This window comes from Lissotriton helveticus, chromosome 2_1 (assembly GCF_964261635.1).
Source record: "Lissotriton helveticus chromosome 2_1, aLisHel1.1, whole genome shotgun sequence".
In the NCBI taxonomy this organism is placed as follows: Eukaryota; Metazoa; Chordata; class Amphibia; order Caudata; family Salamandridae; genus Lissotriton; species Lissotriton helveticus.
In genome coordinates this window covers 983,412,235-984,565,667 of record NC_136059.1, presented here as the reverse complement: position 1 = coordinate 984,565,667, position 1,153,433 = coordinate 983,412,235, and the positions used below count along the sequence as shown (strand labels likewise).

General features: G+C 44.2%; 2 protein-coding genes across 2 annotated transcripts; one reads left to right on the top strand and one right to left on the bottom strand.

Annotated features, from left to right (window-relative positions):
• Positions 1–198,031: 198,031 nt before the first annotated feature.
• Positions 198,032–201,325, top strand: TMEM252 (transmembrane protein 252). The gene is made up of 2 exons (XM_078677405.1): positions 198,032–198,335; positions 199,760–201,325. The coding sequence occupies exons 1-2, from the start codon at positions 198,055–198,057 to the stop codon at positions 200,040–200,042; spliced, it is 564 nt and encodes a 187-aa protein (XP_078533531.1). The 5' UTR covers positions 198,032–198,054; the 3' UTR covers positions 200,043–201,325.
• Positions 201,326–293,012: 91,687 nt separating this feature from the next.
• On the bottom strand, positions 293,013–1,120,980 carry PGM5 (phosphoglucomutase 5). The gene is made up of 11 exons (XM_078675734.1): positions 1,120,123–1,120,980; positions 1,000,057–1,000,219; positions 933,480–933,626; positions 889,126–889,251; positions 885,793–885,983; positions 859,328–859,482; positions 669,540–669,655; positions 568,207–568,342; positions 532,216–532,399; positions 430,250–430,384; positions 293,013–293,466 (listed from the first exon to the last, which is right to left on the bottom strand). Exons 1-11 carry the CDS (start codon positions 1,120,378–1,120,380, stop codon positions 293,377–293,379), a joined length of 1,701 nt encoding a protein of 566 aa, XP_078531860.1. The 5' UTR covers positions 1,120,381–1,120,980; the 3' UTR covers positions 293,013–293,376.
• Positions 1,120,981–1,153,433: the final 32,453 nt, after the last annotated feature.

The window sequence follows — 1,153,433 nt, the reverse complement described above, 5'->3', positions numbered from 1 at the left end:
AGTGGGGTGGAAGAATGGGAACCTGCTGTCTGCGGTGCGGCAGCACGGCGGCAGACGTGGTACATATGTTTACGGCCTGTCCAAAATTAGATCAACTGAACAGGGCAATTGAGCATTTTATGGGACAATCCCTGAGGATTATAATAACCGTATCCAATGAATTGGTGATTCTAGGTACATGTAGGGCGGGAGTTTCAGTAGTGCACCAGGAATTTTTATTTATTGCCATGGCAGTCACTAGGATTTGTGTAGCAGCGGCTTGGAAAGAGCCTAACCCTCCCACCTTTCAACAATGGGTTTCACGGCTTCTAGCCATCTATAGCCTGGAAAAAGGTCTTTATGAGAAGAAAGGGTGGAAGGCTATGAAACTGGGAAACGCATTTGGGCTCTGCTCACAGATTGGAAGGCTAGAATGGAACAACCCCCGCCATAATTTTAGGTTATTGTTATTGTTTTGTGCTGCTTAAAAACTGTATTTGTTGTGATGCAACACTGTTTTTGCTTTTTTCTTTAACGCTTTGTTTAGATTAACTTAGTATATTATTGTAAGGATTATTTCCGCTTTTCTAATTTTTGTAATGCTTGATGAAATACTGATGGTGAAAATAAAAAAAAACATTTAAAAAAAGATACATTGATTTAAACCAGAGAAGGGATTATTATTCCACCACGGAATACGCCTGCATCATACATGATGGTTGAAAGGGGCTATCACACTTGCGTGTGGTTAGATGCGTGTGGTTAGAGAACTGGATAGAATACACAAAAGATGATGGAGTTTTGGCATTCCCAGAAAATGGTACCTTCAATGGAAGGATTCTGTATAATTTGAGGAATTGCATGAATGAATTAGATCCCAGACCTAGATTAACACAGTATGAGGCATTAGAGGAATGGGAAATTGAAGCTTTTGAGCGAGATCGACCCAGAAGTGACAGGAATTTGAGCAAGGTTTATCCAAAATGTCCACGAGAAATAAGAGATAAGCAAATGAAACAATGGAGACAATCCATGATAGTGGAAGGATTGTATCCTGCATTAGCCCTAGAAGAACCGTCAGGAAGCAAGAGTACAGAGAAAACTAAAAATCGAATGACTAGTGTTGAAACAGAAGATGATTACCTTGAGGATTTGTTAATGAAAAATCCGCCACCTTATAATGAGGAGTCAAATCCAGTTAACCCTAGTGCTCGGTTTTTAAAGCCACCTCTGGTTCCACAAGTAATACATGAGACTTCATTAGAAAAGGTGTTACAGGAAAGGGAACGAGAAGCAATAAATAGACAGAGAAATGAATTAATTCAGAAAATTACACAGATAAATACAAGTCCCGAAGCCTTAACAATTCCAGTGACTATGGGTCCTGTTCTTCCCTTATACGGAGATAAAAAGACTAGTCCTAAACCTCCCGTTCTGACTACACCTGTAGTGCAGCCAAGAAAAGAGACATTAATAGTGGATGATCAAGCAAGTGAATGTGAGTTGGAAATTTCTCTAATGGACTTACCAGTAAGAGAACTGTAAATAGCTCAGCCAAAAAAACTACTCCTGTAAGTTCTAGAGGGGTATGAATGGAAACATCCTCAGGTACAAGAAGTGCTACTGTAGTTGACCCGGAAGAAATAGAGAGATGGTCCCGAGAAATAGAAAAGACAAAATCATAGCCAAAAGCATTGGATATTTTGAAATTAAGAATTGAATTAGAAGAATTGCTTGCTGGTAATGTGAGTTTAGATAGATTAAATACATTAAATGAATAGGAATTGTTGTTTATCTGTCGAAGTATCACTCGAAATACAAAAACATTTCATGAAAAATTAACGAGTTTGGCTTCTGAAATGGGAATTGATATTGGTAAATCTAAAGTGTTACAGAAACCTTATCAAGCTGAATTTTCTGACAAAGATTTAGAGAACATGAATGTGTCAGGTCGTAAATTGCAAATTAAGGAACTATCACTTTTGCAAAAATGGAGTGATTTAGAAAGGTGGAAAGCTAGATGGATAAAGAAAAAGGAAGAAGCTCAGGCGAAAAGCACTGTATCCGAATATGTATTGAAAGAAACAGAAAAGGTAGAAAAATTGTGTCCGATGAGAGAAGTGCCAGGAGGAGGCTATGTGCATGTCCCATGGTTCCGACAGGATATTTTATCATTTACGAATGATTTCGCAAATCTCAGAGAGAAACCTGTAGAGTGGTACCTAAATGTCGAAAGATTTGTAAAAGTTTTGAAAGTGTTGTTAAAAGATTTAGATGGGTTATTTGACATTGTTGTTCCTGTAGATCTATGGACAGATTGTAAAATAGCAGTTGATTGGCCTAATGATGATTACCCTAGAGACACGAAGACAGGAGCCCCATCAGAGGAGGTTATGAAGAAGTATAATCAAGTAATACTGTACTTAAAAGGAAAGGTACCCCCAAAGGAAACAGATTGGACAAGAATTGTCAGACTTACCCAAAATAAGGATGAATCAGAACATGGATACTATGAGTGTCTTTTGCAGGTATTCAAGCAGTACAGTGGCTTGGAAAGCATTGATACGAAAGACATGACACATTTTCTTTATCGGTTTGGGTCAGGATTAAAACCAGAAATTTCGCAAATGATTACAGATCATAAGATCTGTTGGCAGGCCAAGCCAATAGAAGAAATTTTAAAATATGCAAAATACTGTGGAGATGAGAAAGACAATAAAAAGAATTTGGAAGAAAAAGTAATGTGGGCACAAGGAAAACTAGCAGAGCAGCAAGAACTCCAATTAAGTCAAATGAAAAATAATCAGACCCAAAGAGATGGAAGTGGGGGTAAACCAAAAGGAAAATTCAATAGAGATGAGGCCAAGAAAAAGTTCCCTTGTCATGGGTGCGGAAAAATGGGGCATTGGAGGAACGAGTGTAAGGCTGTACTGAATAATAATATGCAAACTAACAATTTGAATTCACAGCTGCAGAATGAGTTGTCAAGAAAACAGCAACAACAGGTAATACAGAACCAGTTACCTCTAGCACCTATGCCAAATTCTGGGAGTCAAGCCCCATACAGTGTGGATACCACAAATTCGGAGGGAAGTGCTAGGAAAGACGCAGTGACACCACAATTTCTTTTGAGTGACATATACTTTGAAGAAGATAGTTTCTGATGTTCCAAACCTACCCCTCTCAGGAGAAGCGATCCAAGTAGTGGGCGTTTCTAATAAACAAATTAGTACCCCAGTAACAGAACCAATGGAAGTCAGAAAAGGCAATTTTAAAGAAATGCATAAATATGTTGAATGCGATTTCAGTCCAGTAAACCTATTAGGTAGAGACTTGCTGTGTAAAATGAATTGCACTATCTTTTGCACACCAAGTGGTGTTGAAATTCAAACCCCAGACGAAGATGGAATTTATAAATTGATGTTAGCAAAACAGAAAACTGAAAATAAAAAGATGACTGTAGAAGATTTACCAAGAGAACGGCAGCATATGGTAAATCCTAATGTGTGGGATTTTACAGGAAAGGATGTAGGATTAATGGCAAATGTCGATCCAATAAAAGTGACAGTAAGAGAAGGTGCTGTTTATCCAAATATTCAACAGCATAAAATTAGCCCAGAAATAAAAGCAGGAGTTGCAGCAGAAATAAAGCGCCTAGTTGAAGCAGGCATTTTGCAAGAAATAATGAGCAGTCCATGTAATTCACCCATAATTGGCATAAAGAAACCGAGCGGAAAGTACAGGGTCTTACAGGACCTCCGCAAGGTTAATAAAATTGTCGTCCCATGTTTTCCGGTTGTACCAAATCCTGCTGTGATTCATTATCAAATACCATGGGCAGCAGGTTGGTTCACTGTAATTATTTGTGTCATGCATTTTTTTCAATTCCATTACATCCAGATAGCAAATATCTTTTCTCGTTTAAATTCGACGACTATGTCTACGTTTGGAACCGTGACCCTCAGGGGTACACAGAGAGTCCATCAATTTTCAATCAGATATTGAAAAAATGTCTTGAATTTTTGGTACTGCCCAGATAATCAGTCTTGGTGCAATATATAGATGACCTACTGGTGGTGTCTAAAACTCGAAATGACTGTTCTTGATACCATTGCTTTACTGAATCACTTAGGTGAAGGAGGACACAAAGTATCACCTGAGAAATTGCAATTTTGTACCACACCCTTTGCTGGGGCATCTGTGCGCTTTATAAATCCGGCTAACATAACATAACATAACATAACATAACATAACATTGTTGCAGGGTTTCTGTACTCACACAGAACTGTGCACAGAGGAGTGGAACCTCGGCAAATTAGGGTGTCCCAAAACTTACCTTAGCAACCAACTCACCCCTTACCGAGCTAGCTACAGTGTCTCATTGGACATATCAAACTCCCAATGTTTAGACAAACCAGAACATGAACTTACAGTACCTCAGGGTACGTGGGACTCATGAACACTCTTTCGTTATATTATCATTACAAACCAGAACATGGAGTAAAGAAGACACATGTGCATTTGAAATGTTTATTTACTAATGCCGTCTTCTCAGGCGCAGTATCTTAGATAATACAAGTATACTTATTATCAGTATCAAAATTATCAGCATAGTTACTAAGACATAAAAAGCGAATGGTGACAGCATGTTAACATGCTGTAATGAATAAGAGTTAACAACACTTATATCTCACCCTCCCTAACACATATATTATATTATTAGCTAAGAAGGTCTCTTTGGGTTGTTTTAGGGCGGGCCCATACCTTAGTGTCCTAGCATGAAGGAATCACATCAGCATACACCAGCTCTCTCTGCATGTGCACCGCATCAAGTGTGTTAACAATTCTCTTGCAAAGCAATATCAATCCCGCCTCAACCCCAAGTTGGCAAAGGCTGCACTTGTGTTATGACTATGAAGGCGTGGAGATCAGACCTCATAACAATTTCATATCGTGTTGCTCCTGAAACTTCAGCACTCTCCGTGCAGACATGGTTTAACAAACAAAACTGATATCAGAGCAATAACATATTATTCTCACATACACCACGGCAAACCACTAGGTTGAAAGCTAAGTCAACAATTAAGGGTCGTGTGCAGAAGTTGCAAGAAAGGAAAAATGGCGTTTAAATCTCAAATGTACCTATGCTAACTTAACACGATATAAGGATATATAGGAGCTATACAACACCCCCCCATGATCCGAGAACGGACTAAATAAGATAACAGAAGTGCCATCACATGAGAGCAGAATCCAATTATAAACGAGCATGAATAAAAATTCAATTTTAAAAACTAATGCTAAAAAATAGCCCACAAGTATAAGTGGCTCAAGCCAATAGGCAAGAAAAAAAATGTCTTGACTAAAAGTCAAAAAAATCAAGGAAATGCTATCAATCAGCATGTCAATTTGAGGCAGTGTCTATGATAAGACTGTATATGAAAAGTAAGCTGCAACAGCCTCCAGGAGGAAGTCACTGTCCTCATCCGAAAACAGTTCAGCCATCCAATTTAAAAGATGAAAGGAACATACGTGATCTTCCAGCACCGGATCCTCTATAACCATCAGAGGACAGCTCGGTGGGTTTTCAAGAAAAGTTCGTTCCAAGAAATTTTGCGCTGCCGACAACACATCCCAGGGACCCATTAGTCCATGTGCCACCGCCAAGGCCATAATCCTTTCGTCAGAACAAACCAACTCGTGAGCAATGATAGGACTCATCAGTTGATCAAAATCGACGTCAGAAGATATTGGTCCGCAGAGACACAAATCAATGGCCCAAAGGAAATCACAGGTCAGGCAGCGAAATACAGGCTGGACACAGGTGAAATAGGAGAACCGAAAAGATAATCCAAACGCCGTGCTTAGAGTCGCCAACGGCAGTGTGCCATAATAATCAAGCATGCGGTTGCGAAACCGCGTCAGTAGCAGCTGAGCGTGGTCTTGCACAGGAAGGGCATCCATATTTAAAAAGGCAGAAAACCACCAATGCGCCAGCCGCTAATGCAAGTAAAAACGGGAACCCTCCAAATAAGGATGAAAAAATAGAATGGAAGAAGGCAGGGATGACTCCAAAAATCTTCTCAAAGGAAGTCACGAGACCACCGCTAACAACTTTAAAAAAATGTGCTAGGCCCGTTGTGGAGGATGCGTTAAAGATAGAACGGACCATGGCTCCGAAATGCAAAGGCAAATCAGTATTTAAAAGAGCCTGAACCTCCGTACGGGTGTTAGCAATGTGAAGCACGAAAGTTTCACGGGCCGAGCTCAAGGCCACCTCTTTCTGGGACAATAGAGCTCTTATTCTAGCCATGCCGCTGAATTCTGCTCCCAAGGTCGGTATCTGTGGCCAAATGGAAGACTCCCTATGTTCACGTGTGGGAGGATAAAGAACATTTCTGCAGCAAATAACTCGCTCACTAACTGTTACTATGAAAGCTATACCTTTAATTAAACCACAACAGTTTTCATTATTGAGCATCAAATAACTACCATTCTCTAACAATTTAAACGTGGGGATGATAGCAGGAACTGGCGTGCCCTGTAAAACGCAAGCCATATTCGGTCGGTCCTTGTTACATGAACCGTGTAACTGTATGTGTCTGCACATTAAAGAATGATCTGGCGTCTCAGTACACTCATCCCCTGTTAGATAAACTTCTTGTTCATCCTTGAAACATCTGTATGTGTATGGGAGTGACCAGACCTCATGAAGAAAACCGCTACCTAAGGGTTCAAAACGACCTATTGGCACATATTTCATACAATTTGAAAACTTATATAAAGCAAAAGGCAGTGTTATTAAACCGTGGATAAGCCACGTAGCAGTAGTGGCTTCTGCCACAGAAAAAGGTAAAGATTCCAACCTTTCAATATGGAGCATAGAAAAGGAAGCATCACGCATTGAAAGCAAGCGTTGTTTGTCTGTCAAATTAAACGGTGAAAATAAAGAGGAAACGTTCATGTATCCCCAGGGAACTTTACCCATTTTCAGAGTCTGAAGTGTCCATGCAAACTGCATGATTGACCGTAATTGATTTTGACCATGGTATAATACTGACACTTCATCATGCACAATATCAACAACAGAAGACACAATATTATCTAATGTGTAAATTCTAGAGGAAAGCACGTTAATGCTATTGTCAACAACTGCAAGCACTTTCTCAAGATTTGCCTGATCAATAGCCCTAAGGCGTGAAGCAGCCTCAATCTGTGAGAGTTTCCAAATTTCATTGTAAACCCCATATAACCACCTTTTCGACCTGCCACTAGCTGGGCCTTTAATGAAATCATTCAAATCCACGTCTGCATTCAGTTTGGAAAGGTGATACTTAACCGCAGGTAAAGTTGAATGTTTCAGCCAAGCTTGACACAACTTGCCCACAGAGTAAGAGGTGACAGTATGACTCAAATCAAACCGGGGATCAGATCTAACAGTCTTAAAGCCGTCAGATATATTTAAAAATCTTTTTTGGCAAGAATCAGCACTACGGTGCCAAAGCAGCCAACCCTTGGGATTCATACTGGAAATGTTAAAGGAGGAATTAAGAAGCAGAGCCTGTATATCTTTAATGGACAATCGAGTAAAATTACTCCAATTCTCATATTCCTCCAACTCCGGGAAAGACGGGGTGTTTAACCTTTTAGATGTAGCCAATCCAAAGCATGTGGTCTGGGAAATGGTGTCATTTAAAAACAACATATGATTCGGGATGAGACATGCACGGTGCAAAGCCTCAGTGCCTCGTACCTGCAAGGCCCTTGAACCCCAAACCGATTTAAGGTCTATTGTTTCCTTCCATAACTCATAGCCCCCAGTAACTAATTGATCTAGGAAGGCCTTTGAGTACAACAATTTGGTATCGGTAAGTCTAACCTTGGACAGTGGCTGTTTGTGAAATTTAAAATAAAAGGACTCGGGATTGGACTGGTTAAAGTCAGTGAAATAAGTATACTTTTTAAGAAACGTTTCTGAACTCCCTTGTGTAGGAGCTGGGCAATGTTCCCACTGAGTAAAATTAACAGCATCCCTTCGGGAAGATGTTTTGTGTAAGAAGTGATTGCCATAATGTTGGTAACAGAACAATTCACCATAATTAGCAGATTCTAAATATAAATCCTCAGCATCAAAAGCAGCATAGTATTTCAAATCAGAAAACAAACTTTCCACAGCATTAACATCCCAATCATCAGAACGAATGTTTTGTTTCACCACATCCCCCATATTAACTCTTAGTACATTAGGAACATTAACGACTTCCGTTGGGCCATGAATCTGAAAACGAACTGCATCCCACGCGATTCCATCCAGAACAGGCCATGCTGTGATGTTAACCAAAGTCAAGTCTCTTTTTAATCTGTGTGTAGAATGTGAAGAGGAAAGTGGGGCCAATGTTCCATTTAAATGAGTAATGCAAGTTCTCTCCTCGACATAGTGTCCATTCATAATCCGAAAAAAATAAAACACAAAACCAATTGACATAAAAAGGTAAACCGAAAAAAGGACCAGCCAAATGTATATCCAAGGAGGAATCAAAAAATGTTTTTTAAACAGGCTAGCATATACCGCAATTTGAGAGGGTTTTTTCGAGGCAAGGGAAGCAGAGTCAAATGAAAATCTGGATTCCGTGGCTAAACGAGCTTGCAGGTCAGGCATGGACAAATCAGTGGGGTATGTATAGTCTGTCTCATCAAGATTAGTTCCGGGCATATTATTTAATAATGGACTGGAAACAGCAGGTAATTCGATGGCCACTTCAGGTTCAATATTAGAGGCAGTGGGCATAATTGAATTTCTCACAATGGAAGGACAGGAAACAGCCGGTGTCATGCTAAGAAGAATCGGCCACTCTGTGTATCTTGACATTGTCAATAGAAATAAACCTGTTTTCCTTACGACCTGGAAGTGGTGGTAAAATGACTGTTCTTGTGCCCTTCACTCCAAGCACTGGGACTGGAGCTCGATAGGAGGGACCAAACTCTTTCTTGTTGTCGATCTTCTCTCGAACCAGTTCTCCAACTTGGGGTAGCCAGCCAACTACCGGGATCTGCAACGCATCATCCGATGTGGAGGGCAAATGTTCCTTTGCAAGACTGTCTCTGGTCTTTTGTAGATTCTGTAAAACACTGCAATGTTCATCTGCGTCAAAGGAAGTGGCGCGAACCACAGAGTCTAGACCGTCAAGGTCAGGGACGTACATCTTGATGCCAAAGAGCATTTCGTATGGGGTCCGCCCACCCAGAGACCTTCTAGGGAGATTATTAAGAGCACGCTGCACGCCATAGAGGTGAGCCAGCCAGTTTCTGCCAGTGCCTATAACTCGGGCTGTCAAAGATTGCTTTAAATCACGGTTCATTCGTTCAACTACACTATTACCCTCAGGTCTGTAGGGTGACGAAAACTTGACTTGGACCCCCATCGAAGTCATGGCATCCTTATACGCCTTAGAGGCGAAAGCCGGACCCTGATCCGAATGGAAGGTACCACAGGCAAAAATCCCTATAAAGATACGCAAATCTCTAATGACAGTCCGTGAATCAGCGCTGCGATGTGGCCATACCCACACAAAGCGTGTGCATGAGTCAACTGCTACTAAGATGTACTTATACGCAGTATCAGATGAAAAAGGACCGCAGTGATCTAAATAAACACAGCCTAGTGGTTTATTAGAAATGTACAACTGAGTCTGTGGCGGACGCGTAGCAGTTGAAGGTTTAATCTGCTGGCATATGTCACAAAGAAGGACATAATCACGCGTCTGTTTGTACAGTCCCCGCCACCAGAAACGTTGTTGTAGCTGCGTTACAGTGGCTGAGACGCCCGCATGCGCAGACGCCACACCTTCATGAGCCGCTGTAATCAAGTCTGTTCTGCGATCCGAGTTGGGAATCAGCCGTTCCCCAACATCAGGAATTGTCACAAAAGGAACCTTTTCGGGACTTAAGTGGTATTTATACTTCGAAGGGAATCCCGCAGGATGTTTACTTCCCTTCTCAGAGGCAGCAATCGCTGCCAAGATGTCGCTATCAATCTTGGTTTTAGACCTAGTAACTGCTGCAACTAAGTATGTAGATACTGCTGATTTCGCTGCTTCATCAGCAAGCGAGTTGCCAACAGCGTGAACTCCTACGCGCTGATGACAGAGAGTATGAATCACATAAACGAGTGGCAACATAGCCTTAAGCTCTGCCACTCGAACCCAGATCATTTTATGTTTTATTGTGCTACCCTTGGAATCATGAAAATCATTTTGAATCCAAAAGAACAAGTTTTCATTGTAAGATTGGACACAGTAGTAAGAATCACTTACAATTAGAGTAGTAACACTTGGATCTGCGTACTCCAAAGCTAGTAAGAGAGCACGAAGCTCTGCCAATTGTGCGGTGCAATCGCCCAGGGGCAACGTGTGTACCTCCCTGGAAATGAACTCATCATTCAACATAGCACCGACCACAATGGCGCATGCGGAAACGTAGGCATGTTTAGAGCCATGCGCAACCTGCGCCGACCCATCAGTGTAAATGATGCAATGGAAGTCCTCTAAAGGTCGCATCGCCAGAGGAGCAGGATGAACGAATTCATACTGCAAGTACTCCTGCGACCGTAAGGAAGCGTCAAAAATAAACATGACATCCGTGGATGACAATGACGCAGCCCACTGAATCCACCGAGGGTGCAAAGCCTTTGAATTTGGTACACTGGCTTTCGTGACTGCCTCCAAATGAGGACAGGGTGTTACCACTAGCATGCGTTTCCCCTGAGACAGTGCTCGTTCTTTTAGAATTGCCATCTGTACAGCAGTTAAAACTTTTTCCACTGTGGGAAACCGCATCTCAGCCGAAGTGTACAAGTGTGACTTGTAAGCGATAGGTACTGTGTCACCTTCATTAAAAGTGAGGTATGTGAAACCCACCGTCCCGGGAATTATTCTTATTACCAGGTTGGTGTGGTTATCACGAGTCAGTAAATATTTAGAAGCGAGCAGATCAGCCTGCAAGGATTGCAAAATGGCTGAATGCTCAGGCAGCCAGCATGATTTTGAGAAAGTTGGTTGTATCAAAGCATACAAAGGCTTGATACGCTGGGCATAATCCGGAATGTAAGTTCTGCCGAAATTCAAAAAGCCCAGTAAAGATTGTAATTTTTTCAGTGTTGTTGGAGCGCGCAATTGTGCGCACTTCTCTAAGAAGTGAGGAGCCAAACCTCTACCTTCATTGTTGAGCTCATAGCCCAAAAACAACACTGTGTGTTCTGCAATGTGCGATTTAGCAAAATTAAATTTGTAACCCATGTCTGCAAAGGTACAAATTATGGAATTCACTCGACACAGATGCATCCAAATTTCGTCGTCTGTGAGATAAATATCATCCACATAAGAACATGCATCCGGATCGATTCCCTCCAATAGTGTGACTATTCTGGAGGTGAAGACCCCAGGACTATTTTTGTAGCCCATTGGGAGTCGCCGGAAGCATTTTTGCACACCAGCGGACGTAAAACTTGTCCATTGGGAGCTAAAGCCATCCAGTCTGTGGGCATAAAAACCATTGGAAATGTCAAGCGTTGTCTTGAAACGCTTACGCACTAGACTATCCACTAGGGCAGAGCCGTGAGTATTCTGTACTGCACAGTTACGGCAATGCGAGTTCAAATGCCGGTAATCCAATACCAAACGATATGATCCGTCAGGTTTGGTCACAGTAAAAAGGGGATTATTCATTGGTGACACACACGTTTCAATAACTCCCTGATATTCCAATTGTTCAAGGATTTCTGCGACGGCCGCTTTAGCTTCACGCCGTATGGGATATTGAGGCTGAGGCTGCGGCTCAGACCGCAAAGGAATTTCGTGGCATGGGGACAATTTGTCCCAACCACATTGGTTGCGGTAGAGAGCCGGTGCAAGAGCACGAGCCCACTCTTCTGCAAAATGCTGCGCATGCTCAGTTGAGACAGTGTGCGCGAAACTGGGAAGGATTACCTCCTCCCCTCGCGGCGCTGCGAGCACAAAAGGTGGGGGCCAGTCAGCCTCGGAAAGCAAAATGTCGTACGTAGACGAAAGGTTGTCCCAAAATACCCCTCTGACAGTACGCTGTATGTCACCTTCAATTAACAGGACAATTTCAAAAAGTCTTTCAGGGGGAGCCAATCTCGTATCGGCTGTTTCTATAACAACAAAAACTTCAGTCGCTGTCACCCTCAGTAGTGGACGGAGCGCCTCTCTGACTATGGTAATCTCCGCCGCGCTGTCCAGCAAGGTCAGAGCCCACGTCAGATTCCGAAGCCGCGTTCTCACTATCTGTGGCATATCTATGCGCTGTTAAGGCCGCGACTTTCTTCTTCGCAAACTGCGGACGCTTAGGCGTAGAATCCTCCTGCTTCACTGCGCCGTCTGTCTGGCGGGACTGACCACGTCCTTGCTGGCCACCACGTCCACGTCCACCCCCTCCTCCACCACCGGTCTTCTGTGCCGATGTTTCCTGAAAGGAACGAGGAGAGCGTTGATCAGAACCCTGAAAACGATCAGGTGATTTAATCATCGCGCGATCGCGCAAATCATAAACTCTGTCTGCCGGCGCAGGAGCTTGTATTGCAGGAACAGAATCCTGAGTTTGCCTAGTCTGCTTCCCCTGTGTCTGTTTTTTAGGCCAATTCTGTTTTTTGGACTTGGGCTGGACATCTGTCACTGCAGATTGTCCCTGAGGTTGTTTTTTATCCTTCACTGGAAAATATTTCAGACCTCTACTTGTGCGGCCAATTGTCTTATAAGCGGCCACCACAATCTTTGCTAACTGGCGGGGTTTGTCGGCATCGGGCAGAGCAGCCAAAGCATTCGACACCTGAAAGTTAACTGCATCTCCTTTAACATTGGAGAGAATGAGATCACTTACAATCTCAAAAGAACCACACAGGCGCATACCCAATTCAACCGCTGCCTCTGGACCGTGATCATTCTGAACACGTCTAATGATTTCAGGCAGAGCATTCATAGACGGGGTGCCGAAGCACCTCGTATAAACTGCCGCAAACGTTTTTCCCCAGCTTTCACAGTCAGCAAGTTCAGGAGTTATATCCTTCGGTAGAGTAATCGTTAACATTCTATGCTTATCAGCAGGAGTAGAATTCGGAAAAACCGCCTCCAGTTGATCAAACTTCTCTGCTAGCCAGAATGGGAAGTCATCGTTGTCAACAGGACGCGCACCAAAAACCGAATTAACCATCACTGGATTGAGACGCATTCCGCCTCGTTCCATGGGAGCGGCCGCACCCCCCTGGGGACCACCAGGAAGATGTCGACCGATGTATTGCACTAAAGCACGAATCACGGAAATGGAAACAACATGTAGCCTGCGAATTTCTGCCAGGGTACAAGCCCCGTGATTCGGGTGCGGGGTAAAGCCACCCAACGCAGGCCAATTTGTACCTGGAATTGAGAGTGGACCTAACCTCGCAGCGGACAAAGAGTGGGGGAGGGCGCCATCAAACCAAACTCGATGCTGCCAATGATCAATAGGTATTTCCAATGCCCTGTACGGCGTATATTCAGCCGGGACATCCGAGGCGGTGTAGGAGTGGAACAAACCAGAATTAGCGTCCACAGCCGGAAACGTAACCCAAGAGTAAAACAACTCGTAAGGAAACGCCGGATCTGCACATACCACGAAAATCACAGCCATCCCATCTACTGGGACTTGGTACGTCTGAAGATGATTGCGTACCGCTACGCGACTATGCTGCGCAATAGCCACCGCCGCCATGTCAATACTGGAAACAAGAACACACAAAGAATACTTTGTAGCACAACTGGGTAGTAATTCAAAGAAACCGTTTGAGAAAGAATCAAGCTTGAATAAAGACCTATTTCAAAAAATAGGTAGGTTTCACCGACACCCCGTTTTCCGGAAACGGATGTGAAGGGGTTAAGGCATGAACGATAAACTACTCGAGTGTCATGATTTAAGACCACCGAAACCGTTGGGCGCCATGTTGCAGGGTTTCTGTACTCACACAGAACTGTGCACAGAGGAGTGGAACCTCGGCAAATTAGGGTGTCCCAAAACTTACCTTAGCAACCAACTCACCCCTTACCGAGCTAGCTACAGTGTCTCATTGGACATATCAAACTCCCAATGTTTAGACAAACCAGAACATGAACTTACAGTACCTCAGGGTACGTGGGACTCATGAACACTCTTTCGTTATATTATCATTACAAACCAGAACATGGAGTAAAGAAGACACATGTGCATTTGAAATGTTTATTTACTAATGCCGTCTTCTCAGGCGCAGTATCTTAGATAATACAAGTATACTTATTATCAGTATCAAAATTATCAGCATAGTTACTAAGACATAAAAAGCGAATGGTGACAGCATGTTAACATGCTGTAATGAATAAGAGTTAACAACACTTATATCTCACCCTCCCTAACACATATATTATATTATTAGCTAAGAAGGTCTCTTTGGGTTGTTTTAGGGCGGGCCCATACCTTAGTGTCCTAGCATGAAGGAATCACATCAGCATACACCAGCTCTCTCTGCATGTGCACCGCATCAAGTGTGTTAACAATTCTCTTGCAAAGCAATATCAATCCCGCCTCAACCCCAAGTTGGCAAAGGCTGCACTTGTGTTATGACTATGAAGGCGTGGAGATCAGACCTCATAACAATTTCATATCGTGTTGCTCCTGAAACTTCAGCACTCTCCGTGCAGACATGGTTTAACAAACAAAACTGATATCAGAGCAATAACATATTATTCTCACATACACCACGGCAAACCACTAGGTTGAAAGCTAAGTCAACAATTAAGGGTCGTGTGCAGAAGTTGCAAGAAAGGAAAAATGGCGTTTAAATCTCAAATGTACCTATGCTAACTTAACACGATATAAGGATATATAGGAGCTATACAACAACATCAGTGAAATATCTGGGGAACCAGATAGAGAGAGGTGTCAGAAGGGTTACCTCCAAAAGAATCAGAATAATTAGAAACATGGATCTACCTCAAACACAGAAAGAAATCAGAATGTTTCTTGGAGTTGTAGGTTACTGCAGGAGGTGGATTGTGGGATTTGCAGTCCTAGCAAAACCATTGATACAAATGACAAAGAAGAGAACAAAAGACCCAGTAGAATGGGATGACGAAAGTATGTCATCTTTCTTAAAATTACGAGATTGTCTGTGCTCAGCTCCAGCTTTAGGGATGCCTGATTATTCAAAAGACTTTGCACTGTTTTGTGATACACGAGACAATTGTGCACTTTCAGTCCTGACTCAGACACATGGTCTGATGAGACGTCCTGTGGCATATTTTTCTTCCACACTGTATCCGGTGGCATCTGCATTGCCAGGATGTTTGAAAGCAGTAGCTGCAACTTGCATGAGTCTTGAGCAAAGTGAGTCCATTATTATGGGACATCCAATAACTGTGTATGTTCCACATGCAGTTGTGATTTTGTTAACAAGAACTAAAACTCAGTATTTGACTCCTAGTCGGTTGACTAAGTATGAGCGATTCCTTCTAGGTGCAGCCAATGTGACCATTGCTAGGTGTAATATTCTGAACCCAGCTACATTATTGCCTGATTCTCATTTTGCAGAAGTCGAACATAATTGTATCGACCTTACAGAATACTGTACCAAACCTCGCCCAGACATAAGAGAAGAGCCATTAATAAATTCAGAACATGAGCTATTTGTAGATGGTTCATGCATGCGACAAAAAGAAGGAGGATTGAGTGCTGCTTATGCTGTGTGTACTTTATGGGGTCCAGTCGAAGCATCCTATTTAACTGGAGTCAAGTCTGCACAAGTAGCTGATTTAATTGCATTGACAAGGGCTTGCAAAATTGGGAAAAATTTGAAAGTAATAATTTACGCTGACAACCAGTAGGGCCATGGGGTTGTGCATGACTTTGGCCAACTTTGGCTGCAAAGGGAGTTTCTGACTTCATCAGGTACTCCTATTAAAAATTGAAATTATGTGAAAGACTTGCTAAAAGCAATCCAATGACCAGAAACAGTGGCTGTGGTCAAGTGTGCTGCTCCCCAATCTGGCAACGACAGAGTGACAGCAGGTAACCGATATGCTGACCAATTAGCCCAACACTGTGCCAAACATGAAATGGCAATAAATACGAAAATTGATGCATGTGGAAACAGCTGCCAACTTATGTTGCTTGGAAGAGTGAAAACGTGGGAGGAAGTGAGAGACTTGCAAAATGACGCCGAGCAAAAGGAAAAGGAAGAATGGAAAAATATAGGTTTGTCAGTGAAGGGTTGTAGATGGTGTCAGTGTTTACCTTGATGGTAGGCCTGTGTTACCAGACTGTATGCTTGCTTGTTAGAACCGGCTGTCTCTAGTTGGCAGAGGTATACACTTCTGAAAAATAGGGACACACCTCCTCTAGTCAGGGCAAGGGGATCACACACTTAGATAACCCCTGCTCACCCCCTTGGTAGCTTGGCAAAGCAGACAGGCTTATCTCAGAGGCAGTGCGTTAAGCATTTATGACCACATACAGTAATAAAGTGAATACACTACAAATGGACACAACACAGTAGTATTATAAAAATAAGGATGTTTATATAAGGCTTAGCACAAGACCAAATAACGACAAAAATATACCACAATCTTAATAAATACTCTTGGAAGGAAAAATAATAGTTCAAGCGTAGTCTCTTCTTAGCACAAAGTCTTTAGTAACAAAAGCAACTCTTCTTCTTTAAAACACAGTTCTTGGCAACAATGTAACCCACACGGGAGTCACACAACGTCGAGGCAAAGTTAATAAAAAGGTCCGGCGTCGACCGCGAGGAGTGCTATGTCGAGCCCGGAGTCGCACAGACCCCCACAACACAGTACCTTGGAAAAGTGAAGCACATGATGATCAGCGGCGTCGAGATGTCCGGCGTCGCGTCTTCGGGGTCGATCGGGCCTCGGAGTCGGGGCGACCTGCAGCGGAGTCAACAGATGTCAGGCAGGAGCAGCGCTCACGGGGCAAAGCAGGATACGGTCGTCGATGTCGATGATGATGTTGCAAGAGTGTGCAGCGCTCATGGCGTCGAGAGGGCTCGGTGTCGAGGCGTCGGCAGCGGCTTCGCTACTAGCGTCGATCGGACCCGGCGGCCGGCGTCGAAGGTGCGGGACACGGGAGCTGCACTCACGATGTCGAGCTGAATTCGGCGGCGTCCGTCGGCGTCGAGATTGCTGGATTCTTCAGAGGTGCTGGATTTTCAGGTTCCAGCAACAAGCACTTTTAGCAAATAAATGAAGTCCTTTGACCCTGTGACTTCAACAGGAGGCTGGCACTCTTCCAGCCCTTGGAGATTTCCTTGGCAAAGCTTGAGAGTACACACTCAGTTCCTCTCTCCTGGTTCCTTGGCAAAAATAAAGAAGTAACTGCAGGTTTCCCCCAACAAACAGCACACTGGCAGAAGGGGTAGGCAAGTCCTTGGATCAGCAGGCTTCTTGTCCTTGGTTCAGGTTTCCTTGTCAGAAGTGATCTAAATTCTTGGTTCAGGGGTCCTTCTCTTATACCCCTTTTTGGCTTTGATCCCTTTGTCCATGCAGGGGAATTTCCCCCCATCCTGGGTTTGTTGTGGGTGTTGCCAGGCCGAGGCACCTGGCCTATTCACTGTGCAGAGCAGAGTCTTCAGCCGCCCAGCAGGATGTGGAGCCAGCATTGTCACTGGCAGGGGCAGGGCCATCAGTCGCCCGGTAGGAGGTGGGGCCAGGATCGTCCCTGGCAGGCACAGAGTTATCAGTCGCCTGGCAGGAGGTGGAGCCAGCATTGTGTCAGGCAGGGCAGGCTATCAGGAGCTACTCTTCCCCTACTCTCAATGCAAATGCCTCACTCACCCCACACTGACTCATTCAGACCTCTGGAGCCACCCAGCTCCTGTCACACGCGCACCAAACCAGCAGAGACCAGTAGACAGTCAGACAAGAAAATAGCCACTTTCTAAAAGTGCTATTTTCAAACACAGAGTCCAAAAACCATCCACCCAAACGGATGCGTTATTAAACCCTGAGTTCAGGGATACCAAACTCGACATTGCACCATGCTCCCGAGCCCGCTAGGATTATAGCATTAATAACCCGGTCAGCCCATTCTAACTGATGGAGAGCAGGTAACCTTACAATAGTGAAAAACAAAAATGGCTGTAATTCACTATTAGGACATGCCAACCTTGTCAGGCTTGTCCTACCTTATGCTTACAATGCACCCTCCCCTTGAGCCTACCATAGGGGTGACTAACATGAAGTTAAGGGAAGGTTTAGGGACTGGCAAGTAGGTGTACTTGCGCAGTGTGCGTGGCAGTACCAGACTGCACGTAGGTCTAGCAATGGCAGACCTTTAGACATATTTTACCAGGCCGCTTCTGTGGGTGGCACAACACGGGCTGCAAGCCCACTAGCAGCATTTGTATTTACAAGCCCTGGCACTCCTGGTGCACTCTACTAGGGACTGACAGTAAACCAAACATGGAATTCAATCAATACAGTAATTTCACATAGGGAGCACTTGCACTGTGGCACTGATCAGCAGTGGCACAGTGCCCAAAGCAATATACCAGCAAAAACATTGTAAACAGAGGAGGCAAACAGAAAAAATGGAGGAGAGACTCATGCCAATGATGCCAGGTCTAACACGTGTCCCCTCCAGCTGAAATGTGGGGAGAACTACCCTACCCTAGGGAGTCCTCATCACTAAGGCGGAAGAATCTGGACAGACCATCAGCATTGGCGAGATCTGTACAAGGGCGGTGTTCCACCGGGAAGTCCATCCCCTGTAGGGAAATGGACCACCTCAACAGCTTTGGATTCTCACCCCTCATCTGCATCAACCATCTGAGGGGCCTGTGGTCTGTCTGAACCCGGAAGTGAGTCCCAAACAGGTAGGGTCTTAGCTTCTTCAGCGCCCAGACCACAGCAAATGCTTCTCTCTCTATCGCACTCCACCTCTGTTCCCTGGGAAGTAACCTCCTACTGATGAAGGCTACAGGTAAGGCTCGGCCCTCTTCATTCACCTGAGCTAGAACAGCCCCCACGCCATGCTCTGAAGCGTCCGTCTGGACAACAAATTCTTTAGAAAAGTCGGGTGCCTGGAGTATGGGTGCTGTGCACATTGCAGTTTTCAGGGTGTCAAAGGTCGTCTGACAGGAGTCAGTCCAGATCACAAGTCGTGGCGGCTTCCTGGAAGTCAGCAAAGTCAAGGGGTGCACAATGTTACCATAATCCTTGACGAACCTCCTGTAGTAACCCGTGAGACCCAAGAAGGCTCTCACCTGAGTTTGGGTTTTGGGCGGTGCCCACGCCAGGATGGTATCAATCTTGGGTTGCAGGGGGGCCACCTTGCCGCTCCCTACTTGGTGCCCCAAGTACACCACTGAACCCTGCCCAATCTGGCACTTACTGGCTTTGATTGTGAGGCCTGCTCTGCGCAGGGCCAACAACACTTCCTGGAGGTGGCGCAAGTGTTCCTCCCAGCTGGCGCTGAACACTGCGATGTCATCCAGGTAGGCGGCACTGAAAGCCTCCAGTCCAGCCAATACCTGGTTGACCAACCTCTGGAAGGTGGCAGGGGCATTCTTCATCCCAAAGGGCATAACCCGGAACTGGTAGTGCCCATCTGGTGTGGAGAATGCTGACCTCTCTTTTGCCCCATCAGTCAAGGCGATCTGCCAGTACCCAGACGTTAAATCAAACGTACGAAGGTACCGGGCAGGCCCTAACCGATCTATGAGCTCATCAGCTCTGGGGATGGGGTGCGCGTCAGTCTTGGTGACTGGATTGAGTCCTCGTTAATCCACACAGAACCGAAGTTCTGGTGAAGCACCAGGCGCTGCAGCCTTTGGGACCAAGACCACTGGGCTGGCCCAAGGACTGCTAGAGGACTCAACCACCCCTATGGCAAACATTTTGGAGACCTCCTCCTTGATGTATGCTCTGACCTTGTCAGTCACTCTGTAAGCCTTGTGCTTCACAGGAGTGCTGTCCCCAGTGTCTACATCGTGGACGCACCACTGAGTGACACCAAGAATCAAGGAGAACAGATCAGGGAATTGTCCCAACAGTTGGCGACAATCCTGCTGCTGCTCAGGGGTCAGTGTGTCAGAGAGGACAACACCATCCACTGACCCATCTTGCTCTTTTGCGTACAGGAGGTCAGGAAGAGGCTCACTCTCCTCCTCCATTCCAGCATCTGTAGCTAGGAGCATGCCCACTTCGGACCTTTCTAAGTGGGGCTTTAAACGGTTGACATGCAGGACCCACAAGGGGTTCCTGGGAGACTTCAAGTCCACCATGTAGGTGACATCTCTCTTTTTCTCCACAACCTCAAATGGTACAGTCCACCTGTCCTTGAGCGCACAAGGTTCCACAGGGGACATGACCCAAACTTTCTGACCAGGCTGAAGCTCCACCAGAGTGGCCTTCTGGTCGTACCACCGCTTCATCTCTTCCTGGCTGGCCTCCAGATTTGCCTGAGCAAGATCTCTGAAGCGCCGAGTCTGGTTCCTAAAGGCCAGCATGTAACTGTATACATCCTGAGGAGGTTTCCTGGGAGATTGCGCCCAGCCTTCTTTGACCAGACTCAAAGGTCCTCTTACCGGGTGTCCATCCAAAAGCTCCAAGGGGCTGAACCCTAGAGACTTCTGTGGCACCTCACGGTAAGCAAACAGCAGGCATGGTAAGAGGACGTCCCATTTACGCCTCATTTGTTCTTCAAGGCCCATAATCATGCCTTTAAGGGTACGGTTGAATCTCTCAACCAACCCATTACCTTGAGGGTGGTAAGGAGTGGTGAACTTGTAGGTTACCCCACACTCCCTCCACAGAGACTTCATATAATTGGAAATGAAGTTGGTGCCCCGGTCTGACACCACCTCTCTGGGAAACCCCATGCGGGAGAAAACACCCATCAGTGCCCGTCCCACCACGGGGGCCGTCACTGTTCTGAGAGGCATGGCTTCCGGGTACCGTGTGGCATGGTCCACCAAGACCAGGATGAACCTGTTGCCCATGGCAGTCTTGGGGTCCAGGGGCCCAACAATGTCAATCCCCACCCGGTCAAAGGGGGTACTGACCACGGGAAAAGGTTGGAGGAGAGCCTTCTGCTTCCGCCCGCTTTTTCCACTTGCCTGGCAAGTTTGACAGGTTTTACAATGGATATCTGTATCCCTTCTCATCTGAGGCCAATAAAAATGGGTGAAAAGCCTGTCATAGGTCTTGTCCTGCCCCAGATGTCCAGCTAACGGAACGTCATGAGCCAAACCCAGTAGGAAGGCTCTGAAGCGCTGGGGTACCACCAGCACACGGGCTGACCCAGGCTCAGCAGCCTTAGGCTCGCTATACAGGAGATCGTTCTCCCAGTAGACCAAATGTGACCCTGACTGATCACCTGTTGTCTGGGCAGAGGCCTGCTGCCTCATACCCACAAGAGAAGGGCATACTTTTTGTTTAGCACAAAATTCTTCCCTGGAGGGACCACCATCCTGCTGCCAGTGGGTCAGCTCGGGCAGGTCTCCCAGTTCAGCAACTTGTTCCTCTGTGGGTTCCAGGGCATCCCCCTCAAGGTCTGCCTCCTCCTGGACCACGGGAACTATGGGGGACGGTTTCCCGCGCCCCCTGCCTCTTCTCTTCACACCTGGGTCCTGGGCCATACTTTCAGGCTCCGGGACCCCATCAACACCCTTACTTGCTGTCATCGATCGAGTGGTTGCACACACCCACTCTGGCAACCCCAACATTTTCAAATGTGTCTCCCTCTCCACCTTAGCCCAAGGGGAGTCTTCCAAATCATTGCCCAGGAGACAATCAACAGGCATGGCGGGCCTTACAGCAACTTGAAGAGTACCTGAAACTCCCCCCCATTCAAAGGGAACCTGAGCTACCTCACACTCTCTCTGGGAGTTGTCAGCAGCTACAACAGGGTAGAATGCGTGGGGGACCACCTGCTCTCTGGACACCAAGTGACACTTGACAGCTGTCACACTCGCTCCGGTGTCTCTGAGGGCCTCCACTCTATGGCCATTAATGGTCACCCACTGCCTATATTTTTTAGTGTTACTAGGCAGAGGGGGTGGAGGGACCATTTCCATGTCTCCTAAAGAGACCAGGTACATCTCTGCGGGACCCTCCCCACCAGGGGCAACCATCTCCTCCCCTCCCAGGGCTACACTCGCCAACTGACAGGGGGTGCACGTGGTGGTGCATTAGAGTTCTTCAAGGGACACTGGGGATCATAAAAACGGTGTCCCACCTGCTTACAAGCGTAGCAGGTCATTGGGCCCCTATGAACAGGTTTACCTGTCGGGGATTCTGACTTCTTCACTGGGGGAGGCTGGGAACCCTTCCCTTGGTTCCCTTGGGGATTACTTTTGGGCCCTTTCTGAAACTCCCTCTGTTTACCCTTGTCCTCCCCACTCTTCTGCTGGGGACCCTGCCCACCTTTGGCTGAGTCTCCCACTGGACCCTTGTGGACCCTGGTACTGACCCAGCGGTCCGCCTCCTCAGCAACTTTTCTAGGGCTAGATATCTTGCTATCAATAAGGTGCTGGCGCAGCTCTGGAAAACAGTTATTAGACAAGTGCTCCCAAGCAAACAAATCATAAAGAGCATCATAACTTTCCACTTTGCTGCCCTTTACCCAACCATCCATGGCTCTGCAAAAAAACGACACTTATTCAACCCATGTAGTACCAGGCAATTTCTTACATTCTCTAAAGGCCTGTCTGTACTTTTCTGGGGTTAGGTCATACCTTAACATTAAAGCATCTTTCATATGAGCGTAAGACGTCCTATCCTCAACAGGCATGTCTAACAGGGTATCTCTCCCCTCATTCACAAAGCGACCCCACAACCCCGCTCCCCAATCCTTCTCAGGGACCCGGTGGGCCAACAATGCTAACTCATATGCTTTAAACCATTGGCCAATATCTTCATTCCTATGAAAATCTTTTATCACATCTTTGGGAAAATAAAACCTACTTTCTGCAGGCACAGATGGGATGCTGCCACCAGAGGGATTCAATTCTAAATTCTTAGCTTTGAGCTCCATTTCCCTCACCATTTTCTCACGCTCAAAAGCTAACTTTTCTCTTTCAAACTCCAACCTTTTGATCTCCATATCAGCTTCTCTCCTGCTTCTTGCATTCTCTAACTCCAACTGCCCATCTATCTTAAGTTTTGCCATTTCTAACTGGTATGCTCGCTCCTTCGCCCTGTCTTCCAATTCTTCAGGAGAAAGACCTTTGGAGGAAACACTGCTGCCGGGAGGGGATCCAGGCCCATTCACGGGTACTTCCTCTTCCCCTTCCCCTGGAGGTACCACCACCGGATCAGAGGGATCTCTGGCCTCTAACCAGGCCTCCAAAGCTTTGAGAACTTCCCCTTTGTTTTTGCAGCCTGTGGTAGGAACATTCAACTGCTTGCAAAAATGGTCCAATTGCTTTTTCTTGTAATCTTTGATCTTACTTCTATCAAATTCCTCCACAACAACAGGGGTAGTGCCTCCGGCATCACTCATGGTCAAAACTGGCAGTGTTCAAAAACAAGTTACAGGAAACTGGAGAACAAAAATAGAATATCCAACAAAAACAGATTGTGGCTGGGCTATGGTCTGCTTTCACTACGTAGCGCACACTAATCACTGCACATGGGTCATAAATGCAAAGTTCAAATCCTCACCGCTGACCCACCAATGTTAGAACCGGCTGTCTCTAGTTGGCAGAGGTATACACTTCTGACAAATAGGGACACACCTCCTCTAGTCAGGGCAAGGGGATCACACACTTAGATAACCCCTGCTCACCCCCTTGGTAGCTTGGCAAAGCAGACAGGCTTATCTCAGAGGCAGTGCGTTAAGCATTTATGACCACATACAGTAATAAAGTGAATACACTACAAATGGACACGACACAGTAGTATTATAAAAATAAGGATGTTTATATAAGGCTTAGCACAAGACCAAATAACGACAAAAATATACCACAATCTTAATAAATACTCTTGGAAGGAAAAATAATAGTTCAAGCGTAGTCTCTTCTTAGCACAAAGTCTTTAGTAACAAAAGCAACTCTTCTTCTTTAAAACACAGTTCTTGGCAACAATGTAACCCACACGGGAGTCACACGACGTCGAGGCAAAGTTAATCCAAAGGTCCGGCGTCAACCGCGAGGAGTGCTACGTCGAGCCCGGAGTCGCACAGACCCCCACAACACAGTACCTTGGAAAAGTGAAGCACACGATGATCAGCGGCGTCGAGATGTCCGGCGTCGTGTCTTCGGCGTCGATCGGGCCTCAGAGTCGGGGTGACCTGCAGCGGAGTCGACAGATGTCAGGCAGGAGCAGCGCTCACGGGGCGAAGCAGGATACGGCGTCGGCGTCGATGTCGATGATGATGTTGCAAGAGTGAGCAGCGCTCACGGCGTCGAGAGGGCTCGGTGTCGAGGCGTCGGCAGCGGCTTCGCTACTAGCGTCGATCGTGCCCGGCGGCCGGGATCGAAGGTGCGGGACACGGGAGCTGCACTCACGATGACGAGCTGGATTCGGCGGCGTCCGTCGGCGTCGAGATTGCTGGATTCTTCAGAGGTGCTGGATTTTCAGGTTCCAGCAGCAAGCACTTTTAGCAAATAAATGAAGTCCTTTGACCCTGTGACTTCAACAGGAGGCTGGCACTCTTCCAGCACTTGGAGATTTCCTTGGCAAAGCTTGAGAGTACACACTCAGTTCCTCTCTCCTGGTTCCTTGGCAAAAATAAAGAAGTAACTGCAGGATACCCCCAACAAACAGCACACTGGCAGAAGGGGTAGGCAAGTCCTTGGATCAGCAGGCTTCTTGTCCTTGGTTCAGGTTTCCTTGTCAGAAGTGATCTAAATTCTTGGTTCAGGGGTCCTTCTCTTATACCCCTTTTTGGCTTTGATCCCTTTGTCCATGCAGGGGAATTTCCTCCCATCCTGGGTTTGTTGTGGGTGTTGCCAGGCCGAGGCACCTGGCCCATTCACTGTGCAGGGCAGAGTCTTTAGCCGCCCAGCAGGAAGTGGAGCCAGCATTGTCACTGCCAGGGGCAGGGCCATCAGTCGCCCGGTAGGAGGTGGGGCCAGGATCGTCCCTGGCAGGCACAGAGTCATCAGTCGCCTGGCAGGAGGTGGAGCCAGCATTGTGTCAGGCAGGGCAGGCTATCAGGAGCTACTCTTCCCCTACTCTCAATGCAAATGCCTCACTCACCCCACATTGACTCATTCAGACCTCTGGAGCCACCCAGCTCCTGTCACACGCACACCAAACCAGCAGAGACCAGTAGACAGTCAGACAAGAAAATAGCCACTTTCTAAAAGTGCTATTTTCAAACACAGAGTCCAAAAAGCATCCACCCAAACGGATGCGTTATTAAACCCTGAGTTCAGGGATACCAAACTCGACATTGCACCATGCTCCCCGAGTCCGCTAGGATTATAGCATTAATAACCCGGGCAGCCCATTCTAACTGATGGAGACCAGGTAACCTTACAATAGTGAAAAACGAAAATGGCTGTAATTCACTATTAGGACAAGCCAACCTTGTCAGGCTTGTCCTACTTTATGCTTACAATGCACCCTGCCCTTGGGCCTACCATAGGGGTGACTAACATGAAGTTAAGGGAAGGTTTAGGGACTGGCAAGTAGGTGTACTTGCGCAGTCTGCGTGGCAGTACCAGACTGCACATAGGTCTAGCAATGGCAGACCTTTAGACATATTTTACCAGGCCGCTTCTGTGGGTGGCACAACACGGGCTGCAAGCCCACTAGCAGCATTTGTATTTACAAGCCCTGGAACTCCTGGTGCACTCTACTAGGGACTGACAGTAAACCAAATAAGACAAACATGGAATTCAATCAATACAGTAATTTCACATAGGGAGCACTTGCACTGTGGCACTGATCAGCAGTGCCCAAAGCAATATACCAGCAAAAACATCGTAAACAGAGGAGGCACACAGAAAAAATGGAGGAGAGACTCATGCCAATGATGCCAGGTCTAACATTGCTCCTATGGCTAGGATGTACCACAGAGATTCTCACTTAGGCAGAGATGCCATGATAAGATTGTTCAGGCAAACTTGGTTCAATGCGAGGTTCAGGAACGTAGCAGAGAGTCTTTGCCATAGGTGCTTAATTTGCCAGCAAATGAATCCTGGAAAGAAAACTGTAGTGTTACCAGGAAAGATTGGAAAGGCAGAGGGTCCATTCATACGATTACAGATTTATTTTATTCAGTTACACCCTTGTAGAGGACTGAAGTATGTCCTTGTCATTGTCTGCCTATTCTCAAAATGGGTGGAAGCCTACCCTACGAGAAGAAGTGATAGCATTACTGTAGCAAAACTCCTACTCAGAGAGCTCATTCCACGTTTCAGTTTCCCAGTAACAATTAAATCAGACCGAGGAAGACATTTTAATAATGAAATAATTGGTCTAATCTGTGAAGCATTTGAAATTGAGCAAAAGCTGCACTGTGCATACCGCCCAGAGGCTTCTGGAGTGGTAGAACAATTGAATGGCACAATCAAGTCTAGATTGGGAAAGATATATGAATCTACTTGATTAGAATAGCCTGATACTTTACCTCTTGTTCTGATGGGACTCAGAAGCATCACAGACAGAAACACAGGCTTGAGTCCTCATGAGATTCTCATGGGAAGAGCAATGAGGCAGGCATGGGTACCAGGACACAAGCTGATAAATATATCTGATGACTTAGTACTAGAGTACTGCAAAGAACTGGCTGACTAAGTGCGTTCTATCGCTCACCAGGTTGTAGATGACGCTGTCGCCCGACAATCAACCCCAGCACGTGATCTGATTCCAGGTGACTGGGTAGTGATAAAGGAACATTCTCGAGAATCTTGCCTAGCTCCGTGTTGGGGAAAGCCACATCAATTGATATTGGTTACCACCACAGCTGTGATGTGCAAGGGAATTCCGAAATTGGATCCATGCAAGTCATACCACAAGAGTGACTGAACCTGATGAAACAGAAGCTGAAGGTTGTGCAGCTGAGGAGTCTCTAGAAGTTGATACCAAAGTAGTTGATGATGATCAACCGAGCACCAGTCAGGATTAATTGATTCCAGTGATTGACATTCCTGCAGATTTTGTGAGAACCAGAAGTCAAACCTATCTAGCTAGACAGAGTGATAGTGAGGATGAGTCAGGAATAGAAGAACATACTCAGATTACAAATATCAAAGCCAATAGTAATTCTGAGGAGGGCCAGATAAGGAGAGATCAATATACTCAGACATTCAAGATACCTGTCATAGCTTCAGAGTCTGAGGAGAGACAGATAAGTACTAGGGCGAAGGCTCAGGAAAAAGAAGAACAAGAGATCGAGATACCTGAGCAGGGCCAAATAGGTGTAAAAAAACATGTTCAGGAAGAAGAAGGCGAACAAAGTCAAAGTCAAACTCATCAAACTCCTGAACAAGGCCAGATTACTATCCAGGCAGAAGAAAAAGAAACAAGACCTGGACAAAGTCAGATAGAGAAGGATACAGAAGATGAAAATATACAAATTGTGCCACAACTAAATGAAAATAAAAGAGCATTTGAAGGAGAACAAAACACAGTGCCAGCTAAAAGACTCAGAAAGGGAGATAAGTGGCCGCGGTTTGTTAAAAGACTGAAATTTCGCCTTAAAACAATAAATGAAGAACCAGAGCAAGTAAATGAAATATCAAGTCAAGCTGGACCATCCACAGAGCAATCAAGAAGGAGAAGTCCACGACTGAAAAGACTGAATAACAAGTTCAGAGGCCCTGAATGGACCTACGTCATCCTTGAAGATTTTGAAAACTTAGAAATAAGTGACGAAAGTGATGACGAATTAGTTGCTGATCAAGCTGACGAAGAAGTGAGACCAACTTGAAAAGTTCACAGGTTAAAATCTGTGGAAAAGTTACAAAGAGGGGCTAATTCTCCTTAGTCAGAAATGGCTGATCACACCGTTAATGGAAGACCGAAAAGAAACTGCTTAAATACACACGAAAAGATAGATAGTCTCAGACAGCAAAAGATAGATTTAGTAGCCTCAGATGAGGAAGAATTACACTATAGTAGAGTTAGAAACAGAACACACTTGAACGTATTTGCTAACCTGTTAGTACATTATGTAGAAGCCATGGAAATAAGTGATTGCTATGTTTGGTCTGAAATCACCCACATCTGTAGCCGAGGGTGTTACATACCACCATTTGCCCCCTGACATCTGGTATTTCATGTAGTATTTTAGCTAGTTTATTTTATAAGAAAGGACCCTTATACTATTACTATTATAATTCAAATGGGATTTTTTCTGAACTCCATATACGTAGTAACCTGAATCCAGTACATACCAAAAGTGACATAACTCGTTATATGGGTGAATATTTTCTAACAATAGGTACAATAGATATAGCTGAAGCACACAAGAACAATTTAACATGCATTTTACATGAAAAAGAGAAAATATTTTAAACTTAGTTGAGAAAAGGAGAGAGGATTTCCAGAGAAAAGCCACAGAACAGAAACAAAAGATTCCTAAATGGGCTGAAGGCAAGGAGTTCACCTTAAATGGAAATACTCACAATGCTATGTTGCTGGATTCCGAAAAGAAAGGGAAACTCTGTCTCCGCAGGGAGAGAACGAGTTATTATAACAATATATTCATTGGTTCCAGTGAATGTGAACACAATTATAAGGTAATTTGGGGTTGGGGTTTCAAAGATGGAACTGAACCACTATTTCCTGGTATTTACTATATATGTGAAAACAAGGCATATTATAAACTGTCTGATCATTGGTTATGGGAGTTGCTATTGTGGAATAGTATTCCCCAAGGTATATCATGAAAATAAAATCACTGGAACCAATGAAGAAATTAATGGACTAACACGTAGTATAAGAGCTAGTTTTTCTGAAATTGTAGGTGATTTATTTAGTGCATTGATACCTTCAGTGGGAGTGGTTCTGAATACTCAAAGAATCTGCAAATTATCAACAGTGGTGGATCGCTTATCAACTGACACTGCTGGAGGATTTTTAAGGATCAATACTGAATTGGTTGTGATACGATCAATGGTTTTGCAAAATCGACTTGCTCTTGATACATTGTTGGCGAAAGAGGGCGGAGTCTGTAGAATGTTGAACGCGCAACATTGTTGCACTTACATAACTGATAAAAGTGTTGAAATTAAAGGGTATGTAAAGAATATTACACATTTGGAAAAATAACTTAAACCACTGGAGGTTGACAGTGCATGGAAGAGACTTACAGATGGTCTCTCCTCTATAGGTATTTGGTTCTCTAACGTAGGAAAACATTTTGTAGGTAGAATACTGATGCCAATGGTGGGAATAGCTCTGCTAATTTTAGGAATATCAATTTGTTGCAAATGTCGTAAGCATAAAAAGACATATACAGTAAATAAGAAAGGAAAAAAGAGAAATATTGATTAAATTGAGTTAGAAGAGTTGAATGGAAATTTGTACAAGAAAGTGAAAAACTTTCACATGAATACTGAAAAGAAACAAAATAGAAAGTTTGAAGAAATTGAGTTGGGAGAAATATGAAAGTTGGCATCTGTTTAATTAATTAGTGATGATATAAAATATCATCAAAGAGGGGATTGATGGAGCAAGGTTGCGCACGTAAAGCGACTTGCTTGTATTCAGCCCTCTCGAAAATAATATTAATGTACTAATTAATATGTTTTGCCTTACTAATGATGCATCACACAACATTTCTAGTATCTAGGGGAAGCTCGCCTATGTGCTTTTACTAACTGTAATCCAAATGCAACGCGGGATTTCTACTGCGCATGCGTATGTCACACTCAAGTGACATGACGTATTTCTCTGCTTGGTGGGAAACTTTTGCTTCTGCACCCTAGAACTAAGATGGTTTCTCTATGTTTTAACATGCTAAAGCTTGCATCGCTGCTTTTACTAAATTGTTCATTCTGCTTAAAGTCCTAACGCTGTAGTTAAAATAAAATAATGGGAATAGAGTAGAGATAGGTGGTATACAGTGTATTCATTTATTCTTTGTTCTAAAACTGTTCTTCTTTGACTTTGTTATTAGCTCGTGTCTGGACCAATCAAGTACAAGGTTGCTCCATCTTTTGTTCTGAACTGAACATGCGATGACTTCACCCGAGTCCACAAGCCATGGCATTGAATTCATGCCAAATCTTGACTTGCTAGAAGATGCCTTGGAAGCTGACCTCTCAACCCCATAAGAGGAAGCTGGACTGTACAAATTTATTATACAATGTTATTGATTTTGATACATTCACTGTCGGATGGAATAAAAGTGCATGGGAAAATAAAGCTATGGGAGGGAACATTAATTTGAATATATGAATGAAGTAACCTCATAACTGGTATGGTGTGATGACCTCTCGTCGTCTTTTGACCAATCAAATTGTGGGAATACACAACTTGCAACATTGGAGGTGGTACACTGCCCTGGAAAATAGTATATCTAAGGTAGGCTTAGCTAGTTAGATTGTCCGACTTGTCTGAATAGCTGAACTGTCACTGACCCAACGCACTCAATAGGCAATCGAGAGCAGAGGTGCTGGCGGAGCACTATTTATTTATTTATTTATTTTCGGTATTTATAATGCGCGACACTCATCCCAAGGGATATCACGGCGCTATGAACCAAGAGAGACTACTGAGGCATTGCTGGGGGGTTATGTTTTAGGGAAGGGTTATGTTTTAGGGAAAAGGTGGGTTTTCAGTTTTTGTCGAAACTGAAGATAGTTTGTGGTGTGTCTAAGGTCGGAAGGTAGGTCATTCCATCTTCTGGCTGCCAGGTAGGAAAAGGCACGGCCACCTGTTCTGACTTTGTAAATACGCTTAGGTTTGGTCAGAGCTGATTGACTTGATCGTAGATTCCTGTTGGGAACGTAGAAGTCGATCCTTCCTTGGAGAATTGTGGGGCCAGTTTTGTGAAGAGCTCTGTGCGTGTGACTTAGTAGTTTAAAGGCAGCTCTCTGGCGCATCGGTAGCCAATGAAGTTTCTTTAGGCATTCCGATGCCGAGTCTCGCTTGCCTTTATTACAGACCAGTTTGGCCGCCTGGTTTTGCAAGACCTGAAGGCGGGAGAAGAGTTGTTCGTTCATCCCTTTGAATAATGCGTTGCCATAGTCCAGGCGGCTAACCAGTAGGGCTTGGGTGACTGAGCGTCTGCAATCCAGGGGTATCCAGGGGAATATCTTTGAGAGAAGTTTGAGTATGGCAAAACCCTTGCCCCAGAGTGATCGGACGTGGTCCTTCATGGACAGGGCGTCGTCCATGATGATCCCCAAGTTTCTCGCGTGTTGTTTTGGAGTGGGGGCCAGTCCTAGTGTGGGTGGCCACCATGTGGCGTCCCATATGAGTTTGGCTCCCCCGAACAAGAGAATCTCCGATTTGCCGGCGTTTAATTTTAGGCAGTGGTTGTGCATCCATTGGGCCATCTCGGAAACACAGTCGTGAAGCTTTTTCTTTGTTGTCTCAGGCCCTTCATCCATTGCCACCATCAGCTGTGTATCATCAGCATAAGAGCATATGCCAATGCCCCACTTCCTTCCAATGTCGGCCAGTGATGAAATATAGACATTGAAAAGAGTGGGGCTCAAAGAGGACCCCTGGGGGACCCCACAGCCGATGGTGTTGGGTTTTGAGTGGAACTGACCCATATGCACTGCCTGGGTACGATTGCTCAGGAAGGATCGAATCCAGTTCAGTGCTGTTGATTGCACTCCTTTACTCAGGAGTGTGTTCAGCAGGCAGTAGTGGGAAACCGTATCAAACGCCGCTGACAGGTCAAGCAGTATCAATGCCACCGATCCCCCTTGATCAGTGGAGCATCTGATACTGTCCGACACTGCCAGCAACGCTGCCTCGGTGCTATTGTTAGCTCTAAAGCCGGTTTGAGATGGATCCAGGAGAGAGTTATCTTCCAGATACCGGGTCAGTTGTATATTGACCGACTTCTCCAAGGCTTTGGAGAGATAGGCAAGCTGGGACATAGGTCTGTAGTTCTCTGGATTAGAAATGTCGGATCCTGCTTTCTTCAAGAGGGGGGTCACGAAGGCGTGTTTGACTCTGTCAGAAGATTCGATAACCCAATCGTGGTTCCGGGAAGGAGTTCAATAACCCAATCGGGGTCCGATTGATAGCTGCAGAGAGGAGTGTGACACTGGCATTGCACTTCAGCTGTGGGTGCTAGTCCTGACCTGCGATGGTCCTGTCCTGATCCAATTTGGTCCGTACCTGTCCTGATTCTGGTCTGCACCTGTTCTATCTAGCTGGCACCTGCACTATCGGGGTTCTGTCCTTTATCCAAGCCAGTGGCCAGGGTTGGTCTTCACACCATTCAAGGTAAATATAAAATAGCGTGGGTATGTCATTGTACTGTTTCCCTTTTTCTACCCTTCCTATGTTTCAGTGCTTAAAGAAAAATTCATAATAATTTTTCACATCATCTTGCTTTAATCATATTCTTTCTAACTGAATGAGCTTTTTAATGAATTTATATGGACTCTGACATTCAAAATGTACATAGATAAAGTGTTTAAACCTTTCCTGAGTCTGTGTTTATTTATACAGGACATGTTATTTACTACCTATTTTCTTGCTAACTCCCTTGATCCCTTAGGACTCTAGGTATCGGTGGCTAGGATTGGTAACTCAAAGGTATAGGTCCTAAAAAGTTATTAAACTGGTTAAGCACAGGTTTACCTGTTCAAAGTGTGTTTTTTTTTTTATGGGCCCAGCTGAGTATGGCAAAACAAGCAGGTGAGCCCGCGCCCTGTCAGTACATTGCCCAGGTTATTACTCAGGATTGCATTTTTTGGTTTTACAGGCATTCACTGTTTTATGATACTATTGATTAGCTCTGGGATTGGCCCCACTTCCTTACTGGACTCTGATAAGGTAGATATGTTCTATTTGCATGGTTTTGTGGCACTGTGTCTTTTACTTTTTGGCTATTGGTGTTGCATTATTATTTGCAATGCCAATAGCTCAAACTTTCAGTTTGCAAGACCAATTACATTGTAAGTGCTTGTTTAGCATTGGGCTTTCGTTACTGAGGATTGCTCAGACTACAGTACAAACATTGGAATGTAATCGGTTTGGTCCTGCTTGCTGTAGACATGCACCCTGAGGCTGGGGAGGAGGGGATGCGGGGGCTGAAGTGAGGTGAGGCACCTCGAGTAGGGGTGGGCGGAATTTGCGAAATTCACTTTCGCAAATTATCGCGAAAATGTCAAAAATCTCCGCAAACCCGCGGAAATATTGCGAAGACGCCGAAGTTTTTTCCCCTGCCTGTTTGCGATATTTTCTGTGTGATCGTGTTGAAAAAAGTCTTGGCAACTTGCCCATGCGGTCGCCATCTTGTTTTCACTTGTCCCGCCCGCTCGCGATGCTTATTTCCTGTTTGGGGTCTCGAATTACATGTTCGAGATCGCAAACTCACGCGGGATAGCGCGACCGGCTACCAACTATCCAACATAGGAAAACTCGTTGGCGACTGCAGGGACGCTAGCACAGTGGATTGGTACATTTGGCATCTTTCCTTCTTTGGAGTCTTGTTGTTGCTGTATCGCCTTATATCTCAGTCACCTTTAATCATGGCTATTTTCTAATCTGTTTACCTCTATTTTATTTATTTCCCGGATGACATAAGTCTATCATCTAGTTTAATTTTTTTGTTCTAACCATATAAATGTTTACCATGTGAGATAAATGTGATATATTTGTTTGTAGATATCCCCTGGCGAAGGGCATTGGTTACGCCGAAATGCATTGGGATTGAGGAACGAGTCCTACCTCATTGTTTATGTTTGATTAATGGGCTATTGGAATTGATTTACATTTGGATCTACATCACACTGTTTTTCTTTTATGAAAATTCCTAAGCATTGATGAGTTGTTAATACACACTCATTCCATGAGTGTAGTGTGTAGTGCACATCCTGTCTAGAACACACTGCTCTAGCTTGTATTTCTCTTCTGAATTGTTGGTAGGGTGGAACCACCACAGGGATCGCACACCAAGTGAGATTACTATTGTATATTGGGTATAATTTGTGAAAAAGTTAAATTTTAGTGCACGTAAGCTGTTAGTATTTTTTGCACATTCTATAAGTGGCATTTCGAAAATAGTCAAGGTAAATCCAACCTCATCAGTAAATTGGATTTTCCAATACCATTCCACACATATGAAACATCAAAAAGCTACTCCTCTCTGGCCAGGAATTACCACTTAAAAAGGTATAAGCGAATTCCTAATGCTGCACTATGAGAGGGGTAGGCCTCACAGTTGTGAAAAATGAAATAGGCGGTTTGCCACTACCAAGATATACAAACCACAGCAGTACATGTCCTACCCTTTTCTTACATTACACCCTACCCTTGGAGCTACCTAGGGCCTACCTTATGGCTGACTTATTTGTAATGAAAGGTGAGTTTAAGGCTTGGCAAGTAGTTTTAAATGCCAAGTCGAAGTGACAATAAACTGTACACACAGGCACTTTAGTGGCAGGCCTGGGACAGGTTTGAAAGACTACTTCTGTGGGTGGTACAATCAGTGCTGCAGACCACTAGTAGCATTTAACTTACAGGCCCCGGGTATGTGGTATACCCCTTTACTAGGGACTTAATGTAAATTAATTTCATCAATCAGGTATACACCAATTACACACGTTTAGGGAAGAAGCACTTGCACTACAGCACAGATTAGCAGTGGTAAATTACAACGAAAAGAAACAGCAAAACGTGGAGATAAAGGTAAAAGTTGTGGGGAAAGACCACCTGAAGGATGCCAGGTTTAACAGAGAGACATGAATGTTTTAATAAATGACTGTCTAGTCAGTGATACAATCTGATGTACTAAGGTGAAACCCTTCTGCATTTTAAAGAAAGACACTTTATTGAATTTTGAAGTGATTGTATCATATTTTTACATTGTTTGTTGCACGATATACATGGCAAATGTTTTTGCGGTTTGGCTTGTGCACGGGCGTTTGAAGCCAAACCTTGATATGGAGCCTTGCTTACGTGCAGCGATTTGTGAACTCTACCATCAAGACTTCTTGTAGCAGAGACAAAGCGATGTGCGTGAAGTGAAAATAAATATAAAATAAGTGATCCCAGGTGAGGGACTCAAGGCCATTATATTATACATGACCATAGTCAGGAGTTCCCAGAGAAAACTAAAAGGCCCAGGTGAGATGGGCAGGGGTGCAGCTTCAGCGGGGGTATTTGGGGTGTTACACTCCTCTGATGCATTCTTGGTTTAGTAGTTGGGTCTGAGTGTCCTGAATCAATCTTCTATGTCTGTGTCGGCTTCTCTAGTTGTTTTGTTTTCACTAGTAGGTTTTAACTTGGTAATATTTTGGATTGGAATCTTAAATATATATAGTGACTGGTTTACTAAACAACCATTTGCAATGCAATAGGTATAGCATTACTGAAAGTTTGAGCTATTGGTGTTGCATTATTATTTGCAATGCCAATAGCTCAAACTTTCAGTTTGCAAGACCAATTACATTGTAAGTGCTTGTTTAGCATTGGGCTTTCGTTACTGAGGATTGCTCAGACTACAGTACAAACATTGGAATGTAATCGGTTTGGTCCTGCTTGCTGTAGACATGCACCCTGAGGCTGGGGAGGAGGGGATGCGGGGGCTGAAGTGAGGTGAGGCACCTCGAGTAGGGGTGGGCGGAATTTGCGAAATTCACTTTCGCAAATTATCGCGAAAATGTCAAAAATCTCCGCAAACCCGCGGAAATATTGCAAAGACGCCAAAGTTTTTTCCCCTGCCTGTTTGCGATATTTTCTGCGCGATCGTGTTGAAAAAAGTCTTGGCAACTTGCCCATGCAGTCTCCATCTTGTTTTCACTTGTCCCGCCCGCTCGCGATGCTTATTTCCTGTTTGGGGTCTCGAATTACATGTTCGAGATCGCAAACTCACGCGGGATAGCGCGACCGGCTACCAACTATCCAACATAGGAAAACTCGTTGGCGACTGCAGGGACGCTAGCACACGCGCGAGAATGCATTTTTAAAGCTCGAGCAAGAAAAAACTTCTGTTTTGCAGCAGATTGCGAAAGTTTTTACATTTTCGCGCTCTTCGCGGAACGCAAAAATGTCAAATTATCGCAATTTCCGCAAGCGGAATGGAATTTACCGCCCAGGCCTAACCTTGAGCAGCCATTACGAGTGTGCAAGCCACAAAATCTAAATTGACAACACGACGGGAGCGGGGAACGCAAACTGGAACGGCATGGGGAGTAAGAAGCTAAAGGCAACTCAACTTGATGAATGAAAAGCGGGATACGGGGCATGCTTGAAGGTGGGAAACATGGACAGTGGGAGGGGAAGGGGGAACTTACAACTTGAACAGCATGGGGAGAGAGGCGATAAAGGCAACACAACATGGACACGGGACATCGTGAGAATGAAAAGCGTGCCGCTTTTAGCCAACAGTAAGCTCTTCGTATTGGGATTTTACAGCGCTCAATCTATAAGTCCCAGAATGCAAAATACTGATAAGTAAAAAAATAGTGGAGTCGCTGGCAGTGTCTCACACGTCAATTGAGTGCATTCACACAACATATTAAAAAATAGTAAGTCAGAACATTGTGTTCTAATTACACTTTTTCTTATAAACGAGCATGCTGTGAATCAACACTGAATCCAACAACATTAACACATACAAAAATAAAATTAAAAAATACTAAATGTTGGCATTATACATTTGCACTTAATTTCCTTATTATGCCATAGACTGCGCCGAGGCTGCCACCATACTTCAAGCAGTAGATTTAGACATTTACCTTTCTTGAAGATACCAGCATATACTGTGTAGACCCACTACATCTAAGCATCACAGAGCATTATATGACTAGCTGTAAGACGGACACGGCAAACAGGGGATATAAAAGAAGGACTGGACGGTTTGGGCGCTTATGTCAATGGCTCGCTTCATAGATGCTCGTCATCCTGTCTACTCAATTGCCGGCCGCTCCCTCCCCTGCTGCGACTGTACAGTGGTACTATGCTACTAGCTGTCAAGCATATTTTATTGACAGCCCGATACCTCTGCTTTCCTCCATTGCATCAATGGGTTCTCCTGCAAAACCTCGCTGTCATCTTGCAAACGTAGAGCTTTCCGGTAAGGGTGGGATGCTGTGTCTAAGCAACCGCAGAGCAGCCCACCGGAAGTGGCTATGGGGCTGTTAGAACTTGAGGACAAAATGTCTAGATCTCAACATTAATTGAAGTGTAACCAACTCACTCTCAGCCTTAAAGCCAGCTTTGTGCTGACGTATGAGGCATGCTTCCTAGCCCAGCGTTTTAAAATTAGGGTAATTAAGAAATAGCATTTTATTCTGTTGAGGTAATTGGACTAGAGGGGTGGGTAGCTTGGCGTCCTGAAGTTGGTGCGGTACTGATAGGCAAGCAGAGGGAAACAATGTAATCATTTTTAACATCTTTAACGGAATGGCATCCAAACACGAAGTGCGGCGTCCTGTAGTGGGTGCGGTGCAGATAGGCAAGCAAAGGGAAACAAAATAAGCAGCAACCGAAAAAAATAATATTTGCAATGCTATATGTCTCACATTTAAATGCAAGACCTATGGCATTGCAAACAAATGGCTGTCATTGTCCCGGCTACGCTACGAAAGTGAAAGCGGGTATGGTGCGCTGAATGTAAGCGAAGCATGCCGTTGTGCCTAATGTAGGACAAGCTCAATAAAGAAAAAAAGTACAAACACCATGTAACAACCATGTAAAGGGTCCAGTAACCATGAGAGGATACAAATGATGGCATGGCCGTACTAAGGAGGGACTAACAAGCCTATTAAGGTATCAAACGCCAGCATTATGAAGGACAAAGATACAAGCCGATGAAAAATATGGGCAGGGCTTCTCCTCCGTACTCTACCTACAACAGATTGCCAGAGCAGCGCTTGCGCTGGCTCAGACTCGACCCAAAAAGTAGCAAATTTACCTATAGAAGTACTTGTTGAATGGATGCAAATATACTACTTTTTGGAACTCACAAACATTGGTAGTAGTAGGATTTGAAAGCTGTGCCAGTCTGAACGTTGCAGGCGTACTACTGGCAATCAAACACCGAAAAGATGATGAGATGAATGCCTGCAAATATTCTAACCAGTGTCAATCACTCAGGGTAGCTTTTTAATACATTTTTTTCACCCACTGTGCCATTCTAGAGAGAGGCCAACCTAATGCAAAGCAGTACTGACCCTGTTCCTATTGGAAACAGCCAGTCCCAAACCTTGGTCATCTCACCCCTACAGCCGCTGCTTTTTTCGGTTGGAAAATTTCTGGTTCACACCACAAGAGTCTTGCTAAGGTACGCCCCTGGGTTAAAAAAGGTAACAGTCTGTGCACATAGGTGTATTGGACTCTCAACTTTCGCCCTCTTGTTCTTGTTAGTCCCGCAGAGAACAGTGCAGACTGAGCGCAAAGCCAGCCAGAGGCCTGTGTCGTGGAGTTGGTCACCCTTCTCCGGGTTTTGTTTTTATAGAATGAGAAACCAAAGGGACTATGATATGTCAGAGGGTCTTATCCATCCCTACTGCACTTCCAGTAGCAATGTGTTTTTATTTGGAGCCATAAAATGGTTCCGGGTTAAACGTTACTTGTTGGCATTCAGTTTCTGTAGATCAAGGTTTTAAAGCCCAGCAATAGCAACAAGCCGCCAGCCTTCTAAGGTGAGTGAATTTCACCTCATGCCACTGATTTACTCTAATTTCAGGTCATGGCTGCGACTGGGACAGACAACAAGAGGACACTTGCCTTGGCATTCACTGACATAGTTGTGGGTGAGCCAGTGAGTTAGAGTGGTAATGAAAGATTGGCAGGCTCCCATAACTTGCTAAAGACACGTTGCTGGGTAAATAATTGATTTCCTACATCCGAAGCTATTTTCCACAATGCAGCCTCTATTAAACAAGCAATGGCAAAGCCAAATGGTCTGGCACTGGCTGCCAGCCTTGTGGCTTTTGCCAATGCTTTTTTGATTTGTCATTATTGTTGTAAAACGTTATTCTCAGGGCAACAGCTGGGCTCTGAACAATATGAAAAAAATTGGCTAAAATCAAAATATGATTTTGATCTAAAAAAACACACACTGCAATAGTAGTCCCTTGCACAGAAGAGGCTACTTTGCGTGGATGTGTTCTTGTGAAAGAGCAGAATACTATCACTCACAGGAAAGTCAGCCAATGGCAGAAGTGGGCTGACCTGTTGCCCCAAGTTGCATGCTGTAGTGGGCAGAAGGAAAATGTAAATGACACTTCAAGAGGGCAATGGAAGATGATGGCTGGTTGAAAATCCTCTAAGTATATTACATATATATCAGTTTACTAAAATCAAAAGGTCTTCACTAACACCAGACCTAATAAAAATAAAAAGACAGTAACATTCCCAACTTCCCGTCCTAACAGTAAAACATTGCCTATAATCTAACAAACAATAGATATCGCAGTATGAATCCCCTAAAAAAGTTTGGATGAACGAAGGGACAGCACTTCCTAAGAAACATGCACTGTGAGAAATGCTGACCTTGCCACAGCCCACCTCTCCTTCCTTACAGGCTGCAAACAGGCAGGAGAGCCTGCCTGGCAGACTCTGTCCAGGGTCACTGAGAGCCTGGGCCTTGGATGGGCTGGTAAACAGATAGGCAGACATCGCTGATCGACCGCAGGTGATACATATATTTATTTTAGATGAGCATTCCATTGTACACAGACATCTGTGTGAAATAATTATGTTAGGCAGGAATTACTGTGTTAGTTCAGTTTGGATGGAATCCTTTGAATCATTTCTTGCACCTATAGATTGAAATGCCTGATGCTCATTACTTCAAAGACTCATACAGGTTGGCCTCCCGTTTCGGACTTTGGCTCTTATGTATTAATACATTTTCATACAGACACAGAATTGTGGGAAGATGGCCACCGAGTAGGAGCCTCTCTGAGGAGCTCCCGGTTTGGGAATTACCAATTTTGGTAGTTATCCCAGTTTAAACCATCTCACTGGCTCTGACGGTTTCTGGGAACTGACTTATCACCTTCGCAGGAACACTCCCAAATCGGAATCTAAAAGTGGATTTTCATCTTACCTGTCGAACGACAATTCTGCACTTTCGTTAGGCTGTAGAGCCAGCTCGTTTGACCATGGGTGGCTGCGAGTCATCGTTGCAGGTAGGATGAACCCCCCCCCCGTTTGTGACCGTCACCTGCCTCTAGAGATTGGATGTCTCCCAGTATCCGTGGACGACCCCAAAAGTCGGGTGCCATTTGCAAGACTTCCCCCACTGCCTGTTAGAAAGGCGATCCCGGGGGAGGCAGAAGATGTCTGACTGACCACCCCTAGGTCCACCCCTCCGTCTAGGAGTAGCCGAGCATTGTCGAGAGGCCTCCTGGGTGAGGGTCCTCTCCTAAGATCGTACAGCAGAGTAACCACACCACTACAAATAGACACCACACAAGAGGTTAAGTTCTTAGGCTTTATCAAGGATAAACGTTGCTGGTCTTCAGCGATATGTACAGGCAGATCGAGGGATCTGAAAAGTCTCGTAAACAAGGGATCGGGTAGCGGGACAGTCTCAGTACTGGTGAAGGATGGGATACCCTGCGCACAGCTCTCAATCCTCGAGCCGGGGGGTTCCGAGAGGTCGAGTCGCGGCAGCGCCAGCAGGACTCGACAGATGGTCTCTAACGGAGAGGGGGCCGCGGCAGTGCCAGCAGGCCTCGAGGTGGTTTCGGCGAAGATGGGCCGCGGCAGCGCCAGCAGGCTCCAAGGATGGTTTCAGCTAAGATGGACCGTGGCAGCGCCAGCAGGCTCCAAAGATGGTTCAGCTAAGATGGACCGCGGCAGCGCCAGCAGGCTCAAGGATGGTTCAACTAAGATGGACCGCGGCAGCGCCAGCAGGCTCAAGGATGGTTCAACTAAGATGGACCGCGGCAGCGCCAGCAGGCTCCAAGGATGGGTTCAGGCTTCAGGATAACGAGTTCTTCTCGGGTCAGCCGCGACAGCGTCAGCAGGGCTCTTGACTCCAGGATACAACTGTCGTCCTACTCCAGGGTTGGTCCAGATATAGGACTGGAGCCCTTTGATGTCCGGACCCTCGCGCCTGGGGGGTCAGAGGGGCCGGGATGGTGGTGTCCAGACACCCAGCAGGGGGGTGGAGCCAGCGCCCAGGGAGGCCGGAGGGCGATCGATACCAGGCGTCCGGGGACGGCTGGAGGGCCATCGAAACTTCCCTCCTCTTGGATCCGTTGAGTGGCCACTCTACCACCCGGGGGGATCTTGGTGCCTCGATGTCGGGGCTTCGCTGGGGCCTTGGCCGGGACTGAGGCCACGGGCTCAGGACGTGATGGGCCCAAGATGGAGTCGGGCGAGGCCACGTGCTCGAGACGTGATGGGCCCAAGCTGGAGTCTGGCCTGTAGGAGTGGTCCGGAGGGGTAGCCGGACCGGCAGTGGTGGGGCGTGCAGGGTACGCCATGTTCCAGGGGGGAGAGCTGTGGTTTGCTAGGGTGGTTGCTCTCGTCGGTAGTTCGTGTCGGGTCGTGCTCAGGGGGTGACTGTGGCTCGATGGAGGGCCGATGTCGTCCTGAGCCCGCCATGCGGGAGGGATAGGACCACGCCAGGAGGCCAGGTCCAACACGCGTCCCCCCAGCTGAAGGCAGGGGAGAGTCACCCATCTTCTTGGGGGTTCTCCTCGCCGAGGCGGAAGAACCGGGACAGGCCATCCGCATTGGCGTGGTCGTTGCCAGGGCGATGCTCCACAGTGAAGTCCATCCCTTGGAGGGAGATGGACCATCGCAGTAGCTTCGGGTTCTCGCCCCGCATCTGCATCAGCCACCGCAGGGGCCGGTGGTCGGTCTGTACCCGGAAGTGGGTGCCGAAGAGGTAGGGCCGGAGTTTCTTTAGGGCCCACACGACGGCGAAGGCTTCCCTCTCGATGGTGCTCCATCGTTGTTCTCTAGCCAGCAGGCGCCGACTGATGAAGGCCACGGGAAAGTCGACTCCCTCGGGGTTTACTTGGGAGAGGACCGCCCCAATGCCGTGCTCCGATGCGTCGGTTTGGACCACAAACTCTCGGCTGTAGTCGGGGACCTGGAGCACAGGGGCGGTGCAAATGGCAGTCTTTAGGGTCTCGAAGGCTGCTTGGCACTCGGGGGTCCAGTGCACCTTCTGTGGGAGTCTTCTGGAGGTCAGTTCTGTGAGGGGCCCCACAATGCTCCCATAGTTTTTGATGAAGCGCCGATAATATCCAGTGAGCCCTAGGAAGGCTCGGACTGCTGTCTGGGTGACCGGGGGCTCCCAGGCCCGGATGGCGTCAATCTTTGGCTGGAGGGGAGCCACCTGGCCGCTCCCTACTTGGTGCCCCAGATAGGTCACGGACCCTTGGCCTATCTGGCACTTGCTGGCTTTTACTGTCAGTCCGGCCCGTCGGAGGGCCGTCAGGACCTCCCAGAGGTGTGTCAAGTGCTCGTCCCAGCGGAAGCTGTATACCGCAATATCGTCCAGGTATGCGGCACTGAACTCTTCTAGCCCCGCCAGCACTTTATTCACTAGTCTCTGGAAGGTGGCCGGAGCGTTTTTCATGCCAAAGGGCATCACTTTAAAGTGGAAGTGGCCGTCGGGGGTCAAGAAGGCCGATCGCTCTTGTGCACCAGGGGTGAGGCCGATCTGCCAATAAGCGGCCGTGAGGTCGAAGGTGCTGAGATACTTGGCGGCCCCCAGGCGATCGATCAGTTCATCTGCCCGGGGGATGGGATGGGAGTCGGTCCTGGTGATGGCATTCAGCCCCCGGTAGTCGACACAGAACCGGAGCTCCGGGGGTGCGCCGGGGGCAGCGGCTTTAGGGACCAGGACAACGGGACTGGCCCAGGGACTGTCTGAGGGTTCGACTACCCCCAGCGCTAGCATCTTGGCAACTTCGGACTGAATGCAGGCCCGAACTCGGTCGGGAACTCGAAAAGCCCGGTGTCGTACAGGCGGGCTGTCCCCGGTGTCAACATCGTGGACACACCACCGGGTGATCCCAGGAGTGAGGGAAAATAGGTCTGCGAATTGCCCCAGCAGCTTCCGGCAGTCCTGGTGCTGTTCTGGGGTCAGGGTAGAGGAGAGCATGACCCCTTCGACGGAGCCGTCCTTCTCAGTGGTGCTCAGGAGATCGGGTAGGGACTCGGAGTCGTCTTCAGCTCCGTCGTCTGTAGCTAGCAGCAGGCTCAGCTCAGTGCGGGCAAACTGAGGCTTGAGCCGGTTGGCGTGTGGAACCCGGAGGGGGTTCCGGGGGGACTCCATGTCCACCAAGTAAGTGACGGGGCTCTTGCGCTCCACCACTTTGAAGGGCCCCGTCCATTTGTCCTGGAGGGCACAAGGTTTGACCGGGGACACGACCCAGACCTGCTGGCCCGGCTCGAACTCGATGGATGAGGCGTTCTGGTCATACCAGCATTTCATCTCCTCCTGACTGGCCTCCAGGTTGGCCTCGGCAAGTTCCCGGAACTTCCGAGTCTGGTTGCGGAGGGTCAGGAGGTACCGGTAGACATCCGTTGGAGCATCTCGGACAGCCGTCTCCCAGCCTTCTTAGACCAGGCTGAGGGGACCTCGGACAGGATGCCCATACAACAGTTCGAAGGGGCTGAACCCCAGGGACTTCTGGGGCACCTCTCGATAGGCAAACAGGAGGCAAGGCAGCAGGACATCCCATCTGCGTCGTAGCGGCTCTTCTAAGCCCTTGATCATCCCCTTCAGTGTTCGGTTAAACCGCTCTACAAGTCCATTTCCTTGGGGGTGATACGGGGTGGTGAACTTATATGTGACCCCGCACTGTTGCCACAGGGACCGCATATATTTAGATATAAAGTTTGTGCCCCGATCACTCACGACCTCTCGGGAGAAGCCGACTCTGGAGAAGATCCCCATTAGCGCTCGGCCCACCACGGGGGGCGTGATGGTCCGGAGGGGGATAGCTTCGGGATAGCCGGTGGCATGGTCCACCAGAACGAGGATGAAGCGGTGTCCCTGAGAGGTGCGGGGGTCCAAGGGCCCCACTATGTCGATCCCCACTCGCTCGAAGGGTATTGTTACCACGGGAAAAGGTTGGAGCGGGGCCTTGACTTTCCCCCCGCTCTTCCCGCTGGCTTGACAGGTCGGACAGGTTCTGCAGTGATTGTTCACATCGTTGCGAATTTTCGGCCAGTAAAAATGGGTCACCAGGCGGCCGTAGGTTTTGTCCTGCCCCAGGTGCCCGGCGAGGGGCACGTCGTGTGCCAGGTTCAAGAGGAAGTCTCTGAATCATAGGGGGACCACCAGCACTCGGCTGGCCCCCAGTTCGGCAATTTTCTGCTCGCTGTATAAGAGATCGTGGTCCCAATAGACCCAGTGGGACCCCGATGGGTCTCCGGCGGCTTGCGTGGCGGCTTGTTGTCGGATTCCCTCGAGGGAGGGACACGTTTTCTGTTCCTGCCGGAACTGCTCGCGGGTAGGGCCACCTTCTTGGCGCCATTGGGCTAGTTCGGGAAGGTGGCCGAGCTCGGTGAGGTCCTCAGGGTTGGGCCCCTGGGGCCCGGGTTCAGGGTCGGCGTCCTCGGGGACGGCGGGCGGTGGAGGTGCGGGCCACTCCGGTTCTTCAGGCGGGGTGTCTGCGCTCGGGGCAGAGGCCCGGGCGGTCATGGATCGAGTGGTCGCACAGGCCCACTCGGGAAGGCCTAGCATCCCCAGATGCTCTCTCCGCTCGACGTGGGCCCAGGGGGAACTTTCCAGGTCGTTCCCGAGGAGGCAGTCCACGGGGGCATCATCCCGAACTGTCACCTTCAGCAAGCCCGACACTCCTCCCCATTCGAAGGGGATACGGGCCATCTGGCACAAGCTCTCGGAGTTGTCCGCCGACCGTACGTCAGGACGTTGGGCAAAATTTGTTCAGGGGTCACCAAATGGCAGCGGACCGCCGTCACGCTGGCTCCAGTGTCACGAAGGGCTTCGGCCCGGTGTCCATTGATGGTGACCCATTGGCGGTACTTTTGTGTGTTGCCTGGGATCGGGGCTCGGGGAATCATGTCTCTTTCACCCAGGCACACCAAAGACATAGCGGCGGGCTCCCACTCGGCCTACTCGGTGTCGTCGTCCTCTTCCTCGCCTCTTTCTTCACCCAGGGCGGCGGCCGCGATCTGGCGGGTTGGAGGGCCGGTGGTGCCGGGTCGCTGGTTCATCGGGCAGAGAGGATCATTAGCATAGTGACCCGGCCGCTGGCATCTGTGGCAAGTAACGTTCGGGCGGGGCCCCTGTCGTGCTGGAGGGGCCCCTCTTCGGCCCATGGCTGGCGAAGTGGAGGTAGGGGAGGACCCCGTGGGGGCATCTCGGCCCCTGCTCCGGCCTCCTCTGCCGCCTCGTGGTCGGTGGTTCCCCGGGGATCCCCGGCCGTAGTCTCCCATCGGACTCCGGGGGACTCGGGTGCTCACCCATCTATCAGCCTCGACAGCGAGTTTTCGGGGCTCTGTCAGTTTGCTGTCGAGGAGATGCTGGCGGAGTTCGATGAAGCAGTTGTTGGACAGAGGTTCCCATATAATGAGGTCAACCAACTGCTGGTAGGTGGTGACCTGACTGCCTTTGATCCACCCCTCGAAGGCTCTGCTAAAAAAGTTCACGTATTCCACCCATGTGGTACCGGGGATTTTTTTACAGTCTCGGAATCGCTGCCGGTACATTTCGGGGGTGAGTCCGTAGCGAGTGAGGAGGGCGGTTTTCATGTGTTCGTAGGAGGTCATCTCGGCATCGGGAAGCTCTAGCAGGGCGTCCCTCCCTTCATTGACGAACTTCCCCCACAGGCCGGCGCCCCAGTCCTTGAGGGGTACTCGGTGGGCTGTCATGGCTACTTCGTAGGCTTTGAACCACTGTTGGATGTCGTCGTTCTTATAGTACTCTTTGACGACATCCTTGGGTATGTGCACCTTCGTGTCTACAGAAGGGGGTGAGGACTTGCCCCCGGAGGCGCTGGCCTCGTTCGTTTTGGCCTTGATCTCTAGTTCCTTTATGCCCCGCTCATGCTCGAACGTGAGTTTTTTTTCTTCGAGGTCTCTTTGTCTTCGTTTCTCCTCCAGGTCTCCTTCTAGCCGTAGTTGCTCGAGGGCTATTTTTCTTTCCGCCAGCTGTTGTTCTCCGTCCAGCCGGAGTCGGGCTAGGTCTAGTTCGTGGAGCCGGTTCCTCTCTCGTTCTCGGGCGTCCTCGTGGGCGAGACCCGTGTCTAGGGTTGCGGGTCTTCCCCCGCTGGGGACGCGTCGGTCTCTGGGCGTCCGTTCGGGCCCGGGTTATCTTCATTCTGGGGTGGCGTGTCTTCGGCTTCCAGCCATGCTTGCAGGGCCGATTTAAAGTCTTCCTTGGTGCTTAGGCCAGTGGTAGCGATGCCCAGGTCTTTGCAGAATTGTTTCAATTCCTTATGACTGTACTCTTCCATTTTCTCTTTCCGGAATTCTGCAGTCGGTCTGGTTTCTTGAGTAGTCATGGTCGCGGTGTGTTTTTATCGGTAGCGGGTGAATCACTCTCTGTACGATTTGCGTTGGCTCGGATCGCACCGCCTGCCACCAATGTTATAAAGGTGATCCCGGGGGAGGCAGAAGATTTCTGACTGACCACCCCTAGGTCCACCCCTCCGTCTAGAAGTAGCCGAGCGTTGTCGAGAGGCCTCCTGGGTGAGGGTCCTCTCCTAAGATCGTACAGCAGAGTAACAACACCACTACAAATAGACACCACACAAGAGGTTAAGTTATTAGGCTTTATCAAGGATAAACGTTGCTGGTCTTCAGCGATATGTACAGGCAGATCGAGGGATCTGAAAAGTCTCGTAAACAAGGGATCGGGTAGCGGGACAGTCTCAGTACTGGTGAAGGATGGGATACCCTGCGCACAGCTCTCAATCCTCGAGCCGGGGGGTTCCGAGAGGTCGAGTCGCGGCAGCGCCAGCAGGACTCGACAGATGGTCTCTAACGGAGAGGGGGCCGCGGTAGCGCCAGCAGGCCTCGAAGTGGTTTCGGCGAAGATGGGCCGCGGCAGCGCCAGCCGGCTCCAAGGATGGTTTCAGCTAAGATGGACCGCGGCAGCGCCAGCAGGCTCCAAAGATGGTTCAGCTAAGATGGACCGCGGTAGCGCCAGCAGGCTCCAAAGGTGGTTCAGCTAAGATGGGCCGCGGCAGCGCCAGCAGGCTCAAGGATGGTTCAACTAAGATGGACCGCGGCAGCGCCAGCAGGCTCTAAGGATGGGTTCAGGCTTCAGGATAACGAGTTCTTCTCGGGTCAGCCGCGACAGCGTCTGCAGGGCTCTTGACTCCAGGATACAACTGTCGTCCTACTCCAGGGTTGGTCCAGATATAGGACTGGAGCCCTTTGATGTCCGGACCCTCGCGCCTGGGGGTCAGAGGGGCCGGGATGGTGGTGTCCAGACACCCAGCAGGGGGGTGGAGCCAGCGCCCAGGGAGGCCGGAGGGCGATCGATACCAGGCGTCCGGGGACGGCTGGAGGGCCATCGAAACTCCCCTCCTCTTGGATCCGTTGAGTGGCCACTCTACCACCCGGGGAGATCTTGGTGCCTCGATGTCGGGGCTTTGCTGGGGCCTTGGCCGGGGCCGAGGCCACGGGCTCGGGACGTGATGGGCCCAATATGGAGTCGGGCGAGGCCACGTGCTCGGGACGTGATGGGCCCAAGCTGGAGTCTGGCCTGTAGGAGTGGTCCGGAGGGGTAGCCGGACCGGCAGTGGTGGGGCGTGCAGGGTATGCCATGTTCCAGGGGGGAGAGCCGTGGTTTGCTAGGGTGGTTGCTCTCGTCGGTAGTTCGTGTCGGGTCGTGCTCAGGGGGTGACTGTGGCTCGATGGAGGGCCGATGTCGTCCTGGGCCCGCCATGCGGGAGGGTAGGACCACGCCAGGAGGCCGGGTCCAACACTGCCCATATGACCCGGCGGTGTTTCTCCTGTCTACGGCCGAAGATCTAAGTCGTTGAAGTCCCGGTGGCAGCCTGAGTGCTGTGCCTGCGATAGGTTGGAGCATGTCTCCGCCGACCTCGATCGACTTGACTGCCTGCCTGATGCAGACCAGTGAGCTGAGGGCACTGGCTCTTCTCTGGTTCCGGCGCCTGCTTGCAGCTGCGGACTGCGGCTGCCTCCTCGTCCTGTCAGAGGTCCTGCTTGCCCTGCTGCAGTCCCCGGCTTCCTTTGGTGTTGGGCCCTGATTATTGTGTCCTCCATTGTTTCGCCGCGATCCTGCCCAGAGCCCGGTTGCCATGACACCGAGCCTTTGATGCTGCTGCCTCCAATCCTCATCACACGGGAGGCAGAATCAGACGCGGATTTGGAGCCATTATGTCTACGCGTGTTTCAAAATGCGCGCCAGGTACGTCCATCATCTCTGGGATACTTTTAACCCTTTAGAGGGTCCTCGGCCAAAGCTCCTAAGCTCTTAAAATCGCAGCGCCCCGAAGTAATTTCAGGACATTTCTCACCGCTCCTGCTCCTCAATCCATAATGCTAATGTGGCTTTTGCCCCTGAAATGATTTGCATTACTGCCCTTGAGTGTGTGTTGGTCAGCTAAGTCCCTGTACAGCTTGTCTGTATACTTCATGCCGATCAATGCCTGACTTCAAAATGACGACGGGTCAAGACATCCTCGATCGCCCCACAGTGCCGGACTTTAAGATGGCATTGCCACAAAACTTTATTGTTTGACATCACAGTTCCATTGCTGTGCATTGAAGACTCACCTGATTTTTAATTTGCGGTGCTACAATTTCATATTGTTTTTAACTGAACTCTCTTTTCTGGTATGTGGAGAGTGACATTCCTGACATCCCTGTTTGCTCACTTTAAGACCTTCTTTAATATCAGTTTCCTTGAAGACCTCTACACTTCTTGCTCATTTGAAACGCTGAAGCGCGCCCGAGGTGCCACCCCCCCTTGGCGATTGATGAGAAACACTCCTGTGAACAAAAGGGGTTGTGAGGTCAGTGGATCACTGATCCCATCCTGTGGCGCACACACATGTTCCTCTCAAAAGCAAATGGAGGTTTCAAACAAAAGTTCAATGATAGAGTGTGCTTTTATTCAACAACACTGTTCATAGTAAAGTTGTTGTTTCAATATGAGTTTTCATGATTATTCCATTCTCAGCAATTTAACACTGTCCTTTATTTACATCCAATGCATTTCGGGGCTTATTTGCCCCTTCATCAGGGAAAGGGTACTGAAATAAAATCAAATAATAAACCTTAATGAGATTGATATACATGATCAGGTGTAGGGTGGGGGCTTCATGCAGTAGAGTCTAGGGCATGGTGTATGGCATATGCGGTACGTGTAATATTATGGGGTCACCATATGCGTTCCCGAACCCGTGAAAAAGGGGGAAAAGGTAAATGAAATGCAGCTTACGTGTATCAGATTTCTAATATTCTACGATGCTAAAAACAAAAAGTGATGCGTGTCACTAGTGGCATGGTGGCGCGATAAAAGGTAATACCAAAGTTAGTATATGACATTCAGTTGCCGCTAGTTTCGTCGTGAACTAACCTGATCCGGGTTGGTGATGGACCGTAAGTATGCCGTTCGTCAACGTCAGTTTGGACGGAGTCGTCTACTTCCGCCTTCAATCGTGTAGGTTATAGTGGTCATGTGGTCATGGAAAGTGAGGAAAGAATTAAGCTAAGGTGGAGTGGGTGGTCTGTTTTCTAGGAATTAAACTGGTGAGTAAGAGTGCGCGGGTTAGTTGAGATTAAATAAATAAATAAATCGCAGATGTACGACGATATAACACAGTTGGTGCGAAAATGATAAGCTAAATTACAATTGGGGCAGGAGTGAAAAGATATTAGGGGCGAGGATGAAGCAGTTGGAAAAGTTAATTGATAACACAGCTAAAAAAATAAACAGTTGGACAGTAAAGTGAATAAAAATTAATAACAAACTCTGTTCTATATGTGCACAGATATCACTATTACGCTCCAATGACAGCATTCATAGGTAACAAGAGAGTTCAATTCTGTCGTTCAAGCCAAAAGGCTTCTGGGTAGACAGTCTCTGAATCCAGGTCTTTTCACGTTGGAGGAGATATTTAGTGTTGTCTCTCCCTTCAACTTTCACAATAGTCTCTGATACAATGAATTTCATTTGGGAAATGTTGTGTTTTTGTTCATGGAAGTGGGTGGCTATAACAGATTTGCTGTTTTTCAGTCTGATGTTGGACTTGTGTTCTGTCAGTCTCACCTCGATTTTGCGTTCCGTCTTACCAACGTAGAGTTTCCCACAGGGACATTTTAGGGCATAGATGAGGTTACTTGTATCACATGTGGCATTGACTTGTAGTTTTATTGTGTTGCCTCTCATTGGGTGATTGATTACATTCCCTTTTATGATGTTATTACAGTTTCCGCAATTCAAACATGGTTTAGTTCCTGTATATTTGATTGTGGGTATATGTCTATGTTGGACAAGTTCTCCTATATTCCTTGCTCTGGTAAAGGCAAATAAGGGTGGTTCCATGAAAATTTGGTTGAAGTCTGGTTCCAAATTTAGCAGTGACCAGTGTTGGCGAATGATTTTTTTAAATTTTGGGCTCGTTGTTGAATATTTAGAAACTGCCACAATACGGGTTTGTTGTTTCTTAATGCTTGGTTGCAATAATTTTTGTCTGTCTATATTCAAAATTTTGTTTGTTGACTCCTCAATAATTTCACAAGGATATCCTCGATTGTGGAATTTTTTGGCAACCTGTTCAATTCTTAGTTTCATTTTGTTAGGATCCGATGTGATTCTTTTTGCTCTTGCCATTTGAGAATAAGGGAGATATTTTTTCAAATTGAATTCGTGGAAACTGGTATAATGGAGCATGTTGTTCCTGTCCGTGGCTTTGGTGAATAAGTCTGTCTCGAACCCTTGTTGATTAATGGAAACTTTCACATCCAAGAAATTGACACTAGTATCTGACATTTCCCAGGTGAGCTGAATGCGTTCGTCAACTTGGTTGAACTCAGTCAGGAGTTTGACTAGTTTTTCTTTAGTGTTTTTCCAAATGATAAATATATCATCAATATATCTAGTAAGTAATACTACATTATCTGTCCATTCAGTCTTAGAGAAAATGTGAGTCTCCTCGTATTGTTGCATAAAGATGTTGGCGTACGCCGGCGCCGCTGAATTGCCCATGGCCATCCCTGACAGTTGTAAGTACCAGGTGTCTTGATATTTAAAATAGCTTTGATAGAGGGTGAAAAGCATGAGTTCCATCAGAAATGCTTGAAATTGGGAGTCTATTGTGGATTCTAGTAGTGCTTTTTCAATCGCTTCTATGCCGAATGAGTGCGGTATAGAAGTATATAGTGAACGTACGTCCGCTGTACATAAGATTAGTTTCTCTTCCGGATTGACTTGTAGGTTGTTAAGTTTAGAAATGAAGTCGGTGGTGTCTTTGGTGTATGTTCTCATGGCTTGTACTGTTGGTTGAAGGTATTTATCTAACAGTTGTCCAATAGGTTCATAGAAACCACAGCAATGGAGCGCACACCGCTAGCCCCTCCTCCGGATCGCCCCTCGGGACTCTGGTACTTGTAGTTCAATAGTGGATCACCCAGGTGGGTGCAAGTCGGTACTTGTTGGACTGATGAATCTCTAGACCCGATACATGTCCCGGGTTTTTGGGTATCGCCCGAGACATGGCTCGGGTTTCGGGATAACTTCCCTCATCAGTAGAGAAAATGGTTAGGGGTGGAGGAGAAGGCCGCCAAACAACCATCAATGGCTTCGATGCCCGAACCGGCACGCAGGGCAGCATCCAGGAGCCCGTCGGCTCAACGCTCAAGGGAGCCAATTAGTAGAAACCACAGCAATGGAGCGCACACCGCTAGCCCCTCCTCCGGATCGCCCCTCGGGACTCTGGTACTTGTAGTTCAATAGTGGATCACCCAGGTGGGTGAAAGTCGGTACTTGTTGGACTGATGAATCTCTAGACCCGATACATGTCCCGGGTTTTTGGGTATCGCCCGAGACATGGCTCGGGTTTCGGGATAACTTCCCTCATCAGTAGAGAAAATGGTTAGGGGTGGAGGAGAAGGCCGCCAAACAACCGTCAATGGCTTCGATGCCCGAACCGGCACGCAGGGCAGCATCCAGGAGCCCGTCGGCTCAACGCTCAAGGGAGCCAATTAGTAGAAACCACACCAATGGAGCGCACACCGCTAGCCCCTCCTCCGGATCGCCCCTCGGGACTCTGGTACTTGTAGTTCAATAGTGGATCACCCAAGTGGGTGCAAGTCGGTACTTGTTGGACTGATGAATCTCTAGACCTGATACATGTCCCGGGTTTTTGGGTATCGCCCGAGACATGGCTCGGGTTTCGGGATAACTTCCCTCATCAGTAGAGAAAATGGTTGGGGGTGGAGGAGAAGGCCGCCAAACAACCGTCAATGGCTTCGATGCCCGAACCGGCACGCAGGGCAGCATCCAGGAGCCCGTCGGCTCAATGCTCAAGGGAGCCAATTAGTAGAAACCACAGCAATGGAGCGCACACCGCTAGCCCCTCCTCCGGATCGCCCCTCGGGACTCTGGTACTTGTAGTTCAATTGTGGATCACCCAGGTGGGTGCAAGTCGGTACTTGTTGGACTGATGAATCTCTAGACCCGATACATGTCCCGGGTTTTTGGGTATCGCCCGAGACATGGCTCGGGTTTCGGGATAACTTCCCTCATCAGTAGAGAAAATGGTTAGGGGTGGAGGAGAAGGCCGCCAAACAACCGTCAATGGCTTCGATGCCCGAACCGGCACGCAGGGCAGCATCCAGGAGCCCGTCGGCTCAACGCTCAAGGGAGCCAATTAGTAGAAACCACAGCAATGGAGCGCACACCGCTAGCCCCTCCTCCGGATCGCCCCTCGGGACTCTGGTACTTGTAGTTCAATTGTGGATCACCCAGGTGGGTGCAAGTCGGTACTTGTTGGACTGATGAATCTCTAGACCCGATACATGTCCCGGGTTTTTGGGTATCGCCCGAGACATGGCTCGGGTTTCGGGATAACTTCCCTCATCAGTAGAGAAAATGGTTAGGGGTGGAGGACAAGGCCGCCAAACAACCGTCAATGGCTTCGATGCCCGAACCGGCACGCAGGGCAGCATCCAGGAGCCCGTCGGCTCAACGCTCAAGGGAGCCAATTAGTAGAAACCACAGCAATGGAGCGCACACCGCTAGCCCCTCCTCCGGATAGCCCCTCGGGACTCTGGTACTTGTAGTTCAATAGTGGATCACCCAGGTGGGTGCAAGTCGGTACTTGTTGGACTGATGAATCTCTAGACCCGATACATGTCCCGGGTTTTTGGGTATCGCCCGAGACATGGCTCGGGTTTCGGGATAACTTCCCTCATCAGTAGAGAAAATGGTTAGGGGTGGAGGAGAAGGCCGCCAAACAACCGTCAATGGCTTCGATGCCCGAACCGGCACGCAGGGCAGCATCCAGGAGCCCGTCGGCTCAACCAGAGTGCTAAGGGGCGACCCGGAGGAGAGGCTAGCGGTGTGCGATCCATCTTGGTTGTACTTAAACGGCTCCCGTGAGCCTTGAGCTGACGAGCTCTTGGAGACGCACCTGCGCGCCGGAGAGGCATCAGGGCCTGTGACGGTTACTTGGCGGCCTTCTCATCCACCCCAAACACTGCTCTGCTGACGAGGGAAACTGTCCCGAAACCCGGGCCATGTCTCGGGTCCAGAGAACTTGGGGATAACGAGTAACCACTCGCACCAACTGTGGTGAACTACTTTTTACTCGTCTATCTACATGCACTACATGTACCAGAGTGCTAAGGGGCGACCCGGAGGAGAGGCTAGCGGTGTGCGATCCATCTTGGTTGTACTTAAACGGCTCCCGTGAGCCTTGAGCTGACGAGCTCTTGGAGACGCACCTGCGCGCCGGAGAGGCATCAGGGCCTGTGACGGTTACTTGGCGGCCTTCTCATCCACCCCAAACACTGCTCTGCTGACGAGGGAAACTGTCCCGAAACCCGGGCCATGTCTCGGGTCCAGAGAACTTGGGGATAACGAGTAACCACTCGCACCAACTGTGGTGAACTACTTTTTACTCGTCTATCTACATGCACTACATGTACCAGAGTGCTAAGGGGCGACCCGGAGGAGAGGCTAGCGGTGTGCGATCCATCTTGGTTGTACTTAAACGGCTCCCGTGAGCCTTGAGCTGACGAGCTCTTGGAGACGCACCTGCGCGCCGGAGAGGCATCAGGGCCTGTGACGGTTACTTGGCGGCCTTCTCATCCACCCCAAACACTGCTCTGCTGACGAGGGAAACTGTCCCGAAACCCGGGCCATGTCTCGGGTCCAGAGAACTTGGGGATAACGAGTAACCACTCGCACCAACTGTGGTGAACTACTTTTTACTCGTCTATCTACATGCACTACATGTACCAGAGTGCTAAAGGGCGACCCGGAGGAGAGGCTAGCGGTGTGCGATCCATCTTGGTTGTACTTCAACGGCTCCCGTGAGCCTTGAGCTGACGAGCTCTTGGAGACGCACCTGCGCGCCGGAGAGGCATCAGGGCCTGTGACGGTTACTTGGCGGCCTTCTCATCCACCCCAAACACTGCTCTGCTGACGAGGGAAACTGTCCCGAAACCCGGGCCATGTCTCGGGTCCAGAGAACTTGGGGATAACGAGTAACCACTCGCACCAACTGTGGTGAACTACTTTTTACTCATCTATCTACATGCACTACATGTACCAGAGTGCTAAGGGGCGACCCGGAGGAGAGGCTAGCGGTGTGCGATCCATCTTGGTTGTACTTAAACGGCTCCCGTGAGCCTTGAGCTGACGAGCTCTTGGAGACGCACCTGCGCGCCGGAGAGGCATCAGGGCCTGTGACGGTTACTTGGCGGCCTTCTCATCCACCCCAAACACTGCTCTGCTGACGAGGGAAACTGTCCCGAAACCCGGGCCATGTCTCGGGTCCAGAGAACTTGGGGATAACGAGTAACCACTCGCACCAACTGTGGTGAACTACTTTTTACTCGTCTATCTACATGCACTACATGTACCAGAGTGCTAAGGGGCGACCCGGAGGAGAGGCTAGCGGTGTGCGATCCATCTTGGTTGTACTTAAACGGCTCCCGTGAGCCTTGAGCTGACGAGCTCTTGGAGACGCACCTGCGCGCCGGAGAGGCATCAGGGCCTGTGACGGTTACTTGGCGGCCTTCTCATCCACCCCAAACACTGCTCTGCTGACGAGGGAAACTGTCCCGAAACCCGGGCCATGTCTCGGGTCCAGAGAACTTGGGGATAACGAGTAACCACTCGCACCAACTGTGGTGAACTACTTTTTACTCGTCTATCTATATGCACTACATGTACCAGAGTGCTAAGGGGCGACCCGGAGGAGAGGCTAGCGGTGTGCGATCCATCTTGGTTGTACTTAAACGGCTCCCGTGAGCCTTGAGCTGACGAGCTCTTGGAGACGCACCTGCGCGCCGGAGAGGCATCAGGGCCTGTGACGGTTACTTGGCGGCCTTCTCATCCACCCCAAACACTGCTCTGCTGACGAGGGAAACTGTCCCGAAACCCGGGCCATGTCTCGGGTCCAGAGAACTTGGGGATAACGAGTAACCACTCGCACCAACTGTGGTGAACTACTTTTTACTCGTCTATCTACATGCACTACATGTACCAGAGTGCTAAAGGGCGACCCGGAGGAGAGGCTAGCGGTGTGCGATCCATCTTGGTTGTACTTAAACGGCTCCCGTGAGCCTTGAGCTGACGAGCTCTTGGAGACGCACCTGCGCGCCGGAGAGGCATCAGGGCCTGTGACGGTTACTTGGCGGCCTTCTCATCCACCCCAAACACTGCTCTGCTGACGAGGGAAACTGTCCCGAAACCCGGGCCATGTCTCGGGTCCAGAGAACTTGGGGATAACGAGTAACCACTCGCACCAACTGTGGTGAACTACTTTTTACTCATCTATCTACATGCACTACATGTACCAGAGTGCTAAGGGGCGACCCGGAGGAGAGGCTAGCGGTGTGCGATCCATCTTGGTTGTACTTAAATGGCTCCCGTGAGCCTTGAGCTGACGAGCTCTTGGAGACGCACCTGCGCGCCGGAGAGGCATCAGGGCCTGTGACGGTTACTTGGCGGTCTTCTCATCCACCCCAAACACTGCTCTGCTGACGAGGGAAACTGTCCCGAAACCCGGGGCCATGTCTCGGGTCCAGAGAACTTGGGGATAACGAGTAACCACTCGCACCAACTGTGGTGAACTACTTTTTACTCGTCTATCTACATGCACTACATGTACCAGAGTGCTAAGGGGCGACCCGGAGGAGAGGCTAGCGGTGTGCGATCCATCTTGGTTGTACTTAAACGGCTCCCGTGAGCCTTGAGCTGACGAGCTCTTGGAGATGCACCTGCGCGCCGGAGAGGCATCAGGGCCTGTGACGGTTACTTGGCGGCCTTCTCATCCACCCCAAACACTGCTCTGCTGACGAGGGAAACTGTCCCGAAACCCGGGCCATGTCTCGGGTCCAGAGAACTTGGGGATAACGAGTAACCACTCGCACCAACTGTGGTGAACTACTTTTTACTCGTCTATCTACATGCACTACATGTACCAGAGTGCTAAGGGGCGACCCGGAGGAGAGGCTAGCGGTGTGCGATCCATCTTGGTTGTACTTAAACGGCTCCCGTGAGCCTTGAGCTGACGAGCTCTTGGAGACGCACCTGCGCGCCGGAGAGGCATCAGGGCCTGTGACGGTTACTTGGCGGCCTTCTCATCCACCCCAAACACTGCTCTGCTGACGAGGGAAACTGTCCCGAAACCCGGGCCATGTCTCGGGTCCAGAGAACTTGGGGATAACGAGTAACCACTCGCACCAACTGTGGTGAACTACTTTTTACTCGTCTATCTACATGCACTACATGTACCAGAGTGCTAAGGGGCGACCCGGAGGAGAGGCTAGCGGTGTGCGATCCATCTTGGTTGTACTTAAATGGCTCCCGTGAGCCTTGAGCTGACGAGCTCTTGGAGACGCACCTGCGCGCCGGAGAGGCATCAGGGCCTGTGACGGTTACTTGGCGGCCTTCTCATCCACCCCAAACACTGCTCTGCTGACGAGGGAAACTGTCCCGAAACCCGGGCCATGTCTCGGGTCCAGAGAACTTGGGGATAACGAGTAACCACTCGCACCAACTGTGGTGAACTACTTTTTACTCGTCTATCTACATGCACTACATGTACCAGAGTGCTAAGGGGCGACCTGGAGGAGAGGCTAGCGGTGTGCGATCCATCTTGGTTGTACTTAAACGGCTCCCGTGAGCCTTGAGCTGACGAGCTCTTGGAGACGCACCTGCGCGCCGGAGAGGCATCAGGGCCTGTGACGGTTACTTGGCGGCCTTCTCATCCACCCCAAACACTGCTCTGCTGACGAGGGAAACTGTCCCGAAACCCGGGCCATGTCTCGGGTCCAGAGAACTTGGGGATAACGAGTAACCACTCGCACCAACTGTGGTGAACTACTTTTTACTCGTCTATCTACATGCACTACATGTACCAGAGTGCTAAGGGGCGACCCGGAGGAGAGGCTAGCGGTGTGCGATCCATCTTGATTGTACTTAAACGGCTCCCGTGAGCCTTGAGCTGACGAGCTCTTGGAGACGCACCTGCGCGCCGGAGAGGCATCAGGGCCTGTGACGGTTACTTGGCGGCCTTCTCATCCACCCCAAACACTGCTCTGCTGATGAGGGAAACTGTCCCGAAACCCGGGCCATGTCTCGGGTCCAGAGAACTTGGGGATAACGAGTAACCACTCGCACCAACTGTGGTGAACTACTTTTTACTCGTCTATCTACATGCACTACATGTACCAGAGTGCTAAGGGGCGACCCGGAGGAGAGGCTAGCGGTGTGCGATCCATCTTGGTTGTACTTAAACGGCTCCCGTGAGCCTTGAGCTGACGAGCTCTTGGAGACGCACCTGCGCGCCGGAGAGGCATCAGGGCCTGTGACGGTTACTTGGCGGCCTTCTCATCCACCCCAAACACTGCTCTGCTGACGAGGGAAACTGTCCCGAAACCCGGGCCATGTCTCGGGTCCAGAGAACTTGGGGATAACGAGTAACCACTCGCACCAACTGTGGTGAACTACTTTTTACTCGTCTATCTACATGCACTACATGTACCAGAGTGCTAAGGGGCGACCCGGAGGAGAGGCTAGCGGTGTGCGATCCATCTTGGTTGTACTTAAACGGCTCCCGTGAGCCTTGAGCTGACGAGCTCTTGGAGACGCACCTGCGCGCCGGAGAGGCATCAGGGCCTGTGACGGTTACTTGGCGGCCTTCTCATCCACCCCAAACACTGCTCTGCTGACGAGGGAAACTGTCCCGAAACCCGGGCCATGTCTCGGGTCCAGAGAACTTGGGGATAACGAGTAACCACTCGCACCAACTGTGGTGAACTACTTTTTACTCGTCTATCTACATGCACTACATGTACCAGAGTGCTAAGGGGCGACCCGGAGGAGAGGCTAGCGGTGTGCGATCCATCTTGATTGTACTTAAACGGCTCCCGTGAGCCTTGAGCTGACGAGCTCTTGGAGACGCACCTGCGCGCCGGAGAGGCATCAGGGCCTCTGACGGTTACTTGGCGGCCTTCTCATCCACCCCAAACACTGCTCTGCTGATGAGGGAAACTGTCCCGAAACCCGGGCCATGTCTCGGGTCCAGAGAACTTGGGGATAACGAGTAACCACTCGCACCAACTGTGGTGAACTACTTTTTACTCGTCTATCTACATGCACTACATGTACCAGAGTGCTAAGGGGGCGACCCGGAGGAGAGGCTAGCGGTGTGCGATCCATCTTGGTTGTACTTAAACGGCTCCCGTGAGCCTTGTTAGACGGACCGGGAGGGTCGGCCGAGGATACGGGGAGAGGTCTCCGGGGAGAGCCGTCTCCAGTGAATCGTACAGACAAGTAACTTCCCCCCCACAGACGGACACCACACAATGATAAAGTTCAACGATATTTTATAGACAATTCTTCAAGTACGGTAGAATGGTACAAGGAGGTCTGGACTCAGGGGTCCCCTCTATGCTGGTCTCTGTTTGGGAAAAGGGTAGCGGGACAGTCTTGTTACCAAAACGATGGAAAATAGCTCTCAATCCTCGAGCTCGGTGGTGTAGATGAACGGGCCGCGGCGGAGCCAGCAGGTCCCGAGATGGATGAAGGCAGACGACGGTCCGCGGCAGAGCCAGCAGGTCCCGATGAAGGTGGTGGTTACAAACGGTCCGCGGCTACGCCAGCAGGTCCCGACGATGATGAAGGATAGGGTGGTTCCCAAAGCCGCGGCAGCGCCAGCAGGCAAGACGAGGGTGCACAAGACAGAGCTACGGCAGCGCCAGTAGTCCGTCAAGGATGAGTTCTTCTTTGCGTCTCTCGACTCCAAGATACAACTCCCGTCCTGCTCTGGAGCTGCCCCAGTTATAGGGCTGGTGTGCTTTGATGTCCGGACCCTCGCACTTGGAGGTCGGGAGGTCCGGGATGAGGCGGTTCAGACACCCAGCAGGGGGGTGGAGCCAGCGTCCGGGGAGGCGATGGGCGAGCGGCACTTGGCGGGGGAGAGCCATCGACACCTCCTGCTCCCATTGACTGACCAAGTAGCCCGCTCACCTCCTGGGTGGATGTTGGTGCCGGAATGTCTGAGGCCTGGCCAGGCCCAGGGTTGAGGTCGATCGGGGGCCAGGCGGCCTCGTGGTGGAGTGTCCAAGATGGCGCCCAGGATGGGCGCGCAGGCCGGTAGTGGGTCGGCCTACGGGGTCAACAGGTTCGAGTGTAGGGGTCCCTGCGGGGACGGTGGACGTGCAATGGTGGTGTGTGGTACTTGCGTGGCTGGTTCGGGCCTGGTTGGGCCGGGGGAGAGCGGCCCTTCATGTGGCCTGTCCAACATGCGTCCCCCCCAGCTGAAGGCGGGGAGAGTTACCCGTTCTCTTGGGGACTCTTCTCGTCGAGGCGGAAGAACCGGGACAGGCCATCTGCGTTGGCGTGATCGGGCCCAGGCCGATGTTCAACTGTGAAGTCCATCCCTTGTAGGGAGATGGACCAGCGTAGTAACTTCGGGTTTTCCCCCCGCATCTGCATCAGCCACTGCAGGGGTCGGTGGTCGGTCTGTACCCGAAAGGGTGTGCCAAAAAGGTAGGGCCGGAGCTTCTTGAGGGCCCATACCACCGCGAAGGCCTCCCTCTCTATGGTGCTCCAGCGTTGTTCCCGTGGTAGGAGTCGCCGGCTGATGAAGGCCACCGGCTGGTCATGGCCTTCGGTGTTCACTTGGGACAGGACTGCCCCAATGCCATGGTCGGAGGCATCCGTCTGGACGATGTACTCCCGGCTGTAGTCGGGGGCCTGGAGCACAGGGGCGGAGCACATGGCGGCTTTCAATTGTTCAAATGCAGCTTGACACTCTGGGGTCCAGTTGACTTTCTGGGGCTGATTTTTTGACGTGAGCTCTGTGAGGGGCCTCACGATAGTACCATAGTCTTTCACGAACCTTCGGTAATAGCCCGTGAGGCCCAGGAAGGCTCGTACCTCGGTCTGGGTAGTGGGGGGCTGCCAGGACTGGATGGCGGCAATTTTTAGCTGCAGAGGGGCCACCAGGCCGCTTCCCACCTGGTGCCCGAGGTAGGTTACAGACCCTTGCCCAATTTGACATTTGCTGGCCTTGATCGTGAGGCCAGCTTGCTGAAGGGCGTGCAGTACTGCTCGGAGGTGGTGGAGGTGCTCGGACCACTGGTTGCTGTATACAGCGATGTCGTCTAAGTAGGCGGCGCTGAATCCTTCGAGCCCCGCCAGGACCTGATTGACGAGCCGTTGGAATGTTGCTGGGGCATTCTTCATGCCGAAGGGCATGACTGTGAAATGGTAATGGCCATCGGGCGTGGAAAAGGCAGAACGTTCTTGTGCCCGGGGTGTGAGGCCGATTTGCCAGTAGCCCGCCGTCAGGTCGAAGACACTGAGGTAGCGGGCAGCTCCCATGCGGTCGATTAGTTCATCTGCCCGGGGGATGGGATGTGCGTCTGTCCTGGTGACCGCATTCAAGCCCCGGTAGTCGACGCAGAACCGGAGTTCTGGTGTGGTGCCGGGGGCAGCTGCTTTGGGGACCAGTACTACAGGGCTGGCCCAGGGGCTGTCTGAGGGCTCGATGACCCCGAGCGTGAGCATTTTGGCTACTTCCTCCTGGATGCAGGCCCGTACCCGATCTGGCACGCGGTAGGCCCGGTGGCGGATAGGGGGGCTGTCCCCCGTGTCCACATCGTGCGTACACCAGGAAGTGACACCTGGGGTGAGGGAGAACAGGCTGGCGAATTGTGATAGGAGAACTTGGCACTCCTGGTGTTGCTCTCGGGTGAGGGCCTCTGAGAGTCGGACCCCATCTACGGAACCGTCTTTCTCCCGCGTTCGTAGGAGGTCCGGGAGGGGCTCGGAGTCCTCTTCAGCCCCATTGTCTGTGGCCATCAGGAGGCTGAGTTCTGTCCGTACAAAGTGCGGTTTCAGTCTGTTAGCGTGGAGGACCCGGAGGGGGTTCCGGGAAGATTCCAAGTCGATGAGATAGGTAGCCGGACCCTTGCGCTCGACCACCTTGAAGGGCCCTGTCCACTTGTCTTGTAGGGCGCAGGGTTCGGTGGGGGACATCACCCATACCTGTTGCCCAGGTTCAAACTCGATGGAGGAGGCATTCCGGTCATACCACCTTTTCATGTCCTCCTGACTGGCCTCTAGGTTGGCTTTTGCTAGTTCTCGGAATCGCCGGGTCTGGTTGCGGAGTGTTAGGAGGTAGCGGAACACATCTGGTGGGTTCTTTAGAGGGGGCATCTCCCAGCCTTCCTTAACTATGCTGAGCGGCCCGCGCACGGGGTGTCCATACAGCAGTTCAAATGGGCTGAAGCCCAGGGACTTCTGGGGAACCTCTCGATATGCGAAGAGAAGGCACGGCAACAGTACATCCCACTGGCGACGGAGGGGCTCTTCCAACCCCCCGATCATCCCTTTGAGCGTGCGGTTGAACCGCTCAACGAGTCCGTTTCCTTGAGGGTGATAGGGGGTCGTGAACCGGTAGGTAACCCCGCACTGTTGCCAGAGAGATTTCATGTATTTCGAAATAAAGTTCGTGCCTCTGTCACTGACGACCTCCCGGGGGAAGCCCACCCGGGAGAAGATCCCCATCAGAGCCCGGCCGACTACCGGGGCTGTCACAGTCCGCAGGGGAACAGCCTCCGGGTAGCGGGTGGCGTGGTCCACTAGCACCAGGATGAATCGATGGCCTTGTTTGGTGCGCGGGTCCAGGGGCCCTACGATATCGATTCCGACCCTCTCGAACGGGGTGGTGACCACGGGAAAAGGTTGCAGGGGGGCTTTCAGTTTGCGGCCGCTCTTCCCACTGGCTTGGCACGTGGGGCAAGATCGGCAATGCTGGTGTACATTGTCCCTCATTTTGGGCCAGAAGAAGTGGGTCACCAGGCGGCTATAGGTTTTGTCTTGACCCAAGTGTCCTGCCAGGGGGACATCGTGGGCCAGGTTTAGCAGAAAGTCTCTAAAACGGAGGGGTACCACTAGGACTCGGCTGGCCCCCAGCTCCGCGATTCTTTGCTCACTGTACAGCAGATCATTGTCCCAGTAGACCCAGTGAGTTCCGGAGGTATCCCCTGCGCTTTGGGCTAGCGCTTGCTGGCGGAGTCCCTCGAGGGACGGACAGGTCCTTTGTTCTTGGCGAAATTGTTCTTGCGTGGGCCCCCCCTCTTGAGGCCACTGGTCGAGGTTAGCGAGGTCTGGAGGTTGAGCTGGTTCGGGGGGGACGTCACGGTCGGTGGTTTCGGCGGGGGCGACCGGAGGCGGTGGCGCCGGCCATTCGAGTTCCTCTGGGCGGGTGTTGGCATGGGCGGTCATGGACCGGGTGGTGACGCACGCCCAGTCCGGGACGCCCAGCATCCCCAGGTGCTCTTTTCGTTCGACTGCTGCCCATGGAGAGCTTTCCAGGTCATTACCCAGGAGGCAGTCTACGGGGGCATCATCTCGGACCGTCACCTTCAACATGCCGGAGACCCCTCCCCATTCGAAGGGGACGCAGGCCATCCGACACAGACTTTCTGAGTTATCGGCTGAACGTACAGGGCAGAGAATGTTTGGTAAGTATTGTTCGGGGGTCACCAGGTGACAGCGGACGGCTGTTACACTGGCCCCAGTGTCACGAAGGGCTTCCGCCCGGCGTCCATTGATGCCCACCCATTGGCTGTACTTCTGGGTATTAGCGGGTAGGGGGACCCGCGGGACCATGTCTCTCCCCCCTAGGCAGGCGAGAGCCATGGCGGCTGGCTCCCATTCTTGGTGTTCCTGTTCATATTCTTCTTGTTCCTCTGAGATCCGTTCCTCCCCCAGAGCAGCAGCGGCTACTTGGCGGGGTCTTGGGCTCTGGTACTGGGGGCAGTTTGGGTCGTTTGCATAGTGTCCGACTCGTTGACATCGATGGCAGGTAACATTGGCTCGAGGTCCCGGTCGCGCTGGGGTGCTGCCCCGGTTGGCCGGGGGGGTGGGGCTGATAGTGGGGGTGACCGGAGCGTTGCTTCTTCCGCGTCCTTGGCCTCCACCTCCTCGGGGACGGTGCTGACCATTGTTGTTCCGGTTCTGTTCGGAGGACCCATTTCGACTCACTCTGGTGATCTCCCACCGGTCAGCTTCGGCTGCGAGCTGCCGGGGATCCGTTAACTTGCTGTCGAGGAGGTGCTGGCGAAGTTCAATGAAGCAATTGTTCGACAGATGCTCCCATACCATAAGATTGAACAGTTGTTCGTAGGTTGTGACCTTGCTTCCTTTGATCCAGCCCTCGAAGGCTCGGCTAAAGTAATTGACATAGTCCACCCAAGTTGTACCTGGGATGCGGGTGCAGTCTCGGAACCTCTGACGGTACATCTCGGGTGTGAGGCCATAGCGGGTGAGGAGTGCCGCTTTCATATGGTCATAGGAGGTCATCTGCTGGTCCGGGAGTTGCAGCAGGGCGTCGCGGCCCTCATTGAGGAATCTCCCCCACAGACCGGCCCCCCAATCGCTTCTATCGATCCGGTGTGCAGTCATAGCGATTTCATAGGCCTTAAACCATTGCTGGATGTCGTCCTCTCGGAAGTATTCTCGAACGACATCCTTGGGGATGTGTACCTTCTTCTCTGTTGCCCCTGGAGTGTGGGGTTGCTCGGGCACCCCTGTTTCTTTATTCTGTTTGCGTAGGTCGATTTCAGCTAATTTCCGTTCATGTTCATATGCCAGTTTCTTTTCCTCGAGCTCCCTTTGTCTCTGTTTCTCTTCTCTTTCTTCTCGGAGACGCAGGTGCTCTAAGTTGATTTTCTGTTCGGCCAACTTTAGTTCAACGTCCATTTTGAGCCGGGCCATTTCCAGCTCGTGTAGTCGGGTTCTTTCTCGTTCCTGGATCTCGCCTGGCGAGAGACCCGTTCTTCGCTCTTCAGGGGCCATGGGGGTTTGTGCTGTGATGTCTTGATCGGGGGTTCCGGCAGCCCCGGTTTCCGCCCAAGATTCCAGGGCCTGCTTAAAGTCATCTTTGGTATTTAGTCCGGTGGTAGCGATACCTAATTCGATACAGAACTGTTTAAGTTCACGATGGCTGTACTCGCCCAATTTCTCCATCTGAAATTTCTCCGTTGATCCGCTTTCTTTAGTTGACATCGTGATTCGCCGTGGGGTGAGCTACTCTCTGTACTGTTTATGCGGTGATTCGGATCCCACCGCTGCCACCAATGTTAGACGGACCGGGAGGGTCGGCCGAGGATACGGGGAGAGGTCTCCGGGGAGAGCCGTCTCCAGTGAATCGTACAGACAAGTAACTTCCCCCCCACAGACGGACACCACACAATGATAAAGTTCAACGATACTTTATAGACAATTCTTCAAGTACGGTAGAATGGTACAAGGAGGTCTGGACTCAGGGGTCCCCTCTATGCTGGTCTCTGTTTGGGAAAAGGGTAGCGGGACAGTCTTGTTACCAAAACGATGGAAAATAGCTCTCAATCCTCGAGCTCGGTGGTGTAGATGAACGGGCCGCGGCGGAGCCAGCAGGTCCCGAGATGGATGAAGGCAGACGACGGTCCGCGGCAGAGCCAGCAGGTCCCGATGAAGGTGGTGGTTACAAACGGTCCGCGGCTACGCCAGCAGGTCCCGACGATGATGAAGGATAGGGTGGTTCCCAAAGCCGCGGCAGCGCCAGCAGGCAAGACGAGGGTGCACAAGACAGAGCTACGGCAGCGCCAGTAGTCCGTCAAGGATGAGTTCTTCTTTGCGTCTCTCGACTCCAAGATACAACTCCCGTCCTGCTCTGGAGCTGCCCCAGTTATAGGGCTGGTGTGCTTTGATGTCCGGACCCTCGCACTTGGAGGTCGGGAGGTCCGGGATGAGGGGGTTCAGACACCCAGCAGGGGGGTGGAGCCAGCGTCCGGGGAGGCGATGGGCGAGCGGCACTTGGCGGGGGAGAGCCATCGACACCTCCTGCTCCCATTGACTGACCAAGTAGCCCGCTCACCTCCTGGGTGGATGTTGGTGCCGGAATGTCTGAGGCCTGGCCAGGCCCAGGGTTGAGGTCGATCGGGGGCCAGGCGGCCTCGTGGTGGAGTGTCCAAGATGGCGCCCAGGATGGGCGCGCAGGCCGGTAGTGGGTCGGCCTACGGGGTCAACAGGTTCGAGTGTAGGGGTCCCTGCGGGGACGGTGGACGTGCAATGGTGGTGTGTGGTACTTGCGTGGCTGGTTCGGGCCTGGTTGGGCCGGGGGAGAGCGGCCCTTCATGTGGCCTGTCCAACAAGCCTTGAGCTGACGAGCTCTTGGAGACGCACCTGCGCGCCGGAGAGGCATCAGGGCCTGTGACGGTTACTTGGCGGCCTTCTCATCCACCCCAAACACTGCTCTGCTGACGAGGGAAACTGTCCCGAAACCCGGGCCATGTCTCGGGTCCAGAGAACTTGGGGATAACGAGTAACCACTCGCACCAACAGTGGTGAACTACTTTTTACTCGTCTATCTACATGCACTACATGTACCAGAGTGCTACGGGGCGACCCGGAGGAGAGGCTAGCGGTGTGCGATCCATCTTGGTTGTACTTAAACGGCTCCCGTGAGCCTTGAGCTGACGAGCTCTTGGAGACGCACCTGCGCGCCGGAGAGGCATCAGGGCCTGTGACGGTTACTTGGCGGCCTTCTCATCCACCCCAAACACTGCTCTGCTGACGAGGGAAACTGTCCCGAAACCCGGGCCATGTCTCGGGTCCAGAGAACTTGGGGATAACGAGTAACCACTCGCACCAACTGTGGTGAACTACTTTTTACTCGTCTATCTACATGCACTACATGTACCAGAGTGCTAAGGGGCGACCCGGAGGAGAGGCTAGCGGTGTGCGATCCATCTTGGTTGTACTTAAACGGCTCCCGTGAGCCTTGAGCTGGCGAGCTCTTGGAGACGCACCTGCGCGCCGGAGAGGCATCAGGGCCTGTGACGGTTACTTGGCGGCCTTCTCATCCACCCCAAACACTGCTCTGCTGACGAGGGAAACTGTCCCGAAACCCGGGCCATGTCTCGGGTCCAGAGAACTTGGGGATAACGAGTAACCACTCGCACCAACTGTGGTGAACTACTTTTTACTCGTCTATCTACATGCACTACATGTACCAGAGTGCTAAGGGGCGACCCGGAGGAGAGGCTAGCGGTGTGCGATCCATCTTGGTTGTACTTAAACGGCTCCCGTGAGCCTTGAGCTGACGAGCTCTTGGAGACGCACCTGCGCGCCGGAGAGGCATCAGGGCCTGTGACGGTTACTTGGCGGCCTTCTCATCCACCCCAAACACTGCTCTGCTGACGAGGGAAACTGTCCCGAAACCCGGGCCATGTCTCGGGTCCAGAGAACTTGGGGATAACGAGTAACCACTCGCACCAACTGTGGTGAACTACTTTTTACTCGTCTATCTACATGCACTACATGTACCAGAGTGCTAAGGGGCGACCCGGAGGAGAGGCTAGCGGTGTGCGATCCATCTTGGTTGTACTTAAACGGCTCCCGTGAGCCTTGAGCTGACGAGCTCTTGGAGACGCACCTGCGCGCCGGAGAGGCATCAGGGCCTGTGACGGTTACTTGGCGGCCTTCTCATCCACCCCAAACACTGCTCTGCTGACGAGGGAAACTGTCCCGAAACCCGGGCCATGTCTCGGGTCCAGAGAACTTGGGGATAACGAGTAACCACTCGCACCAACTGTGGTGAACTACTTTTTACTCGTCTATCTACATGCACTACATGTACCAGAGTGCTAAGGGGCGACCTGGAGGAGAGGCTAGCGGTGTGCGATCCATCTTGATTGTACTTAAACGGCTCCCGTGAGCCTTGAGCTGACGAGCTCTTGGAGACGCACCTGCGCGCCGGAGAGGCATCAGGGCCTGTGACGGTTACTTGGCGGCCTTCTCATCCACCCCAAACACTGCTCTGCTGATGAGGGAAACTGTCCCGAAACCCGGGCCATGTCTCGGGTCCAGAGAACTTGGGGATAACGAGTAACCACTCGCACCAACTGTGGTGAACTACTTTTTACTCGTCTATCTACATGCACTACATGTACCAGAGTGCTAAGGGGCGACCCGGAGGAGAGGCTAGCGGTGTGCGATCCATCTTGGTTGTACTTAAACGGCTCCCGTGAGCCTTGAGCTGACGAGCTCTTGGAGACGCACCTGCGCGCCGGAGAGGCATCAGGGCCTGTGACGGTTACTTGGCGGCCTTCTCATCCACCCCAAACACTGCTCTGCTGACGAGGGAAACTGTCCCGAAACCCGGGCCATGTCTCGGGTCCAGAGAACTTGGGGATAATGAGTAACCACTCACACCAACTGTGGTGAACTACTTTTTACTCGTCTATCTACATGCACTACATGTACCAGAGTGCTAAGGGGCGACCCGGAGGAGAGGCTAGCGGTGTGCGATCCATCTTGGTTGTACTTAAACGGCTCCCGTGAGCCTTGAGCTGACGAGCTCTTGGAGACGCACCTGCGCGCCGGAGAGGCATCAGGGCCTGTGACGGTTACTTGGCGGCCTTCTCATCCACCCCAAACACTGCTCTGCTGACGAGGGAAACTGTCCCGAAACCCGGGCCATGTCTCGGGTCCAGAGAACTTGGGGATAACGAGTAACCACTCGCACCAACTGTGGTGAACTACTTTTTACTCGTCTATCTACATGCACTACATGTACCAGAGTGCTAAGGGGCGACCCGGAGGAGAGGCTAGCGGTGTGCGATCCATCTTGGTTGTACTTAAACGGCTCCCGTGAGCCTTGAGGTGACGAGCTCTTGGAGACGCACCTGCGCGCCGGAGAGGCATCAGGGCCTGTGACGGTTACTTGGCGGCCTTCTCATCCACCCCAAACACTGCTCTGCTGACGAGGGAAACTGTCCCGAAACCCGGGCCATGTCTCGGGTCCAGAGAACTTGGGGATAACGAGTAACCACTCGCACCAACTGTGGTGAACTACTTTTTACTCGTCTATCTACATGCACTACATGTACCAGAGTGCTAAGGGGCGACCCAGAGGAGAGGCTAGCGGTGTGCGATCCATCTTGGTTGTCCAATAGGTTCATGCATACTCTCACATGTGGACACTATGGGTCTCATGGGTGGATCTGTGAGATCTTTGTGAATTTTGGGTGTCATTCTGAGAGTAGGGTTTAGTTAAAAACTTCTTGGTTCTGTCGTTGATAGTTCCTAGTTCATATGCTTTCTCCAGGATGGTTGTTAATATCTTCATGAATTCTATGGCGGGGTTATTGTCCAATTTCATGTATGTGTTACTGTCTGTGATATGTTCCATGACCTTAGCTTCATACATGATTCGGTCCATTATAACTAATGCTCCCCCCTTGTCAGCTTTCATACATCTAATCTGGTCATTCGATGAGATCTTTTTCAAAGTGTCGGCATCTTTTTGTGTCATGTTTTTACTTTGTTTTTTGCCGTGTTTAATGTTGAGTAAATCCTGTTTGACCCTGTTTTCAAATAGGTCTAGTATTTTATGACTAGTGGGTGGTTGAAATGTACTGTCTGGTCTTAGACCTAATAGTTGATCCGGTTCCTGGTTGGATTGTTTAGGTAAAACATTATCGAAGAAGTGGCGTAGCCTTAGTTTACGCATGAGTTTGAAGAAACTAACTTCAAGTTCCAAATTATCTGTATGCGTTGTTGGTACGAACGATGTTCCCTTTTGTAGGAGTACCGCATATGCCATACACCATGCCCTAGACTCTACTGCATGAAGCCCCCACCCTACACCTGATCATGTATATCAATCTCATTAAGGTTTATTATTTGATTTTATTTCAGTACCCTTTCCCTGATGAAGGGGCAAATAAGCCCCGAAATGCATTGGATGTAAATAAAGGACAGTGTTAAATTGCTGAGAATGGAATAATCATGAAAACTCATATTGAAACAAAAACTTTACTATGAACAGTGTTGTTGAATAAAAGCACACTCTATCATTGAACTTTTGTTTGAAACCTCCATTTGCTTTTGAGAGGAACATGTGTATGCGCCACAGGATGGGATCAGTGATCCACTGACCTCACACCCCTTTTGTTCATATATCAACGCCGTGGGACACGCGACGCAACTGGGGCAGCACCCAAAAAAACTTTATTCAAAAATTCATTAAATTACACAATTTAGCTGTGCATCTGACCAACCAATATAGTTAAACACTCCTGTGAGACATGTCTCAGTCACTATAGCTCCATCACGCCTGGGTACCGGGAGACCCATCCCCTCCGCTGCCTTTTTGCCCTTTTATTCACATTAGTGCCCTACCCTAACCAACATGTCACGTCCTGACCTGACTTGGACTAGGGAAAACTCCTGTACTCTGGTCTACCCCCCCAACCTCTCCAAAACTGCTGCTAAATCATTCAAGCACGCCACCCTAAAAAAACACCCTGAATGCTGATATCCAACTTGCGCTTCAACGCGGACAGTGGTGTATGCATAAATGACCTTATTTCCTATTCCAGAAGAACAGCCGCCTGGCACAGTACCTTGGCGCACCTTCTTAACGTTCGCTCAACCAGAAACATTCCATACAGCACCAAGCTCACAATTGCTCCCGCCTCAACCCTGCGAGTGGACCTCGCCATCACCCTCTAGAAAAATGGCATAGTTCTGATCAAAGCCTCAACCAATAACCTTAATAAATTCGCAGTTCTTTTCACACTCCTCAGAAACCATGTGCACGACACTGATAGGGGAACTAACATCTGCACCAGTGACCCACCGTCCTGCCAACCTAATGTGCCTAGCCACCCTCATACCCCCCCGAGGGCTTCCATGGCAGTTCATCCTATCCTCCCCAGCATATCTACTGACCCTGTTTCGGAATCTCCCCTACTCCTTTGATCTCCTCCCACCTGTCGCCCCCCACCAACTGGGAAACTGGTATGCTCCCAAAGACCCTGGATTCAGATCGAGCTAGCCCTCCAACGGTTCCCAACACTGATCACCCCAACCTTTGTAGCTCGTCCCCCGGCACCTCCAACAGAGTCGCCCCTAGACCTCTGATTACCTCCCCGTCAGCCATCCACCTAAACCGCGCGCTTGGTACACCTCAATGACCCTCGAGTCGGCTCAAGCCAACCTTTCTCCCCTTCCTCCTATACATGCCGCCTGTACTGCTCCTGAACCTTTGCCCCACTGCCCTCTAGCACCTCCAGCTTATATTGATCTCGGAACTCTGCACTCCAGAGTGACTAAACTAACCCAGAGCATCCATAGCTCCATTCTGGACCTTATGAACCTCCTTCACCTTGCCGAACTCTCCCTTGCTAACCTCAAGCCAACCTCAATCCTCCCCCCCACAGATCTCTGAGCCTCCCAGGCACCCACTACCGCTACCCTTGAGACATCTTCGCCCGCACAAGTAACCTTGCCACCTTTCAGAGGAGGAATACCTTGCCGAACTCTCCCTTAATAACCTCAAGCTACCTCAATCCTCCCCCTCACAGATCTCCAAGCCTCCCAAGCACCCACTACCGCTACCCTTGAGACCTCTTCGCCTGCGCAAGCAACTTTGCCACCTTTCAGAGGAGGAATCCCGAGCTCTAGCCCTCTCTTACAACTCTACCACTGCCACCTCTAATCCACTAGACCTCACGGGAAACAAAATCCTAGCCATCCTCCAAGTCCACAACTCTGTCCAAGTAATCCCTTGTTCACTAGATGCGAGTCCGGAACATCCCATCAGCACAGTCACCATCAACCCCAACAGGCTAGCTACCCACCATAACAGAAGTGTGGTTAAAAGCAACTTTGCGCCTGTTCTCCTGTCCATCCAGACCCCCCCGATCTGGTCTCTTCATCAATTGCCGATCGGCATTTAAGCATGCCGCTGATATTGCTGACCTCATCCTGAACAAAAACTTAGACCTAGCTATACTAACCGAATCATGGCTCAATGAATACGCTTCCCCTTGCCTGGACTTATTGGTCCCTCCTAACTACAATATTGCTAGACTGGAAAGACAATCCAGCAGGGCATCGTCTGCATCTACTGATCTTGCCTCCTTGTCACGGAACTCACAGCAGACACCATTGACTCCTGTGAATACCTCGCCCTCTCCATTTGCAGCAACTCAACTTGCACATCTTTTACCACCCCCCAGGTTTGAACGACTCTTTCACCGATCACCTCTTGGAAATCATCACAACTAAGATTTCCTCCAATGCTAAAGAGATTTTCCTTGGTGATTTCAACTTGCACTGGAACGACCCTAAGGGTCCCTACGTCAACACCATCAAAGACCTCCTAACCGATCAAGCCCTGACTCAAGCCTTCTCTCTGCCAACTCACTCAAAAGGGGCCACCCTTGACTGGATCATTTCTAAGGAATCTTCAGTCAAGCTTATCTCCATAGACCCATGCGACTGATCTGACCATCACGCCATTGCCTTCCTTTTATCTGGAACCCACAAGACGAAGACACCGCAACGGTGATTCCCAAACACTGGATCAAAGACACCAAGAACCTTGACCTTATGAAACTGGAGGCTCGCTGCAAATCTGACCTCCCCTCCCCCCTCGCATATAATTACGGTCAGTGACCTCAATGAACATTACTCGGCGTCTATATCATACATTATGGATGACCTTCCCCCTCTAAAACGTAAAAGAACACAAATCAAAGACAGAAACCCCTGGTTCACTGGATCCCTCAACTTGGAGAGGAGAGCCCTCCGGCAATATGAAAGAATTTGGAGACATCACCCCTCTGCTGCGCATCTAGAACTTCTCCACCAGGCGAGAAACTCCTACAACAAGAACATCCTCAATTCTAAAAAAAAATACTTCAGATCGGAATTGGGAAATGCCAAGAATAGACCCTGCAAGCTCTTTGAACTGGGCAAACACCAATCAAATAAACTGGGTAAAACACAGAAAGAATCTCCTAATTCTCTAATATCATCGGAGGAATTCTCCTCTTTCTTCGCTGATAAAATCACGGCTTTAGGAATTTAACTCAGTACTGCCACATACTCTCAACCCCTTCCGGACCTGCCCCCCTTTCCGCACTATCCCCACTGGCCTCACCTAAAAACCAAGCATGCTGGACTGACTGACCCGCTACTATCCAACTGCCTTGCTGCTGCCGCCTTCCAATACATTGTTCCTAGCTGGACTGCAATAATCAACGCCTCTCTCCAGCAGGGATCGATTCCACACCCCTTGAAAGCCGGCCAAGTCCTACCTATTTTACAAAAACCATCGCTAGATCCAGCCTCCCCTGACAACTTCAGACCTATCTCCAATATCCCTCTGTTAGCCAAAGTATTAGAGAAGTGTGTACAACAGCAACTAAGTAGCACATCTCAACAATTTCCACCTATTTGATGACTTCCAATCTGGGTTCAGACCGGAGCACAGCACTGAAACTACTATGCTCCACATCCTGGACGATGCCCTCCAAGCCCTTGACCAAGGTAAAACCTGCCCTCTAATCCTCTTAGATCTATCCTCGGCCTCCGACACGGTCAACCATGAAAAACTACTCGAACACCTCAAACTCAGGATGGGTTTGGATGGCGCTGTCTTAGAATGGTTCAGGTCCTTCCTCCACAACCGATCTCAGAGATTCCTCATTAACGGCAACCTATCAGCTCCCACCCCGGTCACGGTTGGAGTCCTTCAAGGTTCAACCCTGTCCCCCACCCTCTTTAATATTTACTTAGAGCCACTCGCCGAAGTTCTTCGTACTGCTAACATCTCACGGACAACACCCAAATTTACATTAATATTTCTGAAGAAAGAATATAAATCCTTAGTAAGGAAGCAGAAAAGTATCTTTAAAGAAGAATGTTGGGCAAACCTTTTAGAGACAATTGGAAATAAAAACATAAAAGGGTTCTGGAGGCTGATACAGGATGCTGCATGAAGGGCACCGGGAATTATGAGCTGTGTTGTGGAAGAGGCGGCATGGGTAAATTACTTAAGTAATTTATATAAAGCAAGAAGGACCTCGGAAATAGAGAAGAATAAATCTCCTTGGACAGGGTGTGCAGAAGGGTTAAAATCAGATTTCACGATAGAGAAAGTAAAAGAAACAATTAAGAAGTTGAATTTATCACGTGCAGCAGGTCCCGATAATCTTATCGCCGTCTTAATTAAAACTCAGATAGATTGGTGGGCAGGATTTTTATCTCATATGTTTGTAGCAATTCTGGTCTCAGGCCACTTCCCCAAATCCTGGAGAGGGGCTATAATTAGACCCTTGCATAAAAAGGGGGAAAAGAAGGACCCAAAGAACTATAGGTTGATCAACTTTCTTGACATTGGTGACAAGGTCTTCTCAAAAATAATCCTTGGCAGTTTAAAGGAGTGGGTGGAGCGGCAGTCAATAGTTCCAATAGAGCAGGGCGGCTTTAAGGAAGGACACTCTACTATTGATCACTGCTTCGCATTGTGGGCTGTAGCGAGGAAGTCCATGGAGCTGCAGGGCAAATTGTTTTGCTGCTTTGTGGACTTTCGCGCAGCTTTTGATTTGGTGGGTAGGGACTGTTTGTGGGAGACCTTGAGAAACTATGATGCCCCTGCCGATCTTTTGCTGGTAAACCAGGAACTGCATTAGCCAAAATTGGGCACAGGTAATCAAAGATACCTCTGGCGGCCTTACACCGGAGATAGCGATAAACAACGGATTGAGGCAGGGTTGCGTTCTTGCCCCACTTCTTTTTGCCATATTTTTAGCAGACTTGCCTCTTCTCTTGGGGCGCGGCCAGAGGTGCAAGCCCAAAAATAAATGGTAGGCACCTGTCCTGTTTGCTGTATGCAGACGACCTTGTAATAATGGACCAAACAGAGGTGGGTCTTCAGAGGAAGTTAAATGTATTTAATGAATATTGCACAGCAAAACAACTTACAGTAAACATGGACAAAACAAAAATTGTGTACTTCAAGAAGAAGAGTACGAAGTTTAGTTAGTACTTGGGCCAAACCAAATTGGATACTGTAAGCGAATATAAATATCTCGGAATATGGTTCACAAGGTCCCTGAAGTGGGGCACCCGTTTGGAGGCACAGAAAGTAAAAGCACATCTAGCGGTATTTGGGCTGAAAAGATTCAACCATAGTTATGGCGATATGTCTCACAAACCTCTATTGACAGCCTTTAAGGCTATGATTCCCCCGCAACTCCAATATGGTGCGGAAGTACTCTGCATTGATGGTAAAAGCTCCTGGGATAAAGAGGAGGGAAAATGTTTAAATGCCTTACTGTCTCTCCCTAGTTCGGTAATGATCCAGGAAATCAGACTGGAATTAGGCCTAACTGCATGAAATGTCCAGGTGCAGTCGAGTCTCCTCAGATTCTGGAATCGTTTGGGGCTGGGGGAAGTCACAAAGGTGTCACAATGGTGCATGAAAGAAATTCAGACCAGTGAGTTAAAATGGGCCAAGGCAACAAGAAGTAAACTCCTGGCCATTTGTGACCATCTGAATGTGAACATTGACCCAAACACACTTCAAATTAATGTAATAAAGAGTGTACTTAAAGTGCAGGGTAAAGAAATTTCTAGGATAACAGACCATGAGTATTTGAGAAAGAAAGATTCCGTAAAATTTATGAGTACAGGCTGGGAGAAAGAATTAAGCTTTCCATACATAGATTTATTACCAAACCGTTGGTTAATAATAGAAGCAATTAAGTTAAGAATAGGTATTAACCGGGTCATTATAAATAGTGCAATAAAAGCAGTTTTAACGCATCCTGATGGCAAATGTGTTTGTAAGCTAGGAATGAAATGTAATATTTTGCACATTTTATTGGATTGTCATATATTTTTAAACTTACGTAAACAGTTCCTTCGCCCGATATTTTTAAAATATGATGTTAAGGAGCGTTCACAAGCACGGGAGCTTCTAGTTGATATGGAAAATTTAGATATTGCGATAGCCATCCGGAAATTTATGCAGGGCGTTTATAAGTTCCCTGACTGGCTGGAGGCTTAAAAGTAGCCAATAGCTCTATAATCCAAATGAATTTTCTGTTTTAAATTGTTATAAATGTAGTTTTTAGGTTAATATGACTTTTTATTGTTAAGAATATGAATTTGTGATATGTAGATTTTATATGATAAAGTATGAACTGGGATTTATAGATCAAATGGTCTAAATAAACTTTATTTTTGACTTGACTTGACTTGACATTAATATTTCATCGCTCAAGGAGATCCTCTCCCTGAATGAGGCCCTGAAACTGACCGTCCAATGACTAGCCTCTAACCAACTCGAACTCAACACCAAGAAAACTGAATTTCTCCTAATCTCCCCTACAAAAGCCAACCCGGATTTTCAGATGTGGATCAAGGCCATCACAGCCTTAAACTGCCCGCCGACCATCGTGGACTCCGCCAAATCTCTAGGCATAGCCCTCGACTGTAACCTGAATATACAAGACCACATTAACTCGATGGCTAAATCAGCCAGATTCCACCTGAGCTACCTTTGGAAGCTGAAACCTTTCATCAATGCTCCTGACTTAAAAATGGCAGTCCAAGCACTAGTCATCTCTAGACTGGAATATGGCTGTTCCACCCTCTCTGGATTACCCAAGATCTCCTTGGCACCTTTAAAAGCCTGCCTTTGGGCGGCCACCAGACTACTTACTGGCACTAAGAAATTTGAACACATCTCTCCACATCTGAAAGCATTGGACTGGCTCCCTGTAGAGGCCAGAATACAGCTGAAACTGGCATGCATTACACACAAGGCTCTATACGCAAACACCCATGCTTATCTGGCACAGAAAATAGTGTTATCTGGATGAAGAAGGAACTACCAGTCCACCAGAAACCTCTTGCTCCAACCTACCCAGTTTCAGAAAAAAAGAACCTACAATCAGGCTTTCTCCGAGGCAGCACCAAGAATTTGGAACTCTTTTGTTAGGTTCTATGGAATTAAAATGTATATCTTTAAATGTGCATCTTGATTTGGTGTTTATGTTTGAATGATTGCGCGTGCTACTGATCTGTATTCTTTAGAATGGTGAGTGGTAGAATGGACAGAGAGCAGTTGTATTGTGCTGATGCCCTGGCCGGTCGCTTATCTTCATCTCTCTTCTTGAATAAAGAAATTGAACTTTACCTGTTTGGATTTATCTTCTTTTCATTGGCGGCGAGGATGGGATCATCTGGAACACCAATTAACATAATTGCAGCTGAAATGGACTGTCTCAGCACAATTAACACCTCGAGTAGCCGTTTTTCATGCCCGATTTCTTCTGTGTGTTGGCAAGTTCACGCTGATACACAAAGCTACATCAGCTGACTTTGGAATTCATTAACTCATCGGTACATCATTGTGCTTTCACGCTGAAGCACACAGCTGCAACGTGCATATTAATCGCTGATGTGCACAGCTTTTAATCATTTATTGCTACAATTCTTAGCAACTTTGTATATGTTACACTGTACAACGTATATTATGAATTTGCATTGAATCATTCAATCACTATTATTTTTCTTCCTCATACAGAGTGATTGATATAGTCGTGTGTAATATTTTACCATTGAACTGTTTCTGCATATACATTACATACCATAATGCAACAGTCAGTACTTCCACCTTCTCCTTTTCTTTCCACACCTGGAAATCCTCCTTTAGAATGGGAGTTATGGTTAGAGGGTTTCGAGGCTTATTTAGAAGCCATTGAAGCCGAAGTATTTACTCAAAAGAAAAAGTTTGCGCAACTGCGACATTCTTTAGGTACCGAAGGTAGAAGAGTGTTAAAACACTTACCTACTGTGGAAATTATGGGTGAAGGTGATGCCAGTGATTCAGTGGATCTATATGCATCTGCCATAAAAATGTTAGGAACTAGGGGGCATATTATCAAGGACCGGTGTTAAAATTATCGCCGTGTTAATTCCCATAGAAGCCCATGTTTTGGTGTTAACATGGGCTTCTATGGGAATTAACAAGGGCGTATTATCAAGCCCATTATCGCTGTTTTATCGGCAATTTCCTGCCGATAAAACAGCGATAATTTTAACACCGGTCCTTGATAATATGCCCCTAGGTTTTAAAAAAACATAATGTTATTATGGAACGACATAAATTTTATATGAGGAAACAAGTACCTAATGAGACAGTAGAAGTTTTTGAAGTGATTTAAGGGCTTTAGCTTCTACTTGTGACTGTAAAACTTTTCATGATGAAATGTTAAGAGATCAGTTGGTAGAAAAAACTAATAGTAAAAAGATTCAAGAAAAACTGCTAACCACTTCTGATTTAACCTTAGACAAGGCTTTAGAAATAGCTAAGAATATTGAAGCAACTGCATTATACATGGATCAAATGACTTTGGACACCAAAGTACATGCATTAGCTGTTGATAAAGTTGTTTCTAAAAAAGAAACAAAATATGATAAACGGAAACCATTCGAATGTTATAAGTGTGGTAGTAGAAATAATTTAGGGAATGCGCCTTTTTGCCCTGCTATTGACAAAGTTTGCACCAAGTGCAAAAAGAAAGGTCTAGACCTTATGTTTCTAATTTTAACCCTAGTACGAAAAAGATTTTTTCCCTTGATGCCAAGTCTGAAGTAGATCCTGATTCAGATAGTGAGGAGGGGAATGAAATCATGATGTTATCTTATGATGAGGAGTTATCAACCGGTGATTTTAAAAGTAACATGACACTATATAATTTGTCAAAAAACATGGTTCATGTTGTGGAACGCCAATCTTCCAACATAAAACGTCCATATTGTCAAGTAGAGATTAATGATATACACATTCCTATGATGGCTGATTCAGGTTCCTTTTTTACATTAATAGGACCTGAAGATTGGAACAAATTTAAACAAGTTCCTTTAAGAAAGTCCTTAATTAAACCGGTAGCCTATGGTGGCAAACCTATAAAAGTTTTAGGTGAATTTGATTGTGTCTTATCATTTAAAGGGCATTCTACTCCAGCTACTGTTTATGTGGCTGAGGATAAATCTTCTCTGTTGGGTTGGCTAGAACAAAATAATTTGGGAATCATTTTAGACCCTAACAGTCCTGAACAAGTCTTACTCAAAGATGATTTTACAGTCTCTACTGTGGGTGTTAGTGCCAAGGATTGGAAAAGTTCTTTTCCTACCGTCTTTAGTGAAACGCTTGGTTGCATTAAAGGTTTTTCTCGTCAGATTGTTCTAAAGCATGATGCACAGCCTGTAGTGCACAAAGCTAGACTAGTTCCATTGGCCATGAGGAAGGAACTAGCCCAAGAACTGGACTCGCTTTGCAAGCAAGGTATTATTGAGCCTATTGAGTGCTCAGATTGGCTTTCTCCAGTGGTTTTAGCAAGAAAACCCAATGGGGCTCTCAGGATGTGTTGTGATCTGAGAGATCTTAATGACAAAATATGGGTAGACAGGCATCCCCTGCCTAATATTACTGAAATGTTGAGTTCTCTCAAAGAAGCTAAAGTATCTAGGTATTCACAACCTTAGATATGTCTTCAGCATACCATCAGATTACTCTAAAGAAGAAGTGTCGTCATTTCACATCTTTCGTTACGCCTTCTGGGGCATATAGATTTGAAAGAATGCCTTTCGGGTTGGCCTCAGCTTCGGCTGTTTTTCAACGTGTGAGGGAATCAATGTTTCCAAATCTTAAATGCTTCCAAGATGATATATTGGTCTATGGTAAAGACACTGAATCTCATGACAAGACTTTAGCCATTGTATTGTCTATTTTGTCTGAGCGTGGTGCAACTTTGAAGGCAGAAAAATGCAAATTTGCTGTTGATGAGGTAAACTATTTCGGCTACACGTTATCAGCTAAAGGAGTTGAACCCAAAGAGGATTTGGTTTTAGCCATAAAATCTTTTCCTACTCATCAAAATAAGGATCAGTTGAAATCATTTTTCGGCATGCTAGAATTTTATGCAAGATTCTTCCCCAATTGTAGTAGCAAGACACACAATTTAAGATTACTGATGAAAAAGAATCAACAGTTTCTATGGTCATGGATAAGGTATTTTTATTGCCACACTAACGCTACGCTGTGCATTCTGCATCCTGCGCATTGAGACATTGTATCTGCTGACTGCAATAGTTTTTTTAATTATTCATCATTTTGTCCATTTTTATTTTGCGTGATTATTTTCTTAGCCCCTGTTTTTAAATTAGGAACAGCGCATACCTGCACTTTAATAGGCATTTCCACCGCTGTTTGAGCGGGTCATTAGCCGGTTTTTCTCGTTTGGGCAGCCATCTTGGGGGTGGATAGGGAAGCGTGGCGGCGCCATCCTGTGAGCGCTCTAGTGCTCGGGCGTGATCGACAGCTCCCTATAAAAGACGGTCTTACAGCCTGCCCGGCCCTGGATAAGGTATTCTTAATGCCACACTAACGCTACGCTGTGCATTCTGCATCCTGCGCATTGAGACATTGTATCTGCTGACTGCAATAGTTTTTTAATTATTCCTCGTTTTGTCCATTTTTATTTTGTGTGATTATTTTCTTAGCCCCTGTTTTTAAATTAGGAACAGCGCATACCTGCACTTTAATAGGCATTTCCACCGCTGTTTGAGTGGGTCTTTAGCCGGTTTTTCTCGTTTGGGCAGTCATCTTGGGGGTGGATAGGGAAGCGTGGCGGCGCCATCCTGTGAGCGCTCTAGTGCTCGGGCGTGATCGACAGCTCCCTATAAAAGACGGTCTTACAGCCTGCCCGGCCCTGGATAAGGTATTTTTAATGCCACACTAACGCTAGGCTGTGCATTCTGCATCCTGCGCATTGAGACATTTATCTGCTGACTGCAATAGTTTTTTAATTATTCCTCGTTTTGTCCATTTTTATTTTGCGTGATTATTTTCTTAGCCCCTGTTTTTAAATTAGGAACAGCGCATACCTGCACTTTAATAGGCATTTCCACCGCTGTTTGAGCGGGTCTTTAGCCGGTTTTTCTCGTTTGGGCAGCCATCTTGGGGGTGGATAGGGAAGCGTGGCGGCGCCATCCTGTGAGCGCTCTAGTGCTCGGGCGTGATCGACAGCTCCCTATAAAAACCTGCCATGTATACGCGCAGCGGTAACGCGCAGCGAGCGCGCCGTACTCGCGCCGGAGTCGAGCCTGAGTCTTGCCTGTCTGCGCCCGTCCGCGCCTGGACGGGCCCAGGGGCCATAACTCTTTCGCCGACTCCGGATACTCCCACCTATCAAGCCACTGTACTTACCTATACTGGTGAGGTTTTGTACTCTCTGAGACCCCCTTTACTTACGCACCGTGCATCTTGTGTTCTGCCAGTTCATTATTTCAACTGTTCTGGCTGTGGTTTTTCCACCGGAAAAATGACTAGATGTAAGGCCATGAAACGTACCCATAGGCGGGGTAGACCGAAGGGCACTAAAGCATCTTTTACTTGCCCCCCACTCCAGTTCTGGAGTATTAACTGTCGGTCCATTCCTAAACATAAATTTAATATCTATGATTTTATAGTCGACGAGAGGCCGGATGCCTTGTTTCTTACCGAAACCTGGCTTCACGAGAGTTCTGGGCCAGATATTGCCATGGCTGTTCCTAATGACTATGTCATGGTAAGGAAGGACAGAGACACCGGCAAAGGGGAGGGTATCACGATAATCTTGAAATCCAGCTACAGCTGTAAGCTCGAAGCCTTCCCTTTGCCTGGATGTGAAGCTGCTCTCTTTAAATTAGCGATCAGTCCTCAGTTTACTTTATCTGGTCTCTTGGTCTATCGTCCTCCTGGTTATTCCCACACCTGGGCGACCTCTTTTGCTGAAGCAATAGCTCCACTATCTTTGAGGGCCGCAAATTTCACCATCCTTGGTGATCTAAATCTTCATCTAGAAGACCCTCTTTGTACTACTAGTAAACACTTTATATCTGATCTGGAAGCCCTTAACATCTTGTTGTATAACTCAGGACCTACTCACTCTGCTGGGCACCTGTTAGACCCACTTCTTTCTACTCTACAATTTGATTGTTCCTTGAGTGCCCGTCCGCTGGAATGGTCGGACCATTATGCCGTCCATTTTTCCCTGCCTTATGCTAAGATTATGGCCAAGCGCGGTAAGGGGAAGGACGAGCTGGTACATCGGTGGGGTAAACTTGATATTATAAAGTTTAACCAACACCTCTTTAATACTCTTCCGGAATCAGATAAGTCTGTATCTGAGTTAAACACTGCGGTACCACATTGGCTAAGGAATGCCGCAGATACTCTTCTTCCCCTGACGCCTAAGCATTCTCTGTCCCATCGCCCTCCTGCGCCATGGTTCTCAGATGACTTGAAGCTTCTACGGGCTAATTGTAAGGTCCTTGAAAGGAAATGGAGATGCTCTTATTCCATCTCCCGTAAAGCAGCCTACAAAGAAGCCCTTAAAGTATACCACAAAAAATGTAAAATAGCGCGAGCAGCCCATACCGCCAATACGGTGACGAAAGCACAGAATTGTCCCCGGAAACTTTTTTCTGTGGTTAAGAAACTAACAGGAGCTGACACAACTCCTTGGATGAAGCCCAATGTAATTCCTTATCGGAATTTTTCATTGCCAAGGTGGAGCGTATTCATAATTCCCTGAGCTCCTTGACTACGGCGAACACATCCCAGCTAGGCAATACCGTGCTTGGAGGAAACATCTTTTTCGTTGGTGAAGCTTATGGACTGGCAGCTGTTTGATGATGTTTCTTTTCTTTCTTGCTTGAACAGTGTCAGATCAGGCTCACCCCGAGATCCTTTGCCGGCCAAAGTCCTGAAGCTATTGGATCTGAGCTCTCGTCGTGTAATCATGAGCCTACTCAATGCATCGTTAGTTGAGTCTTATGTCCCACAGGAATGGAAACACGCGATGGTTGTTCCCCTCCTAAAAAAGGTTGGGGCAGATGTTTCCAACCTGTCTAATTTTAGACCTATTTCTCTGTTGCCCATGTTTTCTAAAATCCTGGAAAGGCACGTTAATATCCAGTTAAGTCATTTTGTTGAGAGTTTAGGGTGTCTCCATCCATCCCAGTCCGGCTTTCGAGCGCACTATTCCACCGAGACCTCGCTCCTTGGAGTGACGGAGAGTTTGCGGAACGGTATCGATCGTGGCGAAACATCTGCACTCATCCTTTTGGATCTGAGTGCTGCGTTCGATACCGTGTCCCATTCTATTCTTTTGGCAACTCTCCGCTCCCTGGGTGTGGATGGTCCGGCGCCGGCCTGGATCGCCTCCTTTCTAAGCGGGCGTACCTTCCAGGTCTTTTCTGCGAAAGCTGCATCTGCAGTTTGTTCATCGGCGTATGGGGTCCCCCAGGGGTCCATACTTAGTCCTCTTTTATTCAACATCTATGTTAGACCCCTGGCCACTATTGTAGAGGACGCTGGGCTGACGCTATTTTCCTACGCCGATGATACTCAAATTGTTTTCTCTCTCTCTAATAGTGACTGTAATAAGACTTCTGCCTTGAAGCTTGGCCTGTCTTGTGTGGCTGAGTGGATGCAGAGCAATCTCCTTAAACTCAATGGGGACAAGACCGAGGTGGTAATACTGGGAAAGAATAAAGATCTTTGGGATCCCCAGCATTGGCCCAGTGACATGGGGCCTACTCCCCAGCCTGTCGCCGTAGTTCGTAACCTCGGCTTTCTCATTGATGACAAGCTCTCAATGAGGCAGCAGGCCACTAAGGTGGCCTCCATCTGTTTTGCCACTCTGAGATGGCTCCAAAAAATGTTGTGGATGCTGCCCCCTTCTACTCAAAGAACTGTAGTCCATGCGTTGGTGGTATCTCGCCTGGACTATGGAAATGTTCTTTATCTCGGAGCTGATTCTTCAACTATTAACAAATTGCAAGTTGTACAAAACGCGGCTGCTCGACTTCTCCGCAACGTTCCGAGGAGAACATCGGCCTCACATGCACTGCGTGACTTGCATTGGCTCAGGATCCCAAACCGTGTCAAGTTTAAAGCCATGTGTCATCTTTTTAATATTAGACAAGGCGCGGCCCCAAAATATCTACAGAGCCTAGTACAACCGTATAGGCCAAGCCGCACTTTGAGATCTTCAACGAATGGTGACTTCACTATTCCAAGATTTAAACTTGTAAATATGGGTGGTCGGTCCTTTTCCCACCTTGGCCCAAAATTTTGGAAATGCCTTACCCACGGTTTTAAAATCTGAAACAAATTTGTTTCGTTTCCGCAAAGGACTCAAAACTCTGCTTTTCAATCAATGAGATGTTGCTATCAGCTAGCTTCAGTATGCCTATCCTTTTTCCTTCTTGAGTCTGTCCCTGGCGCCGGGAAACCCACTGCGGGTAGCTGTTGCGCGTTACAAATTTACATAAATAAATAGAATAAAAATCTGATGTAGAAAAGGAGTTCCAATCCATAAAATTAGATCTTTGTAAAGCTATTCCTTTGCAACCATTTGACACACATGACTTGTAGTTACTGACGCTAGTCGGTAAGGTTTAGGTGCGGTTTTACTGCAACTCAGAGAAGGAAAGGAAGAGGTTGTGGCTTTTGCCTCTCGTACTTTGAGAGGGGCGGAGTCTACATATTCAGTTGTGGAGCGCGAAGCTCTGGATTGTTGGTGGGGTGTGGATCACTTTAGACAATATTTATGGGGTTCGGAGTTTACGATACGTATGGATCATAAACCATTGATTAATTTGTTTACAACAAAAGGTGCGGGAAATGCCACTCCTCGCATTTCCAAATGGTATTATAGATTGATGGAGTTTCAATTTCATCTTGAATATATTCCTGGTGTAAAAACATTTTTGCTGATGGCTTATCGAGACTTCGTTTAGTAAATGTGCATTTAGGTGATCAAGTGGAGGCAGATTATAGTATTGTTGCTGCATTAATGGATTCTAATTTTACTTGCATCTCTGAGGATGAGTGGAAACTTGCTGTTCAACAAGATGTAGTGTTACAAGAGATAATTTCAATTTTAAGTAAGGGTGAATTACCAATCCATGAAAGTGTGGTTTCTTTTAAGCATGTTTTCCCTGAATTGAACGTGCAAGCAGGTATACTTAAAAGAGTTGATCTATTAGTTGTGCCAGTGACGCTTCAAAATAAAATCTTAATATTAGCCCATGAGGGTCATATTGGCATGAGGGCCATGAAGAGAAGACTCAGAGAAATATTCTGGTGGCCTGGTATGGATCGTTCAGTTGAGCACTTTGTAAGGGATTGTATTTCATGTGCCACAAGTGATAATTCTCAAGTTACTTTTCCGAGTCCTGTGGAAGCTATTCTTGTTCCTGATAAACCATGAGTCAAGTTAGCTTTGGATATTATTGAACCTATGTTTGTTTGGATGAAAGGTGCAAGTATGGTTTGGTGTTGGTGAACTATGGGTCCAGATGGCCTGAAGGAAAGTTTGTGAAATCTGCAACCACTGAGGAAGTTGTTACATTTCTTCACTCTTTATTTTTAAAAGAAGGTTCTCTTAGTGAACTGGTTACGAACAATGGAGTTCAATTTATGTCTAAAGACTTTTTAGGAGTTTTTGTAACATTGGGGAGTCAAACACATCACCACGTCGTTATATCATCCCTGCAGCAATGGTTCACTGCAATAGAGTGATAAAAGACAATATACAGCTGTCGGTGGTCAATGGGTTAGACTGGAAGAAGGAGTTGTCTAATGTACTATGGGCTTTGCGAACCACACCTAATGCTGTGACAAAAGTTTCTCCTTTTACTTTATTGAAGGGTAGAACTGCATCTTCCAAGTTGGTCAGACCATGGATGTGTGATCTCAGCATTCCGAAGGAAGATCTTGATCAGGTTAAGGTTGAACGTCTTAAGGCACAAAATAAGTATACTACGAACTAACCAAATAAAGGGAGTAAACAGTTTGCTTTTAAAGTTGGTGATTGGTTTAAAGTGAAATTGCCTGGACATACAGGTAAGGGATATTCTAAGCTCTCTAATTCTTTGCAAATCACATTCATTAAAAACAGATCCGCTAAACTGAGTAATGGCAAATGGTGGAATATGGAGAGATTATCCAAACAAACTGTATCTGGTAATCTCAATGCCAATGTGTGTCCCAAAAGTAGCTTTGAGGATATGCAAAGTGATCTAAGGTTCAGAAATTCCACAAGGGAACGCAAACCTTCCATTTGGTTTAAGGATTATGTTAAATCGTGATTTGAAATTTGTTATTCTTTTACAATCATTTTGCTTAAATTAGATCTTTGTTTTGTTTAAGGGAGGAAGATGTGTTAGGTTCAATGTAATTAAAATGTATATCTTTAAATGTGCATCTTGATTTGGTGTTTATGTTTGAATGATTGCGCGTGCTACTCATCTGTATTCTTTAGAATGGTGAGGGGTAGAATGGACAGAGAGCAGTTGTATTGTGCTGATGCCGTGGCCGGTCGCTTATATTCATCTCTCTTCTTGAATAAAGAAATTTAACTTTACCTGTTTGGATTTATCTTCTTTTCATCTTTCCCACCCGCAATCAGAAGAATCCCTTCTCTAGCACGCTTCAAAAAGGAGGCCAAAACTTTCCTCATGGGTAAATTCCTCGTCTAATGCCTGCCTTCAACCACCACAGTGTGCCTGACTAATCTAAAACTATCGCTTCTTCCTCAGATCACCAATTCACTCCACCACGAAAATGTGGAGCTTTTGTTTTTACTGATTCTAACTATAATTGTAACCTTACACTTTTGTCCCTCTTTTCCCCTACGGTCCGAGCACCCCTGCCCCTCTCCAACCATTTTGTATATTTCTGTACTCTAAGCCTTTTTGTCTGTTTACCTCTGTAAACCGTGTAAAGCACTCTGATTCCCTAACGGGTCAAGTTCGTGCTCTATATAACACTAAAATAAATTTTTTAAATCCTGTGACATAGAAGTGCCTGTGTGCCAGCTGCAAATGTTAGTTAAAGGATCCATGGTCCTGTAGGCCAGGCCAGAGACTGCCTAAAGATTTTGGAGGCCTTGGGGCAAACCATATTTTGGTGGGCCCCTGTTCAGAACAGGTTTGAATTTATGATTCAATTTCAGCTCTTTCATTCCATCTTTGGCCAGGTCACTGACAGGCACACTCGTCCCAATTCTAAATGTGTTTACATCTAATATTCATGGATAGTGATGTGTGTTTCCAGAATTGTAACACAGAAGCAGTTCACTAATATTACTGCAAATAATATCTGTCACACCCTCCCATTTCTCCTATGTTTGGTCCTATTGTGATCTGAAATAAACATGGATGTTACATGAAAAATAAACACAATATTTCTCTGCAAAGTGTCTGTAATGGACTCTCACACATCACCTACTTAAAAAAAAAAAATTAAAGGAAAACATATTCAAAACAATCTGTTTAATAATTATTCAAGTTCATCAGGGCAAGAGACTCTGCAGAACCGCGCGTCCCTATCACGGGCCCCCCTGAAAGGCTGGGGCGCTGTGCCTAATGCTTAAAACGTCTCTGCCTTGTGCAGATCCGCTGATATTTCATCCTCCTACATGTCCTCTTCACCCAGGATGATTGGGTGACCCTACCGCAGGGTCACTGGAATTATATAATTCTGCACCTACTGCATTTTCAGTATAGCTATGGATTTGCCACTTAAGCCACCATCTGCGGCACAAACGGCAGATTTTAACAAAAAACATTGTTTCTGGTTCAAACTGATGAAAAGTTAAAAGAAATGTGGCAACATGTGTTCCTGCGAAGTGGAAGGCACTTTACACAGGTGGATTTGTCATCTTTAATTTTTATTGTTGAATTTGTTTTTTATATCTGGGTCTAATGAAGTACAATATTTACCCAGACAGCGTTTTCACATATAAAATGACATAATAATGTAATGCTTTCACAAAATGTCCTGCATTAAGCCACATGATTTTCCTTTTCTTGCCACATAATTTAGTCAAGCCTGCTGAATAATTTGGACCTACCCTGGCACGTAATTCAAGTGACCTTGCCGATAGGTGGACCTTACTGCCCTCAGTAAAATAAGAACCATTGAAATGTGCAGTGTTAACACCTTATCTTCAGCACCTAGAAGCAGTGCAATGCGACGTGCTATATTACAAGAGTGATACTTCTGGTTTCTTCATAGAGCAAAACACAGATAGATTGACATCTCAGCGAACAGATCTATCTATCTATCTATCTATCTATCTATCTATCTATCTATCTATCTATCTAGCTGCAGCAAGCGTGTTCATGGATAGGTTGAACACCAAAAATCTGAATTTACATTTTACATCTAGTATTAGCCAATAGGAAGTACAGTTTTTGGATGTAACCATCTACATAGAGCAGGGTGAGCTATATACTCAAACTTTCAGAAAGCCATCTGCAGACAATACAGTTCTGCATGCCCATAATTTCCATCCGAACAAATTGAAATGTAGTATTCCATATGCGTACAATTTACATATGCGTTGAAACTGTCGCAATGACCAAATGAATCAAGCCCAAGATGAGCTAGCCGGCAGATTCCTGGACCATGGATAAATCCATGAGGTGGTTGAGAGGGCCTGAGTAAGAGTGAACCATAAGACTAGGGAACAACTGCTATTCCGGTCACCAATCATAACATTTAGGAAGGCTCAATCAATGAGCAATGCCTTAGTGAAGAGCAGCCCAGAGGTGCTGGTGACAAAAAATTGGTTAAGCCCCAAAAATGGATTTACACGCTGCAAGACATGTGTTGCCCATTAGTCTATTGCCAACGATGTCCAGGCATTATCATAGTCCGACTCATGCATGGAGAGATGCCATGGTCAGATTGTTTTGACAAACCTGGTTTAATCCTAGGGTTAGGTTGATGGCTGAATCATTGTGACACTGATGTGCTGTGTGCCAACAGAACAATGTAGGGAAAAGAACTGCTGTAACAATGAGCCACACAGGACATTCAGGGGGTTCCTTCAACAGGGTGCAGTTGGATTTCATTGAAATGCTCATCTGCAATGATTTGAGATATGTTTTGGTTATTTCATGCATCTTTTCATGATGTGTTGAGGTATACTTGACCAGGACGAATGACAGTCTCACAGTAGCAAAGTTGCTTTTGAGGGATATAATAGCTAGGTTTGCGCTTTCAGACTTCTCCAGAATCAGGTGGTGGAATGCATTTCCACAATGAAATCTTGACATTTTTGTGTCCAGCTTTATAAGCTGATCGGAGAATGCATTGCAGCTATAGACCTGAGGCTTCAGGTCTAGTTATACAGATCAATTGAACGTTCAAATCCAGGGTTTCAAAAGTGTGTGCCTCTATGTGTTTGGAATGGCTTGATGCTTTGCCTTTTGTGTTGAGAAATCTTTGCAGCATACCTGATTGGAGGACAGGATTGTCCCCCCCATGAGATCGTCATGGGAAGAGCTATGAAATTGCTAACTGTACATGCAAACGTGCTAGTGAACATTAGCAATGACATGTTACTTCATTACTGCAAATACCTTGCTGATGTGGTGCATTCTGTTTGGCATCAGGTTGAAGCTGCCACAGCATCACCTCATCAGAATCAGTGCCATGACCTTAGTCCTGATGACTGGATCTTGGTGAATAAGCGTGTACGAAAAAGTTGTTTGGAGCCCTGCTGGCGTGGTCCTTTCCAGGTGATTCTGGTCACAACAACTGCTGTGAAGTGCGGAGGTCTCCCCAATTGGTTGCATGCTGTCTACACTCACCGAGTTCCATAGAACTGTCTCTGAACATATTTACAAGCTCTTGGGCAGTCAACGCCCCTGCCACTTAAGGCTACCCTTGCTGCACTGCCCCTACTGAATCAATTGATTATGTCTTTTTTGCCTGTCCTGGCCCTAGGAAAAAATGGCTAAACCCCGTTTGTGAACAGCTGGGAACCCGCAAGTATGGGACAGCGCTGCGTATACTAAAATCAGATACAAGATCGCTATTTGTGTGTGCAACTGCAAAGTTCCTGGGGCACATGTGGGCAATAAGAAGAAAGGCCAAGAGATCGACCCTGCCACCTCCTTTAATAGGCCCACAGCATGGCACATCCCTGTCACTTTCTGCTGGTGGGGGAACATAGTCTGACCAGTAGGGAGTGCTGCCAATTGAGTACTTATTTATTGTCTTTGCACCAGAAGAATCACCATTGCAATAATCTCATGTACATTATTTTAGTGTTATTATAGCTTGATCATTTTTTAGCACATCTCTATACTAGGTCTCATGAATTGACCAGCCGAGAACTATTTGTTTTCCTTTTAAGCCAAATGCTGTGCTGTTTTAGCCACTTTAAAAGGTTTGTATTGTGAAAAGTATTCCTTCTAATTTTATGTATAATGATGGTTTTATAAGATTTTTTATTTTTTTTAATCTTAATGGGCTGTATTTATGAATTCTGTCCTTTTATGGTCTGAAGACCGAATAAATTATACTGATGATGATGATGAAATAGAAATGTAAATCTGAATGTGACTATCAGTGACTTTAAACAATGCATTTATTAGAGACATTTGCATAGATTGGTGGGAGAGGAAATAGGAGTACCAAGGCTAGAGACAGCTGAAGGGGTGTATGGGTGTCTTTTAGAAGAACACAGAGTAGAGCTAAGGAAGACTCATGAAGGCCTTTGTACCTAATTCTACTGCATATCATTTGCCTTGAACTTTATTTTTGCAATTTGCGCAGGTGGAAATTAGCAGAGAAGGCTCTATTGCTGCTACGTTCTGCCCAATGGTCTGATCTTAGGGAACTATTGAAGACCAATACTAATGCCCATAGACGTAGGTACATAATAGCTGGTACACTAGTAATCATAGTTGTAGTGCTAAATGTTTTGCATATAGGATTGCATCCACCCAGATCTAGTTCAATGGAGAATAAGCCCAATGCTAACACAATATCCTTAAGCGTTGCTGATAACAGCCTGCACCCACTCTATGGGAAGGAGCTACATGTAGATTTATCCCTAGGAGATTACTCTTTAAATGCTTATACTAAATTGCTTCATGAGTATGATGGCGTTATGAATGTGAGGGACTGTTATGCTTGCATGCAGTTACTCGCATCAGTTGCAGAAGATATTACCTATCACTGCATACCTTTGACGTATGTGTTACTTGTAGTTTTCTGCTGAGTCTATTATATGGATAGTATAATTTCTAATATTATTTTTCAAATTATGACTTGGTCCTTTTCAGAAGTTCCTTCGTTTAAACATCTGAATAGACATTCTTATGCCTTTCACACTGACACAGCTAAAAGGTATTTTACAACTATCATGAGACTAGATAAAGCCTATGGTCATATACATAATTTAACTTGCTGATTGAAAGATGTTGAAAAGAAGTTTCTAATCTAGTGGAAGATAGGACGAGGGAGGTAAGGGTTAAAGTATCAAACCTCACTGGGATACCTAAGTGGACTGAAGAAGAAATTGATCAAAGAGAAGAAGGAAATCAAGGATCATTGGTTTTAGACTGGCAACATAAAAGGCAGTTGTGTGTGCAGAATAATAGGAATGAACTTGACACACTATCTGTGGGAAAGAGTGAATGTGATCAACAGTTGAGGATAGAGGAAAGCGGAAATAAATTTTTGATGGAAAAAATCCTATGATTGCTGGAATTTAGTTTATTTGTGGAGACTATGCCCAGTTCAGGTTGCTCAAGAAATAGTATGGCGCATGCTATTTAGGTGTGATTTTTCCAAAGATTTATCATGTGGAACATTTTGATGATCCTTTTTGGGTGCAAAAGTCCTGATCCAAACAAGAAGTTAGTGGTGATGAAATTGTGGGAGATATTGTGAGTGTGATGATTCCATCTCCAAGAATGATACTGATTGTATGAAGATTAGGAAGTTGTCTACTGTAGTTGATAAGTTGTCCACTAGCACTGCTGGAGTTTTGTTGCTTATAGATACTGAAATTGTAGCTATTAGGTCCATGATTTTGTAGAATAGACTTGCATTAGATGGAGTTCTTGCCATGGAGGGCGGAGTCTGTTAAATGTTAAAAGTTCAACCATGTTGCACATACATTCCTGACAACAGTAAGGACTTAAAGAAACACATTAAGAATATTACTGATCTGCTATCTGATGTACTGTTAAATGCCTCCATATCGTGATAACTATGTATGTCTTGAAACTCCCTGCACTTGAATGTAGACGATTATTGCCTTGATTGTGATGATTGCCACCTGTTAACCTGTTGTTAATAAAAAGAATAAAAAAAAAAAAGAATATTACTGATCTAAAGAGAGATTGGAAATAGTTGGAGGCAACAGGTGCTTGAGAAGTGATTGGAAGTGGATTTGATGCTGTAGACAAATAATTTTGAAACATGGGAAGTGGAATTTCGGGTGCAATCTTGAAACCCCTAGTGGTAATTGCCTTTTTGTAATATTCCTGATTGTGATTTATAAAGGATATAAGTGCATGGAAGTCAAACGGGAAGTGAAAAGTAAGAGAGTGAATGTAGAGCTAGAGGATAGTAATAGGTAATGCTATAATGACATGAAACGTCTAAAAGAATCAAGAAGGAAGTTGTTAAAAACCACAAGGTTTTAGATTGTGATGGCTTGGTTCGCCATCAGAGGGGGAACTGGAGCAATTCGTTTTAGCTCCATCTTAAGTATATACGTGCATGTAGTACCATATATTTGTGTACTTTAATATCCTTCACGTGAATTAGTACCGTAATAGAAATAGTGAATGTGCATTTACCGTATAATGCAGACATTTCCATGAGTGTGCATTCTAATGCTTTCCCTATGCTGATACAAAATTGTAGTTTTCATTTACACTCACGTATTCATTTGAATAGTACCCTGCATTTATTTTATAACTATGTATGTATCCATATCCATGCATTTAAAATGTGTATTAAATTGTTTTGCTATGTTAACTTGCCCAAAGGCTTTATGCAGTTGGACTCTAATGTTTAACCTTCAACATGAAAGTTTGTTCTGTTGCACTGTTTTCTTCTTCTTTGCAGGTGCGTTCACATGATCTCATAGTTAGAGATAGGCACATTGTTTATGAGAGATAGTCAGGCTTGGGAGAAAACTCTTGGCAAATATGAGAGGCGCTAATGAACAAAGGGAGGACCCAGATTCATGTGAATATCTGAAGACTGGAGAAATCCAAGGACGTTCTGATGTTCAGACCAAGAGATGGGAGTATCGGATGCAACAGCCAAGTTTTACTATGAGAAGGTGGAAAAGTAATGAGACACATAATGTGGGATTTTTTAATGTTCTGCGAAGTTTTAGTTAGTGTTCACACTTTAGCTTTAGGCAGATTCCCTTTAGACTTAAGGGAGTACAGGCCTCATTGTTATATTTCTGTTGTGTGGCTTTATGCTATAAAATACTACAGATTTTGTAGAAAGTTTACAGAAGTCTCTTCAATTCTGACACATTCCTGCTTCACTGGATTCAATTTGGGTTTTCCTCAACTAATACCACTTAATTTAGGTTTAGTTTAGGAAATCTAGATTTACTCATGTATAGGCAAGAGGACCAGAAATTGTATACTGATCATCAGATGTATTCCTTATTTTATGTATTGCTATTAATGAATACCTTGTATGCTTCATGCTATTGAGGTTAAACTTTGTGAAAATTTGGAATATCAGTGGAGAGTCTGCATTTTTACAATGTATTTTAAGAGATTTGTATAATTCACTTTGGATTTGAATTTGTAATAAACCTACATTTAATCCAATGTATCCTCTAATGGTCCTCACTGTGTAGCCAAATGGACTATCCTGTAAATCGAACCTTTGAATGTTGTTAACGCCTCTTTATTTATCAGGCATCTAAAATGGTTAATTGCAGAGAAATTTGGTTATTCAATTCAGTGCTCTGGCATTTTCTACTGTCGAGTTGTTAAGGATCTGTGTGAAAATGCAACTCGACTCTGGTGGCAGTTGGGAATAATTTCTGGCAGAGGCAGGCCTGTTTTGAGATCAAAAATGACTCTATGATGATGGTGGATGAGTTGGGGCCACCAACCCTCAAATCCACCTGTAGGTAGGGTCAGTGTAAGCTGCTATGTAGGAGGAGCCCAGTGAGTGGGGTGGGCAAGACTTGGCAAGTACAAGTAGCCAGCTGAGGGGAGTTATAAACCAAGGTGCTATGACCCACTGGTTAGTTCTAAGTTTATAGACAGTACTGCGGAGACAGTTTTATAAGGACCTTACTGTGGAGATGTTTCTTTAAAGATGGTGCTGTAGAAACAGTGGGGAAAAGTAGGAAAGATCATGCAATTAAGGCGTTCCAAACACCTGCAGGCAAGACCAATAACATTCTGCGTTCAGCTTCTCTTAGCAAAGAATTGTCAACTTTCCTTACCACAAAATTTTACATATTAAATACCCTGTTATGTCAGAATCTATTTTGCCTCCCAATTCTGTCATTTTATCATGACGATTGGCTTGAATAGTTCCACTTTCATTCCTACAACTAAAGACAACCTGGCCACAATAAGTAAACATAGTCGTCCATCAGGCTTTGCTTTATGTCTTGGTCTCCGAGATGGCTTCGAGACCTCAGCTTAATTTTAGAAAGGTAATTGGCAGCTCTGCTCACCTTGTCATTAACCTCAGCCATGTCCCCAAATAGATAGAAAATTGCAGCAGTAAAACCATTACTAAACACTAAACTTGGACTCTTCAGTCTTAAACAATTCAATTGCAAACCAATATCTCCCCTACCCTAGTGTCAAAACTGCTAAAGAAAGCGGTCTTAGTTACAGAAGTTTGTTAAACTACATGGCCTCTTGGATCCCATGTAAGATGGCTTCTGAGCTCGCAGGAGTATTGAACTGGTGGTCCTTTCAGAGGACAATGATTTACATGGTTGGCAGTCCACAGTGAGGTTGTAGTCTTGGTTGTTTTCGAAATAGAAACCTCGGTAAATGCCATTGACCACCTCATATTTATCACTCGACTTCAGCAAATTGGGATCTATGGTAATGTCTTGGAATGGCTGTCCCCTTACTTAACTAGGGTTTAGCCATTGGTTACTTTACCTTCTTATGCATCTAAACCCAAAGCCCCAGCAATCTATACGTCCCCCTTTTTGTTACATGCGCTCACTTTTCAAACCCTTTACTAAGCTGGGAGTCAAAGTTTACATGTATGTGGTCAACACACAGATGATCTTTAGGTTTAAACAAGATACTCCTCCCAGTCCTTCCATACCAACCTCCTTACACTTGGAACGTTGGTGAATGTCTCAGAGCTTTCTTAAGTAGAACTCTTTCAAAACCAAAATTTTGATTTCACTCGACAGAGAAGTTACATCCTATGCTCTGTAGTAGCGTACAGTAATTAATCTGTGCCCACCAGTGGCCACTCCAGTTCACAATCTGGGCATTTATCTGGAGCCTAATCAAACATTTTGCCTGCATGCAAGTACTTCTTTACTGTAAGACAATCTGCAACTTGTTGGCAAATGTCTTCATGTAGTTGTGGTAAGTGACATCATCCAATCACGTTAAGACTATGGTAACGCCATTATCTTGGCAGCCCCACTCAAAACTATATCCCAGCTCCAGCTTATTAGAGCATTGGAATATTGGGAACATCATCTAAAACAATGGAGTGCTCTGGGCTTCAAATGGCTGGTAGAAACCCAGAGCATCAACCTTCCAATGTTGTCCTTCACAGCTGTTGCTGTGAACAAAGGCCTCATGGAGTCTGAGAGGAATTCAACCCCCTCAGCTCTGTGAGCCCTTTGGTTTATTTGTTAGAACATTCTGCCCTTTAGTGGTGTAATGTTCTAATAGGCTTATAGCCCTCCGTAGCTGGACTATACCGGCATTAAAGTCCCACTTCCTTGTTAAAGGCTCCTGCTTTCGGCTCGGGCCTTTAAAGCAGGAGCAGGCCTTTCATGTTTGCTGTAGCCCGCTACAGCAGGCTATAAGTCTGTATTAAAAACTCAGCAGTATGTCTAATATGCATCATCTCTAATCACCAACATATTTCCCCCATTTTGAGACAACTTCCCTGGCTTCCTGAATGACAAAGTGTGTCTCTTTCAAAGCCAGGACGATTGCCCATTGAGTAATTCACCAACAATCTCCTGATTTCATAGCTTAAAATTTTGAATGACACGTAGCCTCTTGAAATCTAAGATCCAATAAGCTATTTTTACCGAATATTTTCAGAATGAGAATATCTTCTTCTTTAAGTGACCGTGCTTTCTCTGTTGCTGCTGTAAAAAGGTGGAATTCCCTAACTCTTCCTATTTGATCAGAAAATCTTCTTTGAGGAACAGCAACTGCAAACTCTCCTGTTTCCATCATAACTCTGCAGCATTTTTAGGTTATTCTTGCCCCAAGACACTTCGGTGAATGAGCATTTTACAAATAACTAACATATTTACACCAGTGTTTGGTCCATAAAGCATATACATTGACAGTGCATGGATATGTGAAGCTTCTGCTGATCTATAGACGATTTTCTTGCAACCCCAATATAATATTTTCCCCATTCCATCACTATGGTGAAATAGATAAAGAGGTTAACACATACCCTAGTCCTCCTTATTGTATAGTCACCTGCTGTTTTACAAAAATTGGTATTTTTCTATGTCACCATCACAGGGGGAAGTGCGTGCTTTGCAGGTAAATCGAAACCAAAAACATAGGTGCATCATGTAGTAAATATGTTTTTGAACTTAAAGATGAGTTGTTTAAAATAATTTTGCTAAAAGTATAGGCATCCTACTCCTGCTCCATTCTGGTCTGAAACAGCTCCACCAAAGCACCCAACCCTCATTGCATTACAACTAGTTGGTTATTTTGACCAATGTATAGCATATTATACAAGGGATAAGGAACCCCTGTAGTACATTAAAGGGATATTGAAAGTCACCAAGGAGTTCCATACCATAAGGCTAAAGGCAGAGCTCCTTTATAAGGTTATGTAACTCCAAGAGAACTTGCAATAGCCTTATCATGTATGTCAGGGGTGCTTTAGGCCATACAATAAATAGTGCCATCATCACCTTTCCCTCAAACCACTTAAAACCTTGGTGCATAGCTCTTTCAGACGAAAGAGAGAGCATGTTTGCAAACATAGTGAATACAAATAGAACCTCTAGTTCAAAATTAAACACATCAAATACCTGTTAGATATTTGTTGCAAAAAGATATTAAAAACAGTTCAATACGAGTCAGTTTTAAAAAGAAAGCTACAGTATCTCAGAATGTGTAGAAACATGCATAAAGATTCTAATTTTTCTATAATTATCTAAGGAATGCCAACAATTATCTTGCTCTATTTGATAGTCACTGTAAGCTAGAAAATAGAGCAGAAGAAAGAAAAGCAATGTTTAATTTTTATTGCTTTAAACAGCTGCTCCTGACCTGCATTTCACCTGGGTTGCTGGCTCTGGCAGCAGCCACTACGACATCAGAATTCCACTGCAATAATTTATTACAGTTGCGTTCTGATTTCTTTTCTTTATAATCAGCGGCTGGGTTCAATTCACCGATTATATAAGGGATTAAGTACTCCCTGTCGTACATTATCAGGATATTGCAAGTCACCGTGGAGTTCTATAACCATATAGAGGAACGAGGCCAAAGGCCAAGTTCCTTTATAAGGTCATAAAACTCAGGGGAGGCTTGTAATATCCTTATGACGTACGCTAGGGAGTACTTTATCCCACGTAAACCTTTCACACAAACCACTCAAAACATTTGTGCGTAGCTCTTTCATATGAAAAGTCAAGCATGTTTGGAAACATGAAAAATAAAAATAAAACCTCTAGCGCAAAATTAAACACATCAAAAACCTGTTAGTTATTTGTTGCAGACAGATATTAGAAATAGTTCACTAGAAGTCAGTTTAAAATAAATAAAAAAGTTGAACTAGCTCGTAATGTGTGGGAACATGCAGAAAGATGCTGGATTTTCTCAAATTACCTAAGGAGTGCAAAAGATAAACATGCTCTCTGCTTGTCATTGTAAGCTCAAAAAGAAGCATTTGCCATGCAACAGGTCTCGCATTTACGAGAGTTTACGCTATTGTCATTTACAATGGCAATAGCTCAAACTCTTGTAAATGCAAGACCTTTTTCACTTCAAATGAGCGGCCGCCATTGTCCGGGGCTGCTTTAAAGTGAAAACATGCATGGCGCACTGAATGTAATGAAAGCACGTTGTGCCTGCAGTAGGAGAAACGCATTAAAGAAAAGAGTCCCGCCAGGGGAGGTTACAAATGAAGACAAGGCAGTACTTAGGAGGGACTAACAAGCCTATTAACTAATCAGAAGCCAGCATTTACAAAGGAAAATGACACAAGCCAATAATAAATATGGGCAGACAGTGAGCGGGACTTCAAGTACATACTCCAATGAAGCATGCCTCACAGAGCAGCGCATGTGCTTGCCAGGCTCAACCTAAATAAGGAGTAGATGGGTTCTCAATACACTCCATTAGTAGGAATGCATATTGTGGTGCTTTTTATTTGAGAAAGTGTGTAAGAGACGAGTACTGTGATGAGTAGGTGGGTATTTTTTGATGGGTTTGTTTGATCTTGTGCTTTCTTCGGATATCTTTCCTCTCCCAGGCATTTTGCGGGTGTCTCACGAGAGGCTTGCGAGATCGTAAAAAACTGTTTTTCTACCTTAAACAACAATTTGTATGTCTTATTCTGTTCAAAAGTACAAAAATACATTGTGATAAACTTAATTCCAAAAGTATGAACTTGCGAGCAGATCGCGAGAACCGGACAGGAAGTACAACTCCCTTGTAGTCCAAGCAAAGGACTGTGTCCGACCCCCGCACTCATCTTGTGAGAGCCGCAAGGTTGTAAACAAAATAATTACTACAATATAAATACTGTAATGACTCAATTATTAAATATTAGCATTCAATAATTTACCACACGAAATGTTAACTTCGGTAAAGCGCTCTGATACCTGATTCGTGTTCGGGTCTAGTTCGCGCTATATAAAACTCTAAAAAAAAAATATATATATATATTAGAACTAAATTTATAACTCTACGATCTCCCAAGTCTCCCGCAAGCCACTTTCGAGCTTCCCACAGGAGCAATCACACAACTTAAAAATGAATGTAAATAGTGAAAACACACAGTTTACAGTATAGTAAAAACTGATCAGTTTCTTTTTGAAATATAAGTAGGAAGTTTATGTAAAAATAGATACAAAGACTACGAAAACTAAGCTGGAAACATTTCTCAATATGTGAGTTACAAAAACTAAGAAGATGAACATTTTCAGCGCAAACACTGTAGGAATAGTTAGTTTCTATGCATTTGTAATATATTTCTATTTTGAAAAAATTTAAATTCACGCAAAAAAAAAGGCTAAAGTAACTTTATAGTTACGTGTGATAAAGGATTATTTTTTTAAAACCTTAGAAATACACAGAAAAATAAAAGGTTAAATTAAAGTTATAGTTAGGTGAATTTGCCAGTTATTCACCAGTTATTGTTAGCAGCACCAACTATAACCTGTGCCCCCGCCATGCATTGCACCCGCCATGCACTGCTTATGACCTCACATATGACATCACTCATGACCTGTCCTATGACATCAAATATGACATCACTCATGACATCTCAAATTATATCACTGCTGACATCACTGATGACATCATCTAAGCTTTTTTGTACACATTGTTATATAAACGGGTACAGCTTTACAGCTCTAAATATAAGTACAAAAGAACGCAGACGAATATGAGCCATGATAAGTGACATCACATAAACAACTCCCGCAGCTGCAGAAAGTTTGGTTGTGTACCACACTGATCCTATACTATACACTTCAAAGGTAGTGTAGTTCACATTAACAATCAACCACAGATGTATGGGAAACCCTCAATGATTCTGGTGTTTAGTCTGTAAATACCTGTTCAGAGCAAGCCAAGTTCCTAAAAATACTGAAAATCTCTTCCAAAAACAAATCCCTAGTACGGACAGCTTTTATCTGTATAAATCCCTGACAGTCAACAAACTAACAATGTAAATGAATCAAGTAGAGATGTGAATACTCTATACAGTATTTACTCTCTGGAGAGAGTTTATTCTGCACCAGACTGTTAGCAGACAGTGAAACTTTCATGACAAATTTCTACAGAGTAATACAAAGTATTTACTAAGCATAGTGTTGACTCCTTGCAAAACATGTCCAAATAGCAACTATTCACTTAAAATAACCAAGGTCTGATGGTGCTAAAGATCATACTACATGCAGCCTTCATACTGTGATGAAACATTTACAGATAGCCCATTTTCTGAAATAAAACAAGAACATGTACATAGGTTTGTACCTGGTGCTCAGTCTTCTATGTTAGGTAGAGATTGTCATGCTAAGACGATTCTGTCTAATATCTCAATGCAGCTTACAATACATAGGGCCCGATTCACAGAACTAACTGAAGACAAAATCCTAAACTTACTACCATTTTGGTATTCAAAGAAGATACTTACTCATTTTGGTATTCACAGAAGGCACCTACTTATTTTGGTATTCACTGAAGGCACTTACTCATCAATGAGTAGGTGCCTTCTGTGAATACCAAAATGAGTAAGTTACTCAAAATGAGTAAGTTACTCATTTTGGTATTCACAGAAGGTACTTACTCATCAATAAGTAAGTGCCTTCTGTGAATACAAAAATGAGTAAGTGCCTTCTGTGAATACCAAAATGAGTAAGTGCCTTCTGTGAATACCAAAATGGTAGTAAGTTTAGGATTTTGTCTTAAGTTAGTTCTGTGAATCGGGCCCTTAGTATGTAGCTTGTAGAATCTTTGCCCTGCTGGAAACTTTTTCTGCAGTACTAAAAAGCTTGTGTGAAACATAATAAACACAAGTCAACTGTCACCTACACACAGTTACTCCTCAATACAAAGATGTGTAATGTGTTCAATACCTCTACACACCTATGATGCTTTAGAGGCACATTAATTTTGAAAACACTTACATCCATATGCTGGAGACAGACTGCAGAATTAGGTAGAAAAGTAATAGGGTAATTACCTGCCATTAGGTAAACTATGAAACAAACGTACACACTAATTGGATGATGTCATCAGTGATGTCATTTGTCATGTCATCAGCGATGTCATAAATGATGTCATAGAACATGTCATGAGTGATGCCATATGTGAGGACATGCACCATGTCACTCATCTTTGTACTCCTGCATCAATTCACTGACTCATTTTTGTGTTTCTTCTCTGATGCAACCATAATAAAAACACACCCAAACTCAACAACATATGCAATCAATCAATCAATCAGCAAAATTTGTATAGCGCGCTACTCACCCGTGAGGGTCTCAAGGCGCTGAGGGGGAGGGGGAGGGTTGCTACTGCTCGAACAGCCAGGTCTTGAGTTGTTTCCTGAAGGAGAGATGGTCCAGGGTCAGCCGTAGGTGAGTGGGGAAGGAGTTTCATGTCTTGGCTGCCAGGTAGGAGAAGGATCTTCCTCCGATGGTGGATTTCCGGACTCGTGGGACGGAGGCGAGGGCGAGGCTGGCGGATCGGAGCTGGCGGGTGGGTGTGTAGAATGCGAGGCGGCTGTTGAGGTAATTCGGTCCTTTGTTGTGGAGCGCCTTGTGTGCGTGGGTGAGGAGTCTGAACGTGATCCTCTTGCCGACGGGGAGCCAGTGCAGGTCCTTCAGGTGGGCCGAGATGTGGCTGCGGCGAGGGATGTCCAGGATGAGTCGTGCTGAGGCGTTCTGAATGCGCTGGAGTCTCTTCCAGAGTTTGGCTGTGGTACCAGCGTAGAGGGTGTTCCCGTAGTCCAAACAGCTGGTGACGAGAGCCTGGGTGACAGTCTTCCTGGTTTCGGTGGGGATCCACCGGAAGACCTTCCGGAGCATACGCAGGGTGTTGAAGCAGGATGACGAGACGGCATTCACTTGTTTGGTCATCGTGAGGGAGGAGTCCAGGATGAAGACCAGGTTGCGTGCGTGGTCCGTTGGTTTGGGGGCGGTGCCCAGGGCAGGGGGCCACCAGGAGTCGTCCCAGGTGGAGGGAGATGGTCCGAGGATGAGGACTTCCGTCTTGTCTGAGTTCAGTTTCAGACGGCTGATCTTCATCCATTCTGCAACGTCTTTCATTCCTTCCTGGAGGTTGGCTTTGGCGGTGGTGGGGTCGTTGGTGAGGGAGAGGATCAGCTGGGTGTCGTCGGCATAGGAGATGATGTTGAGGTTGTGTTGGCATGCGATGGCTGCGAGGGGGCTCATGTAGACGTTGAAGAGGGTGGGGCTGAGTGAGGATCCTTGCGGAACGCCGCAGATGACTTAGGTGGCCACGGAGCGGAACGGGGGAAGGCGGACTCTCTGGGCTCTTCCGTCGAGGAACGAGATGATCCACTCCAGTGCCGCTCCTTGGATTCCGGTGCTGCTGAGGCGCTGTATCAGGGTGTGGTGGCATACGGTGTCGAAGGCTGCTGAGAGGTCTAGGAGGATGAGGGCAGCAGTTTCCCCGTTGTCGAGCATGGACCTGATGTCGTCGGTGGCTGCGATGAGGGCGGTCTCGGTGCTGTGGTTTGCTCGCAAACCGGACAGTGAGGGGTCGAGGGATCCGTTGGTCTCGAGGAAGGCGGAGAGTTGTCTGTTGACGGTCTTCTCGATGACATTGGCAGGAAAAGGGAGGAGTGAGATCGGGCGGAAGTTCTTGAGGTCCGTGGGGTCCGCGGAGGGTTTCTTCAGGAGGGCGCTCAGCTCGGCATGTTTCCAGCTCTCCAGGAAGGTGGCGGAAGCGAAGGAGCTGTTAATGATGTACCGGAGTTGGGGTGCGATGATGGAGTCGGCTTTGTTGAAGATGTGGCGTGGACAGGGGTCGGTTGGGGAGCCGGAGATGATGGTGTTCATCGTGCGAGTGGTGTCTTCAGTGCTGACAGAGGTCCAGGTGCAGAGGGTGGTGGTGGGGGGCGCCGGTTCGGTGGTTGGGTGCGTGGTCAGTGCGCCGAAGCTGTTGTGTATGTCGGTGATCTTGCGGTGGAAGAACGCGTCAAGAGAGTCGTAGAGGTCTTGCGAGGGTGTGATGTCGTTGTTGCAGGCGCTGGGGTTGGAGAGCTCTTTAATGATGCTGAAGAGTTCCTTGCTGTTGTGGGTGTTGCTGTCCAGTCGTCCTTTGAATGCTGTCTTCTTGGTGGTGCGGATCAGCTGGTGGTGTTTACGGGTGGCGTTCTTGAGGGCTGTCATGTGTTCTGCTGTCTGGTCGTGGCGCCAGGCTTTCTCTAGGGAGCAGCAGGTTTTCTTGGAGTTTTTGAGGTCGTTGGTAAACCACGAGGCTTTCCTGTTGCCGGGTCTGCTGGGAGGATTCTTCAGTTGTGCGAGTTCGTCGGCGCAGTTGGTGAGCCACTGTGTGAGGTTGCGGGCTGCTTCGCCGGGGTCCGTCGTGTTGGTGGGCGGGTTCTCACTGAGGGTGGTGGCGAGCTGGTCGGCGGTGATCTTGCTCCAGCTTCTGTGGGGAACCTGTTGTGGGTGGTGGTGGGTCGTGGTTCTCCTGAAGTTGAAGTGGACGCAGCTGTGATCTGTCCAGTGTAGTCCGGTGGAGTGGCTGAAGGAGATGTGCTTGCTGAAGGAGAAGACGGGGTCAAGCGTGTGGCCGGCGTAGTGGGTGGGGGTGCTCACCAGTTGCTAGAGTCCGAGGTTGGGGAGGTTGTCCAGCAGGGCGGCGGTGTTGCAGTCCTTGTTGTTCTCCAGGTGGAAGTTGAGGTCCCCTAGGAGGATGTAGTCTGGGGAGGTTAGGGCGTGCGGACTGACCAAGTCTGCGATGGCTTTGCTGAATTGTGTGCGTGGTCCCGGGGGTCTGTAGATGAGGGTGCCTCTGAGGGTGGTCTTGGGGTCGGTGTGTATCTGGAAGTGAAGGTGCTCGGCGGCGGTGAGGGTGTCGTCGGAACCAATGGCAGAAGATGGCTGGCCCAAAGGCTGTCTATGTATCTATATGGATATATATTCATATGTATTATTATAAGTATTATTTCATATTTTTTTATACAAGATCCTTACAGACAGCTAAGCCTGTCAGGTCTTCCGGAGAGGTTCTAGCAATAATTATTACAGTGTAGCTCTTTTATCATTATGTTTTATCCAAGGGCATTAACCAATCTCCAAATCTGTCCCTACAGAGGTAATCTGTGAGATTACATGTAACAAAATACCGGACTACTGGCTTTAATAAGGTGGGAAATAAATCCATCCCTAAAGGCTTATTGTCTCTAACATATTGGTTACATATTGAATAAATCAGGCGACTGCCTTTGCCATAACCTTTCATAATAAGCAGGTCAGACCGTACTGCATTTGAAGTGCATTGTGTTATTCAAGCAATCAGACCTATAGCTGTTATCATTGGTTTGTCGCTATAACCAACTCCGGCCTACTGTAGTCAGCTTAAGCTTTCCCACAAGGCAACTATAAGGCACATAGTTATTACTGAAGTATGCATAATTACAGTGGGCAAAGCGAAGTCCTTTCTCTTAAGAGGGTCTAATAAGGATTCTCCTATGCCAACAGTTTTTCAGAGGGGGCAACCAGCACCAAATCCCTTTGCCTACCACAGTCCTTTCTCCCATTCCATGTACCAACTTACCCACCTGTAGGCTTTAATACAGAGTAATAACAATACACCCATAAATCCTATGGGCTTTATCAACTGCTTCTCCCAATCAATATGCCAGGTCTACTGCCTTTATCATAATTTTTCATGAAAAAATAGGCCTATAACCTTTATCACTGGCCTGTCGTCATATACTGAATAAAATTACGACTTTATACAAATTAAGATGTATTTAAATAATACAAAATCCCTTCTAACTGTGCCCAATAAGGAGTGATAAAGTGAAAATCTTTTATTCCCATGTTTTGCTCGGATGGGTCCCCAACACCAAATCCCTTGGATACTGCGGCAATATGTGAGATTCTGTGTCACACAATAGCTGCGCACAGGCTTCACCACAGGGTAATAACAATCAGCCCATAAGCGTCTGCTGCTTTCAACACATGCATTCCACAACAAGTAAGTCATGCTTACTTGCTTTGTCATAACTTTTCCTTATGAACAGATCACACTTAAGGAATGACAACACGTTTCCCAGAGAAAAAATAAGGCCTATATATACCCCTAGTCACCAGCATGACACTATAACCAACAGAGGCCTACTGAAGTGTGCATAAACTGGGAACCATTGTGCACTCCCCTCACCCTGTCATTTTCTTTTTGCCCTGAGCTGCCCTTCATCATACAAAGTGCCACACCAATGCCGTAAGTGCTTGGGGGTGGGCGGGACAGCAAAGTAATAGCAGATAAATCAGACGCACCCTCGACAGCTCCGATCCCACACCACAGTGACGTGGTAACCCTCACCCCTTCTAGGGCGCCCCTACCTGCACCCAGGTACCCTGGAGTGTGTTAATGAGTGGTATAGCAATCCCTGCTCTCAACAACCTCCCATTCAAAAAACACCTACAGTTGATGCCAACTATTTGCTCGCACGTGCACAGTGACTCATAAAGATAATGGTGTGAAGGTATAGCTGTGGGTGGGCACTGTGCCAGGTTCCTGCTGGTGGCACCTGTCTGAAACTAGAAGTTGTAAAACGCTGCATGTCACCTTTTGGCAGTTTCGGCTGCTTTATTAGGCGCCAGAGAGAAGACCTCTTGGCTGCGAGTGAACGTAAGAGAGACACAGAGCTCTCACCTTGTGGCGACGGCAAATATCTGCACAATTTTGAAGTGTTTTTTGCTGCCCACTTTCAAAGCCGCTGTGTTTGCTGCAGAGCATCATCCTGCACTTGGGTTTGTCCAGCCGCAGCAAGAGACACGAACCCAATCCTGCTTCACCTCAGTAATGATTGCTGCCCCGGGACACCAAAGGTGGCCACCTACGAGGGCGGCCACCCTTAGTGCCATAGGATGGCACAGACCCTGAGCGGTCTAGTGGTTGGGGGGACCAGTGGTCCCCTGTGATGTCACTTCCGGTCATGGGGGGAGGGGTTGTAGGGCTATATAGCCCAGGGGGCGAGGGTCAAGAGCCCTCTTTGTCCCTGGCAGCTGCTCACGTGATCCTCGCCCTCCCCTGCCCTGACCCCGAGGGGGTGCTGCCCGTTGCTGTTTTTTTTTTTTTTACTAAGGTGAGGAGGGACGTTGTGGAATGGTTGCAGGGTTAAGGATGTGGTTTTCCATAGGGGAGTGCGGGGGAGGGGGTCCGTTCTGCGGGTCCGCGTTGCTTCTAATGTCACAGGGTGGAGGAGGGCAGTATTGAGGGAAATGAGGTAGGCAGCTGGGTCTGTTGCTCTTTTGTTGTTCGTGTGGGGAGTAGGGGCCGGGGTTTCCTGGGGGCCTTGCACGTTAGCCGAGCGGGCGGGAGGTCTCTTCCCCCCCCTCTCGCCCACTTTCTGCACCGCTCCTTACCGTGCCTCTGTCTCTGCACACGCCGGTCCCTGGACTCCTCTTCTTCTCGCGGGGGTGGCCGGGCACGGGCCACTTCACTCTCTCTCGGACCCCGCCGGAGGGCTGGAGGGAGGGAGCGGCGTTTGCGGGCGGTGCCCCGGGAGTGCTTCTCCGTCATTCCGTACCCTGGTCTCCACTCCGGCACCTGTGGCCTTGCCGGTCCTTTGTCCTCGTGGTTGGGGCCCACGCTGGACTCTATGGGGGTTACTTTGGACGGAGGCCTGTCTCGCCTTCGCGCATGCGCGCATGCATGCTAGTCTCGCGCTTGCTCCCCCCCTCGCAGCATCTCGTTAGCAGCGCTGAGGGTTTGGGATATTTTGCCCTGCCGTGACCCTGGCGCGATGTTGACATGCAGGAGCCGGTGCGATGTATGGTCGTTAGGGGCTACATAAGGACCATTTTCACGTTTCTCTCCTGGATGCATGCTTCATGTGTCATGTAATTTTATTAACGGGTCGGCCACTGCTCATTTATTTATTTATTTATTTATCTGTGCTGTTCCATAGCGCGTTACCCGATGGTGTCAGAGCGCTTTATATAGGAAGTCAGCGGATGCACGCGTGCATTGCAAGTGGACTATATACATAGGCGAACGTTACATTAAATGAGGCAACATTGACAATCGTGAGATGTTGGACTTATATTCACCTAGTCACCCGTGCACTGGGGATGTGGAGGGGGGGTTGTGGGGGCCTTTGACGCTTTTTATTGTGTCTTACTGCAGGACAGCTGGAAGAGAAGGCGGCACACGCCAGGTAGCGTGATCATAACCTGCTGGCCTTCTGGGGTCGCGCATGACCGCTTGTTGGATGGCGCGCTTGCTTGTGACGAGCGCGCTCTCCTACCCCTCCCTCCTCCTCAAGGGCGACCTTGTTCTTGGCGGGGGGGGGCAGGCTTGGGGAATTTAGGTGTTGTTTTGTCTTTCAGCAGGAGAGCGGCAAGAGGAAGGTCAACAAACATGGAGGGAACGGGGCAGTGGTGGGGGGGCGGGTATGAGGTATTGATTACTTTCAATTTTTATTACTGCAGGATCTCATCAAGATGGGTTTGTAGGATCACACATCCCGAAGGGAAGCGCATGGTAACTGGGTTTGTCCCTCTGTGGTCAGTGGGCCAGATTTAATGGATACAGTGCTGCAGGATTGCTCGCCGGGAAGTTTTTTTTGTTTTTTTTTGTCATTGGAAATGTTGGCATATTTATTCTTACTTTGGCTTGTACAGTCTTTACTTGCTCCGCTGGAGATTGTGTGCCTTCTGCCTGTGTTGCTTCAACTCTAATGGCATGCTAATTTTGCTTGTTCTTCTCTGTAACATTTAACTCAGGTAACGTATCTGGTTATATAGTGCAGTGCCCTGACTCTTGGAGGTATATTCGTGATCGACGGAAGTACTCTAAATAATAATGTAAAATGCTAATTTTGTGTGTTTATTCCTGTAACAGTTCTCTCATAGACATAACTGTTATATGGTTCAGTGCCCTGACTCTTTTGGGTCTAGCCATGATGATGAAAGTACCCTTAACATTAAGCAACATATAAGTTAAATATTAGCAATAGCATTGACACCATTGTAAGTAGTAGGCATATTTAAGGGCAATTTTATGGACAGGTATTGTGCTACTACCACTGTATATATAGGTCAGGGAGCTTATGTGTGTTAAACAGGGAGGAGTTAGTTGATGGGTGAGTTCAACATACGTTGAGTTGGCGCACACATACATGCTCCTGTGGAGTGGATACTATAAATACCATATTTTAAGTATTCAAGCTATTTCTACAGTGAATCTTCCTTTTGCTTCCCCAGTCTTTCTTTGTGTTTTCACCCAATCCAAGGTCAACACATACCCAAGGAGCTCCGAACCCAGCTGCTGGTAGGTGAGCAGTTATCAACAAATTAAACAGGTGGACATGGGACCTCCCCCACCTCATCCACATTTAATTTTATCCGCATTAGATATATGGCAGTACGATACATAGAGAAACCACTTTTGGGACTGACATGTACAATTTAGAATGCAATTTTATTGGTGACATGAGAGGGCAATAGTACTCTTTTCTTCATGCGTCTGCCACTACACCGTAAGACGGCGGGAGCTTCTAACTGTAGTGTTATTACATTACATAGCGTTTATTGCTACTAGGGAGAGCTCCTTACACTGGGCAACACATTTGATGCTGCCCCAATGTTATAGTATTCCAGCGGTCATTGTTGCTTGTTGGGATTAGTGTTGCTGTTAAGGAGAACTTGGAATGCTTCACCGTTTTTTAGTTGGTGTTATTAAATGAATAGGCATCAGGCATGCCTTAGGAGCCTATGCATATGGGGAAGTGTCGTGTCAATTATATGATTACATGCCGAAGGTAACTCGACACCAAGGGGTTTCTCGAGCACGGTCAGCGGGCTTGGATATCTTTTGTCTATTTCCCTGCAGGTATCGGTCAGAGGAGGACGTCGTGGTTCTCTGCATGGCAGCCATCTAAGCGACCTGTGTTGTAGTTTGGCACGTGTCCAAAGTGGTAAACTGATGGTGGGGCAGGTCTTGTTGCAATTTACTTAACGTCATTGCCCTTCATGGCGTGTAAGGTCCACACAAACTCTGTCTAGGTGGGTTCTCTACAGCATATCCTAAGAATTACTTCGCTAATAACTGATGTCTTAGCATCATTATCATTATGAGCGTAGTCCTGGTGTTCCGAAATAGTGTCTTCATCCAGCATCCCTGGCATGATATGCTGTTGCGGAGGTAACATGCTAGCAATGAATTAAAAGTTTAACAAGAACTTTGGGGCCTACCAGGAGGAATTGGGCTTTGCATGAGGATACTAGTGCATGAACTCTTAACACCTGGAGCCGAATTCTTGGGGAGCGGGTACAGATTTATCACTTCTTTTAAAAGCAATATGGCTGACCTCGCTTCAAGCTAGAGGCCTGATACAGAGTAGAAGTGGTAAGTTTTTCGAGGTCATAGGAACTTTGTTGCAGGTCTCTGCAGTTCTATGCGCCTGGCGTGGGAACACGGACTTTGCCCGAGGGAGGTCAGAACGCGTCTCTAGGGGGACAGAACCGATACTCCCATATGTGTTCTCAATACTTAGCTACGCGAAGTTACAAGAAGCAAGTTTCAACAAGAGCTGATAGTAAAAGAAGTCTGTACTTGGCATTTCAAGAGGAGATTGGATCTTGGGTGCCAATTACATTAGCGTATATAGTACAAGTGAGGTACATTCTAGGCGGTCAGTCTAACGTAATATTCAAACGTTATCTAAGCATTGGGGCAACCTGTGCAAACCTCGGATCTAAACAGACTGTTAGAGGTAGCAAGCGGTATGTTACCAGAAGTTGGTGACGGGCGCATGCGACAACAGAGGATCTACTCAGTTAGAGGGATATACTGCAAGCATGGGCAGCCTCTCTTGGCATCAGAACACTTGGGTAGACACCTGCAGAGCCAAGGAGAGGAGTGTTTCGCTTATGTATGGACTTTCTTCAATGATTAAGAGAGGACAACTTTATTGTGGAAGGGTGCAGGTAATGCTGACTAATTAGTGCTCATATCCACAACTGGCCTGGGTAGCGTGCAGGGCATTGGGGGCCACGTCTCATTGCAGAGAATGCGAAGCGTGGATGGGGGGGGGACATTTTAATCAATGTTTTCTTTCTCTAATGCAGGAACCGCGCACGAGAGCCGCCCCACCCACAGGGGGGCCACCTGAATTATCAACAGGTATTAGGGTCATAGCACACTGGGGACAGTGTGTTAGGGTCTGGGATTACCATGCTCTCCCCAGTTGTCATTACTATACGGGGTGTGGGTCGCATGCTGGTTTCACTCATGGATGTAATACATGGATAGTAACTGGGAGCAGGGACTTATTAGGCGGCCCTGTGCAGAACTGGATGTTCTCTCCTACTTGAGTCTGGGCAAGGTGTTTTACGGCGCAATAATGGGGGTGTTCGCATGCATTTATGCGAAAGCAAATGGGAAATGTGTTTAAAGCTCAACAGGTGGATTTGGGCATATTATGCATTCATGTACATTAATGGTTTGTTGTGCCGTTTGTTCTCTAATAATTATTAGTAGTTTGAACATCTGAGGCCCGATCCACTGACGGACGGGAGGGGGCTCTGATACCTGTAGCACATCGATAAACCCTTGTTGGGACTACTCCCTGGCACAGGCGGATCAGTTCAGGATAGTGGAATTTTGTTTTCTTCCCCGATACCCACAGTTATTGTTTAACTACATTAGGCAATGACCAAACAGCAACAAAGTCTTATTTCCTGTCGGGCTACAGCTCCTAGGTGACTGGACAAGTAACCTCATAGGTAGAATGGTAGACGACTGGGCGGGTCCTCACTGTGGGGTACATGGAGGACTTCTCTTATAATCTCCGGTCTCACGGGGCCAGGCAGTTCTGACTGACTGTGTAATTTTGTGATACTCTGTTCCATTTGAGCTACACAGTCTCATTCAAGACCAGGCACTTTTACGCCCTAGGTTGCGTGCATAGGTTACTGCCTCACAGTTGCACACTCCAAGCTATGGATTGTCTGACAAAAGCAGCCTGATAACCTTGGTCTGCCTAAAATGCTTGCGGGTCTGAGGGGCGCAATTCTGACATTGGGTCTCCCTCATCTTCAATGATGGGTACTAGCAAGAAAGTGTTTTCTTAGTCCTCCATGTCACTCATCGTGCTCTGTATATGGAAATGTCACACAAAGCAGTTTTACGCGTGTAGCTCTAAAGGGGGTGGCTAGTTCGTGGTTGGCTATGCAAGAAAGCTTTAAACTATGGCTTCTTCATCTTGGGCAACTATGCATTTCAACTGTAGTAGTGAAGTGCTCCTTTTCTAAATTACAGGGAGGCAATTGGCACAGCGGCTATATACAAGGCAATATTCAGCACTTTACATGAACAAGCTGGATAGCACTGCAGATCAGTGGGCCGGCAGATGCCTCACATTAACTGCTGCATCCTGGCCCACGCTGAGACGATCACGAGTCGCACCACAGCTTTGCCAGTTTCCTTTACTCTGGCCCTTTGGCACCAGGGGGATGCATTATCAGGTTGCTCCTCCAAGCCGATCCCACTGAGACCTCTCAGCTCTGCCTCCACTTTGGATCAGGCTGTTACAGCATGCCTCTAACTGGTAATTCATGGGGCACATGTTGGCACTCAGTTGGCCATGTAGCGTTTGGTTTGGCTGGTTTTACGTGAGGGGTTTGTTAGGGGCCAGGCAATTCTAACAGCTAAAATCAACAAACAGGGGTTGTCACGCAGTGGAGGGCCCGTGGCTAGGTGTTCGGGTAAGCTTTCACCTAGATAGTATCTACTTAGTTGTTTTCAGGTACTATAGTAAGGATTCCTTTGGCAGTGTGCACATGCCAGGAAGTAAGAGCGAGGAAGGATTAGTTCTCTTAGTTGCACAACTTATATATACAGTTGTATAGGCGGCTTGTTACAAGATTCATAGGGTCCATTGAAGGCAAGGCACAGGGGGACGTCTTGTACAAGTGTCAAACATGAGGAGATCCTCTACACAGTGTTTTATGCCGACAACAGAACGCAGTTGGCAGACATAGTTGAGAGGTGATGGTCTTACAATTAGGTTCCCATGGGTTGGAAGTTACATGTCTTTCCAGGGAGGCTAACATGCGAGGAGTTGGTTAGCCTACAGTAGGGTCGGTGGCAGGGGAATGAGCCGCCTGGCGTGACCTGGAGGGTGAATAGGTCCCCAGTAGGTCTAAGTAAGGGTGTAAGGCCACATGCTAGACAAGGAACAGTCTGGGGGGTGGCACACTTGATGGACACCTGCAAAGCTCAGCTGGCAATTATTTGTGAAATTCATGGACATCACTGGCTCAGTTACCTGTCCGGAGGGCGGCAAAAGGGAGAAGGAAGTTTGATTGCGTGCCAGCTTGGCGGGGCTGAGGAAGAGAGCAGACTTGTCCTCGCATGAACTAAAGGAGGCCGGTGATTGCAATTGTAGTGCAATAGGTCCTTGGCGCCAATGAGAGGTGGATAGTGTCGCCCGACAACTTGGGAGTAGCCTGAAGCATAGGAGAACTTGTTTCATCAGGCTCGGCTGCTACTTGCCAAATGCACTGTGTGCTTTGATGTAGACGGGGTTCATTTACCCGAAGTTGATATGACGATCTTGGGTTGATATAGCAGAAAGCACTAGGAGCAGCAGGTTGTACTAATAGGAAGCTAGTAGGTGGGGGGACTCTGGGTCGGCGGCGGCCACACCCAGAGCCATGGCGGAGTTACAGGGCGATCCAATGCAGAAAGGTACAGAGGGGTACCCTCTACAGGAGCACCGGTGGGTGCGAGAGCAGAATTATCCCCCAGGGAGATCCACGCTGTGATGGATCCTGGAGGACCGACGCTGCCCCGTTAGTCCTTCGGGCGGTTGTAGACCTGAGCAACCGGGGGTTGCCAACGCTCCGCCCCCCGAGGGGGGAGGGGCGTGAGTAAAGGGCGGACGAGAGGTTCGCCGGGGGAGGGGTTAGACCTTCCCCCCAAAACTGACAACGCCCCCGCGGTTAACACCCCGGGGGGTTATGGCTCATCAGGTGGGCGGGTCGCAAGAGGCGGCCTGCTCTGGATCGACCCGTAAGATAACCCAACATGGTGGCATAATGTATATGCTAATAAAACTGCAACAACTTTCTCCATCAAACTTGTGTTGTGTCGGTTATTGGTGGAGTGGTGTGTTGTTTGAAGAAAGGTCTGGGGTTGGGCCGATATTGGCACTATGATTGGCTGCCCCAGGACACCAAAGGTGGCCACCTACGAGGGCGGCCACCCTTAGTGCCATAGGATGGCACAGACCCTGAGCGGTCTAGTGGTTGGGGGGACCAGTGGTCCCCCTGTGATGTCACTTCCGGTCATGGGGGGAGGGGTTGTAGGGCTATATAGCCCAGGGGGCGAGGGTCAAGCGCCCTCTTTGTCCCTGGCCGCTGCTCGCGTGATCCTCGCCCTCCCCTGCCCTGACCCCGAGCGGGTGCTGCCCGTTGATGTTTTTCCCTCCCATCCGCTTACCCTGCTTTCGGGCAGTAAGTGGGGGGGGGGTTTGTTATTAATATTACTGTCTTTTGTGTTGCAGGCGGAGTTACAGGGCGATCCAATGCAGAAAGGTACAGAGGGGTACCCTCTACAGGAGCACCGGTGGGTGCGAGAGCAGAATTATCCCCCAGGGAGATCCACGCTGTGATGGATCCTGGAGGACCGACGGCGCCCCGTTATTCCTTCGGGCGGTTGTAGACCTGAGCAACCGGGGGTTGCCAACGCTCCGCCCCCCCGAGGGGGGAGGGGCGTGAGTAAAGGGCGGACGAGAGGTTCACCGGGGGAGGGGTTAGACCTTCCCCCCAAAACTGACAACGCCCCCGCGGTTATCACCCCGGGGGGTTATGGCTCATCAGGTGGGCGGGTCGCGAGAGGCGGCCTGCTCTGGATCGACCCGTAAGATAACCCAACATGGTGGCATAATGTATATGCTAATAAAACTGCAACAACTTTCTCCATCAAACTTGTGTTGTGTCGGTTATTGGTGGAGTGGTGTGTTGTTTGAAGAAAGGTCTGGGGTTGGGCCGATATTGGCACTAAGCGTAGGAGTTCGACCTGCCACAGATGGTTGAGACCGCACTCTCCCAGCTCGGGTCACTGCCCCCCCGCCGGCTCTTTAGTGGGAGCCTCCCTCAGCACAGTACTCTGGCCGGACAGCTCCAGACTGAGTCCGGTGTGGGCCCCTCCACGTACCTTGCTGGGGGGCCCCCTCAAAATTCATTATGCCAGTGCCCGGAAGCCACACTCTCCCGGCTCACGTCACTGCCCCTAGCTTCCTTCGCAAAGCACCCTAGCTTCCTTTGATAAGTGCCCTAGCTTCCTTCACTAACCACCATAGATTCCTTCGATAAGCGCCCAGACTTTCTTCCTAATTTGCCCAGACTTCCTTTATTAAGCACCCAGGCTTCCTTCATAAAGCGCACTAGCTTGCTTCGCTAAGCACCCTTGCTTCCTTCATTAAGCATCCTTGCTTCCTTCGGTAAGCACCCATGCTTCCTTTGGTAACCACCCTCGCTACCTTCATTAAGCACCCTTGCTTCCTTCATTAAGCACCCTTGCTTCCTTCGGTAAGCACCCATGCTTCCTTTGGTAACCACCCTCGCTACCTTCATTAAGCACCCTTGCTTCCTTCGGAAAGCACCCTTTATCAAGCACCCTACCTAGCACCCTTTATTGAGCACCCCGCACCCTTTATTAAACACTTTATTAAGCATCCTAGCACCCTTTAATAAACACCCTAGCACCCTTTATTAAGCACCCTAGCTTGCTTCGCTAAGCACCCTAGCTTCCTTCACAAAGTGCCCTAGCTTGCTTAGCTAAGCACCCTAGCTTACCACGCGATGCACCCTAGCTTCCTTCACAAAGTACCCTAGCTTGCTTCGCTAAGCATCCTAGCTTACCTCGCGATGCACCCTAGCTTCCTTCACAAAGTACCCTAACTTGCTTCGCTAAGCATCCTAGCTTACCTCGCGATGCACCCTAGCTTCCTTCACAAAGTGCCCTAGCTTGCTTCGCTAAGCACCCTAGCTTCCTTCACAAAGTGCCCTAGCTTGCTTCGCTAAGCACCCTAGCTTCCTTCACAAAGTGCCCTAGCTTGCTTAGCTAAGCACCCTAGCTTACCTCGCGATGCACCTTAGCTTCCTTCACAAAGTGCCCTAGTTTGCTTCGCTAAGCATCCTAGCTTACCTTGCGATGCACCCTAGCTTCCTTCACAAAGTGCCCTAGCTTGCTTCGCTAAGCATCCTAGCTTACCTCGCGATGCACCCTAGCTTCCTTCACAAAGTGCCCTAGCTTGCTTCGCTAAGCACCCTAGCTTCCTCCACAAAGTGCCCTAGCTTGCTTCGCTAAGCACCCTAGCTTCCTTCACAAAGTGCCCTAGCTTGCTTAGCTAAGCACCCTAGCTTACCTCGCGATGCACCCTAGCTTCCTTCACAAAGTGCCCTAGCTTGCTTCGCTAAGCATCCTAGCTTACCTCGTGATGCACCCTAGCTTCCTTCACAAAGTGCCCTAGCTTGCTTCGCTAAGCACCCTAGCTTCCTTCACAAAGTGCCCTAGCTTGCTTCGCTAAGCACCCTAGCTTCCTTCACAAAGTGCCCTAGCTTGCTTAGCTAGGCACCCTAGCTTACCTTGCGATGCACCCTAGCTTCCTTGGTTAGGGACCACATACTCCTTTATTAAGCATCTTCGTCAAGCACAGGCAGATATCCGATGCAGGGACACGTGATCTTCCAATAGCACTTATGGCCCTAGATTATCTAGTGGGTGATCCTTACCTGCGATCATCTGAGCAAGGTAGACCAGGTAGTAAGCATGGGCGGATCTAGCGGATCTCGCGTACGCGAATTTGCGGATTAACGGATTCGCAATCCGCGACAATACGCGAACTCTCGCGGATTTGCGGATTTTCCCGTTTTTTGTGTTGGCGAGCGTTCGCGCGGATTTTGGGACAATTTCGCAATTGCGAACTTACTTTTCGGCTCGCAACGGCCGCGACTATGTTGTTTCTACGTCTGGTTTATCATCACAGGTTCACAGCACCCTGTGTTTCACCACTGCCACCCTCTGGGACACCCATGCCACCCTCTGGTACATCCTCACTGCCACCCATTAGGTTTGTTTATCACTGTAGTTTATGGGGGTTGAAAAAAGCAAGCACACCTCCCCTACTTCAACTGCCATTAATTAATTTGGGGTTGATTAATGTGTCAGTTATTTTGAAAGTTCCAGTCTGGCTGGCACCTGCTTCCTTCCTTATCTGTAATTTGCTTTCTGTTGCAGTGCAATTTTTTTTCACAGGACCTTTATGGTCTACTTGTAGCTATTCTATGAGCCTGCTGTTTGGGTCATAGCAGGGTCATAGAATAGTTGCAAACTCTGGAGGGGCCCCTCAGGAAGCACTAGAGTGAATGTTACTAATGTTAAGTTTGAACTTTTGCACCTGCTCATTGCTTTCAGTTTAGCAAAAATCATTTTTTCTGCAATTTCGCGCGTTTTTTGGGGCGCGAATCCGTGCGAGATCGATTTCGGAAGCCGCGAATGCTTGCGAATACACTAAAAAAAAATTTGCAACGTGTATGTTCGCGTGATTTTGTGCCTGTTCGCGAGGCGCTTGTAGCTATACGTTTGCCAAGTTACCCTAGCGGTCGTACACGGGCGCGGCCATCTTGTTTGCGTGACGTAATTCCGTTTCCGGCCGCTATGTGTAATCTCGCAAACTGTGCTGCTCGCTAGTACAATTTCGCGCGTGCTCGCGAGGAAAATCTCGCGCGAACTTACCCACGCGGTCGTGAACGGGCGCGGCCATCTTGTTTCTCATTCATTGCTATGGTTCTGGGCATGCTTTCTGTATCCTCTCTGAATCTCTGCCATCCTTTGCTTGTTTGAAGTTTATTTGATCTATTTTACTTATTATCTATCCCTCTATTTTTCTAGCTCTATATTTTTGTGTTTTCTGCTGCTTTTAGTTACTTTTAAACTACTTTTTTAAACTCTTTTCTTTTCTTCTTCACTATTCTATTTCTTCTTTATCATTTAACTTTATTTCTGCCCAGACCATGGCAAAGGGAGCCGGGAAGCACCCTGAGAAGGGGAAGGGTCCCGCACCCCGTGCCCGGCTCCCGTGCGGGCGTTTGAGGGGGGAGCAAGTGGTGCCACGGGAGATCTTTAGCGCGGAGGAGGTGGCCGCACTCATCTTCCACGTCCAGCGCCGCCTCCCCAAGACGATCCTGGGAGGCGGCAAGATCGCAACCGGCTATGGCATCCGGGAGAAGGTGTGCCGGGCCATGTTTAAGCTCTCTGGGGTCCGGCGCACATATAACCAGGCCACCCACCGCTGGACAGATGTCATGGACCGGGAACGGGACTTGCTGGACGCGCTCGGCATAGAGGTCCCCGGGCTTGGTGAGTAGTAGTAGCTATTCATCACTACTCTGTTTTATCCGGCTCTGTTATTTGCAAATCTTTGTTCTTTACCAAGAGCAATAATGCTGCCGATTACATTGTAGGTAAATTATATTTCAAAATCTTCTATGCATTTCAGGTGCACTGCTCTCCTTCTCAGTAGCCTTGCTTGCTACTATGCTTATTTGTTTTGTATTTTGTGTTCATTTCATTGGCCTGAGAAATTATGTATGAGTGTAGTGTAAAGATAAGAACTGCGTAATGCTAGACACTAAGGGTCATATTTTCAATTACCGGCGCATCCCTGCAAAGTAGCATGGATGCGGCAGTAATTGTGTGCCATGCCACCACCACCCATTGGCCCAAAACGTCACAGAAGCCATACGCATCTGTGCCGTAAAGGCGGCGCATTGCTGGAGTTGCGTGCCAACGATGGCGCAGCTCCAGCAATGCTCTGGGGTACCCTATCTCCCCAATGCTGCATCAAGCCGTACGTCGGCTTCAAGCGCGCAGGGTTTGAGTCATGCATCATTGTCCTAAAAGTGACTGATTGACATCTTGTAGATTTCCCTCAGCCACTTTTAGGATTCGTTCCTGCGCAGGTACGCCCTCCCTTGCGCCGGAACGCCCCCTGATGGCGCAGGGCTTTACAACGTGATGCATCGCCCATATGTGTTTTTTTTTAATATATACGCCGCACCAACACCATGGCGAGTCTTTTGTTCTGCCGCTGCGTCACAAAAGTCACGCAACAATGGAGGAAAATGAGCCGCAAGGGACTTCTAAATCAGCCCCAACAGACTGAAGTCCAGTCCTTCCTTTAGACACATGGCTATAAGAAGAAATAGTGGTGGTGGTCGGTGGATTGATAGTTTGAGTATTCACTGATCTGCAAGCAGGATGGACTTTGTCTGTCACTTCGCGTGCTGCGGACTGCTGCCTGCCAGGCCTAGGCAAACCTCTTTAGTAGTCTGTTTATTGAGTTACATAGGAACTTTCTAAGTCAACGGTCCGCAAATCAGGCAATACGAATAACGTAGTATACCACATGAGATAGATCCCGTGGAATAGTTGTCTATCTATTTGCTATTTCTCCAAAATATTTTGTTATTGTTCTTTTGAAATGTTTGATTTGGTTGACAAATCTCATCCATGTTTTCTGGTCTTTCTTTCTTTCATGTTGTACATCAGCTCCCCCCAAGGGCAAGAGGAGTCGGACACAGGAGGAGGAGGAGGAGGGTGCTGTTCAGGAGGATGCAGGCCAGGATCGGGCAGGCGAGGGCTCCTTTGCTGGCCCCAGTAAGTTTAAATTTTAATAAAGAGTACCTATTTTTTCCTAGCGTTCCTCATTCGATTTTTTCTAAATCGTCTTTGATCTTCTTGTAGACTGGATATAAATTCTTATCCTGCCTCGAATATGACTCCCTGTGGTATTACTAGATTATTCTTATTAGTCTGTCTGTGTAGCTAACTAAGATTGGACATTTGGCAATTCCATTGGACTCCCATTCTATTCAGCAATAGCTCTATGCACTGTCTCCTTACTGACTAGATAGTGTGGCAGAGTCATTTAGCTCCCGAAGTCCCCGATGATTGATCCCCAATGATCTTTAGATTATCCTACACAGGACAAGAGTACGGAGTCACAGTCAAGAAGTGTCAGAGGCACTCATGCTTGCAAAAATTCCAAAACCTTTAGCTCATCCACTCTAGTCTGGAGGACCAAAAACCACAGAGTCTATTTAAGTTTAAAAGCTTTATTAAAAGTAAACACATTTATTAAAATCAACTTTGTCATAAAACTATTTAACTGAAAACGGAAAAGTGCTTAGTGCTGACGATTAATTGGACACATTTCTTGTGGTCGAGCCGAGCTCTCACCTGGTTTGAACTTGATCCTGGTCGTGTTCTTAGAAGTCAAGCTTCTGTCTGTTAGGAGAAAAAGTGGTGCGTGTTAAAAATAAAAAGCAAGCATTCATCAGTTGTGCATAAAAGTGCAGCAAGACAACAGCCTTCCCTGGAAAAAGGGACATTTTTACTTTAGAGTAGACAGTCACAAATTATTACATTGTATTCTGTTTTTTTAACATTTCTTTATTACTCCTAGACCAAATATTATATAGTAGTGAGTGGTGTATTCTAACATTCTTAAATGTACTTTGTAGGTGGAACATCTGGTGGCGGGGCCAGCGCGGAGGTGGCGGTGTTGGGCGAGGACTCGGAGGACTCTGGGGAGGATGCGGTGCAAGAGCCGGCGGACGGTCCTGTGGGGGTTCGCACGGTGGTGGCGGGAACAGGTAAGCTATATATTCCTTACTTATTGAGATTGAAGACTGCATAGTGTGCTTTCTGCACGGGTGTATTACAAATCAACCAGGTAGTAGCCTCCTCGAAATTTACTCCGACTTAGCTGTGAAGTTTTTGGTGAGAAGAATCCCAATAAGATCTTAGATGAACGTGATGGATGGGATGAACGAAAAGCGAAAGAAGGGTGTAAGTAAGTGGGATGCGAAATTTTATGATGGCTGGCAAAGAAGAACGATATGTGTTTGCTTGGCCCCCGAGGTGGCTGGGAAGGAAAGAATATGGTATGGTGCATGGCTGGGTCAATGATGAAGCAAGGATGGGTGGAAGGACAGCAGCCTGGGTGGGTGAAACAGAAACTGTATGTGTGCGTATACTTTGAATGAATGGATGCCTGGAGCATGGTATTCTCTGACTCTTAGATAGCACATGTGTATCTAGAGAGAGTAGACTGTCGCTGGATGAACTAAGTGTTACCTTGAAGAGCATGTACCACCGCACCCGCACGTCCGTTCCAGTGTAGGGAAGGCAAGGAAAAGAAATTGTAAATGTGTCCAATACTACCATGAATAGTAGCAGTACTTTGTATTGCAACTGCAAGCACAGCATATATCCGGTTATTACGGTGGACACTCCGTACCTCTCTTAATAACTTTAGTTTAGTTGTAGTACGTCATTCATGTGTGGGTGTATCACTGTTCACTCAATATTAAGCAAAGCACCTAAAGTCATCCCATATGTCATCAAATACGTCCCATGTAAAGTGATAGATAATCAAATTATTTAGCTTCTTCATTTTCCTTTTCTAGTACTCATTTGCACTGTAGGGTGAAAGGTAAATTAATTAAGCAGTAGCCCTTGTAACAGAGTATTCTCAGTGCCACCCGTAATAGAAAAGTAATAGCTTCACCACCTGCATGTACTGGACCGGTACAGTAACGCCAGTCTGTCTCACTCATCATGGTGTGCAACTGTTTTTCTCGGGTGCAAGTTCACTGTGCTGCCATTCTGCCGGCTTGCATAAGATAACGTACCAATTTTCCTAAACAAGAGAGAAGAAGAAGAATAAGACTGGTGTACTGTCATAGTCGACTGTAATGGAAGTCCATAGTGGTCGTAGAATTTGTTCATTAAACTACCACTAATGTTAGAGCAAGGATGCAGAAGTGGGAGGTTACATAGATACTGTCCTCAATAGTTATGTACTGTGCTTTCAATTTGCTACTTGTACTGTGACCCAACTTTCGGCTCAATCACTTTGTGTTATTAATGCTAAGGAGCATTGGTTACAGACTATGTCTTTCTTTCTTCATATAGTTGCTCCTTCCAAATCGACATCACGGAGGGAGCAGGCTCGAATGGCCCGGCAACGGAGGCTGGATGCCACTGTCGCCGAATATCGGCGGCTGGTGGCCCTGGAGGAGGAGGAGGACACGCAGTCGACCGGTGCAACCACAACATCCTCGACAGGGACAGCTGCATCCTCCTCCGTGACCCCACGGGCCGCCAGCATGCGCAGTGCTCCAGCGGTACGGAGCCGGGCTAACAAAGCCAACCGCCACCGCCAAGCAGCAGAAAGACCAGCTGCCCCCCACAGGAGCTGCAAGGCACGCCAACGCCGCCTAGGAGTCCGAATGTCCTACCTGGAGCAGGAGGTCCATAACTATAAGAACTTGGTGGAGGGCCTCCGCTTCGAGCTTGCCACCCTCCGCAAGGAGTATGATTCCCATGCCGCAAAATGCACCAGCACCCTCCAGTAGTGGAGTGTCCCTTGCCCTTTTTTTAGAGACTTTTGGGGGGTGGGATTTGGGAGTTGGGTTCTTTTTGGGACTTTTCAAAGACAATCGTTGGGGTTAGGGAGGGTCTTGAGGGAGATTATTTTGTTAGGGCTACATAAATATACATTTTTAAACTTTATCTGACCATACCTGTTTTTTACTGCTTTTCAGTCTGGTGGGTGGGGGACGGGGGTGTAACAGTAAGTTTGTTTTCCTGAACAGTCGTAGGACTTTAGTAGTACTACCGTCAATCTCTCGTCTAGTCCTAATACTCCATTATACTACCTCCCACCAAACGCTTATCTTACCTGTAATTTGTGTTAGAAATTAGGGCTAGGCCCAGGGCTGGCTCCACGTGAAATGGGGATTAACGTTGGCAATCCTGGGCGGGTGAAATTTCCTCATTGCGGTGGTACTAGTGGTGTGACACAGTGGCAGTTGCATGCCTATGGAAAAAAAGAAAACGTTTCCTGGTTTGTCCTTACTGTAGCATTACAACGGTTACGGTATGATCGAGAATATAGCAGGTGACAGTACACTAGAACAGTGCCATAATGTAGCCTAACAAATGGTAAAGTATTTGCTTGCAAGTATAACTAGTACTTGCGTTGAATTTATTTGACATTGGCTCCTACTACTAGAAGAAATAGTACTGAAGCTGAGTAAGTCTAGAAGATATCCTCGTATTCCTTCACCAGCCTGTTGCTATGACCTTATCCTCCCCAGCAAGTGTGTGGAATTATTGATGTAATTTTAGTCAGACATCAAGCAAAACAACACAGCCCGGGGGAAGAGGGTTAGGGTTTGGAAAATGGATGGGAATGGTTTTTTTTTTTGGGTAGGTTTTGTTGAGAGAAGAAAAAAATGCACAGCCTGGACAAACAATAATTGAAGATAAAGAAATCTTTGGGTACAAACTAAAGCTAAGCACATGCAGTCACACTCATAGAAGAAAACAATGGATACTGTATCTGTATTCTGTATGTTGTTGGAGTTGTCCTGTTGAATTTGGTAAGTAAGTTGCATGCAGCAAACAATTCCTCTTATTAGCGGCACTCCTCCATTCCAGCTGACGCTTCGTCCATCAATGTTGGTGACCACTGACAGAAGACACCCTGTCCACTGCCTGCCTGGCGGATGTTGACTGAAACCCGGCCTGTAATTATTGAACGGAAAACAGGAAGTGCTATTACAATACCACTGATAAATAAATATAAGGTATGTACGCTGTGTGGTGCAAAAAGTCACACTTTGATTTCCCTAATAGACAGTACAATATTTTTGAAATTGCGTGCTCTGTCTGAGTCACCTTTTTAAGGATAAATAAGTATGGCCAAAATATTATAGCGGATCTTTCCCCTCAAGGTAGGTGTACTGTAAACTGTGTTTTAGAACAAAATTTGACCTTCCCAGCAATGCTCCCACCAAGACCCTTACTAAAGCCAGTCGCAAAAATGTAGAAGACCCCCAATCAGATCTCCAAAAACGATGCCTAGCAGAAAAATGGTGACAAAACGTACTTTGAAAGTAACAGTAGGCCCAAATACACCCTTACCGACCGTAGATTGTATTCAAACCACTTGCAAGCAAGCAAAAGTATCCATAGCCAGCATCGCTCCAAGAGTGCTCTAAAACCCCAGAACTGCGTTGCAATAGAACATCCCGAAACACATGCAATCCTGCTGCTAGGGCTAACCCTAACGAACCCTAACTTACAAAAAGTGCCAAAAGGTTTTTCCTTATGGATTTTGTCCAAAACACTTCTATCCGGTATTAGACCTTCCCAGGAATGCCCGAAGACCCGCCAACCCACCCGCAAAAAAGCACGCGACAACACCCCCAAACAGCAAAAAAGCTAAATCTCATACTTACAATATCTCTCGGCCTTCGGTCCAAACGCGCTGTGCAGCTAGGTCATCATCATAACTCCTGTTTTCCACCACGGATTTCCTGAAAAGCAAATGCAATCAAGATTAGACTGTCGCAGCAGTGCTTCGACAGAGACCCCGCAACCCACCCACGAACAGCAGGAAGCCCCCCAAAACGCTACATTGAGCAAGATGTCAGAAGAAATAGCAAAAAAAAAGGCTTTTCCTTAAGGATTTTGTCCAAAACACTTCTATCCGGTATTAGACCTTCCCAGGAATGCCCCAGCCAAGACCCGCCAACCCACCCGCAAAAAAGCACGCAACAACACCCCCAAACAGCGAAAAAGCTAAATCTCATACTTACAATATCTCTCGGCCTTCGGTCCAAACGCGCTGTGCAGCTAGGTCATCATCATAACTCCTGTTTTCCACCACGGATTTCCTGAAAAGCAAATGCAATCAAGATTAGACTGTCGCAGCAGTGCTCCCAGACCCCAAAACTCACCCACAAACACCCGGAACCCCGCCAAAGAGCACCTCAAAGGCAAGCAAGTCAGCAAAAACGGCAAGAAATTTCCACCTCATATTTGGTCCAAAACACTTTTATCCATTATTAGAGCTTCACAGCAATGGTCCCAAAGCCGTCAACTCACCCGCAAAGAAGTAGAACACCCCCACAAGTGCTGAGTCTTTCTTCATTGGGCGTAATCCAGCACTCTGCTTTGAGGGAAATCGCAGTCTGGAGGAGGAGGATAGAGGAGCATGTTCTTCAGAACTTGTGAACCTGAGGAATGTAGACTGCGGCACCTTCAAATCAATAAGCAAATAAGTGAAGACAGTTCTGCTGATGGTCTTGTTTTTGGGATTAGGTGATTAAAGTTTGAATTAGATTAACTGTGCAAAACAAAGAAAGACAGACACACAGGAATAAAAGTGAATAAGGACGAAAAAGAAAGTTATTGATTCATTGTCTCATTTTCAGGGCTCGGTGTCAGGGAATAAGAAGAAGATTTCGTCATCATACTCTGCGAATTCAGGCAGGATGAGGTCAGTGCCACTGAACAGAGAACAAATCCCCTCATCTACGTTGCCGTCCTCCTCGTCTTCATGCGGCGTGCTTTCTCGTACTTTGTAATCTGGTGGTATGAGGTGCTGATTCATCTTGATCATTGTCAGCCGCTCCACATTTTTGGGCGAGAGGCGGCTCCGTTTGGGAGTTACAATGCCACCAGCAGCACTGAAAACACGTTCAGAAGACACACTTGCGAGTGGGCAAGACAAATAGTTTATAGCCAGGTTGGAGAGCTGTGGCCACAATTGTTTTTTGCCATGCCAATACTGCAATGGCTCATCATTAAGAAAGACCTCTGTTGAGTCATTCAGATAGTCCTGCACCATCGACTCAAGGTCATCAACGGTTCCTCCACTTTGCTTACTTTTTGCTGTGCCTGTGACATTTTTTCGAGAACCATACCCAAGCAAACTTAGCCAATCCTCCACAGCAGCCACTGTTACTGTTGTGTGTGGTGCAGATGATCCAGTTGCCGGTGTCTTTAACGGCTGAGAGGTCACTTGTGCCCCAGCCACAGGTGCAGAAGTGGATTCTTGTGACTGGGGATGGCCTGCTGATGCTGATGCTGATGTACTGCCTTCTCCTTCAATAACCTGCCGTTCTTTTTCAAACCTCTTGGCTGACCAGGCTAGCCAATGTTTGTACTTTTGAACATCTTCATCAGCAAAAGGAAAGAATGCTTCGCCTGCCAGCGCCTTTTTGTAGCGTGGATCCAGAATAGTAGCACAAATGTAATGCTGTTCTGACTTGATCTTTTGAAGACGTTCATCACCACGTAGGCGCTCTAATAATTTCTCAGACAAAATAAAAGGGTCTTTTTTTTTACATCTTTTTCAAACTCAGAAGACACCGCCATCAGTTGGTGCTCCAGCATGCACAACAATGGGATAGCTTTTCCCAAATTACAGTCCTCCTGGCTGACTGCACGCGTGAAGAACTCAAAAGGACGAAGCATGTCTGTCAGGCTTTTAACTATGTCCCATTGCGCCGCACCCATCCGCAGGTCCTCCTTCTGAGATGTACCCTCTGTTAAGAAATAGTGATCGAGTACCGTATACTGCTCATACAGACGCTCAAGCATGTAGAAGGTTGAGTTCCAACGTGTTGCCACCTCCTGGATGAGTGCTTTCACTGGTATTCGACTTTGAAGTAGCAGCCTCCTCAGATGCTTCCGGGCCTTAAAAGAATGGCTGAAATGGTTGCACATTTTGCGGCAGGTGGCCATTACCGCGAACGCTGCACTGTCTCTATCACTCAAGAATTTTTGAACTACCAGGTTGATACAGTGCGCCAAACACGGCACTCTGAAATAGCCACCCAGCGCCATGGCCTTAACTACATTGGCGCCATTATCCGTGGAAACATAACCAATCTGGCGTTTTTTTGGGGATTGCATTTTCAAGACCTTTTTGTTAAACTCGTCCAAAATGTTTTGGGATGTGTGACTTTTCTCCAAGCCAAACATGGCTAGTGTTGCATGTTTCCGAGCAGCTTTAAAAACTTGGTCCGGGTCAACACCTGCGTTTAGCTTTGCTTTAACACCTGAAAAAGAGACCCAGTGTGCAGTGATGCACATGTAATCAGCGCCTGCGCCACTGGTCCACATGTCTGTTGTCAGATGTATTGTGTGAACAGCACTCTTCTGCAAAGTTGCCCCAATCGCCTCCAGCACATCTTCATGTAGTGCTGGAATCGCAACTCTGGCAAAATAGAACCAGCTAGGAACCTTCCATTTAGGGCAGAGCGTTGCCACTAATTCTAGAAAACCTACCGCTTCTACAAAAGAAAAAGGGAGAAGGTCCACAGCTAGCATTTTAGCCAGCTTAGTGTTATACAGACGCGTCAGTGGGTGGTTGCGTTCATATGGCACGTCTGAAGAAAGCATGGTTCTAATGTTGCCCTGGACCAAGCATTTACGGGATGATAATGACTTCGTTGACCCAATTTTGCTTGCTGGTGAACTTTTGCGCGTTGGTGTCTCACTCGCTCCAACACTCTTAGTGTGCCTCACATTGGGTGTGCTGCTGACAGGGGTACTGGGTGTAAGGGAAGTGTTTGACACGTCTTCTTCCTCCTCGTCATCATCAGATGCAACATCAACGTTTTCTTGACTTGCAATTCGGGCTTCCTTGATCGCATCTAGGTGCTTTCTCTCAAGATGACCTCTCTGGCCTCCGGTACCATAGTTGGTACCTGACTTACCACGACTAACTGCAAGCTTACAAAGGGTACAAATGGCAAACTTTGGACTTTTTTGGCAAACAGTAAAGAAGTCCCAAACTGGGGACTTGAAGTGTCTGTGGGGCCTGGAGGAGGCGGCGATACTGGTGGTGGTGGTCATGATGCTAATGCCAGATGAAGTGGAGGATCTGGATTGCCCAACTTTTGTACGTTGTGCACTTTCACCGCCACTAATTAAGGTCGAGGTGGATGGAGGTCCCTTCTTGCCCGAAAGAAATATGGAAGCGGTACGAGTTGGTGTACTACTTAACTCCAATGATTGTGGTGGTGTTTCCACTGCCTCCTCGTCGACAACATCATCATCATCACGCTCAGCAGCTTTTCGGGCTAGGGTCAAAATGTCTGTTTGCTGCATGCCCGCTGGAGCTGCAGTGACCTTTACGATGACTGGGTCGTTGTTGTCAGAGTCTTCATCAGCAGCAGTATCCACCACTTCTTGTTGAGCCTCATCATCACACTCCATAACTCTGAGACTTTGGACGAGCTTCCTTTTACGCGTAACTACCTTTGTCAGATCATGGTGTGCCTCACTCTCAGGCAGTGGTGCTGGCTCCCAAATTTGATCCGTATCATCAGAAGGAGGTGTGCTTGAAGAAGATGTAGACACCACCCTTGATCTCTTCCTTGCTAGGGGTGTGGAAGACAATGAATGATCATCAGGAGGAGTGTCTTCCTCAAATGATACCTCGCCTTGATTGTCGATTTCCTGATGTGCCCTTACTTCGGGAGGAACAACTATTGTGGGCACTTGTGACCCTCCATGCACCTCTGCTTGCGCATCTCCTTGCGCTGCCTCTCCTTCCACATGTACTTGGGCTTGTACTTGCACATGTGATTGTTGTTGCGGCTGTGGTTGTTCAACACTCGTCAGATGAGCTACAACAACCTGTGTTGATTGAGGGACATTGCTGCTGCTTTCTTGCGATGAGCCAACATCACTGGTCGATGGTGATTGAAGAACTATACTGGCTGCCTCTGCAGCACTCAAGGGCTTGGACTTAAGTTGGCGTGGTGGTGGTGGTGGCACTGAGCCCAATGGAGCGGGGGTGCTGCTGCCAGCTTGGTCCCCAGCAGATCCCGCTGCTGCTGCAGGCATACTTTTTTTTTACTCCCAAAAAAAGGGGCGGGCGGCACACCAGTCTCCTTGGTAACTTGCTTCTTCTGCTCCTTACTGGCACCTTTCTTGCTAGAGGAGCTACGGGTAACTTTTTTTGGGGCCATCTTCTTCAGAGCAGGTCAGAACAGCAGGCAGCAGTTGCACGAGTTGCAGAGTTGTCTGTGTCCAGACGTGACGTCGCGTGACGTTATGCTGCACACACACACCGCTGCAGGACTTCTTCCTGGCACTGGTGGTTCTCTTGAGTCTTGTGCACCTAAAAGCAATGGAAGACAGAGGAACATCAGTTCAGTTATACACCCCAAAAAATCGACAAAACACAGAAAAATCAGCACAATCCCATGCCATCCATGATGTTTACATTGAAGACACCCCACAGAAAGACTAGGGCCATGCAAGTATGCAACACTCACTACCCCTGGGCATAATGGATGAAAAGTAGGCAAAATAAGTGCAGGCCTCAGACACTGCCTCTCTTCAAAATGGCCCCTTACACCCCAAGCCAGTCCACATCAACAGTACACCCCAAAAAAACAGAAAAACAGCCAAAAATCACCACAATCCAATGCCATCCAGGATGTTTACATTAAAGAGAGTGAGACCACACTACAGGCACACTCAGTCCATGCACCACTACCCCTGGGCAAAAGGCCACACCAGCAGCCCCAAAAAAACGACAAAAACAACAAAAAACAGCACAATCCCAGGCCATCCATGGCCTCAATGGTGTTTAAATTCAAGAGGACACCCCACAGAAAGACTAGGCCCATGCAACACTCACCACCCCTAGGCAAAGGGCCCCACCAGCAGCCCCAAAAAAACGACAAAAAACAATAAAATCAGCACAATCCCAGCCCATCCATGGCCTCAATGGTGTTTAAATTCAAGAAGACACCCCTCAGAAACACTAGGCCCATGCAACACTCACTACCCCTGGGCATAATGGATGAAAGGTAGGCAAAATAAGTGCAGGCCTCAGACACTGCCTCTCTTCAAAATGGCCCCTTGCACCCCAAGCACATGTTGCCTGTACCAGCCAGCACTCAAGATGGCCACCACCACCACCCACATGGCCAGTCCACATCAACAGTACACCCCAAAAAAACAGAAAAACAGCCAAAAATCACCACAATCCAATGCCATCCAGGATGTTTACATTAAAGAGAGTGAGACCCCACAGGCACACTCAGTCCATGCATCACTACCCCTTGGCAAAAGGCCACACCAGCAGCCCCAAAAAAACGACAAAAAACACAAAAAACAGCACAATCCCAGCCCATCCATGGCCTCAATGGTGTTTAAATTCAAGAGGACACCCCACAGAAAGACTAGGCCCATGCAACACTCACCACCCCTGGTCAAAGGGTCCCACCAGCAGCCCCACAAAACGACAAAAACGACAAAATTTAGCACAATCCCAGCCCATCCATGGCCTCAATGGTGTTTAAATTCAAGAAGACACCCCACAGAAAGACTAGGCCCATGCAACACTCACTACCCCTGGGCATAATGGATGAAAAGTAGGCAAAATAAGTGCAGGCCTCAGACACTGCCTCTCTTCAAAATGGCCCCTTACACCCCAAACCAGTCCACATCAACAGTACACCCCAAAAAAAACAGAAAAACAGCCAAAAATCACCACAATCCAATGCCATCCAGGATGTTTACATTAAAGAGAGTGAGACCACACTACAGGCACACTCAGTCCATGCACCACTACCCCTGGGCAAAAGGCCACACCAGCAGCCCCAAAAAAACGACAAAAACAACAAAAAATAGCACAATCCCAGCCCATCCATGGCCTCAATGGTGTTTAAATTCAAGAGGACACCCCACAGAAAGACTAGGCCCATGCAACACTCACCACCCCTGGGCAAAGGGCCCCACCAGCAGCCCCCAAAAAACGACAAAAAACCATAAAATCAGCACAATCCCAGCCCATCCATGGCCTCAATGGTGTTTAAATTCAAGAAGACACCCCTCAGAAACACTAGGCCCATGCAACACTCACTACCCCTGGGCATAATGGATGAAAAGTAGGCAAAATAAGTGCAGACCTCAGACACTGCCTCTCTTCAAAATGGCCCCTTGCACCCCAAGCACATGTTGCCTGTACCAGCCAGCACTCAAGATGGCCACCACCACCACCCACATGGCCAGTCCACATCAACAGTACACCCCCAAAAAACAGAAAAACAGCCAGAAATCACCACAATCCAATGCCATCCATGATGTTTACATTAAAGAGAGTGAGACCACACCACAGGCACACTCAGTCCATGCACCACCACCCCTGGGCAAAAGGCCACACCAGCAGCCCCAAAAAAACGACAAAAAACAATAAAATAAGCACAATCCCAGCCCATCCATGGCCTCAATGATGTTTAAATTCAAGAAGACACCCCACAGAAAGACTAGGCCCATGCAACACTCACCACCCCCGGGCAAAGGGCCCCACCAGCAGCCCCAAACAAATGACAAAAACAACAAAAATCAGCACAATCCCAGCCCATCCATGGCCTCAATGGTGTTTAAATTCAACAAAACAGTTGTATCATGCACCCATAACCAACCCTGGTCCTACTGGATACTGTGGCTACCCACAATATAATTTATTTAATGTTCTGAAAAAGTTCCAAAATTGTAGTTGCAGCAACTGTAATGCCCCAAACAAACTTACTTGTGAAAGTTGATTTCTAATCCAAAAGTGATCCAAAGAAAGTCAAAAAGGCCTCAAATCCAAATATCCAGCAGCACCCACAAAAAGTAATCCTTCCAGCTCCAGATCCAAATGAAAGTGACCAGGAGATGGACAAAGCACTGGGAGGAGCCTGCTGGACAGGAACAGGAAGTTGGAGACTGTGGGGCACTTCCTTCCCTCCCCCCCCCCCCCAAAAATGGACTCCTTGCAAAAAAAAAGGCCATGCAAATGTCAACCTGAGGAGTGATTCTGATAAAAATCATCATTTTCTGAAGGTTTATCCTGTTTGCTGGTGGATTTCTTGTGCAGAATTGCAAAATCTCTATTTCGCGAGTGCGAGATTGTTCCTTTCCGCCGCAACTACGTGTTCGCAATTGCGAACTCTTGCGAGGTGTGCTGTGCAAGGTGGCAAGCCGCGATTACGTATTCGCGGGCGCCAAACTCCCGCGGGATCACGCAGCAAGATCCAAAATGGCTCGGCACTCGCAAAATATGATCGAGAAAAACAACTCGGCAAACGCTTAATGACGGAAAGTGAACGCCGTGCACCACGCCGCGCGCCGCAACCAAGCAAAAAATCCGCCGCGAGCGGATTCACGGATTTTCGACAAATTCGCGAGAGTTCGCGGATTGCGAATTTGCCGAAAATCCGAAAAATCCGCGATCGGAGCGGATTTTACGCCCATGCTTACCAGGTAGCCTTGGACAGGAGACCTGGGCTTTGTAGGTCGCGGCATCAGACTTCTGTCCTCTCGGTTGAGTTCACACACTCTTCTCCAGGAGGCTTTCTTATTACTTTTGTCTCAGTCCTTAACATTCGGATCCTCCTATTGGACTGATGGAAATCCTGGGCCAGAATAACAGCTGCCGAGAAAAAGCAAGGCCCAGCATCACACATGCCCTGCGGCTACTAGGAAGCTGTACCACTGACCAGGTAAACGTTTCCAGCCTTGTCAGATTCAGAAGGTAGACCTAAGAACGTTAACATAGTGGACCAACCATAACCCAGGGATGGCCAATTTAAGCATACAAGTGAGTTTGGTGTTTTTTTTTTATTTACACTGCCCATTTTAACATGCCTAAAGGCTCAGTTAGGACACAACAAGCAGTGAGAATACTTTCTGGCCTTGGGCTTTCTTTACGCGTTTTCCACTTCACTGCACCATAATAATAATAAAAAAATATAGAGCACGCAATTCAATACACAATTCTATACACCAATGAGGAAGATGGGTATGGAGGGTGGGTTTAAGAGGGGCTTGCAAATAATTCACTCAGAAAACTCCAGGGCTCAACCCTTCCTTCAGACATCGTCTGTGGAGGACAGCAATACCAACACCTCAATAACACCAACAGAATGCTAGTGGGACTCACAAAAACTGCTACTGCTCTTCTCAAAGCCAATTTAAAAGCAGCAGTAAAATGTGTTACTGGCGAAGAGAAGCCAGACATCTCAGCGCCATTCTAAACCACCATCAGTTTCTCTCCCTGGAGGCTAGAATCAACGTGTAGTGACGAGAATCAAGCACACACCTGAGTTCTGCTAATGCACCTGTGTCCTGACATGCAAGCCCCCCCCTTTTATACCAAGTAATTCTGGGACCCATGCACTGCTCCGCCAATGCACCTCACTTCTGACCTGAAGGCCACCCATGCTTAAAGTTCTGAGGCACACAGAAAGGCCTTCCAGCGCACCTCATTAGTGACTTCCAGCAGCCTCTGCTACTCTACCTAAACCCTCGAATAAGTGCATTCATACAGAGCTTTATGCCGCGTTGCGGCCACTGAAGACGCTACCTAAACCCTCGAATAGGTAAATTCATTTAGCGCTTAATGCTGCGTTGTGGGGCGCTGAAGCACATTATACATGGGTGCATGCTACACTGCCGGGAAGTGCATGATTGACAAAGTGTTGTATCTGCTCTGATCTACTGTTAACAATTATTTTGATGTCGCACGTGACCAGAGAGGTGCTTTTATGTTGGGGTTCATCGCCTCGCAGTTTATAGAGGACGTATGAGAGGAGGGCGCGCACATTATACCCGTAATTAGCTGGTGGTTATGAATAATTCACATTGCAGGTCTTGTATTGGGTTTCCTGGTTTCTACTGAGCCTTCAGCCCACTTCCGATGCAGACTGCAGGAGTTTGGGCAAACAGTGTGCAAAGTTTCGTTGTGTCTGGGACAAGGATAGGTGGAGAGAGGAAGAAAGGGTTAAGAGAGCAAACCTCACCTGGGTGGTCTGTTTATTGTAAGTACTTAAATTGTGGGAGGGGGCTACAAAATACCATCAGCTGTATAGCCCCAGCACTAAGACAGACCTGCTTCCCGCCTCCGTCACGGGTGAGTAGTTGAGCTTTACCAACCCTTGTTTGATTGATTGAGCCTAACCAAAGGAGCAGAGGGGGCTGGGAGCCTGTACGCCAAAGGAGAGGGGGCTCACCAGCAATCCATGTGGCAAGATGAGCTCTGCTGATGCACTACAATTCTGGTCTGCAGCACCCCAATTCCAGAACTGAGACCCCCAAAGGCTCACCCACTGCACCTTAGTACTGACCAATAGAACGGCCTGTGTGCTTCTGAATACAGCCCAGTGCAGTTCACCACTGCCGCCATTCTATTGCCCCCCCCCCCGGGACTCACTGCCAGCTCCGCCCATTCACCTCCTTCTAGGCCCGAAGGCCCACACTTGTTTCAGTACTGAGACCCACAAACAGTCAGGACTGTGTATCTCAATCGTGCAGTACCTCAAAGTACCTCTCCTTGTCTGCCAACACATCTCTGTCCCGTGACTCTGCCTCTTAAGTCCCAGTCACTGTAATATCTGGACTGTACCCACAAGGGGTGGTTGTGTGGATCCTCCACCTTAGGTGAACCCAGAGTTAAGCAGGTCGAAGAGCACTTTGCCCCACGCCCACTCCCCCTGCCCCTTGCCGCTCTGGACATGGCCCCAGGCTGAGCAGAGCTAAACATTAAAATTACCCCAAGAAAAAAAAACAAGCCCACGCAGTTCAGGGAGAAAAAAACATAAAATCTTAAAGAGAATGAAAATTTGACTTCTGGCTCAGAGTCTAAATCTGTTCCCAGCACTGTCCGAGACAAGCATTTGCAATGCAATAGAACTCGCATTTACGCAAGACCTATTGCATTGCATCAGGAACAACGGGAGGGGGGGAACACGGACAACAGGAGTGCGGATGGGGGACTAACACCTACCATACCCTGTAACACTCTAAGTAAAGGGGCCAGTAGCCATGGGAGGGTACACATGACGAGGTGGCCATAACAAGGAGGGACTAACAAGCCTCATAATCAATCAGACGGCAGCATTTATGAAAAATAATGAACCAAGCCAATTAAAAACATAAGCGGAGAGTGGGCGGAGCTTCCACTCCAGACTCCATTACTGCATGCCTCGCAAAGCGAGCAGCGCATGTGCGCTGCCGCTATAGGCTCGACATAATAAGAGCAGAAGAAAGAGAAGCAATGTTCCATTTTCGTTGCTTTAAACAGCTGTTCATTTATCATCCGTGACCTGATCTGCCTTACATTTTGTCTGCTGGGTCTGGCAGCAGGTAATTTGACATCGGAACTGGACTTTTATAACTTATAATAGTTGAGTTCTGACGTCTTTTCATTATAATCCGCGGCTGGGTGCGTCACAAGTCGCCGATTATGAAGAAATTAGATACTGAAGTATATATATAGAGATCCCATGTATTATAAAGAAATTAGAGACAGTTGTTCATGCAACTATTGCAGAATCCCATGTATTTTAAGAAGATAAAATAGATTTTTGCTTCATCTTTAAATATTTTTGTTCATCACCAGATGGACAGTAAGATTTGAAGGGAAGTGAGTAGATCATCACAATCACTAACAACTTTAGCCTGGCAATAGCTCATCTTCTGCCCACATTCTTTGGTCACTTGCACTCCTATGGCACACCATTGTCATGCCTGTCTGCGCACGTCCACAAGCCTGACAACGACATAGTGATGTTGTGTGCTGAACGTGGACGGCCAAGTTTGTGTAGGCCTATGGTATGGATAGGGCGGACACAGATGTAGAGTTCATGGCTGGCTGAACTTGCCATGCGGTTGAGGGTAGACCTTTGGCTTATGCTGTGGTAATAGCAACACACACAACAGGTGGAATGTATGATCCCTGACCCCAAGCGGGTTTGCGCTCCCTCATTTACCCCTTCGGCCGAGCCTGCACTCCGGGGGCATGCTACATAGCAACATTGTCCGTTGCGGGGCGGGTGGCACAGAAACTACAACAGAGACACAGGCATTAGTTACTTCCTTGGCAAGGCCAAAACGTAACCACAATGAAAGTGGCCTAGCCCCAACCTGGCTGCTAGGACTCCAACATGCAGCAACAAAAGAATTTTCATCATTAGCAGTTTAATACTTCTTAGTTCAGATGATTTAACACAGTCATCATATTAATACAAAAATTATTTGACCAATCAATTGAATTTTAAACACAATGTAAATAAATGAATAAGCAAGGCATTTCTATTTGCTGTAGACCCAATGCTTTTCGGGACTTAGTGTCCCTTCATCAGGGATATTCTGTGAAAAAAAGAAGAAAAAGGAAGCATATTCAAACGATGCACATGTCAACTGATGAACAATGGTTTCAAACGATGTACAAACAATTTTCAATTGTTGGACATAACGACAGTCAGTCTCTGTATCCCTCAGCCACTTTTTATATTGGCACAGTAGATCTTAAAACATAGAAACATCCCCTCCCTATGACATGTTTTAACATGCTGTTCGATGAACTCAACTTTGTTCCAGACCATAATCACTTGCACTTGTATGAGTTTCTCAAGATAAATGTACTATCACCACCGCGTTTCAACTAACCTCATATCATTGATGGTCACCTTACGAAAAATTGCAGAGTATTCTGTATCTTCAATTTTGTCGAAATCTGTGAAAGCTGAAGTTACACCCCATATTAAACTTTGCGTTTATTTACGTTTTTTTTAAGAAAACCCCGTTTCCAACTAACTCTTACTATGCTCACCTTGATTACGGTGAACACGACCTCAGCGGTCCTCCTGAATAATCAGTCTCCAAACCAAGCATAAATAAGCCACCTAAAAAGATGTTTAAAGAATGCGAATCAATTGTACTGTTTAAACCGTTAGGTCAAAACTTTTCACAAATACCGCCAATAGCTCACCTCGAATATGTTTCAAGGATAGATCATAAACCTACAGCTTTTTTATAATTATCGTTCGAACACGACCCAGTTAAAGTGCACGCTGACGCTCTCTCTTCAACTCACCTCGTCAACTCCATCCAAAACAGAAAGCTTTTTCCCAGGATTCAAGTATCGCTATCTATCTACCAATGGTATTTCAACAATCCTGAAAGACGGCGGAGCGTAATGACGTCGGGAATAGTAAACATGAGTGAAGGACTCACTTCCTCAATAAGCTGAACCCGTGCTGCGGTCAAATATAGTTAACGTCAATAGAGGACTCACTTCCTCAACAAGCTTAGCCCGCTTTGCAGCACTGCATCATGACTGACATCAAAGTAATCAACACAAAAAGAGGACTCGCGGTTCTATCGCGGTTAGGTGGCCATCATAAACAAAAAAAATAATCAATCCACTGCTCTGCGTACCTTTACTGAATATACAAAACGTTGTAGATACGACTTAAACTGCTCGGCACAATGTTTAGTGTATTAACAGTTTGTGGCGATTTGGTTAACCCCATCTAATCAGCTTCATACAAAGTGCGGTCAAGATTTAATATGATGAAATCATTTAAAATAATGACATGATCTGTGAACATTTATACATTAGACATTAAAATCATTTTTCAGTACATGTCTGTGATTAACTCATTCCTATGTGTGTGCTTGTTCAATGTGGCGTGTAACGGTCCCTAATATGTGGTTGTGACTTGCTAAAATATTTCTCATAGAAAGCAGGACATTTCCAGTTTATCATTGAGCCCGAAGGGCATCATGGTCTGCAATTTCTTGATCCAAAAGACTTCCCTCTGAAGGAGGGTTCGAGAGTTATTTACTCCTTGCACTGGTGGTACTAGTTCAATGATTTGAAATTTAATTTGGGCGATTGTATGACGTGCCTCTGCCCAGTGTACAGCCAGACTTGAAGTTGTGCTTTTATTCCGTATTCGACTTTTGTGTTCGGATAACCTGATCTTTAACTTTCTCTCAGTCTTTCCAACATATAACAAACCGCATGGGCATTTGATCATATATACAACATGCTCTGAGTTGCAATTGGTGCTATGTCTTAATTTGATGCTAACCCCGGTTCTGGGGTGCAAAAACACATTTCCAAGAATGACGTTATTACAGTTTTTGCAGTTCCAGCATTTCGTTGTGCCACTTGGAGTTTCTGCGGGCATAGCCTTCGTTGATCTTGTGTTTGCCGATAGCAATTCTTTCAGGTTCTGAGCTCGAGTAAAAGCAAAGAGGGGTTTTTCTTGAAACAATGTCCCGAAATCAGATTCTAGGATCTCCCATCTCTTGAGAATAATTCGTTTGATGTCTCTCGATGAAGTTGAGTATTTTGAGACGAATACCATTCTCTTAGTGGGTTTTTTGGGGCGTTTGACCAGCAGCTGATCTCTTGTTGTTTTTTTAACTTTCTCAAGATGCATATCCAAAAGTGGTTCCGGATAGCCTCTGTTGATGTAAATTTGTTTTTGTTGTTCAAATGTTTCTTCACACACAAAGTCATCTGACGAGATACGTTTCGTCCTCAAGAACTGGGAAACTGGTAAATTTTTGATCAAAGGAAGAGCATGACAGCTTTGAAACAGAAGAGCGTTGTTTTTGTCGGTTGGTTTTTTAAAAATTCTTGTCGAAAGTTTTCCAGGTTTAAGTTCAATCCAAACATCTAAAAAAGATGATGCTTCCTTACTGATGTAATGTGTGAACTGGATTCTAGAATCTACAAGATTCAAAGTTTGAATGTTGGCCAGTAGCGAAGCCTCTGATTTTGTCCAGATCAGGAAGATATCATCAATAAATCTCCGGAGAAAAACTAGCCCTTCCTTCCATGTAGTGTCAGACAGTATGTAATCATGTTCAAATTTTGCCATGAAGGTATTGGCATAGACAGGTGCTCCAGGAAAACCAATGGAAGTTCCATTTAACTGTGTGTATACTTGTCGTTCCATGTGAAATAGCTGTTTTGAAGACAGAACTCTAGTAGTTGTAAAATGAAACATTGGGGTGCTCGAGAGTTCTCATCTTGCAGCAAAGCCCATTCGACAGCTTCCAAACCATTGGCATGAGGGATTGATGTATATAATGCAACAACATCTTTTTTTTAAGTTCAGAAAAATTTTATTGAAAGAATATGAAATAAGCTTACAAAATAAGACAAAGAAAATAAAAAGCAAAAGTATACATCAAGATAAGTAAAGACATTAATACAAGTTACAAAAAGAAACACCAGAAATTGAGAATAAATATAAGCAAAACTGGCAACTGGTATGATATAAGGCAATGAAAGACATACTAAATATACATTGTAATTAGAAAAAGAGGCGAAAATAGGAATAATATGTTTAACAAAGTACAGGAATTCATGGAGGTTTAGGAACTTCTTGCTGTAACGAGGATAGAGACAGAGAGCTTTGGGCACTTAAATCAAAAAATAATGTAACTGGACTTCATAGTTCTTTTCGCTTAGTAGCTAAAGTCAGGGGGTAGACAAAAGTCGTATCTAACCTGTGGTTATAGCAAACAGCATACCATCAAGCCTGATAAGATATTTTGGTAAAATCCTTCCAATTTTTAGTTATTTGCTGAAAAGCTACTGCCAACAATAAGTCAACTATTCTAACCCTGAAGGTGTAATGATCCCAAATGGGAGAAACACTTCCTAAGAAAATGTGAGAGAAAGAAAAGGAGTGAGTGGAGGAAAGAATCTTGTTAATTTGAGACCAAACTTGCAGCCAAAAATTTTAAACGTGGGGACAACTAAAAAGCAAATGAAAAAGATCTGCACATGGTAAGGAGCAGGACCAACACTTGTCAGAGGTTTCTGGGTATTGTTTACTAACAACTAGTGGTGAAAATAATAAACGGTTATAAATAAAAAATAGTGTTTGAGTAGTGTTATCAGCTCTGGAAGATCTACGAATCTTCAACCATAATTTGTCCCATAACTCAATAGGCCAAGAGACTTCTAGGTCTTTTTCCGAAATTTCTTCTGCTGTGGTTTTCGAGCGAGGTGAAGCCTGAGTTTGAAGGAAAGCGTAGATTTTTTAAGCTTTAGATTGTTTAAGAAGTAAAGAATTCAGTGAAGTCATGTCAGAGGGTGTGTGATTTGATGAAGGAGGCAGAGCAAAGGAGGCATCATAAGCCAGTTGTAATGCGCATGACAATATCGAATATTTAACTCGAAAAGCGGGCGGAAGAGTAAAAGAAGTAGCAGCTAATGCAAATGGGATGACCTGATTGTGATGAAACATTTGATGCACCCAAATAAGACCACGTGATCTCCAGGATTTCCAAAAAATCGGCTTATTGTTAATTAAAATAGATGTGTTGTGCCAAATAGGTTGGTAAAAAAAGGACAAGACGGGAAAGCAGGGAAGGATTTTGGAGGTGTACTTAAGAATAGGAGTAGATAAAGACTGAGGTCTACGAGAAAACATAAGATATTCTTTGAAAGAAAAAGGAGATATGAAGAGGGGAGGATGATGCGGAATCTGTGATCCAATTCGACACTTGATGCAATAAAAAGTATTTATGATATAAGGAAAAATTCTGAAAGTTCACCCCACCTTCTCTTTTGGGACGCATTAATTTGGACAAGGACATAGAAGACTTTTTATGCCCCCACAAAAAGGTATATAAAATAGAGTTAATTTTCTTGAAGTATTTCAAGGGGATAGAAAATGGTATGTTAGATATTGTAAATAAGACAATAGAAGAGAGCATCATCTTGATTGTATCCAATCTCCCCCACCACGATAGATACAGAGGATGCCATTTGCTAGTAAGAGTAGTTAATTTTTGTAAACAATCGTCCATACACCTAGTAACTGTGCCCGAAAGAGAAGAAGTAAAATAGAGACCTAAATATTTAATAGAGTTAGGGCTCCAAGTAAAACCCGAATCAGAAAACTCATCACTGAAAGTGACTTTAGTAAGTGGCAAGATCTCACATTTATCTTTATTTAATTTGTAGCCAGATACTTGTGCAAGTGAGTCAACTTCATCTAGAAATGCAGGGAGGGATGTGTCTGGTTGGGAGAGAAACAATAATACATCGTCAGCGTATGCTGCCATCTTAATATCAGATTTGTGGAAATTGAAACCATGTATATTAGCATTCTGACGAATTCTCAAAAGGAAAGGTTCTAAAGCAAGATTAAACAAAAAAGGTGAAAGTGGGCATCCCTGCCTAACCCCTCTATTAAGGGAGAAGTAAGAAGATAAGGTACCGTTTGCCGAAATTGCTGCTCCAGGGTGAGAATAGAGGAATAAAATCAGGGTGGAAATCTTTGGACCAAAACCAAACCGTTTCAGAGTATTAAACAGATATGGCCACTCAACTCGATCAAAAGCTTTCTCCCCATCTAGGGCTATAGCTGCGAGGGGATGAGAGCATTGCGAAGTCTTAGAGAGAATGTCAAAAAATAATCTAGTATTATCCGACAGCAGTCTACCTTTAACAAAACCGGATTGTTCTTTCCCTAAAAGTTCGGGTAAAAAAGATTCTAAACGTAATGCTAAAGCCTTTGAAATTTTTTTATAATCGATATTTACTAGAGAAATGGGGCGATAGTTTTTACAATGTTGTGGATCCTTGCTTCGGGATAATGCAAATAAGGGCATCAGAGAAAGAGACAGAAGCGGAACCAGTTTGAAGGAAAGTGGAAAGAAGAGTATGTAATTTGGAATAAGTAACTTTGAGAAACAGGAAAAGAATTCGACAGTAAAACCGTCAGGACCTGGAGCTTTCCCATGTTTGAGAGAGTTGAGAGCCTGAAGAAGATCCTTTTGTGTAAGGTCTGATTCTAAAGAGGAAAGGTCCGGAGGAGTGTCAAAAGGAGAAGAAATTTTGGATAAAAATTGGGATATGTCTTGTTCAGAAGAAGATGATTCAGACGAATACAATGTTTCATAGAAACACAAGAATTCTTGCAGAATATCTTCACTTTTGTGATTTAGTGAGCCATCACGACCATAAATAGATTCAATATTAACTTTATTTTGTTTTACCTTTAGATAATTAGCCAACAATTTCCCAGCCTTATTCTGTCCACCATAAAACTTGGCACTAGATTTTAAAAGGAAATTGGAGGCGTTATACATGGAATCTTTATTAAATTGAATTTTGGTGGCAATGAGATCATTTAAACAATCTTTTGATTTGGAGGTGAAGTATAAATGCTCTAATTGTTTGATATTAGAAAGGAGGTCATTAGTGGCTTGTTGGGCCTTCTTTCGCTTGCGAGAGACATAGCTAATGATGAAGTCTCTAGCTGATGCTTTGAAAGCGTTCCAAACTACAGGAAATGGAATTTTATCCGTATGATTGAACAAAAAATATTCATGAAAAAAGGATGTGAAGGAAGAAACAAACTGTGCATCGAGAAGGAGAGCATTATTAAAACGCCATTTTTTAATAGAAGTAGGCTTTTGTAATACGTCCAAAACAATGGAGACTGGGGCGTGGTCAGAAATTAAGATGGAACCAATGTCAGAAGAGATAAGGGACTGAGTAAGTTGATAAGAAATAAAAAAATTATCTACGCGGGATTGAGTCTGATGAGGGGGTGAAAAGAAGGAGTATTCTCGCAAAGTGCGATTGCAGAGTCTCCATGCATCAGTGAGTTTGCATTGTGTAATGAGTTGTGTGAAAGATTTTTGTGACTTATGAGGAACATATGTACTAACTGAACATCTATCTAAAAATGGGTCGAAAACTTCATTGCAATCACCTACAAGGATGAAATTATCAATGTAATGTTGAGTGAAGAGCGGTGCGAAGGAGGTCCAAAAAGAGTCATTGCCACTCGTAGGAGCATACACATTTAAAATGGAAATGGGGACATTATCTAGAGTGAAATTTACTAGCACCCATCTACCTGAAGTGTCTGCACAATGCGTAACTGCTTTGATTGTAAGAGATTTTCGAAACAAAATCAAGACTCCATTACGCTAACCATCACCTGGAGAAAAATAAACTTCGCCTACCCAACCTCTCTTCAATTTAGCAGATTCATCAGCCGACAAACGTGATTCCTGTAAACAGGCTATGTCTGCGTTGAGTTTGGCCAGGTGGGATAGTACTCTCTGTCTTTTAATTGGCGAATGTAAACCTCTAACATTCCAAGATAATATTTTCAAAGGCATAAAATAATTTTAAAGAAGCATATCAAAGAACCAGTTGAGGAACAATTGTGAAAAAGAAAAACATTCAAGGCATATAAGCATAATAAGAAGAAACACCAGAAGTTAAAAAGAAGAAGTGCATAGAAAGCAGCATAATGAAAGACAGGTAAATAATGGATGAAAAAGTTGAGAAGAACAAGTAAAAAGTGTAATAAAGAAGTAAGTGAAACAGAAGGAAAATGAGAAATCTGGATCAATAAAGAGATAAAGAGAAGAGGATGAAAAGGAAAATAGCAAAAGGAGAGTTGAGAGCCTGAGGAACATGAAGAAGCGAAAGAAAGAAATATGAAAACAAAATAGCAGAATGAGAAGAACAAAGAACTTACATATTGTTGAGAACAAACAAAGGGGATGGAGGATGGAGGCCACATAGAACAATGACGGGTCTTAAACTCCGAAGGGAAGGCAGGGAGGGAAGACGACCGCATCGGACTCCGAGGACATGAGGGTGGGTGATAACGTGGAGGAGGAGATCTGCATAGAAGGGTAAAAGGACGAAGCTTAACATTAAGAATACAAATTCAGTATAAACAAGCAACTAGAAAAACTATCTGAAGAAAAAAGTCATGAAGAACAATAAAAACATACTGTATATGCAATAGCACAGGGTAGGCATGTGAAAAACAATTATCGAGAACTAGATGAAGCAGCGGTATCCATTGTATTATGACTATGGGAGTACAAAAAACTCTTTAATTTTAGCGGATCATCGTACGTAGTAGTTTTATTGTTGAAAGTCACTTTGAAGAGGCAGGGATGGAAAAGCCCATATCTCGCTCCCATAGAACACAGCTGTGGTCTAAGGGAAATAAATTCTTTACGCCGGTCAGCAGTGGACTTTGCATAGTCCTGTGAAAAGAAAAGGCGATTTCCAGACCAAGTAATCCGAGGGATAGCTTTGGCTGCTGACAAAACTGTGAGTAAATCTGTATATTCAAGGAAGTAGATGATGACACCTCTCGGCCTTTTAGCAATAGAAGTAGTAACCCAGCAGCAGGAGGGGGGCCTAAGCGATGAGCTCTCTGTATGTTGAAGATGGTGCTATCCGGCAGCTGGAGAATTTTCAGCAAAAAAGATTTGAAAAAAGTAAGGGCATCAGACCCTTCTGAATTTTCCGCAAGGCCATTGATGCGGAGGTTGTTTCTCCTATTCCTGTTTTCTAAGTTCTCAATTTGTTTGTGGAGTGCAGAGACTTGTACACACAGCGGATCAACTTTGGCAGCAGAAGACGTGAGAGTATCAACGTTTTGTTCCAGAAGGGTCACACGTTCATCAATATTCAACCATTTGTCAGACAACACCTGAAGGGTAGTTTTGGTTTCCTCAAGAGTATTTTTAGTTTCTTCAATAAAAGGGCGCAGGGCCCTGATTTCCTCTAAAAGAATGTCCATTGTTACTGATGAGGATTGTTTGGGAGGAGAGAGTGGGTCCTTTTTTAATATTTTAATTGAACCTTTGGTGGTACCACTTGTTTGTGGAGCCGAAGAAGAGGAGGAACCTTTAGATGAGGCATCGAGGGAGTCATCCATCTCGAGACACTGATATCTAGAACTTGTATGAAGGAGAAAGTTGCGTGGAGTCGGTGAAGGCTTGCGAAGATCTTTAGATAATCTACCCATAGAGTAAATAACACATGCAACTGGAATACATTAGAACAGGTATGCGCACGATTAAAACTGTTTACTGTGAATGAAAATGCAAAGGTGAATAAACATGACTACATACAATAATATTGAGGAATAAAGGCGCAGGTGCCAGAAAAACAGAGCTAGTGAATTCAAAAAGACAAGGAAAAAGTGATTGCTCATATAAGTCACAGGGAAGCAAAAATCCTCAAAATGAAGAATAAGGTCACATACATTAGCGTACGGTAAAACTGAATGCAGTAAAGTAGAATTGAGATTAAGTGAACCACATATGAAGATCAGTTAAAGAAATGCTAGCTGACCTAAACAGGGGAAACATTACATCAAAGATGCATATAGTGAATTATATTATTGCGCGAGGCTTACAAAAATACATTAGGGTAGAGAAACGTGTACATTCAACTTCAGAACCCCATATGCACTGTATTATAACACCAAGCTGACCCCTATAATAAAGAAGTTACTTACAGGCAAATAAACATTAGTAGAACTTGAAAAATAAATAAATGCGTAACAATATGAGCACTATTAAGAAGAAACAAACGCAAAGCAAGCGCTTAGTACATGAGGAGGTATAAGCTCAGAGGAACTAGGGGAGAAACTGCGTCAGCTTGAAGAGAAAATGTCTGTAGAGACTTTAAACAGTAGTATCCATAAGCCTGAGGAAAGCGTTGAAGCCAATAAATTCACAATAATGGCGCAGTTGAGTATTTGAGGCAGGTTGATACATAGGATGAAGTAATAGGAGGCATTGAATAGTAAATATAACTTCCTCGTAACGTAAAACTACTAGGAGCACAAGCTCCGTCGGTAGATTCGCAAAATGGCGGCCGCAGGTTAAAAAATGAGTTATTCATGAGGAGAAAGTAAGCACCAGTCGTAAGAATAAGTAGGCCAGGTACTAAAAAAGTGCTTATTTGTAGAAAGGAATAACTACATTAGAGCGATCTGTTGAGCTGTGTCAGCGCTGTGCAGGGAGCAGCATCAGCTTGTGAAGAAAGATATTCAAAACGGACGAAATAAGCATTAAAGTGTGCCTAGTCGCTCCATAGACGCTCCGTGATGGCAGGTGGGCAAAGCGTTGCAACTTGTAGTGGGACGGCCAAGGCAGTAGTTAAATGAAGCCTTAAAATCCAAAATGAGCGAAGAACCGCTAGGAGCAAAGCTCCGTCCGCGGTGTCGCAAAATGGCGGCCACAGCGGGAGGAATCAGCGCAAAACACACTTGCCTGGCAAAGTCTCAAAAATAGATCAGCAGAGTGCTCAAACTCGTCCTGCTAGATCTTCATTGTTTCCGATGTCGAAATCCATAGCTCCCAGGTGCAGAAACATCGAAGGGAGTCACGTCGGGCGCTCCACTCTCCGCGCTGCCCGGGAGAGCTACAAAGAAGCCGCCATCGCCATCGGGCGCTAGCCACGCCCCCGAATGCAACAACATCTGTTGTGCATGGAATCCAGTCATCTGTTGATTCAATCTCAATGTTCATTAAACTCCTTAGAAAGTCAGTCGTATCTTCAATATATGTGCTCCACTGTTTTACAAATGGCTGCAAATGGCTATCAATGAACCGTCCAGGATTTTCAAAAATAGATTCGCACCCAGACACAATTGGTCTAATGGGAGGATCTTCGAGGTTTTTGTGTAGTTTGGGCAAAAAGTAGATTTTTGGTCTCCTAGGGAAAGGTTGCCATAAAAAAAAAATTGTGGTAGTGTCAATCTAGTTGAAATTTTCAGCATGATCAAGAATTTGGCTCAACATATTAGAGATTTCACTTGTTGGATCTTTGTCAAGTATCCCGTAGACTGTTGAATCTGATACGTGTTCTGTTCCTTTTTGTTGGTAAAATTCTGTGTCCATCATCACGAGCCCTCCTCCTTTGTCCGCCTTTTGGAATGTAATTGAAGAATTACTAGCCAAAGATTTTAATGCACTGTACTCCGCTCGACTTAACTTTTTTCCTTTCTTTCTGTATTTGATTTTTGCCAGATCAGCTTTTACCAACGTTTCAAAAGTATCGAGAGTTTTGTGCGATACTGGTGCTAAAAAGGTGCTCTTAGTTTTGAACTTTGGGGTAGTTTCTTCCATTGGTTCAGTCGCACACATGAATGTAAAGAAATTCCGTAGGCGTAAAGTTCTCATGAACTTAAAGAAGGCCACTTCCGTCTCTAGCTCAGTAGTGTGATATGTGCTGACGAAAGAAGTTCCCTTATTTAGAACGTTATCCTCAAAGCTAGAGAGTTTTGTCTTAGAAATGTTAATTATTAGACTTTTCCCTGGCTTCTGAGACCCTTCTTGCTCTTTTCCTTTTCCTCTTCTTGTCTTTTTTCTGAAGGTTTGCTGGTTGTCGGATCTGGTGGCCGTCCTGCTTCTCCCACCTTCTCTAAAAAAGACACATGTGATCCAGAGGCAGTTCCTGTCGTTTCTTGACCGGTATTTTTGCTCAATGCCGACTCCTGAACAGGGGTCTCGAAGTGTCAGTGTCTCGATCTGAGACTATACTTTCTTCAGACGATGCTTGTGGGTTTCTTTTGGTGAATCTCCGTTGAGCCTAAACCTCAGCCCACGTATAAGCTTCGTTCAGCTTGTAATCTATGGTCTCTCTTTTAAATTTTCTTAACTTTGTTTCCTGAAGTTCTTTACCATATTTGTCCAAACGTTGATTAAGCTCTTCTAAAAACTTTCCCCAAGGTTCTTCTTCCATACGTTTAGATAAATAATTTCTTAAAACAGAAATTTCTTCTTCCAAATCATGTATGGTCTTTGACAATTCTTCAATCAATAGTAGGATTAGATCTAAGGAGCATTTATTTAGAATGCAATACCATTTCTCCATGAATTGTTGGTTGTTATTCAATCTAAATAACATTCGTCTGATGGCAAGACGTAAACCTTGTGGGATCCGTTTCATTCGATGGTATTGTATCAGTGTTGAGGCGTGCAGACGCTGATTCAATTCTCATCTGGTAAGGTACTCAAGTTGACGAAGCTGTTGAGTGATAGCTCCACTCTGTGCATCGAACGATTTTGTTTCCTTTATCAAATTGTAGATTTCATTTGCCTCATCAGTTGTATATGCTTTGGTGGATGCACGGTTTTCAGTAATATTTGCGATGGATTCAAAAGACATTTTTGAGCTGTGGTGCTACTTTTCGCTGCAGCAGTGAATGTATGATAATGAATGTGGATGAAAAGTGCACTCAAATGTTCAATCTAATCAAATTAAGTCGATATGTGTGCTATGTTGGACTAATGCCTGCTAAGCATTGAACATATAACAACGAAAGTGGCCTAGCCCCTACCTGGCTGCTAGGACTCCAGCATGCAGCAACAAAACAAAACAATTTTCATCTTTAGCAGTTTAATACTTCTTAGTTCAGATGATTTAACAGGATCTCTGACAGAATATCGATGCTGAAAATATCGACAGACAAAATATCGACGCTGGAATATCGAAGGCAAGTATATTGACACCCTATCTACAACATGGTAAGTACAAAAATATCGAAACTAAAATATCGATGTTAAAAATATCATAATTAAATATATCGTTAAAAAAAAAAAGTAAAATTAAGTAAATAGTACTTATATATAATTTAAACTCATGTTAAAATGTGTTATAATGTTTAAAATGAATAAATAATACATATTTACTATTAAACATTTAATTTAAAATAATAATAAAATATATAAAATATACTTAATTAATTATAATATATACATATTTTTAATAATTATAAAATATTAACAAATACTACAATTTAAAAATACATAAACACTCATAAAATAATAACATAAATAATAATTATATTTAATAAATAACAACAATTAAGTATACTTTCAAAAATATTTTAAAAGTTAATTAAATACAACATTATGTAACATCTTAAATACATAAATAAATATAAATAGCATTGAATAGCATAAGGGTAAAAATTACTATTCAAACTCCAGAGGGTGCAACAGTAGATAAAGCGCTGGATAGCGTAAGGGTAAAAATTACTATTCCAACTCCAGTGAGTGCAACAGTAGGGAAAGCGTTGGATCGCGGGTATGTAAAAATTACTATTCCTACTCCAATGAGTACAACATTAGGGAAAGCGTTGGATAGCGTTAGAGTAAAAATTACTATTCCCACTCCAGAGAGTGCAACAGTAGGAAAAGCGTTGGATAGCGGGTGGGTAAAAATTACTATTCCAACTCCAGTGAGTGTAACAGTAGGGAAAGCATTGGATAGCGGGTATGTAAAAATGACTATTCCCACTCCAATGAGTGCAACATTAGGGAAAATGTTGGATAGCGTAAGAATAAAAATTACTATTCCCACTCCAGAGAGTGCAACAGTAGGGAAAACGTTGGATAGCGGGTGGGTAAAAATTACTATTCCCACTCCAGTGAGTGGAACATTAGAGAAAGCGTTGGATAGCGTATGGGTAAAAATTACTATTCCCACTCCAGAGAGTGCAACAGTAGGGAAAACGTTGGATAGCGGGTGGGTAAAAATTACTATTCCCACTCCAGTGGGTGCAAGAGTAGGGAAAGCGTTAGATAGCGTAGGGGTAAAAATTACTATTCCAACTCCAAAGAGTGCAACAGTAGGGAAAGCGTTGGATAGCGTAGGGGTAAAAATTACTATTCCCACTCCAGTGGGTGCAACAGTAGGGAAAGCGCTGGATAGCGTAGGGGTAAAAATTACTATTCCAACTCCAAAGAGTGCAACAGTAGGGAAAGCGTTGGATAGCGTAGGGGTTAAAATTACTATTCCCACTCCAATGAGTGCAACAGTAGGGAAAGCGTTGGATAGCGTAGGGGTAAAAATTACTATTCCCAGTCCAGTGAGTGCAACAGTAGGGAAAGCGTTGGATAGCGTAGGGGTAAAAATTACTATTCCCACTCCAAAGGGTGCAACAGTAGGGAATGCCAATTAATAAATATGTACTAAATATATTACACATAAAAATATGTAATTATTTACAATTAAATTACTTCCCACCCTATTCCCCTATAAACCCACAACCCACTCTGGTACTAAAACATAACATTTAATAATAATTAACATTAATTACCAATTAAATAATTAATTTATCAATTAAATGAATTAATTACCAATTAATAATTTAATTTAAAATTAATTAATTACAATTAAATTACTTACCCACCCTATTCCCCTATAAACCCACAACCCGCTCTGGTACCAAAACATAACATTTAATGAAAATTAACATTAATTACCAATACAATAATTAATTGATCAATTAAAATAATTAATTGCCAATTAATAATTAAATAATAAATTAATTAATTACAATTAAATTACTTCCCACCCTATTCCCTTATAAACCCACAACCCGCTCTGGTACTAAAACATAACATTTAATAAAAATTAACATTAATTACCAATTAAATAATTAATTTATCAATTAAAATAATTAATTGCCAATTAATAATTACAATTAAATTACTTCCCACCCTATTCCCCTATAAACCCACAACCCGCTCCGGTACTAAAACATATAATTTACTTAAAAATAAATGTATTAATATATAAAAATAATACACATATAATATAAATTAATTTAAATACTTAACAAAAACATATAACACATACATAATAAAAATAAAAAAAATAATACAAATATCGATATTAGTAACATCGAAATTAGTTACATCGATATATATGCTATCGATATTACTAACTTCGATATTACTTACATCGATATAAATGATTTCGATATTACTTACCTCAGGGTCGATATTCTGTCCTACGATATTCTTGACATCGATATTCTGTACCTTCGAAATTTTAAACACGATATTTTTGTAGGTCGAAATTTTCAACTCGATATTTTGACTGCACCGATTTAACACAGTCATCATATTAATACAAAAATGATTTGACCAATCAATTGAATTTTAAACACAATGTAAATAAATGAGTAAGCAAGGCGTTAGTGTCTCTTCATCAGGGGTATTCTGTGAAAAAAAGAAGAAAAAGGAAGCATATTCAAACGATGCACATGTCAACTTATGAACAATGGTTTCAAATGATGTACAAACACGCCCAGATCCCCGGGTTGATTAACCGCACCCCTACGCTGGACTGTCGTACGCCAGTCCACTTCGCTTACACTTACAGGGGGGTAGGACACAGCTACATGGCCCAGGTCTACCCCACTGCCTGAGGTGACATGGTTGCATCCGCTGTACACAGCACAATGTAATGTGGTAGGCTCCGGGCCCTCATACATACATAATGACCACAAGGACACACTTGGATAGTTTGTGGGACTGGCTCACATGTCCAGTGACCTCTGTACTGGATGGGTGTGGGGTGAGTGTAAGCCACCACTCGGGCTGGTTGGTGCTGGCAACAACTACAACAGTGATCAGACAATCAGAAGTTCAAAGTTCGAATAGCAAGGGTCCATGACTTGAGCTGCACAGATTTAGTGGCCCAGGATGTACTGCGGCTGGCACAGGCCCACCGCCACGGGACCGTGACTTGCAGTGCACTGAGGTAGTGCCTCACAAGCTGAGCGGGTCCTCGCCGATGGTAAAGGTGAATGTCGTGGAGGGTTGCGGGATACAGTGAAAGGAGTCCTTCCAGGCAGAAACAGGCACATGGAGGAGTGGAATGCTACAGCCTCATTTTTACCACCAAGGCAGTATCACCTTCATGATGATGAAGACAACCACCAGGCCATAGCCTCAGATGCCACCAAAGTTCAACCAGAGAGTGTCCATGAATGTCGAGGCACAGACTTAGTGGCACCGGAGCTGAAAGTGTATGCAGTCTGCGATGAGGCCTGCACAATGATAGAAACTCTGCCATAAATAAATCAAGACTCAGTTCCAAATGTGTGACCTACTCGACTGCACTGAAGGCCGGAGGCAGCGGTCAGCAGGGGCCTACAGCCATATGTCGTTGGCTTCTGAGGCACATAGTTAGTGACACCAGAGCAGTTGTTGGTAATGTTCGATCACCTCCGTAACGATTATCCTTTTTCCTCCGGACTGAAACGCGTCTTCCTCTTCCTCCACTCCTTGCGTACAATGATATGAAATCAGCCATTGAGAAATCAAGACTCAGTTCCAAATGTGTGACCTACTGGACCGCAGTGTGAGCCGAAGGCAGTAGTCAGCGAGGGACCACAGACACTTGTGGTTGGAATGCTATGCACAGAGTTGGTGGCACCACATTGAAGGGAGTACAGTTATATCAAACGTCCCATTAACATATGAACTCAGCCATCAGTCCCAAATGTGTGACCTACTTAACCATAGTGTAGGCCAGAGGCAGCGGTGAAGTACGTCAACGAGTAAGGAGTGCTGGGAGCCTGTGTCGCGGAGGCCAGTGATAGTCTGAGGAGGCTGCCAAGGTCGTGGGCATCGGGCTTGGAGTTTTCGCTGGCACGTGGTGGGCCCTCTTTGACACATGCCGGTGTCGGCAGGTGAGCAGTGAGTCCTGGGTGCGCAGGGGTGGGCAAGATGGGTTCGGGGACCAGCGACCAGGGGTGCAGCAGGCACACAGGATCACAGACAACACCCCTCACGGTGTTGGTCTCGTGGAGGGGTGAGACGCGCCGCCCTGGCAGACACGTTGGCCATTCCGTAAGAGAACCACGATCAGAGCTACATGCTTTTTATTCACACCCCTCGCTGGCCTGGCATACGCTGGGCCAGCCCACTCCGACACGCTTACAGGGGGGGACGTAACAAGCTACATTTCTGCCATCTTCCCCACTACCTGGGGTAACATGGTTGCGTCCACTACACTCCAAACACCAGCAGTATATGTCGACATGGACATGTCTGTGGTCTGCATACTGATGTATGGCCAGCCCATCCACGCCACACTTGGCATTGTGCACATTCTCATACATGGTTCACTTGGCTCCTTCGCACATGCCTGGTTCCCACCTCTTCCCAAAATCTGCTATTGTGTGGCTGAGGTGCCTTACCATTGATGGCTCATGTACATGACTAGCCCAGGTTACCACAGTAAGTTGTGCTGTCGTGTCTGGTGTGTGGGCATGTTGTTTGGCATGTTGTATGTGAGTTTGTAATGTGTGCATGATTGTGGAGTTGGGGTGTGTGGTGTGTTCATTTACTACTTACCAACGAGCAGCGCATTTCCGTAGGTGCCAGCCTGGAAGCACCGGTTTATAATGGATTGTCGGAAGAAGTAGGAATCATGCACACTGCCTGGGTAGTTGGCGATGACATTGGTGAAGAGTCCCTTGTGGTCCACTATTTCATGCACATTGATGGAATATGTGAGCTTTCTGTTGCGGTAATTGTGTGCAGTGTTGGCAGGGGGCACAAGTAGGACATGTGTGCAGTCAATTGCCCCAACACATGCGGGAAGCCAGCTATGGCGTAGAAGCCTTGCTTGGTCTCCATCTGTTCCTGTGCAGTGTGGGGGAAGTGAAGGTGCTGGGGTACCAAACTGATGATGGCATCCAAGACAGTTGTGAGGAACTTTGATAGGGCTGGCCGTGAGACTCCTCCGACTCTGGCGGTTGTTGGTTGGAAGGTACCAGAGGCCAACAGATGCAGCACAGTCAGTAGCTTTGTCTGCGGAGGGATGTTGTCTGCTGTGTTGGTACCGTCAGCCTGGGGCAATGATGTTCAAGATGCGGAGGAAGCTTGTCCTTTTTGAGCCTGTAGTGGGCAATGACATCCTCTGGTGTTAGGTCTGTGAGACTGGTGCATTTTCTGAGGGGTCCTCTGTCTTTGTCTGCGCTGCCTCTGTGGTGGTCCGGGGGGGGGGGGGGGTGCAGGAGGGGATGCGGGGGCGTTGGGGGGCGGTGGGTTTTGTGGCCCTCTTGGGGCTCCGAGCTGCATTTTCAGTAGCTCTATGGCATCTGTTGTTCTTCAGGTGTGGCTCTGGGCTGGGCTCCCTTTTCTGGTACAGGTTGTCGTCCAAATTTACGCAAGGTAAGAGCAGGTGTTAAATCCCTGCTGCTAATGCGCCTTATCGCCTGTTTTGGGAACTTATCGCTGATTTGGCTGGTCGTTGAGAATGTTGCGAAGTGGTGTTTTCGTGGCTTTTTGCACGGGAACGCCTACTCTGTATCTCATTAGCGTTAGTTGCCGGGGTCATCTGTGGCGATGTTTTTTGCGGCTGCTATCTCAGGTAAACTGGTGATATCGTCTGTTAGCACCAGCTTGTGAATGGGGCGATTAATTTATCGCCACTTTGGCTGTGATAAAGTGCTGCTAAGTCAGCGATAAGTCCTTGAGAATATGCCCCTATGTCTACAGAGATATTGCACTAAGCTGCTCTTTCCCTAGTGCAAGTGTCCAATCAGGCTGCAGAGTGTCACACCATTGTGCAAAGTGTCTGCATCAGTCTAGCATAGATTTTGTATTGGTAGGAGGACTCTTCCAGAACAAAATACTATGCTTAGATTGAATTTAACATGTTTCCGACTTTGAATATGTGCTGTACAGTTAGCACACATGCAAATTGTGTAAAGTGGTAAAGGTTACTATAAATAAATGCATTTCCCCTTTTTAACACATGCTTTCAAGTGGGGTTAATTTTTGGTGCAAAGCCCTGTCTACTATTGTTAGTAGATAGGGCTTTCCACAAAAAACCATAGGTGGTTGCAAGGGAACTCCCCTATACCACCTATGGAACAGACCCTTGACGCAGAGTAAAGCAAAGCAGTACTCTGTTTTACTTTTTCTTACAAACCAATGCAAATAACAATTTGGAATGGTTTGTAAATCCCCCCAAAAGGATTTTGCATCGGATCTGCGTTAAAAAAGTAAAGCAAAACCTTTGTCAATCTGGTCTCATGACTTCACGATTACAGCTACCTGACAGCTTTTCAACCTACTGATCTGGGGTGACATCATACAATCTGCCTGGTTGCCTATAGTAAGCTGCCTCGTTTTGCAAGAAATGTACAACACTCATCAAGCATCAAGCATTCCGTGTGACTGAAACACTCTTCCTTCAACAGAAACTTTGCAACTACAGATAAACAGGCCATTGTATTCAGGATGGTCCCTCTTTTAAGCATCCCACTGTTCAAAAAGCCATGACATGGACAACACATTTCAGTCTAGATTAGTAAGCTGCAGAACTCGATAGCTGCATACATTAAAAACATTGACAATCATCTTGAAGTCCAGGGAACACTAAAAAACATAAGGGTTTTCACCCACATAGTCACAGGATTCATATGACTAACTAAAACGCTGGTATGTACAATTGCATTTATGCTCAAGCTCTTTGCAACACCGTATACTTATGAGCAGCATTGTATGCTTCACAATGTTCGAGGCATGTGTGTGAACCTGAAGGGCATCACCCAGCACCTCCCACATACGACATACTGCATCCAATATCCTCCAAACCATGTACTCTGAAATAGTGCCCAAGAACCTGGTACAAATTGGAGAGCTTTGTGACCTCATCAGTGGTATGGTACACTATATAAATTCTACAATATTGAATGATGCCCCCAAGAACATAGGACTACTGTCTAGTGGAGTGTGGGCTTAATATGGTTTATACTGTTGTAAATGTTTGTCTGAGGTCTCTTAATGATTTTACAATTCATCCAGCCCTTGTCGAATTGTAGGATTTCACAATTATTGAAATAATGTACCATATTTCCAGACTTAGGGTCATATTTACAAAGAAGTGATGGAGCGCATAATTAGTCTTATTGGCTTAATGCCGCGCCCTGCCACTTCTGAAATGCCGAGTTGCACCGTATTTATGACAATATGGTGCAGCCCTGCATTTCCTCCTGTGCTGACGCTAATTCCTCCTGCACCAACGCAGGCACCCTTGAATTTTGGGGAATGATTATTTATGTGCAGGACACATAGAAGTTGCAACTCGTAATTTTTTAAATTATTGTTTATGTGCAGGAAGGGACACCTTCCTGCACATAAACACTCAAGCATGGCGTGTTGCTGTTTTTATGTGTGGTGCACAATGCAGCACACATTAAAACAGCAAAAAACAAGGACCAATAAGGTATTTCTCCTCATTGCCCCCTGTTAAGACCAGGTTTTCCCTTGTCTTAATTTGGGTGCTGCCCCATATTTAAACCACTCTCATAAATATTGGACAGCATCAAAATCAATGGGTGTTGCAGTGGAACACCCACTGCTCACCCCTTTCACGCTAAGTGTAGCGTGAAAGGGTGCCTTGTAAATAAGGCGGATCCCATGTTGCCACCACAACGTCAAAAAATGTGACGTTCTGGTGGCGATAAAGGCTTGTAAATATTCCCCTTTCTATTTTGATCTCAGCTACTGTCCATTCCCTAGAAGGGATCATCACCATGTGCCGTTCTTATTGCTTCTAACTGTGAGTAAGCTTTTCTTGAGCAAGCTCTGCCCAGGCTCTTGTTCATTACCCAGCGATACCAAAGTGGATGATGGACGGAGCGTTTGAACAAATCAAACACTCACCCCCAGTCAACTGATCTGGGTTTAATCCATCATCATTCTTTAGCTCACTCCACCACCTCAGTTCAGACATGGGCATATGCAAATCAGTCTGACCTGTGCCTCATGGGAACAGTCCAGCCCAAACTGCCAAGCCATGTCTTTCCTGGACCGGAAATAGCATCCTGGGACCGGTTTTAGGTTCATAACCCTCATCAGCCAGGCTATCTTGAATCCAGTGGCAAAGTGAGCAAGGGACCCACGTCTGGGCATACCCTGCCAATTTAGGGCGAACAAAGCGATACCAAAGGGGATGCTGGACAGAGCGTTTGTGCAAATCAAACACTCACCCCCAGTCAACTGATCTGGGTTTAATCCATCATCATTCTTTAGCTCACTCCACCACCCCAGTTCAGACATGGCCATATGCAAATCAGTCTGACCCTGTGCCTCATGGGAACAGTACAGCCCAAACTGCCAATCCATGTCTTCCCTGGACCGGAAACAAGCATCCTGGGACCGGTTTCGGGGTCATAACCCTCATCAGCCAGGCTGTCTTGAATCCAGTGGCAGAATGAGCAAGGGAGGGACCCACGTCTGGGCATACCCTGCCAACTTAGGGCGAACAAAGATATTTTTATTCTCAGGATCTCCAGGATCCCTGGAAGTAAAAGTAGGGTAGAGTTACCACATCTGTGACTGGGTGGGCTGTGATGGATTGGCCATGAGGTCAAGTGTTTATGACATCAGAGCCAGCAGAGGCAAAGTGGAAACCTTGTAGTTTTCCCCCCTTTAAAAGGGGCTAGGGAACTCCAAGTATAGTGGGTCAGAAGCACTACCAATTTATGTCAGTGCTGCACTCTGTCCAAACCCTGACTTAGGCCCATACCATTAAATGTACCATTGAAACTACCTTTATTAGAAATGTTCCTGCTGAGTAGCAAATAAGCCCGCACTGAAATACTTTATATGTAGTGAGCCATTGACCCACAATCAAGTAGAAGGCTTTATCTCTCTTGGCAAAAGCAGCAAGTTATATTGCACCTCACCTTTCATCTATCCTAATGTATTTGTTTCTCAGTCTCACATTATGCTGTCTGTACATGGTGTGCCTGCGAAGAAATAAATAACGATGATTCATCTATTCCTTGTCACCTGTAGAAGAATATCTCATGTTTTGCAATAAGTATATGTAATCACATATTTACATGCCCAAAGAAACTCAGGGCCTGATTTATAGTTTGCTGTACAGCGTTTACTCCGTCGGGAATGCAGAGGACATTACTTCTGCAATCTAATTTTTTTAACCTTGAGTAAGCAAGCACTCTCTTGATCTGTCTGCTCCCCTTGCTAATATTGTGGTCCAATTTGAAGCAATGTCAGGGCAGAGGTACCGCCAGACACCGTGCTCATGAAACTGACCAAGAGGTATAATCATTGGACGTCGTAAACAACCATTAAATTGCAACAAGTTCCAGACTGGGAAGATTGTATGGCCTGAAAGTAGGATCTTAATCACGGAGTAACATGAATATTTCCTGATTTATTTTTGGATGTTTTTTTCCGGTCCTTTTGTGTGGGGGTTTTTCCTGAGGGGGTCTTTGAATTCAGGGTGATATTAGGATATTTCACTTCCTTTTGAGGTTTAATTTGTGTCGTCGAAGGAACTGGAAACGCCAAATCTTTGTTAACTTCTTCGGGGGAGGATTAATTTTGGCCCCAAATGTCCCTACTCCTGAGGGTATATCTGTTAACTCTATTTCCCCCTGAACACAAGCCCCCGGCCCCCTTCTCCTTACCGGGGTCATTGGAGTACGCCATGTGCCGAGTTCTGCCTCCCCTGAACTCTCCAGGTCACCTTCTCAGTTTTTTAATGTTTGGACCTTTGTGTCAATGCTCTGGGGATATTCATGGATTGATCCGGTCTGCCGAGCTAGCAGACACGGGAACATGAAGGCAGGCACTGGGCTCCTCTGAAAACCGACTCTCGCGGCAAAGCCTCTTCTCTCAGCAGTCCGCGCTGCAGCCTCTGACCATTGCCCTCTCAGAGGCGCCACCTCCCCTCTGGCCGCCACATCTGCACGCAAAACACTGAAGACGCTAAGCACAACAAACCCCCCGCAATGGCGAGCTCCGCGACCGGGGGAGCAAACAGGACCGGGCAGGAACGAATACTAAGGTTAGTTGTGCCCTACATGGGGTTTTTCCTGCGTTATTTTTATCCGTAAATAAGGGTTTTTAGTACATGCCGAGAAAGAGTGAGAGCCCGCGACTGCTGCTAACTAGCGGCTGCCAAATTCCCCCCTCCCCCCCCCCCCCCCCCCGAAAATGTCTTGGAATGTGAATGGATTGAGTGTCCCTTCTGGAAGAAAAAGGATATTAGAGTATTTAAGATTATCGGATTGTAATATCTTTCTTGTTCAAGAATCTCATCAATTTAGAGAGGAATGGATAATGGTTTTAAAACATCAGAAATGGGTTGAACACTGAATTTGCACAACTCAATCCTGTACAACGAAAGGAGTAGCTATTTAAAAAAAAAAAAGCTGCTCTAGCGATGTTCGGTGTATGCATGGTCGACCCATTGGGGAGGTGGGCAATGGCTAAGATAAAAATCAATGGGGCTTGGTTGACTCTTGTAAGCTACTATGGGCCGAATGATCCGGCCACTTTATATATTTTACTTCTTCATCTAACTAAAGCTAATGAATATATAATACTAGGGGGTGATTTTAATCTGATCTTAGACCCAAATCAAGATTCTACTTCATGTAGAGTAGCATCTAATACACAAAAAATGAGAGTGGCCTTAAGACAATTAATGTCAGACATAAGGCTATTAGATATATGGAGAGAGATGGCCAATAAGTCCAAAACAAATGGTGGGAATTTGCGTTTCATAATAAAAAATGCGGACAACGGTCAAGAATTGACTTCTTTTTAGTGGACGGAGTGGCAAGTGGAAATACTATGTCAGTCAGCTACGTCCCAGAGCATATGTCAGATCACTCTGCAGTCATTTTAAAAATAGCTATGAATGGTGCCCACCCACCTCGGAGGGGGATTATCAATCGAGCATTACTATAATAAAAAAACTAAGAGTTGAAACTAAAGAGTTCTTTGATGTTAATCTTAACTCTGCTCCAGCCCAAATAGTATGGGATACATATAAGGCTTTTTGAGAGGCTCCTTAATAGCTATTTCCATTGCACAGTCTAAGAAAGTACAAGAAGAGACCAAAAAGTTAGAGGCTGAGATATACAGGCTCCAAGAAAGCCTTGAAAGGGAGCATGGGAATCCAAATATCTTAAAAAGGCTAGCAACTGCAAAACATAAGCTCGCCGACTTTCTAGAAATCCTAATTTTTAAAAAAAGGGACATTAGCAAACTAGCTCATCATGAATACGGGGAGGGGTGTAGTAAGCTCCTTGCATGGAAAACAAAAATTTATCAAACAAGAAATTGGATAAAGGACCTCTGGTGTTTAGATGCTAGCAATATAATTACAGATGATGCAGAAATCGAGGAGGGCTTTGTTCAATTTTTTCTAAACGTATATACGGAGGTGACGAAACTTGATGAAAACTACATGGATGAATTCTTATCAGAGCTAGCTCTTCCCTCGCTCCAACAAAACGAAAAAGAGCAAATAAATCGCCTCATATCTATGGAAGAAATTACTCAAACTATTAGCTCTTTAAAAAAAGGAAAAGCAGCTTGTCCCGACTCCATTCCTAATGACATCTATACTATACTAAAAGGAGAATTTGAATTGGCAGCTATTCTTCTCCAATTATTTAATTTATCCCTTATAGAAGGTCATAGTCCCCCGGTTTCATGGGAAGAGGCAACCATCACAATTCTCTTGAAACCAAAGAAAAATCCAAGACTCTGCGAGTCCTCAGACCTATTTCTCTTTTAAACTGTGATCATAAAATCTACACACAGATTATCACTAAACGTTTAGATAAAGTAATAGGCCCGCTAATATACCCAGATCAAAAAGGGTTCATGAAAGGGAGGCAGCGTAGTGAATTAACACAAGATCTCATTGGGGCTATAGATATGGCTCGGACTTACAAGACCCCTTTGGCAGTAATGACGTTCGATACTGCTGAAGCATTCGATCGGGTCAATTGGTCCTTCCTGTTTAAAGTAATACAGCGTTTTAATTTAGGTGAAATATGTCTGATAGCAATTAAAGCCATATACAAAAACCCCTCAGCAAAAATTCTCATTCATGGGAAAATAACTAGATCTATACAAATTGGAAGAGGAACCAGACAAGGATGTCCCCTTTCCCCTTTACTTTTTAATATCTATATTGAACCCCTTGCTTGCAAATTAAGAGCCTGATAGAATATCATCCCCTTCAGATGTAAAGGTTGGGAGAAAAAAATCGGTTTGTATGCAGACAACCTTGTCATTTACACCGGCAATTTGGAAAGATCATACCCAGAAATTTGGTCAGAGTTAGTGAAATTTGGAAAGGTCTCCGGATACCTTCTTAACCAACAAAAAACAGAACTAATGAAATGGAATACTAATTTTAGAAGTATTTACACAAAAAAGGAAATAAGATATTTGGGAATCCACATGGTCCAAAACATCGACAAAATAGCCCAAGTTAACTTTAAAAATGTAACAAAGAAAATCAGCTCTCAATTACAATCATAGGGGGCACTCTCCCTTTCCCTTTTGGGTAAATCTAATCTATTGAAAATGTCAGTCCTGCCAAAATATACGTTTTTGTGTAATACCATCCCCCTAGATTTCCCAAAAATTTGGTTTAAGAAGGTGCAAGGGCTCTTTTCAAGTTTTATGTGGGGAAACAAAAGCCGAAGAATAGCTCTAAAAAACTTAGAAAGAGAAAAGAATATGGAGGAATAGCAACTCCTGAATTATATTGGTATCTTTGTGCCTTCCAGTTAAAAAACTTTCGTCAATTAATGATGGAAAGCTCAACCTGACTTTACTTAACAAGCAGGGTGCTTTCTTTTAAAATTTGTCCACCCAAAATTTTTTGAAAAGGTAAAAATGAAGATTTTATTATCAGCTATAAAGCTTTGGTCGCAGGTGAGACGCCTCCTAAAAATACCTTAATATAATGACATCTCCCCAGTCTGGGATTCCCCAGGGACTCCGCTGTGTTTGGAAGATGCCCTCGCGGTTCCCCTGCGGAGCTGCGGGATCACCACATGGGGGCAACTGCTCTCTGATGTGGAACTTATTTCTTGGTCCCACCTGTCGGCGATTTATGGGAATTTGATCTCAAATTTCAAATATTATAAATTGCTAAGCTGGACAAAATCTATAGAAAAAGAGCGAAAAGGGGACTCGAATTTGGCACTAAAAATATGCTACCGCCAAATAAAAACAAAAGAAGTGGCAGAGTGGTATTGGCTACTTGTCCAGAACGGGGAAGAGAAGCAGGACTTGTTCACTGAGATAAGGAAGAAGGACCTGCCAGACGAAGACCACGAAAATATTGGGCAAGTATCTATGTCTTCTCTATGGTCTTGTGTAAATGCTGCACCTTTAAAAAAGAACCACCTTTGTACGTACATAAGGCCTAATGGACACCCCAGAAAATATCGAAAATGGGGAACCGGGAGATAAAGAAGTGTCCTAAATGCGGAGAAGACAGAGCGAACGATGTCCATATGTTCTGGAGCTGCCCGGTAATACACTCTTATTGGAAAAAAATAGGTAAGACCATTTCAGATGTTATGGGGCTGGATATAAAATTAACAACTTTGTCTATAATTTTGGGGGTATTACTAAGGGAGGTAGACAGCCGTTTACTAACAAAAAGCCACAATGCACTATTTTTCACTTTGATACTACTGGCTCCTAGGGAGCTTTGCATTAAATGGATTCTGCCCTGTCCCCCTACGGAAGAAGAATGGATTCATTCCATTCAGAGAGTATCCACTTTAGATCAATCTGGTAAATACACTAAAAAAACAAAATATTGGGAAATATGGGATAAATGGGTGGAGGCAGGCCCTCCTCACATATAATGTTTTTGTCACGGGCTTTGATGGTTTTTCTTTTCTCTTCCCTCTATCTTTGATAGGCTGAGGGTAATCCTCTTTTATTGTTTCTAACTCTTGTAGTGTTGGACTTGGCCCTTCTGGCAGGTTCACCCCTGAACTTTTTGCTTGTGATATGTGACTTGGTGTTAGTTATTTTTTGCTTCTGCGCACTTCACCTCTGTGTCCCAGGGTAAAGTGCGTGCGTGTAGGGAGGTTGGCCTGCCCTCCCATAGGAATGCATGGGGAATGTATGTGTCCATGTTAGTTCCTGATGCGTGTGGAGTGCAGGGTCGAGTTTGGTATCTGCGGACTCATGTGATTAAATGCTGCGCGATGGTGCATGTGGCGTTATTGTGCCTAGTGTGGAAGTGCCTCTTCCTAAGAACTTTGCTGGACATTGGCTAGGGCTCTGCCTGTAAAAGCACCAGGGGAGCGCTATTTCCTGAGTGCTGGGAGCACTCCTACTTTTATGTGCAGCCCGGAGCTGCTTTCACCTACCTTGAGGGATTCGTCGGCATGGGGATCCCCCTTGGTGCCTCTTTTTCGAAGCAGGTGCCCACCCTCCGTGTGGCCCCGCAAATTGGCCGAATTCGCGGCACGGGTGCCACCCCGCAATCTTGCAGAGTCCTTGTTGCCCCCCCTGGCAGGTGCCCCCCCTGCCAGGGACTTTATATTTAATTATATAACGGGAGCCTACCCCGTGTTCTACCGCCGCGGCCCGCACCGCAAGAATCACCCCCGGGCCGCTGCCTAGTGCGACCCGGAAGTGCAGGCGTCACAACAGGAAGCGGATGGGAGCCCAGCCCGCGCTCCTGTGACCCGGAAGAAGATAGCTGCGTCAACTCCGGGGCCCCCGAGAGCGAGGAAGAGCCCCGGACTGCCTGCTGGTGCCCCACGCTGCCCGAAGAAGAAAGAGACCCGGGGAGTGGGTCGAGAAGCCGTGCCCCACCTCGCCGGTCCCCCATGTGAAGAGGGAGTCCGGCAGTGTTTCCCGCCCCCACAGTCGCAGAGAAGCAGTCCCGAAGCAGAGAGCCAGTGTCCATGTGCCCCGCTGGAACCAGATACAGCAGCACCGGAGCGGGACCTGTCGGGCGCGTTGCCCAGAGGAAGTCTGCGGAGTCAGAGCCCATGCCAGGAGTCCCGGTGAGGGGGGCTCCATTGTGGCAGTACTGGGGGTATTCTTGATTTAGCCCACGGGGGCTCCGAGGACGTAGTGTGATTTCAAGCCCGAGTGGCTCCGGGGGCCATTGTTCTCAAGTCCCCCACATTTAGGGGGCATTCCTGAGGGTAGAGTGGCCCTGCTTGGCAGCGGGCCGCTCCCCCAGTGGGCGCATTTTCGTCAAGCCTACGAGGCTCCCGGGCCCCGAAGTCTTTCCAGTCCACGAGGCTCCAAGGGGCCATCTTTGTTCAGAGCCAACGAGGCTCACGGGGGCCCAGTTGTCTTGGTCATAGAGCCTGCGAGGCTCCTAAGGATCCCACGTGGTTTTGGCCCAATTGTTCGATTTGAGCCCAGAGGAGAGCCAGGAGGCACGCTGGTGCCAGGCTCAGGTTCTACAGCTGCCCAGCACTTAGTGGGCAGCTGCTCCGTTTAGGCCAGTTCCTTTGCGCATCTTCTTTTGCTGCCTGCGCAGCCTGCCCTAACATTGTGGACACAGGGAGTGTCAGCCCCTGAGAGGCCAGTTGGCCTGGGGGACAGTTCTGGTGTTGTGCCCTTGCGTGGGGTACATGTTTCTGGCCCTATGTGATTTTTGCGCAATTGTGATTTACCTGCCTAATGTGATTTCTGCATCATGTGTAATGTTTTATACCTCTGAATGTATTGTGGTGCTTAGGAGGTTGTTTTCCCTAGTATAGGTTATACTAGCGAGTTTATGGTTCCCTGTGTAATATTTTCCTAAGGTGGTTAGGGTTGCGTAGGTGGTACTTACCTTTTCACCAGTGGTTATTGGTTGTGTGCTACATTTGCTATTTTGGTGCTACAGTTATTATTGTTCTATGTTCTAAGCGCTATTCCTACAAGTAGTTTAGTTCTCAAAGTGCTTACTCCTGACAGTGGTCCATGTGGCCCTGTCCTGTACATATATCCCCTGTAAATTCTGCCCGTGCCTGTTGGCACATTGTAAAGTGCGTGTTTTTATCTAACGTGTTTGCTATAATACAAAGGCTATTTTTATATATAACCTTGTGTGGAGTTCCCTTTGTGGTGGGCCTTGGGGGTGTTGTTGCTGGGTGCGTGCGCAAATACTTAACTTACATTTGCCTCCGGGATAAGCCTTACTGCTCGTGTCACGTTGCCTAGAGGGTGAGCAGGGGTTATCTTTGGCGTGTAACTCCCTTGCCCTGACTAGAGTGGTGGTTTCTGCCTGGCTTTGACGCAAGCCTTAGCCAACCGGAAATCCCATTTCTAACATGTGGCATTATGATTTCTCGGTCCAAAGATTAAGAATATGCTCTAGATAGAGCCCCTTTGATGGGGTTGTTACTATCTTTTGAAAAGAAGGAACACACTGGTCTTTTTGATAACTCAAGATTAGGGTTGGAGGCCTTACAAGAAATCGAAGGTGCGGCTCTGGAGATACGTGGTATCCTTCTCTCCGTTGGGGGTGTGAACAGGCTGGTAAAAACTACCTTCAGATACTTGAAATGGTCAGAGTACCCCCTTCTTGATTTTGGAGCATATTATGGTTAAATGAGGACTAAAAAATAAAAAAATTAAAGAAAAGAAAACGAGTTCCAGACTGACTCCTACCCCAACTGACCTTACTGCCCAACAACCCTAAGTATCTCACTGAGTTCCACCACCCCCACCCAGTTAGAGGTAGAGCTTGACACCACAGCTTACCTATCTCCCTCCTTGCCAGAAGAATCAAGCAAAATATTAGCAGGCTTTGAAGTTACGGCAGGCTCCGAAAACCGGGACATTGATGTACCACACCAAACATCACCAAACTGGGTCTTACCTCCACATCCCAAGATGTCAGAAATTGTCTTACCCACTGTGTTCCAGAATTCTGCCTGGGTGTGGCAGCTGGCAAACATGTGGACATCATCCGCTTCGCAGGCTCCACACCGCTTACAATTAGATTTCCCTTCACCTCTCATCTAAGCCAGCTTCTCCGGGGTCCAGTAGACTCTATACAAAGCAAAGAAGTTGTTTCTCCTTAGGGCAGCAGATTTAATCACGGTATAAAGCATGCTTATAGATACTTGTCATAGCTCTTCCATCTCCGCACTTGACAAGTATCCTTCCCAAACCAGCTAAGGGGGTTGCTTGCCTTCTTCCTCCGCTTCCATCATGTATCCATACCAGCATGAAACCTCCTTCTTTCTTGGTTTCGGATCCTGAAGATCCTTTTCCATAGAGTATCCCTCAACTTCAATTCTGCCTTGATGTTTAAGCCAAGCGTACATCTAGTAAAAATTAAACCTTGACAGTGTTCTATTGGTCAATTCCTGTCAATTTTCCCAAGAGAGAGCCTTGTCCCTTTCCACCATCTGTCCCCAATGCTATGTGCTGGCCACCCTCAGGGGTCTTGCTAGACCATCTAACAAGCATTCCGGAGTACCTGGTCAATCCCACACTGGTGACCATGTAAGGAATCTCCATGAGGGACCAAACCCTGTCCCACAGTTTCACCAATGCCTTCAAGCACTTCAACCTCACATTCTTGAAAAGTTTGGGTGCCCCAAACTGGTACATAAAGCCCATCTCAGGCAGGTCATTCAACATTGCTCTGTACATAAGACCCACGAATGAACTTTCTGGGCAGAGCATAAGCATCCTGCAGTTCTTCAGTTGATACGCCTAACATTACAGTTGAAAATCCGGAAGCCCGAATCCTTCACTCCCTATTCTCTTTCTCAGTTTCTTCCAGGAGAGTCTGACCCCCTTATTGGCCCCAAAAAGATGTAATTCTCCCCTGTATCTTCATAAGATCTTTCTTGTCAAACTCTAAAGGTATATTATCAAATAAAAATGAAAACGTGGGTAGTATAGACATTTTGACCAAATTTACTCGGCTGTACAGGGTGAGGGGAAGATTGTGGCACCTTTTTTTAAATATTGTATCTACCTCTTTGGAAACTCTCCACGTTTGCAGTTGGAAATTTCTCCAAATCATCTAACATTGTTCATCCCAAGTAGTTTGGGTACTGGTGCATTGCCCGTGCGATGGTGTATCACCACAATCGACCATCCACCTCACTTTGTTTTGCCGCTACTACGAACAATCTCGTAAACGATGGATCGTCCCACTTCTACGTAGAATGGGGTTAAGAACATGTCGGCCTGCTTATCTGGCACTTCAGATGTTGGACACTCCCTATGTAGCTAAATGTGTAGCTCTTTTCCTTAAATCATGCTTAAGAACGCAATGTAATATAGGGCTACCTTCACCTTGATTTGATGTAAATCGCTGTTATACTGATTAATTTGTAACCGTAGCTTTTTTTGAAATTTTAATGTTATTTTGTGTTTGCTTGTAATATAATTCTCTGTTTTTAACCATTATTTGATTTGAATGATGTACTTTTTATGATTGAATCTACTATCAATCGAATAAAAGTTTTTGAAATGAAATGAGTCACCTGGTGGTCCTGGTTCCAAACAATTATCTCAGCTTTGCTGTCATTTATTTCATAACCAGACAACGTTCCAAGGCTTTCATCTCCACCATCAGACATGGTAAAACTTCTCCTATGTTTACGGTGTACAACATCTGGTCATCTGCATATAAGGCTATCGTTCCGGCATCGAATCCGAGTATCCTGGTCACACGCAAGTCCCACCGTGACTTGCATCCCATTACCCTATTATCGGGTTAGCGAGTGTCTGGCCTTCGAGCCCCACTCCCACAAACTTGAATTTCGTTTTTTGTGATTACACAAACAAGCACGCCGTATGAGGCGGAAGTACAAAGACCAGGACCCCTCCGTTTAAAACATTTGTTTGACTCCTATGAAATTAATAAGGAGCATACTTCATAGCAACCTACGGCCCGGTTGCACGCCTTAAGCGGAATTCCCTGACGCCCCCTGCGCGCCTCAGTCAAAAATCCCGTCCTGATGGTGGTTTCCCCATTTGGTGACCACAGCCTAAGTACAGAGGCTACATTATGCTCAGGCAAATCTAACTTTTAGTCCTGATGATGATCCCAACCAATTAATGGAGCTTAAGGGATCGAAACGTCGACACCCATGAGTGGGCATGCGTATATTTTATTGTAAATGTGAATGTGTGCTTCACTCAAGGTGACACTGTTATTAATCTGCAAATCGACTTACAGTGCCCTGTTTTTGCTCTTCTCTCTTGCCTGAAAACACCCTTTCACCTTTTGCTATCTTGTTTCTCTCCCCTCTAGTACGGCACAGGCTTGTGTCATGCTACTTCTGTAGGAATATAATGTTCATCTGACATTTGTTTACAAATAAATCCCTTGTCCGGCTGGGCAAGGACTTTTTGCATATAGTATTCCATTGTGGTCTATATTGTATTTTGATGATTTTGAATGAGCTAGGAGCCCTTGTCTTTATAACATAGTTATACCCATGGTTCTTAGCTATCCGTTGGGTCCCCCTTGTCTTCCAAAACTATCGTTCTGGTAAAGGCACCCACCATAATTGACTTGATTTCACTATTTAGCCTCAAATTCGGTGCCAGTGGTTCAATATATAAGTCAAATAGGATGGGAGACAAGGGGCAACCCTGTATGGTCCCCCTACCTATCTTAACTAAAGATGTAAGACAGCCATTGACCAGAACCCAGGCCCATGACATATTGTAAATTTTACTCAGCATATTCCAGATCTCATCCCCTACTCCAGACCTCTTTAATGTGCCTGCCAGGAATTTCCAAGTAAGAAAACACCAAAGGGTCTTGACTCGGACCCAATAAGGCTGAGTCAATATATCATAGAACAACACAATTGCCAATACTGGACTACACTTTCTCCTTTTTCCTATGGCCTTTATGAATAAAACATACCGGTCCATTTTATCAATTACGTCACTAGTTGATTTATTCACTTTAACAATAGTCACACTTTTTTTCTGTTTCAAAACTCAAAGATTTTTTTGTGCATGCAGATACAAATAGATACAAATTATTACAACTTCTATACATAACATACAATTATATACAAATTTACAACACATCCATCCATAAATTTGGCCAATACAAACATACCTCACTCAACCTCATACACACAACAAAAATAGAACATGGTCCTTTGTCAAAGTGACTAACTGAACAAAAAATGGAACAATTTCTCTTAATGGACTCTATTTCTTAGGTTATATGGATTGAAAGATCCAATCTCGAGTTCATCACAAAATTCTTTAATTTATTCTATTTGACAATAGGCCAGGTCGGCGCGTTTCGAACCCGCTGATTGTGGGATTCTCCTCAGGACCAATAATTTCTACAAAACAAAACAAAATGTACCAGATTTAGACACCTAATCAATCAGTTGAACTGCTACCACACTAACCACCAATCGGTTTACTAATTCGTACCTTTTGTAGTCAGGAAATGAAGTCCCAATCAGCGGGTTCGAAACGCGTCGACCTGGCCTATTGTCAAATAGAATAAATATAAGAATTTTGTGATGAACTCGAGATTGGATCTTTCAATCCATATAACCTAAGAAATAGAGTCCATTAAGAGAAACTGTCCATTTTTTGTTCAGTTAGTCACTTTGACAACGGGCAATGTTCTATTTTTGTTGTGTGTATGAGGTAGAGCGGTCAAACGCCTTGAGGAACAAGTGACTCATTCGATAGCACTACCGCAGTCCTTCGCTGACAGGATAGCTTTGATGAAGATGGTGGTGCTTCTGCGCTTTCTATATTTATTTTTGAATGTACCTGTGCACTTGACATGAATTTTTTTTGACACGCTTCGCTCTATATTAATCTCGCTTGCATGGGGTGGGAGAAAGCCCCGAGTTAAACGGGAAATCTTAACTCTCCCCTATGAGATGGGCGGTTTCACTGCGCCAGACTTTCAGTTATATTACCCCTACGCACAGGCGCACCCTGCCTACTACTGGCAGTAGGCTCCTACTTATATACCACATGTAGCGGTCGAGGCCGGAGCAGTACACCCGATACTGCTTAAAACCATGATAGTCAACCAACATACAGTTTTTGACAAGGGAGAAACAGATACAGTGCAAATACAGCCAGGGCATGGCAGGCACTGGGGAAACGTGCACGTAAATTGCCACTCTATGCGCCAGATATGCCACTCCTGCATCATACAGCACTTTCAGTGACAGAGGAAACTGGTACACTGAAACTCTCCATGAAATGGAATTGTCTATTATGGCGGATGCATTTCCTCAGGGTCAGTTTGTGGCGGCCGCCACCGTTCTCGGGAATCGGAGAAATGCTGCAATGCAAACATTTGTGTACACAAGATTGCGCTCAGCTACACGTGCGCTATATCCTCAATTTCCGGCTGAACCCCCAACTCTGGAGGCCAAGCAGCTCCTCTACACCACGCCGACTCGAGCTAAACTAGTTACACGATTATATTGGGCCTCGCAGAAAGAAGGGGTTTATGCAGGTCGAAAAATGGAATGAATCTCTTCCTGAACCACTCTCTGATGAAGACTGGGGCACCTGCTGTAATCAGACAGGGCAGCTCACAGCAAATGGTAATGTACGACAGGTACATTTTAAATACTTACACCAAATGTACTATACCCCTGCTCAGTTGTATAAATATGGTTTAAGCGAGGTCGCTAATTGTAAAAGAGGTGGCGCCCCGGATGCTGACTTTTGCCATTTGGCGTGGGCTTGCCCGAAAGTGTATTTGTTCTGGGAACAGGTCACAAAGACTCTGAAATTAATGGTGGGGACAACTATAGCTTGCACTCCCCAACTATGTCTGCTGGGCAATTTTACAGTTGTTAAGGCCTTTATTAAGAAATTGGCGGCGATAGCGCTCTTACTTGTCAAACTTAGAGTCTCTATATGTAGAAAGGCTCTGACTATTAAGTGCTGGTTGCAGGACATGGTATATTGCCGGGATCATCTCACTTGCTATGCTGAAGAACTGCCCAGAACATCGAAACCCTGTGATACATGGAGTCCTATTACTTCTTATCTGCTAACTATACCTGATATTTGACGGCTCTGACACCAGCTGTATCATTTTCCATTACTCAATCCCGCCTTAAGTTTTTGTTTATTCTCGATGTCATATTTCTGCTCGTCTCATATGTCATTTGATTTGTAACCCTTATACTGTGCTGCAACAATATCTCTATTGTGTGTGCCCAACGACTGCTCATGCATGTGTAATGCGTATGTGTTTCTATTTGAAATAAAAAAAAAAATAATAATTATGCTTTTGAAAAACGTTTGAGATATATTTTTAAGGTGTTCACCTTTGTACCATGCTTAAAACTTTGTGTTATATGAACTTAAGGGGTTAAAGCCACCAATTAGGTTTGGCATAGCTAATTTTTAAATGTATGGTAGCTCCTGTTACAGCACTATCCACATCACAAGACCACAACATTTTTCCTAGGTAAACTTCAACAGGTTTCCCTTGTCAAAATGTACCTGGTTAAAACCTTGCTGGGGGATATATCCTTGTAAATAAAAAAGCATGCAGGTTTTGGGGCAGAGAACAGTAAAATCGGTATCTTATGTCCCATTTTTCAGACAAAACTCACAATTGATGCTATTTATCACACCAGATAAATTGAGACCCCCTATAGTATCTAACTTAACATGTGCAATAGATATCACATTCTCCTTTAAGGCATTTGGAATCAGGGTCTAAGTAGAATTACGTAGTTCACAGTACAAATTTGTGCGGTCCTAATGAGTATAATTTTCAATGTGATTTGGGGAAAAGGTATATGCATGCAATATTTTTAGATATACTTAATGTTCGAATGGAGCCAAGAGGAGTGAGAGATGCAAACACCTACCACCAGTCCAGAGGTGACTGACTCAACTTTTTGGGGCTATGCTTTGGGACTGCTTTGCAGTAGGTGTGTCACCTTTTACGGAATAGCCAGGTCCTTACTGCATTCCTGAATCTTAGGGGGGTTTGGGTGTTTCTTATCTTTGCAGTGAGTGAGTTTTTTAAATGTTGCTTCATGGAAAAAGAAGGAAGTTCCATCAGTGTGTAGCTTCCTGAAGGAAATGAATGAGGGCTGGGATGCCAGTTTTGAGGCCAGAGTTCTAGTCTGTGTGCATTAGTGAAGCTTTGTTTAGATTCCCCTGTTGGTAATGAAGTTATTTGAAAGAGGAACATCTGACCAAGTATTTTGAGAGCAGGAGATACTAGGGCAGGCCAAGAAGAGCCCATTGGAAGCAAAAGCTGCCCACCTTCTACACAGGGCCTCAAGGCAGACCTCTCATGATCCTCGCTATAATAGTTACATTTAGCTGAGGAGACAGAAGGAGGGAATGTGGAAGGGAGAGATGGCTTCTTTGAGGACAAAGGCTAGCATGGTTGTATGGTTTTCTGCAATAGTTTATTGGGACGAAAGCTATGTTAGCAGGAGGGGCAGTGCTTAAAATGGATAATACGTTGTGGAGGTATTTTCTGTCTCTGCAGTCATTGCTTCCTGCTCTGATGAGCCAATCTGTTAACTCAAATGAGGTTGGGATTAATCTTGCAGGTCCTAGTGGTTGTGCCTCATTTCCTGCCTGCCACTACAAAGCAAAGACTAGTTTGTCTGCAATCCAGTCTTTTTCTCACACTATGATTACTCCAAAATGTTATTCAACTGTTCTAATTTAGCCCCATCATTCTTATTAGACCACAGACTCATGTATCCAAAGTCATTTTTGGGATTACTTTGTCATACTCTGCTACTAAGCTTCCACCTCAAGAAGTCTTATTTCATATGTCATTTGCTTCACACAATACTTCAATAGGAATCTGCAAACATTATTATCAGTAAATACATTTTCATTCTTCGAGTACTGTTGCAAATTATTTTCACGAATGTTATTGCTATTTAATAATCTGCTCCCCTTTGTGTTCAGGGGTATGTTGCAGGTTTAAATGTCAGCCCTGAGCTGCCATGGCATATATTCACTAAATTGGCAGCAATAGCTTTGGTTGCATCATAGGGCCAAAACAACTACTTATTTGCTGTCCAGTGGCTAGGTAGAAGGACAAGAATGTAAAAAATGCATAAGACTTCTAAAGCTCTGTTTGTTTTCTGATCCTTTCACTTAGACAAGGGGTACTGAGTCCAGTGTGATGAGTGCCAAATGGAAAACTAGGACAACATCTCTTACCCTTTGTAATCCCATATTGACACCCATCGGTGATGTGGGAGTATCATCTATAATCAAGCCTGTGTCATCAGTTTCTATCCTTAATGTATGCTCGTAGAGTAAATCTTATCAAACATGGGTTGTGTTTCTTGCTAAATGACTACCCAAGCATTTCAAATTCAAAAATATTTGGTGGGAGTTGTCACAAAGTACCAAATAATTTATCTTCAACATGCTTTGTGCTATAGAGCTAGGATATGTGGCAGCTTCCCACAAACAGCTACAAAGCTGTTTACTATACTAACATCATATTCAGATTTTAACATAAAAGTATTGTGTTCAGGTAAATGAAGCATTAACAGATCAGTAAGTAATAAATTAGCTTAAACTGCATTATTTGCTTCCAATTTTCAAAACCTTCTTTTGGTGGAAGGATGGTGAAATATCTAGTAAAAGGTTTTTTTAAGACTAGTTTCGTGATGCAGTGCGCGCAACGAAATTCGTTTTATTTATTTAAATGTTTACTTACCTGTAAAACTCCATAATCCATACATTACTACCCCCCTACCCTGCCCCTCCCCCTGCCCACGTCACCGCCCTACAGAAACACCTACTGCCGACCGCTACTGGCCTATTTACAAAAGCAATTTGTGTGCATACACATATTGTGAATTACGTAAAGTACTACTCCTCTTTATACTCTTTTACATACTTTTACATGACTTTGTTAATTGGGCCAAAATCATCTAAAATTGGTCTATAATGGGAATATCAATCAATCAATCACGGCATTTATATAGCGCGCTACTCACCCGGGAGGGTCTCAAGGCGCTGGGGGAGGGGGGTGTCACTGCTCGAACAGCCAGGTCTTGAGGTGCTTCCTGAAGGAGAGGTGGTCTTGGGTACGCCGAAGGTGAATGGGGAGGGAGTTCCAAGTCTTGGCTGCCAGGTAGGAGAAGGATCTTCCTCCGGCGGTGGCTCTGCGGATGCGTGGTACGGTGGCGAGTGCGTGGCTGGTTGATCGTAGCTGGCGCGCGGGCGTGTGGAAGGTCATGCGGTCGTTGAGGTACTTGAGGCCCAGGTCGTGTAGAGCCTTGTGTGCGTGGGTGAGGAGTCTGAACGTGATTCTCTTGCTGACGGGGAGCCAGTGCAGTTCTTTCAGGTGTCCGGTGATGTGGCTGTGTCGGGGGATGTCTAGGATGAGTCGTGCGGAGGCGTTCTGGATCATTCCAACAAATTAAGTGTAAATAGAAAGTACAGAGCCCTCTTGGTAGTTTTCCTATCAAAAAGTGGACGTTTCAGAACCTGCATGCCACACAGAGTAGCCATTGTTTCAATAAATATGGTTCATCATGAAATTCATAGTCAGTATGTGTAAAATAAATTGCATAGGTTGCCCTAACTACTCCTTGAACACACCCCTGGAAGCACCCACAGGTTTAAGGTAGGTTGACATATCCATCTCGGCCACGCACATGCAAACTGTGAACTTGGGTTATGTTGCCTGCATTTGTTTGAGAATCAGCCACACACATTGAAAAATATTTTGTGTCTTGGAGCCAGACAAAATGTTGCAGGAGCAGATAGAAGGGAATACATGTTTCCATAACAGATATTCCAGTAGAGACAAGATTGTTAAAGTTAAACCATACAAGTGGAAGGGGTACAATGAGAAGTAGGGTGCTGTGAGCCAGATGGATGACAAAGTCAGATATGGGATTATAAATAAATACGTTCTTAAAAATAATGATACGTTTTAAGTCGGATGAATAGAAAATGAAGTTGGGAAACAACACAATTGAATGTGAAAGCAAACAAACAGGAAATATGAGGCATATAACCAGTGTGGGTGAGATCAAACAAAAGATGTGCTCATCATAGTATAAACCTCAAAAAAAGGAGGTTTAACATGATGAAAGTCCACTTGACAAAGAAACATTATCTGGATGTCTGGAAAAAAAATGTATTCTTGGGATACACCTTAAGAAAGATTCTTAGTCTCCATGCTGTATCACGTGTATTAATGTGTATGGCAAAATTTGCACGAAGGACAATGTTACTAAAAGGAGAAAAATTGGCATTTAGTTTTAACTTTTGGCAATGGTTCTATTTGTGCAAGTACATCTTTGTTGAGCGATTTAAAATACTAATGATATACAAATGTAAATTTCCTTTTGAGCAGCCATGTTTATTAATTGAGGGTTTGTTTACAACAAATAGTGAATTTGGTAGGTGTTCTACTAGCAGCTACTATTGTTAGCAATAATAAATGACATATTAAAATGTTTGCACAAATATCTAATGGTTCATTGAGTATTCAGACAAACATGAAGCCAAATTGCTGTTATAACCAAATTTCCAAACTTGATAATGACACATTCAAATGCCAATAAAAGGCCCCTTATGTGGTTATATTGCCAAAGTTCTGTTATTTGTCTTATTGATGAAGATGAGGTTTGCTTTCTCTTATGCCAACGTATTTATGGGCTGCTTTCAGAGAGGGTGACAAATGCAAAAAGAACAATTGATGGACAGAATGCTGAACAATGTCATACATTTAACCCAGTACACAGATCTGGGCCTAAATCCATCGTTTTTTGCTCACCATGCCATTCCAGTTTGAACCCAGCCATATGCAAATCAGTCATGAACCGAACTGCCAAGCCAGGTCCTCCCTGGACTGGAAACAAGCATCCTAGGACTGGTTTTGGGGTTTCGCCCATCATCAATCAGGCTAGCTTGACTACAGTGGCATGGAGAGCAAGGGACCGATGTCTGGGCATACCCATCCCACTCGGGGTGACAAATGTAAAATGGATGCTTGTTTCTGTTCCAGGGAGGACCTGGCTTGGCAGTTCGGGCTGGGCTGTTCCCAGGAGGAGCAGGATCATGACTGATTTGCATATGGCTGGGTCTAAACTGAGGTGGCGTAGTGAGCAAAAGATTGATGGATTAAACCCAGATCTCTTGACTGGGGGGTGAATGTTTGATTTTCATTGCATTCCGTCCATCATCTGTGTGCCTTTTGCCGTCAGAGAGTGTGAGTCTGCTCTATTCACATATCTATTTTTGTAGAGAATATTCTAAAGGAGTTACATTAATTGTGTCAAACTGCCTTCTTCTCGGGGACAGTCATCTCTTTAAATTAGTTGCTTAGATTAAGGGGTAGTCTACATATACCATTCTCAATTTTTTCCTGACAAACAGAAGATTAAAAAAAATATTGACATTATCACAATCAAGTTTAGGTTTAAAAATGGCAACATTTCTTTAATAGTAAACTATGGCACATTCTTGCTTTGGTGCGGCAACTTAATTCTGTATTTCTGGGCTTCTAACGCTATTAACTATTGCCCTTAATGTCCAGATCAGGAAAAAGCTAAACGCTTACCTCTTTGCAGAGCCCCATTTGTGGTTCTCCCATCCCATTTAAATATGAAGAACCACTGACCCACCACCAATAGCGCCCCGTCACCTCTGACATGGTCAGTCATTTCTTGTAATCCAACCACCACAAGGTCTCTGCTTTTGCTGAATGTCCTTACATACAATGTACTTCCTTCTATAAAAATTATTTAATAGAAAACGTCATGCCCTTTATCTTTGGCTGTTTTGCAGGGTGGTGTCTACAGCATGACAGGTACTCATTTCAATGTTTGTATGTTCCATGTTATTGACTATATCTTGGAATTAATTAAGATTTCTGTTTTGTCTCAATCATAATAGTGCATTTGAAAAGGCATTTAATGGATTTTTATTGATGTTGATGTTTCATGTTGTGCGGCATCTGTTTCATCCCGGTGGCTCCAGTTTTTTTTATCAATACCATAGCATTTCACACGTAACATAAGAGGTCTACCTTAGATTTGAATTTCTTAACGCTGTGATATGTTCTTGCTATAGCTAATGCCAAGTATTTTTCGAACTGTAGCTGTTAAATTTCCTTTAGGTACTTTTCAATATGGTGGTATCTGAGTAAATTATTGTGGATCTTGCTATCTGTAATTGTCCTCACTTTATGCCATTTGTGTTTCCGTTTGTTTCCAGGCACTATATTTTTCCTATTCTTATCTCCCTTTCTACAATCTCACGTTTACTCTTTATTTATTTATTGCTCCTCCTTTGCATAGCTCATTCTCTTAAGCGAGTCTTACATTTTCAACATATCACGAATTTGTCCATATCACCACTTTCAAGACTTTTAGGCTCACATTTCTTGTTTATAACATAGAGTAAGGAATAGGTATAATACATTTCAAAATATCCTTTTGAATTCAACTCAATTTTCTCTTGAGGACTTAATTATACATTTCATCCATTTCTTTGATGAGAATGGTTCTTCGTTTATAACTTCAGAGATAAATTAATTTCCAATACAGAATCTACATATGTCAGCATTTTAATTTTCCAATCTTTATTTAGCTTTATAAAAAAAGGTTGCCATGCCCCCAAGCTCATGCCTTCATGGATGTTCACAAAATGTAGCATGTTGATCTAAGCATTGAACATATTCAGAATGATTTTGTAAACTGTTGTAAGTTAGACATGTGCTGGCATTCGGTTTGGTATGGCAGTTAAAGGGAATTATGCAAGATAGGCGATTTGTTCAATACCAAAATGTGAATTACCTGCAACGTAGGCAAAATTAACTTACCCAAAAGAGAATATTGATAAAGCATTATCTTAATTTAGTTAGCTATTGGCTATGATTTCTTCATAGTTTCAACGTTTCTAAAAAGGGCAGAAATGCAAGAAAAGATATTTGTTTACTTTGTCAGAGGTCGAGACTGCTTATTAAACACCACTAAAAGTATGATCATTAAAAGAATTTCCTAGTCAAAGGGACCTGCTCTGCTGGCACATGTGACGTGAGCAGAGTGTGCTGCAAAATAAAGTGACCCCATTTTATCAGCTGCGAGGTGAATGGAGCAACTGTAGCAATATCAACTCCTTTGGATGGGGTTGTGCTGTAAGATGTGGCACTGCCAACAGTATCAAAGTCCTGACACTGGTAAACAGAGTAATGTACGGAAGTGACTTGGGACACGTAGCTAGTACACGCAAGTGCAAAAGCGCGCCAATAGATTCCCTGCATGATACATTAAGGTGTAAAATCCATTTAGGCATGATCTCTTTTAATTGAGGCTGAGCCTCACCTCTTTCTGGCGCATGTTTGTTTTGTGCCGTGGAGAAGGTGGCGTACAGCTCCAGTGTTTCCATTTGGCAGGCATGTGAACAATAGGTTCATACAACTGGCGAATAGCAGATGAACCCACAGCTCTTTGGGTTTGTACCTGGGCCCTCAGACACATATTAGGGCGTGTGATGGTTTGCGGAAGGGATAGAATGTAATAGAATACACACATCATTGTGGTAGACCTCAGGGTCACTATCAAAGACAAGGTTGGTGTTTGCATATATCCTGTTACCACAACCCCTGCATTACTGACAGTGTATGTGTCCTGCATCTACCTTTTGAAGGAGTCCAGTTGCCACTCCAGACGGGGTGTATTCCCTGGAATTATTCCCTCCACTGTGCTCACGGTAAGGCCCTCGTCATCCTACCTGCCCCACCAAAGGGGACCTCTGAAAAGCCTTGCTAAACAATCAGAATTCCTCAAACAGGAAACATTCAGTGCATCACTTGGGAGGTCTTTGCTTGTGCACATCTATTCATAATATAATCATGTACCAGGACAAAGAGGATTCCCTTTTTGGCTTTGATCTATACCCCCATGCAAATGAGGGAACATAAGTTGACTGATCTGCTGTAGTACCACATGAGACATGAACTGTGTGTGCTACAAGTGACTGAAGTATTTTGCCAACAGTAGAGATGGAGCAGCAATAGCATTTTTTACAGTTCTGGATAGGGCTGTGATGGAAAACAAGGCCCAATACCCAAGACCTATGGTTAGACAGCAGAATAAGGTGTAGATGTACCCAAAGTTATGTAGTTGGAAATAAAAAAAAGCATCAACAAAACCAAGCCTTCTTGCCCGCTGTCACCCACTTCTCTGTGCTGCATCCCACAACAGTCTTCCTTCAAACCATTGTAGGCTATACCAACATCTTTTACTCCCGCAAAGCCATTGCCTATTGATATGTTTTATGGTCATCAAATTAATCTCTGGAGAAGGTTTCTCAACTCTACTTACCATCGCTAATGCTTTGCTCCCTCAGCCATTTTTTCAGAAGCTCTCAAGACAAGTCAAATACTCCTACTTCTGAAGAAACCCAAGGCAGACTCTGCTCACCTCACCAACTATGGCCCATCACTCTCCTACTGGTTGTCGCATCTTTGAAAAAGCAGCCTACAGACAACTCCAAGATCACCTCTTTGCCAATCATCTTCTACATGACTACATAACTACGGTAGCTCCGTCAGTGCTGCACTGATGAAGCTAACTCCCAAATCATAGACAATGCCTTCCTTACCACAGATAAAACAACCCCTGCCTCCTGATATTTCTAGAATTTTCATTCGTCTTTGATATTTTTGAACCTTCAAGCTTCACTCTCGCTAAAGTCTTAAATGGGTTTCATGTGAAACGCCCTTCACTAGTTATCATCCTACATGTTAAACTGACATTGGTTTATTTACCTTGGCCCATCCAGGTCACAGCGGATCTGTATAACCTCTGGAGTCCCTCAGGGTTTCATTTTGTCCCCGTCATCTTCAACCTCTACATAAAGACTCTTCGCATGATAACAGCATTAGAAATCATCAATATCCTGGCAACATACAAGTTTACGTGCTAGATTCCACAACCCTATACAGTCAAAGCCACAAATAGTTCATGCACCTCATCCAGATATAACTGTCTATCACTTACCTGAAACTCAATTCTGCCAAAAGTTAATTATTTCTATAGGCTAGGAACAATTAGAAGCAACTAGTCCACATGGGACTCAAAGATATGGACCTGTAGTCATAAGACAACCAACTTTCATCCATTGCCAAGTCATTTGGTTTTTATCATGGGCACTGACCTCACCGACCAAGAAAAATAAGGCGGCCTGGTGTCAGCTCTCTCTACTGAAGCAAAGGGGAAACAATTGTTACAGAGGGAAGGCAACTTCAGGACTGCCACTCAGGCCTTCAAATTGTTTGCATCTACATTATGGTAAATTTAATTTAAAAAAGTATTTAATTTTGTTTCAGTTATATAAAAAAATAAAATATCTCTTATAAAATAGTGGCTTCAATTACAGCCGCGGGCCGTGGAGGGAGTTATGGTGGGGCAGGGAGGCGGGGAGGGGGAGGGGCGTGGTGGAGGGTGCTAAAAACAGGCGTATGGATCATTGCAGGTAAGTACACAATTTAATTAATAAAACGAAATTCGTAGCGCGCATTGCATGGCAAAAAGCAATGCTGTGTGCGCTACGAATTTCGTTTTATTAATTAAATTATGTACTTACCTGCAATGATCCATATGCCTGTTTTTAGCACCCTCCACCCCCCCCTCCCCCTCCCCACCTCCATGCCCCACCTTAACTCCCTCCACGGCCCGCGGCTGTTCAATTAAACAGTTATTAAAAAAGATATTTATTTGTTTTTGTTCTCTGAAGTTATTACAGGCTATCTTGTTAGCTTCCATGCCGCTAGGATGTAAGAAGCAACGGGTTAAAATACCAGAGTCGCTCCTCGGCATAAGGTCTGAAGGGCTCTCAAGATAGGACCATTTTTTTTGTAAAAGTAAGGACTTGAAAAATCTCTTGCAGGAATTTTATATTCAGACTTCTCTTCAATTCAGGTGTGAGATTTTATAGGTAAGATTCAAAGTTACTTTAGTCTTTTACATTCAGATATGTCAGCATCATGTTTTCTTTGCTGATTGTTGTAAATTGGTTTTGGTGAGTAACTTTTCTATAGCTGTTTTTGATTAGCGTCACACCCAGTTTAGACATTGAGCCTTGGTTATTCCACTAGGTTCTTGCAGTTCAGAATTTCTGTGAGAGTGTTTACATAGATTTGGGCAGCAGGGTTGGTCAAAACTCTAGCACAGAAGAGAACAGGTTTATGATCAGCTACGCCTTTGATGCTAATTGTACCAAGTTCTAACTTTAATGCATCCATCGAGTTCCCCAGGTCCATGCACATCTGTCGCAGAAAATGATTCTCAGTTTTTACCAAGTCTGGTACTCACCTATATCCCCACAATTTGGCTCTATATTGCGTAGCGGCTGCCACTATCTTGTTGAACACTTAAGATCAAGAAATGTATTGATTCACCACCAAATTTGATCTTGATCTTGCAGTGCAAAATTGCTTCAGTTTTCTAAAACATTTCTGTGACTTTCTTCTCCAACTGCTTTACCCGCGACAGTTTGTTTTCAAAGTAAACACCTACTTAGTCAATGGCATAGACATATTCTAAAGTTTTCCTCTGACATGCAATGCTCTTTTTATTGGGATTTTTAGATTGAGAGACAGAAATGTTGTTTCCTCCATATTGATAGTGAATTTTTGGGTGCTATGGGAGCACTCGAAGCCCTGCAATATACAATGCATTGCTATTTCTGTTTATACCATCAGTACTGGAGGAGAGAAACGTTTTCACCTCCAGTCGTCAGGAAATCTTGAGGTAAGCTGTTATGGAATTTTCCCACAACATTTATATGCAGGTTCAATAAAGTTGGTGCTACAATGCAGACTTGGCACGTTTGTAGCAGGAAATCTGTTGTACACATTCATCCAGTGCCCCATATTTTACTCTTTCTGTAGTATCTTGATGCAGACATTGTAGGGTGCATAGCAAATTATTGGGTATCTCTTAATCATTCAGTGTATTCCATAGCAGCTTTCTATCCATTGAGACAAATGCCATTTTTAAGTCTGCAAACAACAAGCAAATGGGGCGGGTTCTTCTCTTTTGTATACTTGATGAAAGTAAGATAAAGTTCCATTGCCTAGTCTAAAGTGCAAGTTCCTTGACTGAAACAGGCGTGGAGGTTAGAATTTCTACCCACCCAGTCTCACACATGGCTCAAAAAACATTTTCCAGCGCTATTTAGTAGTGAGATAGTCAATAACTCATAGGGCCATCTTGTGACCCATTTTTGAACATGGAAATGAGTATTACTGATTTCCAGGAGCTGGAGACTTTCCCTGATTTCAAGACAGCATTGTAGACATTTTCTTGTGGATCCCAAAGCTTGTCATTTGATCTAAATGTGTCTGTGGGGATTCTATCAGGTCCTGGTGCTTTGTGGGCTTTTTAGAATGAGAATTGCCTCTGTTACTTCACCATCTGTAAATTAAATATCCAGATTGATGGGGGATGGGGAGGGGATGTTTCAATTTGTTTTTTTTTTACATTGTCTTTTCTAGCAGGTGAGTAGATGGAGGGGTAATGTTCCAACCACTTGTTGCTGGGACCAATTCCTGAGTTCAAGTTCGATGCCAAGCCCTCACAGTCCCAATTTATGTAGTCCCATAATTTCCTGTATTTTTCATTTTTAAAGTCGATTTAACCAAGCCCCAGACTTTTTGTCACAGTTTTCTTTTTGTGAATTATCCAACGTTTGCAACCTCTTCTGAGGTTCCTACGTTTTTCTTCTCCTGATGGACTTTACTACCTTGCTCTCAACTACTCTCTTAATATTTGTTTTCCTATAGGCACTCATCATTGAACCATAGACCGATGTTTGCTCTAGGTCTATTGATGTCGTTTTGTCTCAATTGTGATTGTGAGGTCAGATGCATCAGGGATTGAAAGCTTATGTCAATTTCTGTGGTTGTCCCCGGGCTTTTGTGTAGCTTGGCGATCGATTTTATTCTTCCATTAAGAGCTTCATATATGTTAGCATTCTTATTAAATGGCAAAGTTAGTTCCTGGTAAATTCTGCCTGTTCGGGGTTTAGGTGTCAATTGTCAAATATAGATCAACAGCTGGTGGTCAGTTTTGTGCTAGTTCTATTTGAAGTCATGCACAATAAGAGTTGTGATTAGTGGATTATGATTGCTTTCCAGTCAACTACTGCTATCAGTAGCCTTCATTTGACAACAGCGGCTCCTGGGGTGTGCAAAGGTAATGCAGTAATGCTGCTCCTGTGCCCCCGACAACAACACCAAGTAGTGGAGCAAGAAGGGGAGAACACCCCAATAGTCTACTTGAGCTGCAAGCTCTGACCTAATCCAATAAACTGGTGAAAAGCCTCACACTAAATTAATTGGCCCTCAGAATCTTTGAGAGAACTGATTGCAGGAGAAAATAATGTAATAGTTCACTGATCGCTCAACAGTAACACAAGATAAATAATTGTACAAGTCTATGGAATGCTCAAAAGAGAGTCAATGATGACCAGGGCCACTAAAATAATGAGGTAAATGAGGGCCATATTATGCAGCCGGGTTGAATAAATTACGCAGCAAGTAAAGGCAAAGTATGCAGCGTAATGCAGCATATTTTGTGATAGTATTACTGCATCAATTTGTCATTTTTATACTTATTTTCACTCTCTGGACATTGGGCCCGATTCACAGAATGAATTTAAGACTAACTCCTAAACTTACTACTATTTGGTATTCACAGAATGCACTTACTACTTTCGGGATTCACAGAGTGAACGTACTACTTTCGGGATTCACAGAATAAACTTACTACTTTCGGTATTCACAGAATAGATTTAAGACTACTAACTCTAAGTCCGAAATCGGGGAGTAAATTCCGGCCCGGAGGCGGAGCTTCCGGCTTGGGGGCGGAGCTTGCGGCCCGGAGGCGGAGTTTCCGGCCCTGAGTCGGAGCTTGCGGCCCGGAGTTGGAGATTTCAGCATGGCAAAAATCCCCACCTCCGAGCCGGAAGCTCCGCCTCCAAGCCGCAAGCTCCTTACCCTTAGTTCTGTAAGCAGGTCTCTGCCGGGACCTCCACAAAGGGTTGTCATGTTCATTGACATTAGCGGTCTCTGAGTGTACCCCCGCCATGTTTCCCGTCATCTTGAGCGTCTCTCGTGAAGTGACGTCTATGGACTTGTTGATTGTTTCTGTATGATTCCGGCTTGCTGTGGACTTTGAAGCGCTATACCATACATTATATTAAATACGTGCCCCAGGGCGCCAGTTCTTCCGAGCTGATCTAGATTCACTCAACAATATAAATGCATTCGACTGATTCCAAGAAGGTTCAACCTATGCCATGCATGATCGATTCTCACTGTCTTTGGCGCTCATTGATGTGCCCACCTTTTTTTTCTTCTTCTAGTATTCTGTTCCTTTTGTATCATTTCTGCCCTTTCTTCGTTGACCCAACATCCACACTCTCCCTTGCCCTTTCCTTTTCTTCCCTTCTTTTCCTCTGTGTTCCTCTGTCATGTTCTTTTATCACTACCTCACCCCCATCTCTACCTTCCCCTTACGTTAAAGAGGGCGCTCTGGCCCAACTGCAAATCCCCATACAACTCTTGCATTGCAGTCCTGCCTGAATGCTGACATGAAGTACGAAGATAACCAGGGTTAAGTGGTCATAGAAATAATCTGGGTCGTGCCAAGACACAGCAGTGCATCGAAGCACTTTTAAAGTTTAACCCCCACCGACCCTATAATGCTTGATCTGTGTATGCACACCTGGTGGACCTCGGTCTGAGACAGAGACGGAGACAGAGTAGTGGCTCAGAAGGCACCTGAAACGGCACCCTTGAGTTGAAGATGGTATTTTGAGACAGTTAAGCTCTCCAGGGCTACTTCTTGGTGACAAGCATTGATGTGTTAACATTTCAACTAAAATAAACCAAATTAGATTGCTTTGGGTGTGCCCTTTTGTTGTACCGGTGCAAACCTTCAGCTAAGCCTTTCATAGCTGATAGTTAACTGATGGGGTTGATTATGGCAAGTTTGACCTTGGAGACAGGCAATAACGCTTGTTATTTATCTTTCCTCACTAATGCACTCTCATCAGCAGCTCGGGTCCCTATGGCAGGTGAGGGCTATTAAATGCAAGTATTCACTGGCTCCATGGTTAGTAACTCTACTGCTATGTCAGACATATGCCTACTGCAATATGACGTCATTAACATGTAGTGAAGTAATGTGTTCTACCAGTACTGGACTTTTGACCTTGTTTTTTAAAAAGGGCATCACATGCCTCCTCTTTCCTTTCATATATTTTGTTTTACAATTTGCTGTTACAGATTTATTAGTAAAGAATGTTCGTTATCATCGAGCCTCTGTTCTTTTAATAGAACTGGTATTCAAGCCATAAATGTCCTCCCTCCCTGATTAGGGTTAACTGGGCACATTGCTTTTGTATGAAATTCAAACGTATTATCGTCCTCTGTGGGAATTTGAGGTATGTTTAAGTTGTGGGCATTAACTTCGATTAAGTGCCTGCGTTCTAAACCTTTTTGAGATGAGTCTGAAGCATGGCCAGATGACATTATTCGGGTCTGTTGTAGAGGGAGGAGAGCTTGGCTAAAAGACCTAATGTTTACTTACATGTTGGAGAAGTTTTCTGTACCTGCTAAGCTTGTTGCTGTGTGGTTAACTTAAGGCTATCTATCATACAGCAAAAGTGTATATGTACACTTATGCCACTAAGGCGATGTGCAATGTAATCTGGGGTTTGTGCTGATAAGGCACTGTTGGAATATTGTCAAAACGTCTTATGTAAATTCAGACTTGGCTGACACTTGTTTGAATATCTAGGGTGCAGGAACATGTATATGTTGGAAGATGAACAGCTGTACCCAGAGTACGGCATTATGCAGTTGTTTAACATGTGATGTCCGCCAGGTGTCATTCCTATTTGTAAAGTTTTGGCATTCAGAAGTTTCCTAAAACGTAGGGGATTATCCTGGACTCTTTGATGAGAGAGTTTCAATCTGGGTCCCTCCGCTCAGGGCTATGCTCCGGTGTCTGACCTTTGAATTGCTTACAGCAGTTCTTTAAATGGGCAGATGCTCTTAAGTACTGAGTACCAGCACTTTTAATTTGAAAGTTAGTGCCTTCACTTCATCAGTGATGCAATGCACATAATAGGAGAATACCAGAACTGCTCAGTAGCAAACAGGCTCTTCTGTAGTTCCATTTCAAGCACTAGTTTACCACAGGTTATGTGCTCTCAGTGGCATGTAGTGGCTGCCAGCTTCAGGCTGCAAATTGGACCCTTTTGGCAAAACGCCCTATGCCGCTTCGGCCAATATTTTGAATTTGATTCCAGCTTTGAGTGGAGGCTACATGAATGCTGACTTTGTGGTCGGTTCTCATCCCATTGGGGGTTGATCTTCCGGCATGGTTGTGCGCTCCTGGCCTGTCACTGTTCCATCAGGTGCTTGGAGACCGCCTTTCCGTGGTCTGTTCTTGTCTTGTCACTTCCATTTGACATGTTTGTTTAGGTCAATGGGTGTAATTTACAGAGTGGGTGGAGTTGGAAATTGACTAATTTTACGCACAGTGTTTGCTTGAGCGTCTGCATCAACATTAGTCACCCTTCCTTCACCGCCCTTGTGTGTTAGATAGTGGAGAAGTGTGGCTCAGGGGTTAGAGGCAGCAGACCCGGAAGCTGAGATCGGTCCTGGACCAGGGTTCAATTCCCCGCCTCGGCGGGGTCTTGGGCTAAAAATTCCACGGACTCGATAATTCTCGCCCCGGTGCCTCCTCGACTCAGCGTTCTCACTCTGCGACTCTGGGCAATAGCTTGCTTAATCTCCACAACGGCCCCTCGCGGCGGGATGCCTGACTTTCACCTTGTGGATACCCTGCTATCTCACAGGGGAATACCAGGAAGGGTTCCCTAAGCAAGCGCCGGGAAACCCACTGCGGGTAGCTGTGCGCTATATAAGCTCAACTACATTTACATTCACATTTACATTTAGATAGGACTAGGAGCTGATCCCATGGAGTGGATGTGGGAGGGAACTTTGAAAATGGATAGGCTAATCTTTTTTGCCAAGCTACATACAGGCCTTCAGTTTTGATGCTGCTGTAGCATGGGACATTTTCTGTCATCTCGTGATGAATATGATTTATTGTCTACACAGGGACATAGTTGCTTGAGCAAATGATTCCCAGAACCTTTTATTTTTTCCAGTAAAGCTTCTGTGGGGAACACAGAATGTTACTTGCAGTGCTCTATCAAAGTTTCTCTGGTTAGCAAACTTGACCATGCCTTTCAATCCACAAACTAGTCTTTCTGCTTCCTTTTTTGTCCCGCTTGCAGTTTAACATGTTTTTATTTATGACCGCACTAGATCGAAAGATGTGCAGTAGTCTAGACGTGACATAACCTCTGCCCACACAAATTCTACTTTCTGGTTGGCATAGGCCTTGTGTTTTACTTCTGTGGGATGGTTATAATTTAACATTTCTTGCTTGAAATATCAATTGAAAGCCTTGCGACAGGTCTTGCTTGTTAACTGCAAGGAGGAGCCTGGAACCTCTTTCACGCCCTGTTTTTCAGAGCTTTAATCTAACCTGATGCGTGTAATATTGATGCTTGTAATGTGGGGCATCTGCTTCGAACTCTTGGCTTGGGGGGAGGAGGTGTGGTCAACAAACTAAAGTTGGTTGCTCGGGAACTTGAAGGTGCGAGTTATAATTGGGGCTCCCGGTTTTATGGTATTTAGTTTTTGAACATTTCTGTCCTTGTGTATCCATTTTTAGGTTTCGGCTACCGTCGCACTGCGTAAGCAGTGGGCGGAGCCGAAATCTTATGTCTGTAGTATGGGGGCCTGAAAACGCCCCTCTTCTCCATTGGCTGGCCTCGTAAATGCTGGCCAGCCATTGGAGAAGAGGAGCGTCACTGAGTTCAGGGCCCGCCTTGACGCGATTCGGGGGCGTTTCTGGGTCTTTTTTTAAGTCCCGCCCTCTCCTCTTCCCATTGGCTGGAATTTTACCTTCCAGCCAATGGGAAGGGGAGAGCACGCCCCCGAATCCCTACAGGACGCTGTGCTTTCCGAGCAGCGTCTACGGAGGCCATGCGGTAAACCTCTGCCCCCGCCCCCCTGTTTGTGCCGTTGTTTCTTCTTTTAATTTGTAAACGTTTAATTTCTATGGCATATGCTTGTAAAAAAATAAGTAACACAATGTATGCTTGCTGTAGCCAGGCCTATTGGCTTTGACAGTGCTCGCTTTGTGAATGCACGTCGGCTCGCAGCTCCCTGCTCCCTGCTTGGGGCACGGGAGGGCACTGTGGCTGAAGGCAGAGGGGCAGCAGCTCTTATCTAATGCTGGTTTGACATCTCCGTCTACCCCCGGAATTCAGCGAATTCCTCCCTGCGCGGCGGCCGCGGAGGGGGCAGAACACACTGTGCCTGCTCGCTCTTCTGGACAACAACACCCACCTTGTTTTCTTCTTTCCTGAAAATGTTAAAAGGATAGCACTTGTAGGTTAACAAAGGCTTGTACAAGAAAGTCGTGTCTCAACTTTGCGCATGCGCAATTGCAGCTCCCAAGGTGCGTCCGCGCGAGAAGACTGCAGTTTGATAGTAGACGTGTGTTTCGATTGAATGTTGGGGTTCCGTAGTATGGTCTTGCGAGCAAGTGTTAATTCTGAGCTCTGTGCTCCGAAAGGAAGGCCGTTGTGTGTGATTTCTCTGTTTTTCTTCGAATGACGGCTCGCGTGTACTCGGCTTTTTTTCTCAGTGCTATCTCTGTTCAGGAGGAGCTGCGCATGTGTGTTGTTCATATGGCGGAAGTTGCTTGTGTGCGGAGATAGTTACTCTCCTGATACCGGCTTTATCGAGTGAGCATGGGATGGTGTACCTAAGCTTTTTATCTCTAAAATTGTCTTAATGAGGTAGAGATGGACGTGTGTGTGTGTCACTCACTCGTAACCAGTGCTTTAATTGGAAATATATAGGTGCAGGTACTCTGTTTAAAGGGCCTGTTTGCTCCTGAGAAGTGTCGGTAATCTCACATTATAATGTGCTGCATGCATACAACAAGCATTTACAATGCAACGGTTTCGCCTTTGGAAAAGTTTGAGCTATTGGCATTGTAAATGACAAAATTTGTATTTATGTGTTGGTTTTGAAAACAGATAAATAAATGGCATTGTCCTTTACATTGCCAATAGCTCTAACTTTTCCAAAGGCGAAACCGTTGCATTGTAAATGCTTGTTTCCCCTGTCTCCACTGGCTCCTTCGTGTCTCCTCACCCTTTGTCTGCAGCTCCTTTCTTTTTATGTCACCTTATGGTGCTTTAGAGTGGCCTTTCGGAAGTGTGAGCGCTATAGGGTCGATCACCATTACCAGACTTCAAGATAGGAGAACAGTGACAAAGGGGAAAAATGCTGGGATAAAGTAAGAACCGGCAACAGCAGATACACAGGAAGTGTAAGGTGGTGGAAGGGAGAGACAAGTGGTGGCATCAACATGAGGCAGCTCTGATATTTGTCAGCTTTGGTGTTTGTCAGCAGCGGTGGCCAGCTCCTGAGAAAAACTTTGGGCCTATACACTAATTTTTTCAACATATTAAGTAAAATTCAGTACTATATCTACAGCACAAAATCTTGTGCTCGAGTTTGCCTCCAGTCCCGTTTTTTCTGCCTTTGTGCATAGTCTCGTTTTATTAGGTTACATTCTGTGCACTCCCCTGTTCACCTTTTTTCATTCTTACCTTTTACAAGTCCATGCTGATCAGTTCACAAGGCATAAACCAGTCAATAACAACCAATCGGACACTGGTACTCTGCGATTCAGTGGCAGTGCATTTTATGCAAAGGTAAGTTCCTGCCACTTTCCCTTACATCTCACCTGTATCAATTCAGTATTCAGCTGCATCTACCAATGCTTCAATTAGTTACTGGTAATTGCATTACTCCAGGCACATTTTCAACATAATTACTTAAACCCCTCCCTCCCGTCCTGCTAGAGACAGGCCAACTGTATACTATGCCTAAGGGCCAAAGGTGCTGACCTAGGAGCTGGGGAGCCAGGTTCGAGCCTGCCGTCCGCTATACTGTGATTCTGGGCAAATCACTTAATATCCCCGCGCCTACCAAAAATGAATGTGTTTTTGTGTAACGTAACTGGTGCTCATGTAAACCCCTCCAATACCTTTGTGTCGAGTTTGCGCTATATAAAAACAGCAGGAGAATAAAAAGCTAATAATAGGAGGTCGCAAGGGGGAGGGTCATTTTCTACTTTTGGGAAATAACTGGGTGCGTCCGTGAGGCGCGGCAACCTCACTTTGTCATTAATTAGGGGTGAAAATCATACGAGAAGGTAATGTGGGTACTTATTTCTTTATTTTAGGATGCCTCCTTTTCTAGAACTTTGACGTATTGCATCGCAAGGATAGCGGAGGGGTGAATGCACCTCAGCAAAGATCTGGGTGCGGCAGCCTTTCACCCTTCAGAGAAAGTTAAAAAGCAGAGTTCAGGAATGGCAACGGGAACACTTATAAGTTACAGTGGTAACACCCTGAGGCACATTTTGGACGCATCCAGGAAGCAGAGGTGCCCAGGCAAGGGTGCATTCATGGGTGCTAGAACACCCCAGGGAGAAAAAGGACCCCCCTCTCACAAGGTGCAGATTGGAGCTGTGCTTCCGTAGAGCTGCCTGCACTTTAAACATGCCTATTCACAGTGGAATTCAGTTTACATCGATTTAAGGCTGAAAAGGAATGATTAGTAGTAAAATAAAGAGCCACAATAATGCTGCTGAATTTCCATTTTTGTGCCGCGAAATTTCTATTTTTGTGCCGCTAAATTTGCAAATCTATGCCACAATATCCTGAGGTGTCTGTGGCCCATCAAGTGAAGGGGACCATCTGCAGAGAATGGGTTACAGAGGAGCTGCGCGTGGTCTCTGCTAGCAATGGCAGCATGGGTTTCATAATCAAACACAGAGGTCAAAAGAAGGAGAAAAGAAATTGTTGTTTATTCTCATCCCGGCCCAGTGACATGTAAAGGTTTCTTAAAACAAAATGACCCGCACCAAGGTACATATGTATTTGATATGTAGCAGTGTAGCAATCTATATACTAATAATGTATAATTATCAAGGACCCCCTGATTACAATGGATTTGAGATTCCTAGGTCAGGGAAAAACAAATAATCGATAAATAACAACCTAGGCAATCATAATTAGAGTTCACAATAAACATAAGATTTTAAAAGGAAAAAAGAGCTACCAATGAATTCAAATTTTGATATTTATTTACATATATATTAAAAAGTTAACACAAAATTGTATATACATAAAATCGCAAGAATTATTAGGCCATTTCTATTGTTTTAATGAATTTTTATAATGAGTTTTGAATTATGTATGATATTGATTTACAAATTCTTCTTCATGTATTATGTTTGATTGCCTTGTCATTTATTTTATGTATATACAATTTTGTGTTAACTTTTTAATATATATGTAAATAAATATCAAAATTTGAATTCATTGGTAGCTCTTTTTTCCTTTTAAAATCTTATTGGGGGCATCTTGCACTTACCGGGTGACAGCGCGTGTGGTCCCCAGCCGCCGCAGGCAAACGCGGCCGCTGGGTAGAACTACACTACCCAGGATCCCCTGGGACGCCGACTTCCGTGCTCCCCGGACTTCCGCGCCTGGAGGCGCTTAAATCCCAGCAGCCCCTCCGGTGGAGCGGGGCACTCACCAGACTTTGGGGGCATCTTGCACTTACCGGGTGACAGCGCGTGTGGTCCCCAGCCGCCGCAGGCAAACGCGGCCGCTGGGTAGAACTACACTACCCAGGATCCCCTGGGACGCCGACTTCCGTGCTCCCCGGACTTCCGCGCCTGGAGGCGCTTAAATCCCAGCAGCCCCTCCGGTGGAGCGGGGCACTCACCAGACTTTGGGGGCATCTTGCACTTACCGGGTGACAGCGCGTGTGGTCCCCAGCCGCCGCAGGCAAACGCGGCCGCTGGGTAGAACTACACTACCCAGGATCCCCTGGGACGCCGACTTCCGTGCTCCCCGGACTTCCGCGCCTGGAGGCGCTTAAATCCCAGCAGCCCCTCCGGTGGAGCGGGGCACTCACCAGACTTTGGGGGCATCTTGCACTTACCGGGTGACAGCGCGTGTGGTCCCCAGCCGCCGCAGGCAAACGCGGCCGCTGGGTAGAACTACACTACCCAGGATCCCCTGGGACGCCGACTTCCGTGCTCCCCGGACTTCCGCGCCTGGAGGCGCTTAAATCCCAGCAGCCCCTCCGGTGGAGCAGGGCACTCACCAGACTTTGGGGGCATCTTGCACTTACCGGGTGACAGCGCGTGTGGTCCCCAGCCGCCGCAGGCAAACGCGGCCGCTGGGTAGAACTACACTACCCAGGATCCCCTGGGACGCCGACTTCCGTGCTCCCCGGACTTCCGCGCCTGGAGGCGCTTAAATCCCAGCAGCCCCTCCGGTGGAGCGGGGCACTCACCAGACTTTGGGGGCATCTTGCACTTACCGGGTGACAGCGCGTGTGGTCCCCAGCCGCCGCAGGCAAACGCGGCCGCTGGGTAGAACTACACTACCCAGGATCCCCTGGGACGCCGACTTCCGTGCTCCCCGGACTTCCGCGCCTGGAGGCGCTTAAATCCCAGCAGCCCCTCCCGCGTCGCGGGAGCGCGCGGGGCCGCGCCGGGCTAAGCCCGGGCAAAGGGCGGGCCCTCTGTGGCCCTCAGAGGCACAAAGAGGACGGGACGGGCCACCACTCTTGGTCCTAACATTAGAGGTACAGAGACACCATACAGTTTATTTCTCTATGTTCCATTGTCTAGTGTCGTCGATGGGCCATTCTTAGTCCTCCCATGATGTCTTTTTGGGAAGAGCTCAATGTCGTGTGCGGAACTAACTATGTCCCTGATATATTAACTCCCCCCAGACTGGGCAAAGACATTGATCTCATAAACTGTACCACCCAGATTGTGCCTGCATCCCCTGATTTAATCCAATTCAACAATGAGGAAATTCCATTAAATGTTAATCTAATGTGTCGTAGTTCTCCATCCCTCCCTGCCAATCAAAATGTATTAACGCCACATAAAGCTGGGTCTACGTTAAACAATCCTGTTTCCCCCTCTCAATCGACCCTATTGGCCGATTTTGAGCGATTGTTGAATGCTGCTTTGTTACCCCTGGTCACTAAAATTAAGGAGTTGGGAGACAGGTTGACCAGTGTTGAACTAATAGTAAAAAGGTCTTATCCACCTACTGTAAATTCTGCTGTTTCCCCACGTTCCACGCTCTGCACAAACCCGGACAAGCCTTTTCCTATTGAACTCAGAAAAGCACGATCAATTGACCCTGCCCTGAGTATACCCTTCCCAAGGGGCCATAATAACGCTCCTAACCCCACTAGTGCCCCTTTTAAAGCCCCTAGATATCCTCAGCCAAGAAGGCATAGAATTAATTTACCCCCTGAAGCTGCCCCCTACGTGTCCGTTCTTTCCGGGGTGCCTGAACTTGGTCAGGGAAATCATGAAACAACCGAGGAGCTGCTAAATAAGACCATCTTTTGGCTTCACAACAATAGACCGCTGCCGCCCGCCCTAGATGGCGGAATTTTGAGCGTCAGGAGGGTGGGGTGGTTAGGCAGACTGCCTAAAGACATTTCGGGAGATCTGATATTGATCAGATTTAAACACAGGAACATTGTCCCTTTTTTAAGATTTTCTCAACCAAAACCCGGTGATGCCCTTATTTCTACTTGGGACTTGTTCGATTTTTACCCGGGTCCCAGAGTGATGAACAATAACAATTGGTGAAAGGGGACTCTGGCACCATGTGTTTTACTCAGACATGTAAAATGGAAAAAGATGTCATTTTGTCTTAATGCATCAAGGCCTAATTGATTGCTCCTTTTTTAGTTATCACTCTAAGTTTGGTTTTCCAGATCTTGCTTTTTAATTGGTTACCATTTACTTATTTTATTGAATTGACCAAATTCTCTGTTTTAAATTATTTTTGTAATTGTAATTCTATGTTTGTATGATATTTTATGAAACTCTTCGCTTATATGATATTTCATTGCTGAATATCGAATAAAGCATATTTTGAACCTTTGAACCTATGTAAATAAATATCAAAATTTGAATTCATTGGTAGCTCTTTTTGCCTTTTAAAATCTTATGTTTATTGTGAACTCTAATTATGATTGCCTAGGTTGTTATTTATCGATTAGCAATCTATATACTAATCAGAGAAACAGTCCAATGTTACAAAAAATCATCATTTCCCAAAGGTAAACAATTTTCAAGTCTTGATTGTAGATTTGTTACTTTCTTTATTGATCATCAATTCATTAAAACAATACAGAATTGCCTGTCACCAACGCGTTTCGTCACTCCTGTGACTTCTTCAGGGCTAGAAGCAATTTATATAAAAAGAAAAAAGAAAAATATACAATAAATTACAAATATATACAATGCATAGATAAAAACACTGTTGTTCAGACATTAGTATCTACATGGCCTATTGATGACCAATCATAGCTTTAAACGTATCTTATCTTTGGGAATCACATTTTAACATGTACGTTATGCGCCTGCTTGTCCTTGTAAAATAACACGGATGACACAAGATATTCGAAATATGAGCACTGACGGGAGGAGACACATTTGGAAATAACCTATTGTACATCCTATGCATACACAACTCATTTCTATCTTTTAGTATTTTTTATAGGATCCCAGACAACACCTTTTCATTCCCTATTTCTTCTTCCACTATTGATCTCAAAGCTATTAATTAAACTAAGTATTATTAAGGCTCCATTTAACACACATCATCAATTCAAAAAGCCATATTGTATTCATACCTTAATATACAATATTCTGCACAGTGATCGCATCTATTTTTCATCGAGTATCTGCACTGACGGTATCTTGTCTCTATAAACAAACATTTACATAATTTTGAATAAAACAGCTATCATAACAGTATAACTGATGTAGAATTGACACTTGTTATTATCTTGCCCAGGTGTCATATGACCATCAGTGGTTATTCACAGAACATAATTCGGCTATGATGTTATTAACGCATATTTCATTTATCACAGAATATAGTATGTTCAGTGGCCATATTTATAACATACTGTGCAGAAATTGGAACCTGCTGCAATCCAACACGTTGCCACTCAAGATTGTTTCTAGTAAGCCCAGGGTCATCCATCGGAAGGGCAGAACAATACGTAACATGTTATGTCCAAGCTATATCAGGGAACCAAAAATCAAAACACAAACCTGGCTACCCAATAAGCCATTAGGTTTTCATGTGTGTGGAAACTGCTGCGTGTGTCAATTTGGAATGAATAAATGCACCAGTTTCCAGTACAATAAATCAAAGGATTATCGTATTCTGTCTTTTATCAACTGTACCACAACATTCACAATATATGCTTTGATATGTGCATGTGAAAAAATCTATGTCGGGAGTAGTACTAGATGTCTCAAAACCCGAATACAGGAGCACATGAGAGACATCAAGAAAAAGGATGAACGCTCCTGTTGCCCAACACATAATAGCTATACACCCTGAACAATCAAGAATAACATTCCATGCATTGGATCATGTTAACTGTGGGGTCAGAGGGGGTAACAGGAATGTTCTATTAAGACAAACTGAGGCAAAATGGATCTGTCGCCTTAGAGCTGTAACGTTAGGATTAAATTGTAATAATGAGTTTCATCATTTTCTATAGGTGACTAGTGTGGTATCTGCCGTAGCACTGTATTATTCACCCATACAATCAATAAGTGGCGATTGTACTATGATGAATGAGTACACAATGACTCTGGCAAATAGAACAAGTCATTTGATGTATATGATTATGTGAGAAGTTTGTAGGACGCAAGCTTTTAAGGGGGAATGACAGTAGACACAAGGATATTGACATAGGAAGACATGATGACAATTTTAATTGATACTAAAATCTGTAATAACTCAACCTATTATCAGATGGTTCCGTGTTTGAAAAGAATAACAAGCATTGTATTCTGATCTAATCTGGAGCAAATTATTCCAAAATGACATTGAGAATATGAATTCTTTGACTTGATAGTCAGAATGTACACATGAAATCATCTAAAAAATCGGTTATTTGTATAATGTTGATAGGACTAGTGAGTTTGCGCTTGAATCCATTCTTAGATGTCGCACCAACACATCAACAATACTCTGCTGTTAGGTATAATACTGGGTTAAGATGCTCGGTTACATTCTGAAATCTTAAAATCCACTCATAGAATATCCCCTGAAACATCTGTAACAACATGTGAGGGTACACTTTAGCTTTGACCACTATCCGGTCTTTTGAACACTGCCAAAAAGATAAATATGACACATTATAATGAGATTAAAGTGATGTAATAGACTCCGTAGAACCCATTTCAAGATGGCGCCCGACTCAATTGGTAACACTTGATAGACGTATAATATTATAGTTGGACAACACAATAGATTTTCTAGATACCAATTGTTATTGCTTTTATAGGATAGCGATAGAGGGATTTACCTCGATTTTGGGATATAACTGTTCGTTAAATAATAATGTCAAAAAATAAATATGGCATCCTCTTTGTAAATGATAGCTTAGGAGTGCCAATCTAAAGCTACTGTATATGCTATAAACAAAGTTAGGACATAGAGACGGTTTGATAAAATGACCCCGTGTGATTATCATTATGTCATCCAATACAATGAGCGATGTAGTCCCACTCAAACAACCCTTCCCATAAACTCGCGATCGATGTATAATGTCAACAAATATACATGGTGTCCTCTTTGGGAGGTCATATTTTACGAGTGCCATTTGGCAAGAACAAACGCATGGACATAGACATGACTTAATATAACGCCCTCGTGCAAAAATTATTATTTTTTACAATAAACCGTGTCGAACCGACACTACATTTCCCATAACGCCGTGAGGGGGGAGTCGCATTTGAAACGTCAATCAAATGCGCAGAGTAACAGCACAGGTGTAGCGAGTTGGACTCGGGTAATAAAAAACCGAGGGAAAATGCCAAACCATACACGGACAGGACCGGATTTTGGAGCGAGACTGTTCGACCATGGACGTCTGAGTGAGTACAAAATAGGGGTGTGTAGATATGGGGCTAAGCAAAGGGAAGAGGAGGTTCCATCGGACACACTGGATTTAGGGGTGATGTCAAAGCCGCATGGTGGGTGAGCTTAGGCTATACATGTAGTTTTATGGCCAACGCGAGGCCGAACAGATGTTATTTTTACTAATGTCCCTTCTCCTTTCTTAAATAATTACACATAACGCCACTTGTAACAACTAGATGGGGCATAACTTGGCTGCTCATTGATGAACACATACAACGATTAAGTCCACATTGACTAAGGCGGCAGACTAATGTGCTTGCGTAGGCCATATATGTAGTTTCGCAGTAAACGTGTGGCCAAATAGAGGCGAGTTGTACGAATGCCGCTCCTTTTTAACACCGCCCGTTACGCTGTTTAAACAAGTCGGCATGATGTGACTGCGTATATATGAACACAAGCGGTGATAATGTCTTTATGGACTAAAGCGGACGACTAAAATAAACGCAGAGTCTAATTATTCCGCGCATGCTTAGGCACTAGTGTGGCCAAATATAGGCGACTTTACGAATGCCGCTCTTTTTAAACACCGCCCGTTACGCTGTTTATACAAGTCGGCATAATGGGACTGCGTATATATGAACACAAGACAAGCAGGGTTAATGTCTTCATTGACTAAAGCGGATGACTAAAACAAACGCGGAGTCTAATTATTCCGCGTATGCTTAGGCACTAGTGCAACACACACCACATGGACAGTGGAACCTCTGACACCGTCCAATAGGCCACAAAGGTGTTCATTCAAGAATAATATGTAGTATGATATTTTCGATTGCGTTTGGGGGCACATTACAGCTATGTGGGTACGATGACTTTAAGCTATACAGTGGACCACACGATGGATTTGATCCTTAAATAATTAATTAACTTTGGGACTGTAAAAAAACATATATCTTACATAGTATCTTGATACATCTTTGTAGATGCTCAAGATTGGATGATACCATGGTTAAAAATTAATGGTGTAAGAAGGACATATCCAGGGGGGACTATACCGAAGTCTCATCAAGAATCCAGATAACTTGACAATAGTAAGTGCGAATATTTTATATTTATGTAACAATCCCAACAATGGAATTATCTAGTGAACCACAGAAGAGCAGAGATGAAAATTACGCTATTTTTACATCGAGATCTGAAATAGGATCAGATTGCTCTTATAAAAGCACCATGCATACTTTGTGTCTTTATTGAAATGATGGGGTTAGCTGAAAATAGAGCGTCTACAAATAAATCTATAAGCTTTAAACTTAGGTCTTAGGTAATTGTTCGTAACTACGAATGAGAAAGCAGGAAAGAACACAGATATTCTGATAATATATAATATTCTTACAATATGCGTTGATAATATCATAGCCGAATTATGTTCTGTGATTAACCACTGATGGTCATATGACAGCTGGGCAAGATAATAACGTGTCAATTCTACATCAGTTATACTGTTATGATAGCTGTTGTATTCAAAATTATGTAAATGTTTGTTTATAGAGACAAGATACCGTCAGTGCAGATACTCGATGAAAAATTGATGCGATCACTGTGAAGAATATTGTATATTAAGGTATGAATACAATATGGCTTTTTGAACTGATGATGTGTGTTAAATGGAGCCTTTATAATACTTAGTTTAATAAATAGCTTTGAGGTCAATAGTGGAAAAAGAAATAGGGAATGAAAAGGTGTTGTCGGGGTTCCTATCAAAAAATACTAAAAGATGAGTTGTGTATGCATAGGATGTACAATAGGTTATTTCCAAATGTGTCTCCTCCCGTCAGTGCTCATATTTGGGATATCTTGTGTCATCCGTGCTATTTTACAAGGACAAGCAGGCGCATAACGTCAAATGAGTACATGTTAAAATGTGATTCCCAAAGATAAGATACGTTTAAAGCTATGATTGGTCATCAATAGGCCATGTAGATACTAATGTCTGAACAACAATGTTTTTATCTATGCATTGTATATATTTGTAATTTATTGTATATATATATTTTTTTTATATAAATTGCTTCTAACCTTGAAGAAGTCACAGGAGTGACGAAACGCGTTGGCGACAGGCAATTCTGTTTTGTTTTAATGAATTGATGATCAATAAAGAAAGTAACAAATCTACAATCAAGACTTGAAAATTGTTTATCTTTGGGAAATGATGATTTTTTGTAACATTGGAGTTTATCTGAGTTGTATATAGATTGCTACACTGCTACATATCAAATACATATGTACCTTGGTGCGGGTCATTTTGTTTTATATTTCTAAGTGTTTTTTTTATCACTATTTTGGGGTGTATATGGGTCACATCCCCGTCCCTTTCGCACAAGGATTAGAACAAAGAGAAGTATACAGGCTATACTAATAGTGAAAATCTGTGCTGGTCAAGTATAGCTTTGACCCGTTGTAGTGTATTGTTCTCACATGTAAAGGTTTTCCCTACTTGCTAATGTGTACATTTTAACACATGCAGAGATGTGTTCATTCACAAATATGCAAATTCATTAATTTGCACTTGTAGAGGTTGGAATGACTTTAGATTTCCTTCCATCAATACAGCAATTTGATACTGGCGACGTGTAGAATCACATTTGCACGTATGAATCAAAAACCTGCTCAGTTCACATACCGAGAACATTTGCTACATATTTGCAGATGTGGCTCATAGTGTTACATTTCACGGATTAGCCACATAACACCCCTTCTCAGGAGCCAATGGATCAGATAAATTCAAAATAACTTTGCACCGATTTCCTCTTGTGCAATCCGCTTATTTTCACCTTGTACAGTAACCACTGAAAGGGAGCATGGATCAAAAAGGGTGTCAACAGTTTTCGGCAATCTTCTGCTCAGAACAGTGCTCCAGCTCAGGCAGATGCTCCTTGAGAGCAGGACATGACGCTTCTAGCTTCAAGTTCATGCCCTTCTGTCAGCATCAGCGTCATGCTTGACAGGCCGCTTCCTGCGAATGGGCTTGACAGGAAGTTTTTGTTTTGCGCGTTCAGTACTTTTATGACTGAAAGTTAATCTCAGAGGATATTAGATGAGAGAGGTGCCATTTAACGGTTAATGAATGGCCCGTAATAGGCCGCATCACTTTCTCTTTGTCCAAAGGCCACGCTGGCTTGGACCATATAAAGCCCTGCAGGGGTGCTCGCTCACCACCAAACAGAGTCTCGAGACGCCCTAGCGATGGAGTTCCGCGGAAGCATCCTGGCCGTCTTCCGCTTCTCCCTCCTCATCCTCGGCTTCTCCCTGGTGTGCCTGGGAGCCTTCTACGTGTCCTCCGGCTACTCCTGCAACTGCGGCAGCGAGATGGCGCTGGCCTACGCGCTGCTCCCTCTGGGCTTCGTCCTGCTGCTGGGCGGCATCTTCTGGACCACGTACCACGAGGCGAACCAGAAGAGGTTCTTCCACTCCGTTTTCAGGCAGTTACCGCGCCCACGGGTGGTGCGCATAGAAACAGTGGACAGGTATGTCGCCGCTGCACGCGTGCCTTGTTGCGCGTAAAGTGACTAGCGCTGTAGCGGTATGAGATATTATTGTGTACACTCTGGCGCCTCCTGCTGGTGGCATGTAGAAGTGCATTGCCTTATAAATAAGCCCCCCAAATAGCTTTGGAATTAAATATTGTACGGAGTGCCAGCCGAACATTACAAACCAAGTGCAGTAACGCATAGGAAGGGAAGGCAGAAATGTGCCTATAAAAGTGATGACGTTGTCATTTTAGGGCAGCGATGCTTCTTTGACGATCATTTTAACACACAGTGAAAAAGTCATTAAACATAACTTCTGAAATGACATTACTTTTTGGGATTCTATTGCAGCCATTAGGATATAATTGCAATTATTTTTTTGCACATGCCTTAAAATTTACCTTTTCTGGCCAATATAATATAAAGAGAGTTACTTGGCCATTTGAGCTGGGACAAGAATGCCTATGTCATACTCATGTGGATAGTGAGCAGAGAAAGGTATATACATACATGGGCTGAATGAATAAGTAATGGTAGATGACAAGCCATGCAGCCTCAAAAGAAGGAGAAATATAAGTAAGAACACATTTATTTAGGAGTATATGCCTGGCTGGTTTCAATTGTTATAAAAATGGACGAGTAGAAGCCGGAATTGGCCTAGGCACCCTTTTACGTCACTTTGCAGTGTCATCTGACATTAGGTTAAAGTGCTTATTTTGGGGCCAGCATTACATCTAGCGGTGCGGTAAATGCAAATATAAGCCACACTAAAGTGCACATGTCCATGCAGCTAGAGAAGAGCCCAGTTGAGTGCAGGTGCCTCCTGGAACTGTTTTCTAATGAATTGGGTTCTATTGGTACCTAATAATATAAGGATTCCGTTAGTATGTGTATTTAATCATCAGAGTTTCCTTTAATTCTGTTAGTGGTCATGCATAGTTTAATGTTATAAAGTTGTGTACGGTGCAAAAGTTTTGTCCTACTTAATATCGACACCAGCTATATTATGGTACAAGGATATCGAGGATAGAATATTGAGGCACAGGGTATCGAAAGGTAAGGGCATATAGTGAAGGATAGATTTACTATTCCTAGCTCCACATCTGCATACCTTGAAGATATATGTACCACATAAGTACATACATATATGTATAGTTAGGTATTGTAAAGCTAGACTTACTTGTCAATTTTCTATTTTCGATATTCTGTCTTCGATAATGTGTCCTACCGATATTGTGGTTTCATATTCAGGGGCACGCTGCTGCAAATAAATCCTGTTCAAACATTTCTAACTGGTCAACTGGATTTGTTCTACCGCGATGTTGTGATGAGCTTGTTGGTGTTGTACCTCTGCTCTTATAACACAGAAGTTGTCGGTTTGTTTTCATGAGTGATTAACTCTGTTTACTTTATTCCTTCAGGCCGGACTTCTACCCTCCATCCTATCAAGAGAGCCAGGACCTGGAGAGTCAGCATCGTGACGCACGCAGCGACTACGTCACACAGGAGGACCGGAGTTACAATATTCCTCCGCCATTGTACACCGAGAGCAGCCTGGAGGTCATACAGGAAACAGACGGGAGTTTCGAACTACCACCGTCCTATGAAGCGTCGCTGCAGCAGCAGTCAGGGGTGAACCCAGCTGCAGGCACCGGGCGCTCCGTGGCCCTCTCTGACACTGCCACCCTTCCAGAGAACAGCTGAGAATCCAAGCACTCTCACAGACTTCAGAGCCAGACCTGTACTGACAGGTGCAAGTGATAGCCAGTGGGAAAGTCCTGGAATAAAGTGCCGCGGAAGTGGACGCAGGGTGGGGCGGCTCTCCCACACCCGGAAGCACGTGCCACTTAAGATAAAGAGTTGCAGAAGGCGACGTACGCACTGTTTTATATTTTAACAGGGGCAGTGCCCTTGTGTATCAGAGCTTTCAGTCTCAGATATGAACTTTTGTGGATTCTTGTACATAAACACGTGACTACTTTCTTATGAATACCTAAAGTATTATTGTTATGGAAGCTTGCTGCAAGATCTTTAGAGGCGGAGCAAGCCGTTTACATAAATTAATATTTTACTGTTTTTCAGTGTTTACAAAAACTGTAATTTCTAAGCTCTTAACTTCTGGATGAGACACTTAAGAGAACAAAAAAAGGTTGAAATATATATATGTATATACGATGGGCAATGAGCCAACTGATTTCAGACCACTTGTGTTGGTATGTTATTGGTCATTTTGTAATGCACTATTAGTTTACTTATCCTGCAATGTGCCTTTTTTTAAAAACTAAAGCTGAGCTGGACCCGCATGAATGGATTCTCCTACATTTGTTCACAGAAAAAATGATGCTTTACTTTGTTCCTTTATTAACATTAATTATTACACCACACAGAAGCAGAGAAACCACACATCTCCCGTGTAAAACTCCAGGGGAGGGTGCGAGGCCTCATAGTCACCGGCCATTGGTCATATAAACCAGTGCTTGAAATGGAAAAACAGAAGTGCAGGTACTCTGTACTAAAGTAACTGCTTGTTTCTGAGAGTGCTGGTACTCTCCCATTAAAAGTATTACGTTTTCCTTGAGAAGTGCCGGTACTCTCTCTCTCAAAACAAGAAAGTGCCGGTACTCAGTACCGGCCCATTTTAAGCACTGATATAAACTCATTCTACTGTATTTTTGCATTTAGGCAATGGTAAAGCATTAGGAGTACCCGAGTCAGCAAAATTAAATGTAGGTGTTTGTCACTGCTGAGTCATGGTCGCAGCAGCGGGTTTCCTGTTGGCTTTGCAGCACAGGAGACCACGCCCCCTTTGGCTGTCAGGTCTGCATGCTTTGTTCTCTGGAGTGTGATCAGTGCAGGTGCTGTTCATTCATCAGGTGCCAGATGTGTATCTCCTCAGGACTTGTTTAAGAGTTCATGTGGATTGCTTTATGTGTATGGTCAGTGTTTCTATTGTCTTTTTTCCAATAAAGAAGTTTTCTTTAAAAAAACGCTGTTTGTGTTTGACTTAGCTGTGTGGCATATCAGCATATTGCTAAACTTTCCATAAGGAGAAAAATTGTTGCGCGCTGCATATGCGGCACAGAGTGACAAGGCCAGCGTGTGAAAATGTTTGCATAGCTGAGCATGCGTGCAAGGCTGTGGCGCACTGACTGATGGGAAACGTTGGCAGATACAGCACTGCGCCGACCCAACAGGAGACATATGCAATCACCTCAGGCAAAGGGCATGAAATGAAAGAGGGCTGAAACACACCGAAAAATATTTTCTAATAGGTTTTTGTGGTGAGTGGGCGTAGGTTGAAGGGGAATACCACTTGCCGAGGGTAAAACAACTATGTGCACTGACCCTATGAAGTGGCCATTTATCCCATACTTCTGTTCAACGTCTAAACCAGCTGCAGATCAGGTCCACCACTACTCTCCTCTGGGTTCCATTTAATCGGTACCCAGGATGGCCTCCATTTGCAGAGAAACACATTTTGAGATCTATCTCTTGAATATTAAGGAGGTTAGTCAGATTGTGACCCACTGCGAATAGTAATTTTCAAAAATGACTTAATTGTACATAGGTTGGTTTGGTGAATTATTTATTGGACACATAAATATTGGTTGCAAATTGCGACAGGCATGTCACAAGCAGTAAATAGTACCTCTGGCCCTTAGGCGCTATGGATGCTGAGACTTTAGTTTACTTTCGCATTATAAGGATGGACCCAGTGCTTATTTTGTAAAACAATAACTGCCAGGGCAAAGGTTTTGCACAGTTGTCTGCGGCCAGCGCTATGAATACCACGTCCCATGTGCTGAAGTTTCTGAAAATAGTTTGACTGGTGAAAAGCCACTCTTAGGGCATATGGTCAAGTGACAGCTGTGCTGTATGCCTTAAACCTCCATGAGGCATTCTTATTTAATTTAAAATTAGATGTGCATATGTCCAGATTATTAACACTGCAGTTGTTCAATATCTGCAGTTTGTTCAGTATTACAGAATGTTCCAATGGGAGCATATTTGTGTGAAATTAAGTTTTGCTAATACCCGTGGTCCATAGTCACGTCCCAATGAAGTACGCCAAACACAACAGTTCAAAGGCTGTGGTGTAACAAAATCCCCCATAGCCCCTGAGGTGTGGGGGGTCTGAACTCCATGGGGCCCCTTCCCGCACTGTGCACAGGCAGCAGCTGAGAGCTCCCGACTAGGTCTGGAGCCTGGGGGACCCCCTCTATGTACTTTGCAGGGGGGTCCTTCAAGTTTTGTTACGCCATTGTTCAGAGGCATGGGCAAAAGTGCATGTGCACAGCATTAAAAGTGAGGATCAGCACCAGTGTTTGTATTGGCAACCACAGATGGGCCTCATGCCCAGAAGAAAGATCTGCTGCTCTAGTCAGGCTTCTCTGAATGAGGAGTTCAATCTGGAGAGACCACAGCACCCAAAGCGACGCTTAAACTGTCAGAGCATTGATGTCTGGATGTAGTTCCCTTTTGTAATTGGCAGTCCATGATGCCGCCACGCCTCTTGAGACATGTAGTCCATTGTTTATCTCTGCTACCAAAAGTGCTGCTCCTAGCACAAGCAAGAGTATCGCGATAGTCGATGGTAGTAGTGACCTCTGCCACACAGCCTGAGAGGGCTAAAGGTGTAGTTCTGGCAGGTGCAAGTAAAAAAAAAAGTTATTTGAAGAAAGGGAAACAACTGGATGAGTTGCCAACAGAGGCTCAAAGTAACAGAAATTGACTTGTCTCCTGAAGCTAGGTGCTAATCATATGACCAACATTGCACTTTGTTGGCGACTGGTGGTTAAGAAGCAGAAAGCTTTTGAAGAAAAAGTTGAGTTTCCTACTTTGAAAGGTAAATTAACTGATTTTGAATGTTTTTAAGTAGGGCACTTTATTTTTTATTCATTCGCCAAATAAGTGTTTGTAACATGAACCATTTAAGCTGGTTTGAGAATCAGACTTGCTGTGTGACACTATACGAGGTAGCGATAATACTCCAACAGTATTTTTTGTGAAAATTGACCCAAGGAATAGTCTACAGCAGTGGTTCTTAACCTGTGGTCTGGGGACCCCTGGGGGTCCACGATGCCTCTTTCAGGGAGTCGTCGGATGCTTTACAAAAAGAAATATTAAAATGAATAAATTAAAATTACTAAAGTATATACAAATTAAAAAGTAACATTGAAAATATGAAAACATTTTCTATATTTGATTGTGAATTAAACAAAATATTAGAATATTTGAACATTTGTTTGGTTTATACTTGTTATTGTATTTTTGTTTTTTTCGTTTGAGGTTCAACCATAGAAATTGCTTAGTCCAGAGGGTCTCTGGCTTCCAATAGTGTCTCCTTGGTGGTTCCTGGGTTTCATAAATAATTCACTGGAGGGCCACTTACTATCCCTTCCCCATTCCTTAAAAGTCGTTTTTAATGTTGCAGAATGTTATACATTGTAATGGTTTTAATTAACCGCGCAATAAAGAATTTTTACTCACTTACTCACTGGAGGGCCACAGTAGTCAAAATGTTAAGAACAGCTGGTCTACAGGATCGGGTGATCACCTTTGGAACTGTTACTTTGGTATTGGCCACGGGCTAGTAGAAACTGCCTTTGAAATCCTTCAATAGTCTTTGTAGTGCTCACCTATTTATTATTGACATGGCAGATGAACTAACTGAGGCAGAGGCTCAGACAACCAAAACATCATGCCTGAAAGCAATATCAGGGCTTTCGAATTATGTAATTTGACTTACTAAAGTCTCAAAGTGAAAGGCTTAAAGTTAAAGCAAATCCTGCAAAGCTCTCCAAAGTGAATTTACTCCATCTTAAAAAAATTATGGACTGGAATGAAATGTCTTTATTACTGTCTACTTTCATGGTAGTGTGTTGTTTGTGTATACAAACTGTTCCCTTATGTTCCTTCCCTTGGTAGTTATGTTCTTTCCATTGGTTCTTATGTTCCTTCCTTTGGTAGTTATATACTCATTTATGACCCTGGACATAAAATTCTATTGCTTGACCATAATTTTGAACTATTTCACGGTGGAAGCTACTTGACCAGTGGCAGAATTCACCTATGAAGATCAATGGCTTAATTTACCAATAATGATCAGTTGCAGAATTTATCAATGATGATCAATGGCAGAATTTACCAGTGATGATCAATGGCAGAATTTAAAAATGATGATCAGTGGCAGAAATTACCAATGATGATTATCGGCCGGGTTGCATTGGTAACAAGCATTGGCATAGCCAATAGGTCTCGCCTTTTGGACCTTAAAAGGAATTAGTTATGCAGCACAATATCCTTTCTGCAACAACATTAACTGTTGCATGGCTAAACACTTATAAGGTCCCAAAGGCGAGACCTATTGGCTATGCCAATGTTTAAGAATTATACAAATGACACTGAGACCAAAGACTGTATTGACAGGGATCAATTTTCTTCTGCTGACACATGAAGCTGCACAGTGGAAAATGTTCGTGAAAACTTCGCACTACCATCAAGACTTATCCCATCTGCCCAAACTACTTAGGAGCGCCAACCGTTTGAGCAAATTGCTTCTAAAATGAATGTCTTCTAAATAATCAAGCCATAATTTGTTCCAGTCCATCATCTGAAGCCCAAAAGAGAAAACATATTAGCCTGACACAATAAAAGAGATCGAGAAATGCCTGTTTTCCTCAGCGACTTGCCATTCACTTACCGTGGCGCAGATAGCCGTTTTGACCACACGTTGATAATGTGGCATGCTAAAACCCAGCAATTTGTGTAATCCTGAATGTGATAGCACTGGCTTCTTCACAAAATGCCCCTGTAGTTTGGTGCTCTTTGTGACTATAAATAGCATTTGCATAAAAGCTGCATCCCTTGAAACTAAGAGCACTAAAAGCACTCAGGCTGTGCACAAAAACCATATCTTTCAATGTGGTACCAGTCCCCTGCTAAATGGGATCACTGACAAAATATAGAATACCCAAATATAGAATACCCAAAATATCGAAGTAAAAATATAGAAAGCAAAAATATCGAAGTCCTATCTACAAACAGGTAAGTACAAAAATATAGAAAAAAATATATAGTTAGTCAAAATATCGAATTTTTTTAAATGTCTTAAAAGTAATTTAAAATTAATGAAATAATAACTATAATTAACTAAAACATACTTAAAAATACTTAAATAACTTTAAAATTATTAAATAATTTAATTTAAGATAAAAAAATAAACATCCAATATTTTTTTTTACACATATATATATATTAACATAATATTAATAAAAAATATACAATATTTTTACCGTAGGGTAGCGGGAGGGTAACATTTACTATTACCACTCCAGCAACTGCAACAGTAGGGTAAACGTTGGATAGCGTAGGGGTAAAAATTACTATTCCCACTCCAGTGAATGCAACAGTAGGGAAAGCGTTGGATAGCGTAGGGGTAAAAATTACTATTCCCAGTCCAGTGAGTGCAACAGTAGGGAAAGCGTTGGATAGCGGGAGGGTAAAAATTACTATTCCCACTCCAGAGAGTGCAACAGTAGGGAAAGCGTTGGATACCGTAGGGGTAAAAATTACTATTCCCACTCCAGTGAGTGCAACAGTAGGGAAAGCGTTGATAGGGGGAGGGTAGAAATTACTATTCCCACTCCAGAGAGTGCAACAGTAGGGAAAGCGTTGGATAGCGGGAGGGTAAAAATTACTATTCCCACTCCAGAGAGTGCAACAGTAGGGAAAGGGTTGGATACCGTAGGGGTACAAATTACTATTCCCACTCCAGAGAGTGCAACAGTAGGGAAAGTGTTGGATAGCGTAGGGGTGAAAGTGACTATTCCTACTCCAGAGAGTGCAACAGTAGGGAAAGCGCTGGATAGCATAGGGGTAAAAATTACTATTCCCACTCCAGAGAGTGCAACAGTAGGGAAAGCATTGGATAGCGTAGGGGTAAAAATTACTATTGCCACTCCAATGAGTGCAACAGTAGGGAAAGCGTTGGATAGCATAGGGGTTAAAATTACTATTCCCACTCCAGAGAGTGCAACAGTAGGGAAAGCGTTGGATAGCGGGAGGGTAAAATTTACTATTACCACTCCAGTGAGTGCAACAGTAGGGAGAGTAAATATTTAATATATTAATAAAAATAAATTAAATATCAATACCAATAAAAAATAAATTAAAAGTAATTACCAATTTAATATAATAATTAATCTTTTAAAAATACAAATACATATTAATTATTAAAATTCATTACCTATTAATAAAAACTGATTACCAATGAAAAACGTAATTAATTACCAATTAAAAATTAATTAAAAATTAATTAAAAATAAATACCAATAAATAAATTAAAATATTTAATTAATTACAATTAAATTACTTCCCACCCTATTCCCCTATAAACCCACAGCCCGCTACGGAAAATAAATTAATAAAATGAACGTAATTATCAAGTAATCAATTAATGAAAATTAATTACCAATTACAAATTAATTAATTACCAATTAAAAATTAATTAACAATTAATTCAAAATAAATACCAATAAATAAATAAAAATATTTAATCAAATTACAATTAAATTACTTCCCACCCTTTTCCCCTATAAACCCACAACCCGCTACAGAATTAAATTACGCAAAAATTAAATAACATAAAATCCATAACTTAAAATAAATTTTAATAAAAATATATACTTTTCACACATATACTAAAATACAAAACACTTAAAAAATTTGATATTATTAAAAATTCGATATTATTAATACTTATATTATATACCTCGATATTTTGACTTTCTATATTTATAAAAATCGATATTAAATGACTTACCTTAAATTCGATATTTTTGTTGACTATATTCTGTCCATTCGATATTTTGTCCATTCTATATTTTTACTTCGATATTAATGTAATTCTATATTTTGTATTCGATATTTTGTGTAGTTACCACTGAGATACAACTGTTCACTTTTGCACAGACTGGCTAAAGCATTGTTGCAGTGGACTGTGCGCGGTGGACTGTTTAGCACACAAACCAAGAGCGGCACACTCAAGTCAGTGAGAAACACTGCAAACGTGTTCAGGAAACGCACTGTCTGAACCTATTTACACCAATGCAACCACTATGTCCTTAAGAACTCTTCCCTGTAATCGCTTGGTGGAAGCAGCCCCGGAAGGAATCATGAGCTCTGCCACTGGTGCGCATTCTTTAGGCACCGTGGAAAATACCAAAGTGATGTTGGGGGGCAATGATGTACCTCGATGGAGTAAGTGCGATGAAAAACAATCTAGAATGTGTTTATAAGAACAGCAGTACATTGTCTCGTATTGCAGGCTTAACTACCTATGTAATATCAGGTAGGTTGTAACAAGACAATATGATGACACAGAAAGTTGCAAAACGTAAAAGATGTGAGCAAAGGGTAGTAATAGCGCTGTTTTCAAAGTCCAGATGTCAAACACCCGGTGGGAAACCCGAGGGTCGCCGAAGCCTTGTGGAGAACTTGGAAAGTGGTCCTTGAAAGCTGCTGGGACCGCGCGGCTTGCAAAATTTATGCAAAATGCTGGCTGCACTCTCGTGCCCAATTTGCATATGTTCTTCAGCACGCAGAACGTCGCTCTATGTCATTGAATTGTTGTTTTTGCCTCTATTAGAACTTATGCAAATGAGTCACTTCTGCAGCTGTGCGGTATTAATCATATGTGTGCTTCTCTCTGTCTGCCCTGCAGGCTCTGGGTCGTAGGAGAGTGGGGGTGGGAGGGAGCCATGCTAGTTTCCAACCTACAAGAAAACTCACTCATGTGATCTAAGAAGGCCTGGTAGCAAACAGCGGGGCAGGACGGCAGTGAAGGCTCTTACAGTCGGCACAGACAGCACCGGCCCTCACTTCAGAAGCAATGCTGAACAAGCACGTGCTAAGATCGGGGGGTGAGGGGAGTGCGCCCGACAGCACACAAAGCATTTCCCTTGCGGTAACAAGCCATGGGCACCATATGTTTGTAAGTTAATTACAAACATATGGTGTCAAGCTCACTCCCGCATGGGAATCACCGGACGTGCATGCGTTGCCAATGAAGGCAATGAAACGCTTGCACGTTTGTGGATGAAAAGCCGAAGCGATCGCTAAAGGTCTTTTGCCTATGTAGCGCATGCGCGCTGCTAGGCGAGACCTAAAAATGAACATTCTTGCCTTGTTTTTATTTCTTTTTTCGAATGTTAGGATTAAGGTTCAGCAATCGTTCTTTGATGCAATTGAATCAGAACTATGAAACTTTATCTGGAAGGGTAAGAAACCTCATATTAAGCTCCAAGCAATGCAGGTAGATCAGGAAGGAGGGCTGACGCTCCCCAGAATAAAAACCTATTTTCGGGCATTTCTAATGGATTGGCTATCTTGATCCGCTAACTTCACTATGAGGAACAGCAACATTTACCTGAGTAGAATGATAAGTGAAACAAAATCTAAGCTTTTTGTATTTCTAAAAATTCCCAGACTTCAGAATAGATCCAGATATAAGACGCCATTCGTCATTATGGATAGATTTAATACGATTTGGCAAGAGTTCTATGTGCCTAGATGTCATCCATACTTGAAGTTACTTGACTGCATCTCTTTAGAGCTTCCTTTAAGCACTCATTTAATCAAACAGTGGGTTAGCCTAGAGTTTTGTATGTTTTGTATTTCCTTCAAAATAATGTATTTATTCGATGGAAACAGGTGGTGAGTACTCACCCATATAAGACCTAACTTGCGTTTCAGTTTTATTAAAAATAGACACTTCTGTGGAGGTTATACAGTGTTGGAGAAGGCGGTAGTGTGAAGCATTTTACATTTCAAGTCACAGGGATCCAGTATTCGGTATTACATCAAACGATCTGTGAGGAGGTGGTACCTACCTTTTTGAAATAAAATCACATCCTCAACTGGGTGCAGGATTTGGGCACCCCAATGGAGATTTCAAACCCAGCTGAGTTCCAAGGTTATTCGAGCAGCTTGTAATTGTCACCCGTAACTCACCGTTTGCCTGCTACATTGTTTGCTGCTTGTGGGGGGGGGGCTTGCTGAACCACCGGACACTGCTGGGAGCCGCCATTGTCCCCGACGACATCGGGGGACTACAACCCCCAGCAGCCTTTGTGGCGGTGACGCCGGGAGCACGCTGTTGGCACCGGGAAGCACATAAGAGGGGGTGCGGGCTACTGCTGCACGGGAGCCTGTTGTAATTGTCACCCTTACCTCACCATTTGCCTGCTGCGTTGTTTGCTGCTTGTGGGGGGGCTTGCTGAACCACCGGACACTGCTGGGAGCCGCCATTGTCCCCGACGACATCGGGGGACTACAACCCCCAGCAGCCTTTGCGGCGGTGGTTCCTTCAAAGGTAAGAGCAGGAGTTCTCTCGCTGACCACCCAGTATGGACAAAGTGAACCCTCACCACTCTCTGAAGTGAAAATGAAAGTCATCTCCTTGCTAGTGATTTTCTGACCAACTTTCCAAGAGTAACATGAAAACTTGAAATCCCTCATTGCAACATGCTGCTGGCTGAAAGGTTAGGATGTCCGCAAACTTTCCACACTTATGGAGGTGGGGCCTCAGCTGTGATGTCCCATAGCTACAGACGCACCATAGTCCTTCTGTCCCAGCTGACTGAACAACTTCAGGGTGAAGTCGACACTGATGGTGGCACGGGGTAGTGCTGCAAGAAGAGCTGGTGCACATAGTGCTTGATGATGATGCTCTTGCCCACGCCCAGCTCCCCGATCACCAGGAATGGAATGGAACGGGTCTTGTATCGCGCAACTAAGCCCGAAGGCATCAAGGTGCCTAAGAAAGAAAGATCATAATAAAACCAGATAGCAGACACTACGGATACGCCTTGGAGAAAAGCCAAGTCTTTAGGGTTTTCCTAAAATTCAGCACAGATGTCTGGGTTTTAATACCAAGCGGCAGGCTGTTCCATAGTTTGGGGGCTAATGTTGAAAAGGCCCTCCCACCCCATTTGGTTCTACGAACACGAGGAACAACCTGCAAACTCTTGGATGAGGATCGAAGAGCTCTCTCCGGAGCATAAGGATGCAGCAATTTCCTCACACCCTCAGCCCCTTTACCAGTAAGCGCCCCAAAGGTCATGCAGAGGATCTTAAAGGTAATTCTAGACTCAATAGGGAGCCAGTGTAGGGTTTTCCTGGCCATCGTAGCAGACGAAAGTCTCGGGGCGTCCAATACAAATTTGGCCGCCGCATTCTGTACTATCTGGAGGCGCTGCAGAAGACCTTTATTGGCCCTAGCATAAAGAGCATTGCAGTAGTCAAGTCGCGAAGCAACTAGTGCAATGACGACCTGCTTACGAGCCTGCGGGGACAAATAATGCTTAATTTTGCGGAGGATTTTGATAATGCCCCAGCAGGTAGCTACTGTTCTATTTACCTGCTGTGTCATTGAGAGCTCAAGGTCCAAAATTACTCCCATATTCTTAGCAGAGTCTGTTGGAGTAGGAAAGGTTCCCAACGAGGGCGGCCACCATTCCGCCGTCCAGATGTTGACATTACCACCAAAGACCAGAACTTCGGTCTTCTCCTCGTTCAGTTTGAGTGAGTTGTTAATCATCCACTCAGCAACCGCCTCCATACAACTTCTAAAGTTATGAATGGGAGCGTGAGCCGAGCGAGGGAGGGACACCAAGATCTGTGTGTCATCTGCATAGGAGACTATCTCCATCCCAAATGATCTTACCAATCTGGCAAGAGGGGCCACATAGATGTTGTACAGGGTCGGACTTAATGCCGACCCTTGGGTGACCCCACATTGCACAGGCGTGGGAGGCGATAGAAAGTCTCCCAACTTAACCCTTTTCTCCCTCTGATTCAAAAAAGAAGCCAGAAGGCTCAAAGCCATGCCATCTACCCCTATCTCCCTCAGACAAGATGTTAGAACGGAGGGAGACAGGGTATCGAAGGCGGCTGTCAGATCTAAAAGAATCAGCATGGAGGTATGGCCCTGATCGACCTCAGTGCGGATGTCATCAAGCACAATCGTCATGGCTGTCTCAGTGCTGTGAGCCCTCCTGAAGCGATGTTGGGACTGATCTAGCTGACCCGAGTTGTCCAAGAAGGCCGCCAGATGCTTGTTTAGATGGGACTCCAACATCTTGGCAGGGGCTGGGAGCAAGGAAATCGGGCGGAAGTTCTTGAGCACTTCAGGGTCTAGAGTAGGCTTCTTAAGAAGGGGCTTAACTACAGCACTCTTCCACTGGTCGGGGAAAATACCATCCCTCATAGCTCTATTCATGATGTCTAAGAGCGGTGGTAAAAGGGTAGCTCTGCAGTCCTTCAGAACTTTAAGAGGACAGGGATCTAGGGGGGACCCTGACCTCAGATTGCTTAAGAGCAAATCAAGATCCTGAAAAGAGAGGGGAGGAAACGTAGATAAACTCACAGTGATGGCAGAAACGTCAATCTCAGGAGGGAAAAGGTCCGCCCAAGAAGAGGGGAGGGAATTAGCGCCTTTTGAGATTCAAGGGCAGAGTGAATGTCTGCTATTTTTGTATGAAAAAATCCTGCGATTTGATCGCAAAGGGCTTGAGAGCAAACTGTGGGGTCAGGAATCTGCAATGTACAAAGGGAGTCAACGATTTTAAAAAGATCTCTCGGGGAGGTGAGAGTAGTCGTAAGACTAGCAAAATATTCCTGTTTCACCCTGCACCTTGAAACAGGTACTCACAGTGCTCCGGGGGTGTCAGGGACCTCCCAGTGGCAGAGGCAACTTTGTCACCGCTGCCCTAGCAGGATATACCCGTGGCAAGTCGACCTCGGGAGGCGGCAGCAAAAGATGACGTGTAGACTGAGCAGAGTGCACAGGTGCCTCTCTCTCGATGAGCAGCACACCCTCTTGTAGGTAGGGATCTCCTCCTCCAACAGCTTCTGCCCTCCTGCCCAGGATTCTGTGATTGCCAGCCTTGCTTTCATCAGGGATACCACCTCCAGCAGTCTGGGAAATGTAGTCTTCCCACATCTACTTATTAGTTCCTATTGAGCGTCCCAGTAAAGTCTGCTCCCCCAGTGGTTGGCGGAGTTTTTGCCCAACTCCGTGCTCCAAGTGGTGTGTAGATTGGCAAAACTCTGTGAACTCCACGGGAAGCGCAGAGTTTACCAACCACCCTTAGTTGTGACATAAAGGCAGTCACTCCTCTTTGCATATAGGGGGCTGAGGGCGGCTACCCTTTCTTCTCTATCAACCTTTTCACAGCCTTTCTTGTTGCTATGAGAGAAACATTGGATGGAAGAGTGGGATAGGCAATGATGTGTGTGTAAGCAGAGTTTAATGCCTGTCACAGCAAGATGCAATAAGAGGTGGAGAGACCTAAGGTCAGTGTAAAAGGCTGGCTTACTCCATGTGAGCGTGGATGAGGTGCAGAGAGAGACTGTAGAAGGGAGGGTGGGCAGGTACTGCTGTCACATCATTGGAATCATTCAAGGGTTGCCAGGGGTCTCAGGGGAAACTCCTGGCTTACACATAGTGGCCCTGCCACGGTCCTTGCAACACCTAGGGGTCGATTCCGATCTGGTAAAATCCCCCACGATTCGCTGTACGGAGCGTTTTTCCCATACGATTCGTACACCTACAACGTCCCCGTACGTACAATGAAGTACGATCCTAACACAAAGCATATCTACATACGAATCGTGCCCAACACCATACGACACAAAAATACATACGATTCATATCTGGGTCATGCAGTACGCGCCGTCCGTACGTAAACAGCCAGCAGTTTCCGGCCCAGCAAGTACGATCCGTGTTGACGACACGCCGTACGACCCTTCCGCTACGGGAGTTGAAAACAGCCGTAAAAGCAGAGTCTGGCCCGAACCGCACCCTGGTACGCGACAGACACGCCATGAACCCCCTCGGCCGTGTCATCCCAGTCCTGTACGCCTACGACTTGGTGCATAGAAATCGACGATGGCGCATACGGTGAGTACAACGTACCTCAATAACGGAAGTGTACTTGTACAGTGCGTCACACGCTCGCGTACAGCATCTATGCAGTAGTGATAAGAGCCGCACAGACGTCACTAATGTTGGGGTACGGTGCATCACACGCTCGCATACAGCATCATTGCAGTAGTTATAAGAGCCGCACAGACATCACTAATGTTGGGGTACGGTGCGTCACACGCTCGCGTACAGAATCATTGCAGTAGTGATAAGAGTCGCACAGACGTCACTAATGTTGGGGTACGGTGCATCACTCGCTCGCGTACAGCATCATTGCAGTAGTGATAAGAGCCGCACAGACGTCACTAATGTTGGGGTACGGTGCATCACACTCGCGTATGGCACCAGTCCAATAGTCACACGAGCTGCAAAGACGTCAATATTGTTGGGGTACGGTGCGTAACATCTGAGTGTGTGGTGGATATGACTCCCAGTATTGCCCACACATAAGAGGGGTGGGTGGATATGACTCTCAGCAGTGCCCAGACATAAGAGGGGTGGGTGCAGTGGACTCCCACCAGTGCCCAGACATAAGAGGGGTGGGTGGATATGACTCCCAGCAGTGCCCAGACATGAGAGGGGTGGCTGGATGTGACTCCCAGCAGTGCCCAGACATAGGAGGTGTGGGTGCAGAGGACTCCCAGCGGAGGCCAGACATAGGAGGGATGGGTGGATGTGACTCCCAGCAGTGCCCAGACATAAGAGGGGTGGGTGCAGAGGACTCCCAGCAGTGCCCATACATAGGAGGGGTGGGTGGATATGACTTCCAGCAGTGCCCAGACCTAGGAGGGGTGGGTGCAGAGGACTCCCAGCAGTGCCCAGGCATAAGAGGGGTGGGTGCAGAGGACTCCCAGCAGTGCCCAGAAATAGGAGGGGTGGGTGCAGAGTGTGAGAAGTTGGCCTGATATATGATGTTCACTATTCTAGTGATCACCTTGCACCAGTCCAAGCAACCCTTATGGTGATGGTTGTAAAGTCAACCTTATAGACCAGCTATCCTAGTGGTAGTATGGACAAAGCAGTCTTAGGCTAAACTCAAGAGGGCACGTGAAGCCAGCTGTTTTACCATATGCAATCCCTTTAATACCAAATACAAGGACACCACACAGGATATATATAAAATATATGTGTATTTATTACTAAATTAATCCTCTGAACTCTTTATGAGGCCAGAGGCACAAGCACATAACAAGATACTTAATCAACATACAATAAGTTGCACAAAATACAGTAATGCCCTAGGGGCACTTTGAACCATATACTAAAAGAGTGGTATAAGAACCTCGTCACGAACAAATGATAGGCCTAGGGCCTGGAGAATCGCTGGGGCTACGCTGTACTACCAAAGGATAGGGAGCAGGAGGCCCACGGGATGCGCGTGCAGTGTCTTTACACACATGCGAGTTACCATAGAGTTAGAATGGGAACGAAAGAAATGAAAACTAGTTCTTTTAGGTCACTTCCGGATGGACAAGGAGAAAGCTAATTGAAAGTTAGACACTAGGATAGTAAATACCCATAGGAGCACCGAAGCACTCGCGTTACCTCACCCACAGGAAGCGGGAGCATAGGTGTCAAAGTGTGTCGGGTTTCGTCGCTGAATCCTATCGAGCCTTGAAGAAAGATGCTGCAGGCGACCAGGAGAGAAGTGTCCGGTTGGATCCAAGGGCGGATCGAGGATGAAGAGTACCTGAGAGCAGAGGGGACAGAGTCTGGGTCACTAGCCAGTGACCAGGATGGAACCAGGAAGGAACCAGGCGATGTCGCGAAGCAATCAGGTGATGTCATGAAGCTTGCCTCTGCAGCCACGTAGACCAGGAGGTGTCAACGACAACCGAGAGCTGGATACGGACTGTCTGACAAAGGCTCTCGCTATCGGCAGTGTCGGCTTCCGGATTGGAGTGGGCTTCTCCTTTTCAGGGAAGCAGGGGCCATTCTGGAGCAACCTGACCAGCAGTGTAAATCAAAGGGTTCGTCATCACAGAGGCCACTAGCCAACGGGCAAGTGACTAGACAGATGCGTCGAGCAGGAAATTGCAGAAGGGTCCCACGCAGAACTCGTAGAGTGTGGAGGGCTGATCTTCGGTGCAGTTGGTGCTCGGGACTGGGACTTCTCAGTCCCCAATGCACAACTTCGAGGGTGCCTCAGAAGTTGCACGGAAAGCAATATGCTGGGTTTCCAAGATTGCCGGTCCCACATCTCTCGTCGCCTCCACGGGTCTCAGCTCTGCTGTGACTGTGGATCGGGCTGTTGGAAGTCTGGAAGTCCGAGTCTTGTCAGGCTCTGTGCTCGGGCTCGAGCGGAAGTGTCAACAAAGCAAACTATTGATCGCTTGGTGGTGCCTGCTTGCACAGGGTGGTCACTCCTTGACCACAAGGGAGATTCTTCAGTCGTCTATCTTCAAGTAGAATGTCGAAGATCCAGAGTTTCGTTTCAAGTTTAAATCAGGAGAAATCTAAAGTTTTGGGACTCAGCTCCTACCTATATACCAAATTTAGGGCTGGATTACCTGCTAGGTCTCTCCTATGGGTGGGACCAGGGAAGGGGGTGGTTACACCCCTTTCCATTTGTCCAGTTTCGCGCCAGAGCTGGGGCTGGAGTGCCCCAGCACCGGTTTGAACTGGACTATGCATGGGACACCTTGTGTGCCCAGGCAGTGTCTCATTTCATTCAACCCTCCCTGCCCCAATACACTATGGCCTGTCTGGGGTGGTGTTAGCACCTCCCAAGACAAGAAACCTATTGTCCAAGCCTCCCTCGCTGGAAGGACAGCCGGCAGCGGGAGGTCAGACTTGTGTCTGTGGCAGCAGCATCCATTTTGTGATGCTGAGGCTCTGGTTAACTTTAACCGGGATTAGTAGGAACAACATGTCTTCTCCCTCTAGAAGGGTGGAATGCTACCCCCGTCGCCAGAACTGTCGAGGGGGTAGTATTCCAAAGCGTATGACACCTTACACGACATGTTTTGGTAAAGCCAAACCAAAGTTAGCATTTAACCGCGAGGTTCATAATGCACTTAAGAGTATATGGTATGGCTATATCCTAGAACAGCTATAAGGACATGGTTCCGAAAGCTGCACACAGGCTCAGCTCATGCTAGAGCCTCATCTCACATAAAACCAAGCACTTTGCCTCCTTAAGGCCTGCCATAGGAGTGACTTATAGGTGTATATGTGTCTAGATATAAGGTTAGATATAGGAATACTATATCTAAGCAAGGGGTGATTACACGACCTTGCCCCAGGTGAGTGATCAGCCAGTTGTGTCAGTTTGGATGGCCAGCCAGGGGTGGCACAAGATATGCTGTAGCCCCTGGTAGGCCTTGGGTGCACCTATGTCCTGGGTACCTAAGGTACACTGTACAGGGACTCACAAGAGTGACCCAATATCCAATTAGGTATGTACCTAAAGTACATGGAGAGAGAGAGAGCAGATAGCCTGGGGCCCTGATTAGTAGGATCCCAGGCCAACTAAGTCAAAAACCAGCTAAACACAAGGAAAACAAATTGGGGTAACCATAGTCAGGTATCCACCTTCCTACACAGAGGACTCCCAGCAGTGCCCAGACATAAGAGGGGTGGGTGGATATGACTCCCAGCAGTGGCCAGACATGAGAGGGGTGGCTGGATATGACTCCCAGCAGTGCCCGGACATAGGAGGTGTGAGCGCAGAGGACTCCCAGCAGAGGACAGACATAGGAGGGGTGGATGGATATGACTCCCAGCAGTGCCCAAACATAGGAGGGGTGGGTGGATATGACTCCCAGCAATGCCCAGACATAGGAGGGGTTGGTGCAGAGGACTCCCAGCAGTGCCCAGACATAGGAGGGGTGGGTGGATATGACTCCCAGCAGTGCCCAGACATAGGAGGGGTTGGTACAGAGGACTCCCAGCAGTGCCTAGACATAGGAGGGGTGGGTAGATATGACTCCCAGCAGTGCCCAGACATATGAGGGGTGGGTTCAGAGGACTCCCAGAAGTGCCCAGACATGAGAGGGGTGGCTGGATATGACTCCCAGCAGTGCCCATACATAGGAGGGGTGGGTGCAGAGGACTCCCAGCAGTGCCCAGACATAAGAGGGGTGGGTGGATATGACTCTCAGCAGTGCCCAGACATAGGAGGGGTGTGTGCAGAGGACTCCCAGCAGGGCACAGTTATACGGGGGGCATTGTCATCGTCATACCACAACTACATGGGGCTGTGTTTACAACCCTAACCTGTGAGAGTCCTGATAGTGCCATAGCAACACATCACTTACAGCAGTGTCACACTACACGGATGATGGATATCTGTCACACACAGCGTGACACACCACATGTGGGTGTGATGTCAGATTGCACATGCATATCCACCCCTGGAGGTTGCAGGCAACCTACACACCCTACCATCATGACACAATAGTGTATAGTCATGTAACAGCCCAACAAACAAAGACAGCAAAAGGGAACACACACTGTCATGTACATCCCAGGGCTGATATGGATGTCCAGGTTCTGGTCAGACCACCAACATGTACTTGCTCAGGGAAGTAATTTAAAAATGAGTCCCGCCTCCAACAAGGCCAATGGCCAGTCCATTTTCAAGTCTGTTTGGGGGACGTTGTGGAGGTGGTCGACCCCCAACTTGCCTGCACATTCTGGAGCTAAAGGTGGGTTGACCCATGGGGGGCATCATCAGGGTCAGGGTCTGGCACCGCAGGGACAGTTGAGGGAAGGGTAGGTGTTGTGGGTGCAGGGGGGGAGGAATCCTCTTCAGTGGCTTGTGCAGCGCCAAAGGTGGAAATATATTCAGCGCTGCACACTGCTGCCAGTTCCGCCAGATCACCACCTGCACCCGGGGACACAATGGGAGTGGAGGTAGAGGGCTGTGAGTCAGGCGTACTGTCTCTGTGGCTGCGTGTCTGCCGTCTGACCCCTGGCCCTGTGGGTGTGCCTGCATCCCTCTGAGATTATGTGCCAGGAGATCTGCGCTTACACTTAGGTGGTGGTAGTGTGCTGGTTGTGGGTTTTGGCGTGCATGATCTTGTGCGTCGGCGTGTGCTTGGGACAGGTATGGGAGAGTGGGGTGTAGATGGGTCAGAAGGAGGGGGGGAATGACCGCTGCAGGAGTGAAACTGCTGCAGTCAGTGAGGAGTCCATAGAAGCTAGTATCCGACGTTGGTCAGACATCGCAGCTGACATACCCTCCATGAATGACAACAACTGTGTCAGAATAGCAGTGTGGCCATGGAGGACAGTCAGCATTGATGTCTGACCAACATGAATCTGCCGGAGTAGGTCCACAGACTCGGCACTGAGGGTACCAGGGGAGACAGGGGCAGGGGCTGCGGTGCCAGGGACGAAGGAGACATGGGGGGCAGCACGGACAGAAGGGACCGGTGCAACTGGGAGGGTGAAGATGTGTCTGGAGGAGGTGGGGATGGACACAGTGATGGTAGCTGCTGTTGCCGCATACTCCCCCTCCTCCTGGGAGTCAGAAGCCAAGCCGTCCGCATGATAAGAGGTGTTGCATTCCAAAGGTCCGGCCGTCTGACTCCCTTCACCCTCCGTGCCACTAGCTCCCTCCAACTTCTCTGCGCTGGTGGCACTGCAGCTGGGTCCCTCCTCCTGGTCCGTGCTGATGTCTCCTCCTGTGTCGGTTGATGATGCTGTGGGCAAGGAGAAGAAACAAAAATGCATCAGTCACCTGTACACATCTGACACATGAGCACAAAATCATTTGGTCACACTGCAAATCATGGCAGGCATCATGAGTAATAGCCAGATAGCTCAGCACAGAATTGATACTAGTACTGCCCAGTTGGTATAGACGCAATTCTACTTGGACACAAGGATTCAAAGAACAGACCAGGCCACAGCTTGAATGAGAGTCACACTGAGTAGCTTCTGTTTGTTTACAGGAGAGCAGATCTATACAATGAAGTGATGCCACCTCAAGTTCACAAAGAAATAAACAGTTGTGTTGCCCCTCAGGGCAAATTCACACACCTCACTCACCAAGGTGACACCACACATTGAGCCCTGTAAGTATATTTTGGTGAAAACTAATGTCACAAATTGTTGGCATCTTGGGACTCACCATACTTCACACATTCAACATGCATTGCATGTGTACATTTGCCATCTTGTGAACAAAACACGTAGGTACCTGCATGAAAGATCTCTCACAAGGAAATGCACACCAAAAACATAGACACATTCATTGAAACAGCGGACACACTTTTCAATGAATCACTGTCACAAACAAATGGCGTGGACCATGTACCATATACATGCTCCAACGGAGGTCTTGATGGCTTGACACTCATTAGTCTGTTAGCATAGTACAAGTTAGGAGGAAACGCACTTTAACGACAACATGCTCTGCATGGGAGACAGCACAATGTACACACCCGGCACTCACTGCCAAACCACATTGCATGTCAGTTCCATAAATACGCAATGCCCGTAGTGCCACTCAAACAACAGGTGCACAGTCAAAGCAAGTGCGGTCATCACTCACCTGCTCCTCTGGTCTCCCATACAGCTTGCTGTAGTTTGGTAGGAGGGCATTCAGCAGGACCTGGTTCTCCTCCTCACTGAATGCAGGTGCAGTCTCCATGGCCAGCAAATTCAGAGTCCAGGGAATGCAGAGACAGCAGCAGTGTGGTCCACTCCAATGTTGTGCAGGCAAGTGCTCACTCACAGACACATGCAGCCTTAAATCTGTGCTGCTGAGGGGCTTTCTGTTTCTGGAGTACAGTGTGATAGGCCAGAATACTTTGCATCCTATGTTTCATCCAATCCCTTCAAACATAAGGCCCAGACTCACATTTGCATGCTTTAAAATTTGTGCTTCAGCTCCAAATACTAAATGCAACATTGTATATTTCTGCCCAACTGACTTTTGCAGGACATCTGTAGAACACACTCAAATCTCAGTATCCATGACAACCAGGCTGCATTCAGGGTCCATTATTTGCCCCATAGGTGTACCCTAGCTAGTTTCTGAGATCAACACACGTCGACGGTGCTTTCCACGTCGCGTTTGGCACCATTGTAGTAGTGAAACGAGGGGCACACATGCACGTCAGGTCGGGGTACGGTACGCTCGCGTATGGTACCATTGTCGTAGTGAAACGAGGCGCACACACGCACGTCAGGTCGGGGTACGATTTGCTTGCGTATAGCACCATTGTAGTAGTGAAACGAGACGCACACCCGCACGTCAGGTCGGGGTACGGTTCGCTCACGTATGGCATGATGACAATAGTGAAATGAGGTGCATTTACGCACGTCAGGTCGTGCTACGGTTCGTTCGCATATAGCACCATTGTAGTAGTGAAACGAGGCGCACACGCGCACGTCAGGTCGGGGTACGGTTCGCTCGCGTATAGCACCATTGTAGTAGTGAAACGAGGCGCACACACGCACGTCAGGTCGGGGTACGGTTCGCTCCTGTATGGCACGATGACAATAGTGAAACGAGGCGCACACACGCACGTCATGTCGGAGTACGGTTTGCTCGCGTATGGCACCATTGTAGTACTGAAACGAGGCGCACACACGCACGTCAGGTTGGGATACGGTGTGTTACACCCGCTGTGGTGAAGGCAGGGGTATGGTGTGTTGCACACGCTCACTTACTGCAACATTACAATAGTGTTACTAGGCGCACACATGGCACCAATGTTTGTGTACGGTTCAAACCAGGATGTATATCAGGTTTTTGTCATTGCATACTTACATGAGCAGTGCCTAGGTGTAGCAGGCTGTGACATAGCACAGGGCATCTGACCCTTTTCTCAATCAGTGTGACGACCTGTTGACACCTGTCATGTGTGATGGGGCAGTAAGTGTAACACATCACCTTAACATTTGTTCCCTATGTATCAATATGCGCATTCACTCATGCACATCAACACTGGGATGGCACAGTCATCACTATGGGCAGCTGTCTCATTATGCCAGTGACCGGGGCCCCTTCTCACTTGACATTTTGACGCTCAGCATGACACTATCTGACAATGTCATGTGTGTGTCATGGTAAGAGTTGCGATAGCTGTTTGTGTTGCATTACCTGCATATGCTGTTGGTGCATCTCTCATGTGTTTGTGTTGTGATTGACATGGTTGTCCATGTACGCACACCCTGCCACATGTGCTTTTCAAAGGATTTTGTGTATGATGGCATCATACATCATTTATCCCCAGGCATACATGTCTGCATCGTGACAATGGCTGTGGTGTTGCTTTCACACATGCACACCTCATGTGCAATTTGTCCGATATGAAATGTTGTAGTGCCAGCAAGATGCCATATGTGTCCTGGATGTCTTGCACATGCCAGATCCCATAGTGACTTGATGTGTAGTTGCAGTGTAGCATGTGCTATGTACATTGGTATCATTGTTGGCTGACAGTTGTTCTCAATTCTTCCCAAATATGCCCGGCAGGGCACTGCCTCTACCAAGGCCTCTTCCTGACTTGGAGACCATGAGGGAACGTGATTGCATCCAACGTTACTGATTCACTCGAGAGTTGATTCAGAATTTGACGGTCAGGCTGGAACCACATCTCCAACCGCGACACAGGTATTCGACTGCGCTGACACCCAAGCTAAAGGTGATGCAGCACTACATTTCTTTGCTACAGGTACGTTTCAATTTACCATAGCTGATGTTGGGGGGATGTCCCAAACCATGCTCAGCCATGTTCTACGTGATGTGTTAGCTGCTATGTTGCAGCACATTGATGAGTTCATAAAACGTCCAACTGCACAAGAGTTGACAGATGTCAAGGGTGACTTCTGTGCCCTGGGAGGGATGCCACATGTCATTGGTTCCATTGATGGTACACATGTGGCTTTGGTGCCACCACAGGCTCAGGAGCTGGCCTTCCGCACCAGGAAACATTACCACTCAATAATTGCCCTGGTTGTGTGTCTTGCTAACATGCTGATTTCCCATGTTTGTGCACGTTTTCCAGGATCGTGCCATGATACATTCATCATGAGGCGTAGCAGGGTACCACTGATGATGCTGCAGCTGCACAACGAGCGGGCATGTCTTGGTGGGTAAACTCTGTTTGTCCTGTATGTCTCATTTATGTTTTATGAATGACGGCATCTCATTACACACTTTTTTGCATGATGTTTACTTGTAGGAGATGCGGGATATCCCAACATGCCGTGGCTCATGACACCGCTCCGCAATTCCAGAACATCTGCAGACCAGCGGTACAACAATGCACACGGGCAGACCAGGCGAGTGATAGAGCGGACTTTTGGACTCCTGAAGAGTCGATTCCGGTGCCTTGATAAGACCGGTGGATCCCTCCCATACGCCCCACAAAAGGTGTGTAACATCTTCATCGTGTGCTGCATGCTGCACAACATAGCAGTTGAGGAGGCTGTGCCACTCATCCTGGATCCTGACGATCTGGAACACCCACCCGTTGAGGATGCGGGCCTTTGCCACGATGAAAGGGATGAGGAGGAGGAGGATGATATCCGGAGTCAGCTCGTACGCAACTTCTTCTCTTAATGGTGAGTCACTGTGAATTATTGTGCAAGCTTGTAGCATAGAGTGGCATGTGTTGCAAACGGTATATCCAGTTGACTGTATGTAAAGTCACTTTGATGTATGTTGCGATGTGTCACACAAGTGCTGATGTTCGGCCACACACATATGCACAATGAGTGATCCTGAAATGTACATGTGTACTACATTGTTGGTGTATTTTACATGCCCATGAATGTAGGATATTGATTCTCAATGTAAAGCCTTGTGTGCCTGTTATTTGCAGGTTGCTCTGCCTGTTGTCTGTTCGTGTCATCTTATTCCTCCTGCTATTCCCCATGATGATTGCAATGTGTGCCGAATCAGCGTGCCATGCACAGACATGTGGAAATGTCAGTTCTGGTAAGAAATCCAAACAGGCTGTATTGGGTTGGTATGGTTTTCGAATGTGTGTGAACAGTTTCTGTGCATGTTGTTGAACCATACCTACATGTCACATTCCCATTGATCAAATTGCATGTTGCGCCACTCCAATGACAGAACAGTCACCCTTCTTGACAGTCATCTGTTGCGGACTTTTGACTCTGGTGAATGCATCAATGTGTGTATACCTTGCCCCAGACACATTGCGGCTGACACCGGTTGACATAGCGTGGGACATCTCAACAACAGGCTCTGTGTGGAATTGCAGCCTCACTGTGTGCAGCAGGATGTGTCTGGCTCATCCCCTTTATCCTGTGTGCCAGTACAGTTTGATCTGCAAACAACCATGTTGTGAAGTTGTGGGACAGTGTATGTCCCACATGATCTGTCAACTGTCCTGTGAGTCTGTTCGTAGGGATGCATTGCCCCTTGTGCCCGTATGTCATGTCACAGTCATGTCGCTACCCCTGTGCCGGTGGAGAACACTGCTTTGCAAGCCTTCTCTGTAAGTTGATGTTAACTTTCTATTCCCATGATGGCAGGTATGTAGCACTGATGACGTCACAACGTTGTGCTGTGGATAATGTTTACACTTCTGTGGCACCAGTCGGGTGACGTCAATCCCAGGATACTTTTGTGCTGTGCTGCATATCCTGGTCACGGTAAGGGTGGTTTATTGGATTTGTAAATGATTTCTCTCTTTGTAGTTTGTTGCGACCTGCTTGTCATGTTAGGCATCTTAAGGCACAATTGGACAAGCTAATGACAGGCTCTTGCGGGGCTACCTTATGTTTAGATAATTCCCTTCCTCGTTGGTTGAGCTTCTTAGGGCTCTTGCGGGTGATGTGTCATTTGCCTTCATGACTGTCACTGATTCCCCAAGATGAATACAGATTGTGGGCTTTGTGTGAGTTGCACTGCCACACATTATATTCACTGTAAGTTTGAGCCTCATTCATACACTGTGAATCTATAGATGAGCCCATGGATCTAATTGCATTGATGCTGTCCTGGTGAGCGGTACATCCCCTTCATTTAGGTGACAAACTCTGCTACCTTTTATGTGTCCGTGTTCAATGTTCTGATCTTGTATCATTTCCAAATATGTGTTCCCAATTAGGATACAGTGGCTCTGATCATACTTCACATGTGTAAATGTTACAGTATAGGTCCAGAGGTATTCTGTTAATCTGTGACAAGAAGTGTAGCATGCTTATGCTTCTTTTCCTTTGTTTCAGATCTCGATCCCTGCTGTTCCCATCCTCCCCTTCCATCGCCTGATCACCCTTTTGTGTCTGTCATTTATACTCAGACCAAGGGGCTATTGGGAGATGGACCCCTTTCAGCATCGCACAACTCTGAGGCCCAAAGGTACCGACTGTCCCTGGCAGTCGTGTGGCTATTGGTTGAACAGCATTACAGGTAACATCATTGCATGTCTGTTATCTTCATCAGAGCAATGCCACTGACCATGTACATTGTGCAAAGCAGCATAGCCACATAGCAAACGTGATATTTTTGTGTAATGAATGTGTTACCCACAGTATGTTGTGCATCATTACTGTCACCGCATATCTTCAGCCAGTTTCCATGCGTCATCTATGTTTTTATTTAAAATGTTTGTACATATGTGCTTATGTGTAATGTGGTAACATGCATGCTGTTTTTTAAATGGCTAATGGTCCATATAGTGCATGACGCACATGGTTGGGTATGTCTTGTTTAGCTGGCTACCCACAACGGGAAGGCAACACTAGATGACGCTGTGTGTCCTGTGCCCCCCTTGTCCTTTTGGTGCCTGATCCTGTGTCCATCATAATTTGTGAGTGTTCACCAAGTTTTGTGCAGTGACCCATGAGTAACCACACACTCCTTCCTTTGCATACACATGTTACAGGGTGCCTTGCAATAATCCTTCTCTTTGTGTACTAGTTTTTCATGGTGTGTCAACCCTTCGGCCATCATGTGTGCATTCATTCATGCTGCTGCCTCACCATCAACACCACAACACTGAGTGCCCTGATTCTGCAACACACACGCCTCCAAGATGTCCCTCCAGCCATCCATTCTTAAGGCATTCCACAACTTGTCTATGCCACTGTTGCACCAACTACGTGCAAAAGGCAGGACCATGAGCACATGCAACGTGCACAATGCAGGACCCTCTGGTCCATCCATGACGCAGGTAACACAACAGACTCATGCTCCAGCCACCCTCCACACAGTGTAGGCCAGACATTCATCCACCTGTGATCAGGCAACCCCTAGGTGCACACATGACACCTTTGCAGGCTGTGTGTGCGACTCATAATGCCAATACCATGCTGCACCACATACCAGTGCATATCCGTACAACAAGGTCATGTGCCTCATACTGCACACACGCTAATTCCACCACCAGCCCATTGTTATCTGTCAACTCATCAACACACATAGCCTTCATTCATCTGCCCTGTTTGTCCACAACCTCAGCACACTACTTCAACATTGCCATCACAGCCAGATAGTTGTACACCCGCAGGGACCAGAAGAACAAGATTCCAGGAGTATGATTTGCCAAACTCTACGAGGTACACCCTCTGAGTCACATACAACACCAAGGACACACTCCGCATTGTCAAACTTCTGCACTTCACCTTTCACACAAACACCCGGCCCACCCTCAGTGTAACTATCATCAACAGCTCTCCAATCCTACACCGACATATCTGCTAAGCCATCTAGTATCATTTTAATAGTCAGTAATTGTGCGCACATTTAACCCGACCGGCTGTTCTAGCCTTCACTCAAGATGGGCAGGAGTAACGGGTGTCTACAGCCATCCGGATTAGTGGCCAATCTGAGGTACAGGTTACAAATGGTGTACAAATGGTGTTTGGGAATCTTAGCAAGGCTGTTGTATTGCTTTGCGGGCATGGGGTCTATAGGGGAACAGGATTGACACATCTGCTAATCGAGCAGAGAGGCTTCACCATTAATTGTGGCAAAATATGAGACTACTGAGCTTAGAATCGACACAACTGATTGCTCCTCAGACATTGGAGTAGTACATCAGCACACAGGTCCGCATCTACACTGACTACATGGGTCAGAGGTAGAGCAAGTCCTGGCTGGATGAGATGCACACCAACATCCAGCATTAGTACGTCACCGTTTGCATCCAATTCCCCAAGACAAGACCATCACTACCTCATGCTGCAATTCCCTCCACATGCAGGAAATGATCTTCAGATAGATCCATTCCTAGTCAAGACAGACAGCCACCCAGGTCCACGACACCAGGCAGCTGTACTACGGCAACAGCATCTATGCAGGAACAAGAGTCATACTCCAGCAGTACTTGTGAACATACAGGGTGCATGCACACACATCATCCTCAACTTCCCCTGCCACAGCCACATGACCGTCCACCTTAGATACGGACAATAGTCCCACAGTCAACTGCAGGAACACCTTCATACTCCTCTGCCACACTCAGTAGGCACTCCACAACCAAAACCAATAGTAGCTGAAGTATGTACGTCTGCCAAACTACACCCCGTTGGCCAAAGTCAGTCCAACCACCGTAGCCCTGGGGACCATTCATCACATCCACAATATAACTGCATGTGGATGATGGTTCTTCCACCTAAACAAACAGACCTGGTACTCCCTCCCTGGACACCTACACATTACACATGACCTCTACACATTCATGGGACTGTTCCGTAACTGTCTGTCATAGCAGTATGGCAAGCCACCCCCCACTCAGCAGATAGTAACCATCACAGGTGAGTTTTGCCCTCCATGTATGTAGTTGATGATACATTGTGACCTATGTGTGTTCTCAACCGGACTCAGACTCCACTGTATGGATGGCTTTAGTTTGTTCTACACTTTGGCATACTTTGACTTATCCCCACACGTAGGTTGTTGAGTCAGGGAAAATTATTTAGTACATCAATACGTATAGTGGTTGGAAAATTTATTTGACCATCTTGTGCGTGAAATGTGAGTAGGTGGTAGGTGCTGTACAAAAATGTTGGGAATCCAAAGTTCACAAAGGGAGATGTGATGCCTTGCAGTTTGAGTCAACAGAGTCCATCACACATTGCTTGGCATCATTGGTCACACTGCGACCAGCAAAGCCATGTGGGAGAGTTGGAAAGCCAATAAGGTGATGCTGTTGCACAGAAAGGCAAGATGCCAGACCAGGTGACCTAGGAGATGCGCATTGCCCACTGCTTCTCAACGTCTTCTCCGTGGACGACCCACCTTCCTTGGGGGACCTCATATGCAGGCCTTGACGATGCCTGGGATGCTCGGTTGGACGATTCCGCCTCCTCCTCCCTCCCTGTGCCTGTTGTCAGTCTTTGCCTTGATGTTTCTGGCCTGGTGACACAGGGAGGCTGCTGCATGTTGTCAGCGATCTAACGGAGAGAGTTACTTATGTCCCTCTGCACCGCCAGGAGCTCAGCCAGTCTTGCCTCCATCCATCCTTGGTGTTGCCGTTGACTGGCGTGTTGCTCGGCCTGCTGCTTTGTAAAGTCAATGAGGGCCCCCACTCCCTGGCTGAACTCCCTGGTGTCCCGTTGTATACCTCAATGATGTTTCTCAGTTCAGATATATCGGGCCCTGCAGCTTGCTGGTCAGGTTCTCGCCTCCGCCTTGTGCCACTCCCACCACCCCTGCCCACACGAGCCTGGCCTGCTGTAGTGGGCACATCGGGTCGCCGGGACCCCTGAGGGTTGACAGTGGTGGTGTTGTCTGCCACCTCCTGGGTGTCCGGCGAACCTTGTCCCTCATTGTCAGACTGGCTCAGTTGTGGATCGTGGGCAGGGCTCCGAGCTGTCTGCTGGGATGTGGCAGGAATGGGTGTGGTGGTTGGCACAGATGGCCCTGATCCAGCTGCTGCACGGGTTTGGGAACCAGAGGTGCCAGGTTGGTCTGTGTCATTCATGGAGTGGTGAGAGGCGTCGCTGTTGGTGGGATCAGGATCCTGCGGGGACTGGGATCCATCTCCCCCTGGTTGGGGGTAGATATCGCACGTTGCCCTGTGGGTGTGAGAGACAGCAGATGTTAATGCCATGTAATGCAACATCAAATTTCCATATACATTGTCTTTGTCACTGTGCCACCTGCTTTGTTTTTTTTCATATTGATTACTTGTGGATGTTTATTTTGTGGGGTCAGATTGATCTGTGCTCAGGAATCATTGATATGTGAGGGTCTATTTACAATGACTGGCAGAGCCAGGCATATCAGCAGTGATTTGGCATTCATCATGCACCACAGCTATGCCAAGATGGATGCAACACATTAACACTGTGGATCACCATGGTGGAAGAACAGAACAGCTGCGTCACGCATCTGTGCCATGGAAGTGGCACATTGTTGTAGTTGTGTAGCTGGCACAAGGCAGATCCTGTTATGCTCTGTGTGGCCCCATCTGCGCAATGCTGTGTCAATCCTTACCTCTGCTTCAAGCAGGTACAGGGTTTTGAGGCAACATGTGCAAAGAAGTGACTGAGTGAAATCTTTAAGATTACAGTCAGCAACTTTTAGGAGGTGTTGCTGCGCCATGACAGGCAAACACCGCACACCACAACACAACCAGTACACCGACTTCTGATGCTGGGCTTTAGTACGTGGCACATCTCCAAGGTGCATCACCTTGACATTACCCAGCACCGTGGCATGGTTTTTTGCATGCACTGCCTCACTGAGGTGAATGTATGGTGTTGTGGTATCAGCGCAAGGGACTTGTGCATCAGCACCGTGCATGTTTTGCTTGGATGCTTCATCAGATCTGTATTTGTTGTGCTACATGACAATTGTGACAGCGGGGCACTCCATTGCCTGTCCTAGGTGGCTAAGTATATGTAAGGGGTGTGAGTGACAGGCTGTGCTGGTAGTTTGAGTCAGGTTTGCAACTGGGCGTCCCTCGTGGTGTGGCTGTTCCCCCATAGGGCATGCTGCCATCACAGTGGTTGAGAGTTCCTGTTCAAGCTATCTGTCCTTGTTGTCCTGGTGTTGGTATTTGCAGTGGTCACAGGAGGGCCTTGTGCTGCCTACACCAGGGCCCCTTGTCAGCTATGTTGTCAGTACTTTCACACTCCCTGTATATTGGGCATGAGGCATTGGTGTGTACCTGGGCCATATGGGATGAGTGCAATTGTACATGGATGTACACAGTATTGTTGATGGGGGTTAGCAACTTTTTAGATTATTCACAATCCCCCTTGCACCCTCCTACATTCCCACTTGCACCCTTACCAGTCTCCCCCTTGCAGCCTTCAGGCCCTGCCCCTTGCACCCACCTCCATACTGTTGGCCACTGCTGTAAGTCATATCCACCCACCCCCATACTGTTGGCCACTGCTGTAAGTCATATCCACCCACCCCCATACTGTTGGCCACTGCTGTAAGTCATATCCACCCACCCCCATACTATTGGCCACTTCTGGGTGTCATATCCACCCACCCCTCCTATGTCTGGGCACTGCTGGGAGTCCTCTGCACCCACCCCTCCTATGTCTGGGCACTGCTGGGAGTCATATCCACCCACCCCTCCTATGTCTGGCCTCTGCTGGGAGTCCTCTGCACCCACCCCTCCTATGTCTGGGCACTGTTGGGATTTCTCTGCACCCACCCCTCCTATGTTTGGCCTCTGCTGGGAGTCATATCCACCCACCCCTCCTATGTCTGGGCAATGCTGGGAGTCATATCCACCCACACCCATACTGTTGGCCACTGCTGTAAGTCATATCCACCCACCCCATACTGTTGGGCACTGCTGGGAGTCATATCCACCCACCCCCATACTGTTGGGTAGTGCTGGGAGTCATATCCACCCACCCCTCCTATGTCTGGCCTCTGCTGGGAGTCCTCTGCACCCACCCCTCTTATGTCTGGGCAATGCTGGGAGTCATATCCAACCACCTCTCTTATGTCTGGGCACTGCTGGGAGTTATCTGCACCCACCCCTCCTATGTCTGGCCTCTGTTGGGGGTCATATCCACCCACCCCTCCTATGTCTGGGCACTGCTGGGAGTCATATCCACCCACACCCATACTGTTGGCCACTGCTGTAAGTTATATCCACCCACCCCTATACTGTTGGGCAGTGCTGTGGGTCATATCCACCGACCCCTCCTATGTATGGGCAGTGCTGGGAGTCATATCCACCCAACCCTCTTATGTGTGGCAATCCGTGGGAGTCCCCCTATGTTACATGAGTTGTTTGTATACTCACCAGTCTCCACAACTCCTTCAATTCCATGTACTCCCACCGGTGGTAGCAGGGCCATGACCTTCTCTTCCCAGGGATGGTACTGTACTGGTTTGCGGGGACCACCACCTCCAGTGTACTGGCTCTGGGCGTAGTCCCCGTCCATCTTGCAATTCACCATCCTCTGCTGATCAAACCACCTGGCCTGGCAAACTGACCTGGTGCGCCTGATGGGTACAACAGCATTGACCCTATTGACGATCCTCTCCCACAGGTGTGTTTTGTCAGCTATGCTGGTCTATCTGACCAATGCGCCAAACAGCTGAGGCTCGACTCTGATGACCTCATCTACAAGGATCTCCATCTCCTGGTTTGTGAACTTTGGATTCTTTGGTGCAGACATGTTGTGGGGTGATTGTGATTGGGGGTGTGTGGGTCTCAATATGATTGGTGGTATGTGTGAAGGTGGATAAGTGCAGTTGTTGGCGTGTTCTCAGTCTCTGTTGTAAAATGTGTATGTTGCAAAGGATGCTGGTTTGTGTGTGTGGGCTCTTTTAATTGGTCCATTTGTGGGTGTGGCTTATTTTGAATTTTTGGTGGGTGTGTTATATGGGGTGGGTCTGAGTTGGGCCCTCTGTTTGGCAGTTTTGATCTGGACAGGACATTGTTTTGCAATGGTTAGTACTTATGAGACATGTTTTGGAGTGTTGTGCGACTACTTTGCACCTTCCTTGTGCTGTTTTAGGGGTACACGTTCTCTTTTTTGTGGGGGTTCGTTTCGTGATTTACTGTGTAGCTCTCTCTAACGCGATGTTTTTGCGGGGTACGCGTGCGCTTGGTTGGGGGGTTTGTTTCGTGATTTACTGTGTAGCTCTCTCTAACGCGACATTTGGCGAGATATGCGTGCGCTTGGTTGGGGGGTTTGTTTCGTGATTTACTGTGTAGCTCCCTCTAACGCGACGTTTTTGCGGGGTACGCGTGCGCTTGATTGGGGGGTTCATTTCGTGATTTACTGTGTAGCTCTCTCTAACGCGATGTTTTTGCGGGGTACGCGTGCGCTTCGTTGTGGGGATTCGTTTTGTATTTGATAGTACGGCTCACTCATACGCGATGTTTTCTGCACAAGTCTCAGTTCATACGTGTCGTTGTTTTCCCGTACGTATGGCGTTCTGGGTACCCAGTCCGGATCGTACTTTGCGGGTCATATGGCATGTTTACAAATCGTACGGTTCAATTCCCGAGTCAATATCGTACGGAGCTTCGCTCGTTTTTCGTACGGTTTGGAGACATTCAGACGTATATTTCGGAAACGGATCGTACTATGCGATTCGGACGGTTTTGTACGATTCGTACGGAAACGGCTACGGATACGATTCGTCGGACGTTTTTTTTCCCTTATCGGAATCGCGCCCCTAGTGTCACAAACCACAAAGACAGTGCAAGGGGAAGCGAAACGGGCTCCGATAAGACCTGTTTACAAGAACTGTGACATTTTAATTCATTCCAATATTCAGGGGATTTCTGAATGTTTTTATATAGCAAATAGATACACTCTGAAATCCGTGCGATACATGGACTTTAATGAATGATACTGTCACTTTCCTATCTGGCTTTCCACTCTCAATCCCCGCCTTTCTCGTTTTAGGGCTGTACTTTGTTTCACTTTCAGTGACTGCTGAGATTGCAAGGCCTCTCTCGCTGCCAGGGCAGAAAAGGAGTGTGTGGATTTGCCTAGACAAGGGTGGGGCTATCACAGAGACCCACTGAATCAAGGCCCTGCTGTCATGCCCCTCATGCAGTGAGCGCTTTAGCTGACTGTAGGAAGCTGGCTCTATATGTACTATACCAAAGTGAGGTATAGTGTGCACAGAGTACAGTGGAACCCCAAAGGTATGCAGAGGTAAAGTTAGATAGCACCTCATTCTCTATTTGTGGTAGTGTGGCCGAGCAGTAAGGCAGTATCAGAGTACAGTGTTAAGCATTTGTTGTACACACTCAGTCAGCAAATGAATTCACATGCAAATACTGAACTTCAAACCAATTGTTTTTGCATGAAAATATTCTTTTCGTTATTTTATTTTATAGAACCAAGCAAGCCTGGCACAGGTAAGTGATAAGTACTTTGCCGTAAATATGCAGTTGTAATACAGTTTGGATTTGTAATAGTAAATATCATTTGTTTTGACTTACAGTATGGTTTCAGAGAAATGCAGTACTTTATAAATATAGTACATAGGCTTGAATAGGCTTTTCAGTAAAATTACAGGTAAGTAAGATTACTTTTCTTACTTAGAGTAGTATACCTGGATACTACTCTGGGACATTTCCTGTAAACAGGTAAGAAAATCGATTTTGTTAGTTAGTTCAATTTAAAATAAATTCTTTAGGTTTTCAAACTCCACACTTAGAAACTGTTCATTGCAAAACAGTCAATGTTAACTTATGAAGGAAAATAGTGTTATTGGTTTTGAGATAAGTATTTGGTAGTGGGACTTGAGGGTTCTGGGGGTAGACTCAGGGGTCCCCCAGGGTCAAGGATGCACTCTTGTTACACCCTCAGCGGCGCTAGGGCGGCTGGGTGCAGAGTGCTGAGGCCCAATGTTATCCAATGGAGAATGGGGGCCTCCGGTTGGTGGCTGCTGACTACCAGGCCACTTGGTTGTGGGAGCAAAGCTCCAGGACTTTATCTCAGGGCAAATGTGGAAACAAAGTAGCACCAAAGGTGCACCCTCAGCGGCACTAGGGCGGCTAGGTGCAGGGTGTGTTTCCATGTCGGGTGCTCTGTTGTTTTCAATAGGGAACCGCCGGTTTGCCAAGGCACTGCAGACTTAGGGACGAAGGTCTTCTGGGTGCGACCACCACTTCGAGAGATAAGTTGGGAAGTTAGGGGTTGATTAGGCACCATCGGTTTGGGCACACAAGGCTGTGGGGTGTCAGGTGCAGGGGTGCCTTTTGGGGTCGAATCTTCTTACCAGCGTCTGGTCGCGGTTAGGGGGACTTTCTGGATTTAGGCTGCAGGCGTCGGCTGGAGGCTTGAGGCAGGTCAGGGGTCGCCGTATCTCGGGTCGGGATCACCGAGGTGACCTCCTTGTGGTGTTTGCCCACTCAAGCTAAGGCAGTGGATGGCGGGTGCAGAGTGGTGCAGATTTGCCGTTTCCGGCAGGGGCCAGAGGTTGCAGATGAAGAAATCCGGTGTTCACGGGAGAGAAAGTCTTTGTGGATGAAGGCAGGCTGGTCCTTCAGGTTTTTCGAGGTTGCTGGCTGCAGGACACACCAAGATTTCGCAGGAGCAGGTTCGAGGTGGAGACATAGGGCTGGGGCCAAGTCCGTGGGCATCTTCCTCATATTAGCTGCTGCACAGCTGTATGGTCCTTCTTCTTCTTCTTCTTGTAGTTTCTTCTTGTCTGAGGAGGCAAGGTTCAGGGGTGCCCCTAAATACTAGATTTAGGGGCGTTACAGGTAGGTAAAAGACAGGGACCAATGGATCCCTCCCACCCCCTATTATGCCACCCTCCAGTTGGAGGGGGGCATGAGCCTGTTCCTGGTTGGCTGAGTCCCCCCATCTGCAAGATGGCATGAAACTGAGAGTTGTGCTTCACCTCGCCTCCCCATCTGAGGGGTGGAGTTGGCAGAGGTGGGCACACCTCTCTTCTCTCACCCAAAGTGGGGGTCAGAACCAGTGGGGACCAGATGCTGAGAGCAGCAAGTGCCCCTGGGGAAGCTCACAAAGGTGGCAAGCCTTTGAACCTTCCTCTTTGTGAAACCTGCCCATCTTGGGGGAGGAGGCTTGTCACCTCGTCCCAGGATGTACATTGTTTCAGGCCCCTTAAGAGCACTAGGCTCTCAACCCAGTGGTCCAGAAAATTGTCTAGTGGTGGCAGCAGAAAGCAGCCTCTCAGCTTGGACACTAGTGGTATGTTAGTTTTCAGGGGGCATCGCTAAGATGCCCTCTGTGTGCATTTTTCATTAAATCCCACACTGGCGTCAGTGTGGGTTTAATATGCTGAGAAATTTTATACCAAACTTCTCTTATTGGCAGCACTGCACTTACCATGTCTAAGAATGGACTTAGACACTGTAGGGATACAGGGCTCATGCACATGTACCCTCACCACTGGTATAATGCACCCAGCTAGAGTGGTGACTGACCTATGCCAGGGCAGTGGATTGTAGGCATGGCACACAGAGATGTGTGCCATGTCGACTCTTCACTTTGTTCTGTATCTCAACACACAGCCTGCTAAGGCAGTGTGTGTAAAGGTACAGGGCCTCTAAAGGTGGCACAATAAGTGCTGCAGCCTTAGAGGTCTTCTCTGGTCACAGTGCCCTGGGTACCTGTGGTACCATTTACCAGGAGCTGACCTGGGGCTAGCGATGCCAATTGGCTTAGTTTTGGGGAAAGAACACACGCCCTTGGAATCTGATTGGCAGGGACCCAGGGCACATCAAGTCAAAGTGCATCAGTATTCTGGCAAAAAGTGTGTGGGGGGGGTTACTGCAACAGAAACCCACTTTCCTACACTGACCCTTCGCACTAAACCACACTGGCTTCTAACTGCAAGTTTTTAATTTCCTACTTAGAACCCAACATTGTTCATATCTCTGGCTCTAATTGCTTGTATTTTATTTTTTGTTCAAACGGTTTTTGTTTTCAAAAGTAAAGATAAGAAAAGCAAAAAGAACTGCTACAAAGTAGGAAGTATATGCACACTACACATGTAATTTTCTTTTGCAAACAAGCTGTAGGATAAAAAGGATGGGCTGGCTGAATGTGTCACATATGACATGAGTCGGCTTCCTAGCTGTGCACGCCAAGCTCTACAATGTTGCCTACAATGTCTGTGCTGTGAGGTAGACTTCGCAGCTGAAGCCCAAACTCTATATAATTCTTCAGGGAAGATTGCACTGCTGCTTGCTTCCTGTGGCTGTCATATTGTTAAGGTGACTTGTTCCACTGCTGTATGCGAGCAGCGCTTAAAAGTTAAATCTCGTGTACGCACAGGAGGTACTTATATAGAACACTGAATAGCAATGGAGAGGAAGCTAACAGATGTCTCTTCTTTGTAATGTGCAAATAAAACTTCTTAGCACCTTTCGGAATTTCCGGGTATAGCTAAAAAGTACACGACTCTTAAACTGTACATGAATAATCTTATCAAAGCGCACCTAAAATCATTAAAATTCTCCCCACTGTTCATTCAGATGACAAGGCTCGCCTTAAAGTAAAACAAGGAGTGACGACCACTACAATCCCCATATAAACCAAGGAGTGGGAAGGTGGTTACAACCGGCATAAAACTGTAATAAACAAAGCCCTGAGGAGTGTATCTATTTACTCGCACGACTCTACGAACATCTACAAAGTAAGCAAGATACTATGGTTATCATGATGTAGAGATAACGTACTACAGGAATGGATGTATTATAATTCTAAATTGAATATTGTTGTATATACAGATCCTTTGACGAAAAAGCAGAGGTGTAGGAGATTATATAAGGCTACCTCAACTCCAGGATCAAGACTGGTTCCGCCAATTTAAAAATGCTATTAATGTAAGATATAATGATTAACTGTACCCTTGACACCGTATAAGCCTAGAAAATAAACTTTCTGTAAAAAAAATTAAAAATCCTCATATACTGTATACTAATGAATGTTATATATACCTTTTTAGATTGAAGATGTTTTTAACATAGTCCTGAGGAAGGTGTTCCAACCATCAAAGCACCGAAACGCGTCGACAATACTGGCTTTTTAACTGATTTTCTACATGTTGATATACTGTATAATTTTTGTGATTTATGATGAAATATGTATGAAATTTTATGTGTAAGAAATTGTTTATATCAAGTTATTTGATAAAAAAACTTTCTTTTTAATAAATATGGTTTTGATATAATCTATGTTATGTTTTGATTGGTATATGAGTACACTTCTTGGGATTTGTGACTGCCCTTACTTGGTCCTTGGCTCCTGTGCTGTTTCCTGCGTGTCTCTGCAGTAAAGGATCACCCAGCGCCTCGCCATCAGAAGCTGTGGGCTGTCGGGAACTCTTCCGTGAGGAGCGCGGGGCAGGTGAGTGTGTCGGCGGGGCTGCGAGCACACCGGCAGGGACTCCAGTGTCCAGGAGTCCCTGCGCGCCCAATCTGTCACACCTGGGCTGCTCTCCCCGCTGACCACGCCCCCCGCCTACGGAGTGAAAAGCGGACACTGCCTACGGCCCCCTGGGACACTTCTTGGGATTTGTGACTGCCCTTACTTGGTCCTTGGCTCCTGTGCTGTTTCCTGCGTGTCTCTGCAGTAAAGGATCACCCAGCGCCTCGCCATCAGAAGCTGTGGGCTGTCGGGAACTCTTCCGTGAGGAGCGCGGGGCAGGTGAGTGCGTCGGCGGGGCTGCGAGCACACAGGCAGGGACTCCAGTGTCCAGGAGTCCCTGCGCGCCCAATCTGTCACACCTGGGCTGCTCTCCCCGCTGGCCACGCCCCCCGCCTACGGAGTGAAAAGCGGACACTGCCTACGGCCCCCTGGGACACTTCTTCGGATTTGTGACTGCCCTTACTTGGTCCTTGGCTCCTGTGCTGTTTCCTGCGTGTCTCTGCAGTAAAGGATCACCCAGCGCCTCGCCATCAGAAGCTGTGGGCTGTCGGGAACTCTTCCGTGAGGAGCGCGGGGCAGGTGAGTGCGTCGGCAGGGCTGCGAGCACACAGGCAGGGACTCCAGTGTCCAGGAGTCCCTGCGCACCCAATCTGTCACACCTGGGCTGCTCTCCCCGCTGGCCACGCCCCCCGCCTATCAGCATATGAACCTGCTGTTTTTTTTTCTTTCTTAAAGGTGGCCAGTGCTTCCGTCTCGCGGGAGCGCGCCGGGAGAAGCCCGGGACAAGGGCGGGACCGTCTAAGGCCGTCATAGGCCGGAGTAGGCTGGGCTGGGCCTACCCCCTTTAGTTTGCCCCTTGAACATTGGATAACTTCATTGTTAAATTTCTTCTTAGTTCTGTACCAGTTACCGTTAGTTATGCCTTCCCCGGTTAGGGAGGGCACTCCTACGAGGTTGGGAGGGGTAAAAAATAGGACCTTAGATAACTATTTCCCCCGGGCCGCGGGAGAAGGGGATAAGGAAAGTAACTTGCTTAAGCTCAGGGCGGAGCGCAGACGCTCTATAGAAAACCTGAAAAATAGGCCCCTTGGAGATAATTCTATATCACTGAGTGAGGAGTCTCCCGCACTGGACGATGTCCCACTCCTTTTGAGGGACTGCACCAACAACCCGACTGAATCAATTACTAACTCAACCCCCGCTCTTAGCCCAAGTAGTGTGACTATTGATCTAATTTCCCAGCCCCTACCGGCTATTAAAGCCAGGAAAGCTAAAGCTAAAACTAAGCCAACTTCTGTGCAAGGGGTATATGGGCCCCCACCGAATAAACGTAGGAGGAAGTCGAGGGGTGGTCAGGGAAAAACTAAAACAAAAATCCCCCACTCCGAGTTCGGTAGGACAACAAAACTCCCTCCACCCATTGAGAGGTTAGTGGAAGATGCACATCCAATACCTCCTGAAAAGGTTACCACTGTTTCCGACTCGGCTGATGCCATGGTCATTAATGCTATCAATGTCCCTCTTCCTGTTGTCCCATTAGGAAATCTGGAATTTTTGCTCAGGTCCCTATTATTGCCAATCAGTGAGAGTATTAAAAAGGTTGAGATCAGACTCACTATATTGGAGGCTACATTAAATAGCATGAAATCCTCGGCTGGCCTCCAGGGTAGACCTCCTGAGACTATTTCTTCTCTCACGGTCCCTCCGAAGTCCTCTAATAGGCCAGTTGGTTTAGCACCCCCCCCGGTAACCACTGTTGCTCACCCTTTACAACCCCTTATGGCTAATTTAGTCCCAGCCCACCCACTAAACCTTAATAGGCCATCTTCATCTGCAGGCCTAGCTCCCCCTATGCCAATCACTGGTAGTTCTGCTTCCCCACCTCCAGTTTAGCCTCTTCCTAGGCCCCGGAGACCCAATCTCCCCCCAGAGGCAAACGATCTTATGGTAGTTATGGCCGGTGTTCCTCCACTTGAAGCAGGCGAAGTGGAGAACTTTTGCACATTGAAAAGTAAGGTTATTAAGTGGCTGAATGTGAATAGACCCCTTCCGGTACACCTTAACAACGAAATCATTATGGTGAGAAGGGTACCTTGGGTGGGCAAAACAAACAAATCTATAATAGGGGATTGTATACTGGTGAGCTTTCGTGATGCTGGGACTGTTACTCATATATGTCGAGGGAAGAATAGATCACTCGAATCAACAATTCAGGCCCTACATGTGTCGTTTTTCTTCCCCCCTACCCCTATGCACTCCAATCAAGCCTACGATAACTGGCCGAGGGATGCCCGGAGGGGTAGATACCATGATTTTAATGCTCGACCAGTCTGTCACCGCCCGGTGTTACCCTTTCATGATTTCAACCGATTTAGTTGTCTGAACGGACTTGAGGGGGTTGATTGACACACGGGCAGTCATACCAATACAATGGGAAATGTATCTCCAGTAGCTGTAAATATAGGGGACTCAATACTGGAACCTGAGCAGCAAAGCCCCCTGGTACAACAAACTTCACCTAGTAGGGTTCGGGGGATTGAGGCAGATGAGCCCATGGTCACAGCTATTGAACCTTTAGGGGGAGGAAACGGGGCGGAACTGGGACGGGTGGAGACTGTGGAACAAACTGAGCTTAATGGGGGAATAGAGCAGGTCTACGAGGCACTGAGAATTATCTCCTGGAACATAGCAGGCTTGGCAGCCAAATTTAATAATAAAGAGTGGCGCAATTACATTAGTAATTTCCACATAATTAGCCTCCAGGAGACATGGGCCCTTGATAATAGCAACTTCCACATGCAGGGGTATAAATGTTTTTTTGTTCCGGCACAAAAAACGAGATCGGGGAGAGCCATGGGAGGACTATCCATATATGTAGATTTAAACCTTCCGGGCAGCTGGTCCACAACGGACTGGAAATCCCATGCCATACAAGCAGTACGGTTTAAAGGGAAGGGGTTAAGACTGACTGTTTTTAATATTTACAACAACGGGCAGGGGGAGACCATACCTCATTTGTAGGAGAATTGGATGACAGACTGGGTCAGGAAATTATAGCTCATAAAATGAGGCAGGCACCTGCTCTGCTGGTCATGGGAGACTTTAATTGTCACCTATGTTCGGCACTGGTCCCAAAAAATGCAGAATGGTCCCATTGCCCTGTAGAGAACGGGCCGCATTTCTCCCACACGTCGGATGGCTTAGCTTTTAGTAAGCTCCGGCTTAAACACGATTTAGAGCACACTATCAATATGATGGGTGTGCAGAGGGATGGCAGCCTCCCACCTACATTTAAGGGAAGAGGATGCTCATCTATTATCGATTATATCTTAGTTTCCAGATTTTTAATAAATAGAGTCATCAGTGTAGGGATAGAATGGAGTAGTTTTAGGGATCACAACCCCCTTGTACTGGGGTTGTTGTATTTGGTGGGCCCGAAAAGTAGATATCAAGGCACAATTACTGAGAAGATAACAGATCAGGGTAGGAAACTAAGGTGGTCCAAAATAGACGGGGAAACCTTTTATAAATCCCTGATGGACTCTGGTAAACCCGCCATTGATGACTGTTTAGATATGGATGTGCAAGGTCCGAGGTTGCTTGAAGCATTTGCCCAGATTGCTGCCCTTATAGACGGTCTATTAAAAACTAGTGCGCCCACAAGGAATCATTGCAACCCACGATGGTTCGATAGAGACTGCTCAAAGGCTTTGAGGGAGCTCAAAAGCAGCCTTAAAAACAAACCAAGGGACAACCAACAAATTACGGTGTGTAGGAATAAATATAAGAGGGAGACCAAGAGGAGGAAATTAGCTCTACAGGGAGAAGCGTGGGCAGATCTAAGAGAAGCGGGGGGAAAAAAGGGATATGGCCGGGTTCTGGAGAATTATTAACCAACCTACTTTCCAGGAAAATAATATCCCGGAGATAGGATCAAATATCCTACCAGATCAGTGGGTCTCTCACTATAAGGGGCTGTATAATTACGAGCCAGGAACCACTGAAGAGCACTCAGAGATCTCGCACCAGGGCTCTACAGTAGTGTTCACCATTAAGGAGATCACGGCTGGAATACAGGGATTGACAAAAAAACAAAGCCCCTGGCCCTGACGGCATTCCCCCTGATTTGTTTTTGAGCTGTGTAGAACTCTGGGCTCCCATAATGTCTAGAGTCATAAATACCGCCATTATTTGTGGCCTGCCGTCATCCTGGTCTAAGGCCATAATTGTCCCTATATTCAAGAAGGGCAATAGGGACGACCCCAAGTGTTATCGCCCGATCTCCCTGATTGATGTATCTGCCAAACTCCTGGGAAGGGCCATCCTTAACAGACTGTCCGAGTGGACCGAAGAAAATAACATCTTCTCGGACACTCAATATGGATTCAGGACGGGGAGGTCCACCAGTGATCAATGTTTGAACCTCTGTATGCTGACAGCCAAATACACCGTGGCCAGCAATGAATCCATCTATATGGGGTTCATGGATCTGGCAGCAGCATTCGATCATGTCAATAGGAAGAAACTTTGGGTCATGATGACCCTTATGGGGATAGAGGTTGGCCTAATTAACATCTTAAGGGAACTTCATAGTGACACCTCTGCCAAAGTCCGCTTTAATAGGGAGGGGGGGCTGACTGATTCATTTCCTTGCAAGAGTGGGGTACGGCAAGGCTGTATTCTTGCCCCATTTTTATTCTCCCTCTATATAAATAATCTGGAGCAGTTTTTGTTAAATCTCAAGACAGATTGCCCAAGGGTGGGGACGCATCATATCCCCGTTCTGCTTTATGCAGACGACGCGGTCTTGCTTGCACGCACGCCTAGGAGTTTACAGATTCTGATTGACGGATTCGTTAAATTTATGGGCTCCTTAGACCTTTTTGTTAATTTGGGCAAATCATACGTGCTGTTGGCTGGTAACAAACCTTGCACCAAATTTAAGTACACGATAGGCAACCACAAAATAGAAGAGGTTAAAACATTTCCTTATCTAGGTGTAATTTTTGACGGGGCTTTACAATTCAACCCCCTGGTCGAGGAGCGCTGTAGCAAAATGATCGCTACCAATGGGGCAATTGCAAGTTATGGTAGGAGGGTAGGCAGATGGAGCCCCGAACAGGTGATGAACCTGTATAGCTCCACATGCTGCTCCAAAGTGATTTATGGGGCAGAGGTATGGGGCTTTGTTAATACTGCAAAAATACAGCGGGGAGAAAATAAATACCTAAGAACCATTCTGAGGGTACCCCCAAGCACCGCTGGTTTTATAGCACACAGGGAATTAGGGAGGCCTTATTTAGAAGATCTGGTAAAACTTAGGCCAATAGTGGCCTGGTTAAAAATTTGGGTCAACCCTGACGCGTTTCTAAGCAGAGAAATTCTAAATGATTGCTTAGAAAGGGATAAATGTATGAGAATACCATGGCTCAATTATGTAAAGAGTACCTTAGAGGCCCTTGGCTACAGGAACCTTTTCACCAACCCTGTAGCAATTGTATCCCAGCATAAGATGGTAGTAAAAAAAGCCTTTTTAGAGGCAAAAGCACACCAGAGAGCAGAGGCTGAAGGCCTCAAAAAGTCAGTGAGGGCTCACAACCTGGTCAAGAGTGTCGAGGGAATGGAGCCATATTTGTACCTCATGCACAATGCTCAGGACAGATTTTTGATGTGTCGCTTTAGATTAAACTTACTCCCATACTTATTGGCATCACCAGCAGGGTTCTCAACTACAACTGAGCAGAAGGGAACCTGCGGCTGCGACAATAGGTCTCCGCAGGATTCCCTTCACTTTGTACTCCTGTGCCCTTTTTATTCCATGCCTAGGCGTAGATTTCTAGTGAAAATTTTAAAACAAGCCAACCTGGAACATGCTAAAGAGGCCCTAATCTATTTACAGAAAGCATCTGATCCCTTAACACTGTGCTGCATAATGAATTTTATTAAAGTGGCGGTTCGTTTAAGGGTAACCAGAGGAGAGGAATGATGCCTGAAAATTGTTATTAATCTTTTAAAGTGCCAAATCCCCTTTCCCTTTTGTAATGTGTAAAAATAATTATTATAATCGGGATTCTGAAAATGATTTAATGAATTTTTAACTATGTATATGTGTATGTGCTTTTATGGTGATTTTTAATCATCGAATAAAGAATCCTTGAATTGAGTAATTGAGGACAGAATAGTTTTCTAGGAAGGCGTCTAGTCCTACAAGGTATATTCAATATTTAAACGAAAATACACAGAAAGGAATCTTGTTTTTGTCACAATTGTTCCACTGCTGCCCATACTCCAAGGGCCTTATTCTATGTGGCCCACAATCCCGATTTGCAAGTTTGCACCCATGCCACCAGATGCAGTATTTAGTGGGTGCAACGTTACAGCACCTTTCCATGATTTGGGCCAAGAAATCAGGCACAATACTCAATGCACATGCTATCTACCCCATTCCTATGAGCACTAGCTGTGTCTGCACCTGATTAGCACATGCACACAATTTGCACTAGATTTACCTTGTTCAAATCGGGAGTGCAAAAATCAGTTAGGAGCTACTTGGCAAAGAGCATACATGAAGCAAAAATGGCTTAATTTTAGCAGTCTCCTGCCTGAAATTGCCTTACTTTTAATAGAATTCAATAGGAAAATACAATCTACCAATTCGTTTTATTTTATTTTTTTTAAATCTTCCACTTTCTTCTTTTAAGATCTTGGCATGTACGTAAGAGATATAATCATTATTTGGCCAAAAACTGAAGTTTGTCCCTGAAACATGATTTGCAGGCCAACTATAATGAGGCCCAGTTTTGTGTGACTGAAACTGCTTCCCATCCAGTACCTTATTTCTGATGTAAGTTTTCATTCCCGCTTAATTTCTGTGCTGCCTCTGTTTTATGAGGTAGATAGTTTTTGTTATTTTCCATGCTGAAATTTCTTTGGGAAGGAAAGCGACTGAATAACCTGCTACCCATGCTGAATCTATTTTGCTTGCACTGAGGCTTTACTTCCTGAAAATCTTGTAAATCTGCTGCACAGTCTTTTCATATTTGGATTTGACCCAGCATTTTCTTGGCCGACTTTCTTACCATTGGTCCTCCGATGGACCTTTTTGTCCGACTGAGAGGTGATGGGAGTTAACAAAGACATAAATCAAATTCAATTAACAATGCAACCCATTTGGCTACAAAACGAGAACCAGGAATCAGTAGCTTGGGTTAAGAAGGTTTATTCAAATTCAAAATCAAATCAAGTTAATGTAAACAACTCTTTATCCCATGCTATTAAGATACAGAATAACAACTAGGAAACCCAACCCCCTAAGAAGTTTAGCCATCCCAGTATTAAGTTAGCAAGGAATGCAGTCACAGCAGTACCAAAGATTAGTTTAAGTATATGATGTTCAGAGGAAAGATTCCGGTTGTGTTGTCTATACATAGGTACATTTAGAGTCACTTAAATTAATGTCCAACCTAAGAGGATGGTTCTGTTAGCCTAAAGAATCTCAAAAACCAGGAAATTCCATAAAGGAAATAAGAACCAGGCAAGGGAAAAATAAATAGGGATGGTGTTAGCATTTCAGAAGCCTAGTCAAGTGTCTTCTATGGGCCAGAGAATAAGTGTTTGATTAAGCCACACTCAATAAAGAATCAAGGCAAGCATAGAGGCCTTAACCTCTCGGTGTCCAAAGGAAAGCTGTAGTAAGGGAACTTGAAGGGATCAGGAAAGCATCTGCAAAGCTCTAAAGGGCATCTGTCAAGAGTGAAAGGGGCATCTGAAAGGAATCTGGAAAACATCTGAATCTCCAACGGTGTGAACACTAAATTATAACATACAAAGGGGCATATTTACAAGCCCATATCACTACTGGAGCATCACTTTTTTGACAGTCCGGTGGCATAGTGCCATTTTCTGAATTTACAAGGTGGCACTAAGCCACTTAGGGTGGCTATACGCCACCTTGTAAATAAGCCCCTTTATTAAGTCGTCCTCTGCGGCAAAGGGATGTGCAATGGGTGTTCCTTTTTGATGATGCCCCAGATTTACAAGGTGATGTCAATCTATGGCAGCGCCAAAACCTAACTCCACTCCAAGCAAAAGCAGGTGTTAGAATGGTGCATGAGGAGAAATAGTTTTATTTCTCCTTGTTTTTTGCTTTTTCTATGTCTGCTGCACACATAGAAAGAGCAAAAAGCCATTACTGATTGTTTATGTGCAGGAAGGTGTCCCTTCCAGCACATAAACAATCATTTAATAATAGTGATTTGCTACTTCTATGTGTGCTGGAGAATGCAGCACACATAGCAGTGACAAATAGCTAGTATGGATTGCTTATGTGCAGGATTGGAGACCTTCCTGCATGTAAACAATCGTTCCCTGCAAAGCAGGCACCCTTGCTCTATGGTGCAAGGATGCCTGTGTTTGCACTAGGCAGCTTATTTTAGCACAATGCTAGAGAAAACCCAGGGGTGTGCCATATTGTAGTAAATATGGCACATCCCAGTGTTTTGAAAATGTCAGAGTGCGGCACTGCCAAATTTGACTTCGCTTCACTCTGACATTTTCTTGTAAATCTGCCCCAAAGTCCTTTACATAAGACCCCCTGCTACGCATCATCAGGGGGACAATTATTCTTGTCCATTTCTCATGTTGCAGACTGCAACATCAGGGAAAGTCTCACACTGGTCATGGGAAAGACATTTCCTTCTCACGCATAGGTTAGATTGCAAAATTGATGAATAGGTCTTCCAGTTAACTCTCTGGTTCCTCATGTTCTTCCGTCAAGGTCTTTTTCTCAGGCTCTCTCCTCTATCGCTAGTACGGTAATGTATCTTTTCTCAAATTAACAATGCATGTGAATAACTGCAAGAAATGTCACATTAGCAAAAATGGAAAACAACATTTACGCAGCATGGTGAAATACAGGCCTAGTCAGGACAAGTTTAAAGCAGTAACTCAATTGTGCACATTTAATGTCCATATGCACATTTAAACATAAATGAACACATCTCTAGTGCATTAGATTCACTTTACATGTAACATTCTGTAAATCTTGAAAATAATCGTGTAAGTATGGCTAAGAACTATATCTAAATAAAATATGTGAAATATTAATGCACACATTACATTATTCTTTCATCGTTTTAAGTGAAATCACATTCTAGAAATTTCGAGAACGGTTTTTATGTCGTATGCTAATCAATAAATGTCATTCAGGGTATTGAAGCACACATTATGAAAGTCGAATTTCAACTATATAGTAAGTACATTCTCTACTAAGTAAGGATGGTTTGTTAATTTCTCATTTGATTCAATTGAAACACTTAGTTTAAGTACGTTTACTATTCCTACAATAAATGCACTCTAAAAATAATATCAAGTGCAACACTTAAATGAAACCTAAAACCACACAAGAAAGATGTGCTAAGTGCATGTTTATGTCATATATCTGTTAAGTATTAGTGATCTCATACAGCTCCTGTTTTGTGGTAGAGTTCAACTTCTCATGATGTGCCTGTTACCATTTTGCAAGTGATGTACTGCTACACTCTGTTCTATACTTTGTTTATAAAGCAGACCTTCTCTGCTGCTTCCTAGGCAGTACCTGTTTTGTTTCAAAGTAGTTTTTCATAGCTGCTGCCCATACGATTCCTTCTTTATGGTAGGAGAGCTTGGACTACAGCTGCCCATGTTTTATGTGTGAGGAAAGTTATGCATGGAAGCCCGGACTGCTGATCCATGTGCTGTGCCATTTCTGTGTGAAAAATGTCACCGTTGCTTCCCTTGCAGAACCCCTACTGTTTGTGGGTTAAGCTTGCATTGCTGGTGTTTATGGTTAATCCTTTCCATGTGTAAGGGAATAATACAGTCCTGCTTGTGCTATAAACATTTTTGCTAGTTTTGAACCTTGCATTATTGCACATGTATAGTACCTGTTGTTTTGTGAATTAAATTGTATTGTTGCTGTCTGTACGATATCTGATCTCTATTACAGCCCTTGGCTCCTGTTGTAAGTTTTAAAGTTATGCTGGTGTCCTACCCACCAATATCATTTTCAACTGGACCACAAGGTTTAGGTTTGAAGGAGCACAGGACTTGACATGGTTACAAAGAAAAACAAATAGAAGAAGAAGGGAAGGTGGCATAAAGAGTGAATTACACCAAGGAATGGTAGGAAGAGGAAGAATAAAAGAGAGAGGGAGAGAACATTGAGATAAAAGAGAAAGGGAAGGGAATTTCTTAAAAGGTAATAGGGAGATACAGTGAAATGGACGTCAAAGAGCTAGCAGCAGAAGTTACAGAAAGTTGTGTCGAAAAATTAGATACAATTACAAAGCCTTCCTTTTTCTGCACTCATGTTTGATGGCCCTAGGACTCTGTGAACTTTACCCCTGCCAAAGTGCATGTAGTACCCCTTCTAAACATAGGTACATTGGCATACACCTCATTGGCATTATTAATCTACTTATAAGGCCATAGGTAATGGTACTAAATGTACCTAGGGCCTGTACATTCAATGCACAAATGGGCTGTAGCATTAATTGTGCCCCCCCCCACTACAGTAGCACTGTAAAATATGTATCAGACCTACCATTGCAGCGTGTAGCGCAGTTTAAAACTTGCCATTTCAACTTGGCAAAATAAACTTTTTGCCAGGCATAAACCTCCTTTTTTTTGGGATGCCTAAGGGTAGCCATGCGCTATTGCAAGAATCGATTAATAATAATCATAAGTCACCTCTAAGGCATGCTTTAAATGCGCCTAGGCAAGGCGGGTGGTATTTAGAAAGTAGGATATCTGTATTTTATATTTTACAGGTCCTCGCAGTGAAAAAAAACACAAATTAGTTTTTCACCATGACAAGGTTGACCTCCTATAGGCTAACATTGGTTTACCATGTTACATTTAGTAAGGGCTAGATTGAGTTAGGGAGAGGCTAGCAACATTTTTCAAAGTCTACGTTTAATAGTAATTTAAAAAACAAGTTAATGGTAAAGTAGAATTTTAATTTACTATTTTGGAAATGACACTTTTATAATGTTATCATTTTCCTGCCTAAACCCACATCTGCCTTACTGCCAGTGTACAGGTGTTACCGGACCATTTTTGGCTTCCTAGTGGAGAGAGATGTCTATTCCTCCCAGACAGTCGACAACGGGCCTAGATGTGGGCCTTCCTGACAGCATGTTGAGGTAGGAGCTGTACCCCTGCCCTGATTACACTACATGAGGGCCTGCCCCTGCCCACACAGAAGAACATGACACAGGTCAGACCCTGCCTCTGTTTGACTAGCCAAGCTGGAGCCAAACCCAGAGAGAAGGGAACAATTTACCACAACTGCTTTAGGTAGTGGATTTGGGGATTTCCTTCTACCACAGGCTGGTACTGGTATAAAAGTGTCAACCCCAGAACCTGAAATTGGAATACTCTCTGGATGTGAGAAGAACAGAAGAATATCTGCCATGCTGTCTATGACCTGAGATGATCCCTTAAGAATGGGCCTGCTCTCCCTCTTTCCCCCAGGACAAAGAAGTGGACTCCAATGGTCATAATGAGTCTGACCTTCTGTTAAAGAGGCCGTGACACATCAAGCTGCAATACGACTTTCCCTGTTCCTGCCTAGATTGGACCCTGCTGTGGCCACTACCTGCCAACCTGTTAGCCTCTAAGGGGCATATTTATGAGAGGCATACGTCACGTTTGCACCACGCAACATAGTACATGCATGACGCAAAACTCTGTCAGATTTTTTAAGCCACGCAAAGCCACTTTGCGTGGCTCTGAGTGACTCCAAAAATCTGGAGAAATGCAATGCAGTGCAAATCGATGTGTTGTGTTACTTTACCCTAGGAAGGCATTCCATGGGTATTGAGTGGGTGTTCTCTTGGAACTAATATGGATTTTGATGCATCCCCAGATTTACAACAACTTGTAAATCTGGGGACGCGCCAAATTCTTCACCTTTCGAGGGGAAGTGCAACAAGGAGAAATTTCTCAATTTCCTTTTGTTTTAGGACTCGCCTAGGCAGCACGCATGCGCTACTCCATGAAAAAACACTTCTTGGAATCACTCAAGACATTTTGCACTCTCGTGCATGTGTGTTTTTTTTAGTGTTTTTCTTATTGGTCTATGCGTGCGTCTTTCGAAAAAAGACAGCATGCGATTGGGCAAAGGCGGCTGTATGTCCCACCTATGCCTGGAATTGTAGCCGCGTACGGCCTACGTCTTGCGGTTACTCGCAGCCTGCCATATGTTTTTTTCCTGCTGCGGCGGGCACAAGCGCGCGCGTACATCACTTCCCGGCTTGTCTTCCAAAGGGCAGGCCGGCTCTGCCATATCTGGGTTGACAATCCTTTTGCTCGGTCGGCTCCACACGGGCTTCTAGGGCAGGTCTAGCTCCTCGTCAGTAAATCCATTTTTCCAGACATGGAGTTTTTTCTCGAGTGGTGGCAGGCTTGTGGCCAGCTGTTCTCGTGCGGGTTCAGAGCCCTGAGCCATAGCCCTTCCAGGGGATGTGCTGGACCTCCACATTGAAATTCTGGAACTCTGGTCAAGTGCGGACTTCAGCAGATGTGCAACTTCATCAGAGGTGCCCGTTCGGAGGCCCTGGGAGCATTGCAAAGGCATCCATCCGGCCATAGCCGTGAGCCCCTGCCAGTTGTCTCTGTTTACCTTAGAAAGGATGCATTAGGTACACATGAACTCCGTGCTCTCCCTGTCTTTGATCCACAACGCAGAGGGTCTGGCAGGCAAGGACTGGGAGCAATGTTGATACAGCACATGGCTGCAGACGGGGGAAAGCTTGCAGGCCCCAAAGTAATGAATGCTTTGTAGAGTGGAGAATGTTCACAGTGGTGCTCTCTGCATCTCGCCCCCCCACCCCACCCCGGGCATTTTTGCACTCTCATCACCTGTGGAAGCAATGATATCTATTTATGTATTTATTTTTATTATAAAATTTAGTGTGGTACAGTTGCACACGGATCACCTGTGGTAGCAATGATATCTATTTATGTATTTATTTAAATTTTAACATTTGGTGTAGCGCAGTCCAAATCCAGGCAGACAGCAAAGTACTCTGTAAACATTAAAATGCATATAGAGTCACATGGAATCATGACGCTGTGATTATGAAAAAAGTAACCATCAGCAATTACCGCTCCAGTCTCGTCGAATTAAATATAGAAATAACCATTATCACATTTCTTTATGAGCACTAGATACAACCTTCCGTTCCACTTTTTTTATACTGATACCCAGCACTGCAGTGAGTGGTGTGATTGAACTGGAAAATATACCTCACAAGTGGATAAAAAGCCAACTTGCCATTATGCGGCGTAATGCCATACATTCTGTAGCTGCATTGTTTCACTATTTTGCCAAAATAACGTACCTAAATATGGTCTGGGTGATGTGTTCACCTAATTACTAGCCGTTGTATACCTCCATGTATCTACAAACACCTGAAAGGTGATGAGGTAACCTTTACAAAGGGTCTACTATTCACAAAACCACATGTGAGGCTTTTCCTGTAATTTTTGACTCCTTTAAGCCTGAAACAATTTTTTTGTACAGATTTGCATTATGCACCAGCATGGGATTATTTACTATTTGTAATTGCCTTAATTATCTTGAAAATAGCATTTTACAAATGCCCCCTTGTCGTTGCCGAAATCCTCCCAGTAGCGTGTTGAAGGACTCAGGTCAGAGATGGGACAGCCTCGCGCAGGTGGGCACGGTAACAAGGGACACTGCTGCTCACTTTGGGTGTACCGCTTTCCAACTCCTCAACCCATTGTTAAAAGGAGGAGCATTTCGATGGCTGCTGGCACATTGCCAAGCCGATCTGAGGGTCAGGCCATGTGTGCCTGGCAGTGTGGCACAGCTCACAAAGCCACGAGCTGTGTGCCAACCTCATCCTTGTCATTGTTTTGCTCTTAGGTTTGCACTTGACCACAGTTTTAATGGGTTGTCATACTTTTTTATTTTATGCTTTTACCTTGGTTTGCTTCTTTCTATGTTTGGTCTTGACGAGCGTTTTTAATGCCCATGGGCTCATGTCAGCACTACATAAAGTCACCTGAAAAAATAAATAATAAACCAATAAAGATGCACCGTAACCCCAGTGCAGCAGTATTACGAAGCAGTGCTGGGCTCCAGACTCCGCATCCGAAGGCTGCCAGAATGACCCTGAGGAGGAGCTTTCTTTCCCTTTCCATAATTCCCTGACATGTCTCTCCTCACCCTGAAGCTTCACCTTTGACCTGTCAATGCCTCCCCTCACCCAGAATACAGCTGAGCAGATGTTAATGCCCCCTCTTCCCGCGGTAGTCACTGTTCAGATATCGGTCCTATCTTCAACTACTAGCTTGTAGGATTAAAACAAGCATTGGCATAGCCAATAGGTCTCGCCTTTGGGACCTGCTGCATAACTACATACTTATAAGGTCCAAAAGGTGAAACCTATTGGCTATGCCAATGCTTGTTTCCTCTTTCTATGTGTGCTGCAGAATACATATAAAAATCGGAATTTGCTTCCCAGGATTATTTTTTTGCAGGTTCCTGCACAAAAACAACCCTGCATGCAACGCATGGACCATTGCACCATGGTGCAAGGGTGCCTGTGTTGGCGCTAGGCTACCAAAAGGGTGCTGGTGCAAGGGAAATGACAGGAATGTGCATTATTTCCATAAATATGGCACATTCTTGCCATTTCCCTGTCAAGCAGTGCAGTGCAGCAAGGCGACTTGCTGACCCGCACTGCATCACAAGCTCATAAATGAGCCCCTAGGGGTCTCCCCTGAGGTCCTGAGAGGCTTTAGAAGTGTACTTCTGTGGTGGTTTGGAGCATAAGGGACTAAAGACAGCAGGTAAAGATTTTGACCACGAAACATTTGGTTGGTGTATCTGACCTGTTCTTCCCCCGAGCCAGCGTCAAATTGCATCTAGGTGCTGTTCTACCTCATCCATTGACTATTACTAGCACTTTGTGCTTCTTGATGCTATTTTTACTTAAACGTTTAAAAAATCATAACTTTGGTTCTTGTTTTTGGAGTTTAGTAATTTTTGTGTCATTTTGTTTATTCCATTGTACTATAATTTTCTAATTCATTTTGGAATTTATATTGAATTGCATTTTGACTTAAGTACTGTTTTAGTACTGCATAAATACTTCACACATTACCACTAAGCTAAGCCTGATTGCACGGTGTCAAGCTACCAGAACTTAAGCACAGGTTTATAGGTGACTTTTGTGGTTCACAGTGACAAAGATTGTGATTATTATTTGAATTGGGTTAGCACCCTCCTCAACTAATACCCCCATCTCTTACACAAATCAGAAAGAAAATAAATGAAAAGAAGCAAGGAAGAAAGCAAAAAGAGTGAAATAGAAAGTAGTTAATGATAAAGATCAATATGAAACAAATGATAGGGAATATATAGTCTGAAAGTAAGTAACAAGGAGAAAGCAGAAGGCTGAGTAAGAGAAAGGTAGATAGATAGGAGTTAAAGGGAGACCATGAGTGTGAGGCCTAGAAAAGAATTCCAAGTGAGTACTTATTATCGGTTAGAGATGTAGCAGGATGAGTGGAAAGATGTAATGGGAAAGGGAGTGACTGAGCAAATGGGTTAGGTGTACTGTAAGAAATTAGATTATTTACTCAAGGGGTGGGAACCAACTTCAAAGAATAATCGCAATCCTTGTCAGAGTGAAGCAAAAATGTCACTAAATTAACCTGTGCTTAACCCTCCATTAACGTTACAGAAAGCAGTCCGGCTTATTTTAGAGTCAGTGAGTATAGTAATTATGCAGCACTCAAACAGTAATATAGTGAAAACACAACACAAGAACAATCCCAAACAAATGTATAAAAATAGAGAGTGTTTTAATAAATAAAAAGTCACCAAAATGTCAAAAATCCAATCAGTAGAACCGAGGTTATGAGTTTTTAGGTAAACATAGTGCCAAGACTGGCGAAGCACCAATAAAGGGAATTTGGTTGCACAGGACCGAGGACAAAGTCACAAGTTCAGTCTGACCACAATGGAGCGTGGACTGGGTTTGGCACTAGGTTCCGTACACTGGGAGTTCTACCTTCTGTCTTTGGTGCAGGGGCTGTGTGTTGCTACGTTGCAAGGCTCTGTGTTGTTCTGCTTCGGGTCTGCTCCAGCCAGTGATCAGGAGCGGCATGGTGCTGCAATGCGAGGCTCTGCGTCACTCCGAGGCAGGTCCAATGTGAAGTAAAGGCCCTTAGGACCGACTCCATTTTATGTAGGCACCAACTCCAACTTTGTTATTGGAGTTTGCCACCTTTCCTTTCTAAAATTGTGGCAGTCGCCATTTTTCCTGATTTATGCAGAATATTGTCATGTCCGCCCTTAGACATAGATGTTGCCAGACCTAATCTTTCTTAGTACTGTGAAAGCATCAAATCCTTTGATTGATGATGTAGATACAACATATGATGCATCATGTGTCTGGGTCAAATTTCTACTACTTACCATGTCAAGGTTGAATAAGAACACATGCAGACTTATAACTAAAACAGTGTAGTCTGAATTGATGCCATCTGGGACAAGCACCTTGATGCAGTAATCTTTGTCAGACATTCCTAAACTTATGTTAGAAATTCCAATTTCTGATAAGATTTACTATGTAAGGACTACCACTTGACCACTTACCTGGAGAGGTCCTTTGCCCAGATTATCACCCGAGATTCTGCCAGAGAAGGTCTCACTTACTGCCAGTCCCGGAGGAAGACCCACCGACTGCTACCACAGCTTGTGTTTACCCTTCATGGAGAAGACTTTCTTCATGCCTCCACTGCTGAAGACAGCCTTTGCTGTCAACAAAGTATGCAGTGCATCTCTTCTCCCTAAAAAGCTCTAGACTGCATATTGCTCTGCCTTCCATACTCTCTTAGGGTAGCACATAGAAGTATACTTTAGGTTTTTAGGGTCTAGATATCATTTTAACAATGTTAGGAATGTTCATATTATTCTTGGTATTTATAACATAAATTTGTTGTTTTTATAATGTTCTGTGTAGTTGTTTTAGATGCACTGAGAAATACATTTTCCTGTAGTAATAAATCCTTTAAATGTGTTCATTCTTCTTAGTGCAGTGTGTGTGTAATATTGTAAATAATTAAATAGGTTAGTTACTGTTACCATGGTGCACCTGGTCCCTTTATGGGATTATTATTGACCCAAAAGCAATATTTCTCTGTCAATAACATGTTGAATAGTGTTCTGCGGGACTTACAAAATAAACTCTTTAACATTAATTGTTGGGGCATTGAACCAAGTTTAACGGTGTCACTCGTGGGCGGGAAAGCACACCTTGTAGGGTTACACCAGAGTTGTATCTTACAGAAAAAGTGCACAAGTGGCCACTAAGTCAGGTCCAGTTGGGTTTGGTCAGTTGTAAAGCAGAAAGGCCTCTGGTAACTTATTAGGTACCTTAAACAGGAGGTTGACCAACAGGCCCTGCAGTTTCTTCTGGAGTCCTGGATTCAAGACAACCTGGCACAATCTTTCTTCTTCAGACAGCAGGGCAGTCCTTCTTCCGAACCTTCTGAAGCCCAGGAAGGGTCTGGGTACAGTACAGTGTTCTTTACCTTAAAACTAGAGACATAGGGGCCTATTTCAAGATCTAATTTTAATTACTGCTTGGACTGAGACCCAAAAGGACCAGGCCAACTTAAAGTCCTGTGCTTTGTGTGATAATGGACCTCTTTGGTGATTTGTAATTGCCTGCAACTGGTTGGGAACAGCAAAGATATTTCTGGACATCTATTGTGTATGTGCGGTAGAACTATGACACCTCCCAGTAACTACTGTAAATATTTGTAATGTTTGTTTGTAATGCTCATGAGAGCAACATCTTTTGATTAGTAATTAGGGAACACCTCACCCTATCTAAAGCATTACCAGGATTTTCTAAATGATCCTCATAGATCACATTTTGAAATTCAGCTAATCTTTGAGCAGGTGTGGGCCGAGCTATGTGTTTTCATACTTTTGTGCTTCATTGACATATATTGAGTCTTTTTTTATTTTTAACGAGACAAACCATTAGTTAGGAACAACACCATTGCCATATTTCAGATCATTTCATCTTAACAAAGCTTCTCCTATTGTGTTTATCAAGTGACCACTGAATACACCATCATCATGGGGAAGTGTAGGACTTTTGGCACACAGCGGTCTCGGACTCATCACACTTTCATGGACGTAATTTCCATTAGTGAAGCAGGTGCCGTGGCACTGAGGCCCAGTGGCCTGAGGGGCACACTGAACCCTGACCATTTCTGTATATTAAAAAAAGCAGCCAACTGCTCCATTTTCTTCCTTGCACTATGGTCCATGACACACTGGTTGAGCTACCCCACACTTTGGACAGATTACGACTTCGTTTGCAAATACTCTGCTGAGATAGTCGGCTTCTAGTACATATGAGTGAGTGGATAGAAGTGTAAGGACGAATGGCACTAGAAACACTGAGATTAGGAGTGCAAATATTTATATAAATGCACCCAACAGGTTTACAGATGAAGAAGAAACATGAGATTTGGCCAGTACGGTTCAAAGCTTGAAAATATAGGAACTGGGGCTCACCTCCTTTGTTTTGCTTATGATATCTAGTGAAACATTCAATTTTTCATTACTGTCAAACAATCTTAACAGTTTGTCTGTAATGACAGCAATCTTTTTTGTGGTTGCAGCAGGGACCTTAAGCCTAGACCAGATCAGAGTATAATTACATATGTTTGGATATGTATAGTGTTAAACACAAGGGCTGCTGGCAACTACCAAGAGTGGTGGGGCGGGCAAATGGGTGGTGAGTCACGTATGTGTGCTGTTTGTCCTGCAGGTGCCATGTTAAGGAACACCAAAAATGCAGCGCTTAAATCTGCCACACATAGTTGAATCTGTGCACAGCTTACCCTGAGCAGACCTGATATATTATACTTAATCTGTCTATAAAACTTTGCTCCATAGGTATTCTATGACATTATCATAATTTTTCTCTGTTTTGATCTATTCGCACACACAAATGCGCACCCTCTCGGGAGCATGACCATAAGAGCTCCTGCGAAATAATACCCTGAGAGGTACAGATGCAGTGAAGTTAACTTTGATGATGTTTCTCGCTACACAGGGTTCAATTGAATGTGTTTCTTTCAAGGTCATCATGGGGCATATTACCAACCAATAGAGATAATTTTTGTCTCTAACTTGTTTAGAGACAAAAATTATCGCCGCAAATCGGCGATTTTTATCGCAGATAAACCTTGCTATTAGCAAGGTTTATCGCAAATGCGATAAAAAACGGCCGCAATGCATGAATATCGCTGAAAAGTCAGCGATATTCATGCATTATCGAGCAAATGCTCTTAGCCATGTTATCCACCTCCCATTGGATAACATGGCTAAGAACTGCTCAGGGCAGGTGTTAGCTTTTGGAGATATTCGCGCTTAGCGCGAATATCTCCAAAAGTTGGTAATAGGAGATAGCGATGTTAGCGACTGTTTCCAGTCGCTAACATCTTGGCACGCCCACTTTGCATGTCATTAGTGATAAATATCACTGACATGCAAAGCGGGGCCCAAGATGGTCGCTATCTCCTATTAGCTGTCGCTAACTGGTGTTAGCGACAGCTTGGTAATAGGGAGATAATTTTATCTCCGCTTTCTTGGCTTTTAAAGCCAAAAAAGCGGAGATAAACCCCCTTGATAATATGCCCCCATGTTGTATATTGTGCTTCTCTCAACATGGCCACCTGTTGTCATTAGGCCTTTCTTTGTGTTTCAACTTCCCTAGTCTTTGAGAATACCTGTGAGGATTCTAGCTTGTATGTCAGTGTTCCACTCTTGTCAGTTGAAGGGTCTGGTCAGCTGGCAAGGTGTGTGCTCAGCTGTGTCTACAATAAACCTACATGTAACTAACTATAAGCGTCCTTTTTACTTCTTACAATAATTTGGTGATTATTTGGCGGACCAGACCAGAGAAGAAATCATCACAGCTTCGAACAGCACCTCGCACCTAGAACCCACGGCGGTCCACCCATCTGCTGCCAGTAATGTGACCAAAAGAAACAGGAAACTTAGAAAGAAAACCGAGAAACCAAAAAAAACTTGAAAATACGAAACTAAGAAAAGAAAACAAGAAGCAAGCACTTCATACGTCACTCCAACCGGGAGTCAATTATTGGTCTGTGTGATTACCACAAGACTGTGTATTTGTACTTTGAAAATTCAGAGCGAGAGCAAAGATCGGATCCCGTTGCTACTTAACGCTGTTTGGCAGTGATAATTGACACCATCCAATGAGGTGATCGGGGCAAAGATCGGGCCCCAGTGTTATCTGAGGGTGTTTTGCAGGGTTGATTTACACCTTAAATGTGTTTATCGGGTGCAAAGATTGTATCCCAGTTTCAAGTTTAGACCACTTTGAGGATTCACGCTTATAAGATATGGGGCCAGATGTAGGTGGCCATTTACCGATCGGTAACGGCCGATTTCGGCCGTTACCGACCGGTAAATGGGTTTTTGGTATGTAGGGGGCAACATTTACCGAATTGGTAAATTTACCGAATCGGTAAAATACCGAATCGGTAATTTTACCGATTCAGTAATTTCGGGATGGAGGTGGGACTCTTCAGAGTCCCTAAGGGCTTACAGATTTGGTATTTTACCACCCAATTCAATTGGGTGGTAAAATACCGAATCCAGGTGTGCATGCACATGTGTGCATGCACACCTATGCCATGTGACAGACAAACATGCCCTTAGGGCATGTCTGTCTGCCACATGGCACACATGCCAGTATTTGGGGTGCTAGAGGGTGTCAAAGTGACACCCCCTGCACCCTTGCTGGAATCGGTATTTACCGAATCGGTAAATACCGATTCGGTAAATACCGATTGTTACAGAATCGGTACTTCAATTACCGATTCTTCCTACATCTCCCCCCTTCTATTTTACCGATTCATAAATACCGAATCGGTAAAATTCGGTATTTATGAATCGGTAAAATAGAATTATCTACATCTGGCCCATGGTGTTTTGGCGCATAGATCGGGTCCCGCTATTAAGTGTTGATTGGGGGTGAAAATCAGGCCCGCTACTTTGAAAAGTGAGGACAACAGTCATTTTGAAGCTAACAGCGACGGGATATGGCATGAAGGTCAAGCACTCAGAAAATCTGAAATGTACTGATCTGAGGCATGGTTCGAGCCGTGGTGGTGTTTGAACATCTTCGGCAATTTTAGCACATAACGAGAACAGAAGGAAAACCCTGAGGTGGCACTCCTGACATCACGATCAAAACGTGAGTCAGTTACTGAGTGCGCGCGCTTCCTTCAGCATGCGCGATCTCTGCACGTTGCCAGGTAACAGCGTCACGCGCTTTCTTCTCCACAAACTGCGTCATCAAAATGTTGCCCAGCAACAGCAAACGATAAGACATGGGGCCAGACCGCGAAGTGCAGCCTCTGACTAAATTCCATTCCGTCTTCTGTCCTCCCTGTCCCCTGCAGTTTTAGAGGTGTATGAAGCGAAGCAGGTCAGTTCCGCTAAGAAAGCAAACCTGTTCCTATGAAGTTATCTGCTTTTATACTGAAAATGCTTTGATGACTTGGGCCATCTAATTTAGGTTTTCATATGGCTATCTTAACTGAAAGGTGAACAATGTTTGTGACAGAGAAAATGAATGTTCCGGGGCTTCAGAGCTACAGCAGAATGGGTCCCGGGGGGACTTGGCATGAGCTGATGTCCCCCTGGGATTGTTTGCACAATGCGACCTCCCACGGGAGGTGATTGGTCGGTTGGGTTGTGGGAGGGGCTTAGCCGCGCTCGGGGTGGGAGCTTGAATACGACGTCACTCGCTGCGAGTGAGGAGGGCGGCGTTGTCGTTTTTGCCGTCAGCTGGCGAACTCCTGTCAGAATCTGACTGGAATCAGCTGTGGCGTCTTAAACGTGTGGCGGAAGTTTGTAGGTCGGCTGGATTGAACTTTCAGTCAGCGTGTATTTACATTCTGACGCTTTTGACAAACGAAGCTTTTTGTGTGGAGCAGTTTGAGGATGTCGGCGGACGACATTGCCAAGGAGGCAATACGAGCTTTGGTGGCGGTTGGGCGCACCGATTTATTACTCCCAGGAGCTCTTACTGAAGGCGTTTTTCCTGAGAAGCGGCCGCGACGGTTGGTGGCTGAAGGGGTGAGTCGTGCGGTGGCGGCATGCATGACAGGGGTGCGTCACCCCTCAGACACTGATTTTGAGGCTTCTGTGGCCCCCTTTAAACCCCGCCGAGCGCGCTCTGCAGGCAGGAATACTAGGGGGCAGAGGGCGACTCTTCGCTCTTCCTCAGCCCCGGTTTTTGTGAGGCAAGATCAATTGGTTTCTGAGCCACAGGGCAGGAGGAGAGCAGGAAAGCGAGGTGGAAGGGCCAGCATTCCATTGGCCAATAGGCAGCAACATGTGGAATTGTTGGAGGAACCCATGAGTGGCGAATTTTGCTCAGAGGACAGTGTTGCTGCACAGGAGTCAGGCGTTACTTTAATTCATGAAGCTGTTTTCCCTGAAAGAATGACCACAGCGACATACGCTGTGGGTGCTATTGACAGTAATGTGGATATTGCGCCTGAGGTCTGGGTGGGGGAGCCGGCCACTGCGCTGGTGGACTACTCCAGCGACAGTGATGAGGGAAGTTGTCATGAGGTTTCGTTGGGGGCTGCAGGTGCTGGGGGGGGTGAGACAGCGCCACCTGCACGCAGCTTTCAGACACAGGAGAGTTCAGGATTTCAAAGGGCGTTGCTGCCTCAAGCTAGAGGGCCTCCAAAGGCAAACGGGGGCATGGAGCCCTGGCAGGAGGAGGATATTGTGGACTCACAGCAATATGATGATCAGCATGCTGGATGGGGCCTGAAGGGCAGTAGGGTTGGGGGCAGTTCTCATTGGGGGGAGTGGCTGAGTGAGAAGGTTGCTGTGCTCAAGGACAGTGATGTGGTGGTGGTGTATCCGGAGTCTAGGCCACCTCCGCGTCACCCTCAGGTGCAGTTTGATTCGGATAAGGGTCCTCATCAAGGGCAATGGGTGTGGGTCAAACACGTAGACTTGCCCAGGAAGGTCTTATCCAGAGCCCATGGTTCCCAGGTACATGGTAAGTTAAGGGCGGTTCCTCGCTGGAGCGGCGGGAACTTGTCAGCGGACTCTGATCATAGGTCTGCTGGTCAGGGTTCAGTTACTTTGTTGGCGAAGCACAGTGCGGCTTTGGATACTGCGCCGCAGATCCGTGGCGAATCTGGTGCGGATTTTGGGGCATCGACCGGGTGCTCACGACAGAGGCCTGTGTCCAATTGGGTAAGTTATGACGGCGGCATTGGCGATGGCGCAATGCCCAGCACAAGTGGTGATTTCAATATTGTTCAGGATGATTACATTGGTGAATATGACGAAATTGACAAGGACAATGTGAATAATTCCAGGGAATGGGTGCCGGGGGCGGCTCCTGACTGGGGCGGTCATGAATTGGGAGTCAGGGGGGGGGGGGGGGTCATCTCACATCTTCTAGTGTGTTTCAGAGAACTGGTGCGGTTTTCTCTGCTGATCGGGGTCGACGTGGCAGTCATCATCAGCGTGATGGTCTGAAGGAGTTAAGGGCTTCACAGCTGCCGTCAGGTAAGGAAGACTGGTGGTCTGCGTGGATGCGGCCTTTGGTGGGCGGCTCAAGTGTGGAGCCAAGGGAAGGTGGGCCTGAAGGGAGGGCTACGGTACAAGGCGCTGTGGGCACAGCTTCACAGGAAACATCACAGTGCAATAAAGGGGGGGCCTGGGGGTCAGTTGGAACGGGTTGGTGGTGCAAGTCCTGCTTCGTCCATAAATACCTCTGAGTCAAGTGAGGTTAAGGGGTGTGGTCGCACCAAGCTATCTTATATGGGGGTGGCCATGCCTCTGGGTATGCACTTGTCGCAGAGGACAAGACAGAGAATTTGGAGTCACGATTACATAGACGTTTTCCGTCTATTACATAGGGACTTGCAGGCTAAGGAGGGATCGAAGGAGGAGGAAATAGAGTTGTCTCGCCGCCCCAAAGTGCCGAAGACCATTGAAAATTGGACGGCCGTTTTTATCATTTATGCAAGTGTTTATTGTGAGCGGTATCCAGAGCGGGCGGTGGCACTATTTAAGTACATTGATATCATCAGGAGGGCACATTTGCAGGCGGGAGGCTATGCTTGGTTGAACTACGATGAAGAGTTCAGGGCCAGAGTGAGTTTGTTTAACGATAAACCATGGGGAGAGGTGGACCAGGAGCTGTGGCTCCAATGGATGTCGGGGCATCAGGTATCGGCTACAATACATACAGCTAGTGGTCTGCCCATTCAATATTGGCCCTTTCTCCAGCGTCCCGCTCCATTGGGGGCGGGTGGGTCAGGACGGGGACAGTTGCCTGCCACGGGAGCCTGTTGGGGATTTAACAGGGGTACCTGTGTCCGTCAGTATTGCAAATTCAAACACGAGTGCGGGGGTCGTCATGCCGTATTCCTGTGTTTTCCAAACCATCACCAAGGGGATCAAGGGAGAGGGCAGAGAGGCAGGGGGGCCCTTCCACCTCTTATACCAAAAGGCGCTTACTCCAGTTAAGCTTCAGGCTATGCGGAATAGGTTAGAGGAATACCCGGATGGGCCAGCAGCAGTTAAATTACTTTGGGGCTTTCGGGTGGGTTTCCGGATTGGGTACCAAGGTCCTCGGGTGCAGCGTTGGGCCGATAATCTAAAATCTGCAAAAGAATTACCTTGTGTAGTTAGAACTAAGCTGGCTAAGGAGTTGGAGCTGGGTAGAATAGCGGGTCCCTTTAGTAGCTGTCCATTGTCCAATCTGATGGTCTCCCCTTTGGGAGTCATACCAAAGAAAGCCCAGGGTGAGTTTCGTCTCATTCACCATCTCTCCTGGCCTGAGGGACATTCAGTAAATGATTTCATCTCCACGGACGACACGGCGGTGTCATATGCTTCAGTAGATGAAGCCTTGCGTCTGGTACGTTTGGCTGGTGTGGGTGCCCAACTTGCCAGACAACTTTGACAACTGTGATCTTTGAGGCTTATAACAATTGTGACAACTGTGAATTTCATGATTTTGTATTGTTTTACATGTGTATAGGTATTACCCTTTTTTTTTTAAAAACCCAGTTAGAATTTTAATGTATGGCACTTTATTGATGTGAATTATTCATGATTTTATGGACTTGTAATAAACTGTTTATTTTTTAATATACCAAATTATGCTTTTTTCATTTATATATCTCTGTTTTCACCATTTGATGAATATTGTTTAACTATGCATATGCTTCTACATAGTCGGCATTGTGAGTTATGAGGGCAGTACAGTAAAGGATCTCAAGAGTTGCACTTACGGGACTCTGCACTTACGGGACTCGATACGTTTTTTACTTCCTTTCTCCTTGTCCCTGATTGTATTAATAAGGAGTCCTCCCTTTCTTTTTATTACCAACTTGCCAAGTGTGACATTCAGGCGGCTTTTAGGTTGTTGCCCATCCACCTGTTGGACTTCGAGCTGCTTGGCATGTATTTTGAGGAGAAGTTGTATGTGGATCGCTTATTGCCCATGGGATGTTCCATCTCTTGTTCTCTTTTTGAGACGTTTAGCACCTTTCTGGAATGGTGTGTGAGACGCAAGTCTGGGCATGAAGCTATTTGCCACTAACTGGATGATTTTTTGTTTATTGGTCAAGCTGGGAGTGGGCAATGCGCTAGAGTGTTGGCATGTTTTCAGGAAATGACAGGTGATTTTGGAGTGCCGTTGGCCCCAGACAAAATGGAGGGCCCGTGTCACAGTTAGTCTTTTTAGGCATTGAGATTGATACGGAGGCGATGGTGGCTCGGCTGCCTTTGGCTAAGGTGCAGGAGATCAGGTTGTTTTTGAGAGAAGTTCTGGGTGAAAAGAAGTTGCAGCTCAGACAGGTTCAGCGGCTTTTGGGGTACCTTAATTTTGCCTGTAGGGTGGTGAGAGCGGGAAGAACCTTTTGCAGACGTCTTGGTCTTGCTATGTCGGGGGCTTCCTTGCCGCATCACCACGTAAGATTGTGCAACCAGGCGTTGGTCCTCCTTGATTTATCCGCCGCCTTCGACACGGTGGACCATTCCATTCTTCTTTCCCGTGTCGAGGCGGCCGGCATCAGGGGGTCCGCCCTGGCTTGGCTAGCATCCTTTTTAAAGGACCGCACTCAGGCCGTCCATCTGGCCAATTTCTCTGCTCCCCCTCAACTGGTTCACTGTGGAGTACCACAAGGTTCTTCTCTGTCTCCTTTGTTGTTTAATTTGTATATTTCCCCCCTTATTTTTGCCCTTCAGCAGATGGACGTCACCATCTACAACTATGCTGACGATCTCCAATTGGTTTTTAATTTATCTTCTGCCCCAGAGTCCATTCACAACTTTCACTCTATTATGTTGTTCATCAGGGACTGGATGAGCTTTAACCATCTGAAGCTTAACCCCGACAAAACCGAGCTGGTCTTGACGGGAGGCTCCTCCAGTCCCTGGTCCCCTCTTTTTTGGCCTTCTTCCCTGGGTCCCCCCCCTACCCCTTCTTTTTCGGTTAAAACCTTAGGGATTACACTCAACGCGCACCTTACATTGCACTCCCAGATTAGTTCTGTTGTTTCCTCCTGTTTTCTCAGTCTTCGCACTATCCGTAAGGTGTCCCGTTTCTTTTCTTTTTGTGCCCTCAAACTCATTCTGTCTGCGATGGTGATCTCCCACTTGGACTATGGCAACGCCTTGTATAATGGTCTCCCTGCTTACCATCTTCGGAGACTTCAACTGGTGCAGAATCAGGCAGCTCGACTTGTGTACAATCTGTCCCAAGTCCCATCATGTCACTCCTCTGCTCAAAGCTCTGCACTGGTTGCCTATCCGGGAGCGTGCCTTGTTTAAGATGGGTTGCATCACCTTCCAGGCTAGGGCAGGGACAGCCCCCCACTTCATTTCCTCTGAGATCAAGGCATATTGTCCTAGCAGAGAGCTGCGTTCCTCTTCACAATCTTTTTTGGTTGTCCCCCGTTTCAAGAAGAAGAGGTCAGGTGGCGCAAAATTTTCCACGCTTGCGCCTACCTTCTGGAATGCCCTTCCTCTTTCCCTCACATTCTCTACCGACTATTCAGAATTTCGCAATTCCTTAAAAACATTTTTGTTTACACAAGCTTTCTCACGCTAGCCGCCTGGTTCCTCACTTCCCCTTGGTCTGATGTCCTAGCGCCAAGAAACCGCGTGGTGTATGTGCGCTTTATAAATATTTTAATTTCAATTTCAACAAGGTGAAAGAGGATTTGATCATTTGGCTGAGGTTCTTGGACAAATTCAATGGTGTGTCAATTAATTTTGTGGAAGACGACACTGTGTGGCAGGTCCAGATTTTCTCGGACGCGGCAGGGGCTCAAGGCTTTGGGCTATTTTGGGAAGGGCGCTGGTGCGCTGAGAGTTGGCCGCAACATTGGTTGGAACAAGGATGCAGTATCGCCTTCCTGGAATTCTTTCCGTTACTAGTGGCGTTGCAGGTGTGGGGAGAGAAATTCAAGGACCGTTGCGTGTTGTTTTCACATCGACAACATGGCAGTGGTAAGTTTGGTCAATGGGCAAAAAGCAAGAGATGTGAGAGTGCTTCAATTACTGAGAGCTTTTATGTTGCAAATCCTCAAGCTGAATATTGTTTTTAGAGCCAGGCATATCCCTGGGGTGAACAACTCAATCGCCGATGCTCTGTCTCGTTGCAATTGGCAGAAGTTCCGGTCTTTGGCGCCAAAAGCGGACAGAAGCAAGACGGTGATTCCACCGACCATCTGGGACCCGGGGGAGTGAGGATTTTTGCACTGGTGGAGCAGTCTATTGCTAAGTCCACGCGCAGGAGTTACCAGCAAGCGTGGTCGGAATTTTTCAATTATGCTTTGGCACACGAACAGGATGGCTTAGCAGTGGAAAATGAACAGTTTCTGTTAAAATTTGCATTGCATTTGTTCGATAAAGGTTTGTCGCATACCACGATTTCCGGCAAGCTGGCGGGAATTTCCTTTTATAGTCAATTATTGCTGGGTAAGGAAGTTCAGGTTGGGTTTTTGTTGAGGAGGATGGAGAAGGGGTTTGGGCGTACCAGGGTTGCTGTTAATTCTTTGAGAGAACCTATTACTTTTGAATTGTTACGAAGGATCTTAAGTGTTTTGCCTAGCTGCTGCTATAATGAATGGGAACTAGCTAGGTTCAAGTTGTGCATGATTTGGATGTTCTTTGCGGCTTTCCGGGTTTCGGAAATGTTGGGTTTACGGAATCAACTTGGGATTCAGACATCGGACATTCGGGTTGGGAATGGGGAAGTTTTACAGATCAGGTTGAGACAGTCAAAGACAGACCAAAGAGGGGTGGGAACCTGGATTAATTTGAAAGCAAGTGGGGTTGCGGGTTGTTGCCCTTTGGGGGAGTGGGATTCCTTTTTTAAGTCTGGAGTTTTCCGTGCTGGGGTAATCTTCTGCCACGAACAAGGGGACAGTTGTCTGGTTTTCAGTTTTTATCAGTACTAAGAAAAGGGCTTTCATTGGTGGGGGTAAATCCTCAATGTTTTGGGACACATTCTTTTAGGATAGGTGCGGCTATGGAGGCGGCCAGATTGGGCTGGGGGAGAGAGGAGATACAGCGCATTGGGAGGTGAAAGTCCAATTGTTGTTACAGATATGTTCGTTTATGACATGCAGTTATGTCTCATATTTTAGTTAATTGTGGGTTTTTTCATCATAGGTCGAGTTTTGGAATTACCGCGGAAAAAACGGACATGGATTGTGGGCCATTCCTTGATTAAATGGTCATCAGTTTTTGCAGAACAGCAAATCTGTGGAAGGGGTTTGGGTTTGTATGGAAAAGATCACGAGGTTTTGTGGAAGGGTGTGGGTGGTATGAGGTGGAAAGACCTTTTCCCTTTACTATCAAAACTGGCTGCTGAGTGGGGAATTCCGGATCTTCTCATTATACACCTGGGAGAGAACGATTTGGTGGAATTGTCAGGCCTCACCTTGATAAAACAAATGAAGTTGGATCTGGCAGTGCTGAAACAAAATTGGGTTGGAACAAGGGTTGCGTGGACTGGTTTTGTTTACAGACACCAATGGAGAGGGGCGAGGCTACACTCAGCGGTGGAAAAAGCCCGTCGAAAATTGAACAGAGCAATGTCAGTTTTTTGCAAGGCAATGGGTATCACGGTATTGGTGCACGAGCATTTTTCGAGTGAGATGCTCCATTTATTCAGGTGCGATGGGGTACACCTGTCGCAGATGGGACAAAGTTATTACCTAATGGAACTGCAGGATGTGCTGGCAAAATTGTGGGGGGTTGATCTGTGGTGTTCTCACAAAGAAGTTTAAAAAAAAAAAAAACATTTTGTTGTTGTTTATATTTGCAGGTTTTGGGTGGGGCAGGAAAACACTGGAGGTTTTCCTGGGTGGCGTGTTTTGGGGGATAGGATAGTCTAGAGCGGACATATCCTTTCTCTCTGGGGGGTGGGGGGAGGGTAGGTGGATAAGGGAAAAGAAAAGTTGGAAGAAAAACTTTGGTTGGGATATAAACAGTTTTGGAGTTTTGGAAAAATGATGAAATCATTGGGGAATGGTGATGAAAAAACAGTTGGGGAAAAGGTTTTGGGAAAAAGGTACAAAGGTTGGTGTTTTAATAAACGTAAGGTGCGGAGTCTGTCTTTGGCTGTCCTAGTAATAAAGTGACCTTTTATGCTATGAACAGAAATGTGTGGAGTGTCTTTATTGTGCGAATGTGCAGAGACAGCAGGCAGCGGAAACAGTAGTATTCTCCAACCATTTCAACGTGCAGTGCAATCCGCATTGTTTCGAGAGCACATCAAAGGATGGAGTCATGGGTCACAGGAGACAAATTTCAAAATTCCATCTCTGCGTGCAGTTAAAAAAGCTGTTGAAAAGAACTCCATTCGATTGCAATGAAATGAAATTAAATGTGCTTAGAGATTCCTTACAGAGACAGGAAAGCTGTCTGTTGTTTCAAAATCTGCATTTACTGTTTCATTTGGAAAACCATAGTTTAGAGGAAAATCTCGTGGTCAATAGGGAAATAAAAAACAAATCCATGTTGACCTGTTTTGAATGCAGGGAAGATTATAGTGTTAGATGTCTTACCATGAGCTCAGAACCGAGACAGCGATGATATGGCCGCAGAAGAAACAAAAGAAGACTATTTAAATGTAATAGACATAAAAGAAAGTGTTATTATCACAACAGTAAAAAAATACTAAAACATGGAAAATAAAAAGAAGCTAGCAGCTCACAACGGGGACAAATGTCCCAGAACCAGGAGGGGATAAAGGTCCCAGAACCAGTACCAGAGGAGACAAAGGTCCTAGAACCAGCAATGGACAAAGTTCCCAGAACCAGGAAGGGACAAAGTCCCAGAACCAGAGGGGACAAAGGTCCCAGGACCAGTACCAAATGGGGCAAAGGTTCCAGAACTAGCACTGAGAGCCCTGAATGGCGACAAAGAACCCAGAACTTGGGCATAAACCCAGTACCAAAGAAGAAAAAAAAGCAAGACTGGGCAGAGTGCCCACTACCAAGAACCTAAAAAAAACTGAGACAGAGACTCCAGAAGCGGTGTATGAGGCCTATCACCAGTGAAAGAGGCTCAGAACCAGAGAAAGAGGCCCAGAACCAGAGAAAGAGTCTCAGAACCGGAGATAGAGAATCAGAACCGGGACAGCTCGTCCAAAACAAGGATAGAGAAAGAACTGACTTCAATAATTTCTTCAGGAACATTAAATCCAGATATTGGTAATCTAAAGCATGGAGGCATCTGTTGAGCTGTTCATCTTCAACTTGGAGCGGAAAGCAGTGGTGGACAGAAACAGATTGAAGATAGTGAACTGTCTCTTCCTGTTTTTTGCTGGACGAGGACAGATTGGAGAAAGTGGACTGTCTTTTCCTGTTTTTGTCAGTCTAAGGGAAGTAGGTGTTGGTGATGCCTGTTTGTTGTTTTGGGGGATCTCTCTCACCTCACCTTGACACTCTTTACCCCTAAACTCTCCTTTGCCTTCACAAACTTAAAAGTTCAAGACGCCGAAGACCTCCTACCGGTCTTAATTATTATTGGTGTTGTCTCCCTATACTTTAAGCTTCATTTGTGTGATTTATTTATTTATTTCCTTTTTCTCTGTAAAGGAGGAAGATGTGTTGTATATTGTGCTTCTCTCAACATGGCCACCTGTTGTCATTAGGCCTTTCTTTGTGTTTCCACTTCCTTAGTCTTTGAGAATACCTGTGAGTATTCTAGCTTGTATGTCAATGTTCCACTCTTGTCAGTTGAAGGGTCTGGTCAGCTGGCGAGGTGTGCGCTCACCTGTGTCTACAATACACCAAAAATGTAACTGACTAGAAGTGTCCTTTATACTTCTTACAACACATCACTAAATGTGTTGTAGTTGCTGCCCAAATCCAATGGGTTTATTTCATTTGATGGGCCGCATTTTGTTTGAGCCCTTTACTTGGGATAGTAGCGAGTGACTAATGCTGGAAGAGCTGCGAGGACTTATTGAGGAGAGAGGTCAAGTGTAACCCAAGACATTTTTATGTTGTCTTGGCTTTACATTTCAGAGAGAAAAACAAATCAGGTAACAAAATTCAAAGCTAAGTGTACGTGCCGTTCTAAGTGGGGACCTTACTGTGTGCTCTTAATCTGGTTATAGCTTCTACTAGTATTCTAAGCTGTTCTTTCTGTCATCTCATAAAATAATGGTGCAGTGACGCAGCTCGAATGTTCGAGTTGTATAGATCGTACTGACTCACACCTCGAGACAGCATATTGAGCCCTATACCTTACGCTATACAGAGCTTGCTAACAAGCACCTCATACAGCAGAGCTATCCATAAAACTATACATCTTGGATTTAACCGATTTACATCTGAGACAAAGCTATCCCTAAGTGTCAAAGTTGTGAGATGTTTTGAATCTTGCGCTGCTTTTAACTTAGTGAGCCGCATCTGAACCAAGATGGACAACGCCTAAGGTTTTACTTCTATCTGGTAAGTAAGAATAGTATTAGAAAAGGGACTGGACGTAAAGAATAATAGATGGGACAAGGAGTGATATTACCTGAAAAAAACTGGACATGCCAAGAAATAAGGAGGCGAGTCAGTATGAAAAGGACATCCATCGGCAAAAACGTATTCTTCAAAAAGTTTCGGAAGCTCAAGTGGCCTCTTCCTATTTTAATGTAGCAGCAGCTTCTGCCAGAGTCGACAGTCATGGCATATTTGGAAGAGTCCTGGGTTATACATAGAGAGGTTGAGTGCAGGGCAGGGTGCCACACTCTTCGAACTCCGGGTCGCCTGTGGACTCACCTGAAGATTAGCTTGCTGTGCATCTGGCTGCAGTGGTGCTTCCGTTCAGGGGTTCTGGGTATGCAACAATGGCTGGCGGTTCTACTTAGGCTCTGAGGATGCTGCCTGCTGTCAGGTTGAGGACTCGACGTCAGATGGAAATTCCAGTTCACGCCGACGCACACCTTACCAATCCTGCAGCTGCTCTCTGATGAGAGCCGCGGCAGAATTGGATGAAGCAGGCTAACCCAGCGCTCTTTCTGATATTGGGGGTCTGAGCTATCCCCTGGCTGTTGTTTACACAGCTGCTGGATAGGTGCAGCAGAAGTGTGCATGTTGAGCTGGCCATCGCAAGACACCCGGACATGCCGTCTCAGCACTGTTCATGTAATCTCTGCTGGCAATCAATCAGCGGGAGTCTCTGCCCTCACTCTCGCCAATGGCACCCATCAAATGGTAATGACAATTTAATTAATTTGAGTTGGTTTCCTGCTGCGCTCACAGCCGGCAAGGCAACGCTCCTCTTCCCTAAAGGATGTACCACCACTGGCTAAACAGTGCTTTAAATGGACATACAAAAGTGCTGGTACTCACTATCCAGAGTACCTGCTTGCTCCTGAGAAGTGCAGGTACTCTCCCATTATATGTATGACAGGCAGATAAGATAAATGTGCATTCAATGGGCCTCATTTATGAGGCCTTGCGTCAGTTTTGCGCTTCCGATGAGTCACTTTTTGTGACGCATCGGTGGCGTAAAACATGCCTCCTGTTGCGCACTATTTACAAAGTGACGTATCTAAGCAGATGCGTCACTTTGTAAACCCCTGCGCTACATTATACCTGCGTCTGGCATAATGTATGCAGAGGGGGCGTTCCCCCGCAAAAAGCCTCGTAATAGTGACGCAGTGAAATCTATGAGATTTCACTGCGTCACTTTTAGGACGCTGTTGCGTCAAAATCTTGCGCCTGCCTCACAGCAGACGTAAGACTGACGCAAGCCCTTTCACATGGGGCTTTCCCCATGTGAAAGGACGCATTGCTGGTGTTGCGTCACTTTTGTGACACACTCCAGCAATGCGTCACTTTTGCGCTTACAGATACGTCAGAAATACTGACGTATCTGTAACTCCTTGCGACATGATGCGTCATACATTAAATATGACGCATCAGGTATGTCGCAAGGAGTGCGCACTGAGAAGTGACGCATCGCTGCTTTCACGCAGCGATGCGTCATTTCTCATAAATGAGGCCCAATAAATCTAAAGGTCAGTGATTATTCTAAAAATGTGGCGTGGATCAGGCCCACCCGCTTGTATTTTAGACACCTCTAAAAATTTTGCAAATACACTTTTTCAGCATTTTTCTGTTTGCATTATTCATTATTATTATTATTATTATTGGGACATTTATTGAGCGCTGCGCTTACGCACACCGGCGTGTCCACGCGCTAAAAGTGGGAGTAGGCAGATGACAGGGAACACAAAACAGCACGAGCCATTATTTGCTATAAAGATAAGTTTTTAATTTTTTCCGGAATCTGGCCTCCTCTAGTTCCAGACGCAGGTCCGTTGGCAGTTTGTTCCAGATTGTTGCCGCCAAATATCTGAAAGACCTGCCTCCCATGCGGGCCTTCTTAATTCTTGGGGTCCTCAATAGGCCACCCCCTGTTGATCTAAGCGCCCGTGTAGGTATGTACGCTTTGATCAAATTCGTCAGGGGGGCGGGTGCCCTGCCATTCAAAATACGATGACAGGTACAGAGGGCTTTATACTCCACTCTTCTCCTTACGGGAAGCCAGTGTAGCTGCTGAAGGGCCGCCTTGGAAGGCGCCCTTTTAGGCAGTCTGAGTATCAGACGTGCTGCCGCATTCTGGAGCACTTGCAGCCGGGCCATGCTTTTTTCTGGCGCCCCCAGGTACAACAGGTTCCCGTAGTCCGCCCTAGCTGTTACCAGGGCATGCACCAGGGTTTGACGTGCTTCCAGCGGGAGTAAGTCCAGGACCTTTCTCAGCCGCTTCAGAATCCCGAAGCAGACTCCCACCACCCGATTAATCTGGGGGCCAAAAGTGAGTCCTACGTCAAACCACACCCCCAAATTGCGCGCCTCTAGGCACGGGGTAGGGGTGGGGCCAAGGCAGGAGGGCCACCATGCCGGCGACCAGGCAGACTGGGCTCTCCCTACCACCAGCACCTCTGTCTTGCTGCCGTTCAGCTTCAAGCAATTGTTGGCCATCCATTCGGCAAGATCTTTCATACACGAACGGAATCCATCGGCAGCAAGACAGGGCGCCTGCGACAGGGAGATCACCAGCTGCGTGTCGTCGGCATTGTTTTCAGTTTGAGACCATTGATGAGACTTACTTTAGCACTTACTAATTCTAATTGTTATTTGCATAAACAACACAAAAACCAACACGATTAAGGCCCATGAAGGCAATGTATATAGACATTGTGGCGACATGCAACTCAATTGTAATTAAAATGCTTGAAAAAACTTTAGTGACTCTTGAATTAGACAAAACACTCAAAAAAAGACCACCAAGTATAGCATTCCACTTTATTAGATACAATATCATAGCTATTTTCAACAGAAAGTGAAGAAAGAAAGCCAATTGGTTTCTTTCGGGCAACATTTACTATCTAATTAGCACTTAAAACTTGACAATGTCAATACATAGTAACACACTCACAAACAGCCCAATTGCACAAAGCCATCTTGACACTTGATGAAAGCGGGTGGCACTCTTTCCTCAAATAAAGCAAACATAAATTAAAACATGTAGACGTGTGAGGGGTTCTAGTTCAACACAGCAGGAGGGAAGCAGAGCTGCAGTATCTTTCCAGAGACTGACGTCACACAGACTCATGGACTGGTTCAGGGCTCAAGTCGGGGTACCACGCGGGTGGACGGCATCCCCCCACTTATTTTACTGGGGGGACGCCGTCCCCCCTGCCAAACAGCTGGACTTCACTCTTTGGCTTTTCTGGGACGACGAGCGCTGCACCTTTCGTGACGTCACTTCCTGTCGTGACGTCACTTCCAGTGACAGCGTCCACCCACTTCTTTTTTTAGGACTTGTGCCCTGGACTGGTTAGACAACTAACTACAGAAAAACGTCCCCATTTCCAAATTTTACTGTTCGACTGTCAAAAATTCTGGAAACATGTTTGGAAAATGAAAATGCATTTTCAACTTCAAAATATTGGTACAATATAGTGCAGGTTTGTAACAAAAACTATCACTTGTTTTTTACATTTTTAAACAGTGGAAGATGATAGCTAGACTGCATTGACCACCTGCCTACTTCTGACTTGATATTTCATTAATTTATGGCCATAAGGTTAGGGTTTGGCTTAGAAGCTTGACTGGTCAACAAGCAACATATGGGAAGTCCTTGCAATTTGTGATGCTAGTAATCACATCCCTTCCAGAAAAGGGAGGTATATAGGGGTTGTAGGGGCTTGAAGCTTCCTAACATCTAACGCATGCAAGCCCTAGAAGGTCCAATAGCGGAATATGAGGTTCGTTTGTTAGAGGTTGAACAGAGACAGTCTAAGTCAGATGCCTTCTTATAGAGGGTGCATATAAAGCTACTTTCAGATCTGCTTGATAAAGCCAGTCTTTGCAGCAGAAAATTTACCTTTGTCGGAAGAATCTAAGAATATTGGGATTTCCTGGAAAAAAAGTGAACATCCTTCCCTACACTGTTGACCTTCCTTCATGTTTTGCTTTGGAAGAGGCCACCACATGAGGGTGTCTGTCCCACAAGTGGCAAGTTTCACAGATTTTGTGTGACTCACACTTAAGTATGCAAGCGAAAAATCCAAAGACAAGTAGAGATGGTATCTCCAGTTGCGGCACATGCAGGTAAGAGCGGTGGTCTGGTTTGGGGGGGGGGGGGGGAGATTTGACAGAAGACCACAAAGGAAAATTAAGTAAATATTTTATGTTCCTCGTGGTTGTCTGTCGAAACCCCCCTTCAACCCGGGCCCCACTGCCCCAACGCTCTTACCTGCAGGGTCCGTGGCTAGTTATCTTTGCACTGTGGTTGGAAATTAGCTCAGTAGAGACATTGTTGAAGAAGGAGAGGATCTGCTGTAACTTTTGTGTAACAGTGCCACCTTTATATCCAAAGTTGGTGAGCGCTGATAATGCTTTGTGGAGCATTACTGATCAATTTCTTACACACTAACTCAATGGAGTAGTTACCTTCTAAACGCCATGATTGCCAAATGTGCTTGGACTTTAATAGATGCCTCATTCTCATTACCTTGAAATAGTCTTTGACCGTTGGATTAAGAATTCACTTTATTCACTACAAATTTTGTATTGCATGTTTTGTGGTTGGTTGACTTCTTCTTTATTGCTCTATTTAATATATTGTGTTGTGTTGTGGTTTGCAGTATTTTCTGGTTTCACTTGCTTTGATGCATCTGCCCAAACCATAGTATTAGTTGCTATCGTACAAGCCATACTAGGCCATGTGTGGGTATTCTTTTTCCAAAACACAGAGTGAGGATTTCCATTTTATAACTAAGCATTGCTTAATTTCTGAGCTTCTTTCATGCTGGGGATGTGTGTGGGTTGTGCAGGTCGCTTAGAAGTTGCGGTATGCTCTCAAGCATGACACCTGTGCACAGGGTGTGTGTGTGTGCAAAGCTTGCTCCTGCAGGCCACTATTTGCCCGTGTACGTGCCTGTCATGTGGGCATGCGACTCACAGCCTACCGCAGGCACACTTGTTGCTGCCCAGTGAGAGGCGGGATGGAGATCTTGAAGCCAAATCAATACAAGAAGCATCTGCCCAAGGTGGACAGTCAAGACTCCTTGGGTTACACAGCTGTCCGTTCCACCTGCCTCAGGCATCCATGGCAACCAGTGGCACAAAAGGCTGCCTTCAACCTGTGTCATGCAACATACACGTTACTTTGTGAGCAGACGGACGTTCAACTTCCATGTTGATCTTATACAGTGTAGGGCTGTTTTCTTGGAAGGCAAAAGGCCTAAGCTTCCCATCTGACACGCCAAAGTATTTGTTAGGGTTGATGTTTTTTCTGAAGGAGACTCCTTTGGAGAATAAGGCTCGACGTTATTTTTTACTCTGTGTTTTCAAGAGAAAGCATGATAAGTGGTACTCTTGCATGTATGGTTCAATAAGACAGTAATGTCTATTTTATTTAGTAAGTGCATCAAACAAATAGTGATGGAGGAGGTAAAAGATGACGAGGGCCTGTTCATAATTTTAAAGGCATAGAAAGAAAGCTGCATGTATCTAGATTTCAATATGTATGTGACCAAGTGTAACTAGGGAATGTCCTTTCAAGCCTGGTGAGATCTTAAATAACCAAGTGTGTCTTTGTTGACAGTGCTTTGCCCGTGACTTTACTGTCTCTCTTGAGTCTCCATAAGGCAGATCGAATCCCCTAAAGGAGATGCTAAGTAGAACAAGTGTGTATACAAGCTTAACAACAGGGATGTGCAAAGTGGTTAAGAAGACTTTCACAAACGTCATGAACATTCATTTATTAAAAATCCTAATTTTTGTGAATTTCCTGAATTTGGATTTTTTTTTTACAAACGTTAGTTGCAAGGTTATTCTGAAAACGATCATTATTTCTATGTCCCTCTTTCTAGCAAAGTCCTTAATTTTGAAGTGGCTCTACTTCCTAGACAGAAACTTCAGTCAAACTGCTGACAATGATGGCCCCTGGAACCTAGGACCAGGTGCCATATGTAGAACCTGATGTTCCAGCATCCACCTGTATTTCCTGTCTCCTGGTGGTTCATGGCCCTTTGGTTGAAGCCACTGCTGGGCTCTGGCTTCTGTCTCTGTTCCATTGCAGTTCCACTCCCTACCTATCCAGGCTGGTTTTGGAGAGTGTCATGGCGTGTCTTTCAGGGCGATATTGAATTGGGTATTGGGTATTGGATGGGAACCCCATAGGAGGCAACCTGATAGACTTCTTGGTTACTTTTTGGGACATTGTTGTTGGATTGTCTCTATTCACTGCTTGATAGTTATGGTGTTTGCTCTGATCTATTGCATCTTCATTTTAAAACATTTGTTATCCTTTTTCAGTAAGATAAGACACTGAAAACAGTAATTGCGTAGTATACCAAGTCAATGGAACTCCTTTATCCCGTCTGTGCACATACTATCGCGTATTCCTGTTTCCGTTCTTTGGGAAGTATGGAGTTTTGATATTGACTGATAGATAATTTATTTCAGTTAATTAAAACCATTTAATAAAAAAACAAACAGGAAATATACTTCCCAGATATTATTGCCATTGAAGTGCAAACTAAGTGCAAAAGAACAATATTGTGCATTGTCTACAGAAAAAAGTGCTTTGAGTGCCAAGTTCATCATAAAACAGGTGGAGCCTTACAAATTGAAAGCCTCATTTACAATATTTTGATGCACAGCAGCATAGTAAGCCTCCCTGCTGCGCTGCTGTACGTCAAATGAAAAGGGCAGGAATGCGAAGTATCAACAAGATATGCTGCATTCCAGTTCTTTTCCCCTGTGCTGGTGAACAATGGACGGCCATGCGTCAATGCAGGCACCCTTGCGCCATTGTGCAAGGGTGTCTGTGTAGTATGGGTGATTGTTTTTATGCAGTAAGGCAGGCCTTCCTGCACAAAAACAATCATGAGAGGTGTTTTCCTCTTTCTATGTTGCTGCTGAATGCTGCACACATAGAAAAAGAAAAACGAGGAGAAATACATGTATTTCTCCTCGTTGCGCTTTGCTTAATGACGACATGACGACAGGCCCAGACAGGCTGTAGCGGGCACCGGGCGTTTTTCCCGGTGGGCCGCTAGGGTGGGGGCCTGTTTTGGACCCCTGGAGTCCGGTTTTGTTACCCGGGGCAGGATTTGCAGTACATCTGCAATATTTGCCCCCTGTAACAAAAACAGCTGTAGTGGCGCCTCCACACTTCCCTCCTGCGGCCGGCCCGACTCAATTGCCATGCAGGGCCGGTTTGCGTTCCCAGTCCGGCCCTGCATGACGACAAGTGCCAATGCCAAACTGGTAGAAAACAGGTCTTAACCATAGTCAATGCTCGTTCAGTAGAACATGGCAGAAGTGAGTTTCCTGTTGTATGTTGCATTCATGTGAGAGTGGGTGCTTCGATTATTTCAGGAAAAAAGTGAAAACACGGCAGAAGTCAGAAGCGTAATTGTATTAGCCTTATTTTTAAAAAAAAATGTTTTAAAAATACTATATTGATTTTTAACACGTTTGGAAGGTTTCAGCTAAGTTTGGCTTTGGGCGAGAAGTTTTCCAGGAGATGATTAGGGACCATGCACGGCTTAATTTTATAAAGTTCGACTTATCTGCCGCAAAAACTATTTGCATTACCGGGTTATGTAAAGGAATCTTAAAAGAAGTGAATGGGAGATCAGATTCCCACAGACCTTTGTCCCACATCGAAATTAAAGCTGTGTTCAGATAGGTCAACCATGGGTTCTTTGCGCTGGTACGTCCTGATCTAAGGGCATATTATAAGACAGGCGATACAATTATCGCAGTTTTAGCAGCAGAAAACCGCCGCTAAAACGGCGATAATGGGCTTGATAATATGCTCTATGGAATTCCAATTGAAGCTCATATTAGATGTCCTTCACATCTAACGTGCTCCAATTGGAATTCCATAGAGCATATTATCAAGCCCATTATCACCGTTTTAGCGGCAGTTTTCTGCCGCTAAAACGGCGATAATGTTATCGCCTTTCTTGATAATATGCCCCTTAATTTCTTCCCAGATATAATGTTTCAAGGTAAAATTCCGGGCTTATATCGGTTTTTATGTGTATTTTAAAAATGATGTTTTAGAGCCACATGTTGGTCCATCAGGCCTAGTTCTAGCCGGTGCTTTTGACGAATTTTGCAATCATTTTAACAGCAGTCTGCAAATTTCGCATTAAGACATGTTTTAAAGAGAACCTAATTCACCAGGAAATGCCTCTGTACCACATGACAAGGTAGAAATAAGCTTTGATTTTGGCATAGGAATAGGAGTTATTGACGGGGTCTGGTTTTGTACAACAGAGCATGTAAGGCAAAAGGAGTGCGAGGATACCTTCAATTTGAGAGAGTTCAGGTGTTGTTGGTGCCCCCCAAATTTTTCGAACCATATCCTACATATCAGTATTTGGAGATTTTTTCCAAGTCAACTTTCACCAAGATGCTATGAACCTGTCTTAGTGACTTTTCTTCCAAAGAGGACTATTTCTGTTTTCCCAAGATTTACTTTCATTTGGATTTATTGACAGTATTTGTTGATCATCTTTGTTGAAGATTCTGGAGGCGGAGCCCTGTAAGATTGAGAAGAGTGACTATGTCTGCATATTGTACTGAATTAATGTGACAAAAGCCAATTTTGGGAGGATGGGAGCGAACTGCGTTAAGCTGGGTCTTTAGATCAGCAACATATCAATTACAAGTAATGGAACAAGAATATAACCTTGGTTGAGGCCGTTATGGGCGTGAAGTTTGCTGAGGTGAACTGATTGGCTACTAGCTTTACCTACACCCACATGTCCGTATATATTAACTGAATTGCTCAAAGTAGATTGACGGTATGTGCCACCTCACCAGCTTTTTCCACAACAGATTTCTGTTTTCATGATCGAAGGCTTTGCTGAAGTCTCAAAAGCAAGAGTTCAGAAGCCTTCTCCTTTGAATTGTCTGGTGAATCATCATAGATAGTGCAGCCAGATTGTTGGTGGTACTTGCCATGGCTTGTTAGCCATTTCCATTAAATGGTAACACGTTTAGCCTTTGGGCCCAGTCTCCAGGTCCTTCAATAAAAGAGTGTCAGAGTAATCAAAGGACCCATAACTAAATTATTGAGCCATTCACTGTTGCACTGTACCAGCTATGTGCACTTACATGTGTATGGCGTAATGTTTGAGACAAGCATACGCTACTGGCAGGATCAACAAGGAAGGTTTAATGTCCCTCCCATGGATATCATTCCAGACATGTTTTTTTCCAAAGCTGATGGGGTCTTTGAAGTGGTACTGGTTCTCCTTTACTCATGAGGAGCTTCAGCAGCATGCCATGAAGTCAGCGAGGTCTCCTCCTGAGCGTACTTTCAGATTTGTAAGGTGTTATTGTCTCATAATTCTTTAATATATTTTTAAGCATCAAAATAACAGTGTTGTAGATAATTATACAGTATATTACATAATACACAAATCAAAGTTGATCCAAGGCATGGATATACCTAGGGCATGGTGTGCCCATGATTAGCAATAATCAGTGTCACATACGGTTGCCGGCCTCAGTCAGAGTATAGAGATCGTATAGAATGATGCTTCGTAAGACCCCCATCTTCATGGGCTGGAGGTAACCCCAGAAATGTGAACGAAACAAGCAAGCAATAGCCTGATTACTAAAGAAGACACCAAAAAGAAACAAAAGAAAAAAAAGATGACCAAAACATGGTATTCAGAGTGTGTCTCGGCCTCGTAAGGGGGAAGACGGGACAAGGACAAGCTGTCGCCCTTGGCCAGGACCTACGGGTATGTATCCGTCACCTCAGAGGGCAGTGATAGGGCAGAGAACAAAATGAGAGAGAGAGAGAACTGACCACTCAGAGTCCCCAATGTGGCATTCACCCTCAGTAGTCATTCTGCCCCAGGATGATCAGTCATTCGACTGTTTTACAGCATTGGTTGATCAAGTTTCCGGCTTGTGTGTCCTTCCCCTTAAGAATCATCCCCACACTTCTTCAAATTGAGGGAGACTTTCATTAATCATATATATTAGCTTTTCAAAGGCCGCCATGGTATGCATATCATGTAACCAAATGTGGAGTGTAGGGAGTCTAGATGTTTTCCAGTGCCTAAGGATATATACCTTTGCTACCCCTAAAGCGATGTCCAGCCTGCTTTTGCAGGAGTTTTTATTGAAAATGCTGTTTGCTGCTGGGAACAGTGCAGGTAAGGCATAGCATGCCTTGGCTAAGTTCGTTTTCTTTTCTGCAGTACTTAATTTGTGAAAACATAAGTGACAGGGCCCTTGTCAAAAGGCTGCTGCAACATGCACCACCCATTGCCCTCACTAGCGCTGCAAATGACAGTACCATCACAACTAACCATCACGCCCATACATATGTCACAATTCAGGCTTTAAATATACATTATAAATGACTAACACATTCCGCCCAAGCTATTCTTATAGCTTTGTGTGGCAGCTATTAGGGATTTTAAGGTATATTTTATTATTAAACAACTGTTGTTGTTCTCCTCACAAAATCAGATAAACTGTACCACCATGTGGCAGGCCGTTGTAAGAGCCAGTGTTGACAATAAAGTGTCGGTGCCGAGCACCGGAAACCACAGCCTCAAATTAAACATTGCTTTTTGCCTCTTTTGTATAAAGTGGTAATCAGTGAGTCATGAGGGTACATTCTTGCTTTCTGGTTTAGTCTGTGGGATTGGGAATGCACTGGCATGTTAAATATGTATGGTGTTTGATGTGTCTATAGCGATTGTCTGATTGTAAAGTATGTCGGGTGTCTGACGTGTAGTCTTGATGGACTTTTAGCCTTCTCCTGTCCTTTGCTGAGGCTTGTAGGTTGCTTCAATACCAGTTTCTTGCTAATCCTGATGCTTCACTTGTGTCTGGCACTTTTTGTGGTTCTGATATTTTACCACAACCCAGATGAATATGTGCAATTCTTCATTTATTGAATATTGATAGTTGCTGCTTAGTGAGGTCACCAGGTTGAGCATTAGTGGTCGACTTAGTTTGCCACCTTTCTCTGGTTGGTGTATTTCATACAATTCACGTGGTTTTCCATCACATTTCTGGTGTGGTGGAGTGTCTTAATGGCTTGCAGTTCCAAATGTTAGAAATGGGGTCTCTAGTTGCAGTGGTTTGCACCCTCTCCAAGAATGGTCACTCACTCTAGTAAGGATAAAAATGTCACTCAACTAAGATAACCCCTGCTCACCCCCTTGGTGGTAGCTTGGCAGGAGCAGTCAGGCTTATCTCAGAGGCCATGTGTAAACCATCTGTACCTACACACACAGTAACACAGTGGAAACACTACATAAGGAGTCCACACCGGTTTAGAAAAATAGCCAATATATTTCTGAATAAAACAATACAATCCAACATACAAAAGTCAAAATATCACTTTTAAAAGATTAAGCAAGTTTAGTCCATAGAAATCAATGGATGTGTTTGTTTAATCACAAAGAACCTTAGATCTGTCAAAAATCAAAGACGTTGCAAGGCACAGGGCAGGTGAGGCATCAGAAAAGCAGCGCAGTGCGTTGGTTTCTTACTACACAGTGGAGGTGATGCGTCGGTTCCTTACTGGCAGGGGAGGTGATGTGCCAGTTTCCGGACTCGAGGCCTCGGTTCCTTGCTGTGCTGAGGTGTCGATGAAGAGTCGGCGTTTAGGGATGATGCGTCAAAAATCCAGGTGCGCTGCATTGGTACGGGCAACAGCGATGCAAGCGATGTGTCGATTTTGTAGCCGTGAGGCAGGTGCTGCATTGATTCTTCAGCCGCGAGCAGGTGTTGCGTCGGAGTGGACGCCATAGACGTTGATGACACAGTACTCAGGACTCACACTGTGGTGATTTTTCTCACACGGTGCAATGGTGAACTGGTGCCTGCAGTGAAATCTGTGATCGATGTTTCCAACGGGAACCACGCTTCGGTGTAGACAGAGGCGATGGGTCAATCTTTTGCAGTGAACCATTGAGAAAACAGGTGCTGTGAGTCGATGCGTGGATTTTCTCTTATGATCACCAGATTACACTCCCAAGGGTCCAGGAACTGGATGTGGCACCACTTGGCAAGTCAGGACTCTCAGCAGAAGAGCTCAGGCACTGATACGTGAAGTCTTTGATAGCCTTGGGTCTTCACAAGCACACACAAGACCAAGGAGAACTTTGGAAGCAGGTTGTAGAAAGCAAAGTCCAGTCCTTTCACCTCCAGGACAGAAGCAGCAAGCAGAAGGCCAGCACAACAAAGTAAAAGGCAGAGTGGCAGTTCCTTCTACAGCAACCAGCTCTTCTTCCTGGCAGAATGTCCTCAGTCCAGAAATGGTTCATAGGTCCAATACTTATACCCCTTTCTCCCTTTGAAGTAGGCACACTTCAAACGAAAGTCTTTGTAATGCACAAGACCCTGCCTTTCCCTGACCTGGCTCCAGACACACTACGTGGGGGAGGAGACAGCTTTGTGGGAGGACAGGTACAGCCCTATTCAGGTGTCAGTGACAACTCCTCCCACCACTTTAGCTCAGGAAGGCCCATCAACCTGGTGATGGGCCATCATGATATGCAAGGCACACCTCAGCTCTCTTTTTGTGACTGTCTAGAGTAGAGTGAATGCACAAGAGCCCAACTGTCAGCCAACCCAAATGTGTATTCTACAGACAGGAAGAGGCACAGAATGGCTAAGCAAAAAAATGCACACTTTCTGAAAGTGATATTTTCTAACACGCTATTTAAAAACCAACTTAGCCAAAATATGTATTTTTAAATTGTGAGTTCAGAGACCCCAAACTCCAAATCTCTATCTTCTCCCAATGGGAAATTACACTCAAAAGATGTTTCAAGACAACCCCCATATTACCCTATGGGATAGAGGGTCCTTGCAGTAGTGAAAAATGAAATTAGCATTATTTCAGTATTAGGACATGTAAAATACACCAGTACATGTCCTACCTTTTAAATTCACCACACCCTGCCCATGAAGCTGCCTTGCGTCTCTCTTAGGGAGGACTTACATGTCGTAAAAGGGAAGGTTTGGGCCTGGCAAGACGGTACACTTGCCAAGTCGAAATGGCAGTTTAAAACTGCGCTCACAGACACTTCAATGGCAGGTCTGAGACATGTTTGCAGGGCTACTCATGCAGGTGGCACAATCGGTGCTGCAGGCCCACTAGTAGCATTTGATTTTCAGACCCTAGACACACCTGGTGCACTTTGCTGGGGACTCACTAGTAAATCAGATATGCTAATCATGGATAAGCTAATCATCAATACAATGTAGACAGAGAACACTTGCACTTTAGCACTGGTAAAGTGCCCAGAGTACTAAAACCAGCAAAAACAGGTCAGAAAAACTAGGAGGAGGAAGGCAAAACCTTTGGGGTCAACCCAGCAAAAATAGAGGTCCAACACGAAGTTATACGCCTAGAACTTGTTTGTTTATAGTCATAAAGGAGCTGTTGGCAAACTGATGTTCAGTTGGGTGCTCCTGCATGCCAGATGTTGTTGTCCTGGGGATGAGGTCAGGCCGTAATTCCTGGGGCAGTGTTTGTCTTTCCACCTGCCCTCTTCTTTGCATCACTGTAGATTAGCATGTCCTGTTTGGGAGTGCAGGTCACTGGGCCTGAATACAGTTTCAGTGGGCAGATGTGTCTGCCACTGTTTGTGCACTAGTTGTAGTCCCTAGTCCAGGTCTGTAGAGGCATTATTCAATAAAGGTGTCATGGTCCTGTGGGCTCTGGCTCTCTTGGCGTGCCCTTTATTGGCCTGTGTATAACCCAAGCTTTTCCAGTCTTCTCCATTTCTTGTCCACTGCTTGATTGCTCCCTTGGACATCTTCCCTGATGGCACTCTGTATTTCTGGCGTGGTTCTTCCTGGTGACCTGCTCCATGCTCCTCTGTGTTCGGCTGCTGTGTTCTACTGTGATGGTCTGGAGCATGTCCTGGATCTCTGTAGCAGCTTCCAATGTCTCTGCTGACCTTTTATAATTCTGGATGGCGGCTTGTATGGTAGTTGCCTGTGATGACTGATCCAGGAACTAGGGTAACCCCCCTGGGCTAATGGTTGCACTGCACGGTAAGGAGAAATTTGTTCTTTTTGGTCTGGCTTTATCAACTAGGAGGTTTCTTCAACAGTCTCCTGGCTGTATCTGTGGGTATCCCTATAGTTGCTACCTTTTTTATCCCTTACTGCATTGTGCATCTTCTCTTTTATGGTTGCTCAGGCATGTTGCATTCAAATTTGACAGTTGCCTTTTGCCAAGTGTCAATCCCTCAGACTGGGTGTCAGCTCTGATCCCTTTTGGTTCAGTACCTGTTCTGGGGCGTAACACAGGCCAACGCAGCCCCCGCGGTGCGGGGGGGGCCTCTAGCTCCAAGGGGCCCCCTCGGCACTGCACTGTGTCCGGAGAGCTCCTGATTGAGCCCAGAGGGGGCCCCTTTAAGCACCATGCACGGAGGCCCCCTCACTTAAATTGAGCCCGGAGGGGGCCCCTCTAAGCACCGTGCAGGGAGGCCTACTCACTTTTCGTTACGCCAGTGTACCTGCTGATCTGGTCAGTCCCTCTAGGCGTTCTGGTAAGATCTTGATGTTTCTAATCTCTGCTGAAGGCACATCGTTTTTACAGCAACGTAGATGCAAGTTCAGTTTCTAACTTACCATGTCTTGAGGAAGCCTGTTCTAGTAGGTTTTGGGCTGGGGCTCCGTCAGGGTGTCAGAGTGGTTAGCCCTTGGGATCATCTTCTCTGGGTTCCTCCTAGGCTGAAGGTGTCTCTTGGCACCCATAAGTTTCTTGTAAAGGCTTTGTCCTTCTTCCCTTATTTCTGATTGGCCTGCAATGTCTTAACTTACTGCTAGTCAGGTGGGAACTGCTTTGCCATTAGGTGGTTCTGACAGAAGTTTTTGCGGTTCTGTTGCATTCCAGGGATATTTCCTGGATACCTCTGCCATGATGCACTCTGCCTCTTAAGCCGGTTGCTGTTTTCAGTCTCTGTGCACTCTGATAGCCTGTGTGTTTCTGTATGGATGGCTCCATGCAGTGTCTGGTAGTAGCCCTGGTGTGGGAGCCTCCGGGTAATTACTTGACTGGGCTTCCTTGGGGGGTTGGGGGGGGGCTCTACTGTGCAGGGTGATGTCCAGTCTTCATAGCCTGGCTAGTCTCCTTCCTGGGCTTCCTCCCCTCTTGGGTGACTTCCTTCTCATGGTACCATTTTGTGCTGTGACGGTGTGCCTTCTTAGGAGTTTTGATTGACATTTCCTGTTTTGTAGGTGCAACCACTCCATAAGGAAGGATTGTGACAAGAAACAACTGGACTAGGAGGACTGATAACTAACTGTAAATAAAATGAGTCTTACTCTCCCAGTCAAGCATTTAAGCAAGTACTCCATTTTTTTAATTTGATCTCTCCTAAACATAGGCTTGAAGTTTGTAGGTATAATATATGCAGCTGGATATTAAATAGTTCTCTCCAACAGTATATGTTACACACAGGCATGACTGTTAAGGCCTCACTAACATGAAGCTTTTCTTGGCTAAGAGAACTCGATAAATCTAATCTAGTACCATTGGTGTGCCTTTAGATCAGGGTTCTCCAAAGTCAGTCCTGGAAGGCGGAATTCATGCCAGAATTTTAAGATAACTACATTTATCTAAATGGTGATATGCTAAAAATCTGATATGGAGCCAGCCCTCCAGACCCACTTTGGGGAACCCTGCTTTAGTAGGACTTGTAAAGTCTCTTACCAAGGTCAACTGGGTTTTCTTTGGAAAATAAGTTTGAAACAAAGTGTGAAGTTCCCTGCATCTTTCTCTAAACTTCATTCATATGTTGAAAGCTTTTAATGAAGGGAATGATTACTGTAGAGTAACATCTGCATCAGGAAATTCTCCATGGTTTCTCACTCTCACCCATACAACTTAATTTTGCTGTAAAACCTGTTTCTCCCTCTGAAATGATAACACTTCTAGTGTAACAAATAATCAGGACTGAAAGATAATTTCCTTTATTGTTGACGTCATTATACTCATTTCCAATTCAGGAAGGTAAATGTGCTATGTAGTACAGTTGATAGAAAATGATGGCAAACTCAGGATATATGTTACAATTATAAAAAATCCATAGTCCTATTTAAAGAACTATGTGACAATTTGGGAATTAATTCAGGTGAAATGCCCAGCTAGGTATTAAAAGTGCTAAGGATATGGGGAAATCACCTGAATCAGTTTTATTGAAGTTATCTTTCAAATTAATTTAGGATTACCATGTAAGGATGTATAGTGCATACTAATTCCTTGGTGAGAAAGACAGTGGCATAGCGAAACTTGAGCCCCCCCCTGCAAAGTGCATATAGGGACCCCCTCTGGACTCACTCAGGAGCTCTCAGGTCAGGGTACTGTGCTGACTGGGGTCCTTTGTTGTGCCACTGGAGAAAGTCAATGGACGTAAAAGGTTTGCTGTGCCTAGGTCACTATTTATATATAATCATTTGTTCCTACTACTGGCACTAAATGAAGATCCAATGGCAGTGTCTATAGTTTCAGTGATATCTTGAAGGGCTAGTAAAGGTCCCAGGATCTCTTGGGCTTCTTTGAAGCTGAACACAAAGTGGTGTTTCAACTTCCTTAACTTTGACTTGGATAAAATGTTGATCACTGCACCTTTTTCACAGTGTCTCTCCACTTCTGAACCAAACACCACATGCTGGATGCTGCTAATTGAAAATGCCTATTTTTTCTATGAAAAGGAGAATGGTCATGAAAGTTCACGAAAGGTGAATCTTAAAAAAAGATACCCATAAAAACAATTAATCGTTTTTCTAAATCTGAAAGACAGCAGCAATTGGTTTATGATGCAGAAAGACATTTTTTTCATAATTATTTTTGTGCAAAATCTTAGTATTTAGGTTTGTGGTATGAAGAAATTTTGGAAATACTGGCATTTTAGGCATTGAGACAATACAACGCATTTAGTTTACTTTTGGGTTTTTTCTGATCAATCAAGACCAGTTATCAACTATGAAAAAGTGAATTAACTTTGACACGAGTTGTTAACATTTCGTTGGTTTCGAATGGCCAGGGCGTCAGGCAAAAAGGTTTATGCATAATGCATCAATCATTTTGGAAAAAAGTGCATGCTCAGCTTCCAGTATTTACAGATACCCTGATTGTGTAGGGCTCACAGTTACTTTCTTGGCCTTCAGCGCTTGCCAACGCACAGATTCGTAATTGTAATTTTGTCAAGCTTTCCTAAAGGCTAGCTGATGAGAAAGCGATTTTTTAGAAGCACTGCACATGGGTTAGTGTAATGCAATGGCATCTATCTGGTCCTGGTAATAGTTCGGGTTGCAGCATTTACAAGGGAATACTGACAAACAGGTTCTGGTATTGAGGGTGGGTGTTATTATATCAGAAGGAGTCTTAGTTTCAGTTAAATAGAGACTTGCATTTTGAGGCAACCTCCAATATAGTATTTCTACACCTTGATGGGTCTTTTCTTGGAATGGTTTAGACTAGTCTAATGGATGTTGTTTTTAGGGCATTTGTGATAGTAGCCAAGGAAGTAATACTTAAAAGCAGTTGCAGCCAGCATTAATCGTGGGTGGGGAGGGGTGGGGGTGGGGGCGGCGAGGGGATTCATTTAATAATAAATAAAAAACGTACCTGTCCGCTGGCCGGGTCACGAGTTTCATCGGCTCCTGCTCTCTTGCCTTCGGCAGGAACAGGAAGCAGGCAGCCTCTCTCCCCTCCCCAAAGCCAATCATAATGCTGCAATGGCAGCTTTGTGATTGGTGGGTACACCGCCCAACCAGGGGCTTTTCGGGGAGGCCATCTTCTGCAGCCTGCATGGAGAAAGGGCAGAGTGCACATGACTGGTTTGGGTGGCCCCAGAGGGCCGACCAAACAGTCATTGCACCCACAGGAGTGGGCACACCACTCCTCCCCTGCTTGCAGAGCAGCCCTGCCCACCTGCCCTCCCACAACTAAACATAAAATGGTAATAATGGAAAGATATCACCATTTGATGTTTCTGTTTCTCGCACTCCGAGAAAGCAGTGGGGCGACGCTCTTTTGTCCTAGTGGAGGAGCCTCGTGCAACTCAGTCCATAAACCCAAGGTTAAATATTGACCCAAGTACTAGAGTGTTCTAGTAATGATAGACAAGGCAATACCTGAGCAAAGACTTATTTTGCAGAATTTAGAAATAAGATACCCCACTGCAAAGACCTCCCTTCCACATTTATTCTTGCTCCTTGCGAAATCATGTATTTTTTGTTTGATTTAGCATTTAGCAAGTGCATCGTAAAAGAACAGGAGCATAAGGGTGGCACTGAGGCCTCTGCTTCATTAACTCTAATGTACAGACATATGTCAAAAAATAATTGTAGAAGCATAGTATATGAGTTTCTTTTGTTGTTTTTGATGTAAGCTGACATGTCCAAGTCGTTTGACCTATTTGGCAAGGCGCATAAAAAACACAATAAGTACCAGTGAAACACTGTTCTGTAACATAATGAAGAGTTTATCTTCCAGGAAATATTACTTAATTCTGGAATTACAAGCCTTATCTAAACTTCTGACACTTCCTTTTTCACAATGCCTTTCCAAACTGGATTATTCTTATAGTATCGTGTGGATGAAAAAAAATATAAACATCTCTGTACTCGCGTGAAGGCTGTGATAGCTATTGGCAGTGTGCATGCATTAACACCATAGGAAAGGCTGGAAACTCTCCTCAAATCAAATCTTATGAAAAGCCACAGTCTCACACCCTTCCATGCCATTGTGGTGTCAAAGCGCCATTGACTCAAGGTGTGGATCATTGCTGGCTTATAAAACCACTCTTTCTTATAAAACCGTCCTATTTGCTAAGTGTGGTAGTGCCACAGACTTTATGGGGCTTTTTAAAAAAAACTTTAAATTGCACATGGTTATAAAAAAAAAACAAGCTTGCGGAGTTTTATAATTTTAGAATCAGCCAAAGAAATCTTAGTGGGTTCTCCCTGCAACCAGCACAGCAAAACATCTAAGCACTGCAAGCAACTGACAAAGTGTTCACTCGTGCTTCTGGTCTTCAACCTGAGATGTAAACACCAAATGAAGCTTACAATCATGAGGTTGTCTTTATAAAATGTCTTGAGTTAGTGTCTTCAGTGCACCAAAGAGCTGCTGTCAGCAGCTCGGACTTTAACTTGACAAGCAGGTCTAAGTGGCTGATTCAGATATAACTCAATCATCCATTTTCAACTTTTTGGGATTCAAAAATATTCCTCAAAGCATGCCTGGAAAACTATGTAAATTGCAGGTTTCTATTAACCCTCCTCTCATTTGATGCAAGTTCCGCTGAATCGGAGGAAAACCCGCATAAGTGCAACTCTGTATTATCTCATTTTTTAAATTGTTTTCCTTATTTCTCAAGAAGGAAATTATTTTTCCTCATCAAAATCCCTACATCTAATCCACCATGAGACACAAATATGCTGCCTTTTAGCGGAGTAGGTTTACGTGTCTTTTTTAGTGGAAAGGGTAACTCAAAATGTATACAAATACCTACTGAGAGTTTGGGGTGAGCCATTCATTATGTAGCTACTTATTTGTAAAAGCCCAATTTTCAGCTCCTGACAGTCTGTGATTGCTAATGTCCGCTGATCCCGAATCGGACGGTCAGGATTAAGGCATTTAAACTCACACATTATTTTGTGTGGATCTGCCTTCTAATTATGTGTGCACATGAGCAACCAGCACACAGGGGCGGCTCTAGGCTCATGGCGACCCTGGGCAGGGAGCGTAGGTAGGGGGCCCCCGGAGGAACACAGGCGCGGAGGCCAGTGAAGAGGGGGGGGGCAGTGTGTTTGGAAGTGGAACAGAGGCCGCCAAATCCCTGCCAGGGGCCGCCACGCAAATATGTATCCATCCTCAGAGGATTATTATATTAACCCCTTTGATGCTGATGACGAGCTCAGCTCGTCATGAGGTACACCTCTCGTACTCTCATGACGAGCTGAGCTCCTCATGAACGCATAGGTTTCCGTTTGCGCTTAGCGCACAGCGGAAATAGGCGCCACACCGATGCGGTTAAGGATATATATTGGCGTGGCAGTCCCTGGTGTTTGGCGGCCCTGTGCAGGTGCACAGCTTGCACATGCCTAAGGCCGCCTCTGCAGTGCAGTGTGAGTTTCACTTGAAAACACTTATTTCAATAGCAGAAAAGGTCTTGAAGATTGCGTGAGATAGTCTTCGTATTTAAAAAGTCCAATATTGAGGTATTGAAAAACGTATTCCATACCAGCCAAGTAGATCCCTACTATTGGGCAAGAAATCCTTGCTTGTGATTCCCCGCATTAGGAAAGCTCGTTCTGGAGGTAAAGCCTATTTCTACCTCGCTCCCTAATTTTGGAATCAACTCCCTCTCCACCTTCTCAAAAGCCCAGATTATTTTTCTTTTAGGGAACTCCTCAAAACTGAGCTTTTTCCAAATTAATCTTTTCTGACTGTGCCATTCTGCCGTACCTCCTTTAGCGTGGAGATACCCCTTTGGGGGTGGTGCAGGCACTTGATAAATCCAAGAAATAAATACTGAGGTAAAAAAATTGGTAATCCCTTAATGTCCTGCACACTTGGACAAGCATCATGTCTGTCTGTCGCAACAAGTAAAAGAAAGAAGTAAGGCTTCCTGACCATAATTTTCAATGCAGGACTATTAGTCAAACCTAAAACAATCTGTCACTACAAACTCAAAATGGTTTGGCTCAGGGTCACCGCATAAAAAGATGGTATATGCCAGAGGCGGCTCCTTCTAAGACGGAGGAGCATCGCCCCACTGCTCTGTGAGCAGGTGAAAAAGGAAATTATAATAATGCATTGCTGTTATAATTTTATTGTTCCGTCATTGCTCAGCTGGTTAGGGACCGGGCTGGGCTGTGTCAGAGGATCAGGGGGAGGAGCGGTGGGCACTTTGTAAGTGTGCATGACACTTTGGCTGGCCGTCTTGTGCTGGCCAAACAGTCATGTGCACTTTGCCTGTTCTCTACCAGCTCTATTGTACAGCCTGGGTGGAGAACATGCCCAGGATCCCAGTCCTCATCTGAGCGCCAAACCACAGCCCTCAGACCAAACACAACGCTGTTGTAATGCAGCATCATGATTGGCTAGGGGAGTCTGGAAGCATGGGTGCTTTCTGTTCCTGCTTACTGCCCCTAGGGTCCAGGAAGCGAGCGAAGAGGACCGAGAGGTGGTGGCTGGCAGGCAGGTAAGGCACCCATGGGCAGTGCTGAAATAAGAAAAGATGTACTCTGGGAACCCATACATTGGGGGTCTAGGTGTGGCAGAGAAAATGGGAAGGGGAGTCACAAAGGGTGAAGCTTGAAAAGCAGAGAATAACAGTCAACGCATACATTTATTTATAAAAGAGCTGCTGCAAAGATATTGGCAACAAATGTGACAGCAAATCTGTTCTAGCTTAATTGGTCAAAGAGAGGCTGCCTTTTAAAATAAATATCTTACAGGGTTAAGCCTCCTGCTACAGAGCTCTTTGTGTGCTCAGCAATTGTGAGGAGATTATGATAATAGTGGTAAAATAACTATGGTGGTTAATGTAGTTCTGGGAAAGTTCTGCATTTTGTCCAATCACAGGTTTGACTCAAAGTAGCTTAGAGTGCTATTCTGACTGCTGCAAAGCACATTTTCTAACATTCAGAGCCCATATTTCTGTTTTCTGTAGGTTGGTAAGTGGGCTACTGCTCTTGACACTGAGATCATTTTGTTACTTCCAGCTCATAAATTGCAATACTTCTAAATATCTCCGGGAACTATTTACTGGCCTCTAGGAGCTGCATGCAAACTGTATGTCACGAGTTTAGATCCTTATTTTTGTCCTCAATCTGTTGTTATTCTAAGAGTGCAAATAAGGCCTCCTCTAGGTATTAATAAAGTCATGGTAGTGCATCCAATCCCAATCACTGGTTTAAGTGTTATATCCTGACTTTGTGTTCCTCCCGACCGTCCATTTCTTAACATACAATGTCTACAAGTATGGATCATTTGTAATTCCTACACCTTATAACCCTTATTGTCTTAAGTCACATTTCCAGTACAATGATTTACACCTTCTATGATTTATTGTGCCTCTGTGTGTCATGTGAAGCACTCTGTCGCCCTACACAGGGATGAGTAATGCTATAAAAGTAAATAACAATAAATGTGTAGGTGTCTTTTAAGTAGTCACTATTAGTGTAATTAGTCATGCACACATATATTTTGCATTCCTTTAGTCCAAGTACATCTCTTACATAGGAGGGTTGAATAAAGTGAAAAACCTGCGGCCAAGTCATAGTTTCTCTAAAGTACTTGTGAAGTGTTAAGTTATGTTTCTTTGTTTCCTTCTATTTTGTTGGCATCTAGATGATAGGCTCCAGATGGCTCCCAGCTAGGATGATAGGAGAACGAAAGAAGGGCTGATTTCCCTGTAAATCTTTGTGCCCAGCTGGAAGTGAAAACAGAAAAGCCCCCGCGCTGCCTGCAGGTTTCTGCACCAAAAGAAATGCAGACAATGTGCGGCTGCTGCTGAGTTGTGTCCTGGTGTCCGAAAATAACACCAGGACCAATTCAGAATAATTCCCTGGGTTGGCTGCATCCCAGATCCGGCCCAGAAATAGCAGCTGAAAACAGGATCTGGTGCGATCCCCCAACTTTCCAGCACTGTCTAAGGAATCCTTAATGAAACTACTGGCTGAGCACTGTTTCCTGTCAATCATTTTTAGCGACATACAAAAAATGAGTTGGATAGATACACACTTTCTTTTTCAGTGTTCAAGTCTTGATGATGCAATACAACGAATATGCTAAAGTAAGGTATTACTAAGGTAGAAATTGGCTATGGTTCTTCAGTCTAAGCAAGTATCATACTGGTGTGAAATTAGATGTTTTTGTTCATGTTGAAAACGTTAATTTGGAGCTGCTTGCCAAATGGCAAAACGTTGTTAGCTAAATGGAAAACAATATTGGTTAAATGTTATTTTTTGAGTGGGCATGAATTTTACGTCACTCTGTAATGATACATCCTTACATTCATGTTGTAATTTGGTGTATTTGTGCATATATATATACATATAGAAACTAACATAATTTTGTGAAGATGAAGTGACTCATTTTAAGTACAAGGGGTCAATGGCTGGTTACAAGGCCACCGACATGGCAGATGCCTTCTCTTCCATCCACCCGACAAAGGACCATCGGCCCAAATTTGAGATCCACGCAGCATCGTCAGAGATCGTTCTGCTGAAAGTGCTTCCTCCGGTGCATCATAAGCACTTTCAGCAAAACTGAACCGTGGGTCGTCTGCCATGTTTTTGAGACTTACTCTGCAGTTACCTTGATGTTCAGAAACAAGTCCCTAAAGTAAGGGCTGTTTCTAAAAATCTAATTATTAGCTGTAGATTCAGCATTGTATACACTAGAATAGAAAGTGCCCAGAGTATGACCAAATACTGTGACCAAAATATCAAAGATCAAAATATTGGCAGGTAAGTATGTACAGACACCTAACTCCACATATATGTACCATGACAATGTATATGTCTTCAGTGAAGGCAGATTGTATTTACAAATAGTGGATCTATATGTAGAAACCATACCTATTTTTGTTTTTTGTTATTTCGGTTGATCGATATTCTATAATCAATATTCCTAACCACAATCAAATATTAATGGCATTTACATGCTTGGAGTTCTCTCCCAATATTGCACGTCATTTTTTGTTTTGGTTTGTTTCTATTGGGTATGAGTGGGATTTTAATAGCGGCTGTGAACAGAAAACATGTATGGCGGAAGACCTGCTGTAACTAGGGCAGGTTTTCTGATGTACAGTGGTTGATTGGAGGACCTAAATATCGGCAGGCAAAGATGTATAGATTTGAAGAGCTGGTCAAAGTTTCCAGATGGCGGAGCAAGCTAAAGCTCACCTGTGTGAAACCTAGCTGTCCCTCAACTCTAATTCAACCCGGGGCACCATGATTTTGGTGCAATGGATCCTCCACAAACTCTTAAGGATGACCTAAATTCAACTCTATCTTGGATGACCAGATGTGCTTGATGACTATTTTCCTTCTTGAAGTCAAATTCTACCTCTAATTGTCAGGGCCAAGTATGCAATAATGCTTGCCATGGGCACAAAATATATTTTCTTTACTATAGTTGTAGTGCAGCTTATAACCTTCTGAAGCCTGCTCCTTAAACTGGAAACCCTTCTCACACGTCCAGGTAGTGCTAAGCAAACAAAGCATGGCTCAAGTCTTCATATCCCACCACACTATTGCGGTTAGCAGTATGAAAGGTGTTACATCTTTATTGTATTTGTGTTTGTGTCCTATTGTTTGTGACTCCTATTTTCAATCAAAAACAGACAAAATAAAACAGAAAATACATACTGTTGCCGTCAGATGGCAATTCAGTCAATATCATAGGATCAGCCATAACATGCTGTATCGGCCATGACAGTGTCTCAGCGGGCACCTGCCGCTTAGTATGGTCGATAACACATGTGGCCGGCTAGTTTAAAATGGACACAGTTGTAAACTTAACATAAGGCACCAGTCATAAACAGATAACATGGAAGCAATGGCAAGGTCAAAGAAAATGTGTCTCTCTCGCTTTTGGCCCTCGGTGCGTGCTCCAGCATGGCTTCAGGTGATGACAGTGGGGCCCTTGCGCCCGGTTCTCTCGTGGATCTGAGATAGTTTCAGTGCAATGGCGATCAGGGGACCCAGCACCGCCTGTGGGGGAAAAGAGGAAATCAAGCGGTAAACCTTGAGAAACTTCATACAAAATTAAAGCCTTCAGTAAACACCTGTGCCTATAGGCAGGTTTTATACACAATATATATTTATCACTAGATTGTATTTAACATGATCAACGCCATCTTGGCATCAAAGTAATTTACAATGTTCTACATACAGAACTAGAGGCATCAATTATATTTCATTTGATAACATATGCAGAAAGTTACTAGGTGAAAAATACACATTTCTTGATCTGTTTTTTAAGGGAGATTAGTTCACTGACGCAATGCTCTGATCCTGCTCTAGAGTTAGGTGGGTAGAAAAAATGCTATATCTGTGGATGAATTACTAAATCTAGTTAATTCCTTGGCAGCCTTTCCCCCATCATATTGTCCCTTTGGTGAAGGAAATTGCTCCCATGGAATCTCCTCTGGCTCCAGCTCTTCCTCCACAAAGGGAGGAGTTTGCATTATCAGCCATCCCTCAATCAGGCTCCTAAATAGCCATTGCTGCCTTCCTGGTAGGGCATGATTTTCCAGGTCCACTGTCAGATGAGGCCAGTTGAGGTCTTGGTGTCATTTGTACAGTAAAATGTACATGGAAAATTTACAGTTCCCGACTTATCCTTACTCTGCTCCTGATCATGGACAATTCTACTTCATTCACCTTGTGATCACCACATAACAGGCCCAGTCAACCAATATCTGCCTGTTGCTCTAGCAGTGTGAGGCTAACCACGTGACCCTCACTGCCCTTTGAATAGTCAGTGCTGCTCTGGTCAAATGTTTCTTATTGAGATTCTATTAAATACATCATATATAAATAAATAAAAAATACAAATACGCCTCATTATGAAATTCAATATAAGGACCAGGTAGCCAGAGACTATAAAACTCCCATTTGCATGGGTTTTGTTTTGGGGATTATTTCCCCAACAATTTGACGGAGAATTAATGCGTTAGTTCCGTGTCGCAGTCCTTCCATGCACTCTTAATTATTACTCATGGTTTCACACAACTGCTCCCATTCCCAGATTTACCTCTAGAACAGTCTCAATGTCTCAAGTGGGCGACTGACAATTCGCTGTTGGATGTCAAAACTCCCCCTTCAATGAATAGATTGCTTGTTGCGTCTGTCATAGAGCGAATAAACAATGTAGTGACTTTCTGCACCCGTTTTCCTACTTAAGAATGGTCCTTCGGATATCGCTTTCAGAGCATGTTTCTGTTTTTTTTCCTCACCAGGACACCTGCTGTGCTCCTACGGCCAACAACTTCACCTTGCTTATAGTGATCTGAGGTCACACTTTCACTGTCCCAAAGCAAAGGTATGGAATGATGCTACTTAATTTGGAAGAATGGAAAGAGGTTGGGTCTATTAAGAATCTGTACAGCATTCCTGGCCTATTTACATTGCACAGCTTGAGGTCCAAGGGAAAAAAGAAAGAGAGGTTGATTTTGCTGACCTTTCCCATTATCAAGATCTTGATTTCAGCACCTCTGGCAAAGAGGGAGCTTTCTCTCATTCACTAATGTATATGGCCCAATAATTTTTAAATGTTCTCCTAACGCGCACATATTTTGCAAACTGGATAAGGGTCTGTTTTGGGATGGAAATAACCCCTGCATGATAAATGGGGATGTGCCCCTGCAGTGAGTGCACAACTGCACAAGAAACCGGTATGCTGACTTTTATTTTGGCCCTGGCTTCATACGCACTTAAGGACTAGATCTATCCCTGATCATGTGAGATGCATCACCTGTTACCTACAGGAGTAAACTAAAGATGCTTTCATATTATGGCATGGACTCCTGTCCTTGTCTTGGGAATATAACACAACGTGGTTTTGGCAGGACACTTTGTCTTGTGAATTTGTAGTGTGATGAGACCAATTTCTCTTGTGTCAGCTAAAGCACAGTGCACTGACCCATCTCTTGCAGTCTTCTGCTGTGATGTGAAACCTAGAATAATGTGCTAACATACCATGGTATGTGGAATGTTTGTGTATTTGCAGCATGTTTGTAGGACATGCATGGTAGCAGGACTCAGTGTGTTGTGGGAGTCTGACTACTGGTGCCAGTGGCATAACATTTGGATTCCTGGTTTAGCATGAAATGTGAAAATAGCCTCCCCTACAGTGCAAGTGTAGTGTCTGCATTCCTATGGCTGTAGTGTGGAGACCCAGTTGCTGAAGTGAGGACTATATAGACAGGCCAACCTTTCCATTACAGACTTTTTAGTAAAACCACTGACACTTCTATTAGGTAGAGAGTAGCTCACAGGGGAGGGACCACAGTTTCTGGTGTTGTAGGTGAGTAGGTTTCTAGGCAGGGCCTGCCCTTTGTCTCTGATTACTGCATCAGGAAGGTGATGGAAGCCAGGTGCAGAGAACTCACATTTCATTGTGGCTGTACGTGGATGTGGAGCCAGCCCTGTTGCTACCTGCTGTGAGAACAATTACTTTACAATGCAGAACTACCTAGAAATAACACTTGAAAGAGAACCAACTCAAACCAGTTCTGGATCCTGGCATAGTGGATCCATATCCTCTGTCTGTGAAATGTGATGGGGTCCTTCAAGACCAAGAAATAAAATGCTCCTGGGAGTAATCGGAGGACCACTATGTGATGACGGATGCTGTCTGCATGGCAGCCAGTCTTCCAGAGGTGAGGGGACATCACCTGAAATCTGCAACTTTCTGGAGAACTGAGGGTCTGCCTAAGTGCATAGAAGAGTGCCTGCCTGCTCAGAGTAAGAAAGCGAGTCTCTGACTCTGAAGGTGAAGAGGCAAACCAGGAGGAGAATCCCAGCATGTTCCTAGGGTGTTAGGTACTCAGAAGTAGCTGACCACAGACACGGGTTGAAGACAATCTTGACAGGAATTCTGCAGGGTCCCCCCATCTACCTTTGTAGCTCCCACCTTAAGCTGTGTGAAGAAGTTTTCACCAACAGGGCTGGATTGGCATTTTATACCACAGGCATTTTCTTTGTGAGCAAGGGCCTTTGGAGACTGCTGCTGCCAGTGTCACTTTCTTCAGCTTCCCAAGGTTAAATGCAGCCGACATAAGGGGGATTCAAAGAGGGTGAAAGAGAGAGAGTAAAGAAAGGTGCTGAGAAGAAAGAGCTTAGAGAGCGAGAAGAGGGAGAATGGATTGATCAAAACAGAGACACAACTAGGAAAGAAAGGGAGCACTTTTGCCAGGGTTGCTTTTAAACTCACTGTCTAATCCTGTTCACCAATTTGTCACTGTGGCCTGGAGTTCCCTCAACAAAGTCAGAGGGCGTGGTGCTGCTGCTGCCACTAAAAGTACCCATCCAAGAGGGGCTGCTTCATTGGGCTCTAGGACTGCAACAGTTGAAGACAATCGACCACCTGCATGGGCATTCAGGGTCACAATTGCTGAACATGAGCTGCACCTGTACATGCATCTAGGGCTGTGACTTCCAAAGAAGAGCATTTGTCGGCATTGACCTCTAGGCTGCAATTGCCGTAGATGAGCACTTGCCTGTATCCGTCATCCAAGCTGCAACAGCCAAAGATGACCATCCAGCTGCTCCGGTCAAAAAAGCAGAAGATGCCGAAGCCCACCTATGTTTCCCTGAAGACCACAACGGCCTGTAAACCCACCGAAGGTGTGGGTCAGTGCTCATAATCCTGAAGTGGGCTAGACCACCGTCCGTGGTCACCTGCCTTGGCACCGTAGTTCAAAAGTGTGAAGACTCTCATGGGGTCCGCCCACACCTTGAATTTACTAGCATTACTTAGTAGGTACTGAAGAACTGTATCCACAGCAGTCTGCAGGAGGCTGGGCTTTCTTAACCTATTTGATAGCACTTAGATGGATTGTGCAGCATGTTCAGTTAGATGTAGAGCTAGTCTTCTGACATTTGTTCTAGATTGTGAGCTATTATCAGAACAGCCAGTGCATTGTTTATTGATTTGCCAGCTGCTTTTATTTAATTCATGTTTCTTTTTGTGGACTGCATGGCAGTATGCTTCAAACACAATGTGAGGATTGACATCAATCTCAATAGTAGACTGGCTCACAAAGTATGGACTCTGAAAAAACACCACCTTCATTTCTTAAAAGATGAATGTTGTAGGTGTGCTCTAAGAGTGGATAGGTTTTGGCTAAGGTCAACGATTTTGGTGATTATTAGGCAGTGATATATTCAAGAAAGGCTTTTGATTTCCATGTTACTTGGATGGTGGTTGTAGTAAAAAATCTACTGTATGGGTTGCATTATGTGAGCGGACTTTTACATGTTGGTTAAAGCCCTCCCCAAAACCTAAATGCTCTCCATTAGGTACAAGACATTCTTTTGATTTTCGTTGTTCACCTGTAGGTAAAATCCCATATGATCACAATTCTTGTGATTGAAGGGATCAGGTTTAACATCTGAAATGCTGCAGTACAAATCACAGGTTTGGGAATAGGAGATGGTGAAAGGAAACTCATTTGTTTTTATTAAATGTAGATTAAAAAAATAAGAAAAATGTTCATATTTCCAAATCCTGTCAATGGCTGCTCTACATAATTTGGAGTTCACATATGCAAGTGGTTCCAGTGATGTTAGGAGCTAAAAATTATAAAGAGATTCTTAGACATTTTGTAAATATATATCAAAAAGGGATATGCTATTGAATGAATGCATCCAACATAGTTGTAACACTTATGAAAGATAAAAAAATGAGGGCGATTTTTTATGAATTTCTTCCTAAATAAATTGCCTTTAAAAAATCATAGGGCCACACTTACAAAGGTAAATATAGACATGTATGTTTATTTATGTATGCAACATTCTTTAGCTATTCACCATTTCTGAGTAGAGATTTACATCTTCCATATCCCCACCCTACTAAATTAAAGGGTGTGCCTCCTACAACAGAATTTACAATTGAAGAGTTACTACTAGCAACTTTTTTCCATTTGGGCGAGAGCTCCACCACTGAGGTCAAGATCTCCCTTGGGGAAAGTATAGGGAAAGTATTAGGACTATTATTCATTAAAAATACATAGGTAATTTAATGTATACTATAACTGTGATTTCATTTAAAATATTTATTATTAACATGAAAATGATAAAATACACATTAACACATCATGTGTCTAAAATACTAAAATATGTTAAATATATTAATTTGATGTACAAACATTAATCTTTAAACAGTAATATAAACATTACTCACCATCACAAATATTTTTTCTTTTTTTACTGTTGAGCTAATTTTACGCGTTAAAATGTTTTCGAAGTTGAATTCATTTTGTCTATGTCTATAAACATAATTTTTAATGTTGCACTAATTAAATGTATTTTACATTAGTTTCTATTGGGTGTTGTAGAACCAGTGATTGACCAAGAGTAGTACTTGACTTACTCACAGATTGGGCTGGAGTACATTTGAACCTGAGCTGACACTTTAAGGGCGGTAGTAACATTAGAGGTATATTTTTTCAATTGCAATGTTCTTACTTGTTTTTGGTGCATGTCTCTCCCAAACCCCGGCTTAAACGAAACCACCACATTTGGTATAATTATTCCCCATTTTCCCACTACCGTCCCTGTCACCCTCCACATTTACTACTACAGCATATACCTACATGTACAAGGTGGAGATCTCTTCGCAGAAAGATAGGAGAGGCAGAAGAGGAGGTCTCTGGCTGCAGGTTTGTGAATTGCATTTGGTAGTGCATGAGTTGTACTACTTTCCAAACTACAAAATGCAGTTTGGGAAACAAAATATTTTACTTATTTGGCGCATCATCTTTTTAGATACTCTCAGATGCTTTTAGGATACTTCATTCAGGGACAAAAGCTTGCGCACTGCCATTTTTGATGCTCCCACGAGGCTCAGAAGAACTGTGAATGCCCAATTTATAATTACACCAAGGGCCCCTAGAATCATAATTCGGGTTTACACTATGTGTTTTCAACTCAGCGGGTATTTTAAGAGGTAAGCTGAGAATTTTAAACACAGCTCTATTTAATGTACTATGTCTTACATTTTAAACACAACATACACATACTAGATATGGTATATACAAAACTGATCTGCACATGTGTTGTTGAAAAAGTTCAAATACCCTACACTGTGAACATAGGACAAACCAGGCACTTTAGAAGACAGTTTGTAGATATATATATAGTGGCATCATGAGCAGCCTTTGCAAAATCAAGCCTTACACCAACCGACAACTCCTGCACTCCAGCGTGTCCAAAATGATCAGTGGCGTAGCTAGGCCTTAGGCCGCCCATGGCGGCCCCCAGGGGTTGGGGGAGGGTGTTACTGTGCGATTTATGTGGCCGTGAAGGCGTAGGTAAGAGTGTAAGGGTTGGGTTAGAGGAGCAGGATGCTCCCAATTCTTGCAGCAGCGACGGCCGCAGGTAGGGGGAGGGGGGACGGCCACCGCCCCCAAAACTCGTGCTGCCTGGGGTGGTCCGCCCCTACCACCCCCCATAGCTACGCCACTCACAATGTTGCTCCAAGTTGATGACAGGAATGCTATGCTTAATGGCATTCCTGATTCCTTCTTACCTTTCTAAAAGATTTGCTCCCAACTCGATAAATTTGTCAAAGCCTCTGATCAAATTGAACAATCTAACCCGCAAGCTGAGACTCTAGTGGCCGCAGATATACCAACAACCTAATCTCTGCCTGACTCAAACTTTAGAAAGCCCTCCGTCTAAAGCCCTTCTGCTGTTACAAGCACAAACCCTTGGAGTCCCCACGCACACGCCCCCATACAGACCCACCTACATTGCTCACCCATTTTTAGAAGATCTGGAACATGAATGTTTGTGTTCCTCTAAAAATGGGTGAGCAGGTCCTTTGGCGAATTCAAAACCTCAACAATCTTTACTAGGAAGTCTGTCTCTGGGGAAAACAGACAAAACCAAGATGATTAAATCCCTTTAAAGAGGAATCTGTTTTAGGTGAGGGCCTCAGGGTGAGGACACTGCATGATCAAAGTACTAAGGACAAGAAGGTGACACTTCTTCAAGGGTCTCCTAAATAATGCTCAGCAAACCATGCAGATTTATCACCAAGCCCCAATGTACTTCTCGTGGTTTGCCTTCTGCACACATTTCTGAACATTTGTATTAGGTAGAAGAGCCACAGTGTACAGTGATAGGGTTATTGCTGACACTGGACCAGAATTACAAAAACATTTTATGGTCACAAGCACTGCAGTTCGCAAAATCACACGATTTGCAGCAACAAAGTGTTTTTTTACAATATATGACACATCTTTTGTGGTTCGGGTATTCAATTCTGAATTGCGAAATATGTTTTGCGACTCATTCTGAATCCCAATTAGGACGTTATACAAAAGGGGCTTTTGGTTTCTTCAACGATTTACAATGAAATGTAACAATGGTCTGTGACTACAGTTGTGGTTGCAAACAATTGAAACCTTACAAACACCTTACAGGAGGTGGTAGCTTCCACTTAATAATGTAGGGAATTACGTCAGATGGCCCCAGGATGTACGCCATTGGCCCGGGGACCACTGCTTGCTCTCCCTCATGTCACCTCCTGAAATATTTTTTAATTTTTTTATTAAAGCAGCACCTTCTCCTTTAAAGAACACATGCTGCTTAAAAACAATGGGCCTTATTTATGAGGCCATGCGTCACTTTTACGCCACCGGTGCGTCACTTTTTGTGACGCACCAGCGACGTAAAAAATGTGCCTTGTTGCACCATATTTACAAAGTGACACATCTAGGTATAATGTATGCATGGGGGGGTTCTGACACAAGAAAGGGTCATAGAAGTGACGCAGCTATAAGATTTCACTGCGTCACTTCTAAGACGAAAATGCGTCAGTCTTACGCCTGGAAGGCTGACGCAGGCCCTGTGAAAGGACACATTGCTGGAGTTCCGTCAACTTTTGTGACACACTCCAGCAATGCGTCACTTTTACGCCATACAGATACGTTAGAAATACTGACGTATCTGTAACTCCTTGCGACATGATGCATCATACAGTAAACATGACGCATCCATCATGTCGCAAGGAGTGCGCACTGAGAAGTGACATATTGCTATTTTCACGCAGCGATGCGTCACTTCTCATAAATGAGGCCCAATGATGTTTCCTTGTTGGGAATGTGAAGGCAAGGATGGTGGTCTGCTTTCCCGTGCATGTCACCTTACGTGTGTTCTTGGTCAATCACAGGAGGTCACTAACTGCGACTTGCCTAATTATTATGAATTAGGCAGATCGTTCTGTGACCCCACCAACTGAACATTTTGTCACGTAAACTACGAGTGCATAGCTTCCATCACAAAACAACAGTCAGGTTGTAAAGAGATAGTGCACAATTTAAGGTCATTTGAATGTGAAAGATTATGTCATCCTGCTGCTAAATTGGCTTTGCTTCTGAAGGCTAGAAAGTACACACTTCAGAAGCCACTGTTAAGTGTTAACATACATTGAATTATTTTAACCCTTCCCGGGACGCTTTGAAACAAAACTATACAGGTGCGGCCGGTACAGGTAAGAGAGGTGGGGCAGGGAAGTCGACATACGACGGCGTAGGGAAAAAAATAAAATAAAACCACTTACCTTACGCTCGCTGCATCGCCGACTCGGCGGTGCTGCGAACGAAAGGTAATTTGGGTATTTATTTTATTTTCCCTATCCCGTCATATGTCGCCTACCTCCTGCCCTGCCCCGCCCCGCCGTGGCCCACCACCCCACTGCTCCTACCTGTACCGGTCACGCCTGAAAAAAAATCCTATTTCACAAACAGTTGATGCTGATCCTTACAAAATTAAATAGGAATTTAACTTGAGGCTTTCTAAAAAACAAATCTCTGAAGATGCCAGCCAAACACATAGTGGAAGGAGGCAAGTACCCACAAGGAAACAAACACCCACGAATTAGATGTGTCAGTGCAGGTTTGGATGCCCGTGCCCCTCCACCAGCTAAATTCCCCAGAACAATTGCCAGTGGCTATGCTGCTATCTTGAGATATAACAGTGCACGGTTTCAAAGCAAATCACATGCACTTTGAAACCTTGGCATTAGGGTATTTGAAAAAAATGCCTACACTGGCAAAGTTTAACTTACTTAGAACAACAACAAAATCAATAAGGTCACATTTATGACTTTAAAAATCGATCAAGGAAACAGAAATTGTGTAATTGTCTGTCAATATCAGATATTTCTTCCTTGTTCCTAATAGCTCAGCTACAGGAAATAATCTGAATTAATTTAGTTCCCACTGGGTTAGATTCCCTTATCATGTTTTAGAATTTAAATAATAGACTCCCATAAATTAGTAGACCATTTACCCCTAATGAAGAAACATAATGGAGTCAGTGCTTGAGAGCAAAGGTTCCCTTATCACTCTTGGCAAATGTTGCTCCTTAGGAGCAGAGTAAACTTTTAATGAGTTTGTGAACCCTCATGGAGGCTTAAAGTTTCTGTACCCGGACCCGGACGGTCCAGTTTGACTCTGGTCATGAGCCTTATGTTCTATGCTCCATTAGGCAGAATAATGGAACCGTAGTGTGCCGAAAATAAATGTGTGCGTGAGTGTTCGTCTGTCTGTCTGACTGCATGGGTTTGCATGGGAGCATATGAGTACACTTACTGTGTCTGTGGTGTCCTCTAACCTGGCATTGCTCCTCCCTTGCAGCTACCTAATCCATCATTTCTCAGGTCTCCCAATGCATCTGCTGTTCACTTTAAACCTATGAGGGCCATCTCTGGAAAATAGGACCGACTCCTAACATACAATTGTCCGTAACTATCTTTAGCATGATGCATTATGGTGTTCATTTTTGACATGTTGTGGCATCTTTAGCATGATGGAGCCCCAACCATAATGCTTGATGTGACATGTAAATAGTAATCCTTGGTGTACTGTTGGCGTCTTTGGCATGGTAACGCCCATCCCTGGCATGATGCTAACCATCACTGGTGTATTAAGGGAATGCTTGGCATTAGGAAGCTGATTCCTTGTGTAAGCTGCCCTTGCACTATGGTGGACATTCTTGGAATGTACTGGGAGTCTATGTCATGAGTGTACCCATTTTAGGCAACATTTAGCCCTCTTTGGAATATTAGGAAGAAACTTGGAAGAATAGATCCTATTACAGGCACACTGCTGTCCATAGTATATTGGTGGCCATTCCTTGTATATTGTGGGAATACTTGGCATTACGATACCCATGCCTGACATAATATTGGGCATGCATGGCATATATCATTCAAGTTACCAAGCCCATGTCTGCCATAATGCTGGCAGAAGCATTATATTGGTCATTATTGGCCTATTGTCTACATCTTTGGCATGATGATGCCCCCACCCCTTGCTTTATGAGGGATATCATAAGTATCACCTGCATTTTGAAGCAAATCACACATGGGAGTGGCTGGCAATTCTTGGCATTCTTTTTTCAGTGAGTCCCGCTGAGGAGGTCAGAAGCGGGCACACCTGCCTGTGTAACGCTGTCGGCACCGGTGGTGGTGTCCCAGGTGGTACAGTGATGGAGGAGCGGCAGAGGAGGGTTCGGCCACACCCCAGTAAATGCTGCGGCTCCGGAGAACGGCCGACCCCATTGGGGGGAAGATCAGCGGGGGCCAAGAGCATCAGAGGCGGGACGGCGTATCTCAAGCCAAAGAGCGACCAGTGATCGGCAGAGAACTCAGCCGCTCCAGAGCAGGTGCCGCCGAGGAGATGGGTCCCTGATCGGGAAGTTTAAGGAGACCGGCGGAGAGGGGAAGGACTGGCGATCACCGTAAAAACATCAGGACGGGCACTGTGAGCTGTTGAGAGGAGCGCAACAGCCGTACAACAGGGACCTTAGTTCGAGGGATTAGCGTTGCCCCCCCTACCCCTCACCCTGCCGAGAGACTTAGCCAATGGGCTATGAACCAGCGTCACCTACCCAGTCGGTCTTTAGACAGACTTCCTTTCTTCTCTCCTTGTTGTCTCTTCCCTTATCCTCCCTTTATCACCTCCCCTGCCCCCTCCACTACTTTTCCCTCTCCTTTGTCTCCTCTCCTAATTGTATTGCCTATTTTTGATGTACGCCCTGCCGACAGACCTAGCCAATGGGTTGTGAATCAGTGACAGAGAGGGTGCATGGCATGACATGGAACCTGGCAGTGTGGCACAAAGCATGTAAAGGGGCCAACACAAATACAGTGGTCAAGCCCAAAAAACAGTGGTATGTAGTGAGTTGTCAGAGCCTACAGGGACAAGAGAGACAACAAAGCTGCGATGTAGTCACCCCACACAGTGATTGCTCCTGAAATACTGCCTGTACCTGCCTAAAATGATGGCCGCGACAAACCCTCCTACGTCTCTCCTGACCTTATCTCCCTCCTCCCCCTACTCCCTACCCCTCTCCGCTCTACTCTTCTCCACTTTCCTGCTACTGACCTTTGCCCTCGCCTGTCCTGGCCCTTAGTCCCCACCCTGTTTATCTGTGAATTTTCACTCGTCAATTGAGATCTAACTATTTTGTCTGATGCCCTATGGAGCTACCTGGTTTAGCTATAGGGGAGACAGGCCGGGGATTCCCTCCTTGGACGTCACCTACCCAGTCGGTCTTTAGACAGACTTCCTTTCGTCTCTCCTGTTGTCTCTTCCTGCATCCTCCCTCTATTTATGTCTCTCCTTCTCTCCTCTCTCAATGTATTGAGACTGAACTATTTTGTCTGATGCCTGATGGAGCCACCTGGTTTAGCTATAGGGGAGATGGGCTGTGGATTCCCTCCTTGGTCGTCACCTACCCAGTCGGTCTTTAGACAGACTTCCTTTCTTCTCTCCTTGTTGTCTCTTCCCTTATCCTCCCTTTATCACCTCCTCTGCACCCTCCACTACTTTTCTCTCTCCTTTCTCTCCTCTCCTAATTGTATTGCCTATTTTTGATGTACACCCTGCCAAGAGACTTAGCCAATGGGTTGTGAACCAGCGACAGAGAGGGTGCATGGCATGAAATGGAACCTGGCAGTGTGGCACAAAGCATGTAAAGGGGCCAACACGAATACAGTGGCCAAGTCAAAAAACAGTGATATGCAGTGAGTTTTCAGAGCCCTCAGGGACACGAGAGACAACAAAGCTGCGATGTAGTCACCCCACACAGTGATTGCTCCTGAAATACTGCCTGTACCTGCCTAAAATGACGGCTGCAACAAACCCTCCTGTGTCTCTCCTGACCTTATCTCCCTCCTCCTCCTACCCCCTACCCGTCTCCGCTCTACTCTTCTCCACTTTCCGGCTACTGACCGTTGCCCTCATCTGTCCTGGCCCTTAGTCCCCACCCTGTTTATCTGTGAATTTCCCCTCGTCAATTGAGATCTAGGTATTTGGTCTGATGCCCGATGGAGCTACCTGGTTTAGCTATAGGGGAGACAGGCAAGAGATTCCCTCCTTGGACGTCACCTACCTAGTCGGTCTTTAGGCAGACTTCCTTTCATCTCTCCTGTCGCCTCTTCCCGCATCCTCCCTCTATTTATGTCTCTCCTTCTCTCCTCTCTCAATGTATTGAGACTGAACTATTTTGTCTGATGCCCGATGGAGCTGCTTGGTTTAGCTATAGGGGAGATGGGCCGTGGATTCCCTCCTTGGTCGTCACCTACCCAGTCGGTCTTTAGACAGACTTCCTTTCTTCTCTCCTTGTTGTCTCTTCCCTTATCCTCCCGTTATCACCTCCCCTGCCCCCTCCACTACTTTTCCCTCTCCTTTGTCTCCTCTCCTAATTGTATTGCCTATTTTTGATGTACGCCCTGCCGACAGACCTAGCCAATGGGTTGTGAATCAGTGACAGAGAGGGTGCATGGCATGAAATGGAACCTGGCAGTATGGCACTAAGCATGTAATGGGGCCAACACGAATACAGTGGCCAAGCCCAAAAAACAGTGGTATGCAGTGAGTTTTCAGAGCCAGAGCCTACAGGGACACGAGAGACAACAAAGCTCGATGTAGTCACCCCACACAGTGATTGCTCCTGAAATACTGCCTGTACCTGCCTAAAATGATGGCCGCAACAAACCCTCCTGCGTCTCTCATGACCTTATCTCCCTCCTCCCCCTACCCCCTACCCCTCTTCACTCTACTCTTCTCCACTTTTCTGCTACTGACCTTTGGCCTCACCTGTCCAGGCCCTTAGTCCCCACCCTGTTTATCTGTGAATTTTCCCTCGTCAATTGAGATCTAGCTATTTTGTCTGATGCCCGATGGAGCTACCTGGTTTAGCTATAGGGGAGATGGTCCGTGGATTCCCTCCTTGGTCGTCACCTACCCAGTCAGTCTTTAGACAGACTTCCTTTCGTCTCTCCTTCTTGTCTCTTCCCTTATCCTCCCTTTATTTCTTTGCTGCTTTTATGGCAGTTATTGAGATCGGTCCTCTTGTGGTACATGTGAATACAATGTAAGAAAACAATGAGCTGCTTTTGGATATCACACCAGTAGTTTAAAAAAGCTGATACGTTCAGACCACAATGAGTATGTTTGCATGTGAATGACAAGCTGGCTTGATAATATGTTATATACCCATGAGCTGTCTGCATGCTAGCAACCTCTCTCTATGCACAGTTCCCAGGATTAAACGATCCCAAATGGAAGTCACTCCTTTGCGTACCTTGGCCCAAAACTCTGGAATGCTTTACCGGAACTTCTGAGTTTCTGACCTTCACTGACCATCTCTCACAGACAATTAAAGATGTGACGGTTCTGAGTTAGCAGAGCTGGGATTACTTTTGCCTGTTGTTAAAGCACGGAGAAACCTGGAATGGGTAGCTGTTGTGCTATAAAAACTTCTTAATCTAATCTAATCTAGGACAAACCAAATGTTTGGTTAGAAGCACAGTTTATTTTTGGGAAATGAAAACATTAAAACTTATATCTGTCAACAAAAGGTGTGTATTTAAAAAATAATAATAATAAGGCAAAGTTTAGGTGATATTTGAGTTGAGGTTTTGTAGAACTATGTCTGAAGTTGTTTCCTTAGTTACAATGGCACTTGCTGATGTGTTTGTATTTTCTTGACTTATGTAGCTTTGTATAATTCCAATTGATTATTGTTTTTCTGACATTAATAATACTGATATCTGAACGCAGTGCCTCTCAGATTACTTTAAATTCTTTTGTTTGAACCTGCAAAGCGTTTGTAGCCTGAGTTTTACCACTAGTGTAAGAAGACCATGTTAGTCTGTAAGATAGGTTCATCTCTGCTTTCTCTTGTTTCAGAGTGTTAGATCTATGCAACTTCACATTTTCCACCCTGCCTGTTGGACCTGTCCGCCTTAGGGCGGTCTTCCCCTACATGTTTGCCCTTTTTGCCTTCCACTGGACCATACCTTTTTGTTGGACTTAGGACTCTGGGCGCCTCACCACTGCTAAAAAGTGCTACGGTGCAGGTGCTCTCCCCTAAAAACATGGTGACATTGACATACCTGCCGCAGGCCCCTGCTACTGGAGTGAGGCCTACCCCTCCATAGGCTAACATTGGGAACCCCCCTTATGGGATAACTTCTGAATGGGACATAGGAAGTATGTTGTGTTTGGTATGGTTGGAATCATAGCAGGGAACCCTCTCTAGTGGTGGTTGGGGTTGGGCATTACTACTTTAGCAATCATCTTTTAGAAAGTGGACATTTTCCTGCCTGCACTTAGTTTGTGCACTGCAGATTCCCCCCTCCCATCTGCATGCTGATAGCCTTCCTGGGCTGTGAGGAGGGAGTGGTGATTCACACCTTTACACTTGAAAAGGCTGGGCCCGGTTGCCCCACAATAGACTTAACAACCCTGCCTTGTCACTGTAGCCAGCCAGGAGCCAGGTCAGGGACGGCAGGGAACACCCCAGAAACCCCAAGACCCTTCTGGAAGCTTCTACCCCCTTCTAGTGACTGGGCACCAGGGTATAAAAGGGAGGGTCCTGGCCACACAGCAACTGGATTAAGAAGAAACTCTGCTGGAGTAAAGACTGCTGCGCCAGGAGGATTGCCACCATTGGCCCTTTTGAAAAAGATTCTCAGTTTTAACCTATGAATAACAATCAATTTGAAAGGGGAAGAGCAGTTAAAAAGAAATTAAGTAGAATGCAGAAGTGAAGAAGATGTTGCCTACATTTTGGAAAAAAGTGATAGGTTATATGAAATGACATACTCTATTTTTAACTATTTGTATTACGCTTGGCTTTTTAATCAATTGTTGGGTAAAATGTGCAGTAAAATTCTGCACTATCCTAATGTTTTCTCAAGATTTTTTAAGAGAGGATGAACCCTCTAAAGTTTCTGGCGAGAGTCAAGCTTGCATGGCACACTATGAGAGTGTTGGTGTAGATCCTTACAAAACTAGGGCTTTTTAGATAATTTACCACAGTCTGACTCTTTAGTCTTATTCTAAAACAACAAGAGCAACCCATATGCCAGTAGCAACCCGGGTATACAATCATATATATTTTTAAAGGTTCATTTGGGGCTCATTGAACACCAGTTACGCAATTTGCACAGTGAAATCACTGCGTGCATTCAATGTTTACATGTAGAATACAGTCATACAGGGTATTCAAGGTAAAATCATTTAATACTCATGCAGTTGGTAATAACAACATAGGTGTTTTAAGATCGTCTGACACAAAAGTGCTCTGGGGAACCCAATTAAGAGAAAGAAACCACAGTGTAGAGGGAGTGCGCAAGTGGTGAAACAAATATGTACACCGTGTGCTTGCTAGAAGCCCACCACTTTTATCTTACACAGTTCAACAAGCTTACGTTAGCTTGCAAGGGTATTCAGACTTCATTATTACTAAGGTTGTGTGCTTTTTATTTGTTGATGCCTTTTAACCTCTTTCTGAATATCAAGGTCTCATCAGGACCCAGTGTTGTAGTAGACACCTTTATATATTTGAGGCCACTTCAAGTATCTGTGGTCCAAGTGATCATCTGAATAAGAAAAAATTGTCACCAAGGTGAGTGAATTAAAATTATACTTACTCCTGGGTCAGGATGAACCCAGGAGAGCTTGTGATGACATCTTGATATTCAGGAAAAGGTTGAAGAGAATACTTTGGGGGCTTTCACTGAGCCATACATGGAATATGTAATGTGGTTCAACATGATCTGCCCTAAATTAAAGGGGGTTCCTCTGTAGCCTGCCTGGAATAGCTCGGGGAACCCACTGTGGCCTGCCTCAAGTGGGTTGTTACATTTGACCTATGTCAAACAACCTGGGCTTCCCGTCTGGAGTGATGTAGCTTCCACTATTAGGTAATTGCTATGTCCTGGGAAAAATCCAATGTGGAGGCTGGCCAGCTCTAGATTTTTATATTCTAATGGTGTTGTTTTGTAGTAAGCGTGGTCTGCTTATCATCAGGTAAGCAAAAAAACAGAAAAAGAAGTCCCCCAAATCAAAGCTTTTCAACCTTTAAAGCACCAGATATTCTGATATCTCTCCTGGCAATGCACATCCACTTTCAAATAGAGAAAAAAAAGCCTATAATACATGAATAGAGAGCACCACTACTTTTGTTTCTTTCCTGGTGTGAATGCTTTCACCTCTTACCCACAATGTACAATTGGTAAAACTCTGTAATGCATGTTAAACCAATTAATGTGTTTAAAGTGGTTTATTATGAAAGCCCACAAAAAAACACATGGTGCTCTAAAACTCATAGATCAATAGAATGTACATCAGGATTGTTTGACTTTGTCCTTTTTGCAAGGTCATCCCTTAACTTTGTGCCTCCCTCCTGTACTGTTTCTGACCTGTTTTTGTTGGTTTTAGGACTCTGGGCACTTTACTACTGCTGATCAGTGCTAAAGTGCATATGCTTTCTGTATAAAGTGTTATGGTAATCGGTTGTCCATAGTTGGTATGTTTGTCTTATTAGTAAAGTCCCTAGGAAAGTGCACTATGTGTGCCAGGGCTGGTAATGCAAATGCTACTAGTGGACCTGCAGCACTAATTTTGCCACCCACACAAGTAGCCCTAAAAAGTTTGTTAACTGCCTTGTTGTCCTGACAAGTGCACCCACTTGCCACGCCTTACCTTTCCTTTTTATGCAAATCAGACACCCCCTATAGTAGGCCCAAGGTACCCCCCTGAGCAGGGTGCAGTGTATGTAAAAGGTAGGACATGTACTGAGGTGTGTACCATGTCCTGACAGTGAAATACTGCCAAACTCGTTTTTCACTGTTGCAAGGCCATCTTGCCCATAGGACAGAATGAGGAATGCTATGTCACATGTTACCAGCATATCTTCCAATAGGCATACGATGGAGAGATGGAGTTTAGTGTGCCTGAGCTCAGAATTTAATAACACATGTTTTGTGAAGATGGTTTTTAAATTGTGTGCTTGGAAACCATGTTTGTGGCTGATTTCTTGTCTTAAACCATCCTGTGTGCCTCTGCCTGTTTGTGTATTGACCATCTGGGTTTGGATGTGACAGGGTCTGGGGAGTGTCCTGACACCAGAGAAGGGTAGGTGAGACAGCAACAGACTGGCCTGCATTTGATGTGGGGAAGGAGTAGCCCCCCAGGATGTGAAGACGGCTATGTTGCTGCCACAAATGGATGCCTCCACTTCCTGCTGAGCGTCTGGGGCCCAGCCCCTCACTATCAAAGGAAGAGGGTGTGCACTGGCAGGAAGACACCCAGGGCTGGTTTGGACTGGGGTCAGAGCCCCCTGAACATAAAGACTTCAAAGGCACTTAGGGGTATAAATGTGAGAGCTGAAACCCCTGAACTCAAGACTGAAATCCAGACTGAAAAAGGATTGAACCTACTTTGTGATCAAGAGGAACCTCTGCCAAAGAAGAACAGCTGAAGAGACTGGAGAGAAGGACTGCCCTTGCTGTGTGTTCTGGGGCTGGCCTGCAGTTAGCTGATTTGACTAAGGAGAGGACAAGGGACTTTGCTGTGTCTCCCTGTTTGTGAGGACTTTGCTGTGTGCTGTGTCCTGAAGTAGCGTGTCTCCAAGGGCCCGAGGAGAGCTGGTCCCCTGTTGTGGAAACTCAGGAACATAAAAGTTTCTAATCATGTCTCAGCGACGCTTGGTGTGTGGTGCTTTTGCACGCCTGAGACTGCTGTGTGGTCCGTGGTAATGTTTACGAGGTGCCTCATGATTGCATTGCCCCCGCAGTGTGAAACATCGTCCACGCTGCTGCATTGCTCTTTGTGGACCAAGCCGTCATCGTAACTGAAGCTGTGGGTAAGGATCACCGCCGCCAGCCCGAGCCGCATTGTGCTACAGGATTTCTGGAAGACTGCCGTGCCGTCCATGGTACTGTTTGCGAGGTGCCCCATGATCGCATGGACCCCGCAGCGTGAAACATCGTCCACCCTGCTGCATTCTTGTTTGTGGCCCGAGCCGTCATCTTAACTGAGGCTGTGAGTAAGGATCACAGCCGCCGGCCAAGCCGCAACGTGCTAAATAATTTATTGAAGCTAAGAAAGCTGCAAGGCGAAAGGGATCGTGATCGTTGTTCACCGAGAGGAATCTGCCCAAGATCGTCAACGAAGGAGAAGGAAGCACCGTAACCCATCCGGCTACAGCATCGCCTAACAACGGAGCTGCAACATCATCGGGCCCGCCCAGCAGAACGTCCAACGAGCGGGGAGAGAGAGAGAGAGAGCGAGGCAGCGCACCCCCCCAGTTAAGGCTTGGACTCCTGTCGGGAGCCGTAAGCTTGTGAGGCCTGGGGAGGCATGCAGGAGGAGTTCAGGAGTGATCTGAGTTCTCTCCCGCTGCACCGTGTTAGAGGCTCTGAGTACCCGAGTGGCCCGTACCTGCCCAGCAGTACTGAGGCTGCCCATTTAAGCTTATGACCGTTGTCTCTGGTGTTGGGGCCTAGTGGGGGCCTGAGTTGACCGCGCAGATTGGCTGATTCTTGCATTACGAACTGCCTTATTCTTGCATTATGAACTGCATTATTCTTGCATTAAGAATCGCATTATTCTTGCATTACGACCTGCATTATTCCTGCATTACAAACAGTATTAGTACGTGCTTTAAGCACTGTGTTATTACTACATAATGAACTGCATTACGAACTGCAAAGGATTGCATTAGGACTGCATTAGATCATTGTGAACTGCTCCTTAATACCACAAGAACCTATACGTGATTGCTGGCCTAATAACCGGCAAAGTGAAAGACTACAAATACTTATATGTTGGATTTCTATTGTTTGTTCTCATCGTATTCCTTCTGATAAAGATACCGCTATTTTTTATAAAAAACCTGTGTGGTGTCCATTTGTGGTGTTATCACTGTGTTACTGGGAGTGTGGTTGCAAATACTTTACACATTGCCTTGGAGATACGCCTGCTGTTCCTGCCAAGCTAACGGGGTGTGAGCAGGGGTTATCTAAGAGGGTGTCCCTCCTTTCCCTGACTAGATGCAAGAGTCCCTATTAGGACCAAGCCGACTAGAGACTCCCATTTCTAACAAGGATCATATTGGTCCAAAAATATTTCCAATAGCTCACAATAAACATACTGCACTATTGGTATATAGGTGGGAAACCCTATGCCATGACTGTGGAATGTCATCAATGCAGCCATTAGGGTTATAACTAATTTATAGACAGAGTTAAAAAAATGTTTACTTATTTAAGTTACATATTTTAGGCAAAGAGTTCATGATAGTCCAATGTTGTAAGTATTGTGCTACTTTTGGAGCAATATTTGCCCGTGAGATTTGTACTAATCACTTTAGAAAATAATTCATTTTCTTTCCAACTTAATTAAGGTGGGGCATGGCTCTTTGACAATGTCTAGTTTTAAGTAGCATCATTTAGGGAAAACTGGTGAGGCAATGTTAGTAATTAGGATATTTCATAAATCCTAATCCCAAAACAACACAATAATTTTAAAGACATGGATTAGTTTTACATTGCTTAATAAACATGTTCTATTTATTATGGTTTTAATATGGCTATACACGTAACTGCTTTTGTTATTGGTCCAAGACTTCCCATCAGTGCTTCTCAAACTTTTTAGAACCATGACCCAATTTTTAAAACAACAAACTTTCACTACCCACCTACCTTTAATTGATATGAGGTAGGGTCACATGTTTAATGCATTAGTAGACATGCTAACAAAATGCAGTGCTTTACCAAAATAGCATTGCCTTTGCATTTTTTTGCATTCCTCTCTAACAGCAATTGTTTGCAGACGTCATGACCTTGACAATGTCCTTGGATAAGTCTTTATTGGACTGTGGACAAGATAATGATTTGCTCATAAATGTGACAGATGGTATACTGCACTCGAAGTGGAACACTTTTCAGAGTGAGGTACTGGCCAGTGGCATCTGTTCACTAAAATCACAAGGCTTTTTGGTGTTGATCCCCGTGATATTAGTAAATTGCAGCAGAGTATGTGGTAAGGCCTCATCCATTTTTGTGTTAAAAGGAGGGCCAGAGGTGCATTTTGTAGTGTAGCTCCTATTTTCCCAATAGGCTCTGCGCATTGGAATAATACCTACAGCAGTAAAGGCCTAGACCAGACGTTAACTAGGTCTACTACTGTCGATACTAGACTTAATTTTTGGGTTTGCCAGCTAAGCTCAGAGTTCGCTAGAAACTTTCTCGAATGTTCAAGGAAGGATTAACTTCCCTGATTAGACAAGAAGGGATTTAGTTTCTGACAACCATAGAACATGACAACTTTGCTCTCCCCTAATCAAGAGTCAATCTCGAGAGTCGTGTGAGCACAAGGCAATTATTTTACTCAGTCAGTACGTGCATTCTTAGTCTCATCAGAATGTAGAGAAAAGGAAGAGACGGGCGTGTTCAATAAAAAGGTGTTATTTATTGATCAGTCTCTTTTCTCGTACAAGAGAAATGGATCGATATTATTGCAATACTTATAGTTAAGTAAAGTGCATACATTAAAAGCAATAGTATAAAATAATACTGTAAAAACATTGATATGGTTTCTGAGCCATATGATGTTTAAAATGATTAAAATATATTTACATACACATATACATTTGACTAAACGTACTCAACTGGTGTTTCTAAATACGCCTACCCCGTGTACCTGACCTAAGTCTAATGCGTGGGCGGGAATAGAAAGTTACAGTTTAAGTTAAGTTTGTTTTTGCCAAGTGAATAACTAAAGAATTCTCTGTGAGGGGTTATTCAGTTCTGTACCTGGAAGTTAGGATGAATGAGGAATGGTATCTCTTTCTAAGCTCTCGATATTCCAGGCTGCCTGCGAGGGCTGCCCAGAAGCGCCGGTGCTGGGTCTCTCGGCTTGAGATAGCAGCGCGTCTCTCAGCGCGTCAGGAAGGCGGGGCTGCTGCCAGCGGGGTCTGCTTCTGCTCTCGGCTTCGGCAAGTATGGCTGCTCCGTCTTGTCACCACGCGTGTGTTTGCATAGGGCAAGGTCGGCAATATTTATACCTTAAAGGTGCCGAGATTGACGTAAGGATGGACATAGATACGTCAATAAAGATGTCATACGACTTGCTCGTTAGCACATTCTTTACTAAAGTTCTCTGTGAAATCAAAACAATGGCCGCACGGATTTTCCAGGTTGTCATAGGTTTGATTTGTTATGAGAACGTTGTATGCCTTATCAGGGGCTGGAGGAATGTCGCTTGTCTAATTAGATCTCAAGCGTTATGACCTAATCAGATAACACGTTCCTGTGCCGGAGTGTGACTGCGTCAGATAACGGTATCTGCATCATGGGGGTTTTCTTGCCTCATGGGCTGACTGTTAGTTAACTTGATAGTTAGTTTAACCAGAATAGGGTCAGGAATAGGGGGACTGATTCAGAACCTATAGAAATACACGACACCCACTCCACGCTAACTATGGTCATATCTACTAATCTATGCATAGTATAACATAGTACAACATACTATAGAGTATAGTGTATACCTTACCACCCCAAAATACATAAATGCATTTCGAAATTTTCAAATATACTGAAAAATTGCAGTCATATATATTGTATGCACTTAAGCTATGAATCAAATGCAAAAGTAAACACGCATTTTTATGCATTATTGCTTATCGGTATATGAGAAATACACATGAAATGGCTCTTAATATGGCTATACAGAAAGGAAGTCCGAGACCATTTCATCACATAATAAAATATCTGTGAACCTACCAGCGGGCAGCTAAAGTCTATAAAGTATCTAAAAATAGAAATTTTAGTTCTCTAGGAATAGTTTCTTACTTTAAGCAGAAGATCAGTGTCCCGGGAAAAAATATGTAGAAAAATATTTTAAGGGGCATGCTGAAAAAATTGCTGTCCGTGAACTGGAGTGAAATTATTCATGTGACTTTATTTTTAAAGTTGAAGGCCGAATTCAGGGAACGCCGTGTGCGAGTTTACTCAAAAGTCTCTATTTCTGTTCTGGAGAGAACATCATATCATTCAGGCTTTCGAAAAAACTGTCAACAGCTTCATGGGAAAGTTCCACTAAGTCGGAAATAGGTGTAACCATGCATTCGTGCGCATGATTGTCTCCATTGACATTCTGATTCGCATTGCTGACAGAAGGTCGTACCTGTTCGATGCTGCTTTCATCTTGAACTTCACTACTCTTCAATCGCAGTGGTGAAGATTCCAGGAATGCCGTCATCAGGATTGGCAGCCTTTGAGGGCAGCACAAAGCGTGAACCTTGGTAGGAACCAACAGTGTATCTGCATCCACCGGCGCATCCGATTGTAGCGTCAGACAGGTGTCTAACACGCATTCTTCTCCGCATAGCAGACACCTTAGTACAGGTAAAACACACCTTTGCCACATTGGTCGAAATGATAGAAACCAAGTCATGTTCAGGTCTCTAAGCCGGGAGAGTCCCAGGATTTTTGATATCCGGTCCCGGTATCCAATGGCTAGGATCGTATCTTCCATTGTCGCGAGAGTTTGATCTGTGACATGGGTTGCCATAATGAAAAATAAGGACTAGGAATAGGATTCCTGCAATTAGTCCCAGGATCAGGGGAAGTCCGCCAAAAATCGAATGGACGAAATCTGGAAAAATACCCAGTATGGCTTTGAATGGTGTTAATGCCATCGAAAATACTGTCTTAAATACCTTTGAGACCCCAGTGGTATCAGAAATATTTAAGATTTCGCTTAGGATTTCCGCGAAATGTACGGGGGAATTAGTTGATAATAATGTATGTATCTCTGCAGTCGTCCTTGCGACTTGTAGATCATACGTTTCTTTTGATGACGTGAGCCTTGTAGGCGTCTGAAGAAGCACTGTTTTCATTCTGCTTAAAGTGTCTATTCGAATAGAAGTAATTTTCAAACTGGGCCATGCCCTTGCCTCCCTGTCTGGAAAGGAGCTGGGGAATAAAGAGCGTCCACAGCACTTGACCTTCGCCGTTGTAGTTACTAGATAAGGAGTCCCGGGCATAAGACTGCAGCATCTGCGGTCTACAATAAGAATGTAACTCCCATTATAGAGTCTTTGAAAGAATGGTTCTATTTCAGTTGCAGGTGCGCCTTGCTGGTGACATGAAAGGTTGTATGAATTCCCTTCACAGGCTCCATGCAAACTAATTCCGTTACACAGAAGCGTGCCGCTTAGTGACATAGCACAATTGTTGCCACTAAGAAACACTTTCTGTCCTTTATTACTGACACATGCATGTGAATAGGGCAGGTTCCAAGTTGTTTTAAGGTACCCCTTTCCCAATTTCTCGTACATGCCAGCCTGTATATATTTTTGGCAGTATTGAAACCTGAAGGTTGAGATTGGAATATTTATGATTCCGTGTATTATCCATTCACTGACAGGTCGTTCTGACATTGTCATTGGTAATCTTTCTAGTTTTTCAATGCTCAAGATTGTATAATCAGCACCCTTTTGCGCCATACCGATTTGTCTATCAGTAAGGTTAAAGATTTGGAATAGTGACGTTGTGTTGATTAAACGCCAAGGCACATAGCCTGAACGCAGATTTTGTAACGTCCAGCCAAGCTGTACAATGGAACGCAATTGTGACTGACCATGTTGTAATAACAGTAAGTCTTGCGATAATATATCGATTGCTGAAGACACAATGCTGTCCAATGAAAAAATTCTGGAGGACAGAGTCATTAACCCATTGTCCACTACAGAAAGTGATTTTTCCAAATTAATACGGTCAATTTCCCGTATTCTTTCTGCTGTCTCAATTTGAGTAACCTTCCAGGCCTCATTGTATGCTGCATATACAGAGGCTGCTATGAAACGCTTTTGACGCTGTTTGCGTGGTCCCATTATGAAATCACGCAAGTCAGCACCATCAGTAAGTAAAGTTAGGTGTTGCTTAATTTCAGGCAGCGTGGAAGTCTGTAGCCATTGAAGGCATAATTTGCCCACACTGTAGGTTGTTATTATCCCTGGGTGATGTCTTTGGGGATATCTAGGGTCTGGCCTGGTCATTTTAAAACCCTGTGTTTTATTCAGGAATCTATCTTGACAGTTATTTGTATCTGTGGGCCAGATCAACCATTGTTTCCAATCAGGATGTGTTCTGTTTTTGTTTAATATATGGTTTACGTCTATCTCTTCATCTGTATCAGAGTTATTGCTAAACATTGTTGGCTTTGGAATAGACGGATTATTTAAATCTTTGATTTTGGCTAAGCCAAGACAGGTGGTTTGTTGAACAGTGTCATTTAAAAATATCATTTGTTCTGGGATCATGCAGGCTCTAAACAAAGCTTCTAAACCCTGTACTTGCCATTCTTTTGTACCCCAAACACTTTTCAAATCAACATTTTTGTCCCAATAATCAAATCCAAATGTATTCATTTTTTCAAAGAATGAATCTGAATATATCAATTTTGTGTTGGTTATCATGGTTTTCATCCCTGTCTTGTTTGACAATTTAAAATAAAATGTTTCAGCATTACTTATGTTAAAACCTGAAAAATATGAATATTTGTCATACACGGTTCTAGAGCTCCCTTTTGGAGGTGTAGCGCAATGTTCCCATTGATTATAATTTAAAACATTTCTAGGTTGTGCAGATTTATGCAAAAAATGGTTACCATAATGGTTATAGCAATACATACTATCATAATTTGTAGAACCTTGCAAATAATCATGTTTTGTAAATTTAGCAGACATTACTAAGTCAGACATCATATTGTTAATACTTTCGAAGTCCCAATCATCAGCAAATGAGTTTGGTTTTGCAAAGTCACTCAAGGAGATCTTGATTTGGTGTGGATATTTCAGGATCTCGACCGGACCATAAATTTCATAGTCAGTGTTGTCCCAGGCTACCCCACCAGGTATAGGATTGGCTGTGAAGTTGGCTGAAGAAAGTTCTGAAGAAAGTTCTCTTTTCTCGACGTGTGAAGATGTGTGTGGTTTGAGGACCAAGTTGATGTTCTGACTTGCTGTGTCCATTTTAGCATATTTTCCCTCAATGAAGCGTCCCAAAGTAAATACCATGATGAGCCAAAGTATGAGGATAAATGCACCAAAACCCACCCAAAATTCAATCCATGGAGAAACCAGATATGTTTCTTTCAGATGTTTCAAAAGTTCCTTAGCTTTGTCTTTAAAGGATTTTGATGATGGCTGTGTCTTTGATTCACTGAAGCCGTCAGAGGACTCATCGAAGTTGATGAAGTACCCGGATGCAGTTCTGTCAATTGTTCCAATTGCTTCAGGATTTTTGTTCCTTGCATTTTCACTTGGTACTTCAGTATAGATTGGTGTGTCTCTGCTAAATGTCTTTATTTGGGTTTTCAGAGGTCTTAGTTCTATTGCATTGTTGCATAGTCCTTCTTGTTCTTCTGCAGGCGTTTCGAATGTGATGAGCCTTTTTGATAGGACCTCTGTGCTGGTAGCAAACCTTGGTGTTCTGCTACTTATTGGGAGTCCACTTGGCCTACTGTTTGTTATCGGCCACATGTTGTGGTTTTACCAGGTCGATGGATACAACTCGGTTCTCCTTTTTTCCAGCAAGTGGCGGTAGTACAACTGATCTTGTCCCGTTGACAGACAAGACAGGAACTGCTTTTCTGTAAGAAGGCCCAAATTCCTTCTTTACCGCGATCTTCTCCCTGACTAGATCCCCGACTTTTGGAATCCAGACAGGTCTTGCTGGGACAGGTGGTGATTCTTCAGTGGTTGTTGGCTGTTGTTTCAACTGTATGTTGCTCAGGTCTTTTCTTGTTTTGTTTAAGTCCTGCAAAATAGCCAAACGGTCTTTGACATCAAAGCTTTTTTCTATTACCACTGAAGTCTGACTATCAAGGTCAGAGATCAACATCCTAGTTCCGAATAATAATTCGTACGGACTGAATCCCTTCAGAGAATTTCTTGGCAAGTTATTTAGACTACGTTGGACACTTATTAGATGTTTGACCCACCCAGCTCCCGAACCTAATATCCTTTCCATTATAGATTGCTTTCTGCCTTGGTTTTTTCTTTACACCATCCCGTACCCTCAGGAAGGAAGTGAGAAGATTCCCGCTGGGCTGTGCTCATTTGGCCATGTTTCCCCCCCAGGCTGGATTGCCTGAGTGAAAACAATGGTCGAACGTAGCATGCTCTTAGCGTATATGCCATTTAGACTCGCAAATCTTGTATAATAGTCCGGACGTCAGCCGAGTGCTGGTGATCTACATTATAAGTGGAAACTAGCCTGTATATGTTAATCGCAAGCCATTCTTTTCGCTGGTAATATTATCTGCCTTTGTACGACGAGGTATTAAACTGCTTCTCTCCCCACTGCGATCTCTGTTGCAGTTTGGGCAGTTTTTTACAAACATGGTGTAGTGCAGGCTCATGCCTGGCCACCAGTACCGTGATTGTAATTCTTCCAGAGAATCTTTTAATTTAAGGTGTCTGTGACCCTCGCCCATGTGTGCGTCTGCGATTAACAAGTTTCTCCTGTCCATGTTTGGAATCACTCTATCCCCCACTCCAGGGATTCGAGCAAAAGGGACGGAGTTTGCATCGATTATGTATGTATAATTGAGTGGATAGTTGATCGGTAACGCTGAGCAGTCGCCTTTTGATGACGTTTTCACCGCCAGCATTGTTTCACCGTCAATGTATTTTAATGTACGCTTTTTTCGATCTACGGGAGCCGATTTAGTGGCTGCCGCTGCGGCTGTTTCAGCCAATGAATTCCCTACAACGTGAACGCCATCACGTTGATGACTCAGTGAGTGAGTCACGTGAGTCTTTGGTAGTTCTTTTTTCAAAAGAGCTACTTGTTCCCAGAGCAGTCTCTGCTTTATTGGTGCATCTGTGTCATCTTTGTAACCGTTCTGAATCCATGTCTGCAAATCCTTGTTATATGCTTTGACGCAGTAATATGAATCTGGCACTATAAGCGTCGGGAATTCGCGATCCGCATTATCTAGCGCCATTTTCAAAGCTATTATTTCAGTTTGTAGTTCTGAATTAGTTTCTACTGAGTGTGATTTTGTTAATAGAGGTCTTAGTTTACCTCCGCGCCACACTTCTTTTGTAATCTCACATGTGGGGTTGTATGCATGTTCTCCCCAAACGGAGGGTTGAGCATGTCCGTCTGTATAGATTACACAGGCGTAATGTCGTAGAGGAAGAATGTCGATTGGCAGAGGATACGTCTTTTCATATTTTAGATTTTTTAATTCTTCTAGTTCTGGATCAAAGTAGTAGTATACTTTGTCCGTTGTGATCGAATTCACCCATTGTATCCATTCCGGATTCAATGTTGTTGTTGGTAAATTACACGGTGCTGTTAGTGCCTCAAAGGCTGATTCTGCTGTTCTGACTGTGATATGTCTACCGTCAGCTATGTCTTTTTCTCTAGCTATTGCGGTTTGAACTGCACGAATGATTTTTTCTGTATTACTGAATTTCTGTTCAGCTTCTGTGTACAAGTGTGATTTGAATGCAATTGGTACCTTTTCTCCTTCATTAGAAGTCAGGTATGTGAATCCGCATCTCCCTGGGATGACTCGGATCACAAGGTTGCGTGTGTTATCACGTGTTTCTAATTTTGTTTTAATTAGCATGTCTGTTTGTAAGGATCTCAAAATTTCTGTGTGTGTTTGAGTCCAACTGGATCTTTTAAAGTCTGGTTTAATTAGATCATAAAGGGGTTTGACCCTTTCTGCGTAATTTGCAATGTATGTTCTTCCGAAATTTAGGAAGCCTAGAATTGACTGTAGGTTTTTTAGTGTTTTAGGAGCTTGGATTACGGCACATTTCTCTAGGAAATTGTCTGCCAGGCTTTTACCTTCACTTGATAACTCATATCCTAAGAATAGGACCGTCAGATGGGCAATTCTGGATTTTTTGAAGTTGAATTTGTAACCCTCTGCAGCGAACCCAAGTATTATGGTGTTCACTCTTTTCAAGTGAGTCTCCAAGTCATCATCTGTTAGGTAAATGTCATCAACATAAGATAATGCTTCATCATCATATAGTTGTAGTAATTCTGTTACTCTCGCTGAGAATACCCCCGGGCTGTTCTTGTACCCCTGGGCTAACCGACAGAATTGTTTTTGAGTGCCATTTACTGAGAATGCAGTTAAATATCTGCTCTCCGGTGCTATGTTTTGACAAAAGAATCCATTGGAAATGTCCAAGGTAGTTTTGTATTTTTTGCGCACTATGTTATTCATTAGTGCAGCACTGTGTGAGTTTTGCACTGCAAAGGTTTTGCAACATGTGTTAAGGTGTCGGTAATCCAAAACTAGACGATATGAATTGTCTGGTTTGGAGACCGGAAACAAAGGATTGTTCATTTGTGAGGTGCAAGTTTCAATCACCCCCTGGTATTCTAGCTGATCTAGTATTTCATTTACTTGTTTTTTAGCTTCTTGCTTAATTGGGTACTGCCTTTGTGCAGTTGGTTGTGATTTTAACTGGATTTTGTGAGGAGGAGAATCCTCATCCCATCCTACATGATTTTTATATAAAGCAGGTGCTAAGGCCACTGCCCACTTTCTAGCAAGTGTGTATTTTTTATGAATCGGTATTTGATTCGAGAAGGCAGGCATAATTACTTCTTCGCCATGAGGGCACTCCCTGACAAACTCTGGTGGCCAGTCTTTTTCAGCTAGAAGGATGTCATAGCCTTTGGAGAGGTTATCCCAAAATAGTCCCCTTATTTTCCTAGTCTTATCTCCCTCTATACGTAATGTTATCTCGTATATCTTGTGGGGCTTGCTAACTCTGGTGTCTGCATTTTCCACTTGAAGGTATTCATTCGTGTCCACTGTCTCTAGATGATTCATAAGGACTTTGCGAGCTATGCTCACCTCTGCTGCGCTGTCTAGCATTGTCTGAGCCCACTCTCCGTTTTTCAGTTGTGTCCTCAGTATTCTCGGCATTGTTAACTACCTTGATACTGGCTACCTTCTTTTTTGGAAATTGTAATTTCTTTTTTAGCTGAGCAGGTTCCTTGTCTTTGGACTTGGCGTGCTCTTCTGATCGTCCTCTTCTTTCCGATTTCTGCGAGGAATTCTGAAAAGATTGAGAGGGACGTGTATCAATGTCTTGATATCTATCAGGTTTTTTAATATTATCCCTATTTCTAAGGTTATATCTATTCCCAGAGGGGTCACTCTGTGGTGACCTCTGTCTTTGGTTTGGAGATTTCTCTCTTCGCCTCGGAGACCTTCCTCTGGACTGGAATTTCTTTTCTTTAGGATTGGATTGTTTATTTCCATCCCAGTTCTTTTTTGGTGAATTATTATTATTAAAAAATATTTTTTCTGGACTTGTAGTCAGTTGCGGTTTTACTGGTATTCCACCTAGACTATCTCTGCCTAGTTCTTCATAGGATTTTTCTATGATTCTGGCAATTTCAGCTGGTTGGTCTGCTATATCTGTCTCTTTTAACCTCTGGCGGATCGCCACGTTTGCTGCTTCACCTTTTATGTTGGCTAATAATATAGCCGAGACCTGCTTGAAGTCTTTTAGTAATTTCATACCAAGAGTTAAAGCAGGTTCTGGACCGTATTCATCTTGAATTTGTTTTAGCACATCTGGTATTACCGAAATGGATGGAACACCGTGCGTTTTTGTGTAGATGGAAGCAAAGACTGTACCCCAAGTGTCACAGTCCTCAATGTGTGGTGCGATTCCCATTGGGAGACATATAGTCAGAATCCTGTGTTTTTCCAGCGGGGTGGTGTCAGGAAACACCGCCTCTATTTGGGTGATTTTCTGTGCCAACCAGAATGGTATTTGTTCCCGTTTAGCTGGAACTTTACCTAGGCAGGATTGGATGTTCTGTGGTGTAATTTTATTTGTGTTCCCCTGGTGAGGGGTCAGCTGTGGAAGTTTAATCGCTGGCTGAATTGTTGAAGTCCGCATTACATACTGAACTAATTGTCTATGAATTTTTAGTAGTTGTTTTAGCTGTATTAACAGCTCTGCTGCAGGCATTCTTTCGATGTCTGGATGTAATGTGTATCCGGCTAAGACCGGCCACGTTGCTCCTGGTCTTCCTAAAGGACCGAGCCTTGTAATGTGATTATTATGTTTTAGGGCGCCATCAAATAAGAGCAAATGCTCTTGGAATTTGAGTGGTACTTCCACCTCCTCGAAAGGAGTGTACGTTTCAGGAGGTTCCTCTACTTTGTAATAGTGGAAGTACTTTGTTACAGCATTTGCTGCTGGAAAATGTATCCATGTATAGTATACCTCTGTCTGCCGATATTCGTGTGCCTCAATTACGAATATGACTGTGCCACCTCTAGGTGTCAGTCCATTTTCTATAAGTTTTAAGGTTATAGATCTCCTTTTGATGACCGGAATGAGTATTATATCCGCGTCTGCTGCTTGCATGGTAGCATCAGCATCTGCGAGTTCAGTTGCTAATCTAACTGCCTCTCTTTCATCATCACTCTCTGCCATTTTACCGACAGGAAGCTTATGTCTTTTGTTTGCAGATCAGGTTTCTTATGGAACAAAGATTAGATGCACAATATTTTGGAACGGTGTATCCTTCAACGTTGACTATACCAAGAACCATACATAGGAGTTCCCTCCTGCGAGGTTTTGGAGGATATTACCTTTCACCCACTCCAGACGTCTTTGGAGTATTTGGGAAAAGGGGTCTGAGTGAGAAAGCACGACTGAGTTACTCTAAATGTCTTACGTTAGTTTTATCGCCCTTTCCAAACGCGTTGGGCGCCATGTAGTGTAGCTCCTATTTTCCCAATAGGCTCTGCGCATTGGAATAGTACCTACAGCAGTAAAGGCCTAGGCCAGACGTTAACTAGGTCTACTACTGTCGATACTAGACTTAATTTTTGGGTTTGCCAGCTAAGCTCAGAGTTCGCTAGAAACTTTCTCGAATGTTCAAGGAAGGATTAACTTCCCTGATTAGACAAGAAGGGATTTAGTTTCTGACAACCATAGAACATGACAACTTTGCTCTCCCCTAATCAAGAGTCAATCTCGAGAGTCGTGTGAGCACAAGGCAATTATTTTACTCAGTCAGTACGTGCATTCTTAGTCTCATCAGAATGTAGAGAAAAGGAAGAGACGGGCGTGTTCAATAAAAAGGTGTTATTTATTGATCAGTCTCTTTTCTCGTACAAGAGAAATGGATCGATATTATTGCAATACTTATAGTTAAGTAAAGTGCATACATTAAAAGCAATAGTATAAAATAATACTGTAAAAACATTGATATGGTTTCTGAGCCATATGATGTTTAAAATGATTAAAATATATTTACATACACATATACATTTGACTAAACGTACTCAACTGGTGTTTCTAAATACGCCTACCCCGTGTACCTGACCTAAGTCTAATGCGTGGGCGGGAATAGAAAGTTACAGTTTAAGTTAAGTTTGTTTTTGCCAAGTGAATAACTAAAGAATTCTCTGTGAGGGGTTATTCAGTTCTGTACCTGGAAGTTAGGATGAATGAGGAATGGTATCTCTTTCTCTGCTCTCGATATTCCAGGCTGCCTGCGAGGGCTGCCCAGAAGCGCCGGTGCTGGGTCTCTCGGCTTGAGATAGCAGCGCGTCTCTCAGCGCGTCAGGAAGGCGGGGCTGCTGCCAGCGGGGTCTGCTTCTGCTCTCGGCTTCGGCAAGTATGGCTGCTCCGTCTTGTCACCACGCGTGTGTTTGCATAGGGCAAGGTCGGCAATATTTATACCTTAAAGGTGCCGAGATTGACGTAAGGATGGACATAGATACGTCAATAAAGATGTCATACGACTTGCTCGTTAGCACATTCTTTACTAAAGTTCTCTGTGAAATCAAAACAATGGCCGCACGGATTTTCCAGGTTGTCATAGGTTTGATTTGTTATGAGAACGTCGTATGCCTTATCAGGGGCTGGAGGAATGTCGCTTGTCTAATTAGATCTCAAGCGTTATGACCTAATCAGATAACACGTTCCTGTGCCGGAGTGTGACTGCGTCAGATAACGGTATCTGCATCATGGGGGTTTTCTTGCCTCATGGGCTGACTGTTAGTTAACTTGATAGTTAGTTTAACCAGAATAGGGTCAGGAATAGGGGGACTGATTCAGAACCTATAGAAATACACGACAATTTGGACTCTATCAATATGTATAAGGCAATTTTACAGAGCACAAACACTGGCCAAGGGCATTGGAGTGCTTTACATGAACACCAGAATACATTACATATGGCCAGATTAATTTTAGTTTAGGCACTTGGGTTTAATGGCCTGATTTAGAATTTGGTGGATTCTATTACAAATATGATGGATATCCCTTCAACCATATTACAAATCCATTACATCTTAAGGCACTTATAATACAGCAGACGGGTGATCCGTCCCATTTGAGACGGAGTCACCTTTCCATCAAACTCTAAATCAGGCCCTAAGTGATTTGCCCGGAGCCAACGCTAGGACTCGAACCTGGTTTCCTAGATCCAAAGTTGGCAGCTATAGCCATTAGGCCACGCCCACATTTTTCATTTTTATGTATGATCACATATAAAGATCAGATTCCCTGTTGAAACGGCTAAGTGAAGTAAAACAATAGCATCAAAAAATACTGGAAGGTTCACCCAAAGTCTTACTTGAGAATACTTGCAAGGGTTTGTTTTAAAACTGGACTTAAAGACATAGTTCAGCACCTTTGCAACAGTGGTGCTGAAACAATTTTCAGAGTCGGGGTGCTGAGTGACATCAATGTTGCATCACTGTGGACTTAGGAATTGTGACAAGTCTTAGGTTCATTCAAAGGGTAGCAATGTATTCAGCAGGAGAGTAGCAAGGGTGCATTATGTAGCCGGTGGTGCATGTTGGAGCACACTGTCACAAATACATTACTAAAGCATTGTGCAGTAGCACATTTACAGACAGCACAATTTCGATTGAAATGGTCACTATATTTGTACAGACATATAGTTTTACTGATAAATCTTTTATAGCACACAAATATTGATATATGGAAATCATGTTTCAGTGACTATTTTTAACTCGTGCATCCCTTAGTAAACGTGTCTTGATTTGTTTTGATCCCATTCATATTTTTGCTTCCATCACACAATTACAAAAAGAGTGCTTCATTTTTGCTTTCCTAACTGCTGATATATTCTGAAATATGTGTACAGTTCAGTTTAAGGAATCTAATTGTGTTGTGTGTTACAAAGAAATGACATTCTACAGCCTTTCCTTTCACACTGCCTGTACACCGTTAAGACTCTCACACAGTTCACTTTAAGCGCCACTCTCACTTATGCAGTCAGAGAAAGAAAAGTAAACATCAAACACCATGATAAAGGAATAAACAGCACTTTGTCATAATACATAACCTGACTTTGACTTCTGTCTTTGTAGTACACAGCAAGTATGACAAGACAAATACAAAATGTAAAGGCATTGTTATTTATTGCTCATTCACGACCCACCAGAAATCAGCTGGTGACGCACCTGTGGGTAACAACCTATAATGTGGAAAATGCTGCTTTACAGTGATTATGAAATGGATTGTATGCTTTTGAGCGTTTTGTATGTGGATCTTTATGGGTTGTAGCAGTGCTTCATTTGAGCCGGTGTTTTCCGGTGTTCGGCCCCGGCACTTATTTGTCAACACTGGTGCATGGGAGAGTCTGCCACAAGGTGGTGCTGTCTTGCTAATTTAGAGAGGACCACAACAACAGTTAATTATCCATTCAATATACATAAAAATGACTCTTACCTGCCACCCAAGCCATTCATATTACTGTAGGGGCCTAAAATAGTTCAAATTGTCACACTTGTAAGAGTGTGATGGTTAGTAGTTAAGTTGTTACTATCATTGGCAGCATGCCAGGGGCAATGTGTGGTGCAAGCTGCAGTGGCCTCTTGACGAGAGCCCTGGCACTTATTTGTTTACAAATTAGGCATGGATAGTACACTACAACCATTGTAGCGTACTAGCCGTGTGTGTGCATAATACCCAAAGTAAACTATGTTGATGTACTGATGGGTGAGTTAAAATCAGGTTCATATAAAAAGATAACATAAACTGCACTTTTATTTTCATAAATTGCAGTGGTCCCAAACGTGGGCTCCTGTGATATCTATGAACATCCATGAAGTTAGTTCCCTTTTGGCAAATGAATAAAAGCTATATTCAGCTCTCTAGCAGCCCAAGATAGGATGCCTGCCCGAAATAGACCTCCCGGCAAAGTCTTTGATTCAACATCTTGATGCCCCTGTAAAAGATGCATATTGGAAGGTCATATCTGCACTTTCCAAACCACAGACAAAGAGCTACAAAATCCACATGTGGCTTCAGCGATAGCGTCGATTAATTCGATGCTGATGGGATTTGCCATGTGAAGAAGCTGTGATTTGGCATTGATGTCATTTGTGAGGTCATGAACAGTGCAAGGGTAGGTGGGTGTTAAAGTTGCATTGCTACCTGATCTGGGGAGTTTCAATGACATTTTAGGTTTTGTAGAGCAGACAATACTTTGATAACTGTGTCTAAGTGCTTCTAAAACAATTTTAACTGATCCTTAACTAAGGGTTTTCAGTAAAATGCAAGGTTTCTTAAATGATATACCTTGTCCCGGTGCTCCAAAAACCAATTGCACATAACATTCAACAGGTCGCAGCGAGGATTGAGTGCAATGTGTGGTTTTATGCTCACCCTGCCTCAGGTGTTGTACCACAGAAGTCTTTGCATAAGGTCCACGGCTGTGCACAGTGGGCAGTGGATGCAGGGATGCACTCTGTTTCTGCTCCGCAGTCCATAAGGAACGCAGTGTGCAAGTCGCCGTCTTTTACTATGGTTTGCACCCTGCCCCCTGAGCAGAGGCATCTGTGCATAGTGTTAGGCCATTCACAGTGAGACCTAGACTCTGGGGATATCTTTCAGGCACACTATGATCCCCTGGTTTAGGCAGTGCCTAGTGGGCATCGGGCACAAGTGATGCTTCTCCACACATTTCATACATTTCCATTGACCTTATTGTCAGGGTTAAGAATGGTTAACAATAATCCTCAATGGGAGTGTGGGGGAGCAGAGCCATGGACGGAGGAGCCATGAGGTCAGGGATCATGATATTAATGGCAGACAGTATGTAATCTGCTAGTACATATGCATTATTTATCATAATCTGGCACTCTGCCTCCAACGACGTTCAAAAGAAGCAAAGAATGTAATAGCAGAGGTATTCAGACTTGCTTAAATGGTTTCAATGTTTAAAGTATTTTAAGAGAGCATAGAGGATAAAGGCACCCGCTGCAGATATCCCTGTTTGCTCCACAAGTGTCAAGGTATGAAAGCTCATAAACTTGCTATACGATCAGACGCGTGCAAGGTGTTGGGGACACCTCAGTAGCCCTAATAATCTTCATCCTTCAAAAAAGATGTGGGAGAAGGAGCATCAGGGCAGGTTACAGCTGTTTCAGGGTCCGGATTGCAAATGTGAGCTGCACACACACCAGCTGTTAGTTGTTTCTAGCCATGGCCAACTGAAGTCTTCCGCTATTGGGTAAAGTCTGATGGGACACCCACCACAGACCAACAAATAGCTTTAAATGATACAATGGCACTATAGACTTCTAGGGGCAAGGCTAATAGTTGTGTTGACAGCTTCACAATTGCGACCAGGACGCTGAGACTGCTGCCACATCCTTGCCCCCCCCCCTTCATCCCATCACAGTTCACTGTCATGTACGCTTGTCCCCAAGCACCGTGAAATGTTGTCACTCCCTCACTGATAGTTGACAACGGTGGATGAGCATGAAATGAACTATTTTCTCCTGGGAAAGCTTAAAGGGTTTGTAAATGGGGGAAGGTGAGAGCTGTCATTACTCCGCCTAGCAATGGGCCAGGATCCTAGGGAGTTGAGTTTTGGGAGCAGCACAACCATGTCTTACCATTGGGCAAGGTCAAGGGATTGGACAGGAATCATTGACACTCTTGACCATTGCGTATGGCTGATGGGTTGATTTTTTGGATGGGGGATAGGTGAGAACAGTGCAATCCTCCCATGTACTTGGGCACAGTTGGGGCAGGCACCATACTCCTGTGTGGCCCCTGGGCAAGGAGAGGCTTCACTGGATTTTGAGGGGGTAGGATGTTCTGCCCTTGGTTGGGGTCAGACAGAGGCAGCATGACAACGCTTCCTCGCATTAAAGCAACTCCCAAGTCGGGCTGGGGCGATACTGTCGATCCCTTGGTAATGACTGCTAGAATTTTCTCAAGGTGCAAACCAGTGTTTGGGTAAGGCAGGTGCACATTAGTATCACTCCCCCCATCTCCCGGCGTAGGCAGAACTATGAGCTTCAGTTAAAGCCTTGGGATTTGCGATAAAGCTGTGCCCATGGGTGATGGGCTGTTGACTCTTTTATTACTCTCCCTGTCTTGCATAATAACTGTGTGGGTTATTTAAGCCCCTCTGATTTTGCACATTGTATAGCAAGGAGTTTGCTGTAGTCAATTCTTGGCAAAGAGTATAGGTTTATTAGGTGCCCCATGAGCACACACCCCCACCTATCACAAGAGTTTGGGGATTGACATGGATGTCATTTAGGGGTCACCAGGGGTCGCTGCTGCGACCCCTGGCATGCCCCTTGTGACACCTGACACTACCTTGGCGACCCCTACAGTTAGTAGGGCAAATCAGTGGGAGGAACAGAAGCAGCTTGTCCTTATGGACGTCGGTAGGGGCTTCACTCACCTCGTTTTTGTCAATTTTTGATTACACTAATTGTGAATAATATTACATTATTCGCTATCAGATCAAAGTCACTTCCGCTACCCCTGGCATTTTGGTGAATTGACGTAAATGGGAATTGACCCTTTATTGGTCTACTATAGGCCATGCCTAAGGGCTTGGATGAGTGTTTTTGTCCTTCTGGACTTACCAAAGACTGAGGAGGATGGTGCCCCACCATAAACACAAACTTACCACCTCGTCCAAGGGTGGATGTATTTCAAGCACCCTAATCACTTTTGTTGTTTCCATGATTATTTTACTAATGAGATGATGCCTATGCCCAAACCCCTTGCCCATAGCGTCTACTACACGTAAACATTGGACAAGCACAGCCGATTCTGTGCAGAACCTTTGGGTTATGCAGCATGTTCTAGACACAGGACTTGTCCTCACGTCTAATCCTGTGCCCAGACTGCATACCACAAGACTCACTGTCTGCAGTGTTCATCTGTGCATAGTGGAATCTAGGCACAGGGTGTGACCTCTAGAAATTGTCTGCTTCTTGTCAGTGTCTCCAAATATAACGCAGGGTGCATACATTAAATGTCTATTGTATTCAGAATAGCAATGATAAATGTATGTAGATGAAAAAGACGAGAGATAAATTATTCCTTTGAGTGATAATGCATCGTTCAGCCACTCCCACCTCACAAGTTCCAAGCAGCCACCTAATACTCCTGACTTCACACTATGAGCAGATCTGCCTGCTGAGGCGCATCTCGGCACAGACATATGGCATGCATTGGGGGTGCTGTCAGAGACCGCAATCTATTGATTCGACTTCAGTTCTAGAAGTCATAGCGCAGATCCTAGAATAACATGGAGCTTGTCTGTCTGCAAGCATTTACTACTTGCAGACCGGCAAAGGACACATTGAACTTCAGATCTTCCTGTTTCATATCCAGAGACCAAAGCCTAGTTGAAGAAGGACAGAAGCGTTGTGTTGTGTGCATGCACTGTAGGCTATTCACCTCGATCTGATGAGACTTTTTTTGTGGCCATTTCACCTTTGGGAAACTATTGTGATCTTGGAAATGTGATTCTTTAGTGAAAGATACTTTTGTTTTACTTGTGTGGGTCACTCATAGTCTTGTTAGGTGCTCTTATTATTTTGTGCCACATATACACTTCGGGACTCCCCAAGTACGAGTCTTTATTGATTTTCTTATTGTGAGACATTGTTGCGCATATTATTGTGTGTGTGTGTGTATGTCACAACATAAGTATAAAATCTGTGCAACAGTTTGGATCACAGGGAGATCTTCACCGCTGCACATGAAGCACTGCAGGGTGGTGGAAACCAATGCACATCTAGGATACTGCAGAATGTTGTTAACTACTACAAGACGTTCAGAGCAGAGGCCACATCACCTGTTTTTAGGTCTAGCCTGGGCAGTGCATGAGCTGCTCTGCGAGGCCTGCTGTATTCAGGCATGGACTTGAAGCTCCGCCCCCTCTCTGCCCATCTGTTCAATAGCCTCCTGTTACTGTCCTTTCTAAATAGCTGCTTCTGATTCGTTAATAGACTTCTTAGTCCCTCCTTAGTAACAACTTGACTGCATTTGTAACCTCCCATGAGGACTGGATTTTTTACTTGTGTGAATACACTGTATGTTTATTTAGTCTGTGAGCACTATTTTCTTTAATTATTTTGGCCTACTGCATACACTTAATGCTTTCCTGCAACAGCTTTTAAGATGTGCACAAGGCACCCACGGTTCGCAGCCCCTCATCTCTGTCACGCCCCCGGGCAGCACGCTTTATGTTTCAGCATGGCGTCCGCTTTGAGATTGATACAGGCGCCCACTTTCACATTAACACAGATGCCCGGTTTCTTTGTGACTGCACATTTGTTATGTGCGAGTGCAACTGCTTTTTTTTTTACCAGCGCGTTGCACGCTGCGCTTTCTTATGTTTTTGGGGGTTTAGCTGCATGAGCATTGCTGGTCCTGTGCCTTTATTTCTTTATTAACGCCGCACATATGTCTTCTTTTCTTTTTTTCTTGCTTCTTTCTTGCGATGTTATCTTCCATAGACTCATTCAGATTCTTTGAGTTTAGCTCTGGAAGGTCTGAAGATTCTGCGCTTGCTTGATCTAGTCTCTGCGCTTCGCTTGAGGTAGATACGCCTGTTTCATATATTTCAGAATCTGACTCGGACTCGTCAGAGGTAGCTTGGGTTGAGATTGAAATCTCTTACTTTGAGAAAGGGGGTTTGATAATACAGTTTGATTTGTTGAGTTCATAATCTCCCCCGAGCCATCCTGTGACATATTATTGTCTGACATTATCTCCGATATTAGCTCTACAGTGCCTGGGACTTTATCTCGGACTAGTTCAGTTTCCAAGCTTGCGGATGTGTCGGTTCTTGTAGCTGTGACAATGTTCTGAAGGGGAGATGAAACCGCTGGCCCTGCCGCCATTTCTGCTTCTGCTGTTGCGGGGTCGGCCGTTTCACTTGTTTTGGTTGTTTGGGTTGTTTCGGTTGCTGATATGTCTTTCTGAACCCTCTGTCTGCTGGGTTTGGCAGAGATGTTCATTCCTTGCGCCCCAGGTATTTTGGTCTTACTGTTTAATTTTTTGCCTGGCCCCCCAACCCCTTCCAGGTCACATCCTTCTCTGATCAATGGACTAAAAATATTAGAAATCCGTGGTTGTGCATCAATTAATTGCCCGCTAATTTTTGCGGCCGATTTCAAGTTTTTTATTGTTTGAAGTCTCTTTGCCTTTTTTGCTAACAGTTCCATTTTATCGCTAGACTGCATGCTATCTATATCTTTATCTTCCTTATCTTCCTTGTTTTTAGACCCCCTTGTCTCTGGTCGTCTCTGTGTGCTCTGTATACTTTGCATGCTTTGTGGGTTTTTGGTTGATACCTCGGTCTGAATGCCGGCTAGCTCGCATCCGCCCCCCCTCTGCCCTGCCATGCTTACTTGTGCTCGTAGTTGTCCTGGTCTTGGTTCTTTATTTTCAGGGTCATGATCAGCCCTTACAGCCCTTACTTGCAGCTCAACTCGACACCTCTTGAAGGTTTGTGCCCTCATCCACGTTCCCCTGCAGGTAACTCGAATGACGATACTGAAGGGGGCTTATCGAGTGGAGCAGGCAGAGTCGGGAGCCGACCGGCGGCTCCTTTGCGTTGTTACTGGCAATGGAGTAGCGTGGGCCGGCGGAGGAGGGTTGGCTAGGTCACAGAGCGTCAAGCCGTCGGACTCGAGGATGTCAATCTCCCTATAGGCAGCGGCAGCGGCAGAAACAACAGCAGCGGTGGTCGAGAGATCACTCGTGCATTGCAGAGCCACCCAGTTTCCAGAGGCGATGCGGGCCACGGAGAGCATTCAGCCCGCAAGAAGCAGCAGAGAAATATTGCTGAATCGCTGAATGACAGTCTTTTCAGCCCGAGCCAGACACCGGAGCCCTGCGGAAGATGGTTCGTGAAAAGCCGTGGAGCAGCAGCGGGATCAGCGGGTTCAGCGGGCTCAACCACACTGCCAGTAGCACAAGATACAAGGTACACGATATTTATGCTCAGTCCTCAGTGCACGATGTTCATTAACAAATTGATGAATTGTTTCTAGATGTCCATATCCATATCCATATCCGCATATTCGTATATCTGTGTACATCCATGTAGACGGGCACAGGGTTCAGGGTCCGTGGAGCAGAGCTTTTAGCAGCCGATCACACTGACGCCATCTTGCCTCCCACGGCATCTTGCCTTTTTTTTCTCTTCTCTCTCCTCCACTCTCCCTTTTCTTTTCTTTTCCTTTTAGTGGACACAGGGGTCGGGTCGCGGAGCCGCTAGAGGCGTGCTGATTACCTGGATGCCCACACCCTGGTTTTTCCGGAACCAGGAAGCCTCAATGGGTGGTAGAGGGTGGTGGGCGGGTTCTTGGGGAGGGGGTGCAGGGTTTCTTAGGGGGTGGACAGGGGAGGGGGAGGGCATACATGCACGGAATCAGGACAGGAGCCTTAGTCAGGGCTATAACCAAGAACAATATCCCGGAATTTAACCTTGTAACAGATGGGTCTTTCAAAAAAGGGAGGTCTATTAGATTGGGCAAAGTTCTAAATTTAGGCAAGGCAGGATCTATTTTCAAGAATGGCTAAATTAAAAATATTAACCATTAATATCTGTGGGCTCAACGACCCAAAGAAAAGACAGAGAACAGCAATAGGTCTCAAATCAATTGGGGCAGAAATTGTATGTCTTCAAGAGACCCATGTGGAGGGATCCCAAATACATCTCCTGAAAACTCTTGGTTATAGATTGGTCACAGCTACAACACAGGCAAATAAAACACGAGGGGTGGCTATTTTGGCAGGTGGAGGGGGGCTCCAATTTACTAGATCAGCTGCCGATAAATTGGGACGGTGGGCAATAACGGAGTGCCAATACGGTTGGAAAAAAAATAACTATTTGCTCTGTGTATGGGTGTGTTACCGACGATCCAGACCTCTTGGAATTTATGTCTAATGAACTAGTACACTGGTCATTCCCAATGATCGTATGTGGCAATTTTAATCTAAATTTACCATCTGACTGGTCGTCGGGGCACAATTTTGTATACCAGGGTAGGAAACCAAAAGTATTTAGAGCCCTCGAGGAATTATGCAATACACATGGGATTTCCGACTGTTGGCAGATGAAACACCCAAATAATCCCGGCTTTACTTCTTTTTCTCACCCACATTCTAAGTTTGCTAGGCTGTATTACATATTTGCCTCCCACACTATCATATCCAAGTGCTCTATAGATAGATTACCCAGGGTTCTATCAGATCATAACCCCCTAATTTTAAGTATTGACACCGGGAAGATACAACAGGACCACAATAAATGGACATTCGAAAGGGCTTTATTGGTCAATGAAAAATATTGGCAGCTCATGGAAAACTGGATTCCAGAATTTCTAGGGTATAATTTGGGTAGTGCTTCGTTGGAAGTGGTTTGGGACGCACTCAAGGCGGGAATCAGGGGAGAAACTCTTAGATTCTAAATTAAGAGCAATCAAGATCCAAAACAAAACTTAAAAAATCTGCAGGAGAATCTAGCAATAACAGAAGAATATCTTATAAGAACAGTTCAGGGGGGTTCAGATATTGAAGGGGCAGTACGAGATGTAGCCATCGCAAGGAACACAATAGTAGAGATCTTCACTGGAAAAGCAATATGCAAAGCAACTTTGAATAATGAGAAAATCTACGAATTAAGTGAGCAGGTAGGACACCAACTAGCACTCCGGACAAGACAGCAGAGCAAGGAAAATATGATCAAAGAGATCAGAGACCCTATTAATGGCCTTACACAAGACGCCAAAGAGATTAGGGATGCGTTCCAGAACTATTATGAGGATTTATATACGGAAATTAACAAAAGCCAGTCCAAAATTGAGGAATATCTATATTCAGTCATGGGGATTCAGCTCCCACAAGCCGACCAAGACACTCTGGCAGCAGAGATACCGCAATGGGTAGAAATCCTTCTATCAATAAACAGCCTTTCACCCGGAAAGGCAACCGCTCTAGAGGGAATTCCCATGGAATTTTATGCTAGATTTCACCTGGGCTCGTGCAAAAATCATCGTATTCCCTAAGAAGAATAAAGACCCCACGGAGCTAGGGGCCTACCGCCCAATTACGTTAATAAATAGCGACTCTAAAATCTATTCTAAATTACTAGCTAGTAGACTTGCCCCAGTAATACATAAGATTATCCCAACTAGGCAACATGGATTCATTCCAGGCAGATCTACCACTGATCATATTCAGAGGGTGATTACACTCTTTGACATAGCAGAAGACCCTATGGCGCTCATATTGTTAGATGCAGAAAAGGCCTTCAATAGGGTCTCATGGCAATATCTATGGACTGCTATGTCAAAGAGTGGGATTGGGAAACAATTCATCAATGCAGTTCGCATGTTATATGCCAATCCGCAAGCCGTGGTCATGATCAACAGGGAAATTTCAGATAACATCAAAGTGACTAGAGGGACAAGGCAGGGTTGCCCATGCTCACCTCTATTATTCTCTATATTTATAGATCCGTTTATCCGCAGGATAGAAACCAACTTAGCCATAACACCTATGAGGACCCCTAACGGGAAACCAAGACCCTGGCATACGCGGACGACATTGCAATAGTCACAACCAACCCAAATGAAGCAGTTAACTTAATGGAAGAGGAAGAAAGTCATTTTGGAGAAATCTCCGGCTACAAATTGAATCAAAATAAAACCCAGATCATATTCAACAATAAAGGCAATTATAATGACGTTCGGATAGTTAATAATGCACTGTATTTAGGACTAAATATTACCTCAAAATTAAATAATCTGGTTAAACTTAATTTGAATCCACTTATGAAAGAAACAGAAAAGAGCCTTAGTAGATTGCATAATTTACATCAAACTATTATTGGGAGATGTAATCTAATTAAAATGTTATTTTTTCCTAAATTCTTATATTTTTTTAGGACTATTTGCTTAAACTTTGACCCACAGATTTTTAAAGAAATTGATAATATCTTCTCTTTTTTTATTTGGGGGTATAGCAGGTCACGAAGAGCTTATAGATACAACACTCTACCGAAGGAAAGAGGAGGTCTTGCCTTACCTAATTTATAAAGCTTATTGGTGGGCTGCAATACTTAAATATAGCAGGGCACTTCTGATTCCAAATAGGGAGCCCGATCAAGAGAGGGGAGTCCCAACTCCACAGGAACTTATCCTCGGTAAAGAAACGGGAGAACATCTGTGGCGATTGACATACGATTGCCATTTTAAAAAAGTTTGTTTCAAAACCCTAACAGGAATCTACACTGCATGGAATCACGTCCGTAAACTTCTCGGGATCGGAAGGTTTTCTTATTATACGACTTTCCACAGAAATAATAACCTCCTAAAGATCTTTACGGACACATGTATGATGCAATGGGTCAGGTCGGGGATTACGCAATTTGGATCATTTTATAACTCAACAGGTTTTAGTTCATTTGAAGAGATAAAAAGTGAATATGGTCTAGAATATCGAGACTTCTTCAAATATTTACAAATAAGAGATTTTATAATGAAAAAGGGGGGCAGTAGAGCTGCATTCCAGAGAATCCAGACAATCGAATTAGTCATCCAAAATACTAGAGTCAAAATTGGGGAAATATATAATAATCTAATTGCTGAATTACCTGATGACTTGGATAAACATATCCGTAAATGTCAGAACAAATTAGACATACCGGAGAGCTCAATTCAGAGGGCATTTGAACTTTCCCAAATGCTATTAATGTCAACCAAATTGCAAGCTCAGTTTTATAAAACGTATTTCCAATTGTATTATACCCCCAATAGAATAGCCAAATGGAGTACGGGCAAAGGGTGCAGTGCCCACGATGCGCGATACCTGAAGCAGATTTAATACACATGTTCGCTACATGCGAGGCACTTAGCCCCATCAGACGGGAAATCTCTATCTTTCTTTCAGGAATCTTTGAAACAAGAATAGAGATCTCGACTGCGCAAATAATGCTAGGGGCAGACGGAGATACTCGACCAGATATAATGAAAGGACTTTTGTTTGTTTCAATGGCAGTGCTCAGAATTTGCCTGGCATCGGTCTGGCTAGACCCACATCCACCAACATTTCAGCAATGGCGGGCACGACTGCTAGCAACATATAGCCTAGAGATAGCTATTTACAGTAGGAAGGGAAAGAATAAGAAAAGGAAGGGATTGGAAATATGGGACCCCCTTACACGATGGATAGATTATCCTGATTAATAAATGTACCTAGGATACTGGTATAAATATGATTAAAATATTTTGGAATTTGTTTAACACTATGTGTGCACCTGTCAATGTATGTATATATAAATTGAAAATGCCTGTATGGGGGAGGGATGGGGGTGTGGGGGTGTTGGTTGGTTAAAAAGTGAAAACACCTCAATAAAGAATTGTTTAAAAAAAATATATTAACGCCGCACATATGCTTCAAAATTGCTTAAGCTCACTCGTCTCCTCAGCTACCTCCCCTTCCCCCCTGCTTCTTATTTGATGTAATGTGCCTTTCACTAGTCCGTTGCATGCCATCATTTATTGTAATATGGCCGGGTTCGAGTGCGTTAACGTAAGCATGTTGTTCCTGCTTACATTTCAAGTGCCTCACTTAATTTTGTTTTTAACAGCAGTCTGTGCGGCCCAGAGGGCTCTGGACATGCAGTAATGCTGGGCTCATTATCTGGTTCCATGGTCGAGGGCACAGATCCAGTTACAAGTTGCTTCTCTTCGAGAAAAAAAGTGGGGGCAGGGTGAGGAGTGGTGACTGCTGCCGCTTATGGGCAAAGCTCTCCTTATATACCCACTTTATTATCCTACCTTGTATTGTTTTATTGACATCCATGTTCAGTAATTTGTGTACAATACAAATTCCTTTTTTTGACTAAAAAAGAATGGTCTTTGGAGTGTGTTAAAACAGTACAGTTTGGTTCTCCAGTGGGGACGTTGAACCTTTCAAAAAATCATAGTTACTTCACAAAAAGTCGAATGTTGTGGATACAGTGATTTCACTTGTACAAAGCAATTGACACCTGCCCGACAGAACCATTTCTTTATATATCATGACTGACTCACTGGGCAGATCGATTGCGATGCCGGTGACACTCAGATGCATTGAGAACCACTGGCTATTTAGGGGATATCCAATCTTCCTTCATGGACAATCCCTTTGATGGCTCTTGTCTTTTTGGCAAAAAGGCAGACTCAGCGCTCGAGTGCTTTAATGACAGCATGGCTAAGGCCAGATTTATGGGCCTATCCATGGCTCCTTGCCAACTCCAGTCTGCCTTTTGCCCCTTCCGTGGCTACAGTAGGGTCTGCCAACTGTGTCCTTTCTCACCCAGTCACCATGGCCAGCAGACTTCCTCGCCTTTTGTGGCCACATACACGTTTCCACCAACAACATGGGACAACCAGAAAAAGGTCAACTCATTCCACTGTTTCCCTGGCAGCCGCCACCCCTAATCCCATTTAGTTTGTCCTCTTAACAACACAGGCACCTCGTGGGGGCAGGATTCACCATCAGCAGCCCCACTGGCAATCCATAACATCGGGCAAGTGGGTCCTACAGATCCTCCAGAGGGGCTACTCTGTCCCCTTTCTAGAAACCCCCGTACCCATGGCACCTGCTCACAATTAGCAGATGGAGGACCATCTCTCCTTGCTCCATCAGGAAGTACTGGCTCTTTTGGCCAAAGGAGCCATTGAAAGGATGTTGGATTCAGAAGTAGGTCATGGTTGCTATTCCCATTACTTTCTGGTGCCCAAAAAGGATAGAGGCCTCCGTCTTATCCTAGACCTGCGCCTCCTCAACTTCTTTCTGTTTAAAGAAACGTTCAAGATGCTCATGCTAGCTCAGGTCCAGTCTGCCCTCCATCAGGGAGACTGGATCATAGCACTGGACCTGAAGGACACCAATTTCCACTGTACTGCCTACACACAGACTTTACCTGAAGTTCACGCTGGGCCACAAACATTAGCAGTTTGCTGTGCTTCCATTTGGCCTTACAGGCTCCGTCTTGGGTTTTCAACAAGGTGATGGTGGCGTTTGCAGCACATATTCAGAGGTCAGGGGTCTCAGTCTTTGCCTATCTTGATGATTGGCTGTTGAAGATGGGCTTGCCCCAGGCAGCCGTCTCCCACCTTTAGCATATGAATGACCTCCTGCACTTTCTGGCATTTACTATCAACAAAGCCACATCTGATAACCTCTCAGAAGCTCCATTTGATCTGAGCTGTTCTGGACACAGTGCAGTTTCAGGCCTATCCTCCTGAACAGCGAGTCCAGGATATTGAAGCTATGATTCCGATGTTTCAGCGTCTATCCTGGATTTGGTCAGACTGACTCCGAGGCTGTTGGACCTCATGGCCTTCTGCATGCTTCTGGTAACACATGCCCTTTGGCACATGCAGGCTCTGCAGTGGGATTTAAAGTTCAGTGGGCACAGCATCAGGGGAATCTCTCTCAGATGGGCAAGTTCTCGGAGGGAATGCAACATTGACTGACGAATCGCGCTTTGGCCAGCTGCAGACCCCTTTCGCTTCCCCACCCAGAGTTGACAATAGTCAGCCACTTTTAATGCTGATTTCTCAGGGAGAAAACCTGTGTCTGGAAAACTGACCTGTCGTTTGTAATTTATTAGAAAGATGGAAACAAGCAGCTGGAGACTTGGTGAAAGGGAACTGTCTTCAGCAACTTGTTTCATCAACTATTCTACTTACAGAACGTTATTGTGGCAAGTATGGTGCAACGTTCATGTCTTTGTAGTCACTGTAGAGATGAAGAATGAGCTTCATGCCCTGGCCTCAATGCCTTGATTTACCTGGAAAGAAACATCTGAAGCAAACCAGGCTTATCAGAAGGACATGCGGCAGTGTTGATGTTTCTTCTATTTTAGCCAGGTGCACAGTAGCGGTCAGCAGTAGGTGTTTCTGTAGGGCGGTGACGTGGGCAAGGGGAGTGGCAGGGTGGGGGGTAGTAATGTATAGATTACGGAGTTTTACAGGTAAGTAAACATTTAAATAAATTGCAACTAATTTTGTTGCGCGCACTGCATCACATTTGGTGATGCAGTGCTCGCAACGAAATTCGTTTTATTTATTTAAATGTTTAATTACCTGTAAAACTCCATAATCCAAACATTACTACCCCCCACCGTGCCCCTCCCCCTGCCCACGTCACCGTCCTACAGAAACACCTACTGCCGACCGCTACTGCAGGTGCAGTGTACACACCTGTTACTACGTAACAACAAAATTGTACTCTAGGGAAAGAGAATGGCATTTATAGCCAATTAGTTTTGCGGCCACATAAGCTGACAGAATATTTAAAAAGACGGCAGGATTGATTGCAGTCAGAAATGAATACACACATGTTTTTGAAGAAGAGGGAGCCCATGGAAGGTTCGGGCCTAGGGTATAATGTTTCCTCTTCCCATGTTTGGGACAGCCTAAGACAAACTCAGATGTTTATTAATCAAATCAATAAACGTTCACAATCAGTGTTTTTTCCCAAACACACCAGCAGCAATTGGAAACCTTTTAATAAAGAATGTACTGTGCATGTGCATTATACGCCTTGGAACAAAGAGCAAAAGCAGCTTTCGAATGGACTATTTTGAGAGATTTCCCAATCCACGTCAATGTTATCAGAGTAGACAACGTCAGAGGCAATAAACTAGAAGGAATGAATCACCCGAAAAAGTCTCTGGGAATTCCAAAACGGCCTCCTGGATTTGATAATGTTACTGTCAAAATTTAAAGACAAACATCTTTATCTCGTTCGTTCAATTCCTCCATGATTAATATTCCAATTCTGGGAGGGATGGGAAGACTTGATGCACACGGGTGTGCACATGCGCACACGTGCACACACACATACACACCCGCCCACACGCACACACGCGCACACACACACACAACCATATCATACCTACATACCTATCATAAAGACGACCGTCACTGACCACAATGAAGTGTGCATTTTCTATTCTAACTCCACACACACTTTGATACTGGGGTAGGTTATAAAGCGGACCGAGGAAAATATAACTGCACTTTTAGTTTTTTGATACACTCGCTTGAAAGTACCTAAACACACTATGGGGACTGGTCCTCATAAGACATCGGTCCTCACAAATATAGTCTTTGTCCCGTTCTGTCAGATTTTACCCATGGTATGAGGACCAATCCGGCCTCTCACACACGCTCACGCACATCCACCCCCATCCCCACCAGTTGTCGTATGGTATATTTGGTTTTGGTGTGTTGACGTGGAGCGCAAGCTGAATACAAATTTTGATTTGAAGGATTAGGAAGAGGTACGCCATATGCCATGCATGCCTCAAATTAAATTACCCCAATTCTGCATATAGTCACTTCCAAGGTCTGCGGAGCACTTTTTTCAGCAAGAGTGTAGCTTGAAAAACACACAATCTTCATGAAAAGGGAAAGGGGGACTAAAAGGACATCTCATATCATATATTACTTTACATCGTACAATCGCAACCAGGTTAGGACCACAAGTGTTTTGCTGGTATAGCACCGGGTGGGGAAGGGGGAGGGGGGGGGGGGGGGTAGACTAGGAACAGTATTTGGAAGTAGGGCCCTGGCAAACAGTATATAGCTGACGAGCCACTCAAGTGTGAACAGTTATTAGTCGATTCCACTCAAAAATGTATTCAGGAAGTGCGTCATTTTCCACTCATTCAGCATAATAGATTACTCAGAGCAAAAATTAATGTTTTGAAAAAGAAGTCCATAGTGCAAGCTAAAAATAACTTGGTTGCATAATTACAGAGTCACCCTCCCTTGCAAGACAAGTTTGAACTCATGTGAAATAGTGATTTCGCTTCCAGTAACTTTAGCTCGGCAAACATCAGTGACCCGTGCTACTTAAGTACACAATATTGCTGTTAATGTGCAGTCAGGCAGGAAGCACAAAGATTGTTTCCAAAAATAACAACATTTACACACGCAGCATTAAATAAATTGTACTTTGTGGTGAAAATAAACCAAATGGTTGGTAGCGAATAAGGCACATCCTTAGGTGTGCAACGTCAGACCAAACTGAAGGATAACGAAAACCTTGCAAGAGCCAGGCTCTATCTTTTCTACCTAACAACGACAGAGCAGAGAGAAAATGGTTATAAGGCTAGCAGAGACAGATCTCGAGAACTAGACCGGGAGAGAGGAAATCAAATTTAAAAGTAGCATTTGAACGTTTTTAGACTTCACTTTTACGTTAATACATCTAAAAAACATACATATTTTTATAACTTCTGCCTATAACTGCACACATACATGCGCACACACACACACACGCATATATTATTAAGCTCACTAAAATTCACATTGCCAAACACTCATGTTATTTTGGTATTGCCTGTCTGTCTGTAAGTAATAGGGCGACCAAGGCAACCGAATCTATCATAAAGGCAACTTGGAATCCTCTTATTCTATCAATAGTCGAGTTGGACTCTGTAACCCAGTGTGCGAAGGTGTATAATACTTTGCAGGTTGAAATGTTTACCGTTAAAAACTGTGACGAATGCATGGCAGAATGTAGTTTGGGAGGAAAGAATTTGCCCTTTCTAATATAATGGTGTTCAGACTATCAAACATGTTATATGTATTTGTCCCGTTTTAAGGGTCTACCAACAGAGATTTATAATATAAATATTGGAATTACAACTGCTAAAACTGCCATGGAGATGTTAAACTGTCCAGTCAATGAATTAACGTGCTGTAATATTTTTTAAAGTTGTAGCTCTTTCTCATAGCTGTATTAATTAATTAATGTATTTGGTGTATTTTATATATTCTAGATCTCACTGTCAGTTCTAAATCTCTAATAAAAACCTTGGGGCATATTACCAATGATTAGCGATATTTATCGCTAACTAGGTTTAGCAACACATTTTTTATCGCTAAGCATCGCCGGAAAATATCGCTGAGATAACGTGCTATTAGCCAGACCCCCCAGGATATAGCGGCATGGATTAGCAAATTTAGCGGCACAAAAATGGAAATTTAGCGGCACAAATATGGAAATTTAGCGGCAATTGTGCGGCATTTCATTTGGCCCTGGACCTTGATAAAGCGGCCTCCAGTGACCCTATCCATCACCCGCCCTTCCTTACACTCTTTCTGCCTCCCAATTCTCCCTCTCTTAGTTGTGTTTTGCCGCTTTTAGCTCCTCTATCTTCCTTCCTGTTTCACTCTTTCCACTGTCCCATTCAGCTTTCTGTTTCTCATGCCCCCTCCTTTCTGTGTCTCATTCACTCATCCTCTCTCTCTCTCTCTCACACACATCTTTCTCTTCTTATCGATATCTCTCTCAGCCCAGTCTCTTCTCCCCCGTCCCTCTCTCTTTCCATCTTTGGATCTCTCTAGTTCTCTCTTGTCGCCCTCTCTCCCTACCTCACCCTCTCTTCTCTCTCTAGCTCTCATACTTTTGTTCTTCCAGACACTGTCTTTCTTCCCCTTCCTCTCTCGCCCTTTCTCGCGCATTCACCCTCCCTCTTTTTCTCCCGCTCACTCCTCTCTACTTTTCTCCACCTTTCACTTTCATTCGCCCAGTTTCTCTCACCCCCTACTACCCTTTACTTCTTTCCCACTTCTGACTTCTTTGCTCACTCCCCCTTCTCTTTCACCCCTTCTTTCTCGTCTCACCTGCCCCATACCCTCAGGTTTCATTCTTGCTCCCCCTCTTTACCTTTGCGCTCCACCTTTCACCTTTATCCTCCCATTTTCTTTCACCCCTACGCTTTCCTTCTAAACCCAGCCACTCTCCCTTTCTTTTACCCCTTTCTTCTCCCCCCCACATGTGCCTCCTCCGGTTGTGGAAAAAAAATAACTACACATTAAAAAAAGAAAGTTAAACAACCCATGCCTTTATGAAGAAAACTATTTTTATAACGTTGCCAGGAATCAGTTATATCATGAGATAAACAGAGGCTTCGTATTAGTAGGAAGAAGTACAGTGCGTGAACAATGTGGCAGTTGTGGATATTTTCAAATTCCAAGACACAGCCCTCTGCATGATTCTCTGCTGCACGAGAACAAGAAGTAAAGCCTGTTGCTCCCGGCTCATCCCGCAGACACCTCGGCTACATTTGAGATGCATTATGTTATCTTTGCACTTTTGAATTATAGCGGCGGTGATGATTCAGTCAAACTTTTCTGCCTAATAATTTTAAACGATTCTCTAAATTCAAGGCCTTAGATTTTCTCCACGACAAATGAGACGGGCTTAAGGGACGCGTGGCATACATTTTTCATGAATCAGCCTTGGCGCGTTTGCATTCCTGGGTAGAAAGAGTGAATATCGAGTGAATATCGCATTTCACACTCGGTGAACTGCCCCACCTACAGATCCGAGCGAAAACAGAAGAAATTTATCAGCAGCTTATTGACAGGCATGTGGCAGTCCTCCCTCTGCTCTCGCTGTAACTGACTGGTGGAGATATGTATCTTCACGGTGTGATTGTGCAGAACCGGACCTGGTGCCTGGGACCTATATTACGTTTGGCTTTTAATCTCGGCCTGCCCGCCCACTGCCCATGATGATGCATCATGCATGCATCCCTCCCATTCCACCCGACTGGATTTGGCACAGCCGAAGACTCACCTGCGCGGGCAGCAGACAGGGCAGCAAGTCTAGCATTTAGAAATAATTAAAGTATGGCTGGCGTGGCGGTCGCCATCGCACGCACGGTGCCTCTCAGTCTTTTCTGGCCTCTGGGTTGCACCATTACGTTTTTTTGATTTCACCAGGTCAGCAAACAATCACCCTTTCTATTCTTTCCCATATCGACCCTCGGCTCCAGGGGAGAGGGCGGGGGCTCGCCCCAGTCACCGGGAGGGTCTCCAGCGGGGAGCCAGACGCGGGAGGGGCACTTCAAAGCCTGTCGCAGTGAGCTGCTAATGCCCCATTAAGCCCGGAATGTTATTATTTCGTGCTTCTGTGTCCTTCCCGCCCGCCCCAATAAACAACGTAAGTCAGACTCCCCCAGGATATAGGCGGCTTTTGTAAAAATGCCGCGATTTCTACAAAAAGTGCCGATTTCGCGGGCACTTTTGTAAAAATCGCGGCATTTTTACTAAAGTGCCGATTTCGCGGCAAATCGCGAAATCGCGAAATCGCGATATCCTGGAGGGTCTGATTAGCAACGTTTATCTCCAAAGCGATACATTTTCCGGCGATAGCGTGAATATCACTGAGAATACAGCGATATTCACGCATTAGCGACAAAATGCTTTTAGCCATGTTATCCACCTCCCATTGGATAACATGGCTAAGAACTGGTCTGAGCAGGCGTATGTTTTTGGAGATATTTGCGCTTAGCGCGAATATTTCCAACGCTACGCCTGCCTTGTTAATAGGCGATAGCGACATCATTGACTGCTTTCAGTCGCTAACGGGTTGGGTACGCCCACTTTGCATGTCATTAGCGATAAACATCGCTAACATGCAAATCGGGCCCAAAACCGCTCGCTATCACCTAAAAGCTGTCGCTAACATCAGTTAGCGACAGCTTGCTAATAGGGCGATAGAATTATCGCCGCTTAGCGGCCGAAAACGGCCGCTAAATCGGCGATAATTGTCTATCGCCCCCCTTGGTAATATGCCCCCTTGAACCTTGAGTAGTGTGCGGTAATGGGGCAACTTTATTAGAGACTGACCTATTCAAAGTAGTTGTCTCCGAGTGTGATTGCAGATATCTGCCATTAGTGTCAATCTGTGACTGTAAGACCCTACACCCTGATCACCTGCTACAAAAATAGCAAAGCCCCTTCTCACTGCTCCATCAGCCAATTTTTGTCAGAAATTCCGTGTTGGCACATTCACAAATACATGTCACACACACACACACAGACACACACACCTACGCACACACACGCACACGCACGCACGCACACACACACACACACACTCACACAAAGGATTAACCCCATTTAAATATTGCAGAACCTTATACTTATTTTTCTAAAAGCTCAAAGCCCATTAACATTATGTTCGAATAAATACCCTGAAACAAAAGAAGAGTGAGAGCAGTGAAAACTTAACCTGAATGGTCATGGCATAACATCCGGGAAAATCTCCTTTGCATTTTTTAAAAAGCCACTGCACCCGCAGAAGATGTGCAAGCTTCCCTTACATTCACACACGTAAGGGTTAATGTAGAGCAGCAGCAGTGCAAACTTCCCCAACACTTGCACACATACGGTTGTCAGGAGAGGAGCAACAGTGCAAGCTTCCCTCACATTTGTATACAGAACAGTTACATGAGAACAGCAGTGCAAGCTTCCCTTGCACTTGCATACATAAGGGTTACAGGGGAGCAGCAGCAGGGCATGCTTCCCTTACACTGGCACATAGAAGCAGCAGTGCAAGCTTCCCTTACACTCAGACACATTAGGGTCCCAAGGAGAGCAGCAGCAGGACAAGCTTCCCTTACACTTGCGCACATAAGGGTTCCAGGAAAACAGTAGCAGGACAAGCTTCCCTTACACTTGCGCACATAAGGGTTCCAGGAGAACAGCAGCAGGACAAGCTTCCCTTACACTTGCGCATATAAGGGTTCCAGGAGAAAAGCAGCAGGACAAGCTTCCCTTACACTTGAACACATAAGGGTTCCAGGAGAACAGCAGCAGGACAAGCTTCCCTTACACTTGCGCACATAAGGGTTCCAGGAGAACAGCAGCAGGACAAGCTTCCCTTACACTTGCGCACATAAGGGTTCAGGAGAACAGCAGCAGGACAAGCTTCCCTTACACTTGCACATATAAGGGTTCCAGGAGAACAGCAGCAGGACAAGCTTCCCTTACACTTGCGCAAGTAAGGGTTCCAGGAGAACAGCAGCAGGACAAGCTTCCCTTACACTTGCGCAAGTAAGGGTTCCAGGACAACAGCAGCAGGACAAGCTTCCCTTACACTTGCACACATAAGGGTTCCAGGAGAACAGCAGCAGGACAAGCTTCCCTTACACTCAGACACATTAGGGTCCCAGGAGAACAGCAGCAGGACAAGATTCCCTTACACTTGCACACATAAGAGTTCCAGGGGAGCAGCAGCAGGGCATGCTTCCCTTACACTCACACACATAAGGGTTCCAGTAGAACAGCAGCAGGACAAGCTTTCCTTACAATGGCACAAAGAATAGTACCAGGAGAGAAGCAGCAGTGCAAGCTTCCCTTACACTTGCACACATAAATCTTCCATGAGACAGCAGCAGTGCAAGCTTCTCTTACAATCGCACACTTAAGGGTTCCAGGGTGCAAGCTTCCCGTACACGTACACTCACACACACACACACACACACACACAGCGCAAGCTTCTCTTACACCCGCATACATAAGGTTTCTAGGAGAGCAGTAGCAGTGCAAGTTTCCCTTACACTTCCGCACATAAAGGTTACACGAGAGCAGTAACAGTGCAAGCTTCCATTGTCCTTTAGCACCTTTCACATATCTGGTGGATACGATCAAAGTGGATACACAATATGACAAGGTCAGAGAAGGAGGAAAAGGAATGTTAAGGTGAACAAGGAGTCAAAATAAAATCAGCAGAAAAGGAAAGCTTTGTTATGTCTGTACAGTACAAACTTTGCCAGCGAGGCCTCCTTTGGTCCGACATATACAGCTCTGTAGTCTCATCTGGAACTCTGCATCAAGATCTCGAGTTCTCAACTGGAGCATTGCTGTCAACTTTAGAGGTTGCGTCTGGCATATTTTGCCTCAAATTGGAGGCCTAATCAAGAGTGTCCTCCAGTTCTGGAGGTCTCATCTTGGACACTGTGTCAAGAGCTTACAGCCTGGATTATGATTTCGTGTTCTTGATGCCTCTTCTGATGAATGGATCCTACCATAAGAAGTCAATTCTGCTATACTGTGTCCCAATGTCAAGGCCACCATTTTGTACTGCATCTGGTACTTGTGGCTGGTCTACATCCTGTTCTCGAGGGCAGAGGCAGTTTTTGGATGGTGACTTCAACGGATGGTTAAAAATCAATGGCGAACGCTAAACAAATGGTGTATGGACAACTGTACTTTCTATCTTGGAATTTTGGTTGATGTTCTGGCTTTCTGGTTCCAGCTGGAAACCTTCTGGTCCCATGGGAGGCCCAGTTACATACAGTGTATGCCACCACCACTTGAAAAGTTTAACTATGACAAAGCTTTCATAGGATTCAGGCTCTTAAAGTAAGAGAGTGCCAGGTCACCTATTGTGAATGCTAGCCTATTTACAGCACCAATGAGCACCAGCTGAATTGAGTTGTGTCCAGTGTCCCCATTGCCACTGACCATCAGTATCTCTATTAACACTGGTAGTACGATTTTTGACGCAATTATTGCCAACATAAAACCATAGGGTTTTTAGTATATGGATACCTTATTTCACTTTAGGCAGAGTGTGTTGTGGTTTCAAAACACTGTAGTCCTTCACGCAATTTGTGACAGATGAACAACTTTCTGAGGTCAAGCCCAATTCACTGCTCTTCTCTTGCACCTAGGACCGATGAGAGACTTGAACAGTATAATTTATATATTGTAGCATTTTGTTTGGGACCATGTTCGACTGAACAGGGGAATGTAACCAAAGTATAGTAAATGTATTGATAGCTTGAGGTTTCTGGTGACTGTCAACAATTCACAACCTATCTACATAAGATAACACCATCCGGAGACGCATAATTTAAATGAATTACATGAACTCATAAAACATGGACTCTAAGCCCCTGAAGGTGGTATAATCTTCTAATTTGCTTTATCATTCCATTTTGCATTGGAGTACAATTCATTTCTGTAAATAAAGGTATCTTATATTCAAAAGATATAGCTGAGACTCGACATTTAGAATACATTTTTTTGTGGATGCTGTGTCATGCTGTGTGCTATGTTCAAAATTGCTTCTACTTAAAATGAGGAAATCCTCTAGAGTGGCAAACACAACAAAAATATTTTTTTTCATAAACAATAGACTTTTTATGACACCGGAATTCTTACATAATATTAAACCAGATATTTTGGATACCTGCTGGAATTGTTTAGTGCAACAAGTTTATTTGAAGCACTTACTATGCACATGTCCTTCCGTTTTTGCTTTTTGGAAACAAGTTTGGGACCGGATTAACTCTATATTTCATTACAATATATCTTACTCTGCTCCTAATGTATTTTTAGGAAGTTTATCTGATGTATGGGTAAGTGGTTGATTCAATGTGAAAATATTGGACCTATTATTAGCATTTGCCTTTCAGCAAATTGCTCGAAAGATGTTACACAATTATCATCTAAAGTGTGTTGGTATGCAGTCTGTCATAATCATCGATTAGATACTGCTTTAATACACCCATTATACCTTGTTGTAATACGATAAGAACCTTTGGACACCAGTCACACAGTTCCTTGATAACTCTGCAAACTCATCATTTGCACATCCACCCAGCACGCAAGAAGTTCTTCAACCTCCCTGACTTCCCACTCCAGACCATATTATTTTTCTAATATGTACCTTTTGTTATATATTTCAGTATTTATATTATGCTTATAATAAGACAATAGTTCATATGAATTGTGTACGCCCTTCCCTCTTTTTTTTCCTTTCTTTCCTCTTTCCCATTACTCAGTTGCTTTTTTATTCTAATGTATTATTTCTTAAGTATCTTTTGGTTATAGCACATTTCTTATAATAAACGTACTCTTTACAACTTAAAAAACTTACTAATACTATCTCTTGAAGTGATTCTTGACTGCTCAACTTAGAAACCCTTAGAGAACAAACAACGCAAAGTGGGTAACTTGGTTATCCAGTTGTAGAGGTACAATACAATCTGAGGCCCCTGCGCACTGATGAAAATAATAGCAGCTGCTTTACATAATGCCAACTAAGCCCCAATCGCACCCCTACCAAGAGGAAGGGCCTCACAAATCATGAGTATATGGTGCATGGTTTTTTCATATTGAATGTTTGGTGAATAAATGGGAAATTAACACTTTAACCACAGTGCGCACCTGAAACCTCTTGTTCTACATCAAGAGGAAACGCGTGTAGTCAAGCTAGCCAAAAACTACAGAGTGACGTGAGCAATCCATATTTAACATCTCATTGCCCACAGATGCATGTCCAGATTACTAATCCTTCCATGACACTCTGCACCCCAACACCTCTAATACCTGCAAGCATGAATCTATAAGTTCTAGAAAATAAGGCAATGCAACCCTAACATGCCAGCACCATCAGTCATGCAGTAATTTGATCGATCACACAGGGAACACCAATCCCTCATCACATTTTTATGTCGAGCTCAGTTATAGTAGTTGCTGCATATATGAATGTAAATACGTGTGCACAATGTATGCATTCCTATGTAAACCAAACCAACATGTACGTCAACTTGGTGTCTGGGAATGCAAAGCAGTGAATTCTAATGACAATAAATAAGTCTGCATTGAAAGCATACATTTAATCATTTGTATTGCAAGAAACAATGGTCAAATATGGAAGGTTCTTTGGCTCGAAACAGCGTAATTCGTAGAGACTTGACGTACCTATTGCCAAGGCAACTCTACCAGACTGTGACAGGTTATTTAAAGAAACAAGATTGCCCACGTACCTGTTGCTCGTAACTACACAGCTGGGCCTTCACAAAGGTGCTTGACAAAAATTATTATGGTAGATGGACAATTAACAGTTGTACAAGAGTAGGTTATGTGTTTGAAAAGCCAGCGGGAATTAACCTCTGAAAGCATCAAAATGGAGTCTGACCTATAAAAAACAGAAAGATTTCACCATCATCAGGTCTAGTACTGATCTCTTGAGCAGTCCATCCGGCCAAATGCGCTGCTCGCTTTGCGAGGCATGTGGTATTCAGTATAGCGTGGAAGCTTTGTGGAAGCTCCGCCCACTCTCCGCTCATCTATTTGGGTTGTGTCTTAAATGCTGCCTTCCAATTGGTTGTAGGCTTGTTAGCCCCTCCTTATGACGGGCATGTCGTCATGTGTGTCCTTCCATGGCTACTGGCCCCTTTACTGCACAGACTACTTTCCTCCTGTGCCCCCCGCCTGCAGTCCGGTGCCTTCTCGTCCGCCCCCGTTCGTGCCATGTTTCCCGCCCGCACTCCTGTTTGCAATCCAATAGGTCTCGTGTAAATGCGAGTCCAATTGCATTGCAAATGCTTGTTGAGAAAGCAGCAACGGGCTAGCAGACGACCCTTTCCTGAAATGATGTCTCTTGCATGGCTTTATGTGGTTGCTTTCATTATTTCTTATTTAGACATGCCGCAAAAATGCAGCGTTATTTGCACATTCCTTATCTGCACCGTTCTTCTTTAAGTATGATTAGGCTTAGGGTCGGTTGAGTTGCTCATTACTCAGACACCATGGCATTCAGCACTGACGTCATGAGTCAGTCTGATTTTGCCCAATAGTTACTGCTGAAACAAGGACGATATAGACTTGCATCTTACAGACGCTACAATAGGTGGGCCGGCGGTGGCGCGGAATTGTGGCACTGCAGTGCACAGTTTGAAGCAACACAGGTAACAGCAGCATAGTGAAGTGCTTGGTTTGCTGCCTCAGTTCAGCCTGCACTGCTGTGAGCGGTTGTAAAGTATATAGTGAGCCGTGCGCAGTCTGACAACAACCGCGGCAGCATGAGCACTCTAATCATATTTTACTTCAAGGGGGTAGGTTTTACAAGTGGTGGCGTCGGTGGCTGAATGCAATTACAAGCGATGGGACTGCGGTGCCTCCCTGCTGGTATATGCTGGCGGGGAGTGAGTCATGGGCCGGCAGAATTGCGTGTTCACTCAAGAGAAGGCTCCCTACTCTACTTCTCCATCCGCAGCTCCTCTCTGCAGGCCTCGCTGTGTGCTAACACCTGCCTGGAGTGACCACTGTCTGCTCCGTGCGGGAGAAACGGTAGGAGGATAAGGCAGTCCATTAACCCTATGCGGAGTAGGTAACCCGGAGCACACACCAATGTTTTCTTTGTGAAACAGAGAGGCGGCGACTGTAAAGAGTACAATTTTCTTCCACTGACATGTTATTCTCTAATTATGGTGAAGATGTGTATTTACGTTGGACACAAGCATTTCAAGGACTGGCCGGGACACCAATGTAATTATTACCACATTTATGCAAACGTGTCCATTCACCCTGCGTCAGTGTAAGAACCTTTGCTTTCATGTATACTTGTGACTTGTTTCTCATACCGTCAAGTAAAGCCCCTGCACAGTTCCCGTGTACTATACATCAAGTCTCTGGGTTCGGGGACTTGAGTCGTGCCCAAGGTGCAGTAGTTGCCCGCCCAGCTGCCTTAGTGCCATATGTATCATTCCAAATTGCGATCACAAATGCTGAAATTTGCAGAATTTCGACGCTTGCAAGCGCAATTAGGCTTAATGGTATGTATAAAAGCAAAATTGCCTCGCAAAAAAAGGAATCGCAAAATTTGCGATTCCTTATTTTGCAATTGCATTTAAGGAATCACAAATTGCTATTCCTTAAATGCAATGTAAGAAGCACAGAAAAAGTGCAATTTGGCCTTAAGGAATCGCAAATTTCTACCAACTTCAAGTTGGTAGTAATTTGAGATTTGTTTAAAAAATTCACTTTTTTGCATTTTTCAAAGTGCCATGTGGCGCACATACATGCCCTTAGGGCATGTATGTGTGCCACATGTGTACACATGCACATTTCAGGGGTGCAAAAGGGTGTCCTTTTGACACCCTGGCACACTTGAAACTGCATTCTCAATTTGCGATTCTCTAATTGAGAATCGCAAATTGAGAATGTCTTCCCGTTCATTCCTATGGGCCTCTAGGCCCATAGGAATGAATGGGGAGGTGTTTCTTAATTGCGAATCTCAGTTTTGCGATTCGCAATTAAGGAATATGTAGGATTCGCAAAATTATTTGCAAATCCTACATCCATAGCATTTTGCGATTCTCAAATAGCAATTCTCTAAAAATCCCTATTTGAGAATTGCAAAACCTACGTTTCAAACATATGGCCCAGAGTGCTAATGAGGTTAGTTTACCCCTTTTGGAATGTGGAGGATATGGTTGATAGTTTGACGGATGTAGAATGAAGACAGAGAGAAGGGGGGGGGTATCGGTGTTAAACATTTTATCAGTCACATCAACTACCTTTATCCAGTGTCAATGTGCTACATTGTCGCATCCTCTGGGATAACCCTCCCACCTCTGTGAACCCTACCTGTGCACTTTGACAGGTGTGTTTGTGACCAGTACGTTGTGGTTTCCATCATGGCTTCTTTTCCTGCAGCTCACTTCGCTGACACATCAAATATATCTCCTCCCCTATCGATTAAGTGTCTTCCACACTCTGTTTCCCATCATTCCTATCCAGGTGAACTCTCCTGAGCGAGTCCATCTGCAAAAAACGTATACATCTCTGGTATAAGCCTTTAATCACCTTCTTTTACCAAAGGCAGTTTTTCAGACTTTGTCAGCAATCAGCTAGCTTGCATGTGGCCTGATGGACTGCTCTGGAGCCCAGTACCAGACCTGATGATGGTGAAATCTTTCTGTTTCTTATAGGTAAGACTCCATTTTGATGCTTTCAGAGGTTAATTCCTGCTGCCTTTTCAAACACATAACCTACTCTTATACCACTGTTAATTGTCCATGTACCATAAAAAATGTTGTCAAGCACCTTTATGAAGGCCCAGCTGTGTAGTTACGAGCGACAGGTATGTGGACAAACTTGTTTCTTTGAATAACCTGTCACAGTCTGGTAGAGTTGCCCTGGCGATAGGTACATCGAGTCTCTACAAATTACGCTGTTTCGAACCAAAGAACCTTCCATATTTGCCCATTGTTTCTTGCAATACCAATGATTAAATGCATGCTTTCAATGCAGACCTATTTATTGTCATTAGAATTCACTGCTTTGCATTCCCAGACACCAAGTTGACGTACATGTAGGTTTGGTTTACATAGGAATACATACATTGTGTACACGTATTTACATTAATATATACAGCAACTACTATAACTGAGCTCTGGATATAACAAGCATTTGAAATGCAATAGGTCTCGCATTTACGCGAGTTTAAGCTATGGGCATTGTAAATTACAAACCAAAACATAAATAAAAGGCATTGTCATTTACAATGCCAATAGCTCAAACTCGCGTCAATGCGAGACCTATTGCATTGCAAATGCTTGTTCTGTTTACCATTACCGGGACATGGAAAAACAAAAAAATAGCATGGGTTGTTTAAAATAGCATTGTTGTAAGCCTCACTGCACAGCACCAAGCACACACAAAAATGTACACAAACACAAGCCTGGGAATTAGTGGAAGATGGAGAGGGAGTGATAAGCTTGAGACAAAACAGTGAATGCTGAGCCGGACGGAAAGGAACAGGTTCCCTACTCTTGTCAAGTGCCTCCAATGACACCAACTGACAGATTATTGTCTGCTGATGGAGGGCGATGCTGTGGCATCCCATTGCAAAACAATCCTTGAGCATGTGCTGTGGTCGCTGACTGTGCTTAAACTACAAAAATATAATTGCAGGGCCCCAAAGTTTTTCTTAGGAGTCCCTTCCAGTGGTACAGGATGCTGGGTTGGCAAATAGCACAGCTGCCTAGTTTTGATTTTACCTCATCTTCTTTCATCACCCACCCTACACTTTCTTTCTCTTTATATAATTGTTGCACAGTCTTTACCGTCTCTGCTTTATCCTTTTGCAATGGTTTCCTCATTGTTTGCTTCCTTCTTATTGCTCCCTTTTCTGGTTTTCTCTCTCGTGCTCTGGGTCAAAGTCTGATGATGAAACATAAATCACAGTCCCCCAAAAAATGAGTGCCAGTTCAGTACACAGGTGCGAAGTAATCACTGATTAATCCCTCCCATGCTCATGACGAGCTCAGCCATGCTCATGACGGTGGTCGTCATAACGACCGCAATGCTCGCACGCTGGGCTAATTTCCCCGCTGTGCTGAGCGTTCTAAAGAAAAGGGTGTGGCCGTAACGAGCTGAGCTCGTCATGAGCACACGGCCACCGTGGCTCATGATGAGCTGAGCACGTCATGAGCACCGGGGCGCTGTGCGCACCGCTCCCCCCGAACAGGCAAGGGGTTAAGGGTTCTCAAGGGAGTCGGGCTTGTGGCTAATACCAATCCACCTTACAGGGCCCAATGGCGGTAACGCATGATTGAACAAACCCGCTACGTGTCCAGTGTTCCTAATCTTCATATGAGTGTTCTGTGTCTGCTGGACCTTCTCAGACGCACTAGCGTTGATGCATGTCACTGATTTACTGACAGGTTACTATGTAACTGGAATAAGGAAGGAAGTATTCATATAGAAGGGGGAGTGGTGGCTCCTAAGCTCTGGAATTGGACACCAGCAACATCCTCCGTGACGTATCTGCTGGCAGCAATTTCTCTTACCTATTAACCGCAGCCAAGGTGTTCCTACTAAAGTTCATTGGCTTTCTATGGAGGGTGTTCTGACATATGTTACTCATAATATATATTTACTAACAAGAAAGAACATTGAAAAAACAAGGTGCTGTGCCGTCATTCCCAACATGTGGGGATGACGATGTGTTGTGAGGGAACAAGATGTTCGCCTACTCTGATTGTGCTCTCATTTTGCTGTGTAGGTTAGAAGGAACTAGCAAAAGGGACATGTCTTTCCAAGTAAATCTCGCGGGAGAGGACATTCAGTTGCAGCATTCAAACCCTGTGATGCAATTTCTGAAGAGCCCAACAGCATGTTTTGTCTTTCCCTTTGCAAGCAGTAGATAGTGGGGGGAATCTGAGGGCCACAACATGCCCATGCATTTCGATTTAGAAAAACAGTTCCCCTACTTTTTGTGAAAAGACCAGAGTCCCCAAAAGCTTAGAGAGCTGAAATGCTTCAGCTGCAGAGTAAGGCACTGAGCTTCCTGCAGTGTGAAACCCAGGGAGGGGCGGACCGCTAAACAAGACATATTGCCAGGGTGCCTGCTTTCCTGAAAGAAATGTGCACATGTAAAGGGTGATTGGACGCCGGTATTGGCTTTAATTGATGGAATCACTTTAAGCTTCGCGATGACTTACATTTATTCTGCTTGAGAAGTATTGTAAGGGAGTCACCAGGTAAGCTGTGAAGTGTGTGCTTTTAAAAGGAAATTATAAAACAAATTTGCACTACGAACAGTCTGGGTATTACTAAAATCTATTTTTTGGAAGCACTTTTTTAATTCTTCAATCTTTTTCCACATTTTGTAGCAGCCTCTCATATACTGTATGTAGTGCAAGTTTAAAATAATGACGTACATGTTCACAGTGCTTTCTGCCACAGACTGGGACCTTGCAGCACTAACCATACACAAGTCACTATTCTCCACGACACCAACCAGGATTCAATTCTGTGGCTCTCTGGTGAAGTGCATTAACTAATAGAGGGTTCATAATGTACACGAGTGCATTTCCCACTGCTTAACTTAATGTTCATTTAATTTTAATTTAAGATGTGCGTTATTTTATATGCAGTTACCTAAAGGTGAAAACTCCCCAAAATGTACAGAATATTTTGTTTTTTTAGTCACACCTTTGACCATGCCACCACGCTCACTTACCCCACCCCCATTGTGCACAGCATCACAGTTCCCACACTTTTTTTGAATGCACTTCGACCACTGTTTACCATAAATTATTTCTTAAATCTGGAAAATTGTGCAGTCTGTGCTACCAAAATAGAGGGCAAATTATTGGTTTGCAACGTTTCTTGTCTGTTCTCTGCACCTTGCTCTGGATGAGGTTATTGTTATGTAGTTCCAAATAAGGGGGGCAACACTGCCTCCTTGTTAGGAGGGAAAGTGAATATGAAATATACACATAGCGTACACAAAGCGCTGATACACAAAAGATTTAAACGGCAAACTGTCCATTCGAGAAAAGTGCATTTCGAGTGCTTCATATTGATATATCTTATACTATAAATCACGGAAGAGAAAAGGCCAATCACGTTTAGAGTACAATTTCACAGTTCTAAACTCTCTCTAGCATCAGATATTTGTGTGCAAAGATGGCAAATACAAGTATGCCTTTAGAACAACACGGAGCACGGTTTCTTCGTGATGGTATTGCATTTGTGTACAGAAAAAAAGGCCAACACACTTAAGTACATTAAAGATGTTCCTCAGAGCTATCAAATGGCTTCTAGTGGTATTCCACAATACTCCAAATATCTTTTCCGTATGAGCCATGCAGCATGAAGATATTTGGTGACCCAATAACTACTACTTCCCTGGTATCGGACTTCAACATTCTTAGAGCCACCTCGTGCTGCCTGATACCTAGTAATCTACACAGTGGTAGTATCCACCTTTTTTCGGGGGAGCTTGTACATCTTGCAAAAGAAGAGAAACTGGTGCATGTTCTCCTGGGCAAGCCTATAGGACGGGCAGAGACTAGACAAGCCCTGGTTACATCCGCAGGTGGCAGTGTAGCTGTGGATGGGTAAAGATCCACATCTGGACGTTAGGTACAGCTGCTTCGGTAGATGACCCAATGTCGTATCAAAGGAGTTCTCATAGGCGGTCAGACTACTTGACGTACACCACTTGAGCATTTTGCTCCAGAAGTTGTCTCTAACTCTATCCTTGATCAGTTGCTTTGGAGTGTCAGCAGCTTCATCTGGGTTATCCCAGAGTGACTGACGGATTAGGGTATGAACTAGGTTTTTGATATAGCCCAGCCAAGCAATCCTTAAGTGGCCCCTAGTGCTTAAAAGTTCCCATGAGTGGATGTCTATAGGGTTCCAGTTCCGTGATGGATCAGAGGCGATGCCAGAACAGTAAGGGTCCTAGTTGGACAGTAAAAGAAATTGGAGCAAGGTCCAGATCCAACAGAAGTGGAAGCCACAGTATTCTTTGAGGTGATTAGCTAGTGCTCTAAGGAACTTATTTTCCACTATGGTGAGCTCCTTGGCTCCTATGTGACACCAAATGTCAGGGCCATATAGGGCTGCATTTTTCAATTTAACTTTATAGATTTTTACTGCAGGGGAGAGAATCCTAGATAAGGTTCTCTTTGTCATCTTAATGACAGCCTCAACTTCCTGCTGCAGTTTTATAATGATCTTAGATATCTGGGCCCTCCAGCTGAAGACGCATTTAAAATTTTGCACCTGTTCAAGTTGCATACCCTGTACTTCACCTCTCTATATGGGTTAATGCCATAAATGTAGTTTTGTCAATAGTTAGCTCCAGCCATCCTTCATTAAAAAACTCCAAAAAGTGATTTAATATGGGCTTTAGGCCTGCAGGGGTTTTTGAGATGAGGAGAGTGTCATCAGCAAATAATAGGATAGAAAATCTTTGCTGCACCAACTTTCAGGGCATCGTTTCCGGGGATATCTAGATGGTGAGCCAGGTCCTTAATATACAGAGAAAAGAGTGTTGGGCTAGGACACATCCCTGGCGGACCCTATTTCCATTTTTGAAAAAGTAGATGAGTTCCCCTCTATTCCCATATCTGGCTCATGCTCGATTATCTGTTCCCAGCCTTATAGTTACATCTAGGATACAGGTCGTAACTCCCATGCTGTCTACTACCTCTGATAGTTTCTGGTCTGGGACCAGGTCGAATGCAGATTTTAAATCTACAAATGCCATATACAAATGGCCCTTTCCTAGTGTTACCGCTTTCCGGTATATCGTGCTGAAGCGCAATAGTTGGTCAAGTGTACTGGTTTTCGGCCTCAACCCTGCCTGATAATCGGAGAGGATTTGATTCTCAGAGGCCCAGTCTAGTACCTTCTCCCAAACTTGGCGGTAGACTAGCTTCTGTAGTCCATCAGTGAGACTGATGGGTATGCAGAACCGGGATCGTCCCAGTGACACTTCTTAAATAGTGGGATGATCTCAGCATCCTGCCAGGAACTTGGGGTAGGGCCACCCTCTGGGATAGCTCTTGTTATTACATCAAGATAAAGGGCCCAAACATCAGACTCCGCAGCATATAGATCTGCCAGTATGAGATCAGGACCAGGTGCCTTCCTGGGCAATATAGAATTTAGGGACTTGTATAAGTCGGTGATAGAGGCCACAAGGGATCCCTACTGTTTTATGTAGTCCGAAGGCCCAGTCTTGTAATATCACTATGCCCTGCTCCGCTGCCTGAATGGAGCTTCTCAAAGTGGTCCACCCAAGTATGAGGCTGGACATGAAAGTTCACAAGCGAGATTTCATGGCGACTGCTGTGCGCTATTATGCTTGAGTCTCTTTCAGTGGCTGCTCTGACCAAGTCAGTCCACACCTTTTCCTCCCAGCTAACTTTGGCTCAAGCCAGGGCTTCTTTATAGGTCCTTCGAGCTTGTCTTTTGTTTTTAGAGAGTTAAGTAGGGAGATTTTTGCTGTTCTAAACTGGTCATTGTACCAGGGGTGCGAGGGGGATTTGCGGATTTGCTTTGAAGGCTCTCTCAAAAACAGCTCTTTCAGTGACGTAAACAATTTGTCATAGGAAGCCATGATCGAATTGGGGCTAAGTGCTTGGTGCAACAGGGCACTCATTGCTTCCAGGGTTCGAACCATCTTGGAGTACACCTGTCATAATAGATCGGAATGGCCCACCACATCCATTCCAGAGCCTTTTTGTTTTTGGATACAATTATGTCTCACAGAGGGCTAGATATGTTGATGATACATTAGGGAGGCAAGATGGCGGCCGCACTGAAGGCCGAGTGAGTTGCTTCCTCCGCTCATCACCGCTGACCCAAGTACTCGGCAATGAAGGACTTAGCAGCCTGAGAGCTTGTCTTTCTCTGTGAACAGCAGGATTTACTGATTTCCCGTTTTTTCCATATGCGAAAATAGGGAGCCTTTCACTCAAATGAGCTGGCTGTGTTGAGCCCCGCTCCCATGCTATTTGGCGTCCTGGAATAAACCTAAGCCAGTATTCGCTGCTGCAGTATCTCCTCAATCTGCAGGGCACCTCCTTGAAGCAATGCCACCAAAGGGCTCTACTAGAAGGGCCCGTGGTACGACAGTGCCTACTGCTGGGGCCGCGGGGGCTGCCTCTAAGTCCTCCGCCGCAGCCCTGATTTTCGAAAAGCGGGATGCGCAGGAAGCCAAAAACTCGCAGCCTGCTAATGCGACTTCGGTCGGCAAAAACAACACCGCCGGTCGTAGTAACAGCAAACAAATGGTACCTGCATTGTTTAAAGACCAGTCCTCCAAGAAACAATCTTCAGCCAGTAATTCTGTTAGGACAAGGGGCTCTACCACTGCCAAATCTTCACCCTCCCTCATGACTACACCAGCTGTCGTTACGAGCAAAGGGGGCCCTTCCATCATTCTGCCTTCATTGTCAGGCGAGTCTGTAGCAGTACCAGCAATTGCCATAGGAGTGCAGCTTTCTCAGTTGCTCCTTGTAGGTAGTGAATCCGACTGTGATGCTGCTCAGCAACCCAGCTGTATGCTGAGTCCCGTTGGAAGAGAAATCAGATATAAGATCAACGCCAAGTGAAACTGCATTAATATCTGCTGCAATTGACAATTTGGAAGCCTTAGAGCTCAACAAGGAGGATGATCCATCAGATACATTTTTTTCATGATCAGATGTGTCCAATTCTTCTGAAGAGGACATCCAAGATAAGGACTGGGCTGCTGATGGTAGTGATACCAGTAGTTTTCACTGGTATGGAGATGGAGATCAATTTCAATTAAGGACTGAGACGGTTAAAAAAAAATCAACTCATTCTCTGCCTGTCCTGCTGCTAACAAAACAACTACTGGTGCTATGTCTTGGGATTATTCGTTCTCATCTGGTCTGGTAGATAAAGATGACACAGCGACCAGTGTAGCGTCTGGTGTGAATGGAACCGCTTGTGCCTCTCCTGAGGAAATTACGCTTTCCACTATTTATCATGTGATGATGGCGCACAGAGAGGAGTCTAAATTCTGTCCACAGGATTGCTCAGACTTGCTCAGACTTCTCTAAAATAACAGAGGCAAAAACTCGGATTTCCCAACTCGAAGATAATGTAGCCGCTCAGCAGTCTAAGGTGGAAAATAGGCGATCAATTAGGGACGACACTGTGCTCAAATTGATCGATTTGGAGAATCAGGCAAGGCGTAACACTCTCAGAAGTCTGGGCATTCCAGAGGGCCAAGAGGGGGCTAATGTCTGCCAATATGTAATTGAGTTATTCGAGGAGGCCTTTCCGGATCTCCCACAATGGGACTTCAAGATGCAAATTCAGAGGTGTGTCAGCAAATTTGCATCTTGGCATGAGGAACAATAGGGGGTGAAGTCCCTTGATTCAAGGGAGAGCCGTGGTGGCCAGTCACCCGTTCAACCGGCTCCAGTGAGTCCTGCACTGTGGGATTGCAGAATGGTTTTTAGTTGGAGATAGGCCCCACCCCCTCCTGGGCCCAGGTCAGCCAACGCGCCTCCAGATGTGAGGAACAATGGGGTGGGAAGTCCCCTTGTTCAAGGGAGGTCCATGAGGGCCAGTCACCCCTTCCACTGGCTCCAGTGAGTCCCACGCTGAGGGACTTCAGAGTGACTTTTAGTCTGAGATTGTGTCAGCAAACGTGTCACCTTACGCGAGGAACAATGGAAAGTGAAGTCCTCTGGTTCAAGGGAGGTCAGTGGGGGCCAGTAACCCCTTCAACTTGCTCCAGTGAGTCCCACCAACCTTACTCATACCTTGGAAACTTGTAATTTAAGAGTAACTATAGGGTGCGTGCAAGTAATCTTTTCATTTTACTGCTTTTGATTCAATGGCATGTGAAAATAACATATTTTCCACCAAGTGAAATTACAGAATCACTTGAATTCCTGTTAAATAATAAGGGGACTGTGTCACGAGTTACCCACACTGGCAGGAAGAATTAAGGAGACACAATGTTGTTCTTTCAATGAAACCACTCCAATTCTTGAAGATGGACTTCAAGGCTGGCTGTATTAACTAACATGCTAATTCTTCAACTGCTGTCACTAATTTGAAATGGTAATTTTGAATAAAACACAAAAAGAAAAAAAGAAATGAATGCCGTTCCTATAATCTGTCACACCCTTCCCCAATTATCTTCCTGTTGAGGGGTGATGCAGAAGCCTGTCAAGTACCGTTCCCTGAGAAGGTGTGTTGAGTCTTCTCCTTGATCAATGAAAGATTGGACAATGCCCCACTATCCATGGTGCCAACCTGCATAGAGCAGTATACATGAAAAGTGCCAGGTATGTCCTTAAATGGGTCCTAAAAGGGAGGAAAATTTCATAAAATGAGAAAAACGTCCCTGACATTCTCATAGCTCTTGATTGAAGATTAAAATTAGAATTGAAGAAATCAACAAGGCACCACACTCTCCTGACATCAGGAAGGATAAAAGAACCAAACAAGAATCCAGGTAAAGAATTCAGAAGACGATCAATCTACTGAAAGGAAAAACTGAGGGGAAAAAGTAGCAAAGGGGTGAGGAACCCAATGGAACAAATGGTTTGCAATGTATCCTCCTCCAGTTACTGTCTCTTTTATATATGGTTAAACTGGATCTAACATCACTGGAAAATACACAAATTCTACCTTGGATTGGAGATTGCAAATAACTCTTCATAGTCAAACCACCATCTTGAGAATGGTTGGTTATCAGGCTTGCCCATGTTCCTTTTAAGAATGTCTTGATGATTTTTAGGAGAATGAAGAAGAAGCATGTAGTATCTTCAAGTTGTGTTTATAATGTTCCGTGTTACCTGGTTCCTAGCTGCTCAGCCAGTGTGAGTGTTCTATGTGAAATGTTGGTGTGATGGACATGAGTGGAATGCTTTGGTGCCTGGTGTGAGTGTTGACAGTTGGAACATGGGGTGAGCAGCAGGGAGGCTGCTCCTGGTGGGCTGCTGTCATTGATGTCATGTGCTTAATAAATAACGTACAAAGACACTGCTTGGCTATGTCTACTTCATCACCTCTACGCATGGAACATCTTTGTTACATTCAGGCGACGATTTGGAGAATAATTCATGCTCTACAAGTGGTCTCAAGGAAGTGAAAGATGACATGCCAAGGATGGATTCAGGTTGGAAGGAACCTACAGAAACTACAAGCTCAGAGAGCACATGAAACAGGTAGTGGTTCACAAATGACCACACAGACAGCGCAAGTACATTTCCTGGAGCAAAAGAGACAACGGAGGAAGTGTGGACACAGTAGGCAAAAGATCCACAAGAAACAAATGAAATGGAGCATCACAAGAAACAAGGGCAACTGGAGAAACACGCCTCGCAGCCCCACATGTGTCCCTCACACCAGACATCCCCAGTCCAGGCGTGCTCTGCTCACAAACATCACATCTATTGGACTTTAAAGAAAAAAAGAATTGTGTGCTTCTTCAGACTCAACAAATTACAGTTTGGCATACAATTTGCCTGATGGGAAAACGTGTTGTTATGCTGTGCTCACTGACTTTTCCCTACATCAAGCTCAACAAAATACTGAATGCTTGTGTCATCCTATGCACAATTAGCTGTGCTGGTGAGTGATCTCTCACTTTTTGCTGGAGTGTTTTGATATTTGGCACTCATTAAACTGCTATGGGCTTAATGGCTATAATTAATGTGGTGTGTTTGAAACCAAATCGATTGTGCAGATTTTCACCACGCACTTTTACTTGGGATGTTGCGAGGTCTAAGGCACATTTTTTTTCCTTTGTATTTTACAGGGCATGAGTTTTTGTTGTTTTGCCTTTACTAATGTGAGGAATTCAGCCCATATGCCTGCTGCCGGAGCTGGACATCTGTGGTGAGACAATTTGCGTTTTTTAAATTAAATTGTCCGCTACAAGTCCCCTCGCAGTTGTGGCAGTTAAACTGTTTGCTTCCAGTTTAGAAATCTTGGCGCATGTAGCGAGTAGCACGCACACTCACCTGCATATGTCAGTTACGCAGTGACATTTTCTTGAGGTCTTCGTTGCTAAGCAGTGTTGAATGCTGATGTAGGACGTTTTGAAGCATGAAAGCGCCGTGAGCCATCCGGCCTGCCACATCCAGCATGCTGCCATCTTGTGTTTGATGGAAGCAGTCTACAATCTTCGTGGAATTTTGAGCCTTTTGCCGCTTTTGTTTGAGCCATACAGCAATCAGGCAAGCAGCACCTCTGCGTGTGCTTGTGAACATGCTGCAGTCTCGTCACAAAAGTACTTGAGCCAACATAATTTCTCTTACAAGACCGTATCTGGTGTCTATGGACCTCTAGTGATCTTGGATCTGTTGAAGTTAGCCAAATATGCTGAGAACTTTCATTTGACTCTTCCAGGTACTACGAGGAGGAGTGGACACGTTCTCGAGGTTAGAGGCACAAGAGCAGTGGACATGTATTTGAAGGTATTTCTGTAATTTATGCTAGCAAGAAAGAATGCGAGTTCACAAGTGTCATTCCTCCAAACCCAAGATGTGGACATGTGGGTCACCCCTTAGAGGCAAATGACTTTTGGTAAGAGGTGCATTTTTCGGGTAAGGTGTTGCTCACCGGTGAATTGCATTGTGTCATTCAAGTTTATTAGGTTATTTATGTAATTGCTGGGATTGATTTTGTTGCTTTGTATGCCCATTTCCTTATGTTGGGTGGGTGCTTCGACCCTTACGTCAGGGTGGTATATTGTTTTTGGATGTGTTTTGGCTTGCCTTTTGCAAACTTTGTATCCCTTTCATGAGGAATGGGAAGAGGTTTCAGTCCCACTTCCACATTGTAGCCACTATTCCCTTACTTGAGGGGTGGTTTAAGGGTTGTTTCTTCCATTTTCTCAGTTTTTGGATGGCAGTCCCATTCAACAATATTTTGTCAGGTTCCTTATGTGTTTAAGTCACTTTGTGCTGCACGTTGGTCTTGTAGTGAGTGTATTAGTCACGTTGTGATTCACACTTTGTATGTTGTAGTGGGTGTTAGTTCCATCTACGTAGTTTGTAGTGGGTGTTAGTCCCATCTACAGTTTGTGTTATGGGTTAGAGTCCCATTTTCGCATGTATGGCCCCTTACATGAGGGGTGCCAAATTGGGTTATAGTCTCTTGCCCACATTATTCTTGTTTTTTTCCCTTACATAAGGATAGTGTTTGAAACTATTTTTGGGAGTACATACATGGGTGTGGTCCGCCCATAATGTTTGAATTCATTTTATGGAGAACATACATGGGTGTAGTCCACCCATAGTGTTTGAGTTCTCGGGGTGCTTTACTCCCAGGTTTCTCTTCACAGTGTTTCACATGTATTGTCATGGGGTGTTATCTCAGTATTTGTCAGTGAGCTTAACATTCCTTGAACTTTCCTTTTTATTATTATTAAAGGAGGAGGATGTGTGATTATTCGTTTCTATCTTTTCATTCTTCTTTCCTCCTTTGTTTAGTCTTGTTTCCCTTTCGTGATGTGTTTTTACCATTCATCTCTGGTTTATGGACTATTGACTTTATTTGTACATTGTTGTGTATAGTTTTTTTCTTTTTAGTATGCTTTTATTATTTTTCAATTTTAAGGGGAGAAGATAATGTAGTATCTTTATGTTGTGTTTATAATGTTCTGTGTTACCTGGTTCCTAGCTGCTCAGCCAGTGTGAGTGTTCTGTGTGGAATGTTTGTGTGATGGACATGAGTGGAATGCTCGGGTGCCTGGTGTGAGTGTTGACAGTTGGAAGAAGGGCTGAGCAGCAGGCAGGCTGTTCTTGGTGGGGCTGCTTTCATTGATGTCATGTGCTTAATAATTAACGTACAAAGACACTGCTCTGCTATGTCTACTTCATCACCTCTACGCATGGGACATCCTTGTTACAAAGCATAAGTTCAACATCCCCTGTTCATAGATGGATTCCAGGACCCCATTGGTGTCTTTCATGCATTGGCCCCCTTCAAACTTGTGGAACTTTTGTATGACCATGAGCACAGAGACACCATAGCGGCCTGGGCATGCGTGTGCTCAGTGTTCACTGGGAGCAATGTTTCAGGAGCAAGCAGGCCTGCAGCACGCAACACTCCTATGTTTCTTGAACACATGCAAACTTTACTAAGAGCTAGGCAAGATGCTTCACTCAAATGTAACAAATTCTGAAAAGCAACAAGGGGATGCTTCATAATATTAAGATTTTCATCTGCGATGCTTTCTAAAGTGTGGCGAAAAAATGAATTACAACAGATAGTATACTATGATTCACTGAACTGCCACCGACTGATCTGCAAATGTTGCAGTCAAGTGCAGGCATAAAATACACATATAAAACATTATGTATGTACCTTGGTAGTACTTTTCTAGTGTGAACAAGTTGAAAGACAGCGGAAGGTGGGACTGTGAAAAATGTTTTTTTCATTACAAAACAATGCTTAATATAGGTTTGGTTTAGTTAGCATAACTAAGCCTCATTTCTGAAGGTGCTTGTGTTAAATAATATGCACAAGCGTTTTTCATTTCCTTTTCAGAAAATCCTGGATATTTAGCAGCTTCTGTCCCTCTTTGTGCACAGATATTACTTTTAACTTCCTTAGCTGAGAAGATGTATTTGATGTTTAACGCTTTAAAGGTTAATGTCCAAACCTTCGTTCAATGCTCCTCGTTATGAATCTGCAGAACCATTCATTTCTCATGTTCCTGTCCAATGAAAATCATTTGCAAGTTCAGTGGTTTAGAAATTAACAGTTTGAATAGTTTGCTGTGCAAGTAACATTTTACAACCACCTCTACATAAGGACTTTTCCTGAAACTTTGAGCTGTCCTTGTCTAAAACGTTACAAAGGATTTGCACACATCATTTCATTAGGATTTTGAGTTTTTGCTTTAGATATTTAGATATTTTGTCATAGACATTCTGATTTTTGATTTTTTTAAAAATTTTGCATTGCACCATTCCACATTTAGAAGTAGTGTTTTTTACTTTAGGGAGGCATTGCTCTAATTATTATTCTACTAGCTATGTTCCGAACAGGGAAAACGAATGACCATTTGAAGCAGAGAGGGTTCCTCACACATGTTCCATTTAGGACAAATTATGATTTGACTTATGCTAATTCCCTGATTATGATTTACTTTTGCTTTCTGTAATGATAACTTTTATATTTGAATGCATCTGCAAAACTGAGAATTGGTGAAACCGATTTGTGCACATATTTCTTTAACAATCGTGATTGACTATTGGAGCACCACATTCTCCCTTTGCTGCAAACTGACCCTCCTTAATGTTAACTGAGTTGGAACGTCATTAAGAGCACTGTAGAGAGTCAAAGGCAAACACATAGCCAATGAGTGATCCCTTTGGTTGCTGAATTCTACTAGTGGATCAGTACTGTTGCTGTATCTTGATGTAGTGGTCTGTAAAGACATGTTTTCCTGCTTTTTCCTCAGCTGAGTTGGACAGATCTGATTGATAGCGGCATGCTGTTCCAGATCCTGGCTGCATTGATAGAGAATGCATGTTGCCTTATTTTCTTTCCTTGTTTGCACTTCTACATACTGATGGTGTTTTAATTGCAGCTGTAAAGAAAGCCACTGGAGTTGGTGAGTTTGTCAGCCAGACAGGCTTGGCTGAGGGTCATAATGGATTTGTGGATGATACAGCTGGTTTTGGAGATGTGAAGTCTGGTGAGGGGAGTTACTGGGGTTCCATTAGAGTTAGGGGTGATGTGGTCATATTTCTTCAGGCACTTGATGAGGCAAGCTGCAGTGTGTAGGATAGCCGTAAAAGTGGGGGTACAGTGTGGAGTCTGAGAAAACCACAAGCAGGGCGTTTCTACTAGGCAGATGGAAAAATACAAGGGCTTAAACGGTGGTTCTCAAGTGACCTTTATGGGAGGAATGGATTCACTTTCTTTAGCAGAGTGGAGCTGGCACTAGACCATTTGGTGCTCCTGGTAATGTTCTCATTAGGTTGAGGTCCAGGTTGAATCCAAGTGCTGTGGAACTGGTTGAAAGTAGAGGTTTGAATGTGTTCAGGTTGGTGAATAGCAGTAATTTTATTTAGTTGAGTTGAAGAATATTGTCACAACCCTATATAGGTTGTGTTTATGAATCTTTCTCTATGTGCTACAGTAGGACAGGCACTGCTGCTTTAGTTTGGGATGCAAGGAAATGCAGTACGAATATTTTTGATTCGGCTCCTGAGCTTCTCCAGTCATAATAATGAGGCTCTAGAAATCCAGAACAATAAAACAAAGCGCTCTTGCAGTCTTTCAACCTTGATATGCTATTGGAGTGACCTGCTACCCCTGCGTCTGATGAATTACAAAACACAATGAGTGATGCTGTTACATGTAATTAGAGTTTTAGGAAGTATTCTAGTAACTTCTATTTTCTTGTGGCGCACACAGTTTTAATTGTGGTGATAACTTTGCATTAAACACTTTTTTGACATTACCTTCAGTAGCAAAACCAGTATTTTTAATCATAGGAACCAGTGTGCAGAGCATGGTTACTGAGAGCTCTGAGTTCTGAAAAAGTCAACAGTTACCAGTTTGCTATCTTAAATATATTTTCGTGGATTTTAGAGTTCTTTTTCAAAATCGTGGTCGGTTTCAAGGGTTGTTTGGACAGTGAACTGAATAATGAAACATAGTTATGCAGGTTCTTGTTTTTATTTATACGAATAAATACCGATTTTATAGTCTACTGCCATTTGTTTTAGCATTACGTAATATATCTTAATAACGATTACTCATTTTACTCCCCTCTGAAAAAATGAAAGTTTTGTTGGCCATGCAAGAATGCATGCCTAGCTGTTTACCTGAATATGTAGGTAGGAGGTGCATAAACTGCTGAACTCTTTACTAGGTTAGTGACTAGTAATTTCCTGCCAATTCTCTTCTCTACAGCAGGTACATTAAATCCCTAAGATAGTTTGTGACGATTTAAAGCTATCACCAGCTGATTAAACACAGATTTGTGCACCACAATGAGTAACCACCGATGCCTCCTTGCCTATTATTTTGTAAATAAAAGAAAAAGCCACTTATTTGGGTACTGGTAACTCCTACACATTACAACCGAATCAAGGGCTTTTTTTACAGTCATTGCTGAGAAATGGATTCGTGTTTTGCCTGTACAGTTATGGACATGAATACAGAGACCAATAGGGACCAATTTTAAAGTCAGTTTTTAATTACTGCTGGGTCCGGCTGAACCTGCACACTCGAAACCCTGATGTCACTTTTGCCTCTTGGGGCTACTGCTTTCGATATGTGATTTGTATTAGGAAACACGCGTGCTGCCACCTCGTGGATGAGAAATTAATATTTCCTGACCAAGTGGAAGGGGATTTTTCTAGGAAAAAAGACACAGAAATTACTATGACAGAAATTATCAAGAAACCTCTTTTCTCAGGGTTTGGGGGGTGGGGTGAGGTGTAGTAGGGCAAATTGCACACTCACAGGGGGAACAAATGCTGTAGTTAAAAGCCAACAGGTGCCTCGGTGGCAGCAGATGCTGCTGCCTGAAAATATTTGAGTAAGAAAGTGCAAAGTGAGCAGACCTTTGTTTAAAGAAGAAATCACCTTTTTTGGGTCGAGCTTACCAGAGAGCACACTTTATCTGGTTGTGGGCTTACCACGTTCTTACAGGGCCTTACATTCAGCCCATTGCTTCCAATGCGTTGGTTCTATTGTCACTCTCATTTGATTGCTTCTTGTTTAATGGATTTCCTTGTGTCCATGTGCCGGTTTGCCTTGCCTGTATTCGTCCCTTCTTTGAAGCATAGCATCTTTACCATTTCTCTGACTGACATATCAGCCGATCGGCTCCGAGTCAGTATGAGAGAGCTGATCGGATGATATGTCTTCGAAAGCAGCTTGGTGCTGAATAGAACCACCGGGGCATTGAGACCGTCTGCACACCCCTATAGCTGTTTATATATATTTGGAAAGGAATCGGAAACAACTACAAGTCTCGACTGGATGATTGCCATATCCCAGTTATATCCGTCACAATGTGGAAAAGTAAATTTTGCCATGTTCTGTGTCCCTACGTGTTCCCCATCCTGTTATATGTGCATGATCGATATGCATATGTATTCCCTTATGATCGATTAAAGACGCAATTACAGTTGTGTCCAACTCTAGTATGTCAGTTTCCAGTCCTCGTGAAAGCTACGAGTATTAGGCCTATGTAAACCTATGTTGCCACATTTTACAGTGTGCACGTTAATTCATTGAAAAGTCCCCGTTTCTAGGCCTCAAAAGGGCCCGGACTCAGATTCAGCTCCTGTCTCCTGAACCCTCTCCGAGGAGCGATACAGCCCCCACCTGTATCCCTGACCCTTCACTTACTTCCTGCCTCACAGTGCCCGGCTCGGCCTGGCTCTGCCTCCCAGTCTGCCAAGAGTATGTTATGCTTCTAGTTATCAGTCCAACTCTCCTTCTCTGCATTCCTAAGCTACTCAATCGCATCAATAGTTTCAGTCATAGTCTAGCCTTTATGTCTCCATGTAAGAGAAATACTGTATTAATGTTCATAGAATATTCCTCGCCACGCACTACATGTAGAATAATGCATGCACCAGTCTTAGAGTCTGTTAGCCTTTACCCTGATAACTTTTGGATTCTATCAACATGTTCTCTAAACATCAGATACCAGATAGGTTTTAGGTACATGTCGCTCTGACTCCGCAGACTTTAGTCTCCTCTTCTAGCGCAGAAGTCATAGCCCCCAGTTTCTCCCTGGTAACACGTCATTGCTCGTTTGCGCGCATCACTAGGTCAGAGGTCCCAGCTGCTCAGGTAGCCCCCTCCATGTTTCCGCCCCGTTTATGACATATTCTGTTACGTTTACACCACATGTCTATGTACACGCCTCTTGTTACACCTACTTACTGCCTTATCTTTCGCGACTGCTACAAACCACGCCCACTGCTACGCCTACTGTATTGAATGTAATGTATTCTGTTTAACTATATATACTGTGCACTATTATTAAAAGTTGCTCCATTATTCCCATTCCTGCCCCCGGCAGCTGCCATCCTATTCCCGTGCAGGTTGTCCTGTTCCTGTCCTTTATGCTTTATTAAAACCTGCAAACTCCAGCTACCTCGAATCTTGACTCTTATTTATTGAGCTACCCGTTTATTGATTATTCTAAAAAAAATAGAACCGGTATTTAATTATTTATTTACCACATAATGGCGCCCGAATAGGGACTTGCCCTTTCCCCACGCGCCGGAGAAGCCACGCAGGCCCCCTGACCCTCTGCAGCCGTGACGGAACTATACCGTGCACGTGCAGATATTTCTGCTTCAAGTATCCCTCAGGCCCACGGAGGAGACGGAGGTTGCGGTCCAGCATCCAGACGAGGCGGTGGAGGAACGCGGCGAGTCCCGACCAGAGCCCAAGCCGAGAGTCCAAGGTCCGAGGTATCCGGAGGCCCACCCGTAACTGAAGTCCGAAGTTCGTCCGTCCGTCGTCGTAGCAGTCCAGTCCAGTCCGAGGCCTTCCGTTCTTGCTGCCCGGTGAGTACCGTTGCTGGGGTAGTATCTAGACAGGGTCAATTAATTTGTCTCTGGTCCGTGGGTTTGGGTACGCAAATCCAACACGAAGTGTCCACCTAGGTGGATGCGGCTCCTGACGTGTCTCTTTATGAGACGGGTATGTTTCGTACTGTTTCAGCAGTGCATCTAGTAATTCTAGTAAGTTCTGTTCTCGAGAAATTCTTGTGTTTCTGTTCTCAGTATTCCAGGTAGTATTCTGTCCGAACTGTTATTTTAAATGTTATTTCATGTATTTTCAATGTCGTGGTATGAGTGATCTGTTTTCAAGTCATTATTGTGTTTATCGTGCATTGTATTGTGTCTAGATTCCAGTCTAAATCATGCCTCTGTTCTCTAAGTTACGTCAGTTAAAAACTAGAAAAGGTCTGCTCGAGGAAGCAGTCCCTGTCCCGCCTAGGGACAGTCCAGGTCATTTTATGTATCATAAGCATGGCTTAAGTGCCATAATATATCTAGATTTATGGTCTGATTATACCAGACATCTCGAAGAGAAATATAGATGGCCTGTATCAGGCACATGGGATGCCGAGTGCATCATGCGAGTAGAAGAAGCATTATGGAAAAAGAAATCCAGACAGTCCCAGAAAGATGCCATCGAGTTATGGCGCAAAGAATCTCATAAAAGAACCGAAAAAGAAATCAGAAAAGCAGAATTAAGTAGAGAATCCTCAGAAAGAGCCCAAGAAAGGGAATTAATCGAAATAGGTGAACGAGTTAAAGCCGAACAGTCAGACAGACAGAGAACTGCCCTTATTAAGGGTATGTATCCTCTTCTTGCCGAGGGCTTGCCAAAGGCAACCCCAGAGGCATCCAGTAATTTTCCGCCATCACTAGTTCCGATTAAGCTACGTCACAAACCGACCGCAGCTGATATTTTTCTCTCGTCCTACTTGGACGACACAGTCCCAGAGTATGCAAATCCTGTTCCGCCTGCTCCTGTAAATAATGTAATTCCTGTTCCTCCAGCCACCGGGGCACCCGTTGCAGCACCTGTTACGGTACCCCCGGTCCAGCATACAGTACAAGTACCCGCTACATCAGTTACTCTCCCAGCCCGTACAGTACCCACCGACGATTCTAGTTTAGGAGCTGCGGGGGGAGGTTCTCCTCGTACCCTGCCTCAACACAGACGTATGACGCTACATGAGCTAGCGGTACAGCGTACACCCAAATTTCAGTCCGTTGCAGATATCAAGCGAGCACTTACCGAATGCCGTTATGATCCAGTCCCAGGCGATGATGATATGGTCTTGTATTCATTGCGTGTAAGAAGGGTGACCGAGTATTTGGACACCCTGCCGAATATGAAAAGTTATCTAGACAGAATATATCATTTTATCCGTACAGGAAGAGATCCAGAAAGTATTGGCGACACCATGGTCCAAAGAAAAGTCGAGATTCAGCTCATGCTTTTAAAGTTTTTAATTAATTGTTTAATAAGAGAACAGGATTATCCGGAAAAAGATCCGGAAGAAATGAAGGTCCTGACCAGGTGGAGTGACCATATAGCCGAGGGAAGACACAAGACACAGAACAGTATAGAGAGTATGTACAAGAAAATCCGTAAAGAAATAATAAAGTTACACGAGAAACGAGAAGCATTACAAGCAACCGAGAAAGAAGACGCCTCTGATACTGAAGAGGTAGACGACGAGAATCCCACCAGAATAGCGTACGTAGGTAGAACTAGACTTCCCGACCGACATTCACGTCCAGATCACAAGAAAGTTTTCCCTCCTCCAGTACCAGAACAAGGTTCTCTCGAACAAGTATTTCAAGGTACCGATCACATTCTGAAATCACGAATCGGTTATAGTGAACCTAGTACCATGCATGAACAAGAACTAGCCCGATCAGCAGTCCGATGGGCTACTGATTCTACCACTTTTCCAGATGAAATAGTGGCACAAATGTTTCTGAAACTGCCCCCAGCCGAGCAGCGACTGGTGGGTATGTATATGATCCAGCACCTCATCACTCTGTATGAGGGTCAGCATTCTGATCCAGGTCCATTACATGATGTTCTGAACGAGTTACTACAGTATAGATGGAAAGGTCTAGGTACCGATTTAATTAGTATCATTCTAGAACAGCGCCACAAATACCGAACGTTTCTGAACCCGCATTTTGTTCATGTCTCACCCCCCGAAAGAAAACCATTCTACATAGACAGACAGCATCCGTTACGAGAAGTACACCCAGTTAGGACAACGGGTGGTGATCTAGAACGAGTATTTGTTTACACCCCGATTACCAAGATGGAACTCTTAGAGATGAAGAAGTTAATTCCCTGTCATGACAAAGATCCAGCAGGGTTCCACCGTGAATTAAAAGACATGCTCCGTATGGGAGAATACACGTATCCTGATATCATTAAAATGTTAAAGGTCCTGTTGCCTGCGGGCATATATGAAAAACTCAAGGAAAAAGAATGGGAGGTGGGAGAGGAAAAGATAGATTGGACGGCTCTAGAAGCTGAAGATAAAACACGTGTACCAGGTACCGGTCTAGGAGAGAAATGTAAAGAATTGCCCGAACTGTTAATACAAGTTTTGCCAAGGTTACTAGCCACGAAAAAGGAAGACTGGGATGCAATCTCAGCCTGTAAACAGAAACCAGACGAAGATACTAGTGATTTTTATTCTAGATTCGAGAAATGTTTTATTATTAACAGTGGTTTGAAGACAAGTAGCGAGTCATACCCTCATCTTTTCGTTACTAAACTAGTCGAGAATTCAAGTCCACAAGTTAAAAACCGAGTATTGAAAGTCGAAAGTACCTGGCAAGCTAATACTCCGTCCCAAATGTTACAGATGCTCCAGTACCACCAGAACAGAATCAGAGAAGAGCAAGATCACGAAAGGAGACGTATGAAAGACACGAAAATGAAAGTATTAGTTGCACAATCTGTTCCTCAAGACAGTCAGAAGAGGGGTACGAATCAAGCCAGTCATCCTGCAGTTCCTGTTAAAGGGACCTGCAATTACTGTAAACAGCCAGGTCATTTTATAAACGAGTGTGCAGTTCTGAAACACAACATAGCTACCGGTAAGACTAAAGAAAGACCACGTCCGCCTAGACAAGAACAAGTTTTACAGACTTCCCAGTTACCACAGAATGCACAACAGACAGTTACAGTACCGCAGCCTATAGCTGCAACACAGCATGTTACACAGCAGATGTACCAGTATGCACAGTCCGAGTATCCAGATTATCAACAGTATTCATGAAACAGCCTAGAGAGGGAGGTAGGCTTGCCTCTCATCGAGATACCTGTAGATCAAGAGGGTCCCTACGTTCACAGTCAAGTATTGGGGAAAGACAGAAAGTTTCTTATTGATACAGGGGCAAGTAGGACTACCATCAGTCATGACGAGGTTCCAGGGGCTCCGCTCTCAGGCTCAAGAAATGTTTCCCTTGGATTTTCAGGAAAGCCAATTGTTAACGAGATTTCAAAACCAGTTTCTCTAGAAGTAGGTCCATTGTCCCGAACTACTGATTTGTTACTCACGAAAGCATGTCCAGACAATTTGTTAGGCATTAAAACGTTAAAAGAATTAGGTGCAATTATATGCTGCTCCCCAGAAGGAGTACGATTGTTTTTACGCGACTTTAAAGGTCACTATGTATTACGTGATTTTGATCCAAGATTATTGAATGTCCCGCAGCATCTATGGGCGCAAGGTCAAACTGATGTAGGTTGTATGCAAATCACACCCCATCGTGTGACTCTCAAGCAAGGTATAGTTTTGCCACGAATCAGACAGTACAGACTGCCACCTGAGGCTGTAGCAGCCTTATCTAAAATTATTGACGAGCTTATTGCTCAAGGAGTGGTTGTAGAAACTGACTCCAATGTATGTAATTCTCCTATCATTCCAGTCATGAAACGTACTGATCCAAATGCACCTCCAGTATATCGATTAGTGATTGACCTTCGAGAACTTAATAAATGTATCATTCCCCAGTACCCAGTTGTTCCAGATATTTCTTCCCTATTGACAGCCATTGATTCTGAAGCTACATTTTTCACTGTCATAGACCTCAAGAATGCATTTTTCAGTGTCCCAATTCATCCAGACAGCCAGTTCCTTTTCGGATTCTGTTTAAATGGAAGGAGCTATAAATTTACACGAGCTCCTCAAGGTTTCACAGAAAGTCCTAGTATTTATAGTCAAGCACTTAAGAGACAACTAGACAATATTCACATGCCAACTGACACTGCCCTGCTCCAGTATGTCGATGATCTACTGATCACAGCCCGTTCTGAACGTGACTGCGAACGTGCGTCACTTACAGTTCTGTATTTCCTGGCCGAGATGGGGCACAAGGTGTCCCCTTCGAAGCTTCAATTCTGTGTCCAGCAAGTGGTCTACTTAGGACACTTACTGTCCAAGAGGGGTAGGCAGTTGACACCTGACCGTATCCAGTTAATAGCGAGTCTTCCTCAGCCCAAGACCCAGAAGGAGGTACGAGCTTTTATCGGCCTCACTTCCTATTGCAGACAATGGATTCCTCAGTATGCATTTCTAGCTAAGCCACTGATACAGTTAACGACACAGGAGGCAGCCGTATCGACTGTCCTCCCTTGGACATCCGAACATACACTTGTTTTTAATGAATTAAAGAAAGCCTTATGCCAAGCACCTGTTCTAGCAACACCGAACTACAGTAAGCCTTTTACACTTTTTGTTACTGAACGTGAAGGTACAGCATTATCTGTTCTCACACAAGATCAAGCAGGACAGTACAAGCCCTGTGCTTATTTTTCTAGCACATTAGATCCAGTAGCCCAGGCTCTGCCTGCGTGCCTCAAGTCAGTTGCAGCCACAGCTCTAGCTATCAGACAAAGTGATTCCATAGTGTTAGGACACTCCCTGACAGTACAAGTTCCACACTCCGTGGAAGTTCTTTTAAACCGAACACAGACTCAGCACTTGACAATTGCACGTTTAACAGGTTATGAACTGACACTGTTCCAGCCACACATAGAAATTAGACGCTGCAACGTTCTAAATCCTGCTACACTGTTACCGTCAGTTACTTCAAATCCTGCCACACATGACTGTGTGGAAGTTGTTAACACTATGACAAAGCCAAGACAGGACTTGACAGATATTCCATTACCTGATCCCGACCTGACACTTTATGTGGATGGTTCATGTATGAGAACAAGTACAGGAGAACTAGTAGCCGCGTATGCAGTGACTACTGAAACCGAAGTTATAGAGACACACCGTATTGACACCCTGTCTGCTCAAGCAGCAGAGCTAGTCGCTCTGACCCAAGCCTGCATACGTGCTAAGAACCTGAAAGTAAACATATATACAGATTCACGTTATGCATTCGGAGTCGTTCACGACTTTGGAGTGCTCTGGCAAGAAAGAGGTTTTATGACTTCTCATGGAACCAAGATTCAGCATGGTCTTCTCATTCAAGCTCTGTTAGATGCAATCCATTTACCGACAGCTATCGCTATCATGAAGTGCAAAGCACATACGAAAGTCACTGACATCATTTCCCAAGGTAACGATCTAGCAGATCGAACAGCCAAGCTTACAGCTCAGACACCAGACATTCCAGTTAACACGACACTGACACACACTCCAGATCCGACTACATGTATGACAGTTAAGGACCCCACACAAGATGTCATAGATATCCAGTTACATGCTACTTCCGATGAAATCAAGAAATGGTCCGAACAAGGAGGGGTCCAGACAGATCAGGGATGGGTGACGAAGGGAAAAGCCACATGGTTTCTCCCCGACTCTATGGTTCAAGTCATTATCAATACCGCACATAGTCCAGCACATTTAGGAGAAAAAGCTATGTTAGACAGTATCCAGAACATTTGGTTCAACAAGCATTTACGAGCTGCAGCCAAGCAGAAAGTCCGTACCTGTATGATATGTTGCCAGTTCAATCCAGGTAAAAGTGTCCCGGTGGAACAAGGGGGATTCCAACCTCCTGACCACCCTTTTGAAGTCCTCCAAATGGATTATATTCAGATGGAGCGATGTCGAGGTTTCAAGTATGTCCTCGTAGTTGTATGCGCTTTGTCCAGGTGGACAGAAGCATATCCAGTTCCAGATTATACAGCCACGACCACTGCCAAGCAGTTGGTTCGTGAATTCTTTCCCCGTTATGGACTCCCTAGGGTCGTGTATTCAGATAACGGCCAGCCATTCTCATCAGAACTAATGAAACATGTTTCCCTTCTGTTAGGGTACCAGTGGAAGTTCCATTGTGTACGCCATCCTGAAGCAGCCGGTCTCGTAGAGAGACATAACCAGACATTAAAAATCCGACTTGCCAAAGTTTGTAAAGAGAAAGGTGTAGACTGGCTAGTAGCTCTGCCAGTCGCTTTATTTTATATGCGCATGGTTGCACATTCCAGATCAGGTCTGTCCCCGTACGAGGTCGTATTCGGCCGCCCCCCAAATATGTGGGGTACACCTAGACCCCGAAGTATTACAGATGTTTCCAGTAATATGCTGACAGATTACCTAGCTTCCTTGATGTCTGCCCTACACTCTTGTCGTTCACAGGTTGCCGCCGCATTTCCAGACAATACCGAGGTGAAACCGCATGAAATCGTTCCAGGAAACCTTGTCCTTGTAAGGAACTTTGATCGTTCAAGTCCGCTGGAGCCTCGTTGGAAGGAGCCACGACTAGTCCTTCTGACCACCCGCACGGCCGTGAAGTTGGAAGGCCGCAAGGGGTGGGTCCACCTGTCCCACGTCAAGAAATTCCATGGATTGTCTGAAAAAACATTTGCCAAGAACATTTCTAAGGACTGCCTAAAAATTGACTCTGAATCCAAGCCTCCCCTGTTAGAGGAAACTCCGCAGCAGGAGTATAAAAAGAAACTCAGGTCTAGTAAAATAAGTCAGCCAGTTTAATTGTCTAAGTCCCCCTCGGGTGAAACGGTAGGACAGGTTTCTGACATGTATGAGATAGACCCCCATAGTGAGAGAGTTAGTCAAAACTCTATCAGATGTATCATTATTCTATGTTTCCTTATGTTTTTGAGTTTAATGGTTACCTGCACAAGTTATGCATTACATTTATGTTTTCCAATTTCTCATGTAAATAAGCTTTCTAATACTACAGTAGAGCACACATTTAGTGATCTGCCTCCTCACGAGCTGTCCTATCATCTCGCTATGCGTAATAACACGTTTATTAGAATGTTACACTATTCACACCAGACCAGCAATGCCACTAATTGTTGGGTGTGTGGTCGACTCCCCCCTTTCCAGACACCGAAGGGAGTTCTGCCACTCTTTCCTTATCCGTTTTCACATAATGGTTCGTGTGGAGCATGGTCCACGTTAACGTCATCCTCAATTGACATGTCCCTTCTGAATAGTACATGTTTTCCAGACAAGCAAGGTCTCACCCATAGAACAGGGTTAGATCTAGAAAATGAAGTATATGATTTAGGTAATTATTCTTCGAATTTTATGGTCCTAAATGTTCAGTCTGATACTACTCCAGATTTACCTGCTATTTCAGTACTACCAGTCAAAGGCGAATTATGTGTCAGAAAGAATGGTTCCGCACATGTAGGACATAGTGATTGTACTACTATTGTCAAGTATAGTGACAGTGGGAAATCTATTTTCAAAGCCTCACGTCATTCATATTTTGTTTGTGGTCAGACCGCATATGTTCGTCTGCCCCTCGATTGGGATGGAACATGTTATATTGCCTTCCTACTGCCACCAGTTTTCCTAGCCCCATCTGATTATCATAGAAACACACATTTAGTACACATTAGACATAAAAGGGAGATCGAGTCCCCAATTGTCGATCAAACTGAAACTGCTCTAGAACAGTATACAGACTTCAATAGAGGTTTCTTCTTCTTTATAGGACCTATCCAGAATAGTAAGTTAATCCGTAGGTTAACCAGAACCCTTGAAGCAGTAGTGAATGAGACTACTTCTGCTCTAGGTAACTTAACCGAAGAGCAATCTGCTATGAGATTTGTCGTGCTCCAAAATCGTCTCGTTCTTGACGTCATACTGGCCGATAGAGGAGGAGCATGTAGAGTCATCGGATCTAGTTGCTGCATTTTCATTCCTAATAACGCGCCGTCTGTTTATTCAGCTATAACCAGACTTCATAAAATTGCCCATCAGTTACACCAGAATCCAGGCACTTGGACATGGTCCGGTTGGCTCTGGAGTATCATATCTGCCTGGGGATGGAAAGTATTGTCATTCCTTGGTATTGCAGTAATGATCATTTTCAGTTGCTGCCTCTGTTTACAATGTGGCCCTGCGATTTGCGGCATTTGTGCTACATCCTGTATTCCTAGTCCTAAGTCCCGTTCCAAGACAATTCGAGACGAGCAAATGATGCTATATGAAATGATAGATGGTATCATGAATATTGATGTTTCCTGATGGAAACGTAGTGACAAGGAGGGAATGTGGAAAAGTAAATTTTGCCATGTTCTGTGTCCCTACGTGTTCCCCATCCTATGTTATATGTGCATGATCGATATGCATATGTATTCCCTTATGATCGATTAAAGACGCAATTACAGTTGTGTCCAACTCTAGTATGTCAGTTTCCAGTCCTCGTGAAAGCTACGAGTATTAGGCCTATGTAAACCTATGTTGCCACATTTTACAGTGTGCACGTTAATTCATTGAAAAGTCCCCGTTTCTAGGCCTCAAAAGGGCCCGGACTCAGATTCAGCTCCTGTCTCCTGAACCCTCTCCGAGGAGCGATACAGCCCCCACCTGTATCCCTGACCCTTCACTTACTTCCTGCCTCACAGTGCCCGGCTCGGCCTGGCTCTGCCTCCCAGTCTGCCAAGAGTATGTTATGCTTCTAGTTATCAGTCCAACTCTCCTTCTCTGCATTCCTAAGCTACTGAATCGCATCAATAGTTTCAGTCATAGTCTAGCCTTTATGTCTCCATGTAAGAGAAATACTGTATTAATGTTCATAGAATATTCCTCGCCACGCACTACATGTAGAATAATGCATGCACCAGTCTTAGAGTCTGTTAGCCTTTACCCTGATAACTTTTGGATTCTATCAACATGTTCTCTAAACATCAGATACCAGATAGGTTTTAGGTACATGTCGCTCTGACTCCGCAGACTTTAGTCTCCTCTTCTAGCGCAGAAGTCATAGCCCCCAGTTTCTCCCTGGTAACACGTCATTGCTCGTTTGCGCGCATCACTAGGTCAGAGGTCCCAGCTGCTCAGGTAGCCCCCTCCATGTTTCCGCCCCGTTTATGACATATTCTGTTACGTTTACACCACATGTCTATGTACACTCCTCTTGTTACACCTACTTACTGCCTTATCTTTCGCGACTGCTACAAACCACGCCCACTGCTACGCCTACTGTATTGAATGTAATGTATTCTGTTTAACTATATATACTGTGCACTATTATTAAAAGTTGCTCCATTATTCCCATTCCTGCCCCCGGCAGCTGCCATCCTATTCCCGTGCAGGTTGTCCTGTTCCTGTCCTTTATGCTTTATTAAAACCTGCAAACTCCAGCTACCTCGAATCTTGACTCTTATTTATTGAGCTACCCGTTTATTGATTATTCTAAAAAAAATAGAACCGGTATTTAATTATTTATTTACCACAACAATAGGAACCCATGATGGTCCTACTCCAATGGTCACTGGATGGCCTAATATAAAGCGCTCCTGTTTTATCTATGTCCTGATGAAGACCCCAGAATGAGGTTTCTACTAACCCTAACACCATGCGGGGTCGAAACGTAGACCAGACTACACCATTCATCTAAACATAGGAAAAAATAAATGGAATAAAACACATCCTATGTTAAAGAGATATATGGAACTACTGATCTAAATTAGACTGTAAAGGTCGTACTGAATCTTACTGTGATTGTGTTATGGTCACAACACCTTTACCCAGTCCCCACACTTATCCCATCACACCTATCCCACCTAACTACCTCCTTTTCCTTGTCACTGAGAGCGCGTTGATATATAACTATGTAAATACTATGCTATAATTTTGATGGACACAAGTTATATATATGATTCGTTTCTAAAGAATTTTTCTATGTTTTTCGTCACAAGTTTTTCTGAATGAATAATCTCCGGAGCTTATTGATTGATGCTAAATTTCCGCTCACCCATGTGCTAAAATAAAATATGCATTAAATCATTGGACTGGTTATAATTTGAGATACGCAATGTTTATATTTGACATTTGATGCTTTAAAAAGAAATATACTCTGACCCCTTAATTCAGGTCAGCAAAGAAAAAGAAAAAGTAACATTCAAGTATACGCATGCTTAGGGCACGTGCCTATACAATGATGCAGACGACTGTGTAAGCTTTTCTTCCTGTTTATTACCCATGCTGTACAGCATCAGGCATACAGCGCAGCATTGCTAAATCCATAAAACTATTAGCAAACCCAAGAAAATAGGTCACAAAGATGAGACCTATTTGTGTTGCCAATGCTTGTTAATGTTAATAATCATGCCTCCCCCTAGGTTCATACAGTAAATAGGGTCAGCATCTTAATGACAGAAATTATACAGATTAGCAGAAGTAGAACAAAGAGGACTGACATCCTCCAGATACTGAGCTGCATGCGGAGCGCGGAGGCCTTGAGCCTTGAGGTTGCTGAAATGGTGGCTTCACTGTAAATGAGCCCCCTAAATATCCAAAATAAAACTTTTTGTTGTTGATTATCTACACCTCGTGCTGGGCACAAGAAACGGGAAGCAATCTGATTATAGATGCTGTCAGGGGAAGGTTTGAGCAGGGCCGGACTGGCCGTAGCAGGCACCGGGCATTTCCCAGGTGGGCTGGAGGGGTGGGGCTGGTTTTGTGCCTGTGGGGGACGGTTTTGTCGCTGGGGGACGGTTTTGCAGCAGAGCTGCAATATCGGTCCGTAACAAAAGTAGCAACAGTGCTTTTAGCTAGCACAGTAACCCCCCCTCCACACACACACACACACACCAACCCCGCTCCCAGGGCTGGGCGTGCAGCAATCTGCCCTGGCTGGTTACTGTTTCCAGTCCGGCCCTGGGTGTGAGCTCAGGAGATCTTTGACTGCTGCCGCCTGGTGAATGCAGTCCTCCCCTACACCTTGAATAACGCTGTTGTGGAGCAGGCGTGGCTGCAGAGTGGACATATGCTGTGGAAAAACGATGCCATGGATTTAATAAGACCGTGCCAATCACTGCTGCAGGCACCCTGAAGGTCTGGTTCACAGACCATGAGGTGCACAGAGACCAAGAGTGGAACTGACTAACAGTGGAGTGACCTGGAAGTCATGTAGGTGTAGGCTGGAGGGTGAGGGCACTGCAGACCTCCCAGACTGTGGTGATCTCCTGCATCCATAAGTTGGTCTACAGGCCCTATTTCGGCTCGCTAGTCCCCATGGTACAAAGCCTCGGCGAGGCATTCAGAATGAGCCAGGCTCAAGCTTTGCTGGTCTCGCCCACCTCTACTACAGTCTCAAACCAGTATTACCTTGCATAATAGAATTACAAAATCAGAACATGGGCCTGATGACACTAGGATGTTTACTCTCCATGGTGCAGCAATTCTAAGAAATAAATATTTCCAACAAAACCTTCTCACAGTTGCTAAAAATTTAGAAGCAGTACAACAATGTTGTCTATGGGGCAAAAATATAAAAGGAATCATTGGTCGAGGTAGTCTTTTTTTATGACTACTACGACCCAGAAGAGAAGGAGTACCAGTCAATGGGATAGGAAAAGAAAAGAGAAAGGTAACTAAAAAAGCAAAACAAAGGTTAGGGTTTGGAGTTTAAAAAGTGTGGCAGGCCATACAAAGTTAAGGAGGTAAAAGGAACAGGGTTTTAACAAATGGAAAAGTCGATGTCCCAAAATAAAAAATAAAGTAGATGTAGTAGGTGTAACGACATTGCAACCTTTTGTCTCGGAAAGTATACATCTAATCAGTGAAAATCATTCCAACCCAAATAATATAATTATTACAATACTCCACATCAGTGGTCACCCTATGCAGGGATAGTATTCATGACCTCTCCTGAGAAGTAGGCAGGGTTGCCACGAGCAAGGTCATAAAAAGTTTTACTATCTGAAATACCACAATGTAAGTAAATACATAAAAGCAATAAACACAATTTCCCTCTAGAACCAAGGAAATAACATCAACGACATGGCTTGAGTTACCATTTGATTATCAGCTTCAAATATACTTTAGACAGGCACCCATCTTGTCTCCAATGTAAAATTATTAATTTATGAAAATATACCCTTTTCATTTTTGGAAAAAAACATCCAAAATTTAGCACAAAGATTTTTTTTATTTTAAAATGTTTTTTTTATTTTGGTCAGGAACAGCTGTTGATCTTTGAAAGTGGTAGGATGTAATACTTTCCTTCAATTTGAGTGAGCGACCAATGTAAGCAAGCCCAACCTTTTGTAGTGTTGCTCGTGGGGAGCTGTCTCCCTAAACAAATTGGGCCGAATAGTGGATTTTAAGACACAATTTTCACAAAAACCGCAGACTCTGAAAGGTTACTCATTAAAGTACTTTCATTGTGTGCCAAGCCAATGAAGCCTAACGCCCCTCAGAAGTTGACCATTTTTTTCCAAAATGTGCAGTGGCTGCCCCCGGTATGTCAATAATTGCCTCCATTGTGTAAGGACCAGCATTTTATCATATATGCCCCAATATGGCACAGAAGTCAACATATTCCAAGAATTACGTAACATAAGTCAGTGTAAGAATTTTGCAGCTGGCTTATAGGTTAGGTGACCCATATGTAAAAAATTATGTTTAGTGAGTCAGGGTCTGCAGTGGTCATGAACACTCTCTATATACCATGGGTGCCCCTTACGCCAAGAATTACATGCCATATGCCACTGACACAGGTTTTCCACTTACTATATCTATATGACATGGACGACGCACATGTGAAAAATTATCTCCAGAGTGGCGAGGCCAGCATTGGTAGAATAGAAAAAAATGACAGAAAGGAGGGCATAGCCCACTTATCCTATTTATGCTGCTGGCATTCTCCTTTCCGAGCTCTGTTCTCACACAAGCAACATGACTGATAGCATGGTGGTGTGCACCACAGCCAATAACCAAGATGCTTCTTCCCAAGGGTAAATGACATGTAGCAGGCCCTGCGGTGTCAGTGATACTGTGTTTGTGTATATGGGGCTCTGCCATTGGTTTCTTTGGTTGCCACTCCTATAGGTTAGATCTGAGCAGTGATGTTTCCTGAATGTTGTGACAGAACCTGAGTGCTGCTCAGCCTCATGCCCCTCTGAATGGCACAATGGGATGGGCTCTATTCATATGAGCTACTTACGAGGAGCTGAGACGCTACCCATAGCTCTTTAGCTAGTAGTTGCAAACCCTTAGATTAGGGGTGCTCAAGAGGAAGAGAATGGGGAGCAACAAAAACATTAAGAGTTTAAGGAAGAAGTTAACATTATAGGAGCAGAGGGATGATGGGGAACAAAAAATCATGAAGAAAGAGACGGGTGCAGAAACTAAAATAAGAAGGCAGAGGAGGAAGACGGTGAATGGGCAAAAAATTGGGAAAAAAGAAGGACACCGTTCTAACCTCTTGGCAGAACAAGTACTGGCAAAGCCAACAGGTCTTGCCTATGAGAGCTATTAGTTTTGGCAATGTTTTGTAGCAATGCAGTACAGCAGAAGAGATGTTTTGCAGTGTGTCTAACATTAATTAAACAAGCATTTGCAATGCAATAGGTCTTGCATTTACGTGAGTTTAAGCTATTGGCATTGTGTAACCTGCCAAGTAAAAGGTCCAAACGTTATCGGAGGTAACAAATGGAGACAAGGCGGTAACCAGGAGGGACTAACAAGCCTCATAATGAATCGGAATTCAGCTTTTACGAAGGACAATTACACCAGCCAATTAAAAAAATATGGATGGAGAGTGGGCGGGACTTCCACTGCATACTCTATTACAGCATGTATCGCAGAGCGAACAGCGCATGCGCATTGCCGATAGGCTCGACCTAAAAAGTACAAAATAATGAAGTCATACTATAAAAAAGTGCCACCTTATACCACATAATTGGCCTTTTTAGTCACCAATTTAGTCACCAATAATTCCAATGGCCCTGCTCATACCCTGTCATTGCAACAGTGTGAGAAGAGCCATGCTTGTGCATTCATGCAGGTGCACAGTTGTGGATCGATGGGCAACGTGCAATTTAAACCACAGTGCATATGAGACTACAAAGTGGCCGGCGGAGAAAGGAAGCAGCCCTTAGAGGAGCAGTCTTGAACCATCTACAGAGGAGTTTCAGAGGCACTACCTGTAGGCATGTGCATTAAATACGAGCCATGGAATAGGCCTGGGGGTTCCAAGCAGGTGTGGCAAGGAGCCATCTGAAGGAATGGGCATAATAAAACCAGCCAATGTGTGCCCAGGTGGTCACCATGAGCAGAAGTATCAAGGATAATGCAATGATGCCCGTCTGCAGCCTTCCCTTGTGATACTCTGCAGGCCAAATGCCTCAAGCCTCTATTAGCCCTCAAACAAAGCACAAACAAAAAGAACTTACAAGAAAAACAAGAAGATAGTTCCCAGAACTCCTTGGTGATGGCATTCTGAACATTTTAACTCACTATGTAATTAATGCACAACAAAAAGCAACAGGCCAAACTGTAAACTCCCCTGGAGGGGGGCTACCCGTGGATAGGGTTGAATGCAGCGTCCTTTCCTTTGTTAGGTTTGTTTCCAGAAATCTTACCCCCGCCCTCCCTGCGCCCCCACTCCATCCTGTACTGAGAGGACCACCGTTTGTGGGCCTGTTAAAACGTCATTGTTGTGTCTATTTGCCGAGGCTGTTCTCAAAGGCTCGCTAGAAATCCGTTCATGTGGGGGAGGGAGTGAAAGAACAAACACAGCAGTCGCCACTCACTCACTGCTGTGCACGCCATAGCACAACTGTACTACCACGCCACGGGTCTGCCCTCGCCACGCCCTGCACCACTGTGAAACCAGTCCCTAAAGGAAAGGTGCACTCCCTGGAAGGGCTGTGCGTGCAGTGGAGGTGAAGGGAGGTGGCACGTCAGTGCTTAAGAATAAAACACCTAATAAATGAATTATTGCTGGTTGGGGCTAAGGTGGTGAGCAGAGCGTGGGTATCCACTGCTGTTCCCAGATATTATAGACTTTCGCGACAGCACCAAAGACAGATGCGATTATAATAAAATGTCACAGGCTAATGTGGCAGCCGGGTGAAGTCTTCACTAGAATGAGCTGTTATTGGCTTTCATGATGCTACAGGTGTTAGCTGCTGGACCGAGAAATCATGATATATATCGTAACATCAAGACAGCTAACGTTATCCACATTACAATCTAATATGATGTGTCCGTGGGCAGCAACTATTAGTCGCAGAAAAGCCATAGGTCTCTCGGTGTAGGATAAAAAAAGCCTTCTATGTAAGAGCCTAAGATATAGAAACAAGCCGTCGAGATTGTCCCGGCACCTTCGAAAGTGAAAGCGTGCACAGTGCGCTGAAAGTAAACAAAGCATTTCGTCCTGCCTCAAGTAGGACAAACTCAATAAAGAATATAGTGCTTACATTGTACGAACCAAAGTAAAGGGGCCAGTAGTCATGGGAGGAATCAAATGACGGCACAGACATACTAAGGAGGGACTAACAAGCCTATTTAGGAACAAGAATACAGCATTTACGAAGGACAAAAACACAAGCCAATGAAATTTATGGGCGGGCTGTGGGCGGGGCTTCTCTCCAGACCAATCTACCACAGATCTTCCCTAGAGCAGTGCTTGTACGCTGAATCTAGGCTCAACCTAAAAAAGAGCTATGATACAGCCAGGACGTACATACTTTTTTTAAAGTGCAATAGCTCTGAATGCGTCATAGTCCTTTTTTTGGGTTGAGACTGCAAGGCCATGCGCTAGCGCAAGACTCTTGTGTTTAGTTGGCATCATTGTCACTCTTCTTTGTTGCCTCCTCGTTGGGCAGTGCTTGCCATGCATAATTTCCTTTTCTTGCAGTGGTACACAGACCAAGGACAGATTTATTAGCTTTGATAAAGTGCCCCTCTGCTGGCCATCTTTAGCTTGGACTGGAATCCAGGTACTACCTGGCGCTCCAGCCGCACAATTTCAAATAACACAGAGGAAAGTCGAGCACATTGCAGCTTGGACGGAAGACGTATGTGCCACTGTGTATTTTGCGCATGTCGCGCTTAGTGTTTAAATGATAGGATATCACACTTTAGTTCCCGACTTGCTTCTCCAATGTCATCTGTCCATGCCATCATTCCTATTTCTTCTCCCCCTCTAATCTGCCCCATATATTTTTGAACCTATGCCCACCCCTTCCCTGTTTCTTCTTATCCCATCTCTGGTTCTTCTCATGCGTCTTGCCAGCAGCTCTAGGAGCCTGTAATCTTGACCTAAAAAGTGCTATGAATGGGCCAGCGCTGACCACTTTATTGGGCTTTTCAAAATCATCCTTTTATTCCCTTCCCACTGTTCGCCAACCCCGCCCGACTGCCAAAGCTAACATCTTGCTCATCAGGGAGACCTATTGACTTTGCAAAAGCTTCTTTATTCTTACTTTTAGCCATTCTACCCAGCAGCCATATTGCTCTACTACAGAATGACTACAAATCATTGCCAATTTTGGCAATGCCCCTTGTGCTTAATATGAACAATAGGTCATGGTGGAGCCAATTGGCTCCAAGGCAAGGCCTATTGGCTTTCCAGTGCTTGTTACGTCTCAGCACAATACCCCTGTGATTCTGTGAAAATCAATTCATCTCCCCATGCGTGAAAATGACAAAGGAAACACTATCACATAAAGAAACCAATTGCGCCCATGTCTTAGTGATAATGCATTCTAAAGCAGATAACATCTGCTGTCACAATAAACAATAATTTCAAATAAGAAAAGAGCTTCTTTGTAGTGTGTGTGGCTTAGTAATACATAGCTACAAATGGCAAGAGGTTCAACAAGGACAACAGGGATTAAGAAAAAATAAAAAGTAGTACCTCAATTACAGCGCAATTAGTGGAAGGACAGCAATCAAGCAAAAGCAATCAGTACTTGGTCCATGCTCCAGCTGAAAGAAGAGGAAGTGAAGCCAGCACGCTCTGACCTATTAGAAGGCAGCAATTAAGAGTGACAGTGGACTCAACTATTGTTAAACAATGGTAGGCTGCAACTCCTTAGCTATATACAATTTCTCTCGCAAGCGAGAGAGCATGCAGCAAATGTGCTGTTGCAGGCCATAAAGGGCCAAAAATAAAAGAGAGCAAAACAAACCTGCCACACAGCGATTGTCATCCAAAAGGGATTGCACCAGGCTGGGTTTTTTCTGCCTTATGAATTTAGTTCAAATCTAAAATTATGAGGAAATCGGTCTGATAGATACGGGTTGTCAGAACCAAATTTGTCAGTTTCGTTTTTTCTTAAATTCACATAGAGCCCTTAGAACAATGCACGCATCACGCATTAGACAGAAGAGCAGTGAGAACCACAGGCTAATACAGTCCACATACAGTAGGCTTCGTACTGTACGATTGTCCATGCTAAGGTGACACCTCAAACAGGTCACATGAGATGAGGCACTGGCTCAAATTCAGGATATCATACAGTTACATATACTGTTTGGAACATGCAGGATTTTAAATTTGTGCAGATTTCATTTTTGTGAAAAGCTGTTAAGTCAGATGCCCCGTAGGATCTTCTAACTTCAGTACAGCTAAAGTCTGTAAGTGACGTGCTAGCTCCCATCTTAATTGATCTTCTGGACACTTGATTGTCATGGGCCTTGGTTCTGAGAGCATAGAAGCATGCCTTGATTTTGCCACTATTAAAAAACTAATTTAGAGGCATAAAATTGGGCAAACTATTGCCCAATTTCTTTACTACCTCTCCTCACAAACGTCATCAAGAAGCACATTAACGCCCAGCAGTCTGCACATCTGGAAGCTCATGATGTACTGCACCCCTCTCAGTTTGGATTTAGACTGGAACATATTACGGAGTCTGCTATTCAAGTCAAGTCAAGTCAAGTATTTCTTTATTCGGTTTCTGGCAGATAAAAAACCATAAAAGCAAGTACATTAAAACAGAAGATACATTTTATACACAATTTTTTTAAAAAGCCGAATACAAGACAATAAGTTTTAGTTATAAGAAATACTATTAAAAACAATAGTAAAATGTAATCACTTCGTTATGTTTAACGAATGTTTACACCCATTCTTTCTAATCTGTAAAATATTTTAACAAAGTTTATCAATCAATCACGCTTTTTTCAGTTGATTTGTTTAGGTTTTATGCCCCATTACAGATTAAGACGGTGCCTAAAGATGCATTTTAGAAATTTAACAATGCATCTCGGCATCCACTCCTCCTCCATTGACTGTAGGAATAACATGGCCGGACGGCACCTTTAAGTAGAGGGATTAACCAGATCTTCCTATGTTCACTGTAGAATTTGAAAAAAAAAACAGAGTGTGTATAGTGGCCTGGGTTGAGTTCTCATCACACGGGCATAGCGATAGTGCTGTATCCCACTTATTTCGATCCGGGAAAGCAACCAGACGATGGAAGATGTTTAATCTAAATCTTACAAGGAGAAGTCTCTCAAAAGTAGTAAGATCCTGGATTAAATATGGCTGGATGGAAAGACTGGTTTGGACAGCAACACTATGTTGCACAGAGGGTTTCGGGGCTTCTTTCGTTAGACGAATTTCTTCAAGATGGGCCAGTGAAATCGCCTTTAGTGCCTTTCTAGATAATGACTGTATTGTAGTGGGGGCCAAGTAATACTTTTCCAGTCCTAGGTCAAATAAGAACCTTTTTATGTAGGCCAACCAGCCAATTTTAGATGAATAATCTAAAGCAATACAGTCTAGGATAATTTGCTGGGTAAACGTATTATTATCCCCCGGACCATATACGGTGCCAGAGAAGAAGTGGCTGTATTTTTGCCAAATCCGTAATGTATGAGATTCCCAGCTCTATGTGGCATGCAAAGGTGGATGTACTTTTAGGGACCGCTAGGAGAAAACAGAGGAATGTATTTTCTACCACTTGTAGATTATTCGTGTTTGCATGCCCCCAAACTCCTGCTCCATATAGCGCAATAGACTGACATTTAGCTCTGTAGATTTTTAGGAGCTCTACTGGTGGTCTTCTCCCCAATTTTTTTGAAAAGTTAATCAGAGCCATGATGGTCCTAGCTAGATGGAATTTTCTGGACTCTATAGTCTGCTATTTTAGGAGTAACAGAACACCTGAGTCAGGAGCTAGACAGAGGAGGTACCGCAGCGCTTGTGCTACTTGACTTAAGTGATGCGTTTAACACTGGTTCTCATAAGGTGCTTCTTAGGTAACTAGCAGAGATTGGCATTCAATGCACTGCTCTTGCCTGGTTCCAATTCTTCCTGAAAAATCATTGCTTTCAGGTTTCCTCTCAATCCTGCAAATCTTTGGCTCGTAGCTTACCACATGGAGTCTCTCAAAGCTCCTCATTGAGCCCAACATTGTTTTGTATCTATGTGCACCCTCTGGCATACATAGTGGCGAACTATGGACTGTCAAATCATTCCAGCTGATGACGCGCTAATTGTCATATTTTTTTCTTCACCAAGTTCTGGCACTGCCTCTAATTTGGTAAACTGTTTTAAGAATTTAACAGATTGCATGAGGCTTTTTTGTTTGAAACTCAACGGAAGCAAGACTGACGTGCTGGTTTCTGGCAATCAACCCTTGCTATCTGGCCCTCACTGTTGACCTGAAGAATTAGGCAATTCTCCCACCTCTAAGCAGGAAGTTGTTAACTTGGGATTTAAGTTGGACAGTAAGTTGAACATGGAAAGCAAACCACTAAGGTTGTTGTGTACTGTGTTGGCCTGTTAAGATTGTTGTGATAGAAACGGTGGCTCTAACCTTCCTAGTCCCAAACAACTATCATACAGGCCCTAATAATCTCAAGGTTGGACTATGGCAATATGGCTTACTTGGGGAAGGAGGGGGGGGTGCTACAAAGCCCTGTGTAAGTTGATTGCAAATTGTTCAAAATGCGGCACATGGCTCTGCCATATTCCTCACCATGCTTCAGTTTTGCAATATCTTCATTGTTTGCACTGGCTCCCTGTGGCTAAGCACATGAAATTTAAATATCTTCACTATGTTTACAAAGCCCTGCACCAAGCCAGGTCACCATGCATTCGCACACTGATCTGCCCTTAAATCCCTAAACGGATGCTTCGGTCAAGCGAACTAAATCTTGTCACTATCTCTAAAGTTAAATTGACTAGACAAGGCAGATGGTCTTTTAGGTTTCTAGGATCTAAGCTATCTGCTCCTCCAAATTCGCCTCTGCAACCCTTATGGGACATTCAGGAAGGGGCTTAAAACCTGACTTTTTTTAGCTTTTGGGTCCCAGTTTTTCCCTTCTCTGCCAGCGCTGGGAAACCCTGCTGGGGAAGCCATGAGCTCTATAAATAAAGAAATAAAGAAATAAAATGCTATGGTAAACCGATCCCATCGTCATTGCCATTGTGGGGTACTTTGTTGTTGCAGAGCTTGTCTTCTTTTGGGGTAGCGCTGCAACCTTAAAAACTGGTGTTTATTTAATCAAAGCTGACTTTGCTAGAGCTTGGACTACCAGCAAAGGGACTGTTGACTTTGATTGTTTTCCACACAGTGAATTAGTGTTAGAGGTGATATGATCATCTCACAAAAATGCCTTGCATGAATAGAAAAAGGTTTCATGTATGACATAAAAACCTGAACTTGTGGGGTGAAAGGATCTGGTTCCCAAATTGTTTCTGCCCATAAGTGTCACCCAAGGGCTGTAACATTGGATTCTCTATACAGAATTCGCATAAAATGGCCATATGCCAACATTTTGTTGACATAAGTGTGATTTACTACCTCACATTATTTTTGGGCATTAGGTGCACCATAAATACACATACGTTATACACGTCGAAGTTTACAGAGTCTCCATAAATCGGGCCAATTTGTGTTGGAAGCACTACATCTCACAGCATTGGGAGTTGGAGGGCTCCCTCTTGCCTCATGAGGAATAGAACATACAGTTCTTCTTCCACCAGAAATATTTAAATGTATCCAGGTGTTGATGCTTTGGGTCTTGGTAGCTGGTCGTGGGCCATGTTAGGTCATAGTATGACAGTGCACATAGTGTGAGATCAGGCTTTGCTGTAGATAACAAAGCAGCTGTGAGATTAAGACACATACACACATCCTGTTTTTGTATTTTTGCGTATATTTGTCTTTATTATGAACAGCTGTTCTATAAACCATCAGCACACTGCAGCCTCACTGCATACACACAGAGGGGTTTTATTGGACATAAATCAGACTATAATGGTCTGCTGCTTTATCTGTTTGTAAGCTGATAGCTCAAGATATTTGAGATAAGTCGCCTCCCTCCCCACCCTTCCCAGATGGTTTTGAAAATCATTGGACGGTGCAGTAATATATGGTTATTTCTTTAGTTATTTTATATTTATAGACCATCAGCATCAATACATTTACAGTATTTGTAGGATGTGATGTTAGTACACAAGATGACTGGGGAGAGGATGTGGCGTTACTGCCAGAGTTGCCAGCTTTGGAACTGGGGAACCTGTTTAAAGTCTCGGCTTTGGTTCCACATGCTGTGGTTCTGGGTAAATCACTTAATTTGCCTGTACCTTAAAAAAAAGTTCCTTGTGTGACTTCTCGTGTAAAGTGCTCCAATACCTTCCAATTTGCACTATATAAAACAGAAAAAAAACTGTCTTGCTTTCATAAGAAGGTGATGTCCTTGCTCTCAAACACACTGAATGCATAAAGTGTACACCTTAGTACTACATGGTAACTCTAAGTTCCAGTTATGATCAAATATTGGCCATGATGCAATGTAATCTGTGTTCAACCTCTGCTGTGCCTTATCCACTCATCTGCATGCCAAGTATTTTCATATATGAATGACACACAGATCCGGGTTCGGATGAACCAAAAACTACTGGACTTCTGAGCTAATTTGCATGATTGCCTGGACACTGTCCAGAAACTGATGGGCCCCAACTTCCTAACCCTTAACATTGACAAGCCAGAGATCTTACTTTATTTTAGAGAACATTTCCTAGAGCAACTGTTTACTGCCTTCAACCATGGGTGACCCATCAATCCCCTTGGCAAAGTCCCATCCATTGAGTGTGATTCTTCCTGAGAAGATGTCCTTCATCCATCATAGTTTCCCTGTTGTTATCCCCTGCTTTGGGTTACTGAAGACACATAGGAAAAATGTACTATTCCCTCCAAGTGATTCCGGCTCTATGGTAGTATGCTCTTGCATTGTACCTAGGTTGGATAATTTAATTCCCTAACTCTTGGCTTACCTGCAGCTCAAACTGCTAGGGTCCAGATTATTCAGGGCTATTAAGACAGACTGGTCAGTAAACTAAAAACACATTATCATGTGATGATTGAAAGGCATAAGCTTCACTGGCTGACCTTGGACTACAGAATCAGGTGTAAATCTTCTGCCTTATCCATAACATCTACTACAAGAACACCCCCATCTGACTATGACAACCTTCTAAAGCACTAATATCCACAAAGAGTTCTGAAACTCTCACAGCATTCTCTTTTTCTGGTTCCCAGGATAAATAAAGCTTTGGAATAAACTTCCATCAATTAAGCCTTTCCTAGTTAAGTAGCTGTGGCGCTGGACATTACGCTTTTGCTTCGTAATGCTTGCTTTTCCACCAACATTTTAGATTGTGCTGGTGCAGAAAGATATTTTCTTGAAGTTTGAACTATATTGAATAGGAGAGAGGTTTGCTCGAGGTGAAGCAAGGTGTGGCAAGTGCCATAAGCATGAAGTGTAGCGGAGAGGTTGAGAACAGATACCATTGCGCGTGCTGTTAAATATCAACTTTTGTGCAAAGAAAAAATCACATGTAGATCAATAGTTTCCACCCATTGGAGGCAATGTTAGAACACTGAGTAAATACTTTGCAGAGGGACATAGCACCTATTTGTGGCAGAAGCTTCTCTTTAAGTACTGGAAACACTTTTTTAATTGTTAACTTAGAGATGGAAGGCATATGTGTGGGGTGTCCGTCTGTTAGTACTACTGAGAAACAACAGATTGTAATTGTTTCTAGGGTCAATGGTACTCATTTTATCAACCTAAGAAGGATGAAAGGCTGAGTGGTTCATCCAGGATGAAAAACCCATGACTGTGGCATGAAACACAGATCCATAGAGTGGATACATTATCCATCTGGGCTACCATATTTGGCTGTTGTGGTCCCTTTCACCTTCACTCTCATCATTTTTATATAACAAATATTTTATTAATCAATTGACTTGGCAAATCTTTCATTTTTGTAGTGCTATAATAGCAAATTTTCATGAACTCCGAGATATCTATTTTATCAATCTCAGGAGCAAATGCTTAAAATGCCCATTCTGGGATACAGACCCCAAAAATAAAAATTACAAAAATGTTAAGAGAAGTTTATTTTAAGCGCAAAGGGGGTTTGAAGACTACTGTTAGCACACAACTAGAACACAAATACAACTGTATACACATACATCTCTGCACTAATTAGGTAAGAATTTGATGCCAGAATTCACAATTTCATGATTGGGTTATGAAAGTCTTCAATCAATAAAAGAAACATCTCTTAAAATTTTTGCTGGTTTTATTTGTTGTTTTCATTATGCACCATTAGCAAAATAAATGGAGTATAACTAGTTGAAATATGTCCTTCCCTGACAGTTGAGGGAAGTAAAAGAAAATGCTTTTAAATGTATTTTGTTTGCTTGCTTGGTGGTGAGTGTGTGTTTTTAGTGAGAGAGAGAGTGTGAAAGTGTGTGCATGTGTAAGCATGTGTGTGTGAGTTAAATTGAAGGTCAAAGAACATGTGATGTCACTTCTAATGCCCCTTCTATTTCGGTGAATTGGCGTTTATGGTTTCTGATAGTATCTTTCCATAAGGAAAAGGATGTAAAGTATAGCATTAGTCCTGTGATTGATTGTTAGCTGAAAAGCCCCTCACTCAGATAGTGCTCAGTGGATTGTGGAGTGGTTGCAGTCCAACTGATTTTTTGTCTCGGGTTGGCACAGTGAAAAATTCTATCAGTGCCTTATGGTTACAGAAAGTCTGTTTCCGGGCCATCAGGGGCAGCCTTAGGCATGTGCAAGCTGTGCACCTGCACAGGGCCGCCAAACCCCAGGGGCCACCACGCCAAAATATATCCTTAATATAATAATCCTCTGAGGATGGATACATATTTGCGTGGTGGCCCCTGGCAGGGATTTGGCGGCCTCCAGCTCTGTTCCACTTCCAAAACCCTGACCCCCCACCTCTTTACTGGCCTCCGCGCCTGCGTTCCTCCGGGGGCCCCTACCTACGCTCCCTGCCCAGGGCCACCAAGGACCTAGAGCCACCACTGGGGCCATGATCTCTAATATTGATTCAGAGAACGTATCTGTTTGAGGTCTCTAACAGACTCCACTGGCACTGTAGTAAAACACCCCACTTATCTTTCCCCTTTCCAAACTGCCCACAAATACAGTCTTCCAACACCCATAGTTACCACATTGAGGCCCCAGTCCACTGGAGTATTGTGGGAAATAAATATTCTCTCTGAGAGTCCATGTCACCGTGGGTACTTACACTGGCATAACAAAACTTGAGGGCTCCCCCCCCCTGCAAGGTACGTGGAGGGGCCCCCTCCGGACTCAATGGTCAGAGTCCTGTGCCGAGGGGGCCCCCTGGAGCCTTGTGGACCCCCGCACCATGGGGGCTGCGGGGGGGCTGTGTTACGCCACTAGGTACCAGGTCATTGAACTTGTTGAACTAGCACTTCCAAGCCCAAGTCCCTTCTCGCCTGCCATTGGAAGTTCAATAAAAGTGCATAAGGTCAGAGCGATAGGTCCAGGTCCGAGTGACAGTCATCACAGGAAACAAAAATATACCGAGAAATCAGAAAAGAGGCAGATACAGGAGAGTGAAGGAGCAGACACACTGATCCATGGTCAAGCATTCACAGACAAGCACACAAGTGAGCAGGCACATCCTGAGTCAGTTCCACAGTCATACCAGGCAGCAGTGACACACACCACATTGTGGTGAAGTCTCGCAAAGGTACGTCATAGAGCACACTAGTATATGCAGGAGCAGTCTAACACGTGCACCAGGGTTCGGACATACATGCACATATCCGACTGCATTCATGCAAAGCATAGTCACTTCAGGGCCACATGAAAACCCCCGCCCCCACATTACCATCATCCCGCAAATAACACCAAGACACGTTTGTTAAGATTGGGAAAATATGCTGCAGGTTTATTATTACATACAAGATTATGTAATCACGGTGGGTTATCTTACGGGCAATCCAAGGGCAGGCCGCATTCTCGCCACCTGCCCGCCTGCTGAGCCAATCAGCGCCATGGCGAACCACCCAGCTGATGAACATTATGGTAATAATACTCACGCCCCTTGCGGGGCGTAACTAAGCAACCCCCGGTTGCGCAGGCCCGCAACCGCCCGAAGGACTACTGGGGCGCCGACTCGGATTCCTAGACCTCCCATGAGGTTCTAGGTTAGGCTCTGGCACCCCTATGTGCCCGCTGAAGTACAGTGTTCCACCTCTCTGTTTCCGGATTGCCCTGTAACTCCGCCACAGCCCATGCGATGGTCCCCGCCGCCGCATGGGCCCCCCACCAACCTATAGCTTTACCTGCAACCTTTGCTCTGCAGAGCCTCTTTCAAATCCAGGAGGAATAAATCTAAGCCCACAGGCGTCAGATGAATTCCATCGGCCTCATAAAAGAGCCTCTTTTAAATAGGGGAGGAATAGGCCCACGCCCACAGCGTGAGATGACCCCATCCGCCTCAAAATAGCCTTAGACTTTGTATAAATTGTTTAAGTTAGAAGAAACCCTGCCCCTCCGTATGGGAAGATTTCTTCATGGCGCTGTGCTTTACTCCTAGACCTGACAATTGCTTGGCACAACTTAGCGCCTCCCCAGAGACCTGATCCTGACATGAATACATGCCAGAAGAAGCCCAGGCCCTTCTGCCACAATCTGCAGCTACCCCGGGTCCTACTCGTTTACCACATTATCGTAACCAACCCCGGGTCGTGTAGGCAAACTACCAGGGGGTGACAAAGTGAAGAGGAGGGCCCCTACTGCTGAGGCGCTTCGTATCAATTAATAGACGTTCCAGCACACGCCGTGGAACTCAAACACCCTACGACAAGAGCCAGCAGGCTACACCCAGCTTAGTTACAACCTGCTGTCACGCCGCTGTCCGCATAACATAGGACATTGTGCTTATGATAACGCTTGTGCTGCTAAAGTCAAAGAGCACAGAGGCATAGAAGGCTATACTATATAACTAGGACAATGCCCATGCCTGTGCTAATACCGATAATAGGTATTAACAGCAGGCACCACCTGCCCTCAGGGTTTTTATCTGGAACAGCTTAGGCCATGCTACCACTAAGGTAGCTTGTCTGTAAGGGAGACTTACGACCACCACCCAGGGATTGCAGGAACTGGAACCCAGTGCACACTTAAGATCCCGACCTGCATCATGACATGCCTGCTGACAAAAAGCCCCTCTGACTCTATAGAGCATAAACCCCCGTGACAAACCCTCTACCGCCACAATATCGACTATCCCAGGTTCGAGGGGTCCCCCGTAACGTATAACTTCTGCCGAAGCGCAGTTCTCCAAATGCAATTGTGCTTAGAGAATGTTTGTGCCAAAATGCACCCATAATTTAGTATAACTGCGGGGTGGACTTACACTTTATATACACGATAGCCAAGGTAAACAGCTGATATCACATGCCCCCTAGACGTGGCGGCAGCTCAACCCTGCTACCTCAAGAATAGCCTGTATATAAAGTTGCATTACGACCCCCGCCAGGAGGGATTTAAAAGCTGAACCAAGGTGCTCCACAAAATTGGCGCTAACAACCACAGGCCAGCTTCTCACCTAGGGAAGAGCACAAGTAAACCATACATAAATAAGAGGCAATGTCGGATACAATGCCAAAGCTTAGACGTGTAAATGTGAGACCTATTGCCTTGCAAATGCTTGTTCAAGGAGACCTCGAAACGGGTCGCTATCAGGCTCAGGGTGTCCTTTCTTATTCCAGAGTGCAGTGACAGCAGGCACAACATGTGCGCGTGCTCACACTGCTCACTTCTCACTAGTGGGGACGTTACAGCATAACGTCATGCCAGGTAAGGGATGCAGGAGAAGGGAAACCCTAATTAGCCGTTTTCTCTAAGATTTCCCTACTCTTAGAAACTCAGGAGCAGCAATATTGTTGTGATGTCACCGGGCTTTAAGTGGAAGCTTTTTTCATTATTATATACAACCTATAGTTGCTGCTTATTTTTCTTATGCAACTACAACCATTGACCCAGCCAATGGACCTGACTAGTAGGTATGCTGTTACTTGTTGTAGTCATATATCTGGATGCAATGACAGGAACCGCAAATAACAAGTCGGGCATCATACTATGCATGCACCGATTGTTTGGGTACATGTTTCTAAGTCACACCCATATTACATTGGCCCCGCCCCTTTGAGCGACCCCCAGTTTTTTCAGACATTCTGTGTCTTCGTACGGCTGTTACTTCAATTCCTGAGCCATTCTATCTAGAGAGTTTGCTGGGGGCCCACTACTATAGGTAGAATTGGCAGTCCAGGCTCGGCAGTGGTTGCAGTTGCTCCACTAGAGCGTGAACTGATTGACACTGCAGGCTGGAAACCCTACATACTACCGGGAGGTCCAGAACTGAAGGCGCAGCGGGAAGGCTGCCTTCCAGAACAGAGCCTAGGAAGAACAGACAGACGACAGCAGTAAGAAGGCGAGCAGATTGCTCATGTCAGTGACCTATCTTCCCAGGAAAGTTAAAACAGTGCAGGTCTCGGAATGTACATAAGCAAGACTAACTCTACCACTTGGTAATGCCCCAGGAAGATATGAGCATGGTTCTACAAGTCCTAATAGCTTAGGACTAGACCTAGGATTTGCTACTATCCTAAATTGGCACCTCAAGGTAGACTCCCAATACTACAACCATCCCCAACAGGACAACCTTGCCATGACAGTACAGTACGATAATACCCAAAAGTGAAGGCCCCGAAAGGCACGCCACAGGACAAAGCACAGTAGCAGTTCTGCAATATGTAAGCTATTCTGGTGCCAACTTTCCACACAGCCATAAGGAGTCACGACGTGGCTCGGGGCCCCCCCTAGTACACTTGGACGTATAATTCTATGGAATGCCAGCACTAAAATATTGGAGCAGACCAAAAGACGCCAAATACATGAAAAGTGACTGGAAATAACCTTTGGCACACTTATTCCTCACTGATGTGATCTACTTACATAAATTCTGACAGTCGCACTATCTTGTTTTGAGTTAATGGTATCACGCGACTTGCACAGGGGCACCCAGACACGCTTACTCATAACTGCCTTATGCTGAGTACACTAGATGGTAGCCTGGTGTACTACCCACTTCACGCAGGTACTCCAACCCATAAGCAGACTGAATCACACCTTAATTTATCTTCAGGCACCCAGGATATACTCGGGGATGTGAATAACATATCTGAGATCAGCAGGCAGTGACCGGCGAGCGTGCTGGTACAGCAATAATGAACGCCACGCTGGAAGCCATTCTGACCCCTGGCCCTGCTTGGTGAGACAGAGGGCAGCAATGGGGCAAGTCGAGTTTAAATTTGTATAGCGCACTACTCACCCGTAGGGACACAACACGCTAGAGGGAGGGAAGGGAGCTTACTTCCTTATCACTGTTTTTGTCCGGAGACCTGGTGCTACCACATACCACAGGGGCGCGAGCTCGGCCCACAAGTAAGGAGCGCTTAATTGAGCAGTAATTCTTTGCCTAACAGGCACATGCAGGTAAAACGAATTGGCCAAAGTCCCCTGGTAAAGAAGCGCCACTCAGCACACAGACTGAATTGACAGAAAACCCAGCATGCAACGCGCTTGGTCTAAGAACACTTAATTAGACGCGACCCAAGGCTCGCAACCTGGTACCGGCACCCGCGCCGGGAGTACTAGCGCGTCCCAGGCGAAGGAGCGCATATGTGCAGATACATTATCAAGCCAGGGCACATGCAAGGTCGGTGGGTACCTGGTCACTGCATGTGACGCGATCGTGCGAAAGAACCAATAATAATGCGCCATCTAAGCACACACTACTACAAGAAGCCACTATTACAGCCGCACCCTAGGTTAGCCAGCGCGCACTAAACACCACTGAATAGATTCGGGCAGGAACCCTGCCTGTGACGCGGCCATGAGGCAAGAAAACACTAGTCATACAGCGCAAACAAAACACTAAACAATCGGGCCAGACAAGCGTAAGAATATCACCCGCAAGCAATACCTAGCGCCTAACAAAGGACGGCTGGGATATGGAGTTAACAGCTTCGAACTGTGCTGAGTCCCTAACATAACAAATAGAGGTAGCCGCATCCAGACCCAGAATGGTTCATGTAGCACCCGCTATGTTGCATAGGCCAGGGGAAGAAGTGAATAGCCCAGGGCACAAATGTATGCGACATTACCGAAACTCGAACACAGGTCCGAAGTCGAGCACCTTAGCCAGTAAATACCCCCGAATGCACGACTCCGCGCGTGCGGAGCACCCACGATGAAACTCGCATCCTTCCAAAGTGACAGCTGAGGTCATGCTTGAATCGCGCCTAAGGACACTACCGCCTGGTAACCTGCACACGTCACCTATTCTGCCGACATGCACCGAGTGCTACCTTCAGCCGACATGCACCGAGTGCTACCTCCCGATGATGATTACTCGCATAGGCACCCAGCCTCATGAATGGAACCTCTGCACGAGGGATCAGCCCCCACGCGCCACGTGTTGCGACGGCTGCCAAGGCGCTCAGAAAGGCAAGGACTGGCATAAAATCGTGTGTGATGTTCCTGACAAACATTGCGGGGTAATGCAAGATCCCCACTTAGTGCAAGAGCTGCTGAAAGTCTTTACCAACAAGAAAATTGGCATCATACAACACATGTATGATAAAATTAATTTGGGGGCGCACATACCCCTAGCACGCGACATACATAGCTTATACATGTATGTACAATTGATATACTGTTTTTTTTTTTTTTTTTTAAGCCCCCGGTGTAAAACAGAGCGCTCAGCACATGTGCGCCAAATAGCAAAATGCAGGCTATCTTAAACCCACGCCGAAAACAGCGTTATAAAGACATAATACCAACATTATATGCATGTACCCACGTAACCAATCGCGCCTGGCACCATGTGCGCCACCTAGCCTTGGAACCTAGTTCTACTGAAAACCTTGTCGAACGCGCTACAGGTAGTGCCCCAGCCGGCGAAAAACAGAAAAGTCGCCAGAAGGAAAATGAAATAAAACGCAACACGGGCCACCAGGCCGATAATGCGATCCGGATGCCCGGAAAAGTGTAAACAAATACGGTGCCTGGAGCACGCCCTGGACAAAGGCGGGCGATCTAAAATTGGGCGCCATATTTACACCATAACTTGGTTCCGGAGAGGAGGCGAGGCCTCAATTGGGCGACATTTTACAAAGTGCTCGCAAAGTGCTCTAGTTCTTACGCTCTCCCCAATAGTAAGTGGCTCCAAGAACCGCTTCCTCCTATACTGTGCCTGCTCGATACAAACACCGTATCAGGAACGCCTCTAGCCCATGTAGGCAGACATCCGGTCCCGCAGTCTAGCCAAAACATAACATAAAGCTAGCATGCTAGCTGAAGTAAATGCGATAAGGCGTTACGCAAACTGCTTAGTGATAGCAAACCTGCTCCTCATCAGTACAATCGGTGCTGTTGGTAAGTGCATACAGCTCACGCAGGTCAAAGAAGAACACTAAAACGTCAATCAAATTTCAGCCCTTTCATTGCCTGCCGAATGCCCCTCAAACCCCGGGCTAAACTGAACACACCTGTGAACTGTGAAATAGACCAAACATTGCGGCAGTAAAACCAGGAACAAACCAATCCTTACACTAAATGCATCACCCCAACGCTGAATGCTCATGCCGAAGCACAGACCCGGCCCCATTGCGCTGCAATAAGCGATGCCACGTGTACAATGCACAAGTCACTCGAATGGGCCAGAGATGCTATGGCCCAAAGATACAATACACCTTTGTAATTACAAACACCATCCACCACATTGCGCACAAATATGCAATGCCCCGTGTGAGATGATAAATGACACAAGTGGGCTGATGCACTATGGCCCAGTGATACTATACCAAAATTAGTACATCCGGCACCCTCCACAAATTTGCGCCCCGGAAATGCCTATCCCTCCTGTCGAAATGCCATACCACGTGTTGAAATTGAAAAGACACCCGAATTGTGGCCAGTGAGCATTTGCTTCAAACCACTCTCCCATGCAAGCCTGTTAGCAAGAGGTTCACGTGCTACTGAACGTGCATGCACCAGCGGGCAGAGAACACTCTCAGTACCCACCAGCTACAATTACTACAAGGCCCCCGCCCTGCTAAAGTCGGGAGACATGATTCCTATGCAAAATGGCCGCCGGGGGGATGATGGGGGCGAGTCGGCCATTAACCCCAGGCCCCACGCCCGCCTGAGCCACTGGGCCCCAAAATTGAAGCCAAACCACGCCCCGTACCTACCCCAGAGTGCATGGGGCGGTGCACCCTGTACATAGTATATGAGAGGAGCTTCGCGGGGGGGGGGGGGGGGGACCGATTATGGTCCCAGGCATGCCCGGGAAACATGAACACCGCGAGCTGAGGTACGGCACGCGTGGGCTCACACCGCAGGGAACACCCGCACTATAACGAGAAAGCGTGGCGCCCAGCGAGCGAAAGCCACAGTGCACCAACACGTTCTTTCTAGTAAGACAAGGGACACCAAGCGATTTGACTAATGTTAAAACAGCGCGTGCCAACGCCAGAAGAACACCCCACGTTAATGACGACAGACCCTCACACAATCAATCAGTGGTAACAATATGTGGGCTTTAAGGCCACCGAGAGCGAACATAGGTCCTTCCACCAGCGTGAGCACAAAGCATCAGCTGCACTAGGAAACGATATGCCCAGGATCACATGATCCCAACCGCCGATTCCGAGGTAAGAAACCCGAGTCACCAGCTCCCTGGTCTAACGCTCCAGCCGCCCGGCCGCAGCCTCTCCCCCGAAAAAGCTTCCTAATTGCCAAGCAATGTTAAGGCATCCAAAAGAAAGCACACTTAAACATAGTATTCGCACGCCAAAGCTTAGGCGTGTCAAACACTTCTTTGCCCCGAGAGGCCAGAGGGAGGGCGCCATGACACCTGGCAAGGCCAATGTAACGCTGGAGAACCCAGCCTGGCAGTGAGGGTCCTGCCCGTTGAACAATACATCAAACGGCACCTGCGCGCGTGCATGACCTCTGTTCACCCCCACTGCGTTACAAACATTGTGTGGAACCCAACGATCGCACTCGAAGCCATGTTAAAACATGCATAAAAGCACAATAAAAACTCGCACTCACACGGTGAAACACTTCTTTGCCTTAGTACGGGCGCCATGCCACCTGACCAGGCCAGGAAAAAACACACTCAGTGCGCGAGGAAGACGTCAACAGAGACAACAAGGGACGAAGCAGGGGACCGACAAGGAGGAGGGGGGCACCCGCCCGAGCCTACACAAGTGACCCCACGTGCCACCGGACAAAGGAACCTGCCCACAAAAGCATCTCTGTGGGAACACAACCCCTAGAATCACTCCACTCACCGCAGGAGAAGCAAACCGTCGCATCGGTAAAACCCCTCATCGCGACGCATGACCGAACCGACCAGAGGAGGAAAAGAGTGTCCACGTCCACGCAACGTCAGGGGCGGCAAAGAGACCACCGCAGTGGCCTGAGGGGAAGATATACCTTCTTCCTGCCTGCCGCCCCCCGGACGTGCGTCACTGGGCCGCCCCCTCCACCAGGCGACTCTGCCCGGAGGGGGGGTGTCTGACCCTGTCTAGGGGCGGGGCGGCCCTCCGCGACTAAGGGCCCGCCCTCCTGATGGCCACCGGGTGGCCTCGGGCAGGCGCAGACTAGGGCACTCCAGGGTTCAACTGCGTTCAGAACACAATGGGTCAGTCACTCACAGGAACATGAGGGTTGGGCACACCGAGCCTTGACAAGCATGCATGTCGAGGATTAGGCAAACCCTTAACCCCCAGGGTCACGACACTGGACACCGGCTAATCCAAATCAAGCCTCACGCCTCCTTCTGCTGATACATTGAATACAAATGGTTAATAGCTAAACCTGTTATTGAAAGAAGGAAGGCTACGGGATAAGGCAGTGATAAAAGCAAGTTATTATTGTCATGGGACGATTACAGTTGAGACATCATCGTAGAGCGTCACAAACGGGCACACGTGATGCACTCACAGGAACACCAGGCGCATCAGGAGGCAGTGACTCTCAACCATGTGGAGGAGTGGCCACAGACAACATGTTAAAGAGCAGTGACCCGCGAAAAATCAAGGTGCGGGGGGGACACACAAGCACATTGTGGAGCAGACACACAGACCACTCGAGAGAGCTACATGTCACACACTGGCATGTCAAAGACAAGGGCGCATGTGTTCCAGTGAAACGTGACAGAAAGGCGCCTTATGGAGAAGTAACACTCATTTCTATTATGAAGGAAGCGGTCACACGATCATATAAGAAAGTAAACAGGCACAGTGTGGAGCCGTAAAGATGTCTTAAAATTAAGCATATTAATTTGTGAAAAGTAAAAAAGACATATCCTCTGTCCCAGGACACCCCTGAGGCATTTGTCCAGGGGTGGCAACTTGTGAAAGGGCGAGATTTTGATCGATACCTTATATCTATTGATCCAAACCTCGTTCTGGTCGACTGAACCTTTATTGCCTGTCTTGGAAGGAAACAGTACACCTATCTGCAAATTAGTTCACCCAAGAAAGGACTCTACTCTCAAAGATCACGGACAACTTCTAGGTTTCAAAAGTTTATTGTAAAGATATAATGAGCTGCAAATACAAGCATCTCAGAATGAGATTCACGAGATACACAGGTCCAATTACATACATGTGCTCTCGAAAAGCCCTCAGACGAGCAACAGAAATCACTAACACAAGTTCTAAAAATAGCAAAGCTATCAGCATAGACGCATATCTCTCCTTCATTTAGGTTGGAGGAAAACAAACACAGGTTAGGCGTCCCTACCCTGTTCTAGATGGTATCCCTACTTAACCAAATCCCAACCTAACAAAGGTGTCAGCAATGAATGACCCCCAAGGGAAGTCACCCACTCTAAGTCTCTTGGTGAAAACCTAAAGTTCTCCAGTCATGACCCCTCACTGCCTACCCATCCGCTCTCTAAAGGGTCCTCAGGTCTCTGCTCTAACTCCACCCAGGGGTGCTGTGTCTAATACAAAACAGTCAACAACATTTGAGACGCCCCTTGCGAAACGCCTCTCACGTGGTGCAACTTCAGGCTTTTTCCATGATGCTTTGTATTGGGCCTCAGACGTTAGAGTTGACCTTGCTTCTCAGTCTCTTCTCCGGCCCGCTGATACCCCTTAAACATTCCAGAACCCTCCTCCATGTCTGGGCCGTCTACTGAACAGACCTCTATTCATTCACTTATAATTGGATCCCCCCTTTCCTGTTGCAGACAGATATCTGCCGCCAAGAACCCAACTCTCATAGACTTCTAAAAAGGCTTGCAACATTTCTCAGCCCAGACATGTACGTGTAAATCAATGCTAAAACATTTCAGGCCTACAATATTTCACATTATGATTATAGCATTCAATTTCTTCATTTAATTAAAGCATGTTAAAACTCTTATTCTATTATTTAGAAAACATTACTCTAAATCATGGCCCATTAATGCAATGACCAAAAACGTTAAACAATCTGTGTCGTGAAAAGAAACACCTTCCCTTTTAGCTCCAGCTCTGGCCCTGAGGCCTACCACGTTCTGCGTTTTACCACAGACCATTTTATTTGTTAACAGCTACACGACATAGATTCAAAATAATCACGTCTAATAAAATCATATAATGTCACACATTCCTGTATTAATTCCACTTCTACTTAAATCTCTATATTCGCTATACATTTAGAATATAATTTCAGATACTATTAGCACTCATGGCATTTCTCTTCATGAATTATGCTCTCTATAGGTAAGTGTGATGTACTCATATATTTATATCAGTTTGCGCTCTCTCAGTTCCCCCCTTTGATGACCTCTCGGGGTCATCACTAACATTTAAACTGCAGTTATTGCTGGCATTCTCTGCGCTTCCAAAGCTCTCAGGCTCCTGTACTGATTATCTTGTATGGCAGCCAATCTCTGCAACTGTTCTCTTTGGGCCCTTTCTGACCTTCTTGCTCTGTACCATTTGAATACCCTCACCAATCCCCACAATATTATCCCACAGATCAATATTATGATGATAGGCTTTAGGATATACCAAATAAAGCTTTTGCCTAAGGTGGAAAACCACCCTCCAACTGTACTCATTCCGTGGCCCACCTTTTCCCAGACATTTTCTCTACTCAAGTCTTCGATCTCTTTGTGTATATTAGTTATGTTCTTAATAACTTTCTCAAGGGGTTTTGAAAGGTCTGGAATGTAAGTGCAACATTCCTGAACCTTCAAAGCCTTACAGACTCCGCCCTCCTTTGCTAATAAGACATCTAATGCAAGCCGATTTTGAAGAACCATAGCCCTTATCGATTGCATCTCTCCTTCTACCAGCATTAAGGACTGAGCAGTGCTGGCAGACAACCTGTCGACAACTGTTGCCAGTCGTCTAATTTTAACATCATTAAGGATTATTCCCAAAAGAGGGAACATAGCTCCAAAGACATCTCCAACCATTTCTGCATCGCCTAAATCCCTCCTTCCCCTCGATGATGTCTGGCCCTCAATGATCAATAAGTCTTGTGCATGATATATTTTGGGGAAGACAATTGCCAAGTAACATGATCCATACCAGTTGTCAGGTAGTCTCACGTAAGCATTTCTTCCACATACAAAATACACATTTGGAATCACTTGCATTCCCTTTAGGAAATCCTTAGTGTAGTACTCTAAATTAAAAGCATGTTCACAGTCAACTTCACCCACGTATACATTTTCATAATACGTTTTGGCTCGGTGAAGACATAACTTTCCTTTCTGCGCTTTATCTAAAGCTATTGGACCACTACTACCCTTTCTCTTGTGTGACTTCTCTTCCTCGGTCCAATCTAATTTCCCTTGTCCTGATTTTTTCAAAATCTTTTGTCTCCTGTAACGATCATCCACCTGCCCTATGAACTTTTTCTCGACTTCTGACACCTTGCATGTCAGATTATTTCTACGGGCATGTGAAGTATCTAAGGTAATCCAAGGAATGAAGAACTTGGCCAATCTGTCTTCACTCTTCCAGTAATCCCATTTATTCATCTGCTTATAATTCGGGACTTCTGGCAACACAGAATCATAATTGGAGAAATAGTATTCAAAACTATCTCTCTCATAAAATATACTAAGCAATAAGCTACATGTAATGCCATATGTCAGAGGGAGGTGATGATATCGAATTCCTTCATCTACAGACGCAGGCAACTGCATGCAGACGTAGCAATCCTTAACCTCCATGGCATCCACGTATTCATACAAAAGTTTAGCATAAGCATTTGACCTAAAGTCTCCTTGGGACTCGTCTACATGTAACCTGCGGGCTTCTGCAGCCAATAACGCTTTCTCTTGAGTGTTTTCCCTTTTCTCACCTGCAACAGTGGGTGTAAGTGTTACTACAGAATTCGCATCAGTTACCTTTACCTCTTCCTCATGTCCCTTTACATAAGAAATTGTTACCACTAAAGCTATTAATATTATCACTCCTACTATTAGTGTACCTATTATACATTTAGCTCTGCGGTTCGGGGTGCCGGCCTCCATTTCGTCAGACAATCTAGCTTTTCCCTTTCTCTTTGCAAAAAAAAAAGTTCTTTTCCTCTCGTTCCTTTACAGTCTCTTTCAATCCTTTTTTTTTTTTTTCTTTAGAATCCACTCAGCTGGAGGCTGACAGCCTTTTTCGCAAAAAGTCCTTTCACAGTTCAAAAAGACAACCCTAGCCCTTCTCCATCCACTCAAGGGGTTCCCTAAAATTCTCTGCTTCCTGGGCGCTAGGTAATCTTCTTTTCTTCTGCTTGCTTTATTTACAAAGTCCTTTAACAATCGACTATTAGATTTGTGGTTGCAGCTTCAATAGCATAGTTCAATATTTCCATGCGAAGAGTATGCTCTTCATGTGCTGTTATCGTGGTACCAAAGTCGGGGAATTTCAATTCTGTAAGAAACATGTGTTTTAACTTGCTGAGGCGGGGAGGTCTGGGGAGCACGAATGTTAGTGACCCTTCTTGTTCGACACCGGGTACCAACAGTTGTATTTCCACGGTGATAATGGGCTCAGAACTGGACACCACCACCGCTCGGATCCTCCCTGTCTCCGGTTTCACAGACATTTGTCGCCAGATATGTCCACTCAGGTGTGGAGTATCTTCTGTTAGGCACACGCACTCTTCTTGACCTCCTTCGGTTCGGTGCCTCAGCGCCCTGAGCACCTTCCTCTGGGTCTGAATCTTCTGATATCGGAGGAAGGGTTGCTTCTGGAGTTGACCTCAGGCTAGAACTTCTTCTTTGCGGCCAATTTGCTTCTCCACGTGCCCTTCTACTCCTTCTCCTTCTGGTCTGTTCTCGCTCTCTTTCAGACCTGTCAGGGTCAGACTCGTACTCCCAGCTGTCTTCTCCTTCTGTAGCGTCTTCTGTTTCGCTGTTGTACTGACCGTCCTCAGCTTGGTCAGACTCGTTCCCTGCTTCCACTGGCACCTCTACAGCTTGGCTAGCCCCCTCTATGGCTTCTTGGTCCTCAGCTGGACGTCCATCCGAGAGAGGAGCTGTTTCCAGAGGTGCTGGAACCCTTTTCGTATGCGACGCGTGTATCCAGTTGGGCAGGCCTCCCACCTTTACAGCTGTACTTGTGATCAGGATGACCTGGTAGGGCCCACGCCAACGAATATCCAAGCAGCTTCTTCTCACATGTTTCTTCACCAGGACCCAGTCCCCAGGATACAGGTCATGGCAAGGGCCCTGGCACGCTGGAACCTCTGCAGCCTGCACCTGAAGGGACACAGAACGCATGGCGTCAGACAGCCCCTTACAATAGTCCAGGATCATATCATCTGTGATATTTAACAGTGCAGTAGCTGGAATAGATGGCAGTCTCATTGCTCTCCCCATTAACACCTCATGTGGTGACAACCCTGTTCTTCTGTCTGGGGTACTACGAAGGCTCATGAGTACCAATGGCAGGGCATCAGGCCAACTCAGGGTCGTTGAGGAGCAAACTTTCGCTATTCTGGACTTGATCGTGCCATTAATTTGTTCCACAATTCCTGAGGCTTCTGGTCGGTAACTGCAATGGAGCTTTTGGTCTATATTCAGTGCAACACAAATCATCTTCACAAGCTCGCTGTTAAAATGTGTTCCCCTATCTGATTCCAAAAAGGCCGGCACCCCGAAACGAGGGATAAGTTCTCTAAGCAGTAACTTAGCCACTGTGAGGGTGTCGCACCTACGTGTAGGGTATGCCTCAACCCATCTGGAGAACACACAAACAACCACCAGGACATAGCGGAGGCGGTTGCATCTTGGCATTTCAATGAAATCTATCTGCATTCTATTGAATGGACCTCCAGACCTTCCTATGTGACTTAGTGCAACTGGTGTTCTTTTCCCTACATTCAGCTGCTGGCAGGTCACACAACGCTGGCACACTGCTTCTGCTGCTATTCTAAACTTAGGATTGTACCAAGTCTGTCTAAACACTCTCAGCATAGCATCTCTCCCTAAGTGTACGGGACCATGTATGAGTCTAGCCATTGGACTCACCATCTCATTGGGCAACACTGCTCTGCCGTCTGCTGAGACCCAAAAATGAGTCTCACCCATTACACATCCTGCCTTTACCCATGTTTCCCTTTCTGAATCAGGAGCATTTTCTTGCATGGTTGACAGTTCATCCCAAGTATCAACAGTTTCCAGTATCATGGCTAATTCAGTTCTTACATTTATTCCACCCACATCCACCTCTGTGAAAGAGTAACCTTGTTCTGCGCAATACCGCGCAACTTCATCAGCATATCTATTGCCTTTCGAAACAAAGTCCTCATTTTTGGTATGTGCGATGCACTTTACAACTGCGATACTTGCTGGACATTGCAATGCTTCTAACAACAAGCGCACAAACTCTCCATTGCGAATGGGAGAGCCTGAAGAAGTCATGAACCCTCTTTGAGACCATAACTGCCCGTAATCATGAACTACCCCAAACCCGTATTGGCTGTCGGTGTAGATGGTGACTCGAATTTGATTGCCTGCTAAGCAAGCACGTGTTAGGGCAATAATCTCGGCTACCTGAGCGGAGTTTACTCCTTCCAGGCACCCTGCTTCCACAACTCCTTCAATTGTACAAACAGCATAAGCTGCTCTCAACTGCCCAACTTCGTCTCTTACACATGAGCCATCGACAAAGAAAACTTCGTCTGGGTCGGTCAGTGGCTCATCTACGATGTCGGGTCTGGGTTTGGTGCATAGTTCAGTCACATCGAGACAGTCATGGTCTGTATATTCATCATCATCATCAATATCATTTGGAAGTGGCATTAAGGTAGCAGGGTTCAAAACAGAGCATCTCTTGAGGGTCACGTTCTCTGCAGCAAGAATAACTTGCTCATAGCGCGTGAGCCTGCTATTGGTCAGATGCTGTGTTTTGGTCCTGGTCATCAACAGTTCAACAGAATGTGGCACGCACACCTCTAACGGGTGCCCCATAACAATATTTTCACATCTCTCAATGCTGACACCCGTTGCAGCAACGGATTTGAGACATCCGGGCAACGCTGCGGCTACTGGGTCTAAAGTAGCCGAGAAATAAGCAACTGGTCTACGGGCATTCCCATGGATTTGGACCAACACAGACAACGCACAACCTTCTCTCTCACAACAGTAAAGAAAGAATTGTTTATTGTAATCAGGCATTCCCAATGCCGGAGCACGACACAGGTCCTCTCTCAGCTGTAAGAATGCCATCAAACAGTCTTTGTCCCATGGTACCGGATCACTCACCTCTTTGTGCGTCAGTTTTTGCAAGGGCTTTGCTTTCAGTGAAAAGTTCACGATCCACTGTCGGCAATAACCCACCATCCCTAGGAACATCCTGACCTCTCTCTGTGTCTGAGGCGCGTTCATTTTCATGATCGCCTCTATCCTGTCTGGTGACACCTTTCGTTTGCCTTTCTCAATTCTGTGTCCCAAGTACTGTACTTCTGTCAGGCAGTACTGCAATTTTCCCGGGGACACCTTGTGCCCATTGGCAGCTAGGTGATTTAACAAAGCAATGGAATCTTCCCTGCAAGCTTCTTCTGTTTCTGACGCCACAAGGAGGTCGTCTATGTACTGGACCAGAACTGACTTCTGGGGCAGCACTAGACTTTCAAGATTTTTCTTCAGAAGCTGGTTAAAGATCGATGGACTCTCTGTATACCCCTGAGGGATACGACACCATGTTAGGACACGATTTTCCAGCTTAAATGCGAAAAGAAAATGGCTATCTTCGTCCAAAGGGATCGAAAAGAAAGCCTGACAAAGATCTATCACAGTGAACCACTCAGCTTGGAATGGAATCTGAAACAGTATCACTGATGGATTCGGTACCACTGGACAACATGAAACGACTATGTTATTAATCTTTCGAAGGTCCTGCACTATCCGAAATTTCCCATTTGGTTTCTGCAGACCCATAATCGGGGAGTTACATGGACTACCCACGATTTCTTTCAGTATTCCCTGTTTAATCATGGACTCGATCACGGGTTTTATGCCTGCAATCGTTTCTGGAGTCAATTTATACTGGGGTGTTCTTGGGAACTCAGCATGCGGTTTCACTACAATTTTCACTGGGTCCACCCCTTTGACCAATCCAATCTCTTCCCCAGTGAAATCCCATACCTCTGATGCCACTGTCTCTCTCAAATCCCAGGGAAGCTCGTCTACTGTCAAAGTAGGGTACAGCTCCACACATATTCTTGAGTTTGCAACTTTGAAATCTGCATCATCATCATTAGTCAATACCTCCACTCCCTGGGGTGTACAATATATAGTACAATTCAATTTGCACAACAGGTCTCTTCCTAGCAGACACACAGGGCTTGAATCGCAAACCACAAATTGGTGCTCATCGCTGTACTTCCCTATTTTCACCTGTACCGGTTCTGTCAATTGGCTGGTTATTCTCCTGTTTGCGACCCCTACCACCTGTATGGTCTCTCCAGACATGGGCAGGTCTGGAACTGCAGCTGATCTGATCGTGGATCTAGTGGCTCCTGTGTCCACCAGAAATGTCGTAGGGCACCCTGCTACTTCTGCTTCCACATAGGGTCCCCTCTGATCTACCTCTAAGGCTGCCCCAAGGGTGCAGTCTTCTCTTTCCACTCTCTGTCCGGTTAATGGGTCCACATAATAGCATTCTTCCCCTTCCATAAACAGGGGCATTTGTCTATAGGTCTTACCCATACTCCCTACTCGAGGAGGTTGCGGGAACTGGGCTCGGGGAGGAGCCCCCCCCCCTTTGAGCACCTTTCCTTGGTATGGCGTCGCCCCTCTCATAGGTGCGCTCTGGACCTCTTCCTCCTCTATCTCTTGCTCTCCGATCTCTACATTGTAAGGGCACTCGCGTTTCCAATGCCCCAACTCGTTGCACTGGTGGCACCTAGTCGTTTTCTTCAAGGTAGCTATGTCTACTCTGGGTCTAAAGGTAGTACTCTCCTCATTACCCTTGTTCTGACTGTACTGCTTCTTACCTCCTGTACCTGTCCCTTGCTGCTGTTGTTGCGGTCCCCCCTTTCCTGCTGTCTGCAATTGTACCACCATCAGCTTCTCTTTTAGTTTCTTAGCCTTGGAGTCTACCTCATCACAGCAGTACCTGGCATATCTCAGTATTTCATCTAGGGGTTTACTTTGCCAACAAATCGAGTGTTGCTGAATCATTAAACTAATATCCGGTCTCAGTCCCAGGACGAACTTGGACACGAATTGCCCTATGTCCTTTGGATCCATTACATCCAAGCCGCTATACTGTTTAAACGCCTTCAGCAATCTCTCGTAATATTCATGGACTGTCTCTTTGGGTTCCTGTCTCGTTCTGTCTATTCTGACCCAATCTATGTCTTGCATTGGCACTTTTTCTTTCAGCCAAGTCATCACTCTCTCGAATTTTGCCATCACGATCTCGGACGGCCCATTAGTCCTAGCATCTCTCTCTGGCTCCGTTGTGGGCCACTCAGCGCTAACCTTGCATGCTGTCCACAGATCTCCTGGTACTACAATGTCAAACAGCGTGTTCAGATCTATCCATAGGACTTTTGAGATCTTTACAAACCTCTCGACTTGCTTGTACCACTCCACGGGGCTCTCTCGTAACTTGGGGAAAGATGTGGTAAAAGCAGCTAAATCTCCCCTACTCCAAGGGACATGTACATAGCTCCCATTGGCAACTTCACGCAAAGGGTAAGCTTCTATTCCCTGCTGTCCTGGTGTTATACCAATCATGCTTCTTCTGCCGGTCCCTTTCTTGGACCACCTCTCTTCCCATTTATCTAGTGCCCTCCATGTCCTTATTCCAGTAATCAGTTCCCTTATGTGTGTTTTCAGCCCAATCGTTCTCCTCTCATCTAGATCTCGATCTGAGTAATGTAGCCTGTGGTTACCCTGTAATGCTTTGGTTCTTGACAAGTCCACCATATATTTGCCTGCTAGTTCGACTAACTTCTCATGGACTGCTCTCGCCTTTCGTGTGATGTCCTTTGCCATATACAGTATTTCATCCTGTTCATACATTTCCATTCTTTCCAAAGGCAGGGTACCATCTACCATGTCATCCAGATCTGACCTTAAGCTGGAGACATCAAGTCTCTTGGCTTTTATCTCAGCTCGCAATATGTCTTTTGAAGGGGGCTCACTGGTCTCCCTCCCATCCCAACTTCGAGCTCTGCGTTTGGGCTCAGGAGAATTAATGGGTGGCCTCCCTTGCTCCCATCTCTCCAGGTCCCATGCTCGGCCATCCGATCTTGGAAGGTGATGGAACACGGGCCTTTTATCCCTACTCTCTCTCTGCCCACTCTCGTCTTCTTCTCTCCTCTCACCGCACATCTCTCTGTTATTTTCCCTCTGGTCGCTACACTCCCTTTGCCTCGTATCGCTCAGTATCCGATACGATCCTTCCTGGTTCCCCATATTCCCTGGGCTGCGCTCATTTCTGTCATCACAGGGACTATGGTGCGACCTCTCACAACTCCCATTCTGTTCTCTGGTGGCAGGCACACAGTGTGGACACTTAAAGCTGTTCCTGTACTCTTGCGCTCTCCTCTCCCCTTCACTGAGTATTGGGCACGCCACCCCTCCACTCCCGGGGCCCCCGTTTTCCAGGTCTGTTCTACCTCCATTCCGGGCCCAATGGGTGACTCCCCTACTCCCTCTACAGTCCCACTCCGGGCTACTCTCCCCAGCCCCGCAGTGAGTTCGTGCTCTGCTGTCCTGACTTTCCCTTTCTGCTTCTGCAGCATTGATGCACTTTTGAGCCTTCACTGCCTCATCCCACTGCTTCATGTACTCATTTAGCTCTTGAAAGGATCTTCGTCCAGATCCCCTCAGATCCATTGGCCATCTAGGGCCCCCAGGATCTCCTCCTGGGTCCCCTTCTGTGTGCATCGGGGTGCTCCACTCTCTGGGTATCGGCATCTGACTTGGGGAATTAGTGGTATCGTTCCTCCTTGCCTGCTCTGCTCTTTCTCTGTCTTTCCGTTTCCGTTCTTCCCCTTTTGCTCTCTCTTGGTCATATATCGATATTATAGGACCTATGGTAACAGGTACCTGTAGTGCATCTGGTAATGGGTAGGATGTGGCGCTTTCCGTTTCCGGCGCTCTTTGTACCACAAACCTACCGACTACCTGTTGCACCTGACTAGGCTGGAGCAACTCTTTCTTTGGCTCAGGATCCCACTCTGAACTGGGAAGCGGTCTATGCTCTCCTGCATTGCCCCCCTTTTCTCCTTCAGTATTCTCGACCTCTCCCCCTGCTCTATTATACGGGGGTGGCCTGTCTGTCAGTAATCTGTTTATCAGGCTGTCCTCTGTTTCGCTCTCATCATCTTCTTCTAGGGGGCTTTTATTTACTGGCGCCTCTAACACTGGGTACAGTTTATTTATTTCCAAATTATGCACTCTCCATCTTTTAGCATCCGCATCCCACCTGGCATCCTGTACTGCCCTTACCGAGCGTTTCACCCTTTCTTGTCGTCTGTTCATATTCCTTTCATGCGCTGCCCTAAGCCAGGCATCAAGGGCTTCAAACTGGGTTGGTCTAGGCAAGGGTCTCTTTGAGGTCATGACTGATTTCAATCGATGTAGCACCTCTAATCTGAACGTCCCGTACTTCGGGAACGTCAGTTCCTCGTTTCCTTCAGTAATCTTACTCCACTCTGATATCCAAAGGATCGTATGCAACCCAACATTTACTGCCATATAACGAGCTGGCGTACCCTCCGGCGGGGCTTCTTCCCCTTCATACGATCCTCGCCTCTCTTTCTTAAACAGCGCTTTCAACCATTTAAAACACTTCATAATTATGCGCACAAAATTCAGCCTCGCTACTCTGTTTACTTCCTGATGACAATCCACCAATCCTGTCGCGGCTTTGCTAGCTTGGCCTATCACAGCGCGGTCTTTCTCCTGTTGGCCAATCACGTCGCGACCCTGTATGACGTGTTCGCTAGCTGGCCTATCACAGCGCGGTCTTTCTCCGGTCAGCCAATCACTGCGCGACACCACCTGACGTCTCTTTTCTCCGCTTCGCAGCAGCACCCCTCCTTTCTCAACTCGTCTCCCGGTTATGCATGCGTCCCATTCATACACTGAAAAATGACTACTTCCGACCAAGCGGTCACTTCTCTCGACTGTACGTCCACAGTCTATCTGTAATTGTCAACACAACTGACGAGATGTCTATCGTCTCTCTGATAGGTTACTTACACACACAGTAACTTCCGACCAGCGTCCGTTACTCACGCACTCACTCTTACGTTCCCCCTATCTCGGTCTCTCGGGTGATCAATGGTACCTCATGACCCCCTTCACACTAGTTGACAATTACTCTGGGTGTCCGATACACCCGAACCACTTAAGCTCTCTTGAACTTAAGATTTCCACCGGTTGCGCGCGCTCACAACCTGTTCCACAGTCACTCTACAGACATTCAACTCCGCCAGACATTACAACATAGACACAATACAAAAACACCGCAATCTAACACGCATAACCCTTTATACTCACTCTCGACCGATACTGCTGCTTTTTCTGTCTCACGTCATCCGGATCTTCATCTGCGGGCTGTTCTTCCGATCATCGATTTCTAGGGGCCTTGGGGTAAGCTAACCTGGCCTAGGTCACCGTCCTCAAGAAGGCAACCATCCTCTATAGCTACCAACTGAAAGGGCGAGATTTTGATCGATACCTTATATCTATTGATCCAAACCTCGTTCTGGTCGACTGAACCTTTATTGCCTGTCTTGGAAGGAAACAGTACACCTATCTGCAAATTAGTTCACCCAAGAAAGGACTCTACTCTCAAAGATCACGGACAACTTCTAGGTTTCAAAAGTTTATTGTAAAGATATAATGAGCTGCAAATACAAGCATCTCAGAATGAGATTCACGAGATACACAGGTCCAATTACATACATGTGCTCTCGAAAAGCCCTCAGACGAGCAACAGAAATCACTAACACAAGTTCTAAAAATAGCAAAGCTATCAGCATAGACGCATATCTCTCCTTCATTTAGGTTGGAGGAAAACAAACACAGGTTAGGCGTCCCTACCCTGTTCTAGATGGTATCCCTACTTAACCAAATCCCAACCTAACAAAGGTGTCAGCAATGAATGACCCCCAAGGGAAGTCACCCACTCTAAGTCTCTTGGTGAAAACCTAAAGTTCTCCAGTCATGACCCCTCACTGCCTACCCATCCGCTCTCTAAAGGGTCCTCAGGTCTCTGCTCTAACTCCACCCAGGGGTGCTGTGTCTAATACAAAACAGTCAACAACATTTGAGACGCCCCTTGCGAAACGCCTCTCACGTGGTGCAACTTCAGGCTTTTTCCATGATGCTTTGTATTGGGCCTCAGACGTTAGAGTTGACCTTGCTTCTCAGTCTCTTCTCCGGCCCGCTGATACCCCTTAAACATTCCAGAACCCTCCTCCATGTCTGGGCCGTCTACTGAACAGACCTCTATTCATTCACTTATAATTGGATCCCCCCTTTCCTGTTGCAGACAGATATCTGCCGCCAAGAACCCAACTCTCATAGACTTCTAAAAAGGCTTGCAACATTTCTCAGCCCAGACATGTACGTGTAAATCAATGCTAAAACATTTCAGGCCTACAATATTTCACATTATGATTATAGCATTCAATTTCTTCATTTAATTAAAGCATGTTAAAACTCTTATTCTATTATTTAGAAAACATTACTCTAAATCATGGCCCATTAATGCAATGACCAAAAACGTTAAACAATCTGTGTCGTGAAAAGAAACACCTTCCCTTTTAGCTCCAGCTCTGGCCCTGAGGCCTACCACGTTCTGCGTTTTACCACAGACCATTTTATTTGTTAACAGCTACACGACATAGATTCAAAATAATCACGTCTAATAAAATCATATAATGTCACACATTCCTGTATTAATTCCACTTCTACTTAAATCTCTATATTCGCTATACATTTAGAATATAATTTCAGATACTATTAGCACTCATGGCATTTCTCTTCATGAATTATGCTCTCTATAGGTAAGTGTGATGTACTCATATATTTATATCAGTTTGCGCTCTCTCACTTGTGATATATTGAACTCATGTGAGATGCCATTGTGATAGGGGAATTGTCTGCTGTAAATGATGACCTTATTGTACCACACTAATACCATATTTTACTTGTATATTTGCAAATGTGTGCTTCACAATTCACTGCTGGAGCCCATTGTTTCAAATCTCACTTGTGTTTCCCTCACATACTCAGCAATGGTGGGGTTCTGACCAGTGGCGGCTGGTGACTTTTGAAGTGGGGGGGTGTAAAAGTTGGGGGGTGAGTGCTGTGCCATGAGCGAGCAAAGTGAGCAAGTCCGGCCTGAATAAATATGCCATATGTGGTATCATGATTGGTTGAATGCTCCTACAACATTAAGAATCACATCTGTCCATGATCAAACAACTATTCTCATGCACTAAAAAGTGCACTAATTTCACACGCAACAAATTATGTTTTTAAAAAAAATACAGTATGGGGATGCCCACGTTGGGTAAGTGTTTTTCCATATGCGATGTTGCTCAAACAAATTAATTCCATCTACTTTTCGACACTCATATACTACCACCACAGTGTGTTAGCGAGCAAGCATTCCAAAAGAATGTAAGGATCCACAAACTTTTCTCGATTGTGACTATAATTATTATTCGAGTCACATCCAAATCATGTATTGTTTAAACGTGCCACATTTAAACACGCCAAAGCGTCGCAATGTAAAACACTCTCTAAAATGTAACCAGCTCAGTACCTAAACAATACTATCAATTGTATCTGACATCCGCGTGAGTGAACGAGGCTCTGCCACTCTTCCAGCACATGTCCCCAGGATCAAATGATGCGGCCATCGCCGACCCAAGAGATTTCCCAGCACCCACCAGATAACTACTCAGCCATAAGTATGCCACCCGCAAAACCCGCCTTTTTACTAAGGGTGGAGCTCAGGCCTACTCGGTGTCTGAGGCTGGCGCGTTTAATAACCCGTGCCATTCTGACCTGCTGGCAAAGTCTTATGCTGATGGGTAACACTAATGATTGGCTGCCCCGGGACACCAAAGGTGGCCACCTACGAGGGCGGCCACCCTTAGTGCCATAGGATGGCACAGACCCTGAGCGGTCTAGTGGTTGGGGGATCAGTGGTCCCCCCCGTGATGTCACTTCCTGTGTCTTGGGGGGGAGGGGTGACTATATAGCCCAGGGGGCGAGGGTCAAGCACCCTCTTTGTTCGTTGGCCGCTGCTCGCGCTGACCCTCGCCCTCCCCGGCCTGGACCCTGTGCGGGTGACTGCCCATTGCCTTTTTTCTTAAGGTGAGGAGGGACTTTGTGGGTTTGTTGCAGGGTTAAGGGTTGTGGTTTTTCATAGGGGAGTGCGGGGGAGGGGGTCCGTTCTGCGGGGCCGCGTTGCTTCTCCTGTTGCGGGGTGGAGGAGGGCAGTATTGAGGGAGGCAAGGTAGGCGGCTGGGTCAGTTGCTCTTTTGTTGTTCGTGTGGGGAGAAGGGGCCGGGGTTTCCTGGGGGCCTTGCGCTTTAGGCGAGCGGGCGGGAGGTCTCCTCCCCCCCCCTTCCCTCACCCACTTTCTGCTCCGTTCCTTACAGTGCCTTTGTCTCTGCACGCACCGGCCCCGGGCCTCCTCATCTTCTCGCGGCGGGTCGCGGGGGTGGCCGGGCATCGGGCCCCTGCTCCCTCCCTCGGACCCCGGCCGGAGGGCTGGAGGGAGGGAGCGGCGTTTGCGGGCGGTGCCCCGGGAGTGTTTCTCCGTTATGCCTTAACTTGCTCTTTGCTCCGGCACCTGTGGCCTCGCTGGTCCTTTGTCCTCGTGGTTGGGGCCCACGCTGGACTTTCTGGGGGGTTATAATGGACGGAGGCCAGTCTCGCCTTCGCGCATGCGCGCATGCATGCTAGTCTCGCGCGTGCTCCCCCCCCCTCGCAGCACCTCGTTAGCAGCGCTGAGGGATTGGGATAATTTTGCCCTGGCGCGATGTTTACACGCAGGAGTCGGTGCGAGGTAATGGACATTATTGGTTACATTAGGACAACTTGTCACGTTACTGTCCTGGATGCATGCGTTATGTGTCACGTATATTATTAACGGACCGGCGACTGCTTATTTATTTATTTATTCATTTGTGCGTTGTTACATAGCGCGGACGTTACCCGATGGTGTCAGAGCGCTTCATATAGGAACACAGCTGATGCATGCGTGCATTGCAAGTGGACAAATTACATAGGCGAATGTTACATTAAATGAAGCAATAATGACAATCGTGAGATGTTGGACTTTATATTCACCCGTGCACTGGGGATGCGGGGGGGGGGGTTGTGGGGGCATTTGACGCTTTTTATTGTGTTTTACTGCAGGACAGCTGGAAGAGAGGGTCGGCACACGCCAGGTAGCGTGATTATCACCCGCTGGCCTTCTGGGGTCGCGCATGGCCGCTGGTCGGATGGCGCGCTTGCGTGTGACGAGCGCGCTCTCCTACCCCTCCCTCCTCCTCACGGGCGACCTTGTTCTTGGCGCGGGGGGCGGGCTTGGGGAATTTTATGTGTTGTTTTGTCTTTCAGCAGGAGAGCGGCAAAGGGAAGGTCAACAAACATGGAGGGAACGGGGCAGTGGGGGGTGGTGGGGGGGCGGGTATGAGGTATTGATTGATTTCAATTTCTATTACTGCCGGACTTCATCAAGATGGGTTTGTAGGATCACACATCACGACGGGGAGCGCATGGTAATTGGGTTTGTCCCACTGTGGTCAGTGGGCCGGCTTTAATGGATACAGTGCTGCAGGATTGCTCGCCAGGAAGTTCTTTGTCATTGAAAATGTTGGCATATTTACTCTTACTTTGGCTTGTACAGTCTGTACTTGCTGCGCTTGAGATTGTGTGCCTTCTGCCTGTGTTGCTTCAACTCTACGGCCTGCTAATTTTGCTTGTTCTTTTCTGTAACATTTAACTCAGGTAACGTATCTGGTTATATAGTGCAGTGCCCTGACACTTGGGGGTATATTCGTGATCGACGGAAGTACTCTAAATAATAATTTACAATGCTGATTTTATGTGTTTATTCCTGTAACAGTTCTCTCATAAACATAACTGTTATATGGTTCAGTGCCCTGACACTTTTGGGTCTAGCCGTGATGATGAAAGTACTCTTAACATTAAGCAACATATAAGTTACATATTAGCAATAGTATTGATACAATTGTAAGTAGTAGGCATATTTAAGGGCGATTTTATGGACAGCTATTGTGCTACTACCACTGTATATATAGGTCAGGGAGCTTATGTGTGTTAACCAGGGATGAGTTAGTTGATGGGTGAGTTCAACATACGTTGAGTTGGCGTAAACATATATGCTCCTGTGGAGTGGATACTATACATACCATATTTACGCATCCAAGCTATTTCTACAGTGAATCTCCCTTTTGCTTCCCAGTCTTTCTTTGTATTTTCACCCAAACCAAGGTCAACACATACCCAAGGAGCTCCGAACCTAGCTGCTGGTAGGTGAGCAGTTATCAACCAAATTGAGCAGGTTGACATGGGACCTCCCCCACCTCATCCGCATTTAATTTTATCCACATTAGATATATGGCAGTACGATACATAGAGAAACCACTTTGGGGACGGACAATGTACAATTTTGAAAGCATTCTTTATTGGTGACATGAGAGGGCAATAGTACTCTTTTCTACATGCGTCTGCCACTACACCTGTAAGACGGCGGGAGCTTCTAATTGTAGTGTTATTTCATTACATAGCGTTTATTGCTACTAGGGAGAGCTCCTTACACTGGGCCACACATTGCTGCTGTACCCAATGTTAATATTATTCCAGTGGTCATTGCTGCTCATTGGGATTAGTATTGCTGTTAAGGAGAACATGGAATGCTTCACCGTGTTTTAGTTGGTGTTAGTAAATGAATAGGCATTAGGCATGCCTTAGGATCCGATGCATATGGGGAAGTGTCGTGTCAATTATACGATTACATGCCGAAGGTAACTCAACACCATGGGGTTTCTCGAGCACGGTCAGCGGGCTTGGATGTCTTTTGTCTATTTCCAGGAGGACGTCATGGATCACTGCATGGCAGCCATCTAAGCGACCTGTGTTGTGGTTTGGCACGTGTACAAAGTAGTAAATTGATGGTGGGGCATGTCTTGTTGCAATTTACTTAACGTCATTGTCCTTAATGGCGTGTAAGGTCCACACAAACTCTGTCTAGGTGGGGTGTATATAGCATATCCTATGAATTACTTCGTTACTAACTGATGTCTATTAGCATCATTGATCATTATGAGCGTATTCCTGGTGTTTCGGAAATAGTGTCTTCATCCATCATTCCTGGCATGATATGCTGGTGCGAGGGTAACCATGCTAGCAATGAATTAAAAGTTTAACAAGAACATTGCGGGCCTACCAGGAGGAATTGGGCTTTGCATGAGGATACTAGTGCATGAACTCTTAACACCTTGGAGCCGAACTCTTGGTGAGCGAGAATAGATGTAATCACTCAGTTAAACGTGGAATGACTGACCCAAGCTTCAAGCTAGAGGCCCGCTACAGAGTAGAAAGGGTAGTTTTTTGAGGTGAAAGGAACCTTGTTGCAGGTCTCTGCTGTTCTATGCGCCTGGCGTGGGAGCACGGACTTTGCCCGATGGGGGTCAGAACGCGTCTCAAGGGGGACAGAACCGATACTCCCATAGGTGTTCTCAGTACATAGCTACGCGAAGTTATAAGAAGCAAGTTTCAATAAGAGCTGATAGTAGAAGAAGTCTGTACTTGGCATTACAAGAGGAGAATGGATCTTGGGTGCCAATTACATTAGCGTATATAGTACAAGTGAGGTACATTCAAGGCGGTCAGTCTAACGTAATATTCAAACGTTATTTAAGCATTGGGGCAACTCGTGCAAACCTCGGATCTAAACACACTGCTAGAGGTAGCAAGCTGTGCGTTACCAGAAGTTGGTGACGGGCGCATGCAACAACAGAGGATCTACTCAGTTAGAGGGATAATACTGCAAGCATGGGCAGCCTCTCTTAGCATCAGAACACTTGGGTAGACACCTGCAGAGCCAAGGAGAGGAGTGTTTCGTTTATGAATGGACTTTCTTCAATTATTAAGAGAGGACAACTTTATTGTGGAAGGATGCAGGTAATGCTGACTAATTAGTGCTCGTAACCACAACTGGCCTGGGTAGCGTGTGGGGCATTGAGGGCCATGTCTCATTGCAGAGAATGCAAAGCGTGGATTGGGGGGGGGGGACATTTTAATCAATGTTTTCTGTCTCTAATGCAGGAACCGCGCACGAGAGCCGCCCCACCCACATGGGGGCCACCTGAATTCAGCAGGTATAAGGGTCATAGCACACTGGGGACAGTGTGTTAGGGTCTGGGATTCCCATGCTCTCCCCAGTTGTCATTACTATACGGGGTGTGGGTCGCGTGCTGGTTTCACTCATGGAAGTAATACATGGAAAGTAACTGGGAGCAGGGACTTATTAGGCAGCCCTGTGCAGAATTGGATGTTCTCTCTTACTTGAGTCTGGGCAATGTGTTTTACAGTACAATTATTGGGGTGTTCGCATGCATTTAATGCGAAAGCAAATGGGAAATGTGTTTTCAGCTCAACAACAGGTTGATTTGGGCATATAATGCATCTCATGTGCATTAATGGATTTTGTGCCGTTTGTTCTCTAATAATTTATTAGTAGTTTGAACATCTGAAGCCCCATCCACTGAGGGACGGGAGGGGGGCTCTGATACTTGTAGCACATCGATAAACCCTTGTTGGGACTACTCCCTTGGCACAGGCTGATCAGTTCAGGATGGTGGAATTTTGTTTTCTTCCCCGATACCCACAGTTATTTTTAACAACATTAGGCAATGACCAAACAGCAACAAAGTCTTATTTTCCTGTCGGGCTACAGCTCCTAGGTGAATGGACAAGTAACCTCATGGGTAGAATGGTAGACGACTGGGCGGGTCCGCATTGTGGGTACATGGAGAACTTCTCTTATAATCTCCGGTCTCACGGGGCCAGGCAGTTCTGACTGACTGTGTAATTTTGTGATACTCTGTTCCATTTGAGCTACGCAGTCTCATTCAAGACCAGGCACTTTTACGCCCAAGGTTTCGTGCATAGGTTACTGCCTCAAACATGCACACTCCAAGCTATGGAATGTCTGACAAAAGCAGCCTGATAACCTTGGTCTGCCTAGCGGGTCTGAGGGGCGCAATTCTGACATTGGGTCTCCCTCATCTTCAATGATGTGTACTAGCAAGAAAGTGTTTTTCTTAGTCCTTCAATGTCACTCTTCGTGCACTGTAATATGGAAATGTCACACATAGCAGTTTTACGCGTGTAGCTCTGAAGGGGGTGGCTAGTTCGTGGTCGGCTATGCAAGAAAGCTTTAAACTGTGGCTTCTTCATCTTGGGCAACTAAGCAATTCGACCGTGGTAGTGAAGTGCTCCTTTTGTAAATTTCAGGGAGGCAATTGGCATAGTGGCTATATACCAGGCAGTATTCAGCACTTACCTGAACAAGCTGGATAGCCCTGCAGATTAGTGGGCCGGCATAAACCTCACATTAACTGCTGCATCCTGGCCCACGCTGAGACGATCACTAGTTGTACCACAGCATTGCCAGTTTCCTTTACTCTGGCCTTTGGCACCATGGGGATGCATTATCAGGTTGCACAGAATTTTCGGGCCTGCATTAGCCACTCACATACCTCCTCCAGTCTGATCCCACTAAGACCTCTCAGCTCTGCATCCACTTTGGATCAGGCTGATACAGTATGCCTCTAACTTGTAATTCATGGGACACATGTTGGCACATAGTTGGCCATGTAAGCGTTTGGTTTGGCTGGTTTTACGTGAAGGGTCGTTAGGGGCCAGGCAATTTTAGCAGCTAAAAATCAACAACAGGGGTTGTCACGCAGTGGAGGGCCCGTGGCTAGGTGTTCGGGTAAGCTTTCACCTAGATAGTATCTACTTAGTTGTTTTCAGGTACTAAAATAAGGATTCCTTTGGCAGTGTGCACATGCCAGGAAGTGAGAGCGAGGAAGGATTAGTTCTCTTAGTTGTATAGGCGGCTTGTTACAAGCTTCATAGGGTCCATTGAAGGCCAGGCACAGGGGGACGTCTTGTACAAGTGTCAAACATGAGGAGATCTGCTACACAGTGTTTTAAGCCAACACCAGAACGCAGTTGGCAGGCATAGTTGAGAGGTGATGGTCTTGCAATTAGGTTCCCATGGGTTTGGAAGTTACGTGTCTCTCCAGTGAGGCTAAACATGCGAGGAGTTGGTTAGCCTACAGTAGGGTCGGCGTCAGGGGAGTGAGCCGCCTGGCGTGACCTTGATGGTGAATATGTCCCCAGTAGGTCTAAGTAAGGGTGTAAGGCCACATGCTAGACAGGGGACACCATGCCAGTGGCAGTGGTGTTGTTACCTGATAGGGGCTTGTTGGCTGCTGGTCAGCCAGCGGTACAGAATAGGAACAGTCTGGGGGATGGCACACTTGATGGACACCTGCAAAGCACAGTTGGCAATTAGTTGTGAAGTTCATGGACATCACTGTCACAGTTCCCTGTCTGGAGGGCAGCAGAAGTGAGAAGGAAGTTTGGTTGCGTGCCAGCTTGGCGGTGCTGAGGAAGAGAGCAGACTTGTCCTTGCCAGAGCTGAAGGAGGCCGGTGATTGCAATTGTAGTGCAATAGGTCCTTGGCGCCAATGAGAGGTGGATAGTGTCGCCCGACAACTTGGGAGTAGCCTGAAGCATAGGAGAACTTGTTTCATCAGGCTCGGGTTGCTACTTGCCAAATGCACTGTGTGCTTTGATGTAGTCGGGGTTCATTTACCCGAAGTTGATATGACGATCTTGGGTTGATATAGCGGAAAGCACTCGGAGCAGCAGGTTGTACTAATAGGAAGCTAGTAGGTGGGGGGACTCTGGGGTGGCGGCGGCCACACCAAGAGCCATGGCGGAGTTACAGGGCGATCCAATGCAGAAAGGTACAGAGGGGTACCCTCTACAGGAGCACCGGTGGGTGCGAGAGCAGAATTATCCCCCAGGGAGATCCACGCTGTGATGGATCCTGGAGGACCGACGGCGCCCCGTTAGTCCTTTGGGCGGTTGTAGACCTGAGCAACCGGGGGTTGCTACAACGCTCCGCCCCCCGAGGGGGGGGGCGTGAGCAAGGGGCGGAATAGAGGTCCGCCGAGGGGAGGGGTTAGACCTTCCCCCGAAACTGACAACGCCCCCGCGGTTAACACCCCGGGGGGTTATGGCTCATCAGGTGGGCGGGTCGCGAGAGGCGGCCTGCTCTGGATCGACCCGTAAGATAACCTAACATGAGCATAATGTATATGCTAATAAAACTGCAACAACTTTCTCCATCAAACTTGTGTTGTGTCGGTTATTGGTGGAGTGGTGTGTTGTATGAAGAAAGGTCTGGGGCTGGGCCGATATTGGCACTAAGGTGTGGGTCCTCTTACACCCTGCTACCGATGCTCTTGTTAAGCCACATCTCCCTGAATTTAGATCAGTCCCGGAACAGCAACGGGCACAGATATCAATGGTGCAACAGGTGTAGTGGCACCAGGGCCTAGGGATGTAAGAGGTCTTCGAGACCCCAAATATGTCTGTGAGTTACTAGCCCACTACTTGGGGTGGGGCCCATTCACATAGCTTGCGTTACGACCAATAACACCCTTGCTAAGAGGAGCAGTCAAAGATTTTGTTTACTCACATAATCTCAATTATTTTTACAGTATCAACAGCCACTATTGAGTCACTTCCGGAACTAGAAATGGAGGAAAACTTGGAACAAATATACAAAAAGGGCTCTTTCTTTTTCTCCCTTTCTGATTTCCATAATTACGCATGCCCCTAAACCCGTGCCCACCTTAACCTGGGCATTTTATTTTACACAGGAATCAAGGCACAGGCAGACGCTTTGGGTAGACATAATGGACGGGCCGTGGCTCCGTCCTCAGCAGTGTCGGCGGTGTAGGTGGGTACATTTACCCTAAAGCCTATGAATACATGAGAGTTACAGCAGGAGCCAATCGGCACATTCTGAGTGGGGCCCAGTCACGGCCGACATTACTCACAGGTGGGGGGGACCCGGCACATACCTTACTAGGTCCCGTGCTGCCTCCGCTCCTGGCCAGGTCCCGCTGCTCCCGTGTTTTCCTGCTGCTTTCCTGCTCTCCTGGCAGGAAGCAGGCAGCCTGCCTCCCCTTCCCTAGGCCAATCACAATGCTGCAATGGCAGCATTGTGATTGGTGGGGACGGCGCCCAGCCAGGCGCTTATGAGGAGGCCATTTTCTCTATGTAGGCTGCATGCACCCTACATAGAGAAAAGGTGAGTGTGCATGACTGCTTTGGTCGGCCCCAGAGAGTCACTGTAAATACCTGCACCGTGTGGCAGGCACCTCACTGTGCCTGTCACACGGTGCAGGGATTTGCAGGGAGGCGCCATAGGTCCCCCCTCAGCCCCCAACTGGAGGCATTGTAAGAAACGGGACTGACTAGGGGCCCCCAAATTTGCTTACCCACAGGCTTTCCATGTCAGAAAGTTCGACATGGAAATCCGGTCGGAAACGAATATCATAATCCATACTGCGGAAATGCCATTTGTATGGAATTATGTGGTGGTTCCAACTGGCCGACGGGCTCTTTGCGCCCGTCGGAAGCCAGTTGGATTGACAGGCCGGTTTCAAATCCGACTGTCGTCATTGTAGTCAGGCTATCGGATTTGAAACCTTGGATGAAGGTCGGAGGCTTTCCGACTGTTATCCAAATGAGGACCTGTGTGTGTGTGTGTGTGTGTGTGTGTGCATTGAGAGCGCACAAAGGTGTTAGCGCAATTGTATCAGAGTGGCTTCTTGAATTCCCATGAACGAGAGGTGTGTGGCCCACGTGCCATGGCGAGAGGTTTGAGATACTGAACAGCAGTGGTGCGTGAATTTGGGGGCAGCAGGTGTGGCTGCCAAATATGCATATAGTGACTCCGTTGCTATAGTCTAGGTATTAGAGCCACTTCTGGTCACACAGCCCTGCTGGTGACAATCACGGCTGCCTGTACCTGTACACTGTGCATCTGCTTCTCAGCTCGTCCTAATGGAGCTGCTCTCAGCTTGTGCTCCTTGGAACACTCAGCACAGCTTTGATCGAACAGCATAGCTAGCTCCCACACTAGCAATGTGGCAGCAGAGACTTTATTGTGGGATCAGCTGCGTAGCGAAGCTGTGATCTGGCAGACGGACTACTTTACCATTTCAAAATATAAACCTCCGTGATACTCCTGTGGACTATAAAAAATGTGATAGACACTTCAAACAACAAATGGCTGAAGGGGCTGAGCTCATTGCCATTTTCGTCATGTTCGCACCAAAATTAGCTGCCTGACGCCAGATTTAACAATAAGAATTCAATTTAACAAGAACTATGTAAAAACACACTTTTATACACTGAAAAATGACAGTGGCGCCTGTAGTGAAAATAAACCGTGGATATCTCGAGAGGTGTCGCTTGTTGCCGGTGTCTTACCTGTGGCTCCCTGTCGTGTGTGCTCGGATCCTTTTCATAACTTTCTGCATAGATCCTGAAGGTGGCGCCCAAACTTGCAGATGAGCTGAGCCTGAAGATAAGCCTGGAGCTGTCCTTGAAAAATATGCGTAGTCCCTGCAAGAGTGACATAGAAGAAAGAGTTAGATGGCTAATGTGATCCGCTTTGAGTTACTGTTCGTGCATCGGCTTTCATGCAAAAAGGTAGATTCGCTTATAACACCATTAGTGTATCAAAAGCAGCTGACTATTCTCCGGCTAATCAAAGAGTATGTTTTGGGCCATCACAACCATGGCCCAGAATAGTCGATACATGTTATTGAGGACCCATTATCAATTCTGTTTATATTAGCTTCAATTAAAATAATTGACTATTGACATTTTAGATTCACATTAAGCTGTATTCTGTGGCTGGAATAACTTTTCAACATATCTTGAGGTAATGTGTCAACATTTGGTCTAACTTTTTTTTGTGTTCGATAAATTGTATTGATTTTATAATGAAAAGCAGTACATAGAAAGTGAGGAGGGAGAAGAAAAAGATTCAATCTCCTACCTCTGTGCCATGTTGCACCCTATTTACAAAGTGACGTATCAATTTGTAAATCCCTGCACCACATTATACCTGCGCCAGGTATAATGTATGCGGGGATGGCGTTACTCTGCGAAAAGCCTCGTAGTAGTGGCACATTGACGTCTAAGATTTCAGTGTGCCACTTCTAGGACGCTATTGCATCAATATCTTACGCCTGCCTCACAGCAGTCGTAAGACTGAAGCAGGTCCTTTCACATTGGATTTGCCCCATGTGAAAGGACGCATCAATGGAGTTGCGCCTGTTTTCAGACACACCCCAGCAATGCGCCCCTTTTGCACCTACAGACAAGTCAGAAATACTGACGTATCTGTAACTCCTTGTGACCCAAAGCGCCGTACATTAAATATGCCACAACGATCCTGTCGCAAGGAGGGCGCAGTGAAAACGGTTGCATCGCTGTTTTCACGCAGCCATGCAACCATTTTCATAAATGAGGCCCTAACTGATTTGCTCAAAATCATAGGATGTTGAGCCCATGCCAAGACTTGAACCTGGTTCTCCAGTTCCAAAGTATGCAGCTCTGACTGTATCTCACATTCCATGTAGATGAAGGGTGGCAGGCAGAAGCCATTTGAAAGCTCGGTTTGTTATGGGTTCGAGTTCCAAATGGACCTCGAGCTGCGCCACCGCCAGGCTTCAGGTGTGAGTCTGGCTCGAGCATTCAGTGGCTCGCCCACCTCTAACAAAACGTACAATGTGGAGGGAAGTGAATTACAATGGAGGTACTGATAACAAACAAAAAAGAAAGAACAGCAAGGTTGATTTAGAGAGGCTCAGATAAATGCCTGTCTATGAGATACTAACGCACTCAGTGACAGCGGCGGCTTCTCCGTTATGGAGGAGGAGCATCGCCCCACTGCTGATAGCCAGCAGAGGCAAATGTGAAAAATATAATGATAATAAAACAATTATATTATCATTTTCTTTATCACTGAGCCAGAGCCAGCCAAGTGCTAGGGCGGGCGGGGCCATCCTGATGGACAGCAGAAGGAAGGAGGTTTGGTGGGAACCACAAGAGCACATGTGGGTTTAGCCAGCTGTCTAAGTACGGCACTTTTTCCAACCTGAGCTGTGTGCACAGTCAGGTGGAGAACAGAAACAGGTTCCCAGGCTCAGTCTGAGCACAAAACCACGCTGCTCAGACCAATCCCTGTGCTACTCTCATGCTGCGTAATAGTATTCCCAGCCAGAGAGCAGTGTCTGGATTGGCATTGCGGTGGCCGTCAGCAGCAGGTAAGTACTCTTTTATAATTTTTTTCATTATTTTGTTAGCACTTTTTTGGGTGTTTCCACCATGCTGCCGCACCACTTGGCATTGAGAGCAGTCGCCGCGGCTCAATGACATAGTTTTGACGAAGCTGAAATTGGAAATAGTAGTGGAATTTGCTCTGTGTACAACTCGTAGTTGCTTTGATGGTTATACACTTCTTTTTTGATGACATAATATATGAAAACACAAAAAGTAGCATACTTGTGGAATTTTGCAACAATCTATGCAGACATTAAAACAGTGGTGTTAAAAACAAAATACAGAATGGTTTGAGTCTTTTTGTAGAATTTTGGAGTTTAAATACGTTGTTAAATTGAAACAATAGACTAGTCCACTAGATGTCAGTCTTTGTCCAAATAACATCCACTTCTTTCAGCAGACAAACTGAATACTATGATTCATCAACGGTAACCCCAAGTTGGGATCGTTTAAGCTCTGCGGGGCTTATTTACAAGCTCATTGCACCTCTGGAGTGTCACTTTTTTGACGCAATATGCTTGCCTACATTTATAAGGCCACGTAAGGGCCACCCTGTTTGACTTTTCATGGCCTTGCAAATACTGACCCCTTTCACGCATTAATTTGCATGAAATGGGCATCCATGCATGTTGCTGTGGGTGCTCCCACCAAATATCCATGGAATTTGATGCACTCCCAGATTGACAACATTTTGTAAAACTGGTAATGCGTCAGAATCCTATGCCTCACCAGAGGAGGTGTAGGAATGGCGCAACAAGGAGAAATACTTCTATTTCTTCTAGTTTTTCCTTTTTCTATGCGTGTTGTATTCTGCAGCACACATAGAAAGAGGAACATGCTATTAATCATTGTTTTTGTACAGAATGTAAATTGCTTACTTTACATTTATTTACAACAAGGGGTGGTGATGGACAGAGTCTCTGAATTAAGCAGAGTACTCTCACCCAGTCAAGAGATCAGGGCTAGATCCAACACCGTTTTTTAGCTCATTGCACCATCCCAGTTTCAGAACCTGGCTGTATGCAAATTAGTCTGTCCCTGGCCCAGTGCATCCTGGGAACAGGGCAGACCAGACTACAAAAGCCAATTCTTACACTGGGAAGGAAACAAGCTTCCGGGGACCGGTTTCTGCCATTTCAGGCGTCTTCGGCCCGGCTTGCTTGAATCCTGATGGTGCAATGAGCAAGGGACTCACATCTGAGTATACCCTTCCACGCTTAGGGTGGACAAAATTATTTACAACAAGGGGTGGTGATGGACAGAGTTCCTGAATTAAGCAGAGTACTCTCACCCAGTCAAGAGATCAGGGCTAGACCCAACACCGTTTTTTAGCTCATTGCACCATCCCAGTTTCAGAACCTGGCTGTATGCAAATTAGTCTGTCCCTGGCCCAGTGCATCATGGGAACAGGGCAGACCAGACTACAAAAGCCAATTCTTACACTGGGAAGGAAACAAGCTTCCGGGGACCGGTTTCTGCCATTTCAGGCGTCTTCGGCCCGGCTTGCTTGAATCCTGATGGTGCAATGAGCAAGGGACTCACATCTGAGTATACCCTTCCACGCTTAGGGTGGACAAAATTATTTACAACAAGGGGTGGTGATGGACAGAGTCTCTGAATTAAGCAGAGTACTCTCACCCAGTCAAAAAAACGGTGTTGGATCTAGCCCTGATCTTTTGACTGGGTGAGAGTATTCTGCTTAATTCAGAGACTCTGTCCCTCACCACCCCTTGTTGTAAATATTTTTGTCCACCCTAACCGTGGAAGGGCATACTCAGACATGAGTCCCTTGCTCATTGCACCATCAGGATTCAAGCAAGCCGGGCCGAAGACGGCTGTAATGCCAGAAACCGGTCCCCGGAAGCTTGTTTCCTTCCCAGTGTAAGAATTGGCTTTTGTAGTTTGGTTTGCCCTGTTCCCATCATGCACTGGGACAGGAACAGACTAATTTGCATACAGCCAGGTTCTGAAACTGGGATGGTGCAATGAGCTAAAAAACGGTGTTGGATCTAGCCCTGATCTTTTGACTGGGTGAGAGTATTCTGCTTAATTCAGAGACTCTGTCCCTCACCACCCCTTCTTGTAAATACTTTACATTTAAGCACACATCTTATATGTCAGATCCCGGCGTGGTGGTCTACATGTAGGATTTTGAGTTCGGAGGGCGTACCCAGAGTATGAATCCTAAGCTAGACATTAATGGTGCGCCTTGGAATCATAGTGCAAAGCTGAGCATCATGTAGAACAGCCATTTATCTTATGAGCGCCCCTATAACATCACCACCAGGCAACATTTGCTAAAGCTAGTGCTGCACAATTTTTTGTCCTTTTCTCAATTCAGCGCTACAATTTTTCAGGCAAGGGGATTGTTTACTAATGTGCAGGTGCTCATGTGGTGCAAAGTGACGCAAAGCAGTGCACAAATGTATTTAACATTATAAAAGCCTACAAGCCCGGAGCACAATTGCCTAGCATGACGTGAGATCCCACGCAACACTGGGTACATTTACGCCTAAATGAGCGAGTGTTTCCAGATCAGCATCACAGATCCAAAGCAAAGCTTCAATGATTCAAGCAGCCCTGCTTCGAAGATGCCCAACTGTGGATTTTAGCACGTACAAAAGAAATTAAATAACAAAATACATCAGGTACTCTTCTATTTCTCCTACTGTTGAGTCGCACATGGGAAGTCAAAGTGACACAGCTCCACAAAGTGATGCATACAAACAATACTTTGAAGAAGAAACACAACTTCCTTCCTCTCCACTCCTGCCCTAAGCACACATGCTTTTCTTAAATGTGTTTCTCTAAATTGCAAGCAGCAATTAGCATACATGTTCATGACCCTGCTCCCAAAACAAAATAAGACCGGGCTTTTATGTGGGGTGGGTATTGCTGCTCAGCACTGTCAGTTTTTGATTAAGCATTGGCAAGGCTCATAGCTCTTATCTGTGACACCCATTTGGCTTGCCAGTGCATGTTTTCACGTGTTCTTTTGTACGGCGTTCGCACATGTGCTCGAAGTTGGTGATGTGGCAAGCTCAAGGTAAGCAAGTTTCTATTTTTGTGTATTTAAGTTTCCTTCGTCTTCGTATTTCGACTACATACCCCGGACACAACCTTGGCATCATCATTGACAGCCAATTGACCATGAAACACCAGGTCAACGCAGTCACCTCCTTCTGCTTCCACACACCCGCATGGTCTGCAGAATCTTCAGAGGGATCCCAATCAACACCAGAATGACCATTACACAGGCACTCATCACCAGCCGACTATACTACAGCAACACTCTCTACGCTGGAATTTCCTCCCAGCTCCTCAGAAGACTCTGGACCATACAGAACACTGTGGCAGCCTCATCCTGGGATTCCCCAAATGGAGGCACATCACCACCACCTCAGACACCTCCACTGGCTCCCCATCCAGAAGGGAAAGCAGTTCAAGATCCTCACACAAACCTACAAGATCTACATGATCAAGGACCATCCTACATCAACATTCAACTCAACTTCCATCTTCCCGCAAGACACCAGCTCTCCTCTCTTGCATTCGTACACCCCCCCGCATCCGACGCAGCCACTGTAGGGGTTTCTCCTACATCATCACCAAGACCTGGAACGGCCTACCCCTCCACCTTCGAAAAGTACCCTCCTTAGCGGACTTCAGAAAGGAACTGAAGACCTGGCTTTTCTACAAAGACATGGCACCCTCAGCACCCAGATACCCCTAAGGGTGACAGTGTCGCGCTATACAAATGCTGATTGGTTGATTGATTGAGTCAAAGACAGTAGAGCTAGACAAATCTTCCTGCCTCATACAGCGATGCCATTCTACGATTCTTAAAAATTTGAAACCATCCAAACCCAGAAACCTGGTTGGGACAATGTTTTATGTTCAGGCGTCAGAGACCACTAGTGATAACATGATAAAAAGCCTTCATTTACACATGGAATCTTGACTCAAACAATAAGGTTTTCCTCAGAGACATGTAAATGGTAGATGTGCGATAACTCACTACAATAAGAATTCAGTTAATAAATAAAGAACTTGAAAAGACCAAATTAGTTTAGTGAACACAATCATAATTTAATAAGTAAATGAAAAAGCCTATTTACGAGTGTAAGCTAAACATGAACATGCCAATAGTTTTGTGAATCAGGCCCAAGGAGTTTATCATAACAAATGTTCCAATGAGATAAGCGGATCATATATTTTCTTAACATATAAGGGAAATAGAAAACATCATTGTCTAGAATCTTATGATGATCAGGGACTACCCGATTTAAAACAATTTGCAGCTTATTTACAACCTCATTGTGCCACTTGTTTTGACACACCAGTGGCGCAGTGGGACTGCCCATATTTACAAGGCCACGTAAAGCCACCCTGTGTGATCTTTCATGGCCTTGTAAATATAAGCCTCTTTCACACATTACTCTGTGAAAGGGGCATTCCATGGGTGCTGCTGTGGGTGTTCCTATGCAACATCCATGGAATCAAACACATTCCCAGATTTACAAAGTGTCGGAAATCTGGGAATGTACCAGAATCCTCCACCTCCACAGGGGAGGCATAGGAGTGGCGCAAGGATGATAAATGCTTTTATTTCTCCTTGTTTTTTGCTCTATGTTTGCTGCATTTGTCAGCACATATAGAAGGAGAAAAACTCCATTAATTATTCCTTTTGTCCAGGAAGGTGACTCTTCCTGCATAACAACAATCATCCCTGCAGCGCAGGCACGCTTGCAATATGGCGTAAAGTTGTCTGCGATGGTGTATGGCTGCTGTTTGTGCGTCTGTGCAAGGGAGAAGGTCAGGAATGCACCGTATCTTGTAGATATGGTGCATTACTATTTTTTATTTTGACGCACAGCAGGCAGGCTTGCTGCGCTGCAGTGCGTCAAAATATAGTTAATGAGGCCCTATATTTCCAGATTAATCAGAGGATCCATTTAAAACAGGCAAAAATCAATCAATGTAAATTGTGTTACATGAAAAGCTGAGGAAAAGCTATAGTGTAATGTGAGGTAGTGCGGCAAATTGTGCTAATCTAATTTTGAAACAATATTTTCAAAATCAATAAATGGGTGTGTTTGCAGGACAGATGAGGCCTTTCATTCCACCAGGTATTAACATGGTTGTCTGGAGCGTCTAGAGGTTGTTTTTTAGGGCAGGAGTTGCTCTTGGATCCTCTGCCACTTTCATCAAAACAAATACAGGCCTGGCTAGTAGAGAGCCAAATAATATTTCTCTTGGGACCTGCTTCTCACGTGGGGATACCTATCTCCACTCGTTATCTGGCACTTTATCCAGTTTACTGCAGTCCCGAAGTGGAGATAGGTATCCCCATGTGAGAAGCAGGTCCCAAGAGAAATATTATTGGCTCTCTACTAGCCAGGCCTGTATTTGTTTTGATGATTTGTGAGAGAAGGGCGGCCTGGTGTATCCCCTCTATAGCTCCCTATTGTGAAGAGTCCTCTGCCACTTTCACCAGCTCCATGAGGATAATTGTAGCAGACACGGGGCGGCTTCAAGAGAGAAAAAGAGAAAGAGAGATAGGGAGCTGCACGGTAAAGAGAAGGCCATCGGAGAGGGAGAACTGTGGAGGAGAGAAGTGGAGAGATTAAAAGCGGGCTGATTTGAGCATTTTTGTCGGATGTATGACATTACAAAGCATGCTTTTACCACGCATGCCTTTACTTCGCAGTTTTTACAACGCATGCTGTTACAACGCATAGCGCTTAGGGGTGCTGGATAGTAAATAGTTTAATTTACTATTCCAACTCCAGTCCCCGTGGATAGTAGGGAAGGTGTTGGATAGTAAATTAATTCCATTCCCTATCCTAGAGCGCCCTCCAGCGCAATGCGTTGTAATGACATGCGTTGTAATAGTTGCATCGTAAAGGCACTGCGTGGTAAAAGTTGCGTTGTAAAGGATGTTTACCTTTTTGTCTGGGCTGTTTTCAATTCAACCAGTCTGGCCCTGTGTGTTTGAGATAAAAGTAATGTCTGATCGAAGGGTGGTGGCATACTCTAGTCACTGTTGTTAGGTAGCGGATCATTTTGTAGTCAATACATGAGCTTACTTGACATTTTGAGCTTCATTGGTTGCTTGAGTGGGCTTCATAAGGACAAGCTCTTTTTCACAGTCTAAACCACACTTCTCTGATGATTCCTTTAAATTTGAGTGGGTGTAAGGACTACCACAAAATACGTAGTCCCAAGATAATTGCATGTACAGGTTGACCAGGTAGTGAGAATTCATATCTGCATGGTAAATACATTTTGAGGAGGAATGCTCAACAACAGGCAATTTGGGGCACTCCAGAGCCTGGTCGCGTCAGGAGAAAAGTTGAAGAGTAAAACTGTTGCAATTTACCACAACAATATCTGTTACAATCGTGTTAGCATTGAGGAGATTGTCAATCTTGAATTCCAAATACAAAGGGCAAAAAATTGCAATTTGCAGCCTGTACCAGCATTGCTAGAAATGCGAACAAGGGGGGGCGTGGCTTAGCGCCCGACGCGGACGGCGGCTCTGATGTGAGCGCTCCGAGTCAGCTGAGGGACTCACCCTCTTTCACCTGTGCCGGCGGCTGCTAAGGAGAAGATTTTCCAGTCGGAGCATGTAGGGAACGCCTTGACTCCGGCGGCGGCATCTTTTGACACTTAGTCAGCTTTATTTCAGACAATTACGAGCGGCCGCAGCTCCCTGTCAGCCGCGACCGCCATTTTGTTTTTTCCTCGCGCATCTGAAGCGCCAAACACCGTGGACAATGCTGCCTTCATCTGCCGCTCCAGGCCCCTGTAACTACGCGTGGTGAGCCTATTTCCTCATTTTTAGGTCGAGCGACCTATCTCAATGCGCATGCGCATTGAGCGGGAGCTCGATATATTGCGGCTTAAACAGAGCTTACCGAGATCAGGCGATTCCCAGGCGATTTCTTCCAGTGCACGTGAAAGCGCGTGCACAATGCCACCAGCCGCTTGCCTCGCATTACCACATCAAAGGCAAGGCGGCCTCGTCTCAGGCCCCTGCTGCTTCACACCCTCATGCCGCTCTCCCCGCTCCGCCCCCTCACCTGCCCGCCGTGTCCACTTCACTTTGACGGCCGCAGGCCGTCTCTCGTGTTTCTGCTTGTTTTTTATCTCACTCGCTCTTCATTATGTTCAGGTTCCTGAAGACCAAGGTGACCCTTGCACGATCCCCCTCTGACAACACAGGGTCTGGATCATCGTAATGCTCCACCGCGAGGCTTTCAACGCTCTGTGTGACCTGCATATATAGAACAAAACAAATGCCAATACTGCTTTCCCTGCTTCTCTTCTTACTCTTTAATACATGCGGATTATAACAACATGTAAAATCACAACGTCACATTACATTCCGGTGTCTGTAGTTTGTGTGTAACATTGTATTTACTAGTTTTAAAAGACCTAGATTGTGAAATGTCCGAAATGCATGCTATGTGTAGGAGTCCCTGGCCGCACCCGCCCACTTCGGCATTTCCTCACTATCACATTTCCGGGTGACTCATCTGGAGTTTCCGCGGTTTTCACGTCCCTGCTTAAATACTTTCGGTTTTAGTTCCTACTCACTGGAGTTGCAAACAGGAGAAAGAAGGTTGCCAGGAACAAAATATCGGGTAACTTTGGAAGGTAACTTTACTCCGTGTATGTTTTGGAAACACTGACTTTGTAGTAGGGGGCTGATGATTTTATCACCCTTCTTTTTGTTTTCTACAATGTGAATGTGTTCGTGATGAGCCACTCTCACGTTAATGCCGTTCTCGGTCTTTTCAAGCAGTTCTGTCCCAAACCTTCTCGCAAATTATTTACAGTTATCAGCTTTTGTGATTTTTGTAATTTGAGTTGCAGAATTAGTTCTGGAGCTATAAGTGGTGGTGATTGAAAACGTGAAGCAACTTCGATCATTGTACACTCCAGAAACCAGTGCATGTTAGTCCGTTTACTACTTGCGTAGGGGCAGGAGAAAGCCACTAACTAGTCCTTGCCTAGTGTATTCCATGTTGTTTGACCATCAAGTGAGATGGCTGTGTGATTCGATATAGACAACAGGGTAGTTTAGTAGGTAAAATGACAGTCGTAGTTACTACAATAATAGATTGTATTTTTGTTTTATAATGTATAGTATTATTTTTTCATTGTGATCTCTCTTATATGATATTTTGTCCTATGTATGCTATAATTTCTCCTTCAATAAACTTTAAAAAAATGATAGTCTTACTGCTTTAAATTCTTGAAGTGAAGTAACTTCAACGGAGTATCTTTTTATTGTGATTTGTCTTTTGTAAGGCAGAAGTACCTTCAGTATTGATTCTCTACAGAAACACCTGTATGGAGTTAGACCTTTAATTTGTCATTCTTAACATATTTCCCATTGTCTCCTTAAAAGTAGTATCGGCTGTATCTATCAATTAACATGATTCTTGACTATATTAATGTCCATATAAGGTGTTTTTAAATTCCTCATGATCTTACGTTTTAATCAGCAGGTATAAAGGGGTATCTCACGCTGCACGTACTATAACAAAAGTATAGGAAAAAGTGAGGGATGGAATGCTCGAATTACTCTGCCGCTGGCATAGCCAATAGGTCTCGCCTTTGGGACCTTATAAGTATTTAGTTATGCAGCACAATATCCTTACTGCAACAACATTAACTGTTGCCTGGCTAAACACTTATAAGGTCCCAAAGGCGAGACCTATTGGCTATGCCAATGCTTGTTCAGCGTGCTACTGCTTACACTCTGCCTGCCTTATCCTGCATGAGCAATATTCGTAAATATTGCGATATTGGCGGCCATTTTGACTTTCCTGGGTGTTTCCAACACAATGCTTCCCTTTCTTCTTGTTGCCAGCGCCTTTTTTTTGATTGCGCACGTTTTCCAGGCTACCCTCATTCGCCTCGAAGCTGTAATTTTCCTGCTGGATTCCTTCTTTTCTCTTTGAGCACATGCTAGCACTCTGCTTTTCATGTTATGGACATTACGCGTTCTACTTTTTTGTATTAAGGCTTCCTGACCTATGCAAGTGGATACTGCTCTATGTCTTCATATGTACCTTTGCAGCTCTTCAGTGGTTATGAAAAGTTTCCTTCGGACTTCTTTGTTCTCGCATGCTTTTGCTGATTAGCTCTCTCCCATTCTCCTATTGACTTTCGCAGACATGGAACATTTCAAGGTCTAGGCTCCATTTTGCTTTCTTTTTGCTAGCAGCTTTCATCATATGGAGAGAGGCGTAATTGGACGTGTTTCCAAACCTCCGAGGCGTGTTTTTATCAAAAATTCTAAGGTCTTTTCTGCATTGGCGCGTCTGGAAGCGTCTCAAGCCCTTGCCGACCACATGTCGCAGTCCAACACAGAACGTCCTGTTAAGGACTCAGGGAAAGCTACGTCGAAGCGCCTTAAAAAAGACCCTCCATCACCATCAGGCTCCACCTCAGCTGTATCTATGGAACTACTGTTGGAGGAGATACGTGCTCTTCGACCTTTCATGGAGGAAACCAACTCTAAGTTGCAGGTCTTGACCGACAATTGGTCTCGGATGGATGCGAGAGTGACGACTGTGGAACATTCCATAACTTCTCTTCAGGAATCATCCTCCAAGGTGACACACATGCAGTCGCAGATTTCTTCTCTCCAGAAGCAGGTCGAGGAGCTTGAAAATCGCAATCGACGCAATAACCTCCATATTTACGGCCTAGTGGAGAATTGTGAAGGAACTGACCCCGTTGCCTTTTTCAAATCTTTCCTGCCTAAGCTCCTCCATTTACCTGAAGGAACTACGCTTAACATCCAACGAGCACATAGGCTTGGCCGCATTTCCTCATCTTCCACTGCCTCTTCCAGACCGCGAGGTGTCATCATGTACTTTCTAGATATACAGATCTTCTCAAAGTTTTATCGGCGGCCCGCGCTTCTCCTCGCCTCACATGGTTAGGATCCACCCTCTTCTTCGCGCAGGATTACGCTAAAGCCACAGCCAGTCGCCGTAAAGCTTTCCTGGATATGCGACCGGAGCTCCGATCCATTGGCGCCAGATATGGCCTTTTCCACCCTTGCCTTTTTAGAGTTACTCATAACAACAAACGACGACCTACGAGGATCCTGTTCGCCTTCGGAGCTTCCTTAATTCCTGCCAAACATCTGAAATGGACCTCTCCAGCTCTTCGTAAGCTTTCCCTCCATGACTTTCATAACCTACTAATGTGGTTCATTCACTAGTTCGCATATTTTGTGCTGATTTTGCATATGTTTGTTCTTATCATGTTGTCTCTACCCTTCTCCTGTTTGAATCTTCTCCTTTTATATGTGTTCCCTCCTAGTTCCATACTCTGTTCACTTCTTTCCCACTTATTCTGGTATTTCGTTTCTATCAGTAAACTTCTTGATGTCTTCTTCTCCTCAATTCTTGTGTTTTCTTTTTTCTTCCACAGGTTTCACAGTTTACAGTATGTCTATCCCTTGGTTTGACGGTTCGTTTACGTCGGATGTATCGCCTCCCCAGTGGGCGCTCCCCCCTCAGTTTTCTCTTTTCGTCTCCCCTTCCCCGTGATCGCCCTTCTTCAGTTTCACCCTTCGTAAGTATGTTTTCCTTCCTTCCCTTGTTCTTCATTATACCCTTTTTGTCTTTGATCGTGTTCTTATTTCTAGCTCTTCTATGTTCAAAGGTGTCTTCTCTTCCTCTCTCTCACCCACTTCTATGTCTTTACCTTTTTTACGTTCCTCCTCCTCGCATTTGTAGTCCTCTACCTTTTTTCTTCATTTACCTGAATCTCACTATCATTTTTCCAGTTACATATTTGCTTTTTCTTCACAATCTTTCTTTTCCTTTTTCTTTATATTTTCTGCTCCTTTCCTTGTTGTTTATCACTCATTCTTGACCTTGTTCTTTTTTCTACTGAATTTTCTTTCCTCTCCTTTTTTCATCTCCTTTTTGTATATTCTTCCTTTGCTTCTTCTCACTCTTCCAGCATTTTTCCTGATTATTCACTTGTACTCCCTCCTTACTATTTTTCAACTTCACATCACCTTACCTCTTTATGACTTTTATATTCTTTTTACTCATTTCATTATTCTGGGCATTTTTTATTCTCCTTTTTTTTATTGCTGTTTTCTCTTTCATTTTCATGATATGTCGTTAAAAATAGCTACATGGAATGTTAAGGGCGTTAATTCCCCCATCAAGCGACAGAGAATTTTGTTACACCTTGCACGCTTAAATGTTGATATTGCTTTTTTGCAAGAAACTCATTTGTCTGCTGAAGAATCTGTTAAGTTGAAGAGAAGTTGGGTGGGGGATGTATATTACTCTCCAGGGGATGGCAAGCGTAATGGGGTAGCCATCTTATGCCACAAGAATCTTTCTCACTCTTTGCTTATTCAGGAATCAGATGATGTTGGTCGCTGGACATTTGTCAAGCTTTCTATCAAGAATGTTCCAATTTCCCTTCTAAATGTCTATGCCCCCACTGCTGGCGATCCTACTTTTTGGTATACCTTTTCCCATCAACTTACTAGATTTATTGATAGCAACTTTATTTTAGCGGGAGATTGCAACCAGCCCCTTGACCCCTTTTTGGACAGACACTCCAAGGCTCATTGTATTCCTAATAAGTCTCATAAACTCTTCTCTCAAGCTATTTCCCAACATAAACTTACTGATGCCTGGCGTTTATGTAATCCTGAGCTGCAGGAATTCACTTTTTATTCTCCTTGTCATCACTCCCAATCCCGGATCGACTATATTTTTGTTACTCATGACATTTCCCAAACCCTTACTCATGCAGAGATAGGCCCGATACTACTTTCAGACCATGCCCTCACTTTAGTTCAACTTGATATTCTACCTCCATCAGTTGGACCCAAGCGTTGGCGCTTTAATAATTCCCTTCTTTTAGACCCCAAGTTCACTGCCTCCTTCACTGAATTTTCCAATGGATTTTTTTTACTTAACGACACTCCCTCCATTCCTCAGCACACCATCTGGGATGCCTTCAAGGCTGCAGCAAGGGATTTTATAATTGGTTTTGTGGCAAAGAAACGTAGAGCAGCTCGTAGCTTTACAGCTGCTCTCCTTTTTGACATAAAGAAATTGGAGCATTCTTATTTTACTTCCCGCTCGCAGGACAGTTTAACAACCCTGATTAACGCCAAAATGAAATTTAACAAAAAATCCACTGATGATGCGTCTTTATATTTGTTGAAATCTAGTACAAAGTTTTACGGGGGTAAAAATAAGGCTGGGAAGATTCTTGCTAATTATTTGAAAGTTAAGCATAACAAATTAAATATTGAATCAATCTATGACACACATTCCGTACTCAAACATAAAGATACAGATATTCTTGCTGAATTTTCTGCCTTTTACAAAACCTTATACTCATCCGAAACCCAACCCTCCTCCCAATCATTAGACCGCTTTTTCTCCAACATCCAAAAACCAGCTCACTTCTCGCTCGACCTATCTCATTTAGAACTTAATATCTCTCCCCGAGAATTACTTACAGCACTTCAGAGTCTCCAAAAAGATAAAGCTCCTGGGCCGGATGGCTTTACTGTTGAATTTTTCCTTCACTTCTCAACACTTCTCATCCCTAAACTACATTCCCTCATTGATGCTTTCCTGACCTTGGGTTCTTCCTCAGGCTCTTTCTCTGATGCACATATTTGCCTCATACCCAAGGAAGGAAAAGATGCTCAACATTGTAAGAATTATAGGCCAATCTCCTTGGTTAATATTGATTATAAAATATTTGCGAAGTCTATTGCAGCACGTCTTGATCTTCTTCTCCCGGATCTTCTGGGTGAGGAACAGTCAGGCTTTGTCAAGGGACGCTTTATCACTGACAACACTAGACTGCTATTCAATGTTTTATCTAAGTCCCGTCATCTGCCACATTCCCTTGCGGCCATTGCCCTTGATGCTGAAAAGGCTTTCGATAGAGTTGAATGGACCTATCTCTTTCACACCCTCCATTGGTTCGGTTTTGGTCCCAAATTTATTTCTCTGATCTCTTTACTCTATTCCAATCCACGTGCAGCTGTTTGTGCTAATGGTCAAATATCCTCCTTTTTTGATTTAGGAAGAGGTGTTCGTCAAGGGTGCCCCTTATCTCCTTTTCTTTTTAATTTGGCCTTAGAACCCTTTCTGTCTAAACTTCGTCAGAACCCTACCATTCAAGGTTTCCAAATATCAGACTCTCATGTTAAGTTAGCTGCATACGTGGATGACATCCTTCTTTTTATTTCTAACCCCACTGATTCGATTCCCGCCTTCCTAGCTGAAGTGCATGAATACTCCCAAATATCTGGATATAAACTCAATAATGATAAATGTGAGATCCTACCCTTAACGAAATTCACCTTTAAACCCGATTTTACTGCCTCCAATTTTACATGGAAATCATCCCATATTAAATACCTTGGCTTGCATATTACTCCTAACATCCCAGATACTGTTTCCCTCTGTTTATCCAAATGCACCCAAAAATTAGTGGACTTAACATCCAAATGGCATCCTCTTTACTTGTCCTGGTGGGGCCGCCTTGACACTATTAAAATGATGTTGTCTCCCATAGTCCTCTATACTATTTCCAACATTCCTGTATCCGTCCCTTCCAAATTTTTTAAAAAGATTAACTCAATTCTGATGTCCTTTCTTTGGAATAAGAAAAAGCCTAGAATGTCTCTTGCCCGACTGACTCGTCCTAAAACGGAGGGTGGAGTTAACTTTCCAAATTTCCCTGCTTACCATAAAGCGTTTTTACTACGACAAGCTTCTTTTTGGCTGCAAGATCCTAGCACCCCTTTTCCTTTATGGACTAAACTTGAACGCCTCCTCCTTTCTCCCTTTTCTTTTGCTGAACATCTTTCCTTCTCCCGTAAACCCTCTTCCATTTCCACTCCTATCCATAAATTTACTAGTAAATTGCTCTTATCTTCTTCCCATTCCCCTCCTACGACCATTGCTGACTTCCTTTCTTCCACCATTTGGCCTTACTTATTCGCAACAAACCCTTCTTTTGGAAAGCATGGCATCACAGGGGACTGATATGGATCTCCCAACTCTTTTCTCACTCCTCTTTCTTGTCTTTCACCACTCTTCGTTTCCTCTATGACTTACCTACCTCCTTCACTCGCAACTATCATTTACTTAGGGAGGCGGCACTAACAATTTACAATCAGCTCTCTCAGCTACATCCATCTCCTTCTTCTCCCACACCCGCCTACTTGCTTCACTCATTTTTGCGCAAGGCTCCAAAGGCCTCCTCCATTTATAAATACCTTCACACCACTGACCCTCCCAGGTCTAAATCCAAAGTAGAAGAATGTTGGGAACATGACCTCTCCACGTCCTGGCCAATTTCACTATGGAACAAAGTTTGGATCAAAATCCGCAAATCCTCAAGAGCGGCAACTTTGACACAGTCCCTGTTTTTTATTTATAACAGACTTCTCTATACACCTTTTGACCTTCATAAGCGCTTCCCCAACACTTCTCATACATGCTGGTCTAGCTCAACCCCACAAGCAACTTTGTTTCATATGTTGTTCTTATGTACCTCTGTTCATGCTTTTTGGTTACAGGTCTGGGCTCAAATCAACTTGATTTTCCACACAAGTATCCCTTTCTCTCACATAAACATTTTCTTAGGCAGCGTTTCCCCTTGTTGGGACAATGTTGAACTAAAGCCTCAGATTATTGACTTGCTACTAGCCGCTGCATTCCAGCAGATAACGGTAAACTGGAAAGACTCCTCCAGTGTCTCCTTTAAGGCGTGGTGGTTTAACGTTTGCCATAACCACAGACTTGACACTGCTTTTGTTTTTCCGGCTCACATGGCTGCAAAGCGTTTGGACTTATGGCTCCCTATCACGCTTTACTTGGATTCTTGTGCTAATCATTCATTTCGTCCATTGCCCTTGCAACAAGAAGTCCTTAAACCTCCTTAAATGCTCACTGCATTCCATTTTTCTTTTCCTCATTATATCATGTTTACATTTCTTTCAGGTTTTTTCGTGCTTTTATGATTAATGTTTTTATGCCTTTTCCTTTTTTCATTCCATTGCCCGGATTCTCATTTTGATACTATTTATACTCTTATGTTTGGTTTATTTATCATACTTCTCAATGTTTTATTTTCCATGGTATTTTGTACTGACACCTTGCTTTTGCTTTTTCATATTGAATAAAATTTTCTTGAACTTAAAAAGAAATGCGAACAAGGAGGGGCAAGTAGGTCCTTACCAGGCCCAGGAGAAATGTAAACTATTTCATTGTAATTCACATAATTGTGGGAAATTTGCTTCACACTTGTTACGCAAAATGCCTGAAATCACACAATTACGCCACATTGAGTAATTATGACACATAATGGCTGGGCAGTTCGGGCTGGACTGTCCTCATGAGGAGCAGGGTCAAGACTGATTTGAGTATAGCTGGGTCCAAACTGAGATGGCATGGTGGGTAAAAAACGATGAATTGGGCTGCGACCCCAAACAATTACACGTTCTGGAGATTAATTTGAGCATTTCATCCATCACCTTGTTGTTTTTGTAGTTAGCATACCCATCCATCACGACATGCAGAGGATCGTAAACACACGTGTTAGATTATGCAGAGTGTAAATGCATGGAGAGCATGGCAATTGCTAAAAGTATCTGCCAATATTAAAAAAATTCTTGTAAAAAAATAAACCTAGATGTAATTTAATATAAAAGGCTGTGGTGCAGTAGGAGGCACAGATCAAAACAATCCTGTTTGATAGCTGGCGACAAACCAATTGCTAATCTAATACGTTCAAGGAGTATAAAGTACAAGCAAGGTACAATTAGTGAACCATGCACTGCAGCCAACATTTGACATTCAATGATTTTTGTTGTTCTCCTTCTTTAGCAGTAGGCATTTCCTTGTTTCACCTCTCAGTGGTTCTAACACTTCCTCTGTTATCTGTAGTGTCACAGCATTCTCAGTATAACCTACACTAGTAGGACATTCATTATATTTGTCATGTGGAAACTAGTATGCATTGGTTAATAACGTCTTGGTGTCTTTAATTCAAATGCTGTTCTCAAAGTTCATGAAAGAATACTACGAGATACCATATAGAGACACTGGCTACTGTGCCATCACAAATTTTTTTATTTTTTTTATTTGTGAACCTTTATTGGTAGCAAATACGATTACAAGGATGGGCCTACAACCATCACGGCCGGCCGCTAAAAAATCAGACATTGCAAGCATTACGTATAGTGGCAACAGTTCAGAGCGTAAGGTAATATCAAAACAGCATAGAAGTTGTAAGTGAACACAGCAGCTCGAGTCAGGATGGAAAAGGTTCATTTTCAAATAAAGAACTAAGAAGAGGTGTCGCACATTTACTCCCACTCTCGCGATAGTATACGAATCAGGATATGAAGAACAATGACAATACGGGGGGGGGCCCAGCAGGGGATAAAATACAAATGGTAGGAGAAGTGGAAACACAACCCCCACATGCAGCGAGTCTAAACCCCGCCCTTCCGCTCCAAACACCCCTCAGGAAACATGGGCAATGACGACACTGAAAAGAGGAAGAAAAAAAAAGAGAGACTAAAGGGCCATAGAAACAAATACTGATCCAATACCCAACCCGCAACCCCCCACCCTGCACACCCGCAGAAGGCCATGGCCTACCCCCCAGCCGCGTGCCCGTCGCCCTAAGAGAACCCGAAATATAGAAAGATAGGAAAGGGAAGAAGAAAAGGAAAATAAAACATAAACGGAGGAGGGCCCACATCGCGCCGCCCGGCCTCGCCCAGTACCCCAACACTACAAAAATCCCATGAAGGAAGCAACACCACGAGGAAAATGCAAATCACGAGCACAAAAACAATAAAATATCAGTCGAAGACACCCACTGCATCGTTTAACGGTAATAGAGCAGATAAGCAGTATGCCATCTCATCCCTGACCCTGTCTGTCGGTGATACAGCCTGAAGTCCTCTCAGTAATCAATGTGGAGCACAGTCTTGAGGGTCCAAACAGGATGAGGGGGCCCGGAAGGGACGAGGCCATAAAAAGGCATAATAATCTAAATCCATCCCAATATAGATAGTGAAGATCAGGCAATAACAACGCCGGTCCCATGAACTTCCCAAAGCTGACAAGGAGTAGAAACATCCAGGAGATGAAAGTCAAACAATCCGGCCGCTGCCGCGATACATCCAGGCCAGTCCAAGGAGGAGAGCAACGCTCCACCTCCAACCGCCGGTCGGAGATGTGTCCCAGGGATATGGCCATATGAGCAGTCAAGACGGGTCGCACGGGCACAGGAGTCCAGTCTCTAAACGGCCCGAAGGGCACTCGAAGATCCGAGACCTCCTCCATGATGACAGTATCAAGTTCAGTGGCCAACCCCTGAAGTAGAACTGCGGCCTCCACAGACAGCGAAACAACAATGGCGTCAAGCCGTACGCCTAAATCGTGGGCGTGACAATTAATGGTTTCGTGCAAAACTGTTATGGCCACCAACACGTCCCGGGGTGTGAACTCTGTCGCGTGTTGCAAGCATCCCGGCTCCATCCCTGGAACAGCCGTGCGGTCTGGACGTGAGCCGTGAAGAAGGGCACCAGCCGCCATCTTAATCCAATCAACCCCGTCCCTCCTCACATATTCAGGGACCAGGCCGCACTGCGAGGGCCCCGCAAGATGTGTCCCCAGGTCAAACGGATTGTGGGACAGGGTCCAGAAAGGAGAGCCACCAAAAGGCTAAAAGTCCCGCCGGACCCCGGGAGCCGCCCGCCCATGTCGGGGTCGATCTCTGGCTATATCAGGGCAACAAGACTTGGGGAGGGGGCAGGAGCCAAGCGCCCCCTCTGAGTCCTCGCCACCACACCGCCCCTCGGGGGCCTCCGTCTAGCGGCTCGGGGTGGCACCGCAGGCAGCGGTTCTTCAGATCAGTGGCTCTCACCGGCAAGGCTCCCCTCCGCCATCAACGGTCGTTGGCGCTGTGGTTGCGGCCGGAGGCCCCGCCTAATCAACGCCCCAGTCTCTCCATCGCGTAGGCCGCAAAGCAGTCGGGGAGAATTCTCGGGATCGGCGGCATGCAGGAGCTCCGGTAGCAAACGGTAGGTGCTTGTTATCTTTCCTAGATCAAAGTAAGCCTCCGTGGACCAGGATATGCGGCAGGATAAACGTGTGGGGAGAGAGGGCTCGCGGAGCCGAGCGACTATGCGACCATTTCGAATGCCTGCTTGGCTCCTCTGCTATCACAAAATTGATGACATGCAGATCCCTGTATTAAAGCAATTCTAATTGATTTACAACAAAACTGTCAAATACATTTATATGTTAAAAATTTGAAATATTGCTCTAGAGTTCACCAGCCTGTACTGACGACCACTGTCGAGAGAACTGATTTCATGGTTTTGAAATTAGCTCCACAGAACATTCCACAGGCCACACATAGCATGTTTAACTCCATACATCACTTTCAGAAAAGACAAAGTCACCACTTAACCTATTACTCAAATTGCAGGCAGCTACAATATTACAATGTCACTTAAACGTGTTTGGCCTTTAGAATTTGGCAGATAGCTATTCTGTTGCAAATGTGACGGATATCCTATCCTCCTTATTACAAGTGCTTTAGGATATAATGCACTTGTAATTAGGTAGACAGGAAAGCCATGACGATGACATTGAGTAACGCATCTGCCAAACTGTATATCAGGATCTTTATCACATAAACGTGAAAAAATAGGAGTACAAGCAAAATAAATAGACGGTTTTTAAAGTCAAAATAACAATATACAAATTTAAAAGCTTACATTAAACCATCTTTGCAATTGAGGAGAAAGGGTCTATTTTTAGGCAAGTATGAACAATGTGCACACAGGCTTTGTGCAGTCACTCAGCATAAAGGATGAAGTGGACTGACCCACTGCCCCATGCTGTATGCTGTGGTGCGCTGGAGCAAAAATTGAGTGACAATTTAACAGGCCAATTGATAAAGCTCCTGTGTGTATACATATTAAGTACAATTTGTTGGAAAAACAAGGGTATGATGAGGCAGAAAAAGCTTTCTCAAGGGGCACTTTTAATAGTCATAAAGGTAAAATCAAGTGGGTGCAGCATTCAAACTCTGTAATGAAGTATTAAGAACTCTTTGGAAGAAGGAGACTATCCCAATATTTAGGAACTCCTTAAGATCAAGCTATTTTGAAGCGCCTGGAGAAGTACAAAATGCAATACATCCCACAAGAGATTTACATTTACCTTTACTTGTAGTAGCCATGTTGATCAAAGCAAATGGAGGGACACAAGTGACAAAGAAAGCAAAACAAATTGTAGTGCAGAATAGCAATCAAAGTCAAAGTTCAAAGCCTTTGCCTTGATTAAATCCCTGTCTTAGTTTTGTTAATAGGCGGTGCAAAGTTAATACGACATGGTGGAGGCGAAGACCATACAGTAGAAAGTTAAAGTTAATATTACAAGACCAAGGTGATGATGTAAAAGTCAGAGGAAGGACTTGATCGCTGACAGTGGATAGTTTGGCTCACAGTCACTGATTGAATTAGGCTATTCATTGAGCTGCAGACGGCTTTGCCATTTGTTTACTATCACACTCAACAGAGTCACACATCCATGCTGCACATTCACCTTGATCTTCCCGTGAGATTCTGCGTTTAATTTGAGGATTGACTTGTGGCCTGTAGAAAAGCGTGGCACACAACCTGGTTAGGTCTCGCCTGTCGATGCGCATGCGCATCGAGCAAGCGAGACTATGGGGGCTTATCCACTCTTTGTCCAACTTGCAAGGAATCGTGGCGATTCCTTGCAGTGCCCGTGACTTTTAAGCTCAATGCGCATGTGCATTGAGCTTAAAAGCGCGTGCACATGCCCCCAGCCGCCTGCCTTGCCTACTCTCCCGCCCCCTCACTTCTTGATTGCACGGCCGCTAGGCCGTGCCTCCCCTACTCCTCCTCCTACTCTCCTCCCCTCGCCGTCTGTTCCCGCACTCCTCCCACACCCCCGCTCCGCCCCCTCCCCTGCCTGCCGCGTCGCATTTCTCGAAACTGGTGAGTCTATGTCTGTGACAGGAGGAGCCACGTCGTCTGTGTGTCTTTGTACCCACAGGTGTCCAGAAGTTTGGCCATGTTGTTTTTATGTCCTCGGAACCAAGGCCTGCTTCGATTCAGAGATGCTCGCGCCTGCCTTGCCTACTCTCCCGCCCCCTCACTTCTTGATTGCACGGCCGCTAGGCCGTGCCTCCCCTACTCCTCCTCCTACTCTCCTCCCCTCGCCGTCTGTTCCCGCACTCCTCCCACACCCCCGCTCCGCCCCCTCCCCTGCCTGCCGCGTCGCATTTCTCGAAACTGGTGAGTCTATGTCTGTGACAGGAGGAGCCACGTCGTCTGTGTGTCTTTGTACCCACAGGTGTCCAGAAGTTTGGCCATGTTGTTTTTATGTCCTCGGAACCAAGGCCTGCTTCGATTCAGAGATGCTCGATCCCAAGTGTTTCTTCGGAGCCAATGCGGGGTTAAAGTTTGTTTGGTAGGGCTGTGAAGTACCGTGGCATGGTGGGGAAAGTGTTTGCAAGATTTTCTTGGCACGTGAGTGAGCGCAACACTTCAAAGTCAGTCACATCAGCAGATGTTACGGGCACCCGGAGCTCACAGCCACTCTCTCTGCCCGCCCGCTCTCCACTCCATCAGGCAGCCAGCTTCAGGAGAGCAATCTGCGGGGTGCCGCCATTTTGTATAGGGTAAAGGCTCAGGCGCCAGCATCTAAAAGTTATATTTAAACAGCCCCCTCTCGCAGCAATTGTGTACTTGCAATGTGTAGATCTGGCGCTCGAGGCAGCGCGGTCCGCCAGCCCCAGGCACCTTTGCGTGCTTTGGTTCGTTCTCCGCAGTTTCCCACAGCTGCGGCCTTCAGTCTCGCTTTCCGCCTCGGGCTCGATTTTAGCAGCGAGATAATGGTGCTCGGCTGCGGCTGGTTCAGTGTCTCCCAATCGGGTCCCACCTTCCTCCGGATCTCGCCCAGCGGGACACTTTTCGCTCCGTTGTTTTTCGTTCGTGTGGCCACCAAAGCTTACCTCACCGTGTAGAGTGAACAGCACGCCAGTTACAGCTTGTATTGCAGGATAAATTAAGAGGATTAATCCCCCGGTCGGCGGAGCTCGCTCACATGGCGGCCATCTCGCAGCTCGGCTAGCCACGCCCCCCCAATGAATCACCGAACTTAGTGGAGAATGAATCAAAATAGAGTGGGACATCACAAGAAAAACACACTCACACTCACGCAACGTCACACACCCGAAGCCTCACACCCCCTCACTCACACTCACCCTCACACCCCCTAACCCGCACACCGCCTAACGCTCACACCCCCTAACGCTCACACCCCCTAACGCTCACACCCCCTAACAATCACCCCCTAACCCTCACCCCCTCACTCTCACCCCACACCCTCACCCCCTCACCCCTCACCCCCTCACCCTCACTCCCTCACCCTCACCCCCCCACCCTCACCCTCCACCCTCACTCACCCTCAACCCCTCACCCTCACACCCTCAACCCTTCACCCTCAACCTCTCACTCACCCTCACTCACCCTCAACACCTCAGCCTCACCCTCACTCACCCTCACCCTCACTCACCCTCAACCCCTCACACTCACTCACCCTCACCCACCCTCAACTCCTCACCCTCACTCACCCTCAACTCCTCACCCTCACTCACCCTCACTCACCCTCACCCACACTCACCCTCCCTCAACCCCTCACCCTCACTCACCCTCAACCCCTCACCCTCAAACCTTCACCCTCAACCCCTCACTCACCCTCACTCTCACTCACCCTCACTCAGCCTCAACTACTCTCACTCACCCTCAACCCCTCACCCTAACTCACCCTCACCCTCACTCACCCTCAACACCTCACTCACCCTCACCCTCACTCACCCTCAACACCTCACCCTCAACCTCAACCCCTTACCCTCACTCACCCTCACTCACCCTCACTCACCCTCACTCTCACTCACTCTCACTCACCCTCAACCCCTCACCCTCACTCACCCTCACTCACCCTCAACCCCTCACCCTCACTCACCCTCACCCACCCTCACCCTCACTCACCCTCAAACCCTCACACAGTGCAATAGGTCTCAGACCATTTCAGTTAGAGCTTTAAGAAATGTTTATGGCTTTTTTTATTTGTAATTCTTTAGCATTGGCTACAGGAAACAAAAATGCTAAACATTTACAAAAAAAACCCATAAACAATTCTAAAAGCACTAACTCTAATGGTGCGAGACCTATTGCATTTCCAATGCTTGTTTTTATCCAGGCGATAAAATCCTCATAAATGATCAGTAAGCGCCTTCCACTGAGGGCGCTCCACCAAACACGTGGAAAGTTGCAAGTGATCATCCTCGTGTGGGTCTGAATAATTTGGAATCTCTTTTAGTTTAGATTGAGAATGGTCGAGTCTGCAGGAATCACGCAGACCATGAACGTGTTGTGGTCCATTTTTGATTGGCACACAGTCATGTGTATTGCAATAGAGACATAATTATGAGAAAAGTGACTACAATCTTACTTTCATCTAGAGACCACATTTTGGCAATGGTAAGGGTAACACACAAAAGCTCTGGCAACAGAAATGGAATACATTTCTGAAAGCAAAAGTTTTAAGTCAAAGTAAATTGAAAAGTTGGAGAATACATTGTAACTACCTTCCAGCTGAGAGTGGAACTTTCTGCACTCATGAACCTGGCCTTGGACAGTGTGTTCCCCGGCACTTTTCCATTGATGCCCACTGTTACATAAGTGCCCTAAGATTAATAGATGCATTGTTTTAGAGCTACACAAATCAGGTGCAAATGAAACAGAGTGGTGGAAAACAAAGAATTCTTGGCAACCGTTGCCCTGGGTGGGGAGGAATGGAATTACTGATGAAAAGCCGGGAGATGAAGATTGAAGGGGTGACAATTTATGGTAGGGGATTTTCCAACATAAAAACAGATCAGACCTCAAGCAAAGACATTATTTTCAAGACCTCGAAACAACGAATATCTGCTGGCAAAGTGCTTCTGAAAACAGAGCAGACGGCCATAAATAACAATGTTAATGCTTTTTATATTTTATATTTTTTATCTCGGAAGATGATTGGGCCTCCTTTCACTTTCAACTGTACCAAAGAGCTACTCAGCATTACTGCTCTAACTTTATTAGTGGGAATCAGTGTTTAATCATTATAGTCAACTACATGAACAACAAACATAGTAAAATACACACCTCAATGTCCTGCAAGGAATGTTTATTTATTTTTGTAGGTTTCAGTACCTCAAACAAAGCTGCAAATCCACTGATAATTAACGTTTTTAGGGCACTTTGTTCTTTTTTGTGCCATATATTAATATCATTCATGTAATATACGTGCAAGGCTCGAAGAAGGAGTCTATTGAGGGTCTTTGTAATTATGCGGCAATGAAGGACCGCATTGTGCTGCAGGGTTGGCTAAATTAAGTAGCAACAAATTATTCAAAATGATGTAGCACATTCTGTAGCAGTATTATTTCAGTCCTTTTATTATTTTAACACATTTATACTGTTTGAACAAATGTTTCACCAGGCTAGCATAAGAATGCAGCAATCTGCAACTGAAAGGTGTTGATTATACTTTTGCAAATCATTTGCCTCTGCACATTATCTTAACTTCATAACCTATAAACAAAATTCTATACTAAATATGGACCCATTTATAAACCTGATATATTTTGGGCCTACTGAATCAGGTGGTCAGAATAAATCTATATACACATTATCTACAAACTATATACATTTTTATATATTTGCAGAAGGAATATTGTTATTAGAATAAAACCCAACCATTTAAACGACCACCATAGGCGACGTGATCTAGCTAATAGTAACCTACACTTCTGAATAACCAAGACCAGCTTGTTTGTCAAAAGTAAGATTTTATTTTCTAAATTATGGTATATAAGTTGAAAGTTTTATAAATGAATTTTATTAGCATTAAAGCAAGCATGATTGTAATGAAATATGAGAAAAATACAATTTAAGCAAGTGAATCAAAATCAAAGTAAATATATAAAGTTTAGCATTTCTAAAACCTAATTCCCTAACTGAGCTAAATAGATAGAAATTAAAATAAAGTTCTTTGAGGATTCTTACGTGCTCCACGCAAAGTCCAGCAGCACATCACCCTCATCGGAAAGTCAGAAAGCAGCAGCCAGCCCAACCCTAAGGGCATGACTTTTTATACCTTTCTACGCTAACTAACTACGCAAAGGAAAGTTTTCAAAAATCTTCGACGTCCCATTGGTTGAGAGTGACAAGTGACATGTCACCCGTTTCTCAAAAAGTTCCATGAAATCATGTCTCATAAAGACCATTGTCTCTTTCACGTGAAGCCAGAAGCTTCCTGCGTTTGCAACTTTGTATTAAGTCATCCTCGCAGCTTCCATAGACTTTCATTACACTTCCGCGGATGCCAAGTTAAGGACTGACAAAATGTTCACTTTCGACCTTGGCCATGTCCGACAGAATGATGTCAGCTCATCAGTTTTTGCTTTGTGAATGCAGCTTCAATAAACGTTTTAATTCAGAATGGGCGTCTCGTGACTTTCTGCAGAATTATATGTCAGCTCTTTTTCTGCGGTTCAAATGACTAGGCCCAAAAGCAGGCAACTTATGTTTTCTAGTATAAAACAAACACAAGAAAAGTATTAATGTAAGAAATAAAGTAGATTCTGTATCCACCCCTTGGTTTACTAATTAATTAACCCACCCGATTAATCAAAATGTTACCTAGCCATTGCAAACAAATAAAGCAGCGTTTATATTTACCAGTCTCCGTTTTTCTATGAGACCCATATGCACCTAGAATAGTAGAAATGACATCACACAGACAAGGAAAAGCAAAACAAGCACATGCTTAATTTAAGTTTGCAGCAATTAGTAATGACAAAAACGAAAACAATAAATTATTTTATTATTTTGCACGAACAAAAAGATGCAACATTTATGCACGTTTATGAGCACACATATTAGTCCCCCCACGTGTAAAGTTTAATCTAAGTTGTATTAGCACGACATATCACAAATCATTAATATTTTTATTCATGTTATGGAAATGTGACTTTGCGAGTTTAAACAAAATTTTGTTTTCTATCTCGCTCCATCAACTCCCTCATCTGGTGATTAACAAATCACCACACCAGCACTCAAAATTTTGGTAAATTAAATTTATAAGAAATCGATTCAAATTCATTTGTATCAGTAAACCTAAAAGTCTGTTTCTGCATAATCTTTGCAATTAACATGACGCTCTCTATGTAACTCCTGTAATTCGATCTCCCTTTCTTCTTCTTTTCTGAGTTTATAGATTCTTTTCTTTTCTTTTAATTGTTTCTTTCTTTTATGTAACAAACAACCTAATTTAGTCAAAATAAAAATGAATACTATTATAATCAAAGGTGCCAGAATCTTGCCAAGAATTGAACTTCCGATATTATGAAACCAGTTTTTAATTGCTTGAAACCTTTTTGAAAGTTTCCCTGTAAAATCTTCTTCTTCTAAAGGAATTATCTCTGAATGCATTTGTGTAATATTCTTAATATACATTTCAATATTCTTACTTTCATCAGGTATATATGTACAGCAATGTTGAACATGTAAAATGCCACAGACTCCTCCCTCTTTTGCAAGGAGTATGTCTAAAGCAAGACGATCTTGAATTACCATGGATCTAATTGCAATAACTTCAACATTCACTAATTGAAATCCATCAGCAGTGTCAGTTGATAATCTATCAACTATAGTGGACAATTTTCTAATTCTTCCTGCATTTAGGGTTATACCAACAAAAGGTATTACAGCTTGAAAAATATCTCCCAGAACTTCAGTAAAAGTTTCTCTTTTAGCTCTATTTACATAATTATGAATTTTAAACAATCCTTCTGAATCTCTGTCAACATGAAACACTTTAGGAAAAACAATTCCCACATAACAAGTTCCATACCAATGGTCTGGAAGGTTGTAGTAGGCTTTGTCACCACAAACAAAATAAATCCCAGGAAAGATAGGATCTTTTCCACCTTTAAATCCCCAACCTCCCATAATCTGATAAGTATCTTCACAATTACTTGCACCTACAAAATAATTATCAAAAAGTGTATTATCTCTTCTAATGCAAAGTTTTCCACTAACTGGTTTGTCTATGTGAATTGCAATATTTTCAAGCATTTTGCCATTTAATTTCTCATCCTCTTTTTGCCAGAAGGCTGACTTAGTCTGCTTGACTAATTCATTTCTCTTATAAATTGCTCTTCTCTCCTCAACCATATTCAAAAATTTCTTTCCTTCAGTACTTAATTTACATGTTAGATTATTCTTGTAAGCATACTCGTAAGTGAGTTCGTTAGTAACGAGGAAATATTCTCTCATTTGTTTTGCTTTCTTATGCTTATTTAAAACATTATCAATCTTAACATTAGCAAAAATTTCATCATAATTTGAATAGTAATATTCTAAACGACCAGTTTGATAAAATAAACTAGTTAATACACTACATGTTACAGCATAAGTGAGAGGAAGCATATTATATGTTACTCCCTCAGAAACAGAAGCAGGTAATTTAACACAGACATAGCAGTCTTTTGCATCCATTACCTTTACATATTCACTCAATAGTTTTGTGAATGTATTACTTGAAAAATCACCTATTGATTTATCTTGATGAATGTTAGGCTGATGATCAATAACTTTTGCAGATGTACTATGTTTAGTTTGGCTAACCAGAGCTTTGCTTGTTATGTTAACTTTGTGTAATTCTCTATTCATTTCTAAAGGGATAATCACAGCTAGTACCAACCAGAGCAGAACTAAAATGAGCAGACATACCAGAGTCATCTTACAGCATCTTTTAAAAACAGAACATCTTGAAGTGTTCTCCTTAACATAAGGCATTTTTAGGTTAGTTTTAGCCTCAAAAATAAAAATAAAAATAAATTTTAAAATTTATATATATACACCCCCCTTTTAAAATATATTTTTCTTTTATATCCCTAAACAAGATTTCTTCGACCTTATGTCATACATAAGTTTTCTTCAACTAAACAGTTTTTCTTCGACCTTGTGTCAACTAACAAGATTTCTTCAGCCTTTTGCCAATTTAATAATTCTGTACTTCAATCATTGTCACTAATTTCTTGGATTTCGTTTTCTTCTTCACTACTATCATATATGTCAATAACAGGTGGAATTACTAAGTAAGTCCACTCAGGAGACTTGTATTTCTGGTTTGGTCTAATTATTCTCTTCCCTTTTCTTGATATCACTTCAATTTTTCTTCCAACTCCAACTTCTTTTCCTGGACTCTTTTGACTACTTATTTCCTCTACTTGTTCTATTGGCTTTTTGATCAATCTGACTCTCAATCTTCCACCAGGCCAGTAGTCTGTTTTTCTCACGTACTTCTTCTTTGGTTCAGAATTATTTGATTCTGACTTCCAAGTCCTTTTCTTTGTCTTTTCACTTTCACCTTCCACGTCACTTTCTTCAGTTTCGTAGTCTGAAATTTCAATTGACTCAGGAACTTCTCTATTCGGCAATTTCACTCCTTCAGGAACTTCACTTTGTCTTCCATCACTGGTACTCGGTAATTCGTTCTCCTCCTCTTCCTCGATTACCTCTAACTTCCCAGATTTCGGATTTTTGTTCCTTACTTCAGAGTTTGTTCTCTGCCTTTCGATACTCTCCTGGTCTGAAACTTCTTTTGGTTCAGCTTCTTTGTCTTCAATAGAAACAACCGAATCCTCAGTTATCTTTCCTTTTAACAGATTCTCTTCACCTTCAGAATCTATTTCAATTATTTCTAAGTCTTTTCTTGTCAGATTTCCATTCACTGGCACAGTTTCCAGATGTCGACTTTCTTGTCGATCTTCAGAATCTAGAATTACTTCACCTTCTGTTTCGCCTTCTGCTTCAGAATCAGAATCATCTGTGGTATCACTTTCAACGTCAGAACTCTCAGGAGTTGGTACTGGAATAGTATGACTAGGATGAATCCAGCGTTTCAATCCTCTGCACTTTACAGCATTAGTAGTGACCAAGATTATCTGCCTAGGTTTCTGCCATCTAGGAGTTAGACAATTCCTTCTCCGATGTACTTTCGTTCTGACCCAATCGCCAGGTCTCAGATCATGAGTCAAAACTTTTTCATTTGATTGAGCTTCAGTTCCCACCTGATTAGACACAGAAGTTACCATATCAGATAACCTTTTACAGTAATCCAAAATTGCACTGTCATTTATGCTCAACAGTTTACCTACAGGTACAAAAACTTGCCTCATAACTCTTCCCATTAAAATTTCATGAGGACTCAAACCTGTCTTTTTATCTGGTGTACTTCTTAATGACATCAAAACAAGTGGAAGAGCATCTGTCCACTTAATACCTGTCTCAAGACACATTTTTCCAATTCTGTTTTTGATTGTTCCATTTATTTGTTCAACTACACCTGATGCCTCTGGTCTGTATGCACAGTGTATTTTCTGCTCAATGGTCAAAGCTTCACAAATTAACTTCATCAGTTTGTTATCAAAATGGCTTCCTCCATCACTCTCAATAGTGACTGGAAAACCGTACCTTGGGATGATTTCTCTTAGCATTAGTTTTGCTACTGTAATTGAATCACAATGTCGTGTAGGGAAAGCCTCTACCCATCTTGAGAATAAGCATACAATTACAAGTACATATTTCAAACAGTTGTGTAAAGGCATTTCAATGAAATCTATTTGTAATCTGGTAAAGGGACCACCTTCTCGACCAATTATTCCTGTCCCCACCACTGATTTTCTGTTTGGATTCATTTGTTGGCATGACAAACACCTTTGACAAAAAGATTCAGCAATGGTTCTGAATTTGGTATTGAACCATGTTTCTCTGAAAAGTCTGACCATAGAATCTCTTCCTAGATGTGCTGGACCATGATATAATCTGGCCATGTCAGAAATCAAGCAATTTGGTAAAACTACTCTGCCATCTTTGTAAACCCACACTCCATCTTCTTCACGTGGTCTACAATCTGATCTTAACCATAGGTCTTTTTCTTCATCATCTGCTTCGTTTTGTAAATCTCTAATCTCATGCCATGTTTCTACAACAGTTGTTAGCATTAATGAATTTGAATCAGTTTCTTTACTCCTCTCCCGATTATATGAATAATTTTTCCTTGCGCAGTACTTTGCTGTTTCGTCTGCGAAGGCATTTCCCTTGGAAATATAATCAGTTCCTCTAGTGTGCGCTGCACACTTGACAATGGCAATTTCTTTTGGCAATTGTATTGCTTCAATTAATCTTCTAATGAAAACTGCATTTTTAATTGGAGATCCTGTTGATGTCATGTATCCTCTCTGTGACCAGAGTTGTCCATAATCATGCACAACTCCGTACCCATACTGACTATCAGTAATGATGGTAACTCTTATATCCTTTGATATTTCACATGCACGAATTAAAGCAATCAATTCAGCCACTTGTGCTGAACGAACTCCTTCAAGACATGATGCTTCTTCAACGTCTACAACTGTACAAACTGAGTATGAAGCTTTCAAGACACCTCCTTCGGATCTTAAGCATGAGCCATCTACAAAGTAGACAAAATCCGATTCAGACAAAGGTCTGTCTTTGATGTCTTTTCTTGGTTTAGTGCAGAATTCCATGACATCTAAACATTCATGTTCAGTTTCAATGTCATCAACAATTTCAGAATCAGGCAGTAATGTAGAAGGATTCAGATTCAAACATCTTGAAATCGAAACATTATCTGCTCCCAGTATGATTTTCTCATACTTTGTCAATCTGCTACTTGTTAAATGTTGAGTCTTACCTCTTGTCAGTAATATTTCAACCGAATGAGGCACAAAAACCTTTACAGGAAATCCCATAATGATTCCTTCACTTTGTTCGAGACTGATACTTGTAGCTGCAACTGCTTTCAAACAACCTGGTAATGCTTTTGCAATTGGATCAAGAACTGCAGAGAAGTATGCAATAGGTTTCTTTAAATTTCCATGTCTCTGTATTAATACAGATAATGCACATCCTTCTCTCTCACTGCAATACAGTTCAAAATCTTTCTCATAATTTGGCATACCTAAAGCAGGAGCTTGGCATAAGCTCTTTTTCAGGTTCTCAAAAGATTCCATCTCAGCATCATTGAGAATAATTGGATCTTTTACATCTGATTTGGTCAATCTTTGTAGTGGTTTTGCAATTACTGAAAATCCACTTATCCATTGTCGACAGTAACCTACCATTCCCAAGAACATTCTGACCTGTCTTTGTGTTCTTGGCGGTAACATTGTTTGAATCATTTTTATTCTCTCTATTGTTACTTGTCTTTTTCCTTTTGCAATTCTGTGACCAAGATATTTTACTTCTTGTTTGCAAAACTGTAGTTTTGCTGGGGACACTTTATGTCCTTCTTCTGCAAGGCGATTTAACAGAATTATTGTGTCTGTTATACAATTTTCTCTTGTCTTTGCAGCTATTAACAAATCATCAATATACTGCACCAACGTAGACCTACCTGGTAAGTCTAAATCTTCTAATGATCTTTTTAACAATTCATTAAAGATTGAAGGACTTTCTGTATAGCCCTGAGGGATTCTTGTCCATCCAAGGGTCTTACCTTGGAATCTGAAAGCAAAGATTTCATAACTGTCTGGATGTAAGGGAACAGTAAAGAATGCATTGCAAAGGTCAATGACTGTGTACCATTCAGCATCATGTGGAATCTGAAATAGAATTACTGCTGGATTTGGAACCACAGGACAACATGGAATGACAATTTGATTAACCTTTCTCAAATCTTGTACGATCCTAAATGTTCCGTTAGACTTTTTAACTCCCATAATTGGTGAATTACAAGAGCTACTCTTCATTTCCTTTAATACACCTTGCTTGATTAATTTTTCAATTATAGGTGTAATACCTTCAATTGTTTCTGTTTTCATCTTATATTGTGGAGTGTTTGGAAATTCTATTCCCTGTTTCAATGCAATTTTTACAGGATCTACGTTTTTCATTAGACCCATCTCATTCCCAGTAAAATCCCATATTTCAGATTTCACTGTTTCTTTTAGCTCTTCAGGTAAATCCTTTTCTTCAAATGCAGGAAACAATTTTGTTTCTTCTGCTTCTATCATCATCATTGTCATCCTGTATAAACCATCTTCCTCCATTGTTTGTAATTCAACTCCATCAGGAGAACAATATATTCTGCAATTCATTTTACATAGGATATCTCTGCCTAATAGATTTACTGGACTACTATTACAAACCACAAATCTGTGTTTATCTCTGTAGTTTCCAATTTCAACTGGTACTGGATCAGTTAAGTCTGTTTTAATTTGCTGATTACTTACTCCGACAACTTGGATGGTATCCCCAGAGAGAGGTAGGTTTTCAATTTCCACTGATCTAACAGTAGAACGGGTAGCACCAGTGTCCACTAGAAAAGTGATGTCTACATCATTAACTTTCCCGTTTACATAAGGACCAGACTGGTCAACCTCAAGAGTGGCTCCAACAACACACTCTTCCTCCTCTCTCGGGCACCGTCAGCAATAATCATCAGAATCACTGTCTTGACTTTCTGCTAATAAAAATTGTTGTGAAGCATTTTGCATTTGAACCCTTTGCTGCTTTTGCTGTTTTTGTGGTTTTATTACCTGTTCACTTCCCTGAAATCCCACGTTTGGATTATATTTTTGAACTCCCCCACAATTCGGAAAAGGTGGTTGTGGCAATTGGTCTTGACGATTATTCACCTGTTGTTGTTGCTGTTGCTGTAACTGTCGCTGAATATTAAATTCATTTAACCCCTGTTGCATCTGTAGCTGTTGCTGCAGGTTAACACCATTCTGCATCTGTGGATTCAATAAGGGATTCTTTAAGTTTTTAGGAGGATGAGGACACTCGTCCCTCCAATGTCCAATTTCGCCACAATTAAAACAAGGTAATCTTTGTTTCAGCTCTTCTATCTTTGGGCTAAATTTCTTTGGGAAATTATTACCTTTAAACTTTCCTTGTATCTGGTTTGTATTTCCAGTTTGAACAAAATTAGTGTTCTTATTACCCATGCTGGCAATCTGTTGCTCAGCCACCTTTACCTGAGCCCACATGGCTTTCTCCTTCAGCTTCTTCTGTCTTACTTCTATTTCATCGCTGCAATATTTTGCTTTTCTTAGAATATCATCTACAGATAGTGATTGCCATCCGACAATACTAGTTCTGATCATTTCTCCAATTTCAGGTTTTAGTCCATAAACAAATCTATAGATAAAATGACTCATGTCTTTTTCATCTAATTTTTCATAACCACTGTATTGTTTAAAGATTAACAATAGTCTTTCATAAAAAGAATGAACTGATTCTTTTGTTTCCTGCTCTGTTCTTTCTATTTTAACCCAATCGACTTCTTTGGGTGGAATTTTGTTTTTCATCCAAACAATTACTTTTTCATAGAAATCCATTACAAGTGGATTAGGAGCACCTGTCTCTTTGATTCGTTCAGGTTCTGCTTTTGGCCAACTAATCGATATTTTGCATTCTGTCCAAAGATCAGATGGAACTACAATGTCAAAAAATCCATCTAAATCAATCCACAGTACTTTTGACACTTTGATAAATCTATCAACTTGTCTGTACCACTCAACTGGTTTTTCCCTTAATTTTGGAAAGTCATTTGTAAATAACAGAATGTCCTGTCTCGACCAAGGGACATGAACATATCCTCCACCTGCAACTTCTCTCATTGGAAATTGTTTTGACAATTTATCCAATCTTTCATCTTCCTTCTTTTTCGTCCATTTTACTCTCCATTTATTCAGTTCTCCTAGCTTTTTGATATAGACAATCAAATCTTTAATGTGAACTATTCTTCCCATTGAGTTCAAACTCTCAATGTCGCTTTCTGAAAAGTCTAATCTGTAATGCTTTGCAAAATTCTTTTGTTTACTCACATCGATTTCAAGTTCTGCAGCTAGATCCTCTAATTGATCATATTTATTTTTCGTTTTCCACTGAATGCTTTTGCAAATGAACAATAGTTCATCATCCCGATAGTAATTTAAACTATCTGGACCAATTGTTCCAATTATTAATTCTTCGATATTCGCTTTTAATTTGGCCACATCAAGTTTTGGTGTGGTTACCCTGACTTCAGGACTCCCTATATCTGATACAGCACCCATTGGTGTTTTTGGAGATAAATCCTCATTAAAAGTTAAATCAGGCATTCTTGATTTAGAAGTGTTTATTTCAGATAAATCTGAATAAAATTTTTCAGCAGTCTTTTGAATTTCTGTATTTAAAGGAATAGTTAATCCAGTTTTGTTTGTTTCTCTTGGTTCAAATACGGGCTGAACAGGACCAATTGTTACTGGAACTGTGACAGCTTCCATGCCTTTTGTCATTCTTTTAATTAATTCTTCCTTTGATCTTATATATTCATTATAATCAACATCTTCAACATTTCTTGTTTCTCTTGCATAATCTTTTGGAGGTTCCCTTGCTCTTGGAGTCATTGTAAAATGTCTACCTTCATTTCGAGCATTCTCGAATTCTGATCTTCTAGGAGTTTCAGTGATTTCACAATTATTTGGATAAAGTTTAGGAGCTTCACTAATTGGAGGTGCACTCGGTGAAGTTTCAGTAGAAACCACCGGAGTAGACCATGATCTAGGAGGTCTCAAAGGCTGATTAGGCTGTTTCTTTCTAGCAGTTGTATATATTTCTTCCATAACTGCATCCTCAGATTCACTTTCCATAGATTTCCCTGTAGGAGAACCCATTACCATTTCATGAATTAAATACAATCCTTCACTCATGTTTCCCTGTCTCCACATTCGCAATCTATCTTCATGAGTTTCTCTTTTCCAAGATGGATTTTTAGAAGGTCTTTTAATTCCACTAGCTTCTCTTTGTAACTGATACATCTCGTCTTCCCACTCAACTAAAGCTTCAAATTGAGTTGGTCTCGGTTTTGGAACAAGAGCATTCATTTTCTCTCGTAAATTTCTTAAAACTCTTACATTAAATGAACCATCATCAGGCCAAGCTAAAACACCGTCGTTATTAGTATAACGTTTCCAACTGTCGAACCATAGGACAGTATGATATCCGTATTCACCTTCCTTGTACGCTGCAGGTGTTTTATACTTATGAAGTAGTTTACCACCTCGCGTTTCGATTTTCTTGTCAGGTGAAAATAAATTTTTGAATTTCTGAAATAATGTTGTCTTTTTCTCAACATGTTTAAAATGATAACTCATTTTTAAAAGTTAAATTTAATTCACAAAATCGTTCGTAAAATATTTCCGGGATGTTCCGCAAAACAACCAATCCGTGCGCGAAACACACCAACAAGCCAATGACAGTTGAGCTACGTCACTTTTCTGCTCAACCAATAAATTTAGAGTTTTTCCGAACGACCAATCAACTCACAGGCCGTCAGAGACTCAAGAGCCAATCAGAATATAGCTTGTGACGTAGGTCACCCAATCCCAGCGCGGCTCTGTGACGTACACAGCAGCTGCGGTTTCTCGTTTCTCACTCCTGACGCTTACCCCTCCTTCACAAAATCTTTTCACAGCGCCATTTTAAGGACACTTTTCACTGTAAATTAATTCTTAACAATGACTATAAAGACAACATCTGTTCGTTTCACTATTTAGGATAGTTTACATACATCCAAGTATCCACACTTCGGAATAGGCGGCGCTATTCACACTAAGGATAATATTCAATTGTCAGTAGAGTAACCTTACCCCACCCTTCTAACACGTATAATTATGAACTCGTTTTGCTCTGAACCCACCGCGAAGTGAAAGTTCTAAGAGTTCCACTTGAACATAAAATACAATTCAAACTCGCACTTTTACACGGAAAAATTCCCTAATTTCAAACACACATGAAATCCGTACAGGACTCTTACCTGTTTATAGAAATCATGCACCGTTAGCAAAATAACGACGTTATCCGTACAGGGCTCTCACCTGTTTATAGATATGAAACATGTACCCGTACAGGACTCTAACCTGTTTATAGATAATCATGCACCGACGTTAATTTTACCCTTCACTCAAGCTCGGATATAACTAATACTCTCATCACAGTGAGTTTTATGGAAGGCGCTTTGTCCCTATTCTCATGCTGCTTTGATTTCTTAGAAAATCCTCACTATACAAGATTCAGACCTAGCCCTAAAACTGTGCTGCTCGGCGACAACACTATGGTACACGGCGATACCTCTTGTGATACTCGGCGATATCACTACAAACGGAACAGATGGCTTGCGTGACTAAATTTCTCGCCACACAATCTATACCGGTATAGCTTACAGATAGGCACGAAAAACGAACTCAACAAGTGTTAAAACATCGATCCTATTTCCATACCATAACGTAACCCTTAGCAACCAACATATTACCTTGGTTACCTCTTAGCAACCATCAATTTCTGCTACCAGAGAATTGATCCAGCGGGCTATAGAAAATATATCATAAACAACGCTACCCAACTTCATAACCTATAAACAAAATTCTATACTAAATATGGACCCATTTATAAACCTGATATATTTTGGGCCTACTGAATCAGGTGGTCAGAATAAATCTATATACACATTATCTACAAACTATATACATTTTTATATATTTGCAGAAGGAATATTGTTATTAGAATAAAACCCAACCATTTAAACGACCACCATAGGCGACGTGATCTAGCTAATAGTAACCTACACTTCTGAATAACCAAGACCAGCTTGTTTGTCAAAAGTAAGATTTTATTTTCTAAATTATGGTATATAAGTTGAAAGTTTTATAAATGAATTTTATTAGCATTAAAGCAAGCATGATTGTAATGAAATATGAGAAAAATACAATTTAAGCAAGTGAATCAAAATCAAAGTAAATATATAAAGTTTAGCATTTCTAAAACCTAATTCCCTAACTGAGCTAAATAGATAGAAATTAAAATAAAGTTCTTTGAGGATTCTTACGTGCTCCACGCAAAGTCCAGCAGCACATCACCCTCATCGGAAAGTCAGAAAGCAGCAGCCAGCCCAACCCTAAGGGCATGACTTTTTATACCTTTCTACGCTAACTAACTACGCAAAGGAAAGTTTTCAAAAATCTTCGACGTCCCATTGGTTGAGAGTGACAAGTGACATGTCACCCGTTTCTCAAAAAGTTCCATGAAATCATGTCTCATAAAGACCATTGTCTCTTTCACGTGAAGCCAGAAGCTTCCTGCGTTTGCAACTTTGTATTAAGTCATCCTCGCAGCTTCCATAGACTTTCATTACACTTCCGCGGATGCCAAGTTAAGGACTGACAAAATGTTCACTTTCGACCTTGGCCATGTCCGACAGAATGATGTCAGCTCATCAGTTTTTGCTTTGTGAATGCAGCTTCAATAAACGTTTTAATTCAGAATGGGCGTCTCGTGACTTTCTGCAGAATTATATGTCAGCTCTTTTTCTGCGGTTCAAATGACTAGGCCCAAAAGCAGGCAACTTATGTTTTCTAGTATAAAACAAACACAAGAAAAGTATTAATGTAAGAAATAAAGTAGATTCTGTATCCACCCCTTGGTTTACTAATTAATTAACCCACCCGATTAATCAAAATGTTACCTAGCCATTGCAAACAAATAAAGCAGCGTTTATATTTACCAGTCTCCGTTTTTCTATGAGACCCATATGCACCTAGAATAGTAGAAATGACATCACACAGACAAGGAAAAGCAAAACAAGCACATGCTTAATTTAAGTTTGCAGCAATTAGTAATGACAAAAACGAAAACAATAAATTATTTTATTATTTTGCACGAACAAAAAGATGCAACATTTATGCACGTTTATGAGCACACATATTAGTCCCCCCACGTGTAAAGTTTAATCTAAGTTGTATTAGCACGACATATCACAAATCATTAATATTTTTATTCATGTTATGGAAATGTGACTTTGCGAGTTTAAACAAAATTTTGTTTTCTATCTCGCTCCATCAGTGCTTTTTAATAATTTTTAACCCACTTAAGGTAGAAACAATGGGGTATATTTGCAAGGGCTTATCACCACAAGAACGTCCCATTTTAGGTCTCGGGCCTAGCGTACACTGCGCAGCCAGAGTCCTTTTCTTGGGGTTTTGAAAATGGACCTGGAAATTCCACACAGCTCAAGATTGTTATTTCCTAGGTCCATTTTCATTGGCCTTTTCATGCGTGTACTTTAAAACAGAACACGCAATAGGCCAGTTCCGCCCATGGCCTATTGGTGTCTGTTACGCACACCAGATGCCATATGTCTTCAATTGAAGACATATGCTCGCAGTGGCGCGCGCGCGCCCACCACTTGCAGGCTTTATAATTTATTTTTTTTACAATTGAATCGCTTTCGCGATCACTTGAAATGACATTTTTTTTACTATAGGATTGCTTTCGCTGGGTCTTGGAGAGGGGGGCAAGGCTATGCTTGTGTGGACAGGCAGCTCCAAAATTGCAGAAAATACACGAAAGGAGTCTAATAGACTCTCACGCTCACCAGTCTATCCAGCACAACAAACAAGGCACTGCATCAATGCGTTTACCAATCATGCATGTCAAAGATATGGAGGAGGACAAATACTCGGGTATGGTCGACTCAAGAGAACTTCACTAATCCCCACTTTACACACGCTGCTCCTACGCCTCAGCTTCCAGTACGGTAAGCCGGCTGCTCTCTGCCAGTGTTTTTTTATTAATGAACGTCCTGAGGAGAGGGGAGTCCGGTGGTAGGGGGGGTGTTGGTGGGAGTTACTCCTGCAGAGACGTAATACAGTGCAATATTAGCCATGCGGGCATTCCAGGAATAAATGCAGAAACCAAGCCTCTGGGGGCAATTAACATGATAAAAAAAGAGGGCGGATTCAAGGTCAGAACACAACCCCCATCGAGGTGCTTCCCTCTCAGCTCCCTGTGCTCTCCTGCTTCCCTCTCAGTCCTGTGTGCTCTCTTGCTCCCCTCTCACACCTGTGTGCTCTCTTACTCCCCTCTCACCCCTGTGTGTCCTCCTGCTACCCCCTCAGCCCTGTGTGCTCTCCTGCTACCCTCTCAGCCCTGTGTGCTCTCTTGCTCCCGTCTCAGGACCGTGTGCTCTCTTGCTCCCCTCTCAGACATGTGCGCTCGCTTACTCCCCTCTCAAACCTGTGTGTTCTCTAGCTCCCCTCTCTGCCCTTTGTGCTCTCCTGCTCCCCTCTCAGCCCCGTGTGCTCTCTTGCTCCCCTCTCACACCTGTGTGCTCTCCTGCTACCCTCTCAGCCCTATGTGTTCTCTTGCTCCCCTCTCACACCTGTGTGCTCTTTGCTCCCGTCTCAGGCCTGTGTGCTCTCTTGCTCCCCTCTCAGACATGTGCGCTCTCTTACTCCCCTCTCAAACCTGTGTGTTCTCTAGCTCCCCCCTCATCCCTGTGTGCTCTCCTGCTCCCCTCTCAGCCCCGTGTGCTCTCTTGCTCCCCTCTCAGCCCCGTGTGCTCTCCTGCTCCCTTCTCAGCCCCGTGTGCTCTCCTGCTCCCCTCTCAGCCCTCTGTGCTCTCTTGCTCCCGTCTCAGGCCTGTGTGCTCTCTTTCTCCCCTCAGACATGTGCACTCTCTTACTCCCCTCTCAAACCTGTGTGTTCTCTAGCTCCCCTCTCAGCCCTGTGTGCTCCCTTGCTCCCCTCTCAGACATGTGCACTCTCCTACTCCCCTCTCAGCCCTGTGTGGTCTCTTGCTCTCGTCTCAGGCCCGTGTTCTCTCTTGCACCCCTATCAGACATGGGCGCTCTCTTACTCCCCTCTCAGCCCTGTGTGCTCTCCTGCTCCCCTCTCAGCCCTCTGTGTTCTCTTGCTCCCGTCTCAGGCCTGTGTGCTCTCTAGCTCCCCTCTCAGCTCCGTGTGGGTTCCTACTCCCCTCTCAGCCCTGTGTGCTCTCTTGCTCCCCTCCCAAACCGGCTAGTACAGCACAATCCGTGAAGCACACCCAGCGTAGCCTTTGGCCCATAGACGATCTGGGGCGTGTTTAGAGGTGAGAAACAAAAAGTTAAACCTGAAACTGGTAATTCTCCTTTTAAATGCCATTTTCCTGGAGGCTTCTTTGTGAGTGTGACATGTCGTTCAGGCTCAGCCAGCCCTTCTTGTCAAAGTCACTCACACATTGTAATCCGATCGCACTAATTGTGAGAGATACACAGTGCTTGGGGGTGGCAATAAGGGGAGTGATGGAGATTCACCCATCGTCACATCTACTAGGCCTTAACAAAATCAAAAGTGCGTCTGTGCCTCTCCTTGCACTGACCACGCCACTGTGCTTACTCTGTACCACTGGGGCACCCCCTGCTCAGACAACGTAATACAGCCAGTCCTCACAAGAGGAGAAGAAAAGGTGCAACCCATGCCCAAATGCTTGCCAGTCTGCACAGGGGAAAAGATCACAACTTGTGGGCTGTCTACGCACACACACACTCATCCCATCTACCTGCCACGCACACACACACACTCATCCCATCTACCCACCACGCACACACACACACACACTCATCCCATCTACCCGCCATGCACACACACACTCTTCCCATCTACCCGCCACGCACACAGACACTCATCCCATCTACCCCCCACGCACTCTGGTAGGTTTCCACTTCTTCAAACACTTCAAACCTGCTGGCCCAGCTATCGCTGCACAGGATTTAATATTTCCATAGTGTGCAATAGGGGGCTCGCTTTTGGTACTGGAGTATTAATTTCAGCCTGGAGGCAGTGCTCCTGATAATCATATTACAGGACAGGTAATATTTAGCTCAGTGCTTAATTTGTAAATAAATAAGTGCCAGAGACCTAGTCATGAGGCCACTTCAGCTTGCACCACCCATGGCCACTGCCAAGTGTGACAATTCAGACTGTTCCCAGCCCCTGAAGCTATAAGAATGGCTTGGGTGAGGTGTAGTCTTTTTCAATGCACATTGAATTAATAAACAACTGTTTACCACACACACACAAATACACACAACCACACCTAACCACATGCACAACCACACGCACAACCACACGCACGACCACACGCACGACCACATGCCCGACCACACGCACAACCACACGCACAGCCACACGCACAACCATACGCACAACCACACGCACAACCACACGCACAACCACGCGCACAACCACACACACAACCACACGCACAACCACACAAACACAACCAAATGCATACACACAACCACACGCATACACACAACCACACGCACAAACACTCCACATAATTTGACATCAATCCACATAATTCAACTCAATAACACAATGACACAACACACCACATACATCTAATCCACACTACATAATTCCACATCATGCCACAAAATTCTATAGCACACCACATAATTAAACTTCACCACATACCATTCCACAACACAAAATTCCATTACACATAATTACACTCAATAACACACAATTCCACTCCACAAAATTCCAGTAAACTCAATACCACATAATTACTACCCACAACATTCTACCATGCCACATCATTTCACTACACAAATACAATCCACACCACACAATTTCACGCCACACAATTCCACAACTAACAATTCCAATCCAACCCACATAATTCCACTAAACACCACATGCATACACTCCATAACACATGGCTAAAAGACATTGCCATTTACAATACCATTAGCTCTAACTCAAATAAATCCGAGACCTATGGCATTTCCAATGCTTGTTTTGATGTTCTGGTGGTGATAACCTGTTTGCCACATTTACAAGGAGTGTTAAGCCACTTAGTGTGGCTTAACAACACCTTATAAATAATTCCCCTTTCAAGCAGCATTTAGCGTGAAAGGGGTGGGCAATGGGTATTGTAGTGGGCGTTCTGCAGCAACACCAATTGTTTTTTGACACTGCCCCTATTTAGAAGGCTGGCATAACATGGGGCTGCGCCAAAAATAAGACCAGGGAAAACCTGGTCTTAAACTGGCGCAAGGAGGAGAAATGATTAATTTCTCCTTGTTTTTTCTACGTGTGCTGCAGAATGCAGCACACATAGAAAGAGAAAACTGCCATTAGTGATTATTTATTTTCAGGAAGGGACACCTTCCTGCACATGAACAATGATTCCCTGCAACGCAGGCACCCTTGCACTATGGTGCAAGAGTGCATGTAAATGTAAATGTCATGGTACTTATAGAGCACACTGTCACCAGACGGTCACCTTGCGGTGTCACCTATTCAGCTTCCTGGCGCTGATACTCATACCGCTGTGGAACCCCTCCTGGCTTTCCCTTTGAAGTGTCCACTCCAGGGCACCCCCAGGGTGAAGCCAGGCATCCTAGCGTTGTTGGGGCCAGTGTGGAGGCTAAGCAAGCTATTGCCCAGAGTTGCAGCGTGGGGCCCATGATTAGAATAGGCACCAAGGCGAGAATTAACAGGTCCGAGGAAATTGAGCCCAAGACCCCACCGAGGCGGGAATCGAACTCTGGTCCCTGGCCAGAACTCTGCATCAGGGTCTGCCGCTCTAACCATTGAGCCACACTCCTCCAGTGCATGCGTTGGACCTAGGCAGCTAAATTTATCACCAGCGCTAGGGGAGACACTTTATTGTTGTCAATACAGAGCATCCCTGCGTTTTCAGAATGTCAGAGTGTGGCATTACCAATTGTGGCATAACATCGTGCTCCGCCTTCTGTAGTAAATATACCCCAATATTGTTTCCAAAGGTGCAACGTATGCAGCAGAACATGGTTGATGTGGAAAGTGTTTTTAATTCACAATTCTGTGGAAATACACTTGCGGCAAAATTGCATAATTCCGGTAACCCTAATTATAATCTAATAAAGAGGAACAGCATAGAAATTGATAATGCTTACTCCTCCAACCACTTGTTTCAATTGCATATGTTCTTCAATTGCAGATCGAAAAAACTAAATTAGAACTGTGTGAAATTCACATAATTTCCTTTTGCGTAATTACATGAAATTGTGGGAGGATTACTTGAAATTAAGAGTAAATATACAAAATACAGACCCATTATTTCAATCAAAATGTGTTTTTGTGTCAGTTATTGATGCAAGGGTGTATTTCGCACTAAAAAACTAGCACGAAAAACACAATAGCTATGAACAACAGTAGCTCACATTTTGGTTGTTTATGTTATTCCCACGCTCCTGCACTATAATTTTGCCACAAACAGCAGAGCAATCATGCAACATGGTGTAGTGGCATCGTTTTGGCAATTTCACATAATGCTAAATTATCAAAATTATTAAATTTACTCTGGTATAATTTAAATTTCACTTGGGCCTACACTTAATCGCCTTTCTTCCAAAGAGACAGTCTTCATTGTTTTGGCCTTATCTTGATTTGCTGTCCTCATTCAAGGAATAACTTCTGATGCTATGAAAGTATCTTTATGGATTCTCTTGTATGCACCTACGACAGACTACTTACTATTTTTGGGACTTCTGCTGCTGTGATTTATGCTGGCCAGCTTGATGCTTTACATGGAGCATCTATTCTGTTTAGAATCTAAGCTGGCAACATGAAGATACAAACAATGAATATTCAGGGCCCAATTCACCAGAGGCCAGCTCACAAAGTTGGAAATATTCTACAAAAGGATATATCATTCTTTTGGCGCACATTTCAGACTTTTATGAAGATGATGTTGACAAGGGCTCACAAGAGTACTTGGAAAGCAGTTGCAGGTTCCTTTGGGTACTCTAATGCTTAACATGTATGCCTAAAGAACGTTCAAATGTTGGAAAGCTGACAAGACATAAATGTGATGCCAATGTGCATTTTCTGTATGGAGAAAATATTTTCGCTATGAAGAAACTCTTCTTTTTTGGCCCATTGGGCTACTGGGGTGTTTCCTTACTATTCCTGTCCTGTCAACATACATACTCTTTCATTTGACAGGAGTATATTTTCAAGCAGTTCCATGGTGGAGAACTACCAGTAGGGGTGTATGAATTACCACAAACCTACAAGTTGTGGGTGGTCACCTAGTTTTGCAAGTAAACCCATGTAAGATGACCCACAAATCAACCAAATGTTACATTTGTGAGTACAGGAATTCCACCAATCTGGCAACAATTTTGCATTCACGAATCCCATTTTGTAACATTTTGCAAATCTTGATTCTATGAATTAGGAATGTACTTTTGCAAATGGATTGGCCACATTTACATTGAACATAGTCGCTAATACTGAGGCCTGTATTTTCCTTAAAATGAACTGAAGACTGGATTCAAAGTCAGTAACTAAAATGAAGGTAAGGTATTCAAATGACCCACTTCAATGCTTGCATTTTACTATCATAAAACCATCACTTAATGTGCTGACCATGTCCCATTAAAGCCTAAAAAGGTGTAGAGAAACGTCCTTTGTTATTTTTAGGTTGAGCATGGGCAGCGCGCATGCGCTGCTCCGCGAGGCATGTCAAATTGTGATAGGGATGTGAAGCTCCGCCCACTCTCCGCCCATATTTTTAATTGGCTTGTGTCGTTATACTTCTTAAATGCTGGCATCTGACACCTTCTTACTGCCTCCTTAGTACCGCCTTGTCTTCATTTGAAACCTTCCATGGCGACTGGCCCTTTTACTTCTGATGCTACACGATACGGCTTATTTAGTCTGTATGCACTATTTACTTTAATGAAGGTTTTGACATACTGCAGGCAGGACGTGCTTTCCTTACATTCAGTGCACCATGTGCACTTCGACTTTCCCGATTTTTTAATTCAGTGCGCCATGCGTGCTTTCACTTTCCCGACGTTTGCATCGTTTGTTCACCCGAGCTAGAGCTTGTATTTAATTAATTAATTGTTTTTCCTTCTTAGTGTGGTGCTTTCAGAGCAGCTGAAACCGAGCAGCCGCACTGGAAGAAGGCTCAGCCCCCACCCCTCCCCCTCGCACTATAAACCTGAGGAGCAGCACAGGAGAGAGGCAGGCGGCAGTGGAAGCACAAGAAGCATTTGCAATGCAATAGGTCTCGCATTTGCGAGACTTTGAGCTATTGGCATTGTTAAATGACAATCATTTTAATTTATGGGTTGGTTTTTAAAACATAAATAAAAGGCATTGTCATTTACAATGCAAATTGCTTAAACTCTCGCAAATGAGAGACCTGTTGCATTGCAAATGCTTGTTTTTAAAAGATGCAAAAACCCTAAATGAGCATTAGCATCTTCCCGTACAAAGGGATCCGTGATGTTTGCACCCATTGGAAACCACTCATTGAAGAATTTTTCATGCACAATAAGCAAGCAATGTATATTGACTGGCATTCTGTGGCACAATTAAATTGAATTTGGTTCTGCATACTCAAGGACAATAAATGGCTTGCACATTACTTCTGCATTCAAACCAAGAACCTTTGAGGATGTCCTCAAATAAGTTTAATTACCAAAATGAGTCAGAACTGTATTACATCTATGATTGTTTAGTTACCAGGAAAAAACATTATAAGGCAATCAACTCCATCAAGAATTTAGCTGGTAAAACGAATAAATCTCTGTTGTGGAACTCCATCTGTTAACACTTCTGCCAGCCACAAACTGAAAGGTTCTGCTATTTTCCATTCTACTGGTCTATCTGAAAGCATAATCAGACTCTAAGATACCAGAAATGTCTATGGCAAGTTTGAGGATTTCCTCTTTTAGCAATATCTGACTGATTTAAATCTGGAAAGTACAAGACAGAGTATCCTTCATGACATCTATTTTTGCCAATGGTCCTACGCAGCCACCGGTCTCCCAGTATCTAAATATTAGACTACTGTAATGCTCTTTATCTCAATATCAACAGCACTTCCCTGAACAAACTGCAGATGTTTCAAAACTGGGTTGCACACCTCATACTGAACATTTTGAAACTTCTTTCAGTGACAGACGGCCTCCAAAATCTTCTCTGGCTTCCAGTCGGGAAACGGGTGAATTTTAAGGCACTTACTAAAGCCTACCTAGCGCTACACCTCTAGGGCTCACTTACTATTAGGTCATCCTTTCCTTGGTACAGAATGACCAGGCACTTAAGATCATCTTCAAGCAGGAAAGTTACTGTTCCTAAATTCCAAAAGGCTCCTTCTTCATCACCGCTGCCAGGCTATGAAACACTCTTCCAATCCACGTAGCAGAGATCAATATTTTCTCCTCCTTCAGAAAACACTTTAAAACTTGGCTTCTTTCCACTTAGATTAGTTTCTTCTGTGTCCTCATATATCAGATGCTCTTCTTTTCATATTATTCTTTACTTTCTCTTCTGCATTGGGTTTTTCCCGGTGGGGCTTTGGAGCACTTTGGAGTGTGCTATATACGTTTTATTTCATTTAATTTTATTTCATTCAATTATATCAGTGTGGTGTGCACTGCAGAACCTGCTGTGAGTTGGCATTGGCATTAACAGCTACTCAAAGTTAGTGGAATCCTCCTTGCCAAAGGGAGAAGTTGTACCAATAAGGCTCCCAGGGAAGAGGATAACCGTACTCATTGTCCAAGGACACTCCAAGATATAAGAGAGCTGCTGGGATTCCCCCTGGCCCATTTCCCAGGTGGAGGGTATCCGGACCATAGGGTGAAAATAACCATGTCTTCTGACCCAGCATGCTAAAAAATTGACTTTGGAGGTTAAACTACAATAGAAACTATGTGATATAATAAACCACAATTGGGCTACGCCTTGTGTAAGAAACTGGATTATTAATTGGGGTGGGTGACTACCCACCTTAAGGAATAATCAAAGACTTGTCAGGGCTAACCCACAAAGTCACTAAATTAACCTGAGGTCAACATCCTTGTAGCTATGGCACAGACTAAACTTTAGGAAAGGTGTAAAGCACTAATTCAGTACCAAAACAGTAATAACTGCAAAATGTAAAATAATAAAAATATGTAACTGAATTAGAAAAATGGAGTAAAATTTAATAAACAACATGACATCAGCATGACAAACATTCAATAAGGGGTCAACGCGTGATATTAATTTTTAAAGTTTTAAGTACAAATAGTGCCAAAAAGCAAAAAGTGCCATTCACGGTCATTGGTCACGGTAGACTAGGACCTAGGTGCGATTTGAGACCAGCCACAATGCAGCATGGGTCAGATACACCAACTAGGTTCACCCTGGTCACAGATTTTACCTTCTGAGTTACTCTTTTAATTCCCAACAAATCACAGAAGTACATTTATAAGGCCCCTAGTACCTCAGGGGTGGCTCTTAGAGACTCACAGGATATCCCACAGAAGCCAACAGCAGTGTCTAGTCCAGGTCAAGTTGTCACTGGTCAGCTGATACTTCCAAGAAAAGCCCTCTTGCTGCTTGTTTGTCTCCCTTTAGCCACTTAGGAGGTCACCCAACTGACCCTTGGAGTCCATTACTTTGTCCTGGGTACAAAAGGGAGCTAAACCAGTGCTTCAGGTCTCCTCTTAAGTCACAGACAGGAGGGTCAGCCCTTTTCTGATCTTCTACAAGTCCTGAAAGTGTTCTGAAGTGGGTCCCTGGAGGTGCCACATTTATGCCTCACACTAGCTAGTTATTGGAGGTGGCTCTTGGCCCCTCACTAACCAACGGAGCAAATATTCCTAGGCCCTGACCTACCTACGTTTTTAATACTTCCTTTTTGCCTTCTGGCAAACAGGCACAAAATCAAACGTTTTAGGGCAAGTTCAAGCTGGGAAAAGTCTTTGAGCTCACTAAACTTTGGCTCTTGAGCCAGGGGGTGTGACTGAGGAGTGTACTGTGGTAATCCTAGTGTCCTCCCACATCTAAAACTTTGGAGCAGGCACTCTACCAATAACAAACCCAGAGTCATAACAAACCTGGTTCTTCAGCAGCCATTCAATCAATACACATGAATTTTCTTGTCATCCTGTTCTCTCCCTTTCAAGTGTGCTCCAAGTGTTATGTGTGGCTCAACAGACCTGTAAAGCAATATTTGACATTGCCCGATTAAAAAGAGGCCCACACCCTGCATATTCTGCTGAATTCAGAGGAGTCATGCCTACCCATTCAGGTCAACCTATTGTTTGTTCCTGAGAGGAATTTTACACCTTTTCCACACCTATCTAATGCTAACTACCAGCTGGGAGACACTGGAGAGCCATGCAAATTAGCCTACCAGAACTTCCAGCAGGGATAAGGTAACTTTCTAAAAATTACTTTTCTTAAATATTTATTAAAAATTATTTATTAAAAATCCAACCTCAGCATTGTAGTAGATTTCAATAACTATTTAAAATAGTTGTTTGATTATTTTCCTAACTGGTCCCATTCCCAAGAGGGTTTATTTTGACAGGTCAAATTGTAGTTTTTACCCTGGTACAGTGAGGCTACTAAGGCAGGCATGAACCCATGTTTGTACTGCAACTGTAGTGGATAGCATAATTGGTGCTGCAGTCCATTAGAGGCATTTAACTTCCAGGCCAAGTGTGTACTTTGTACCATATATTAGTGACATATTACTAACTTAAATATGCTAATTAGCAGTATTCCAATCCAATTATGTTTAAAGGGGTAGCGCAGGTACTTTACTACAGGTTAGCAGCAGTAAAGTGCAAGTGCTCAAATATCAGCAAAAATATAGGTTCCAACAACAGGTGCAACATTCTGGCTGACCATGCAGAGAAGGCAGAATTCCTACACCTTAGTTATATGTTTAATATTCCTGAGAAAACAAACATGAATGGTTGTGTGTGTTTCCATTGTCCTATCACTGGTGAATGGACTAGGCGAATTAAACTATGAAAGCAGAGCATGGTGCTGCCATAAAACAATCCACCAGCCACTCCTAAGTACAGAACCGCTCCTCAAGGTTGTATCACAATATATTTTCAAAGCTGAGGGATCATAAATAGTCATTAACCTGTTGCGTGCTCATGATGGCTCCATGTCGTCATGAGCCACGGGTGGCGTGTGCTCATGACGGCGTGGAGCCGTCATGCTGCTGCCGCTCCGCCCATGCAGCACTAATTCCCCGCTTGTGCGGAGTTTTATATAGCGCAAACTAGAACTGAACCGAATCAGTTATCAGAGCGCTTTACATAGCACCAGTTACGTTACATGAGGACACACTTTCATTTTTTTAGGCACGGGGAGATTAATCACAGGGGTTTTTTGGCGTCATTACCGAGACTCGAACCCAGATCCCCAGGTCCGAGGTCGAGCGCCTTAGCCGTCAGGCCAACCCCTCTCATTAGTACTGGAGCGCCGCGCTCACGCCCCGCGGCAAAATGTGCGCCACGGCGAAATTCGTGCCGAGGCAAAGGGGTTAAAAAACACCCTGTGCACACCCTCATTCTCAGACTCTTCATGCTCAAGGTGGATTGTCACCCTCACCCACTGACTTAGCCAATATGTGCATTCTACCTTTTTACTTGCCCTACATGTGTAATGATCCCCAAATCTGTCCACAAGTTACACCTCTTACACCAACCGGGGCAGCTGATACTTAGAGCAATTATTTTCCTTAGCCAATTGATATTTGTCTTAAGCGTTGCTATAGCCCTGTCTTCTTGCATCTGCTGTACATTCTATTTCCACACCATCTACTCACTGTATTTTCACCCCACTCTCAACTTGCCCCTCACAGCTAAAACTTCTTTCTGTCCTCTCCTTCCTACCTTAAATTCTTCTAGATTCTACATTTTATTGTATTTACATTTATTCACTAACAGCAATATGCTGGCATAAAATACCGTACATTAGTTCTCAAAGGCAGCACATACCACCAGATCAGTTTGTGGTGTAGTTAAACAATGCATACATGGCTAAATATACACTAATTGTCATTAAAGTGCCTATGTTGCTCAGACGTTCGGTGGTAGAGACCATAATGCTACTTCAAATGGCCTTACATTATATGGGCATAACAGATCTTTTTTGGGGGCATTCCAAAAAGCGGGCCTGCAAGGCTTTCTTGAAAAAAAGGGAGGCAACTGCTTACAGTTCCAGTTGGAGTACTATTCAATGCAGGGCCCCTTTGAAATTAAAGGCGGAGAAAGTCGATGTAGAGTATAGTTTGTGGTAACCATAAGCTGCAGTGTTGGAAGTAAGAATGCATGCAACGATATTGCTGGAGATGTAAAGCACAACAGGTAAAGGACTGCATTTCACAGCAGAATGACAAACTCAAGTATGGCTCTGTTTTTGGTTGCGAGACAGCCAGGTTGAGGACGTAGGAGCTATTACTGGTTTGGAATAGAAAAAAGAGGATGCATGTGTTGAAGTTGTAAAAGGGTGAATTTAGGTAGAGAATATGACTATTATGGTAGAGAGGTTTTCTCAGTGCATGGGTGCTGATTTAGGTCTTGGAAAAATACGGATGTATGACGTTACAACGCATACTTTTACAACGCCTACCTTTACATCGCAAGTTTTACAACGCATACCATTACAACGCATAAGGCTTTTGGGCGCTGGAAAGTGAATAGTTTAATTTACTATTCCAACTCCAGTCCCCGTGGACACTAGGGAAGGTTATTGGATAGTAAATTAACCTATTCCCTATCCTAGAGCGCCCCAAGCGCTATGCGTTGTAATAGTTTGCGTTGTAAAAGTTGCGTCGTAATGGTAGGGCGTTGTAAAAGTTTCGTTGTAAAGGATGTTTCCCGAAAAATACATATCGAGGTATGGTCAGCTCCAGCAAATGTTACATCGAAGATGGCTAAAGAGGACAGACTCAGGTGCTGTCAAAGTAGACTCAATGGCCCCTATATGACGGCAAGGGGGATAAGGGTAATGAAGAGAGGCAAAACTGTGGTGAGTACATAGACTGTGTCCATTTTAGAAAATTTGCTGAGGTTGTATCCTTTTTTTGCTGTTTGCCAGGGGGTGCGCATGAGAAAATGTTCTGTTTTTAATGCATTTGGTTAAAAAAAACAGAAAACTATCGTTTCCCAAGCTTGATTTGTCTGCCTTCAGTGCATTGCATTTCCCCCTCAGAACAACTGCTCCCCAGTGCCTGTTTTCTTTGATGAGGCGAGGCCTTGAAGCTCACACCCCGCCCAGCTGCGAAACATGAACTCACGATCCGTGAATGCCAGGCCACTTCAGACCCTAACCGCATCCACAGCCTGTCCGGGGACCTGCTCCGCCATGCTGGAACCGCCTGCTCATCCCAGGCCGCTGTGTCTAATGCTGCAGATACCTTATCAAAGGGCAAGCCTGCTCTGCTGCTGCCCCCTCAGCCTTCTGCTTGGCATCTTTATTCCGCCTTCGGATGCCAGCTCCCGCTGACAGCTGCCCAGCCACCGGCCACACACACACATGCAGCGGCACCAGAGGGCCCCGGCAGCTGATATATATCTCCAGGAGGCGGACATTCGTGAAGCGCCAGACCACAGCTGAGCACGCTGCAGAGCCGCCGCTACAAAGGCCCCTCTGGGCTCCCGGGCTAAAAACAGGCGCGCGTGCCAAGGGGAAACCATTTGCAAAGGTGACAGCATGATGACGCCGGCACCCATAACTTCTCCCCTTCGTTTCCTCTAGTGACAGTGCTAAAGACAAGAGGGGAGGAAGGCTTTCCTGGTTTCTCCTGAAATATGTGCATGAAATGGAACATCTAGAATGCAGCGTTTTTTTGTTCTTCTTTTCTACGAATAGGTTTATTGGAACTGCACGGGGCTCTGTTCAGAACCGTTTAGTTTTTTCTTTCCTTAGAAAACACGATGTCAGTGCTGTTCAGAACAGTTTAGCTTCTCTCCTTAGATTTATAATGTACAAAATATTTTGTTACACACCAGTAACCAGCGAAGCTATGTAATGAAAACAACATATGGCTGCAATTAATTGAATTCCTTGTAGGGTAGAGTAAGGTCATAGGAGTCTCTTTCCATTTCTGTGCTCTCTCATCTTGCAAGTGACATGAAAGGCATCGGAAAAGGGCAGTTTGTCGAGTAAATCCTTCGAGGATAAATGCCGTGAATATCGTAACGAACTCTAATGCGGATTTTACAGCCCATATTACTCCGACAATACTGGCGGCCTTGGGCCAAGGGATAGAAATGTAGAGCTCTGTAGTAATTCTAAACAATGGAGTGATCGTTTTCAGGAAACTCCAATTGACCAGTTGGTTTCTATGTGACATGCAAACATTATATAAGGCGAAAGAGATAGAGTTTTTCAGGTTTCAAATATGTTAATTGGCATAATGTTGACATCATAGAAAATGACATCACATGACCTTTAACCTGACAACGACAGCTCAGGAAATTGCATCACATTGTATTGTATAAGTATTTCATTTCGACCACCAAAGCAAATAACACAACTCAGCTGAAGAAGCGCTCTATACACTAAAACATCTTAAGAAAATCAAACCGTTTATTCCCCATGACGAGCTGAAGAGAGTAGTACAATCCCTAGTCCTCTCGAAAATCGACAACAGCAATGCCATCATCACTGAAACTCTGAAACGTCAACCTGCTCCCTTAAGAGCAAATCTCAATGTGGCGGCCAGACTCCTCACTGGAATCAAACGGTTGATTGCACCTCACCTGCCCTCAAAAGCCTTATAATGATATATCCTATGATGAGATAATGGGACACTTTATTGATATGTGTTAGTGTGTATTGGTCTGGAACACAATATGATGGTCCATACTACAGTGACTTCATATTCCTCTGTGTATGTATAAACATGGATAGGTACCTTCGCTTTATACCTTTTTTTTCCTGTGTTTGTAGTGAAATACACAATTCCAGTAACAGGAGACGACATGGACACCTAGAATATCCAGGTGACCTCTTTCCTTGTTTTCCTATCACTACATTTATGATTTATCACATTTATCACTTTCTGCAGTAGCACCAGTTACATAGGTCCTGAAGAAAGCAAGGACATAATGTGTCTTAGAATTGCTGAAACATGTTGACCTCGTACTTCATCTGAACAGTTATTTGTTTTAAAACTGTCACTGCCTACTTTTTAACATTGGAAGAGTGAGTAGCAACAGAATAAAATAATTTTCAGTACTTTCTCATCCAATTTTATATTCACACCTTTTTTAATTTCACACTTTATTGGCACTGCAGCATCAGTCACTCTGTTCCACTACATCCTCACAATAGAGTATTAAGACCATTGAAAGACCTGTCTGAGCGAAAGAGGGCTTTTAACCATCCTGGCCCTCCTCCGCGAAAGTTGGGGGCTCTCTTTCTTGAATGGTCATGAAGGAACCCCAAGTGATGTAGGGCGGTTCCGTGTGGTGACTGATGGGTATCCCCAATTGAGCATTCAGTAGGTTTATTCGGAGGGTAGTTATCAGATACAGACACACCAGTGGGGAGTGATAGGTGCCCTGTCCAGTTTCTTATATACACACATTTATTGTAGACCCTGTGACACTCGGTGGTAGTTGAGTTAAGTAGGGAATGTGTCCTAGCTTGGTCGTTAAATTCCCTTGGGCCCCTAAACGATCGGTGTTATGTTTTTTTGTTTTTGTTTTTTTAGGTTTCAAAACTCAACAGAAAAACTTTTTGGAGCAAAAGTGTCAATGTTATTCTATGGAGGGAAAATAGGTTTAACGGTTCTCAGGTAAGTAATCGACTGTGGGAGTTAAGTTTCTGGGGTTAGACTCAGGGGTCTCCCAGGGTCAGTGATGCACTGTTGTTGCACCCTCAGCGGCACTGGGGCAGCCAGGTGCAGAGTGTTGAGGCCCAATTATATGCTATGGAGGATAGGGGGTCTCCGGTTGGTGGCTGCTGGCAAGCAGGCCACGCGGCTGTGGGAGCAAAGCTCCGAGGGTTTAGCTAAGGGCAAGTTGGGGACCAAAGTAGCACCAAAGGTGCACCCTCAGCGGCACTAGGGTGGCCGGGTGCAGGGTGCAGTTTTGAGGTCGGGTGCCCTGTTGTTTCCAATGGAGAACCTCCGGGACAAAGAAACACTACAGCTCAGGGATGAGGATCTTCCAGGTGGGACCACCACTTCGAGGGGTAAGTTGGGATGTTGAGGGTTGATTAGGCACTGTTGGTTTGGGCACACAAGGCCGTGGGGCGTAGGGTGCAGGGGGAGACAGGGCCCTGGGACGTCAGATTTTCTTACCTGCTCTGGTCGCGGTAGTGGGGGTCCTCTGGATTGAGGCTGCAGGCGTCGTCTGGAGGCTTGAGGCAGGTCAGAGTTCGCCCGATCTCGAGTCAGGATCGCTGGGGGGACCTCCTCATGGTGTTTTTCCACACGAGCTCGGTACGGGTTCATTGGGTGCAGATTGGGCTGGATTCGCGGTTTCTGGCTGGCACCAGAAGCTGCAGTTTGAACAAGTCCGGTGTTCATGGGAGATTCAGTCTCTGAAGTGAAAGCAGGCAGGTCCTCCAGGGTTTCCGAGGTTGCTGGCTGCAGGACACACCGGGATTTCGCAGGAGCAAGTTTGAGGGGAGACAGGCCTGTAAGGATTGGGCCAAGTCAGTGGGAGTCGTCCTCTTGTTAGCTCTGCACACCTCTTTGTCCTTCGTATCTTCTTTTCTTGGTGTTGCTGGATCTGAGGAAGAAAGGTTCAGGGTGCCCCTAAATACTACATTTAGGGGCGTTATAGGTAGGTAAAGGGCAGGGATTAATGGGTTCCTTCCCTGGGGTGGGTACATCCCCTATTTTGCCACTCTCCAGTGGGAGGGGGCAGGAGCCTGTCCCTGGTTGGCTGGGTCTTCCCATCCTCAAGATGGCGGGGACTTGAGGTTGTGCTTCACCTCGCTTCCCCCACCTTAGGGGTGGAGTTGGCAGAGGTGGGCACACCTCTCTTCCTCACTTGTTTTTCCCGCTGGTTCTCCCTCCCAAATTGGGGGTTTGAACCAGTGGGGACCAGTTGCTGAAAGCAGCAAATGGTATGGAGAGGCTCACAAAGGCGGAATGCCTTTGAAGCTTCTCCTTTGTGAACCCTGCCCATCCTGGGGGAGGAGGCTTGGCACCTCGTCCCGGAATGTGCATTGTTTCCGGGCCCGGAGAGCAGCAGCTCTCGTTCCAGGGGTCCAGAAACATGTCTGGTGGTGGCATCCTAAGCAGCCACTCAGTCAGGTCACTTGAGGTTGGTCGAGCTTCATGGGGCATCTCTAAGATGCCCTCTGTGGTGCATTTCACATTAAATCCCACAGTGGCATCAGTGTGGTTTTAATGTGCTCAGAAGTTTGATACCAAACTTCCCAGTCTTCAGTGTAGCCATTATAATGCTGTGGAGTTCGCAATGATAAACTCCCAGCACCATATACTCTTAATGGCAGCACTGCACTTACAGTGCAGTGGAATGAACCTGGGTACTGTAGGTTTACAGTGCTCATGTACCTGTACCCTCACCACTGGCATAGGGTACCCAGCTAGAGGGGTGACTGATGTATGCCAGGCCAGGGATGTGTGCCATGTCAACTCTTCACTTTGTTCTGCACCAAGACACGCAGCCTGCAAAGGCAGTGAGTGAGTGTCAGGGTACAGGGCCTCTAAGGGTGGCACAATAAGTGCTGCAGCCCTAAGAGGCCTTATCTGGTCACAGTGCCCTGGGTACCTGTGGTACCATTTACCAGGGGCTGACGTGGCCAGAGATGCCAATTGGGTTTTAGGCTTCAATGCAGTTTTCGGGAAGGAACATACAGCCTGATTCATGAAACGAAAATCGGCTCGCAAAGGGCCAGATTCTCAGAATCTGGCCCTTTGCGAGCGCAATTATTGCATTTGGGATTCATCATCCCAAATGCAATAATCGCTATTACAGAATTCGCTATTGTGCGAGGAATTGCATTTAAGGAATCTCTATCAGAGATTCCTTAAATGCAATTCATCAACCAATTTTAAATTGCTAATTCGCAATTTCGGGCCGCTATTTACCGAGAGGTCAGACCTCTCGGTAAATAGCAAAAACTTAGAAAAATGCTTTTAAAAGCATTTTTCTAAGTTGCATGTTGCACACACACATGTTCTTTGGACATGTGTGTGCGCAACACCTGTTCAAATGTGCATTTAAGGGGTGCTACAGGGTGTCCTTTGGACACCCCTGGCACCCTTAAAATCGCTATCTTATTTGCGAGTAGCAAATTGCTACTCGCAAATAAGGGATACTCCCCATTCATTCCTATGGGCCTTTTGGCCCATAGGAATGAATGGGGAGTTATTCCTTATTTGCGAGTAGCAAATTGTTACTCGCAAATAAGAAATGTGTAGGAATTGCTATTTATTTAGCAATTCCTACATGAATACCGTTTTGCGAGTCCTCAATAGCGATTCGCTATGAATCGCTACTAGGGGCTCGCAAAACGGCCCGTTGATGAATAAGGCTGATAGGCCCTGGGTACCTGATTAGCAGGAGCCCAGGGCACACTCAGTCAAATAGTCTTCATTGTATAAGTGGAAGAAACTGGAAAGTCCATCTGCATTGGCATGGGCAGTCCCAGGTCTGTGTTCCAAAGTTCCCTGTAGGGAGATGGACTACCTCAACAGTTTAGGATTTTCCTCTTTCATTTGCATTCTCCATCTGAGAGGTCTGTGATCAGTTTGAACCAGGAAGTGAGTACCAAACAAGTATGGTCTCAACTTCTTCAGGGACCAAAGCACAGCAAAGGCCTCCCTCTCAATGGCACTCCAATGCTGCTCCCTGGGGAGAAGCCTTCTGCTTATAAAAGCAACAGGTCGGTCTTGGCCTTCATCATTGGTCTGGGATAGGACCGCTCCTATCCCTAGCTCAGAGGCATCAGTCTGCACTATGAACTGCTTGGCATAATCTGGAGCCTTCTGAATTTGTGCTGAGCACATTGCTTCTTTCAGGGTGTCAAAAGCATTTTGGCAACTAACTGTCCAGTTAACCTTTTTGGACATTTTCTTGGAGGGGAGTTCTGTGAGGGAAGTCACAATGGACCCAAATTCCTTCACAAACCTCCTGTAGTAACCAGACAAGCCAAGGAATACCCTGACTTGGGTCTGGGTTGTTGGAGCGTCCCAGTACAGGATGGCCTGGATCTTGGGCTGTAAGGGCTGTTCCTGGCCTCCACCAACAAGGTGGCCCAAGTAAACCACAGTGTCCTGCCCTATCTGGCATTTGGATGCCTTGATAGTTAGGCCTGCAGTTTGCAGGGCTTTTAAAACCTTCCCAAGGTGGATCAGGTGATCCTGCCAGGTGGAACTAAAGACCGCAATATCATCAAGATAAGCTGCACTAAAGGACTCCAACCCAGCAAGGACTTGATTCACCAACCTCTGGAAGGTGGCAGGGGCATTCTATACATCAAAGGGCATAACAGTGAACTGATAGTGCCCATTAGGTGTGGAGAATGTTGTTTTCTCTTTTGTTCCTGGGGCCATGCCAATCAGCCAGTACCCTGCAGTTAAGTCAAAGGTACTTAGAAGTTTGGCTTCACCCAAATCAACTCATCTGCTCTTGGGATAGGGTGAGCATCTGTTTTGGTGACAGAGATGAGCCCTCTATAGTCCACACAAAACCTAATTTCTCTCTTTCCACCCTGTGGATGAGGTTTGGGTACTAGAACCACTGGGCTGGCCCAGGGGCTCTCAGAGGGTTCAATAACCCCTAACTCCAGCATCTTACTGACTTTGGCTTTGATGCTTTGCTTGACTTGTTGGTCTGACTGTCAATAGCTTTTGTTTTTGACAGGTGCACTGTCACCAGTGTCCACATCATGGGTACACCAGTTTGTCAGACCAGGGGTCAGGGAAAAGAGCTTAGCATACTGTTGCAAGACTTGCTTGCAGTCAGTCTGCTGTTGGGCAGAGAGGGTGTCTGAAAAGACACCTCCATCTACTGATCCATCTTTTGGTCTGTTGGAGAAGAGGTCAGGGAGAGGTTTACTCTCTGCTTCCTGTTCCTCATCAGGCACCATCAGCATGGTGATGTCAGCACTGTCATTGTAGAGCTTGAGGCGCTTCACATGGATAACCCTTTTGGGTGTCCTGCTTGTGCCCAGGTCAACTAAGTAGGTGGCCTAACTCTTTTTCTCTAAGATAGGGTAAGGGCCACTCCATCTGTCCTGGAGTACCCTTGGTGCCACTGGCTCCAAAACCCACACATGTTGCCCAGGTTAAATTCAACCAGTCATACCATTGCTTCTGAAGCTCCTGGCTGGCCTAGAGATTCTTGGATGCCTTTTCCATGTACTCAGCCATTCTGGACCTTAGGCCAAGCACATAGTCCACAATATCTTGTTTGGGTTTCTTGGAGAGGCCTCTCCCAACCCTCTTTTACAAGACAAAGTGGTACCCTCACAGGATGGCCAAACAGAAGTTCAAAGGGGGAAACCCCTACTCCCTTCTGTGGCACTTCTGTGTAAGCTAAAAGCAGGCATGGTAGGAGGACATTCCATCTCCTTTTGAGTTTTTCAGGGAGCCCCATAATCAGGCCTTTCAATGTCTTGTTGAATCTCTCAACAAGGCCTTTGGTTTGTGGGTGAGAGGGTGTAGTAAACTTGTACTGCACTCCACACTCTATCCTCATGTGTTTGAGGTAAGCACACATAAAGTTGGAACCTCTGTCTGAAACTGCCTCCTTAGGAAACCCTACCCTGGTGAACACACCAATGAGGGCCTTGGCTCCTGAAGGAGCTGTAGTAGTCCTAAGTGGAATTGCTTCAGGGTACCTAGTGGCATGATACACTACCACCAGAATGAATTTGCTGTGGGAGGTTCAAGTGGACCCACTATGTCCACATCTACATTTTCAAAGGGTACCCCCACCGCAGGCAGTGGTATCAGGGGAGCCTTTGAGTGGCCACCTGTCTTGCCACTGGCTTGACAGGTAACACAGGAGCTGGCAAACTCCTTAACCTTTTGGTGCATCGAGGGCCAGTAAAAGTGGCTAACTAGCCTTTCCCAAGTCTTGGTTTGGCCCAGACGTCCAGCTAGGGGGATGTCATGAGCTACAGTTAGGAGGAACTCACTGTACGTCTGTGGCACTACCACTCTCCTGGTGGCTCTATGATTGGGGTCTCTTGCCTCAGTGTACAGTAATCCCTCTTCCAAATAAACTCTGTGGGTACCACTGACATCTCCCTTTGCTTCTGAAACAGCTTGCTGCCTCAGGCTTTCAAGAGTGGGACAGTCCTGCTGACCCTGGAACATTTCTTCCCTAGAGGGTCCCCTTGGGCCCAAGAGTTCAACCTGGTAAGGGTCAAGCTCCATAGGCTCAGCTCCCTCTGGGGCATCCAAGTCCTCTCCCTGAGGAGAGGGGTCATGATCCTTTTGCTGTACAGAAGCTGATTTCCCAGTCTTCTTACCTTTTCTCTTGGTAGGTTGGGCCATTCTTTCAGGCTCCAACACAATTTTTTCACCCTGCCTTTTGCTCTGTGCTCTTGTTTTTACACACACCAATTCAGGGATATCCAGCATTGCTGCATGGGTTTTTAGTTCAACCTCAGCTGAGGTTTCCAGGTCATTGCCAAGCAGACATGCAGCTGGTAGCTTTGGAGAGACCACTACCTGTTACAGGCCAGTAACCCCCGTCTAATGTCACCATAGCCATTGCATGATTAGTGATAACACTGTCAGCATTGGTGACTGGGTAAGTATGCCCAATCAACTATTGCTCAGGGGAAACCAGTGTGTCTCTCACCATAGTGACACTGGCACCTGTATCCCTCAGAGCCTCTATCCTAGTTCCATTATTCCAAGGGTACTGTAAGTATTTCTTTAAGTTGAGTGGCCACACAGCTACAGTGGCAAACTCAACTTCCCCCTCTGAAACTAGAACTGCTTTAATGTGCAACCTGATTTGCTCTGGGCACACTATTGATCCCATCTGGAGACTGGCTACCCCAGGAGTACCTGTAGGACTAGGGACCTTCTTGGTAGGACAAGCCTAGTCTCCAGTTAAGTGTCCCAACTTCTTACAGTTGTTACACTAGGCCTTTGCAGGATCAAAGGTCTTCCCCCTATAGGGCTATGGAGTATAGGGAGTAGTTTGGGACCCACCCCCCTGTGCAGGTTTTTGGGGCCCTTTGGAAGACTCAGACTTTTTATCTTGGGGATTCTCACCACCTTTCCCCTGGGGAGGTTTTGTAACCCCTTTCTTTTGGTCACCCCTAGTGGTTTTCTTAGTCACCCTAGTCACCACTCTCCTGGTGGCTCTATGATTGGGGTCTCTTGCCTCAGTGTACAGTAATCCCTCTTCCAAATAAACTCTGTGGGTACCACTGACATCTCCCTTTGCTTCTGAAACAGCTTGCTGCCTCAGGCTTTCAAGAGTGGGACAGTCTTGCTGACCCTGGAACATTTCTTCCCTAGAGGGTCCCCTTGGGCCCAAGAGTTCAACCTGGTAAGGGTCAAGCTCCATAGGCTCAGCTCCCTCTGGGGCATCCAAGTCCTCTCCCTGAGGAGAGGGGTCATGATCCTTTTGCTGTACAGAAGCTGATTTCCCAGTCTTCTTACCTTTTCTCTTGGTAGGTTGGGCCATTCTTTCAGGCTCCAACACAATTTTTTCACCCTGCCTTTTGCTCCGTGCTCTTGTTTTTACACACACCAATTCAGGGATATCCAGCATTGCTGCATGGGTTTTTAGTTCAACCTCAGCTGAGGTTTCCAGGTCATTGCCAAGCAGACATGCAGCTGGTAGCTTTGGAGAGACCACTACCTGTTACAGGCCAGTAACCCCCGTCTAATGTCACCATAGCCATTGCATGATTAGTGATAACACTGTCAGCATTGGTGACTGGGTAAGTATGCCCAATCAACTATTGCTCAGGGGAAACCAGTGTGTCTCTCACCATAGTGACACTGGCACCTGTATCCCTCAGAGCCTCTATCCTAGTTCCATTATTCCAAGGGTACTGTAAGTATTTCTTTAAGTTGAGTGGCCACACAGCTACAGTGGCAAACTCAACTTCCCCCTCTGAAACTAGAACTGCTTTAATGTGCAACCTGATTTGCTCTGGGCACACTATTGATCCCATCTGGAGACTGGCTACCCCAGGAGTACCTGTAGGACTAGGGACCTTCTTGGTAGGACAAGCCTAGTCTCCAGTTAAGTGTCCCAACTTCTTACAGTTGTTACACTAGGCCTTTGCAGGATCAAAGGTCTTCCCCCTATAGGGCTATGGAGTATAGGGAGTAGTTTGGGACCCACCCCCCTGTGCAGGTTTTTGGGGCCCTTTGGAAGACTCAGACTTTTTATCTTGGGGATTCTCACCACCTTTCCCCTGGGGAGGTTTTGTAACCCCTTTCTTTTGGTCACCCCTAGTGGTTTTCTTAGTCACCCTAGTCTTGACCCAGTGGTCTGCCTTTTTCCCAATTCTTGGGGAGAAATTGGACCTAGGTCTACCAAATGCTGATGTAACTTTTCATTTGTGCAATTACTTAATATATGTTCCTTCATAAACACATTGTAAAGTCCACTAAAGTCATGCACATTGTGTCTAGTTACCAAATTATCTAGTGTCTTTACTGAGTAGTCTACAAAATCAATCCAGGACTGGATTTGGGTTTTGTGAGCCCCCCTGAATCTAATTCTGTCCTTCTCAGTTGTAAGTCCAAATCCCTCAGTCAGAGTTCTCTTCGAGGTCATACGACCCAGCATCTGGCACAGAGAGGGTCAGGAGTCTGTCTTTGCATTTACTGGAGAACAGTTCCCACAGGAGTGCCCCTGAATAACCGGGTTTTAAACCCAGCGGCGCCAGGGGCACGCCCAAAGTCTTCGGATTCACCTGTCTTGGTATACAGAGACACGGAATACTTCTGGGTGGCGTCAAAGACCAAATTTATTAGCTGCGGCTAGTAACAGTAATCCCAGCAATACAACACGGTGTACAACTCGAGAAACTGTTCAATTTTGTAAGGCAAAACATCCCTTTTTATACCCAATATTCACATTACAAATGGACACCCACTGCACAAAATTCTAGCCAATAAGGTACATTTTCAAACAAAGTATCACATGACAGTAACCTCAGTTTGCAATAACCCAACCCAAAGTAAATCATTAAGAATGTCCCAAATCCAATCTCCACAAGCCGGACAAACCCATAATTGAAAGCACAATGCATGTAATGAAGAAACATAAAAAGGAAACAATGACAGATAACGAGCAAGATAAAGCATGTGTAGAGAAGCTAAAAGTTAACGATGTCCTGAACATTGACTGGTAATCTCAGATAACGATCAACCAAGGAAATTGGCTTAGCGAGGTCAGTTTCAGATAAAGGGGTCGGTTCCTTACGATGCACCTTAGAGTCAAGAAAAGGCTTAGTTAATAAGTGCATGAACAACGAAGCCCATGCAACTTTGTTCGTTTGGTTACCTCCACGGGCCTACGTGATGGCAACACAAAATGGAGGCACAGACAAAATGGAACCCATATTCGAGACAAAGTCTCTGAATACGTAATGAACTCGCTAGTTAACGTGACGAATTCACTCCGTATTAGCTGCACTTGCTAAATACGGTACAACATCACCAAAATCGTGATGGAACCATAACCTCACAGGACAAGGCAGAATTTTACAGAACCTCAGACCCTCCTTTTGCCATTACGTAGGCAATAACCCAAACTCATGTTAGTCTGAATCTAGGTCTATATCTATTCTCATCAGATCATCAAGGTGTTGCTGGAGCATCATCCTACTACTCTCCACTTCTCTCGAGACGGGTCACCGCACACACATGGTAGCACAAAGACTACAAATGGCGGGACCACACTGAATGCAAAGACAACAGGAGAAGACGATAGCTAAAATCATACCAAAGAACATCAGAATCTTCCATCCCCATTTGGACAGTAGTCCCCAAAACCATCCAGTCAACGACCAGTCTCCTTCATCCACATGAATAGACTCAGAGATCTTATGCAGTCTAGAGATGGCTTGGTACATTGTAGGGGCATTATCTGGTCTGAAAACACAGCAACTAGATTGGATCAATTTGCATACCCCTCCTCGATCTGCAAGTATGATATCTAAAACCACACGGTTTTGTAACGTCATAAGACGATCCGCGTGAAGCTCAGTTGTAACATTACTAAGGGCACCTGCAGTTTCATTTATAGTGGCCTCAACCACTCTCGTAAGTTGTCGTATATTCCTGCTATTAGCCATAGGACACCAAAACGGTAGGAAACCCTTGAAAAAGTCTCCTACTTCTTGTGCTGCAGTATCTTCCTGATTGAAGACACCTCTACCATATCTTGTCCTATGATAGTCCGAAGTAGTAGTGTATGTAGGGGGAAGCAGAAACGCCACATAACAAGTTCCTGAAAAATCAGGTGGCAACCATGTATAGGCTCTATCGTGACAAACAAAATATGTGCCTTTAGCTGGCACGAACGGAGGAGAAGTCTGAGATGAATAGACATAGGTTTGAGCACACACACTCTTACCTAGCTGAGCTCTCGGTTTCCGACCACTACCTTGCAAACAAAAGTGGCCTTGATGGGGTACAATCCAAATCGGGGGAGACCTTTTTCGTCTCTCTTTCTCTGTCAAGCTAGTACTATATCCAGTCACCTTCCAACCAACGTAAGCCTGCACCTCATCCTTAGGGATAGTATTATATGCATCAATATCTCAGATCATATTCACTATTCCCTTTATCAAGGCACTATTACTCGGATTACCTTTCACGGAACGTAAGGGATGTACTTTATTTGCATAAATGAACATAGTCTGAAAAGCCCATACAGACCCATTGAAAGAAAAAGGCAAAACCAGATAGGGCATACCTCTATCTGTCGTATGAGGCATAAGACCACAGACCCAGCAATTAGTAGTATTTACTACCAACTGATGCTGATGCAACAGTTGTATAAACAAATTGTTGACAAATTCTGACCTCCTTGTCTGTTCATGTTCAGGCAACGTGTAAAATTGGTGCAAAGAAACAGTAGTAAAGGAAAGCATAGGTTGGGAAGTGGGTGCGGATTTCAGTGGTGTAGCATAAACAATCCAACCCACACAAGCTAATGTGATACTTAAAAATATTAAAGAACACAATATAATAAAACATTTGTTACGTATTAATGTAGAGAATTTTGTCTTAAAGTCCATTTTCTCCACAACCCTCTCAGTTACAAAAAACTCCATCCTCTAACGTGCTGCTCACGGCAATTTTCCTTCTTCACTTAAGTGTGCGTCCAGGCGTCCTAGACGTCCCTAGAACCGCAGACCTTTCGTCAATACGCGGGTCACCCCTTAAGAACTTATACCGTGACCCTGCAGCTGACATCGGATGGTAGCTCGAAAAAGAAAAATAGAACAAAAAAAGTTTCTTGTCTGAAAGAGTATAATTCTCAAAAAGATTCAAATTTATTTCTCCATTTTAGACCGTAAATTATAGCGTTCTTTACCAGGCACCGTCTGATCCTGAAAAAGTGTCTCTGGCTGCGTAGTATCAAGTCTCAAATGTGACGGCACAGCTTCTTGCAGAACTTCGTCATCCGCACGTTCCGACTGAGTCCATTTCAAATGTGCGTCACTAAAAGGCACGAATCTCGGAATCCTTTCAGTCTCAGAATCGGCAATACCATTTTTTACCCATTGGTTGTATGGTAAGGGTAAGGGTATCCTTTTACAATGGGTGGCATGCACCCAGTTTTTCTTGCCGCAAACCTTGACAGCAGTCCGAGTTGCCAATAACACCTGATACTGGCCTGTCCACCTTGGTTCCAGATTCTTTGTCCTTTGGAAATTTCTCACCAAGGTCCAATCGCCAGGTTGAATCGAGTGACCCGCATCCACAGAAGCTGAAGGTAAAGTATCATACATCACGGAAACCTGGATGAACGCCTTTTCAGCGCCCGACATCGCCATCGCCATCCAAGACGGCTACAAGATCATCCGAAGGGACCGCATCAACAACACCGGAGGAGGCATCGCCATCGTCCACAGGAACACCATCCGCATCACGACCAACACCGATGACACCCTCGCTACCGCCGAGCACCTGCACTTCCAAGTCCACATCAACCCCAAGACCACCCTCAGAGGCACCCTCATCTACAGACCCCCTGGACTACGCACACAATTCAGCGAAGACATCGCCGACTTCATCAACCCGCACGCCCTCTGCTCCGCTGACTACATCCTCCTCGGGAACCTCAACTTCCACCTGGAGAACAACAACGACCGCAACACCACCACCCTGCTGGATAACCTCGCCAACCTCGGACTCAAGCAACTGGTGACCACCCCCACCCACTACGCCGGACACACACTCGACCCCGTCTTCTCATCCAGCAAGGACATCGCCTTCAGCCACGCCACCGGACTCCACTGGACGGACCACAGTTGCGTCCACTTCAGCTTCGCAAGGACCACGATCCACCACCACCAGCAACAGGCTGCACGCAGAAGCTGGAACAAGATCACAGCCGACCAGCTCGCGTCCTCCCTGAGCACGAACCCTCCCACCAGCACAACGAACCCTAGCCAGGCGGCCACCAACCTCACAACGTGGATCAGCGACTGCGCAGACGAGCTCGCCCCCCTGAGGACCCAGCCCAGCAGACCCGGCAGCAAGAAAGCCCCATGGTTCACCGACGAACTCAAGAGCTCCAAGAAGAACTGCCGAGCCCTCGAGAGAACCTGGCGCAGAGACCCATTACCGGACAACATGACTGCCCTCAAGCTCGCCACCCGGAAACACCACCAACTCATCCGCGCCACCAAGAAAACTGCTTTCAAGGAACGACTGGACAACAACGCACACAACAGCAAAGAACTCTTCAACATCGTCAAAGAGCTCTCCAACCCCAACGCCGGAAACAACGACATCACCCCTTCGCAAGACCTCTGCAACTCCCTCGCCTCCTACTTCCACAACAAGATCGCGGACATACACAACAGCTTCAGCACTCAACCGACTAGCACCGCGACTGAACCACCGCCCCCACCACCACCCTCCGCGCCTGGACTCCGATCAGCACGGAAGACACCATCCGCACGATGAACTCCATCCACTCCGGATCTCCGACCGACCCCTGCCCTCACCACGTCTTCAACAAGGCCGACGCTATCATCGCACCCCACCTACGGGACATCATCAACACCTCCTTCGACACCGCCACCTTCCCGGAGAGCTGGAAGCACGCCGAACTCAGCGCTCTACTCAAGAAGCCATCGGCTGACCCCACCGACCTCAAGAACTACCGCCCCATCTCGCTGCTCCAGTTTCCTGCAAAAGTCATCGAGAAGACCGTCAACAAGCAGCTGGCCGCCTTCCTCGAGACGAACGGATCCCTCGACCCCTCGCAGTCTGGCTTCCGGGCCAACCACAGCACCGAGACCGCCCTGATCGCAGCCACCGATGACATCCGAGCGCTGCTCGACAACGGAGAAACAGCGGCCCTCATCCTCCTCGACCTCTCCGCGGCCTTCGACACTGTCTGCCATCGTACCCTAGTACAACGCCTCAGCAACGTCGGAGTCCAGGAGAAGGCACTGGAGTGGATCATCTCCTTCCTCGCTGGAATAACACAGAGAGTCTGCCTCCCCCCGTTCAGATCTGAAGCCACCGAAGTCATCTGCGGCGTCCCTCAAGGCTCCTCGCTCAGCCCGACCCTCTTCAACAGCTACATGAGCCCCTTCGCAGACATCGCACGCCAGCACAACCTCAACATCATCTCCTACGCCGACGACACCCAGCTGATCCTCTCCCTTACCAACGACCCCGCCACCGCCAGAGCCAACCTTCACGAAGGGATGAAAGAGGTAGCCGATTGGATGAAGAACAGCCGCCTGAAACTGAACTCGGACAAGACAGAAGTCCTCATCCTGGGATCCTCACCCTCCGCCTGGGACGACTCCTGGTGGCCCCCCGCCCTAGGCAGCGCACCCAAACCAACAGACCACGCACGCAACCTGGGCTTCATCCTGGACTCCTCCCTCTCCATGACGAGACAAGTCAACGCCGTCTCCTCGTCATGCTTCAATATCCTGCGCATGCTACGTAAGATCTTCCGGTGGATCCCCACCGAGACCAGGAAGACGGTCACCCAGGCCCTCGTCACCAGCCGTCTGGACTACGGCAACACCCTCTACGCCGGAACCACCGCCAAACTCCAGAAGAGACTCCAGCGGATCCAGAACGCCTCAGCACGACTCATCCTGGACATCCCCCGTCGCAGCCACATCTCCGGACACCTGAGAGATCTGCATTGGCTCCCGGTCAACAAGAGAATCACCTTCCGCCTCCTCACCCACGCACACAAAGCCCTACACAGCCAAGGACCAGGATACCTCAACAGCCGCCTCAACTTCTACGCTCCCAAACGCCAGCTCCGTTCGACCAGCCACGCCCTCGCCGCTGTCCCCCGCATCCGCAGAGCCAACACAGGGGGACGATCCTTCTCCTACCTCGCCGCCAAGACTTGGAACTCCCTCCCCACCCACCTCCGCCTGACCCAGGACCACCTCGCCTTCAGGAAGCAACTCAAGACCTGGTTGTTCGAGCAGTAGCAGTTCCTCCCTCCCCCCCCCCCCCCCAGCGCCTTGAGACCCTCTGGGTGTGTAGTGCGCTATATAAATACGATGATTGATTGATTGATTGATTGGTGAAGAACACGCAATTTAGCAGTCAAGTCATGTAAGTAATCAACCAACATAGGATACTCGATGTTGCTATATTCATTCGACCTCGGCACACCCCAAACATTTGCCGGGCGTCCAAAAACAATTTCGTATAGGCTAAGTCCCACACAAGAATGTACTGTGGTTCTTGTGGACAAAAGTGCCAACGGTAAAGCATCAGGCCATGTAAGGCCAGTGTTTGCTTGTATCTTCGCCAATTTAAGTTTAAGAGTGCCATTGTAGCACTCGACCAAACCAGCTGACTGGGGGTGATTCGCAGCATGAAATTTCTGTTTGATGCCCAAACCCGCACACACTTTCTTCATAATCTGACCTACAAATTCACTTCCATTGTCACTCCATACCATTCTTAGCAAACCATAACTAGGGAAATATTCTTTAAGCAAAACCTTGGCTGTAGATAAAGCAGTATTATCCTTGAGGGGGTAGGCCTCTATCCATCTGGAGAAGGCACAAACAACCACAAGGACATACTTTAGGTTATTGCATATTTCCATATGAATAAAATCTAACTGTAGCACCTCGAACGGATACGTTGGAGGAGCAAAATGACCCGCTGGAGTTGGAGTTCCCTTGCCAGGATTATGCATCAAGCAAATCATGCAGTTTTTAACCAGATTCTCAGCACATTTAGGAATTCCAGCATTCTGCCATACTGGAGCCAACAACTTACATATCCCTTTTGAACTGATATGAGCCAATCCATGCGCCATCGTAACCACTGGGAGCACATACGCATCAGGCAACAACCATCGCTGGTGCTCCGACAACTCAACCCAACAGCCAGTCAAATCCAACATTCCCGTAGTCTCTCTCCACACATTCAATTCTTTCTCCGTAGCTTCTGCCTGAATTGATTTCACACTTTCTATTGTGTCTTCACACATTCCTCCTGCCATAACCCATCTAGCAGGACCTGCAAAATACATACGACTCATCACATCTTTTGCCGTTTCTCTCGCTACTTCATCCGCAAACGCATTGCCACGACCAACATCATCCGTAACTTTCCTATGTGCACTGCATTTCACAATCGCAACTTGTGTCGGCAAAGTAAGTGACTCAAGAAGTTCATTCACCAATTGTCCATGCAGAATTTTCGTACCATTGGAAGTAAAAAATACCTCTCTCTCTCCACAATCGTCCAAAGCTATGAGCCACACCAAATGCATACTGGCTATCAGTATACACATTCACTCTTTTTCCTTTCAACAACGCACACGCTCTCGTCAGTGCAATCAGCTCTGCTGCTTGAGCTGAATTCTGTGCAATACGTGCAGTTTCAACAATCGTGTGCAAAGTTGTAACCGCATATGCTGCAGTCGTATCGCCATTCGGAAGCTTAAAGCATGAACCATCTACCCATAAGGTACCATCTGGATTCAAAAGAGGAGTATCTTTCAGATCAACTCTACCCTTCGTTTCCTCCTCTGTCCGGAGAAAACAATCATGCTGTTCCTGAGCATCTGTCTCTACAGAAATCGGCAACAATGTATCTGGATTCAATGTGTTGCACCGCTTAATGTGCACATGACTACCAAAAAGCGTCAACTCAGAACCTGACAAACGCGCACTAGTAAGGTGCTGAGTCCTTGTTTTATTCAATAAGGTATCCACTGCATGTGGGACCATCACAATCAATGTATTATCCAATACCAAACCAGCAGACTGTCGGATAGAAACAGCCGCTGCTGCTGTAGCTCTCAGACAACTAGGCAACGCCCTAGCTACCGGATCTAAAGTAGCTGAAAAATACGCACATGAGCGCTGCTTGTCTCCAAATTGTTGCATCAACACTGACAACGCACACCCTTCTCTCTCGTGCACATAAAGTGCAAAAGGTTTACTGTAGTCGGTAGTACCCAACACCGGAGCAGAACACAATGCATCACACAACTCAGAAAAACTCTTCTGACATTCGTCAGACCACGGAAGAGGGTTTGGTGTGTCCTTAAGGGTAAGTGCCAACCGAGGTTTCGCTAGCATCGAAAAGTTGGGAATCCACTGCCTACAATACGAGGTGATACCCAAAAAGGCGCGCACCTCTCTCTGTGTGGATGGCACAGTCATTTGAGCAATCGCTTGAATACGCTTTGGGGTCAATCGTCTTCCCTCCTTCGACAAGAGATGACCAAAGTAGGTCACTTCTTGGCGGCAATACTGCCACTTCGAAGGTGACACTTTATGGTGAAAGTCAGACAAATGTCGCAACAAAGAAAGCGTAGCTTCTTTACAAATCTCTTCATCATCAGCAGCAACCAACAAATCATCCACGTATTGGACAAGAGTCACACCAGAAGGCAAGACAAAAGTATCAAGCTGAGTTTTCAAAGCCTGACTATAGATGGAGGGACTCTCACAATAACCTTGAGGAGCCCGCTTAAACCGGAAGCTTGGGCCTCCTAAAGAGAAGTCAAAAATATCTCTACTTTCCTCAGCGATTGGAATACTAAAGAAAGCGTTCTTCAGATCAATAACAGAAAACCAAGCAGCTGAGGCAGGGATCATAGTCAACAAGGCAGTGATATCCAGGACAACAGGAAACTGTGGCACGACAATCTTATTGACTTCCCGAAGATCGATCACAAACCGATACACAGGTAGCTGGGAAGAGTCAGTACGCTTAAGAACAGGCAGAACAGGACTGTTACACACATTACCTCTTGTTTCTTCAATAACATCTTTCTCAACCAAATCATAGATAATCGCTAAAAGAGCTCTTTCACCATCACTAGAGAACTTGTATTGAGGAATGCGGGGTAGCCTAGCATTCGACTTGAGGGTAACAACATAGGGTGGAATCTGCAAAAGGCCAACATCATTAGGACCTGTAGCCCACAGAGTATCAGGAAGTGAACGCAATTCCGGTGGAAGCCGATCTTTAGACAAGTACATCGGAGAGATCACTCTCTTACCCAACGTGAGATGTACTCCTGAAGGAGAACAATGTAATGTCGCATGCAATCTTTTCAATAAATCCAAACCCAACAAATTCTCACCACAACCTGTCGTTAGAATAAGGGGTGCTTTCAATTCACAAGGACCAATAGAAAGAGGCAAAGGACTAGAAACCGGATTACGAACTGGGGCGCCAGAAAATCCTACCGAGACATTCGTCAAGCTAGACAAAGGTGCGCGAGGGAGTTTAGAGCGCATGATAGAACTCTTAGCCGCACCAGTATCCAAAAGAAAAGGTTCTGCCACACAAGATGTAATTACTTCAACATAAGGTCCACTCTGGTCTACTGGAACCAACACTACTCCCTCTCTTTGTCCATGGCTGTCCTAGCTATCATTATAACCAGCACTCTCGCTTTCAACATAATAATCATCCGTGTAGTATTGAGCAGACTGAACAATCGGAATATTCTGTTGATCAAAATAGTTCATAGAATTCTGAGGGGGAAAGGAACGTTCATTCTGAAGAAACGTACCACGTCCTCTACCCCTAGGTGCTGGTTGAGAACTTCCACGGCCTCTCAGACCAGAAATACCATTCGTACGTTGTAGCAAAATCGGACAATTATTCTTGAAAAGACCTTCTTCCCTACAAAAAACACACTGGTTAGGGCCTAGCGGAAGTCGCGAAGGAAAAGACTCATGCTTCTGCAACAATCTCTAAAACTGTGGGGGCTGCTGAAACTGGGAAGGTTGCTGAAACTGACGCTGATTAGGGCGAGGCGGATACGCCTGCTGGAAAAGAACCTTCGCCTTCAATTCTTTAGTCTTCTTCTCTGCTTTATCCTTCTCATCTTTATCTCTATTCTCATAGTATTGTGCAGTAGCCAATATCTGGGCCGAGGAAGAAACAGCCCATGAACTCTCAGAGTCCTTTAACTTATTACAAAGTTCAGGGAGCAAATTAAAAACAAACTTATCTACAAACAACCTTTGACCACCCTCTGTACTCATGTCCTGGCCACTATGATCAATAATGTTTCCTCAAACCAAGTGAAGAAATCAGACACACTCTCATCTTTCTTTTGTTGCTAACTTGTCCCAATTCACTCGCATAGGAGGCATCAAGGTTTTCATTAAATTAATAATTCTACCGGGTAGATCTGCAACTAAAGGTTCAGGTTTTGCACCTCCTACCTGTCGCCCATCTACAGCAACAATGTTAACCCACGTATCTCCTAATTCTGCCGCATGATCCTCGTGACGGATCTTCGCCCACAAAGGTTGAGGAACTACATTACCCAATAACATATCTATGTCAGCTAAATTCATAACACACGCATCAACTGTCTGAGACAACTCCTTGTAATAACCAGCAGGATTTTTACGGGGGTCAGGCAAAGTCTGCTTAAGAGCCAGGACCTCAGCTCTCTTCCAAGGAACATGTACCCATACTCGCTGAAAATGAGCCGGTACTCCCTGAACACCATTAACGGCATCAGCAACAACTTCCTCTCTCCATACAGGAGGAACTTCTCTCATAGGATACTGCTTCACTTTCCTCCTAACAGAAGGATCAGGTTCAAGCAATAACTGAAAAGGAAGTCTACACCGAAACGCAAGAAGCGTTTCTACCGCTTCCTCAACATCAGGACCCACTATCGTCCCTTTAGCAAATTCAGACTGAACATTAAGTAGTTCCAATGGAATTGGACCCAATCCATTCCCTTCCCATTCTTCACGAAGGAAAATACATATTACATCAAAAACATACCTTTGCTTATGCGGATCCCACTGTAAGAAAACCTCCATAACCGCTTGTAAATTATACCTAGAAACATTTAAAACCCATCTACGAGCCAAAAGATTCAACACTGCCTGCTCTTCGGGACCAGGAAGCTGACTACAACTCTGCTTACGTTCCGAAACCGGGGTCATATTCAGTGACCCAAAGAGTGGAGATAAAAGACTAGCAACAGTCTCAGTCATTCGTTTTCGAGCAGAAGGAGAAGAAGTTGCCATAAGGACAAGAGACAAAGTGTTTTGAGGGGACAGAGACGTAGAGTCAGTAGTAAAGGAAGTCGAAGGTAAAGGGGAGGAAGGCAAAGGAGTTTGAGGCAGAACTGTTAGCAAAGCTGGTGGCCCTAAAAGAGGCTGCGCCAATGGAGGAAGAACCACTTGGGGAAGAAGGGGTGGCTGAACCACACCATGGGGTTGAACAACTGGGGATTGCGGAGGTGCCGTAGCACTCTGCACATAAGGGGGTGGTAATTTCAACAAATGCAACATCAAAGGATCCTTTTCAGGGTCTTTTGTCGCCTTCGGAAGAAGAGGTGGCAAAGCCGGATAACATTTATCAATGGCCATGCAATGTTGCCTATCTGACACCTCAATTGCACGATCTTCTTCATCTTCCTTAAACTGCCTAGCAGCTTGTAGTATCGATATATTCTTTTCTTTCCTATCTCTCTTAGCTTGCTTAATTGCTCCCTGTTTGGCTTCCTTACGCCAGAGGTGGAAAGAGTCAAACATCGCCGGCCGGGCTTTCTTCCTAAATAGCGCAACTTCTAGATTATCTAAAATCTCTGATTCGAAACTACCATGTTGGGGTCATCGTAAGACACCATATTTCTTCGTATAGCGGATCCATACTTCATTATAGGAGCTAGGACCCACTCTGTGTTTTGAATAGAGCTCATAAGTCGGAGTTCCAACTGGAGGTATCGGACACGAGTCCTCCAATCGGGAATCCCTGTTACAACTACAACAAAACCATTTCCTAAATTTGCTAAGACCAGGCATCTTATAGCTCACTAATCTAGCTTTAAACTTCAAGGGGTTATCAAAATGATATACTCGCAAATACACGAGCCCCTCGGCTTTGGCAATTGCAATAACCAAATCAAAGAAACCCAAGAAACCAAACAAAGTCGTGGGAGAGACCCACTTATACTTAACCAAAATGTCTGTCATGCCACCAGAAGACCGTCTAACGTCTCGCCTTACAAATCATCAAAAGAGGGTCCAAGACAGGGTGACAGTCAGGGCAGCAGTCCTTCGTAGCCGTCGGAAAGGGGAAGCCTCGCAGAAAAGACCTTCTGTCCACAGTCGACATGCAGGGGTCGATGAAGTGGGGGCCCTCCTCCAGAATTTCCTCACGAAGCTCCTCACAATCTTCGGGCTTGGACCGGTACCGCTGAAGTCGCCCCACGTTGGCCGCGCCAATTGAAGAACCGGGTTTTAAACCCAGCGGCGCCAGGGGCATGCCCAAAGTCTTCGGATTCACCTGTCTTGGTATACAGAGACACGGAATACTTCTGGGTGGCGTCAAAGACCAAATTTATTAGCTGCAGCTAGTAACAGTAATCCCAGCAATACAACACGGTGTACAACTCGAGAAACTGTTCAATTTTGTAAGGCGAAACATCCCTTTTTATACCTAATATTCACATTACAAATGGACACCCACTGCACAAAATTCTAGCCAATAAGGTACATTTTCAAACAAAGTATCACATGACAGAAACCTCAGTTTGCAATAACCCAACCCAAAGTAAATCATTAAGAATGTCCCAAATCCAATCTCCACAAGCCGGACAAACCCATAATTGAAAGCACAATGCATGTAATGAAGAAACATAAAAAGGAAACAATGACAGATAACGAGCATGATAAAGCATGTGTAGAGAAGCTAAAAGTTAACGATGTCCTGAACATTGACTGGTAATCTCAGATAACGATCAACCAAGGAAATTGGCTTAGCGAGGTCAGTTTCAGATAAAGGGGTCGGTTCCTTACGATGCACCTTAGAGTCAAGAAAAGGCTTAGTTAATAAGTGCATGAACAACGAAACCCATGCAACTTTGTTCGTTTGGTTACCTCCACGGGCCTACGTGATAGCAACACCAAATGGAGGCACAGACAAAATGGAACCCATATTCGAGACAAAGTCTCTGAATACGTAATGAACTCGAAAGTTAACGTGACGAATTCACTCCATATTAGCCGCACTTGCTAAATACGGTACAACATCACCAAAATCGTGACGGAACCATAACCTCACAGGACAAGGCAGAATTTTACAGAACCTCACCCCCCCGAGAGGTTTCTTCACCTTTCTCATGTCACAAGCCCTCTCAAAGGCTGTGAACCATTTGGTGATGTCCTCACCCTCCTCAAATTTAGGGACAATCCCTTTGGGGATTTTAGGATCACAAGATTGATCTTTGTCCTTATTATTTGGATTGCTTCTACCATTGATGAGTGCTAAACCCATCTCCTTTCTTTCTTTTTCTAGAGCCAGAAGTCTGGACTCTAGATCCAATCTTTTGGCCAGCCTTGCTAAAAGGCTGTCCTCCTCATTGAGGCTGTCCGCAATGCCCTCACCAGAACCTGGACCACCTGTGTGGCCTCTAGGTCCCCAGAGGTTAACTCTTGGAATCAAGGGTACAGGGACCCTTTCTTCCCTAGGAAGTGATGGAGGTGAATACCTATCTCTAACCTCCTCACCTATTTCCTCGTCTGCTTGGTCATCACCATTTTCAGAAAGATGGGCCTTAGCATACTCAGCCAACAGCTCCTGGAGCTTTTGTTTGGTTGGATGTGAGCCCACTGCTATGTTTCTAATTTTACATAAGGACCTTAACTCCTGAAAAGACAGGTGAAGGTAAGGGGTGAGGTCGAGCTCCTCAACCATGTCCTGTATGTTATCATTGTTATCTTCACTAATAGTGGGTTCTGTTTTTGAGACATTCTAACAAAAAGTTCTAACCACTCTAACCTTGACTATAGTGACTTTTTACTTTCTAAAATTCTAAAGGGACTTAAGCAAGGCCCCAATAAGACTTTTAGCAGTTTGGTAAAAAAGTGCCAATTTGTATTGATAAGAATTCTAAAGAAAATTTAAGAGTTCTGACGTGTGATCAGGTGGTAACCGAGTAGTCCAACAAATGCAAGTTGAGTATCCCACCGCTGAATCACCAATGTAAGAAACTGGCTCTATATATACTATACAAAAATGAGATATAGTGTGTATAGACTCCAAGTGTCCCCAGAGGTAGGCAGAGGTTAAAGTTAGATAGACCCTTACTCTCTTATAGTGGTAGCTTGGTTGAGCAGTAAGGCAGTATCAGAGAACAGTGTTAAGCATTTGATGTACACACTCAGACAGCAAATTAATTCACACACTCAAGAACTGAACTGTAGGCCAATTGTGTTTGTATAAAAATATACTGTTGTTTATTTTTAGACCCAAGCAAGCCTGGTACAGGTAAGCATTAAATACTTTTCAGTAATAAGTTACTGGACATAGAACAGTTTGAAAATGCAATGGAAATTGTACTCTGTTTGATTTACAGGGGAGCAGTAGTAGGTAACACTTAGCAAATACAGTACATTGAAATGAATAGGCTTTTTCAGTAAATTGCAGGTAAGTTACTTTTTATGTTACTTTTCTAACTCAGTGCTGGATAGCTAGATTCAGCACTGGAACATTTCCTAGAAACAGGTAAGTAATTACATTTTGGTTATTTGCATGATTTTTAAAGAATATTGTCAGTTTTCAAAACTCCACACTTAAAAACTTTTTGGAGCATTACATTGAAATGAATGGGCTTCTACAATAAATTGCAGGTAAGTTACTTTTCACATTACTTTTCTAACTCAGTGCTGGATACCTAGATTCAGCACTGAGACATTTCCTAGAAACAGTTAAGTAAACACGTTTTGGTTATTTGTACGATTTTTAAAGAATATTTTTAGGTTTCAAAACTCCACACAAACTTTTTGGAGACAAAGGGCCCGATGTAGGTAGGCATTTACCGGTCGGTAACGGCCGAATTCGGCCGTTACCGACCGGTAAATGCCTTTTCCAATATAGGGGGCATGCATTTACAGATTCGGTATTTTTACAGAATCTGTATTTACAGAATTGGTAAAATTACCGAATTGGTAAATACAGACTAGGTAAAAATACTGAATCTGTAAATGCAGATGTATGTGGCGCTTTAAACAGTGCCACAGGCCCCTAAGAATTCGTTATTTACCATGTAATACTATTGCATGGTAAATAACGAATTCAGGTGTACATGTGACACACAGACATGCCCTTAGGGCATGTCTGTGTGCCACATGGCACACAAGCCTGACATTGGGGTGCTACAGGGTGTCAAAGTGACACCCCGTTCCCCCTGGCAGGATTCGGTATTTACCGATTCGGTAATTACCGAATCGGTATTTGCCATTGATTCCTATGGGCTTCAAGGCCCATAGGAATCAATGGCAAATACCGATTCTGTATTTACCGAATCGGTAAATACTGAATCTTACAGATTCGGTAATAGAAAAAGAAAAATTACCTACATCTGCCTACTTCCAATTTATCTACTCTTAAATACCGAATCGGTATGATTCGGTATTTAAGAGTAGGTAAATCGAGATTACCTACATCGGGCCCCAAGTGTCAATGTTATCCTATGGAGGGAAAACAGGTTAACGGTTCTCAGGTAAGTAATCGACTGTGGGAGTTAAGGTTCTGGGGCTAGACTCAGGGGTCTCCCAGGGTCAGTGGTGAACTGTTGTTCCACCCTCAGCTGCACTAGAATGGCCGGGAGCAGAGTGTTGAGGCCCAATGTTATCCTATGGAGGATAGGGGGTCTCCGGTTCTTGGCTGCTGGCAAGCAGGCCATGAGGCTGTGGGAGCAAAGCTCCTAGGGTTTAGCTCAGGGCAAGTTGGGGACCAAAGTAGCCCCAAAGGTGCACCCTCAGCGGCACTAGGGCGGCCAGGTGCAAGGTGCTGTTTTGAGGTTGGGTGCCCTGTTTCCAATGGAGAACCTTTGGGACAAAGAAACACTGCAGGCTCGGGGACGAGGATCTTCCAGGTGCAACCACCACTTTGAGGGGTAAGTTGGGATGTTGAGGGTTTGTTAGACACCAGTGGTTTGGGCACACAAGGACGCGGGGCGTCAGGTGCAGGGGTGCCTTTGGACGTGGGGGGGGTCCTATGGATTGAGGCTGCAGGCATCAGCTGGAGGCTTAAGGCAGGTCAGGGGTCACCGGATCTCGGGTCAGGATCGCCGGGGGGACCTGCTCGTTGTGTTTTTCCACTCGAGCCAGAGCCGTGTTCGGCGGGTGCAGAGTGGGCTGGATTTGAACAAGTCCGGTGTTCATGGGAGATTCAGTTTCTGACGTGAAGGTAGGCAGGTCCCCCGGGGTTTTTGAGGTTGCTGGCTGCAGGACACACCGGGATTTCACAGGAGCAGGTTCGAGGGGAGACAGGCCTGGAGGGCTGGGGCCAAGTCAGTGAGAGTCGTCATCTTTTTAACTCTGCACGGTTCTTCATCCTTCTTCTTATCTTCTTTTCTTGTTGTTGCTGGATCTGAGCAAGGAAGGTTCAGGGTGCCCCTAAATACTAAATTTAGGGGTGTTACAGGTAGGTAAAGGGCACACCCCCTATTCTGCCACTCTCCAGTGGGAGGGGGGCAGGAGCCTGTCTCTGGTTGGCTGGGTCTCCCCATCCTCAAGATGGCGGGGACTCAAGGTTGTGCTTCACCTCGCCTCACCCACCTTAGGGGTTTAGTTGGCAGAGGTGGGCACACCTCTCTTCCTCACTTATTTTTCCCGCCGGTTCTTCCGCCCAAAGTGGGGGGTAGAACCAGTGGGGACCAGTTGCTGAAAGCAGCAAATGATCTGGAGAGGCCCACAAAGGCGGCATGCCTTTGAAGCTTCTCCTTCGTGAACTCTGCCCATCCTGGGGGAGGAGGCTTGGCACCTCATCCCTGGATGTGCATTGTTTCAGGCCCCGAGAGCAGCAGCTCTTGAACCAGGGGTCCAGAAACATGTCTGGTGGTGGCAGCCTAAGCAGCCACTCAGTCAGGTCACTAGAGGTTGGCCGAGTTTCAGGGGCATCTCTAAGATGCCTTCTGTGGTGCATTTTACATTAAATACCACACTGGCATCAGTGTGGGTTTAATCTGCTGAGAAGTCTGATACCAAACTTCCCAGTCTTCAGTGTAGCCATTATCGTTTTGTGGAGTTTGTAATGACCAACTCCCAGCACCATATACTCTTAATGGATACACTGCACTTAGAGTGCCCAGGAATGGACCTGGGTACTGTAGGGGTACAGGGCTCATGCACCTGTACCCTCACCACTGGCATAGGGCACCCAGCTAGAGGGGTGACAGATGTATGGCAGGGCAGTGGTTTGTGGGCATGGCACACAGGGATGTGTGCCATGTCAACTCTTCACTTTGTTCTGCACCAAGACACGCAGCCTGCAAAGGCAGTGTATGAGTGTCAGGGTACAGGACCTCTAAGGGTGGCACAATAAGCACTGCAGCCCTTAGAGGCCTTCTCTGGCCGTCACAGTGCTCTGGGTACTTGTGGTACCATTTATCAGGGGCTTACATGTGGCAAGAGATTCCAATTAGGTTTTAGGCTTCAATGCAGTTTTAGGGAAGGAACATAGGCCCTGGGTACCTGATTAGCAGGAGCCCAGGGCACACTCAGTCAAAGAACATCAGCAATTCAGCAAAAAATGTGGGGGCATACCATGCAAGAAAGAGGACACTTTCTCACAGCAACCCATGCTAAAACAAAACATCTACAGTATCTCTTATAACATTTCCATTAGTTTACGCAACATTATCCATATGCACGAGTCATTTGAAACTCAGTGGATAAGTACAAGTATAGAAGGAGCTATAACCACTCGTTATGTTGTCATAGTATTCCTAAAGCCAGTACACTTATTACATTTCTAATTTAAAAACTCACCATTCATGGCATGTTGGTGTGCCCTCCCTCAATAACATATCATTGGTGGGCAAAAGTGGGTGCAAATATACAGGGGACGATGGGCGCTCATTGCATTGTCATTCCTATAGCCAACAGCATTCATTACATTTATAATTCAAGACCCTCAGTGCAAAAACATTACGATACATAGAAAAACCCTCTCTCAATGGGTCAGTCTGTCAAGCAGACTTATTCCGTGTGCCTAAGTGCATATGCGTCCCAAATCATCTCTCGAGCCAACTTAAACTTATAAAGTTCAAATGCAATCCATGCTAAAGCAAATGGGGTTGACTCCTGTAGCCAAATTTAAAGTGTCAATTAATTAAACTTTTGGGCACTGCAGGTAAATACAGTATACATAAAACGAATAATCTGACATACTAAAATAAAAATACCTACAGTTGCCCATTTCAATTATATTTTAAAACCATTTAAAACTAACCAAGAGGGGACTACAGATGACTACGATTTGCATAAAATGATAAACAACCCAAGTTCACATTTCTAGTAGCTTGCCACATCACATACTTTCACTAAATCACGAGGCTCATTCGCCTCCTGATTACATCAACTGCCAGCAAAAATGTACTCATAATTTGGAGAGTGAGCAAATAGTGATGGAACCTCAAGTTCTCGCAATGGGGTTTGAGCCATTTTGTTGTGGCCCGCGAATACAACAGGCAACTGAACAAAACATGTTCTATGCTTTCCACATGTCCGAAGCATTTTAGGCACACTTCGTTCACATTAAAACGGTACTCTTCTTACTCCATTTTTGAGGAAAACTATTCAGTGATAACATGCAAAGCTTAAACTTAATGCTGTGGCCTTAAACCAGCCATAGCACAAGCTTCCATAGATACATCGGAGACTGTGTTACTTCCTGCACTGTTTGGCAGGCACCTCGAGGTACCTGCCAAACGGTGCAGGGATTAACAGGGGGTACCATAGGTGACCCCTTGACTCCCAACCAGAGAATGCAATTAGAATGGGGCCCTGCTGGGGGCCCCCAAACACACTTTCCGACAGACTTTCCATGTCGGGAAGCCCAGTTTGGGAAGCCTGTCGGAAACCAAGCATCATAATTCCAATGGCAGAAACGCCGTCCATTGGGATTACGGGACGATTTCTGAGTGGTCGACGGGCTCCGCCAGCCCATCGGAATCCAGCCAGAAAGACCGTCCGGTTTCAATTAGGGGAGAGGATGTGGTCTAATGGCTAGGGCGGTCGACCTCCAATCTGGGGAACTAGGTTTGAGTCTCGGCAACGCTGCTCAACATCCCGTGATTTTGGGCAAATCACTTAATCTCCTGTGCCTAACAAAAAAAATGAATGTGTCCTTATGTAATGCAAGTTGTGCTCATGTAAACCACTCTGATACCCGATACCTTTGGGTCAAGTACACACTATATAAAACTTTGAAAAAAAAAATTAAAAAATTCTGACAACCAAAATTGTATTTAGACAGCTGGAATTGAAACCACAATGAGGCCCATAGTAACACTAAGTAAAACACTAAGTAGCCACTTCATGCACTTTGCACCCCTACCAAGGGCATGTAGGCGCTCTGATGTTTATCAGCTTCCTGGCTGCCCAGCAGGTGTATTGTTAGTGCAGTGATGCCAATTTGGTAGCTGAGGACAAAGGGCAAGCTAGAACAATGTTGAAGAGCTGCCACAAATGTCAACAAAGGGCTAGCTAGTCTTGACTCGGATCATCTTCTTGACATTCAGATGTTAGATCACTAGTTAGTCGCCCTGTGTATGAGGGCAGGATTGAAAGGGGTATTTGCAGTCTCGAGATTTGAAGCAATGAAACCAGCCTAAAGTTAAATGGTAACCGGCATGAGATCCTGCTGTCCAAAACATCTCTGGAAAAAATACTCAGATGTTAATTTAGGCCTATCTCTTTGTTAATTTAGTCATAGCTCTTAGTGAGTCCACCGCCCCATCATAAGAATGGTCGAACACCTGAATGCTCCATAAGCATGAATTCTTGGGATGGTGACTGTGGTAAAACCTTCGTTTACAGCGTTAACTCTTTTATTCTGTCCCCCCTTTTTCACGTAAAGGAAATCATGGCAATGTAGGTTTTCGTCTGCAAGATCAATAATTTAGCTTTTTCAGATTTTAAAACACAGCTGGTAGCCTCATTGCTGTTAAATCTAATCAAGTAGCCCCTTTTACTGGAATTTTGTATTGGTGGCTTGTACAGGCCAAAGAGTTGGGTAAGCCAAGCAAGTCTTGCGCCTGGATTAGGGTTACTGCCCACTCTGGCTCGGCCCTTGCCTCCTTGTGGACTGGGGTGGAAGCAAGAGCTGAGCCAAACATCTCAGGCACCACCTTGCCCTCCCAATTGTAGTAAGACAACATTTGCTGAAAATCTTGAAAGCTAGAGGGGAATGTGCATTATTGTTGCACCACTCTAACCCCGCAAATCTGATTTTATGTGATTATATGTTCTTTATACCAGTGAGTGGTCCTTCAGGTGGAACTGAGCTGATGGCTGGGGTGTTGATGTTCTATGTTTCATCATGCAGTGACCATACCTCAGAAGGAAAAGACATGAAAATACCTTTGGGTGCTCCTTATACATTAATGTTGGACTTTCTTGTGTGAATTTTACTCCATGCGGGAATAATGGATGATAGGAAAAACAGAACTGTGGCAACAAATAACGGTCACCTTAGTTTATCCTGCAGGGCGGTCTTTCCTTTTTAGGTCTCGCCTGAGCTAGCGCATGCGCTGCCCTGCAGCACATTTAGTAAGTGGGTTTTGAAAGTGCTTCTGGTGGCTTCAAGCTTGCGGTTACGCGCGCGTTCACGCGCGCAGCCGCCATGTGTCTTTCCTCCGTCACGGGTCATTAAGTGCATCGTGATCACGATCACCTTCACTTTCGCTGCCGCGCGGCCGCGTCACTTTCACCTCCACACCACAGAGCGCATCTCGTGGCCGTGTGTCTTGTTTTAAACCTGTTAGTGCACGTCAAAATTCAGTTTGTATTGCGCGCTCTCTATATAACCGTTATCGTTAATTATACATAAACATCTGCATACTGCGGATACATTTTATTTAACATGCATCGAACGGACATAGTACTGCTTTCCTGTAAAGCCAGGATACACCATGTAAATGCACACTTGTTCTTCTTGAATCGTGTAGCCATTTTCATCATAAATCCTTTGGGTTTATATAGCGCTGGTAAGGCTAGAATGCTTTCATACCAACTAGTGAGTACTGCGTTACAGCCTCCAGGTGCGTCGCAAGATGCCAAAGAGCCCCCCCGCCAACAATTCTTGACAAAGGGCATTATTGGGTGGCGGTCGAGTGATGCAATTGGAGAGTGGTTGCGGTGCCCCTTTCAACACTCACAGCTTTGTCTTGCAACAAAGTGCTTGTTGGAAGTCCCAATGGACTGCCTAAAACAAAGACAATCGACCTGAAATGTGATGTGGGCAACAGGATTCAGCGTTGCGCCCAACTAGCGTCCCTCGTTTATATACTGGGAAGTAGGATGGATCAATCCGCGTAGCAGTGAGCCACCCAAGCTGTGCATTACATCATAGATGCGTCACTTCCTGTGACTACTTCTAACCAAAAGCGTCTTTCTGTGGCGCGCAACTTTTTATTTTGTGCTCGTGTAGCCGTTCAGCTAACCTATTTAGGGCCCACTGTGGCTGCCCCTTCTTATAGTCAACCTTCACTGGTACTACCAGGAGGGTGATGGTGATTGTGATGTGCTGTCCACGCCACACCTACTGCTATATAACTATAGGCGTGAAGGGTAGGATGCAGTTACTCTCACCTTTCGGCCGTAGAACATCCATCAGAGGTCCTGAAATTTGCATTTGTAGACCTATCATTTATTTTTTTAGATGTTTGTGTGAACTCCTAGTTTGCCAAGCTCAAGTGTATCCTTCGTAAAGTTATTATTTATGCCAGTTTACAAATACATATGTATTATATTTACGGTATTTGTTTGTGCCAACTACGAATCTGGTGCCTAGTTACCCTGCAATGGTGCTCCCTATACCCTAACGTTCGATCTCGCCCTCATATTTTTCACCACCTCCTCATATCCTTTTGTTTTCTTCCATTTTCCCCTTTCCCTCTGTCTTTGCTCTTGCTCACGTTATTCCAGTTTCTGCTTGCAACTTCTAACCGCACAGTCCTCACCGTAGATGATTCCCTAGGTGTCAGACTGGATCCAGAAAATCAGTACTATTTCTGCACACTGGTAGGTATCGTTGAGTGGCACCTCATCATTAGAGAGCTCCGCATAAACATTGTCTGTGTGTAAAGGGACGAGAGGTGTTTGTATAGGACCTATCCAGTTGTTCCTTACTACCTTAACAGTGGGGATTCGGAGAGCTACTTCAACCACTTATTTTTTTTTAACCTTATAGGCATGGTTGGTGTAGACCAAGCAACACATTGGGGAACAATTCCAAAAGTTTGAAATGCAGGCAGACTCGAAATACTGCACTATCTGCCTTATGCCATCAATGCATCCAGACACATAGACTATACATATTGTACTATTTGTATAATAAAGTTAATGCAACCAGACCCAACTCTGCACTTTTGGTATGATATGCTTCCACAACAATAACAACTGCATACATGTTTCCTAAGGCAAGCATGCATCACGCTGCATGACCGGGTGTGTAGTAACTGTATAGCTCTTGAATCCCTGAATAATGTGCGGCATGGCTAAACACTTATAAGGTCCCAAAGGCGAGACCTATTGGCTTTGCCAATGCTTGTTTCATTAGGCCAACATTTACTGTTCGTGCATGTAGCCACGTGACCATAATAATGATTCTAACAAGTAAAATCTGATTTCATTTGAAGGCAGCTTTGGCATAGGTAGTGCTTAATTTGAGCTGGTGGTTCACAGCACCCACCACCAGCATTTGATCAGCAACACTGTCTCTTTTTATGAGCGCCAGTTAAGGACACATTCATTTATGGTAGGCAAGGGGAGATTAAGCGATTTTCCCAGAATCACAGGATGTTGAGCCGATGCTGAGACTCGAACCTCGTTCCCCAGCTCGAAGTCAGCAGCTCTGGCCATTACGCCTCATCCTCTCCCCACTTTCATGGGTAATAGTTGGCTCTGTTTTAGGTGGCGCTAACAGGAGACAAAAGCCCCGGCAGTTTAAAAAAAAAAATCCACTGGGCATAAGGGTTTTCAGGATAGTTCTTTGTTTGGCTAGAAGATAACAATTACATCCTAGTTTTTGTGTCTTAGAAAACAGGATGGTACTCAGAGATGGAGACTAATACGGAAGGATGGCTACAGGAGTTGTGCAGGTGATGTGCACAGATAAACAACAGCATGAAATTCACGCAACAAAGTGTAAAATTACTGCATGTAAGCATAAATAGCAGGCAGGAGATTTAGCATAGAGCAGCAGGCCAGTTAGGTGCATTTATGTTTCTATGTCCATGACAATTGACATTTATATAGCATGAACCTAACTGGATGGCAGTACAACATTTTATGTCAATTGGGACTTGTGGAAGAAGGGGCGCATGTAAAGTGCCTTTCTCTGGTGATTGGTTTAAGCTGTCACTGGGGTTGTATGTCAGAATATTGTATACAGAAATATCGTCATTCATAATTATCATGTCTTTAAAATCTCAGACAAAAATATGGTCCTACTGGGTGTAGGTTACCGATGGAGGCATATTTTTGTAAATAATAATTAGGGCACACTATTTATGTCAAGCACGAATCTGACCATGGTACTCGAGTAACACATTCAGTGGAACACGAGGGATGGGTAAATGGGTTAGGAGGGTTTCTAAGATGCTTAAATGAAGATATACCGTGGAAAACAGAGAATAACAGCATGTTTTAGAACAGATGTAAAGGGAGTCATCATGGAGCATGGGACAGTCTGCTAAGGTTTTATGCATGAGGGAATCAGTGATTCCAAGCATTTACAATCTGATGTCACTTTAAACATTATATCTGCATTTAACGAATACTAAATTGCATTCCCCGAATTCTCCATTTGTGTCCAAGTAGATATCTTAATGCAGACAAGCCTGTTCTGATTAACTTCTTGTATGTACACTAAAAGAGTTCATGTCCTCATGGACCCGCTTCAGTCAGCCAAGGGTGGGAAGATGCGCCTTTTGGCACACAGTCAAATGTCAAAATTCCTTTTTTTCTGTCCTAGAATCTACATCCTTGAAAATGTTCCACATGTAAAATAATTCTTGCCCATTATTCTGCATCTGCACTAGTGCAGAGGTCCATCCTCTAACATTGATAGTCGGTCAGAAGCTGAACTCTAGTCTGTTGGAAGCAGGCCCTGTTCCCATATCAAAGAATCATATGCTTCTTCAGTTTTATGGCCCTATAGAGGTCCTACATCTTCACAGTGCTGTTTCTTGCATCATAGATTTTATAAGACCCACGAACTGTGCTTATTCACTGCAATTCAATATACCATGCTGCCACTCATGGGATTGTCTTCTCATTCGCGTTAGGTACTTTCCATCTTTTGTAACCCTGTGGTATTTCTGTAACTTTGTGCAAATGTTGAAAACACGTATTGCATGTAAATATTGCATTGAATTTATTTCAGCTCCTTGTTTCTCTCAAATTGGTCATGCAGTTGGTTTGATAGTCCAAAAAGTGGAGTCAAGCAGCAGAACGTTTGGTGTATAGATATTGGTGCTAGACAGAAAGGTAAAGGGCCAGCACACAGAAGGGGATGAGACCACAAAAAGGATGGCCACGCAGGGTAGGATAATATAACAAAATAATAACTGTGTTATATTCCTGGGTAGCACCCATGTAGCGAAGCAGCTTATTTTTTGCATTGTCCTCATAGTAACATTTCGGTTGTGAACTTTTACAAACATCTGCATGCACGACAATGTTGGATTAGTTTCTCTGAAACTACTTTGTTAACACATCGAGCTTCGCACAACATTATTACAATGCCTAGAACATCATGTACTAGGCCTCTTTACACACTATGTACAAATGTCATCCTATCTTCATCCACGGGGTGACAGGGCTATTTACATATCCATAACATTCCTAATCTACGTGTACATCGCAAGGCTGCTTTCTATCATATAAATAATGAGCATCCCGATACATTAGCAGAGGATGCACTTCAGCTGACACCGAGAGCCTTTGCATGCTGAGACTTCATCATGCAGCGGTCTGACATCTCCATGAGGGGTGTCCAGTTCATGACCAAGACAGGGTCTTACATACTCTCCCGACTGGTAATGGGGTTGGATCGTCCCTTTGGGGGATTCTTGGCTTCACACCTACACACACTCTAGGTACATTCAGAGTAGGGTTTACATTATAGGAGTACGCCTGATTACTGCATTGGTTCTATGCCTGCTTATACACTGTTTTAAAACCATGGTGGAACTGTATCTACTATTTACCCTTTTGGTGCTTGTAATCACTTTCATCCACTTCTGTCTACTGATTATCGCAGAACATGTATTCTATAACAGAATAACATTGGTTCAATAAAACTATTGAAATTCTGTATATTTCTCTGAGCACAAGAAAGTATGGCTGACTGAGCAAAAGGTTCTAATCTGTTTCAACGATCCGTTAGGTGTCTGGGTTGTCATGTTCAGTGGTTGCCAGAGACTATTAGCTCCCTGGTCCGGTTAGGGGGACTTATCGTGGCACAGTGAGCTAGCTGGTCTCTAGGCCAACATATCCTGCGGGGGTGCCCGAAATCAGACTAGGAACCTCACCCAAAGTTTGTGTTGTCCAACAAATGCGCAGGTCCTACAGTTTGGTAGGAACTTTATAACATGGTGCCGCCAACGTTGGTTGGGTTCTTATTTAACGATCAATCTGAGTAGTTCAGTCGTGCTTTCTCAGAGACCACTACTCACATTTTAACCAGAGATATCCGTAGTGGGAAGGGAAATCCACCTCAGCTGAGTAGGTATGCCCTATGTATTGGCTGTAGGTTATTCAAGCTTGGAGGATTAGAAATTTCCCACATTGTGCATACCTAATCTCAAAAATTTCATTTTATCAAAACACCTTTCTTTTTCTTTAAACAATGACCAAACAAGGTGAGGACTTTGAAGAGCAGGAAGTGCTCCAAACATTACAGAAAATTGCAAACAGGTGGTTACGATAAAACGACTACAAAATGGCCTTCCGGCTACGGGTGGAGCTGTTACCTTTGTGCTTGAGGCACACAAAGCATTCAAAATGGAGGTATTGAACTCTTCTTGGGTTAAATTTCCACCTGCAGATGCATGGACACAGTTGTTTCACACATACATTGAAGATGAACCACCTGAAGAATATTTTCATACGTGGACATAGATGTCCCATTAACATACCAACAGCATATTAATTGGCTTAAGCGTGCCCTACCCCATACCACAGAAAAAAATTAGACTTGGTCCACTCAGTAAAGAAGGAGCGACCTGGCCAGTCTAAGCTTCTTTTACACCGCATCCAGACATCACTACTTTACCAGCAGTAGGAATGCATGCACTTTATAGAGATTTAATAAAAAAATTACAGAAATCTTACAAATTCCATAATTTAAACACTGACAGTTCAACCTGCAAGACCTGCTCAGGCTGTACAATTAGCTACTTTGGGAATCAGCCCTCAAATGCTGAATGCCGTTATGGGAAAGATTCCCACCAGTCAGGAGCAAATCCCATTCTGGATACCGCAGAAAAAAGCTCAGCTTGAAGCAGCATTTTCCCCATTCGGGCCCGCAGGAAAAACACAGAATACTAACAATTTGCTAGCCAATGTGGATGGCTCCCCAGATAGAATACTGTGCCACTTGGGGTACAATCTTGCCGCTGTTTATAGCCGGACTCATGGTACCCATTCAATAGCAGTTTTACGAGATGTACTGACACAAATACAGAATGAGTACGGGGCAGAACCTGCAGTGGACTTGGGGATTAAATGAATGGGCAATTTTGCCCAAATATTTGCCATTATGTTAGGTAACATAAAAGAAGAGGCAGCAGCAGTGGCTATATGCCAAAGCCTGAGAGAATTCACTCCAGCACAGCAGGAACGAGAATTTCCTAAGATTTTCGAAGAAACATATGATTTACTGGGTAGAGATAATCTGGGAGCTAGACCTGGGAAACCAATAGTTAAGAGCAATTTTTAAAACGATAACTCTAAGCAAGCACCCGATTCTTCTTCGAAGAAATAGGATAACAAACAAAAATATAAACAAAACAAAACACAGTCACAGAGTAGGTCTCCATAAGAAGAACACATCAAGAAAAAATACAATTTGAGAAACCGATATAATATTAGGAAGCCTGACAGGTATCAGGATACTAATACAAATTCCTCTCATTCCTTTCATGAGTCATCCGATAAACGTTCAGAGAGACACAGAGCACCGATCGGAAGAGCGAGTCAAGCCGAAAAGGGAGGCACATTGCACTTCAGACAACATCATTAAATAGGAAGACAAACAAAAGACTTCTAAACCTCAATTAAGAAGAAGGTAGCCAGGATCAAAATAAGAAATTCCAAGGATACTGAGGACTCTGCTTCTGATTGGCCACCTGAGTTCGTAATGGAGTGCCCAATGGGAGAAGATGTCATTTTACCTGCTTTTTCTGTACCAGAATCAGTTAAAAATGTATACGAGTTATAAATTACGCAATTATGTTGGGTGGGACAATGAGTCACCTTATCACAAAATCCCATTAAAATCAATCCCTCAACCAAAGAGACAGTACCCAATAAAACATGAAGCAAAGAAACAAGTCAGGGAGATCTTAGTTCAACTTGAGTACCAGGGTGCAATAGAGAATTGCACCTCATCCATGAGTAATCCTTTGTTTCCCGTAATGAAACCTGACAATTCATAAAGTCTAGTCTTAGACTACAGACATTTAATTGCTTCCACATGAACATTTGCAGTACAAAATGCACATAGTGCCGCACTAATGGATAACATTGTGCGGAAGAAATACAAAACAACACTTGATATCTCAAATGGATTTTTTGCCAAAATATAGCGCCTGGAAGTAGATACTTGACAGCATTCGTGGCGCCAGACTCTCAGCTGCAATTTTGTCATTTACCACAGGGTTATAATAATAGCCCTAGGCTGTTTTCAGCAAGAGTGACAGAGTTACTAAAAAATGTTGATAAGGAGGCATTGTCCAACGTAGATGATATTTATGTGATGGATGATGAATTAATGGAACACTTGGCTAGAGTGAATCACATAATTCTAGGGTTTGCTCACCTGAGTTACAAATTTAATTTAAAAAAATCAAAGATTACCCACCTCAATTACCTGTTTTTGGGATATGAGATATCAAACAAAGACAAGAGCCTGGCTGCACATTTGTTAGAAAGATGTGCATTGCTCCAACCTCCAAAAACCCTGAAAACCTACAATTCATTTTAGGATTTTTACATTTTGGCAGAACTGACATTTTGGATTACGCAGGAAGGGCAAAACCATTCTACAACTTGATTACACCTGATTTCTCAGTGCATCATTGGACATGGGAACATACAAATATTTTACGTTCCTTACAAACTGACATGATAAGTTCTAAACATTTACACACGATTGTTAACACAACTAACCTGGTGATCCATGTAGTCAGTGGACCGACAAGGTACACTTACATCACTTTCAATGAAGGCGATACCGTACCTCTTGCCTACAAGTTACATTTGTGCACAAATGCTGAAATGCGTTTTGCATCCACTGAAAAAATACTCACAGCGGTACAGACTGCTGTAGTGAGAGATAGAGCATGAGTGCAGAGAAACGCATAATTGTCGCAACCCTAGTACTGACCTTAGAGACTGTCACAAAAGCAAGCATTCCAAATGCTAAAGTTTTACATTCAAGATGGATTCAATGGGCTAACTATCTCACTGCAACAGATGTAGATTACAGATTCGACTCTACATTACAAACAAGCATTTTTGCAGTACGACCAATAATATCCTCTGCAGATTGAAATGAGGCATCAGATCAATATGAATGCATCATTTATACCGATGGCTCAGCTCAGCCAGCCCTAGCAATGAAACAGTTATACAACGCGGCATGCACAATTGTTAAAGGGCTCATGTATGACGGAAAGTTCTGTCCTGGGAAAACACACACTAAGTCCCTAGAGTACTGTACAGCAAGGCTGGCAGAATTCAAAGCCCTGATACTGGTACTACTAAATATGGATCGTAACTTCCCCACACTTATAATGTGCGATTAATTTTACTGTGTCCAGTCCTATAATGAATATTTACACTATTGGGGCCAGAATGGATTTAGCGATTCTAAAGGTTTCATAATAAAGCACAAGATGCCTTGGGAACAGGTGGCAAAGTTGAAAGAATGCTTGCCACAGGCTCATGTTATCCACACATTGAGTCATCAGTGTGCTGGCGTTCATGTTGAGGGGAATTCCATGGCAGATGAAGCCACCAAGGCAACAGTTTGTACGGCTGCCATTGCTGCACTAACTCGCTCAAGTACGAGGATAGACTGAACAACTACGGTGGCAGTAAATACCACACGCAACGGATTAGCCCTGCTTAAAGGCTTTCCACTCAAGTACTCCTACAGGCCAGATGCCCAAAACATTTCATAGGCTCTGATTTCAGGAGTAGTGGATAGAAGAATACCAAACATCGATCTCAGATTATGGCTGATACTAGCTGCACATGATTGCCTGGGGTCAGCACTTGCTGACTTACTGAAGCTTCACTATTGTTGGCCAGGTCTAACAAAAAAAACAAGGACTTTGTCCTTGAATGTGACATGTGACAGCAGATGAAGGGTTCCACTGTAGCACACCCAGCACAGCCCCCTCTATTGATCTCAGACATGCCTTTGGCTTGTGTTTATTTGGACTACTGTGGCCCCTTACACTCAGATGGGGCTTACAAGTACTTCCACAATTGGCACACTACATTCCAATCAGGGACCGGCGTTTAGCTCTCAGGCTTACAAAGAAGCCATGGGAAGTTTGGGTGTGACCTTGTGGTACTCCTCCCCCTACCAAGAGAAATTTGGTAGTCGAGAGGAAACAATGTGACTTAAAGCAGTCCTTAACAGCGAGGGAATTAGGCTTGGGTGGCACTTGGGTCAATCAACTATATGGGATCCAGAGAGCACTTAACAACATGCCAAAAAATCCCTGGGGGGGTCGTATTTATAATTTATTTATTATTGCTATTTATTAAGCGCGAACGAATACCCGTGGGCGTATCGGCGCTAATAACTAACTACGGACTCTCAGGAAGGTGCCGCTGGAAAATTATTGGTTAAAGAGCCGCGTCTTTAACTGTTTGCGGAAAAGCCAAAGTGTGGGACTTGTCCTGATTGATTGTGGTAATGTATTCCATAACTTGGGCGCGGAAACCAAAAAGCGGCGGTCCGCCAGGAAACTGTTTTTGTGCGGGGCACCACTAGTTGATTCAAAGTAGTGGAACGGAGTTGTCTGGAAGGAATATAGTGAGTCAGTTGGTTCTTAAGAAACTGTGGTCCCTGGTTATGGAGTGCTCCATACGAATGCCTGTTTGGGGTAAGAATGTGGGTTCCAGACCTAGATATTGTCGGCACAGTAGCGGCTGAAACTACATTTGACATCAATGAACCGTTGGCTGTTTTATAGGAATTCAATGAATTCTGGGCTTTACAAAGCAACGTCCAAGTAAAATGCACCACCACTGGAGAAGTGAAGGTAGTTCCGGCAAGACCTGCCTGGTTCCCAAAGATTGGGGACCTGGTCAGAGGAAAAATAGTGGACAATAAAGAATTTGGGCCATCTTACAAAGCGCCTGTACATGTCCTGGCTGTCAAAGTTACTAGAACTGTACTTCTTACGCCTCTTGCCGGCCACGCAGGCAAAAGGTTTGTCTCGATTGATCTGATCAAACCACACTATGTGGCCGATACTCAACAGTAGGCCAGGTGAGATCCTGGGTAGTCGCCGCACTCCTCTCGCTACCATGCAGGAAGTTCAGATGGAAGCTTTAATAATGACTGAAGACTCCACTCTCCAAAGAGAAGCTGTCAACAACAATTAAATTGTACTCAATTTGAAAAATTGACTGCGTCTATGTGAATATGATACAGATCGAGTCATCTCCTGGTTCTACAAAACCTTCAGAGCTGCCAAAAATAAACGGGACAGCGTCTGCTACTTCAGACATTATAATGACTTCTCATTGGCTTCCAGTGCACCTGACCTGCCACTGCCGCCTCTCCCTTTCAAGCTGTGAGTTTATAATTTCTATCTTTGGCTGAAAAAGACATACTTTGTTGTTCCATGGATACATCTCTGGATTACAATTGGATTACTTTTCCTGGTCCTTTCGATCAGTTTGGTATTTGTCTTTTTCCTCTTCTGAATGTACACTATCTCCCAAAAAGCTCCACAGTACATCTTGTAAACTTGGGGCCTTATTTACAGAGAATTAACGTAGCCATTTGGCTGCACCGCACTGCACTCATTCCATAGCAAAGGAATGCAGCATATCTACAACGATATGATGGATTTCTTGGCTCTCCCCTTCACTGACGTGCAATTAGCTGATGCAGGCACCCTTGCAACATGGTGCAAGAGTACCTGCGTCACAGGGAGGATTGGTTTTGTGCTGGAAGGGACACCTTCCTGCACAAAAACAATCACAAGAGGTGATCTCCTCTTCCTATGTGTGCTGCAGAATGCAGCATGCATAGAAACGAGGAAAACAACAAGGACAAATGAAAGCATTGCTCCTTCTTCCACCATGCAATGCCTCCCCTAGAGAGGCATAGCATTCTGACACATTTCCAAGTTTACGATTTCTCGTAAATCTGGAAATGCGGCAAAAGCCATGGGTGTTGCATGGGAACACCCACAGCAACACCCATGGCATGCCCCTTTCAGGCAAAGTGTTGAGTGTAAAGAGGCCACATTTACAAGAACATGTAAAGCTATGCAGGGTGGCTTTACGTGTCCTTGTAAATATGGTTCAGCAGGTTGGGCTTCCGGTGTGTCACAAAAAGTGACACCTGCGGCACAATGAGCTTGTGAATAAGCCCCTTGGTTCTCAAACCGCATGCATCACAAAGTGAACTAAGGGACCTGTCCCTGGTGAACATTACAGCAGTTCCAGTTCCTGATGGAATAGCATGGGAGAGTGTATCATATGATGTGTATGGTCCTACTGAACTTTTGCAAATTCCATATTTGTTTAAGATTTCTTTATATGATATCATCACCTCAAGTGCATTCTCTAATATTTGGGACATTGAAATTGTGCACAATTTGCTTGCAGATATAGAGCAATCAGCTGCATTTTCTAATGATGAACTGTATGATGGTACATCTAATTTTGGCGACATGTTCTGTTATCAACATTATGGTCACTATTTCTTACACAAAGCTAGTATCCCACATACTGTTTACAATTACACTCAATGGGAACACTGCCCAACACTGCCAAAAGGTAGTTCAAAAACATTTACACAGAATTTTGCTTATGTTTCAGGTTTTGACACATCAGACTCAGCCTCTTATTATTAAAGGCTTGCACCTACACCTGCCACCGGCAAAGAAAATGTGCTAACAAACAACAAGCTGATATACTCTGCTTTCTTTATTTCCCAACTGTCTATACAGGGTTTCGACTTTTGGAAAGACACCATAAACACAAAATTTGTGTGGGGGATGAAAAATTGGCTGGTTCAGGGAACTGAGGCTTTATTTAGAGCATAGCTCATACCACACCAAAAGATTTTCCTGAACAACATAGTGCAACAACCTTCTTGCCTGGGTATAGCAAAAATGAAGGATTTGAAGTTTTGAACATACCTCGTATTACAAAATTCTCACGCTTCGAGAACTGGTAGCACTTAACGTACTTCAGTAAGGATACACTAAATAACATGATACATAATGGTTCTTTTAATTCATCAGACTCTAATTAGAAGGGTAGGTTGATTTGGCCTTTGGACACAAATGGGTGTCAATCTAGATTCCTGGGCAGCACTGATGGGTTTAGAATCAATAGGCCTGATCAGCGATATGTACGAATAGAACACTTGGGGTGGTGATGTCATATAGTGTTGGGAAGTTGTGCAGTGATTGGCTAAAAACCTCAACACTTTCCCAGGTGAAACAATACTTGTCACTTCTTTCTGATGGCATGAATCTCAGGGATATTCTATTAGGTCCCGTGAACTCACGTCAAAAGCGCTTCTTGTATGGAATATACAATGAGCTGTGCAAAATTTCTCAACAGTAGGCTGCTGAGAGATTGCACGAGATCGACAGGGTTAATCTAGAAAATGCTTTGGCTGTGGTTGATAATGGTGTGACCACATTATCATCCAGAATGTATTCACTGGGCAACATGGAATCTTCTGCTATTGACATAGTACAGCAATACATTTCTATTTTACAACATGGACAATTTCAATTACGTTCAATTGTAATACTAAGTTGGTCGTTGCAAACATTACGTTCTGGCCACGTGCTGTGGCAGTACATCAATAGTACTAATCTGTTTTCTGAACATGATCTAAAAGAAATGCAGATAGCAATGGCACACATAGATGCAAAATATACCATGTTGCACATTGAGAAATTAGACCCATTACCTGTCACCGTGGCTGTGACACTATCCACAGACTGGATCATCCATAGCTAAATCACCCTACCGGTAATGGCTTTCCAATTCCAATATTGTCTCCCATACCAACAGGTAGGCTGAGATCCAGCACTAGGGAAAGGTTATATGCACGAGTATTGGGAATTACTGTTCAGTTTTAGATGCAGGAATGGATAAACAAAAGTTTACCTTAGTGGTTCCGGCTGTGAGGATGCCTTAAGCAGGTCCCTAGTTTGCGAGGACATTTCTTTTCATGCAGCATGCAATGCTTCGGTTGTGAGGTTGTCGTATTTGTCCATTTATCGAAGGCAAAGCTGTAGCCTTCGATAAATGTTTCCAACATACGCTTTGATTCTCTGAGCAAACTGAAAGCCGTGCTTTTTCGAAAGGATGTGGCCTTAACTTCAGCCAGAGAGACGTTTGATGTCCAGGTTGCAAGGTCCTCGTCTGAGATACAAACAATACTCCACACTAATTTCCTGCTGCATTTTGGGGAGCTGGTTCGCCGTATCCTTAATATGTCTGATACGAAGGGAATAGTTAACTTTTCAAAATGTGTCAACTTTTGACTGGTTAGCACTTTTCAGATGATTTTGGGAGTTATATCATCCTGAATACACACCATGTTGGGAAGCATTTTTGAAGGGCTCCCGCTTGTCCTGCTACTCGTGGCGGGTATACTGATTTAAATTTTTCTGCTCCACAATGGATGTCCCAGTTTAACCCGGAATGGAGACAGCACTGCTTGTGCTGACATGCCGTGAGCACATGGTACACTGCGATGCCGTGAGCATATGGCACACTGCTTCGGCACACCTCAACTTTGAGAACTGAATGAGCACTGGTTCTTGTCCTTTGGGCCTGTTTGGCTTCATTGCATACAAACTGTATTCCGCTGTCTACTATGCAGCCACGAATGCGTATTGGACCTATGACTAGGATCATAATCGGTTGCGCCACTGGACATTGAGGTACTAATGGACCATGGGTATTGTTGTCCCCAGCATATTTCATTTCAGAGGAATGCATTCTTTGAGCCACCCTGGGATGCTTTGGCTCTCAGTGAACTGGATACTGGCTCTGCAACACGCTTAGAGGATGTAGTCCCTCCCTCAGTGGCTGCTGTGGAAACTGGATGGAATCACCTTTGCTACATAAACCTGCTTCAGACTAAACCTGCTTCAGATTGTCGTCTGAAGTTGTGGGCAACAGCAATGTTGTGTCTGCCACTCAGAACACATAAACAAGTGGCCCTTTTTGGTGTGCAAACAATTTGCCATGTTTTTAAACAAAAGGATTCAAAGCAGTTTTTGTTCTATTTTTCTAGGCACCGTGGCTTTCTGAGTGGAAAGGATTTCAAATGGTATAATGGTTTTAGGCTTTTATATGAATATTTTAAAGGAGAGCTTGCTTTTAGATGAATTTAAAAGTAGTTTTTAACTTTAAAAAGTTTTTTCCTATGATATGCTGGCTTTTTATATAGCTTATACATATATCAACCTTTAGTATGAGGAGTGGGTGTTATATTCCTGGATTAGGCCCATGTAGCGAAGCAGTTTATTTCTTACATTGTCCTCATAATAACATTTTGACTGTGAATTTTTGCACATGTTTGTATGCACAACAATGTTGGATTAGTTTCTCTGATACTACTTTACACATCTAGCTTCGCACAACATTATCATGAAGCCTCGAACATCATGTACTAGGCCTTTTTATGCAATATGCATGAATGCCATCCTATCTTCATCCATGGGGCGAAAAGGCTATCTACATATCCATGACATTGCTAATCTATGCGTATATCGCAAGCCTGCTTCCAATTATAAATAATGAGCATCCCAATAGATTAGCAGAGGAGGCACTTCAGCTGACACTGAGGGTCCCTGCATGCTGAGACTTTACCACGCTGTGGCCTGACATCTCCATGAGGGGTGTCCTGCTTGTGACCACAAATGGGTCTTACATTCTCTCCCGGCAGGTAATGGGGTTGGGTCGTCCCTTGGGGGGATTCTTGTCTTCACACCCACACACACTCTAGGTACACTCAGAGTAGGGTTTGCAAAGTAGGAGTACACCTGATTACTGCATTGTTTCTATGCCTGCATATATACACTGTTTTAGCACAATGGTAGTACTGTATCTACTATTTATGCTTTTGGTGCTTGTAATCACTTTCACCTGCTCCTGTCTACTGATCATCACAGCAAATGTATTCTATAACGGAATAATGTTGGTGCAATAAAACTATTGAAAACCTCCCACTGTGTATTCCGTATATTTCTTTGAGCACAAGAAAAAAATGAGTGATGAGCGAAAGGTTCTGATCAGTTTCCACTATCCCTGAGGGGTCAGGATTGTCATGTTCAGCGGTTGCCCAGAAACTATTCGCTCTCTGGTAACGTTAGGGAGGCTTATAGTAGAACAGTGAGCTAGCTGGTCTCCAGGCCAACATATCCTGTGGGGATGCCCGGAATCAGCCTAGGCACCTCACCCAGTTTATGTTGTCCAACACATGCGCAGGTCCATTGGATAGGTAGGAACTAAGCAACACCTGCGCAAGAGACAAGAGGAATCACACATTCATGTATGTTAGCTGGTGTGAGTAGGGAAGAGGAGGAAATGGAGAGGTAGAGCTGTAGACTAGAAAGATATGCAAAAGGGAATAAAGTTGCCCTAACATGGAGGAAAGGATCTAGTAGAGCAAAAGGTCACTCCAGTAAGAGGTCTAGTAGTGTATATAACTAAGCAAAAAAAGAACTTGGACAGAGAGAGGCAGTGGAATTTAAAAGAAAAGAAATTGGGAAGACCAGGAGGGGATGTGGCTCAATTCCATTATGAATAATACATAATTAAATGCCAAAACTGATACCAGCAAGCTGAAGAGAATGAGAAAGAGCAGACTCGGAGATAGCTATAGTGACTGGAGTGCCGCTGTTGATGTTTTCTATAAATCAAATTAATTCTAGCTGAAGGTGAAGAAAATGCTGACACTACTTGACCCACTCCCCAGAAATGTGCATTTTCAGCACTTTCTATTTGCACAAGCGCATGCGAACAGATCAGCGGCTAATTTAATGCATCACATAATATAAATAATAATACTAGACCATTAGATGACAGAGGAAACAACCCCTAAGTGAGGTAAGAAGTAAAGAATACAATAATAGCACAATCCCATATTCTTCCATTTCTAACGGACATTTTAACAAAGACTGTAATAATGATGGTCCTGCCTATTTTCTGGACACAGTGCCACCCAGAGTGAGAAATAGAAGACGAAAATGAGATAAGTTTGGGTTTCTTTAGGTAGAACAGTACAGTTTAGGAAGGCATCAGGTGAAAACGTTGATTCACCTGCATATATGCCTTAATGCTGACGTGTTTACTATGAAAATCCAAATGACCTTTGTTGCCTTAATGTGAACTGGTACATTTTACTAAATAATTGTGATTTCTTTTTTTATACCTGTTTGAAGGCCACATAAGCCTTAGATGAATTGAACATAGTAGAGTCAGCTCTTTTTAGGTGTATCTGTTTGTCAAAGTCTTGTCGCCTTCTTCCCATGAGAAGATACTGGCATCTGCTCATTAGTGCCTTGTCACTAAGTTTCATTTCTATCACGTGTTCTCACTTCTGTTCACTTGCGTTGAGAAAAAGTGTAAGAATGTAGCACCAAAATGTATGGATTTCAGCATTAAAGGCTCCAATGGATCGAAGGCGTAGCTCTGGCCTGTTGAAACGGAAGTTGGTTTTCTTAATTTCAATGCTTGCTGTCAAATTTTTTATCAAATCCTGATTAGACTTCAACACATTACTCTGAGTATTGTGTTTTCTCTTACACAGGAAAATGGTAATCGATTGCAATAAGATAATAATGAGGGTGCCTAAACAAAGGAACCCTACAAGCTAGCTAAAGGATGTAAGTAGTGAAGAAGCATAGTCAGTTGAAGCAGTGATGGAATTAGATGCAGACTGAGACGAGAAATAAAGTAGTTTGGGCGAAGAAGTGGGTTGAGATTGGAAAAACACTGATGGGCGTTTGACAATTTTGAAGTTAGAATAGGTAACACTGTGGGGAACTGAAAGTGGGATGAGAGAAGGTGGATCAGTAGCACAGAGGGTGAGAAGCTGGTTGAATAGTGTAAGTAGTCAGTGTGGATAAGTAGAGATGGAAGTGATGAGATTTTGGTCCAGAGTAGAGGGGGATAAAGAGGGATGGAGGCATTAGAGTAGAGCAAGATCACAGTGGCTGATTGGACTTTCCATCTGTTAACTATCTTGATAACCATTTTGGGAGTAGTTTAAAAGTAGGAGTAATACATGACTAAGTTGATTTGTGAATGCTAAGATTCGTGAATGGAAAATACCTCTTAGGAACGAATAGACATAGCATAGATGGGTTTAAAGAGGGTCATCATTAAATGGGAATGAAATCAAGATTTGAATGTTGACTGAATGGAGATTCTTTTGAATGACAGTAGAGGTGGTTGAGTAGGGGACGAAGGAGAGGGGTCAGAGAAGAAGAAAATGAGATGAAGGACCACAGGACAGCCAGTGTAAGTGGGGGAGATGACTATGTCAAGATAAGGGCAAGGGACATGAGGCATGGGGTAGTTATATGAATTTGCTTATGTGAGTTTAGTAGAAGAAGTAAAAGAGAGGTGATATGATTAGAATAGAGAGCAAGTTTAGGATTGGCAAGGAGAAACACAGATGTGCTACTGATGTATGTCAAAGGTTTTAATCAGCCCTACTAGAAATCTTCTTGGCCCCCACACCATGTAGTTATTTATGCCAATGAGCTGTGGGGAGCAAATACATTAGACAGGTAACCGTGACCCTATGCTCAACGTATACCAGAGTAAGGGCAAGTATTCAGATGGACAATATGTCCTGCTGGAAACTCTGCAGGTTTCTGGTCACCTGCCCTTAGCCCACATCAGGGTAAAACAGGGACTGGACTTTATTATGAGACAACTTTTTACAGAACACATGTAACAAAACAGTTGCAAGATTCACTGATATAAGTACAATATCAAACATAAAGAAAAATACTCAAAATATAAAAAACAAGCAGTATATTTATTCGTAGATATGCCCTACATTATCCGCCATATTGAGAATTGAAGTTGCATACCTGCTCAAAGGCTGAGTATGGATTAGGCATGCGCAGCCCAGCCATCGTGCTGAGAAGTACCCGGATAAGAAGCCACATGGCCATGGAGATGGGACTCACTGGAAAAATCAATCCTCTCTCCCTGCAGTCAGAGTATTGTGCTGGGTTTGTGTCGATTCTCACAGAAAGGACAACTTGCACTAGAAGGCGTTGCCAACCTCATCATAAGTGTGAGAACAACAGCATGATAATTTGTTATAGTATTCAATTATAGGACTTACTGATTTCTTGTATTTGTTTTACACACCTTATTGCAAGGAAAGCAGCACTATAACATTAGTTCACAACAAAACCATACTTATATGGTGCATGTACGAAACCAAGGCACACTATTGTAAAAATACATGGCATCACAGCATAAGACATTTGCATAGCATTATAACATGTTATATTGAATTATGCAAAACAATGAAACATATTCTAAAGGTTGGGGTTCTAGACCATGAGTCAGAGGTCATAAGAAGTGAAACACATAGTATGAGAGAATAGTGTACAGGGAAGCAAAACGTTTAGTGCACAATTATGTCACCTCTTAAAATGAGAGATGTTAAAGAAAGAGATATATAACCTTCAGAGCAAGTGAACAAAACTCTGACAAGGAAAGGAAGTAAAAAAGGAAAGGAAAGCAAGAAGATCAGGCAGGTCAGTGACTGGAATCCCTGGTGAATGATAAATATTTCCAACGCCACTACTGAAACCAGCAAGATGAGGACATTTAGAAAGAGCAGACTGAGAGATAGCAGAGTGACCAGAGTGATGTTGTTGAAGGTTTCAGTTAAGCATAAGAATTATAAATTAAATTGAAGATATTACTGTCACCACTTGACTCTGTCCAAAAATAAATGTGCAATCTTCAGTATTCTACATACTCTTGAATAATGAAAGCCTACCATAAAACATGGATATCATAGTACAATCCAAGTGTCTTACTCTTCTACTTGACATATTTACAATTACTGAATCAGTAATGGCCGTACCTGCTTTTTGGACACGGTTCCATCAACAGGATCAACATATTCAAAGCTGTCAGCCTTTTCCACGGTGTAAACATTGTTGCCAACAGCAAACTGCTGACTTCGGAATGACTTCTCTGTGATCAAGGCCTCCACGTCTCTCATGATGAAGAAGGCAGCTCTGGGTTCCAACGCCTCATAATCAAATCTGATGTGAAAAGATTTTAACACAAAATGTCATTTTAGGTTTCCTGCCAGCTGTCAAAATTGATATCTATTGTTTGCTTTCCTCATATATGTGATTACATGCAAAATAAGAGCAGATAAGGATCATCAAGCGTGGCGGCCCATCAACATGTCTGCTCATTAATGTAACAATGAAAGACATAGCGCATTTTTTAGGTCGAGTCTGGGCAGCGCATTCGCTGCAGCGAGGCATGCAGTAGTGAAGTATGGCTTTGAAGCCCCGCCCACTCTCCGCTCATATTTGTCATTGGCTTGTGTCATTGTCCTTCGTAAATGCTGGCTTCTAATTCATTTATAGGCTTGTTAGTCCCTCCATAGTACCACCGTGTCTTCATTTGTAATCTTCCATGAGGACCGGCCCTTTTACTTCGGTTGTGTAGCGGCCAGCGCTCTCGTGTTTCTGGCTCTGCACCGGAAACACAAACATACAGACATGCATCCACGTCATCCGCAGGCCAGGCGTGGCCTGCGGGAGTTAATAAATGGGAGGAACCCACTCGGGGGTTACTTCCGACACAGGCACTAAGTCTCACAGTGCCTGATTTGGGGTGCTTATGCCTGTGCACTGTAAGAGGCCCACACAATACGTGTCCTGCCAGCGCGCATCACAACACTGGCGACGAGGGTGGGGGCTGCAGTCCTTGCCCCCCCCCGTCCTGCTTCACCCAATGCAGCCGCACTGTGCCCCGCGGCCCCGCCCAGCGCGAGGAGCCGCGATAGCGTTTTTCAACAAAGCCGCACTGGTGGCTTGCCTAACGGCCCGTGAGTGCATGCGTGCAGCCGCACCATGCCACAAGACCCCACACAGCGCAAAGAGCCGTGCTCGGGCACCTCATCAGTCAACCCGGCTGCATCACGCCACGAGACCCTGCACAGAGCCATGCTCGTGCAACTCACCAGTAAAGCAAGTGCCTCCTGGCTGCTGTCTGCTTTTGGCCCTGCGCTACGTCGTCCTGCTGCCGGCCCTGACGTGCACACCAGCAGTTCTGGTCTGTCATCACCAGGCTCCAGGCCCCGTAGCTTACCAGTGCTACACAGGCACAATACTGGCTATTTTTCACTGCGTGGGAGGGACAACGACCTATGCCACACTGCCGTCTCCTCTATTTAAAGGCACCAGCTGCCACCTGCACTCTGTTCACTGAGCGCTCACCTGTAGCAGCCTCCGACCACGCATGCCTCTCTGCTCCTGCCGTCCTTGGCATCAGCATTGGGTACCGTGTACACCTACCCAGCACCACCATGGTATATGATGCCTCAGAGCCCCGGTCCATGTCCCATTCCAACATACGATTCAAAAGGGGGTGGTGATGGACAGAGTATCTGAATTAAGCAGAACACTCCTACCCAGTCAAAAGATCAGGGCTTGATCCATCACCGTTTTTTAGCTCACTGCACCATCCCAGTTCAGAACCTGGCTACATGCAAATTAGTCTGACCCTGGCCCAGTGCATCATGGGAACAGGGCAGACCAAACTACCAAGCCAATTCTTTACTGGAAAGGAAACAAGCTTCCGGGGACCGGTTTCTGGCATTACAGCCGTCTTCGGCCCGGCTTGCTTGATTCCTGATGGTGCAGTGAGCAAGGGACTCACATCTGAGCATACCCTTCCACACTTGTGGTGGCCAAAACGATTCAAAAGGGGGTGGTGATGGACAGAGTATCTGAATTAAGCAGAACACTCCTACCCAGTCAAAAGATCAGGGCTTGATCCATCACCGTTGATCCATCACAAATGCCAGAAACCGGTCCCCGGTAGCTTGTATCCTTTCTGGTGAAGAATTGGCTTGGTAGTTTGGTCTGCCCTGTTCCCATGATGCACTGGGCCAGGGACAGACTAATTTGCATATAGCCAGGTTCTGAGCTGGGATGGGGCAGTGAGCTAAATAACGGTGATGGATCAAGCCCTGATCTTTGGACTGGGTAAGAGTGGTCTGCTTAATTCAGACACTCTGTTCATCACCACCCCCTTTTCTGAATCGTTTTTGGCCACTATAGGTGTGGCAGGGTATACTCAGACATGAGTCCCTTGCTCACTGCTTCATCAGGATTCAAGCAAGCCGGGCCGACGAGGCTGAAATGCCAGAAACCGGTCCCCGGTAGCTTGTATCCTTTCTGGTGAAGAATTGGCTTGGCAGTTTGGTCTGCCCTGTTCCCATGATGCACTGGGCCAGGGACAGACTAATTTGCATGTAGCCAGGTTCTGAGCTGGGATGGGGCAGTGAGCTAAATAACGGTGATGGATCAAGCCCTGATCTTTGGACTGGGTAAGAGTGGTCTGCTTAATTCAGACACTCTGTTCATCACCACCCCCTTTTCTGAATCGTTTTTGGCCACTATAGGTGTGGCAGGGTATACTCAGACATGAGTCCCTTGCTCATTGCTCCATCAGGATTCAAGCAAGCCGGGCCGACGAGGCTGAAATGCCAGGAACCGGTCCCCGGTAGCTTGTATCCTTTCTGGTGAAGAATTGGCTTGGTAGTTTGGTCTGCCCTGTTCCCATGATGCACTGGGCCAGGGACAGACTAATTTGCATATAGCCAGGTTCTGAGCTGGGATGGGGCAGTGAGCTAAATAACGGTGATGGATCAAGCCCTGATCTTTGGACTGGGTAAGAGTGGTCTGCTTAATTCAGACACTCTGTTCATCACCACCCCCACTTTTCTGAATCGTTTTTGGCCACTATAGGTGTGGCAGGGTATACTCAGACATGAGTCCCTTGCTCACTGCTCCATCAGGATTCAAGCAAGCCGGGCCGACGAGACTGAAATGCCAGAAACCGGTCCCCGGTAGCTTGTATCCTTTCTGGTGAAGAATTGGCTTGGTAGTTTGGTCTGCCCTGTTCCCATGATGCACTGGGCCAGGGACAGACTAATTTGCATATAGCCAGGTTCTGAGCTGGGATGGGGCAGTGAGCTAAATACCGGTGATGGATCAAGCCCTGATCTTTGGACTGGGTAAGAGTGGTCTGCTTAATTCAGACACTCTGTTCATCACCACCCCCTTTTCTGAATCGTTTTTGGCCAGTATAGGTGTGGCAGGGTATACTCAGACATGAGTCCCTTGCTCACTGCTCCATCAGGATTCAAGCAAGCCGGGCCGACGAGGCTGAAATGCCAGAAACCGGTCCCCGGTAGCTTGTATCCTTTCTGGTGAAGAATTGGCTTGGTTGTTTGGTCTGCCCTGTTCCCATGATGCACTGGGCCAGGGACAGACTAATTTGCATATAGCCAGGTTCTGAGCTGGGATGGGGCAGTGAGCTAAATAACGGTGATGGATCAAGCCCTGATCTTTGGACTGGGTAAGAGTGGTCTGCTTAATTCAGACACTCTGTTCATCACCACCCCCTTTTCTGAATCGTTTTTGGCCACTATAGGTGTGGCAGGGTATACTCAGACATGAGTCCCTTGCTCACTGCTCCATCAGGATTCAAGCAAGCCGGGCCGACGAGGCTGAAATGCCAGAAACCGGTCCCCGGTAGCTTGTATCCTTTCTGGTGAAGAATTGGCTTGGTAGTTTGGTCTGCCCTGTTCCCATGATGCACTGGGCCAGGGACAGACTAATTTGCATATAGCCAGGTTCTGAGCTGGGATGGGGCAGTGAGCTAAATAACGGTGATGGATCAAGCCCTGATCTTTGGACTGGGTAAGAGTGGTCTGCTTAATTCAGACACTCTGTTCATCACCACCCCCTTTTCTGAATCGTTTTTAGCCACTATAGGTGTGGCAGGGTACACTCAGACATGAGTCCCTTGCTCACTGCTCCATCAGGATTCAAGCAAGCCGGGCCGACGAGGCTGAAATGCCAGAAACCGGTCCCCGGTAGCTTGTATCCTTTCTGGTGAAGAATTGGCTTGGTAGTTTGGTCTGCCCTGTTCCCATGATGCACTGGGCCAGGGACAGACTAATTTGCATATAGCCAGGTTCTGAGCTGGGATGGGGCAGTGAGCTAAATAACGGTGATGGATCAAGCCCTGATCTTTGGACTGGGTAAGAGTGGTCTGCTTAATTCAGACACTCTGTTCATCACCACCCCCTTTTCTGAATCGTTTTTGGCCACTATAGGTGTGGCAGGGTATACTCAGACATGAGTCCCTTGCGCACTGCTCCATCAGGATTCAAGCAAGCCGGGCCGACGAGGCTGAAATGCCAGAAACCGGTCCCCGGTAGCTTGTATCCTTTCTGGTGAAGAATTGGCTTGGTAGTTTGGTCTGCCCTGTTCCCATGATGCACTGGGCCAGGGACAGACTAATTTGCATATAGCCAGGTTCTGAGCTGGGATGGGGCAGTGAGCTAAATAACGGTGATGGATCAAGCCCTGATCTTTGGACTGGGTAAGAGTGGTCTGCTTAATTCAGACACTCTGTTCATCACCACCCCCTTGTCTGAATCGGTTTTGGCCACTATAGGTGTGGCAGGGTATACTCAGACATGAGTCCCTTGCTCACTGCTCCATCAGGATTCAAGCAAGCCGGGCCGACGAGGCTGAAATGCCAGAAACCGGTCCCCGGTAGCTTGTATCCTTTCTGGTGAAGAATTGGCTTGGTAGTTTGGTCTGCCCTGTTCCCATGATGCACTGGGCCAGGGACAGACTAATTTGCATATAGCCAGGTTCTGAGCTGGGATGGGGCAGTGAGCTAAATAACGGTGATGGATCAAGCCCTGATCTTTGGACTGGGTAAGAGTGGTCTGCTTAATTCAGACACTCTGTTCATCACCACCCCCTTTTCTGAACTATTCCAACATACGGCGTCAGGGGTGCTGCCGCCATTCAGCGAGTTGGAGGACCCGGCCATGGCTTCTCCCAGATGGAAGATATGGATCAAACGCCTCGACAACTACTTTGTCGGTACCAGAGAAACCGACGAAGCAGTGAAACGGTCACTTCTCCTCCATTACGCAGGTGATGAGATTTTCAAGCTCTTCGAACACCTACCGAACAGAGGGGCGGCAGCAGATTATGGCGCAGCAGTCACCGCTTTGAATGCTCACTTTGACCCCCAACACAATCCGGATTTTGAACGTTTCAAACTCCGCCAAGCTAGTCAAAGAGAAGGGAAGTCGATGGATGTTTTCTACGCATGTCTGCATGAACTCGCGAGCACGTGCACTGAAGATGATCAACCCAAAAAAATGAGAGCGCAGCGTATTCAAGGGTGCAGGGACAAGACATTACGCGGACTCATCCTACGCCAACGGAAAATTGCGCTGGAAGACATCCTCATACTAGCAAGGTCCGACGACCTGTCAGCAGCCAGGGCCACCGAAATTGACAAAGCCCTCACCAAGCCCCCAGGATGGACAGACACAATCAAGACAGAGCGGGCGGATACCCTCAGAACAAGACCGCGAGCCAACACAACCCGAAGAACAAAATAGGACACGCCCAAATCGCAGTACGGCTACTGCGGTTATGAACCACATGCTGCCAAAGATTGCCCCACACAAGTCAAAACCTGCACCAACTGCAGAATCCCCAACCACTATGCCACCGTGTGTTGATGACGGAATCGAGGCCACGACACCAGAAGACAAAAACCACCATCGCGGGCGGTACGTCATCTATCTTTAGCAACGGCCATGCCACCAGAAGAGACATCACGAACCGGCCCCAAACACCAAGGACCAGTCGACTTGTCTTCAGAGGAGGATGATGGGGAAATATACCTCATATCTTTTGCGAAGGAGCTTGAGCGACGCAGACAACCGCAGCCCACATGCACCGACCAGATGACAGGCACAGAAGTTAAGGCCGTTATCGACACGGGAGCATCAGTAAATGTTATGGGCCTCCAACAATACCAACGTCTGTGACCCTGCCCACCAGTCACCCCTTCACGGACCAGGATATATGCATATGGTGCTGACACCCCTTTGCCACTGAAGGGAAAAATATTGATCCCCCTCAAAGCCGATGACCTAAAGGTCACCACAACCATCCATATAATTGACAGCTGGGGTGGACACACTGCTGAGTAGCCACACAGCGGAAGATCTGGGTCTAGTGTCGTTTGCCAGGCGTGTCCAGACTCACCAAGTAGAAGAGCTGCTTGACCAATTTCCCAAGCTCTTCCAGGGTCTTGGATGCATCAAATGTGACCCCATCAACCTTCACATCGACAAGACAGTCGCTCCAGTTGCCCTATGCCACAGAAGGGTGCAGCTCCACCTGAGACCGCTAGTCAAAAAGGAATTGGAGACATTGGAAAAGCAAGGGGTGATCGAAAAGGTTTCTGGACCAACGCCCTGGGTGTCCCCAATAGTCATCGCCGAGAAACCGAAGCAGCCGGGACAATAGGCCTCAGCATTGACATGAGACTGCCAAACAAAGCCATCAAAAGGGAGCGGCACATCACACCAACAATGGACGACAATGGATGACATCATCGCAGATGTTAACGGATCGAAGTGGTTATCAAAAATCGATCTAAAAGCAGGATACCACCAACTCCCACTGTCTGAAGAAAGCCGCTACATGACCATATTCAGCACCCATCTAGGGCTAAGGAGGTACAAATGATTGAACTTCGGAATATCCTCAGCAGCAGAGGTATTCCAAAACACTATGAGAGAGCTGTTCTCAGGCATACCGGGAGTGTTAAACGTCAGCAACGATATATTAATCCACTCAGCAACCGCAGCTGACCACCACAAGCACCTCTGAAGCACACTGAAACGCCTGAGTGAACACGGAGCAATGCTCCACAAAGATAAGTGTCAGTTTTTCCTGCCCTCCCTCGAGTTCTTTGGGTACGTGTTTAATCAAGACGGCATCCAAGTCGATCCCAGAAAGTCGCATGCCATCAAGAACGCTCCGGCCCCAACGACACCCACAGAAGTGAGAAGTTTCTTAGAGATGGTGACATACTGCGGGAGATTCATCCCAGGACTGGCAATTCGCGCTGAACCGCTCAGAACCCTAACAAGAGCAGACGTCAAGTGGCAATGGGGAGAGAAAGAAGAGGAAGCATTCCAAGGAATAAAGGACGCACTCCTAGAGAAAGCAACACTTGCAAACTTTGACCCGACCAAGAAAACCGAATTACTCGTCGACGCCAGCCCAGTAGGGCTAGGAGCTGTACTGGCTCAAGAACAGGAACCAGGTATATGGGGGCGCTGTTGTTCACCAGCAAATCACTCACCCCCACAGAAACAAGATACGCCCAAATTGAGCCGGAGGCGCTTGCCATAAAGTGGGCCTGCAAACATTTTCATCTGTATCTAACAGGACAACCCTTCACTGTGCTCACTGACCATCAACCCCTCGTGCCCCTCTTCAAAGGAACTGACCCTCATCTGCCTCCCCGGATTGAGCGATGGGCCATGCAGTTACAACCCTATGAAATGGAGGTGGTGTACCGACCCGGTGCAAAGAATCCTTCAGATTTCCTGTCCAGACACCCCGTACCACAAGAGGCCCAGGAAGACGAAGAAGACATTGAGCAGTATGTCCACATGGTATTCGCTGCAGCGTGCCCTCAGGCTATGACCCTCGAAGACATCAAGGAAGTGGCCACTGCTGATTCCGCATATGCCAGAACCCTCTAAGCAGTCCAAGAGGGGTCATGGGCCGGTTACCTGTGACAAGCAAATGCCTGGAGTTTGGAAGACAAGGGCGGCCTGACGGAGATATGGCGGATAAGGAACGGAATACTGCTAAGGGGGTCACGACTGGTCATACCCCAAGCACTAAAGCACCGTGCCACCCAACTAGCTCACGGAGGCCATCAAGGGGAGACAAAAATGAAGGCACGAATGAAGGGAAGAAGTGTGGTTCCCAGAATAGGAACAAATGGTTGAAGACCTTGTACGCCGTTGCTCATCCTGTCAACTGACCAGTACAATCCCGTGGTCTAAAGTGAGCATTGACTTTGGGAGCTTCCCCGGAGGAAAACACACCTTAGTGATCGTCGATGCGTTCTCGGGGTACCCATTCGTGGAACCCATTCGTGGAAATAGTGACGTCAACCGCTTTCACACACGTTACCCCCTTTCGTGGAAAAAGTGACGTCAACCGCTTTCACATACGTGAGCCCCGTCCTAGAGAAGGTGTTCGCCATGTTTGGCTTCCCCCACGAAATACGAAGTGACAATGGGCCACCATTTCAAGGCTTAGAATTCACCATGTTTTTGAAGCAGCGAGGGATACATCACCGGCTTGTCACACCCCAGTGGCCACAGGCAAATGGGGACGTCGAAAGATTTATGCGCACCCTTAACAAGATGTTCCGTATTGCGGTGCTGAAACAGGCCGACCCGGAAAAGCGACTCCATGAGTTCCTCAGAGAATACAGGAGTACCCCAAACTGCAGCACGCAGCGAAACCCCTGGTCGCTAATGCTACAAGGAGAGACCTCATCCCCACCTGCCTGGGGTGGACCCCCTCACCACTGGAGGCGCAAGATGTGCAAGACCAATGGGAACGAAGGAACACACAAGCCAGCACCCGACGCCGCACCACGCCATGAACTCTCCAACCAGGAACAACTGCCATCCTCAGGGATCGCTGGCCAGGGGGGAAATTCGAGACTACCTACGAACCTAGCACATGGACTGTAGTTGCTAGCAATGGAACCATGTTAACAGCCAGGAAGGGAGGCAAAGAAGTTTCTAGAAATGTTTCCTAGTTCAAAGAAGTCCCCACCAACACCTTGAGTGATGTAGCTGACAGCCAGCCAGAAATTGGAGTAACCCCAGCTTAAGAGGCCGCAGACAGAGAACCAGCGGGTGGAGACAACCCAGTGGAGCCGGACACCCGGTCGCTCCATCACCTGTCTCCAGCCAAGGGGCCACCCAAGGACACCCGCCACAGAGGGCCCCTCCAGAGGTACAGTCTGCGACCCAATCCTCACCCAAGCCAACGTCTCCGAGACTTTGCATGCTGACTGGTTACAGAGGCTGATGCAATCAGGCTGCATGCAAGTACTCTGAACTCTACCCATTTAATTGCAGTAATTGTTTACTTTGTTTGTTCAAGAGAAAAAAAATATATACTGAGTTGGAAAGGGATGCAGCGGTCAGTGCTCTTGTGTTTCTGGCTCCGCACCGGAAACACACACACACAGACATGCATCTCTGTCATCCGCAGGCCAGACGTGGCCTACGGAAGTTAATAAATGGGGAAAACCCACTCTGGGTTACTTCCGACATAGGCACTAAGTCTCACAGTGTCTGATTTGGGGTGCTTATGCCTGTGCACTGTAAAAGGCCCACACAATACGTGTCCTGCCAGCGCGTATCGCAACAGGTTGTTACAAAGTATGTCGTCTTTATTCTGAAAACAAATCAACAAAAAGAGAGGTAGGGCAAACAGAACACTCTTAGTCCCCACTCTAACTAGAAAAATAACAACAGAAGAGTGCTACTTGGTAAGAAACACAAAGGTAACTGAGCACAAGGAGTCAACAACACCAATTAGGTTTGTTTAGAAAGCCCTCACTCACCGACCTGGTCGGTGACATGCTTCATCATCGGGCCCCACTGGGTGTGACCGAATGTCACCCCAGTGTGCTTCAACGCCAGATTTACTGCGGAGCGGGTAATGTGAAGGTGTGGAGGCTAGGTGACAAATTTACGTGGATAGAGTGATGTGGTGAATTAAAAATGGCTTGTGTGTATCAAAAATTGATTTAATGGTTGATCACCAAGGACATATTAAAAAATGTGTTGGTAAACAAGGTCAACTAAATTGGATGGCCTGTTTCCAATAACATTACGTGATAGTGAACGGTCAACATGTTTCTGCCAATGTTGGTGTAGTTAACCTGGCATTCGTCAGGACCTAATGTGATTAAACCCCGGCGGTATGGGCACGCTAAGGCCCACCCTACCAAGGGACGTGAAAGTAAAAATATATCTGTCGAAGTGCAATGTAAAGGGGGCTTCACCGATTAAAAAACGGGAGGCACAGCCCTTCTGGTCTCAGGGTCAGAGACTCAAAAATTAGATGCACCTGTAAAGATAGACATAAAGCGGTGACTTGTGCTCATATGTACAGGCAAGTGCACAGCACACGGCTAGTTCGCAGAGGTGTGTGGCCACAGGCAGAGCCACACACCTCTGCGAACTAGCCGTGTGTTGCGCACTTGCCTGTACATATGAGCACAAGTCACCGCTTTATGTCTGTCGGCTTGCAGAACAATAACTAATTGTTTATTTGTCTGTTCGGTCTGTCTGTACCCTTTTATCTTTACAGGTGCATCTAATTTTTGAGTCTCTGACCCTGAGACCAGAAGGGCTGTGCCTCCCGTTTTTTAATCGGTGAAGCCCCCTTTACATTGCACTTCGACAGATATATTTGTACTTTCACGTCCCTTGGTAGGGTGGGCCTTAGCGTGCCCATACCGCCGGGATTTAATCACATTAGGTCCTGACGAATGCCAGGTTAACTACACCAACATTGGCAGAAACATGTTGACCGTTCACTATCACGTAATGTTATTGGAAACAGGCCATCCAATTTAGTTGACCTTGTTTACCAACACATTTTTTAATATGTCCTTGGTGATCAACCATCAAATCAATTTTTGATACACACAAGCCATTTTTAATTCACCACATCACTCTATCCACGTAAATTTGTCACCTAGCCTCCACACCTTCACATTACCCGCTCCGCAGTAAATCTGGCGTTGAAGCACACTGGGGTGACATTCGGTCACACCCAGTGGGGCCCGATGATGAAGCATGTCACCGACCAGGTCGGTGAGTGAGGGCTTTCTAAACAAACCTAATTGGTGTTGTTGACTCCTTGTGCTCAGTTACCTTTGTCTTTATTCTGAAAGCACTATATTCTTTAGTGAGCCTCTCTTATTGCAGGAGAGTCGCTCATGCGCAGTTGTGACCACCTCTGCTTATACGTGCTTTCTTTACTTGCCGCAGGCTGAAGGGTTCCCCGCAAATTCATTTGCCAGTGCTACATATCTGCAGCACACGCTTCATGGATGTGGGATGTGAAGAGCAGCTAGAAACATTTAATAAACTCTGTCTCATCGCCTGTAGATCATTCCCTCTCCCAAAACGGTTGCGCGTGTTGTGAGCACTGTGGATGGCAAACCAAGCTGCACTTACACCTACAGTGAGGGCAGCACCGAATTCTAAATACATGCACACCCAGATGTTCCTCTCACAATATATTGATGTGCCCAAACTCGCCTTGCATTGATATAACTGTGTGTCCTGTTCGAATTTGCACCCCTGTGTGCTCGTTGTGTAGGATTATTTACAGAATGCAGCATAGAGGGGGGGGGGGGCAGCGGGCATACGAACACGCCGATTACAATAATGGGTAGGTATAGAGACGAACGGCGCCTACTTTAACTACAGCCCCGCCCCTAGAGCAAACATTCTGATGCAAAACAGGTACGGGTAAGCCCTTGGTAGACAGGGGCGGGTTGGATATAAAGACACAAGGAGGGAACAAATAGGTGCAACGCTGCAGCAGAAATGCACAACTGCAACTGTTCGTTTATTCCTTGTCATCTACTTCCTCAATGAAGGTTGTTGAATGTGTGCAAGAAAGGGTGTCCTTATTCTGCATTGTGAAAGTGTTTGCAATGTGCGGTTCATGAGAGGTGGTTGTGCTTTACCACCGCCGCTCCGCCCGCCCCCTCTTTGCGAGGATTCACCCCGGATGGCATGTGCTTTAAATACAGTTCAGAATCACTTATTTATTTTATTAGTGGAGCTGCCTTTATCGAGCGCCGTGCCCTTCCTGTGAGTGCACCCCTGTTTACTTTTATTAGCGAGTGTGGTTTATTTTAAGCCCTAACCCAGGCCTCTGCTTTGAACATTCGTAAGTCTTTTTGTGTAGGGGAAATTCATTTGCACCGGGTCTGCCAACGTTTTGCCTTGTACAAAAAATACGTTGTGTATGTGAGAGCCATATCTTGCCATCCATCCAAATGCTTTGTCAGTTTTGCATGTTTACTTGAATTATCTGTAAAGTTATCAAAGGAGATCAACATAGCTTGAGCTTAATTATTGTCCTGTTCATACATACAATGTGCCAAATTAGTGTTAGCTCCGTTCCAGATTTATTATGTTGTATGCATCAACAACGTATCTCAGGCATCTACTTTAAAAAAATCTCAGTAGCATATTGTGTGAGGTGGGCATTTACTACGGTTGCTTCCGAGACCCCACCCAGTTCCTGAAATTGTTTTTTAATTAAGTATTTGTATACTGTTCTCCTGCACATTGTGAGGCCCAAGCACTTTCTGAGTGGTTTAGGAAGGTAGCTATGCAGTTTGTATCATCTACAGGTGTCTCCAACGAGTGCCTCCTGAGCTGCTAGTAGCTCTCTATCTCCCTGTGAGTAGCTCTTCTGTGTGCAGCCCAGCCTACTAATATTATAGCTTTTGCTTGGTTGAATTATTATATGTATACCAACATTTAAAAGCCCATATTTAAGGAAGAAATGTCTGAATTTTCAGAACTCTAAAGATGATGTTTGGAGAAAAATGGTTGCATTTTCAAAATGCATTTAAGGCTAATATTTGAGTTGGAGATACTTATTACTCACGTTATTATCTTGGTGCCAGTAGGGTTACAGCTGTAACTGTTGCGGAGTAGCGCGCTACTCGTCAAAACAAAAGCGCTTCAGCACCCCATCAGGGGTAACGAGCGCTATGTAAATGCAAACCTTTTCCCTCTTCTTTCCCTCCGCTATCCTTCTCAATCTAAATAACTGATTAATATCCACCATTCAAAGTACTTTCATATTTCACTATACTAATTCCCTACTAAGCGTTATGGGTTCCAGAGTAGCGTGCTACTCGCCAAGAAAGTGCTTCAACACCCCATTAGGGGTAAATAGCGCTATATAAACGCTAAGCTTTTTTCCTTCTTCTATCCTTCTCAATCCGAATAACTAATATCCACCACTCAAATTACTTTCATATTCCACTATACTAATTCACCAATAATCCTGTATGGGTTCCGGAGTAGCGTGCCTCATACCGAGAAAGCGCTTCAACGCCTCGTAAGGGGTAGTAAGCGCAATATAAATGCAATTACAATACAATACATTGATGTGAAAAGAAGTTGATTTAAAAAAAAAAATTCTTCCAAATTCTGAGCTGAGCCTGAGGTCCTCTGTTTTCTCTGGCAGGATTGCTGTAGTTAGTCACAAGTTATTGTGAATGTGTGTCCTCTTTAGTTCATAGCTGCGAGGTTTCTTTCAAATTGCTATGTGTGACATTGTCATAATTTTAGTGTAATTCTGAGTGACATTTCAAATGCTATGAGTGACGCTTTCTCTCAAGCAAAATTAAGCAATGACAACGAGGAGAACGTATAACTATCATAAATTACATCCATCTTTGGACCCCGGCCGAGTCTGTAACCGGGCGCGAGAGGCCACAACACGGATCTCAACAGTGAGCTAACTCTCATATTCTGGCTGTCGCGGACAGTCACAATATGGCATGATTGCGCACCCCTCCTAACGCCCCAGGGAGGAGTAGCAGCATCCTCCCCAGGGAATGATTTTATTTTGTATTGACTTCAAGATGTTTCTAAAGCGTGAACGAGGCCTGAGGAAGTCAGGGCACCTCGTATTAAACACTTAGTATCACAAGACATGTATATACAAGAGGAGATACACACAGTCTAATATTCCTTAGAGGCACAGGCATTTATAGTGGGGTACAATGCCAGCTGCACAACACACAAGCGTCACCACAGAAGCCAGAAGTACCTCCAGTGAGATCTGCCACCTCCAAGAGAGGACATGTCCTTGGTTAAAGGTCACTTTCTTGGAGACCAATAATTAAGGGGGCAGCAGCAGCAATGGAGCCAGGTACCGGGGCTGAAAGGTGCAACATGGATCAGGCAAAATATTTGTCATTTCCCTTATTCTGAGTGAATGAATACTTGTCTTGTGTGTAGTGCCTAGTGTATCACGCTGTATTAAAGTGCCTCTGGTGCGAGCCATAGTCCTGCATCCAGCGGCTCTTTGCAGGTCAGAATTCATGCACGTTCAGGCCCGCAGGCCTTGAATGGAGCCCCAACATGCGGTTGTGCAGTGCACCGCACTGACACACCACAAGCACAGACCCCAGGAAAAGGGATGTGCTCTCTCACGCCGTGAATGGAGCACAGCACAGGTGTGTGCAGTGCATGACACTCCCACACCTTGATGAGTACAGACATGAGGACAGTGGCTATGCTCTCTTAGGCCCTGAATGGAACTGCAGCACGGGAGAGTACTGTGCACAACATTCCCACACAAGACGGCTGCCTGTACAGGGACGCCATGTTGTGGGATTATGATTGATGTCAACATTATGGCCAGTACCAGTCTGCACCTGAGGCTGAGACTGACCGAAACCCACGGCCCACAGGAGCAGTCTCCAGCGGCCTGAGCCAATCGCACAGCATCCGGATTAGAGGCACAGGAGGAGGAGCGAGCAAAGGCGGACTGCAACTAAATTTACAAACTTCCGCCCACTTGAGCCCCCCCACTTAGTTAGTTGACTCTTAGTTGTTGTGAATGATGGCCCGTTGCTGTAGCCAATTAGCACAGCTGAGCCCAGCCTGGTTGGCGTGACCAGAGCCACCTCCTGGCTGGCAGATGAGAGAGATTGTAAACATATAATAGCCCAATACCGGAGCAGAGCAGTGCAGTTCCACCATAGAGTGTAGTACAGTGTAGGCTCAGGCTGCCAGAGCAGCGCGTGGTCTGTGCAGCTGTGCTTAATGAGCGCTAATAGCGCAGCGCTCCATCTTCGTTTGCCAGCCTACTTCAGAAGTTGCCCTAAATGCGTGACTTCGCCTTTTGGTGTGGTGATACGGACCACAACACCAAAATGCATTAGTCTAATGCCTGATGCATGGAATTTAGCAAAACAGCCTGTTGAAAAATAACAACCAATGAGTCAGTAGTTGTGTTGTTTGTTTGTATAGTGAAAAGGGTTTTCCGAAGACTCAATAAAGCGCATAAAAATATAGTTAACAGCGGAGCAAACTTCTCTCACATGCATAAAAGCAAAGACCCAGCTCGTGAAGTGAGTACCAGGGAGCAGGAGCCATTCCCTGGTGGAAGGCCCTGGAAAAATAAGTTCACAAAACAGCCCTTGAATTCTTCTTGCTTCAAGAACAAAGGAGCACACAGGGGCCCAAAAGGAAGAGCAAGTGGTACCAAACTTTGTGCCAAAGCAAAGCATCATCAGAAGTGAGGAGAGAGGACCAGAGAGCAGGACATGGAAAGGACATGGCTGTAGGAATTGGCAAGCAGAACAGCTTGGTTCAAGTGAGGCAATAAACCCATAGCAAAGAACAAAATTATAGACAAAGGCCCTCCCTTCCGCTTTCGGGTATGACTGCTCCACTTTGCCGAAATGTTATCTTCTTCTACTTCACAGCAACATTTCAGGGGAGGCCTCGAAGTCCAAATCAGCCGTAGCTTAGAGTGTAAGAAAACAGCAGTGAAGGGCCCTCTATCGTGTTTGCAGAAGCATTTAGAAATGCCTGGGTTCCTGCAGGAAGTATAGTGTCACAAGAAGAGACGAGGTAACTAGGTGCTACTAGAATGTGGCCATGTCTGGCTCCAAGAACAGAGACCAAGCAGCGACCGTAAAGGAGAAGGCAGCAGGAGCACCAGGTCAGTGGCGTAACATAGGCACCACCACCAATTGTGGTGTAGGGTGGGGGCAAGCTCAGCACAATAACCTGGCTGGAGACCACCTGATTGAGTCCGGAGGGGCCCCTTCCACTTATCTTGCAGGGGGGGGCCCTCAAGTTTCGTTACGCCACTGCATACATCTCTGCCTTCCACTCAGCTATGTACTTTTAGGTGCATCGCAACGGAAATGCAGCTGAGCCCAGAGTGGAGGCAGCAATTTTAAAGCATAACAGCTCAGCCCTGGGGCGTTTAGAGCAGGCAGCACGCAAGGCGAGGGGCACTGTACACATCACCGCTTCCGAGCTGGCAACATGGCCAAAGGTACATTTTCACCCCCCCTCCAACTCTGTTTCACAGTGCAGTGTTTTCCTGGCTCAGCATGGCACCCATGAGCGCTGCACTTTCACTTTTACATCTCTGCAGCACAAGCTTCATGAAGGGTGAGCTTCGTGCTAACTTAATAAAACACTATTAAATCTGAGTCACCGCCTGGGAGTGATTCCCACTCATGCCTTATTTTAACTGCTGCTACTGCTGTGTTTCTCAGGAACGAGTTAAAGCTGTGCTTTTTAGGTCGAGCCTAGAGTCAGCGTGCATGTGCTGCTCTGCGAGGCATGCAGTATTCTATATTACGAGTTTGGCCACACCTAGCACTTTCAATTTTTTTTCCGGTGCCTTACTAACTGCTTTTCTTTTCTGTGGTGAATTTTGTAATTTGTCCCTCCTTTGCATGTGTGTGTTACGCCCATGGTGACTGGCCCTCTTACATGGGTCATTTTGCTTCAGGCATTTCATGCTTGTGGCTCACGCTTTTTTAACATGTGTTTTGGGATGGAACAGGAGGGCTCATATTTGGAGTAGCTGTGTGCCTGTTTAGGCAGAGAGTTCCCGAAGACACTGGCGCCGACGCTCTCACCCCCACATCTCGCACCCCACCAACCCACCATCCCTCCTCGTGGGCATCCTGTTTCGATTACCCAAAATGGCAATCTTTATTGTTGTTCTGCTGCGAAGTGTCCGTGCTCGTGTTCCGTCCAAAAACGCATGTTTTTTAAAATTTAAATTAAGCAGTATTGCTTGTTTTAGCATGGTACGATGACAGACTGAGTTAGCCTTATGGAGATTCTTGTTTTAAAATACGCAGTACTGAGTAAGGTGGAAAAGTACCTAAGGCGACTTCAACAAAATGAATATCACAAAACCATATACATATTACCCACATCTCGCGTTCTGAAACCTCTCAAGAAGTTGTCTTCCGTTGAAGATCACTGCCTGTGTTGGCAAAATAAACTGTGAAATGTGCCTCTCGCATTACCTGACACCAAGCTCACCCTCCCCGTCCCGCCATATAAATGAAATACTGGGGCAGTAGTTGAGACAGCATTGAGCTGCGGGAGCTGTGAGGTTGAGAGCTACACCTCTCGGGCTGATGAGGTGATAGACTCCCTCGGCTGGTGAGTGACATGGCAGACTGCCTGGGAATGGCCTGTACTCTCCCTACACCCTCAGCCCAGCTCGTGGAAAAGGTTGCACCGTTATTGGGCACCAGGAGCACAACGCCCATTGGACTCAAAGGGCTTCAGCCCCCCCCCCCTCCCACCCCCCTGTCGTGTGTGTTAGCCGGGATGAGACAGCTTCCCGGGCACACACACAGCCGCACCCGAGTACTTCGCAGGTCTTTTAAAGACCTTTTGCTTGTTAATGAGGCTTTGATGTTTTCCCCCTTGCTTAAAGCCCCTGCAGCTCTACTCTGCCTTTTTCTTGAAGAATCCCCCCCCCCCCGAAATTTTTTCTAAGCCCCCCTGAAATTTGACTCTGGTTGTGTCTCTGCTGGGCACGGTTCAGGCTCCATATGACTATCAAAGGTGCGATTTTTTAGCTTTGGTTTGTTGTGCGGATGCCCTCTGCTGGCCTATTTACGCTCTCGAACCCATGGAGTGCAGAGGCTACCCATAAAAATGTATGGCCAAGGGATTTTCATATGTATTTCTAGGAAAGAATGCCCAATTTGCATTGTTGCATACCCCCATTATGTTTTCAAGAGAAAAATGCTTCAACAAATCCTCACCCTTGGTGACTTTAAGCTGCTGTTTTTCGACACAGTTTTAACCAGGGTGTTAAAAGATAAAGGGCAGAAATATTGTGAATGATTTCTCCTCAGTTGGTGTCTTCACATTGCAATGCGTTTTAGCATGCAGGATGTGACGTGCTGAGCCTTACTCCTAAACTACACACTGCTTGCTGTTTCAGGCACACATAAATAAAAGGCATAGTCATTTACAATGCCAATAGCTCAAATCATCGCAAATGCGAGACCTACTGCATTGTAAAGGCTTGCTCTCTAACCAGCATTCTTTAAAACGGCTATCCATTTACAAGAAACGCTGGTAAAAGGGCCAGGCAAGTTCCCAGCAGACTACTCCTGTTCGCTCTCCGCTCTCCCCCTTCAGAAGTCAAGGTATTTTTTCATCTCCGCTCTGTTCGCTCCTCTCCCCCGCACATAAGCTCTAGGGGGGAGGGGGGTTGAGAGAAAATAACTGCCTTGTTCCCTAAGAAAGCACAGATGCTGCTTCAGAAGAAAATACTTCAGACATTTCTATCCCTGCCCGCCACATTGCTTTGTCTATTTATGCCCTTCCTGCCCCATCTCCCACTGTGCCACCACTTTTGCTTCCCCCACACCCTCCTTGTCTGTGTTCCTTATGCTACCTTCTGTTTGCAACCCTCCTCCACAAACACACTTTTAAACAAGCATCTGCAATGCAATAGGTCTCGCATTTGCGAAAGTTTAGCCTATTAGCATTGTAAATGACAATGTCTTTTATTTATAATTTAAAAACCAAAATATAAATAAAAGGCATTGTCATTTACAATGCCAATAGCTCAAACTCACGTAAATGCGAGACCTATTGCATTGCAAATGCTTGTTTCCTTATCTCACAGGATACTTCCATTTGTGGGTCATAAGCAACCTGAAATTCCACTTGTCGGCCTACTGGCTAGCATCTTCTATATTTACACAATTCAATTAACATCTGAAGCTTTTCCAACTTGCTTTATCCTTAAGGGGCAACTACTGAGAAAGGGTGAATGTACTGAGACTTCTTTCTCCCTCCAAATGGTCCCAAATAAGAATAAGCTCTTCACCAATTCAGAGCAACCATAAATCTTGCCAAATAACCCTGAGCTCAAACTCTTTACACTCTCAAAAACATGAGTGCTTCCTTAAGCAGCATTGGCAAGCTCCCCCCACATTCAATCAATTTTTCTTTCGCTGTGGGCGGGGAATTATGTTTCAAGAAAATATATTATGAACTGTGCCTCTGTGGGAAATAGTGGAGGATAACACTCATCCAACTTCTTTCACTCTGAAATTGAAGTGTAAAATGTGTAGTGGTGTAAATGCTGATTTTCTTTCATTTATTTAGAGTAACAATCTTGTTTTCACTCTTAGAATGAAGTCACCCAAAAAGGGATACTTTCTGTATATTGCAACCACCTACAATGCCTTAAATGACAAGAAAATCAATGCCCATCTTCTTGGGAGAAATTCCACCTTCCCAAAAGTAATTTATTCATTTGACATTAGTACATTGTGTTCTGCTGTTCTTCTATTTTGAAATTCACAGAGTGCATTACAAGGTGTGAAGCTGTACAGTATAGTATGTTCATCTTAATCACTCAACAATGGGACATCATCCTCTAGACACCCAAAGGTTTCCAGATTGCTAAATGCCATTAAAGACACTATATTTCTGACCAGGTTTTTTTTCCTACGATCCCATGTACAACAGTGACAAAAATTAGCATTAGCAATACATTCAATAACACATTAAAAAGGTTAGCATATCATAACAATGCAGTAAAAAATTAGCCAATGCATTATTTCAATTTAAAGTCATTCATTAGTACAATTATAATAAAAATGTATCTAGATAAATATTAGATAATTTCTTATTTAACTAGTATTTGTGCAATCTTAAAATTGGAAACCTGTTGGGCATTTTCTCTAATGAGCTGCTTAGTACCAATAGAAATTATGGGGTAAAGAGCAAATCAAGCTTCTCAAGTAAGCATTAATAAGAAATGATTGATGAGTAGAGCATGTGATTGTTCATGAGTCTACCAGTCATGTTCCAAGCAGTCCAAATATAAAAAGTGACAACTTGGTAAATTGCTGATTGATCATTTATGTAGCACATAGCTAAATCGTTAGAACAATCTAATACACTATGGGGCTTATTTAGAAGCCCATTGTGCCGCTGGTGCGTCACTTTTAGTATGGGAAAAAGTGATGCAGCAGCGGCGCAAGTAAATAAGCCCATATAAGGTTAAGATAAGGGGGATTGCCATTTTGTACAGTTGTCCGCTTAGGGTGAAACAACATGGAATGCTTGATAGTTTCATTATACCCCCTTAAATAATTGCAGCAATAACCACCAACTTTTTCCTTATTACATTTATGTGTACATGTCTTCAGAGATAGCATGCAGAGTCCGAATTTATTATATAAAGTGTTTAGTGCTAAGGGTAAACTTTTTCTAGATAAGTCTCAAAGACAAAACTGGCTTTTAAATAGAACACATCTATGTGCCAGTGATCCATTCCTAACATTACTACTAATTTCCTTGATTTTATACTGCCAGTGTGTTTCCTTGGTTCTCAAGTGTGTATCAGAATTCATAGTGGAAGCATCATCATAGATGGTCTCAAGATCAAGCAACTTTATGGTGTTTCAAACATGACTTCACCATTGTACCATTTGCACCAGCATAGAACAGCAACTCCTTCAAAGATCTCAAACTAATACCCACTTGATGGTTCTTAAGCAAGTGGACCGCACATAGAATTGAGATAAGAATAATAATATCTTAGATGGATGTAATGCCTAATTCCAAATAAAGAGCAATCAAGGGAGTTCATTGGCCCAAGTGCACTAGTGACCTCAAACAATGCTACTTGGTCTTTGGTAAGGTAGTAGTAACCATGTAACCTCAAATTTCTACCCCATAGATGGATGCAGTTACTGCTTTCCATCTATATACATGTAATAAAGTGCCATGAGAAATTGGGTTGTTGTTTGAGGGGGTGAACCCCTACCCAAGCAACAGCCACACTACTTGTCAAGATGAACCACAAAAAGTCATTCAATTACGCTGTGCTTAACCCTCTGGTAGCTTGGCACAAAAGCAGTCAGGCTTAACTTAGAGGCAATATGTAAAGTATTTATGCAGCACTCAAACAGTAATAAAGTGAAAACACAACACAAGATAAATTCCAAACTAATTTAGAAAAAGTGAGTATGTTTTAATACATTATTTGAGACAAAAATTTAAAAAATGCAATCATTAGACTTGAAGATACGCAATTTCAAATATTTAAGGAAAGTTTAGCACATAGATGCACAAAGCACTAACTCGCAGTTATCTGATTGGGTGATACCAGGTGAAAGTTTGAAAGCCACAAGTTCAGACTGACCACGATGGAGAAAGGGCTGGATACAGGACTGAGTTCAGTCTACTGACAAAGTACCTTGTATCCTCTGCATCGAAATGCAAAGTCCTGCATCGGCCTGCAATGCATTGACATCCAGGAGCCATCAATGGGAGCTGTGGCGCACGGCCCGGCACCAAGATTCATTGCGCTGCGTCAGTGCCAGGGGAAGTGCCAAACAAGTGCAGGAATGTGAGCCTGCTGGTGCTGGAAGGAGTTCTGTCTGGATGCTTTGGTGCCGGAGGCAAGATGAGTCCAGATGTGCCGGTTATTGGTGTCGAAATGCATCATGCTGGGTTGCCAATTGTGAAGCAGCTGAACAGAAGCTGCGAGGTGCGGTCCTGCATCAATATACATCAAGCTGGGCCGAAGTTGGCATGAACATGCGTCGAGCTGGGTCATCCATCCTGCCTAAGATGGCCCATCCAGGCACACCTAGTCCCTCTATTGTGTGACTGTCTTGGAGGAATAGACACAGTTTAACTGTCAACTACACCAGTCATGTGACCCTGGAGCAAGTTGCAGGCACCAAATGGTTAATTACTAACTTTCTAAAAATGGTATTTTCACAATTGTGACTTAAAATCTGATGTTACCATTAAAGAGGGTTTTAAATTACAATTCCTCAGACACCAAACATGACTTTTCCACCTGCCCACAATCAAAAGTTATCCCTTATTAAATGTAATAAGGTAAATCCTACGGAAGAGGTAGGAATCACAGTAGTGAAAAATTAATTTGTGAGTTTTTCCCTACCAGGATATGTATATCTTAAACACATATGTCCAACCTTTTAATTACAATAAGGGCTTCCAGTTTTATGGGATTTATTTTTTCGCCATTCCGTCTGTATTTATCCATATTTATTTTTTGCTACTTCTATCTGTATTTATCCATATTTATTTTGTGTTTTGTGGAACAATTACGCTGAAATTAGTATATTTCCACAAGTATTTAAACAAAAAATATGCACTGAATGCTTGAATGTCCATCAGGTTTCAGTGCTGTGAACACACACAGAAGATACATTAGTGCAGTTATCTGAAAATATGCAAATTTCAGTGTCAACCTTGTGCACATCTACTGCTGGTAAAGCCTCTTTACTCATATTCCTTTCATTTTGAACCTCCTTATCTATCAATCCACACGTATACTGGTCTGACAGTCATGTCAGAGAGTTTTTAGAATTACTCAAAAAGCAACACAATTTCTGTTTTTATCCACATTTAAAAATAAATACAGACAAGAAAATGAATGTTTTCTGTCTGTATTTATCAGTAAAAATCAGTAAAAACGGAAAACAGTGAGCCTTAATTACAATGCACCCTGCCTTATGAGCTGTCTCGGGCCTAAATTGGGGTAACATATGTGATAAAAAAGGAGTTAAATGCTTGGCAAGTGAGGGGGTTTTGCCAAGTTGAATTGTCAGTTTTAAATCTGCCAACAGGCTGCAAACGCAGACATGAGACATGTTTTATGGGGACTTGAGTGGGTAACAATAAGTGATGCAGGCAGACAAGTAGTATTTAACTTTCCATCCCTGAATAAATAGTATACCAGTTTACTAGGTACTTATAAGTAAATTACATATGCCAAATTTTACCATGTTTTAGGGAGTGAGCACAAAAACTTTAGCACTGGTAAAGTGGTGTGAGGTGCACAGAATCCTTGGGCCAACAAAAATGAGTTCAGCAAAATAGGAGGGAAGAAGGCAAAACATTGGCTGAAGACCACCCCAAGGCTGACAGGTCTAACAAGTACTTAATGACTAAACGCCTATCTTTTGTTTGCATCTGATAATAGAGGCTGTGACTTGCTTTAGGGTTGCCTCTGCTTCGTCTCTACACTGACTCTAGATTAGCCTCATATAAAAATGAATATGCAAATAATTAAACTTGTCTACCCACTCAAAGAGCTCATTGTTGACAAAAAAGTAATGCTTCAAAGCAACATTTAATTTCATAATAATGACTTTTGTTTTAGCTACATATATTATCAGCTGTTTTTGCAGGCAATACTGAGCAAAACCTTCAATGAGCTTATGCATAGAGAGGGCTGTTAAAGAAAGGAGAACAACAACATCTGCGAACAATAGTATAGGAATTCTCATGTTGCAGGGTTTGGGATTATCAGAATTCAGTTCCTCCATGTATGGACCAACATCATTCAAAAATAGAGAGAAATGTAAAGGGACTACAGCACACCCAAAGCGTACACCTGCAGGTACCGAAAAGCTCTTAGTGCACTCCCCATTTGGACAAAGCACACTCCAACTATTGTATTCCTAAGGAGAATCTGAAAAGAGCTTAACAAGCAGTGATTTAGACCCTTCCGTTTCGATGCGAGCCATAATTGGTCTCTAGAGACTGAGTCAAAAACTGGCTTTAATTCAATAAATGTTATAGGAAATGGTGCTTCCCTAAACTGTACATATTGTGTGCAGATTAAAAACAAATGTATAGCTTGGTCAACTGTTCCGAAACCCACCTGATTATCAGCCAGTATATTTTTGCATCAACTCATTCTTGGATGTGATTGAGTAGGACTGGTCCATAAATCTTTCCAGCACCATTCAACATTGAAATGAGGAAATATGAAGGATTATAGTGAAAACCCTCCTTATGTATTGGTACAATTGTTGCAGCGAACCATGAACTAGTTATGCCAGTCATAAAGTTGGAGTTAAAAACTTAACTGATTACTTGGACCCAAAGAGCTGGCGCAGCTTTAATAAGATCAGTTGGAGAAAAGTCTGGGCCAGGAGCTCTATTCTATTTTTGGGCCATAATAACATACTCCATCTCCACGTCAACCATATTCAAGCTAACAAATCCAAGATGATTTTTTCTTGTCATATTTGAGCTTTCTTGGAGTTTACAATGAACTGCACTAGGGGCATTGAGCATTGTAAAGTGCATTACCCGTTCTTGTGCCTCAATACACAAATCCAGATAATTTCTAGGGATATTAAGCTCAGAGGATACAAGTGCCTACGTTTTCTAGAATTTTTCTCAAGTGAGGCTTGTTTAAATTCTCACAGTTTCCTGTTTAACACACTTTTTTTATATTTATCAATAATTCTGTCTTAGTTCTACAAATATTGCATCTGATTCCGAAGACTCATGGTGCTGTACTAGAGCTTGGGATAACTCCCTCTTCTTGCTTCAACATTCTCAATCAAGGTTACCAGCTCGCACAGGGTTTTTCCCCAATTTATAAATTCCTCTACTTGCCAATATTAGATTAGTCAAACTGTTTTCCCTCAATCTAGGGGTAATTAAAATATGTTACTGTTTTCTATACACTGCTTAGTTGCCCTGCCAGGGTTGGATAGATTCAATTCAGGGAAACATTGTTTATTAACACTTTCATGGATACCTAATTTTAGATTTTAAACAGTACAAGTGCCATAAGTAGTTTGCGTTCACTATCAACTCAAAATGATATCCACATATACAACCCTGTCATCATGCTTCAATACTGATCATGATATAGTCTATAAGGCTTACTTTTTTGCCCATTAAAAGGTCATATTTCCTGAGGAATCAGATGAAGCGGGACCATTAAGAATTTAAAACCGTCCACTTCTTGATCATGAAACATTTTCCCAAAACCCTGATCCCTGGTATGGGGTTTACGTCAGCTTCAGGAACTACACAGGAGTCCAGTTGAACCATAAAGTCCCCTTCAGTTCAATCAATGTAACAAATACAACTACCGTAAAAAAAGTTTTTTAAAGGAGGTGGGCTTGTCTTGTATGGAGAAGGTCAGTGTTTTCCAGATAATAAATGTTAAGGGATAGTTCTGAGTTAACTAGTATCACGAGGAATAAAGAATGACCTGCTGCACTGGGAGTTACCATGTGCTTTGTCACAGGTTTTTCCTGATTCTAGGGAGTTTAAAGCTGATGTTTACCACCTGCTCTGGGCAAGTTGTAATATCTGGGGGCAAGAAGGAGTGGTTTAGGGTCTTAGGGAGAAGCGAAGGTGCCTTACGGAACTGGCGAGCCTTTGGCCTCTCTGGAGGAGCATTGTTTGCTTCCCTGTACAACACGGATGGACAGGCGTGTGGTGCCTTGGCCTTCTGCACTCTCCATCTATGATTTTACCTCTACACTCCTGGTAAACCGGCTCCAGTGTTTCTGGACCCCGTAGTTTCATGTGTGGAAACCATTATCACTGCCAACCTGCTTAGTTCCATGATTCAAAATATATCCTGAAATTACATGAAGGCTTTCACAATGTATAGAAGCCATGCTCCATTAAGAAAGCAACTTCGATTTCTGTGCACATGACAGATGACTATCAAAATGCAAAGATTCAGTGATTGCTAATTCTTAGAAGATATACTCTCAATAAGAGTCTACCTTTGCATGGTTCTGCTCCCTTTACTGCAGACCCAGCTGATATAATGCTCTGATAAACTCCAATACTTTACGTAAATATATATGCAGCACTTTAAATCTGTTTTGATTGGTTAACCTTGACTTATAATCAAAGTACTGTGCAAAGATTCAAGTTTCAGAGTAATTCAGCATAACATGATGTGCAAGAAATAAGGCTCAGGAAGTGCCGATATCCTTTCAGAGGGCAGACAGTGCTACACAATGTTGACATCTTAGTGAACAATCAATCATTGGAAAATGCAGTAACAATCTTCTTGTGGAGTTGTGCTGAGTGGGTTGGAATGGTCATTTCACACCTCTCATGACTCAGTTAATAGGAGGTGACAGTTTGAGGAGCATAATAGTAACCATTCCTTGGGGTAGCAATATCAGGAAATATTTACGTTAGATTACCACCCACAGTCAAATTGGCATTTTTCCTAATTCTTTCAGAAACATTTTTCAAACTCAAATTCACTCATTAAACTAATATACTATTAATGGAAAAAGATCTTGTTAGAATTTATAAGAGGGACTATCCATCACCTGTATTTGGAAATGTAACTTCAGATATTGAATGGTGGTTGGTAGATTTCATTCGCCCATCTAGCTCACCAATTTTGAAACTCTACTCAGCGCTGAAGCCTGGTAACAAAGCCTCAGACATCCCATATTCTGTACCTAAAAAATTTCCTCACTCTCTTTTAATGCTGGATGCTGAAGAGATGACACAGACCCACCGAATATTATTAATTTGATTAATGAAGGCAAAAGAAATTAGTGATTTGAGTGAAACTTGAAAAGCTTTTGTTATGGGTAAACTGATTCTCCTGTAGTAGCTCCACACAATTTGAGTAGCATCAGAAATTTAACAATGCAGGCATTGATCTACTTTCTGATTACAATGTTCAGTTACCATCTTTTTGTGGAAGATTTCTAAATGAATATCCCAATGATTAATCGTTAGCACTGACTAGACAGAAGGCTCTCCACAAATACAAGGTAAACTGGCTGCTGTGGGCTGACTCTAGCACTCTGGGCATCCCATGGAACTGCAGTTCTCCCGGAATAACCCAGAAATAAATATACTAAAGTCATGTCACCGCATATTCCTTTACATGGAACAAACTGTCCTAATTTCGTTAGAGAATTAATTAATACTGAAATTGTGGAAAACACCTTGCATCTTGATAGGTCCTCAATAAAATCTGTACGTTCCCTAGGCTCAGATTTACACATAGAATGTGTCACACTGAAACAATATGTTGTAATACTGAACCAAAGAAACCATCTAACTGATTTATGTGTCCAGCCAAATGGGATTGTTGCACCAGTCCAGTCACATTGACACTTCCTAGCTGGAAGGTGCAAGTGAGATTTGACATGAAGAAGATCTTTGTTCCAGACAACCTTGACACACTGGGAAAAGCAGTATGTTGGAAGTTTTTCTTATAAAAAGTGTTGGTTAAAATCATTAAAAAAAAATCATTCATAGGGCCTTGTAAAAAAAAACAAATGTCAAAGTACGGGTGAAGATTTACATCACTGTTGGCATGAACATTTTTCCTTTCTTATACATCTACAAACTATCTCAGGCATGCAACTGGTAAGCAGAATCGAGATGTACTTCTAGTGGAGGCTCCTCTTCTCTCAATATGCAGTTCTTCATATTCAAAAATCAACAGAGTGAGAATGGAATGGAGCCTCCTGTTCAAATGCACATATTTTCTTCATGTTGAACTATTTTTATCTTGTGAAAAAGTCTCCCTTACAGCCACAAAAATCTGTGCCTATTAACTTCCCTATCACATGCTGGAGTAAATTTCCATCCCTTTCGCGGGTGAGAAGAGGTCAGTAAGGAGTTAGGGAATGCACCTTTGAGGACAGTCACACACTTCCAAGGCAACCTACATGTTGGAATGCCCACTTCCCACCCCTTGAGTGGGATTTACAACCGAGGATTTCTTCACACTAGTCGCAGAGAAATCAGCACAGTTAAAGTTGATTTATAACTGTCAGGAATCCCTTTGTGAAAAAGGGTACATTTTTTTTTATTAATGCTTACCATCAAATTTACCTTCACGAAAAAGCCCCTGAATGATTTCTGTCTGAAACTATCATTAGTAGTGGATGTACCAGGAACCCTGCTCAAGTATCTACCACATTTCTTGTCAGGGTGAAACACAAGCATCCCCAAATTAACCTGTGCCCAATCCTCTGGTAGGTTAGCAAAAAAGCAGTTAGGCTTAACTTAAGGAAATGTGTGAAATATTTATACTGCACTTTAAACAATAATATAGTGAAAACACCCCCCACAAAAAAATCCCACACAATAAAAAAAGAAATAGAGCAAAATGTACTAAATTTTAGACCAAAACAGCAAAAAAACACTTGCTAAGAAGCAAGAAGTGCCAACTACAGTTATCGGGTCGCGGTACACTGGGTTCAAGTCACAAGTTCAGGGCGACCGCGATGGACTACGGGCAGGGTACAAGACTGAATTCAGTCTGCTGAGAAAGTACTTTGTGGGCCTGGCTGTCAAGATGTGAAGTGCTTGCATCAAGATGTGCAGGGCAGCATTGAGGAGCCATCGACGAGGAGCTGCAATAGAAGGTCCGGAATCGAGATACGTCGTGCAACACCAGAGTTGATGACCAATGATGAGGGTGAGCGATGCGAGTTCCTACGTCGTTGTCGAGGAAGCCAGGCTTGCGGAGACTTGTGATGTGTTGTCTCAGGGGACAAAATATCTTACACTGGGCCGGTGTCAGCGTTGAGCTGTGTCGGTGTTGAAAAAGCCACTGGTGCTTGTCAGGGCATGTGCTGAGATGCATCGAGGATGAGCTACATCACGCTAGGCCTGAGTCATATGGAGGGCTTCGTGGAGATGCATCAGTGTTTAAGAAGCCTGTTATGTCATGTGGCTTTGGTCCAGACAAATAAACCCTTGGAGGTTTACTAGAGTTTTGGGTCCACACAGGCAGGATACATTCAGCTGGGCATCTCTCAGCAGCAGGAGAGTCCTGGTGCATTAACAGCAGGTCTTGTGCAGTAAAGCAGTCCTTGGTCAGCAAGCAGGCCAGCAGGGCAGACTTCACAGCTGGGCAGTCTTTCTTCCTGGCAGAGTACAAAGATCCAGAGGCGATCTGAAGAGTTGGGTCCAAGGAACACTATTTATCCTTTGTGCTAGTTTTAAAGTGGGAGAAGTTACTACAGGCTCCCACTTTCTGAGGTCTCTGCAACTTCCTCCCTCCCTGTTTGACTGGGGGCACAAATGACTAGTTTGAATTTCTCTGTGAGTGTGCGGAGGCAGAGTTTTTGTGATGTGCAAATGTGGTAGGTGACATCTCTGCTCCTCTATCAAGTCAGAGATGGGGCATCCTGCCTACAACAATCCCCTTTGTCTCATTGTCTGGAAGTAATAACAAAGATTAAATGCCAGCTACACCTAGTCATGTGATCCAGGATACAGGCTTCGAGCACCAAATAGTTGGGCCATGAAAATGCAACCTTTCTAAAAGTGGCATTTTCAGAAATGTAACTTAAAATCCAACTATACCATTAAAGAGGGTTTTAAATTACAATTCTTTAGAAACTAAACTTGATATTTCTACCTGCACCCTTTTGAAAGTTATCACTATTAAATGTAAAAAGGTAACACAATGTTATCCTATTGGAGAGGTAGAACTTGAAGTAGTGAAAAACAAATTTAAGACTTTTTCATGCCAGGAAATGTAAAACTCAAAAGTAAATGTTCAACATTTTAAATACACTGTACCTTGCTCTATAGACTGCTTTGGTCCCACCCTAGGGATGACTTAGATGTAATAAAAAGGTAGGTTTTGGCTTAGGAAAAGGTTTATCTTACCAAGGTGAAGTGACAGTTTAAAACTGCACCACAGGCTGCAATGGCAGACCTGAGACATGTTTAAAGAGGCTACTTAAGTGGGTGGCACTTTAAGTGCTGTAGACCCACTAGCAGCTTTTAATTTACAGGCCCTAGATACATGTTGTACCACTTTACAAATAAATGACATGTGCCAATTTGTTGTAAGCCAATTCTACCATGTTTAAGGAAGTGAGCAAAAACACTTTACTCTGAAAGTCAACAAAAACAGGTTCAGAACACAGGAGGGTGAAGGCAACATTTTGGAGGTTACCCTGCAGAGAGGGCCAAGTCCAACAGTATTTAATTAAGTATTTTAATCCGAGTATTGCTCAATATTGCCTACACCTGCGAGAAAGCCTTTGCCTATTCAGCACCCATGACTGGACACGGATATCATCTTGCTTTTAAGGGCAATCGTTTTTCTATCCAATTTTAATGATTTCTTAATGAATGAGGCCTGCCTACAAACATACCCTATAGTCAACAATCCCTTTAGTGTCTGAGATGACTCAGTAATGTGTGGGAATTCTGTCCAGATCTCCTGGGCAATTCCTGCTAGCTTGGCATACAGTAGGAACTGAATAGGTCTTACCTCAAAGGCTTTCTAATCCTCAGGGAAGGTGAGAAATGTTCCCCTAAACACCATCTTAAATGACACCACTTTAAAAGAATCCCAACTAATAATGGATAATATGACTTACCATAGATACCCTATTAGCTACCAGGCAGACTGAAGCTGGGCAAAGAATTATCACTATCAAGCTCGGATTCTAGAAACAGAGAATGTCATCACAAATTGAAAGTAATCAAGTTATACGAGAACTGGTGCTCCAAACATTTCAGTGCAGGTGCCAGCATGTTTTAGAGGTCTATGTGACAATCATGTGACATTCGTCAGCAACAAAACTGATAGAGGAGAACATTATATGTTTTGATCATCTGACCACCACAGAAATTTACAGAATAGTGAAACCCCCTTTCTCCACCACACTTCAGTTAGGTCGTACACAAAAATCAGAAATCAGAATGCTTTTTAGTGAAATATTCTTCCACCATGTATGACGTACAATACACAGTTGTCAATCCGAGCCACACAGCCTCAGCTCTGATCATCACCCACCTTAAAAATAAATCTAAAATGGCTGGCATAATTCCTTGCAAGCCGAAACATGGCACCATCACCTCTTTCATAAACCAAATGACAAACCAGAGATATTTTCTAATGACAGACTCATTCTGGGCTAAATATTAAATATGCAGCACAAAGATAATGGAGACAGTTGTGATTACACTTCTCCCTGACATGAAAAGACCAATTAGTTTGAATACTTCCACTCTATTGTCCATGCCTGCTGCAGGACTGAGATCAAGACAGTGAGCATCCGAGAAGAGATACTCACAACTTGTGACAAAGGTAGAGAGTGTTCCCTGATAGTACTGGACCTTTAAGCATCTTTTTCCACCAACATCAACAATACAGTTTTGCTTGAAAGTTTGAGATTGTATGTTGGAGCAAATGGTATCTCCACCACACATTTCACTGTGGCGTTCTCAAACCATTCAAAGCCAAACTTGATTCCATCACTACACATACTACCTGCGGAGTCCCTCAAAGTTTAGTCTGCCTCGCAGATCTTTTCATTGCTCCTGGGCCTGATATCTTAAATCTTGTATGGCCACAACATTGGTTATTACATGCAGATGTACCACTTATCGAAAGAACAATATTGTACACATCATAAGGAAGCTGTGATAAGTAAATCAACAGGTGCTGCAAATAAAATGTTCTGACTAAAAAGCCAGAAGACAGAGATATATTGCTGGTGGGCACAACAATGTACTGTAGTTCTGTGCCTTTCATCAGCTTGGTCTTTGTGGGTCAGTCCCAATGCCCATCCCAACTGGGCACCATCTGAAGACACCAATCCGATCCTCCTTCTCCCTATAACCTTGAACTGCTCCTTGCTTTAGTAACATCTCACCAGGACTACTGTTACAATTTCCAGATATGGCTCACTAGGAGGACCCTGGGAAAATTCTTACTGTCCCACAATCTTGCAGTTTGATGCATATTTGAAATAAGCACCCTTATCAACTATAGTCAGAGATTGCATCATTGGCTCCTGGTCAGAGCGAAATCTCACCTCAACTCCCTTTGCATGATTCAAAATTCTAATCAAATCCACACCCTAAACTAAAACATCATAAAAGTAGCAAAATGTACTCCTCCATAATTTGCATGTTCTCCAAACACTCTACAATCTTCTGGTCTAGCACATATGACCAGCTCTTAATATTTCAGTTGCCACATTGAAGGCTTTTCTATCAATAACTACAGGTTCAAGTAGGAAAACCAGGATTACAGCCTCACATTACAATCAGACATTAGCAGGACAGAACCTGCTGGACTGCCAAACTGTGCATTGGTTGTTATCATTCTCAGTTGTATCCATGCTCCTTCAGTGCATAGAGGTGGCTAACACGCAGCATGCAGTCCTCCACAATAACTCAGGCCAGAAATCAACAGGTGTAACATTACATTGTATTTCCACCTTGAAAAACTGTTCAGCTACATATCATATACAGCAATATTGGGATTGGGTCTTTCTGCAATGGGTGCTAATTGCCAACGCATCCGTTGTTTGCAATTGCATGGTCGAAAATAAATAGGTCGTGTTAGACCCGGGATTCCTGGTTGGCTGAGGTAGGTACCTAAGGCCAAGTATGGACCTGCGTTCCAACGTCAGGGAAAGGAAGGTCACCTTCTTAAATAACCCCGCTCACCCCCTTGGTAGCTGGGCAGACTTATCTTCATGGCAAATGTGTAAAGTATTTGCAACCATGCTCACAATAACCCAATGATGACATCACAAATTGACTCCACACGAGTTTTATAAAACGAGTATAAACTTTATGAAAAAAGATATACGATAAGACCACATGATATAAAACCAACATATGCCGTTGTGTAATACTTCTCCTGGCCGGTTGTTAGGCCAGCCAACCCTTGTAAGATCTGGCAATGTCAATGAGCACTTCTAAACATTCTCCTGTACTCCTAATCATATGTCATACCGTTCGTAATGCCAGAATCAGGTATTTTTGCAATGTAAAAATACTGTAATGCGTAACATAGCAATCAGACACTCTGCAATGAAAAGAATGCAATGCGTAACGCAACAATCAGGCACTTTGCAAGGTATAACAATGCAATGAGTAATCCACCCACCAGATATGTCGTTCTGTGATAATAAGGCAATGCGTATACACTAATCAGGTAATTCGTTATGCAGGAATAATGCAATGCGCAATACGCTAATCAGGTAGTTCATTATCCAGAAACAAGGCAATGTGTCATACGACAATCAAGTAGTTCTTTATACAGAAATGTTGCAATGTGTAATACATCAGTCAGGTACTCCGCTCTCAGAAATGGAATACTACGTCGAACACTCAGGCCCCGAACACCGGGCCTTAGGCAGCCTCTCCGCCTCCTCTTCTGACCTTCAGTCAGCCTCTCACAGTTGCCCACAACACAGTACGACGCAATTCCAAAGTGCAGCTTTGCACTCCGGCCCCTGTGCCGCCACTCCCTTTAGCAATACGGGCCGCAACACGAGCCGAATCAGAGGCTCGCGCTGCCAACACGAGAGAGAGGCCAAGAACGTCTCCCTCTGAGCCCACGCCCCGCCCCAGGAGTCGACACACGTTACCTGGGGGGCGCGAACCCACTCTCCTCTCCTCGTCCAGCGGCTGGGCCTCCAAGCAGCTTTGTGAAATGGCCAGGCCAGGCCGGCAACACAGCTCCTCCGTGACTACCGATCTGGACCGCTTCACTTATGAAGACCTCAGGCTCCCACAAAGCACACGCACATAGCGTCGCTGAGTCTTCCTTCACTCCAGGCGCACGATCACTGGGCACTCCACACACAGGTTTCAGGCTGCACAAAGATCACACACACAGCGCCGCTGAGACTCCCTTTACTCCACTACGAAGTCTCCTTGTGCACAAAGCACCCGCACACAGCGGCGATGAGACTCACGTGGATTCCGGTGCACACAATAACAAGGCAAATGTATACCACGCACACGCTCACAGCGTCAATGAGACTCACTTTGATTCCGGTGCACACGATAACAAGGCAAATCCTCACGAAGGTCTCACAGTGCACAACCCACACTCTCACAGCGTCAATGAGACTCACTTGGATTCCGGTGCACACGACCACTGGGCAATCCTTCCAACGAGGTTCAGGTTGCACAAAGCACACGCACACAGTGTTGCTGATCCTTGCTTGCATTCCAGGTGACCCCGAACACAGGCCGATCCTCCTTAAGGTCTCAGTGCTGCACAAAGCACATGCACACAACGTCACTGAGACTCACTTGGACACCAGGCGCCCACGATCACAGGCAGTTCTTACGAGGGTGTCAGACTGCAACAGACAAGCTCCCACAGTGCTGCTGAGAGTCTCCTGGAAACTTTTATGTTCCTGTGTTTCCAAGCAGGGAGCCAGCTCACCTGAGGCCCTTGGGGATAGTTACTTCAGGACACAGCACACAGCAAAGTCCTTCAAGCAAGGGGACCAGCACACAGCAAAGTCCCTTTAGCCTTTCCTTGATTGAAACAGCAAACTGCAGGCCAACCTCAGATCACACAGTAAGGGTCAGTCCTATCCTTCAGCCTCTTCAGTTGTTTCTTCCTTGGCAAAGGTCCTCTTGACCACGAAGTAGCTCCAGTCTTGTTCACACTTGATTAAGCCATTCTCCAAAGTACAGAGGCTTCAGCTCTCATAGTTATACCCCTCAATGGCTTTGAAGTCGTTGTGCTTCAGGGGACACAGATCCGTGTTCAAACCAGTTTTGTGTGCCTCCCTGCCAGTGACACCTCTCTTCATTTGATTAGTGGGGGTCTGGATTCTCAATCACTCAGCAGGAGATGAGCCAATTGTTTTATAGCGGCAACCCAGGCTTCTTCACCTCTAAGGGCTTCTCTTCCCCCTACACTCCAGATGCAGGTCAGCCTGTTGCTGTCTCACCTCCTCCCCTGGGTCAAGACATTCCCAAGATCGTATTGCTTTCAAATCCAGACAGTCAATCCACTGCCAGGCAGAGACACACAGAAATGTTAGAGCACAAAACTCAGCCACTTCTAAAAGAGTGGTTTCTGAAAACACAATGCAAAAACCACCTTCAGAAAAAAGCTGTGTAATTACATTGATAGTTCAGGCATAGTAAACTTCACCTTTCTATCTAAAGCCCTTGGGAAGATAGGCTGGAAAACATATTACATAGCCTTCCCATTCTATCCCATGGGCAAGATGGCCTTTCAACAGTGAAAAAAGAAAATGGAGATTATTTCACTGTCAGGACATGACACACACCTTAGTGCATGTCCTACCTTTCACATGCACTGCACCCTGTCCAGGGGGTACCCTAGACCTACCATGGGGGTATCTGGTGTGCATAGAAAGGGAATTGTAAGGTATGGCAAGTGAGTACACTTGACAGAACAACATGGCAGTTTAACTAACTGCGCGCAGGCCCAGCAATGGCAGGCCTGAGTTCCCTTTTTAAGGCTACTTTTGTGGGTGGCACAGATAGTGCTGCATGCCCACTAGTAGCAGTTGCATTACCAGCCCTGGCACACATAGTGCACTTTACTAGGGACTTCACTTCGTAAGGCAAACATACCTATCATGGACAACCAATTACCATTACTTTATACACAGAACACTTACACTTTGACACTGTTTAGCAGTGGCAAAGTGTCCAAAGCATCTAAGCCAGTCAAAAATAGCGGAGGAAGAGGCAAAAAGTCATGGGTAATCATGCCAAGAAATGCCAGGTTTAACAGGTTGTCTATGATTTATGAGTGAAAAATTGAGATACAGATTGTGCAGTTGGCAGAAAACAAGTTATAAGCACACAAGCAAGTAACGAAGGAAGGGAATATTTGTGAAATTGTACCCCATCGTTTGAGGAGCACCAGCTTGGCCAAAGAGGTTGCATTTGCTTTCAGAAGGTCTCCCCGAATCCTTAGTGCTGGCTGCTCGGTAGGTAAATGTCAGTTGACTGGAAACTCAGTGGACCCTCACCACTGTTTTAAATCACACCACTTGAAAGGTGTGAAAAATGCAATCTAACCTCACCTGATATTGGAAAGGTGGCCATGGAGAGTACCTTCTTTACCGGTTTCATTTATTAAACTCCTTGTTTTTTCTGCTTAAGCACCTTAGTTCCACAGTTATCTAGCCATCTAATGGGGGCTGCAGGGATGGAGGGATAGGGGCCTGCATTACCAAACGCATTTTTATGTTGTTATTTTTCATTAGCATTTATTGAAAATTGTATATAATCAAGGGGCTGCAACATTACCTGCAGAAGTAGTGCCGTCCAAACTTTGCCCAGTGGTCTTTCACAATCTCTTCCACAGTCTGTTTTCTTGATGCTAGGATGGAAAGCCAAACCAGTACTGCCCAGAGTCCATCCTTCTCTCTGAGGTGGTCAGAACCTGTGGTGACAAGAATGTGGCATATTTACCCGAGCCATTAAGCATCAGTGAGCTCCATAGTGTTCTATAAAAGACATTCCTTCACTGTACAACTTTGTTTTTTTTCGTATTGTCCCCATTTAGGCTCAGCCAAGTTTTTCTAATTTTGAACCAAAAAAATTCATAGGTGAACACCTTACTTTCAATTTGACCTGAAAATATATATGGGCCAATTTTACACCCTGTAGTGCCGGCAGGTCCTGGCAGGATAGTTCACAGGCTTCACCCTGTACTGTGGTGCCCACTGGTTCTTTGCCAAAGCTTTGAAAATCAAAAAGAACTAGCTATTGGTTAGAAGTTTTTAGAGTGTGTGTTTCAGAGGTAAGGAAAAAACATTCATTTTTTATGAAGGCCCTCACCCACCAACCTAGTTGGTGGCATGCTTCATCATCGGGCCCCACCCAGGCCACTAAATGTGCCACTGGTGTGCTGTGACATTTGCTTGCAGCGGACCGGAATTTGTTAAGTGAGTGTGTGGTGATGGAGTTAAGAGTGTAGGTATACAAGACTGTGCTTAGGGTCCCTGTGACCGCAAGGGTTATTTTAACTGTAGTTACGGAAAATAGTCCCAGTGATCAAGGACTTTACTGCAAAATCCCCCCCTCCTACTACTTACTTCGTCAAAGCTCGAGGCCCGCAAATGAAACCTACTTATCCTTTATCGGGACTCTGTCAGTAATGGCCCCTGGATCTGGGATGGTTCAAATATTCTCTTTCTTATTCTCTGCCAAAGCCAACAGTCCCGGCCCAACCCTTTGCATCACCCTCACATAGCTGGAGGGCTAAATGTGTACTTACAGAAGACAGCTCTTCTCTATGTGCTTATTACTCCATACATATGGATAGAGAGCTTCTTGCGCCAAAAAGTGCAGCTCTGATGCAGTTGTCCTTACAGTAGGTCCAAATTACATCCCTGCCTTTGACTGTTCCTCAGACCTTTCTACCACCAGCATTGAGGTTCCAGCTAAGGGTCTGCTTTGCACTTTCACTAGGACTTCTCTACCTCGACTAATGGTCTGCTGTGGCCTGCACTGGCTGTGGATATTGAGGGGATGCAAAACGTGTTTCATCTTTTAATTCACACCGGAAGTGGGTGAAGTAGTCAAGGAAACTACTAAATCTCTTCATTGCTTCTGCCAACACAGCCTCATCTGAAGGTCTGGTAATGTAGCAACATCTACTTGTTGCTGTTTACTCTAAATAGTCCCTGCTTCAGGCTTCCCTAGTGAATGCTGTTTGCAACCTGCTTCTTGCGGCACTCTCTCTGTTTACCACCTCCTTTCTGCCTCATACACTATCACTGCTCACTGCTGTCTGCCATCCTTCCTTTTCTCACTCTATTCTCCTGCTGAAAGCTCTCTAGCACCTCTTCCGGCTGTTTGCTCCATTGTTTCAGCTCTCCTGCTGGCAGCTCTATAGCACCTGTTCTGGCTGTCTGCCCCTTTGTTTAAACTTTCCTGGTGGCAGATCTCTAGCACCTGTTTGGCTATTTGCTCCCTTGTTTCAGGTCTCCTGCTGCAAGCTCTGTAGCACCTGTTCTGGCTGCCAGCTCACGTGTTTCAGCTCTCCTGCTGGCAGCTCTCTAGCACCTGTTCTGGATGTCTGCTCCCTTGTTTCAGCTCTTCTGATAGCTGTATTGTGATAGTTGCTATCCCGCTGTTTTCCTACAGGAGACTCTAGGCAGCCCTTTTGTCGTCTGAGTGGATAAATGAAAATTTAAAGTAAAGTGTAGATGAACGGATGGATGAGTGCAATAAAGATGTATGGATGAATGGATGAGGGAATGCTCAGATCAGTGAGTGTATGCATGGGTGAATGGATGGTTGAATGCACAGTTAGGTGGCTGTTTGAAGAGGTGAGTATGTAGATGGATAAATGGGTGAGGAAATATATGGATGGATAGGTACGACTATCAGTAAGTGCATAATGGGTGCAGTCATTTTGGTGGACATGAGCTATTGTCTACTCCCTGCTGCAGTTCACTTACCCATGTACTCACCATTTCGTCTATTCATGCTTTCAGTCACTAACACATTCATACATCAATCAATCAATCAATCATGGGTTTGTTGAGTGCATCAACTCATGCGTAAGGGTCTGAAGGCGCAGGGGGGAGTGGGAGGGGTAGGGTTCAGTCCATCAAGGAGACCGTCTATTGAAGAGCCATGTTTTGAGGGCCCTCATGAAGTTGGGGAGTGAGGTCGTGTGTCTGAGGTGGAGCGGAAGGGCGTTCCAGGCTCTGGACCTGAGGAAGGAGAAAGAGCGGCCTCCTGATCTGGACTCCCTGGTGCGTGGGACCATGTCATTGGAGAGCTGGGCTGATTGTAGGGTCCTTTGGGTTGCGGGGATGCGAGGATGCAAGTCGGCTATTCAGGTATTCTGGTTCGGTGTTGTGGAGGGCTTTGTGTGCGTGGGTGAGAATCTTGAAGGTGATTCTTGCCTCGATGGAGAACCAGTGGAGTGTGCGCAGGTGCTGGGTGATGTGACAGGTTGAGGACTAGTCTGGCGGCGGCGTTCTGAATGTTTTGAAGTTTGCAGGTGAGGTTTTTGTTGATTCCGGTGTAGAGTGCGTTGCCGTAGTCGAGTCTGCTGGTGACTAGGGCGTGTGTGATGGTCTTTCTGTGTTTGAGGGGGGGATCCAATTGAAGGTCTTACGTAGGAGGTGGAGGGTGTGGAAGCAGGAGGATGCGACGGAGTTGATCTGGCGATCCATTTTGAGTTTGGAGTCCTGGATGATTCCGAGGTCGCATGCTTGGTCCGTGGGGGTGGGCAGGCTTCCTAGGGCAGGAGACTACCAGGTGTCATTACATGCATTGGGGTGTGGGCCCATGATGAGTACTTCCGTTTTGACCTTGTTGAGTTGTAGACAGCTGCTCTTCATCCATTTGGTGACTGCTTCCGTGCCTTCTAGAAAGTTGTCTTTGGCTGCGTTGGGTTCATTGGAAAGGGAGAGGATGAGTTTGGTGTCGGCGATGGAGAGGTTGATGGTGTGGCGAAGCATCAGGGTGATGGTGTAGGCCGCTCTGTTGAAGATGTGGTCGGGGCAGGGATCCCTGGGGGCCCCGGAGTGGATTCACTTCATCATCTTCAGTGTGTCTTCAGTGGTGAGGGTTGTCCAGCTGTCATTCGTTGGCTTCAAGGTGTCAGGGGTGGTTGGTGTGGGTTCTCTGTGTTGGCTATCTTCGTCAAAATTGTCGTAAATGTTCTTGATTTTGTGGTGGAAGAAGGTGCTGAGTTTGTCGCAGAGATCTTGTGTGGGTGGGACGTCTGTAGTTTCGCTGATGGGTTGGGTGAACTCCTTGATGAAGCTGAAGAGCTGTTGTGCGCGTGCGTGGAGATTATGTCTTCGATCGCTTTCTTTCTTGTATTCCTGATGAGTTGGTGGTGGGCGTTGGGGGTGGCTCTGAAGTTGTTGTGGGCTTCTGTAGATTTGGAGTTTCTCCAGGCCTTTTCAAGGCGGCGGTATGTGCGTCTGGACTACTGGAGTTCGATGGTGAACCAGCTGGCTTTCCTGGCATGTTTGTGGATGTTCTTCTTGAGGGGGGCTAAGGTGTTGGCGCAGTCGGAGATCCATCTGTGCAGGTTTCGGGCTGCGGTTTCCGGGTCGTCGTTGTCCGTGATGGTTGGGGTGGAGTTGTCGAGTGTGGTGGTGAGCAGGTTGTCGGTAATTTTGGTCCAATTTCTCCATGGGAGCAGGTGCTGGGTTTTGTGAATGGTGGGTGTACTGAAGGTGAAATGTATGCAGCGATGGTCTGTCCATGGTAGTTCGGTGGTGTGGCTGCAAGTGATGAAGTTTCCTGTTGTGAAAATGGGGTCACGGGTGCATCCTGCTGAGTGTGTGGGTTGAGTCACGATCTGGCGGAGTCCAATGTTGTGGAGGTTATCCAGGAGGGATTTGGTTTTGGGGTCTGGTTGGTTGTCGAGCTGGAAGTTGAGGTCTCGACTGCAAGGTGTACTTGGTGGATGCGATGGCCTGCGGGGTGATGCTGTCCATGATGGCGTGATGAATGGTCCGCGGGTCCGGGGGGTTGGTAGATGAGGGTTCCCCGGAGGGTGGTGGCAGGGCTGGCCTGTATCTTGAAGAGTAGGTGTTCCATCAGTTCTGTGGGCTTGTCAGAAAGTGTGCTCAGTTGGACAGTGGATTTGTGGACAATGGCAATCCCCGCCCCAGGGCGGGTGTCGCGGTCCTTCTGGGAGATCTTGTAACCTTGGGGAATGGCGGTGGTGATATCGGGTCCCAAGGTGGTATTAGTCCAGGTTTCAGTGAGGAACACGACGTCCGGGGTTGTGCTGTCGAGGAGTTCCCAGATTTCGGTGGCATGTTTGTGGAGGGATCTGACATTGAGGAGGATGCATTGCAGGGTTTTCGGTGCTGTTGTGTTGTTGCGGGTGGGTTGTGCTGGGTCTGTGGTCTTGCGCAAACAAATGATGGACGGAATGATGAATGAATCATACATTCACCCCCAGTCAAGAGATCTGGGTTAAATCCATTGTTCTTTTGCTCACCATGCCGCCACAGTTTAGACCCAGCCATATGCAAATCAGTCATGACGCTGTGCCTCATGGGAACAGTCCAGACTGAACTGCCAAGCCAGGTCCTCCCTGGACCAGAAACAAGCATCCTAGTACCGATTTTAGGGTATGTCACCCTTCATCAGCCAGGCTCGCTTGAATCCAGTGGCACAGTGAGCAAGGGACCCACTTGTGGGCATACCCATCTCACATAGGGCAAAAAGTGCTATGCAAACAAATGATGGACGGAATGCTGAATGAATCATACATTCACCCCCAGTCAAGAGATCTGCCACCCCAGTTTAGACCCAGCCATATGCAAATCAGTCTTGACCCTGTGCCACATGGGAACAGTCCAGACCGAAGTGCCAAGCTAGGACCTCCCTGGACCGGAAACAAGCATCCTGGGACCGGTTTCAGGGTATGTCATCCTTCATCAGCCAGGCAAGCTTGAATCCAGTGGCACAGTGAGCTAGGGACCCACGTCTGGGCATACCCATTTCTCATAGGGCGAAAAGTGCTGTGGTCTTGGCAGAGCTGCAGGTGTGGCAGAAGCGGTGACAGCTGAAGGGTCCGTCGCTGTCGGCTGGTGAAGCTGGCTTGCAGTTGTTGTTGCGGCCTGGTTTGAGTGCATAGAGTACAGCTGGGTTGTAGCATTGGCGGTTCGGAGGTCTATGGTTCCTGGCGCTGGTCGCGGTCGAGTCACTGATGGGCGCAGATGGGCTTGCCTTTGGTGCGCCCGCTGCGCGTGGCCGAGCAGCAGCCGCCATTACGTAGGGGTCGGGAGGGCTGGACAGCTGGGAGGGGAAACTGGTAAAAAGGGTGAAAAAAAACGAAGCTGAGAGGAAAAGGAAAAGCAGTCAGAAAAATGAAGCAAGAGAGAGCGAGAGGTCCACTGGACCACCAGGGATGAGGCGCAGGTATAGCCTACGGGTGGAGGAGGGCCTCAAACACCAACACATAGTGCAGGGACTCAGGAGGGCCTCACTTGATGAAAGAGCTGCGAGGGTGGGAGAGCAATTTCCCTGACAATGAGTCAGTGGTCTAGCCACATTCAGTGACTTGATCAATTTAAGCAACCCCAAACAGACACAAACGTACCACCATTAATTACCATGATTTTCACTTGCAAAACACCAGGTCTGCATATAAATGAAATACACTTTTAGAATTTTGAAGAGACATTATCATATCTTCATTGGTTTGATGCAATAGGTCTTTAAAAATGAAAGTGTTCCTAAAGTTATGTGGTGCAGGAAACTTAGTTACTTCCTTTTGTATAACTTTAATTAACATGAAAACAAATACTTGCCAGTTTATTTAACAAATTTTTAATGTTAGGGCTGATTCGAAAACAGTAGCCCAGTGCTGCTGTTTAGCAGGGGGCTGCATCTTAAGGTCAGGAGGGCCGCATTCGGACCCCTTGCGGTACTTTGAGTATCACTGTTCTAAAGGGACTTTATAAGAGTCCTGCTTAAGTACCCATTTTGGTTTGTAAGGGCAACCAGGCTGCAGAAGACTCTGAGGGTAGGGATTGGGAATAAAGTCGATGCCCATCTGGACTGCATGGTCACCATATAAAATAGTGACAGATATTGCTATAGTTTCTCGGTGGCATAGCATTATTGCAATAATCAGTTTACATCACTTCAGTCTGGTACAAACAGTTGAAAAAACTGTTATTGAATTGAGACTACAGCAACAATTACTTTGAGAACGGAAATATCTCACACCAATCCATGCAGGTTGGTCTAGGGCAGGGGTCTCCAACGAGTAGTTCGGGAGCTACTGGTAGCTCACCAGTACCTTCAAAGTAGCTCTCAAAGATGAAGCCAATCCCAGTATCAAATTCGGAGAGTAGGTGCCTATTAAAGAAGGCAGCACTGCTGATCTCAAGATCCTAAGAGTGACAGCCAGCAAAACCCATGGCAGTAACTTATACTAAACACTCAAACACACAAAGTATCGGCCAATAGGGCCTGCCACTTGTCAGTCTGTGTCTAATCTCAGTATAACCAAGCCACAAGAAGATTGACCATCTTGTATCCCTGCTTTATCAGTCACAACATGTGTGTGACCAGTGGACCACGAAAGAAGTACGACAGTAGTAGCTTGAGCAGTAATGAGTGCTGACCCACCAAAGTTTGTGACTGCAGGAGTCAGAGTGAAAATGTGTCAGTTGTGTGTATAACCAGCTCAAGACCTGAGGAAAACAGGGCATGATTCAGACCAGAGACAATGAAGAGACTTATCAGCATTTATGTGCGTCCCTAATAAACACTATTGTTTCTTGAAAGCTACACCTGGTGTCAAGGACCACCAAATGTCTATGCTAGCCCCAATCACAAGGGTGTTATCTCTGACATAAGTGTGCCCATTCCTGGCATAATAGTGCCAATGGCATAATAATGGTCATCCTTGACTATTTGGGGTATTTTTGGTCTAGTTGTAGTATACTAGCAGCCATCATTTACATACTGGGAGAATGACTGGCCTATATTTACGTATTCCTGTTGTAATAATAGTCATGACTGATATATGGTCTCTGCCTTGACCCTTATGGTTTCAAGCCTTGGCCCAACTGTGGCCCTAGTATAATGGTGGGCATTATTGGCATCATATAGACATCCGTGTTTCTGGACTTGGGAGGACCTGGCTTGGCAGTTCGGTCTGGACTGTTCCCATGAGGCACAGGGTCAAGACTGATTTGCATATGGCTGAGTATACACTGGGCTGGCATGGTGTGCAAAAGAACTATGGATTTGCCTGAGATCTCTTGACTGGGGTGAATGTATGACTCATTCAGCATTCCGTCCATCATTTGTTTGGGTAGCACTTTTCACCCTAAGTGGGATGGGTATGCCCAGACGTGGGTCCCTTGCTCACTGTGCCACTGGATTCAAGCTAGCCTGGCTGATGAAGGGGGACTTACCCTGACACCTGCCCCAGGATGCTTGTTTCTGCTCCAGGAAGGACCTGGCTTGGCAGTTCGGTCTGGACTGTTCCCATGAGGCACGGGATCAAGGCTGATTTGCATATGGCTGGGTCTAAACTAGGGTGGCATGGTGAGCAAAACAACGATGGATTTCACCCAGATCTCTTGACTGGGGGTGAATGTATGATTCATTCAGCATTCTGTCCATCATTTGTTTGCATAGCACTTTCCACCCTAAGTGGGATGGGTATGCCCAGACGTGGGTCCCTTGATCACTGTGCCACTGGATTCAAGCTAACCTGGCTGATGAAGGGTGACATACCCTGAAACGGGTCCCAGGATGCTTGTTTCTGGTCCAGGGAGGACCTGGCTTGGCAGTTCGGTCTGGACTGCTCCCATGAGGCACAGGGTCAAGACTGATTTGCATATGGCTGGGTCTAATCTGGGCTGTAATGGTAAGCAAAAGAACGATGGATTTAACCCAGATTTCTTGACTAGGGGTGAATGTATGATTCATTCAGCATTCCGTCCATCATTTATTTGTGTGAGCATATGTGACACAAGACTGTAATACCTGGGTATTCGAAGTAGTCTGTCCATATGAGGCATTTGTACATGGGAGTACTTGATGAAAATGAAAAGCTGATATTTTGGGACTGTGCATTTCCTAAAATCTGAAAACAGATATTTTAAAGGCAGTTTTTGTTTTAAAAAATGGATATTCTTCTGTTAAATTGAGTTTGTTTGCCCGCAGTGGAAAGCGGTATTTGATAGAAAGAAGTGTACTTTCAGAAACTGGTGATTAATAATTCAAGCTGAGCTGGGGAGACCTACTGCTGTATTTATATACTTTGTGCCATAGGGCTGGTCTGGATTTGAATGTTACTTCATAGGTCAGGTGGAGGCATTTTATATTGATGAATGTTTTCCTGGCATTTCTGATGGTAACTGCACCAAGAATACTTGAGTGGTAACTTGAGTGGTAACTAGTGATAATCCTGCTTAGGGTGGTCATAGCGTAGTCACTATTTTACAGTTATAAAGTTTGCTAGTAGCTCAGGAAGACTTTCCTTGAGCAGAAGTAGCTCTCACTACAGAAAAGGTTGGAGACCCCTGGTCTAGGGCAATGTCCACAGCTTTTAATGATCACTGATGTAATGCACCCTGCTAGTTTTCACAGTGCCCGGTAATGCTCGATGCCTGTTGCCATAATGCCCTTTAATGCACATTGCCAGTTTTTATAATTCGAGTAACCACAGACCTAGATTCCCATTTATGTTTAATCCGAGATCTGTACAATCTCCTCACACCCCAACTACCAACAAGGCCCTACCAGCAGTAGGTTAAATAGTTTGTCAGGTCAGGAAACTGTAACAAAGGGGTGGAACAATGTCACCACCCGAAAATGATTACTTTGTTATGGGCAGTAACATCTAAGGGCTACGATCCTTGAGGGTAGCAAACATCTAGGGAGCACACCAACAAACAAAAGCGAATCAGTTACAATGTACCTGGTTCCTGCAGAGGAAATAGACACTGTTGCAGAGTTCAAGTTTGTACTGTAACTAGGGAGGCTCAGTAACATCCTGGTTTATGATTAGTGGGGGCCATGCAACTGTTTCCAGGATATCTTGATATTTTGAGTCATCCCTTGTTTTCAATTTGCAAGCAGTAAACTGGCACTGGGACAATAATTATTGCAATTTTTTTTATGACAAATTCTGATTTAGTTTCTGGCTATAATACAAATATTGTATAGCCATGCGGCTAACTGTTATGAAGAATGGCATACTTATCAGTATACCATTAGTTTAACATTTATAACCATTTTATTTTTGCTGGATATTTGGAACACTGTTTTTCTATATTTCTGAAGTTGCCCCTAAATTGTCCCTACAATTACTGGAAGGGTTTATTCCATATATTTGGTTACCAGACCACCAACAATTTCTGTAGATTGTTTTCACCTCTAGCATCTAACAAGATACACTGGGCACCAATGAAATATATCCAGAAAAAAATCTCACACTGAAGGGAGGGCCATAAGCTAAATATATATATATATATATATATATATAATCGTAGATAGTGAAATTCAACTGTGTGTGCTTGGATAATTTTAATTTACAAAAAAATTGAAACAATTATTTTTCTCAGTGTACATTTAAAAGACTAGGGGCCAGATGTAGGTCACAAAATACAGGTCGGTAACGGCCGATTTTGGCCGTTACCGACCGGTATTTGTTGATTGAGATGTAGGGGGCCTTAAATTTACCGATTCGGTATATTTACAGAATCGGTAAATTTACAGGTTCTGTAAATTACCGAATCGGTAAATTTACCGAATCTCAAATTTGTGATGTAGGTGGCACTGAAAACAGTGCCACCGACCCTTAAGCATTCATTATTTACCATGACATACTATGTCATGGTAAATAACGAATTCCTGTGTACATGCACATCTGTGCATGTACACCTGTGCCAAGTGGCACACATACATGCCCTAAGGGCATGTATGTGTGCCACATGGCACACAACCTAGAATCAGGGGTGCAACAGGGTGTCAAAGTGACACCCTGTCCCCCTTGCAAATTCGGTAATTTTACCGAATCGGTATTTACCGATTCGGTAATTGACATTGATTCCTATGGGCCTCAAGGCCCATAGGAATCAATGGCAATTACAGAATCGGTAAATATCGATTCTTTAATTACCGAATCATACCGATTTGGTAATTAATTCGGTAAAATTACCTACATCCCGATTGCCAGTTCTTAAATACCGAATCGGTATGATTCGGTATTTAAGAATCGGTAATCTGGGATTACCTACATCGGGCCCTCAATGTACAGATTAAAATAAGTGCTGTGAAGAGCCAGGGCACATTAATTGTATGCGTGAGTATATGTGGTATTTGAATAGCGCCAACTGAGCCAAAAGGCAGAGCAGCGCTACACAGTATCAAAGGTAAAATGCAGCCAGTGAGTGATTGAAGAGGTAACTGGTTTCTGGGAGCAGAAGGAGGCTGGATCGTGATGTACTGTTCTCTAACGTGATGTGTCTTCAGCTGTTTCCTAAATTAGAGCAGTGTTGGGGCAGCCCTCATGGATATGGAAAAAGACTGTTTTGTTGCTTTCCTTTGCTCTTTATCTGGATAATGTATTTAATTGGATGTCCACATCTTCTATCCACTTTCATTTATCTGAATATTCCCGAAAAACACTTTGATTTATTAGAAGGCAGCTGGTGGCAACAGTGGTATAGTCTTGTTCATTTTCCAAACAGGTATAAGAGCACTATTTTTTATGTGATCTTTCCACACAGATGTAAACGTTCAACACGCTGTTACCAGCAGGTTTGACAAATGTGACCAGAAGGACTGCACAAACTATTTTAGATTACACATTGTACATTGCGGAGAGGTGTGGTGCAGCGGCCAGGGCAGCTGACTTCAGAGCACAGGGTTAACGGTTTGATCCCGGGCTTCGGCGGCAGCTCAGCTCAGCACCATGTGACTCTGGGCAATAGCTCACTTAGGGGCAGATTTACGTATCCTGGGGCATCCCTGCAAATCAGCAGGGATGTGCAGGAAAGATGCGTGACGCCAGTTTACCCTTACGCCACCACAGATGCGCCGCATTTTCAATATGGTGCATCAAGGCACAAGGAGATGCGTATCGCATCTGCCGGCATAAGGTTGGCGCAGTGCTGGAGTTGTGTCGTGGGCGCAACGCAACTCCAGCACTTTCCAACCCTGCCTATGTACAACATGGCGCGTCAAGCCTTACGCCTGCTTCAAGCAGGTGCAAGGTTCTGACGCAGCGGCGTGGGAAAAGTTACCGAGTGAAATCTTGCAGATTTCACTCAGGCACTTTTCCGAGGCATTCCTGTGATGGAACGCTTCTCCCCCCCCCCCCCCCCCCCCCGTGTCCCGAAACGCCCACATGAAACCTGACGCAGGTTTCATGTGGCGCAGGGCTTTACAACGTGACCCATCTCCCTAGATGCATCACGTTGTAAATAGGACGCAACGTGGCAAATGGTTTATGCGGCCGCTATGTCACAGAAGTGACGCAGCGGCGGCGCAAGGGGCTTGTAAATCTGCCACTCAATTTCCACGACAGCCCCCAGCGCCTTGAGACCCGTAAGGGTGAGTAGTTCGCACTTTACAAAAAAGGATTCATTTATACACCTCTAAAAGTTAATTTTTATATTTTGCCTTGCTTTATAACTGCGTTGGTGTATTTTATGCTGCACATGCATGATTTGATTTTTAAAATCGAATAAAGTACTGACTGACTGACCTCTAAATATGATAGTGTTAAGGAGTTAGTCTTTTTCATGTTAATTAATTTTTTTCATGAAGTTCGGTTTTCAGTGAAGTGTGCCGCCGACATGTTTTGTTTAATGAAGCACTGTTTCATAGCTTTTTGTCCTGTGTACAAACCGCAAATAACTAATTCCGAAAACATCCTTGGTGGACAGAAATACGATTGTTACAGAGATTGAGAACTTGACCAGATAGTAGAAAATATGTTTAACCCCGAAAATAATGAATAGTCAAGTATGAGTTTCTACAGTACGTTGAGTTATAGACGGTTCTAGCAACAGCTCACATTGCGTTTAAATCATCCACTATTAGGGCTAAGAGGAAATCTCTTTTTAATTTTCATGATGTGCGAATGCATAAAATAGACAGTTTTGATATTTTTTGCCATTTTGTATCTGCGAATTGAGCCGGTGGAAACAGTAATTTTTTGATGTGTAAAATGTTTGAAATGGTGAAATGCTGACCCTCTTAAGCTACTATGAGCACTTGGTGCACTGATACTGACATCTTCCAGATCACATTTATTTTATTTTATTTATTTATTTTTATTTTAGGAGATTTATAGAGCGCAACTATCACCTTACAGGCATCCTGGCACTGAGGCTCCACAGAAGTGGCGAACAGAGGAAGTAGCAGAAGGTCCCATCAGGTTAAGCCTTAGGAAACCGCCAGGTTTTGACACGTTTCCTAAAGAGGAGAAGTTCCTCAGTTTGACGAATCTCCAAGGGCAGACTGTTCTAGAGTTTAGCAGCAGCAACTCCAAAGGATCTACCCCCTGCCCTGGCTTTCTTAAATCTGGGTACTCTCACCAAACGCGCAGTTGCTGAGCGAAGTGCTCTAGTTGGGGTGTACCAGACGAATTTAGCTTGCAATGAGCTAGGACCAAGCCCATGAAGGGCTTTAAAAACAAGGCAAAGGGATTTGAAAAATACTCTCTGCCTAAGCGGGAGCCAATGGAGTTAAGCCAGCGCCGCTGAGGCAGAGGATCTTCTGGGCCAACCAAGAGCCAGCTTGGCGGCGGCAGACTGAATTCTTTGAAGTCTGTCTAACAGCAGACTCGGAGACTCAAGCAGTAGGGCGTTACAATAATCAAGCCTGCTCAAGATGGTACACCTGACTACTAAAGCCCGGGCCTGCGAGGGAAGTAGCGGTAGGATCTTTCGAAGGGACCTAATGAGGGCAAAGCAGCAGGACATCGTTTTCGCTACATGAGCTTCCATACTCAACTTGCTTCCAGCATGACGCCCAAATTGCGAACAGTAGTGACCGGTTGAACTTTTATGGATGTTTCTGGAGGCCAGAAATTATCCGGAAAAGGGCAAGGAATCCGATTTCCAGCACAAAACAACACTTAAGTCTTGCTAGCGTTAAACTGCAATGAGTTATTATGTATCCAGCCGGCAGTGTCTCGCAAACAATCATGAAGTGTCTCCAGCGGGATCGACGCCTCACCCTCCCAAGACAAAATAAGTTGGGTGTCATCTGCGTAGTTGATTGCATTGATCCAATAAGACTTTATCAATACAATCAGGGGTTTCAGGTAAAGGTTAAACAGGATCGGGCTAGCTGCCGAACTCTGAGGAACCCCTTGTGACACCGGAGAGAATGCAGATTGAAAAGGGGGGAGGAACACCGCCTGCTTTCTGTTTAGCAAGAAGGAGCGGAACCATCGCAAGGCACCACCACCCACCCCGGCCTCACTCAGTCTTCCCAGGAGGATCTCATGATTTACCGTATCAAATGCGGCAGACAGGTCAAGCAGAATCAGAGCTGCTGCTTGACCTCTGTGTGCACGCCTTCGAAGATCATCCATAGCAGTGAGCAGTGCCGTTTCGGTCCCATGGGCCGGGCGAAAGCCAAATTGTATTTCTTCCAAAAATTGGTGCTGCTCCAGATGATTAGAAAGGAGTGAGCTCACCCAACGTTCAACAATTTTTGCAGGGAACGGTAGCAAGGAGATTGGTCTATAATTCTTTAAACATTCCGGATCCAGGGAAGGTTTTTTCAAAAGCGGGGATACCAAGGCCTGTTTCCAGGATGCAGGAACAATACCACTAGCCAGCGATTGATTACAAATCCTACAGAGGGTAGGAAATAGTTCACCACCGTAGTCTTTCCAGATCTTATGAGGAATAGGGTCCAAGGGTGATCCCGATGAAATACCCCGAGCCAGCCTGCCGAAGTCCTCCTCCGTAACGGGGGAAAACTCCGAGAGTAGGTCAGCAGGCTGCCAACCAGGGCACTCAGCCCCATCCTCTGCACCCCCATCCCCTAGGCCAGTGGAGCTGGTCGGATCGGAAGAGGTACTAAGATCGTTAATAATGGCATCAATTTTTTCCTTGAAAAACGAGGCCAAGTTATCGCAGAGGGGGGAGTCGACTTCTTAGAACAGTCAGGGCTAGTTAGACTGTCCAAAATCTTAAAGATGCTCCTGGAGCTGTTTGCAGCGCTGCAAATCGTAGAGCAGAAGTATTTGGCTTTGGATTTATGAATCAGGGCTTTATATTCGGCAAGTTTAGCTTTCCAGAGCAGTCTGCTAGAGTCTTTATAGCCTTGCCTCCATTTCCTTCCGACCTGTTTACAGGCTAGTTTTAAAGCCCTTAAAGATTCATTAAACCAAGGAGCCGAGGCTCTGCCCTTATAACTGCGTTTTTTTAGCGGGGCAAGAGAGTCTACCCTCGTGGTAATCCTAAAACACAATGAAGCATAGTTCTCATCAACCTGATTATCTGGAGAAAAACTGTCTCCAACCTTAAATACCACATCAGTAGTTCTCAGCCGCCCAAGGGCTTTCCAGTCCCTACACATAAATTCAGTGGTAGCACCTGGTGCCTGAGTTCGGGCCCCACTACTATTAACATAAAATTTGAGAAGAAAATGATCAGTCCAATCCATGGGCAGAATTTCACCCAAATACACTAGCTGGGGGACCGAAAAAATAAGGTCAAGTCGGTGTCCAGCCTTGTGAGTGGCTTCCGTAACATACTGGTGGAGGCCAATACTTTCACAGGAGTGGAGAAGGTTGAGCAGCCCCGCATCCGAGGAGCCATTCAACCACAAATTGAAATCCCCTAGGACTATCAGTTTATTGTGGGAGGCAGCCATATTGGTAAGGGTGGTTAGCAGCGAATGTTGTTGCTGGATACTAAAGGTCCCAGGTGGTCTATAACAAATGACCCCAGTGAAGATAACCCCAGAGTGACTATTAATGGATAGGCCAAGCAGCTCTACTCCAATAACCGGGTCCATGTCGATGGTCTCAATACGCCAGGAAGCCCTGTAGATGACCCCCACCCCACCACCACGGCCTTTAGGTCTAGGGAGGTGAAGAATTTTATAAACCTGCGGGCAGGCCCAGCCCTGATCGATCTCACAGTCAAGGTGAGTCCTGGTCTCGGTAATAAATAGAGCGTCTAACTGATGCGAATCCACCAGTAATTGAATTTCCTCCGTATGTTTGGGCAGAGACCTCACATTAAGAAGCCCACAAGATAAAATGCCCCCAGTCACAAAGTCACTCAATGGGAGAGCAGACTCCGCGAATGAAAGATGTCCCTCGTTCGCATGCTCATCTATATTAAGCAAGGTCTCTCGGGAATAGTGTAGGGGGGCCTCACCCGAAAGGGGAGTATTTCCGTTGTTGAAAAGATCAGCATAACTGGCGCTGGGAGCGGCTTTGGTGCGGACGGACGCAGACGGGCTTGCCTTTGGTGCGCCTTTGGCGCGCCGTTGGCGCGCCCGCTGCGCGTTTGCCCCCAGTGTCATTATATGGAGCCTGATCACGAAACACTAGAGCGCGAGTGAGGGCTACCCTCAAAATGGCGGGTCCGCTCGCACGGACGGACCTGGCCACAGTGAGTAGAACGCAAGGAGCAGGCTCGCTCTGGTTCCAACGGTGTTTAAAAACACAGTAAACACAATAAATGTTGTTATTCACTTTTTAAAAATTACCTTAAAAGAAAAAATATCGCCGCTAATGAAGGCAGGCAACCGTGCTGGCAGAGCCCTACCACACACACGTCACCACCTCAGGAGCCAATACAGTGAATTGCGCGCTCGCTCCAGAGTCATTATATGGAGCCTTAACACGAAACACTAGAGCGCGAGTGAGGGCTACCCTCAAAATGGCGGGTCCGCTCGCACGGACGGACCTGGCCACAGTGAGTAGAACGCAAGGAGCAGGGTCGCTATGGTTCCAACGGTATTTAAAAACACAGTAAACACAATAAAAGTTGTTATTCACTATTTAAAAATTACCTTAAAAGAAAAAATATCACCGCTAATGAAGGCAGGCAACCGTGCTGGCAGAGCCCTACCACACACACGTCACCACCTCAGGAGCCAATACAGTGAATTGCGCGCTCGCTCCAGTGTCATTATATGGAGCCTGAACACGAAACACTAGAGCGCGAGTGAGGGCTACCCTCAAAATGGCGGGTCCGCTCGCACGGACGGACCTGGCCACAGTGAGTAGAACGCAAGGAGCAGGGTCGCTCTGGTACCAACGGTGTTTAAAAACACAGTAAAGACAATAAATGTTGTTATTCACTTTTTAAAAATCACCTTAAAAGAAAAAATATCGCCGTTAATGAAGGCAGGCAACCGTGCTGGCAGAGCCCTACCACACACACGTCACCACCTCAGGAGCCAATACAGTGAATTGCGCGCTCGCTCCAGAGTCATTATATGGAGCCTTAACACGAAACACTAGAGCGCGAGTGAGGGCTACCCTCAAAATGGCGGGTCCGCTCGCACGGACGGACCTTGCCACAGTGAGTAGAACGCAAGGAGCAGGGTCGCTCTGGTTCCAACGGTGTTTAAAAACACAGTAAACACAATAAAAGTTGTTATTCACTATTTAAAAATTACCTTAAAAGAAAAAATATCGCCACTAATGAAGGCAGGCAACCATGCTGGCAGAGCCCTACCACACACACGTCACAGCCTCAGGAGCCAATACAGTGAATTGCGCGCTCGTTCCAGTGTCATTATATGGAGCCTGAACACGAAACACTAGAGCGCGAGTGAGGGCTACCCTCAAAATGGCGGGTCCGCTCGCACGGACGGACCAGGCCACAGTGAGTAGAACACAAGGAGCAGGGTCGCTCTGGTTCCAACGGTGTTTAAAAACACAGTAAACACAATAAAAGTTGTTATTCACTTTTTAAAAATTACCTTAAAAGAAAAAATATTGCCGCTAATGAAGGCAGGCAACCGTGCTGGCAGAGCCCTACCACACACACGTCACCACCTCAGGAGCCAATACATCACCATTTATACATGTATGTCTTGTTTCTGGTGTGAGTGGTGGTGGCCTGCATCAGTTTGAGCTGCATCAGCTATCCAGGATTCAGTTTCATTCAATGGGTGTGTCTTTCATGTTTGCATTGTGGGTTGCCCTTTTCTTTTTATTTTATTATTATATCCATTTTTCGTTAAGTCTGCAAATATATATTTTTTTTAATTACTTTTCAGTTACGTATATGGACACAGAGCCATTTGGCACAAACAATTGGCGCAGCACACCTACGGAAGATAGAATGGGAAAAGGATGCCACCATGATCACTACCATAACCACCGTTATCAAAACTGAAGTGGTCAAAGCAATGATGGCTGTCACCATCACTCCCTCTACAGATGCAAGCGCGATCATGGGAAGCACTTATATAGACCCTGCCTTCACCTTCTCTCCCGGTTGCCATGGCTTTTACAACAACTTCCTGACACCCCTCATGGATGACTATGTGTGTTTTCAAGGTCACAAAGAAGAAGGATCACCACCTGAGTAGGAGAAGACAAAAGAAATATTGACCGAGAGGAAGGAAGTCACGGTCCAGTGGCAGCTTCAGGTAGAAGAGGAGTACACTCCATCAACCCCACTGTTATGTCTGTTTGACTTACCAGCCCAATAAATGGTTGCTTCCGGCCCATCTCCCTACTCCGTTCCCGGCGAAGGTCATCGAAAAGATGGTCAACATACAACTGACCGCTACCTCGAGGAGAACAACATTCTGGACCTTTCTCAGTCTAGATTCCGCATAGCAACCACAGCACCAAGACTGCCCTCATCGCTGCCACCGATGACATCTGGACCCTGCTGGACAATGGAGAAACAGCGGCCCTCATCCTCCTGGACCTGTCTACTGCCTTCGACGCTGTCTGCCACCACACACTACGAACACGCCTCCACGAACGGGATCCAAGAGAAGGCCCTGGACTGGACCACCTCCTTCCCGGCAGAACACAGAGCGTCCGCCTTCCACTCCGAAGCCACTGAGATGATCTGCGGCGTACCCCAGGGCTCATCCCTCAGCCCAACGCTGGCTAACATCTACATGGCACCGCTCGCCTATGTCGCCCGTCGGCACGACCTTAACATCATCTCCTACGCCGATGACACCCAGCTGATCCTTTGCCTCACCAAGGACCTCCACACTGCCAAAACCAACCTCCATGAAGGAATGAAGGCCGTTGCTGAATGGATGAGGAACAGCCGATTGAAGCTGAACTCGGACAAGACGGAGGTCCTCATCCTTGGATCCACCCCTTTGGCCTGGGACAACTCCTGGTGGCCGACCACACTGAGAACCTTTCCAACACCCACCGACCACGCACGCTACCTCGGGGTCATCCTCGACTTTACCCTCTCCATGACTAAACAGGTCAATGCCGTCTCCTCTTCCTGCTTCAACACCCTCCGCATCCTCCGCAGGGTCTACAAGTGGATCCCCTCTGAAACAAGAAGAACGGTCACCCAGGGCCATGTCAGGAGCAGGTTGGACTACGGGAACACCCTCTATGCAGGAGCCTCGGCCTAACTCCTGAGACAGCTCCAACGCAGCCAGAACGCCTTTGCACGCCTGATCCTTGACATCCCTCGCCGCAGCCACATCACACCCAACCTGAGAGACCTGCACTGGCTCCCCGTCAACAAGTGGATAACCTTCAAGCTCCTCACCCACGCACACAAGGCACTTCACAACACCGGACCAATGCACCTCAACAGACGACTCAGCTTCTACACCCCCACCCGCCTGCTCCGCTTTGCCGACCTCGTCCCCGCCACAGTCCCCCGCATCCGAAGAGTGACCTCCGGCCTCCCATCTCGCCGCCAAGACCTGGAACACCCCCCGCCCCATCCACCTACGGCAGACCCAAGACCTGCTGACCTTCAGAAGACTCCTCAAGACCTGGCTTTTCGAGCAGTAGCAGCATTTCCCACCCTCTTCCCCAGCGCCATTAGACCCTCACGGGTAAGTAGTGCGCTTTACAAATTATATGATTGATTGATTGATTGATTGATTGATTGCTGCAACACCAAAGAAGTAATTGCTTCCTGTCATTCCTGTCACCAAAAATAAATATAATTTCAATTACGGAGGAGATGGGCCATACCAGCCTCTGTTGAGGAAGCTGTAGAGGTTGGCACCAGCAGCACGGGCTACTTCACTGTCTCATGAAACAGCACCACAAACAGGGCTAAACAGCAACAGCAGTGGCCCTGGCAGCAATGCCAGCGGCACTCGCAGTGTCTGCATCAGCTGCAGCGGAGCCAGCAGCATCAAAAGCAGAAGTTGTATTAGCAGGGTCAGCAGGCGCAGCACCAGCAGTTACACATGCAGCATCAGCAAAGGCAGCAGCACCTCTACAAGCAACAGCACCTCCACAAGCAGAAGCAGTAGCACCAGCCCAAGAACCAACCGTGGTATCCTAGTCCTGACAGTTCTTTCATGGCAGCCAAATCAATGCCAATGACCTTGCCTGAAGCAACATGCTAGCTCTATGGATGGGTGGGAAGCAAAGAAGGGGAACACGAATAACAAGTTTCCAGCGGGTGAAAAAGCTTTCAGTGCCACCCGCCCCACAAGATCAAGTGTTCAGGGGGAGTCACAAGCAATAATACTGCTTTCAGCTCCACCACCTAGACTGTGCAACATTTTTAGCTGTGCTCTTTTGTTGTTTACGTTCATCATGGCCATCCCCAGCATTATACTAATGGTGGTTAATTCACTGCTTTGCAGTGGCATCATCACACAATTGATGCAGTGACCTCCAGTGAAAAGTGTCCTTTCTTTTCTTTTTCACCTTTGTCACTTTGCTTTCTTGTGTTCTAGGATGGATGAGCAGAGCACTGGTGGTGGAGGAGGAGTGGACCAAGGGGAGGGGTTGCGGCTCCACTTGGAAATCAGTGTAGCTTCCTAGCTCTCACTCTCCCTTATGCCTCCTAGGTGTGTGGCCGGGTGAGTGAGAAGAAGCTGCGGCGAGCAGGTTGCACGAAGAAGAGCCAGCACTGGGGTTGAAGTTAATGTGTCTCCATCACTCTAATTTTCTATCTTCTTTGCATCCTTAGTTTGTAACTGGAGGAACTGCTGTTCCCACTGCTGGCAAATAAGGAGGTCCATCATCCACCCCAGCTGCTCAATAGGAAAAACATTAATAATGTAATTGGTCTGTGTCAGGACTTGTGAAGTGAAAAGGGAAAGGAAAGGGCAAAAGTAACAACTTTGGCTCCTGTTGCTGCTGCATACATTGCAATATGTGCCTGTCATTAGTCATTTTGTATCGTGGTGTGTGTTTTCCAACATGTAACATTTTTGCACTGTAAATCTTTTCCAATTAAACATAAGCATTTGTACTGTAAATATTTTTTCAGTTGCTTCTGTAGTCATAATTTAAGTATGTGTGCCCAAGTTCTGTCTGAACATTGGCTTTTTTATTGTAGTGATAATAGTGTTGTACTCATTTGCACTGTTCATGATACAGCCTTTAGCCTTTCTCTAGTCTTTGTAAATCATCACACACTGGAGCCAAGCAATGTTGCGTAATAGGATGCACTTTTATTATTCTATTTTTATGACTTAAGCCAAGATTTTGGGCATGGTAATCCTCACATGTCCTGAACCAGAGTAATTCTCGAAATCTAGGGTGTACACTTTCATTCATGTATCTACCTTCTCAGGAAGGGGCAGAAGTGGAAAAGTCTTGGGTATCAGGTGCTGGTTAATATTGAGAAATGTCAGCCTCTCAGCAGTTCCGCTTCTCCATTCACTGTGCACCCAGCGGCACAGAGACGGGCAACGTAGAATATCCAAGGTGCCAGTACGGGAAACAAGTCTCTTTTAGTATTTCAGTACAGCAGCTGCTATCCTTAACACCCATTTGGCATTTGTCTTTCACGAAGACCCTGATGATGTCTTAAGTGATATGCTCTCTACAGTGAGGCACAGCAGAAGAGAAACTGCTGTAAAGCAATAAAGCCAAGCAAGAGAGGAAGGGAATATAACCACAAGTAAATGGATACAAAATCAGTGACCTCTAATAAGGCACATTCCACACAGATGTGTGCTTCCATAGTTTACATTAAACAAACTAAGTAATGCCAGGCTTAAAAAGGCAGTCCCTAGCATGTTGTTGTTGTATGACTTTATTCGATATAAAATACCATAAAAGTATGTACAATCCAATTCCATCGCTTTAAAAACAAGCATTTGCAATGCAATAGGTCTCGCATTATGAAAGTTTGAGCTATTGGTCTTGTAAATGACAATTCTTTTATTTATGTGTTGGTTTTCAAAATAGCTAAATTAATAGCTTTGTCATTTACAATGCCAATAGTTATAACTTTCACAAATGTGACACCTATAGCATTTGTAATGCAACATGTTTTGTATTTACGTGACTTAGATGTATTGATATTACAAATAACAATGGCTTTTAATTTTTTTAAATAATTAATACTTAAATAAAAGTGATTGTAATTTATAATGGAAATAGCTTAAACTTTGTAAATAACTTTTGTGAAGATTATGTTCAGTGTATTTTATTGTGATGAAAATCCAAGAACAGAGGTGAAATATTACCATCTTTTTGTGACATTTGTATTAAAGCGTGAAACATTGAGAGAACATATTTGAACCAGTTGTTGTTAAATGGTTGCACAGATTGATGCTGTGATGGCGCGGATGGTGATGTGGTGGCGCTAAGTGATGCTGGGGTTGCGCTGAGTGATGCTGTGGTGCTGCAGAGCGATGCTGTGGTGCTGCAGAGCGATGCTGTGGTGCTGCAGAGCGATGCTGTGGTGCTGCAGAGCGATGCTGTGGTGGTGCGGAGTGATAATGTGGTGGTGCGGAGTGATAATGTGGTGGTGCGGAGTGATAATGTGGTGGTGCTGTGGTGGGGCTGAGTGGTGCGGAGTGGTGCGGAGTGGCGCTGTGGTGGCGCTGTGGTGGTGCTGTGGTGGTGCGGAGTGATAATGTGGTGGTGCTGAGTGGTGCTGGAGTGGCACTGAGTGATGCTGTGGTGCTGCATGAGTAATGCTGTGGTGCTGCAGAGTGATAATGTGGTGGTGCTGAGTGAGAATGTGGTGGTGCTGAGTGATAATGTGGTGGTGCTGAGTGATAATGTGGTGGTGCTGAGTGATAATGTGGTGGTGCTGAGTGATAATGTGGTGGTGCTGAGTGATAATGTGGTGGTGCTGAGTGATAATGTGGTGGTGCTGAGTGATAATGTGGTGGTGCTGTGGTGGTGCTGAGTGGTGCTGTGGTGGTGCTGAGTGGTGCTGAGTGGTGCTGTGGTGGCGCTGTGGTGGTGCTGAGTGATAATGCGGTGGTGCCGAGTGGTGCTGGAGTGGCGCTGTGGTGGTGCTGAGTAATAATGTGGTGGTGCTGGAGTGGCGCTGAGTGATGCTGTGGTGCTGCAGGGTGATGCTGTGGTGCTGCAGAGTGATGCTGCTGTGGTGCTGCAGAGTGATGCTGTGGTGCTGCAGAGTGATGCTGTGGTGCTGCAGAGTGATGCTGTGGTGCTGCAGAGTGATGCTGTGGTGCTGCAGAGTGATGCTGTGGTGCTGCAGAGTGTTGCTGTGGTGCTGCAGAGTGGTGCTGTGGTGCTGCAGAGTGGTGCTGTGGTGCTGCAGAGTGGTGCTGTGGTGGTGCTGAGTGATAATGTGGTGGTGCTGTCGTAGTGCTGTGGTGGTGCTGAGTGGTGCTGTGATGGTGCTGAGTGATAATGTGGTGGTGCCGAGTGGTGCTGAGTGATGCTGTGGTGGTGTGTGGTGGTGTGTGGGGGTGCTGCTGTGGTGGTGCTGATTGATAATGTGTAGGTGCTGAGTGATGCTGGGGTAGCACTGAGTGATGATGTGGTGATGCTGGAGTGGCGCTGAGTGGCGCTGGGGTGGCGCTGGGTGATGCTGGGGTGGCCCTGAGTGATGCTGGGGTGGCCCTGAGCGATGCTGGGGTGGCGCCGAGTGATGCTGGGGTGGCGCCGAGTGTGGTGCTGAGTGATGCTGTGGTGGTGCTGAGTGATGCTGTGGTGGTGCGGAGTGATGCTGTGGTGGTGCTGAGTGGTGCTGAGTGGTGCTGTTTTATTATGTTTTGCTATGCTATGCTTTGTTATTCTATGCTATGTTTTGTTATTCTATGTTTTGTTAAACTATGCTTTGTTATGCTAGGTTTTGTTTTGTTATGCAATGCTATGTTTGTTATGCCATGCTATGTTTTGTTTTGCTATGCTATGTTTTGCTATCCTGGTGTGTGATTGTGTCTGGCTGTGGTTGTGTGTGTGTGTTTGTGTGTTTGTGTGTGTTTGTGTGTGTGTGTGTGCATGTGTGGGTGTGTGCGTGTGTGGTTGTGTGCGTGTGTGGTTGTGTGCGTGTGTGGTTGTGTGCGTGTGTGGTTGTGTGCGTGTGTGGTTGTGTGCGTGTGTGGTTGTGTGCGAGTGTGGTTGTGTGCGTGTGTGGTTGTGTGCGTGTGTGGTTGTGTGCGTGTGGTTGTGTGCGTGTGGTTGTGTGCGTGTGTGGTTGTGTGCGTGTGTGGTTGTGTGCGTGTGTGGGGTTGTGTGCGTGTGTGGGGTTGTGTGCGTGTGTGGGGTTGTGTGCGTGTGTGGGGTTGTGTGCGCGTGTGGCGTTGTGTGCGCGTGTGGGGTTGTGTGCGCATGTGGGGTTGTGTGTGTGTGGGGTTGTGTGTGTGTGGGGTTGTGTGTGTGTGGGGTTGTGTGTGTGTGGGGTTGTGTGTGTGGGGTTGTGAGTGTGGGGTTGTGTGTGTGGGGTTGTGTGTGTGGGGTTGTGTGTGTGTGTGTGCATGTGTGTGGGGGGTTTTGCGTGTGTGTGTGTGGGGGGGGTTGCGTGTGTGGGGGGTTTTGCGTGTGTGTGGGCGGGGTTTGCGTGTGTGTGGGGTTTTGCATGCGTGGTTGTGTGTTTGTGTGTGTAGGGGGGTTGTGTCTGTGTGAGGGGGCAGTGCGTGAGGGGGCAGTATGTGAGTAGTCTGTCTGAGGGGGCAGTGTCTGAGGGGGCAGTGTCTGAGGGGGCAGTGTCTGAGGGGGCAGTGTGTGAAGGGACAGTGTGTGTGGGGGCAGTGTGTGTGGGGGCAGTGTCTGAGGGGGCAGTGTCTGAGGGGGCAGTGCGTGGGGGCAGTGTGTGAGGGTGCAGTGTAATGAGAGTGTGTGAGGGTGCGGGGTGTGTGAGGGTACAGTGTGTGGGTGTGGCCTAAACTAGCGTGAGTGCACAATGTGTGAGTGCGCAGTGAGTGGGCAGTGTGTGAGTAGGCAGTGTGTAAGTGGGCAGTGTGTGAGTGGGCAGTGTGTGAGTGGGCAGTGTGTGAGGGGGCACAGTGTGTGAGGGGGCACAGTGTGTGAGGGGGCACAGTGTGTGTGTGAGGGGGCACAGTGTGTGAGGGGGCAGTGTGTGAGGGGGCACAGTGTGTGAGGGGGCAGTGTAATGAGAGAGCAATATACTTATATACTGGATATAAAAAACAGGGAACTTAATTAAAATGTAGAAAGCAAAATATATCAACAGACACAGCATTAACTATAAAGTTCCTCACAATTTCTGAAACTCGATTAGCGCCAATGCGTTTTGAGACCGCACCGTTCACGTGAGGTTTGTTGATTCTTAAAAAAGTAAACAGCATTCAAATTTAAATGGCACAGACTGACATTGTCCAAATAAAAACAGGATTACTGCTGAAACGTTTTGGAAACACATTGTTCATGTGAGGTTTGTGTCTTGGTATTTAAGTAACTAGTCACACCTAGGAAACTTGGCAACTATGTTGTTGGATGTTTGCGTGGCAATTCTTGGTGTTTCTTGTAGTTAGGGGTATTATAAGAAACAAACACGCGTCATATCAGAACTGTTATGTTTCGGTCAACAGTATTACACATGTTTAACATACCCTTTACAACCATAGGCCCAAAAGTCCCACCGTGCTCACTGCTGTTGGCCGAAAAACCTGATTCTGCTCAGTCACACATGACTCACTGCATGTGGTGAGCTATACTGTTCTGGTCTTAGAGAAAAACTAAAATCAAGGCTGTGTCAAGATTGTTGGCTCTAAATATGCACAAACAATATGGTGCACATGGGGAGCGGGGGGGGCAGAGAATGTATGCAGAACTCTCGAATTCCCATGCAGTCCAGGTTATTGCTTTGCATACTGGGACCTGTAGTTTGGTGTATCCCATTATAAAATCACAAACTCGGAATCTTGGGAGCTCTGTGGCTGCTGTTTTGTTTTCAAGATAAAGTTGCATGCAAAGTACCCCCTAGGGAGTTAGCGCAATTGTCCAACCACCTACAGCTGTATTTCTGCCTGTCTGCAATCTTGTAGGAATTTTGTTAGGCTGAACTGTTGGTTCCGACAAAGAATACAGCGTTATTTTTTTTATTATTCAATGTATTATTGTTTAAGCACTCTGGGGGCATGGAAAGGCTCCTTACAGTTCTAAGCCGGTTTGGGGTTGCTTCATAATGGCGGGTTACTTTGTGTCTTCTCGTGATTGCTTTAGAATGTATTCAGTTTCAATGGACCCGTTGCAAAGGTGCACATTGTGTGTCATGCACAAACCCAATTAAGAGAATTACGCTTAATGGCTTCTCCGGCCTCGCTGGCTAGAGACTGTCTGCCCCAAATGTCTGCCTGGATGCTGAACAGCTGGCGAGGAATCAGCCCAGACAAAACCAAGGCGCTGCTGAAGGAGGCAGTGAGTAAACAAACAAGCATTGTCAAAGTCAAACGCTCTGACACATCATTGTTATCTGGTGAATCTTACAAAATTAAAGTCACGATCCATACATACTGATTAGTACAAAAAAAATGCATAAATACATAAATAAATTAATACCGCCTTCGGGTAAAGTCTGCGCTAATAAAAGTGCATAAATAACTAAATAAATAAGTACCGCAAATCACCGCCGTCACTCTGCCGGCCTGCGACCAGGAAGTCAGGCAGGCCGGCGCGACAACCGGAAGAGCCGCGATTGGAGCCGTGTTTGGAGGGGAGCACCGGAGCAGGCAGGAGCCTACCCTGCGCCCCGGTGCCGAAGGAGGGAAGAAGAGTCCTGCTGCCGGGCCCTGCAGCTGAGGAGAGCCGCCGCACGAAGGAAGCCGGTGAGTGGGTTGCTGAGCGGGGCGAGGGGAGAGCATGTGTGCGCGTGCACGAGTGGCGGGCTGTGTGTGTGTGTGCGTGCGTGCGTGCGTGTGTGTATGTGTCTTGGAGTGCGTGTGTGTGACTGTGGGGGAGGGGGGTGTGTGTGTGAGCGAGTGTCTGTGTGCCGTGTGCCTGTATGTGTGTGCATGCGCTCGCCTGTGTGTGCGTGCATGCAGAGGGGTGGGGGCTGCCTATATGTAAAGCGCTCTGATACCTGATTCGGTTCGGGGCTGGAAAAAAAAAATGGCTGTGAGTTACTCTGCGCATGCGCGGGGCAGACGCGCGCGCTCCCGCGGTGAAAACTGCAAGGGAAACGCTCGTGCCAGATAGGTGTCCACATTCCCAAAAAGCGGCAACAATAGTTGTCGAGACAGACACTCTCAATGCTAACGCATTGAGAGTACGTCTGCTCGACCTAACAAAGCAAAGCCAATTATAAAAATCAGTGCCAAATTTCCATACAACCAGTAAAGATAAAAACACATCTTAAAAATATCAATATGCATAAATAGTATATAAAAACAATAAAAAAAACAGGCAAGTTCATAATCGATAGGGACAGCAGTGGACACAAAGGAGGCCTAACTCTTGTTAATTGGTTGCGTCATTGTTATCCCTCAACAGCTTGCTTCTGGTTAACCACGCACAACCCAAATATTTAGCTACCACACAATTTACACCGATGGAGGATGTGTCCGTTTTTAAGATGCACAGCACGTCCCTGTAGTTCCTGGCTCCCAGATTGATACAAACTGGTTTCAGCTATTTTCTTCTTGCATATCTGTATACAGGACAGGCGACGAGAAAGTGGGGGATAGATTCTGAGGGAGCTGCACAACCAGGGCACAAAGTGGATTTAGCTGTATGCTGTTTCCACCCTGCTATAAATTCATTAAGAGGAAGAGTTCCAAACCTCAGCCTCAGATAGAGTGACCTTTTTCTGGGGGACTGGATAAAATCAAGGAAGGGTTCCAATTTTTGGATAGGCTTATGATCTAAAACTGCTCTGACAAAGTGCCCCGATTGGAACTGAGTGCCTCCTCCGCTTGGACCCACGCCCAATAAGCTTCCTTGACAAATTGTTTGATGGCGGGGTCTGGCTTACCCATGCCTCAGCCAGTCTGATGTCAGAGACAAGCTGTTTGGGCCTGCAGATCCATCTGATCTTATTGTCGGTATCCAGCTCAATAAGCTCACTAAGGGCGGTGGCATAGTTTATCAGCTCTGGGTTCCTTCTCAGGCGCACCCAGAATAGTAGGGGTCGGAGCCTTGCAATGTCTTTAATTGAATGTTTCCCATAATCTTGGCGGAGCGGTATCAATGGGGTGGATGGAGGAAGGGAGACCAGACCTCAGTAGAACTTGTTCTCCGATCTCACCAGGTCCATGGTGTTCTCGAATCCCCATAGTTCTGCCCCGTATAGGGCCGACGGTAGAGCATTACCCTCATACACCACTAGGGCCGAGGCTACTAGTCTGCTGGAAGAGAGTTGCTGATGTCTTAGAATTGCCCCCGAAACCCTTTTGTTGTTGAGGAGCATTTTGATCAAGTGTGAATTCCACTTCATCAAGTTGTTAACCCGTATGCCCAAATAGTCGAAGGACTCGACTAGTTCTAATGGGGTACCATTCAGCTTAATGCAATTCCTGAACCGTTTGGATGGTGACAGTGCCATTAACTTGGTTTTAGATGTATTGATGCATAGGCCCCGTGAGTCACAGAACTCGCTGAACCGATCTAGAAGTTTTTGAAGGCCCATCGGGCTTTTGGAAACCAGCAGGGTGTCGTCGGCGAAGAGCAGGGTGGGCGATTTCTCGCCTGCCAGGGTTGGGGCATCGGCTGGGTCCTCCCTCAAATAGTCTACCACCCCATTGACAAAGAGAGAGAACAAAGTCGGGGCCAGTACACAACCCTGGCATACCCCCCTCTCCACCGCCACCCTTTCTGTCAACTGGCCCTGGCTACCCCACCTCATTCTGGCGTAGTTCCCCTCGTGGAGGCGTTTAATAAAGTCCAAGATCGGGGGGAGGATGCCGAGATCCAATAACACCTGCCAGAGCTTGGCACGAGGGGCCAGGTCAAAGGCACACTAGTGTAAAATGAGAGTGCTATGTGCACAAACTTATAATTCTTAGGCATTAGAAAAAGCATACACTTTAATGCCTGCTGCTACTCAATTCCGACCAGGAAAAAACAACAGTCATACCAAATTACCTGACCAGACAGAATCACTGCCCACTGGCTTTCTGCATCGTACCATTTATGTAGTTTGAGCTCATCCTGTGCTTTCTCCCTCTCCAAGGGTGCCCTTTGCACGGTCAAACTTCATAAAAACAAACTGTAACTCCCACCTGCTCACAGCCAGCCATTTCTGTATTACTTAGATGACACAGATGCTGGTGTCATTTTGCACTGACAATTGTATTGTTTGACAAGTGCAAAATGAGATTTGTCCTGAATTCCAGTCCAAAAACGTAATTTTCATACATCAGTTGGCTGAAGCATCAATGTAAATTTACAGTGGCATCAGTGCAATCTCCATAGGATGGCCCCTTCCCACCTGATGAAGTACCTTTGACACCAGTGAAGGCGAATGAGATGATTATGAGCAGGTTCAACCCCAGAAGATGGAAGAGAAGCTATTCAAGTATCCGAAAAGAATGGAGCATTGTCCCCACTGTGCAGTGGCAAAGGTACACGAGCAAGCACAAATATGCTTAATGCTCTGGCAGCGTGGAAGACAGTGAGAGAGAAGTAGGACTAAGGAAGGAGACAAACAAGGATGACGCTGGAAGCAAGAAGGAAACTAATTCCAGGTAGTTGGATGAAAAGGAGGAGTCAGCATGATGCGTGGTGAAGGCGAAGAGGATGATGCAGAAGCACAATGGAGGTGAAGAAGACAAGGGGAGGATGTGAGTGGAGAGTGGAACCAGAGATATGGGAACTGGAGGAGAAGGACCAATGAGCAGAGTTGGGATTAACAAGACAGGAGGATGGATAAAGAGGTAGCCTGCCAGCAATAAGGAAGGAAACAGTATAGACGAGAGCCCTGGGAAGCTAGACTGGCATCACACAACAACTCAAGTGACCCAGGGATGAAGACGCTGAATTCTCTCCTAGTGTTATTCCAGCAGGATCCGCTGCCACAGGCAAGTGACAGGGAAAGGGAGGAGGAACCTAAGGCACATTGGGGCGTGATCTGAACACTCCAGACAACATGTGTGCAATGGAGTGAAAGTTACAGAGTTAATGGAAACTAGCATAAATCATTGGGTGAAGGGAGAATGAGCACTGGAGGTCCTTGCAGAGGAATCGCAAAAGCTGTAGGCGTTGGTTATCCTTAAAATAATTATACAACATTTCCTGAAGTGATTGCTCTTTGTCTCTTTTGCAGAATGAACTTAAGTGAAGACACTCGTGGGCCAAGATCATGTGAATGGACTGTGGGGTTCAGTGACTGAGGAAACAAGCAGAATAACTGGACTCTCAGCTACATACACGGATCAGCACTGGATATTCTAATATGGAAATGAGAATCATGCTGTGATCGAACTTGACTATCCTGAGTTTGACTAAAATAAATAGACATAAAACCGGATCCATGCTGGTTTCAGTGCTCATTGGCTGGCACAGGGGCCAAGATAATGACATTTAAAAATAATATTTGATATCATCCACCCTTGTCTCCAAGATCTAATGACACATGAAAATTCACAGTTGTGACTAAGCTATATTAGGAGACTCATTTTCAGCAAACTTTCTCAATGCTTCACTAGCCCACAATCCCATTCCGGCATGGTAAACAGGTCATCAATTTTTGTTCTCCATAGGCAAGCATCCAAAGCAGGCCATTATTCAATCAGTGCCCTTAACATTTCTGCAATATCATCTTTGAACCTGTCTGGGTCAAAGACAGGGAATACAATAGTGTTAGGCCCCATCAATAGATGTGGGAGGGTTGGGGTCATGTAACCAGTGGGTCTCCAGCAGGTATGCTGCTAAGAGGTATTTCTGATGCAAGAGGAGGATCAAACTCCATCATCAGAAACAGAGAAGTCCCCCCCCATCTCTAAATGAGTCAGGAAGACAGAGAGCCCGGTGGATGAGACATCCATCTCTTTTGATCAATCTGTCCATCTCAATGCGTATGTAGCCTACCAATATAAATGACCAAAAGTTTAAATAGATGTCCTAAAAAAAGTGATACTACATAGAAGTAAGATTGTAATTATAAAGACTAAAACTGCCTCTTGTCCAGATTTTAGAACACAGGAAAACCAACAAAAAAAGATCTCAAGCTGGATACCACGGCTTGTCAATAGAATCTCAAGCTACACTGGGTGGAACAGAGGTTAGTGGGGGTTCAGATTACCAGCCAATGGCATGGTTTTTCTATGAAGAAACCTCATCTATTTCTCCATTGAGGACAATAAGTCTATGAAACCTAGCCAATGATGAGTAGGCAGCTCTCTAGCTGGAACTCCACGAAGTTTTCCTCCTGGCAAGCACAAGAATAACTGTTCTTTTGGGATGGGAATTGGGAGGGAACGTCCCAAAAACTGGAGGGCATGTATTGTATTGTATTGTAAAGGGTGCTTATAAAGCGCACTGACACCATGGGTTTCCTGGCGCTGGATGGATATAGAGAGTACAGAAGAACTAGCCCGATTGAGGGAAGAGCCAGGTTTTTAAAGACTTACGAAAAAGAGTCAGAGAATTAGAGACTTTAAGAGAAGAGGGAAAAGAATTCCAAAGCTTGGGGGCCAGGTATGCAAATCTCCGGCCTCCAGATCTACAGAGCTTGTAAGAGGGGACAGTGAGAAGGTGAAGATGAGAGGATCTCAGGTTCCGGGGCGGGCAATAGGGTATAATCAGAGATTTCACAAACGCGGGACAAGGCCCGGTTAGTGATTTGAAAATAAGACAGCCGATCTTGAAAGTCGACCTGGCGGTGACGGGGAGCCAATGGAGTTTGACAAGGAGGGGCCTGGCGGATTGCCACTTCGGGATCCCTAGGGCCAATCTCGCCGCTTGATTTTGCACCACTTGCAGTCTGGCCACCGATGTTTTAGGCAGACCGTGGTAGATCGCGTTAGAAAAATCTAAGCGGGAGAGGACAAGAGCCATGATGACCTGCAGGAGGGCATCAGGTGTAAAGAGGGATGCCACTTTCCTGATCCTGCGCAGCTGGTAGATACAGGACGAGACCACCGTCCCCACCTGTGGCCCAAGGGATAAACCGGAGTCAATTGTGACCCCTAGGCTCTTCACCGAGGCCACGGGGGTGGGAGAGGGACCGAGTTCCGCCGGCCAGAATTGTGGCCCCCAGGAGGTGGCGCTCCTACCGGGAAGGAGGAGCTCTGTCTTCCCGGGGTTCAATTTCAGCTGGTTGTGGCCCATCCACTGGAGAATGTGGGACATGACTGCCTGAAAGTTGGGAATAGCAGAAGGGGAATTAAGAGAAAAGATGAGTTGCAGGTCGTCCGCGTAATTAAACACAGTGACGTCCCACTGCCTCAAGGAAAGAAGGAGGGGGCGAAGATAGAGATTGAAAAGAAGAGGGGATAGAGAAGAGCCCTGGGGAACCCCACAGGGCGAGTGCTCCCTGGGAGCCCTGAAAGTACCCAGGCTAAGGGTCTGAGACCTGCCGGTCAGAAAGGATTTGACCCAGGCCAACGCCAGGCCCTGGATGCCAGCCTGCTCGACACGGTGGAAGAGGATGTTATGGTCCACCGTGTCGAAGGCGGCAGACAGATCTAATAGTACCAGGGCCTGGGGGGTACCCTTGTCAACCCCGTCTCTCAAGGCATCCAGCACCGCCAAGATCACAGTCTCCGTAGAGTGGCCAGGTCTGAAGCCAGCCTGATTGGCCTCGAGAAAGTTGGAACTCTCGATAAACTGGGAGAGACAGGTAGTGACGTGGGCCTCCAGGATTTTAGAAAAGAAAGGTAAGAGGGAGATGGGACGGGATGTATGAGAAGGTAGGATAAATGGGGACAAGTAAGTTCCCCATGAGGAAAGAAAATAAAAGTTAAAAATGCAGATGCACATTTGCATTTGATTTATGCACTTGGAATTACACCAGTTCCAATTTCACATGCAGAAATCCACAACTGTCATAACTTTCTTTGACTACGTCAGGATTTGCCGAAAAAGTTGCAAATTGGCTCCAAACATCAGAGTAAACCTGCAGCAAACATGTTCACATTTTTTGTAAACCTGTGTAAACTGGGACCATTGCATTTAAATTTATAATGTAAGTTGCTTGACAACAGCTTAAACTGCTGTGGATGAGAAGTCATGTACATAATAATGCTACCCAAACCTGGGTTGATGCACTGTGAGCATCAAAGATAAAGTGGAGTTAGCTGTGAATTTTTGTGACTTTATCTGAGCTGAATGTCTGTAACCTATAGTAAATAAACAATGGTTGACACATGTATTGGCCCGTACACAACATATGTAGCCCTTCTTCAGGGGGGGCATGGAATGAATGGAGACCAAACATCAACTGGTTCACCGTAAATGCAGACATTATGACATATGTTATCATTAAAGCAGCCAAGACGGTTGTTAAAATGTCCTCTTTTTATCCAACTGTCTCAATAACATGAACTCTGACAGAAATCAAAGGGCCCGATTCACAAAGGTAAAGTGAGACCAAAGTCTAACTTTACGACTTTTGGTATTCACAATGGGCATTTACTACTCATAAATACCCTTTGTGAATACCAAAAGTTGAACTTTACGACTTTCAGAATTCACAAAGAGGATTTACAAGTAGTAAATTCTCTTTGTGAACACCGAAAGTCTTAAAGTTAGACTTTCGTCTCACTTTACCTTTGTGAATCGGGTCTGTTTCCAAAAACATTCACTCTGCATACTAGTTACTTTAATCTATTATCAGTTGGCGACAGGTATGTAGTCCTCTATTTTTTGCATTCACTTTTTGGAATTTGGCAGGAACTGCTTTTTGAACTTGAGGCATTATTTAGTCCGGCAGATTTCTCTAGACACCTGAACAAGCACCCTACGTGTGTCATGCGTCCAGGGACTGTGACCACAAAGCTGTAAGTCTCCTAACTCCTATACTTTATAAGATGCAATCTTGTCCAACGTTTGAATGATATCTGTGGCACACACTGGCCAATGAAACCTTTAAAATGTTATGCAATATATACTTTGTATAGTGCACTGACAACCTCATGGCTTCTCTGAACAAACAAACATGGCAAGCAAGGATGACTTGTCGTCCCCAGATAAAGTCACTTACACGACAAGAGATTGTCAACGAGAAAATGTAAATGCCAGAACATTGGGGCCTATCTCAAAGGGGAAACAGCATTTACAACGCTGTTTCCACAACGCATGGCTTTACAATGCGGTCGTTACAACAACTGTGTTGTTACCACGCGTGTTATTACATCACAAGTCATATCAGCAACTTGCTGTAGGGGGCATGCAACACCAGAGAATGTGTTGGATTTTAAATCCAATACCTTCCCTGCTGTTGCACAAACTGGAGTAGGAATAATAATTAATACTATTTCTAAGTCGAGCGCCACCAACAGCAAGTCGTTGATACGACTTGTGATGTAATGGCGATGTAATGGCATGCGTGGTAACAACGCGGTCATTGTAAAGCCATGTGTGATGAATGTATGCTTTGAAACATCATACATTCATCTCAAAGGCATTTAGGAATACATACAAGCGTCAATCTGTTGTACTGATTAATACACTCTTGCTTGTGTTTGTGAATTGGCCACAAAACAGCTAAAATGGGAATATTTAGCAAATGTTTGTATACAGTCAGAACAAATAGAAGAGATTGTGCCCGCTTGGCACCGTTACTAATACGGAGTTGGTCTTTTGGGTGTCAATTCACAAATGTACGTAAAAGTACATAAAAGAGAACTCTTGTAGCACTACTTCCCGTACTCATAAATGTTTTTGTGAATTGGGCTTCAATGTGTGTCAAGAACAGAAGAGTTAAGGCATCGGTATTAAAAGCAAAGGATCTGAAAAATGTGTTTGTAAATACATGCAGGGTCTGAGTCCAAGATAGATATGTTGTAAATATCTGAAGTTGAGAAACTGATGCACAGAGTTCTCTCTACAAGTTTACTGGTTTGTCCATCATTCCCATGTAGCCTTTATGGAACTCTAGGGATCAAAGCCTGCATGTTGGCTACATACTACATTATTGTCAATAAAAATACTATTATATCTGGCATTGTAAAGGCAAATTAGTTTAAATAGAAATGCATTCATAGTTTTCCCCTGTCACTTTTCTTCTACTAAAGTGAAACACTGGGCCCTTTTACCTGTGTAAGCTTAGCTTGCACATGCAAATGCCATGACTGGCACGTATACATTCTTGTTTTATTTTTTTAAGAAACGTTAATTTTTAAACTGACATGCAATAAATCTTCTGAATGCTATGATAATATGTGGAAGTAAAACTGTGTTGGGAGTGGGTGTTTCAGGATTGGAATGTCCTCTAAACTTTGTGGCTACCAACAAACCTGTGAATTTGTGGATATTAACACATTTTTCTTTGCTCATTCCCACCCAGGAAATAAGCAAAACTGTTTCTAAGTTGGGAATGTAGAAGAAATATCCCCAGAATCGGAGGGCTGCAGGGGAAATCTTTTTTCCCCTGGAGAAAAAAAGCTATAAGTGCAATAACATGTTGAACTGCACTCTGTTGTATAATTATGCTTGTAAAAATACCGTTAAACCAGCGATAAAGGCAATTTCCAAAGGTTTTCCAGAAGTCCTGGGAGCCTCTGACTGTCTCAGATCCCAGGCTCACTCTTGTAAACGTACAAGAGTGGATTTTCACATTTCTTTGTGAACTGGTCACATTGTGTTTTCAGTCAACAACAGAAGGTTTGTATATAAGGTTCAATTTGTTGTTTTATGTCGTTTTTACTGGGTTCTACTGCTACTTATTTTGCAGTTTAGAGTTCCATAAGATCCTATTCAAAGTTTGCTGCATTTTCCCAAACCAAAATGTGCTTGTATTACGATAAAACACGCCCATCCTGCTTTATTGTAAGGCCCCTGAAACTAATTTCTAAAAAGGGGTGTCTGGGTCCTTTTCATTTGAACATTAGATTTCAATGATATCATTTTCTTTACTATAGTCCACGGCATGAAAAGGGGTAGGATAAATTGTCAAGTATAAAAATAGAGAAGAATCAGCTAACTGCAGTCCCAACGAAAGAAACAGAGTAAAAGAAAGGCAGGAAACTGCTTAGAATAGGCAGTCACACGAAATATGTTTTCTTGCCATTGTCACATCTTCGCCTGCAGAATTTTGCCTCACCATGTCTTATTTTTTTCAGAATATGAATCAATATAAAAAGAAGTATTAGACCTAACGCAGGTACAATTGGTTACTGTACATAGTATGTAATATCTTCGTTGTAATCATGATGCTTTTACAACTAGTTACTTTACTCTCAAACGCTCTGATGTACAGTGTTTCCTCTGCTTGTGGGGCTCCCACCATGTTGTCCCTATGCTGTGTGGAGTGTTGTTTTGCATCTCTCACTCACTGTTTGACTTCTGGGTCGTGACTTGGTGAATGCTGTGCACTGCACCAGGTTCCTGTGCTTCACGTTGCTGGTGTCCCTTTCAAGTCCCAAAGAGGGATGTTGCTCTAGGTCAGGGGTCTCCAAACCAGTCCTGGAGGGCCGCATCCATGCCAGATTTTTAAAATAACTACATGTATCTAAATGGGGATATGCACAAAATCTGGCATGGATCCGGCCCTCCAGGACTGGTTTGGAGCCCCTGCTCTAGGTTTTGTGAGGTTCAGCCATAACCTGACCAGGGTCTGAACAATTATCCCCACAACAAGTTTCTCACACAGTGGCTGGAACAATTCCTCCCGCAAATATTAGTAAAATCCGTAGCGAGAACTGCACGTTAGTTGCCCACTTTCACAGAATACTATTTACTCTTCATATCTGTATTCTTGTGCTGCAAAGGCTGGTCCTTGCTTTTGCAGTTTGGTTTGTTTTAGAAGCACATTTCCTTCTCATGTCATTTCGGTTTGCTCTGCAAGTGGTCATTGTAGAACAACGCCTGTTAAGGAAGGCCTCTATTGCCATATTCTTTTAACTGAACCCTAACATACTGTCATACTGTTAAGAGTGATGTATGATTATGACCTATGCAGTATTCTTTCAGTTTAAAAAATTTATTTCAGAAATTTCATTCCATAATGGATATAATACAATACAATATAAGCATTAAATGCAAGACAAGTTTACTGAGGGTAAACATCACTTACAACAAAACTTTTACAACGCACTACCATTACAACGCGGTCATTACAACGCAAACCATTACAACGCATTGCGCTGGGGGGCGCTCTAGGATAGGGAATATATTTAATTTACTATCCAACACCTTCCCTACTATCCACGGGGACTGGAGTTGGAATAGTAAATTAAATAAATCCCTATCAAGCGCCTTAAAGCACTATGCGTTGTAAAGGTTTGCGATGTAAAAACCGCGTTGTAAAGGCAGGCGTTGTAATAGCCTGCGTTGTAACGTCATACATCCTTTACTGAGTACAGCCGATGTCTCCTAGAACCAATAGTAGATGTGTAGACCGTATCATAGTTCTTACGGTTCCAGTGCGGTCCAACCAACCAATGCCTAATGTGGAACTAACGATCTAAAAAATGTTATGCATATAGCAACATTAAAAACAGTAATAAACAAGTTAAACTACTGGCTCAATAGAATTAAGAGAAAGGAAATATTTAAAAAGAGAATAAATAGTAATAATGTTAGGTTTAAACTCAATGAGGACAAGAGATAACTGGGGGGGGGGGGGAAATAACATACAATTTCATAAGCAATAGGTTTCACAATAAAAGTGCATGTGCTTCCCTTCAAAAAATCCGTTGTAGATAACTCGTACAACCTGTACTCCGAAAGACCAGTTTTTTTTAAACAATTGTATACATGAACGAGTGCTAAATAGGGCCCTTTGCCTCAAAACCTATGTAATAAATTAATCAATCAATCAATCAGAGGTTTGCATAGCGCAACTACTCACCCGTGAGGGTCTCAAGGCAATAGGGGGTGGTGGTGGTGGGGGGGCATGGGGCTCGAAGGGTGCTGTGGTCATCTGAAGAGCTAGGTTTTGAGGTCTCTCCTGAACTGTAGCAGTGTAGGGCTTTGCCGGAGGGGGAGGTCGTTCCAGGTCTTGGCTGCGAGCTAAGCCAAGGACCTTCCCCACAATCTGGTTTTGCAGATGCATGACATGGTGGCCAAAGAGAGGTCGGCTGATCAGAGGTTTTTCTTGGGTGCGTGGAAGGAGAGGCGGTTGTTTAGGTATGCTGATCCGATGTTGTGGAGGGCCTTGTATGCGTGTGTGAGGCGCTTGAAGGTTATTCTTCTTTTGATGGGTAGCCAGTGGAGGTCGCAGAGGTGTTGGGTAATGTGGTTGTGGTGGGTGATGTCTAGGATCAGTCTGGCTGCGGCATTCTGGACGGTCTGGAGCTTTCAAAGGAGTTTTTTGTTGATTACGGCATAGAGGGCGTTGTCGTGGTCCAGTCTGCTAGTGATGAGGGCGTGTGTGACCATTGTTCTGGATTTGGAGGGGATCCATCTGAACGTTTTCCGGAGTATGTGGAGGGTGTTGAAGCAGGCCAAGGATACAGCATTGAACTGGCTGTGGGTGATGAGTCCAGTACGATGCTGAGGTTTTGTGCGTGGTCTGTCAGGGTGGTGGGGTTTCTGAGGGCGGGGGCCATCAGGTGTTGTCCCAAGCTGAGAGGGTGGAGCCAAGGATGAGGACTTCTGTTTTCTCAGAGTTGAGTTTCAGGCAGCTGTCCTTCATCTAGGTGGCGAAGGCTTTCATCCCTTCTTGGAAGTTGTACCTGATGATGTTAGGTTCCTTAGTGAGGAAGAAAATGAGCTGGGTGTCATCAGCGTAGGAGACGATGTTGAGCCTGTGGTTTCTGACGATGGTTGCCAGGGGGGCCAAGTAGATGTTGAAGAGGGTGGGGCTGAGGAAGGAACCCTGGAGTACTCCACATCTAGTCTTTGTTGGTTCTGAGAGTTAGGGCAGGAGTCTGACTCACTGAGCTCTGCCTGTGAGAAATAGCGTATCCAGTCCAGGGCCTTTCCTCAGATGCTGGCATCATGGAGTCTGGTGGCAAGTGTGTGGTGGCAGACGATGTTGAAGGCAGCTGAGAGGTCCAGGAGGATGAGGGCTGCCATTTGGCCCTGATCGAGGAGGGCGCGGATGTTAAAGTTTGCAGGAATTGCTGTTTGCATGAGCTAAAAGCCATTTTGTACTTGGCAGCCATTTTAGTTAGCCATGTGCTTGCCATGTGCTTTCTCCCTCTTCCAGAGCCTTGTACATTCTCAGAAAGACCTGTAGCTGGCAGAGTGCACCTGCTCCTACTCTAGAACTGTCAGGCTATTGTTACTGATGTCAGAAGAAATGTCCCCCCTCCCACTTTGTTGAGCAAGCACATTTTGTATACCCATATTAGTCAATCACCATGCTTTTATGTGCTAGGACCTCCCCTTGGTTTTATGCTGACTATGAAACAAATGCATATATAATGTCCCTGTTCTCTCTACTCCATAGACTTTCCCATACAGCGGCCTGAGGGTACTGTGTGACGCAGTCTCCCTAATGTGAGGTTAATAAATGCATTCTTTTGATATTGCAGCCACAGTGTCAATATCGTCTTTGTTTGTTTAAGGACCAGGTGTATTAGTGAACCCCTAAGAAAGGTTTTCCTTCTATACGAATGTCGTCTGTGGCAGCGAGTAGAGCGGTCTCGGTGCTGAGGTTGTTGCGCAATCTGCATTGGGATATGTCCAGGATGATGTTGCTTTCAATGAAGTTTGCTAGCTGGATGTTGATGGCCTTTTCAATGACTTTGGCTGCAAATGGAAGCAGTGAGACGGGCCTGTAATTCATGAGGTACATCGGTTCTGTGGAGGGTGTCTTCGGGAGGGAGTTGACTTTGGCATGCTTCCAGTTGTCGGGGAATGTGGCAGTCTCGAGGGAGCAGTTGACGGTCCGGCAATGATCATTAAGGTGTCTTCTGTCGTGTGCCGGGTCCACATGAGTAGGGTCTGTTAGGTGGCGTCACTGGGGGCTGTGGTGATGCAGAGATCCTGGTTGTCAAAGTTGTTGTACAGCGTCTTAATCTTGAGGTTGAAAAAGGTGCTGAGTCTGTTGCAGTGGTCTTGGGAGGGGGATCTCTGTAGTTTCACTGTCGGGTTTGGCAAACTCCTGGATGATGGGGAAAAGTTCTTTGGAGTTGTGGGTATTGGTGAGGATTCTGTCTTGGAGTGAATTCTTTTTTGTGGATTTGATGAGTAGGTGGTGTGCTGTTGTGGCTGTTCTGTAGACGGTGCTTCTGGGGTTTTGCTGTTCCTCTATGTTTTTTTGAGTCATCGGCATGATCACTTGGATTCCTGAAGTGATGGGGTGAACCAGTTTACTTTTTTGATGTGTCGCCCTGTGGCTTTTTTGAGGGGAGAAAGTGTGTCTGCGCAGTTGGTGATCCATCAGTGGAGGTTGTGTGCCATGGTGTTAGCGTCTGTTGTCATTGGAGATGGGGTGCTGGTGACGGCGGCGGTGAGCTGTTCTTCTGTGACTTTGTTCCAGCTTCTGAGGGGGTGGTGCGCGTTGTGTATGGTGGGTTTTCTGAAGGAGAAATGCATGCAGTGGTGGTCCATCCAGAGCAGTTCCGCGGTGGGGCTTTAGGAGACGCTGTTTCCTCTTGTGAAGACGGGGTCGAGTGTGTGTCCTGCTGTGGCTGCGGGCGGTGATAAGCAGTTTCAGTTCTTTGTTGGCGAGGTTCTCTAGGAGGGCAGTGATCTTGGGGTCATTGTGGTTGTCCATTGGAAGTTTAGTTCTCCGAATAGTATGTAGTCTGTGGAAGCTATGGCTTGGGGTGCGATAAGGTCGACAGTGGTGATGGTAAAGGGAGCAGGGGAGCCAGGCGGCTGTAGATGAGGGGTTCACAGAGAGTTGTTTTGGGGTTAGTCTGGATCTGGAAGTGGAGATGTTCCATGGGGTCGTAGCATCGTCCGAGTCAGTGGTTGTTATGTGAAAGGAGCGTTTGTGGATGATGGCGATGCGTCCTCCTGAGCGGGTGGGGCGGCTTTTTCTCAGGATCTTGTATACGTTGGGAATGGCGATTGCAATGTTGGGCGTGGAGTTGGCATTGGTCCAGGTTTCTGTGAAGAAGGTAACATCAGGCATGTGGGCTAATTATAATTATTCTCATCGAGCACACAAAGTCCAAAATACTTTTTCAAGTTAGGTAATTGATTTTAATTATATCAGTCATTAGATGTTTCAATTTCCATCTTCATTGAAAACAATCTTCTTTAAACAATCTTCAACAGATGTGCAGCCAACACGTGTTTCGTCTGGTCAAATCTGACCAAAAACTTCCTCAGGGCTGCAACCCAAACAGAGTATTAGAACACCATTACTATCATCTTAAACCATACAAATAAAGAGTTAGGATTTTAACCTGATATCAGAGGGACACATCCCAAAGCCAGAGCTGTGCTCATAGTTAGAAAAGAAATTAAGTTTTAAGCTCACCACCAAGGTAATAGCTTGAAGCACCCAGTAAAATTCTGTAGGTAGAGGGGGATAATTATCCTCCACCTATTCTTAGGTTCTTATTTATAGGTTACCTGATAAGGTTACTTAATAAAAAGTAGTTGTTAGTATGATAATGCAACCAAAAAGCGTGGCATCCTACCTATATTCCTCCACGTTGTTCAGTTATATTTATTCATGGTTCGTGATCGTGTAATTGGGTTCTGTAACAGAATATGACCTAATTAAAGTCTAAAGTATACACTTACATAATGATATAACTATATCTTACACTAAATCGATAATGTTCTGTGACGCTATCTTACCTGCCTTATAGTGATCTCCCAAAAGTAATGGGCTTCTGATTAGAGGTGCCGCTGTCTGTCACCTGAAATGCCGAACACTCGAGTTAATGTATTGTCCGCTAAATATAGTGTAAAATACATGAACTTCTCTGTTAGTTACCCCGTAGTCTGTCCGGTTCTCACCTTACTAATGAATCTCGTATTCTTCGTGGCGCTGTCTTTCGTTCCGGCGTCCTAGTAATGCGCCATATTGCTTATTCTTGTTTATAAGCCCCTTGAGGGCGAGAGGCGCCATCTTGGTGCAGCCCGTAATATTAACAAGTCGGGTTAAGTTATGTTAACAGAAAACGCTAGTTCGCCCTTCTCTTACAGTAATATCTTCTTAGTTAAAATGGTAAATACGATTAAAGTAATAGCATAATATCGTCATTTATATCGATGAAGGGGACGCAAGTCTAATATTAAACAGAGGTAAAATTACAGAATCACGGAGTCGCCATCTTGAAGTGTAAAGTTCATATTGGCGAACAGAGCAGAACGGGGTGTTCTAGGAAGCCTAGATAATTAAAATAATTATCACAATACTAAGTACATCGCTATTGATTATTAACAATTCCAATTGGGTTATGTAGACAAGTCTCCCTAATTCTCCCTTCATTTTAAGATATTTCTTCCAAGCATATTAAGTAGATTCGATAAGGTAGTCGACTGAGGTCATCATTTATATCAGTAAAGTCGAGGTAAATCTTAATATATAAAGTCGTTAATTTACAGAATCACGGAGTCGCCATCTTAAAGAGTAAAAGTCGTATCGACAGACAGAACAAGTCGGGAGTCCTAGGTAGCCTAGATAGTTAAATCAATTATCGCAGTATCTTAAGGTAAAGGAAATACCAGTCATTTAGGTAGATATAAGTGTCAGAATAGGTAAGAAGATGAATATTGTCTAGTGAGTTATAGTTCTCTCTGGGTTGGGGTTGTTAGCTGAATAATTGTGCAAAGCGGAGGGACACTGGCAGTTTGTCTCGCTGATTAGTCAAGAGTAGTAAGATTAACGGTATAGTTGTGAGAGTACACGAGAAATACAGGAGAGGATATGGTAGATTCCGTATGGCATTTGGTTTTGTTTTCATCAGTAATAGGTATTATCAAAACCAGCATAATCCCTATAATCATGGCTAGACAATCAATATCATTTTAAGTAAACATCAGTATACTGTAGTTAACATATCACACTAAATATATGAGATATCCATTGTATATCGAATAAACTGTTAAGCTATACATTCAATCTACTCATAAAACAAATTACATGCTGATAGTTGCATTCAAAACAAACTTTTAGTATGCCATTGGTTTGAGAGCATTTAGGAAAGGTTCAGGTCATCTCAGAATAGTATACAGTTATTCATTACCTATAAAAAATTCATACTCATGGTCGACATTAAGACCCTTCTCTACAGCTTTCATTTTAATACGCCAAGTTACTTCTTTCCTCCTTAGTTTAAGTAACCTATTCCCCCCTCTGGGGTCTGGTTCTATGTGATCTATACCATGATAGCTAAAAATGTGTTGCGTTCTTTCAGAGGAGTTTCTAATTAAATGTGATGCTGTTGGATATCGGGTATCACCTTGTTTAATTGCTCTAAAGTGCTCTGTCATCCTTTCTTTCAGTTTCCTTTTCGTGCTCCCTACGTATATCATTCCGCAGCTACATACAATTACATAAACAACGTAGGTTGTGTCACAATTAATAAACATGTCAATGGTATAATCACCCATCCCATTGTAATTGAAGGTTACTACTTTCTTCTTAGCCCATCTAGATGATGAGCATCTTCCACATTTGTGGAAGCCTTTAAATTTTGATAGCCAGTCTTTGTTAACAAGTTTCCTAGGGTAGCTAGGACTTAGTAAATTGGTTAGAGTCAAGCCTTTTTTAAAAGTAACAGAAGGATGTCGTGTGATATAAGGTACAATGTCTTGATCTAGCATCAGTAGATGCCAGTGTTTCTTGAGAATCATGTATAATTTGGTGCTCTCTATACTGTACTGCGTGATCATTCTAACTTTTTCATCTATTGTCTTCTTCCCTCTATCAGACTTCTCTTTGAGTGTGTCCATACGTTTAAGCTTTCTATCTCTGTTAATTGCAGTACCAATCAGATTTTCATTATACCCTCTCCGTGTAAAGCGCTTTGACATGTCCTTCAAGTTATTATCAAAATCACTGTCTAATGTGCAATTACGTCTCGCCCTTACCATTTCGTCAAATGGTATTGCTTTAAGTTGATGGGTAGGGTGACTACTTTTGGCGTGAAGAACTGCATTACAGCTTGTAGGTTTTCTGAACATTCGACTTTTGAGGCGACCTTCTTCCACAAATAGCTCAATGTCTAAAAACGTAATTTTGTGGTAGTCATACTGAGTAGTAAATTGTAAATTATATGTATTATCATTAAGATAATCAAAAAATCCTTTTAGTTGTTCAACAGAACCCGTCCAGATTAAGAGGCAGTCGTCGATGAATCGACCCCAGTAATGAATATACTGGATCCCTTCACTTTTAGCCGGGCCCCAGATTCGCTCCGCCTCGTACCACCCCATGAAGAGGTTAGCAAAAGACGGAGCAAATCTGGCTCCCATCGCAGTCCCGAGTTGTTGTCGGTACCAGATACCATCAAATAAAAAAACATTATTTTTGAGTACCAGTTCTGTCATCTGAAGTAGCATTTGCGAGTGATCATAAAATTCAGCTGATCTTCTACTGAGAAAATAGTCTAAAGCCTTAATTCCCTGGTCATGATCAATGTTAGAGTAAAGGGATACTACGTCTAGCGTAGCTAGTATCATCCCTTCCTCCCAAAGTAAGTCATTGAGAATATTTAATATAAATGTGGTGTCTTCAACAAAGGACGGCAGTTTATATACATGTTCTCTGAGAAAGATGTCAATGTATTCTGACATGTGTTCAGTAGGTCCATCTATGCCGGAGACAATAGGTTTACCTGGAGGGTTGTCCCGACATTTGTGGACTTTGGGTAAAGTATACAGTATAGGTGATTTAGGATAGGTAGTCTGGAGATAAAGGTGTTCATCATGATCTAATAGTGATAGGTCATACCACTCCTTAACCTTACTGTTTATGGTTTCCTGTAGATCTTTCATGGGATTATTCTCTAATCTGACATAGTATTGTCTATCATTAAATTGCGAAAGGACTTCATTATTGTAGTCAACAGAGTTTTGTATTACTAGGTTGCCACCTTTGTCTGCTCTCCGTATTATGATGTCTTTATTATTCATAAGCTCTTTAAGGGCTTTTCTCTCTCCTAATGTCAAGTTGTCTTGTCTTGGGTTCAAGTAATTCAGTTGTTTACGATCTAGTTCTTTGTCAAAGTCAGTGCTCACTGCTCTAAAGAATACATCTATCGTGTTGCTTTGTGTAAGTTGAGGGGTCCATTTAGATCGTAGTTTAAATCCGCTACCTTCAGTCAGGTAGCGTTCTACTTCTAGATCTTCCATTATTCGTGCTATGGTTGCAGGATCATCCTCACTTTCTGTCAGAGACAGTAGGAGCTGCGTGTCTTTAAGTTCCTGTATCGTGAGATTACTCAGTCCACTAGTTACAGGTGTTACCTTTTTCTTTGGTACATTAGTAAAGAATTTTTTAAGTTTCAACCTTCTAGTAAACTTAAAAAGATCTATTTTTGTCATCACCCAGTCTTGCCTCCTAGCTGGACAGAAACCTAAACCTTTTTTAAGTATACATATCATATCATTGGAGAGATGAGAGTTGGATAAATTGATCACTTCTATATCACTTACTACTCCCTCCTCCCTTAAGGTTGTTGCTTCCAGGATCTCAGACTCCTTTTTATCTTTGAGCCTTGTTCTCCCATTTCCTCTCCTGCCTCTCCTGGTCCTCTTGCAATTGTATTTCGGGTTCTCCCTGTTTCTCGATTCCCCCTCAGTAGGCGTTGAACTTCTTCTAAAAAATTATTCTCAGATGAGGGGGTGGTAGTTGTTGCTAGTGGTGTCTCGTCACTATCATCGCTAGATATATTACTGGAGGATGCTTCTGTCTCACTAAGTGGTGTGATGCTGCCCACGTGCCTACTACTAGATGTTGTTTTCATCAGGTAATCAAATCTCTTTGCATATGTATACACTCTCCCTGAGCGATAGTCGTTTTCATCTCTCTCAATTTTGCGAGCCTTCCTTCTCTTTATGTCTTGCTGTATATCAGTCAGGATCTCATCCATTATGGTATAGTTCTTAATTGTTGCTTCAGGAAGATTCATTTCTTTAATTTCATCTTCAATTTTCTGGATTTCAATGAGTAGTTTGGCTATCTTCCTGTCAGCATTATCTATCAGTATTTTCATCAGGTGTCGAGAACTGTCACTTTACTCCTTTTCACAGATGTTGTATAAATCGGGCTCTAAATCTTCATGAGCAGGTATTATCTGCGAGCGTAAACCACGAGGTATTCTATTCATACTCATATACTGTTTCAAGGTAGCTGCATCCCACCACTTATTAAGCTCTTGCCGTTTCAGTGTTTCAAGCTTTCTAAACTTGGCGCTAAGTCCTTCTTTCTTCTTATTACCAGATGGTCTAACTGATGATCCTATAGAGCCACCTACAAGTAAGTTGCCAAAAAGTTCTTCAGCCCCTTTGTCTCTATTCATGTTTTCCTTTGCGGCTGCTCAGATAAAACACAACAAATTAAACTTCTTCGGTAACTGTTATAGTTCTGAGCGCACAGCGTATTTAAGGAAAGTAATATACAAATATCAAAATCGGTGCTCCTAGATGAGACAGAAAGAATTGCTACAAATATAGCTCACAAGATAATTATTCTCATCGAGCACACAAAGTCCAAAATACTTTTTCAAGTTAGGTAATTGATTTTAATTATATCAGTCATTAGATGTTTCAATTTCCATCTTCATTGAAAACAATCTTCTTTAAACAATCTTCAACAGATGTGCAGCCAACACGTGTTTCATCTGGTCAAATCTGACCAAAAACTTCCTCAGGACTGCAACCCAAACAGAGTATTAGAACACCATTACTATCATCTTAAACCATACAAATAAAGAGTTAGGATTTTAACCTGATATCAGAGGGACACATCCCAAAGCCAGAGCTGTGCTCATAGTTAGAAAAGAAATTAAGTTTTAAGCTCACCACCAAGGTAATAGCTTGAAGCACCCAGTAAAATTCTGTAGGTAGAGGGGGATAATTATCCTCCACCTATTCTTAGGTTCTTATTTATAGGTTACCTGATAAGGTTACTTAATAAAAAGTAGTTGTTAGTATGATAATGCAACCAAAAAGCGTGGCATCCTACCTATATTCCTCCACGTTGTTCAATTATATTTATTCATGGTTCGTGATCGTGTAATTGGGTTCTGTAACAGAATATGACCTAATTAAAGTCTAAAGTATACACTTACATAATGATATAACTATATCTTACACTCAGTCGATAATGTTCTGTGACGCTATCTTACCTGCCTTATAGTGATCTCCCAAAAGTAATGGGCTTCTGATTAGAGGTGCCGCTGTCTGTCACCTGAAATGCCGAACACTCGAGTTAATGTATTGTCCGCTAAATATAGTGTAAAATACATGAACTTCTCTGTTAGTTACCCCGTAGTCTGTCCGGTTCTCACCTTACTAACGGATCTCGTATTCTTCGTGGCGCTGTCTTTCGTTCCGGCGTCTTAGTAATGCGCCATATTGCTTATTCTTGTTTATAAGCCCCTTGAGGGCGAGAGGCGCCATCTCGGTGCAGCCCGTAATATTAACAAGTCGGGTTAAGTTATGTTAACAGAAAACGCTAGTTCGCCCTTCTCTTACAGTAATATCTTCTTAGTTAAAATGGTGAATGCGATTAAAGTAATAGCATAATATCGTCATTTATATCGATGAAGGGGACGCAAGTCTAATATTAAACAGAGGTAAAATTACGGAATCACGGAGTCGCCATCTTGAAGTGTAAAGTTCATATTGGCGAACAGAGCAGAACGGGGTGTTGTAGGAAGCCTAGATAATTAAAATAATTATCACAATACTAAGTACATCGCTATTGATTATTAACAATTCCAATTGGGTTATGTAGACAAGTCTCCCTAATTCTCCCTTCATTTTAAGATATATCTTCCAAGCATATTAAGTAGATTCGATAAGGTAGTCGACTGAGGTCATCATTTATATCAGTAAAGTCGAGGTAAATCTTAATATATAAAGTCCTTAATTTATAGAATCACGGAGTCGCCATCTTAAAGAGTAAAAGTCGTATCGACAGACAGAGCAAGTCAGGGAGTCCTAGGTAGCCTAGATAGTTAAATCAATTATCGCAGTATCTTAAGGTAAAGGAAATACCAGTTATTTAAGTAGATATAAGTGTCAGAATAGGTAAGAAGATGAATATTGTCTAGTGAGTTATAGTTCTCTCTGGGTTGGGGTTGTTAGCTGAATAATTGTGCAAAGCGGAGGGACACTGGCAGTTTGTCTCGCTGATTCGTCAAGAGTAGTAAGATTAACGGTATAGTTGTGAGAGTACACGAGAAATACAGGAAAGGAGATGGTAGATTCCGTATAGCATTTGGTTTTGTTTTCATCAGTAATAGGTATTATCAAAACCAGCATAATCCCTATAATCATGGCTAGACAATCAATATTATTTTAAGTAAACATCAGTATACTGTAGTTAACATATCACACTAAATATATGAGATATCCATTGTATATCGAATAAACTGTTAAGCTATACATTCAATCTACTCATAAAACAAATTACATGCTGATAGTTGCATTCAAAACAACATTTTAGTATGCCATTGGTTTGAGAGCATTTAGGAAAGGTTCAGGTCATCTCGGAATAGTATACAGTTATTCATTACCTATAAAGAATTCATACTCATGGTCGACATTAAGACCCTTCTCTACAGCTTTCAATTTAATAGGCCAAGTTACTTCTTTCCTCCTTAGTTTAAGTAACCTATTCCCCCCTCTGGGGTCTGGTGGGCGTTGAGGAGGTCCCAGATTTGTATGGCGTGCCTGTGTAGGGAGCGCATGTTGAGGAGGTTGCAGTTAAGTTGTTTGTGTCGATAACGTCCGGTGGGCTGGGTGCTGCTGCTTGGGTCCGGAAGTGGTGAAGGTGCAGCAGCAGTGTCTGCAGGAGATCGGGTCTTGGGTGTCGATTGACGTCGAAAGCTGACAGTTGTTGCTGCGTCGGTGGTTGAGAGCACAAAGGGTGCTGGAGTCGTAATGGAGGCGGGCCGGGGGACCAGGGTTGCTCGAACTGGTCGCAGTCAGGTCGCGGACCGACACAGGTGAGCTTGCCTTTGGCGCGGTCGCCATTAAGTAGGGGTTGGGGAGGGTGGGAAGGACATACTGGAGGGGGGGCCCACGGGGGCAGCAGGAGTGGAGCAGAAAAAAGCAAAAGAGAAAGCAAAGAAAGAAATAGGGAGCAAAAAGAAGTGAAAAGAGGAAAGAGCATGCAAACAAAGAAAAGGAGAGTAAAAGGAGAAAAAAGAGGATAGAGATAAAAGCAAAGAGAGTTGGATTAGCAAAAGAGCAGAGTTCTCTCCCACTGGACCACCAGGGATGAAGCACAGGTAGGAGCCTGTGGGTGGAGGAAGGCCTTGAACCTACGTCCAGACGGAGAGTCCAGGGCTCACATGGCAGCACTTACTGGTGAAGCTCCGCAGGGGGAGAGCTGACCTGATCAATAACATATCTTACATAGGGAAGGCCAGTATCTCTAGGGTTTAAGTGTACCATAACTCTGGAACAGGATTTCAAATTTTAAAATACTTGTAGTGCCTCTGAGTTATAAATACGATAATGCACAAAATCACAATATCTAAAGCATGAACTTCAATAGAACTGAACTTGCAATTTTATTTCCTGGGTAGACTCTAATACAATAATAATGAACACTCGGGGTTCTGTAGGGCTATAACTTTAGATCTTTCTGTTATCTTAGTAGCCACACTGCTTATAGGTATTTACTCAGGGAAAAAACAATATCAGTTGATTGTCACTTCTTAGTAGCCTTGAAGCTTCTAGTAACATCTAAGGTCAAGCCAAATACGTAATGAGCGAATCCACTTAGCTCACAGCTTTGAACAGGCATCACAGAAGAACAATATTTTCCTTAAGGGGTTGGCAACACAAAGGACATTTCTCAGAATGGTCTGTTGGCCTTCCAGTAATCCACTGTGATGTAAAGAACCCTGTCTGCAGAGTGCCATAGCGAGATTTTAGATACTGAGTTTTTGCCAATTGAGGTTGCAGCATATCCAGAAAAGATTCATTATAAGGACAGTCCTTAAATGCCAAACTCTCTTCCGATAGTCTCCCCAAAGTACAGTTACAGGAATGATTGGCTACGGTGTTATCGCAATAGGAAGCTTCAAGTTTCTTTTTTGAGGAAGGTGTTGACTCTTCTGTGTGAGTTCAGAAGCAACCAAGACCCATCCCTAGGATCCATTGTCTAATATGCCTAAACCATGGGAAGGAAATATTCTTATCAAGGGCTAGCAGTTCTTTCACTGTATTTCTATAGGGCAAAAGTTCTTCTGTGGTCCAAAGCCGCACCCAGTATAGGAGAGGGCTTTATCTGGCAATACAGCCCACCCATTTAAGTGCTACATCGGAATCCTTCAGAATAAGGGGAGTGCTCTTACAAAGATGCAAGAGAGAGTGCACAAACATGTTCTTATTTAGAACCAATAACTCATAGTTCACATGCCCCCAAATTTCAGCTCCACAGAGTGCAGCTGTTTGGGCCTTTAGCTTGTAAACTAACAGAGCACGGATTAAAGCTCTAGAGCAAGAAGTATTATGTTTTTTATAGATATTTCCGTAGCCTGGAGCTGAATGACTGCCCTTCGCTTATTAATATGGGTGGACCAAGACAGTCTACTTTCCAGCATAATGCCCACATTTTCCAAACTAAAGATGCACTCCACAGTTCCCTCATTAAAAGACATATGTTCCTGAAGGACTTGTTGGACCTGTTTATAACATAGTTAGTCTTTACAGGATCCCTTTCTGGAACCCTGGATAGGCAAACTCATGGAAGTTCTTCAATAATAACTGCAGGCCCATAGCATACTGGGAAATTAGGAGGGTATTGTTTGCGAATAGGAGTGCTGGAATACAGACCCCATCAAGCTTGAGTGTGTCTTTGTTACCATTCTGTACAAACCCTATCACATCATTTACAAAAAGAGAGTTGGGGCAAGAACGCATCCCAGCCTCACCCCTCTACATATTGGGATACAGTCAGTCAGTTCCCCTGTGGGCCCCATTGGACTTGGGCAAAGTTAGCCTGGTGTAATCTTACAAGCAAAGCAAGCAGCGCATCAGGGACCCCCATGTTCCTAAGTGTAGCTGATAACAACCCCCTGGGTACTAGGTAAAAAGCTGGGCTGTGGTCTATGAAAGCAATATATAGATGTCCATCCATTAATTTAGTGCATTTCCAAGCTATTAAAATAAGCCTTAGGACTTGATCTATTGAACTAACTTTCTCTCTAAACCCTGCCTGAATGAAAAGAGCTCAAGATCTCTATCACTCATCCAGTTAGAACATTTATCCAATATAAGTCTTGCAAAGACCTTTTGGAGGCTATCCAAGATGCTTATTGGTCTATAGTTACACCTGTTATTATTATTATTATTAAATTACATTTGTAATGTGCGCAGCTACCCAAAAAGGGTTTCCCGGTGCCTAGCAAATTGCTAGAGAGAGAGTGAACAGGGGAGCATTTACTGCAAAAAGAACCAAGTCTTAAGGTTTCTTCAGAAGCTAAGATACGAAGAGTCGTTCTTCAGAGAAACAGGAAGGGAGTTCCAGATCTTAGGACCAAGGAAGGAAAAGGAACTGCCACCCATTCTTACAAGTTTGAATCTAGGGATCACAAAGTCCCCATGAGCTGTGGAACGCAGGAAACAAGATGGAATATAAGGATGGATGAGCTCTTGAAGATACGATGGTGCGACGCCTTGTTTGATTTTAAAAATATAACAAAGAGTTTTGAATTTAATTCTTTGATCAATGCAGAGCCAGTGAAGATCGCGGAGGAAAGGTGAGATGAAAGCCTGTCTAGGGATTGGCAGAGAAGGGGTGCTGCAGAGTTCTGCACTACCTGTAGCTTTCTCAAGACCGTCCGACACCCGCCAAGGTAGAGAACGTTGCCGTAGTCGAGGCGGGAGGTGATGAGTGCCTGGACTACCGTTCGTTGGGTTGAGATAGGGAGCATCCAGATGGTCTTGCGGAGCCATCTCAAGATCGTAAAACAGATGGCAGCAACATTCACCACCTGTTGCCTGATGGAGAGGTTTTCATCGATAATAAAGCCCAAATTGTGGACATGAGTGACCGGTAGGGGAAGGGGGCCCATTTCCTGAGGCCAGTGGTGAGGGCCCCATAGATCCTTGTGCTTGCCCAGTATGACAACCTCGGTCTTGTCCCCATTCAACTTCAGAAAGTTGAGGCGCATCCACTCTGTCACTAGCCGTAAACCACACTGAAGGGCAGATGTTGTGACGTCCTTAGTGGTGGATAGTGAAAAAATTATCTGCGTATCGTCAGCATACGAATAAGGAGATAGACCCGCGTCCTCCACAATGTTTGCCAGGGGTGTAAAATAAGTGTTGAAGAGCAAAGGGCTCAGGATAGACCCCTGTGGGACTCCGTGTGCTGATACACAGATCTTGGATGAAGCCTTGGTGGAAAAAGACCTGAAAGGTACGACCACAGAGAAATGAAGCAAGCCAGGATAGGGTGGAGCCTTCCACCCAAGGGACCTAAGGGAGTTAAGCAAGATGTTATGTGACACAGTGTCGAATGCGGAACTCAGATCTAATAAAATGAGTGCCGCAGTTTCCCTTTGGTCCAGATGTTGACGCAACTTCTCAGTGATCCCAAGCAAAGCAGTCTCTGTTGAGAAGTTGGCTCTGAACCCAGATAGGGAATAATGAAGAAAAACAATGTTTTCAACATAATGTGTCAATTGGGTGTTAATGTGCTTTTCCAGGACCTTAGAGAAGGCGGGGAGCAGGGATATGGGCCTAAAATTAGACTGTACAGAGGGATCCGCTCCAGCCTTTTTCAATAAAGGAACGACCATGGCCCGCTTCCACTCAGGGGGGACCAGGGCCTCCCGCAGAGAAGCGTTAAGAAGTTCTATTAGAACGCCTTTAGATGTTAAAGAAAGCTGACGTAGAATATCAATGGGCAGTGGGTCAAGTGGAGAGCCAGACTTGACACTACTTAAGCAGTCATGGAAGGACTTCTCATCGAGTGGGAGCCAAAAGTGGAGCTTGGCTGTCTGATTATAGTTACTGTAGCACGTGGGGTGGGGCAAGGAAACCACACTACACAAGGAGGAGAGAGCAGAAAGTGACCCATAAATAAGTTCAACCTTCTGGGTGAAAAAGTCGGCAATGTTGTTGCATTGAATCTCATCAAGGACAGGGGGAGGGGGGTAGCGTCAGAGCCAGCCAGCTTCTTCACTACAGAAAATAGGGCCCAAGGGCGATTCGATGCCTGAGTGATTGTGTTTGCAACGTGGGAATTTCTTGCCGCTTTACACGCTGCATGGTTAAATTTTAAGGACGGCTTTGTACTCACCTTTGAAACGATCCCCTTTTTGTGTACAAGGATTATCTCAGCACAATTCCGGGTTTCTGGAATTGGAGCACCCAAGGCGATGGCATTGCAGAAGCGGTTTACAAAGATACCCAAACTGATTTTGTCCAGCCTGGGCGCCTTACCCAATTTTACTGCAACTATAGTGGGCTTTGTCTCCTCAAGGGTGTATTGGAGAGCCACTGGTGCTAGGTCTGGCAGCATGAGAGCATTTGGATCACTAGGCATCTTTTCATATAATTTAGTGAAGTGATCCTCCAAGTATGTCTGGTTTTAGTAAAAGCCTATCTGTGGGTTTGCGTGTTCACTCCCATGGGCTATTATTTTCCAAAACAATCTATTGTCACCAGACCTAGCTGCTTCTACTAAATCACTCCAATTAGAGCCATCCCTGTTACATTGCGCTCTCCGTAATGTTTCCTTATATTGGGCTCTGGCTTTTTAAACCTTGTCTGGGGCTTTTGATTTAATTGCTTTCAGATAGGCTTTCTTAGCCCTTCTACAGTCCCCTGTAAACTAGGTATTTCTACCAGAATTCTGACTCTCAGTGAAAGGCAATCTCTTCCTGGCAGGTTTTGACAACACCAAATTTAACATATCAACCAAATTTCCATGGACATTGACAATTGGAATCTCAGAGGAATAAAAAGTGACTGAAAGGTGAAAAAACCTTGGCAAATGAGCTGTACGTTTTGGTTAAAGCTTCAAATTCTCCAAAATTGATGGTCATTTAATACACATGCGATTGTTGCCCAAAATGGCACAACAGCTGGAAATATAGGAACACTACAGCTTTAAGTATAAAGGACAGTGATCACTATCTACCCTGTCAGTTGGTTTAAAGTCTATCAATGTATCCCACATTGAGATAGAGATCAAAAGGTAGTCAATTCTGTATCTAGTTGTCCTTTTCCTGAATGTTGGCCAACCGTCTTTGTCAGAAATGGACCTACTGTTGCCTGCACCCAGTCCATTTGATATGACAAAGCGTGCAAATTGGGAGGCTGCTGTTGAACACAGGAAAAACAAATCAATACTAAGGGACAGAATACCCCAACTCTCGTCTCCCTCTACTGTGACCAAATCAAGACCATATATGGGCTCAAAATAGACACTCATGTCTGCCCTTACAATAATAGTACATTTGGACTTGATTGAGCTGATGAAGCACCGCAGTGTAGATAGAGTTTGGGATTCCGAATTTCTAGGTCTAGGTCTTAGATACACAGTAAAACAATACAAACTTAATTCCGTTGAACATTTACATTTTTTATCCAACTATAACCAACGAGTCAATACTCAATTGCTCCATACGAAGGTTTATATCAATTTTGACCCATGCCAATAGGCCCCCAGAAGCCCTACCACTTGTTGAAGAAATTGCATTTATATAGTAAGTAATATAACCAGATTAATATAGTGGCTGGGTCAACCATGTCTCCTGGAATATACAAAGATCGACTTGAGCAATATACATTGACCAAACAGGGGACATTGCTTTGAGATTCAGCACGAATGTCAATACCCCAGGGATGGCGGAAGTGACGTCGGATGCCATTTCAGCTTTACTTTGATTAACACACACATGCTTACACATACTAACACATTCACACGCTCTTGTGGACATAGACACACTCTCACCCTCAAGCATGCATACAACATACATTTAACAAAAAATTTCACTTACCTTAGCTCCCGATAGGGTCATATTCCAGCTAATGCACTTAATTTGTTATTAAACTAATAGTGAATAATATTATTCACTATTTGCATATTTTGTTTTTCAGAAACCAGGCAAGTGAAGCTCCAAACAGCATCCATTAGGAAGAGCTGTCCCCATGTTCCAGGCACTCATTTTGCCACCTCTGAGGTCAGGGGTCGCAAATGCAGTGTCAGGGGTAACAAGGGGCATGCCAGGGGTCACAGCTGTGACCCCTGGTGACCCCTAAATGATGTCCATGGTATTCAGACCAGCTATGTTCCAAGATACTGAGGACTTTATTATGACTTTGGCAGTGTGTCACAGTGGGCCACCACACCAGCGCCCTACTGCCACACCACCAAAGCTATAATGAGACAGCCCACTTGATTCAGACGGGAATCCAGGTCGAGCTGTCCTGTGGTGGCTGGCCCACGGCGGTGCAGTGCTAAGCTGATACGTGAGCCTTAGCAAGGCACCACAATAGGAAAACTATTGCACTTTCCTACAGGGCATGGACTGTCAAGTTCAGCAGCATCTGGGGGTGCATGTATACATAGGGCTACACTATGTGCCCTTCTGCATGCATCGCCTGGTGCAGAGGCAACAGGGGCCCTATAGGTTCCCCTTTGTTTCCTCGCCACTACACTTTTCTCACTGCCATGAAAACCGTGATGGTGCGGAAACTCCTAATATGCTTGGTAGTGCCGCAGCCACACCACCAACATAATAGGGGCCTCAGACCACTGCAAGAACACTAGAGATAGGGGATCCCTCGCGTAAGCAGTGGGCCCTTGACAGTCCGACCGCCCACCTTGTAATAGGGCAGTTGGACCACCGCCATGGGTTTGGCAGTCCATTGGAGCACCAGACTCAAAATAAGGTCCTCAGTTAAAAGAGTCAGGACTGTTGACTTGTGCTTGACCCCCAAGGGGGCACTCAGTGACTGATTCTGGCAGGATATCTGCTGAGAGAAGGCATTCATAAAGGCACTTTGCACATTATAGGGAGTCGCAGTAGCAATGGCCACCGGTGCCTCAAATGGCTTGGGCAATTGTTTTAACCTCTGCTCTTTATAGCTTTTCTGGAGCACTGCTGATTCTGCTCATATTCAATCAGGGGGGAATTGTAAGTGTGCTACTTACTACTGAGGGTCTCAAGGCGCTGGGGGGGGGGGGGTGAGAGGGAGATCCGCTGGTCAGTTTTAGTCAAGGAGCCAGGTCTTGGGGGTCTTTCTGAAGGTGTTCAGTCACTCTTATTCATCCAGGTGGGAAAGCACTTCAAAAGAATTCTGAATGGGAGCATTGTACTACCTCTGTTCAAAATTATTGTTTTGAGCCACTGCCAAATTCGAGGTCAAGGGGCCATTAAAAAAAAGTACCAGTCTATAAAAGTAACCTAAAGGGAGGGCTTTTATTCCATTCAATGGGGAGGGTATCTTGTTGTACTAGTAACTCCGTGATTTCTGGTCTTTTAAATTTGATCAACACACAATTTCCCTGTGAGTCCATAGGATATATATACATCTATGGAGCCCTCCTTATAGACAACACTTCCTGTGATAGATCCTTTGCCCATCCTGAATTTGTTTTAAGCCAATGGGTTGATTTGTTTTTTATGGTCAGTGATTTTCCACTGGACTGTGGCAGAAGAACTGGGATGTCTTTTAAAACTATTAAGTACGGCGTACATTCCGGGGAAAGCTGCGCATAATGATTGATCGACCTTCCAGTTTGGCTTACTGGGTTAACCATACTATGCTCTTTAGCCATGGGGCCTTTCATGCTGCCACGGGATTGAACCTCCTGACTGGTCATTTTTGCTTGGTCATGAGCAACTTCTGGAGTACAATGTGGTTGGTGATGAAGCAGAGTGGAATCACTTAACAGGGGCCTTGGGGCTTTTGATTGCACTACATCTGAAGCTGAAGGTGACCAACTCCCCGCCATGGATTGCAACAGATTTTTTATAATGCCTCCTAATTTATGCTTAGTTAAATCCAGACAGCTAACCAAGGGAGCAAGTTCAGCTTTTAAAATATGCCTACATTTTTCCAGTTAGCATTCCATAGTGCTGACCATGCTAACCACTCTGTTATAACTGCGAGAAGAGGTGTTGAAATGTAAATGTTATGCATTCGTTTTGCTTGCATATTACTCTATGTAAAGTTAGCCTTTGCTGCACCATTTTAAGTTGTGCCACCATTTTGAACTGTGATTGAAACTAACCCTAGCTTGCTGAGAAATGTCTCTATTCATTTTCTTTCTTTTTCTTCAAGGTTTAATGCAGTCTCACTTAGTACATTGTCCTCATTAGCACATACATTTCCCACTAGATAGAGGCCTTCTCCCAACAGCCCAGCTGCAGGCAGGGGCAGGACGACCTTCATTTATAGATAGCGTGTACCCAGCTTTAGAGTTTAAACTTATCCTACTGTACCTCTTTTCTTTAGGAGTATAGCAAGGTAGGATCTGACTGCATGGTTACCCCCACTTTTTGCCTGGTCTTTTGCTAGTTTTTGACTAGTCTGACTGGGATCCTGCTAATCAGGACCCCAGTCTATCTGCTTTCTCCTTTAAAATTGTTATGCTGTACTTTGGTACACTCCAGATTGGCTACTGGGGTACCATTACAAGTCCCTAGTATGTGATACTCATGTACCCAGGGCATAGGTCTCCCATGGGCTGAAGCATGTACTTTGCCACCCGTGAGAGGCCATGAAAAACGGAACTACAGGTCTGCTACTGCAGCCTGTGTAGGCTGGTGCTTGCACCACTTACTTTAGATATAGGTTAACTATATCTATAAAGTCACTACACCTAAAACCTATAATTCACCCCTATAGTAGGCCTTAACAATCGTGAAGGCAGGGTGCTGGGTTTTATGAGAGAGGGTGACCCTGCTTGAGCAGGGCCCCTCTACAGCCTTCGGAGACCATTCTCCCGGGTTGTCTGTGACTCAGCCAGACATACAGGTAGAGATGCATTATAAACTTGCAGTAAATGCTATCTCAAAAACGGCTGAAACAAAACATGTTGTGTTTGGTATCAAACACTTTGGAATCATACCTCTACACCGATAACCGGTGTGGGAGATATGATTCCATACTTCTGAAGCAAGCTTTGTGGGGTCACTGGTCTATCCGCTACCAGCCTTCTCGACCCGGTCAGCACAAAATGGATGCTGCTGACCAGAAACACATTTCTACCCTCCTGCTGCTGAGCCAAGCTCGAGCAGAGGAAGGCAGCACAATAGGCATCCTCTCACAGGGAGGTGTGACCACCTCCCAGACAGGATTTAGTGTATTGGGGCTGGGTGGGTGCACTCTGAGAGTGCCAGAAAGTCTGCACTGGGGGCACATTTGGTGCCCCTGTGCCAATGGCTCCTGCTCTGGCACGAAACTGGATATGTACAGAGGAGTATCCTCCCCCTTGTCCTGTCCCTCTGACTACAGGATCTTTGATTTTATGTGGACAAGATTCTACAAGAAGAAACCGCTGACCTTCGACCGTCTGGACACGCTGGACTTTGCTGGACTTCAACTGGGCCCTACTTCGTCTCCCTCTCCGTCCAAAGCTCCATCTGTGCCCTTGCTCCATACAGGCTCTGTGCAGGACCTGTGGTGCACTAAGGACAACTAAAGACTCTCCCTTGGGATTAAGGAGTCACTCCCCTGCATTCACAGGCACCGTAACGTAACTGACCGGTCTGCTGATCCTCAGCTCCTGCGCACTCCAAAAGCTCCAGCAACACAGGAGGTGGGTTTCAAAGGTCCCCAAGGTTGATCTACCCTCGCAGCAACTCTGAGACCAGTATCCCTCGTAGGGACTGCATAACCCGAACCTCTGTGCACTGCAATCATTTGTAAGTGCAAATGCTTGTTGGAAATTCCCGAGCTTGTGCATTGGACTCCGTGTAGTCCTGACCCTGAGCAGTATTTCTCCAGAGAACTCTGGCCTCCTCATACTGAGTGCTCCGTGGGCTGGTACTTTGTAATCTTGCTTGAGGTCCCCTCGCGACTTCTGGTCATTCCGCCTGTGTGTCCTCCTGAGGGTCATATTGAATTCTGTTGGGCTTTCCTGGTTGCTCCAGATGCACCCTGACTCCCTATTGCTTGGTGGGTCCCTTGGTCCTTTCTGGTCCACACCGTAACCTGCTTGACCTTCCTGCGTGGGCTGCTGCTGCCAAGGTTTATTGGTGCTCCAGCCAGACACTGAGCCCTCAGCACTCAACATTCTTCGTGAGACAGCTCACATCTGGCTCCTGGTTGTCCTCGACATCTCCTGGTCCTCGTGGCTGCAGAATCAAGCATCCCTTCTTCGTACCTGAAGCACCCGACATCGGTGGGCACTCGTCTCCCGAGCCCCTGGTCACTCTGAAGTGTCCCAGACTCTGTCCCATCTGCTTTCAGGTTCCTACCATCACAAATCCACCCTTGGATTCCTACGGACACTTTGCACCTTCATGACAGCATCACGTCTTTGTAACCCTCCATTAAGAAAGACTGAGGTTTCCGACACAACTTCAGGCCTAAGCACCCGGCTTCTCTGGGATAGGTAACTCGGGTACTTCGGTATCCATGGGTGGGGTCGCTTAAGTTCCTAACCTCTAAAGTTCCAAAGTGTCTCCATGAAGTCCACCTAGAAGGGTCCTTAAACTGTAAAATTCCAACCACGACTTTCCCATAGAGTTGTATGGAGCACTCCGTCGTGTTTCCTCACTGCACCAGTCCTCCATGGGGTCCCTGTGTCATCCCCTTGGGTGGTTCCTTGGGGTACCAGCGATTCTACGTGCACTAGGCACTGTCTCTAGTCAAGTTGTGGTTCTTATACCACTATTTTAGTATATAGTTTGGTCTCCCCCTGGAGCCCACTGAGTATTGTGCTACTTACAACTGTTCTATTGATATTATATTGTGTGCTTTGTGTTTTATCCTCGGGTAGAGGATACTAGCGAGTGTTATATTAATAAATACATATTTTTATATAACTACTGAGTGGTTCTCCTTGCATTTAATCAATTCAAGGGGTGATGTTATGGTAAAACAAGCTGCTTTACATTCCTTCAAGATAAAGCCTGAAGGCTGCTCTCCACCGCTACCACTGGGATAGCTTTCTCAAGGTTATCTTTGACCTCACACATCATAAGGGTCGTTTGGACTGGTGGAAGGTGCCCACTTTAATTAGTGGACAGCATATACCAGGCCAACTTCTCACAAGCTGTGTGAGCCTGTAATTTTATCATTCTGGGCGATGCTTTCACTGTTTTGAGATGTATTTGATGTATCTTCATGCTGGCTGAAGCCAGTCCCTCTGGGGCAATCTAAGAAGGCTGGTCAGACCGGACTCCACTCTAATGTACCTTTAATAAATACCGTTGGTTTGTATTCTCTACTGCCTGACCAACTCTTCATTTGTGAGGAAGCCTAAGAGGTGGTCGTGAGTGACCTGAGTGACCCTAATTGGGTCACTTCCTTCAGAGGAAGACACTTCTTTTTATGGTGGTAAGGAGAAATTGGGTAGAACATCAAACTGGACAGACCTCTTATGAGTGAGTTTATGTTGAGTGGGTAGTGTAGGTTTCGCAACTGTTTTTTAGGTTGACTTCCAAAGAATTTGTCCTCTTAGAATTCCGTTTTTTATTAGAGGAGGGGCTATTGATTATGGGTAAAGCATTGGTGAGAATGGTGGATATAGGAGAAAAGCCAAGAGAATGGCTGGAATGAGTGCTTGTTGTTGCTATGTCTGTCAACAATGGATGAGGGCCTGGTTGGTAGGGGTTGCTCTCATGGCTACTTTTTAAATGTATTTTTTTAATGCAGATTTATATAGCCCAAACTTGACCCGAAGGTATTGGAGCACTTTACCTGAGCACCAGTTATGTTACACAAGGACACATTCAGGCACAGGGAGATTAAGTGATTTGCCCAGAATCACAGGATGTGGACGCGACCCCGAGGCTCGAATCTTGGTTTCCAGCACCAAAGTCGGCAATCTAGCCGTCAGACTACATCCTCTCCCATTCCTCTCAGAGAGCGCTATTTCTGTGCTCACCACCTAGCCCTTTCCAGCACTCAATTTATGGAGATAAATTTCGGGGTCAATTGATGGGCAGCTTCCTCATCTAATACAACCCCTCCCCCCATCCTATTGGACTAATAGAATCAAAGGGGAGCTTGGGCAATGACGGACCAGGCCGCCCTGCGACCTGCTGTTAGTGCTTCTAATGCTTCTAGTGTGTGTGCGCTAGTGCTTCTAGTGGGTGTTTTTTCCTGCTGGGGGATTGAGTACCACCCCAACCAAAAACCAAGGGCAATGGCAGTATGAATGGCCAGTGGGCAGGGAAAACGCCCTTAAAATACCCAAATGTAATCCAGTGATATAAATAAAACAGATAAACCACTCAAATAGCATCCAGGCAGCATCCAACCAGCACTGGTTACCAGCCTCTTACCTCCTCCCTTGGACATAGAGACCCTGGTAACAGCCGCTGCCTCCGCCCACAACAACTCTAGTGTAAAGCGTCCAGAGGTGCACCAACTTAATACCCACAAACAGACTCTGTGCTCGGACAGCACCAGGTCCAAGTCTCAAAGGCTCCTTGAGCGAGACCCCTAAGGTCCCCAATGCCTTTCCTCAACTATCCGTTCCACTCCACAGCTACTTCCAGGTGGTTAATGCAAGCTTGACCACCCGGCTGCCCACCATACCTATGCAGTACATAACACACAGTGAGTAGCCAATGAGGTTGCAAAGATCTTCCCACCCAAACAGCCTGAGACAACAATGTCCCATACATCATCAGTTTCTGATAGTTAAAGTCATTCTAAATTCAGATTCATGCTTCGGCACCTCACTTCGTCCTCCTACATTGCTGTGTCTCTGTTGAACAGACACTGTCTAAGGAATCACTTTCTCCTGAATACTCTCTACTTTGCCCACTGCAGCCCTGTCAGAAAGAATCTTATTTAAAAATCAATACATTTTGACATGACTATGTGGGAGAATTCCTATAGTTAAATATTTTATTATCACTACTAGCACTTTTCAAAATTATGCTATACCTGCCTTGTGCAGTTGTGCATTTTAATACAATAGATATGTTTGATGCAGATTATAAAAAAAAGGATTAGAAGTTTTGCATTTAGGCATTGGAGATGTCCCATATTTGAACCTGGGAGCTCGGAATGGAGAGGCAATACTGCACCCTGGGAAATGTAATCTGCAGTATTACTTCTCAGGAATACTGTGAACACCTGATGACAACCAGAGTGCAGACATGCTTTGTGGCACAATACTTCATGCGCTGTTCAGTCTGTCACAAGTGGCTGGATATGATGTAAATCTCGTCGCCGTTATGCAGATCTTCCTACAGCATAACTCTGGTAATACCTTCAAGAACTCCTTGTGTGACAAATATGTATGGAGGAAGGTTAAACAAAAGTCAAATGTTGTTGGTGCAAGTATAGCAGAAATTGTAGTAAAAACAAGGGAGGGCTCCTTTCCTGCGTTCAGAAGCAACAATGGCAAATCCCCCTTGGGTTGGTGTATATGAATGAGGCAGTGCTCATAATACAGAGGTCGAATGAGAAGGAAGCCAATGTTTATTTAATAAGTATATGTACGATGATTGACATGCCAGATTCCTAAACCTCATGGCTCCACTTTTAGCACCATGGTTACGATGGAATAAACACTAATAGAATTAGCAAGCATTTCCCCGGACACTACAGATCCCAGACTGCAGCCTCTTGGCGCAGTGTGGGCAATACATCTTGACAACGTGCAGGAACAGTCATGATAGTACTCTGTGCACGGTGTGCCCACATATTATATAGCAATGCTAAAAAAATAACCGAAATAAGGATTCAGTTATGTATCCTCAACTCAAGTACATCCCTCAAGCACCTTGTCATGATCTCATTTCGCTCAGTGCCTCACAAGAGACGAAGTCACATGAAACAGTGCACACCTTGAGCCATCCACAAAGGACTGTCACCAAATGTATTATTATCAGATGAAAGATGCAAACCTTTGGGTACAGTACGAATGAGGCGACACAGACGCTTTTATAGCCTAACATGTACAAGGCCAACAATTCTCTCCTCCTGTGCAGTTCGCGACTCGATTGAGGACTGTGGATATAATCTCTTCTATTTTGTTACCTGATGTTAGTCTGTATTGCACCTCTTCTCTAGGTGACTTCAGGGAACTGCGGGAAAGGCTCCAGAAATAGGCTTTTCGCCACAGAATATCGAAGACTCAGGGGTATATTATCAAGGGGTTTATCTCCGCTTTTTTGGCTTTAAAAGCCAAGAAAGCGGAGATAAAATTATCTCCCTATTACCAAGCTGTCGCTAACACCAGTTAGTGACAGCTAATAGGAGATAGCGACCATCTTGGGCCCCGCTTTGCATGTCAGTGATATTTATCACTAATGACATGCAAAGTGGGCGTGCCAAGATGTTAGCGACTGGAAACAGTCGCTAACATCGCTATCTCCTATTACCAACTTTTGGAGATATTCGCGCTAAGCGCGAATATCTCCAAAAGCTAACACCTGCCCTGAGCAGTTCTTCACCATGTTATCCAATGGGAGGTGGATAACATGGCTAAGAGCATTTGCTCGATAATGCATGAATATCGCTGACTTTTCAGCGATATTCATGCATTGCGGCCGTTTTTTATCGCATTTGCGATAAACCTTGGTAATAGCAAGGTTTATCTGCGATAAAAATCGCCGATGTGCGGCGATAATTTTTGTCTCTAAACAAGTTAGAGACAAAAATTATCGCTAGTTGTTGGTAATATACCCCTCAGTATTAATAGTTTTAAAGTCTTTTTTAAAAATAGAAATACAATGTTTCAACGTGCTTAATGTACGGCCTGCAATATACAAGCCTAAATGACAAGAAACTATAGGGCATATTATCAAGGGGGTTTATCTCCGCTTTTTTGGCTTTAAAAGCCAAGAAAGCGGAGATAAAATTATCTCCCTATTACCTAGCTGTCGCTAACACCAGTTAGTGACAGCTAGTAGGAGATAGCGACCATCTTGGGCCCCACTTTGCATGTCAGTGATATTTATCACTAATGACATGCAAAGTGGGCGTGCCAAGATGTTAGCGACTGGAAACAGTCACTAACATCGCTATCTCCTATTACCAACTTTTGGAGATATTCGCGCTAAGCGCGAATATCTCCAAAAGCTAACACCTGCCCCTGTGCAGTTCTTAGCCATGTTATCCAATGGGAGGTGGATAACATGGCTAAGAGTATTAGCTCGGTAATGCATGAATATCGCTGACTTTTCAGCGATATTCATGCATTGCGGCCGTTTTTTATCGCATTTGCGATAAACCTTGGTAATACCAAGGTTTATCTGCGATAAAAATCGCCGCAGCTCTGCGGTAAATTTTTGTCTCTAACCAAGCAATAGCGATAATTATCGCTATTGCTTGGTAATATGCCCCCATAACCCTGCAAACCCACCGGTCTGATCGAGAGTCAACTTTAGCAGTCAGCACAAAACACAACACATAATATAATATATATAATTTACAATAAAAGCTAAACTATTCAGAAAGGGGCTCTGGGGTGATCCCCTTCATCCTTTGGTTCTTGTAAGGCTTTTTCGGGATGTGTACATTTGTCTGATGATTGAGTTATAAGCAGTATGGGAATTTTAAAAGTAGTTCCTTTTTTATGCATTCTTTCCTTTGTAGAATGATGTATTCTATGTTGGAAGCTCATTTAGATATTGTGAAATACTGCTGTATTTGAAATGTCTTAGAAGAACAGTTTAAATGCGTTTCTAGGGAGGATGAGGCAGCCGGGAACTCCTTTCCATGGTGAGGCATGACTTCAGCGAAGTGATAGGGGTGCTAAGGATGCAAAAGAATCATTACCTCAATGGTAGCTTTATTTCCATTAGATAATGCTTCGTTAACATCCCTTATATATAAAGAAAACAGTGGTTCACTAGGAACCTGCTTATAGCCAATATTTTTGTGAAAATCGTAGAGAATGTTATTTACAGAACAAACACGTAAAAATCCCTTAAATAATCAATAAAGTGGCGCGGCGCTTGTAAGGTGAACACGATGTGACAAATGTGGAAGTGTGAAAGTTGTGTGTATGCAGTAAAGCGATCGTTCAGAGCTATCACACTGCTAGGCAGGGCTTAATTTACGCTGGTGGTTGCTGGGGTTGGGGGCCCACTGCACTAATTTTTGAGGAACAACACTTTTTTTACATCACATTTGCCTCAAGCAACAGAGGGAAAAACGTACAAAGGAATATATGATTATACCACGATTTCAATTACCACGCATGGCTTTACCACGCGAATTTTACATCGCAAGTGGCTTTACCACGCTGGTATTTACAACGTAGGATTTTACTACGCCTAGAAACGTCTTACCTGCACGTCTTTCTCTACGAGCCCTTACTTCCATCCTCCATTGAAACAAGCGTCAAAACACGTATACCAAAATAAAAAAAGGACTGTTTTTTTGACGTACACGGCACGTCTTTGGGGGAGGCTCTTTCCTTTTTCTTTTAAAAATATGTTCGTTTTTTTTTTTTAAAGTAAACTGCTTGTTATTTTTTGGGGGGGAGACCCCCCCCAGCCCCCCTCTGCCCCCCGCTTGTTATTTTTGGGGGGGGAGACCCCCCCCAGCCCCCCTCTGCCCCCCAAGCCCACGCAGAACGACTCGAAGGAATACCACATCTCCCCCCCAGCCCGTGGTAAAGACGTCGTGGAAGGCACCCTGCGTGGAAGGCACCCTGCGTGGTAAGTGTCACGTGGTAAATGTTAGTAGTGGTAATGCCTTCGTGGTAAATGATGTTTCCCCGTACAAAGCAGAAACATGAAGGAAGAGAAAGATGTAAAAACCAGCAGAAAGAGATAAAGCAGCAGCCAGCAAGAGAAAGATATAGGGGGTGGGTGTGTCTGGTAGTGGATTAAAGAGGCATGAGATGGACGCCAGGCTACGCAGAATTGGTATTCAGTACCTGGCATTTAATTGCACCAGCCGCTGGCTTCTGAGCAGAGCTTCGGCACCGGCACGCATTCTTTTACAAATTAGGCACTGCTGTTAAGTACATCAGGTCCGACTGTTATGTCAAAAAAGTGGCCAGTTATGAAATGCCTACCTGTGTCAATGCCCTTATGACCATATACCTTAGTTGCCACCAAATTTAAGAAAAATAAACTACGAAATGTGATTTCATACTGACGATACGTTTCTGCTGCCTCACATCAAGCTTTGTTTTGATTTTTTCTTGACAGATAGTTGGCAGATTGTGCATGTCCCTGCGAATGTCTGGTGTCATTGTCAGCGTGTGGAGAAGCTTCAGAGGTTTATGAGCCAATTTCATTGGCGGTAGTTTGTCATCTGTGATTGGCTCACAGCTTGACTGTTCCCTTTTGGACAACGTCGAGGTTCAAATAGGCTTGAGCATTTTCAGTCAAGTGCCTTTAAGTTGTGCTAAACTACATTATTATTTTGAGTTAGGTTTGTGTATGACTGGGGATGTAATTTGTTGTAGTGCCCAATGCTTGAGTGTAATCTGATGTGTTAATTTGATCTGCTTTTGCCCTGTGGTCTTGTACGAGGAGGTGTCCTGAATATTGTGCTGCGCAGTTCCGTGAGATACCATGTCGTGGTGTATTTTGGTATTGCAATTGAGAATATAGTTATATAGCACTTGCAACCCCTGAAAAGGCATTTAAGTGCAAGTTCCGCAAGCAGCACTCTACCCTGGAACCGAGGATTAGCAGTTAGTAGGTTTGTACACTTTTTGTTTAGTTTGTTCTTGTGCATTAGTTGTGTTGGTTTGTGCTCTTGATTTCATGCGTGTTTAGTGTGCTTTGGATTAGGAATAGTATGATAGGAATGGATTTGAAAATGAGAAGAAGTACGTTTTTTTGTAAGTAGTGGTCATGTGCGCTTGTTTGTTGGGTGGCATGACTAAAAAGGAGGGGTGAAGGTTTGTGAAGGATGTTTGGGAGTGCATAATAGTAGAAAGGGTTGGGAAGAGACAGAGAAAGGAGGGATGGGAAGGACGGAAGGGAATGGTTTTTAGGTTTTTTTTAATAGCAAAATGTAAATAACTATACATACATATATGTATACACATGATGATTGCTAAAGTTATGTTTACTTGATTAAACCGATCTATATAAATCTATATAAATACACATATGCACATTGAAGCGGCTATATTTAAATGGCTTGCTGTCCACATGTATCTTGTGGATTTTTTTAATGGTTTCAGATAACTGTAATTAACCCCTCCCAGGCTCACGACGAGCTGAGCTCGTCATGAGGCACGGTTGCGCTGTGCTCATGACCCGTGGCGCTCACACGTGGGGATAATTCCCCTGCTGTGCTGAACGTTCAACGAAAACGGGTGTGGTCATGACGAGCACAGCTCGTCATGAGCACAGTGCCACCGTGCTGCATAACGAGCCGAGCTGGTCATGAGCACTGGGGCGCTGCGCACGCCCCCTCCTCCCCCCAGCACAGGGGGGGAATTACCCCCGCTGCAAAGGGGTTAACATATCTGGACATAAATATACATATTACACTTATTGTAGTCATTAGAAGCAGGCATAACACTCTGTATATGCACCTGTATGTACATGGAAGCAGCAATTTTGACATGGTCTGATATACACATATCTTGTGATGTGATATATAGTTTTCCCCTTACATAAATGAATCTACTTAAAACAGGAGGCATATTTCAAAGTACAATGATGTGTACTTGTACAACTGCAGCTCTTTTCCATACTGTGGGGATTATAGTTTGTCATGTCTGAGTCCACTATTGTGGTACATTCTTGATTTGTGACTATAGTCATCATGTGGGCAAGAGCCAGCTCTTGACTAATCTTCTGAAGTGGAGATGGTTGTCTGTTGATCTTATGTCTGACGGTAGGGAATTCCATAGTTTGGGAGCTTGAACGGAGAAAAATGTTCCACCCATGATTTTTTCTTTTATCCATTTATTGTAAATATTGCTTTGTGTGTGATACAAAGCAGCTTGAAGGAGGATCTTCTTGCCTTGCTACTGGTAACCAGTGTAGCACCCTCAAAGCAGGGGAGATTTGAGCTTGTGGCTTTACCCATAGGAAGAGTCTAGCAGCAGTGTTCTGAATTTTAGGTAGTCTTCTCATAGTTGACAAGGTCGAGCCATGATACAGACCATTAGCATAGTCTAGTTTTGATAGACTAGAGAGATGGTAGATTGACCCTTGTTTGGGAATCCTAGGTGCGGGAAGAAGCAGCACAGTATTTTCATTGTGAGAAAGCTTAATTTGGCTACCGTATCCGCTTGTGGATTAAATGACAATTTGGTGTCCCTGGTAATTCCAAGATTTTTTACCTACCGAGATACTTTTGAGAAGGTGGTCCTAGATCATCAGGTCAAGCACAGAGAGGGTCCTATGCTTTCCAGTTGCCACAGGGATGGGTATATCAGTTTAAGAAGCATTCAATTTGAGGTGGCTCCATGTAATTCATTGGTCAACAGCCCGGAGGCAATCGAAGAGTTTTGATATTTTGATTTCCTTTGGGCTTTCCAATTTCAGCAGTATCTGTGTGTCATATGCATAGTTACAGCATGTGATGTTAAACCCATTGGTCAGATCTGGTAATGATTTCATGTAGATTTTGAGTTCATCGGGCAATGAGTTCCAATATTTCTGAGTCAGATAGGGAAAAGTTTTGCCCCCAGTTCGGAGTTTTCTGTGGCCCTGGACGACAAGCAGACCTTTTCCCTCTGAACAAAGAGATCTGCCAGGAAGGTCCAGCTTACATTTTCCGCCAGATAGCTTGGGCTTTCACCATGAAGTGCTTTGTGGGCTAGACAGTACATTTTGAACTTGATTCTCTGGCGGATAGGAAGCCAGTGGAGATGCCTCAGCAATCGCAGGGATGAGGATCTAGGGGGCATATTGAGAGCCAGGCAAACTGCTGTATTCTGAATCACCTGCAATCTATTTAGGAGGGATTCGTTAGCAGATGCAAGAAGAGCATTGCAGTAATCAAGACGGACGATTACCAAGGCTTGAATCAGGGTTCTGAGGGATGATAGAGGAAGCATCTGGAACACTCTAAGGAGAAGGATCAGCGTGTGGTAATAGGTGCCTGAGGTGGCCATGACTTGGTATCTCATAGTTAGAGAGTGGTCTAGTCGGACACCCAGGTTTTTTGCCATAAGCTTCGGGATAGGAGCTGGGCCCAGCACAGCAGGCCACCAGTTGGGGGACCAATTTGTTTGAGCGCTGCCAAATAGCAGAATCTTTGAACATGATGGCAATGCCTCCACCCACTTTACTCTCCCTGTCCAATCTGAGCATACAGTACTTTTCATGGAGGGCTAGGGCAATGGCTGGTTTTGAGGAGGGTTTGGGCCAGGTCTCCGTGAGGAAACCTAAATCGGGGGAATTGGAGTTCAATGAATCCCATAGTTCAGTTGTTTGTTTAGTCAGGGATCTAACATTAGCCAAAAAACCTCTCCACTTAGGAATAGAGTTTGAGGTTGTGAGACTGACTAAGGGCTGGGGTTTGCCACCTTAACCTTTTCTGGTATTAACTACATCCTGAGGAGCTCTGTCAGACCTAACCTTATTCTAAAATTCAGGTGACCTCCTATATCAATGTCATTGTTCCTTTGGTAGGTAAGAAGCATCCTTTGCTCCTGATCATGATACCAATTATGGCCTTGATTATGATGTCAGTCGGAGTTGATCCGACTAACATTCCTGCGGATGGGGAACCGACTGGCCTCAGGTCAGCTGTTCTGACACCGCAATTAGGATGCGACTTAACATGGTGTGGTCGCAAACTTCCATTTCTCAAAGGGAGCGTGGGCAGTGGGCTTTAACCGGCTGCAGCACAAGATCCCATTGTAAAATTTAAACGTTTTTACACATTCCTAGACAAGGTGGCAGGCACCTCATGGTGTCTGCCACCCGGTGCAGGAATGTGAAGGGCCAGGGTGAAGGAGACTCTGTGAGGGGCCCCCAAAGACACTTTCTGCCAGCAGTTCCATGTCAGAAAGGCCAACATGAAACTGCTGTCAGAAAGTCATCTTGATCCTGACTGTGGAAATGCCAACCTTTAGGGATTATGAGGCCTCTCCGACAGGCCGACGGGCTCCTTGAGCCCGAAAGAACTGGATGGGATTCTCCGGCCAGTTTAAACTCCAACCACCGTCATTGTAATACGGCGGTTGGAGTTGAAACCTACAATGTTGGTCAGAAAGCCTACGACCAGCGGTCGAAGGTTTCCGATCGACATTGTAATTAGGCCCTTGGTTGTTAATATATGTCACATCACTCAATTAAAAGAAAGTCTATTGGCTATGATCTTATTGGGAACAATGAAGCCTTCAACAGAGTCATATGTTGGTAGATTTGACAAGTTGCAGGTAAAATTTGGGTTGCTAAGCCCTTTATTGCAGAGATTAAAACATTAAACTTTGTAGAAATGGCAAATTAGTTTATCTATCTATGTTGTCCTTTTTAGGATTTCGGGATTCAATGAGAAGCAATGCATGGAGGTTTTACACTTCCTTTGTTATATGCTTTGCTTGATGAGCCATGTACTCTGCATTTCCGAGTAAGCAATGAGTAGGCCAGTTGTCCATTTTGACCAGACATTTAAGTTTGTAATTCAAATCTCTTAGCTATTGGTAGCCAATTTACCCCCATTTTTGTCTCACCTAAGAATGCATAAATTATACTGATTGGAGCTTAAACTTTTGACCAACTATAATGAAATGTGGCAATCTAATTTAAAGCCATTTCTTCAACATGTACTGTGTCTCTTTAACAAAAATGGCACCTCTACTTTTCTCTGATATTTAGAATTAACCTATTCAAAATGACTATTGCCCCCAAACAAAATGACTACTCTTTACATAGAACATAAGTTTTCTATGTTGCTTCATTCCTCTATAATCGGGATTATACAAAATATTAATTTACCTGTAATTGAGAATATATGAAGTAATCCCCTCCCAAGTCTTTCTGCAAAACTATTTTTTGTAATTGCTTCATTTAGTTACAACAACATAAAAGTTTGAATCGGCAAGGAAAATATGTAGCACGGGCACATCAAACTATACCTAGTTAAGGACCTGCCTAGAATCTAGGAGGACTACTACATATCGGTCTGTAAGAAAGTGGGCGGTTACCCAGTTTGTTTCAGCTATGACTGACTTTGAAATAGGTAGCTTGGGCATTACTACTAGGGCCTCAATTGACTATATATACATATCCCCTGAGCACCTGCTAGACAATAATACACATTATGCGAACAAAACAGTGCAGAATAATTATTCTTATTTTCTGTATTTTCTTTTTTCTTTGTTTGCCCATACTGCTGCCATTTTGATTAGAGTCTGGCAATATGTTAGTAAGGGATTAGATTTTCAGGGTTAGTTTCAATGTGCACTTCTGTAGAATAGCATGTCTTTTCCAGATATCTTTTACAAAGGTGTTGACAGTGTACCAGTTTTTTGATGAGGACTCTCTAGTTTCATTCTCAGGCCTACAGGGCCTGTAAAGCATTTCAAAGAAAGCATTTTGTAAAGTATATACAAATCTATCAGGCAACAGGTTTCTACAATTCATAGGACTAGGACTGCCAACCACAAATTGTATTTCTTGTTCTCAATGCATGCATAAAATCCGGTTTCCCTGTAATGTTTAAAGTTCATGTCACAAATGCTGCAAAATGTCAACTGAATTTCTGAGAAATGGGGGTGAAGTTTGTTGTGTCTAATAACATCATTTATTAATACTTTTCTTTTATACTGTTACTATTATGCAATTTAATAGCAATCAGCTCACAAACCATCGAAGGATAGAAAGCTGAGTTGTCCTTGGCAGGTTCAATCCTGTAATCTCAATATCAAAGCAACATTTAACTCACTTAGCCATCTTGTCTGGTACAATCTGCACTCATATTTTGAGATGTCTTTATGAATGATGCACAGAGTTGTTTTGGCAGCTGATTTGATATTACAACATTACCAAAATATCCTTAATTTCTCTTACATTCTAAAAGGACTTTTCAACTAGAGCTGAAAAACCTTTTGTTGGCTTGCCATTTTTTTGGGGGGTACAAGCAGTTGATCATATCCACATGTTTGGAACCTAATGTAAACTGGAAACATTCTTGTCCCTAATTGTTTATGTTTGAAAAAGACAATTAAGCATGACTTTATAAATGCAGCGGAATTAAATGTGCTGGATGTAGATTTGAAAGTTCCATCTTAATTTTAAGTCTTAAATTTATTGCAATAATTGTTGCTAGGAAGATCCTAGAACGTGAATGCATAAGGGCTGCAAGGTCAACATATGAAAGATTGTCCATGTGCTTTCTTTTGTGGTTTTTATACTTTACAGATGAGGTTTAGTACTCAAAAACCAAGCTTTCTTTGGCGGAAGTATTTGGGAGCCAGAGTCTTTTTTTTTAATAGAAATCTAATAACTAGTGGTGAGAGGAAGTCACAGAGTTCTAGTCCTACGGAATTCCATGGAGTTATAAAAATACCCGGTCCAAGGTGAGAGGTGTTTAGTGTGGACCTTTGGAAGAGCAACACTTGTGTTTAATGAGCAGGAGTGACCTTCAAGGTAAATTAAATGTGCATTGTGCATTGTGCACGGAATGTGTACTGGGACTCATCCCAGGCCAACTTGGCCCCTCTCATGAAAGCCCGTTCAACACTTGAAAAATCCACACTCAGGACATGTCTCCCACATATATGCCATTGTCAACACAAATTTAGGCTTACGAGGGCATATCTGACATTGAGTGAGGAGGCTTGAGGGAGGAGAAGGCAAATGAGCTGTGCAGGAAGCAACCCACACACTCTTACACTGGCACACAATGCCCATCCGAGACAGCAGCGCATCATCATCCCCAGGAGGCACACTTAGTACTTGAAGCTCAGGCTTCTGCTCTGTGCCGTGGGCATTGTGCTCTCTGTCTATGCATACCACCTGGAAATCTCAAAGGAGAGTGACGAAAGCTACCAGGTAATGTGTGACATCAACCCTTCCATCAGCTGTTCTAAGGTTTTCACGTCCAGGTAACAGCACATGCTTTCTCCCTCATTCATCTATTCATCCCGCAGCGTAATGCTAAGGCAAGGGGAATTATGCGACAGGAGTTGGACCAATTTAAATGGCAGGGTTGATTATTCATCAAGAAAAGGCAAATTAACTTATCCCTAACGCCACTCAAGCCAAGCGTCTTTGTGGTGCACAGAGCGGTTCTAGATGGTTTGTAAACCTCCTCTCCCTTCCCCAGTCTCCACAAACCCTCTATCAATGCCCCTATCTGCTGGCTTCCCACTACCCAAGCCTGCTCATGTGGGTCCGGGCCCCAGGTTCCTCTTCGCAGGTTGGGCTCTCACTGCTGACGGTAACACTATCCTTTAGGGTGTGGAAGGTGCTGGGTTTGTCCTTTAGGACTCCGATCTTCAGGGATAATGGAAAACAGCCGGGAGCAGGGCAGCTTCCGGTTCTGAAAGGGTGGCGTGGGTAACCTGCTCCGGTCACCAACATGTTCCTTACTTCCCCTCTGCGCACAATCTGCAAAGCCTCCAGTCCTTACAGCTACCAGGACCAAGGAACAAAGAATTTGACTCGCCGCTCAAAAAACACCTGATCCCCAAACAGACAGCGACTGGCTTAAAAAAAGAGTTCAAATCACAAATCACAACTCATGATTTGAATTCAACGCACATTACCTGCTATGAGTGCTGAGCACACCAGTAAACTCCTCTCCACTGGCGGTAGGTGTTTTTTTTTGCCAAACTCTGTGCTCCAAGCTGAGGTGGCAAAACTCCGTAAACTCTACCAGTGGAGCGGAGTTAACCATCCACCCCTACTAATAACATGTTTTTGATATAAGAAATGTTGGTGATGTTTTGAGCAGTCAGTGTCTTTAGTTATTTTATCTCACTTATTATTCATTACATATCCTCATTTATGTAAAATTGTAACAGTAAAATAAAATAATGTAAATTATATGCAAAATGATGGTGAAGGAACTTGTTTTATATGCAGTTCAGATAAAAGTGGGTGTCTGTCTGAAGGTCAACTGTAATAACTTTGGGTGAAAGCTGAATATTTAAAACAGGTATTTTCAAAGCCAATAGGTCTCACATTTCTAATGTGAGTGCAGTGCTGGCCTTGTCAATGGTTGTCCGTAAAGTATTGTTTAAAAAATACTGGAGGAAAAACAAGCACATATCTTATGGTATATCAAAACTGTACATTGAATTCAATTTTTTCTATCATTCTATGGCATGGTTTATATTTCAAATAATTTTCACTTAGGAAACTGAACAGATTTTCAAGAGAACAAGGGAATGTCAGAATGTAAGTGAGCATGTTTACTTTGCATAGGATTTGACCATTTGGTCCTCTGTAATAACCCAGGCAAGAGATTCATGGTTCTCCAGGAGAAGAGTAATACAAGGTACATCCTCTGCCTCAGATGCCAGCTCAGTCAGTGCAGCAGATGCCCTTCCCTCAGAGCCATAAAACTCTTTCTGCGCCATAGCTTGTGCTTTTATATGAAATGTGGAGGAAATAAAACCAAAAGAAGCCTGAAAGGCATTTGAGGAGGGTGGGGAGTAGCACATGAAGGCGAGAGATAGAAAGCAAATGCACTCACATGGAGTGCTGAATGAAAAAGGAAAAAGTAGTTCCTTTGAATGTGTAGAGTAGAAGAATACAAGTCAAACAATCAAAAGGATTGTAAGGTGGAAATGCTCCTGGGGAGAGACAAACACAAGAAGATGACAGCAAGCCTCTGAATAAGAGGTAAATGAATAAAAGTGACAATAAACTGATTGATTTTGCCTGGGTCTCTAGAAAATATATCCATTTTATTAACGATTTCCAGATTGAGGCAAATCCAGCAAGTGACCACAATCCACTAATTTTGAGTCTGTGTCCCGCCTTTAAGAGAATGCAGACTGTGGAGCACCCAATCAAATTTAGTCAGAATCAGGGGGTTACCTTAAAGTGGGACAAGGTAGATGCAAGTCATTTAGAGGTGGAGATTTTTAAGACAAACAAACAAAGGTTAGATGCTTGCTTAACCCCTTCAAACGAGCCAGAGGTAATAATCGATAACTTCGAGGCTCTTTTAGGTAATGTGGCTTCCCACCTCCTAAAACCAGTGGGAGGAAAAAAGGGAAATACCTGTAAATGGTTTGATGCAGAATGTTCCAGAGCGCAATCTAGCCTAATGAAGGCATTACGTCAAGTGCCACGGGATAGGGATTTGGTTAGAAGGGCAAGGAAAATATATAGAGATGCCATTATTAAGCGTAAAACAGACTGAAAAAGAAAGGCGTGGGATGATTTAGGCAAAGCCTCTCAACTAAAGGACAGCCGACTTTTTTGGGAGGTAATAAATCGCCCTTTTTTAGGAAGTGATGAAAAGGATACCCTACAGGTGCACATCCCAGGGGATACCTGGGAAGTACATTATGGGAATATTTTTAACCCAAAAGGGGCCCCCCTCGCAATTAGTAATGAAGGGATTTGCGACCTCAAGTTGGAGTCAGCAAATACGCTTAGCCTCTCACTGACTCTTTCTGAGGTAGAGGCTGCACTAAGAAAGGGCACCTCACTAAAGGCTCCAGGGCCGGATTCAGTGCCTTTGGACTTTTTAAAACATAATACAGAGGTGTGGGCACCACTCTTATTACTTTTGTTTAAAGCAGTTGTGTTAGGCCGCATTCCGACTTCATGGCAGGAGGCGGTAGTGGTCCCGATATTTAAAAAGGGCAATAAACGTGACCCCTGTTGTTACAGACCAATATCGCTAATAGATGCGTCTTGTAAACTAATGGGTAGGGTGATTCTGGCCCGTTTGGAAACCTGGGCAGAGTCAACTGGTATTATTGTTGAATCCCAATACGGGTTTAGGCGAGGAAAAGGCACTACTGAGCAGTACCTAAATTTGGCACTAATCATGGGTAAGTACATGAGGGCCAAGCGTGGTTGTATCCACTTGACCTTCATGGACTTATCCAGTGCCTTTGATACCGTATGTAGAAATAAACTCTGGCAAATGATGGAGTCTATGGGGTTTGAAGAGCCATTGGTCACCCTCCTTCGTAGACTGCATGCTGCCACAACAGTAAGGATCAGATTTGGCCCTGCCGGGGAGAAGACAAAGTCCATAACATCGACTGAGGGTGTTCGCCAGGGGTGTATACTGGCCCCTTTTTTGTTCCTGGTGTACACTAATGGTCTGGAAGCTTTTCTGCTGGAAAGCTGTGTAGATTTCGCCCAGGTTAATGGTAAACGGATACCAATGTTATCTTATGCAATTCAATTTTATTAGTATATGATTTGGAACTCGATTGAGATCCACATATAAGCATAGCATAAACGACAACAAAAATTACAAAACATAAAATCCTTAAGATACGTTCTATATACACAGAAACTGAAGTGTGGAAATCATATCCGTTAATATAATTCTAAGAAACATTTAAAAAAGTTAAAGATTCTGTAACAAAACATTTCATTCGGAGGGTTAAGAATGGCATCGAATAAAGAGTTGGCAGATAAAATGCTTGATTGTAAACAAATTGGTCTCACCCACTTTCGGCGATGAGCCATTAGGGCAGGGCATATGAAAAGTATATGGGCAATATCCTGGATCGAATTATCATTGTTACATAAATTACATTTATCGGAAGAACCATTCCATCTAGCTAGTAATTTATTTAAGGGAGAAGATCTTGCCTCAAGAGGAACCAAAAACGGCGTAGGCCGTGAGGGAGGTTCCAAGAGGCATAAGGTTGTATGTGTTTAAATAAGTAAGAATTAACAACCTGCGTAACACCTTTCTTTGTAATAAGGACATCTCTGTCCCTCCTAAAACTTAACTCCCATGTAGCCAGTCTTAGTGATGATTTTAGCTGATGTGAAGATAACAAAAAAAGAGTTGATTCCTCCAATTCCAGTAATGTGACAGCCCTTCTGAAATTCTTTATAAGTAAGAATTATTCTTTTAGGGGACCCAGTAATTCTTTTTTAATAAGAAATCTTAAAGTGGCCGGTTTACCCTTGGCTAAGCAAGAGACCCAACGTATTACTCCCGCCAGGGCCTGAACCCAACTACTTCGTATGCCCAATTCAAGTCTAAGAGATTCCACTGTACAAGCATTATTGACCGAAGTTAGATGTCGCAAAAGTCTGCCCTCGATGGTATCTAAAAAACCCCATTGCCCCAAATCAATAAGCTCGATGACATAGAGCAGAGAGGCTGGAATTTTTGCTCGGAAAGCCTCTAGCAGATGGACAAAATGTCTTCTGCCAGTGGCTTTATAAAGAGCACTCAGTCCATTTCCCTGTGTCTTGGCTTTCCAAATGTTGTTATCTATGTGAGCCTTGTCGCTCAAGTTACCGCATACTATTTTCCCTAAAAAAACATAAGATTTTACAATTTCCAGTTTCTCACTGCCTAAAGACCAACTAAAATTTCCAGATTTCCATTTTTTCTTCCCCATCATACACATTACCTTGCTTTTAGAGATGTTAATCTTCAAATGGTGAGACTCGGCAAATACATGCAATGCATGCAGACGATTATTAAGTCCTTTCGGAGTAAGATCTAAAAGTAATATATCATCTGCATACATTAAGCATGCAACCGGTTTGTCCCCTAAAGTGGGGGCAATTACTTCGCTTAAGGATAAGGTCTGGGGAGGTCACAAACATGAAGGGAAAACAATAGTGGAGCTAATAAACAGCCCTGTTTAAGACCATTGGCTGAGGGGATTGCTTGGGATAGGCCTCTCTCTCCACCCAGCAATACTCTGCACCAGGTATCAGAGTGGAGGTCCTGAACTAGATTGAGCAGCCGAGCTGGCATACCAAAAGTAAGTAGTTTCTTCCACAGCAAGGGACGATCAACTTTATCGAAAGCCCGGGAGAAGTCTATAAAGGCGGCATAGACTCTCCCTCCTCTGACCCTGATATATTTATCAGTTATTACTTGCAGAGCTGTTAAGTTATCCATGGTACCATGGTTCTTTCGGAATCCCGTCTGTTCAAGGGGAAGTATATTAGCTTGATCCACCCAATCATTAATTCGTTTCAAAAGGCATCTTGCAAAGACTTTGCCAATTGCATCCAAAAGGGCAATTTGGCGATAATTTTGGGGAGATAGTCGGTCACCCTTTTTAAAAAGGGGCACCAGAATACTCCCTTTCCACGAGGGAAGAATCTTTCCGCTAGAAAAACAAATGTTAAACACGGGGCATAACAATTTGCTCCATTTTGCGCTACTTTGCTTTAAGACAGAGATTGGGAGTTCATCCGGCCCCATTGCCCCGGAAGAACGCATTTCCTTAATTGCTAATTCAATATCCTTTTCAGATAAAGGGACCAAAGGCTGACTACTCTCAATAAAATCTATACGGGGAACTGCTGCTCCATTACTTGCGTAAAGGGTTGTGACATAATCCACCCATGTTTGTTCTTCAATGGGGATAGGAAGCGGTCTTGTTCTTGCTCCACAGCCCTCACCTATGTTATCTTATGCGGATGACACAGTCCTAATGACCCTAACTGCTAACAGCATGCAAACTTGTTTAAATGCTTTTGAAACCTTTATGCAGGGGTTAGATCGAAGAGCCAATTTCACAAAGTCCTTCACTATGGTCTGCGGCCCAAAAGGGGTAAAATCTCGCAGGCTCATGGTGAAGGACTCAATTATTGTGAAAGTTGATAGTTTCAATTACCTGGGAAACTTATTTAATAAAACCTTGAGTTAGGAGCCTTTAATATCAGCCCGTGTGCAAAAGGCTACCCAAACCATAGAGGCCATTTTCCGTTGTTCCATCAAATTGGGCCAGAAGCCGGTTGCAGAATTAAAATCTTTATATAAAGCAAAATGTATCCCAGTTGCAACATACGGGGCGGGCCTGTGGGGCACGAAATCCTGTAACAAAATCCAAACTATGGAAAACAAGTTCATAAAGCGCCTTTTATGTGTATCATCAGGTACCTCCAACATCCTTTGCCATACTGAGGTGGGTCTTGAATTTGTGAGCGACATCATCCACGTCTCCCCCTTGCTGCTATGGAGCAGGGTATGGAGTTCTGATGAGTTGAAACTCACAAAGGAAATTTTACAAGACTGCCTCAAGCTTGAGTATTTTGAGAAGATACCATGGCTACTATATGTCAGGGAAACCTTTTCCAAGATAGGTTTGGGCTATATGTTTTCGAATGTTGAAACCGTTGGGAGTGAGACAAAGCTATTAATTAAAGAGGCTTATCGCACCAGGTTAGGTGTGTTGAGAAATAGCGAGAGCGCGGTATCCACAGGGGAAGGTTGCTGCAGCAACCATACCTTTCATATATAAGGCATACCCAATGGCGCTTTTATTTGACTAGGTTCCGTCTTAACACACTGCATTTTTTATTTGCTTTCCCAAAGCAAGTGGGGTGGTGTGAGAGTCTACCCCCTTGTGCTTGTAATAACAAAGTTTTACAAAACACTGTCCATCTTGTACTTTTTTGTTCTTTGTACAAAGATCCAAGAAATCGATTTATCAGGCCGGTTTTGTTAACTTTTGGATCTCGTTATTATAAAGAAGGATACGAACATTTACTCTCATTATCAACCCCAGCAATATGTAACGCTGTGCTTAGTTTTATCAGAGTGGCACTCATTATTAGAAACCGATATTGATTATCATTATGGAATATCTGTTGATCTATATCTATGAGATCAGTGTACGGACTGGTAACAATATCAATTGCACTTGTACTATTAAAATTCTTCCTTTTAATATATGTGATCTTTTTAAATGTATTTGTAAATCATTTTATGGTAATATAATAATGCTTATGGATGTAAACTTAATTGTATGGTCTTTTTAAATTGTGTAATATGTCATGCTCATACTTTTATGATTCTGTTTTTCATGAATCGAAATAAAGTTTACTATGATGATGATGACAATAAACTCAACCAATGTGAGCAATGGGTGGGCTGTTAGCCTACTGCAAAATAACAAAATTTATTTTGCACGAGACAACTTGAGATGTCCAGTAGTCGAACCCTAAAAAGAAGGTTGCCATCACAGTATAGAAAGGTTAACGAGACATCCGCTGGAATCAATATATCCAAAATAGTGCAGATGGCTTTGATTGCATGCACTTATTGTGGAGCATAGGGTGGTGGTAGAATGGGGATATCAAGAATGTACTCTGAACTGTTGTGTGGTATTTCAGTATGAGCTTTAAGGAAAATGTGTAAGCACAAAAAGATATTTACAAACTGCCTGACATTTTTTGTGAATGATACATGGTCTGCTTTAAGTGAAGGTAGAAAATTATATTTATATTACTGCCTTGCAGCCCACTGCTGAGGGGTACACTGGTTGTTAAATGTCCTGAAACCACAGGGGATGGCCCATTAAGAAGGGAGGACCTTTAACAACCGGTTTAGCTTGAGGAACAAGGGCTATAAGACTATTAAATATTCCACCCACTGAGGCTAGAATGTTTTAACAAAGGGAGAAGCACAAAGATAAACATTGGAATGTTGAAGGAGAAGGTATGTACTAGCAATTATTAGTCCTGAGCCATTCCACTGTCTTCAGTGGAGCTCTAAACATTCGAAAACTCTAATATGGATGTAGCTCGTTTGTAGCAAACAAAGGATGATTTTTATTGTAGCAGCAGCAGAATAGGTTCTGGGACTCAGGACCAAAATATACAGAGCAAAGGATAAAACATCACTGATCAAATAGAGAAATTAGCTCAGAAAATAAGATCCTATGTCCATATCTAAAAACATAAGTGTGAACATGGAGATCATAAGTTTAGTGACAGGGACTCCAATCCTTGGAACCTGTTACGACTTGACGTGATCTAATTCTGAGGCTCATACAGTTAAAGAAATCCATAAAGACCAGTCTCTGCAACATTATGTTTTATTATTCATTTTACTACTTTGGGGCTACTCTGACACATACCCTATATAAATAATATAAACCATGCCATAGGGAGACCTTGCATTTGTGCTGTAGATCTCTACATGATAAAGTATACGAAAAATGTTAAAGTTTATTAATCTTGAATAAAAAGCACTGATTATTTTATAATAAATATTATTGTACATTTATTTTATACATGTATTTCAAATTTAAGACTATTACATAATACAGCACCATTAGCTTGATTTTCAATTCAATATTTAATTTATGTAAATATAATAAATTATATTGAAATTATTTTTCTGAAGTTTAAACTAAAAAATAAATTCCCACTTAAAGAAAAAAAGTATTAATATTTATTACAAGTAATGTGTAGACTGTATTAAATGGTGTTTAATTATATTTTAAAGAAATACATTTTTACCATTAAATTTAAATAGAAAAAGTTGTTGAAATATGTTATAATTTCATTATAAATATATACTTTTTTCAAATAATTTCCAGCATTAAATTATATCTATTTATATTTTTAACTATTTTAAATATTCTAATTTATTTTAACGTTATTTCCTATAGTTTGATTCCCTTCATTATTTTTTATGGAAGGGTGTTGCAGTACCCAGGGGTTGGCCATGTGTGGTGCTAGACAGTGGCAGCTGGTGTAGGTAAGCGCAGTGGGGTGGGGAGGGGAGGGAAGTCAACAGATGACAAAAGGGAAAATAAGATAAATAAATAAATACTATTCCATTGTCTGTCGACCTTCCTCCTGCCCCACCATGCTTACCTGCATCGACCGCAACTGGTGCTAGATTTACTACTTTTTTTAGTAGTAACTCACACATGTAAGTTAGCCTCCACCGCCTTTTTCATGGGGTGGATACATCTAATTTACACTTTTTGTGACTGGCTGAAAGTAGTAAAGTTACTCAAAAGTGTAAGAGCAAATTACATATGTAGATGTATTCACAAGTGTAATTTACCTTCATGCATAGTCCTGAATGTGACCAGGCAATGCTTTTCTTTTTAAAAAAAGTGCTTTATTAGTCACTTACAACTCAATGCTGTTCATATATATCAGAGTTCAGCAATCATTAAACTATGCTTCTGTAATATGATTGACACTGGTGGGAGATTCAATCTGGACTATTCCAGTGGGACAACTTTAGTCTAAAAAGTCCTGAAAGGTTTCCGGGGATCCCTTGGGGGTCAAGAACACTGATTTTCCATGGGAAGGCCAATCTGGCCTGAGCCAATGCTTTCGCCTTTTCCATCCCCTGCTGAATATCGCTCCTCCTCCCTTTTGTACGTTATAATCGGTGGCGGCTCCTCTGCTATGGTGGAGGATCATCCCTCCTCTGTTTTCAAGCAGTGCAAGAAGGGATTTTCACACCAGTGGTGACCAAGAAACTCTAACTTCCAAGCCAACTCCCCTTGCTAGGCCACTGATCTGAACCAGTGCATACAGATCCAGTAGTTGCAGACTGCAACTGTGTTGGATGAGCCAGGACATGGACAGTGCCATCCTTGCTTGGTGGGCCATGATCGGTGCACACCACACCAAGCAGCTACTGCCTTGTGATTGATAGCACAATTGTTGCCGGCTCTGTCAGAGTTGAAATAGACAAGGTATGGTGTCACCAGGGGCTATATCCAAAGGGGGCCGGCATGGCGGGGGTTTAGAAATGTAAAACAGCATTGTGAATGGTGTGAGTGCCGTGACATGGCGGTCAGCCAGGGGCTGTAGGGGTGGGCATGTTCTCCATGCAGGCTGTAATGCAGCCTCCATGGAGAACAGGGAAGTGCGCTTGACTGCTTTGGGCCTAAGAAGGCTGACCAAACAGTCATTGCGCACTTGAGTGGGCAAACCACGCCGCCCCTGCCCTGCTCCGTGAGCAGAGCAGCCCAGCCCACCCTACCGCCCGCAAAGGAAACATAACATGATAATTTCTTGAATAAAAGCTGATGCTCCCTACATGAAGCAGAGATACTCGCCTGACTGAACGGGGGTAACCCAATCAGCTTTGAGGAGGAAGAACGAGGAAGTCATGACTGCGAGTCGTAGTTGAGATGAGCTTGCAACGTCCGACAAACGCGACTGGTGGCAGAAATGCTGTGAATTCACAGAGACGGACACACCAGCTGCAGGAGCGGCTGCTCTCAACACACTGTGTGGAGGAGAGAAACAAAATCGGTGGGACACCTGTGGAGTAGTGAGGTAACAGCGGCCCGTAAGGCCACAAGCAGAACATGGCGGAGGAGTTCTGGGTGCACTCCCTACCTGAGTCCCCTGAGGCGTGGCTGGTGGAAGACCGAGAGGCCGGATCACCAGAGGAGTGTTGCTCCGATCCAAAGCGCAGATGAGAGGGAACTGCGCGGAAAAAGAGACCATCCCCGGCCTCCATAACATGTGACCAGCGAGGAGTGGATGTTACTAGTCGCAACCTAAGAGGACCTTGAAGTGCCAACCAGCGGAAAGAAGAGGTCAAGATGGAGTCTCCTGCCCGACCAACCAGGTGGTGAGTGTAGACACCCCGTTGGCGCACATGTGGCTGCAGAGACTGATTCCCATGATGAAAGTCCGTAAAAGTCGGCAAAGCAGCAGGCGGCAGAGGCCCGGCGGGCCTCGGATGGAAAGCAGAGGGGAAACGCGGGCCTGCCCCTTACCTGATCTCCTTGAGTCGTGGCGTCTGAGGACCGAAAGGCCGGATCGCCTGAGGAACCCCACCCTGGCTTAGCGTGTAGACATGAGATACCACTGGGAGCCAAGTGAAGTGAGCGGCCCTCCGCGGCCTCCATTTTGGATATTTGGAGAGAGTTGGATGCTGTGTGCTGCATTTCAGGAGAAGCCTGATCAGCGAAGAAAATAGGGCACAATGGCATCCCCCGCCTGACTCCCCCACGGTGAGTCTGGAGCTACAGGGGTGACAGTGCGAGGGAATCCCCCCCCCCTTGAGGGGCATCAGGGGGCTTGAGGGAGTGAGCAGCAGAGCGGCGATGTAAGATGTGTGGCCGGCAGACTGAAACTACACGCTGGTGAGGGAGGCTGTGGAAGGAGAGAGATAGGGGGGAACCCCATATACACTTGTCAAAGCCACTAATTGGAATAGCGAAAAAGGAGAACTTAGAGAACTTTGATTCCCCCACTGGCCGGACACATAGTGCAACTGATTGAAGACAGGTGAGCAGTCTTGGAAACCGACAGAGCCCCTCCTCGATATAGTGGCCCCTTGGTGGGTCACATGCACTAGTAATCACACTCCTGTGTCCTCTCACAGTGCTGCCCAGGACAGTCCAGTGATATAGTAGAAAGGGGGGATGATTGAAGGATAATAACCAAGAGAAATCCAGAGGCAGTAATCCAAGTGTAGACATTGATTGATTGAAGATTTGTCAACTACAGTTAAGAGCAAAGACAGAGTAAAGGGAGAGGGAATATGAGGGATATCAGCAAAAACCTACCCACCAGAAGGATCACAAAATGGCAAGAGTTAAAGAACCCAAAGCCGCCAAATAAGGTAAAATGGATAAATACAGGAAAGTACTGCCCCCAACGTCTGAGGTAGAGGGGGAACCACAGGGACCACCAGAAAACTCAACCCTCCTACAAGCGATCCAGGCCTCTAGAGAGGCCATTGAAGGGAAGATGGCGAAAATATGTTTAGAGGTAACCGTATTGCGTCAAGATAGGGTGACCCAGGCCGAGGCACCTATTTTGTTAGTAGAAGACACGTCGCATGTACTAATAACAGAACTCTCTAACTTAAAGGCTGTCATCAAGAAGATGACGTGGAGAGTGGATGATGCAGAAAACAGGGCAAAAGAAGCAATCTACACTTCATAGGATTTCCGGAGGGAGTGGAGGGCCGAGACCCGGAGACCTTCCTGCTGACCTGGCTTAAAGACTCTCTCCCAGCTGTTAGATTCTCAACCTGTTTCATAATCGAGCGAGCCCACAGAAAGCTAGCCACTAGCCCACCACCAGTTTCCAACCACCAGCCAATTTCCAAGACCGAGGCCTGATCCTGAGAGAATCTCGGCAGATTAGAGAAATCAAATACTAAGGTAATGATCTTCTCTGATTACTCATGTGATGTGAAGAAGATGCGACGCACATTTGACTCGGTAAAGATGAAGCTGCAAGACATGCAACACCAGTACATGCTACTTTTTGCTGCCAAATTAAAAGTAATCTTTCTGGGCAAGTCTTGCTTCTTCCAGACCTCAGAAAAAGCGAGGATCTGGATTGAGGGGCGCACCCCTTTAAGATTGGAGATGAAAGGCACTGATTCAGACGGAGATTTGACCCAATCCAAAGCCAGTAGAAGGGTTTCAGGACTTCCGGACAATCCCCACAACAAAATATCGTACAATGACTATCTCGCTGATACGGACAGCGACCACCCGCTCTTACGAAAAATCAACTGCTTGGAAAGACCAGAAGTTGAAACCGAAAACCCAGAGGCGCTTCAGCAGTGGTCAGGTGGAGCCGGCGATGAAAGCTAAAATAGGAGCTTAGCCACGAGAGGAGATGCATCAATTGGCTGACAAGCCCCCCCACAGACACTAATACGCTCCGCCTTTGTGGGCAAAATGAACTGTGTAGCTTTGTATCCCCTTTTTTGTGTTTCCCTGTAATAATTAAATAGTTTAGGTTTGAGGGTGGGGAAACAGACCTCTCACACTATACCTGTGCCGAGTTGTCATATTGACAGTTCAGAAGAAGGGTACGGGAAGTGAGGGAGAGTGGGGTGGTGGGGATAGGTTCTGGGGATTAAAAAGTAGGGACAGTTTCATTGTTACGGGTGGTGTTCTTTTTTTTCTTTTCTTTTTCCAGTCAGTAGTAAGGAACTTAGAGACATACATAGAGAGATAAGAGATGAGATAGGGAAAGGTGCCCCCCCCAATAGGGGACAGAGGAAGATTCCCATGCGAGATGGGTAAGGAACGATACACGGCATTGACATGGAACGTCAATGGATTGGGAAATAAGGTTAAGAGAGGGCTAGTTGTGAAAAATCTTAAGAGACTTAAGCCCAATAAAGTCTTCTTGCAGGAAACATATCTAATGGGCACACACTGCGCTTTCTTGGGTAGGGGAACATACACTACACTAGCACATGCTGGCTTGTCCTTGGGAGCCAAAGGGAATGCGATATTAATTAAGAAAACGCCTCCATTTCACACCGCAAGGTCCTGGATTGACCCCAATGGGACATTTGTAGCAGTCCAGGTAACATGGGGACGGCAGAATTGGAATTCGGCCCCTCCACGCATATAATAGGGGGGAATTTAAAGATGTGAGTGATCCTAGATTAGACTGTACATGTGTAAATACTGGGACTCGCGAGCCCACTTTGATGCCCAAGTTTGCAAACTTACTGGGACTGACAGACCTTTGGCGTCACCACCACCACCCAATAGCCCGTAACTACTCATACTTTTCTGGGGCATACAAAGTCTTTTCTAGACTTGATTACCTATTTGCCCCGGCAGGAGAGATAGAAACCATAAAAAAGATGGAGTACTTTGCAAGGGAAATCTCCGACCATTCGCCGCTTTGGTCAGAGGTGACGGGCAGGTGATTTGGGCAGCGCTTGGAATGGAGGCTCAATGCATGGGAATTACGGGACAAAACGCTTAAAGAAGCAATTAAGGCGGAAACTGAGCTCTATTTTAAAGAAAATGAGGGTACAGTTCCCTCGGCTACAACCATATGGGAGGCCTATAAACCAGTAATACAAGGCAAAATACAAGATGCCATAGTGAGGAACAGGCGGGAGGAACTCCACTAAGCAGAGACACTGGAGAGGAAGCTAATACATCTAGAGAAAGACATGCCCTGGTTTTCAAACCATTGGCATGTGTAGTTAGAACCCATCCAGAGATAAGTGGTTACCAAGACAATGGCGGGTGTCTTAGCGATGAACGGATATCTCTGTATGCAGATGACATCCTTCTCTATATAACCGATCCGAATGAGACCCTCCCACAAACACTGCACCAGTTTAAAGAAAACGGTCACTATTCAGGATATAGTATTAATTGGGACGTCAAATCTATACCCCGCAGGAGGTAACCTCGACACATGCATACTACCAGAATATCTTCACATAGCCAGGGAGGGATTTAGATACCTGGGGCTCTTCATCGCCACCAATGAAGTGGACTGCTTGCAGAAAAATATTAGGGAAATAGTAGTGGAATTCCAAGAAGACGTGGCCCGATGGCGGTGGCTACCTCTAACAATACTGGGTAGAGCAGCCATGTACAAGATAATCTCCCTCCCCAGGCTCCTTTATATTCTGCAGAACACATATCATAAAGTTCCACAAGCAATTTTCAACATAATTAATGATGAACTTCGCACACTCTTGTGGGATGGGGATCATCCAAGAGTGGCGTTTCAGCCGCTGCAACACAGTCAATGTAATGGAGGGATTGCACTAAGTAATAGGCCTGTATGTCTGGTAGTGTATTTTCCTTCCTCACCCTTCTCCCACAGGCTAATAAGGCTCTACATAACAGGCATGAATTGAATGTTCTGCGATGATCTATATATTTCCTCAATGGATTGAAACGTTTCAACATTACAAGATTGATATTGTAAACAGGCTCCCTCCATTGGTTCTGCCTCCGGAAGAGGTGGTTCACAATTGCATCTGGGGCAGGAGAAGCGCCAGCAAAGAATGTGGCAGCAGAGATCTGCTTATTGATGCTGCTTTTGGGGAAGGAGGACAGCAGGAGTGTTTAGCTGTTACTGCTGGGAGAAGGCCTTTGTAGGAACTAAACAGCCAGGTTAGAAGCCACACCTCAATGCATCTCTCCAATTGCTCCTTTTCCCAAAGATATGAACACAAACATATCAACATTACAAACACAAACATCCTGGGTAGATGCAGGTTGAATGGCCTTCCTCCTCCTAGGCTGAGAGACGCTGAGACTTGCCTTATACTGACACCATTTTGCACATAAGTGATTTTCCTGCTCCACCAAACACAATCATGCCATTGTACAGCAACACCATGTATGACATTCAACGTCCTAGCAGCACACATTGACTGGCGCGCGGCCATCTAGAATACAGGATTCTGTCTGTCAGCCTTCAGGCTTCAAACTTGCGAAAAATGTGGAATATTTAAGTTCAAGACTGACACGAGCGATTTCTTTTAATGCTAAAGCCAACACGAATCTGCTTTTCATTTTGTTCTTTTCTCTCTTTCTACACCATATCTGAATGCATCTTAATTAATTAAGATATGTCTGACCATGTGAAATTCCGCTATCAGCCACGTGCGCATAAACATTCATTCACTCATGGTCTTGCCCCTGTCCTCTGAATGGCGGCGAATCTTACTTTTAAACGTTAAGTAAAACAGCAAACTAAAGAAGGGAATGCCAAAGAACGTCTCTCTCTCTCTCTACAAACGCTTTAAAGCAGCTGTTCAGCTCTGTGAAACGATTGCCAGAAAAGCAAATCTGAGGAGCCGAGCGTGCGAGAGCGTCTCGAAGCCTCCTGCCCTTATAAAGCAAAAGGAGAGCTTTATTAAACAGAGTGCGCCACGAAACACGGCTGCTATGAAACAGAGCTGCACGCTAGTGAAAGGCCCCACAACCGGTTTACATTAGCGGACAGTGCAAATGTGCCTTTGAAATGCGAAAGAGTCGCAGTGTCCTCTTCTCATCATAACACAGCTCAAAATCATATAATATGTGATCATTTGAAGAAATAACAAAACTGTTTAGAGGCTTGAGCGTGGCCAACTGGAGATGACTTTACCTCCCAGCTTGATGTCTCTGAGTCTTCGTTCTCCGTTGTTACATCATCTAATTAATATGTATTTTGTTTAGCATTTAATTATTTTGTCCTCCTACACTTTTACTGCTGTTTGTAAGATTAATGCGGAGACGCAGGGCGTAATTCACAAAGGTAAACTTACACTTTTATGCAAATTTACTATTTTTTTCTGGTATTCTCAAACTTCGAGTTTAATTTTACTAATAGAATTTTTCGAATTTCGAGACTTTATCAGTCGAATTAAATAGTAGTTTGTGAATACCAACAAAAGAGTAAACTAACACAAAAGTGAAAGTTTACCTTTGTAAATCAGTTGATATTTAATATATTTTTAAATAGCTCTTTAATGTGCTGCATTGCACATTACCTCCACCTCAGATAAACTTAGTTGCATACCAAGTAGTTGTATAGCAAGGGCTCCTTTGGCCCTAGTCAAAACAAAGAAAATGAGTCCTCTGACCACTGGCTGGATAGTGTGAGCTAGAAATTGAACCCTTGCTTCTAGTCAGGGTAAGGGAGTTACGCCCTTAGACAACCCCTGCTCACCCCCTTGGTAGCTTGGCACGAGCAGGCAGGCTTATCTCAAAGCATTTGGGAACACATACTGTAATACAGTGAAAACACTACAAATGGACACCAAACCAGTTTAGAAAAATAGGTAATCTTTAGCTAAACCAAACAAGATGAAAACTACAAAATAATCACACATACCATAATAAAAATATGCACTTTGCAAGAATAACCTTAAAAATGTAGTTCCTTGAAGTCGGTAGCTCTGTCCAGTGCTACTGCGATGCTGAAAACAACCAAATCCAACAGTTTTGGTCAACCGCGTCAGTGCAGACTGGTGTCGGTGTCAGAAAACTTGTAAACAGTACCTTTGGATCTGGCTGATCGCTTTGTTACGGGCTGGTTATGGCAACCGTCGCAGTTGCAGAGTGAAGTGGAGCGGTGTGGCGTGCAGTGCCCTCAGGTTGTGGTGCAGGCAGCGGCTAGTGCTAGATGTCCAGCAGCGTCAGTGAGACTGCAGTGTGGGACGGGGCGGTTTGTTGTGTGACTTACGAGTGGTGCCCCCAAACCACAGTGCAGGCAGCGGCGCCGATGTCAGCTTGCAGCCTCGCCGTTGGTGAGACCAGGACGGCAGAATGAACGGAGGCAGTGCGGTGCCTACAGGTCCCGGTGCAAGCAACGCTCCGTGCCAACAGTTATCGTCATTGGTGAGACCAGGGTTGCAGTGCAAAGTGCGGCGTAGCCCTCTGCGGTGTCTTCAGATCACGGAGTCGGCAGCGGTGTCAGTGACGGCGTTGATCTGCAGTGTCCCTCTGTGGCAACTGGAACGCACGGTCCCCAAGGTGGTACCCAGAGGAAGGTGAAGCCTTTGCTATTTCTGAGACTTCTAGAACAGAGGGCAAGCTCTACTTCAAGCCTTTGGAGATACTCAGTAGAAAAAGTTACAGAAAGTTCAGTCCAGTCCCTTCTCTGCCCAACACAGAAGCCGCTTCTGCAGACCAACACAGCAAAGCACACAGCAAAGTACACAGCAAAGTGTCCGTCTCTCCCCACACCTTTCCCAGCTCTTCTTCTTGGCAGGTTCCTTGATCCAAGTGAGTTCTAAAATTCTGGGGTCTGGGCCCCAATATTTATACCTTTGTTCTCTTGTGGCAAGAGTCTCTCAGCTTAGTCCAAACCAGTTCTGTACTCTGGTCCAGCTTCCTGGCAGAAGGTGGAGAGAGCATTGTGTACAGGAGACAGGGCCTATTCAGGTGCAAGGAAAACTCCTCCCACTACTCTAATGCAACCCAGGTCTATTCAGCCCAGCTCTGAGTCATCCAGGAAAGGCAGGACACACCTCAACGCCACCAGTGTCTGTCTACAGTGAATGCACATTCCCAGCTCCTGTCACTCCAAAACCAGACAGTCAATACACAACCCAGCAGAGGCACACCGGATGGCTAAGCAAGAACATGCCCCCTTTCTAAAAGTAAAAGACACACAATTGATGGACAGAATGTAGACCAAATCAAAACATTCACCTTCAGTCAAGAGATCTGGGTTAAATCCATCATTCTTTTGCTCACCATGCCACCCCAGTTTAGACCTGGCCCTATGCAAATCAGTCTTGACACTGTGCCTCATGGGAACCGTCGAGCCCGAACTGCCAAGCCAGGCCCAGATCTCTGTACTGGGGAGAATGTATGACATTTTTCTGCATTCTGTTCATCAATAGTTTTTTTTGCATTTGTCACCTCGAGTGGGACGGGTATGCTCAGACATGAGTCCCGTGCTTGTTTCCAATCCAAGGAGGACCTGGCCTGGCAGTTCGGGCTGGACTGTTCCCATTGGGCGCAGGGTCAAGACTGATTTGCATATGGCTGGGTCCAAACTGGAATGGCATGGTGAGTAAAAAAACGATGGATTTAGGCCCAGATCTCTGTACTGAGGTGAATGTATGACATTGTTCTGCATTCTGTCCATCAATAGTTCTTTTTGCACTTTCTAAAAGTGGCATTTTCAAACACACAATTTAAAAACCATCTTGACTAAAATATGTGTCATTAAATTCTGAGTTCAGAGAACCTAAACTCCATCTTTCCATCTTGTACTAATCGGAAGTTATACTTGTAAGTGGTTACAAAGTATCTCCCATGGTATCCTATGGGACAGATAGCCTTCCAATAGTGAAAAACGAAATACACAGTATTTCACTATCAGGACATGTCACATACACCAGTACATGTCCTACCTTTCACATACACTGCACCCTGCCCATGGGGGTACCTTGGGCCTACCTTAGGGGTGACACACATGTAAGAAAAGGGAAGGTTAGGGCCTGGCAAATACGTTCATTGGCCAGGTCGACATGGCAGTTTAAAACTGTGCACAGACTCTGCAGTGGCAGGTCTAAGATACATTTACAGGGCTACTCATGTGGGTGGCACACTCAGTGCTGGAGGTCTACTAGTAGCATCTGGTTTACAGCCCTGAGCATACACAATGCATTGTACTAGGGACTTACCAGTAAATCAAATAAGCCCATCATGTAAACGAAACACTAATCCATAAACACAATTTATACAGGGCGCACTTGTACTTTGACACTAATCAGCAGTGGCAAAGGGTTCAAAGCATCTTTACCAGCAAAAATGAAATCCAGCAGACAGAAAAAATCACAGGACGCAGGGATAAAAAGATTGGGGAAACCACGCCAAGGATGCCAGGTCTAACAGTGTGTTTGAAATTCCTTAGGTATCGATTCTGCCTTGAAATTAAGGGGCAAATTTACAGGCCCCTATCACCACAGGAACATCACTTTTAAAAACGTTCCTGTGGCGATACAGGTTTTGTCTTATTTACAAGGCAGTGTTAAGCCACTTAATGTGGCTTAAAGCCACCTAGTGAATAAGGCACCCTTTCACTCTTTATTTAGCATGAAAGGGGTGGGCTATGGGTATTACGGTGGGCGTTCCGCCGCAACACCCATTGATTTTGACGGTGCCTCCTATTTAGAAGGGTGGCGTAAATAGGAGGCAGCACCAAAATTAAGACCAAAAATACCTGGTCTTAACATGGCGAAATGATTAGAAATGCTGTATTTCTCCTTGTTTTTGCTGTTTCTATGTGTGCTGCATTGTGCAGCACACAGGGAAACAGCAAAACGCCATGCATGATTGTTTATGTACAGGAAGGTGTCCATCTTGGTGGCAGGCCAAACCGGCAGAGCAGCGGAAAGCAGATGGACTCCTGAAGGGGCACACAATCAGCGAAGCTGAGAGAAGGCTAGGCTACCCCAGACTGGTCGACTGCTCCGGAGGCACCGAGGTGAGTAGGGAATTGGGAAGAATTGTGTCCGACGCGATCCAGAGGGAGGCCCTGGGGTCCCCGGTGCCCCGGTCGAGAACCCTGACTGGGGATCCATCCGACATTGGGAAAGGCTGATGCAGCAGGTGGAGATAGGGTCTTCGGGAGGTGCGGCCCCGGAGGAAGGTGGAGAACGCCCCAGGTCCTTGGTGCCTCATCCTGCCCCCGGAGGAGGGGCCTCCTGGACAACAGACACAAGGGATTCCGTGCACCTGCATCGGCAGTAGTATCCCACAAGGGAGGAAGGCACGATCACCCCACCCGACCATAGGAAAAGTGACAAGCAACCGGCCTGTGCTTTTCGCTGCCCAATTGGGGGTGCCCCCCCCACCCGACTAAGTAGCAGGGCCTACCTGCAAGAGCATTGCCTGGCCCTCCAAGGGGCTGCCTTATCTGGGAAGGCACGGACCAGGGATTGAAGCATTGGAACACGGATGACCCACTGTAAAACAACCTACATGGCCCCACAATCTGGACTCTGGCTGCTGGGGGAGGGAACCAAAGTAAAACCAAAGGGGATGATGGACGGAGTGTTGAACATTGCAAGCACTCACCCCTAGTGAACTGATCTGATTTAATCCATCATCATTCTTTAGCTCACTCCGCCAACCCAGTTCAGACATGGCCATATGCAAATCAGTCTGACCCTGTGCCTCAGGGGAACAGTCCAGCCCGAACTGCCAAGCCATGTCTTCCCTGGACCGGAAACAAGCGTCCTAGGACCGGTTTTTGGCTAATCAGCCATCATCAGCCAGGCTAGCTTAAATCCAAGGGCAAAGTGAGCAAGGGACCCACATCTGGGCCTTCCCTGCTAACTTAGGGCAAACAAAGCAAAACCAAAGGGGATGATGGACGGAGTATTCAACATTGCAAGCACTCACCCCCAGTGAACTGATCTGGGTTTAATCCATCATCATTCTTTAGCTCACTCTGCCACCCCAGTTCAGACATGGCCATATGCAAATCAGTCTGACCCTGTACCTCATGGGAACAGTCCAGCCCGAACTGCCAAGCCATGTCTTCCCTGGACTGGAAACAAGCATCCTGGGACCGGTTGCTGGCTAATCAGCCATCATCAGCCAGGCTAGCTTAAATCCAGTGGCAAAGTGAGCAAGGGACCCACATCTGGGCATACCCTGTCAACTTAGGGCGAACAAAGCAAAACCAAAGGGGATGATGGACGGAGTGTTGAACATTGCAAGCACTCACCCTCAGTCAACTGATCTGGGTTTAATTGATCATCATTCTTTAGCTCACTCTGTCACCCCAGTTCAGACATGGCCATATGCAAATCAGTCTGACCCTGTGCCTCATGGGAACAGTCCAGCCTGAACTGCAAAGCCATGTCTTCCCTGGACCGGAAACAAGCATCCTGGGACCGGTTTCTGGCTTATGAGCCATCATCAGCCAGGCTAGCTTGAATCCAGTGGCAAAGTGAGCAATGGACCCACGTCTGGGCATACCCTGCCAACTTAGGGCGAACAAAGCGAAACCAAAGGGGATGATGGACGGAGTGTTGAACATTGCAATCACTTACCCTCAGTCAACTGATCTGGGTTTAATTGATCATCATTCTTTAGCTTACTCTGTCACCCCAGTTCAGACATGGCCATATGCAACTCAGTCTGACTCTGTGCCTCATGGGAACAGTCCAGCCCGAACTGCCAAGTCATGTCTTCCCTGGACCGGAAACAAGCATCCTGGGACCGGTTTCTGGCTAATCAGCAGTTATCAGCCAGGCAAGCTTAAATCCAGGGGGGAACCAAAATAAGCCAAAATACCCTGGTCCATAGTGAGGGGAAACAAGCAGCCCCCTTTCTGACCTCAGAGATTCACGATAGGAGCAATGCGGTACATGCAGGCAACTTCCGAGGATCACCTCCAGCTAGTAACCCCCCACAAAGCCCACAAACATTTAAAGGGTGCCAGAATAATGAGACAGTAGAGCCGGTAACATTGGGTGCATGCCCGGGCCGGTGACTGGGTCGGGCCACACGCAATCGGGCATCTCCAAGGCACAGCCTGCCCCACCGCAGAGATCCAGATTGAACCTGCAGAGAATCCAATTCCAGGCACCGGGGCTAACCCTCGCACCCACAACAGATCCTCTCAACATTTTGATAACTCCCTTCCTAACTGTTTCCTGGAACCCCATCCATCCTAAACATGGTGGCTGCAAGGGGGGAAAAGGATCGCAGCCTTAAGGACATGCTCTTAAAGTCAACAGGAAAACCGGGGGTGATACACTTTCATCAATTCCCCTAGAAGAACCCTCTGGAGCTGGGATCCCAGATGAGCTGATCACTAGTCCGTATCTGGAATCGCTGTTCACCTCTTTGTCTGAAGATCTTCAGTCCTTCAGGAAGGAGTTCACACAGGAACTGAAAGAAACCTAGTGTAACCTAGACGGACTTGGAGAGAGAGTCTCCACGCTGGAAGACCATACAACAAGAAGGGAGGAAGAAATAGAGCAACTCCAACAAGAGATTCTTTGTCTCAGGGACCAGCACCTGGACTTCCAAGCTCATACAGTAGATTTGGAGAACAGATCACGCCGGAGTAACATCCGCATATGAGGGGTCCCATCTGGGGCCAAAGGATCAGATTTCACCTCCTTTGTGAAGGAACTCTTCAGATCCATCCTGGAGGCTACCCCTGAGGTGGAAATCAAGCTCGACAGAACACACAGAGTGGGCCTCAAATGCTCGCCCGAAGGCCCACTGCCTGACATCCTAACGTGTGCACATGATTTCCCCTTGAAGGAGCGGATCCTCCAGCGGGCCAGAGATAAACATCCCGTACTATAGCAAGGCTGCCATCCGGTCCTATATCAAGACCTCGCAGCCACGACCCTCCAGAAGCGTGAAGCCTTCTGCCTTATCACTTCTCACCTCCATGCGGCAAGAGTAGGCTACTCATGGGATCAACCCTTATGCCCAATCTTCCACCATGAAGGGAAACTACACCAAATTTGATCATTGGTGGAAGCACGCCGCACACTGGACCTGAAGAGTGACCAGCCTATGTGGAGCGAAAGAAGGGAATCAGATGGGATGAGCAACCGGGGACTGGGGGACGTCGGAGCCTCCCCGGCCGAGCATCGCCCAAACCCTGAAACAATAGCCAGAGAAAAGCAGGCAGTCATAGACACCTTGAATTATGCAGGGCTTACCTTTGGGGATCTTGCGCTCAATCTTTCTGCTCAGCTCCTTTTCTCTCTTCCACTTCTGCCTTACCACACAGCTTTAGCTTTGGGTAGTGGGGCCTGGGCGGGGAGGGGGGTCGCACCCACGAACCTCAACTTGTGAACAAAAATGGACTTACCAGAAATGGACTTTACATTTACTCATGCCAGTTTGAATTTGTTGTTGTTTTTTGCCGAAAATTTGGGCGCTTTATTGTTCTCACTTTTGGTTGGACCCGGGAACTACCTACACAAGCCTTTACATTCATTGTCCCCTAATGCAATGCATATCACCTACATTTCCCGCATGACTTCCCGTTCGCTCCAGGGTGGCCTCAGTAAAGAATCTCACCTCAATTGAGAGTTCTCTCACTGAATGTTAAAGGCCTCAATCATCCCCTGAAAAGAAGCTCTATCTTATTATACCTGGAGCATGCAGGGGCACACATTTGCCTACTACAGGAGACACACCTCCTCCCTCACGATGAGAATAGGCTCCGCTCCAAACATTTCCCTCACCAGTACTTCTCATCTCTTTTTAACTAAAGAGCGGGAGTGGCCATCCTGGTCTCCCGACACTTCAGGGGCAAAGTACTATTTAAAGAGGCCAACCTAAGGGGGAGGATGTTAGCATACTCACTACAAATTGACTCTAGAACTATCATAATAGCCTCTATATACTAGCCGAACGAAGGACAAGAGACATTCCTATGTCAGCCGATAACAGAGATCATGGGTACCCAAAACCGCTCAGTCCTGGTGGGGGGTGACTTAAATCTCGTTTTCGACAATGATCTGGAAGGATCTGCAGAAAGACATGGCCAGACAGGTGCCCTATCAAAAGGGGAGCGGGATGGCTAAAAGTCATGGGCCTAGCCGATGTCTGAAGGAGCACAAACACACAGAGAAAAATTACACGTATTATTTATTCGCGCATAAAACATACGCCCGGCTAGACAATTTAATAGGCTCACATAAACTTACCTCTCGGGTAAAAGGAGTCACTATTGAACCCTCGTCCCTGTCAGATCATGCAGTTGTAATAGTTACAATTGAAATCCCAAGACACAACCCCAATCCCAAGACATGGTGCCTGAGAGATAGTCTCTTGCAACGGCCTGAGAATGTAGGTCAAATCACAAGAGCTATCAACGACTATCTGGCTATCAATGACAACCTGGACACTGCCATTTCCATCATATGGGACGCATTAAAGGCAGTGGTCAGGGGGGAACTGATCACCATATCGTCGGCTGAAAACAAAGTACGCAGGGATAAAAAGGAGGATCTCTCTTGTCATGTTGCACAACTTTATAGCATTCACAAATGGACTGGGGCTCCTAGGGTTTGGAGATGGTTAGAAGTAGCCAGAACCCAATTAGTTGGCATTGATATCGACAGGGCGGAATTCGGCACACTCCGACTAAAGCACCAATACTATCTCAGAGGAGACATGGGTGGTCGCCTCCTTGCCAACAGGCTGAGGATTCAGCTGCAGGAGCACCGGGTCCAGGAGGTGCTAGACTTTGAGGGCCGGGCAAAAAGCGAGGACCCCCACATAGCAGAGACATTTAGGGATTACTATCAAGAACTATACACTGCACAAAACCTCCCACAGGAGGGAATACCAACATAAATTCGAGAGGCGCATACATCCACCATAACTCTGGAACAGAGGGAAGACTTGGACTGCCCCATTAGAATGTCTCCTCTTTAGCCTGCCTAAAGGTTTCCAAATCCCCTGGCCCGGATGTTTTCTCAGCCATCTTCTATAAAACCTTCTGCCCGACTCTGACCTCCCCTCCTTACCCGACTCTTTAATGCCCTTGGGACCTCAACGACCCTCCCCCCCATCGTTGAAGATGGCCTCTATTCTGATCTGCAAACCAGGAAAAGACAAATCTCAGTGCTCCTCATTCAGACCCATTTCCCTTTTAAACGTGGACCATAAAATCTTCACAGGAATCTTAGCGGCCCATCTCAACCCTCTACCGCCTGGTCTCATAGACCCAAATCAAGCAGGTTTCGTTTCACAACATCAATGCTGCGACAATACATGCAGGGTTCTCCACCTCATGGATAAGGCTCAGAGACATGACCAAGAACGGATGCTCCTATCCGTTGATGCTGAGAAGGCATTTGATAGAGTCCACTGGCCCTACCTCAAGGCCACCTTGGAGGATTTTGGTATAGGTAATAGATTTAGAAAGTGGATCTCTAGCACTTACGACAATCCTACTGCAGTAATACAGGTCCATCCACAATTAATAGGGACACCGGACAGGGGTGCCCTCTGTCACTTTTACTCTTTGCCTTATATATGGAGGCAATGACACATAGAGTTCGAACCCACCCTGCAATAAAGGGAATCAAGTTTGGTGGTGACTGGCACATAATCAGCCTGTACGCCGACGATCTATTGGCGACCTTAGAGAATCCGGCCTCCTCCTTAGCAGCCTTCCTTGAAGAGCTTGCAGAATTTGTCCAAATAGCTGGGTTTAAAATAAATATCCATAAATTACAAGCTCTTAACCTAACCCTGCAGTAACACTCGCTAGTCACCCTTCGACAATCCTTTCTTCGTCAGTGGGCCACGTTCCATATCCCGTACTTAGGACTCCAAATCGCCCCCACGATTTCCTAGACAGTGGTGCTCAACTATTGTGCACTGATCCATCAGGTACACTCCAACTTTAGTTGCTGGTGGAACCACTCCCTCTTCTGGCCTGGAAGGACAGCCGCAGTGAAAATGTCAGTTCTACCCTGGATCTTGCATCTATTCCATGTACTACCAATTGAACCACCACCGGGCTCCCTTCGCTCCCTCCAGGACAATCCGTTCAAATCCCTTCCCCAAGAGCAGGGACTCCCCGAAGGTGAGCGCTGGCACTACACCCAGATTCGTCACTGGGTGATGCAACCCACAACTTGCCCAGGGGCGCAACAACATCTTACCCTATATGAACGCTGGCTGCTTTCTAGCGCATCTAGCACACATCTTATCACCCATCTGTATAGGCTCCTAAGCCTGGAGAGCACAACCACCAAATCCCCAGGCCAGAAGTGATGGGAGTCAGAGATTGATAGAGAGTTGCCTCCGAAAGAATGGAAAGATATCCACTACCGTGCTCGACTCACAGCCCGTAATGTCCCAGGCATCGAATCAGCAAGTAAGATCATAAGATATTGGTATCTCACCCCATTAGAATACACAAACAAATACCATCTAGATCACCTGACTGCTGGCGCCAATTTGGATCTCCTGGCACACTACTACACATACTATGGGAATCCCAAAACTTGCAGCGTACTGGGCACAGGTTCTTAAGGACATAGACACACACCTAGAAACAGAAATCCCCAGATTCCTGGCTTATATCCTTCTAAGTCTCCCTAACACACTCTTCTTCCCAGCAGAGGCATACATATTGGGCTAGCACTACTGGCAGCCCTTCAGAATATATTAGTGCCATGGGGTACCAAGCACATTCCCACTCATCCAGGATGGCTACACTGACTGTGGTACATAATGGAGATAGAGCAAATCACACTCACACTAATGAATCAAGGATCATCATTCCCCAAGCTCTGGAAGCTGTTCTTAAACCATTTGACGACAGAATTTGCGAACTCACATGTCCTAAATATTTACGCCCACTTTGCCTGTTGGAGGCCAACACAGCACATACTTAAGGATGCTTATTCAGGGTGGAATGTGGGAGACAGTGGCACATTACTGACATACTTCTAAGCAGGTCCCCGGGTCCAAGGGAGTTATGGGGCTACTATACAAATGTATTCATCGCGGCCTGTGGTTTTAAGGCCATCAAGCCATCACTGTATGTTATAACTGTAACAACAATAAACAAATTTAAATCATAAAAATGACGAGTTGCAACTCCTATGTGTGCCGCACAAAGCTTGCGCTGTGCATGGTGCCGTTTGCGATGATTGCACAGTGCTGAAAAAGACCTGGCGCTGAAAATCACTGTGAACGCCATTTATCTAACACACTCCGCCACTTGTGGAGCTCCATGTAGCACAGCAGAGTTTTTTTTGCACTTAACTCTGTGAACTCCACCCAGATTAAAAAAATATAGAGTAAATTAACAACAAGCACTTTTAATCTTAAGAAAAATAGATTGTGATGCGATGTAATGTTTATGTGAGAATGAACTGTGTTACACCTTCTATATATTTAGCATTTCTGATGGGACCGGAAAAGAGCAAAATATGTACATTCTAGTTCAACTTCATAGACTCATGGCAGCTTAGATAATCGTGAAATGACTGGTGTTTAGGGCACGGAGAGCAAACTGTTACATTGACAAATCACGAACTTTCCGACGACATCGCGGAGCTTAGCAAGACTTTCAGTGTTATGATACAAATATTAAAAAGGATAAAAGGAAAAAAACTAGAATTGAAGAATTAAATGTATGCTTTAAAAAAAGATCTGAGTGAGGAGTACTTTTCAGTGAAGATCGAATTTTTCTCAGTAAGCTCGCCAAACTTATTTAAGAACTTCAAACCTCACCACGATATCTCTGAGAGAAATTAAAATCGCCGCTTTTCATTTTACAGTTCACAAACTTATCTGAACGAGGAACACAAATGCTACGATCAGCGCGTTATCGCCCGCAGGTAAGACCAGTGTATTCTAACACTGCTGCTTACTCGTTCATCAACGTTTTCTCAAAAAACTGACTATCAGTCGGTCATACCCGAAAATTCAGCTTCTTCTGAACAAAGTATCATTTTTACTCCTAGGTCAACTTAGTCAGCATAACTGCTGTTATTCGACAGGTAAGCTTGATCTTAATAACAAGATATCAAGAGTTTTGAACCTAATTTGCATACTAAAAACTTCGCACGTATTTGTCTGTATACAGAAATAATTGCCACCACTGGACATAGAGTTAGGTACATCAGGTACCTCTGAAAATCCAATCTTATCAAATAGGTAAGAGAATACTACTAATAAGGTCATTACCACTAGAACTCCTATAATACCACTAATCCCTAGAACTCAATACACAATTCTGTCTAAACATCATTCGATTAATTGTTAAAGCTCAATAAATATTACCCACCATATTGTATAATAGATCATAAATGCAATGGATTAACCATATAATTAGTAAAAATGAATAAGAAATAGTGGCATTGTTTAATATGTTTCCTTTATTTGATTTTTTTCTACAGAACCCCTGACGAAGGCGCAATTTGCCCCGAAATGCATTGGGTCACTCAATCTCGATCGAAAAGATTTGGTCATATGTTTTAACATTCACATTATTTATGTTATGTTATGTGAAATGCAATGTATATAAATGATTAATATGCTGTAATGTTCAAATTCCTGAAAAACATGATTAAAATGTTGTAATAGGAATACTGATTTTTCGTAGTTGCATGTTAGAGTCCCAGCAGCCTATAGGGGGCTGGGCCACTTTCAAGTCTTAATATCAATGCTAGCAGGCATTAATCTAACATAGCACACATATCAAATTAGCTGGAATCATTATTTAGAAAAATCGAGTGCGATCTCCACACACATCCATTAAAAAAAGATCTGGCAGGTGTCCTAAACAGCCACATTTCCACTAATGCAATTGTTTTGCACACAGTTATGAACATGATGGTTTTAGGACCTAGGAGCATGCCTAATGGAAACAAGGCTTCTCCCTGTGTCTCATTGTTGCCTGCTGTGATGAATTACACCCTTTCACAAGTCCAGGCAATGAGCACTTCCACATTTCAAGGAACTGATATCATGAATGGTCTATATTGTGACATATTGTATTACCTGCTCCAAAGCTCTCTTCACCACAAAGGGAACATCTCCCAGAGTCCATGAGATTTGCAATGAACCTCCATCCAGCTGGGGTTTCATAGACGGGGATTTTCATTGACTTTGCTACCCTGAAAATGAAATCAAGAGAGACATGAGGGATTGCTGAGTGTGCAAAATATGAAACCAGTAAGAAGCAAAGATATTACATAGAGCTCTTGGCAGGGAAGTTTGAATCATTAAGATATTGTTTTATTAATGAATAATTGAATATTCAATATCAAACTACTTATCAGCATTATGACATAAATATTAACTATTGCTTAAGGCTGATCGTGCTAGCATCCCTGGGAGCTCTATCAACACATTTTCGGGGTTGCTGGTTTCACCACTACCAGAACTTATTGTGCAACTGTGAGGAATGAGAGGCCAGGTGACTGTTTCAACAGTGATTTTCTAGTCTTAGTTAAGCAGAATACTTATGTCACAGGTAGTCTGAGTAGATGCATAGAGAAGGACTGCACAGCTGCAGCATATGCTTCTAATCAGCCACAAACTCTGTGTCACCTGCTAGCATAACAGAAGTTCTCTTTGCCCCATACGGGGAACAACAGTGCGGGATGTACCAACCTCTGTATCACCACCTTTGCTACGTATCGTCTGTTCACTCAACACATGCATGCGTGACATTGCTCAAAGTCATGAGATATGTTGCTTTGAGGACTTCAACAGGAGGCCATAGGGCACTGATTTTTGCTGGTCACAGATAATCTAATGAAACAGGTATATATTGGTATGATATTTCTAACGATGGGCCTAGTTGTTGGCACATACAGAAGAACAGGAAGTTCAATGACTGCCATATTCACATGGATAGTAACAAGGAGCATAGTCTTTGGCATAAAACACAGAACAATGGTCATTTTCCCTGGTGCAGAAATCTAGTAAAATGAATATTCATATGACATCACACACAAGAGCTCCCTCCTGTGCGACCGACTCCCTCTCCAACACCGAACACCTCCACTTCCAGATCAGGAGCAGCCCCAGAACCACGCTTCATGGCACCTTCGCGTACAGACCCCCTGGGCCTCGCGCTCCTTTTTCAACCATCATTGCCGACCTCATCGCACCCCACGCCATCGCCTCCACTGACTACATACTCATCGGAGACCTGAACTTCCACCTCGACACCCACAGCGACCCCTACTCCACCGCCCTCCTGGACAACCTGGACAACCTCAGACTGAAGCAGCTCCTCACTTCCCCCATCCACAAAGCCGGACACATCCTCGACCCCATCTTCGCAGGAGGGACAAACATCCACTTCAGCCACACCTCACAGCCCCTCTGGACAGACCACCACTGCACACACTTCTTTTTAAGCACCACCACCACACACAAGCCCGCCCCGTGCCCGCCACAAAGAAATTGGAGGAATGCCACAGAAGGGCTCCTCAACTCTACCCTCATCCATGACCACCCCCTCCGCCATGACCGACGGCAAGTCTGCAGCCACAGAACTACACAGCTCGATCACCAGCTGCGCAGACAAGCACGGTCCCCTCTGCCACCCCGACAGACAACGCCCCCTCAAAGGAACTCTTCAACATCATTCAGCAGTTCACCAAACCCTCAGCGAAGCCACAGATGTTACACCATCCCAGAACCTCTGCAACAAGCTTGGCTCCTACTTACACCTGAAAATCAGGGCCCTCTACGACAACTCAAACGAACAGACTCCAGAAACCACCGTCCCCTCCAGCAATGACAGCCAGCCCACCATCACCAACTGAACACCGGTTCCCACCAAAGACACCACCACGACCATGAAAAGCACCCTCTCAGGAGCCCCCAAGGACCCGTGCCCGCCCCACATCTTCCACAGAGCCGCTTCCGCCATTGCGCCTGAGCTACGCTGCACAATCAACGCCACCTTTGAATCCGGCATCTTCCCGATGACTGGAAGTGAGTTGAGGTCAAGCACCTCCTCAAGAAACTCACAGCTGACCCAACAGACTTGAAAAACTACTGGCCCATGTCTCTCCTTCCCTTTGCAGCAAAAGTCACTGAGAAATTCGTCAACACCCAGCTGACCACCTTCATCGAAGAGAACGCCATCCTCGACTCCTCCCAGTTCGGATTCTGCTGCAACCACAGCACGGAGAACACCCTCCTCCCCGCCACAGACGACATCTGCGTGCTACTCAACCAGGGCCACACAGCTGCCCTCATCCTGCTAGACCTCTCCACAGCCTCTCCACAGCCTTCAACACCGTCTCCCACCGCACTCTGGCAGCAAGACTCCACAACACCGGCATACGGGGAACCACCCTCGACTGAATCCGCTACTTCCTCGCCAGCAGGAGCCAAAGGATCAGACTCCCATCCTTCCTCTCCAAACCCACAGTGATCAACTGCGGAGTACCCCAAGGATCATTGCTCAGCCTCACACTCTTCAACATCTACATTACCTCCTTCGCCGCCATCGCCAGACAGCATGGGCTCAGCACAGTATCCTACGCCGATGACACCCAGCTCATCCTCTCCCTTACGAAGATCCCTGGAGACGCCAGACTCAGCTTCCAGGTAGAAATGAAAGATGTTGCAGCCTGGATGAGCACCAGCTGCCTAAAGCTCAACTCAGAGAAGACAGAGGTCCTCATCCCTGGACCCCCCCCACCGCTTGGGGCAACTCCTGGTGGCCCTCCGCCCTCGGAAACCCACCCACCCCCGACAGACCACGCCCGGAACCTCTGTATCATTCTAGACTTCTCCCTCACCATAACGTGCCAGATCAACCCCGCCACCTCCACCAGTTTCAACTCCCTCCGCATCCGTCACAAGACCTTCAAGTGGATCCCCCCCGAAGCCAGAAAGACCATCACCCACGTACCCATAACTAGCAGACTGGACTATGGAAACACCCTCTACACTGGAATCAACGAATCGCTGCTACACAAACTCCAGACCACCCAGAACACCACTAGTCCTCGGCACCCTACGACATGAGCACATGACACAGCACCTGCAAGACCTCCACAGGCTCCCAGTCGAGAAGAGAGTAACTTTCAAGCTACTCACCCATGCCTACAAATCCCTCCACAACATCGGACCCAAATACCTCAACGAAAGAAACTCTTTCCACGCACCCAAAAGAAACCTCTGCTCTGTCGACCTCGCCCTAGTAGTGACCTCGTGCATCCGCAGAGCCAGAGCAGGTTGAAGGACCTTCTCCTACATCGCAGCCAAAGCCTGGAAAGAGCTCCCAGTCAACATTAGACACTCCCCTATCCTGCACAGCTTCAGAAAGAGCCTCAAGCCCAGGCTTTTCGGGCTGACCCAGAGCTAATTTTGGTTAATGCTTTGATCTGAACTCTGAAATGTAGTGCCACCAGTTAATTGGGATTTTTTAGGCCCACTACACTATTGTGTGCTGACACTTTTGTTTTTTCTGTCCTTGTTGTCCTCCCTTCTTAACAAATGCTGCTCACAATTATGTTTAATAATCCCAAAGCACAGGTGGCAGTGCAGGCTAATTGTTTGCATCAGGGTATTCATAACATTTGATTTCAATTCTTGGAAGCAGTCAATTAATTTGAACAAGGGGAAAAGTGAGAAAATGTTATCAGAGTGCTAAACAGGTTGGACAAAAAGATTGTAAATGTGCAACCAAAAGATGCTGCTTAATGTGTCAAATTGACTTGTGGTGTTACAAATGGTGCTGAGAACTACTAAGACAGACAACAGACTATTGAAAGAGGGGAATGTACACTGAATTACCAGATATTAAACACCCAACATTACATGATACTTCCATATGCAATATGAAATATGCATTTTTGCATCGAGCAATTATTGTAACTGGGATTATTGGGTATGAGTTGAATATGGGAAAAGATAAAGTAAAATCAGGAAAAGATCTGGCATAAATTTGACTCATGCAAGACTTAGATACATATATGTTCTTTGAAGTTTTATCATGGATATTGCCCTATTCATGCGCCTGGGGCAGAATTGTGATAAAGATAATGTTGGAAGCACTGCAAATGTTTTCTTAATGTCTCTATATTTATATAAATTGGAGTGATATGCAACATTATATTGATTTACTTGCTTAGCAACAAGTGTGGATTGCCATATGGTTATCTAGGATAGAGCTGGCGTAGAATTTGATAGACCTGAAGGCGCCATTTGTAAAGCATTTGGCATCATACATGGCAAATTGTGGGAAGAGCAAAGCACAGTAAAACCTTAAAATAAAATGTGGATATGAGCCAACGTCTTAAAATATAAAGATAAGCGATGAATTAATATGTTGTATTCATATGCCTTGAAAAGTTTTTCCCTTTCTTACATGATCAGGCAGTATTTCTAAATAAACTTAAATGGTACTACCATTGCATCATCCTCAAAATAATTTTGTGATATCTTTGAAGTTGACATTTTTAATATAACACGGGTATTATGCGCAGTGGTTCATTCAAAGTGCTATGTAAATGATAATTCAATACATTCATCTAAGCACTTCTCTGGCTATGGAGCCGCACATTGTTGTTGAATATAACATTTCCTATCTAACGTGAAGGAAAGTTTACATTCTATTAAGGACATGGATTGTTGTAGTTCTTTTTCCTTTTTCCTGTGGTTCATGGAAAAAGTAGTTTGACGTGTTGATTTATGTAGCAACTAATAAATAAAGTAAAGAGAGAATAGCATAAACCTCTACCCCGGTCCTGACATAGAATCCATTATGGGCTCTACTGGGGCATTTCAATACTGTCCACAGTAGCACTGTTTTTTTGCAGAGTATAGCAGCTTCACACAAAGAGGAGGCAGCACTTATGTAGCTGTTCTGGTGCATGCTCTGCATAGTGTGATGCAGAGTAAATGCTATTCAATGCAACACCTTTCGGTTCAGACAGGGGGGCAAATTGACTATTTATTCATGCAACGCAGCACAGCAGCCTAAGTTACTGGGGATTTCTTATAAACATGCTCTTGATCCTTTTTCACTAGGATCTCATCATCAATATACTATTGAATTCACAAAGAATGGCTGTCCTAGCATTTGTCTCTCTTGCTCGAAGATTGTTTAGCCTTGTAATTGTTTTAATATCCTTTTCGTTGACTCTTATCAGGGTGCATTAAAATCAATGGATTTTGGATGCAAGAAAGATACAGAATAAAATGAATGGAAATATGAAATTAGAACACGGTACATGCTCATCATAGCAGTAAAACTGCTTCATGTGCCTGGTAACGGTATCAAATAGCACAATTCAGGATACGATTAGCAGTCTTTCCTCAGGGTCATGGGAGGTGAGCCTCCCTTGAACAAGCTGCAGTTGGAATGAAGTGTACCGACTGATTACTAAGCTGGTTTTGCTCCGTAGCCTGGTTTTAAGCCAAGTCAAACGCAACAGACTTGCTCCATTATCGCTTTACAACATTAGAATATATGCTCTGAAAGACTTTACTCTTCAGTGTCCAGTGTGTTTGTAGCATCATTTTATTACTTAGCAATGTAGTGTAGCATTTGAATAGTGTCTCATTTCCCTTATGGGTCCCGCAGCACTTTTGGCTGAACAATGAAGCGGCTACTTCATTCATTGTCAATGATTGGTAGAATGTTGATTCATAAAGTGCTTTTTTGGAGGTTTGGGTGTTTCAAGCTTTACGAAAAAAAGTCCAACTAGGAATCTCGGCTATGAATTTATTATGGGTAGTAATGGAGGACAGAGTGATTAATCAAGAGGAATACACTGGACAACAAGTGGAATTAGTCAGCTCATTTCCAAAAGATTTACGGTCCAATATTCAGATACTCGATATCACATGATTCCAGGACTCATCAAGCAATTAACAGTAGACCTACTTAGGGCCTTATTATGACTATGATGGTCCATAGGACCGCCATAGTCGTGGTGGCGGTTCGTGCACCCACAAATGGCGTTCCTCCCACCCTATTACGACTTGTGCGGTTGGACTGCCACAGGACCGCTGCAACCGCCAGGGATCCGTGATCCTGCGGCAGTTGTGCAGCGGTCTGAGGCAGCAATATGCAGGCGGTGCCATAGCAGCACCACCAAGCATATTACGAGTTTCCATCACCGCCACAGTTTTCATGAAAAGTGTGGCGGTTAGGAAACTAAGAGGGCCCTACAGGGCCCTCTGTTGCCTCAGGGGCCTGTGGGTGCATGCAGGGGGCACATGTTGGCCCCTTTGTCAGTATGCACTCCCTGTTCCTGCACGGCATGGACTGCACTGTCCATGCCGTGGAGGAACGTGCTTTGGCACTCCCATTGCGGTTCCTTTCTAAGGCTTAGATATGAGCCTCTGAAAGGCTCGCACGGCTGTGGGACCACCATAGCATTGCCCGCCAGACCACAAATGAACTTGTAATCTGGCGGGTGGTGTGCAGACGAGTTTGGCGGTGTGGCAGTGGCGTGCTGGTGCGGCAGACCGCTGCTACACCACCAAACTCGTAATCCGGCCCTAAGTGCTCAATCGAAGGGAAAGCCCACCAGCTAAAGAAAGAAATATGTTGCGCCATAAAATCTACAGTACAGAGGTCCGCAGCAGAAAACCTTACAAAAATAGTGTTTTAGCAACTTTTCAAATATACCTGAGCTGGGGAGGGCACCCCAAAACATTATCCTTGCTAATTGGTTCCCTAACCTTTTAGTACCCGAGACATCTCTGCAAGATACCTATGCTTAATATGGTGCTATTAAGAGGATAACGCAAGAAAGCATCCCTTTGTGAACAGTACATATAAAGCCATGTTTTGGAAACAGCCTTAGGTTGGAACAGCATGTTCCCTGATTTTCTTAGTTTCATCTTTGTTTTTAATAAAGCAGTAGTGTAGACAGTAGGCGCCTCTCTCTATGTTTGGCTGAAGCTGAGCAAGGTAAAATGTGTACAGGAGGTCTGTTGGCATATATGTACCATCAAATGTGAGCAGGGTAGTTAATGGCATAAAATTAAATGTTCACTTTGCTGAAAGCAACCTAAATGCTGCCAAAGCATGGGAGGTACATTTTTTATATTTGAGTGTGCCAGCAACCCAGCATTCTGCTAAGGTTTGTACTCATTAAATGGCCCTCTGAACGCCCCAAACATCCGAAATACCTAGGGTCTTATTCACAAAGCAATTTACATCAGTAAGCCTATGCTTATTGCAAATGTAATTGTAATTGCATTTATACAGTGCCTACTACCACTGACGAGGCATCGAAGTGCTTTTCGACGAGTAGCACACTACTCAGGAACCCACAAGGAATTAGTGGTGAATTAGTATAGTGAAGTATGAAATGTATTTGAGAGTTGGACATGTAAGTTTGCTATTTGGATTGAAAAAGGATAGTGGAGGGATAGAAGAGGGAGGGGTTTGTATTTGTATAGCGCTTCCTACCCCTGATGAGGTGTTGAAGCACTTTTCGGCGAGTAGCACACTACTCCGGAACCCAAAAAGGATCAGTATAGGGAAATATGAAATCAATTTGAGTGGTGGACATGTTAGTCTGTTAGTTGGTTTGAAAAGGATAGTGGAGGGATAGAAGAAAGTGTTTATTTGGAGATCAACAGGAGGAGGTTTGGGATGAGTAAAGGGGAGGTGGAGGGGGAAGAGTCTGAGAGAAAGGTTTAGAAAGGTGTGTTTGGGAGATCTCAATAGTAAAATAGGTTTGAGATTATGCATAGTGTGTTGGAAGAAGAGGAAATAGTCTAGAAAGGCTTATTTTGGGAATCACAGTCGAAGAATGGGGTTTGGGATGAGTTAGAGAGTAGAGGTAGAGCATATACCTTATGGATATACATTATGTCTTCAGGGCTGCAGTGGCAGCCCTGAACTGCTCTGACCAAAAACTGAAACCAGTACATGTCAACGCAAACCTTTTTGACTTGTTGGAAATTCGGTTTAACATTAACTAAGTCGAACATAAGGGGGGCTTTGGAACCCGCAATGTGTGGGCGCATAACGTTTTATAACTGGGATACGCTAAATTTGGAATTAGAATGTTTCTTAAGTAACATGATTCAAAAGAACTATTTTACGAAATATGCTGGAGCAGAATTTGTATGTGGCCTGCTGTCTACCTTCATAATATGACTAGGGAAAGGGATACAGAATCAAAAATCTATTAAATTGATTTTTAGCAATTATTTCCCAAAGATATTTCTTAGAAAAGTTCTTTATCTGTTCCTGAAGCTTAGACAGTCGTCAAACTGGTTCTGCCAGGCTCCCTCTTCTTTCATGACAGTAATTAGATTTACGCAGCTCCATTAAAAGGTGCAAAGTGACTCCCATCAAAGAATAAAGTATCTTAGAGAGCAGTTGGCCTGAGGGCAGATTTCTGACTTGAAAACCAGTGTTAACTTATGGGAGAGCCAGCCTTGACATAGGTTCTTCATTACCATGACATGTAAATATTACATTAAATATATGTGTCCTACTTTTTAAATACCATGCACTCTGCCCTTTGGACATTTAGGACACACCTTGAGGGTGACTTATAAGTACTAACAAGCATTGACAAAGCCAACAAATCTCATCTGCAAGAGAGCTATTGGCTTTTTCAATGTTTTTTAGCCATGTTGTTCTGTAGCATGGCTGCTGTTCATGTCTCTAAATTTACAATTGTGACTTCACCACAAAAGGATACTTGGCAGGTGTAAATGATTTTATTATTGTACAATGATATACTACCACTACATACTACACATAAAATCCCACCAAAGGAGTGGGAAAAGGGCGAATCAATGCATGGATTGTCTTGAGAGCATGTAAATGCCACAAACTCATGAGTTTGTTTACTTTCACAAACTCCTCTGAGACTTATTTCAAAACTGAAATGGATTGGAGATTTATTCCAGAAAAGGACTCAACTTACTTGTCTTCAAGTCTGGGAAAGGGAACGGGACACCCATGAAGTTGGAGGGACTTCATGGGAGTATAGAGGATAGGATGCCTCCACGAGTAAATAGTTTTCTCTGTGAAAAAACACACAGTTCTGCAATGGAAAGATAGCAAGGATTAAATGGCATTCCCAGTAGAAAACTTAGAAATTTGCGACCAATGCAGCATTCCAGGCACACTGTGGGGTATGTTTCTTAATTCTCAAAACTCGTAAATCTACATGTGTATAGGAAAACCTGTATGGTTGAGGATTTTAAAAGTATTTGGGAATACGAACTATGAAAAGTTAGATGAGTTGGGATGAGTTAGAGAGTAGAGGTAGAGGGTATACCTTATGGATATACATTATGGCTTCAGGGCTGCAGAGGTGCTTTGGAGCCCGCAATGTGTGGGTGCATAACTTTTATAACTGGGATACGCTAAATATGGAATTAGCATGTTTCTAAAGTAACATGATTCAAAAGAACTATTTTACGAAATATGCTGGAGCAGAATTTCTATGTGGCCTGCAGTCTACCTTCATAATATGACTAGGGAAAGGGATACAGAATCACAAATCTGTTTAATTGATTTTTAGCAATTATTTCCCAAAGATATTTCTTAGAAAAGTTCTTTATCTGTGCCTGAAGCTTGGACAGTCGTCAAACTTGTTCTGCCAGGCTCCCTCTCCTTTCATGACAGTAATTAGATTTACGCAGCTCCATTAAAAGGTGCAAAGTGACTCCCATCAAAGAATAAAGTATCTTTGAGAGCAGTTGGCCTGAGGGCAGATTTCTGACTTGAAAACCAGTGTTAACTTATGGGAGAGCCAGCCTTGACATAGGTTCTTCATTACCATGACATGTAAATATTACATTAAATATATGTGTCCTACTTTTTAAATACCATGCACCCTGCCCTTTGGACATTTAGGACACACCTCAAGGGTGACTTATAAGTACTAACAAGCATTGACAAAGCCAACAAATCTCATCTGCAAGAGAGCTATTGGCTTTTTCAATGTTTTTTAGCCATGTTATTCTGTAGCATGGCTGCTGTTCATGTCTCTAAATTTACAATTGTGACTTCACCACAAAAGGATACCTGGCAGGTGTAAATGATTTTATTATTGTACAATGATATACTACCACTACATACTACACATAAAATCCCACCAAAGGTGTGGGAAAAGGGCGAATCAATGCGTGGATTGTCTTGAGAGCATGTCAATGCCACAAACTAGTGAGTTTGTTTACTCTCACAAACTCCTCTGAGACTTTTTTCAAGACTGAAATGGATTGGAGATTTATTCCAGAAAAGGACTCAACTTACTTGTCTTCAAGTCTGGGAAAGGGAACGGGACACCCATGAAGTTGGAGGGACTTCATGGGAGTATAGAGGATAGGATGCCTCCACGAGTAAATAGTTTTCTCTGTGAAAAAACACACAGTTCTGCAATGGAAAGATAGCAAGGATTACATGGCATTCCCAGTAGAAAACTTGAAAATTTGCGACCAATTTAGCATTCCAGGCACACTGTGGGGAATGTTTCTTAATTCTCAAAACTCGTAAATCTACATGTGTATAGGATAACCTGTATGGTTGAGGATTTTAAAAGTATTTGTGAATACAGCCTATGAAAAGTTCTGATCATCGCTCATAAGTGAAGCACCATAGATTTGATTATTTATAACCTGTTCTCCTTAGACATAGGAGAGGTAATAACATCTTGAAGACATATTTAAACATATTACTTTTTTGGGATGAGTTATGTATTCATATACTAAAAAAAATATACGCGCAAATTCCCCCCCAAAATAGTATATCTCTACTTATAAAAGTACACATTTATTACTTTTTGAAGATCACATACATTAGCAGTGGGCATAATCCTAGGAACATCATATGCTCCTATTCTCGGTGTACGTTCATCTACATAGCATAGATGAGGCACCGGGAGAATAGAGTGCATTGTGCAAAATCACAGTTTTTTACTTTTGTTGCGAATTACTGAGAGACGTAAATGGAGGCATTTTTACCATTATTGTAAGTTTAGATCCAAAATAGTTTTATAAATCTGCCCATAGACTGCATAAAAACAACAACCATACAACTATAACTATCTACAAAAATATGGGCTTTCCTTTAGTCCAACTATCAAGTGCTTGATTCCAAACATGCGGTACTGGAGATAGAACAGTAATGTATTACAATCTTGGGGAAATTAGCTTAGCTGGATTTAAGAATTTTTAACAGGTTGAAATGTTTAGGTATTTTTGTATGGACTTTATTTCTTTTAGGTGTATATTTTCTCATGGAATAACAATAACCTTCCTCTCCTTTGTGGAAAATTGCAGCTCAACCATGACCAAAGAGTGACACCATTGGTTGTACTCCTGAATATGGATACCAACAATATCATAGTACAAGAATATCGGTGAAAGAATATCGAGGGACAATATTTCGAAAGGTAAGTACATATAGGAAAGTATAGATTTACAATTCCTAACTCCACATCTACGCACTGGATCACCAACACAATATAGGAATCAACAATATCATGTAAGACAAATATTGAGTCTAAAATATAATTTACAAAAATATAGTTTCCCTAGATCTATAATGGTATGTATAAAAATCTCAAACAAACAAATATTGCTTCACACTAACGTTGTTAAAAGACTTACAAATATATTGTTTATATATATATATATATTCCTGCGAAATCCCAAAGCCTCAGCATCCACAACAGCACAACACCAGGGCACAGACTCCAAAAGCTGGTATGAAAGTAGATAGAAGTTTTTTCAAGCATCAAGGTTCAAATGACACGTTTCGGCTGCCAGACATGCAGCCTTGATCACATAGCGAGCTGTGAAGTCACGGGGGAAATATATACAGGTGAGTGTAGTCGTCTTGTTACTATTTCAGTTACAATGAGAAGGCATTTTACTACAGTTTACTACATATAGCGTGCGCGTTGTTTTACTGCAAGGAGGAAAGCAACATATCAGTGACATTGGTCGGCATGGAAAATCATAGAGGACAGACTATTAACTATTGTATTTAAATATCCTAAAGCAGTGATGTTCACAAGTGAAGATCTCCTTAAATGATGGGAGACACTGGCTAAAGAGTAACCCCTACTGCAGAGAGAAAACAAATACGTATAAAGGCGAATATATATATATATATATATCGCTCTCGTACATCCGATAATCTGGGGCTTTGCTGCGCGGCGGTCCTTAGTGGAATCTGGAATTATAGCCAAAAACTCTTCTCTATTGCAGAAAAAAGAAGCTACGGACACTCCAAGAAGCTTAATCTGTTTATTTCATAACAGATGGTCTCCTACTGACGCGTTTCACCTTTTCGGCTTGTTCACAGTACTATATATATATATATATATATATATATATATGTGATTCATATTGTGAGATCGATTTTACATGGACTCCACTTTTCAATTTATCCATATCTTAAAATTCAACATGTACCCACAACCATCAGGCAGTCAAGTTCCCTGTTGCCTGATGGGACTTTATAGTTAAATCTGTTTTCATGACAATCATTGCTGATACATTTATACTATACTGTATTATATTGACTAGTCAGGTTCCCTGTTAGTCATTAGATTATTTCCAACAGCGTCACAACTTTCTCTAGTGTATATATTTCCAAATGTGTGTATATATATCTATTATTCTATATAGACATTTTTTTATCAACGTTTGGACATAACTGTTTTGCACATCAGGTATTTTATTCACTTTTAACATGATAAATTATTTAACCAATTTTTGTAATGTTTTAAACCTAATTTTAACTAACAAAATGAGTCTTTGGCCCAATTGTTTAAAAAAAACAATTAGGCATTACAATTACAGGTTGATCTTATCATGCACGCTAGCACTTTATCCCGCTTAATTTTGCACTAGTAATATAGCTTCTTGCACTTTAGACATAGACCAGGTGTCACTATAGGTAGCACTATAAGTCCCTTTGTTATGTCCCACTATTATACGGTAATGAGGATACAACTTAAGAACATCCTTTTGTGTTTTGTATAATAACTAGAACGCCGTGTCATATGGATTAAAGAAATAAGGATTTATCCTGTCATTTTTCAACAGTCATGATTTAATCAAATTGTGTCTTTTTCTAAAATGTTAACATTTATGTCGTTTTCATACAGTGTTATTATCGGCGTATTTTGCACATTGAATAGTATGTTCTCTATTTCTATAATCACATGACTAGTTCAGAGGTGGAGCATATGGGAATTACTAGCATTATAAAATGTAAAAAGTTACACCAGGTCTTTTGCATGTGAACAAGGGCTGTTCCAGCCCGAAACGCGTCTTGCCCTACAATCCGGCTAAGAAATGCAATAAAGAAAACCTGTAATTATCCTGGTGGTCCATCTCCTGTGTGCTTCGCCGTTCCGAGTTTGGGATCGGAGGTAGTGTTTGGAGTTTGCGCATATATATATATATATATATATATATATATATATATATATATATATATATATATATATATATATATATATGAGACGCTGGGTCTTTCTTTCCTGAGAACGTAAATGTTACGAGAAGGTATGTATATAAACATACACACATATACATATGTATTTATAAGTGTATATATAGTACTAAATATTATTGAGATTTATTTAATTAACATTATAATAATGCTATATAGTGAAATGTTAAAGATTTACTATTTTAAATTTTATATATATAAATATTAAATCTTAAACCTTTTACTATATAGCATTAGTATAATGTTAGTTAAATAAATCTCAATAATATTTGGTACTATATATTTACTTATAAATACATATATATATATATGTGTATCTTTATATACATACCTTCTCGTAACATTTACACTTCGCGCGCTCTCAGGAAAGAAAGACCCAGCCTCTCATCAGTATAACTGAACAGTAATGAAGGATTTTCACTTATCTAAGCGGCAGACATATTGGAGTGAAGGAGTGGTTCAATCTGTACATTCTAAATGATGCCATTATATTACAATTCAAGTCGATAGCACTAAAGCAAACTCAATAATGTTGCATTGTAAATGATAGCAGACAAAATCATATTATTCTCATATACCATAAATATATATAATATATATATATAGTATATATAAATACCACACTCATGCGCCTGTGGACTAGCGGCTTTATTCTGTTGGTTGTGAATTTGCACTATGTATTTGAGACTGACATTAAGGTAATTAGGATGTTTTTTTATATTTATGGTATATGAGAATATTTTGATTTAGATTGCTATAATTTACAATGCAACATTATTGTGTTTGCTTTAGTGCTATCGACATGAATTGTAATATAATGGCATTATTTAGAATGTACAGATTGAACCACTCCTTCACTCCAATATGTCTGCTGCTTAGATATATGAAAGTTCTTCATTACTGTTCATTACCTCTCACGGTATTTATGTTTGCCGATAATGGTTGGTCCCTTACACATGATCAAGCCTTGGGATAGGTGAAACGCGTTGTGTGAATAAACAGCAGTTATACTGATGAGATTCTGTGTCTTTCTTTCTTGAGAGCGCGCGAAGTGTAAAAGTTATGAGAAGGTATTTAAATAGCCGGATTACTCCGCCGGATTGTGCGCCACTCTCCGTGGGTCCCCGGAAGGAGTATCTTCGTTGTGGTATGTTTATATACATACACACACATATATAATGTAACACAATTATTAAAAAAATATATTTTACATTATATTTGTTTTGTTTAATTCTTTAAATTTACTACTATAAAAGGCACATTATATATACATATATGTATAAATTATATACAAATATGTATTTATTTACATTTACATGAAGCAGAAGAAATATTAACAATTCAATTCCAATACATTAACTAAATTACCAAACAAATAAAATAAAGCATTTTTTTAAAACAAAACAAGACATTTACAACAAATATTATAAACATTTAAAAACAAATACAAATATAAACAAATATTATAAATTCTAAACAAATATTAATAAAAAATATATTTAAGCAATATTAGGAAATCTGTTCGAGACTGGGATTGAAAGATATACTATTCCCACGTAAAATTATGCAACAGTGGAAAAAATGTAGGACTTTGAAGGTTAAATATATTATTCCCACTCCAAATGGTAGGAAAAGCTTTGGACTCCGGAGAAGTTAAATTTACTAATCCTCTTCTAGTCTGTGTAACAGTAGGGAAAGTGCTAGACTTCAGAGGGATTAAATGTACTATTCCTCTTCCAGTCTGTGCAACAGTAGGGAAAGCGTTTGACTTCGGAGGGGTTAAATTTACAATTCTAAGTCCAGTCTGTGCAACAGAAGGGAAAGCGTTGAACTTCAGGTGGGTAAGACTTACTATTCCCACTCCAGTCCGTGCATCGGTAGGGAAAGCATTGGACTTTGGAGGGGTTAAATTTACTATTTCCACTCCAGTCTCACAACAGTAGAGAAAGTGTTGGAGTTCGGAGGGGGTAGATAATGATTAATTATTACTTAATGAACTTCCACCCTATCCCTCTACAAATCAAACAACCCGCAATGCCACTATAAATTACTATTTGCAATGAAATAAAAAATTCGAAGGGCCTGAGTATGATTTTGGCAGTGTGGGAGCAGGCCGCCATGCAACAGCCCAGCTCCAACACCGCAAACCGCGTCCGCACATCACCTGCCAGATTACGAGTTAGTTCGTGGTCTGGCAGACAGTGCTTTGGTTGTCCCACGTTGGTGCCTGTTAGAAAGACACTGCAATGGAAGCATCAAAGCACGTTCCTGCACAGCATGGACTGTGAAGTCCATGCCATGCAGGAACTGGGGGTACATGCAGACAGGGGGGCGCACCAGTGCTCCCCTGCATGTTTCACCTGGCGCAGAGGCAACAGGAGCCCCTTAGTGCCCCCTCAATTTCCTCATTGCCACAGTTTCCATGGAGGGCTCACCACTATGAAAACTGTGGCTGTGAGGAAACTCATAATATGCTTGGTGGTACTGCAGCAGCACCGCCAACATATTGCTGGGCCAGACCTCCGCGCCACTGCAAAGGGATCATGGATTCCTGGTGGTTGTGGTGGTCCTGTGCCAGTGGGACTGCAGCACTCGTAATGTGGCGTTGGGATGCCACTGCGGCAGTTCCCGCCATGCCACTGCAAGTTTCACGTCTGATGAACCACCACACTCGCAATCAGGCCCAAAGTCACTTAAAATGACAAACTATATTAAAAAAAATTGTAACAATTATACAAACAATAGTAACCCAAAAAAATAATATATGAACTAAAACACATACAAATAATTAAATAAACAATATTTTTGCAACTATATTATTGAAAACGATATTAACAAAAACAATATACTTAACAAGGATATTACTGACCTGAAAAACAGATATTCTAGACAATGATATTTCTGCATCACAATATTTTTTATCACAATTTTTTTATCGTTATTTCTGTCTTTCGATATTTACATATCCAAATAACTATGCATCATTCGGATATATGTACCACCCAGGTTCATGCATATGGAGTTAGGTATAGAAAATCTAGACTTAATTATCTGTTCATATTTTGTTCAATATTTTGTCCTCAATATTCTGTCCCACTGATATTGTGACTACGTGCAAATCTGTGAATTGGGCAAATCAACCACAAAAATACAGCTGGAGTGATTGTGTCTGTCTCCTTGGATAAGCTAGAGCTTTAATTTTCAACAAAGAAGGCTAACCTTCTTCCTGTGGCCTTAATACAAATACACATATCCAACAGCCCCAAAATGGATTCCCTTCAGTCTAACAAACATATGAGGTTGGCCAGCACAGTCACCATAACAAATCTGGAGCCTAATTTTGACTGCAGTTTTAAGCCTTTGCATTTTGTTCTAGTGCAGCATAATTATTCAGAGCAAATCAAGTGAAATATCGTCTCGAGAAAGATGAACCTCAGCTTCTGTGAGAATAGGCTTGTCAGACGCTTTTGTGGGGTTTGGATCACAACCATCATGCAGGGCCCCTCTCTGGTTTTATGGTAGCAACAGGACCTTATTCAAAATAAAAACAATGGCCCGAGACTAGGCCTGCTGAAATTATGCCACAGTGGAGGACCAAATGTTATGGTAGGCTTGACTAAATTATGCAGAAAGAAAAAGCATATCATGCAGTATAATGCATGCCTCTGCACAACAGAATGCCTACCACTGCACAACACATGCAGTATAGTTTTAGTAACTTTTGATCCATTTGAGCCACAAACAAATACCTTTTTATAAATCTGCTAACTATGCAGAAGATGATGGACTATGTGGCAAGTGCAGCAAATCCATAATTATGTGGAAAAGGATGTAGCCACAGAATTGCATAATTTCAGTGGCCCTGCGTGAGGGTAGAACTCCCATACCCCAAAAAGGACCCCATAATTCAAAACACTCCACGATTTACCTCTTGCGATTCTTGAGCTAAAAAAGGCACCCTCCTCAACGTTAAACCCAACAAAGTTAAAGGTTTTTATTACAAAATCTAAAAATCAAGCAGTACAAACTAAATGCCATGATGGCTCAAATGCAAACTACATAGTCAGCAATCAAAAATATTTGGGGCTGGACTATGAAGTTGGCGGTGCTGGAGTGGGACCACCACTCTGCTGCAACGCCAAACCTATGGTTGAATCGTCAGCCAGATTAGGAGTATACTCCTGGTCTGGCGGGCGATTCTTTAGTATCCCAATGCAGTGCCTATGAAATTGAGTACCTGCCTGGCATGTACTGCTGCAGTAAATGCCATGTAGGGACTGGGGTGCATGCACACAGGGGGCACAACATGAGCCCCCCTGCATGCATCCACAGGCCTAGAGGCAACATGGAACTCTGGAAGGCCCCCTTTGTTTCCTCTCCGCCATGAAAACTGCTGTGGGGTGGAAACTCACAATATGCTTGGCAGGACCTGCCAAGCATATTGTGGCTTCAAAGCTGCTGCACTACAGCCAGGGATCTCAGATATTTGGTGGTTGTGGTGGTCCCAGGGAGGGCCAACCACCCTAGTTGTAATATGGAGGTCAGAAGACTGCCGCTGCAACACCCCACGAGTCTAGCGCTCCATGGACTGCCAGACTCGTAATTAGCCCCTAAGTTCCAAATGAACAGCAAGATCATAAAGAAATCAGACAGCATCCCATACTGTAGGAAGTTCAGGAAACTCTCTTGCTCATCCCCAAAATAAGGGGTTCATATACACAATTCTTGCATAACAAATTAGAGAAAACTGCCGTTTCTTTCCGTTCAAATCAGAGTTTAACGCATCACATCTTGGTTTCATAACACTGTGCCATATTTAAAAAAAACAAAAGAAACACAAGTGATGTACGGAATGCAGAACAAATCAAAACATTCACTCCCAGTCACGAGATCTGGGTTACATCCATTGTTCTTTTTCTCACCATGCCACCCCAGTTTAGACTCAGACATATGCAAATCAGTCTTGCCCATGTTCCTCGTGGGTACAGTCAAGCCCGAACTGCAAAGCCAGGTCCTCCTTGTTTTAAAAAAACATCAAACATCTTCTGCGTCACTCACTGTCCTAGGAAGTTCAACCTAATATGAAACATTTATACAAAGAAATACACATCAAATGAAAAGTGCTGGGCCCAACAACACAACTACAGCAGAAGGACAGTGGGAGAAAGTAGCATTGGGAACACAAGGAAGTTCATTCACAATAAATGCACACTAGGAAATGTTCTATGGCATCAGTTAGTCTTTGCTCTGCAGAAACTATGGGGAAAGAAGAAGTGCAGGGGGAAACATAGGGGGGGGGGGATGAGCAGGAGTGAAAAGACAATGCAGCATCAGAGTAGCTTCCATGTTTTCCAAAATGGAGTTCTCAACAAAATGAAGCATAACTAAAATATGATATTAATCTCACTTTTGTTTATTATTTTAAACTTGTTTCAACCGCATTTTTAATTCATTATTTGCATATCGGATTCATTATAAAAATCATTATTCATCAACAGTATTTATTCATGAAATTATGACTTTAAAAAACGCTAGAACACCTCCGTGAGAGCATCTGAATGCACCAATAGTGTATGGCACCTCCAAGTCGTGGGGGATGTTACTTGCCTCATCATAAATATAACACAAAAGCAAGCAGATCCTGCTTTTGTGATGTATAATGTATAACTACATTCAGCAGTGGCGGGGCGGGCCATGAAAAAATGGGGCCTGAGGCAAACAGTTCTACCCACTAATCCTTTGCGACAGCCATGTACGTGGATACTTAACTGTATTGGTAACTAATGCTGTATCGTCTCTGCATAGATTTGGTGGCTAACAGCCTCCAACATGTTATCAAGAGATAACAATGTGCTTGTGATATTAGATGTATGAATATGTTGCACCACAAAACTCCCAAAAATAAATTTCGACTTGGTATGTACATAAATAATATGCAGCATTCGGTTATAATTGGTGTGTTCAAAGTTTTTTTTTTTTTAAACCATAAATAAATTACAATTATTGAATTATGCCCCGTGTGAAAGTTGTCAAGCATTCAAATTTACCATGTGGAGAAGTGTGGCTCAATGGTTAGAGCGGCAGACCTGATGGAGCAAGCTCTATCAGACCCTGATGCAGAGGTCTACCCCGGGACCAGGTTTCAATTCCCCGCCTCGGCCGGTCTTGGGCTCAAAATTCCACGGACCTGGTAATTCTCGCCTCGGTGCCTATTCCAATCATGGAGTCCCACTCTGCAACTCTGGGCAATAGCTTGCTTAATCTCCACAATGGCCCCCACAACGCTAAGGATGCCTGGCCTCCACCTTGGGGGTGCCCAGGAGTGGACACCTCACAGGGAAAGCCAGGATGGGTTCTACAGCGGTATTCGTACACGTGCCTTGAGACCCTTGCGGGTGAGTAGTGCGCTATGATGAGATATGGCATATTTTACTGCACGAAGGAATGAAAGATATTGGCATTAAAAAATTAAGCTATTAGCACTATTATATGTTTTAGACACCATTTTAATATTACCAATTTTATAATCTACATCTTGTTCAATTAAAGAAATTTATAGATGATGACATTTGTAATGATTTTGATTAATAAAACGATAACCTTTTTTATATTTATTTTAAATAAGGAATGCACAGTCAGTTGAAATGAAATCGTAATCGAAAGGCTGGATTCCACATATTAAAATTGAGTAATAAGATAACATACTTTTGGTTGTTAGTCTCCCCTTGTTCTGCACCCCTACTCGACAATGGGAATATTACCACACAGAATGTTGTTGTGTCACCTCAAGTATTTGTTTAACAATTACACCCCTTGAGAGCAGGGGCTGGTGTAGGGAAGATCCATGCTCCTGCGCCTTTGTCATTCATGATGGTGTTTTAGGCACTGAGTCAGCGTCTTTGTGGTGTTTCTGATAACTTGAGCATATACATTAAGTTTAAATATTTCTGAGTTAATACATGTTTGCTGAGAGCTGGGCCTAGAAATATAGGAAAATATTGCCTCTTTGTGTTTCCTGTATATTCACACTTGTAACCTATAACTCAATCTGATATTTCCTAAAATTATCCTGATGTGTAAATAAATATTCCGCCTAATATGCGGGGTATTCCAGGCTGGTTACTGCACAGTAGTCACTCAAAACACTTATAATGTTCTCAGCATAATTTCCTTATTTCAAGATATTTGTGACCTTACCAGAAGCTTGCAAGCAGTTGCTGGACCACTGATCGATTGGGGATAGTCTTGGAAGACCTCAAGTGCGGCACATCTCCCAGCAGCATGAGACAACAAGGTGGCGTGCCACATGTTTAGATCCATGCAAGATGGACTTGAACATTCTGGAAATGATGAAAGGAGGGTCTTTGTTTTGAAGTAACCCTGGTTTGGGGCAATGAAGTGCACTTACCAGGCTGATAAACATTGCTTGGCCTGCTAACGCTGTAGTCACTCATCAGATCTTCTCCTTTTCTGGTTAGATATTCAATGGAGAGCTCTGTCGACATGTTTGGAGATCGCACATGTCTTCATCTGGACAGCTCTCAGACAGGTGTGCAGACAAGTTGGTCCCAGGACAAACTTTCTTCAAGCACGACACTTAAGAGTTTCTAATTTATCTGGGACTATAGGATTAAATGGAAATGTTGTACCCTTAAAATCTAAAATCACATCCTTCATCCAGTAGTTTCCTCATAAACAGTGGTGTTGCCACCGCAAACTCATGTGGGGTTAAAACTGAAACCGACAAGGACACTTCTGGGGAAGCACTAGAGCCATTATTTCTGCGGTCCCTTATACCAGTTCGAGGAATTTGAAGGCACAGAGATGAATAAGAATTTTTAAAAGTTACGGAATGAGAAATCTGGCTCAGAAAACAGTGGACTTTTGTGCTTTCCTTTTTCTAGGTATTATAAGTGAGCAAACTGTTTAGGAAAAAAGCAAGCGGAGCTAGATGTGCAGACACAGGGCATGTTCTGCCAAAGAAGTAGAGGGCACAGGCGCAGGTGAGGAGGGAAGTATGCTGCTGTCTTAGCTGTACTGGATGCCTGACTAAATTAGGACCTTAGTGTCAAAATCAAGTGTTTCCTGGAAACAGTTTCCCAGAAAAATGAAATTATATTTTTGTCCTAATGCGGCTACTGATAGAAGTCCTGCCTCCCACCGCTATGCACTGCCTAATGTCATCAAGCGATTGTGAATCAGGCATGGGAGTGTAAAATCAGAGAAAGACAAGAGCAGCCTCACCTGGATTGCCATCTCTCCAGTGGCAGCTCCTCCACTATGGCGGAGGAGCATCGACCCACTGCTTTTGAGCAGTGCAAAGTAAAGGAAATATAAAATGATAATAACTTTTAGTTATTATAATGTTATATTTCCTTTGTGGGTGGGCGAGCGGGTGGGAGGGACTCCTCTTCTCTTGGAGCAGGGCAGGGAAAGAGGAGTCTCTTCCCCTGCCCTGCGTAAGGACTGTTTGAGGGGCCTGAGACATGCGCACTTTCTCTGTTCTCCATGCAGGTTGCATACAGCCTGCCTGGAGAACATGCCCAGGCCCCCATTCCCTGGTAGAGCGGCGAACCAGAACAATCAAAACCAATCCCAACGCTGCATTGCTGCTTTGTGATTGGTCAGGGGAGCCTGGCTATTTTTCCTGTCCCACAAGGAGAGCAGGAGCAAAGACGTGGAACCCGGAGGCAAGGGAAGTGTATATATATTTATTTTCGATTTCAAAAAGCCCACACCCCCATGCACATGCCAACCCCTCCACTTCCGCCTGCCCCGCCACCCGCGATTCAGGCCGGCTGCCACTGCATCGCACACCTTAAGCTGCGAGGGAAGGCAACAAAAGAAAGATAAACAGGGTGTGCTTGCTACAGTGTCACCACTCGAGTTTGCTTCAAGTGAATGACTGGGTAGGGGTGATTCTACATTGCTTAAGATGAGCTGCATGTATCTGCAGGTGCCATGGGAAAATACGAGATTGTAAAATCTGATGAGCTCAGCAAGGGATGATGGTGAATCCATCGAGTTTTGCATAATATTGCACTGGACTGGATATGATAAGGGGCTTGCGAGGAGGACAAGATGCCTGGGGCAAACCTCACTGAGAACCTCTTGTGCATTCATCTATCAGTTAGTAATTATAACATGCTCCAGATGCTGTAGACGCAGCCACAGGCCAACTGTACGTGATGTGGGTATGCGTGTGATATGGATATACGTGTGCTTTTGCGCTTGTGTGCGTGCATTTACTGACTTTGTGAGGCCTAGTTTGTATCACAAATAACCAATCTGGATGCATGCATACAGTATTGGACAATCCTTGAGATTCTCAGGAGTCTACCATAAGCGTTTCTGAGCTAACTTTACAAAAAATTACAATACAACTCTTGCTAAGAAATAAAGGAAAATACTTCTATAAAAATAAATCAATCATTATCTTTATTTCGGCCTAAAAGGCAATGAAAGAGTAACATAAATACATAAAAGCAGAAATACATTAAAAACAAGGTAAAAATACAAGCAAATAAGAAATGTCAGACTGAATATATTAAAATAAAAACCAGAATAAAATATGTTAAAACATTAAATGGACAACAGCATTAAGAGGACACCTTTTTCTGTCTTAGCCTCCACATAGACATCAAATGCCTTGCAACGGCAAAGACAATGGACTGGCTATTCCAAGATAATAAATGCCTGTTCCATTGATCTGCAATGAGAGAGTACGAATTGCCATTATAAACATATACATTCCTCAGCACAGCACCAGCCATGGATTCATCTAGGTTTACAGTATCTGTCCAAACAATCTAAACACCAAAGAGGCAGTACAGCAGAACAGTGCTATGGGTCTTGTCTAAACAGACATCATGAACAGACTTCAAGTGTACGCATCCTTGGGTGAAACATGTCCACTGAAACCTCGATGGGTCACCGGGCTATCAGATCTATAAGGTGTCCAACGCTAAATCTGCTTCTAACCTTTGTCAGCAGGTCAAGCTACTTTTAGGTCTGGCCTGACAACAACTGCTTTTTATTAGGAATTTCTAAGCACAAAATACAACATCTAAACTAATTTTAATGCATATACATCGAGAGGCTTAGGTCCAGTTGTCTTAGGCCATTCTCAGTTGAAGTGTCAGTCACATGTTGGTTCAGCCCACGCAGCAACTTACAGAAAACAGGAGTTGTTCACAGTGGCTAAGACGGAGGAACGTCGCCCAACAAGAAAAATAAATTGATAATAAAGCCAGGTTATTAGTATTTTATTTTTTTCCTAGCGGATCTCCTGGTGCAGGCAGGATTGGGCTGCGTTGGCCAAAGAGCGGGGAAGGAGTAATAGGCACTCCTCAAGTGCGCATAACTGCTTGACGGACCGTCTTGGGCCAGTCAAACCGTCATGCGCACTGTGCATGTTCCTCAAAAGGCTACAATGCAGAGCCTGGTGAGGAACATGCCCAGGCCCCCAGTCCCAATCTGAGCACTAATCCATGGCACTCAGACCAATCATGACGCTGCTATCAGCAGCATCATGATTGGCTAGTGGACTGTGGAAGCCTGGGTGCTTCCTGTTCCTGCCGTCGAGGAAAAAGAACGGTGGAGATGTGGCCACCGGCAAGGTAAGTTTATTATTTTTTTATTTTGTCCATTTTTCTTCTTTACCCCCCTTTTTAACCCCTCCCCTCAAAGCCCACCTCACCACTGATGCCCGGCAGAAGCCGCTACTGGTTGTTCAGCCTCCTTAAGCTGTTGCCTTTTTCTCAAGTATCATGTACATCTGGATCGGTACACTGGACAGCAAGTATGTGTTTGGGGTGCCAGGTAGTGCATTGGTTTACATTGAGGAGGAGCAACAGCCAAGAGGTGATTAAAAAGTGAGTGCCAGGGCAAACGTCAGGAGGCCACTGTAGCTTGCACCATCTATTGCCCCTGTCAATGCTGCCATTGACTGCAACAACACAACTACTCACTGTCACACTCCCACAAGTATCACACTTCTGACTAAAACAGGACAGCCGCGGCCCGTGGAGGGAGTTGCGGTGGGGCAGAGAGGCGGGGCGGGGAGGGGCAGGGTAGGGGGTTCTAAACACCGGAATATGGATGATTGCAGGTAAGTAAACAATTTAATAAATAATACGAATTTCGTAGCGTGCGCTGCATCGCATTTTGCAATGCAGGGCGCGCTACGAAATTCGTTTTATTTATTAAATTGTTTACTTACCTGCAATCATCCATATTCCGGTGTTTAGAACCCCCCACCCTGCCCCTCCCCCGCCCCGCCTTTCTGGCTCAACGCAACTCCCTCCATGAGCCGCGGCTGTAACAGGACCCCAAAGCTATAAGAATGGCTTGTGCGGAAGGTATTAATTATTTTAATGCATATTAAACTAATGAACTACTGTTGTGCTCTTCTCTGAATTACAAACAGTGCCATCATCTGGCAGACTGTCACAAGCTCCAGTGTTACCAATGAAGTGCTGGTACCGTGGACCGGAAACCACTGGCTCAAATTAAGCACGGGCTGGGGCAGCACTGGATCTCTCTAACTAATGATTTTAAGCAAACAGACCAGCAAATGATTGACATAGTAGAAACATCTGAGACATCAAGCCTGCCTGGCCTAAACAAATTCTGGAATCCAAGGGGCAGACTTACAAACTTTGGCGCAAAGTTGCTGCGTTGTGTTACAGATAGAGAAAAAGTGCCACATCTCCTTAAACATGGTGCTGTTTTACTAACGTCCTGCACTGGCGCATTTTTAGGTGCCTTGCTCCAACGTGCAAACTTTTCCACCATAGTGCAAGTGTGTGTGTGTGAGTGTGTGTGCCTCCTGTCAAGGGTTGGTTTTGTACTGGAAGGCTTCTCTTTTTGTCAGCACTCGTGCTACTGCAATCCTTTGTCCTGAACATGTGCTGTTTAGCATCCTTCCATTCTGGAGTTAATGCTGCTTTTCAGATCACTCTTGTTTTTTGAGCTTCCACTGCTTCCAGTGGATTCTACTTTTCCAGCCATTGCTTTTTTTAGTTCACAGTTTCCTAGTGTGACATCTTTTTATTCCAGCTGCCTTTGTTACTAGTTTCCTAATGTGCTGTATTTGTTTTATTTATGATTATTGTTGCCTATGTTCCCTTTTATCCTTCTAAGTGCTATTCCTCTTTTGCTCCTTATTTATCAAAACTCTTGAGTTGTCTGTTCTTGCTGTTCCTAACTTGCCAGCTCCCTGTCCATAGCCATAATTTGTGGCACAGATTTCAACCTGACTTCTTGTCCAGGGTGAATAATATTTTAAGTTTTACAACGTACCAGAAGTTACCAGCTCCGCAGACCCTGCCTTTGCTCAGCTCACTTCTTCCAGAAATTCCTTCATTTTCTGGAAAGGTCCCTGACAACCACTTGATAGGATCAATCAGCCTGTGAACAAATGGGCTCATTCACAACACTCATCACTATCATTCAGATTCTAAGATGTAAAGAAGATGAAAAAACCAGCACCAGTTAGGGCAACATGTATCATTATTTCAAATAGCGATTACCTAAGTGCGATTCTCTTCGAATCACAATTAGGAAATCCCTATTTGAAAGTGGCAGATGGTCTTCCCATCCGCCGCAGTACCCCCTCCAACATAATCAGGCGGGGGTAAATTGCATGCGGGTGGTGGATAATAGCGGGCGGATCGCCACCGCCATACGAGCAGTGGCGATCCGCCCGCCATTAAAATAGACCCCTAAGTCACAAGAAGGAGAAAGGAGGAAGAATTATATAAACTCCAGTCCCGGGACTCCGTTACAGAGTAAAATGTCAGGTTTTTAAGGCCTTACGAAAAGGCACATGAGTTTGCAAACTGAAGTTGTTATGAGGAAGAGAATTCCAGAGCTTAGACACGGCCATGGAAAAGGCTCCGCCTCCCTACCTAGCCTTTCCATACTTAGGAATAATCAAGACATATTTCCCTACAGATCACAACGGTCTCGATGGAAGGTGTCCCTTCCTGCACATAAACAATCAATAATGGTGATTTGTTACTTCTATGTGTGCTGCATTCTGCAGTACACATAGAAGTAGCAAATCTCCATTATTTAATGATTGTTTATGTGCAGGAAAGGACACCTTTCTGCACATAAACAATCATTCCCTGGAATCCAGGCACTCTTGAACTATGGTGTAAGGGTGCCTGCGTTGGCGCTAGACAGCTAGTTTTAATGCCTGCGCTAGGGAAAACACAGGGGTGCGCCATATTGTTGAAAATACCTGCATCATTAAAGGCATTTTGCTCTTTCCATGTGTGATGCAAAATGCGCACACATTGAAAAAGCAAAAACGAGGAGAAATTGCACCATTCTAACGCCTTCTTTTCAGGGGCATAACACAGGCCCCTGCAGCCCCCGCAGTGCAGGGGGACCCCAAGTTCCAGGGGGCCCCCTCAGCACAGCACTCTGGAGGGAGAGCACCTGATTGAGCCCAGCGAGGGCCCCTCAACATACCTTGCAGGGAGGCCCCCTCAAGTTTTGTTACGCCAGTGCTGCTCTTGCATGGCGTTAGTTTTTGGGGCTGCCTCAGCTTTACACCTCCTTTGTAAATCTGGGGCAGGTTCAAAAAGCAATGGGTGTTGCGGTGGAACACCCACATTAACACCTAGATACCTGCGTGAAAGGGTACCATATTTACAAAGCAGCGTTAAGCCACAAAAAGTGGCTTAAAGCCTCTTTGTAAATATCGTACAGGGCATATCGTTACCGGACCGTCACAAAAAGTGAGGCTCCGGCGGCATTATCCCCTTGTAAATATGCCCCAGAGAGTCCTCCGGCAAAACTCTGAGTCTGTAAGTAAGGAGTAGATGCGGCCCTGGGACTCGAACAGCCGACTATGGAACCTGTGGACCCAGGTGGGAATCTTGGCTCAGCACTTGATTCAATGAGAAAAATATAAAGAGTGAATTCTATTTGTGCAACCCCCACTTGATGTAAATGATCTTGTAGATCATCTTTCACTCCCTCAAGTAAAGTACTGCGCTCAGTTGGCTACAAGCAAGGTTTGTGCTGCATATCTACCAATACAAAAATATGTCTATAATATAATTGGTTACTGTACATGGCTGTTGGCCAATGAGAGATGGGCTTCTCTTAGTATGTTTACAGCACACTTTGCTGTGTGCTGAAGAGCTTACAGTAAGTGGTATATGCGCAGCACAAGGTCTATAGATGCAGTTTTGCTCTCGTCATTAATAGTAGGTGATTGTGGAGCTGTGGATCAGTTCTCTCTCTGTTAAATTGAAACTAGATCAAACCGGTCTAAACTAAGAATAAGAAAAGTTTGTGTGTTTGCTTAAATGTCTTGTTATCTTCATTAGCTGCCAGTACAGAATCATGTGGTTTGTGTCACTGCAGTCTCAACTCGGGAACAACCTGCAACGTGATATCTTCAGTAAAATAAACCACAGCAGACTAATTCATAATTTTACAATTCTGTTAACAACTTAAACGACTTAAAGATAACTTGCTCTGCTTTTTTATGTTTTTAAAAGCAAAAAAAGGATGCTAACAAAAGTAACATCAGGGCTGAATTACCGTCCTAGAAATGGCTAAATGCGAGACTGCTTTCCAAATATGTATAACTTTGGATTGAAGCCATCAGCCTAAGGGAAATTTCATATTCTGCATCAAAAATTCAAATATTTTGAGTTTAAATGTGGTTTTCCTGCTGTCGAGGTTGCTAAAGTAATCTAAATGAATGAATGAAAGTCTCTATTTAGTTAGAAAAATAGCATTTGCACTGGGTGCTCCATTTGGACCGGATTCTCCTTCTCTGTCTTTAAAACATCATCAACAAGTGGAACCCTCTGTATCTCTAAGTTAAGTATAAACATAGGAGGAGAGGAGAGAAATACGGCTGCCGACACAATTAAGAGATAGTGGGGCGGGTGGAGGAGGTGTGGGGGAGCACGGCAGGGGGAGCACGCAGGGGGGGGGGCATTAATTAAAAAGGGAAAAACACTTACCTAAACCTGCTGGCCGCCTTCAGCGTGCCATTGTGCCTCTGTGAACGTCCTTGTAACATCAGGCACTGGGGCGGCGTCACAGATTCCCTGTGTAATTCCCGCGCTGCCCTTCTATAAAAGAAGCGCAGGGATTGGCCTGAGCGGGTTGAGAAGATGCTCTTCTCAGGGAGTCTGTGGGATTTCTCTAGCCCGACTGCTCAATGCCGCTGGGCTGGAGAAACCCAAGTGCGCATGTGTGTTTGGTCGGACTGAGACGGCTGGCCACACACACTTGTGCATTTAGAGGTGCACATAGCACTCCTCCTCGCCCCTCCCATGCCTCGGCCCCACTCCTCCCTGCATACAGTGGTTCAGAACCGGCAAGCGAAAAATAAAACAATAGTAAAATATCTGTTTATTTTTCACTTGCTAGCTCTGAGCCAGTGTGGCGACGCTCCTGAGAGCGGTGGAAGCGAATGTGGGAGAAATTCTAAGTTTTAACTGAACGAATGGTAACAATGCTCAGAGCAGTGCTTTGACCTTCAGTGGTGCAATGAGAATGCCAACTGTGAAGGGTGATTCATCTGTGATAGTGAATTTGTGTCAACTGAAAACCGTGATTTTAAGTGCTACGCATGTCTTATTTTAATACTTGCCAAAAGTTCAAGTAAACATCCACAAAGTCACTCTTTCTGTGTCTTAAGGAAGGAAAAGGTTGGCTGCTCGCTGGACTTCGTGTAAAATATTGTTACGATGCAAAAATTTCCAAAGTCAAAAGTTTATTATGTTTTGGCTCTCAATGAGGGCCACATAAAATTAGACACACCATTAAACAGTGAAAATATTAAAAACAACAACATACAACAAGAAGAAAACACAACAGTTATCAGTAAGAAAAGCAATCATCAACATCACCCTGTCGTCATTAATAAATATTTAAGAATCCTTTAAAAAATTTAAAAATTCTGAAACAGAAAAGTTCATTTGGAGGGCAGTAAAGTGCATGTATGAACAATTTAACATTTACAATTCCCAATTGTAAACAAATAGGTTTTAACCATTTATGGCGCAAAGAGCGTAATACAGGACATATAAACAAGACGTGGTTACGATCTTGTACAGCGTTATTACAAAAATTACATAATGGGGATCCCCCATACCACTTTGCTAGGAGTGAATTAAGAGGGAGCAGATCATGTCGTAAGAGGTACCATAGTCTACGAACTCCATGGGGAATATTCCAGATTAGATATTGTTGGGTCTGCTTGGGGATATATGTTTTTAGAAGGAATTCCCTATCCTCTAATCTGGGTTGGGCAAGAGTGTCCAACTTATAACATAATTCCCAAGATGCACTTTTTAATTTAGCTTTTAGTTCTAGAGGAGAGAGTAAAAATAAGGAACTCTCATCCAACTCTAACAGGGTTGCTGCTTTCCGAAAGTTTTTTACTAAAGAAGAGAAATCATTAAAATTGCCCAATAGTTCCTTTTTAATGAGTTCTCTTAGGGTACCAGGTTTACCTCTAGCCAGACAGGCTACCCATCTTACAAGTGCGACCAGCCCCTGTGTCCAACAACTTCGAAGTCCGAATTCCAACCTACATGAAGAAGTAGAACATGCATTATTCAAGGATGAAATTTTCCGCAGTACCTTTCCTTCCGTTTTTTGAAGAAATCCCCAATGTTTCAACTCTACTAATTCGATTCCATATAGTAGGGTAGCTGGGAAAAATTCCAGATTCAAAGCCAGAGAGAAATGGCTTTGGCAAAGCTTTTTCAAGAAACCTTTAGTAATATTTAGCTAGCAGACGCCAGACAGACAGCTTGAGAATTCGACCACAAATCAGTATTGCCCGTGACTCTAAAGATGAAACTGCTTACAACAAGTTACAGCACTCCAAAGAAGGCTTCATTTCTGCATTTTCTACTTAAAAAAATAAATGAAGAAAATAAACATTACTGGGCCCTATTCAAAAACATAAAATGTTATGCGGATATTTAGAGGTCTCCCTGAACTGCTTTTACATTTTTAGGACTTGATAAGCATTCCTAATAGTGTACAGGAAAGCTGTGCAAAGTGCAGGTTATCAGGTGGGGGTACTTGTGGGACTTTTATGTGACATTTTATAAATGGCTACTATTTGCCCATCATGGAGAACGCTACACAGGTAAAATGGAGCCTCCTGTGCCAATGTACATATTTCTTTTATTCCATATAAAACATTTTCTTCTTGGAGAAAATATTTCTCCTACAACCCACAGCAAGTCTGGGGTGATCCCTTCGCTTTTCCATCCTGGAAGGGAAGTCACTGCAGCCTGTAGCTGGAGTAAATCTCAGACTGTGAAAACATGTGCTGGGTGTGTGTGTGCTTGCGTGAAGTTCAATGCATAAAGGGTGAAATGTCTGCGGTGCGCACATGGTGAGTGTTTGCCGATAGCGCACCCTGGTACAGTATAGAAAAGCTTCAGTTCTGAACAGTGCGCGCAGACTGAATGTGTGCGCTGAATGCATGTGTACTTGTAATGGTAAAATGCATGAAGGTAACAGTGCTGCACTGTAAGTGTGCTGTGAATATACACTGACTAATGGTCAATTCTGGGAAGCCCAGGCCTTGCTGGTGATGACGTGAGGAGGAGAGGAATCCCCCAGACAGATTTGCGTATTGCTGCGATCCTGTGAGTTGGGTGGGAAACACATCGGAGGAAAGGAGGAAGAGACTACCTTTACACTTCAAAAGGCTGCTCTTTGATTCAGTGATAGATCAAAAGGAAAGGGCCAGGACACATCTCAGGATGGAAGATGGGGATGATACGGGAATCATAAATAGTAGGACTTGGAGTCAGGGACTAACCTTTTAATTCACATATCATTGTCGCTGACATCCAGGTGTGAACTCTCTGGCCACTCCCATCATTTGTATTGTGGGACAATCAGCTTCACAGCAGGGCTTACTTTGTAAAAATCATTAGTGCCAGGGCCCTTGTCAGGAGGACACTTGCACCATCCGTTGCCCCTGCCAGCGCTGCTAATAAAAGTGCCAACACAACTACTGTTACAAGTGTGACAATTCATACTATTCCAGGTCCCAGACGTTATAGGAATGGCTTGGGAGACAGGTATTAGTCATTGTAAATGTAAATCGAATCAATAAATAGCTGTTGTTGTGCTCATACTTAAATTAGGGAGACAGCACCACCATGTGGAAGACTGTCATAAGCGCCGGTGCTGTCAATTGAGTTCCGGTGCTGAGTACTGGAAATCACCGGCTCAAATTAAGCACTGTTTTCAGAGTCTTCCCTGCTATTACAGACAGTCTTATGAGGAAAGAAGAAAGCGAGAAGTGTCCACTTCAAAAGAAGCAGAACCCCTACACAAACCATCAAAGACTCTAAATTACATTTTGGTGTCTGGGATTGGACTATAATAAGGTATGGTTGAGACCCAAAACGTTGTCATCTGCCAAGTAGTCCGATTGGCTGTGTGAGAAGGGGAAGATCTCCAAGACTTCTGCCTGTGACCAGGGCTGGGGGCAAAGCCCTGCCAGTCTTCCTGCTGGTTGAGGGCACATTACCCAGGAAAAACCAAGATTACCTGCCCTGGAGCCTGCAGCACCAGCGCCTGCTTGATAGTCTAGATCAGCGTGCCCTATGAGGAAGAGGAGAGTGTTAGAGGGAGCGAGGTATGGTTGGGCTCCCTAAGAAGAGGGCTCACTGAACGACGTGTGTGAAGAATGGCTGAACACCACTTGGGTCATTGCCTGTGTGCAGGAACAGTTCGGCGACAGTTTACCAAGAGAGGACCACCGTGATTTCAGCTGTGTGAGGAGGGCTGTGCAGGAAGAGCCTGTCCTGCATCACCATGCTGCGGGTAACCTGCATGTCAGAGGGGCCACTGTTGAACTGATTTGGGTAAGGAATGTGAGGCTTGTGTTTGTCAAGATCGGCTACCATGTATGCCAGGAGGGGCAGATGTAGTGAGAGTGATTGCACTGGAAGGGTCTTTGCTCAATTGTGAGTAACGTTGCAACCCCATCGGCCAAGAGGGGCTGCCAGTAGTTTTGAGGCAAGTGTTAATGTTGCGGATCAGACAAAGTGTTTACTGCAGTGCCTTGCCGGTCAAGCCCTCCAACCACCGCTGACCGCTTCTCCAAGGATAGCAAGACACTGTTGAAGATTGTGCACCCTCGCCGGAGCTCTAATCGGGTGCCAGAGAATCCCTTCCACCCCCCTCTGTTAGGGAAAGAGTAACTTAACTCATGTTGGCGGAGCGAGAGCAGCTCTGAATGGCAAACAAGCAGCAGCACTGCTTGGAGTGGAGAGCATGCGCCAGCCAGGTGCTGCCATGTGAACTGACCTTGGCCCATCATAACCGAACAGGATGTGGACTCAGGAGTGCCCACAGAGAGGTCACTAACTGCACTGCTGAACACTTCCACACTGTTGCTATGAGTAAGACTGGAACTGGGCCTATGGGGCCTCGGGGGAATCGCTACTAACAATGCTGTGGCACAATAGACATTTTTGCCTAATAACTAAAGAGTCAAAACGAAAGACTCTTGAGTATAAATTATTAATTTGCATTCCAGGGATGCGACCACCAGTGAATGGAGAATAACCCTGTTCACTTGTACAGGGTGGGACAGGGATTTGCCTGACAACTACTAGAGTCTGGCCTCCAGGGGAGTGTGTTATTGCATATGGGCATCGTTATTCTATTTCATGTGTAGTTAGAAATAAAATACTTCTTTTTCATATATATGCAAGTATTTGACTGGAGATTAATTTATTGTAAGTACTGTTTGCACTTTGAGTTATGAGTCGTGTTCACTTACCTGTATATACACTTCACCCCAAGGAGGCATTTTACTGCTCATCCACAGCTACTACTGAGAGACAAGTGCAGAAGGGGTGATTTTCCCAGTTCCTCAGGATCTATAATAGATTGAGCCCCAAGATGCCAGTAATAAAAGACCTCAACCACCGCTGTTGGGACCAGTAGCCCTCTGAAAGGGAGTCTGACAGCCTGTTACAGTCACAGAAATGATACAGAGAATCAGGGCTTCAAAATCATGTCATCTGCTCTCATATCGCAATTCTGTTTGGAAACATTGACAACGACAAATTTTCAGTTAAGCGCCACAAATAGCTGCATTTTGTCTCCATGGCTGAAGTAATTAATTAATTTGTCATTAATTTTGGTAATTGTGTAATTAATTTTATTTGTGTATTGCGGGTTTTATAGGTGTAAAGGGTACGAAGGGTGGGAAGTAAATTATTTTTAATTGATGAATTAAAAATTGATTGTTATAAATGTAAATTATTTAATTGGTAATTACTTATGGTAATTGTGTAATACATTTTAGCTGTGTGTTGTGGTGTTTATAGGAGTAAAGGGTGGGAAGTAATTTGTGTTTAATTAATTGAATTATAGTTGTGAATTAATGTAATTATTTTATATTTATTTTTGGTAAATGTGTATTTTTTGTGTGTTGTTTTTACTTTTAAATGGGTAAAGGGTGGGTATTATATAAAATGTAATTATTTAATTATTAGTTGTTAATAGTAATAGTTTTTAATTTTACAATAAGTTTAAATTCAGCTTTATTATTTTATCATTTTAGGTGTGTGTTGTGGATATTATAAAGTTAAAGTGTGTCCAGTCAATTAATCTGTATTTGTTTTTTTTCTTCATATTTTTTAATTTATGATTAGTTATGATAATTATGTAAATAAATGTAATTAAAAATGCATTTTGTTATTGGTGTGGTGTTATAGGGTAGGAAATAAAATAAATACATTTATATGTTAATTAATTTTTATGTATTTTCTAGATTAAAATAAAAAAAAATGTAAATGTATTTATTATTTTATTTCATATAATATTTGTAGGATTTTGTTATATGTTATTAATATTATAATATGTGTTCTTTTTATATGTCTAATATATATATATATTGATATTGTTTATTAAAATATATATATGTAAAACATGTTCTTAAGTGTTTCAGTGTGACTAGTAAAAAACATTATCCGGTATCTAGCACTTTCCCTACTGTTGCATTCACTGGAGTGAGAATAGTCATTTTTACCTCTCCGCTATCCAACACTTATCCTACTATTGCTCTTAGTGGAGTGGGAATAGTAATTTTTACCCTTCCGCTATCCAACACTTTCCCTACTGTTGTTCTCACTGGAGTGGGAATAGTAATTTTTACCCCTCAACTATCCAACACTCACTGGAGTTGGAATAGTAAACTTAATTATTTTGCTATCAAACACTTTCCCTACTGTTGCACTGATTGTATTGGGCATTTTAAGTTTAATTCTGTTTTCATTGTTTAATGTTTTAATTTGTTCTAGAATATATATTTTTTAATTTGTAATTATGCATATATATATTTTTTTCATATAATTTTAACGTTTTAAAATAAATTAAAGATACGTTTATTAATTATTTTAAACTAAATATATATGAATAAATTATGTTTGTGTGTTTATTTTTTTAATTAAGTGTATTTGCTATACGTTGTAAAAATGTGTATTAAATTTAATTTATTTTGTTAAAATGAATATTAATATTTAATATATTTTATATATATTGTTTTATTTTAGATATATTTAAATTGATATTTTTTACATCTATATTTTTCACATAAATATTTTTCATTCAATATTTTTGTACTTACCTGTTGAGGTATGGAAGTCTAGATTTTTTTCTCGATATTTCGAACATTAATAATAATCCACATTTGTAAAGCGCACAATCCCCCGTAAGGGTCTCTAGCTGCTGGGGGCTGTCGGGAATATTAAGCAAGCTATTGCCCAGAGTCACATCGTGCTGGGCCAATCTGCCGACGGTGCCAGGGATCGAACCGTGATCCCTAGATTCCAGAGTCAGTCGCCCTAACCGCGGCGCCACACCTCTCCCTATTGATATTTTTAACATCGATATTCTATCAGTGAACCAAACAAAACAAATCAACACAAAGATTCAAAGCCAAGCCAACTAGTCAAAACCATTTGCTTTGATACACAATCCATGGATGAAGAAGTTGCCACTCACTTTTATACATATTCATCGGAACAGCAGATCAGCAAACACCATCACATCAGAATTGCAGATTTTAGCCTAGCCCCCATCAGCAGAGGTTGGGGAAAGATCTCCTTCACTAGTGAATAGAGATTCAAGGACTTTGAGGTAAAGGGCAAATATGGCACTACCTAACAGCCAATAGAGTTATGCCACCGTAATTCCCCTCTTTAAGTCTAAGATGCATCTGGATTTGGAGCAGGCAAAAACTGAATCATGTCTCTGCAGCTTAAGGAGACCTGGTATGTGCTCAACTGGATTTTGAGGCTCCTGTGTGGCATGTCTCACAGATCAGGAACTGCAGCTTCTTCAGAATCACAGCAGCCTTTGGCTATTTCAGTTTAGGTGTCTGTGACCAAATATCAAAAATGGCATTATTGGCTCTTTGGGACTGAGACCAGAGAAATCTATGGCAAACGTACAGAGATTGCCAATGAGGAGTCTGGTTGTATTTAATGAATTGGATCATAATGCAATATGTTTGACAAAATCACTTGGCAAAGTGGATCACAATCCAATAAAGCCACATTTCATGTTAATTTAACTTTTGTTCAACATGTTTTATATTCTACAGTTAATGCAAGTCACCATATGTATATATTGTTTGCACCACGAGACAACCTTATATCAAAAATATATTTTTATTTTATTCTTTTAAATATTTGTATATACATGTTTTTCTCTTTCACATTATTTTTCTGTGGGTGGTTATTTTAGATCATAAAAACAATACACAATTTATTTACAGACAGATATCTGTTCTGCTTAATCACAATTCCTCATCTGATGAACCGGTTGTCTTCATGTATATTTTAAAGATACATACATTATTCAATACATTCTTATATATCGTTACAGATCTCTCTTAGCATTAATACATATACATGTTATCCTAGTTAAAATTATGACAACTTGGCGGTTTATGTTATGGCTATGCGCGTTTCGGCTTGCGCTTTCCTCAGGACTCCGTCACAAAAAATCTTCAACAGAAACATTAACAATTTTTTTGTGATAATTCTCTTTAGGAGAGATTTTTTAAGTCAAAAAAAGAACATTTTAGTGCCAATTTGATTTATTGAGTTACACATAATTTTAACTGCATTAGAAGGATAGTATAGTTTCTGAGACTTAGGGGTCTATTAGGATGACGGGCGGACTTTGCCCGCCCGTCATCCTATCGTAAATCGGGACCGCCCGCCATAAGAAACAGAAATATAAAAGACCACATAGTAAGATCCAGGATGAAACAGGTTACCAATTTTTCTCAAAGCAGTATAGATGGCCCCAATCCAGTGGTAGGAAATTATAAGTGCAAGACTTGTAAATCCTGTGAAACAGCAATTGAATCTGAAACTTTTAAACTAAATGGTCATCAGATACTATCAACAAGTTTAACAAACTGTAAAACAAAAGATGCAATTTATCTTTTAATCTGTCCGTGTAACCTAGGATACATAGGCGTAATAGGAAGAGCAATAAATGCGAGAATGAGAGAGCACAGATCAGCCATTAGAAATCATAAAATGACAGCACCGATCGTGCAACATTACATAGAAAACAAGCATACTCCAGAAGATATGCAGTGGTTTATTGTAGAGAAAAGTAAAGCTAAACCTGGCACAACAACTGAATCCATCAGGAAATGTAGAGAGGTCTTTTGGATCTATACTCTGGAAACAGCCACAAAAGAATTAAATCAGGAGATACACTGGGATCAGGCCATTAAACACAACAGCTGATTTAAAAGATCCTTACTTCCATTCAATTGATAAAGCCCTCTTTGATGTAAGTTTGTATATATCTGCACCTCACCAAAAAAGATTTGTCCCATCTAACATAAGATCTATTACCATGTAATGTAGATTGCATTTCGTTACTCAATGAGCATACATTTAGTTAGATATAAAATGTAAACTTCCCATTCTAATTTAAGATATGATGCACTGTCTAAAAAGTCTAAAATATTTCAAAAGTATAATTTAGAATAACCAAAATGGAGAAAAAATATTGTAATAGTAATACCTTATGATAACTAGACCAAACTAAGATGGCGCCCTCTGAAACCTGCAGCACTAGAATCTAATAAACATATTCATGTAGACAATACACCAAACCCTTATCTTCAGAAATGTAAACATAGTAGATCTTTAATAATACATAAATAGAAAGAACGAAAAATCGGGTTGTGTAAAATGACAAGGGTTAAGAACCGAAAACTTTGCTGTTATGGCAAAGTAGATAGTACCATGTACTTCACATATAACTTCAAATAAGTTTAGTATAATAACAAAGTTTCTGGGTATACGATAAAAATATTCAAAAAAACTTATAAGGAGCTTAGATAAGAAATAAAAACCATTGGAACCGTAGCTGCACATAATAAGATTTACCAATCTAAGAGGGTGCTTATTTAGGTCAAGAATGCAATATTTTAACATACACAGACCCGGAAATGGTAAAAATTCCCCCCGGAAGTGATTGTTCCATGCGTATCGAAAAGGTCGCGGAAAACATTCAAATAGAGGGAACTGAAATTAAGTTTCCTCGATGAGAGAATGAAGAAGGGTGCACGCTATCAACCAAACAGGTAAGAGCGCTATTCCGGCCATGGAGGCAATATTAGATAGTAACAATCCACGTAGGGACATTAGTACGCAGCCTGCCGTTTAAGAAACAACCTTTGCAGAAATAACGAGGGAAGATAGCCACAGAGTCCATATAACAAGCAGGGGGACGCAGACAGAGCGGAGTTATGTGTGGTGCATATAAGGTTATCAGCGAGTAGTTTAGCGCTCAATAGAAAGTTAGTAAGAAACAAACAGTGGCTTTAGTTGTACAGTAAAAACGAGAAGTAAGGTAATAAATAATTTGCAGACCTGAGGCAGGGCGGCGTCGCTCGCGGGCTGACGGCGCGGAGCGGTCGGCCGAAATGCCCGAACTCGAGGTGGCAAGCGGGTTCCGTTTCGATTGATTGCGCTACGTTTAGTCGAGCGGGGGTTAGACGTGGTCCTCTCAGAGACCCACAACATGTTTTTGTGAAATGCTCTTTTAGGTAATAAAAGTCGAAAAAAATCACAGCCACTAAATATAAATGCAATCTTGAAAGCACTCGAATAATATACATATAGGATATTTTACAGAACATAGGTTATTCTAAATAGAGTTACTATGGAAACATGTAACAAAAGAGACAATTAATTAGAGAGTTATACACATATTAGGAAATAATTGACAAGGCACCCTAGGAGCAGAGAAAAATGCTTTTCTTTCTTTTTCCTGTTTGCACTGATTTCAGCCGGTAAAGAATAGAACCAGAAGCAAATATTGGAAACCCTTCTTTGAAGCAAAAATATCGTACATATCATCACTTTATATTCAGGTAAGAGTTCCAATACAAAATGGAATTCAAAAGGAGTAAGAATGGATATTTAAAAAATTCAACTATAACATTAAAGTAATGCAATTGATGTAAGTTTGTATATATCTGCACCTCACCAAAAAAGATTTGTCCCATCTAACACAAGATCTATTACCATGTAATGTAGATTGCATTTAGTTACTCAATGAGCATACATTTAGTTAGATATAAAATGTAAACTTCCCATTCTAATTTAAGATATGATGCATTATCTAAAAAGTCTAAAATAGTTCAAAAGTATAATTTAGAATAACCAAAAAGGAGATAAAATATTGTAATAGTAATACCTTATGATAACTAGACCAAACTAAGATGGCGCCCTCTGAAACCTGCAGCTCTAGAATCTAATAAACATATTCATGTAGACAATACACCAAACCCTTACCTTCAGAAATGTAAACATAGTAGATCTTTAATAATACATAAATAGAAAGAACAAAAAATCGGGTTGTGTAAAATGACAAGGGTTAAGAACCAAAAACTTTGCTGTTATGGCAAAGTAGATAGTACCATGGACTTCACATATAACTTCAAATAAGTTGAGTATAATAACAAAGTTTCTGGGTATACGATAAAAATATTCAAAAAAACTTGTAAGGAACTTAAATAAGAAATAAAAACCATTGGAACCGTAGCTGCACATAATAAGATTTACCAATCAAAGATGGCTCTTATTTAGGTCAAGAATGCAATATTTTAACATACACAGACCCGGAAATGGTAAAAATTCCCCCGGAAGTGATTGTTCCATGCGTATCGGAAAGGTCGCGGCAAACATTCAATTAGAGGGAACTGAAATTGAGTTTCCTCGATGAGAGAACGAAGAAGGGTGCACGCTATCAACCAAACAGGAACGAGCGCTATACAGGCCATGACGGCAATATTAGATAGTAACAATCCACGTAGGGACATTAGTACGCAGCCTGCCGTTTAAGAAACAACCTTTGCAGAAATAACGAGGGAAGATAGCCATAGAGCCCATATAACAAGCAGGGGGACGAAGACCGAGCGGAGTTATGTGTGGTGCATATAAGGTTATCAGTGCATAGTTTAGCGCTCAATAGACAGTTAGTAAGAAACAAACAGTGGCTTTAGTTGTACAGTAAAAGCGAGAAGTAAGGTAATAAATAATATGCAGGCCTGAGGCAGGGCGGCGTCGTTCGAGGGCTGACGGCCCGGCGCGGCGCGGCACGGTCGGCCGAAATGCCCGAACCCGAGGTAGCAAGCGGGTTCCATTTCGATCGATTGCGCTACGTTTAGTCGAGCGGGGGTTAGACGTGGTCCGCTCAGAGACCCACAACATGTTTTTGTGAAATGCTATTTTAGGTAAAAAAAGTCAAAAAAAATCACAGCCACTAAATATGAATGCAATCTTGAAAGCACTCGAATAATATACATATAGGATATTTTACAGAACATAGGTTAGTCTAAATAGAGTTACTATGAAAACATGTAGCAAAAGAGACAATTAATTAGAGAGTTATACAAATATTAGAAAATAATTGACAAGGAACCCTAGGAACAGATAAAAATGTTTTTCTTTCTTTTTCCTGTTTGAACTGATTTCAGCCGGTAAAGAATAGAACCAGAATCAAATATTGGAAACCCTTCTTTGAAGCAAAAATATCGTACATATCATCACTTTATATTCAGGTAAGAGTTCCAATACAAAATGGAATTCAAAAGGAGTAAGAATGGATATTTAAAAAATCCAACTATAACATTAAAGTAATGCAATCTGTATCTTTAATTCAGGCAAAGCCTTACGTCTATGAAGGTTCAATGAAGTAACTACTGCAATACAAAAAGAACTTAAAGCCATTCTATTACTAAGGTAAAACATAAGAGAGATGTCTCTAGCTTATAAAAGATATAGAACTCTATGAAACTAATAGAACAATTTTTGATCATTTCTTGTTGTTACCTAGAAAACAATAAAAAGTAGCAGCGCATTGAGAAATGAAATCTTGCCCATAAAGATCACAGAAAGAGTATAAGAACAATAGATCTCAGAAAAGGTACTAGTTTTATAATTGTAACTTCAAGTACCAGAACTAAACGGTTACAATTTAAATTATTAAATTTAAGACTGTTTATCTATCTTCAGTACCAATTGAAGATTTTACACCTAGAAGACAAAAATAAAAGAAATAGAATATTGGGCAATCAAGAACTACTCTAAACAGGTACAGAGACAAAAACTAATGGAGTTTTTTTCTATAGGACAGCTATCAATCTTGGTGATGGATTTCAGAACCTGGACATCTGTGTTTGATCAGGCTCTAGCTATACACGTAATGCTCTTAGCTTACTTTCTTCACATGGGTGTTTTCTTTATATTTAAATATGTTGTTTTTCAGACAATAGGGTCAGCCCGAGACATTAAGGGGGTCATTAGGATGTCTGGCGGAGGCAATCCGCCAGACATCCTTCCCTGAATTCCCCCCCGCCATATTACAATGGCGGGGGCGACCGGAGCGGGAGAAAACACCGCCCGCCTGTTTTCCACCCCGGTCGCCTTGCGGCCGGGGTGGAAAATGATTAATATGGTGGCCATGTCTAATAGACACCGCCAGCCATATTATGATGTCTGGTTTTCAGTGCTTTTCCGTGGAGGCATGCGGTCTTCACTCTGGGGGCCCCCTGTGGGCCCCCAGAGTGAAGTACAGGTGGGGGGTGCACATCGGGGGTACCTGTGGTACCCCCCTTCATTGTTATTTACAAAGCGGCAGGCACCGTGCGGTGCCTGCCGCTTTGTAAATGACAATGTGAAAGTGCATTTTCAGCATTGTGGCGGGCGGTGCAGAGAGCACCGCCCGCCACAATGCTGTAAATACAGGATGTGCCCGCCACTGTGGCGGGCACATCCTAATAGCACCTATGGCGGGCTGTCCAGATTTACGATGGGATGACGAGTGGGCAAAGTCCGCCCGTGACCCTAATGAGGCCCTTAGTCTCAGAAACTATACTATCCTTCTAATGCAGTTAAAATTATGTGTAAATCAATAAATCAAATAGGCACTAAAATGTTCTTTTTTGACTTAAAAAATAGCTCCTAAAGAGAATTATCACAAAAAAATTGTTAATGCTTCTTTTGAAGATTTTTTGTGACGGAGCCCTGAGGAAGGCGCAAGCCGAAACGCACGTAGCCAGAACATAAACTGCCAAGTTGTCATCATTTTAACAAGAATAACATGTATATGTATTAATGCTAAGAGAGATCTGTAATGATATATAAGAATGTATTGAATAATGTATGTATCTTTACAATATACATGAAGACAACCGGTTCATCATATGAGGAATTGTGATTAAGCAGAACAGATATCTGTCAGTAAATAAATTGTGTATTGTTTTTATGATCTAAAATAACCAACCACAGAAAAATAATGTGAAAGAGAAAATAAATGTATATACAAATATTTAAAAGATTAAAATAAAAATATATTTTCTGATATAAGGCTGTCTCGTGGTGCAAACAATATATACATATGGTGACTTGCATTAACTGTAGAATATAAAACATGTTGAACAAAAGTTAAATTAACATGAAATGTGCCTATATTGGATTGTGATCCACTTTGTCAAGTGATTTTTTCAAACATATTACATTTCACTGTCCTGGCTATTTAACCAAGATACAGGGCCCCCCTTTTACAAGTTTGTTGGATCATAATGCAACCTCCTCTAACTCACTTGTAAAACTTTGGCAAAACGACTTTCCACCAATAGCATAAGAAGTGTTCTAGGAGCGCAAGTGGATGGGATTTTGAAGGATAAACATCCTGTCAGAGCCAAATCACTGGAGGCTACACAGCATCGACCATCTCTAATCTTGGTAGAATCAAGAGACTGATTCTTCTGTTATTCCAGGACCTCTATAAGCCACATTTTCTAATCAGCAATAACCAACGGCCCCTATGAGGCACTTTTTCTAATTATCAATCCCAATCACTAATCACCAATCACCAATAGGTCGTGGATAAAATAACAATTATGTCCACATCCCTCAGATTAGATCTTTTCTAGCTTCAACCAATATCAACACAAAGAAAGCCAACAGTGTGCATTTAGGAAACATCCATCAAGGGTTTGAGGCAGTGTGCTGACATGTTGGCCCTATACTTACACATCTTGTTGGTGCCATAATTCCCTACAATGCAGATTTTTCTTGGATCTGGAGGACGCTCACTGTGAACAATCCTAGCAGACATGGACACGGACATTTTCATAACCTCTGAAGATGAGCACCTGTATGACCGCAACTCTTTGGAATGAAATCTGAAATAAAGCCCAGAAGATATCACAGGATGGCCTTGTTATAAGGCACAGACTGCACCTCTGGTTCACACCCTGGCAGAAGGCTTGCATTAACAGCTTACTACTAGTTCATTTTTGCCCCAACTGGACTCCTGTCCAGAAAGAACATGTTGTATTGTGTTGTGTTATGTTGTGTTATGTAATGTTATGGTATATGTTATGTGATGCAGATTTGTAGAAAGCAATATCACCCGGGAAGTTAGCCTGCTTCTGGGAAGGTGTGAGTTTAGTCAAGCCTACGGCCTGGTAGGACCAATTTGAAAAGCCAGGCCTTCAGCTTCTTGCTAAATCCAAGGAGTGAGGAGAAGGATTATCTTATGTGTAGTTGAAGATCATTCCGCGAGTTCGGCGCGAAATAGGATAAAGCTCGAGCTACAGGTCTTGTTTTATATGTACATGGGATGTGTGCACGCATGAGTCCAGATGTGTGACTGGAAGGTTTGTGAAAGCAGAAGTAATTGTTGAGGTATGCCGGGTAAGTGTTATGTAATGTCTTGAAAGCGTGTGTGGATCAGTAGCTTGTATTGTGCTCTTTACTGTATGGGAGCCAGTGGCGCCCACTCAGGTGTGGTGTGATGTGAGTGTGGCGTGGACAGTTGAGAGTGTTTCAGCTGCCAAGTTCTGAATGATCTACAGACATTTATGTTCATACCGGCAGAGAGGGTGTTCCCCTAGTCGAGCTTGCTTGTTACAAGGGTATGTAAGATTGTTTTCTAGGTGCAGATTGGAAGCCATTTGAAAATCTTCCTCAGCATCTTCAGGGTATTGAAGCATGAGGAGGTGACAGCATTGACTTGGGCAATAATGTTGAGTTTGCTGTCAATGACAATCCTGAAGTTCTTGTTGTGTGTGTGGCGGGGGTGGGTGTAGGCCCTAGCTCTATTGGCCACCAAGAGGAGTCCCACAGTGAATTGCTCTTTCACAAGATCATGATATTGGTCTTATCAGAGTTCAGTTTTAGGCAGCTGGTCTTCATCCAGTGAGAGATTTCAACCATGCAGGAATTGAACATGATCCAAGAATTGGGTGTCTTGTCGAAGAGGAAGGGAATGAGTTGCATGTTGTCGGCATATAAGACGACATTGATGTAATGAGAGAGGATGATGCTGGCTAGTGGGATCATGTATGTACTGAAGAGGGCTCAGGGAGGATCCTTGTGCAACTCCACAGATGAGTTCACAGGTGTCCAAGGTGTACAGTGCCAAGCTGACTGACTGGGTCCCTGCAGCAAAAAGGAGGAGATCCATTGAAGTGCATGTCCTGGGATTACGATTTTGTGTAGGTGTTAGTTAGGATGGAAAACCATGTCAAATGCTGAGGCGAGGTCCAGAAGGATGAGGGCCATCAGGCCTCCTCCATCCAAAGTCATGCAAATGTCATCCATAGTGGCAATGAGGGCAGTCTCCACGTTGTGGTTGGGTTTGAAACCAGAGTGATTAGTGTTGAGGAGTTGGTGATCATGGATTTTCTCTAAGACCTTGGCCGGGAATGGTAGCATGGAGTTCAATCTGTTTGCAAGCATTGAAGGGTCAGCAGAGGATTTCTTCAGCAGTGGAACGATTGTTGTGTGTTTCCAGGAATCTGGAAAGGTCGCGAAATTGTGGAGGTTTTGAAGATGGATGTCAGCATGACACTGATGGGTTGCAGTCCGCTGGAGCAAGCATGGTCAAGGAAGGTGCCCCATGTGCCCCCTGAGTGGATGGACTTCATTCTGGGATGTTGACAGGCCATGTGGTTAGCATTGGTTGTTTGGATAGATCAGGAGGCATTTGGCAAGGTCTGTTGGGTCTTGTTGCAGGTTGAAATTGCTGTAAATGGTGGAGATTTGTTGCTGAAAATTAGAGAGAGATTATAGCTGAGATTCTGCAAGAGAGTGATTGAGTTTAAGACAACTGCTGGTAGGGGAAATATCTCACAATGGCAAAAATGTCCTTGCTTCTATTGGTGCTGGCATTGATGCCGTATGACACAGAGGAGAGTTTGGGGCTCCAAATAATGTGTTAGTAGGATCTCAGAGCGGTTTTGAACATGCTCCTGTTTGCATTGTACAGACTCATGAGAACATGCTTATACATTTATGCCTTTTGCAGGTCACAGTGAGTACCCAGGGTTGGACTAGCTGTAGCGAGCACAAGGCGTTTTCCAGGTGGGCCGGAAGGGTGGGGGGCTAGTCTTTTACTTGTGGGGGTCTGTTTTGATACTAGTGGCCAGTGTTGCAATATCAGCCCCCTGCAACATAAGCAGCAGTAGTACTTGAAATTAGCAAACCCTCCCCCGCTCCCCCCCCGGCCAGCACTTCTCATTAGCAAACAATACCCCCTGATGCCCCCCCCCCCCCACCGGCCATCCGCGTGGAATTGCCAGTGCTGGTTTCTGTTCCTGCACTGTCCATCTGAGTACCTTGTAATGCCAATTGGGCTTTGGAATGGACCCTCATCTTTCCAAAGATTCATCATTGAGATCTTCTAAGATCTCCTAGGCAGGAATGTAGTAGCATATGTAGTCTCATTTATTCCTCTACATTCACTGAACAGCAGAAATACGTAATACAAGTGCTCCATAGGTTACGGGATAACAGAGCATAAGTCAACCTAGAGCAATGCTTAGTCAGCTAACCAGAAGCTTACCACTTCCCATCAGCAAGAGAGGCCAGAGTTTGCAATGAAGGAGCAGAAACCTAAAGCAATTTAAGATGGGGTGATGCCACAAATGTCTAAGAATTACAGAGAAAAGGAAATTACCTGAATTTCTATAGACATATATTCAAGATTGTTCAATGTTGGCCTTTAACCCATCTCACCAAGAAAGGGAAATCATTTCAATGGAATACAGAGAATAAACAGCTATTTAACAAACTAAAATAACGATTAGTCCGAGCTCATAAAATTTGCTCAACTCAGAGAGAGATTCATTTTATGGGGGCGACAAATGCTTCAACTATTGCTCTAGGGGCAAACAGAGGGGTGTCAAAGAACAACAGAAAATGTTTTTTCATTCCTGGTACTTGACATCTGCTGAAATCAATTTTTTTCCATAGGGAAGGAACTTTAGTCAATTAGAATTGCTTTCGTTGACTGTAAGCCCTTTTTGGAATGATCTCACACACCATCATTTATACAAATCTTAAAAATGTGCAACATCTAAAATATTTAAATCAATGTTTAGTTTATTAGTCAATGGTATTATCATAGTTTCAGTTTACACACACTTATCAGTGAGGAGAAACGAATGTAGCAGCTATTGGGTTGTTAGGGAGCACACCTAAACCAATGTTCAACAAACTCCTCACGTTTTTTTATCCTCAACAGGTTATGCCTATTAGACAGGAATATATCATCTCCGAGACTCACAAGATCAATTGCAGCAAGGGCAATTACTACAAACTATAGTCTGATAATGTTGAAAATTATTCACCATACATCACAAGTTGTTATTATATCAAAGAACCTTGATTATAGCAGTTGTCGCAACACAGAGAGAATCTTGCAATGGTGTCATGTTACACACAGGGGCCGATTCCTATTCCGCATCGGTATGTGCCGGCCGGATTCCTTTTGGACCGAGCCATTCTGATGGGCTCGGTCGGAATGGATTCCGACTCGGATTTCCGGATGGCTTACGATGGGCTCGGAGAGCCCGACTGCCGCCCGGAAATCCTTCAGTACTCCCCTGGGCGCCTGAATACGACCGAGGGAGTACAAAGGCAGTTTTTCACTGCCTTCACTGCCTTTTCGTGCCGGTGTTTCCATGAACAAAAAGGCAGTCGGACCCTGTCTTTGGGGGCCCCCAGCAGGGCCCCCAGGGTGTGAGGCCACCAAATGGCGGCCTGGGGGCACCTGTGGTGCCCCTCTGTTGATCCCTGCACCCGGTGGCAGGCACCTTGGGGTGCCGGTCACAGGGTGCAGGGATGAACTGCACCCCTGCTTTACACAATGCAGGCATGGATTCCGCTCGAATGTATGCTTCCATTGTGAAGCACACGAATGCGACCGAACAGGGTTTGGTCGCATCTTACTTGCAGGGCTGTAACCAACGACAGCAGGTCGGTCGGCTATGGCTCCTGACCAATGTCGGACCGACCTGAGTCCGTCCGACATCGAAATAGGCCCCATAGTGCTGAATTTTGGAGTCGCAAATGACTTTGAAACTAAATCAAGAATATTTTTGGTTGTCCAATAGAAGAAAATATGTACATTCATGCATGTACTTGTGCAATTCATGCCATTTTCAGAAAGTCAAAGAAGTACGAAAGATAGACTAATGCAACACATCCCATTGCAAGTTTGATTTCAACTACCCTTAGAGGTTATGACACAATTACCTTCATCTGAAGGAATGACTACCATTGCTGTATTAATCAGTTATACTACCAAGATGACATATTATGTAGCTAGTCCTACCCATATCTAAAGAATTTGTTGGTAACTATCTCTCTTCAGCTTATTGACCTCATGGATACGGAAAACATAATAATATATGTAATATATATATATATATATATAACATTTTTGGAAAGTGATATTTTATGTACACAAGGCAGACTGAGACGTACACAACAGACTGAGACGTTAAGTCAGAATCTCAAACAAAACTTATGATGCTTCATAAGTGAGCAGCTAGATATTTTGCATAAGTTCCTTGATTTAGCCGAATTTGCCTGTATACATTCCACACATTCAAATTTAGGAAACTCTCCTTTCTAAAATCCTTATGCTTATCATCTTTGCTTCCTACCTGCAAACCACATTTTTTATCGCAACAAGGCAAGCTAAAACAAGTGTGTATGGGGCCTTTTTGTACCTCACAATATTCAATCCATTGCAGTAAAATTGCTATTGCCTCAACACTGGAAAATCCATCCAGTGTTCCATGTTTTCCTGTTAAAATCAGTTGTCAGGAATACTCTAAACCTACCTAACCAGCATTCTCCATTTTTGAGGAAATGGCAAGAATAGTTTGAGTTACAAAGGATATGCAACTCAAGATGTAGGAAAGGAAAATAGCAAATTTTCATAGACTGGAAAGGTATGTTCCTGAGGAGCAGTCCTTGTAGGATCCTTCTGACGTTCATGCTCCTGTGTGCTATCGACCTTTCACAGGCGAGAGGAGAGTATTGAGAAGTCAGTCACATCCGAACAGCACAAGGGAATTTACATCCTTCTGTCCTTTCAGCAGCAATATGTAATTTCATATGCTAACCCTTTTATTTCTGGCCCCTCATTATCGTGGTTAAATGGAGAATTGATTAAAGACCTTCACATGATAATGGTGCCAGGAGATGATAGCATAAATCGTCTTTCTTTTAACTGTGCAAGTGCCAAAGCAAGGTGTTCTCCTGCAGTGTGAGCTTTGGAATACTGCATTTTAGAAACACTGTAAAGAAGTAAAGCATATTTCTTGCAGTGATACATGATTTGCAACTGTGTTGCAAATGATATTTTGACAATCTGGGGTGCTCATGTTTCAGTTTGAAGTTTCTTTACTGTGCTTATCTCTTTGTTACCATGTCTTTAGCCCGTGCTTATTTAATACCCTCTCCAACTAAAGGGAATTTGTTTTACTCTCTAGTCTTTTGACTTCATCAGTTTTAACAGCCTTCCTCTGTCTCTATAAGTCATTTAACACTCCAGTTTTCATACTGTGGCCCTGACTACAAGTTGGATGGCCATGGGGTAATGGTAAATTCGGTTGCAGATTTACCATTACCATACAGTGAATACTCCACTGTACCATCTAGTTCTTAGTTAAGATGCATGGAGTGGGGACTTACTGTGTGAAACAAATTACCAGTCATAAAACCACGCAGAATTCCCAATTCTGTAGAGTTTAATGCCTACATTTAACTCTATGTGGAGTGCAAGTTAGAGTGAGTCAGGTATAGAGGGGTGAACAGAAACGAAAAATGTTCCGACAGGGGGAAGCATTGGGGGATTTATTGTTTACCAAAGTCTTATGCGAATTTTCTGCTCAGAATCACCATCTACAAAAATCGGGTCAGGATTTCCATAACCAGAAAAACGGGTTGTAGGAAAACCAGCCCACTTTGCATCAAGCCAAGAGAATTTTAAAAGGAAATTCCCTCATGCATTACTCAGAGTCAGGGCCTTTCTCAGTTGAATTGTCATTATCTAAGTCAAATGTTATAATTCTGCCATTCTTAGATAATACTTTTGGATTCAGATTTCTTTGCTCCAGTAATCTTGTCTATTCTGGCGTGGCCTCCCTTCTCAGAAACAACAGGAGACTATGGTCAAATTCTGTTGTTTGCATCTGTCCTGGACTCAGCACTGACTGATATTCAAACAGTGTGTTCCAACACATATCATCACATATATAACACTTTGGATCTCTCTCCAGCAAGCATCAGTCCTATGTAAATGTAATAAAATAAATAGGTGCACATACATTTTAAAAAATACACATATTGGAGTATAAGCAATTTTCTAACAAGCTATTTAAAACAATCACACGGAATGTGAAGAATCATCATTCTACAATAGCATGTTTCAAATGTAAACTAAGAAAATCTGAAAAATACCCATGTCCATTCCTCTACCCCTCATTCAAATTAGCCAAGGAAGAAAAACTCCCATAAAAGAAGACCACACAAAATAATCCATCTTTCAGCCAGAAAATTCTACTCCTTCTGTTAAGAGCCTCCTTTGCATTGTTTGAAAACGTACATGTGCAGTATTCTCACTACTGGGCCTTCTGATTATAAAGTGGAATGTAGAGGTACTGATTCATTCAAAAGTGGTAATACCACATTTCATCACAAACAATTATTGGCAAAGATACGTGTTGTTTTTTTTTTTAGTTTCAGCTATGCTGCACAGCAGCAGCACCTCTTTATAACATTACTAAAAGAGGCACATTGACAAAGCCATAGATCTTACATTGACAAGAACTATTGGTTTTGCCAACGCTTGTTTAAACCTGGCCCATTAGTCAATCAGTGTGTGGATGTATTGTGTGGTAGGAGAATTGGGTACGGCACCGGGATATATGGTGTTGCTAGTCTAGCGCACTCCCTGGAATCATAATCCTTGCAGGGGCTATACCCCATACAGCCCGGCCCGCTATCAGGTTGAGCTCATTGGTATTCATCTCCTGCTGCCTGTTACTGCAAGCTCTGAGTTCATGGCTCTTCCTTTACTGTTTCTTCCCACCACCCATCTGCTCAATGAACTGCAGGAGGGTCACCGCTCAGAGTTCAGAGGTGCCTCGGACTACAGGTGAGGGTCATAGTCAGTGCAACTAGACAGCCAGACCTAAAGCTGGAAAGAGTGGCATGATGTCAAGGCAACTTCCAAATCATCAAGGGGGTGGGCATGCATTGAGACCTTCTGCTTGATGGATGTTATGAAGGATTAAACAAATAACCTAAAGCATTAGAAAGGCCAGCTTTCTTCCTAAAGACTGGTTGTTTAACAAGTCTGGGTTAACACTAGGCTTAGAATGAACTTCTGACACATTGTTAAAAGTCCACAGGTATAGATCTAGTTTTAACTTTACTTATCGTCACTAAAGTGGCCACCTTGACTGATTGAAACTTAATTTGGTGCATCAACTTGTCAATTGAGATTTCCCTCTTGGCAACAATTTTCAGGTCTATGCTGAGATAGGTACAGCAGTGTGCAGTCTCCTCTGAAGAGTGTACACTTTCTCAGATTCCCACTGTCCGACGGGCTGAAGCACAACACTCAATCCTGTCTTTACAGAGAGTGCAGAGACACACTCATTGAAAGGTTGATAATATTGCAGGTTTTTTTGCTGGCAAGAGGGAGGGCAGGTCAGCAGGCAACTCACAGAGATGGGAAGAAGGCAACACGGAGGGTGGGTGGGAGAGGTGACTAAAAACAATAACGCAGCCAGGGGGGCCCATATCTGAATGCTTTTTTATGCCGGGTCCTGGGGGCAGGGAGGGTGGGTGCCAAGGAACACAGATAGCAGTAAGGGAGGGAAGGGCAAAGCTACAACGATGGCAGGCAGACAGTGCGTGGGATCAAAGCAACACCGACAGCAGGCAGGGAAGATGGAGGCAAAGCAACATAGAGATCGGTAAGGGAGGGTGAAAGCAAAGCAACATGAATGTTGAGAAGGGAGGATGGGGCAAAGCAACAAGGACGGCAGGCAGGGAGAATGGCGGCAAAGCAAAACAACACAGGCAGGGTTAGGGAAGCAACAACTTGAGAAAGCACAAGCACTGTTATGAAGTGCTGCCACTAAAATAAAAAAAGTCGCTTTGAAAGTGCGACTAGTTTAGGGTGGCCAGACCTCCTGGATTTGGTCGGACAGTCCTGGTTTTTCACCAACTGTACAACCAGATTTTGTCAAATTTTGCTTGGGTCCAGGTATTTAGAGAGGACCGACTGAAAACAGTGTGAGGCAATTTTTTTGTGTTCCAAAGTAGGGTTAGTTAGCAGATGTTATAAGGAAGCATTTGAATTACCAGGTATAATACTGGGTTTAAAAATAGCATTTAATGTATTTTCTTAGTACCTATTCTGTGTTTCTATGCTGATTAGTGCTGTCATTCTGTGGTGCTCGGTTGATCTAAAATTGGAGTCCTCCTTTTATTTTTGCTGCATGTCCCAGTTTTTGGTTTTTATAAAATCTGGTCACCTTAGAGTAGTGGAAAGATATTGGGAAAGGAAGCAGTGTTTGGCCCATGCTCCAGGAAAGGGACAAACACAGAAAGGAGCAGTGAAGCTGACATGGGCTGACCATAGAGAAGCAAGGAATGAGAGTGATGATAAAGCCTACCAATGGCAAGGAATGGGCAGGCTTTAAGTAAACAAAATGACTCGCAAGGAACAGTGTATGCGCTGACTCAGGAGAGACCTAGAATAAGATATTAACCCTGACTCATCTCATAAATGCATAATAGTTCTTGTAAGTTTTAATATTACACTTTCTTGTGAGCAAATGCATAAATCAATGAAAATTCTGCTTGTAAAGATTGCAATTAACATAAGTGCCGCACATTAGCATTAGACAGGATTTAATACGTCGTTCTTAATCAATGAATTATGGGTGTAGCTTGTTCACTGCAAAAATAACACACACAAAAAAACGGGAAAGTATATATTTCTATTTTTTCTACAATGGAAAATATGAGCCCATGGAGAAGCCAGTTACACCATAGGATCTTTGTACTGTGTGTGCATTTTTTTTATTTAGGTTCACAACCCTGACACTCTAAGAAGTCTGCAGCTGCAGTAAAGGATGCTCTCACTTGGAAACCTTCACTAAGCCAGCACTGCTTGCCCTTAAAAGGTCTCGTGTGTACACATAGAAATCATAGTAGAAGCAAACAAAGGCTGGCCCTTATATGGGCAAGTGTTGCACGAGCGCGGCTTTCCCTGTATTTATGGAGTGGGAAGCAATGGAATCCAAAGCCTGACGGGGCACAGATAACCAGGACATTAACGTGTGACAGATAAGATGCGCGCGCTGGGAAGAGTCGGAAACAGAGCCCGGTATTTGGAGCCTCTCCCGAGGTATGCGACCCGAGGCTCTGCGTGAGATGAAGGCCCCAGTGTATGCCTGGTCAGGCCTACTGTCATTAGACAGCACACAACATTAATCTGCTATCGCGGCTTTTCCACTGTTTAAGCAAAAAACGAGACAGCTAGATGTAGGTTCCAGGCCGGGCTTGCCAAAAGGATTGTGCAGGGCGCCATTGACAGCAGTCAGCTGTAGCCAGGGCACAAGTCAGGGGATACACATGGGTAGACGGCGTCCACCCATTATTTTCAGAGGGTGGACGCTGTCCACCCTGTCAAGAAGTTGCGCCCCACTAAAATATGCTGCACTCGCCCGCTGTAATTGCCCTGACTGTAACGGGTGGGTGTTGTCCTGGCAGATTTAATGTGGACGGATATTTGAAACAAGTAAACTCACAGGTAAAATCAGAACCCATGAAGGCTATAAACTCAGTCGAAGACACTTGCAGCCTATTTTACAAGGTAAGCTCCTGTTTCTGAAGGTGATTTTCAAACTTGTTTTACAGTCTCCTGATGGTCGAAAAACTCTCTTAAAACCAGCACTTCCTTTGTAATCCTAAATTCTGAGAGTTGTTGATGGTAACAATTTCACAGAAATAACCAATAATGTCTGAGTCATGGTTGACTGCAAAGTTTGGCACAAAATCACCTGAAAGCTAATGCTAGCGACAAACCATCTTTTCCAAGCATACTCAATCGAAGATTGCATAAGTCGCTAAGCGTGACTCCAAGATAATTCAAGATAGAGATGCATTGTACTACTGCAGACCCACAATGGCATTTCCCCAAGTTTTTTCCGTTAGTGTCAGTCAGTTTATTTCTAGTATTGTAAACTGCTAGCCCCTTAAAACCTTCAACCAATCCAATCTGAGTTTGAGCCAGTATTGCTGCGTCATTAGTGAACAAAATCTTCAGAATAAATTGCAAACTTAATTTTTGCGAAATTACCTCAACGCCACCACAGAATCACCTGGCAATATAGCAACTGAAAAGCAGTATTCCTCAAACACACACCTGCTTAATTTGTCCCTTGGAATGTTATAAAGAAGGGGGTGGTCGATTACAAAACAGTTAAACATCTCATTATTTAAAAAGAAAGGTACATCAACTGAGTAAATCTCATTTAGATTGCATTTAATCCAGTTCCTTGCATTGATTTGCTGCAGTTATACATATATTATATTTCAACTTCATACAATATATGGTAGATTCCACTTAATTCATTAATTTAGTGCTCGGTGATTGTCAGATAAAGAAAGGGATTAGGAGAAGGGTAGGGTGTGTTTGGAAAAGAATGAAGGGACAAAGAAAAGGAATTGTGTCCTTTAAACAATTCAGTCTTATTCTACAATACATTTCTAGTCATGTTACAGATCACAGTGTGTTCCCACATTGTACACTATACACATTAATAGAATTTGGCTAATTTCCGGTAGGATGTGTATGTGTAGGTCATGATGCACGGGCGAAGCACACTCAACTCCGTACCCTCATTCAGTGAGGTCCCGGCAGGTTCTTGATTTCCAAACTGGCACATGAAAATCATCCAAGCTCTACGCGTTTCGGAAATGAATCCTTGTTCATGAGCTCACAAAGCAATACAGCAGTAAACAAGAGGTTTGGAACACCTGCACTTTATTAAATGACAGACCCCTCCCATCTGGGCGAGGTCTATAGCTTGCACGAATGTGTCCCGCTTTGCATTATGGTTTTTGCAGTCCAAACCTGAAAGTATAACCCCAGTGGGTGATGCGGTTGATGGGGACTTTAAAGAGACATTAATTTGCATCAACCGCATCACCCACTGGGGTTATACTTTCAGGTTTGGACTGCAAAAACCATAATGCAAAGCGGACACATTCGTGCAAGCTATAGACCTCGCCCAGATGGGAGGGGTCTGTCATTTAATAAAGTGCAGGTGTTTCAAACCTCTTGTTTGCTGCTGTATTGCTTTGTGAGCTTGTGAACAAGGATTCATTTCCGAAACGCGTAGAGCTTGGATGATTTTCATGTGCCAGTTTGGAAATCAAGAACCTGCCGGGACCTCACTGAATGAGGGTACGGAGTTGAGTGTGCTTCCTCACAGTGGGCAACCTTTGTGTGATGAATATTTAGCGGCGTGTTCCAAGTCGCGAGGAAGCCCGCCGCTGTCATGCGGACCTGCGGTGTTGGGAAAACCGACGCTGTTAAAAGGACAACTCCACTCGCATGTGAGTGTTCATCGTAATACGGCGGGCGCTGTATTTCCTGCTGACACTTACCCACTTGGGACTTTAAAGAGACATTCATTTGCATCAACCGCATCACCCACTGGGGTTATACTTTCAGGTTTGGACTGCAAAAACCATGATGCAAAGCGGGACACATTCGTGCAAGCTATAGACCTCGCCCAGATGGGAGGGGTCTGTCATTTAATAAAGTGCAGGTGTTCCAAACCTCTTGTTTGCTGCTGTATTGCTTTGTGAGCTCGTGAACAAGGATTCATTTCCGAAACGCGTAGAGCTTGGATGATTTTCATGTGCCAGTTTGGAAATCAAGAACCTGCCGGGACCTCACTGAATGAGGGTACGGAGTTGTGTGTGCTTCCTCACAGTGGGCAACCTTTGTGTGATGAATATATATAAATATATATATATATATATATATATATATATATATATATATATATATATATATATATATATATATATATATATATATATATATTATTTATTTATTTATTTATTTTTATTTATTTTTTTCTCCCAAAGGTAAACGCCGCACTCAGGAACTGTAAATAACTGATTTATTAGGCAAACTCCACAGCAAGTCTGTCACACCGACGCGTTTCGGGCACACGCCCTTTCTCACGGGAGAAATCACTCCGACAGTCACGCCAAATCACTAAGATAGTGAAGCAACAATGGCCAATTGTGATGACAGACCATGTTCTCAAAGAAGTTTTACCAGATGCCCCCATGGTCACCTTCAGACGGGCTTACGCAATGCGTAATGATCTGGTTACAAGTAGCCTAGAAACTGCATCTAAAAACGAATGGCTTTCACCACGGAAAGGATTTTTCCGCTGTAGTTCCTGTCGGGCTTGCAAATTCGGGGTGAACACTTCTACCTATGTCACCCCGTTTGACGCAACCCCACTAGCCATAAAGGGACACTTTAGATGCCGCACAGAACTGGCGGTATATGTACTACGGTGCAGTTGCAAATAAGTGTACATGGGTAGCACGAAGTTAGCAGTCCATGTACGCATCTTGCAACACTTACGAGCGATAGTAAATGCAGATCAAAGCTACCCAGTAGCACGGCATTTTCAAACTACGCATAGTAAGGATGTATCACACCTTAAATACTACGTGATTGATGCAGTGACCCCCAGCATAAAAGGTGGTGACAATGAGAAAGCTCTAAGACAACTGGAGTCCAGATACATTGTCCAACTCAACAGCAAAGTCCCAGGGGGCCTCAACATGGGGGAAGACTTACGAAACTTCTTATGAGTATCAGCACTTTATTTAATAACATAACATTGACCGAGATTAAGGCTAGCCATGGTAAGGAGTGAGCGTCCTTTAATAACATGATATAACAGTCATGTCATTTGAGATGTCATCAGTGATGTCACTGACCATGTCATGAATGATGTAATATGTGACATCATCAGCAGTGGATTGCGGGTGCGCGAAAAGTAGTTAGTGCAACTAACTATATAGGAACAATTTCAATGGTTTTGTATGAGTGAAATGTCCAGCTAACTATAACACCCCTAAAACTTATAGTTTTCTGAGTTAATTTTAAAGGTTTTTTAAATCCTAATTCCAAAGTATATAAGGCCTGAAACCTATGGTTTTTTCAGTGAATTTCAAAGGTTTTTTAAATGCTAATTCCTAACTATATAAGGCCTGAAACCTATGGTTTTTTCAGTGAATTTCAAAGTTTTTTTAATGCTAATTCCTAACTATATAAGACCTGAAAGTCCACCAGGAATCTCCAGTATGCACCAGGGGACTGCATTGCAGAGAGGTGTAATGAAGCCACGCCCCTTTTTACACCACTCTGCAATGCAGCCCCCGTGCATGTTTGAAGAGGGGGAACTAATTCCCCTGCATACTGGGGGCCCCTGGGGGCCAACTAGCCCACCTTGAACCTCCAGTATGCGTCAGGGGGCTGCATTGCAGAGGTGTAATGAGGCCACACCCTTTTTTACACCTCTCTGCAACGCAGCCCCCGTGCATGTTTGAAGAGGGGGAACTAATTCCCCTTGCATACTGGGGGTCCCTGGGGGCCAACTAGCCCACCTGGAACCTCCAGTATGCGCCAGGGGCTGCATTGCACAGAGGTGTAATGAGGCTATGCCTCTTTTTACACCTCTCTGCAACGCAGGCTACTGGCGCGTTTGCAGAGGGGGGACTAATTCCCCTTGCATACTGGGGGTCCCTGGGTCATATCTGCCCAAACGCCGAAATTCCGAACGATTGAAAATGACTTTTCTTGAGAAACATTTGGATTTGGATTATCATGTCCTATACTTTGGAATTTTTGAAAGACTGACTTTGAGGATGCTATAAATTACTCAAGTCTGCCCAAATTGTGTGGGTAAAATTGATACCTAGTCACTTTGAACAAGAATGTACTTACGTCTCGTCTAACATTTGGAAGAAATATCTAGTTATATGACAACAGGATACCGACATAACTTGAAGGAAATAAGAACGCCCTGAAGAAGTTCTGTTGTACAGAACGAAATGCGTCAGCTGGCTGTGGTACATAAACTTAAGGAAATAAAAGCATTTGAATATACACCAAGATTCAGCGCTTCAATAAGGACTCTAAGTGATATGATTTGATTGGACTTATTGTGCAAGTGGTGCTGTGTGAAAACTTTGGAATATTCTCCACTACTCTCTACTACTTACTCTCTACTACTCCACTACTCTCTAATACTCACTCTCTACTACTCATTCTCTACTTCTCTGCTACTCTCTACTACTCTCTCTACTACTCACTCCCTACTACTCACTATCTACTACTCTCTACTACTCACTCTCTACTACTCTCTACTCTCTACTACTCACTCTCTACTACTCTCTCTCTACTACTCACTCTTTACTACTTACTATCTACTACTCTCTACTACTCACTCTCTACTTCTCACTCTCTACTACTCTCTACTACTCACACTCTACTACTCTCTCTCTACTACTCTCTACTACTCACTCTCTACTACTCACTCTCTACTACTCTCTACTACTCTCTCTCTACTACTCTCTACTAATCACTCTACTACTCACCCTCTACTACTCGCTACTATTCTCTCTCTCTGCTACTCACTCTCTACTACTCTCTACTACTCACTCTTTACTACTCTCTACTACTCACTCTCTAATGCTCTCTACTACTCACTCTACTACTTACTCTCTACTACTCTCTACTACTCACTCTCTACTACTCACTCTCTACTACTCTCTACTACTCACTCTACTATTCACTCTACTACTCACTCTCTGCTACTCTCTACTGCTCTCTACTACTCTCTTCTACTCACTCTCTACTATATTACTCACTCTCTTCTCTCTACCTCTCTACCTCTCTCTACTTCTTTCTCTACTAGCCTCTACCTCTCTACCTCTACCTCTCTACCTCTACACCTCTACCTCTCTACCTCTCTCTACACGCACACATATACACATATATATGCATATATATGCATATACATTTATGTATGTGTATATATATATATACATACATATATAAACATATATAATCTGCATATCTATATAAATACAAATATAAATGCATGCATACATATACATATATGCATACATATGCATGTTATTTACATGAAAGTTTTAAAAACACTAATAAAAGCAAAGCTAAAAAGCCACCTCATTACAAACAGAATGGCTTTAACTTAAACGAGGGCGAGATCTATTGCATTTTCAATGCTTGTTTACTTTGGTTCCATCAAGAAGGCATTTAGATGTGTCACACATTTGCCATGAATTCTGAATGTTAGCACTCTAGTTGCTCATTAGATCACTGTAGTAAAGCTACTGCTCACCAGGGAAGTCTGCTGCTAATCATACTTTCTATGGCAAAATGAACCCCCTCATTTTGTTCCTTTTTAAATTAAATGTTTTCAGACTTACCACTTCATTCCAATCAAGATGGCTTCTGGTGTGCCACGCTTTTGTCATAAGTAAGACTGTTAGCGCTCTAGTTGTTCTTTAGAACACTCTGGGACATTCTGTCATTGGGCTATACTTGGGCTACATCTGGGTGATATTTGGGCTACATTTGGGCTCTTTTGTCTCTGGTGGCCATCTTGGGAGACTGCATGTCAGAATTTTTTAATGAAATAGAAGAGGATTTGGGAAGTCACTCAAAATGTGCCCTAATTTTTCTTTCTGCAGCACTAATCATACTTTCTATGGTAAAGTATACCCCCTCATTTTGTTCCTTTTTAAATTAAATGTTTTAAGAGTTACCACTTTATTCCAATCAAGATGGCTTCAGGTGTGCCGTACCTTTGTAATAAGTAGGACTGTTAGCGCTCTAGTTGTTCTTTAGAACACTCTAGGAGGCTGCAGTAGAACACAAAGGAATCAACTGACAGTCTCTGTCCTTGTTGGATGTACATGTTTTACTGCGAATGTCAGACTTCATTCTCATATGACTGAGAAAGATAATGTGAATTTACAGAAAATATGCTTTCAGTTTAGCTTATAGATCCCCTTCCAAACCACAGTGGGAAAAGCATGAGATAATAGTTTTCTTTCAAACATGATTCATGATATAACTTCTTGGATGAAGTGCTGACAGCCAATCAGATCTCATGATGAGATGTGTGGTTAGGCTCCGCCCAGATATATATGTGTTTTTGAAGTTAATTTTCATAAAAACCACTGGAGCAATTTTCACCAAATATAGCAAAGGCACTTCTGCGTACCAGTCCCTACAATTTTGCCAAGTTTGGTGTAATTCCGTTCAGCGGTTCGGGCTGTAGCCTTGTCAGAACGTCCTATGGAAATTAACATGGGGAAAACACGTTTTGGGACCCCCCTTTTTTCTCAGCCCCCACTTCACGAATCTCCCCGAAACTTTCAGGGAAGGAGCGCAGCGGAGCTGGCCACAATTTTGGAAAATTACACGCAAATTCCTCAACCGGCGCCAAAGTTATTCCCAATAGAATGTTGCGGATTTCCTATGGTAGCTAGGTCCTAACTATATATACCTACTGGCTATGGCCAGTAGGTAATATATATATACATTATACATATATTACAGTGAGCAAGGGCGGCCACGCCCGAAACGCGTCTGTTCGATGTTCTTTGATTTTGCACCCCTGCACTTATGATTAAATAAAACAACGATGGATTGAAGACTGGTTTCGGAGCGTTATTTTGAGTCCGTGCGCTGGAGAAAGTGCTTGGGAGGTTTCTTTGCACCAAAACCGGTTGGAGTTTCATATATATATATATATATATATATATATATATATATATTTATGTATATATATATATATTCACTGAAAAAATCATAGGTTTCGAGCCGGTTATAGTTAGGAATTATCCTTTAAACAACATTAGAAATTCATTGAAACAACCATAGGTTTCAGGGGTGTTGTAGTTAGCTGGACGTTTCATTGACCCTGGGAGTCAATGGGGTGCAACAGTCTGGGTACGCAGTAATGAGAACTCACCGCTATGCAGTGGGAGTGCATGGGGTATAATACTCTGGGAGAAAAAGAGCGCACAGACACCACCTTGCAGTGAAAGTTGATGTAATACAGTATCCTGAATGACCAAAGACATAAAGCAGAAATATACTTGTGCAGTTGTATGTACTCTGCTATTACTAACTCTATACTATGTTTCATATTACTAAACTTGAGGGTGCACTATGAACCGGCAGGTGCTTGGACACACAACGGAGGCAAAAAGGTTGGCTATGAAGATTTTCTCCAGTATTAACAGTACCTCTCTTGCTCCATTTATTACTTTCTCTCTCTCACACTTTTAATGTAGTTTTTTCTCTCTTTCTCTCTCTCTCACATTGTTTCTCTTTCTCTTTTAAAGTTATGAATGCTGCTGTCCACTCTGCAGATAAAAAAATCAAGGCTGAATTTAATACAGTCTGCAGTGTAGAACCAAAGCAAAATTCAAGTTGTGAACTCTGTTCGCAACAGTGTTTACACAAGGTAAGCAGAGTGGCCTAGATACACAATGCCTCCAATGAAATGCGTTCAAATTAAACGATATTGTCCTGCATAATGACGTGATCTCTCACCTAATTATAGCTCATCTCTAAATCATTTTAAAGACCTGTTGGTCCATACTGTAAATCTGACGCAGTAGGCAGTTCCCTACAGACACCTCTTCAACGCGAGCCTATAAGAGAGGTGGAATGTATCAGACACACTGCAGACGTGCAAATAACCAAACATTGCCAAGTGTTAACTTAATTTGTGATCTTTGACCTCATTCAGTCACCTTTGAGTCCAACTCACATTTTGTTTATTATATTGTTCTCTTAAATGTAAGTTTCTAGTTATTTATTGTTGTTTTAATAAAAGTTAAGTAAAAAAATGTATATACGTCTTCTTTTTCTGACATTTCACTATTATTTAGTGTGATAATCATATACTTGGAAAACATGGCGGCAGCTAGTTAGGCTGCCGTGGCGCTCCGGACCCAACTCCGTTAAGATTTGCCCTGCTGCATTAATGATTGTAATTTTGGAGGGGTGAGCTAGCGGAACCACAGCGGATTACAGCCATATCAGTTTCTGTTTCTGCTCCCTTTTTGCCCCCTTTGAAGAAAACACCTACCGTTACTTTTAGAGTCTTGGTGGGATGCGGGGCTCCGTCCCTTTGTCGGAGGAGTCTGGCCGGGCAGTCCGCTCTCTATGTGTATGCGGCGTATGCGGCTGTGCTGAGGATAGAGAAGGAGACCGACGGGATCGCTGGTTTCACTTTGTTTGTCCCGGGGGCTTAGACGCTCAGACCTGTATACATAAGCTGCTTGGGGATTTTCCCAGCATTTTCTCCCTTCGAGAGGCTCCTGAATTCCCCCCGAATCTACTTCGCAGAAGTCCCCGCCAAAACCGCCAAGGCCGTGGCTACGGCTCTGGTCTGCCGCGCTGGAGCTGAGGAGGGGAAGAAAGCTGTGGAGCCTGGGGCAGCCTTTTCCGTGGTGCATCATTTGCGTCTTTTGCAACAAGTTCACGCAGCGCTCCGGGCAAAGCAACTCCTAAGGAAGCTCAGAAACAGCCTTTGTCACCAGCATCAGCAGCTGATACAGTGGAGGGGTTAACAGCTTTGGAAGGCGGTAAGGTTATTGTTTCTGTTATCGAACCTCCCACTGTGTTAACATCAGGGCCATTAAGGCCACCAGGGGCGGCAGTTTACCATAGCACATCTGATGGGTTGTTACCTACCCCCAACAAGGACTACGGTAAGCGGGGCTGAAAAAAGAAAGTTGCCTCGTTAGAGGGTAAGTCTGGTGAGTCTGGTGAGTCTGGTGTGGCTGTTGATTCTAGCTCTGAGGTGCCGGCTAGAAAGAAATCCTCTTCCTATCTAAACACAGAGGTAAAGTCCAGAGGCACCAAACACAAGGCGAAGTCCAAGTCTAAGGCCAAATGCCCTAAAACTGTATTATCTACAGGGTCAAAAATTACTCCATCGCTCCGCTCCTATTTTAAAGTGGTTCCTCAAATATTGCACCTGTCGGAAGATCATACTATGGCATCGGTCTTGGTTTCTCCTTCCCCCACCCTTGAGATATCATCTCCCCTCCCAGTGGTTGTTACTGAGGCTGAAGAAGGGGCTGAAGAAGGGGTAATAACATCTGTCGCTTATACTTCTGCTCACGGAGTAGAGGAAGGTGCTCAGCTTCCGCAAGGGAATGGAGCAGACCAGGAGGAGGAAATGGGGCTACAGCCCCCACCGGGCATAGAAACTCAGAGCCCGCCGGAGCCAGGCCTCTCACAGAATCAGACCCTGCTTGTAGGGCCGGCTTCTGGAACTCCCTTAGTGGTCCTATCAGGGATGGAAGTTGGTGCCACAGGAGGAGAATGGGGTGATGCGGAGACTGTCAGTGGGCAGCAAGAGGATTGTCCCTTCCAAGTTGACTCTGGGGCGGAGGCCTGTATTACTGCAGCTTCCCTACTGGGAATGTTTTCTGCCCTTACAATGGAGATAAGAAAGGGTTTTGCTGAGTCTTCAGCGAACCAAGCTGAAATAAGAAAATACTGCGAATCTCTGGACAATAAGATCGACAGGCTTACCATAAGAACAGGTGTCCTGGAAGAGACAGCATCAGTACTTACGACACATCTGGATCAGGCGAAACTTGATATTCAGAAGCTTTCCAGGGAAGAACAAGCGCTCAGTGAAAGGATGGAGTCGCTGGAAAACAACGCGAGGCGGGGGAATATTCGCATTCTCAATGTTCCAGAAGGGTCAGAGGGCTCAGACATAAAACAGTATAGCACCATTTTGTTGAAGGAGACCCTACGCTTAGAGCATCCAATTGAAGAACTGGCTATGGATATCCAAAGAGTTCATAGAGATCCCTTCAGGCAAAATCCCCAGAGAACTAAGCCGCGCAAAATTCTGGTCAACTTCTACACCTATGTGTTGAAAGAGCATATTCTTAATCTGGCACTCAAACAAAAATCATTGGCCGGGAAGGGTTTTACTTTCCTAATTAGATCCGATCTCTCCAGAGTAACCTTGGAGAAACAATGGGAATTTAGGAGGCGCTTGGATGCTTTTAGGTGCTTAGGTGCAACAGCCCAGCTTACGTTTCCGGCTGCCCTGAAAATTATGCATAATAATAAGATGTTCAACATCAGATCGGTGAAGGCAGCCGATGAACTACTAATGGCGCTAGGCAATAAGAGTAAAGAGTAAAGAGAGCAGGCAGTATAGGTAGCTGACTAAGATATGCTTAACATTTCTCAGCCAATTTGATACTAGTGTCGCTTCCTTGTGCCTTTGTTAAATATTCTTGCTCTTTCTTTATCCTTCCTCCTTTTTTTAAACTGCTGTGTTAAATACCTTTAAGGCACAAGGCAATTTGTTCTTCCCTCTATTTCTCTCTACTTTTTCCCCTCGGGGAAGTGGCGGGTGCATCTCTGCGGGAGCTCGCGGAGGGGCGCTATCTACTGGACTTTGTTCCGGTTAGATATCGCAAGGGTATTCCAAGGGGTGGGAGCGGGGTGGGTGGGGGGGCACTTGGGAAGGGTTGGTGGTGGGAGGTGGCAAAAATGTAAAAATTTCCTCATTAAGCAAAGACGTGTTAAAGGGGATGGTAAGAGGCAGCTTTTTGGTAAAGATTTTGGGCAGCAATTGGCACTCATAATTTCACCCTCTCTTTTTTTATCTTTTAACAAGGTATGGGTAGCATAAAATATTTCTCCTGGAACGTTAATGGCCTCCGTACCAAACCTAGAGCGAACAGAATTATGCAATATCTTCGCGACCTGGATGCGCAGGTCATTATACTTCAGGAGACCCATCTAATTCACTCGGAAATGCTTGCCCTTATAAAGAAAAACAGGTGGATTGACTTCGCAGTATCTACTAGCCAAACAACAAACACCAGAGGGGTTTCAGTTATTTTTAAAAAAGGGGCCAAAGCTAGGCTGGTATCACAGGTGGTGGACCCAGGTGGCAGATGCACCATCGCGTCAGTGGTTATAGCTGGATCACAAATGACAGTCCTGGGATATTATGGACCGAACCAGGATGACCCGTCTACTCTGGAGTCCATTTTTTCACATCTGCTTTCCTTACCTGAGCCTACTATCATTGCCGGCGATTTTAACGTGGTACTGGATCCCCTGTTGGACAAATCTGCTAATAGTCGCTCTCTAGTTCTATCCAAGTCTAGGTCCGTGCTACAGAGTGCGATGAAACAATATGGATATGTGGACATCTGGAGAGAGAGGTCCGGGCAACAACAAGGGGTTTCCTTTCGGAACTATAAGTACAATCACCAGTCAAGAATAGACTTTATTCTAATTAGTCTGAGGCTGGTAGACTCCGTCAGGTCCATTGACTACCTTCCTATACATCTACTGGACCACTCTGCAGTAGTTTTGGAACTGCTTCAGCTCACTAAGAGGTCTCCCCCTAGATGGTCTTTTGACTGGTCTCTTCTCTCTTCTCCAGACGACATCGCCTATCTAAAGTTTGAGGCAAATAACTTTATGTTATCTAATAACGGCTCAGCGACTACTAGGAATATCTGTGACTCGTTTAAAGCTTTCCTGAGGGGTCTTATCACAGGGAAAGTATCCTATCGTAGGAAAAACATAGGGAGGAAATCTCTTCCATTGAGGCAAGGATACTCCTAATCCAACAGGACATAGACATCAATCACGGGGCTGTTGACTCGGTCCTAGATCCCCTCCGAAACAAATTGTCGGTCTTGAAAGCTAGGTTGGGCTCGGTATTAAATCTCAGACTGCAACAGAGATGGGAGGCCAGTAAGTTGGCTCATTTCGAGTATAGTGAGGGTGCAGGGAAACTATTGGCGTGGAAGACCAAAGTAGATCAGGTCCACAATAACATAGCCGCTATCACGGTGGACAATAACACCTTCTCATCAGATGAGGATATCAGGAGGGCCTTCAGAGAGTTTTTTCAATCTATTTACATGGAGGATAATGAGATCTTACCAGACGCAGTTGAGGGTTGGTTGAGGGATGTGGATCTACCTTCTCTCGCTTATGAGCAATCTCAATTTTTAGACAGCACGATCACTGAGGAAGAGGTAAGGTCTGCCATAAAAAAAAGTAAGAAGGGGAAGGCGGCAGGGCCCGACGGGTTGCGGGCGTAAATCTACAGAATTTTAGAGATGGAAATAGTCCCCTTCCTTACTATGCTTTTTAATCAAATCCTACTCGATGGTCATCTCCCTCCTGCATCTTGGGACAATGCCTCTATTACCCTCATTCTGAAACTGGGAAAACCGAAAGATGCCTGTGGATCTTATAGGCCAATATCAATCTTAAATGTGGACTATAAAATCTTCACCACAATTCTTGCATCTAGGCTGGCCCTGACTGCACCTTCGGTACTCCGTCTTGACCAAAAAGGCTTTATGAAGGGGCGACAGCTACATGAGCTAACGTATGATCTGATAGGTGCCATGGATATAGCTTTGGCCGAGAACCTGCCATTGGCCGCCCTCACGCTGGATGCAACAAAGGCCTTGAACAGGATCAATTGGGTATACCTGTCGGGGGCCTTGGCCAAGTTTGGCGTGGGTGCAGGGTTCCGTTGTGCGGTCGGCCTACTATATCGTAATCCAATGGCGCGCTTATTAGTCAATGGCGACCTATCAGACCCCTTTACCATCACTAGGGGGACACGGCAGGGTTGTCCGCTCTCCCCCCTACTATTCGATTTTTACATCGAACCCTTCGCACAACAACTGAGGGATGAGGTCATCATTAGACCGTTTTCTTATAGAGGGTGGGAGAGGAAGGTAGCCCTATATGCCGATGATGTGCTTATCCTCACGTCAGAGGTGACTACCGCACTCCCCGTAATTCTAGAAATTGCCCAGGAATTCGGTCAAATTTCTGGTTATCAGATTAATGCTGCAAAGACCGAGATGCTTGTGCTAGGTGTGGGATGGTGGCAGCATCGGATACCCATATGTTTTTTTAATGCCCCCGGTTAGCTTCATTTTGGGATGCAATCAGCAACACCCTTACAACATCATTGGGGGCTCCGGTTACCATAGATTTGCCTCTAGTGATTTTTGGGATCCAAGTTGGAGTAAAGAGCGCAGCTAAGCTTAGTGTTCTATGCTGTGCTATTAGCAAGGAGGGAGATCTGCAGGAAGTGGAAAGACCCTTCACCTCCTTCCCTCAGTGACTGGCAGGCGTCCATCTTGCAGACTGCACGTATGGACCTTGCTAGGTCTGGCAACCAGAGTAAAAGGTTTTTTTGGCATATCTTATCATGGGTGCAATGAAGTATCCAGGGTTTTTTTTTTCTTTTTTTTTTTTTTTCCCCGGGTCCGATGATTACACTACTATGGTGTTTTTTTTTTTTTTTCCCCACACCATTTGTATAGCCGTTGCCCGGTCCTAGCCCGGTCCTGTGTTGGCTGTTACTTCTATCAATGGTTACCGTTGACTAGGTAATCGGTGTTATATGCCTTTACGACGAAGCCCGCAACAGCTGAGGGATGGCTGTCCCCCCATTAGTTCGTTCTCTATCCCTGCCGGTTTTAACAAACTGAGACAGCTGGTAGAAGGCTTGTTCGGTCTGGCATTTGACACCATGGTTGTAATGAGGACAAAAAAAAAAGATTAAAAAAATAAAAAGATAATCATATGCTTAGAAAACATTAAACAATTAAAAATAGAAATGATGTTTATAACTAGAAGTATAATACGGAGGCTATCTCTTTACCCGCTCTTTACCAGAGTCTGTAGCTGCGCTTAACAGTTCCTATGGAAATTTTTTAAACCTCCAGCACAGTAACTGTGTATATTAGCAACATTGTGTGGTGAACTTGTAACATGTGTGCTCACTTAAGTGTTCCATGAACTGTTTCAATGGCAGTAAGCAGTTTGGGGTGGGGTTGAAAGGTACTGTCTGGACAGAAACTGTTATATTTACCCAGGATCCTCTACATGACAGAGAGGAAAGCAAACTAAGACAGAACACTGTGTAGCAGATTTACAAGCCCCTTGCACAACTTTTGCGTCACTTTTCCCATGTTAAAAGTGATACAATATTAGCGCAAGGGACTTGTAAATCTGCCCCTATGTACATTACGAGTAAAAGAAGTACACAACTCTTCGAATTCTTTATCAATCACAATTAGACAGTGTTGCTTCACAATTCACAATGCACTTCACTAAATACTTCGTGCCTATTTAAATGTGAGACGGGATTGTCGATATTACAAAACTTAGGGGAATATTTACAAGGACAGCGTTAAAATTGTCGCCACTTTAACGGCAGCAAACTACAACTAAAATGGCAAAAATGGACTTCAAAATCCTTTGTTATCTTACAGGAAGATTTTTTCAACATTGCTGTTTGCTATTCAAGAGTGAGAGCCGAGGCTCTCGCCCTACCATAGCAAACTTGGGGGCATATTATCAAGGACAGCGTTAAAATGTTGCGGTGTAAACCTGGGCTTCTATTGGAATTCCCACGAATTCTCAAAAGCCATTTATTACGCCATTATGGCTGCTTTAACGACACTTTCCTAACGCTAAAGCGATGATAATTTTAATGCTGTCCTTGTAAATATGCCCCCAATATCACGAAAAATACAGTGATAATTAATGTTCGCAAGTGAAAAGCTTGTTAATATAAGACTGTGGACTTAACATATCAATCCACCTCGCATATTAAACATGCTTAAGTCTACTTCAGAACAGATGTTAGGATCCTGCATGAACCGCAATTAGCTAGAGTTTTGCTATCGGTCCTCAATTCCAGGGCCGCCTTGTAAATACAATGCTATTGTCATACCTCCCTCTCCCTTTTTATATTCTCATAGAAACACCTACCTTGCCACTGAGAACACCTACATTGCAACTCATTGGAGATACGCGGCGAGCCCTTACTAAACCGGCTGCTAACATGCATTAATGCATCTTAGCGTCACCTAGTAAATAGGGCGATATAATTTTCACCGCATTTTTGGCTTTTTAAAAAAAAAATTGCGGCGAAATGGCACTTGTTAATATGCCCTTAAGTTTGCTATGACACAGCAGGAACCTCGACTCCCGCCCTGCCATAGCTAACAGCAGTGTCCCAGGGGTAGACACCCGAGACACAGCAGGAGCCGCTTCTAGGGGATGGTGTTCCCCAAGACTTTCGACTGCTCCAGAATAGAGACCACGCGGCTCCCCTCTCAAAATATAAAAAGACCCGGAGGGTGGTAATCCACGGGGCTTAGACAGACCTCTGAGCTCCCTCACCCATTTTTTTTGTAGCACCGAGGAATGGCGGTCCCTGGGCTACAGGGCCCCTCTGGACCCCCATCAAATGTAATATTTTAGAACCCGGGGAATTGGCCCTCCCAGGTAGCTAATTTTTAAACAAGCACAGGAACCCCCGCTTTAGATGATCAAAACATTTCTTACATGCCCCCTTTATACGTGTTTAACACTTGTCCCACTATTTTCTAGATCCTCGATTCTACCGGGGCACAAAATGGCTGCCAACACTTCCTGATTTCGAATGTTGACAAACACTTAACAGTCAATTAGTGCATGATCGGAACGGTGCGCTTAGAGTGCGCGCGAGATGCATGGATCCACCAAGGCCATAGATATATATGAACTTTTAATTGCAATTTTCTCAGGAGCTACTGAACGGATTTACACCATTTAAGAAAAAGGCACGATTCTGAACCAAAGGCTACCACTTTGTCAAATTTGGTGCAATTCCATTCAGCCGTTCGGGCTGTATCCACGATGAACAGTTCCTATGGAAAATTGCATGGGGAAAACACGTTTTGGGACCCCCTTTTTTCTCCACCCCCGCTTCAAACGCAATATTTTAGACCCCGGGATTTTTCCTTCCCACATAGCTAATTTTTAAACAAGCACAGGAGCCCGCGCTTCGTTTTTATTTTTTTTACGGTGGATCCATGCACCCAGCGCACATTTATCAGTTTTTTCAACAAAACAAAATTCTTTTTTGGACACTAGGGGTCCTTGTGGGACCCCTAAGCAGGTCTAGAGGGTCCAAATATTTCTTGCCTGCCCCCTTTATATGTTTTGAACACTTGTTCCACTAATTTCTAGATCCTCGCTTCTACCGAGGCACAAAATGGCTGCCAACACTTCCTGGTTTCGAATGTTGACAGCCAATCAGCATTCTGCATGTGATCGGGACGGTGCACTTATAATCCGCGCAAGATGCGCGGATCCACCGAGGCCATAGATATATATATACTTTTAATTGTCATTTTCTCAGGAACTACTAAACAGATTTACACCATGTAATCAAAAGGCACGAGTCTGAACCAAGGACTACAACTTTGCCAAATTTGGTGTAATTCCGTTCAGCTGTTCAGGCGGATCAACCCCGCACTCAAAATACGTTTCCTGCTAAGAGCAATGCTACCGCGCAGGCGCGCCGTTACGTAGACGCGCCTGCGACGGCAATCAGACGAGCTGCTACTGGGTCTAGTGCTTATAATGGAAACATTGATACTCCACCTTTATCTTCACTGCGTTATTGACACGGGCACGACATGTGCCAGAGGCTTAGATGGAACAAAAAGATGTTTATGGGGTATTTTGAGTGCGGAGTTGATCTCTCTGTTTCCTTACAATCACGGACCGGGGTCGGGGCTAAAACGTGGACGCTGCGGCCCCGCATCCACTCACCCGGCACCAATGATAAGGTCACAAGAGGTGTCGGTGACTAGATTGGAGCTTTAGACTGGGGTGGAAATGTCTGTAGCTGCGGTGGCTGCTTTAGAAAACCCGGGTCTCTTTTATAAAGTGGTAGAGATGGCTCACGAGGTGCAGACCCCATTATGGGGGCTAATATGAGAGGGCAGATCCTTTTATCATTCGTAAAGAGGCATGCAGTATTCACCGGTGGGACACCAGAGACAAGAGACATATGCACAGTCATGTCCTTTGTGTATATACATTCTTACACACTTGCCCTATTTTTCATCTTGAACTTTTTCAACACAGGTTGTGTTCCTTGGAGCTCCTCCCGCCTGACGCCATTTCGATTTTAATTTCCCAATAAACTTGGTGAGTTCTTTGGTGTATGGTGACATGGGGCTGGCATGTCACGTCTGGAGTTGGATTCTGAACATAAACTATGAATATCGTATACGCCTGATACTATGTATGCCAGCTGAATTTACGTATACATTTTTCTAGCATCAGTAAGGAGAATAAGGAAATACATCTATTTTTTAATATTTGGAACCATAACGTGGTTAGGGGGCATACTAATTAATTAGTTAGATGCCTTTGGGCGTATTAGAATATGTTTCAATGTAAGGAATCTACACGTGATTGGAGGGTACGTTGATTCAACATTTTAATAATGGTATGATATTTGTTCGGGTCACGTCTCTAGAATTATTTTTATTTCTCTGCAGTATGTAGATTCCGTGTTAGTGAATTCCCTCCACATGGCCAAGATCGATTTGATCATCTGTTACCTCTTTAGCGCCTGATTAAGGTAAGGGGGTTTGAGGGACTGGGACGGATAGACGTCCTGAAGAAGATCGGCGTGACCTGTTGATTGTGGGCACTATTAGGTCAAAACATGTTGACTCTAGCAGTTTAAGGAGGGGTGTTACAGGATCCTGATTTCCTCCCTTAACACCACCATCCTGTATTTAATTTTTAATCCTGACCTTGGAACCTACGAATAAAGGTTCAACAGGTATTCATGAGCCAGTTTTAACTTCACGAATTTGACTGCACTTTGTTCTATCACTGTACCCAGTCTTGGGCTAACACTTTCTGTTGTGATCACTGTTTGTCACTCCTAAATTTGTTTTCGTCTTTGTGTTTTGTGTTCCCCTTCCCTATGCTCTGCCCTGTGCGTGGCTACGCCAGGGCGTTTTGTAAGCAGACCCGATGATGAAGCATGTCACACTTATTTGTGTGTGAGTGAGGGCAGTTTTTCAAAACACATAATTGTGCCACTGCTTGTTTTCTTCCCTATCTGTGGTTGTTTCCTCTCCACCCCTTTATGTGTGTATTATGTAGACTCTAGGGGGTTCAGGGTGGTAGAGTAGTGGTTTGACCCTCCCCCCTTTCTTGTGTGAGATAATTTTCTTGCCTTAGCCATCTAGTTCCTGCAGTCTGTCTCTAGGGCGCATGACTTGGTGTAGTTTATAGTTGGGCTTTGTGTATTCCTCCGAGATAGACATACACAATGGGGAGCTTTGGTGTGACTGGATGGCCCATCACTGGCAGATGGGAGGAAGGAGCTTGGCCCAGACCCAATTAGACTTGAAAGGCTGGGTCTTGTCGCCACACAAACGGTTGTATACCCCCTGTGGTAAGTCTGGAGCCTGGGCCAGGAAGGCAGCGCACCTGTGCACTTCAAAGGCATGCCTCTAGAAGCTTCTCCCCACTTAAAAGACACAACTGGGTATAAATATCGGACCTCAGATACTAAATCGTCAGTACTATTCTGGACCTGTGGATACTCTGCCAAGATCAAGGACTGCTAGGCTGCTGAAAGGACTGTGTCTCTGCTGGACTCTTGCTTTGTAGGGCTACTGCTCTAAAGGGCTGCTGCCCTGCTGACCTGTTGCCCTCTTGCATGTCTGAGAAGGAGTGGACCTGCAAATCTAACCCCAGGCCTAGAGTGACTACAAGGGCTTGTTGGCTAGCCTCCTCATCAGACGTGTCATGCACATAACAGGCATCCAACAAGCTTGAACCCAGCAGTTGGACTATGCCATCTGTGAGTCCTACCCTGCCAAGTGGTGCTACCCAGTCCTTGACCTTTGGAAGTGGGCCTGAAGGTGCTGCTACCAAGCCCAGCTCTAGTCCCTATGGAGACCTGTGTGCAGGGATATGAAGCCCTGCAAAGCCTTGCCACACTGCTGCCAGCCTCATCAGAATCAATGCCGAGCCACACAAAGCCTCGCTGAATAACTGCCAGCTCATCAGAACCAATGCAAAGTGATGCAAAGCCCTGCCAAGCTTAGCCCCACTGCTCTCTAGAACCGGTGCAGCCCCACAAAACCACATCCCACAGCTTCCTCAGAACTGACGCAAGAAGACATGAAGTCTCTCAAAGCAACACAGCGCAGACCGTGCATCAGGGTTTAAGGTACTGTGTTCAGGGCCCATGTAGTCAACCCATGCTCAGTTGCGGTTGGCTTGAAACTTGTGGCATGGCCAGATATCCACAGTTGGCACTTTGTGCTTTTATGCTCTATTTTTACTGAAATCTTCAAAATTGCATGTCTCCAGTCCTACTGGTTGGATTTTCATCATTTTGGGCTGGTTTTATTTATTAAAGAAAGTTCTATTTTTCTAACTTGGTGTAGGATCTTTTTTGTGTGTGGTGTTGTCACTTTATTACTGTTTGAAGTTTTGCACAAATACTTTACACACTGCATCTAAGTTAAGTCTGCCGGCTCTCTGGCAAGCTCAGTGTTGAGCACAGGTCAATTTAGGGTTGGCCTGTGCTTTACCTTGACAAGGACTGCGGTTGCAACTTAACCAGGGCTCATTCCGCAGTCATCCAACAACCTAATTTCTCACTGTTGATATATATTTATCCAAACTGAATAAGCTTCTGAATGTTATATGAAATCTCTCCAAAATAAGGAACTCTTTTTAGAGGTTTTAGCTGTGTAAAGATTTAAAATACGTATGAATTTAAATATGGATTTGAATTTATTTATAATTGCACATGATTATTTCAGCAAGTTTTGCACATTCTATTATTTGAGGAATGCCAATAAGGTGTAAGATGAAGTAGACACTTGTCTAAAATCCTTAGCCTAATTATTTTAGAAGTAGTTAAAAAATATCTCTATGTTTATGCATATTGTCTGGCAGCATTGTAAACCTGAAGCATACAATTTTAGATGTAAAACATGAATTTGAAATGTTTTAAACTGTCATACACAGCAATCTTCTCCATAACTGGATTGAACACGATGTGTGACGGAGTCTGTTTTCTATTGTAATGGAAACAGCGACCCACGTGATCAGGTACTTGTGGCTTTAAAATGAGGGAAATGGCAATCGCGTTGTTGGTATGCGCAAGCATGCGGATACAGGCGAGATGCGTTACCAAAAACCATAAAGAAATAAAGAGAATCTCTTTTAATTCAAACCGGAGTCCTCGTGTTGGTATTCAGGGACTGGAGCTGGTATATATATATATATATATATATATATATGTTTCAGGCCTTATATAGTTAGGAATTAGCATATAAAAAACCTTTGAAATTCACTGAAAAAACCATAGGTTTCAGGAGTTATATAGTTAGGAATTAGCTTTTAAAAAACCTTTGAAATTCACTCAAAAAACTATAAGTTTTAGTGGTGTTATAGTTAGCTGGACATTTTACTCATACAAAACCATTGAAATTGCTCCTATATAGTTAGTTGTACTAACTATATTTCGCGCACCCGCAATCCACTGCTGATGATGTCACATATTAGATCATTCATGACATGGTCAGTGACATCATTGATGACATCTCAAATGACATCACTGATGACATCACTGAAGATTCCTCAACCGGCGCCAAAGTTATTCCCAAAAGAATGTTGCGATTTCCCTATGGAAAACAATCCTAACTATATATATATATATACATATATGAAAACCTGCTCTCGTATCAATGAAGCAAAGCAAATTGCTTTTCCATATGGGGAGCAGCATGTTAGCTGCTCCCCATATGGAAAAGCAATGCCGGGTCCCGCAGGAGGCGGGGAGCCGGCGGGACCGTGGGGGGATTAGGGACCCCCCACGGTCCCCAACGAAGAGGGCCAGCCCCGGGTGATGGGGTCCCCGGGGCTAGTAGTGGACCGGGGTGGGGGGGGGGGCCACGCGTCCCGCCTCACAAAAAAAAAAAAAAACGGCCCAGGTGATGGGGTCCCCAGGCCAGTACTGGCCATAGGAGGGGGTCAAGGCAGCCCCCCTCAAAAATATATATATTTTTTAAAAGGAGCCATGCCCCGGTGGATGGGATCTCCGGGGCAAATTATGGCCTCGGGAGGGGGTCATGCGGCCCCCTTCCTGATTATTTTTTTTAATAAAAAATATGGGGCAGGCCCTGGGGGATGGGGTCCCCAGGGCCAATAATAAGCAAAAAGAAGGGGGTCTACACAGCCCCCCTTCTATAAAAAAAAAAAAACCAGGATCGGGCCGGAGGCCAGCCCCCTACCGGCATCACTCTGCAAACGCTCCCCCTGGCGCGTTGCAGAGAGGTGTTCTGAGGCCACGCCCCTTTTTACACCTCTCTGCAACGCAGCTCTCTGGCGCTTAGTGGAGGTACCTGGTGGGCTAGTTGGCCACCAGGGAACCGCAGGACTCAAGGAGACTTAATCTTGCAACTTAAAACGCGCCACAGGGCGTGTTTGCACACGTCCCTCAGGCCCCGCAACCTTCCTTTACCATTGTACAAATATTCCTATAAAATCAGCTGAACTACGAATTCGGATTTACTCACCTGTTATCAGGAGAGAACCCATTGCGGCATCTTTTAGCCCAGCACTGACCCTGAAAAGTAATTCTAAGCGTACTTACAGTAACTTGTATTTCCTTCCATAGGAAACCATTGTGTGGTTTTCAGCAGAAACGTTTCTAAGTGTTGATTTTTGAAATGTACAAATATTCCTCCATAATCAGCCGAACTACGAATTCCGATTTACTCACCTGTTATCAGGAGTGACCTCAGTGCTGCTTCTTTTAGCCCAGCACTAACCCTGAAAAGTAATTCTAACCATACTTACCAGTAACTTGTATTTCCTTCCATAGGAATCCATAGTCTGGTTTTCAGCAGAAAAGCCAATTTTCACAAACTACAAATATTCCTAAAAAATCGCCTGTATGACTTAAACACATTCTTTCAACTGTTTACAGGAGATGCGCCAGTGCTGGATCCAGGATACACCACTGAGTAAGAAAAAGTAACGATAACACTACTTACCTGCTAAGTGAATTTCCTTCCATAGGGTAACATTGACTGGTTTCACTTGGAAATTCTTTTAAGTGTGGAGTTTTGGAACTTTAAAATATTCACCTAAAATCATCCGAACAACGAATTCCGATTTACTCACCTGTTATCAGGTGAGAACTCAGTGCTGCATCTTTTAGCCGGGCACTGACCCTGAAAAGTAATTCTAACCATACTTACAAGTAACTTGTATTTCCTTCCATAGGAATCCATTGTCTGGTTTTCACCAGAAAAGTTTCTAAGTGTCTATTTTCACAAACTAAAAATATTCCTTAAAAATCGCCTGTATGACTTAAACACATTCTTTCAACTGTTTACAGGAGATGCACTAGTGCTGGATCCAGGATCCACCACGGAGTAAGAAAAAGTGACAATAGCACTACTTACCTGCTAAAGGAATTTCCTCCTATAGGATAACATAGGTAATTCTATGTGAAAAAATGTCTGTCAACTTTTAAAATACAATACTATTCCTTAAAAATTACTACTGTAACTAAAACACTTTTACTCACCTGTTTACAGGAGATGTCCAAGGACTGAATCTAGGATCCAGTCCTGTGGTTAGAAAAGTAATCCAGAAAGTAACTAATTGCACTTAACTAGAAATTCACATTGAGGTCAATGTTGCTTTGTGTTTGAAATTGTGTGGCCCATTGCAACAACTGTAACTACTGTACTTAAAAGTCTATTGCCTATTTGCAAAGTATTTAAACTAAAGTAACTCATTCTAAGAAAGTATATTTTGTAATGTAATGTATAATGTAATTATAATGTAATTTAAAAAATAAAATATTAAAAAATAAATAGTTAAAAAATATAGTAAATCAGTATAAAAAAATTAATATAACAGTTAATACATTTAAAAATTGTTATTTACAAAACCTTCGAAATTCACAGAAAAAACCATAGGTTTCAGGTCTGATATAGTTAGGAATTAGCATTTCAAAAACCTTTGAAATTCACTGAAAAAAACCATAGGTTTCAGGCCTGATATAGTTAGGAATTAGCATTTAAAAAACCTTAGAAATTCACTGAAAAAAACATATGTTTTAGGGGTGTTATAGTTAGCTGGACATTTCACTCATACAAAACCATTGAAATTCCTCCGATATAGTTAGTTGTACTCACCATATCTCACGCTTCCGCAATCCACTGCTGATGATGTCACATATTACATCATTCATGACATGGCCAGTGACATCACTGATGACATCTCAAATTACATCCAGACTTACACGTCTGGAGTCACGATACATCATTGATTTACAGAGTAAAATGCCCCGTGGGTTGAATATCAGTGAGGAATTGGCCATGCACTTGGGGGACTGAAAAATGATGTTTTGAAGTTTTTGTGTGTCTGCATTTCACATGTCTGTATTAAGATATGCTCCTTTATCTCCCAACATTGAATGAGTAAGATTTGTCTCCAGTTTGAAATGTTCCACTATTTTGGATAATACATGGAGCGGCAGTCTCCAGTCGCCATATGAATTGGCAATATTTGCTACGCGCTATAGATGTTATACCTTTTCTTTTTGTGATAACAGACAAAATTGCCCATCCAGGGCTTGATTGAAAGTTATGACGATTATTGATTGTAAAGATAAATTACCTCCAAGGTATATGATGATACTGTTGGGATTTCATGCATTATGTATATAATATTTGCAGTGATTTTGAGTCTATTGACATTCAAAGATGGCGAGACCCAGGCACCCACATTGTGGGAATTTGCCGTATCAGTCTGTCCACTGTTTCTGTTGCCTTTGCGGTAGCGCGGAAAAATTAAAAAAAACAATGGCGATGCCGGCGTTTCGGGCTAAAACATCAAAGAAGGCGATTAGCCGAAACACAAATGTTGTGCGTCCAGAGTTCCTGAAAATAAATACATTGTTGGAACTCCCCTCATGAGTGCTGTCTTCTGTGGAGTAGGGTACGATTACCCGTTGGCAGTTTGGAGTTGATATTTACTAGAGGGAGCACCCCCGCTGTGGCTGGCACCTTTCATGTGTGTGGAAGGCTCCACGAACCTCCCAAATCCTCAGGAAGTAAAACAGCACTGGCAGGGTGAATCAAACAGCATTTAATCAGCGTAAAAAGACAAACGCGTTTCGGAGATAAACTCCTTCGTCAGTGTCAATTCATTGTGAGTGACGCGGCGTCATTTAAACCAATCACTGTGTGCAGCTGGAAACTGAAAGGGGACTAGCGCGAGATAGATATCTCATGTGCCATCTTAGACCAGTTAGGTTTGTACATAAACACAATACTCTTATTCAATTGTCTAAATTACACCGTTCTTTTCGGCTCATGGCACTATTGATATCGTGTCACCCTAAAAACAGATTTGTTGCCGTGGATCGGCAATTGCAACCCCTCATGGATTGCTAAAGCCCCTCAAGTTACACTTGTACATCTTCATGATTGGTCAACAGTTATTAACCACGTTTCCTTATTAACAAAACAGCAAAAAATACATGAATCAAGGAATATAAAGGTATGGTATAATGCTATCGACTTCTAGCTTGCCTCGGCTATCATAAAAAGTAGACCCATCAGTTAATTGCCTACTGTCAAAATACATTCTCCTATACACAAATGATATTTCACCATCACAAAACTTGCACCTCTGAAGGCAACTTTTAACGTGGCAGCTCAAATCATTATATGCTAAAAAAAAAGTGATCACATAACCCTTGATCTCAAGACACTGAACTGGCTTCCCTGTGAGGCAAAGATCCACCTAAAAATGACTTGCCTAACACATAAAGCTCTTCACCACAACACTCCAACTAACCTGGCCCAAAAAACGTATCCTATCAGCCAACAAAAGAACTTTAAAAAGCACAAACTCACTTCTACTGAAGCCCTACAAATTAAAAAAAAAGAAAATCTACAATCACTTCTTCTCCGGAACTGCCCCTAAAACATGGAACTCACTCTCCCCTGAGACCAGAACCAACCCCTCAACTGCCTTATTCAAATGAAGAGTAAAAGAAGTACTAATGACAAGGTTCCTTCCCCAATGAAGATGCAACCTTTCCGATGACACTCCATATATTAGGTAATGACCATTCCAAAACACAACAACCTTCATCGTCCTTATACTCATTTTGTTGTATTCCCACATTGTGTACTTATATTTGTTTACTTTTCCTGGTGTACAGTGCTCTGACTCTCAAAAGGGTCACTTGTATATGTTTATCTGTTTGCATTCATGTTGTACATCGCTCTGATAACCAAAAGGGCCATGTTCCTGCTATATAAAACTCAATAAATATTTTTTTTTTTACATACCCAATTGTCTAGGGAGGGACTGGAAGTTTCCACCAACCACAGATTGGCACTGGGCCTAAATGTGACATCCCAATACCTTTCTCCGAACACTCCTAGACCTGTAAAGGACTGCCATGGTGTTTGAGGCCTGAAGGAAAACTGGACCTGCTTACCTTGAATTGAGGACCTCAGAAATTACTCTAAGGGTCAGTTGGCTGACCTCCTGTTTGAGCTACAGTGGCACAAGAAGGCTCCAGAGGCCCATACCTTGCAACTACCCAGCTGACCATAAAAAACTGGACCTGCCATGGAGCCTGCTGCTGGCCTCAGTAGGAGTGAGTCCTAACCCTCAATTGGTGATCCCAAGGTCCTGTCCTCTTGGGTGATGTTAGGGAGTATCCTGCCTGTCCCCAAACTGCAAGATCTGGAACTTAGAAACGTCTTGCCAACTTTCTGTCTGCAGAACCTTTAGAGACTAGGACCACAGACAAAGCCACAGCAGTCAACATCAAAAAAGGTCTTACATATAAGGAAAAGAGATTGTGCAACAGCAGCTAGACTGGTTTCATGATCCACTTTAAATTGTGTGATATGCTGTAATTATATCTAGAAGGTCCTGCTTCTTCTTAGTAAGCCGATGAAAGCAAGCCCTTTATTGTGCCTACAGCATTTTGCCCTGAGAGCCAGAATCTGATCTCTCCTTCTACTCTCTAACTCTTAAACTTTCCAAAAATGGGAGACTGCACCAGGTGCTCTATGGGGTGTTGTATATGGAATTCCTTTCACAATTGTATGCCTCAAGAAACTAAATTCCTGCAGTTCAAACACCCGTTAATACCTCACAGTTTTTAAACTTCTACCTGCACTTAGAGACCGTGTTATAGTAGTAACGTTTTATATACATTTGTTTAACCTTAAGGCGATTTACCAAGTTAATTAAAAGTCTTGCCATGCCTATAGCATTGTCTTTTCAAGTTATGGGTAATGAAAGCCCCTTTCTCCTGTCTGACATTCTCAGTATGTTCACTTTGGGTTCCCCTAGGATTCCCTCGTAGGAACAATTCCAAGGAATGTAAGCCCTATGTCACCTTCTATCTCTTTGCTCTGATCTCAGCCCTGCTCTCGCTTGTGTAAGTGTGCCCAATCTCTTCAATTCCTTCCCTTGTAATTGCTTGTGGGAACAGAAGGTAGGATAAAAAGTCAGTCATTATTTTCTTGCTCTAATTTAAGCAGTCTATATGTGTTTTCTTTTATAGTATTTTTGACATATTTAATTGTCCTTTCCTTCCAAACCTGTGCTCTGGAGAGGTTGGTTTTGAGCCTCTCCTCCCTTCTATGGAAGGCAGCACAGCCTATTCGCACTGATTCCCATGAAGCGTAACTTGCCTCTGTTTTCTCTGCGGTCTAAATTTGACTTTGAATGCTCCATCCTTCTTGTAGGTCTATTTCCACTAACATTCTACCCTAATGGTTCTTCTTTCATTGGAGCTAGTCTTTGAACAGTGTTGGTCCACTTCCACCATAGTGATATCTGGTTCTGCCCTGTCACAGGCAGTGCCTTGTCAAGTGCTATTGCCATAACTTCTCAAAGTTACCTGGAGCATGGCCTTGCATGCTGCCCACAGCCACTGAACTTGCATCTCTCCATCAGATGCCCACAGCCACAGAGTTTGTTTGGTTCTTGGCACGGCCCAGACATGAGACCCAATTTTCTTTTTTGAAATGATGTACATTTACGAAACACCAATTATCTTTGACGAATGAAGGGCATAGCTGAGATTCCTAAAGTTCTGGCAAAATGAGGGGCTTACCCTTCTTTTGACAGTTTTGTCAGCTTCCTTTACATGTCCCATGAGTGAAGGGTGGGGCGCCTAATGGGAGACAGCTTGTCCTTATGACAAGACAGCATTCATGAATGCCACTGTAAACTCTGCTTATCGGAACTCAATGGCCAATGCTGTCACTCCCTCATTTCCTGACAAAATAATGAAATACACACATAATAGGAAACATCAGGGTGAGTAGCCTGTAGTCAATGGATATTTTAATTTAATATAAACTTTGTAATTTCGGACCAATATAAGATGCCAAAATCACCGCTGATATTGACGCTACCACAATTACACTTCCCAGCAAATAAAATCCTACCTGACCTATGCTGTTCATTAGGACACATATCAAACAACACAAAGGACAGTTATTTCCACACAAAAAAATAAATACAATGCAGCGAAATGCATGTCATGTTGACTAATGAAAGGCTTTTGCTGCTTCTAAAGGGGCACAAAATCCTTGCCAATCCCCCCACAGTTGAGAGGACCCTCTTTGGGAAATGATGATTGCCCACAGAAGGTGCTGTGATAAAAGGCAGGCACAGAAGTAAACCAGGAGTTTCTAGGTCACTTATATCATGAGTAAAAAGGCAGACACAGAAGTAATCCTAACAACAAAAGAACCGGGGGTCTATAACGGAGCTTCAAGTACTCCGAGCTGCTGCAAAACTCCTACATAAGTGAGTTAGGCGCTAATAGAGCTACATAAGTCTCTATATCAGAATGTGTGCCAGGACAAACCTGTCGAAGGACCTACTGAGATTGTTGGTAAGACCCGTACAGAGATGTGTTGGATTCCCATCAAATAGGTATGTAGATCAAGTGTTCTCATTTGGTCATCCAAAAATGGGGTGGTATGTCTCTTGATCAATGAGACCCATCCATCGCCCTTACTCAATTGGGTCGCACCATCAATCGCTAAGGTACCCATGAACAAATGATAAAGATGGGATCGAGTGCAGTGCAAAAATCAAAAGATGTGTGAGTAAAAAACACGGGGTAAAAGGATCAATAGGCGAAAAACTCTAATGTAATTTGTCCTTTCCCTCAAACAAACAAGAACAATGCAGAGGAAGCAGTCTAAACATATAACTGCATTTACAAGGCCAACATGTTTCAGCCGGTAGGGATAAGATCCCATGGCTTTCTTCAGGGCCAGAGTTCTAAGCATTAGCTTCTGCATACATAAAGTGAACGTAACGACAATCTGTAAAGGATATACATAAATAGTCCAAAATCGTGTTCCTCTGTACCAAACTGTGTCTCTTACATCTGAATAGTACAGGGAGTGTACCTCACCTCTCCTGGAACCCAGCTCAGGAAGAAGGAGGCCCCGCTCTGTCCGGCTTTGTCTCATCGCAGGACCCGAGCTTGGTGGAAGACACAGAAGTAAAACAAGAGTTTCTAGGTCACTTATAGCATGAGTAAAGTCACATCCACACAGTACAGCAGCCAGCACCTAAGGAGGCCCAGAAGTCTAGGCAAGACAAGAGAGGATATTGCTTTGTTTGGACTCATCAACAATACAATGTGCACCACAACTGTTCCTGGAATATGGCCATTACAGTGAAGCTGAATCTGCACTGACCAGGCACACCTTAGGAGGCAGAAGGGAGCCCTGGAGCACTATCAGGCATGGCAAATAATACTGCATATCTCTCAGTTATACCTCCCAGCCTTCATAATTTGGATATGTGGGTATTTTGTGGAAGTGTTTCCTAGATGAAGGTTTTACCACAGAGAGTGAATGATGAGTTTTGAGGACTTCCGATCATTCAGCATACAACGAAACGCTAATGGGGACCCTTAAGTCGAAGAGATGAAGACCATTAGAGTGGAGGTCTATATTCTCATTACTCTGAGGGTGACCTACTTTACTGGGACACACAAGCATATTGTATGCAGTAAAAAATAGTAGGCCTAAAGCAAATGACAGGTTTGCAAAGTTCTATAATTTGAGGTTGCGGGTCACTATCTGCTTACGATGTTCTGGTGTTAGATTACCTACTCAGCAATTTCATACTAGATGAATGGGGTATAAGAAGGTACATCACACAATATTTTTCAACTCTCTAGAGAGATACACTATCTTTCCAAACAGGACCTTCCGGTGTGATCATAGTGAGTTGAAAAACAGTCAAAGAAAACTGATATCATGGCTCAAAGTGAATATGAAAAACAGTTATTAGAATTAGTGAACTGCAACCTTGCTGCTGTGACTGTTTTATTGATAACTGAGGAGACTAGTCAGTTATCTTTTTTCTCTTATTATTCGCCATTATTTTTATAGATGGAGCAAGATTATGGTCTTTTAAACCACACATAAGACATTGATGTACAGACAAGTCAAGACACACCTTTTCTGCGGCTCAGTATTTTGATTTCTGTGCTTTGCGTGTTGGCAAACTTAGGCCATCCCCACAATATCTAGTGAGAAGGGACATTGGAATTATTTGTTCCTCTTTCCGTGGCCCCTGGCTTTAATATATAATTATGGCATTGCTGCACTTGCTGCATAATTCACAATGTGCTACATCATTTTGAGAATTCAACAAAAAAGAATTTTGTTTGTAGTTCAAATGGATCAAAAGTTACTAACCAGAAGTGCAATATGTGAATGCACACTGTGGCAGACCCATTGAAACATTTAACTGGACGCATTTCAGATGATGACTGCTGCAGTCATGTGTTAAATTGGTGCTATGAAGTTGGATTTTACGCTGACTTTATTAAGATGAGAAAATAGAGAAACACCACTGACACAGAATGTGCCGCACTACGCACTATGCCATATAATTTTCCTTTTCTTGTTGCATAATTTAGTCAGCAGTGTCAAATAATTTAGTTCACCCTTACCACAAAATTCCAGTGGCCTTGATAGTGAGCTAGAGAGCGATGATGGTGCCACCCAGTGCAAGAGACGCCATATCAGATTGATATTGTAACACTTATAGACTCTCTCTCCTTGAGGCAAACACACATTGTTGAGGTTTACACTGCATTTTATGCACTTTCTGTGAGTTGATGTAAAAAATGAAAATACATTTTTTGAGGGATATGTTTGTTTTGTAGTACGATCACATGCTAACCTAATTCCCTTTGCATCAGTCTGTTGCTATTGTTCTTCAAAGCAACCGCGGTGCCTAATTATCTTTCATGTACTTCATGATGTCCAAGAATCATCAGGTGTTGTTCTTACGAGGAACACTTTCCATCTGAACATGTTGTCCAATTGCCCTAAGAGGAAAACCGTTTACAACTTAACACTGAACACATCTGCCTCATAAACTATGCAGGCCCTGCTATAAGAACAAAGCCTGTTTTTAGAATAGACTTGCTGCAGCTGAACAATACTAACTGCTCCACTCTAAATAAGCTCTGACAGCACTCTTTATTGGCCGACCAGAGGGGTGTTAGTTCCAGCATGGCTGTGTTGACTTTAGTATTGTTTCTCACACAAAAGTATTTCCATTTTAAGTATTCCCTAGAGCACTTTTCAATTTTGATGCACTGCTTTTATAAGTTTTCCTTTTTCCTCGTGCGTCCAAACAAAACATAGTTCCCACAACAAGTGGCCGCCTCCACGGCTTTGACACTAAGGCAGTGTTGTCTTGATTTCACCACATGCCTCTTTCTTCCACCACCAGACACTCCCTTTCGATTTATATCACTCCTGTAAGCTCTTTTTCATCTATACTTTCTCTCTTTGTCTCTATTTATTTCCATGTTCCTCTTTGTCCTCCTTTACTTCATTCGCTTTTTTTCTCTCTCTTGCTCTGGGTCAAAGTGTGATGAGGAAAATTAAGTGAAGGTCCTAAAAAATGAGTGTGTGGGCCCCACCAGCAGCCACTGGCTCAAATTATGCACTAGTCATGTTTGTGTTCTTCTCTAATTGGCATCCATCTGCATTTGTGATGGTTGCATTGGTGGCCGCCACATACAAAAGGTAGTGGGGTGGGGGACGGGGCGCACGGGGATTGGCCTGAGCAGGCTTAAAAGACGCTCCGCTCAGGTCAGGGAGTCTGTGGGGTTTCTCTAGCCCGGCTGCTTATTGCAGCTGGAGAAACCTAAGTGTACATGTGTGTTTTGGTCGGCCTGAAAGGGCTGGCCAAACACAAATGCGCACTTAGAGAGTGCACATAGGACTCCTCCTACCCCCTTCCATGCCCTGGCCCCATCCCTCCCTGCACACGCTGGCTGAGCCATCTGCTTAAAAATAAAACGATAATCAAATATCGTTTTATTTTTAGGTTCTGGCTCTGCCAGTGGGGCGACACTCCTCCGTCATTGCGGAGGAGCTGCCCCTGGATGGCGGTCTACCTCCGTTTTAATATCCCACACACAGATTTCGATTCTGGAATTCCTGATTCTTGATTCACTCTGTAGGGAACAGTGGGTTTTCGTAAGTGCAAATGGGATTTTCTAACATACATATTCTTCCAATATGGTTGAATTTCCATGTGAGTAAATCTGCTTCTATTGTTTTTTTTTATTATATCATACATAGCATTTATACCCCTGAAGAGTTTGTGATGTACTCCGATTTGCACTGGGACCCCAGGTGGTAGATTTGATGTCACCCTCAAACTCACAAGTATGTGGCTATTCACTACACATTTGCAGGTAGTTCCTACCCTAAAATGCTAACAAATTTACTACAATCAAGTACATGAGTAAAATGCATTTCCAGAAAGATAATGGGGAAGAAATAACCAAAATAATTTGACATGTAGGATGCTACAGAGGAAGACATTTATTTGCAGGACAGTCACTGATTACCAGGAGTTTCAATGTGTGTCAAGGTCCAGTACTTCCTTCCTGTTAGAACACAGAAGGATGCACTACATGCAATGATGCAACCCATGACAGAGAATGTTGTCAGAACTGTAAGGACCAGTATGAATTTGCATATCTGAATGCCAAAGAAAAAGTACTTACAAGAACTGAAGTTTATTTGACAAGCCTTGAAAAAGCCCCAGGCTATATAGTCACATAAGGGCCGAAACACGTTGGCTGTCTACACTAAACCAACAATGTATAACAAATATCAGAATGGAACCTTTCTGTAAAATTTAATTAATGAAAACTTGTATAATTTTATTTTTATTTTATTTTATAAAGTTTTATATAGCGTGAACCAGGTCCCGAGGGATATCAGAGCACTTTACAAAAGGATGAAAGGGAGAGGACTACTCCAGTAAAGAATGCCAAACAGAGGGAGAATACAGCTCCAGTAACGATATCATATAAGAATACCAAACAGTTACAGTCACATTAATCACAGACAGGTGGTACACAGCACGTAATGAAATAAGCAGGTCAATAACAGGCTGCTACGGGGGCAAGCCTTACATCCGAGAGGAGCATGGAGCACAAACACAGGATGGTAAAAGGATGTAGAGTCAATCAACACCTGTTGTATGATCAGTGGTTGCTTGTGAATGCACATCGGCCAAATTAGGGTAAGAATTTGTTCATTAGGAATCTTATGGAACTGACTAGCAGGAAGAAGAAAGCGAAATAATAAAAACCAGAAATCAAAACAAGACAACTACTCAGAGTCTCCTTGCCACTTAACCAGTAGACACACTCAATCTCCTTCTCCCACTGATTTCCAGAAGTGCATCTGAATTCTTTCTAAATTCCCAAATTCTCAGGTTAACAAAATGAAAGAATAAAGCTACAGGAGAAGAGAATGTCAAACATTTCTTGGAACCGTGAGCAATGACACACGTTTGCTATGCTGAAATGTCATGGATACCCGCATGTGGCAGCCAAAATACCCCATGTTTCTCCCATGGCTATTTCTATTAATGTCTTTGGCAATTAATCTCTGAACAGTTGCTACATTTTTTCAAAACATTGGGGTGATATTAATCTGTTTCCTAACTTTTAAGTCATTTTAGTCAAGGGAATAAAACAATGAGAAGAAATGAGGATGAACTCCTGTTTCCATTGCTTGATATTTTACACAATGAGCATCAGAAGGGCCAATTTCTTTCAAATAAAGACCTGGTGAAAGCGTATTGTCTCCCTCGATAATGGTCACAGCAAAAACAATGTGATAATTGTCAACTATAATAGTGTGGAACTCCTTTCCACAAAACTCATTGTTATAGCAATATTATCGATTGAGAAACATTATTAGACTACATTATCTTCTGTATTGAAAATATTTAGCAGCGATTGGTCAGTAATATAGGAATAGAAAGAAAAGGGAAAATAATGAAAAGAAATTATCAGAAAAGATATATATTTCCTATATATTAAAATTTCAGAAGATCAACATCAGTAGTCGTGGTGATGAATGCTTCTTGGATTTCTGTTTGGACTTGTTTACTTTCCCTTTATGCACATGTGTTGCCATCTGTGTGTTAGGGAGTAAGCATTTGATATATTCAGTGCTGCAACATTGCAAGGCTGTGATTGCAGGTTAGTTGTGGACATATTTGTTTTTATGATGAAATGTCTACTTGTTTGAACAACAGAAAAAATGCAAACAAGGCACGACCTTACTAGAGGCTTACAAATCCAGCTTGAGTATGTGCAGTATTTCTCGAATACTCCTCAAATCCATTCCAGGGTGTCCTTTTAGATACTGTCTCTTTAAATAAGTGGGTCCTGCCAAAGAAATGTGAACGGCTAATGATATACTGGTAGTTGTGCCAGAGAAGCTGAATTGTTGGAGACTGGTCTTAATGCCACATCATCCATCAGAGCATTAATATAACTTAAGTAGGTGCATTACGTTTCTCAATGTGCAATTATGGCTTAATTTTGACATCTGCTATGGGTGGTACTTTGACATGAATGCTAACAGGGCCTGCAATGTGGTGCTTGATATAAAGGCCATAGAGCAACATAGCTGCCTTAGCTGGATGTAGGATTCAGCAATTTTAACGACAATGGTTTTGGAGACGGATAACAAAGTTGGAGGCAGTATCTAAAGGTCTTGCCTTGATAAACTGGTACAATGGTTACAACTTTTTTATTTACAGCATAAGTCACAAACCATTAAAACAGGCTCCTACCTAATGTGGTAGCCACGAAACTGCAATCATAATTTTCATTCTTCTAAATAACCATTGTATAATTAATACATTTAATAGAATAATTTGGGGGCTTCTCAGGAAGCAGGTGTACTAAGAACAGGTATAGAAACCATTTTTAGTTTCAAAGCACATCCCAGGAAAATATAATTATTTCTGGTACAAAGAAATTGCATGCTGACTTGAATTAGCCTGACAACACAGTTTAAACACAGAAGGAGAACATAAACCAGATAATAAAGGATAATGAATAAAAAGACAGAACCATTGGTGAACTATTGGCACACCAGCAATACCACTGATAAAGTATTGGCCAAACAGACCTATCAGTGGTAAAATGTTGTCTCAGCTGGCCTATCACTGAAGTACAATTCTGTTTAGGTGCATAATATGCACAAGTGACAGGTAAAGTGCCATCACTCAGAGTTCAAACGTGAGCCAGTGGATGAAGTAGGCAGGTCCACTGTCCAATGCTGTATTCTGTGGTGGAAGGAAATAAAATGGGAGTGACAACTTAACGGACTAATGAATGATGAGGCTTAACCCAAAGCATCTCTATATGTGTATATATGTAAGTATTTTTTTCTATGTTATTTTTCCTACGGGAGGCTGGAGAAGTAAAAAATGATTGCTACCAGCATAAATGTAAATCACAGGTTATAACTGCACTGAAATGTTTTATTAAAAGTGATTTCGAGTTTTGTTTATACATCACACATCTTAATGTGTGGGGCCCAAAAGGCAAATGCAATTATTTCCTGGTATTAATATCCATGTATATCTCCTGCAGGATCCTTAGGTTATGCACTGCAATTATGAAAACAAAATATGGAAGCACTAAAAAAATATACAAATGTTAGTTTTAACTTTAGAGAAGATTTCAAGCGTCTGACTAAACAAAGCAGTACATTTGCACAGATGGGAGAATGTCCTGGTTCAAGATTTAACAACAGATCCCACACGCTTCTTTGTTAAGGCCTAAGCAGTACACGCCCTCATGGCTGAAACTATAGTTGATAGGAAGGAACAGGCCAGTGCATGGTAGCCTCATATTTATTGGATGCTAGACGCCATTCTTGATTGTACAAAGGCCAACCTGGAACGAATATCGTTACCATATGCACTCTATCTGTAGGTACCTCACCCTTAGAGTAACGACTGCATTCACACAAATCCACTGTCCCTGTACTGAAGTTTAAATTTTACTTTCACCCTTTTCTATCTGTAGTAAAAAGCAACCGCTTTGGTACCTTATCTGGAATCCAAGTGATCACAACACTACACCTAGAGTCCACTTCCATCTATTTCGGATGCCATACTTAACGGGTAAGATACCACTCAAATGGTTTAGTTTAATATAACTAACTCCACATGCTCCATCCGCTGTTCTTTTCCCATTTTCTTTCTCTTCCTTTTTTTTCTCTTCTCTTCCTTTCTCTATACTTCCCTCCACACCCCCGTTCCCCTTTGGACGCTATAAATGGAACGACCAATAAACCATAGTTGTCAACCCTAAGTGTAAATAGAAAAACTGATATAGACAAGTAGGCCTCTTCAGATCTTTTCACACCTTTACCTCTTGATCTCATGTCCTTAGAGTTGTAACCACATTATGGTCTAAAGAAGTGTGTAGAATACTGTACATAGATGTAAATATGTATACATTAAGATTGTTTGTTGTCCCGCTGTTTTTAAGATAGCTTTGTAAATAATAGATTAATGATATTGTACATATATATGATGTAAATATTAGGACTTGACACTGACACTGATATGGATTTTTCATGTATTTTGTATAGGTACATTTGGAACATATATCATGGCTCCCTGATGAAGGCTTAAGGCCGAAACGCGCGTAGTAATGTCAAATTATCCTTAGCCATGTTTTTGTGATTGTTAAACTTATTTTCCTGTACATATATTATTTTTTGTATTTACTTGAACCCATTTATGAAATGTATATTTTTTACTAAACTGTATTGTGATACATAGCAAACACATTACGATAACCAGTTTTGTATCGTTAATGAATGTTTAAACCAGATCCCAAATAAACATAATAATAATAAAAATATATTTTTGAATAAAATATCTTCTTGATGATCTGTTCCTTTTCACCTTCTACAGTTTATCCATAGTCAGTAACTTTTGTTGTCAGTAATCATTGTTGTCAGTTCATTTTATTCCAAACCCTTGTTCCTAAATAATCGTCCTTCCAAACACGATAGGAAGGAACAGGCCTGTGCATGGTAGCCTCATATTTATTGGATGCTAGACGCCATTCTTGATTGTACAAAGGCCAACCTGGAACACTAGGGATCTAATCCTGATGATCTACTTTTTTGCTGTCTCGTATTGTTAGGGTGACTTTAAAACAGCACCATGGTAGATATTCCCCCAAATGCATTGCAGACAAAAAAGAAGTGTTGCACAGATCGTAGCCGCAGACTAGTATATCAGTAGTAGATGTTAGCCAGGGCACCATTAAAGCTCTTGGATACTGACCTGCTCGTGTTATGAACATTTGGATTCTTTGTGCATTCGTGTAAATGGCATCTTCACAAGTGACATGAGCTGAATTCTACATTTAAAATGCAAACTGAAGGACAGGAACTAAGGGCCAGAGTCACAAAGATAAACTTACACTTTTGTGTATGTTTACTCTTTTTCTGTATTCACAAACTGCGATTTAATAGTAACTTAACGACTGCAGAGTCCAACTCACAAAGCCATTTACTCATTTAACCCCTTGCATGCTGATGACGGCACCCAGCCGTCATGCACTACGGTGCTCGTGTGCTGATGACGGCTGGGGGCCGCCATGACCGCGCCCGCGATCGGAATGTGCCGCACAGGCGCAGAATCGCGGCAGCATGCAAGGGGTTAAGATGGACTTAGATGCACTCATGCATTGTTTTATGTTGTAAACTCGCAATTAGTATACACACGGCAATTTACTCACACATAATTTTGTGTGTGCACAAATCTGTTTCAAGGGGTGGGGAGTGGGTGCACTAGACCGGGATTGTTTTGAAAAGTAAGTGAACACCTACAAACTTGCAAGATTGTGGGACTTCAACGATGTTAGCATGATACGTTCCCACTGTGCGTATTGGAGATTTACTCATGTCATTGGCAGGAGTAAATTTGTATCCAGGATAGGAGTGAGTAAGGAACGCTATCAATATTGGTGGGAAAGGAGTTTCACAATAAATATAATATCTTCCCCACGGTAAAGGCAAAAAAGCAGTTTTAAACTGCAATTGCCCCATTTACAGATGTTACATTTACATAACAAAAATAACTTTTCACTTTAAACTAAAAAAATAACTCTAGACCTACTATGAAGAAACTACAACTTCCTCCATGAATTCCCCCAAAATAAAATGTCTCCAAAATTAGGAGAAAGCATAGACTCATTCATACATGTATGACTTTTTCTTTAACTGGGCCTAAAGGTTTGAAGCACACACAAGAAAAGCACCAATGATCCCGAACTATTTCGGGACCTACCTAATTCCTTTAGAATATCTGCCAAAGGGCTGCAACAGACAACTGAACCACAACATCTAAAAACCTCTTGCACAACGAAATATAATTTCGGAGGGCTCATGACCGAATGATATTAACAATTTCCTAGATCCTAACGTTTCTTGGCTGGGATCAGCACATTTTTTGTCGCACATGTGTATTATATCAACAATGAGTCTGCCTGATGACACGCACAAAGCCGCATTGAAGAGAATGACGTCAGATCCTGCCCTCTGGCACGCGCGGGTTGAAAGCTTGCTTGGAGCTGTTTGGCTCGGTGAGCTATGAACAACTGAAGGCCGCCCCCTTCTTGGATCACTTTCATGCGGCCTAACCGCCTATTAACGTGGCTGCGTGGGCCCATGAGCTCTTGGAGGGCGACAGCGTGTGGGCGGGACAAAAAATAGAACTCTCTAATCCGGGCAGGGACGTCCAGGGTAGGTACAGGATGGTCAGACCAGGGCACGATTTTCAAAATAGAAATGCATGTGTAATTATCTTCTATCCCGTATCGTTGTAAGTACATCAAATGTGGCTATCATATAAATGTATAAATATCAACTTTATGTTTATGTCTATTAGTCTTTCTTTTTGTTTTCTGTTTGGGAAATTATACTATGCAATTGAATATTTATGTTAACCATTACCTTGAGTGTGCTACTCCGGTCTCACTGACATTTGCGAAAATATATTTCCGTAATATAGAAAACGAGAGATATATATTTATAAATGCATCTTGCCAGTCCCCTTCCTTTATTTGCAGCTGAGCTGATTATCAAAAGAAAGTGCATGCCAACGATTGCAGCAAGCAATAGTATAAAACAGATGTAATAGGTTCAAAGTTATAAACAAATGATACAGTTGTGATAGGGTATCTTTGTTTTGCCTATATCCTTACTCCTATGAGAGTGCCTTACTGGGGTTTCCAAACCAGGAAATGACTCAGGGTACTCGCCATAAATGGCATAAAAATAGAAGCAGCGATCCCCGCTGCTTTGCCCCTGGGGTAACAGACCTCGGACCATGTCATGAGCAGCTGCACTGCCTCAGAGCACAGCTGTGGGCCTGTTTCTAAGGATTCAGACGATCGATAGCTCATATGCACCAGCCCCTGCCAGCATGCCTAGGAAACAGGAAGCAGTGGTTTCCTCTTCCGGTTTCCAAGCTGGGGTGCTGCATCAAGAATGCACGCGTTCTCGCAGGGCACAGCTGTGCACCTCTTTTCATGTGCTTGCACTGTCTAAAAGGAATTCATTGAACTCAAAATTTCTTCAGGTTACTTTTTGAGCTGCAGACTGCAGTGCTCAGAAACAGTGAGCAGTAGCACCAGTTTCTCATTTTCCTTGGCTCACCATTGAATATTCCAAAGGGATCTTATTGCTTCAGCTACCCAAAATTATAATAGCACACTTCATGTTTTGGTCATAAAACCACCAACATTTTCTTAATATATGTCATTTTTAAATAGATGAACTGTGTGATGCAGATGTCGATTTTTGCTTGTGGTCTTATTATGAACAGAGCATAGTGCCCACACCATCAGTGCTTACTCCGCCCTGCGCGCATACACTTACATACCAAGGAAACCATGAGACATATTTGTGGGAAACCAGTGGTGCAGGTTTATTTGCGTACAACACAAGTACTGATAGGTGGGTCATCTTACAGGCGATCCAATGCAGCAGCCTCTCGCTGACCCGCATGCCCAAGGAGCCATCTTGCACGGCGAGGCGATGCTCTGACGGTGCAGTACATTATCACTTTATTTCGTTATACTCCCGCCCCCCCTGTCAGGGCGGGAGATGAGACACACCCCCGGTCGGTTCAGGCCCCCCGACCGCCCGAAGGACTAACGGGGCGCCGACGCTGTTTCCTGGAACCCCCTCGGCTCCAGGTTCTTGGTTCGGGCACCCTACTGTGCCAGGCAGAGGTATTTAGACTGTATCCTTCTGCCGCAGAGGTACCCCTACTGTCCATCTGCTTCCAGATCGCCCTGTGACTCCGCCTGCAACATAATAAAAGGATCATTAAAGTATTCCAAACTGTGCCAACAGCTCTGCAGCTGGGTCAGGGTTCAGGGAGGGTTACAGCGCAGAGCAGCCACGGCGCGGGAGAGAAAGGCCGAGCCTAGCTGCTGGCCAGGTATATAACTTGGACGCGCCCTCCCCCGTCCACATCGGGCCCTCCCCATTGGCTGTTGGCCGGAGGGGGCGGCCCCAGGGGACGCGCTGCCGGCTGCGCTCGCCAGATGTGTGGGACTAGGGCGCTGTCCCCCCATACTCCCCTTCGTGTCGTGGTGCCAGCGGCATAGTGCCCACACCATCAGTGCTTACTCCGCCCTGCGCGCATACACTTACATACCAAGGAAACCATGAGACATATTTGTGGGAAACCAGTGGTGCAGGTTTATTTGCGTACAACACAGGTACTGATAGGTGGGTCATCTTACAGGCGATCCAATGCAGCAGCCTCTCGCTGACCCGCATGCCCAAGGAGCCATCTTGCACGGCGAGGCGATGCTCTGACGGTGCAGTACATTATCACTTTATTTCGTTATACTCCCGCCCCCCCTGTCAGGGCGGGAGATGAGGCACACCCCCGGTCGGTTCAGGCCCCCCGACCGCCCGAAGGACTAACGGGGCGCCGACGCTGTTTCCTGGAACCCCCTCGGCTCCAAGTTCTTGGCTCGGGCACCCTACTGTGCCAGGCAGAGGTATTTAGACTGTATCCTTCTGCCGCAGAGGTACCCCTACTGTCCATCTGCTTCCAGATCGCCCTGTACTCCGCCACAGCTCTGGAGGAGACTTCCGTCGATGACAGAGCCCCCCACCCACCTATCTACTTTCGGTCGCTGTTTAGTGCGCCTCTATCATAGTACCCTTCACCACACCACTTAAGGATTTTTTTTTGTTGTTTTTTTTTTTTTTTAGGTCTGTTCATGGGACACGCCCTTTGTTCCATAAGCCGCACCGCTACGGGAAATGCTTAGCTACAGTTTTAGTCCACGCCCCTAGTTACATAGCCACACGTCTCACAGGCACATAGTTGTTGCCTTCATTTTTTTTTTTTTTTTTTTTTTTTGTCTGCCACGGGGCAAGCCGCTACCGAGTCCACATTCTGATGTGTGGTGTGTTTGGACTCATTCCCAGAATATTGGTGAAACGTTCCTATTTCCGGACAGCGCTTGTGCCCCTGCCGCAAGCATAATGCACTCCTAATTCTCTTCTAGGCGAACATCAAGCTTTACACTGTTAGCCTGAAGCTAGGAAGTTATACATTTTTCGATGTTGAGAATGTGTGCTAAAGCAATCCCGTTTTATGTGTAATGCACTGTATTGGCATTGGCTGTCAGTAATTTAGGGCTGACATGCCATTTATTGCACTTGTTGCCTAGTGTTCGGGTATATGTTTGGCCCTATTCACTACAAGGCAAGGTATTTGCAATTGTGACCCTTCATTCGGTTCTACTTATACCTCCCAGTTGTCACTCAAGTGCCCCCATTGCCAACATTACTAGGCCTGGGTGTCTAGCACATGTTGCAGTATTTTACCTCCAATTGTACTTCGTCCCTCTAGCAGCCTGCACACTTCTCACTTATCCCTTCTGCAATGCACTGTGCGATTATTACCTGTCATTGGACATTTTCAATAAGACCATAATTCCACTTTGTTTGAGCCTGTCTGTGCCTGCTAGTGCAACCAGATATATTAACTAATAATCTGTTACATACGTATACAGCCACTGAATGTCCTCCACCGTACCCTCTGCCATGTTGTACCACCAGAGCTCACTCCCACAAATGGCTGCATTCTCATGTATTCATAAACTCGCTCCGACTTAACGATGGAACTGTTCATAGCCACACCTCTTACGGAGATTTCGCATGTATCGTTCTCGGGCCACCCTTTAGTTACATAGGCCACATCCCACTTCATGGTGTACATATGGCATGCTGCTGGATCCAATTCCAAGTACTGAGCGACTCCCGATGTTTATGTAATGCGGTGGTGCTAGCAGGATATTGGTAAACAATGATAGGGAGACATGAATGGGCACAGTTCCTCAAATCACTGCAAGATCATTTGCCATTGGATAGAGCCAACTAGCAGTTGCCCGTAACCGTCAATGTCATTCTCAGTTTACACCTTTGCTAGCGCTAGCTTTGTCTACAGGGACACGCCACGGCAGTTCAATATGGCATTGGCTTATTTAACATGAACACTCACTTGTTTAGCCTTAATTCTAACCCCGATGCCGGGGTGTCTACGCCAGTCCGCATACTGCCACATTTCGAGTTGTTATGTGTGACCTTTTATATTTGAGTGTAATTATGAGTGACAGTTCAATAGCTATAAGTGACGCTCTCTCGCACGTAAAGTCAAGCAATGAAGACGAGGGAAAAGCAGCTGCTCAGCAATGATCGCAACTATCTGATCATTATGGCTTGCGCCATAGCGTATACACTGTTTGTAGGCTTGCATATTCCCCCATCCTTCACACACCTACATAATATTTATTTTAACTGCGAAACAAGTTAACCCCTGGTCTTTCAAAGAATAGCATGCCGCTTGTTTAACTTACTGGAGTAATTGCAGTGACCTATACATAGCTGCAAAGTTTGAGACTAGGTATGTGTGACATCCGTATATCCAGTCTTTTTACGTGTGACATATAAAGGTCTATGTCTGGCGCTTTACCGCATGTTAGGAAACTAAGGACTGGATAGAGATCGGCAGTTGTGCCTATTTAGTAAGATGATGACCTCTTTTGTGGTAATTGAGCCAAGTTTATAACGTAAGTACTTTAATACTATTAACATACAATGATACCGGGGTTTCCTCTGAGAATACCTGCGTGTCAGTTGCAAGGCCAAAACTATCCAATTTGGCGTAGTCCTACGTTGCCAAGACGTCTGGTAGCTTTTAGTAACATTGCCGCATGATCTATAGCTGCGTTTTGCCTTGTTTACTTTGAGCGGGAATCGCTAGGTTTGGGTGCGGAGTGCACGCCTAATAGTGCAGTTAGTGTGTCATATGCACTATTTCAAAGAAGGAAATGGGCCCCGGGATGGTGTTAAAATGATAAATTGCAGCAATGATCAACTACAGCAATAGTCAGAGTTCAAGTGTCCTCTGTGCCACTGCACCCACGGAAGATACGCTCCTGTTTATGCCTCAAAGTCACGTGTGCACCTAAGCTTCGCATGTGTGCCCAAGCATCTTCGCTTAGGCCGCAGCAATCTTCTTTGAGGAGCATAATATTACCATCTAGCCCCTTCCCCTAAGAATACCTCGGCATCTATACCACACTACCAATAAATATTTCGAGGTAACCACTACAAAGCGTGTGTGTGTTTTGTTCTTCTCCCTCGCTTAGTGGACTGGGCCTTATGGTCCAGCATCCAGCTATAATATTATTCAACCAGTTCTATCACATGCTTTGCTGATGACATGCTCCTACCCACACCATTGTAGATAACTACCTGCAACACTGGTCTATCGCTTGGTAAGAGAGTTCCATGGCTGCATTGGAGTAGAGTTTTAAGCTATAGTATAAAGCTGTAGAAACCCGATATATGTACGGTATGACGGCCAGTGTCACTTACCAACTTCCAGAGTTTACCCGATGCAAAATCAGTCATTGAACCTCTATTACTATTACGATTGTGCAGGTCATACTTGGATCTTATCATTAAACCTCTATTACTATTACAATTGTGCAGGTCATACTTGGATCTTATCGGCAACTCATGCTAAGTCCCATAAATGAAGCAGTTAACTTTAAAGACATAAAACCGTGTGCAACAATAACATTTGCCAACATCATAACAACAGGCCATAGCACTGTGTTTACACGATCACACCAGTGGCAGCAAACTGTTAGCCGTCACGTGAAGGGGCCGGAAGCAACATCCGATTGATGGCACCCTTGAAGAAAAGAGTAGCGGTTCAGTTTGCATTGAGCGGTAACCCGGCTAATCTCAAAAACTAGAGCATCATTGAATCATCGGCCGCGAGGTCAACAAGACTTCGCCGAGGGAGCTCGTATTCTCAACAGAAAGTACTTGGCAGTGGCAAATATCTGAAAGCGGCAAAGTGTGAAAATGCTTCCCGTCTGCTTAATGTGTCATGACACATTAGAACTGTGGCTAATGTGATTTGGAATTGAGAAGCAATTAATTAGAGCGGTGTTCGTTATTTATTGTCTCTTGTACTGTATTTCCTGCCGGGATGTCCTGTTCGTGCACTGTTTACCTACTTGGCAGCATCTGGGGGACAGCATTAGCTACCCCGCAACATTACACCACTATTAATGCCAGGTGACAGGACGCGGTAGGATGCATTACTACGATCCTGAACATCACATTGGACGCCATTGAAAGCCATAAGCCAGCCTTTTCCCAACTACATTAAGAATTATGCTTTAGGTGTGAAGCAGATTATGGCAGGTGCACGCGAAATTTAGAAACCTTCGAAATCACTGGATGCAATGATGCCCTTTGATAGTCGGTGTTTCTAATAAATCAAGCCGTACAGAGTGTAGATGAACGTGTGGAGTCTGCGGGATCCCCAACAGTTCGATACTAAAGATTAAACTGCCATATGAGGGTATAGACCACTATGAATCGGACGGAAGTGAAGTGTGTTGGGTGCCACCCTCTCCCGCCCTACACTGCAGGGAAACGCGACGCCGAGCGCTGATCCTCAAGGTGACTGCTGTTGACCGATGACTATCGGCAATAATTGCACTGCCTCTCTGCACTCTTCCTATCGTGCTTGAAATTATAAATGTACTGATGTATTTTGTCGAAGGTTAAATAGCAATATCGCTCTTGTACTTTTGGGTAGGCGCGCTAACCGTCTCATCAGAAACGGTAAACCTGACAAATAAAGGCTATTAGTCTGCCCAAACTGTAATGAGATCATGATTAATAAATGCCTCTCAAAGGTCTGCATCCAAGTCAAGGACACTAGAGATAATCGCGCCCAATAATCATAGCCAGCAACAACGGACATCTGGGCCCTGAGGCACCGATAAGGCGCCAAGAAACCCAATAATCCATAAAACCTAAAAATTCGAGCCCATAATTCTAGCAAGCCACGACAGACATCTGGGCCTTGTGGCACCAAGAAACGCCAAGAAACCCCAGAGCCCAAACGCCTCCTAGCCCGCAGATGCCCGAGATGGGCGCCACGACCGGCGATAATAATCCACATTTGTATAGCGCACAATCACCCGTTAGGGTCTCTAGGCGCTCGGGGCCGTCGGGAAGATTAAGCAAGCTATTGCCCAGAGTCGCATGGTGCTGGGCTAACCTGCCGCTGGAGCTGGGGATCGAACCCTGATCCCCAGATTCCAGCGTCAGTCTCCCTGGCCGCGGCGCCACACCTCTCCCCGCTCAGCAGAACTAGTGTATATGAGGACAGCACGCCCCCATCTCAACAAGCCCCCGTCACAAATGCCGCCCCACTCTGGGGCCCATATGCCCCCTCGAACCCTCGTCAGCATCGAGCAACACAGCGTACAAGAACGCAGAAAATTCCCACACAGCATCACCCTAAAAACCACCCACAATCGCATGGCATGAAACACCTGGAATGAACGAGAGCATATCTGCCAAAAGCATGAACACAGTACGCGCTCAATGACGATGCGGCAAAAATGGCTGATCCCTCACATCTCCCCCAATGAACATCCACACCTCTACACGAAAAGTGTCCCTGCCTGAAAGCCCGCGCACCACAAAGCACGCTAATCACACGATGGAAATGGAACACCACACCACCGCGCAGCAACCGAGGGCACTGCGCCCAGGCACGCATGTGGCAGCGAGGGGCTCGAAGAGCAAATCCCAACAAACCACGATCCCCAACCCGGCCCGAGTGGACGACGGAAACACATCCAGCCCAGGGCCCGGGTCGAGGCCATCAGATGCGCCATATACAAAGTGCATGGCCAAGCGTACACGAGGGGAACCCGCCTACTAATGCCGGCGTGGAGGTAATACATCAAGCCCAGCAGAATGCATAATCCGGTGTATGACCAGGGAGCTGCCGGCTCGCACCGTAGGTGAATAGCAAGTAGGCCGCAGTGCACTTGAAACAAAATGGGCGACCCGCCAGGGTAGCCCAAGCAAAGGGACAATGGCGGCGGCCGGGGGAAGCAGGCTCGGAGCATAATCAAACCCTTTCTACCTCGGGGCCAGAGATGCCCTCAGTGGGGTGATTAGGCTTGTCTGAGGAGACTCTGTGTCAAAACGAAGGTATTTTTCACAATAATGTAGAAAATGTATATTTTTGTTTTCAGCGTTTTTTGCCTTGTATCGATGGCCGGGGGAGCGGCGTCAGGCTGCACAGAAAACCAATACCCCCCCAGACAGGCCCACCACGTGTGGCTCCCCGGACCCGCCCGCACCCCGAGAGAGAGTGCGGGAAAATTAGCGGAATACAACCCACACCTCCAAAGCGGCCCGACGCCCTAACCAAATGAGCCACTGGGGCAACCCCACGTTGCCACTGTAAGTCGGTCGCAACTCGACCCGGAGGAAGCAAACACGGCGTGCACCCACGTGGGATCCCGCCGAAGGCCAAGGGGGGGGGGCACAAATAAAACGCATAGAAATTCCCTAGTCTGGCACTGCAGCACAACAAACGGCACAAACCTCGCACAGTCATCACAAGCCCAATAGCAGTCATGCACCACAACTCGTAGGGTCCCACAGCCACGCGGCCCGGTCACCGACCCCGCAACCCCACTCTACCTGGCCACAAATATCGACATCACCCGCCCCGCGTGATCAACACCCTCACCAAGCGCCACACAACCGATCAATGGCAAGAACAGAACATCGAAACGATACACCCCGCATGATCGACACCCAGTGCAAAGACAATAGATACCTGCAAACAATGCCCCCAGCCACGCGGCCCGGTCACCGACCCCGCAACCCCACTCTACCTGGCCACAAATATCGACATCACCCGCCCCGCATGATCAACACCCTCACCAAGCGCCACACAACCGATCAATGGCAAGAACAGATCCTCGGCATGCGAGGTGCAGCTGCAAATAAAATTGTTCCCGCTTTAGTCCGGTTGACATACACGCGAGAATAGAAAGCAGCTTTACCAAGGCCATTGTGATCGCTAATGTTACTAAATGTATCCTTGGGCAGGTCTAAAACGCAGTCTGCTGGAACTGAAAGGGGGCGCTGCTGCAGGCTCGGCGGCGGTGAGACAATCGAGACAATCTCCTATATAAAAGTGAGCGACCGGTCACTCTGACGGATCTTCCATCCGCATGCGGAGTGCAGGCGACCTACCACACTCGCGCAGGCTTGCTCCTAGGCCACGCCTAGTAAAAATTATTCAACCTAACTGCACACAGAGCAGCGAGTTCACACACTTACGAAAAACACAATTACCAACTTTAACGTAATTCCCAGAGTCACAGGGTGCTTAGTGTAAGCGTCATGACCGAAACTCGAACCCATGTCCCCAGGTCCGAGGTCGCACGCCCAAGCGGATAAGCCAACTACTCACCCGTGCATAGACCCACAAGGCGGTTGGAGCAAAGAGCAAATACATAACACAATACTGACCCGCGCCTCTCTGTCCCCGTCCCCCTCGCCCGCTCCTTCCCGTCGGACTCACTGAGCCCCTACTGCCTTGGCGGAGCCACAGCCCCGAAGGTACCGCAAGGAACAAAGCACACTCAACCCTGACTCACCTAACAAACCCCGACGGACAGAACGGCAAACGACCCCCGGCGTGAAAGGACAACGCGTCCAGGCCGCATGGCTGGAGCGACAGCAAACGGCGTCAGGGTTACAGCGCAGAGCAGCCACGGCGCGGGAGAGAAAGCCCGAGCCTAGCTGCTGGCCAGGTATATAACTTGGACGCGCCCTCCCCCGTCCACATCGGGCCCTCCCCATTGGCTGTTGGCCGGAGGGGGCGGCCCCAGGGGACGCGCTGCCGGCTGCGCTCGCCAGATGTGTGGGACTAGGGCGCTGTCCCCCCATACTCCCCTTCGTGTCGTGGTGCCAGCGGCATAGTGCCCACACCATCAGTGCTTACTCCGCCCTGCGCGCATACACTTACATACCAAGGAAACCATGAGACATATTTGTGGGAAACCAGTGGTGCAGGTTTATTTGCGTACAACACAGGTACTGATAGGTGGGTCATCTTACAGGCGATCCAATGCAGCAGCCTCTCGCTGACCCGCATGCCCAAGGAGCCATCTTGCACGGCGAGGCGATGCTCTGACGGCGCAGTACATTATCACTTTATTTCGTTATACTCCCGCCCCCCCTGTCAGGGCGGGAGATGAGGCACACCCCCGGTCGGTTCAGGCCCCCCGACCGCCCGAAGGACTAACGGGGCGCCGACGCTGTTTCCTGGAACCCCCTCGGCTCCAAGTTCTTGGCTCGGGCACCCTACTGTGCCAGGCAGAGGTATTTAGACTGTATCCTTCTGCCGCAGAGGTACCCCTACTGTCCATCTGCTTCCAGATCGCCCTGTACTCCGCCACAGCTCTGGAGGAGACTTCCGTCGATGACAGAGCCCCCCACCCACCTATCTACTTTCGGTCGCTGTTTAGTGCGCCTCTATCATAGTACCCTTCACCACACCACTTAAGGATTATTTTTTTTTTTTTTTTTTTTTTTTAGGTCTGTTCATGGGACACGCCCTTTGTTCCATAAGCCGCACCGCTACGGGAAATGCTTAGCTACAGTTTTAGTCCACGCCCCTAGTTACATAGCCACACGTCTCACAGGCACATAGTTGTTGCCTTCATTTTTTTTTTTTTTTTTTTTTTTTGTCTGCCACGGGGCAAGCCGCTACCGAGTCCACATTCTGATGTGTGGTGTGTTTGGACTCATTCCCAGAATATTGGTGAAACGTTCCTATTTCCGGACAGCGCTTGTGCCCCTGCCGCAAGCATAATGCACTCCTAATTCTCTTCTAGGCGAACATCAAGCTTTACACTGTTAGCCTGAAGCTAGGAAGTTATACATTTTTCGATGTTGAGAATGTGTGCTAAAGCAATCCCGTTTTATGTGTAATGCACTGTATTGGCATTGGCTGTCAGTAATTTAGGGCTGACATGCCATTTATTGCACTTGTTGCCTAGTGTTCGGGTATATGTTTGGCCCTATTCACTACAAGGCAAGGTATTTGCAATTGTGACCCTTCATTCGGTTCTACTTATACCTCCCAGTTGTCACTCAAGTGCCCCCATTGCCAACATTACTAGGCCTGGGTGTCTAGCACATGTTGCAGTATTTTACCTCGAATTGTACTTCGTCCCTCTAGCAGCCTGCACACTTCTCACTTATCCCTTCTGCAATGCACTGTGCGATTATTACCTGTCATTGGACATTTTCAATAAGACCATAATTCCACTTTGTTTGAGCCTGTCTGTGCCTGCTAGTGCAACCAGATATATTAACTAATAATCTGTTACATACGTATACAGCCACTGAATGTCCTCCACCGTACCCTCTGCCATGTTGTACCACCAGAGCTCACTCCCACAAATGGCTGCATTCTCATGTATTCATAAACTCGCTCCGACTTAACGATGGAACTGTTCATAGCCACACCTCTTACGGAGATTTCGCATGTATCGTTCTCGGGCCACCCTTTAGTTACATAGGCCACATCCCACTTCATGGTGTACATATGGCATGCTGCTGGATCCAATTCCAAGTACTGAGCGACTCCCGATGTTTATGTAATGCGGTGGTGCTAGCAGGATATTGGTAAACAATGATAGGGAGACATGAATGGGCACAGTTCCTCAAATCACTGCAAGATCATTTGCCATTGGATAGAGCCAACTAGCAGTTGCCCGTAACCGTCAATGTCATTCTCAGTTTACACCTTTGCTAGCGCTAGCTTTGTCTACAGGGACACGCCACGGCAGTTCAATATGGCATTGGCTTATTTAACATGAACACTCACTTGTTTAGCCTTAATTCTAACCCCGATGCCGGGGTGTCTACGCCAGTCCGCATACTGCCACATTTCGAGTTGTTATGTGTGACCTTTTATATTTGAGTGTAATTATGAGTGACAGTTCAATAGCTATAAGTGACGCTCTCTCGCACGTAAAGTCAAGCAATGAAGACGAGGGAAAAGCAGCTGCTCAGCAATGATCGCAACTATCTGATCATTATGGCTTGCGCCATAGCGTATACACTGTTTGTAGGCTTGCATATTCCCCCATCCTTCACACACCTACATAATATTTATTTTAACTGCGAAACAAGTTAACCCCTGGTCTTTCAAAGAATAGCATGCCGCTTGTTTAACTTACTGGAGTAATTGCAGTGACCTATACATAGCTGCAAAGTTTGAGACTAGGTATGTGTGACATCCGTATATCCAGTCTTTTTACGTGTGACATATAAAGGTCTATGTCTGGCGCTTTACCGCATGTTAGGAAACTAAGGACTGGATAGAGATCGGCAGTTGTGCCTATTTAGTAAGATGATGACCTCTTTTGTGGTAATTGAGCCAAGTTTATAACGTAAGTACTTTAATACTATTAACATACAATGATACCGGGGTTTCCTCTGAGAATACCTGCGTGTCAGTTGCAAGGCCAAAACTATCCAATTTGGCGTAGTCCTACGTTGCCAAGACGTCTGGTAGCTTTTAGTAACATTGCCGCATGATCTATAGCTGCGTTTTGCCTTGTTTACTTTGAGCGGGAATCGCTAGGTTTGGGTGCGGAGTGCACGCCTAATAGTGCAGTTAGTGTGTCATATGCACTATTTCAAAGAAGGAAATGGGCCCCGGGATGGTGTTAAAATGATAAATTGCAGCAATGATCAACTACAGCAATAGTCAGAGTTCAAGTGTCCTCTGTGCCACTGCACCCACGGAAGATACGCTCCTGTTTATGCCTCAAAGTCACGTGTGCACCTAAGCTTCGCATGTGTGCCCAAGCATCTTCGCTTAGGCCGCAGCAATCTTCTTTGAGGAGCATAATATTACCATCTAGCCCCTTCCCCTAAGAATACCTCGGCATCTATACCACACTGCCAATAAATATTTCGAGGTAACCACTACAAAGCGTGTGTGTGTTTTGTTCTTCTCCCTCGCTTAGTGGACTGGGCCTTATGGTCCAGCATCCAGCTATAATATTATTCAACCAGTTCTATCACATGCTTTGCTGATGACATGCTCCTACCCACACCATTGTAGATAACTACCTGCAACACTGGTCTATCGCTTGGTAAGAGAGTTCCATGGCTGCATTGGAGTAGAGTTTTAAGCTATAGTATAAAGCTGTAGAAACCCGATATATGTACGGTATGACGGCCAGTGTCACTTACCAACTTCCAGAGTTTACCCGATGCAAAATCAGTCATTGAACCTCTATTACTATTACGATTGTGCAGGTCATACTTGGATCTTATCATTAAACCTCTATTACTATTACAATTGTGCAGGTCATACTTGGATCTTATCGGCAACTCATGCTAAGTCCCATAAATGAAGCAGTTAACTTTAAAGACATAAAACCGTGTGCAACAATAACATTTGCCAACATCATAACAACAGGCCATAGCACTGTGTTTACACGATCACACCAGTGGCAGCAAACTGTTAGCCGTCACGTGAAGGGGCCGGAAGCAACATCCGATTGATGGCACCCTTGAAGAAAAGAGTAGCGGTTCAGTTTGCATTGAGCGGTAACCCGGCTAATCTCAAAAACTAGAGCATCATTGAATCATCGGCCGCGAGGTCAACAAGACTTCGCCGAGGGAGCTCGTATTCTCAACAGAAAGTACTTGGCAGTGGCAAATATCTGAAAGCGGCAAAGTGTGAAAATGCTTCCCGTCTGCTTAATGTGTCATGACACATTAGAACTGTGGCTAATGTGATTTGGAATTGAGAAGCAATTAATTAGAGCGGTGTTCGTTATTTATTGTCTCTTGTACTGTATTTCCTGCCGGGATGTCCTGTTCGTGCACTGTTTACCTACTTGGCAGCATCTGGGGGACAGCATTAGCTACCCCGCAACATTACACCACTATTAATGCCAGGTGACAGGACGCGGTAGGATGCATTACTACGATCCTGAACATCACATTGGACGCCATTGAAAGCCATAAGCCAGCCTTTTCCCAACTACATTAAGAATTATGCTTTAGGTGTGAAGCAGATTATGGCAGGTGCACGCGAAATTTAGAAACCTTCGAAATCACTGGATGCAATGATGCCCTTTGATAGTCGGTGTTTCTAATAAATCAAGCCGTACAGAGTGTAGATGAACGTGTGGAGTCTGCGGGATCCCCAACAGTTCGATACTAAAGATTAAACTGCCATATGAGGGTATAGACCACTATGAATCGGACGGAAGTGAAGTGTGTTGGGTGCCACCCTCTCCCGCCCTACACTGCAGGGAAACGCGACGCCGAGCGCTGATCCTCAAGGTGACTGCTGTTGACCGATGACTATCGGCAATAATTGCACTGCCTCTCTGCACTCTTCCTATCGTGCTTGAAATTATAAATGTACTGATGTATTTTGTCGAAGGTTAAATAGCAATATCGCTCTTGTACTTTTGGGTAGGCGCGCTAACCGTCTCATCAGAAACGGTAAACCTGACAAATAAAGGCTATTAGTCTGCCCAAACTGTAATGAGATCATGATTAATAAATGCCTCTCAAAGGTCTGCATCCAAGTCAAGGACACTAGAGATAATCGCGCCCAATAATCATAGCCAGCAACAACGGACATCTGGGCCCTGAGGCACCGATAAGGCGCCAAGAAACCCAATAATCCATAAAACCTAAAAATTCGAGCCCATAATTCTAGCAAGCCACGACAGACATCTGGGCCTTGTGGCACCAAGAAACGCCAAGAAACCCCAGAGCCCAAACGCCTCCTAGCCCGCAGATGCCCGAGATGGGCGCCACGACCGGCGATAATAATCCACATTTGTATAGCGCACAATCACCCGTTAGGGTCTCTAGGCGCTCGGGGCCGTCGGGAAGATTAAGCAAGCTATTGCCCAGAGTCGCATGGTGCTGGGCTAACCTGCCGCTGGAGCTGGGGATCGAACCCTGATCCCCAGATTCCAGCGTCAGTCTCCCTGGCCGCGGCGCCACACCTCTCCCCGCTCAGCAGAACTAGTGTATATGAGGACAGCACGCCCCCATCTCAACAAGCCCCCGTCACAAATGCCGCCCCACTCTGGGGCCCATATGCCCCCTCGAACCCTCGTCAGCATCGAGCAACACAGCGTACAAGAACGCAGAAAATTCCCACACAGCATCACCCTAAAAACCACCCACAATCGCATGGCATGAAACACCTGGAATGAACGAGAGCATATCTGCCAAAAGCATGAACACAGTACGCGCTCAATGACGATGCGGCAAAAATGGCTGATCCCTCACATCTCCCCCAATGAACATCCACACCTCTACACGAAAAGTGTCCCTGCCTGAAAGCCCGCGCACCACAAAGCACGCTAATCACACGATGGAAATGGAACACCACACCACCGCGCAGCAACCGAGGGCACTGCGCCCAGGCACGCATGTGGCAGCGAGGGGCTCGAAGAGCAAATCCCAACAAACCACGATCCCCAACCCGGCCCGAGTGGACGACGGAAACACATCCAGCCCAGGGCCCGGGTCGAGGCCATCAGATGCGCCATATACAAAGTGCATGGCCAAGCGTACACGAGGGGAACCCGCCTACTAATGCCGGCGTGGAGGTAATACATCAAGCCCAGCAGAATGCATAATCCGGTGTATGACCAGGGAGCTGCCGGCTCGCACCGTAGGTGAATAGCAAGTAGGCCGCAGTGCACTTGAAACAAAATGGGCGACCCGCCAGGGTAGCCCAAGCAAAGGGACAATGGCGGCGGCCGGGGGAAGCAGGCTCGGAGCATAATCAAACCCTTTCTACCTCGGGGCCAGAGATGCCCTCAGTGGGGTGATTAGGCTTGTCTGAGGAGACTCTGTGTCAAAACGAAGGTATTTTTCACAATAATGTAGAAAATGTATATTTTTGTTTTCAGCGTTTTTTGCCTTGTATCGATGGCCGGGGGAGCGGCGTCAGGCTGCACAGAAAACCAATACCCCCCCAGACAGGCCCACCACGTGTGGCTCCCCGGACCCGCCCGCACCCCGAGAGAGAGTGCGGGAAAATTAGCGGAATACAACCCACACCTCCAAAGCGGCCCGACGCCCTAACCAAATGAGCCACTGGGGCAACCCCACGTTGCCACTGTAAGTCGGTCGCAACTCGACCCGGAGGAAGCAAACACGGCGTGCACCCACGTGGGATCCCGCCGAAGGCCAAGGGGGGGGGCACAAATAAAACGCATAGAAATTCCCTAGTCTGGCACTGCAGCACAACAAACGGCACAAACCTCGCACAGTCATCACAAGCCCAATAGCAGTCATGCACCACAACTCGTAGGGTCCCACAGCCACGCGGCCCGGTCACCGACCCCGCAACCCCACTCTACCTGGCCACAAATATCGACATCACCCGCCCCGCGTGATCAACACCCTCACCAAGCGCCACACAACCGATCAATGGCAAGAACAGAACATCGAAACGATACACCCCGCATGATCGACACCCAGTGCAAAGACAATAGATACCTGCAAACAATGCCCCCAGCCACGCGGCCCGGTCACCGACCCCGCAACCCCACTCTACCTGGCCACAAATATCGACATCACCCGCCCCGCATGATCAACACCCTCACCAAGCGCCACACAACCGATCAATGGCAAGAACAGATCCTCGGCATGCGAGGTGCAGCTGCAAATAAAATTGTTCCCGCTTTAGTCCGGTTGACATACACGCGAGAATAGAAAGCAGCTTTACCAAGGCCATTGTGATCGCTAATGTTACTAAATGTATCCTTGGGCAGGTCTAAAACGCAGTCTGCTGGAACTGAAAGGGGGCGCTGCTGCAGGCTCGGCGGCGGTGAGACAATCGAGACAATCTCCTATATAAAAGTGAGCGACCGGTCACTCTGACGGATCTTCCATCCGCATGCGGAGTGCAGGCGACCTACCACACTCGCGCAGGCTTGCTCCTAGGCCACGCCTAGTAAAAATTATTCAACCTAACTGCACACAGAGCAGCGAGTTCACACACTTACGAAAAACACAATTACCAACTTTAACGTAATTCCCAGAGTCACAGGGTGCTTAGTGTAAGCGTCATGACCGAAACTCGAACCCATGTCCCCAGGTCCGAGGTCGCACGCCCAAGCGGATAAGCCAACTACTCACCCGTGCATAGACCCACAAGGCGGTTGGAGCAAAGAGCAAATACATAACACAATACTGACCCGCGCCTCTCTGTCCCCGTCCCCCTCGCCCGCTCCTTCCCGTCGGACTCACTGAGCCCCTACTGCCTTGGCGGAGCCACAGCCCCGAAGGTACCGCAAGGAACAAAGCACACTCAACCCTGACTCACCTAACAAACCCCGACGGACAGAACGGCAAACGACCCCCGGCGTGAAAGGACAACGCGTCCAGGCCGCATGGCTGGAGCGACAGCAAACGGCGTCAGGGTTACAGCGCAGAGCAGCCACGGCGCGGGAGAGAAAGCCCGAGCCTAGCTGCTGGCCAGGTATATAACTTGGACGCGCCCTCCCCCGTCCACATCGGGCCCTCCCCATTGGCTGTTGGCCGGAGGGGGCGGCCCCAGGGGTCGCGCTGCCGGCTGCGCTCGCCAGATGTGTGGGACTAGGGCGCTGTCCCCCCATACTCCCCTTCGTGTCGTGGTGCCAGCGGCAGAGCTGAGCACATGTTTTATGTGTCTGTACGGCGCGAACATCAGCCGTGCTAGGGTGGTCTCTGGTGAATGGTCTTTGATTAGCTTCATGTAGAAGGAAGTATTGTCCTTCATGAGACCTTGGGATCTAATTCGAAGGAAGGGTCAGGGGCGGCCTTAGGCATGTGCAAGCTGTGCACCTGCACAGGGCCACCAAACCCCAGGGGCCTCCTTACCAATATATATCCTTAATATAATAATCCTCTGAGGATGGATACATATTTGCGTGGCGGCTCCTGGCAGGGATTTGGCAGCCTCCGGCTCTGTTCCACTTCCGAACACCCTGACCCTCCCCCCCCTTCACTGGCCTCCGCGCTCCGTCCCCGCCCAGACCCCCTCTTCCGGGGCCCCCTACCTACGCTCCCTGCCCAGGGCCACCATGAGCCTAGAGCCGCCCCTGGAAGGGTGGTCCCTGTAGCATTAAGTAATGCAGAGAAAGCCTCTATCAAACGTTTGTTTTCACATTTCTTTAAAATTATGGTATATTTGATTGGCTTCTCAGGTCCAGGCGTAGTGAATGCCATGACTGGTTGCTTAGGGTTCTAACTGTTCATTTTCCCTATGTTTTCTGAGTCACTATGCTCTGAGCAATCTGATTTAGTTTGTTTGATCCGTTGTTGCTACTGGATATGACCCAAATTCTTATGTTCAGGAAATCAAGTAAATATATTTGAATGTCATTCTCAGGGCAACTGGTAGCGAACGCGATCAGAACTCTTCAGGTTGATGCATGGTCTACTAGACTGAATATGCAACATCTATCTTTTGAGAATATCTTTCTTGTGCGCGCCTGAATAAATTATGTTGCAGCGGTCAAGTAACATTCAGAGACCAAGTGCGGCACTATATTTAGGAATGTCCGGGGGGCATTTGCAACCTCTTGTTATGCCCTTGGGGCACTGTAGCATTATATATGGAGGATCTGATGGTTGTGCAGCTCTTTTTATGACATGGATAGTGCTGGTGCACAGTTGTACTATCAAAATCACGAGGTGCATTCCCCCATTTATATGGGAGCGGTGCCTCATACAGATTAGGGAACACTTTGCATGCATTATCATTATCATTATCATGCATTATCATTGCATGATAGAGATGCGGGCACAATGGCAAACAAGTCTAGAGGTAGTTGAGTGCCAGAAATTAGGTGGCATACAGTCAGGACATAGGCTGAGAGTGCCTATCGCAAGGGTGGAAAGGGGTCCGAGGGACCCTCCAATCATCCTCCTGCAGGCAGGTGCAGTAACTCATCACACTCCCCTACAAGGAGATGCCCTTCTCCCTCTTTAGTCAAAGACTGGTCAGCCTCTGGTGAAAGATGGAGCTCCTGTTTCAAACCATGGACCAATCTTTCTCTAAAGTGTGCTCGGAGTAAGGCAAGTAATTATTCGGCGTGGAAGGGCCATTCCATGGGCGTTGCTGTGGGTGTTCCCATGAAACACCCATAGTATTTGACACTGCTCTAGATTGACTACGTAGTGCAAATCTGGGGCAATGCCAAAACTAACGGCTTTCCAAAGCAGGCATAACGAGGAACATTTTTGCATTTCTCCTCGTTGTTCCTCATTTTACTTGTGCTGCATTCTTCAGCACACATAGGATGAGAAAAACCCTTCCATTGATTGTTTTTTTGTGCAGGAAGGGTCACAATCATGCCAACAACACAGACACCCTTGCACCATGGTGTAAAGGTCCTTGTGTTGGTGCTCGGCTGCAGTTTGTGTGCCAGCGCTGGCAGAAAGGACTGGAATGCGTTGTATCTTATAGATACAGTGCATTTCTGTCCTTTTCTTTTGACGTAGGGCAGTGCAGCTAGAAGGCCTGCAGCACTGCCCTATGCCAAAATATTGTACATATGCCCTAGATCTTTTTTAAACAAGTTGTTATACTTCTCTCACGATAATGTGGATTTGAGAATCATCTGCATACATTTGAAAGTGTAATCCACAAGGGAAGATGATCTGAGGAACAGGTCTCGTGCAAACATTTTTAAATATTGTTCGGCAGTATCTTACGATCTGCTGTGTCAAAGGCCCCATGTCAAGTAAGGTCAAACGTTTTGAATGTACGACATGGAGGAACGAGAGCAGATAATAGGCTTATATAGAATTTGTCAGATGGGATACCATCACAAAGGTGGTGAATGTTGCACCTATCGAATTACAAGTGCATTAATGCCTACAGCACTTGTAAGACACTTTTAGACAGTTGACAGGACATCTATCATGTTTTGATCGAGTACCGGGTCTAACGTATGGCTGTCTGTCATGGACCATATTCTTGGATTCAATAACTGGCGAATGACCTCAATGCCTGGGTTTTTTCCTAGGCTGGTGATTTTTAAAATAGCCTTAGATTTTGCCAAATTCCAAGGATCAGCTGTGGATTGAACAAAAAGCCAGAGGTAGCAAAAGTGAAGTTATATGAGACACCCTTTGTGAGACAAATGAAATCAAAGGACTGACCTGTTGTCCCACATATAGCCCCTTAACTGTCTCCTACTTTTGCTGACAGAGAAGGACATAGGCAGAAATGAAGGATGGCATTTAGAACTATGGGCCAGATGTACAACCCTTTTTTGTGCTCGCAAATGGGAGATCAGCCCATTTGCGACTGCAAAAAAGGGTAATGGCATGTACAAACACTATTTTGTGATTCACTGACTCGCAAAATAGCGTTTGCACTTCTCGGTATTAGGAAGTGGTGTCCCTTCCTAATAGCGAGAATCACTGCCATGTACAATTATTTTGTGATCGCATTAGCGGCCGCAAAAAACTTGCAGTTTACCACCTACTTCAAGTGGGTGGTAAACCACTCGCCTTTGTGCATGTGTGAGGAAATATATTTTAAGCGCAGGCAGTGGTCCCAGGGACCACTGCCTGCCCTTAAAAAATGAAACTGAAAAGTTACATTTTTCTATTTTTAAATGCATACCGTTTTCCTTTAAGGAAAATGGGCTGCATTAAAAAAAAAAAAACAGTTTTATTAAAAAAGCAGTCCTAGACATGGTGGTCTGCTGCCCTCAGCAGTCCACCATCCCTCTGAGGGCTAGACATTACCAATGGGGTGACAAATTGAGCTTGCCTCATGAATATTGATGAGGCATGCAATTTGCGACCCCATTAGGAATCGCAAACAGTGTCTGAGACATTGTTGTACATTGCATTTTGCGAGTCGCAAATTGTGAGTCGCAAATCGAAGCAATTTGCGAGTCACAAAATGCAAGCATTGTACATCTGGCCCGATATACTTTATCTTGCTGCTGTTGCTTTCAGGAATAGGCAGATTGGTATCTGGGACATCAAACACACATTAGCTGCTAGTTCAGGTTTCCCTTAATGGAAGATCACACCTCTATTACTAGCATTTGGTGTGACAGTGGTGGGTCATCACTTGGACTATAAAAAAAGGGGTGTGCACTTCCTGAAACAAATAAATAAATAATAGATTGAAGTCTAAAATTCCAAGGGAAAGGAATGTGCTCCAATAGGACCTTGGGCCCTCACACACCCAAAAGGAAGTCATGCTTCATCATTGGGTCAGCTCGTCATCGGGCCAGCCCTGCAATGCCTGATGCGCACCCAGTAGAGGACTCTTTGCTGGAGATCTTTTTTTAGCCATCTGGTGAAGTGAGGGTGTGTGGGCTTAAGTAGTGTGTGTAGAGTGATGATGAAATGTGGGTTAAAATAGGTATTGTGATACTCAGAATCAATCTATTAATGAATTAGCTCACTAACCTAGTTCAAAAAATCTGTGCTGACTTAGGATATAATGGTCCTAGTTACCCTATTGAAGAAGTTGGTCTAAAAAGGTCAACATGTTTCTCGCCTAAATATGTCAAACGTGATCATGTGGCGATTCTTCAGACCTGAAACAAGAAACCTACACTACACTGTGCCTGGATTCAGTAAGCAAAAGTACTGCTTCAGGACAGCCAGTCACACAACCAGTCAAGTGGTGCTACTTGTACCTTAGAACAAGTCAAGATCAACCCAATTAGGGTATTAAATAGAGCCCCACTGTGAGAATACAGAGGAAATGCCGATTAATATCTCAGACGCAATGTGGCGTCCTCCGTGAGACCTATCTCTGCTTCCTCAATGGTCATCACTTGGGTCACGATTTTTAGGTCTTGCCTACACAGCGCATGCGCTGTGCTTCAAGACAGATTGTTTAGTTGTTTTCATTCTCACTTTCATTTGCAATCTTTTGATTGCTTAGCTCCAATAGGCTTCCTTCCCTTTCTTGTATTAGCTCCTCCCTGGAGCATGGACCAAGTACATGTGTTCTTCCTCACCTCTTTGCAATGCACTATTTTTTAATAAACTTTTCTGTATTATACCTGGACGTGCAATGTGCTTTCTTCCTTTTAACACATGCTACATCTTCTCATTTATGATTTCACCCTATCTGCCATCTCTATTGACGCTTTAGTTACTTTCACCCACAATTGTACTACGCTACGCCACTCCACTCTATGAAACTCCACTCTTCGCCACTCCACTCAACACCAATCTGCACCACTCCACTCTACTTTGCACCACTCTATGCCACTCCACTCTACTCTATGCCACTCTATTCTATGTCACTCCACTGTATGCCACTCTACTCTCTGCACCACTCCATGCTACTCCACTGCACTCCACTCTACACCACTCCACTTCATGCCACTCCACTTTATACCACTCCACTCTGCGCAACTCTACTATACACCACTCTGCTCTACACCACTCCACTCTACTCTATACCACTGTATGCCAATCTGTGGATCTTCCCTCTATTATTTTATTTTTATTTTATTTGTTAAATTTGTAAGGCCCTCAGCTACCCAAGAAGGGTTTCCCGGCACCAGGACGGAACAATGGCAGAAAGGCAGGACCTTCCGTAGGTGTTACTGATCAAACAACAAGGTTTTGAGTTTTTTTCGGAAACGCATGTAATTAGTTTCTTTGCGGATGGAAGTAGGAAGAGAATTACAGATGGAGGGGCCTGGATAGGAAAAAGACCTCCCTCCCATTCTGGAAAGTTTAAACCTGGGCACACAGAAGTTTGCAGAAGTTTCAGATCGTAAATGGCGGGCAGGTACGTAAGGACGTACTTGTGCTTGGAGATATTTGGGAGCAGTACCAGCTTTTATCCTAAACATATAGCTCAGGGTTTTGAATTTGATGCGATTTTCCACCCTGAGCCAATGTAGGTCACGTAGGTATCCCGAAATGCTGGAGGTCTTTGGGATCCTACAAAGCAACCTGGCAGCAGAATTCGGGATTAGCTGTAGTCTACGTACCACGGCTTTGTTTGACCCAAGATAGAGAATGTTGCCGTAGTCAAGTCTTGATGTAATAGGAGCATTGACTACGGTCTTTTGGGTGGAAACAGGCAACATCCATAAAATCTTCTTGAGCCATTTTAAAATGGTGAAACATAGTGCAGCTACCTTAACAGTTTGTTGGTGTATGGACAGTGTGTTGTCTACAATGACACCCAAGTTCCGAACATGGCTGGTAGGTTCAGGGAGATTGCCCATTTGTGTAGGCCAATGGGAAGACTTCTAAAGGTCTTTTTGTTTACCTAGGATAAGAACCTCCGTCTTATCACCATTTAGGTTTAGCTGGTTGTTGGTCATCCAGTTAGAAATGTTGGTGAGACCCTGTTTAAGATGGGACGTAGCTAACGGGTTAGAGTCAGAAAGGGAAAAGATGATTTGGGAATAATCTGCATAGGTAAACAAAGTTAGTCCAGCTTGATCTGCTATATCCGCTAAAGGTCTTTTTTTTTATTTAATTTTATTTTTTTAAATTTTTTTTTAATTGAAAGTTCATGACAATTTAATATACATCAAAAACATGACATGTGCAAAAAACAGGGGATGAATATACATAAACAAACTTATAAATATATATGTACAGACAATAGGAGCAATAGGAGCTTAAAATATCCGGGAAAAAAAAAGGATATTACATATAAAAGACAGAGATTAAGAGAGCGATAATCGTGAGACATGGAGCGATCGGGAGAGCTTCACGAGCATTTATAGGGACACCGATCTTAACAACCGCCACCTAGCCACTGGCTCCCAAACACGTGTCCCCATTTCCCTAGATTTAACTCCCTTTAAGGCATACAGTTCTGACTCGATATTATGGATCCCTAGCATCCTGCAAATCCACATTTGAAAAGTTGGGGCCTCGGCATCCTTCCAAGCGGCAGCGATTAAAATTCTCAAGACCGCTACTGCTATAAAAATAAGCGCCTCACACTCTGTAGTTAAAACCAGTTTAGCATCACAACCAATTATTAAAAGTGTCGGGGATAGGTCTATTTTGACATCTAGCAGCCCCTCTAAAAAGACTGTGATTTCCCTCTTGATGGAACCTAATTTCTCACAGCTTGAAAACATATGTACAACATCGGCTGGCCCGTTCCCACACCTAGGGCAATTGTTATCCACCCTCTTACCCCAATCAAATAATTTCGCCGGTGTGTAGTATAAGTTAAAAAGCGTCTTAAAATGCTGTGCTCTTAAATTTGAGGATCGCAGAAATCTTTTATCCATTAATAGGGCTTTATCCATATCAATATCCGGATCCCCTAGTTTTGAGGCCCAAGCTGTCTCTGTCTTAACCATGTCATCAGGGGATACTTCCAAAAATAGCCTGTATATTTCCCTGATTTTGAGGCCACCTCCCTTCATATAATCTAGTAATGCACATCTTTTGGATATATTTATACAGGGTCTTTTTGCTTTTATTGTATTAACCAGCTGTATATATTTAAACTCTTGGCACCCTTGAAGCGAATAGCGTGACCTCAGAAGTTCTAGGGGCCTACATACATCCTTAATCATTACTTGGCCTAATGTAGTTATTCCCTGTTTTTCCCAATGTCTCCATGAACCATCGCTGCTTAGATGCGGGAATAGCCCTGAATTCCAGATTAGAGTATATTGGTTGTACCTTGGGATCCCTTGATTTTTCTGTACAGAAGACCATAGCCCCCAGGCGTCTTCCAATATTTTATAACCTGAAACCTTGAAAAAGCGTTTATCATATCTCCTTAGCAATACCCCATACGCTTCCCTCCCCAGGGCCAGCTGGAAGAACGAGGGGATATCTCCCTGAATATGCGTAATATCATTAGGGAAGAATAGTAAAGCCATATCTGTAAGCAAGCAGGACCAATTATAAAACCTCAGATTTGGTATTCCCAGCCCACCCCTTTCCTGCTGGAGGGACATAAGTTTGCTTGATCTCCTCACTTTGCCATATTGACATACGAAATTCATAAAAACTGCCTCGATTTCCTTAATCAATGTGTCATCTATCTTGTATGGAATGGACCTGAATTTATATAAAATTTTCGGGAACATTGTCATTTTAATAACGTTGGCCCTGCCTATTATTGATAAACGGAGCGTATCTATCCTTTTTAAATCTTGTTTCATTTTTGCCAATAGCGGTGTAAAGTTGTCTTTTATAATATCTCTAGGATGAGCATTAATTACTATTCCCAAATACACTACTGAGTCAACATATCTATCATCACGCTTAACTATATTTCGAGAGCATAATACTTGCGTTTTTGCCACATTTAGGCGATATCCAGATAAGTTCCCAAAGTTGGAGGTGATACTAACTATTTCACTCATGGCGCTGTCAGGGTCCGTGGTAGTTATAGCTAGGTCGTCCGCATATGCAAGGACTTTCGTGTGAAATCCATTGATAGTGATTGGCTTGATTTTATTATTATTCATTATAAGGGTTATTAGGGGGTCTATATACAACGCAAAGAGAATAGGTGAGCATGGACACCCTGTCTCGTGCCCCTTGTTATCTGAATCTGTCCTGAACTCTCGCCCATAAGCTGGATACTTGCAGTGGGATTAAAATACATGGCCTGAATTGCCTGTAAGAATCTAGGACCAAATCCTCTATCTCCCATCACTCTCCACAGAAAGCTCCACCTAACCCGGTCGAAGGCTTTTTCAGCGTCGAGGAGGACCATTGCGGCCCCCCCTTCCCCGGCAGCATGGATGTCGAATAGTGTAATAGCTCTTTTTATATGGTCAGTTGTACCCCTGCCTGGAACAAAACCATGCTGCCAGGGAGATACTAGAGTCCCAATAATCCTCCCCAGACGTGTAGCCATAATTTTTGCATATAATTTATTATCGCTGTTTATTAACGATATTGGCCTGTAGGAGCCTGGGATCTGTTCCGGTTTACCTTTCTTGTGGAATACCACAATATTAGTTTTGGTCCACGACTCAGGTATAACTCCTGTATTAATAACCCCATTGAATAAATCGAGAAGAAGAGGTGACGTTTCTTTTTTTAGATGTTTATATACCTCCAGGGGTATAGCATCTGGCCCTGCTGCCTTGCCTGCTGCTAGATCTTGTAGTGCTTCTAACATTTCGTCCATGGTAATATCCTGTTCTAGGGTTTCCCTTTCGATGGATGTGAGTTTAACACCACTTTCCGGCCAATTTATACCTGGACCGTCAATATCTAGTGTTTCCTTATACAGATCTTGATAAAATCTTCTAAAAACATCAAGGATTTCAGCTGGTTTATTATAGATTTTATCACCCTCTTTAATTTCAGTAATAGTGTTCTTAGATGTGGCCTGCCTTATACGTAAAGCCAATTCCCTCCCTGCCTTTTCCCCGGTTTCATACACCCTTGCTCTATGAGTTTGATATTCTGCAGCAGCTTTCTTGGCCAGTTGCCTCTGTATTTCAGCCTTTAAAGTAAAGTAAAGTCCACATTTGTAAAGCGCACAATCACCCGTAAGGGTCTCTAGGCGCTGGGGGGCCGTCGGGAAGATTAAGCGAGCTATTGCCCAGAGTCACATGGTGCTGAGCTGACCTGCCGCCGGAGCCGGGGATCGAACCGTGGTCCCCAGATTCCAGCGTCAGTCGCCCTGGCCGCGGCGCCACACCTCTTCCTTTAGGCTATTTAACCGGTCCAAACTCTGCGTACCCGAATTCCCCTATATCCGCTAAAGGTCTAACATAAAGGTTAAATAGCAGTGGACTTAGAATTGAGCCCTGGGGTACTCCATGAGGTGAGGTATAGATTTTAGAATAGGCTGAAGTTGACGTGATTTGGAACGTACGATTTTCTAGAAAGGAACAGATCCACTCCAATGCCGCACCGCATATACAAGTGTTTTTAAGCATATTTATTAGCCTTTTGTGTGAGATGGTATCAAAAGCCGCACTAAGGTCTAATAAAATAAGTGCGACTGTTTGACCTTCATCTAGAAGCTTATGGATCTTTTCGGTAACACCCAGTAATGCTGTCTCCGTGGAGTAACCAGCCCGAAAACCAGATTGCGAAGGATGGAGAGAGTTATTGTTTCCAATGAAATGTGTTAAAATTGAGTGAACATGTCTTTCCAGGATTTTTGAAAAGACTGGTAAGAGGGAAATGGGTCTATAGTTTGACAGTACCTCAGAGTCAGCCATTGTTTTTTTTAGAAGGGGGGTCACCATTGCATGTTTCCAGAGCGCAGGTACAATGGACTGAAGAAGTGAAGTATTGAGAATCACCTTCAAATGAGGATCATGAAGTTGTTTCAAGATATTGATGGGAACTGGATCATTTGGTGATCCTGATTTAATACTATCAAGGATAGTTTTAAAATCGTCCATATTAATGGGAGGCCAATAGCCTAAGGTGCCCATAGAGGCAGGGAGAATTACAGTGTCCTCTTGATTCGTGGACATGGTGGTGTCAGAGTTGGAGCTATTCATTTCCAGCATTATATTTTTAATTTTCCCTGTGAAAAATTGTGTGAGATTATCGCACTGTAGCTCGTTTAAAGGCCGAGCAGTTGCAACTGTTTGGGATCCCGCTAATTCTTTGACCATATTAAACCGAGTTTTTGAACGGTTGGTGGCTTCTGTGATAGTTTTAGAAACATAGGTGGCTTTTGTTTTTATACAGGAGGTATGATAATTATTTCTAGCCTTAGTATATATCAGTTTTTCTCAGGTAAATAGTGTTTGCGCCATTGCTTTTCTAGTGCTTTACATTTGGTCTTTTCAATTTTGAGTAAATCATTATACCATGGGGTTGGAGGGCGATGATTGTTAAATTTTTTGTGAGGTGTGGGCAGACATGAATCAACGGCTTCAGAAAGCCAGGTTTGTGTGATCTTAGCTGCAATTTCCATTTCAAGGCCATCTGGGGGGGAATTACCACAGAGAGCTTTATTTAAGGCTGAGAGGTCAAGTTTTTTCCAGTTCCTTCTCGATGTTATCTGGGGGGAAAAAAGAGGGGTAGTAGGATCGGATAGTCCGAGAGTAAATTTAGATAGAAAGTGGTCTGACCAACATATAGGAATGGCAGGATAGCATACCATTCCGAAGATGCTAGAGAATATAGGATCTAATAGATGTCCTGCTTTGTGTGTAGGGCCCGAGTTCAGAAGCTTGATGTTAAGGGCTGCAAGATCCTCTATGAGGTTATTGCAAATATTGTTGGAAAGATCTTCCAAGTGAAGTTTAAAATCTCCAATGAGAGAGAAGTTCTTAGAACCAAGAAGAAGCGGGGTAATGTAATTTGCGAAGGTGGTAGCCCACTGTGTTGGGTTTCCTGGAGGACGATAAATCAACATGCCTGATAGAGTGAAATTAGGCGTCAAAGTTAATTTAAAAGCGGCTGCTTCACAATCCGGGATGTTCAAGGGGTCGAAACTACATTTCAGGTGATTTTTAAAAATAATGTCAATGCCACCTCCTGTTTTAAGTGCTCTATCTCGCCGCATGATGGCATAAATGGCGGGGAGGGCTGTGGCTATATCAGGGCCGGCGCTGTCATGCAGCCATGTTTCAGTCAGGAAGAGAGCATCTGGCTGTTCTTTCCAAATGAGGTTAAAGATGTCAAGTTTATGTTTGGGAAGTGAGCGACAATTTAAACTGAAAAACAGAAAGTTGTCAGTGACAGGAGCAGTATGCGGGGTATGCGACGTGCAGTTTTTAGTAGTGGGGGGATAAGGTTGAAGGTTCAAGAGCGAAAAGTTACAGTTAGGACATGTAACACTCCCTGCATGTTTAGCCTTTAGTGTTATACATCGTTTTGGTCTAGGGCATGGGTACTCACAAACTTTCTCTTGGGGGCCAAATTTACAGTGTGGTTTGTGTCCGAGGGCCGCACCGGTGGGGGCAGGGTCAGTGGGGGGGCGGGGCTAGAGCAACAAAAAAACTGACCATGAGGTTGAACACAGGTCCCTGCAGCAGACTCCTTCGTCCACTGAGCTACCAGACCCGGCATACACACCTCTCTCTCTCTCTCTCTCTCTCTCTCTCTCCCTCTCTCTGACTCCCTCCCTCTATCTATCTCTCTCTGCCTCCCTCCCTCCATTCCTCTATCTCCCTCTCTCCCTCCCCGGTCTCCCTCTGTCTCACTCACTCTGACTGTCTCACTCCCTCTCACTCCCTCTCTTTCCCTATCTCACCCTTATTCTGACTGTCTCACTCCCTCTCCCTCTCTCCTTCCCTCTCCATTCCTCTCCTTCCCTCCCTCACCCTCACTCCCCTTCCCTTCCCCTCACTCTCCTTCCCCCTATTCCCCCTCTCCCTCCCTCACTCCCCTTCCCTCACCCTCACTCCCTCCCCTCTCTCCGTCCCTCACTCCCCTTCCCTCTCCCCCTCCCTCACTCCCCTTCCCTCACTCCCCTTCCCTCACTCCCCTTCCCTCACTCCCCTTCCCTCACTCCCTCCCTCATTCCCCTTCCCTCACTCCCTTCCCTCACTCCCCCACTCCCTCCCACACTCCCCTTCCCTTCCCTCACTCCCCTTCCCTCCCTCCCCTTCCCTCACTCCCCTTCCCTCACTCCCTTCCCTCACTCCCCCTCTCTCCCTCACTCCCTTCCCTCACTCCCGTCCCTTACTCCCTTCCCTCACTCCCGTCCCTTACTCCCTTCCCTCACTCCCCTTCCCTCACTCCCTCCCCTTCCCTCACTCCCCTTCCCTCACTCCCCTTCCCTCATTCCCTCACTCCTTCCCTCACTCCCCTTCCCCAACTCCCCTTCCCTCCCTCCCCTTCCCCAACTCCCCTTCCCTCCCTCCCTCCCTCACCTTCCCTCACTCCCCTTCCCTCACTCCCTCACTCCCCTTCCCTCACTCCCTCACTCCCCTTCCCTCACTCCCCTTCCCTCACTCCCTTCCCTCACTCCCGTCCCTTACTCCCTTCCCCCTCTCCCTCCCTTACTCCCCTTCCCTCACTCCCCTTCCCTCACTCCCTCCCCTTCGCTCACACCCTCACTCCCTTCCCTCAGTCCCCTTCCCTCAGTCCCCTTACCTCATTCCTTTCCCTCATTCCTTTCCCTCATTCCCTTCCCTCATTCCCTTCCCTCATTCCCTTCCCTCATTCCCTTCCCTCATTCCCCTTCCCTCACTCCCTTCCCTCACTCCCTCACTCCCCTTCCCGCACTCCCTTCCCTCACTCCCTTCCCTCACTCCCTCACTCCCCTTCCCGCACTCCCTTCCCTCACTCCCTTCGCTCATTCCCTTCCCTCATTCCCTTCCCTCATTCCCTTCCCTCATTCCCCTTCCCTCACTCCCTTCCCTCACTCCCTTCCCTCACTCCCTCACTCCCCTTCCCGCACTCCCCTTCCCGCACTCCCTTCCCTCACTCCCTTCCCTCACACCCTTCCCTCATTCCCTTCCCTCATTCCCCTTCCCTCACTCCCTTCCCTCACTCCCTTCCCTCACTCCCCTTCCCGCACTCCCTTCACTCCCTTCCCTCATTCCCTTCCCTCATTCCCTTCCCTCATTCCCTTCCCTCATTCCCCTTCCCTCACTCCCTTCCCTCACTCCCTTCCCTCACTCCCTTCCCTCACACCCCTTCCCTCACACCCCTTCCCTCACTCCTTCACTCCCTCACTCCCCTTCTCTCACTCCCTCCCCCTGATTCCCTCCTTCCCTCACTCCCCCTTCCCTCACTCCCTTCCCTCACTCCCCCTTCCCTCACTCCCTTCCCTCACTCCCTTCCCTCACTCCCTTCCTTCCCTCACTCCCCTTCCCTCACTCCCCTTCCCTCACTGTGCCTCCCGCACTCCGTCGCCCTCATCCCTCTGTCACCCTCATCCCTCTATCGCCCTCCTCCCTCTGTCTGTGTGTCTCCCTTTTTCTGTCTCCATTTCTCTGTCTCCATTTCCCTCCCTCTGTCTCTGTCCCTCTACCTCCCTCTGTCACCCCACCCTGCCTGTGTCACCCGGGCTGAGACAGCTTCCTCAGCCTGCTTTCCCAGCGCGCACAGACACACAGCCCCACCCGAGCATTTCACAGGTCTTCAAAAAGACCATCTGCTTGTGAATGGGGCATTGCTGTATTTCACACCCTCTTGGCGCCCCTGCAGCTCCACTCTGGCTTCGCCGGAATTAATCGCCCGGCCCCCACAGAGCAGCAGAGTGTTTGCAGACAGTCTTTATAAACACGGGTACTATGTCTCATGGTCCGCGGGCCGCCACGGAAGGCTTGCCGGGCCGCTGCTGGCCCGCGGGCCGTACTATGAGTACCCGTGGTCTAGGGGGACGGAGTGCCCACAGTTGTTTTGATGAAAATACCTGTATGTTTGGGGTTGGTGGAGCAGGGGTCCTGGCCCCTGGTCCCGTCCAGGCTCGGACGGGCACAGACGGGCTAGTCTTTAGCTTGTCTTCGGCGCGACGGCAGCGCGACCGCTGCGCGCGTCCACTGCGCGGGTTGCCTGACATCTGATTAAAGTAGAGGACGGGCTCTAGGTCAGGTGACCGTCGGGGCTCCACCTCTACTTTCTTGTCCAATTGCGTAGGTCCCCTGGACAAACAGACACCGCCCTACACCCTCCACAACAATAAAGCCTAGCGCTTGCGGTGGACCGGGGTGTTTGAGGCGAGGAGATATGCCAGTCTATGCAACTCCACTCTAGGCCAATATACTCAATGCCACTTCATTCCTTTCGATGCCACTGTACACCACTGTGCACCAATCTACTCCAGTCTACACTTCTCTACTCCACTCTACTCTACATCACTCCACTGTATGCCACTCTAATCCATGCTACTGTATTCCACGCTACTACACACAATACCACTCTAAGGCACTCTACCCCACTCCACCCTAAGTCACTGTGCTCTGTCACTTTACTCTATGCCACCCTAAACCACTCCATGCCATTCTACACTACTCTACTCCACTCCAGTCCATTCCATGCAACTCTACTGCACTCCACATCACTCTATGCTACCCTATGCCATACCACTCTAATCTACGCCCCTCTACTCTACTGCACTCCACTCTGTTCTATGCCAGTCCTATTCTATGCCCCCCTATGCCAGTCGACTCTTCTCCATACCACTCTACTCCACATCACTCAATGACATTCCAGTCCAGTCCACTCCATTCTACGCCTCTCCATACCACTCTACTCCATTCCACGCCCCACTACTCATTCCAAGCCACTCTACTCTGTGCCACTCCACTAATATCACTCTACACCACTCTATGCCGCTCTAATTAACGCCTCACTACTCCACTCTACTTTTCATGACTCTACTTTATGCCACTCCACTGTACACCACTAACAACAAAGGGGGGCCCTGGAATAGGATGGGGTAGAGAAAATCAGGGGAAATAAGCAAGCTACTCAAAACAGGGATTCTCTACTTGTTATGTTTTATTGACTATCGATAACTATTAATTGTTAATAAATCTAAATCGTTAATAAATTTTGATATGTTTCTAAATTTTGCATTGTGACATGCCTTTGTCCTCTGACCAGCTTCCTGGGTGTTTGCATATTAGCGACTTGTAGCGCATTTAATTAATTGTGGTAGAGAACCCCTGTTTTGAGTAGCTTGCCACTCCACTGTACACCACTCCACTCTCCTCTACGCCACTCCACGACAGTTTACACCACTGTACATCACTCCACTCCACTCCACGCCACTTTATTCTACGCCACTCCATTCTATACCCATATACTCTACATCACGGTACTCTACACCACTCTACTCTAACATTGCATAACATGTATATTTGTAGAGCGCACATTCCCCCCAACGAGGTCTCTTGGCACTGAATAACAGATGTTTTATTGTTACCCAACTCAATGGTACTCATTTAATCGACCTCAGATGAATGAAAGGCTGAGTGCACCAGCCGGGATTTGAATCTGTAACCATGAGGCCGATCACAGGCGCCTGCAGTGGATGCATTAGTCCTCTGAGCCACCAGACCCGGCTACTCTATGCCACTCTACTCTACACCACTCTACTCCATGCCGCTCTACTCTACGCCACTCTACTCTACAGCACCTTATGGCACTCCACTCTGCGCCTCTCTATGCCACTTCACGCCACTCTATGACACTCTACTCCACGCCACTTGACTCTATGCCACTCCACACTACTCCACACAGTATCACTCTATGGTTCTCTACATCACTCCACTCAACACCACTCTACTCTATGTCACTCTGTTCTTTGCCACTCTTCTCTACTGTATGCCACTCTATGCAACTCCACTCTATGCCACTCTAATCTATGCCACTCTACTCTATGCCACTCTACTCTATGCCACTCTACTCTATGCCACTCCACTCTACGCCACTCAACTCTATTCCATTCCACTCTATGCCACTCCACTCTAGACCACTTCACTCTCCTCTACCCCACTTCACACCACTCTACGCCATTTGATTCTACACCACTCCACTGTACTGCACGTCTCTCTACTTCACTCCATTCCACTTCATCCCACCTCACCCCACTTTAGGCAACTCTACTATGTGTCACTCTACTATAGTCCACTCCATTCTATACTGATCTACTCTACATTACTTAAACTCAATGCCACTCTGCTCTATGCCACAGCACGCCACTCCACGCTACGTTACTCCACTCCATGCCACTCCACTCTACCCCTCATTACTTTCCACCACACTACTCTATGCCACTCCACGCCACTCCACTCTATCCCACTCCAGTCTATGCCACTCTACTTAATGCTTCTTCTTTCCACTCTACCTCACTCTGCTCTACATACTCTATGCCACTCTACTCTATGCTACTCTACTCTATGCCACTCTATGCCACTCCAGTCTCTGCCATTCTACTGTACGTCACTTTACTCTACGCCACTCCACTCCACTCTATGCTACTCCACACTATGCCACTCAGCGCTACTCCAGTAGACTACTCAATGCCACTCCACTCCACTCTACGCCATTCTTTTTTACACTACTCTCCCCTACACCACTCACCTTTATGCCACTCTTCTCAGCACCACTACCCTCTACGCCAATCTCCTCTAAGCCACACTACTAACTTATAGCCATGGTGAACAGCGGACACGCTGCTGTACCATATGTCTAAAAGACATTGGCAAAGCAAATATTTCTCACATATGCGAAATCTATTGGCTTTGCCAATGCTTGTTAGTTCTGTTACAACAGTGACAGCGAGCTAATTTGCACATTGTGATATAGGAAGCACTGATCCTACTGACTGTTCCTTCAAAATATATTTTCATTTAAGCACTAATGGAGATGTTTGTTCATGTCATTCCTAGTACGATATCATCTCTAGAAATCCAGCACACAGTGGAGGTGAGGGTGCCCCTTTAACAGTACAGTTTAAAAGTTATATTGGCAAAGATTCTTCATCAGCAAATATTTAAAAAGGCTAAATCTAACTACTGCGTTTCTGCTACATTTTGCACAACCAACTGTATTTTAGTAGCTATATTGATATGAAATCTTAGAAAAACAAAAGTTGTTTCAAAATATTGCAAAACAATGAAACAATCGTACTTAGTTTGATGTGTATCAAACTTAATCTCATATGAGACCACCGAAGCTCAATTGTTTGCTTAGTCAACCGCAACTCATTTCTGAAATATCTGGGTATAATTTGGCATAACACTGTAAAATGCTTAAGCAGTTTTTTAAGAGCGAAATTGCCTTTGACAAAGATTATCTGAAATATAATTTCAAGTACTGTTTTTTTTCGAACTAAGAAAGTTTATGTATAGAAATTCTGAGCTGTAAAACTCTCTCAAATGCCAAAGAACCCAGAACACCCTCTTCAAAAAGTGGTATAGGTTTTTATTATTTCTGCCTATGACTGTAAAAGCTGTTTGAAACTGCCCAGAACATATTTCCTTTAACCCTAGAGTGATACCTCTAACCACATCCTCCCTCCTTCACAGCATGGCCAAGGTTCAAATGGACATGAAAGGCAACCAGCACATCCAGAGAGGGGCCCTCTCTGCCCTATAGCAGCTGTAGTGAAGCTCTGGTTTCCACCCCCAAAGAATGAGGCTCAGTGGCACTGGTAGGTTCCTGGACAGTCTGGACAACTACTAGACTTCCTGGTCCAGGAGAGGCCCATGTCTAAATTGGGGATCACCAGGAAGAGCTCGTGGATACGGAACATAGATAAACTACAGAGAAACCATCAGAGTACACGGCTGAATATCTGCAGAAACCTCAGTCCTACTCTGAGAAAACAACCCTATTTACAGGACTTTAAAAGAGCCCTGAAGACCAGTCTTCTCAAGGATGCCTTCAGACCTTATCTGGTCCTCTCCGGGACCAACCTTCTTCAAAAAATGGAATTACCCCTAAGCCTCTTTAGCCTCAGGACTGTTAAGACACACATCGGAACACCGTAGCGGAGGAAACCGGACTCGGAACCACAAGACCCAGAACCACACCCGCCCCGAACTACACTTCCCAGAGGGCAACGCGCGGTGAACACACGCGGAGGGCGTCACCATAAAAACAACCGGGAAGTCAGCAGTCGGCGTCGGATATTTCGAATCATAGACGCGAGTCCGCATTGCCGACGCTTCAAGGAAGGTGAGCTCTGTATCGAGTGTGTGAGTTGTAGAAGCGCTGAACGCTATAGCTGGAAAGCGGCAACACACAGACAGGACCCTGCTTTCACGGGTGTTTGTGACCCATCCACTCCGTTGAACCTTGCCTGTCCCCGCTCGAGGGTTATCGAGCGCTTGGGATGCAGTCCCTTCACAGACCTTGCCAGTCCCCGCTCGAGGGTTATCGAGCGCGTGGGACGCAGTCCCTTCACAGACCTTGCCAGTCCCCGCTCGAGGGTTATCGAGCGCTTGGGACACAGTCCCTTCACAAACCTTGCCAGTCCCCGCTCGAGGGTTATCGAGCGCTTGGGACACAGTCCCTTCACAAACCTTGCCAGTCCCCGCTCGAGGGTTATCGAGCGCTTGGGACGCAGTCCCTTCACAGACCTTGCCAGTCCCCGCTCGTGGGTTAACGAGCGCGTGGTGCTCTGTACCCTTCTTGAACTCTGCCAGTCCCCGCTGGAGGGTTTTCGAGTGCGAGGAACTGTACTGGAATTCCGTTCGTTTTTGTTTTTGTTTGCCCTCCGTTGGAGAGTGTCAGGACTGACACGATTGCGGAGGACGACAGTAATAACACTAACCGGCTTCCTCTTTACTCGAGTGGCATTGTCGGCCATTACTTAGCACGGTGTCCTCTGTTGGTGGATGCTAGGACTGGCATTCGTGCAGAGGACGGTTGGAGCCTCTACCGTAACACTTCTTTGTATAGTGTAGTAGCCTGGTGTGAGCCCGCAGTAATAAAGAGCTGGTTTACTTATCAAGATACATCTGCTCTGTTTTCTTGAGGTGCGGACAGGGGTGTTCTAGGGTGGTGTTGAGTTACCCGATCCCGAGGAAACCAGGATTACAAGGACATGGTCACTAGACCACAGACGCAGCCCCTGTGCGCCACTCCTAACCACTTTGAAGAGACCGTTTTGACTCAGGACCTCAATAGCTGCAAAGTGGCCACAAGGAAACATTTGAATGCGTTGCACCTTAATAAACAAATATGTAAATAAATAAAACATCAGCACTAATTTGCTCCTAATCTAACGTGACATCACCAGCCCAATCCAGAAAACTTCATACAGGCAAGAGTACTCCTTTAATGGACATAAGCACAATTTGTTGGAGACGCGTGCCTTCCTCGGGGACTGGGTGTCACTGCTTGTTACTACCTTGGGAGAAGGATGGTATATAGATTCTGGCAGCCAGAGACCACCCGTCTGCCCCAAGCATCGACAGATCTGCTCCGAAGGAAGATCTGCCCTGGGCTGGAAGTCTGTAGGGCAGGAGGCCTGCACCATGTAGCCAGCCATTGGCCCTAATTGTGCATGGGGAAGACAGACTCACCCTAGGACTGCAGTGAATATGCATTATTTTGTAACTTCTAAAGTATTACCACCCAGTGAGCTACACTCCTCCTCATTGGCTCCTTGTTCAACATTAACTGCACAAATACACGTCACGTGTTTAAAACAGTTCAATGTGTTTCCTCTTCTGTATCTCCTGTGAGTTGCCCTCGTGAACTTCTACTTCATCCGTCTATTCGGTCGAACACGGTCGCGCTCAGTTATGAAAGGTGAAATGACTGAAGCAAAATGTAAAAAAAAAAAAAAATTCCACGCCTAACTGCTGCTTCCCCATTGGAATTGCATTCCCTGATTATCACATTTTCCTTGATATTTCCTCTTTTGCTCTTTCGGCTTGAGCACAAGAAAGGGAGCAAATTGCTGCTTGCCAAGAATAATTCAAACAGGAAAGGAAAAAAAGAACTTTTTTCAGAAAACGTCACGGAAAACAATTGCGATAAGAGGGCCTTTCTGGTAATGACACGGGGGAAAAGTTAATCGAAAGCACCACTAGAATTACAAGTAAGTGACCGGAAAAAGAAACAAGCGTCGACAAACCCAATAGGTCTGGCGCGCGATGCCAGCGTTTTGGCTTTATCAGTGATTGTTTTGTTGTGGTTTTTGCAAAACTTTCTTGTTGGTGAGGCTGAAGGGCTAGCCTTTATAAAACATTGGCTAAAAGCAAAAATATTTGTTGCTGTAGTATTCCCTGGCACTGAATGTGCCTCCTTTGTGTGTGAAAGTGCTCCTTGTGAACAAACAGAAGGCTGTCACTCACAATAAGGGTAACCAAGGACTGCAGCGGGATGATCCCTTCCCCTCTGCTGTATCCTGTAATGGGCAGAAGAAAAATGTGACTGACACAATAACAGACCAATGGATGAAACAGGCTGGCTGAAAGCCCCTATGAGTATATTATACCTAGAAGATTAGTAAAATCAAAGTGACTTGACTAAAGCCAAACCTAAAAAAATCTCATGTTGCTTTTTGTACATTCGAGTGTGGAGGAGGTAGACATATGACTTAGTTCTCACTAACTACTGCTACTCTACATTACGAAAATCCTTCATGAACTTAGAGGAGACGTTTAGACAAAATATAGGAACCAAAAATATATCGTGGGACAAAATATTGTGTCAAGAAAAACGAGGACAAACATTTTGTGAAGGTAGATTTCTATAAGTAAGTAAAGTTTTACTATATATAACTCCACATATATGTACCTTGATGACATATATACCTTCGAGGTACCTAGATGTGGAGTTAAGAATAGTAAATCTATACTTAACTATTTGCAGTTACCTTCTCGATATTTTGTTCCTCGATATTTTGGACACGATACTCTGTCCACACAATATATTTTGGCTCCAATATTCTGTCAGTGATCTTTGTGGTATTTGCCACCCATTATTCTACATTTAATGGAAGTTTCCTCCCGCTGCCTATTTGTTCTAAAATCCGGAACGTTCACAAACATTGCAAAATGTAAGAAAAATCCTCATTAAGTTGTAGAGGAAAAAGCTCTTCAACTACGTAATCTTTTTCAATAAAGAGAAGATAGCATTCAGTGTCTTGGACTGAGATCACACCAGTGAAGAAGGACACTTGGCTGGCGTGTCACTCATTTATTTTTATTTTTTTTTGTAGTTTGCCTGAGGTATTTTTGCATATAGTTATGTTTGCAAATTACACACCTGGCAAGGCCAGCATTATTGATTTTGCCAATGCTTATTTCGAAACGCTTCACATGTAGACATTACCATTGCTCTGCCTGAATATGCATTAGTGCCTTGAGGCATTTTATTCGGATATATTATGGAGAAAACCCGGTTCAAAAACAAAACATCTATTCAGCAGACTCTAGACTGCCAAGAATGAGACTGTCAGAGGTGAAAAACCAAGAAACATTGCTGGATTTCCGGTTGTTAATATATTGCAATTTCCTTCCAGTACATTTAGAATGGGGTTTTGGCCAAAGGTGTGAACGTAATGTTTACACATTGGTATGTAATTAGACATAATGACCCTCATTGTGTCTACTCTTGACGTATTTCATAACATTCAAAACTGCAGCAACTCCGATTCCAACACACACAGGAGTTTGGGCCCAGACAAACAAATTGTCTGTAATTACCACACTGACCTGGCGATTTTCCTCTTAATTTACACAGGGAGACATTTATTCAGAGAAAATGCAATATTCCTAGTTTTCGAGTTTGGAACAGAGGAAGACTGGTGGTGTTATCACATTATTACTGTAACAGGGCGAGGATGTGGCTTTACATCCAGAACTGGTGACTTTGGAACTGGGGAACCAGGTTCGAGACTTGGTCCCGGCTCAAAATCCTGTGATTCTGGCCAAATCATATAGGGCCAGTTTTACTAACATTTTGTGTTGTGGTTGTGCCACTTTCTTGGCATAGCCACAATGCAAAATGCTAGTAAATATTTTCAATGCAGCGCCAGGGATGATTTGAGCCGCCATGCATGGATTTGTAAAGAAACATAATGCAACGCAGCGGCTTGCACTGTATTATATTACAATTCATTCTGTGAGGCATTCCATGGGCAGAGCATAGGCATTCCCGTGCATCCACTCATGGATTTCATGAAATCCCAGATTTACAAAGGTATGTAAATGTGGGATTGCGTGAAAATGCTATTTGTCTCAGAGGGTGGTGTAACAAGGAGAAAAATCTTTTTTGCTCCTCGTCATCTCCTCTTTTCATATGTGCTGCATTTTGCAGAACACATGGAATGTGGAAAATGCCTGAGAGATTATTTTTGTGCATGAAGGTGTCCCTTTCTGTACAAAAACAACTTTCCCTGTAACATAGGCACCTCTGCACTGTGGTTCAAGGGTGCCTGCGTTAGTGCTAGGCAGCACAGTGCGCCAGTGCTAGACGAGAGCAGAAGTGTGTCATGGAGCATTTCTACTCTCTCCCTGTCATGCAACACAGCATGTTGCCTTGCTGAACTGCGTTACATGAAAGATTAGTAAATTTGGCCTTATTTTCCCAGTGCCTAAAAAATAAAAAAATGAATGTGATCTTGTGTAAATGTAACTGATGCTCATGTAAAGCTATATAATACCTTTGTGTCGCGCTATAAAGAACTGCAAAAAAACAACAACTAAGAGATGCTCTGCAAGCCAAGTTAAAGACAATGTTAATTCAAGAAACAGGGTTACAACAGGAGCCCTCCTCAGAGCACCTTCTAGCTTCTAAGCCCCAAGCCAACAGACTCTCCCCATATGAATAACAACCTTTCTATATTCTATCCCTCCAGTATTGCACAGTGCCATCGTTCCACCAACAGGTAGAAAAAAGTTACAAAAAATCCCATTCCGACTCCAAAAAACGTAATGATGTAATAAATCCACACTTGAGGACAAACAAACCCCACTTTCATGGTAATTCCCCAGGCAGTAATAGTCCTATTTTATAGGTCATTCATATTTAGGCCTTTTTATGGGTTTGCATTCAGGATGTATGCAATAGGGTGTCTTTATCTCAAGTACACACAAAATAAGCTACCCTGAATAGATATCTGATTCTATATACGAAACCAGGCGCACTATGCTTACTTATGTGGGGTGTCAGATGTGTAGGACTGTCCTCACACAGCACCAGGTGTCATGCTTCATCATTGGCAGTCCTCACTCTCTGTAGAAACCGCGTTTGGTAGAGTGCAGGCCTTCACCTGAAGACAGGAAGGCACTTCTAAGAACTAAGTGGGAGGACCCGTGAAAAAGTGAAAGGTTAAAAATTAATGCAAACACCAAATATAATTCATTTGTTAGGTGTTTGCTTAATCTTAAAAGTAACGTATGGGGACCTGGGGGTCCCCATCTGTGTCGTCAACATGTTTCTGCCGTGTAGGCCCAGAGGGTCCTTGGCATTCATCAGGACGAGATATAAGGGCTCCTATCTAATATCTTAGGATTAAGATGTGACCACCATGCAGGATGACCTTTGTCAATCTCTACAGAATATAGGGATCTCCTTGAAACCTGTAAAATAAAGGTTAAAAAAGTCTCAAAACTGGCTATTCAAGCAATTTATATAGAATCAGAATGGCGACATGCATATTAACAGTGTTTCGCATGTGGATGTGACACACGTGTCACTGCAAACGTGGCGCACATATATTTACAAGTAATTTTGTACTGTGAGACCAGCTCACAATCTTACCCCTGGTCACGGGTTGGGATGCCCCATGGGAAGGAGGGATTTGAGGGACCCCTGTAGTCACACTCTGAAACCAGAGTAGGGAGGAGAAAATTTGTAGAGAAACATAATTGCATATAAATTTACACACACGCCATTGCACACACGTTCATAAGTGTAACATCGGGTTCTGTGATCTGAAAACCTTGGTGTTTCAAGCATCCATCACAATCACACCATTACTGCCTCAAGGTGCGTCCCTTGTGGATCTCCTAAAAACCGTCCTCGCTTCTTCCTCGCTGGTAGCGGAGATGTGTGGTTTTTACAGGTGCCTGGCTGAAGTGAACCAGGGTCAATTAGGTAAAATTGGCCATGAACGGTGCTTAATTAGGTCGTTCAACATCCAGTGTCCGTGTGATTGCCTGGACGCCGCACGTCAGCTGTTCAGGAAGCATCACCATGCAGCGATGAATGGTGCTTAATTAGGCCGCTTGGCATCCGGTGTCCGCTTAATTGCCTGGACGCAGCGTGGATTTGGATCAGCTATTTTCAAGACGCAACACCTGTGCGGCCGCGCAAGACAGAAGCCTCGAATTGAAGGGCTCCTGTCTTGCGCGCCATGTCAGTGACACTTATACCCAGCGCTCTTGTGTCCCGTGTTGAGATTGTCTCACGGGAGACCGAGGGCGTGGTTCTGGTACGCGCATATATATGGCATTGATACCTGAAATGGGAATTTCCAGTATTCATGCTAAAAATGGTAAAGACATAAGAAGAACAGGAGCTATGTTCTTCCAACCGAGTGCATTCACCTCATTTGAAAGGCTACTGGGGAATCGTAGTTCAAAGGAATAAATAAATAAATAATTGATGGCAGCGAATGAAGCAACTGGTGTTATATTTATTTATTAAGGGACAAGTAAGAGGTCACGGTGATGTATAGCGTGCAAAGCCATACTAGGAGGCATAATTGGCTTGCCGAATTAGTGGTTATGACGTTAGACTGTGATGTGTAAGATATGGTAAAACATTGTTACAGTAATTTTAAAAAGGCCATAGGGCTATATTTGTGGGCATTGCTAGCTCACAAAAACAGGTGGATATAGCTTCATATTGTAGCGTCCTGTATAACACTAGACAGGAGTGAACCATGATTGCCCACATTTACAGAAATACTGCAAACAATGTTGGTAGCTGTATATATCCAATTTGTAGGTAGGGTATCGTTGTATGGATATATAAATATACAAGATAGTTTGTAGTTAGATGTATTCATCCAATTTGCAGCCAAGGTATATCATCATTGAGGACAGTTTTCCATGATTTGAGGCGATATACTCAGCATTGTTCCCGAGTGTGGAGTTTTTCTGGTATATTGGGGACTTTTGAGTTCATTTTCTCCAAGACTACTCATTCCAGATCCTCATCCCTGTGGCCATTTTCAAGGTTATGGCGTTTTCAGTTTAATATTGTTCCTTTTACATCTGATCGTACTCCGATACTCATTGATTCTCATTTTGATCTTTCTTGTCGTCATTCCCACGTAAAATAATTTGCAGGGGAACAGGATGAGATAGATGACGTTTACACTGTTACAGTTTGTGAAGTTCTTTAAAATTCATGGTTTTCTTGTTTTTATATCAACTTCCTTGGTGGGGTAAGTGTATTAGCATGCCGCACAATTGCCACAGTGGTAGCGACCCTCTGGTCGCTGGTGTTCCCATAAAGTTAGCTGGTTCTGGATGGGTGGTGACTGTGTTTTCGCATGGGTTAGCTCATCACGGATGTTCGTGTGAGGGACATCGCTTTCCTGCTCCATTCAGTATGTGCCAATTTTTTTGTACAATGGTTTGGACTTTGTTGGGAATGGGAATGCAAGTTGTGACACATACTATCCTCTCATTTTATCGTTTCTCATGATTTTCCAGGATGGCCTCTCCATTGTTGTTCCTTCCTCTCTTCCTTGCCCTTGATACCAGTCTCTTTGGGTAGTGGCGTTGAATATGTTTATTTTCCAAGGTTTGTGCTTGGATGTCATAGGTGTCCAATGAGGAGCAATTTCTCCTGAAGTGTAGGAACTGACCTACAGGAAGGTTCTGTCTGAGCGCTTTGGGGTGGACGCTTTCATACATAAGAAGACTGTTTTTATCTGTTGGCTTCTTATGACCCTTCTCTTAATTCCATCATAATCCAGGGTTATTACAAGGTCCAAGAACACTGCTTCATGTTTGTTAATAGTGTATGAGAACTTGAGATGGTCATCCTTAGTGTTTACCCATTTCGCAAACTCAATTGCTTGTTGTTCATTCCTGTGCCAGATAATCAGAACATCATCGATGTATCTGCGCCACAGCTTTTTAATTTCCTGATTGTATATGCGGTCAACCTCAAAGTGATGCACATAGAGGCACACCATGCTTGGAGTAAGGGTGCTTCCCAAAGACGTGCCCCTGATCTGATGGTAAATGATGTCATCATACTGAAAAAAGTTTTCCGTTAGTGCCATTTCTGCACATTCTAGAATGAAATTACATTGAGTTAGGAACTGCCAATCCCTCGCTTGTAGAATGTGTTCGGGCAACACTGTTGATATGCCTGATGTCATTTTGATTCTATATAAATTGCTTGAATAGCCTTTTTTGACACTTTGTTAACCTTTATTTTAAAGGTTTTAAGGAAATGCCTATATTTTGTAGAGATTGACAAAGGTCATCCTACATGGTGGTCACATTCTAATCCTGAGAGATTAGATAGGAGCCCTAATATCTCATCGTGATGAATGCCATGTACCCTCCGGGCCTACACGGCAGAAAACATGTTGACGACATGGATGGGGACCCCCGGGTCCCCGCACTTTACTTTTAATATTAAGCAAACACCTAACAAATTAATTATATTTGGTGTTTGCATTAATTTTTAACCTTTCACTTTTTCACCGGACCCCCCCCACTTAGTTGTTAGAAGTGCCTCCCTGTCTTCAGGTGAAGGCCCGCTCTCTACCAAATGCAGTTTCTAGAGAGCGAACACTGCCAATGATGAAGCATGACACCTGGTGGTGTCTGAGGACAGTCCTTCACATTTTTTGAAATACCTAGCACCCCACATAAGTAAGCGTAATGTGCCCGGTTCCATATATATAGAATCAGATATCTATTCAGGGCAGCTTCTTTTGTGTGTACATGTCTTACTTGGAGGCCAGCTTATCCTGAACATCCCGTAACCTCTAGTTCCCTCCCCTAGCAAGCATTAGGATTTAGTGTGTATATATGTCCCTATCTCAAGACTATAAAGCCACAGGTGGAGAACCTTTATAAGTTTATACAACTGCAAAGCAGCCTGGATATCCTTTCTTTGTACGGGTGGGCGTACTTCAGTCTTTGCAATACATGAGGGCTGTTCTCCCAATGTCTTTGACATCATGTCATTTTCCTTCCTTTTTCACGTAGCCTTCAGTTGTCTTTTGCGCTTTTTACTTTTCCATTTCCTCTCTTTTCGGTTCCCATTTTCCAGTTCTGCTGCATGTTTTCGACCTTACCTCTCTTTTTCCAGGGTTTCTCCTCTTTACTCTTTTTCGGCAGTTTTGTTTTCGCATGTTTTACGTTTTCTCTACATTTCCGTCATGCTTCTTGCCAGTTTCCTCGTTCCCTTCAAATATTTATCTCTTTAAGCGCCTATTGTATACTGGATGTAAGGGCAGCACATTCCCTGAGATATGTGCATTGAACTCGGGTCTGTGGCACAAAGGTCGCTAACATCGCTATCGCCTATTATCAACGCAGGCGTAGCGATGTAAAAATTCACGCTTAGCGCGAATATCGCTGAAAACTAACGCCTGCTCAGACCACTTCTTAATCTGTATATCCAATAGGAGGTGGATATTCAGGTTAAGACCCTATTGGCGTTAATGCCTGAATATCGCTGGATTTCCAATGATATTCACGCACTAAGCCGCTATCGCCGGATATTTTATCGCATTTGAGATAAATGTTGCTAATAGCACGTTATCTCTGCGATAAAATCCGGTGATGCACAGCGATAGAAAAAATGTCGCTAAGCTTATTTAGCGATAAATAACGCTAGTTGTTGATAATATGCCCCCCAATACAATGAAAAAGAATTCTTAGGTACTGGAAACTACTATCAGTGCGAGTTTGCAGCGGAAGAGATGTTGCCCTTCTCCCTGCTAGCAGGACTCGCAAAGACTGTTTGGGCCTCCACGTACCACCTTCCCTCACATTCACATGCTGAGAAAGAGGATGCTTCCTCTGGACTTCTTCCTAGGGCCTATTTCAAAGAGCTTATTTGAACGTTTGGGCATTGAGATATTACATCACTACACGGGTTTTACCCATTCTGTCTGTGCCTCTCTTTAATTATGACTCAGAGGCGCTGTTTGTCATCAGTATGCAATAGAAGTTCTACATTATTTAATCTGCAAAGGACGAACCTTAAAATAACAAGGGATAGTGGTGATGTAAAAGTAAATGCATACCCCTCTACAGACTTACACCATAGACCATACTATTAATCATAAATAGATCTTAACCTTAATACTTCTCTTTCTCGAAATCTACAAAGCGCTATCTTTTTTTAAATAACGGTGCTATACAGAAAAAGATATCTATACAGAGGGGCATTTGGGTCTAATTATTCTTCCACTGGTCTGTTCTGCTGTCATTCATATTCTGCTACTGCCCATGACAGCAGATAGCTTCGCGCAATGGGACAGCCCACTTTAACCATTTACTTTCTTGCATTGTGAGTAACATCATTTAGCCTCATCACATGGGGCTATCCACCCACAAAGAAGTGCTCTTTACTGTCAGAGCTCATGGTTGAATACTTCACTTTGCCAATTGTTTATGATTCTTTATAATTTGTCTCTCCTTGTGTAGTCCTAGTGTGGTTAAACTATGTTTCAGATTACAGTAATTCACAGTGAATAGTGCCTTGTCTTTGCACCAATAAATATCATGTTTACCTGTTATATGAAGTAAAAAAGAAAGAGAAGCACCTGTACTGTTGTTCATTCTACTTCATATGATTTTCTTTTTTTTTATTAGAAAATTGCAAGCAAATGGCCACTGCATATAGGTGGTGGCATGCATTCTTTTTTTACTTCTTGTTTTCGTGGCAAATCATTTCTATGAAAAGTAAAAAACAATCAGTGGTGTTTTTTCATGAAGGTGGGGGAGTGTCACCCGCTGCGAGCGGCGCAAAGTGTAAAAAATACATTTAATTGAAATTTTATTTTTTACAGAGGCGCGTCGCAGCCGCTAGCCTGTCTTGAGCAAGGTGAAATTCTGGGCATGCCGAGGACTGGAGCAGTGGCTTGACAGGATGCTCCAAAGTGCGCATGTCAGTTTGGCTTACGACAGCCAACCCAACATGCGCACTTTGCAGCTCTTCAACTCAGTTATCTTAGATAGCTGGTTGGAGAACAAGCACAGGTCTCCAGGGCCTGAAGGAGCAGTCAGCCAACCTGCTCCATCTAATCCTGGCACTTCTCTTTTGCTGGGTAATAGCATGAGAGCAGTGACTGGATTGGTAAGGTGAGCTCTTCGTGCATTAGACTACAGAAGAACACTGAGGAGGACATGCATCCCGTGGATAAGTACCATTTTATTTAATTTGTTAGAAATGTGTAAGGCATGGTAGTTAGTGATTATGATTATTTTGGGCTTTTGGAGGGGGGGGTTGTTTTTGTTGGAAGGGGTTGTTTAGGTTAGTTGTTAGAGAAGCGGTGGGGCACTTCGACCCACCTCACCAATGCCAGTGCTTGTTTATAAAATGAGAAGTGAAAAACACTAACAGAATTGGGAAAACAGAGGAAGGAAAGGCAAAAAGACAGTTTAGAAGATAATGAACAATCGTGATGTACATTCAGAAAAATAATAAACATGCATAAAGAACATGTTAATTATATAATCCTGCATATAATGCTTCGGTCACACCGTCGAGTCATATTTACCCAGCCATTCCTGTGGCAATGCAGATTAAGCTAGCGTTGCAAGTCTACGTAATTTCTTTTGGACCGATTAGAAGCTCTGTGTGGCCTCATATTGGGTTAAAATTATCAGGAATGGCATTTTTAATAAAGTAAGAAGAACAACATTATTCCTGCGAAAACCTCGATCCAGAATGTGTTGCCTTTATGTCCAAAACAAATATTTAAAATGTAATCTATCTCTCCTGCGGCCATGTTATGACATCTGAAATTGCATGTAATAGTTTTAAGCATAGTTATAGAAGCCATTTTGAACTGGTTCATGGAACCCTAGCAGTAGTAATAGTTACTCAGCATTCAATTTGAACGAATCATATAACAATTTAGTCAAGCAATTCATCAGATTTTTTTTCTAGAATTCCACTTCTTGAACAAAAACAGTTGTCTTCATTTTCAAGATGTTATCCTCTCAGAAGGTTAGTCAAGCATTCATAAAGCCAATAGGTCTCGCCTTTACAGTGCCATGCCTCTGAAATATGTGCTTTTGTTGTGGTGTCTGCGCTTCTATTGTGTTGCAGGTGCTAATGGAATTTGTATTTGTGCATGCTGTGTTGCCTTTTTCTAGGTGGTCAGCATTTGTGTAATGTGTTTTGAGTGAGGGAGATGTGTCAAGATCTGCACACATTAGGAGGTGTGTCTATCTGAGTGAGAAGTGAAACAGCTGCAGCTTATAACAGAGGTGCAATGGGGGACCTGTATGTTTGTCACCCTGAATTAAATGGAGAGCCACATGGCAGAATGGAGGGGGAGAGAATGTGTGTTTGTTAGAGTCATGGGTACAACAAGTTTGGATAGAGGTGCGTTGCCAGAGCTAAGTATGCCCCAATGCTGTTATAGCGTACAGTTCAGCCGGTCAGGATTGGTGTACATTATAAGAGCTGAGTCTGCACCATTAGTGTGATAGCAGAGGGTGCATAAGGTCTGGATTGAGGTACTTTGGAACAGCGGTGCATTTCTACGTACTGTAACAACACATGGTGTGCTAGTCCCGATTGAGATGAATTGGGTGAGCTGAGTGTGCCCCATATTGTATAGCAGAGGGTGTGGCTGGTCCTCATTGAGGCACATTGGCATAGCTGCGGTGTTCCAGTACTATAGGAGCTGAAGATGATGCGGGTCTGGATTGAGGTGGGGCTGCATGCGGATCAGTACAAAAATACAGGGTGCAACAGTTCAGGACTGAGGTACATTGACAGAGTTGTGAGTGTCACAGAACTGAAATAGGAGAGGATGGCACTGTGCACCCCTGCAATGAAATAGCAGAGTGTATGGTATGTCAGAATTGAGGTACATTTCTGGAGCTATGCTCAACCCGGAACTGAAATAGCAGAGGATGCGGCGGGTCAGAAATTAGGTACACAGATAGAGCTATGCGCACCCCAGTACTGAAATAGAAGAGAGTGTGGATTGTCAGGAATCAGAACTGAGGTACATTGCTAGAGTTATGTGTGGCCCTGTATGATAACAAGGGTGCGGCAGGTCAGGATAAAAGCCCATTGGTAGAGCTGTTCGAGTTCTCGGTTTCTGATGGTAGCGATATTTACATGCAGGGTTAAGGTGCCTATCCGGAGCGCTTGTATTAATCCTAGTGTATACATACCTTGTCCGCAGCCAGAAGCAATAAACCGATATTATGAGAACCAGAACCAGACGCCCCTCAGCCCCCTTAAGAAAGCACAATAGAAATGTGAGCGCCAAAGGGTCATGCAGATTTCCCTGCAGTGCTAAGACAGAAAGATACAGTGCCTTGTTACAGCAGATTTGCAATGAAAATTGTAAAAACTTTACAGGCAGCTCCAGTGCCTTACTTTCCTGTTTTCGTGGTCTGTAGGTAATTATAGAGCAGGGCACCGGATTGGGACTGGGTGAGATGCAAGCTCAGCAGACCTGGAAACAGGGCTGCTGTAATTTAGCTCAGACAGCCTGAAATGCACTTCTAAGAGGAAACAAAATGGCCAGCTATGCCCACATAAATAACAAGTATAATGTATGTGAGTTTGCATTATCCTTTTGGTTTTTAAATGTGCCTGAACCCATATAGCTGCATGCTCCCCAAACCCCGCTTACTTCCTCAAGAGGATGTGCCTTCAGAAATAACTATTAGTTCCCTGTCTGCCAGCTGATGAACAACCAACTGTGTTTTGTGGCCCGTATTTCACCCTATGTAGTTGTTTTGGGTATAGGTCAGAAGCACTGGTGCATCAAAATATGGTGGTAACACCACACCTTTCAAATACTAGAATGCCCTGCAAACGGCACATATTTCAGCCTCTGCAGTTGCTTGGGGCGTAGTGTGGTGGCATCAGTGCATCACACCCGCAGCAGCTAGAACTCCCTCTAACTAAAAAATTAACGTGGAGGGATGTGTGAGGGATGAGAACAGGAGCACCAGGCACAAGGGGGGATGGGAGGGTCTGCCATGCCTTATGGGATCCACAGAAACCTACAGAACAGCATTACAAAGAAAATAAAAATAAAAAAACAGTGATGCTGGGGTAGGTGGTGGTGGGCATGCAGCAACATGGGGGGAGGAGGAGGGAGGGACGAATACTGCAATCAAAAGCAAGCAGCTACGGGTGCCAAAGCTGAACACATGTAAACAGTAACACAAGCAGGAAACAAAGAAAAAATAGTCTCCCAAACGAGCAGATAAACAACCAAAGCATAAATACACAGTACTTGGTCCCTACTCAACGGGAGGAAACAAAAGACAGAGAGCAGGAACAAAAAGGAAGGATTCATCACTAGCAAGGAAGCATTTTGGAAGAACAATCCAAGTAACAAATAAAAAGCAATGAATGAGATGTAAGCCTACAAAGTGTATACAACAGGTCTCAGAAGCTCGACCTAAATAACAAGTTATAGACAGATAACCTCCAAAAGAAAAAGAACTCTGACTAATTATTAGCAAAAAATATTTCTTACCACTGAGGGATAGAACTCTGGGCCATTCTCAGATACCTGATGCCTCAAGTGTTTGAATTATCTGCTCTGCAAAGTTTAGACCCAATAATTAATGTACCAGAGGCACCGAACCCGGACTTTGGCACAGGCAGCAGACATCTGCATGGCTCCCACCTACAGCCTAAAGGCAGCATGAGGGAAACAGCAAATGCTATTCCCTCACCAGATCCACCCTCCTTCCACCCTCTTACCCCACTGCATAAGCACCACATGCATGCAAAGAGTCTTATTTGTTATCAATGAAATAAAGTGATGTATTTTTCAGTACTTGAATCTCAACATGGAAGTACTAGCCATTTACAAAAAGAGAGGATTCAACCATTATAGTCTATATTGTGTGAATTGCAAATGGGTCCTCAAATACTGGATAGTATGTAAAAGGCTGTGGATTGAAATTATTTATTCTTCATGGTGAAAATGTGATTTGGAGGCTAAATTAATCCTTTAAAATGTAGTACCTCAGTTTGGATTGTAGCTTCCTACTTGATTTGCTATATGCTTCAGTTTGTTTTGCAGTGTGAGTAATGGGAAACATAGATTATTTATATAGCGGTGGAACAAACCTCCATTCCATATTAATATGAACTAAGTTATGGTTTGATGTGGATTCATGACAGGTAGGCGAGGACACACACCATAATTCACTTCTTGTGGTACATACTCTTATTCACACCCCGCAAGTGTAATTTATTTGTGTCAGTTTTTATTTAGTGTAAAATATAGTCTATTTGGACATGGGCATCAGAGCGCTTTACAAGGATTATAAATGAGAAAACATTAGCAACTGGAATTAAGTTAGATGTCCATGAGATTCCAGGAACATGTTAGACCAGTAAACCTGTTGAGACTCATATGCAAGAATAATGAAGCATTAACTTCAGAATGCAGATGGGGAAGCCGATCAGATGGAGGGCGTAGCAATGATTACATCACAGGCTCAAGGGAGAATAGTCATTTTAAGATGGTGGGATTCATCGTGGTGCAAGGTTTTGAGGTGCTCTGTCGGATATCAGTCAGCAGGTGGAAATATGGAAGGATATATAGCAATAACAGTTATAGCTAAATCTGTTTTGAGGATTAACAGATGGGAGTTCAAGAAAGTGTAAGTCTTCACTTACACAGAATATTAGATTTTAATATAAATACATTTTCTACCCCAGGAGTAGAAGACAAGGTATGTAGTGAGAGGGAGATTAAAGAAAGTAAAGATAAAGGAAGGCACATGAAAAAGGGAGGCTGAAGAAGAGACTAGCAAGGAAAGGGGTGAGGGTAATGTAAGAGGAGGAGGAGGAGGGAGAAGAGAAAAAGAGACGTACAGCGAGACAGTTCGAACAGGAGGAACAGAATAATTAAAAGGAAGTGTATACAAACATGCATTGTAAATGCTGAATCACAGCTAGAGTGGGGTATAAGAGAAATGGCTCTACATCACAGGAATGGATCATGTTCGCAATATCATGTATGGTTATGAAAAACAGGCTTAAATAGAAGGTTCTGAGCTACATTAATTGTTTCCTCCTGTTTTGAGTGCTAGATAACTTTCCTCATATTTGCAAAAATCAACTTCGAAAAGCTTGTCACCAGTTTGCAGTGGTGCTGCCCCTGTGGCATTTCACAACAATAATTCAGACATGAAAACAAAATGGCTGTTAAAAAACTGATGGCCAGTTTTTGTTTCTTATCACTTATATCACCTCCCATATAACGATAAAAGAGTTTAATACAGCAGTGCCCATGCTGTCACTGATTTTTTAGACTCTCTGGCACATTGTGTAATAGATAATGTCAGTTTTCCCGATTCATTTCTTGCATGAAAGTACTATGTCCCCGGGTGTGTGTTAAAAGTGATGGCATGTCTTTTGCTGACAGTGTAATTTTTGCATTTTATTTATTTTGTGATCATGTTCTTTCTCTGTCTCATGGTGCTTTGTGATTGCAGCTTCAGGTGTGGTTCCATGGTATGGATTGGCCATCCCCATATCACTTCAGACTGGCAGTACCCATCAAAATGCAGCATCCATCAAAACACGTCACAGTGTTTGATACACTGACATCTTGCTGAACGCAGTCATGTACATTACTCATCTGAGAGTGGACAGGAAGTAGTTCCCTATTCCATTCAATTGTGACCACATCAGCATTAGCAGTTGGAAACATTTTAGAAATCAGATGTCCTGAATGAAGTTCATTGCCTGTCTTGAATGCTTATCCTCATGTGCAACACATCTGGACAAGCACAGGAAACATGGCTGCCATGTTTCTGGATGATCTCTTTGTCACAAGTATAACTAATGAATATTTGTAAATGTTAATTATATCCACTAGTAACAAGACACTCAAAACAGACAAGAACCTTTGCTCAGCAGCTCTGAGCTCACAAGGTTTTGAAAAACACAACTACTTTGAATGAATATTAAAACGTGGAGGGGAAAGTAGTCCCTGTTTGAGACAATCTGTGCTCAGAGCTCTACCCACTGATCCTGCCACATGCAAAGCTGAGATGGGATGAGAAAATAGAAACAATGATAGTGAGAGATTGTTGGAGCATAAAGAGCCGTAAAGACAAAGCCGGGGCATAATGATATACTGGGATTACCGATGACTGGTTAGCTCCTGGGAAGAGGTAATCAGTCATTGGTAGCACGAGTAGGATGAGCTTTATATAAGATTGTGGTGATGACAGCGATGAATTTGGTGACGATATTGGTGGAGTTCTCCACTTTAGGACCTGACTGTTTACTGGAGTGTGAGCTTTTTTTGGAGGATTCTCCCATAGCGGGGACTCTGTGCCCATAAGAGATGCCTGAGGACTCGCATTTTGTCACCTTGGCATGAGGGGATCTAGCTCAAGAAGTATTTAAGATGCACGACAGTGTCCACCGTGCTCACTTTTCTAAAAGCGGCGAAGGGCACAGATTGAAGAAGTTGCCTCAGTTGTTCCAACTATCTCATGGGAGCATAGTCCAGCTGCAGAGACAAACAAGGCAGACCACACAGCAAGGGTGCATTCACAAGCCAAGAGCTGTTTCTCTGGAGCTATGGAATGTTTTGGCTGAGTAGTCCGAGTTGGCACACAAAAAAACTATGGTTGTTCTCCTGGGCCTGATACAGAGATTTACACTGGCTGCGCATAAGTTCTCCAGGAGTCGCACAAAGAGTAAAGACGATTAGGCTGCATTTGGCTCTCTGCAATGGGGTCCATGCATGAACCTTTAGTTGCAAAACTCGGTCCAGGTCATGAGTTTCAAGGTGAGCAATAGCACACGTGCAAGTGAACTGCACAGGTGATTTTTGCCTGATCCCTGATCCATGAACTGCTTGAACTCCACTAAACCTAAACTTGTCATCAGCAAAAAAATGTTGTAACAAAGACAACAAGCGGCCAACTAAGTTTTGTACACGCCAGGGCATATTTATGAAAATTGTGATGCAAGGAAGAGCAACAAGTCACCTTGCCATATTTATCCAATATGGCACATTCCCTTGCGACGTTTTTTTTCAGTCGAGCGCCAACGCAGGCACTTTTGAAACATGGTACAAAGGTGCCTGTGTTTTAGGCTGGATTGCTTTTGTGTAGGAAGGAAAACTTTCCTGCACAAAAACAATCCTGAGAGGCTTTTTCTCTTTCTATGTCTGCTGCAGAATGCAGGACACACAGAAAGAGGAAAAAACAAGGAGAAAAAATAATATTTCTCCTCGTTACGCCTCTTCTGGATGAGGGATATCTTTTTGGCACATTTACCGGCTTACCAGGTTTGGTAAATCTGGGACTGCTTCAAAAACTATGGGAGTTGTGTGGGAACACACACAACACCCAAGAAACGACATCCTGGCGCAGAGTAAAGCGACACACCGATTTGCAGTGCGTTGCATTACTCCATATTTTTAAAGTCATTCAAAGCCACGCAAAGTGGCTTTACGTGGCTTACAAAAAATGCCTTAAGGTTTGCGTCGCTCTTGCACCACGTTGCGTGGTGTAAGAGCGACGCAAACCGGGTCATAAATATAACCCTAAGGGTATTAACTTTACTAACTGTTCTAGTGCTTTTAACAATTTTAAAGAAACACTTTCTGATAATCCTCAATAGTGTGATGTTTTCTGTGCAGATAAGGATACCTAATGTGTTATGGATACCAAGACATGCACAGTATATGTAGTAGATGAAAGGCAATGAAAACAATCAACAGATTAGACAATGATTGACTCAAAGAATATTCCAAGCCTCATTTTCTCTGGTTTGCAGAGTTGTCTTTTGATGCCAAATTAATGGGTGCAATAAATAAAGTGATATTAGTGCAGATGATGCAGCGGTTAGGAAAGCGAAAACACATATGTACAAAATCACGTAAACCACTGAGAGCAACCGTTGGTTCTTGCTCCTGAGGCGAAAAGCCGGGAGTTGCAGCATTTTAAATTGTGAATTGTTGTGCTTTTAAAAATTACTTTCTTTCTTATGCACATTGCACTTTGAAGGCGCCGTGTAGCGTATCTAGCGCTCACGTGACCCCCTTCATCGCCGCTGGCCACGCCCTCCGGTAGGCCACGCCCCCTTCCCGCCCTTCGGGCCTTCTATTTCAATGTGCAACTTCAGAACGCGCAGCGGACGTGCGCAGCGGGCGCGCCGTTCGCGTGCCGAAGGCGCGCCTAAGGCAAGCCCGTCTGCGCCCGTCCGCGGCCGGACGGGGCTAGGGGCACGACTCCTTGCCAAATTCACATCATACTCTTCTGAGGAGATTACTACCCTCCAAGGCCAATGGCCACTCTCAGAATCCGTCCGCAGGCACATTGCCTCATTAGGGCTCGCCCCTTCTTCTACCCCAACATCATCGCCGCCTTTGCCGGCCTCACCGCCACACTGCCCTTCCCCGCCTGAACCCCTCCCCCCTACTACTTCATTATCCGTTCTTTTACTCAACACCAGGTCAGCGGTCAAACACCATCATGAGCTGTTTGTCCTGCTCGACTCCGAGAAGCCTGACCTACTGCTCTTGACCGAGACCTGGTTCTGTGATTCTTCCCTCCCCGTTCTCTTGGCTACCCTCCCCCTTCCTACGTTGCCTTACGCGCTGATCGTCCGGCGGGCAGGGTAGGCGGTGGAGTGGCATTAATCGCCCGGTCTGAATTGAACTTTCAAACCCTTCCCTTCCCCCCCATCCACCCCACTGAATTCCTTGTAGTCCGTTCCCTTTCCTCCTCCCCCCCCATCACTGCCCTTTTGATGTATCGCCCACCCCAGTCTTCGTCTTTGTTCTTACCGGCACTTCAAGACCTACTGGCCACCCTGGTGGTCAACTATGCTTCGGTCTTAGTGCTAGGCGATTTTAACTACTGGCCCTCTGACCCTTCTGAGTGTTCTGCTTCGAAGGAATTCACAGAATCTCTTCTCTCTCTGAACTTTGTCCCGCACGTTTCTGTCCCCACCCACTCTCACGGCCAGATACTTGACCAGGTGTGGACTCTCAACCTTCCAGTTTCCCCGTTGACTGTTTCTCCCTGCCCCTGGTCCGACCATGCCTTTATCTCTTTCTCCATTCCTCTCAAACAGGCATCTAAAGTCCCACACGCCAAAAACACCTGGGCGCGGAATTGGAACAGAGTTGATCTTTCCTTCTTGACCTCTCTGCTTCAGAACTCCACTCCGACCCTCTCCGGCCTTTCATCCGACTCTCAAGCCAAGGCTATTAATGCCTGGCTGGCTGAAGGTTGTGACTCAAAGGCTCCTCTGCGTCGCATTTCCATCCGACGACCTAAGGACTCTAACAGGTGGTTTAACGACAACCTAAAAAAGTTAAAACTGACCGTTCGACAGGCAGAGAGGCATTGGAGAAAAAATGATTGCCCCTCACTAAAAACCCTTTATTGCACATCACTTGCCGAATATAAAACAGCAATCCTCGCCGCCAAAACCACCTATTTTTCAACTAAAATAACGTCAGCCGAAAATAAACCTAGAGAGATCTTCGGTATAGTGAATGACCTAGCCTTTTCCGACAGAGCCTCACCCCAAATCCCCCCATCCCAGCCTCTGTGCGACCAACTAAACTCCTATTTACTGGATAAAATCGTAACCATCAAGGCCAACATCCCTTCCCCCTCGTCTGCCTTCATCGATCCTTCTCCTCCCACTGCTCAATATCATCTTACCACCATTCCCCCCCTCACTGAGGAAGTATTCCTGGAGATACTTCCCAAAGTAAAATCGGGTTCTCCGGCAGACATCTGTCCGGCACGAATCCTGCAACAAATCTACTCCTTCTGTCCTGAACCCCCCATTACTTTCCTCAATGGTTCCCTAACGCAGGGAGTGGTGACCCCTGCGCTCAAATCAGCCACCATAGTGCCCATTCTAAAGAAGCCTGGTGCTGACCCGTCCATCTCAGCCAACTACCGCCCCATTTTCCTGCTGCCCTATCTGGGCAAGGTGCTGGAGCGCCATGTCACCGCGGTACTCAGTACCCATGTAGAGGCAAATGGGGGTCTGGCTTCCCGCCAGGCCGGCTTCCGCCCCAGGCACTCGACCGAATCAGTTGTGGTATCGGTCCTAGACAACCGCAGGAAGGGAATGGATCACAACAAACACCAGGCGCTGGTGCTCCTCGACCTTTCCGTTGCCTTTGACACGGTGGACCACACCATCTTACTGTCCCGTGTCAAGGCGGCTGGAATCGAGGGATCAGCCCTGGTCTGGCTTGCCTCCTTCCTGAGGGACCGCACCCAGGCGGTCCGGCTAGGAGACTTCACGACCACCTCACTCCCTGTCACTTGTGGTGTTCCCCAGGGTTCCTCTCTTTCCCCCCTACTGTTCAACCTTTATATCTTTCCTCTCATTTTTGCTCTTCAGCAGCTGGAGGTCACCGTGTTCAATTATGCGGATGACCTCCAGCTCATCTTTGACCTATCCTCTTCTCCCCTCTCTGTCTCTAATTTCCAGTCCATTATGATTTTCATCAGGGACTGGATGAACCACAACCATCTCAAATTGAACCCGGACAAAACCGAGTTGGTTCTTACCGGTGGTTCTTCCAGTCCCTGGAATTCTCTTTTTTGGCCCTCTTCTCTTGGTCCCGCCCCCACTCCTTCAACCACGGTCAAAACACTGGGTGTCAAAATGAACAACCATCTCACCCTCCATTCACAAATTAGCTCTGTAGTCTCCTCCTGCTTCCTTACCCTTCGAACCATCCGCACTGTCTCCCGCTTCTTCTCCCCCCAGGCACTCAAGTTGATTATGGCCGCTCTGGTAATATCGCGGCTGGATTATGCCAATGCCCTATACAACGGCATCCCGGCATACAGCCTGTGGAGGCTCCAAATGGTCCAGAACCAGGCGGCCCGGCTGGTCTATGGTCTCCCACGTTACCACCACTCCACACCCCTCCTCAGGGAGCTCCATTGGCTTCCTGTTAAGGAACGCTCCCTTTTTAAAACAGGCTGCATGGTCTTCCAGGCCCACCAAGGCACTGCTCCCGCCTTCATCTCCTCGCTGATAAACGAATATGTCCCCACCAGAGAGCTTCGTTCCTCTTCTAAGTCTCTCCTTCAAATCCCACGTTTCAAACGCAAAAAGTGGGGTGGAGCCAATTTCTCCACCTTGGCTCCTTTATTCTGGAACTCCCTCCCCGACCACCTTCGCTTTGCCACTCATTATGTTTCTTTCCGCAAAGATCTAAAAACGTTCCTTTTCAAACAGGCCTTCTCCGTGTAAACTGGCCTTTTCTTGCCCTACGACAGGCTCTTTTTGCCTCAGCTGCTGGACCCTTCACTAGCGCCAAGAAACCGTACGGTGAACGTTGCGCTTTATAAATGTTTTAAATTGGAAATTGTTGATATAGTTTTAGACAGAACGGATTCTATTATGAGTTTCACAGTTTATTCCAGTAAGAGAAAATCATAGTTCAATCAAGGGTGGGCTGTCGACGTTGGTGGATTGACAGGTCCCATTGGGACAAGGCCATCTGTCTAATGCACCACAATCACTTGAAGGAGTACATTCAGTTCATATTTTGGTGGACTGAATACACCAACATTAAAGTTCTCCAGATTCCAATGAAAAGAGCCCTGTGTGCCTTGTGAATAGATGACACAAGCACTGTTCTTCCTACTTCCAACACACGTGATGGAGTATGCCAATATCTTCCAGAAATAAATTAATAAACAGACGTGTGATCACAACTTTTCCACGTTACAGTACGTCTGTTTTTGAATGCACTATAAAATCCAATATAAATAAATATATATAATAAAATTCTAACCATGCAGTACTTAAGTGGAATAGACTCCAAGATTAGGTGGTTAGAAGTTCATCACTAAAACACTTCACGATAACAGGTTAGAAAGGAGTGTATTTGTACAGCCAAGGGCACTGCCCTTCAACAGGGGGCTGATCACTGTGACCCAGGAGATCACTTCCTCCTCTGCTTTTCTCCCATACTCCTGTCTGCTGGACATGAGCATTGGGAGCTGAAAAGGTATGGCCATGAAATGTTCCTACTCGTCTCAAAAAAGCAGGCTACAAAAATGATGTTTATAAAATCCTTATAGCGCAAAGACATTGTGATGCAAAAATGTGCTCACTAACGCAAAAATTGTGGGCAGGTCGAAAGATCTCAAACACCCCGGGCCTCATTTAGGAGAAATGACGCATCGCTGCGTGAAAGCAGCGTTGCGTCACTTCTCAGTGCACACTCCTTGCGACATTCCTGATGCGTCATATTTAATGTATGACGCATCATGTCGAAAGGAGTTACAGACACGTCAGTATTTTTGACGTATCTGTAACCGCAAAAGTGACGCATTGCTGGAGTGTGTCACAAAAGTGACGCAACTCCAGCAATGCGTCGTTTCACATGGGGCAAGCACCATGTGAAAGGGCCTGAGTCAGTCTTACGCCTGCTGTGAGGCAGGCGCAAGATTTTGACGCAACTATGTCCTAAAAGTGACGCAGTGAAATCTCATAGATTTCACTGCGTCACTTCTACGACCCTTCCTTGCGTCAATATGCCCCCCTTGCATACATTATACCTGGCGCAGGTATAATGTGGCGCAGGGGTTTACAAAGTGACGCATCTACCTAGATGCGTCACTTTGTAAATATGGCGCAACAAGGTGCATTTTTTACGCCACTGGTGCGTCACAAAAAGTGACGCACCGGCGGCGTAAAAGTGACGCAAGGGCTCATAAATGAGGCCCCCCAACTATATAATTTTAACAAAAGACAAAAAAAGTGCCTTTCTGGCTAGAGAGCATTCGAGGGTGTAGAAAAAAGGTAGCTATGCTGGCATGAAAGCATACGTAGCGTGTACCTCATTAGCACTGTCTATCTGAAAATCTAGCAAACACCCTCTGGCGTGAGAGCAGCTGACGCTTCAGTACCGAACACCCGTGAGCTAATACTATAAGTACCCAACTACACCCACGTGCTTGTATTTCCTGTGTTGCTAGGTAAATATGAACTCAGAGCCTATTTGCATTTCTGTTGAACACAATCCGCCTCACATATGCACAAACATATGCTCATGTGTGATTATTGCAAATGTCAGATGCAGTCATCTGCAGACTGTTTCACTTTCTGACCCAGAATGCCAAGGAGATTTACAGCATTGATGTTTGTGCTTCCTGTTATGCCGACCACCTGCTACCAACAGCTGCACACCAACACCCCAGTCAAGGCACGGGCAATCCCTGGTAACGTTTCATGTGGGGAAACTCTTGTTGGTTGAGTGTCTAAGGAACTGGATTTGAAGATTATCGCCTATCATTCCTTCCCTCTGAAAGCTTATATTGTCGTTGCTCTCCTCATGTGGCAAAGTTCTAAAATGTTGGGCTCTCCACATCAAGTAATATTTAAAAAAAGTAATTTATGCTAAATAATTATGTGGAATAATTTTATGTAATACATTTGTAGCTGGTTGATGCGATGATCATGAATATCTGGGTCTGTTATTTTGCCCCTGTCCCTTAGCACCAAACATGAAATAAAATCTATGTTGGATGGACCAGTGGCCTTTGCTTGGCCCTGTATTTGCTCATTCCAGAAGAGACTTGTATGAGGACTAGAGACCCAGAGCCATACATATGACCCGGGTTGTGTCGCTCTTGCACCCCACAATGTGGTGCAAGAGCGATGCTAACCGTAAGTCATATTTTTGAAGCCACTCAAAGCCACTTTGCGTGGCTCTAAAAATATGGAGTAATGCAACACAGAACAAATCACAGCATTGTGTTACTCTGCCCTGGTAAGACATGTCAAGGGTGTTGCGTGGGTGATCCCACACAACTCCCATGGATTTTGATGCATTCCCAGATTTACAAGACCTTGTAAACCTGGAAATGTGCCAAAAAGATACAGCTCCCCAGGAAGGGCGTTACGAGGAGAAATGTGTTTATTTCCCCTCGTTTTTTCCACTTTCCATGTGTGCTGTAGCAACACACATGGAAAGCCTCTCAGGATTGTTTTGTTCAGGTAGGTACCCCTTACTGCACAAAAACAACCAAGCCTACAACACAGACACCTTTTCACCATGGTGCAAGGGTGCCTGCATTGGTGCTAGGCTGCCGAATCAGCGCCAGCGCAAGGGGAAAAGACAGGAATGCACTGTATTGGATAAATACGGTGCATTCATGCCTTTTGCCTGTGATTCAGCGCAGCGCACAAGGTGACTTACTGCACTGCCCTGCGCCACTAAAGTAATAAATATGGCCTGCAGTGTTTACAAATATTTTTTATATTTGCAAAGCCTGAACTGCATGTAGGGGTGGCTTTGAGAGGGTGAGAAAGAACATCCCAAGTTATCAAAATGACATTGTTAGTTACAATTGTCTTTACAGCTCCCTGTGAAAACACTGCAATATTGTCCAAGTTGTATGGGAAATGAGGGGGTTGCAAAGGAGCATTCCCCTCTTCCTTGGGATGTCCAAGGAAATATATCAAAAGTTTGCAACCTCTTTGTGGGTCTCAAACCACTGAAAGTTTACCAGCTGCATTTGTCTGTTGGTAAACCTTTGAAAAATGGAAGCTGTCCATGAGGGACATCTACCACTCTGCAGGTGGCAGCAGTGGCCAAACTGTGGTCCCATGTACCACCACCTGCTGCCCATAATGCTCCTTTTGCAAGTTGTCACTTGTTTAGGTGTTGTCACTCCTATCCATTAAACAAACATGGATCAGTATACCATTTCTTTGTCAATGAGAAAGTAGAAATGGAGGTCTGCTGTCATTCGTAGACTCCATGTCTACAGTTGCATTTGTTCTTAAGCAACTGTAGAACACATCCTGCCGTGTGGCAATAAGTGCTGCTATTATTTGTGAATGCCCACGTTGCTCTATGCCAAATCATCTAGTACAGCACAAAGATTTAGCTTTGTCAACAGCGTATGATCATTTTGCTTTTGTCCCCAATCTCTCAGTAACTGTGATCTGAATAGTACAGTTTATGGGTCATGCAAGGTGCTTCTTTGAACAGCAAATGACATGGCAGAAAAGGGAAAGGGCGGATATGTGGCTTTTGCAAATAACTCTCACAAAAGCCCATCTCTGGCCTACCACTCTGGCTTGTGATATAACAAGACACCAAGACAGAAGATTTGCACCTGAAAATCCCCAGACTGAAGCACATCATTATTTGATTGTAACTCTAGTGTCATGAAATCCATCTACACATGGAACAAGGCTGCTCGTGGCTGTTCCGGCTGAGACCTTTGGGTCTTTTAGAGGCCATCACGAGTGTTTCATAAACAGGATATGTCTCCTCAACTGCTCATGGTTAATGCCTGAATATGTAGTTTTGTTTTGGGCTCCTACAATCTAACAGCATTTCAGAAACCCTAAAAAAGCAGTATGGTACTGTGTCAAAGCTATTTAAAAGACCAAAACAAACAAATCTTTCATCCTGGTCAGAAAACACAGATGTACAGACGGCTTGTCTTCCCCATTGAAGAAGATGCAAACCTCTCCAACCTTTTATTTTGCAATCTACCAGCCAGGCACATTATTATACCTCCTTACAGTACAGTCTGGTAGCTACAGACACACCCATAGTTACAATGACTATGTTATTGAAAAATGATATTCCCATAATATTACAGATTGTTTGTTCCGTCACAGAGACCTTTCATCTATACTACTATAATAAAGGAAGAACTTTCAGCCTTTGAGGCGGGTAAACTCGGGAACCACAGCGCCAATCCACACACCCGATATACCGTTGGAATCGTCAGGGTGTGTAGATGGTTATAGGCTATATAAATAAAAATAAAAAAACGTTATATAAAAAATGTACTGTAAAAAAAAAAGTAGTCCCTCCGAAGTAGCGCCGGCCGTGACGTGCGTGCTCACGTCAGGAGCGCAGGGAGGAGCGGCGTCCAGGAGCGCGACGAGGAGCGGCGGACATGGCGCGGGGGAGGAGCAGTGACGTGTGGAGCGGCGGACATGGCGCGGGGGAGGAGCGCTGACGTGAGGAGCAGCGGACAGGCCAGCGGCGGTGCGAGCAGCGGACAGGCGGGAGGAGCGGCGGTTGTGGTAAGGGGACCCATGTCGGGGCAGGCGGGGGACGGGCTGGGCGGAGGACAGGCTGGGCGGGGGCCCGGGCTGCAGGAGAAAAGGAATGATCCAGTGTTTTTATGGTGAAACAGCAATCATTAACACACCTCTAGGCCAAAAAGATTAGCTATGATGTAAGCTTTCCCAGCCAATGTACACTCTGTAGAACGGATTGGTCAGCTGTACACCTCTGCAAAGAAGAACGGACATATTTAAAGCAGTATATCAGCAGCGGACAGGCGGGAGGAGAGGTGGCTGAGGTAAGGGGACCCATGTCGGGGCAGGCGGGGGTCGGTGCAGGCGGGGGCGGGGCAGGCGGGGGTCGGTGCAGGCGGGGGACGGGCCGGGCGGGGGCCGGGCTGCTGGACAATGTCGGGGCGGGCGGGGGTCTGGGAAGCCTGTTGCTCCCGGACAACGTCGGGACGGGCTGCTAGTAAACTATAAAGGTCTTCAACTTGGCACAGTGACTGTGGTGCGCATAGATGTCTCCATAAAGCACTGCCTACTGGGGGTACTTCCGATGTCTAAGAAAGGGACAAAGATGCGCTATAGGTTCACTCTCTTAGCACTGGTCCTAGCAAAACGACAAATAGCTATTCACTGGGTACAACCAGGTCTACCTGCAGGGAAATATGGAGGTAGGATTTACGGAAATGGGGGTAGCCGAGGATTGTCATCTTAAGATAGTGCAGACAGATGACAATGCGGAGAGTAATCTCCTGGAATGGGGACAAATGTTAACCGCAATGTCCATAACATCAAATGAGAGAGAGACGGACAGCGCGCATGGCACACAGAGCATCATACTCGTCTCAACACACCCTGAAGAGTCACCGCTCCCTACACCTTCTCACACCATGAACATATGATTCACATGCTAGTTATGAGTGCACCACCTGCTTTTCTACTAAGGTTAACCAGGTTGGGCCACCTGTCTGATGCTGTCATGAGGGTGGGGGAGGGGGTGGGAGTTGGATTGGGGAGGGGAGGGGACTTAATTCACTAGTTGGGATGATCATTAGTGTTGTTTATTTGTTATATAGAGTATAGGTCCTACGAACAAAAAAATATAAACTGCATTTGCTCTGTTATAAAAGACAAATATTGTTTCCTCAAGGGATGGTGAGACTGTCTGTGAACAGGATATGATATGTGGACACCACAGACTGTACATTGCTTATAAGATCCCAAATTGTGCTTATAAGATCCCAAATTGTAAATGCATGTCCTTTGTACTGGATACAGTGGAGGCGGTTTTTAACAAAAACAAGTTAAAAAAAAAGAAAAAAAAGATGGACTCCAAAAGAACCTGAGCAGATGTACATGTAACTTCCTTTAAACCCAGGTTCAATCTCAAATTCATAGTATCAATGAAGATAATGGTTGTGTGTAGTATTGCAGGATGACTAGGTTCATGTGCGTGACATATATGCAGTATTCAAACACATTAACCTGGAAGGACAATCCTGGAGGCCTTTGGAGGCCGGTAAGCTTATGTTCTCCAGTGGCAACAGTTCCAGCAAGAACTGGCAATGCCATTATGTCCGTTTTGCATGTGGTTAACCATACGAAAATGCACTAATGCTATTGTGATGAAGGTAAAGGTGCATTTTATTATAGTTTCATTTTTCTTCTAAGTGGCTGTGTGCCGAGTCTTGGGGGTGGGGTGAAGGGGGTGACAGTACTGGAGGAGGAGTGGTGGGCACTCTTATCAGTGTGCATGATGGTTTCGGCTGTCGTCTCAGGACTTCCAACCCGTCATGTGGACTAGACCTCTCTCGGCTGTTGTGTGTTTTTTACTTAATCTCCAGCCTATGCTGTCCTTCATATATAAATGTTTACAACAAATACTTAATCAAAGAATGCACTTATATGCAATGGTCCGAACCATTAAATTCATGCAATCTCTATTGGAACAATTTGTTTTCTCCTGTGATTTGAGCTGCCTGAAATGTATGCATAACTGATGCTCAGAATACAAGTGTAAATGAAAAGATAAATAATGGGAGTGCCAGGTACAACAGTTAAATTTAGCTTTAGCACAGGAATCTGGTTAGATTTTCATGCATTAACCCCCTAGGTACTGGGGTGTCCTGTTACATCGATTGGCACTGAGACTTTTGTTGTATGGAACCCAAAATAATATTACGTTACCTACACCCCAAAAATTTTCTTGATCTGAGCTGAGACTTCTTATGCCACCACTACCCCCTGTTCATATTGTAAACTCTCTCCAACCCGAGCTGCATTTTCGGGTTGGAGAGAGCAAGTGCAGGCTCCCAGTCTGTCTGGGAGTGCAAAGTCACAGCGCTCAGGCCAATCCTGAAGCTGCTCTCATGCATGAGAGCAGCTTCATGATTGACCGCGGGGCAGTCTGGGAGCCTGTACCTTCAGGTGAAAGGAGCAGAAGTGCACTATGCTGGAGGGCAGCAGCTAAGTTCTTTTTTTTCCCCTGTCATCCCCCATCCACCCACCACAAATCTCTTTTCCCTGACACGAGCTACTCCTGCCTAGTAGAACTACTAACTTGATAACAACGATTTGAAAAGAAAAGCACATGACTGGAGACATGCAGCCAGATTCATCAAAGGAAAATCGTCTCGCAAAGGGTCAGATTCTGAGAATCTTGCCCTTTGCAAGCGCTATTTTTGCATTTGGGATTCATCATCCCAAATGCAAAAATAGCATTTGTAGAAATCGCAAATTTGCAAATAATTGCATTTAAGGAATCTCAATTAGAGATTCCTTAAATGCAATTCATGAACCATTTAGAAATTGCGATTTCGCAATCTGGGGCCGCTATTTACCACGAAGTCTGACTTCGTGGTAAATAGCGAAAACTTAGAAAAATGCACTTTTGTGCATTTTTCTAAGTTGTATGTTACACACACACATGTCCTTTGGACATGTGTGTGCGCAACACCAGTGTACAAGAGCATTTCAGGGGTGTTACAGGGTGTCCTTTGGACACCCTGGCACCCTTGAAATCGCTTCCTTATTTGCGATTCGCTAATTGCTAATCGCAAATAATAAATGACTCCCCATTCATTCCTATGGGCCTTTAGGCCCATAGGAATGAATGGGAATGCCATTCCATATTTGCGATTCGCAATTAGCGAATCGCAAATAAGGAGGCAGTAGAAATCGCTATAATTATTGCGATTTGTACATGAATCCCGTTTTGCGAGTCTTTAATAGCGATTCCTTAATAATCGCTATTGAGGACTCGCAAAACGGGACTTTGATGAATCTGTGGGTTGGTGTCCACGACAGGAAGAAAGGAAGTATATATTGAGGTAGTAAGGGGAATTAATTTAATATGATTTAAATTAACATAGGTAGCATAGGTTTCTGATGTGTTTCTGTCTATGTTTAAAGTGAACCAAAAACGAAATAAAAAATGATAAGAAATAATTATTTTTGCAATGCCCGCATCAAGAGTTATATGAAGCATCACTGTGTGTTCTTATCAGCAGCGAACAATGTGTTCCTGCATCCCCTCTCCTACTAAGTAGCACACTAGGAACATAAAATAAAATATTCCTTCTAAACGTATAGAATGTTCTGTAAACATACTCTGGCCTACAATGACTGCCCTGGATGCTCAAGTTAAAGACTCTGATTTACCGTGGCATTGACCAAGTGGTGGAGCGCTCACTTGATGAGCATGAAATACCCTGGCAGCGGGGCAGCATCTGAACAAGGCGCGTCTAATTTAATCCTTAAACGCACTTCAGATTATTTTAGCTGCAGGGTAATATTATAGCAGTATACTGCGTGGTTGTTAGAGATAGGTCAGCCTCCATCTATAGTGCATTCACTTCTTTCTTAGCCTTGCTGCCAATGGACCAAAAAGCACGTTTGCAACTAAAGGAAATAAATCAGATTAATAGGGAAATTGTTTGCAGTTTCTAATTTACACACATTGCAAAGCTTGACAATGTGTTAGTAAAGCCGGGTGTGAAAAATGCTACTTCTGGTTCAAAATAAAAATTGCATTAAGAAAAATAAATATATATACTTTAATAAAGCATTGGGGCCCAGATTTACATAATTTTTTTGCCGAATTTACGTTACTTTTAGAAGCCAGACCAGGCACAAAATCCTGTTTGGCATTTACAAACCATCTGCGGCCTTTTTAAAAAAAGAAGTGAAATCGATTCTAATGTCCAAATTCACTTGAACTTGTCTTAGACACTACTGCAGCTACGTGCTACTCTTTAATTGTTCCCAGTACTGTATTCATATAACCCACTGTATTTATATTTACATGTGTTTATATGCTATTACCTATATTTGATCTGTAAAGCGCTCTGATACCCGCAAGGGTCTTGTTCGCGCTATACAAAATCGACAAAATAAATAAATAAATGCCAATGGCGATTGCCATTGGTTTGTATTAAAAGTAATGCAATGGAGCAGAATTCGATGCCTTGCATCACAGCGCGTCTGTGAGGTTTTACATGTATGGCGCATGGGCCTTCTCGTGCACCATTCGATGGATTTGGAGGCAAATCCATATAATTAAAGACTTGTAGACATGGATTTATACCAAAATCCCGAGCCTACCAGAGGCTGGCAGAATGAGGAGGAAAATCTTTACTTTTCCTCCTTTTTCCTCATTGCACACAAGCATACAAGAAATAGTCTTAAGCTTAGTTTTCAGGCAGAAAGGAGCCCCCTTACCTGAACAAAAACTGTGCAGACCGCACTGCATACACCCTGGCATTACTGCACAAGGTTGCCAGCGCATGTTATTATTATTATTATTATAAGCTGTTTTGTAGCGCGCTCAATTACTCCGGAGTATCCTGGCGCGGAAAGAAAAGAAGGAAACAAAGAAGAACTAGACCGCCAATCTAAACAGATGAGTTTTTAGCGCTTTTTTAAAGCAGTAAAGTCACCAATGCCACGCAAAGAAGAAGGGAGCGCGTTCCAAGCAGAAGCGGCCTTCACCGCCACAGACTGCCCTCCCAACCGGACACGCCGGAAGCGAGGAACCTGCAACAGATGTTGAGCTGATGAACGCAATTCACGGTTGGGAGAATACCGAATGAATCGTTTCTTCAGATAGGCGGGCCCCGCCCATTGATGGCTTTATAAGCCAGAGTTAGAATTTTAAAAGTAATCCTATGTGGCACCGGCAACCAATGCAGGCTCTCCAGGTAATTCCTGACGCTAATCTGCCTGGAGATATTCCCCAGCAATCTGGCGGTAGCGTTCTGGACAATCTGGAGCCGCTTTACCAGGTAGGCCGGAGAGCCACTAAGCAGAGCATTGGCATAGTCCAGGCGCGAGAGGATCAAAGCTCTCGCGACTGACTCACGAGCCGAGGCGGGCAAATAGGGAAAAAACTTTCTAAGGGACTTCAGGGTCCCGAAGCAGCCACCAGTTAGCTTTTTAACATGCCCCTCAAATCGGAGATCTTCCCCAAACCAAACCCCAAGGTTCTTGGCCAGGGTGTTCGAGGCACAGGGCATGGGGAAGCCGGCCGGCCACAGTAGGTCCCTAAAATCGGGGGGGAACTGGCCGTAGAGCAGAATCTCAGTCTTGTCCTCATTGCATTTCAATTGGGATGACGCTAACCAATTGAAAACTGAGGACAGACAGGTCTGAATCTGCTCTGTCTCCAGAGTCTCCCCCGGCCAGGTGAACAACAGCTGCGTGTCGTCGGCGTATGCTATAATCTTGGCTCCCAAATGCTCGGCTAAGACAATCAGGGCATGCATGTGCATGGTCGCACAAAGTGAACCAGTGCATGAAGAGACCAGAACTGTGCCATTTCTTTGGAGGTATGACACAGTTATGCTCTCTCAAGTGCACAACATGCAGCACACCAACTTTGCATGCTGCCCTGCGTTGCATCATAATGCCAGAAAAACCGTATGTATAATGCAGGGTTACATAAGTACTGATGTAGTTTGCAGCCACATGGATACAAATTAGTTGATATAGATCACAAATCAGATTAGTCTAAACTAGATTGAAGTTGTTCTGCTTCAACTCAGTACCTTGGGCCCCCATGTTGTCAGTATTCTATCAACTGCATTGCTTACTGTCTGTCCAACTTCATCTTTTCTAGAGTACTCTTAGAACCTGCCAGGAGGAATATGGGAAACAATTTCTATTTAATTTTTAGTGGGCATCTCATGATTGTTACAAACGATGCATGCACTGAAAAATGAATGAAGTATTTCTTCCTAAAATAGGTATCATGTCAACCAGAATTTGCCTTCAAAATGTAATTAGTACCACTGTCAATGAAAAAACAATTCTTTCTTAAAAAACAGCCATGAAAGCACGTAGACAGCAAAATCAATCAGCATAATACAGTGAAATACATTAATCCAAACATTTTTAAATTCTAGTGCAAAACAAGCAGTGGACCGGATAAAACCACATACAACATTATAAAATCTCCAAACCAAAGCATAAACTTAAATAAGACACTCAAGTTAAAAAAAAAACAACCATTGATACCTATGAGTGGACGGCTGCACAAAGGAAGGTCACCCCTCCTCCCCCCCCCCCCTCCCCACACACACACACGACTCTTCATCCTCAAGTTGTTTAAGAAAATTATAGGCTCTGCTACAATGTCTAACATGTCTTGCCTTCAGCAAGGTGACTAAAACATGTTGGTAACAAGCTGATAAAAGTCGCAGAAAAACAAAAGGTGGATCATAGTTTGTTTTGAGGTACCATTACAAGGGCATGTCCTTAGATCACGCTTGTGTTGAAAGCCAACTGGGAAGCATAATAAGTATTTAGGTGTGTTAGCCCTAAAGCGAAATAATAAAGAGCCATCCCAGTTACTCCTGGGTTCCCATATATAATTTGTCATAGTCCTGGCTTCATCACTTACCCTCATGTAGTTTGCAACCATTGGTTTTAAAGATTCAGCTTTATCCTGACCTCCTCTAGCTTTGCAAACAGTAAAGAGCACACCCAGCAAATATAATGAGGGGTTAAAATAGGAACTGGCATAACTTTCCGGCAAAATCTGTTTTCCTCACTTTGCAATACAGAAAAAACAGTTATAGCTGTAAATGACCAAGAACCATCAAATCATTCACACTGAAAAGTAAGGTAATATGCCAGTTTTCATAAGGACACATAAGGGGAGTTCAAGTGACTTTCAGAAGGTCACATGGAGCTACAGTTTTGAGAATTATAACAACCATATAAAGTTGTGCTTAACAAAGTTTCAATACCAGGCCAGTCTTCCAAGAGGAACATCAGAGGCCATGATAGAGAAGCTTAAGTAGTCTACACTTCTTGGGCCTTTGTAGCGGAAAGCAGCCCTTTGTTGAAACTTACAAAAGAAAAATGTTTAAGTTAAATATGCTCAACTTCTCATACCGTAGCTCGTGTTCTTCCATCCCCTAACTCTCCATTAAGGCTTTCACTCAAAAAATGTACCTGGCTTTCTGCTGTCGTTCTCCATCACCTTTGCATACAGCACCCCCCATTTGAAATATAAAAATGTACCAAAGCTCATGGAACCTTTCCCATCTTCTCAGCCTTCTCACACTCTCCCAACAGTTGATAAGTATGCCTGGGCCCTGATATTCTCCACACTTCCCATCATGTACATCATCCATTGAAATATCAACATTTCTTGGTATCTTGACATTCTCCCACACCTCCCACAGCCACTCATTTGGATCTGCTAAATACTGACCTAGTGCACCCTCAGCCAGCTCTCTCTCACTTATGGGGCAAGGTAAGCCAATGTGCTTGCAACAATACTGCCATAATGATAGAGCCTCTGCAGAGCACAGCACTAGTACTAGTTTAAATTGATTCTCTGCTGGCAAGCAGGATTTCTTGCATCACCTCACTTACTCCTGGTTCTCCAGTGGAGACCTTGGACTGTTGGTGAAGATGTGGTGAAGGGGTGCTGCCGCACCTGACTCTCCTCTGCTTCTCTTGGTTTTCTGTAGACCCAGAGATAAGCGGACAAAGAACTGAAAACAGTAGCAGCAGCAACTGAAGCCGCCTCCTTCACCCCCCTTCAGGCTACTGTGCCTGAAGGGGGGTGTCACATCACTGAACTTGACAGCAGCTAACAGAATCAACTGCTTTGTACCATAGCATCCTCTTTAACCATGCACAACAAGGAGATCCTGACTCCAGATTTCCACCCTGGGAGTGGAGATCTCTAAATGGAGGAGCTTGCAAAGAACACTGGATGAGAGTGTACTTTTTGTTGATTTTGGAATTCTGCAGAGCAGATCAGGTCCCCTTTGATAATTTCGTATAGATTACATAACCTCCCAATGAGGGCAACCAAGATGAAAGACTGCTTCATGTTTTTAGAGCCTCCTTGTCATAGTTGAGTTATTGCAGCTGTTATTCAATTCTGATTGCCGGCAGCAGAGGAATCTAGGGGCATATTACCAACGATTAGCGATATTTATCACTAACGATGCTTAGCAACAAAATTTTTAACGCTAAGCATCGCCGGAAATTATCGCAGTCATAACTTGCTATTAGCAAGGTTTATCTCAGAAGTGATAAAAATCCTCGTGCTAACTGCCAAATGAGAGATTATCGCTGGGAAACCAACGATAATCTCTCGAAGTTTGGCGTTAGCTTGATGATGGGGGCTCACAAACTTAGCCATGATATCCACCTTCCATAGGATATGATGGCTAAGTCAGGAAAATACCAGGTGTAAAAAAAGAAGTGCTAACCGCGGTTAGTGCTGCTTTTTTTTATCACTAACAGGGTTAGCGAAATCCTTGATAATAGGAGAAATGTCGCTTAACAACATTTCTCCTATTATTTTTCTCTCATTAGTGATGCAAGGGGATGCGTAGAGAAAAAGGGTGCTAACATGCGAATTTGCGTGTTATCACCCTGTTGCTGATAGGGAGATAATTTAATCTCCGCTTTCTGGGCTTTTAAAGCCAAAAAGGCGGAGATAAATCCCTTGATAATATGCCCTCTAATTTTTCAAATTAGTTATCACAAGAATACCCATTACATTATCAAAAGACATTCTACATATCAAAGCAAGAAGTCACATGACCAGTCAGGCAATGGAAAGTTCAGAACTGGAGATATTTTAAAAACTGACAGAATAAAGAGTAGACGTCTGAGCATCTCATTAATTCTCCTTAGGAGTGATCTGTTGCTTGAATGGTCATATTAGTAGATGGAGCCCATAGAGGCACACTCAACTATGGAAGCTGAGGAAAGCCATGATGTGAGGGCAGATTTGCTTCCTAGAGACATGGTGGTTATTCTAGAAGGATCCGCTGACATGTGGCTGTTGATTGAAGGAAAAGAGGTCCCAGTAAAGTGTTTACTGCTCTTGCGAATCTCAGCAGCTTGGTCAACCACATCCAAAACCATGACACACTGGTGTAATGACTAGGGAAAATTAAGCTGTTTCACTTGAGCATGAGGTTACTAAATGCCAGTAGGAAGGTGGTCTATGCTTTGCATAACTTTATTTCTCAGATACAAACACTATGTATGTTGAAAATTCATGTGTTAAGCAGAACTCCTTGCATGCAGCTAATGCAGACCAGTGAGACCTGTGGCTGGCTCTCCAACCCAACTCCTACTTTCACTTAACAAAAACACTCAAAATACCTAGCCAGGCAACAACAGCAGCCTAAATAACCCAGACACCGCCTATTGGTTCCGCAAGACCTTTGGCCACATCCATAACACTTCATAACACATTAGCAGCACATGAAGTATGACAAATATTGTTTGTAAATAACCAAAAACACACCATTTAAGTTACAATTATAAACCAAGCCAAGAGTTGAAAGCAAGAATGTATGTCCAAAAATATATATTATTGGTGGCTTAGCCATGTCTTTATCTTGAGGTGAAGCCTGTGATGTACACTGTTCTGCATGCCTCCTCTGGGTATGTGTGGAAAGAGTCCACTGACTGCTTCCTGTGCTGAATGTGCCCTCTGTGTTTTTCAGAAGTGTCCACACTTGCTAAATGTATTGATCATTGTTCTGCCTTTAAGAAACCATGCATTGTTGCTCTCCTTATTGTACCTGCTCTGTGTATAAGAGAAGAATACATTGCTTCCGACTCTACTGTAACTGTTCTCCAATGTAAGTGATTTTTTTTTAGAATAACTTTTCACTATACATATACCAAAATGATTCACTTTGTCAGTGCTTGTTTCTGAAACTGAGGTATTTTGTGTTTCAATTTTAAGTCTCTTCTTCTGTATATTAATCACTATGATTGCAAATCTATCAACATTGAATTATTTATCAAATTAAATGTACATATTTCCCACATAACATCACAGCTGGCAGATATATTTTGGTCTTCCTTTTGTTTCAGTGTTTTTTACAGTCTGATTACGCTATGTGCAGCATTTGATGGATTTCAGCGATATAAGTACGCTGGTATATTTCTCTTCTTTAAAGTCAAACACGTTGTCCCAATTAACGTCCTACAAAACATGATTAAAGTATCCTTTTGCAGTCTTTTGTTTTGGGAGTTTATCCAAGCATCTCAATTAAACCAGATGCTGCCTCCAGTGTTTTATTTCCATCTTGTTATGCTGAACCCCCATACAGTATAAAAGGACAACCAGTAAATGGTATGTGAGGCTGCATAGTATTGTGAAAGGAATGGAACATTTCTAGTATGCTTCCTAAGGTCTGAGTGCCACAGTAATGCAGCCGGCATTTGCGCCCCGAAGTTACTGATACTTGGGCTACCTGTTCCTCAGGGGAGTGGAGGATTACTGGGTGATTACCAGTGTCACTGTTAAAGTCATCTGGACAATGAGGAACTATATGGGGAATTGATCATTATGATCCCAATTCCTTAAAGTTCCTCATTTTCTCATGGTACTTCACCTGGAGACCCCCATTTGCTTTTACCAGGCCGATTCTCTGCGCAAATGCAACTGCCCTATTGTGGTCCCCAAGGACTCATAATTCCCAGGGGGCTAGCCCCAACAGATCTACAGAGGACCTTTTAATGAGGCCCAAAGTAGATAGGTAAATTTGAGCAACAGTGATTCAGGAAGAAAAAGGATAGTGTTGTAATGAGTTTACATACAATTCGCTATGTGGTTTGTGTATTGTTTATCTTTAACAGAGGAAATGTCTCAATGGTTCCCTATTACAATGTAGAATGTTTAGATTAATTTATTTTTTGACTGCCTGGCTGAATTGGCGATGAGTTGTAGAGGTGTAACTGTCATCACATCAGCACTGGAACGATACTATCTGAATTAATGGGCTCATTTTCAATTTCAACGTGTGACTATGGTTGCCTGTTTATGCTTTAAAGGAACCTTTTGGTGATGACAGTTTATGAACTACTACTACTACTGGAGACTGGCTTGCTTTTCTTTTCCACCTTTGGGAGTTTTGGGATCACTTGAGAGCACAGAGTTACCGGCTTCATTGCACAGTTTTGATTGGCAAGAGGAGCGTTTTTTTTTGTTTTTTTTTTTGGAATCAAAACTTTTATTGTAGTTTATCAAAAGAACAAATTCTGAGGGATCGAATGCATCTTCTGTGGATATTGCATCTGCCTGGCCCTAGGAAACCTGCACAGTGCTTCACCTGGAGCATGCTCATGAGCATAGAGGGACCAGCTGGTGCATATCACATTCTATGTGGAGCGCGCCAATCTGCATTTTCATTGGATGACCAGATCGAGAGTATCACATGCTCTGATTGGTGGAATCTACAAACTTTTCTATTGATGTCAGTGTGCTATTTCTTTAAAGAGTGAAATATACATCATGCAGTTTGAGCCTCCTCTAAAATATTTACAGAATAAGGGAGACCCTCCCATTCCATAGACAAGGTGGAAGGAAGAATTTGTGACTCAAATGAAGGCCATTGATGGAGAAAGTAGGGGAACAGAGAGGAAGACAAACATTTGACTCCATTGTTTGTGTTCTGAGGGTCAAGTTGTATTCAGAAATGTACCACAAGTTATAACGTTGGAAGGTCAAGAAGTTATTGATGCTTATGAGGAGGCACTTTTGAGGACGGAGTGTTGGTTTAAACCCATTATGAATGCTGCATTGAATATATTTCAATTCTATACCCATGCACAGATGGAAGGGGAATATTTTAATGAATTTTTCACTGCATTTAGGGCTCTTTATATGACATGCAATTTTGGTCCGACCGATGACAGATGAGATGATTAGGGATCAAATAGTTGTACATGTCAAAAGTAAAATATAAATACTGGAACATTTATGGGTCCTGGGTGATCCCAAATTGCAGGATGACATCGCCACTGCTAAGGCATTAGAGCAATCACAAAAATGGATGTCTTCGATAAATAATAACAGTTTAAATGTCAACAATCCTGAAGAAGTGTGTGCTGTGATTAAAGCTGATGTGTGTAGTGTGAACAATGCTCACTACAATAATGGGACCTCTAGGAAGAAAGTGGAGAAGGTTGGCAAATGTTACAGATGCTGTAGTAATAATGATATTGCTTTGCTTGCATGATGTCCTGCAATAGGCAAGGAGTGTAATAAGTGTGGATGTGTGGGTCATTTTGCCTGTGTGTGTTAGGATGTAAAAGAAAGTTACCCCACAGAGAGGGAACCTTTCAAGTATTGCTAGCAATGAGGATTCCAAATGTGAATGTGGGAAATAAATGGAGAATGACGATATTGTACTGACGGTCAATGATTCCTGTGTTGGGGAAGAGAGTTTCCTAACCAGGAAACCTCCAAGTGTAAAGTTGTGATTTTGGGCATTGAATTGGAGCTCATGGCTGAATCTGGCTCACCCTGGACTATCATCACTAAGAACTACTTTATGGAGAAGTTTGAACATGTTTTAAATCTTAAGAAACTACGAAGTTCCGATATACTTTCAGAAAGTTTTGATGGTACTACTATTGATATCATTGGTTTTGAATGGGTCAAGATTGAATTTAAAGGTAGGAGTGCTAAAATAAAATGGTATGTGGCTGGAAAAGGAGTCAATTGATTAGGATGGATGGATCAATGGAAGTTGAGAATAATTTTGAATCCCAGAAGTAAAGAACCAGTGTCAATTATTACAGATGTGAGTGAAGAATAGTACGTAATTAAGAAATTTTCAAAAGTATTAAATGACACTTTAGGGAAGCTGAATGACTTTTCTAATAGAATTAAAATCAAGAAAGTTGTGGTATCATAAATAAAGCTAAGGGGGTACCAATTATTGTAAGATAAGAAGAATATGTTGAATGAAGTGGTGGATGAAGGCATGATTGGGAAGATTGAGTCACCTGAATGGGTGTCTCCCATAGTTTTGGCACGTAAGTCGGATCACAAAGTAAGATTGGGTGTGGATTGGAAAGCATTAAATGCTAATATTGTAGTAGATTGCCATCCCTTACCTGATATCAATGAAGGGGTGTGTCTACTTCAAGATACTAAAATATTTCTCACATTAGGTTTAAGATCTGCCTACCACCAGGTTGAACTTACAGAAGACTTGAAATATTTAACTGCATTCCTTAGACCACAGGGACTATATCAATTCTAAAGGATGCAGTTTGGATTGGATTCTGTGACATCAGTGTTCCAAAGGGCGATGTTCCATATTTTCAGGCTGTGAACAACTTTGTGATGCATTTGTATCTGGAATGCGGGAAAACATAGTCTGAGTTGCAAGAGCTCCAAACGCAAAGTGTTCCACAATTCTGTGGATTATTTAGGCCATTCTTTTTCTAGTAATGGAGTAGAAATCTTTTGTAGATGCTATCATCACCAGATAATAGAGAACAACTCCTCTCATTCACAGGGTTGTGTTAGTATTATAGCAACCCCATTAGGAATTGTGCCACCAAAATGAAACCTTGGAGGGAATTGACAAGAATAAATGTGGAATTTGTTTGGTATGCAAAACAACAACAGACGTTTCAGTGTGTTAAGAAAGATATTGTGGACACACCTATTTTGAAGTCATTCTGTTTAAACAAAGAAGGTATCATTACTGTGGATACTAGCATGTATTGAGTTGGTTGTGTGTTATACCAGAAGTGTGGCAAAGTAGAGTGGAATGTAGCTTTTGCATCCAGGACCGTAAATGATACTGGTAGGATGTATGTGATGATTGAAAAGAGCTGTTGGCATATGAGTGGGGTATTGAACATTTCAGAATGACATGTGGGAAGTTGCTTCACATTATGGATGGATGGATCACAAACCGTTGGTGAACATCTTAACACCTGATGGGGGGGTGGAATTCCACTGCCATATTAACTTCCAGGCTACAAGTGCATTGTTAAAGCTGAATTTTGTTCCTAGAAAGGGCAACATGATGACTGATTGCTTAGCAAGGCTACCTTGCTAAGCACTATGTAAGTGTGAATGAAATGAACAGGCAGATACTATAAAAAATGTAGTTGCTGAGACTATTGATGCCATTACGGAAGAAAAGTGGGTAGAGAGTGAAACGAGAGATATGTTATGGCAACACGTAAGGAACTGTGTGATTGAAGGATGTTCTAGGAAGGAGCTGATGTATCTAGAGTTATTACCATTTTGGAATGTTACAGGAGAATTGGACTTGGAAGATGTATTATTATTCAGAGAAGGCAAGTGTGTTCCTCTGGTTGATATGCAAAAAGTAATTTTGCATCTGGCTTATGAGGAACATATTGGCATGTCGGCTATGAAGAGGCTTATCAGAATGTGTTTTGGTGGACAGGTATGGACAGGATGGCAGACAGGGAAGTAAGAGAGTGTGATCGACGTGTTAATGGTGAGAAAACCCTGTACCTGCACATTTGAAACCAGTTGCATGGCTGAAATTCCTTTGGGAAAAAATAGCCTTTGATATTTCTGGTTCATTTTCTTCTTGTTGGACCTGGCCCTTTTTGCAGGTGTATCCCTAGACCTTTCTGACCCTTTTTTTTTACTTTAGGACTTTGGGCACTTTTCCATTGCTGATCAGTGCTAAAGTGCATATGCTCTCTGGGTAAAATTGTATTGGTGATAGGTTTATCCATGATTGGCATGTTTGATTTACTGTTAAGTCCCTAGTAAAGTTTACTGTGTGTGCCCAGGGCCTGTAATCATATGCTACTAGAGGGCCTGCAGCACTGACTGTGCCACCAACACAAGTAGCCTTTCAAACGTGTTTCAAAACTGCCACTGCAGTGTCTATGTGCACAGTTTTTAACTGCCATGTCGACCTGGCAAGTGCACCCACCTGCCAGACCCTAATTTGTCCTTTTCTTACAAGTAAGTCACTTCTAAGGTAGGCTAAAGGTACCCCCCCTGGCAGGGTGAAGTGTATGTGAAAGGTAGGACATCTAGTGGTGTGTTTTACATGTCCTAATAGTGAAATACTGTGCATTTTGATGTTTACTATTGAAAAGCTAAATCTGCCATAGGCTATCATTGGATCTACCTTGTAACATCTTAAAAGTGTAACTTTCTATTGAGAATTGATGGAGATTTGGAGTTTAGTTTCTCTGAACTCAGATTTTAAAAACACATATTTTAGTGAAGTTGGTTTTTAAATTGTGTGTTTGAAAATGCCACTTTTAGAAAGTGGGCCTGTTCTTGTTTAACAATCCCTGGCCTCTGCCTGCCTGTGGAATCAATGACTGGACCTGAAAGGGGCTGGTTTGTGTATTTGCTCTAGACCGTCACATAATGAGGAGCTGAGGTGTGTCCTACATATCCTGATGAGTCTTCCTGGGATAGAGTGGTGGGAGGAATTCTCACTAACAGCTGAATGGGCTGTGTCTGCCTTTCACAATGCTCTCTCCACCTCCTGCAGTGTGCCTGGCCAGGGCAGGACAGTACTGCATCTGGTAAGCCAGAGAGACTTTCTTTGAGAAGTGCTTACTTCAAAGTCTAAAAGTAGTAAAGGTAGTGGGGCCTTGACCTCAGAGCTTTAGAACACTTCTGGATCAAGAGGATGATATGCCAAGAGCTGAAAAACTGAGGAAGAGTACTGCCCCTTTCCTGTGTGATGCTTTGCTGGGTTGGCCCGCAGTTGCTGCTTCTGATGGAGAGGACAAAGACTGGATTTTGCTGTGTATCCTGCCTGAGAAGATTCTCCAAGGGCTTGATGTAGAGCTTGTCTTCTGTTAAGAAGCCTCAGAGACCTCTTTTACTGATATTTATGCGGATTATTCTTTCCTTCATTTGATTTTCTATGTACCTTTTACTTATTACTGTCATTTTTATAAGCTTTTTCGTTTTTCCTGCATTATTCTCTAAGTTTCACATCCTTTTGCCTATTCTTCTTTTATTGTCTTACATGACTGGTCTTCGAATTATCTCATAGAACGTTAAAGGTATTCAAAATCCTGCAACGTGTTCTATCTCATCTAGCGAGATTAAAATGCCAAGTTGCTTTGCTGCAAGAAACGCATTTAACTTTTCAAGATTTGTCTTCATTGCGTAAACAATGGGTGGGAGCTGCTTTTTGCTCCCCAGCTGTTAATAACAAAAATGGTGTTATTATTTTGTTTCACAAATCGTTGACTGTTCAGTTGTTAAATGAATTTAATCATACTAATGGTAGATGGTTGCTTTTAGATAGCATTGTTAACAATGTGCCGCTTTCCTTTTGTAATGTTTATGGCCTCAATGGTATTGATCTTATCTTTTGGAATGACTTTTCTTCACTCCTCTCTTCCCATGTAACTGAAGAACTAATTGTGGGTGGTGATTGTAACTAGCTAATGGATCCCTTTCTAGATAGGAAATCAAAAACTAAGTATATTCCCAACAAGATGCAAAAATCCTTTCATAAAGCAATTTCATCCAGAGGCCTTATAGATTCTTGGAGACTGTCCGACCCTGATTCACTTGAATTTTCTTTTTTTTCTCCAGTGCATGCCTCACACTCCCTTATTGATTACATCTTTCTTTTCCAGCACGCCTTTCAGTTTATGACCAACTCAGAAATTGGCTCTATCCTTATCTCTGATCACGCTCCTGTTATTTTGGATATAGATTATCCCTCTCCCATCCCTGCTTCTCGGCGTTGGCGCTTTAACAACTCTCTCCTCCTAGAGTCCCAGTTTGTTGATCACTTCACACTTTTTATGGAGGAATTTTTTCAGACTAATCTTCACTCTACTTCTGACTTTCATTTTATCTGGGATGCCTTTAAGGCTGCAGCCAGAGGATGCATTATTGATTTTGTTTCCCACAAGAAGAAAAAAGCTATTTCTCAATCATATGAAATTTTGAAACAAATTAAAGATCTTGAACATCTTTATTTTACTACTAATTCCTCTGACACTTTGTCTTCTCTTATCAAAGCCAAAATGCAATATAACAAACACTCTTGGGACTCGGCTTCTAATAACCTTCTCAAATGTAATGCTAAAATGTATGGCGGGCGTAATAAGGCAGGCAAATCTCTTGCGAATTATCTTAAAATCAAAAAACAAAAATCTAAAATTGTAGCCATTACTGATTCTCAGGGCATTTCACAGTCCACTGATGACAACATTCTTGATTTTTTTGTTCAGCACTATTCCTCTCTCTACACCCCTGAATCCTGTCCTTCTTCTGCTCAAATTGATTCCTTTTTTCAATCCATCCCTAAACCCCTTGATAATCCTGTGGATCTTTCATCTCTGGACATTCCTATTTCGGAGAAAGAAATTATTAATGCCATTACTCTTTTGCCCAAAGACAAAACACCTGGTCCTGATAGCTTTACTGTGCGATTCTATCTTCATTTTAAAACTGTTTTAATACCTCATTTACTCTCTTTGATTAACTATTTTCTTACTAAGGGAGAATCTAGGGGATCCTTTACGCAAGCAATGCTTTGCCCTATTCCTAAAAAAGATAAAGATCCCTCCTCCTGCAAAAATTATCGGCCTATTTCCCTTATTAACACAGATTGTAAAATGTATGTATAAATTTTAGCCATTCGTATCAATAAAGTTATTCACAAACTTGTTAATATCTATCAATCCGGATTCGTGAAAGGTAGATCTATCACTGATAATTCGAGAACCCTTCTTAACATTATACACCTTGCTTCTAAGATGGATTCCCCTATTGCCGCTATTACATTAGACGCAGAGAAGGCATTCGATCGAGTTAACTGGAATTTCATGTTTGGAGCGCTAAGATGGCATGGTTTCAGTCCTCCCATTATTCATTATATTCAATTGTTATATTATAGTCCCTCTACTTCTTTTTGGGTTAATGGCTTACAGTCTAAATATTTCTCCCTACATAGGGGTACTAGACAATGTTGTCCTTTATCGCCCCTTCTTTTTGTTCTCGCTTTAGAACCTTTTCTGGAAAAAATACGACGTTCCTCATCATACAATGGCTTTATTTATAAGAGTGTTGAGATTAAATTCGCTGCTTATGCAGACGATATTTTACTTTGCATCTCTAATCCGGTTTCTTCTTTGCCTGCACTTTTCTCTTTATTGCAAGACTACTCCTTAGTTTCTGGATATAAATTGAATATAAATAAATCCGAAGTTTTGCCTCTTAATAAATTTTGTCGCTCTCATTTGTTTCAGGGATCTGGCTTTAAATGGAATTCCAAAATTATTAAGTGTCTAGGTATTCTCTATGCTAATACCATTAGAGAAACTATTATCATTAATCACAAAGATATAATTAAGAAGATCTCTTCACTCATAGACGGCTGGTCCCCTCTTTTCTTATCTTGGTGGGGGAGGCTTGCAACCATTAAGATGATGTTACTTCCTATTGTTAATTTTTATATTTCCATGCTTCCTATCTCTCTTCCGCATTATTTCTTTAAATCCATTAATCGCCTTCTAACAAAATTCTTATGGAATAATCGTAAAGTTAGGATTTCGCTCTCTCGCCTCCAACAACCCAAAGATTTAGGTGGGGTTAATTTTCCTAATATTTCTCGCCATTTATATGGCCTTTACTCTCAAACAAATTTGGTCTTTTTAACAGATTCTCTTTCTCCCCCCCAACTGCCTGGCGTTCTTTAGAACTTGCACAGCTTACTACTTTTTCCTTCCTTATAGCAACTCGCTTATCTCAGCCTCCGAAAAGATTTATTTCCCCCATTTTTAAACACTCTAAAGCACTTGCCCTTTCGCTTTTCCGCTCTTTCCTCCCACAAGCTGAACTTCATTCTCTTATTCCGATCTGGTATAATAAATCTCTAAAGATTAATAACAGAGCACTGTTCTGGAAAGAATGGATTGATAAAGGTATTATAACTTACAATCATTTAAGTAATGATAACTCCTTGCTTTCCGTCTCTGACATCCGTGATGCCTTTCATATTTCCAATGCACATTCTTCCCATTACCCCTTGCTTCAACAAGCCCTAACTTGTATTATTTCTCATAATAACTCCCTATCCACCACTTCTCCAACTCTCTCATCTCCACCTCCTTTTTCTATTCCTCTCAGAGCTGCTGCTATCTATAAAATACTCTCTCAGCCCACTTCTGACAGGATTAAATCGAACCTTGAGCTCTTATGGGAACAAGATCTAGCTCAAGAATTCCCGTTACAGGTTTGGGATAATATTTGGTTCAAAATACATACTGTTTCTCGATCTGCTAGCACCACACAGACCTTTTATTTCTTCTATAATAGTCTTTTCTTTACTGCTTCTGATTTACATAAATTCAAGTTACTTGATTCTAAAAAATGTTGGTCCTGCTCACATGAGACTAGTGATTTTCTACATATGTTCTTTCATTGCCCGTTAGTTAAGTCCTTTTGGTCTCGTATTTGGTTAAAACTGAATGATATTTTAGCTACTGATTTCCCTTTGAGATTGTACACATTTCTTGGGTGGTTCTTCACCCATTTGGAATGCTCACTGCAATGTTCGTAAATTTATAGATCTTTTTATAGCAATTTCTTTTCAGATTATCACTACCAACTGGAAGGATACTTCCAAGATATCATATAATGCCTGATGGAATTTGTTATGTCATCATCATAGGCTAGACCGTGCTTTTGCCACTACTGTTCCTTTATTAATTAAGAGAGACTTCTTGTGGTTGCCATTAACCGACTTTCTTTCTAGGAATGTCTCGTAATTGTTTTCCATTTATAGAAATTTAGAGTACTGAGTTTGTATTCCAGGTTGTCCCTCCTCTTCTCCCCCCCTTTCTTCTCTTTCTCTCCTCCCTTCCTCCCCTAAACCAAAATACCTTTAAAAAGCTTGTTTCCTTGGTACAGTTTATTTACCCCATTTGGGGGTTGTTGTTTGCAATATTTAATTTTAATACTTTTCTAATTCTTTTTGCTGCCACTCTCATTTTTGTAATGATGTTTTATTTTGTATTTCTTATTTAATAAAGCTTTCTAAACTTAAAAAAAGAAGTCTCAGGGACACAAAGACTTCACCTACAGCATCCTCGAACTCCACTACTGGGAGACCTGCCTTGTAGTGACAAATCCCAGTTGTGGGCCCTTGGAGGTTGTTTTGCTGTTTCTCCTGGTGAAAATTCACGAATCGCCCTTCCAGCTACATTTTTCCAGCTGCAAAGTGCCATGCAGCCAAAAAACACATGCATTGCCGAGAGGCGCTTGAAAAGATCGATGCAGCGCCTGTGTGTGGCCCCAGAAATAAGCACAGCCCTTGTCCCGAGCACCGAGTTTCCGAAGTCTGATGCGCAGAACTGACACATCGCCTACCCATGGACTTAGGAATTGACACATTCCTGTGTTTTCCAGTTTTTCACTCATCTGCGCCTCTTATGGTTGGTGAATTTTGACGCATCCTAAGGTACTTTGTGAAAAACACTGCATCTATAGTTTTCTGTGGACAGAATTGTTACAACCCTCAAAAAGTGATATTTTGATTAATGTATTTTGGATTTTTGTTATTTTTGTCTAGTTTTGTTTCGATAAAGATACTTTATTTTTCTAAACTGGTGTGGTGTCCATTTGTAGTGTTTTCACTGTGTTACTATGTGTTTGGGTACAAATACTTTACACATTGCCTCTTAGATAAGCCTGTCTTCTTGTGCCAAGCTACAAAGGGGTTGAGCAGGGGTTATCCAGGTGTGTAACTCTCTTATCCCGACTAAAAGAAAGGGTCCCTACTTGGACAGGGTGCAACATACTAACAACTAGACTCCCCAATTTGTAATACTTCTTTACATCAAGAAGCTAGGTTTGTTTTAGAGATGCAAGATTATCACTCCAAGTGGTTCAAAGTAAAATTGGTTGTGAAAATCACCTCTCAAGTAGTAATTGAGGTTTTTTAAGGAGACTTTTGCTAGAGAAGGAAGTCCTGATGTTTTAATGATGGATAATGGAACTCAGTTGAGAGAAATTAAGAGTTTTCTCGAACAATGTGGAATACGTCATGCCACTACTGTGTTATATGAACCTCACAGTAATAGATTAGTAGAGAGATTCAACCCTGTTCTCAAGGATTATGTGGTAGAGAAACGTAAGAGTGGTTGTAAAGGGAGGAATGTGTTAAGGGAAAAATTGTGGATGTATCACATTACACTTCATACTGTTACGGAAGCTAGTCCGTTCAAATAACATAAAGGAAGGGATCCAATTTCCAAGTTGTGTCCATAGTGGTTCAGGAAAAGGTGTGATAATAGCAGACAGGAGTAAGATGTAGATAGTGTGAGCAGGAGAGTGGAAGAGAAGCTGAGGAGGATTAAAACATGGAATGATGTCAAATGGAATGTTAAAGAACCCCTGCCTGTTGTGGGAGATTGGATACGGATCCTCAAACCTGATATACTCCACAAAGGTGAGCCCAAGTATGGCAAGGTGATGAAGGTTATTAAGGTGATTACTAACAGCAGTGGAAGATGGTAAAGTGTGGAATGTTAGGAGGGTAGCTAAATGCAAAAATATGACAAAGTTAGATTAAATGGATTGTGTGCAGTATTGTGATGGAAGTGACATATTTTTTTCTAAAGGTTGACAAAATTGTACCAGAGGGGGAAGTTGTGAATGTTTCTGGTGATGAGGGCATTGGAGTGGACACTAGAGATGAAGTGACAAAACAGAGTATTGGTAGAAATTAAGTTTTGGGAAGCAAATTGAGGGTGAAGTGGTGAGTCAGCAGTGTAATGGCTGTAGTGAGCATATGTGAGATTCAGTGGCTTATAGGGTGAAGAACAGGGGTAGGAACAGACATGCTTCTATAGCATATGGGGATTTTATTTATAACTGTTAGAATATTACATGTCAATGTTATTTTCTGTCTTTCTGTATTTTAAGGGGGAGGGTGTTTTGTAATGAGTTTACATTCAATTAGCTATGTGGTTTGTGTATTGTTTATGTTTAACTGAGGAACTGTCTCCATGGTTCCTTCTTAGAATGTATAATGTTTAGATGAATTTCGCTTTTGACAGCCTGGCTGAAAGCAGATGCTCTGCTGCACTAATAAAGAGCTGTCAGCCTCATCCTGGATTTTATTACTTTGCAACAGATAGGAAGAAATTGGAAATAGAGTGAAATTGAGTGAGGGGTATCCTTATTTCTGTAGTACTGAATAACAAACTGAGCTGTTTCCTCCGAGATGAAGATCAGAAGACTTTACACACTTGAAATCAGATGCATATGAAGCAGGAACACTGGTGACGAGACGGAAAGAGATATTTTTTATGAGACAATCCTGGACACAATCTTAAGATGCTAAGTGGCTAGTTGCACCAATAAAAAAACAAAATGGCCCAATGTTACATTCTGTCACCACTGACCCTGAAATATATAATCTAATCTAGAGGAACAAAAGATTTTTTTCTTCCTCCGTCGATGCTAAGGCCACTGAGACAGAGTATATAATATACTTTTGTGTAAATGGGAGGAGATACACATTGCTCCAACTACACTAGTAGCTAGTTGTATGAAAGATGACAGACGGAAATACAATGTACTGAAGTGACACTGCAAGTTCTTTTGATTCACCATGAAATGGGGATGGCACAGAGACATTCCCTTTACCTGTGATTCATGACTACAATTATTGATGGCTTGCATCAGTTGGTCACCTTTCAATGGTTTGTAACCACATGTGAATGACAGCTGTGGACATTGAGGTGAGTCAGAAGTGGTACCATGGACCCTATGGCTCTTTGCAAATTAGCACTTTTTTACCTTGCCATCCCTGACTCTGGAAGGGACAGTGTTTGCACTAAAATAAACTTCTATGAAACCTTCCAAATGTACTGCCTGGATCTTGGGCTATGTAAAAAGGAATAATTTGTCCACAAAATGACTGTAAATTTTGTCTCAGAATGAGAGTATAAAATTTCTCTGGTTGCAGGTATGGCTTGATTCATGGCGAGAGAACAGCATTACCTAATCAAACATGTTAGACCTTGCATCCTTGGCATGGTTTTCCACTAACTTTTTGCCTTAAGACCTCCTGTTTTTGCTGACTTTTTTTTTGCTGGTCTCAGGACTCTGTGCATTTTCCCAGGCACGGCCCGTGCCGGGCGTTATACTGGGGCGGTGACGTCAGGCAGGGGAGGGTCAGGGTTGTAAAATGCGGGATATGGACCATTAGAGGTAAGTACCGATAAAAAGAAATAAAACGAATTTAGTTGCCCACACTGCATCACATTTGGCGGTGCAGCGTGGGCAACAAAATTCGTTTTATTTATTTTTATCGGTACTTACCTCTAATGGTCCATATCTCGCATTTTACAACCCCCCACCCTGATCCTCCCCTGCCTGACGTCACCGCCCCAGTATAACGCCCGGCACGGGCCGTGCCTGCAGTTTACCACTGCTAACCAGTGTTAAAGTGCTTGTGCTATCTCCTTAAAACATGTTGAACTGGCTTATACCCAAAGAGAGCACACTTATTTCAGGTACTTTTATATTTTTATTGTGACTAATTGTACTTTAATGAAGCATTCTGGAGTAGTGGCCCCTTGGCTAACACAGAGGTCAGCTGCTTTATCTTGCAACCTACATCTAGAGACATCGCATTCTCCTCCTCTAGACCATCCAAGTTCCAATAATATTTTTCTACTCTACCCATTTACCTGCAGTATCGGGGCCCCTTTATTCACAAAATTAGGATCTCTGCCTGTATCACCCCACAGTCACCGCTGTTCAATACCAGCCATTGAACCGCCGCTTGGTTCACCCTACGCCCACCTTCTATACTACCAAAACCATCACCATGCTGTGGTCCTCAACAGACTTTCCTGTCACACCTTACTCCTTGACACCCCTTAGAGTTCTACATTTTGTTGCCCGCAGCCTTTCAGACTTCCCCTGGTGCATAGTCACCTCCACCAATGATCCCAAAATAATTGGATCTCTGCCTCACAGAGATCACTGTGAGATGCCATGATTCTAGTCGTTTGTCCATCAATTGTCTTCCTCCTACTTTTGGAAGATAGTCTCCCATTACTCCCCTAGTTGCCCCCCCAATTCTCAAACCAGTCCCTGACTCACCATCCCCGGACCAATTAGTGCCACACCACAATTCCTGTCCCTTCACCCTAACACTGGAATCTCCTTGCCCTGGACCCAAGACCACCAATCCATCCAGCCCATCCATCTCACATTGTTGCCAGCTAGAAGAATGAGGATGTCCCCTTAGGCCTCAGACAATAAGGGCCTTATTTAGGAGAAGTGTTGCATCACTGTGAAAGAGCAACAATGCAAAACTTCTCAGTGTGCCCTCATTGCAACATGATGGATGCGCTGTATTTACTGTATGGCGCATCATGTCGCAAGGAGTTTGTAAGTAGGTCACAAGACACTTATTTGAGAGCAGGTTACGTTCTTGCTAGCATTTCTAGTCCTGGAAGTTTAAGGCTAAAGGTATTAGATAATGAACTACAAGTTGGTAAGAAGGAACAATACCCTGAAGGTCTTCACCATCCTCTATTGTGTTTATGATGGAGCGAGGTGAAAAGCAAAATTTTGTATACCCCTCGTGAAATCACTTTCTCATAACAGTAACATGAAATAATCGTGTGGTTTTGAAAACTAACCAACATAGAATAGAATGCACACACAAAATACAAGGGGGATACTAAATTGCTTGTGTTGCAACCATAATCGACTAACTGAGTGATAATGTGATGTCTGAAAATAACACAAAGTCTATCATTTAACCAAAAGTGGCATGAATGTGCTTACTGTTTGTCTATTTGTGGCAAAAACATGAAGACAGGTGAGCAAACTACGCATTAATGTGGCTTTATTTGCTAGGTAATAACTAACAGGGAGACCTTAGTAAGGTGGGAGCTAAACAGAAGAGCTATAATTCAATAATTAACGTTCAATTGTGTTTGTTTCTATAATAGTGCCTGTTGTGGCCTGGTAGGCCTAGTCCAAGATGGACGATTTTCATGACTTCGAGATTAATGTGAAGCATGCATGCGCTTGCTGAATGGAGCTGCAGACGCATATGAGCTGACTGTGCTGAACGGAACAGGTCAAGGACGATGTACTCTGAAACCCTGACTGACTGCCAATAAAATGGACATCCGTATTGCAAACCCTGGGAAAATACCTAAAATTACAATTTAAAAGACACGATGGAACTGGCAACCTTAAAGACAATGGTCAAATTCATTTAGCTGACTCTGCGGAAGTCAAGTAATAAGATGATGAGGTTATGCTCACCCACCCCTTGAACCAACCAATCAAAATCGTCGGAGACCCCAATTGTTACCGAATTTAGGGGCCGATTATGCTATCGGTTTTCCTGCATCCTCCGGGCTGGCGGAAGCCACCGCCGGCCCGCAGGATGCGGGAAAACCGCTGCGGACTGAAAAAAGACCCCCCGCCAGATTAGGATGGCTGGGGATCTTTTTTCCGTCTGCAGCTTTTCCGCCGCGGTCGCCTTCCGACCGCGGCGGAAAAGCTATAACATGGCTGGCGGTGTCTATCAGACACCGCCAGCCATATTATGATGGTGTAAAAAGTATGCTTTTCCGTGGCGGCTTTTCCGCCGTGGAAAAGCATACGGACCTTCACTGCGGGGGCCCGTTGCGGGCCCCCTGGTGAAGGGGGGGTGGGAGGTGCACATGGGGGGTACCTATGGTACCCCCATGCATTTGCGTGAACAAAGCAGCAGGCACCGCGCGGTGCCTGACATTTTGTGCACGCAAATGCGGTGCATGCATTTTTAACATTGCGGCGGGTGCAGCTTGAAGCTGCACCCGCCTTAATGTTAAAGATAGAGGATGTGACCGCCACCCTGGCGGTCACATCCTAATCAGCACGGAGGGAACGCCGCAGCCCATGTGGACATTCTCCCCTACTCTGGGGTCGCGGACGGACTCAAGTCCGTCCGCGAACCTAATCGACCCCTTAGATAGTTTAGCTAGAGAAAAAGGGTATAAAAGAATAGGTCTGAAATTTAGAAAAAAGCTCTCTTTTCGATTTCTATCTGTGTATCCTGACATGCTGCCGGAATGCTGAATTTCCTTGGAGCGTAAGAACTTTAACTTTTCAACTTCAAATTTTGTTTGAATGAGTACGGAGTCTTTAGATAAGGGTAAATAGCTTGAGGGAATAGAGAGATAGAATTCAGAAACTATTATCTCTTTTGCTAATATTCATGTCTAATAACCTCAATAATAATGTGTTTATTTCTGAGTTTCTGAATTAAATGGAGAATTAAATGTATGAGTTACATTTTTCCTTTTCTTAAATCTATTTCTATTGAATGAATAAAAAAATATGAATAAATGTAGGTTATGCTAGAAAATCTCTCTTTAAATAAAAATTAGATAAATGAAGAACTAAGCTGGTCTTGTTCATCCTTAGCCTAATTTTTACTAGCAGATCTATCGACAATTGATTGTGGTGTGTCTGAATATTTTGTTGTATTTAAAAACCATTATAAACAAATTAAACTGCAGATGTATATATTATAAATAGGTAGTTAAACTTTTAGACACTCCGCTATGATCCAGCAGCTCTCCTTTGATTCACACCAAACCATGAAGTAGAGAGAAAATGTGTATGAGTGGCTCGCAGTGTTATGGGCCCCACTGATGAGTAAGTGAATGATTAAATACTTCAGGGAAAGATTATGAGATTTTAGAAATTATTTCCGGAGTAGCGCTGCATCATTTTCACTTCAACTTTGTTCTCACTGCCACGTTACACATCAGGCCAGGGCCGGCTGAAGGTAGAAGAGCCCACTTTAAATCTGAGCATGGGGCTCAGGGTAAAGAGGAGTCCATTTTGAATCACGTGACCCCCAGCATAATTCTGTGTGAAGAGCAGTTAGGAAAATTACACATGTGGGAAATAAATCGTGGAAACAACATGCAGCAAATATAAAACGACTGAAAATGAAAACAACTGGTCGGTCAAAATTTGTTATAAAAAATTGCTTTTTATAATAGACTGGCTGAGTGAGTAGAGAATGGGCTGCAAGTAAAGAATGGAATCCAAGCAGAAGTGGGCGCAGGGGGCAGAGATAGGTGAGAACAAAATGGAATTGTAAGAACGAGGAGGTAGAAAGAAAGGGACGAGGGTTGGAAGGAGCAAAAGCAAAAGGTACAGAGATGAGCAGCAGGGTCGGGCAGGCCCATGGGCAGGCCCATGGGCAGTCAGGCAGTCCCGACGGACTGGACCGACAGACCAGTAAGTGGGCAGTTTCTAGGCTGTTTGTGGGCCTGTTTTATGGTTTGCTGGGCTGGTTTTTACTGTTGATTTTCCTGATAGTAAAATAAATATCGCCTGCAGCAACTAACTCAATTCTATGCAGACTTCCATACCTGGCAAAATACTTATACAGCACATCTTTTATAAGTATGCAAACATAAGCATTTTAATTAACTAATGCAGACTACTTTTATTGTGGCCACTGGACCAGTTTTTCTGTCCCAGTCCGACCCTGATGAGCAGTAGGTGTGCCCCAGAGTAACAGGAAAAGGCAGACTGTACAGCCGGCAACAATACAATGTAATTTCACTGCACCCTTCCCAGATTTGCTTGTTTCACAGTATCGAAGCTGCGCCCATAGCTGCAGTCGCAAACACACTTCCACAGTAAATTGCCGCTATAGACACAAGTGTGCATAATCGTGCTTGCGCCCACAGATACACAAAGACACAAATGCGCACATACATATACAAATCTACAGATACCCCAAACCTAACCACCCTTTTGGTTCGACAATTTCCATACGTCTCCAACTGCCAGAGAGGGGGGGATCCCCGCCAGGGTTGGACGACCGGCCTATATAGCAATCTTGCAGTGCCCGCAAGGCTAGTCTCACAGATCAGTGGATGCGTTGCTTTTTGGCTGTTTGTGGGCCTGTTTTATGGTCTGTTGGCCGGGTTTTACTCTTGATTTCCCAGATATTACCACAAACATTGCCTGCAGCAAACACAAATGCATCCATGGGTTTATTTGCAAGCACCTTGAGCTGCCGGCACATCATTTTTTCCCATATTAAAAGTGACGCACTGGCAGCGCAAGGGGCTTGTAAATAAGTCCTGCAATCTCCCATACCTTCCAATGCAATATTCAGAGTTTTTAAAAGTTTAAAACAAATGTGGGACATTTCCTTAGTTATCTGAATCGCCAGTGGGGGGCACATTCAATGTGGTGCCAGGGCCTATTTTCTGTTCCTGTTCGACCATGAACCCCGTAAACTGTGCACATCAGAAAATAAGGGAGAGTCGGAAAATGTAAACCAGCCGGATAATGGGTCTGGACTGAAGGACATCAGGGTCCCTCCGGTCATATCCCATGGAAAGCCTGCTGCGAACGCTGACTTCCAGCCTGCTGGTGTGGTGACGTGTAAAGCAAGCCCGACTGCCTGTGCTGCAGCCTTGTGGCTCTGGCAATACACAAAAGGTTTTATAGAAAAGTGCAAAAAAATACTATATGCTTAACTAACTGGAAGTAGATTACAGACATTAATAGCCTGACATACTTAGAATCTGGGATTCAACAACACGTGACACAGCAGGTATGTATCCCTACCACACAAAGCATCACGGAAGGCGGCACATTGTACATTAGGGTGCACAATGATTGCAGGTTTACTGACAGTACTTCTTGTATATTTTGCCCATTACTGGTCACCGCTTTTATGCTATTATAGAAACAAATTAATATGAAAGGGCCCTTCTCCACATTCCCTAACTGCAAAAGTGCCTGCTGTCGCTTGGATATCACTTCCAAGTGCCACTGTTTTTATATTTACATCATTCATATACATCAAGGCTAGAGGTGCTGCAGCCTGGGCATCTCTCAAGTCTCATTAATGTCACAAGTGATCAGAAGCAGGATACTGCAGCACAGAGAAGAACCCGCAAACACATCTGCACTCAAAGGGCTGCAAATGGCAATATGTGAATGCTTCACAATTTTTGGATGTGTACCTCGTCAAAAGTATTATTGCTAATGGCCTAGGATAAGGGTGCTGTATAAAGGTAAATATATTGACATAAACCAGGCCATGGGCGAAGGAGGGCTCTGTTTATGAAATTGTCAAGCATAGGTTCAAGGTCACCTGTCCAAGGACACGCCTTGAGAAGGCAGGCTCTACCTCTTGTACAAGGTTCCACTAAGGCCAGTACCCTTTAACAGAATGCCACCCTTTTCCATTCTGCTAAAAGCACTGACAGCACCTTGTGTTTGAGTTGCATCTCTGACCTAGAAGATGTTATCTGCACAACGCGACCTGCTGCTCCCAACAGCCAGGTGGAGGTGGGGCAAGTAAACATACAAGTTGTTTAAACTACTTGGACAAACGTTGAACCAGAACTGTGAGCACACTGCTCAAGTTCTTTCCTTGTTCTGTTCACCAAGAACTTGTCAGGAACTTTTCATTGATTAGTTTCTAAAGACTAACTGACCCATTGTGCCCTTTCCTTTATTTGCTGGAGTAAAGCTGTGGCAGGTCTTTGAATTTATGGATTCTTCAGGTCTGAAAAGAAACAGGCAGTGGTCATATTTACAGTAGCATTACTTATTGTTCTGTGAATGTAAGGGCAGCTCCCATGAATGGAATGTTCATTGCTCCTGTGTAGTGTGTTGACACATACTTCTTGCTGACCATTGTGGGTACCGCGTGTTGCAAACACTAACATGATTAGTACGCTCATAACCCAACAGCACACCCACTGCGGCCTCTTTATTGATCCTGAACTTCCTTAGTGTGGCTGTGCATTGATTTACAATCATCTATACTGACACCCCAGTGTCCCTGGAATAAAGCAGGTTCAAGCATGAACATTTAAGAATCTTTTATGAGGAGCAGTCCACAGCAGCATAAAGAGTAAAAGAAACAAGCAAAGTCGTGTGCAGCAAGACATATCTTTATTAAGTGTATATATTAGAGAACATAATTCCTCAGATTGTACTTTGTTTAACTACTTCCTGTTATTTGTGAGGCTGTCAGTGTCAAACACATGGTGACAGTCTGATGAAGCTCCGGTGGCCCGATTAAAGGACAGTTTGGGACAACATCTTCAGGGGTAAGTAGGAATCATGAAGCCTGAGGAGTTGGGTGTGACATGGAGACCAGTAAAGGATTGCTTCAGTGCATCACATCAGGAAATAGATGAAGGTTGGCTAGTGTTCCCTCTGTGTAGAAGGACAAAATGGGCATTAAGGGAAATGTGATTATGAACCCTGCTTGATTCAGAGATGTTTGTAGTGTCTCTGCAGGGTGGATGCAAGGGTATTTGCCATCCTATGTGTAATGTGAGCCATACCTGTGGATTGTATTGGGAACCGCAACCCTTTGAACCATAACAGGTTTGATGGGTTATACCATTGTACTAGGGCAAACATAACAAATTTATCCACTCAAAGAAAGTGACACTATTATGCTGGATGCTGTCCAGGGGTTAGATTAGGTCAGATCTGTATGCTGAGGATGGTCTTGCCGTCTCCTCAGCTTTATTGATCAGCAATTTGACTTCTATTCTGTGATTTACTGAGTTAATACTTGTGTGGTGGTCATTTAAGAATGGAGATGCCTACATGGCCTCTTTGTGAGTTCCACAGGTGGCCTGCCAGGCTGCGGGTGCAGTGGAGCCCCCACTCCTGCATTTCCACAGGAGGACCACCTGCTGCATTCAGAGATCACAGCTGGCTTGATGGCAACCATTTTGATGAATGTGATTCCGCTGATGCAGCAAAATTGCAAAGCTAGCCAATGTATCTGATATTTCACACACACGCCTCTAAAATTGTGGTTTGTTTGTGAAATACAAAACAATCAGTGTTCCTAATGCACAGGGAAATGTCTCTCTCTGCATGGGGGGCCAGTGATCATGTTTCTTTCCATATTTGATGATCCCTAGCAGGAAGAAGTGCATTGGAAGGCCCCTCCTTACGAATGACAGGAATATCAAAAGAATGGCCCAGCTGCACTGTGCTGGATGACCAGCAGGGTCCTCAGTTTCTGAAGGCAAGACCAGTTGGGGCTTTTTAGCTGGAAACATCTATGTGAGGCGGGGAATTTAAAGAAGTTGTCTATTTCAACCAAACCGTAAATTATGACCTTAGTCTGACAACCCAAAGCAATGAGTCTACTCCCATCCCCTGATGATCATTAGTCTAGATTTGTCTCTTCTAAAAAAAATGCTCAACTGGAATTTGGGGGAGGAGGGTTTATGAATTTATTTGCATGTTTATTAAATGTTTATTTATTTATTTTGGTGGTGTTTTTGTAAAGCATGAATCACATCTGACAGGTCTGAGAGTGGATTCTTGATACGTAAGCAGCAGGTAGTGTTCTGGTCTGTTTTTTATTTTCATGTGGCATCTTTGTTTCAGCTTTCTTTACTTTTTTTAATCACCTGCATGATTATTACATGATTTTTTAATCACCTGGCACATTTGTTTAAGTATTATGTGCTATACTTTCACCGCGACGCTACTGTATACTCACCATTGGAATTCTGGTTTCTTTCTTCCTTTTTCATTGAATTTGCTCGTATTAAGCATGATGCATGGCTCAACTTTTGCTTGAGTGTTAGTATCTTATGAGCACTTCAGCACTCACTTGTTGAGTTAGCATGCATTTCTCCACCATTTGGACATGGTTACTGACACATACGTATGACTACTTCAGCACGTGTCCATCCTAGATATTGAGATATCCTCCAGTGTATATAGAATATATATCATAGTGATGTTTATTTATTTGTCCACAGATATTCCCCTGAAGAAGGGACCACGGAGTCCCGAAATGCATTGGGCTGATTTCCTATATATCTGCGCAATATAACCTTTATGTCTGCTAAGACTACTGTTAATTTTGTGACTGACAAATTCAATTTGTTTTTGAATACCATGTTAATTCAGGTGAAAACGATATCCACACATATTTTGTGATTATCGTTTTTTGCATTTGTATGTTTAAATACATGGTTAAAACAAAGCTGACAAGAGTATTGACAGTGTACTTTATGCATAATAATCAATAAGAACTGATGAATGTTTGATTTATTTTGTATTTTGGCAACTGCCATTGGTATTGTGCTACCCACACTGGGATCAGGTCCTGGTTTCTCTTACAGGTCTGAGAGTGACACATATAGGCTGGCACACAAAACAGATCAAGTATTCACTGCATATTGTGGTAATGGGATAACACGTAAATCAGCTATACATTGATTAAGACTTAAGCACACAGAATACAGAAAAAACATAATTACTCATCCTTGTAGGAAATGACAATATTACCAAGGAATCAGAGGTGATGCAATAAATAATTATAGTGAGGAGGGCAGTACGTCACACCCTGACAACAAGGGTAAACATGTTGGTAAGGATTTGAAGAGGAAATACCGGCATACATATTGCAAAGAATGTCCTTTCCATCCACACAGGCAATCTGCTGAGTTCTGATGAGTGTTCTCATTAACTTTAAGTACCTTCAATAGAGGGTCATTGTGAACATTCAGCACTAACCCGTCTTCACTCAGGCTTTCATGAGTTCTGCTACAAGATGATGAGAAACACATCTTTTTAACCAATCCTTCGTTGGCTTTTAGTTGTGTTCAACTCACGAAAACATCAGCAACATTCATTATGCAACAAAACTCTGTTTTATCATTCAAACATAACCTCATCAAAGTATTCTTTAAATAAATTACTCTTCCATTTGCAACTCCAGAACCTACTTACAACCTAACCCTGTCATGAGACACAATGCGCCTGCAAACTCTTAAAAATTCTCTTATAAAATATTGTGGCTAAGCAACGGATAGATTAGCGTATAGGTTTCAGTATATCAATTGTGCCTAAGGCATAAGCATAACTGCACTAAAGTAGTTTTCTATGGTCTCGCTCGATGCAATTTTGGGAGTGTAGTATTATCCCAGACTTCTTTAGAAATGTCCCTTTTCCAAGTATAATTTAACATTTCCTTCAGGTGACAATTTAAATAAGGGAATTCCTTTACTTAATCACATTTACCAGAAGATCACAACAGCAGCATAATCGATGAACAAGCGCTGCCACTCATAAGCACTGTGAAGATATACAATATTTCTTTGATAAAAAGAGAGCTGTGATAAGGACCAGCCCCTAACAATAACCCTAATAAAGATTAGTCCTGCAATATCTTCAAGACCTTTCACATCACAACGTTGAACCCATGATCAGAACCTCATGTTCGTCAAGTCGTACCCAGAAAAAAAGTATTTAACTTCCATTGGAAATAGACTGAGCTACTTTAATCAAGGGTAGCAGTGCCACGCTGTACTCTAATATAAGAGATAGACGTATGCCTTCCTTAAGCACTCATTGTTATCAAACAAGAGATTATCATCCTACTTCAGAAGAAGCTAACAACCAACAATGAAAGTTCCTGCAAGTAGGGGAGAGGATACAGTGTAACGGCCAGAGTTGCCGACTTTGGAGCTGGGGAACCAAGTTCAAGTCTCTGTTTTGGCTCAAGATCCTGTGATTCTGGGCAAATCACAATCTCCTTGTGTCTACCAAAAACGAATGTGTCCTTGTGTAATGCAACTGGTGCTCATGTAAAGCGCCCAATAAACTTGGGTCGATTTCGCACTAGATACAACTGCAAAAATAAGTACTTCCCCATATCCAAACTCCACTATCCTAACAGATCTTAGCTGCACGTTGGCTTGACTGACTGGCAGTATTTATATAGCACACACTAGCCAAATGGGTCACTTGGCATCAGTCCTAGAGTCTGCCTAACCTAATAGAATTGTCCTACCTTTTTTTCTAATGGTGGTCAGTGAGGGAAAGAATCTGTTTTCCAACAGATGCAAGTTCAACAGAGTGGGGGTCTTATACAGGTGCAGCATTCACAACAAACGTAGAGGTGGAACTTGGGCACTTATGACAGAGTTTCCTAACTACTGGAATGGTTTTGACAAGGAAGATAAGGATGTAACCCTGGAAAGAGATAAGAGCACCAGATAACTGAGGCATTCTAAGGTGAGACAGGGAGCACATTCAACACACTGCAGGCTTCAGTGACATAGTCATGTTCATATGTTCACTAACTACCGTGACAGACGCTTTTTGGATCTTTGGGGCTCACACAATGGGCCTGAGGAAGCCCGCTGTGCAGTGTGCTCAATGTTTTTTTTATCACAACAGTAGATGACTAGGCTTCCGTTTTCCGAAATGGAAATAGCAGTTCATAACTATTGCAATAATCTGGACTACCAATGTGATTTACAAGTCAATTATAACAACATGGTTTGTGACTTTTTCTACAGGCTGGACACGCAGGCCAAGTGACTCCTGTTGCTGCCAAAGATGATGACCTCCCGTTTGAGCTACTTAGCTTTATGTAATGGTCGACAGTAAAACCAGGATCTCTTCCTATAGATAGAGATGGATTTTGAATAGCATAACAAAGAATTCACCGCTACACACACTACTCCATAATGGTTTTCCCGTTAGATCCCCTCCTATGTAACTCCATCCCTAGTCAGGTCTGCGAAACCCACTTACTCAGATCAGATGCACACTGGAGAACCCTCCCTTTCTAATCTCTAAAACACTATTCCACCCCTCCCCCATTGCCTCAGTTCATCTTCCCCCTCTTTGAGGCATATTTATGTAAATATGTACGTCATGTAAGGATGCTGTAAACGTTTTGCATCTTTTTGTAGTATGTCCCACCACCTACAACTCATGATTTCAAAGATACTTCTATGTTACAACCCAAACAACACCTTTTGTTAGCTGTCACCTCTGTCGCTAAGTAAATCATTTCTGGAAGAAGAGCTTCCATCCTCTCAGTAAACACAAAAAATGACAAACAAGGACACCGCCGTCATAGCAGATGAGGCCAGAGGAGGAAACTTCAGGTACTATTGGATTGTTATTGTAGATTAACTGAGACTGCAGTTAATGTAAGGCTAGTGACCAAAACTGTCTCTTCAATTCCCATCATGGCTCATGAACACAGGCCAAGTGTCTCAAGGGGCATATGTACAAAGAAAAAGAACCAAACCATTACGATGATTAGTAGACAAATATGCAGGTCATTAATTCCTCAAAGAAAGACAGCACAATAAGGGAAAAAAGTCCTCTCAAACTCTCAAAAAATTGTTCTTGTGGAAGCACAGCAGCACACAAGTTTACAAAATTATGTTTAAATTCACACCACATTACAAATTACTAACAGGCAGCCATAGATTTATAGGCAGCATGATATATACCTTTGCAAGCAAGAAATTCCATATTTGCACATTTGCACTGCAAACGGTCTCTGACTCATTTGACACTTTATTTATGCACCTCCTCAGAAACAGAGCTCCTGACACGTCACAAGACACTCTTCGTGAAGAAACACTTTCCATTCAATCACTGTATATATTTATATCCACCTCCGAGGCTGTTGAAGCTAGCAGCCTGCCACAGACCTGCTCCCCAATCACCACAGCACTAGTTAACTCTGACCCCGTGCGCCGGCAAACACTAAGCATTGTGAAAGCTCAGTGCTAAATTACTGTGCATCCATTTTTTGATAACACGTCACGTACTTCATGTTAGTGGCTTGCAATATATTTTCATGGTTAAGCGTCAGAGGCCGCCAAAAGCATGGCGGAAAGGTACGTACTTGTCGAGTGCTGTGCTCGTGCACATACTCCTGCCGAAGCCCCGGACGCCCATCTGCCGGAAGTACGGCACGCAGGGCAGATTAGCAGCAATGATCGCCAACGAATCCGAAGGGTTCACAAAGAAACCATTCTGTCCCAGAATCATGTATCGATCCTGAAAAAGAGAAGAGAGAAAGAGGTGTGAACTTTCATTTTCCTTGTCAAGGCTTTCATTTGAAAGATACAACTTGTATTTTCTTTAAATGTTAGCCAGCAAAGGGTGCGTTTTTGTAATACATACTTTTCCTATACCCATACCCAATCTTAAACACCTAAACACTCAAAAAAATGTATTTATCTGTTGATTGTTACCTTAAAGTTTTAGACTATAACCCTATACAATGTAGAGAAATTCAATCTGACAACGGCCTACTAGTTTTAACTTGCAATGGAAAGATGGATGTGTGAGGCGACTGGACCTGGCATAACCCCCGCACCCTGCCCCACTCCTGCATGTATACACCATCCCTTTCCCTTCGGTATTTCCCCTACCGCCAAGAAAGCCATTACACTTCTTATTTTGTGGTGGTCATTTGTTGGCCGCAGTTTATTAGAGTTACAAGGAAACAAGTATATTTTTGCATTTTGCATGTTATATCATTATACATTTCCTTGCGATCATCTTTTGGCGGGGAACATCACTTACAACGCAATTTTTACCACGCAGTGCTTTTACATCGCAGCATTACAACGCATTGCGCTGGGGGGCGCTCTAGGATAGGGAATATATTTAATTTACTATCCAACACCTTCCCTACTATCCACGAGGACTGGAGTTGGAGTAGTAAATTAAATAATTCACTATCCAGCGCCCCAAAGCACTATGCGTTGTGATGGTATGCGCTGTAAAACTCGCATTGTAAAAGCATGCGATGTAAAAGCATGCGTTGTAATGTCGTACATCCCCTTTGTCCCAGAGTTAGGCCGCCTTGCTACCTTGTCCGACTTTGTTGTGCCCTGCCATCCGGCGGGGGTTGGGCTGCGAGTGCCGTCTCTGTTTGCTACCCCTTCCTTTGGTAGCCAGGAAACCCAGTCGTGAAGCATCCCAGAGTCGCTGTCCTTAGGCTACCTCACCCAGCCGTGTGGCATCTGAAGGTGAGTGGACCTATTCTGGCGCACCGCCCTCCGGTGTACCTCCGTACCAACCGTTCGCAGCGTAGCCCTTCGCCACGTCTTTTGCCTTTCTCAGCCCTGCGACATTGCTGTTCCTTTGGTGTGGGTGGGTGGGACAAGCTGCTCTTCTTCCGCTGTGCTGCTCCCCCGCTCCTGGATGATAGGAGCATACCTGGGGGAGCAGCGCTTTTAAGCCCCCCGGTCTAGCCCTTTCGGTTCGCGCCACTCCCTGCCATTGAGGGGTTCGAATCCCGTGTGTACCCCCATTGGCTGCGGCGATGTGGGGGGGTTGACCCTTGGGAGCTTTCCCCACGCCTTGCTCGGCGTACCTGCTTTTCGCGCCAAGCCGGGTCCCCCCGCCTCACCTCCTGGGGGCTCAACGCCGGGTTATGGCGCCCGCTCCTGAGCCCCCTTCAGGGGCCCGCCTCTGCAAAAGTCAGCAGTGTAAAAATTAAATTTTTTAGGAGGGGGTTATTTTATATAGTTTAAAGTGTGAGTTTGGCTGTTGAGGATGATACATCATTAGTCAATAGCTTGATAATATATGTGCCTCATTAGGATATCGGTCGGACCGCCACCGCCAGGCTGTCAGTGGTTGTCCGACCAACATCCAGCAGGGCGGTCTGACCGCTGCATAATGATGTGGTCGGTCCAACCGCATCGGTCAGAGGGACTGACTGACACTTCTGACGGGCTCGAGCCCGTTGGTTGGATCATATTCCCTACAATGAACTGAAGGGATTAAAAAATCCAGGAGTACTCCAGAGACAAAATTGACTATAACAGCTTTCCAGGAGTTCTCTCATGCGTTTTTATCTACACAAAATACATTTCCGTAAAGTGGATTTTAAAACAAATCGTAACTATTTTTCTCCATGGTGTAAACAGTTTTCCCTGCGGACAAACACATTCTCCATCACATGGTATCCAGGGCAGGAATAGGCCAGGAAAATGTTAGTGAAAAACAACAAGTTTGTGGGTGCTCACCAACTTTGCAATGTATTCCCACCCTTGATGACCGATTTCCCGGCTCTGTGGGCAGATTTAGGCCCAAGTGAATTATCCCTTGTACATTGTACTGTTACCTAGCACTTAATTATCAAGTGCACTTGTTTAATTTGCTCAGCTAGGTGCCATCCGTGGATTTGTGAATTTAATTGTGTGTTGTCTCTGAGGCCTGATAAAAAGCTCCAGAACCATGTGCACTGTGTTTAAAATATTAACAATTTTGCTTGTTAACACCGCTGTGTGACTGTCTGGATATATTCTGTATATTCTGAGAAGGGATTTGGCTGGTATTGAGAGGTAAACTATACTTCTAAATGAAATATTGCAATTTAACTTAAGTTTTTATCAATTGATCCTCCACGGAGTGGAGAAATTAAAGAGGTTGTCTCCTCCATGAAAAACATAATGTAATTAAGGCTCCCTGTTTCCCATTTTTACTGATTTTTATAGATAAATACAGACAGAAAACATTCATTTTCTTTTCTGTATTTATTTTTAAATGTGGATAAAAACGGAAATTGGGTTGCTGTTTGAGTAATTCTAAATACTGTCTGCCATGACTGCCAGGCCAGTAGATGTGTGGATTGATAGATTAGGGGGTTAAAAGCAGAAAGGATTTTTTATTAAAATGCTTTAACAAGGTTGATATTGAAATTTGCATATTTTCATATAAGTGCACTGGTTTTTCTTGTGTGGTTGTTCACCGCCTTGAAACCTGCCAGACTTTCAAGCATGAGTGCATATTTATTGGTTAAATAAATGTGGAAATATACTAATTTCAGCTAACTTTTCCACAAAAAAACAAAATGAATATGGATAAATACAGATAAAATTGGCAAAAAATAAATATGGATAAATGCAGATGGAAATGGCAAAAAGAAAAATATCATAAAAACCAGGAGCCCTAAATATAATGAACCTTTTTAATGGTAAGGCTTGCAGCTATACTGCAGACTTCTCTCATAAAGTGTAACATCGTTTTTTCACAGAATTATTTTTTCTGGTGTGGTGGTGGTTGTGGTTTTTATTGGAAATCCGTCCAAGCTCAAAAATCAGTTTCTACCTGTACAGTCCAAAATGTAAAATTCAATTTTTGCTTTCTTTTCTTTCTCAGACCGTATGAGAGAAATAACGATTGCTTCCATTTTCAGTCAGCTGCTTTCCGGGGAGTTTACAGTGCTGTCTAGGTAAAAGGGAGTTTAATTATAAAAGGAAATGATTAAGTAAAATATTTGCCTTCAATTAGGAAGGCCTATTAAACATAATGTCCTGCCAAGGGAAGAGGGAGTGAGGCCAGTCAGTGTTGTGCGCTCATATAAAAACTGAGGGCCCGATTGCTCTAGTAAAACAGCTTTACAAGCACAAATGGCAGGATTTATGACTGCAAGGAATTAACAAAAGTTGACCTTGCAGTCACAAATCCAGTTCCCTTTGCATGATGTTACCTCACAACAGCAGAGAATTAACTGAGAGTGAATTCCACACAAGATGTTGGGGTGGTCCACAAAACATATGAGTCTGTGCATGGCCATTCATAAACTCCCAAATGACTCTTTCTCACCATGACATAGACAAAGGTAAATTCCATTCCAGGCTGAGAAAGAGTAATGGAATACTGCAAACATTGTGTGAGTGCAGGGTAAGGGGTTTCTCCATTAGGAAATATATTTATCCTGTGGAGAAAAAAACATGAATGAAAGCATTGGCATTTTAGCAGGTGTACACTGTGTACAGATTTGACAGCAGACATACCAGCACACAAGCAAAAACAGGAATTCACAAAAGCTTTCCTGAAGTATGCCTAAAAACCTTCGACTACTGTAGCTTTCCAATTGTACTTTCAGAAAGTTTTGGAAATTGGAAAAGGCATAATTCTGCACCCATGTGAAGGTGTTAACCCCGTAGGTGCAGATGTCCCTCTTTTTGTGGATTGGGCCCTGGGTATTAGCCTTTCCTGTCGGCCCGATATAGCCTCATGAAGCAATTTAGATTTTGTGACAGCATGTGTGTGTATGTGTGTTGGCTGTAGTTTGAAGAGAGTCTTTAAAATTCATTTATTCTTCAGAGAGCAGGGGAAAGAAGGGAAGGAAAGGACTTATGGCCTCCAAAGGCCTCTGCTCAAAGAAGCCTTGTCTCTGAAACCATATTGAATATTTGTAGCACATAAATGTCTTGGAGATGTTCAGCCACAAAACACACTCCAAGCCGAGGAAGTGTCATATCACCTTAAAAGAGAGCCTAGGGCCAGATATATGACACACCAATTTGCGACTCGCAAATTGAGTCGCATTTGCAACTCGCAAATTGGGATGTACAACAGTGTCTGGGACTGTTTTGCGGCCTCAAATGCGGTCGCAAAACTATAGTACATGGCATGATGACTTGTTATTAGGAAGGGATGCCCCTTTCTAAGTGCGAGAGTTCCAAATGCTATTTTGCGAGTCAGTAACTCGCAAAATAGCATTTGCACATGACATTACCCTTTTTGCGGACACAAACGGGAGGATCTCCTGTTTGCGGCCGCAAAAAATGGTCGTACATGTGGACCCTGGTCTTTAGTAGGGATTTTATGGAAATTTCAGAAGAGCTTTCTACCAATGCTATGGGTTTGCAGTCAGCCTCCTGACTGGCACCCAGGAACAGAGGAGTCAGCAGCACTGAAAGCTCTGTGGTCTGCCTCAGGTGGTTACTGCCTGGAAGAATCCTGCAGGACACTTGGAGAGGACTGATCCTGTGGTCCGGACTGTCTGAGCGGCTCTTTTCATGCCCGCCTGAGAGTGTTGAAGAGACCCTGGCAGACAAGGCTCTAGGAGACTACTAATGCAGCATTAAGTGTTCAGTACTTGAGAAATTGACATGAAAAATGTGCATCTTCCATCTGTTTATAGAGTCATAAATGCATTTGAGATTAGCGCCTGGCTACCCTCCCGGGTGATTAGCTGTGCTCTTTAAATTCCAATTGATTGATGGGAACATTTACAACTTGAAACTCTCCATGAACCTTCTTTATAGTTTGGTACTGCAAGACAGCTTTTGTAATTGATACTTTCTGACACCTCCCATCAGCTTCCACTGTTCTTCATCACCGGAGGTTTGATTTTTCAGTTCCTTCTCAAGAATGACTCGACTTATGCAACTACTAACTTGAAGCTTTGTTAGATAGTGTAACACGTGGCTATCTGCACCCTTTACTTTCTTTGGGACAACTTTGGCTGATGAATTGCTTTTGATCCTTTTGATCTAATTGATATTGTTTCTGCATAATTTTATTTAAATATTTTATTTTTATATATACGTATGTTGAACCTTCAAGCCCAAGGGTCCAGGTTTTCACTTCGGGTAATATCACATTGAAAATCAATTATTATTTGGGAAATATATTCTATGACATAAACAGGCCCATACTAACTAACACCGCGACTGTGCAAAAAACACAAGTCCAACTTTCAAGAGGTGCAGTCTCTGTTTTATTCTTTACACACTGCATTTACTTGCTTTCACATACTTCAAACATATCTCAAGCATAGAGAAGGCTATGGAGAGGTTTAGCATCCAAATATAAATATATAAAGGAACCTCCCTGGTCCAAACAGAAAGGAAAATGCCATATCTACAAGTTTCCAGGAACTTCCTATCATTGACTTTCCGAAATACTTGGTTGAGAAATTAATCGGGTTCAATGTTGTCAAAGGATACAAACATTTTAGTTAACTTGACCCTGCTGGTCAGGCCCTGTATTCATCCTATTAAGAAATGTATTTGGAAGAACCAACCCACATGCATCAGTAGGGTTTAAGGACTTTCTTCACATATCAGAATGGACAGAATCATAAGGTCCATCGACAAATTGTAGGAATTTGCTCCTGGAAAATTACTTATACATCTTAAATAGATTTGAGATTTTCATTGGATTTAGAAAAAAACAGAAGTAATATTGGAAAGTGACACAAATCTAGATTTCCAGGCATACTCATTAGGATAAGGAACAATTATGCACACAGAATTTTCATCACTTGTAAAATGTCTACACGTAAATTTGATCTGCACATTTTGTATTTTTGCCCTCAGGAACAATAGTACCGACACCCCCTGTCGTAGAGAAACACCTTAACCTATGACTCCATTAAACATTTATAGTGCTCATACCCCAGTCTAATTCTGGAAATGTACTTTTTGCAGGAGCCAGATTGCATGTGAACCCAGAGTAGGGAACTACCTGCAATAGGTGTGTAAATAGCCATTCCTATGTGACTTTGTAGATGCTTACATCTGCATGTTATGCATCCCAAAATTGTCCAAATTCCCACCCCTTCTTCAGCACTCACAAATGTACAAAACCCATCAAATTGGCAGAATCACTGTGCTTGTAAATGCACTTTACAATCGTAATCTTCCACTCATGCTAGGTGTGTGACTCAGGATTGGGGAATTATGTTCGCTAATCAAATTGTCTGTGGAGTTAAGTGAAACTTTGGGAAAAAACGTTTGTCAATTTAAATGGTGCAATGACTCCATAAACTAGAAAGTGGAAAAAGTGAAGACTTTATGTAGTGTGTGAGAGATCTCTATATGTTCCTCTCTCAACTAAAACAAGGTGAATTGTGTTCCTAAGGAAGTAACAATATGAGTGCTGTAGTTGGTGCACTGAAGGCCCTAGACACAGTTTTGGATAACTTTTGAGCAGGGTGTACAATGTTAGTCCATGAGGGCCAAATCTATGTCACATTATCAGGCTAATCATGAATTTGTTCATGTAAAATTATCTGATATTGATATTCGTGAAATCTGGCCTGGACCATACTGTATGCCCTAGAACAGTCCTGGAAGGCCGAATCCATGCCAGACTTTAGATAAATACAGTTTCCTTAAAAATCCGGCATGGATCTGGCCCTTCAGGACTGACTTTGTTGAACCCTGCCCTAGAACATAAAAGTCATGTCACAAAGAATCTAGACAAGTGTGATGACTTGTTCACCAATTAGTTCATTTTAGTAGATTATACACATTAAAGGAGACTGTTTTTTGTGTTTTTGCAGGGATGGGGAAATTACAGTATTAGTGCAGCAGAAAGTATGTGGAATGGGTGCAGTTCCACGGACATGGTGACTACCTTTTAGTAATACCAGTGCTATAATATCTTCAAACTTTGTGTACAATTCTGCATTTTCACCTGTTGACTTAATAAGAGCATAGAATGTAATACCTAAATTTGGTTCAGCAAGGGTCACACTGGCTTTATGCAAAAACAAGGAACAGTACAAATTGTGAGGCAATTACCTTGATGTTTCAGAGAATGCTGTTTAAGTGGAACATTTTCTTCTTGATATAGTTTGGGACCACAGTGGAGGAAGACTTCTTCAGTCAAAAACCTTTCCAAAAGTTTATTATGTCATCATCACTGATGGACTGAATTGTTCTCAGGGTTCCCTGATCTTTATTTAGCAGTGGTGAAAAGCAAACAATGTGCGCTAGATTCTTAAGCGGGAGACAGATGAGGCCTAGATAACTCTGCCAATCTTTTGTGGCCAATTCTGCGAATATGCAAGTATTCTAAATCTCATTGTCTTCGACATGAGGAATTACATTTCTTAGCGAAAACATTTATGTTTTTTGTCATCCCAGTAAGTAAAAAGATCTAATTTTAGATCTGAAATACTTCAAACCAAGAGACATATTTGTCCTACAGGAAAGATAACTTTTTAAAGGGCTTTAGACAAAAGATTACTAGATGACACCCCAAACATCAAACTCCCGTGGAGTTGCTTTTCCTTTCCGGATGTATGACGTTACAACGCATGCTTTTACATCGCATGCCTTTACAACGCTGTTTTTACAACGCATGCCTTTACAACGCATAGTGCTTTGGGGCGCTGGATAGTGAATAGTTTAATTTACTATTCCAACTCCAGTCCCCGTGGATAGTAGGGAAGGTGTTGGATAGTACATTAAACCTATTCCCTATCCTAGAGCGCCCCCAGCGCAATGCGTTGTAATGGTTTGCGTTGTAAAAGTTGCGTCGTAAAGGCACTGCGTGGTAAAAGTTGCGTTGTAAAGGATGTTTCCCTTCCTTTCCTTACACCCAAGAGATATCTCTGATCAGACACTTGGGAGATTAAGCTGGATAGTGGTGATCTTTCAGGGTAATATTAATTGACTAAACATCTCTGTTTGCTCAGTTTCCTTCTCAAACACAGATAACTGTTCTGAATGGACTACTTTGTTGTCAGTCATTAGGGAGCTTTTATTATGACAAGGAAATGTCAACATTAACTTGGATTTTCTTTAAAGCAGATCCTATCTTTAAAGTAGGAAAGGCATTATTCTAAAGGGTGGCAACATGTTAAACTAACATACAAGCCTGGCTATTTTCAATTCAGGCAATGTCTTGCAGTTCCAAAACTTCAGTGGTTAAGATTTCACATATTTCTTTTCAGCAATTAAAATTAATTCAGGAATGTATTTCATTCAAATAATTCAAAATATTGTCAAAAAATACCTAATTGAGATATACTCCTTCACAATAACAGACCATGCAATCACAGCATTCTCAGTTTATCTAGACATCTACTTTTACCTGCCTAGATGGTGAACCTCCACGCATCACTGTCTACAAGATGCAGAATTTACAATAGATTATGCATTCTAAATTGCAGATAATCCTGTTCAAGGTAATTTTACGAATTTAAGGCTTTACTCACATAGTGTAATCCATGTGCAGAAATCTGTGTACATGTAGATTTCCGCCTATGACTGGGCAGGAATCTCCTCATTGATGATACCATCAAACCAGTTGTAGGATTACGAGTCTCCACCTCATTACATGAGGGGGTGGAAACTCTTACAACAGACATTATGACTGTAAAGTTACTATGAGTAACTTTAGGTGCAGATTTCAGGTATACACCTATAGGTTGAGTTCTCCACAGATGGGACATCGATTTCTGCCTACTTTATTAAAAGTTCCAAATAGAAAAGAATAGGGAAACAGCATTCATGTGAACTAAATCAGATGCACCTGTCACACATACAACCCACACCGTAGGCTCTTACACCCTTCCCTCTGACCTGCGTGGCTTTCCGTCCTCACGCTATAGCTACAGGACCCAGTATGCAGCCAACTTCATGTAAGAGGATAGGGTGCTTTGCTGAGGAGGAGAGAAACCTTGTGCTGATCTTTGTTGTAGATCACTACATGGAACTACATGGTCAGCTTCCATAATACCTCAGCGGGGGAAAGGAGGCAGCCATGTGGCATCAGTTTACAGATTAGGTCAATGGATTGGGGGTGGAAGTGCAGACTAAAGGGCATCCTCAAAAGGAAGTGGTCGGATTAGAGGAGGTGGGTCAAGGAGATGTTTTCCACGGCACAGATGGTAAACCCACTTTTTTAGATGGAATCTGATTCTGTCTCCAAGTCTCCCGCTTCAATGGATGTATCTACTCCATCATGCAACCTTATGTGCTTTGTGTTATGCTATGTTATAGATTATTTAGAAAGTATTTATTCATCGAAGTTTCATGGAGCTAAGATAACCTGTTGTTTCCTTATACCACTTAATCAGCAAATTAGTAAATAGTAACTTTTTAAAGAGTTCCCTAAAACGGGTTACATCAAGTTCTGACTGAAGAGTCATTTCCAAATTTAATAGATAGCAACAGAAAAGGCGTGATCCTGAAAAGTTACATTTTGTTGCTCTGGGGATTGCTAGTCACTATTGACAATTAGATCTTAAGCCACGCTTATACTTGATTACATGATTGACTTTATTGTAGTTTTTATAGACCACTCTGTGACCCATCTGGGTGTCCTAGTGCTGAGAATACGACTGCAGCAAAGCACACTTGAAAGTAAAGGAAATACAGAGTAAGTAGATGTGTTTTTGCAGTTTTTTGAAAGGATATGAGAAGAGACTGGACATGGAGAAATAGGGAGCGCATCCCTTGACTTTTGGCAGCTAAACTGAGCCGAAAATCTAGAAAAGTGTGATAAACAGCCCTGTCGAGGAACATGATGGACTTAAACACAATTCCATTTAGTACAGGCAGCCAGTATAGTTGTTTTGATGACAAGAGATATGTGGTGCATAGGTAAATCACAACCAAGCGAGCAGCTGAAGTTTGTATGAATTGGAGTTCACTTTTACAGGTGCTGTGAAATAAACAGCATTACCATGATCCCAACGAGATTGTAAAAGCGCATTCACTAGGGGACATGGAATCTCTTTTCTCTAAACAGAAGAATTTAGAGAAGTATTTTAAATTGAATGAAGCAGGAAGTTGTTACTTTTGCTGCGTGAGGTCCAAGAGGTATCTTGGAATCCAGATAAGTGCCCAACGTACACACTGCAGGAGGGGGTAGGACAAAATAATAAATAGGTTTTCACATCCCTGCTCACAAAATGTAGATGATACATTCACACTGCAAGCAATGAGATAAGAGCATTCAGAGTTTGCACAGTGCTGCTTGCTACTGCCTTTATTTCAGGATGTTCACAACACCAGCCCACATGCAGCCACAACAGCAGCCCAACACACCATAAAAACCGTCCCGCACGCAGCCACAAACCCATCCCACACATTTACGTGTCAGACTGGCCTATCTGGCACTGCCATATTGCCTTAGATGCCAATCCTGGTGATCAGTAGCCAGGGGCGTAGCTAGAGCTTGTGGCGCCCGGGGCTATCCCTCAGATTGCCGCCCATGGACTCCGCAGCCCTGTGATTGTGTGACCTTAAGTCTCGGACTCGAATTTCAATGACTATGAGTGACACTTTCTCCCGAGCAAAATCAAGCAATGAAGACGCGGGAAACATATAAATATCAGAAATTACTCCCATTTGAGCAAAGAGAAAGTCTAACAGCTGCAAAGCACCAGAAAGGAGGGGAGCTACCCTAGTGCCCATTTAACCTGATTGGAGAGTGGCCTCAGACACTCGCCTCAGACAATCTGCATCCTGCAAGGCTCAGGGGAGTGAGAGTGAGGCGCACATAAGTTACAGCCAGCCAGGGTGGTGGTGTGTGTAAAATGGAATGTCCCGTTATGAGAAAATCCAAAAATGGCAGACGCTGACACACCAAAAGAGGACAGGTTAATGTTTGACATAGGCAACAAAAGAGGTGGGCAGTTTCGTTTTTTTATTAATTCACCATACGTTTTGACAGGAGGAGCACTTCTTGATCAGTTTCCCAGCGGACGACAGATGTCCTATTAGTGTTAAACACAAAAGCCTGGAACTATTAAAGTCAGAAAGAGTAATGGTAATAATGCGGAAAGTGTCTAGACTAATGGCCATTCAGAAAATGACATTCCCCATTTGTAATGTTGGAGAGGCGTCATGAGCACAACAAAGCTATATATAAATGCACTGCAGCACATAAACAGGTAAGCTCTTTCAGACAAGCAGAGAGAGAATAAAAGAGCTGCACTGGAGAGACAGTGAGTTCAGGTACCTAATATCTGTGGACTGATGCTGGGCTGCATCAGTTGCCTTAGATGATTAAATATAACGTGCACCGTTTTAAATCACTTTCTGAGCATGTATTTGACAAGAATAACTTTCTGAAATATGTTGCTCAACGACAATGTATGTTGCGATTTTCAGTGCTACAGGACAGTGAATGCAAAAGCAGAAGAGCTAATAAAACCTAATACAGTGCTTTAAAATTATTTATGAAGCAGTCACTGTATGGCACATGTATTCAGGAAAAACACAAACCTTTCCCTCCCAAAGCTTGAGGTTAGCAACTCTTAGTATGTAATTCACAGTATCAATTTATGAGAAAATTGTCTTCTCATCATGAAGTATACATGTCAAGTGCTTGCTGACGAGACCCTAAATACCTTGCTTGACACACCATCTCTCAAGGCAGTGGCTGCAAGCTCAATTAGGCCGCTACTGCGCACTGTGGCAATTTAGGTTTGCCTGCAGCCTCATTATAACATTCACCCTCCAGGCTGCAAAGTTGCAAGCAAGGCTCAGCTGGCTGGCTGCAGGCAGGGTCAGGTCGTGAGTGACAGCAGGCCGCAGCAATTTGAGTTTGCCGGCCCACTCCAGTGATAGTCGGACTCGTGCTGGCCGCCTGATAGAACTATTAAACTGAACACACACACACCTGTCGCAGGGAGCCCAGGGTTAAAGTTGAAAAAAAGCACTTACTTGAAGTCTCTCCATTCTGTCTTTTCTTAAATGCCTCAATGTTGACTTGACGACAGCATCCATTGCACTGATCCCGATCCTGTCAGTGGGCTTTAGTGCTGCTGCAATTGTTCAATATCAAATCGAAGGCCACTGTAGTTTGGCGTCACCATCAAGACAGTCAAAAGACGCAAGTCTGTCTGTGCCATCCACCCTTCAACACAAGCGGAGTGCAGCAAGTGATGCATGCTGCTGCAAGTTTGTTAAACTAGAGCCGATCTGAAGGGCAGCGCATCCGCCATGAAGTATGTCATGCGCTCCATCACAAGTCAGCTGGCTGCCTTTAAAGGACACAGGCCGGTGGTGTAAGTGTCCCACCCGCGACCCCAGCAGCCCACGTTGAGGCAGGTAAGAGGTCAGGGCCAGGGAGGGCTTCTGAGGCATTGGGCCACACAGGTCAGGACTTCAAACAACATCGTGCCTGCAAGCAAACAACGAAAAACAAAGCTGCTGCCCGCTACCATTAGATGTGCTCTGAGCTAATCACTCACTGTCCATAACGGGCAAGGCGCGAACGTTTGAACATCCGCTTATGAAAGGAGAGTGCGTGACACGTCACAGCTGCCGCCTGCCGTGCTGCGCTACATTTCAGCGCGAGGGCTGGCCAAACGTCATTCCCAGGGCCGTCATTGGTAGCGCTTTGGCGCTCTACAAGAATGACGGCCCTGGGACAGGAAACACAAAGGACGGTACCACGTCGCTTTAACAAGCACTAAGGAGCCAGGAGGTGTGGTTGCTGTTCACACGGGGGCCGCACGGCACTGGAGGCCCGTGACAGCGGTCTTTATAATTCATTTGGGGACCCGGACCCTACTGTAGTGATTGACAGTAGTGTCTGCGAGTGTCCAAATCAATTATAAAGGCTGCGGCCACGGGCCACAAGTGCCGCGCGGCCGCCGCCCCTAAAACAGTGCCGCCTGGGGCGGTCCGCCCCCCTCGCCCCACCTAGCAACGCGGCTGTCAGTAGCATATCAAAGTTACCATGAGTCTTAATAAAAGACAGAAAAAATAAACTGCATTCCCACGTTTGGTAATATATATATATAACAGCTGTAATTGGGTAACATTGTACAGACCATACATTCCGGAGATGGTGCCACTGCACCTGCTGCACTCATGGTAGCTACGCACCTGCACGTGATGCATTGCTGTGATGTCACCTGGATGTAAAGTTGTGATGTTTTGATTAATGTGTTTTACTTCTCTGGAAGGAATACATAAATCAAGTGGGTCAGTGATAATGTGCAACAAGGTGCTTAAGGAGGAAGTTCAGTGCTGGCTTGTAGCAGCAAAGTTCATAGTTCGTGTTTTCCTCCCACTCTTGATATGTTATGTAATAAGCCCTTTAGTGTACTCATGCTTCCGCATCCGGACCGCCACTCTGCAATGCTATCGACCCTTCCTGTCCTCTCTCCTCTCACCATGGCTGTCTCTTTTACTGACCTGGGCTCTGCCTGTACAAGAGAACTTTAAGAAACTTAGGCCATGATCAAAGGGACGGAGATTGGATTACGAGCCGAGTCACAGTTACAAGAAATTACTTCGGACAGACGCCTGTCTTGAAAATCGCACTTTATATCGAAAACCAAAGTTAATTTCAAACAGACAAAAGTATACGTCTTTAAAGTGCAACTAAATTGCCACATATTCCCATTGCATATAAGCAGTCTTCTATCCTTTCTTTTTTGTCACTAGAAAACCCTTACAATGGATTGTAACATTGAATCTCACATATTTTGTTGCCACAAATGTATTGAGTCCTACATATTCTATTTTTCTTTTCATGCACAAAGGTAACCGTTGGAAATTACCATCTTTCGAGTGGTGTTCCTCCAGATTTTCTGCCTGAACAGTTTTAGTTGGCTTTAGAACTCTGCACACTTTAGTCCTGTTGACCAGTACTAAAGTGCTCTGCTCTCCCTTATCACGCACTGAAATTGGCATACACTCAATTGGCACATTTGATTTATTTAAAAGTCCCTAGTATACAGTAGCGACTGGCACAGAGTGGTGAGGCGGGAGGCGAGGGGGGTAAGGGGATTTCAGCTGCGTCTCATCTCCACAAGGTAACAGGAAGCAAGCAGCCAGGCTCCCATGACCAATTACAACACTGCAATACAGCATTGTGATTGGTCTTAGTGCTGTGGTTCGGCACTCATACAGGGCCTGGGGGCCTAGGCATGTTCTCAACGCAGGCTGTAATGCAGCCTGCATGGAGAACATGCGAAGTGCACATTACTGTTCGGCCATCCCGAGAGGGCTGGCCAAACAGTAATTGCTCCCCTGCTCTGCTGTGTGAGCAGAGCAGCCCCGCCCCACCCCATCACGTAAAGCTGCAGCAGCAGGACAAAATAGAATGATAATAACATTACGTTATTATCATTTTATTTTTCCTTTCTTTCACTGCTTCAACGCAGTGGGGTGATGCTCCTCTGCCTTAGTGGAGGAGCTGCCACTGCTAGTATATGATACTACATGTACCCAGGGCCTGTAAATGTAATGCTGCAAGTGAGCTGCAGCACTCAGTGTCCCACCCACCACGGATGCCCAGTACCTGAACCAACTTGAAAGTCTACATGACTAAAATCACCCACTAGCTAAACACCAACTGTCTAAAGCTGAACACCGACACAACTGAAATCGTGATCTTTGGGAAGAGCACATCACCTGGGACTCCAACTGTTGGCCAACAGAGCTTGGACCAACACCCACCCCACCTCCCATGGCAAGAACATCAGGATCCTCATTGACAGCAAACTCAAAATAATCACCCAAATCAATGCTGTCACCATCTCATGCTTCCATATCCTGAAGATGTTGAGGAAGATTTGCAAATGACTCCTAACCAACACCTGGAAAACCTTCAAGCAGGCCCTAGTCACGAGCAAATTGGACTAAAGGAACCCCCTCTATGCCGGAATCAACAAAAAAAACACCAGAAGGCTGCACACCATTCAGAACTTGGGGGCTAGATTCACTCTTAACCTCCTCACCGCACTCATATTGCACCATACCTGAAGGAGCTCCACTAGCTCCCCATTCACAAAAGAGTGCAATTCAAACTCCTCACACACACTTCCAAGGCACTACATGACACTGGCCCAGCATACCTCATCAATGGCATCTGCTTTCACAAACCTTCTAGACAACTCCGCTCATCCACACAAAAATCAAATCTGGCGGTCGAGCCTTCTGCATCACTCCTTAAGCGTGGTACAACCTGCCACTACACATAAAAAACTCATCCTCCTTTCTCAAATTCCACAAGAAACTGAAGACCTGGCTTTTTGAGTAGTCCCACTAGGCCATAAGTGTGACTAGATAAACACCTGCTCAGCGCCAGGATACCCTCATGGGTGATAGTGCATTCTACAAATCTGCAGAGCATAACATACAGTAGCACAGAAAAGCATGTCTGAAGGCCAGCAACTGCCAATTTGATCTATAGAAATCACGCTCTTGATAGGCCTAAAACTTCCTATTAAATATTTATAAGTTATCCTTATGGTAAGCTATATTGCCCGATAAGACAGGGTGCATGGTATTTTAAAGTGGGGCATGTAGAAATTATTAATATTCATTTCCTTATAATAAAAAGGCCCCTAAAGCTCTTTTTCACTGCGGCATAGTTAGCAGCACCCATAACGAAACACTGGATTGCGTTAGAACACCTTATAATGATAATTTCAGTTTGGAAGCAGTTAAAATATAATTCAGTGGCTATTTTAATGGGTATCAAAATCAAATTTAGTGGGAAAATCGAATTTTGACTATGCTGCAAAAGGTATTTGTAGAAGAGTTACTTGTCTTTGCCTAAGCCTCTGGAGGCCTTTACTGCCAGTGTTCTACCATCACCTAACTGCTTATGGCACTTCTGTGGCGAGATGAAAATTGCTCCCAGACAGTGGACAAAAGGCTTGGGTGTGGGGAAATGTTGACCTCCCCTTGACAGGGTGGCCAAGGGGATGTGTCCCAGGACTAATTACACTTCAAAGAGGCCTACCCGCTCACAAGCAGATGAACCTGACACCAGGCCTGCCCCCTTCCTTTGTTCCTCTGGGCAACTTGGCTCCAAACGCAGTGGAAGAGGGAGCTAGCCCAGAACTGGTTTGGAGTGCCCACAGGAGAGATTTTACCCATTTTTGTCAAGTATCTGAGTATGCCAAAGCAGTGATATAAAGGTGTGTATGGTTAGCTGAAATCTGGAAACTTTCTCCTCACTGGTAGGGTGTGACCAGTAGTTGCCTCCACTTGCAGGCTTGCACTGGGCATAAATGTGGCATCCCCAGAACACCCTTTAGATCACTCCAGGACCTAAAAAGAATGAGAAGGACTGCCCTGTTGTCTGAATTACCTGAAGGAAGGCTGCATCTGCTTGCCTTAAACCAAGGACCCCAGAAGTAACTGCAAGGGTATGTTGGCCGAGCTCTTGTTTGAACTAAAGGTTTACAACAAGCTTCCAGTGGCCTGTTCCTGGTTGCCAGGTGACTAGTCCCAAATGGACCTGACATGGCACCCTGTGCTGCCTGCTGTGGCAGTGAGTCCTCCCAAAAAGTACTGTCCCCAAGGTCCTGGACCCTTTGCTGTGGTTTGAGTGTACTCCTCCCTGACTAACTGAAAGCTTCTACTGACTTGATACCGAGCAGTACTCGATCAATGCCTTCCATGGACTTGACACCGATCAGCATCAAGTAACCCTAACCACCTTCGTCGACAGCTTCACCAGGCCCGATGTCAAGCAGCCTCTGATCGACTCCAAGACCTCGTGCATTAGCTCCCAAAATTCGTTGAGCCCGTGAGGTTCCTTAATTTTGACTCCATTTTACATTTGTCGTCATTTTGTGTTGCCTTTACACAGGCTGCTCTATTCATGAAGTGTCTCTGCCCTTTGGACTGCAACGTGTTGAAAACCCCCCTCTGTCCTTGTTTTGCATATGGCCACTCCTTTGAAGATTGCAGGCCACCTGCTTGCAGTCCCCTTGTTAAATACAATAAACTGTTTTTGTACTAAATTGAAGGAAACTAACAACTGTGTCACATTTCCTACGTCACTAGTCCCAGCACCCAGAAAAGAAGCAAGGCTGGATAGCGATCGCCATCGCGCCATCAATGGTATCTCTAAAGCATCGCACTTGCTCCATCAGATGGCATTGGACATCACAGAACCAGAATTTCAGTGCAAAAGAGCGAAAGAGAAGGATTCTTGTTGTTTTGAGGCTTCAGTTTTCCACCTGTCATGTGCTGGTAACCTCTGACAGTGTGTAGTCCCCCGAGCCCCTTGGCCTGAGTTTTGGCCACACACACCCCCCTTTTCCTTTGCTCCAACGGAAGTGCAGTGCACCGGAGGATCCAAGATTGGAAAAAGGCACTACATTATGGTGCCCATGAAAAAGCAGCCTGAGCGTCCTCTGACACTGAATAATGAGTGTTGGAGCCTGAGAATGTAGACCCGGGTCCGCACAAGATGATCTGTGCCCATGACCAACGAAGAGTACAATATCTGTAGTGTCTGCCGCAGAGGAGAGACACTGGTGCACTGCATTGAGACATTGAAACTTTCAAATGAGCTGTGAGTGTTTGCCAGGAGGGCACTCCAACGGATACTGAGAAGCACCATTTTCATGAAAGGCCTGAATGAAGAGGCCCATGCAGAAGAAAACAACAGAAGCAGATTTGATGGACAATAGAAGCCTGCCAGAGAGGCTTGGACGGACTCTGGGTATTTCCCGTGCGATTGCATAGAATGGGTGTTTGGAGACTGATTCTTATTGTTTTACTGGCATTGTCAATAGTCGCTGAAATAACTAGGAGCCCTGAAAAAGTTTGCTAAATAATTTTAGGATTTGCTTTTGCTTAGGGTTGTGAAAAATGATAATTTTGTTTGTAATAGTGGTCATTACTTTCTCCTGTTGTTAATTATGACCCAATGCCCTGTTCTCTTTGTATTCCTGCTCAAACCCTTAATGAAATGTTTAGAATGGAAAATGCTTGCCTAGCAATGAATTCGGATTTGCCTGTGTAATGGCAAAAGGAGGGTCTGAGGTTCCTTAATTTTGACTCCATTTTACATTTGTCGTCATTTTGTGTTGCCTTTACACAGGCTGCTCTATTCATGAAGTGTCTCTGCCCTTTGGACTGCAACGTGTTGAAAACCCCCCTCTGTCCTTGTTTTGAAAACCAATCTCAGCTGGCCTAACTGCATACAGACATGTCCTGCCATTACTGATTGACCTATAGGTGCTGTAATTGATTGACTTATGGGTTGGGCAGAAACACACTTAAGGGGGACGTTCTGGTTACATGATGCCTTGTTTTGAATGTTTTCCTATTGGCTAATATTTTGCAGATCTTGTATGTCCATATTAGGTATTTTGCATGCTTGCAAAAGCTAGGACTGCCCCTTTCTTTTATGCTGAGTTTGTAACCCTAAGCATATAAAGGCCTCTGTGTTCTGTACTCTTTAGACTGCCTTATTCAGTTGCTAAGGCTCCTGTGTGACGTGGTCTCACTTAATTAAGTTTAATAACGATGTCTTTTCATAGTTCAGCTTCTGTGCTAACTTCTTTATTATCAAGTACCCCTGAGAATGAAGTTTTCAGGTTCTTCAAATGGCGCCCAACAACGCGGGCCTCATCAGAGAAGTGACTTTCTGAAGGAGTGATCTTGTCAGGAGACTGAAATCTACTGAGGACAGGACAGGACTCTTCTAAGGAAAGTACTCTGTGCACAGGAATTCTGGGGATTCTCTGTCTCTGCAGCCCAGTATATTTCTGATCTTCCTGATTTTGATCCTCCACATGATGTCACTCCTGATTGAGAACCTTTTTGGCGTGAGTATTCTAAAAGATAGACCGTTAGGTCATTTAGAACTTGGCAGTTAGAATTTGGATAACCTTTTGATTGGTAAGAGTAAGGTAGTTTAGTAACGCTTACTGTAGCTTTGGAATTTTGGAATTTGTGTTGGCCAACTTTGGATATGTATGTGATATGCAAATTGCAATTTGTGTAGGCAGGTAATGAGGAGATTTTTCTCTATCTGGTTTTGTTGAACGGTGCACGTACGAAAAGTACATTAAGCACTACTTTGATTATAATACTTGCATTTTCTGCAGTATTTTTGGCATGCCTGTTTTCAAAGCTCACATCGAAGAATGTGTTGCTTTTTCTTGGCGGTACCATAGTGTGATGTGAAATTAATTAGCTGGCTCTCCTAGAAGGAATACCTAAATAGGTTTAGGTATACAAACATATTTCTTCCTTGGTGATTTTTGTATCCCCAGGGAATTAAAATATGACAGAATACAAAACAAGGATCCTTTGTTCTGTGCAGTTTTTTTTAATGAAGATATGCTGAACGATTTTTTGGTGTTCTGCTAGCCAAAGCCAGTGAATTGAGTGTATTTTCGCTTCTTGGATATACATCAGTCTGTTGGGCTGTTTTTGCAGTCTTTTGGAACACTACTGAGAAGCGCTTCTTGTAAATATGACTTACAACTAGTATTTACAAATGGTTTGGTTTAAGTGCAGTCTGTGGGCTGTCCTTTGTTTTTGTCCTGAGTATTGATTTGTGGGTGAAATGTGTGTTTAAATGTCTATGTGGTTTTGTCATTAGTGCAACTTCTGTAAGTGAATAGCGATGGCGCTTTTCACTAAATAAATGGCTAAAGGTCGCCGTATTGTGTGTCCAGAGTGTTTGACCCCTTTCTGTTTATGTCTGAAATGAGCTCAATGTTTGTTCGTGGGTTTTTCTTGATGTTTTCAGTCTATTAAGTAAAATGTCTAAATGCTTAAAAACTAAAATTTAAATTCACATTCACTAGGAATAAAAAAAGCCTCAAAATCGAAATTGTGTGTTTTGTAGAAAAATAAACGTATAGTATTTTTTTACTTACATACATTGTGTTAGATATTAACAGGCAAACACTTCAGCTGAAGTAAAAAATTTTTGCTGAACTCAGACGCATATTATAGAACACACATTGATGTGTCTTAGTTTGAAAAAGATTGCCACCGTGCTCATGTTACTACTGAGAGGAGAACTTTTATTACCTCTGAGCAAATAGCTGTTGCCTTTGTAGGTCACAGAATAGACAGGAATATTTACTCAAGCCAGGACTTTGCCCTTAGTTAAACACGGGTGAATCTTTACATTTCAGAATGTTGTTTTAAAAGGTTCCAAAACTAAGGTTCATTATTTTTTATTATAGGAAGACATTTCAATGAAGGATTTTCATATTCTTGGTTCTGTTGCTAAAAAATAATTAACCTATGTAATGAAGAAACATTTAAAAAAAAAAAGAAACAGTAACGGATGCTGAACAAGATAAGGCATGTGCAAGGAAACTAAAAAGTTAACGATGTCCTGAACATTGATTGGCAATCTCAGAAAAATATCAATCTGGGAAATTGGCTTTGCGAGGTCAGTTTCAGGTGAAGAGGTCAGTTTCTTACAGTTCATTTCAGAGTAAATCTAGTTAATGTGTACATGAACTGGGGAGGCCAGGCCACCTTGTTCGCCAGGCTATCTTTGCAGGTCTGCGTGGAGGAAGGCGCAAAATGGTGACACAGAAAAAAAAAAAAAATGAAGTCAGACTCGAGGAATTACAGAACCTTAATATGTGGAATTATCAAAAATGATTGAGTTTATTAAAAATAATTATTAATTAAGCAAATTAATTAATAAAAATAAGTGCTACAAAATTCGTTTTTTACTATTCATGAAGCTTAATGCTCATACTGTGACCTCCTAGCATTATAATTTAATTTAAGTTATGTTATACTGCATAATGAGGACATTAGCATATAGAATTTCACTTGGCGCAGGCGTGAAAAACTAATTTTTCCCAGGATTTGCATGAGATATGTCTAATGTCCAATCTCTGCAATTTGTAAAGAACAATCTGAGGATGATTAATATGTATCATAATTATAGGATATTTATTTTTAAGTGCCACAAATCGAATTTGGGTAAATAGACTATTTAAACAGCATTTTTTTCATTTAGAGTAGCTTTAAAGTGTTTTAGGCTTCTGTAAATGCATACATTTAGGTATAATACAAATTTGCAGGTTGTTACCAGTTGAGGTTGCTTTTCATAGCTCAGTGAGCCAATGTGCCTGGTGCAGAGGTTTGAGTTTAATATCAGGGTTGAAGGTTTTAACTCTAAGCTGGACCTATTGAAACGTTCATCCATTTAAGGTTGATGAGCTGAGTACTGTTGCATAGGGTAGTAACACACATTTGTTCTAAAGCTGGTATGTTATGTTATTATGTTCTGAGAATTATTCACAGTAACTGTTTTAATAATCTAAGTATAGAAATAAATTGTAGCCCCTAACAGGAGTAATATATATATATCATGTGTTTTTAAATAGGGTTGGTTATTGCAGGTTAGAAAGAGTTGGGAAGGCTTTTTGTCTTTTTGTCAGCCTCAGAGTGAGGAAGAGGGAGAGGGCAGATTTTGACCTTAAGGTCAGTAAGGTGGGAGTTAGGAGTAAGTGTAAAGAGATGGAGAAATCATTGCTGGGAAAAGCAGGGCCTCAAAGGGTGTTGGCGCACAGGACACGCAGAGTGTCTGTGAAAGACTTTTTATTTTTGAAAGTCAAAATTAAGGTGGTTTAGCATGTTTTCAAAAGATGGTTGGTTACAGTTAATATTTTGTGTGTTATGTGCAGTGTCAGCAGTATGTTGAAAAAAAATGTGTTTTTTTATTATGACTTCTTTTGAAAGGAAATGTTTGTGCGTTTTACATATTTTTGCATTTTATCCTTTTATAAATTGTTCCTGCTGGTCCTGTGTGTCAGAAGCGACACAGTAAGTTGTGTTTGACAGCCAAATCTCCACTAACTGGTGATCTGCTGTCAAAAGGAGGGTGAGGATTTTAAACCTGACAAATTAAGCAGGCCCGAATATTGGGTTTTGGGCTGCAGGTTCACAGTGCATAAAGTACATGACATGGTGTTGTGCGTCACCACTCATTTATATATGCTTTTGTTTTGTCTATGCTTTTTGTGCTTGATATACAGCAAGTATATCTGATGGCTTGACATGTGCGCTTTTGTAAAAAAATGTTGCATGTTTTTTTTTTATGTTGCTGCTTTTGATACTATTACAAGTTTACCTGTGTTGTGAAGGGATATACATGACGATACATATCGCTGCACAACAGTTGGGTAGATTTGCTCTGACACTAAATTTCACAGATAGACAGACAACACTTCATCAGTGTATGTCAAATTTGGCTATAATGGTATTGAAGAAAAATAAAAGAGATATACAGGATCAAAGTGTGTCACCTGCTGTTAGTCACGTTACTGCCCCCTTCCCTTAAGGAACAGGCAGACCTAGATTTATGTATCCTGATTGGACGTAAGGATAAATTATAGATCTGTGACTCTTGTACATGGTGAGTGTGACCTAATTTCTATATTACATTAGTCAGTTTTGTTCTGCTTCCTAAGTAGTGTATGGCTTTGTACCATAAAGGAAACAAGGTTTCATTTTTCCCTGAAGAAGGAACTGGAACATTAGCTAAGATTACCGTATATGGTTTAGCAGCCAGCGGTAGAGCTAACATTTGTGAACTATTTTTGACTTTTGTTCACCCAAGTAATTCTTTGTTCTTCCTATAGATTTTTCTTTTGTTACTTCTCCCCTGACCGATGTCGCATCGTGCCTAGCTATTGGGGATTTTAGCTATGCCTAGTCCCATTTCTATTTTCCATATTCCTTTCACCAGTCAGCTTTTATTATTGTTGGTGTATTGTTCAGGTTCACACTTCCAGATTGCAGTAATGTACTAGGAACCCCTATATTATGTATAATTCTCTTTTGTATGATTAGACTGGTTTTTAAGAATTTTCTTTAGGCTTACTTTGATGTTTTCCAGTCTGACTGTCAGGGTAGTGATGGACTGGTTAACTGACTCAATAATAGTAAGACACGTTTTCCACCTCAATAGGAGATACCTTACATTTATTTTTTTGAACATGACAAATTTTCAATGACTATTTTAATTTGGATTTTTACCCTTTTGTTCCTGCTTCTTTAATTTTTGGTGGATGAGATGTGTTCAAATCATGGAAATACGAGGACTCTCTAGTTCTTGTCTTTTGTTTCCACATTTTGATCATTAGCCTTTGTATTGCATAGTGCACCTGATGCACAGTTATTAAAAGGGAGGTATCTACATGTCCCTGATAATCTGTATTATGCAATTTCTCTTTTTAGATGTTCTAGATAAGGAATTAGGGAACACCTATATGTAATCATTTAGAGAAAAAATATGTTTACCCCATTAGACGATGTCATCATGTGTGAGGACATCCATTCAGATAGAATTCCCATGTCGCTATCTACCCTTAGATGGTAGAGGATATGCTCTCAAATGGAAAACCAATTGAAGAGGCTAGAGGCACTGTTTTGCCTACTGCCTTTGTCTTTGTATTGTCTTTGAGAGTGACAGTGTATTCTAGACCAGAATTGTCCCATGGCATATGGCCACTCCTTTGAAGATTGCAGGCCACCTGCTTGCAGTCCCCTTGTTAAATACAATAAACTGTTTTTGTACTAAATTGAAGGAAACTAACAACTGTGTCACATTTCCTACATCACTAGTCCCAGCACCCAGAAAAGAAGCAAGGCTGGATAGCGATCGCCAGCACGCCATCAATGGTATCTCTAAAGCATCGCACTTGCTCCATCAGACGGCATTGGACATCACAGAACCAGAATTTCAGTGCAAAAGAGCGAAAGAGAAGGATTCTTGTTGTTTTGAGGCTTCAGTTTTCCACCTGTCATGTGCTGGTAACCTCTGACAGTGTGTAGTCCCTCGAGCCCCTTGGCCTGAGTTTTGGCCACACACACCCCCCTTTTCCTTTGCTCCAACGGAAGTGCAGTGCACCGGAGGATCCAAGATTGGAAAAAGGCACTACATTATGGTGCCCATGAAAAAGCAGCCTGAGCGTCCTCTGACACTGAATAATGAGTGTTGGAGCCTGAGAATGTAGACCCGGGTCTGCACGAGATGATCTGTGCCCATGACCAACGAAGAGCACAATATCTGTAGTGTCTGCCGCAGAGGAGAGACACTGGTGCACTGCATTGAGACATTGAGACTTTCAAATGAGCTGTGAGTGTTTGCCAGGAGGGCACTCCAACGGATACTGAGAAGCACCATTTTCATGAAAGGCCTGAATGAAAAGGCCCATGCGGAAGAAAACAAAAGAAGCAGATTTGATGGACAATAGAAGCCTGCCAGAGAGGCTTGGACGGACTCTGGGTATTTCCCGTGCGGTTGCATTGAATGGGTGTTTGGAGACTGATTCTTATTGTTTTACTGGCATTGTCAATAGTCGCTGAAATAAGTAGGAGCCCTGAAAAAGTTTGCTAAATAATTTTAGGATTTGCTTTTGCTTAGGGTTGTGAAAAATGATAATTTTGTTTGTAATAGTGGTCATTACTTTCTCCTGTTGTTAATTATGACCCAATGCCCTGTTCTCTTTGTATTCCTGCTCAAACCCTTAATGAAATGTTTAGAATGGAAAATGCTTGCCTAGCAATGAATTCGGATTTGCCTGTGTAATGGCAAAAGGAGGGGCTGAGGTTCCTTAATTTTGACTCCATTTTACATTTGTCGTCATTTTGTGTTGCCTTTACACGGGCTGCTCTATTCATGAAGTGTCTCTGCCCTTTGGACTGCAACGTGTTGAAACCCCCCCTCTGTCCTTGTTTTGAAAACCAATCTCAGACACCAGCTGGCCTAACTGCATACAGACATGTCCTGCCATTACTGATTGACCTATAGGTGCTGTAATTGATTGACTTATGGGTTGGGCAGAAACACACTTATGGGGGACGTTCTGGTTACATGATGCCTTGTTTTGAATGTTTTCCTATTGGCTAATATTTTGCATATCTTGTATGTCCATATTAGGTATTTTGCATGCTTGCAAAAGCTAGGACTGTCCCTTTCTTTTATGCTGAGTTTGTAACCCTAAGCATATAAAGGCCTCTGTGTTCTGTACTCTTTAGACTGCCTCATTCAGTTGCTAAGGCTCCTGTGTGACGTAGTCTCACTTAATTAAGTTTAATAAAGATGTATTTTCATATTTCAGCTTCTGTGCTAACTTCTTTATTATCAAGTACCCCTGAGAATGAAGATTTCAGGTTCTTCACCCGTCCTTGAATTTGGCTACATTGCCCTACTGAAGACTTTCTAGCTCCATAAAGGTTTCTGAGTGAAAAGGTACCTTTGTGACCGGAACAAACCTAGTCCTTTTATTCGAGCCACGCATCATCATGATCAGCCTTAAATCTTATCCTTGTGACGGACCAGCGCAATCAGTTACCTGCAGTTGGTACTTAATGCTTTTCGCCACTATTTTTAAACCCAAACTCTAAAAATTCATAACTCTTGTCTACTAATTGGATTTTTGTCATTTTGATGTCATTGTAGTTTTTAAAATATTCTCTATTTTTTCAAATTGGTTGGGCTTTTGTTAGTGGTAGTGTCTTCACTGTATTACTGTTTGAGTACTGCATACATACTTTTCATATTGCCTCTAGATTAAGCCTGGCTGTTCTGTGCCATAGCTGCCAGGGGGTTGAGCATAGGTTTATTTAGTGACTTTCGTGATTCACCTTGACTAAGATTGTGAATATTATTTGAGGTTGCTTCTCCCCCTCTGCCACTAATATGCCAATTTCTTACAGTAACTTCTCTTTCATATCTCTCCACAATTCTTACGATTGGTGGGGACTGTAATTTTTACAACCTATGTGAACAATGCACTGTGATGTCTAGGCCTAATAGTTTTATGAGGGAAGAACTGAAGATTATAATTCAGAATGTAAATTACCATGGAAGCACACCTTCGATAAAGTTTTTGATTAATGAACACTTCGCAATAAACTTGTTATTTAAATGTGAAAAGAAACTCAGACAAAATATAGTGTGTACTTCTACTTTGCATCAGTGGCTAAAATAGGAAAGTGGGGAGAAGGTTATGGCATTATGCTATGCACATTTATGAGTTTTTCAAATCATAAAAAAGGATTACCATAAAAAAACGATGTATGGAATTGAAAACATGTAAAGGTGACTTACACCGTCAGCATCGAAAGCAGCTCCAAACCCGTACTCTCCTCCTTTCATAGTGTCCAGCAGCGTTGTGGCGTATGTCAAATTTGGATCGGGTTGCTGCCCGCCAAAATCCTCCAGTGGAACACAGTTCAAGGCAGAATTGGCGGGAGCTCCAAGCTCATCGCAGAGGACCCGCCGTACATAGGGCCCCATCACTAAGGAAAAAAAAATCGTCATTTACAAAAGTTCATGCCTTTCCCCGCAACTCCGCACGCCCTCACCCTCAGCGGCTTGAGACCCTAACAGGTGAGTATTCGCTCTATACATGAGTCCTGATTGATTGATTGATTGATTTTAGAATTGCTATGAGTTTCATGCATCAGAAGGGTAATAGGGTACAAATAAACCACGTGATTACTCACAACTAGACATGAAGCTAGCTCTTTCTTTCAGACCCTGGAAAGGTTATGTAGGGCTATGAAAATACTTCCCTTCCCCAAAGCCTTTGGCAATAATCCTGACTATTTTAATTATTGTGAATATATTTCCATGAATTCATTTACATCATATCGCCTTCATCTGAAAGGCTGACGAAAGTTAAATATTTTCCAACACCGAGGCTCCAAAGGTGTAGGAGCAGTGTATTGCTGGAGAAAAAAATTAACCACTAAATATTTTAGCAAGCTGTAAGATCTTTTTTGATTTGTAATCATTTGACAGTTCTAATTTTTTGCTGAAAGAGGGTCAAATTGGTCTGAATTTTGAATAAAAAATCCAAACTCTTTTAGATATTGTTGGCAGCATCCTTCTATTAAAAAATAAAATAAAATACGTGGCTACTGCTCATGTTACCTATTCCCATTCTTGCTCCTTTCTTTTGGCATCCTTTTACTCACCAAGAACCCTCTGTGTCTGATTACTGGGCCTTCTGTGATTAACCCCCCTTTTTTTATGTTTGTACACACAGCATCTCTGGCTAGAATGATGCTCTGTAGCTGCCTATACTAAACTATGGAATCTGATCCCCCTGCAAATTAAGACCATTCCAACATTGTTATCTTTCAGATAACAAGTAAAAACTAGACTATTTGAGCAATAAGGGGCCCCTCCGCTTTTTCCTTACAGTCCATAGCGCCGAGACACCCACCGGTATTGTGCGCTCTAGAAATTGTTAAAATAACATAACATATTCTAGTCTTTATTATAATAGTAATTTGCACATCTGTTATCAAGCACCACACACACCCACTCCTTTAAACTATAGTGCGAAGGTCAGTGTGCTTGTGATGTCTAATGTAGGTTTTGTGTTGGAAAGGATATCCTTCCATACAAAATACTATGCTTAGACTAAATTTAAAACCTTTCAGACATAATATAGTGCCACACACATGCAATGTGTGTAAAGTTGGAAGAAATTGAAATATTTCTTATTGTTAATACCTGCCTGAAGGAGGGATTTTTTTTGGGCACATAACCTTGTCTACCAATTTTATTCGATAGGGCGTAGCGTCAAAAATGGGTGGTACCGTGGGAACGCCCATGTACACTGATGGGACATTCCCTTGACACTGAGCAAAACAAAACTGTGCAAACTGCTATTTGCGTTAGTTTTAATTAATTTCCAGTGCAAAAAAAGTGTTTGATCCAGATAGCAAAACTTTATCAAGACTTTGCAAAGGTTTGCATCACTTTTCATGAATTTGCACTGTTGTAAATCCTTGATAAATCTGCCCTTTTGTCTCTAAGTTGTATAGACTTCTTTGCCCAACTAGCTTTAAACGTAAGTCCACCACTTAGGCGAAGTGGAGGAGAAAGGAGCATAAAGCAGGTGAGGTACATGCCTTGAAAGAGTAATCCTTCGATTTGGAAACTGCAATTGAAAGTTAATTTCAACTCTGCACTAGCACAAATGAAATATATGTTAATACATAAAACATAGATGCCCGGCAGACTACACAGACTACTCCGTATCCCTTTTAATATCAGTTGGCATGGCAATTAATAAGTAGGTGATCGATCACACAGACTCATCGCCCCTTCTGTAAGAATTCTGGAGATCTTTGACTTCCTTTTGCGCAGCTAGATTTCAAATGTAACTATGTCTCAGTTCTATAACAATATGTCAAGGAGCCGCTACTATGGAGAACATGCCTACCTCTGGCTTCCATTTACTTGACCTCATGTTAACTTTAGGTCTTAGGGCAATTCTATGTAACTGGAAATCTGCACATAAGATTTCAGTACATATCTGGTGGGCATGGTTGTGCTTCACCAGGAGTACTGAAAGTATATCAGTCCAACACTGTACAATGTTATCTAGCACAAGTACCATTTGGGATACATTGGATTGCTTCAGGCAGAAAATATAAGCACCTTGACACAAACTAACATGCACCCCGTCCACTGCCTCTACCAGCTGTATCTAAGCATATGCTGTCATAAATCTCTTCCAATTAAAGGTGCTTTATGAAAATCACAATTTAGATGTTTTACGTTACTTTCTTCTTTAGACATATTGCTGCTTTATCATCTTATTAACTGTCCTTCCATTGTGTTATTTTTTTCTCTTATACTCCAATTTCAGACTGGGAAACTCAACACTGATTCAAATTACACGAATCTGACCTCATTTGGTACATACTGTATATGCCTGAAAATGTTCTGAATTGGATTGTATTGTTTCAGTTTTTTCTCATATGTATGTTTTTCTGTTCTCTCTGTGTTTATTGTTTGTACTTTTGTCAAAATCTAATAAAACAACAGAACTTTAAAAGAGTTTACGAATTCATCAGAACCCACCCAGGGGTATGCATACCCGGTCTTTGATGTGTTATGTTTGTGTGTGCCTGCCTGTATAAGCCACATATATACAACCTAAAGCAAGTATTTGAAAAATATAAGTATTGCTTCCTTTTGGCATTCTCTCACAATTATTAGGTCCAGGCATAGCTAGCAATTAAAGTGTTTTTCCGCGTCCAGTGCAGTTTAAGCATCTTAGCAGTTATCCTTCCCTTACACTGAGCACACAGCATAGTCTCTTAAGAATATTTTCCAAACAGATATAAAGAAGATAGCCCTTTGAATGCCCTATCCTCCTGATATACAGACACACTGCTGAGACACTTTAATGTAAAGCCCATGACTTGAAATCTTAACCCTCTACTTTCATTCTTTAGCCCAAACCAATTTCTTGCATTGAAGATCTAAACAGGAATGTTACATACGGTGTGATTAAGCCCATTTTTTCTCCATTCCAACTAAACATACGATCTTACATGTGCCTCTAAACCATGCTTTCATAGGATTTTCCCATCTTTCTATGGTAATTAATGATTCATATAGGCTCCAATGTCTTACCTCCATGCATGGCATCTATCTTGATTTTCAGCTGGTCAGGTCCCGTCAGAAGTCCTTTGATTTCATTGAAGTCAAATAGACCTCGAAGCAGATTGAGATACACTTCAACCGAGTCCACAATTTCCACTGTCAAAAGAAAGCGAATGTAATTTACACAATATCCACACTGGAGCAAACAGCAGTAAGATGTACATTAGTGTATAATGGGATTGGTGAAATAGAGGGGTGGATTTACAGTAGGACATTTCACTTTTTCTTTCAGCTTATTAAAAAATATATACTTAAGTTCATTGGAAGGGCTCTAAACATTTGATAACTTAATACTGTAAATTAGGTACCATCCTACATGTCACACCAGAGGCTTTACAAGGAACAGTGCTGATGGTAAACTAGAATGACTACGTTTTTGATGGCAAATGAAACTCACTGCCTTGAACTAACTACCTGTGACTAATCACTTTCTAAAGTTTTGAGGCAGAAGGTTTTGAAAATTGATGGAAAAAGATTTGCAACATTTTCATTACAACAATATCATGTTAAACAGCTTGGTAAATGGTGATGGTAGGTAAATGCAATTAATTATGAATATGGGTTACCAAGTAGACCATTCCCCAAATCATGATACTAGTAACACTCGGTTCTGTCGGGTCAAGCAATTTCTTTGTAGTATTCAATATTCAACAGAGTGATTGAATATAAACAAACAACTTGAACACAAAAGAGAATAAACAAAGGTATCTCATTCATAGAGAAAAAGGTTTTTTACTTCATATTTGCAAATCTTTGAGTAAAGTCAAGAATTATCATGACCTGAGAGCTGTCCTAAACCTAAATTAAAAAGGTGATGCATGTGGGCATGATTATAGTGACATGGTGAGTGAAGTGACAAAGTGACAGGATTAGTGTATTATACAACAAGGTGGACCAATACTGTACAAGTAATTATACAAAGAGATATTGAAAAATAGGTCCAATTACACATCAAATAATGGCAGTTACCCTAGCTTGGTCAATGAATTACATAAACTGTTGTGCTAGGGGACCTAATGCATGGACAAAAATTGTTGACGTTTCGATTCTGGCAATCTGCAATAATTAACAATGTCAAAACGGATCTTCTTCAAGAAAAACAAACACGGTGGACAGCCGGTACTCCTGAATTTCTTGTGGTGTACGCAAACCTCAACCCCAAAGCCTTGGGGAGAGTAAACCAGGGGTTCGGTCCACCTGGTGGTTGGGCTGGGTGACCTAATAATGAATAAAACTTCCTTGGCGGTCAAAAGGCCTCAGCCAAGTCGGTGTTGAACAGTCAAACAACTGCTGTTCTTTATGCTGGAAATATAAATACTATTCCTAGCAGCAAAGCTTGGACGTATTATTCGTACCAAGCGCAGCATCGTGCAGAGTCAGGATTGCACTGTGGCTTGCAGCTGCTGGCTAACGGCAGAAATGCGTGTATTGGTACAACTAATATGTCCAAGCTTCGCTGCTAGAAAATGCATTTATATTTCCAGCATAAAGAACAGCGGTTGTTTGACTGTTCACCACCGACTTGGCTGAGACCTTTTGACCTCCACGGAAGTTTTCTTCATTATCAGGTCACCCAGACCAACCACCAGTTGGACCGAACCCCTGGTTTTCTATCCCCAAAGCTTTGGGGTTGAGGGTTGCGTACACCACAAGAAATTCAGGAGTACCGGCTGTTCACCGTGTTTGTTTGTCCTGAAGAAGACCTGTGTTGACATTGTTAATTATTGTAGATTGTCAGGGTCGTAATGTCGACGGTGTTTTGTCCATGCATTAGGTCTCCTAGCACACCAGTTTATGTAATTCATTGACCAAGCTAGGGTGACTGCCATTATATGATGTGTAATTGGACCTAGTTTTCAATATCTCTTTGTATAATTACTTGTACAGCATTGGTCTACCTTGTAAAATACACTAATTCTGTCACTTTGTCACTTCACTCACCATGTCACTATAATCACGCCCACATGCGTCGCCTTTTCAATTTAGTTATTGGACAGCTCTCATGTCATGATAATTCCTTACTTTGTTTAAATATTTGCAAATATGAACTAAAAATCTTTTTCTCTATGAATGAGATAAAATCTTTTATTCTCTTTTGTGATCAATTTGTTTGTTTATATTCAATCACTCTGTTTCATTGAATATTGAATACTACAATGAGATTGTTTGACCCGACAGAACCGATTGTTACTTGTATCACAGATGCCCAGGTTCAGAGGGAGACTGGGTTTCCCCATTGCTTTCGATATATACATTCCCCAAATCATTATGAGCAATCGATTGGTTTGCGTGATCTACAGAAAGCAGATCTACAAGCAATAAGTAAGTGTTCACTAGATGTCGCAAGAGCTTGCTTTCCTATTGAAATGTCATGAAGTCTTTAAATGGAATGCAATCCAATGTTCTCTGTGTTTCACAAGCATACATCTTTGAGTCTATCACATCCATTTCAAGACAGAATGCAGGCAAGATAGAAAAGGGTCATACTGTGAAACACTGAGGTTTATATCTTATACAGCTTCCAATATGCAGTCTGGGTTCCGGTTCTTCCAAACTGAGCAATCATTTCCTAGCAGTAACTGTATTTTTCAGTGAATAGGACAAATAGGCAATAAAAATGCAGTTGATTCAAATGTATAAAAGGTATAAGGGAGAGCCGATAGCCAAGAAATACTGCAGCTGACCTGTTGAAAAATAGCAAAGAAGGGATATGTTTTAAAAGATTATGACTCTGGGCATGACCAGGACCGGGGTGGGTCCTCCGTTATGGCGGAGGAGCGTTGCCCCCTCTGCTGAAAGCCGGCAAAGGACAAAAAAAAAATTATGCTAAAACATTTTTATTATCATTTTATTCTTAGCCCTGCAGGCTGCGAGCCGAGGGAGGGGTGTGGCCTTCCATCCTGATGCTGCAGCACCACGTAGGAGCGGGCAGAGGTGGGCACTGCTAAGTGTGCATGACGGTTTGGCCGGCCTCAAACCATCATGCGCACTTAACCTTTTTCAACCCGAGCTGTGTTGTACAACTGGGTGGAGAAAGCAACACAGGCTCTCAGTCCATGTCTCAGCACCGAACCAAGGCGCTCAGACAAATTCCAGCACTGCACACATCCTGGGAATGCTATTCCTAACATGTGGGCAGCACTGGGATTGGGAGCTGGAAGCACGAGCAGTGTGCAACAGTTCCTGGATGGGACGAGAGGATCAGGAGCAGGGGGTGGCCCTCGGAGCATAGTAGTTTTATTTTCTTTATTTTTACTTCTTTTTTTTGTGTGTGTGTTTCCCCTCCCCCCGCCCCACTACTTTGCGATATGAGTGGCTGCTTGTTATATCTCGGGGTCTCTAGTTGGCAATGGTTATCACCTTTGTCCAAATAGGGACCCTTACTTCTAAGTCAGGATAAGGGGACTACGCTCCTTAGTAACCCCTGCTCACCCCCTTGGTAGCTTGGCACGATCAGACAGGCTTATCCCAGAGGCAGTGTGTTAACCATTTGTGAATATACACAGTAATACAGTGAAAACACTACAGATGGACACAACACAGGTTTTATAAAAATAAGTATTCTTTATATAGACTTAAGCAGAAGACCACAAACGACAAAAATCCACAATATTACACTTAAGATTACTTAAAAGATGATTAAAGTCTCTTAGTTCAAGTTGTTGGTAAATGCGACAAAGTTCTCAACAAAGTACCTGGATGCGTAACGCAAGGTGAACAAAAGGCTCGCAAAAGGGGAGATGTGTCGGTTCTGTGACTTCCTCAATGCTTGCGCAGAGTAGGGGACTCGTTGTGAGCCTTACCGGTGTGGAGGTGATGCGTAGATTCTCGGCCTGCGGACCCATTGCTGTGCGCAACATGGCGCCTTGATGCGATGCGACGATCCGGTTCCGATGCGAGAAGATGGCGCCCTTGATGCTGCGATGCGATGGTGATGCGATGATGCCCTGGCAGCCTTGCGACGACTCTGTACTTTGAAGCCGCGACAGGTCCTGCGGCGCGCTTCGCTGGTGATGCGATGGCGACTCTCTCGATGGCGTCCCTCTTCTCCGGTGACGCGACCGCAGGCAGCTTCGATGAACACACGCTTCCAGGGAGATGCGACGAAGGCTCTCTTCTCTGGCGTTGCGATGATCTCAGCTGCGGTGGCGACACGTTTCTTCTTGATGCGTCGCGCTTCCAGCTCCCAGCGGCACGCAAGTGACTGGAGTTAGAATCCCCAGCAAGGAAATTCAGGAGGGAGCCGGAGGGGAAGTCTTTTGTCCCTGAGACTTCAGCAGGAGGCAAGCACAGTTCAAGCCCTTGGAGAATATTCTGTATATGAAAGTCCTTACACAGTTCCTTCTCCTTTCCCTTGGCAATGAAGCAACCACTGCAGGCCAACCCAGCAAACAGCACACTGGCAGAGGGGCAGTCCAAACTCCTGCAGCTTCCTTGGTTCTTCCCCTTGGCAGAAAGGTTTCTTGTTCCAGAAGTGATCTAATTTCTTGGGATCAGGGTCCCAATATTTATACCCCAAAATCCTTTGTTCTCTGAAGGCAGAGAGGCCTCTGCCTAGTTCAAACCAGTTCCTGAGCACTTCGTTGACATGACTCTCTTCTTCCTTTCACTGTGCAGGGCAGAGACATCAGCCGCCCCACAGGAGGTGGAGCCAGCACTGGGGAAGGAAGATACAGCTCTGTAGCTCTCTGTTGACATGATTCCTCCTCTCCTTTCACAGTGCAGGGCAGAAACATCAGACAAGACACAGGGGGTGGAGCCAGCATTGTAGAGGGAAGGCCCAGCCCTATTCAGGTCCCAGGTGCAACTCCTCCCTCCCATCTAGATGCAGATCTCTCTATTCACCACTGGGCTGCCCCAGCCTGTCTCCTGGAATCCCCCAGCCCTGTCACACACAAACCCAGACAAGGAATACACAACCCAGCAGAGGCAGGCTCAAATGTTAGGCAAACAAACATCTGCTTTCTAAAAGTGGTATTTGCAAATACAAAATATTAAAACAAACTTTACTAAGAGATGTACTTTATTATTCTGAGTTCAGGCATACTAAATTCGAATTTCTACCATGTTCCCTGAGTCAGTTAGGATTATAAGAATGTAATAATCTAACTGCCCATTCTAGCCTATTAGAACAGGTAGCCTTCAATAGTGAAAAACGAAAATGGCTGTAATTCACAATTAGAACATGCTACACACATCAGGGCATGTCCTACCTCATACGTACAATGCACCCTGCCCTTGGGCCTACCATAGGGGTGTCTAATATGAAGCAACGGGAAGGTTTAGGGACTGGCAAGTGGGTGCACTTGGCCAAGTTGACATGGCAGTGCTAGACTGCACACAGGCCTTGCAATGGCAGGCCTGAGACACACTTTACAAGCTGCTTCTGTGGGTGGCACAACCAGTGCTGCAAGCCCACCAGCAGCATTTGATTTACAAGCCCTGGGCACCTATGGTGCACTGTACTAGGGACTGACAGATAAATCAAATAACCCAATCATGGAATCCAATCAGTATATCAATTTAACATAGGGAGCACTTGCACTGTGGCACTGATTAGCAGTGGCACAGTTCCCAAAGCATAAATAAATCCAGCAACAACATATCAAAACAGAGGAGGCAATCCGTCAAAATGGAAGGGAGACTCACGCCAATGATGTCAGGTCTAACACCGCTCCTGGACCAGGATATGGAACTGGAAAGACAATCTCTAGTGCAGCTCTTGCCCCGGAGTTTCAAGAGAGTGGAAGCAACTATAGAAGTTAGTTTGTGATGCCTTTAACCCTGACCCCCATTGTTTGGACTGCCAGAGACATTGACATTTTCAGCATGTTCTGCACTCTGTGATCTATAAAGACGTAAACTCAAATGGATAGAACAAAGGTCATGGATAAAGGTCCTTGTAAAAGGGTGCTGCTGCTATAAAAATAAGAAGGGTGCACTGCTGACACCTGAGCCCAAAATCATAGAAACCAGAAGCAAGGTGCTAGCAGATCTTCGTGAGGACTAAGGGCAGCAGAAATATGGAATGGAGAAGTAGGCAACCTGGAATATGAGCCCAGGCACTGGTACAATCAGGTAAGACTGTCTTCACAAAGTGAGTCAATATTGAGGCTGCATATGACTGTACCTATGGCCTTTGTGTCATGAGGTGGAAAAGGAAAACCTGAGGACAGCATTGGTGTTAGGCAGCCTTAGTTGTGTGTCCAAGAGAGTCTGAGGTGAAGTTTGCTACATGTTTTTTGCAGTGGGAGGGAAGCGGGATGTTCAGCTGGCAGTTGCGTGGCCCTGCCCTGATACGAAAGTTACCCTGATACCTTCAACCCTGACAATCTAGTGGTACTAGGTGGCTTATTGTTCAAGAGCATTGAAGAGTGCCATGTCTACCTACCTAAGAATAGGCGCCTAAAGGTAAAAATGCAGGTGAAGTTGGCATACTGGAGCATAATGGAGGCCCAAAAACCATCACTTCTTATGATTTTGCAGTGGGAGTTATATAAGAGGGCCCAATTAGCAGGAGTTTATTAAAGAGCCTGCTTGGATGATGTCTGAATTGGAAGCAGAGGCAAGGGTCATAGACAGCCCATACAACAGTGAGATCACACATGAATCTACATCGAAAGAAGATCAGCTTCCCTATTCTTTATTATATTATTTTTGTTTAATAAAGTACACAAATACCTGGGACCTTGGTGTCCTGGCACTAGAACACTGACTACCATGTTCAGAACAGTCTCTAAGGTAAAAAGAACAAGCGGATTTCAAGTTATTTAAAAAAGGAAGAAGAACAGTAGTGGTGTGAAGATAAAGAATGATAGATTCTTGCCATGACACTAGAAAAGACCTTGTCACCTGTCCTGATTCTCCTTGGATCCCAGAAGGATGGCAGCTCAGAATGATAAGATCTAAATGGCAACAGAGGATGAAAACCTTGTGGTTGTACTAAGGAGCAGACTGTTGAATGGCTTGTTGGCTAAGGCAGAAGATTTATAATGGCCAAGTTTCATAAAAGGCAATCAATAAAGGGCCATAATGTGAGAAGAAATGTGTGAATGCTTATTAAGCCCAAGGATTAGCGGAGCTGCTGAGTGCTGAATAAGTCAGGTCACAAGAAATTACGGCAGACCCACATACAAAAGCTTGCAGTAGTCCAGCCACAAGACAATCATGGATAAGACAACAGTTTTCCCAAAAATCTAAGAAAGGATATGAATTGTTGTCTTTAAAGTCTTTAATAGTAGAAAGCAGCTGGACATAATACTAGTAATTTAGTCCTTGAACGAAATATGTAAATTGAAAATGATGCCCAGCAGCACCCAACTCACAGGACCACCAGTCCAGACCTTGGGGAGAGGAATTCCTAAAGACAACAGCCACCATCAAACAGCAGCCTTCAATCAAATGGCCAGCCTGGTAAAGAGATATACCGGGCATTAATGTTATCCCCTCGTGTTCTAGGAACATGCTACATTGGAAAAGGTCCTGAGTATAAATAACAAGAGGCAAATGAGAAAGAACACCAATGTACTGAGAATGGAGAAAGGTCCAGAGACAGCTGTTGTTGGACCTGAAACCATGGGGACTGAGTTGGGAGAAAGAAAAGGGCAAACTCAAGACGTATATTGAAGTGGGTTTGTCACTCTTCTTATCATCTGAGAACTAGTTACACAACCAGCTATCCAATCCAATCCAAACGCTGTTGTTTCAGTAAATAAAAGCCATAACAATCTTCCAAAAGACAATTATTTCCATGCATGAAAATGTATAAAATTTAATTTCATAACAAAATATACAGCGCTGCTATTGTTTCTGCTCTCAATATAAATATATTGGATTCATTTAAAACCAGACTGTGGATCATTTATCATATCTGTAATATTTAAAAATGAACCGCATAATCCAATTCCTATTATCATATTAATAAAACAGACTTCTTTTACTATCCTTTTCAATCTTGATATAAGGACCATTAATGCACTTAGAAAACCTGTCTTGTTGATCCCTTTTTAACTCATACTACATCTTCTTAAGTGTCCAGGGAAAAAAGGGCCTGGGCATTTAAATGCTCATAAATACTATTCCATCAATGAAACTGAGGCTTGTTTGTCCTTTTTCATTAATAGCTGTTCATAAAATATCAGAAATTTCATCATCTTACAGTTCAAAAAGGGATCTGTCGGATCCATGCCTTTAAATATTACCGGTCTACAAGACCGGATCCCTCTATCATTAAAAGTCTTTTTCTATAACCACACCCGAGTTGCTTTTAAAGAGGGGCATAAGCAGATTAGATGAATAAAATCTTGCTTCAGTGCACCACATAGGTTACATATCGTGGGACCCTTGTACTTCCATGCTGGCTGATCAGCTAAACTTGGTGAGACCCCAGGCCTGGTGGCCATGAGTTTCCGTTTTCAAATAGAATGAGTATGTTGTGTTTAGATATTCTGCCAGATGTGTTATTTTATAGGACTGCAGGACCATCCAGGCATGAGACCACTTGGCAAACACACTTTTTTCCTCTAGTAATGAATGTGATATAGCCATTTTGTTTGTCACCCTACAGGCCCATAGGAATGAATTGGAGATTGCATGCGCAATTTGCGAGTACCAGTGGGTACTCCCAAATTGCTCATGCAATTTCAAGGGTGCAAGGGTGTCAAAATGACACCCCTGAAATTGTGATGTGCACCCATGTTGCACACACACATGCCCCAAGGGCATGTGCGTGTTACCTAAAACTTTAAAAAATACATTTAAATGCATTTTTCAAAGTTTTTGCAAATTACAGATTTGTCTGTAATTTGCAGTCCCAAATAGCGAAATCGCTATTTGAAAGTGCCTCTAGCATTGCATTTAAGGAATCACAAATTGCGATTCCTTAAATGCAACTGCAATTTAGGAATTCACAAATATTTGCAAATTCTTAAATTGTGCATATGAAACACTTTCATGGATCTCCAAAAGCCAATTTGCAATCGCAAACGGCCGATTTTTGCAAATCACACCGCTTGCGATCGCAAAAACCTTTGATGCATGTGCCCATGTTTTTTTTTGTTTATGTTAATCTTAACATATAGTCCAGACAATGGGATAGACCAGTAGTCAGGGTCACTTGAAATGATGGCCTGAGGTATCCCATTTGGTGTCGGAGCCCCATTCCTTTGACCTGATTTTATTGTTTTTGATAACTTTTAAAGTATATAGCGTTGGCTATCCAGAGTTGTTTGTCGATCCAGGATTTTAGTCAGTTTTCTGATGGTTTCCGATGGCTTAGATTCTGTATCAATATGACTATTATTATTGGCAAAGCATGGGACTCGTTTTTATGTTTTTACAATGTTTTACTTAGGTAAACCACCCAGGCCGACTGTGTCACACATGTGTTATTTATGGGTTGCGGTGATCTAGTTATCTCATTTATTATTTCCCCCAAAACTTGGTTGTTTGTTTGTTTTACACAAAAAGGAAGCTTTGTCCAGAACTGTTCCTGGTTAATTTTTTGATCCTCCCAACTTAGTTTTTTGTATAACTTTTTGAGTCTTTTTATATGCTCCCAGGTGCAGGAATCATTGGTACACCTATTCTTTCTGACCAACTTTCTAATTTCTTTTCTTAATATTAAATCTTTTTTGATAGACTTCTTGTTGTTTCCATGCGTAATCATTTTTGGGCGCCTGCCTCATCAGATTTGTGGTAAAAGCTGTCCAATTTGCTTCTCGACTACTATCTATGTTTATTTCTCATCTATCTTTTGCTAATGTTGGTGGTTCTGGTAGAGTGTCTGCCAACCATTGTATGCATTTCAGATTAGTTGCTGTCAAGTGGCCTACCTCTGTGGGTGCAGCCTATTGCTTTACATCATTAATTCCTATTTCAAGGTGCTGATATGAGTGATCACTTTGGGTTGTGTATTTGAGAATATATTTCCTCACTTTATTCAATAACGGTAAAGTTAGAATTGTATAGTCTATTATAGACTGTGTATTTGACCCTTGGTAAATCCATCATGGGAGAGTGTCATCTTCAGTTCTTCCATTTAGTATTATTAGTCCTATGTGTTCCAAGGTCAAAAAAATTTTTTTGTCCCATTAAATTCCTTTGTTTTACCGTTGAGGGTGTTTGTAAAGGTACTGACCAGAACTCATTTTGCACGGCTATTTGCTCATCTTCCTTGGGGGTGTAATGAGATTTAAGTTAAATTCACCTGTTATGGTTTTCCACTTTGGGTTCTCAAGTCTAAGATCTGTTATTATTGAAAGTAATTTGTCCCACTGTAATTGTTTTTTCCTAACATTCGATTGCAGTTAAACATTTATTAATATTATGGTTGTTGTTTCATATTTTGACAGATTATCCAATTTAATTACTTGTATATCAGAAGTTGTAGTGCTAAGTTGTTCTGAACGAATGGCCATTGCAGTTGAAATGTACACAGCTAGGCTGCATTTTGCTCTCCCGTGACGAGGTGTTCTTGTGGCATTAACATAATGAAGTGTATAGTTACCCACTTCCTGCGGCTCGATCGGCCAAGTCTCTTGTAACTCAATGATTTCATAATTGTTCTAATTTATTGAGGGGACACTCCCCTGTATTTCACTTTTTACCCCAGCAATGTTCCAAGAGAGACGCTTTAGGCAGTTATTATGAGTACTGTTATATTGGTCAGCAAGTCACTCCTTTCTCAGCGCGTTAAGAGCTGCAGCTATCCATTCCAATTGGTTTGGGCATTGTTCCTGTGTTTCTCTGTTATTGAAGTTAATGGTGTCACCCACTTTTCCTCTGGCATTTTGAAACACAGAATATACTGGAATATTTTCGGTGTCTGGGCTATGCTTCCTAGGAAACTTTGTTAAAGGTGAAGGGTAACAGGGTCTTAAGGGTTTTGCTAGTGTCATACCCCATACTTCAAATTGTTGTCTAGCATTCATGATAGATAGCACAATTTCCAAATTTCTACAGGTTGAGAGTGTTCTTTCCATCGAGTTTTTTTAGTGCAGGTATTTCGGCAATTAGTCTCATTATGTTTCCTCTTGAGGATATATTGCTGTACCTGTGAGATGCAGTGGGGCATTAGAATGATTTGCTTGCTCCAACTATCCTCCTGATTTGTATCAATTAGAGATGATATATGTTGCATTTCTTTCACCACCTTTCTAGAATTTGCCCCCACTTCACCATCCTTTAGTGTGTTAACTTTAATCACGATTTGTTCGTTCTGAGCTCCTTCTGATTGCTTCTTCCTCTGCTGGACCTCCTCAAACTCCAAATGTGTTCCGAGTATTGTTGTTTATTACAGTTTGTACAGATTTTGCACCTGGGGGGTCGTATTTACCACTAGTTTGTTTTGTTCTACTTTTGTTTTTTGATTGTATATGTCCTTGGAGAATATTTGGTTCAGGATCTGGCTCTTTCGTATTGTGTGCTTTAACACAATACTGCTGTTTGACTCCGCTTGTCTTATATTTGGGGAATTTCTTTCTATTACCATTTCACATTTCATTTGGGTGTCAGAATTCTTGTTTTCAATTTTTGTTTTTTTCCTTGCAGATATTGTGCTTTGTTTGTGTGGTGTCTCATGGTTAGTTTGTCTTGTGTTCATTGATTCCTCCGTACTTGTGCTGTAACTCATTGAGTTCCACTAAGAAGGTTGGTCAGTGATTGCTTCATTCTTCTATTCCATGATGTAATTTGTAGACTTGCTATCCTGTACGTGTACTGGTTGTTCTTTATTTGTTTCGATGGTATGGAACAATCTATTCTCACTTTGCATTTCTTTCTTGGTACCGTTGTTGTTCTTTCTAGCTTTCCTTGCCTGTTTCTTTTACCTCTTGCTTTCCTTGCATGTTTTAGGGTTATCTAGTTCAACTATCGGGACATGTGGTTGTTTTATTTGTTGTATGTTGATACTCTCGACTCCTAGTCCTCCATTGGAGAACCTAAGCGCATCGTTTGTAGATTTTGATTGCTCAGAGGGCGGAACTTGCTGATTATCTATCTGCGTTCCATCATTATTTATTATTTTTTATCTGATCATTGTTATTTATTTGTTTTTCATTCAGAATACTTTTTAGAATCACCGGTACTGTGCATAACTTGTCTATTATTGGGCCACATGCACACTCACTGGTTGCTACTGTAATTTGACCTCATACCTTAATTATTAAACCAATCAGATTTTCCAGTTTTGTGTTTATTCCAGCAATATATGTGGCTATTATATTCATTAGATCGATCTGTATATCTAACTTGTCCGACTGCATATTAAATGTAGTTATTGCTGTTTCAAGGACTTTTAACATCGAGGTAAACACAGTTGTATAGTTCTCCATTTTAGTTTTTATTGCGGGACCATCTTCCATGTGTTCTTGTAAGGTTATATCTTTCTCCTTTACTTTTTCCTTTGTTTTTTATTTTCTGTTTCTCTTATTTCCTTTGGACTAGCAAGCATCTCTGTTATCAAATTTGCTTCATTTGTGTGGTTTGCCTCCTGATTAAGCTCTTTCCGTGTTCCTATTTGCGAAAACTGTTGCAGTGTGCCTGATATTTCAATTATTGGCTGCATATGGTCTTGTATTGTTGCACTACTTACATTTTCTGTCCGATTATCTATTAAATTAATAGTTTTAACCTCTAATGCCTGAACGTGGTCTGTATTAGTTGTAAATGATATTGTATGAAACCATGATTTATTGGATTCCTCATTTGGACCCTAGGTAATGTCTGAGGCATTGAGTTGAGGATCTTTATTTTTTGACAATACTCTAAGTGATCCCTCTCTTAATACTAATTTTGGAGTGGAGTGTGAACAGTCTGAGGCATGTACTTTTGTGTGAATTAGCCCCTGACTGCTAATTGTCTGGTCCTTTTCCATATTTTGTGATTTTTTTGATGTTGGAATCCTGGATTTTAGTTGATATCTTTTGTGGTATCACTGGGTTCGGTAGACCCTCTGTTATACCTGTTTCTGAATAAATAACTGTGGTTGGATCCTTTAGGAAGGTACATTTTACCAAATACCGAATATGTTGGCGAAATTATTGTACTTGTTGATGCTTGTCCTATTTTTTTCAATGTTTCCAGAACCTCCTTAAGCTTCCTGGGAACATTTGTTTGCATTTTATATGCCACTTGTTTTTGAATTCTTCCCGACTTCATTGTTATTTATTTATTTATTTATTCTCTTACTGTAAATGGACTAATCCCCATTACTTCTTTGCTACCCCTTGCTCTGGCTCCCTTAGCCGGTTAACATGCGGAGAGATAGTAGTGGCACTGTTGGTAATTGCTAAATGAAGTTACTTCCAGATGAATATACTATCTAGGTGGCAAACAGAGTGATAGTAATAGCAGGTGGTGTTGCTGCAAAGAAATAGTGATAATTGGTGAAGTTACTGCAAAGGGATAATGATGACACGTGGCAGATGGCAGACTTGAATGCTTGATTACTGCTAAACGCAGCTAATGCAGGTGGAATAGCAAAGGGAGAGGCCGGTGGAGAAGCATAAACAGATGGTTCGGGGCGGCCCACACCGACGCACAAGCGGCGGCAGAGCAGGGGATAGGGCATATGACACACCATTTACCACTATTGCTGCCGCTCTGCTGCTTCGATCCGCTCACTCCAATCCAGCCGCGCTCTCCGCAGCTCCGAGCTCCGAGCTGCTACTGTGTCTGATGATTTCGGTATTCCCTCTAAAATATTTTTTTACAGGCTGGTAACTGGGGAGTCCAGACTGTGTTAAAGAATAATTGCAGTAATATTGGAAGTAATATATGGGGTAGAGCTCAGTCAAATCGGGTATGCAGCACCAGCTACGCTCCTGAACTCAGAAGCTCCTTGCAGCTCTTCCCTGCTCTTGTCGTCCAGCTCGGCCTCTCAAAGGTGACTCTGCCCCACCCCCTTGGCCGGACTGGCCATAGCGGGCACCGGGCAATCCCCCGGTGCACCGCACGGGTGGAGGCCGGTTTTGGGCCTTTGGGTGCCGTTTTGTTACAGGGCTGTTTCCTGCCCTGTACCAAAATCGGCCGAAAAACTGTCCCGGCAAAGAGCTCGGTGGCACCTCCAACACCCCCGAGTGGGGAGGGCCGCAGGGGTGGGAGGGCAGCCGAGCACTTTGCCAGGGCCGGTTGTGGTTCCCAGTCCGGCCCTGCCCACCCCGTTCTATGCTGGAAAAACACGGGGCAGGGGGATTGCAAAACTGCAGGTAGCACGACTAGTGCACCTCCCGGGCAAAACAAAATAAGGCAAGCCAATGCAACCACACCGACTCGCAAGCCACACCAGCTGGCACCGGGGGCCAGAGCTGCGGCACCACCCGACCTCGCAGAGACAGCTAGCGCTTTCCGGCTGCCTACCCGCCCGCACCTCACCGTCTCCCAGGTTTGGGACGGAGCGGGATGGGCGCAACGTGGAACAAGAATCTCACACTCTTGTGGCTGTGGGGTTTACAGTGGGCTTTCCAGTTGATTTTCTACACCGTTAATTTCCACTCTGGGCTGCTCACGAGCTTCGTAACTTCCTCACTTCCGCCAACCGATGCCACAAGAGTGTTCCACCTTCCCACAACCAGCTATCCTTTTTTTGGTCAAGGCAAGATATTACCATGGTAAAGTTAGGTAATCCATTTAATAATACATGTATGCCAGTCAGATATAATCCATTTAATACATGTAAGTCAGTCAGATATTTAATAAAAGATCATTGTCCACCTAATTGGTGCAGATGAATAAGACTGTGTAGTGCATAAGTAATACAGACACACGTCGCTTTTCAACTACTACATAGATTTACTCTACAGTCCATGGTAGAGCCAGTAGCCCTTTGACTTCCACAGTGTATGGCAAGTGCTCTTCAGCCACTGAGGTGGACCAGGGGTTCTTCATGAGGAGCAAGGCGTCCTCAGTGGGTGGTTCTGCATAGAAGGTGCTGGATCGTTCAACATTCTAGTGTAAGCCATGCAATTGTGACATCATTTGTGGTGTTGTGAGACAAAGGGAATTTTGTGTCTCCGCCTCACCTCCAGACCAGATTTCCCATGAGCCTCGGGCCCATGTGGATTGCTTGTAGGCCTGTAGATTTAGTTAAACTGTTAGGGGTCTCACTGAAATACCTTGTAGTATTTCGCCGACAAGAGATCGGTAAAGGCAGGGTAACTTATGCACTTGGGTTCGCCACAGAATGATGCAACAATGATTATTAGACATGTTTCAAATATCTTAATCTGGTGTATAAATTATGGCAATTAATTATAGAAACAAAAATAAAACATTAGCAAAGGCAATTATTAGAAATACCAACAGGAATAAAAACCCTGACATTTTGGTATGGGTATGAGAAAGCTGTATTATGTTTTCTGCTTATCTCTGGGATCTTATCCAATCCCATATACGAAGCCACTCCCGTTGCTAACTGAGATAAATCTATCCTTTGTGGAAAACATAGTCAAGGTCATGGACAGGTCACTCTCCGTTCATCATAATGTCCCCTGACATTGACTGACCTCCCTCGCTAACAACTAAACACTGGAAATGTTAGATACTGGGTTACTTCTAAAGATGTGCATAAAGTACATGATGTAATTAGAAAATAAATATTTGACTTAAAGAGAGAATAGTGTGCGAACGTTCAAAGCAGAATACTGGTCTTTGCACATGATTGCGGATTGAAAAACAATGTTGTAAATAATGATAACTCGTTTATCAACGTCAGCTCTGCAATTATTCGAAACATCATGAACCTATAAAACTTTCACAACATAAGGATTAGCTCATTTGGGAGATTAGTAAATGTAAACCGCATCTTGTCATTGCACCATGAGGCAGACATCAAGGGTCATTACTCATAGTGAGTGGAGATCACAGCATTGAGTTGTCTCTCCTGGGTGCTTTGCAGGAGGGGTCAGGTTTAGCTTCTCTGAGCCTCACCCAGGTCAGTTATCATGAGTTGGCTATGGCCTAGTGCGGTGCTGGTGGACCTGTGTCAAGTGTCTTGCTGGAGCTCTAGTGTGACAGCTGCAGTGTTATGGTCTGGGGTGGTGCACTCCTGCTGGAGACTGGAAGGTACCATCACTCTGATCTAGGCCAGGGGTCTCAATGCTCGGGAACTAGGACCATGCGGCCGCAGGAGAACACCTAATCACCTAGTAACCCAATGAAATGTACATATTTTAATTTCTACCTCTAAATTAGAAGCAAAATGAACTCCTGCGCATCGGGGCTTATACCTAGTCTGAGCCAGGGCTTTTAGTGGGCCGGGTCCTGCCAGTGCTCCCACCAGCATTTCTAAAAAGCAGGTCCTGAGACGGGTCCCTATCAGGCTCTTTATTTTTGCTCTCACCCTCAGGGTGAAAAAAAATCTTAACTCTGCAGCAGTACCACACATCACTGCCTTTGATGTAACTTCAAAGAGACTCGTTATAGTTCTATCACAGTCTCATCATTTCAGAACGGAACCATTTTTTATGTTCTATACAACGAAGCCATGGTTGTTGCTTATTTATCTTATGTAACTAACAACCATTGGAAAAACCAATAGTCCTTGCTTGTTGTAGGTGTAATGTTACTTGTTGTAATACATATCTGGATGCAATGACAGAAGCAGTGCATTACCAGTGGGCGGGAACACTATGCTCAGGGACTGGCTACCGGGCAGTTGTGTGTGCTGCCGAGCAGGGGTATGATTTCTCCCTGGTGGGGGCTTATTTCGTTGATGGGGACCTGCGTGCGCTTTGAAATAAAAAAAAAGCAAAACGAATTTCGTTTTGCACACACAGGTCCCCATCAACGAAATCATCCCCCTGCTCGGCAGCACACACAACTGCCCGGTAGCCAGTCTGTCCGGCCCTGACTATGCTAAGCATAGATGTTTAGCTTACTTATTTTAAGTCACGCCCTAATTACATCTGCCACGCCCCTGTGAGAGACCCTCCGTTTTTTTATTCCACTTAAAGCCCTTAGTGTAACAGGCCAAGAGTAGAGGGAAGTGTGCTGCCTGCAAATATATTCTATCCATCTGTACCCGATGGGTGTGTACAGATAAGCCCCAGTGACACCCAGGCACAGCTCAGAGTCATAAACTTTGGAACTGTGTTAAATGCATAAGTGCAAAGCTGCTTGTGCACATGCATCACGCTATGTTCCATATATATATGCTCAGGCACAGATGCAGCATGCACAGAAGACAAAAGTATCTTGTTAATTGGATCTTAACTGTGATGGTCTTGTATTTCAGTGCAAGTGAGTTAGTTAAAATATTTATGTTGAATTGTTTTGTAGCTGGTTTTTACAATGGTGGGGGTGAGCGGGCAAATATACTGTCGCACAAAAGCCTGCTCTAGATTCCACTATCCGAAGACACCTGCCTTTCGTCTCAATAGGAAGCGTAGAGTCATAATCTTTTACCCTTATTTCTGCTAATAGGATTGTTTTGTGAATCTCCCTATTACGTGCTTCTTTTAGTTTTAATATCTATAATTGTTTTATTTAAATGGCGACAGAGATGAAAAATAAAAACAATATGGAAAAACAATTTCCTATAGAAGATATTTAGAATATTAATATTTCACGTTCATAAGAGAGGACGTCATTCAGTTACTAAAGTGAACAAGACTTCAAGTTTGTGGCCAGCCAATCTACTGAGTTACTGCCCATCTTCTTGGAAACAAGTAAAGACAATTGGGAATCCTAATTGATTCTGGCCACCGTATGGAATATGCTCCATTTAGCACAAACCTGTTCATCTTTAGCCTCTTACTAGAGAAGGCACTGTTTCTGGTTTCAATGAAGTATATAAAAGAGTGATGGATGGAACACAAATTAATATCAATCACTAGTATTCTCTCAGGGTGGCATCCAAGCCCATTTTTACTTTGCACATCATTCTTCCCCAGTTTGCCTCTGCTCCAATAGAAACAGTCCAGACAAAACTGCCAGGCCAGGTCCTCTCTGAACTGGAACAAAAGCAACAAAAGACCGGTTTCACACTAATTACGGGTCATCAGTCAGGAATAGCTTGGTTCCAGTGCACAGTGTGCAAAGGACCCAAGTCTGGGCATACCCATCCCTCTAAAAATGTCATACTGAACTATATAAAAATGTGACAGATGGAATTCTCAAATTATTCTCAGCCACTGGTAATCACACGGCTCACAACCCAGTCTGTTATTTTGCACACCATACAACCTCAGTTTGTTTCCAGCTACATGCAAATCAGTATTGACCCTGCTGCTATATGAAAAGTCCAGCCCGAACTGCCAGTCCGGGTCCTCTCTGAATCAGAACACAAGCGACCGGAGATCGGTTTCACCCTTATTAGGGATCATCAGTCGGGTATCTCTTAGTTCCAATTGCACCCTGTGCACAGAACGGGTGTCTGGGTATAGCCAACCCACTTAGGACATTACACAAGTATACAAAAAGATGATGGATGGAATGCTGAAATTAATCTCAGCCACTAGTAATCACTCAGGCTAATCTTAGACCAACGTTATTTTGCATTCCATGACACCTTAGTTTGGAATGAGCCCAATGAGTCTTTACCCTACTCCATTAGGTATTGTCCAGCCCAACTGCTACGCCACTTCCTCCTTGAAGCAGAGCACAACCAACCCAAGACCAGTTTCACCCTTCTTAGTGCTTATCAGTTGGGTGTAGCTTGATTCCTGCCAGAAATAGCAGGTTTCCAGTCATAGAACCATGTGGTTTCCCCTCCAAATTTAGAGATCGGGCAGCTGCTGGGTTTTCACCAGTAGAGCTTCAGGTGTTCAGTTAATTTCACATAATGAGCAGCTGGCCTCGTCACCAGTGGTCCACCAGGTCATAGTGATGGTTGTGTCGTCCTATTTAGATAGCTTTTTTGAGGGGGGCAACCACCACTGACTTTACTTGCCTGAATTCACCATGGGAGGCATTGCACACACAGGAAGGAAAAACAACCAGAGACTTCAAAGCACAAGCCATTGAGCTTTTCAAGAAACAAATTTCTGCCTTTGGGAGGGATTGTTTCTCAAAAAGAAAAACAAATAGCAAGCAAACTGGAAAAGCATTACTGCCAGCTCTGCCTTAACAGTGACAAAGCTGCTTCCGCTGTACAGGTAGATACACTTTCAGAAAAGAGAATCAACCAGGCTGGTGGGGATATGTAAATATGACAGGTAGTTCTCTACCAGAGAAGCAGGTAGGTCACAGCCTCCAATGATTAATCTGGCTGGTGGACGGTCCACCAAATTATAAATGATCCTCCTAAGTCACTGTTGCTCTCACATATCTGAAAACTTGCACTCTTCTTTGCCTATTTGTCTTTTCTTCATCTCATACCCTCTCACCCACATCCTCTAAATAGTCTCCCTGGTCCTGATTGATTATGTTGAGGGAAGAAACACTCTAAAACAGCTCTTCTGGCCTGAGGAGCCTTAATAATCAAATTTAAAAATAAATCACCAAAAATGAAAAGGTATGTGTCAGAAATAGGGTTATTACCTTTGGAAGGGCTACACCTAACAATTCGATAAACCCACTCTTGTTTGGTAAAAGCACGGTTCTGAAAGAATCTCGGCTCAGCCTCTGGTAACTATGGCACAAGCAGCAGGCAACGCCCCAGAGAAGTGCTTGCTAAGTTTAGGCCACACCAGCAATTCCAAAGTAAAGAACAACACAATAACATTCCCAAGCCAAATTACAAAAATAAATAAAAATGTAATGAGCATAAAGACACCAAGGTATCAAAGTGGGTTAAAGTGAAACCAGAAATATGAATGTTTAACGTTTTAAGGCAAAAGCACCTAGAAAAATTCAAACACTATGGAAAAACAACCAGAACAATTTCACACCAATCATAATGGAGTATATGTTGTATACACCAAGTGGGTTGTCCCTGTCAAAGGTTTTATCTTCAGACACAGTCTCCAACTGCTGGGCAAGTTTATTCTGGTCAGTCCCAGAGCACCGAGCTTCTCAGGTCAGGCTTCTGCAGAACAGATATCTCTCCAGTCAGAGGTCTAGTCCTTTTAGGTATCTGGGCCTTCTTGGAGTCAGAAGTCCTTTTTTTGTGCCTGAACTTGACCCTTGGTCACTGACATAGCAAGGTCAGGTGGTACCCGGCGTGGAAAATTTCTTGTCACCCCCGGCTTGACAAAATGGCAAAAATATGTGTTTAAAATTAATATTTTTGCAATATTGTCACCCCCCCCTCAGTGATGACACCCAGGGTGGCCCGCACCCACTGCACCCCCCTTCCTACGCCACTGCGCTTGGAGGCACCACCAGGCACTGGGTGCCAGAAGGATTCAGGAGTCATTGAGTTATTTTGTGAGTGCTGTTATTCCAGCAGGAGGCAGGGGTCAAACCTCAGCCTTCTTCTCCCACCAGGGCCTTCTTATTCAGATAGAGTCTTTCCAAGTCCAGGAACGTTCTGATGAGGTGGTGGTTGAGGTGCCAGATTTATCATATGAAATAGCCAGTGATTGGAGAAAATCTACTACCCAATCCTAACTATTTTCTCCCAGTTCTCCCACTTCTTATGCAGCATTTTCTCTTTGCTTCACATTATCAATGATTGCTGCCACCTGCCAGGTCTGTCTTCAGTTTCTTGGCAATTCCCTCCCGATAGGGTCAAAGATGCGTTTCCCCTCTAATGGGGCTGGAACCTAACTATCTAGGAGTGTCCTGGGGATGAATACAAGAAGGCCTCCTTAAAAGAGATAGGGCTAAGGCTGCCCTTTGTTCTGTCAACTGTCCCTATCTGGTCCCGAATAGCTAATACCTTCTAAATGGTCAGCATTTAAAACCCATTGGCTTTTCCTTGGCCCAGAAGCAAGCCATTGTCAACTCAGCCAGAACCATTAACTGTACCTGGCCAATGATGTGTATTCTAGCTCTGGAGGTGTGATAGGTGGCAGAACTTGAAATAGTAATAGGAAAAGCCTTCGTTGGCATCTTCAAGTCAAAAGAGGTAGTGCTAAAGCTGCCTTTTGATCTGTCAACTGTTGCTCTCCAATCCCAGATAGCTAATCCTTGCTAAATTGTTAGCAGTCATGCCCAGTGGTATTTCCTGGGCTCAGAGACAGTGCTTTGTTTTCTCATCCATGGTATTTAACTCTCCCGCCACGGATGTGTGTTCAAGCTCTGCAGGTGTGATTGGTGGCAGAAATGGTTTTAAGCCAATAATTAAAAGTTAATGACTAAACTGATACCAGAATAATAAAAATCTAATCAGTAGAATCGGAGATATGCAATTTTCTAAGTTTTAGGAATAGCGCCTAAATGGACAAAGAAGGTGAGTGTCTGAGGATATGCCACTAGGGGGCATCTGGTATGCTAGAATGGGACAAAGTCACAAGTTCAGTCCGACCACGATGGAGAGTAGGCCGGATACAGGGACCAGATTAGTGCCACTAAAAAAGGTACCTTCTCAAAGCCCGGCACTAAGATGCCTGATATAGGTGGAGGTGGCAACGAGGACCAGGAAGAGCATTGCAGATGCAGATGTCGGTGGAGGTGGCAACGAGGAACAGGGAGAGCATTGCAGATGGGCGACACTATAGCGCAAACCTCAGGTCTAGCATCGCATTGCCGTTTGTCACTGGTATTCGTTGGTAGTTATCATTGGCGGCAAAGTCTTGGCAAGGATGGTCCTATTTGCAGTTGCAAAGAGCCCAAAACTTAAGGATATCTCCTTTCTGTTCAGGGGAGTGCACTCTGATGCCAGGCAAGGGTCCAGGAACAGTGAAAGCACCTGTTGGCGGATCAGGGACTCACTCTAGCAGAGGTCAGTATGGCTCAGGCAGGTACAGGTAGGTCTAGTTGGAAGGTCCCTTGGGCACTTTCAGGGAGGCCTCTGGAACTTGTTGTATCCCTTCAGCTCAAAACAAGAGGTCAGCCAACTACCCTTGAAGTTACGCAGGTTAGAATTGGATGAAGGGAGTAGGTCCAGTCTTCCTTCTCAGAAGGCAGGTCAGCCCTCAAGCAACAGGGCGGTCCTTTGAAGAACAAGGCAGGTCTCAAGCAGAAGGACAGTCCTATGGGGAACAAGGCAGGCCTCAAGTAGCAGGGCAATCCTCTGAAAAGCAAAAGAAAGCCTCAAGCAGCAGTACATTCCTTTAGGGAACAAGGCAAGCCTTACGCAGCAGGGCAGTCCTTCTTCTTAAATGTCTACACGTCCTGGAGTGTACTGATAACTGACTTAAGAGGTTCATTATTTACACTTGGTACTACCCTTTGAAGTGGGGGAAACTTCTAGCTCACCCCCTACACCTAGTTCTGGAATGTTCCTTCTGTACCTTCCCTTCCCCTGGCCAGGCTCCAAGAGGTCAAGGGTGAAAAGAGGCTGGTGTCAAGTACCTTTGTGAGCATGCTGAAGCCAGCATTTTTAAATGTAAGTGGGGAAAGTAATAGCTCCACCCCTCCCATACCGCAGCATGGCACTCTCCAAACTACACCCAGGTTCTATTGCTCAGTGTCTGGGCCCAATACGCATTCCTGATGCAGGAGCAATTAACAGGCCCAGGTAGCTGGAAACTCCTAGAAGGCCTTAGAACATTTTGGGCAGGTAAATTCCAACTTTCTTATGCATTTTCAAAATTGTAATCTAAAAAACCAAATTTACTGCTTAAGAGGATTTTAAATTAAAATGTATTTGAGTACAAAGAGGAAATTGTTTCCTGTTCCCAATCAAAGGTTAGCACTTGAAAACGTAATAAGGTAACCTAATCCTATCCTATGGGAGAGGTAGGTCTTACAGTAGTGATAAATTAATTTAGGAGTTTTTCTCTACCAAAACATGTAAAGCGTAAAAACGGGTCTTACTTTCTAAATTCAATGACACGCTGTCCTATGAGCAGCTTAGGGGATACTTTAGGGTGCCTTATATGTATTCAAAAAGAAGGTTTAGGCCTGGTAAAAGGTTTCTTGTCCCAGTTCAAATTGGCAGTTCAAAACTGCAATACAGGCTACAATGGCATGCCTGAGACATGTTTTAAAAGGCTACCCCCAGTGGGTGGCACAATGAGTGCTGCTATCCATGTGTAACATTTAATTTAAAGACCCTAGGTACATATGGTGCCACATGCAGGGGACTTATATGTAAATTAAATGTACCAATCAGGTTTAAGCCAATTGTACCATGTTTTTGGGGGAGAGGACAAACCCTTTAGCATTGGTCAGCCATGGTAAAGTGCACAGAGTCCTAAAAGCCAACAAAAATAGGTTTAGGAAACAGGAGGCATGAAAGCAAAAGGTTTCAAGGTGACCCTGTAGAGAGGGCCAGGGCTTGCAGTAATCCTTGGTGTTGCAGGCTATGGGGAATCTTCGCTGACAGTGAGATGGGAGGAACCTATCAACGTTTTTCTATGCTGCTGTTTTCCTTTTATCTCACTGTTTTCTTTTTACTTCAAAGAATCTTTTGGGAAATGCAGAGACAACTAACTTATATCAGCTTATGATACAGTTGTGCTTTTTATATCCTTGTAGAACAGAGTGACTTGCTACTATTCTGCTATTTGGTTGAACCAACCAAGTGTACTAAATGTCCTCTTTCGTAATCACTACGCCTTTTCCGAGGGCCCTAATTAGGGTTTAGCAATAGTCTTCACTGCAAACACTACAGAGTACCTTGTTCGCTAAACCCTTAGTCCACCTGTGTCATTTAGAGATAGGCAAACCTTAAGTTTTCCATCAACAGAGTCCCTGTTGAGTCCGCGGATAGAAAACTTCCTGCCCCAACCCGACAGAGATGGGGTGGCCAGAGGAATGACAATAGGCTGCCAGTCCTAATTAGGATAAATGGTGAAATGCTTTTTTTCCCATTAGGGACAGAAAAAAACATAATGACACCGACACAGAGGGGGACAAAACTCCCAGGGTGTGGAGGTAATTATTTTTTGTTTTTCTGACACAAATTCTTGCTGTGGGAATTTGTGACTGAAAAACATTTTTTTTTTAAAGTTTGGTCAGCAGTTCTCACAACTGACGGTGATAATCCACCAAACATTTTAAAAGTGACTGCAGTAATGCCAGTTCATTTCTAGTATTGAGACGACTACTGGGCGGGTGGTCACCTCTAAATTTGATGGACAGTTGTCTTTCTAGATGGCAGAGGTTATATTCTTTGCCACCCTGACAGATGGAGTTCAATCCATCAAACTGTAAATCAGGCCCTTAGGAGGCAGATGATTCTTTCTTGACTTATTAATAAATTATGTTCCTTTATCAATTATAAATGTGTATAGATTTAATAGTTTTGATGTTAACTTTTGGGATAAGATTAGTGTAAAATAATATAATGTGTGTGGAGATAATTACATTTTTGTTGGGGCCGTAAACAGATATTAGATACTTTCCCTGATAGGAAACAAAACAAAATTGCCATTAAAAATACCCAAATCCGTTTTTGAATTATTGATTGTTTATTATTAACATTTTATGGCATTCAAGACAGGCAAGAGTTTTGTTATTTAACCTCCTAAGGGAAATTGTGTTGTACAATTTCCCAACTTTCCATTTTATCATTCTTTTCTTATGTAGAAGAAGAAATACCTTTCTCTGCAACTATGACAAAAACGTCTACATCACTTTTCTCTTTCAATGAGTATCTATCTATGTTCCAAAAGTCAAGATTGTTATCCCTCCAGATCCTATACATATTACATCCGGAATTATTTAATAATCTGTCAAAAGAGAGTGATTAATAGCATTTCTCTCATGGTACAATAAGAGTTTTAAAGCTCACAGATGGAAAAGTTAGAATGAAAAGAAAATCATCTGAATATACCTATTGATTGAGAACAATATCAGCAGCCGCGGCCCGTGCAGGTAAGAGCGGTGGCCAGTGGGGCCGGGTGAGGGAGGGGTGGTGTATTTTGACTGACGACTACGGGGGGAAATTCATTATGTATTTAATTTCCCCACGTGGTCATCAGTCGGAATCCCCCCCACCCGGCCGCATCGCTCTTACCTGCACGGGCCGTGGCTGAATATCAGAATATCCTTTTCTAGGTTAGACAAATATTTTGGCGTACCCAAATATTTAGAAGTTCAGAATAATCAGCTTGTTCAAGCTTTCTGAGAACTTTCCAAATTTTCCTTTGGTGTGGCAAATGTCTCTGTGGACATTGGTTTCTATCTCAACCAGGGTACAGATCCAACCAAAGCCTCAAAGATATATGCCATTTCAATTATAATAATGTTTGGAAGGGAAAGATCGAAAATGTAGCTAATATGGGAGGAAGATCTCACACATCTTGGCCAATTAACATATGGGAAATATTAGAAACATTTTATCTTCTTTGACTCTTTAAATACAGAACAATATTGGTCTTACCACTTTACAAAACTGTTTTATTTATTGATTATGGCATGATAATTGGTCAATTTACTTTTTGGTTCATTGTGCTATTGTTAAGAAATGCTACAATGTATCATCAGCTTTCTTTGTTGCATTTATTAACAACTACTATTGCTGTTAATATTTATTCAATAAAACCTTTAAACTAGGGAAATATAAATTCTTCTCTTGCCAAACTGAATACAGTTGTTTCCAGCTAGGTGCTGCAGAGCCTTGTGTTGACTAGAAGATATTATACTATGCTTATCGTGTTACTCTGATTGCAGGCACTGTTCAGAAAGGAGATTCTGTAGAGATCATCTGGCAATAATGCCCGTTTCATTCATGGATAAAATTGCTGTTTTGCATTCTTTTTGTTTACATTTGGCATGAATAGTACTTCATGCCCTTTTTAGCATTACTACTACTCCACAAAATACTTGCACTTGTCCTGCATTTTGAGTTGGCCTAATGGCTAGGGCGGTCGACCTTGAATCTGGGGAACTGGGTTCGAGTCTCGGCAATGAGGCTGAACATCCTGTGATTTGGGCAAATCACTTAGGGCCATATGTATCAACATTCCGTTTTGCGATTCCTAAATAGCGATTTTCAAGGAATCGCTATTTAGAAATCGCAAAATGGTATGTATGTAGAAATCAGCTTCTTTTTAGCGATTTCTTAAAATTCCTTAATTGCGATTAGCAAATTGCTAATCGCAATTAGGGAATATTTCCCATTCATTTCTATGGGCCAGGAGGCCCATAGGAATGAAGGGGAAATTTGCGAATCGCAATTTGCTAGTCGCAAATTGTGAATATTTTCAAGGGTGCAGGGGTGTCCAAAGGACACCCTGTTGCACCCCTGAAATCGGTATGGGTGCACATGTGGCGCACATACATGCCCTAAGGGCATGTATGTGCGTCACATGGCACTTAGAAAATTGAAAAAATATGCATTTTCAAAGGAATTCGCAACTTACCACCAACTAGAAGATGGTGGTAATTTGCGATTCCTTAAGGCCAATTTGCTACTTTTTTTGGCTTCTTACATTCTGCGAATTTCGGTGTTTCCGAAGTCAATTTGGCTTGATACATATGGCCCCTAATCTCCACGTGCCTAACAAAAAAAGTGAATGTATCCTCATGTAATGCAACTGTTGCTATGTAAAGTGCTCTGATACCCGATTCGGGTCTAGTCTGCGCTATAAAACACTCTGTAAAATAAATAAAAAAATAAAATAAGTATGCTAGTCTATGCTGCTTTCTAGGCTCCATCGTTTGAAACTACACATTCCTTATTGCATTTAAATTTAGTATTCTCTTGTACAGCACTGTCTTTTACTATATAACCCAAATCATACAATGGGCCTGAGTGATGGCAAAACGCATACTGGAGCGATGTTAAAAATCACATGTGCTAAGTAGGTCTGAACCAGTAGCACGCAGATACCAGTAAAATCCCATGGCATGAGGTAATGGAGCCTGGCTACTGCTGCAGCCAAAACCTCAAGCAATTTTTCGAGACGGAATTTCCAGCTAGAAAAATTATGAATTGTCCTCCCATATCCATAAAACCTGGGAGGGGAAAACCCCACCCACTATGAATCAGGCAGTGCGAAATTCTGTGTTGTTTTTGCTCTGCCTGTCCCACAATCGTAGTCAGTGTAAATTCCCTCTCCTGTTCAGTTACTCTTCACACAGATGTTGGAACGACTTCACCACTAGTTTTTCCCCTTTTTTTTATATGGAAATACATATTACTTTAATATTCTGTTTTAACAATTTTTCAAATTGCTCATGTGAAATTGTGTTTTGTTTCAGAAGTAAGGGAATGCTAAGACATCATCAAATAATTATTCCACACAAAAAAACTTCTTAGAAATTGAAGAAAACTGACCTACTTTTAAATGAGAAGTATATTGTACGACTGATGCAAGTTTTGTGTGTGATGAAGTTGACATGATGTGACATAGTTTTGTATGCTCTTATGTTCTCCATCCCTTCCTGTGGAAGGATTGAAATTGATGTTCTCTGATAGCTCCGTCCCAGGTATTGTTCCTGGAGTAACAGTCGGAGTGTCTCAGTAAAAAAGATGAGCAGATAAAAGCTTCTTGAGGTGGGGTGTTACTTGGAAACTGCGTATATTATCCCTGCAACTTGCATCTTAAGGATAAAGCATACCTGGCACATGAACAGTTTTCAAAGTAGCAATGACGATGAGCTGAAATAAGGGAGAAAGGTACTATGAGATCTTGGATTAGTACTTTGGACTAGCAGCTAAACCAGTGCCTTGTTAGGTTTGAGAAAAACTGAGTTTAGGCCTGGCAGCTATGGCACAGACCCTCAGGCTGTTTCTCAGAGAAATGTGAGGAGCATTATGCAATTAAACCAATCAGTACAATTTTCGAATCTTTTTAACAAAATTGAGAAAGGTATATTGAACAAAAGAAGATTAAAATAATATAATTCTTATTCAAGCTGTACCAAGACCTGCTTAGCAGTTGGAGGAGAGGCTAGCTCCAGTGGATGAAGTGCCCCAGTGGAAACAATTTGTGCAGAAGAAAAATTAAGAGTGAAAATTGTTCTTCAGGCAATAAGTGGCATGAAGTCAAGAGGCTGCCTGGGGAGAGGTGCCTTGAAGTGAATACTACTGCATGTCTAGTGAGGGACACGGAGCTGACGTACTGACAAACACTACCTGCCTTAAGAGGGATGTGAAGCAAGAGACCCTGTACTGCTAAGAACTATTACTACCTGAATAACAACTCGACTATTATTATATTAATGATAGTTACATATTGATTTAAACCTTTGTTGATGTAACCTTTTACTTTTATTGTAAGAAACATTGTAGACATTGATTTGTTATGAAATGATTTTATGTAATTGTTTTTAATTAGCCATGTATTTTTACTAATGAATAAAAAACACAATATATATTTTTATAGACATCCTATTGTTTTTGGTTTTTGTCATACCCTCCGCATATGTATATATGTATTAATTTATGATTGCCTAGGAATTGTGTATCGCACATCTGCTAAGAACTAGAACATGTCCCATGAAGAACATGTCACACGAATCTACAGTGCTACCGAGGGTATATTTTCTGTGTGGAGCAGTCCACCGGCTGTAACCAGCTTCTTATGGGTCCTTTTTATTTAAACAAATCCATCTCATGGCACCAGCTGTTGGGTGCGTCTCGTGATGCCTAACAATAACACCAGAGATAATGACATCCAAGCGATAACAATGTTGTTAACTTTAACGGTGACTCTTGATAAATATCTTGTGCGTTTACATTAGGAAAATACTGTTAGTGGTTACCCTGGGGCACTAATGTACTGACTGAAGGAGCTGTTGGACTCTAATGCAGAGAGGGGGGAGAAGCAGGGCACTAAAGTTATGGATAGAGGAGTGATTGAGCCGGGGGTTATCGGCTGTGCTGTTATACAGAAAAAAGTTTAAATACATATTTGTGCAAATAAATACTTGTTTTATGTTCTAGTGTTGAAATAAAGCAGCAATTGTACTTTTGTTTAAAGAAATGTTTAAACTCTATGTTGTAATGCTGAAACAAAACAAGAATTGTAAATGTGCACAAAGACGTTGTGTGATATTCTTCTGCACGCGTGCCTTTCCTGTGCATCCTGATCTGTGATTTAGTTTAGGGTGCTCTGAAAAGAAGCAAAGGCCTATCATTTTCATGAAAGGCTTTGAAATGTTCAACCCATATTGTAAGAGGGAAGTTTTAGCATTTCATGCTTTCCACTCATGACCTGTGTGGTAGTGTTATGAGCCATTACCACACCTGAGTTGAGTGATTTGTTTGGTAATTGCAGCAGTTACAAGCATTGCAATGTAATAGGTTTCGTATTTACGCAAGACCTATTGCATTGCAAATGGAAGGCATCACGGACAACGAGAGAGAGGGCAGGAGAGGGGTAGGAGAAGGCACGGACGATGCGAAGGCACAGACAATGGGAGGGATGGAAGAAGGCAAGACAACAGGAGGGAGGGCAGAAGGTACAGAAGGCACCAAAACATGTCGTGCCTGCAGTAAGAGAACCTCATCAAAGAAAATAGTGCTCACAGTCCAAATAACATGTACCATGTAACAACCGAAGTAAAGGGGCCAGTCGGCATGGGAGGTGACTAATGATGAGGAGGCAGTGCTAAGGAGGGACTATCAATCCTATTAACGAATCAGAAGCCAGCATTTAGGACAGACAATGACACAGCCAATGACAAATATGGGTGGAGAGTGGGCGGGCTTCCATTCGCTACTCCACCACAGCAAGTCTCGCAGAGCAGCGCGTGCGTGCTGGCTCTAGACTCGACCTAAAAAGCATTGAAGGATACAATGATGTCAGTCACTCTGTGGGTATGTTGTGTTGTAAAGGTAGTTGAATCTAGAATAATGGATGAACTGGTGATGATTTGTATTTGACATCATGGTCACAAGTTGTAGTCTTGCCGCGTAAACTCGGGCTTTCATTCTTCCAAGTGCCATAAAACAGTACAAGCAAAAGGCGCTTATGTTAGTTAAGCTTCATAAGAGGTGTTATTGATTCTTGGCGATGTTTGCTTCGTGTTTCTCCTGATTGTCACTGGTGTTTGGTGACAATTGGGAGATATACTGTTTGTGAGTGCCCAGCGTGTCTGAGTTATGTACATATACTTCACCCCTTGTTGTGTTCGAAATGGATGTACTTTGAGTTGTCTATCCCAGGAGTTTCTCTAGTGACAACTGCAGTGTCTCAGTTGACAGGTTAATTAAAAAATTCCTGGAGGTCCCATGAAGTGTCTTACTTTGAACCTACTTATACTTGTAACTTGCAGGTGGTGAATAAACTAAACTGTAAATGTGGATTTTCATTAAAAAATAAACAGTTGTATGCAAACACGAGTGAGACCTACATTTTACTTTTGATGAAGTGCTGAAACTTTACACATTAAGTTAAAATGCAGCAAAAATAACCTATGATTTTGAATTTGGATTTCCATTGGTCTCTGAAGCAAATATAATGGAGACAATTTGAAAAGCCATTTATAAGTACGGGAAGTACCAATTCAGTGTACTCTTTCACATACTCTTACATGCTATCGTGATTCGGTCCCAAAAAAAGTCTATAAGTAAAATTACACAGAGGGCAGTGTCCTTTCTATTTAAACTAACTGTAAATGAATAGTCTCTGAATATTCCCATTTTAGTCTCATTTTAGATGATTTGAGGCCAATTCACATGCAGTACTACATAAAAGAATTCTACAGGAGTAAACCTTCACATACTTCGCAATGTCTTTGTGAGTCCCCTCTATGTCCATTTCATACGCATGCTTAGGGTTGAGTTCGGGTTTCATTTATTTGCCATATGCATTTTGTGCCAAACTATACAGCTGTTTCAAACGCAGTCTCTACTCCGTGCCTCCAAAAGACACTGAAAAATGCATGTCTCATTTTTTTTGGGGGGGGGAAAGATGGCGTCTGTGATGGGCGTTGTGAGAGGTTAGCTCCGCTCTGTCTCCTCTCTGCTCAACAAAGGAAATCAAAATTGGAAGATGCCGCACTGAGGAAACTACAATGAAAGAAGCTAGGTTCTTACCTTATGTCTTGTTTGTTTGAGGCGGCTGCTGAAAGAGCTGGAATGGGTCCCGACGGAACCATCGGAGCCGACAGAGTGTTGTAAAGCGAGCTGCAGGCACGGATACCGCGGCGAGCAGCTTTGTTACCCCTCTCCACAATGGAACGGAGCCGCAGCAACTGGAGCAGCGTTAGGTGTATCACAGGTATGAGGCTGACGGAGTTTGTACGCCAACTGACAGCAGAAGACATGCCAGGCAGAGCAGGAGTGTCGTGGCAGATTTCATTTGATGCATTGTGGTCTCACGGATGTGCTGGACTACAACTGACGGCGTGGCAGCTGGAGCGTGCTGCAAGCACTATAACGGAGGATACCGTGGCGATACCGCGGTGAGCAGTTCTGACGTCCCCAGTTCACAGTGTACGGCAGCTGATATCAGACACGTCAGGCAGAGCGAGGCCTTAGAATCGTAAAGACCATTACAAAGAACGACGCAGTGGGTAATTGGTTTTCTTGCTATTCCACTGTTGATGGCTGAGCTTAAAGAGGTGACACGCTGATTTAACACGTGATTGCTATTCTGCATTGAGTAAGGAACATTGAATGCCGCTGAATGCTGAATGCCGCAACTTCTTCAAGGATTGAGATTGACATACAATTTATATGATTAGGCATTGTATGGCATTTTATGGCCTCATTTTGAACTGCTATGTCCCTTTAAGGCTTTAGATATTGGAGTTGCTGCGTTTTTAGAGATGCCACCAAAAACAGCACGGGCGGAAAAATCAGAGGAATGTCTGATACCCCACTGGGCAGTCGACTTCAAGACCCCCCAGATAGGAGGCCGCAGTAAAAAAAGAGCCTTGGAAGGTGCGACCGGAGAGCTGAATTGCCCGAATACTAAAAGTGATCTGAATGAGGGAATAAACAAGAAAGTTCCACAAATGTTTTCAACTAAGAAGGATAAAATTAAAGCAGCGAAAAATATGGAGAGTCAACAAAAGCTCCTACCGGAACTAACAAATCAAATGAATGGTGTAAACTTAATAGAGAAGGATCAATCTGGAAATCAAGCAGGAACGAGGAGTCAGATGACAAGACCAATTGCGCAACCCATTGAAGCTCTGGACTCTCATAATAGTCAGAACTCAGAGCCTGGGCTTTCTAGAAAAGGAGTCAAAACTCACGAGAGTGATTCAAGTGAACCCTTCCTCTCATTATAAGATCGTTCAGACAGTTCGGATGAGGACCAAGATGAAGGACAGAAGGAGGAATCCTTAGAAGGTTTGATAACTAGTCTGGCAAGCGAGCATAATGACTCAATCATGGATTCTACATCAGAGGAGAGGACCCCAAATGTCACTATGGTTTGCAATAAAACGGCGGTACAAAGGGATCCAAATACAGACATACTGCAAGCCGGGACAGGCAAGAGCTTAGCGTGGGAAATATATCTCTCCCCGCAATCCTCACCTGAAGATCAAGCTGATGTGGAACTCACCCCGGGAGCAACAGTGGGAGCCACGGCAGAAACAACAGCAACACCCAATAATCAAAATGAGATATCATTGGCCGCAATTTATCAGCTAATAGTGGAACACAGAGCAGAGAAACGCTCAGAAAGCCAGAAGACACATACAGCCTGCCGTAAACTGCAGAACTCACTTAGGAGAATTGCAAAGACTTGCAGTGAATTCTCAGAAAGAATAAACGTAGCAGAAGGGCGGATATCAGCCATAGAGGATCAAATGCTGGTACAAAAGGCCGATATAGATATGATCACATCCGATCGAGAGGATATGCAACTAAAGATAGTTGACTTAGAAAATCAGCTCCGGCAAAATAATCTTAGGATATTAGGAATACCGGAGGGGATGGAAGGGACTGATGTACGCAAGTTTGTACAGGAACTTTTTCTTGAAGCCCTCCCGGAGCTAACAATGTGTAATTGGGCTAATGAGATACAGAGAGCCCATAGATTTCTATTTAAACTGCCTGAGGGGAAAAACGGTTCAGCAGGAAAGCGTCCCAGAGCAAATGTGATCAATCTGAATAATTTTCTAGCCCGGGTGGCGCTATATGATCTGGCAAAACCCAATAGGAAACTACAGGGCAAAGGATTTCAATTTTTCGTAAGGCCAGACTTTTGCCACCACACAGTGGCGAAGAGGTGGCACTTAAGACAACGAATCAACCCCTTTCAAAACAAAGGCGCACAGGCCTTTTTGCTGAACCCAGCAACTCTGAAAGTGCTATATAAGGGACGTGTACGCTTCTTTATATCGGAGATACAAGCTCAGGAATATCTGAAAACTCTTTGAAATGTGAAATTTCAATGTATTTAAAATAGGAATGTTTAAATAAGAGCTTAGAATAAATTTCAGAATAAGGTTGTTCATATGCCTAGCTTAGGTAAGATAATGAGCAAATACAGAAGATGGAACATGAATATGTTCCCCCCTCAATCAACATGGAAGATGGACTAATTCGACATCCCCAGAGTAGAAAGAGAAACCAAACTCTGGAATCCTTGCATTTTGGCTGCCATCTTAGACTGGTCTCTCCCTCTCTCTCTACCCCTGTCGGCCATTCTGGACTAGTCTTTTTCACCACTTGAACTCACCCTTGGGAAACACTCATTAGGCTAATTTTAACTAGCGAATGTTTGCCACTTTGCAGTAACATACCTCCAATCACTCTTAATGCACCGATAGTTAGCCCATATAGCATCCTAAGAAATACTACTATTAATTAGAAAGACTACTATTAATTAGCGTGTGAATGCCTTTTTTTGTAGTACTATACTTCTATTTGTTTATAATGCACCGATCGTTAGCTCATATAGCACCCTAAGAAATGGCCTATGTTAGATTATTATCAACTAGTGAATGTATGCCTTCTATTGCAGTATTATACATCTATTTGTTTTTAATGCACAGATCATTAGATCATATTGCACCCTATGCATGACCTATCTGATTGTACTGATTGCTTCTTTTGATTTATTTGTTTGACGATGTTTTATCTCTGAACTATGATCCCTCATGTACTCCTCCCATGTAAAGCGCTCTGATATCCGCAAGGATCTTGTCCGCGCTATATAAAACTTTCAAAATAAAATAAAATAAATAAATAAATAAATGTTAGTATGCTGTCATCCAAAAGCGGTAGCTAAGGATTAAAATGTTGGAGCAGAGCGGAGACTGGAGTGAAGTCTCTCCCCATCGCTAGGGCCATAAGCCCTTTTTCCTTAGATGTAGTGGGAGGGTGGGGGGAGAAGGGGAGGGAAGTCACAGGGGGTGGAGGGGGTGGTGAGTGTTGGGGTCACAGAAGGGTAGGAAGCGATGGTTATATAAGGTATTCTTACTGGGAAAATATGGGTAAATATATGATCTGTTCATCAAATGTCAGAGGTCTGACTGATAAGGTAAAACGGGTGAAGGTGTTCAAAATAATCACTATGCTGAATCCAGACGTCCTGTGCATACAGGAGACTCACATTGCATGGGGTAACACAACATGTCTGGAGATCAGAGGTTATAATTTAGCTGTGTGCTCCTCCCAAACAACAACAATGAGAGGAGTGGCTATATATATTAAACATCGTAGTGGTATGGCCCTTCGAACAAAGTCAGATAAATGTGGTCGATTGGCCATAATGGAGCTATCTTTGGGTTTTACTGTGGTAAATATATACGGGTCAAACTTGGACGATCCTCATATTTGGGAAGAGCTAGAGGTTGAGCTAGCACATTGGTCATGCTCTTTGATTATTTGTGGCGATTTCAATATACATTTGGATGGAGGCAGTGCTGTAAACCTATATGCAGGAAGGAAGCCTAAAGTATACAAAGCACTTTGCTCACTCAAAAATACCCACGGGCTAGGTGATGTTTGGGTAGAGAAACAACAAAATGACCCTGGTTTTACATACTACTCACATCCCCATAAAAAAATGTGTTCACTTAGACTACTTCTTTGCCCCTACACAATGGTTGGACAATCTGGATCTAATTAAACTCCCACAGCTATATTCAGATCATAATCCGTTAATTTTAGATATTAAGGAGGTTCAGGGTTTGAACAGGCAAACTACCTGAACTTTTGATAAAAAACTATTATTAGACAATGAGTTCTGTACCCATATTAAACACTGGACTCAAGCGTTCTTTGAGTGTAATATATATAGTGCATTCTGAGCAGTGGTTTGGGATACGTATAAGGCAGCCCTGGGGGGGAAGTAATAGGGTTTGTAGCTCACACTCGGAGGAAGCGTAAAACACAGATGGATGAATTGATTAATAAACTTGGTTAACTTGAATCAGAACATATTCAAATAATTAGTAATGGAGCTCCGGAAAATATATTATTACAACATCTATGTAAAATAACACTGGCTAAAGCTGAAATTAACCAATATTTTCAAGACAAGGTGGCCCAGAAATTTCAGATGTATCGTAAGGAATTGTATGAATACAGAGAGACAACTGGGAGATTATTGGCTCTAAGAACGAGACAAAAAAGTGTTCGAAATAATATATCAAAAATGCAAGATGCGAATGGTGCATTGGTATCAGACCCAGAAAAGATCATTAGAATCTTCGAGGAATTTTATAATAAACTTTATCAAGCAGAACCTTTGACGGGGCCACGGGGATCAAGAGGATTTGGAAGGTACTAATAACAGTGCTATACCACTTCCTTGGATAAATGCTGAAACCTTTCAAGAATTAGAGCAGGAAATTATGGTAGAAGAAGTCAGGTGGCACTGGCGTCTCTCTCATCTGGTAAGGCGGCCGGGCCAGACAAAATCCCTATTGAGATGTATAAAATGCTTGCAGAACAAATAGTACCTCTTATGCTAGACTTATTTTTAGATGTTCAATATCCTGGAATACCCCCAATGTCATGGCAGGATACAGACGTTATAGTGTTTTTAAAGAAAGGTAAACCTCCAGAGCTCCCCTCGTCATATCGGCCAATTTCTCTCATGAATACGGATGCAAAAATATATTCCAAAATTATGGCCACCCGACTACAAAAAAATATAGTTGCAATAATTTCACCATGGCATCATGGCTTTGTTCCTGGCCGGGGGACCACATGTTATGTTATGTTATGTTAAACAAATTTGTTGAGCGCAGCTAACACCATTAGGTTTCTTGGCGCTTGTGTTAAGGGAGCGGAAAGGAAACGTGGGGCAGAGTCTAAGAATAGGACTCAGTGGAGAGAGGGTTGATTAAGGTAACGGAAAAAGGGACGTGAGACACAATCTAAGGATAAGACTCGGTGAAGAGGAGGGTTTTGAGGAGTGACCTGAACCCGGGGTATGATGGTGACAGCCTGAGAGGAACGGGGAGAGAGTTCCAGAAAGAAGGAGCCAAAAATGAAAAGCTGAGGCCACCATGTTTCTTCCTCTTGAATCTGGGGACTGATAGCAGGGCCATCTGAGATGACCGAAGGTTGCGAGAGGGGACGTACGGGTGGAGAAGAGAAGAGATAAAGAGGGGACCTTGGCCTGCAAGAGATTTGGAGATGATGCAGCCGAGCTTGAACTTACAGCGAGCAGGTACCGGCAGCCAGTGGAGACTTTTTAAGAGGGGGCTAACATGTTGATCTCTAGGTTGGTGATAGATCAGGCGAGCAGCCTGGTTTTGGATCAACTGGAGTCTCTTCAGTTGGTAATCAGGGATGCCTACATATAATGCATTTGCGTAGTCGAGACGCGAGATGATTAACGCAAGCAGAGCCAAAGTAAGGGCTTCGGTGGTGAGTAGGCGAGAAATTTTTCTAATTTTCCTGAGTTGGAAATGGCTCGCGGACACTACTGCGCTGATCTGGGGTGCCATAGAAAGGTCGTTGCTGATGACAACACCCAAGCTTTTGGCACAGTTAACCGGAGAGGGGGGGCTGCCCAGACCAGCAGGCCAAAAGGACGGCTGCCAAGGATTGGAAGGTCCCCCGACAAGAATCAGTTCGGTCTTGTCGGCGTTGAGCTTTAGATGATTTGAGCTCATCCAATTGCTGATGAAGCCAAGCGTGTTTTGAAAGGTCGTGATGGAATCCTCAGAAGAGTCTATGGTGAAAACCAGTTGTATGTCGTCCGCGTAGTTAAACGCGGCAACATTAAACCCACGGAGGGAGCGAAGTAAGGGAACCAAGTACAAATTAAAAAGAAGAGGGGACAAGGAAGAACCCTGCGGAACACCACAGGTCAGCGCGACCTGGGTAGCAGAGAACTGGGACAATCTGACGGCTTGTTGGCGTTCAGTAAGGAAGGATTGGACCCAGGCCAAGGCGGTGCCCTGGATACCGGCCTCTCTGACACGGCCGACCAAAATACCATGGTCGACCGTGTCGAAAGCGGCCGATAGATCCAAGAGGACCAAGGCCTGACGGATGTTGGAGTCGGCCCCTCTGCGCAATTCATCCATCACGGAGAGGATGACTGCCTCCGTGGAGTGCGCAGGTCTAAATCCTGCCTGCCGGGAATCCAAGACACGTGAATCTTCGACAAAGGTGCTGAGTGTGTGAGTGACATGCGACTCCAGGACTTTGCTGAGGAAGGGGAGAAGAGATATAGGGCGATAGTTGCTCATGATGGAAGGATCTGCCAGAGGTTTTTTTAAGATAGCGACCACCTCAGCCTGTTTAAAAGAACAGGGGACCTCCCCAGTGGCCAAGGAGTTGTTTAAGAGGGCCAAGGGGGGTTCAGGGCAGGAAGTGAAGGCTACCCAAAGGGCCGATGGGGGGCAACAAGGCAACAATCGCGAGGAGAGCCAGAAGAGACTTTATGCAAGAGAGAGAGAAAGTTGGTTGTCAAGATGGGGGGATCTGGGTTAGGATGTGGGGGTTAAGAAAGTTCGTAGGGGCAGTGAGCGGAGAGGGTGATGACGGGGCTTGAACAGAGATGCTAGTTTTTATTTTAATGATTTTATCAATAAAAAATTGATTCAAAGAATCACACAGGGATTGGGAAGGGGAAGGCGCGATGGTTACTCTCGCTGGATTAGAGAGTTCCTCCACAATTGAGAATATGTCTTTAGATTTGTTGGAGGAACCTAAAATTCTGTTAGAAAAATAGAGGGATTTGGCCGATACTATGGCTAGTTTGTACTTTTTGAGCAGGGAAGAGAATATCACCTTGGTCTCGGGGGAATACCCCCGGCGCCAGCGCCGTTCTGCCTGGCGGAGACCAAGTTTTTGGGCTCTCAGGTCCTCGGTGAACCACCTCTGGGCGTCGTGGCAACGTCTCGCCCTGACTGATTTTAAAGGTGCTACCACTTCAGCGGCAGAGGTGAGCCAATTAGTGAGGCTCAATGTCTTGGAATCAATGGAGACAGGTAGGCCGGTGGTGGGGGGGACAGATGAACTGAGAAGTGATGTGAATTCGTTTAAGTCTGCTCTGTTCCAATTGCAAGCCAGAAAGTTGGTATCTCGGGTCTTGGTAGCAGGAGAGGGCATCGCTAGGGTAAAAGTAATTAAAAAGTGGTCTGACCACAGGCAGGGAAGTACAAGGGGAACAGAGATGTTAAGGCAGGATGTCCAAACCTGGTCTAGAATGTGACCCTTGGTATGCGTGGGTGAGTGAATGTGTTGGGTTCAATTTAGACCTAACATGAGGTCTGAAAAAGCCAGAGAGCCTGGGGTTTCATGGTCGTCCGACGGCCAGTAGTTAAAGTCTCCCAGGACCAGAACATTGGTGTTATTTATAGTAAGCTGGGAAATAAGATCGCCGAATTGGGCAGGAAAATTGGGCATAGATCGAGGGGGACAATAGACCAGGACACATACGAGAGATGACCCAGGCTGTTCTAGTCTAAGTACCAGGCAGTCGGTCATAGGGATACTAATAGTGGGAATGATGGAAAAACTAATTGGGTGTTTAATAATGGCCGCAACCCCCCCTCCAGCTTTGCCAGAGGCACGGTTGGCTTGTAATATGTAGTATCCAGGGGGAGTGGCCGCCAGGATATCAGGGGACGAGTCGTCTGTTAGCCATGTCTCGGTCAGGAACAGGACATCCGGCTGTTCCGACCCCAGAAGGTAGAAAATTGACCACAGACCACACGCAGCGAGTAATATCAATACTAGGGGAAACATCCTTTACAACGAAACTTTTACAACGCAGTGCTTTTACAACGCAGGTTTTACAACGAAAACTATTACAACGCATTGCACTGGGGGGCGCTCTAGGATAGGGAATAGTTTTAATTTACTATCCAACACCTTCCCTACTATCCACGGGGACTAGAGTTGGAATAGTAAATTAAACTATTCACTATCCAGCACCCCAAAGCGCTATGCGTTGTAACAGCATGCGTTGTAAAAACTGCGTTGTAACAGCATGCGTGGTAAAAGCATGCGTTGTAATGTCATACATCCCAATACTAGACATCGCCGAGGTAGAGAAAAGAGCGGTGGCTGTGGTCCTCCTGGACGCAGAGAAAGCCTTTCATCGGCTGGCCTGGGGTTATCTGTGGGATAAACTGGCTGAGAGAGGTTTTAGTCTAGGACTTATTTGTGCAATACAGGCTATGTACTACAAGCCTCACGCCAAGATTCAAATAATAGGATATACATCTAGGAGGCTGAAGATAGAAAGGGGTACTCGTCAAGGCTGCCCTTGTTCCCCAATCCTGTTTGCATTTTATTTGGACCCATTTATCTCCCTAATTTTGAATAATCCTTTAATTAAACCTGTAGTTTCTCATAGATATGAGACAAAAATGTTGGCATATGCTGATGACATTGCCCTGCTAACATCAGCTCCACAAGAGGCAATTACAGAAGTAGAAAAGCTGGCAGAAAAATTTGGGAGGAGATCGGGATATCTTTTAAACAGCTCAAAGACACAAATTATTTGCTCTTCTCATTGTATATCACAAGACTCCCGAGCGGTGGAGTCAGCAACATATTTAGGAGTCATATTAACATCTAAAATTACTGATCTATGGGCAATAAATATAGATCCAGTGATGGGCACAATTGTTAGGGACCTCAAACGGTTAGACCATTTACACCTCACAATAATTGGAAGGATAAATGTAATTAAAATGAAAATCTTTGCTAACATTTTATATTTTATCCGGGCTATCCCACTAGAGTTAGCGGAAAAAAAAAAAAGGAAAATAGAGGGGATGTTCTCTAATTTTATTTGGAGTTATCATAAAACTCGATGTGCTTACAAATGTCTGACTCAGCCAATCGATCGGGGGGGGGGGGTGGAATGCTCCTAATATCCAGCTGTATTTTTGGGCTACGGCCCTGCAACATCTAAGTACTCTTTATTATTAAGAGAATGTGCAAAATGATATGGCTGGGGAAGCTGCAGGTGGAATATTTCAACGTCAAGACGACATTATAAAATATCAAAAGAAAGGCTACAAATGTATTGAGTGTGCTATGAAAATTTGGAAAAGGGTAGAGAAAATTTGTAGGATAAGCTTATGGAAGAAATGGGGATTGTTACTTTGGCAGATTTATTTATTTGCGGTTTTTGTAGAGCGCGACATTCATCCCATGGGATATCAAGGCGCTTTATACCAAATGAGGTCTACTGATGGCGTGTGCTGAGATATTAAAGATTAGGGAAGAGGTGGATTTTCAACTTTTTGCGAAACTGGAGATAATTAGTGGTGTGTCTTAGGTCAGTAGGGAGCTCATTCCATTATTTAGCTGCCAGATAGGAAAAGGAGCGGCCACCTGTTCTAACTTTGTAGATACGTTTGGTTTTAGCCAAAGCGGATTGACATGAGCGTAGGTTCCTATTGGGCACGTAGAATTCAATCTTCCCTTGGAGGATTGAGGGGCCAGTCTTGTGTAAAGCCCTATGTATATGGCTGAGCAATTTGAAGGCAGCTCTCTGGCGCATCGGGAGCCAGTGCAGTTTCTTCAAGCATTCCGATGCCGAGTCTCGATTACCTTTGTTGCAGATAAGTTTGGCCGCCAGATTTTGCAAAACTTGTAAGCGGGAGAATAGGTGTTCGTTCATCCCTACAAACAGCGCATTGCCATAGTCCAGGCGACTGACCAATGGGGCCTGTGTGACTGAGCGTCTGCAATCCAGGGGTATCCAGGGAAATATCCTGGCAAGAAGTTTTAGTATGGTGAAGCCCTTGCCACAAAGGGATCGGACGTGATCCTTCATGGACAAGGCATCGTCCATAATGATTCCCAGGTTCCTGGCATGTTGTTTTGGAGTGGGTGCCAATCCCAGTGAAGGTGGCCACCATGTGGCATCCCACACACGTTTGGCACCACCGAATAGAAGAATCTCCGATTTGCCTGCATTCAGCTTTAGACAGTGATCATGCATCCATTGGGCCATTTTGAAGAGGCAGTCATGTAGCTTGATTTTGGTTACCTCGGGTCCTTCGTCCATGGCCACCATCAGCTGCGTATCATCCGCATAGGAGCAGATGCCGATGCCCCACTTCCTTCCAATGTCAGCAAGAGATGAAATATAGACATTGAAAAGAGTGGGTCTCAGTGAGGCGCCCTGGGGGACCCCGCAGCCGATGGGGTTGGGCTTTGAGTGGAACTGGCCCATATGTACTGCCTGGGTGCGGTTGCTCAGGAAAGAGTGTAGCCAGTTCAATGCCGTGGATTGAACTCCCTTGCTCCTAAGTATGTTCAGCAGACAGTTGTGGGATACCGTGTCAAACACCTCTGACAGGTCAAGCAGTATCAGCGCCACCGCTCCACCTTGATCGGTGGAGGATCTGATACTGTCTGACACTGCCAGCAGCGTTGCCTCGGTGCTGTTATTGGCTCTAAAACCAGTCTGGGAGGGATCCAGAAGGGAGTTACTTTCTAGGTACCTCGTCAGCTGTACATTGACCAATTTCTCTAGAGCTTTAGAGAGGTAAGGAAGCTGGGAGACAGGTCTGTAATTCTCTGTATTGAGAATGTCAGATCCCGCTTTCTTCAGAAGGGGGGTCACAGAGGCGTGCTTCCAAGCATCAGGGAAGGTAGCAGTGGTTAGCGATTTGTTAAAAAGTTGAGTGATCAGGGGACAGAGCGTAGACACGATTTTTGAGAACACGAAGTGGGGACAGGGATCCGAAGGGGATCCAGATTTGACTGTGTTCAGGACTGCTAGGACCTCATCTGCAGAGAGAGGTTCGAAACTGGTTAAGCGAGGTACATTTCCTGAGTGTAGTGGAGCTGTGGGTACTTCTGGTGACATCGCGGTCTTGGGTGGATTGTCTGAGTTGCTGACGATATGTTGAGGAGTGAAGGTAGAGTATATTTTCTTGATCTTTTCAGAAAAAAAGGTGCTGATACGCTCACAAGCCTCGGTCGAGGCAGTGAGTGTTTGTGATGTGCTAGATGGTTTGCTCAGCTCCTTCACTATTCTAAACAGTTCTTTCGCTGAATTGCTGTTTTCCTGAATGCGCTGAGTAAAGTAATCCTTCTTGGCCTTTTTGATAGCAAGAATGTACTGCCTCCGTTTATGAACATAGTCTAGTCTTGCTTCACTGTCTTTGGATCGTCTCCATAGATGTTCAGTTTTTTGGCATTCCTTTTTAAGATTTTTTTAGATGGGGGGTATACCATTTCTCTGTTATAGATTTTTTACTGGTTTCCCTCATCGGGGCTTGTTTATTTAGTGTTTGCAATATTGCAGCATCTAATAGGGCAGCGTCATTACCGACCGAGGAGTCCTCCGATAGCATTAGCCTCTTGAAAGTGTTTCTCAAAGTTAGAATTGTTGATTAGCCTCCAGGCTCGTTTAGAAATGTGAGGGGCTGCCTTGGGTTTCAACGGTTTACCAGGAAGGTCAATTGAGAAAGATATGAGGGAGTGGTCCGGCCAGGATAGGGGGTGGATCTCTGTTATGTTGGTGGATTTGACGTTGGTAAATAGTAGGTCTAGTGTATGGCCAGCTGTATGAGTGGGGCCCACTACCCACTGCTTGAGGTTAAGAATTCCCATGTCATATTCCAGCTGGGAGGTACCCGGGGCATCCATTTTCTCATAATGGATGTTAAAATCGCCAACAATTACATAGTTTTTGTGTTTTAGACAAAGTGGCAGGAGTTGATTCAGTAATTTGGCGCCAAGACTGGCTTGTTGTCCAGGGGGGTTGTATATAACTGCATCAGCAAGGATGGTGAGTCCCTCATAGAGTACTTTAAAAGGTAAAGTCTGATGTTCAATGTGTGCAGTTGTTAGTTCCACAAAGCATGTTAAATGTTCCCTGAATATCACAGCAACCCCCCCTCCTCTTTTACCAGGTCTGTCTTGCGTAATGATTTTGTAATTAGAGGGGAGGGCGTTTGCTAGATCTGGAGCATTGGTCTCGGATAGCCAGGTTTACTTGTCTACTTAAAACAAGAAATGGTGGTGTTTATTGAAATTGCACAAATGTTCGGCCTGCAGCGGGACTCAATTTTTAAATATCTGCAAAATCGTAATTGCATAAGAGGAATCTCTAAAGAGAGTATTAATTTGGGGCCGATACCAATTCTGCAGCTTTTGAGAAATTCTAGGAATAGAATTAAAGATTTCTATCAAGAGCTGTTAAAATCCATGCCTGATGATTTGGGAAAAATAGAAGTAAATTGGACAAGCAAATTAAACGATGGGGAGGTTGATATAGATAAGGTGTTGGAGGTGGGAAAAAATTTCTTTATGTCATCCAACTTAACGGCTCAACAATACAAAACGGTGTATAGTCTGTACGACACACAATCGAAACTCTTTAAATGGGGAAAAATAGAATCGAATGGTTGCCCTAGATGTCAAATAGGACCAGCTGACATGGTACACATGTTTTATTCATGTGCAAAACTAGATCATTTAAAAGAGGGGATTGAATCTTTTATGCTACAGACATTGGGGAGAAATATAAAGATCTCCTCCACATTGATACTATTGGGCTATGATTCAAGGCTGCAATTTGATGCGCTACAGAGGAATTTGTGTTTTTAATGATATCAATAGCACGTCTCCTGATAGCCACAGTATGGAAGGATCAGGAACCACCTACATTCCAACAGTGACTGAACAGGCTAATATTCATTGGGAGGCAGGAAATCGCTCTGTATAAGTGCAAAGGGTTAAAAATTATGAAAAAAGGAATAAAAGTCTGGAAGCCACTTATTGTCTGGATGGAGGAGCAAAACAGACAAGGGGTTGGGTAAAAGGAATAGATCGCATTGTGCCCATAACCAATGATATCGAAAATGTAATGGTGGAAATTTTGATGAAAGTTCTGGAGAAAAGGAAGAACAAAGCTAACTTAAGTGCAGATTCAATAGTAAGATATATGTTTGCCTAGGATGAGCTCCACAGGCGGGATATGCTTATTGCTTTTCTGTTCCTTTATGCTTCTGTTTTTTGTGCTGTATTTTTCCTTTACCAAACATCCTACTGTATTATGTCTAATTTCAATTAAAAAAAATGAATGTTTCACCTCGGAAGGGCTTGAATTTATTCTCCAAATCAAAGTCTTGTCGTCCTAGCCGGGACAGGTCAATTCTGAGATCAGGACAGATGGCATATTCTTCAAGTGTTTTGCTGATCTGAAAAATCTTGTCAGCAACTGCATCGGAGGCAGGGCCTGAAAGATTTAAAAAATTAAATTATTTATAGTACATTACAATTAGTTAAAGTAAAGCAAGTAAATAACATGCTAATTAATATCTAAAGTAAAAAGTCATTAATTTGCCTTCTCTTCAATATTTGCGTAGAACTACAGAATCAAAATAATTTTGCATTAAAAGAGTTGTCAACTGCATATTCATTTTTGATGTACTGTAAGATGGCTTAACAATGGAATGGAAAGGATGCTTTGCTCAATAGATTTAATACGGGCTTATTGTACACACATTGATACAGAAGTTGTACACTAGAGTAATACAACTATGCACATGTAGTCTATCAACGTAAAGCCCGCTGCTGATTCAGGCAATTTGTTTAAACCTAAAATTAAAATAAATAGCTCTATTGAATGAAGACAGGAGACATTGCAGTTAAGTATGTGCATTTTCAAGTCACATTGTGATTCTGCTTAAAGTACTCAGTATATACGTTACAGGAAAGCACTAATGTACATGCTCTAGTAACTGCCACCTTTGGGTGAGAAACGGGTTTACATCTTAGAAGGTAGCATCATTATTTCATCTAACACTTATATGAATGACCTTATCAGAATATAGTAATTATGTAAAAATATTCATTAGACAGAATGCTTATCATAAACAGAAAAATGCAGACACGTTAGTGCATTAGGGAATGTTTATGGAAGGTTTATACTGTATTATAGGTCTTCTAAGAAATCCCTTACTGAATAAAGGCAGCTATTTAGGAAAGTTGTCATTCATCATGAAATCGGTAATTACAGTCAGAACAAAAAGTCCTGGAATAACAGCACAAGTCACAGCTCTTGTGGAAGAAACATTTGACTTTAGAGATGTCCACTGGGATATCTAAACCCTGAAATATAGGGCCAGATTTTCCAAAATGTCACAGAATGTAGCGTAGCCCCCACAGAGGCTGCACTGCGTTGCGTGACAGAAAGGGTGCCGTAGAGCACCATATCTACAGAGATATGGCTCTCTCCTCCCCTCTCCCTTGCACCAGTACTGATTTTCGCTGCCATGCACGAGCAACACACCTTAGTGCCAAAACTCTAGTGTGTGTGTGAGTCTAGCATAGTTTTGTACAGGAAAGGTACCCTTCCTGTACAAAATACTATGCCTAGACAAGTTAGAAAGCTTTTCCCACTTTGTATGTGTGCTGTCCAGTGGAGCACGCATGCTAAGTAGGAAAAGAAAGAAGAAATAAAAACATTTCTCCTCTTAACACCTCCTTTCAAATGGAGTTAACTTTTGGAGCTAAACTCTGTCTACAATTGTTTATAAATAAGGTTTTGCATCAAAAGGCATGGGTGGTTGCGTGGGAACACCCATGTACCACCTATGTAACACCCCCTTGCTGCTATGTAACACAAAGCAAAGCTTCACGCTCCTTTGCATTACTAAACAAGTTTCGCACTGGAAAGTAAATTGGTAAAAAAAGAATTTGTGCTGGTTTGCGTAATTTTTGTGATGCTAACCCAGTGCAAAATGTTTGAAAATGTACCTCCAAGTTTGTTATGCAACTTATATTGATAGAAATTACTTGCAAACTGATTGTCTTTTATCAATTCATTCAAGCTATACAACCATCATTCTTCAACTTGTGTAAATTAATTAATCAAAATTAGAGTTAAGTTTGATTCCCAATTAAGTGTAAACCTGCTCTGTACACTAAGTTCAGGGAACCCTCATGCATGCCACAAATTAGTTCAGGGAGAGCACGGTGGTATTGTCTGCCAGTTTCCAGCTCCCAGTAATAGTTAGACTTGGGGTACTCTCACCAATGGATGTACCAGAAAAGAGAAGCGAGTCCACCCCAAAAATTATATATCTGAGAGGTTCCTTTTAAGAAGTAAACTATAATTTAGTCTGATGGGTGTGCTCACGGACACACACACAGTCTCTTCAACATGATATGGAGCAAACACATCGCATTTGATAAAGAATGACAAAACACAAATGATCTCATACATGAAGACACAACTAATGTGCCGTGTACATCTTTTTAAATGCTCAATAACAATAGCCATAGATCCACAATGCAAAGTACTAAATAAATACATTGTTGAATTAATTCTACTGCTCACGAGTAGAACATGAATTGCCACCAAGCCACATTAGCTCCTTTTAAGATTAACCTAACCTCAGAAAGCAATAAGATGCTGACCCTAATAATAGTAAAAAAATCAAGACAATATGCCCTCAACACACAAAAACTACAGAAAATGCACACTAAAAAGCATCGTTTGAGACATAAACAATCCAAGGAAAATGCATAAGAAAACATGAAACGGCACAAAGGGATGTCAGCAAGCACTAGCACACAGATCAGATGAAAGTAGCAACTGAATCAAAATAATACTTGTGATTGAACCAGACTGGAATCCCGGATATCTGCTCTCTATTGTCAGTTGTGGAGAGATAATACCTGTTGATCTGTTGCTCAACGGCCAAGCACAGAGTCAACTGTGCCTTAGAGTAGCAACCACAGCTGTAACTACAGCAGGGGCAAAGCACCAAACACTTCTGTAATGAAGCCAGGACCTACAGCAGTGACCACACCTGCTACCATGGAAAGGACAACATCAGCAACAGTAGCTCAAGGACAACAACAGTGAACACAACTGTAACCATAGTAGACAAAGTAGGAACCACAGCTTCCACAATAGCAGGAACCCTAGCACCAGCAACAGCTACCCTCGCAGCTGAGGCCAAAGCAGCAACATCAGTTGCCATAGCAGCAGAAACAGCTATCAGCACAGCAAGTACCACAGAAGAGATCACAGCTGTAATAACAGCGGGGACCACAGATGTAATGCCAGCACAGACCAGAGCAATGCCACAGCTCTAACCACAGTAGGGCCCACACCCACCACTGTTGCAGTAACAGGAGTGTAGTTGGAAGTTGGAAGTACAGCAGGGACCACAGCAGAGATTATAGCATCCAACACAGCTGTAGGTGCAGCATGAACCACCACTGACATCATAAAAGGGAACATTGAAGCAGCAATAGCTTTCACCAGAGCAGAGACCAGAGCAGCACCAACTGCTGCCACAACACCATGGACTACAGCAGCAACAATAGCTGCAATTTGAGCAGGCATCACAGCAGCAACCACATCTTGTACCACAGCATTGAAAATGGTAGCAACAACAACAGCCACAATAACAGCAACCCCAGTTGCTACAATTGCAATGACCAGTACAGGAACAGGCAATGATAACAATAGCTACAATATCAGGGGAAAGAACAGGAACTCCTGCTGTCACCCCGGGAGGAAGAGCATCTTTTATCACAATTGGTACCACCCTAGGGACAACAGGTACAACAACAGCAGCCACAACAGCAGAAACCACAGAAGTGATGAAGGCTACCACTACAACTGCTAATATGATGGGGAGCAGAGCTGTAAACACTGAGGAAAACAGAAAGGTGATTAGTGGAATGCTCCAAATAACCTCTGCCACTGGTAAACTCCGAGGGCCTCATTCCAGTGCTTCATTTTTTGTCTCACTGTGCCAGGTTAGTTAGGTACCACGCATATGAAAATCATCCTTGTTTACTATCCAATAAGAAAAGTCCAGTTTGAACAGCTAAGTCATTCCCCTCTGAACAAAAACAAAAGCAATCCCAGACCAGTTTTAGCATGTTGGGCCTAATTGCTGAAGTGCAATTTGTGTTCTCTGGTACATTAAGCAGGGGACCCATTGCTGGTCACACAGTTTCCCCATAGTGGTGCAGAGTAGATTGGCATAGAGTGCAGTGGTGTAGAGTGCACTGGTTTAGAGTAAATTGGTGGAGAGTGTATTAGTGTACAGTGCAGTGACACAGAGTAGCTTAGAGTGCAGTGGCATAGAGTAGGGCAGTGCCGGGTAGAGTGCATAGGTGTAGAGTGCAGTGGCATGGAGTGCAGTGGCATAGAGTGCAGTGGCATAGACTGAAGTGACACAGTGCAATGGTATAGAGTGTAGTGACGTAGAGTGTAGTGGTGTTGTGTGGTATAGAGTTGAGTGGTGCAGAGTAGAGTGCAGTGGCATAGAGTGCAGCAGCATAGAGTGAAGTCATGCAGGGCAGAGTGTCAAAGTGCAGAATCGTATAGTGCAGGGTCGTAGAGTGCAGGGTTACAGAGTTGTGCAGTGTAGAGTGGTGCAGAGAACAGTGACGTAGAGTACAGTGACGTAGAGTACAGTGGTGCAGAGTAGAATAGAGTGCAGTGACATAGAGCGCAATGGTTTAAAATGACATGTTGTGTAGTGACAATAGAGTGCTGTGACATATAGTAGAAAGTTGTAGAGTATAGTGGCATAAAGTGAAGAGGTGCAAAGTAGTTGGCAGAGGTAGAGTGGCATAGGTGCATTGGTTTTGAGTAAAGTGGTGTAGAGTGAATTGGCGTAGAGTGCAGTGGTTTAGAATAGAGAGGCACAGCGGAGAGTGCAGAGACGTGGAGTGGCACAGAGTGGCACAGAGTGGCATAGAGTGCAGAGGCGTAGAGTAGATTGTTTCCGAGTAGAGTGAAGTGGAGTGGTGCAGGGTAGAGTACAATGGTGCAGGATAGAGTGCAAGTGGCATAAAGTAGTGGTGTAAAGCATAGTGGCATAGAGCGCAGAGGAGTAGAGTAGAGTGGTGTCGAATAGAGTGGTGCAGCATGATTGCAGCGGTGTAGAGTGGAGTTGAGCAGAGTGGAGTAAAGTGGTGTAAAGTGCAGTAGCATAGGGTGCATGGCATAGATTGTTAGTAGAGTGAAGGGGTGCAGAGTGGAGTAGTGCAGGGTAGAGTGGAGTGTTACAAAGCAGTGGTGTGGATGGCATTGGCATAGAGTGCAGTGTTAAAGAGTGGAGTGGTGTCGAGTTGTGTAGAGTGCAGTGGTGAAGAGTGCAGTGGTGAGTAGTAGGGTGCATTGGCATAGAGTAGAGTGATGCAGAGTAGAGAAGAGAGGCATAGAGTGAAGTGGCATAGAGTGCAGTATCAGTGAAATTGTGAACAGTAGATTAGAGTGGTGTAGAATTCATTGGCGAAGAAGGCAGAATAATGGCGTAGAGTGGTGCAGAGTAAAGTGCAGTAGCACAGAGTAGAGAGGTGCAGAGTAGAATGGCGCAGAGTGGAGTAGCTCAGAGAAGAGTGGTGCAGAGTGGCAAAGAGTTCAGTGGCAGAGAGTTCAGTGCTGCTGAGTAGAGTGTTGTTAAGTGCGGTAGAGTAGAGTGGCATCAAGTGTATTGGTGTAGTTTGCAGTGGCATCCAGTGGTGTAGAGTAAAGTGACGTAAGGTGCAATAGTGTTGAGATAGTGGCTTAGAGTGCAGAGGTTTAGAGTAGAGAATAGTAGCATCAGTGCAGTGGTGCAGAGTAGATTGGAGCAGAGTACAGTGGTGTAGAGTGTAATGGTTTTGAGCAAAGTGGTGTAGAATGCATTGGTGTAGGTGTAGATTGCAGTGGAGTGGTGTGGAGTGGTGCAGAATACAACAGAGTGGCATAGACGACATTGGCAGAGTAGATTATTTCATATTCCAATGAAGTGGCATAGAGTGCAGTGGTATAGAGCAGAGTGTTGTAGAGTGCAGTGGTGCAGAGTAGATTAGAGTAGCTTAGAGTTCAGTTGCCTAGTGTGCAGTGGCGTAGAGTGGAATAAAGTAGAATGGCAGAAAGTGCAATGTTGCAGAGTATACATGCATATAGTACAGTGGTGTATAGTAGAGTGACGTGGAGTACATTGGCGTAGAGTGCAGTGGCGCAGAGTAGAGTGGCGTAGAGAGCAGTGGTGTAGAGTACAATGGTGCAGAGTGCAAAAGAGTGGCATAGAGTTCAGTGACACAGAGTAGAATAGAGTTGTGTAGAGTGCAGCAGCATAAAGTATAGTCGCATAGAGTGATTTGGTGCAGTGTAGATTAGCGTAGAGTGCATTTGTTTTGATTAAAGTGGTGTAGAGTACATTGGTGTAGAGGGCAGTGGCTTAGCGTGCAGTGTTGCAGAGTAGGGTGGCATAGAGTGGAGTGGCATAGAGTGCAGTGGTGCACAGTAGAGTAGTGTGGGTAGAGTGCATTAGCATAGAGTAGAGTGCAGTGGTGCGGAGTAGAGTAGAGAGGCGTAGAGTTGAGTGGTGCAGAAAAGAGTGCTGTGACACAGTGTCGAGTCGAGTGGCGTAGTGTGGAGTGGTGCAGAGTAGAGTGCATTGGCTTGCAGTGGTGCAGAGTAGAGTGCGGTGGGGTAATGTGGAGTATGCATGGTATGGTAGCGTATTGCCATTAAAGACAAGAAATCTTCAGATGACGATTACATTTGCACATACATACAGTTTTACTGATAAAAGTAGACAGTGAACAAACGATAATGTGTGGAAATGTAATCACCCAATGTATTGAATTGATCGGCAGCACATTTCTTTTACAGATATTTAAATGTTTTTGTGTGCCAGAAAAAAATATATGAGACGTTTAGTAGGCTCGATCTAAATGTATTCCCCAATACATGGAAAGCAGTTGCGGTCTAAAATGCACACCCCCATTGTATTCAGTTCAGAAGTATGCTAAGTAGAGGCCACTGGTCTGTCGGACAAAACTATTTACAGATTTTAGTCCATTCTGTTCTTTGGATGTACATAGGGCACAAACATTCAAGGTGAGCAGTAACCAACACACCTGCTAGCCAATCCTCCAACCTCCTAATACCATCACCTGATGTTTTTTAATATACGAGGCTAGTGAAGAGACATAAGGCATCAATAATTTATTGAGGCAGATAGCCATATTTTCCGTAATCCCTCATTTCCAATCAGGATGGGCTCGACTAATAGTTTCATCTTAGTCTTATGTATGTTAGCTAATAAATATATGAAGCGAGTCCTAGTTCTTCCTAAGTTATCTCCTCGAATAATGAAGAACCTGACGTATCAAACAGGAAACCACCTGAAACAAAAAGTAGTTATTCCCAAGACCCCAGCGTGAATTTGCATAATCACAAATTTTACCTTTTGCCTGTACCTTCCTACAGTGCTGAAATCTTTCTATTCCAGGATGCAAATGGCTGTTTTCTTTGGAGGTTTCCATAGGGAATTAATTTTCACTACCGCACAAATACAGCAGAGGTGCAAGTTTCCAATTAGAGAACACGTAATCGACACTGCTTTCTTATTAGATGTGCTGGTTATATGTTGAACCTCAAAAAATGTGTTCACGTACAGAAGTGGGACACCAGAGCGGCTGGCTGGTGCAAGCACTCCTCTAACGCAGATACATCAAAGCACTCGCAGCACGCGGTTCAGTACACTCCCAGTACAACACTGACATCAGGAGCGCCGCTTCCCTACCGCATAAAAAGAAACAGCTGTGCAGTGTTAGTGCAGGATCCTGTTACACCCGCTGGTAAACTTTGCCCGTAGTCATATATTGAGTAACTCATGTACCTGACCCAAGCGGATCTCATTTATTTTATGCCATCTGCAGCCTCGGAAAGGAAATCATTTTCATGGGTAACACAAAAGTAGAGCTACTGACTTTCAAAAAGTTAGTGTTTGTTTGTGTACAAGATGCAACAGAAACCCCTTACATGCGTTTGAGGCAGTCATGGAGATGGATGGATATGAATGACGAGATGGAGGAGTGAGTGAGTGTGGATGGATGGGTGCATGGATGAATGGATTGAAGGATGCATGGCTCGATTGGTGGTGGGAGAATCTAACGAATGGTTCATTGGATAGGTTTATGAATAGGCTGACTGAATGGAAAGGCAGACAGAGGCAAGTATAGAGGCACAGAGACAGGTAGACATGGCAGCAAATAGGAAGACAGGTACACACTAACAGGGAGCAATGTGAACAGGTAAGTCGATAAGCACCTAAGCGGACAGATATACAGACAGATGGACTGGCACATATTGTTTGGTATTAAAATAGAGTATCAAAATGTTATGGAGCACATCTTTCCAACATTACAGGCATGTGTTAATAGGCGAGCATGCGCTAGAAAACATAGGTATTCTGTGGGCGGGTGATGTTGGGGATGAGGGGATCTTATTAGGAGTAAGGAGGGTATGTGATGAAAGGGGGGTCCTTGCACTGGCTCACAACTAGCATGTGTTGAAATAGCAAACGGGCTCCATGAAGAGAGTAAGTTGCTTTGCCCTTACGTATAAATGCTCTCACTTTGAAGTCAGCCAAAAGCAAAATAAACACCAGGTTACCTCGAAGACACAGCTTGACATTTGACCTCGGTCTTAGAATGCCCAACAAATATGACGACAAAAAAAGAAGATTTAAAGGCCTGTTTATTACAGAAACCGAGTTTGTGGAAGAATACAGTAACTGCTTTGGCATTGGGGGGTCAAACCGAACGTGGGCAAACTAAAGCAAATAAAGCCATCAAATGGAAAGCAAGAAAACGTGAGTTACAAACTACAAAGCCACTGGCAAGGATTGGACGAAATGCATTCCCAGGTAAACTTTCTGAAACTCCCCAAGATGTCTTTAGCATAGCAAGACAGCTGCATGTCTCGTAGACTGTGACCTAATGAAAGCAGTCAGTGATGTCCATAAATGTTTGTAATATATTCTTTTATTGCTGTCTGCTGCGCTAAGAGATAAGAGAAAAAGGTTATCGATAGATACAATGATGCTTCCTATAGGGAATGGGGAAATGGGAATGTTCAACCTAGGCTCTTATTACCTAGCAGCACAGTTATTGTGGCGGATGCAATGGTTGGGTGACCAGTATGGAAATGATGCAAGGTGTGTTGGGGATGCAAGTGATTATTGTATTATTTATGTAGATGGTAAAATCACTAGAAATATACAATGGTGCTCAGAGTTACACAACACTATTGGCACAACTATACCCATAAAATGGTGATTAGGAATGTACATGTCCCCTAAATTTAGAACATTTTTTCGTCTTGTTAAATTTAAAGAACTTATTAGCCACTAAAATAGGAAAGCATGGTGAGAGGCTAGGTTGGACATTGTTGGGAATTTGTTTGCCTGGCAGGTTCTGATGTCCTTTGATACTATGGGGCACATTTATCAAATTTTCATGCAGTGCAACGCAGCAAGCCACCTTGTATGAAAGGGCAGGAATATGTTGTTTTTTAACATCATACTCCCCATTCCTGTCTTTACAATGCACTTGCGCCAACTCAGACACCCTGGAGAATTGGTGGAAGTGTGCCTGTATCCAAAGCAGGATTGTTTTTGTGCAGGAAGGGACTTCTTCCTGCTCAAAAACAATTCTCTGAGGCATATTCCTCTTTCTATATTTGCTGCAGAATGCAGCACACATAGAAAGAGCAAAAACGAGGAGAAATAAAGATATTTCTCCACGTTATGCCTCACCTGGGAGACTTAGCATTTTGAAGCATTCCCAGGTCTACCAGTAATGGTAAATCTGGGAATGCGCCAACATCCATGGGTGGATGCGTGGGAACACCCATGCTCCACCCACAGACGGCCTCCCTGGGGCAGAGTAACACTACGCAACAATTTCCGCTGCGTTGCATTAATCTGGATTTATCAAGCCATGCAGGGCCAAGCAAGGTGGCCTTGTATGGCTTGCTAAATCTGATTTAATAGTTGCATCACCCTTGTGCCCCCCTTTGCGCAACACAACTCTTTGATAATTAGGCCTCTATGTGTGAAGAAACTGAACCGAATCCTGGGCAGTTTATGGCACATGCTGGGTTGGTAGCGGCTGATAAGGCGACTTGGTCTAGCACGGAACATGAAGCAATGAAATCTGGAGTGCTGGACCAGGTCAAGTTAAGGAGGTGTCAGGCTAGGAGATTCCACGGGAACCCTTGCAGTGTTTCTGAGGGAAGATTAGGAGAACAAAATCCTCGAGACAGAAGTTTAAGTTTATAGATTTAGCACTAACCCTTGCTAAATGATATATCCCTATTGGGTTTTCTTCAACTAGTGAAGGATGTGAATTGTTTAAGTGTATTTCCATAAGTCTGTTAGTAAAATAAGATATATTGTTTTGAGGTACATATATTTTGGATGCAACTTCTACATTTGTTTAATGTGATCATTTCCTGCAATGACAGCCTTTCAATTACTTTAAAACTGGTTTAACATGTTCATATTCCTATATTCAGTGCCTGCTTTGTAAAGGAATAAGTGTTGGGGTCAAATGTTTTACTCATGAGCCTGTGGCTGGTTCTATTGAATGTTGAGGGTACAGAATACCAAAGCTGTGGAGTCTAGATTCAACCTCTTGCCTATTTCATCAACCACCAGACCTCCCTATCTCGTTATCTCACTCCTTCAGGTCTTTTTCATCCATGTTCTTTTTTCTTTGCCACTGAGTTTCTGTATTTCTCCTCCTTCTTCTTTCTCCTTTTCAGGTTTTTCTCTCTCTGAGTTAAAGTGTGATACTGAAATATAAGTGCCAGTCCCCACAAAAGAGTGCCACGGGCAACACCTGCAACTACCTGTTCAAATTAACATTGTCTATATAATGCATTATCATCATTTATGTTTAGTTGGAATTGTCAAACACACAAAAGGTGATGGGAGGCTGCTTGCAAATTGTTTAACCACTGGCAATCACTCCGGGCAGCATTCCAACCTGTCCTTCTTTTGCCACCATGGCACCTTAGTTTGGACCCAGCCATAAGCAAACCAGTCTTGACCCTGCTTTAATAGGAACAGTCCAGCCCCAACCGCCGGGCCTGGTCTTTGCTGAGCTGGAACACAAGCAACCCAGGAAAGGTTTCACCTTTGCTAGGGCTCACCAGTGGGGAATAGCTTGGTTCCAGTGGCAAAGTGCGCATAGGACTCACGTCTGGGCCTTGCCACATTTGGAATTGTTACATAGTCCATCAATGGTTAATAAAATACATCTAGCAGTCGAAATAATGCAATAATTTGTAGTGTTGTGGGCAAAATAGATTTTTCCCCACTGGAGTACTCACCGATTCACCTTAAAATTATAAAATTATAACCCGATACTGCATGCAAATAACTCTCATTTGTAGTATACCTTTTGGTGAGTTCTATAGGGTGAGGAGAACATGCAGAACACTACAGGAATATGACATAGTGGCAAAGCAAATGACCAGTAGATTCGCACAGGTAGGGTACTCCCCTATAGCCCCCAAAAAAAGCCTCTGAATAGGCTAAAGAATGAGGAGAGAAAAAGTGTTATTTGAACCTTTGAAAATGACCAAAAAAGAAGGAGAATAAAGAAGAAACTAAAACACAAAGGTTCATAACTACCTATAACACAACACATGGAGAAATCAGATCAATTTAAAAAAAGCACTGGCACCTTATTAGAGCGGATCCCGTTGTAGGTCCCCAAGTGAAAAAATATCCAGAGATAATGTATAGAAAATCAAAATCCTTGAGAGACCATATAGTTAAAAGTGCATATCAAGAGAAGACGGGCACTCAAACATCAAAGAGAGGGATTTAGGAAATGTCTAAAATGCAAGGCATGCCAACATGGGGAGAACCTAACTGAATTGAAAACAGTATTTAATAAAACTACAAAGATGCAAGGTTGTCTAAATTGTAAATCAAGTTATGTTGTATTTATTTTGAAATGCCAGTGTAAGAAGGTCTACATAGGGAGTACAACACTACCAGCCCACAAGAGAATATTACAGCACAGAAGGGCTATATTTAACAAATATATAAGTTACCCCGTAGCCAGGCATTTCTAAAGACACCATGAGAGTAACACGAACTTGATGCGCTATAGCTGCATAGCAGAAATTCAAACAAAAAAGAGGGGAGGTAATAGAGAGAAAGAACTGCAAAAATGAGAAGACATATTTTATACTTGAATTCGATAGCAAAGAGCCAAATGGACTAAATATTGATGATGACCTGTTTACATGCCTGTATTAATTACTGTTTTAGAGTTTGCACATTCAGGAAAAACATTTTTTTAGTTAGAATCCTAGGAGAAGGACAATGGGCACCAGCACTTCATTATCAAACAGTTTAAAAGTGTTGTATAAACACTAGTTTGAGCAATAGCATTTTAGAAAAACTTTTTCTCTTAGAAAAATAAAATAAAAATGAATAAGCACTAAGCACTTTATAACAAGAAGGCAGGAAAGTGAAGGCACATGTCGAATTTATATATGTAAAATGGCAACTAAGAAACAGTAGGCACTTGCGCTTTAATTGTGAAAGGGAACTTTCCCTTTTGAGTGCAATTAAATGTGTCTGTCGTTCATTTATTCATCTATTATTCAGAACTATTAGTTTTAATGGTACCATATTGATGAATTTATGCATTAGCATTCAATAATGACAATACAGTATGTAAAACGAAACCTATTTCAAAATGGCGCCCACAGTTGCCAAAATGTACGGCCTTGGGTGGAAATTTAATTGTCCTTTGTCTATGTCAATCTACGGGATGGTAGATATGTATTTAAAGAAGAAAAAAATGTCGATCTGTGTCGTGAACAAGGCTGTGTGAAGCGGTCGAAACGGATAGATATCGTTACACTACAATAAATTAATCCAAGTGAAAACTCTTTGGAGTGTTGGCTCACTTTTGTAAGAAGAAGTGAGGAATGGTAAACAAATATATATATAGATATATATATATATATATATATATGCAAAAAAGAAGGAGAGAACTCTGGGTAGTTCTCAAGTTTAGGTGGAAAGCAGCTCCTGTTAGAGCACACTCAACACCAGCAACACTCTACATCTGCTCACCTCAAATGTATGTTTTTCTATCAAAGTCTTTAAGCATAGGATTAGAAAAGTGCCATCCACGCCGAGACAGAAAAGGACAAAGTCGTTTGCCATTTCTACAGCAAAATCTTTAAGCAAAGGACTAGCACAGTGCTGTCCTTGCCGAGCTTTAAAATGACAAAAGCGCTTTATCACTCCAGGCACAGTATTACAGCTTTGAATTGGTGAAATACTAACTCAAGCCAACCTGAAATGAGTAAAAGCAACCCCTGACACAGTGTTTCGCTCTAATTAGAGCTCTTTAGAGAGGTATTTATTTAGCTTTGTCCAGACACAAGGGAACACCCAGTACATATATATATATATATATATATATATACAAGTCCATGTCGGGTCTTTGCTGAGATCAATCCCATTGCCATTTGGCGGGTGGTGGTGCCGGTAACACAAAACCGGACGTTTCAATCTCCAATCCAAAAGACAGTCAATAATCAGGCGCTCTCAGGGGTCTAGATACCAATACCAGGAGTTTATTTCAACCGCTACGCATTTCGACACACAAAGTATCTTGATCACACGATTTGGTAGCTTCAAACAGACCTGCATATGTATACAAAACATAATAGACATAGAAGTTCAGAGTTATGTGGCTTGCTTAATGCGGTAAACACAGCGGCCATTTTGTAACATGAGTTTTGTGCATGAATTATGAACACATCCTCCTCAAATCCGTCTATATAAACATTATTAAGGATAATTATTACATTATTGGAAATTGCAGCTTTCTGCCCCCGGCTATTAGGTAATTTACATCATTGTAGGAGTGATACAGTACAACATTTTACGTGCAATATTTACATAGTGTTTTAGAGATGTGCACTACTATTCCAGGACAGTGCCAAGATCCTACCTTGTACTCGCGAGTATTTAAGAATACATAGGACTCGCGATTCACCATGATATAGACGTGATTTGGTTCGGGGGCGTGATCTAGCAGTTTCTATCCCCTGTTACATCATAGGGGATTACGGGCATGCTCTACATGAGGTAACACAGTGTTGCAGGTATTTATTTCAGGCGGACTAGTGCCTTTGGTTTGAAAGACCGGAAGTGTGATGTGGCATGCCATGCATTGCCATTAGCATATGTGACCGCATTGTGCAAGTATGTTTGACGAACCCAGTGGCAGTTGGTCAGCTGATTCCTTGCATGGCGTATATCTTGTATTTAAAGAAGTGAAGAAAACAACAAGCGATGAGTAAAATCAAAGAAACAGACAGAGCGAAGTCTTTGACATGTGCAGAGAAAGAAAGTACGAATACACAACCAACTAGAGTGATTACTACATTTAATCACCAATCGAAACAAGTCCACAAAATCCTGTCGGACAATTGGAATATTCTTAAAACAGACACTGTCATAGGTCCCAATGTTAGTGACAGACCAATGGTAACCTACAGGAGAGGCAGAAGTCTCAAAGACATACTAGTCAGAGGTGACATCACTGAATCCCAGCAAGCCAACATACATAACCTTAAAAGGTTCTATCCCTGTGGGCATTGTAAAGCATGCAAATCTAGCCAGATGGTGAAAGAATTTGAAATACCGGGATCCAGAAAGAACAGAACGATAAAACAATTCCTTAGGTTTAGTACTAGTTACGCCATCTATGTTTTAGAATATCCCTAGTGACTCAGATACGTAAATACTACGACCTTTATGGTCAAAAAACGTATCCAAGAACATCTCAGGGCCATCACTAACATGGACCCACACTACTCAATTGCGCAACACTTTCAAGAAAAACATTAGTCTAAAAACTCTCTCCTACGATTCTTCGCTATTGAACAAATCAAACTGGGGAACAGAGGAGGTAACAGGGAACTTAGGAAGTAGGAGTCCAAATGATATTAGAACTAGAAACTATATTCCCTGGGGGCAACAACCTCGATGAGGAGTTAGCAACCCATTTACATGAAGACTGGAGACCTTAATTTTCAATGACTTTTCCATGATTGTATTACTGTACGATACCACTCGTCTATGAATCTGAATAAAGTTTAACATTTATCTGTTTGAGATGTATAATGTAGATTGTTTTTTTTTTTTTTTTTTTTTTTTCCGAAAACCTTTATTGTACAGAAAGAGCTCACAAATACGGGCCTACAACCCACCGGGCTGGCCACCACAGAGCCGAATGTCAGGAGCAATGCACAAAATATCACAGTATACAAAGGCAAAGAAACAGGAGAAATAACAAGCCTCTTAGAGCGATCACAGGAGATAAGAATTAGAAAGGTAGTTTTCTTATTTTCAAAGGACGGGTTAGGGAGTACAGGAGTGTGGCGGGCCAAGAGACAATCCAAAGGGGCGGGGCCGCGGCGGGCAGCAATACAATGATCGTAAAAGCACAGGAGAAACAAACACGAAATAGGCATACCAATAAGCACCGGTCAAAACAACAGACATGAGGAAAGGCCATCGCACACACCGTCCAACGCCCGCCCACCGCCGCCACCACCCGTCCCACCAAACCGCACAGAAAAAGACCCAAATACAAAAACAATACGAAACGGACCCCCAATAAAAGAAAGGAACCCCGCATAAGGGGGGGGGGGGGGAAAGGAAGGGGGAAAAAGGAAAGGAAGGGACTCTTATCCAAACACCCGCCCCCGGGCGACGATACAGGAAAACCATAACCCGGTACAAAATAGACATTGAAAATACAGAAAACACACCCAGCAAATCAGAATCATCGCGATACCGGAAAAATACCCCAGAAAGACACCAGGGGGACAGACGACGAGACAGAGCCCCGAAAGAAGGGATACACAAGGGCCATAGAACCAAAAAGGGAGGAGAAAGGAGGAAAAAGATCCCCCAAAAACAGCAAAAGACCCCCCCACCCACCCCTCAAGCCCACCCTACACCCCTGCAGAAGGCTACGGCCAACCCCCCAGCAGCGTGCCTGTCGCCCTAAAATAGAACCCGAAATATAGGAGAAAGAAACAAGGTAGAAACAAAGGCAAAAAGTAGGGCCAGGGAAAAGAAGGAACATTACACACGGGAGAGGGCAAAAAACAGGATAAACTGCAACCATCCTACCACCTGTGAAAAGGGGAGAGGCAGAGCCCACGGGAAGTTAAACGACATCAGGATAAGTTTCAGGAGTCCCACGAAGTTACGCAACATCACAACAGCACATGTCGGTCATAGATCAAAAACAGGACTACCGCATATAATAAGTCATTTCAGCCCTGTCCGCTTTTGTCCAAGGTTGTAATCATCCAAACAAACAAAGTCCAAACGACGAGGGACACAGGGTTCAGGAGGAAATCCAGCGGCAGTCCTGAGGAGAAACGTGAAAGAAAATACGGAGAATATAAAAAAGTTACGGTACAATCTTCGCACCGCAGGCACAGTTCCATGGACAAGTCCAACGAGGCAAGCCCAGCTGGGTCGGCCCAGGCGTCCCGGCCGGGGAGCCGACGCAATGAGAGACAGAAAGGATCATCGAGGCCTGGACAGGATGCAAACGGACCGCAGACCAGCGGCCGAGGCAGCAAAGCAGGACAACCAAGGGCGTCGGAGAGTCTCCAATTCAAGGATGCGGTCTCCGCCGGAGGCACAGAGACCAGGAGCACACCAGCCGTACCCTGCAACAAGGAAGCAAAATCCAACGATGGGGGCCCGCCTAAATCAAAAAGAGGGTCCGCCTCCACAGGAGAAACAGACGCAGCCACGGAAGTCCGCCAGGAGTATAGTGCATCCAGGACAACTTGAAGTGCAGGAAACCCTTCACAAGATCCGACATCCGGGCCGTGTGGCGGGCCCCCAGTGCTCGCCCAGGCCCGGCAGAGACTCTCAGGGCCGGCCGCCATCTTAGGAGCCCAGCAAGCCCTCGGTCGTCGGGGGCCCCGGCCGGAGCAATACCAAAGCAAAAGGAGGTCAGCCGAACTGCGGCGGGGCGCCCCAAGGCAGGAAGGAGACCCACCAGAAGAAGGATGTTCGGCGGCCCCCTCGTGCCGCCGGCCCCGTTTTCCGAGCCCGGGCAGAAATTCAAAATGGCCGGGCCGGGGAACAAAGGGGGGGGACCAAGCCGGATAAATGAGGAGGCTCCCCCGCAGGAGGCAGCGTCCGCACCCCTAGGCCCAGGCCAGTCGGGTCCGCCAACGGGCACAGCCGGCCTATTCGCACATCAGCCTCCGCAACCAGATCCACAGCGCCAGCAAGGGCCGACCATCGCGCTCCGTCACGTCCCGTCGCTGCCAGGAGGTCCAGGCCAGTCCGCCCCGAAGGCTCCGAGCGGGACCACCGCACAGGATCGACAGCACCCAGGATCACCGGAGCAACGGGTAAGTGTCCGCAAAGTGCCTGCGGTACCGAAACACCGCAAGGAGGGCTTCCCGGGGCAGGAGAAATACAGGATAATCGAAGAAAACAGGTGGTTGAACGGAGCCGAGCTAAAACGCGGCCATCTCGGTCGCGAGCTAGGCTCCTCCCCCATGTAGATTGTTTTTAATCTATTCTCTTATCTTGCTCTTTCCACAGGAGGAAAGGAAGGGCACCATCACAATCACATCACAGGCTCCCTACCCTTTTCTTCGCCAGGATCCTGTTCTGCACTAATCACAAGATAAGAGACTACTGTTTTTTACACTTTGCCACTATAGGTTCTTATAACTTTAGTTTTTATTTTCTTCACTTCTTTAAATACAAGACATAGGACATGCAAGGAATCAGCTGACCAACTGCCACTGGGTTCGTCAAACATACTTGAACAATGTGGTCACATATGCTAATGGCTATGCATGCCACGTGACACTTCCGGTCTCCCAACCCAAAGGCACTAGTCCACCTGAAATAAATACCTGCAACACTGTGTTACCTCATGTAGAGCATGCCCGTAATCCCCTACAATGTAACAGGGGATAGAAACTGCTAAATCACGCCCCCCAAATCAAATAACGTCTATATCATGGTGAAACGCGAATCCTATGTACTCTTAAATACTCGCGAGTACAAGGTACGATCTTGGCACTGTCCTGGAATAGTAGCGCGCATCTCTGAAACACTATGTAAATATTGCAAGTAAAACATTGTACTGTATCACTGCTACAATGATGTAAATTACCTAAAAGCTGGGGGCAGAAAGCTGCAATTTTCAATAATGTAACAAATATCCTTAATAATGTTTATTTAGAAGGATTTGAGGAGGATGTGTTCATAATTAATGCACAAAACTCATGTTACAAAATGGCCGCTGTGTTTACCGCATTAAGCAAGCCACATAACTCTGAACTTCTATGTATATTACGTTTTGTATACATATGCACGTCTGTTTGAAGCTACTGTAGTGTAGTTCCTATATTCCCAATAGGCTCTGCGCATTGGAATAATATAAACAGCAGTGTAGACGTAGGACTGAGGTCGACTAGGTCTCTACTGACTATATTAGACTTAATTAGTTTTGCCAGCTAGCTCAGAGGTCACTAGTAACTTTCTCGAATAAACAAGGAGGAGTTTAACTTCCCTGGATAGACAAGAAGGGATTAGCTTCTGACAACCATAAACATGACAACTTTGCTCCCTCATAATAAAAGTATATCTCTAGAGTCGTGTGAATACAATAGACACCTATTTTACTCAGTCAATCGTGCATACTTAGTTTCACCAGAGTGCAGAGAATAGAGAGACCGGCGTTTTCAATAAAAGGTGTTATTTATTGAGCAGTCTTCTTCCTCATGCAAGAGAAATGAATTGCCACAATTGCAATACTTATCATAAAGTAAAGTGCGTACAGTAAAAAGAGTATTATGAAATAATACTGTAAATCCATTGATATGGTTTCTTAGCCATATGATACTTTAAAATGGATGAAATATATACATACATAAATACATTGACTAACGTACTCAACTGGTGCTTCTAATCTACGCCTACCCCGGTGTACCTGACCTAAGCCTAATACGTGGGAAGGAGTAAGTAAGTAGCAGTTTAAGTTAAGTTGGTTTTTGCCAAGGAATCTGAATCAAGAATTCTCTCAAGGGTTTAGTCAGCTCCGTACTTGGGTAATAGAAAGCAGGAGGTCTGGTATCTCTCTCTCAGGACTCGATATCCCAGCAACCCGTAAGGGCGGCTGAAAACACCGGAGCCGGATTTTCCTGGCTGGAGAAAAAGACAGCGTCTTTCTCAGTGCGCCAAAAGGGAGGGGTGGCGTCCGTGGGCTCTCGCATCAGCTGGGCTCTTGGGCAAGTAGATAGCCGCTCTGCTCCAAACCACCGTGTGTTTGCTTAAGGCAACGTTGGTATATTTATACCTGAAAGGTGCCGGGTTTGATGTAAGGTTGGACATAAGACGTCAATAAAGATGTCACTAAGAACTGGTCGTTCTTTCAGTGTTCGCAGGAGTTCTAGGACAAATCAAAACAGAAGCATGGGGATTTCCCAGGTTGGTGGAGGTTTGTTTTGTTTAAAGAACGTGTTCTACTCTCTAGGAACCTGGGGAAGTAGCCTTGCTTAATTTGGACTGCATGGGCTACGACTAAATATGGATATGATTCTTATGCCTTTATAAGGATATTATTTATTATAACCACATAAGGGCATAAATCAGGAATGTCGAATTAGGGTCCTAGATAGAAATACAACACCCACTGCACGATCTAATGTCCCTCATTACTAAAACTAAGCAATAGTAAACATATAATGGTGCATGTGTTTTCCAACCCACCCCAAAATACATAATTCGCATTTGAAATGGTATATGGTAAATACACGAAAATGAGTATTGGTACTGTACGCTTTTCAAGCAGTTGTATCATTCAGTTAAAAATGCATATATATATCAGCTGAATGAATTGCGAAAATTACACATGAAATGGCTCTTAATACAGAAGAGAAGGTCGAGACCATTCCATCACATATTAATACAAATGCTGTACATGTGCTAGAGGCTGAGGTAAAATATTGTCTCTAGAGTTCCTAAATTAGAAGCTCTGTTCTCTAAGAATAGTTCTACTCTAAGCAGAGTGCGCTGTGCCAGAAAAAGGTAAATATTTTGGAAGGGAAAAAAAATAATTTCGCTTTCAGGGGAAAAAAATTGTTCCAAATGTTTTCAGTAGCTTTTGTTTATCAAAGCTGAAGGCTGAATTCAGAGTTCAGGGAACGCTGTGTGCTTGTTGCTTTAAAAAGTTAGTCTTTTTGTTCAGAGGAGAACATCATTTCAGACAGGCTCGCAAAAAATTGGTCTACGACATCAGGTGAAAGTTCGGCCAAGTTTGAAAATGCCGAAACAGTGCAGTCGTGAGAATGATTGCTATCATCGATGTCAGGATCAGCAATGCTCACTGAAGGTTGTACCTGTGTGATGCTGCTCTCATCTCGTACTCCACTGCCACATACTCGTAGTGGTGAAGTCTCAACGAATGCCGTCATCAGAATGGGTAGCCGTTGGGGACAACACGATGCATGAGCCGTTACAGGACCTAGCAAGGTGTCTGTATCCATTGGTACTGCTGATGGTAGTGTAAGACAGATGTCCAACACGCATTCTTCTCTGCACAGCATACATCGAAGCACAGGTACGATGCAATTTTGCCAGATAGGTCTGAACGAAATAAACCAGGTCATATTCAGATCTCTTAGCCGGGCCAATCCGAGGACTTTAGTTATGCGGTCCCGATAGCGTAGAGCTAGGATCGTTTCTTCCATCGTTGCAGGAGTCTTGTCTGTGGCTTGGCTTGCCATATCGGAGCAGAAGAATCAAAAAAAAAATTCCCGCTACGAGTACCAAAAGTAGTGGTAGGCCGCCAAAGACAGAATGGACAAAATTGGGAAAGATGCCCAGAACTGTTTCAAATGGTGTTAACAGTCCTGAAAAAATTGTCTTAAATACATGTGCGATGCCACTGGTATCTGACATGTTTAAGATTTGGCTCAACATTTCTACGAAATGCACGGGCAATTTGTTGATAAAAGGGTATGTATCTCTGCTGTTGTCCTTGCGACTTGCAGATCATACGTTTCTTTAGACGAGGTCAAAGGCACAGTTGTCTGTAAAAGAATAGACTTCATTCTGCATAAAGTATCAATTCGAATAGAAGAGATATTCAAACGAGGCCATATTGCCGCCTCCATATCTGGATTGCTGTTTGGATACAATACTTGCATAGAGCAAGTGACCATGGAACTAACGCTGACGAGATGGGCTTTCCCTGGCACCATGCCACAACAGCTGTGGTCATTTATTAGAATATAGCTCCCGTTAGAGAGTTGTCTAAAGAATGGCTCTATCTGTGTTGCAGGAGTGCCGTGCAGGTGACATGAAAGGTTATTCGAAGACCCTTCGCAGGCTCCATGCAAGTTAATACCTAGACACAGAAGTGTACCGCTTAGTGATCTTTTACAATTTTTACCACTAAGAAATACATTATTTTTCTTTTCACTGTAACATGTGTGTGTATAAGGTAATTTCCATGTTGACTTGATGTACCCTTTACCCAACCTTTCATACTGGCCCGCTGGTATATATTCTTGGCAGTATTTAAATTGGAAAGTTGTTATCGGAATTGTGATTATTCCGTGTATTATCTATTCAATGACAGGTCTTTCTGACATTGTCAATGGTAATCTCTCAAGTTTTTCAATGCTCAGAATCGTATAGTCTGCTCCTTTTTGTGCCAAACTGATTTGCTTATCAGTAAGGTTAAAGATAGAAAATAATGACGTTACGTTGATTAGACGCCATGGCACATAGCCTGAACGCAGATTTTGCAACGTACAGCCAAGCTGTACAATAGAACGTAATTGGGACTGACCATGTTGTAACATTAGTAAGTCTTGCTCTATTATATCAATAGCAGATGATACGATACTGTCCAGTGAATATATTCTGGAGGACAGAGTCGTTAACCCATTGTCCACAACAGAAAGTTATTTTTCCAAATTAATACGATCAATTTCTCGTATTTTTTCTGCTGTTTCAATTTGCATTACTTTCCAAGCTTCGTTGTACGCAGCGTATATACCGGCCGCTATGAAACGTTTTTGACACTGTTTGTGTGGTCCCAGTATGAAATCACGCAAGTCAGCACCGTCTTTAAGTAAAGTCAAGTGTTGCTTAATTTCAGCCAGTGTGGATTTCTGTAGCCATTCGAGGCATAGTTTCCCTACACTGTATGTTGTAACTATCCCTGGATGTTGTCTCTGGGAGTATCTTGGGTCGGGCCTGTTCAGTTTTAACCCCTGTATTTTGTTCAGGAATCTATCTTGACAGTTATTTGTGTCTGTGGGCCAGATCAACAATTTTTCCAATCAGGATGTGTTCTGTTTTGGTATAAAATATGGGATACGTCTATCTCCATATCAGTAGTGCTATTACTATCAGGTATGGGCTTTGGAATAGACGGTTTGTTTAAGTCTTTAATTTTGGCTAGGCCAAGACAGGTAGTCTTGTTGAATGGTGTCATTCAAGAATATTAATTGTTATGGGATCATGCAGGCTCTAAATAATGCTTCTAGGCCTTGTACCTGCCATTCTTTTGTACCCCAGATGGTTTTTGTTTCAATGTTGTTTTTCCAGAATTCAAAACCAAATGTAATCATTTTTTCATAACATTTTTCAGAATAGATCAATTTAGTATTTGTCAGCATTGTTTTCATTCCTGTCTTATTTAATATTTTAAAAGAAAACGTTTCTGCATCACTTGTGTTAAACCCTGAGAAGTATGGGAATTTCTCATAAAATGTTTTAGAGCTGCTTTAGGCGGTGTTGCACAATGTTCCCATTGGTTATAATTACAAACATTTCTAGGTGTGGCACTTCGGGGTGGCCCGGGACTTGGACCTTAGGTATGGGAGTGGTCGGGGCTGCTGCGCTGGGTAATATCCCCTCAAGGAGACTCACAGACACCGGGATTCTGGGTAACGCTGGCTTTATTAACTTGAAAGTGCGTTTGCGGTTTATGGTTTTCCGGTAATAGGGAAGTGCTGTCTCTGCCTCTTCCGTCACTCTTTGTAGGCGTTTCTCCGACGCTGTTTTCCTCTCGTCCCGGTGTCTTCTGGGACTGGGAGTCCGGTCCTTCTTCTCCACGGTGTCGGGCCGTCTCGTCAGGGGGTAAAGAAAAACAACAGCGTTTTAGGCTCCTGGTCGGACCGTTAACACAGGGAAAGGGAGTGAGGACTCACACGTGCACAACTCGGCTCTAGGGTGCTGGGTAGTGAGGGTGGGGGTAGTGCATAGGATGTGAGTGGGGTAAGGCTACGGTGGTTTCGCCCACTTAAAGCCCGCCCAGCCCGCAAGCCGTGACCGTACCTCTGGTAGCCACACTTCCCTTGATGAAGTGTGGCTGGGCGAAGAGCCTTCCTGATGGCCTCCTGGCTTTCCCCGTCGTCCTCTCTCCTCCAGTCCCACCTCGTCCTCCTGCCTCCGATGTTCTCTCGTCTCCTCTCCTGCCTCCTGCCTCCGATGGTCTCTCGTCTCCTCTCCTGCCTCCTCTTCTTTCCTCCGCTCCCGCCTCTCCTCCGTCGCCGTCCTCAATCTCCGCTCGTCCTCTTCTCCTCTTCTCTCTCCGTCGCTCTCACTTCCGCCTCCTCCGAGTGCATAACACACCTGAGTGTGTTCCTGGGCGTCCTTTACCTGAGTCGAGGGGGCGTGTCCAGTGACGATGTCTTTGTCCAGCTCCGCCCAGTTAAAGTAACAGGGTCCACCAGTATCGTCCGAGTCTGAGTCGTCCTGTTCCTCAGCTCCCCGCCAGGCCCCTGTATGCTGTTCAAAGAGAGGTGAGACAGGTAAGCCAGGTGGACCCGCGTCCACCCCGTCACACACCTCCCCCCTATGATTCTCCCGATCGGGGAGAGGATACCTGGACAGAAAATCCGCACTTACATTTTCCTTCCCCTTTTTGTGCATGACTTTGAAGGAAAAGGGCTGCAATGATAGGAACCATCGCATGACTCGGGGGTTGTTGGATGCGTTGCGGCTCATCCATTGCAGAGGGGCATGGTCGGTGAACAAGCTAAATGTGTGTCCCTCCAGATAATACCGTAGTTTATCCACTGCCCACTTGATCGCCAGGCATTCTTTTTCGATCGTGGGGTACCTCACCTCCCTGGGGAACAATTTCCTGCTAATGAACAAGATGGGGTGGTCGTGCCCTTCCTCTGTCACCTGTGACAATACAGCCCCGATCCCGAAGTCGGAGGCGTCAGTGTGCAATACGAAGGGTCTGGTAAAGTCAGGAGAGGCTAGCACCGGACGGGAAGTTATCGTTTTTTTGAGGGAAAAGAACGCCTTTCTCATCTCAGGGGTGGGATTCTGAAACTCGATTTTTGGGGTTTGTTTCCTCAAGGTATCTGTGAGGGGGGCTGCTATGTCCGAAAAGGAGGGTATGAATCGTCGATAGTACCCCACCAACCCCAGGAAGGCCCTCATGTCTCGGAGATTGGTGGGGAACGGGGTGTCTGCAATAGCTCGGACCTTCTCATCTTGTGGCTCTATGAGTCCGTGACCCAACACGTATCCGAGGTATTTTACCTTTTGAAATCCGATCTTCGATTTCTTCGAATTGACGTGAAGGCCAGCTTTGATTAGTTGAAGCAGGACGGTTTCCAGATGTCGGAGGTGTGTCTCCCAGTCGGGGCTGAAGATAATGATGTCGTCCAAGTACGCTGAACTGTAGGCCTGATGTTCCCGGAGCACCTCATTCATCAGCCTTTGAAATGTTGCTGGAGCTCCGTGCAATCCGAAAGGGAGCACGGTAAATTCGTATAAACCGTCGGGGGTAGAAAACGCTGTTTTCTTGCGGTCTTCTTCGCGTAATGGTACCTGCCAGTATCCTTTGGTCAGGTCCAGGGTACTGATGAATCTAGCTTCCCCCAATTTCTCGATTAACTCATCGATCCTGGGTATGGGGTAGGCATCGAAGGATGATACCGCGTTGAGGGCCCGGAAGTCCATACAGAACCTGCTACTCCCATCTGGTTTCGGCACCATCACGATTGGGGATGACCATTCGCTTTTTGATGGACGGACGACTCCTAGGCGGATCATTTCTTTCACCTCCCTGCTGATAGCTTCCCGTTTGGCCGCAGGTATCCGATATGGTCGTTGTTTGACGATGATCCCTTTCTGGGTCTCGATCCTGTGTTCAGCCAGGTTAGTGGAACCGGGTAGGTCCGAGAAGACGCCCGCACATCGGTGTAGGACTCTTTGTAGGCCTTCTCGTTGTTCTTGGAAAATCTCATCGTTGATGACAAGGTTGTGTATCGTACTTTCTTTCTGGTGGTCTTTGTCCGGGATCGTGTAGGCGGTGAGGGGAGGCACCCCTAGCCACTTTTTCAGGACATTTATGTGGAAAATCTGACTCTTCCGTCCGGGTAAGCGTAGCCGGTAGGTGGTATTCCCGATGGTTTCCAGAACTTGATAGGGCCCCTGCCACTCCGTTTGGAATTTCTTCGTGGTTGAGGGTAACAACACCAAGGCCCAATCGTGCACCTCGAGTTTTCTCCACTTCTTCCCCTTGTCATAGTGGGATTTTTGCTTGGTTTGACTCTTCTCCAGTTGTGAATAAGCCAGTTCCCTTATCTTTCCTATCTGGTTTCTGAGAGCCTGGCTATATTCAAGCATCGTTTTTGTGCCTCTTGTGGGTTCGGCTTCCCAATACTCTTTTGTCATGTCTAGTAGGCTCCTGGGGTGTCTACCGTATAGCATTTCGAACGATGAACAGCCAAGACTGCTCTGTTTTTGCCCTCGGATAACGTAGAGTGCCAGGGGAAGCAAACGGTCCCAGTCGGTCTGGTTAGCGGCCAGCATTTTCTTTAAAATGCTTTTTAGTGTTCCGTTATAGCGCTCCACAAGCCCGTCTGTCTGGGGATGATATATCGATGTTTTGATTTGATGGAGGTCTAGCATGAGGCACACCTCTTTCATAACCCGTGACATAAAAGGAGTGCCCTGGTCAGTGAGTATCTCCTTCGGGAATCCCACCCGAGAGAACAATTCCAGGAACTTCTCCGCGATGTTTTTGGAGGTGGGTGATTTGAGGGGAAAAGCCTCGGGATATCTGGTGGCGTAATCCACAATGACCAGGGCGTATTGGTTTCCTCTGCCGGTCTTCGGGAGGGGCCCGATGAGATCCATCGCCACTCTCTCAAATGGGGTCCCTATGATCGGTAGTGGCTGCAGTGGAGCAGCCGGGGGTCTGTGCGTGTTTTTGCGTTGGCACACGTCGCAGGTCTGGCAGTGGGTCTTGATGTCCTGATAGACCCCTGGCCAATAGAAATTCTTTAAGATGTTCTGCGTGGTTTTCTCACTGCCTATGTGTCCTGCTAGTAGATGTGTGTGGGCATAGAACATAACCTGTTCTCTGAAGCATACTGGGACAAGGAGCTGTTTAGGGTCACCCTGCTTCCCCTGCCTGTATAGCAGGTCTTCCTGTATCAGAAAACGGGGGTATCTGGGACTGGGATTATCCTGTTCTGCATGAGCCTGTTCCCAGGCGTTAAATAATGTGGAGTCATTGGCTTGGGCGAACTGAAAGCTTCTGTCGCCCTCCCAGGGATCAGGGGCTATGAGTACTAGCTTTGGTTGCACTCCCCCTCTTTTCAAGGTCTCGGAAAAAAGGTCTAGGAAGTGTGGGTTATCTGTTCCCAATATGAGCTCTTCTGGTAGGCTGTCCAACAACCCAACCTTCACCACTGTCTGCCGCCCCCCCTCCAACTCTAAGGGGACACAAGCGACCCGGTAGCTCTTCACGTCCCCATGGACGCACTTTATATGTACTAGGGACTCTGGTATTATCTGGGAAACACACACAAACCTACCCTGCATCACCGACTGTTTGCACCCCGAGTCCAACAGAGCCTTGATACTCCTGCCATTCACCAGGACACTCACGTGGTATGCCCCTCCCAGCTCCGCTGAAAACATCACCGGTCTGGGTAGATAGCCAACCTCCATGGGTTCTTCCTGTATCCTCTTCTTAGGGCAAAACCGAGCAATATGGCCCCAGGTGCCGCAATCGAAGCATTGAGGCCCTCTTAATGGGGTCAAGTCTGGATGCACCGGTCTGGGTGCAGGTAGCCCAGGAGGGGGTCGGGATTTCCTGTCAACACGAAGCGGGGGTCTGATGTTCCTTTCAGGTTCCATGGGGTGTAGCCGGGGTTGGGCCCTTGAAAATGTTGAGGCCATTTCTATGGCTTGTGCGGTGGTCAGGTTAGAGTGTTGCCTTAACCACCGTTGGGTCCCGAATGGTAGGGCCTCTAGATATTGCTCTAAGTATATTTTGTCCATGATAGCCTCTTTGTTGCTCTGCGCGGGGGTTAGCCACTTATCGGCGGCTGCCTTTAGGCGAAAGAAGAGAGTCTTAGGGTTCTCGCCGGGGGTCCCTCGTTCCTTACGGAAGCGGACGCGATATGCCTCTGCGTCTAACCCTAGGTGATCGAGGATAATGACCTTTATCTGGGCATAGGGCGTCTGTCCATTTCCATTGGCCACCTGGTACGCGGCCTGGGCTTCACCTGTCAGCAGAGGTGCCAAAAAAAACGGCCATTTCTCCAAAGGCCATCCGCATGCGAGGGCTACCCTCTCGAAGTTTACAAGGAAAGCATCCGGGTCCTCTCCAGCTATATATTTTTGTAGGGATATGCCGGAGGGGGTGGGGGGTGCTCTTACTTCCCGCACTGGATTGCCGGCTTGATCAATCCTTAACGGCTGCAGCTCCCCCAGGGTCTTTACTACGGAGTCCCTGAGCACATCTCTGTCCGCTTGGGCTGTGGCTATCTGCTGTTCAATCGCCCATCCCAACTGCTCCTGCCCCTTCACTAACCGTTGCAGTAGTTTCTCCATCGTCGTGTCCCAGATGGCTATCGAATTGCCCGCATTCTCCACCACTTGTGGCACTTCGGGGTCGCCCGGGACTTGGACCTTAGGTATGGGAGTGGTCGGGGCTGCTGCGCTGGGTAATATCCCCTCAAGGAGACTCACAGACACCGGGATTCTGGGTAACGCTGGCTTTATTAACTTGAAAGTGCGTTTGCGGTTTATGGTTTTCCGGTAATAGGGAAGTGCTGTCTCTGCCTCTTCCGTCAGTCTTTGTAGGCGTTTCTCCGACGCTGTTTTCCTCTCGTCCCGGTGTCTTCTGGGACTGGGAGTCCGGTCCTTCTTCTCCACGGTGTCGGGCCGTCTCGTCAGGGGGTAAAGAAAAACAACAGCGTTTTAGGCTCCTGGTCGGACCGTTAACACAGGGAAAGGGAGTGAGGACTCACACGTGCAAAACTCGGCTCTAGGGTGCTGGGTAGTGAGGGTGGGGGTAGTGCATAGGATGTGAGTGGGGTAAGGCTACGGTGGTTTCGCCCACTTAAAGCCCGCCCAGCCCGCAAGCCGTGACCGTACCTCTGGTAGCCACACTTCCCTTGATGAAGTGTGGCTGGGCGAAGAGCCTTCCTGATGGCCTCCTGGCTTTCCCCGTCGTCCTCTCTCCTCCAGTCCCACCTCGTCCTCCTGCCTCCGATGTTCTCTCGTCTCCTCTCCTGCCTCCTGCCTCCGATGGTCTCTCGTCTCCTCTCCTGCCTCCTCTTCTTTCCTCCGCTCCCGCCTCTCCTCCGTCGCCGTCCTCAATCTCCGCTCGTCCTCTTCTCCTCTTCTCTCTCCGTCGCTCTCACTTCCGCCTCCTCCGAGTGCATAACACACCTGAGTGTGTTCCTGGGCGTCCTTTACCTGAGTCGAGGGGGCGTGTCCAGTGACGATGTCTTTGTCCAGCTCCGCCCAGTTAAAGTAACAGGGTCCACCAGTATCGTCCGAGTCTGAGTCGTCCTGTTCCTCAGCTCCCCGCCAGGCCCCTGTATGCTGTTCAAAGAGAGGTGAGACAGGTAAGCCAGGTGGACCCGCGTCCACCCCGTCACACTAGGTTAAGCAGATTCATGCAAATAGTGATGACCAAAATGATTGTAGCAATACATTTCTTCATAATTTGATGAACCCTGTAAATAATCATGTTCTGTAAATTTTGCTTACATTACTAAATCTGACATCATATTGTTAATATTTTCAAAGTCCCAATCATCAGAGAAAGTACTTGGTTTTACAAAGTCACTTAATGAAACCTTAAACTGGTGTGGATATTTCAAGAGCTCAATCGGGCCAAAAATGTCAAATTCAGTTCTGTCCTATGCTACCCCACCGGGTATTGGATTGGCTGTGACATTCACTGATGATAGTTCTCTTTTCTCGATGTGAGATGACTTTTGAGGCTTTAGGACCAAGTTGATGTTCTGACTTGCTGTGTCCATTGTACTGTATTTTCCTTCAATGAATTTTCCCAAACAAAGAACTATGATGAACCAAAGCAGGAGGAAAAGTACACCTAACACAATCCAAAATTCAATCCATGGAGAAATCAGATAGGTTTCTTTGAGTTGATGAAGGAGTTCAGTTACTTTGTCTTTGAAAGTTTTTGTTGCTGGCGTTTTTTCAGGTTCGCTTGGATCTTCGGAAAAGTCATCGAAATTGATGAAGTAGCCAGATGCAGTTCTGTCAATTGTTGGAATTGCTTCCGGATTTTCATTTGTTTTTGCATTTTTCTTTGTTTCATTAGCATAGTCCGAGGCTACATCGTTGTAGACTGGTGTTTCTTGACGAACTGTTGCAATTTGGGTTTCAAGAGGCATAAGTTCCATGGCATTGTTGCATAGTCCTTTTTTATTTACTGCAGGTTTATCAAATGTGATTAGTCTTTCAGTTTGAACCTCTTGGATTGTAGCAAGATTTGGTCTTCTGCTATTTCTTGGGAGTCCACTGGGCCTACTACTTATTATTGGCCACATGATTGTAGTTTTACCAGGTCGATGGATACAACTCGGTTCTCCTTTTTACCAGCAAGGGGCGGTAGTACAACTGATCTTGTTCCGCTGACAGCTAAGACATGTACTGCTTTTATATAAGAAGGCCCAAATTCCTTCTTTACCGCGATCTTCTCTCTGACCAGATCCCCAATCTTTGGAATCCAGACAGGTCTTGCTGGGACAGGTGGTTTTTCTTCAGTGGCTGTTGGCTGTTGCTTTAACTTTATGTTGCTCAGGTTTCGTCTTGTTTCATTTAAGTCCTGTAAAACAGCCGAGCGGTCTTTGATATCAAAGCATTTTTGTTCTACCACTGAAGTGTGACTATCAAGGTCCAGAATGTGCATTCTAGTACCGAACAATAGTTTGTACGGACTGAGACCTTTTAGAGAATTTCTTGGCAGATTATTAAGACTACGTTGGACACTTGTTAAATGTTGGACCCACCCAGCACCTGAACCTAATAGCCTCGCCGTTATAGATTGCTTTATGTCCCGGTTTTTTCTTTCCACTACCGCATTTCCCTCAGGATGGAAGGGACAAGAGTACTGCAATGCAATGCCCATGCTGGTCATGGCGTCCTTATAAGCCCTAGAGCTTAAAGCAGGACCCTGGTCAGAATGTAGCATGCCAATTGCGTATTTGCTGATAAAGACTCGCAAATCTTTTATAACAGTTCTGGCGTCAGCCGAGCGCTGGGGTCTACATTTTAAGTGAATCTAGTCTTAAACATAAATGGGACGCATTTCTCCTGCTGGAGTTTTGCGTATAGATAGCCTTATGCTTTCTAAAAGAAGGGTCCTGGCATTACTCCGGTCGGTTCACGACTGCGATCTCTGTTGCAGTCTTGACAGCCCATTGCAAATTTGTAATGTTGCAGGCTCATCCCCGACCACCAGTAATTCTTTCTGAGATTCCTTGATCTCTCGGTGCCTTAGACCCAATCCCATGTGTGCGTCTGCTATTAAAACTCTCCTGTTCGTGTTTGGAATTACTCTATCCCCCACTCCAGGGATTTGAGCAAAAGGAACGGAGTTTGCATTAATTATGTATGTATTACTGAGTGGATAGTTCAGGGGTAATGCTGCATAGTCGCCTTTTAAAGACGCTTTTACCGCCAGCATGGTTTCTCCATCTATGTATTTTTCTGAACGCTTGTTTGTGGCTGCGGAAGCCAGTTGAACCGCTTCCGCTGTGGCTCTGTGAGCCAATGAATTCCCTGCAACGTGAACGCCATCACGTTGATGACTCAGTGTATGTATCACGTGAGTCTTTTGTAGTTCTTTCTGCAAAAGAACTACCTGTTCCCAAAGCTTTTTATGCTTTATTGTGGCACCTGTGTCATCTTTGTAATCGTTTTGAACCCAGTTCTGCAAGTCATTGTTGTAAGATTTGACGCAGTAATGCGAATCGCACACTATTCGCGATCGGCAATATCAAGCGCCATCTTAAATGCTAGTAGTTCAGTTCGTTGAGCCGAACAATCTTTTACAGATTGAGTTATAGAGACAGGTGGTCTCAATTTTCCTTCGTGCCAATGGCATTTAACAACCGCGCACGCAGCACTGTAAGCTTGCTTACCCCCAACTGCGGGTTGTGCTGATCCATCTGTATATATTATACAGGCGTAATTTTTCAGAGGCAGACTTTCGATTGGCAGAGGATATTCTTCTTCATATTCTAGATTTTCTAGTTTTTTCATTTTCGGGTCAAAATAGTATTTCACGTCTTCTGCAGCAAGAGAATTTTCCCATTGTATCCATTTTGGATCTAATGCCACAGCAGTCAAATTGCGTGTGCTTGTTAATGCCTCAAGGGCTGATTCTGCTGTTAAAACAGTTATCCTTCTGCCTTGGGCTTGGGCTCTTTCTTTTGCTACAGCAGTTTGAACCGCTATTAGAATTTTTTCAGTAGAACTGAATTTCATTTCAGCTTGTGTGTACAAGTGTGATTTGTAAGCTATTGGTACCGTTTCTCCCTCATTAGAGGTTAGGTACGTGAATCCGCATCTTCCTGGGATGACTCGGATTACAAGGTTGCATATGTTTTCGCGAGTTTGTAATTTGCTTTTAGCTAACATGTTTGTTTGCAATGATCTTAACATTTCTGTGTGTTTCTGAGTCCAATTGACTGGTTTTAAATCAGGTTTTATTAATTCATAGAGAGGTTTAACCCTCTCTGCATAATTTAGAATGTATGTTCTTCCGAAATTCAGGAAACCTAGTATTGATTGTAAGTTCTTCAGCGTTTTAGGTGCTTGGATTACAGGACACTTCTCTAAGAAGTTGTCTGCTAGGCTTTTGCCTTCACTTGATAATTCATATCCTAGAAATAGGACAGTTAGATGGGCAATTCTTGTCTTTTTAAAGTTGAATTTGTAACCCTCAGCTGCGAAACCAAGTATTATGGTGTTCACTCTTTTCGAGTCTCCAGGTCATCATCTGTTAGATAGATGTCATCGACATAAGATAATGCTTCATCATCATATATTTGTAGTAACTCTGTTACTCTTTCTGAGAATAATCCTGGGCTATTCTTGAATCCCTGTGGGAGTCGACAGAAGTGTTTTTGCAACCCCATTATTGAGAACCCGGTCAAATACCTGCTCTCAGGTGCAATGTTTTGACAAAAGAATCCATTAGAGATGTCTAATGTCGTTTTGTATTTTTTGCGCACGATGTTATTCATCAGCGCTGCACTGTGTGAGTTTTGTACTGCAAATGTTTTGCAACAGGAGTTTAGGTGTCTGTAGTCCAAAACTAGACGATATGAATCATCTGGCTTGGAGACAGGAAACAAAGGATTGTTCATTTGTGAGGTGCATGTTTCAATCACCCCCTGGTATTCAAGTTGATCTAAGATCTCCCTGACTTGTTTTTTAGCTTCTTGCTTAACTGGGTACTGCCTTTGTGCAGTGGGTTGACTTTTTAACTGGATTTTGTGGTGAGGAGAGTCCTCATCCCATCCTACATGATTTTTATATAATGCAGGAGCTTGGGCCACTGCCCATTTTCTTGCTAATGTATATTTTTTATGAATTGGAATATGATTTGAGAAGGCAGGCATAATCATTTCTTCGCCATGAGGGCACTCCCTGACAAACTCTGGTGGCCAGTCTTTCTCAGCTAAAAGGATGTCATAGCCCTTCGAAAGGTTATCCCAAAAGAGACCCCTTACTTTCCTGGTCTTGTCCCCCTCTATACGCAGTGTTATTTCGTATATTTTATGGGGTTTGCTAACTCTAGTATCTGCAGTTTCCACCTGAATGTATTCATTCGTGTCCAATGTCTCCAGAAGATTCATCAGGATCTTGCGAGCTATGGTCACTTCTGCTGCGCTGTGTAGCATTGTCTGGGCCCACTCTCCGTTTTTCAGTTGTGTTCCCAGTATCCTCGGCATGTTTTATTATTTTAATACTGGCTACCTTCTTTCTTGGAAATTGTGATTTTTTACTTTGATGAGCAGGTTCTTTGTCTTTGGACTTGACGTGCTCTTCCTTGTGTTCTGACCGTCCTCTTCTTTCCGATTTCTGTGAGGAAGTCTGAAAAGATCGAGAGGGACGTGTATCAATATCTTGATATCTATCAGGTTTTCTCAATTTATCCCTATCTCTAAGGTTGTATCTTTTCTCAGAGGGCTCCCTCTGGGGATACTTGCCTCCTCGGTCTGGAGATCTTTCTCTCCGTTGAGGAGACCTTCCTCTGGACTGGAATCGTTTTTCTTTAGGAGCGGATTGTTTATTACCATCCCAACTCTTTTTTGGAGTGTTCAGAATATTTTTAATAAAAGTTTTTTCAGGATTTTCAGTTAGTTGGGGTTTTACTGGTTTCCCACCCAAACTATCTCTACCTAGTTCTTCATAGGAGTTTTCTGATTCTGGCAAGTTCAAAGGGTTGTTCTGCTATATCTGTTTCTTTCAGTTTCTGGAGGTATGTTATATCGTCCATAGCCAATTGAACTAATTCTCTATATGCCTTTGTTAATTCTTTTATTTTAACTAAAAGTTCTTCACTTGACATTTCTTCAATGTCGGTTTGTGGTGTGTAGCTGGCTAGAACTGGCCATGTTGCTCCTGGTCTACCTAGTGGACCGAGCCTGGTGATGTGATGTTTATGTTTTAGGGCGCCTTTAAACCAGAGCAGGTGCTCTTGGTAATTTAATGGGATTTCAACCTCCTCGAAAGGAGTGTATTTATCCGGAGGTTCCTCTATTTTGTAATAGTGGAATTCTTTTGTTACAGCGTTTGCTGCTGGAAAATGTATCCATGAATAGAATACCTCTGTCTGTCGATATTCATGGGCCTCTACCACAAATATGACTGTACCACCTCGTGATGATAGTCCATTTTCTATAAGTTTAATAGTTATAGTTTTTCTTATATTTACCGGAATGATTACAGCATTCGGGTCATTTTCTTGGATAGTTATGTCATCAGCTAGGAGTTGAGCTGCGAATCTAGCTTCCTCCCTTTCGTCTTCACTTTCCGTCATTTTTATTACCAGAAAGTTTGTTGTAGATCAAGTTTCAAGGGAAACAAAGATTTGGTGCACAATATTTTGGAACACTGTATCCTTCAACGTTGACTAAACCAAAAACTATACATAGGAATCTCTTCCTACTAAGTTCCGGCGGATTTTAACCTTTTACCCACTCCAGACGTCTTTTGGAGTATTTACGGGAAAAAGGGTCTGTGTGAAAAAGCACGACTTAGTTACTCTAGTGTCTTGCGTTAGATTATCGCCTTACCAAACGTTGGGCGCCATGTAGTGTAGTTCCTATATTCCCAATAGGCTCTGCGCATTGGAATAATATAAACAGCAGTGTAGACGTAGGACTGAGGTCCACTAGGTCTCTACTGACTATATTAGACTTAATTAGTTTTTCCAGCTAGCTCAGAGGTCACTAGAAACTTTCTCGAATAAACAAGGAGGAGTTTAACTTCCCTGGATAGACAAGAAGGGATTAGCTTCTGACAACCATAAACATGACAACTTTGCTCCCTCAGAATAAGAGTATATCTATAGAGTCGTGTGAAAACAATAGACAACTATTTTACTCGGTCAATCGTGCATACTTAGGGGCACATTATGATGGAGGATTTTTCGCATCCTCTGGGCCGGCGGAAGCCACCGCCGGCCCGGAGGATGCTGAAAATCCTCTGCGGACCCACCAGAGACCCACCGCCACATTAGGATGGCTGGTGGGTCCTGGTTTAGGTCCGCTGCTTTTCCGCCGCGGTTGGCTTACAACCGCGGCGGAAAAGGCCTGATATGGTGGCGGTGTCTCTCAGACACCGTCCACCATATTAGGATGTCTGTATTTCAATGCCTTTACACGGCAGCATGGCCGCCGTGCAAAGGCATACGGATTCTTGTTTGGGGGCCCGTTGCGGGCCCCCAGGGGTGAAGGGGGTGTGGGGGGTGCACATGGGCATTTGCCTGCACAGAGCGGCAGGCACCGCGCGGTGCCTGCCACTTTGTGCATGCAAATGCAATGCGTGAATTTTTAACATTGCTGCGGGTGCAGCTTGAAGCCGCACCCGCCGCAATGTTAAAAATAGAGGATGTGACCGCCAGGGTGGCGGTCACATCCTAATTGCACAGGAGGGAAGTCTGCAGGACATGCGGAGGTTCCCTCCTCCTCTATGGTCGCGGACGGACTCAAGTCCATCCGCGATCATAATGGGCACCTAAGTTTCACCAGAGTGCAGAGAATAGATAGACAGGCGTTTTCAATAAAAGGTGATATTTATTGAGCAGGCTTCTTCCTCATGCAAGAGAAATGAATTGCCACAATTACAATACTTATCATAAAATAAAGTGCGTACAGTAAAAGGAGTATTATGAAATAATACTGTAAAAGCATTGATATGGTTTCTTAGCCATATGATACTTTAAAATGGATAAAATATATACATATATAAATACATTGACTAATGTACTCAACTGGTGCTTCTAATCTACGCCTACCCCGGTGTATCTGACCTAAGCCTAATACGTGGGAAGGAGTAAGTAAGTAGCAGTTTAAGTTAAGTTGGTTTTTGCCAAGGAATCTGAATCAAGAATTCTCTCAAGGGTTTAGTCAGCTCCGTACCTGGGTAATAGAAAGCAGGAGGTCTGGTATCTCTCTCTCAGGACTCGATATCCCAGCAACCCGCAAGGGCGGCTGAAAACACCAGAGCTGGATTTTCTCGGCTGGAGAAAAAGACAGCGACTTTCTCAGTGCGTCAAAAGGGAGGGGCGGCGTCCGTGGGTTCTCGCATCAGCTGGGCTCTCAGGCAAGTAGATAGCCGCTCTGCTCCAAACCACCGTGTGTTTGCTTAAGGCAACTTTGGTATATTTATACCTGAAAGGTGCCGGGTTTGACGTAAGGTTGGACATAAGACGTCAATAAAGATGTCACTAAGAACTGGCTGTTCTTTCAGTGTTCGCAGGAGTTCTAGGACAAATCAAAACAGAAGCATGGGGATTTCCCAGGTTGCTGGAGGTTTGTTTTGTTTAAAGAACTCGTTGTACTCTCTAGGAGCCTGGGGAAGTAGCCTTGCTTAATTTGGACTGCATGGGCTACGACTAAATATGGATATGATTCTCATGCCTTTATAAGGATATTGTTTATTATAACCACATAAGGACATAAATCAGGAATGTCGAATTAGGGTCCTAGATAGAAATACAACACTACCAAATCATGTGATCAAGACGCTTTGTGTGTCGAAACGTGTAGCGGTTGAAATAAACTCCTGGTATTGGTATCATCCCTTGGCCCTGAGGTTGCGGTGTTCGAACAGCGTGTACTTCACGACATTAAAATCCTGGAAGAAAAACAACAGCAACACCGTATGTCCAATATGAGCAAGGATGACTGGGCAGCTGAAAAGTCATTGCAAGATAGTCAATTGGTCACAATCAAACAGGCCGACAAGGGAGGGGCGGTAGAGATTCTGAATACATGTGATTATAAAGCTGAAGTCTTGAGACTTTTGGGGAGCAGTAATAATTATCATCCCCTCATGAAAGACCTCATGCCTGAACTTTTGGATGTGATCACGAGTATGGTAGCGGACGCCTTAGAAACTAAATGGATTACATCAAAAGAAGCGGATTTTATTGTAAACAGAAAATCAAGGATTCCGGCATTTTACATCTTGCCCAAAATCCATAAGCCTCAGCGTCCACCCCCAGGTCGCCCCATAGTTTCGGGGATCCAATCCGTATTAGAACCGCTTTCGCAGTTTCCGGATTTCTTCTTGAGGGAGGCAGTCATCACTCAAGACTCTTACGTACAAGATACGACCGACATTCTAAACATTCTTAAGAATGTCGAGTTTGATCCAGAGTCACAGTTCCTGGTGACTATTGGTATTGAATCGCTCTACACCAGTATCCCCCAGGCTGCCACGCTGGTGGCAGCGGCGCGTGCCCTGGGGGATCTGGAGTGGTTTTATGATACTCCTCCTTCGTTTTTCATGCAATGTATAGAACTTGCGTTGACAAGAAACTTTTTTGAATATGACAACCAGTTGTACCTGCAGGTGTCAGGGACATCTATGGGGGCCACATTTGCCCCCAGTCTGGTCTACATTTATGTGGGCCAGTTTGAGGCGAATGTGGTCCACCATTCTGCCAATCCCTTCAGGGAACACATCTCCCTATGGCGGAGGTATATCGATGACGTCCTCTGTATCTGGACAGGTACAGAGGACCATCTTTTAAACTTTTTGACCTGGCTAAACCAGGCCCATGATAGCCTCCGGTTCACGTGGTCCATCAGTAGAACCTCTGCAGTCTATCTGGATGTGGATATTAAAGCAGTTGGACGGAGTTTGTCCACTAATGTGCATCACAAAGCAACGGACAGAAATTCCCTTTTGCATTATCCTTCGTTCCATCCCCGTGCCCTAAGGGACAACCTCCCTGTGGGCCAGTTTTTACGCTATCGACGCAACTGCTCTGATACTGAAACGTTCATTGAACAATCTGAAGAGTTAGTAGAGAAACTGGTAAAGAGGGACTACCCAATGAGGATAGTGAAGAGAGCCCGGAAGAGAGCGCTTAACACCCCCCGGGAAGCTTTACTGGAAAGAAATGTGAAAGAGAAGAAAGATTGCAAACCGGTGGTCACCACGTTTGACCGATTATCTACCCAGACAAGACAAATTGTCAGGAAACATTGGTCCATTCTGGACACAGCCTCGGACAGAATGCCTCCCCCGCGTTTTGCCTTTAAAGGAGCACCTAATTTAAAGGACAAGTTGGTTCACACTCGTAATCTGACTGTCCCAGTGGACAGTAACCTCCCTGTGGGACACTATCCATGTGCCAGTTGCTCTGTTTGTACCTTGACCCAGGCAACCAAGGAGGTGACCTTAAATGATGGAAGAACGTGGTATCTTAAAAGATTTAGCAACTGCAACACGTCACATGTAATCTATAGATTAACTTGCAGTTGCGGTCTGCACTATATTGGGCTTACCTTTCGTAAAGTTAAGGTTCGCATACAGGAGCACCTCAGCACGATTAAAGCCAAGACACTCTCCACACGCCTTGTACAACATTTTAAAGGAAAAGGACACGAACCAAGGGACCTCAAATGGGTGGTCCTGGAGAGGGTAATGGGAGAATCACATAACATTGACAACATTCTGGCCAGAAAGGAAGCCAGGTGGATTTATTCAGAACAGGCAGACAAAGAGGGTCTTAATGACCTTATCGAATGGAATAAGGTTAGCAGATACTGACCCCCTTGATTGATCATGGTTATCAAGTGGACTGAGAATACGATGAGGGCCAACTATGTAGAAAATCTGGGGATAGCGTCAACATGATCCAAACAAGCATTATTCGACGATTGTCATAAAAGCTAACAGTACGTACAAACAAAGTTCAGACATATAAGTAAAATCTAAGAATAGTTCATATTTACACATGAAATCCATACATTCACTATAAAATTCAGTCCATTGGAAATATAGAGTTAAATAAATAATACATAATTAAGATTTGATTTCAGTACAATTAAAACCATTACAACTTAGAAATTGGGTAAATATACACATGAATAATAATTTAGGTTCGGTGCAATAATTACATGTTAGTTTTTGAGCATTCTACTTCTGATAACCCAGGCCCAGCCCAAGAATTTTACCGCAGCTGTATAAACTGTCATATCAGTACAGGAACTGATAATACGAACTGCCACCGACCCCTGATCAGTACCCATTAACCTGCACATCGGGCGAAGCCACTTTCTCCTTGGCTCTGTGTACACTGGGCATTCAAATAGCAGGTGTCCAATAGTTTCCGGGCGAGCTGAACATGATGGACAAACAGCCTTAGCCCCGGAGACCATCTACTGGTGAATGCCCCTACCGGCAGACTCCCAATCCTCAATTGAAAATATAATTTACGATCAAGAGGTTTTGAGATAACGTCCCAAAAGGGTTCCAGTTTTGGTATATCTTTGATATCCAAAAACATTCCGGTCAAAGATAGCGTCAACATAATATATACTCCCCTCAAGAAGCTGTGGTATCCAGTTAGATTTAAAAAAAAAATCTTATCTCCACCGGAAGTTTATAACACTCCCCTCTTTTATTATGAAACTGGCAATTGGGATGGAAACAAGTATTGATTATACGCTTATTTGCACATTCTCCCCGTTGTCGATTTCATTGAGGAGTGAAATACGTTAAAAAATGCTTTGTATAACCTAAGGAGTTGTTGAAAGCCATGCGAGTAAGAGTTTAAGATGTTTTACTGAGGACCAGTATTAAGTGGGAGGATTACATGAGCTGCACTACAAATCCTTACCCCGTTTTACATTAAAAAGAGATTGCCCGAATTATATGTTAAAATGGCCACCGCAGCAGCAGCCTTGAGATGTTGGATGTGTGGTGAGACGGCTCCGAGCTTTATTCTAAGTTGCCATTTCAGGTGATAATGGTTGATATTTGGAGTAAGTGTCCTTCGGGGCGTTTTTTAATAAAGGAAAGCTCAATGGGTAAGATCGGAGAAGCCCCGGTGAGTCGTGGCCGCTGTAACATGGTAGTGCCAGTGAAAATCGGTTTGGGACTATGAGCGAGAATTTGGGCCCGTTATGCATTTTTGATAATTGCATGGGTTGATGGCCGCTGATGTTTTATTAATGCACTCTGGTTTATTTGCGGCACTACTAGAAAATAATAAGGGCTTCTAACAGGACCAAATCTTTACTAGGTGTGGTATAGAGATTGAGAACTGACTACAGGCTAAGATGGCTGCCGCGTTAGTGGCTTTACGCTCTGTGGGAGTAATGACACGTGATCTGGGCGGAACGTGTACAGAGGAGTTTTAACCTGACAGAGAACGATGCAGCTTGTCGGAGTTCCCAAACTAGGCCGGTGGGACGCGGCAGCGGTAAGGGCCTCAGGGCCGCGCGATAGATTGTGGCTCAGATGGGGTCAGTCGACAGAAAGGAGTAGTGTGGCAAGATAGAGGCAATATGAGGGGCGTTAGTCCTTTGAGACAACTGCAATTCGAATAAGGGAAACTCGCAAGGGTGAAAGTGACTCTAAGAGTTTGCTCTTGACAATATGTGAGAGAATTGTGTAACTAACGTCCAAGATGAAGTAGCAGGACCGCACCGTATGTTTGTGAGGTTCGGTACTGCGGGTGCAATGTTGAAACTTGGTTCTCATGCATTTGTTTATGTGTTATACAATTCCAGAGCCTGGATGGTTTTCGCAGGGACACGTGATCAGCTGACACGGATGACCCTTAAAGGCAGGTGTGTGGGTATGTTATAACTTCGCAACCTCCAGGTAATTATGCCATAATTGATCTAAGGGCCATGACAATACTTGGTTGTTAATATGCCTGGGATGCAGGCATGGGACTTCGATTTTATAACTGGCTTTTTTATCCACATGTCATTATCTACCATTGCAGGTGTTAAGTACGAACACAAAGTGAGTGAGTAAAAGGATAAACCCCTGCTAGCCCTGATGAAGTTGCGACGAAACACAAGCAACGAAACATGTTGGCAATGAGATATTAGGTTTGGTATAAATAAGAACCAATTTTAGTTTGAAAGTCTTGCAGCCCAGAATAAAATTGGAGTGGCCAGCAAGCCTTTCAATTTTAAAGGGTGAGAATCACACTTATTATTTCTCACTGTGGGGTTTCTTGAGTGATGTGTGCATGAGTGAGCACTATTTCTTTGTGTCTCTCCAGAAGGGGAACAAATTGTGGTTTCCTTTCGTTCTTTTCTTTCCCCTTTTTTTCCTCCTCACTATTGAGAGAGAGTCACCGATGATGATAAGAGGGTAAACTGGTAATTGTCAGCCAGCAACCCCGTTCGGCGGTTCTACCGTGAGGTACTCTCTCTCTTTCCCTACACTTTTTTTCAGTTAAGGAAAGCTGGGGATTAGAGCTGGTAGTGGACATGTTGTATGTGTGTTTTTCTAAGTATGACACCGTGACCTATATGAAGAATTGAATTTATATAGATAAGGGAAAGAAATATTATTAAAAACCCTAATGTGTCACGTCTAAAACAATTGAGTGTCTACAAGGTGGGGCCCTGCATTGTTGATAGTAGTCTGAGTGGGGGGCGGCCCCTTCCCCCTTTTTTTTCCCCCTTGACTCCTAGTAGTTTGAGAGATTGGTATCTAGACCTCTGAGAGTGCGTGATTATTGACTGTCTTTTGGATTGGATATATAGAATATATATATATCTTATATATATAATTGTTCCACTGCCGAAAGGTGGGGCCTTCAGGATAATACTGTGTCTCACTTCGCTTTATTGAAATACCAGCCATGCCTAATGCTCGTTATCTTGAGTTCATATTACAAAATAGAAAGCATATTGAATTTTAAATGAAAATGCATGACGGGTAATGTATCTTTGCACAATCCATCTGTGAAAAATGTAGTGTCAGTTTACTTAATGTTCACAACATAATACTGAGACCAGCAAAAGAAATGCTGGCATAGACTCAGCCAGGAAAATGCTTAGAATCCTGAGACTTACCACTGTTTGCCTACATGGTAAGCTTACTGGTAAGCACCAGACGCAGAAAGAGACAGTGAGCACTAACAAAGATTTTTCTGTGAGATGGGTGTGACTTACCCTTGTGATACCTCTGGTTTACTCTTGAATTACAGTAGTAAGCCAGGAGTCGTGGATTACTCCTGGAATTCATGAGTAATCCGGAACTACTAGAGTAGCCAGTGCTTTAAAAGGGCCAGTACTCACCGGTACTGAGTACCAGCACTTCTTAAATTTATCACTCTGAGTACCAGCACTTCTCTACTGCCGAGGAGAGTACCGGTACTCATGAAAAGGTAGGATCATTGGCTGAGAGTGCTAATGAGCAGGAGTGGAGCCTGTCTGGCAGCCAAGGCACCCGCTTCTGTAGTCCCGATCTAAGCCCCAGCTGAGCTATTCAGCAGGGCTCATTTGAATAATGTCCGGTGCTCACCAACACGCTGTGCTTGACACAGCAGGGTCCATTCAGGTCCTGTACTGTCAATCACATTCACACTATCCTCTGTATTTGGGCAAACACAGGAATCATGGTAGTCCCCTAGCAGTGGCAATTAAAAAAGCCATGGTGAAGAGTATCAAAGAACACCAAAGGGCCTTGACTCTACTCAGTAAGGCTGAGTCAAAATAACAACAAAACGGAACAAGTGCCAGTACTGAGTACTATTAGCTAAATCAGTTAATGTTTAGACCCCTGAAACTAAATCAACAGGTCCACACTGTTTAAAGTGCCATTATTCATTTTATTTGGCAGCAAGCTTTTTAATTGCTTATCAAAACCACTCTAACCAAAATTTATATCTACAAAACCACATCAATAACATACTTAGTGGAAATCACTACACAACAAGACACCCACAATCATTCAATACATCCCTTCATTCATTCCCTCACTCACTCAAACCCATTCAACCCACAAACCACACATACGCCTCACCAGGTCGAGCCAAACCAAGCTAATAACATTTGAAGATGGCCACGTACCAGGGAGGCCTACTAAACAAAAGGTCAAACAACCATACAATAGCACTACAATCTCACAGTGTCACACACCTAAATCAAAACTTCCACAGTCTACAATGTCTAACAATTATTTATAGTGCACCAGTGGACGACCTAATTGACAACTAGGTTTGTTTGACAAAAACCAACAAAAAAGGGTCGATGTGTTTCGAACCCAACAAGTTGCAGGGTTCTCATCAGGACCACAGAATCTACAATAAAGAGAGAAACAAATACTCTTATTTAGTTGGAAAGCATCTACATCTAACGGGTCAAGAAAACACCAACCACGGTGCATGCCACCTACCTAAGTCATGCGGCAGAATTAATCAGCTGTATCACAAATGCAGAAAGGAGGGAGGGTCTAAAGGAAACAAATTGACAGAAAGACAGTTTTACAAAACATTGTTCACACACAAAATCAGTCCTCTCTAGTCACACTAAAAGAAGTTGAAAAGAATTACAGGGAGGTGTCTGCCGAAAGATCCGCCCAAAAAATGTTTTCAATGAAAACCTCACTCCTAGTAATTCGTAATTATAGGCCTACGGAAAAAATCAGGATTTTGTCCTCCTTTAAACAAAATCCCTAAGGAAGTGGTGACATTTGAAAACACAGTCTTGTCAGCAATTGTCGAAATGGAAAATCGCAGAAAATATGTGAAATACATTCTTCCCAAGATTCAAAAGGAAGCTATTTTCTCCCTGAAAAATGACGCCTCGCTAGTAATTAAGCAAGCGGATAAAGGGGGCTCGGTGGTCCTTTGGGACACCTCGAAGTATACAACTGAAGTCAGGAGGCAACTGGATGACAATAGATGCTATAAGAAGGTGGGCAAGAATCCCACTATGGAACTTCAAGGGCAATTGCTTGACATCCTTCAAAATTGTTTTGAGCAAGGGATATTGGGCCCAAAAGAATATCCCTTTTTACAGAATAAGCATCCAAGGGTCCCGGTTTTCTACATTCTGCCGAAAGTCCATAAAGATGACAAAAGTCCACCTGGGAGGCCAATAGTTTCGGGGTGCGACTCCTTAATTGAACCCATTCCTAAATATATTGGTCTGTTTCTAAAACCTTTCATTCAGAATATTCCGGCACACTTACAGGACACAACAGCCTTCATCAACAGGCTATCTACAGTTTGAATTTGATGATTCTAAGGACATTATGGTAACAATGGATGTAGTATAGCTATATACTCAAATCCCTCAGGAAGATGCCTTAGGGGTACTGACAATATTTTCTGGAAACAAGAGCGAGACCAACTAGAGTACCCACAAATTTTATCATTGAATTGGCTGAGTTCGCATTACAAAAGAATTACTTCAGTTTTGGCTCTGACTTCTTTTATCAAATGAAGGGAGTCGCCATAGGGTGCCCTTTTGTGCCGGAATTAGCAGTGTTATTCATGGGACTATATGAAGAGAAATTCGTCTATAAGAACAACCCCTTTCAAGAGTGCATTTCAAACTGGATGCGCTATATATGTGTTGTGGTTTTCATATGGTCTGGGACACAGGAACAACTTAGTGATTTTTGCTGCTGGCTAAATGCCAGGGCAGAGGACATCAAGTTCAGTTGTAACGCCTCAAAGAACCGGATTACTTTTCTAGACGTTGAAGTATATCCCTCTGAAGGCGGTTTGACTACCACTTTGTTCAGGAAGCCATCGGACAGGAATAAGGCTCTACATTACTCAAGTAATCATCCAAGGGGCCTGAAACAAAATCTGCCCTTTGGTCAGTTTCTTAGAATTCGTCACAATTGTTCCTTCAAAGATGAATACTTCTTCCATGCTAATAAACTGAGGGACCGCTTGGCTGACAGAGGATATCCTAAAAAAATATTGATGAATGCATTGCGTCGTGCATGGTGGGTGCCTAGAGAGACATTACTGGATGAAAAAGTGAAACCACAGACAGAGAAGCTAGTGTGTGTCACGACATTCTGCCCCAATGCCAACCAGTTGAAGAAAACTATCAATCAAAACTGGCATCTAGTTAAAAATCTAGATAAAGCATTGATGCAAGCCCTGCTTTTTGCATTCAAAAAGGAGAAAAGCATCACCAAACACATTGTACGCGCAGAGCTGCCGAAACCAGAGTGACTCTTCTGGTGGGATTAGCCCCTGTTAATGGACACCACAAATGGGGTTCTTGTTCATGTTGTGATCAGACACTGCAAGGTGCAGTGTTTTCGCACTAGGGTACTAATTGGAGACATGAAACTTTTACAAATTGTAAATAAAAAAACTTGGTGTATGGAATTCTGTGTGCATGCCCAAACTATAAGTGGGAAAAACCAGCCAGGAGATTCGCCAAAGAGTGACTCAACACAAGTCAAGAATCAGGAGAAACATTGAAAATGCTCCTCTGGTGAACCATTGGAAATCAAAAGGTCATTCTGAGAGAGATCTGAAATGGACTGTAATATCTAAAATTGAAGTAGATGCTCGGGGTGCTGATACCGAGGCCCGGCTTGCCCAACGGGAAGCTCTGCTAATTATGAAATTCAATACAGCCATCCATGGACTGAATGAAGTCTCCAAAATATTTAAACTGCAATAGGTCATGTTCGGTGTGGTATTACTTAGCTGAATGAGAGGGAGGTCCTATAAGTAGTATGCCAGAAGAGTTGTTATCTCAGACAGTGGGTCAAACTGCGTGTGGCTATGCTCCATTTATTGTAATACTCATTCATGAATTATTATCGTTTTGAATAAGACCTTTGGGTCTAGTTCAAGTGAACTGTAGTGATTATATGGTCTGCATTTGGTAATAGACAGGCAGGTAATAGACAGGCCGTTGGCCTTAGGCACGATAAGCCCCTAATTGATAATTACAGCTTATCATCTTGCACTTCGAGATATGGGTTGATGTACCAATGCTGCAAGAAAGCCCAATGTGGAAAAGAATAAAGCCATTGATAACTTTATAGTCCAGCGCCCCGTGTTTTCTCAGCAAACCTCGTGATGGATCATAGTGGCTCTGGCAGATAGTTGTAGCCACAGCATCCGATCCATGCACAAGTTGTCTAAACAAGATAGTGTCACGTCACCCACATACCGAACACAAGCGAGAACCCACATGGTGCCACAATACACATATTCCGCACCGACGTTGGTCCGCCGCTGCCCGCGATGAAGCATTCCATGAATGCAGGGCTCTGCCTCGGCGCCATCTACGTGCTCCAGCTGAGAGCACAGCAAGCCGCCACGTACAATCTAAAGTGGAGCGCTGGTGCCTCAGGAGGTTGCGTGCTAGTGCTGCTCCACCGGTCATGATCCTGTAAAAAAGACGGCGTATTTGGAAGCCTCTAGCCCTGAGACCCGCTCAGCCATCAGGTTCCGGCGTTGTCTGCATGGAATGCTGAGCCTGAAGAGAGAAATCCAGCTTGGAAGGTGAGACTCCGAGCACCTTATATTCCAACAAGATGGCGGAGATGTGCATCGAGGAGTAGATGACACCAGAAGTACGGCACCGACATCGTAAGCTGCCTCTGATATGGTGTTATATCTACCAGCCGACAGGCGAATCCATAACACGCCTTGAGCCATGTCTGTGTGTGGGATGGTGTGTGTGGGTGCATGTATTTGTGTGAACGTACGTGGGTATTTTTGTTCTGGAGCATGTATTTGTATGTGTATGTGTGTTTTTGATAGTTTCTGTAGGTGTGCATGTGTGTTTGTGCGTGTCTGCGTGTATGAGAGTGAGCGCATTTATGTGTGCTTGTGTATGTCTGTGCATGTGATGGTGTTTACGTCTGCATGTATTTGGGTGTTTTTGTATTTAAGCATGGGATTTTATGTGTGCTTGTGTTCCTGGATGTATCTGGCTATGTGCGTGTCTGTGTGCGTCAGTGTGCATATGGGAGTGTGTGCTCACATTGGTGCGTGCTTGTGCTTGTCTGTGCGTGTGATGGTGTGTGCACGCTGGATTTGTTATTTTCTGGCGGCCGCTGTCCTGGATATTAACTTTTACTGCCTGATGCCTGATCTTAGGATGGCCACCAGTGTACTAGTGTACAGCACAGTCCCCTGCCTGACCCCAAGATGGCTTCCATAGTGGTCCCCTACACGTTGTTTTACTACCCTGGGACAACAATTGAACATTGACCAGACCTTGAACCTTTCCCCTACCCTGCCTACACATAAGGACTTGGATCCCGCGGAACTTACCCCAGACTGTGGAGACCTAGCGATTTGGCTGATGCACGGTGGAGCTACCATGTAGCTAAAGAGGAGATGGGTTGTGGACTCCCCCTCCCTGCCGTCACCTACCCAGCTTGACCTTGGGCAGATTTTTCCCTCGTCTCTACGTCTTATCTTCCTCCTACTCCTTTACCCTATCCCCTTACCCTTCCTTGCTCCATTTACCTTGTCCCCTAAGTTCTTTAAATGCTTTTCTTGATACTTATGTAACTTTTAACTGATGTAAATTGCAACATTATTGTCCCTCATGTTATTTGTCCTTATTGTTTATCTTGACCTTGCAAGTAACTATGTTGCCATGCTCTTATAACTGTGTAACCTTTGTAACAATGTAACCTGTAACTATGATCTGATGCTCATGTAAAGCGCTCTGATACCTCTGGGTCTAGCCAGCGCTATATAAAACCTTTAAAATAAAATAAAATAAATTAATTCTGCTATGTGTGCGGCACTGTGGTTGCCAATAAAGTTCAGCGGTGTAAGCCGTCTAAAACTTCATTTCCCATCGGCCAGCATCATCCCAGAAGGCATCGCGATGCTTCGTGTCACATGCTGAAGTTGAGTGAGGCGCACGGACGGTTTTTCTAAAGCTCTGAAATAGGCTAATTCAGGTGTACGATTGACTAAACAACTATTTCAACGGATGTAACATACACCGAAGAATAAAACGTTGCTGTGCTTTCTTTTCCAGTTTTGGGTTGAATATTTATTTGGACACAGCAAACGAGGACCACCCTAAATACTCGGGAATTTTGCATTAATAAGGTATGCCTTGGTGACTTTTCTCCACATGTATGTGCCTTTTTGATTGGAGTACTACGCCTTTTGGATTGGATTATGACATAGTTTTAAAACGCTGGTCCTTGTTTGACAGGTACATGCATTTCATCAACTCAAACTTGTGTGAAGACTAGCTGGAGACACCTCCCTGTAAGTCTTTCCAACTTCTTTTAGTGTGACTAGAGAGGACTGATTTCGTGTGTGAACAATGTTTTGTAAGACTGTCTTTCTGTCAATTTGTTTCCTTTAGACACTCCCTCAATCCTGCATTTGTGATACAGCAGATTCATTCTGCCGCATGACTCAGGTAGGTGGCATGCACCAGGGTTGGTGTTTTCTTGACTCGTTAGATGTAGATGCTTTCCAACTAAATAAGAGTATTTGTTTCTCTCTTTATTGTAGATTCTGTGGTCCTGATGAGAACCCTGCAACTTGTTGGGTTCGAAACACATCGACCCTTTTTTGTTGGTTTTTGTCAAACAAACCTAGTTGTCAATTAGGTCGTCCACTGGTGCACTGTAAATAATTGTTGGACATTGTAGACTATGGAAGTTTTGATTTAGGTGTGACGTCACTGTGAGATTCTAGTGCTATTGTATGATTGTTTGACCTTTTGTTTAGTAGGCCTCCCTGGTACGTGGCCATATTCAAATTTTAGTAGCTTGGTTTGGCCCGACCCGGTGAGGAGTATGTGTGGTTTGTGGTTTGAATGGGTTTGAATGAGTGAGGGAATGAATGAAGGGATGTATTGAATGATTGTGGGTGTCTTGGTGTGTAGTGATTTCCACTAAGTATGTTATTGATTTTTTTTGTAAATATAAATTTTGAATAGAGTGGTTTTGATAGGCAATTAAAAAGCTTGCTGCCAAATAAAATGAATAATGGCACTTTAAACAGTGTGGAGCTGTTAATTTAGTTTCAGGGGTCTAAACATTAAATGATTTAGCTAATAGTACTCAGTACTGGCACTTGTTCCGTTTTGTTGTTATGGTGAAGAGTATAACATGGCTGTTAACATATCGGAGTCTTTTGTGTGTCTGCTTCTGTTAGTGTGTTTGCCTGCATTTGTATGCATGTTTATTGTAAGAAAAAAGCGAGAGAGAGAGATTCAAGACAATCGCAGGAGGTATGTTAATGAAAATGGGTGGCACTTTGTGTGTACATATATCTGCTCGGCAACAAAGGTTCATAAATAACGTAGTAGAGAAGGTTGGTGGGTGAGTGAGTGGATGATGAGTGAGCAAGGGTGGGTGTACAGATGGATAAATGGATGGATAAGTGAATGGATGGAAGGGTGAACGTGGGTGCAGATTGGATAAAATGGCAGATGATGGGTGGATAAGTGAAAGATTGACTGGATGAATGAAAGTGAGGGAGGTTGGATAAAAGGGTGGATCATGGATGAGTGAAAGGAGGGATTGAGTGAAAGGGTGGATGGAATGAAAGGGTGGGTGGTATAAAGGAGTGAAAGGGTTGATGGATAGATGAGCGAAAGGATTAATGGATGAGTGAAAGGGTGGATAAAGAGATGGCGAGTGAAAGGATGAATGGATAGGTTTAAAGATGGATTGGTGGATAGGTTTTGATATGAAGGGTGAACATACGGAATGGTGAAAAACTGAATGATGGATGAAAAACTGAATAGACAACAGAATGTAAAGGGTAAATGGTGGACACCAGCAAGTAAATGGTAGGATGAAAGGCTGAATGGATAGATTGATGGAAGAGACAAGAGATATCTTCTGGGGGGTCATGATGATTTGCTTCATTTGCTTGTTGCCATAAGAGCTTTGGTTCGTAGTGGGGGTATTGTCAGTTTCTTCCTACTCACGTGCTCAAAAATATAAAGTAATTTGCCAAACAACAGCAATTAACAGCATGGCATTAAGAAGGTGCAACTATTGCAACAAAAGGAAATGTTGACATATCTCATTTCTCTTTCATTTTGTGTAATGAGTTAATCTGCTTTGTTCATATAAACACATTTATCATGTGTTTTGGTGTGTGCTGCAACTATTATAGAAGTCGTTAAGTATCATCATGTCTTGGCCTTAGCCCGCCCCAAGCCCTGCCCACTCACTCCACCTCTAGCTCCTTTTAATGAGTAAATCAAATCAAATCAAATAACTTTATTCGATTCCACAAAGGAGTCATAAAAGTATACACTAATATCATAAAACCGCAATACAAATATTCATATTTAAAATTTACAATACATTAAAAATAACCTTAAGTTGATTTGTCAACAGGGCGACAGAAGAAACATTTGTAAATGGTTTACTTTGGGTAGAAGTCGTGTAAATCCCAAACGGATATAGGGCCGTCTCCTTTTTGGGGTGGGTAAGCTCGTAAAAGGGGGACAATGTTCCTATCTCTAAATTTTACTGGACCAGATCCCCACTAATATCTTTAGTTAGAGACCTTAGCCAGCCTACCCTTCTAACACTCAGGATACCTCCGTCATGATCATGTGAAAGTGGTCTGTTTTTGGAAAGCCAGAATATGACCTTATTTAAAAGTTCCTGACGGCTTTCAAGTTTCCCACGACAGGGTGCCGGTATTCCTGATAAAACAAGAACAAATGGGGCGGCTTCAGGGGGCAAGTGTATCGATTCTACGCTACTTGGACTTGGGTCCTCTCTGGCGGCAATATGCCTATTAAACCCTGGTTTAGGAACGGCTTTGGGTATAGTAGGTTTTTTAAGGAGCTGTGGGGAAGTTTGGGAGTATTTAGTTAGATTAGTAGACAAAGGAACTTTTGTTGTGGTGGACAAATCAGAGCCATTGGGTATTGCCTTCTTAAGGGTGGAAGGGGAATTAATTGTAGTATTTATCTCTTTGTTATAGAGATAGCCGTAAGGGGTCTTCCCCCGTTAGATGGGTCATTATTAGGTGGTTTGAGATTGGCTAAAATAATTCTCTCAATGCCCGTTATCCTATCACCCAGGGTCGTTGATTTTTCCTACCAGTGGTGATACAATAGAATTAAATAATAACTCTATCTGAGACAGTAAAAGTACTTGGTCTACGTAAGTGCCACTCTCCGCCATAATTAGGGGGGGGTTGGTGACTGGCGCTATAGGACCATCGCACGATTTTGGTGTGTTTAGATGATCCCCACTTTCAATAATCTCATCATGCTTCCTTTTCTCATTAGGGCCCTGAGACGAGGCAACACCTTGGGTATTGTCTATTAGAGATGGTAAGAGTAAGTCACATGGTTTCCTAATTGGGGAAGAAATGCTAGTGCGTTTTACATGGAATGGGGATGCCACTAGGGCATACTTCGTGCCACATAGAGAATTCATTTCCTCCCAAAAAGATAAATTCTGTGAGCTAACAAGGTTCAATGGGGAAGGTGCCTAATGTCTATCAATTGTCACGACTCGTTCGCATCTTCACGAAGAGTGGGCAGTGATCCATTGGTCACCGTAAAGTTTAGGGTCCCCTGTCCTGGGTCAAGTGTTTGAAAAGATTTCTTATTGATCCGCTTAAGTGACATAGTGCAACCTGTGAAGGAAACAGACACACTAACCAAAAAGTAATAGGGGTATGTATCAAACGAAGTACTACCACAGGTTGCGGTGCCAAGGGGAGTGGCCCGTCCCGTCCTCCTCGGACCTATGAGGGCCTTAGAGGGCCCGACCTTTGCCCGGGCTTCGCCCCGGGCTATGTCCCGCGCACGTCCCGCGTCGCGGGGTTAGAGGCGAGATTTAAACCTTACAGGCCGGGGGGGCGGGGGGGCCGAGGGAAGAGGCAGCAGCTGGGGATCAGAGAGCCTGCTGGTCCTCGCAGTCCCTCGGCGTCTGGTACAATCAGAGTCCTTTTCCCCTCAGCAGCACACCCCTTGCAGCCCTCACAGAGTCTCTTGTGCTGGCAAAAGCGCTGGAAAAGCGCTGGAAAAGCGCTGGAAAAGCGCTGGGATCCCCGTCGTCCTTCCCTGGAATCAGCACACCGTGAGTGGCACCCGCGGAGCGGGGGCCGCGATAAGTATTAATAATGTCCAGGCCGGGGGGGGGGGGGGGGGGGGGGGCGGGGACGCCGAAGGAAGAGGCAGCAGCTGGGGATCAGAGAGCCTGCTGGTCTTCGCAGTCCCTCGGCGTCTGGTACAATCAGAGTCCTTTTCCCCTCAGCAGCACACCCCTCGCAGCCCTCACAGAGTCTCTTGCGCTGGCAAAAGCGCTGGAAAAGCGCTGGAAAAGCGCTGGGATCCCCGTCGTCCTTCCCTGGAATCAGCACACCGTGAGTGGCACCCCTTTTAATGAGTACCCGCACTTATTTTTTCCCATTTAGAGCACTGAGAGTAGCTCACAGCAAAGTCTTGGTGAATCGGAGCTATCGTATGCATTTATTTTTCTGTGTTGGGTCACATCAGGGGGCGGTTGGTTATAACTTTACTGCCGACCTGCTGACAGGTGTTAGCTTAGGCTCATGATTAAGGTCCGGGCAAATAACAGTAGTTTAAACCCCCTTAAGAGAGCCTAATACTCGGTCAAGACGCACTAACATACTATTGATAAATTTACACACACATTCAGGCAGTCATTATGTGCAATGATGAAGAAAAACGCATAAAACACAAAATAGCAGTCATCGGGTTTGGTGATGCAACACCTAGGACATTTCTGAATACGTCATCAGCATTGCATTTCGATGCACGATGTTGCTGTACTGTTTTTAGTCGTTCGTACAGTGTTTTATTTCTTCTTTTTTACTCTCTCTCTTCCTTTCCCCATGTTATCTATTTTAGCAATGACCCCCTTGGAACTCTTCCTAATATCTCATTTGTAAATAATGACCTCACGCCAGAGCTCCAAGACTTCTCTCCAATAAGCTCCCTGATAACTGTCCAAGTTGCTGTGGGTCTAACGGCCAGAGCATACATGACACGGCAAAAACAAACACATTTCACCATAGCAACCCATCCTTTCAGCCAAACAGAAGTCGGATTACAATAACAGCGGTGACCCCTGGGCCCAGTTTGCCTGTCACCCCGGTGTACAGTGAGTTCCTGCAGACGGACAGGAAACGCCTTCCCTGCCCCTCCCCCTTATTCTTCTTACAGCTAGACTGCGCCCGTAGGACTAACGAGGACCTTTTATCACAAGTTCTAAGACACACGTGTGGCTTCCGGCTAGTGACTTTTGTCCTCATTTTTTCTGCGGTTTGTACAGGAACAGAAAATATGTGAGCACATATAATACGCCAATTTCTGATATTCTGCTTAACAGAGCGACAAGTCATGCATAGAGAAACTCATTTACAAGAGGCCTGCGCTGCTAGGGCGTCACCTTTTTTGATGCTCTGGTGGCGCAAGCCTCTCAATCATATCTATGAGGCGACGCAAAGGCACCCTGCGAGGCTTTGCATGGCCTAGTAGATATGCCTTGCCTTCATCTGCGTCAAGGAGGCATTCCAAGGGTGTTGAGGTGGGTATTCCCACGCAACATCCATGGGTTTTGACACTGCCCTAGATTTACAAAATCACGTAAACCTGGGGCAGAGCCAACACTTTACGCCTCTCCAGAGCGGGCGAAATCAGGAGAAATGTTTTAATTTCTCCTCATTTTCCTCTTTCCATGTGAGCTGCTTTCTGCAGCACACATACAACGAGGGGAAAGCCTCTCATGATTTATTTTGTGTGGTAAGATGCCCCTTCCTGCACAAAAATAATCAAGTCAACAGCGCAGACACCCTTGCACCTTGTAGCAAAGGCAGCCAAAATGGCGCCAGCGCAGTGGGAATGGACAGGAATGCACCGTATCTCGTAAATACGGTTCCTGCCCTTTCAAATTGGGGTAGGGCTGCACAGCAAAAAGACTTGCAATGCTGCGCAACGTAAATTTTTTGTAAATGAGTCCCTAAATATATAAATGATGTGGCCTCTTAGAAAGAGTTCCAAACCATTTTAGTATTTCTATGTTGCCCTTAGGTCCCTAAAAAATGTAGCAAATTAGCGCAAATGACAGACTCTAAGTCAGAAAATCAAGATCTGTGGATATTTATGTTCCCCCAAATAGAACTTACCAACACAGAACACCTGCAAGTGTGTTGGAATTTACGCAGTCTTTTTCTTATAACATAACATTTTTATTGGCATTTTCCATAAAACATACAGCAGCACCAAAGAACTATTAGTTACACAGTGATGCACACAGTAGTTTATAGGAGGCACCGTACTTAATTTGCAAAGAAAAAAGTGCTAGGGCCGTTGTCGGGTGGCCACTGCAGCTTGCACCACCCGTTGCCCTGGTCAGCACTGCCAATGACAGTACCTACACAACTTCTATCCATCACACTTCTTCAAGTCTGACAATTCAGACTGTTCTAGGCCACCAAAGCTATAAGAATGTCTTAGGTGCCAGATATTAGTCATTCTCAATGCATATTGTATTAACAAACAACTGTTGTGCTTATCTCTAAATTAGACAAATATTTCCACAATGTGGCAGACTGTCATAAGTGCTGGTGTTGACAATAAGTGCTGGTGCTGAGCACCGGAAACCACCAGCTCAAATTAAGCACTGAGAGGAAGGAAAAATAAGATGTCTTTAGAATGGAATTTCTCTCCCTAGATCGAGGTTAATGACCCTCATCCATTTCTCCAATATCAAAAGACTGTTCACACTGTCCCTATATTCTCTGAAACCTCTGGGGGCATCGCCAGGCAGCATATATGGGTGATGTTTTATACTTGCAACTTACTTACTAGTGGCCAGTGATTCCAATTGTCTCTAGTTCTGTGCTATGTCCCTTATGGCTATCACTAGGCTCAATCCAAGCAACGCTTTTGCATACCGGCCGCCTCAACATCATCCACGATATTCAGAAGAGCCATCTAAGGGGTTAGAGCGGTGGGATGGTCAAAAGTTTCTCGAGGCACTCTCTCAACTGCCATCCAAAACCCCTTAATTTTGTACAGGTCCAGCACTGCATGGATATTTTTCTATTATTGTAAAAGCAGTGCAGGTACTTGAATTGATTAAGCGGGTATCATGAAGAAATCACAATTTCCCTTGGAGCCATATAGGCTGATCGCCATGCTTTATTTTACAGGGGACCAATATCAGCTTCCCATGATTGTCTGAAAATTTGTGGAACACATCAGTCTATTGATGGCTAATGTCTTGTATATTCTAGAGATTTTCTTTTAGACTGATAATGTGGCCATGGTCAGTTTCGCCTTCTCTGGGGTATGATCAGACAGGTTGTCTAATTTGTAAAGGTATGGGTCGAATCTGAAGGTATCAGTAGAACTGTGTTTGGATGAGCGTGAGCTCATCCTGGTGATAGATAAATTACTTCATGGCATTGTGTGCCACCATTTAAACCAGGATGGTGATGCCCACTCTGTTCCAGCAATCAAAACCCTGTATAGTGCCTAGTGCTCTCCTACAACAGGGTCTCCTAAATCAATGATTACATTCCATACATGTAAGGCAATGCATCTCTCCATACCTTGGGTGCTACTTTAGTTGCTGGCAGAAGGTCTTCGGGTGAGCATATACCACTCAACAAGTGTACGGAGGAGTTATTGCCCATGGCCCATTGTTCCAATCTATAAGCTGAGTAGGAGCTTGGGACATAAATCCAGTCATTAATGACTCCAAGGTGCGGCATGGAAGTAAGAAAGAAAGTCTGCCACTCCCAAACTCCGTCAAACATTAACTTATAGCACTTTGCCATAGACTCTGTTGTTCTATAAAAAGTCCCTAGAATGGATATGAGGCGGGAATCTTATATGGAATGGTTTGCAATATATACAGAGACTTAGGCAGTACCACAATTCTAATGAGTCCCTCCATCCCCTTCAGGGATAAGGACAGAGGGTTCCAACGGAGCATGTCCTTCACTCCTTCAATCACAGGAGTGATGTTTACAGCCGACATCTTGTTTTCCTGCTTGCTATGTTTATACCCAAGTATCTAACACAACAGGGTGATAACTCAATGGGCGACTTCTTCATCGACACCTAAGCATCTTTGGCCTGGTGAACAGAAAAGATATTTGAAATGATCAAATTTACCGTGAGGCCTGAGCATGCATGAAACTCATTTAGCAATTGCTGGACATGCAGTCCAACAAGCTAGAGCATCTGAGGTATATAAGGAGTTCATCAGCATATAACTAAGACCTTATTCTCCAAGTCTGAACACCAACACAAGCCAATGATCTTCTCAGTGATAAACTGCCCAATTGCCAGTGCACAAAGCAGCTGTGGCAGCAGGCACATATGCTGTATGCCACTTCATATTGGGAAAGGATCCAACAGCAAACCATTTATTCTAACTCCAGCAGTGGGTCAGCTCTATATTAAACATATGCAAGACATGAAGTTCAGGCCAAAATGTATCTTGTGAAGAAGGCTGACCATGTATACATTCCCAAGAGTGAATGCCCATTGAAACTGAATGAAAAGGATCTCCTCCCTGATCAATTCTGTCAGTGTTGAATAAGCATCTGATAGTGTGGCCTGTAGATCTCAGTGGCATAAAGTCACTTTGGTCTCAATGCCCTAGGTCTTGTATGCAGATGAGTCATGGTTGAGCAACTGCACTCCTTCCCTTTCGTCATAAAACTTGTAATCCAACTCACTGAATAAGATGCGTGTGATCAGTAGCCGTGAAAACGCCCCTATTCACAGCTCGATCTGAAAAACTCTCCCAAAAGGGCACAATTCTCCAGCGCCCACCTGTCGCACTGCAGAAAAAGGAAATCCTTCCTTAATTAAACTTTTCCTCCAGCATGGTGGCTCAAAGTGAATCAGAGCGCGGATTCACTTTGAGCCACCATGCTTTGATTAATTTGGCATTCATGCTCTGATTTATTTGGCATTTCACACTCTGATTCATTTTGATGAAATATGGTATAGTTCAGAGTGTAGGGACATTGTTTACGTTGTAAAAAAACTCTGTTGCTCTGTATTAAGCAACAAATGATGGTCACTGATTTACCATTGCATAAACAATTTTGTGTTTCCAACTGTCCCTTGGTAACTGTATGAATTTGTTTTTTTGATCATAATTTGTATACAACTAGTATTGTGTTTGTGAATTGTGTTTTGTGTAATGTCCAGTATTGTTTTTGGATTTTTTTTGAAAAAATGTATGGCAAAACGTTGAGTTGATATTGCACTTTCTCTGATGAATCACAAAAAATGAATGATGGATAAATAAAATGACATTATAAACATGTCAGGATAACTAATTGAATCTTGGTTCATCCTTATAAAGAGTAATTATTTGAAATCAAACATAGAGGCATAGGTAAAATCCCCGTTTTTTGCAGACATAGAGGCCCTACCTACCCTCTTTCCCAAAGGGCCCAAACCCCCCCTCTTTCTAAGAATAAACAATCATAGCGCAAACATGCTGTCTCCGTGGTGATGAAGTATAAATGAAGATGTATGGCAAAAGGTTTTGGATTAAGATTGATGAAATGATAAAAAATGGTGTAACTCTGGAGGAAAAGTTTCATTAAGGAAGGATTTCCTAGGTCTGTATGAGCATTAACCCCCTGGCTGTGGCCGGAATTCTGCGCCTGTGCGGCACATTCCGTCGCACGGGCGTGGTCACAACGGCTCCCGGCCATCATCAGCACAAGCCCACCGTAACTGATGACGACCGGGAGCCGTCATCAGCACCGAAGGGGTTAAGAGACTGTATGCAAGTGCTTTTGCCAAGACATGGATTTCAACATTTATGAGTGAGATTTGCCTATAGAATTTATTGCAGGCTTGCCTGGTACCAGAAGGGCGGTTATATATGCTTCAACTCACTCTTTGCAAAATTTCCTTTTTATTATTATAATAAGTGTCTCTACTAAGAGGTTTGTAAGAAGACTGGAATAACACTTATATAGTTCACCTGGTGGACCATCAGGACCCAGGGCTACACGTTGGGAACTAGGCAAGGGATTCAGATATTTATTCCTCAAGTTAATCCTCTATCTGGGGTGTCTTGTTCGGCCTACAAGCGCTTGGTTGGTAGGGGGAAATCCCTGAATGTGGAGCTAAATGCATCAGGTACTCCCTACTCCCTACAATAGCGTGGGAGTATGCTTAGACCTGGTAATAACTCTAAGCATACTCCCACGCTATTGCACAGGAGCCTATCAGTGAGTTTCTTTCTTCATCCAATATACTACCTGTGTGTCTGCTCTCTTTCCCTTTCCAGCTCAGCCAATGTAGATTTTTGTGAGTTTGCTTTTTCTTCTAGCTCATAGATTCTGCTTTGGGAAGCAAGCCAGCTATTCTTGGATTCATCCATCAAGCATTGTTGGTAAGTAACACATGCTTGATTTAGGGTATGGAGGTGCTTGTCTGATTCATCATTGATATATGTCACTTCTGATTCTAGAACTTCTTCAGATCTAGAGAGCTAATCCTGCTTATCGTATTTGCATTTGAAGTGTAAATCCCAGTCCTGTACCCTTCGCCAGGAGCTTAAACGCCTCCCACAGTGGGAGTCAAAAGAAGTTGTATTTGTTTGCAGGTATCATTCAATCTCATCCTCAAGACTTTCCTACACTCTTCTTTTGTCAACCACCAGGCAAAGAGGCATGATATTGTGACTTCCAGAGGGGCATGGTCTGGCAGGTCACAGGTATACCTGCTTGCCTCAATTACTCTGCTCAGATCAGTTATTGGGGTAAAAAGGAGGTCGAACTGGGTAAAGAATCTATGGAGTCTAGACGAAAAGATATAGCCATGATCTGATAGATCACACTATTGCCATACGTCACAGAGTCCATACAATGTTGCAAGGGCTGCCATATATGTTTGTCTATTGGATGCATAGTATGAAGGCCATGCCTCTCAAGAGACCTTTCAGTGAGGTCTGTGATGTTGCTATTATTGTCATCAGGCATGGTGGGGATTCAATTAATGATGATCCTATTAAGTGCAGAAAGCTTGGTTACAGTGAAGTATTTTTCGCTGTTTTATACATTCCCAGAGAATTGTTAGAGGGAAGATTTTGAGAAAGTGGTGAACACATTCGAAGTCAAAACTTTGTGAGGAAATTATTTGAACACCTACCGTTAGTCCCTCATTTAGAGATGGTCGGGATGTTGGAAAAAATCATGCTAAATGGGCATAAAGTGATTTTTCATATATTAAACAGAGGGGCATATTACCAAGGGCAAGTATCGCCGCTTTTTCGGCGAATTGTGCCGAGAAAGCGGAGATACTGCTAGAGCCCTATTAACAAGGGCATTTTAAAGCCTGGCGCAAGCCCACTTTGCATGTCGGCGGTAAACATCGCTAACGACATGCAAAGTGGGCGTTCCCACGTCCAACCACATGTAAAATGTGGTTGGAGGTGGGAACACTATTACCTAGGCAGGCGTTGTGAGAGGGAGTCCTGCGATAAACTCGTTTATCTCAGGTCTCCCAACGCCTGCTCTGACCAGGTGTTAGGGCATTGATAACATGGGGGAGTGGATCATAAAGCTGAATCCACCCCCCCATATTATCAAGGAACACATTAGCGCGTGAAAACAACGTTTGTTTTCATGCGCTAATGTGCCATATCGCCGGATTTCAATTTGCCTACGTGATGCGCATTGATAATTGCGCGATAAAAAGGCGATGAAATCCGGCGATGAAATCCGGCGATAGCCGGCGATATGGAGATGTGCGTTGTGCATTTACTAACACACTTCTCGGTAATATGCCCCACAGTTTTACTATTTGCATAAAATTGGCGTTATCGCACTATAACATACAGTAGTACCACTTCTCTGAATGGCTGATTTCAAACCAATGAACGTGTAAAATGTGCAGAAACAAAGTTTTAAATTCATGGTAATATCACAATTACTCATTGTATGAGCACAATTATCAGAATCGAGCAATCGCCATGAAATAGGCGGGCATGAACAATTCTTTAACACACCAATTTATTTCACTGCATGAATGTGATGACGTTTCTCTATATAGAAACTATTATCTTTGTGGAGAAAACAAGGAAACATGTATTTTGCTTTTATTTTGCACCTTAACCTTAATCGTAATCCGTGAAATTTCCACTACCAAGAAATCTGCACTTTATGTTTAGGCCTATGGTCAAATATTAATGATTTTCACGGGCTTTCTATACTAGCCCTATTCACTTCCATGAAAGCCAACAAATTAGCTACAATATCGAAATCATAGGCGGATTATAAATGTGACTATTGCACTTAAATCGATATCAAGTTTTAAAGGTATGTCCTTTCAGAAAATGTGTAAAATCATTTCGCCCTTTTGCAATTTGTATTTGTATTTCTTCTCTGGAATCCTTATCTGGAGCATATTTTCAGGGTTTCACAGTGTGGGTCAAAATGCACATTCCAAAAGTTGTCTTTCTTCATTTTACCCATTTCCATTTAGCAAGATAAATAATTTGGGACAAGATGTACAAAGGGTTTTAGCATTCACAAACTTCTGATTGAGTAAATCAGAGGGTTTGTGAACAGAAAACCCCTTTTTCAAATGAACTAAACCCATTTAACGATTCAGAAAAGGTTTTCTGAATCATTGGTAGGAGTAGGAAGCAATACCAAATTGGTATTTGGAAGAAGCATGTGTAGGACATCCCTCCCAAACACTGATTCTTATGATATGCATTCATGTTTTATAACCAAAATCTGATTACAAAACATTAGTGTTTTACTGATCCCTCAAAGGAGGTGGTAACCCATTTGCAAATGAAAAGGAAAATAAGCTGCATTTGAAAACATAGATTTCTTTATTTAAATAGGGTGCCAATTTGCGACCTACCTCATTATTATACATGAAGAAGGCTGATGAGGTAGGGTAACTTATGATCCACTATGAATCTGTATTTCACCGACCTATTAATCTGTAGGGCAGTTTGTAAAATACCAATGCAGTTGGTAAAAATTGGTGCACAAATTGGACCAGTTTTATCGGCAGCATTTTTACTACATCTAGCCCTTAATTATTTACCTCTAACTCCAATTCAGCAGTGTTGATAACCTTCAAAGACTGACATGGTTAACTCATTCTCCACCAATGATGATGTTGTGTTATGTTATGTGAATTTGTAGAGTTCGACTAATCACCCGTGAGGGTATCCAGGAACTGAGTAGGGCAGGCCCAAGGGGGGAGAAGTAGATCATGCCTGTTTCGTCTTGAAGAACCATGTCTTGAGGTTTTTTCAGAAGTCCATGAGGGAGGGAGAGGTTCTGAGATGTTTTGGGAGGTCGTTCCAGGTCTTTGCTGTGAGGTATGAGAAAGAGCGTCCTCTGCTTCTAGCCTTCTTGATGCAGGAGAGCTGTGCTCTTGCCTGGGATGCAGTTCAAAGGTGTCTGGTGGGTTGGTAGAAGTTGAGGCAGTGGATGAGGTAAGGTGGGCTGGTGTTGTGGAGAGCTTTGTAGGCATGGATGAGTAGCTTGAACTTACATATTTCCTGGACTGGGAGCCAGTGAAGATTGTTGAGGTGTGGAGAGATGTGGGTATTTCGAGGGATGTTCAGGATGAATCTGGCGATGGCGTTCTAGGTACTTTGGAGTCAGCGTAAGACATGGGCTGGGATTTCTATGTAGAGGGCGTTTCCATAATCAAGTCTACTTGTGATAAGAGCCTGGGTGACTGTTTGTCTGGTGTTCAGTGGGATTTACCTGAAAATCTTGTGTAGCATTCACAGGATGTGGAAGCATGATGAGGAGACGTCATTGATCCATCTGCTCATGGAGATGTTGGTGTACAGGATGATCGCGAAGATCTTGGCATGGTCCGCGGAGATGGGTCGGAGGCCAAGTTCAGAGGTCCACCAAGAGGCATCCTCGGGGGAGTGGTTGTTGCACAAGATTAGGACTTAGGTATTATCTGTGTTGAGATGAACATAGGTATTTTTGATCCAAGTAGAGATGTTGCTCAGGCAGTTGGCGAAGTTTGCATTTGGCAGTGCTGGTTGAGTCAGCAAGGGAGAGGATGAGCTGTGTGTCATCAGTGTAGGATATTGTGTTGATGCCGTGGGCTTGATGATGCCTGTGATGTGGATCTTTCTGTGGTGTTTTTGTCGAGTCTCCATTTTCTCTCAAGTTGTTTGCAGTGGTGCTTGGACTCCCTGAGGGTATTGGTGTACCAGCTGGGTCACTTGTTGTTTCTGTAGGTACTGTTTCTGGTGAGTGCGGTGTGGTTGGCACAGTTGGCAAGACATTTATTGAAGAGCTTGGTGTTGACATCGAAGTTCCCATTGAGGTTGGGTGGGAGTTGCCCCAGTGTCTAGAGGGTGCTTTAGGTTTTTCTGGTGGGTTGGCTTGGTGGGCGGGTATCTTGAAATGTATGATGTAGTGGTCGGACCATGTGGGCGAGTTTGTGTGGTGGCGGTGATCCTGCTGTTGGAGAAAATAGGGTCAACGATGTGGCCTGCTGCATGGGTTGGTCCTAGGACGAGCTGTGTGAGTCTGAGGTTGCTGAGGTTGTCCAGGAGGGCATGTTAGGTTCGGTGGTGTCTTCCATGTGGAATTGAGGTCCCTGGGGAGGATATGGTTGGTTGATCTGATGCAGAGGGGCGGGATGAAGTCTGGATTGTAGTTGCAGAATTCCGTTCGGGGACTCAGTGGACCCTTAAGGGTGGCATTGTAGTCCATTCATATTTAAGTGCAGGTGTTCCATGAGGTTGGTTTCCGAGTCAGGGGAGGTGGTGCAGTCAATCGTGTTCTTGTAAATGATCATGAGTCCTCCACCTGGTTTGTGGGTTCAGTCTCGGTGTATGATTTTGTGAGTGGGAGGGTTGGCTGTGGCGATGTCCAAGTTAGAGGCTGGTTCAACGCATGCTTTGGGCAGGAAGAGAAGGTAGGGTATATTGCTGTTGAGGAGGTTCCAGATTTCGATGGAGTGTTTCCCGAGGATCATGGTGGACAGTGGAGGTGGTGGTTTCAGTGTCTGTGGTGTTGCAGGTGAAATCACAATGGGTACAGGGGAAAGGTCCTACCGTGGTGCTGTGGGAGGCATGGCATCAGCGTGTTTGTCAGTGTGTGTTGTTATTGTCGCGGAGGAGTAGTGGCAACATTCATTGGCTTTGGTGGCAGCTGTGGTTGTGGTATTGTGTTGGCTGGTCATGGGTCCATGGTTCCTGGCACTTGGGAAGTTCCAGGCATGGACAGGTGCAGGCAGGCGTGCCTTTGCAGACCAGCAGCATGCCTGCTGCACAAGTTTGCTGCATGCATCCGCTGTGCAGTCACAATGCATGTATGCATTAAGTAGGTTCCATGGTGAGCGGGGCTTCTGTTAGCAGGAAGAACAGTGATCAGGAAAAATCAGGGCAGCAGCGGTGTCACTTGGTCAAAAGGCGCAAGTGGATCAGGCTGGAACAAGCAGGAGCTGGAGCCCACTGGCAAGTGGCTATCTTGGTGTCCAGGTGCCTACTGACGCGGTCGTGCTGCAGCATGCATTAAGTAGGCCCTTCGATGGGCAGGGCTTCTGTTGGCGAGAAGTATGGTGGGTGGGAAAAAAAGGGCAGGAAAACCTGGGCAGAGGGGTGTCACTTCCTCAAAAGGCAGCAGCCGGATGAGGCTTAAACAATCAGGAACTGGACGCCAACGACAAGTGGCAAGCTAGGTGTCCAGGTGCCCCCTGATCTGATAATCTTCAAAGAATAGATAAGAGCTAAAATAGCAAACCCAACAACAGTGTTTTTTATTAACACATTCACATTTCAAACAATTAAACATCAGCCAATGAAGTGGAAGTCCCATGCTCTCTACTCCTCATAGAGGCCACCGTTGCACAGATTTCTACCGCGTCATGTGTGAGGGACACTCTGTAACACCTCTACTCTTTGATACCTTAAATCCATTTTTTTCCTCATTTTTATCATCTACCTGATCTTTCCTGGACTACAGTGAGTACCAGTTTCAGTTTCAACCCACATTTTGTTGCTTCTGGGTTATTTCCTTGATATAGTCTCACCCCTGGGAGACATTTTCAGCTGCTATCATGGCAAGTAAAGGGAAGAGATTTCTTTTGAAATCTTGCTCAGCGTGCAGACCAAGTCATATCGCTGGAGATTATAAGCACTTACAATGTATTTAATGTCTATATCTGTCCCATAAGTGTCTTATTGAGACATCTGCAAGGCATTTTCTTCAAGAACTTTGTAGGACAGGAAAAGGAGTCTGGCTTTATAGCTCCTCAAAATAAAGAAGATTATCCCCTCAAATGAGCACGACAGTTCGTCTGAGGATGGTTCCATGTAAAGTGCTCCTCTAAGCACTACCATCAGAGCAGCTTAAAAAGGAAACAGGTTTAGCTCTCACAACTTGGTTCATCAGAAAATTCTCCCACCTTCCTCTCTATGAAGGGCAATCCAAACCTTCTGCAAAGAATGCCTTGAAAAAGTCTGAGAATGAACATGTGCACAAGGCAAAAACAGCCACCCTGAGCAGTCATTGCTCCTACTTAAATTTTCTTTGACAGAAGGCTTACTGTTGGCAACCCACAAGGGACAAAGTCAATTTCATTGCTGGTGGCTACATTACTTACAGGACCTCAGCCACCCCACTGACAGCCAGCTGAGCAAGAAAGCCCCATCAACAATGATCCAGATGAGAACTCTTTCATCACAAAGAAACTCATTGATCACTACCACATCGACCATGTTGACTATGAAAGCACCACACCACTGTATACAATACAGGTGGTGATTCCGTCTATGATTCCGCCAACGGCCATCGAGGACATCTGGCCTTACCTTCATTCCTCAATGAATGTTCTAATCTCTTATTCACACATGCCACTGAAGGTCTCAACCCATCTGCTAATCCACATACAGCACTTAGAGTTGGAGGCGAATGTCAGCAATCAAGCCGTGAATATGGTTTATTGCCCTACTTAGCTGGATGTTTAAGGCAGAGTATGAGGAAAAGGGTTATGGAAGGCCACCATGAGGAAAAGACACCAAAGATCATTGCCACTGCATGCAAGGCTATGAAAATTGTGCTCTGTAGGGTTCTCCACCAAAGGGTTCTGAATGGGAATTCGAGCACCCCTATGATCCCAGATGCACGAGAACGTCCTACGATGCAGATCGTAATCACCTTAATGAACACCCTACAGCAAATGATGTAGATGGTCAAGAAGCTAGCCCCTCATCTTTATGCACCGCAAGAGCCACACCCAGGGCACCTCAACAGCATTCTCATGTACCAACTCTACCAGACCTCAGTTATCACCACCACTAAAAACACACCTGTGCCACCATGGGTGCTACACTCTGTACTTCAATCCCTTGATACATGAGCAAAGAAGACTCACAGAACAGTGATCGACATCGACCTTGGGAGGAGGAAGGAGAGGTCTTGGAGAATGACCAAGATGAAGAATTCAGTCGCCAGGATGAGGAGATGATACGTTAAAACACCGCCACATCCAGATTCTCCATGAGACAACATTTCCCAGTTCTATGTACGGTCGGACAGGTCTGCTAAGATATTTGACCTTTTAATGCTGTATTGTTTAGAACCACACTTTTACTTTTTAGAACTAAAAAATGGTTGCAACCCACCTATATTTAATGACATGAGGAATGGAGATTTTTTAATGTAACTAAAGCATCGTGTGGTAGGGCATTGCCATTTACAAACAACACATTTTTTATCGAAGTTGTCACTAACTTTGCACAGAAATGCAAGTTTTACTGCTGAAACTATAAAGCACTCAAATAATACTTTGTGGAAATTGGGTTTTTGTGAATATTTATCATTTGTGCATCACCAAATAAAGTGTTGTGATTGTTTTGACCCTATTAAAATCTATTTTTCTGGGCATACGTGAGAATTACAAAAAATGTGCTTCATTTTTGCTTTCCTACCTGCTGAATAAAAAAAACTGTTCATTTAAAGATATTTGCATTTTGTTCTATATTGCAAAAAACCAACACCCTACTTTCCTTTCTCACTCCCTGTACCCCAGAAAGATTGTCACATAAATCACTTTAAAATTTCGTCGCACTTTGCAGTCAGAGAAAGACAACATCAATTCCATGTCAAAAGAATAAGCAGCCATTTGTCAGAAGTCTTTAAAGCACGGCAAATATGAGTAGATACATAAATAATTAAAAGGCATCTTTAATTATTGCTCTGACTTCTGACCCACCAAAAATCGGCTTGCAACCTGACCTACAGTTTGGAAAACACTGCCTTAGTGTCCTCAGTGGAACAACAGTGATTTAAATATGACTTTAAGGAGCAACCAAGGAAGAATCAGTCCCTCTTGGATTGTGAGTGATAAGAGGGGTGAAAGATGATGACAACACCTGCAGCAGTATAGGTGGTAGTGCTGAGCATTATAAAAAATATAGAGCACCAATATGTTCAATATGCAATCAAAGCAGCAGCAGCTCAATCATATACATCTGTAAAGACTCAATGCTGGAGAACTGCAGGTACATCGTGAGTGAGACTATGAAAATCACAGGCTGTTAGTATTCTAGGTGCAAAACACTGTTCTAAATTCAAGTAGCTAACATCAGGGTATAGACTCACCGCTAGGTCCTCTTTTGAATGACCCAAGAACAGAACTCCGGCTCAGCAGTGCTCTGTGTCTCCGACATGCCCTTGCGTGCAATGAATATGCTTGTTTCCTCCACTGTCTTATTGAGTGGTGGTACCCAGAGCAGGGGACATAGGAAGGTAATAATATAAATCACCGAAAGGTTTCTAATAAGCTGGAGCCAAATTTCCTCTACAACCACCAAATGTGGGGCCATGGGGGAAATGTTCTTATCAATGGCCCTATTGGTAGTAGTGTTACTGACTTTTTGAAGTATAATACTTCTACTAACCTAATTCATAGAACAGCTATAAGACCATCCATTAAAGGTCAACTCTTGTAATCTACATGTTCAACCAAAGAACTGCTTTTAAAATTTTGCAAACAAAATTACTGTAAGTACACCTACCTCCATTGGCGACATTAAATTTGACTCCGAAATAGCCTCCTGGCCCTCCAGGAAGGTGACTTGCTGTTAGAATAATTCCACCAATAGCTTTGATTTTTCTGATGATACACGAAACTGCAGGAGTGGATAAGATTCCATTCTGACCAATCACCAACCGGCCAATCTAAATTAGCAAACAAAATAGATTAGGCTCTGTTTCCTTTAATCTATTAATATTACATGCTCACAGTGTTGTGTGAACTTCTTAACAACTGCCCTATTGGCCTCCCAAATAAATGCCAATAGTCTGGCTTATGAATGCACCTTTGATGGCCTTCTACCCATCTGTGCTGCTGCCTGAGAGAAACACCATAAAGTATCCAGTTATCTAAGTTACTTTAATAGCATTGAAATGGCATGTGTGTGCCCTTAAACGTTCAAGGTCAGATAAATAAAGCTGGATAAATAAACAAAATGATCACAGCTGTGTGAAGGGCAAGCACTTTTTTTTGTGGAAGCACACACATTCTTCCCAATTAAGATAGGCAATTCTAGCTCCCAACATGTGGGTGGAGCCAACGCCCCCTCTTGGTGATATACAAATAATTGTCTGGTGACAGCTGCACTGTCAAGACAGACCATACATAATTTTAGCTGTAGGGACTATATCTAATTCACATAACACTCTAAGTTAAAACTGCTCCGTGTACAGGAAATAATATACAAGGTATATCAGAGACATAGCTGCAAATGTATATATGTCATAAAACCCCAAGCCTTTTGAAGAGACACTAATATGTCTGCAATGTTGTGGATACAGTATCCTACTGAATATTTCCTCATGACAGCCCTTTGCCCCTTCACAATGAGAGAAGCTGCTGCGATTAGAGCTTTAGCAAAGCCATAGTTCTAAAATTCTGACCCAGTCCTGGAAATGAGCCTACTAACTATGGGCGAAAAATCCGTTCAGCCTGCGGAATTTTCAAATTTTCGGCAATTTACGCGAATTTCGCGAAATTGCCGAAGAATCCGCAAATCCGCTTGCGGGCGGATTTCAGTTAAGGCAGGTACTTGAGTTGAAGAAAGCTAACTTGGTAACCATTTTAGAATGGCGCCGGCAAGCTGCCAGAGTTGCAACTTGCAAGTAAGCAACTCTGGCAGCTTGCTGGCGCCATTCTAAAATGGTTACAAAGATAGCTTCAACTCGGGCACCTGCCTTAACTCTGTAAGTGCTTCCTGTGGGCCAAAAATTAAACCTCAACAGGAAGCACTTACAGATATAAATAAAGCAGGTGCCCGAGTTGAAGCTCAAATTCAGTAACGTTTTAATCAGCCCGAAAGATTAGTGAGCACGGTCGAGGCTGGGCAAGTGTGCTTTAACCCCATATCTGCCGTCGAAAATTAACTGAAATACTCGAGGGAGGTCTTTGAATCCATGAGTTTCTCGAGCGCAATCCCTGTGTAGTTCCTGTGACCAGGAGGCTGCTTTCTCCTCACCTGCTGCCCTGCTCGCTCTCTGACCCTTTATACACAAGAGGCATGTTGACACGCATATAAGCCCCGCACCACACACTAGCGGTATCAAACGTCTTCCCGCCCTTTCCCAACTATGATGGACAGCTCACTCAAGGGACCTCGGCGCCTTTTGGCGCGGTGGCAAAGTTACAGGCACACATGGTCAGCGGAGACAAATCTTCTGGCCCTTTACGCAGCTGCAGTGTAGGAAAAGCACTATACATTTACCCAACGAGGTAGCACTTACTGATTAGCCAGTAGAAAGTACTCCGGTTGAGTAGATGGAAATCTCAAAAAAATCCGCGAGTTCGCGGACAAATCCGTGAATTCGCAGACTTTTTTGCGATTTTCGCGAATTTGCGGACCGCAGATCCGCAAAATTCACCCATACTTAGAGTCTTCACGGAAACCCTAATTATGAGATGGCTGAAATGAGGGGTTGGAGATACTGGTGTTGGAGACGCTGAATTCTGAATTCGTCTGCAATTCTGGGTACCATGAGGGTTCAAGGTACTGGAAACAACCTTTCGAACCTGGATTTTTCCAGATTCAATGAACCATTCCATTAAAATTTACCACCTGCTTCCAGAAGGTGGTAAATGTGAGCAGGTTGCCACAGTGAGTCGCAGTGCATGGCGTGGGTGTAGGAGGACATTAAAAGCCGATCCTTTGGCTCCTGCAATGCTTGTTGTGCGTGCAGCAATTACTACAACGAAGAACTCTAATGATTAATGACACTCATTCTTATTTTTTCCACATCTCAGCAGTAGAGGAAGGCAAAAAAATTGTCAAGAAGCAAACTTACTTATTTTTGACACTATCTGCCTATAGGAGAAATGAAAAGAGCCTTTAAAATATTTGCTTCCTGCAGGCAAATTTTTCCTAGGAAAGATCAGGCGTTTCTTACAATGGTTACTGGCAGCAAATCCTTGTAGGAAATTTTAATTAACAATTCAACTTTTTCACCTCCACATAACTATGAATAATTAAAATAAATAATTATATCTCTTTTCTCCTAAATAACTACACCAGCTGATGATCATTGTCATGGAAATGTACACATGGCTTAAAGCAGTCTTAAAGAGTTGTAACTTCTTTACACAGGTACATTCAAAGTTATCGAAGTTATTTTGAATCTCACCATCACACATGCATCTTCTTACATGTTAAATTTGAGAATGCTTTTAAAAATAAAGGGCCATATGCATCAACACATTTTCCCATAGACATAGAATGGGGAAAACCCTTTGATGCATCTGGCACAAAATGATTTTGGTTTTTAGTTTTGGCATTTCTGTGTACTGAGAAGAATGGACCCTTCACTTGTTGTAGCCAGCGGTCTTTCCTCGGTTATGAAGGGAACTTAGCAACCACCAGCCGCGGCCCGTGGAGGTAGTTACGGTGGGGCAGGGAGGCGGGGAGGGGGAGGGGCAGGGTGGAGGGTGCTAAAAACCGGCATATGGATAATTGCAGGTAAGTTTTATTAATTAAATTGTTTACTTACCTGCAATTATCTATATGCCGGTTTTTAGCACCCTCCACCCCGCCCCTCCCCCTCCCCGCCTCCCTGCCCCACTGTAACTCCCTCCACGGGCCGCGGCTGGCAACCATAAGGAGTATCCAGTGTAAAGGTTTGAAGAGAAAAAGCAAAGAAATAACACAGGCACTCTTGCGCCATGCTGCAAAGGTGCCTAAGCTACAGGCAGGATTGTTTTTGTGCAGGAAGGGGCACTTTCCTGCACAAAAACAATACTCTGCTTCATTTTTCTCTTTCTGTGTGTGCTGCAAAATGCAGCACATGTAGAATGAGGAAAAAATCAGAGAAATTGGGAAAGCATTTTGACGCATTATCAGGTTTAATAGTGTTAGTAAATCTGGGAATGTGCTAAAAACATGGGTAGATTTGTAGGGACACCTACGCTCCACTCATGGGATGCCTTGCCACTTTAGAGGAAAGCAAGCATGTGACTTGCACGGTGCTTAATTTGAACTGGTGGTTTCCTGAGCTTGGCGCTGGCACTTTATTGTCAACACTTGTGAGTCTGCCACAAGATGGCGGTGTCTGGCTTATTTAGTGATGACCACAACAAAGGTTGATTATTAATTCGCTATACATTAAAAATGACTAATACCTGCCACTCAACCCATTCTTATAGCTTTGGGGCCTGAAATAGTCAGAATTGTCACACGTATAGGAGTGTGATGCTTAGTAGTTATTACTATCATCTGCAGCATGGCAGGGGCAATGTGTGGTGCAAGCTGCGTGGCCTGCTGATGAGAGCCCTTGCACTTATTTTTTTTTACAAATTAAGCACTGGACTTGAGCTACCCTGCTTGACTTCATATTACTGTGCTGTGTAGGTGGCTCTGTGTGGCATAGTACATCTGACTTAAGGGCTTGAGTCGCCTTGCATGACGCAATCCCTTAGTAAATCTAGGACTCACTGTTTAGTGCATAAGGCAAACTACATCACAGAAGATTTCATCCCTGACCTACTCACTAGAAGCCACAAGTGCATCAACAGATGCCTCTTAATAACTTGACTAACTGAGAGTTGGAGGTGCATATTTACTAATGTTTCATGCAACGCAAAGCAGCTCGCAAACTTGCTACACTGCATTGCAAGAAATGGAAAGTGCAGAAACGCACCATAGCTACTAAGATATGGCACACTTCTGCTCCCTCCTGTGCTGGCGTTCTGTGTGTTGTCTAACGCCAACACAAGCACCCCAGCATCGTGCTGCAAGGGTACTTGCATTACAGCCAGGATTGTTTTGGCGCAGAGAGCAACCCCTCCCTGCACCAAAATAATCCTAACTGGTAATTTCCTCTTTCTACGTGTGCTTAAGAAAGCAAAACACATGGAAAGAGGAATTAGCAAGGAGCAGTAAACATATTTCTCCTCATTACGCCAAGACCTGGGTGGCGTACCATTTTGGCACAATCCCAGGTTTACTAATTTCAGTAAATCTGGGATTGGACCAAATTCTATGGGTGGATACATGGGAACGCCAATGCACACCCATGGAATGCCTACCACTATGAAATGCAATGCAGCGTGGTGCATGCCGCTGCATTGTGTTACATTTCTTTACCAAGTCATGCAAAGTGGTGCAATTCACCCCTTGCGATGGCTTTGTAAATATTACTGAAACCTTTGCTTATTAAAACTAGGCCTTAGTGGCTGAACTTTTTTTATTCAGAGATCCTCTTTGTGAAACTAAAACAAATAACTAAATAAGTAAAATAGACTTTGCCTAATGAAGAGATTAGTCCAGAAATATTGGCCTTCTGTGCGCGTTGGAAGGGATGCATGAGAAAAAGTGTGATTGCCCCACAGAATGTCTAGATGCATCATTAACCAACACTATGAGTAAGGCTAAAAAAGGCAGTCCTGCCTATGAAGTAAGAGAGTCCATGTTATTTATATCCTGCGTTCTTCCACACATACCTACCAATACATCCTCAATCATCTTCATCCGTTGGTTTTTATGTACTGTCTTAAAAGAGGAACCCACAATGGAGAAGTTAAGCTAAAGAATCAAGAAAAGCTTAATACAGATCGACAGGACTTTAAATTCAACACACAAGCCTTGCTTTGTCTCTTGGCTTCCACACTAAGGGCCCCATTAGGATGGTGGGCGGACTTTGTCCGCCCGCCATCCTCACAGTGAAAGGGACCGCCCGACATGAGGGCGAGGGTCTGGTGGGGGCAATTAGGATGTGCACGCCACAGTGGCGGACGCATACCGTATTTTTAACATTGCGGCGGGCGGTGCTGAATGCACCGCCCGCCGCAATGCTAAAAATACATGTTGTGCATTTCAAAGCGCATTGTGACAGGCACCGCGCTGTACCTGCCACGTTGTTCTTTGAAAGGCAAGGGGGTACCATAGGTACCCCCCATGTGCACCCCCCACCCCCGGAGTCCATGGGGGCCCCCCAGGGGCCCCTCAAAGCAGACTCCGCATGCCTCATTCACATTAGCACATTCTAATATGGCTGGCGGTGTCTGAAAGACACCGCCACCATATAGAACCCTTTTCCGCCCCGTCGACATGCCGGTAAAGCGGTGGACGGTCTTTCCGTCCTCCGCGGACCCCCCCAGCCATTATAATATGGCGGGGGGTAATTCCGGCACGGATCGCGGGCGGATCGCCCCTGCCAGGCTGGCGGGGGCGATCTGCCCGCCATCCTAATGGGGCCCTAAGCATGAAATGTTCAAATACATGCAAGCATGAATTCAGTATGTTAAAAGGCATAGGCCTGGACAACATGATGAAAGAAGTGGAACAGGTAGCAGAGAAAATAGGTTAGACTTTTGGGAATGCCATAGATGTATTGTTCTATCATAGGCAGCAATGTCTGGGTGATTAAGAACACATCACTTGATATGCTTCTGAAGATTTGATGGGCCCTAGTGTATGGTGTCAAGGGGAAACTCATGTCACTGTTAAACATCAATGTCCAGATTTATGATACAACTAGAACCAACTAGAATGTCCTTCATTCCAGTTCTATGGTGCTTAAAATTGCTCATCAGTTACTGGATCAAGCCACTATTTTTTGAAGATTATGTACTTTACTTCCTTTGCTGTACCCTGATTAAGGGACTCTTAGATAAGCATAAAAGATTAGTTTAAAAGATAACTATTTTTAACAGCTTTTCAGTGTTCTCGACAGAGCAGATAATTGACTTTCATTTAACTGCCTATACAGGTGTGAGTCTATCTTATGGACCGGAAGATCACCCAGTAGCTGTGTTCTACCGACGTAGGGAGTTCCAGGGTAGAAGGTTTACTTCAAGAAAACTGAAATATCTCACACCTTTGAAGCTGTATTTATCCATGAAAGTACAATGTAATCTGAAAAAATTAAAAGTCAGCTGATCACAGAGGCTTTAATTTCTTCCCCTAAGGCAGTCGGCCTCCAGGGTTAAAACAAAGAATTTCCAGACTCTCGGCCCAAGAGCCCCACCAGCAGCACTGGGCAGATGAGCAGCTCCCGTGGCAGCGGAGGGAAGCAGTTTCGCAGTTGGGCCATCAGGATGCAGGGGCAAGACCGCACAAACCTTCAAACCCCCAACCCAGCATTACGGGCCAGGCAACCAGGTAGTGGTACCTGGTCATAAGAGAGGGTCATCTCACCTGCAAATTGGTCATCTGCCACCTGCCATGGCCAGAAAGAGCTTGGGTTTGGTTTGTGTGCATTGAGCATCCCCTGCCTAGGCGGAAGCCCCGAGCCATACTGGCAGGAGGCACCACCCCCCAGAGAAAGAAAAGAGCCTCATTTTCTTCCCCCTTGCAAAGTGACTCACACGAAGACTACCGGGGTGCACAAGTGGAAGCCCAAGCAACTGGTGTTAGCTCCCCTCTCACCTCTCAAAGTGACAAGTGCATGCTTCCTAGTCTCTCTTGGGCCCAGCCCAAGAAGGCATTGTGACACTATTACCCAGGGTCATGCTGGGTGAGTGTGGGTTCTGTCTTTGGAGGGATTTCTGTTATGTCGTGCTCAGAAGCCAGGATCCCTTGCCACACTCTTCTACCTGCAGATGACACTTGAGAGCTTGCCTATGCGGCACCTTGAATGAGAGCCCCGGGCCACGTGCACCAGGGCACTCGTGTGTTGGTCGGAACCTCCGTGGTGGAGAAGCCTCCTAGTGCCCAATTCTCATCAAAGCGCCTGTAGGCTACAAACCATTGCACAAGCCACCACACAAGTGGAGGATCAAGCCCTTTGCCTGGGTTCTATGTGGTAGGTGCCAGAGAATGGTGTTGGTGCCATGGCTTGGACCACTCCGCTATTAATGATCTTTCCACAGTCTGAGTTACAGAAACCTTGTTATGACTGATACTTCCTTTAGATAGTCTTGTTTAATCATCTTCTCGGTGCTCTGCCATGGACATTGCTGACCCTGGTTGGGCCAACCTGAGAGTCTCACTAAATAATCCAACTGGTAGTAGTGACAGGCATGTACAAAAAATAGGAACTTAATCAGGATGAGCTTACAACCTGCACATAGTGGGTAGACCTCATTCATGGGAAACAGTAAAATCCACAATCCCTTTCATGAACAGCCCTCAGCGGGTTACCGGCGCCTGTCAACAAAGGGTAGAGAAATGCTGATCCACTCAATGTAGCACACATGCAGCCCCAGGCACCTAAGAACCTCATAGATCTGTTATTGTTCAATCTTGTGCAGCATAACACCCATTGTCCTGCTAAGAAGCTGATCATTGACAACTGTAGGTTGCCTATCTATTTGGAGGAGTGTTGTCCATTATCAGAATTAACCACCATGCCTACTAAGACTGGGCCGAGCACCAAAATCCATATAATAGGAAATAGCTATCAAACTGTCAAACCGGTCTTTGTCAGGCTTGGTGAGCTTTTGCATCTTGAATCATATTAGGCCACAGGATCTACTCCTGGTGGTATCCTTCCATCAATTCCTTTAAGTTTAAGCTTTGCCATCATAGTTCCCTTGGGTCCCAAAGACCTTTGTTTCTCAGACACTGCTCAGGGCATCACAGCAATAATGCTGCCTGATTGCTAGTGGGCATTGCTGATGGTCAGAATTATGACAGTATGTTATTGACTCGGTTACTTACCGGTAATGTTCATTACTCAGAGTCATAGTCTACCTCGTCACAGTAACCATGGAGCACCCAGTGATCCAGACGCAGCATTCACCCAATCAAAAAGGTCCTCACCCAAGATGGTCGCCCGGCAGGAAGTACCTGCCACCTGACATATAAGGGTGCGACCTATACAGGAAACATCCTGAAATACAAAGCAAAATCCAAAGTTCGTCCCCCCACCAGCAAGGGCGGGAGGGAGGGAATAAGACTGTGACGAGGGAGACTATGACTCGGAGTAATGAACATTACCGGGAAGTAACCGAGTCATTACCTGCCTCGTCCATCTCCCTCGTCACAGTAACCATGGAGCGTATACCCAAGTGAAAGACGTACAAGGAACAGACACCAAGATGCTAGAAAAATACAAAATGTATTCAATGCAGACAAGAAACAAATCAGTGAACAGCCGCAAGGACAGCGGAACTAAAATCCCCAGAAAAAACCTCCCCATCCACAGCCGATAATGGGAAACAAAAGTGTGAGGGGAGGACCAGGTAGCCGCAGCACAAAGATCCTTAATGGAAGCCCCCTTGAATGAAGCCCAGGAGGAAGCCAAACCCAGGGTAGATCCACCCTGAACAACCGGGGGAAGGGACACACCCGAATGGCGGTAGGCCAGGGAGACAGTGGAACGCACCCAACGGGAAAGAGTGGACGTGGTAGGGCGATGACCCTGCCGGGCAACACCAAAGGTAACAAACAAAAAATCAACCTGGCGAAAGGAGGCAGTGCGCTCCAGGTAGATCCCCAGAGCCCTGGTCAAATCCAGGGAATGGAGCTGAATTTCCTCAGCAGTGGAAGGGGAAGGAAAAAAGGCAGGCAGGACAATGTCTTGAGACAAATAAAAAGCAGAGGGAACCTTGGGAAGAAAAGCCAGGTCAGGACGGAGGACCACTTTGTCAGGAAAAAAACATAAGATGGAAGGATGACAAAGCAAGGCCCCAAGTTCCCCCAAATGACGGGCAGAAGTAATGGCCACCAGAAAGCAAACCTTCAGGGTCAGAAACTCCAGAGAGACCGAAGTCAGGGGCTCAAAGGGAGAATCCTGTAAGGCATGAAAGACCAAGGGAAGATCCCAAGGAGGGACAGGAGCAGCAACGACAGGCCGCCGAAGAAAGAAACTGCGCAGAAGGCGCGAAGCCAAGGCCTCAAAGGGAACGAGAGAGGACCCACATTGAGCCTTAATGGTGGACCACTGCCTGCGGAGTGTAGAGAGAGACAGACCAAGCAAAACCCCATCCCGGAGGAACTCAAGAACAGAACCCCCTTCACAGGAATCAGGGAGAAACCTCGGGAAGAACACCAAACGGAGAAATTCCGCCAGTGGAGCTCGTAGATCTTAAGGGTACTGCCTTTACTAAAATTCTGGATAGACAACGCCACAGCAGAGGAACACCCCAGGGAGACTAGCCTTCGCCTTTCAATTTCCAAATCCCCAACGCCAACTGGGTGAGAGCCTGACGAGACAGGTGAGGAAAGCGGAGAGGAGCAGGAGACAGCGGGAACCGGCAAGGAGGAGCAACCGCCAGACAAAGAAGGAGGGGATACCAAGACTGGGGAGGCCAAAGGGGAGCCACCAAAAGTACCAACACCCTCTCCGACCTGATCTTTGCCAGAACCTTGCTGAGAAGGGGTAAAGGAGGAAAGGCATATAGAAGACCCTGGGGCCAAGGGAAACTCAGGGCATCCACCCCCCAAGCACCCACGCAAGGCAGAAGGGCACAGAACCTCGTCAGAATAGCATCCTGAGGGGACGCAAAGAGATCCAACCAGGGCCTCCCGAACCTCTCCGACAGCTCCCGAAAAACCAGAGGAGACCGGGACAGAGAGACAGAAGAGAAAAAAAGGCGACTCAGCTGATCCGCATGCCCATTCTCCCTCCCCGGCAGATAGACAGCCGTCAGACCCAGCAGATTGTTCTCCGCCCAAGACCCAATCTGATCCGCCAGGAGAGCCAAAAGAGGAGAGCGAGTGCCCCCAAATGGTTCAAATAGGCACGAGCCACCTGATTGTCCATCCTGACCTGAACCCACAAGTCTCACAGGTGAGGAGCAAAGTGCACGAGAGCCTTGAAGACAGCAGTCAGTTCTTTCCAGTTTGAGGACATCCAGCTCTCTGCGGGGGACCAAGCACCCTGGGCAGAGAGAGACCCGTGGATGGCCCCCTAACCACAAGGGCTGGCATCGGTGGTCAGGGTACAGGTAATGGGAGGATCCAGGGGAACACCCCTCGCCAGGTTTTCTGACACCAACCACCACTGCAGCAGGAGAGACATTGCAGGAGTCACAGGAACAGAGGCCTTGTAGTCCAGGGACATCGGATCCCAGTGGGCTATAAGGTGATACACCAGATGGTAAAGGAGTCTGAGAGCCCAAGGGACCAGGAAAAGAGAGGCAGACATGTCCCCCTGCACCCGCAACCAGGTCCGTGGGAAGGCTGAAGAGCTCGACAGGAGGGAGTTCAGATGAGACCGGAGAAGGAGCTGGCGATCTGGAGGCAGAAACACCAACCCCAACCTGGTGTTGAAGAGAGCACCGATTAACTAAAGCTCCTGCGACGGGACAAGATGAGACTTGGGTAAGGTACATAGAGGTTCACGGTCTTGAGGTCCAAGATGGGGCGAAAGTCCCCAGACGGTTTCGGCACCAGGAACATCAGAGAGCAGCAACCCTGTCCCATCTCCGTCATGGAAACAGGCAAGATGGCACCCTTCTGGAGAAGATCCCGGATCCCCTGACGTAACCCCAACAACCTCAGAAGATTCCGAGGAGTGGGAGTGGGGACAGAAAGATCTGGCAGAGGAGAAGAGAAGACGATAGAATACCCTTCTACCACCAGGCGAAGAACCCAGGGATCGGTGACGTTGTGAGTCCAGGCAGAAAAGAACAGACCAATCCGGCCGCCCACCAGAAGATAGTCAGGACTTGGCAGAGGCATCGGGAAGGGCAGGGCCAGCAGGTGGTTGCCGGGACTTGGCAGAGAAGGGGGTGCCACAGCCACGACCCCTCCCGCGAAAGGGCTGGAAAGAACCCCTCGCAGCAGAGAGGGGATTCGCAAAAGCACCCCTGTATCCAAAACCACGCCCCCTCACAGGTGGCCGCAGAGGAGTCAGGAGCCTATTATCCTCCACAGACTTCTTAAGGAGATCCTCAAGCCGAGATCCAAACAACTTGGAACCATCAAAGGGCAACGGGAAAGAAGGGCTTTCTGCAAAGCATCCACCTTCCAGGAGCGCATCCAAATATTCCAGCGAGCAGAAATAATGGAGGCAGAAATGGCAGCAGCAGCAGACAAAGAGTCAAAAGAGATGTCCGATAACAAACGAACCTGCTGTTCCATAAGGGACAGTCGGGGATTAACCTCCTCCGCCTCCTGGAGGGCCACAGACAGGACCTGGAAATCATGGAGCAGAGACTGTACAACATATGAGGCATAGGCCCCTGCCCAGATTGAAAAGTTAGCTGCGGAGTATGCCCGCCTAGCCGCACCATTCACCTTCTTATCCACCGGTTCACCAGGCGAGGCGTCCTCAGAAATGATAGAACCACTGGATGCCAGACCCACCATGACAGAATCCACCTTAACACTAGGAGGAAACTCGGACAGGAAGTCCTGGAGAGGATATTTCTTAGCGAGGAACCTTGGGAAACCAGCCTTTTCAACATCAGCCCACTCACGTGACAGAAGACCCCTGACCGCCTTGTGAACAGGAAGGGTGTCAGGCTCCCTACGGCGGTACTGGGAGAAATAATCATCATCCTCAGCCAGCTGAGCAACCGAAGGGAAAGCCAAATTGTTCTTTAAGTGCGTCAGGACCTCCTTCAACTCAGTGCCTTTAACAAAACGGCCATGCTGCTCATCATCCGAGCCATCAGAATCAGAGACAGGCAGAGAAGGACCAGCAGGTAGCAAAGGCACCGGTGCATCACAAGCCCCTAAGGCAGAAGACAAAGCCTTATCAATCATGGACTGGAGCACATCAAGGTCCACACCCACTGGGCGCTGAGCTACAGGATCCGAATCTGAGCCAGAAGACCGGCGAGGACGCTTTCCAGAATGTTTACCCTCCATCTTGAATAAAACACAACCAGAAGAAGAAGGGGAAAACCTTGAATAGTGAGGGAACATCGTTGCCCAGCAACCGGCCCCGCCCTCTAACCTACAAAGCCTCACAGAAACCGCCCCGTGAGGACGCCAGGAGCAGGAGACCAAGGAGAGCAGGTAAGCCCATCTCACACCCTAACAAGAGGCCCCACAGCCGCACCCCAGACACTCAGCGCGAGGAAGCGGCAAAAAGCTGGCAAAAGAACAACGCTGCGCCCAGCGAGGGAGCAGCAATAGAAAGAGCACTGCTGCGCCCAGCGCCGAGCGAGGGAGCAGCCAGTTCAAAAAGGAATATCGCTGCGCCCAGCAGCGTAATGAAACGAAAACTCCACGAGGCAATAATAACAAAACAAAAAATACACCTGCTGCACCCAGTGCTCAGCGGGGGAGCAGCAGCAACATAAAAGCGAAGAAGGCAACCGCTCCCCTCGCTCAGCGCGGGAGCGGAGTCCAGCAATCGCCGCCCCAGAGCAGAGGCGCACAAAAACGGGGACGCTATAGCAGTCCCCGAAATGACTATTAAAAAAAAAAGAATACATACCGAGCCGGTGAGATCGAAACTGCTCGCACATAGAAGGAAAGGGCGTTCCAGCTGGATCACAGAGAAAAAAAACAATATGTTTCCTGTATAGGTCCCACCCTTATCGGTCAGGTGGCAGGTACTTCCTGCCGGGCGACCATCTTGGGTGAGGACCTTTTTGATTGGGTGAATGCTGTGTCTGGATAACTGGGTGCTCCATGGTTCCTGTGAAGAGGTAGACGAACGAGGGAGGTAATGTCTTTGAATCTCTGACTTTCATTCTTGATTAATCAGGAAATGTTACTCAATGTATTGTTGATATTTTTTCTCATTAGCAGAATACGATCACTAATGGATTTTGGTCGTTCTCTTGTAATGCACTGTTCACTTGAATACTTGCCATTATTGTAAATCTATTTCTAGATCTGGGTTTCCACCAATCTAAGCACTAGTGAAGTGCTAAGATGTAAATTTTTCCTACAGTGTTCCTTTAAGGAATTTATTTAAATATTGTCCATTGCTACCCTTTCAGTAGGAAAGTATACAAAAAGGTGCAAACCATGCAGAGTCTGATTTCACAATGAGAAATGGACAGACTACATAGCTCTGTATTTCTTGAGGGCCATGTTTACGTGTGTCGGAAAAGCAAGTGTGGGAACAGAGGGAAATGTCACAGAGGATGATTTCATTCGGTTTTAATTATTTTGAGAAATGACCTCAGGCATGTGAAGAATGTAGCCTTTTTCCATGTGAAAGAGCAAGAACTCACAAGTGCCAGGATGCTAAGGGATAGAATATAGGATTGGGAAACACATCAGCCGTGGCATAGTTCTCCACTGCTTCATGATCATGCCTGCTGAATGGACATCGTTGAAGAGCAACTCTATCCCACTGCTGTCGATTGGCTCTGGCCACAGATTCTTGTGGAATGCTCTTGTACTTACTTACCCATTTTTCTTAGGGGGGCTTGACTGCGTTCCAAGATTCTAGGAACTGTGGCTCAGACTCTCCAGCCCCAGCAGTGCTGGTGTGTGGAAGGCTGAAGAATTACCTATGACCACAGGATAAGGTAGCTGGTCCGATAGTCCATAAATACTTAATAATCCTACAATGATAATGGCTTGAGGATGTTGGTGAACTCAGTAGCGGCCTGTCCCCTGCCAAAGTAGTAGGGGGGGGCGGGCCAGGCTGCGGCCGCCTTCTCGCGCATGAGAGCAGCTTCAGGATTGGCCTGAGCGCTGGCAACTTGCGCTCCCAGCCAGACTGGGGGTCGGTGCCTGCTCTCACCAGCCCTACCAATGCAGCTGAGGCTGGAGAGAGCTTCACTGCACATGAGGTGTTTGGCCGGCCTGAGACGGATGCCCAAACACCTCATGCACAGTGAAAAGAGTGCCCACCAGCAGTGTCATCCCCTTGACCCGCACCCAAGACTCATCAGAGTCCTCGGGGTGGATCCATGGGATTAAACTAAAATGATAATAAAACGGGTTTCAAATCCGTTTTATTATTATTTTATAATATGCCACGGTGGTGGCAGTGGGGGTGGTGCTCCTCCACTCTAATGGAGCGGCCACCGCTAGGTGAAATCTCGGCGAGCGGCTTGCCTATGCCTCACAGAAGACACCCTTGTATAACATGTTTAGAAAGAATGTCCCACCCCCTCTCCTGTCGCTGTCCTCCTAGCATATTAGAAATGCACTCATATGGTCAATTCAAGAATGAACGACAAAACACATGTTGAGGCCTGTGCTTTCCAAATGGACAAGATACAACTCCACTTAGGAATTATCTGTGGAAAATCTCACTGGTTCCCCAAACAATTGTATAGACCTCATAGGTAGAGAGAGAAGAATTCCAGAAAGTTTTTTGCAGCACTGAGTGGTAAAGGACAGCAATGATGGTGGAAAGAAAATATCATAGGAGTATAACAAGATGTGTGAAGTAGCAAGGATTTAGTATGTTTTAGTGCAAGGTTGTGCAGCAACAAATGTCCATGGAAGCTAGTTAATGGAACAAATGCAATGCATGGTGAGGCAAGGCTTATCTTTTCAAATCACAACTTGCATAGGGTAGCCAATTTTAATGAAGGATTGTCTACTTATTACCCTCCGTCTGGAGAGCTGTCAGAAGCATGTCTCATGAGATTTTAGGAGTATCATAAATGTAAGTTCACAGTATTTTCAGAGGCCTCCAGGCAGCACACACATTCAGAATAGTTCTAAATCAACAAAATTAGTATACAGGCTTCTTAGTCTCATCATAAGATAGAGCTGACTGTCATTGAACTGATCACCACAGGGATAAAGCTATAAAGGTAATTTAAGGCGTTTGATCCATGCCAGGGGTGTTGTCAATGCCACCCACTTCAGCAGCTACAGTGGGATGGAATTATTGATGGGCTTCTTCTGTTTGCAACTTGGCAGACAAAGACTCGTAGATAACGTGAAAGGGTGGATGGGTAGATGGATGGGTGAATGAATGAATGAGTGAAATAATGGATGTAAGGATGGATGAGTGAGTGAATGGATGGATTAGAGAAACGAAGGTGGATGGATGGATGAAAGGGTGGATGGAACTATAAGTGAAAGAATGGATGAATGGATGAAAGGGAGGGTGGATCGATGGATGAAAGGGTGAATGGATGGATGGGTGAAAGGGTGGATGGATAATAAGAAAGGGTGGATGGATAATAAGAAAGGATGGATGGATGGGTGAGTGAAAGAATGGATGGATTAATGAAATGTATGGTACATAGATGAAAGGATAGATAGATGGATGAGTGAAAGGATGAGGGAAATAATGGAACTGGGAGGTGGCAAACCCTCAACTTTAGCAGCTACAACTGGGGTGGAATTCTTAATGGGCCTCTTCTGTCTGCAACGTTGCAGACATAGGTGAATGAGTAAGCGAAAGGATGGATGGATGGATGTGTGCGTGAAAGGATGGATGAATGAGTAGATAGATGAATACGAGAAAGGGTGGCTGTAAGGATGGATACGTGAAAGAATGGATGGATGAGTCAAAGGGATGGTGTATGGATGGGGGATGGATAGATAGATAGATAGATAGATAGACAGATGAGTGAAAGAATGGATGGATGAGGGAAAGGGAGGGTTAATTGATGTATGGGTGAGTGGAAAGAGTGGATGGATGATGAGAGGATTGATAGATGAGTGAGTGCGTGAAAGGATGGATGGCTGTGTTAAAGGGAGGGTGGATGATGATGAGGATGGATCAGTGAGTCAAAGGATGAATGGCTGAGTGAAAGGATGAGTGGAGTGAAAGAGTGAATGGATGAATGAGTGGAAGGATGAATAGATACTTGAAAGGATGGGTGGATGAGTGAAAGGGAGGGTGGATGGAGAGATGGATGAAAGGGTGGATGGATGGATGAGTAAAAGGGAGGTATGAGTGAAAGCATGAATGGATGAGTGGATGGGTGGAAGATTTGACAGATGAGTGATAGAGTGGGTGGATGGAGGCAAAGGGTGGATGGATAGATGGAGTCAAAAGTTGGATGATAAATGAATGACTGAAAGGATGGATGCATGAGTGAGAGGGTGGATGGAGAGATGGATAAGTGGGAAAGTGGATGGGTGGCTTGATAGCTTTAGAGATGGATGGATATGTTTAGATCTGGATGGGCGGACAGAATGGTGAAAGTCTAAAATGATAGAAGAAAAAATGAATGTCTGACAGAATGTAAAGGTGAAATTGTGGATATAAGCAGATGGATGGAAGGATGGAAGGATGAGTGGATGAATGGATAGATGGTTGGATTTAAGCGAACGGAGAGCTCTTCTGAGGAGGTCTTGATAACTTGCTTCATTTGCTTAGTGCCATAAAAGCTTTAGTTCGAAGTGGGGGTATTTTCATTTTCTGGCTATTCCCTTGCTTGTCACAACATGAAGAGGCAGAGCACCAACAATTCACAAGGCACACACCTTAAGAGACAGTGGCTCCATTGTATATGACATGTCCAAACAAGTTATTATTCTTACACTTTCTGACATTAAAATGGAGGATATTTTTAAAAAAAAACATAATGTGAAATTGTTTCTCCAGTTCACAACTTTTGCAATAGCCATTCACAAGCTTGAAGCTCACCTCCACACACCGCAGGCTGTACAACACTGGGCATACGGTTTTGTTGTTCATTCAAGAAAGTACTGCATACAGTGTACACTCTGGGTACAGTTTACAGGGAGTTAGTATGAAAGCAGATGTCTGTCTTGGAAGAAGCTCAGAACCCACATGAAAGTCATTATTTTGTCAAAGGAACGCAATTCATCCAAATTACTGCACTCTGTTTGCAGACCGTTTATAGTGACTCACACCAAATAACAACTGAGCTACTGAATACTTACTGACATACTGAAAATATAGATTTGTTAAAGAAGTTTCAGTCACATAACTCTGTAGCACTGGTTTAAGGGGTCTGGGATGGGGTCTCAGGGTTCAGGTGTAACTAGGGAAATTCAGAGGGTATTCAAGAGCTGGTACTGCTCCAGTCCATACTGTAACTATGGGTCTGATTACATAAAAATGTGCTCTCCGAGTAGCAGTTCTGGCACCGACTGTCTGTCTGTCGTCAGTGGAAGTCCAAACCTGCCTTTGGAGGGGAGTGGGGAGCAAGACTCCCTTGCAAGCAAGTGCAATGTGTAACTGTACCCACTCCCTTGCAAGGGTTGCATGCGAAGACCCTTGGAAGTCAATTCACCAAAAAGCCTGGGGTAGTGGAAGTGACATCGCACACAAAATTACCTTTATTTGACTCACACACATGCTTACACATACTAGCACATTCACACACTCTTACCCACATAGACACACTCTCACCTGCAAACATGCATACAATATAGACTTAACAGGATTTTTTACTTATCTTAGATTCCAGATAAGAAAACATAAAGATGGACCTGCTTAACGTCCTAGTAACTCATACTGACACTCACATGGACACTTCATCTCCCCCTCCAGCAACCCCAATCGGATGCACACCTAAGTTCGCCCTCAAAAATAACGCCGCATGGTCCTCCTTCAAAACTTATAGTGAAGATGCAATATTAAAGGCGGTGATGGCTTTGAACCCCTCCAACCACTTCACAGACCCTCTTCCTGCAAATTACTTAAAAGACTTCATACCACTGCTACTGCCACTATGGACTAAGATTATCACTACCTCTTTACTTCAAGGAATCATTGCGGAAATCCTTAAATCTGGGCAGGTATCCCCCATCCTAAAGAAGCCAACGGCTGACCTCATGGACTTAAATAATTACCGCCTGATCTCCAACATCCCAACTCTGGCTAAACTCTTAGAAAAATGTGTACACATCCTGCTGGTCAACCACATAGACCATTTAAACCTGCTCAACCAATACCAATACGGCTTTCGTGCAGGGCACAGTACTAAAACAGCCATGACCCACATAGTAGATGATGCACTAACACCCTTGACCAAAACGAAGCCTGTTTGCTAATCCTGCTAATTTGCTAGACCTCCTGAAACATAGAATGGGCTTATCAGGGTCAGTACTAAATTGGTTCACCTCTTTCCTCCAAAACAAATCCCAAAGATTCAAGGTTAATCAATCCTTGTCCATGACCGTTCCAGTAACATTAGGAGTCCTGCAAGGCTCATCCCTCTCACCTATACTTTTCAACCTATTCATGGAACCGCTCACCGAAATTCTCAGCTCCTCAAACATTCCTTATCACATGTACGCAGACGACACACAAATATATTTAAAGATCAATTCTCTGGAGGACATCACATCTCTCAACTTAATACTACAAAAACCTCAGACATGGCTAGCCAAAAACCACATGAAACTAAACACCCTCAAAACTGAATTCCTCCTAATCGCTCCACCCAACCAATCTACCAACATTCAAGAATGGCTTAAACATCTAACAGCACTCAACTGCCAACATCTTATTATCAACTCAACGAAATCGCTGGAGATAACTCTTGACAGAAATCTAAACATGCTGAAACACATTAGTGCCGCAACAAAAGGACCTAACTTTCAGATGAACACCTTGAGAAAATTAAAACACTACCTTCCACACAACAGGTCCTCCAGGAGCTCGACTAACCTTCTTCTGAAACCACGATTTGCCAAAAAGAAAACATACAACCATGCTTTCTCTGCAATCGCTTCTAGGATATGGAATCCATTGCCCCCAGAAACTAGACTGAATCCCTCTACTGCCTCTTTCAAAAAAGAAGTAAAATCTCTTCTCATGACTACATTCACATGAGCAATGTCTGTATCTCTCATAATGGTTGCTTGTACCGTAGGACATAATCTTGACTTACAATGTTCTTTTGTTCAACTATTTTCCCTGTAAAGTGTTCTTAAATAAATCGTAAATCATACGTTCTTATATAGCGCCTTTCACCGTAAGGTCTCAAGGCGCTTGCTTTGGGAACCCGTCCTGGCTTTTCCCTGGGAGATAACCCCTAACTGGGCATCACCAAGGTGAAAGCCAGGCACCCCATCGCGGTGGGGCCGTTGTGGAGATTAAGCAAGCTATTGCCCAGAGTTGCAGAGTGTGAACCCATGATTCGAGTAGGCGCCGAGGCGAGAATTATCGAGTCTGTGGACATTTTGAGCTCAAGACCCTGCCGCGTTGGGAATTGAACCCTGGTCCCGGGTCTGACCTCTGCGTCCGGGTCTGCCTCCTCTAACCGGTAAGCCACACTTCTCCACTTATACCCGCAAAGGTCATGTCCGAGCTCTATAAAACTTTTAAAATAAAATAAGATAGGGTCATATTCCAGCGAATGTACTCCATTTTGTATTACACTAATAGTGAATGATATTATTGACTATTTGTACATAAATTGACAGAAACCAGGCAAGTGGAGCTCCAAACAGCGTCCATTATGAAGTGCAGCTCCTGCATGTTCCAGGCACTGATGTTGCCACCTGTGAGGCCAGGGGTTGCAAAAGCAGTGCCAGGGTAGCAGAGGGAAAGTCAGGGGTCACAGCTGCAATCCCTGGCGACCCCGAAATGACGCCCATGCTTGGACCTGCTGAGCCTGCTCCTAAAAAGGCATCCTTAGGTGTGTCATACCTGCGCCCACTTTCTGGATAGTGCACCTTTAGTCCATCTTTCAAGATTCTCTTTGCACCTGGATGCACATTAATGATTTGGTGTTGGTACAACGGTGAATGCGTTTGCTCACTTGCTTGTGGCCCTGCCTCTAATGAAATGTGGCAACACCTGTCGAAATTGCACAGGTGTCAAATGTGCATCAGTGCAATATGTACTACAGAAGGGGGCCCTGGGAGCATCTGTGGCCCCCTGTATAATCCAGAAGTGCCTGGAGATCCATAAAAATGGTGAAACCACCATATGAGCACTCAAGTAACATCACCCCAGTTAAATACAACGCTCCACAGCAACTTTGGCTGAGTGTAATATATACATTATATTATGTTATAATATTATATATTGTATTCTTTCCATTACATTTTTCAGTGTGCAACATGTCAATACTAGCATGATCGTGAAAATTGGCTTTACAATGTTTTTAGTTAATGAATAATAGTGACAAAAAGTAGGGGCCTGGCGAGGTCAAGATGAAGGGAAATGTAGAGCAGCATTAACCTCTGCATCTACCACTAATAATCACATGGTTACCATAATGCAGAAACACTTCATTTTGTAAATATAATTGATTCAAGTTTAAATAGAAATTTGATGTCCACAAAATGATAAGAACACGACCGGTCACAAATTGAAATAATAGTTATCTGTGGTCCAGAGGGTGGCAGCGCAATAGGTGCTGCATCAATTTTCCTAGCTGTGCACAGGTGATGCATCTAATCTTCAGCCGCACAACAGGGTCCCATCGGAGTTGGAGTGGGTGTCTCGGACGCCGGAGACATGACGCTCGGGACTCGGGCTGAGGTGACCTTGGAGCTGCATGACAGGTGCTGCGCAGATTCTTTTGCAGCGCTGCGGCAATGTGTTGGTTTTTCAATTGCATGGAAAGCTTGCGGTGAAATAAACAGGTACTGAAGACCGGTGCATGGATTTTCTTCTCTTCTATCAGCAGAAGCCCCCTCCAAGGGCCCAGAACTGGAACTGGCACCACTTGGCAGGTCAGAACTCCCAGCAGATGAGGTCAGGTTCTACGGGTTAAGTCTTTGATCGCCCTGATACTTCTTAACAGGAGACAAGCACAGATAAGCCCTTGGAGAACCTTGGTAAGCAAGGATGCTGAAAACAAAGTCCAGTCCTTTCACTCTCCAAGACAGAAGCAGCAAGCAGTAGCCCAGCGCAGCAACAAGCAGAGTAGGAGTTAACCCCTCCACCACCTTCTCCAGCTGTTATTCGTGACAGAATCTTCTCTTAGTCCGGAAGGGTTTTGGCGTTATGGTGTCACAGCTCCAGATCCTGCTTTTACCCAACCTGGCTCCAGAAACACTACCGGGGGTAGAGACAGCTTTGTGTGAGGACAGGAACAGCCCTATTCAGGTGTCAGTGACAACTCCTCCCACCACTCTAGCTCAGGAAGACCCATCAGCCTGATGATGGGCCATCAGGATATGCAGGGCACACCTCAGCTCCCTTTGTGTGGCTGTCTAAAGTGAATGCACAAAAAGGCCAGTTGTCAGTATAAACCATACGTATATTCCACAGGCAGGCAGAGGCACAGAATGGTACATCAAGAAAATGCCCACTTTCTGAAAGTGACATTTTCAAGCATAAATCTAAAAAACAACTTCACTATAAGATGTATGTGAGTTCAGGGACCCCAAACTCCAAATCTCAATCTCTTACCAATTGAAAGTTACACTTGTAAGAGGTTACAAGGCAGCTCCAATGATAACCTATGGGAGAGGCAATCCTTGCAATATTAAAAAACGAACTTGGCAGTACTTCACTATCAGGACATGTAAAACATACCAGTACATGTCCTACCTTTTGAATACACTGCTTCCTGCCCGTGGGACTACTTTGGACCTGCCTTAGGGGTGCCTTACATGTAGAAAAAGGGAAGGTTTAGGAATGGTGATTGGGTGCACTAGCCAGGTCGACATGGCAGTTTAAAAACTGCATTTATAGACACTGCAGTGGCAGGCCTGAGACGTTTGCAGGGCTACTCATGTGGGTGGCACAATCAGTGCTGCAAGCCCACTAGTAGCATTTAATGTACAGGCCCTGGGCACACACAGTGCACTTTACTAGGGACTTACCAGCAAATCAAATATGCCAATCATGGATAAACAATCATAATCACAGTTTACACAGGGATCACTTGCATTTTAGCACTGAACAGCAATGGAAAAGTGCCCAGAGTTCTAAAACCAGCAAAAACGAAATGCAGCACACAGTCAAAAACAGGAGGTCAAAATCAAAAAGACAGGAGAAAAACATGTCAAAGATGCCCAGTCTAACACAGAGCATGAGCTGACAATACTTTCAATTAAAACAACAAGGGTGAAAAACATTTATCTCCAGGGGTGTCCTATGAAATTATAATTCTTCTCCTTAAATTAAGTGAGAGACTGAAGAACATTAGAGGGGTTTGGACTACCTATAATAAATGCTGACTCGCATAGCTGAATTATCCAGTGTAAGCAATCATAGGCACGCATTCAGGAACTTCTTCTGAAATGTCGAGCTCACCCACAGACAAATATAAACCAATCATATCCTCACTTATCCCCTATGCTAAGCCCTTTGGTGTCACATTCACTGTGTATCACAATGCCGTCACTGCCCAGCAGAGAAAATAACCTGGGTTATGAATAGATTACCAAAATAGTACACAAAACATTTAGGGCCAGTGGTACTAAGCATTTTAAAAGTTGCAAACACTCCAGTTCAGTGTTTGCAACACTTAAAATGCTTTTTCCCTTTCTGCTAATCCTATTTTAGGAGTGAGAAAGTTTGTATGACTCCTAAAATAGGATTCTGAATGGATACCAATTAGGTATCTATAAGGGGCATATTGTAGGCGTCCCTTTCAAATACCAAATTGGTATCTAACATATCAACATTCTGTGACTGAATTCCAGTTGCAAACCCGCTTTTTCCCTTTCTGCTAATCCTATTTTAGGAGTTAGAAAGTTTGTATGAATCCTACAATAGGATTCTGAATGGATACCAATTAGGTATCTATAAGGGGCATATTGTAGGCGTCCCTTTCAAATACCAAATTGGTATCTAACATATCAACATTCTGTGACTGAATTCCAGTTGCAAAACATTGATATTTTACTGACACTAAAAAGGAGGTGGTAAACCATTCTCAAAAAGGAAAGGTCCCTTTGTGAATGTGAAAATAAAGATTCCTTAACCCATTCCATGCATCGGACAGCCACCGGCCATCTGACGTCACAGTGGGCGTGTGCAGAGGACGGCCAGGGGCCATCCGAACCGCGCTCACTCAGAAATTTGCCCGCACCGCGGCGGAATTCGCACCGCGGTCAACCGGTTAAGACGAGGCAGTTAAACAAACAAAGTACTTTTCTTTTTAAATGCTGTCCCATTTCTTTTAAGAAAAATTAACAGCATTTCATAAAAGAAGTTTGCTTTTTTTTAAAGCAATCACAGACATGGTGGTTTGTTGACACCAGCAGTCCATCATTCCTGTTATGGCCTTCAATCACGGTGAGTCGGAATTTGCCACTTACAATACTACAATACAAAAGTTTAAGAACCATACATAGGTTGGTTCTTAACATTCTTTACTGATGGCAAAAATACTGGCCATAAATTGCAAACACTATTTTGTGTTCAGTAAATAGTACATATGGCCCATAGTGATTTATAATACATGGAAATTTGCAATCCCTTTATAAACGCCTGTTTCTAATTTCCGTATAATTGGCAACTTGTGATGTATCCAGTCGCCGATTATAAAGAAAATATGTCAGAACTCAACTGTAATAAGTTACTACAGTCGAGTTCTGATGTCACAATGGCTGCTGCCAGAGCCAGCAGCTGAGGTGAAAGGCAGGTCAGGTTACAGAGCGACTGTTCAAAGCAACAAAAATGCAATGTTGCTTTTTTCTTCAGGGCTATTTTTCTTCCTTACAATGAAAAGCAGACAGAACATGTTTATTGTTTGCACTCCTTAGATAATTATAGAAGAGTTAAAATCTTTCTGCATGTTTCTAAACATTCCATGTTACCGCAGCTTTTTTTTATTTTTTAGAAATGACTTGTATTGAACTATTTCTAATATCTTTTTGAAACAAACATCTAACATGTGTTTGGTGTGTTTAATTTTGCACTAGAGGTTCTGTTTTTAGTCTTCATGTATGTAAATATGCTCTCTTTTTCATACAAAAGAGCTACACACCAAGGTTTTTGAGGGAAAGGAGATAGTGTGACCATGTATTATATGGGATAAAGTACACCCTATAATACTTAAACAATGTGGACAGGCCCACTATGTGTGTGTCAATACTTGTAGTCACTGTTTGTGGCATGAGCTAGGACCCATTGGGTGTTGTTAAAAGACCCCTCACCCACCAACCTGGTTGGTGTCATGCTTCATCATCGGGGTCCCAACCGGGAGGTCGAATGCCCCCCCCCGGTTGTGCTACAACGCCTGATTACAGCGGAGCAGGTGATGGTGCGTAAAAGTGATGTGAAGTTTGGCAGTTAACAATACCTCTGAGAATCCTTGCCTTAATTTTATTATTGGCGGCTCAGGATATATGTTAAAATATGTGTGATGCAACTAGTAAGGATTAATTACCTATCAGTTGACACACTATATGTGCTTATGGAACTTCTCTGTGACTTGCAATATCCTTACCATGTATGGCGTGGGTACTTTATCTCTCATACACTTTTTGCCCTGTACAAACAGATTCAATGTTGATCAGAATATTATCTTTTAAAATTACTGTTATTGTTTTCTACATTGTAAACAAAACAGTAACATTTCACTTAAAGCGCTTCAAGACATACAGCAGCAGCATCAAATCAGTGAAGTGTGATGTGTATTCAGCCTTCCATTAACAGAGCAGAACATTTTCGCTGATGGCATTAAACAGGTACATTATACCCTCAATCTCTCCTCTCATATCTCTAATGTACCTCTAGCCTCTTCCAACAGGCTGCCTCCCTTACCATACCCCTCACCGCACCTGTCACATTGCTCTTTTGTCTAACCACGCCTTCCAATAACCTTTTTCCAGAGGGACAGCCCATAGCCTCTTCAGGTGAGATATGCATATATGATTAACATTTTTAAGTGCATAAAGAGTCAATAGATCGAGTACCTTGGTGCATGTGATGCTCATATTTATGAGTGCTGAAGGCCCTGCAGTGTCAAAATATACCTTAAGCATGCTGACAGCTACAGCCGCAATGGTAAACCTGTTTTTGTGCAAGGTAACTATTTTTTTGATATTCACAAACTACGAGTTTAATTTTATTACAACAATTTTACGACTATGGAAACTCTGTATTCGGGGTGGAGAACACCGCACATAAAAGGATAGGACAGCCCTATCTTTTACTCCTCACTCTTGTCTACACACTTACAAGTTGAAGGAAAATTGGTTACATTAGTTAAATATTAAAAATGCATTCAAAGATGGACACCACATATGTGTGTGTACACAGTGGCTGTCTTTGAAAGAATTTTATGATATTTAAAGAAGCACCATTCAAAGAAGGCCACAGTGGATCCTAGCACAAGCCATCTATGAAAGGAACCTTTTAAGATAAAACATTAATTTGAAGATGCCCACCGTGTATGCATGCACATGCACATGCATTGGCTACCATCTTGGAATGGTAAAAACACAACATTTCAAGCCCCCTGCACGCTGATAGAGCCATGGGTAGTGGAAAATTATAAGTGGATTGAGGGGGTAGATGTCACTGGGTGGGATGTGGGGAATGCAGGGGGGTTTAAAAGAGAGGAGAATTGGTTACAAAAAGAGGGGAAAGGGGTCAGGGAAACAAAATAATTCCTCATTTCAACTGCAATACAAGGTCTGACATCACAAGTTGGTGACCACATCAACCAATCATGACACTGCTAGATTGAAAGACTCATGGGTGGAATAAACATAAGAATAGGGATGAAAGCTGTTGAATCAGGAGCAGGTAAGTGAAATAAATATCAAAACTATCCAAGCAAATGCATAAGGTTGAGCAATAGTTCACTGTATGCGATGTATTGGAAACAACAGATCTCCAGGAAACAGCTGCCTGTAGCTGAGACCTAAAAAAGGATTTCAAGGCGCAATGAAAAACTGGTAAACAAAATTGGCCTTACAGAAACAGATGGCTTTCTAGCAGAGTTCTATTCAAAAAGTTCAGAAATGTTGTTGTAGATTCCCTGTCAATTGAAGAATAAAAAACAAATTAGGGCAGTAATACATAATACCGGAACCCTTGAAAATGGCATTGGTTACCATCACTCTTAGCTTGAATTTCTGAGAAAGTGAATGAATTTTAGACTAATATTCATCCCCAATAACAATGTATAAGCTACTATGTTTTCACAGATTTAACTGGATGTCCATAAAATGTAGCCAGAATTAATGGGATTTTGGAAACTATTTAGGGCCAGAGGTAAGAGTTTGGCAGATGGAGTACCTGGCCCCCAAACTTCGGTCCATCCACCTCATTTAATGACAGGCATACTGTAAGTATGTCATTGTCGAAGCCCTCATCAGCTCTACTAATAAATACTTCCTTTTACAGCTCGACAGAGTAGGGGCCATTGGAAAAAGGGAATTACACCATCCACCTTGTTTAGGGCGGACACCCGTTAATGACAGCAAGTAATGCCTTATTTCCTGCTCGTCACAACCAAGAAAAAACTGACAATGAGGAAAAGGAAAAAAACAAATGATTCCCACACTCTGGGAGAAAAACTCCAGGATGAGGGGGCATTCTTTGTTGGTTTTTTAAAAAAAACTCCAAAAGTGGGAGGCCGTAATGGCTGTTGGTACTGTAAGTCAAACTTTTCCTGCACTAACAGGACTCATAATGACATTGGTTCTTGTCAATGTAGAAAGCATTCTGTAGAGCCAGCGGATATCTCAAAGTTTAGCGTGCAGAGGTCCCTCGAGATGTAATGTCCTCTGCCGTCCTGATAGAGTAAACTCTGCCTGCCAAACTCTAAATCAGCCGTTAAGTCATTCTTTTTAAATCCCTTCTCTTGGAGCTAATGTAAAGTTCCCAACAAACAGATCACTCCCAAGGGCATTAAAAATTGCTTCTCATGCTTTTGTTTTAAATTTCTGATTTTTTTAGCCGTGGAAGCCACAGTTGTTGCAGATTCCCAGAAGTAGTTCTTTGTAAATTCCATGTTATACACATGAAAAAGAATGTTTGCATGTACAGTAGTAGAAAGTGTAGATTTGAGCATGCATAAATGTGCTATCAAAGTGAGGAGAAACTCCCTCCTCTTAATTCCCAACAAATTTGGAGGTGGCTATTCCCATTACTTCCCCAGAGAGGGACTTATTCCCGTTCTTGACAAGAGTTTCTCCAACAATACCCAAGATTAAAATGAGCCTCTCAAATGGCTGCGACAACTCACAAACATGCAAGTTTGCTGATATTCATCTACTTAAAAAGGCTTTGGTACATTCTGCCCCTGGGAGAGGATGTACAAAACAGTGAGTGCAAGGTAAGTGGTTTTATTACGTTTTTTAATTTTACCTATCCCGTCATCTGTCGACCCACCCGCCCAACTGCCCCACCATTCACCTGTGCCAGCCGCCTCTGTTGTAGACAAACCTACGGAGGGTGATCATCTGAATGTGATCTATTCTTTACAAATGATAGGAATCATCCTGACACATGCCGAGTGACATCCATCATATAGTCGATGAGGGCCTCTTGGATCCTGTTCACTTTCTCTTTCTGCCACTGTCTTCCAGACCCCTGAGATCATGAGAAAGTGCCAAGGGTACCAGAGGGCAAACTACATCTAACACCTGCCACTGCTAGTTGCCTCTATATGAGATCACAAATATAGTTAGTTGTTAGAATAAGTCTTTAATGTCCAAGCAGTCTGGGACGGTGTCCACAGGCACATGTTCAATTTCATTAGAGTAGAACTAAAGCCAGTGCATTCATTGGCCGAAGGAGAAGACACCTCAGTAGACACAGAATGGTCTTTAAAATATGGCTATTGCTGCCAAGCTGAGATGCGTTTGTGCTCGCTTACTCACCTCTCCAGGAAGTGCACCCGATGGTTTCAACACCATTAGACCTTAAAAAATATTTCTCTTGTATCTCACACAATACCCAATGGAATGCGTGGTTAAAGGAAATAACTCCTGTGGGCCAAATTCCCACCAGCTTATCTATGATGGAGAAACTGGACCATGAAAACTGATGGGAGGAGTTAAGCTGGATTTCTAACATAGGTGTTTAACAAGTAAAATAGAAAAGGCTGTTTCATAATTGTCCCATTGAAGATTTCCCCCTAATCCTCAGTGTTTACTCCCTATATTGTGGGTCTAACTTTTTTTTTTAATTAAATTTGTTTATTGGTTTCAATCACAGCCATACATACATGATTGGACGACCTGTTCAAGATAGTCAACATAAAAACTGAGCAGACATTAATTCTCATTACATATTAAACATTTCATTTAATTGATTCTTAAATCCGTCGGTGCACTCTTAATTCTTCAAACTGTTTGATCTTTTTCTCTTGTTTAGATTTTGTGCAGTCACTTCCAAGTGTTTTGTGTGTGAACACTTTTATTTAATGCTCACTATGAGGGGTAGGAGGATTCCGCCCTTGGTGGTTGTGTGCACATGTATACTTCGACCTTTTGGTCTTGTCCAGTTTCTTCTCTGTTCAATAAATTCAATTCACTCTTTATTTTGTTTCAAGGAATCTTATTTATTTCATAGTTCCTTTTGTTAATCTTGCAATTTCATTTTATTCTTTATTTTATGAAAGACTTCATTGTTCCACATTAACCCTTTGCATTTCGGGTCTTATGTGCCCCTTCCTCAGGGGTCTGTGTACAGAAAAAGAAAATTAGAGCTAGCCTCATCAACATATAAATAAATACTAATTCATACATTCATTCACAGGTAATTAACTTATCTATGTACAATTCAATATGTATGTCATCACGGATATTTCCTGTTCAGGTTACTGATATCTGTCAATTATATAATGTCACACATCAATCTCTATTAGCAGTGTGTTGCCCCTTAGTGAATAAAGTTAACGTTGTATCCTCCTGACTCTTAAACTTGCACTCCTCATTATTACACAGTGCGCGTTTCATTGCAAAAAAGGTGAATTTATGGCGCCTTATAGCTTCTATTCTTTCGATTAAATAGCACTCTTATTTAAATCATAACTGTTCAAACATAAAACTAAGTGTAGTCTCAGCACGAAAAGCGCTCGCATCTTACTTACGATGGTGGAAAGCAAGTCTGCCTCGGTACTCGGTGTTCGTCTTTCCGTATGTCGGCCAATGGTGTTCATTCTAAGATTCTATAGTGACTTTGTGTATGGATAGTCTCCTGTCATTGGCTACAGTTGCCTCACGTGATCGCGATCACGGAAAGGATCAAAAATTCTAATTATAAACATATTAGGGGTGTGATAAGGAATTTAATTCATCTGTTCTATAATGTGCTGCTTCCGGCTATATTATAAGTTTTTTTTGGGCTTATTTATAATTTTACGATATGCTAGTTTATTCGAGTGCACAAGCTGTAATTATAAAGGAAGTCTCTTAGGTGTATTATAATTACGAATACCCTTAGTTTCTAATTATACTTGAATATTGAAGTATAGTATTAGAGTCTGAAGCTGACGGGCGGCCATTTTGGGTTGGGATATGACTTTTATGTTCGTATGGGTGGATTGATGTATGTTACTACATATGTTATCTGTGTACACTAATATAAAGACATTCATAGATTTATAAGAAACATGATAATTCAGTTCTGTCATTGAGTCCTTGTGGGTAAAGGCTTCCCATTTTCCGAATCCAATAGTATTCTGATCTGAGTCTCTTTTTGAGTAGATCAATGTCTTTTTGAGGTTTAATCACTTCTAATATGGTAAATCGAAGTTGTGTGATATTGTGTCCTGCTTCCATCCAGTGTGTGGCCACTGTTGATTTCTGATTTTTTTGCCGGATATTACTCTTATGTTCGGTGATCCTTATTTTTATTTTCCTTTGAGTTTGACCTACATACAGTTTGCCACATGGACATTTTATTCCACATATAACGTTCTTGGTGTCACACGTACTGGAATGTAATAAGGGAATCGTTTTCCCGGTCATCGGGTGGGTAAATGTTTGACCCGTCATGACATTGTTACAGTGAATACAGTTTTCACATTTTTGCAGTCCTTTGTATATCTCTTTCTTTGTTTTTTCATCCTGTCTTTTAAGTAATTCGTTTATATTCTTAGATCTATTTTAGGCAAAAGTGATTTGATCTGCACATAAAGGTTTAAGATCTGGTTCTGGCAAAATCAATGGCCAATGTTTTCTCATTATTCTGGTTATTTGATGTGTTTGCGCAGAATATTTCAGTACAGATATCGTAAGTTTTGATTCTTCTTTATGTTTATTCTTCAGTAAAGATTCTCTGTTCATATTCATTACTTTAGTTTTAGTTTCTTCCAATAGTGATCTTGGGTATCCACGTTTTAAATACTATCGGATTTGGTTGTCAATAGTGGTTGGGACATCTTGTGGATCAGATGTTATTCTTTTCTGTCGGATAAATTGTGACAGTGGTAGATGTTTTTTTAGGGAGTGGTGATGGAAACCTCCGTAGTGTAGGCAGTTATTTCTGTCCGTGCTTTTGTTATATACATTGGTACGTCTTTGTTTGTCTTCTATGGTGATCTTCACGTCTAGAAAAGCTAGTTCTTGATTATCAATTTGATATGTGAACTTTATTCGTTCATGTTGTTGGTTCAGTATGATAATGTTTTCTTCCAGTTTAGTTTTTGCTCCTTTCCACAGTATAAAAATGTCATCAATATATCTTTTGAATACCACCATTCCTTCTTGCCAGTTAGGGTTGTTAATGATGTGGTCTGATTCAAACTTGGCCATGAAAGTATTTGCATATGATGGGGCCCCTGCAAATCCTATAGAGGTTCCACTACATTGTTCGAAGAAGTCATCCTTCAATTGCAGATAACTAGGAAATAGGGCATAATGTAATATCTCTAGTAGAAATATTTTTTATGACCCTTCAATTTAATTTTCGAGTAAGCACCATTCCATAGCTTCCATCCCTTCGTTGTGGGGATGGACGTGTATAGGGCTGTAACATCTATTGAACATAATCATGTCTCCTCATTTGTCGAGATGTCTATGTTTTTCAAAATGTTTAAAAATGCTGTGGTGTCTTTGATATGGGTGCTCCAGTTCTGTACTATTGGTTGTAAAAAGTAGTCCAGATATTGACCTATTGGTTCTGAGAGTGATCCACATGCTGATACTATCGGTCTGAATGGGGGTCTGATGACATTTTTGTGAACTTTTGGCAACAGGTAAAATTGTTGTCTTCGTGGGTATTTGATATTCAAGAATTGATATGTTTTTTCTGTGATCAACTTCATTTCTAGAGCATGATCTAGTATGTTCTTCAGTGTGACTGCAAATATATCTGTTGGATCGTGGTTCAGTTTTCGATAAGTATTTGAGTCTTGTAAGTGAGTTCTCACACTTTCTTCGTAGTATTGAGTGTTCATGACCACTAAGGCTCCCCCTTTATCTCCTCTTTGTATCATGATTTCTGTCTTATCCATCAGGCTTTTTAGTGTGCTCCATTCTTTTTTAGAGAAATTACTTTTGGTGCCACTTTGGTAGTTTATTTTTTTCATCTCTGTCATGATGACTCTTTCATACGCGTCAATAGTTTTATGAGATATGTGTGCACAAAATGTCAGTAGTGTACAGGCCCCCCAGATATCCGAAGCGATCAGTTTGGTAACGATCAAGAGCATATGCTGGGTCGTCCGGGGGACGATACACCCAGTGGTTAACAGTCACCAATTGCGCCGCCCAATAGTAACACTGAAGGTCAGGGAGTGCTATGCCTCAGTCGTACCAGCCTTTTGTCAATTTTTGCAGTGCGATCCTGGAAACCCTCCGATCCCACAGCAGCGTACGAATCTCACCTTCAACTGCTCTAAACTACAAGACTGGGACTCTATGTGGACAGTTATGTAGTATATAAAGAAAACGAGGGACGGCCAGCATTTTAAAGAGTGCAGCATGCTCCAACAGTGTTAAAGGCAGAGACCGCCAGTGCTTCACATCTGCTCGTAGCCTAGCCAAAGGGGGGGGCCAGATTGGAGCTGTAAAAACAAGCTGCGTCTGATGTGACGAAGATCCCCAGATAGCGAAACCCCTCTGTCACCACCGCTATAGTGCTGTCTGCCAGAAGTCGGGAGACTTGGCACCTCAACATATATAATACGAACTTGTGCCAGTTAATCGCATGTCCCGAATATTTGCCAACATTTGTGAATATGTCCAACACTACTCTGATCGATTTGTACGGGGATACTAGATATAACAGTATATCGTCCGCATACATGGACATGCGATCCTCCACTTCAGCCACTCAGCGCATCCCTCGCACCCTCATGTTCCTGCTCACCCAGGCTGCAAGAGGCTCCAGCTTAAGAGAAAATATCAGTGGGGAGAGCTGGCATCCCTGCCTAGTACCCCTTCGTAACTCGAATGTCCAGGAGGTATAGTTGTTGACCCTCACCTGTTCCAGCACACCGGTATATAGAAGCTTTACCCAGGCTATGAATTTAGGGCCCAGTCCCACCTTTTTTAGGATCTCAAACAGATACGGCCATTAGATAGAATCGAATGCCATTGAGACGTCGAGAGATAGCACCGCCGCATCCTCCTCAGTATATTTCCTACGAGCCAGTGGGTCTAACTTTTTGATTTTTACTATTTAATAATACATATTTGTCAAAGTGCTCTTAAAAACTCAATAAAAATACATTTGAAATTAAAAATATATATAAATAAATGTCATAAATATATATATTTAAAGTATTCACATATCCTGTAGGCAGCTTGAAAATCAAAAAAGTTACGCAAATTGGCTACAAGTGGCACACATGTACTTGATCGTTTGTGCCTTTTGCACATTATGTCATTGTATTTTTATACTTCATAGTATCTGTGCTGTGCCAGTGGAAGTTATGTAACTGGATGTATTGCACAGGGTAATGTTATAAGTAAAAGAATGCATAAATCAAAGTCCAGTGTGTTATAGGTCATTAAAAGATTGAGGTTTTCTTTCTTTTGGGTCTCTAGTAGGAAATAGAACCGCTTCTATTTTCCTTTTATTAGCCACTTGCCTGGCCTCATCGATTAGTAGTTTACTGTACCCCCTCTCAAGGAACCTATCAGTCATCTCTTCCTGGCACTTTTTTAAAGCATCTTCCCATGCTGCAATTTCTCTTCGCCCACAGCATCTCGCCGTAGGGAATGCTCAATTTGGTATGATTAGGATGGAAGCTGGAAGCATGAAGCGTGTATTTCCAGCTGTCTTTTTTCTGTGTAGCCTGGTTTGCAGCTTACCCTCCTGAACATACACTTCTATATCTAGAAATGTTACGCTGGTCTTACTAATGTCATGTGTAAACCTTAAATGTAATGCATTATTGTTGATGACCTTAACGAATTGTTCTGCAGAACTAGTCAAGCCCCTCCAAACCACAAAGAGATCATCTATGTATCTCGCCCACATCACTATGTGTTCATCCAAATTTGTGCATGTTCTCTGCAGAGCACCTGCTCCTCCCACCAGCCTACATGTAAACATGCATAACTGAGGGCAAAACAGGTGCCCATTGCAGTTCCACGCTGTTGGTGGTATATTTCACACCCAAACAGAAAGAAATTATTTTCTAGATGTCTCCTTGCTATGGTAATAAATATTTGGGTATGGTTATAAAGGCCAACCGGTCTATCTCGTAAGAAAAATTGCATGGCTTGCAGGTCATCCTAGTGGGCTATGCTCGTGTAGAGAGTTGTTATGTCCAATGCCATCAGTACAAAGTCATCATCAATGGATACATCATAGATCATTTTCAGAAAGTCACCACTATCCTTAATATAAGATGGAATCTTTTTTACATAGTTTTGCAAGAAGAAATGGATGTATTTGGAAGTATTTTGCATCATACTTCCAATTGCAGCAATTATTGGATGTCCCTGGGAGCACATAGCATTTATATGGAGTTTGGGAAATAGATACATAATTGGAGTCTTGGATGTATAATTCCTGAGGTACAGGTATGCATCATGGGATAACAGACCATCAGTCATCTAATGTTCCAACTCTTGTCTGTATTTGGAATGAGCCAATGTTAAAGTTGTTTGTTTACATTTTCTGTCTTTTTGCCCAAGTTGACTTTGAGCTTCCTAGAGGTAGATGTTGAGAGGCCATAAAACTACGTTCCCACATTTGTTGGCATTCTGTACCACAACATTTTTGTTCTTTCTTAACTTTTCCACTAGCCCATTGAATTTCCATTGATTGGGAGTTCTTTTAGCATTGCCCTCATTGGTCTCTCTACAAATCTTTTTAAGGCCTTCGGTAATCAGTTTGTGAAAACTATCTATTTTGTCCTTTTTGTGTCTGGCATTGCTCTAGAGCGAGGTCAGAACGCTGTAGATGCACCTTTTCCCACCTCTATGTTATGCTCTTGTATAATGTCCTGACTGCTGGTTTCCAAGCTAGAATCTTCGCTCTCAATTTGTAACTGTTTAAGAGTCTGCAATAGGGACAGTCTGCGATAGTAGCAATCTCCATTGGAGCTTTAGGTGTATTTTCCTCCGCCCATATTGTTGCGATTAGACTTTCAATAATGAGTGTATTTTAGAAGTGTGTGCTTCCTTAGGAATTTAAAAGTATTGAATCTTCTTTGAGGGTAATCAGATGTGTTTCTTGGGCAGTATGAAAGTCACCATATTAGAATATCTTACTCCGCTTTAGTTAACGTCAAGTTAGAGAGGTTTACAATTGACCCTCTCTGCCTGTTTCTGAGCTCATTACTTTTGTTTCCATAACTTTTTGATGTTTCTGTTTTGCCTTTCTGATTTTTTGTCACTGTTTGTTCCGCCAGTACCTCCGTCTGATTGCTTTTGAGACCTTGGTATCCATGGTCTGAGCATCAGGTGCCGGTCTAAAGGTAACAAATCCAATTCATCTGAAATTGTTGTTTTTCTCGATGGTATAGCTCCATCTTGCCCTTGTCCCTTGTTCAAATCTTCATTATCCGTCTCAATTTCAGAGCTCAACTCTGTCCCAGTGTCAGTCAATCTTCTCTCCTGTTGTATTCTGTTTCCTTCCTCCTGGCACAGTTTTCTCAGGCGGTCAAATCTTCTGGCAAATGTGAAGATTTGCCCACTCTCTTAGTCAATTCTATCTCTGGTGAATTTTTGCACCTTTATTTCTTTGATAATGTCCTCATGTTTTTAGGTGTTTTTTCGTATCCGTTTTAAATTTCTCTACCACCTCTTTATCTGATCTAGTATTGAGGTCAATTTCAGGCAATTCAATTTCTTGCAGAATTCCCTGTCTGTCTTTGTCGACATACTTAATCAAAGTCAAAGTCAAAGTCAAAGATAGCTTTATTCGATTTCACAATTAAAATCATAAAAGCACAAGAAAATCACAATAGAATACACAAGAAATCAATCCTCATTAAAAAAATCCATTATTATAGAAAAGTACAAAATGCTAAACTATTGAGAGTTTAATTCATAGTTAATATGCATCTAATCACATTTTTCTTAAAAATTTACACAAGGTGCATAGACATTTCATCTTCTAACATCTGAAGTTTCAATAAAGCAGGTCTACACTGTCTCAATCCCCATTTCTTCAATAAGAGCAATAGATATTTTTTCTGGGAAGCGAGTAGAATTTACAGAATAAAACACAGTGAATTGTAGACTGTTGTAACACATCATCACAGGGGCACAAGATCAAATTTTTTGACCATATGTTTGTTTCCGGAAAGGTAACAAGTCTAAAGAAGCTGTCTCCCCGGAAGCGTGTTAAGAGCATCCTAGAATAACGGCTCTGTATAGAAATTTAATATTGCTGTATTTCGTGTCCCTGACATACTTAATCAAGATTTGTACTAGTCTTGCTGATGCCTCCACATTGCTGGCTGCCCATTCTTTGTGCATATCGGGATCTGGATTCTCAAAGCTTGGTGCGATAAGTATTCTTAATCCACGAGGAATGCGGTTCACCTCCAAATATTATGTCATGGACTTGACCTCCCACCATTTCGTAATTTCCTTGCGGTTTAGTTTCACCAAAGTTTTTAACATTTGTAGGAGATCCATTGGTTGATCCTGCTTTGTTCCTTGTGTACTTTGCTTGCTAAACATCTGTTCTGCCTCCTCCTCACTTTCACGTACGTATTGGCTGACATGTTGTTTAATTTGAGAATGTAACCACTGTCAATAACAAAATTGCTCCTGCGACAATTGTCTTCCGCCCAATATATTACAATTGTACTTTGGGTTTCACCTGGGCAGTTATTTCTTAACTTATTTATAATTTAAACCTTGGTAAGTGATTTCTTACTTTTGTATATATTTAACTTTGGCAGCTCGGCATCCAGGGAGTGCACCTTACATTTTAGCTTGTATGTGCTTTGCATGAGAGCACAGCGTAATTTAAAGCTGCAGTTCGCTTACACAATACATTTTTGGGCAATGATTTGCGTTTTGTTTTCGAACCATGTCCTGCAGGTATTTCAGTTGAAGAATGTTATCAGCTTTCAACTTTTGTTAACATTAGAAATCGATTATGAACTGGGACGTTTTATAGCATACATTTTGTTACATATTATCATAAAAATGTGTAGCTGTGATACCATCAGCTGCTTATTTAATCACAAATCTAAATAGTCCAGATTCAATGTGATTTCTCTACGTTTAACATATTTTCAGCACATTTACTGTTTTACAGATTAGACTCCAGTGAGTTAAAATTGTTCTTTTCTGTGAACTTAACTAAAACGAGGAAAAGAAAAGACCACCCATGTTTCTACAAGGATAGTTAAATGTGTATTCTAAAGTGTTCCATGTGCTTTACATTTCGTGAATAACAACTCAGAAATAAGGTTTTGATGCCTGGTATCACTCTCTTCTGCCTGAAATCCTACTTTTAAAACTACAGGGAAGAAGTTACTTCACTCACAGGTCTACTTTTGAGCTATAAGAAGAATATGTAGTGGCAAGTACATTAACTGATATTTTAATTTTTCACGAAAGTTGTGTTATTTTCCGGAGAATTGTTACTGGGGGGGCAGGATGATCACATTGTTTGTGGCTGCATAATCGCCCATTCTCTCCTAAAATAATTTTTTGATAAGTGACTGATAGTATTTGGAGGAGCTTTCAACATGCAAACCTGCAGTGAAACCCCCACAATATAGCGCTTAATTAGTGGTTACCACAGGGTGGTGATCTGGGTCTCACTAAAACGTTATCTATTTGTGCGTGGGCTTATTCTGTTTTTAGGTCTGCAAATTCAACGCTCATAAGTAACACTGTTATAGAATACCACGGCAGAGGAGTGTGGTCGCCTAACATGCACAATGAAGGAAACAAAGAAAGAGAACTAATGACAGTAAAGAAAAACACAGGAAGGCAAAACAAGAAAGTAAACATAAGAGAGAATCGTAAGGAAGAAAAATGAAAAATTTGAGAAAAAGCTGAGTAAATGGAAAGAAGAAAGAAATAACAGGAGGAAGGAAGGGTGGAGGGAAGGAAATATAACATGAAAGACGGAAGTAAAGATGAAACATAGGAAGAACAGGTGAAAGGAAGGAAGGGTGAAAAATGAATGGTTGGAAGGGTGAAGTAAAAAATGGAGTAACAGGAAGGATAAAAGCGGGGCCGAACTGGCTACCGGGCAGTTGTGTGTCTGCCGTGCTGGGGGCTTATTTCGTTGATGGGGACCTGCGTGTGCAAAACGAAATTCGTTTTGCTTTTTTTATTTCAAATCGCACGCAGGTCCCTGTCAACAAAATAAGCCCCCACCACCGAGAAATTAGCCCCTAGCTCGGCAGCACACACAACTGCCCTGTAGCCAGTCCGGCCCTGGATAAAAGAATACATAGATGGAAGGGTAAACGGATAAAATGTAAAAGGAAGAAGAATGAGAAGCTGGAAGAATGGGTCAAAGAGAGAAAGGGTCGATAAATGAAAGGGTATAGATAGATATAAAGCCAGAAGACTGGGCTGATGGGGAACAGGGAAAGGAGGGGTGTGTGAAAGGATGGCTGGATGGATTCATGAATATACTGATGGGTGTATCGATAAAAGGATGGATATGTATCTATCTGAAAGGGTGAAAGGATAAATGAATGGATGGATGGATGGATGGATGGATAGATGGTTGGATGGCTGGATGGATGGTGAAATGGTGAAGGAAAGTTGTCTGAGGCTTTGGTTTGATCTCTTTCTCTGCTCTATGTGATGAGAGGTACGGTTTAAGAGGGGTATTTTAATTTTCTGGCAGCTCTCTTGTTGACATGTTATTATGCCTTGTCTGTGGCCATGAACAAAGCCTCCATCTTCCAGTCCAGTCATCTTGATTACTGATATATACTTGTGCCCCACCCCGGCCATTGCTATCCATGCCCTTTGATTTACCCAAGCCTTAATTAAACTCATTCAACAAGTATATTTTTGCCACTTCCTTCTCCAAAGGGCTTATTTTGATGTAGGGCAGAATTGCTTATGCACGAAAATAAATCAGTACTGGGACCAACCGACACCAGGTCGGCGGTCCAGACCGACTCATTTCAATGCGACGAGCACTGTTCGGTCGCATGCTCCATTTCGTCAATGGGAGCTCATGGTATTGAACTCTGCTCATGTTGAACATAGAGAAGAAGAATATTTATGAGCAGGATAGCCATCAAAGTGATCCATGATCTGCCTCTTGTTCAGGCCCCTCAATTTACTTAGGTGGTCGTGCTGTCGGTATAGTGTAACTACTTAAATTCTTTTTAAAATATCTTCATATTCATGTACCCCATAAAGATAGAGGCACACTCAACAGTTAGCTCCACCAAGTAGGGCCCTTGATCAACCTTACACCACTCTAATGGGATATGAGGAACATTGTTTTCAGATTGGGCTTATAAATCCAATACAAAAGGAAAGGGTAGTTGAGGTCATTAATCCTTGGCTCCCTCTAATCCTATCTAGGCATACACACTACAAAACACATTAACTCCTTAGCCACTTAAGTTGGTATTTCTCTGTTATTTATAATGAATTTAATTCCTGCATCAATTTACTACAACTGGATTGCTGCTTTGACTCTTCAACCTGTGTTATGTCCCCAGCCTGTCCTGTCTGAGCTCTTGCAACTAGATGTTTTGGCGCTTTTGATCTTGGCCTCAGAGTTACCAAGAGTACCAGAATTGGCAAACTCCCCAGACAATTAGAGAATTTCTGGTTAAACCACCTGTCTCAGTTTCTGTGTTGACATCACTAATCATGCTGACAAAGGATCCCTTTTATTGCTAATCCTGGATTATTGGTTGTAATGTTATGTTATGTTATGTTATGTTATTTGTATTTTATAGCGCGCAGCTGCCCCAGCAAAGGGGCGTCCTGGCGCTTTGACAGACGCTGTAACATAACACACAATAAGAAAAAAAGTTAGCTAGACACTGGAAACAGGAAAGTTTTAATCGCCTGCCTGAAGGCGAACATATCCTCAAGAGCTCAAATGTGTACCGGAAGCGAGTTCCATAGGCCTGCCGCTAGCACCCTAAAAGAGCGGCCACCCATCCTGCTCAACTTAAATCGCGGACAGACAGCCAGATGTAGCCCCTCAGATCTTAAGGATCTCGAAGGCACATAGGGCAAGAGTAGATTGGCAAGTGCCGGTGGCGAAGAAGATTTCAGAATTTTGAAGGCCAGACACAGCGCCTTGAACTTGATTCGCTGTCTGACCGGGAGCCAATGCAAGGCTGTGATGGTACCAGACACTGAACAGTGTCTGGGAAGGCCCACAATGGCTCGTGCCGCGGCATTTTGTACTCTTTGGAGCCTAGAGGCCTCCGCTTGATTCACCCCTAACAACAGTGAACTGCCGTAGTCCAGCCGCGATAGTATTGAGGCCTGAACTACAAGCTGTCTGGTAGGGGGATCAAAGTACTTTAGGACTGGCCTAATACCACGCAATATTCCATAACATGTGGCAGCCACCCTCTTGGTGTGGTCCCTGAAGGTGAGCGCAGAGTCCACCCAGACTCCCAGATTTCTCACTCCAGCCACTGGAATAGGAGTGACACCAAGCTCTGACGGCCACCACTGGTTACCCCATAGCTCAGCGTGCTTCCCTAGAACCAACACCTCCGTTTTGGTGGCATTCAGCTGGAGGCAGTTGGTGCGAAGCCAGCTGGCTACTGCCAAGAGACCCGCACGGAATCTCGGAGCCGCCACCTCGGGGTCTCCACTAAGTGTCACCGCTAGCTGTGTGTCGTCCGCATATGAGGCCATCGTAAGACCCCACTGTTTGACGACACCAGCCAACGGTTTCACATAGAGGTTGAACATTGTAGGGCTCAACGAAGATCCCTGTGGTACCCCCATCTTCAGGGGATAGGTGGCGGATTGGCCAGGTGGTATGGCCACTTTAAAAGTACGGTCAGCCAGAAAGGACCGAAACCACTGGAGAGCGACATCCGTCACTCCCGCCTCCTGTAAGCGTTGGATAAGTATTTGGTGGGACACAGTATCGAAGGCAGCGCTTAGATCTAAAAGTATAAGCGCTGCAGTATGACCTGAGTCAAGTACCTGGCGAAGATGTTCCAAGATGTAAAGTAGTGCCGTCTCGGTACTGTGTCCTGACCGGAAGCCGTTCTGACTGGGGTCCAGAATCTGGTTACGAACCAGATGCTCAGACAGAACCGAGTTGACGTGGGCTTCTGTTACTTTAGCAATCCAAGGCAACAGGGAAATAGGTCGGTAGTTTTCTGGCAGTCGGGGGTCAGAGTTAGCTTTTTTTAATATGGGAGTAACCACTGCCTGTTTCCAGGCCGCAGATACTGTACCAGAAAACAGAGACATATTAATGAGATCCAATATAGGGTTGCGACACAGCAGGGAAAGTGTATTAATGAAGGCTGGCTTTAACGGGTCCGCAGGGGAGCCTGACTTGACCCTGAGGCTGAATCTGTCGAAGGCCTCAACCGACAGTTCAGGTAGGATAGCCAAGGGCTCATGATCCGACGTATCAGAGACAGTGGCTTCTTGATCCTGGTAGAATGTATCGAACCCGTGATATATTTTTTCCACTTTCTCCACAAAAAAGGAGGCCAATTTATCACAATGTGAATCTGTGCAAATCGCCTCTGATGAGGATCTGTTTTTCATAAGGTCCTTCAGTACCTTGAAAATCAGCTTTGAGCGGTTGGTGCTGGTAGCAAATTCATGAGCATAGAATGCAGCTCTAGCTCTGCAGATAGCTCTGTGATAAATTTTTAACTCAGTAAAATACCGGGTTTTCAGAGCAGGGTCATATGATCGTCTCCATTCCCTCTCTGTTTTTCGGCAAGATTTCTTCAGTTCTGCAAGAGACTCATTATACCAGGGACTGGGTGTTTTTGTCCGGCCTTTCGCCCACCGTAAAGGTATAAGAGAGTCCAAGGCATCGGTGATCCAAGTGCAGAACTGTTGGTAGCCTTGTTCCACATTAGTGAAATTGCTCAGAGGTTTCCGCTCTAATATACCGTAAAACTCTTCCAACGTAAGTTTATGCCACGGCCTTTTAAGGATTGGCCTTTCCATGGATATGAAAGGCTTGTCGTGGACCGGGCAGAGCGCTTCTACTAGCAGATGATCAGTCCACCCTATCAACCTCGGATCTGACACACTTAACCCCTCAAGTGTGGAAAAGAAGGGGTCAAGGATATGACCTCCAGCGTGGGTTGGAAGGGTGACGAGCTGGGTAAGTTGGAGAGCTTCCAAATCGGCCAGCAGGGAGCTCACGGTAGTGGATGACCCATTGTCGAAATGGATGTTGAGGTCACCCAGGATGTTAAAATTGGCACAGCCAAGTGCTATAGGACTGACCATGTCAGCCAATGCGGATCTGAATACAGAATCATTGCCGGGGGGGCGGTAGATCAGCATCCCACTGAAGGTAAACTGATGGGAGAAGGCGACTTTAAAAATAGCACTTTCACATGCGGGTAGTCCTGACGGCTTCCATTGAGCCGGAAAACAGGATTTAACAGCCATAGCGATGCCACCACCTCTTGTGGTCCTGTTAGAGGTGAAGATGGTGTAGTTCTGGGGGAATGCAAGGTTCAATATGGCAGAGTCAGAGTCCTGAAGCCAGGTTTCTGTCATTAAGAAAACATCGGGATCCTCTTTATCTATCAGGTCATAGATAGACAGATGGTGCTTTACAAGGGCTTTAATCTAATATTAACATGATTTTGTAAATCAGAGGTGTTGTTTAGGGAACCTTATTCAAGCTTAAAGAACTGGTTTTTGGTCTTTCTCAAGGTGATTCAATCTCTAGTGAAAAGCCTTCTTTACATTAGCTTCCAGTTTAAATGGAGGTAATAACTGTGGCCTTTCTGTGTCATACCTTGCCAGAAAGAGTATGTGTTATGTTCCAAGCAGTTGCGGCCCGTGGAGGGAGTTCCGTGGGGCGGAAAGGTGGGGCGGGGGAGGGACAGGGTGGGGGTAGTAAACACCGTAATATGGATAATTGCAGGTAACTAAACAATTAAATGAATAAAACGAATTTCGTAGGGCGCACTACGAAATTCGTTTTATTCATTTAATTGTTTACTTACCTGCAATTATCCATATTACGGTGTTTACTACCCCACACCCTGTCCCTCCCCCGCCGGGGGAGGGACAGGGTGGGGGGTAGTAAACACCGATAGCAAGTTAGCACGGAGGGTAAAGGGGAGTGATAGTTGGGAGATATGGGGTTTCAGTTAAAATGTAATATTTTTTAAACTTAGTGCTCATGTGAAATTGAGGCGGATCAGACACCACGCATCACACAAGTCCCCCAGGACACGGGAAGCTGCAAAAAAACACGTGGGGAAGATGGGAGACAGATTGGGCCCACACAGCAATGGCCCATGAAAACAGAAGGAGAGATGTAGAAATATGGTCCTGGAATGTAAATGGTCTAAATGGTAGAATCCAGTGGATAGTCATACTGCAATTTATCAAAAGACACGCCCCAGATGTTATCCTGTTACAAGAGACACATCTCCGAGGAAACCGGTGTAGGGCACTGAATCGCTTTAACTACATATTGCAGGCACACTCAGGGTACACCACTGGGTCAAGGGGGTAGGTATTCTTTGCAAAACCTCGCTTCCCCTTCAAATGAATGAAGTGTGGACGAACCCACTTAGGAGATACACTGCATTAAGTGCCCACTGGGAGGGAAGGCAACTCTTTCTCTGCTCCGTGTATGTCCCACTGGGGCTTCAAACACCTACACTTGATATGTTGGGGCACAGACCTCTAGAGCCCTCGGAGAGGTGCCTAATCATGGGGGGGGCGACATTAACTATATAGTCTCTAAAAAATTGGACACGATGGGTGGGTACACCACTGGGAGGAAAGAGGGCAACCTATGGGATTTTCTGGCAGCCCTGGACCTCGGTGATATTTGGAGATGTCAGCATCCCACTGCCAAACAGTACACACACCTATCAGCAGCTCATGGAAGCCTGTCCAGACTAGACTACATACTTACACTGACAGGCATCGAGGGGACTTTGCAGAGGCTACACATGTGGCAAGGCGGGTGCCAGACCATGCACCCATTGAGGTGATCCTGAGGGGCCCCCCGAAGGACTAAGCCCTACCCCTAGGATAGATCCATGGTACCTAATGGACAAACAATTGTCAGCAGATATTAGGAAAGGAGTTGACCACTTCTTCACCAAAAAAGAGGGCTCAGTGGACTCCAAAGTCACACTATGGGAGGCGTTTATGGTAGTGCTGCGGGGATCTGCACAGGCCATGATTGGGGCATCCAGGAAAGGGACAAAGCTAAAAAGTAGCTCTAGACTCTGAGATATATATATAGAATCTAGTAGAGTAGAAAAAGGAGAGACAACACCAGATTTGAAGAACCAGCTCCAACTGCGACAAACAGAGTTGAGAGACATACTGAAAGACAGTGCGAGGGCGGAAGTCTTGGCCACCCAGCACAGACTATATGAGGTGGGCGACAAGGCCAGCAAAGTCCTAGCATAGCTAGATAAAGGGAGAACAGGTAATAGATGGGTCCCAGAAATTATAGATGCAGAGGGCTGACACCACCAGACTGGGGAAGAGATAACAGAAGCATTCGCTACTTACTACGAGGAGCTATATACTCCAGAGACCAATAAAACGGAAGAGGAATTTATAGATTTCCTGCAAGCCATACGCTTACCGAAGCCTACTGCAGACAATTTGGAAATGCTAGAGGGAGACCTGACTGCAGAGGAAATTGGTAATGCAAATGATCCTTACACTCAGGAAAAGCGGTGGGCCCAAATGGCCTACCAGTGGAAATTTGTACATGTACACTGAGCAAAACATCGAATCATTTACTGCCTATGCTAAGGGAGGTGGGAGAGAAGGGTGCACCTCCCTGTGACCAGAGAACAGCACCAATAGTGGTTATCCCACCCCAAGGAAGGGTAACCGCAGACAAGTCGCAGCTCCTGCAGGCCAATTTCCCTTCTCAACTATGAGGTGAAGCTACTACAGAAGATCTTAGCTACACGCCTGTGTAAAGTTATCCCCTCTCTGGTACACCTGGATCAATTGGGATTCATGCCCCTTTGGGGCATCAGACTCAACCTTAGAAGGTGGAACAGATCCTGCGGCCCTTCTGTCCCTGGATGCCAGGATGGCTTTTGACTGTATAGAATGGGACTATCTCTTCACTGTGCTGAGTCACTTGGGGCCCGGTAAGAAATTCATAGACTGGGTGAAATGACTTTACCACCAACCTTTGGTGAGAGTACGAGTCAATGGCACAGTGTCAAGAGAGTTTTCTATGTGCTAAGGGACAAGACAGGGTTGCCCCCTTTCATCCCTGTTATTTGCCGAGGCTCTGGAGCCACTGGAGGCCTGGATAAGACAAGACCCCTTGATTTGGGGTATTCCAGCGAGTGAGGAATTGAAAGAACGTGTTTCCCTCTACGCGGATAATATATTACTATACGTCCTCAAGCCAAGTCAATCGGTAGATAGGATACTCCAGATTTTCCGTATCTTCGGGGATTACTCGGGATACAGAATTAACTGGGATATATCTTTGCTGTTCCTGTTGAAGGGCGGGGTCCCTGACCTTACCAACAGATGCAAGGTCCCTGTGGAGACACAAGGCTTTAGGTACCTAGGAATTTATGTGACCAGAGGCCCACGAGACGTCTACCATAGAAATTTGGTGCCTCAATTAGAGAGATTCATAAAAGATGCTAGGCATTGGCGAACACTCCCACTCACACTAAAGGGTCGAGCAGCACTATACAAAATGATGACACTCCCCGCCTCACATATGTCCTGCAAAATACTCCATACAAGATCTCTCATGGATTTTTGTCAAAGGGTGGAGACAGCACTACACCCATTAATTTGGAGCAGTGGCAACCCATGCATAGTGCTTCGCAAACTGGAAAAAGGGGTGTATGAAGAAGGCTTAGCCATCCCAGATGCCAAAAGCTACTATTGGGCCTCACAATTGGTTGCCATTAATGACTGTATGTTCGGGGTCTGGACAGACCCGGCATGGAGGGTAAATAGGGTAGCCATGGGAGAAAGAGGGTGTCTTCCCCTGTTGTATGACGCATGGCCACTTAAAGGGCTCCCGACCCACACACATACGGTAGTAAAAGTGTGGAACGCGGAAAATAAATACCTGGGTCGGGAAGGGAAACTCAGAAAAATGACCCCACTCTGGTTCTGTAGCTTGCTTTGCAATGTGAAGGAGTTAACGAACTTTGATAAATGGAAACTTCTGGGATTGGAGTTGCTAGGGGACATATGGAGAGACCAGGCACACATTACATTTAACATATTACAAAAGGAATGCAAAATGGGAAAAGGTGAATGGTTAAAATACGTACAGCTGGGCCATGCCCTATGAAACACATCACCTAGGGGGAGGCTCTGGAAGAGGCATCCCCCCTGGAAGATCATCAAAATGACCCCCAAGGCAATATCACTAATGTACAAAAAGCTAATATTTATTTTATTCATTTATACAATTTGTAAAGCGCGCAAATACCCGTGGGTTTCTCGATGCTAGGGACAGCGAGCAAGAACAGAGACTATTAACTATTGGCTGAATAGCCATGTTTTTGTCATTTTTCTGAAAGCGAGTAGAGTCGGGCTAGCTTTGATGTGGATTGGAAGAGAATTCCACAGCTTGGCCGTGGCGACAGTGAATCGCTTGTCGCCCCACGGAGCTGTCTTTGTGCGGGAAACCCTTGACAAGTTTGCTGTGGATGAGCGCAAAGCCCGATTAGGGTTGTAGGCACCTAGGACCTCATTCAAGAACAATGGTCCAGAGTTGTGAGCAGCTTTATATACAATGCAAAGTGCCTTGAACTTAATGCGTTTTTTTATTGGAAGCCAGTGATACTGTCGGAGTATGTGTGAAATAGATTTGTAATTGGGGGTTCCTGATAAGATTCTGGCAGCTGAATTCTGGAACAGCTGTAACTTATTGAGGACTGTGCTCTGTGCATTTATGAGGAGACCATTGCAGTAATCAATGGTAGACATGACTAAGGGGCTTACTAGGGTCTTCCCAGCACTAAGAGGTAGAAAAGGTAGGAGTTTTTTTATCTTTCTTAATTTATGGAATGAGGATGAGACCACAGAGTTAACATGAGGTACGAAGGACAGCCTGTCATCAAATATGACACCCAAGTTTCTGACCTTAGACATCGAAAGTGGAGGGGGTCCCAATAAGGACCGCCACCAGGAGGAGGACCAGCCTGGCAGCAGTTTGACAAATATCATTATCTCTGTTTTCTCAGAGTTAAGTTTTAGGCAATTATTGGCCATCCATGTGCTGATGGCCAACATGCCTTTCTGGAAGTTGGCTGCTCTTTCCCCTCCATCATTATGCACCGCAAGCACCAACTGTGTGTGATCAGCGTAAGACGTAAGACCCATCCCGTGTGCTTTGACGACTTTGGCCAAGTCTGATACATAGATATTAAATAGTGTCGGACTCAGTGAGGATCCTTGCGGTATGACACATGGGAGGGCCAGTTGTAATAAACAACTCCTCAGACTTGCTCGAACCGCTGAGGAAGACATGGGAGGGTGACCTAGGAACCCTTGATGATGACGACCAGGTGGAAGTGATACAGAGCCCGAGGGAGGTAGTAATAGGATCCAGATTCAGATTGGTCCAACCGAAAATCCTACACCAGACATACTGATCTAAAAAGATACTATATCGCATGGGTCGGCCGGAGACAGAGCAGTGCCAGAGGGGCTGCGACCAAGAAGGGATGATCTATCATATATTGTGGGATTGCCTGATTGTACAAGACTACTGGCAAAGGATAGGGAGGATCATGGCCAAAGTTGTGGGAAGTGAGGTCCCACTTGAACTCAGGTGGTTCCTTCTACATATCTCAGGTGAGGAAACCTGGCCTAGACAAGCCAAAACCTGGCTGACCGTGGCGTCAATGGTGGCAAATGAAACATAGCCAGATACTGAGGTGTGGCATCCCCCCCATCAGGTAGCAAAATGGAAATCCGATTTAGATTGCTGTACAAGTCCAAATTGCTCCTGGGCATGTCTATTGGCTGGACATCCAGATTCATGGTCTCAAACTAACACTTGCATGTAATGTAAACAATCTTTGTCTTTTTACCACAACTAAACCACACCACACGTTTAGTCTCTCTCAGTACCTCACCTGTTCTAACTCACCCTTCCCTATTTGCCTCTATCTAGCTCCATATCTCTATGCACCTGCTGTTCTCTCTCTCAACTTTCTCTACCTCATCTGCGTGATCTCTCAATACATATACCTATCACCAAATTTCCCTTACTATCTCATGCCTCGTTACTCTAACTTTCTCTCAGTACCGCCATTCAATTTACCTCACCATTCATTCACTACTTCCCCTCCCCTCTCTCTACCTCTGCCTCACTATCTTACTTACTAAGGCACAGATTTACTAATATTTGACGCAAGGCAGCACAGTAACCAAAGTTGCTGGCTGCCTTGCACCAAAGATAGAGAGACAAAGGGCTAGATGTAGGTAAATGTTATTTACCGATTCATAAATACCGAATTTTACCGATTCGGTATTTATGAATCGGTAAATATGAAGGGGGGAGATGTAGGTATTTCCAGATGTTGAAATACCGAATCGTTAATATTCGGTATTTACCGATTCGGTATTTCCTATTGATTCCTATGGGCTGTGAAGTCCATAGGAATCAATGGGAAATACCGGTTCGTAATTACCGAATCGGTAAATACCGATTCCAGCAAGGGTGCAGGGGGTGTCACTTTGACACCCTCTGGCACCCCAAAAATAGGCATGTGCGCCATGTGGCACACAGACATGCCCTAAGGGCATGTCTGTCTGTCACATGGCTAGGTGTGCATGCACACATGTGCATGCACACCTGGATTCGGTATTTTAACACCCAATTGGATTGGGTGGTAAAATACCGAATTTGTAGGGCCTTTGGGACTCAGAAGAGTCCCACCTACATCTGGGATTTACCGAATCGGTAAAAATACCGATTCGGTATTTTACAGAATCGGTAAATTTACCAAATCTGTAAAATTATGCCCCTACATGCCAATTCTTAAATACCGGTCGGTAACGGCCGAAATCGGCCGTTACCGACCGGTATTTTGGCTCCTACATCTGGCCCAAAATGTGCCATATCTACAAGATATGGTGCATTTTTTCTTTCACCCAGCGCAGGCACACTTTTGTCTGCCACACCCCAACAAGCACACCCTTGTGCCATAGTGCAAGGGCGTGCGCTACTCTAAAACATGGGTATTGTACTGGAAAGTGACCTATACCCTAGTGACCTAGTAGGACTTTATATGTCAATTTTTATAATTCTGGGAACAGTGACTATGGCGGCTGTAATATTGCCAGTCTGGACAGTATTTTAAACACAGTCTTACAGAATATCGCATTTGCTTCTGAGTTCATTTTATTAGGTGATTTTAATATTCATTTATGTAAATTAGCCTGTATGGGAAGAGGAGCTAACGAAGTTGACAATGCGGCCCCAACAGGGCCTCACTTCGAACATTCTGTAGAGGGACAGGAGCTTGAAGACCTACTTGCAAATTACAATCTATATGAACCCGATTATGGTTTGAGAACGCCAACCTTCACTGGCGGCCACCATGGTACGGTGATAGATTATATTTTTGTCTCTCTTGGTATTCTAAATCGGACCACCGCTTATCGCACAGTAGCAACTCACTATAGTGATCATAATCCAGTACTACTCGAAGTGGCCTGGGGTGCTCAGATGGGTGTATCACCATCAATTGTAAAATCGACACATCCCCTGAGGACCACTGATCAAGATAGAAGAGTGAAGTGGGCAAATGTGATTCCGGATAATTTTTACGAAAAATGCTACCCTAAATTTAAAGACCAGGTTGAGCTTTGTCAGAATCCGGACACTCAATGGAATCATATTGTAGCAGCTTATGAGGAAATATGTGTCCAGGTCTCTAATGATCTTTTAGCTAAACCCATCCAGGGAGCCCAAGGACACAAGCGATGGTTCGACTCAGCATGTTCGAAGGCCCATAGAGATTTGTTGGTGGCTTTAAAAATTGTCCCGAGGGTAACAGATGACATTGTGAGGCTAAGGAAAATTTATAAGACAGCCATAAAGAATCGCAAAGAATCCATTAAACGCGAAACATGGGATAACCTCCTTTCAGCGGCGGTGCTGAAGGACAGTAGGAGATTTTGGGAGATCATTAAGCAGCCCCTATTCTCTGAAGATAGCAATGCACCCATGGACTGCGTGATTAGTGATGAAAAATGGCTGTCTTTTTTCAAAAATGTATATGGGGGTGACGAAGTGGAGGAGGGCATTAATATGGGTCTGCCCAATGTGGCTGCACATCCTATCGTCTTTAATCCCCAAGAAGTGGAGAAAGCACTCTCGGCAACAACCAAACATAAGGCACCTGGACCAGATGGAGTCCCGGCTGACTTTTTTATGCACTCGCCTAAACTGTGGTCGAAGGTTCTGTCTAACATGTTTAATGCAGTTAATGGCAATTCAGCTCCCGCATCATGGGCAATATCCACCATCGTCCCCATTTATAAAAACAAAGGGCAGCGGGACGATCCAGCATTTTATAGGCCCATATCCCTTTTGGACTCAACCATAAAAGTTTTGGGTAGAGTCCTTTTATTTAGATTGAGGGAGAATGTTGAGGGTTGTGGTGGGCTGTCCGAACTGCAATATGGCTTTAGAGAGAGAAAAGGGACCATCGAGCAATGTATTAATTTGCATTTACTCATCTCTAAGTACACGGTGGCCAAGGAGGGTTCTGTGTATCTTGCATTTATGGACCTCTCCTCGGCTTTCGACCTCGTTAATAGATCCAAATTATGGTCGACCCTGTTGGAATTGGGCATTGATGAAGCCTTGGTCATGTTTATGGCCACCTTGCATCAGGAGCTTTTTGCAGCCGTTCGAGTGTCAAACAACGGCAGGTGTACCCCTCTATTTAAATCCTTAAAAGGGGTACGGCAAGGTTGCATTTTGGCCCCCACGCTTTTCACCATCTATATTAACGGCCTGGGGGCACACCTGCGAGGCCAGGGCACGGACGTTCCACGTGCAGGAGATGTCCAAATCCCGGCACTCCTGTACGCGGATGACGCCGTGTTGATCGCCCGCACTGGTGTTGGTCTTCAGCTTCTCCTGAATGCCTTTGGTTCCTTCATGGAAAATCTGGACCTTAAGGTTAATGTGTCCAAATCACACACGATGGTCATGGGGCGTGAGTGTACTAAAAAAAGACACAAATCATTTTTTTGCAGCGGGGTCTCTGTCTCCAAGGTAACCACATTTCCCTACTTGGGTGTTTTGTTCGATCAAAAAGGAACGTGGGGACCACAGATAAGTGCAAAGAGGCTGGCGGTAATTAGATCTGCCTCAGCGCTCTTGGGTTTTGCTGGTAAGTTGGGAGCCAGGCCTATGGAAGCGATGTTAAAAATCTATAAGTGTAAACCTGTGGCCATTGCATTATATGGATCTCCCTTGTGGGGGTATGCAAACCTTGACCCCATCCAGAGAGCAGAAAACAGATTCATTAGATCTCTCCTATCTGTCCCCCAGTCAACCCCAACTTATTCCATCCATAAGGAGGTGGGTTTACCTTACCTGTCAGACTTACTGAGTTTAGCGCCCTTGACCCTGTGGTTGAAAATGTGGTTAAATGAAGACCTTCCACTGAATCACAAAATTTTGAAGGACGTCCAATTATTGGATAATTATAGTAAAATTCCATGGCTGGCCTACCTAACTAAATCATTCTCAGAATTGGGTCGCCCAGAACTTTTCTTTTGCCCAGAAAAAATTAGGGCCCAGGACGTAGGCCATATAAAAAAGTTATTCATTGAAAGGAAGGAAGCGTGCCGTGAGGCAGTCGAACTGCAGAAACCAGCAGTTAGGGCCCACTATCTTTTGGTGAGTGTACCCAATCTCGCACCTTATCTCAGCTTTGTTACATTCCCTTATCACAGGTTTTTATTAACCAAATTCAGGTTTAACCTGTTACATTTTTACCTTGGTTCCTTTAAGGGCTGGCAGAAGCCAGAACTAGCCGCCCCTTGCAGTTGTGACCATTTTTCTGTGCAGGATACAATGCATTTTGTCATGTTTTGCAGTCTGTATCATGAGCAGAGGAAAAAATATTTGTTCCCCATTTTGAAAGAAGCAGGGTTCACACAGGTGCGCCCTGCGCTGCTCTACTTACAGCTCCTGTCAAATCCACGCACAACTTTTAGTATTGCAAATTTTCTAGTGGCCGCTGCGAGGGTGAAAACCGTTGGCCAAACTCCGCCTTAAAAACGTTCCTTTTAATGGGATAAGATGTATTGTTTTATATAAAATGTATCTTTTTAAATTTTGTATATAGTATTTATAATGCACAGCTAGTTTGAAGCTTTTTATTTTCTTTTTTAAAGGTAAAAGGAAGGTCATGTTTGCTTTCCATGTTATGTTTTTATTGTTTTTTGTTTCTTTGTATGACTTGGAATAAGTCGAATAAAGATATTCTGACTGACTGACTGACTGACTGACCTTTGTAGTAAAAAAACTGTCCTTACTTTTCTCACTTTGAGTGTGTTCCTTACAATGCAGAGCCCATGCAAAGTTAAAAAATGAGAAGAAAAGGAAAGGGACACTGTCACCCCCACAGGCATGTCTGAGCAGGCACCGCCACTGTTGTAGGGTTTTAAATCCCTCCACCAGGCTCCTTAAGCCCGTCGGGTGCGTGGTGGTCGATCTCGCCAACCACCAACCATCCACCCGCCATTGTAATGTGGAGGGCGCACCTCCATGGTCTGATGGTGGTGGGACTGCCACCGACAGGCTGACGCGGCGGTCCCACCGCCATCATAAACAGACCCTATGTGCTGAGTTTGCATCACAAAAGTGACTCAAACCCTGTGCAAAGCAGAAATAAGTCTAAGCCTTCCTCTCTGTCTCTACCTCTATTCTTTTTCTTTATCACTTCCCCTCTCCCTCTCTTATATCACTCTCCACCTACTTCTCCCTCTCTCACCTCACGCTAGCAATCACTTTGTAACTCTACTGCACCTCTGGTTCTGCCTCTCAATCTACCTCACAGATTTCTCTCTCTTTCTCACCCTGCCCCACCAGCTCTGCATTAACCACATCTCTCTTCTCTACTTCGAGCGGGTCATCTACTTCACCCCTTTTCTTTATACACCTCAACTCTTTTTCTATTCTTCACCACTCTCTTTGTACCTCTCTGTTTTCCTTACTGCTCTCTTTACCTGGCAGGTCTTTCTATACCTCTTCTTATTTTGCTACTCTTCCTGCCTCGCTGCTCTCGCTTTACTTTGCATCTCTCTATACCTCACATCTGTACCTTTCACTGCCTTTACTTCTCTTTAACTCCTCTCTCTTTTTATTTTATAGGCCTGATTCACATGGGTAAACTTACACTTTTGAGTAAGTTTACAATTGTTTGTTGTTCACAAAGGTATTTTACAAGTAAAATCGTTACGACTGGGGCATCTCCGCACATAAAAAGATAAGACCGTCCTATCTTTTTATGTGCGGCTACTCCGTAGTTGTAAAGATAGTGCTAGTAAAATACCTTTGTGAATTGCAAACAATTGTAAACTTACTCAAAAGTGTAAGTTTACCTTTGTGGATCAGGCCCTATACTCTCTTTACCTTGCCTCTTGTTGTACAGACATCCCTCAATTACGCTCTAAATTTTCTTCTCTCTGTGATGAATTTGTGATTACGAATCAAACAGCAATTAAAGTTTGAATTTTAAGAGCTATGGTCACCTCATATTTTTGGACTATGCACTAATCGACAAAAGATCTGACACATACTCTTACTGTGTCTTCCTACACTAACCGCTAACTGTAACGAGGCCACGCCCCCTTTCTGGCCACGCCCCCCGCCGAGTTAAAAGCGCTGAATACGAGCGCATTTGCAAAGACTCCTACTCCTGAGGCGAATAGGCGGGAGCTGCACTCCCTGATTACTTTTAAAACAATTTTTACCTTTTGAGTGTTGATAAATTACTGTGTTGTGTTTTTATAAAGACTATCCGACCTGTAGACCTTCTGTACACTGTCCTGGGAGCCTGCTGATTAGGAGCAGCGCCCCCCTCACTTAGTCAAAACGCCCTCTGGCCGCCGCCATTGACCGCGTGTAACGAGGCCACGCCCCCTTTCTGGCCACGCCCCCCCGCCGAGTTAAAAGCGCTGAATACGAGCGCATTTGCAAAGACTCCTACTCCTGAGGCGAATAGGCGGGAGCTGCACTCCCTGATTACTTTTAAAACAATTTTTACCTTTTGAGTGTTGATAAATTACTGTGTTGTGTTTTTATAAAGACTATCCGACCTGTAGACCTTCTGTACACTGTCCTGGGAGCCTGCTGATTAGGAGCAGCGCCCCCCTCACTTAGTCAAAACGCCCTCTGGCCGCCGCCATTGACCGCGTGTAACGAGGCCACGCCCCCTTTCTGGCCACGCCCCCCGCCGAGTTAAAAGCGCTGAATACGAGCGCATTTGCAAAGACTCCTACTCCTGAGGCGAATAGGCGGGAGCTGCACTCCCTGATTACTTTTAAAACAATTTTTACCTTTTGAGTGTTGATAAATTACTGTGTTGTGTTTTTATAAAGACTATCCGACCTGTAGACCTTCTGTACACTGTCCTGGGAGCCTGCTGATTAGGAGCAGCGCCCCCCTCACTTAGTCAAAACGCCCTCTGGCCGCCGCCATTGACCGCGTGTAACGAGGCCACGCCCCCTTTCTGGCCACGCCCCCCGCCGAGTTAAAAGCGCTGAATACGAGCGCATTTGCAAAGACTCCTACTCCTGAGGCGAATAGGCGGGAGCTGCACTCCCTGATTACTTTTAAAAAATTTTTACCTTTTGAGTGTTGATAAATTACTGTGTTGTGTTTTTATAAAGACTATCCGACCTGTAGACCTTCTGTACACTGTCCTGGGAGCCTGCTGATTAGGAGCAGCGCCCCCCTCACTTAGTCAAAACGCCCTCTGGCCGCCGCCATTGACCGCGTGTAACGAGGCCACGCCCCCTTTCTGGCCACGCCCCCCGCCGAGTTAAAAGCGCTGAATACGAGCGCATTTGCAAAGACTCCTACTCCTGAGGCGAATAGGCGGGAGCTGCACTCCCTGATTACTTTTAAAACAATTTTTACCTTTTGAGTGTTGATAAATTACTGTGTTGTGTTTTTATAAAGACTATCCGACCTGTAGACCTTCTGTACACTGTCCTGGGAGCCTGCTGATTAGGAGCAGCGCCCCCCTCACTTAGTCAAAACGCCCTCTGGCCGCCGCCATTGACCGCGTGTAACGAGGCCACGCCCCCTTTCTGGCCACGCCCCCCGCCGAGTTAAAAGCGCTGAATACGAGCGCATTTGCAAAGACTCCTACTCCTGAGGCGAATAGGCGGGAGCTGCACTCCCTGATTACTTTTAAAACAATTTTTACCTTTTGAGTGTTGATAAATTACTGTGTTGTGTTTTTATAAAGACTATCCGACCTGTAGACCTTCTGTACACTGTCCTGGGAGCCTGCTGATTAGGAGCAGCGCCCCCCTCACTTAGTCAAAACGCCCTCTGGCCGCCGCCATTGACCGCGTGTAACGAGGCCACGCCCCCTGTCTGGCCACGCCCCCCGCCTCCCTACACTATATAATGTGTAACTGGAGGAAGCGCAGTGGACGAGCGCAGCGGGAGCGCCTAAGGCAAGTCCGTCTGCGCCCGTCCGCGGCCGGTTCGCGACCAGCGCCAGCCATGCTGCCTGTGCCCTTGCACACAAACAAAGGATAGTCTGGTCTGGCACGGAGCTACGGTCACTGAATGTTGCCACTACCTGTCAGTCGCCTGAGCTCAATCTGACGACTCTGGATCTCCCTCCCCATTGCCCTCGCTGCCAAAAGTCTCTAGGCATCGTCCCTTCTCAAATAACCTCACCTCTCAAAATAGCTAATAAATCATCCCGTAACACCTCCTCTATCCAGCTCAGGATCGGTCTACTTAATTGCAGATCCCTTCCCAAGCATGCAGATGATTTATGCTTGCTTTTAACGGACTCACAATGGGATGCCTTGTGCCTTACAGAGACATGGCTCAATGAAGACAACATGGCATCCACTTCGCTAGCGATCCCGCCAGGCTTTAAAATGAGTTTTTCTAATAGAAAGGAAGGCCGAAGAGGTGGTGGAGTGGCTTTCATCTACAACGAGAAATATACTTTGTTGTCCTCCACTCCCACCACATTCACAAGCATTGAGGGGTTACACTTCTGTCTCCAAATTACCCCCCAACTGTCTCTTACAGGCCTAGTTATTTACAGACCCCCGGACTGTCCGACATCAGCCTTGTGTGAGCTTATGGACTATATAGTCCTAAATTCGTTAGACCACTCCTACTATATTGTAGCCGGCGATTTTAATCTGCACGCTGACAGCCCTAACTGCCCACAGGCCACTCATCTTATCTCTACCCTGCAATCGGCCAATCTAACTCAAGCTGTTGCTGGCCCCACGCATCGGGCGGGGCATATGTTGGATCTGTTCTTTTCCAACATATTGAACACAACAGCCATCTCTCTGCTACCACTGCTTTGGACGGACCACTACTTAATCACCATGGCCATCTCAATCCCCTCCCAATCTAAGATCATAGGTAAACGATCTTATGTGCGGAGAAAATGGGACAATCTAACAGCGGACATACTGTGTCCAGCACTTCGAAAAAAAACCATACCCCTTACCTCTGATGTAAACTCCGATGCTGTATCTCTGAACTTGTGGATAAGCAAAGTAGTGGACTCTACAGCGCCGGCCAGTATTGCTATGTCACGCAGAGAATCTCTCTCTGCTCCATGGTTCTCTCCTGAACTCATGGCCGAAAAAAGTAATTGCAAAAAACTGGAGCGCTTCTGGCGAACAAATTACTGTGATTTAGCCAAAACCCGCTATAAAAAAGCTCTTCATGCTCTACATCGATCCATCAAAAAAGCCAAAAAAACTTTTTTCGAGGCCTCTATTCTGCAGGCGGAACAATCGAGCAAAGAAGTTTTTAAGATTGTTCAATCTTTCTTTAAGCCCAAAGCTATCGAGACGGATATTATCCCATCGGTCAGACTCTGTGAATCCATATCAGACTTTTTTGACACCAAAATTTTAAAAGTGTATGATACTTTTACAGATCCCCAGCCGACATTAATGGATGAGGTGGGAGCTTCTGAGCTTCCCACTACCACCTTAAACCAATTTCAGCCTATCACCCTCTCCGAGGCAGTAAAAGAAATACACAAATGTAAATCTGGAGCTCCTGATGATCCTTGCCCACCTAAACTATGGAAATTAATGTCTGAAGCAATCGCAGTTCCCCTCTTACACATATGGAACACGTCCATTGCAACGGGCACGTTTCCGGACTGTTGGAAACAGGCCACGCTTCTTCCGCTGAAAAAAAAACCTCAAGGTGTACCGGATGACCTGAGCAATCTCCGACCCATTTCTCTCCTTGCAGCCCCCGGTAAAATGCTTGAAAAACTGATCCAACGGCAGTTAAATAATTTTATTGAAGAAAGCGGTGCCCTACATGAAACTCAATCTGGCTTTAGAGCCGGCTTCAGCACTGAGACGGCCCTCATCGAGGTTGCCGAGTCTATCAGGTGGTCCTTAGATTCAGGGGCATCAGCTATGCTGGTGCTCCTGGATCTATCAGCTGCTTTCGATACTGTAGATCACAGCAGACTGTTGACCCGACTTAGGGACATTGGCCTCGGAGACAAAGCACTTAACTGGCTACTTTCCTACCTCACCAATCGCTCCCAGAAAGTGGCCCTGGGGCCCTTCTCTTCTGGACCAAAAAACCTTTGGTGTGGCGTCCCACAGGGGTCGGCACTCAGCCCCCTGTTGTTCAATGTCTATTTGGCCCCGCTTTTCACCTTGATTGCCAAATGGGGGGTCAAGGCAATATCCTATGCGGACGACACTCAATTAGTCTTCCCATATTCAGACACGTCTGAGGCAGCCTTCAGCACAATCAGGGGTTGTCTTCAAGACGTAGCCAAATGGATGAACACCAACAAGCTCAAAATGAATGCGAGCAAAACGGAGGTGCTATTCTTCGGTAATCTCAAACATCCCCCCCCGGATCTGTGGTGGCCAACGGAAATGGGCCCTGCCCCATCTCCCGGAACCCATGCAAAAAATCTCGGAGTAAAATGGGATGAGAACCTGTCTTTCCTGCCGCATATACAACAGCTCACCGCTGGCTGCCTGCATAAACTCAGAAATTTGCGGAAACTTCTGCCCCTGCTACCAGTCGAATGTCGAAAAACGGTCGTTCACGCAACAATCACATCTTGACTCGACTATTCTAATGGCCTCTATCTTGGTCTACCCAAATATGCGGTGCAACGCTTACAGATCGTGCAGAATGCGGCTGCGAGATTGATAAAACGTGTCCCTTTTAGGCAACACATCTCTCCGCATCTGCACGAGCTGCATTGGCTGCCAGTGGCAAGCAGAATTAAGTTCAAAGTGCTGACCCTGGCTTTCAGAGCACTAAAAGGCACGTGTCCCAATTATCTAAAACTCCGACTCCCTCGCTACCACCAAAAACGAGAGCTGCGCTCAAACTCCTTGCTCAAGCTTACGGTACCGCGCGTGAGGAAAGCTAGACTTGGAGGCAGATCCTTTTCGGCTGGCACGGCGAAACTTTGGAATACTTTGCCACCTGCCATCCAATCCGCCACCTCAGAAGCCAGCTTTAGGAAACTCCTAAAAACATGGCTTTTTACTCAGTAATCCTGTTCTTTCTCCTGACTACTCACTCCTGCTGTAGGACTCGCTAGCGCCGGGACACCTCCCCAGAGGTAGCTGTTCGCGCTTAACAAGCTTCTGTATTATTATTATTATTACACTAGAAGAAACTGGCTGTTTAGACACTGAGGGCCAGATGTATCAACATTACATTTTGCGAGTCTATAATAGCGAATTTTACCCATTAGCTATTATAGAGTCGCAAAATGCAATGTATGTAGGAATATGCAAATTGTTTGCGATTCCTACACATTCCTTAATTGCGACTCAAAAATTGCTAGTCGCAATTAAGGAATGAATTCCCATTCATTTCTATGGGCCAGGAGGCCCATAGGAAGGAATGGGAATTGCGTGCGCAAATTGCGAGTATCCAATAGGGACTCCTAAATTGCACATGCAATTTCAAGGGTGCGAGGGTTCCAAAAGGACACCCTGTTGCACCCCTAAAATGTGCATGTGTGCACACGTGACATACATACGTGTCCTAAGGGCATGTATGTGTGCCACATGGCACTTTGAAAAAAGCAAAAAAGTGCTTTTTCTAGGAAACCGCAAATTACCACCAACTTGAAGTTGGTGGTAATTTGCGATTTCTTAAAGCAATATCGCAATTTGCGATGCCTACTAGCATAGCATTTAGCGAATTGCAAATTGTGATTCTCTAAATGCATGAGCAAATAGGGAATCACAATTTTTGCGATTCCTTATTTTGCGAGTAGGTTTTTGCTTACCTACATTACACACAGCTAAAGTGCGATCGCAAACGCTTAAATCCTGCGAATTTCAGCGTTTGCAATTGCAATTGAGCTTGAAACATCTGGCCCTGAATTCCCTGTAAAATACTACTAACAAAACAATCTAGACCCAAGCACAAGAATAATTAGTTTTATCATAGCTTGTTCAGCTTCGTTTTTGCATAATTGGCTGGCAGCTGTGGGGAAGTTTGAGATAACAGGTGTTTTATGTGGTTCCATGTTTCTGAAAGTTTAACCTATAATTTAAGAATGTTTGACATCACTGGGGCTTGAAAAAGCTCAAAATGGATATTACATTCAAACTCAAGACAGGTGGCCCAAATATGTATTGCCCAGTGCTCCAAACACCCTTATTGGGGTTCTGAAGCATCTAAGACCACCCCACCCCTAAAAAGGGGCTACGTTCGGCCCATCACACATACTAGGTGGAGGGTGGATTTCACTCTTGGTAGATTTATTCATCCACTGATGTTATTTCATTAAGCAGTATAACTTTCACGTTCCAAGACTTAGTTGTTCTCCGAACGAGTGTCTCATTTCTCTTGACTGATCATTTGTGTTTTTGATGAATATCATACTGCCAGCAAGTACGAGCCCTTTTTCCAGTAAAGGGGCCTTGAGTGGCACAAAGCAATTAACGCTTTCATTTTGTAAATAATACATCCTGTTCTCTTTGTGTGAGGTAACCCTGGATGAAGTGAATGTTCTTTACATTTTGATAAATCATAAATAATTATGACCAAAAATGTCAATTCACACCAGTGCAAGTCCTTCTAAGGATCTATTTCTGCGCGTACATCTGATTTGGAAAGAGTTGTGGTCCCCAGTGGATGCTTACACTGCTCCTGTCACACAAACCCCAGCTGCCAAGCTGCAGCAGGAGTGAGAGAATACAGTGCACAGGCCAACACCCACACTGTCCAGCCGCAAACTCGTGCTGACTCCACAAGACAGCTAATTAGCGTTCACTGTCCTTACACAGCACAGAGGTGAGTGAAACCTGACACCCCACAGATCCCCGCTTGATGTATTACCAGGCTTTATTCCTCGTGTGAAATAATGAACCGTGTGCAAAAACGGCCATCTATGGCAGGGACTCAGAGCTGGGCTCCAGCTGTCAGAAATTAGTGCCAAGTTTGAGATCAGCCTGCGCGTGCTTAAAAAAAGTTAAGTCTTCACTTCAATGAACAGTGGAAAAACCCTAGTATCCAGACGGATTTGATTTCTGAGTCTTCACAGGTGATCCCTCTTTAATGAGGCTCAGAGTGGGTTCAACGATGGGGTAGGCATAGACACCTTTTTTTTTTATTACGTGCTATTACTTGTCCTTTCAAACGCAGTAGTAACAGGCGATACAAATAACAGGCTATTAAAAAATATAGGTGAGTATAAAAAGTCTGTCAGGACACCAGCATTAACCTCGCATAAGAATCAGTTTAAGGGCGAAGTTTCGAAGCAAGTCACGTTTTTTTCTTAAATCAAAAGATTTACGATTAAATTAGAGGGAAATCCGGGAAAAGAGGCCAGATAGTAGCAAGCGTTTCAGGATTTCCAGGATGTCAAGTTTTGCACCATGCATGCAAACCCTATTATCTGTCATCCATTTTTTCACGTGTTCGAGGCAATCATTCCCTTCACTTTTGTTTTCTGATTCTTTCAGAATAATAATGTATTTGGAAGCCATAGCCAATAATATGATAGCCAATTGTAGGTGTTGCAGAATGATGCAAGGGGATCCATGTCGTTTTTGAGGAAAGTCAGTGAGGAAAAAACGCTGGGGGTGCATGGCATGTCACATGGGAGTTTTGACAAGAAAGAGCTGCGTTTTTCATGCTACATGCAGTTGGAGACAAATGTTCTAAATCATTGGAGTACAACATCTCTCAGCCTCAATGTGGTCTGCAGTCGGGGAATGTGAGTGCTTTGGTCACTTATGACGAAGGCAGGAGAGAGGCTTAGAAGAATCAGGGAGCATCTTTGACCACTGTCCCTGGGGGTGAGGACTTCATATCTAATGCCCATTAATGCAGTTTTGATGCCTCCCTGAGGTCTGAAGACTGGAAGTTTCAGAGTCATTGGTTACCAAATAGACAGAGCATTGAGTAGTGAATACCACTCCAATGGCAATAACACAGAGGGCAATTTAGTTTCCCATGACATTTGGTTGTAGGTTTTTTTCTCTTGTCGCTTTGTGGGGAGAACTAGTCCTCGTGTTTTAGGGGACTGAATATATGATAAACATTACTATAGCTAATAGATCTGTCTCATTTAAGTGTATTTGTTTTGTTATATCAATTAAAAGTCACTTTTGTGCGTGTGTGTATGTGATTATGTGTGCATGTATTCATGTATACAGACAACACTCTCAGAGATGCATATGCACACACATGTGAAGGTATGAAGGTATGAGTGTGGCGATGGCTGGATTGATATATGTGTAGGAGCATAGGACAATGTACCATTGCATGTGCCAGGATAGATGAATGGATGGGTGTCTGCGCATATCTATTTGCATGACTATACAGGGGGTGATTAAACCCAGATCAGTTGACTGGGGGTGAGTGTTTGATTTGCTCAAGCGCTCCATCCATCATCCCCTTTTGTATCGCTTTGTTCGCCCTAAGTGTGGCAGGGTTGTAGCGTAGTTCCTATTATCCCAATAGGCTCTGCGCATTGGAATAATACCTTCAATAGTATAGGCCTAGACCAGACGTTAACTAGGTCTACTACTGTCGATATTAGACTTAAAGTTTTGGGTTTGCCAGCTAGCTCAGAGTTCACTAGAAACTTTCTCGAATAGGCAAGGAGGAGTTGAACCTCCCTGGATAGACAAGAAGGGATTTAGTTTCTGACAACCATAGAACATGACAACTTTGCTCTCCCCTAATCAAGAGTGTATCTCTAGAGTCGTGTGAAAACAAAAGGCAATTTATTTTACTCAGTCAGTACGTGCATTCTTAGTTTCACCAGATTGTAGAGAAAAGGAAGAGACGGGCGTGTTCAATAAAAGATGGTATTTATTGATCAGTCTCTTTTCTCATACAAGAGAAATGGATCGATATTATTGCAATACTTATGGTTAAGTAAAGTGCATACATTAAAAGCAGAAGTATAAAATAATACTGTAAAAACATTTATATGGTTTCTAAGCCATATGAAGGTTTAAAATGAATAAAATAGATTTATACACATATACATTTGACTAAACGTACTCAACTGGTGTTTCTAACTACGCCTACCCCGTGTACCTGACCTAAGCCTAATACGTGGGCGGGGATGGTAAGTTACAGTTTAAGTTAAGTTTGTTTTTGCCAAGTGACTGACTAAAGAATTCTCTGCGAGGGGTTATTCAGTTCTGTACCTGGAATCTAGGATGAATGAGGGATGGTATCTCTCGTCTCTGGTCTCGATATTCCAGGCTGCCTGCGAGGGCTACCCGGAAGCGCCGGAGCTGGATTTCTCGGCAGGAGAAAGCAGCGTCTCGTTCTCAGCGCGTCAGGAAGGCGGGGCTGAGCCAGCGGATCTGCTCTGGGCTTCGGCAAGTCTGGCTGCTCCGATCTCGTCACCACCGCGTGTGTTTGCATAGGGCAATATCGGTAATATTTATACCTTTAAGGTGCCGAGATTGACGTAAGGATGGACATAGATACGTCAATAAGGATGTCATACGACTTGGTCGTTAGCACATTCTTTTGCTGAAGTTCTCGATGAAATCAAAACAATGGCCGCAGGGTTTTTCCCAGGTTGTCATAGGTTTGATTTGTTTTGAGAACTCCGTATGCCTTATCAGGGGCTGGAGGAATATCGCTTGTCTAATTAGATGGCAAGCGTTATGACCTAATCAGATAACACGTTCCTGTGCCGTAGTGTGGCTTAATCAGATAACGGTATCTGCATCATAGTTTCTGCATCACGGTTTCTGCATCATGGGATGGCTGCTAGTTAACTTGTTTAACCAGAATAGGGTCAGGAATAGGGGGATCGATACAGAACCTATAGGAATACATCACAGGGTATGCTCAGATGTGAGTCCCTTGCTCACTTGGCCTCTGGATTCAAGATAGCCTGGCTGATGAGGATTATGAATCCGAAACCGGTCCCAGGATGCTTGTTTCCGGTCCATGGAAGACATGGCTTGGCAGTTCGGGCTGGACTGTTCCCATGAGGCACAGGGTCAGACTGATTTGCATATAGCCATGTCTGAAATGGGGTAGCTGAGTGGGCTAAAGAATGGTGATGGATTAAACCCAGATCAGTTGACTGGGGGTGAGTGTTTGATTTGCTCAAGCACTCCGTCCATCATCCCCTTTTGTATCGCTTTGTTCGTCCTAAGTGTGGCAGGGTATGCTCAGACGTGAGTCCCTTGCTCACTTGGCCACTGGATTCAAGATAGCCTGGCTGATGAGGATTATGAATCCGAAACCGGTCCCAGGATGCTTGTTTCCGGTCCATGGAAGACATGGCTTGGCAGTTCGGGCTGGACTGTTCCCATGAGGCACAGGGTCAGACTGATTTGCATATAGCCATGTCTGAAATGGGGTGGCTGAGTGGGCTAAAGAATGGTGATGGATTAAACCCAAATCAGTTGACTGGGGGTGAGTGTTTGATTTGCTCAAGCGCTCCGTCCATCATCCCCTTTTGTATCGCAGGGGGTAGAGGCATGAAGAACTGTGGGAAGAGGTGAAGCTATCCCTCGTTAGACCTAAAAGTATAGCAGAAAAGGAAACATGAGATATGAAAAGAGTGTGAAGGAGTTCATGAAAGTACATGGGTACTCGTAAACATTTTCCAGGGGGCAACAAAGTTTGGTCTGTGATTTGATGGAGGGCCGCATTGATGCCAGTGGGGTGGCGGTCGAGACTTGGGGATTAGCAATAAGGTGGATGGTGTAGGGGAAGCAAGGCATATACAACTAGTGTCTGAATGCCACCATGTGAAACCAAAAACCTGGGAGTAATCCAGGCTTCTCCACTTAACTAAATTGTGTGATCCTAAAGAAATTGTTTTATTTCACTCTCCCTCCTTTTCATTATCACATTTGATGGTCTTGAAATGCATGACTTCAGGATGTGTGCTGTACAAACCTTTGTCTTGTGTTTAAGTTAATAAACCATAATGTTGTTCATGTATAATATAAACCCAGGCTACCCAACGAGTGCACATAAGAATTGACTTGACCCTTAGTTCACAACTGGCCTTGGTGTCAGAAGCGTGGGGAGAGGGAGAGAATGAAACTTTCTAAATTGATGTTTGAAAACTATAACTTAAAAAAAAACTTCCCAATACACTGATATAATCTGATGTACTAAGGTGAAACGGTTCTGCCTGCTAATGATACACAGTTTTTGAATTTTGAACAGACTATCATATTTTTTCACTTTTCTTTATGTTACCTTATCCACATGCCTGGCTTTGAAACAAAATTCGGTAGGGGGAGGGTGCAGATTTTTGATTAGACAGGCACACCGTGCTTTTTATCAGAAGCCCCTGCCTAGGGCTCGACCCAGATCCAACTTTACCCAATTTTTTAATTACTGAGGCAGAGACCTTATCCTCCACACAATGTGAGAAATCAGAGAACTCAAGCATGACTTGCACAAGATCCTGATTTTCCCCGATGACACTAATATGGTGCAGAGGCATTGGAAATCCTTTGAAGAAGTTAACCTCTTCGATGCGGCGTAATTTCCGCTGCATTTGATGCGTTCACAGTTCGGACGGCCCCTGGCCGTCCGACGCACGCGAACACCGTGATGCATCGAAGAGGTTAAACAAAAACTCAGTGTGATACTTCTGTAAACAGCTAAATTAAAGTTTGAATCTAAGGAAAAGGCTCTAGTCGTCATTCACCCGCACAAGGTCTGGGGGTGGGTGGAGGAGAGACCCCCAATCCTGCTCAAGGTGGAGCAGCGGCGCAGGGAGGACAGAGGGAGCTAGGTCAGGACCCAGGTCTGATTGGGATCTACACGGAAAAAGCAACAGTGGTCCACTAGGAAATGATCATGTTATATCCATCCTTCAACTGGGTGAAGAGTTGCAGCTACATAAATCCCACATTTTTTAATACCTTCAACTACGCCACACCTTAGAAATATACCAATTGGCCCTCAAAGTGATGCCAGAGTAAAATCCACTCAAAGTAAAAAATCACTATGGAAACCCTAGGTAGGAAGGGAATATCGAGCTTATACAGATCTCTCCAGCTAAATGCCCCATAATCCCTACAGAGGGTACGGAAGGCATGGGGAAGGGATAATGGTGAAATGGATGATGATAAGGGGCTGGAGGCCAGGATGGAAGCTCAGGTGGTCCAATTTTACTATTCCCATTGAATTTAGTATAGCCCTGATAGACTATGGGTAATGGGTAGGGCATGAAATTCAGAGTGCACAAGATGTGGTGACCATAATGGTTCCTTTTATCACATGGTCTAGACATGCCCTATCATTGAGCAATACTGACAAGAGATTCAAAGTACTCTAGCAAACATTACACATACTCCTACAGTTATGGATCCCAAAGTAGAATTACCGGGTATACTGGAGGGCTGAATTGATGTTTGTGCTCAGAAGATCCTGAATGGAGTCGATTTCCTGGCAGTGAAGAGAGACATTGCAACGTACTGGTGAAAAGCATCCCCCCTCTCTCACCCACCATACCGAAGTGGTCTAAAGAAGACTGGACTATTGTACTCGAGGACCGAAGAAGGTTTACAAATGGAGGGGTTGCGACTGCAAGCACAAGAGACTTTGGGGTCCTTTGTCCTGCAGGCAAATAGATATTTCAGAAACAAACTGGCCACACATATTCCAAACTTTAAACATTCACTTCTATATAAGCCGAGCAAAAGACACTTGGGCATATTCATTTAGGAGTTGGGTTGCCTTTGTGCCATGCAACCGGGTGCAAGAGCAACACAAATCTTAAGTTAAATTTAGTAAGCCACGCAAGGCCACCTTGCATGGTTTGATATTTCTAGAGCAACGCAACTAAGCATGGGCGTAAAATCCGCTCCGCTCGCGGATTTTTCGGATTTTCGGCAAATTCGCAATCCGCGAACGCTCGCGAATTTGTCGAAAATCCGTGAATCCGCTCGCGGTGGATTTTTTGCTTGGTTGCGGCGCGCGGCGTGGTGCACGGCGTTCACTTTCCGTCATTTAGCGTTTGCCGAGTTGTTTTTCTCGATCATATTTTGAGAGTGCTGCGCCATTTTGGATCTTGCTGCGTGTTCCCGCGGGAGTTTGGCTCCCGCGAATACGTAATCGCGGCTTGCCACCTTGCACAGCACATCTCGCGAGAGTTCGCAATTGCGAACACGTAGTTGCGGCGGAAAGGAACAATCTCGCACTTGCGAAGTAGAGATTTTGCAATTTCGCACAAGAAAATCACCAGCAAACAGGATAAACCTTCAGAAAATGATGATTTTTATCAGAATCACTCCTCAGGTTGACATTTGCATGGCCTTTCTTTTTGCAAGGAGTCCATTTTGGGGGGGGGGGGAGGAAGGAAGTGCCCCACAGTCTCCAACTTCCTGTTCCTGTCCAGCAGGCTCCTCCCAGTGCTTTGTCCATCTCCTGGTCACTTTCATTTGGATCTGGAGCTGGAAGGATTACTTTTTGTGGGTGCTGCTGGATATTTGGATTTGAGGCCTTTTTGACTGTCTTTGGATCACTTTTGGATTAGAAATCAACTTTCACAAGTAAGTTTGTTTGGGGCATTACAGTTGCTGCAAGTACAATTTTGGAACTTTTTCAGAAAATTAAATAAATTATATTGTGGGTAGCCACAGTATCCAGTAGGACCAGGGTTGGTTATGGGTGCATGATACAACTGTTTTGTTGAATTTAAACACCATTGAGGCCATGGATGGGCTGGGATTGTGCTGATTTTTGTCGTTTTTTTGGGCCTGCTGGTGGGGCCCTTTGCCCAGGGGTGGTGAGTGTTGCATGGGCCTAGTCTTTCTGTGGGGTGTCTTCTTGAATTTAAACATAATTGAGGCCATGGATGGGCTGGGATTGTGCTTATTTTATTGTTTTTTGTCGTTTTTGGGGGGCTGCTGGTGTGGCCTTTTGCTTGCCCAGGGGTGGTGGTGGTGCATGGACTGAGTGTGCCTGTGGTGTGGTCTCACTCTCTTTGATGTAAACATCATGGATGGCATTGGATTGTGGTGATTTCTGGCTGTTTTTCTGTTTTTTGGGGGTGTACTGTTGATGTGGACTGGCCATGTGGGTGGTGGTGGTGGCCATCTTGAGTGCTGGCTGGTACAGGCAACATGTGCTTGGGGTGTAAGGGGGCCATTTTGAGGAGAGGCAGTGTCTGAGGCCTGCACTTATTTTGCCTACTTTTCATCCCTTATGCCCAGGGGTAGTGAGTGTTGCATGGGCCTAGTGTTTCTGAGGGGTGTCTTCTTGAATTTAAACTCTATTGAGGCCATGGATGGGCTGGGATTGTGCAGATTTTATTGTTTTTTGTCGTTTTTTTGGGCCTGCTGGTGTGGCCCTTTGCCCAGGGGTGGTGAGTGTTGCATGGGCCTAGTCTTTCTGTGGGGTGTCTTCTTGAATTTAAACATAATTGAGGCCATGGATGGGCTGGGATTGTGCTTATTTTATTGTTTTTTGTCGTTTTTGGGGGGCTGCTGGTGTGGCCTTTTGCTTGCCCAGGGGTGGTGGTGGTGCATGGACTGAGTGTGCCTGTGGTGTGGTCTCACTCTCTTTGATGTAAACATCATGGATGGCATTGGATTGTGGTGATTTCTGGCTGTTTTTCTGTTTTTTGGGGGTGTACTGTTGATGTGGACTGGCCATGTGGGTGGTGGTGGTGGCCATCTTGAGTGCTGGCTGGTACAGGCAACATGTGCTTGGGGTGTAAGGGGGCCATTTTGAGGAGAGGCAGTGTCTGAGGCCTGCACTTATTTTGCCTACTTTTCATCCCTTATGCCCAGGGGTAGTGAGTGTTGCATGGGCCTAGTGTTTCTGAGGGGTGTCTTCTTGAATTTAAACACCATTGAGGCCATGGATGGGCTGGGATTGTGCAGATTTTATTGTTTTTTGTCGTTTTTTTGGGCCTGCTGGTGTGGCCCTTTGCCCAGGGGTGGTGAGTGTTGCATGGGCCTAGTCTTTCTGTGGGGTGTCTTCTTGAATTTAAACATAATTGAGGCCATGGATGGGCTGGGATTGTGCTTATTTTATTGTTTTTTGTCGTTTTTGGGGGGCTGCTGGTGTGGCCTTTTGCTTGCCCAGGGGTGGTGGTGGTGCATGGACTGAGTGTGCCTGTGGTGTGGTCTCACTCTCTTTGATGTAAACATCATGGATGGCATTGGATTGTGGTGATTTCTGGCTGTTTTTCTGTTTTTTGGGGGTGTACTGTTGATGTGGACTGGCCATGTGGGTGGTGGTGGTGGCCATCTTGAGTGCTGGCTGGTACAGGCAACATGTGCTTGGGGTGTAAGGGGGCCATTTTGAGGAGAGGCAGTGTCTGAGGCCTGCACTTATTTTGCCTACTTTTCATCCCTTATGCCCAGGGGTAGTGAGTGTTGCATGGGCCTAGTGTTTCTGAGGGGTGTCTTCTTGAATTTAAACACCATTGAGGCCATGGATGGGCTGGGATTGTGCAGATTTTATTGTTTTTTGTCGTTTTTTTGGGCCTGCTGGTGTGGCCCTTTGCCCAGGGGTGGTGAGTGTTGCATGGGCCTAGTCTTTCTGTGGGGTGTCTTCTTGAATTTAAACATAATTGAGGCCATGGATGGGCTGGGATTGTGCTTATTTTATTGTTTTTTGTCGTTTTTGGGGGGCTGCTGGTGTGGCCTTTTGCTTGCCCAGGGGTGGTGGTGGTGCATGGACTGAGTGTGCCTGTGGTGTGGTCTCACTCTCTTTGATGTAAACATCATGGATGGCATTGGATTGTGGTGATTTCTGGCTGTTTTTCTGTTTTTTGGGGGTGTACTGTTGATGTGGACTGGCCATGTGGGTGGTGGTGGTGGCCATCTTGAGTGCTGGCTGGTACAGGCAACATGTGCTTGGGGTGTAAGGGGCCATTTTGAGGAGAGGCAGTGTCTGAGGCCTGCACTTATTTTGCCTACTTTTCATCCATTATGCCCAGGGGTAGCTAGTGAGTGTTGCATACTTGCATGTCCCTAGTCTTTCTGTGGGGTGTCTTCAATGTAAACATCATGGATGGCATGGGATTGTGCTCATTTTTCTGTGTTTTCTCGATTTTTTGGGGTGTATAACTGAACTGATGTTCCTTTGTCTTCCATTGCTTTTAGGTGCACAAGACTCAAGAGAACCACCAGTGCCAGGAAGAAGTCCTGCAGCGGTGTGTGTGTGCAGCATAACGTCACGCGACGTCACGTCTGGACACAGAACCCTCTGCAACTCGTGCAACTGCTGCCTGCTGTTCTGACCTGCTCTGAAGAAGATGGCCCCAAAAAAAGTAACCCGTAGCTCCTCTAGCAAGAAAGGTGCCAGTAAGGAGCAGAAGAAGCAAGTTACCAAGGACACTGGTGTGCCGCCCGCCCCTTTTTTTGGGAGTAAAAAAAAAAGTATGCCTGCAGCAGCAGCGGGATCTGCTGGGGACCAAGCTGGCAGCAGCACCCCCGCTCCATTGGGCTCAGTGCCACCACCACCACCACGCCAACTTAAGTCCAAGCCCTTGAGTGCTGCAGAGGCAGCCAGTATAGTTCTTCAATCACGATCGACCAGTGATGTTGGCTCATCGCAAGAAAGCAGCAGCAATGTCCCTCAATCAACACAGGTTGTTGTAGCTCATCTGACGAGTGTTGAACAACCACAGCCGCAACAACAGTCACATGTGCAAGTACAAGCCCAAGTACATGTGGAAGGAGAGGCAGCGCAAGGAGATGCGCAAGCAGAGGTGCATGGAGGGTCACAAGTGCCCACAATAGTTGTTCCTCCCGAAGTAGGGGCACATCAGGAAATCGACAATCAAGGCGAGGTATCATTTGAGGAAGCCACTCCTCCTGATGATCCTTCATTGTCTTCCACACCCCTAGCAAGGAAGAGATCAAGGGTGGTGTCTACATCTTCTTCAAGCACACCTCCTTCTGATGATACAGATCAAACTTGGGAACCAGCACCACTGCCGTCTGAGAGTGAGGCACACCATGATCCGACAAAGGTAGTTAAGCGTAAAAGGAAGCTCGTCCAAAGTCTCAGAGTTATGGAGTGTGATGAGGCTCAACAAGAAGTGGCGGATACTGCTGCTGATGAAGACTCTGCCAACGACGACCCAGTCATCATAAAGGTCACTGCAGCCCCAGCGGGCATGCAGCAAACAGACATTTTGACCCTAGCCCGAAGAGCTGCTGAGCGTGATGATGGTGATGATGTTGTCGATGAGGAGGCAGTGGAAACACCACAATCATTGGAGTTAAGTAGTACACCAACTCGTCCCGCTTCCATATTTCTTTCTGGCAAGAAGAGACCTCCATCCACCTCGACCTTACTTAGTGGCGGTGAAAGTGCAAAACGTACAAAAGTTGGGCAATCCAGATCCTCCACTTCATCTGGCATTAGCTTCATGACCACCACCACCAGTATCGCCGCCTCCTCCATGTCCCACAGACACTTCAAGTCCCCAGTTTGGGACTTCTTTACTGTTTGTCCAAAAAATCCAAAGTTTGCCATTTGTACCATTTGTAAGCAAGCAGTTAGTCGTGGTAAGCCAGGTACCAACTATGGTACCGGAGGCCAGAGAGGTCATCTTAGGAGACAGCACACTGTCAAATGGTTTGCGCACCTAGATGCGATCAAGAAAGGCCAAATTCAAGGAAACGTTGATGTTTCATCTGATGATGACGAGCAGGAAGAAGACGTGTCAAACACTTCCCTTACACCCAGTACCCCTGTCAGCAGCACACCCAATGTGAGGCACACTAAGAGTGTTGGAGCGAGTGAGACACCAACGCACAAAAGTTCACCAGCGAGCAAAATTGGGTCAACGAAGTCATTATCAGCCCGTAAATGCTTGGTCCAGGGCAACATTAGAACAATGCTTACTTCAGACGTGCCATATGAACGCAACCACCCACTGACGCGTCTGTATAACACTAAGCTGGCTAAAATGCTAGCTGTGGACCTTCTACCTTTTTCTTTTGTAGAAGCGGTAGGTTTTCTTGAATTAGTGGCAACGCTCTGCCCTAAATGGAAGGTTCCTAGCCGTTTCTATTTTGCCAGAGTTGCGGTTCCAGCACTACATGAAGATGTGCTGGAGGCGATTGGGGCAGCTTTGCAGAAGAGTGCTGTTCACACAATACATCTGACAACAGACATGTGGACCAGTGGCGCAGGCGCTGATTACATGTGCATCACTGGACACTGGGTCTCTTTTTCAGGTGTTTTAGCAAAGCTAAACGCAGGTGTTGACCCGGACAAAGTTTTCAAAGCTGCTCGGAAACATGCAACACTAGCCATGTTTGGCTTGGAGAAAAGTCACACAGCAGAAAACCTTTTGGAAGAGTTTGACAAAAAGGTCTTGAACATGCTATCCCCCCTAAAACGCAAGATTGGTTATGTTTCCACGGATAATGGCGCCAATGTAGTTAAGGCCATGTGGCAGGGTAACTATTTTAGAGTGCCGTGTTTGGCGCACTGTATCAACCTGGTAGTTCAAAAATTCTTGAGTGATAAAGACAGTACAGCGTTCGAGGTAATGGCCACCTGCCGCAAAATGTGCAACCATTTCAGCCATTCTTTTAAGGCCCGGAAGCATCTGAGGAGACTGCTACTTCAACGTGGAATGCCAGTGAAAGCACTCATCCAGGAGGTGGCAACACGTTGGAACTCAACCTTCTACATGCTTGAGCGTCTGTATGAGCAGTATACGGTACTCGATCAATATTTCTTCACAGAGGCTACATCTCAGAAGGAGGAAATGCGGATAGGTGCGGCGCAATGGGACATAGTTAAAAGCCTGACAGACATGCTTCGTCCTTTTGAGTTCTTCACGCGTGCAGTCAGCCAGGAGGACTGTAATTTGGGAAAAGCTATCCCATTGTTGTGCATGCTGGAGCACCAAGTGATGGCGGTGTCTTCTGAGTTTGAAAAAGATGTACAAAAAAAAGACCATTTTATTTTGTCTGAGAAATTATTAGAGCACCTACGTGGTGATGAACGTCTTCAAAAGATCAAGTCAGAACAGCATTACATTTGTGCTACTATTCTGGATCCACGCTACAAAAAGGCGCTGGCAGGCGAAGCATTCTTTCCTTTTGCTGATGCAGATGTTCAAAAGTACAAACATTGGTTAGCCTGGTCAGCCAAGAGGTTTGAAAAAGAACGGCAGGTTATTGAAGGAGAAGCCAGTACATCAGCATCAGCATCAGCATCAGCAGGCCATCCCCAGTCACAAGAATCCACTTCTGCACCTGTGGCTGGGGCACAAGTGACCTCTCAGCCGTTAAAGACACCGGCAACTGGATCATCTGCACCACACACAACAAAAACAGTGGCTGTTGTAGAGGATTGGCTAAGTTTGCTTGGGTATGGTTCTCGAAAAAATGTCACAGCCACAGCAAAAAGTAAGCAAAGTGGAGGAACCGTTGATGACCTTGAGTCGATGGTGCAGGACTATATGAATGACTCAACAGAGGTCTTTCTTAATGATGAGCCATTGCAGTATTGGCATGGCAAAAAACAATTTTGGCCACAGCTCTACAACCTGGCTATAAACTATTTGTCTTGCCCACTCGCAAGTGTGTCTTCTGAACGTGTTTTCAGTGCTGCTGGTGGCATTGTAACTCCCAAACGGAGCCGCCTCTCGCCCAAAAATGTGGAGCGGCTGACAATGATCAAGATGAATCAGCACCTCATACCACCAGATTACAAAGTACGAGAAAGCACGCCGCATGAAGACGAGGAGGACGGCAACGTAGATGAGGGGATTTTTTCTCTGTTCGGTGGCACTGACCTCATCCAGCCTGAATTCGCAGAGTATGATGACAAAATCTTGTTCTTATTCCCTGACACCGAGCCCTGAAAATGAGACAATCAATCAAGAACTTTCTTTTTCGTCCTTATTCACTTTTATTCCTGTGTGCTTTGTGTCTCTCTTTCTTTGTTTTGCACAGTTAATTTAATTCAAACTTTAATCACCTAATCCCAAAAACAAGACCATCATCAGAACTGTCTTCACTTGTTTGCTTATTGATTTGAAGGTGCCGCAGTCTACATTCCTCAGGTTCACAAGTTCTGAAGAACATGCTCCTCTATCCTCCTCCTCCAGACTGCGATTTCCCTCCAAGCAGAGTGCTGGATTACGCCCAATGAAGAAAGACTCAGCACTTGTGGGGGTGTTGTACTTCTTTGCGGGTGAGTTGACGGATTTTGGCCCATTGCTGTGAAGCTCTAATAATGGACAAAAGTGTTTTGGACCAAATATGAGGTGGAAATTTCTTGCCGTTTTTGCTGACTTGCTTGCCTTTGAGGTGCTCTTTGGCGGGGTTCCGGGTGTTTGTGGGTAATTTTTGGTGTCTGTCGAAGCACTGCTGCGACAGTCTAATCTTGATTGCATTTGCTTTTCAGGAAATCCGTGGTGGAAAACAGGAGTTATGATGATTGATGATGATGACCTAGCTGAACAGCGCCGCATTTGGACCGAAGGCCGAGAGATATTGTAAGTATGAGATTTAGCTTTTTCGCTGTTTGGGGGTGTTGTCGGGTGTTTTTTTGCGGGTGGGTTGGCGGGTCTTGCCTGGGGCATTCCTGGGAAGGTCTAATACCGGATAGAAGTGTTTTGGACAAAATCCATAAGGAACAGCCTTTTTTTTTGCTATTTCTTCTGACATCTTGCTCAATGTAGCGTTTTGGGGGGCTTCCTGCTGTTCGTGGGTGGGTTGCGGCCGGGGTCTCTGTCGAAGCACTGCTGCGACAGTCTAATCTTGATTGCATTTGCTTTTCAGGAAATCCGTGGTGGAAAACAGGAGTTATGATGATTGATGATGATGATGACCTAGTTGCACAGCGCCGCGTTTGGACCGAAGGCCGAGAGACATTGTAAGTATGAGATTTAGCTTTTTCGCTGTTTGGGGGTGTTGTCGGGTGTTTTTTTGCGGGTGGGTTGGCGGGTCTTGCCTGGGGCATTCCTGGGAAGGTCTAATACCGGATAGAAGTGTTTTGGACAAAATCCATAAGGAACAGCCTTTTTTTTGCTATTTCTTCTGACATCTTGCTCAATGTAGCGTTTTGGGGGGCTTCCCGCTGTTCGTGGGTGGGTTGCGGCCGGGGTCTCTGTCGAAGCACTGCTGCGACAGTCTAATCTTGATTGCATTTGCTTTTCAGGAAATCCGTGGTGGAAAACAGGAGTTATGATGATTGATGATGATGATGACCTAGCTGCACAGCGCCGCGTTTGGACCGAAGGCCGAGAGACATTGTAAGTATGAGATTTAGCTTTTTCGCTGTTTGGGGGTGTTGTCGGGTGTTTTTTTGCGGGTGGGTTGGCGGGTCTTGCCTGGGGCATTCCTGGGAAGGTCTAATACCGGATAGAAGTGTTTTGGACAAAATCCATAAGGAACAGCCTTTTTTTTTGCTATTTCTTCTGACATCTTGCTCAATGTAGCGTTTTGGGGGGCTTCCTGCTGTTCGTGGGTGGGTTGCGGCCGGGGTCTCTGTCGAAGCACTGCTGCGACAGTCTAATCTTGATTGCATTTGCTTTTCAGGAAATCCGTGGTGGAAAACAGGAGTTATGATGATTGATGATGATGATGACCTAGCTGCACAGCGCCGCGTTTGGACCGAAGGCCGAGAGACATTGTAAGTATGAGATTTAGCTTTTTCGCTGTTTGGGGGTGTTGTCGGGTGTTTTTTTGCGGGTGGGTTGGCGGGTCTTGCCTGGGGCATTCCTGGGAAGGTCTAATACCGGCTAGAAGTTTGTTGGACAAAATCCATAAGGAAACACCAGTTTTGGCACTTTTTGTAAGTTAGGGTTCGTTAGGGTTAGCCCTAGCAGCAGGATTGCATGTGTTTCGGGGGGTTCTATTGCAACGCAGTTCTGTTGTTGTAGAGCACTGTTGGAGCGATGCTGGCTATGGATACTTTTGCTTGCTTGCAAGTGGTTTGAATACAATCCACGGTCTGTATTTGGGCCTACTGTTACTTTCAAAGTACGTTTTGTAACCATTTTTCTGCTAGGCATCGTTTTTGGAGATCTGATTGGGGTTCTTCTACATTTTTGCGACTGGCTTTAGTAAGGGTCTTGGTGGGAGCATTGCTGGGAAGGTCAAATTTTGTTCTAAAACACAGTTTACAGTACACCTACCTTGAGGGGAAAGATCCGCTATAATATTTTGGCCATACTTATTGATCCTTAAAAAGGTGACTCAGACAGAGCACGCAATTTCAAAAATATTGTACTGTCTATTAGGGAAATCAAAGTGTCACTTTTTGAACCACACAGCGTACATACCTTTTATTTATTTATCAGTGGTATTGTAATAGCACTTCCTGTTTTCCGTTCAATAATTACAGGCCGGGTTTCAGTCAACATCCGCCAGGCAGGCAGTGGACAGGGTGTCTTTTGTCAGTGGTCACCAGCCACATTGATGGACGAAGCGTCAGCTGGAATGGAGGAGTGCCGCCAATAAGAGGAATTGTTTGCTGCATGCAACTTACTTACCAAATTCAACAGGACAACTCCAACAACATACGCAATACAGATACAGTATCCATTGTTGTCTTTTATTCTATGAGTGTGACTGCATGTGCTTACCTTTAGTTTGTAACCAAAGATTGTCTGTATCTTCAATTATTGTTTGTCCATGCTCTGCTTTTTTTTTCTTCTCTCAACAAAACCTACCCAAAAATAAACCCCCATTCCCATCCATTTTACAAACCCTAACCCTCTTCCCCCGGGCTGTGTTGTTTTGCTTGATGTCTGACTAAAATGACATCAATAATTCCACACACTTGCTGGGGAGGATAAGGTCATAGCAACAGGCTGGTGAAGGAATACAAGGATATCTTCTAGACTTACTCAGCTTCAGTACTATATCTTCTAGTAGTAGTAGCCAATGTCAAATAAATTCAACGCAAGTACTAGTTATACTTGCAAGCAAATACTTTACCATTTGTTAGGCTACATTATGGCACTGTTCTAGTGTACTGTCACCTGCTATTTTCTCGATCGTACCGTAACCGTTGTAATGCTACAGTAAGGAGGACAAACAAGGTTTCGTTTTCTTTTTTTCCATAGGCATGCAACTGCCACTGTGTCACACCACTAGTACCACCGCAATGAGGAAATGTCACCCGCCCAGGATTGACAACGTTAATCCCCATTTCACCTGGAGCCAGCCCTGGGCCTAGCACTAATTTCTAACACAAATTACAGGTAAGATAAGCGTTTGGTGGGAGGTAGTATAATGGAGTATTATTTCGGAGTAGACAAGAGATTGACGGTTGTACTACTAAAGTCCTACGACTGTTCAGGAAAATAAAGTTACTGTTACACCCCCACCCACCAGACTGAAAAGCAGTAAAAAACAGGTATGGTCAGATAAAGTTTAAAAATATATTTATTTAGCCCTAACAAAATAATCTCCCTCACCCACCCTAACCCCAACGATTGTCTTTGAAACGTCCCAAAACGATCCCAACTCCCAAATCCCACCCCCCAAAAGTCTATAAAAAAAGGGCAAGGGACACTCCACTACTGGAGGGTGCTGGTGCTGGTGCATGATGCGGCATGGGCATCATACTCCTTGCGGAGGGTGGCAAGCTCGGAGCGGAGGCCCTTAAACAAGTTCTTATACTTCAGGACCTCCTGCTCCAGGTTGGACATGCGGACTCGTAGGCGGCGTTGGCGTTCCTTGCAGCTCCTGTGGGGGGCAGCTGGTATTTCGGTTGCTTGGCGGTGGCGGTCGTCTTTCTTAGCCCGGCTCGGTCCCGCTGGCTTAGTCACGGAGGAGGATGCAGTGGTCACAGTCGAGGATGTCGTTGTTGCCCCGCTCGACTGCGTGTCCTCCTCCTCCTCCAGGGCCACCAGCCGCCGATATTCGGCGACAGTGGCCTCCAGCCTCCGTTGCCGGGCCAATCTAGCCTGCTCCCTCCGTGTTGTTGATTTGGAAGGAGCAACTATATGAAGAAAGAAAGACATAGTCTGTAACCAATGCTCCTTATTAATAACACAAAGTGATTGAGCCGAAAGTTGGGTCACAGAGTACAAGTAGCAAATTGAAAGCACAGTACATAACTATTGAGGACAGTATCTATGTAACCTCCCACTTCTGCATCCTTGCACTAACATTAGTGGTAGTTTAATGAACAAATTCTACGACCACTATGGACTTCCATTACAGTCGACTATGACAGTACACCAGTCTTATTCTTCTTCTTCTCTCTTGTTTAGGGAAATTGGTACGTTATCTTATGCAAGCCGGCAGAATGACATGGACAGCACAGTGAACTTGCACCCGAGAAAAAAAGTTGCACACCATGATGAGTGAGACAGACTTGCGTTACTGTACCGGTACAGTACATGCAGGTGGTGAAGCTATTACTTTTCTATTACGGGTGGCACTGAGAATACTCTGTTACAAGGGCTACTGCTTAATTAATTTACCTTTCACCCTACAGTGCAAATGAGTACTAGAAAAGGAAAATGAAGAAGCTAACTAATTTGATTATCTATCACTTCACATGGGACGTATTTGATGACATATGAGAGGACTTTAGGTGCTTTGCTTAATATTGAGTGAACAGTGATACACCCACACATGAATGACGTACTACAAGTAAACTAAAGTTATTAAGAGAGGTACGGAGTGTCCACCGTAATAACCAGATATATGCTGTGATTGCAAACGCAATACAAAGTACTGCTACTATTCATGGTAGTATTGGACACATTTACAATTTCTTTTCCTTGCCTTCCCTGCACTGGAACGGACGTGCGGGTGCGGTGGTACATGCTCTTCAAGGTAACACTTACTTCACCTGGCGACCATCTACTCTCTCTAGATACACATGTGCTATCTAAGAGTCAGAGAATACCATGCTCCAGGCATCCATTCAGTCAAAGTATACGCACACATACAGTTTCTGTTTCACCCACCCAGGCTGCTGTCCTTCCACCCATCCTTGCTTCATCATTGACCCAGCCATGCACCATACCATATTCTTTCCTTCCCAGCCACCTCGGGGGCCAAGCAAACACATATCGTTCTTCTTTGCCAGCCATCATACAAGTTCGCGTTCCACTTACTTACACCCTTCTTTCGCTTTTCGTTCATCCCATCCATCACGTTCGTCTAAGAACTTATTGGGATTCTTCTCACCAAAAACTTCACAGCTAAGTCGAAGTACATTTCGAGGAGGCTACTACCTGGTTGATTTGTAATTGTAATACACCCGTGCAGAAAGCACACTATGCAGTCTTCAATCTCAATAAGTAAGGAATATATAGCTTACCTGTTTCCGCCACCACCGTTTGAACCCCCACAGGAACGTCCGCCGGCTCTTGCACCGCCTCCTCCCCAGAGTGCTCCGAGTCCTCGCCCAACACAGCTACCTCCGCGCTGGCCCCGTCACCAGATGTTACACCTACAAAGTACATTTAAGAATGTTAGAATACACCACTCACTACTATATAATATTTGGTCTAGGAGAAATGTTAAAAAAACAGAATACAATGTAATAATTTGTGACTGTCTACTCCATAGTAAAAATGTCCCATTTTCCAGGGAAGGCTGTTGTCTTGCTGCACTTTTATGCACAACTGATGAATGCTTGCTTTTGATTTTTAACACGCACCACTTTTTCTCCTAACAGACAGAAGCTTGACTCCTAAGAACACGACCAGGATCAAGTTCAAACCAGGTGAGAGCTCGGCTCGACCACAAGAAATGTGTCCAATTAATCGTCAGCACTAACCACTTTTCCGTTTTCAGTTAAATAGTTTTATGACAAAGTAGATTTTAATAAATGTGTTTACTTTTAATAAAGCTTTTAAACTTAAATAGACTCTGTGGTTTTTGTTCCTCCAGACTAGAGGGGATGAGCTAAAGGTTTTGGAATTTTTGCAAGCATGAGTGCCTCTGACACTTCTTGACTGTGCTGTGACTCCGTACTACTCTCTTGTCCTGCGTACGATAATCTAGAGATCATTGGGGATCTATAATCGGTGACTTCGGGAGCTGAATGACTCTGCCACACTATCTAGTCAGTAAGGAGACAGTGCATAGAGGTATTGCTGAATAGAATGGGAGTCCAATGGAATTGCCAAATGTCCAATCTTAGTTAGCTACACAGACAGACTAATAAGAATAGTCTAGTAATACCACAGGGAGTCATATTCGAGGCAGGATAAGAATTTATATCCAGTAAGCATGAGCGCAAAATCCGCTCCGATCGCGGATTTTGCGGATTTTCGGTAAATCCGCGATCCGCGAACTCTCGCGAATTTACCGAGAATCCGCAATCCGCGATCGGAGCGGATTTTGCGGTCAAAAGTTCAAGCCTACATCATTTACGATGGCGCCGGCAAGCTGCCAGCGCCATCCTCAAATGGTTACTTAATTAGCTTCGACAGGAAGCTCTAACAGATAAGATAAAGCAGGGGCTCGAGCGCCTGCTTTATTTTATCAGTTGGAGCTTCCTGTTGAAGCTAATTAAGTAACTTTTGCAGGATGGCGCTGGCAGCTTGCCGGCGCCATCGTAAATTATTCAAACGGTGGTGTCTTCTTGAATAAATATGAAGGGCAGGGTTCATTCGGGCACGACGGTCCTGGCACAAAAAATAAACCTCAGCAGGAAACACTGCAATCGTGAGCGTTGTGGGGGCTGGGCAGGTGTGCCTTCTTCCCAAATATACCATCGAAAATCCGCTGTGATGCTCGCCAGAGGCGTTAGCATCTTTGACTTTGACGAGCGGAATCCCCGTGCTGTTCCTGTGACCAGGGGCTTCTGTCTCTTAATCTGCTGCTCTGATCGGTCTCTGACCTTTTATACACACAAGCGGCATGCACCGTCTTCCCGCCATTTACCCACTATGATGGACATTTCACTCAAGGGACCCCTGCGCACTTCGGCGCGATTGCATAGTAACACACACTTGGTCGCTGGAACTAGTTGAAGCGCAAATGCAGTGACTCATTCATCAGCCCTAAAAACAATCGTGAGCGTTGGGAGGCTGGGCAGATGTGCCTTCTTCCCAAATATACCAGGGGCTTCTGTCTCTTAATCTGCTGCTCTGATCGGTCTCTGACCTTTTATACACACAAGCGGCATGCACCGTCTTCCCGCCATTTACCCACTATGATGGACATTTCACTCAAGGGACCCCTGCGCACTTCGGCGCGATTGCATAGTAACACACACTTGGTCTCTGGAACTAGTTGAAGCGCAAATGCAGTGACTCATTCATCAGCCCTAAAAACAATCGTGAGCGTTGGGAGGCTGGGCAGATGTGCCTTCTTCCCAAATATACCAGGGGCTTCTGTCTCTTAATCTGCTGCTCTGATCGGTCTCTGACCTTTTATACACACAAGCGGCATGCACCGTCTTCCCGCCATTTACCCACTATGATGGACATTTCACTCAAGGGACCCCTGCGCACTTCGGCGCAATTGCATAGTAACACACACTTGGTCGCTGGAACTAGTTGAAGCGCAAATGCAGTGACTCATTCATCAGCCCTAAAAACAATCGTGAGCGTTGGGAGGCTGGGCAGATGTGCCTTCTTCCCAAATATACCAGGGGCTTCTGTCTCTTAATCTGCTGCTCTGATCGGTCTCTGACCTTTTATACACACAAGCGGCATGTGCGCTCGCATGGAAGCCCCGTCCGTTTGGCCCCGCCCACACACTCGAGGAAGCCCCGCCCCCAAATCCGCCGATCCGCATAATCCGCGGATTTTGCGGATCCACGATCCGTGAATCCGCAAATTCGTGAATCGTGGATCCGCAAAATCCGCCCATGCTTAATATCCAGTCTACAAGAAGATCAAAGACGATTTAGAAAAAATCGAATGAGGAACGCTAGGAAAAAATAGGTACTGTTTATTAAAATGTAAACTTACTGGGGCCAGCAAAGGAGCCCTCGCCTGCCCGATCCTGGCCTGCATCCTCAGCACCCTCCTCCTGTGTCCTCTTGCCCTTGGGGGGAGCTGATGTACAACATGAAAGAAAGAAAAACCAGAAAACATGGATGAGATTTTTCAACCAAATCAAACATTTCAAAAGAACAATAACAAAATATTTTGGAAAAATAGCAAATAGATAGACAACTATTCCACGGGATCTATCTCATGTGGTATACTACGTTATTTGTATTGCCTGATTTGCGGAACGTTGACTTAGAAAGTTCCTATGTAACTCAATAAACAGACTACTAAAGAGGTTTGCCTAGGCCTGGCACTGCAGGCAGCAGTGCGCAGCACGCGAAGTGACAGACAAAGTCCATCCTGCTTGCAGATCAGTGAATACTCAAACTATCAATCCACCCGCCACCACCGCCACTATTTCTTCTTATAGCCATGTGTCTAAAGGAAGGACTGGACTTCAGTCTGTTGGGGCTGATTTAGAAGTCCCTTGCGGAAGTTGCGGCTCATTTTCCTCCATTGTTGCGTGCCTTTTGTGACGCAGCGGCAGAACAAAAGACTCGCCATGGTGTTGGTGCGGCGTATATATTAAAAAAAACACATATGGGCATATGGGCGATGCATCACGTTGTAAAGCCCTGCGCCATCAGGGGGCGTTCCGGCGCAAGGGAGGACGTACCTGCGCAGGAACGAATCCTAAAAGTGGCTGAGGGAAATCTACAAGATGTCAATCAGTCACTTTTAGGACAATGATGCATGACTCAAACCCTGCGCGCTTGAAGCCGACGTACGGCTTGATGCAGCATTGGGGAGATAGGGTACCCCAGAGCATTGCTGGAGCTGCGCCATCGTTGGCACGCAACTCCAGCAATGCGCTGCCTTTACGGCACAGATGTGTAAGGCTTCTGTGACGTTTTGGGCCAATGGGTGGTGGTGGCATGGCACACAATTACTGCCGCATCCCTGCTACTTTGCAGGGATGCGCCGGTAATTGAAAATATGACCCTTACTGTCTAGCATTACGCAGTTCTTATCTTTACACTACACTCATACATAATTTCTCAGGCCAATGAAATGCTTCTGAACACAACATACAAAACAAAGAAGCATAGTAGCAAGCAAGGCTACTGAGAAGGAGAGCAGTGCACCTGAAATGCATAGAAGATTTTGAAATATAATTTACCTCAATGTAATCGGCAGCATTATTGCTCTTGGTAAAGAACAAAGATTTGCAAATAACAGAGCAGGATAAAACAGAGTAGTAAATGTACTACTACTACTACTCACCAAGCCCGGGGACCTCTACGCCGAGCGCGTCCAGCAAGTCCCGCTCCCGGTCCATGACATCGGTCCAGCGGTGGGTGGCCTGGTTATATGTGCGCCGGACCCCAGAGATCTTGTACATGGCCCGGCACACCTTCTCCCACCGCTTGCGACGCTCCCGGATGCCATAGCCAGTCGCGATCTTGCCGCCTCCCAGGATCGTGTTGGGGAGGCGGCGCTGGACGTGGAAGATCAGTGCCGCCACTTCCTCCGCGCTGAAGATCTCCCGCGGGACCACTTGCTCCCCCCTTAAACGCCCGCACGGGAGCCGGGCACGGGGTGCGGGACCCTTCCCCTTCTCAGGGTGCTTCCCGGCTCCCTTTACCATGGTCTGGGCAGAAATAGAGTTAAATGATAAACAAGAAATAGAATAGTGAAGAAGAAAAGAAAAGAGTTTAAAAAAGTAGTTTAAAAGTAACTAAAAGCTGCAGAAAACACAAAAATATAGAGCTAGAAAAATAGAGGGATAGATAATAAGTAAAATTAGATCAAAAAAACTTCAAACAAGCAAAGGATGGCAGAGATTGAGAGAGGATAGAGAAAGCATGCCCAGAACCATAGCAATGAATGAGAAACAAGATGGCCGCGCCCGTTCACGACCGCGTGGGTAAGTTCGCGCGAGATTTTCCTTGCGAGTACGCGCGAAATTGTACTAGCGAGCAGCACACTTTGCGAGATTACACATAGCGGCCGGAAACGGAATACGTCACGCAAACAAGATGGCCGCGCCCGTGTACGACCGATAGGGTAACTTGGCAAACGTATAGCTAGAAGCGCCTCGCGAACACGCGCAAGATCACGCGAACATACACGTCGCAAAAAAAACAATTTTGTATTCGCACGTATTCGCGGCTTCCGAAATCGATCTCGCACGGATTCGCGCCCCAAAAAACGCGCGAAATTGCAGAAAAAAACGATTTTAGCTAAACTGAAAAGCAATGAGCAGGTGCAAAAGTTAAAACTTAACATTAGTAACATTCAAGGTAGTGCTTCCTGATGGGCCCCTCCAGAGTTTGCAACTATTCTATGACCCTGCTATGACCCAAACAGCAGGCTCATAGAATAGCTACAAGTAGACCATAAAGGTCCTGTGAAAAAAAAATTTCACTGCAACAAAAAGCAAATTACAGATAAGGAAGGAAGCAGGTGCCAGCCAGACTGGAACTTTCAAAATTACTGACACATTAATGAAACACAAATTAATTGATGGCAGTTGAAGAAGGGCAGGTGTGCTTGCTTTTTTCAACCACCATAATCTACAGTGATAAATAAACCTAATGGGTGGCAGTGAGGATGTACCAGAGGGTGGCATGGGTGTCCCAGAGGGTGGCAGTGGTGAAACAGAGGGTGCTGTGAACCTGTTATGATAAACCAGACGTAGAAACAACATAGTCGCGGCCGTTGCGAGCCGAAAAGTAAGTTCGCAATTGCGAACTTGTCCCAAAATCGGCGCGAACGCGCGCAAACACAAAAAACAGGAAAATCCGCAAATCCGCTAGAGTTCGCGGATCTTCGCGGATTGCGAATCCGTAAATCCGCAAGTTCGCGTACGCGAGATCCGCTAGATCCGCCCATGTCTAAACGCAACACAGTGCAAATCGATGTGTTTCATTGCTCTGATCTGTGAAGCCATTCCATAGGTGAACACGGGGGTGTGCAGTCTAAATATCGAGTTTTTATTTTCGACTGGACATAATATCGACTCAAGAATATCGAGATGGCATTAATGTCGAGGTAAGTAATATCGATGTATTTTTTATCGATTTTCATGTATGTTAAAAAATATTGATTGAAAAAATATCGAGTAAGTAATATCGATAGTAAAAAGTATCGTTATTTCTAGTAGTTTAAAAATATCGAAAGTCAAAATATCGGTTTTAAGAATATCGAAAGTTGTGTTATCGACAGTCATGATTAAATATATGTTATTTTTTTATTTATTTATATTGAAAATAAATTTATAAAAAATTATTAAATATAAAAATTATTTCAAATAGTATAATAATTTCTAGGAGCGGGTAGTGGGTTTTTAGGGGAATAGGGTGGGAAGTAATTTAATTATAATTAATTAAATATGTAAATGTATTAATTGGTAGTAATATTTAATTAATTGTTAATTAAATAATATTTTTTATTTATATAAAATGTAATTGCTAATTAATTTAATTTAATTGATTAATTGCTAATTATGCTAATTTAAATAATTTATGTCATGTAGCGGGATGTGGGTTTTTAGGGGAATAGGGTGGGAAGTAATTTAATTATAATTAATTAAATATGTAAATTTATTAATTGGTAGTAATATTTAAATAATTGTTAATTAAATAATAGTTTTCAAATATATACAATTTAATTGGTAATTAATTTAATTTAATTGATTAATTGCTAATTATGCTAATTTAAATAATTTATGTCATGTAGCAGGTTGTGGGTTTATAGGGGAATAGGGTGGGAAGTAATTTAATTATAATTAATAAAATACGTAAATTTATGATTTGGTAGTAAGATTTAATTAATTGTTAATTAAATAATATTTTTTAATTATATAAAATTTATTTTGTAAATAATTTAATTAAATTGATTAATTGGTAATTATGTTAATTTAAATAATTTATGTCATGTAGCGGGTTGTGGGTTTATAGGGGAATAGGGTGGGAAGTAATTTAATTATAATTCATTAAATATGTAAATGTATTAATTGTTAGTAATATTTAATTAATTGTTAATTAAAAAATATTTGTTGATTATTTAAAATTTCATTGGTAATTAATTTAATTAAATTGATTACTTGCTAATTATGTTAAATAAAAAAATTTATTTCCTGTTGCGGGTTGTGGGTTTATAGGGGAATAGAGTGGGAAGTAATTTAATAATAAAGAAGGAAATAATAATATTTATTAAAGGTATACAACGTTTACCACGCAACTTTTACAACGGACTACCATTACAACGAAACTTTTACAACGCAAATACCATTATAACGCATGTATTTACAACGAATGTTTTTACTACGCAGGTACTTTTACAACGCATACCATTACAACGTAAGTATTTGTAAGTATATAATTATATTTAAAATGTTATTATTATTATTATTATTAGTGTGTTTTAATATAGCGCCTGGTTACCATTAGGCATCCCCGCGCTTGTCCAGGAGGAGACGCCACCACACTACGCACAAAGATTAGACAGGGAACAGAAAGGTTTTTAAAAGTTTACGAAACCGTAAAAAGCTTGCTTCTGAGCGCAAGTACAAAGGGAGGGAATTCCACAGGGTTATAGGTTTGGGTTTTTGGGTAAAGGGGTATTTTTAGGGTTCAGGGTCAGTTTTGGGTTTTTGGGTAAAGGGGTATTTTTAGGGTTCAGGGTCAGTTTTGGGTTTTTGGGTAAAGGGGTATTTTTAGGGTTCAGGGTCAGTTTTCAGTTTTTGGGTAAAGGGGTATTTTTAGGGTTCAGGGTCAGTTTTCTGTTTTTGGTAAAGGGGTATTTTTAGGGTTCAGGGTCAGTTTTCAGTTTTTGGGTAAAGGGGTATTTTTAGGGTTCAGGGTCAGTTTTCAGTTTTTGGGTAAAGGGGTATTTTTAGTGTTCAGGGTCAGTTTTCAGTTTTTGGGTAATGGGGTATTTTTAGGGTTCAGGGTCAGTTTTCAGTTTTTGGGTAAAGGGGTATTTTTAGGGTTCAGGGTCAGTTTTCAGTTTTTGGGTAAAGGGGTATTTTTAGGGTTCAGGGTCAGTTTTCAGTTTTTGGGTAAAGGGATATTTTTAGGGTTCATGGTCAGTTTTCAGTTTTTGGGTAATGGGGTATTTTTAGGGTTCAGGGTCAGTTTTCAGTTTTTGGATAAAGGGGTATTTTTAGGGTTCAGGGTCAGTTTTCAGTTTTTGGGTAAAGGGGTATTTTTAGGGTTCAGGTTCAGTTTTCAGTTGTTTGGGTAAAGGGGTATTTTTAGGGTGCAGGGTAAGTTTTCAGTTTTTGGGTAAAGGGATATTTTTAGGGTTCAGGGTCAGTTTGGGGTTTTTGGGTACAGGGGTACAGGGTAAAAATTACGTTTATACTTGGTGGAGTTGGAATAGTAATTTGTATGGGTTCAGTGTCCAGTACCTTCCCTGATGTTATACTTGGTGGAGTGGGAATTGTAATTTGTATGGTTTTAATGTGTAGTATGGTTTTGTGAGTTTATAATTGGTGCAGTGGAAATAAGAAAACATTTTTAATACAAATAATTATTATTGGTAGGATACTATAATAAAGTTTTAAAATTACATAGAAAAATGTTGTATTAATTATAATTATTGTTATTGTAGTAGTTAAAAGATAAATACATTTTTAAATTTATTAAAATTTAAAATGCATTTTTAAATAGAATATTTCATATGTAATTAATATTAATATAGAATAATAAAGAAGGAAACATACACAGGGTTAAATGGAATAAATGAAAAACAGTTTATTAACATATAAAAAATAAATTGTAAGTAGAGATGTATTTTTTATTTCTATTGAAAATTGTAAGTAAACAGTTTTTATTATCCAACAAAATATATGAAGTGCATATATATGTTTTTAACAAATAAATGATATTTAAATAATTATATGTTTATTCACATATATTGTAATTTAATTATTTAAAGAAACAAATTGGTAATATGTACTTTTCATTTAATAACAATTATTTTATTCACATAGACATTGAATATATTGTCATAGATAAATATGTATATTTGTTTTATAACAGTAACATTTTTGTTTTTTACAAAGTAATCATATTCTTTTTACAAATTAATTTTATGAATATTTAACATATTTATAATATAAATTTTTACATAGATAAACACACAAATACATTTTTATATACATACATAATGTTTAAACTAATATGAGCTATTTTTATAAACAAATTATTTGTAACAAGGTTATATATTCACATTTGTTTAACATATAGATTATTTTCAAAATGTATATATAAATAATAAAATATTATTTAAAGTAACAGATAACAGTTGAATAATTATTTGAAAGTAATGAATATTTAAGAAATAATTTTCTACAATTTAAATAATTATTTACACTTAATATAATACTCAGTGTATTTTTTTAAAGTGTTGGAATATTGAAATTAAAGAGGTTTTTGCTGTATGCAGGGACTACTTTTTAACCGCGTAATGTTATTTAGGCTTATGTGGTGCTTCAACAGATCGCAGTTGGATGCTGCTTCGCGTTAGAGAGGGTAAGTTTGTTTTTATTGTATTTTAGAAGTTAATGAAGTTAGTGTTAGTGTATGTGTGGTGTGTTTAAGTTTATGTACATAGGGTTATTAAGAGAAGATTGTGTTTTCGGTGTTAGGTAGAGTGTACGATATTTCATTTTTACCGCGTTTTAGTTGTAGGTGTGTGACGTGAGCTAATATGTTTAAATGTTACAAAGATAATATGTTTGGTGTATAAATATGTCTTTTTATATATGTATGGGTGTTTTTGTGTGGGTGGGTATGTATTATATTTTTTCCAGGTTATCGTCGCGTTTTACTGTTTTTGAGGAGGTCCTTCTTTTTCAATCAGAGTTGTGTGACGAGTATTATATACTCTTATTTTTGCACACAAATATTTTGGTTTTCACGTTTTCCAGGAGCGTTTTTTTCTTAAAATTACTATTTTCGGGTTTTCAATGGTATATCGTGTGTATTACATTGGAGAGGAGTCGCTATGGATTTGCTTGTATTTTTGCATTTTTTTTGGGGCTTCCATGGATTGTATGGGTTTTTGCTATGGTGTCGTATGGATTGCTTGGAATTGGATTACGTTTGAAGGTGCAACAGAAAGGTCAGTATTTACAAAACTTTTTATGGGTGGGGAAACTGTTTTAATTTTTGCTTTAGTTACGTTCTATGTAACATTTTGTAAATACATTATCTAAATACATTTTATATATGTTAATATTATGTATTTGATAATTTAATTGCAAATTGTTACATGTAAAAATTAAGGAATTTAAAAAAAAAATGCTTAATGTAACGTGTATAGTTATGTTATGTTTTAAAGAATAGTTTTTGCAATCATTGATAGATAGTCTAGTCCTTTGCTAGTTGGATAGAGGGTAACTTGACTTTGGAGTGTGTTATACATTTTTTTCCTTTCTTTGGTGAGTTTAGGTCCGATCAAAGTTACTGATTGCTCCATTCGGAGCTCCTGGTAACTCTGTTCTTTTTGTAAGGATTGTATTAATTTGTGATGGGTAGGTGTTCCTCGGCCTGTAGTTGCTTGGAAGGCATTGTGCCATCCTTCAACTGCATTGTTTGTTTTTGCTTCCTTATTTAGTGTGCTAAGGTAGACATTCCACCAAGCTATTTGGTATTTGGGTTGTCTTCTATGGCCTGATCTGTGTAGCCTTCCTACCCATGTGTCTTCGAAGTAGTCAAGCATAGGGCTTAGTCTTTCTTCGTTTCTTTTATAGTAGGGGCTGTCTATTAACAAGTTATAGTGCTCAGTTACATCTGTCAGTGGAACATAGGCTAGGGCGATGAGTTTTTTTATTTGATAAGCAAAAGTGCTATCAGTGGCGTATTGGATACTCAAGGTAGATTGTTGTAGATGTCGCCAGATACATTGGTTAAAATGGTAATAGCAACCTTGTATTGCTGTGTGTGGGTATGTTTTAAGGATGCTGTTTATCATTGCTTTTTCAAAGTCAATGATAATTTTTTGTGGAAAATAGTTGTTAGTATGTTGCTTGACTTCAGTTAGTATTTCTTGATAGGTAGCTTGCTGTTTGTTTGGTAGAAGGGCATAAAGGAATGGAATATTAGCATTTTGGAAATGACCATGGATAGTGTATAATTGATAAAAAGGTTTTGGGCATACAGAAAAAGTACCGTCCATCATCCAAGTTTGGCATTGGGTAAGTTTAGTCATGTTGTTTGCTGTGGCAAACAGTATAATTCTTTTATCTTTACATTTGTTGTCATAGAGTATAAAATCATCTTTATTGTGAGTTACAGAGAGTTCAGGGGGAATTTGCACTTCTTCAAAAGTTTTTGGTGTGGGAGGAGTAGTGCATGTTGCTCTTTTTTGTCTAGCTATAGTTTTTTTTTAGGGATTCGATAGATGGTAATTGGCTAGAAGCATGTTGGGGAAGTACACTTAAATGGTGTTTCAGAATAGCAGTTGTTGGTTGATCAGTACTAGTACTAGCTTCTTTAAGGGAATCTAGCATTTGTCTAATCTCTATTTCTGTTACATTGGGTGGGTGATTATGTTCCTTAGTATAAGTAACAGTAGTTTCCTGAGTTATAGCTCTACCATAACATTTGTTGGCATAATATTTCGTACACTTCCAAAAAACTTTCAAATCTTTTTGTTTCTCTTGAGTGTAGACATATCCCATGTAACAAAGAAGCATTTTCCCTTTTTGTGAATAAATGAATTTAGATCCTTCAGTCATGCTTGTATTGTAGTGCTAGGAGGTAATTAAAAGAGAATGTCATTACATTTTTTGATAAAATAATGTTGTATTCTAATAATTCAGTTTAACACATTTCTGATTTACCTGTAAATCTTTTTATGATTTCAAGTAGTTCTTTTCAGGTGTTGATGTTCTTCAAACTGTTATTTTCTGTGTATATATTTTTGTACCTGTGGAAGTTGAGAAAATGTGTACAAATATTTTATAACTATTTATGATATTTTGGTAGAGGTTTTTAGCTAGTTTCTATTTAGTTACCTATCTATTAAATGTCGAAGTTACATTTAAATTATATACTTACTTATTTATATTTAACTTTTGATGTCCAGGTGTTGTCTAGGTCTTCTGTATTTTCTTTTTGTCTGTAGGATAAATAGTAAAAAAATAACATATATTTTAGGAATTTGGCTTTTAAACATAGGTGTGAGGTTTGAGAGTTACATTTTTGATGGAAAATAATGTAGTAGTACTTACTTTATATAGGTGTAGCTGTCTTTATGTTGAAGTCAATACGTTTTCTTTCAGAAATCCTGCAGAGTTTCGTCTTCCTTTAGTTAGGAGATTTAGGCTGCATTTTTAGTTTGCTGTAATCTTGTTTATATAGTATTAGTCTAATAGTTTCTGAAGTAGGATTGGTTGTTTAAATTGATAGTCTGTTTTAATTCGTGGATTTGAATTTTTTAACCTGTTATGCTAATTGCTTTCCTTATATGGGTGACGCCAATTAACGTTTATTTAATGTGTAAGGCCTTATTTTGTATAGGTAATGTTATCTTTATATTTTTAAAGTGGAGCAATATATATAATTTGCAGTAAGAAATGTTTAGTTGTTCGAAACATTGTTTATGTATTATAAAATGTATGTTTGTATTTATTTTGTGTTATAAATGTTAGGAAAATATATAGTATGTTTTATAGCTTTTTAGAAACAATTAGTGAATAAATATGAATAGTATGACTAAATTTTAAGATAATACAGTGATTTATTCAAGGATGTAGTAATTTCGATATTTTTAAAAAACGATAAATTTGCTATCTATATTTTTGTATTCGATATTTTGTCAATTTTTCATTTAAAGATGTGATAATCGATGTTTTAGAAATCGATAATGTTGTTAGTCGATATTGTTGTAGTCGTTGTTTTTTTTAGTCGATAATGTGGTTTCGATATTTTTGTGTTTTGTTGTTTAAGTATAGGCAATCGATAATTTTGTAGTCGATAATTTTTCATCGATATTTTGTACAGTCGATATTCGGTCTGTCGAGGTTATGTCAGTGATCCGAACACGGGTGTTCCCACACATCCACCCATGGATTTTGACGCATTCCCAGATTCACCATTACTGGTAGACCTGGGAATGCGTCAAAATGACAAACCTCCCCAGGTGAGGCGTAACAAGGAGAAATATCTTCATTTCTCCTCATCACTTCCTCTTTCTATTTGTGCTGCAGAATTCCTCTTTCTATATGTGCTGCAGCACACATAGAAAGAGGAAAATGCCTCAGAGTATTGTTTTTGTGGAGAAGGTGTGCCTCCCTTCACAAAAACAATCCTGCTTACAACGCAGACACCCTTGCACCATGGTGCAAGTGTGCCTGTGTTAGCGGTAAGCTGTACATTGTGAGCCAGCACAGGAAAAAGACAGTAATGCGTTGTATAATGTTAAATACAGCATATTCCGACAAGGGGACTTGCTGAGCTGTGTGATTTTTTAATAAATATGCAGCTTAATTGATAATAATCTATTCTGTGTTAGCTGCCTGTGGGATAAAAACCTTCTAGTACATTATCCTGCGCCTACTGTTTTGTCACAGGGAAAAAAGACCATAAAAATGGTGACATTTGCACTTCACAAGATACAAATAACACAAAATAGCATGTGACAGAGCAGGACAATATACAACGTAATGCCTCTGTCTTCTCAGAAGCCCAACCACTAAGGAAAATGAAAGCCCACCCTCTCCCTCCACCCACCTTAACCTTAAACTGCTGGCCCATATGTAATTGTATTTATTAGGGAGATGCTTCATATGAAGACAGAATGTAAACAGTGTGGAAAGAGAAGGAAGGAATCTGATGGCTTCATTCTTTAGCCTTCCCTGTCACTGTACCAGTCTACCAATATTTCTTTGTCTGACCATTATTCGTGTCACAGCTCCTCCTCACCTACTCCTGACTTTCCTCCTCACTTCTCCTGACTTCTGCCTCATCTCTCCTGATCCCTCCTGACCACGCCTACTCCACTCCTCCCTTTTACTTTTGCTGTTTCTTGTCTGCTTGCCTGCTGTTCACACACCTGGGACTGACTACATTCTATGCAGTATGGTGCCTGTCACTGGAAATGTCGGCATTGCTCTGGCCGAAGCAGATGGTGTAAGTAGTATCTTCATTTTGTAGGGATACCAGTGCATACTTTTTGTATTCACAGTGCAGGTATGATTGAATTGCCCTGTGGTCCCCTGCCTATGCCTCTTCCTGTTTTCTTTCACTATCTTGACAATGGCTCCCTGTTCCCTTTTGCCCACCCTTTGCCTGTGTTGGTTTCCATTCTCTGTGCGTCCTGCAGATTTATATACGTATGTATGTATGCATATATGTATGTTCCATATGAAGTTGCTCCCAAAGCGAGAGGACACCGTACAGAACCTTCGTTTTATCCTTTTATTTCATAGGCCGCTGCAGGTTAACGGCAAGTTTCCTCAGCAGAATAAAGCGCCAAAGCAAGCCATACATGTTTCGGAAAATTCTTCCTTCCTCAGTAGCCTGGCGTGATGTGGGAAGTTGCGGCATTAAGTAGTGATTTTGGGAAATCTTCATTTATAGTCCCGCCCAACTAGGCGTGTACCCGCTAAGCACGCTGGTAGTTGAAGTTTCCAGGGTGATGTGAATCCATAGTGGATGCCGCTTTTTCCCTACATTATCGTTCTGTCCCATCGGGTCGCTTAAGGGACATGCCTTGCCTGTAGCTTCACTTGCGCCGTCACAAACAGGCATGTTGTTCCGTCGCCGCGCCGAAGTGAGAGGCACACGGACCTGCTTCTGTAGTGGGGTCGTCTTCGTGGCCAGAGCAGGCCACCGAATATTCCATATGAAGTTGCTCCCAAAGCGAGAGGACACCCCAGATGCGCCACGCCACAGACAAAGGAGAGTGTTCCGAAACACGTATGGCAATGATGCTGCCATTCTACGCTGACAGAGACTGCTATTACTTGCCTCTGCCTCCCGAATAAAAAAGGTGAAATCGAACGTTGTGCGGGTGTCCTCATTGTGCGAGCAAACTCATATGGATTATATATGTATGTATGTATGTATGTATGCATGTGGTAGTTCTACAGCAAGAACCTAGCCAAAATGTGATAGAACCGGAAGCAGAATTGGCCACTTTCTTTCCTATGATTCTTTCAGATGACAACATGGAAACAGTTACGGACTATATGAGCTAGCTTGAAATTTGCTTCGGGAAAAGGGTTTAGGAAATTTGCAGTCAAAGTGTAGGGCACTGGCATGAGTCTGTGGATGGGCCAGCAAAGGCAGCTGGACACCATCAGGCACGGACCCGGCAGAGTGGGTCCCAGTGACACCAGAAAAATATTGTTGGGAGCGCCAAGTGTCAGGTTCACTGCCATTGGAGGATCATGCATTACCGTAGATCAGAGGAACACTGAACCACAGCAAAAGCTGTCTTGCAGACAGAATGCCAGGCACTAGGTTATGACCATGAATTGTTCCAAGAGATATTAGATGAGCAGGAGCCCAGGCACCTGAGGACAGCAGATCAAACTGTGACTTGATTTGATCTACAAATGTAAGGATAGCATAGTGCCACTTTAAAAGGGACAAGCACATTTATTTTATTTATTTATTTTGGAATTTTGTATAGCGCGCAGTTACCCTTGGGCATCCCGGCGCTCGTTCATGACTCAGGGGAATGGTACAAAAAAACGGAACCTTTGAGGAGCAGCATTAAGCAGGAAATAGGTGGGTCTTAAGTAGCTTTTGGAACCTGATCATGCCTGACTCTATCCGTAAATTCAAGGGCAACCCGTTCCACAACTTGCATTGATGCATATTGTTTCTGGTCTTTGACTGCCTGTAGCAGGCATGCTGCTCCAATTTTTCTGAGAAAGCAAAAAGACACACTAATGATGGACGGAATGCATAACAAATCAAAACATTCACCCCCAGTCAAGAGATCTGGGTTAAATCCATCTTTCTTTTGGTTACCATGCCACCCCAGTTTAACCCCAGCCATATGCAAATCAAACTTGACCCTGACCCTCATGGAAACAGTCCAGCCCTCCCTGGACCAGAAACAATCATCCTGGAACTGGTTTCGGCGTTTCACGCCTAATCAACCAGGCTAATTTGAATCCATTGGCAGAGTAAGCCCAGGACCCACGTCTGGGTATACCCGGCGCACCTAGGGCAAGAAAGCAAAAGACAAACAAATGATGGACAGAATGTGGAACAAATCAAAACATTGACGCCAGTCAAGAGATCTGGGTTAAATCCATTATTCTTTTGCTCACCATGCCACCATAGTTTAGACCCAGCCATATGCAAATCAGTCTTGACCCTGCTTGTCATGGGAACAGTCCAGACTGAACTGCCAAGCCTGGTCCTCCCTGGACCAGAAACATGCATCCTGGAACCAGTTTCGAGGTTTTACCATGATGGGTGGACAAAAAGTGGTAGAAATAAAATAAATTTCCCTAAATACAAATGAACAGGCAGACCCAATGACTGTCTAAGATTTTGTTTAAAGAAAAAATAAAATACCAACTCAATACCTATCAATTGCAGGAGCCTTGTTGGGGTTAGACACATGGACTAGCTCGAAATTAGCCACCTGAATGCTGTTAGTCCCTATCACAGCACTCAATTTATGATCCTTCACTGGATACTGTCTTCTCAGGATTGGTGGATGCACACATGGTGCAGCATCCAATCCGATCAGTTGGACAGTCAGGATGCAATGTAGAAATGAAAACAGTGACCTCCTTTCTTCTAGATGCGTTCATTCTATGAACGATTTAAACTTCTCTTTAGCCAAAACTTAAAGAAGGAACATGTATGATAGCATATAGGAATAACTAGGGCCAGCAGGAAACAACCACCCAGAATCCAGGAAACAAAATGTAAAAAAAAAAGATTTGTATTTTTTTTCCAAAGGTCATTAAAGTGGATACCATATAGTTTAGTTTTAGATTTTTTAGTTATGCAATGCAACGTTTAACCAAATGTATCTTGGCGCTCACATCTTCTCAGCAAATGGTGTCAAAAACCTGTTTCTGATAATGAACCACAAGATGGAGGCTATAATGTGGGAAAAAGTCATGTCTACAGACGTCTCCTGAATACAGCCAGAAATGATTCTGTGAGTAAGCTTGTTGGGATGGTATTCCATAGTCTTCTCATAGTTACTGAGAATACTCTTCCTTCCAGAGTGCTTGGCAAAATCTGGGAAGAAGGGCTAGAAAAGCTTTCTCGGATCTAAGGTGGCGACTCAGTTTATACATCAAGAGCTTCCGAGATAAAGGATTCCAACTACAATTTTAAAAAGCCTTGTGAACCAAGCACAGAGCTTTATATATATTTATACATTTGGTACTTCCAAAGCGTGAACCCAGTCACGAAGCAGTAGAGCACTGTACAGGGTCAAAGAAAAGCATAAAGTCAATGAGTGATAGGCAAGGTAACTAGGTGATGGATGGTTAATGCACAGTGATGTACTGTTAATTGATGACACGTGTCTTCAACTCTTTCTAAAATTGGAGCAGCCTTGTAACAATATGATGGATATTGAGATGTTGTTCCAGATCCCAGGTGCATAGTTGGAAAAAGCCTGCTTCCTTTGTTTCTTTTCCTTTGTTACACTTCTCAGTCTGCAGTCAAGTGTATCCTGGTTGCAGTTGGATCAAGTTCTGCCAAAGATTGTGAGCTTATCTGCATGATAAGCAGGAGTGTTGGTCATTTTTAAATGATGCCTGCTTTTGAAGATGGTGTCGGCCTGCAAGGTGAGCCAATTAAGTTCCATCAGTGTGAGGGTGATGGATTATATTTCTACAGGCCCTCAATGAGATGTGCTACAGCATGTAGAATGCCCTTAAACGGTACCAGTGTGGAGTCAGGAAGGCCATGGCACTAGGTGTTACCACCATTCAGATGTGAGAGTATAAGTGCTATAAACAGTAGATCTGAATTCACGTTCTGGAATAAAAAGATTCACTTTATATCGGTGAAACCAAGAGGCATATTTACAAAGCCCTTGAAGCACTTTTATGCCACCAGAGTGTCACTGTTGTGCCACTCCGAAGGCACAGTGCGTGGACCCCTAATTAGAAAGCCACACAAAGCCACCCTACTTGGCTTTTCATGGCCTTGTAAATAAGGAGTAAGGCAATGGCTTACTCTGCATGGAAGGGGTGTTCCATGGGTGTTGCTGTGGGTGATCCCATGGAAAGGGAGGGCCTCCAAAGACCTCTCAGCAAACCCACAGTCTGGGACTTACTGGAGGTAATAGAAGGGGTTGCTGGGCCCCTAGGACCCTCAGCATTCAAGGGGACTTCATCCCCCAAACAGCAGTGTGCCAGGGGGCATGTTTGCAGAGCAGTGGAGAAAGAGGGCAGGGTCTCTGGCAAGATGCCAAGCCAGCATTTTTTTATTTACATTTTTTTAAGGGAGGGGGCCAAGTAGCCCCCCTTCCCTGGGCCCATTTTGGCCCTGGGGACTCCTCCCCCCTAAGCCCAGCTTTCATTTTTAACTATTTTGTTTTAACTAAAAGGGAGGGGGGCGAGCAGCCCCCCTACCAGTCCAATTTCAGCCCCAGGTATCCCATCCCCGGGGCCCGGCATATTCATTTATTTTTAAATAGAAAACAATAAAGAGGGAGGGCCACATGCCCCCCTCCCTAGGCCGATTTTCAGGACCCCATTCCCCCAGGCCCGGGTTCTAGTCTGGGTGCCCTGGTCCCATCCTGGGCATCCAAACACTTTGTTGCTGAATATACAGCTCCCTCTGTCCAAAAGCAATTATGCTCTGCTTCTAGTCAGAGAGAGCATTTCTTCTGCCCCAGCATCCTAAAAGCAAAGCAGAGTACGCTATGGCTTTTAGGGAGTGGCAGTGCTTCCACCAAGTCATAGCAAACTGCAATGTCCCAGGGGTGGGCACCCTGGTACATTGCACGACCTGGCCCTGGGGGGTGGAGGTTCCCAAGGCCATCTTTGGCTCCAGGAGGGTGGCCACTCGGTTCCCCCTCTATTACAGGACACAGCTACAGGGAGATGGTGGTCCCCAGGGTCGGAGATCCACAACGGAACGCCTGAATTATATTATTCATTGCCCCAGGGAGAGGGTGGTTCCCGGTGCTATGGGGGCCCAGTGGGCCTTCCGTATTGCTTAATATCCATTGGCCCTGGGCGGTGGCAGTCCCTGGGGCTGCAGAGGGGCAGCGCAGCCTGCCCAGCATTTCTATTTTTTATTCACTGCCCCGGGGATGTGGCGGACCCCGGAGATGCGGGGTAGCCTAGCAGGCCCCCTGCATTAATACATCATTAGCCCTGGGAAGGTGGCAGTCCCTGGGGCCGCAGTGGAGCCTAGCGAGTCCCGCATTTCTAATATTCATTGGCCTGGGAGGTGGCAGTCCCCGGGGTTGCGGAGGAGGCCATATGGATAGCCACCATGCCTATTTTCATCACTAGCCCCAGAGAGGTGGCAGTTCTTGGGGCTGCGGGGGTGCCATGCAAGGCCCCTCTCAACACTTTATTTGTTTGCCTTGGGGAGGTTGCAGTCCCAGGGCATGGGGGTGCCACATGGGCGCCCCCACATTATTATAAAACATGCCCCTGGGATTTGGCCCACCCTGTGATTCCATATAAAAGAAGCATGGGCCCCTACATGTTTTTCTTTTTCTTTTTTAAATTTGCCATGAATTTCTGGATCCACCCAATTTTCACCAAATCACAAAAAGCACAATTTTTGGACCAACATCTAGCTTTTTGCCAAATTTGGTGTCAGTCTGTTCAGTGGTTTGGACTATAGTCATGTTCAAAAAATGAAAAATCCACATAGGCTTAACATGGGGAAAAGACATTTTGGGGCCCCTTTTTTTCTCAGCCCCTACTTGACAGATCACCCCTAAGCTTACAACACAGAGCTGAATTAAAAAGGGGAAGTGTTTTTGAAAATTTGCTGAAGATTCGTTAAGTGGCACCAAAGTTATGGGCAAAACAGAACATGCTTTTCCTATGGAAATTTGAAAACTTTGGTCCTAACTATTAACTACATTCTGGCAACCGCGATTAGATAATATACGTATATATAGTCGTGGGGGCATACCCTTGATGCAGAACTGCATGTTAATCTCTGATTAAATTATTGCTTTGTCTTTGATATATGAATCTGGTGATGACATACTGCATTGAAACAACTTACCAGGGGAAGAATATGATCATATATGTTGTATAGATTTTATATTTGTGATTTGCACATGGCATCTGCACTGGCATTTTTAATCCTTTTTAAAGAATTCGGACAACATGAAATATTCCTTAAGACCTAAATATCTGTTTCAACGCATTAGGAATAATTATGTATAATTATTAGATTAGCACTTTATATTGATATTAGCACTTAACTCTTTCTTTTCATATCAGCGGCTAGCCGAAGTCGCGAAGGATCCCCACTGCCTATTACAGCAGGTCCGCAGGGTCATGAGTATCCAGACGCCTGCGGAGCATCAAGGCCAATTTGGGGATGTGACATTGCAGAGACTTAACCAGGCTGTCTTCCAACACCCCACTTGGGTAAGAACTATTTTGGCATGCCGGCGCCCACTGGGGAAAATATTTTAAGTGGACTGCATTATCCAGGGTGCACTAGCAGACACAACCATTGGGGCTAGACATTTAAACCTTGGTGAGCAGCACGTTTTTTCATGCTGCTTTGCTTCCGGTATGCCAGTGAACAAGCGCAGTTTGCTCAAAACGCGTATGGCACAATTACCGTTGTTGGAGTGCTGGTGCTGGTGTAAGGCTTGTCCAAACCCTAAATTAAAGTTGACAACTTGATGTGTGTGGCCCCTTCCCCTGAGGCAACTCTTTCTTTTCAAATATATATATATTTATTTTTTTCGGAGGAAGCAGCCTTTTCTTTTGTCAACTCAGGTACGTGATTAGTAGTGGATAAGGGGTGAGAGGTGTGTGGGACAAAGATTGGAACTGAAATTTCAGTTTCTTTACCTTCGGCCTTATACTCATTTCATTTGTGCGATGTCGGCTGACACAGTCAAGGAAATAAAAGCCGCAGCATTAATGATGTTCAATGACTGCAGGACTGTAACTAATAAGGAAACAAACGATAATACCAACCCAAAGGAAACAAATACTTCACTAAGAGACAAATTTAGATTACTGGAAAAGAAAAAAGTAGTTCCGAGCAAAGTAAATGGTGGGATTCCCGCACCTTACAAATGTACCTAGATGTGGACAGAGTGCCATGCAGCCTAAGAATATTATCACCAAGTTATGAGGCACCTAACCCACTTATGATACGTGAGTGGGCATAGTGTAATTTAGATTCATCCAAACGTTTGATGCAAATCCTGATAAAATATGCAGATATTGACCGCACTGCTCTTCTGGAGGAGATAGCCAAGATTAATGAGGACATTGACGCAATGGAACAAACTGATGACAAACAAAAATTGCGTCATGAAATGCTATCAATGCTCAAAAAAGAAGAGAAAATTAAGGAGCGGAAAACATACAAATTTTTCTGCGACAAAATGGACTATGAAGTGGGTCAGATATTCACTTTCTCAAAGAAATATGAAGCAAACAGGAGTTGTCAAGTCGAATGCCAAAAAGATGGATGGAATATCCTCAAGTACATCACAATCCGACTTAAGTTCAGTTCCAGACAGCGATTCAGGGCGTGAATCAGCATCAAACCAGGGCAGGCAGAAACGTACATTAGATGAGGAACTATATTTTTTATGCGAGGACAGACAGCAAACTCTCCGTCCCCGCACGCAAAAGACCAACTACAGCAAAACAAGAACTGGAAACGAAGGCAACAACGGAAGGCAAACCGAAACAGAAACAAATCGCAAAAGAAGAGGGGGGTGGAGGAGAGGCAAATGAATGGTTCAACAACTACCAACAAAACAATTGTAAACTTATCAGACATGGAATTGAGTGATAATGATAGAAGAATATTCAGTTTGGGTTTAACGTACTGTCCTGCAAATAACTCTAATTATGTGAAAACAAGACTGGATATGCTCAAAAGCACACGAAAGCTAAAATTCAAGAATTACCAGCTACTTAACTAGAATATTAGTTTACAAGATTTACCTATGGAAGGGGGAACAAGCTCATTGAACCCCGCGAAAGTCACACAGTCAGAACAATCCTTTCTAAATGATATGCAGGAACTATGGGACCCACAAGTGGAAACCTATCATTATGACAATGATCTGCCTGCCCCTCTTCAGAAACAAGTTGGTGGCTCACTCACACAGTGCACCAGTATGCAAATGCAAATACAACATCCTTTGACAAAGTTTAAGCCAAAGTCAACATTTATACCGGTCATGTTACGTGACTTAATTGACTTATTTCATGATTAGGTGACAGAACAACTTAAGGATCTAAACATCAAGACAAACAGAGGCAAACCTAAATATAATAAAGAAAAATCTGATAATATCACTCTGATGTCGAAACTCAAGGAGAACAACAAAATTGTGATTTATGCCTCTGACTAAGGTGGGAACATAGTACTGATGGCCAAAGATAAATATACTAAGGAAGCCTATAGACAGTTGAATGACAGAGCCTGTAACACCAGATACAGTGGATCAGAATTGAAAGCAATGTATGCAATCTTTTATAAAAAAAAATGTCAACATGGAAATCCAATAATTTGATTACAGGACAAGAATTAAAATTCCTGAAGAATAATCATCCAGTGGTACCCACTATTTATTTTTTGCCCAAGATCCATAAAGAGTCTGAAAATCCCCCCTGGGAAACCCGTCATATCTGCAAGGAATGGATGTCTTGAGCATACAACCTAATATGTAGATTTTTTCTTGCAGAGCCTGGTCAAGGCCCTACCATCATACGTAAGGGACACAAGCGATTTCCTGCGGAAAATCAAGGACTTCCCATGGAAACAAAGTTATCTGCTTATCGCTCTTGATGTCACCTCACTCTACACGAGTATTCAACACACTGATGGATTAAGGGCACTTGATTACTTTTTGGACAAGACAATGGGCAAAATGAGAGACCACAAGAGGATGCTTAAAGAAATGGTTGATTTCTGTCTCACAAACAATATTTTTATGTTTAATAATCTACTCTACAGACAACTCAGAGGTGTTGCGATGGCGGCCAGCTATGCATGTCTACACATGGGTTGGTGGGAGGAGCTTGTCCTCATGACTGAACACTGGGGGGCTATGACAACTAATGTCAAGTTATGACTGAGCTTTATTGATGACTTGTTCATTATATGGGATGGTAGTACAGATGAAGCCCATGAGTTTATACAGGCTATCAATGTGAATGATTTGAATTTGCATTTTACTACCAGCATTAGTGCATCAACAGTGAGTTTCCTTGATACAGAGGTATATGTTGACAATGATAGAATTGAGACAAAACTTCATCGGAAGGAAACCGCTGGTAACTCAACACTCCATGCGAGTAGCTCCCATGTTAAACACCTAGTAACCAGTATTCCTTACGGTGAAATGCTTCGACTGAGGCGTATTCACAGTAAGGACAATGATTTGTTGATGGACCAGGCTGAAAGTAAACAGAGGTTCAAGGAAAGGGGATACTCTGAATTGATTATAGACAATGCCATTAACAAATCAATGCGAAAGAGTAGATTTGAGTTACTATTGGAGACAGAATCTAGAACCAATACCAAACCTATTGGAGCAGAAATCAACAATGGTTCTCAGTGACCCTACAATAGGTCCCAAATTACCTAAAAGACTGTCCATAACCTACAGCAGAGGTCGCTCTATGAGAGACGATTTAGTCAAAACTAGCCCGGAAGTTATTGAGTCTACTAGTTGGCTACAAACCCAAACAGTCTTTTTTTAATTGTAAATCGTGTAAAGCATGCCAACAGGGTCAGAATAAAACAACGTATATTACTCCCTTTGATCAGAAAAAACATAAAATTGGCAAATTGCTTACATGTAAAACCACATTTACAATATATGTATTATCATGTCCATGCAACTTACTTTACGTAGGGAGCACTAAGCTCTAAGTGCATAAGAGAATATTACAGCCCTTTAGGGCAATCAACAATCAGGACAATACATATCTGGTGGCGCAACATTTCAAAGCCAAATATGATTCTAAAAATAAAGATTTAAGATATTTTGTTACTGACTCAATCCCTGCTAGTAGGAGAGGCGGAAACAGAGAAGAGAAACGACGACAGTTGGAAACTAGATACATTTTAGAATTGAACACAAAACAGCCTTTTGGTTTGAATGAAAAAGAGGATCTTTTTACATGTCTGTAGAATTTTTCAAGATTGTCGACCTATCTAAACTGTGACTTTTATACTAGGAATTTTTAGATAAGCTTGACAGCAATATTTATGAGCTTGTATGATTGTGGATGTTATAACCACATTTATTGATTATTTATTGACATTCCAGTGATTTTTTCTAGATACATATTTATTTGATGCATATATGAATATTTCAGCAGATTTTCTCTATTATGGACTGCATTGTATTGCTTTTTTAATGTTTATCACATATGTATTCAGTTATTTATGTGTGAGAAGATCAGAGCTTGTCGGTAGAAATCAACGAGATACTCTATTGTCCACCTTTTGAAACTGACTATTAACAGCATTATGATCTCGTATGCTCTATAAGTGAGGACTTCTGGTATTCAAACTGATATCCTATCAGATTCTGATCAAATTAGGATCTACAAGTGTCGCTAAGGTGGGACCACCGCAATGCTATAAAATCGAATGTATTTGTAAATTCATGTCTATCATGCTTTGTTAAGGATTACTGGGGCTCCAGTAACCTTTGTGTTTACTAGTGTCCATTAAACAATGGTATTAGTTATTTATATATTCATACAGATACTTACAGTGTTATATTTATGCCTATTCAATCTCCTGGTTAGTTTACTGTTTACATTTTAAAACCAAATTTCACTAACGCACTTTTTGCACATTTTTGCACAATTTAAAAATATTTTTGCAGATTTCATTACTTGTGGAGAGGTAAATGCATTTATTTTATCATGTATTGCTTTTAACTGATTTTATTGCAAGGCATTATTGTTTATCTCAAAAACAGTGTTTTTTTTTCTATTTTACATAGCCCAGTCAAAGATGGTTTATTTAGAAAAAAGAAAAAAGAAAAAAGACTCATAGTTTTTAGAGAGTTTGTCTTTAATATTGAACATTATTGTATGCATTTGCACTAATGATTACGTCTGCACTATTCACTTTATAAGCCAATGTGAAACACTTGACTGTGTCATGTGATCAAGGCCCGTGGGACGGGCTGAAATGCGTCATGGCGCCATCTTGCACTGAAATAAAATAACTTGGCACTTAATCCGTGGTCCGTATCAGTTTTCTGGGAAAGAAGCACAAGGAATAGAAGCGGAGTACATTGAAAAAAATATATATATATATATCACTCGCACTTTAATATATCATTATTTATTTGCATTTTCACTTTAACATCTATATTAGTTTGGAACCTAGGACCTTGTATATAACTGGGATATTGAGTCAATTGAATATATATATGTATTACCCAAATAAATGTCAGGACGTGTAAAGGCGCAGGGTTTCAGATGGTGACTGTTTGGGCGCTGAAGAAGGCATTTACATGCCGAAATGCATTCGCCACAGCCAGTGAATAAATCAGCTTCCTTGAACTTCCCCTCTGTGGCTTCTGCTTTCTTTCGTTTGGAGAAAGGTGTGTTGCATATATATATATATATATACATGTCTGGCACTTGCACTTTATTAGATCATTGGGTCATCTGGCAGGTAATTGGATGTGGAATGTACTGCAGGCTATAATGAACAAATGTATATAGTTGTATTAAGTGTTTGCACTTTACTACATCCTTGTGCCTCCCTGTAGATAGGTGGGTATGTAAGAAGGTGCAGGTGGAAAATGAGACAGATGTCAACCCCAGTAATGGGTGCATATATATAAATATGGTGCTAGAATGATGCTGTTTGCAGTCAGTCAGTCATTATACTTTTATTGGACACATGTATCATAAAAAGTACAAACATACAATACATACATAAATATAAAAACCATTTCATCATTACAAAAGATACATATGAAAATCATATAGGAATATTGACTGTAGGTGCAATATGTAACAACTTTAACCTGATGATCCAGGCACATGATAAAAACTTTGCAACCCCACAAACAGTGACCATACAGGAGGTATTGGAGATGATAATACGTAGGGCTGATTTGTAATCCCTGACTCCAAGATTCTTTAGTACAGGTTTTAACCATTTGTTCCTAGCTAGGGTATATGCTTTACAAGAAATGACCTAATGATTCTTCTGGGCAGGTACAACCCGGACACTTTCTATCCTCTTCCCTCCTTCTACCCCATCTGGACGTAAAATTTTTGAGGGGGAGTGTACCATGTCTAAATTTCAGATAAAGGGTCCTATCCCGGGGAATCTGGATAAAGTCCAAAAAACAATTCTAGCTTGGTACTGCACTTGTGGGATAAAAAATTCTCAGATAGTTGCCCCCAGTTTGGGTTATGCAAAGCCTTTGCCTCTATCCAGTCCCAATATAGTTTTTTTACCGTTTGTTTTGGTGGGGGGGATTGGGAGGCCCATGCATCGCTTAAGCCCACACTAGCTGTAAGTTGCTTTAAAACATTTAGCCACTTGATCTTGCCCGAGGTGTTTAGTTTTAATATTTCATCAAACACTAAAGCATAGTTAGCTAATTCGGGGGTCCTCCTGAGACGCACCCAATACAAAAAAGGACGTAGCTGAACAATGTCCCGAATGGACCTCCTACCCAAATCGGCAAGTAATGGTTTCAATGGGGTAGAGGCTGGGAGCGAAACCAAATCTCTCATGAACTTATTCTCAGTTAGCACATGAGTATTGGTATTCTCAATGCCCCAAATTTCTGAACCATAGACCGCTGAGGCTAATGCCTTTCCCTCATAAACTGACAGGGCGGGGGCTATTGGTCTGCTCACTGAGAGGCGCTGGTTCTTTAAAATAGTGCCGGAAACTCTTTTAAGATTTAAAATCATTTTACTCATATGGGGTTCCCATTTCATTTTATTATTAATTCTAACCCCGAGGTAGTCAAACTCTTCCACTACCTCAAGAGGTGATCCATTCAAAAACAAGTGTATCTTCCTATGATTTCTCTTAGCGGTCATAACCATTAGTTTCGTTTTTGTAGTATTTATTGTTAGACCCCGATCCTGACAAAAAACACTGAAACGATCAAGAAGGATTTGGAGGCCTTTGGGGGTTTTAGATAACAGAAGGGTGTCGTCGGCAAAGAGGAGCGATGCTGTTTGCCTAATGTACTAATTGTTATGCACCAACATCTATTTTTGGTGTTGTTGTCTTTTTACTGTATATGACATATGGACCTCAGGCCAGTGTAGTGCTTTGTTCACATTTTGAATGTGCACCTTATGAGGTATTCGTATCTTTATATTTTGGGAAGCGACCTCACAATCCAATCACATTAGGGTATACTATTCGATGCAGGTGTTTTAATCATGAATGATTATCAATATAACACTTGAATATGTATTGGCACCTTACAAAACAACAATGTGTACAGTATGGATATTTAATGGATTGAGAAAAACAATGTAGGAGTAATTCATAATGTAAAAGAGATGGCCGGGCATATAGATTGAAAAGAGTTTGAAAGGTCTGATATGTCTAAAGGTCTGAGATGCTTATGGAGTAATACAGATTTGTTTGCATATGAAATGACTATGTATACTTTCATAATAAACGAGAGCTGAAGAACTATGATTCTGAAATTCAATATGGCAGGGAATTGTGACTAAGTGAATTATGGGATGTGGTCTAGATCAAACAAACAGGAAATTTGAGAGGTTCATGTTTTGTCGAATTTTGTTTTTTAAATACCACATTGGTTGTGGTAACGGGGTTGCCCAGTTGAAGGAGGAAACCACCGTGGGAGTTCCTTGTGGGGTGTAGTGGCACATGAATTAAGTATGGAATAAAATATGCATGATTGCAAAAGAACGGGCTCACCAGAGTTTCTTTAACCTTCTTACGGAGCAAGTGCAGCTGGGCTGCTCTAGTCAAGCGGTCATTGGAGATAAATATATATATATATTCACACAAAAAAACATAGGTTTCAGGGATGTCATAGTTACTTGAACATTTGACTCATAAAAAACCAGAGAAATTTGCCTGTGAAAGTTAGTTGAGCTAACAATAACTCGCGTGCCCGCAATGCACTGGTGATGACGTCACATATTTCGTCACTCATGACATGGTCAATGACATCACTGATGACATCACTGATGACATCTCAAATGACATCACTGATGACATTACTGATGACATCATCCAGTGCATGTGTGTTTCTGTAAAGTTTAAATATTTTTCATATATATCTATGCAAAGGTGTATTGAAGAATGAGTGGATTTACAAGTGCCTGAATGGATTATTTAGTAGGTGCGTGACTGACTGTATAAGTGAGTGATTGAACGTGCCTTACTGAATGCATGGGTTAGTGACTAAACTGTGTGAAAATCTATATTAGTCTCTCAGTTGGTGTGTAAGCGGCTGCATTGGTTGGTAAGTAGCTACATGAGTGTCTATATGAGTTATTGATTTGTTGTCTGAGTATCTGTATGGGTGCCGGAGTGTCTGTGTGTGTGGGTGGGAGGGTGAGTAACTTGTGCATAGATGTCTGAGTGGGTGACTCACTGGTTGTTGGGATTGAAAAGTGCATCTGGGAAGGGCTGTATGGGTGAGTTAGTGTGTGTATGGGTGTGTTGGTGAGTGGATGAATGTCTCAGTGGTATATGTGTGAGTAACTACATATGTTTTAAAGCAGTATATGTGAGTGTTAGAATGTATAAATGACTATACGTGAGAGTAAGTTATCTGAAGAGTGTGTGTATAAATGAGTGTCTGCTTGTATCAGTGATTGTATAAGACAGTAAGCATGTGTTAGTATCTGCATAAATAAGTGATGTGGTGTGTGTATAAATAACGGAGTTGGTGTGTAGAACTGTATACATGAAAAAATTGGTATGTGATTGATTCTTTGCATGACTGACTAGGTGTGTGAGTAACTCTTGGATGAGTGGTGGAGTGTTACTGAATGTATTGGTGTATGAGTGCATATTACAGTACTGTATTGATGAGTAATTGCATGTATAATTGAATGTGTGTATAGACATAGGAAATAGTGAGTGGTATGCAGTATCTGGCATCCTTGTGTGTATGGTTTCAAAAATAGTAGTCTGTATTTTAGAGTGAGTGTATCAAAGTTTATATTAGGGCATCAGTATATGCATCAGATTTTCACGTGGATGATGTCATCAGTGATGTCATCAGTGATGTCATTTGAGATGTCATCAGTGATGTCATCAGTGATGTCACTGACCATGTCATGAGTGATGTAATATGTGACGTCATCACTAGTGTATTGCGTGCGTGCGAGTTATAGTTAGCTCAACTAACTATAACAGGTGAATTTCTCTGGTTTTATATGTCAAATGTTCAACTAACTATAACGTCCCTGAAACCTATGGCTTTTTTTGTGAATTTCTAAGGTCATTTAAATGCTAATTCCTAACTATAACGTCTGCAAAACCTATGTTTTTTTCTGTGAATTTCAAAGTTTTTTTTAAATGTTAATTTCATATTTTAATGTTTATGAAACCTATTTTTTTTCTATTATATTTCTTAATATTTTGGAACTCTATTATACTTCTTTTTTTAAACTTTAAAAATGATGTAATGTTTTATATCTTCCCCCCAAAAATGTATTTCTTTTTTAGAAAACTGCACTCCCATACCGGTAGCATACCAAGCTCCATCACCACGCGAATCCCATCCACCATATTGCTAAACTCGTAAATGATGCGCATTTCGTATCCGACAGGTTTGTGGCACCGCGTCCAGCGTAACATAATATACGCATGAAGTCGCCCCAGCTGCTACTTTGGTATCCCACAGGTATGCAGTACCAAGCCAAGCATTAAGTCATGTACGTATGGGGTCGCGCCCACTGCACATTGTGTATGCGACGAGTGCACGCCGCCAGGCCCTGTGTTACATCACAGACGTATGGTGTTGCGCCAGGTACGCCATTCCCTCCTTTTTTTGTCTGAAAACTATATCTAAATAACTTTAAACAGTATATGCGTGTGACCTACAGCTACTTTACATAAATGGGATGCCGGAAATATTGACTTCTGGAATATAGGCTGTAGTGGCCCCGAATGGACTGCTGAGACTGGGTGTAGACAAACCCAGTAAATGGATGTGCACCCTGGGCTGATGATGAAAGCAGAAGATGGGTGAGTACAGTACTCCACATAATGTCCCATCTCCCCAGATTAGTTCCATTCCTGCACCTTCTAAAGTGTGCCACTTCAGTGATTTTATAATGGCTACTAGGGAGTGATTCAGTTGGTGGTGGTATTGGAAGAGCAAAGATTAAGAAAAAAAAGGGAGGTCTCCTCACAATTCTGTTTAGGGACAAGGAGTAATCAGTATAAAAAAGGGGGGGACCCTGTTGTTACCACACAATGGTTTGTTGTCTGTATGCCACCATATATTCAAGAGATCCTTACAATAATCAACCACACCAATTATTCCATATGCTAAAATAAACAGCAAAAAACTTTTTATGCATTTATGTCATTTATTTCCTTTTTGCATAAAATTGTACTAAACAATTACAGTGCCTATTTTAAAAAAATATGTTTAAACATAGCTTATATACATGTACATCATTTATTGAGTGATACAGTTGATACCAAAAACAGTTAAAAAACAAAATTTGTAAATAAACAAAGTGTCTAATTCGAAGTAATTAAAAACAAGTTGTCACACGGGACAAATAAAAACCAAGTTGTATTGGAAGAGCTTCATGCTGGTGGTTTGTCCCTCACCAACTGTGATGTTGCTTCTTTTTTCATCAGAGCCCTTCTTTCCATTGATAAGAGCTCTCCTCCATTGACCTACTTTTCCCCTGGCAAACGTCTACATGGATGTGGACGTCTCTGTGGACATGGACGTCTTCATGTCCACCCTCGATCGTAATCTATCGGTTTTAGTAGTCCCTCATTTTGGGAGATTTGATTCTTATTTTACTTCAACTTTCAGTTAAAATGTTCAGTTTCATCTTCTGTAATGAATCACAGTGTCAGACTGTGACATGTTTATAGTTATTGCATGTGAGCCCAAAACCTTCAGGTCCAGAGCTCACTGTATTTATCCTGATTCAACTTTCCCATATTCTTAATCTCAAACCTTTAGCACCTGTTGCTGCCCCTTTCAATCACGTGGAAGCCTCTTTCTGTGCAACAAAGTCCTTCTATTCCAATATCCATTTTTCTAGATCATGTGCCTTCTTCTGTTTTCTCATAAATACGTTTCCACTGCCACTTGTCCTCTATACATCCCGAACTATAAGTTTTAATTTGAAAGCTGATCAGAAACATCAAGTAATTGGGAGTATGATGCTAATAATTTAATTGTATGTTTAAATACGAATTCATAATTTCTCACAGACCTGCACTATCTCACCCTATCCCTCTTTTTCTATTTCTATATCTCTCTTGCTGTCTCCCTCTTTATCTTTTCCTCATGCGATTATTCATGTTGTGTATTTTTACTTGATGTAGATATTGGGTTTTTGACCTTCCTTCCACACTTTTGTAAAGCGCTCTGATAACCTTTGGATTCTTGTTCGCGCTATATAAAACTTTATAAATAAATAAATATTTCTCTGTCTCCCCCATGTCATCATTTGCTCTCTGTCGCTTCCACGTTTTCCCTGTTTCAGTCACTCTCTCTTTCCACCTCTCACCTAATTTGTCTTTTTTACATTTCGCCTGCACAGCGCTGTCGTTTGTGCTTGGGATGAAATCTTTTGTATTTAATATATCTTAAAAGTGGGCTTGTATCAGTTCCCATGGCCGAATTACTGTGTTTATTCACTTTTGTGTTGAACTTTTTTTTTGTTAACTTCCCCTGACTGCACACATTTACAATTCTTCTACTAAAGCTGTTCATACTCTTTAAGCCAAATTAATTCACTGTCAAGATAAGATCTCTTCCCAGGGAAATGGCAGACAGCTTCTAACAGTATTCTGCAATGCTTGCTTTTTATTGCTTAGTTATGTAAAGCAGATGCTTTAGCCTTCAAATGTTTGTGGCATTTCCTATTCATGCCTCAGTACCTTTCTTTGCACTTTGTAGGCATTATCGGTTTGCTTTTTTCAACTTAATCAATTTGGTCATTATGATCAAATTTTAAATGTTGTAATAAATATTGAATGCTAAAAATAAAGTATTTACAAGAGCTATGCTATATTTTACTACTAAACGAGCAGCAACAAGTGCAGTTACCTTGCAGACAATTGGGCCCAAAAGTTGTTAGAACTCCTCTAAACACCTAATATTGCTATATTTGCCTACTAAACAGACAGTCACAATTGCAGGTACCTTGCACTGAACAGGGACTTGGATTTGAATGGTACAGCAGGTGCAGTGGCACTGGGGCCAAAAACCAGAGGGACTCCACTAAACTCAGATTATTGCTAAAATTTCAAACTAAACAGGCAGTCGCAAGTGGAGTTACCTTGCAGACAACAGGGTCATGATTTCAATGGTAAAGCAGGAGCAGTGGCACTGGGCCCAAAAGTTGTCAGAATTCCTCTAAACATCTGATATTGCTATATGTTACTACTAAATAGGCAGTCACAATTGCAGTTACCTTGCAGTTCAAAAGAGCCTGATTTAAATGGTGCAGCAAAAGCAGTGGCACATGGGCCAAAAGTTGTCATAACTCCACTGAACACCAAATATTGGTATATTTTACTACTAAACAGGCAGTCACAAGTGCAGTTATCTTGCAGGCAACAGGGTCATTATTTGAGTGGTGCAGGAGGTGCAGTGTCAGTGGGCTTAAACCTTGTCAGAACTCCTCTAAAAACCTAATATTGATATATTTTACTACTATGCAGGCTGACAGGATTGCAGTTATCTTGCAATTAAAAGGGGCTGGCTTTGAATGGTGCAGCAGGTGCAGTGGCACCGGGGCCAAAAGCTCTAGGGACTCCACTAAACACAAAATATTGCTAAGTTTTACTACTAAACAGGCAGTCACAAGTGCAGTTATTTATTTATTTTTTATTTTATTTTAGTAGTTTTGTATAGCGCTAGCTAGACCAAAGGGTATCAGAGCGCTTCACAACATATACATCATATAAAATAGTGAACAGACATGAGATCCAGGAGAGTGGGGGAACATGTGGGTTAGGGCAGACGTGGGACTAGCAAATAGCTACAGGGTAGAAGCGCCGGGGGTAGGATCTGATCTTCAGCCAAACCAGAACGGGAATCAAAATGAATAAATAAATGAATACATTTAAACATAGAAGGGTTTCTTGAACTGCTTCAGAGGTTAGGGTCTGATATTCAACCATACACAATCGGCCATCAAAATGTTTGTACACAGAGGATATATTGAGCTGCGACCGTGTTGTCGGACTCGAATTTTAGTAAAGATGGAGTGACAATTGAGGGACTGTCCAGGGTCTGTCAGTTCCCTCGAGTACGGTCGAGGAAGAGGTCTTTGAGTAGACTCTTGAATTTTCAAAATGAGGGGATTGTTCTAATGTGGGGTGGAATGGAGTTCCAGATTTTAGGTGTGTTACCAGCAAAAGATTTGGCTGTGGTTCTGTGCTGGCGAGTTTTTTGTGGGGTGAGCAGTAGAGAGCTGGAGCTCCTGAGGTTTCTGGACTGGCCTGAGGCAATAGGGCCAATATTTGAATGGTGCTGCAGATGCAGTGACACCGGGGCCAAACGTTGCCAGTACTCCTCTAGACACCAAATATTGTCATATGTAAACTACTAAACAAGCAGTCACAAGTGCAGTTACTTTGCAGGCAGTAGGGTCATGATTTCAATGGTGCAGCAGGTGCAGTGACACTGGGGCCAAACGCTCTAGGGACCCCTCTAAACACCAAATATTACAATCTTTTACTATTATATAGGCAGTCACAAGTGCAGTTATTTTGCAGGCACTAGGGACATGATTTGAATGGTGCAGCAGGTGCAGTGGCACCGGGCCCAAAAGTTTCAGAGCTCTTCTAAACACATAAATATTGCTATTACATCAATTAATTCTAGTATTTCCCTCTATCATTTCATTTTTCAAAATGTTGCTATTCCTTACTTGTACTATACCACTAGTAACAGCACCATATATGTCCATTTTGTACATAAATAAGACATAACACTTTAACAGACTTTCTGTAACTTATTTTTTACACCTACTCAGCAAGCTACAACTTACAAAAAAAACAGCTTATTATTAATCACATAGGCAAAACCTAATGCATTTACCAATGCTTGCTGTATCTCCTTCTATATGACTCTCTCGTCCTCTTTTTTCTCTCTCTCTCCTTTTCTGTCTATTCCCCCTGCTCTAAGTTGCCTTCTCTCTCTCACACACTCAGTTTACCTCTCTCTATCGCTCTCGCTCTCCCTCTTTCGGAATCACTCTCTCCGCCATTCTCAGTCTTACTCTCGCACACATACACAATTGTCTGGTTTTTCCCCCTCTATCTTTTACTCGCGTCTCTACCTTCCTTTCCCACTGTCGCCATAATTTAGACCTAATCTCTCTCTTCTTTCTTTCTCTGTTTACTCTGTCCCCCTCACTTTCTCATAATACTCTCACACTCACTTATTTTATTTATTTATTTATTTGCGAAGTTTTATATAGTGCTGGCTAGACCCAGTGGTATCAGAGCACTTTACATAAGGATCAGCATGTTACAGGTTACATAGTTACATCAGTAAAATCAAAGAATCACAGAGGGAGGAGGGGGAGGGAAGGAAACACAGACAAGGAGACGAGGAAAACAATGTCAGATGACCAGCTGGGTAGGTGATGGCCAAGGGGGTGAACCAGAGACAGACACCTCTATAGGTGCATAGGACAGCTCCACCGGAAATCGGCCAAGGTTGCTGGGGCTCCGCGGTAGGTACAAACAGTTTAGGTATCCGCCTAGGGGGCATCGGCATAGTTCCATCTACAGCATCTGGTGAATTACTGGGAGGCACTAAAGGTTAGAGTCATCTTTTACAAAGAGATCACTATAGTTGTTGACTGGACTCTTAGGACTTCGTCCGAGCACCACCACTAGATCTCCTTCCTGACCTGGAGGGTAAGTTGGAATGGGGATATGCGCGAGGTCTGGTCGGTGTCCACTCCAGGTGCTGTTGCACTCATAACCTTAATGCAGCGGGGGCATCGCCCACCGCTACTCAGCTCTCCTGCTGACCTTGGGCTGGAGTTTGGACCCTCGAGGAACAGCCTCATCGACCTGTTGGCCATGATTAATTCTGCCCAGGTGCCATCTTAGGGTCAGGCAGGCTTGGGTGCTTACTGCCGCCTTTTCTGCTGTGAAAATCCGGCTTCCAGAGGGTTTAAACCACCCTCTGCCCCGCTGGTGTAAACTCGGTGGGCCAAACCATGTAGCCCTGTGTGGTTCAAGGGGCGAGGGAGGTTCAAGTTACTGCAGGGCTGGGCGGGTGAATGTCCTCTGCCAGTCAGCTACCTACACCCCAGTCCCCCCCCTGCAGTGGGTGCACTCACCGGTAAAAGTCGCTTATGGGATGTGCCCGGCTTCTCCATGTGTCTTCTGCCCGTTACGCTGCGATCAGTGCTAAAACGCCATCCAGTCACCATCTTGGGCCTCCAGGTGGATCTAAAGTCTGGCGACCAACTCACGCATTAACCACACTGCTCAGGGGCCACACTTCAATTTCCCATTAAGCGCGGAAGCCCAGGCCATTCCAGTATGCACCTGGTGCCGCAGGGTCAGCCGCCAGCTCACGGCACGCAATCGAGCCGCTACTCCGTTCCGGCCATCATCAGGTGCCTCCGTTCCTTAAGCTGCGTCATCATAGGCCATCCGGCATCAGGATTCGGCGATTCCGGATCCCCGCAGCAGATTCACCGTGATTCCTCGGGCCCGCAGCCAGCCCCCGGAGGCGGAGGGCCTCACCTGCAATTGTGCCGGCAGGGGCTCCACTGAGCTTCCGGGACCCGTCTCCGGGCCGTCACTGGCAATTATGCCGCCATCTTGGTCGCAGTAGGCCGTCTATACTGGTGCACCGCATTCGCATACGTTGGTACCCTCGGGCCGCGTGATGGTCTCCAGTCTTCTCCTGAGGACCTCCGATCACTGGATTTGGCCTGTGTGAGTTTTTCGACCCCGTCCGCCTCCGGGGTAACAGGATATCTATGGGTCGGTGCGGAGCTCCTTCTCTGTCTGCTTGTGTACCTGTCTCTTTCATACACTTCTTTACATGACAAATCCAGGTCACATGTGGGTGTAAAAACAAACATTTTCCACAACAAGAAGATATCAAACATTCCCAAAGCCACTAGATCTCACCTGTGGTACACACTGGCTTTGCCAATGCCTTTTAGAAATGCTAGACAGCAGTGGTCCCCAATCTTTTCTATATATAAAGCTACTTATGATTAGTAATTAACTAATCCTAAGATACTAATCTGTTTCAACATGGTGGCAGTGGTGACCATATCAGATATCAGAATAATGACCACACTTTGCAAGATTACTGGTAATGACCACCCAGACTTAAGTCACAATATCGAGTGACAAAAAAATCATCATGCCAAAATATCATATTAAGAATACTGACTAATACAATATCATGGCGCTTCATACATATATTGAAAATATGTAATATTCTTAACTTCATATCTACGTACCTTGACCATACATATGTCTTCAAGCTAAATGAATGTGAAGATTGGAATGTACATAAAACTATGCTTACTTGGAACATCAAACACTCCAGCACATAAGACAGAGTTACTAAAAGCAAGGCAGCGCCAGCTTAATCAATTTAAATACCGCCACATGACAATTGAAATAACAGCCACAGCAGCAAGTGTGCACTAGCACAAAGGAAATACTCACAGCTATAAATCTCCCTAAATCTGTACGAACTAACATTGAAAGAGCAGCTTGAAATATGTCTCAGTGGTTCAATTCTTTTGTTTCTAAACATCAGCATATCAGTTTCTTAAAATACATGTTTTTCTATCAGATATTCAGTTTCCATTTTCAGTTAACACACTCATAGAAAATCTTGTTGTAGAAAAGAAACTCAATGTTTTCCTCAAAAACAAGTTTTCATGCATGGTACCCACGTCAGGTTGTGATAACCCTATTACAAATGCATTACAATTACAGATTCTGTACCAACTACTCAGGTATTACCCAGTCACGGCTGCTACCTAGAAGCAGCAGTGGGGCGGGTGATGGTGGAGGGAAGGGAAGGGGTGGGGAGAGGACTATCACTGTAAAAAAAAAAAATCACTTACCTCCTGGCTGCCGCAGCCTCTCCTGTGTCCTCTTCCTGGCATCTTGTAAGAAACAGGAAGGATGAAGCACCAGAGCTCCCACGCTGCCCACAGCCAATCATAACGCTGCAATGCAGAGTTGTGATCGGTCTGAGCACTGTGACATGGAGCCCAGCCAGGGGCTGTAGGGGTGGGCATGTTCTCCATGCAGGCTGTAATGCAGCATGCATGGAGAAGGGGGAAAGTGCGCATGACTGGTTTGAGCGGCCCGAGAGGGCCAGCCAAACAGACATAGAGCAATTAGGAGGGTTGTACCCTCCTCCTCTGCTCTTCAGCCCCATCCTGCCCCCTCACGCAAGCTGCCGCAGCAGGAGGGCAACATAAAATGATAATAACATTAGTTATAATCTTTTATTTTTTCCTTTCTTTTGCTGCTCAGAGGCAATGGGGAGACGATCCTCTTCCTCAGCGGAATAGCCGCCCATGGTATAGCCCATCATATTGCCAAATATGCCTACATTTTTCCAAGTGTGGCCAACATTATGTCTAGGCCACAATTTTGTCAGTCATGTACATTAATATTCGAATGATGGTCATGATTAGTTGACACATGGCTACAGTTAGGCCAATCATTCTCACAGTATGGCTTGGATAGTTGCTATTATGCTCCAGGGATGCCCAACACATGTCAAAATTTACCAATATTATGTCAGTGTCAACATTATTTCAGGAATAGTTATACTTGTGTCCGATATTACACCTCTATTGTGGAGGCACTGGGCACATTTGGTGTTCCCTGCCACAAGCAACGATATCCAGGGAGAGAGTCTTTCCAGGAGAGACATGATGCCAACCTCAAAGACAACACATGCATGCTACTGCACATATATGTACACATGCACACAAAAACATTTAAACTAATGCAAATAAATACATGCACTCTCCGCTCCCACCATCTGAAACAAACATCATTGTTACCTGTCTCAAGTACCAATCCAGCCTCTGCTCTCCTTGCATACAGGACTGCTAATGGTTTCTCACACACTTCAACTATGTCTCCAGCAGTCACACGTTTTAGTGACTCTACTCTGGCTATTGTTGGCACTTATTTTATGGCCCCACATAACATGTATGCTATGACTGCTGGAGTGGGGATTGCAAAGTGGCCATTCTCCATGTGGCTTTGCTAAATTGAAAGGGAAGACAGATAGTCATGTTAGTCATGTTACAAGAACTGCAGGCTCTCACAGTGAATGTTTGTGTGTAAGTTTGTAGCCCATCTATCAGTTTGGCTTGCGGCCACTCCAAAGGAAACAGAAATGTGCAGCTTTGCCTTCTTTAATATAGCTAGACCCTCTGAATTATGTACTGTGCTGGGCTGCACTTCAGGGGCTACTTCCAGAGTACTATCAAGCTACCAGTAGCTCCCGAGCTACCTGTTGGAGACCCCTGCTACACAGTGTTGAGGAAAAAACAAAATGCTTCTTCCAATGTTGTGGGGCATCAGCAAACAAAGAAAAAGAAACAAGGTGCAATGATGCAACCACTGCTTGTGGTTGAGTCATTCCGCTGGTGTGCGCATGCATGAAAAAGCACTCACACATGCATGGGTCACAGGGTAAACGCACGCAAGCAGAATGGTGTGGGCATCATTTGCTTTGCTTTTTTTTATTTACTGATGCAAGACATTAGACACCACTTGGATCAGTACATACAAAAATTAAGACTTTTTTGTACAAAAGCACAAAATAAATACAAAAAAGGCTGTGGTTTGAAGGTGCAACTGAATAACTAGTGAGAGGAGCAGGTGCAGGAGGAGGGAGAGAGAAACAAGGGGGAGAAGAGCAAGAGAGAGTAAGGACAACAGGGGGCGGGGAGAAGCAAGCGAGGCTGAGAGCAACTTAAGATGGAGGGAGAAGTGCACAAAGTAGAGAGCAACATGGGCATGGGAGAGAGGAGAAGAGCACCAATTAGAGTGAGCAGCACAGACAGAACATGCATTATGCAAAATCAATTTCTAAAGTAGTTCGCATGAAAATAAATTTTTAAAAAAGTGATAATAATGCGTCTCAAAATCTGTGCTGGCACGCCTAATAGGGTGTTTGTGTAGTATCCAAACACTATTGTAATTATGCAACACAGCAACATTAGGAAAAGTACCCAAGTGAGATCTTAGAGCAACAAGAGGAGAAACTGTATTAACCCATTGACGGACATTGTAGCAGGGAATACTTCAACAGTGCACAGTAACTTGTTAAGAAATATGAAAATGTACGTTGCCTACAAAAACGTTAGTCTCACTCCACAATGAGTAGATGTGTTTTATTGTATATGTTCATACTGAAATTGTGAGTGTTGGCAGAAATTGGCCTGGGCTCACCCTCAGTGAGCCCTGATTCACTAAGATTTTTCTTTGCCTGGGTGTGACTTACTCTTAACTTCTGAATTACTCAGGATTTTTCAGGACTAAGTCACTCCTGCTCATAGAAGGAAACTATGGGAGTTATGTAGGACAAGGGCTTTGACACAACTCAATTGGATTAAAGACTCAGCAGATCTGAATTTCATGGCCCAAAATGCATCAATTCAATTGATTTCAAGTGGATCACTATCCCTGGAACTCTGCACTACACCTCTAATGATAGATCACTTTTGTCAACTTCCATGGGTTTGCGATGCCTGAAACTCTGCATTATGGTTCTAAAAATAGATCACTTCCATTAACTTCACTGAGATCGCCCACCCAGGAGGCCTGCATCGAACACTGAAACAATGCATCCCCTGTATTAACTTCATTGAGATCACCCAGAAAAGTTTGCATCACACACCAAAACAACTCATTACCTACATTAACTTCAGTGAGTTCACCCACCTACCAAATCTGATTCACACATCGAAAAGATATATCACCTACACTCCCTTACAGAGGATCATCTTCCAAGCAAATTTGCTTCCATTCACCCAATAAATTACTATAACTTCAGGGCGGTCATCGTCCATGCAAACCTGTGACATGCCCTTAAAATTGATCATTTACTATTACTTTGCTTTTAATGGGGGTGACAGTCCCAACAATGGTGTGTCACACTACAAAAATGGACCATCTCCACTAACCTTGATAGAATCAAGGCTTTGGAAACCTGCAACAGGCTCCTAAAAATGGATCAGCTCTTTACACTTTTATAGGATCACCCTGCCAGAGAACCAGTATCCCACTAATAAAATTGGAGCCCCTTCAGCAACTTCAATGGAATCACCTCCCCACTAAACCTGCATTGTGCTGCCTAACATAGTACCCCACCACTGGGCTCAGTTGTATCACCTAGTAAACCTGTGTCATGGTCCCATAATGGATCATCTTTGTTGAATTCAGTGGCATACCCTCCCAGCAATACTGACCCCCGCTCACAAAAATGAATAATCAATATCGGCTTCAGCAGGATCATCCCTATCTCCAGCAAAGATGCATTCTTCTCCTGCCATAAATCAATTAAGTTCACTTCAGTGAGATCCCTTTCCCAGCAAAGTTACACCCCACCTAAAAACAGATCACCTACATTCATCTCAGTGGCATAACTGTATCAACAAACTTTTAGCACATTCCTAAGAATGGGTCACCTCAGTTGGCTTAGATGGGTGCTTTCCTCTAGAGAAACCTTTATCCCTCTCCCAAAAATGGATCAAATCCATTGACTTCAATTGGATTACCCTCCCAACAAATCTGTAAAATTCTCCCCAAATGGGATCACTTCTACTGATTTCCGTGGGGTTCCTCTGCCCAGCAGAATTCCACAGTACCCCAAAACAGAGCCCCAGCATTCACTTCGACGGATCGCCATTTCAGACAGATGTGCACGATGCTCCCAAAAATGGATCACCTCTGTGGACATCAATTGGATCACCGCCCCAGCACATCTGCAGCACACTCCTAAAACATATCACTTCTGTTGACTTCTATGGGACAATGCTCCTGGCAAAGCTATAGCACAGCACAAAACAGATCAACTACATTCACTTCTGAGGGGAGCTAAAAATTCACCATCATGAGTTTGAATCCCAGTAAGGCAAACTCAGTCTTCCATCCTGCCGAGGTAGGTACATTAAGTACCATAAACTGGGCAATAATCACATCTGTTTTGCAGCGCTTTGAAACGGTAAAAGTGTGATATTCAGCGCTAATTACAAAAAGAGGTTATTATCTTATTCCAGTGTATTCACTCTCCCTCCCATGCATCAGATCTGACCTCACCCACCTGTCAGAATCAACAAACCCGTTCCCCTCGAACTCGGTCCCACTTTTTCCAAACCTTCCTCCACCCAACCACCCCAACCCCCAATTGTTCAACAAACACTGTCAAAACGCCCCACCCCTTGCCCGCCCCACCTATGCCTCGCTTCCCAGGTCCTCACCCCGTTGGCCGCCGCCATCTGCACCACGGTCTCGGTGGCCGCCCTGCCCAGGTACCTGCCGTCTCCGCCGACCACCATGGTGCAGCCCTGGCGGTCGCGCAGGTCGATGGAAGACAGCACGCACTGGATGTAGTTCTGCAGGTAGTTCCTGCGGCCCTCGAAGAGGGCGACCGGCTGCCGCAGCCCGCCAGCGCCCGGCTTCTGGTCCTCGTAGGGCACGGTGGGCACGGTCAGCACGGGGATGGGGGTGCCTTCCATGGCCAGGCTCGGGTGCCTTCCTGCGCCTGCCTCTTGCGGGGGGCTCGCCGACTTGCCCTGTCCAGCTGCACCTCTTTGCTCTGAGGAAAGCGGTCTTGCCACTGCCGGGCTCGTCCCAAGCCTGTGCAAGGCTCCCAGCGATTAAACAAGTTTATTCCTTTGAGGGCGGTGGCACTTCTGATGTCCCGAAGCCACAGATTTTTTTTAATTGTTCCTCGGTTCCAGGCACTCGAGGGATCCCACACAGTTTCTGACGGTCTTCCCTCTCACACCAATGCAATGTTGTAAAATATTATCCTATGAATAGTGCGCGTAGTACCTACAACAACCCAAGTTGTTTGAACAGGCACTGAGGGGAAATTATCGTAATGTGGAGGCGAAGTGCGTTTTCATGTCCTCTAGGCTGCCGAAGCTCCTCGGACTGTCAAACTCCTCTCGACACTCCCTTCCCCTCAGCTGTGGGAGTTTCCCTGTGTGCAGGCTGCCTTCCCTGCCGAGTTACCACCCCGCCATGCCCCCTCCCCGGTAAGCGGGCAGCGGGCCCTCGCTCCTAAACAAATGCGAGCCTTCGAACAAGAGGGCAGGAGGCTGCCAGAAAGGGCGCAGAGCCGGGCCCCCTCTGCCACTGACAGCGGTGCGGCCCAAAAATAGCCCTGCCGAAGACAGGCTGTGAATTGTTGTCCTGCGCTGCCAGAGTCGTGTAATCTGATGCTGTTTTGTGTGCATTAAACATTTGTTCTCTGATATCAAATGCTGTCAGCCGTTCTCCCTTCACACAGCAGACCAGTCCTGCAAATAAGTCATTCTCAAAATGTGAGATTTGATTTACTAAAAAACATGAGGTCCTGTTCTTTTACCAGGTACACCATGATGCGAAGTACTGTTTATTAGTCATGTGGCGGTAATATATATATTTGATCTGCCACAACGTCTCCTGGAGAAATTAGATAATCCAGTTTTTTTCCATTCCTTGCCAATGAAACTAATTTGTTTGGCTACTGCATTCCACTTGCGCACTATTTTACATGATGCTATTACGAGCTGGCATTAACTTTCTACAGACTCCACCCACGCCTGTGTATTGGAAGACATGGTTGACTTCCACATTAAACACAAATGAAACAAAAGCGCCTGGAGCTCGACCCGTTAAAAGTGCGTGCTTCCTGTAGAAAAGTAGGCTTTGCGTTAATGGTTACCCCCATTTTTTGCTTGGTGTCCGTATGTTTTTGACTAGTCTGACAGGGATCCTACTAATCAGGACCTCAATCACTGTGTTCTTCCCTAAATTGACTATGGTAAGTACTTCTGTACATCCGCAATTAGACACTGGTGTACCCTTGTAAGTCCCTAGTAAACAGTACTAAGGTACCCAGGGCATAGGTACACCAGGGTCTCCCATGGGCCGCAGCCTTTATTGTGCCATCCATTAGATGGGAAGCAGCCTTCACAACGTGACCGTTCCAACGCATGCAGTTACATCGCATACAGTTACAACTCAAAAGGTGTGCAGCAGGGGGTAGAAGGTGTTGGATTTCACTCCAACACGTAGGTTGCACACACTGGAGGTGGAATAGAAAACATATCTATTCCAACATCCAGCGCTCCCAGACAGAAAATCGGGGTTAAGTTTGGCGTTGCAACAGCATGCAATGTAATGGCATGCATTGTAATGTTACATATCCCCATTTGATACCACTTAAACTGTGACTGCAGGCCTGCAATTGCACCCTGTTAGTTGGTGCTTGCACCCCTCAAAACAGATGTAAGTCTTCTTATATTTGAGGTCACTATACTTAAAGTTAATACATTTAGACCTGGAGAAGGGTGGAAAACCCTCTACCAAGTCAGAAGGATGGAGAGGTTCTTCCACTGGCTGAAAGAGGTGCTGGAGGGATACGTCCTCCCTACTTAATACTAGTCAAACATAAAGTATCCAGCCCTGTATGTGTATGATAAGTGGGGCACTACTCTCCTCAGGTGGTACACCGTCCGTTTAAGGGCAGGAATGGAAAAAAATCCTCTTTGTTTTATAACCCTCACACACTCTAGTAGTGTCATGCTTCATCATCGGGTTCACCCTTACTCCTAAAGGTCAGGGTGGGCTCAACCATATTTCAGGGAGTACTTAAGAAAAATAGACCAGAGGGCTTAAAGATTAAAAATCCTCCTTTAACTCCAAGGTATCCCTTTATTCGTGGAGTTACTGGGGATATTAAAAAAGAAGGGGAAATAGGGTATTGAGGATATTATGGTCCTATGACCCTAAAGCCAACATGTTTCACCCCCTAGAATCTGGCCCTACTGGGTCCTGGGCTTTCGTCAGGGCAATTGAATATTGCTCCCAGTGTTTTGAGGTTCTACCTATTTTTAAGGATGATGTGCAGGAATCTGCACCTAAAACAAGCAGGTATATACTGGCCCTTAGTCTGCTTCTTATCTTGTTTTATGGTGTCCAACCAGAAAATAAAGAACAGTTTTTGGACTGTTTCTGTATGTGCCAGTATCATACTGCGTGATTAATCACTCTCGCTTGTGGAGTGTCCGTGCGCAAGCATGCATTATTCAGTGTAGATTCATTTTTCAGTGATTATTGGATGTCTTGTTCCCCAATCAAACTCAGATTAGTGGTTATGTTATTTCCACACTCCCATCTATCTCGTGAACAGGATGGGACACTGCACTTAAAGATCTAATTCAAGAATGGTGTGAAAATACAGGTGAATGTTCCAATAAGTTAATGCATACCCTGATTAAACGTGCCAAGAGAAAGATGAAACAGCAGACCGTGATTATTGATCGGATCACGAAGGAGTTCGAAATGCAGAAAAAGGATAAATTAATTAAGGATCTGCTGATGAAGATGGAAAAGAACATACAGAATTATGAGGCACAGACCACGGAAAGAAAAGCATGGAAATTCACTAGAGACAGGCTGGATTACCAACATGGCCGAATATTCACTTTCGCGAAAAGATTTGATTATCTGAGAATGAAAGAGAAAGTGGAAAGACCCTGTGGTGAAAGACCCAGTGAAAGTGAAATGAGTTCGAAAGCAGGCTCAAGTACGGATGAAGCTTCTGCAGAACAACTGTATTTTCTCCAGTAACTATGATTATTATGGATGTCGGTGGGACAAGTGGGAGGAAACCAAGGAACACAAACAAAAAAAAAGACAGAGCAGAACAAAGAGGGGCAAAGGCAGAGGGAAGGGCAGCGGGTGACCGTAACAACAAGCTCCGAGAGGTAAAAATTTAAATGAATAATTTATTGAGCATGAAATCTACAGTGATCAACTTATGAAAAACCAGCTCAGCCCCAATCAGGAAAGGATTTTAAATCTAGCCCTCACCTTTTGCCCCACAGCAGCTTCCGAATTCTCTGATACACAAATACAGGTGTATAAATACATTAGGAAGTTAAAATTACATGCATACTTTCAGTGAGACCAAAGAGAGATAACATCGGGAAAACTCAGGAACAGAAATCCTTCTCCTTTAAATTAAGTGATATATCGGATCTATTGGAAATCTAAGACCTGGTGAATGGATCAGCTCAGAAATCATAGATCATGTCACTGCAGAAAAACAAGGTAGTGGAAGAATAAACCAGAGAAGTGGCACACCACATGGAAAACACTTATGCGAGAACTATGACTAACACTGAAAAATTGGATCAGATGGGCTCCAACACGGATGAACCAGACCCGAGTGGATATAAGACAAAAGAAGCATTTTGCCAACAGTTACTTCCGGCAATAAAATTGATTTGTTTTATGAACTAAGCATTAATGATTTGAATACATTGAGACATACATGGTGCAATCTAAAGGATCAGGGGAACTACTCTTTTAAAGATTGGCAGGATATTATGGCACTGAAGAAAGATCCTCCCCTTTTCATAAAACCGTCCGATAAGGGAGGAAATATTGTTTTAATGGACTGAGAACTATATTTGAGGGAGGCTAGGAAATAACTTAATAACCCTGTCCATTGCCAACGTCTCTCATGCAATCCACTGAAGGAAATGGACATTGAATTCCATCCAAAGCTCCAGATGTGGCATGACAAAAATCTATTGGAATGGGAGAAGTATAAATATTTCAAAACAGAATATTCCAGAGTAGCCACTTTTTATTTCCTACCGAAAGTCCATTAGAATATAGAAGCTCCACTGGTAGCCCCATGGTAAGCTCCATAGGCTCACTATTAGAAAACTGCTCACAATTGATTGATTGATTCTTACAACCTTATGTTACATTGTTACCCTCATATCTAAGGGACTCAATTATTTTTTTTACAAAAACTGGATGGCATACCATGGAAAACAGAGCATGTTATGCTGACTCTTGATGTAATCTCTCTTTATACATCTATCAATTGTAAAGATGGCATCTCGGCATGCAAATACTTCTTGAAGACCAGACCCATTGAGTTCTTGGAGCACACCCAAATGGTGATTGATATGTTGGAGTATGGCCCTACTCACAATGTGCTCTTTTTTAATGGACAATTTTACCTCCAATGACAGGGCACGGCAATGGGCACCTCCTTCACCCCCGCTATGCAAATTTATTCATGGGGTGGTGGGAGAAAGAGGTGGCGTGGATTGAGGATAATAATGTCTTTATGGAGAAGGTCATGCTCTGGTGTCGTTTCATAGAGGACATTCGTCCTGTGGGATGGAGAGATATCATTACTGGAGGGTTTCATCCAAATACTTAACAACAATGATGTTAACATCAAATTCACTACAACAATAATAAGACACATGGTGAATCCCTGGATGTCAATTTGTATGTGGGAAATCAGGGTTTGGTCTCCACCACCCATAGAAAGGCAACTGCCTCTAACTCCATCTTACAAGCCATCAGTGGGCATTCATTGGCTTTGAAGTTGAGTATTCCATTCAGCCAAATGCTGCTAGCTTAAATAATTTGCTCAACGGAAGAACGATTTGAAAATGAAATAAAAAAGATAACAGAGAGGTTTGTCGAACAGGGGTATCCCATGAGTATGCTGCGAGATGCTGAAGAGAGATTTAGAAAGAAAACTAGAGTGCAGGCACTCCATCCAAACAAGGAGGAATCAAAGAAGGACAAAATCAAAAGAATCTTTTTGGAATACAGTTCAGCACCATTCACCATAAGGAAAACATTACAAAAAAGATGGCACAATTTGCGGAAGGAGAATCTAATAAAAGATGAAGTGCACCAAAGTCCTAGGATAACCTCCAAGAAAAACAAATTCTTGGAAGATATCCTAACAAGAAGTCATTTGGAACCAATTGGAGACAGGAATTGGCCAACAAGGGTTTTTAGAAAATGTGGCTCTTGCAGAGCATGTCAGTTTGGAATCAATCAAAAAATTTTCACAACACTGGATGGAGAAAGGACCATACAGGAGAGAATTACATGCAAACCTGAGTTTGTAGTATACACATTGAAAGGCGGCTGCAACAAATATTATGTATGTAGTACAATCAATAAACTGAAACTACGACTACTACAACATGTGTGAGCCACTAAAAATGGAGATAGGAGCTACCCTATGGCTAATCACTTTGAAAGAGAACATAATTGATTCCTGAAAGGATTTTAATATTTGGTATTAAACACATACCAACACATGTAAGAGGAGAGAACAGAGAGAGAGAATTGAGAAGAGAGGAGTATAAATTGATTGTCTCAATGGGCACAGAGGTCACGAAGGCCATAACACAGATGCTGAGCTCTATGTGCATCTTTAATAATCAAGAGTAATTTGGTTGAAGAGATTTTACTCTTCTTGACATATAATGAATCATAATAAACAAAGAACATTTTATACATAGAAATTGGGGACTAAAGTCCTAGAGAGAACGAGGGCTGGGGGCATAAAATATGAAATTTAAATAACGTTTGAGCTGCAGTCGTGATCACATGAATTATCATGGAAAGTATATATTTTACTCATAGATTATGGAGTGGAAGGATGATATCCCCTATAAGATGTTTTTTTATGAAGTGTGGGACTCGTAATGTGGACATATGAAATGATTATAATTGGGAGGCTTTTTATGATCAGTGTATACACTAACAATTTATTTAAATTATTACATCATGCATAGGCCCTAGCACCTAATTGAGGATCCCATTTTAGGCTATGGGAAGAGATTGATAAGATTTTTCAATAATGTGGGGGAACTCCAACTTTTGAAGTGACTGTAACTAGGGGAAAATGATCTGACCAGTGCATGCAGTGGCACTTTATTGGATCCATCAGGCACTTGAACTTTATAGAGGACCATAATACCAGAGCATGTGCAATAGATTGATTAATATATAAAATGAATTAAAATTTGGCAATGTTGATTTAGAATAAATTCAAACAAGTACTGTAGCACATGACACTTTAGCGAGAATAGGGCAATATTATATTTTATCAATGAATTGAGTAAGACCTCCCTCTTACCCATTGTAAGTACTAGTAACTCATTGGGTGCAGCTATTATATGTGCAATATATTGATCTGTAAAAACATTTAACACTTTACTGAAAACATTGAAGAGTACTGTAGCACTGGTCACTATATAGAGAAGTATACAAAATGATATCTTATTAGTGAAGCGTATAAGTCCAGTTTTTCACCATAGTACCATAAATAACCTTATTGAGTGCTGCCCTTAGCATATTATGCGCAACACATGAATCAGAAAGATTAATAAAAAAGAGAACAGAATGATTGGAAGAAGCAAAATAATTAGCCCTAGTCAAGCACGAGTCACTTTAAGAAAAAGAAAACACACATTGAAAAGTTTCACACCAGAGTACCTGCATTAAACAACACTGTGCGGGCTTTCATAATGAACAGGAATGTGAAGAAATATAAATCGATATTATATTATATTGGCCTAATGTATCCAATATATTAGCATACCGTCTTTAGAAACCCCCCCCATTGTGAATATACTCAAATCATGTATACATTAGGAATCGGGCCTTTTCTGATGAAACGCCATGTTGGTTTCATTTCCCTGTACCTCTTGCTCTTGCTAGGAAAACACGTGACCTGCTACTGTGTAGAGAGCGAGCCTGAAAGGTCGGCATGGGCTATGAATGGACCATTGATTCTAACTTAGGAAACTCAAGGTCGTATCTGCCTTTCTTGTGGGATGTATGAACAAACAGGAGTAAAGACCCATCAACCTTGTTGGGATTGGGGTAGAGAACTATGTAAATAAAACAATATCCCAACCGGTAACAATTGAAGACAAATAATAAGGATATAAAAACATTATCCAAGGAGAAACAAAGAGGCTCTATTTGATTTAAAGGGGGTGCTTAAAGCATCATTTTACTGAACATTTTAATGGAGTCAACAAGTACATATACAGTTAATTATCAGCACTGCAAGTTGTAATTCAAGGATAAAAACCCAAAGTTGTACAAGGTGCGCAAGTGACAAAGTGAGAGACACTACGGCGACCCAAGTGACAGAGTGGTCAGCGTGAGCGGCGCAAGGTGTCAGTGCATATATATTTACAGTGAATAAAAACAAAACAGAGTGGCTTCCATATGATTCAGCAAAGTTATTTTCCTTTTTGGTATTCTTGGGATAACCACTATGTAAGGGGCGCCTATGGTCTGGCTGATGAGTCGACGGCGTTTCGATCCATAGGAATTAGGATCATCTTCAGGACAAGGAGGGTTGGTGGCAGTGTGTGGGGCGCAGCTGGTCAGCCGTGGACATCAAGCCGAGGTAGTGGGGGAAATCCACTTGGCTGCACGGGAATCGGGTGCCCGGGTGGGCATCCGGCAAGCTGGGGGAGTGGGTGGATGTTCCGTGGAATGGGGATCCAAACGGACGTGGAGACAATTAATTAAACATCCACTGTGAAGAGGCACTCAAGCCTGCATGGTCCGTAGGGAAAGCGTTCCGATCCAGGAGTGATCGGCGCGATGAGGCGAATTAATCTTCCTCGAGGGATCCGGCGAGAATGGGAAGCTGACCACTCTTTCACTTGTGTCGCCGTAGTGTCTCTCACTTTGTCACTCGCGCACCTCGTACAACTTTGGGTTGTTATCCTTGAATTACAACTTGCAGTGCTGATAATTAACTGTATATGTACTTGTTGACTCCATTAAAATGTTCAGTAAAATGATGCTTTAAGCACCCCCTTTAAATCAAACAGAGCCTCCTTGTTTCTCCTTGGATAATGTTTTCATACCCTTATTTTTCTTGTGGGATGAGCACATTCTTGCAGACATCGGGCCTGTACTCCCGTGCCCGAGAACGAAAGGGAGGCATCGTTACTGACCTACCCCCGAAATAGTTTGAGCTGAGTTTCAAATCAATCAATTGTGCCTTATATGGGTTTTCCTGTTGGTTTCACGAGAAGTGGTACTTTCCCATGTACGGGGTTTTCATGAGGTATGCTGAAAGTATATATGCACTGCTTTGAATGTAATCCAGCAGTCTCCTCTGTGCACCTTTGAGGGTGAAGGCGATAGAGAGGCTCCCCTCTTTGCTTTGCAAAATAAACGATTGAACCTTCTCCATTGCCGACTGACTTATTCTTGGTAAATTAGGTATATGGGCTATTGGTAAGTATAGCTCTATGGTATATTTTTTCTAGTACTTCAGTTGGCGACTCCGCCAGGACTCCGCAATAGGGTTGTCCCCTCCTGTAAACAGGAGAAGAGGGACGGGGAGGGGTTCTGGTCGAGTGGGTGGATTGAAAAAGGATCCTAATTGAGAAACCAGTTTGTGGTAGAAAAGGAAATTCCACTCTCGAACCCAGTGACCTTCCCAGCTGCTAAATAACCCTTCGCCTGAGTCCTCCGGGCTTAACCCGGGAACAGCTGACCGTGTTGGTTTATAAAGGAGTTGGCAGTGGAGAACACGCAATCAGACCTGAGTGCACCAGGTGAGTGAATTATATTGTTAGTCCTTTGATGACTTTGGAATAAGCACTTTGGAGAAGTGGCTTAAAGAAACAGTTAACTGTATAAGGAATTTGGTGGTTAGTGAACCACAGGGAATCTGGGGGTCTGACGTGGCAGTGGAGTGACTGCACGGGCGGATGCCCCACAGACTTGTTCGGTGACTATAGGAGCTAACATCGGAGGCCTTAGTGTTGCACGAGGGGTGTTCACTCAGCCGGAACCTCTTCGGAAAAGCCCTAGGAGCAACTGGGTAAGCTTGTGTTCTGGAGCTACGCGCCCAGCTGCCCGGCCCAACCAGCACAGGACTATGGGATGGTCAGTAAGAGGGTTCGTGGTTCGCCTGTCTGGTGATCTCAGGACAGTCTTTGGACTGTCTCTTTTGTGAACCTTTGGTGGTCTGGAATCCGGTGTGATAGATTCCCCGAACAGGAGTCGACGGGCTCTGTTCGATTTGGAAGACATGTCATTTTGTATTTGAATTCATGACCGAATTGTTTTTATCGATCGGAAATATGCACTTTAATTATGAATAGCCAGTGGGCTTGTACGATTTAGGAGTGAAAGGGTATGTGATGAACGGACGCGTCCATGTGAGTAAGTCTGGTGGAAATGGTATGAGTTATTGAATTTATAAACATGTCGTGTTTTAGTAAATTGTGTTTTGGATGCTGCCGTCGTAGGAGTGGACGGCTGGAAGAAAGACAGCCTGCTCCTCCGGAGGGCAGTCCCAGTTTTGATATGTATGTAAAACATGGTATTTCTCCCATTTTGTTTAATACACTATGGAACAAGTATACTAAAGATAATTCAGAACTACAATGGCCTTTAACAGGGTCTTTTTGAAGAAAGAAAAATTAATTATTTGCAAAACAAATTGTTTATGAAGAGAAGCCGTCAAACTATGTTCTACTCCCTGAACCTGTGGTTAAAGGAGGCGAAATGACAGCGAATAAGAGAAGAAAAATTGGGAAAAATTAAAGCTGGACAGACTTACCCAAAAGGCAGTGGCATATGAAAAAGAAAAGGTAGAGAAAAATATTGAACAAATGGATAGACAATTTCGATTACAGACAGATAAGAGTTATATGACACGAACTGAGGCAGAAGATGACATAGAGGAATTATTAGAAGCCAGTCCACCACCTCCATATGCCCCTCAAGGTTTATACCCTGCGGTCCCAATAGCTAGGACAGGAGTGGCTGGAGCCCCCGCAGCGGTGCCCTCAGTCGTCACAGCACCAGTATCTGTGCCCCCTCCGGTTCCAGTGTTTTCTCCTTCTACCCTTCGCCCAACTACCTCAGATTTGATTACTTTGCGACCTGGGCCGGGTGCTGCTTTCCCTTGCCCCAGGTAGTTTTAACACCCCAGCCGTAGGACCAGCGGTCTTCCCTAGGGGATTAACCACTGACTCTTAGATGTTACGCCAGGACGCCCCGTAGGGGGTTTGGAAGGCCGACAAGTTTTTACTCGATCGTCCTTAGGATCTGAAGAAAGACGGGCCATTGTGGTTCAGGCATCCCAGTGGATGCGGAATCCGATTTATACTTTAGAAGATATTTGGAGTACTATGAAAGTTTTTGAATCAGTTACGCAGCAATTGGCATTAGAACACATGGCCATTCGATTAATTTCCTTATGGGAACAATGTTTTGAGGAAGGGCTGGCCCCTCAGATATTATGTGATATCAGGGATCGAGCTTTTAAGTTCGAATTGCAAGTCGAAGAAGTATTCCAGAATGTTGAAACCCTGATACAATACCGAGAACGAATGCATGGGAAATGTCCAGATTGGGTGGCACAATATCCCATGAGAGAAGTGCATCATCTTTTTCATCCGGAGATTCCCGAAGTAAGAGATGGAGGTGGAACAGTGACCAGAAATTGTGTAGAGGCACGTTTCCAAGAGCAGTGGGTTTATACCCCTTGGAAGCGAAGTGAGGTTCTTACATTAAAAGCCCAACTTCCTGACCCACGTAAAAATCCTACAGCCTATTATAAAGAATTAACCGAAGCTGCAAATTCGGCCGTTATGACTCTAGCTGATATTGAGCTATTTTTCGGCCTTTTGATCCCAGTAGATAAATGGAGACAGGTACATGATTCAGACCATGCTGCAGAACTTGGAGGGACCTGGGATCAGATTAAAGTATGGGATAAAGATCGGAAGCCGGGTGATAAACCTAGAGATGAGATTTTAGCTATACCTACTCGTATCATAACATATATGCAAACTCTCATTCCCCCACGGAAGGTGGATTGGGATAAATTGTCGGCTTGTAAACAAAAAAAGGATGAAAGTGTATCTGATTTCTTCACCCGGTTTGAAAAAGAATTTATTGACTTTAGTGGACAAGACTTGTCTACGGAAGGTGGCATACGATTATTTGTGAATAGATTTGTCACTAATTTGTTGCCTGAAGTAATGGCACGATTACAGGCTGCCGAAAGTACATGGACCACTTTGACCCATTCAGTTATTCTTAGCATGGCCCAGTATTATGAACATCGAGAGAATGAGAGCAAGGACAAGTCTGATAAAAAGATTAAGGAGTTAAAAACCCGAGTGTTGCTACAACAGGTGAGTAGGGGACAATATGCCGGAAGGGGGGAAGAGGTACATTTCCAAAAAGGGCAATGATGGGTCGGGGAGGAGGAATGGGTCCAATTCCGGATATAGGGATAAATCAGTGTTCCAATTGTAGACAAGAGGGACATTGGCGAGCTCAGTGTCCATTATTATATGGACGAGGAGCATTTAACAGAGAAACAGGAAAAGGACGAGGTGGTAGTGATCGGAATAGTATGAGACGCGGGGACATGTCCGGTGGTGAGGCCGGAAGAAATTATTTTGATGATCCTCAAGGGAGACAATACTACAATGAGGATTATCGGGAGGACGGACATGAGGGAAATTGTTATGCATGAGACAGCCACGGACAGAGCAGGGGCCACATATCAATACCAGTTGACCAACAGGGGCCTTATGTAAAGGGGCAATTGATGGGGACATCTGAGAAGGTTTTGGTGGATACTGGAGCAATGAATAGTTCTGTTGCTCATTCACTGGTCCCAGGGGCTGCTCTGTCTGGGCAAAATAACGTATCAGTGGGTTTTTCAGGAATCCCTGTAGTAAGCCCCATTTCTAAGGCACTGCCATTTACGATCGGCCCGATTACTGTGGACTCCCCATTTTTTCTTACTTCCAGTTGTGGGGAGAATCTGTTAGGATTGGATATATTAAAGAAACTGCATGCTCGCATTTACTGTTCTCCTGATGGTGTTTATTTAACCATGCAGCCTCCCACTAAAAGCACGTCTCAATGTTTTGCCAAAAATGACCATCTTCCACCTGAATTTTCCAAGATTCCCCAGACCCTTTGGGCAACAGGGGACACAGATATGGGACTGTTAAAAATATCCCCTGTATCGATTACCTTAAAACCGAATGCACATTTGCCGCGTATCCCACAATATCGAATTTCACCAGAAGGCGAACGGGCCTTATTACAGATTATTCGTAACTTGATTAGGAAAGGAGTGGTAGAAGAACCAGCTGCTAATGTTTGTAATATTCCCATTTTACCAATTTTGAAAAAGGCCCCATTGGACGGTGGCCCTGACTATAAAGATACATATCGTTTTGTGATTGACCTCAGAGAGATTAATAAAATAGTGATTCCCCAATATCCTGTGGTACCGGATATCACTGCAATTCTTACTATGATTCCCCCTACTGCACAGTATTTCGCAGTAATAGATTTGAAGGCTATACCGAGAGTCCTAGTATTCATAGCGAAGCACTAAAAGCAGTATTAGAAGAATTAGTCCTGCCTCCTGGTAATGTTCTCATCCAATATGTGGATGACATACTGGTGGCGTCAGACACCGCAGAAGGTTGCAAAGAGGCCACTGTTAAATTATTGACCCATTTAGCAGCTAACGGTAATAAAGTATCCTTACCCAAATTTCAATATTGTTGGCAGGAAGTGTCCTACCTTGGCCATTTACAGTCGAAAGCTGGGAGAAGACTAACTCCTGAATGAATAACTGTTATTACTAACATGTCTGTGCCCCGTACTCAACGTGATGTTCGTGCTTTTCTTGGCATAACTTCTTACTGTTGCCAATGGATTCCTAATTTTCCTCTTCTGGCTAAACCCTTGTTGCATTTGATTACCAAAGATGTGCATGAACCTTTGCCCTGGATGGATGAATGTCAGGATGCTTTTGATTCTTTGAACTCTGCTCTTTGCTCTGCACCTGTCTTGGGTACTACGGACTACCGAAAACCTTTTGTGCTTTACGTACATGAGGTGGACGGTGGTTCACTTTCAGTGTTAACACAAGGTTTTGGCGGAAAGCAACAACCTTGCGCATATTTTTCGGCAGTATTGGATAATGTTGCCAGAGCCCTTCCTAGCTGTTTAAGGGCTACTGCTGCTGTGTCGGTGGCCATTCGACAGTCGGAGAGGATTGTTTTGAATACTGATCTCACAGTAATGGTACCGCATGCTGTGGATATAATATTGAATCGAAGAAAAACCCAGCACCTTAGAGTGCACGATTGACTGGTTACGAATGAACTCTATTTGCACCCCACATTATTATTAAACGATGTGCCACTCTGAATCCAGCCACGTTACTACCCCTCCCTTCGAGTGATCAAAAGGACGATGTCCATGATTGTATATTTTGGACTGAAGAAGAAACGAAGGGATGAGTAGACCTCACTGACACCCCTTTATCTGATCCCCAAGGGGAGTTGTATGTGGATGGCTCATGTTTTAAGTTACCAAATGGCACTACAACAGCTGCTTATGCTATAACTACCCTCAGAACAGTAGTGGAGACCGCTCGGGTTTCCCATCACTCAGCACAAGCAGCTGAACTAATAGCATTACTAAGAGCATGTGAACTGAGCGAAGGTTTAAGAGTAAATATTTTTACAGACAGCCAGTACGCCTTTGGCGTAGCCCATAGTTTTGGGCGGCTGTGGAAGGAACGAGGATTTCTTACCTGCCATGGTCAGAGAATACAACATGGCCCTTTGATTGAAAGATTGTTGAATGCATTAACCTTACCAGAGAAGGTGGCCATCATCAAGTGTAGTGCCCACAAGAAAATCCTTGATACTACAGGGGAGGGAAATGCCTTTGCTGATCAAGTAGCAAAGGATACAGCGCAAACTAGAATGTCTGCTATGTTCCCCAGTGTATCAGCCAGATGGGTGGCGGAGACAACAGTGTTTGACAATACTATTGAAAGTGATAAAGAACTACAGAAAGAAGCTACTCCTGATGAAATAATGAAATGGGAACAGGAAATAGGGAAGTTGGATAAAAACAATTGTTGGATTGATGTGACTGAAAAACAGCGATGGCTTTTGCCCAATGCACTGGTGTATGCAGTAGTTGTGATGGCTCATGGTCCCGCTCACATTGGTGCAAAAGGTATTTGTGCATTGTTAGACTCTGTGTGGAATAACCCGAACATTCCGAAAATTGCTGCCCATGTGGTTAAATACTGCATGATTTGCTTACAGCATAATCCTGGAGGGAGGGAGACAGTCCTTAGAGGGAATTTTGCGCCTCCTTCTTTACCATTTGAAGTAATACAAATGGATTATATTCAACTCGAAAGAGTGAATAACCTCAAATATGTGCTGGTGGTGATATGTGCATTTAGTAAATGGGTTGAAGCATATCCTACTAGAGATAACACCGCTATGGCCACTGCGAAAGCCCTAATCAAAGAGTTCCTGCCCCGATTCGGTTTGCCTCGAGTCATTTGGACAGGCAACGGGGTACACTTTAATGCAGAGCTTGTCAAACATGTTTGTAATGGTTTACAGATAAAACAGAAATTTCATGCAGCACGATATCCGCAGTCTGCAGGACTGGTTGAGAAATATAATGGTATACTGAAATTAAAGATGGCAAAAATTCAAGAAATCACGGGCTTGAGCTGGCCTGGTGCTTTACCTTTAGCCTTAATGTCATTAAGAGTAACCCCCCATTCAAGAGCCGGGCTGTCACCTTATGAGGTCATTTTTGGTCGACCAGCTAATTTGTGGGGTGTCCCAAGACCTAGGTCCTTCCGTGATATTGATTACCCTATGATGACAGATTATCTGTACGCTTTGACTAAAGATTTGCGTTCCATTCATCAACAGGTGTCAGCTGTATTGCAGCCACTGCCCGAGGGTCCCGGACATCGTTTGGAGCCAGGACAGTGGGTCCTCGTCCAAAATTATCAGCGGAAATCGAGTTTGGAACCAAGGTGGAGCCGTCCCTACCAGATACTTTTGGCAGCGCGGACAGCAGTGAAAGTGGACGGGAAGAAGCACTAGATTCATGTCTCCCACGTGAAGAAATTGCCCCTTCCGCTCCCTTTTGATCAGCAGAACCGAGACAGAGTTCTAACGCAGGAGGGAGAGCGGAGGTTGAGTTTTGTGCCTTTCTCAGATGCCCTTGAAATCGGGCAAGAGGAAGGATTGTTGATACCACAAGGAGACAAATCGGACCCAGTTCCTGAATCATTTGATAAGCATGATTCCTCAGAGGCTTCTGAAAATCTTGTTGCACCGAATGTCCCTGCTGCTGTGTTGTTTCATGACCAGGGACAACCTGGCCTTCTTCGATACAATTTATGGCCCCGAAAACAACGTGGTACCCCAGTTTCGGATTTTAGGAGATAGGGAAAGACTTGAGCTATAGGGTTGGAGATAACTCTTCCCTGGAGTACTGAGCAAGACACTGGACTGAACCCGTTGAGAGCTTGGAACTGTCACATTGCTCTGTTCAGAAAGAAAGACTGTGTTACATTAAGGGCCTAAATTGCAACAGTGGAATTAAAGTGAGATTGTTCCTTTTTGATGAACAATAGGAGCCTGCCTGTGAGGCTCTAGACGGACACAGGAAGAAGAAACCCTCTGGCAGTTGGCTTGCACCCTTTTTCCGAGTTTAGTTTGGACTTTTAGTTAGGATGTACCCCTTTGCGCGATTTGCCCTTGAAGACGAGCGACCCCTTGCTCCCTGACCTTTCTCTGAAAATATTCCCATGTTTTCCGGTTGGGCTACCAGAGTGAAGGTAGCCTTTGTAATAATTATCGCAGTAATCATGATAATAGTAATGAGTGTGTTTGTATAATTAGAATTCAAATATTCTATGCACAAGGTATTAGGTACCACAACAGCTCCGCCTGAACATTACTTCTATACTTTGCCTCCCCATAAGGAAAGACATCGAGAAACGTATGCTAAAAATGTGTTCATTGAAATGTTACATCAAGCTCATAGCACTACAAATAAGACAAACTGTTGGGTATGTGGCCTTTTGCCATCTGTAATGCATCATCATGATTTATTCATTTCTCTGCCAATATCACCCTTAGCGAGCTGTGAGGCTTGGTTTCAGTTGCTATCTCTTATGTATCTACATTATGTAGCCGACCCCAAAAGATATACCGAAAAGGATTATGAAGCTGTTCTAAGGTATATAGAACAACATCAGGGATTTGATGCATTGGGAAACCAAGGAGAGGGATCTTTAGACCCAGATGCCTGTATGAATATGTATACCACTTATGAGAATGCTACGTGGTTGAAGGAAGAAATGTTGGATTTTGAGCACTTTAACTCCACACAATATTTTCAGTATTTCCAAGATCGTAATGTCACAGATGATAAGGCAATGCCAGTTCCCATTTTAAATAGTACTGCTTCCTTTTGTATTCAAGGTAAAGGTCATGTTTAGGTAGGAGATAGTAGATGTAACTACACCTACACTTTGCATACCAACAGCACCCCTCCCTTCATAACCCCGCCTAATGTGTATTTTGTATGCGGTGAAAACGCTTACACTTGGCTTCCCCGAGGATGGGCAGGGCAGTGTTACCTGTCTTTTCTTTATCCTCCAGTATATATAGCCCCTTCTAATTATCATAAGAATCATCCGCTGACTAAACTAAATTCAAATCTCTCCCGAGCTAGTAGAAGTATCGATACTGATAGTACTGATCAGACTGACACCGCATCACAGCAGTTTGTGGACATAGCAAAGGGTCTCTTTCCTATATGGAGTCCCATTTTTACTAGCAGAGACGTTAGACGTCTCTCCATAGTGGTGGAAAATGTAGTTCAAACCACTGCTGGAATTTTGACTAATCTGACGGTAGAGCTTCAGGCTACGAGGCTCGTTTCGCTTCAAAATCGGATGGTGCTTGACGTCATCCTAGCTGATCGAGGAGGAGCATGCCACGTGATCGGCAGCTCCTGTTGTGTGTATATCCCTGATTTTGCTTCAACTATACACTTAGCTATTCAGAAATTACATCGCTTGGCTGTGGAAGTTCATGCTGACACTGGTACTTGGTCCTTAACTGGGATTGTTCTGGAACCTCTTGTCCACTTGGGGTTGGAAGATCTTTATGATCCTGGCTGGAGTAATTGAGGTGGTATTTACTTGTTGCCTGTGCCTACATTGTGGGCCAGCATGTTGCTCTTATTGCCCGGCCAAGCTTACTTCCTCATTGATAGTTTCGCGCCAGGCAAAAATGGAGAAACAGTTAGTGCAGAAGGAAGTTACAGATCTAATGCAAATAGATGATGGTGTGTTTTTGGATTAAAACCTGTTATTTCTTTTTATGTATATTGGCTACATCACGCCAAAAGGGCGGTCTGAAGAAATATAAATCGATATTATATTATATTGGCCTAATGTATCCAATATATTAGCATACCGTCTTTAGAAAACCCCCTCATTGTGAATATACTCAAATCATGTATACATTAAGAATCGGGCCTTTTCTGAAGAAACTCCATGTTGGTTTCATTTCCCTGTACCTCTTGCTCTTGCTAGGAAAACACGTGACCTGCTACTGTGTAGAGAGCGAGCCTGAAAGGTCGGCCTGGGCTATGAATGGACCAATGATTCTAACTTAGGAAACTCAAGGTCGCATCTGCCTTTCTTGTGGGATGAGCACATTCTTGCAGACGCCGTGCCTGTACTCCAGTGCCCGAGAACGAAAGGGAGGCATCTTTACTGACCTACCCCCGAAATAGTTTGAGCTGAGTTTCGAATCAATCAATTGTGCCTTATATGGGTTTTCCTGTTGGTTTCACAAGAAGTGGTACTTTTCCATGTACGGTGTTTTCATGAGGTATGCTGAAAGTATATATGCACTGCTTTGAATGTAATCCAGCAGTCTCCTCTGCGCACCTTTGAGGGTGAAAGCGAGAGAGAGGCTCCCCTATATAGGGTGCTTTGCAAAATAAACGATTGAACCTTCTCCATTGCCGACTGACTTATTCTTGGTAAATAAGGTATATGGGCTATTGGTAAGTATAGCTCTATGGTATATTTTTTCTAGTACTTCAAATGTTAACCCAATGGTTATGTTTATATGCTCAATCGAAAAATGAAACAGTGGGGTGTGAAATAAGTAAAATGGTGCTATGTATCAAGGAGGGGAAAACAAGTCACGCTGGTAGAAGAGTTGACTTTGCCAGCACCCGGCTGGGCATGAAAATAGCAAACGGACATTTAAAAAGGATTGCTCAGTCTCACAGTGGTGTAACTTGAGGCCAAGTAGGCGGAAGTCGAAAAAAAACGCCAGCCTGGGTATCTTGCACTTTAAATGAAGTTACTTTTGCAATTTTGCAATGAAAAGGATAATACTCACGGAGGTTGGCGTCTGAGGAGTTTCGTGCCGCCTTGTCACAGGTCGTGAAGGACGACAACGTTGCAAAACAAAACACATATATGGATATATAGCTGCAAACATGCAAAACACAAAACAAAGTAAGTTTAGGTGGAGAGCTGTTCTTACTGGAGTGCATCTACAACCCCATCAAACCTCTAAATCTGCCCATCTCAAATGTCTGTTTCTCTAGAAGAGTTTTTAAGCATATGTATAAGACAGTGCTCTCCATGCCAAGCTGGAAAAACAACAAAGCCTTTTGCTATTTTTGGAGCAAAGTCTTGAAGCATTGGTTTAGCCAGTGCTATCCACGCCAAGCTGAAAAATGACAACAATCTTTTATCACCCAAGTATTACAGCTGTGGACTACAAGGATACCATTCAACCAGTGCTTAATTTTTGGCCAGTGGTTTCTGGTGCTTGGGACCAGCACTTAATTGTCAGCACCGGCTCTTTTGACAGACCACCACATGATGGAGTTGTCTTTTTAATTTGGAGATGAGCACAATAACTGTGTTTATTAAGTGAATATACTTTGAAAAGGAGTACTACCAGCCTCTCATGCCACTATAAAAGCTTTGTGTGCCCTGAAATAGTCTGAATTGTCACACTTGTAGAAGTGTGATGGTTTGGTGTTATGTTGGTACTGCCATTGCCCTCTCTGGCAGGGTATGTGTGGTGTAGGCTGCGGTGGCCTTTCGACGAGGGCCCTGGCCTTAAATGGTTACAAATTAAGCACTGCTGATCCAACCCTACCTGGACCCCTATATATAAATTGTGTTAAACAATAATACAAATGAATAATTAAATATCTTAATATTTCAAAAATGAATAGTTCCCTTATTTAATATAAAAAATTATAATTACATTTTAAACGTATTAAACATTAATACGTAATTTAGATTAATTAAACACTTACATTTGTAGTAAATGTACTAAATATTAGTTTAAAAAATATGCTAATGACGGTGTTTTTTTAGAAATTAGTATTTGTAAAATAAATTCATATAATTAATTGCTTAATTATTTAATAAACATTCATTTTCAAGAGTTCATGTGATGTAGCATTTTATTTTATGCGTTTAAGGTTCAAAGTTTTAAAAATTATTTTACAAATATATTTCCCTTAAAAATATTTGTAACACTTAAAACATTTTTTTTTATAAACTTCTGTACCTTTCTCTATACTTTTCTATAGAGAGATCTCCGCTACATTGATGGATGTCTCCACATATGTGTGATAAGATACTAGCTACAATTTTACACTTGTAAATTTAGTCTTATGTCTCTACCACCTGTATTGAGGTAGTGCAGAGATTTAAGTCTACACTTAGGTGTATATCTTCAATTGGAAATTCTGAACAGCAAAAAAGTTCAGACTTACACCTAGGCATAGCTCTAAATACATGAATAAATCTACATATGTATATTTACCTTTGTGAATTGGAACTGTGGAAACCTCTGGAAATCTGCTTGTTCAGTCCGTCTTTTAGCTTATTTTTTCAACATGTGCCAGTTTATATAGACAGACTATGATCCATGCTAAAATGTACCTGCAAACTATTTCATATATTAGGGAGAGAAGAGATGGGATAAGATTGAGCAAATTGAGAGCTTCCAAAGCGATGCCATGCTGCTGTCCTTGACAAAATCATGGAAGCAGGTTAAGTCTCCTTTCACTTCATTGTTTCTTTCCTACCCTAAAATGTCATTCACTACTAATGATGAAAATGGGAGTTGTCCTGGGATGAAATTCTCAAAGGTCTCTGGATCCACAAAAAGTATTAGGCAAGCATGAAGAGATGAGAACAGCAAGGTAATGGCAAGCCAATTCACTCTCAAGTTTTCAAGGCAGCAACCTACCAAGCGCTTCTTGTCTCACCCGCACATGTGCAGGCTAAATCCACTTAGCTGGGATCTGAGCTAGGACCCACTCGACTGTGGCTCGTTTTCCCTTCAGATCCTAAGAGAGACTTGGTGAGTGAACCTTTGTTCAAATGTTGGCTTCTTTTGGCCTAGCAGTAGTAGGTGAAATATGGGCCCTTTAAAGTTTGTCTAGTTTCTGCTCAGGTTGCCAGACTTGATTACTCTTCCACATCCTTCCTCCTTCATTGGATGTATTTGTTCAGCAGTAAACAGTATAAAAAAATACATGAAATAAAATGGGGCATAGCTTCTGTTTTTGTCACCAATTAGCATTCTTGCCCCTTTCAAATGGTTTTACTAATTTAACAGCATCTGACGAGTGCATATTGCTATATGAATTACTGGCCCGTCACTAGTTACTGCCCTTTCTGGTGTACAGGCATATAGCATCCCACTGCCCCTGTAGGTAAGCTGATTAGATCATGTTATAATTATAATTTGCGCATAAATCTCTCACATACTTTCACCCATCAAAAGGCCAGGCGCTGTGTCCCATAACATGATAACCACACTTGGGGAGTTATCATACTTCACATGACAACACTTTCCATAGAGGTTCAAAACAAAAAGAGTACCCTCCCAACTACATACCCTAAAAAGAGTATATTTCTATCCATTTGGATAAGAACTTTGGGGCCCCTACAAAGGGATAGTAAGGCTATACAAATACTACAATACAATAAACCCCTGCAATCAAATCTCCAGGTTTTTTTTTAATACCAGGAATGTGCCACTTAGCACATGAAATTCCGAAATGCTAAAGATGATGTTGAAATGAATTATACTGTGTGATATAACCGAGCCAGTACTGCCAAGTACATTGCGGCCTACTGCTACTTGATATAATGCCATTACATGTTTGCAACACACAATTCAAGTGACTGCTGAAGATAACGCAGTGCCAGTATCTTTCTTCATAAAGAATAAACATCCATTTATATAGGTCAATGAATCATTCTAGATCACTGTCACAAAAAGCCTGGAGCACTTTGTATATGACTTTTGGGCATCCATTTCTGGCAAGATAGCTTGCCCTGAATGAGGTTAGTGAACCACTTGGCAATAATGGCATCTTACTTTCTTCATCTCATCTATGCCGATGTCATGCTACAATGAACAAAGACATCTGTCTGACACACGAGTAAGCACAACAGAATCAGAAGGTAATAGCTCTTTATTTGCTAGAACAGAAACATTTGATCTCCACTATTTTTTATGATCTGGCTTGACAGCAGCAGACAAGTATTTGCGCATCCTGTTGGGAGCCAGGAGTACATGTTGTGATTGGGCAGAAGTTGTGTATTTTCACAAACAAAGTGCTTGCCCTCCAGCTGTGATCATTTTGTTTTTTATTTATCCTGTTACCTAAGCGTAAACTTTTTTGGGCACACACATGACACTGGAATACTATTAAGGTATCTTAGATAACTGTATAATATGTGTTGTTTTTCTCTGACAGCAGCGCAGATCGTAAGAGGGCAGTCATTATCCTACATGAAGGTTTAGGTCTGGCTTGACAGTACAACTGTCACTTGACCTTTAACCTTCGCCAATATTATTTTATCGTTCTTTGCTTCCACACAAATACATATCTATTCCCATACTATTTACTTGTAATGCTTCACGTTACTCTTCAGCATTCCTTTAAAAGCCAGACCCTTGACCCTCTGGGTAGGTCGCTTCCCCACCGCTGCAGCGCCACCTGTGCCTGTGATCACGCCTGCTCTGCTCCCCTGTGTGCCGTATTGCCCGCCGCTGCCTCCCGTGCGGCCTGCCCCCTCGTGCCCATTCGCTGACCGCCCTCCCGCCTCCCAGCTGACCCCTCCTCCCCACCTCCCTTTATATGGCAGCCGCCGCGAGGCCGCGCAGCGGACGCACGCAGCAAAGTTGCGCCACAGGCAAGCCGTCGAACTCTGGGAACTCCTCGATACTACAGCACCAGACGTCGCCTTCCTCACGGAAACCTGGATGAACGCCTCCTAGGCCCCCGACATCGCCATAGCCATCCCGGACGGCTACAAGATCACCCGTAAGGACCGCGTCAACAAACCTGGAGGAGGAATAGCCATCATCTACAGGAACACCATCAGCGTCACGACCAACTCCGAAGACACCCTCACCGCCGCCGAACACCTACACTTCCAGATCCACACCGACCCCCAGACCACCCTCAGAGGAACACTCATCTACAGACCCCCGGGCCCACGGACACAATTCAGCGAAACCATCGCCGACTTCATCAGCCCGCACGCCCTAGCCTCACCAGAATACATCCTCCTAGGGGACCTTAACTTCCACCTGGAGAAAAACAATGACAACAACACCACCACCCTGCTTGACAACCTCACCAACCTCGAACTCAAGCAACTGGTGGACACGCCAACCCACCTCGCCGGTCACACGCTCGACCCCATCTTCTCCGCCAGCTACCACGTCTCCTTCAGTTACTCCACCAGACTACAGTGGACCGACCACAGCTGCATCCACTTCACCTTCAAGAAGACCACCTCCCACCACCAGACGCCACAGATCCCCCGTAGATGCTGGAGCAAAGTCACCGCAGACCAACTGACCACATCGCTGAGCCAGAACCCGCCTGTAGACACCCCCGACACCAAGGACGCAGCACACAACCTCGCACAGTGGATCACCAACTGCGCCGACGACCTCGCTCGTCTGAAGAAACCCCCAGGCAAGACGAGCTACAGAAAAACAGCATGGTTCACAGACGCCCTCAGAGTCGCAAAGAAATAATGCCGAACCCTCGAGAAAGCTTGGCGCCACCCGCGAATACCACCAGATGATCCGCACCACCAAAAGGACATCGTTCAAAGAGCGACTAGACAACAACGCCCACAACAGCATCGTCAAAGAGCTCTCCAACCCCAGCGCCAGCGCCAGCAACAACGACATCACACCATCGCAAGACCTCTGCAACTCCCTCGCCACATTCTTCCACCTCATGATCGCAGACATACACGACAGCTTCGGACCCCAGACTCCGCCTCCAGCCACCATACCAACGACCCCCACCACCAGCCTCAGCGCATGGATCCCCATCAGCACTGAAGACACCACCCGCGTCTTGAACACCATCCACTCCGGCTCCCCATCCGACCCATGCCCTCATCATATCTTCAACAAAGCCGACACCATCATCGCACCCCACCTCCGAAACATCATCAACAGCTCCTTCACGTCAGCCACCTTCCATGGAAGCTGGAAACACGCAGAAATCAACGCCCTTCTGAAGAAACCAACAGCGGACCCCAAAGACCTCAAGAACTTCCGCCCCATCTCTCTTCTCCCCTTCCTGGCTAAAGTCATCGAGAAGATCGTCAATAAACAGCTGACTGCATTCCTCAAAGAAAACAACGCGCTCAACCCTTTTCAGTCCGGATTTCGAGCCAACCACAGCACCGAGACTGCCCTCATCGCAGCCACCGATGACATCAGGACCCTGATGAACAACGGAGAGACAGCCGCTCTCATCCTCCTGGACCTCTCGGCAGCCTTTGATACCGTCTGCCACCGTACCCTAATAACCCGCCTCTACAACACTGGGATCCAAGGAAAGGCCCTGGACTGGATCACATCATTCCTCTACGACAGAACCCAGAGAGTCCGCCTCCCTCCCTTCCGCTCCGAAGCCACCAAGATTATCTGCGGCGTACCCCAGGGCTCCTCGCTCAGCCCAACCCTCTTCAATATCTACATGAGCCCCCTAGCCACCATCGCACGCAAACACAACATCAACATCATCTCCTACGCCAACGACACCCAACTGATACTCTCCCTCACCAATGACCCTCTCACCGCCAAAGCCAACTTCCAAGACGGAATGAAAGATGTCGCATAATGATGCAGTACAGCCGTCTGAAGCTCAACTCGGATAAGACGGAGGTCCTCATCCTCGGACAATCCCCGTCCGCCTGGGATGACTCCTGGTGGCCCACGACGCTGGGCACTGCACCGACACCCACGGACCACGCACGCAACCTATGATTCATCCTGGACTCCTCCCTCACGATGACCAAACAAGTCAACGCAGTCTCGTCCTCATGTTTCAACACCCTGCGCATGCTCCGAAAGATCTTCCGGTGGATTCCCACCGAAACCAGAAAGATGGTCACCCAGGCCCTCGTCACCAGCCGACTGGACTACGGGGACGCCCTATACGCCGGAACCACGGCCACACTCCAGAAACGCCTTCAACGCATACAGAACGCCTCCGCACGACTCATCTTTGACATCCCGCGCCACAGCCACATATCCACCCACCTGCGAAACCTGCACTGGCTCCCCGTCAGCTAGAGGATCACGTTCAGGCTGCTCACCCACGCACACAAAGCGCTCCACAACATGGGACCCGAATACCTCAACAACCGCCTCTCGTTCTACACCCCCACCCGCCAGCTTCGCTCCTCCAGCCTCGCCCTCGCCACCGTCCCACGAATTCGCAGAACCACCACCGGAGGAAGATCGTTCTCCTACCTGGCAGCCAAGACATGGAACTCCCTCCCCGCACACCTACGACTGACCCAGGACCATCTCACCTTCAGGAAACACCTCAAGACCTGGCTATTCGAGCAATAGCGCCGCCCCTCCCTCAGCGCCTTGAGACCCTCACGGGTGAGTAGCGCGCTCTACAAATGTACTGATTGATTGATTGATTCATTCATTGGCATTGCCAGTGTTTATCTACTACTGGGTAGTAGGAAATTAGGTTACTGGGTGAAGGGATTGAAACCCTTCCCAAGCAGCAACCATAATCTCTGTCAGGGTGGAACACAAGCAAACCCCAAATTAACCTGCTTTACCCTCTGGTAGCTTGGCACAAACCAGTCATGTGTAATGCGTAATGTATTCATGCAGCACTTGAAACAGTAATACACAACAAACGAAAAATCCTACACCAGTTTAGATAAATAGCCCTTGTTGCAGAGCAGCACAGCAGTCCATCTGAGTCTTCCACATCTCCAGAGGTGTACTGAAGAGTTGGGTCTGAGGGTCCATAATTTATGCCTTGTACCCACTTTGAAGTAGGGGAAAGTTTTGGAGGCTTCCGCCTAGAGAGCTGCTTGGAATTTCATGCCTCCCTGCCCTGGCCCGAGCTCGTCTGGGTCACAAAAGACTAGTGTCAAACTTTGTGAGTGTAAGTGTGGTAGTTGACAGCTACTCCGCCTCATCAAGTCAGTAACAGCCCATTCTGCCAACACCTATTTTTCGCTTGTCTCACTGTCTGGAAGCAATACACAAAGACCAACTGACATCTATGTCTAGTCATATTACCCAGTATACAGTCTAGGGCATGAAAATGGCAACTTAAAATCCGCCTTTACGGTTTTAAATTGAATTTCTTTGGGTACCAAACTCGATATTCCCACATGCTCTCAATTGACAGTTAGCACTTATTAAATGTAATAAGGTAACCCAATGTTATCCTATGAGAGAGGTAGGCCTGGCAGTAGAGAAAAATACATTTAAGTGTTTTCTCTACCAGGATATGTACAACTTTAAAGTATATGTCCAACTTTTTAGATACGCTGCATCCTGCCCTATGGGCTGTTTAGTGCCTAACCTAGAAGTGACTTATATGTATAAAACGTATATTAAAAACGAAGTTTGAGGCCTCGCAAAAGGTTTATTTTGCCAGGTCAAATTGACAGTTTAAAACTGCACTCGCAGGTTGCAATGACAGGTCTGAGTCATGTTTAAAATAAAGGCTACTTAGGTGGGTGGCACAATTAGTGCTAGAGGTCTGCTAATAGCATTTCATTTACAGGCCTGGGTGCCGGTCGTGCATGTGTACTAGGGACTTATCAGTAAATATAAAGTGCCAGTTGAGTTTAAGCTAATGCTACCATGGTTCGGGGAGAGAGCACGAGCACATTAGCACTGGTTAGCAGTGGTAAAGTGCACAGAGTCTTGTAACCGACAAAAATGAAGTGAGCAGAAACAGGAGGAATGAAGGCAAAACTTTAAGGGAAAACCATGCCAGGGATGTCAGCTCCAACATGGGTCTTCTCAGTCATGGGTGAACAATTGTGCCATGTGCCACATCCCGTGTTGTGTTTATCATTTGGTTTAGGGAAAGAAAAACATGAAGGATATCTCATAATAAATCAACAATTGACAAAGATAATAGTTTTCTGCTTTGTAAAATGGAAAGATTTTCTTAAGAGCCTCTAACCCACACGAATGGCTACAATATGGCCACAAGCACAGAAGTTTTTCTCATACACACACAAGAGGCACATCACAGGCAGAAAAGGAAATGTTTCTTTTCTCACACAGCTAGTGTGTGGAACAGCAGTGCCTGTTTCCCTCACAGAGAAGCCAAAGTATAGCAATCAGATGTGTTAGCTTCATTAGACATGCAGAGGAGTACAATGCAGAAACTTGATTTGACGCACAGGCAATTGAAATCACAGCAGTATAGACAGTGCTGGAGAGTAATGGGTTCCCACCGAATCCCAGTAAGGTCAGCTATTTTTGAGCCGGATCTGATATCTGGTAGAACCCGGTAAACATGCTGAATTTGTCCTGGTGTCCTTTTTTTGAATCTGACAAATAGTTCAGCAGCGTGTGAAGGTTACCTGTATTCAGTTCATAGCAGTAACCTGCAAGCAGTAGGGGAGGGGTGGGGGGGGGGGTCTTAGTTTATGACCCATCTGGGTCCAAAACAAAGGCCTGATTTAAGGAGCCACCAGCCCTCGTTTTATTCAACATCATCCTGGGTGTGAGCCCTCTGGAGCCAACATCTAGACTCTGATGCAATGGAAGGAAAACAAAGATGCACAGCATGTTATCACTTCACAAGTACTTAAAAGAAACTATGATTTGCTGGCAGGCGTTTACATTTGTTCAACTCCCTAAGTAAGAGATGCAGTTGCACTGTAAGAATGCAAGATTTATCTATCTGTATGAGTAGTTACACAAATATTGATCTAAACTGCACCTACTTATTTTTCTTATTTAATTCTTTCATGCCTCTATTCATCCCAGTGTAGGATGTTAGAGTACTTTACATCCCACATACAGGCACAATCAATCACACAAGTAGTAACTCACTTTACAGGTACATCAGACAGTCAGGGTTATGAGGTGTAGAAACTGTATAACATCCATGTTTGTAGACATTGTATATTAAGAGTAAACGATCAGTAGAAACACAGGGGTCGATTCACAAACGGTCTCCACACTCATGGCGGAGGCCCGGCAGTCGTGGTGTATGTCCTGCACTCATGGCGCAACCATCACAATGGGTAACTGCAGCACTGAGGTCCCGCCACGAGTGCCGGTCCCCCGCTACAACTGCAGGGCCTCCTCCACAAGTGCGGAGACCCTTTCTTTATCAGGGCCACAAAGTCAGCATATAAAACATAACACATTGATTGTGGTTGTCAGTACTAACAAAACTATATTCCATCTCAGATGAACCCTTCTTTGTAATCTTACAAACAAACAGATTCAGAAAAAATAAGGATTTAATCTCATGAACAGGCCCACTGGAATTAGTGGAGTCAGTGGACACAGCTTTTTTGCATAGTTATGGTTTTGCCGCATTTGCCACATAATCCATAATCTGCTGCATAATCTGCAGATTTTAACAGAAAAACATTTTTTTTCTAGCTCAAACAGATCAAAAGTTACTGAGAACGTGGCAACATGTTTGTGTGCAGTGGAGGGCCCTTTGCAAAGCATAATTTAGTAAACCTTGCCACATAAATTGGAGCTACACTACCACATAATTTAAGTGGCCCTACCCGTGATTTACAGTTTTCAGGCAACTTCCTGATGCTGGTAAATAGATCACTTGCATTATTAGAAGACTTGCAACATATGAACTAGAAGTCTCTGAATCAAAAAAGTAGCCCACTTACCTATCTAAATAAAAGACAAATCTGTGATATGCATGTTGCACAATCTGCTTTCCAGCAGGCGCATTAACCCTCTATGTTAGTTTATGAATCAAAACTGTGACTGGACAAAAAAAACAGAACTCTCTGAGAACTGTGCTAACCACTAGAGCTATCTTACAGGTATGATAAGCCCCTTAAATTGTTGGGCCTTCAATAATCTCTTCAGCCTGTAAGATATTTTATTATGCGGCCTCTTTGTGACCAATTAAGTAATCCAGAGCAAATGTACTGCCCTATATGTCCTTGTTGCCAAGCTCTTTGCAGGACATTTTTGCATTATTATTGTATAAATTGAATGTCAGCCACTTCTTTTGCATCTCCGCACTGCGCAATCCCCGCCTTTCCTCTGCCAAACCTTAACCCCCCTCACCCCCACTTTGTGGGTCTTGAGAGAATGTTTTTTTTTTTCAATTCCAGCACTGAATATAAAGTTTTCTACTGTAGAGTCTCGAAATGCATAACAAGTCATTTCAGGACTAAAAGGTCGTACTGCTATAAGCTTTTATTTCTTTATGCTTTTGGTACTGATTTTGTATAAACACTGATTTACTGAAGCCCTAAGAAGTTGGTGCAAAGCTCAATACAGCATGTTCCACAGTAGGAGTGAATCTGGCGCCAACTGTGCATTTGTTCTGTCCCCCTACCATACTCTATCAAGTGCAGGAAAAGCTCCTTACCTTGCTCAGTAAAAGACGTATATGCCAGTCAGATCGAGAGGCTCTAGTTCTAACCATAACATAAACAAATATATATTTTAATCCATAGGAGTGATGAGCCTGTCAGGAGCTTTGACATGACGGGATAGGATAGATAAGGAAGAGGGTGAAATCAGTGGCGGCCGGTGTCAGATGAGAGTGACAGGGCAATGATGACATATGGTTGTGGATCATAGTTGGGGTCATACCTTCAATTTACCCTCTTTTGTCACCAGCAGCACACCTTGATGCAGATCTTATGGTTTTGCTCTAAGGCATTTGACCTCTTCTGCTTTTTTATGGTAGGGTCACATGATCTTAATTCAGTTGATATCTGACAGTCTTGTTCTTCTTGAAGATGAGTACTTGTAAAACTTTCATTATAGGGAGTCCAACTTTAGAAGGGGTCAGGCAAGTAGCATTACCTTTTAAAGCTGTAAGATGTGTTTCTGAATCACTAGCTACCAGATCAGTTACAGCTGTGGAAGACCACAAGTCAGCTTTGCCTCTCATTGGAGCCGTTGCTTACGGTGGCACCGTTCCAGATGGAGCACATGCACAAACCAGCACTCGTCTCAGGGAAAACCAGCTGAGAGAAGAGTGCCGTGAGACAAGCAGCTCCCGCCGAGTGAGGATCCAGACCCTCTGTGGCGTCTCCGCAATCAAAGCCAACATCCGACACGTCTCAGGTGAATAGGAAGATCTTAGCGCGTTTCCCTTCCTGCGGCAGTTTTTAAATGCAGATAGGTTTTTAAGCACTCCGTTAGCAATGTCCGTAACAAAAAGCCTTTCATTAATTTTCCTGTGTAAATTCCTTCATTCCTCTCTTCAAATTTTTTTCCTCCTCCCTCCTCCTCCCAGATAGAAAGGTGCAAAATTGGCTCTGGACGTGGCTCTCAGCGGCGGCAGTGATCCGCCTTCCTCCTTTCCAGCAGCCAGGTTTTTAAAAACTACCATCAGAGGGGGAAATGATAGAGGCATTAATGGAGGCAGCTGTTAAATGAGCTCTGGAGACACTACCAATATTGTTGGCTAAAATACAGTCCGCAAGTGTGGGAACTCTACAACCCTTACTTCTGCGAACTAGGGAAGGGAGTGGGAATTCAGATTTTTTGCCCGATGAGGAGGGAAATCTTGCCACGTTAAGACTTACTGATGGGGGCATCAAGATGTATTGAGGATTAAAGGACCAAGCTGAAGCAGTAGGGACTGTAAAGTCAACAAATTTCTGGCCGGACCAAGCTTTAATGGATAATTTTCAAAGTGCTGGAAGGCAGCAATGTAAATTAGCCATGGGGTATACATGGAGACAACTGCCCGACACTAGGAAGGGGCAGATGGACTGCGGTACCTGTATAGATACTGATGGAAGTGGAGATGCAGAATCTTACATACCCCTGCATGATCAGGCTATAGATCCTTTAAGTATTTCCACTGACCTGCTCAGTTACAACATTAATGATACCCCGAATATCGCCAGCAAGAACACAAATGATTCTGTCTCGAAAGAGAGGATATCTCACTCTGAAGGGACCACTCCATCACCTGGTCGAAAGAAAGATAGTGTCAAGACTAAAGCTATAAGACACTCCAAAAAGGGAACTGACAGACAAGGTGGGTCGCGAGAGTCACAAGATACCAAGATCATTTTTGGTAAACTAGGTACAACTAGCAGCCATTTTATCAGATATCACAGAAATGTGGCAGCGGGTTGCGGACACTGAAGAACATGTTTCTAAATCTGCCATAAGTTGGCAGGGTATGCTCAGACGTGAGTCCCTTACTCACTTTGCCACTGGATTCAAGCAAGCCTGGCTGAAGACGGCTGCAATGCCAGAAACCGGTCCTAGGTAGCTTGTTTCCGGTCCAGGGAAGGCATGGCTTGGCAGTTCGGGCTGGACTGTTCCCATGAGGCACAGGGTCAGATTGATTTGCAAATGGCCATGTTTGAACTGGGGTGGCAGAGTGGGCTAAAGAACGGTGATGGATTAAACCCAGATCTATTGACTGGGTGTGAGTGTTTGATTGGTTCAGATGCTCCATCCATCACCACCCCCTTTTGTACCGCTCTAAGGGCCATATGTATCAAGGCCAAATGGGGTCGCAAACACCGAAATTCACAGAATTTCGGCGTTTGCGAACTCATTTTCGCAAAATGGTATGTATGAAAGAATTTGGGTGCAAAATAAGGAATCGCAAAATTTGCCATTCCTTATTTTGCGATCGCATTTAAGGAATCGCAAATTTTGCGATTCCTTAAATACAATGTATGAAGCCAAAAAAAAATCCAAAATGCCCTTAAGGAATCGCAAATTACCACCAACTTCTAGTTGGTGGTAAGTTGCGATTTCCTTGAAAAATGCACATTTCAGCAATTTTCAAAGTGCCATGTGATGCACATACATGCCCTTAGGGCATGTATGTGCACCACATGTGCACCCATACTTCTTTCAGGGGTGCAACAGGGTGTCCTTTGCAAATTGCGAATCGCAAATTGGGAATAAATTCCCATTCCTTCCTATGGGCCAGGAGGCCCATAGAAATGAATGGGAAAGTATTCCTTAATTGCGAATTCGCAATTTGCGAATTCGCAATTAAGGAATATCTAGAAATCGCTAGAAAATTGCATTTTTCCTGATACATACCATTTTGCGATTCTGAAATAGCGATTTCTTAAAAATCGCTATTACAGAATCGCAAAATGGTTCTTGATACATATGGCCCTAAATCTGTTAAGGTCATTGAAGAGCATGAGAACCAACTTACTTTCCTACAAGTGAAGATTGAGGAGGCTATTTGTGGTGCAAGAAGGCGAAGAAGGAACTGACCCTCGAACATATGCAGTGCAATTATTTCATAAAACATTCCTGAATTGTCGGATTGGGATTGTCAAATGCAGCGGACACATAGATTACCAGCAATTTCGAAGAAGCCTGCAGGTTGCTATCCTCGACCAATCCTTATATACTTTGGGAATTTTCTTTTGAGACAAGCAGTTGCTATCAAAGATCGGCCTACTGCACCTATCCGAATGGACTCTTTCTATTTATGTTAGGTCATACTTTTGTAAAAACACCATGGACAGGCGATGGAAGCTACGTCAACTCATTGACTCATTAAAATCTGAAGGTTCTCAAGTTTTTTTGCAAGAACCAACTCGCTTAAAAATGAGCAAACACAAGTAGTATATTCAGAACCCGAGGGGCAAGCAGGTCCTGGCCAAGTGGTGGCAAGAGACTAAATAGCGACACCTATAAAAGAAACAAATGAGTCTTGGATAAGTGAAGACAGCTGGTTTATAGAATATGGAATAACTATTAAACATTAATTTGCAAAGATTAACAAAGTTTGTATAAAGTCTTACACTTTTTCTGTATAGCTACCTCCCTAGGTTTCTTTTTCCCCTTTTCTTTCTCTCTCTTGCCCCCTATTTTTTCTCTACTTCTTTTTCTCTTTTCGTCTCTATTACACATTTTCAATATATATATATATATATATATATATACACACACACACACACACACACACAAACACGCAGGGGAGGCTCTCGAAAGCTGTCTGACCAGCGACAGCAGTGAGGGGGGTGTTTCTTTTCCACAGATACTCGGTGGGTTATGGGAGGGTTGGGAGAGATGGGGGTGGGGCTATGATGAGAAAAAGCAAGGGAGATAAGAAAATACATAAGCAAAAAGCTGTAAACAGAAATCAGCTTATAGGAGTTCTTATTACAGCTAGAGATAATATTTTTGAGTATTATTTATTAGATAGTATCTGTTTCTGTTTCTTGATTTGGGCTAGCGATACTATACTCCATCTGGGTTCGATTAAGATATGTCCAAAAATAACATCTGACCATAATCTGATCATGTTTTGTTTTTAAATA

Bases quoted from the DNA above. Each gene is read 5' to 3' on its own strand.
- TMEM252 (XM_078677405.1), top strand. From the start codon at position 198,055: ATGGAGTTCCGCGGAAGCATCCTGGCCGTCTTCCGCTTCTCCCTCCTC. The intron at 198,336-199,759 runs GTATGTCGCCGC...TTATTCCTTCAG, and splicing joins CGCATAGAAACAGTGGACAG to GCCGGACTTCTACCCTCCAT.
- PGM5 (XM_078675734.1), bottom strand. From the start codon at position 1,120,380: ATGGAAGGCACCCCCATCCCCGTGCTGACCGTGCCCACCGTGCCCTAC. The intron at 1,000,220-1,120,122 runs GTGAGGACCTGG...TTGCTAATTTAG, and splicing joins AGATGGCGGCGGCCAACGGG to ATTGGCCGGTTGGTGATTGG. The intron at 889,252-933,479 runs GTGAAACATTCA...TTCTTTTGACAG, and splicing joins TAAATTCAAGCCCTTCCGAG to TGGAAATTGTGGACTCGGTT.